Below are 1,153,433 nucleotides of genomic sequence, written 5' to 3' on the forward strand. Positions count from 1 at the left end.
TTGTTTAAAATATATATACATACACACATATACGCGGCTTCCAGTTCTCAGTGGTAAAGAATCCACCCACAATGCAGGAGACTTCCAGGAGAGATGGGTTCTATCCCCGAGTTGGAAAGATCCCCTGGAGTAGGAAATGGCAACCGGCTCCAGTATTCTTGCCTGGGAAAAAAAAACCATGGACAGAGGAGCCTGGAAGGCTACAGTCGATGAGGTTGCAAAGAGTCGGACACAACTGAGCAACTGAACAGCAATATATATATGTGTGTGTATATATATATATATACACACACACACACATACATATATATACTTGGTACAGAAAGGATAATAATGAGAATGATATCTGTGCTAGAAAGTATATTGTTTGTAGGAAAAATGTCTGTAGACATGGTTTAAAGCCTGGCAAATTTCCAACAGTGGACCGTTCTACAAAATGACAGTAACCCTCAACACTGTCAAGATCATCTAAAATGAGAAAAGTATGAGAAATTGTCAAAGCCAGGAGGCACCTATGGAGACATGAAGACTAAATGTAACGCTGTATCCTGGAACAGAAAAAAAGGACATTGGATAAAAATTATGGAAAACTGAACGACTGCTTTAGTTAAGAATAATATAGCAATATTGGTTCATTAACTTAACAAACGTGCTATACAAATTTTAAGATGTTAACCAATAGATGAAACCGGGTGCCCCCCGTATGGGAATTCCCTGTACTATCTTCTCAATGTTTCTGTAAATTTAAAGCTGCTCTTAACAGTCACGCCTATTAATACACACACACACCCACACACATACAAACACACACACACACACACACACACACACACACACACACGGCTCTATCAACATTCGTATTTTAAGTAAGAAACTAAGGTTGAAGGAAGTGAAATATTTCATACAAATCAGCAATGTTGAGGAAATTTCCTCGATTGTTTCCCAGAATACTAGTGAGTTATTTAATAAGGCTAATTATTGGCGATATTCTGAAAAGGGAACAACACCAATAAACTTTCCTGGACTTGCAAAGGAGAAAGAAAAAGCAGCTGGTCCTGCTGGCAGTCGAGTTTCCAGGGCTAACTGGCGTGCCATCTGCTCGCCGCAGCAGAGCGTGGTAACCATGGTTCACGTGTCACTCCAGCGTTCGCGTTAGAAGTCGGCCTCAACAAGCCTGGACAATCGCGGCCACGCAGGTTGCCGGGGGAGGGGGTGGCGGCGGCGGCAGCATCCAGAGTGTGTGTATCGTTTTCCCAAACTCCATCTGCTCCCTCGTCCCCAGGCTGTGCCCGCGGTCTGCCCGCGCGGCCAGCCGAGGGACGGGCGGGTATTTTGCGCACAACAAAAGAACGTTCCTCCTCCTCCCCCCGCCGCCCCACGCCGACCCCGCCCTCGCTTCCCGCGGCCTCCCGGGCGCGCGTGCCCGGGAGAAATCAGCTCCCAGGCCCGAGGTTTCCAGGTACCCGGAAGGGGAGGGGGCGATGCGGCCACAATTGGGCGGGTGAGGCCGAAACGCGCGCCCAGGAGCGCCAAGACGCGGAGGGCGGCGAGCCCGGGCCGTGCCGCCGCGCGATTGGCCGGGGCCGGCCCGCCGGCCGCCGCTGATTGGCGGATGCTCGAATTCGGTCTCTAGGCGCCAGAGGAGGTGTTTTAGCCGGGACCGCGGTCCGGAGCCGGAGTCGCGCTGGGCGGGCTGGGACGCTGGCGCTCCGCGGAGGCCACGGGGTCCCCGCTAGCGAAGGGTGCTCGGAGCGGGGAGCTGCTCGCCTAGCTTTCCCCGCCCGATGTCGCCGTCCGGTTGCTGATCGAGTCCCCCAGCTGATCCCGCTCCACTGTGGGGCTGCGGAGGTCCCGGGAGAGGCAGGAAGGCTCCTTCGCAGAGTGGGAGTAAGTAGCGCTGGCAGGGAGGCGGGAATTGGGGGGAAAGGGGGCCCTCCGGCTCCGGCTACCAGTCTGCCACCCCTCCCCTCCCCGACTGGCGGGGAATCGAGGCATCGCTGCCTCTGGACCAGGCGAGCGTGGGGTGTCTGGGCTCCAGCTCACCCTCCGGTCGGGCGGTAAAAGAGGACCTGCCCTACCTCACGAGCTGGGGGTTTCGTTGCAAGTTTATCTTTGGGGTCTGCTCGGAGGCCTGGGAAGGGACTGCGCTAGGCACTGAGTGGGTTTGGTCTAGCGATCAGGTTTCCTTCCCCCCATTCAAACCCCCGTCAAAGCCGAATTCCTCCCAGTTCTTTGCGCCAAAATTAACTGACCTAGGAGACCCTGTACTTTCTGACAGATTTCCCCTACACCCTCTTGACTTGAAACTTCATTTTGTCTTGTTACTTTTCATTAAAAATGACTATTTTTATCGTTTTTTTTTTTTTCTTCCCAATTTCAGTCATTGCTAAGCACAACTTTAAGTGTTTGTGTTAATTCATGTGCGTTTTACAGACTTGGGGTAGCCACGACCCTGGAAATTCCCAGGATGAGTTTAGGGAGGGGAAGTTCATGTTCATGAGCAAGTAATAGATATTTCTGTTCACGGAAAGAATATCCAACTGTAAAGTCATTTTCTAATGTAACTGTATGTTACAGATGGAGGTAAACTGTCTAACACTAAAAGACCTGATCAGCAGGCCGCCCAGACTAGATTTTGCAATTGAAGATGGGGAAAATGCACAAAAGGTAAGTGAACTTAAATACCTTAAGCTCTATCATATTTAGGATGGTAATGTCTAATTCAGTTAAGGATTCCTGCATCCCACTTGTGTTTGTCTTATAAACATAATAATCTTGGTGAACATTTTAGAACTATACTTTTTTTCTAATGGAGGAGACATCCAACCATTATCCTTCAGTTTCTCAGTCATTGAGTAGTGGAAAGAGGCTAGGTTACATGTAATGCTGAAGCCAATTTATATGAATCAAAGATATGCTAGACACTGCAGTCAAAAGATTGTAGTACTTACCGTTATCAAGAGTAGAATTAATGCAAATGAACTCACAAAACAGGCCTACAGACTTCCAATAGGAGCTTATGGTTGGGGGTGTAGGGAGAAGGAAGTGTTTGGGGAGTTTGGGATGGACGTGTACATAGTGTTATATTTAAAACAAATAACCAACAAGGACCTACTGTGTAGTACAGGGGACTCTGCTCAATGTTATGTGGCAGCCTGGCTGGGAGAGGAGTTTGGGGGAAAATGGATACATGTGTATGTATGGCTGAGTCCCTTTGCTGTTCATTTGAAACTATCACAGCATTGTTTGTTAATCAGCTATACCCCAATACAAAATTAAAAAAAAAAAAAAAAAGGTAGAATTAGCTAATGCTGGTCAGAAATGTTAAGTCTCAGTTCCCAGGAAAACTCTATGTGTTAGATTTTTAAAGTATAGAGAGAGGTTCTTACTGACGAGCCAGCTCCTAGAGGCTGTTCCATCTTCCCAAGAGCATGAGCAGTGTCTCCCGATAAAGTGACTAAGTTCCCCAAGACTGAATATTTTGCAGTGCCCCTGCTGGTTTTGCACTGAGGCCTCCCTTGTGGTTTTGCATGCCTCGTAATTTGTGAGACAGTGGGGCTGTTTCAAGAAACATGACGAAGTAACCAACCATAGCAGTGTCTAAATAGGACTCGCGTCATCACAATGCCCTTGCCAGCCGGTGCCCTAATGAAAAGTAGGGAGAGCTTGTTAGTAATGAACATCTAAGCATTTTTAGGCAGAGACAAGTAGATATGACATAGCCAGGTTTAGAAACTTTAAATATCAATTTGAGCACAGCCACATCCTTAGGCATTGAACTTCTCTCGGTCCCTGAGCTTAATTTTAGGCTTAGCGTGCATCCTGAAACTGCCTGACTGCAAAGCACCTGTTATATGGGCCTTTGAAGAATATTTGACAACTATTAATTTTGGATACAAGTGAAATTATATGCTTTTTCACATATGATTTCTACCACCACCTCCCCCCACCCCAGGATTTGATTTATTTTTGTTGGAAAAAGAAGTATACCAAAACATCAGTGTTTTTAAAGAGGACCTTAAAAAAATTCCATTTGCCACATGAGAGTGGCAATGCCCAGACTTCATATATTCAGAGTTTTGGTTTTGCAAGTTTCAGAGCAAAACTTTTTATTTTCCTTCCTAATTTGGATGGAACAGCCTTGAAAGAATGTGTATACCTTTAAGTAAGTAAGTAAGTGTTAGTCACTCAGTCGTGTCTGACCTTTTGCGACCCGATGGACTATAGCCCGCCGGGCTCCTCTGTGGGATTCTCCAGGCAAGAATACTGGAATGGGTTGCCATTCCCTTCTCCAGGGGCTCTTCCTGACCCAGGGATCAAACCTGGGTCGCCTGCACTGCAGGCAGATTCTTTCCGTCTGAGCCTCCAGTGAAGCCGTGTGTATACCTTCACATAGAGACAGAGCCAAGGGGGAAGAAAAGGCAAAGCTGGTATCCACTTCTTTCCTCCCAAGTGGATGACTTTTTATTAAGTGCTTTCAACAAGCGTGCTTCTCCTATTCTAGCCCAGTAAGTACTGTGCCTGGCTGAGCTTTCCTATTTTAGTGGGTATAGAGAAAACTCCAAATGACTCCACAGAGATTTAGGAAAGTGACTAAAATATTTGAAATAGAATGCAGGGCTTATTTCACCTGTCAAAGAGATGGCAAAGGAAGAGATGAGTGCTCCAGGAGATGCTCGAAGGGGCTTTCATCTCTCTTTTCACCTTGCTGTAAAGTAAAGGAAAGAGGATTTCTGGGGATGCTGAGAATGTGGGATTTGGAGTCAGATCTGGGTTTGAGTTCCTGTTCTACCATTTGTTAGCTCCGTAAGCTTGAATAAATTTATTTATTCAGTTTTTCGACAAATATTTATGTTCCAGTTGCTGGGGATACAGTGTTTTAATAAATCTCCTAGCTTCCCTAAGCCTATTTTTTATTTTATGAATTGGAATTAGTAAGTAGACTCTCTCCTCAGGATATCTATAAGCCAACAACCCATACTGTTCACCCTTACTCAATTGAACTGACAGCCCAAAGATAAATATGATGCAGGCCTGGCCCTCAATTATCTGAGAGATGTTTCGAGGGCTCAGATATAAACTCACCAACTAGCCTGTGATTTGTTAAGTGCTATAGGAGTGGGAACCAATTGCCCCAGCAGAACAGACGAGTAAGAAAGAAATTCATGGGGAGTCTAGAGAAAGTTGGAAAGCTTCACAGGGGAGCTAATACTTGGGCTGAGGACTTCAGCTTGTAAGGGAACAAGAGGAATAAGATGGACTTTGTAGGCAGAAGAATCATATGAGTCTATGCGGTGTGGACATTCAAGAAATGTTCAAAATTTCCAGAGTGGCCAGAAGCTAGTGGTACTTCCTGAAACCCTCTGGTGGGTGCCTGGAACAGTGTCCTGTGGGTCAGTCAGCATGTAGAGGACTTATCTTTCTTGACTGTCTGATCTTCATCGGTCAAGGTCTATAGTACTCTATTAGGCATGCATATTTCTTACCACTCACAGAAAAACTTTTCTTTAAAATGTAAAGTTTACTGTGCCCAAGTCGTGAGATTATAAACAAGACTCTCCTTTTCAGTTGTCTGTGCTGCATTTAGGAATGACAAAAGTAGAAAAAGGATGATTTGGATGAAAGAGTGGACAGTAAAGATTGAGCTTTGGGAGGGCTATGTGAAGGAGATAACACTCGAGCTAGGTCTTGAAGGAATGAATGCTAAGACTTAGGCAAGTGGAAAGGAAGGATACTCGTAAAGAAGTGGAAGCTAACATAGTAAATTTGGGGACCTCACCTAGACTTAGTGGGCATGGGTTTTCTTTGAAGGTCATTCATCTTTTGCATGCTAAGTTGCTTCAACTGTATCCAACTCTTTGCAACCCTATGAACTACAGCCCACTGGGCTTCTCTCGCCATGGGATTTTCCAGGCAAGAATACTGCAGTGGGTTACCATGCCCTCCTCTAGGGGATCTTCCCAACCCAGGGATCAAGCTCACGTCTTTTGGGAGTGGTTAAAAAAAGAAGGCGAGTTTGACTCGAAGCATTTATTTATACCCGTGTGCTTACAGGTAAATAAATAAATATGTGCAAGAGGCAGTTGGTTGCCTGATTTGGGAATTCATGGAAGGTTCTAGCCAGATACAAACTTGGGAATTATCAAATGCGTGTTGGTTTTAAAGATATGAGTGGGTGAGCTGCCCTGGAGAGCAAACAGGGAGGTGTGGAGGGCTGAGGTTTCTAAGAGCAGAAAACGAGGAGCCTATGAAGGAGGCTGAGAAGGAACAGTCACAAACAGAAAGAGAACCAAGAGAGAAAAAGTGCTAGCTCAGAAAGACTGAGAGTTTTATAAAGCAGATAGTCAACAGTCTTAACCGCAGCAGTGAGGTCACATGTGGTGTTTTGCCATTGACTTGTCAACTAAGATGTGATCTACATGAGAGCAGTAGATCAGAGCAGACTGGTGGTTTGAGGAACCCCCAGGAGACGGGCAGGGGAAAGTCCTGGCTGTGGATTACTCATTCTGGAAAGTGTGGTCTGAAGGGGAGGAGAGTGTTGATGACTAGGAGACACCTCCGGACGTGCCTATGATATTTGCGATGAGTAGGGTGAAAGATGAGGATGAAAGAGTAGGGTGGGTTTCAGCGTGACAGTGTGCACAGCGGCTCAGGTGTGATAAGATGCAGGGCAGGTTTGAAGAAACACGGGGGAACTGTTTGGGCAAAATGTGGGACATGCATGAAGTGGGACTGGAAAAGAGGTTGGCACAGTATCACCAGGGGCCTTGAACGGGCTGCTGCCGATGTCCTCTTTAAAGTAACGTGGTCAAGGCTGCATCTGAGAGAGAAGCAAGATTAGAACCCAGATCTCCTGATGACCAGGTCCTTTCTATGGCAGCTCAGTCATAATGCTGGTGTAGTAAATAATAATGACGATAAACGTTTGTACAGCACTTGACAGATTACAAAGCACTTGCACCCTCGGTATCTGCCCTGATCCTCACAGCAACTACATGGCAGGTAAGCCAAGGTGCCTCACCTGCATTGCACACAAGAACTGAAGAATCTGTTTCCCGGGTGCTCTCTTCAGGACCGCTCTCACTGAAGAGGCCATTTCCAGGATGTGGCAGCTTCTTCCTGGCAAGCAGATCTGACATGGAGATTAGCGGTCAGGTGGTGTATCGGGGAGTGCCCTGGGGACGGTGCCCGTTTAAGGGACAAAAAGGCAGCAGAATGAGACAGCGGGTGAAGTGGAGCAGTTGATCAGTCTCAGCGGAAGTCGGGTTCACCCTGAGGGAAGCTCTGGGATGACCCCCCTCCCCCGGAGTGGTTCTGAGTCTGGGCAAGAGGACCCGGCTTCTCCATGTCAGTGTGGCCTATCCCAGCCCCTGAGGATAGTACTGGTCTCTCAGGAAGGGGCATGTCCTGGACGAGTCAGTCCTCTTCAGCCAAAGCATGAAGCTGCTTACTGCTGGCATTAGTCCAGCAGCTGGGGAGATGAGGCATTCATTCCTCAAGAGAGCTGAGTACACCCCAGTGTCCACCACATGGCTGGGCAGCCTTGCTGGAAAGCCTTGGAGATAGGTACTTTGGTCTGAACCCTTTATATTATAGAGCTGGAAACTTGAATCCAGACAAAACCAACACTTTGTCCAGTATCAAAAAAATACAGAATGGAGTCCAAAACCAGGTTTCTCAATCCAATCCCTGCCTCCACCTTCCACAGTGTCAGGATTTTGGGATAGACAGATGGATGGAGCACGGTGTGATTAGGTTGCAGCTGACTTTCTGCCCACCTGAGACCGCAAAACAATTTTTTGTTTTATTTTCTGTTGATGTAGAGGTATGGTAACTATCGTAACCTACCATGTGACCTGACTCCCCTCCTACTTACCCAGGGATTGAACTTGGGTCTCCAGCATTGCAGGTAGATTCTTTACCATCTGAGCCACCAGGGAAGCCCCAAGTATTACTTAAACTGTAGTGAAAATACATCAAAGTGCTAGAGGAAATAATTGATCTGAATTGCTCCTCAGTAGGGAAAAGTAGGAGGAGCTCAATGTTCCTCGGAAGACAGCTACCACGGAGGCAGTGGAGAAGGAAGAATCTCTGCACCTCCGCAAGCCTGGGCCACACCTCCACCATGGGGAGACCTTTGGAAATAACTCGATGATCAAAGCCCGTTGTTCCTTTTGCACCTATGAGGGGCAAGGCATTGTGCCAAAAATAGTGAAGAATGAGACATGTGGAAGTAGCTCCCTGACCTCCAGAGGTGCACAGTCTCATTAATGAGACGAGACATACGCCCAGGAAGTTAAATAGCAATACGATGTGCTCTGTTCTATTAGCTCTGAGCTCAAGGATGGATAGTAATAAAGAACGGGAAAGTGGGGGGAGAGAATAGCTAATTTGTGTTGAGTGCTCAGTATATGCCAGGAACTATTGTCATAACTCTGGAGATCAGTATTTTTATGAACTTCATTTTCAGTTGAGAGAATTAAAATACAGTGAGGAGAAGGAAGTTGCCTGCACTCACCCTGCTGATGAGCTGGCCCTACCAGCCTGCATGCAGAACTGCTCCCCATGCTGCCTCGCCATAGATGCTTGTGGGGATCAGTGGCCTGCGGGTACCCTGGAGCTGCGAAAAAGATAACTCCATCCCAATTCATACTCCAGACAAGCTTATTTCTAGACGCAGAATTTCGGAAACTGGGACACAGAAATTCGGAAAATGCTATCAGCTATTTTTGCCATACCCATGACTTTTATACTGAGTGAGTTTGTATGTGACCTCAGGCAAGGTACCCTCTGTGTGCCTCAGTTTCTTCATCTGTCGGCTTGAAAAACAATAGTACCCAGGTTAGAGGATTGGATGAGGAGTTAGTGGTGTAAAGCGCATGAAACAGGACTTCCCTGGTGGTCCAGTGGTTACGAATCCACCTGCCAATGCCAGGGACGTGGGTTCGATCCCTGATCGGGGACGATTCCACAGGCCACAGGGCAAGTGAACCTGTGCACCACAACTGCCAAGGCCACCTGCTCTAGAGCCTGTATTCTACCACAGGAGAGGCCACTGCACTGCGAAGCCCACCCGCTGCAACTAGAGAAAGCCCGTGCGTAAGAACAAAGATACAGCGCAGCCAAAAAAAAAAAACGTGCACGAAACAGGTACTGTCTGTAGCACGTAATATGCACTCAGTACTTTCGCTTGAGAGTTCCCCTGTAGAAGACTCATCAGAATTGCACAGTAGGAGGGACTTGTTAAGATATCTGAAGAGATACAGGCTGGATGCTCACTGCTGCAGTGGTATGAGAAACTGTCACCCCCATCTCCACCCTTCCTGGGACAGAACTCACTCACCATGGCTAGCTGGCAGCTCCCACTGATCCAAGGAACAAGAGATGGCCTGGCCTGCTACCACGAATTCCAGTTTCTCCCAAACAATTCTGTTTTCCCTTTTCACGTGTTGCTCATTTATAGGAAAACGCTTTTTTAAAACCACTTCTCAGCCAAGATCCAAGCATCCACTAAGCTATAGAGTGATACTGTGTGCAGGAATATCAAATATGCAACTCACCCACCTTGCTAATTACGTCAGGCACAATTGCCTGGAGGTGAATTCAGCTATGGGAAGAGCAGAATCTTTTCTGGTTTTGAATGGCAAATCTTATTCTGCAGGAAAGAAATTTGTTTCAGAAACTAACTTGTAGTTTAAAATGTGAGTTTTATGTACTCAGTCCTTTTTCTTAATGGATTAATGGGCCCATCGTTAATCTTTTCTTATAATTAGCTAAGACATTTTTATTTAAAGTATGGTCTGGGGGAAGGTGCTAGTCCACAAACTTCTTTTAAGCTGCAAAATATCAATACCAGAACTTGAGAGTTTAGCATTTAGAAACCTCTATAGTAATTGGATCTTGTCCCTATAACATCTAAGCCTGTGACCAGTGGTCTCTTCTTGTTGGACAAGCTATAAGTTGGGTTGAGTGGCAAACTCAAGGGGAGAGTCACATGTGATGGGAGTTGCATGTGGGTCCTATGAAGGAAGACCATGTATCAGTCTGCGGGAGTTTGGAAGTGAAAGGCACTGGTCCTTCAGCAAGGGCAGTTTGAGAAGCACCACTCTAGGGGAGGGACCATACATCGCTGGGTGGTTTGAAATGTGGCCTTCTGTGGATGCCTTTCCATTAACTGCTGTGTTAGCACTGGTGAACATTGAACAAAAACATAATCACTCTTCACTAGTTAGGGCAAACTTGTGAATAGTGTTTAAAAAATATGTCACTTAGAAGCAGTATGGATTCAACCCACATTGGCTGTTATTATCATCCCTGACTATTACAAACATCCACCAGTGATAGACACCCTCATGCCTTCTTTCACAGAGATGCCATGAAAAATCACCAGTCCAGGTTTGATGCATGATACAGGATGCTCGGGGCTGGTGCACTGGGTTGACCCAGAGGGATGGGATGGGGAGGGAGGTGGGAGGGGGGGTTCAGGATGAGGAACACATGTACACTCATGGCGGATTCAAGTCAATGTATGGCAAAACCAATACAATATTGTAAAGTAAAATAAATAAATTAATTAATTTTAAAAAATAAAAAATAAATAAAAACTGATAAACTATAAAAAAAAAAGTTTAAAAGGAGTAGCCAATTATAATCAGTTTCTCATTGGAGCTGCCTTTTGATTCCCATAGATCCTTCTGTTTATTTTCTTTTATCCTATCCTGATATTTTTCAGCCCTGAACGTATGGTCTGTTTGCAGTTTATTGTCTCAGTGAATGATGGGAACAAGTTGCACTCTTACCTGATACCTGCCCTTTCTCATTTTTGCTAAAAGGTCTTTTTTTTTTTTTTTTAAATAGGAAAATATATTTGTTGATCTCTCAAGGATGGCCCCAAAGACACCAATAAAAAATGAGCCAATTGACTTATCGAAGCAAAAAATCTTCACTCCAGAAAGAAATCCCATCACTCCGGTTAAGCTTGTTGACAGACAGCAGGCGGAACCATGGACGCCCACCGCTAACCTGAAGATCCTCATTAGCGCCGCCAGCCCAGACATAAGAGACCGAGAGAAGAAAAAAGGACTGTTCAGGCCCATTGAGAACAAGGATGATGCGTTTACAGACTCTCTGCAGGTATACAGGCTGTGCTCCTAAGGGCTTTCATAGAATTGAAAATTTTTAACTTAATTAAAAAGTCACAGAACTCTCAACTTTTTGGTTGCTATTGAGTTGAAAGCACCATTCCACTTACTCCTTTTATTTATTTACAGCTGAAGTGGGACTCTCATTCTCTGTCTCATTTTTCATAATGAATGTTTTTGTTTTCTTTTCTTCAGTTTTTTTTTTTTTCTCTCTTTACCAGTATGTGTTTTTTAATGATAATTTTTTAAGCCATGATATTTTATGATAATTAAAATTATTGTTTTAATTATTTTAGTTAATAATAATGATATTAATTTATTATTTAAATTTTAATAATTTTGATTTAATGAAGAAATTTGGGTTTTTTAATGCTGCCATGAATTATAATTTTCACTCTGATTTAATAACAATCTAAATATTTGTGATTTGGGAAATTTTATCATTCTCCCACGTATGTTTAGTTCACTGGTTTAGTGCTTTAACATTAAGTCGTCTTTAAATTACCTGTCCTGTGGGAACCAGAGCTCTTGAGCCAGCAGCATATATATACTTTTTTTAAAAAGTCTTTCTTGGGACTTAAATTGAGCCTTTTTCAAATGTGGTTGATAAGACAAGGGCACTCGTTTAATGTGCTTAAAATAAGAATGAGTTAGGAAGAGTAAGATTTAGCTGTCCTTGCTCAAGTCTGCCAGCTCTTGGTAAATTGTGAAACATAAGAGCTTGGTGACACAATGTAGGCAAGTCCGTCTCAGATTTTCGTGTTGACAGGGATTACAGGGGGCTTAGGGAAAGATAGATTCTGATACATCAGGTCTGAGGGGAGGCCTGGGGTTTCTACAGCTCTTAACACGCTCCTGCTGATGCAGATCTACAGCCTGATGAGCACACTAGTAGCAAGGGTGTAGCAGCCTGTAAATTATCGCATTGTTCATTCTTTAATTTAACCAGTAGACTCAGCCTCAGGGCTTCCCTGGCAGCTCAGATGGTAATACAGGAGACCTGGGTTTGATCCCTGGGTCGGGAAGATCCTCTGAAGACGGGAATGGCAACCCACTCTGGTGTTCTGGCCTGGAGAATTCCATGGACAGAGGAGCCTGGTGGGCTGCAGTCCATGGGGGTGCAGAGTCAGACACGACGGAGCGACCAACACACACACAGAGACTCAGCCTCAAGTCACAAAGGAGCAAAAGTTCAGTTCAGAAAAGCAGTAGGCAAAAGGTTGAGAAAATAAGGTTAGGAAGAGTATTCTAACTAGAATCTGGGATGGTAAGGATGAGGATGTTCCCCTCAATTCGCCATGCCACCTGCGCAGTCTCTCCTTCAGGATGTTAGCCGTGACGTCTCCCGCCTGCCCTCTGTCTGTCCTCTGTAGCTTGATGCTGTGGATGATAGTGCTGTGGATGAGTTTGAAAAGCAAAGGCCAAGCAGAAAGCAGAAAAGCTTAGGACTCCTGTGCCAGAAGTTTCTCGATCGCTACCCAAGTTACCCTCTGTCAACTGAGAAAACTACCATCTCCCTGGATGAAGTTGCTGTCAGTCTCGGTATGTATCATGGGGTCACCGGGAGGCCTGTCTCCGGTCACGGTGGGAAATCGATTCCTCGGATGAGCCGAAGGCTTCAGATCACCTCCTCTACTAAGTACAGAGCAGGCCCTCCAAAAGAGTGAGGACAGAGGAGCAGGTAGAGCTTTTCTTCTGTCATTATCGTTACGCATAGAATTCCAGGGAGCCTTCCAGGCCTGAGGGTCAAACAAATATTTGGTTTCTTTAACCTCAAAAACTGTGTTTGCAAAAGACTCACGTTACAAATTAATAGCTAATACCTTAATTCTATCTTATTTCAGACAGACTCAAAAGATTTTTAGAAATATCCTGCTGTTTATTTTTTTTTTAATGCTTCTAAGAGTTCAGAACTGCTATTATTTCTGTTACAAAGCCAAATTTGAAAGCAAGAGAGTTACGTTTGAAGCCCTGTACTGTGACCTTCACAGCAAGTCTGCCCAACTAGAAAAAGCACATCTGGATATAATTCAAACAGCTAAGGCTTATAACAAAGAGGAATACGTCCGTTCACATGGCGTGATCGTGTGTTATGTACAGTGGCGTCTGGGCTATAAATATGCAGGCAACTGATCCGAGTAGAGACTCCTAGTGGACATGGATTGCGGTTAGTTTCACAAGGAACATACTGTTGACAGTGAATAAGTAGAAATCACAATGATTTAAAGATGTCAGAGTGTCGCCTTAACAAATTAGGACAATTTACTTATAGGAGAAGGAAAAAAAGTCTCAAAGAAGTCAACCTAGTAGGCTTTATGAGCCTGGAGGAGGGCATGGCCACCCACTGCAGGATTCTTGCCTGGAGAATCCCATGGACAGAGGAGCCTGGGAGGTCCTTCAGGTGGCAAAGAGTCAGACACGACTGAAGCAACCTAACATGCACGCATGCAAGGCTTTATGATAGATTATATTTTTAGTTGGTTTATTAGTTCTGTATCTTCCCATAGCCCAAAGAATGTGACTCAGTTGATCTTTGTCAATCTAAATTATTCAAACGGATGGTTAAAAAGATTTGCTGGAAATTGAAGTAATGAGGAGCCAGTGGTTGTGATGGGAAGACCATGGGCTGGACTTTGGGTAAGACAGAACTGGATTTGAAGCCCAGCTTTCTAATGTATAGGCTGAGAGAGATTTAAAAAGTTAATTAATCTTTTCTCAGTCATAGCATAGAAACCATAGCACCTCCCTTACAGAAGCTTAGAAAAGTTACGGATCATGTCAGTAACATGCCCAGCTCAGGGCCTGGCTTAGTAACTTATTGCTCCATGGAACTGTTTCTACTCAGCTGTTATGAGAGGTTCCCCTTGCCCACTTCCACAATTCTCAAGCTGTCCTGTCAACCTGTACAGCCAGGAAGAGGAAGCAGAGGGCTTTGACAGGGAAGCTGTTTTAGAACCCAGGAATAGCGTACAGTATTCTGGCTTTGGTAACAATGAAACGAGATGTGAGCCAGCTGGACAGAAGCTTGGTGTAGACATAGCTGAGGCACTGGGTCCTAGAAACTAGTCTGAAGAGGCTGAGGGTAAAAGAACAGATCATACAATGTCTTTCTCATTGGGGTTCCTCTATACACCCATCCTTTATCAAGAGATCTTGCTGATATCAAAGCAGAATAAAAAAGATTAGATGTTGGAAGGCTGCCTTACAGGTCCCAGGGAGGACAGGGCTGTAGGTCTCCTGTATAACCGTCTAGAGCAGAATGCCAAGGCTTTTGCAAAAACTTCCTACTGTGTCATGATTTCCCAGGCCTGCCAAATGAACTTTCCATCTCTTCATGTGAGATAAGACGGGGTCCCTTCCTAGAAGCTATGTCCAGGGTAACCATCTCCTTGATTGAATCTAAACTCCTGGCTCTATCCCAGGTCACAAGCTGTAAGACCAGATTTTAACCAACGATCTGCAGAGCATTCAAATTGCATTGTTTCCCAGTTTCTAGTCTCATGTAGATTTGATACTGATATTACAGGTAAGAAGTTAAAGAACTGGGAATGACTTTAGTAAATGGAAAATTACACAGCCTAGGAAAATTTGCTGGGCCGAGATGCTCTTGATGAGCTCTGTGGGGCCTAAGGGAAGTGTGGTAACAATGACTAAATGCTCGAGGGCATAACCAACGCCATGACTAGGATGAACAGGACCGCCTTGAAGACAGAAGAAAAAGAAGGCTCAGAGAATCTTCCAGACAGAGCAACCTGCAGGACTTGAGGTCTGTGAAATGGAACTTTTAGATGTGCCCAGCCAGTGGACAGTTAAACTCAATCCAGGTTGCAGAAGTGAGTGATTAGTCAGGCAGCACACCTATTATTGTGCATGCCAAGTGGTATCTTATTGTCTTAAGTGGTCCGAATCGTCCTTTTAATTCTTATTTCTTCCTTTATTTCTTGGGATGTCTAGCCACTAGATGGAGACTTAACGGCTCCTATCTAATACAAAATAACAAAACAGTCAGGCATATGGCTGGCCCTGGGGTGTCTCAGTTGCATTCACATGACATTTCTAATGGGAAGGTTTATGGCAAGTTATGCTCTAAACGAGATGTGTTAATATATGGAAACAGACTGGAACCAGGGCCCAGGCAGATCTGGACAAGGGGCTGCTGACTGCTCCTGCCAGCACCTTCCAGCAGGCATCTGGCAGCAGAGCCGGAACTTTTGGAGGGTGAAGAGCATTTCAGGGTCATGAGCCGAAATGTTCTGATGGACTGTGAAATGCCTCTTCAAGCGGGGATAGCACTTCCTCTCAGCTCCACAGTATTCTTGTAATCTGGTCTATTTCTTGTGTTAAGTCTTTGGAAAGCCAAGAGCTGCATACGCTGAGTCTGCTCTGATTATACAACAGCTGTTGGCAAGCGAAGGGGAAGAAGGCATTTTTGTTGCTGGGCCCTTTTGCTTGGAGATGCCTGGCAGCATTTGTTACGGATACTTAGGCGAGAGCAAGAAGGGCTAGTGAGTCCCAAAAGCCTAAGTGTCTATTGCATAACAGGATGAGACACAGATGCGAGGTTTAAAAAATCTGTTTCTACTGTCACCTTGAATGCCAGCAGGAATTTTAGGTGTCTCCCACGCCACACAGGAAGTACTTACAAAATCATATACAAAGAGCAGATAAATTAACACCTGTCAGAATCCCTTTAAGTTTATTGTCGCACTGAATCCTCCTCATTTTATTAGATAAATACCCAGGCACAGAAAGAGTAAGTAACTTCCCAGGCTCACCCAACTAGTAAGGGATAACGCAGGGATTCCAGTCCAGGCAGTCTGACCCTGAAGACCCCACATTTAACCCATGAAAATATTTTTAGTAAATTCAATAGACTGCTCATAATCCTGGCTATTTAGGGAGTGTGGCATAAGTGGGCAGGGAATCCATGAACTGGATGGTCAGCCTGTGCAGGAGTTTCTGTGCTTTACTGATGGGCTGTGTGGCAGGACATGGTGCATGAGAGCACGGGGAGAATTGTCCGTGGCTGTGACGAGCACACGGAGGCCTGTGTGTTCCAGCCCTGGCCCTCGCTTCCTCCTGCAACCTGAGAAGGGTGCCCAAGCTCTTGACTCCTAAGTCTCCAGCCCAAAATAGGAAACAATATTTACCATCTGTTTTCCCTACTGGCCATTACAAGAATTAACAGGGCAATTTTTTCACATCGTTCAAACTCCAGGAAGGAGAGTATGGTCTGATAATGAGGTTATAGTTATTGGACACAGCTTTATAGTCTGTATACTTAGGACTAGCTACAAGTCAAAATCAACCGTCCAGCCTTCATCAAGCATTTATTACTGTGATGCAGATTGCTCAATCCCACCAGTTTTAACATGTTGAAATGTTCATGTGGTTTGCCTAACAGGTTCAAAGAAAAGTTGATCTACTATTTATGTAATACAGATGGAACTATCATCCATCTCAAGGTGGATGTTCACCCTAGATCTTATCAAGAGTTGGATCCCAAGAAGAAAAAAGAAAAATAATTTCTGTTGCTTACATTCTCGTAGGATGAATTTGTTGAACAATTATATTTGCTGGGCAAAGCATCACACAGAATAGTTCACAGACAAGGCCCAAGCCTTCATGGACTTTATACTCTTAAGTGTTCTTCGGGGCTTCCCTGGTGGTCCAGTGGTTAAGATTCTGTGCTTCCACTGCAGGGGGCCCAGGTTTGATCCCAGATCGGGGAAGTTCAGCCTGCCATGCAGTGCTGCCAAAAAAAAAAAAAAAATTAGAAAAATGTTCTTCAGCATGACAATGGTCGGCTTCTATTTTTCAAACAGGCGTTGAAAGGAGACGCATCTATGACATTGTAAATGTGCTGGAGTCACTGCATCTGGTCAGCCGGGTGGCCAAGAATCAGTACTGCTGGCATGGTAGGCACAGCCTGCCGAAAACCCTAAGGAACCTCCAGAGATTAGGAGAAGAGCAGAAATACGAGGAGCAGATGGCACACCTCCAGCAGAAAGAGCTCGACCTGATAGATTATAAATTCGGAGAACGCAGAAGAGATGGTTGTCCCGATTCCCAAGATCCACAGTTACTGGATTTCTCTGAACCAGACTATCCCTCCTGTGAGTCCCCTGGGCCCACAGCGGTCTCTTCCGAAGATGGGTAGGGCCAGATGGGCCACCCTGGAGGCATGTGGCCTCCTGGTCTCTCTCATAAACGGGCAGATAGATGGCTTCCCAACTGGGCTGCCCACTCCACCTCACGGGAAACCTATCTAGCGGCGGTTTCACTTGGTATCTGGTATGTTTGGATCATAGGTGGCGAATGGCGTTCAGTTTCAGACTGACAGTCCCATGCTGCTTCCTCTTTGTGAGCCTTTAAGGAAAATTTACTTGGAAAGAATTTCTGTCTTCAAAAGATTCTATTTGTTCAATTGTATATTGGAGTGGATGACTTAGAAAAGAACCCAATTGGCAGAAAATGCTGATTAGGAAGACAGACAGCCTTTCGTTTGATACTGAATTTTTTTTTACTTATATTGTATTGCATTGTTCTTCCCCTCCTAGCTCCTATGTATGCTGTCCCTCTTTGATCTTTATTCTCACCCTAATCCTCCTTGCTAAGATGATAAAGTGCAAATATTCCTTATGTTTCACTTGCAAATATAAGAAATAGATATGGACAGGTGGGCCTGACTTTCATTCCATTCACTACCTCATGCCTTTAATTTCACCCTCTGAACCAGTCTTTATCCGAATAACCAGAGGAGACAGCCATCTATCGGGGATGATTTGCCTGTCATCTATGGCAACACACATCGAAGCAGTGTCTCTTGCTTACTTATTGTTTATTTCTTTACTTATTTCCAAAATGCAGTGGAAGAGGTGGGCGCCTCCTATGTGGATGGTGTATTCTAGCTCTTGTGGGCTCAGAGAAATACAAGTAGAGTCCTTGCCTTTGAGGGAAGAGCTGATGTTCTGAAAACAGTTCCTGATCCCACTCTATCCTTTCACTCTTCTACTTTAATCTTTTCCAAAATTGCTTCATAGATTCTATTCAGTGGAGTGTGAGTGTAAAGCATTGCAGAATTTATACCAACTATAGAATAATTTTAGGACCCCCCCCAAAAAATCTATCTTATTTCTTTATGAACCATCTTTTTGTGATGTGTGGCCAAGTGGTGATCAAAAGTGATCTTTCCATCTGCTGATAGAGTTAGATAGGACTGGCAAACTACAAGTACAGATTATATGTTTTGATGCTTTCATTTCATTCCCTTTGTAGCATCTGCAAACAGTCGGAAAGACAAGTCTCTGAGAATTATGAGCCAGAAGTTTGTCATGCTGTTCCTGGTCTCCAAAACCAAGATTGTTACTCTTGATGTGGCTGCCAAAATACTGATAGAGGAAAGCCAAGATACGCCAGACCATAGTAAATTTAAAAGTAAGCATCTTCACTTAAATCCACTTAGCAGCACAGAAAGGGTGGGGTTTCACATGTTGATGTTTGCAGCCTTGGAGATTTTTTTTTTTTTAATTATTTTGTTGAGATGTGCACTCCTTCTTGCCTTCTTTAAGTTTCTTGGTGCTGTGAAAGGTAAGCTGATCACATACTAGAATTCCTGTGAAAGTTCTGCCTGATGCCTTTCCCTCGGCAGAGTGGTTGCTGGAAGCAGAATGGCATCCCACACATGCAGGTCAGGGAGGGTGTGAGAGGCTTTGAATTTCTCTTTAGTATCGCTGCATCCAAGATGGAATGTCTGAGTTTTCTTTCCCTTTTCTCCTCACCCCCCGCATACTCTTCTGATGTGGACATGAAAGTTGTCTACAGGTAAGAACCAGAAGAACAGCAGGGGCGGGGAGGGGGGCGTGGTGGGACATGGATGCTGGACAAGAGAGTGTTTCGAGTTTCGCACCCAGAACATCTTCCTCTTCCGTCAAGCCTGGGTCCTGAGCCAGAGGCCCTGGCTGCTGCTAGCTCATTCAAGCCCTGGAAACCCTGAATTCAGCATTCGCTAGCTTTTGTTTGTTTCCAGCTGGAAGTATAGCCACCGTGTGGGAGAAATGGCTAGATAAAATCCAGTTCTATCAGGATTGGGAAGAATATTGCATCTGGAGTGAAAGCTTGATGTTTCAGGCCCATAATCAGAGCCCTTGGCTTATCCTAGCCCTGAATTCAAGTGGCTTTCCTCCCTGTAAGTTGACTTCTTGGATAGAGCTTACTTTGTGGGCATTGTCCTGCCCACCTAATGTGTTACCGCCCGCCCCTCTGAATTTCTCCTCCAGTGCATGTATTTTCAAATGTCTCTCCCTGGACCTCTCAGACTCAGGGAATGCCCACCCAGCCCTCCCCCACTGGGTGTCCAGCAGGGTTAGAGCCGACGCGCTGACTGTCTTCAGCAGTCATACCTCGTGAGCTGGAGCCCCGGACAGTCTGTGTGCCCCGCAGTGCAGCCTCGCCGGAAGCTGCGGGGAGAGACTCCAGGCAAGCTTCGGACAAACAGTGGATCAGAATGACGTTTCCTACGCCTTTAATTACAGCCCGTTTGCCTCCCTCGGTGTTTTTGCAATCACAGTCATCCCAGCTTGTCACCAGGTGCCTCTGGTATGAAGCGTGAAGCTGTGAAAGCAGAACACACTGACCTTCGCTGAGTGAGGTGATCAGGCACTGAAATCCTTCGTGATTTCACGTGGGAGCCACTGGCCTCTCATGCTACCCCACTGCTCTCTGCTGGAGGCTTCTTTGGTGGCTGAGAAAGTGACCCATCACACAAACTAAAAGGTCATGCTGTCCCGGACCGAGGTATGGTGTGACCACAGTTGTTTTTTATGTCTTCAAGCAAAGGTACGACGCCTCTATGACATAGCCAATGTGCTCACCAGCTTGGTGCTGATAAAGAAAGTGCACGTCACGGAAGATCGAGGCCGGAAACCTGCCTTCAAGTGGATCGGCCCTGTGGATTTCAGCTCCACGGGTAAGGCGCGCTGTTGCTCGGGACCATCTGATGTATAATCCCCAGTTGCTTTTTCAAAGCGTACACCTACCACACGGCGAGATTAATCTTCACCTTCATCTCCCATCACCCACGTCATATTCAAAATTAGACTCGTGCCGCTAGTCTGGGAACAGTGAGCCTTAGCCTACAAGTGCTTATGCTGGCGGCTGACACGCAGAGAGCTTAGAACCTGGCAGTTTCTGAAGCTATTAAATTACAGCTCGTTGGCTTTTTTTTTAATTTCATTCCAAAGTTCCTGGAAGTTTGGGCCTGAGGATTAAAAATAATGCTTCATCTTAACAAGTTGTTTTTTTTTTTTTTTTAATTTTAAAAATGACACTTCTTATGATCCCTGGTTGTTCTGCATTAGCAGAATAAAACATTGTTTTTCTTGGAAATTCCAGATAATGTAAAAATTATATCAGTTACTGTCACAGAACTCATAGGTGGTAAGATGACACTTAAACATAGTATGGATGTAATGAACACCTTTTCTGTAATTTATTTAAAAGATCGCAAATGTCATAATTTTACTAAATTAGAGCAAAAGAGGGTATTATCTTCTACTTATTTTACAGGTAGTATTTGTGCAACTGGGGACTGGATCTTTCTGCACCATCTACTTATGTATAGCTATACTGCCAGGAAAAAAGCCATTAAAGTTATTTTTAAATTGCCCTTCCAATTTTAGTCTTAGTAGTATAAATTCTCACACTTACCCCAGGCTTATAAAAGATATAGCTCCCTACCTCACTTCGTAACACATTATTCACTTAGAAACGAGATGAAGCCACTTAGAACCAAGTATAATTAATTCAGCAGGTCCTTACTGCGTGTGAACTATGCAGGCAAAGTTCATTCTATTGCACTGAGCAGGTAATGCATTTTTCACACATTGAACGTTTGTGGCAACTGTGTGTGATCAGGTGATGCTTAGTATTTTTTAGCAATGATGTGTCTTTTAACTTAGGTGTGTACATTATTTAGATATGACGCTATTGCACTCAACACAGTATAGCATAAACCTACCTTTTATATGCACTGGAAAACAAAAAAATTTATGTGACTCGTTTTATTGCAGTGGCCTAGAACCAAACCCACAATATCTCTGAGGGTTGCCTTTAGTAACACTGAGGAAAACCCAAAGAGACATTTATGATACAGTCCCTGCCAGTATGAAATGTACAACTTTGCCACTTTCTACTCCTGTTTTTGGCTTATCCTTGGGTTTTCACCAGTGAAGCTCTCTTCCCCGTTTCAACATAAAATATTCTACTCAGCCTTCAGTCTGGCTCAAATGTCAGCTCTTGCATGAAGTTTTCCCCAGTCACCCAGAGCAAGAAGTATCTCATCGGAAGGATTGTAATTTAGTATCTTGCCATTATACCTGGGGATAATATCATGGTATTGTTCCTGCTGTACACATTTGAGGCAGACACAGTTTTTATTCGCCTTTAATTAAACTCTAGCATCCAGACCAGTGCCTTATCTACTTCAGTTGGTTAATGAGCTTCTACTGAAGGTGTATAATTAATATACCTTTGAAAATCAGAGAACTCTTAAGCACTGCATATGATAATACTGGATCTGTAGGAATTCAGAGATGATATGGGTTAAGTTCTGATGGACTGTTAGGTTTTGGACGGATGGAGAGCTTTTTTTTCAGTTGAAGGAACAGATACCTAAGAACATACCTGGCTTGTGTCAGAGAACTCAGGCATCCTGACTTAAGTGGAGGACCTAGGATAGGAATAATGAGAAGTAAAGTGTGATCATTTGGGACCACATTTTGGAAGGCCTCAGAAGTTAGCCAAGAAATCTGTACTAGTGGGCAGAAGTGACAAGGGGTCTTTAGATAAAGAGATTGAAAGAGAGGAGGGATTCAAAGTTGGTGGTGTCACTGAGGAAAACAAGATAGCCAGAGAAGTGAGCTGGTGTTGAGAAGTCGAGGAGTTTGTGGATTTATGTAACCGGTGGGTTGGCCCCTGGGAGCACTCTGATGTGTCATGGGAGAGGGGACTTGGCACTAGGTCAGAAACCTCAAATTGAACTTTCTTCCTCTATCCTTCAGAAACCTGGTCCTCCTTCTGTATTCCCTGTTTCCGTTACTGACAGCACCATTGCCACGAGCCCAACAATTACACTTGGAACAGCAAGTTACCTTTGATTTCTTAATTCACTCCCCTTCACTCCTCAGTTAGCGATCCACCTCTTTACTCTTTTCCTTCCCCACCATAAGGACCTTTCCTTCCTTTTAACAGCTTTATTGCGGTATCATGACATTCAATAAACAGCACAGTGGTTAAAGTCACAGTTGGATAAGTTCTGCATCATACGCCTCAGTGAATAATCACTGCAACCAAGGTAGTTAACCCATCACCCTCCAAAGCCTCCTTCTGTTCCTGCGAATACCTCCCTCCCTTTCCCCACTCCCAGCAACCAGTGATCTGCTTTCCTTCACTCGAGACGTGTGTATATCTTCTGAAATGTCTAATAAGTCAATCAAACACAGTCAGTGCTTATTATTGGCAGATTCCGTATTTGCGAATTTACCACCTCACGAAAATTTATTTGAAACTCCAGAATCAGTACCCACAGCATTTTCTGAGTCATTCACAGATTGCAGAGTAGCAAAAGCTTTCATTTGCCATGGCGTGTGCTCCCAGCTGAGGTCAGACAAGGCAACCTTGTTGTTTCCCACACTTGTTTCTTTTGACTCACACTGTAAACAAGCATCCTTTTCATGGTCTTTTTAGTGCTGCGTTTTCACGTTTTTGTGGTTTGCGTTGGTGATCTTGCTGTTTGAAATTGTCCGCAAGTGTCATACTGAAATGCCGTCTAGTGTTTCTAAGTGCACGAAGGCTGTGCTGTGTTTTACAGAGAAAATACATGTGTTAGAGGAACTTCGGAGAAGGCAATGGCACCCCACTCCAGTACTCTTGCCTGGAAAATCCATGGACAGAGGAGCCTGGAAGGCTGCAGTCCATGGGGTCGCTGAGGGTCGGACACGACTGAGCGGCTTCACTTTCACTTTTCACTTTCATGCATTGGAGAAGGAAATGGCAACCCACTCCAGTGTTCTTGCCTGGAGAATCCCAGGGACGGGGGAGCCTGGTGGGCTGCCGTCTATGGGGTGTCACAGAGTTGGACACAACTGAAGTGACTTAGCAGAGGAACTTAGTTCCGGCATGAGTTCCAGTGATTTTGACTGAGTGCAATGCTAATGGATCAACAAGATGTTCTAAATGTGTCTTAAACAGACTCATGAAACAGGGTTATGTACTAATCAGTTTATAGAAATGTTTTGACCAGACACTTGCAGAAAACTAACCCTGTATTTCCTTTGGGAGTGATGGTTCAGTATTGACTAATTTCAGTGTTCACGGTGACTTTATAGAGCTTTACCACAAATAATGACAATCAGCTGTAGTGTGAATACTCTTTTTATCAGACTTGATTCAGCATAATTATTTTGAGATTAATTGCGTGGTAATGTGTATCAATAGTGTATTCCTTTTTATTGCTGAGGAGTATTCACTATATGGATATACTATTCTTTCTTTTTTTTTTTTTATTATTTTATTTTTTAATGGATATACTATTCTTTATTCCTGCACTTAAGAGTGGACTTTTGAATTATTTTCAATCTAGAGCTATCACAAACAGCTGACTCGTTGGAAAAGACCCTGATGCTGGGAAAGCTGGAGGGTAGGAGGAGAACGGGGTGACAGAGGATGAGATGGTTGGATGGCATCAGTGACTCAGTGAACATGAGTTTGAGCAAACCCCAGGAGACAGTCAAGGACAGGGAAGCCTGGCGTGCTGCAGTTCGTGGGTGGCAGAGTCAGACACGACTGAGTGACTGAACAACAGCAAACAAAGCTGCAGTGGATATTCACATACATGTCTTTATATGCAAATATGCTTTCATTTCTCTTGATTCATATCTGGGAGAATAGGTGCATCACACGATAGGTGGATGCTTAAGTTTTTAAGAAACTTCCAAGCTGTTTTCCAAAGTAGCTGTAACATTTTACATTCCCACCAGTGGTATATGCGAGTTCTAGGTCAGCCTTAGTCCTAGCTGTTCCAATAGGTGTATACAGGCATCACTGTTGTTTTACTTCATGTTTCCCCCGGTGGTGTCCAATCCAACCGTCTTGGTATCATTTGTCTTCTTTTGATGGGCTTTCTTTAACATTTCTTAGAGTGCAGGTCAGCCAATGGTGAAATCTTCCAGTTGTTGTATGTCTGAGGACGTCTTTATTTCACCTGTGTTTTTGAAAAATATTTTCCTTGGGTAAGGATTCTAGGTTGGAGGTTTTTTTCCTTTTGGTGCTTTAAAGAACTGGTTCCACTGTCTTCAAGCTTGCATTGTTTCTGACAAGAACTCTCCCATCATCCTATTCTTCCACGTGTAATGTGTCTTCTTTTTTCTTGGTTACTTTTAATGTTTTCTTTATGACTGGTTTTAAACAATTTGATCATGTGTGGGTTGTTACAGTTTTCTCAGTGTCTCTTCGATTTGTTGAGCTTCTTGGATCTATGGATTTAAACTTTTCATCAAGTTTGGTGAATTTTTTGTCATTATTTCTTCACGTTTGGCTGTTTGAAGTGGTCCTACAGTTCACTGATGTTTTGTTCATTTCTTTGTCTCTTTTCTGTCACTTTGGATAGTGTTTATTGCTCTTTAAGTTCACAGTTTTTTTTCTGCATGCATGAATTTTTTTCTAAACTGCCATGCATTTCACCCATGGTGTTTTTCCACCTTCAACATTGTAGTTTTAATTGCTAGAAGTTTGACTTGGACCTGTATAAATTTTTTTAAATGTTCTGTTTTGTGGCTGTGCTGGGTCTTCACTGCAGAGCACAGGCTTCTCACTGCAGTGGATTCTTGTTGCAGAACGTGGGCTCTAGGGTACACAGGCTCGGTAGTTGTGGCACATAGGCTTAGTTGCTCTGTGGCCTGTGGGATCTTCAGGGCTCTAACCAGTGTCCCTAGCATTGCAAGGTGGAGTTTTAACCACTGGACCACCAGGAAATCCTGGGCCTTTGTAGTTTTGATGTCTCCACTTAACATGTTCAATTTCTTGAGTTCACGGAATACAATCATAATATCTATTTTAATGTGCCTGTCTACTAATTCTATCATCTATGTCACTTTGAGGTCCATTTCAACTAATTTTTCTGCTCATTGTGGGTTATATCTCCCTGCTTCTTTGTGTATAACGTAATTTTTGACTGTATGCCATGCATGTGTGCTAAGTAACTTCAGTCGTGTCCCAACTCTGTGCAACCCTGTGGACTGCACCCACTGGGCTCCTCTGTCCATGGGATTCTCTAGGCAAGAGTACATGCCCTTCTCCAGGGGACCGTCCCAACCCCAGGATGGAACACGCATCTTTTATGTCTCCTGCATTGGCAGGTTGGTTCTTTACCCTCAAGCCACCTGGGAAGCCCAATTGTATGCCATTATATGTACAATGAGAATTATAAATTGTTATGTGCTAAATAATTCTCTCTTCCTAAAAATGTTCTTGAGCTTTGTTCTCTGATACAGCAAAGTTACTTGGAAACAGTTTTCCTTTCGGCTCTTGCCTTTAAGCTTTGTTAGGCAGAATGGCACCCCACTCCAGTACTCTTGCCTGGAAAATCCCATGGATGGAGGAGCCTGGTGGGCTGCAGTCCATGGGGTCGCTAAGAGTCGGACACGACTGAGTGACTTCACTTTCACTTTTCACTTTCATGCATTGGAGAAGGAAATGGCAACCCACTCCAGTGTTCTTGCCTGGAGAATCCCAGGGACAGGGGAGCCCGTTGGGCTGCCGTCTATGGGGTCTCACAGAGTTGGACATGACTGAAGTGACTTAGCAGCAGCAGCAGGCAGAACCCACCCTATCAGCAATTAGTCTTGAGTACACTGTCCCCACTACTGAGGCAACACCCTCTTTAGCATTCTAACCAAAGACCATAAAGTATGAGATTTTTTTTCCCACTGCAACTGTTGGCAGTCAGCACTGTTCTCAGCCCTTTTTGAGTGCAGACACTGTTCTGTCTACTCCTTTTGAGGGCTCTTTCCTTGACCTTGGGGAGTTTCCCCCCATGCATGAGTACGCCACTGAATACAGTCAGCCCTTTGACTCTGCAGGTTCCACATCTGTAGAGTCAACCAATGATGGATCGAAAGTATTTTTTTTTAAATACAGAAAGTTCCAGAAATCAGAACTCAAAATTTGCTGCACACTGACAGCTACCGAGATAGCATTTACATTGTATTAGGTACTACAGTAATCTAGAGATGATTTAGTATATAGCACCTACAAAAGTTTACTCAGTATCTACACAGGATTAAATCTATGCCATTTTATATAGGCGTCTTGAACATCTTAGGTGAGATGCTGAACTATCCATGTGGGGACTTGAAACCGATCTCCTGTGACTGCTGAAGGACAGCTCTACTCAAAGGGGACCCTCTGCAGACCTCCAGCACTCCTTCTGCATGGCTGTGCTCTTCAGTACCCTGGCCCACCAGCGCTAGCTGCCTTGACTTTCCAGGTCTCCCAGCTCCATCCCAGGTTAAGGAGACTTGCAGGCTCTGCCTAGAGCTCCTTCTCTGCCCCCTAGCCTGGAAGTGTTGCCCAGGCAGTAAGCTGGGCTAATCAGAGCTTACCTCTTTTCAGGTCCTGTCTCTAGTGGATCACCGTCCTTCATGGCCTAGTGTCCAGTATCTTGAGAACCATTGTTTTATATACTTAGTTCAGTATTTTATTTCTTTCAGGAAGGAGGGTAAATAATACTGTCTTGACCCACTTTCTTCTAGTTGATTCTATAACTTCTGATTTTCTAAAGAGAGAATTTGTTGGGGTTTTATTACAAGAAAAAGAAAACCATAGGTGGTTTTCTTTTTCAATATTTGAGTATAAGTCTAGCTGGGCCTTTCAGTTTATTAAATCAGTCTTACAATTAAAATGTGCATCCCTTGAACTTAAAAAAGATAGCACAGATGAGCAGGGTAGGCATGACTATCTGAACAATGGTAAGTGTTTCTTTATAGAACATAGACCTGATTCTATATAGAGATTTCTGTCCTGATTTCACAGAGGCTTATTTAAGCTTAAAATTGGCCTCAAGGCCCAGTCTTCTAATACCCTCACTGTTCTGCAGCATTTCAACCGTGAGGTGTCTGCTGACCTTATGCCTTTGGTCACTTAGTAACTGAGCTTCCTGCTGCATAGGAAAGAAATAATAAAGCATAATAATAGGAAATGGAGATTCTTATACTCATTGCCCTGGGACTGTGGCATAAGAGGCCAATCTCAATTAATGTTAAAATCTCTAAATATTCATGTTGGGCTGAGTACGATTGGGTTTTCCTTTGATATCTCTGCCCAAAGAAAGCATCTGAAATGTCAGGTCCATTCTAATTTGGGTTATAGAACATCCTGCTCTACTTTTGTTGCAGTTTAGATAATTTTAGAATATATATGGATTCAGTCTTTAAAGTCACTAACTTATTTAAAAGATTAGTACACTGAAAGAAATTGGGGTTTGAGACAGGGTTCATGAAATTCCTTTGTTTTCATTTTTAATTTATAGGTAGCTCCATTACAATGAGAGGTTCTCAAAGCCATATCTTTTGTGTGTGTGTGTGTGTGTGTGTGTTTCTTGTATTTATTTTATTATTTTTTTTTAATTTTAATTTTATTTTACTTTTAAACCTCAAACACTGTATTAGTTTTGCCAAACATCAAAACAAATCTGCCACAGGTATACATGTGCTCCCCATCCTGAACCCTCCTCCCTCCTCCCTCCCCACACCATCCCTCTAGGTCATCCCAGTGCACCAGCCCCAAGCATCCAGTATCGTGTATCGAACCTGGACTGGCAACTTGTTTCATACATGATATTACACATGTTTCAATGCCATTCTCCCAAATCTTCCCACCCTCTCCCTCTCCAACAGAGTCCATAAGACTGTTCTATACATCAGTGTCTCTTTTGCTGTCTTGTACACAGGGTTATTGTTACCATCTTTCAAAATTCCATATATATGCGTTAGTATACTGTATTGGTGTTTTTCTTTCTGGCTTACTTCACTCTGTATAATAGGCTCCAGTTTCATCCACCTCATTAGAACTGATTCAAATGTATTCTTTTTAATGGCTGAGTAATACTCCATTGTGTATATGTACCACAGCTTTCTTATCCATTCATCTGCTGATGGACATCTAGGTTGCTTCCATGTCCTGGCTATTATAAACAGTGCTGCGATGAACATTGGGGTACACGTGTCTCTTTCCCTTCTGGTTTCCTCGGTGTGTATGCCCAGCAGTGGGATTGCTGGATCATAAGGCAGTTCTATTTCCAGTTTTTTACGGAATCTCCACACTGTTCTCCATAGTGGCTGTACTAGTTTGCATTCCCACCAACAGTGTAAGAGGGTTCCTTTTTCTCCACACCCTCTCCAGCATTTATTGCTTGTAGACTTTTGGATTGCAGCCATTCTGACTGGTGTGAAATGGTACCTCATAGTGGTTTTGATTTGCATTTCTCTGATAATGAGTGATGTTGAACATCTTTTCATGTGTTTGTTAGCCATCTGTATGTCTTCTTTGGAGAAATGTCAAAGCCATATCTTAAAAAGGCTGAAATTACCCTGAATTATAGCTGTATAACAACACTACCAGTTCTCTTATTTATTTAGATGACGATCTCATGGATGTTTCTACACCTGTCCTACCAGAATTGAAAAAAGAAATATACGGCGACGTTCAGTTCTGTGCAAAACAGAAGCTTGCTCGACACAGCTCTTTTAACTCAGAGCAGGCTTCCGAGAGGATACAGAGGAAAGTGAACTCAGAACCCAGCAGCCCTTACAGACAAAAACAAGGTATCTGCCTTTACTTAACCCACAGCGTCTATCAGTCACCATGTAATGGTAGCCCTGCCCGTGCACTGACATTTTAAAGTGAGCTAACTGTAGGCTCTGCATGAGATGGTGAGTTCACAGGGTATACACATGGCCCTCAGCCTGAAATTGATTCTCGTTGGCCTTGAAGATTGAAGATTACTTGGTTTGCTGTGGTTGACCTGTTTGATGCATCTCAGCAATTCATCAGATTTATAAATCAATGCTTGCTTTGTTTTGTTTTCTTACTAATTTTTAATGAGACCTACCTCCACCACTTAGAGCTAGCTTCTGGACATGTCTCTCTCTGAATCAAAACCAGGATGGATTTGAGATAGTCTTATAATCCTTGAGCTGTGAATAATGAACCCTGCTGTATATAACTGCTGTTATAAGTCCCTTGCTGTATTTGTTAGAACTTTGTTTTCCTTTTTAGGATTCGGAGTCTACTCCTTGGAAATTGGAAGCCTGGCAGCTGTCTCCAGACAGAAAATGGAAGACAACTCAGAGTAAGTAGTTTCTGTCCTAGTTTTAACTGTGACTGAATTGAAATGCCACCCATCGAAGGGTAAAGTCTAGCAGTCCTGCTCACAAATCAGCCATTTGTTTATTAAGGATTTTGTAAGTTTCCCCCTTGTGCCCAACACTGTGCAGGATTTGGCATCTGGGACCCAAAATTGAAAATTTTTATGAAAAATGTATCCCCTAGGCTATGAAAGCTTACAAGGAAAAATAAAAAGACAAGTCACTACTAATGTGACAGAGAAATGACATATCATAGTCCCATGAATCACTTTGTCATTATCCTAACTAATGTCATTTATGAACTACCGGGTACTATTCTTAAAGTTTTATGTGTATTATCTCATCTAATTATAACAACAACCTTTTGAGGTTGGTGCTATTATCCTAATTTACAGGGAGGCAGCTGACATCCTGAGAGGTTAAATAACTCACCCAAAGTCACAGAGTTAATAAGTGAAAGAACCTACACTATCTGAATCAGATTTGGGGTTTGATTTTGAAGGAAATCACATATTATCAGAGGAAACAGAGGAAATGCTGAAGAGAGAACAGAAGAGGTTTATAATGAGAGACAAGGGAGGAAAAAAACTGTTGAACCGGAGTCAGGGAGTGGATGGGAAGTGAGCCATAGTGATTTGTCTAAATAAGTTAGAAGAAGAGCTTGGGGTATTGGAGGTGAGTAGGTCAAGTTGGCAGAATGCTCTGAACGCCAAGGCGTAGAGTTTAGATTTATCAAACAGACAGTAAAGGGTTCCTGTAGATTCACTGGAGACCATTCAGGCTGCTTTGAGCAGGTAGGGTTGGAATTAGAGAAGGACTGCAGATTAGGACATCGCAGAATAGAGCATTCCCAGCCTTTCTGCTCTCCTGTGGTGCCGGTCCAAGCCGTGTCAGCTGGCAATGCAAAGAAATGCAAATCAGTGTAAGACAGTGAGGCAGCACAACTTAATTTGAATATGTGCTGTGCTGTGCTTAGTCACCCAGTCATATCTGACTCTTTATGAACCCATGGACTGCAGCCCGTCAGACTCCTCTGTCCATGGGGATTCTCCAGGCAAGAATACTGGAGTGGGTTGCCATGCCCTCCTCCAGGAGATCTTCCCAACCCAGGGATCAAACCCATGTCTCCTGAACTGCAGATTCGTTACCGTCTGAGCCACCAGGGAAGCCCAAGAATACTTGAGTGGGTAGGCTGTCCCTTCTCCAGGGGAGCTTGCCGACCCAGGAATCGAATGGCGTGTCCTGCATTGCAGGCAGATTCTTTAGCAGCTGAGCTCACCAGGAAGCCCAATGTGAATGTGTGCTGTTTGAAAATTCTGTAGTAATACAGAGTGGAATGGGACGAGAACAACAGAGAATAATTCTGTAAATACATTTACTTCCCCGCTCGCTGCTTACTTCATTTATCTCACAGTGAACGTGAGATAAACAAGATGTGCCCTTTAAATCAGCATCTGGCCTCATCTCTGTTATCTGCCCGACATCTCTCAGGGATTCCATGTGCAGACCCCACTGGGTGGCCTTCTGTAGTTGGATGAGCCTCTGGGCTTAAGTGTTCCTCCCTCATGGTGGGGGAGGGGGCTAAGAGTAGCTCCTGTTTAAGAATGATGATGTAAAATTGTTACCATATTCTGCTGGTCATTATAGCATCTTGCTGGGCAGCCAGTGACTACTGGCTGTGGGAGAGGTGGAGGGGAGCCTCTGAAAGCCCCTATCCCGTTGCAAAGCATCCATCCAGGTTATAATACGTGGTTGTCTGCTTCTGGGGTTAGCTCATGATCTCAGGGAGCCCACTTTAATAGTGGACATGGGGGACTTGCCTGGTGGTCTAGTGGTTGAGAGTCTGCCTTGCATTGCAGAGTACGAGGGTTCAATCCCTAGTCGGGGAAGTAAGATCCTACTAAGATCTTACATGTCGGGGAGCAACTAAACCTGCAAACCACAGCCTGGAGAGACCGCAACTAAGATCCAATGCAGCCAAATTAATAAAAAAAATTTTTTTTAAGTAGCAGAAGTGAGCAGTGTTCCCTCAGTCCTGCTTTGGCTCATTTCTCTAGGAAAGCAGAGCTGGAGGTCAGTAGACTGTGGTGACTGCATGGCCCCACTCTGTTCCTTTCGTTACAGGACGGTAGCTTTTGCCAGTCAGAACATGATGCCTCTGCCGAGCAGCCTGGACCCTGCAGCTCCTCTCCCCAGCCCATCCGTTGACTCAGAATACCATGTTAGCCCCTTGTGCCACCAAGTCCTCTCTGCGGCCCAAACAGACTTGAAGGCCTTGCCTGCCCAGAACGGTCTGGACGGCCAAGGAGGCGTTTCCCTGGCCTCCATGGCGCCAGATGTGGAGCGCCAGCCGCAGGCCTTGGCGGCTGCCCAGCCCCTGCTGTACGTGCCGCCCACCCCTCTGTTCATGCTGTGCGGGGGCCTGCAGGAGGGACTGTCTCCGGGGTCGGGCTCAGGATCAGGGAGCATCGGTGGAGGCTCCGAGGTCACCGCAGCAGAGCAGCCCCCCATGCCCTCAGGTCAGAAGCGCCTGAGCAAGGAGAGGAGGCTACAGGAGGAGGAGGAGGAGCCAGCCGCCAAGAGACAGAGAAGGGACCACGAGGACGGTCCCCTCTCCCTTGTCATGCCCAAGGTGAGTGGGCAGCATGCGTGCCGACTGACAGCCTGTTGACCCGGTTTCTTCCTAACTGAGATGCACAGATAGACACAAGCTACTGAGTCTGCAATAGGAGGTGGTGCCTGTATCAGTTTTATAATTAAGCCCAGGCCTGCCTCTTCCAAGTAACCTGGCCATAAAGTTCAGTTCAGTTGCTCAGTCGTGTCTGACTCTTTGTGACCCCATGGACTGCAGCACCCCAGGCTTCCCTGACCATCACCAACTCCCAGAGCTTGTTCATATCCATTAAGTTGGTGATGCCATCCAACCGTCTCATCCTCTGTTGTCCCCTTCTCCCGCCTTCGATCTTTCCCAGCATCAGGGTCTTTTCAAATGAGTCAGTTCTTCGCATCAGGTGGCCAAGGTATTGGAGTTTCAGCTTCAGCATCAGTCTTTCCAATGAATATTCAGGGCTGATCTCCTTTAGGATGGACTGGTTTGATCTCCCGGCAGTCCAAGGGACTCTCACGAGTCTTCTCCAACACCACAGTTCAAAAGCATCAATTCTTCAGCTCTCAGCTTTCTTTATAGCCCAACTCTCACATCCATACATGACTACTGGAAAAACCTCTGTCAGCAAAGTAATGTCTCTGCTTTTTAATATGCTATCTAGGTAGAGAGAAGGCAATGGCACCCCACTCCAGTACTCTTGCCTGGAAAATCCATGGACGGAGGAGTCTGGTAGGCTGTAGTCCATGGGGTCACTAAGAGTTGGACACGACTGAGCGACTTCCCTTTCACTTTCCACTTTCATGCATTGGAGAAGGAGATGGCAACCCACTCCAGTGTTCTTGCCTGGAGAATCTCAGGGACGGAGGAGCCTGGTGGGCTGCCGTCTATGGGGTTGCACAGGGTCGGACACGACTGACGTGACTTAGCAGCATCTAGGTTGGTCATAGCTTTTCATCCAAAGAGCAAGCATCTTTTAATTTCATGACTGCAGTCATCACCTGCATGATTTTGGAGCCCCCAGAAATAGTCTCCCGCATTGCAGTTAGATTCTTTACCAACTGAGCCACAAGGGAAATCCAAGAATACTGGAGTGGGTAGCCTATCCTTTCTCCAGCGGATCTTCCCGACCCAGAAATCAAACCAGGGTCTCCTGCATTGTGGGCAGATTCTTTACCAACTGAGCTATCAGGGAAGCCCTGGCCATAAAGTAGTCCTGTAATAAAAGTAATTTTCAGAAAAATCACACTTAGCATAAAATGCTAAAAAGTATAAAGAAAAACAAAAAAGAGGCATTCACTGTTAACACGTTTGTATATCCTTTCCCAGTCTGTTTTGCCGTATTTTTTTTTAACACGTCAGTGAAATAATCATCTACTCCAGGGTGCCCCTGAGGTCCAGGTCAGGAATGGGGTGCCACTGGCTCTGTGTCTGCATCAGTGCGCATGCCACTGCTCAGAGAGCCCATCTTTCTAGAATAAAAGAACAAAACTCTGAGCTGCCTGCACCCCCTGCTTAGCAGCCTTTTGACCAGTAAAACTCTCCGAGAGCAGAAGCACTGTCATTGCGGCCATTTGTAGGAGGTCAGCGAAGCACACTTCATGGACATCAGTCCCTTAATTAAGACCCTTCCTCCTCTATGCGTTCCTCTTGCCAGAATGAATTTTTCTAGTTTTGTATATAGCCTGTGGCTGCAGAACAGCAGGGAAAGACTGACTGGTATGTCTATATATGTGTTTCTCAGATAAACAGGACAGCTTTGGGTCAGCCCTGCAATTCTTATCCAGCCCCTAAAAGCCTACAGCATCAACACCCTTTGTGTATTCCAACTCAGTAATTTATTTCACCTTCTAAACACCATGCTCACTTACTCATTATTAAAATCTCCATCATTTCTATGCTTAAGAAATCTTAAGCCTACAGAAGCCCATGTCATGACGTTGACCTTCAGACCATTCCTCTAATTACGACAGAAATGACAGACATACACAAATCAGGGGGGTACACAGTGGTGCCTGACCTTTTCACTTTATGGGTTAGCTATTTGGAGAAAACTGTTATGATTCACTGCTGGGAATTTGATTTGCTTTTCTTTTCCTGGTTGGGTTGTGCTTAGAAACCTTCAGACTATGCAGACATCGCCTCTCCCAAGGCCTCAGAAAATAGGGGATCTGCACCCCATGAAGACACTCACATGAACGGGCAACTTTCTGCTGCAAAAGCAGTTTCAGGAAAGGCTACCACAAACGGCTTCGTCTCTTCCGAGTGGGGAAACCCTTCTAGTAATACAGAGATAGAAAAGCCTTCGGAGGAAAACGAAAGCACCAAAGAGCCGTCTCCGCTGCAGTATCTTTATGTGCAGTCTCCAGCAGGTAAGAGGTGTCACGCCTTCCAGTCCTTTGGGTGCTTGGATTATACATTGCATGTTTGCATTTTTGTTTACATCATGTGACCACACTGATGTCTTGAGGAGCTGTCTCTGACTCATTTCACTCCAGCCCCTGGCTTTCTCCATCAATGAAATGAAGATGGAGCCTGCTTGCACTTTCACCAACCTCTCAGATAATGAGAAAGTAATTAGGGCAGGTAATTTATTTTTAATGCATTTAACTTTCCTTGGTAAAAAAAAAACACAAATATTGAAATGACATTTCTGTTTTTATAATCCAGCTGAGTCTGGCATTGGTTCAGTTTCGTAATATGAACCTCTCGGCCACCACGTGTGGCTCACATGCCAGCCACTTAAATATCCTGAAGTGCTGACGTGTCCTTGTGGTTGAGGCTGGGACTGGAGTGAGGGGGCTGGGCATTAAAACCACTTCTGATCTGCGTGAACTTGAGTATCTAGCCCTCCTGAATTGGTAAAACAGCAATAATAAGAGCACCTGCTTCTTGGGGGTGCTATGAAAACAAGATTAAATTTAATAAGCTAATACATCTGGAGCACTTAGAATAATAGTGCCTGACACTTAGAAGACTCAGTAAATACTCTCTTTTGAAATAAAGCTGAAATATAACAGTTACCTAATTTTTTAAATATGCACTGTGTACATGAAGCTGCTCTTGATACAAAGAGACTTAAAGTTATTTTCTTCAGTTTCTTGTTCCTGTCACAGTTTAGGTGGGTATCCATTATTATTCGTTGATCTAGAACACATTCTTTATTCCTTTAGCCAATATTTTGTGAGAGCTTCACCTAAGCATGATAGTGTTACTGATACCTTAATAAACAAAAAACAGACCTAGCTTCTTCAGAATGAAAATGTCAGTCCAGCAGCTTTTTCTGGGCCATAGGTCCTTGGACACTATGCAGAAGCCTGTGGACTCCTCCTTAGGTTGTTTACAAATGCAGAAAATTAAATATATAGGATTACAAAGGAGGCAAATTACATCAAAATCCAGCTAGGAGAATCATTTTAAATTATAGTAATAAGATCTGCCAAGCCTCTCATAACTGTGGGGAGCTTTAGACTCAAGAATCCACCATCAAGGTAAGATTATATGAATACACCTGTGCTTTTTACCAGTGACAGTGTCAAGGTACTGTTCATTTGGCTGATTTGTTGCCTGTGATCTTAATTGAGGGAAATATAAATTTCAGTTAGAAGTTGATCAAAAGAAAGATATTATTTTTCCCATCCAAGTTCACTTTTCTCCTCAGTTTGGGTTCAGTGGAGCTCACGCTAATAACCTCTCCTGGGAGACGTGAGCATCCACCAAATTTTCACACGAGTAGAGGTGGAAACGGGGAGGTGGCCTTTGTGGCAAGGAAGTGAGGGGTGCGGGAAGAGCACAGAGGGGGTGGCCTGGTCTGGAGGTGGATAATTAATTTACTGTGGGCTCCCATTTTAAAAGGCCCTGAACGTGGGTGCTTGGATGGCATCTTCGCTTTGCACTGACTTCCACCTTGCTCTGTTTGTGTTGCAGGATTAAATGGTCTCAGTGTGCTTCTACCTGGCAGTCAGAGCCCTCATGCTGTGGGACTGCCTGTGGGCCCGCTGCCCTCACTCAGCGTTCCGTACATGGTCTTGCCCTCGCCAACTCTCGGTGGTTTTCCTGTTCTCTACTCCCCCCCAATGCCTGGGCCAGTGTCCTCTGCTCCCAGCCCTCTCCCAAACATGGGACCTGTGAATTTTGGCTTGCCTGGCCTCGGATCAACAGCTCATCTTCTCATCGGCGCTGCCGCCGTGGTTAATCCAAAGTCGTCCACACTCCCCTCCACAGACCCTCAGCTTCAGGGTCCATGCTCACTTCACCTGAGTCCGGTGATGTCAAGGTCCCATGGCAGTGTCCAGCCTGGATCCCCTGCTTATGGAGGTCTCCCAGCCTCCACGGTAAAACTACAACAGGTGAGTCCTAAGGGTTCCTGTTAGCCTGGCACATGGACAGCGCATCAAGCCATGATGGGGTTTGCCTGCATCGCATCAGGCTTCCCAGGTGGCGCTAGTGGGTAAGAAGCCACCTGCCAGTGCAGGAGATGTGAGAGGCACAGGTTCAGTCCCTGGGTGGGGAAGATCCTCTGGAGGAAGAAGTGGCAACCTGCCCCAGTATTCTTGCCTGGGAAATTCCATGGACGGAGGAGCCTGCCAGGCTACAGTCCATGTGGTCGCAAAGAGTCAGACACGACTGAAGCCACTTAGCACAAACACAATCAGACTTTAGTCAAACCACTTTCCGATGGAGATCCAACACCAGATTCTAGCTAGCGTCCACTCTAGACCCGGAGGCATCTGCTCATTTCATTAAATAGTGAGACTGAAGAGATCGTGTGCTTTGAAAGCAAAAATAGTTTTATAATCAGAAGGGACTTCATCGTTAAGGGGGATTTTTGATGCATGCTGACTATTCAGGTGATTTTTCCAAGCTGATTTTTCATTTCATTAGGTCAATAAAGGAGACCATCCTGAATTTTAGTTGTGCAGCTATAGAAATCGTCAAGGGAAATGAACGTCTTAATACTAGCTCAAAGATTGTTAGCATCTATCATTTCTTAAAATGCATTGTTTAGGAGGCAGTGGATATATTAATACATATGGGAAAGACTAGAGATCTCTTCAAGAAAATCAGAGATACCAAGGGAACATTTCATGCAAAGATGGGCTCGATAAAGGACAGAAATGGTATGGACCTAACAGAAACAGAAGATATTAAGAAGAGATGGCAAGAATACACAGAAGAACTGTACAAAAAAGATCTTCATGACCCAGATAATCACGATGGTGTGATTACTGACCTAGAGCCAGACATCTGGAATGTGAAGTCAAGTGGGCCTTAGAAAGCATCACTATGAACAAAGCTAGTGGAGGTGATGGAATTCCAGTTCAGCTATTCCAAATCCTGAAAGATGATGCTGTGAAAGTGCTGCACTCAATATGCCGGCACATTTGGAAAACTCAGCAGTGGCCACAGGACTGGAAAAGATCAGTTTTAATTCCAATCCCAAAGAAAGGCAATGCCAAAGAATGCTCAAACTACCGCACAATTGCACTCATCTCACACGCTAGTAAAGTAATGCTCAAAATTCTCCAAGCCAGGCTTCAGCAATATGTGAACCGTGAACTTCCTGATGTTCAAGCTGGTTTTAGAAAAGGCAGAGGAACCAGAGATCAAATTGCCAACATCTGCTGGATCATGGAAAAAGCAAGAGAGTTCCAGAAAAACATCTATTTCTGCTTTATTGACTATGCCAAAGCCTTTGACTGTGTGGATCACAATAAACTGTGGAAAATTTTGAAAGAGATGGGAATACCAGACCACCTGATCTGCCTCTTGAGAAATTTGTATGCAGGTCAGGAAGTAACAGTTAGAACAGGACATGGAACAACAGACTGGTTCCAAATTGGAAAAGGAGTTCGTCAAGGCTGTATATTGTCACCCTGTTTATTTAACTTACATGCAGAGTACATCATGAGAAACGCTGGACTGGAAGAAACACAAGCTGAAATCAAGATTGCCGGGAGAAATATCAATCACCTCAGATATGCAGATGACACCACCCTTATGGCAGAAAGTGAAGAGGAACTAAAAAGCCTCTTGATGAAGGTGAAAGAGGAGAGTGAAAAAGTTGGCTTAAAGCTCAACATTCAGAAAACGAAGATCATGGCATCCGGTCCCATCACTTCATGGGAAATAGATGGGGAAACAGTGGAAACAGTGTCAGACTTTATTTTTCTGGGCTCCAAAATCACTACAGATGGTGACTGCAGCCATGAAATTAAAAGACACTTACTCCTTGAAAGGAAAGTTATGACCAACCTAGATAGCATATTCAAAAGCAGAGACATTACTTGGCTAACAAAGGTTCATCTAGTCAAGGCTATGGTTTTTCCTGTGGTCATGTATGGATGTGAGAGTTGGACTGTGAAGAAGGCTGAGCGCTGAAGAATTGATGCTTTTGAACTGTGGTGTTGGAGAAGACTCTTGAGAGTCCCTTGGACTGCAAGGAGATCCAAGCAGTCCATTCTGAAGGAGATCAGCCCTGGGATTTCTTTGGAAGGAATGATGCTAAAGCTGAAACTCCAGTACTTTGGCCACCTCATGCGAAGAGTTGACTCATTGGAAAAGACTCTGATGCTGGGAGGGATTGGGGGCAGGAGGAGAAGGGGACGACAGAGGATGAGATGGCTGGATGGCATCACTGATTCGATGGACGTGAGTCTCAGTGAACTCTGGGAGTTGGTGATGGACAGGGAGGCCTGGCGTGCTGCGATTCATGGGGTCACAAAGAGTCAGACACGACTGAGCAACTGATCTGATCTGATCTGATTGTTACCATGATGTGTGTGTGGGAGTGTGTGTGTGTGTGTATATATATATATACACACACACACACATACACACACATACTCACAAAATATATACAGGTGTACATATGTAAATGTCTGTAATCAGTATAAATTAATCAGTACTTTATTCATTCCCCCAACTCTATCCGTAGTTCAGTCAATAAGCATTTGTTGAATTACTGTTATGCATTAGGCATTGTTCAGAATAATTACCTTCTCTCCCAGAGAAAGGGTTATGCTATGGCTACAACTATTTTTAGACAATTATCCGAATCTCAAAAGTTTGCCAGACATTGAAGTAAACATGTTTTTAAACAAGGTGATTATAACATACCATATGCATTTTGATGATCGGTTATGTGTTAGGCACTGACCTAGGCAGTAAAGATACTGGTAAACAAGATAATGGTTCCTGCCCTTTTCAGGCATGTTAAAGGGGTAAATGTTTAACATGAGAAGATAAATATTAGCAAGTAAACAAAAAGAGCAAAGACATATACACGTACTACTCACCAGGGATGGTCTGCTGCTGCTGCTGCTAAGTCACTTCAGTCGTGTCTGACTCTGTGCGACCCCATAGACGGCAGCCCACCAGGCTCCCCCATCCCTGGGATTCTCCAGGCAAGAACACTGGAGTGGGTTGCCATTTCTTTCTCCAATGCACGAAAGTGGAAAGTGAAAGGGAAGTCGCTCAGTCATGCCCGACTCTTAGCGACCCCATGGACTGCAGCCCACCAGGCTCCTCCATCCATGGGATTTTCCAGGCAAGAGTACTGGAGTGGGGTGCCATTGCCTTCTCTGAGGGATGGTCTAAAGCACTTTAATAATATTCTCTCACTTAAGTCTCACAGTCCTGTTAATTCAGTACTTTGGTCATCCCTGTCTTTGGTTGGATGAGAAGACTGAGGGACAGACCAGCTAAGTAATTTGCCCAAGGTCACACAGCTAGTTATGGCAGAGCCCAGACCCTGGCTCCAGCTGCTTGTGACCGCTTCGCTAGGCCACCTTCATGCACACAAAGTAAATCCACTAATTTCCAGCTGTGATGAGTGTTGTGAAGGAGACACATTGGGTGAATGACAGAAAAGCCAAGGGGATGGAGCACCTGCACGGGGATCACAGCCACACGGGTCAGGACAGGGCTTCCGGTTCAGAGACTTGAGGCAATGTAAGGTCACTTCTCTTTTTATGTACTTTTCTTTTTCCTATTTCAGTCTCAAGTTCCAGTGACCCCCAAGAGCATCCGGTGCACACACCAAGAGACGTTTTTCAAGACGCCTGGCAGCCTCGGGGACCCTGTCCTCGGGAGAAAAGAAAGGAATCAGTCACGAAGCTCCAGCTCAGCACAGAGGAGACTGGAAATCCCCAGCGGGGGCACCGACTAGCCTGATGCTTTGCCCAGCAGAGGTGAGGATCCAGGCGCCCGAATTTCCCTTTGTCGTGTCCTAATGCTGAACCGAAACCAGCATGCAAACCATCTGGTCTTCAGCATGCATGCTTCCTCTCCCCTGCATCCCCTGGTTCTAATGTTAACTATCCATCCTCATGAAGCATCTGTATTCCTGCAAGTAATTGTTCCTAATTGTGCATTTCATACCAGTTAGTGTCCAACTCTACGTGGTATCACGGTGGAAGCATCAGCTGACTTCTGTCATTTTCATTTAGGAATCACCTTATTGCTGGAAGGAAATCTCAATAGCCTCCTGGAACCTTGTGGTTTTCCTAAAGGGGAGGGGCGCGTCTAGCACTTAAGTGGGGTGAATGTTCTTGACGTGTATTCACTCACCCCGAGTAGATCTGTGGTGAGAGAAACTTCCTTTCTGCAGTTTAAAAAAGCTACTGCTTCCTTCGGCTTCATCAGGAAGCCAGCTTCAGTTGTGAATCCTATGGTATTATTTATTTTGTTCGTGAAGTGGGATTTAGTGCAACAAAGTTTACAATGACAGCAAAACACATATTTTTCAGGGTATGACGACTTGAATGTTTGTACTTTTTTCCTAGAATTTGCCCTGCACTTACTTTACAACCTAGTAATAATGTGGATAAATATATATACATGACGGAATGTCAAGACCAAAATAACTGTGAATGACACACCTCGCTATGATGAACTGTGCTAACCCAACCTGGGCGTGAGGATTAAGATGAACTCTAGCAGCCAGATAGCTGCTGCTCGATAACTGTGTGAACAGTGAGGTTTTACTGATCATTTGTTAAAAAACAAAAACACCTACCATGTTCAGTTCCCTTCACTACATGCCCTTGTGGTTTTTTATTTAAATGTTAACTGTAGAGTATCAGGTATGGGATGTCTTCTAGCTATTGCTTTTTATTGAATACATCAGGATGGTAGAAAGCAATTCTACAGAAAATTGAGACCTAGCTGGGATGTTTTAGTAGAATTCTGAAGAATGACAATGTAAAGGTTGATATAGGACAATGGGTGATACTTTTTTTTTTTTTTTTACTTTTTTTTCTTCATGATGGGATGAGTAAGAGGGAGAACAGACACATTATGTTTAGAATCCCAAAGTATTCAAACCAGAGTGATTTTTTTCATAGAAGTTCTGCAAAATGAGAACAGAGAGTGCAGGGGATCGTTGTTCTAGCATAAATGCAATTCTAGAGACTTAATCATCATCTCTTTGTTCAACTGTGTTCCTTGAGGGTTTCATTAAGTAGCTGAACTAGATCTCTGCGTGCCTAGATGTGTTGATATTTACCTCAAGGTCTTTTCAGAACAGATGGCTTCCTCCTCCCCCGACAACCCTGCCTCCCTCTCCCCCTTCATTTTCCCCTCCTTTCCTTCCTTCCCTCCTTCTTTTTCCCTTTCTCCTTCTTTAAACTTTTAAAATTTGGAATCTTGGTGTAGAATTTTATTTTTATTTTTGGACCCAAAATGTTATATGAAAGAATAAAAATATTAATTTAAGAGACTCTGGGAGTCTGATAAAGTAGCTTTATCCTTATCACCCCCACGAGATCATTGAAAACTTGAGGTAGGTAGCCAGATTAAATAACTTTGCTATTAATTAAAATTTTTATCAACACTAAACTTTTAAAGTTTACAAGATGGTTTCCCTCCCCCCCACCTTTTCACAGTCTTCTCTAGAGTTAAACAGATAAAAAGTCTGGTTCTCATCTTCTTCTAGTCTAATTGTATGGTAATGATTACCCTAAAGAAATATGATAGATTTCCTATCGAAACAAAAATATGCCTCTTTCAAGTAGATTGTAAGATACACAGCATATAAATCCACACAGGATACATACATTTTAAATATATCATGCTTCAGACCGTCCACAAAATATTTTCACTAGAGAGAGCTACATTTAGATGAAAACACAGACTGATTTTCCCCACTGTTCTTGGATACCTGCCACTTTAACTTCTTAATCCTTTTTTAATTCTGTTCGTAGTAAGACCATATAAACCTCAGAAGATTTACGGTTCTTGAGGAGTGTTAACAGACAAACCCATAAATGAGATTATGATTCTGTGACCATACTTAGCGATAGAAAAACCAAGAGCAGGTTCCTTTTGTATTCAGTACCCACTTCTTCATGCAGCTCCATGATGTGTAGAAATAATAATGCAGTGATCATTCTCTCAGAATATGAATCTGTTTGTTACAGAGCAGCTGACGGGAGTGGAGCAGCTGAGCTAGACTTGGATATTAGGGGTGGTGAAGAAGCCATGGTGGCAATCTTGAGTCTATCATTGTATAATTTTGTAAAAGAAAAAAAAAAAAAAATGACTGTCCGTGATCCTGCTAAGGAAATGCAGCTTTGAGTCAGCACTGAGGGAGGTGTGTGTGTGCCCTACACTGTCCAGGGTTTGTGAAACCCTTTCATTCTGGTACGAGAGTTGGGGGTATAACTTTTATACTTGAATCTACCTACCAAGTTTACATTTCTCAATTCCTTTTTGTAAGGTGCTATTTCTGTATTTAAATACCTTTTTTCCCAGTGTGAAGCTGCTTTCTGCTTTATTTGATTGCACTGCTAGTTTTGTGTAGCTATTTTATTGCTGCTTACTGCTTTTTTTTTTGTATTACGTTAGCTCTGCTCTTTCTTCTAATAGCTATATTATCTACATAATTTTTTATTTTCGTTTTTTCTTTTAGCAAAGTATTAAGCTTTATAAAATATGAATAAAATTAATTCATTTTAACAAGAGGTGTTGGTTGTATTTGTTGGTGAGCTTTCTGTAGATACTGATTTCATGGTAAAACCATTCACTATTACAAAATAGCCAACCAGACCTTCATAAACCCAAGTCAGCTCTCTTTCCTGAGCCCTTCTGGTGGTTCCCAAATGCCAAAACTTAGAGTAGCAGAATCATGTGGAAGCTTGGGCAGGTTGAGGAACTCTGCTGTTGAGGTTTTCATTTCTACCAGAGGTAGAATCACTGCGGGTTTGAAGTTTCCAGATGATGTGAGGCTTAACCAATATAAGAATCACCAGTGAGATCACCTCCCTGGCTTCTCATGATCTCTCTTAGGTTAAATGGTTCTTAGTCTAGCAAATGCTAACCCATTGTTCAAAGCCAGATTCCATGGTTACCCCTCACTTTTAAATGAACCTCCAAGAGACTTACTCTGACTTTCCTTAGCCTGTATTATCTCCAGAGCCAACTGGAGATTCCATTGCTGTCGGTCTCCTCTGCTAGATTGTCAGGCACTGAGAAAAACAGCTTAGAAACTCCAAACTCAGACCCAGCCCTTAGGGCTCTGAAAGTGAAGTCGCTTCAGTCGTGTCCGACTCTGTGTGACCCCATAGACGGCAGCCCACCAGGCTCCCCCGTCCCTGGGATTCTCCAGGCAAGAACACTGGAGTGGGTTGCCATTTCCTTCTCCAATGCATGAAAGTGAAAAGTGAAAGTGAAGTCGGTCAGTCATGCCCGACTCTTCGCGACCCCATGGACTGCAGCCTACCAGGCTCCTCCATCCATGGGATTTTCCAGGCAGAAGTACTGGAGTGGGGTGCCATTGCCTTCTCCATAGGGCTCTGAAGAAGCCCCTAAACGGTGAACAGAGGGACCACAGGACCTGCCACAACAGGGCTTGTCCCTTCCAAGCCTTCAGGTAGATTCAGCTTGTGCCTGAGACCTCTTCCTTCCAACAAATCACTTGTGCCAGTCCTTAGCCTTCGTCTTACAGAGGTATCTAAAATAACCTGGACAGATCTGCTTATGCACACAGTCAGGATTAGGATTTTGCGTGAGTGCTCAGTCACTTCAGTCATGTCCAATACTTTGGGAACCCATGGACCATAGCCCGCCAGGCTCCTCAGTCCTTATAACTCTTCAGGCAAGAATAAAGTGGGTTGCCATTTCCTATTCCAGGGGATCTTCCCAACCCATGGATCCAGCCCGTGTCTCCTGTACTGGCAGGCAGATTCTTTACCACTGAGCCACCTGGGAAGCCCGTTAGGATTTTACTAGCATCTATTTAGTGGCATGTTATGTTATAACAGTATTGCAGGTATCCACCAATATCTTGCATGTGCCCATCCTTGCTGTCTAACAGTGTAAAGGGTATATTGAACAAGCAGAACTCGTGGGATGATCGTGGAAGCAACTTGATTTTGTCTGCCAGTGTCCCCTTAGGCCTGGTCAATGGGGGTAAGACACACACACTTGTATGAAGGTAAAGTCAGGTGCTGAGGCCTCCCTGTTACTGTAAATAGTAGAAGTTCTATAATTTTAAGTTAAGACATTCTCGGTTCATGATGCAGAATGAGCATTTAAAATTTCCACTGCCTGGGCTCTCTGTAGCCTGGTCACCAATGACAATCCTTTGTCTCTTCTCTGCTGGGTGTCTCTCCTTTTCCAGTGAGCTGGCCTAGATTTCTATGCCCAGGAAGATCAAAGCAGGGGTGGTGTGAGAGGTGATCAGTATCAGTTCAGTCGCTCAGTCATGTCCAACTCTGCGGCCCCATGAACTGCAGCACGCCAGGCCTCCCTGTCCATCACCAACTCCCAGAGTCCACCCAAACCCATGTCCATCAAGTCGGTAATGCCATCCAACCATCTCATCCTCTGCTGTCCCCTTCTCCTCCTGCCCTCAATCTTTCCCAGCATCAGGGTCTTTTCCAATGAATCAGCTCTTTGCATCAGGTGGCCAAAGTATTGGAGTTCCAGCTTCGACATCAGTCCCACCAGTGAACACCCAGGTGAAGGTGGCAGGTAAGCAGAGGTGATTGGGCCTCTCATATGGTGGGCCTGGTACGTGTTGGAGCTGTTTTACGTGGACAACTGCTCAGAAGCCTCTGCTTAGGAACACTTGCCGGAAGAAACTATCTTCCTCCAGCTGCTATTCTCTTTCAGTCGCTGGTTTTCCAACATCTACTCCACAGAGCCTACTGGGCAGGATTTAGAACAGTCTATCTGCCAGGCTGCCACTAGCCCACATCCAGTGCCTGATTCTTGGCGAGAAGGCCCAACCCAACTCACGTGGCCTCTCCCTCCCCACTGTAGCGTCAAGCCCACACAGATCCCCCAGGCCAGAATCATGAACCAGCACACCCTTCTCAGCTGCAGGCAAGAGCTGAAGTGAGCAGCACCCTGCCCTTGCCCTTAGTGGCTCCTGGGAGGCAGAGGCCAGGAACCACAGCATAACTCTCCACAAAATCCATTTCTATTTCCACTCAGCGCTTTCAAGGTATTCTTTCAAGATCTGGTGGGTCCAAGGTCTCATAATGTGTAACTGGTTTGCAAAACCTCCTTTATCGGATTTACAGAATGCAACTCTAACTTGCTGCTGCAGCCAAGCTCACCATTTAACATCCTGTTAAAACAGTTATAATCTTCCATTGTCCAAGATTTGCATTATCCTAGCTGAATGTTAGGGAACTTAATATCTCATCTTTAAGAAATTAATTTTTGATCACTGCTAATGTTTTAGTATTACGATCAGTTTGATGAGTTTGATGTTCTTTCTGTCCTGAAAATGCTACTCAAATAAAGAAATCATACCTGAAGCTACAATAGTTTTCTTTTAATTCTCTCATATCTAAATCCTTTTTTGTAAATAACACAATGGTAGCATTCAGTTTGATTGGCTCTTTTATATAAGCAGTCAGTCATTCCCCAACTGTGCCCTGAAGAACTCGACTGCTGATAGATATTAGGAGTCAAAAGTGGGTAACTTTGGTAAAACATTAAATATCTAATTTTTTAACTACAGGATTTATTAGAGACCAAAATTTGCAAGAGGAAATATATATGCAAATTGTTTAAACCTGGTTTGATAGCAGGATCATTTTTTTTCCTTAGAGCATTTTACAAGTATTAGGTTCAGCGGAAGTTACTTTGAGAAACAATGAATTAATCTACCAAATAACCCTCTAAAACTTAGTCTTCACTGAATAGAAAAAGGACATTAGTTTCTAAAATCAGAGACTATAGGTGCTTTATATCTGTATTCACAATGCCTGCCACAAAATGTGCACCTAATAAAAATGGGGGAAGAATACTGGGTGATGAGTTAGCACAAAAACAGTTGACCCTTGAATAATATGGGCGTTAAGCACGCTGACCCTCCATGCAGCTGAAAACCTACATATAACTTAGAGTCTGCCCCTCACAGACTCCATGTTTGAGGTTCTTTCATATCCTTGTTCTGCATCCACCAATTCAGCCGACCCCATACCATGTAGTAATGCTGCCTGAAAGAGTACCATTGCAGTAATACTACTGAAAAAAATATGTGATAAGTTCAAACCATGTCATTTAACAGTCAACGATACATAATTTTTGAGAAACCTTAGTTGCATGGTTCTATATACACAATCGTTATTTCATAAATCACTGTGGTCTACAGCTTGGGTATTTTCAGTTGAGAAGAATGGCATCTATGATGCCAAAGCAAGACTGTCACCGTGTAGTCAGTCTTCTGGTATCTACCATGCCATCAGTGCTTAGAAAACTGACCACTGACAATCTTGCTTTTAACTATTAGTGGCATTCTATGCAACACTTTTTTGACTCAGCATCCCTTTCTAGTCCCCTTACAGCCTGGTCCCAACTTGACTCCCAAGCTATGCTAGCTATTGTTCATTGACCTTCAGCATTCAAAGAACTCCTGAGTTGTTTATCACAGGGTCTGGGAACTACATTTTCCAGATCCCCAAGCTATCAGGTTCTAGATGTGATTCTGTCAATTAAATACGCTCATGCAGGATTGGACTTCCCTGGTAGCTCAGCTGGTAAAGAATCCGCCTGCAATGCAGAAGACCTACATTCAGTCCCTGAATTGGAAAGATCCCTTGGAGAAGGGCATGGCAACCCACTCCAGTATTCTTGCCTGGACAATCCCATGGACAGAGGAGCCTGGCGGGCTACAGTCCATGGGGTTACAAGGAGTCAGACACGACAGTGACTAAGCACAAGCAGGATTAGGTACAGAGAAGAGAAGCTGAGGTTGTTCCTCCTCTTACACTAGAGCAGCTCACGAACAGACTGCAGCAGACTGTTTTGTACCACCCATCATTCATTCTACTGTTAAGTCAAAGACTATGTGCCAGCAATAACGTTGGCACTGGTTTCCTGCTGTCCCAGCCGTCATGAGGAAACAGCATCCCCCAACCCCTGGTGGCGGCTATGGTGGCATGATCTAGGCACTTCACAACAACCCCAGTCCTCATTTCCTTTTCTTCTAGCAATTTTGTAAGCACTCAATTCCCTCTTTCAAAACCTTCCTACTAGAAATACCTAGAGTATTTTCTAATTTCCACATAAAACACAGCAGTCTTATCTCTGCCCCTCCTCCCATCGCCCTCCACCCATCTTTTGTCAATCACGCCACTCTGAGGGCTCATACTCTTCGTTTCCTTCTCTGCATCTAGGCCGTTGCGCCAGACACCATCTCTTCTTAAAATAGCCTCCTCCCAACCTCTTTTCTCTATCGGGCTGTCTCCCATGCATCTTGCAACCTGAGTTTTTCCCACCTAGTGCCTAGCACTATGCCCAATGAATATATGAATAAATCCTTATGTATCCTTCAGTCAACCAAACTGAAGGATACATAACAGGATGCCCTAACTTTTCAAGGTTATTATATCTTAATATGCAAGGTTAACAAGAAAATAGTGAGTGCAATAAACAGCAGCTTCTCACCAGAATCAACATTTGATAGCTCTACCTATCCCATAAAAATCATGCTCATCATTTATTCACTCCATAAGCACTTATTGTAGCTATCGCAAACAGCAATAGTCTTTGGAGGGAGGAGGTGGCATTTTTCTTTTTCCTCCCTCCCCTTATCTCTCTTTAATAATGGTAAAGAATTATAGAAATGTCAAGTTCACAAGTACCCTGAAAGTTTTCACATTCACTCTATTTTACAGAGAGGAAATAGAAGGGGCCTAAGGGACTCAGCCTGAGTTACACGCTACTTAACCACAAAGCTGAATACAAGGCTCCCAGTAACCCACTAACCCAGTCCAGCACCCTTGTTCTTTCCATGCCACTTAACAAGTGAAGGCAAAATCTTTTCACAAAATGTTAAAGGAGTCCATACAAACCTATACAGTTTTCAGGATGCATGAACTTGACAGACCCACCAAACTTGGGTGAGAAGAAAGTTATGACTTTATTCCCCAAGCAGCCCTCTCTTTATACAACAAGCTGAAACTGTGCAAAGCAATCTTAGCATCTGACCTGTGTTTTGAAGAAATGTATCTGACATAGCCAGGTAGAGAAACAGAGGTGGAAAGAGGGCATTTGAGGCAGCAAAATGGCTGACAATTGTTCTATGACCTTTAAAAATTTTTATCAAAATATTTAAAACTTTCTTACTGTTGACTATAAATATTTAAGGAAGTGAAAAAGTAAAACCAATACTGATTTAGTATGTTATTTAAAACTTTAGAAACATTAAGAATGAAAGTGTTTTATTTCTTTACAATAAAAACTTATCAAGAATAGTTTGAACAGTGCTTAACTTCTTATCCCATAAATTACAGTGAATACTCGTCATTTTTCTATGTCTTGATGGATTATTATACTCCTTTCTAAGTTTGGATCAGCTTCCAAATTTCATCCTCTGCACTTTCAACTTCAAGACATATCTCTGTGAGGTCATTTAATAAGATGTTTTGGCAGGCATCACTCTCTCTGGAGGCATCTTTATCTTTTTCATCACAATCACTTTCCTCACTTACAGTGATAAATTCACCTTCATTACGCTCTTTTAACTGCGTATCTATAGTCTCTCAAATGGTGGCAGGGCCAGGGTCCCACAATCAATTATTTCTTCCTAACTGTACTTATGTTCAGCTCAAATTTCATCTCCACCATTTCTGCATTCCTTTTAATTTGCTTCACTTTCATCTTTGTTGGCCAATTCTTTCTTTCCAGTACTGACTTGATTAAAATGTCATGTGCGTACATCATTGGGAAACACAGACGAAACATGACTACATGCTTTTCTGTCTGCATGAGCAGACTTTGTGCATGAACGCTTGAAAGAAGTGGTGTGATTAGTCATTGGTCATGGTAGGATCTGTTATTTATGTAGTGATTTGTAGACCGAAATTGATAACAGTGAAATTGATACTTTAATGCAATTACTCACACCTAATATATCACATCAGAGTAATTGATATTTGAACCATGTTATCAGGGGACTGGAGTTATATAACTAAACCATGATAACTGCCATGTCTGCATACCAGAACTGTTTGTATTTATATTCTGTGATTTAAATTAATTTCTGTTTTATGGCTTAAAGACTGAAACAAATCACATGATGCCATAAAACTCCTAGAAGGTATCACAGGCAAAACATTCTCTGGCATAAATTATACCAGTATTTTTCTTAGGACAGTCACCCATGGCAATAAAAATAAGAACAAAAATAAACAAATGGGGCTGAATCAAACTTACAAACTTTTGCACAGCAAGGGAAATCATAAACAAAAGGACAACCTACAGAATGGGAGAAAATATTTGCAAACAATGCAAATGACAAAGGTTTAATTTCCAAAATATACAAATAGCTCGTACAACTCAACAAGAAAACCAAACAACCCAACCAAAAAATGCGCAGACGATCTAAATAGACATTTCTCCAAAGAAGACATACAGATGGCCAACAGCACATGAAAATACACTCAACATCACTAATTATCAGAGAAATGCAAATCTACAATGAAATACCAAAAATACGCCTCAAAACTACAATGAATACCACCTCACACCAGTCAAAATGGTCATTATAAAATTCTACAAATAACAAGTGCTGGAGAGGATGTGGAGAAAAGGGACTGTCCTACATCAGTGGGAGGAAGGTAAGTCGGTGCAGCCACTGTGGAAACCAGTATGGAAGTTCCTCAAAACACTAAAAGTAGAATTACCATATGATCCAGCAATCATTCCTAGGCATACATCTGGGCAAAACTGTAATTCAAAAAAATACATGAACTCCTATGTTCACAGCAGCACTATTCACAGTATCCAAGACATGGAAATGATCTAAATGTCCATCAACAGATGAATAGATAAAGAAGATGTGGTGCATATATACAATGGAATACTACTCAGCTGTTAAAAAAAAGGGAAATAATGCCATCTGCAGCAACATGGATGCGTCTAGAGACTATCACACTAAGGAAGAGAAAGACAAACACCATATGTGATCACTTACATGTGGAATCTAAACTATCAAATGAAACTATCTACAAAACTTACTCACAGAACAGACTTGGGGTTGTTAAGGGGGAAGTCCTAGAGGGATGGCCTGGGAGTTTGGGGTTAGCAGATGCAAACTGTTATACATAAGATGGATAAACAACAAAGTCCTACTGTACAGGGAGCTATATTCAATTTCTTGTGATAAACCATAATGGAAAATAATATAAAAAAGAACACATGTATATACATATATATGTGTGTATATATATAAACTGAATCACTTTCTGCTGTACAGCAGAGATTAACATGACATTGTAAATCAACTATACTCTAACAAAAAATTAATTTCTATTTTAATCTTTCATTCTACCTATGGCAGAAATTAATCTTGGTCAATTCAGAATAATATCAGTCGATTCAGAACACTCTTCCCGACCCCAGCATACATTTCCTGCCACACTCTAGAAGCAGTATTTGTAGTGACATGTATTTAAAAACATAATTCGAACAGGCTTAAACAATAAAGGCCTGGTTTGCTTATATCACTAAAAGCATAGAGGTAGGACCATGATCCAAGCTCATTTTCCCTTCGGTTCCTTAGGTTCTGCCTTACTCCCTACTCCATATGTTAGTTTAATCCACAGGTGTCAGCAATCACATTTCCACTCAAGACAAATTCAAAGAGAAAAAACAACTTGTTGGAAATTCTTCCAAAGGAATAAGAAAGGGCTTTCTCAGAGTTTCTTCGTAAAAATCTCTCCTCGGTTCATATAGGTTCCAGTTGCATTACAAGTCCATTTATAGACCAATTACTGGTGAGGGATATAGGATTACCTTTATTCTGTTTAGACCTATCTTTGGAACTGAAACCTGTGGGCTCTATAGGGGAGGAGTTGACACTTGAACAAATTGGGTTCTACTGGAATGGAAAAAGCAGGAAATAGATGCTGGCTGGCAACAGCAATTTCACTACAGCCCCACCTCCTCTCCCTGCAGTCACATGGCACCAGGGCGTCAGGAAGGACATACGGGTTCTCAGTCCTTATTTGTTCAAACTGACATCAGCTCAGGTGTAGATTTTCCCTTCCAGTCTTTGGTCCCTATTGCCCTTTCGACATCCACTGTGCCTTCCTTGGGTCTAGGTCCAACCCACTGGCCTTCCCTGCTGAGTCTTTCTCATCTAACCTCATCTCTAAGTCATCTCAGTCCCACGTTCACCACATCACTCACAGCCGCTAGGAAAGCCGCTAGTCTCCTAGGATGATGATCTTTCATCTGCCTCGAGCACCATTTAGGGGCTCAGGAGAGTCTTGTGAAGCTGTCTCTCATTCGCTCTGCCAAGATAGTTTCAGCTAAGGCTGGGTCACAGGGTCATTTTTTGTTGAGTCTGAACCTCTGGAGCCACCATTTGTAACGCTTCAACTTAGTGTGCTAAAGTAATTAGCTTTTCAATCATTTAGAAGGCATAAATCTTAGAGAAACTCTTGTCTTAAACGTAAAGATACATATAAAAGTGTTTTCATCATTCTACTATTTGTAACAGTAAAAAGCTATAAATGAACCAAAGCTCCAACAACATGGATAAAGAGTGATCTATTTGTATCCCATGCTACTATTGAATACTTTAAATAACCAGATCCATATGCATCAACATAGATACATCTAAAACATAAGGTTGAGTGGAAAAACTTGTATAAAAATATATAAAATATATATAAAAACATATTTTAAAGCACTTTATAATAAATATGGGAAAGAATAGACACAAAGAAATGTTATTATACATTAGCATCATAATAGGGTTTTCTCAAAAGGTAGGGGTTTATAAAGGAAATGAGATAGGATTAGTGGAGTAGCTTGAGCGGCATCTATAATGTTTTATTTCTTTTTTAACAAAGGGATCTGAGGTCAATATGGCAAATGTTAACAGCTGGTAATTCTAGGATATAAGTAGTCATGTCTTTCTTATATTAATCTCTACTTTTCTGTATGCTGGAAATATTTTATAATTTTAAAATTAAAATAGGTACTTTAATTTAATAATATTAGAAAACAATTACCATCTGTTGACTATAAATCAATGGTTCCTTGAACTGGGGTTTTTATGGGTGTGAGGGTTGTACTATGGGTCAGAATATCCGCTATTTCTTCCTAGAGGAAGTTTGTACTTCCTCACCATGTGGAACTCAGCAGAAGCCATGAACTTACTTTTTCTGAAGACATGTAGACAGAAGTGATGCGTGTCCCCAGAAGCCAGAGTTTTAAGAGAAGGCACGTGGTTTTCTATGCTTGTTCTTCCCTCTGCCAAAAATCCAGCTGTCCCAGAGAGGCACTGCTCTGTCACGGTCTTAAGCAAGGAGCAGAAGCATATCCAACCTGCAATGAACATAGAGCATGAGCAGAAATGAAGCTTGTTCTCATCACTAAGATTTGGACTTATTACCTCAGCCTAATTCAGGCTATCCTAACTGGCACAATTTAAAAGCACCTTAAGTGAGGCACCAACATAGCATGGGCTTTCAAAATCACTAACATCTCCTAGCATCATCTTTTTTTTTTTCCCAATTCAGAAGACATTACAAAAAAAAAAAAAGAAGAGTTATTTAAATTTAACATTTGGAAGATTTAACTATGGTCCCCTCAGCCCCTACTGCCATGGTCCTGTTTAGTATTAGAGGGGAAGCTTCATCATAGTCTGGCTTTTGGAATAAACCAGTGATTACAACCTGATATGCACAAAGACTTTGCAAGGGACAGGTTAATACTCAAATAATTTAAAGAGAATATACTCCCCTTTTACCTTCGAATTCCATTTGTATTTACAGCCTAAGCGGATAATCTTGGCAATTTATAAAACTGATAAACTTGGTGGCCTGGGTCACCCCTGGTCAGCTGTGGCGCTGGTGTAACTGTGGTCTTCGGTCATGTTGTGTTGCGCTGTATTGTCAGAGTACTCTGTGTCTGTCTCCCCTTTCTCTCATTAAAAGAAGAGCACAAAATTGTAATTGGCCTCCAATTAAAATAAATTAGTTAATTTAAAAAAAGAAAAAGAAGAGCTTGGGGCACTCCCTGGGTCTAGTGCTTAGGACTCGGTGCATTCACCGCTGTGGCCCAGGTTCAAGCACTGGTTGGGGAACTAGGAGCCCTTGAGCTGCAACAGATTGCCCCAAAAAAAGACCTTAATGCCTACATAACTGAAGATTACAGAGGTACACTGTTTGGGATACAAATATCTATGGGCCATCCATCACAGGGACAATTTTAAATACTGACATCTGCGCTGAGAAAATAAATGATTCTAATGACTGGATTTCTAACCCTTTTGCAGGTCAGGTAGCTTTCAATTGTTTTGCTCTTAATAGTTCTAAAGCAAAACTAAGACAGGTGCCCACTGATCATTAAAAATATGTATCTTGAAAGAGTACTAGGTTATATCTAGCAAGTGACTTAGAAACCATTTAAATAATTGAGTTACAGTGCATAAAAAAAGTTCTTCCAGTCCTATTACTTCCTGTGAATGAAAGTTTGTTGAGGCTTAAAGCTAGAAAAAATGATAAATATAGAGAATATGAACAAGCAACTCCTACAGCTCAACTCCAGAAAAATAAATGACCCAATCAAAAAAATGGGCCAAAGAACTAAATAGACATTTCTCCAAAGAAGACATACAGATGGCTAACAATCACATGAAAAGATGCTCAACATCACTCATGATCAGAGAAATGCAAATCGAAACCACTATGAGGTACCATTTCACACCAGTCAGAATGGCTGCGTTCCAAAAGTCTACAAGTAATAAATGCTGGAGAGGGTGTGGAGAAAAGGGAAGCCTCTTACACTGTTGGTGGGAATGCAAACTAGTACAGCCACTATGGAGAACAGTGTGGAGATTCCTTAGAAAACTGGAAATAGAACTGCCTTATGATCCAGCAATCCCACTGCTGGGCATACACACCGAGGAAACAAGAAGGGAAAGAGACACGTGTACCCCAATGTTCATCGCAGCACTGTTTATAATAGCCAGGACATGGAAGCAACCTAGATGTCCATCAGCAGATGAATGGATAAGAAAGCTGTGGTACATATACACAATGGAGTATTACTCAGCCATTAAAAAGAATACATTTGAATCAGTTCTAATGAGGTGGATGAAACTGGAGCCTATTATACAGAGTGAAGTAAGCCAGAAAGAAAAACACCAATACAGTAATTTAGAAAGATGGTAACAATAACCCTGTGTACAAGACAGCAAAAGAGACACTGATGTACAGAACAGTCTTATGGACTCTGTGGGAGAGGGAGAGGGTGGAAAGATTTGGGAGAATGGCATTGAAACATGTAAAATATCATGTATGAAACGAGTTGCAAGTCCAGGTTCGATGCACGATACTGGATGCTTGGGGCTAGTGCACTGGGACGACCCAGAGGGATGGAATGGGGAGGGAGGAGGGAGGAGGGTTCAGGATGGGGAACACATGTATACCTGTGGCGGATTCATTTTGATATTTGGCAAAACTAATACAATTATGTAAAGTTTAAAAATAAAATGAAATTAAAAAATAATAATAATAAAATTTAAAAAAAGAGAATATGAATATATGGATACTGACCTCTCTTTCTAGCAATGAATATTTATCATAGATAATTGAATTAATTTTTAATCCATATATATCTTTGATGTATATTTCCAAATAAAACACTGCTTTTTAATTTTTAATAATTATTAATCAACACTTCAATTTTTAATCAATTGTAAAGGTAGAAAATGCAGATAACTAAAGCCGCTAGTCACATAAATATTTTGTTATATATAATGTTATATATATTCCTCTGTAACAAAAATAAGTATGTAAATTAGAATTTAAATATAACATTGTATATGTATACAAAAGATATATATGACAGAGGATGAGATGGCTGGATGGCATCACTGACTCGATGGACTTGAGTCTAAGTGAACTCCTGGAGTTGGTGGTGGACAGGGAGGCCTGGAGTGCTTCTATTCATGGGGTAGCAAAGAGTTGGACACGGCTGAGCGACTGATCTGATCTGATCTGATCTATGTATCTCCTCCCCCAGCCGGTTAGGCTCCCAGCACTGTCCACACAGTGGCAGCAGTGTCTGTGCAGAAGGCTGGATTTCCGAATCTAGAGGACTTCTAAATCATTCCCATATTTCATTTGCAAGTAACATATTAAATCAACAGTTTACATACTGCATTAGAACAGTAAAATGTCCACTGTGACTTCCCACTGCTGAATTGTAAAATACTTCATTAATTTTCACTCATGAAGCAAATAAGCTATGGTTATAAATACCAGAGCTATGTAAATCTCTTTTCACCCACCTAATGACCTGGGCATTAAATTCGTTTTTAACACTCCTCTCTGCTTTTCTCTTCTTCACTGTTTACACAGTCTCCGGCCACTCCCCAGCTTCAGTTACTAAGCAACTAAAAGAGCTTCCTTGTGTTTGAACACTCACCAATAACTGCCCTCATTTTCTCTAATGAGAACATGGCTGCCGCCCAAATTACCTCCTTTTCCTGAAAAACAGAGCAGGAGGCTTATGACTTATGCTAATAGTAAAGCAAATCACATCTCAATCAATAAATGGAGGAAAAAGAAACCCAGAATGTTTGAACAACTCTGAACATAATACCCAACACCGTGCCAGTACGGGTTTACTTTGCCTTACTTTAAAAAATCAGGATATCACTACCTGTCACAGGCTACCTAGCACAGGCTGGGTACTGTGCTAAGTGCTTCCAATTTACTATTGCTTTTAATTTTCAAAATATTATTTCTTTTCATACTCAGCCCTATTTTTTTAAGGTTTTTACAACACTAGACAGAGTAACAGTATAAGATACAGTCGAGTGCAATTTTCTTCGTTTCTTGTTTTTGAGAAAGGACTATTGCCAAAAGGGAAGAGGGAATAGGAGACTTTGACAGGTAATATCCACCAATCATTCTTAGGCAAATCGACTTTTTTTTTTCTTTAACTTTAATTTTGCAGCTTGGAAAACAGACCCATAGAAGTTAAATGCTTTGCCTAAGTCATAGAGCCATCAAATGACAGATTTAGATTATGATTTGAACACCATTACGGTACATACTGCCTCTTGCTAATATTAGCTTCAGAATGTGGCAGGAATTACTATCTTAGCTTATTAATTCATAAAAAGGTGGAGTTTTTTCCAACATCTAAAAAAGTATGGTGAGAATTTCTATAGTAAAACTCTAGTAGGCTCTCCTCTGTACATGAACAAATGTTCTCAGTCCCTGGGTAAGCAGAGTTACACTGACCCAAGTTTAATCTTTGCTTTCTCACTTGTATAATCTGAGAAAGTAAGAACGTCACCGCCTCACTTTGAGCCTCAGTTTTTCCTCTATTAAAAAAAAAAAAAAAAAAAAAAGAGCATCTATTGTATAGAGATGATTTAAAAATTAATGTTGTATGTTCATCAGGATGTGTTCAACTGTTGCAACTCAAGGACTCCCAAATGTATCACAGTTCAAACAGTACATGGTATTTCTAGGCAGGCATGCCTCTTTGGCCTCAAACCTCTCCTTCAAGGCAGCAGGTTGCTAGCCCTGGTGCTACCTTCAATAAGTGACTTTCAACAATATCTGGGACATCAGCGCCATCGAGGTAAGCTAGATGTGGAAGAAAGCATCAGAGAAGCAAGTTTAGGAGGCTTTTTAAAGTCACCAGAGAGGGAACACCTCATCTCGACTCACGTTCCATCCGCTGGCACTCGGGCACCTAGACGCAACCATCCAGAGGCTGGGGGCGAACCTGACTGAGGGCCCGGGAGGACAGGGGGCCTCGAGTGTGGGGACGTCTTGGCCTCTGCCAAGGGATCATGTTTCTGTGACCATTTCTCACCACACAGAGTAAGAGTTAGTCAGTGCTGCTTTCTCGTCTCCTTCTCTTCTTTCCTGCTTTTTGTCTTTCTCTTTCTATTATCCATTCATCTACATAGAAAATATTTCTCGTATAAGACATAACCATTGTTTACAGTGTGATAATTCTTTGATTCACATTCAAACACTTTTATAGGAAACAACTTTTTGTCAAGCAGGCATTTAAGTCTTCTCAATAAATATTAGCTAATTTCATTATGATTATGATTTCCTCTTTTCTAAGTTTTCATTGGTTATGAAATGCTTGATCTACTAAGTTGCAAAATAAAGAAATATTCAAAATAATCCTGAATTCTCCATGTTTCACTTTGTAAATATTCTAGAATAGCATACATTCTCAGAGTTGGAAGGGCCTCTGAAGGTCAATTTGACAAATATCCTCAGTTCAGAGGTAAGAAAAAGTGTAAACTGAGGTGATATGCCCCAAATCCCACAGTTAGTCCCTGCTGGGACCAGAGCTTTGGATATCTAGTCAAGTTCTTATCAGTTGTAAGAACAAGAAATGGTTGTAATTATTGAAGAGGTGCATGCAAAGCACTTTCAGAACCCACAGAAGCTTAACAGAAATGTAGGAACAATTCTGATATCCTCAGAAGGCTGAGGTTAAAATGCCAGTTTTATATAAAATCAACATCATTTTAGGCTGAAGTCATTTATCAAATTAGCTAAATAATTTCAAGGCAAGAAAAAATTAGGAGAATTGACTTTTGATAGGGGCCACCATGAGAATTGGGGAAGGTCCGGACTGGGGAGTGAGGAGGGGTTTTGAAAGACAAACTTAAGTGGAGCAGAAGATAGTTGCATGGGGCAAGGATGGGTAGGAGGCGCTTCAATAGCCAAGAACCAACATAAAGCCTTTGAACATCTCAGACAGAGGGTCTATCAACCTTATTTATTAAAGGCGTAAGAGTTTATATAGCCAAAAAAAAAAAAAGCACTCAGAAGGCGGCACAACATTTTGAAGATTAGCATGTTAATGCTCAGAGAGCAAATGACTTGCCAAAAGAAATAGCACAGCTGGGACTTGAACCTGGTCTTTGGACTTTGAATCCATTAAACTTTCAACTAACATAGGGTATAAGAAAGGGAGCATGGTGTTACTAAGGACTGACTTCGTTCACTTCATGAACTCACTGCGACAGGCCGTTGGTAGACATTGTAAATATGGCCTCAATTCTCCACTCACCCTCATTTATTCGTTGCTCACTTCAATGCAAATTTATAGTTCCTCCTATGGATTGGTAGAGTCCATTTTCCCATATCCTAAATCCTACTGGCCTAGTGACTTGCTCTGGCTAATAAAATGAAGCAGAAATGACGGCATGCCAATGTGAAGCCAGGCTGTAAAAGACTTCATGTGGTCCAGCTTTCCCAACTTTGAACTTCTGCCTCCAAATTAAGGAACATTTTGGTCTAGCCAGCTGGAAAATGAGAGACCGGTATAGAGATTATCTGTGCCAACAGAGACCTTCCTAAACTAGCCAGATCTCAACCAACCCACCAGCTAACAGGAAGCACATGAAGAATCCAGACAATATCAGTCAAACCTGGCTCAGGTCAGCAGACCTGCCAAGTAGACTCATGTATTAACATAATAATGGCTGTCTTAAGCCATTACATTTTGTGATGATTTGTTACTCAGCAAATGCTAACTGATACAAGGGAAATCTTGCTTCAGAACTTTCTTGAGGGTCAGTATAGCCCAGGAATCCATAAAGATTCACCCAAACATTATAGGAATATATTGAAATTTTATGCCAACTACCTCTAGTTTCCAGTTTCCTTAGGTAACTAACAAAATGCATATTTCTCCTGCTTCTGCCAAAGTATAAGATATCATTAAGTGAAAAAAAAAAAATTCTCCTCTCTGTCACAACTATACTTCAATAAATAAATGCCAAATATCTTAAAAAATTAATCCTAAGAGCCTCAAATAATTAGGTGATCAAGGAGTCTCAATGTTTTAATTCAACCTTGTCTGCTTTATGTATAGATCAAGGCATAAAGATGTTAATAGGGTCATGTACTCACCATCCTCATTTCCTTGGAAAACATCAAAAGTGAGTGAAAAGAAGAATATTTTTTTAGTCCAGAAATAGAAAAGTTGCTAGGGCTTTGAGAGGTAAGATCAGGTCAAAAACTGATGGCTGAAAAGGATGTCTCATTCCTTTCAGTCTGTAAGTCTCTCCTTCTTCCTGAACAACTGGTCTTGTGTAACAGGCTCGCCTGTAGAGTATTAGTTCTAGACACCAACTCATCTTCCGATTTTGCTGAGTTTGGAGTCTGGAGGGTCAAGTTTCAAGAAAACCAGGCAAAGTCATTTATGAGTTACATGAGAGTGAAAATTCCATATGGTTTCTGACTTGTAAAAAGTAGAATAATATTTTTTTTTTTCAACTCTAATCTTCTCCACCCAAACTTGTTTTCTCAAAGCGTAACCTTGTCTTGTGGTTACTCTCTAAAAGAAAGTATTTTAAAAGGTCTCTTTTGGAAATGAAAAAGTTATTCAAGTGCACTTTTAGTCTGTGTCAGCAAGTATTTCCATGTGCTATTTGCCAGCAGGCTATTGTACTGTATGATTTGCTCAAGGCAGACTGCCCTTCTTCAGACCTACAGTAGATGAAAAAAGGAGAGTGACTTGATAGTTACATTTTAAATCTAGTTAATATTGAAAACATTTAAATAGAGTGTAAGGAATTCAGTGTTCTTATGCCAGAGGCCAATTATTCTCTCACTTAATTTAGGAGATGGTGTTGTTCCATGGTTGGGAGCATGGGTTTGACACTCCAGTTCCAGCTCTGCCATTCATTGCTATTTGACTTCAGTTTCCTCCTCTGTAAAATGGGAACGATATTAATGTCCAGAGTGGCTTTTAGGGAGGGATGCCAGGTACATAATAATAAGTGGCCAACATTCATTGTGCTGAGCATTGCACTAAAAGTACAGCGCCTCATTTAAATCTCAGATGAGGAATTGAGGCTGGGGAGTTTCATGCTTAGGCTACAGCTTGCAAATAGCAGAGCTGATATTTGTGCTCCACTGTGTCTGATTCAAAACCTCCATGCTCTTCCTCTTCTCTTTGTGACAGCTTTTTACAGATGAAAAGAAGGCTCTAGGGAGTGGTTGGGACACAATAAAACAGGAATGTGGATTGCTGATTCCTCTAGTGGAGGAGAATCACTTGCCAACCTTGCTTTGGGTGGTGAGTGAGAAAGAAACTTTTATTATGTTCAAGCCATTGTATTGGATTGGCCAGAAAGTTTGTTCAGGTTTTTCCATTTGTTGTTGTTCAGTCCCTAAGTCGTGTCAGATTCTTTGAGATCCCATGGACTGCAGCACACCAGGCTTCCCGGTCCTTCACTATCTCTCAGAGTTTGCTCAAACTCACGTCCATTGAGTCAGTGATGTCTTGCAACCGTCTCATCCTCTGTCGTTCCCTTCTCCTCCTGCCCTCAGTCTTTCCCAGCATAAGGGTCTTTACCAGTGAGTCAGTTCTTTGCATCAGGTGGCCAAAGTATTAGAGTTTCAGCTTTAGCATCAGTCCTTCCAATGAATATTCAGGGTTGATTTCCTTTAGGATTGACTTGTTTGATCTCCTTGCAGTCCAAGGGACTCTCGAGAGTTTTCTCCAGCATCACAGTTCAAAAGCATCAATTCTTGGGTGTTTAGCCTTTTTTATGTGAGAAGTCCAACTCTCATATCCATACTTGACTACTGCTTCCTCCCGTACTGGATTAGTGTCACTAGCCCTGCGTGCTAATCACAAATATTCAATTCTAGGCTCATGTGGCCCACTCACCAGTAGGAGGAAACTCAGATAAAGAAAGAATGTCTTCACAGGCCAGCCTGGGCACTCCATAGAGTGAAAAGAACTCTCAGATCCACTTACAACTGACAAGTAGCAACCACCGTGGAAAATGACTCCATTCAATTTTCCACGTCAGCTGAGGCAATGATGCTGCGTGGCCTTGCATCACGTGAAGAAAGACACATAGTTACCATCTTCCCTCATTTATCCTGATGAGATGAGAATCTTGACATCCACCCAACCACCAGCGAGAGAGCCTCAAAGGGGCAGGTGTCCCCTCACTGAGGCAGCTGCTGCCATGAGGAGCATGTCCCTGTGTCTAGGAGACCATCCTATGTCTAAATTTCACTTTCTGCCAGAATCTTGGGGCAGAGAAGCTGCTCAGCAATCTGCGTGGCAGGCCGGGAGGGTGAGATCATTTATTTATCCCCTTTGCATTGCCTTCCCCGAACCCCTTAAATCCCAGTAGTGTTACAACTCTTCAAGTGTTCAATTATATGTCATTCTCCAGAGGTAAAATTCTCCTCCAAGTCTCCCCCTTGCCACCTAATGTTGCTTAAGATTTTCTAATTGTGTCTTAATATTTCTTATAATGGACTAGATACCACAAATAGAAGTGCTGATGATTCCTAAGGCAATCTTGCTCATAGTGTATATTTTCAAGTTTCTAGTAAAATCCCTTTGGTGTCTCTTGGGCCCAGTCACCACACTCATAACCAGACTGCCAAGTTCATGAAAATCTTCCATAACACAATAAATTGCACTCTAGTGTGTCCTCATTTATTTGGCTGAATTGGTGCTACTTAGCTACAGCTGTATGACCCTTACAGTATTTCCTGGAATAACGTTTACTCTATTGCAAAATATTACAAACCACATTGCTTCACAGTAATATTCAGCTAGTATTTTAAGTCCAGTATGCCTGGCACACCTAAACTTTTTCCAGCTTTTCTCCTGTTCTTCTGTATCTGAGGAAAATGGGCAAGTAGGAGTTATTCAGAGAAGTGGATATAGTTCTTTGGAAAATGCTATTTTTTTCTGAACCACAATTCAACCAAAGTTACTGGAATCTCTACCAAGGTTTGTAGGGATTTAAGCAGATATATATATATAAATATATATATATTTTTTCTTTCTCTCCCTCTCTTTTTAAGTGATTCCTCAGTGCTATAGCTCAAAAGTTGACAAGCTATATAAGCCTGAGCAAATCCAGCCTGCAGACTGTTTTTGTCAATAAAGTTTTATGGGAACATAGCAATGATCACTTGTTATGTATTATCTGTGGTATTCTCACACTATAGCAGAAGAGAGATGGCCCACAAAGACTGGTGTTCATTCAGTTCAGTTCAATTGCTCAGTCGTGTCCAACTCTTTGTGACCCCATGAGCTGTAGCACACCAGGCTTCCCTATCCATCACCAACTCCTAGAGATTGCTCAAACTCATGTCCGTCGAGTCGGTGATGCCATCCAACCATCTCATCCTCTGTTGTCCCCTCCTCCTGCCTTCAATCTTTCCCAGCATCAGGGTCTTTTCAATGAGTCAATTATTTGCATCAGGTGGCCAAAGTATTGGAATTTCAGCTTCAGCATCAGTCCTTCCAATGAACACCCAGGACTGAGCTCCTTTAGGATTGACTGGTTTGATCTCCTTGCAGTCCAAGAGACTTTCAAAAGTCTTCTCCAATACCACAGTTCAAAAGCATCAATTCTTCGGCACTCAGCTTTCTTTATAGTCCAACTCTCACATCCATTCATGACTACTGGAAAAACCATAGCCTTGACTAGATGGACCTTTGTCAGCAGGTAATGTCTCTGCTTTCTAATATGCTGTCTAAGTTGGTCATAGCTTTTCTACCCAGGAGCAAAGGTCTTTTAATTTCATGGCTGCAAACACCATCAGGTGATTTTGGAGCCCAAGAAAATAAAGTCTCTCACTGTTTCCACTGTTTCCCCAACTATTTGCCATGAAGTGATGGGACCAGATGCCATCATCTTAGTTTTCTGAATGTTGAGTTTTAAGCCAACTTTTTCACTCTCCTCTTTCACTTTCATCAAGAGGCTCTTTATTCTTTGCTTTCTGCCATAAGGGTGGGGTCATCTGCGTATCTGAGGTTATTGATGTTTCTCCTGGCAATCTTGATACCAGCTTGTACTTCATACAGCCTGGCATTTTGTATGATGTACTCTGCATATAAGTTAAATAAGGAAAGTTGCAATATACAGCCTTGACATGCTCCTTTCCCAATTTGGAACCAGTCTGTTGTTCCATGCCCAGTTCTAACTGTTGCTTCCTGACCTACATACAAATTTTTCAAGAGGTAGGTAAGGTGGTCTGGTATTCCCATCTCTTGAAGAATTTTCCAGTTTGTTGTGATCCACACAGTCAAAGGCTTTGATGTAATCAATAAAGCAGAAGTAGATGTTTTTCTGGAATTATATTGCTTTTTCTATGACCCAGCGGATGTTGGCAATTTGGTCTCCGGTTCTTCTGTCTTTTCTAAATTCAGCTTGAACATCTGGAGGAAGTTCACGGTTCACATACTATTGAAGCTTGGCTTGGAAAATTTTGAGCATTACTTTACTAGCATGTGAGATGAGTGCAATTGTGTGGTAGTTTGAGCATTCTTTGGCATTGCCTTTCTTTGGGATCAGAATGAAAACTGACCTTTTCCAGTCCTGTGGCCACTGCTGAGTTTTCCAAATTTGCTGGCATATTGAGAGCAGCATTTTCACAGCATCATCTTTTAAGATTTGAAATAGCTTAGCTGGAATTCCATCACTTCCACTAGCTTTGTTCGTAGTGATGCTTTCTAAGGCCCACTTGACTTTACATTCCAGGATGTCTGCCTCTAGGTGAGCGATCACACCATCGTGGTTATCTGGGTCATGAAGATCTTTTTTGTACAGTTCTTCTGTGTATTCTTGCCATTTCTTCTTAATATCTTCTGCTTCTGTTAGGTCCATACCATTTCTGTCCTTTATTGAGCCCATCTTTGCATGAAATGTTCCCTTGGTATCTCTAATTTTCTTGCAGAGCTCTCAGTCTTTCCCATTCTATTGTTTCCCTCTATTTCTTTGCACTGATCACTGAGGAAGGCTTTCTTATCTCTCCTTGCTATTCTTTGGAACTCTGCATTCAAATAGGTGTATCTTTCTTTTTCTCCTTCGCCTTTTGGTTTTCATTATCTGATCCTTTATAGGAAAAGTTTGCTGACTTCTATAGATGAAAGACTTAATCAGTTTATATCTGTGAGGTTGAGGCTAAGATGGAAGCGATGAATTCCACATGATTGACAGGCAGTTTATACTCAGGATTTCTCCTCTGTACAGGCTTGAATAGTGTCCCCTCCCCCACAAAATTCATGTCTATCTGGAACCTGTGGACGTGACCTTACTTGGAAACAGGGTCTTTGCAGATGTAATCAAGTTAAGATGAGGCCATATTGGACTTGGATGGGCCCTAAGTTCAATGGCTGCGGTCCCCATAAGGAGACAGAAGCTTGGAGATCCCATAAAAGAAGGCTATGTGCCAACAAAGGCGAAGATTGAAGTGATGCTACTATAGCCAAAGAATGCTAAGGATTGCCTGAGCCGCTAGAAACAGGAAGAGGCAAGAAATAATTCTTTCCTAGAACCTTCCCGAGGGAGGATGGCCCTGCTAACACCTTGATTTCACCTTTTTGGCCTCAGGAAGTGTGAGAGAACAAATTTCTGTTGTTTTTAAGCCACCTTGTTGACAGTTATTTGTTACAGCAGCCCTAGGAAACTAATAAAGTTCAGCTGTAAACTAAATGATTCGGGTTTCAGCTGTAAAGCCCTTTGACTACTTTTCTCTACACCATGAAAGGATGACCAAGCAACTAATGAAATCGCAGGGCACTGATGCACCAAAAATTTTAAAAATGTGCAGATGACACCACCCTTATGGCAGAAAGTGAAGAGGAACTAAAAAGCCTCTTGATGAAAGTGAAAGAGGAGAGTGAAAAAGTTGGCTTAAAGCTCAACATTCAGAAAACGAAGATCATGGCATCTGGTCCCATCACTGCATAGGAAATAGATGGGGAAACAGTGGAAACAGTGTCAGACTTTATTTTTGGGGGTTACAAAATCACTGCAGGTGGTGACTGCAGCCATGAAATTAAAAGACACTTACTCCTTGGAAGGAAATTTATGACCAACCTAGATAGCATATTGAAAAGCAGAGATATTACTTTGCCAACAAAGGTCCGTCTAATCAAGGCTATGGTTTTTCCAATGGTCATGTATGGATGTGAGAGTTGGACTGTGAAGTTGAGTGCCAAAGAATTGATGCTTTTGAACTGTGGTGTTGGAGAAGACACCTGAGAGTCTCTTGGACTGCAAGGAGATTCAACCAGTCCATCCTAAAGGAGACCAGTCCAGGGGGCTCATCAGAAGGACTGACGCTGAGGCTGAAGCTCCAATACTTTGGCCACCTCATGCGAAGAGTTGACTCATTGGAAAAGACCCTGATGCTGGGAGGTGAAAGTTTGTTGCTGAACGAAAAGACGCCGGGATTCTTGGCCTCCAGAGGAGAAGAATTCAATCCGGGGCCAGAGACAAGGCTTGATCACTCAGAGCTTTTGTGTAATAAAGTTTTATTAAAGTATAAAGGAGATAGAGAAAGCTTCTGACTTAGGCATCAGAAGGGGGCAGAAAGAGTACCCCCCTGCTAGTCTTCAGCTGGATGTTATATAGTCACTAACAGTCTGTTAATGAAAGAAAGGAATGTCTTAAAACTCAGAATGGCACCAGACCCCTCACCCATAAGATGCATTTGGGGATAATCTTGACACCAGACGATTCATCCCGGGCCATAAAATGATTAACTTGAATCTTGTAGAAGGGCAGATTACCATACAAATAGTTTTGTTTACATAGATTAGGGGAAACGATATATCTGAGTATAACATACTGGTTTGTCAAGTAGGTTCTGAGCCATTAGGCAGAACCGACTTGAAGACAGAGTTTGGGGTAAATGCATAGTACATTAACATAGCTTAAGACAAACATTTCCATAAGAAAAATGCATTGGTTAACTCAAGGTTTAAGAATAGTTATCTTCAGGTGAAACCAGATGTCATTATGGCAACACAGTATTTTAAGAAAAACCTCCTTTTAAATTTGTATAGAGAAGAAAAAAATATTGCTAGTTTGTTTCCTCCTGCCTCTCAAGAGAGAGAAAAATGTCTGACACTTGCAGGCTATTTCCTCCATCTGGAGACCCCTGGCCTTCCTTTCTGTTACCCTTTCAGAGGGATTGGGGGCAGGAGGAGAAGGGGACGACAGAGGATGAGATGGCTGGATGGCATTGCCGACTTGAGGGACATGAGTTTGAGTAACTCTGGGAGTTGGTGATGGACAGGGAGGCCTGGCGTGCTGTGATTCATGGGGTCGCAAAGAGTCGGACACAACTGAGCAACTGAACTGAACTGAAAGGTGACTTAAAATGTGTTTTCAACTATGTAATCTAGGACTGGGTTGGAGTACAGATAAGAAAGTTAGGGGGAAAGAATTATAAAATTAAGGGGGTGAAATAAAACTAAAAAAATATATATTCTCATAATGTTCGTGTGTTTTGCCTTAGCAAATAGAAAAAGATCCTTTCTTCTGTCAGTTCTCAGACCCACATATTGAACATTTTCTTCCCCTCTAGTTTGAGCATTCTTGTTTCAACAACCACATGGCTTACTCCCTCATTTCCTTCAGGTCTCTTCTCAACTGACACTTTATCAAAGATGCCTTCTCTTGCCACCTTCTATAAAACACACACACATGCACACATGCACAAGCGCACACATGCACAAACACACACATACACATCTTCACTCGGTCTCTTTGTAGCCTCTTCATCCTGACGATTCTTCCTAACACGTATATCCATTTACTGTCATCTCCCTCTGCTAGACTGGAAGCTCTGTGGGTTCAGGGACTTTGTCCTGTTTTGTTCACTCATGTATCTCCTATGTTCGTGTTTATGAAGCAGAACATAGGGACACAGGGATAGTGGCCTGGGCTCCAATTTTGGAACTAGCATCTTCTAGCTGTGTGATCTTGGGTAAGAGATTCATCTCTCTGAACCCAACTAGCCTCATCTATCAAGAAGAAATCAGAAGGATGGTAACAATATACGCCAAACAGATTGCAGCTTCTGGTATATTATTATTGTCAATGTGGAAATGCAAAACTTCAAGATAGAGTAATTCCAATGTTTATTCTTCTATTTCTGGAGCATCTCAGGGCACTGATGTCTTCACAATTGAGATACATACAAAATTGACCTTTAAAAATAATGTTTATTACTCAAGAATGTTCAATTTTGGTAAAATGTCTTCGCAGTCATAAGAATTCTGAAGATTCATAAGAATTGATGTATAAGAAATTCTCTTTCTTTGAGAAAGATAAGAAAAACAGAAGACTGTCCTGTCAGTTTAAACTAAAAGGGGAAGTGTTAAAACCAGGTAAGACTATGATATCCAAGGTTAGGCATTGTCACAAAAATTCAGAAGGGTCTTAGAACCAGGACTATCAGGAACCAAAGCATCTTCTCTCTTCTTTTCCTCTATGCCTCCCCATCCTTTCTCTTCCTTCCTCTGCTTCCTGTCTCTTTCTTCTCCCTCATGCCAATTTATCTAGAGTAACAGACACACTTTTCCCTGCAGACAGTAGTTGCTACAGTCTAGCTCCGTGTGGCCAGCAACCAGCTAGAGCCAAGTTTCAAAGTGTGATCTACATCAGAATCTCATGGAGGTGCATGCTGAATATGAACTTTTTGGGACTCACCATAAGTGGAGCACTGGACTCTTCCTTTCTCACGAGCTCTTCATGATCCTTATGCACCTGAAATTTGAGGGCCATAGAACCAGAATCTGTGTGCTAATTCTAAATCACAGGAGAGAAAGACTTATAGGCCTAACTAAGCATATGCACTGGTCTCTTGTCATCTGTGGCAAGAAGTGGGCAGAGTCACAGAATGTGAGTGGTCACAGGGGGCCACATCTGCAGTAGGACACCATCCTCACAAACAGGGATAATGTTCACTAAAGTTACATCTGCCCCTAAACAACCAGAAAGCTGGAGAATGGACTCAGGTATGCTGCTATGAGAACGGTTTACACTTTCAAAAACTTACATGCCACCAGGAATGGCCAAGAACCACAGAAAGAGGGTTTCTACCTTGCTTCCACCTTTCAGATCTCTCTTGGAACATGAATTAGCAGAATCAAATTCACCTTCAGAACCCTAGCAGCTAGAGAGTCTAGAAAATGCAGCTTTACCTTTTCAAGTTCTCCAAATGGAAGAAATGGAGGTTCTGTGAGATAAAGTGTAGATAAAATATAACATAAATCCAGAGCCTTGGGTGCCTTTGGAATTTGGTGGGTAAAAGAAGGCAGGCCCCATGGCCCTGGAAGTACAAGCCTCAGTCTTTTTTTCTGTAAAATAATCAATCATGAGAATTAAATAAAAGTATGCATGTAAATCATGAGAAACGCTGGGCTGGATGAAGCACAAGCTGGAATCAAGATTGCCGGGAGAAATATCAATCACCTCAGATATGCAGATGACACCACCCTTATGGCAGAAAGTGAAGAGGAACTAAAAAGCCTCTTGATGAAAGTGAAAGAGGAGAGTGAAAAAGTTGGCTTAAAGCTCAACATTCAGAAAACGAAGATCATGGCATCTGGTCCCATCCCTTCATGGCAAATAGATGGAGAAACAGTGCCAGACTTTATTTTTTGAGGCTCCAAAATCACTACAGATGGTGACTGCAGCCATGAAATTAAAAGATGCTTATTCCTTGGGAGGAAAGTTATGACCAAGCTAGATAGCATTATTAAAAAGCAGAGATATTACCTTGCCAACAAGGTCCATCTAGTCAAGGCTATGGTTTTTCCAGTGGTCATGTATGGATGTGAGAGTTGGACTGTGAAGAAAGCTAAGCGCCAAAGAATTGATGCTTTTGAACTGTGGTGTTGGAGAAGACACTTGAGAGTCCCTTGGACTGCAAGGAGATCCAACCAGTCCATTCTAAAGAAGATCAGTCCTGGGTGTTCATTGGAAGGACTGATGTTGAAGCTGAAACTCCAATACTTTCGCCACCTCATGCAACGAGCTGACTCACTGGAAAAGACCCTGATGCTGGGAGGGATTGGGGGCAGGAGGAGAAGGGGACGACAGAGGATGAGATAGCTGGATGGCATCACTGACTCAATGGACATGAGTTTGAGTGAACTCTGGGAGTTGGTGATGAACAGAGAGGCCTGGTGTGCTGCGATTCATGGGGTCACAAAGAGTCGGACACAACTGAGCGACTGAACTGAACTGATGCATGTAAAATGTCTATCAAGTAAATGACATAGAGACATTCAAGATGTAGCAGCCCTTATTATAATTTTAACCATTTTTATTAATTTATCTCTGTAACAGAACATCAACTAGCATGTGCTTAGGCAATTATATATTAAAACTCTATGGCCTTCCCAGGTGGCTTAGTGGCAAAGAATCCACCTGCCAATGCAGGAGATGCAGGTTCAATCCCTGGGTCAGGAAGATTCCCTGGAGAAGGAAATGGCAACCCACTCCAGTATTCTTCCTAGGAAAGTCCATGGACAGAGGAGCCTGGTGAGCTACTCTATGGGGTCGCAGAGTTGGATATGACTTAGCTATTAAACAGCAGCAGCAGCAGCAGCATAGTTCCCAGTAGTTAAACATATATCGTAAATACTATAGTTAACACTTTTCTGATTTTGAGCCTTAAAATCACTTAGAAAATAACCTGATACTTCAAAATGCAGTAGGCATCTTGTAACCAGGAGGCCGTACATGTGAGAACAAATGATAATGTCTCATAAGAATGGAACAGAAAGACTGGCAGAGCCTGGGACACTTATGCAGTCATTGAGTAAATTATATTAGCCCCAGACCACTTCCCTCTGTAGTAAACTTTGTTATATCAGAACAGTAAACCTTTATTTGTTTATATCACTGTAGTTTTATTTCTTTTCTTACAGATAAATATATTCCTGTCAATTAACAAAGACCCAATCCTTCTATTACCCTTGCAATGAAGAAGACATAAGAGATGTGTGTTCAATACCTGGGTCAGGAAGAACCCCTGGAGAAGAGCATGGTAACCCTCTCTGGTATTCTTGTCTGGAAAATCCCATGGACAGAGGAACCTGGTGGGTAACAGTCCATAGGGTCACAAAGAGTCAGACATGACTGAAGTAACTTAGCACACATGCACGCAAACCCTTTTGGGTGAGATAAGGAGAATTTGCTCCCTGCTCTAGAGAACAGATGATTCAGCTGACAAGAAGCAGTATGGCTGAGACTAAGTAGAGACTAAGGTCATTAAACCTCATGGGACTTGAGTGGACAGAGGATCATTTAAGAATTACAAGTGCCTATTGTTCAAAGTTCAAAGAAGGCAATGACACCCCACTCCAGTACTCTTGCCTGGAAAATCCCATGGACAGAGGAGCCTGGTAGGCTGCAGTCCATGGGGTCGCTAAGAGTCAGACATGACTGAAGCGACTTAGCAGCAGCAGCAGCAGCATTGTTCAAAGTTGCTTGCAGTATCGTATTATTATAATAAAACCTATTCACTTGATTAATATTTTGTAAATGAAATTTTGTGTAAACTAACGAAGGGTTAAATTTCTCTCTTGGATCAAAAAGGTGCATAACACATAAAATGCATGGGAAAGTAGGAGACCCAAGGTCAAATTGGGAACAAAAGGCCATGTGGAGTTCATGGGAACTGGGCTGGGTTCTATCCTTGCACAAACTGTGATATTTAGTATTGGGGTTTAAACCAGTTTTACTTGGGTATTGGGGTTGGAAGGCTTATAGCTGACATTTAGATTGCATGCCCCATTCCAGTACTCTTGCCTGGAAAATCCCATGGATGGAGGAGCCTGGTAGGCTGCAGTCCATGGGGTCGCTAAGAGTCGGACACGACTGAGCGACTTCCCTTTCACTTTCCACTTTCGTGCATTGGAGAAGGAAATGACAACCCACTCCAGTGTTCTTGCCTGGAGAATCCCAGGGATGGGGGAGCCTGGTGGGCTGCTGTCTATGGGGTCGCACAGAGTCAGACACGACTGAAGTGACTTAGCAGTAGCAGTAGATTGCATGTGTTTAATCCAATGACTTTAAAGCAAATTGGCCAAATGTAAGAATCTTAATACTGTATTTTTATCACTAAGATGTCAGAATGCTTTTCAACCATGTTTTATTTTTTTCTCTTCTAAATAGGAGGAGACCTAAACATAAATCTAAATAGGGGAAAAACTGAAGATAAAATGGTAAATTGATTCTTGCTGCTGCTAAGTCACTTCAGTCGTGTCCGACTCTGTGTGACCCCATAGATGGCAGCCCACTAGGCTCCCCTGTCCCTGGAATTCTCCAGGCAAAAACCTGGAGTGGGTTGCCATTTCCTTCTCCGTTGACTCTTATCATGCTGCAAAAGTACAAAAATACCAGTCCCTGAGGACTTCCAATGTATGTTTGTGCCCTGTCATTTTTAACATACATGAAAGAAATGAAATAAATTTTATAAATGTTCTCCTTTAAGATATATTAGTGAAAGGTTATTATGTTAGTCTTAGAATACACTCACATTTATTTATGATAAGCTAGGTGGTAGATCTAGTTTTCAGCTACATTCTGTGGCCCTGATGTTACACCACAGTATTAACATAATGCTGCCTCCGTTAGAATATCCTCTGAAAAAAAGTTGAGTTTCAGACAAGTTTATAAATTATGCAAAAGAGTTGGCTGTGTTTGCAGCTGTGTGAAAAATTACCCTTCTATGGGCTCCAAAGGGCATTGTCCCAATGGGAAAAACACAGTCAATTAGACCTAGATACTGGTTTTAGTAATTAATAGTATGCCATTCTCATCTTTTTGAACTGTGGTGATGGAGAAGACTCTTGAGAGTCCCTTGGACTGCAAGGAGGTCAAACCAGTCAATCCTAAAGGAAATCCACCCTGAATATTCCTTGGAAGGACAGATGCTGAAGCTGAAGCTCCAATACTTTGGCCACCTGATGCAAAGAGCTGACTCACGGGAAAAGATCCTGATGCTGGGAAAGACTGAGAGCATGAGGAGAAGGGAGTGACAGGATGAGATGGTTGGACGGCACCAGTGACTCAGTGGACATGAGTTTGAGCAAACTTGGGGAGATAGTGACAAGTGACAAGGAAGGCTGGCGTGTTGCAGTCCATGGGGTCACAAAGAGTCGGACACAACTTGATGACTGAGCAACATCTTCAGTACTCTTTCTGCAACTTATTCCTCCTCCTGGATTTCCTTCCTGTGTTTTAATTATGGTAAGAGCTCTAGATTTCTTTACTACTTCACTCTATCAAAACAAGAAAGGATTTACTAAGTGGTATGCGTATTGGTTAACCTGCTGACTAATGACACTTTGCTGAAACATATTCAAAGTAAACATTACCTCATCTTGACATTTGCATTCTGTTTTTCACATTAAATTGTAGAGTGAAAGATTGTTGCTGGTAAACGAAGCTGGTATGTGCAAGCACATAAGGAAATTAGAAGAGAGAATGAGCAAAGAAATATTTAAAATAGAGTAGATCTCTTTTGTTAAACCCAAAGGCAAACTTAATTAACTCCTTTTAATATTTGGGGATGAAAATAAGAGGAATTGGTAACTTTCTCATTCTTCTCCTCCTCATGATGCTTATGTGCGTGTGTGTTCAGTCACTAAGTCATGTCCAACTCTTTGCAACCCCACAGATTCTAGCCCGCCAGGCCCCTCTGTCCACAGGATTTCCCAGGCAAGAGTACTGGAGTAGACTGCCATTTCCTTCTCCATGGGATCTTCCCCACCCAGGTATCAAACCCATTGTCCTGCACTGGTAGGTGGATTCTTTACCGCTCAGCAATCAGGGGAAGTACTCCTCATGATACCTATTCCAAAACTCAGGGTACCAGAATATTGGTCATCATCATCACCTTTGTCTTCATCGTCATCACCCAACAGGCTGTATCCCTGCATCTGCAATAGCATCTGAGATCTGAGGCTCCTCTCACTGCCCTGATCTGGGTCCATCTCTGCAACATGGAACTGATAAAACCTGCCCTTTCTGCCCACCAATCATGTGCCAGGCCTGTGTCCAGAGTTTCACGGGTTTGTCTTCTCTCCTCTTCTATGAGACAGAGGTCAGTATTTCCCAAAGCAAACTGTATTGTATCAGAAGTACTAGAAGTGCTTATTTAAAATACAGATTCCGGGACCTGTGCCAGTTTTACCGCATCACAACCTTCTAGGGATCTTATGCAAGTTAAATTTGGAGTGTAGCTAGATACAATTTTTAGCCCAGTTCTACAGCTCAGAAGCATAGACAGAAGTAGCCTGCTCACAGTCGCCTGGCTACTAAAGTGGCAGGGGCCTGGCTCCATGTTCTCATCCTCAAACTCCAAGCAGTCTTGCATCAGCTGCGTCACTGAAGGTTCCAGTGTAGCAGGGGCTGTTCTCTCCTACAGCTATCCCCGCACACCCAGGGTGAAGTCACACAGCATTTGAGGATGTGACCACTTCTGTCAAACTGCCTGGGTTCAAATCTTGGCCCATCCATTATCAGTCCTGTGACCCTTTACTAAATCTTGCTGTATCTCAGTTCTTCTATCAGTAAAATGGGGATTAAAGCACCTACTTCACAGGGTTCTTTTAAGGCTTAAATTACTATACAGAAAATTCTTAGAACAATGCCTGATATATTGTAAGTACCCAGTGTGTTATGTGTAAGCATTTCCTGCTTAAGCTTAACCGTCGAACACAACTGAGCATGCCCTCACACTAACTTAACCTAACTAAACTCTGGCCAGGCAGCACCTCCAAATCAAAGCATATTTAATGCTTTGTGGTTAACTCAAGATTTTTAGTTTATATCTCATCTTTTTTTAAAAAAAATTTTATAGCTGTGATCCAGGTGATTTTACTGGAAGCTGTTGCTCTTGCGTTAATTCTACCCTTGTGTTTCTGACTGAGGAGACTATTTGATATTTATAAACTTGGAAAAACAGCCAGCTCAATGTTATTTCAGAACATTGTTTATATTAAGATTTATGGATAAATGTTCAAAAGTAACTAATGCCCCTCAAAGTTTAACCCTTATGCTAGTATGTTGTAGAATTTTTGGAAGAGCTTGAAAACATCAAAATATACAAGCTATTCCATTTATCACTTGCTGCTGCTGCTGCTAAGTCACTTCAATCATATCCGACTCTGTGCGACCCCATAGACAGCAGCCAACCAGGCTCCCCCATCCCTGGGATCCTCCAGGCAAGAACACTGGAGTGGGTTGCCATTTCCTTCTCCAATGCATGAAAGTGAAAAGTGAAAGTGAAGTCACTCAGTTGTGTCCGACTCTTAGCGACCCCATGGACTGCAGCCTACCAGGCTCCTCCGTACATGGGATTTTCCAGACAAGAGTATCACTTGCTATCAGTTCCCTAAAAGCATGTCCAAAAAGGAAAGAAATAAGACCTCTGATAGACTATATGGATGATGGATATTCTTCTGCTTCACTAATTATTCTTCCATTAGAGTTTTAGACTGAATAAACTGATGTAAATAAGATTAAAGAAATTACAAAACTGGTTCAAATTTCAGCATGAAAAAATTCACTTTACATTAAAGGTAAAGTGTGCTAACTCTTTTAGGCAGATTTTTTTAAAAAAAGAGTTTTCAGTTTAACTTTCAACTAAAAATTGTCTTTGCCAGTTCCTAAAGCCATGTGATTTTTCCAAACTAGTAACAGTTTTCCTTGGGTATGGGCTAAATTCTTCCCTCACAGATCCAGTCATTCATGATACTTTTACAATTTTCCCATAATTATTTAGAGTAAAATACTTTTAAGATTACTTTAACTAAGCAACAGTTGGTGAACTTTCCACTCTTGTGACCAAAATATCATTTTGTCTTCCTCACTCATCAACTCACTTTTGTGAAACTTTGCTGTGACCAATTTAAAAGAAACTGGTGGTGAAGGTAGGCCTTCCAGGTGAGTGAGTCTAATTCAATGAATAAACATCAGTTTCACCAAGAGCTACTCTTTTTCTGTTGGAGTTAGGAGTACCACAGCTGGCACTAACTGAATGACAACCAAGAGCTGCCCAAGGAGAGCTGGCCTCCAAGGACAAGCTCTGCCCTTTCTTGCAGATCCCTGTTACTCTTTAAGTCACACCTGACACCGCTTAACCAAGGGCCTCATACAATCAGCATCAGTCAGTTGGATGACTCATGTTGGTTTCATAAAAGGCACTTCAACTTGATCTAGCCAATGCTGCTGCTGCTGCTAAGTGGCTTCAGTCGTATCCGACTCTGAGACCCCATAGATGGCAGCCCACCAGGCTTCCCCGTCCCTGGAATTCTCCAGGCAAGAACACTGGAGTGGGTTGCCATTTCCTTCTCCAATGCATGAAAGTGAAAAGTGAAAGTGAAGTCGCTCAGTCATGTCTGACTCTTCGCGACCCCATGGACTGCAGCCCACCAGGCTCCTCCGTCCATGGGATTTTCCAGGCAAGAGTACTGGAGTGGGGTGCCATTGCCTTCTCCGCTAGCCAATGAGAGGTGAGTAAATATTTGCACTGGGGAATGGCAGGGAGGATTTCTGGTAAAGGTTTATCTACTCCTTAAAAAACAGAATTGGATGTGAAGTTCCCCATTCTTCTAGATATTGCCAAGCCGTGAAATTCTGAAGTTTAAGCTAAGAAAATCAGGCAGAGCGCAGAGGTTACAGAGATGGAGAGGAAGAGCCAAAATGCACTGATCATGCACCCGGAGCCTACTCTGCACCTGGACTTCTCATTATACAACACATTTACTAATATTTTAGCCAGCTTTAATAAGTTTACCATCACTTGAAGATGAAATCATCCTAAGAAAAAACTCCTTGTGCGTGTGTGCTAAATCGCTTCAGTCATGTATGACTTTTTGCAACTCTATGGACTGTGGCCGGCCAGGCTCCTCTGTCCACGGGATTCTCTGCACAAGAACACTGGAGTGGGTTGCTATGCCCTCCTCCAGGGGATCTTGCCAACCCAGGGACTGAACCCACATCTCTTATGTCTCCTGCAGTGGCAGGCAGGTTCTTTACTACTAGTGTCACCTGGAAAGCCCTTTAAAAAACACTCCTGAGTCTAATGAAATGCTTCAGCTTCGGTCTGCTTATACTCATCCTCAATCCCTGTGCTGGGGCAGGGAAGTGTGAAGCACTATTGATGAGTTGCTAAAGGTTCAGTGTGGTTTTTACCTGAGAGCAATAAACTTTGCGGGGACCTAGTCCTCAGGAGGCTCCTACACTTATCTGAGTTTTACCTCCTGGAACCCTGCTACAATTGCTGGGGACTTCAATACCCCATTATCACAGACAGATCTAGCAGGCAGAAGGTAAGAAAGGACATAGTCGAATGCAAAAACATTAATCAACTGGATAGAACAGACATCTACAGATGACTTCATCCAAACAACAGTGGAATACACATTCTTGACACAGTCACATGTAGAACACTCACCAAGATAAACCACATTCTGTGCCATTAAACACACCTGAACAAATTTAAAATAATAAAAATTATATGATTTATAATAAAAATTATATGAATATATATAATCTGATGATACTCTCAGCCCACAATGGAATTAAACTAAAAATCACTAACAAAAAGATAGTTGGAAAATCCCCAAATACTTGGAAATCAAACAGTACACTTCTAAATAACATATAGGGCAAAGAAGTCTCAAGGGAAATTTTAAAATATTGGGTTGGCCAAAAGGTTCCTTCAGGAAAATCCCAAATGAAACTTTTGCCAATCCAATGTTTTGAACTTAATGAAAATGGAGACATCAAATACTCGTGAGGGTGTGGCACAGTAAGAACTCTCATTTATTGCTAATGAAAAGGTAAAATGGTGGAGTTTCTTTGGAAGGCAGTTTGGCAGTTTTTTTACAACCTTAAATATACTATTAAGGCTTCCCTGGTGGCTCAGAGGTTAAAGCGTCTGCCTGCAATGCAGGAGACCTGGGTTCGATCCCTGGGTCAGGAAGACCCCCTGGAGAAGGAAATGGCAACCACTCCAGTGTTCTTGCCTGGAGAATCCCATGGACAAAGGAGCCTGGCGGGCTATAGTCCACGGGGTCACAAAGATACCACATGATCCAGCAATCATGCTCCTTGATAGTTACCCAAAGGAGCTGCAAACTTATGTTCATACAAAAACGTGCACATGGATGTTTAAAGCAGTTTTATTTGTAATTGCCAAAATTTAGAAACAGCAAAGATTTCCTTCAGTAGATGAATGAGTAAACAAACTGTGGCACATCAGAACAGCAGAATGTTATTCAGCTTTAAAGTAAATGAGCTGTCAAGCCATTAAAGGACACAGAGGAAACTGAAATACATACTACTAAGTGAAAGAAACCAATCTGAAAAGGCTACATGTTGTATGATTCCAAATATATGACATTCTGAAAAGGCAAAACTATAGAGACAGCTCAACATTCAGAAAATGAAGATCATGGCATCCGGTCCCATCACTTCATGGAAAATAGATGGGGAAACAGTGGAAACAGTGTCAGACTTTATTTTTCTGGGCTCCAAAATCACTGCAGATGGTGACTGCAGCCATGAAATTAAAAGACGCTTACTCCTTGGAAGGAAAGTTATGACCAACCTAGATAGCATATTCAAAAGCAGAGACATTACTTTGCCAACAAAGGTTCGTCTAATCAAGCCTATGGTTTTTCCTGTGGTCATGTATGGATGTGAGAGTTGGACTGTGAAGAAGGCTGAGTGCCGAAGAATTGATGCTTTTGAACTGTGGTGTTGGAGAAGACTCTTGAGAGTCCCTTGGACTGCAAGGAGATCCAACCAGTCCATTCTGAAGGAGATCAGCCCTGGGATTTCTTTGGAAGGAATGATGCTAAAGCTGAAACTCCAGTACTTTGGCTACCTCATGCGAAGAGTTGACTCATTGGAAAAAACTCTGATGCTGGGAAGGATTGGGGGCAAGAGGAGAAGGGGACGACAGAGGATGAGATGGCTGGATGGCATCACTGACTCGATGGACGTGAGTCTTAGTGAACTCTGGGAGTTGGTGATGGACAGGGAGGCCTGGCGTGCTGTGATTCATGGGGACACAAAGAGTCGGACACGACTGAGCGACTGATCTGATCTGATAGAGACAGCAAAAAGATCAGTGGTTGCCAAGAGTTGGAAAAGAGGGTGATATGAAGAGGTGGAACAAATAGAATTTTCAGGGCAGTGAAAACACTCTGTCTGATGGTAGAGCCATGTGATTATAAATGGTCCCTGACTTACCACAGCTCAACCTAATAATTTTTCAACTTTATGATGATGTAAAGCAATACACACTCAGTAGAAATTGTACCAAATTTTGAATTTTGATCTTGTCCCTGATGCTGGGCAGCAGCAGTGACCACAGCTCCCATTTAGCCATATGATTGAGAAGGCAAACAGCTGGTACACTTACGACATTTCTGTACACATACAGTCATTCAGTTTCTCCCTTTCAGTACAGGATTCAATCAATTACATGAAATATTCAACACTTTATTGTAAAACAGGCTTGGTGTTATATGACTTTGCCCAACAGTAGGCTAATGTCAGAGCATGTTTAAGGTGGACTAGAACATGATGTTCAGTAGGTGTATTAAAAGTATTTTTGATTTAGAATATTTCCAGCTTACAATGGGTTTATCTGGACATAACCTCATTGAAAGTCAAGGAAGATTGGAATATATTTGTCCAAACCTGTAGCAGAGGGCAATGGCACCCCACTCCAGTACTCTTGCCTGGAAAACCCCATGGACGGAGGAGCCTGGTAGGCTGCTGTCCATGTGATCGCTGAGAGTCGGGCACAACTGAGCAACTTCACTTTCACTTTTCACTTTCATGCATTGGAGAAGGAAATGGCAACCCACTCCAGTGTTCTTGCCTGGAGAATCCCAGAGGCGGGGAAGTCTGGTGGGCTGCCGTCTATGGGGTCGCACAGAGTTGGACACAACTGAAGCAACTTAGCAGCAGTAGCAGCAGCATAGAATATACGAGAATGAATCATAAAGTAAACTATGGGTTTTGGGTGATAATAACTTATCAATGCAGGCCAATTAATTATAATAAACATTCCAATCTGATGAGGGATGTTTCCAATGATGAAACTGTTCATGTATGGGGACAAAAAGTATATGATAAATCTTTGTACCTTCCCCTCAATTTTTCTGTGAATCTAAAACTGCTCTAAATAATGAAGTCTGCTTTTTTAAACTAATGATGATGATATAGGTTCATAATCCCTTATCCATAATTACAAAATCAAAAAATCTCTAAAAAAACCAAAAGTTTAAAAAAAATTTTTCTGGGGCACAACCTGACCTGAATTAACATGAGACTGTTTATGAATACATTTTGTATGAATATTCATGTATTTCACTACAGAAATACTAACATATTTGGGGGACTGGAGAAATCATGCAAGATACAGTCTGTCTCTCTTATTTCTATTTTAAAATCTAAAAAATTTTAAATTCCAAAATACATCTGATGCCAAGCATTTCAAACAAGGGATTACTGTCCTATAACATAATTGGTATTTACTAGGAGCTATTCGAAGCACTTTATATTTGTTAAATCAGTTCATCTAATTAGTGTAATTATGGTGTTACCAAAAGTAGGGCATCTCCAGAAGGACATACAGTCCAAGAGTACTTGAAAAAAGAAAATGTCTTGTGTACCCCAGTGTTTTGGAGAAATTTGGTCACCCTCTCCATGTTACTTGGCCGAACTCAATCTCAGGGATCAACCTTTAGAGAAAATGTACTTCATCTGCAAGAAATTCCTTCTTGCAGATGGAGATGTCAACTAAAAAATTAGTCACAACCTGAACGTAGAGTGTTTTATTCAGTGGGAATGTTTAGGACTCCGAGCCCCAGGGAGCAGTCTCTCAGGGGCACTGAGATGCTTGGAGTCTTAAACCCTCCCACAGAATAAAACACTCTCTACTTTCAGTCAATAGAGACAAGTTTCAGCATCACAGACTCACTGGACATGAGTCTGAACAAACTCCAGGAGACAGTGAGGGTGGGGAAGACTGTCATGCTGCAGCCCATGGAGTCGCAAAGAGTCGGACGCAACTTAGCGACTGAACGATAACACGTTAATTCACTGAAGCTTAAAGAAGAAAGAAAAGAGCTCTTTCAACACAGATCCTATTTTTTCTTGACAATATCAATTTGTGAAAAGTAAATGTGAATGGAAAAAATGAAGTGAACAAGAATGAAAATCTAAATTATATTTCCATTTACAGTAAAATCATTAGACAAATTGTACTCCGTAGTTCCGACCAGTTCCTTCTTCAACAGCAAATACATACTGGAGATATGAAAATTACTTATGGAAATGAAATGCTTTATCTGATGAGAGGACTTCATTGTTCGAAAAGTAAATATTTATTGGTTTCTAAGGAATAAATATTTACTGGTTTCTAAGGATGAATGACTAGGGAAAGAAACTGTATTGAATTCATACTGTAATTCCTTTCTTTAGTTATCCACTTCCTGATGTACAGAACTAAATCAAATCAATGGGAAATTGATTTCAAGCTCAGCTTGAACGGTAAAATATCTCCAGTTAACCTAATATTCCATATTACTTACTATGCCTCCATTATGTAGCAAAGAAAGGCTAAATAGGCCTCAGTTAGATGGCATATCATCACATCACGTTGATTACAAGCTTGACTTGTACAACACGCATGTCCTCTGATTTCAAGAGCTATGCAAATGAGCTAAACTAAAAAGCAACAAAAAGAATAGTCACTCCTCTTGCTGACACAATAGAAAATAGCAAAGGCAATTTATCATAATTGAGTGGGGAGGTGGTACTGTCTTATTCACCTGATTCTTTGAACTTTTTAAAAAGTTCAAGGTGGAATGCATCATTGTCATCTAGACTTTAATAGTGGTTTATATAAGTAAAACATTTTGTCTAGGAATATCAGACTAATTTATTCACAGGAGTTATAATTGGGAGATGCAGAATTTTCACTTAACATGACTAGATGCCATCCCAAAGAAAATGACTGACCCTCTGTCCTCTGTTTACTCACTAATTTAGCTTATTTGGTATAAACCTTATCTCCAGGTTCAGTAAAGAATAAGATAAAGTATCTGAATAAGATATGATTCCTGCTTGCCTTCAAAGAACAAAGAACTTTTAGCCTAATGCAGAAGATAAGGATATTATGCTGTTGACTTCAGTGCTGGAAATCATTAAGAGTCTTTGGAAAGCAATGTTTGACCTGTGATCTTAGTTGGAGTCCCCAGAAGCAGACCCTGAGGTGAGGATTTGTGTACAAGGAAGTACTCCCTGAAGAAAATGTTAAGGAAGAGAGAGAAGTACAACAAAGAAGAAAATAAATCAAGAAGGCTTTAATTTCAGAGAATTCCCAGGAAAGCAGTTTCAGCCTGAGTCCACCTGATGTTTCTGGAGTATAAATTACAGCCTCAGAGATGTTGTGCCTTAAGGCTAGGGGCTGGATTCTCATCTCTGGATGTGATCATTCATCAGCTGAGCATCCCCTTAGGGAATCATAAACTCCCAGGCCTTTCCAGTTCTGTGTCTGTGGACAAAGGTGCTGCAGTGGCCTGAGGACAGTCGTCTGAAGAAGACTGGCAGAGAGAAGGTTGAAAGGAGAAGCACATTAAAGCTGGGGAGGGGACACAGAAAACTAAAAGGAGTCTGAGGGTACCCATGCAAACAATGGCAATGTCCACTGTCAAGATATGTGGGAAACAGTTGGAGAAAACATTTCCTACGTAACTACCAGCAGCCTTGCACTAGTCAGTCACTCAATCATGTCCAGCTCTTTGCAACCCCATGGAATGTAGCCCACCAGGCTCCTCTGTTCATGGAATTCTCTAGGCAAGAATACTGGAATGGATTACCATTCCTTTCTCCAGAGGATCTCCCCTACTCAGGGACTGAACCCAGGTCTCCTGCACTGCAGGCAGATTCTTTACCATCTGAGTCACCAGAAAGCCCTTATGTAATTACCAACACACCCCGCACCCCGCAGAAAAAAAAACAAAAACACATAGGTTGAGTGAGATACAGATGCTTCTTCCAGAAAGGTATCTAATGCAGTGATTCAGGTATTTACTCCATCATTAGAACGAGAGGACAGCCAGTCTACTAGGCATTCAAGAATGGTTCCCTGCGGGAAGGACCTAGAGGGGAAGGAGCAGAGCCACTATCTCAGCCTCGGTCAGGAAGTTGATAAATCAAGGCTGTTATTGCAGCTGGGGCCAGAGGAACACATCTCAGCTGTGATCTAGGGAAGTGCTGCAGCGCCCCGGGTTCTGGAGCCCCACTGCACTTGCTGGAGCCTCACCAGCAAAATGCACAAATAAATGAACCAATCAAGTAGTCAGTGAAAGTGGTTTTGCTGATTTTTTTAAATTACAAAAATGTTTTATTTTATAGGATTTCTACTTAAAATCAAATAGTGAAAAAATAATGAACTATAAAATATAGAATTCCAGTTGAGCTATTTCCAATCCTAAAAGATGATGCTACTAAAGTGCTGCACTCAATATGCCAGCAAATTTGGAAAACTCAGCAGTGGCCACAGGATTGGAAAAAGTCAGTTTTCATTCTAATCCCAGAGAAAGGCAGTGTTCAAACTACCACACAATTGCACCCATTCCACATGCCAGCAAAGTTATGCTCAAAATCCTTCAAGCTAGACTTCAACAGTATATGAACTAAGAACTTCCAGATATACAAGCTGGGTTTAGAAAAGGTAGAGGAACTAGAGATCAAATTGCCAACATCTGCTGGATCATAGAAAAAGCAAGGGAATTCCAGAAAAACATCTACTTCTGCTTCCTTGACTACACTAAAGACTTTGGCTGTGTGGATCACAACACACTGTGGAAAATTCTTAAAAAGATGGAAATACCAAAGCACCTCACTGTCTCCTGAGAAGCCTGTATGCAGGTCAAGAAGCAACAGTTAGAACCAGACATGGAACAACAGACTGGTTCCAAATTGGGAAAGGAGGATGTCAAGGCTGCATACTGTCACTTTGCGTATTTAAGTTCTATGCAGAGTGCATTATGAAAAATGCCAGGCTGAATGAAACACAAGCTAGAATCAAGTTTTCCAGGAGAAACATCAACAACCTCAGATATGCAGATGACACCACTCTAATGGCAGAAAATGAAGAGGAACTAAAGGGCCTCTTGATGTAAGTGAAAGAGCAGAGTGAAGAAGCTGGCTTAAAACTCAACATTCAAAAAACTAAGATCACAGCATCATGTCCCATCCCTTCATGGCAAGTAGATGGGGAAAAAGTGGAAACAGTGACAGATTTTATTTTCTTGGGTTCCAAAATCACTGCAGATGGTGGCCGCAGCCATGAAATTAAAAGACACTTGCTCCTTGGAAGAAAATCTATGACAAACCTAGACAGAGTATTAAAAAGCAGAGACATTACTTTGCCAACAAAGCTCCATATAGTCAAAGCTACAGTCTTTCCAGTAGTCATGTACGGATGTGAGACTTGGACCGTAAAGAAAGTTGAGCACCGAAGAACTGATGCTTTCGAATTGTAGTGCTGAAGAAGATTCTTGAGAGTCCCTTGGACTGCAAGGAGATCCAACCAGTCAACTCTAAAGGAAAGCAACCCTGAATATCATTGAAAGGACTGATTGACACCTGATGCAAAGAGCCTTGCTGGAGAAGATCCTGATGCTGGTAAAGACTGAGGGCATGAGGAGAAGCAGATGACAGAGATGGCTGGATGGCATCATCAACTCAATGGACACGAGTTTAAGCAAACTCTGGGAGATGATGAAGGACAGGGAAGCTTGGCGTGCTACAGTCCATGGCGTCACCAAGAGTTGGACACAACTTAGTGATTGAACAACAACAAAAATATAGAAACATACTTTGTTCTATGTGTGAAGTAAATAAGTAGCTTTGATAAAAATCTTCTATCTTTTTAAAATCTCCTTTACATATTTCTCTCACCTTTCATCCTCCAACTCTGGCAACCACCAATGTCTTCTGTGTCTACGAATTTGGATTGTTTTTTTTTTTAAGAATACACATATATGAAAGCTCATATGGCATTTTTGTCTGATTTTTCCTCTTAGCATAAGGCCCTCAAACTTCATCCATGTTGTTGCAAATGACAAGATTTCATTCATTTTTTTGACTGAATAATGTTTCATTGTGTGTGCATGTATATATATATACACACACATACACAAAATGTGTATACATACTCACACACACACACACATATATATGCCACATCTTCTTGATCTATTCATCTATCAGTGGGTATTTAGGTTGCTTCCATATCTTGGCTATTATAAATAATGCTCCAGTGAATATGAGGATGCAGGCATCTTTCCAAGTTAGTGTTTTCATTTTCTTGGGACAAATACCCAGAGGTAAAATTAATGAATCCCATAGTGGTTCTTTTTTAGTTTTTTGAGGAACCTCCACATGGCCTTCTGTAATAGCTGTCAATTTACATTCTCATCAACAGCGCACTAAAGTTTCCCTTTTCTCTACATCTTTGCTAACACCTATTTCTTGTCTTTTTGATAGTAGCTATTCCAACATATATGAGTGATATCTTATTGTGGTTTTGATTTGCATTTCCCTGCTAACTAATGATATTTAGCATCTTTTCATGTACCTGTTGGCCATTTGTATGTCTTCTTTGGAAAAATGTCTGTTCAGATCTTCTGAAATTTTTAAATTAGATTGTGTTTTTGCTTTTGAATAGTATGCGTTCTTAGGATATTAACCCCTTATCAGATATATGATTTGCAAATATTTTCTTCCATTCAGTAGGTCTCCTTTCATTATTTTGAGGCTTGCTTTGCTGTGCAGAAGCTTTTCAGTTTAATATAGCCCCACTTGTGTATTTCTGCTTTTCTTGCTTTGACTGTCAGATATGAAAAAATCATCACCAAAGAGTTTACTGCATATTCTTTCTTCTAGGATTTTTATGGTTTCAGCTTTTTTTGTTTCTAAGTGCTCTAAGAATATAGTTCTGAATGTATCATGGAATCCTCCTTGTAGAATGTACATGTCTTTTATGGTCTTCCTCATAGTAGTTGGATTGTGTGTTGATTGTATGCATATTCAGTCATGTCCAACTCCTTGTGACTCCATGGACAGTAGTCCACCAGGCTCTGTCAATGAAATTTTCCTAGCAAGAATACTGGAGTAGTTGCCATTTCCTCCTCCAGGGGATCTTCTCGACCCAGGGAACGAGCCTGCATCTGCTGCATTGTAGGGCACGTTTTTTACTACCAGTTTTTCTCAGCTTATGTTTCTCAAATTTAGTGCATAAGGATGTTCCTAGAAGCTTGTGTTAAAAGTATAATGGCAACTATTTCAATCCTTACCTATAGCAAGCAATGAATAAAATGATTGCCCATTTCTTTACATTTAAAAGTGTATGCTTGGCTGATGCATGTTGATGTATAGCAGAAACCAATATCGTTAATGCAATTATCCTTCAATTAAAAATAAATTCACAAATTTTTATAAGTTTACAGCTTATAAAAGAAAAAAAACTTTAAAAAAACTGTACAGTTTAAGAGCTTCCAAATATGTTTAAGAGTTTCCAAATGAGTTTAAGAGTTTAAGAGCTTCCAAATGGACTTCCCTGGTGGCTCAGACGGTAAAGCATCTGTCTACAACGTGAGAGACCTGGGTTTGATCCCTGGGTTGGGAAGATTCCCTGGAGAAGGAAATGGCAACCCACTCCAGTACTCTTGCCTTGAAAAATCCCATGGACAGAGGAGCTTGGTGCAGGCTACTATCCATGGGGTTGCAAAGAGTCGGCCACGACTGAGCAACTTCACTTCACTTCACTTCACTTCACTTCACTTCACTTCAAATATGTATGTAGCAGCATGTGTAACAATCAGTGGCAATCAAATGAGTAAATTTATCATTCAGCTGAGCACTGCTCACCACAAGAAAAGTTTTGAGTGCCGGGGGTGGTCTTCAGTTCCACTACCAGAATATGCTTCCAGGGTCTCCCCAGTTAATTGCTAGCATTGAAAGAGCCACCTCTAAAACATCCATATGACAGATTATATCCATGAGAAGGTAGTGGAAGTGAAAATATCTTTATAATTCTAGGAATATTACTTTGTAACTATATCTTCTTCCAGATTGGGTTTAAATGACATACCATGTCATGCTGTGTAGATCATATTTTTTTCCCCCTTACATGCAGGTTTTCTTCAATAGATATGTACTGCAGTCCTACACAGTCCTCAGATTTGGAACCTTGGAAGATCATTTTTTTAAATGCTTTTTAAATTTTTATTTTCATGAATAAATTATATATTATTTTAAATTTCTTTCTATTAAACAAATAGATGCCAAATTGACTCCAGTTAGGTAGCTCTAAGTAGTATATTTTAATTAAATTTTACTATAAGAAATTCATCTGTGAATTTGTTTTGTTTTTATTAAAATTATACACACATACAATATAAACTTAAAAACCAAAAAATACCTGGAAAAAAATGCACCAAAATCCCACTATCTATAAATAACCATTTAGAGCATTTCAGTGAATATCTTTCTAATGAGGAGATAATTTTATATTAATGGAGTCATGCTTAGAGCAGTTTTCACCTTTTTTCACTCAACGCTATGTCACAAACATCTCTCCATGTCAATAAATAGTAAATCAAGTTTAATGACAAGAATAGTATTGCATTTATGTGCAATAATTTACTTAATCAGACCCCTACTGATAGATGTCCAGGATGTTTCCAAATTTTATATATTAAAAACAGATTTATAAGAAATATTCACGTGCCTACATCTTTCTATTCTTATATGTCCTCAGGGCAAAAGCCTACAAGTGGGAATACTGAGTCCGAGTCTGATTTTTATGAGTTGCTAAACTGCATTCCAGAAGGCACCGTGGATTTATCGCATCCTTCCTTCCATTCAACGCATAAGCCTAAGTGTGACTTTTTTTAAAAAAAGCAGCTTTATTCCTTGAGGAATCTAGAGACATTTTCTTTATTTTCTCTAAGGCATTTCTCATTAAAATATGAGTGCTTCTAAAAAATAAAATAAATAACTACCATTAAATTTGTTCTCAGTACATTTTAATTTTATGACAGCTGTAAGATGATATATTCAGGTTTCAAAAAACAAAAGAAAATGAGTTGCTTTCCCCACCAGCATTTAAAACTCTTGTTGTGTATTATAGAAAAGATTTGAAATATATTCAGTCTGAGACTATCCATTTTTCTGTTATTAAAACAGCTGAGAAATGAATGTAAAATATAGTCATTAATTTTAGAAAAACATGCAAATCACAAATCATTATTATTCAGGACAAAAACTATTTTATTAAAGAATACGGAAGAAATCGCCACTTTCAGTGAGTAAGCTTACAGTGATCCTGTCATCCCATTCATGTTTGAGAAAGGAGTTTTGCTGTGCTTAAACCAAGACTCGGAAATTGAATAATTCATACATGTAAGAAAGACTAGTCCCAGGATTTGAAATGAGGAAGATCTTACTTGAGGAGAGAAGAAATATGAAAACTTTATTTGCCCTCTAGATGTCAAAGATAAATCTGTCTTCCATTTATATGACTGACTGAGAGGTAAACTCAATGATTGCTCCTCACCTCTGGACATCTCCTATTCAGTGTCTACCAGCCCTGGTATCTGGTGTGTCTGGAGATCCATACTGTCTATGGAAACAGCACAGTCAAGGCTGGTGAGGCTTGCAAAGGCCAAGAGTGAACATGTGTACTAATGAGTATGTACGGTTCAAAGGAAAACTGCTGCTTTGGGAGAATAATTTTGTAAAGAGGCATGAAAGCCCTTAATTTATTTTCCTTTACTATGAAAAAGTCATAAGTACCTCTCCTCTCTCTTTGCCCTGTTTATACATGGTTTATGCAACATTTTCACTCTTTATTTTCCCACTTGGATTAAATCTCTATTATCATTCATATATGTATCATTTCATCCTATATTATTGAAAACCTACTATAAGTTAGAAATGGTTTCAAGCATTGAAAAAATAGCAGTCAATATAACAAATTTCTCTTTTCTAAAGAAGCTTAAATTCTAGTTGGAGAGACAGACAATAATCATTAAATGGGTAAATAAATATGTGGTGATACTAGTTTCTCATGGGAAGATAGAGTGGGTAAGGGGATAGAAAATAACACTCAGGGGTGATAGTCAAGGTGAGCCTCTCTGAAGAAGTGACATTGAGCAGAGGCCAAGGACAAGAGGAGTGAGCCATGCCCATGTATGAAGAGTAACATTCCAGGCAAAGGAAACACAAGGTACGATGAGAAGCTGTACAAGAGTTCTCAAAGAATTACTGACTGCGCTCTAGAGGGGCCATCGACTGATGTAAAGATTATTGAAAAAGAAGAAAAGATCATTGGATGAGCAGGAGTGAAAGAAAAAATCGAGGGTTTGCCGTTAGGTGTGTTGAATTTGAGACATCAGAGTGAAGATGTCAAGTAGGCCATTTGATATGTGTTGTATGAAGTCCAGAAGAGATATCTAAAGACATGTATCATAAAATGAATCATACTATCTCAGGATTAGATGGGTCCTTTAAGTATTATCTTTCCTAGTGACTCAGACAGTAAAGAATATGCTTGCCATGCAGGAGAACTGGGTTTGATCCTTAGATCAGGAAGATCCCCTGGAGAAGGGAATGGCAACCCACTCCAATATTCTTGCCTGGAGAATCCCATGGACAGAGGAGCCTGGTGGGCTATAGTCCATGGGGTTGCAAAGAGTCAGACATGACTGAGCGACTAACATTTAAGTATTATCTACCCCATACACCTATCAGATGCTTGAATCTCTCTATAATATTCCTATCCATTGATTGTACAGTCTAACTCAAGGCTTTCCACAATGGGTAATTTGTTCTCCCTGTGACCATGAAGCAGCCCACTCCATGCCAAGACCATTCTGACCAGCAGAAAATTCTTCTTGACAGTAATAAAAAATCAGTCTCTCTGTAAATTCTACCCTCCAGTCCTAGCCCCATCCCTTTGATTCCTACAAAAAGTGTCTATGCAAAGTAGTATCCAGAAAAACATAGAGAAAGGACTTTCAACTCCTTGTAAGAAAGAACTATTCAACTTTTACAGCTAGTTCTAAATTTAGATATGGCATTTCATAAGGGGATAAAGTTATAGCATGCAATAATTTAGGGATAAGTTGGGATATAGATTCCAAGAATTCCTGCACAACCAGATTTCTGAGATCCTTTCTGAGGTTAATGTTCTAACGCTGATAAATTATCTGTTTACAGTATGTCAAGTCAATATATCATAATCTATATTTCATGTTGGTATGGGAGTATGGATCGCTCTCTATGAAAGTATTGCATGACTGCTCAACAAACCTCAACTCCATCTGTTGAACCCTATTTTTATCATTGACATATTTTGAAGTCAGAAATATTATCAGCAGTCTGGTCCCCTCTTAGAGACATAATCTTTTTAAGAGCTGTGTTCCAGAAATAGATGTCTGCAGGGAGGGATAAATTCTCCAGCTGGGCTCCTGTTTCAAAGTGGTCATTTTTACAGAAAGTAGGGAGAAGAATTCAGCCTCCTCTGGGGGCACGTTAGGGCCCTTCAAGGGTTAACCTAAATCAAAAATAAACACACTTCAAATTGGACAAACGTAAAAATTTATATAGCAAGTTAGGCCTTGCACATTTGCCCTGACCTACTTTAGTTTTATCTCTAAGTTTAAACCTCAGGAGGTTTATGGTTCCTGTCTAAATAACTTGTTCCTTCCATAAATTTAACAATCAGTGGGAATAAAGTGTGAGAATTTCTGTGTTTATCCAGAGTTTTGAAAGGTCACCAAACTCAGAAAATAGAATTCTATTTCAAAAGTAATGAAGTAATAGACTTCAAATAAATGCTCCCACCCGCTCATTTTCACAGTACTGTGAAATGCCTCCATTCATTTATTTATTCAGCAAACACTTCTAGAGTTTACTGTGAGTTGTTACAGATCCAGGCACTGAGAAATTCATTTTCTACCTCTTTGAAGGAAAAACAGGCTATGGAATAGAAAGATAGTGTTTAAAAAAAAAAAAAGAAAGAAAGAAAGAAACAGTTGGCCTGATAATTACTGGGTATCAGCTTGGAACCATAAAAAGATTACTTCAGTAACTAACCTATGCAAGACAATCCAACCGTGGGAACAGAATACATTATTATGAAATAATTTTTCTGTTACTCCTCTAACAAATGAAGGGTAAGCAAACTCTTCCCAGTGGTTTATGCTCTGAAATATGCTGAGAGTTCTTTTTTCTAATGTCAATGTTTTACTCAACGCTTACAAGGCACCTGCTAAACTCATTATCTAAAAATGTAAATAAGTATTTACATATACTTGCGTCACTACATTTTATTCTGGACTCATAAATCTCTCAGTTGGAGAAGTACTTAGCCAGTAATAAAATCATTTCACTTTCATTTTATATCTGCATATATTTCTTCCTCTTTAAGTATAATTTTTACTGCTAATATGGGGATGGGAGAGAAGGCTTATGGGAATCCTAAGGAAATATTGCTCTCACAGTTTTGAAAGCACAGCGGCTGTTGCAACAGAATTCCTCACCCACTGTACCACCTGAAATCTACAAGGCCTGGGGGAGCTTCAGACTGAGTCACAACCCCTTTGGCAAATCAGAATTTCATGTGGCCACAATAAAGCACACCACTGCTCTATGTGAAGGCAACTTGAGGTTTTTAAGCTAGTTCTTTCTAATAGCAAAAGCTAGGATTTGTTTATCATCTTTATTTTTATCCACAGAGAAAATAGAAACAATGAAAGACAATAGAAAGAATTTAAAGGAGGGTTTTGTTTATCCCGGTACTTCAAAAGAGGAACCTGAAAAAAACCATTTCAAAGGCAGCCTTGCCAGAAAGTTCACCTCTGTCCAGAAGGCAGAGGGAACCGGGCCTCTGTGTTCATCCTTGTCAAAATATACTTTCCTGTTGACAGAATCCCCATGAGGCCAGAGACTGAATTATTCTTCACTGGCCCCCAGCACACCCAACCCACAAAGGGAAGAGGAAGGAATATTAATAATAGCTCTCCAGATTTTGGATTTTCATCTTTTTTTTTTTTTAGAGTACCAGAACCCTTTCTTCAAAAGAAATCACACCAGGGAGTCCAAAATGAAAACAAACAAAATGACAAAAGTCAAGGTGTTTTCTTCAAACGGTTCTATGAAGACCTACAAGACCTTCTGTAACTAACACCCAAAACAGATGTCCTTTTCATCATAGGGGACTGGAATGCAAAAGTAGGACGTCAAGAAACACCTGGAGGAACAGGCAAATTGGGCCTTGGAGTCCAGAATGAAGCAGGGCAAAGACTGATAGAGTTTTGCCAAGAGAACGCACTGGTCATAGCAAACACCCTCTTCCAACAACACAAGAGAAGACTCTACACATGGACAACACCAGAGGGTCAACACTGAAATCAGATTGATTATATTCTTTTCAGCTAAAGTTGGAGAAGCTCTATCAGTCAGCAAAAACAAGACCACTAGTTGACTGTGGCTCAGATCATGAACTCCTTATTGCCAAATTCAGAATTAAATTGAAGAAAGTGGAGAAAACCACTAAACCATTCAGGTATGACCTAAATCAAATCCCTTATGATTATACAGTGAAAGTGAGAAATGAATTTAAGGGACTAGATCTGATAGAGTGCCTGATGAACTATGGACAGAGGTCCGTGACATTGTACAGGAGACAGGGATCAACACCATCCTCAAGAAAAAGAATACAAAAAGGCAAAATGGCTGTCAGAGGAGGCTTTACAAATAGCTATGAAAAGAAGGGAAGCGAAAAGCAAAGGAGAAAAGGAAAAGACATAAGCATCTGAGTGCAGAGTTCCAAAAAATAGCAAGGAGAGATAAGAAATCCTTCCTCAGTGATCAATGCAAAGAAATAGGGGAAAACAACAGAATGGAAAAGACTAAAGATCTCTTCAAGAAAATTAGAGATACCAAGGGAACATTTCATGCAAAGATGGGCTCGATAAAGGACAGAAATGGTATGGACCTAACAGAAGCAGAAGATATTAAGAAGAGCTGGCAAGAATACAAAGAAGAACTGTATAAAATAGATCTTCATGACCCAAATAATCACGATGTGTGATTATTTAGGTGTGATCACTCACCTAGAGCCGGACATCCTGGAATTGAAGTCAAGTGGGCCTTAGGAAGCATCACTACGAACAAAGCTAGTGGATGTGATGGAATTCCAGTTGAGCTATTTCAAATACTAAAGGATGATTCTGTAAAAGTGCTGCACTCAATATGCCAGCACATTTGGAAAACTTAGCAGAGGCCACAGGACTGGAAAAGGTCAGTTTTCATTCTAATCCCAAAGAAAGTCAATGCCAAAATATACTCAAACTACCGCACAATTGCACTCATCTCACACGCTAGTAAAGTAATGCTCAAAATTCTCCAAGTTAGGCTTCAGCAATATGTGAAATGTGAACTTCCAGGTGTTCAAGCTGGTTTTAGAAATGGCAGAGGAACCAGAGATCAAATTGCCAACATCTGCTGGATCATGGAAAAAGGAAGAGAGTTCCAGAAAAGCATCTATTTCTGCTTTATTGACTATGCCAAAGCCTTTGACTGTGTGGATCACAATAAACTGTGGAAAATTCTGAAAGAGATGGGAATACCAGACCACCTGACTTGCCTCTTGAGAAACCTATATGCAGGTCAGGAAGCAACAGTTAGGACTGGACATGGAAAAACAGACTGGTTCTAAATAGGAAAAGGAGTATGTCAAGGCTGTATATTGTCACCCTGCTTATTTAACGTCTATGTAGAGTACATCATGAGAAACACTGGGCTGGAAGAAGCACAAGCTGGAATCAAGATTGCCAGGAGAAATATCAATAACCTCAGATATGCAGATGACACCACCCTTATGGCAGAAAGTGAAGAAGAACTAAAGAGCCTCTTGATGAAAGTGAAAGAGGAATGAAAAAGTTGGCTTAAAGCTCAACATTCAGAAAATGAAGATCATGGCATCCGGTCCCATCACTTCATGGCAAATAGATTGGGAAACAGTGGAAACAGCAGCTGACTTTATTTTGGGGGGCTCTAAAATCACTGCAGATGGTGACTGCAGCCATGAAATTAAAAGACACTTACTCCTTGGAAGGAAAGACAGCATATTAAAAAGCAGAGCTATTACTTGGCGAACAAAGGTCCATCTAGTCAAGGCTATGGTTTTTCCAGTGGTCATGTATGGATGTGAGAGTTGGACCATAAAGAAAGCTGAGCACTGAAGAACTGATGCTTTTGAACTGTGGTGTTGGAGAAGACTCTTGAGAGTCCCTTGGACTGCAAGGAGATCCAGCCAGTCCATCCTAAAGGTGATCAGTCCTGGGTGTTCTTGGAAGGACTGATATTGAAGCTGAAACTCCAATATTTTGACCACCTGATGTGAAGAGCTGACTCATTTGAAAAGACCCTGGTGCTGGGAAGGATCGAAGGCAGGAGGAGAAGGGGACCACAGAGGATGAGATGGCTGGATGGCATCACCGACTCAATGCACATGAATTTGGGTGAACTCCGGGAGTTGGTGATGGACAGGGAGGCCTGGCGTGCTACGGTCATGGGTCGCAAAGAGTCAGACATGACTGAGTGACTGAACTGAACTCAAAGGTGTTTTAACTTTACTTTGGCAGGGTCTGGGGGGAGTGTTGCTAAGAGAGAAGGCCTAGGGAGCTGATTTCACATTTGTTCCTATTCTAACCATGAATTATTTCTTAATGAATCATCATCTTTTTTTTCATTTAGATCATACAGGCAGGCAACCTTTTCCTCATTTTGCTACATGTGACATCAATTCTAATCATTACCTGGTTAGTTCTGATGGTGATTTTAGCCCAGAGCCTGACAGATGCATCCCAATTCAGTAAGTGATAACTGAAGAAATTATCGTTCTATTTTTAAAAATGAAAATGATATGAATACATTGGGCTTAAAGTGACAAAACGGTGGGAGAAAGAGCTCTTTCCCACTTGAACCCAACATCATGAGTTGATTCTGGAGCCATTAAGTTGATGACTTCTGGAATCATGTTCAGTTCAGTTCAGTTCAGTAGCTCAGTCGTGTCCGACTCTTGGGACCCCATGAACCGCAGCACACCAGGCCTCCTTGTCCATCACCAACTCCTGGAGTCCACCCAAATCCATTGTCCATTGAGTCGGTGATGCCATCCAGCCATCTCATCCTCTGTCGTCCCCTTCTCCTCCTGCTCTCAATCTTTCCCAGCATCGGGGTCTTCTCAAATGAGTCAGCTCTTTGCATCAGGTGGCCAAAGTATTGGAGTTTCAGCTTCAGCATCAGTCCTTCCAATGAACACCCAGGACTGATCTCCTTTAGGATGAACTGGTTGGATCTCCTTGCAGTCCAAGGGACTCTCAAGAGTCTTCTCCAACACCACAGTTCAAAAGCATCAGTTCTTCAGCACTCAGCTTTCTTTATAGTCCAACCCTCACATCCATACATTATTACTGGAAAAACCATAGCCTTGGCTAGACAGACCTTTGTTGACAAAGTAATATCTCTGCTTTTTAATATGCTGCCTAGGTTGTTCATAACTTCCCTTCCAAGGAGTAAGCGTCTTTTAATTTCATGGCTGCAATCACCATCTGCAGTGATTTTGGAGGCCAAAAAAATAAAGTCTGACACTGTTTCCCCATCTATTTGCCATGAAGTGATGGGACCAGATGCCATGATCTTAGTTTTCTGAATGTTGAGCTTTAAGCCAACTTTTTGACTCTCCTCTTTCACTTTCATCAAGAGGCTCTTTAGTTCTTCTTCTCTTTCTGCCATAAGGGTGGTATCATAACAGCTTGGTTAAAATCCAGTCTCTGTAATTGTTACCTGTATAAACAAGTTAACCCTTTCAAAGACTCAGTCCTGACCACCTATAAAATGTGGATAATTATAGTGCCCATCTCACAGAGCTGTTATGAGTATTAAGTGAACAAAGTTCTTAGCACATAGTAAGTGCTCAGCGAATATTAGTTACTACCATTTGTGGGTGGCAATGCTGTACTCTACCCTATTGGGATGGTACCAGTACACATGGTGGACCAGCTGCAGCACAGCAAACTGGTGTGAGGCTGGCTTGGGTGAATAATAGTCAACTTTGGCACAAAGATCCAGTAACCAATGCTCTGGCAACCATCCAGCCTACCACCCACCATCAGAGCAGACCCTCTGGTTCTCACAGCAGTAGGATGCAGTGTCTGTTGGTGTGGCTTGGTGGTGGACTCTAGTGGTAGAGGAGAACTCCTTCACAGAATTTGGAGGGTGCTAGAGGCCTCTTTCCTCAGGCAGGGCAAGGTCCCTGAGACAGTCAAGAGTTCAAAGAACAAGATAACTGATGTGACTAGAATGGAGTGAACCCGGGAAGACAGAAGGAGGTGAAGAAAGGGAAGGACAGGACCAGATCGTTGGAGGTCTTACAGGCTATTCTACAACATTTTCATCTGAATGACAGGGAAACCATTGCAAGAATCTGAGAAGTGAAAAATCATCAGCTTGGTTGATGTCTTAGAAAAGACTCTGAACCAAGTGGTCCATCAGTTCTAATAGACTAAGTTATCTATATGAGGCCAAATGAACTGGATGTGCTTTGATCTCAGTAGTCAAGCAAGCGACACACAGATTGTATATTATGACCTTGAAGTAGATTTTGCAAGGATCTAATAGCATCCGAGTTGATTGTAGAAATCATTTGAAGTATTTGGAAAACTGTCAAATGTCCTTTAGATGCTGTGTTTCTACAGCATTGAACTGTATGGGTCAAGTATAACAACCACAAAGTCTGAATCTGAAATCTGAAGTAACTGGAACTCAGTATTTGTGCCATCCACAGGTCACTGAAAGTGCTAACCCAAATCTGATGAAACCAGAGATAAGGAGGAGCCTAGAAATAACAGGAAGCACTCAGTGACAACCACTCCCAAACCAGAGATTGTATATTCATATCTCAAATTTACAACAGATCAAGCCCTCTGAAAGAAAGATTCATTCCCCACAGCCAACATCTGCTGAATGGGCTTTATTTTATTTTTAATGTAATGTGTCAGCATTTCCCACTCTCTGGACCTAAAACCAACACTATCAATCATCTTTGAGGCTGGCTCTGTCATAAATATCCCAGTGAACTGAGGTAATATTTTCCAAGAACCTGCAGTTACATGCCCCTTTACTCTTTACTCTCTGTTGTAGAAATCTGTTCCAATATTTGGTCACCCCACCCAAGAGATGAGCTACAGACTAAATGCTCAGTCAAGGATTAATGTATGTGACATATTCATAGCACCTCATATGTTGCAACATCAAGTGAAACTTCTATAAAATTTTTTATTTTAGGGAGCAGGTTCCCACTAGCAACCTATCTTATACATTGTTTGTTGGTTTAGTATTTCATTATAAGTTCTGTAAATATAGTTAAATATTAATACCAATGTCCTAATTTTGTAGTGAGAGAAAATCAATTAAAATCTTTTCACTTGATAAAAATTTGTTACTTGAAATGAGGGCTTCATTTTTACTATGGCATTAGGTGATTTCTCATTATACTTTCTTAGTTTTCTGTGTCTTCTAAACTTACCACAAGTATGTATTAAATTATTTCCTTTTGTAATTAGAAAATATAAATAGTCTATTTTTTTTTAAGTAAAGCTATTTAAAAAAAAAAGTAAGGCCATTCAAAAAAAAAGAAGTTCTTACTTTAATTAGAATGTTGTGTTGTTATTTCCTGATAATGGTCCTTAACCAGTAACAATGTGATTTGTGAACCTATATTTTAAAAAACTGAACCTTCAATATTATCCTATTATCTTCACAGATGAGGAAACTGAAGTCCAAAGAGGGTAAGTGGCTTTTCCTCCTAAGTCTCAAAGCAAGTGAGTTGCAAAGCCAAGACTATAGCTCATGACCTTTAACTCATGACCCTTAACTCATGACCCTTAACTCATGACCCTTAACTCATGTCCCTTAACTCATGTCCCTTAACTCATGACCCTTCCACTTCGTGCTGCTTTCACTTAAGCTAAGTTAGTTAAGCTTCTATGGCAGCAAGCAACAGAAATTATCTTGGCAAACATAAACACAAAGAGAAGAATTAATTAAAAGGATATGGGGGAACCACAAACTGGAAAAAAGAGATGATAAAACAGTCTTGAAGTGAATAAAACCAAGTGACTCCAGAAGGTCTTTGCAGTTGAAACTGCTGTCAACTATGCCCAGACTGTACCATTGGCATATAACAGCTCCAACAATCTCCACCAACCTGGCATAATTCTACTCAAGACTTAAAGCTGCATGAAACTCTGATACCATCATAGGCCTACATCTACTAGGTAGTTCCTGAATGATCAGGAAAAAGGATTCAATAGAAGGAGCCTCCAGAAACCACCTCAGAGTCCATAATGGCAATAGCAAATATCTGCATTTAGCAAAAGTCCAAAACATGATGGAGTAAATTAATTTCCCTAAATACAATCAGCATGTAAGTGGGAAGAGGTATTGGTGCTGAGTGGCCAATAACTGATAAATGTCACTGCAAGATGAAATAATACGTGAGATTTTGTACAACTTGAAAAGGAAACTTAATTTTAGAAAGCAGAGGTCACCTATAAAATTAGGTAGTTGAGCACAGTATTTTTCTAACTTGATAAAATTCTTTATCAATTCAAGAAGTGATATGAATAGTTATGATTTATTGGCTGATACTGTTGATTTAGAAACATGCTGAGAATACAATTCAATTTCCATAGATCATGGGCATGAAAGGGAAAAAGTACTGATAAATGTATAGCATCCATTAACTGAATGCTATAAATTTAATTTATAAATTTAGAAATAATATTTCAATTACTGGAGAGAATGAGGTCATCCTTAACACTACAAGAGAATAACTGTTTCAAAGGTTAACTTGTGAAATTAATAATAGATGGCAATCTAGAAGTGAGTGTACGTGGGGCCATAATCGTGGGGTTAATCCAGAAGACAAGTGGATTTGCTCTCAGCAGCCAAGATATTTGTTTAACTGGTAAAAATAACATTAATAAAATATCACTATAAGGGAATTCAGTAAATATTTATTGGGTCCCTACTTTACATTATAGACACTAATACAATTTTAAATAAAGTCTAATCCTTGCCCTCAAAAATATTATACACTTTTGGTGAAGGCACACACACACACATACACACACACACACACACACACACACACACACACACACACACAAAGACAGAAATGAACTTTACCACTTTCAAGGGTAACTGAGAGTTCAACTTTCCAGCTACATCCACCATTGACCCCTTGGGCAGTGATGTTCACAATCCCCACTGTAGCCTTTCCAAGGGTCCTGGGATTTTTGAGATGCTGGTTAGCCCTCTTGGACCAGTTGATTGGGTACTGAGCAAAGTTTTGTGCAGATGGCTATCTTCTGTCAGATAATCACTAGGTGGTATGCTGATTGCTGACTGTGAGAGGGGACAGCGTCTTCCTCATCTCTGATTTTCCTTTACTGTCAAGAGCAGCACAACTAACATCAACTCTGCTGGCTCTCCAGCCCAATTTTGTAGGAAAGGTAAATATAGGCATTTCTGTTTCTGATAAATTTGGGAAGAACATACTGGGCATGCTCATACCATCTCCCTTTTTCCTCTTGAGAGCAAACCTGCTTACCAAGATGAGCAGTGGGAGCCTCCAATAACCTCACGGGACCCCCCTCATCTCCCAGAGCAAGAGCCTGCCCTCCCTCCAGCACTGCCAGCGAGGAGAGAAGGTACGTCCCCCTCATCTGGGTTTCTATAACCCATATTCTACATCTTCAACCTAGGATTGGTCAATAATAAGAGAGACTGGATTTTAACCAAGCTGTTATGACACCACCCTTATGGCAGAAAGAGAAGAACTAAAGAGCCTCTTGATGAAAGTGAAAGAAGAGTGAAAATGTTGGCTTAAAGCTCAACACTCAGAAAACTAAGATCTTGGCATCCAGTTCCATCACTTCATGGCAAATAGATGGGGAAACAGTGGAAACAGAGGCTGACTTTATTTTTTTGACATCCAAAATCACTGCAGATGGTGACTGCAGCCATGAAATTAAAAGATGCTTACTCCTTGGAAGGGAAGTTATGAACAACCTAGGCAACATATTAAAAAGCATAGATATTACTTTGTCAACAAAGGTCTGTCTAGTCAAGGCTATGGTTTTTCCAGTAGTCATGTATGGATGTGAGAGTTGGACTACAAAGAAAGCCGAGCACCAAAGAATTGATGCTTTTGAACTGTGGTGTTGGAGAAGACTCTTGAGAGTCCCTTGGACTGCAAGGAGATCCAACCAGTCAATCCTAAAAGAAATCAGTCCTGAATATTCATTGGAAGGACTGATGCTGAAGCTGAAGCTCCAGTCCTTTGGCCACCTGATGAGAAGAGCCAACTCATTAGAAAAGACCTTGATGCTGGGAAAGAATGAAGTCAGGAGAAGGGGACCACAGAGGATGAGATGTTGGATGGCATCACCGACTCACTGGACATGAGTTTGCGTAAACTCCAGGAGTTGGTGCTGGACAGGGAGGCCTGGTGTGCTGCGGTCATGGGGTCGCAAAGAGTCAAACACAACTGAGCGACTGAACTGATCTCCATCCTGTAACCCAGCACTGAAGAGGAGGATAGCGCAAGTGATGTACAATCCACACTGGCATGAGACTGGGGCTTCTCACACAGCTCCCTGGTGCTGGTGCCAAATAGCGCTCACTCTAGAGGATGGTCAGATGTGGGCAAGCTCTGTCTGGAGACAGACTCCAGGCTTGTCTGGGAACCCTCCAGACCTGGCATATCATCCTGGATCCCATCAGTCTCTACTCCCACTAGGCTCTGTTCCTTGCATCTCATCCCATATTCCAGCAAGGAAATCCTAGCTACGAGTTAGTTCTTCTCGAACTCATCGCATCTTTATCTATTATGTCTCCACGGGTCCTTCCTATCTCTGTGATGCCCAGGCTTTGAAAGTCAAAGGTCAACCATCACTTCTTTTTTGTCTCTGTGTCTCCTCTACCACCCCTTCCCTGAGGCCATGAACAAAAGATACTTAAGCTGGCTGAGTAGGGTAAAGGCCAAGGGGTAAGAATAAAGATGGGAAACAGAAAGCTTATTCAAAAGTATTATTCCAGGGGCTGCCCTGGTGGCTCCCTTGCCAATGCAGGAGACTCGGGTTCGACCCCCTGATCTGGGAAGATCCCACGTGCCACAGAGCAACTAAGTCTGTATACCACAACTACCGAGCCTGTGCTCTAGGGCCGGGGAGTCAGGACTACCAAGCCCATGTGCCGCAACTACCGAGCCTGTGCTCTAGGGCCGGGGAGTCAAGACTACCAAGCCCATGTGTCACAACTACCGAAGCCCTAGAGTCCATGCCCTGCCCCCAGAAAAGGCCCTGCCTGAGAAACCTGTGCACCTCAACTAAACAGCAGCCAACACAGCAACGAAGACTCAGCACAGTCAAAAATAAATACAATTACTAAAACATGTACATATCATTCCACTCCCCAGGTGACTAAGCAATTACAACTTGATGACGTCAACAGGAGTCGGCACAGACGACTGCAGGGATACAAACCAAGGCCAGATAATACAGTCAGCTTTGGAGAAGACATTAAGAAAGGCTTTGAGGTCAAGAGTACTCCATGTCAAGGCTTGAAATTGTCAGAATAGAATCTGAGATCTTGCAAGGTGTGTGTATTTGTGTGTGTGTTTGTGCTGTAGTGATTTTTAACCTTAGGTTGTTTCCTTTTGGTTATGGAAAATTCCAACACAAATGCAGAAGAAGAGTACCTGTACCAAGTGCATCACTAAGTTGCACTAATTATCAGCTCATGGCCAATCTTCTTTCATTTAAACCACCTGTCTCCCCCTGCCCAAGTTATGTTGAAGCAAATTCTAGACATTAAAGTCTTCCCCAGTGGCTCAGTTGATAAAGAATCCACTTGTAAAGCAGGAGACTCGGGTTCAATCCTTGGGTCGGGAAGATCCCTTGGAGAAAGGAATGGCAACTCACTCCAGTACTTTTGCCTGGGAAATCCCATGGACAGAGGAGCCTGGTGGGCTACAGTCCATGGAATCGTAAGAGTCGGACATAACTTAGCAACTAAACCTCCACTACCACTATACATTTAAAGGTAAGGACTTATAGCATTCAATCTTAATGCATGTTAAAATCACTGATATTTCTTTAATATTATTAAATAATCAGTCAGCATTCAGAGTTCTCCAATTATATCCATTTAAAAAAACACAGTTGGTGTTTTCAAATCAGATTCCAAACAAGGAGGTTCATAATGTTTTTGTACGACATTCACAGTCAGTCTCCTTTCATCCGTAGCTCCCTTCTCTTTTTTTTCTCGGCAATTTGTTTGTCAGAGAAACCAGATTGTCTCAGATTTTTTCACATTCTGGATTTTGGTGAATAAATTCCTGTGGTGTCTTTTTATGCATCTCTTTATCCCCTTTATTCACTATAAACTGTTAGTTAGACCTAAAGCTTGATCTAATAAGACTGATTTTTTGACCAAAAAATACATCATGAGTGATATTATAAACTTCCAATGGGAGTCACATAATTTTCTATTGCCCCTCTGTGGTGTGAACCATTGAAGGTGATTACCTAGAGTTATTACTCCATTAGGGGGTTTTGTCAGTATTTTAACGTTTATAGAATTTATTCCTCTGTGATGTGAGGCAGAGTATTTTGTACTGTCATACAATTTCTAACACTATGGGGCTAGAGTCAACAGAGTAAAGAAGAGAAGTCCCAACAGCTTCACCAACTACTCTGAAATAAAGCTTTACAAGCGTCCTTTGAAAAATGACACTGGTAAATATCATTTGACAGCAAGATTATGATACTCAAAGACTGATGCTTAAATTGAAGCGAGATTTAAATGCAGTTTCCAGAGCAATTCTATGATGAAAAAGAGAATTCTGATTTTACTTCCTCTCCACTTAACTTTTCAACCCTACTCCCTTAGATCCACTAAATAAAAATTAAAAAACAATTTATTCTTTTTGTGTCAATTCCCATTTTGGACAGATTTCCATCCCTCCAGTTGAAATTCTCTGTCATAAATTAAAAAGTCAGTTGGATTTATTTACAGACAGTCCTGTCAAGGATAAAAAAAATCATTACAAATTAAAAGCCTAGGAGGTAGTAAGAGACACAGGCAGCGTGTATTTCCATATCCAGGACATCTGCAAGCAGTTAAGGTGTTGTAATAATTCTCTTCCTTTGTGCATCGATCGCTAAGCCACCTGTTAAGTTTTCAGTACTACTCACTTCACAATGCAGACTGAGAATTTACACTAAGTACAGAATTGCTCCCCAGACTAACTCTTTTAAAATAAGGCATGGCTAGATTAATTTCTCATCTAACAAACAGTAATTAAAAGCAGTGTTTATTCCACATCTGTTTCATAGACTCCAATCAATCCTATGAAAAGTATTCTTATTTTCCTATATACATAATTGAAGGCAAAAATTCAAATGAAATAATCATACATTTTTAATCACCCAAGGAACATTAGGGTGAGTGATGGGAGAGGGTGGTTTGGCAATCATGAAAACCACAGATTTGCCTGTCATAAATATGAACACCATATGAGGTGCCTAAACTCACAGCTTGGCATTACGTTACAAACTAACATTGAACTTACAATATGTCACATTTCAAAGAAGCCCAGATATATTTTCGAGTGCAATCTTTAGCACTTTGAATTCCCTTTGATGTCAGTTCTATTAAGTTTTGTTCCTGTTCTGAATAGGCTTAATTAAAAATACAAATCATTACAGCTCTTCATTTCAGAAATGGTCATAAAAAATAGTACTATCCATGGTCACTAACTCGTGGTTTATATCCTGCCTTACTCAAGATGGGTGTAAGAAAGCTCCTAAAGATACATATAACAAAGTGAGAGAAAAAAGAAACAAAGAGAAAGCAAAGAAGACATAGAACAGAGCTGGGAATGAGGCTAGTTCATGAAAAGTGTGCCTGTATGCTTCTAAAAAGGGCAATCCTCGTGCATAAAGAGACTTTTCTAAGATTCAAGGATATCACTGAATAAAGCCAAATGGGACTGACTTCATGTGGACATTACTAGTCAGGTCTTCACTGTGCGGTAAATTTCTCCCAGCCTATCATCAGTTCTATGACTTTAAAACTTTTAGCTTAAAAAACAAATAAGTCTTTAGATGGAGCACACAAAAGAAAGCCATAATTGTATCCAGTTCAGATCATCAATTCCTCCAAATTTCTCTAGAAATATATTACTCTTATCCTGCAGCAGTATAACTATACAAAGGTCATATAACTAACAAAACTCATAGGATGACCTTTGAGCCTTTTGTAAAAACTTAACAGACATGAGTGTTAGTTGCTCAGTCATGTCCAACTCTTTGTGATCCCATGGACTGTAGCCCGCCAGGCTCCTCTGTCCGTGGAAGTTCAGTCAGATAGAATCCTGAGACCAGAAGTGGTAGCTCTCATGCCCCAGGAAGACAGCAGAGCCCAATGGGAAGAAGACAGACTCCTCTTCTTTCCCGACAAGGACTCAGCCAATAAGAATTCATGGACGTTTTGCTTATGATAGCCCTCCCAACTTCCTTGTCCCTTCTAAGTAAGTGGCCTCTTTCCCTTGCAACTGGCTCTCCATAGTTACAGACACTGAGCTGTAATTTACTGCTGACTATGAATGTACCTGGAGAAGGCAATGGCACCCCACTCCAGTACTCTTGCCTGGAAAATCCCATCAGCGGAGGAGCCTGGTAGGCTGCAGTCCATGGGGTTGCGAAGAGTCGGACACGACTGAGCGACTTCACTTTCACTTTTCACTTTCATGCATTGGAGGAGGAAATGGCAACCCACTCCAGTGTTCCTGCCTGGAGAATCCCAGGGACGGCGGGGCCTGGTGGGCTGCCGTCTATGGGGTCGCACAGAGTCCGACACGACTGAAGCGACTTAGCAGTAGCAGCAGCAGCATGAATGTACCTATCTTTGTTGGAGAAATATCTATCTGTTTTAGTTCAACACTTTCTAAACCTTCTGAAGAATTTCTAAAAATCAGAGTCTAGACTATTTAAACCATTTTCTCCTGATTTCAGCATGGAACACTTTTTACACCACAGTCTAACTCCAGCCAGTCTTGTAAAGAATACTCTCTAAACCCTCCTACATGGTTGGTGGGGATGTAAATTAGTGTAGCCACAATGGAAGATAGTATAGAGGTTCCTTAAAAAATTAAAAATAGAGTTACCATATGATTCAGCAATCCCAGTCTTGTGCACATATTCAGAGAAAACTCTAATTCAAAAAGATACACCTCCCAAAGTTCTTAGAAGCACTATATACAATAGCCAAGATATGAAAGCAACCCAAATGTCCATCAAAGGATAAATGGATAAAGGAAATACAGTATGTATAATGGAGTACTACTCAGTCATAAAAAAGAATGAAATAAAGCCATTTCCAGCAACATAAAAGGACCTACAAATGATCATACTAAATGAAGTCAGAAAGAGAAAGACAAATACCAAATGATATCACTTTATGTGGAATCTAAAATATGATACAAATGAACTTATTTAAAAAAAGAAACAGACTCATAGACATGAAAAATAAACATAGTTACCAAAGTTTTAGGGGGAGGGGATAAATTAGGAGTTTGGGATTAGCAGATACCAACTATCAATATATAAGAAACAAGATCTTACTACATAGCCCAGGAAACTATACTCTATCTTGTAATAAACTGTAATGGAAAAGAATCTGAATCATTTTTCTGTATACCAGAAACTGATACAACATTGTAAATCAAATATACTTCAGGTTTTTGTTGTTTTTTTTTAAAGGATGCTTCCTAAAGCCTCACATGCTTTTGGCAGCTGAAAAGTCATTCATCCATTCATTTTTTATTTATTCATAAATTCATCAATTTAACAGATATTTATTGAGCACTTTCTATGTTCCAGGGCTTTCCAGGTGGCTCAGATGGTAAAGAATCTGCCTGCAATGCAACAGACCAAGGTTCAATCCCTGGGTCGGGAAGATCACCTGAAGGGAATGGCAACCCACTTCAGTATTCTTGCCTGGAGAATTCCACAGACAGAGGAGCCTGATGGGCTACAGTCCATGGGGTCACAAAGAGTCGGACACGACTGAGTGACTGACACTTTCACTTTCTGTGTTCCAGAAGTGGCACTAGGCAAAGCAAAGAAGGATTGAACAGGATTTTTTCTGTCTTTAAGGAGCATGGCAGACATGAGACCTGATCCCAACCCGCTTTCTTTGGATTCCCCTCTCCTATGAAGTTTCTTAGCTCCCAGGCTTCCAGAAGCTTGGTGTTGCCATTTGATATAGTTTAATAACATATACAAAAATGTTTGCTCAAATTCTAGGAAAGCTTTCTTGATGAGATGAAAGACTTAGCTGAGCAGAGACTTTGGCTCTGCAAAAGGATCAGCTGCTAAACCAATGCCAACAGGTGGTTTCTTTTACCTTGACATTCTGTATGTAAGAAAACAACTTCTTTTCAAGCCACTCAGAGTCAAATTTTCTGCCTCTTGCAGCCTAAAGCATTCCTAACTAAATCAATGCTCATAGTCTATTTGAATATTAGACACAGATCATAAAATATAAGACTAAAAGAAGAAAAAAGCTATTAGAGATAACAGAGTAGGAAGAGATGAATGCGGGGAAATGGAGAGGAAGAGAAAAAAGGGAAGATTTTTGCTTTTGTGTGTATTTGTCCCAGCAAACCTGCTTTAGAAATAGTTTGAGGCAATGCTTCAATCAAACTTCAGATAACGGAACAGTCAACCTGCTGGACGGGGGCTGGGACATTAGGAAGAGAGAGAAACAAGGAAGAACTAATAATTTTGGCTAAAATTGGGGTGGGTACACTGTGAACTGGTACTCGGGGGAGAAGAGAATTTTTAGGAAGTTTTGATAGATGTTGAATAAGGAGATTGCAGCTTTCTTTTTTAGACATACACAATGATTCATGCTATTTCTTAGGGCTTTTGGAAATGGATGTATCTCCTATTAAATGAAACACTACACAAAGTAGAAACTTTAGGTGACTTAATAAGGGCCAGAATATTCAAGTTTCACATGCATTATCATATTTAATCATTACAACTACTCTATGAAAGAGCTTGTTTGGTTGTTTGTTTGTTTGTTTGTTTTTAATATGAGGAATTAGAGCTCACAGGACTGAAGTTTTTGCCTCAAGTCTTATCTTTGAAAAGTTGCATAGTGGAGATTGAATGTTTGCCCGTTTCCAAAATCCTTTCTCTTTCTACTGTACTATGTGGTTGTGGCCTGTGGGGGAGGACGGGGAAGAGTGGAGAAAAATAGGAAGAAGGTAGATACAAACAAGGCTGAGAGAAAGAATTCCTTAGGCAGGAATTTCCCTGAAATTCCATAGTAGATAACCAGAAGCCAAAAGGAAGTTTTGTTGCTCAATACAGGGAAGGGAAAACACACACACACACACACACACACAGTTTTTTGTTAGGTGAAAGGAAGCTACATCACTAACTATGTGGGTGACCTTACAGGATGTACTTAACATCTCTGGCTCATTTGCAGAAACATGGATGGACCCAGAGATTGTCATACTAAGTGAAGTAAGTCAGACAGAGAAAACCAAAGAGCATGTGATATCACTTATATGTGGAATCTAAAAAATGATACCTATGAGCTTATTTATAAAGCAGAAATAGACTCACAGATACAGAAAACAAATGTTTGGTTACCAAAGAGGGAAGGGGGAGAATGAATTGGAGATTTAGGATTAACAGATACACAGTTACACATAAAACAGATAAACAAGAACCGACTGTATAGCACGGGGAACTGTACTGAATATCTTGGGATAGCCTATAATTGAAAAGAATTATAAAAGTATATATGTGTGTGTGTGTGTGTATTTTTATGCATAAAAAATCATTTTGCCTGAAATATTGTAAATCAACTGTATTTTAAAAACCAAAACAAAAATCTCTGGCTCTCAGTTTTCTCATCTGTAAGACAAGTTTCTCATCTGTAAGCCCATTCAATATGTCAGCGAATTTGGAAAACTCCGCAGTGGCCACAGGACTGGAAAATGTCAGTTTTCATTCTAATCTCAAAGAAGGGCAATGCCAAAGAATGCTCAACCACCAGACAACTGTGTTCATTTTGCACACTAGTAAGATCATGCTGAAAATCCTTCAAACTAGGCTACATGAACCAAGAACTTCCGGATGTACAAGTTGGGTTTAGAAAAGACAGAGAAACAAGAGATCAAATTGCCAAAATTTACTGGATCATAGGGAAAGCAAGGGAATTCCAGAAAAACATCTACTTCTACTTCACTGACTACACTAAAGCCTTTGACTGAGTGAATCACAACAGACTGTGGAAAATTCTTAAAGATATGGGAATACCAGACCACCTCACCTGTCTCCTGAGAAACCTGAATGCAGGTCAAGAAGCAACAGTTAGAACGTTATACCGAACAATAGACTGGTTCCAATTTGGGAAAAGAGTATGTCAAGGCTGTATATCATCACCCTGCTTATTCTACTTATATGCAATGTAGATCAGGCAAAATGCCAGGCTGGATGAAGCACAAGCTGAAATCAAGATTTCTGGGAGAAATATCAATAACCTCAGATGTGTACATGATACCACTCTGATGGCAGAAAGTGACGAGGAACTCAAGAACCTCTTGATGAAGGTGAAAGAGGAGAGTGAAAAAGCTGGCTTAAAACTCAACATTCAAAAAACTAAGATCATGGCCTCTGGTCCCATTAGTTCATGGAAAATAGAAAGGGAAAAAGTGGAAGCAGTGATAGATTTGCTTTACTTGGGCTCCAAAATCACTGTGGATGGTGACTATAGCCATGAAATTAAAAGACACTTGCTTCTTGGAAGAAAAGCTATGACAAACCCAGACAGCATATTAAAAAACAGAGACATTACTTTGCCAACAAAGGCCCATCTAGTCAAAGCTATGGTTTTACCAGTAGTCATGTATGGATGTGAAATTTGGACTATAAAGAAAGCTGTGCACCGAAGAATTGATGCTTTTGAACTGTGGTGTTGGAGAAGACTCTTGAGAGTCCCTTGGACTGCAAGATCAAACCAGTCAATCCTAAAGGAAATCAACCCTGAATATTCTTTGGACAGACTGACGCTGAAGCTGAAGTTCCAACACTTTGGCCACCTGATGCAAAGAACTGACTCATTGGAAAAGACCTTGATACTGGGAAAGATTGAAGGCAAAACTCTAGGAGGCGGCAGGGGATGAGATGGTTGGATGGCATCACCAACTCAATGGACATGAGTTTGAGCAAACTCAGGGAGATAACAGAGGAACCTGGTGTGCTGCAGTTCATGGGGTCACAAAGAATCAGACAAGAGTTAGTGACTGAACAACAATAACAACGTAAGATAACCATAAGTACTTTGCTGTGGTGCCCGTGGTGTTGTAAGTTTTAAAACTGTTAACAATTGCTTTCACCACAATTTCTCTCTTTCCTGGTTCCAGTCACTACTCAACTGCAAGTGAGAATGTATCATTGTATTCTTCTTCTGTTCTTAAAGAAAACTAGTTTCTAAGAAGTCAAGAAAGGAATCAGAGGTGCCTACAAGCAATGGAAAAAAGTAATATCAGAAGAACAGTCTGCAATATGAGTGATCCTGGACCAACACCGAGATCAGCAGGACTTCACTTCAAGGCTTCACTTCACACCATTCGCATCACTCTTATATGGAGCAAGGCTTCTGGAATGTCAAAGCCACCAGTCTTCTGTGGCCATAATGGGAGTTTTCATGGAGGGAGACTAAAAGCAAAACCAGATGGTCACAAAGGAGGGGGCTCCCCACTCTTTAAGAAAGATGAGATCAGATCGTTTATTCCTTGATGTTAAAAATACACTGAGTGAACTCAAGGTTTTGAAAAGCACATGGACATGCCATACTTTTTTTGCCTGCTGTTACACCTGAAACATTTCCCTAAAAATTTCTAAGCTGGATTTCCTAAAATGTCTACAGTTTCTCCTCCCTCCAAAAATGGCTATTCTTGTAGCAGTTATAAAGAAACCCTTTGCTGGAATCCTAGGAATTGATCCTTAGAACTTTAATATAGTTGCAGTTAATGGTTTACACATTGTTAAATAGCTAGAGCTAGACCAAAAATGTCTACTAAGCAAGCAAAGAGACCCAAGAGGGTGAACAGCTGAAGTCAGGTGTGTGGCTCCATCTGTACCAGGCTGGGAAAAGAGCCCTAATAAGATAACCCAAGCATGAGAGAAAATGCTTTGTGAGTGGACTATGAGACCCAAAGCAATTTTGCAGTAGGAAATCCCTGAGAATAAGAACAGGCTATTGACTGAGCGCTTCTGGGTTCCAAATAAGACTGGTAGGGAGCAGACCACCCAGTGGTGGAAAAAGACACAACTGGCCTTATACAACCTTTAATCTGTTCCACCTCTAGACCAATGCCTGGTCTTTCAATTTTCTTTTCTCCCTTGGTTTCAGTCTCCGAGTTTGGACGTAGTGTGAACACAGAATTTTATTAATGTACAAGTACTTTAGATTTCAGATACACAATTTCAGAGCTGGGAAGGATTTAGGGAGGCTTGATCTGGTCCAGACTGGATCAACAGTCTCCTCATTTGGATGCTACCAACACAGCAAGGCAAAAACCAGGACTGCCATCCTCAGGCTATGGAACAGTTGTAGAACTGGGAAAACTGGATGAAAGGGAAAGTAAAAGGCAGGGAAGGGAGAGAAAGAACAATGGAATAGAAACACGCACAGCAGGGAGTGGCAGCTATAATTGCCCTCATCTTGTCATAGCAACTATGACTCAAAGTCTGGTCTTCTCCCAGACTAGACTTTACCTAAGCCACTCCATATGTGACTGGACAGGAGAGATATGAAAGAAAAATAGTGGTTGGAGGGAACCTCAGCCTACCCTTTCGTGAGCCCTACACTCCCAACCAGTGCTTTGGTAATAGCATGCATACTCAGTCACTCAGTTCTGTCTGACTCTTTTGCACCTCTATGGACTGTAGCCCACCAGGCTCCTCTGTCCATGGGACTCTCCGGGCAAGAATACTGGAGTGTGCTGCCATTTCCTCCTCCAGGGGAGCTTCCTGACCCAAGGATCGAAACCTGCATCTCCTATAGCTCCTACATGGGCATGCAGATTCTTTACCACTGAGCTATCTAGACAGGCAATCAAATCCACCCAGACTCTCAGCTTAGGCAAGTAGAACATGAGTTCTTCCCATACTCCACCATTATCTCCTAAATGAATTATCATTTACTTAGTATTTTACAGTTTGAAAAGCAATAAAGTTTCATGGTTGAGGCTTTGAAATCAGCCTAAGATCAAGTCTTATCTCTTACTGGTTGTATGACACAGGGGTGAAAGTTAGTACATTCATTCAGCCAATATTTATTGAGCCATAATTTGCCAACTAACGATAAAGCAACAAACACAGCAGAAGTCCCTCCTTATCTCAGGGAACTCATGAGCTAGTGGGGGAGAGAGAGAATGAACAAATAAGTAACCACAAGAATTTTAGACTATGATAGTTGCTAAAAGGGAAGGAGATCAGCCCTGGGATTTCTTTGGGAAGAGTTGACTCATTGGAAAAGACTCTGATGCTGGGAGGGATTGGGGGCAGGAGGAGAAGGGGACGACAGAGGATGAGATGGTTGGATGGCATCACTGACTCGATGGATGTGAGTCTGGGTGAACTCCGGGAGTTGGTGATGGACAGGGAGGCCTGGCGTGCTGAGATTCATGGGATTGCAAAGAGTCAGACACAACTGAGCGACTGAACTGAACTGAAAAGGGAAAATATAAGCAGAGAAGGGAGATAAAAAGTCTTGAGGGTACAAGGCTGTCATTTTAGATAAAGTGAGTGAGGAGAAGGTGGTTTTTGAGAAAAGAATGTGAAGGGCCCCATGGTGATAATTGGCAGAGAAATATCCAGGCAGAGGAAGGAGCCAGCAGGATGGCTCCTAAGGTGGGAGGATGAGAGAGTGCAAGGAAGCAGTGTAACTGATGGGAATAAGCAAGATAAAGAGAGGAAAGCCAGTTACCAGGACCTCGCATACAGGCTGGATTTGGGCTTTTGCTCTGGGTAAGATGGGAAGCCACCAGAAGATTCTGAGTAGAGGAAGGACCAGATCTAAATCAAGTTTTAACAGGATCACTTTGCCTGTGGTGTTCTAGAATAGACTGAGCAGAAAGAAGGGGGAAAGAAAGGGAGGTCAGTCAATCTATTGCTATATTCCAAACAAGAGAGATGATGGTTTATATTAATCAACATCTCCACGTGTCTTCTTCCTCATCTATTAACTCGCATAGTAATGTGCACTGTAGTCCATGAGATGCTGCATTAACTTATATAGCACACTCATATACTGAGAGATATAGCACACCCTCAAATATTTGCTCTTACATCGTCTTTTTCAAATTTCTCAATTAGCCCCATTTTATGGAGACAGAAACCGAAGCCATGGGAATTGAAATGACTCCACTCAATATCTGGAAAGGGTTATAGGCAGAACTTGAACATGAGACTAAAGCAACATGCTGCTGCTTTAAGGAAAGAAACTCTCTCAATTTCATTCTAGCCAATGTTTCCTCTGACTCTGTTCTTCGCATCAACAGGTCTGGTCCTGAGCTAACCCTGGACCACAGAACAAGTAGGTGCGATGGATGGAAAGAGATGGGGGATTGTTCAGAGCATAGGGCATTCCTAGTTAGAGCAGGCCCACCCTGAGAATTTAGGGAGGATAAACAGGAGATACCTTAGGAAGAATGTAAAAGAAAAATAGAAGATGAAACATGGGCATGTGGGAAAAGCAAAAGAAGAAAAAGAAAAGTCCTACAGAGAGAGAAGATTGAATCCTGAGAAAAACTTTACTTTCTTCAGAATCCTATTCAGGCTGGCCATGCACTCTCTTTTTAGACCTTGTAATTTTCTTGAATGACTTTGTTTTGACCTGCTTCAAGTTTTCCACATCTGTCTTTAGCATCAATAAATTGCAGAGAGCTAGGGTGGGGCAGGGAGGGATAGAATGAGAGTTTGGGATTGACATGTACACACCGCTATATTTAAAACAGGTAACCAACAAGGACTTACAGTATAGAACAGGGAATGCTGCTCAATATTCCATAATAACCTAAATGGGGAAAGGATTTGAAAAAGAATAGACACATGTGGGTGTATAACATGTGGATGAATCGCTTTCCTGTACACCTGAAACTAACACAGCATAGTTAATCAACTATGCTCCAAAATAAAATAAAAAATATTTAAAAGGGAAACATATCAATATACAAAAAACACAGACAAGAAAATCCCTGATGGTCCTATAGTTAAGACTTTGTCTTCCAATGCAAAGGGTGAGGGTTCAGTCTCTGGTCAGGGAGCTATATGCCAGACAGCAAAAAAAAAAAAAAAAAAAAAACATAAAACAGAAGCAATATTGTAACCAATTCAATAAAAACATTTAAAAATAGTCTCCAATGAAAAACAAATCTTAAAAAAAATGCAGACAACCAAATATAATAAGAACCCATTACAGGGGCTGAAGAAATACAGAGGAAAATAAATCTAAATTAAGGCCAATTGAAGAGCAAGACCACGGTAATCAGGAGCCAATTAAAAATGCAGAGTGGTTTCTCCTTGGGATGAGCTATTCATGTTACTTTTATTTCAGCAACAGGAGACATTCTTTTCCTTTCAAATCTCTTTCTTCAAAGGAAAGATGTCACCTGTTCTTTTGCTTTAATTGATCCAAAAAAAAAAAAAAAAATTCGCCTGACAAAAATATTCTTAATATAAATGAGCCATCTTCTGTTGTGAAATATCACAATTTTTATTTCTGTCAGCACCTATAGTATAGTGTCTTCACCCAGAAGTGTGCACCCTCTGCTTCATTAGAAAGCTTAATATGTGCTTATGTTCATTAACAAAGATAATCCTGGCTTAATTAGCATCCAAATTTATAGGTCCTCTTTTGTAGAGATAAGCCCTCGAAAATTAATAAAAATGTCTAATTTATGCAAATCACCTTAATCAGATTTGTCATTAATTTTATGTGCATGAAGTTCCTATTTAGAAAATGAAGAGAGCTTGGTTAAGGCCAGAACACACACAAATCCAAGCTAGAGAAAAGAAATTTTCATTCCTAATAAAAATGTGGACAATAGAGGGGCTGCACACAGGGATGAGACCTTTTATTAATTTGATAACATAAGAGATTAACAAGGCCATCTTCAAGTTATTTCTTCTCTGGTTAAATTGAATCTGTAAGACAGAGTCAGATACCTGGGGGTTGTAAAAACACTGAAGGATGAGACAAATAGCAAAGCCGGCTTTAGTAGCAGCATGTTCATTTTTGTTGGACTGAGAAAATTAAAATAGGAACCCATCCCCCATGCCAAAAAAGAAAACAAACAAACCCTGACAACCAAAGAAGTAAAAGAATCATATTAAATGACATTTAATCATTTTGCCTTCATCTTTAATAGACTGTTAGATAGTTTCTTCTAAACCTTTGCCAATAAAGCAGCAGTCATATTTAAAAAAATTTTTTTTCTTTGGTAAATGTAATTAGAGGACTTAAGTAGGAAGCCCAAAGAACCCAGTCCCATTTTCATTTTGGTAACAGAGGCAATGGCTCCCTAAAGATCTTGCCTCTGAGCAGTTACATCTGCTCCTCTAACTGACTATGCAGGAGGGAACTGTCGTAATTTGTTTTCTTTGGATTAAATAAAAAATTTATAAAACATTCATAACCACATGGTGGCAGGGACAGTAACTATATAAGTCCATACCAGTTACTCTGGCGAGAACTTATCATTTCAAATAACAGGCTGCCTTTTGAAAGGTTGCTGCTAAACCACAAAAGACCCTGGGATTCTTGGCCTCCAGAGGAGAACTCAATCTGGGGCCAGAGATGAGGCCTGATCGCTCAGAGCTTTTGTGTAATAAAGTTGTATTCAAGTATAAAAGAGATAGAGAAAGCTTCTGACATAGACATCAGAAGGGGGATGGATTGGCCCCCCACAGTTATTAATACCCGGGGTTCCTTAGGTGTAATTAGGATGGGAGCTTGTGTGGGGACCCTCAGGCACCTTCAGTCCTGGTTGTCTTGAGAGTCTGACCCCCCGAAACCTACGCCTCTGGGGCCAGTCTCTCCTTCAGTGTGGTCCCTTTGCAGACCAGACATGGAGCCGGGGGCGGCTTAGATGCCTGAGGGCAATCCCACTTGAGGTGCCCCTCCTTTCCACAGTAATAGCAAGCCCATCCCTTTTCACCCAGGTCCCTCTGGGCATTTTTCTCAGGCTGTTTAAGAAGTTCTCATAGCCATTGAGAGGGCTTCCGCCTGTTCCTTTGACTTTTTCTGCCTTTATTTCTTTCCCTTATATTCCCTACCATAATAGACTGTCTGAGTCAGTTGTAACAGATTATCTAAAGACTGACTTGGTCCATACACCTGTTTTAATGGCTTACGGCAGATATCTGGAGCTGACTGAGTGAGAAATCTATCTTTTAAGGTGACTCTTCCCTCTTCACTTTTGGGATCAATCTCAGCCAATCTGCGAAGGGCTTCTTTCAGTCTATCTAGGAATTTACCAGGAGCTTCCTTCTCCTGTTCTATGTTTGCCAATTTGGCATAGTTTAAAGTCTTAGCACCTGCTTGCCTGAGTCCTTCAAGAATACATCTGACAAAATGACTCTGATCCCATCTTCCTTTAGCTGTGTTGTAGTCCCAGTCTGGTTCTATAGTTGGGACCGTCTGATTCCCAGTGGGGAGGGCAGCTATCTCGTTCTCCCTCTTCCCTACTGATTCATTACCAAGCCATTCATCTCCATAAGCAACAGCTTTCCCCAAAACTCGAGTTTTTGAGTCAGGAGTCAGCGTTTGTCCCAAGATATACATCACATCCTTCCAAGTGAGGTCATAAAGCAGAGTAACACCTTTAAAAGCTCTAATATATTTTTCTGGGTCCTCTAAATAGTCTCCCAGATCCTCCTTGATTCTTTGTATTCGTGATAAGAAAAGGGCTTATTAACTCTCATAGACTGATTATTTCTCCTGGTGGGTGACTCATGAAGAGGCAACAGCTTGTGTGGCTGTCAGCCTCTCTGGCTGTTCTACACATATGATCCCAGGGATAGGTTGGAGAAGCCTGCTTTTCTTTATCTCTTTGTTTCCTGGCCTCCATCTCATCCTATATTTCACCCTTAGTTTTTGCTGTCTGAGCTTCTCTTATTTCAATGGTCTGAGTTTCTATTGAAACCAGAGTAGTCTGAGGTCGTACTGAGATGGGGTTGTTTGGACCTCTACTTGGGCTGTTTGAATCTCAGTTTGCGTTTTCACTGAGACCAAGGCAACTCTTCTTGTGGGGGGTTCTCTGACTTCCAGTTTGCTCGGTTTGGAGCCCCTGGTACAGGGGCAAAGAAGGACGGGGAGAGCTGAAGATTTCACACCCAAGTCTGTACCCTTTTTAGGGCATAAGTCTGGCATATCTTGCAGAGAGAAAAAGGGCAATATATATGCTGCTTCTACCCATTTCCCTTGTTTTCTACAGAACCGGTCTAATTGTAAAACAGTATTATAATTAAGAGACCCTGCAACCAGCCACTGTTCGCCATCCTCCAATGGATACCATGGCCATGCAGTATCACATAGGAAGATCAGGCATGTCTTCTTTAAGCTCTGGGGATCAAATCTATTCCAGTTTTTCAGGATACAGTTCAAAGGAGTGAGGCTGGAATTGTTAGCTCCCATCTGTAAGAGAAAAAAAGTGACCAGCACCATCTTTCTACCAGAGGCGTCCCTCTCTGTTCTAGATGGAGGTGTAGACAGACTTTACACTGAAGCTTTCCTTCCCTGGTCCGACTTAGTCTGTCCCTCACTGATGCAGGCTCTGTACTCGTCCCTCCTGGTTCTACCACCGAGATGGGATGGGATGCATCAGGGGCAGACCTGATGGCATCCCAGACTGATGTCCAGTTCCTCACCATTAAAACCTTGTTTGCCTCTGATACCACCCAGGGTGCAGTCAAAGTAACCCTTCTAGAATGCCTCCCAAGCTAAGATCACTAGGGGAAACATTCGTCACCTGAGTGCCTGTGCAGGACCCTGAGTATATTCCTGACCACAGTAAGACTGGTACGAACATAAAACCGAGATGTTCCTTCCAAGCGTCACCACACCAGTATAAGCAATAGCAAAAGAGATGGTGAAGGGCTGGCCAGTGAGGAAAAAGTTATTTTTGTCCTTGAGTTATTAGGGCCAGTCCTTCCATTTCATTCCCACAGATTCCACAGAAAGAGTATGTAAGGAGTTGGGACAAAAGCCACTGGAAAGTCTCCTCTGGTCCACTAAGAGCTAGCGTCACCAAAGGAAGAAACTCATTGTACTTCCAGTCTGAGTAACCTTTAACCTCAGAGATGCTCTAGGAACTAGAGCTCCATCTAGCTTCTGAACCTTCGACTCCTAGCGAGGCTAGGCTACCTGACTACCAATCCAAGTGTGGGACCTAGTAACAGTACACAGAAACAACATAGGTCACAAGTCCCTTGAAAGTCTATGATTTGACAGGTTAGTAGTTCTAATTCCCAAGAAGTTATGAAATGGTCAAAGAGACCAGAAAGTTTGACCAAGAAAGGAGAGTTCGGGCCTCACACTTTGCCCATTTCTGGTCGGTCCCTGAAGGAGACATTGGGTGCCTCTTGGCATTGGCAGGTCAGTATAAAGCCCAATAGGTTTCTGCCATAAGCCATATGACATCACCACGGAACCGCAGAGCAGGGCCCCTCAATTGCTTAGCACAGGGCACGTCATTCATTCACAGAAGCACACCGTAGAGTTAGTTAAGTACAGCAGAAAATGTGTCCATGAAATTAAAAGACGCTTACTCCTTGGAAGGAAAGTTATGACCAACCTAGATTGCATATTCAAAAGCAGAGACATTACTTTGCCAACCAAGGTTCGTCTAGTCAAGGCTGTGGTTTTTCCTGTGGTCATGTATGGATGTGAGAGTTGGACTGTGAAGAGAGCTGAGCGCAAAGAATTGATGCTTTTGAACTGTGGGGTTGGAGAAGACTCTTGAGAGTCCCTTGGACTGCAAGGAGATCCAACCAGTCCATTCTGAAGGAGATCAGCCCTGGGATTTCTTTGGAAGGAATGATGCTAAAGCTGGAACTCCAGGACTTTGGCCACCTCATGCGAAGAGTTGACTCATTGGAAAAGACTCTGATGCTGGGAGGGATTGGGGGCAGGAGGAGAAGGGGACGACAGAGGATGAGATGGCTGGATGGTGTCACTGACTCGATGGACATGAGTCTGAGTGAACTCCAGGAGTTGGTGATGGACAGGGAGGCCTGGCATGCTGTGATTCATGGGGTTGCTAAGAGTCAGACACGACTGACCGACTGAACTGAACGAAGGAGAACAAAGAACTAGAGCTCCGAGCATCCTTATCTTCTCCTGAAGATTCCCGGCTGAGCCTCCAAGATGAAAGGTTGCTGCTAAACCATGAAAGACGCCAGAATTCTTGGCCTCCGAAGGAGAATTCAATCCGGGGCCAGAGTTTATTAAAGTATAAAATACATAGACAAAGCTTCTGACATAGACATCAGAAGGGGGCAGAAAGAGTGCCCCCTCACTAGTATTAGCAATGCAGTTATATACTTTTTAATTAGTTATTACAATGAATCAAAAGAATGTCTGGAGGTTGTAAAGATCTTACTAGACCAAGTCCCATAATTTACATTTTTAAGATAACAGGATTAGCCAGAAGGTTTTCAGGAAGGAGAAACTGTCCTCAAGCAGGATACATTGTTGTTATATAATCCTTAGTACAGAGTTTAAACTGAGTTGCTTGTTATATAATCATCAGTTCGAGGCCTAAAGACAAAAAAAAAAGTTTTATGTGACTAAGACTAAGGAATGCAGAGAAAAAAAAAAAAAAGTTTGTCCTTTCCTCCTCCTTGAGAATTCCAGACCCCTCTCTCCTTGAGGACCCCCAGACTTCTTATCAACCTGCCTAGGAACTGACTCTCTCACTTTTTCCATGATACTTCAGTTTACTAATATCTGTAAATCTGAAACATATTCGCTTATGGTGTTTGTCTAAGCAGGTCTGGGAAATCATGTCTATGCTATAGGGGAGCCTCAACTGGAAAGTAAGTTAGAAAAAACAAACAAGAGGAGAAAAATACCTTTCATTTGTAGAACCAGACTGATGCAAATCAGCCATTCTATGTCTTGTTTTCAAAGACTATCAAATAAGAATTATCAAGAACAAAAATGCTCTAATTCTCTCTTCCACTTGATCAATGAGTTTGTATTAACTTGACAGCCTGTTCTACATTTGAAAAATAAATTTAGTTAAATAACATTTATGATTGATTCTGTTATCATGTTTTATATTTCTAAAATAAGCAAATATAATTAAGCAGAGTTTGAGTAATTTAAGGCATACCATAAATCTATCTCACTGAATTGTTATGGAGGATATCATGAAAATTATTTCAACCAAATCCAAGTTGCCCAGGACTGTTTCACCGAACAGCTTCCAGAAGTATCATTCACATCACTGGCTGTGGGAACGGCACCCCCTGAGTTGGGCGGTGTGCAGCCTGTGCAGACCTGTGCCTGGGGGCCTGGGTCTTCCTGCAGCACCTAGTCTGCCTATGTCAGATTGCAGACTTCAGGAACCAAACCAGCTCCTAAGTCTTGACTGCTCATTTGCAAAGCAAAACTTTCATTCAGAGACTACACGCCATCATAATGTCAAATTAGTCATTTGTTCCATTTTGCCAGGCCTTATATTACTGATCCCATTTCCCATCTAAGAAATTATACATGAGGGCAGCAGATTTACCCACTAATATTTATTGAGAAACTACTATATACTAAGCACTCTTATTTTAATTAATCCTCAAAATAAATTTGTATGATCTATGAAATTACTGATCCCATTTCCTATCTGAGAAACTACTATATACTAAGCAGTCTTATTTTAATTAATCCTCAAAATAAATTTGTATGATCTATGAAATTACTGATCCCATAAATTTGCATGATCTATGAAATTACTGATCCCATTTCCCATCTATGAAATAATACATGAGGGCAGCAGATTTACCCACTAATATTTATTGAGAAACTACTATATACTAAGCACTCATTTTAATTAATCCTCAAAATAAATTCATATGATAACATCAACACCATCTCCATGGGATGATTCACTTAAATTAGAATATGAATTTAAATCCAGATCTATTTAACTCCAAACACACACAGTATTCCCCCTTCATAATTTTTGCTGTTGTTGTTTAGTTCCTAAGCTGTGTCCAACTCTTTGCCACCATGTGTACTATAGCCTGCTAGACTCCTCTTTTCTCCACTATCTCCCCAAGTTTGCATGTCCATTGGGCTGGTGATGCTATCCAACCATCTCATCCTCTGCTGTCTCCTTCCCCTTCTTCAATATTTCCCAGCACCAGGGGCTTTTCCAATAAGCAGGATCTTCACATTAGGTGGCCAAAGTACTGGAGCTTCAGCTTCAGCATCAGTCCTTCCCATGAATATTCAAGATTGATTTCCTTTAGGATTGACTGGTTTGATCTCCTTGCAGTCCAAGGGACTCTCAAGAGTCTTCTCCAACACCACAATTTGAAAGCATCAATTCTTCAGTGCTCAGCCTTCTTTATGGTCCAACTCTCACATCCGTATATGACTACTGGGAAAACCATAACTTTGACTATATGCACCTCTGTCAGCAAAGTAATGTCTCTGCTTTTTAATATGCTGTCTGGGTTTGTCATAGCTTTTCTTCCAAGGAGCAAGCATCTTTTAATTCCATGGCTGCAGTCACCATCTGCAGTGATTCTGGAGCCCAAGAAAATAAAGTCTGTTATTCTTTCCACATTTTCCCTGTCTATTTGCCATGAAGTGATGGGACTGGATGCCATGATCTTCATTTTCTGAATGTTGAGTTTTAAGCCAATTTTTTCACTCCTGTCTTTCACCTTCATTAAGAGGCTCTTTAGTTCCTTTTCACTTTCTGCCATTAGAATGGTACCATCTGCATATCTGAAGCTGTTGATATTTTTTTGGACAATCTTGATTCCAGCTTGTGATTCATCCAGCCCAGCATTTCACATGATGTGCTCTACATATAAGTTAAATAAGCAGGGTGACAATATACAGCCTTGACGTACTCCTTTCCCAATTTGGAACCAATCTGTTGTTCCATGTCCGGTTCTAAATATTGATTCTTGATCTGCATACAGGTTTCTCAGGAGACAGGTAAAGTAGTCTGGTACTCCCATCTCCTTAAGAATTTTCCACAGTTTGTTATGATCCACACACTCAAAGACTTTAGTGTAGTCAATGAAGAAGAAGTAGATGGTTTTCTGGAACTCCCTTGTTTTCTCCATGATCCAAAAAATGTTAGCAATTTGATTTCTGGTTCCTCTGCCTCTTCAAAACCCAACTTGTATATCTGGAAGTTCTCAGTTCACATACTGCTGAAGCCTAGCATGAAGGATTTTGAGCACAACTTTGCTTGAATGTGAATTGAACACAATTATATGGCAGTTTGAACATCTTTGGCATTGCCTTTCTTTGGGATTGGAATGAAAACTGGCCTTTTCCAGTCCTGTGGCCACTGTTGAGTTTTCCAAATTTGCTGACATATGGAGGGCAACACTTGAACAGCATCATCTTTTAGGACTTTAAATAACTCTGCTAGAATTCCATCACCTGCCCTAGCTTTGTTCATAGTTATGATTCCTAAGGCCCATTTGACTTTACACTCCAGGATGTCCAGCTCTAGGTGAATGACCACACCATTGTGGTTATCCAGGTCTTTAAGGCCTTTCTTGTACAGTTCTTCTGTGCATTCTTACCACTTCTTAATATCTTCCACTTCTGTTAGGTCCATACCATTTCTCTCCTTTATTGAGCCCATCTTTGCATGAAATGTTCCCTTGGTATCTCTAATTTTCTTGGAGAGATCTCTAGTCTTTCTCATTTTATTGTTTTCCTCTATTTCTTTGTATTGTTCATTTACGAAGGCATTCTTATCTCTCCTTGCTATACTCTGGAATTCTGTATTTGGCTGGGTATTATCTATCCTTCTCTCCCTTGCCTTTTTCTTCTCTTTTTTCTTGGCCATTTGTAAAGTCTTCTCAGACAACCACTTGGCCTTCTTGCATTCCTTTTCTTTCAGGATGGTTTTGGTCTCTGCTTCCTGTACAATGTTATGAATCTCTGTCCATAATTCTTCAGTCACTGTGTCTACCAGTCTTAATCCCTTGAATCTATTTGCCACCTCCACTGTATAATCATCAGTTCAGTTCAGTTCAGTTGCTCAGTCATGTCTGACTTTTTGCGACCCCATGAATCATAGCACACGTGATTTAGGTCATACCTGAATGGTCTAGTGGTTTTCCCTACTTTCTTCTATTTAAGTCTGAATTTTACAATATGGAGTTCATGATCTGAGCCACAATCAGCTCCAGGTCTTGTTTTTGCTGACTCTATAGAGCTTCTCCATCTTTGGCTCAAAGAACATAATCAGTCCAATTTCAGTATTGACCTTCTGGTGATGTCCATGTGTAGCGCAATCTCTTGAGTTATGGGAAAAGGGTGTTTGCTATGATCAGCATGTTCTCTTGACAAAACTCTCTTAGCCTTTGCCCTGCTTCATTTTGCAGTCCAGGGCCAAACTTGCCTGTCACTACAGATATCTCTTGACTTCCTACTTTTGCATTCCAGTCCCCTATGATGAAAATGACATATTTTTTGGGTGTTAGTTCTAGAAGGTCTTGTAGTTGTTCACAGAACCAGTCAACCTCAGCCTTGTTTGCATCATTGGTTGGGGCATAGACTTGGTTTACTGGAGTGAATGGTTTGCCTTGGAAATGAACTGAGATATTTCTGTTTTTTTGAGATTGCACCCAAATACTGCATTTTGGACTCTTTTGTTGACTATGAGAGCTGCTCCATTTCCTCTAAGGAATTCTTGCCCATAGTAGTAGATGTAATGGTCGTCTGAATCAAATTCATCCATTCCCATCCATTTTAGTTCACTGATTGCTAAGATGTAGATGTTCACTCTTGCCATCTCCTGCTTGACCACATCTAACTTGCCTTGATTTACAGGCCTGGCATTCCAGTTTCCTATGAAATATTGTTCTTTACAGCATTAAACTTTACTTTCACCACCAGACACATCTACAAATGAACATGGCTTCTGCTTTGTCCCAGCCTCTTAATTATTTCTGGCGCTATTAGTAATTGACCTTCACTCTTCCCCAATGGCATTTTGGACACTTTCTGATCGGCAGGGCTTATCTTCTGGTGTCATATCTTTTTGCTTTTTCATGCTGTTCATGGGGTTCTCACAGCAAGCATACTGGAGTGGGTTGCCATTTCCTCCTCCAGAAGATCACATTTTGTCAGAACTCTTCACCATGATCCATCCATCTTGGATGGCCCTGAATAGTATGGCTCATAGCTTCATTGAATTACTCAAGCCCCTTTACCACAACAAAGCTATTATAAAAGCAAGCTTTGATAAATGGCTATGGAAAACTACCCAGAATGTGACAATCAGTTGTCATAAAGATAATGCTACAACATAAAAGGGAATTTTAAAGTACTGTCTAGACTTCTTAGGGGGAAAGGTGATGCAGTTAACATGAAGTGTATGGAAAGTTTTCCCAGTGGAAAGACTGCAAAGAGGAGTGAACTGAATGCAAATGATCCAACGCAGAGGATGAGAGAGGTGATCAGTGCAGTTCAGTTGCTTAGTCATGTCCGACTCTTTGAGACCCCATGAATCGCAGCACACCAGGCCTCCCTGTCCATCACCAACTACAGGAGTTCACTCAGACTCACATCCATCGAGTCAGTGATGCCATCCAGCCATCTCATCCCCTGTCGTCCCCTTCTCCTCCTGCCCCCAATCTCTCCCAGCATCAGAGTCTTTTCCAATGAGTCAACTCTTCGCATCAGGTGGCCAAAGTCCTGGAGTTTCAGCTTTAACATCATTCCTTCCAAAGAAATCCCAGGGCTGATCTCCTTCAGAATGGACTGGCTGGATCTCCTTGCAGTCCAAGGGACTCTCAAGAGTCTTCTCCAACCCCACAGTTCAAAAGCATCAATTCTTCGGCACTCAGCCTTCTTCACAGTCCAACTCTCACATCCATACATGACCATAGGAAAAACCGTAGCCTTGACTAGACGGACCTTTGTTGGCAAAGTAATGTCTTTGCTTTTGAATATGCTATCTAGGTTGGTCATAACCTTCCTTCCAAGGAGTAAGCGTCTTTTAATTTCATGGCTGCAGTCACCATCTGCAGTGATTTTGGAGCCCAAAAAAACAAAGTCTGACACTGTTTCCACTGTTTCCCCATCTGTTTGCCATGAAGTGATGGGACCAGATACCATGATCTTCGTTTTCTGAATGTTGGGCTTTAGAGGGGTGATAGAGCTGTACAAAGCTAATGCAGACATGATGTGAGGAGTCAGGGGTATGAAAAATACAGATGGAAGGCACAAGCTATTAGAGGAATCTATGACAAAGGGGAAGTGGGCCAAGACTAAGAAAACCAGTATCAGACGCTCACAGGCAGTAAAATAAAAGTTTAATAAGTACATCAAGAACATCACCTGGTAACAAAAAATAAAAGCAAACAAGATTTCAGAAACATAGGGGGTTCATCTGAGAGGAACACCAACTGATTGAATCAGTACCTACAACCAGAGGTGAACCCAAAAGGCAGGCTCTGGTTCTTTAAGAAGAGTTTGGACCATAACTAAAGATGCAGGCAAGAGGATAATCTTTCCTTAAGGATTATGCTGTGTGTGTTTTAAAGGATAAACTAAGGCATATTAAATTTTTTTAGAGTCTATTAAACAAAAATTGACTAGAATCTCAATGCCAAACCGCAAGTGGTTAGGACAGCTCCACAGACAGGATCAAGGGGAAACCTTCAACAGAGACAATGTGGAAGCAAAGACAGGAAATGATTTGATTGACTGTAGCTAAAGCTGAGTTGGCTGTTTGGGAGTGGTTGTCCTTTGTGTTTGATTTCATAACCTTGGGGCATTTACAGGCTTAGATTTCTGTTGCCTTTGAGGGCCATGAGAGCCACCTCGGTCCAATAGACTCCTTGTTGAGTTAGTTTTAACAGCCTTCATCAAATTCTATTTCCTTTTCTCCTGGCTTACAGCTCCACTCCTTTCCCTGGTGTCTCTGGCAGTTACATGTGATCTATATGGTGGAACGTGGCCAATGGAACAAGAGCAAGGTGACAGGTAGCACTTTGTGAATGAAATTGTTGAGATGAATGTCCATCTTCTCTCCAATCTGAATCCCCACCTATGAACTGAATGAAGACAGGATTTCTAGAGGTAGGTAGAGCCCCAAGATGGAAGCAGCCCAGGTCCCCAGCTGAGTACATGAATGTCAATCAGCCAGAAATACACACTGCAGTGTGGTGAGAGCAAGAAAGAAACTCATGCTGTGAGCCACCAAGCTTATAGAGGTTCTCTCCTGTAACTGTTAGAGATCTGTTACTCTTACAAGGGTAAGTTAAACTCTCATTCTGACTAATGCAGGCTGACAATTTACTTAGGGTTAGGGCCTAGAGAAAGACTGTGTAGTCTGATGAATGAGTGATAAAAGTAACTCTGAAACCATTTAATGCTTTAGAAGCTGTCCTAACTCATTTAGTCTCAACTCACTCAACTATCCTATTTCCACTCTGCACCAGGCCATTTATTTAGGTCCTGGGGTCAATGTGATGAAATAGAAAAGTCCTTGCCTTCATGAGGCTTATACTGAAGAAGTTCAGGTAGGCAGGCTGGAGCTAGACATTAATAAGTGTCTAAAGGGTAAATCATTTCAGATCATGGAAAGTGCTACATAGGAGATAAAACTGGGTTGATTGGATGGAGCTGACAGTGGGGGTAGCTGCTTCAGCTATGGGGGCAAGAAAGCCTCTCTGGGAAGCAGTTTCTGAGCTGAGAACTAGATGATGAAAGCCAGCCAATCACATAAAGATTACGGGAAAGGAGCAACAGAAAGAACAAGAGCCCTGAGGTGAGAACAAGCTTCGTGTGTTCTGTTGACAGGAAGTCAGTGTCTCTGTAGCACAGGGAAGGAGGTGCAGAAGGTGCAGAGGGGAACATGGCAGATCGTGTGGGACCTTGTCGGCCATGCTCCTGAGTTGCTGAGGTTTTCTTTTTAAACTCATTCTAAAATACAATAGGAAGCAATAAGAGGTTTTTTAGTGTTCTTAAATTTTATACTCAGCTTCCTAGGTGGCTCAGTGGTAAAGAATCTACCAGCAATGCAGGACACATGGGTTCAAACCCTGGGTAGGAAAGATATTCTGGAGAAAGAAATTGGAAACCCACTCCAGGATTCTTGCCTGGGAAATCCCATGGACAGAAGAGTCTGGTGGGCTACAGTCCATATGGTCGCAATAGAGTTGGACATGACTTAGCGACTAAAGAACAACAACAAATTTTATACTCAGTGTAACAGCACTTGGTTTAGCTCTGTGTGATTATATGTATTAAATGTGTTACACCTTAAGCAAAGTTGAGTCATACTTTGAATTGGATGAATGGAGAGAGACAAGGAAATACCTCTGATCTTAAGAAAACTACATGGAAACTCCCCACATACACACCTTTATCCAGTTGACTCCATGGCAGACTCTGAAGTCATCTGTCAAAATTGCCAACACCTCTATTATTTCTTGTGTTATTAAAAAAATTACCAGTCATGTACTGGAAAATATGTACCAGGGGCAGGGTGATTCATTCCTTGTCTTTCTCAAAGCCGTCTTACAATTTACTTCCTATCATTATTCTTTCGTTTGGAGTATGATTTTTAAAAAGTTTAGAAGCCTCGACATTTGTGTGGATGGATGTGAAATACCACAGTATGTTTAAAATTGCAAATAAAGGAACAAGATATTTGAGTCAAAAGGACAAATATGTTGGTGGCACTCTCCCTTCTAGGCAGTCTGAAGACCTTGAATGTCAAGGTTCCAAGCTTCCCACAGATGGCTCTTAGGGTCCATTGTCTGTAAGATTTTGTTCTGCATGAGGGAATCGTGATGTCAACATTTTTATGCCTACTTATGGTTCAGCACGTGCTGAAATTAGCTCTCATGTTGTTCAGTTGTCATCTGAGCATGAGGATATCTGGTTCAAGGTTCTGTGTTGTTTTTGTTTTGTTAAACTTACAGACATAATGCTTGCATTAAAATTTGAATCAACAACTATTTCCTCTCTGGCCTAATTAAAAACTATGGTGAATAATCAAGTCTTCCTTCATTATCTAGTATTTGCTTATAATGTATAAAATTTCCATCATGATGAGGTGATGGGAAAGGTTTCTCTCTTTAATTTGCACGTAATGTGAATGTGTGTGTGCGTGTGTACTCTAAGATAACTTGACATCTGGGTATCTTGAAACAGTACCAGTGATACTGGCTGCCTGTTTCCCGGAGGCCCCAAGCCACGGGAAGACACTGCCTGTAAGAACAGAGTTTTCCTGGATGCCAGTGACTGCCCTTGGTGTCTTTACGTCAAGAGGCAAATTCAGCAGCACGCCACATGCCGTGCTATGCTGCCTGGGAATCTGACAAGCTGCCACCGGCACTGGGCAAAGCCGCCAGAGTCTCAGACCTTCCAGAGCACAGAGCGTGATAACAGATCTGAAATGCTAGGATTTCCTATTTATGCATGTGTACTTTTATACAATGTGGTTTCTACATTTATCATTGATTTTTGTGCTTAGTCGTTCAGCCGTGTCCAACTCTCTGTGATCCAAGGACTGTAGCCCACCAGGCTCCTCTGTCCACAGATTTCCCAGGCAAGGATACTGGAGTGGGTAGCCATTTCCTTCTCCAGGGCATCTTCCCAGCCCATGGATCAAACCTGGTTCTCCTGCACGGCAGGCAGATTCCTTACCATCTGAGCTATCAGAGAAACCCATCTGATTTTACTAGGCATCCTTTTTGACTTTAGCTTTACACACAAGAGATATCAGAATTCTCACCAGAATGTCTTCCTTATAAATTTTCATGGACCAACCAAGTTCTGAGAGAGATGAATCAACCCTTATCAAGAAAGGTACCCTTTACCTGCTCTACACCAATTTTCCATAAGGTGGGATGGATCTATTAATGCATTTTGAAGAATCAGCTTTCCTAGGAGGCTCTAAAATGTATATTTTGAAAGAAAGGATTATAAAACCACAAGATTCTTCAAAGCATGCCCCAATAAATATCTTGCAATGCATTTTTCCTTTTGTTCTTTCCTAATAAGATTTAAACTCAGAAACTTCTTTCAAATTTTTTCAGTATTTGCCATTTTTCCTATTTTGTTCTCTTCTGAATTAAATCACTACACACACACACACACACACAATTTCCAATAGCTTAATCCAATTTCTGCAGCAAATTACCCTGCAAGTCAGAGAAAAGTGCAAAACCATTTTAAAAGGTGCCATTAGCTTCCAAGATATTTCTCCTCAATACAATTTTTATTTCCTGCAAATATATATATGCTTTAGAAATGTGAGTAATTTGATTACTGCTAATTTGATTCCTATTGCTTTAGAAATGTGAGTAATTTAAAAGACTTTACAAAATGAGTCTGAAAGTCTTGATTATTAATTACCCCTATCACAAACTGAATTCTCTCTCATGATTTATTAACCACTGCAGTTAGCCCAAAATGAGTTCCTGCTGAAACTGCGTGAACTTACTTGGGAAAATACTATCCTGCATAAACTAGATAAATTATCCCTAGCTTATGTACATGCCCAAGAAATTACATCAAGAAAACAGCAAACAATGTAACTCACTCTTCCAACACGTGATTTTGATTTTCATATTTTAATCGAAGGGAGATGATAGATAAGAACACTGGTTTTCTTTTTCTCATTTACCTTTTTAATTGTAGGAAAATTGCTTTGCAATGTTGTGTTGGTTTCTGCCATAGAACAACACAAAGCTACACTGGGTTTTCATATAAATATATCGAGTAATTTATTCTATTGAGGATATGTAACTTCTTGTGTAACTTTCTAAACATTCTCTTCATTATCTATGAATGCAAATTTTCTAGGATGAAAAATTGCCTTTTATGCATTTTTGTTTTCTTTAATTTTCAGATTAAAGAAAATGAATTCTGATTCCACTGTTTACTAAAGAATTGGTTTAAAATATATTAAAGATGGTATCTGAACTTTTATAAGGAAAATTAAAGATATTTTGCATGATTGTTTTCTTCTTTTATTAAAAATAAGGTGAGCATAAGAAACTAACACATTGTAAAGCAATTATACACCAAATGAAAATAAATAAATAAATCATGAGGGAAAAGGTGAGCATAAAGTATTATACCATGTTTGTCAATAAAGTACACTGCATATGCTATACATGTGCTACAGAATTTCATACTGAAAATCTTTCTGGTGACAGAGACAGTGAAAAGAGTGCTACAGACCTACTTCCTGTAGTTCAAATACCTGTAGTTCAGGATTTAATATAAAATATCTATAAATGTTGCTTGTCTACAAACTCATTTAATGATTAAAAATGCATTTCACTGTGAAGAAAGTTCAGATTATTTAAAGGATCGATCCCAGGTCTCCCACATTGCAGGCAGGTAGATACTTGACTGTCTGAGCCACCAGGAAAGCCGAATAAGAAGGTTCTGGGGTGACAATCAGATTTTAAGCATGCATACCAAGGCTAGAGTTCACTGTGAAGATAAAATAAGTAAATTTGGTTTGGTCAGCTATAAAATCTCTAAAATGTTGATTATTTCCTGCCCAACAAAATTTACAGACTCCTTAGGAGAAATTCAAACATGATGAAAAATGACCATCCTTCTTCACCAGAAAGGTCCTATATTAACATTGTGTTTAGTTACTCAGTCGTGTCCGACTCTCTGAGACCCCTTGAACAGTAGCTGGTGATGGACAGGAGGCCTGGCGTGTTACAATTCATGGGGTCGCAGAGAGTCGGACACAACTGAGCGACTGAACTGAACTGAACAGTAGCCCACCGGCTCCTCTGTCCATGGAAATTTCCAAGCAAGAATATTGGAGTGGGTTGCTATTTATTCTTCCTTCCCAATTTATTATATCTTCCTTAAAGTGGAATGTGACAGTTAAAGTCTGGTGGCCCTGGCTTACTGTGTGGAAATTCACTTCAGCTCCCCAGAAGTGAGATTCCGCCCAGCAGTAAGGCGAGGCCCGTCTGCCTCGTCAGCCTTCCAAAAGTATTGTCACTTACCCAAAGAGACCTTAAAGGTGAGTCCATTTTTAAAATTCAATATTAAAATTAAATGAATTATGAATAAATGATTGTATTGGCCCTCTTGGGCTGAAATAAATCTTGTCTACAGCTTGTTTTGTGTGGTCTGAAAGCTATGAATGGTTTTCACATTTTTAAAGTGTTGAAAGGAAAGAAGGAAGGGATGAAGAAAGAAAGAAAAGAGGCAAAGAAAGAAAAAAATTGCTACAGAAGTGGCATGTGGTCTGCCTAAAATATATGCTACCTCCCTCTTTATAGAAAATGTTTGCAATTTGTGATCTATATACCACAATTATAGGAAAAATTCTTTCTTGTCCCTCAGTTTAATAAAGGTGCTAAATATATATTTCCATCAATGGCTATTTAGTCTTTTATTTTCTAATACTTTACATGCAATAAACTGCATATATTTAAAATATATGATTTTATGAGTTTTCAAAGGAAACTATCATCCCAATCAAGATACTAAATATTTCTATCACCTCCAAAAGCTTCTTCTTGCTTCTCTGAAATTTATCGCTCCCTCCACTCCTTTCCCCATGCACTCCTTTCTGTTATCATAGGTTGGTTTGCACTTTGTGTAAGGAAGAGTTAATCGCTCAGTTGTGTCCGACTGTTTGTAACTACTTGGACCATAGCTTGCCAGGCTCCTCTGTTCTTAGAATTCTCCAGGCAAGAATACTGGAGTAGGTTGCCATTCCCTTCTCCAGAGGATCTTCCTAATACAGGGATTGAACCTGGGTCTCCTGATTGCAGGTGGATTCTTTACCATGTGAGACACCAGGGAAGCCCAATGCATGTTGTAAAGTTTTATATAAATAAAGTCATAGTACATAATTTTTTTCAACTGGCTCTTTCAGGTAATATGATTTCGAGATTCATCTTTCTGTGGTGTTGGTAGTTTTCTCCGTTTTAATGTCGAGTAGGAGTCCACTGCATGGATATATGCAGTTTGTTTACCGTTTATTTTTTGATGGGCATTTTTCTTGGGTAAATATACAGAATCAAAATTTCCCAGTAATATGGTAACTATATGCTTAACTTTACAAGAAACTATCCAACTGTTTTCCAAAGAATTTGTACCACTTCTTATTCCCCATGGCAACCCTTGCCCCACATCCTTAACACTTGCTATTGTCATATTTTTTTTAAAGCAATTCTAGACATGCGATGCTATCTCATCTACAGCGCTAGTTCACATTTTCCTAACGACTAACAGTAAAGACTGTCTCCTTGAACACACTCAAGTCAGCTTCTCTGAGCACTCATCTTTGCCCTAAAACGACAGCAGACTCCTCGCACAAACAACCTTGCCCACCCCACACTAAGACCCCTGAGTGAACGCTAGCCTAGTTTCCAACGTCCCATCCCTAGGATGACCACGGCCCCCCTTAACATGGAGATGGGCAGACAGGCCTCTGAATCATCTCTTAGAGAAGTTTCTTTAGAAACTTTGCAACAACAAATCCTTCCTCTCTGCTTTAGGATATAAATCTACCACCTTAAACTGTCTTCTCTAGGACCCAAAAGCCATTTCTTTGACAGACAAACATGTAAGGGGACAACTCATATCTTGCTCCCAGTCCCCGCGGGAGGACTGGGCCCGGCTTCACTGGGTCCTGACTCATCACCACAACCAGCTCCTGCGGTAAAGATACGACAAGTCATCTCTCCTCTGGGTAAGGGCTGACTATCCAAGTCAGATGGCCTGGTCCTGTCAACTAACCCCTCTTTTTGCTCTTCATAAATTCCTCCCTCTGTGACCTGCTCAAGCCCATACTGCTCCCCCTCCCTGCTCCCTCATACTCCCTTTAAAATGCCCAACACCTCTGCACAAGTCAGAGGACTGGACTGGACTCCTTCCTACTGCAATAGCATTGCCTGGTAAAATCTGTCCCCACCGCTTTAACTAGTGTCTGGCTTTATCTTTGATGCTAATAACATTATCTGTTTTCTCCTCTTTTTCTTGTTAATGTTGACTATCTTTTGATGTGCTTATTGGTCATTCACACGCATCCTTTGTGAAGTGCTTGTTCAGATCTTGGTCATTTATTATTGAGTTTTAAGATTCTTCATATATTCTGAATATGGGTCCCCTTAATTTATACTCATGCATGTGTTCTTAGTCTTGTCCAACTATTTGTGAGCCTATGGAATGTAACCCACCATGCTTTTTTGTCCATAGGATTTTCCAGGCAAGAATACTGGAGTCAGTTGTCATTTTATGTGTGAGTGTATATATATTTGTGTGTGTGACATAAGCCATTCTGTGTCATGACTTTCATTTTCTTCATGGTATCTTTCAAAGAGTAAAAGTTTTCATCTTGATGAAATTTAATTATATATTTTTCTTTTATGATTTTATATTAGGATTCTCCAGAAAAATACAGCCAATGTGATATACGTGTGTGTGTAGAGATGGAGATACATACATACAGATATATAGAACAAACAGGATGTGTCTTGATAATTATATATATATATAGTTGGCTTATATATATAATTCTATATATATAGTTGGTTCTGCTAAGTCACTTCAGTCGTGCCCGACTCTGTGCGACCCCATAGATGGCAGCCCACCAGGCTCCCCCGTCCCTGGGATTCTCCAGGCAAGAACACTGGAGCGGGTTGCCATTTCCTTCTCCAATGCATGAAAGTGAAAAGTGAAAGTGAAGTCACTCAGTCATATCCGACTCTTAGCAACCACATTGTCTGCAGGCTTCCAGGCTCCCCCATCCCTGGGATTCTCCAGGCAAGAACACTGGAGTGGGTTGCCATTTCCTTCTCCAATGCATGAAAGTAAAAAGTGAAAGTGAAGTCGCTCAGTCGTGTCCGACTTTTAGCGACCCCATGGACTGCAGCCCACCAGGCTCCGTGGTCCATGGGATTCTCCAGGCAAGAGTACTGGAGTGGGGTGCCATTGCCTTCTCTGACAGTTGGTTCTATATATATCTATATATCAACATCTGTATATGTATATCTCTATAACTATAATCTGTACATATCTAATTTATAGATACAGATATATTTATTTTATGGAGTTAACTCCCACAATTGTGGAGACCTGACAAGTCCAAAATCTATAGATTAGAAGTACAACAGAAGTTTTCTTTAAAAGCCTAATGGTTATACCTAGTTAGGTCAAAGTGAATTAATTGGATGGCAAACATATGTATTTATCATCAGTCTAACTCTATGAAGCTTGTTTTCCTGGAATCTGTACACTCTGTAGTAAATTAACCTTTGCTCCCTTGTCACTGGATGGAACTCACATTTGGCTGAAGAGTGACAGCCTTGTGCAGGCACAAGGGAGAAATAAAAGGCAGAGGGCCCTCGGGGCTCTAATAGTGACTGGAGACGCTGTGGGGGCCTTGGGTAGAGGCAACAGAAAGTTAGCAGTGAAGGAATGAGGAGGAAGCGGCTTTCTCTCTGGTAGCATCCAGAGCCCATTCCATCACATAAACACCTCGAGCACATTAAGTCCTGGCGTTCCATGAAAGCACTGGTTCCATTACTTCAAATAATATGAGGATAGGAAAAGTAAGTGGCTTCTGGGAAGGAGTCCAAAAAGCGCATTTCATAAGAGGGCTATTTTCTCAAATCATAAGGTTAGATATTCCAGAAAAGGAAATTTAATAAAAAATATATCCTTTTAAAAACACTTTAAAAGATTTGAGCTGTGCAAATGGGGTAACATGGAAGGTTTTCCTAATTGAATGGTGTGTAAATGTTCACCAGGACAGAGTCATTCTGGGGAAAATGCAGTTTAATTTAGTAAGAGAATTTTCTTACAATATATTATTTACTGTCAGCACTGACAGGCAAGCTATCATTGAACCAGGACTTTTTGTCTCAAGGTTTTAGTCCCAGTTGTACTATAGATTTACAGCTACTGAAGGAGGACAAAACACATGGACCCCTCCCCAATCCGCTTTCTTAGTTAACACTGCCACAAAGCACTTTCACATTTATTATCTTATTAAATTGAAAGTACACAATAAAATATCTTGGAAGAAAGCTTTTTAACAAATTATAAAAAAAAAGAAAAAGAAAAGAAAACCTTGGAAGGTTAGGTATTAGTATCTCCACTCTATGGATGAGAATTAATTTTGGATGAGTTAAGTGGTTTCTCAAAGTCACACAGCTAATGGCAACCCCAGGAGTAGAATTTTAGCCTAATTTCCAACTGGTGTTTTTCCATTATATTAGTTTTTTTGTAACTAGCTCACTCATCCATTCATCAAAATTTATTGAACACCTACTATATTCCAGGAATAATGCCAAGGGCTAGAAATACAAGGATGACTTAGACATAATCCTTGCCCCTGCAGGGAGCTCACCATATAAGAAAGAAGTTTCGTGATTAAATATAAATTGTGTGTCACTGGTTCTTACCCACATCCAATTTTAAGAACCAAGTGCCTTGCAAAAGACATCTCCCCAAATCATTACATATCCCTAAGGCCCCCACAAGTCTCATGAATAAATATTATCAGCTCCTAAAGATTTTAGAAATAGTGACCAATAGTCTATAAGGATATAAAGATACTGCTTGACATGTGTAATGTTTGACCTGCACAGTTACCTTTTTAAAATCTAAATTAGTTGCTAACTGATTTGGGCTTCCCAGGTGGCTCTAGTGGTAAAGAACCCACCTGTGAGTGCAGGAGACATAAGAGACACGGGTTTGAATCCTGGACTGGGAAGATCCCTTGGAGGAGAGCATGGCAACCCATTCCATTCTTGCCTGGAGAATCCCCATGGACAGAGGAGCCTGGCGGGCTACAATCCATAGGCCCTCCACAAGGAGACGGACACAACTGAAGCGACTTAGCACACACGTTAACTAATTTTACCTAAAAGTATCGACTTTGAGCCTTCCTGAAAATGTTGGCGATCCAGACCCTGCGCTCCTAAGTGGCAGTGATAGGCTGGAACTGAACAGTAGTTGTCCCTTATTGACAAGGTGATGGTTCTCCAGTTTACCAAAGCCCCACCTCTCTTGTTTCACAGACCGAACCTACTTTAGCCTCTACCTGCCTAGATATCAGCCAGATTTTTGTCTCCTCCAGCTCTAAACTTTTCCACTGGTTACTGCTATATCAAACTCTAAAAATTCATAGTGATTCCACAGAGTCTCACAGAGAATTCTCCTGCAGGAGACTCTGGGGAAAATGCTGTGGTCAAAAGCAGAGAACAGGTTCATTCTTGTGCCAGTCTCTCTAGGAGGGATACCAAACACTACCGTTCTTGCAGAAAACTATCTTTCCATTTTTCACTTCCATCCTCTCAGATTCATGGTAGGTTCATGGAGAACTGAGGGGGAGTGTGGATCAGTCAGACTCCAGTAGGAAAACAGCAGCCGTATTAGTGATCTTAACAGAATTTATAATAGGGAATTGGTTAAACAGGTACTGGAGAACCAAAAAGTGAAAAAGGACGCCAAGGGAACAGAGCAGTACCTGCAGAAAGCTGCCATCAGCCCTGCACTGGGGAAACAGGAAGTGTGGGATTCTTATCGCCTAGGAGCTTGGAGGAGACCCTCAGAGCTGAGAGACCCTCAGAGACCCTTTGACCTTTGAGGAGGGGTGTCAGCCTACTGCTTCTGGCACCTCTGAGAGACACTGGTACTCAGATGCTGTGCTTGGGTGACATGTTAGTAGTTAGACCAGAGAACAGAGGGCAAACTGGAGCAGCCCCTCTTCTCTCCTTTCACATCCCTTTCTCCCTCTAGTGCTTTCTACTGGCAGAGTAGAATTCCAGCCCCAGAATTCAATACAGAACACAGGTCTGGAGGTAAGGAGGAAGAGGAAGAATCAGCATACAGACATCAGGTCAAGATGACCTGCTTTGTAAGAACCAAGAATATTATGTAGCACAATTTGTTATTCTTGACTTTCCTTCCTTGAGTTTTCTCCCAGAATGGTCTTCTGTCCCTTACATAAACACATATCTGGAAAATCTGCCCATCCCATAGGATCATCAGACAGTCTGACTCCCAAGAATGAAAAGGAAAATCTCATGTTGGAGAGCTTGCTACATAAATAGTTATAATTATGTGCAATTAATATTAATCAAAGGTATGTACAACTGGCTTAAAACAACAGTCTAAAAACTAAGATCATGGCATCCAGTCCCATCACTTCATGACAAATATACGGGGAAAAAAATGGAAAACAGTGATAGACTTTATTTTCTTGGGCTCCAAAATCACTGCAGATGGTGACTGCAGCCATGAAATTAAAAGACACTTGCTCCTTGGAAGAAAAGTAATGACTAACCTAGACAGCATATTCAAAAGCAGAGACATTACTTTGCCAACAAAGGTCTGTATAGTCAAAGCTATGGTTTTTCCAACATTCATGTATAGATGTGAGGGTTGGACTATAAAGAAGGCTGAGTGCTGAAGAATTCTTGCTTTTGAACTGTGGGACTGGAGAAAACTCTTGAGACCCCTTGGGCTGCAAAGAGATCAAACCAGTCAATCCTAAAGAAAATCAATCCTGAATATTCATTGGAAGGACTGATGCTGGAGCTGAAACTCCAAGACTTTGGCCACCTGATGAAAACAGCTGACTCATCAGAAAAGACCCTGATGTTGGGAAAGACTGAGGGTAGGAGGAGAAGGGGATGAAAGAGGACAAGATGGTCGGATGGAATCACCAATTCAATGGACATGAGTTTGAGCAAGATCCAGGAAATCTGAAGGACAGGGAAACCTGGTGTGCTGCAGTCCATGGGGTTGCAAAGAGTCGGACACGACTGAGCAACTGAACAAATATACACTATGCAGCAGTGAAAATAATCAAAGAAGAGGTGACATTTGACCTGCCTATAATAACTTTTGCATTTAGAACTTATTATTTACATAAATATGAAATTCACATATACATACATAAACTTGGTATATATAAGCAAATAATCCCTTTTATAAAAAATTGTTTCTCCTCCTGCTTAGGAAGGCCTCCCCCAACCAGATTTATAAAATGCTATTTTTAACATTTAGATCTTTAATTTAACTAAATGTATTTGTTTAATTATGCAGTCCAATCATTCTCTTCCAATGGTTACAATCTTCCCCTACCTCCAATGAACTGAAATCCCAGATATCATATATTAATTTTCCATGTGTGCTAGAGAGCCTTTTTTACTCCCCCAGATTCTTCTCTGCCCAACACTGCAACCTAGGAAGCTGACCCCTAGGATCCACATCACCCAGCCCCCTTACTTCCTGATTTTAAGTCAGCTTTGACCTGGATGGGGCACTGGTAGAAGGTCACAGCTCAGAAGGAGAGAGAGGTTAGCTTATTTCTTCCCCACCCTTTCTTGCTTTGTCACCAAAGTACCTCAACCTCCCTGTTGATCCCCTTTCCTGGCATACACCTGTATAAATAGACACTTCTAAATTCTGGGTTTGGTCTCTTTTGAGTGTTCCTTATGTTTTTAGACACTGTCTTTTCTTGTGCCTATTTTATCCAGTTTGATTATGGCAGTTTGAATATATTTTAACACATACCTGTCTTATTAGCTGGCCAAGATATTCTCCTACACTTATTCTTCAATATTCTTCTATTCTTTAATATTTTCTTGGAAATTTTAACGTGTTCATTCTTCCACATGAGATAATTAAAATAATCTGGTCAGTTAAAAAAACTTGCACTTATGATGAAAACTGTACTAAATTTAGATGTCAGTCAGGTAGTCTTTCAGCCCTGGGATTTCTTTGGAAGGAATGATGCTAAAGCTGAAACTCCAGTACTTTGCCACCTCATGCGAAGAGTTGACTCATTGGAAAAGACTGATGCTGGGAGGGATTAGGGGCAGGAGGAGAAGGGGACGACAGAGGATGAGATGGCTGGATGGCATCACCGACTCGATGGACGTGAGTCTCAGTGAACTCCGGGAGTTGGTGATGGACAGGGAGGCCTGGTGTGCTGCGATTCATGGGGTCGCAAAGAGTCGGACACAACTGAGCAACTGAACTGAACTGAACTGATAGTCTTATGATGCAGAGTTTCCCACAGAACAGTATACTGCTCAGGGTATTCAAATGCCTACTGCAAATCTCAATTCAATATGCACAAAATGGGTCAAACTAATTACTGCTCTTGCACAAATTTGCTTTTGCTTTTAATTCTTTCTCACTTAATAGTATTCACACTATTGCACACGCTTAAACCTAACATCATTTTCACTCACTCTCATTTCCCACATCCATGATTACCAAGTCTTGTTCACACTAACTGGAAAACATCTTTCCAATCCTTTCCTCAACCATCTGAAAACTGCAGAACCAAGTTCTATCGTCTCTTGAATGAACATCATTTATGTCCCTTAATTGGCCTGCAGTCTCCATCCCTTCTTAAATCTGTTTCTCACACGGCCTCCAGAATTAGAGTTTTACAATACAGATGTGAAAATGCCATTCTTTGGCAGAAAACTGTCAATGGTTCCAATGTCATCAAGTCAAACATATTTCATATTCTTGCTCCAATTTATCTTTCTGGTTCCTTTTTCTTCAATTCACCACTCCCTCCCAAAACACACACTCATGTGTGTATGTATATATACACACACACACACCACGCTCTAACCACATTGGCTTATTTGTTTCTCAGACATCTGCTTCCTGTCTTTGAAAATATTTTAGTCTTGCACTATCCAGTGTGGTACCCACTAGCCACATGTGGCCAGAAAGCACAGGAAAAATGCTTAGTCAAAATTAAGACATACTACACATGCTTTATTGACTATGCCAAAGCCTTTGACTGTGTGGATCACAATAAACTGTGGAAAATTCTGAAAGAGATGGGAATACCAGACCACCTGATCTGCCTCTTGAGAAATTTGTATGCAGGTCAGGAAGCAACAGTTAGAACTGTACACGGAACAACAGACTGGTTCCAAATAGGAAAAGGAGTTCATCAAGGCTGTATATTGTCACCCTGTTTATTTAACTTATATGCAGAGAACATCATGAGAAACGCTGGACTGGAAGAAACACAAGCTGGAATCAAGTTTTCCAGGAGAAATATCAATAACCTCAGATATGCAGATGACACCACCCTTATGGCAGAAAGTGAAGAGGAACTCAAAAGCCTCTTGATGAAAGTGAAAGTGGAGAGTGAAAAAGTTGGCTTAAAGCTCAACATTCAGAAAATGAAGATCATGGCATCCAGTCCCACCACTTCATGGGAAATAGATGGGGAAACAGTGGAAACAGTGTCAGACTTTATTTTGGGGGGCTCCAAAATCACTGCAGATGGTGACTGCAGCCATGAAATTAAAAGATGCTTACTCCTTGGAAGCAAAGTTATGACCAACCTAGATTGCATATTCAAAAGCAGAGACATTACTTTGCCAACAAAGGTTCGTCTAGTCAAGGCTATGGTTTTTCCTGTGGTCATGTATGGATGCGAGAGTTGGACTGTGAAGAAGGCTAAGCACCGAAGAATTGATGCTTTTGAACTGTGGTGTTGGAGAAGACTCTTGAGAGTCCCTTGGACTGCAAGGAGATCCAACCAGTCCATTCTGAAGGAGATCAGCCCTGGGATTTCTTTGGAAGGAATGATGTTAAAGCTGAAACTCCAGTACTTTGGCCACCTCATGCGAAGAGTTGACTCATTGGAAAAGGCTCTGATGCTGGGAGGGATTGGGGGCAGGAGGAAAAGGGGACGACAGAGGATGAGATGGCTGGATGGCATCACTGACTCGATGGACGTGAGTCTGAGTGAACTCCAGGAGTTGGTGATGGACAGGGAGGCCTGGCGTGCTGCGATTCATGGGGTCTCAAAGAGTCGGACATGACTGAGCGACTGATCTGATCTGATACATGTAAAAGGAGAAGGCAATGGCACCCTACTCCAGTACTCTTGCCTGGGAAATCCCATGGACAGAGGAGCCTAGTAGGCTGCAGTCCATGGGGTCGCTAAGAGTCAGACACGGCTGAGCAACTTCACTTTCAGTTTTCACTTTCATGCACTGGAGAAGGAAATGGCAGCCCACTCCAGTGTTCTTGCCTAGAGAATCCCAGGGACGGGGGAGCCTGGTGGGCTGCCGTCTATGGGGTCGCACAGAGTCGGACACGACTGAAGTGAATTAGCAGCAGCAGCAGCATACATGTAAAATGCATACTGAATTTCAAGTATTTTGTACCAAAAGGTAATGGCAAATCTCTCATTAATAATGTTTTATTAAAAGTTATAACATGTTGATACTATAGTGGAAAGTAATAATTTAGCGAATACCTTGGATTAAGTAAGACATATAATTAAAATTAACCTTATCTGTTTCTTTTTACTTTCTTAATGTGGCTACCAGAACATTTGAATTTTCTATGTGGTTGCATTGCTTTCTATTGGACAGCATTGCACTCTTCTATGTTTTTCTCCTTCAGACAAAATCTTCTTTTTGCTTTAAGTCCTACTTCAGATGTCACCTCCTCTGTGAAGGCTTCACAGGTCCCCCACTCCAGGAAAATTTGATTTCCACCTAAGTCCCCTAAGACTTTACCCATACCTCTATCACAACACTGACCTCATTATCATGTGACTATTTTGTTTATATGTCTGCCATTACCATTTTTTTAAATCTTTGTATCATTTGTTTCCTTTCTCTCCAAACAGGCTTAGTCCTCATTCAATTTGTGCTTGTTAACTGGAAGGAATAAACAATTTTATCTGAAGTCAACACTAAGGATCATCACTAAAAATAATCATAAGATTTACCCTTAAATTACTGCACATGAGACAGGAAAATATTTTATATAACTCAAATAAGAGAAAGTTTGTGGTTTGTCAAGAAACCAAACATTTTCTAGGAGGGATTTATTACCTGAAATCTTATATGAGACACTGAACCACACAGCATGTCAGGTCTTTAATCAGGGGGTCTACAGATAATACAGAAGAATTCCTTATATGGTCATCTCTTATACCAACCAACATTGCAAGCAGACGGCATAATATTATAGCTCTGCAGAAAGCAAGCATTTTATAGACTAGAGTGAGACAGTCCAAACTGAGCTCCCTGGTGATCTCACTTGATTAAAAAGAAAGAATCCAGAGAATACAGTTGGGTTTTTCTAAATTCACCCTGACAGTCTTTCTCTTTTACTTGGAATGTGAATTACAAGTTATTAAAATTATTGATTTTGGGGGTTCAAATTTTTCATCATACTCTGTTTTCCATTTGTTCTATTTGTTCTTTGTTTCTTTATTCCTCACTTCTCTTGAATTAATCAAGTATTTTCATTATTCCATTTTTATCCTATGTTAGTTTTTCAGTTATATATTCTTTGATCTTTCCTTTAGTGATTAGACCATTAATAGATAAAACTTTTAATTGTTTTTAAACATATGTTATTGACAAAAGAAAATATTTAAATGCAAAGGACACAGAAAAATTCAGAGAAAGGAAATTAGAAAAGATATTAGGAAATACATACTAACCAGGAAATACCTAGTGTAGCTACATCATATAAATATGATTTTAAGACAAAATATTACATAATGACAAATAAACATTCACCTAAAAATATAACAATCCTGAACACATTGTTAGTTAGCAACATAGCTAAAATGTATGTTTAAAATAGTGACAAAATTATAAAAAGAAATTTATAAACCTATAATCATAATGGATGACATTAACATCCCTCTCGCAGCAATTTATAAAGTATATTGGTAGTAAGAATACCAAGAATTTAAAGGTAGTAAGAATATCAAGAATTTAAACAAAATAATGATGAAACTTGTTTTAATGGAAATATACATATGAATCTTGAGCACAATTTTCCAAACCCAAGAAATATTTATAAAATCTGACCTTATACTAAGTCACAAAGCTAATCTCAATACTACCCAAAAAATCAGCATAATACTCAGATGGCCTATTCTCAAGTCATTAAAAATAGAGCATACTAACAAAAACATAACTTCCCAAAATACCCGCATTTGGAAATTATAAAATATAATGGTAAAATGTCTGTGGATCAAGAAGTATAAGTCAAATAGAAATTATAAAACATTTTAAAACTGTATAACATGAAAATATTATATCTTAAAACATGTGATGCAGTTAAAGTACTTAGTTATCTGCACAGTTAAATGCATGGACTAAAAAAGACAAATGACTGAAAATTAATGCTGTCAACACAGCAAATGGAAAAAAGGCACAAAAGAGAAGTTTTGACCAAAAGAAAGGCCAAGAGAAGTACAAAAAAAGAAATAAAAATAAGAATATAGGAATATAATTAAAATAGGAAACAAAGAATAACAGCAAATTACGCACAAAAAAAACAAAAGCCAGTAATTTTTGAAAAGCTAAGAAAACAGAAATAACAAAATCCTGGCAACTTTGGTCAGGGAACAACAACAACAACAAAAGGCACAAGTATATTAGGAATTTAAAAAAGGATTCAGTAGACTCCCCGCCCCACCCTCACCCCTTGTATTAGTTTTAACACTTTTGGTCATAAATGATCAAAAACCCAACATAAACTGACTCTAATAAATATTGTTTATTGGTTCATATCATGGTAAAGTCCAAAGAGAGGCATGGCTCTAAGTAAAGACTCCTCAAGAGTAAAAGTTATATTGCTCAGTCACTCAGTCATGTCCAACTCTTTGCAGCCCCATGGACTGTGGTCTGCCAGGCTTCTCCAACCATGGGATCCTCCAGGCAAGAACACTGGAGCAGGTTGCCATTTCCTTCTCCAGGGATCTTACCAACCCAGGGATGGAACCCATGTCTCCTGCATCTCCTGCACTGGCAGGCAGATCCTTTACCACTGAGCCACCTGGGAAGTTACATTACCATGACCCCAATTCAACCCTGTTTCTCTGAGTCTGTCAGTTCCACTCTCCTCCACGTTAATTATCGTCAGACTCCCCTCACACGGCAGCACAGCTAGAGCCAGTACCCTGGTAACAACGTTCTGGAGTGATCCCCTTTCCAGGGTCTCAGTAGAAGTATTATTATATTTTATTGTCTCTAACTGGCTCAGGAGCCTATCCCTAATCCAGTAAACTATAGCCCAGGTAACAAGCTGCTCTAGTAGGCTAAGCTGGAATCACATCTCTCTGCTGAAGTAGGCATGAAGAGTAACACGTTAATCAAACTCAAAGTGCAGTTAGAGAGGCATGGTGAATGGCTGTGCTGGGGCAAAAAAATAAAATAACATGATGAACTACATCACAACTTTATGTTGTATTTTAAATGGGACTCCCACCCTATGAGCTCACCAAGATGAGTTGATTGTCAAATATTCCTCCATGTAACAAAAATTCAATCTGTTGCATTTAATGATTCAGTAGTATTCAATGTACCTGAATACTACAGGCCATTTGCCAAAATTGACTATTCAGGTTAGTGCAGATTGGGTTTCCCAGGTGGTTTAGTGGTAAAGAGGGGCTTCCTTCCCTGGTGGCTCAGAGGTTAAACAGTCTGCCTGGAATGCGGGAGACCCAGGTTCGATCTCTGGGTCGGGAAGATCCCCTGGAGAAGGAAATGGCAACCCACTCCAGTACTTTTTCCCAGAGAATCCCATGGAGGGAGGAGCCTGGTAGGCTACAGTCCATGGGGTGGCCAAGAGTCGGACACGACTGAGCGGCTTCACTTTTAGTGGTAAAGAATCTGCCTACCCGTGCAGAAGACCTGGGATGGATCCCTGGGTTGGGAAGATCCCCTGGAGGAGGAAATGGCAACCCACTCCAGTATTCCTGCCTGGAGAATCCCATGAACAGAGGAGCCTGGCAGGCTACAGTCCATGGGGTCGCAAAGAGTTGGGCACAACTGAGTGACTGAGCATGGCATGGTACTAATTTGTTCTTTTTGACAGATATTAGCCAACAGATTCAACCACTTCTTAACATCCATTTCTAAATCACTTGCTTCCTTTCAGGCAGGTTTTTAATAAACCGAGTATCTTAAAATTACTCCAGTGCTCTATATAAAGTTTGTTCTTTGCTTATTTAAGACTTATTTATTGAGTGCTCTGGCCTGGAGTGGTAGGGTGGGGAGAGAGGCAGAAGTGGGGATCAGGACCTGTGGCTGATTTATGTTGATGCATGGCAAAAATCATCACAATATTGTAAAGTCATTATCCTCCAGTTAAAATAAATAATAAAAAAGAATTAACTATTGAGTGCTGCCTCTGCATTTCATTTATTGCCAGGGGAAGAAGAGCAAACAAAGACTTTTATCCCTGCCCTCATGGAGTTGACAGTAGTAAGCCTAAGAGTAAAATACATTTTTGACTGCTACACTGAAATATAATTGTGCGAGAGCAGGAGTTAATTTTATACCCTTTTTAAAGGATTTTGCACTGCAGACTTCACAGGCCATTGACCTGGCCAAGCACGGAGAACATTTTGTTCTCGTAGAAACATTCTCTGGGCACTGGGGAATGTGTCACTTGCATTTAGACGAGGCTGACTTGTCTAGCCTGCCATCAGGACCGTGTTCTCCGCCCAGATACAACCTGGCGGTCTTTTAAGGGTGGGCGGTTTGGAGGAAGGGAGCAGAATGTAACAGAAGGAAGGACAAAGAGAAAGTTGGGAAGAGGTAGGTGGGAGTGGGGCGGTTTGGGAAAGAATCTTCATACAAGTTGAACTGTGCCTTCCAGGGCACAAATATCTGTCCATTGCTTGTGGTCAGCACTTATTTACTATTTTGGGAAAGATGTCGTCTCTGAATGATTCAGTGACCTTGTTTCAAATGATCTTCAAAACTTGGAAGGAAACCACTATTGACTAAAGACCTGGAAAGCTATGTTAATGCCATCCTGACTTCATTATGGCAAAGAATAACTGATTCTATATAAAATTCCATGCTATATTCATGTCCTATCTCAGCTACTTGCATACTTCACTAACAAGAAAATGATTTTTGATTGCAAAACAAAGGAAAGAAAGTCAAAATACAGATTCAAATGGGTGGAAACTATGCATTTTCAAACAATGAGAATGATTATGTGTACGACATCATAAGCCCGTCATCAAAGAATGTAGGCAGTGATTGAGGTAAAGTATTTCTACCAGTAAACAAAAGACCTCCTTTGAATAAAGACAATAGTGTATGTAATTTATATTTATTGCTGAATAAAAATATATTTCAGGAGGCATTTTTAAACAAGAAATCAAAGAGTATTATACCAATGTTAGTAGTAAAGGTTGAACAGCTTATCAAATCAAAAAAATTAGAAAGTTTTATTAAAAATTTTTTGAGAGCCAGGAGAAAGAACTAGGAAAACTGTTTAAGTTTGTGGTACCCAGTTGTATATGCTACTGCTGATTTTAATTTGCTAAGGGAAGAAAATGATTTTGCATGTATTCAAGTCTTCCAGGTCAAAACCTTTCCACCACCAGTGCTCACAGGATGGAATTCAGTCCAGTTGGACAGCTTTCTATAGGCAAGATTCTGTTGCCTCTGGAAATCAAGCAGATCAAGTCACTCTTTTGCAGAGAATCTGTCAGCGTTTCCCTTGTAAACACCAAGGTCCTACTCAATTTGGCCTTGCTTCTCTACCTCGTCTCCTATCAATCTGTCCTTGACCGCTGCCCTCCTGCTGGGCTGGTTCTGAGTTGCTTCCAAACCAGATTCGGCTCTTTATCACCCCAGGGCTTTGCATTTGATCTAGGCTCTGATTGGAATCCTCTTCTCTCAAGTTTCTACATGGCTCCCTCTAAACTTCAAGTCTGTTCAAGTGAGGTTGTTCCTGATGCCCTATTTAAATTATAAAACTTCTCCTGTATTCACAGCTTCCTCCCCTACTTTTTGCTCTCCATAACACTTTTCATATGAGCAACACGAAAGGCAGAAATTGGTGTGTTTTATTTCCTACTATTCTATGCCTGGCACAAAGTGCTCAATGAGTATTTGTTGAATGAATGAATATTGGTGTCTGAAAACGGGGCTACCAGCATGGTTAGAGGTCTAGTTAACCATCAGGTGAGTAAAATTAGCCTAATCAAAAATCCCATGTCTAAGCTGCACTGTTCTGATTGTTAGAATCTGGGTTCTCTTAAAAGCAGAGCCTGAGGCAAAGCAAGCATACAGATATTTTATTTGCCAAGTGATGCCAGGCATCAGGAATGAAGGGCAAAAAAACAGTGAAATAAATACGAGTTCATGAAATGGCAACAGAGGAAAGTCAATACACGGGATTAACTGATAAACTGGGTTGATAGCCTCAAAGCCAGCAGCGCTAGCAGATAGGCAAGGGGAGGTGGTGTCCAAGACTGAGGCCTGTAAGTTTTAGAGGGGCAGGTCTGGAGAAGAGAATGGGTGGGGTTGATGTAGGACAGGGTCACAAAGCCAGGCAGAGCAGTGGACACTGACGATTTCTAACTTCATAATCTCTGATTTTAGGGTTAGAGCAATTGCCTGGAAAGACCTAACTGTCCACCTGGACTGATGGGCATATCATCTGTCCATTTACACAGGCCTGTGGTGGTGGTGTACTCGCTAAGTCGTGTCCAACTCTTGCGACCCCATGGACTGTGGCCTGCCAGGCTCCTCTCTTCATGGGATTCTCCAGGCAGGAATACTGGAGTGGGTTGCCATTTTCTTCTCCTAGGGATCTTTCCAACTCAGGTATCGAACCCCAGTCTCCTTCATTGCAGACAGATTCTTTACCAACTGAGCTACAAGGGAAGCCCTACACAGGCCTGCACTTGGTTTAATGTTCTGTTCTGCTGTCTTAAAATTCTTAATATTTTCTTTTTGCACTTGTGTTCTATCGAAAAGTCTGATGGAACAGTGGCGTGTGAGCAGAGTAAAGCCTGCAAGCAGTTATGGCCCAGCAGCAGCCCCCGCATAAAAGGGCTCAGATGCATGGGCATGGCTGGCAGCAGGCACACAGAGCAGTGTTGGGGGCCACCGGGCCCAAGGAGGGGATTGGGCTGGCACCTGGCCCAGACTGACACTACAACAGCCACAGGAGAAAGAAGAGGCTTTGGATGTGAGACAGGCTGGGACCCAGGACCCTTTGCAGCACTGCTTGTACCTGGACACTTGTCTCCTCCAGCAACAAAGGACAAAGAAACTGTAAGGGACTAAAAATAACTGCAAGCATGCAAGTTGAGGCAAATCATGGACAATAAGATATGAAAAGACCAAAAGCCCAACTGCCACTTCTGAAGAGTCGGGAGCAAAAGCAGGGTACTGCTCATGCACCCCCTACTTCCCCAATACAACACCACGAAAGGGGTGGACAACCCCCTAAGTCACTCTTCGGGCCCGACCACCCCTCACCTCATGTGCGGAACCAGCTGCCCACCCCCAGTCAGGGAGCAAGCGACAAAAGGGACTTGTTTCTCGTGCTTGCCCCCCGCCCCCACCCCGCTACAGCTGGAGCCCCAATAAAACTTGGCTTGAATTTCCTGCCTAGCACCTTATCAATGTCTATTGATTAAGGAGGCCAAGAACCCAGGTCAGTAACGGATGGAGGCAGCACCAGGTCCTGCAGTGGAAGCCTGCTTGTCCGTCTGTCCAGAGCCCATCCTTGCCGCACCTGCACAAGTACTAACTCTCCCTATTTGAAGGCTAGCTGATTGGTGATTTATTCCATCTGCCCCCTTGCCATGTAACTCGCCCTGAGGCACTGAGAGCATACTTGCCCACACTCAGGTGCTAAACTTTGTGGGTAAATTATTACGAAATTAAAAAGTGTACACATGGACAGGGAGCTACAGCTCAGCAGGGAATTATTAGAATTTAAAGAGTTTAGAAACTCTGGTTTGAAAACTCTGCAATACTGCAAAGCAAATATCTACAGGCTTAGAAATGGACACAAAACTCAAGAGCTGTCACAGTCAATGAGAAAAATCACTATTTTTCTATGAAGTTTTGCTGAACCAAATATTAACAAGGAAAAGGAAAACAAATTTTAAATTATTTTTCATCTTGTAATCAAAGATATATCACAGAATGAATAAATAAATGAATATTTTCAATGATACACAGATCATAAAGTCCCTTTTGGTTTATTGGATGACCTCTACAAGTTATAAGAAATCCCAGAGGAAAAATTAAAATGCCATTTAAATTTACATTTAAAACTAAATTCAGGCTTACATAAAACTTATTTGTATGAAGTTTGTTTTTTTGATAAATTATTCTAAAGTTTTTTTTCAGAAAAATTAGTGCATCAGCTGCAGGTGTACTAAATTTATATCAGGGTAATTTATCAGAAACTCATCCCACTGTGGTCACTTTCTAGAAAATACTTTTAACAGCTCCAGTAACAGTTGTATCAGCAGAAAGATCCTTCACAGCATTACAAATAAAATTATCTGCCACAAATGACTGACATCACTTTAAAATACATTAGAAGTCTAAATTTTGGTAATCCACTGAATTTGCAGAACACTGAGCCAGAAAAATTGTATGAGTAATCAAGATATCACATTAATAAAGTATGGTTTTAACAAATGTAAAAAACAGAAACCAAATAGCAAGATATAAATATCTTTATAATTTATATATATGCTGCTAAGTCACTTCAGTCGCGTCCGACTCTGTGTGACCCCAGAGACGGCAGCCCACCAGGCTCCCCGTCCCTGGGATTCTCCAGGCAAGAACACTGGAGTGGGTTGCCATTTCCTTCTCCAATGCATGAAAGTGAAAAGTGAAAGTGAAATCGCTCAGTCGTGTCTGACTCTTTGCAACCCCATGGACTGCAGCCTACCAGGCTCCTCTGTCCATAGGATTTTCCAGGCAAGAGTATTGGAGTGGGGTGCCATTGCCTTCTCTGAATTTATATATATAAAGTTTTTTAAAACGTATATAATATATATATATATATAAGATATAAACATCAATAATAACTGTTTGGTGGCTCAGTGCTAAAGAATCCACCTGCAATGCAGGAGACGTGGGTTCGATCCCTGGATCAGGAAGGTCCCTGGAGAAGGAAATGGCAACCCACTCCAGTATTCTTGCCTGGAGAATCCATGGACACAGTATCCTGGTGGGCTACAGTCCATGGGGTCTCAAAGAGTTGGACATGACTTAGCGACTAACACCTTCACTTTCATTTTAATAACTGCATGTAAATGGTGCTAAATATTCCAATTAAAAGACAAAGACCGTCACACTGCAGAAAAAACAAGATCCTACTATATGATTGCTGTGGGAAACCTACTTTACGTATAAAGACACAGATAGGTTAAAGATAAAAGGATGAAGGAAAACAAAACATGAAAATACTAAGATAAAACAGAACTGATTATATTAACATCAGACAAGGCAGACTTCGAAACAAGAAGTATTAGAAAGAAAAATAGGATCACTGCATCATAAAAAAAGAGAATCAAGTCCCTCAGAAAACACAATAACGTGCACTGAGGACAAAGCTTCAAAGGGCATAAAACAAAAACTAAAAGAACTAAAACCAGAAATTAAAAAACACACCATTACAGTTAGAAATGTCAAACGAAGACTACATTTTTTAAAATGTAATAACCAGTTAATTTGAATTATGAACACCCTACAAAAAATTCTTCACAACCTTCTAAGTTTATAAAGACATCATTAAAATATAAAACCATGATGACAACAAACACCAAACTCAGGATAACATTCACGTCTGAGACGGAAGAGAATTACTGGAAAAAGATACAAAAGGGGCTGCTACGTTACTTGCAATTTTCTATTTATTTAAACAATCTGAAGTAAATGTGGTAAAAATAAATAGATTTTGAAAAATCTGAAAAAAATAATGTACTGTTTTAATATGCAAAATTTGACACCAAAAAATAGTTTTTGCAATGTATAAGTTTATGTTGTTACTCATGCATCATTATTATCATTATTATGCTTTATAATAATAAAATCTTTTTAAAGAAAACTTCATATTTTAGTACCTTTAATGGCACTGCCCCTCCTTTTTGAACAAAGAGACCCACATTTTCATTCAGCACTGGACTCTACACATAATGCAGCCGGTCCTGCTAATAGTCATCTGAAACTTCACCATTTGAATCTGGACATTAATTGGAAACAAAAGGAGATGCTTTCACTATGAAGAAAATTCAGTGTGGCATGTAAACAGAATCCAGCATCTGGCAGCGGTCCTTGCTGCCCGTCCCTCTGGTAGGAGAAGATGAATAACTGATGAGAAAGAGGAAGGAAAGAAAAAGTCTTTCTTTAAACATACATCCTACAAAGTCAAACTCAATACCTTGAGAAAGCAATACAACTAATGGTTGAATTCAAGAATGCACATGGAAAAATACAGTCCCTACCTATAAATACCTCGTTAACTGGCAACACGAGTTAAATACATAAAACAAAACAAAATCAGGTGAGAAGTCTTACTTGAGAGCTAAATTAAATATAAACCAAGAGGCAAATATATACTATAGACAACAAGGACTCTGATGAGAAAGGAGCCAATGGTTTAAATCAAAGAGGAGTTCCTAAGATCTAAGATTCAAGGAATTTTTCTTATGGATCAAGATGGAAAGGAGCTGGTAGCGGGCAGAGAAGGAAGCAATACCGACTGTTCTTTCCCTCAAATATTAAAATGCTAGATGGTTGGCCATAATCACCACTCTTCCCTTATGTCAACATACGGAAAGCACTGTAGATAGGCCAAGTGGGACTTAGGGTCCTTGATCTGCCACTAATTTCTACTTGACACAGGGAAAATGTAGCCTCTTTTTTTCCTAATCTGAAAACTGGAGGAATTGTAGCTAAGATAGTCTTCCCACTCACAGGATTATATAGAGATAACATATGTGAAAGTGCTTTGGAAAAATAAAAAGTAGTAGTCAGAGCCTTAAATTATACATTCCAGCACCTAGAAGAGCTGCTTTATGTTAAAAAAGAGAAAGAGAGAATGGTTTTCCTGTGATTTAACAAAGGCTATAATTTCAGTGGCGTGATCATCAGTAGTATTATCTCCTGAAGCATTCTTTAAAAAGTATCTGTCAAATGCTGAATAGCAAAAATACCAGTAATTACTGAGATGTCCTTCTCAAATCTCTCCTAAACGGAGTAGAGTCATGATAAACAGCTAACACAGAAGTAGCTGACCAATGGAAAACTGCCGTGGTGAACACACTCTGGATTAGAATCCAAAATAAATACCAAATTGTTTAAAAATAGCTGCATGATTTCGAAAACACTAAAATACAAACACACAAAATTCTTCAAGTTATTTGGGTAAATTGTGATAAACATGACAAAAATATCCTGAATTTTAAAATCAGACATGAATTTTCCCAAGCCATCTCTTCAATCTTTATAGCAAAGTTTCTTTCTAGAGAATCTGTAGAACCTAAGTGGAACTGTGCAGGCTTTGTTTCTGGGACACAGTTATGTAGCCTTGTATATATTTCTATATTTTGAAAAATTCCATTTAAGCATTTGTAAAATAGGATAATAATCTCTCCTCTGCCCACTGCATGGTGCTTTAAAAAAACCGAGTGTGAAAATGTCTTGAAAACAATGAGGTGTTTACAGGGAGACATTATTTCTTCCAGTTTTCATTACGATTCATTATGATCTAAGATTCTGGAATCTTGTCTGGAAAAAGTCAGAGGTAGTGAGCAGGGGAAAATCTAAAAAATCCTTCATTTAAGGCTATAATGAATAATAAAGGGACAGAATCCTCATTAGTGGACTTTGTTAGAAATAACGCAAAAAAGAACTAAAATTAATGAGTATTAACCTATTAGCAACCAGCTCCTGGTTACCAGAAATCTCTGTCTAGTCAAAAATTAATAAGTGTTATGTTGCAGAGGAAGAGAGGGAAAAATTAGGAGATTGGGATTAACAGATACACACTACTATATATAAAACAGATAAACAAGGACTTACTCTATAGCACAGGAAACTATATTCAAAATCTTGTGATAACCTTTAATGGGAAATAATCTGAAGACTATATACACGTAACTGAATCATTTGCTGTACACCTGAAATTAACACAACATTGTAAATTAACTATACTTCAATTTCTAAAATCCTATGTATTTTTTTAAAAAGCCACTATAAAAAAGAAGCATCATATTGCATACATGACTTATGAAAATATATCTGAATATCTTTAAACAAAGTGTTGTCCCCCTCAAAATAACCACACTTTTTTTTTTCCAAAACAGACACCTCCCCTTTTTCATTGTTCAAAATACTTTTAGATCTGCTTCAAATTTCATTTGTAAACCAAAATAGTATTATCCAGAATTGCCCACCCCACCCTGAAAGAGTTTTGGCTCCTGCCAAAAATCAAATCTGTCCTTAAAGACTGACATCTTGCTTTCATTGGGGATTATTCAACAGCAGGGGCCACAGGCTTCAATCATAGGTTATCACAAAAGTCGATGTTCAAACTGCTTTAGCAATGGCAACTTCAATGTTAATATTTGTATAATTTTGAGAAGGAAATGGCAACCCACTCCAGTATTTTTGCCTAGAGAATTCCATGGACAGAGGGCCTGGCAGGCCACAGTCTATGGGGTCGTAAGAGTCTGACACGACTAAGTGACTAAGCACACCTATAGCTGTACAGGTAACTTCCTTGGAGAGATCCAACAAATTCCTGTTTTGTTCTACTGTTAATCGGTCATGGTATATCACAGTGACACTGCCCACATCCACGTCTGTACCCTCAGGTGTGCAGATCTGCATTTGCGAGCTTGTGTCAATCAGTGGCATCTGGCATTCTTTAATATCCTTGAGACTGCTAGATGACCTGAAACAGCTCATAAAAATTTGACCCTCAAGCCAATGCTTTAGTAGAGTGAAAAACTGGCTTTACCTACTGGTAATCCTGGGTATTCATTGGAAGGACTGATGCTGAAGCTGAAACTCCAGTACTTTGGCCACCTTATGCGAAGAGTTGACTCATTGGAAAAGACCCTGAGGCTGGGAGGGATTGGGGGCAGGAGGACCAGGGGACGACAGAGGATGAGATGGCTGGATGGCATCACTGACTCGATGGACATGAGTTTGGGTGAACTCCAGGAGTTGGTGATGGACAGGGAGGCCTGGCATGCTGCAATTCATGGGGTCGCAAAGAGTCAAACACTACTGAGCAACTGAACTGAACTGAATTCCTCTTTCTTATTGCCCTGTTTTTTTTAAATTTTTTTTAAACACCAAAATGATTTTGTACTGGGGTACAGCCAACTAACAATATTGTGATCATTTCAGGTGAACAGCGGGAGGCACTCAGCCATACATACACATGTATCCATTCTCCCCCAAAGCCCCCTCCCATCCAGGCTGGCGCATAACTTTGAACCGAGTTTCATATGCCATACAATAAGTCTGTTGGTTATCTATTTCAAATATAGCAATGCACATGACCTTCCCGAAGTCCCCTTTTTGAAGTCTGTGAGCCTCTTTCTGTTTCATAAGTTCATTTGTATCATTTCCTTTTACATTCCACATATAAGGGATGTCATATGCTATTTCTCCGTCTTTGTCTGACTTACTTCACTTAGTATTACAATCTCTAGGTCCCTCCTGTTGCTGCAAATTCATTGCTCAGTCTTCATACTCATCATATCACTGATTATTTATCTCAGATTATCTTGATTCTCTGTTTGTTGTTCCTTCTCCCTATTAAGACTCTAAGCTCCACTTGAGTAGGATTTTCTGGGTCCTACTCTGCTCCAGAGCCCAAGGCCTGCAACATAAAAAAAGTTTAAACTATTCAGGAGAGAGAGAGGGCTAAGTCTGAAGCATAGACATTATCCACTACCTCCAAGTTAGCTTATACTTACAGTCACCTTTGGGGGTGGTGAATCGTGTTAAAAATGGCTTGCTAACTGTAAACGTTTAAAATTAAATGTGATATGGTTCAGACATTTCTCCATTTTTAAAGATATTAGGAGTCCCAAGAAATGGATCTGGCTTGTGCACTCTCTACCTCAAAAAGGTCCTGAACAAGATGGAAAATTCTAGCTTCTAGCTACTTGACCTTGAATATATTTTGAAACTTTGGCCACCTAGATTCAGTTCAGTTCAGTTCAGTCGCTCAGTCGTGTCCAACTCTTTGCGACCCCATGAATCACAGCACGCCAGGTCTCCCTGTCCATCACCATCTCCCGGAGTTCACTCAAACTCACGTCCATCGAGTCGGTGATGCCATCCAGCCATCTCATCCTCTGTCGTCCCCTTTTCCTCCTGCCCTAATCCCTCCCAGCATCAGAGTCTTTTCCAATGAGTCAACTCTTCGCATGAGGTGGCCAAAGTACTGGAGTTTCAGCTTTAGCATCAAGCTGGAATCAAGATTGCTGGGAGAAATATCAATAACCTCAGATATGCAGAGGAGGAGGCAATGGCAACCCACTCCAGTACTCTTGCCTGGAAAATCCCATGGATGGAGGAGCCTGGTAGGCTGCAGTCCATGGGGTCGCTAAGAGTCGGACATGACTGGGCGACTTCACTTTCACTTTTCACTTTCATGCATTGGAGAAGGAAATGGCAACCCACTCCAGTGTTCTTGCCTGGAGAATCCCAGGGACGGGGAGCCTGGTGGGCTGCCGTCTCTGGGGTCACAAAGAGTCGGACACGACCGAAGCGACTTAGCAGCAGCAGCAGCAGCAGATATGCAGATGACACCACCCTTATGGCCACATAGATTTTGCAGCTCTGGGCCTGGGTGGAGCCAGAAGTGAGTGTCCAGCTCTGTTCTTATGGCCACCAGCTATCCGATTGCTAGATTGGATAGAAATGATAACTACTATGGCCACTGTCTTTTCACCTTTGGTAGCCATCTTTACAACAGAAGGGGCTGAAATAAACCGGCCTTTTTGACTGTCACTTATTTTATGGAGTTAAGAGCTCACAATTAACCCCAGGGAAATGAACAGAGGGTGGAGCTAAAAGGAAAAGGCAGCTGAGTGTTTGCTGAGAAATTGGCGTTTTTTGAAAGTCGATGGCTAGTGAATTAAAAAAAAAGTCTTCATGCTTCTAGGCACTGTGGATCACAGGTGACGGCTTCATCACTGTGCTCCAGAACTAGTCAACTGTAGCCAGCCTATTATCACAAGCAATTGAAAGCATCTGACACAAAGGAAGGAGAATGGAAGGGGGGTTGGGGAGGGGTGGGGAGGTCAAAGAAAGTCAATTTGGTCTGCATGTGCTTACCAAATAATAAAAGGGGGGAAAAAGGAATGTCTGTTTTGAGTTTGACAAGGACTAGAATAAAGCAAGAGGCAGAAGTATTTATTAAAATGTCCGCTCTCTTCAAAACCTCCTAAGTAAATAATTTCACCAGTTGTCATCAAATAGATAAGGAACTTGGTTTTTTCCTCAGGTTCTCACCCCTTTGCTCACTCTTACAACCTGTCCTTCAACATAGAGTTTAAATTTTCTTGACCAGATACTAAATTATATATATACACACATATTTCAAAAGGCCTGATTTCTAGTTTCTCAAAAAATTGAAACATGTGGCAACAATGGACATCCAAGTTTCTGTTCTCTACCCCTCCTTCCTTCCCTCTCTTCTCCTGTCCTCCCCTCTTCTCTCCCCTTTTCTGTGCTGGGGAAAGTCTCTACCCCACTTTCTCTCCCCTCTCCTTGCTGTCTCTCAGTCTCTCTCCTGTTCTCTCTTTAAAAACCTGAGTCCATCTTATTTATTTAGATTTCCTGCCTGGCCCCGTTGACTCCTGAATTTTTTACCCCAGACCATGAGGCGGATAGTGTCTTTGTTTGGATTTCCTTTGTTTACACTACATTTTAAAAGGTTTTCCTGCTTCTGAGTTTTTGTCTTAATGTCAATATGACCACCTTAATAGTAAAAGACTAGGAAGACAGACTTTATTTAACCATATTTCGGTGATGCAAATAGAGAATGCCTTTGCTTTGTGTAAATAGAACAAAGGCATTAGAATTGTGAATGGAAAATATATATACTAAGAAAAAAGTTAGCAAATTTCACCAAACTCAGAAATCCATTCAAATAAATCTGTAGATAAGAGAACCTGATTTTATTAAGCTTCTAACTTGGAGGAACTCATTTTATAGTGATAGAGCATAATAAACTATAGGGTTTTTTTCAAGGGTGTGCTTATGTAATTGAATATTGCATTTTGGAAACCAGTTACGTGGTGGGGCTATCAGTACCACAAATGAAGTCCCTGGTTGTAGATCAGGAGCTCCTAAACTTGGAATCACCTTGGATGTTTTAAAGGAAAAAAAAGTCTAACACCACTCCAACAGTTTAGGATTTAATTGGCGTGCACTGTGGCCTGGACATTGGGATTTTAAAGTTTCCCAGGTGCTTCTAAAATGTGAGAAAATTTTAGAAGCACTGCTGTAGCCATTGCTTTGGTTATAATTAAATCTTAGTGCTGCTGCTTCATAAAGCCAGTCTTATTTGTTGAAAATAAAGTCATCTGCATATTCTCAAACCTGAAGGGAGAGGCAACTCCTCCAAAAAGGTGCAATATGTCACTAAGCTCAGGATTTGAGAGAATAGCCGGCCTCAGGGCAAATCGTTTTACCCCAAAGGAACTATCTGATCCATCAAGAGAATTTCCACAGCCCTACCAAAACTCTGACAAGTTAATTCCTGAACTGAGCCTTGCTATCCCCATTTGTAAAATGGAAACAGCAGTTCCTTCTTTTGAAGGTTGTTCTAAAGGTAAATGAGATCATGTATGTGAAACAATATTTGGTTCTTAATAAATAGTAACTATTTTTAAAAATTCAATATTAGTGATTTTAGTTGTTCCCCAAAGCCATTGCCAATAATTCTAGCTAGTATTAATCTCTCCCCCCTTACATTACAAAGCACAGCAATCTCAAATGATTTTGTATTGCTCTACAGCTGTTCAGTGAATGTGGTCTTACTGGATAGACAAGACTTATTTGCAAGAAAGGGAATTTAAACTGATCATTTAACAGCAATGATAAAACCCATGTGCTTCTCACACAATTGAATACAACATATTAAGTTGAGAGACTTGACCCTAAAGTTCTTCGAGGAAACTGGCCATGACTTGTAAGGTGGTGTCCAGACAACCAGTGAGTCAGGAGTTGGGGAGAGAGACTGTGGATACGCATTTTCCTTTTCAAAGGCAGACTAACCCGTATTTTGTATATGACTTTTTTGCTGCAGCTGTAACAAATTACCAGAAACTTGGTCTCTTATTCAACACAAATTCATCTCACCGTTCTGGATGTTATGAAAGGTAACAGAATATGCCTCCCCCAAATATGCTACTTTGGCATATTGATTATTTTGAGCTGTAGGCACTTGCAAAACAGCAAAGGCAGGGAGAGGCTTTTTTCTGATCTCCCCTTATCTGCTTATGGACAGAACCTCCAAAAGGAACTCAACTGTTATAAATTCCCCTCCCCAGGAGTTTCCTTAGCCGGGGAGGAGACTAGTGGCTGACATCATACTCAGACAGACTTTGTCACAAAATGTCCTGTCTCCCATCTGTACTCCCAAGGGCCTATTTATCGTTCATAAGAATTCTTTGCTCTCCCCTAAGAGGGATACACCCCACCTCCCCTTTCCCTATTAAAATGGTATTTAATCCTGAATCATAAAGCTGCCTCTTTTAATTACTCATTTTCCTGGCTATCTTCTGAGATATGTGTATGCTAAATCACTTCATTTCCTGCCACCTGAGAAATCTGTATGCAGGTCAAGAAGCAACAGTTAGAACTGGACATGGAACAAGACTGGTTTCAAATCAGGAAAGGAGTATGTCAAGGCTGTAATTATCACCCTGCTTATTCAACTTATATGCAGAGTACATCATGCAAAATGCCGGCCTGGATGAAGCACAAACTGAAATCAAGATTGCCAGGAGAAATATCAATAACCTCAGATACACAGATGACACCACCCTTATGGCAGAAAGTGAAGAGCTAAAGAGCTTCTTAATGAAAGTGAAAGAGGAGAGCGAAAAAGTTGACTTAAAGCTCAACATTCAGAAAACTAAGATCATCACATCCAGTCCCATCACTTCATGGCAAATAGATGGTGAAACAATGAGAGATTTTATTGTAGGGGGTTCCAAAATCACTGTAGATGGTGACTGCAGCCATGAAATTAAAAGATGCTTGCTCCTTGGAAGAAAAGCTATGACCAACCTAGACAGCAAATTAAAAAGCAGAGACATTACTTTGCCAACAAAGGTCCATCGCATCAAAGCTATGGTTTTTCCAGTAGCCATGTATGGATGTGAGAGGTGGACTAGAAAAGAAAAGCTGAGCACTGAAGAATTGATGCTTTTGAACTGTGGTGCTGGGAGAAGACTTGAGAGTCCTTGGACTGCAAGGAGATCAAACCAGTCAATCCTAAAGGAAATCAGTCCTGAATGTTCATTGGAAGGACTGATGCTGAAGCTGAAACTCCAATACTTTGGCCACCTGATGTGAAGAGCTAACTCACTAGAATAGACCCTGATGCTGGGAAAGACTGAAGGTGGGAGGAGAAGAGGATGACAGAGGATGAGATGGTTGGATGGCATCACTGACTGGATGGACATGTATATTTCCATTAGACCCAGTTTCATCATCATTTTGTTTAAATTCTTGATATTCTTACTACCTTTAAATTCTTGATATTCTTACTACCAATATACTTTATAAATTGCTGAGGGATGTTAATGTCATCCACTATGATTATAGGTTTGTAAATTTCTTTTTATAATTTTGTCACTATTTTAAACATACATTTTACCACCAGTGCCAACTGGGAAGCCCATCTCCTGAGGTATACATGTTGATAAACTTCTGCTTGTTTTTCTCCTGTTAATGTCTTTTAATACAGGAGGTCTTAGAAAGTTAGAATAAAAATTATTTTTTCTTCTCTACAGTTAGAAATAGGACATGGATCCCACCTGTTTAACAGCGAGGTGCTGGCAGGCATATTACTTTCTGGGAACTCAAGAGGGGCTTCTTTTGCCTTGTCTTTTCCAGCTTCTCGAGTCCACTTTCCTTCACTCTTGGCTCCCTTCCTGCTTTTTCAAAGCTGACAAGGTGAAGCAGGGTCCTTCGCCATGCTGCCGATTCTCTGGTTCTCATCTCCAGAGCCGCAGCTCCCTCTTTGTCTCCTCTGTCTCTCACAAGCTTTGAAGGACGCTTGTGATTAGAATGGGCCCACCTGGATATAATTCACGGTCCATCCCCTATTTGAAGGCTAGCTGATTAGTGATTTATTCCATCTGCCCCTTTGCCACGTAACATAACATTCACATAGCAGTGCACTATGGGAAGAGATGTCCAACTGGACTGCCAGATAGGTTGCAGTCAGCAATCATTTTCCCCCTCCGTTCAGTCAAATGTGACTGTTACCCCAGCTCTCGGGGTTAGGAGGTAGACCTCTTTGGGGAGCACTGTTCTGCCTGTCCCATTTTGAACTCATCCTGAGGAGTTAATTAGGCCCAAGAGTTTATAAAGAAGTAGGTCCTGGTGCAAGATGGGTTCCATAACAGTAACCGACCAAGTGGTTTCGCTGACAGGACAATCAGGCCCCTTCTCCTCTGTACCTGATCCACGGCAGACGTTGCTAAGCACACCCTCAGGATCCTTCTCCACACAGCATAACAGGTAATCACCAGTACAGTCAATCAGACTTGGCAAGCAAACTGAAATCTGTTTTCCATACTAAAACTGAACAAACGTAGTGGAAAGAGACTTTCTCTCGGGGCCTTTTTTGGTATAACTTGCTGATCTGATGTTTTTACATTGGCAGACAAAAGGAGTCCCAGCTGGCCTAAATAAAGAGATCATAATATGACAGTAAATAAATGGAATAATTTACTCAATCCTTGACAGAAGTCTCTTTCTATGATACTTTGTAAAGCACCCAAATAGTAATTAAAGAAGTCTGTATTTATAACTGGCCCTGCCCACACAATGCAAAGCCTTCTCTTGAGATTCTTCTGATAATGAATTTTTTTTTCTTTCCTAAGAGGATATTTTGCTTAAATATTTGACTGTATGCTTATATGTAGGTATTTGAAAGCTTTTATTATTTCTAAAATAGAACATTATGATCTTTTACACGCAATCCATAATTATGGTAGTGAATTTTGGAAAAACAAAGAAGAAACAAAAAAGAAAAACCACACAGAATTCTGTCAGAAGTACAGTCTGGTTTTCATTCTGCCAGATATGTTTACATTCATTTATTCATTCAACACATTTTTATTGAGCCTTGGTGCCATGCACTATTCTAGGTTTTGTTGTTGTTCAGTCGCTACGTCTTGTCCAACTCTTTGCAACCACATGGACCGCAGCACGCCAGGCCTCCCTGTCCATCACCATCTCCTGGAGTTTGCCCAAATTCATGTCCATTGAGTCAGTGATACCATCCAGCCATCATCCTCTGCTGCCCTCTTTTCCTTTTGCCTTCAATCTTTCAGCAGCGTCTTTTCCAGTGAGTCAGCTCTTCACATCAGGCGGCCAAAGTATTGGAGCTTCAGCATCAGTCCTTCCAATGAATATTCAGGGTTGATTTCCCTTAGGATTGACTGGTTTGATCTCCTTGCAGTCCAAGGGACTCTAAGAGTCTTCTCCAACACCACAATTGAAAGCATCAGTTCTTCGGTGTTCAGCCTTCTTTATGATCCAACTCTCATCCATACATGACTACTCGAAAAACCATAGCTTTGTCCATATGGACCTTTAAGTGTATATTATGGAAAAAAATAAACAGACAAAAATTTATTCCCTCAATGAGCTCAGTTATGTACAGGGAAAAAAATTACACCAAAAATGATACTATATTTTTCAAATTGTTTGTAACTCACTTTTTTGATATGCTTGTTTTTTTCTTTAAACTATTCCTCTAATTTTGTCAGGCTTTTGTAGTTTTCCCAACAGTCTTGATCGCCCTGAGAGACAGCATGATCGTGGATTGCTAATTCTGTAATTAGCAGTTCACTCGTTCAGTCTTGACTCCTCTTTATAAGATTTGATGGTCTGTGATTGGGAAGAAACCTCCCACAGAGAATGCTGTGAAATCTTACACCACAAAAGCTAACCTAGGGAACTGAAGAGAACTTCATTCTGTCTGCTTCCAGTTATCTATTGTCACACTACGTGTCTTCCTAAAGCTTAGTACCTTAGAAGAACAGCAATCATTTTACTATTATTAACTCTCATAATTCTCAAGGTTTACTCAACTCAAGGGGCAAGTTCCCTCTTGGAGCTTGTTTTTCATGCAGCCTGACAATTTTGGGTACTGGAGCCACCTTCTATCTTTCTTCATTCACGTGGCCCATTGCTGATGGCCGTTAGCTAGGATGTCAGCCAAAGCTGTGGTCTGGAGCACCCACACAGAGCCTCTCTGTGTGGCCTGCCTTCTTTGAACAAGGTGGCGGAAGCTGTATCATAGCCTTTTATGAGGTAGCCTCACAAGTCACATAGGGTCACTTCCTCCATAGTTACAGGCCCATCAGATTCAAGAAGAAACAGAGATGCCATTTCTTAACAGGAGGAGCATCAGCATCTCATTGTAAGGGGTGGATTGTGGCGAGCATCTTTGGAGAATGCAATCTGCCACAGGTCTCAAGTGTCTTACACCATTTACCCATGTGATTAAAATCAGGGATACCAAACTTCCAGGATGACTCTAAGTTTAAGAAGAAAAGTTCTATCACTATCAACTCTCTAAAAAATGCAACTCAAAGATTCATTTTGGTAAAAAAAAAAAATAATTCCAATAATTGAATAACCAACTAGTCTACCGTTCCCTATATTTATCTTATGGATCCACACTTAAGAGTACTGTTACTTATGTGCTAAGTCACTTCAGTCATGACTGAACTTTTGCGACCCTATGGACTGTAGCCTGCCAGGCTCCATAGGATTTTCCTGGCAAGAATAAAAGTGGATTGCAATTTCCTTCTCCATTAAGAGTATTAATTGATGATAAAATGAGTTGATCAGATTTTTTTTTTTTGTCTTTAATTTGCAAAACTCACCTTGAGAAAGTGACACATAGAGAAATAATCTTTCCTATGTATGAAGCATAGGAAGAACCATGAGCTAAATTCGTCATCCATGGCTATTAAAATTATAAAGTAAGTTAATTTAAGAAAGCTCTTAAATGGGTTCCAGACATCTTTGGGATCTCCATGTACATCACTGTGAAAAGATAAACACATTAAATCAATCAGATTACTCTTACCTAAAAAGCCAGATAAGAATTTAGAGATGGTGACTGCAGCCATGAAATTAAAAGACACTACTCCTTGGAAGGAAAGTTATGACCAACCTAGATAGCATATTGAAAAGCAGAGACATTTCTTTGCCAACAAAGGTCCGTCTAGTCAAGGCTATGGTTTTTCCAGTGGTCATGTATGGATGTGAGAGTTGGACTGTGAAGAAGGCTGAGCGCCGAAGAATTGATGCTTTTGAACTGTGGGGTTGGAGAAGACTCTTGAGAGTCCCTTGGACTGCAAGGAGATCCAACCAGTCCATTCTGAAGGAGATCAGCCCTGGGATTTCTTTGGAAGGAATGATGCTAAAGCTGAAACTCCAGGACTTTGGCCACCTCATGCGAAGAGTTGACTCATTGGAAAAGACTCTGATGCTGGGAGGGATTGGGGGCAGGAGGAGAAGGGGACGACAGAGGATGAGATGGCTGGATGGCATCACTGACTCGATGGACGTGAGTCTGAGTGAACTCCTGGAGTTGGTGATGGACAGGGAGGCCTGGCATGCTGTGATTCATGGGGTCGCAAAGAGTCAGACACAACTGAGCAACTGAACTGAAAACAACTATTTACAATAGCCCAAGACATGAAATGTCTACTAACAGAGGAAAAGATAAAGATGATGTGGTGCATGCTAAGTCACTTCAGTCATGTCCAACTCTTTGTGACCCTATGGACCGTAGGCCACCAGGCTCCTCGGTCCATGGGATTCTCCAGGAAAGAATACTGGAGAGGGTTGCCGTGCCCTCCTCCAGGGGATCTTCCCAACCCAGGGATCGAACCTGCATCTCTTAAGTCTCCTGAATTGGCAGGCAGGCTCTTTACCACTAGTGCCATCTGGGAAGCCTGTGTGTGTGTGTGTGTGTGTGTGTGTATATATATATATATATGGAATATATATAAAATGGAATTTTACTTAGCCATTCAGTTCAGTTCAGTCACTCAGTCACGTCCAACTCTTTGCAACCCCATGGACTGCAGCACAAAAGAATGAAATATTGCTATTTGCAGCCACCTGGATGGACCTAGAAATTAGCATACTAAGTGAAGTAAGGCAGAAAGACAAAGAAAATATAATATCACTTATATGTGGAATCTAAAAAAAGATACAAAACAGAAATAGACCCAGAGACAGAGAAAACAAATTTATGATTACCAAAGAGGAAGGGGGAGAGGGATAAATTAGGAGGTTGGGATTAACAGATATACACATTAGTAGATACAAAACAGATAATCAACAAGGGCCTGATATATAGCACAGGGAACTCTACTCAATATTTTGTAATAACCTCATGTGAAGAGTTGACTCATTGGAAAAGACTCTGATGCTGGGAGGGATTGGGGGCAGGAGGAGAAGGGGACGACAGAGGATGAGATGGCTGGATGGCATCACTGACTCGATGGACATGAGTCTGAGTGAACCCCTGGAGTTGGTGATGGACAGGGAAGCCTGGCGTGCCGCAATTCACGGGGTCGCAAAGAGTCGGACATGACTGAGCAACTGTACTGAACTGAACTGATATGGGAAAAGAATCTGAAATAGAATATATATGTGTATAACTGATGGAGAAGGCAATGGCACCCCACTCCAGTACTCTTGCCTGGAAAATCCCATGGATGGAGGAGCCTGGTGGGCTGCAGTCCATGGGGTCGCGAAGAGTCGGACACGACTGAGCGACTTCACTTTCACTTTTCACTTTCATGCATTGGAGAAGGAAATGGAAACCCACTCCAGTGTTCTTGCCTGGAGAATCCCAGGGACCGGGAGCCTGGTGGGCTGCTGTCTATGGGGTCGCACAGAGTTGGACACAACTGAAGCGACTCAGCAGCAGCACAGCAGTGTATAACTGAATCACTGTGCTATATACCTGAAACTAACATGACATTGTAAATCAACTATACTTCAATATATAAAGAAAGGAAAAAATAAAGAAAAATACTTGTTAAATGAATCAACATTTTACCCTTTTATTTCAATTTTTAATGAACACCTATGATATATCTGGTTCAAATACTATGTATTCATGTCATACTAGCTATTTAGGAAATAAAGTAATATTAAAATAATCGATACTCTATCAGTTTAACCCTTTTATTTCAATTTTTAATGAACACCTATGATATATCTGGTTCAAATACTATGTATTCATGTCATACTAGCTATTTAGGAAATAAAGTAATATTAAAATAATCGATACTCTATCAGTTTAATACTACAAATAAAATCCTATTATAGTAAATACCATTATGAAGACGTATACTCTGTAGCAGGTATTTATACTATAATACTATAGTAGACTATCCACTACATCACTGCACTATTGATCTAATCTCAACACACTTTTCCTGTTGCTTAGCCAAAAGAGTGACTTTACAGGTTCATAACTGATTCCTGTGGTGGGAAGAATCAAGCTGGATGGTAGCTAAATGGCACTCATTTCTTTTGTCCGGATGTCAAGCAGCACTGACTTCCTTCCATGTTGTCTGAATTCTCAAATCCTCACTCTAAAAGTCAACATAAAGAAGGAAACATGCTTTCTTTCTGAGTTCAGTCCTTTTTCCCTATTAATTCACCACAGTGAATATCTTTTTTATGATTTCACTTATTTATTTATGGCTGTGCTGGGTCTTTGGTGCTCAGGAGTTTCAGCTCCCGGGTTCTAGAACACAGGCTCAAGAGTTGCAGAGCACGGACTTGGTTGCTCCGTGACATGTAGGATCTTTCCAGATCAGGGATTAAATCTGTGCTTCCTGCATTGGCAGGCAGATTCTTTACCACTGAGCCACCAAGGAAGGCCCACAATGAATATTAATTGTTTCTTTCAAACCTGTTTCTAATCATGAGTTCATTAAAACTGAAGTTCTTGTTTTAAATCTTTTTTTTATTCTCTAGAGCGCATTAGAATGCAGGTTGACTCCAGTGATCTCTAAGAACATTCTGCATTAATTAGTTGATAAAATCAACCTAAGAAATCTGAGATTTTGTGCATGGTGTGCTCAACTTTGTGGACTTAATGGGCCATTTCATCTAGCAAGGGGGAAAAACAGATGAGAGAAAACTATCACAAACTTGTGAAATTTTGTCCTCTATTGTTCTCTGGTTCAGAGGTTTGGGTTTAGTTTGGGTTTGGTCTTGCTGGTGAAAGGACATACATATCAGGAGCTTGTTCACCATCACTGCCCTGACAAAAAGATACCCGGGCCAAAACCCTATTTTCCTGGAATCGCAGCCTTTTCTCCCCATCACTAAAGACAGTTTAGGGAACTCACACCACCCAGGTTTCTTTCCAGAAAACTCCATTTTCTTTGTTGACTCATACACTTACACAGGGAGAGGAAATGATGAAAAAGTTTTCTTCCTCTTGTCAGAATAGACTGATTGCTTCTACGGGTCCATGTGTGGGGATTAGAATCCCTTGTGGGCTTTCTAGGGTCTTTAGAGAATAGTTATGGCTTCGTCTTTTATTATTTAGAATTTCAAATGATCTAGGAGAGCTCATGAAGCTTGAATTTTTGCCTTAATGTCTGATATTGTAACTACCATAGTGACCAGTTGTTTTCCTCCAGATACTACAAATGTAAAAACTACATGATAATCATATATTAACCCACTCTTTTTTTTTTTAAGTCTTCTACATCTGCTTAGGCCTTCTTAGGTCACAGAAGCATAATGGTTTAGCAAGACAAAAGTCATCGTTTCTTCTGATGATATAAAATAGGGGAGAAGAAAGAATATTAGTTAGATTGATTCATTCCCAGTTTTCCAAATCTGTCATAAAGTATCAAGGTTTCACTTCATAGGCATTCAATACTTATATCTGGAAAACCAATTTCTAAAACCCAAGTAAACTGGCCTTTTCATGATGGGCCTTACTCTGGTTTGACTTCATATTTTTTCCCACATTTTGTTCATTCACTCTGCCAATATTCATGAGGTACCTAATATATTCCAAGCCTTGTGCATTAGGCTGGGAGCTCAAGACAAGTGAAACAAACACAATTCCTGGTCCTCAGAGAGTTTAAAATTTAGCAGGGAAATAGACAATAACCAGTCACAAAACAATGTGTTTATACAGGATGCACTTAAAAGAATAGTTTATGCCACAAACATTCCAGACACTGTACAAGGCGGTAGGAATAGGACAGATAACAACAACAACCAAAAAGACACAAACTCTGTCCCTATGAACTTCAGTCAAGGAGATAGGCCTGAATCAGATGTAATACAGATACAAGTCGAATATTATATAATTTAGAACCCTTTCAACTCCAAGTAGCCAAAAACCCAACTCACACTGGCATAAGCAAAAAAAAGGGTGTTTATTGATTCATGTAATATACAAGCCAAAGGCTACTTGAGGTGGGGATTGGTATAAGCTAAGCTAAGCTAAGTCGCTTCAGTCGTGTCCGACTCTGTGTGATCCCATAGACGGCAGCCCACCAGGCTCCCCCGTCCCTGGGATTCTCCAAGCAAGAACACTGGAGTGGGTTGCCATTTCCTTCTCCAATGCATGAAAAGTGAAAAGTCAAAGTGAAGTCGCTCAGTCATGTCCGACTCTTCGCGACCCCATGGACTGCAGCCTACCAGGCTCCTCCGTCCATGGGATTTTCCAGGCAAGAGTACTGGAGTGGGGTGCCATTGCCTTCTCCGATGGATTGGAATAGGGGCTCAAAAAATAAGACTGGTACCTGCTACCTCCCCTTATTTCAGCCCTGCTTTTACCTGTGTTTGGTTTCATCCTCACACTGAAATCCATTAGTAAAAGAAGAGTGTTGCTCTTCTTGCAACAAATACCCTGGGCACGAAGCTCACCAGGCCACCTTCCCTAAACGGCTCCTGGTCAGGGCACGTGGGTGCCTGGTGGGCGGGGCCAGCGTCACACGTGAGGCCTTAGCGCGGGGGCTAGGCAGGTTCCCGGAGGAGACGCCTGCGCAGTGAGAGAGGGGAGGCGGGTCAGGCCCTATAGGAAAGAGGGGCTGCCTTACCTCAGGGAGTCTGGACACTGGCGGCCAAAGCCCTCTAGCCACGCTCCATGGCAGTTTCCAGTCCAGTCCAGTCTCCATGTGCTGTCCTACTCCTGGGGACAAACACAGCAGCCAAAATTCCACCAAAAGCGATTTCTATACTTACTGCTGCTGCTGCTAAGTCGCTTCAGTCGTATCCGACTCTGTGCGACCCCATAGACGGCAGCCCACTAGGCTCCGCAGTCTCTGGGATTCTCCAGGCAAGAACACTGGAGTGGGTTGCCATTTACTGATGCCTCTCAAAGCTTGCCCAGTGTGATTCGATTCGCAGTCCTGACGCACACCCTGACGATCCCTTTTCCCTTCCCTCTCCCTGTCTCTCATATCCAACATCACCCCACTGCCTCTCGGCAACCCTGCTCTCCAGCTCCTCCCCAAAGTCCTCTCAACCCGAACTCATGCCCCTGCAGCCTATCCCTCAGTTTTCCAGCCTCAGCTCGCTTTGTCTGGGATCCACTTTCCCCTCTCCTCTAGTATTTTCCACCCCCCAGCCTAGATCTTCCAGGCTTACCTGTTTCTCAAGTTTTCTCTCCACTGATCACCCTCATCTGCATAATAAAGGTCAGAATACCATTACACAGTGGGGGATGGGGGGAAGGGATGAACCCATTAGCTATGAAAGATTGGACTATTTTCAGCTGAAGAAGCGAAGAATATGAGCACTTTTAAATGTCTTTTCTTCTGTCTCTGCCATCCAAACAATCACATTCCACAGTACATAATTTCAAACTGTGACAAGAATCTGGAAAGCAGGTAGAGGACACAGTGGCGGACTTACGGATTAAGATCTAAAGAATGAACACGAATGAACTAAGTGAACGAGTTCAGCAGGTGAGAAAGTGTTCTGGAAAGGAGACACATCGTTGGACAGGATAAGCCTGGGGAAGGTAGAACCGAAAAGCAGCAAGAGTGTTCAGATGAGGGAGCAGGACGCGGGATAAGGCCTAGGGCCATATCCAGGTAATCCCCAAACAGTGGACAGCAAAGGAGCAACACCAAGGACCCAACAGGACAGTGGCCCGAAAGGTCTGCAGAGTGTCCTTGAGTCCCAGGCAGACAAAGGAGAGTACTTTTAATAGTGTTGCTAAGCCCCAGGCTTGGAAGAAAGAAATCCCTTTTTGAATACTCTGTGCCTGGGTTGCTACGCTATAGCCATCTGAGTTATGTAAGCGCTCTGAGAAGAAAGAAATGAAAAGTGCCTTCAGCTCAGTGTCTCTTGGCTGAACTTGTTAGTCATCTTTCTGTGATATGCTAAGTCAGAAGAGGAATCGCTGCCAAAATCATTTTGCTGTTATGATTAGTTCAAGTTTCTAATCTTTCACTGCCCTGCTTTTGGAGAGAAATTTAATGCTAATAGGGGATAAAAAGTTAACTTGTTTATTTGCTGAAGAGTACAGGGGGCAAAAAACCTGGTTTATTTGCCCAAGTGTTTACAGATATGGATGGGTTTAAATCTGTCATCTTGCAATTTGTTTTCTAGTTGACTTATCTATTCTTTGTTCCTTTTTTAAAAAATATTTTTCTACTTTCTTTTGAGTTGAGTGTTTTTATGGTTCCATTTTATTTCCTTTGGTACCTTGTTAAGGTTATTTCCTTTTGTTGCTTTAGGGTGTACAGTATATGTCTATTACAGTCAACTTTCAAGAAATAATGTACTACTTCAGAGTATAAACCAACAAAGGTCCGTCTAGTCAAGGCTATGGTTTCTCCTGTGGTCATGTATGGATGTGAGAGTTGGACTGTGAGGAAGGCTGAGCGCCGAAGAATTGATGCTTTTGAACTGTGGTGTTGGAGAAGACTCTTGAGAGTCCCTTGGATTGCAAGGAGATCCAACCAGTCCATTCTAAAGGAGATCAGCCCTGGGATTTCTTTGGAAGGAATGATGCTAAAGCTGAAACTCCAGTACTTTGGCCACCTCGTGCGAAGAGTTGACTCATTGGAAAAGACTCTGATGCTGGGAGGGATTGGGGGCAGGAGGAGAAGGGGACGACAGAGGATGAGATGGCTGGATGGCATCACTGACTCGATGGACGTGAGTCTGAGTGAACTCCGGGAGTTGGTGATGGACAGGGAGGCCTGGCGTGCTGCGCTTCATGGGGTTGCAAAGAGTCGGACACGACTGAGCGACTGATCTGATCTGATCAGAGTATAAAAACCTTACAATAGGACACTCCTTTTCCCACCTCTGTGTATGCTATTGTCATGCATGTTACTTCTATTTACATTCTAAGCCCTATAATACATCATATACATTGCACTATTTTCTTGTTAAGCAATTGATTGTCTTTTAGACGAATTTTCAAAATAAGGAAAAAAATGGTCTGTTTCTAGAGCTCTTCATTCCTTTAAGTAGCTCCAGATTTCCTTCTAGTATCATTTTCCTTCTGTTTGAACATGTTTTTTTTTACATTTTTTAAACATTTTTAAACATTTTAACATTTTTTTAACATTTTAACAAAAATGTTTTTTAACATTTCTTTAGGTTCAAGTCTGCTGTGATTAATTCTTTCAGCTTTTATATGCCTGAAAGTAACTTTATTTAACTTTCCTTTTTGAAAGATTTTTTGTTTGTTTGTTTTTGAATTCTAGCTTGCCAGATTTTTTTTTTCTTTCGGTACTTTAAAGATGTTGATCCACCATCTTGTGGCTTGCATTGCTTTCCATAAGAAATCTGTGCTCATTCTTCCTTTTGTTTCCCCTCTGCATAGACTGTGATGTTTCCCCTCTGACTGCTTTTAAGATGTTTTTCATTATCATTAATTTTAAATATTTTGATTACGATATGCCTTGGTATAGTTTTCATGTTTCTTATTCTTAGAGTTTGTTGAATTTCTTGGATTTATAGATTCATAGTTTTCATGAAATTTGGAAAATTTCTGGTCAATATTTTAAAATATTCTTTCTGCCCTTCTCTTTCAGGGACTTGATCAGTCCCTGATCAATGTATTTGATCACTCAAGGTTGTCCTGAAGCTCACCAATGATCTACTAATTTTTTTCCTCACACTCTTGCTTTTGTCAATATTCAGCTGAAGATTTCAGGAGGAGCATCTGCAGTTCTCTAGACTTTTCTTTCTGTGTAGTTTTCTCTTATCTGCTGTTCTACTAGGAAAATCCTAAGCACCTTGGTCTCCCTGGACTCTCTACTCCATGTCCGTTACTCAGTGAGAGAAGCAGGCCCTTTCTGGGGTCCCTCCTCTTCCTTTCACCTAGAAACTCTCTCTCCATGCTAAGCTGGAACAGTTGTAGGGATCATTTTATTTGTTTTCCACTTCTCAGGATGATGTCCTGAGCTGCCTGATGTCCAATGTCTGAAAACCATTGTTTCATACATTTTGTCCAGTTTTTCCTTTTTTTTTTTTCAGGTAAGAGGATAGATAAATCTGATCCCTGTTCCATGTTATACGCTGAAAGCAGAAGTTTTAAACTGTGTGAAAAAGTGATTCTCAAACTTTTGTATGCAAGCGTTAACTGGTAGGCTTATTAAAACACAGGGCACAGTGGTAAAGAATCTGTATGCCAATGCAGAGACATAAGAGACATGGGTTTGATCCCTTGGTGGGGAAGATCCCCTGAAGAAAGGAATGGCAAACCACTTTGGTATTCTTGCCTGGAGAATTCCTATGACAGAGGAGCCTGGTGGGCTACAGTCCATTAGGGTCACAAAGAGTTGGACATGACTGAGCAATCGAGCACATTAAAACACACGTTAAAACACAGGTTGTTGGACCCTCCCCTAGAGCTCCTAGGTCAGTAGGTATGGGACCTGAGAATCTGCATCTCTAACAAATTCTCTGATAATCCTGAAATATTGGTTCAGGGATCACACTTTGAGAACAGCTGTGTTATACTATTCAACTAAATCCCAGATGATGTTCATCTACAAATCAGTAATACAATGTAAATCACACTGATAATCAAGACAAAACCTGTCAGTCACAGAAATGCAATCAAGGTCCTTATATAGTGTTGTTTGAATCCATTGGAAGACATGTACAAGAACTACAAACCTGTTCGTGCCCTTTTATCTGGTAAATCCAGGTAATAAACTCCATAGAAACCATGTAGGTGAATCTTTCCCAAGTGATATTTCTTAGACCACTAGTACTCAGGTGGTACAGTGGTGAAGAATCTGCCTGCCAATACAGGAGACAAAAGAGACAGGGGTTTGATCCCTGGGTTGGGAAGATTTCTTGGAGAAGAAAATGGCAACCCAGTCTGGTATTCTTGCCTGGGAAATCTCATGGACAGAGGAGCCTAGCGGGCTACAGTCTATGGGGTCACAAAGAGTCAGACACGACTGAGCACACACACATTTGTCATTCATCATTTGAGCTGTTAATAGGTGCTGTGTGAAAGATGTTTATAGTCAAATAAGGTTCAGATCAGATCAGTCGCTCAGTCGTGTCCGACTCTTTGCGACCCCATGAAGCGCAGCACACCAGGCCTCCCTGTCCATCACCAATTCCCGGATTTCACTCAGACTCACGTCCATCGAATCACTGATGCTATCCAGCCATCTCATCCTCTGTCGTCCCCTTCTCCTCTTGCCCCCAATCCCTCCCAGCATCAGAGTCTTTTCCAATGAGTCAACTCTTCGCATGAGGTGGCCAAAGTCCTGGAGTTTCAGCTTTAGCATCATTCCTTCCAAAGAAATCCCAGGGCTGATCTCCTTCAGAATGGACTGGTTGGATCTCCTTGCAGTCCAAGGGACGGACCTATAACATGTTAATGTATTTTAAGACTCTTCCAAGGGGAAGATAAGAATAAGAAGTGTTTTCCAAACTGATTTGACCACAGAGCCATTTATTTTTGTAAAACATCTATTAGTAACTTGAGAAACTTTATTGCTCCTTGGAAGCTAGTTTGGGAAATACTGGAGCAGACCCTTGGCTTTTGTAAGTTTATTATTAATGTTAGCTATTTCTCAGAAGATACTTCCTTGCTGTAATAATTTGTAGTTCTGCTGGAGTAAGTGTCCATTCCCAGGAAGTGAGTCACTCAGCTAATGAATGAACCCAACCCACTGCCCACAATCCATACCCTAATTTGCTTTGCTGCTCATCACTCAGTAGCTTTTGTAGTAATAAAAATTTGTTTGCTTTGTGAAAATGACCCTGGAAAAAAAAGTCAAAGTTTTGGTGGAAGAGAAAAAAAAAAAGGAGTTGGTCGTGTTGGAAGTGATATTAAAATCGGCGTCTTAGCAATGAAATAGAAGCTTGGGGATAAATTTTAAAGGCCATCTCCTAAATTTGTCGGGGACTTAGCTCTGTATGCAAATAAGCTCATCCTGTAACCTACTCGGAAACCAACAAGAATGATTCATGAATCGCTTTAGTGAGAGACAAAACCTAGCAAGATAAAATGTTACACAGCAATTGCTGACCGGAATATAACTCCAGAGAAAGCCAAAAAGCCTGGGCAGGTGTTTCTGTGAAGCCGCAGGAGGTGAAGACATGAAGTTGGCTTCTAGAATTTAAAGAGGAATTTTATTTTGTATATTATAATGTCAGTAAAGGAGATATGACCTTAGCTGACTATATCTTAAGGAAATGGAATATGTTTCATCCTATGCTAAAGACCTTACAGAAGCCTGAGAAATAAATTTCATGCCTCAGGACATAAAGTTGTAGAGGGAAAAAATGCTGCTAATCACAATGGGTCTTTTATAAGAACTTAAATTCATGTTCTTCTTACCCCTTTCATACTCTACTTAGGGCTTTTCTCCATTAACTTCACCAATGTTACCAGTATTTATTAAGGACTAGGTGGTATGATAGTTATAGGAGTTTTAAGTATAAAGAAACCAGTGCCCTGCCTGCAGGGACCTCAAGGGTGGGGGACGTGTGAATTACTGCAGCCTGACTGATCCACCACTGTTGTGCTCCTACAGGCTCCCTCACTAAAATGTCAGCTCCGTAAGGGAAGATATTTGACCCATCACTGTATTTGTGGAATATACTTTAATTGATAAAATGAGTAGCCCTTATAATAAAGCTTGAAAACAACTTAGGTATTTAGAGAATTGAGTGAAGCAAAGAGTTAACACAATGAAATACTAGGCAGTAATAAAAATAAGAAATAGTGTCAGAGGGGGAAAACAAATAGGATAGAGTTATACCAGTGAGTTATTAAAGTATCCTGAACTTTGCCTTGTCTAGGTTTGTGCTCTAACTCTTCCCTGCCCATATCTGTAGATGCCCTACCTCTTTAAGGCTCAGCTGAAGCACCACATCCCTCCTCAGGTAGCAAGACTCCTGCATCCCCCCACCCTCAGAACTAACCTCCTAGAAGATGCGGGTGTCCTTACCCACACACCTCGTGTTTTACCTTCAGTGTTGACAAGTGGATTCCGACTGCTAGTAGCAGTGTGTCTTTAGTTGGGAGCCTTCTCCAAACCTGGGGAACGCTGCTGTGCGCCCTTGCCTGGCGGGCCAGAACGCTAGAGAAGTAGCTGCTCCCCATCGGGGCCCCTGTGTTCCTGTATGGAACGTGTCTCACATTATGCTCTTTAGTGGGAGGTTTTGTGACTGTCTTGGCTCTTGTAACCTGCAAAACTGAGAACAGAAAGCTTTAAATACTGTATCTCCCAGAGGCTAACAAAGTATCTTGCATACAGAAAGTGTTTTTAAAAAACTAGATTAACTACATTAATCAAATTGAGTATTTTTAGAAGACAAGCACTGTAGATATCTAACACCTAAATAGTTCACAGCATTCTCTGTGGCATTTAATCAATGGAATTACTTAAGCAAGTTTTTCTGAATCACAGTTATTGATTTGAAAATCTTATAATTATTGTTTCAAGGTCAGAGTTTGGCTTTGTGTTTTATGTTGAGTATATTTTAACATTTCCTGATTGAAAAAACTCAGCATCCACTGAGGGAAATAGAGGGGATAAGATCTGAATTGAGTCTGTATTTTTTTTTTTTTTTTTTGGCTGTACCATATGGCTTGTGGGATCTAAATTCCCTGACCAGGGATCTAACCCTGAACTCCCTGCAGTGGAAGCTTAGAGTCCTAACCACTGGACCACCAGGAAATTCTCTGTGTTGCTCAGCACAGCATTCAGAAACCCACATGGTCCAACCTCCACTGCCTTTCTCAATTTTATCTTCCATACTCTTGCCACCATTCGTATATATACAGCTGTGGGATCTTCATGCAAAAGATTTGTGGTTCACACTTATCTTTGCTTGTTAACAACACTGTGTTGTTGTTAATGCACAGATAACAATACAATGTTCTACAACAATGCAGTGTTCTTATAAAGTGATATGTTCTTATGAAGATATCGCTTCATAAGAAAAATTATCATTTGAAGAATGGCAATGAAAGATATGATACATGGCAATGAAAAATGGCAATGACAGTGTGATATGAGGACGAAAAAAAAAAAAAAACTCCAAATGATAATCCTTCTTGAGATCCCACTTTTGCTTCCCTATCATTATTATGTTGTCTTTGAGTCTTTATTAACATATGTTCAAGTAGCTAGGAATTTGACAACATGACCTAAATTTGAATAATGATTTATATGCCTTTCAAAGTCATTTCCCAGGTGTAATTCTGTGGCCAGTATCCTAAAGACCCATATCTACAGGACACAAAAAGGATACCACCTCTATGTCACATAGAATCAAAAGACCATAAACAATAAGCATCATTCTTTTAAGAAAAAACACAAGAAATACTCATTCTTGCTAGAAGTATCAGCCAACAGAGAGAAATGAAAAGGCAGTAAAAACACAGCAATATTTCTGATTAAAGCAAAATACTACCAAAATTTTAGTGCATACCGCTTCAGACTTTTTTGGTATGGCATTTTTAACATAGATATTTAAAGGGCTCATGGTATGTGCATGCTTTTTTCTCCTCTTTTTACACTCAGTCATGGAACAGGCCGAGCCAGGCACTCCACACAGGCTCACTCGACACCCACTCAAGTTCTAACACAGCCTTCCATCCTCCAGAGACTACTAGCAGTAGTACTGTTAGTCACTCGCTCGTGTCTGACTATTTGTGAACCCATGGACTGCAGCCCGCCAGGCTCCTCTGCCCATGGGATTCTCCAGGCAAGGATACTGGAGTGGGTAGCCATTCCCTTCTCCAGAGGATCCCTACCCAAGGATCAAACCTGGGTCTCCCACATTGCAAGCAGATTCTTTACCCCTGTACCACCTGAGAAGCCCAAAGGCTAGAAAGCCAAACATTTCCAAGACTCCCTTGCAGCCTGGCTTCCACAAATAACTGAGTTTCCACCAAACCCAGATGGAAGATACATTCCCTGAGCCAGATTTGGAAGGCAAGTGAGTGACATGAAGTGATGATCATGCTCAGGGATGGCAGATCTACTCTCAGTCTCTAGGATGATAGCCATTGAGAGGGGAGCATGGGCAGACATGGTGTCTCCTTTCACACAGTGCTGGGCTCAGCTATTGTTCTGGGCTCTGTAGCAACACTTGCAACCCTGCTCCTCTCAGAAATTCTGTGGTCTGCAACTAAGAACCCTAATGAATACCTGTGAACGCCTTTTCATGTCAAAAAATACAAGTCAAGAAATATTATATACTTGCCACTAGTAGAATCAGAGAATTCTAGAGCTCAGTGGGAACCGAGCAATCAATTAGACTTAGGAAAATATGCTCAAAGAAGTTAAATAACTCACCCGTTTCTCCAGATGGAGAGCGGTGGAGGCAAGACCACATGTCAATCTCCTTATCCTCACTCCATATAAGGAATTTACTCCATGCTTGCATCCCAGTGAGAAGATGGACAAAAATGGCAGTGCTCCAAGTTAAACTTCATGGTTGCGTAACACACTCATCCATCATCTGGGAGGCTTTAGCCCTAGAAAGAGCCACAGAGTGATGTCTTTTTAATGTGTTGCCTCTTCTTTCCATCCACCTCCATCCCCCAGCGCAGGCCCATCCCCAGAGCTGCTCCCCTGGGTGAAGACCTGCTGACTTAGTCATGGTGCCATGACCAAACACCGTAGCCTTCACTCCAGTTGGCTATGGGGTGGAGCATCTCCTCAGGCGACAGAGGTTTCTGTTTGGTTTGTATGAATGAAGACTTACTTCCAGGGAGCTAGCAGTCTGCAATGCCGTCAAAGAGGGACAGTTCTTTTCGCTCTTCTCTTATGACAGCAAAGAACCATTGTCGAAAGGCTCCATTTGGTAATGGAAAGAGCTTCGGATCCAGACTAGATTTGAATCCCAGCTCTGCCACTTACTAGCTATGTGACTGTGGGAAAAGTTATTCAATTTCCACAAGTCTCTCACTTTACTTAATTGTAAAGTGGAAAGAAAGATAATGGCTTTTACACGGCTGTTCTTTGGACCAGAAGAAATATTTCTGTAATGTTTGACATGTAAGGGACATTCTCAGGTGCTCAGTGGTAAAAATCCAGCTGCCAATGCAGGAGACTCCAGTTCGACCCCTGGGTTGGGAAGATCCCCTGGAGGAGGAAATGGCAAACCACTCCAGTATTTTTGCCTGAAAAATCCCAGGGACAGAGGAGCCTGGAAGGGGTCACAAAGAGTCGGACGTGAATGAATGACTGACACACACAATAAATAGTTATTTTTATTGGGTTGCAATATATGCTGTTAACCTGAAGACCAGCCAATGGAGTATGCGTTGGCCCTTCCCTATTTATGATTTTATAGCTGAATTTGAATAGAAGAGTAAGATAACTCCAGGGTAGCCCACTGCCATTTTACAAAGGATTTAGACAGTTTCTTGAGTCCATATAAACATTCATATCTGAGCTCATACCCAGCCATTAACAGGTCAGTGGGGTTTGTTTCTGCTGCAGCGCTACAAGTCTTCCATTAAGCAAACATAGGGACAAATAAATCAAAGCTTGAGTCTTTGAACATATGACATTATTTAAGAATTAGGAATGGAAATTAGGTATTCCCACAATCTTTGGAATGGTGTGAGTCAATAATATTTAAAGTAAAAGGTAAGTCAGTTTTCCCTATAGACATATAAATATAGAATTTATAGGAGTTGGGGTGTTTTCAGGTATTAACCTTTTTTCTACAGCTCAACATTTTTCTTATGAGGTGAGAGCTGCAGGAACATGACAATTTTTATTTTGTTTTGCAAGAAACGGTTCATTTTACAAATGACATTTAATCCCATATGTGAAGATTACACAAAAGTCCTGGCAGGCATATGCTGTAAGTAAGTAACTAAGTGCCGGTCAATTATAGCATTGTGCATTGTTTCCAAAATCCTGTTAACTTTCCTTACACCATTTCCCAGAGAAGCATTACATTTATATATATATATATATATATATATATGTTTTAACTGGAAATTTTTATGAGGCTTTCTCTGAAGCTTTATTCAATGATAAAAATACATATGGAAATCTTGTTTAATGATATTTGAAATGAAATATATACCCAAATGCTCATTCTTAAATCCCAAACTAGACTAATTTTCTACTTAGTCTTTTTCTGAACAGAAGGGAAAAAAATCAAAATACTTTGATAAGCACTACTGCAGATTCTAAAATTTTCTATTGAAATTTACTGGATAAATATACACTTACTTTTATACAATCTGTAGCAATAGAAAATTTTATATGAAAGTTAGAATATATATATATATATACATTTTATTTTCCTGAAATTATCTAGTGTTTCTTATCAAGCATGAGATAATTCTTTTGGGGGGAAGAAATAGGTTTCCGAGTGGTTGTGGCTTTGAGAATTCATTCCCATTTCTCACCAAAACAAGCTCTTAAGACAGACGTTAACATTTGTGTGAAACTTTAGAACTGTGACCTTTCTTAGAAAATTCCATTCTGTGAGTGTACACACAATCACATATTCATTCAACATTGTCTCATAACCAAGAGGTCAAACAGGGTAAGCACTGAAAGATGGTAACTGGTTTGGCAATCGGGGACTCTCCGTGACCACAGTGAGAGGCTCAGGGTCTCTCAAGAGGGTGCTGTCAAAGTTGCAACAAGGGCTGAAGTCATTTCAAGCTTGACAGACTGTAGAATCTCCTTCCAAGCTCACTCATGTTTTTGTTGCCAAAGGCTTCAACTCCTTGGAGTCTGTTGGCTGAAGGCCTCCGTTCTGCACCATGTGGGCCCTCCACGGGCTGCTTGCGTATCCTCATGACATGGCTGCTGGCTTCCCCAGAGCAATGATCCATCTGACAGAGACAGAGACGCAGAGAGAGAGAGGGACGGGAGTGGCAGGACATAGGAGTAAATTACAATGCCTTTTAGGATATAGGCTGAGAATCATAGACTTTATGCTATTTTCTGGAAGTGAGTCACTAAAACTACCACACACCCAAGGAGAGGGGAAATTAAATGCCACCGAATGAAAAATCAAAGAATGTGTGGACATAGTTTCAAACCACCACAATCAGTTGAGAGTCCTAATTGCAAGTTACAGAAATCCCACCTCAAAATGAAACAAACATCAATGGGAATTCATTTGTTCGCCAAATGAAAAGACCCTGCAGGTAGACAAACTTTGTGAGTCGTTTGTTCAGAGCTCTGGCTCTATTTCTCTGATTCTCTTTGTGTTGAATCATCCTCAGGCTGGTTTCCTACCAGAAAAATATGACTGTAGAAACTCTAGGCCCCATGTGTGTGCATAGAACTTGCTAGACTGAAGAGCATGGCTCCCTCTCAACATCCCAACAGAGTTCAGAGACTTCCTCTGACTGGATGGGCTGAGGTCACGTGACTTGCCATGCAAACCAGGGGTTGGAAGGCTTAGATTGGCTCCAGAGCTCCACTCCAAGTCAGAGCTGTGGAGGCTGTTCCCTGAAAGCACAGGGACCTCCAAACAGAAACCTGGGCCTCTGGGAAAAGGGGAATGGATGCTAGTGAGACAGCCACCAAAACCTCCTACAAAACTCAGGGAAGTTTCTGTCAACTTTTAAAAATGGGGTAGAGAGCATTTTTGTAATTATTGATAGAAAGGGAAGGAAGCAGTAGAAATAGAGAAATTGAAGAGCAAAGTAATATAAGCATGCCAAAGAATGAAAAGCTCAGGCAGAATGGATATTCTTGATAAGGTGGGAGAAGCACCTGATCTTCTGAGATTAGGGACAGCAAGTGTAAACGTGGGGGGAAATATGGTGATTCGAGGCAAAGTGGAGGAAGGCTCAGGCAGCGCTGGCTGGTGAATGGGAATTAGAATGAGGGAGAAGGTGATGTCACCCCCTGAAAGAGGAGAACACTATAATGGGACATCTCAGGGGTTAAGATGGTTGAAAGGGACAGACTCAAAGGCTAAAGTTAATGGTATTTTTCAAACTAGAAGAGCTAGAAAAACTCTGCTGCAGTAAGAAAGTCTAAACCAGAGGAGCCTGGTGAACTACAGTCCACGGCGCGCGCACGCACACACACACACACACACACACACACACACACACGCATGCACACACACACAAGCAGAGCTAGAAAAGCAAGAATGCTCTTGAAGAAAAGAAAACCTAAATAATGCTGCAACAGAAGGTAATAGCAGTGAAGGGAAACACTGTAGTATTCATTAAGGAAAAGGTCAAGAAAGAACCAAATTAAAGAAAGTGGGAGTTTGAAGAAAGTTTTAAAAAAAGCAAATATGGTAAGTGTCAAAAATGATATTTTAATCTACCTTTCAGATTTTAAGTGTATAAAACTTACATTATTTAGTCTCTGCCAGACAGTGCCTCACAGAGTATAGGGGTAATTTTTGAGTATGGGTAATTTTTAATTCTTACCATGGCTTCTAAATCTTGGCAACAAAATGAGGTGGGAATATCTGCTTCTTTTTTATTATTAAGCATGTAGATAAGCAAAATGAGAGAATGTATATTTTTTTCCTTCATTTAACAAATACTAAAAGATTCCTTTCCACCTAGCTGGCTTCTGGGAAGGAATCCTTGCCTTAAAAGAAAGAAGCCTTATGTTTATATTCACACACTCATCTGGCTCCGAGTTTTGTTAAGAAAAAGTAGCATGAAATAAAAAGAATAAAAATATTTGAAAAATCTGACCTTGAAGCACAAGGTCATGAAGAAAGGCAGCCTAGGTTCAACTTGCCTTAGGACAGCGACCTTGATAAAGGTCTTTGATTCAAAATTGGTTAATGGGTTCCAGAGACTGAAGGAGCTGTTATACAAGTATAACGTGCCTTTCTTGGGAAAAAGAAACACCCTGCTGGATACATTTAACCTTCAATTTTGCCTCTTATAATAAGGTGGAAGGAGTCAAGCAGACCAGGACCATATGGAAATTAAGAAAGCCCTATTCTTCTCTGTGAGGGCACATTTCTCCCACTAGCTCTTTCCCAGGCTGACAATTTACTTTCTACTGGCAGTCTCTTAATGGTTTTGGAAAATACTTCATACTTTCTTACTACCAAACCCTTTGTGGGCAACATAAGATGAACCATCAGCAAAGCCTGGCTTCTATTTCTTTCTGAAGGCAGAAGAGGACATCAAGATATCCTTGCTTCACGTAATTATCATCATTTACTGAGTGTTCACCAGGTGCCACATGCGATACTTGGCATTTTACATACATCATCTGATGTAACTCTCCCAACAATGCTACAAGGCGTGTACTATCATCATTTGACAGGTAAAGAAACAGATACAGAGAAGACAAGTATTCGGTCAAGCTCACAGGGTTAGTAGGTGTCAGAGCTGTATGTTGAAACCACATCTGTTTCTGAAGCTCACACTATTTCCTTTGTGCCACTCTGTCTAAATAAATGGAAAAAATTCCCTAACATTTATATTGAAAAGAGTCAACAGTTTAAGGAAATGTTTAATATAAGAGAAATAAAATATTTTTAAATGTGGATAGTTCAGTACAAATATAGATTAAAAATCAAATGTTGCACTTTATCCCCAAACTCACTGTAAAATACACTCAGACAAATACATAGACAGATAGCAGAAATACTTTTTAAGGTCAGAAGCAAAGTGAAAGTCACTCAGTTGTGTCCAACTCTTTGCGACCCCATGGACTTCAGTCTGTGGAATTCTCCAGGCCAGAATACTGGAATGGGTAGCCTTTCCCTTCTCCAGGGGAGCTTCCCAACATCGAGCCCAGGTCTCCTGCATTGCGGGTGGATTCTTTGCCAGCTGAGCTATCAGAGAAGCCCTCAACTTCAAATGCTAGGAGGTAACTGACAAGTTTAGGGATGACATGAGCATATCAGAAAGCAAACAGCTCAGGCCTGGAGGTAACAAAAAGAACCCAAAAGAACTGAGAAAGGACAATTTACTGAAAACCAGTGTGGCATCAAAATTCACTTATGGCTTCATTCAGTTAGAAACACGACATAAACCAATGCAAGAAAAATTAAATACTGTAAGTAGCAGAGTTAAAGGGTATATAGAATCTGAAAAACAGATTTTTCATGTTGGCCCCAGGAGTCAAGTCACCGTTACATTAGATGATGTCATGAAAATAGGGGCTGACCATATTTAGCAACACTCACAGCAGGCAGGAATACTTCCAGACTCCCAAGACAGTATCAGGAGATGTCAATCACCACTATGTGTTTTTGCACAGTACTGGGTGGACAGAGAATAACGCTGCTGTTTTAATGGGTTTATCCTGGATTGGTCCCAGCACATAAAATAAAACAATAATAATACTATAAGCCACTTTGACATGCAGATATATACCAGGGTGGTGTTCTCAACCAGTGCCCTCTGCCCCCTTCCCAGGAGGGCACTTACCACTGTCTGGGGACTTTTTGATTATTACAGTGTGTAAGGAAGGGTGTTATTGGCATGTCGGTGGAGACATTCTACAATGTGTAGCAAGCACCCACAGCTACGAATCATGCAACCCCAAATGCCTACAGTGTGGAGTTGGAGAAGCGTTGCATTAGAGGAGGCTATTGCATTTGTGACCTGAGGGAAAGCCTTGGTCACTGCCTCTTGGAGTTCTCCACTTTCCCAAACACCAACTCTCGGGGATCCTCGCTGCTGGCACAGAGGTCTCTAGTAGCCTAGAACTGTGAACAAGGTAAAGATGCCATTGTTTATTTTTCTTTCCACCTGAAACAATAAAGCAGACTGTAAGGTCCGGTATCAGGTCGCCTCAGTTGTCACTGCCGTCCCTGGGGTTTTCTGACACCAACACAGCAGGGTCCTTTGGCGCCCGGGTTTGCGGGCTGGGTTTGCCCCCCGACCCCCGCAGCAGTGTGTGCAACCGTGCCCCAGAGGTGGGAAAAGCAAAACACTTGGGTAATGAGGCGTTTTCTGTAACGTCATTTATTTAGCCTAGATCAGAAATTTTGCTCTTTAAGAACAGGAAGGCTGCGCGAATTCCCAGAAGCTGGAAATAGGGCCAGAGGATACTTGTCCATTGGGGAAGCTGATCACTTTGAGTTTACTTATAAGGATAAGGCAAGGGAGGGGGTGGTGGAAACCCCCTATCTGGCCGATTTTCTACTGCTGGAAACTCCTCGACCTTGGAGTGCTCCGTCCTGAAGGAGAACCGGCGCCCGCGGTAGGAAAGGCACGTCGCAAGAGCTGTTTCCCGACGGGACCGTCCCGGCGTCCGGCCTCGCGTCAGGGTGAGGCGGTCTCCTTTCCCAACTCCTGAGCGCCTCTGGAAACCGCGGGCTTCAGCGGCTAGGGCGAAGAGGAAACCGGCGGGAACGGTCCCAGTACGGTGGGGGACACCGGGCGCGCGGGAAGCAGCAGGAAAAGGCGGGATTCTGCCTTTGTCTCTCCGGCCTCACCCCGGAGACCCGCCACGCGCAGCCCTCTCGCCAGACGCCCCCAGTCCTAGCAGCGTGCCCCGGAGGCCGCCCGGGGAGGCGGGGCGGGGGTGGTGCACACAGGCCACACCCATTGGGCTTTAAGAGGTACCGGCGCGGCGGGGCGGGGCGCAGTGGTGTGGGGGCGGGGTGCACAGAGGCCACGCCCACGGGGGCTTTAAAAGGTACTCGCGCTCGCCACTGGGTTGCCAGACTCCCGCCGCGGTTTCTGCGACCTGTTCTCGAACGCTCAGCGTGGTCCTCCTTCCGATTTGAGTGAGTAACCGGAGTAAGGCGATGGGGGTGTTTCGCCGATCCTGGGGATGGGGGTCCCCCTCAGCCCCCCGGGACCCTCAGGCCGCCCTGCGGGCGCCCCCTCATCTCCTCTGATGTTACCATCGCGATCCCCATATGGTACCCCCTTCATCCTCCGCACTCCTGCGCCCCGATCCACGCCATCCCCCTCCACACACCTGCCGTGGTCCCTGCGGCCGCCCGAGACCTGCTCTCGGATCCCGGGTCCCTTGGGCAGAGAAATAATGGTGCGTTATCTCCATACCGGTTTTTCCGGGAGAGAGAGGTAGGGTCGAGAGTTTCGCGTGGCTGCTAAACCGCCTTTTAGTAGTCTTGGGCCCGCTCCTCCAGTGGCGCATTCTCTCTCCGCGGAGAGGAGGGCGGAATCCGAGTCCTGGGGTCTCCTGTGCCCCGAGTGTGCTGTGTGCTGAGGGCGACCTTCCCAGGGGTTGGTTCGGAGCCCTGGGGGTGAGCAGGGGGCTCCCATAGCCGGTTGAACCCAGAATGCTTCCTCTGTTGCGGTACAGAACTCCTGGTAGCCCTGTTGTTCGGTGGCCTCTGCCCACCGAGCGCCGAACCTTAAATGTTGAAGGAACAGGGGTGAAACGTCATATCAATCTGTCCCAGCTTTTCCCGGAACTTTCTACAATTCAGGTACAAACCGGGAAAGCAAGAATGCTTAGTTGTAAATTCTGCAACAGGTTCTGAAAATCACAACCGCGGTTCCAAAACTCCACGTAGGCAGCCCCCGGGGGGAGGGGGGAGGGGGCTTTTCTGAGTCAGGAGACACCCACGTCTGCCCCACCCCCACCTCCCAGCTTGGACTTTTGTAGAACGGTATCTGTTTAAATGGTTACTCAAAATGTTTAAGCTGCTTTATTCGCGGTCCAGAGACCAGACTTGTTTTTCATTTTCATTTTATAAATACTTTTTATTTTGGGTAATTTTTTAACTCGGGCAGTAAAAATGGCCTCTATAATTCTTAACTTTTCTAATTAACCTGTTTTAAAGCTCTACTTATAAAAAAGCCAAGAATTCAAATAGGACAGCCACAGAGTTGGCTATAATTTGACTCAGATTTTCAGGAAAGAGCTGGGCAATAGATTCTAAAAGGGTAAATTTCACATACTCTGTGTGTGTGTGTGTGTGTGTGTGTGTGTGTGTGTGAGAGAGAGAGAGAGAGAGAGAGAGAGAGAGAGAGAGAGAGAGGTTTATTGTTACTTGTAGCAAGGAAGGAGAATACTTTCCTAAAGCAGTGTCTCTCCAACAGCAAAAGTGTCTCCCCAACAGCAAAACTGGGGAAGTTTTAAGCTAAGGGCACATGCATATTCATGAGGGGGCTTGAGCAAAGGAGAATTCAGCATAGAATTGGGACAGAGGTCAACAGAGTCCAAGCCTTAGTCTATTGAAGTTGGGGGCAAGGGGCGGGGGTGGGGGGGGGTTGGGGGGAGAGGGGGGAGAGGGCGGTCAACATCATTATTTCATCTCCACCAGGGTGGGAGGGCCTTAGTTACTAGTCTCAGGACTTAATGAAACTCAGGTTCTTGATGCCTCATCTCAGAAAGAATTCACTGAGAAAGTATTAGGTAAGAAGTGGAGTATTTAGAGAGAAACACACTCCACAGACTGTCTCAGAAGGTGACAGACTGCCATACTTTAAAACTGTATGTATTTAAGACATACTTTAAAACTGCATACCAAACTAGAACAAATTTTACTAAGTCCTCTGTGGTCTCCCCCCACTATCTCATTGGTCATTGCCCTTTAAAACTGATTTCCTCTGATACTTTACCAGTATTTCTCAAGGTTCTTTCTACTCTGAATTCTAGTTTCCTTTTCTCTTTCAGAGTGAAGTTAGGTAGAGACAGGGTCTGCATCTCACGAGTCTTTGAAATTCACAGAACTTTGCTTGGGTATCTTAAACACTGTTGGACCAGAACCAGTACTGGTTAGCTGAATGAATGAATGAAAGTTTGAGTAAGATTGCAATTATAGAGAACAAAGATTTAATTGGACTCAAGCCACGTAAGTATTAGCAGCTTGGAGCTACAGTTTCTATCTTGAATTTTTTAATGGATTCCTCTAAATGTATTCACAAATACTGATTGATACTGGTATGTGCCAAATCCTGAGCTGAAAGCCATACTCTTTAGAGGTCTGTCCTGATGAAACCGCCAACTCACTTGGATTTTGAGGAAACTCTATTTTACATTAAAACAGCAAGAATGATGGCAGAGAGTAAAGGTTGGCAGTAATAAAGGAAGAGCTTGAGAAACCTCAGTGCCACTGAATGTGGAGATCTGGGCCTCTAATTTTTCTTCTCTGTCAAAAATCAGGGAAATCAGATGAACAGGGTGAGCACGCCCACTGCGGGAGAGGAGGCATAGCATGGTGAGAAGGACAGGACTGACCAGTTGGGCCCAAATGCACATCCCAGCTTCAGCACCCACTGCTTTGATGACCTTAGGCAAGTTAGTTTACTCTTGGGTCTGTTACTTCATCTTATAAAATGAATGTAGTAGCACTTACCTTGCAGGGGTTCTTGGAAGGATGCTGTTCCTTGTACCATTCTGTACTTCGTTGAACACAGGGGTACATGGCTATCAGCGAAAGCCTCCTCTGGGAGAGTGCTGACTTGGACAGGATTGCCTGGGCCTTGCTTGGAGGCCAGCTTTCTTCTCTTTTGCAGGTTTCCTCAACTGTGTCATTTCCTGGGCTGGTATTGCCTGGCATCCCTTGTGTTCTCTTGGATGGGGTTCCCTGCACCTGGGGTCTCGATTACTCAAGATGGTACTACCTAACTTCTTTGTGTCTTGGAACAGTTTGGCAGTCTAGTGAAGCCTCTGGACCCCTTCTTAAACTTTTTAAGTACATAAAGTACATGGTACTAAGTTCACCAATCCCCAGAATTTCAGGGACTCTGTGGACCTCAGGTTAAGAACCTTGACTTAGGGGAGTTTTCTCACAATGGATTGTGGAGGAGCCAGGCACAAGTTCTGATTGTTGAACATTTTAATGTAAGTCTTGGAGGAAGAACCAAAAGATGTGTATTGTAAACCATTCGCAAGGGACATCAGGTTCCTTTGTTGCTCATCTCATTGTGCCAACACTACTACTAATAGTCCTTGACTAACAAGACGACGACACATACCGCTGAAGACGTTTCGGCCGGATGTCTTCCCAGTACGGTTTCATCGTGGCTTCTTTTCCAGAAGAGAAAAACAGAATCAAATCCTCACCCCTCCCACAGCAGGACAGAAAACACCCAATTTAAAAGAACTTGTTGAGAGTGTAGCATTGACATATATACACTGCCACGTATCAAACAGCTAGTGGGAAGCTGCGCTAGAGCACAGGGAGCTCAGCTGGGTGCTCTGTGATGACCTAGAGAGGTGCGTGGGGGAGGAGATACATCTGTCTATATACATCTATGACTAATTCACTTTGTTCTACAGCAGAAAGTAATACAACATTGTAAACCAAGTATACTCCAATAAAAAAATTTTTTTTAATAAAAATAAATTAATCTAAAAAAAAAAAAGAACTTGTGCTGATAGGCCCATGTCAGTCACTACTGTTCTGTGTTGCTAGCAGTGGTTTACTTTTGGTGAAACATCAGTCAAATAAACTCAATACAGTCTATTTGAATTTCATTGGTATTTTTAACTTGAATTGGTAATTTCTGGTTTCACAGTTATGAGCCACTTAATAATCTATACCTCAGCTTTCCCACTCATACAGTGAGGATAATGATAATGATAATCAGCTGTTATGAGGATTAAGTAAATTAATATAAGTAAACTACTTAACATAAGTATAGTAAGCTTTACATTTGATTGATTTTTCTTAGTCGCGTCCACAACTCCTTGTAACTCCATGGACTGTAGCCCACTAGACTCCTCTGTCCATGGAATTTTCCAGGCCAGAATACAGGAGTGGGTAGCCATTCCCTTTTCCAGGGGATCTTCCCCACCCAGGGACTGAACCCGTGTTTCCTGCATCTTCTGCACTGGCAGGCGGGTTCTTTACCACCTGGGAAGCCCCAACCTTTACATAACTATTTCTAATTATTGTTACTTATCACATGGCAGACATTATTCTAAGTGCTTTACAAATATCGTCCAATCTCAAAACTGCCTTATGATATAAATAAGCAGTATCTCCATTTTTTAAATGAGCAGATCAGATAACCAACCGAATATCTTTTGGCAAATAAAAAGTAGTCTTGGCAGATCAGTCTCAGTCTGACTGTATGTAAAAACCACACAAACATTAAATTGTCTGGGTAATTAAATGTCTTGTCGTTTGCACAGATTCTGGACAGATGGAGATCTGGCAGACGGAGGTCAGAGTGACCGAGCTGAGAGCGTAGTTGTATTCTAATGGGTGATTTGGCAGCTAGTCTTCAAATCTGTGTCAAGGATTTTGCTGTCCTCCGAGTTGAAGACATGAGTGGCGACAAGATGTAGAAGTAGTAATGAATGGTGAGGGTGAGGTGAACACAGGAGTGCTTGTTAGACAGAAGGGAGGTTTCCCTCAGGAGGAGGATGGACTTGGGAGAGCATTGAGGAGTGGTAGACTGAAGCGACTTAGCAGCAGCAGAGTGCTTTCTGGCTGAGAGCAGCCGTTTGGGTGTGAGATTAGCAGAGAGGACACTTAACTGCCAGTTGGCTGGATGAAGACACTGGGCAGAAAGGCAGGCATCCCTGGGTGTAAGTTACAGTTCACGCTCCAGTGATCTGAATGTTCTCCACCCTTAAATCAGATATTAGAGTTTGGGGGACAGCTTGTGGTTCTGGAGTCAGACATGAGTGGTTGAACCTAGATTTGCATCTTTGCAGGTCACTGATCTGAGCAAGTCACTTAACCCCGGAACATTTGGTAACCATATTTCAGGCCCACTGGTGCTCCTGAAGGAAAAGGAGGCCTACGTTTAATATCTCATTAAATCCTTAACAGTCGTCCTATGAGAGACTGCTCATCCATTTCCAAGTTGTAGCTGAAGACATAGAAGCTCAGGGGATCAGGAACTTGGTTAAGATAGCAGAGCTGATCACCAACTTTCAAGCTTACAAGTGTCTGATTCCGAGTCCCACACTTTCTCTTCCTCCAGGAATGACGTAGAGGCGGCATGTGCACTGCAATTTCTATGGCAGACATAAAATAATAATCTTGAATTCAGAACCTTTACTGATCTCTGGAATCTTTTTTCAACATAGTTGCAGGAACCTGTATCAGTGAACAAGATGAAACTATCCTGGCATCCCTCTATCAGCAGACTTCCCAAACCCCTTCTGTGTGTGTCTGGGCTTTGGGTTATATTATTTTGCTGTTACTTGTTTATATACCTCTACCACCAAAGTAGAACTCCCTGAGAAACTGGCACTCTTCCTTTACCCTTTTATCCTCTGCTCCCGACCCAGGATACAGCTTGTAAGATGCTGAGTTAATAGGTCTGCAGGAGAGCTGCATAAACAGTGCAGCGTTAGTCTTTATCAGCTGCTCCTGTGCTGCAAGAATTACTCGAGATTCAGAAATGAAGTCAGGAGTTAACTGGATGAGGGAGGGAAGTCAGTTTTCCTGATGTTTTAGAGGGATTAGGGGTATAATGAAGGAATGGATGGACTCGGAGATGGGTAGGAGATGAGTATTGATAACAAAGACTGAACATGACTAAATACCGATGGTAAAGGCTACCAGTGATTAGATGCTGACTAGAAGGACATTTTCTCATCTGATTCTCTTAACAACTCTATATGAAAGGCACTGCTATCCTCCTTTTGCACATGAGGGAAGTGAGACTGTTGACTCCTAAATCCATTTTCTTAGTTCACCCTGAGGCTGAGCTCTCCTGAAGCCCAGCTTGAGGATCTGGCCTTGGTAGAAGGAGCCCAATGGAACACGGAGCCCATCAGTCAGATGCAGTCTCACTCAGATAAGGGATGTAGACTAATAAGAAGGTAGTTTGGGTCGAAGAAGAAAATTTTAGAATGGGCATTCATACATGAATGCTTGTGAAGCTTAATTTCCAATTATTTACAGCTCCCAAACTCTGGCCTCTTTAAAAACCACTGTGTTTGGGGACAGTTACATATTCTTTAACAAATGACCCTGTCTGGATGTGGTTCAAAATGAAACTGGTTTATAGTAGATTGTCCTCTTGGGAAGTTATTATAGTATGATAACAAAGATTCTAGTATAATAACAAAGACCTGCATGTAGTCGTAAAATGGCAGATCTTCTGGAAGCATTTAGAATCTAGGTTTATGAACAATTCACTCGGCATCAGAGCAATTAACTTAAATTGCAAGTGGTGACATGGAGACTTGAAATTCATGGGTTTGCGTCATTCAGATCCTAAAATAAGGCAGTTAGCGCAGCACAGGTGGGGAGAATGATGCCTCTGGCCACTGGCTATCTAGAGAATGAGCTAACTTTACCACAAGGTGACTCAGATTTAGACAGTAAGTTTCTTCTTGGGCTAAATCTTATGGGTTCTGGGTGTGGTGCCTTTAGACTAGCGAGAAGCAGCAAAGAGAAACTGCACATAGGTGTTTGGATGAAAATCAAGTTTTTTTCATCCAGCACAGTGGATAAATCCTAGTGCTGGAACTCTTTCCGGTAATGAGAACCAAAGAACAAGATGAAAAACCGGAATTAGCCCCAGTGTGGCCTCTTTTGCAAGGTGTGTGTAACGTGGGATTTTCTTACCATTCTGTAAATTAATGCACAGGATCAGGGAAAGGCATGCAGACTGCTCAGTGCAAATCCAGTCTGCTGTGATTAATGTCAGCTGTTGTGGAGCAGTGCAGCCGGGAGCTTGTAGGAAAAATGAAGCTTTGCGTTTGTGTGTGTTTTAATATAGGCATAGCAGTGCCAAGAGTGACAGAAATGGAAGATGGTCCCATTCCCTCTGCCAAATTTAGCAAATGTGCAGAGGGGTACACCCAAAAGGTATAAATTCAAACTTCATAGTCCCCACGAGTGCCAACTGCCATTTACTTGTGGTGCATTATAACGTCCCAGAAGGTTTATGAGTGACTGATCAGGTGACTTTTTTCTTTACTGGCTGTTGCTCTGAGCTGTGTCCTATGGGTCCTGGTCAGGGGGTTTCCTCTAGGAAGACTACTGGCAGGGTGGACAGTATGAGATGCTCCCCAATCCTCAAGCTGCCAGTTACTGGATATCTGCCAATAAAAAAATGTATGTATTTGTTTTTTATCTTCACAATATCTCTGTGAGGTAGAGAGGGTTACCTTCCCCCCTTCTTTTGCAGATAAGAAAGCCAAAGATTGCACAACTATTATAATAGTGAAATTAACCCAGGTCTGTCTAAATCAATGTTTTCCTTCATCTCTCCCTTCCTTCTTTTCCCTCCTTCTTTCCTTCCATTACAAAATATTTCAGATGTACGAAACAGAGAATAACATAAGAAACACCCAGCTACCCACTATCCAGCTTAACCAATAAACATAAATCCAGCTGGCTCTCTCTGAGGATGCCCTATTAGCCTGGCCCACGGGGAGCATTATTCAGAAACCCTGAGCAAAGCCTTTAAGCTGAGTGCAATTTTTAAAAAGTTAATGATTTGGAAATTGTGCTGAGAATCCAAGAATGTGACGGAGAAAAGTAGGGCAGTGCTACCGCTGTCTTCATAAGATCGAATCGGGAAGTGTACAAATTGAAAACGGAAGGATTCTTTTAAAACAATAGAAATTAAGTATTTTAACATATGCCAAGTACTCTGGTAAATGATGTGGAGGGAAGACAGAACTGTGGTCCCCACCCCCTGAATCGCTATTGGATAGGTATTTCCCCAAAAGATGACTACTTACCTTTGACTGGCATGGTGTGTACAGTAGGAATCGGACTTGACTTACAAGAAGTGAATTTAAGTAACCCTGAATTGCATAAGAAAAGGGAGAATATTTTTCCTTTTTTAAAAGTCCCGAGTTGGTCTACAGCAGAGAGAAACATAGCGTGGCGAGTTAGTTTTGATGTATTTTTAGATGCTGTTGAAAGAAAACCCAGGACAGTGTTAGTCTTGATAGAAGTCTGGCTCCTGACAGGTGATTGCTCCAAAGTAAATATGATACAGGTTGGCGGTACCATGACACTTGCGAATGTGATGAGAAGGGCCTTGCCGATAATGTATTTTAAAAGCCAGCTAGGCTGTTGATGTTTGGGATCCGATTTTAAGTCACTACAGCATCATTACCTACAAGTCTGGCTTTGGTGTTTGGATACCTCAGAATCATGGGGTTACTTCCAGCAGATGTCTGTTGTATCTGTGAGCATTCCAGAACACAGGTAACTTTGGAGCCATGGGGCAAGATCATTACATTAACTCAGCTCCAAGCTCAAGCCAGGGCGGGCTGTTGGAGCCAAGCTCTGTGTCAAGTTCTGCAGTCGGGCTCAGGTTTCACTGTGGATTTAAACAACGGAGCGTCTGTCTGCAGGGATGGGAATGAGAATTTATGCAACTACTAAAGGACAGCATGCAGATATATCCTATTGGTGCTGGGTATCAACCCTATACGATGCCTTCACAGGAGCCTGGTAACGTGTGGACCCCAGGAATTAATCTCTTCCTGTCTGAACAAGGCAAATAGGCTTTCTGCAAATTCAGGCCAAAACTACAGTGATAACTGGTCCCATCAGTCAGGCCTTGGTGTGTCTCTTTGTGTGTTGCTGCTGTTATTTCTGGGACCAGGGGCTCTATCTCCCAAAGGGAATTTATTGGCTCATATAACTGAAGAGCATGGGATACAACGAGGTGAAGCTGAAAAGCATCTAGGTTCTCTGTTTTCCTCTATGCTGGCTTCATAAGTTTTCTTGCAGACAGCAACGCCCCTCCTGCATTTGCCCAGTTAGTTGTAAACCAAAGGCCAGGTTTCACTTCCATTGAACTGGCCTGGGGTCCTGTGCCTGGTCCTAAACCAGTCACCACGGGGGATGCAGTGATCCGACCGGTGTAACGAGTCGCATGTCCAACCCTGGAGTGGAGGGTAGAGTCAAACCCCTCTAACCCAGTGCTTCTCAAACCGTCTGTGGTAAAGGACTGTTCTCTTTAATTCCAAATAGAGACTGACTGTCTGTCCTCTGTCCGACAAGATGAGTCCACTGGTTATGCTCTTGATCGTTGTGGCATAAAACTGGGGAAAGGTTTCTAATCGCTTACCTGCATGTTGTCTTGAATTGGTAGCAAGCACCGTCTCCAGGAAACTGCATTTAGTAAGTTTCTTAAACCACATGTGCCAAGAAAGAGATGGCTGCTTCCCTGGAGAGAATCTGGGGAAAGTATTCTCAGAAGAGGGGCCAGAGAAGGCTGGGTACCAGCAGGGTACCCAAGACGGTGATTAATTCTGTCAGGCTTTCTTGTAGAAAGACCTCACCTCAGTGTTCAGGAAGCCTTGCGTTCTGGATGGTCTAAACGGTGTAGGATGGTAAGCAGGATGGGAATTTTCTCCACTCTCCTTTTTAATCTTAAGACTGAAGATTCTTCAGCGTTTTGCTTAAGAGGCTGTCCCTGTCCCTTCTTTTTCTAGCCAGATTTGAGTTAGTCAGGACGTCCCAGCTTTCTTAGCCAGCTATGAACACTTCCTACAGAGGCTAGCCGCTCATCCAAGGGGACGCAACAGACAAGGGCTGCAAACGCCACTGACGGAAGGGAAGTCTGGAAATGACGGTGGAAGCCAAAGGGATTCTGGTACTGTGTTTTTAGATACTGTGTTGTAGGTACTGCAGGGCTGACATAACATGCTGTCTTTACAGGACAACTGTAACTGGCAAAGGCAGTCAAGCAGGTTGGCCATTCAGAACTAGGCATTTTAAACTGGGTCCAAGTAGACCAACTCATTGAGAGAGAGATGAGAACACGCTGCCCTACATCATAGCAGGACAGCCAAGGATTTCAGCTTCCAGCTGCTCTACCACCTCCCAAGTCACACTGCGTGTGTGCTCAGTTGCTCAGTCGTGTCTGACTCTGTGCGACGCTGCCAGGCTCCTCTGTCCATGGGACTGCCCAGGCGAGAACACTGGAGTTGGTTACCATTTCCTCCTGCAGGGGATCTTCCTGACCCAGGGATGGAACCCAGGTCTCTGGAGTCTCTTGCTTTGGCAGGTGGATTCTTTACCACCGAGTTGCCTGGGAAGCCCCATCAGGCCACACTACTTACGAGGTTTTTCTGACACACTCAACGAGCAATTCACTTCACCAGGAAGGGGACTGGGCAACATATTTTGTATGGACGGACAGGCCCATCAGAGAGGGACAGCCAGCTGTTGGCTGGACCAGAGGACACTGGGATTAGTGAAGCACAGAAGCTTATATGGTCGCCATCTGGATAGAGGTCTGTTGTGGTTACAGCCAGGCTCCACCCATGCAGTTGTGCTAGTCAGATAAACAATGTAACTTTACAGAAGATACACAACTTAATGTTGCCGGGCCATTCAGCACTTGCTTCCTCCCTAGAAAGTGTGTCATAGTTTGTGTATATTAAATGGTTAAGAGTTTGGCAGTGTGACAATGAAGTAAACATGTAACAAAAAAGCTCTGCCCTTCAGCTGAGTTTTCAAACAGTTCATTACAGCCGGCTGCGCTGGTGGCGGTGTTTGCCTTTCCGCTCCCCACACTGCTTTCTTAAAGCCTGTGGATGCGGGCGGCGGTTTGTTTTGTGCCTGGTGACCTGCACTGTTATATTGTCCTTTGTCCTGTAGCAGGAAAAAAACCTGTTTGTGACAACCCCGTTTCCTAGTGAAAGAGCTATAATTTGGGAGGCAAGATGAGGTTATGTGGAGGACCCGCCCGTCTTTGAAAGATGTGGTCGGGGCAGGTTATAGAGAAATGAACGCTGTCCCCCAGATCTAAACAGCCCTCCGGGGAACCTGTGCGGCATCTCGTCGGGTAGGGGCCCGTCCTAACGATGCTCTCTTCCGCAGGATGCCTGTCTGGGGAGGTGGCAACAAGTGCGGGGCCTGTGGGAGGACCGTGTACCACGCCGAGGAGGTGCAGTGTGACGGCCGGAGCTTCCACCGCTGCTGCTTCCTGTGCAGTGAGTCTCTCTGAGCTTGGACTCGGTGTGGGAGCTTCCATTCACCTACTTCAGGAAGAGGCTGCTTCTGTTAACAAAGCTGACACCAGCAGTGTCTGGTTCTGCCTGTCTGGCCTCCTGGACAGCGCATGCGCCCAGCCTCCCACAAGGACGGCGAGCCAGACACTCAGCCTGCGTCCCCACGGCACTTCCCCTCCACTCGGCTCCCATGCACGTTATCGGTTGTCACGTCTGTCTCCCCTGCTGCACCCAGAGCGCCCGGGTGTCTGTGGTTTGGTGCCCAGCACAATCCCTGGCGCATCCCCGGGGCTTGGCTCCGATCCCCGGATGAACGGCTCACTCCCTGTCCGCTCTGGCTTTCTCGTCCTGGCCGAGCTCCTCCTCTTTGAAACCTACTGGCGGGTTTCTCAGCATGTCAGTTGTTGAAATTCACATGTCTAGAAGCTCAGATCCTGACTTCTCTGATAGTGAATATATACAGTTCTCTCGTTATTGATGTCCTAAATTTGAGGGAAAGGAACTAAGGAAATGAGAATACCATAGAATTTGTGGGGAATTCCTGTTGTTTCTGGATGGAGAATGAGCAGAGTGTCTGATGGAGACAGGAAGTAGCCCAAGAAACAGCACATGCCCGACTGCTCCATGGAGAGCAGTACCTGATAAGGAGAGAAAGAGGATAGGAGAGAAGCCCCCCACCCGCCACGCTGCAGACTCCTTCTGAGGACCACCAAGTCTTCAGTCTTAAAACGGGAGAGTAGCTGCTTCAGAAAACTCAACGTTAATCAGCTTGATTCAAATGACAACATTTTCTTTAATGAAGGATTTGTCACATGAGGAACCCTCCCATCCGTGCAGCTTATCTGCCATCTCTAGAGTACCGTGCAGTGAAAACTACTGTTAGAGGAGTTCTGTATGTTTTTTAAAAAAATTAGTTACACTAAGGAATAATCAGAAAGAATTTCCCTCACAAATTTTAGTCATCCTTTTCCTTCTAGGCACCAACACTGAAGGCATCTGGACCTTTTTATACAGCAACTGCTTTGCAGGCGGTCAGAGACAGATGAGAGAGTTGCAGCTACAAAGAATACAAACACAGCATATGAGTGTTTGTTCTGTACTCCTCCATAGCAGCTAGCATGTCTCAGATTTGGTTTAACCATTTCTTCTCTTAGAAGTTAATTTTCTTTTAAAGGAATCTAATTTTTCCACAGCTTTGTACCAAGAGAGTATAAGAACAAAGAGGAAATGCAAATACTTGAAAAATTGTTTTTAGTTTCCTCTAGGTTAAGCCATGATGTCTCCACCATAATCAAGCCAGTGTTTATTAAATGTCAAGGTCATTACTGGTCATTTTTATTACTTTCCTAATATTTGCCTCTGCTGACTAAAGCCTTTTAAGGAAATAATTTAGAGTAGTTTGTAGACCTAGAGTTTTACTGTATAGAATGCAGAGGAGGCCTTAGGGGGAGGGGCTGGTTCTGTAGTAAAAATTTCATATATTTAAACTTGTTCTGGTTCATAGATACGTGTTTAAACAGTTTTTTCTGTGTATTCTGTGAAGGGTGTTTGTTCTTCAGCAGTGTACAATTTTAGGTTCACTCTGTCTTTAGGCAGACATATGTATGTCAGTACTTGAGCCTCAGCATCAAGGTTCAAAGGTGCTGATGGCATTCTGTTCTACCAGAGAAGACTTCAGTCTAAGAAAACAGGAACTTCACCATCCAGCTCTGCCTTGAAGCAGCGAGCTGGCCACGTCTTCCTGCCCCTCTGTCTCTCCTCTTTCCATCTCTCCTTTAAAAGCGGGGGATCCCCTCCTCTATCGCACTAGGGCAGGCTTTCCTGCTGCCCAGCTGTGCTACCCGTGAGCTTTCTCACAGTTTGTTTTTTTCTCCAGCTTAATTGCAGTTTTAGAAAGTGAAATAATGTCTGGATAAAACTTGATGACATTTGGCAGTTTTATGAAGTGGGATACGTGGAAATGTCTTGTGGTAAGAAATCCATCAAGAAAGAATGTGTTCCCCTTTGGGACTGAAGGGAGACTTGAAACCACTTGAAATCAGACTTGAAACCACTTGACGATTTTCAGACGTTACTTATCACTGCTGGAGAAGCTGGTGATGAGATGCGAGAAGACTGTTTTTTCCCTTCCAGACTAGTGATGAAAACTAGAATTCTGGATTTAAAACTGTTTTCATCCCAGGAGGTGCCTTTGGGGGAGGAGGAGCTGCAGAGGCAGCCCCTGCCCCCTGTCAAGGCACTCCTGCCCTTTTGTTCTTTAACAATACTTGGATGAAGGGGATGAAAAGACTGAGTGTTGAGGGCTAGGAGCAAAGGCCTGGGCACAAAGCGCTAGCTCTGGCGCTTTTGTGCACGAATCACAGTCACCTCTGAAACCTCTCTCCCTCCTGCCTGGGAGGCAGATCCTACCACAGTTTGAGGCTTCAGGATGTTAACATTCTAATGTATTTCTAATGCAAACCATCATATAGGTGGAGGAAGGCAGATTGTTCTCACAGATAACTGGGCAGTCCAGATGCCGTCGGGTGGCTTTTGGGAAGCAGAGAATAAAGCAGGAATGAGAGCCTGTGCCTTTCCTTTTGCTAAGTTTTGTGTCAGTGCTATCATTGTTCTAAGGAAAAAGGCATTTTTGGCTCATTTTTTAAATCTAACTTTTTCCCCCTCAGTGGTTTGCAGGAAGAATTTAGATAGTACAACAGTGGCAATTCATGATGAAGAAATCTACTGCAAATCCTGCTACGGAAAGAAGTACGGGCCGAAAGGCTACGGGTACGGCCAGGGCGCAGGCACACTCAACATGGACCGGGGCGAGAGGCTGGGCATCAAGCCCGAGAGGTGAGTCAGGTCTCTGACCGGCAGGGAAGAGGAGTGGCCATTCATGTGGCTTGATGAGCAGCGGAACCTGGGAGTTTCCAGGTTTTTAGCTTGAAATAATCAAAGACAATGACTCAGATTTACTGCTGTTCTTTAAACTTGAAATAATGGACAGTTTTGGACCTGGCAAAGTTCTTATTAATTCTAATTATTCTAGTGATGTGCAGTCCTGGTTTATAGCATTCTGAGCTGTATCAAGGAGTCATATTCTCAAAAGCAAGTGCTACTTTCACAGCGCTTCAAAGATGTCAAATGTAGTGTTGGAATCAGGAGATGCGTTTCTCCCGTGCAGTTACGCAGTCGGCGACAATTGCTCAGTCACTCCCTCCATGCCAGAACGTTTCCTCACCAAGAAATGACTTTTCTTTAGCTTACTTAAAACTGGAAATTATTTCCTGTGTTTGATTCTATGAGATGAGTTGCTATTAAAGGTGTCAGTACCCAAGTAAGCCAAGTGCTAATAAATCTGCTAAATTTTAGTGATTCATGTTGAGACTAATTTCTTCACATGAAACTTATTCCTATTGTTGACCCAATAATTCTCTCATTTGAACTTCGTATTTTTCACATCCACTTTTATACTGAAGAAGCCAAAAGTGGTATAATAATCCTGTGAGATGGCCTTTCCCTTGGACAAGGCCATTAATTGTGCCCTTACTCTAGACTGGACACCATGCAATAATATATGGTAACTCATATACTTCTCACAGTCCTATAAAGTAGGGCTTCCCATCTTACTCAGGAACAAAGTAAGACAGAATTAAGTGATTTGCCTAAAGTCACATTGCTAGTTAACCGCAGAGCCCGGAACAGTGTAACTCCAAAGCTTATAATCGTAAGCACAAGGCATTATGGTATGCCTGAAATAATGTCTGCTGGACATGTATGTTCATTCTGTATAATCTTCATAGTAACTCTGAGTTTACATACTTTGTCCCTGTTTTATAGACAGGGCACCAAGGCTCAGTTCACACAGATAAGTAGCAGAGCCAGGATTTGAACATTTGTCCTCTTGGCCCCAAACCTGTGCTCCTTTCTGCATCGAAGCCCACCTGTCTCTCGTTTCTTCTGCTCTCTGAGCCATGGTGCCTTGCTGGGCGTCAGCTGTACCAGGACTGACTCATTCACTGCTGCATGCTGTCACCTGCAGGAAGGCCAGCTTACCTCTGACTTCGTTAACGTTCACTGTTCTTGTTCTGCTCTTTTCCAACTTGTTAAAATCCATTCTTGTTCCCCAAGATTTTATTTCAAGCACAGATCTGTCCAGCTTCCCCCTAAACAGAGCTCATCCATGACCCCAAAGTGAGTCAGTGAGTGTGGCCATAGTGGTAAAGCCACAAGGACCAGTGGCCCCTCCTCTGTGTCTGCTCTTCCCACATCCTCCAGTAACTGGCCAATGTTCCAAGCTGGCCTGTGTTATCTGTGCCCTCCCCTCTTCCCTGTGTTAGCCTGGCCCTGTGCCACGCATCCAGCAGGACCAGGTGTAGGCTTTCCTTTTCTGGAAGCCTCTCTCAGTGACTGCACTCTGGGAGCACCTGTGGTCTGGAAGGTCCCACATGGTCAGAGCAACAGGTGTGGGGCACACACAGCTCCGGGAGAATTTCTTGACGAGGCAGCACTCGGGGCAGGGACATCTTCATTGGGCAGACCTGGATTTTTTTAGTTCAGGCTCACCAATTTACTAATACTCTAGCCCTTCAGCAGGTTATTCAACACATAAGCCCATGTTTCCTCATTTGACATTCAAGGTAACAATTAACCATACCTTCTGAGGTTGTTAGTTCCCTGGTGACTCAGATGGTAAAAGAAGCCAAAACTGCATGCAATGTGGGAGACCCAGGTTTGATCCCTGAGTCAGGAAGATGAGAGGGCATGGCAACCCAGTCCAGTATTCTTGCCTGGAGAATCCCATGGACAGAGAGAGGTCCATGGGGTTGCAAAGAATCAGACATGACTAAGCGACTTTCCCTTCCAAGGTTGTTGGAAGGAAGGTGGAAGATAATCCATGTCAAGCTCTTCTCAGGAGGACTAGCAGATCTGGAAATTTTTCTTGGAGAAGCCGTAACTACAAGTGTTGGATATTGTGAATAGCATCACAAAGTAGGTGGGGGTGTCCTTTGGTATCTGCAGGGGATTGGTTCCAGCACCCTTGCAGATTCCAAAACCCAAGAACGCTCAGATTTTACACAAAATGGTGTAGTATTTGCATGTCACCTACACACATCCTCCCAGGCACTTTTAAGTCACCTCTAGATGCCGCCTAAGGCCTGTTACAATGTAAGTGCTATGTAAATAGTTGCTGGTATGTAGTAAATTCAGCTTTTACTTTTTGGAACTTCCTGGGTTGGATCAGTCTGAGGATGCACAACTTGTGGATAAAGAGGGCTGACTATATATATATATATATACACACACACACACACACACACACACACATACACATACACATACACACACACACACAGTGGGTGGTGGAGTTTTAAAAATATGCCCATTTACAGACAGTTCAATCCTGTGAATTAGTACTGTGAATTGGTATTTGTTGCTTAGAATAAAATTTCCAGTGGCCACATCAAACATGATTCAAGAAATTCTGTGCATGAAACAATTTGCTGCTGCTGCTGCTAAGTCGCTTCAGTCGTGTCCAACTCTGTGCTACCCCATAGGCAGCCCACCAGGCTCCCCCGTCCCTGGGATTCTCCAGGCAAGAACACTGGAGTGGGTTGCCATTTCCTTCTCCAATGCATGAAAGTGAAAAGTGAAAGTGAAGTTGCTCAGTCGTGTCCGACTCTTAGCAACCCCATGGACTGCAGCCCACCAGGCTCCTCCGTCCATGGGATTTTCCAGGCAAGAGTACTGGAGTGGGGTGCCATTGCCTTCTCCGATGAAACAATTTAGGTAGGTGGAAATGTAGGAAACTTGGAGATGAAGATACTAACAATACATGTGAAGTTTGAATAAACTGTCTTATGAAAAGGCGGTATTTCTCAATAAACATTTCATTTAAAATATATATGTAAGTTACTTAATAAAATATTATCTAGGACAAGATTGTTTTCCTAGGTGGAAAAACTGACACTTAGCTACCCTTTGCTGAATGCTAACTATTGTCTTATCTGCTATTTATACTTTCCCCCAATATATTGGGGAATTAAATAATCCATAAAACATACTTAATTTTCATAATTCTGCCTATATGCAGAAACTTGACTGCTTAAACTACCACTGATTTTTTCTATTTTTTGTGAAGAAGCTAGTTAATTCCAATGTTATATGAACAATAATAATAATACGAATGTGGGGTGCACATACATGCTATGGTAGGTAGCTTAAGTGTTTAGTGCTGAGGATTCCATGAATTCTGATGAGTTTAGACTCAGAGGGACAGATTAAGTCTGGAGCCTTGTCTGACTTTTGGTAACAATAATGAGCCTATAAATAGATAAGATAATAACTGGCTAGCCCCTGAGATTTCTTTCTTCTTTGCCCTATCCTGGCCTGTGGAGGCCTCCAGCCAAGGACAGTAGAGCAGTTACGTCCCAGAGTTCTGTTGTGTCTGCCTTGTGGCTTCTGAGAGCCTTTTGGGAAATCTTACCTAGTTCCTTTCTTCCCCCTTCCACAAGTGTTCAACCTCACAGGCCGACAACAAATCCAAACACTTCTAAATTTGCTCAGAAATATGGAGGTGCTGAGAAGTGTTCCAGATGTGGGGATTCCGTATACGCTGCCGAGAAGATCATTGGAGCTGGAAAGGTGAGGTGCTGTCTAGAGTCAGTAAGCCCGCTCTCTGCTCCCTCTCTCCCCCAGGTCCCTTCAAGGCCCACTCAGGTACTCTGCCTTATAAATAAATGCCTTGAACTAAACTTTTTCTTAATCAAATTTCCATCTGAATCATTAGTTTTTTGAAATGATCCCCTTGTTTGACAGATCACATCTATGTTTAACAGAAACTTGTTTTTATGGGGGGGCACTTATGAAGGTGTTAACGAATAAAGCAAGACTTTTAACAAACCTGGACTGCATAGCTTTTTCAGTGTGGTGAAAGGGAAAAAACAAGAAAGGAAGCATCAGGGCACCTGATGCTAATACAGTTTAGAAGAGTTGCTGGAGCACATGTCCTCTTTAAGCTGTAGTGTTCTCAACCACGGAGGAGGTGGTCTTTACAGGGAGCCCACTGCGCCTGCAGCCAGCCTTCGGACAGCTCTTAGGGAAATGGCCTTTCTGAGGCATAGCTCCCGCTCCGTGTCTTCTGTGGATGAAGTTTGAACTGAGCGCCTCTGCAGCCAGCCGAGCACGTGGAGAGTCTATTAGCCTGGTTGGGGCTCACCCACAGCAGTCAGGAGCCCATGTGGGGTTGACCTTCCAGCACCTAAACTTACTCATTCTTCTCTTCCAGCCCTGGCACAAAAACTGTTTCCGATGTGCTAAGTGCGGGAAGAGTCTTGAGTCAACAACTCTGACTGAGAAGGAAGGTGAAATCTATTGTAAAGGTATAATTTAACTTCAGTTATTGCTGTCCATATGAATATCCTGTACTGGCTATTAGTGAAGGAAATGTCACCAGCAGGGGGGAAAATACTCTAAAAATGGGGAAAAGGTGGGGCATAGTGCCACTGGGAATTTGAAAAGATCTAGGGATGCTTACAGAGAACAGAAAACCACAGAACATTCTTGAGGACACAGTAAGTTAAGTTCCCGGGCATTAAAAACACCTCTACATAAACAGCAGTCTTCTTTCAACTTAAATGTTTTAAGCAAAACATATGAATATATGAAGATAATAGACAAATATATAACTAGTCTGGTCCCAACTTGCAACTCAGTTGGGACTATGAGCTGAATCCTAGCGAACTAGAACACTCAGACTTAAATTTGCAGCTTTAAGATAGTTAACTATAAGGCATAGCCAGCAGGTTTTTATAATTTACGGAGGTTTGTTGATACATGGGTCTTAAGCAGTGCTAGCAAAGCAGAGACAACAGCCCACCAGGCTCCCTTGTCCCTCGGATTCTCCACTCCAGTGTTCTTGCCTGAGTCGTACAGTCGGACACGACTGAAGCAACAGCAGCAGCAGCAGCAGCAAAGCTTAATGGACTTGCACTAATTCTTCCCTTTTCTTTTTGTAGGATGCTACGCGAAGAACTTTGGGCCTAAGGGATTTGGCTACGGCCAAGGAGCAGGGGCCCTTGTTCATGCTCAGTAGAGGTGCAAACCCAGAACCGAGCAGGATCACACACTGAGAATCTCTACATAATCTAGGCACAGATAATCTAACACTAAACTACTGTGAAATTCTGCAGTACTGAAGTACTGTATGTTGCCCTGTACTTGGATAGGCTGGCTGACTAGTAGGAAGAGAGCACTGTATCTTTTTGCTTTATTCATCAGTATTTCAAGAACTATTTCTTTTACATTTTAAATAAAACTCCAGCTTGATTTGGGTATTCAGTGTCTTTCAGTTAACCTTTTGGAGGAGTGCTGTGATGTTGGCTAGTGTAAAACTAACCAGTGGGTCTCCACCTGCATTTTTATTGGTTAAAGAGCATCTACTACCCCATTACATGGTTGACTCACCAGGTTAATCTCTGCATTACAGCTGTTGGAAAAGATGGCTCTCTAAGCAGCAAGTGTGCCCTAAGTGAGGGTTGCTAGGCAACAGGCCCACCATGCTGGCGCCTCAGAGCTGACATTTAGCAGTGCAGAACCCCTGCCTGCCCGCCCCCCTCAAGCTCAGGGGGCACACTTCTGCTGCTGGATGCAATCTCCTAAAACATGGCTCCTAGACAACCTGCACCAGTCACCGGAGAGGATTAGAAGGCAGGTTCTGAGGCCCCACAGCAGCAGAACCTCCAGGAGTGAGGCCACAGAAGCCCTTCTGAACAAGCTTCTCAGAAAGGCACACTGACCCAGCGAGGGCACATTGTTAAACAAAACACTTAAAAATTCTTTGGATTTATCTAGGTAATTACAAATAGCTACCTATAGACAACTACAGAATCTGAGGCTTAGTGTGACTTTAAGACTTCCCCACTCTCATCTGATAGATGGTGAATTACTTAATCCAGGAAATTGGCGATTATCTTGCAAATTTCAGTTCTGCAAAATCAGCAAAGAATGTTACATTGTCCTGGCACATTCAGCTGGCTCACGGAGAAAACGAATATTAGACTATATGTGGTATATTTTCAGTATTTCTCCAGAAACTTTTAGTTCATTATCAAAGACTCAATCAACCCTTTATTTTTCAGGAGCAGGGTGTGAAATTGTTCTGTAATGTGTAATTATAAAATTGAACCAGCCTAGTGTGTGAATATATCTTAATCTTACATAACCTCAAGAAAAGGAAAAAAGTCAGAAACTTACTGGGAAAAGGCTAGTTGAGGATGTACCAGGTGAAAACAACTCATGATTATTTACATCACAGCCTTGAACACTTTGCATGTTCCATAAGTTAGGTTTCACTGTGAGAAAGGGGACAGCGGGCTGGGGAAGTTAATCAACAATAAGGGACAGATTTCCCTGGTGGTCCAGTGGTTAAGAACCTGCTCGCCAGTGTAGGGAACATGGGTTTGATCCCTGGTCTGGGAAAATTCCACATGCCTCAGGACAACTAGGCCCATATACCACGACTACTGAGCCTGTACTCTTAAAGCCTGCGTGTTGCAACTGCTAAAGCCTGCTTGTCTAGAGCCTGTGCTCTGCAACACATAGTCCCTGCTTGCCACAATTAGAGAAGGTCTGCACAGCAATGAAGACCCAGCACAGCCAAAATAATAAGTAAAAATCAAAACAATAAAGGATATAGGGTTATGAAGACTTATGTAATAAATTGAAATTCTGTGGCAGTTTCAAATGTGTACAAATTCTTTTGATAGCTCGATCAAAACATGGGAGTCTAATTACCCAACTTTAGTGACTCATTTTTAACAGTATATATAATGGAGCAGACTAGGCTAGAAAATACAACACAGCTACCTGCCTCTTTCTCTTGAGATGCTTACTCTTGGCGGGGAGGCCACGTGTAGCTGTTCCTCCCTCGTCAGACAGTATCACCAACAGCCTGCAGACTGTTCCAGTGCCCAGTTTTTTGAACCATCCCTGTGGATACCAACTGGTGCAAAGTGAGTTATTCCTGTTGAGTTCTGACTAAACTGCAGCTCTGTGAACAAAAGTGCCTCTTGAAGCCACTGAACATTTCGGTGCTACAGATAATCAGAATTTACCACATAGCCAGCCTCCCCATGCTACTAGGTTTCCCATTCTGTACTGCAGATGCTCACAGATGTTCACGAGGAAAATACACGAAGCTGTCAGGCACCTGACAGTTTGAAATTTAAAGTTTAGACACCCCCCCCCAAATTCAGAATTAAATTTATTCTTAAAATTGGGAGTCATGGCAAAACAGCTACTCCAAAACTATAAAGGTTCCAGTGGTTCCAGGAGTAGAAACAGAAATTTGGCTTTGAGCAGGCTCTGTTCTGAGAGGCACCACTTTCATCATTTGGAAGTAGAGTAGTAGGGTAGTCCCAAATTAATCCAAGTGTGATATTAAAGTGTTGCATGGTAAGGATCAATATTTTGTTTTAAAAATGACACTTGGGATATTTTCAGGCCCCTGTGGCGGTTTGGTACATTTGCTGACAACTCCAGGTCTGAAGGGCTTCCCTGGTGGCTCAGGTGGTAAAGAATCTACCTGCAATGCATGAGGCCCGAGTGCGATCCCTAAAAAGTTTTCATGATCAATCAAGTTTAGGGAGCGTTACAGCCATCTCTGTACCTATGTTCCTTTAGATTCACAGTGCACATCAGCATATTGAAGTCTTGAGATCTTGAGGTGAGAAGTCTGTTTTAACTTGAAGAAAGCCTTGCATGGAATTAACTGTTGGTGGAACCACTAACATCTCAAGGAACCACACTGGGAAATGATGGCTTGGACCACTGGTTCTCCAACTTTCTGACCCCAGGACCTCTTTACATTCTTCAGTCACTGAGCCCCCCCACCCCCACCCCTCTGCAAAGAGCTTTTGTTTATGACAGTTAAATCTGTCATTACTTTCCATATTAGGAAGTTTATTTATTTATTTTTTTTTAATTTTATTTTATTTTTAAACTTTACATAACTGTATTAGTTTTGCCAAATATCAAAATGAATCCACCACAGGTATACATGTGTTCCCCATCTTGAACCCTCCTCCCTCCTCCCTCCCCATTCCATCCCTCTGGGTTGTCCCAGTGCACCAGCCCCAAGCATCCAGTATCGTGCATCGAACCTGGACTGGCAACTCATTTCATACATGATATTTTACATGTTTCAATGCTATTCAATGGTAACAATAACCCTGTGTACGAGACAGCAAAAGAGACACTGATGTATAGAACAGTCTTATGGACTCTGTGGGAGAGGGAGAGGGTGGGAAGATTTGGGAGAATAGGAAGTTTTTTTTTAAATTTAAAAAATACATTAGCTCAGACTTATGGTCAAGTTGAGATTGACAGGAACCAGATTCACCTCACCTCAAACAATCAAAAATAAAGACAAATTGCATGAAAAAAATATGATTTTGAGAACTGACAATAGGCAACAAAGGATAGTTAAGGGAAAAATGAGGTCAGCCGTGAGATTAGCAAGCTTATTACTCTTTTGACAGCTTCTGGGCTATAGTGCAAGGAGGGGGAATAATGAGGGAGCTGAAAGGCACCCCAAGTTGAGGAGACAGAGCTGAGGGTCCAGAGGGACCAAGGCAGCTAGAGTAGGAGGGGCTGGAGAGAGCTGCGCAGAGCAAGAACCCCAAGTCCCGCCTAGCCCCCGACGTGAAATCTTCAGCTGCGTTCTGGACTGAACCTGCGTGTGAGGTTAACTACTCAAGAGTATGGAAAAGCCATCTGAAAGGTTTAGACAGAACAGCGTCTGGTGCTCATACAGAGCTGGGGATAGTGCCTGCTCTCACCAGTGAGCTCGGGAAGCGTGACTCGGAACTCCGGATGGAACACACAGTCTTGCTTCAGTAATGCGGAACAGTTAACCCTAAACTGAACACTGCTCTGGCCCTGCCTTAAAAACCCTGCTTATCAGCAAAACCTGAAAGGATCAAAGTTTCCAAATAATTGCATCCCAGAGCAATGCTCTGGAATTTCTACAGCAATGAAAAATACCCAGTACTCAGTTTCTAGTGTCTGGCATCCAATCAAAAATTACCAGGCATTTGCAGCAACATGGATGGATCCAGAGCTTGTCATACTGAGTGGAGTAAGTCAGACAGACAAGGAAAAATGGCATATGACATCCCTTATATGCAGAATCTAAAAAGAAATGATTCAAATTTACAAAACAGAAACAGACTCATAGATTTAGAGAAAGAACTTAGAGTTGCCGGGGGTGGGAGGAAGGGATAGTTAGGGAGTTCGGGATCACCATGTACACACTGCCGTATTTAAAATGGATAACCAGCAAGGAAGGCCTACTGCACAGTATAGCAGAGGGAACTCGGCTCAATGTTCTGTGACGGCCTGGATGAGGGGAGGTTTGGGGAGAATGGGTACTTGTATGTGTATGGATGAGTCCCTTTGCTGAAACCATCACAACATTGTTAATTGGCTATACTCCAACATAAAAGTCCCAAAATAATAAAAAGCTAAATTTACCAAGCATGCAAAGAAGCAGGAAAATAGTTTATAATGATGAAAAATAAAATCTATCAGAACCAACTGACACCTGATATACATTGTGATAATTAGCAGGTAACAATATTAAAACAGCTAATTGTAACAGTATTCTATTTTGAAAGCATTAAGTAATAATATGGAAGATGTAAAAACGGTTCAAATAAAGCATTGTAGGTGAAAACTATAATGTAGCAGATAAAAAAAATACACTGAATAGTCCTGATGACAGAGTAGACAGTGCAGAAAAGAACTTAAGTGAACTTAAGAGAATTTTAATAAATGAATTATCACTGAGCCATAGGATAGTCTCAAATGTGTGTAACTGGAGTCTGCAGAAAGGAGGGGAAAAAAAATATTTGAAACGATGACTGAAAATTTTCCAAATTTGATGAAAACTATAAAACTACAGATCCAAGAAACAGCATTAGTAGCAATGAGGCTTCCTAATGCTTTGGATGGGAATAGTCCCTCTTTCTTTCTTAGTACTAGAAACACTGCAGTGTATTAAAAAGCACTTACCAAGACGAGGGTGGGACAACATGAGAGGATAGCACTGAAACATGCATATTACCAGATGTGAAACAGATGACCAGTGCAAGTCGATGCATGAAGCAGGGCACTCAAAGCTGGTGCTCTGGGGCAACCCAGAGGGATGGGGTGCAGACGGAGGTGGGAGGGGGTGCAGGATGGGGGACACATGTACACCCGTGGCTGATTCAGGTCAGTGTATGGCAAACCCACCACAACACTGTAAAGTAATTAGCCTTCAATTAAAATAAACACATTAATTTTTTTAAAAAGTATTTCCCAATACCAGTCTATTATCTGATGACAGAGATATTCTGGTAAAATTTATCTAAGCAAAACATTCATACTTCAATTTAAAGGCAAAAACTTTTCTAAGAGACACATATGATTTCCTTGAGTTGGTGACTTAGCTGACCTAGATCAAGGGACATTTTGAATTTTCCACTTGGAATTACAGATTTTTCTATTTTAAAAGCCACATAAAGATATTTAAAACTCTTATACCAAAAATTTGATAAAATTTAAGGTTTACTTTCTGACTTGAAGCTAAGATTTCTTGACCTGGTATGTACTTGTTTCTAATTATCTCCATAAACTCTTAGAACCAGGCATTCACATCACAGGTGCAAGCTACCAATCTGGGAAGGACCAGGGGATCCACTCAAGAAGATAATAAAGAGAAAAGGACCTAACCAGAGTGAAAGGGGAGGGCTTACTGTACAATTTCCTTTTGTATTTGTACTTGTTTAAAATATTATTACTTGAGTTCTAATAGCTCTGGAGGCATTACTTTCAATACAGTAAAATAATTATGAAATGAGTATTAGGCCAATCTATTTGTTTAATACCACAGGGTTCTCAATTAAACCATAAACAATCATGTGATCAACAGGAAAGGACTGCTCCATAATTGTTGCTTTGTAAATTCCCAAATAAAACTTTCCTTGTCACGCAGAGTTTCTCAAGTAACTCAGAGCAATGTTTCATAGGTTTCCCATATTTTACTAGAGTCTTTAGACACACGTTTAAATCTTGGGGATTCATACAGTTCCTGAGAATCCTAGTTAACTCTATGGAATCTAAAATTCTTAAAGAAAAATATACTCTCTTATTTTAAAAGAATTAATTACAAACACGCACATATACACAGAATGAAAGTTAGGTTTGTCTTAACAATACTACCACCTTCTACTTTTGCCAATTTCTAGTTTTGCCACTTGATTCCTAGTTGACCCAGATACAAACATACAGAATAACGTTTTCATATCACAGGTACCAGTATCAGCAGTTCATCAATCTTTTGAAGTGAACTGAGCAAAATAACAAACACACACACACTTAAGAGTCAATATTTATTCTGATTAATATTTTACAAAATTTTGACAGATTTTAATTTATGTAAGGAGAGCTAATTTATTAAACACTTTACAGGTTTTTCTTTCCACAGAATAACACGTTAAGTAGCAAAATAATACTTGGCACAGTTATAAATAAAGAATATAAAATAAAAATATTCATAGCTTAAGAATAATAATGATGCTGTTTTATGCCTATTAATATTTCAAATAAATTCCTGGGAACAACAGAAATAAGGAAAAAATTCCAAAGAAGTAATTCATGTTTAGAGCTGAGAAGTAAGTTCTTATTTGCTAAAAGTATCCAATTACTGATATGAACTATTCCTCAAAGGGTCACCCTTATACACAACTTTAGAATGGGGTTAAACTGGTTCCACACGTTAGGACCTATAAAAGCATTAGAAGGTACACTGCTGCATAGTTGGCTCCTGACCATCTGACCATTTCTGAGTTATAGATTTCACTGGTGCTGAGATGGTTTAGTGCTAAAGCATTAACATTGCTAATATTCTCCATGTATACATCTACAGGGTTTTTTTTTTCTATTTAACTGAAAGACATTTCTTTCACACTTAAAAGAATATTGTACCATAAAGAAAGAACATGGTAACAACACTCTCATTCAAACTCTGAGAAAACCACCATTGTATTTGACTGTTAATAAAAAATGTTTCGATAAAAATTGCAACTGAGTCTTCATGTGAAGTGGCTCAAAATACAAAAAATTAAAACAAATTCTAGCCTTTTATAAATAACTTTGAATTTAAAAAGTATCTAAAATTTCCCCCAATCAGTAGTCAAAACTAGCAGAGGCATTTGTAAAGTTAGCCAATTGTGTGCACTCTATGACAAAACGGCACGGTGCCATTGCCACCCCACACCCATCTCTTCCCTTCTCAAAAATAAAGCACGTATGCCAATTTTAATATTAAAACACTCACATACACTAAGTGATCTTTTTGATGTATGACTTATGGTCAAAGAAACTACTATATAAAAATGGTACTTGGAAATACTGAACGTCAACTATATACATTTTCGCTGCTCCTCTTACTAAGGCAAGGGGCGGGTTTACCACTAGATTGCTTTAATACCTGTAATCTGCATTTTACAGAGAATACTAATTTTACCAAGCATCAGACATGCAGTGAACTTGCAGGGTATAATGCCTATTAACAGCAATATTGAACATCACTAGAAGCTCATTAGTTATCTCCCTTTTCTTTTTGGTTGGATAAAATGAAATGAGCAGCTTTAAATACACGAACACATAGAGACACAAAGAGAAAACTATTTGATAAATTATTTATATACAGATACACAAGCTTTACACTGGCCTAGGATCTGTCATTAGTCTGGCCACCCTTTCCCCACTCTCCCCTGGCCTATTCCCTCTCACACGTGTCCCACAGGTCGCTTGAACCACCGTTTGCTACAGCACTTAAAGAGGACTACACCGAGTCTCACTCTGTAAACAATGTGTGTGGAAGCAGTGACTAACAGTTCACCATGAGAGTATGGAAATGCTGCAACAAAAATTGATCAGTGCATCATGTTTAACAATTAGAAAATCTTTCTGAAATTGTTTCAGACAGCATTAACAAATTTCAAAACATTCAACGCTGGGAAAACTGAAACAATCTTAGAGATAAAATTCTTTCTGATAGGTCATTTTTTAAAAACCAGAATATACCATTAGCTTTTCTTTTATTCACGTCTATTATGTACAGAAATCATGCTCCATCTTTAGCTAGACTCCCATTATTTTGTCTATAATTTATTTTTGCAGTATATCCGTTTATCTCTATTACTGAGAATTTTGCATTAACTTGAAAATAGCTCAACTCTTAAAAATTGGACTATTTGCACATCAAATTAAATTCTAATTTATGCTTTACTGGATAGTGTGTGCTAGTATACATTCTATGAGGTGCATCATGCACTTAGTAGGGCTTTTAAGTTGAACAAAATAACATGACTTACTATACTCATGCAAGTGCTTTATTATCAGACCATAAAACCTTAAGAGCAAGGTTACTACAAATTATTTCACTGAACTAGAAATATATCAGCACTTCAACAGCTGATAGCAATAAAATATTGTTAGCACATTTTTTTGGTGAACATTATTTTCCTGTGCCTCTGAAGACACATTACAGTAGATCCCTAATAAAACCACATGATTTTCATCACAGTATTTACATGTACATTCTAACACGTACATAACACTAGTCTGAATCAATTTAAGACAACTCTCTTGGAATTAAATGCAATACTAATAGTAGATTGCATTATAAAATTTAGCTGTATACCATAAATTTAGTTTTAGCCAGACTCGAACATTTCTGATCAGTAAACCATGTCTGTCAACAGAATAAGTTCATTCTTTCCTCATGAAAAATGTTATGAGAACAAAACCAAAAAGCTGTATATGTTGTGAATTCCCACATTAAGAACCATTAAAATTCTTTTTAAGATCTTTATTCTTCCCAGAAGTGGCAGTGTGTTCTGTCCATGTTTACCTTCGTTAATAAAAGTGTTGAAAAAAAGACTGTAAAGTTCACCGTTAGCCCTACATATAGCATGCTATTTGTTCAAAGGATGTGGATTCGAGTGTGAGAGAGACACGGACAGACACAATTTTCAGGCACCACTCAGCAATATGCTTCAAAGGATAAAGATGTTGCTACACGAGCTGGTACCCAGATCCTGATATTTGGTCATATTCTATTGTATACTGCCTGGTCCAGTCCACGATAACAGGACGAAAGAGGCCACAGCATCGAAATTCAAAGAAGTCTATAATATTCCTTACACATCCATGGCTAAACACCCCCCAGCAAAAAAAACAAAATAAAACACAGAAACAAACAGAAAACAGAAAAAGAAAAAAATAGTCTATTAGTATAGTAACTTAATATGAGTTTAACATAATTTTAATGTTAAATATATTTTTTCCAAACTTAAATACTCAGATTTTTTGGCAGAAAGAATCTGCTTATAACTCTAAGATATGTATACATTCATGTTTCTTCAGAGCTCTGACAACACTGATTTTTCTCTTGTGCTTATACCATGGGTTACACTATTATATTTCAAAGTTATTCAAACATCCATCTCTCATTCCTATGTAAAATAAAAATTTTCATAAAACCTTTCCTTGACTGGTAGCTCTTTGGCAAGGAGACAAACTATATCCAAAATTGAGAAAGTAAAAGACAAAATAAATATAAAATAGCATAAATGTGAGAGTGTACCTAAGAGTAACAATTTAAAAAAAGAAATGTCAAGGGAAGTTCCTGGAATTTTAGAATTCAAGAATTTTAGAAACTTCAAGATACCTTTGGTAAAGCAGTTAGTTTTACACATTATGTAATTATTATGCCAATGGGAGAATTCTCAAAACTGTTCAACTGGCTCTATTATTTTTTCTTTTAAAGATCTGCGTGCTTTCCAAAAGCATGCAACAATTAACAGCACCACAAAAGCTTGAAGGTAGCAGACAATTTGTTTGAGTAAAACTCAAAAAGTTTTAAATATTTCAAATTATTAGGAAACTACTGTTTAACTCCAAACCGAATGCAAATTTCAAAATATATACATATATAAATAAAAGAATAGTACAATCTCTTCAATAAATGGTGTTGGGAAAACTGAACAGTCACATGCAAAAGAACTGAACTGAACCACTATCTTACACTATATACAGAAATTAACTCAAATGGGTTAGACTTGAATTTACGAACTGAAACCAGAAAACAGAGATGGTAAGCTCCTTGACGTTAGTCTTAGTGATGAATTTTTGAATCTGACACCAACAGCAAAGGTAACAAAAGCAAAAATAAATGAGACGACATTAAACTAAAAAGGTTCTGCCCAGCAAAGGAAACCATCAACAAAATGAAAAGGCAACCTACTGAACAGGAGAAAATACCTGCAAATCATATATCTGATAAAAGGTTGATATCCAGATTATATAAAGAACTCACACAACTAAAAAGCAAATAATCCAACTAAAAACAGACAATCTGAATAGATAGCCAAGAGACACGAGAAGACATTCAACATTACACTAATTGTTAGAGAAATGATACTGCCACATACTTGTCAGAATGGCTATTATCAAAAAGATAGGAAAGCAAGTGTCAGGGAGGATACAGAAAACCCTGTGCATTGCTGGTAGGAACATAAATCAGTGCAGCTACTACGGAAAACAGTATAGAGGTTCCTCAAGAATTAAAACAGGACCACCATACGATTCAGCAATTCCACTTCTAGGTACTTATCCAAAGAAAATGAAAACACTAGCTTGAAAAGATATATGCACCCAATGTGTTCCCTGCAGCATTATTTACAACAGTCAGGATATGGTAACAGTCTAAGTATCCACTGATGGATGAAAGGTTTTTTTTTAAAATGTGATACACACACAATGAAACAAAATCCAGCCACTGTAATGAAAAAGGAAATACAGCCATTGGCAATAACATGGATGGACCGTGAGGGCACTATACGTAAAGTCAGACAAATATGACATTATCTCACTCACTTTGAATATAAACAAACCTGAGCTCAGAGATACAGAGAACAGACTGTGCAGGCCAGAGACTGGGAGTGGGGGCAGGCAAATGTGTGAAGGAGGTTCAGAACATACAAACTCCCAGTTCTAAATAAGGGAGCCCTGGGAGTGCAGTGTAGAGCATGGTGACGACAGTCTATCTCCTACTGCACATTTGAAAACCGCTAGGAGGACAGATCTTAAAAGTTCTCATGACAAGAAAAAATTTTCCAACTATTTATGGGGACAGATGTTAACTAGATTTTAATGGTGATCACTTTGCGATGTTTACAAACATCAAGCCATTATGTTGTCACTTCAAACCAATATAATGTTGTATGTCAATTATACTAAAAAAAAAAAAAGAAAATTAGGTGTGTGGAAATTTTTATGTCATTCAAACAGCAAATAAAATAAGTAATCTGGGACTTCCCTGGTGGTCTAGTGGCTAAGAATACACGCTCCCGATGCAGGGGGCCTGGGTTTGATCCCTGGTCAGGGAACCAGATCCCACATGCTGCAACTCAGAGTTCACATGGTGCAACTAAAGATCCTGAGGATCCAGTACAGGCAAATAAACAAATAAACATTAAAAAACAATATGGAATCTGAAGCAAAAAGGAGCTGCCCGAGAGTCTAAGAAATTTCCCTAAAGAATGAATTTCAAGCAATTGTATTTTTAAAAATCTTATTTCAATTTTCTTGATACATTCATTTTTGAATGAAAATTTATAAATTGATGGAAACGTTAAAGAACAAATACTAAACATTAGTAAGTAATAAAGTTTGAATTGTATAATTAAAGGAAAAAGTGAAATCTTGGTATTTACGTTTTACAAGCTATTTTATACATGGCTAAGTAAAAGAAATATTCCCTATTTCACATCTTATTGCCATTTTAAAAGAAAATACTTCTCTTTGATGTACTCATTAGATATTTGTTTAGTTTAGTTAGTAAGGAACTTCTTGAAGGAACTTCAAGAGAAAATATTAAACCCACAGAAATGTACGTACTTGAATGGACTTTCAATAGATGTTGTTGTGACTTTAAAGTGCTTGTACCTCCTGGCATTCATTCTTTCGTTTGTAGTAATACCTAAACATGATATCTAAGAGGCAAAAGAAAGCAAACCATTAAGTCTCTGAATATTTAATATAAAATAAATGAAAATTAATTCCCAGGATTAGGATGGAAAAAAAAATGATGAAGTCTGTTTTTGGTTTTCCATCAGGAGACATCAAGCTAGTGTACAAGAGATCATCTGTCTCTATGACAGCAGCTAGTTAAACAGGGAAATAACTTTTAAACAGGTTACCTGGCATTGCGTATGTGGAGAGATGGACATTATGTGCATACTACTACTCCATCAGCCCCTTTAAGCAGGAGATTTTTAAAAAGTCCTAATTAAAAGGAAAGGGCTTCCCAGATGGCTCAGTGGTAAAGAATCCACCTGCCAATGCAGGAGATGCAAGAGATACAGGTTTGAACCCTGTTCAGGAAGATCCCCTGAAGAAGGAAATGGCTACCCATTCCAGTACTCTTGCCTAGAAAATTCCATGGGTAAAACAACCTGGTGGGCTACATACAGTCCATGGGGTTGCAAAGAGTCAGATATGACTGAGCACACACAGAGAAAATCCATGTGTATCAGTTTTCTTAATTAAATTAAGAAAAATGTCTTAATTAAATTAACTTTAAAAATTAAGTTAAAAAAACCTCTTGAATAAATGCTGATATTTGCAGGTAATAAAACATTACTATTAAAACACATACAAAATTAATAGCACCATTACTCTAAGCTCACAGTTATATCCAATTGGATGTATGTAAATCAGCAAAGACAGAAACAATAAGCTTCGTTAAGAGTAGTACTGAATGTCAGAAGTTCCTAATATAAGAAGACAGAGGAGAGGTGGAAAGACAGGGGAGAAGAAAGGAACAGCAAGCTGAAAATTTTAACTCTTGAAAGAATTTAATTATTGAAAAGTAGGAGTGGTTATAAAGAGGATACACTATCGTCTTTTAAGCAAGGAGTGAATTTTTACGAGTTCTCAGCACACTAAAGAATAACTCCTTTGCACATACCTGATACATCTGACACATGAGTAATACAGCCACCCACATGAAATGGAAAACACTGTTCAGAAACATCCAAAACATCCACGGTGAGCAGGTGGCAATCTGAGTAATGTATGTCCAAAATCCATCCTTGGTGTAGCTGGTCTCACAGTGTAGTCCCCAGTCTAAAATCAGAGCACAAGTACTCAGATTTACTCGATAACCATCCAAGCCCCTTGTGGACGATTTTGTGGTGGGTACCACTTAGAAAACATGACCTAAGAATTTAACTGATGATCTCAATGCAAGTATTTTTGTACTCATAAATAATTCCCTAATCCCCTAGTGAAAAAACATAAAGAACAGAAAGCAGCAGCCAACCTTAAAAAACAAACAGGCCTGTCCTGTAACAACAGTTTTTATCTGACTGGTACTGCATACACAGAATACATAAAAACACGTCCTTTATACAAAGATAAGATGATATTTACATGTGAGACGTCTTTGGAGGGAAGGCATATAATACAAGATCACCTTGGGAAGGAAAGCTTTTTCCAAAACAAAATGTACTCAGAGAGCCGCTGCCACAAAGAACTGAAGCTACTGCTGGACTATGCTCTTTCTTAGGGGTGTTGGACTGCCAGAAATTAGGTAAAGATCTCTGATCAAACTTTCTCTCTGTTCATCTCTATTTGAGGAACTAGCCTCCTTTTTCATTACGGTATTAATAATAATGGAGATTATTCTTAGTATTTGTGGGAGCAGGAAGACTAGAAAATCATCCAAGACTTATTTTCAAGTCAGTATCTAATACGTCTTCACACTAAGTACCAAAAAGCCCTGAAGGACAGTAACTAATATTTTCATTCAAATTCTTTCCATTCTCAGTGCAATAAAAGCCTATTATTTCTTCTAAAATACTAAACCACATGATCAGTGAATGGTAACTTATTTTTAACCTTTTAAATATTCTCCAACAGAAAATAATTATAACTTCCTCTTCAAAATGTTTCAAGTTCTGTCAAAACTGAACTTCAACTATATTTTCCCAGCTGTTTGATAACAAAGAGCAACTAGCATAATCACAAAATTTACAAACTACTAAAGTGAAGCAAGCATGCAACGTGAAAAATCTTGGTGTATTTTACCCAGAAGCTTTTCAAAGGCTATTAAAAGATAATTAACTGATAATTCTGTTGCTTATACTCTACTGAATATGTTTGATAGTTCTCTATTTTTTCATTGTAGTGAACTGCCTCAGTTAAAAGACATTTGCCATTATCGTATTTTTTATTAATATGGTAAAACATAAAATTGCAAACATTTGCTTTAAGAAGATAAAAGGTACTAATTGTACTCACAAGAAATACAACCGTAAATCATCCAGCAGATCATAAAAAGCAAGAAGAACAGGTAGCCCATAAAGTATCTATGGTTGCCTGCACCTAGAGAACAAAACAGAAGCAATTTTTTCCAGCTAAGAAAAACAACCAGACACATACCTAGAGATGAGGTTGGGGTGGGAAAATGCCATGAAAAGTGAGATACACATTGGACAATAATCACATATGTTATTTTATAAAATGATCATCGAGAAAACAGTTGTTTTAATGAAAGTCTTTAAATAAAAGAACGCTTACAATTACACACAAAGATGTAGTGCCTGCAGTGAAATGCATTCTGAAGCCAGAAGTCTTAATGAACCAAATAAATCACAATATTGAGCTTTGATTCCACTGTGTGTTTTGAGGTTTAAACAACCCTATTTTATCTTTACTTTTATAAATTTTATAATCCAACTTTTTACAGGTTTCTCCCCAGGAGTCATACAATCTTTGTAACATCTCCCAGCTGTCCCTCACAAAATCTCCATGGTCATCTCTCAGGCCACTTAGTCCACTTCCTTAGACTGTGCCATTCTCAACACTGAGGTATGCAGAGTTCTTATCTGTCATTTTTCTTGGTCTCTGTACATAACAATCTTGTAGCAATTTTTAATTGTCTAACTTTCTCTAGTTTAACTAAAAGACAACACAACCTGCCTCTTGACTGATTTCACTGCTGTCCAATGGAGAAAACAAGAGGAGGCACCAGAGAGAACTGATAAAGAAATAATATCAGTCTTTCCTAGACACCAATTTTATGATGTCTTTCCCCTCTCTCACAATTGAGCTGATGTACCGCCAACAAGGAAATAATTAGGGGAACGAGGGGTGCTGCATGGTGCAAGAACGAAGCTTCTACATCTACTTTAATATTGTACTCCATTAGTTACCTAGAGCAATATAAATGAACAATATATTTAGAAATTACTAATAAAACTTACCTACGCAATTCCCCACCCATGGGCAATGATGGTCAAATTTCGCTATACAGCGGTTGCACACACCACAGTGTTTGGACCGTACTGGTTTCCGTATCTGTCAACAGGCATGTGAAAAGATTACAAAAGGCACTGGACCTAAGACAGAAAAGCTGAACATTTTCTCAAAATACAATTATGAAAAAAACAAGGTTTCCAAAAGAATAGATCCAATCAAAAATCAGTCTTGTTTAATAAAATTTCAACTGCAACAACAAAGATGAAAAAGAAGGCTACACTAAAATATAAACTTGCTGTGTGGACAGTCAAATAAACAAACAAATAACTCTTAAGGTGGGACAGAACCATCAATTTACAAAAATAAGAATCAAATACCAATCTGTTATTGCAGTGAATGTTACTATATTTAATTCATAACTCTTAAATTCCTCAAATATCACTATTTTGGCTTCTTAATGAAAATCTATCACAGTGAATGATATTGGTTGCTGCTTAATAAAATGAAACTGTTCCTTAGTAATAGGAAGGTCGTTAGAAGTGAATAAAAGCAGCTTTGAAAATTCAAATCATTAATGTCTAACCAGAGTTAACATATCCTAGCAAAAAAAAAACAAAAACAAAAAAAAAACAACCCAGTAAGTGCACACATCTTTCAGAGCCTCCTCAGATCTCAGATAAAGGTACAGCACTTTTCCCTGCTGAACTGCAAGACCATTATCTAAGAAAATACAACATGCTTGTGAAGTTTAGGCAGTCCCTGTTTGTTCTAGAAAACAAAAAATACATTATACAGCTCTTGACAAGCAATAAAGAATTCATTTTCATGATGCCTTCTGTTTTAAATGTTGTGAAATGCTTTTCTCTCCATTACTCTAAAGCGGTCAAGTGAATGTATGAACTCATTAGTGATCTTCAAAGAGCTGTTAGTCCCAACGCTGGATACATGACAAGAGCTAGAGGAATAACACTTGCTAGAAGCAAATTTCGTAATACCCTTCACTGGTGGTTCAACAAAAGCACTGTCATTTCCCCAGCACTTTACATAAGGTTGTACATGATTCTGAGGGCACTAAGAAAAAGGCATAGGTGCGTTATGTGGCTCTTACATGTACTGAAATAATCTGTGGGCCCAAGAAAAGGCTAAGTTATTCTTCACCACAGATGTGAGACTAAATCTATCAGCAGAAAGAAGTAGGATAGATCAAACAACTTCTACCCTAACTTGCAGCTCTCAGCTAAGTCTCCTCTTTGAGCAACAGTTATGAAGGAATTCTGCACAAAAACTGACACAAGCAATTCATTTTGAGGAAATTCTGATTTACGTATGTCTTCTCACCTATTTGTCAAAGTGAAGGATATCCATATAATTACAAATACCTCTGTCAATTTGAATCATTTTATAATACAACATGCTCTTGATTTTACAATACCAAATTATCTATCCAGAACTACAGCTTACCGTAACATAATACATAATGAAAACATTTATGCTATAATGACAAAAGTAGTCTTGTTCTTGCCATCAGATATTTACTTAACAATGAAACTGTACTGAACAACTCTATATAAAAGAATCTGTTTGACATATGGCAAAAACATCAGCAATGCATACTTGACTTTGTGGAACAGAATAATATGTTCATAGAATAGTAGAAATGTTCTAAACATTAAGAATACAATTCTGCAAATTACCCATTGTAAAGCACAGAAACAAAAATCTTTTTAAAGCATGCTTTAAAATACAAAAGAATCATTACTCTAAAGTTGTTACCCAAAATAAAGCAGTATATATAGTCAAAATCCAAAATTATAACTGTTTATCAAAGAATGTTAAGTCAAACTTAAAAGAATCTTTAGAACTAGAGCTTAGTTTCAAAAGCTCATTCCAGAATCCTCAACTAAGTCGATTATCTCATTATTATTGTTAAGATGTTAGTTCAGCTGTAGTGTATAACTTAAAGGTATAAAAGAACATATAGTTTCAAGCAATGATTTGGGGATATTTCCATTTCTGTACAGAGAAACATGGTTTAATCAGGAACACTATATGCCACAAAAACACTGTGGCAGTCCATACATTTTCCACAAGAACTAATCACAAAAATCAAGCAGAAAATCACTAAAACACAAAACTGGATTAACACCTATGACCTGGCTGAATATGATAACTTTTACTATCGATGATAAAAGAGTGCTCTAATTTACATAAACACTCTAACACAGATGGATAACTGCTCTGATGTTGTCTTAAATATTACCTAATTTCCCATCGTGGCCTTTAAAATAAGAAGCTAGGATAACAGCATATTAGGGAATCAGTAAACTTTTGATTTTAAATACTTTATTAATTAGGTTTTTGTTGAACTACATTCTGAGAAAAACAATGAATACAAAAACGGTGACACTGAATAGGAAACACAGTGAAGGTCTAACATCAGGGGAACAAGAACACGGGAAGAAGGCATCTTTTCACCATCTTTCCTCCTGTCCCATGATCTAAAAGCCTTCTGGCTGGGGGATCATGAAATGTGCTCAGTGAAAGACACTGGCCTGGTTTCCCAAACTCTCTATGCTGTGCCACTGCTGAGGGAAAAGGAGAGAGGGAAGAAAAAGAAAAAAATACTACCAAACAGGTACTGCAGAATATACTGAGGTCCAGACTTCCTGTCTCTGCAAGTTCAACTATTGTCTGTGAATTAAAAAAAAAAAAAAACTTCGTTCAAAACAGAACAATATTCATCAACTATTGTTCCATCAATATGAGTATCAGTACACACTACTAAATATAGATAACCAACAAGGACCTACTGCGTAGGACAGGGAAGTATACTCAATATTTTGTAATAAACTATAAGGGAAAAGAATCTGAGAAAGAATATATTATTTCTCAGACTACATATATAAAACTCAGTGATTCGGTTATACACAACTGAATCATTGTGCTGTACACCTGAAACGAAAACAACACTGAAAACCAACTATACTCAATAAGAATATTTATATGAGTATCAACAAACACACATTTAGTTTTAATTAACCAAGGTTTTCAGCTAAAAATAATAAATTTCTTCACTTACTTCTGTTATTTTACTATAATTTGAATACAGAAATTTTATTTCTTGGATATATGAATAAAGCAACCCTAAACTTAAGTTACGGGAATAAAACTAAATTATATAAGAACTAGTCTGCATGGGTTTTGATGATTAAGAGATAAGTGTAAACCTGAATCCAAAAAAGACTCGACTCTTCAGAGCTAGATTACGACTTAAGAAAACCTGGCAAATCAATTAGCAGTAACTGTCTGAAGAATACCGAACATAAGAGTAGCGTTCTTTATGCAGCACAGAAGGGGGTAGACTGTAAGAAACTGCTAGTGTTTTAATCAACTGTGGATAGAATAACGCATCAGGATTTGTTCTGTTTTCAGGGACTGGGTTAAACAACTCTTAAAATAATTTAACTGTCTCTGGTCTAATTCTCTACTTAACATGAGCTCTCTGGATTATAAATTCGGCTACCTAAGTACCTGAGCCATAGATGAGGGGTGCCCTGGATCATATATACAAATATGTTAGCTATTAGAACAATTTACCTATACTATCAACCAGTTTTCTGGCCTTCTAGTTTACACGGTCTTTTAACAAACATTTATTTAATGAATGCAAATTTATTTGCAGAAGCTTTACAGAGATGTTTAAAATACTGTATTAGTCCCTCAAAACAATCATAATCCTTAGAAAGGAGAGAAACATGAAATTTTAAAATGCCATTTTAAAATGTCATGGAAGTGTAAGGCCAGGCATCTCAAGAGCACCATCTATATACATAATCTCAGATTGGTTTGAAATTTCCAGTTTCTTTGTACTCTCATATCTGCTAAAAATACTGATAATCTGGCAATAAAACACAGGTAACTAGTTAGGTTGTATCTTGCTACCTTTTTCTTTTGTTCTTCTGTGGCTTTAATAATCCCTGGATCTGATTTCCAAGATTTTCCAAAATTGTAGAAAAGTGCAATACTGTTGGCAAGGAATGGAAGATGGATAAATAGAAAATTGAGATGTGCCTCAAGTTAAGGAATCTACAGAAGCAATGAAAACTAGTTATTACTATAGATAAATTTATAATCCGTAAGGTTTTATCACACATACAAAGAAACCTAGAAAAAAGTACAAAATGGTTTATTACATCAAAATGAATTCCATCTATACATGCTGGTCTATTATATCACGACAAATACATTTTCCATTGTGCTCATAATTAAATGCAAAAAACAAAAATGTCAATTGCTTACAAATTTTAAATCATGTAGGGTAAGTTTATCTGACACTTTTTTAAAGTCAGTGAATACATTATTTTTAAATGGTCACTACTTCTTTTGACAAAAACGAGGGACTTCTCATGTCCAAAGTAATTAGCATATTACTTTATCTATATTCATTAAAATCTACCAAAACCTTAGATATCATACCCATATATTTAAAAGATTGTTTTTACATTCTCTTCATTGCCATTTTTGCCCACATTCAAGTTGACTTTAATTTTAGAAAAAGTATTTATAAACTTGCTTAAAACAGAAATACTATCTTTGGTTACATTTTCCTTCCTAATAAAAACATAATAAATGTACCAGGCACTTATAAACTTTAAGTGAAGAATCAAAGACTATTTTCAATAACACTGGGAAAAATAAAGCAATGCTGCTAGAACAGAAACACACCATTTGTACACACCATTTCCAAGATTTAACACAGGTACAAAAGCTGTCCACGAAAGTGCCTGTGAGAATGGTGCCGTCCCTGTACCAGGAAAGAAAGGAAAGGCCTCTCACAGAAGTCTGGGATGGACGCTGATGACAGGGATCTGTTCACACGCTGACTGCACTAACCGTTCACGTCCACCCGTCCTCCCACACGTCTGCGGGCCACACTCCCACCAACTGACTGCCTCAGCCCAGATCTTTGTCTTGTTATTCTTCACAAATGTATCATTGGTCTAAAAGGCATGGAGATTCCTACTCTGCTCATTTGTTAGGTCTTCATTATTTATGAAGGCCCCTAAGTACACGTTAAAAAAAAAAAGAAAAGATTTAGTAAAACATGTATGCTAGGAATTCCCTGGTAGTCCAGGGGTTAGGACTCCACACTCTCTTTGCCAAAGGCCTGGGTTCAATCCCTGGTGGGGGAACTAAGATCCCACAGATTGCAGGATGCAACCAAAGAAAAAAAGTGTATGCTTTTCTCCTGTTTAAAAAAAAATTTTTTTTATGTAGTACAAGTATCATATAGATATTCTGTAAGATTTTTAGACATTATTATGTATACACACTCTTTACATTTCTCATGGAAGCACAGGTTAAGAAAGAACAGTTTTGTGAATGAAACAAACCTGTCTTTGTTTGGTAAATACCAAACACCACCCAACCACTTAAAATACAGGAGGAACAAAAAGGAAGCAGAAAAAGAGTAGTTAGTATCAGCCGCCACACATAAAAGTGATTTTCTTGCTCCAGTCCCATTTACTTCCACCTTCCACCATCCTCATTCTCCAAAATCCATGGGAACAGCCAGCACAGAATACACAGAAAGCCAAATTTCCAGCTCTTTCAACAGCCAAAAAATAAATAAAATAAAAAATAAATAAAGCCTAAGAATAAAGCTGGATAAAAGTTATGTGCCAAGAATGCTGAATGGTGGCATTTTTCAGTGCAGAATCTTTATTATAACAGTTTCAAAAAGTACTAACATATGTAATAAATATATCTATCAGATTCTTGTTGTTCAGTTGATCAGTCATGTTTGACTCTTTGCGACCCCATGATCTGAAGCCTGCCAGGCTCCTCTGTCCATGGGATTTCCCAGGCAAGAATACTGCAGTGGGCTCCCATTTCCTTCTCCAGGGGACCTTCCCAACACAGGGCTCAAACCCATGTCTCCTGCATTGGCAGGCAGATTCCTTACTAACCGACTCACCTGGGAAGCCCACATGCCATTTAGGCTGCACAAAAACCCAATGATAAAGCTTGCTGCCATCCCCATGACAAAACCGAGGCTGAGGTTAATCAAGCAGTCTAAGATTAAAGAATGGATTAGAGATGGAGCTGGTATTAAAACCTAGGCTCTTATTACATATGCTATCCTGCCTCTCCAAAGTACTCTACAGAATATTCTGAGTCATTAAATATTACGGGAACAATGATCACATCCACCTCTGATTTAAGAAGCTTAAGACCTGATTGAAAAATAATTTATTTTTAGATACAGAATTCCTAATAACCTATTTCGAAAGTTTTGTCAACACAATAAACAGTAGACTATATTATGTACGACAGTGCATTTTAGAGTTGTATGATAATTACAGAAGTATGAACAACATTTTCAAATAAAAGTGCAAGAAAATCACTCACAAACCGCACTACCAGAAATAACCACAGCTAAAATTACATGTGCTCACTTCCGGCTCTTATCATTCACACATTCTAAAATTAGAATCTCTCTGTAAATACAATTTTGTATTTTTTATTTGTTACAAGTATGAGCCCACATTACTAAGTCTTAGAAAAGCATTTCAACGGATATTTTATTGTCTACCACATGTCGGATAACTGATAAATCTATCCTCCTACTCAGGTTATTTCCATTTTTTCCCTATAAATGGTACAATGATAAACTTCTTTGTAAATAACCTTTGATCTGATCTCTTATTATTTCCTTGTACAAATTATGGTCAGTGTATAATATAGGGCATTTGAAGATATACTGTATGAGGTCAAAGAACTGGGTTCTATACCAGACTCTCAATAATTACCTGGCTATGCAACTTTGAGCAAGGGATCCAACTCCTATGAACCTCAATTTTTTAATCAGTTAGAAAACAGCATTATGATTTGTATGTTTTGTTTTTTTTTTTAATCTCAAAGAACTGTTCTGAGAACCAAGTAAAATAATATATCTGAAGAACTATAAATCAAATAGAATTTATTTATTATAACAAATGGTTTATATGAATATGACTCATTATCACCACAAAAACACTGAAGATGAGTAACATATGAGAAACTAAAATAACTTTTATACAGTTGACCCTCGTGTCTACTAACTAAAATTTATTTGTAAACCCAAAACCAATATTTAGAATGCTTCTGCAGTCATTTGTGAATATGTGCAAAGTAACAGTAAGCATGAGTTGCCTTATGCACACATTTCCGGTTGAGCTAAACAAGGCAATACTTTGCCTTCTTGTTTAGCACTTGTGTACTTTTTGTTGGTGATTTTGTTGTTTAAAATGGTCTCCAAGTATAGTGCCTAAGTGCCATCTGAAGTTCCTAAGCAAAAGTTGATATATGGGCTATATAAAACTCTCTGGCATAAAGTTTTCACTATCCGTAATTTACTAATTATCCTGCTTTTCCCTACTTACATGCAAACAGATTAACAGTACAGCAATAGTCTAAAATATTTTGAGATGTGAATTGGATTATTTTTTTGGAACATTAAACTTAACTGTCCGATTTAGGAAGCCAAGTTAGAAAATATGTCTGGAATACTAGTCATTTCAGAGGTCAGTGCTTTTTATAAATTTAAAATAGATGAAGTACTGAAAATGAGCAGTTATGTTTTACTCATTAAATAATCCAATAAGATAATTCTAATGCTTAATAAATCTCTGAAGAACAATTTTTATATCAAAGTATAATACAGGCCCAGAATGAGCTAGTAAAAACTGCAAGTGAAAATTTCAATAGACACTATGCTAAGAAAGCATTTTCAAAAGTAATCCTATAATGCTGTGAAAATTAAGAATTAGAAGCACAGTTATAATTCTGTGGCTTAGTTTCACAAAGAAATAAGCATATTTTGTTTTTGTCTAATACACAGGACAACTTAACAAAAAGAATGCAATATTATAATATGCAAGACTGTGAAGTGAAATCAGGTATCAGTAATAATTAATATTGTTCAGAACAGTTAAAAGTCACTGAATACTGCATACCATTTAAAATATCATATACTTTATATATTGATAGTAATGTTTTGAAGAATGATTTAAGGCATCAAACATGTACCTTTATTATAATAAAACAGACTGTCTTACTGATTTTTTTCAATTAAAACATCAAAAGCTGACACTGTCCTCATTTCTCAGATGTACACACGTGCACATACAAATGTACAATGTCAAATTATACTTTTTAAAAGTGCCATCAAAAAAAACAAGCAAACAAACAACAAATAGTACATCGAAATAATTTGCTGAACTTAGCAAACATCTGAAGATACACCACTAAAGGCTTTTCATAAGCAAAAGAGAAAATTAACTGTTACCTATCACAGCAGAACAGTAATAAGTGTGACAGTAAGAAAAAATGCAGAGAAAATGACACTAAAACATGAAAATCACAACTCAGTACAAAGGTGCAGAATGTGTTAGAGAATCAGACAAATATGTGTTTCTACTCTACTCTATTAGAGACTAGCTGTGTGATCTTGGGAAAAAACAACAGATTAACCTGTTAAAACCTAAGTTTTCTCATCTATAAAACTGATACAACAATATAAGTGTAATAGGATGTGTAGTAAATGGAACACACAGTATTTAGGAAAATGCCCTTAAAAAACTCAATTAATGGTCACTATTATCGATATTATTATTATTACTACTGATGTTATTAAAAGCAGCTTTGAAAAGCAATTTATTAAATATGAAACATTTAAAAATACATTAGTTCATACTTATTTTTCTAATAAAACGGTTTTATTCCAGTATATAGTGAGTAACTCAGCTATGTTAAATTATTAAACATTTGTTTTAATAACAAACAAAAATTGTTTTAGATAAGACCTTTATAACCAAAGGATATCATTCCAAAACCAGAAGAACCACGTCACATACATCCAAAATTTGGTTGCCAAATATATTCCAAGGGGCAATGCACTATGCATTGAATGATCAAAAAAGGATCTGTAAAACACAAGTTTTATAAAATGTGAACTCTATATTTCATTGTAGAAATGACTATTTATTTATTTAAATGAAAATTACATCTATTCCGCATAGTAAACTTTTAACAAAACCCAGAAATTCAGGATGCTTAAATATGAAGGCTGTTTTCCACGGTGATCAATAACACATGAAGGAAGGCACAGCTGAATGACTCAAGTCTGAAACTACTTTTAATTCATTAAGAATTAGAATTATATTCTATATACTTTCCAACTTTAGAATTTCATTGTATTCCTATTCTTTTAAATAAAAAACCCACTTTAGCAATATATAGTAACTCTATCATCCAGCTTATTACTCACCAAAGGCATGTTATAATTTTAACAAATGAGTGCAAAGTGAAGTGAAGTCGCTCAGTTGTGTCCAACTCTTTGCGACCCCATGGAGGAGCCTACAACACTCCTCCGTCCATGGGATTTTCCAGACAAGAGTACTGGAGTGGGTTGCCATTTCTTTCTCCAGAGGATCTTCCCAACCCAGGGATGGAACCTGGGTCTCCCACATTGTAGGCAGATGCTTTACCATCTGAGCCACCAGGGAAGCCCAAAGCAATCCCCGAGTTTTTCACTGCATCATTATTTCTCCTCACCTCACATTCCCACTAAGCTTTCAGCACATCTTTTCAAAGAGAATGAACAAGCTAGTTTGGAGGAATTAAAGGTCATTATTTACAGCATTTAGAATTCAGGAAAAAATAAACGCTGATAAATTTTATTAAACACTAAGCAGGATCAGCCATCCATTTATGTTAAGAAGGCAGAATTGGTGAATTCTTACTTACACCTCTTGGTGAAAGTAAACACTAAAATAAGATTAAGTTTCTTCCTGAGAGTTACCACACTGGTGCACTACCATTCACTCTCATCTCTGTGAATTATTTTCAGAACTCTCTTGTGAAATTCTGGTGAACACAAAGTACTAAAGGAATGGAAATTAGGTGGGAAATTCTGGATCATAAATAACTTCCTAGTTTGCTGGATGGGCAACTTTAGGGCAATAGGATCTAAGGATAAGAAGCAAACAGAACGAACACAGTGTTTAGAGAACAAAGGAGAAAATCTTAAAAAACAACTGAGCCCACTTCATAGGCTTAGACTTTTCATACGCTTAGACGTCCCCTGTGCTACAACTATACCTCTTTCTTGCATACTGCCTATGACCAAAGAAAATTTAATTTCTATGGAAAGGTAAGCTCAGGCATTATTGTTATCCAAAAATAAGCAATATATTACATGCAGAGTTCAACAAACTCGCGTTCGTGTCTATTGAAATGTTTTAAAACTGTATTTTAGCCTTAAAAATGTTAGACTTAGTCACTAAAAGTAGCTTTACAGTCATTTTTCACAACGATGTTAAAAATGTTAAAGATGTCAGATATAAATTTGCCAAAAATTCTTTAACATTACATTAAGATCAAACATGTTACACAAAGGCAGTGTTCTAAATATGCATTAATATTATATTATTAATATAAAATTAATAGCCAGGTGCAAATTATGATTTTTACCTTTCTGGTTAAAAATACAGTTAAAAACAACACACTTACTTTGAAAGAAACTGTACTGTAGCCCAGACACCACCATACATTAGCCCTTTAATGAGCCAAGAATCAATATTTAGGTCTGCTATAAACCCAACCAGCCAAATAACTAGGAAAGGAGTTCCCAGCATTACTTTCTGCCGAAATTCCTGGACAGAAAACAAAAAAAAAACACAAAGTTTTTAATGTTTCAAGTAACCTCAATGTGAATCACTGTTACCTTTGTGAAAACACAAAACAGGGGTGAAATTATCAAATACACTTACTATGTGCAGAAAGTATTCAAGGTGCTAGTCTGTTTTCTAGAAAGAGGTATTAAATAAACAATTTAAAAGTACTTGGTTGAAGTTGTGGAAAATGAGAACAGAAGTTATAAGAGTGGGTTTAGACAGTCGGATACAGAAGACAGCAGGTACCACCTGTCAACACATGGATGGGCTAAAAAACAGTTTATGAAAATACTACCCGATTTTAACGGGTGCATTGACATCTAAGGAGACAAGGGCAACCAGAATGACTGAAGGTCCAACAGCTGTATCAGATAAGGAAAACAGTATGTTTAACCTGGAGAAGATATTTTGAATGCTACATGTAAATAGTATATTAAAATACCAAAGTAAAAGTATAAAATCCATTTTATTTACAGAGTCCCAGAGATCACAGAATGGAGATGATGTGCCTCTGAACACATATCAAAGTACAGTGCTTAAAACTTCTGCTGTAGTACCATTTTATATTTGTACTGGTCTGTTAGAAATACTCGTAAGTATAAAACCAGTCTGCTTCCTTCTAACAGCTATTACAACCATATCTTTGGAGCAACACACAGTCTATTGCCTCTCACAGACTTGTAGGCAGCTATTAAGTCTTTCGAGTTACGTTCAGTTCAGTTCAGTCGCTAGGTCGTGTCCGACTCTTTGCGACCCCATGAATCACAGCACACCAGGCCTCTCTGTCCATCACTAACTCCCGGAATTCACTCAGACTCATATCCATCGAGTCGGTGATGTCATCCAGCCATCTCATCTTCTGTCGTCCACTTCTCCTCTTGCCCCCAATCACTCCCAGCATCAGGGTCTTTTCAAATGAGTCAACACTTCGCATGAAGTGGCCAAAGTACTGGAGTTTCAGCTTCAGCATCAGTCCTTCCAATGAACACCCAGGACTGATCTCCTTTAGGAGGGACTGGTTGGATCTCCTTGCGGTCCAAGGCACTCTCAAGAGTCTTCTCCAACACCACAGTTCAAAAGCATCAATTTTTCGGCACTCAGCTTTCTTCACAGTCCAACTTTCACATCCATACATGACCACAGGAAAAACCATAGCCTTGACTAGACGGACCTTTGTTGGCAAAGTAATATCTCTGCTTTTGAATATGCTGTCTAGGTTGGTCATAACTTTCCTTCCAAGGAGTAAGGGTCTTTTAATTTCAAGGCTGCAATCACCATCTGCAGTGATTTTGGAGCCCAAAAAAATAAAGTCTGACACTGTTTCCACTGTTTCCCCATCTATTTCCCATGAAGTGATGGGACCAAAAGCCATGATCTTCGTTTTCTGAATGTTGAGCTTTAAACCAACTTTTTCACTCTCCTCTTTCACTTTCATCAAGAGGCTTTTGAGTTCCTCTTCACTTTCTGCCATGATTGATATTTCTCCCGGCAATCTTGATTCCAGCTTGTGCTTCTTCCAGCCCAGCATTTCTCATGATGTACTCTGCATATAAGTTAAATAAGCAGGGTGACAATATACAGCCTTGATGTACTCCTTTTCCTATTTGGAACCAGTCTGTTGTTCCATGTCCAGTTCTAACTGTTGCTTCCTGACCTGCATACAGGTTTCTCAAGAGGCAGGTCAGGTGGTCTGGTATTCCCATCTCTTTCAGAATTTTCCACAGTTTATTGTGATCCACACAGTCGAAGGCTTTGGCACAGTCAATAAAGCAGAAATAGATGCTTTTATGGAACTCTCTTGCTTTCTCCATGATCCAGCGGATATTGGCAATTTGATCTCTGGTTTCTCTGCCTTTTATAAAACCAGCTTGAACATCTGGAAGTTCACGGTTCACATACTGCTGAAGCCTGGCTTGGAGAATTTTGAGCATTACTTTACTAGCATGTGAGATGAGTGAGTTGCATTAGAGGACAAAATTAGATATTACAGTTGTGATCTAACAAAGCTCAGAGTGTAAACATTACTCTCCTCATTGAATATTTACCTTTTTGAAGGCCAAGATTTTTTTAGCACCCCTTTCATACCATTGGCCTCTAATGAAATAAACACTTTTTTCATATAAATGACTATTTTCCCCAATTCAGTCACTGTAATTCATATACTGAACTAATTGTGTAATTTTAACTTAGAATAATAATTAAACATATCAACTTCAGGGTTTAATTTTATGCTGTTGTGAAATGTCATCCTTCCAATTTCTTTTTTATCTCTATTACGTGTGAATTTTGTATCAAGACATTAGAGAACATATAATTGGGAAGAGTATATGAGTAAGGGTGCATATTGGTGGGAGAGAAGGTGAACGCGTGGCACTTGAAAAAGTATTTTCTAAAACTATCTTTAATCTGGTTTGTTTTTAGTCGAGACATTTGTTTCACCCCAGCAATGGGCACATTTTTTGTCCTTATTAAAAATTAAGACACAATTTATATACAGTGAAATTCACCCTTTTCTGTGTATACTTCTCTGAGTTTTGATGAATATACAGTTGCATAACAAGCATGAATATCAAGACACAGCACAGCCCCAGTAAGCCCCGAAATGCCTTGTGCCACGAGGCGCAGCCCTGGTCACCCGTAGTCTGATATCTGTCCTTTGACTTTTTCCTTTGCACGCATGTCACATAAAAGGGATCATACTGAATGCAGTCTTTGAGTCTGGTTTCTTTCACTTAGATAATGCATCTGACACTCATCCATTTGTTTCATGTATCAATAGTAAGTTCCTTTTGAATGCTGAGCAGTATTCCATTACAGAATTTAACACAGCCTGGCTATCCACTCCCCACCTGAGAGACTATGCTTGTCCCCACTGTCTGACTGTAAATGAAGCCATCATAAACATTTACATATAATTTTTTGTGTGAACATCGGCTCATTTCACCCAGTGAAAAACCTACGTGTTTGATTCCTGGATGTTTTTCAAGCTGCTGTTTAATATACATATTACTATACTGTAAAGAGGTAACGGTGATATGCTGCTTTTATAGCTACAGAAAAGTTTATTTTATATTTCATTACAGAATTTTTCAAATATATAGTAAATTTGAATGGATTTTGAAGTGAATCTACCACCCAGATTCAATCCAGTTCTTTAATTACACTTTTAAATAATTGCAATTTTTAATCTGGTTTAAAAACTGATGCACAGTTAATTTACAGTGTTGCCTTAGCTTCAAGTGCACAGCAAAGTAGTTTCAGTCACACATACAAAGGGATATTTATATATACTCGTTTTCAGATTCTTTACCATTGTAGATTATTACAAGACACTGAATATACTTCCCTGTGCTATAGAGTAGGTCCTTGTTGTTTATCTATTTTATTCATAGTAGTGTGTAGATGTTAATCCCAAACTCCTAACTAATTTATCTCCCCCAACCCCCTATTATGCTTTCTGGTCACCGTAAGTTTCTTTTCTATGTCTGCGAGTGTATTTCTATTTGGTAAAGACGTGCATTTATATTACTTTTTAAGATCCCACACATAAGTGATCTTGTATATTTGTGTTTCTCTGACTTAATATGGTTTCTAGGTTCATCCATGTTGCAGCAAATGGCATTAGTTCATTTTTTATGGCTGAGTAACATTCCACTGTGTATATATACCATCCTTATCTTATTTAGGCTGCTTCCATGTCTTGGCTATTATAAATAGTGCTGCTATGAAAACTGGGGTGTATGTATCTTTTTGAAATAGAGTTTTATCTGGATACATGCCCAGGAGTGGGATTGCTGGATCACACGGTAACTATTTTCAGTTTTTTTAGGAACCTCCACACTGTTCCCCATAGTGACTGCACCAATTTACATTCCCACCAAAAGCATAGGAGAGTTCCCTTTTCTCCACACCCTCTCCAGCATATATTATTTGCAGACATTTTAATGACGCCCATTCTGATTAGCGGGCTTCCCGGGTGGGACTAGTGGTGGCAAAGAATCCACCTGCCAATGCAGGAGATGTAAGAGAGATGGGTTCAATCCCTGGGCTGAGAAGATCCCCTGGTGGAGAAAATAGCAACCTGTTTCATATTCTTGCCTGGAAAATTCCATGGACAGAAGAACCTGGTGGGCTACAGGTTCCACGGGGTCACAAAGAATTGGACATGACTGAGCACACAGGAGAAAGAGGAACATTGGTGGGAGTGGGATTAGGCGACAGGGTGCTCTGCTGCCAATCTATGAACATGCAAATATATACTGACTGGTGCGAAGTGGCGCCTCATTGTAGTTTTGATTTGCATTTCTCTAATAATAAGTGATAATGAGCATCTTTTCATGGCCACCTGTATGTCTTCTTTGGAGGAATGTCTATTTAGGTCTTTCATCCATTTTTTTTGATTGGGTTTTTTTTTTTTTTTAATATATTAAGCTATTTATTATGAGCTTTTTATTTTAGAAATTAATCCCTTGCTGGTAGCATCATTTACAAATATTTTCTCCCATCCCACAGGTTGTCTGTTTTGTTTATGCTTTCCTTTGCAAAAACTTTTAAGTTTAATTAGGCCCCATTTGTTTCTTTTTGTTTTTATTTCCATTACTCTTTAGAGATGGATCTGAAAAATATTACCATGATTTATGTCAAAGAGTGTTCTGCTTATGTTTTCTTCTAGGAGCTTCACAGTATCCAGTTCTACGTTTAGGTCTTTAATCTATCTTGAGCTTATTTTTATACATGGTGTTAAAGAAAGTTCTAATTTCATTCTTTCACATGAAGCTGTCTAGTTTTCCCAGCACCTTCTTCTCAAAGGGCCTGTCTTTCTTTCATTGTATATTTCTGCCTCCTCTGTTGTAGATAACTGACCCTAACTGTGTGGGTTTCTTGCTGGGCTTTCTGTCCTATTCACTGGTCCATGTACATCTGGACTGTACATGTACAGTACTTTACTGTTTTGATTACCATAGCTTTGTAGTATAGTCTGAAGTCAGGGAGCATGATTCTTCCAGTTCCCCCTTTCCTTTCTCAAGATTGTTTTGGCTATTCCAGGTCTTTTGTGTTTCCAAAGAAATTGTAAAATTTTTTATTCTAGGTCAAAGAAAAATGCCATTGGTAATTTGATAGTTGATTGTGCTGAATCTGCAGGTTGCCTTGGGTAGTGTGGTCATTTTAACAATACCAATTCTTTCAATTCAAGAACATCATATACCTTTCCATCTGTTTGTGTCATCTTCAATTTTTCTTATTAGTAGCTTATAGTTTTTTTAAGAGTTCAGGTGTTTTATCTCCTTAGATAGGTTTATTCCTAGGTACTTTATTCTTTTTGATGCAATGGTAAATGAGATTGTTTCCTTAATTTCCCATTTTGATATTTCATTGATAGTGTATAGAAACACAACAGATTTCTATATATTAGATTTGCATCCAATAACCTTATCAAATTCATTGGTGAGCACTAGCAGTTTTCCACTAGCATCATTAGGATTTTCCACATATAGCATAATGTCACCTGCTTTACTTCTTTTCCAAATTGGATTCTTTTAATTTCTTTTTCTTCTCTAAACTGCTGTGTCCAGGAATAAAATGCTGAATAAAATTGGCAAGAGTGGGCATCCTTATATTATTCCCAATATTAAAAGGAATACTTTTAGCTTTTCATCACTAAGTATGATGTGAGCTGTGGGTCAGGCAGTTTTAATAAAAAATGCAGGCAGATCCCAAGTACTCGCTACCCAGAGTTCCCATCTTGCAAAACAGTATTATAATATCACAGCCAGGATACTGACACTGACAGAATTAAGATAAAGAATATTTCCCTCACTACAAGGAATATTTCCATCCTTTAAAGTAACTTCCTTCATCCCTTACCCTTCATCCCCATATAAACCTCTGCCAATTGCTAATCTGTTTTACATTTCCATAATTTTGTAATTTCAAGAATTTTATATAAATGGAATTATACAGTACGTAATCTTACAGGATTGGCTTTTCATTCATCATAATTTTCTGGGTACTCACTGGGTTACTGCACATACCATTAGTTCATTCCTTTTTATTGCTGAGGAATATTTCACAGAATGAATGTGTTAGTTTATTTAATCATTCACCCACCGAAGGACTTTGGGGTTGTTTTCATTTGGGGTCTATTATGAACATATGAATGAATATTATGAATATATGAGTATGAATGCTATAAACATTCACATACAAATCTGTGTGTGAACGTCAGTTTTCATTTTTCTGGGATAAACGCTTAAGAGTATGATTTCTGGGTTGTATGGTACTGCGTGTTCCGACCTGCTCTCCAGGGTGCTGTACTGCTTTACATGTTTGCCAGCAATGTCTGAGTCTCTCAGCATCCTCGGCAGCATCTGGTGGTGCTGTAACTTTTTACTGCAGTTATTCAGATAGGTATATAACAGTAAGTCACTGCAGTTTCCATTTGAATTTCCCAAATGACTAAAATGATGTTGGAATATTTTTTCATGTGCCTGTCACTTTTATACCTTTTTTGGTAAAAATGTCTCTTCTTTAAACTATTTTCTAATTGGATTATTTGATTTTACACTTTTGAGTTTTGAAAGCTCTTAATATATCTTGGAAACTAGTCCCTTTATTGGATATGTGGCTTGTAAATTCTTTATCCCAGTCTGTAGTCTTCATTTTCATTTTAATAACAGGGTCTTTCACAGAACATAAGTTTTAATTTTAACTCAAATCTGAATGATCAATTTTTACCTTTACGGATCATGCTTTTTATGTTAAATCTCTGTGTAGCCCTAGATTTTTAGGTTTTACATTTTACATTTAAGTCTTCAACAGTTTTGAGTTAATTTATTAATACAGTATGAGGTCTGAGTAGAGGTTTATTTTTTTGCCTATGCATGTCCTGTTGCTCCAATATGAATTGTTATAAAGGCTATATTTCCTCCACTGAATCATTTTTACACATCTGTCAAACATCTGTGGGCACATCTTTGTGGTTCTAATTCTAGGCTCTCTATTCTGTTTCACTGATTATTTTATTTCTCCAGCAACAAGACTACCGAGTCTTGACAACTGAAGCTATATAGCAGGTGTTAAAACTGCCGACAGTGATTTTTCTTTTTCGAAATTAAAAGTTTTAAGTATTCTAAGGCTACTGCCTTTCCAAGTAAGTTTTGGTTATACCAAAAAAAAAAAATATTGCCAGGATTCGAGAACTGATATATTTACTACATTGAATCTTCCAATTCATGAACACAGTAAGTCTCCCCACTTACTTAGATCATCCTTGATTTCTTTCATTGGCATTTAAAATTTTTCATCATACAAGTACTTTATCACCATTTACAGATCAACTCTCTAGGAAAATAACCTGAAGACTAGCAGAAAAGATTTACCATAACTAAAGAAATAAAGGTGGAACCACAATGGGATGGCAGGAAGGGGTGAAGCAGTATAATCGGAGCTCACATCTCCAGGATCAGTGGACTTACAAATTGAAGGAGTATCACAATCCTAGAGGTCTTCCCCAAGGAAGAAGTGGTTTAAGCCCTATGCGGGGCTCCCCAGCCACGGGGTCCCCTCCTGCACTAGGAAGAAAAGCTTCCACACATCTGGCTTTGAAAACCAGCAGGACCCATTTCAGGAGAGCTGGAGGTCCACAGGAAACAGAGATTCTGTTTTAAAGGACACTGGCAAAATTCAGATGCTCCAAAGTACTAGCATAAAGAGGCAATAGTTAGAAGCCTGGAACAGATGCACTAGCTGAGCTTGAAGAGTCCTCTGGAGCGGCAGAAAGAGAATAAAAGATCCCTACATATACAAAAATTGGTGGCAGCTAATTTGGGGAACTTCTTTTACCCTAATAACACTAGGTTTCCCTGGTGGCTCAGCTGGTGAAGAATCCACCTGCAGTGCGGGAGACCTGGGTTCAATCCCTGGGCTGGGAAGATCCCCTGGAGAAGGGAAAGGCTACCTACTACAGTGTTCTCACCTGGAGAATTCCATGGACTGTATAGTCCAAGGGGTCACAAAGAGTCAGACACAACTGAGCAACTTTCACTTTCACTAACACTAGGGTTGGAAAGCAGCATTTTAGAATCCTCCCTCTAGCCTATTGGTCCCCAGAACCTGGCCCCACCCTCCATCCGGGCAGCACACCCCAAGCACTGCCCCTACCACCACCTGGGGCCACCCAAACAGCCAACCAATCAGCATGATATACTACAATAACAAACTGAAGAATAAAAATCATATGATTATCTCAGTAGATACGTAAAAAGTTTTTAACAAAATTCAACATTCATTTACGATAAAAAATCTCAACAAAAGTGGGTATAGAGGAAACATATCTCAATATAAAAAAGGCTATATATGACCAACCCACAGGTAACATCATACTCAATAGTAAAAAGTTGAAAGCATTTCCTCTAAGATCAGGAACACAAAGATGCACACTCTTCTACTTTTATTGAACACAGTATTAGAAGTCCTAGCCACAGCAGTGAGACAAGAAAAAGAAAAAAAGAATCCAAACTGGAAAGGAGGAAGTAAAACTGTCAATGTTTGCAGATGACATGACACTATATATAAGACATCACCAAAAATCTATTAGAACTAATAAGTGAATTGAGTAGTTACAAGATATAAAATCAATAAATTAAACTCTGTTGGTTTACATACTAATAACAAACCATGAGAAAGAGAAATTAAGAAAACAATCCCATCTACAAGTACATCAAAAAGAATACAATATCTAGTAATAAATCTAACCAAAGAGGTAAAAGATTTGTACTCTGAAAACTGTTAAGACATTGATAAAAGAAACTGAAGATGGCACAACAAATGGAGAAACATACCATTCTCACAGACTGGAAGAAGTAATATTGTAAATGACCGTATCACCCAAGGCAATTACAGATTCAATGTGGTCCTTATCAAAATACCAATGGCACTTTTCACAGAACTAAAACAAGCAATTCTACAATTTGTATGGAAACACAAATAACCTGAATAGCCAAAGCAATCTTGAGAAAGAAGAACAAAGCCAAAATATCACCTTCCTTGATTTCATACTGTACTGCAAAGGCACAACAATCAAAACAGCGCAGCGCTGGCACAGAAACAGACACGCCGGTCACTCACCGGAGAAACGCAAATCAAAACCAAAACAGGATGCCACCTCAGACCTGTAAGAGTGGGCATCATCAAAAAAGACGCGAAAAGCACAAATGCTGGTGAGGATTTGGAGAAAGGGAAATCCCTGCCGACTACGGGTGTAACTGTAAATCGGTACAGGCACTATGGAGGGTCCACAAAAAGTAGAACTGCCACACATCCCAGAAATATCACTTCTGCGTATCTACCAAAGAAAACCCAAGGACTAAACAGAAAACATATTTACACCTCAGTGTTCACTGCAGTATTATTTACTGTAGTCGTGATACAAAAGCAACTTAAGTGCCCACTGATGTATGAATGGATACACAAGATGTGATCTATATACATATAATGGAATATTACTCTGCCATTAAAGAGAATGAAGTCTTGCTATTTGTGACAACATGGATGGACTGAGAGGTATTATGCTAAGTGGAATAAATCAGAGAAAGACAAATATTACTACCACGTGGTCTCACTTACATGGGAAATCTAAAAATACAAACAAAACACAAACAGACTCAGAGATACCAGAGGGGAAGGGGCTGCGGCTGAAAGAGATTAAGAGGTACAAACCTCCAGTTATAAAATAAATAAGCCATGAGATGTAATACACAGCATAAAGAATATGGTCAATAATATTATAACAAATTTATATAGGAACAAATGGTTACCAGACTTAATGTGATCATTTCATATATGTATGAATGTATACATATATTGCATACATTCATTGTATACATTAATCATTTTATACAAATGTCAAATCACTATGCAGTACATCTGAAACTGACATAATAATGGACATCAACTATATTTCAATTTTAAAAAGTTATGTTTACACTATACTATAGTCTATTAATACCCTTATGTCTAAAAAAAAGCATATCTTTTAATTTAAAAATATTGCTAAAAAATTGCTAAAAAGTGCTAACCATCACTTGAGCCTTTCTTCATCAAGTCATAATCTTTTTGCTGGTGGAGGGTTTGAAATACTGCAAGAATTACCAAAATGTGACATGGAGACATGAAATAAGCAAATGCCAAGAAACTGGCACCAACAAGACTTACTTGATGCAGCTTGCCACAAAACTTCACTTGTTAAAAAAAAAAGAAGAAATATCTGTGAAATGCAATAAAATGAGATATGCCTGGAGTTTTCCTTTGTGTACTGTCTTTGCCTGCTTTTGGAATCATACGTCATTTCTATTCTGCTACTTGCCCATATAAGCAACTTTCCAATATTCTTGTAGGTGAAGTGAGTTTCTTACAGACAGCATATAGTTGAGTCATGGATAATCCACACTGCCGATATCTTTTAATTGGTATATTTAGACCATGTATAGTTATTCTGGGCTTTCAGGGTGGTGCTAGGAGTAAAGAACCAATACAGGAGACTTAAGAGATAAGGGTTCGATCCCTGGGTCAGGAATATCCCCTGGAGGAGGACATGACAACCCACTCCAGGATTCTTGCCCGGAGAACCCCATGGGCGGAGGAGAGCTACAGTCCAGAGAGGGTCACAGAGAGCCTGATGTGACTGAAGCAACTTAGCAAACAAACAGTTACTCTAACTACTGATATGTTAGGATGCTGCTGCTGCTAAGTCGCTTCAGTTGTGTCCGACTCTGTGCGACCCCATAGACGGCAGCCCACCAGGCTCCCCAGTCCCTGGGATTCTTCAGGCAAGAACACTGGAGTGGGTTGCCATTTCCTTCTCCAATGCATGGAAGTGAAAAGTGAAAGTGAAGTCGCTCAGTCGTATCTGACTCTTAGCAACCCCATGGACTGCAGCCCACCAGGCTCCTCCATCCATGGGATTTTCCAGGCAAGAGTACTGGGTGGGTTGCCATTGCCTTCTCCGATCTGTTAGGATATAAATCTATAATTTACTGTTTTGTTTTCTATTTGTTCTGTTTTTGTTTCCGTTTTCTTTTTCCTACTTGTGAGTTACTGAAAAACTTTTCATAATCTATAAAAGCTTTTCAGAATTTGTATCTCTTTGAATAGCTTTTTTAGTGGTTACTCTAAGTACAATATAAATATAACTTATCACCGTATACTGGTGTCATCATTTCACCAATCTAAGTGAAGTGTGGCATTACCTCCGTTATTATTCCTCTGTCTTCACCTGTTTACAATATAAGTTGTCTCAAATCAGTTCTCTACATGCATTTAGATCCACGGTAAACAATACTGTGATGTTTGTTTCAACTGTCAAACATAGTCTGGAAGATGCAGAATAAGGAAAGTCTTCTGTATTTACCTGTAATTTTGCTTACTTGATATTATGTTCCAAGAGCCTTTCTTTTATCACTTCCCATCTGTCTAAAGAACGTCCCTTAGCCACTTTCAGGGCAGGACTGAGGTCTACAAATTCTGACTTTTCTTTTATCTAAAAATGTGTTCTTCTCCTTCACTCCTGAAACATATTTTCACTGGACACAGGATTCTGAATTGATAGTTCTTTCCATCCAGCATTTGGAAAATGCAGCAGCTGCTCCTGCCTCTACAGCATCTGAATAGAAATCCACTGTTACTATTGGTTTTATCCCTACTGCTAAGGGGTGTTTAAGATTTTTATTTCTTGGTCTTTACTTTCCAGAAGTTTCACTATGATACATTTGGTTTGGATTTTATTGAGTTTACTCTGTTCAGGGTTTGTTCTACTTGTTAACCTACAAGTCTGTCTTTTGCCAAATTTGGGGACTTTTTGGCCATTATATCTTTGAGCATGTTTTCAGCCCCACCCTCTTTTCTTCTGGAACTCCAATCATATCAGTGTCAGATATACAATAAACACAGGCCCCTAAGGTTCTCTTTAGTTTGTTTTCATCAGTTTATTTCCTTTTGTTGTCTTCAAGGTCATTGATTCTTCTCTCTTCTCTTCTGCTGTTGAACTCATCCACTGACTTTTAAAAAAATTTTTGGTTCTTATTTACAGTCTATTTCTATATCTCTATTTCTTCACTAAGCCTCTATTTTTCACTTGTTTCAAGTATGTTCCTAAGTATTCACCGAAGGCTTTTTATGATGATTGTTTTAAAATCTTTTGTCACATAATTCTAACATCTTCTATATTACATTGGCATCTAATGATTCTCTTTTCATTCAGTCAGATCTTCTTGATTCTTGTTTTGATGAGCAACTTCTGTTTGAAACCTAGATGTTTGGGGTATTATGAGACACTGGGTCGTATTTAAGCCTTTCGTGTGGACTCCTCTGATGCAGGCAGGGGGACACCTTCTCATTACTGGCAGGTGAGGTGAAGTCCAGGATGCCAAGCGGGCCTTCGCTGACACTGAGGAGGGGTTTCCTCAGTATTGATGGGCAGAGGTGGGGCTCCCAAGTCCCCAGTCCCCCTCCACGGGTGCCCTCCCTGGCTGGGAGTGCCTCATTCCTGTTTCCTACGTGATCACCACTAACACAGCAGGGGATGGGACCTCACTGACAGCTAGTGGGGACGAAAATCCCGGCTCTCTACTCGACCTTCCCTGACACCACCCCAGGAGAGAAGCTGGGGCCCATCATTATAGTGTGGTAAGGTTGGAAAGCTGGGTCTTTGTTGGTATGAGTCAGGGTGGGTCCACAGCCTTTTCTGTTGTTTCTGGCTGTAGCAGAAATTTATTTTCTAAAAATTTCTACCTTGCCAAATACACTGTCTCTTTTGTGGTTTCTGGCTTAAGGGCAAGCTTTTGGGGGAGCTGTTTTTGTCTGTACCCATTCATGATTCTGGGTTGTTGGCTTTGTCAGTTCCTCTTCTGGAAAATATGAAGCAAAAAAAGAAAAAGGAGGGAACTTACCACCACGTTATTGTTTGGATCCTTAGCTCCCTAACTCTCTGCCTTCTTCTCTCCATCCTCAGTCTTCCTATATTTGTTTTGTACATAATATCCAGGTTTTTTAATTGTACTTGGAATGAAGGAATAGGGAAAACTACATCTACTCCATCTTCCCAGATTTTCACATAATTAATAAAAAACATTAGAAATACTTATGAGATTTTCACTGCTAACAGAAGGGATCCTGGGTTTTTAAATGTTGAGAAACACTAATTGAGAGATTTCCTTATAACTCATCAAGATTCCTTTCATATCTGTCTACTATCAGTGTCCAAAAATATTTTTTTTCCTTTTGGGCTGACTTATTTTTAGTAAAAAGCTATTGAGTCTTGGGCGTTTTCTTGTTTAGTTTTAAATACAGAACATACTTCACAGACTAGCAAATCAAGTCATGTTCATAATTTAAATTTTTCTAATGTGAGATGGAAAGAGAATAGTCTATACAAATGCAAATATTTAATTTCACAAAGCCCCAGTTAATGAAATCATAAATTTTTATCTAGTGATTGCTTTAGATTACTAATATTTTTAAAGCTATTAATGCAAAAAGCTAAAACAAAAAAACCAGGAATATACAACTTCTGAACTGATCACAATACACAAATGTTAATAAAATTGTGCAGAACTTTTTAATGCAGCTCTCTTCTTAAAAGAAACTGTATTCAAACACATAGTTCATTACTGCTATAATAAATAATTTTATAAACATCTAAAACTTCACTAAGCAAATGAAAGCATAAAGATAATGAGATGTTCCAGAGTAACAAAAGACATTTTTATTAGTGGCCTAGTTATTATGAGAAATTAGCCATTTTTTACCTTGTTGAGCAAAACTGCTCTAAATCTTGGAGGACAGAGCAACATCAAAGTATTGGCCAAAAAGTTTGTTGTGGTTTTTCCATAACACTGTATGGAAAAACCAGAAGAAACTTTTGAGCCCACTCAATAAATAATTAACTATTTTAATATCATACCTAAATAGTAAAATGAAAAGATGATACGACATGCAAAATCTGCTCCTTGGCCTCAAATATGGGGCTGAAAATGGCCAAGTTTATAAACGACAAATCTAATTCTTCTGATGTCTAAGTAATGAACCAATGGACTTTTCAGCTCATTAGGACATTAAGGAAGTCTAAATCCTACATATCAATGAGGCATGCTTTCAAATCTGTTTCCCTTTACCCCAAACTTATTTTGTTTTGGTAACAGATAGATCAGTGTTAACTTTATATAAAAGTATTACCATTAGAACCGCCTGAATAAGACATATATGATACCCAAGGCTTAATGTCATTCAAATTGTGATTATTGACAAGTTAGCAAATATCTCATCATTTATTTAGATATACCAAAAAAACTATCAGTCAGCTAATTTTTCTTTTAAGGAAATAAATTTTTAAGGAATACAGATCCTTCTTTTGGGGAAAATGTTGTTAGTTTTGAAATCATACAATTAGGCAACTAAGGCAAAAATCAAACAGCTTAAAACTGAAGATTTTATGGAAGATTTAAAATGAGCTTTCAATAGAGAACTGAATAGTAAGTTTCTCTCTCTCAATGAAAGTTACAACATATTACAAAAGAATGGAAAGCTTAAACTAACTATAGAGATGTAAGTAGTTTCAAAATATATAAGGACTAAGATTTTTCACAATTTATTATTATACTAACAAATACACTTAAAAGGAAAAGTTTTATTATCTCTCTATAAAAACAAAGGCCAGCTGAATTAAAGTTTATGTTAGTACTGAAAAGGCATCTAAACAATTTCACATGCACCCATCCTTCTTAAACCTCGCTGTCTACCTTTATTTAGCTGGGTGAAATAATATTTTAAAAACTACACACTGGCCAATGCCAAAACTAAAGCCTATACACATGCTAAGAAAATATGCTTATGAATTTTACTTAAAAAGACTATCTGTTGAAAATCTTCAGTCATGGATTTACCTTATCGGCTTTCAGCTTTCTAAGGAAAGATGGATTGTCATATCCCTTTGCTTGCCGTGCCTCTTGCAAATGGTTGATCATCCACACATTTTTTCTCTGCTTTGCCAAATCAAGTGCTGATTCGCCCTGATGATATAAGCAGAAGAAATTCACATTAAAAAAAAAGAAAACAAAGAAAAAGTAGAATATTTTAGTTACTAGCTAAAATTAAAGCACTTCCACAAAGATAAATGGACAGCACTATTAATTCATTAACATTGTTTTTACATCTAGCAAAGTCAATTACTAAAGACTCTAAATGGTATATTACTTATGCTTTTCCATTTAAGGTACAGTCAGAAAATATATTTACACATCCTATTCTATAGACTATTTCTTGCTTGCATTTTAACTTATTTTAGAGAGTAATCAAAAAGTAGGTATTTTAGCACCTGCTGGATCAGAGGCTATCACTAAGTTTATGCAGTTATTCTAAATTCTTTAAGGGTTTCATTAGTAATAGTTATTGCTACAAACCATCCTGCTATAATACCAAACTGCCAGAAATCTGTTTAATTTTAGTGATGAAAGAAGTCTAAAGAAGAGAAGAGAGAAGAAAAAGAGAAAACTTCCACTTCTACTACTATTATATTGGTATTCTTGATCATGTTAAATTCATTCACCCATCCAGAAACTTCCAAAGAGAACTAGGGCAGTAACAAAAAAGTTAAACTCGTGTTAGAGACTTGCAGCTCCCTTTAAAATTGCAAGAAAAAGAATGCCAGGAAGTATAAATGACCAAAACTAAAACGTTTTAAAGGAAGTAAGAAATAAGAAATGAGTGTCCCCAATTCTAAATTTATGCTTCTTTATGCCTTTATTAATTAAAAATCATATTTCTCCTTTTGGTAGTTATATACCTACATTTTTATTCTATTTCATAGTCTCCACATTTATCTACTTCCTTAAAAAGAAAAAATAATTTTGTTTGCCAAAATTTCAAGAATTAAGGATGAATATTCAAAATTGCTTTAAAAATGGGAAAAAAATACTGAAATTTTATTTTTAAAAACTGGATGAAAATAAAGACATAAGGAGGCCTGGGTGCCTTACTTAAGAGGGTAATTATTAATCAAATATGGAATATAGTTTATTCAATTTTAAAAAAACACTGAAAAACAAAAAACCAAACAACAAAATAAACACACCACTACCACCAAGAGCAACAGCAATAACAACACAACAATAAAAACAAAAAGCCTAACCAATCCTTTAATAAAAAGATCAATAGTATTTAATAAGAAATGGGCTAACTTAGGTGAATCTTCCACAAATAGGGATATTTACTTTAAAATGTCTCCTTACCTATTCCAAAATTCTATCACCTAGGTTGTCAGAACCAGCTAATTAATCCAAACTGAAAGATTACCTGAATAAAAGCAATCCCTTGGGTAACAACTCCCAGAGAATATCCTGCAGTTGCCTCGGTCCAGCTGAGCACCCCTTCCACTAGAGGGCCATGTGACACCTAAGGATTGCCTAGATAAAAAGATGGAGGGAGCTTTAAGAAATCTTTCAACTACTCCTCTAGTCATCTGACTACTTTTGTACAGTTCTTTTATTCAGCTGGCAAAATAAACAAGCAATTAATTTAAAAAATTCTACTAAAACCAAAGTTCCAAGTCAAGTCTATATTTGAACACTCCATGTATTAGCCAAAATAGCAAGTGATAATAACAAGAGCAGTAACAAGAATCATGGAGTATTAGAGTATGTAACTAACTAGTAATAAAAGATATTCTTCAGGGGGTTTGGTGAGATAAACACTATGGAAGGTGGAAGATCACTTTTTGCCTAAGTGAGGTTGAATTTCATTATTAAAACTAAGGAAAGTTCTTCTTTGGAGACCATCAAGGTCGGGTACCTAAGAGGTAATGAAAACTATTTTCTGAAAATAGTTTCTTAGCTCTTTTCAAGAAACCATACAAAAGTCTTTCAACACAATTAACAAAGCTCAGGAATTTTACATTTTGCACAAGCTAAAAATTATGTCCTTTGATAATTTTAGAAAGAAAAAATTATAAATATATAGGCAGCACTCAAGATTAATTGCCCTCCCCAAACTCAATTCATCTGAATTTATCAACAAAAAACATGTGTAAGGAGGTGAAATATATTTTTAAATCCACAAATGAGATGCTACCATGAAAAGGGATTACTGCATAGGTCATTTTTCTTAAGTATGCCAAATCACTCTCTCCCACTATTGTTACTACCTCAGAAGATTTATTCTTTGTAACCATTAATTAGGGACATGGTTTTTAAACTCTTTTAAGGCATGTCTGATGAAAGTCTGGCAACTTCCTCGCCAGAAAAATGCTGATATTTTATTCATTAACAATTTTAGAGCTCATGGACCTACCCCTTAACCAAAATCCACTGGTGGGCCCCAGATTAAGAACCTCTAATTGAGGGTATATGGTCATTCCTAATCCTTCTAAGGATAAAATTAGTCATTTTAAAGTTACCTATCATTTAATAATATCTCCAAAATAAGTTATTATTTTGATAAAAGAATCATTTGTTTATATATTAAAAGAACTGAAACACTCAAATAACTAATTTACAAGGATATAAAGACAGATTCCTAAGAAACTTATGCTTAATTTTATTTAGGAAATAGCTATTTTAGAAGAAATAGAGTCAATCAATAGTTAAATACTATAACATAAAGTATAATTTTTCATATTCTTTGAAGAATGTAACTTTTATTAGCTATTAAAGCCATATCCAGATTTACAGGCTCCATCTTGGTACAATTCATGTTTATCAACCAGACTTTCTCAAGGCTTAAAATGAAAAAAGGAAAAATAAACAGCTATAAATCAACTTAATCTGTCAAATTCCAGGACAAACAATCTAGGTTGGTTTTTTTTTATTTAACGAATTTTTCACATAGCTATGTGACATTCCACATAGCTAAAAGGTACCATGTCAAATTATATATGACTAAAGCAGAACCAAGTCCTATTGCCCCAAAAAAGCTTATTTCCTTCCATTTTCACAATTTCAACATGTATCACAGGACACTCAGTTATTCAAACCAAAACTGAATCATTGATGTTTTTTCTTTCACCTTCACTTTTAATCTACATTTTCTTTTCTGCTCTAAATTATCATTTCCAAAACCATTCATTTTTCTCCATCACTTCAATCTCAGGCAAAAGTAACATTATCACTTGCCTGATTTATTACAAGAACCAAACTGATATTAATACATCCCCTTTCATTTTCTTAGTTCTTAAATATATTCTCCAAATAACAAAGTAATCTTTAAGAAATATTTTAAACACAAAGATTACATAACAATTCTACAAAAATCTTTCCAACTACTTCTCATGACTGCGAATACAGTTAAAGTACTTTATCATGGCCTGGTACCTATCTCTCTCAGCCACTCTTGCTTGGTCAAAGCTGGCATTTCTATACCTCTAACATGACCAGCTTATTCCTGGCCTTGGGCCTCACACTTATAGGTTCCTCTACATGAAACGTACTTTCTCATATATCTAGCTGATCCCTGTCTCAGAGGCATTCACAAATCACTCTCACCTGATACAGCCTCCTTAGCCCTCATCATGACCACGTTTGCCTCTGTGCGTGTGTTTGTTAATTTACTTATCGTCTATTTCCTTAATACAGTGTAATTTTCTGAGAGAATAGGGACTTTGTCTATCTTAAGCACTGACTGCCCAGCATTGAACAAACATTTGTTGGATGAATGAATGCTCTCCACTAGAAGGTGACTAGACTTCAGCATATTAGGAATGCCAGATTCCAGTAGAAAAGGTATTTGATACTTATTTCACCCTTTTAATCACATTAAAATTACAGTTTTAAACAAAAATCTACTTTTTCACCAGTGTGGTTAAAAAGATTGCTTTTACTCTGAAAGTATAAATGCTCCCTGAGCAACTGAAGCAACTCCTTAGATTTTATTTCCTTTAAAAACAGTGTCACTTCAAATAAGTCAGAAGAATACAAATACCTTATGATACCACTTACATGTGGAATCTAAAAACAAAACATCAACAAAACGCAAGCTCATAGATACAGAGAACAGACTGCTGAGTGCCGGAGGTAGACAGTGTGGGAAGTTGGGGAGATTAGCGAAGGGAGTCAAAGGTATAAACTGCCAGTTCTAAAAAAAAAAGAAGTCACGAGGATATAATGCATGACACTATAGTTAATAATTGTTGTTGTTATTTAGCTGCTAATTCAGGTCTAACTCTTTTGAAGCTGCATGGAATGCAGCTTGCCAGGCGTCTCTGTCCGTGGGATTTTCCAGGCAAGAATTCTGGAGGGGGTTGCCATTTCCTCCTCCAGAGGGATCTTCCCAACCCAGGGATGGGAAGTCACATCTCCTGCATTGGCAGGCAGGTTGTTTACAACTGAGCCACTAGCGAAGCCCACAGTTAACAATGCTCTAGTGCATATTCAGAAATCGCTAAGAGTAAATATCTTGAGGGTTTGCATCATCTGCGTGCTAAGTCACTTTAGTTGTGTCCGACTCTTTGCAACCCTTTGGACTGTAGCAAACCAGGCTCCTCTGTCCATGGGATTCTCTAGGCAAGAATATTGGAGTGGGTTGCCAAGCCCTCCCTCACCGCCAAGGGCTCTTCTTGACCCAGGGATCAAGCCTGTGTCTCTAGGTACACTGCACTGACAGGCAGGTTCTTTACCACTATGCCCATCTGGGAAGCCCAAATCTCGAGGGGTTTACATCACAGGAAAAAAGAAATTTGTAGCTGTGATGGTGATAGATGTTTACTGGACATGTTAGTCATTTTGCAAGGTGTACAAATGTCAAATCATTATGTTCTACACCTGGGAGTTGTATGAAAGTGAAAGCGTTAGTCACTCAGTCATGTCTGACTCTTTGTGACCCCATGGATGGTAGCCCACCAGTCTCCTGCACTGGCGGTCAGATTCTTAATCACTGAGCTGCCTGGGAAGCCAAAAGCTTAGCAGAAGTTTATACAATGGTTAATTTTGAGTACAAGATGAAAAGACATTGAACTTACAAACCACATCTCAAATACTAAAATTTCATGACCGAAGAGAAGTTATCTAAACTTTTATACACTAAGAAAAGATCATTTTAAATGCTATGAAAATACTACTAGTTTCAAATCACAAAACTGGGCCGCCACTTTGTCATAATTCTTTGGTACTACTGTAATTCCAACATGTCTGTATCATTCTTGGCAAAGTCTTGGACATACACTATTTGCCCTAGTGAAACTGGTTAAAATATAACACTAAATACTGGAAATCTTGAGGAATGGCTATCCAGTAGCTAAGAGAAGAAAAATAACACTCTAAAGCAATTCAGATCATAAAATATAAGGTCATCTCGTTAATTTTTTCTCATAGGGATACTGGTTAGGTTTAGTCAAACTCCTCCTTTCTTTTTCTTCAGGCCTTGGGATCAGCCTAATTTACTGATTATGATGTTACGAACTTTTCAGAACTTCCTACTTTAAAATGTTTGGAAAAGCAAAAATTTCTCTCTCTGATTTCAGAAGTGGCAGACAGGTATGCCAGCACAGTCGTGAAAACCAGCCTGGGGTGAAGCTCAAGACAAGAATCTTCATTCGGTCAACAAAACTTAGAAGAGTGCTCATCACACGTCAGACATGAGGATAAGTTGACTGTCCTCTTTCCATAAATTTACCAGCAGGTAAGTAGACCATTCTGATCACTTTGGGTAGAGACAAAAAGACTTGAAATTGAAAAAAGGTAAAAGAAAATACATGCTTTTCTCAATTTCTTAGCGTTTCCAATAAGATATTTGATATTAACTTTTAAATAAGTACTTTCAGTTAGAGACTCATTTCTAAAAATTGGTTGTAATCATAAATAAATTAGTCTAAGCTATTTTATTTTAGTAGTTTAATCTTCTCAGAGTAATCAAACAGAGAAAGAACTGTTCACTGCTACATAAAAAGATGCCCTGATCCAGCAGGAGATAACCAACTTTTTGATTGCCATTTTAGATTATTATGCAATTCAAATTCCTTTCATATTTAAATAGCATATATTCCTCAGAAATTTAAGAGGCATGGCTAAGAAAATACTATGGCTTATAGTCAAAATTAAACAACATTTGTTAATGAGTACAAAGTTATTTAAGGCACATTATTAAAAGATGTTTAAAATTTTAAAGTCATTTCACATAAAAAGTCTGTTGCTAAAAGACAAGCTTTAACACTGAGAATGGTTAACCAAAATTTAAGATTATCAATAGATTGTCTTGTACGTATTCATAAAAATGTCTATAAATTTCTAAAATGCTCAGAGTGTAAATGTTAACATTTTGTATACTTTTTGGGTTCATTTTTCTTGGATTACTCCAGCATTTAGGGGAGAGAAATTCTCCTATAAATATCATAAAGGTGATTATCAAATTTAAAGCTCTTGACCTTTATAAAAATAAGACAATTAATGACCAAGTCAAGAAATTACTGAAAGTTATTATGCATACTTGGGATAAAAACCTGTGATTCTCTGCATGATATTATTTATTTAGGTTGTGTGGTGCCACATGTGGGATCTTAGTGCAATAATCTTCTTAAAGAAACCAGAAAACTATCTATTCAGGTATAAAGAGATAAAAGTCAGTAAGAATTCACTAATGAAAAGGTCACCAAAATATGAAAAATACTTCAATACTAAAAGATGAAAATAAATAAATTAGTTTTTCAAAACAAATTCTTGTATGGAAGCAAAGGGTTGAGGGTAAGTAAGTTTCTTCCACCTCTGACAGTCTATTAAAAAACCTAAGTTCTACTGAAGAATTCCAATGTTGGTAATCACGTTTCACAAAACACAGTCAATAAAGGCTATTTTTACCTTGATATTCTGGGCATCAACATTAGCTCCAGCTTCCAGAAGAAGACTAATGACTGTGGTGTTCCCTGCTAGTACTGCCCAGTGCAGAGCAGTGTTTTTGTGATACTTGTCACCAAGGTTAACTGAAACATTGAATGTTAAAAGCAATCTAGTTGGATCCACACTGAAAAGGAAAAAAAAACACAACAACAACAACAACCCTAATTTCAATTATAGAAATCATTACAGACACTAAACTGACTGTGGTTATATTCCATCTTAAAACACTTCTATTCTAACCTATTTTGACAACTTTATAATGAGTAATGAAACATTTTTAACATGAAGAATTAAGTATGTTCTACATCACAGAACGTAAACTAGTCCCAAGAGACAGCACACTTGGTCCTGATGTTTATAGTCTACATCCTGGAGTTAATGTCATTAATATTTAAATACTTGAACAATTAAAATTTTAAATTTAAATCTAGATTGTTCCAAAAATGATTTAAGGCAACTTATTAATGTTAAACTTGCCAATATGCAAGTCATATAAAAAATGTTATACTTTTAATAAGAAGGAAGCATCTTCCATTCTTGGAAACTGCTTAAGACTACCTTAAGGATACTACAATTACCAACATAAAGGTAAACAAAAAGACTCAGAATATCCAAAAAGACAATCTGTGTTATATACTATGTATTCATTATAAGAATTGTAAGAATTTTAAATATTATTAAGTATAACATTAATTGCTTTTTCTCATCACTTGTTTTACATTTTATCATGCTGAAAATGATCTGAATAAGTATTTTATAATGGTTACATACCTATGTGTTCTATAAGCTGCCCACATTAAAGGTGTCATCCCATTCTGATCCATCATATCTACATCCTGATAGAGTAAAAAGTCAGACAGTAAAAATTTCTAAGTCCCTACCAAATGTACTTAGAAAAACATAATTTACACATCACAAAAGAAGCCAACATGATAACACCAGCCAATCAAGGTTGATTTATGAAACTTTTTCTTTCTTAACTTTAAAATAAAACTATTCAATATTTATTATTATTAAATATTCAAATTAATATGGATATAAATATCTATATGTTACTTATTTATAAATATAAACATATACTTAATTAACTTCTATTTATAGTTTTCTCTTTTAAGATGCTTCACTCAGCCTTTTACAGATCTTGACCTATTCTTGGTCTTTCACCCACAATGGATAGATTAAATAAATGACTTATGTCTCTGAAAAACTTATTTATATTAATTCATGATACGAGGGAATAATAAAACCCTGTTTATTTCTAGCCATTTTAAAACAAAGAATAAATTCAATAAATTTTAAAAGAGTCAAATGTTCTGAATCTACTAAAATTTATTGAATTTGTTCTGTTTTAAAATGCTTTTTATCACTATGTCAATATGCATAAATATTTTTAGAATTAACTAACTCTACAAAGTCTGTGGTGAAAAAGCAAGGTAATAAAGCAATCCTCTGTCTTACTGCCTACTATTTTCATTTTTTAAAAACTCATTATTTATTGTGCTTTTTACTCCCACATACTTAAAATAAAAAAACTGAATTGGTACTTTTTGATTTTTCAGGCTTAGGCATTATCCTTAATATCCATGTTTTACATAACCTCAATATGTAAAATGGCATATTCTCTCTTTCTTCTCACTGCCCCATCACAGACATGCACCTTTCCTATTCCTTCCTCTGAAGAGATAATAATTCAGGTTCTATAAATATTTGATACTTATATTATTATAAATATATATGAATACTATTCCCAACAAAGTTATGTAGAAACCATGATTACTTTTCCTCTCCTACCCAGCTTTTTGCTTTCCTTGGTACTCTTTTTCTCCCTTTTGCTTCGTTCTTTTTTTTTTTCTTTTTAGCAAATTAGAATTAAAACTACAACCTACTCAACCCAAACTCTTCTCAAGTTATCTAAATCTTCTTTCAAGACATGCTAATGTATCAGGGATTCTATTCATTTCACTTCCCTAAAATTCTTTCTATTGACCCACTCCAGCAATCAATTTGGCTTGATTTTGCTATGTACCTGAGGCATCTGTCTCATTAACTAGAACAGGACTTCTTTAAAGATCAAAGTTGTTTTAAAGTCATCTTTGCATCTACTTTTCTGGGCATGGAGATTAATCAAAAACCATCTGTTAAAGGAAAGACAAGTTTACCTATCTACTCTTCTAAGCTTGGGAAAGGCATGGGCGTTAGAACAAGACAGACATGATTTTGAATTCCTAGCTCCACCACTTAATAACTGTAAAATTGGCAAAATTACTTTAATTCTCTGAACCTCAGCTTCCCCATCCCCAAATGTGAATACAAATAATGGCTTCATAAAATCCCTGTGATGATTTAATGGAATGATGCGTGTAAGGCAACTTAATTCTATAGCCTGGAACATAACAGACATTCAATAAAAATTGTTTCCTCTTCGTCCCATCCCCATCTCCCATTCCTGGACTTCATCAAACCCGCAGCTGTTATCCAACATATGTTATCTAATCTACCACCCAGCGGAGAGAGCACAGTTACAGTAAGTGCACCATGAAACCCTTCACAACTCTATGTACCATTCTCTGTAAGCCACTCTTACTGATGGGAGTATGTCTCAAATGTCCAAATATATTGAGGTAAAGAGAAAAAAAGCTGAGAACCACTATCTTGACAAGTGATAACGTATCCTCCTTGGACATCACTAGTTTTAGTCTGTCTCATGAAAACTATAGTTAAATGTTGTGCCTTATCACTACAAATCCATTTCTAAATTTATTCTAGGTGTTTTTGGGAATATCTCATGTAACCTCACTCAATATTTACATTATACATGGGTTTTTTTTTTTCCAATAAAAATCTTAAAAAAAAAACTTCTCTGAAGAAATGACAAACTCCCTTGTTTCTTACGTGAGAGTCTAGTACTGTCACTTACTTTACTTCCTTCACTGCCCTGGGTTCAAGAAAGCTCAGCTAAATTTGATGTCCAATTAAAACAAACATGTAAATTCTTATGTTTAAGTATCATCTTAGTCGTAAGTCTCTGCATTATCGTTTTTAAAAAGTGATAGTATTAAAAATGTTAATAAATAAAAAATGTAAAACTATGCCACAGCTCTAGAGTACTAAAAGAAAAATGAAAATCAACCTTTTCTCTCTTTGGGTCAGGATTTAAAACTTGGTACTTCTTTTCCAAGTTCAGCCTGGACGTATGAGTATTCTCTATTAGGAAGAATTAACAAGCCCAGATCAAAAGGTTATGGGAATTCCATGATCAACAGGGCTCCATTACTTAGCATTTTCCCCTGAAAATCATTCAAAAGAATTGGTAGTGAGCACTGAATATATTTAACAGTATAACTAACATGAAACAATTGTGATGAATAGAATGACAAACTGAATGGAAATGTTATATGTTCTAAGAATGTAAATTTGGCACAATTAATAAAAGATGGGGGGTGGGGGTGGGAAAAGGCTGAAAAGAAAGTATAATGAGTGTCTACCCTGCAATAGCTATGAGTCAAAGAATATTATTTAGAGCTGAAAAGTCAAGTAACAGAAATGAAAGTTATATTTATCAGAACAAAGTTAACATTAAGAAAAACAGTATCGCTGACTAATGACAAAATAAGATGGAGAAGAATAAGAAGGAATTAGAAATACAATAATTTTATTACTGCTTATAATTGGGAACTAATCAGAACTAATCAAAATTGAGCAAACATCTGATTAAAGTGAGAGGGAAAAGGAGAGCGAACTGTGTGACTGAGAAAAGAAATACAAGGCACAAAGGCCTTATAACAAAACTCATCAAAGCTGTTCAGGAACTGCAAGACAGGTGTGGTAAAAGCAGTGCATGAGGAGAGACGACAAAAGATGGGATCACAGGCTTCCAGGGCTGACCACGCGTACTTCAACAGGCCAGAGAAGGACTTTGAAACCCATTTAAAGTATAATGGAATGCGCATTAGAGCGGTGTTCTTTCTCTAATATTTTAGCATATACATTGACAAATTCTGGAAAAATATATAGTAAACCATTAGAGGAAGAGATCTCGATGGGGGTGACGAAGCAAAGGAAGGTGAGATTTCATTCTCTAAGCCATACTTTTCTATTATGTTTGAATACTTTACAGTAAGTATGTTACTCTTGTAAGCAGGAAAAAAAAATTACTCATGAAAAAGAAAACGAATTATCTGTCAGACATTCATTAACATCATCATGTATTTACTGCACAAAAGGCACTGTGACAAAAAACTCTACCCTTTAAGAATTTTATAGCCTTCATACTATGCCAGAGTTAAAATGATTACAACTCAAAAATCAACAGATTAACAAAAAGAGTCAAAACTTTACTCCACTATTCCTACCCACTTAAAAATTGGAAGGAAAAAGGTGAACATGTATTGTAAACTTATGTCTGTAATAGAGAAATGGCATGTGCACAATGGCATGTGCAACAGCGCCATCTACTGCTTTTATCCCCAGTCTAGAAGGAACTGTAAGGACAAAGGTGATCCCTCCTGGTAGCTGGTCTCCAAAGGCAGCTTCCAATAAACCTCCTCTTCAGGTGTGCAAACCTCTGTGTTCCCACAATGAACATAGGTTGGCCCTGTTACTTGGTTTAATTGACAGAATGGAGCAGAAATGTTGTCATGCTGGTTCAAAACCTTTAAAAAGTCAGACAGCTTCTGCTTTTGCTCTCTGGGGAACTCTGTACCACCAAGTTTCCCTGTTAGAGAGAGTGCATGGAGGGGTATTGTGCAGAAGGAGAAATTCTGGGACTGCATGGAGAGAAAGAGAGAGGCCTAGCTGTCTGGAATCCCAAGTGAGCCCAGCCTTCTGGCCATTCCTATCAAGATACAAGGTATGCAAGTGAGCCATTCTCCAGCTCAGCGGAGCCCCTATGTATGTCCCCCCGCCATCATCACAAGAAGAACCACCCAGCCAAGCCCAGTTAACCCAGAGAACTGTGAAATACAATGGTGGGTGCTGTTCTAAAACCATCAGATTTAGGGGGTAGTCTTTAACACAGCAACAGATGATAAAACTCCTCCTTTCAACAATTAACCAGCCTCAGCCTCCTTTTCTTAACAACAGTGTACAACACACAATCATTACTGACTGGCACTGTCAACAGCAAATACCTCAGAGGAGTCATAAAATAAATACTATTCAAATCCTGAATCTAATGTTTTGCATTAAAATAACAAATATATTTTAACAACACTGAATTAAAATCATTTATCTTACTCTTATGATAAGATCCTTAGCTATAAAACTAATGTTTAAGTACAACTAAAAAAAAAAATCTCATGAAAGAAAAATTAAGTGATATAACTTTTAACAAAATACATTTGCTATTAGAAAATCATGGTACACATAAACTGATAATATTTAAAATGATTACAGTCACTACATATTCAGGAGTAACTAGAAAGAACCACTTAAATCAAGAGAATTCTTCGGACGTGTAAGCAGCAGTATTTTATACATCAGAAACAGAAAATGAGTGAGGAACGTATCCCCCTTGAGAGAGACTTAATATAGAAAACAACCAGTAATATGTTCAGAACAGTTTAAATGAATTCAGATAATATATTCAAAGGGTGTAATTAAGGGGGAAAAATAGACAACCTAAATTGTCTCCCTTACTTTCTGGAATTCATGTCTATCACTACTGGAAATAAAAAACCCAACTTAACAAATCATTACCTGGATCATAACTGTTTTTTGTATTTTTATGTTAACTACAATAAACAGCTCATTTATTTACTCTCTTCATTCATCAGAAAGTACTATTTTAACATCACTAGACTGTTACACTTCTTAACACCAATGATCTTAGGTATTCAAACCATGAAGAAAGTTTGATTAAAATCTACCCCACTGTGACTTTTTTTACCTGTCCTTTTGCTATGAGATAAGCAACAATTGAGGTATGTCCAAACTGAGCAGCCAAATGAATACAGCTACATCCTTCTCCGTCAATTAACGAAGGGTCTGCACCATATTTCATCAGTTGCACAACCATAGATAGATGGCCTTGTCTAAAACATAAAAGAATAAACACTTAAATATATAAAGCTATTTCAAACAAGAAAACTCTGGAAAGATCTTAAAAAAAAATAGGGTAATGGTAGAAAAGATTAGAAAAACCTTATTTTATGTTATTTTAAAACAAATATGTCAAGACACATTTAGGATTTTATGTTCTTAAGTCTTAACTGGTGTAAAAGTCTCTGAAAATTTATACTGATAACTTCTTTAAATATTTAAAGTTTTTTAGTTTATTTTTTAGTTTAAAACTACTTCAACTTCTTTAAATAGTTACTATATTCTATTAATCCTATTCCAATATGACCCTAATTGTCCCATGAACTAGACACTTCTTTGACTGTAAACATATATAAACTGCAAAAGTATGCCAAAGTTTAACCCCATCTTAAAATTAACTGGATTAATATCAGCATGGTTAATTCCTAAAGGACACTTTGGACAATAAACCACTTTCAATATAAGTAGCCCTGGACAGCAATAAATGAGTACATCATTGATACTAACTATCAGCATAACAAGTTCTCCCATTCATTTCAGCATATCATTCTTTTAAAAACTTGCTTAGTTATAGACTGCTAAAAGAGGGAAAAAAAATCCAGAAGTAAATTTAAACCTTGTGGCCCAGTGCAATGGAGTTGAATTTAGGTCTCCTCCAAGTTGATCCACAATAGCACCTTTCGAAATATAGTATCTATAAGACAAAATTTTAAATAATTAAGACAATTTCCATGTTTAATTTTAAGAAATTATGCAAAAAATAAAGAAATAATTCTTTATTTTAGATCTCATGCTAGTTTATGCCTCTGACAATAAACAGTCTTCTGTGAGTTTTTAAAATATATTAGGAGAATTTTATATGCAACATATCTGTCTTGTTTGTTCCAGAAGTAAAAGGAAAACAGTGATTTTTAATTATAAAAAAGAAGAGCAAAGCCAAACTACCATCATATAAAAAAGAAAGCAGTCTGAGAGCCACAAGATTTGGATCCTGGTAGGATCAGGCAGAATTCTGGGAAGCAGAACAGCTGTAGAGCAGGCCGGACACTTAACCTACCACGAGCAAAAGCTCCGTTTTACCTTCCTCACAAGACTGCTGTGGGTTAAATCAAACAGTGTACGTGAAGGAGCTTTCTAAACTGTGAAGTGTAACACAGAGGTTTTTCATGATGCCTTATTTGTGATGCTTTTAAAGTTATGTTGCTTTAAAAAGAAAGAGCAACCTCATTGCTTACTAAATTAAATGTCATAACATCTTGATATTCTCTGAAAAGAACAGGACCTAGTTGTTTATATAACGCTTGCTTTCAAACTGATTAATGCAATGAATCTTGAATACAAATGATTTCAAGGCATTTGATGGCAAGTATTTGACATATGTATATTACTGAAGTTCTTTAAGCTGTTCTGAGCAATTACTGCTCTAGGCCACTAATGCATTCACTCTTAATGCTCATAGTTCTACACATTTAATACATTCATACTTATGAGCTTGGTTCAGAAATATTCTTCTTTGTATACTTAAGTTGATGCTTTTAAGGCATTATGCAATGATGTGCCCAATTCCACTCTATCATATAGAATAACTTGAAGTAACTTAAAAGTATTTCCAGACTAACATATTTTCAGTCCAAAATATCAGACAGTCTGAACACAAATATTCGAATACTCCTAAACTTTCTGGAGATATTCAGCAGACTGTAATGCAATAATTAAAACGGTTTTTTGTGCCCCAAAAGAAGTGCAGCACTGCCAAAGAGCTGCTTTACAGGAAATACTTTCTTAAAAATTCCAACTAGAGAGGTTTTTAAAAGTAATTTTATTGCCTTCTCCATAGTTAATATAGCTGTATCCCTGACAGGTATTTTTACTCACATTTCAAATTCATGCTAGGACTATGGCAAAGAGTCATTTCCAAAGTTCTAGAGTACAACTTTTTTCACAAGGATAGGGGAACTTTTTTTCTGCATGCTAATAACTTCTATCATCTTTTTCATTGTGTAAACTTCGGGAAGAAAAACACCATATTTTTATAATATGTTATTCTTTGTAGCTTGAAGATCTTTGTTCAAAGCTCCAAAATTCTGAAATCTTATAATTCTTACTGTTAAACCTAAGCCTCCTTGCAATACTATAAGAAGCTTATTATGTACCTGCAGGTACTAATGATCCCTAGGTACGAGAAGAGAGTATCAGTGAATAAGAGACAGCAACAGATATCTGAAAGAGGAAAATCAAAGAGCTAAAACCCAAATGTCTTCAGAAACACCAATGAGAAGCAAGCCAGAATGTTTTAAACCCTAGAAAGGTTAATGGATTAAAGGTAAGAGTTACAACAAAAGGAAGAGGTAAGAAGCTGGACTGTAAACAGAAACAGTGGTTCAAAGTCAATATAAGTTGCTGAAAAATTATTGTTTTCCAACTTATATTCTCACTGAAAGTAATTATTTATTTAGCATCACCACAGGCATTTTGCAGAGAAGGCAATGGCACTTCACTTCAGTGCTCTAGCCTGGAGAATCCACTGGACAGAGGAGCCTGGTGGGCTGCAGTCCATGGGGTCGCACAGAGTCAGACACGACTGAAGCGACTTAGCAGCAGCAGCAGGCATTTTGGGCTTTCCTGGTGGCTCAGACAATAAAGAATCTGTCTGCAATGCAAAAGACCCAGATCTGACCCCTAGGTCAGGAAAATCCCCTGGAGGAGGAAATGGCAACCCACTCCAGTATTCTTGTCTAGAGAATTCCATGGACAGAGGAGCCTGGCAGGATACAGTCCACAGAGCTGCAAAGAGTGGGACACGACTGAGCAACTAACATAGACACACACAGGCATTTTAGTGACATGGAAGCAATCAAGCAGCCAACAAGACCGTACTAGTTTTCTTCGTGCGATGTATTCTTAAAATGTGACTACTTAAATTTTCAATAATATTACAGTGATAACTGAAACTCTTATTAAAATTAGACTGATTCTAGTGTCCTTAAACTTCTCATGCTCCTGCTGATTTTAACATTCAACCATTCAGTATTTGCCAAAAGGTGTATTCAGTGCATCTTTACCAGAGAAGTTTAGGGACTCAAGGAATTACATCACAGAAACACAGGAGACACTGAAAATGTAGCAATGAAAGTTTACGTGCTGAAGGGACATTTGGGAGGTTCCTGTTGTGAACTCTATAAGTTCCACAACTTCTAATCACTTTTGTTATGTCTCTCCTAAGTATGAATGGTAAAATATGATCAGGTAACTGAAGAAAACTTCAAATATGGAAGGAGACCAAAATAACAGAAGCTCCAAATAAATAATATACAGAGAAGAAAACCTTAAAAAAGAGACTGAGGCTGGGAAAGACTGAAGGCAGGAAGAGAAGGGGATGACAGAGGACAAAATGATTGGATGGCATCACTGACTGGACGGACATGAATCTGTGCAAGCTCCAGGAGATGGTGAAGAATAGGGAAGCGTGCTGTGCTGCAGTCCATGGGGTTGCAAAGAGCTGGACATGACTGAGCGACCGAGCAACAAATAATTAATATCCTCCAAAAAATAAAATATAATACTCATGACGTAAGAACAAAACATTTTTTTAAAGTGGGGTGAGAGGTAGAGATCAACAAAGAATGCTCCAAATTGAAAACACAATAGATAAAATTAGAAATTCAAAAGAAGGATGAGAAGATAAACTAAAAAATCTCCCCAAAGTACAACAGCTATAAAAGGACCATATCAATGTACAACGATGTAAACTTTCACAAAGTGGAGGATAAAGAATAACAACATACATGTTGCCACAGAAGAGTAAGCCACACACACAGTGTGTTCTCAGTATTTATAATGTAAACTGCATGCTTTTTAACAAAGCCCCATGCTCACTAGTAACACCTTGACTTGAAATCAAACTGAAATCAGAGACTGCAAGCATTACCATCTCTTGTTAATGAAGAATCTTGAGGTAACAGGAGACTGCTAAAGCCAAAAACCTGCATTAAACCTTTCTAGTTTATTCTATCAGGATAAAGTTTAAGGAACAGTTCAACGACTTCCACTTGAAAACATTAGAAATATGAGAAATCCAGGTTAGGTGAAGGTCTCCTCCATTCCAAATTATACTTACTTTAATCTTATCATCATGAAAGTGACCCAACTACTTTGCTTGCAGTGTTTCTTTAACACGTCCTGACGGAACATAAGACACTTCTCCATAGGTCTCTGGTGCTCCCCTATGCTTGCTGGGTATATGAGAAGACTGCAAGGTCCTAACCACTCTTCACATAAGACGCTTCTCAGAGCTGTGCGCGCATCAAGCAACCTTGAGGATGAGGTAATGTCTCCCTCTGGAACAAAGAGCAACCCTGCTTCCTCCATACTATGAAAGCAATGACAAGAGGAGGGAGTGGAGCAGACCCGAGACCGTGCGGCAAGCAGAGCAGCGGCAGGATCCACGGGCCAGCACCTACCAGCCAGCAGCCCAACCCTGGTGCACATGCCCTGGCTGCCGAGCGGTCACCCCCGCAGGCACCACCCGGTGCTCCTATACCGTGACCAGGTGGGGCCTGCGGCCACACTGGGGCACGCCTAGCCAGGCTTGGGGGCACTGATCAAGTGGGCGCAGCCGAGGAGCCACGGACTGCAGCCTGGTGCGGACACTCATGCATAGATGCTGCACTGGGGAGGGGGACTGGGTAGACAGCTGGACCGTTCACGTGGGCCACCGGGAGCCCCCCGCCAGGCGCAGAGCCCGACATCCTGCAGAAGTACCCAAACAACAGGATCCTCTCCCAGTACACACTGTACGGCTTCATATCCAAGTACTTATTTGAACAATTCAGAAGAACACCAACTTTTATTTCTTATATTTCCCGTACGGCTGATTACTGATATGCTCGGGAGTCTGGTGAGGAGCGGTCTCTCCCTGTTCTTCCGCATCACTCTCACAGCCATCTCAGGTGAGCTTTACAGACAGAGAAGAGGAAGGTTCTACAGAATCTGTTACCGCATATCACCTTTCATCCAAACCAGAGTCACCTGGCTTGTTTCAGCCAGTTCATGGGAAATTTGGCTCACTTCTAGAAGGTCACTTTTGTAACTGCTTTAGATTGATTCTCGAGTTAAGAGACTGTTGTTCTTTGTTCAGTCACTAAGTTGTATCTGAGTCTTGGCCATGCCACAGACTTCAGGGCACCAGGCTTCCCTGTCCTTCACTATCTCTCAGAGTTAAAATAAGAGAGATTGTACAATTTGGTGCCAGTTTGGTGCCCTGAGAGTTTGAGGAGGAACCTATTGTTCTCACACTGAATCACATGGAGATGGCACCTAAGTCGCTTCACCTGCTGTGTCCCCAGCTGCCCTAACTGCTAGGACCTGCTCCCGCAGGGGCCCTGAGACGTGACCCCATAGCACAGCCCACTGACTCCTGACCTGCTCAGTGTGGATCCTGACGTTCTTTGCAATCCTGATGAATGTAGAAGCCAGTGACTAACGGGAGGAGCAGTTCATCTTTTATTTCCACAGTCCGTTCACTGATGTTTAGTACTTAACCATCAGCTCTATTCAGTTCCAGAAAATTCCCATCATCTTGAAAGAAACCCGTGAGCATCTCTCTCTATCCTCCTCCCCATCCCCAGCCCCTGGCAGTCACCAGTCCACTTTCAGTTCTTTTATTTGCTTATTCTGGATTTTTATTAACAGAATCGTACACTAATGAGCTTTCGTGTTTGGCTTATTTCACTGAGCACGTTCTCAAGGTTTATCCACATCGCAGCATGTGCCAGTGCTTTACTCACAGATGAATAATATTCCATCATGTGGACAGACCACACATTTTGTTTATCCGCCATTCACTGATTAACATTTACCGTGCTTCTACTTTTTGGCTATTATGGAGAACACTGTTATGAACATTTGCTTAAAAACTTTGTGCGGACATAGCTTTTCAGTTTTCCTGCATACATATAAAGTAAAATAATTGCTCTAAAGTTCTTTTTTTCCTGACTGCCCCCTTTACATTCTCATCAGCCATGTTTGAGATTCCAGTTTTTTACATTCCTGCTGAGGCTGACGGTCCATCTTCTTCATTATACTCATCCTAGTGGGTGTGAAGTGGTACCCACCATGGTTTTAGTTTTACATTTCCTTGGTAACTAATGATGCCAAGTAACTTTTCCTGAGTTTACTGACCTTTTGTAAATTTTCTTTTGAGAAATACCTTCAAAATCATTGGCCCATTTTTAAATGGGGTTGTCTCTTATCCATGAGTTGCGAAAATTCTGTGTGTGTTCCAGACACAAGTCCCTTATCTGCTGCAAATATTTGAACACAATGATATTTGCATTTGAAATTGTTTCCAAAAGGGAGCATCTAAATTCTTGGTAGTCACATTGTTGCTGACAAAGCCATGCTTTCTGTGTTAGTCTCTAAATTAAAAATAAAAACACTAGGGGAAAAAAGGGGGGATAAGAGAGAAGATGGTGGAGGAGCAGGTGGACATGGGAGTGCATCTCTTTCCACAGGTGCACCAGGAAAACATCTTCAGATGCACAAGATCTCACAGAATACCAGTTGCGAGTAGACAGGAGTCCCTGCCCACTGGAAAGGAACAGACAGATTCCTTTCACACACATTCAGTAAGATGAAGGAAGGAAGAGAAAAAGAGGAGAGTAAGCAGGACTGGACCTCCATCCAAGGGTTGGGGAACTGAAACAGGGGGCAGACCCCCACATCAGACCAACTGTTTCAGACAGAAGGGAGGTATTTGAGGCTGATGGGAGAGTGCAGCAGCTGGTCTGTGACATTGAATGGAGTAAGAACCACACAGACAATCCTTGCCACAGCCCTGCATACCCCAGACACGGATGCAAGTCTCCTGGAATGGGTGGCAGCTGAAACTGAAGTGTGCGGACTGGAGAGCAATCCTAGGGTGAGGTCTGCTGTGGACTGCACTGAGACAGCTGGAGGGGGCATAATGGAGATCACGGTGGGGAATACCTTTGGAGGAAAGCCAGGCAGCCGTGGAGGCAAGGCAATACTGCTGAGTCATGCGCAGGGTGTGGGGCCAAAATTGTAGCCTCTCTTTTCCTACACGCCTGTGCTGGCAGCTGACCAGTGTGAAAGACCCCAGAGAGGGTGGACCTTTGAGTGCCTGATCTGCGGAGCAAACAAAAGGATCCCAGCCAGGGGGTGGGGTCTTTTGAGCGCCAGCTGTGCCAAGCATCAGAGAAGGACCCCAGCCATGGGGCGTCTTTTGAGTGCCAGCTGTGTCAAGCAACAGAGAAGGACAAGCCAGTGAAACTCTTTGAACAACAGCTGCCAGAAGCTACAAAAAAAGATTAATAGGGCCTTCCTGGTGACTCAGATGGTAAAGAATCTGCCCGCAGTGCAGGAGACCTGGGTTCAGTCTCTGGGCTGGGATGATCCCCTAGAGAAGGGCATGGCAATCCACTCCAGTATTCTTGCCTGGAGAATTCCATGGACAGAGGAGCGTGGCGGGCTACAGTCCACGGGGGTCACGAAGAGTCAGACACGACTGAGTCACTAACACCACGACCACCACCAGAAAGCGCCACAGCTCCTGTGCCTGAGGACACCAGTGTCCCTGCCTACTTGGCACTGCCAGGGTTCCCACAATCCAAGCAGCTGCACCAGCTCCACACTCAATCCTCACAGGGGCAGAGCTGCCAGAGGCTAGAAAAATCCCTAACAGTGCCGTATCTCCCGTGCCCATGGCCGCCAGCTCCCCTGCATGCCTGGCGCTGCAATCCAAACAGCTGCACCACCTCCACACCGGTCCTCTCTGAGGCAGACCCAAGTCCCAAAGGGCAGTCTCAGGAGCAAACGCCTGTGGATGACCACACGCAGAAGTGAGCTAAAGGCACAACTGAACTGCAGACGCAGTGTAGCTAAGGAAGAGTAACAAAAACATTTCCACCAGCTGTACAAGCTGCAGATTAAATCCACACGATCAACAAGGCAGACTCTGCATCTATGGAACATATAAAAGGATAATGAGAGTTCCCACAAAAGAAAACAACCTAGCTCTGGCAGCTGTGGACACTGGAGGCAAAACACACAGGAGTAGGGCCAAATGAGAGTCTGAGCTGTCCCCACAGCAGGCACAGCGACCAGCCTAGTTTTGGAAAGCAACCTAAGGAGGAGGAGGTGGACTGTGGGACTTACAGCAAGGGAAAGAACGCTGACAGCTGAGATGTGAGAGAAAACACTATCATTCTTATATTTTGATGCGTTCTGAAGTTGGTTCTGGATTTTTCTTCTCTGTTGCTATGACTGTTGATTTATTATTAAATCTCTTTAAGCTTTTGAGAACTTTTTTATTTTAATCATACTTTTATTTCCTTTATATGTTTCTACCTATACTATGCCTCGGATCATGAACCTATTGCCAAATTCAGACGTAATTGAAGAAAGTAGGGAAAACCACTAGACCTAAAGTATGACCTAAAGTAGACTTCAAGTATGACCTAAATCAAATCCCTTACGATGATACACTGGAAGGAACAAATAGATTCAAGGGATTAGATCTGATAGACAGACTGCCTGATGAACTATGGACAGAGGTTTGTGACACTATACAGGAGGCAGTGATCAAGACCATCCCCAAGACAAAGAAATGCAACAAGGCAAAATGGTTGCCCAAGGAGGCCTTACAAAAGCTGTGAAAAGAAGAGAAGCAAAAGGCAAAGGAGAAAAGGAAAGATATACCCATTTGAATGCAGAGTTCCAAAGAATAGCAAGGAGAGATAGCCTTCCTCAGTGATCAATGCAAAGAAATAGAGGAAAACAACAGAATGGGAAAGACTAGAGATCTCTTCAAGAAAATTAGAGATACCAAGGGAACATTTCATACAAAGATGGGCTCAATAAAGAACAGATATGGTATGGACCTAACAGAAGCAGAAGATACTAAGTAGAGGTGGCAAGAATACACTGAAGAACTATACAAAAAAGACCTTCACAACCCAGATAACCACAGTGGTGTTATCACTCACCTAAAGCCAGACATCCTGGAATGCAAAGTCAAGGGGGCCTTAGGAAACATCACTGTGAACAAAGCTAGTGGAGGTGATGGAATTCCAGTTGAGCTATTTCAAATTCTAAAAGATGATGCTGTGAAAGTGCTGCACACAAGATACCAGCAAATTTGGAAAACTCAGCAGTGGCCACAGGACTGGAAAACGTCAGTTTTCATTCCAATCCCAAAGAAAGGCAATGCCAAAGAATGCTCCAACTACCACACAATTGCACTCATCTCACACACTAGCAAAATAATGCTCAAAATTCTCCAAGTCAGGCTTCAACGGTATGTAAACTGTGAACTTTCAGATCAAGCTGGATTTAGAAAAGGCAGAGAAACCAGGGAGCAAATTGCCAATATCCGCTGGACAGAGAGTTCCAGAAAAACATCATTATGCCAAAGCCTCTGACTATGTGGATCAGCACAAAAGTGTGGAAAATTCTTCAAGAGATGGGAATACCAGACCAATTGACCTGCCTCCTGAGAAGTCTCTATGCAGGTCAGGAAGCAACAGTTAGAAATGGACATGGAACAACAGACTGGTCCCAAATCGGGAAAAGAGCACATCAAGGCTGTATATAGGCACCCTGCTTATTTAACTTATATGCAGAGTACATCGGGAGAAGGCAATGGCACCCCACTCCAGTACTGTTGCCTGGAAAATTCCATGGATGGAGGAGCATGGTAGGCTGCAGTCCATGGGGTCGCTAAGAGTCAGACACGACTGAGCAACTTCACTTTCACTTTCCACTTTCATGCACTGGAGAAGGAAATGGCAACCCACTCCAGTGTTCTTGCCTAGAGAATCCCATGGACAGAGAAGCCTGGTAGGCTGCAGTCCATGGGGTCGCACAGAGTCGGACATGACTGAAGCAACTTAGCAGCAGCAGCAGAAGAGTACCTCATGAGAAACGCTGGGCTGGATGAAGCACAAGCTGGAATCAAGATTGCCAGGAGAAATATCAATAACCTCAGATATGCAGATGACACCACCCTTATGGCAGAAAGTGAAGAACTAAAGAGCCTCTTGATGAAACTGAAAGAGGAGAGTGAAAAAGTTGGCTTAAAACTCAACATTCAGAAAACTAAGATCATGGCATCTGGTCCCATTACTTCATGGGAAATAGATGGGCAAACAGTGGAAACAGTGTCAGACTTTATTTTTTTGGGCTCCAAAATCACTGCAAATGGTGATTGCAGCCATGAAATTAAAAGACGTCTGCTCCCTGGAAGAAAAGTTATGACCAACCTAGACAGCATATTAAAAAGCAGAGACATTATTTTGCCAACAAAGGTCCATCTAGTCAAAGCTATAGTTTTTCCAGTGGTCATGTATGGATGTGAGAGTTGGACTATAAAGATGGCTGAGTGCTGAAGAATTGATGCTTTTGAACTGTGATGCTGGAGAAGATTCTTGAGGGTCCCTTGGACTGCAAGGAGATCCAACCAGTCCATCCTAAAGGAAATCAGTCCTGAATATTCACTGGAAGGACTAATGCTGAAGCTGAAATTCCAATACTTTGCCCACCTGATGGGAAGAATGAACTCATCTGAAAAGACTCTGATGCTGGGATGGATTGGGGGCAGGAGGAGAAAGGGATGACAGAGGATGAGATGGCTGGATGGCATCATTGACTTGATGGACATGAGCTTGGGTAAACTCTGGGAGTTGGTGATGGACAGGGAAGCCTGGTGTACTGCAGTTCATGGGGTCGCAAAGAGTCAGACACGACTGAGCAACTGAACTGAGCTGAACTTACTCACTGGCCTTTTCTGGTTCTGGGGTTTTTTTCTTGTCCTCCTTTCTCTATTTCACCATGTTTGTTAGTCTGCTTTGTTTTCACTGCTTTATTCCCCAGTTGGAACTCTGCTTTGGTCTTGTTTTTTGGTTTGTGTTTTAGTTTTGTTTGTAACTGGTCGATGCCATTTTTTATTTCCTTTTGTCACCGGGTTACTCTCTTCTACTTCTTTTTCCTTGGGCTGTTTTAATTTTATGTGTGTGTATGTGTATGTTCCTTTGTCTTCGCTTTTATTTGTCTGATTCTGTATTTCCCAGTTGTCTGGGGGGTTTTCCTTTGTTTCTTGTTTTGTCTTTTGTTTTAATCCCCTTTCATGCCATAACAAACAACTTGTGGAATCTTGGTTCCCCAACCAGAGATCAGGCCTGAGCCTCTGGAATGGGACCTCTGAGTCCAAGACCCTAGACTGCCAGAGAGCTCCTAGCCCCAAGAGTGTTAATTTGTGAGAACTCCCACAAAAGTCTCCACCTGTATCCAAGGTCTGGCAGCACCCAGCACAAGACACCTCACCCAAACAAGAAACAAGACAAAAACACAAACTCAATCATCAGCAAACAGGCTTCCCACAGACACCCTAAAACACCAGCTCACAAAGCCCTGCTCATCAGAGGGAAAAAAGCTCACCTCTTCCCACCAGAATGCAGAGAAAGTCTTCCCAGCCTGCAGCCACACAAACAACTGGACCAACCTACCCACCGTGGGCAGAAACCAAAAAGAAAAAGGAATACGACCCTAAAGCCTGAGAAAAGGAGACCCCAAACACAGTAAGTTAGAAAAAAATGAAAAGACAGAGAAATACTGCACAAGTGAAGCAACAAGTTAAAAACTTACAATACCAAACAACGAAGAGGAAATAGGCAAACTACCTGAAAAAGAATTCAGAGTAATGATAGTCAAGATGGTCCAAAACTTCGAAAACAGAATGGAGAAAATCCAAGAATCAATTAACACATTTAACAAAGACCTAGAGGAAATAAAGAATAAACAGAAAGAAACAGAAGAATTAATGCAATTAAAAACACTCTAAAAGGAATCAATAGCAGAGTACCAGGCAGAAGAACAGATAAATGAGCTGGAAGGCAGAATATTGGAAATAATTACTGAAAAGCAGAATAAAGAAAAAAGAATGAAAAGAATTGAGGATCGTCTCAGAAACCTCTGTGATAATATTAAACACACCAACATTCAAATTATAGGTGTCCCAGAAGAAAAAGGGAAAAAGAAAGGATCTGAGAAAACTGAAGAGATTACAGTTAAAATCCTCCCTAGCATGGAAAAGAAAACTGCCGATCAAATCCAAGAAGCAGAGTCCTCCCAAAACAGGATAAACCCAAAAAGAAACACACCAAGACACATACTAATCAATCTAACAAAGATTAAGTACAAAGAAAGAAATCTAAAAGCAGCAAGGGAAAAGTAACACACAAAGGAAATACACAAAGTAACACACAAAGGAAAGCTGTTAATCATTTTCATAGGATTAACAGCTCATCTTTGCAGAAACCCCACAGGTCAAGGGAATGGCAGGATATATTTCAAGTACTGAAAGGGAAAAATCTACAACTGATTACTGTAGGCAAGGATCTCATTCAAAACTGATGGAGAAGTCAAAGGCTTTACACAAAAGCAAGAGCTGAGGATCTAGCACCACCAAACCAGCTTTACAGCAAATGTTAAAGGAACTTCTGTATGCAGGAAACACAAGAGAAGGAAAAGACATACAAAAACAAATCAAAAACAAGAAAATGTCAAAGGGGACATATATATCAATAATTACTTTGAATGTAAATGGATTAAATGCTTCAACCAAAAGACACAGACTGGCTGAATGGATACAAAAACAAGATCCATATATATGCTGCTTTGAAGAGACCCACTTTAGAGCTAGAGATACATACAGGCTGAAAGTAAGAGGATGGAAAAAGATATTCCATGCAAATGGAAATCAAAAGAAAGCCAGAGCCGCAATCCTCATATCTGACAAAATAGACAAATAAAGAATATAGCAAGAGACAATGAAGGACACTACATTACGATCAAGGGATCAATCCAAGAAGAAGACATAACAATTGTAAATATTTACGCACACAACACTGGAGCACCTCAATACGCAAGGCAAACACTGACAGACACAAAAGGGGAAACTGACAGTAATACAGTGATAGTTGGAGACTGTAACACCCACTTACACCAATGGACAGATCATCAAAACAGCAAATTAATAAGGAAGCACAACTCTTAAATGACACACTAGACCAGAGAGACCTTACTGGTATCTTCAGGACATTCCATCCAAATGTAGAAGAATACCACTTTCTTCTCAAGCGAACATGGAACATTCTCTAGGATAAACCACATCTTGGGTCACAAGTCAAACCTAAGTAAATTTAAGACAACTGAATTGTACCAAGCATCTTCTCTGACCACAACACTATGTGACTAAATATCAATGACAGGGAAAAAAGCTTTAAAAAACACAAACACATGGAGGTTAAACAATATGTTTCTAAATAACCAACAGATTACTGAAGAAATAAAAAGGGCAATTAAAAAATTCCTAGAAACAAATGACAACGAAAACACAACTCAAAACCTATGGGACACAGCAAAAGCAGGTCTAAGAGGTAAGTTCACAGCAATACAATCCCACCTCAGGAAACAAAAATACCGAATAGACAATCTCATTTTACAGCTAAAACAACTAGAAAAGGAAGAACAAAAATCCGTCAAGTTAGCAGAAGGAAAGAAACCACAAAGACCAGAGCAGAAATAAATGAATAAGAAGTGAAGGAAACAACAGTAAAAACCAAAAAAACTGAAAGCTGGTTCTTTGAGAAGATAAACAAAACCGACAAACCATAAGCCATACTCATCAAGAAAAAAAGGGAGAAGAATCAAATAAACAAAATAAGCAATGAAAAAGCAGAGGTTACAACAGACAATGCAGAAATACAAAAGATCGTAAGAGCAACTATATGCCAATAAAATGGACAACCTAGAAGAAATGCACAGATTCTTAGAAAAGGTCAATCTTCCAAGACTGAACCAGGAAAAACTGAAACTATGAACAAGCTAATCACAAGGAAATCATAATCAAAACTGTGGTAAAAAATCTCTGAAAAAAACCAAAAGCCTAGGGCCAGATGGTTTCAAAGGCAAATTCTATCAAACATTTAGAGAAGACCTAATGCCTATGCTTCTCAAGCTCTTCCAAAAAACTGCAGAGGCAGGAACACTTCCAAATTTATTCTACAAGGCCACCATCACTCTGATACCAAAACAGATAAAGATATGACAAACAAAGAAAATTACAGGCCAATATCACTGATGAACACAAATGCAAAAATCTTTGGTGAAATTCTAGCAAACAGAATCCATCAACACATAAAAAGATCATACACCATGACCAAGCTGGGTTTATCCAAGGGATGCAAGGATTCAATATACACAAATCAATGAATGTGATACACCATATTAATAAACTGAAGGACAAAAACCATATGATAATCTCAATAGATGCAGAAAAAGCTTTTGACAAAATTCAGTGCCCATTTATGATAAAAACTTCCTCTAAAAAAAATGGCCATAGAGGCTATTTATATCAACATAATAAAGGCCATAAATGATAAACCCACACCAAACATTTTCAATGGTAAAAAACTGAAAGCATTTCATCTAAGGTAAGGAACAAAAAGGGTTCCTACTCTTGCCGCTATTATTCAACATAGTTTTGAAAGTCCTAGCCATGGCCATCAGAAAAGAAAAGAAATAAAAGGAATCCAGATCAGAAAAGAAGTAAAACTCTCACTGTTTGCAGATGACATGATACTATACACAGAAAACCCTAAAGATACGATAAGAAAACTAATAGAGCTAATCTGCTCTAGTAAAGTCACATGATACAAAATCAATACGCAGAAATCACTAGCATTCCTATACATTAACAACTAAAAATCAGAAAGAGAAATCAAGGCATCAATCCCATTTACCACTGCAACAACAAAAACAACAAAAAACCCTACAAATAAACCTACCTGATGAAAGAAATCAAAGATGGAGAGATATTCCATGTTCCTGGGTTGAAAGAATCAATATTGTGAAAATGATTATATTACCAACAGCAATCTACAGATTCAATGAGATCCTTATCAAATTACGAAAGGCATTTTTCACAAAACTAGAACAAAAAATTTCACAGTTTGTATGGAAACACAGAAGATCCCAAATAGCCAAAGCAATCTTGTAAAAGAAGAACAGAGCTGGAGGAATCAACTGTTCTGACTGCAGACTACACTACAAAGCTACAGTCAACAAAATAGTATGATACTGGCACAAAAATAGTAATATAGACCAATGGAACAAAATAGAAAGCCCAGAGATAAGCTATGCAACTACAGGCACCTTATCTTTGACAAAGGAGGCAAGAATATACAATGGAGAAAACTACCTTCAGTGAGTGGCAATGGGAAAACTGGACAGCTACCTGTAAAAGAATGAAATCAGAGCACTTCCTAACAGCACACACAAAGATAAACTCAAAATGGATTAAAGACTTAAATGTAAGACCAGAAACTGTAAAACTCTTAGAGGAAAACACAGGCAGAACACTCGATGACATAAATCAAAGCAAGTTGCTCTATGACCCACCTCCTAGAGTAATGGAAATAAAAACAAAAATAAACAAGTATAATCTAATTAAACTTAAAAGCTTTTGCACAGCAAAGGAAAGTATAAACAATGTGAAAAAAAAAAAACCCTCAGAATGGGAGAAAATAATAGCAACTGAAACAACTGACAAAGGATTAATTTCCAAAATACACAAGCAGCTCATGCAACTCAATACCAGAAAAGCAAACATTCCAATCAAAAAGTGGGAAAGAGACCTAAACAGACATTTCTCCAAAGAGGAAATACAAATGGCTAATAAACACATGAAAAGATGCACAACACTGCTCATTATTAGAGAAATGAAAATCAAAACTATAATGAGGTATCACCTATCAATCAGAATGGCCATCATCAAAAAATCTGCAAACAATAAATGCTGGAGGGAGTGTGGAGACAAGGAAAACTTCTTGCACTGCCAGTGAAAATGTACATTGATATAGCCACTATGGAAGACGGTATGGTGTTTCTTTAAAAAACTAGGAATAAAACTACCATGAAAAGAAAAAGTGAAAGTGAAGTCGCTCAGTTGTGTCCAACTCTTTGTGACTCCACGGACTGTAGCCTACCAGGCTCCCCCCTCCATGGGATTCTCCAGGCAAGAGTACTGGAGTGGGGTGCCATTTTCTTCTCCAAAACTACCATATGACCCAACAATCCCATTACTGGGCATATACCCTGAGAAAACCGTAACTGAAAAAGACACATGAAAGTCTAATCCTTTGAATCTATTTGTCACTTCCACTGTATAATTATAAGGGATTTGATTTAGGTCATACGTGAATGGCCTAGTGGTTTTCCCTACTTTCCTCAACTTAAGTCTGAATTTTGCAATCGGGAGTTCATGATCTGAGCCACAGTCAGCTCCTGGTCTTGTTTTTGCTGTCTGTATAGAGACATACAGACATACAGAAGACATACAGCCTTCTCCATCTTGGGCTGCAAAGGATATACTCTTGACTTGTATGCAGGTGAAAAAGCAACAGTTAGAACTGGACATAGAAACAAACAGATTCAAAATTGGAAAAGGAGTATGTCAAGGCTATATATATTGTTACCTGCTTATTTAACTTAGATGTAGAGTACATCATGTGAAATTCCAGGCTGGTTGAAGCTCAAGCTGGAATCAAGATTGCCGGGAGAAATAGTAATAACCTCAGATATGCAGATGACACCACCCTAATGGCAGAAAGTGAAGAGGAACTAAAAAGCCTCTTGATGAAAATGAAAGAAGAGTGTGAAAAAGCTGGCTTAAAGCTCAACACTCAGAAAACTAAGATCATGGCATCTGGTCCCATCACTTCATGGCAAATAGATGGGGAAACAATGGAAACAGTGAAAGACTATTTTCTTGGGCTCCAAAATCACTGCAGATAGTGACTGCAGCCATGAAATTACAAGACGTTTGCTCCTTGGAAGAAAAGCTATGACCAACCTAGACAGCATATTAAAAAGCACAGACATTACTTTGCCGACAAAGGTCCATCTAGTCAAAGCTCTGGTTTTTCCAGTAGTTATGCACAGATGTGAGAGTTGGGCCACAAAGAAGGCTGAGTGCCGAAGAGTTGATGCTTTGAAACTGTGGTGCTAGAGAAGACTTTTGAGAGTACTTCAGATAGAAAGGAGATCAAATAAGTCAGTTCTAAAGGAAATCAACTCTTTGTTTGCAGTACTGACGCTGAAGCTGAAGCTCCAATACTTTGGCCACCTGATGTGAAGAGCTGATTCATTGGAAAAGACTCTGATGCTGGGAAAGACTGAAGGCAAGAAGAGAAGTGGGCGACAGAGGATGAGATGGTTGGATAGCATCACTGACTCATTGGACATGAATCTGAGCAAACTCTGGGAAATAGTGAAGGACAGGGAACCCTGGCATGCTTCAGTCCATGGGGCTGCAACAAGTCAGACATGAATGACTTCATGTGGACTCTGGGAGTTGGTGATGTTACTATATGAAGTTACTATATGTTGTTATGTTGTTATAGTTGTTATATGCTATATATGCTATAACATATGTAGTTGTTATATATGCTATAGTTATGTTATAGTTGTTATAGTAACAACTATATGTTGTTACTTCATATAGTAACCCATAGCAGCCCATGGGTTGGGAAGTATAATTATATGCAGCACTATTTACAATAACTAGGACATGGAGGCGGAGAAGGCAATGGCACTCCACTCCAGTACTCTTGCCTGGAAAATCCCATGGACGGAGAAGCCTGGTAGGCTGCAGTCCATGGGGTTGCTAGAGTCAGACACGACTGAGCGACTTCACTTTCACTTTTCACTTTCATGCATTGGAGAAGGAAATGGCACCCCACTCCAGTGTTCTTGCCTGGAGAATCCCAGGGATGGCGGAGCCTGGTGGGCTGCCGTCTATGGGTCACACAGACTCAGACACGACTGAAGCAACTTAGCAGCAGCAGCAGCAGGACATGGAAGCAACCTAGATGTCTACTGACAGATGATAAAGAAGCTGTGGTACATGTACACAATGGAATATTACTCAGCCATAAAAGGAACACATTTGAGTCAGTGCTAATGAGGTGGATGAACGGAGAGTCTATTATACACAGTGAAGTCAGTCAGAAGGAGAAAAACAAATATCATACATTAATGCATACACAGCAGATATAGAAATATTGTACTGATGAACCTATCTGCAGGGCAGCAATGGACACACAGAGAGAACAGACTTGTGAACCCAGGAGGGGAGGAAGAGGGTGGGACGAAGAGAGCAGCATGGAAACATGAACACTACCATATGTGAAACAGAGAGCCAGTGGGAATTTGCCATATGACTTGGGGAACTCAACGTGGTGCTCTGTAACAATTTAGAGAGGCGGGACAGGGTATGAGGTGGGATGGAGGTTCAAGAGGGAGGGGACATATGTATACCTATGGCTGATTCATGTTGATACATGGCAGAAACCAACACAATATTGTAATTATCCTTCAATTAAAAACAAATAAATTTAAATAAATAAATACAATTATATCTTAAAAAATAAAGTTATTAGAATATTTTTCTAATATCCTGACTCAACCTTTCTAATAGCTGGCTTATGTTTGTCTTTTTTTTCATATTTAGTTGCATTTCATTTGTTTTGTTACAGACCCTGTAGTCATGCCTAGACTTTCCAAACTGAAAACATTACATCTATATATGATCTACAAAGTCAATGTATGATCAATGATCAAATTGGAATATCTGAAAGAGATGCAATTTTGAATTAGTGTCAATGTTTCATATTTCTATTTTCTGAGTAAAGAAGAAATAAATATACTTTCTTGTTATAAAGCAAAATAAATCTTAAATATTGCTTTAAAAAAAAAGCAATGAATATCCACTGTGTGTGCTACATCCATCTGGACCATATCAAGCTGCTCCTATAGAACCTAGGAGCAAGAGGGAGCTATGTAAATAAGATGGTCATGCTATTTGCTGCACTCTGAATAATAAAGGCGTTTGTCTCTACCAGAATCATGTATCGTCTGCTAGCATCCATGAAATAGTAATATGCTTTAGCTTTAAAGTAGGGTGTATCTCTAGACTCAAAAGTAAAAATCTTGAGGCTATGAATACTACTTGCTATTGAAAATAGTATTTATTCACAATTATGTTTGTTTTAGGAAAGTAACTTGCTAGACTATGTATTGTAAGAAATTAAGTTTACCCCTCTGAAGATATAATATACACAGACACTATAATTATTAACCCACTCTACAATTACTGACTTTATTCTGTAACCTCACTTGTCCATAAGTGGTGAATAATCCATAACCCAGGCAACATCAAGACTTTCTGTCTGCATTTCTCATTTTAGAGTTTCTTATTTATTTTTTACCCAAGACAAATGTGACTTATTGATCAACAGAATAAGATCAAACATATCTCAACTGCAACACTTGAAGCAAAAACATAATCAAGTAAATGCTTGAAAATTCTGAGAAAATTAAGTTCAATCTAGAAGTCTATGCTCAGCCAACCAACCAATAAGGTGTAAGGGCATAAGAGATAGTAACTTCAAAACATTTTCCTCCCAAGCACTCTCTTTCTCTCAGAAAGTTATCAGAAAGTTTAGTTATCTACTAGGAGCAGAGAGTAAACCAACAGATAGAAGCATCTGAGATGCAGGAAACTGAGACCAACAATGGAGCAAAGGGATTTTGCAGAACACATGCAAAGGTGTCTCAAGACAATGGCTGTATGCAGCTCTCAAGAGCAGAATGCATGCAAAGGTGCTTCTCGAGATGATAGCTGTATGCAGCTCTCAAGAGCAGAATGCATGCAAAGGTGCGTCTCGAGATGATAGCTGTATGCAGCTCTCAAGAGCAAACAGTCTTAGCTAGAACAGAAAGATGGAGAAATTCAGAAATGATTTCATCCTCTCCACTCCACCAAAAAAGAAACCAATAAATTATCTGATACTGTTTGTACACACAGATGGTTTTTACAGTTCTATTTAAGAGTATGGAACAATCAGTTATGATATACAGAAAGTTAAACAAATGAGGGGAAAAAAGCAACTATTACTTCAGACAAAAATAAAAATTCTACAAGAACAAAAATGGATCACTGAACACTTCTGGGCTTATCAGTGGGAATGTACATATGCACAACAGTTTAAACTTTACACAGTAATTTAACTAAAATTGTAACAGCAGATAGAGGAAGAAGTATTAGCAGTGAGGTGTTCTAGGACATCTGGCTATCCCCAAACAGAAAGTCAAAATAAAATAACTGATAAGCCAAGAAACAGCACAAAATTTGGCAACATTTAATAAAATTCATCCTCCCAAGATTCCTTCTCATAAGAATTCTACAGATATACACAAACATAAGCAAAATGCTATGTGAAGAGGGTATTAATCACAACACTGTATGAAATAGTAAAAACACTAAAATCAATCTAAATGTTCACCAATAGGTAAACCATTAAATAAAGTCCATACAATTGAATATTATGCAGCTTTTTAAAAAGAATGATGTAGCTCTAGTTGTACTGATATGAAAAATCTTCAAGAAACAAAAATTAAATGAAGAAAGCTGAAAAGCATTTGCTATCATTTGTGTAAAGAAGATAACTTTCTACATAAAAGTAACAACATAAAAATATAAAATACAATAATGAAAGAAACATCTGAAGTATTGAAAATAGTTACCTCGGGGGTATAGAACTAAAGGGTAGGGAGGGGCTGCTGTTTTCATTGTAAGACTTTAAGTACTATTTAATTTTTTTAATTGCTTAACTAAGATCATGGCATCCATCCTGTCACTTCTTGGCAAATAAGATGGGGAAACAGTGGAAACAGTGGCTGACTTTATTTTTCTGGGCTCCAAAATCCCTGCAGATGGTAATGCAGCCATGAAATTAAAACATGCTTACTCCTTGGAAGGAAAGTTATAACCAACCTAGACAACATATTAAAAAGCAGAGACATTACTTTGCCAACAAAGGTCCATCTAGTCAAGGCTATGGTTTTTCCAGTAGCCATGTATGGATGTGAGAGTTAGACTATAAAGAAAGCTGAGTGCTGAAGAATTGATGCTTTTCAACTGTGGTGTTGGAGAAGACTCTTGAGAGTCCCTTGGACTGCAAGGAGATCCAACCAGTCATCCTAAAGGAGATCATTCTTGGGTGTTTATTGGAAGGACTGATGTTGAAGCTGAAACTCTAATACTTTGGCCACCTCATGCGAAGAGCTGACTCATTTGAAAAGACCCTGATGCTGGGAAAGATTGAGGGCAGGAGGAGAAGAGGGCAACAGAGGATGAGATGGTTGGATGGCATCACTGACTCAATGGACATGGGTTTGGGTGGACTCCGGGAGTTGGTGATGGACAGGGAGGCCTGGCGTGCTGCAGTTCATGGGGTTGCAAAGAGTCGGACACGACTGAATGACTGAACTAAACTGACTGTGATTAAAATAACAGTAATTAAAAAGAAATACAGAGCCTACAGAAGGCTAGGTAATTTGAACCAACTCAATTAAAGAAAACTTTAAAAAGCTCAACAAAATATAAGAAATATTTCCTAAAAATAAAACTTAAGAAGATTAAGAGCACTCACCTTCATCAGGAGATTAAGATTCAGGAGAAGGTTAAAACTGCCCTAGAGACAATTTGCTGAAGCAGGAGAGTTGGCCCAGAGGCAACCTCAGCAGACAAAGCAAAAGAAGGGCTGGGACCGCAAGAGCTTGACTGCGGGAGCAGCTAAGAACCAGAATTAAACCTTGCTCTAGCATAGCCGTCAGCCACCTGAGTGCTTCAGAAAATCTAAAGCCTTAAAGTTGGGCTTAATAAAAACAAATGGTATCTTCTCACCTTAGGCCTCAAATTATTCAACAACTAAGTTTTCAAACATAATATCTAGTATACATTCAAAGATAAAACAGGCACACAAAAGAATAATACAACAGATACAGACCCACATGCTCCCAATGCTATCTTCTCAGACAGATTATATAATAACTATATATTTAAGTATGTAAGACAAGATGGAAAATTTTAGCAACAAAAGAATCAAATAATACAAGCTAAAAGAAAACTGAAATTCTAGAACTAAAAATCAAAATTAGGAACTCACTGAATAGATTTAACAGCAGACAACACATAGAGTACAAAAGAACTGGAAGGTAAGTCAGAAGAAGTTTCCAGAACGAAGCAGAGAAAAAAGGATGGTGCACATAGAAGAGAGGGTAAGAGACACTGTATATGATGAAAAGGACAGACATACATTTAATTGGCATTCCAGGAAGAGACAAAAAGAGAACGGGGCAGAAGCAGTATCTGAAGAAATGCGTCCATGCTAAGTCACATCAGTCATGTCCCAACTCCTCGCAACCCTACGGACTGTAGCCCACCAGGCTTCTCTGTCCATGGAATTCTCCAGGCAAGAATACTGGAGTGGGTTGCCATTTCCTCCTCCAGAGGATCTTCCCGACCCAGGGACTGAACCCGTGTCTCTTGTGCCTCTTGCACTTGCAATGGGTTCTTTACCACTAGTGCCACCTGGGAAGCCCTATTTGAAGAAATAATGGCTGAGATTTTCCAGAACTGATGAAGACATCAATCCACAGAATCAAGACTTTCTTGCAATCTCAGAGTAAATAAAAGAAATCCACACTTAGAATTGTCATCATGAAATTGCAGAAAACCAGAAAGAAAAAAACTTACAAGCAGTCAGAAAAAAAGAAAGAAAAAAAAAAAGCAAAGCCTTTAAAAGTATAATACTTAGACTGATTTATCAATAGTAACAGAAGCCAGAAAACAGTGGAATGATACTCTCAATGAGTCAACAACAAAAATAAAACAAAAATGGCCAATCTAAATTTCTATGCCATCTGAAACTATCCTTCACAAATGAAGATGAAATAAAAACATTTTCTGACAAACAATAACAGAATTTAGACATCAAGAGACCCCATGCAGGCAGAGGAAAAGTTAGAGGTTTAAGAAGGGGGAAAAGAGCAAATAAGATGGAAACATGCTCTCCAGAAGAAAGTGATTCACGGAGCTCAATGCTTTAATTATTACTTGCTTAATCTTTTTTTAGTACTCTAAGGGCAAATTCTTTTACTTGATATTAACATCCTATTTATCTCTAGACTCTGCATGTTGTACTTCAAAGGCACATCTGCAAGTAGTTCATTTCAGATTCATGTCTCTATCTAAAGATCTTAGGCCCAAATTGCCAGAGACTATTAAGCCAGATTTACTAAGACTTTGTTATCATTCTGACTCCTGCTTATCTAACTTATTATTACTGAATAAGCAGAAAAATAAAGTAATAAAAATAATGTATACTGAGTATATAAGGTATTCTTCATTTATGCTGATATGAAGTTAGGTTATTACCTACTATCTTTGTAACTCCTGTTTTCCCTTTCCTTCTTTCCTTTTTTCCATAGAATTCATATTTAGAATGTGAGCTACAGGTTAGACTGCCTGAGTTAAAAGTTCAGACGCCAACCTTTAACAGCCAAATGTCACTTGGTAGTATATTTAACCTCTTTATGCATCAGTTTCCAAATCATTAGGACAGTAGTAAAAATTGTTATTTTTCACATAGGTTATTTCAAGAATTAAGATTTAAAATATACATGGAAAAGCACTAAGCAAAATATCCATCACATAAACATTCAACATACATTAAAAACAATCTTTTCTTGAAAAAAAAAAAAAGTATACAGAAATTACATTTTAAAAGCTATGAATTTTAGAAATTATGTATTTTATAATTATTCTCAATAATTTTGTAGTAACAACTAATTACTTAAAAATAAAGAATACTTACTTGACTAAATCTATTCTGTTATTGATGGCAGCCCAATGAAGGAGTGTAACATTTTCTTTGTCTGGTTGCCTTACATCATAACCTGCTTCCACCAATTCTCGGCAGCGTTCATATATTCCATATCTTAAAAAGAAGGAAAACATGATTGTTACTACTATTTGACAAGAGATTTAAAGCTGAAAATAACATTTCTAGAAGAAAATGATGCTCCATTTTGATACCTGGAACCTAAAAAGGCTTTCTCAATATAAAATGTTACTTTAGAAATACCAATATTTCAACAGCTTTTACTAACCCATTTTATAATTTTAAATTTCTCTTCTCTAAGAATGCAATAACTCATAAAGTAGGAGAGAACAGGGTATATAAATAAAAATATCTATCAGTTGTTTTTTTTTTACTAATATCACCACTATTCCACAAAACACTGAAGGCAGCTTATTAAAAATACATACAATTATGTGATAATATTATCATAAAGAAGCAATAACAAAGAGTTTATCATTGATTTAGAACAACACACACAAAAAAGGATGTCTTACAACTTTAAGATACTTTATTTAGAAATTTAGCTTTGGTATTCCTAAAGGCAAATAAAAAAGGAAGTGTGGAGGTGGGAAGTAGGGTGGGTAGGGAAGGGTCTTGTGAGTTTAAGTCAAGGAGACATAAGAGAAAGTTTACTGGAAGAGCTCGAGAAAAGAAGTTAATTTAATAAAGAAGAAAGATGCGTGCACAGAGCTTAACCTTTTCCTCTCTTTCTGTTTAGCTCACTGTGTGGCTGCATATATATATTTCTCAAAATGCTAGAACATGGAAATTTTTATGCATAAGCAAAAATGCAAAGAATAATACAACAAATCATCAAGAATCCATCATGGAGTCTCAAAAACCATCAACTTTATCCAAAACAAAATACTGGATCCTTGGAAATATGCGACACAAAAACAACTTTAAATGAGCTTCGACCATATTAACAGAATGGCCTCCAAAATGGGGAAGGCATACCCCAGGGTGAGGCTGGGGGAAAGGCGACACAATAATGGACCATTCGCAGCAAATGTTGAAGCTACATGCACATCACAGTTAACAGAGGAAGAAAGTAGTCTCACTAACATTTAACAGTCTTTTTTTTTTTTCATTTAACAGTCTTCACTGCTTTAATGCACACCTACACTGGCTCTGTACCGCGTATGTACACACCCACACACACACGCACGCACAAAGTCAGTCAACCTAAGCAAACAGCAGGAGTTCCACAATTCACAAGAGAGGACAGGAGCACCTTCAGTTCTCTGTACTTTTTCAGAAAACTGTTTACATGTGCCTAGTTAAGTGAACTATGACTGAGCAACTGAACACACACACACACACACGCACTGAGGAATGTTCATGAGAATGATTCATAGTAATTTCAAGAGAAGTTTCCTTGGGGAGATAAGGGAAAAAGGATGCTGAGCAATCTGCACCAATTACAGCAAAATGTTAGCATCTACTTAATCTGACAGTTATATTCTTCTCTATATTTACCTGGGGAATTGAAACATTTCAAAATTTAAATAAATGTTTTAAAAGGTAGAAATCATAGACCGCACACATAGTTAGAGGGTATTTGAGGAATAAAGAAAGGTGTTTTTTTTCTTAAGATGAAAGATGCTGGAGGAAATCATGCATTAGAGAGTGAGATTAATGACAAAGGAGAGAAAGAATATATTAATAGAAGCAAGGTTTGAAAAGGAAAAATTCATGTAGAGCAGTATAATTTGCTTGGTGAATAGAGCTGGCGGGGTGTGCTTTGGTTTTTGACTGTGTGTACATAGTGTAAAGTAGGGTGACAGTGGACTAAGAACTTCAGAAAGTTTGCCTCTCCATGAAAGGAATGAAACAACAGGCAGTATCAATGTTTTGGGCTTTTCCGAAAAGGTTCCTCTCACTGGTACAGAATCCACCTGCAATGCAGAGGATGCAGGTTCAATCCCTGGGTCGGGAGGATCCCCTGGAGAAGGAGATGGCAACTCACTTCAGTATTTTTGCCTGAAAAATCCTGTGGACAGAGGAGCCTGGTGGGCTACTGAAACAACTCAGCAACTAAACCACATCAGATTTTTCAGAATCTAGGGGGAAAAAAGTTAACAAGACTTTCAGCTACCGAAGGTATCTTTGGTGAAGAAAAAGAGGAAGACTTTCAGGAAGAACAGAGGACTTTGTGGTATTTTAAAATACCACACTCCCACACTTCCCCGGTGGTCCAATGGTAAGAAATGGCCTGCCAATGCAGGGGACATGGGTTCAGTCCCCGGTCTGGGAAGATTCCACGTGCTGCAGGGCAACGACGCCCATGGCCACGACTACTGAAGCCTGCAGGCTCTAGAGCCCACGCACTACAACAGGAGGGGCCACTGTGGTGAGAAGCCGGAGCACCCCAGCCAGAGAGGACCCCCCACTGTCGCAGCCAGAGAGGACCCCCCACTGCCACAGCCAGAGAGGACCCCCCACTGCCGCAGCCAGAGAGGACCCCCCACTGTCACAGCCGGAGAGGACCCCCCACTGTCACAACTAGAGAAAGCCCTCACCCAGCAACAAAGACCTGCCAAGGCTAGAAATAATAAATAAACAAAAATCTTTTAAAAATACCACAGTCCCATCCTCTGCTCCCAGCAGCCTTGAAAAGAATGCTATATTCCTGGTACTGGTATCACAGTGAACAGGACAGGAAAGGAGTTCTTTCAAAGCCTCATTCCCAATGAGGAGTCATTACTTAGGGTGGTTCCCTGGAAGAGTCTACTTGAAAGGCTTATCAACTGGACCTCACCCAGTTGGTGACTTAAAAACAGATGTCAAAGAAGAAGACAACTCCAACAAAAAACTTACTGTGTAGCCTTAACTATGTCCCATGTGCTATAGTCATCAATATGAGTTTTCCGTCCCAGGGGTTCACCATATCCATGGTTATAATGGCTCTGAGGTTTGATTTCCTGTTAAAGAAAAAAAAATTACACAGAAGAAATGAGAAAAGTACAGAAAATATTTCAGTATTTTACTATTGCTTCTGTGCTGTTTGAAGACTGTTCATTATTTAAAATATTAACCTTATGCTAACGTCCATACTCTTTGGAGAAAAAGCATGTTCAAACAGATATACCCCTTACACAAACTCTCAAAATAAACAGCTGTAAGACTTTAAATTAGTGACAAATTAGTCACTGAAATTTATCTTTAGCTCCATAGAACTCTACTACTTCATCAAATCAACTCTCATTCTCTCTGACCAATTTTTCTATTATTCCAGCACAACCTCTAGTTCTACATCAAAACTTTCATCACCTGCCAAATAAAAACTAAGGTCCTAAAAAAGGAACCCAGGATATTATTTTATTAATCTCAGATATCACCTTTTCTTATATTCCTTCATACTGAGAGCTTGTTAAGCATCTATTAGGTGAATAAAGAAAAATGGGAGTACTCTGTGAGTGCTTAGTCACTCAGTCGTGTCTGACTCTTTGTGACCCCATAGACTGTAGACCATTAGGTTCCTCTTTCCATGGGATTTTCCAGGCAAGAATACTGGAGTGGGTTGCCATTTCCTACTCCATGGGATCCTTCTGTTCTAGGGATTGAACCCTTTGTCTCCTGCACCTCCTGCTTTGACAGGCAGATTCTTTACCACTGCACCACCTATAAATTCGCTTAAGTAATCCTACAAATGTTAACACCCTTAAAGAAACTAATTTTTAAATAAAAATTTAAACAGCCTTATAGAATATTATCAATATATCCATTTAAAGCTTATATACTATGTGCAACTTTCCATTTAAAATGCAAAATTTGCTATGCATAGTCAATTTCTTCAGTATATAGCACTAAGATCCAATTACTTCTACATGAAAACAAAAATTGAGCACGTTTGGCTCTATCATCCATTCAAATCTCTATGATTCTGATATTTTTCTCTTATAGGTGCACACACATGCAAATGAAAAGATAAAGTATAACAAGATATTTGGAAAGAATTAAATCCTTAGAATAATTCATTTTTTCTTGGCCACTGAAATTTAGTTAATACAAATTTAATGGTAGTTCACTGGAGGAAAAAAGGCTATTATCTTCAGCTCACTTTAGCCATTCAACTTGTGAAAAATTCCAAAACTGATTTGTCTGGGCCATACATTTAGAAGACTATCAACAATATTGCTGAATATTTTCAACAACAAAAAATTTAAAAGTTTCACAAAAATAAATTCTGCTTAATATAACCTTTCAACAAAGAAAGTTTAGTTGCTTATGAAAATGCTATCGCCAATATTAAAACACAACCATAACAATCACAAATACACATTTGCAGAAGAAAGAAGATAGACATCAGTCTTAAGCCAAGATCCACAACATACATACTGCATATAGTTAATTAAGTGATTTTTTTTTTGAGAGATTGTTCTTGGACTCCATTAAAGTACAATTGGTTAAATGTGAACAGAAGCAGGTACACGATGCTGGGTGTAAGCAACAGTCTGAATAATTGGTGGAGCTAACCAATACATGACTTACCCAATTTAATTTTTTTTAAACTTTTCTATTAAATTTCTCCACTTAATTCCAGTTCTCAACTTCTCAATGCTCTATATTCAGTGGCACAAGAGAAAGACACTTCTCAGATCAGTAACACTGATCTTCCTTTTTTCTAAATATTTTTATATTATTCTCCCCTACCATAGGGAAAATAACTTTTTAAACTTTTGAATCTGACTTTTCTATAGGACTGTAAGACATCTGAAGAAAAGTAAAACCTGGCCATAGTTTACAAGCAGAACAGAACAATATATTCAACAAAACATGTACCAAAAGCCTGCAATAAACAAAACCCTCTACAATGTACTGGGACCCACAAGCCAGGACAGGGTAAGGCCAGTGCAAAGTTTAAGTGGGTTTCAAAAAATTCCATAATCAAAATCTTAAAAATCAAAATGAATTATCTTTTAAAAATCAAACCCCTCCCCAAAAAAGACTACCCACACATCAAAATTTTAAAGATAGACATCACTAGTAGTATTGCTCACTGCTGTTCCTTTGTACCAGGCTCCACTGTGGCTCTTTCATACTGTCCACGGGGTTCTGCTGTTAAAGGGCTGTGCTCAAATTGGTCACCAAATTTGGAAAAACCAGCTGTGGCCACAGGACTGGAAAAGATCAGTTTTCATTCCAATTCCAAGGAAGGGAAATGCCAAAGAACATTCAAACTACCATACAATTGCACTCACTGCACAGGCTAGCAAGGTTACGCTCAAAATCCTTCAAGCCAAACTTCAGCAGTATGTGAACCAAGAACATCAAGATGCATCACAAGCTAGATGAATCACAAGCTGGAATCAAGACTTGCCATGAGAAATATCAACAATCTCAAATATGCAGATGATACCACTCTAATGTCAGAAAGCAAAGAGGAACTGAAGAGCCTCCTGATGAGGGTGAAAGAAGAGTGTGAAAAAGCTGGCTTGAAACTCAACATGTAAAAATCTAAGATCAAGCTATCCATTCCCATCACTTCATGGCAAACAGATAGGGGAAACCTGGTAGCATTTTATTTTCTTGGGCTCCAAAATCACTGCACACGGAGACTGCAGCCATGAAATTAAAAGACACCTGCTGCCTGGAAGGAAAGCTATGACAAACCTAGACAGCATATTAAAAAGCAGAGACATCACTTTGCCGACAGAGGTTGCCATAGGCAAAGCTATGGTTTTTCCAGGAGTCATGTAGGGATATGAGTCTTGGACCATTAAGAAGGCTGAGTGCCGAACTGATGCTTTCAAACTGTGGTGCTGGAAAAGACTCTTGAGAGTCACTTGGACTGCAAGGAGATAGAACCAGTCAATCCTAAAGGAAATCAACCCTGAATATTCATTGGAAAGACTGTTGGTGAAGCTGAAGCTCCAATACTTTGGCCACTTAATATGGAGAGCCAACTCACTGGAAAAGCCCCTGAAGCTGGGAAAGATTGAAGGCAAAAGGAAAAGGGGGTGGCAGTGGATAAAATGGGTTAGATAGCATCACCAACTGAATGGACATGAATCTGAGCAAACTCCAGGAGATAGTGGAGGACAGAGGAGACTGGCATGCTATACAGTTCCCTGTTCAGTCACTAAGTTGTGTCGCTTACGGTCGCTTAAGGTCACAAAGAGTGGGACACAACTTAGCGAATGAGCAACAACAAACCACTGTGGCTTGGATCAGTATCGCAAACCAAGATGCAAATACCCAATATGGTCTCTTGCTCTCAAGGCCTTTACAAACCAAAGTGGAAGGACAAAGTAGATAAGACACAGAGGCAAAGATTAGAAGCAAGAGCTAAGCTAAAACCTAAATAAACACAACATAAGGACCAAAAAGTAATAATATAACTTTAAAACCTATGTCAACATGAAAATCTGCTAGGGCAAACTGCTGTTCTTTTTCTTACTAAGGACAAACATGTTCTTTTACTGGCGAATAACAAATATTCATTAATAAAATAAATGTCTTTTTAAGGCTTACTACTATAATACTTTCATGTGATTTTAATTTCATTTTTATAAAAACCCCAGAGACCTGTTATTATATATGATTAAACTGTATTCTCCGGAGAAGGCAATGGCACCCCACTCCAGTACTCTTGCCTGGAAAATCCCATGGATGGAGGAGCCTGGTAGGCTGCAGTCCATGGGGTCGCTAAAAGTCAGACACGACTGAGCGACTTCACTTTCACTTTTCACTTTCCTGCACTGGAGAAGGAAATGGCAACCCACTCCAGTGTTCTTGCCTGGAGAATCCCAGGGACGGGGGAGCCTGGTGGGCCACCGTCTACGGGGTCGCACAGAGTCGGACACGACTGAAGTGACTTAGCAGCAGCAGCAGCAAGCTGTATTCTCAGTTTGTCTTCTATCCCTTTTATCCACTGACAGTGCCAAATGGGATATTCCAATATACTAGAAATCAGACTTTTTTCCAGTAACATTTAAAAGTTAAACCTGTAACCAGTATTTGTTTTATCATAATTATCTGATTTTTATTTAATTTCCTACTTTTCAGTAAAGGAAATAAGATTTTTTGAAAGATGGTTTTACATATATCCCTAGAGTAATTCTTGGAGAAGGCAATGGCACCCCACTCCAGTACGCTTGCCTGGAGAATCCCAGGGACAGGGGAGCCTGGTGGGCTGCCGTCTAAGGGGTTGCACCGAGTCGGACACGACTGAAGCGACTTAGCAGCAGCAGCAGCGGCTAGAGTAGTTCTCAAGAGGTTGAGTTATTCCCACTAAAAAGGTAGAAGAAATGGTGTTTAAGCAACTCTCCAACTGTTTTACTTAAAAAAAAAAAAAAAGTAATAATATAGAATTTAAATTATTTGTCTCATTTTAGATCACACTGGAAGCTGATTCATTTCTGGAACTAGTACCCTGCCAATCTGACATGACAACATTCTCTATCAAGATAAACACCACTATCACTACGTCTAGGAGCAACAGCTGTGATTTTTAAACTTAAAAAATATAAAATAAAAATAATATGCTAATGTAAACAAATATCACCTATAAGTGTATAGATAATATTAATTTTTAGTTATAAATTTGCTATTATACATCTGATAAATTTTCAACATACAAATTTTTAATAACACTAAAATCTTATAATTTTTCCTTGATTTGAATGAAAACCAAGAAGCAATTTAATTGGTTTCTCTGCCAAGGAAAGTAATACTGATTTCAAAATACATATGTAGGTCATTGCAACTTTTAAGAACACAGTTATTCCGTTAGAAGCAGCACAGTATAACATAAAAAGTCCTTGACTGGGAGACTACTGAATTGAAAGTCTGCCACTCTCCTATCTAGGCTACAACCCAGCAAGGCAAATAACTACGGCAGGATTCAGGTCCCTTATTAGCAGAAAGAGGAAAATGAATAAGATGAGCTGAGAGTTTCTCTGAGGCCCCTCAAGGACCACACCAGGGCACCAAAGAGCATGATGGGTTCAGCTCCACTCCACTCACTCCCTTCTTAAACAAAGCACTTTATTATTTAGCCTCTTTTTAGATATATGGGAATTTACATAGTACCTCTTTAATTAAAAAAAAAAAAAAGATTCAGCTGCTTTTAAAAAAAAACTTGAAAAACTACTAGATTAGAAGTCCTCCAAGATCCCTTGTAAGGTAACACACAATGAAATTATTTTATATATTGGAATACAGCAATTACAGACACTAAAAAGAGTCTTAAATTAACAGACAAAGGTTTTTATAGTCCTAGGATTGCTGAACAGAACTGGCAAGAGAGAAAGCATCTCCAAAACTTGCTGCTGAAATAGCTGACAGGAATGAGAACTGTGACGAGCTCAGCTGCCATACACTGCTGCTAAGAGAAATCCGTAAGATAAAACCCAAACTCATATGCAGGCACAGGCAAACACTGGCTTGCACATCAAGATGATGGGACTCCATGTGTGCATGCTCAGCTGATTCTGACTGTTTGCAACCCCATGGATTACAATCCACCAGGCTTCTCTGTCCATGGGATTATCCAGGCAAGAATACTGGAATGGGTTGCCATTTCCTTCTCCAAGGGATCTTCCCGACCCAGGGATTGAACCGGAGTATCCTGCAGTGGCAAGTGATTTCTTTATCATCGAGCCACGTGGGAAGCCCCAATAGGCTCCATCTGTTCAGTTCAGTTCAGCCGCTCAGTCGTGTTCGACTCTTTGCAACTCCATGGACTGCAGCACGCCAGGCTTCCCTGTCCATCACCAACTCCCAGAGCTTACTCAAACTCATGTCCATTGAGTCGGTGATGCCATCCAACCATCTCTTCTTCTGTCATCCCCTTCTCCTTCTGCCTTCTATCTTTCCCAGGATCAGGGTCTTTTCCAAGGAGTCAGTTCTACACATCAGGTGGCCAAAGTATTGGAGTTCCAGCTTCAACATCAGTCCTTCCAATGAATATTCAGAACTGATTTCCTTTAGGATTGACTGGTTTGATCTCCTTGCTGTCCAAGGGACTCTCAAGAGTATTTTCCAACATCACAGTTCAAAAGCATCAATTCTTTGGTGCTCAGCTTTCTTTGTAGTCCAACTCTCACCTCCATACATGACTACTGGAAAAACCATAGCTTTGACTAGATGGACCTTTGTTGACAAAGTAATGTCTCTGCTTTTTAATATGCTGTCTAGGTTGGTCATAGCTTTTCTTCCAAGGAGCAAGCATCTTTTAATTCCATGCCTGCAGTCACCATCTGCAGTGATTTTTGAGCCCAAAAAAATAATGTCTGACACTGTTTCCACTATTTCCCCACTATTTGCCATGAAATGATGGGACCAGATGCCATGATCTTAGTTTTCTGAATGTTGAGTTTTAAGCCAACTTTTTCACTCTCCTCTTTCACTTTCATAAAGAGGCTCTCTAGTTCTTTTTCACTTTCTGACACAAGGGTGGTATCATCTGCATATATGAGGTTATTGATATTTCTCCAGGCAATCTTGATTCCAGCTTGTGCTTCATCCAGCCTGGCATTCTGCATGATGTACTCTGCATATAAGTTAAATAAGCATGGTGACAATATACAGCCTTGATGTACTCCTTTCCCAATCTGGAACCAGTCTGTTGTTCCATGTTCAGTTCTTCACAGTCGACAAAAGAGTCCAAAATGCAGTACTTGGATGCAGTCTCAAAAATGACAGAATGATCTCTGTTCATTTCCAATGCAAACCATTCAATATCACAGCAATCCAAGTCTATGCCCCGACTAGTAATGCTGAAGAAGCTGAAACTGAACAGTTCTATGAAGACCTACAAGATCTTCTAGAAGTAACACCCAAAAAGATGTCCTTTTCATTATAGGGGACTGGAATGCAAAAGCAGGAAGTCAAGAAACACCTGGAGTAACAGGCAAATTTGGCCTTGGACTATAGAATGAAGCAGGGCAAAGGCTAATAGAGCTTTGCCAAGAGAACGCACTGGTCATAGCAAACACCCTCTTCCAACAACACAAGAGAAAACTCTATACATGAACATCACCAGATGGTCAACACCAAAATCAGATTGATTATATTCTTTGCAGCCTAAGATGCAGCAGCTCTATTCAGTCAGCAAAAACAAGACCAGGAGCTGACTGTGGCTCAGATCATGAACTTCTTATCGCCAAAATCAGACTTAAATTTAAGAAGGTAGGGAAAACCACCAGACCATTCAGATACAACCTAAATCAAATCCGTTATTATTATACAGTGGAAGTGACAAACAAATTCAAGGGATCAGATCTGATAGGACGCCTGAAGAACTATGGATGGAGGTTCGTGACATTGTACAACAGACTCCATAACATGTGTTTATCCACATGCCTGGGTGGATAGCTAACAAACTAATTAAGTGTGTGCAATCTAGTTAATTCTTTAAAAATACTGCTGCTGCTAAGTCGCTTCAGTCATGTCTGACTCTGTGCGACCCCACAGACAGCAGCCCACCAGGCTCTGCCATCCCTGGGATTCTCCAGGCAAGAACACTGGAGTGGGTTGCCATTTCCTTCTCCAATGCATGAAAGTGAAAAGTGAAAGAGAAGTTGCTCAGTCGCAACCAACTCGTAACGACCCCATGGACTGCAGCCCTCCATCCATGGGATTTTCTAGGCAAGAGTACTGGAGTGGCTTGCCATTGCCTTCTCCTATTAAATTCATTTAAAACAAAGAGGGAGGCAGCACTGACCAAAGAATCCTCTATGGCACAGTACTTTATCACCCACCAAATACAGATGTTTTTATAAGTGCTCTATAAGAAAAGGTGCTCCCAGAATTGGTTCTATGGCAGAGTGTATCTGAAAGGACAAACATGCACAGAGTAAGTTCAGGAATGCTCAGAAAGAACAGTAAGGGCAGGGACTTGTCCTATCATTAATTACAATAGATAGAAAGCAAGTCAATGAAACACTAGGAGTGCTGCAGTCACAGGGCAGTTAGGAGAAGGAGAACTGGGATCAAGAGGGAAAGGCATGTTATTCAGTAAATGGTTGTGCACGCATGCTCAGTCATGTCCAGCTCTTTGACCCCATTAGGCTCCTCTGTTTATGGAATTTTCTGGGCAAGAATACTGGAGGGGGTTGCTATTTCCTTCTCGAGGGGATCTTCCCAACCTAGGGACCAAATCCATGTCTCTTGTGTCTCCTGCAACGGCAGGAAGATTCTTTACTACTGCGCCACCTGGGATCCCTTAGAATACCTGACTGAGTAAATGGTATAAGTGGACAAACCAGCCACTTAGGATTTTTTAAAAAGAAATTCAACAAGCTCCAACACAAAACAGTCATGTGTGTGACAGAAAAATGCCAACAAATACAGCCAAGGATATAGTTTCTTTAATGGCAGATGATGCTGAAACTTGTCTGCAAAGGCAGTGCCACACAAAGCAGAATTCAGAGCAGCATGCTCCCAGGGGGAAGCTTCCCAGGTCAGCAACATATTCCCTGAGAACACACAGGGAGATGGCTACACCATTCTCCAAGTGAACAGGAGGGCACGCGCCCTCCTGTACTCAGGGCGTCTCTGTGCCCTTCTGGATGCTCCCATCCTGGACACACGACCATGTGCTTGCTGCTTACCAGGTCCAAGCAATAACTTGTTCAAAAGAGCTCTAGGACTTTCCTGAGTGATCAATGCAAGACCAGGTAAGCTGCAGATCAACTTTCCAGGATTCCTAGATAAGTGGTAATCAGGTCTCAGGACCAGGCCTCAATCTGCCTAAGGACTCCTCCTCTAAGATTCCCATCTCAGTCCTTACATTAGATAACTTCCATCAGATTAAAGATTTAAATATAAGAATATCAATAATAATAGTTCTAATGTTTAAAAAAAAGCTCTGAGAAAAGCATGAGTAACAACACTTTGAAAAATGGGCAAAGAATATGAAGATAATTCAAAGAGGGCAAAACACAATGGCAAATACAGGTATGAGAAGACACTATAATTCTCAATTACTGTCAATGTATTTCCAAACTAAGAGGGAAGAAAGAGAGAGAGAGAGAACTGGAGCACAAAATCAATTCAGTGAACTCCTAGGGCACATACGTGTGTGTTCCCTGCCTGCCTTTGGGGCATTAACTCATACACACGGGTGTGTTAGAAAACCAGCAGGGCGCCACCGCATGCTCGTGTCAGGGCGCCACCGCATGCTCGTGTCAGGGCGCCACCGCACGCTCGTGTCAGGGCTCCACCGCGCGCTCACGAGCTGCACGGCGCAAACGTCTGCCATCAGGTGTCACTGTGACAGGGTGAACTCTGAACCAAGAAGCCAATTGCATTTAATTATATAATTTTGAGCTTCTCAAATTTAATTCTATAAAATGTATAGAACAATACCAAGGGTTACTGACAAGAAGAAACAAGGAAAGAACATCTCTATGCACAACTGATTTATTTTTAAGTCCTAACCAAAACTGATGAGCCAAATGTGAGACCTTCTTAGAACCTAGGTAGTGATGAACGAAATTCTAGGAATATCATGAGGATTTTTTTCTAAAGAATAAATAATGAAAGGACAGCACAAGCATAAAACATACAAACAAATGAGCAATGAAGGATAAAGAAAAGTAATAGCCACCACAAAATTATAAAATAACTTTCGTTTTAAAATATATCTAGTTAACAGTGCCACTCAAGATGGAATTTCTCACTAATCCATTTGACGTCAGCCCTGGGATTTCTTTGGAAGGAATGATGCTAAAGCTGAAACTCCAGTCCTTTGGCCACCTCATGCGAAGAGTTGACTCATTGGAAAAGACTCTGATGCTGGGAGGGATTGGGGGCAGGAGCAGAAGGGGACGACAGAGGATGAGATGGCTGGGCGGCATCACTGACTCGATGGACGTGAGTCTGAGTGAACTCCGGGAGTTGGTGATGGACAGGGAGGCCTGGCGTGCTGCAATTCATGGGGTCGCAAAGAGTCAGACACGACTGAGTCACTGAACTGAACTGATACTTTATTTATATCAGGGCTTCCCTGGTGGCTCAGATGGTAAAGTGTCTGCCTGCAATGTGGGAGACCCCTGGGTAGGGAAGATCCCCTGGAGAGGAAACGGCAATCCACTCCAGCACTCTTGCCTGGAAAATCTCATGGACGGAGGAACCTGATAGGCTACAGTCCATGGGTTCGCAAAAAGTCGGACAAGACTAAGCGACTTCACTTTCACTTTTCATACTGTATTCAGATTATCTTAATTTTTAGGTAATGTCCTTTTTCTGTTCCAGGATTCCATCTAGGGTGTCACATTAAAGTTGTCACGGCTCCCTAGGCTGCTCTTGGGTATGACAATTTCTCAAACTTTACCTATTCTTGATGACCTTGACGAGTATGTGTTTTGTTTTAGGGCTTTCCTCATAGCTCAGCTGGTAAAGAATCCGCCTACAATGCAGGAGACCCTGGTTCAATTCCTGGGTCAAGAAGATCTGCTGGAGAAGGGATATGCTACCCATTCCAGTATTCTTGGGCTTTCCTTGTTGGCTCAGCTGGTAAAGAATCACCTGCAATGTGGGAGACCTGGGTTCAATCCCTGGGATGAGAAGATCCCCTGGAGAAGGGGAAAAGGCTACCCACTCCAGTGTTCTGGCCTTGAGAATTCATAGACTGTATAGTCCATGGGGTCGCAAAGAGTCAGACACAACCGAGCAACTTTCACTTTCTGTCACTTTCATGTGTTTTTAAAATGGGTTAGCTTTTAATGTAACCTAATTTTGTAAATTTCCTTCGACAGTGCTATATAATCTTTATTTGCCCAAATATTTATATATCTTTAGGTAGTCTGTAATCACAGTATTCATATATTTTATACTTCCCTTTACATTTCCTCTTAGAATGACTACTATTAAAAAGACAAGATATAATAAATGTCGAAGACGATGTGAAAAAAGGAGACCCTTGTACACTGTTGGTGGGACTGTAAACGGAAACAGTCACTTATGGAAAATAGTATGGAGATTCCTCAAAAAATTAAGAATAGAATTACCACATGAATATACTATACTTAGACTGACCAGGTTAATTTTGGAGGAATCTGAAGGGTACTAAATTGTATCTTGTTTTCATCTGCATTTCCCTGAAGCAAACTGAAAAAAATTTATCTAGAATATCGATCCTGCTGAAAAGTCACCAAGTCAACCACTGGATGTAGCAAAATAGAATTCCTGTTACTTTGACAGGGTAGAGGCACACACCAGACTACAATTGATTAAGGAAAAGATGGAAGGAAAGAAATGAGGAACAGCAAGCACAGGCAAATCTTTGGAGTTTTGATACAAGGAAGAGCAAAGAAGTAGGGCAGTAGGCAGAAAAGAAGAGGAATCAAAGGAAAACACAGTTTGGGTTTTCAGATTTTTTTAGGATGGGAGAAATGACTGCTAGTAGAAATGATCTGGTAGAGTCAAAAACTGATGAGGTAGAAGTATGAATAGAGAACTGCTGGAGAGATGCCGTAAGTGGGCACGAGAGGATAGAAATTATCATAAACAAACATATGCAGTACTTCTATACTAAAAAACACAGAACACTGATGAAAGAAATCAAAGAAGATCTAAATAAATAGGCAGACATACCATATTTTCGGACTGGAAGACTAAAAACGGTTAAGATGTCAATTTCCCCCACAAAGATAGATAAATTTAAAGCAAGTCCTATCAAAATCCCAGCAAGATGTTCTGTATGTATATATAACACTATTCTATTAATAAAACTTATATGCAGGGCTTCCCAGGTGGCTCAGTGGTAAAGTGGAGACACAGGAGTCTCTGAGTTGGTAAGATCCCCTGGAGGAGGAAATGGCAACCCACTCCGGTATTCTTGCCAGGAAAATCCCATGGACAGAGGAGCCTGGCTGGCTACAGTCTATAGGGTCGCAGTGAGTCGAACACAACTGAGTGCATACACAAAATTTATATGGAAAGGCAACTAAAACAGCTAAAATAATTTCAAAAATAAAAAAAGAAATTGTACAAAGAAGCAGTCTGTTCAAGACCTTGTACATAGCTCCAGCAATCAAGACTGTGTAGTACTGGGTGAGAGATAGATTCATAGATCAATGAAACAGAATCCAGAACCCAGAAATGAAAACATACAAATATGCTCTCCTGATTCAATGGAGGGATGATAAGCTCTTCAATAAATGGTGCTAGAGCAGCTGGACATTTATGGGTGGGGTGGGGGGGTGGAATGTTCAACCTAATTTTCACATTTCATACCAAAAAAACCTCAAAATTGATCCTGAACTTAAACATAAATGTTACAAGTAAAACCATAAACTGTTTGAACAACAACAACAAAAAAAAACTCTTGGATCTATTGCTAGGCAAAGAGAACTTAAACTTAACATCAAAAGCACAATCCATAAAAGGAAAAATTTATAAACTGAAATTAATCAAAATTTAAATATATATAGGAGAAATGACACCCCACTCCAGTACTCTTGCCTGGAAAATCCCATGGATGGAGGAGCCTGGAAGGCTGCAGTCCATGGGGTCATAAGAGTCAGATAGGACTGAGCGACTTCACTTTCACTTTTCACTTTCATGCATTGGAGAAGGCCATGGCAACCCACTCCAGTGTTCTTGCCCGGAGAATCCCAGGGACGGGGGAGCCTGGTGGGCTGCCGTCTATGGGGTCACACAGAGTCGGACACGACTGAAGTGACTTAGCAGCAGCAGTGTCCCCCACTAAATCCATCTGCTGAAGCCCTAACTGGTCAAGTTTAAATGATGTCATCAAGGTGGGCCCTAGTCCAGCGTGACTGGCGTCCTCTGTCAGTCGCTCAGTCGTACCCGACTCTTGGCAATACCATGGACTGTAGGCTCCTCTGTCCATGATCCCATGGACATGCCAGGCTCCTCTGCCCATGAGATTCTCCAGGGAGGATACTGGAATGGGTATTTTCTACTCCAGGGAGAAAATCTGGACATGCCAACACCAGAGATATGTACACACTCAGAAACAGACATGCTGAGGACACAGCAAGAGGGCTGCCATCTGCTAAGCAGAGTGACACCTCAGAAGAAACCACACCTGCCAACCTTGTTCTTGGATTCCTTGCTTCCAGAACTAAATAAATGAGAAAATAAATTTCCATTATTTAAGACATTTCATATGTGATGTTTTGTCATGGTGGCTCTAGCAAACTAACACAGATACAAAGAAATATTTAACCCAGGGAGATATAGATGGCAAATAAGCACATGAAAACAAAGTCAGCATCATTAGCTGCTAGGGAAATGTAAATTAATAACATAATGCCTTACCATCACATACCTATTAAAATGGGCTAAAATTAAAAAGTGACTACACCAAATGCTGGAAAGGAGGCAGAGAGATCAGATTACTCACACACCACTGAGTTGGTTGGAATGTAAAACGCACAGCCACTCCAGAAAACAGTCTGACTGTTTTTTAAAAATTTTAACATACAACTATCATATGGCCCAGTAACAGTACTCTTAGGTATTTATCCTAGAAAAATGAAAAACTTAACGTTTACACAGGATCTTTACACAAATACTTAAAGCAGCTTTATTTATAACCCCAAACTGGAAACAATGCGGATGTATATCCACATACCACCCAGTAACAAGAAGGAATGAACTACTGATATACGCTAAAACCTGGATGAATCCCCAAACTGTTAATCTAATGAAAAAAGCCAGTTTCACAGGGATACACATGTGATTTCATTTAAAAAAATTCTTAAAATTACAAAATTATAGAAATGGGAGAATAGATTGGTATGGGTATACAAAGGCAATATGAAAGATCTTTCTGGTGATAGAAATATCCTGTAACTTCACTGATTCAATATCAATTTCTCGGATGTGGTATTATAATTTTGCAAGGTGTTACCATTTGAAAAACTTATATAAAAGGGTACACAGAATCTCTCTGCATTTTTTCTTGCAATGACATGTGAATCTATAATTATATCCATATAAAAATTTTTTAATTCAAAGAAAATCATTAACTTAAAACATTTAAAATGTGTAATCTATAAATACAATATGCTTCAATAAAAATAGCTATGTGGTTAAAAAAATAGCTTTAAAAGATATAAATTAAAACCAAAACTATACAGACCAGTGTTGTCCCATATAACTTTCTGCAATTACTGATATAGTCTATATTTCTGTGCTATCTATAATAGTAGTCACTAGCCACACGTGGCTAATAAAACACTGAAAATGTGACTAATGTAACTGAAAAACTCAAATTTTTATTTTAATCAGTTTAAATAGCCACAAGCCACTGGTGGCTACCAGACTGGATAAGGCAGATCTAGACATTTTATAATGGGAAAGATCATTATGTGCTAAGATGAAACTATGGCAAAAGTGTATTCAGAAAAAGTGTAAATTTTGTAACACTGTATGATACCAGTAGGGTTTCCCAGGTAGCACAGTGGTAAAGAATCCATCTGCTGATGCAGGAGATGTAAGAATCACAGGTACAGAGTCAGGAAGATCCCCTGGAGGAGGAAACAGCAACCCACTTCAGTATTCTTGCCTGGGAATCCTATAGTCAAAGGAGCCAGGTGGGCTACAGTCCATGGGGTTGCAGAGTTGGACTCAGCAACTAAACAACAACATTCAATTATCCTCAGGAAAAAGGAGACAAGTAAGAAATAACAAGTATTATATCAAGTGTTAAATCGAAAGCAAAACTTCCTTAAAAAATAATGTCTACATTTTATTCATGATTATAAAAATTATAGAATTATGAATGAAGATTAATGCATATTTATAATTACAGTGAAGGGAGATAAAACCTCCAAGGTAGAAACAGATTCAACAACGCTGAACAATTCTCTCTCTCATAATCTTGAACAGCAGAAAGAAAGGGAAGACTGTAGAACAAGTAACAGCTAACTCTGTGCCAACTGCTATTCTAAACTTTAGAGGTAGGAGTTCTCAGAATCCAAGATGCTGCTGACTGTAAGATGCACATTGTTGTTCGTTGTTCAGTCATTAAATCATGTCTGACTCTGCCACCCAATGGACTGCAACATACCAAGCAGTATGGACATACATGTCCATCACCATCTCCTGGACTTTGCTCAAACTCATGTCCATTGAGTTGACGATGCCATCCAACCATCTCAATTCTGTTAACCCTCTTCTCCTGCCCTCAATCTTTTCTAGCACCAGGGTCTTTTCCAATGGCTTGGCTATTTGATGAGAGGGCCAAAGTACTGGAGCTTCAGCTTCAGCATCAGTCCTTCCAATTAATATTCAGGATTGATTTCCTTTAGGATTGACTGGTTTGATCTCCTTGCTGTCCAAGGGACTCTCAAGAGTCTTCTCCAGCACCACAGATCAAAAGCATCAATTCTTCAGTGCTCAACCTTCTTTATGGCCCAACTCTCACATCCGTATATGACTACTGGAAAAACCACAGTTTTGACTAGACGGACCTTTGTCAGCAAAGTAATGTCTCTGCTTTTTAATACACTGTCTAGTTTTGTCATAGTTTTTCTTCCAAGGAGCAAGCGTCTTTTAACATCATAGATGTGGTCACCATCTGCAGTGATTTTGGAGACCAAGAAAATAATATCTACCACTGTTTCCCCATGTATTTGCCATGAAGTGAAGGCACCCGATGCCATGACCTTAAGTCTTTGAATGTTGAGTTTTAAGCCAGCCTTTTCACTCTTCTCTTCAACCTTCATCAAGAAGCTCTTTAATCCCGCTTTGCTTTTTGCCATTAGGGTAGCATTATCTGCATATCTGAGGTTGGTATTTCTCCCAGAGATCTTGATTCCAGCTTGTGAGGCACACACAAGATGCACATGGTACTGTAATATTGAATACTGAAAAAAAATCCATGCATAAGTAGATTCACACAGTTCAAGCCCATGTGTTCAAGGACCAACTGTACATGACATTATGATAAAGGGATAACTATGGAGACAGCAAAAAGATCAGAGGTTGCCAGAGTTAGCAGAGAGAGAGGGATGAGGAGACAGAACACAGAGCATTTTTAGGACAATGGAACTATTCTGTATGATACTGTAATAGGAGATACATGTCATTATTCATTTGTCAAAACCCATATTAAAATGCAGAAGAGAACCAGAAGTAAAGTACAGACTTTGGATGATAACGATGGGTCAATGCACGTTCAATGACTAACAAGCATGCCACCTCCAGTGCAAGTTGTTGACACCTGGTATATGGGAATTCTCTCTACTTTCTGCTCAATGTTGCTGCGAACCTCAAACTATTCTAAAAATTAATCTATTAAAAATATTTTTTATAATATCGAGGACATTTGTCATCACAGCCAGCTATTCAATCAATTCTGTATCATCAGTATCACACGCTGCTGCACAAAACTAAAGGGGCAATTGGATTTAAGCAGCTTGAAAGTGAAAGTGAAAAGTGAAAGTGAAGTTGCTCAGTCCTGTCCAACTCTTTGTGACCCCATGGACTGTAGCCCACCAGGCTCCTCTGTCCATGGGATTCTCCAGGCAAGAATACTGGAGTGAGTTGCCATTTCCTTCTCCAGGGGATCTTCCCGACCCAGGGATCGAACTCAGGCCTCCCACATTGCAGGCAGACACTTTAACCTCTGAGCCACCAGGGAAGCCCTGAATTCAAATTCAGTTCTGCTACTTACCAGCAAGTACCCTCTCTATGCCTCAATCCTCTCCTTTGTAAAAGATGTATTTAAAAAGGTGTGGGAATTAAATGAATGAACATATATGCAAAACTGCTTAGGGCAGTGGCTAGCTCATAGTTATAATTTGATAACTGTTAGCAATTACACTTGTGATTATCAGAAGACTGAGGAAATAACATGAAAAGCACACAATACAATGCCTTATACCTTAAATCTCAAGTTAGCGTCCTTCTTCCTTCTTGTGCAAAAAAAGAAAAACAAGTAATAAAACTTTTCCCACATATCAAGTGTGTATCAGAGAGGGGAGGATAAAGTATGGGACTGTTTATAGTATCACCTCTGAAAGTTTTTCAAAACATACGTACCACAAACCCAAATACTAAATTAGAAACTTTGAAAAGTGTATATGAAAGCATGTGTATTCTAACAAAGTCCTCCCTAAGGTTCTAATACACACACACACAGAGACACACACACAGACACACACATTCTTATGTTACCCAACCCATCTCCCAGGCTGATGGGAGATGAAGTTACTGCATACCAGCAGTAAATGGGATTTAATGCACTGAAATATATATTTTAACATAAATTTCTTGGAGTTCTTACACATTATCTAGATCAGGGCTGGCAAATAGAGCCTATAATTCAAATCTGGCCCAGCACCTAAGTTTATATATAAAGTTTTATTGAAACACAGCACACTCATTCAATCCCATATTGCCTACAACTGCTTCCATACAATCACCACTGAGCTGAGTCGCTGCTCCAGAGACTACACAGTCCATAAACTTGAAAATACTTTCTATCTGGCCTTTACAGAGAATGTTTCCCAACCGTAGTCTGGATTATTCATGCAGAATGCTATTCAGTAGCTCAACTAGAACATTTACTGTTAACAATGAGTGCAGTGTAATTACAGAGTCCCGAAGTACGTAAAAAACTAGAAGACTGGAACAAAGCAAATAAACAGTTCTTCACATTAAGAGTACAGAGCACAGAAACAGTTTCCCTGGAGCATTCCTTCTTTAAGGAAACTGTTCCTCCTCCGATTCCAAGCAAGAAATCTTGGCCAAGTTTACGCTCTCTCCCATGGTCATAGGAGTGGGCACATACACTAAATCAGGATGACCTGATTCCACTTTCCAGCGTGGAATGAGGAAGATATGCAGTCCTCTCTAATGGTTAGCTGAGATTTATATATAATGCTGGCATCCATGTCCCCACTGCAGAGAATACAGAACCTACTCTGCACAAGGAGAATATGAAGCTGAAAGGCAGAGATGAGATGAGAGAGAAGACTGTCTTGGTGCCATTCTCGGCTCAGGTTCCAGTTATCCTTGAGCTCAGCGGCACTGTTGGCATCCCAAGTGTGGGCTATGTGAACGAGCAAATTCCCTTTTTTGCCCAAGGAGATTTTTAAAAGGCTGGTGACATTTGCAGTCCAAGGATTCTAACTAGCACAACAAGCAACTTCTTCAGTCACAGAACGGTTTGTTCATTCATCATTCATTCATCCATTCATTTATTTTAACGAGAATGAGAATAGTTCTGGTCACTGATTTTGTTCATCCTTCATTAAATCTTTCATAAATTAATAGATATTCATAATTAGAAAGTTGTTCTAAAAAACTGAACGAGGGTACAGTAACTTCTCAAACATTTGTTATTATTTCTCAGTTGACTGTTCCTAGTATAAAACAACTGAGAAAAAAACATAAGTTATCTGACATATATACAAAAAAACCCTTCAGGTATACTCAGCCCTACTGTTTCCATCTCCTCAACAATAATTGTCGATAATCAGAAAAATGAGCCTAAGACACTATAATATTCTGATTTATCAAAGAAAGATTCTATCATATTTAATATGTATTAACCCTAAAAAGTCAAAGTAATTCATTTGGCAAATCTTCAACAACTGAGACAAAAACAAAAAATATTTTGTTAACTCTCTATACTTTAGGAAATTAAGTTTTTCATAATATCTCACAGAAAGCTCAAGTTCCACTCCACTTTCAAATTAGCTGCCTATAGCTCTATTTTAGGAGAAGGCAATGTCACCCCACTCCAGTACTCTTGCCTGGAAACTCCATGGACAGAGGAGCCTGGTAGACTGCAGTCCATGGGGTCGCGGAGAGTCGGACACGACTGAGCGACTTCACTTTCACTTTTCACTTTCATGCATTGGAGAAGGCAATGGCAACCCACTCCAGTGTTCTTGCCTGGAGAATCCCAGGGACGGCGGAGCCTGGTGGGCTGCTGTCTATGGGGTCGCACAGAGTCAGACACGACTGAAGCAACTTAGCAGCAGCAGCTCTATTTTAAGGAGAATTTAACAGAAGGTATCATCCTACAAATGTAGAATTATTGCACTGGGTGAGAATTTTACCTGCATATTTTGTAAATACAATACTGCCTTCAATCAATTTTTTAAAGTCCACAGTTTAAATTATTTGATATTTTATTCTTAAATTACCTATCTGTAACAGAATCTAATTATAAAATAATATTAGAAATAGATGATGCTTTGAAAGAGAATTTCACATAACCTTGATATTGAACTCACATCTTTAAGGATTACGTGCCTGTTGGGAGTTCTTTTAAAGGCACACTACATCAAGACACCTTAACAGACTAACCAATCCTAAGACACCCTTAAAGATACTCTCTAGAGGAAAGGAGGTCCACAATGCATTTAAAATTTTAACAAAATACACACTCACAGGTGCACCTTCATCTATCCAGAGGGACCTGAAGGCCGCCAATTCATCTTTTGTTATTTTATGACTTACTCTGTGGCCTATCAAAGCATGAAGACCATACTCAGCTTTTCAATAAACACTCTTAGATCAAAGCACACATCTTTAAGAAAATTGTTGTTGTTTAGTTACTAAGTCATGTCCAGCTCTTTTGTGACCCCATGGACTATAGCCCACCATGCTCCTCTGTCCATGGGATTTCCCAGCAAGAATACTGGAGTGGGTTGCCATTTCCTTTTACAGGGGATCTTCCCAACCTAGGGATTGAAGCCCCTGTCTCCTGCTTGGCAGACCGATTCTTTACCATTGAGCCACCTGGGAAGCCCTTGGTGTTGGTTTAGTTGCTAAGTCGTGTCCAACTCTTTTTGAGCCCACGGACTGTAGCCTGCCAGGCTCCTCTGCCCATGGGATTATCTAGGCAAGAATATTGGAATGGGTTGCCATTTCCTTCTCCAGGGGATCTTCCCAACCCAAGGATCAAACCCGGGACCCCTGTATTGCAGGCAGATTCTTTACCAACTGAGCTATGAGAGAATGGGAAGCCCTTAAGAAAATTACATAGTGCAAAGAAACGTTTATAATAAAAAGCTGCCTGCCCATCCTCTCTTCAATTCCCAGACAACCAATTTTCTTTATCTTAGCTACTTAGTCAGTTGTCTCAATATCTAATATATGAATACTACTCTGGCCTGAGATATTACTAACTTATCACAACATTAACAGCTAACATGCATTGTGTTACCAAGTGCCAGACACAGAACTTTATATACGTTTTCTCATTTAATCTTCATAGCAGCTTCATGATGTAGGGGCTATCATGTCCCCATTTTAGTCTGGGAAACTGGAACACAGTACTCTGGAACTTGCCCAGAGTCACATGGGTAGCAAGTGGAAAACTAGGATTTGAACTGAAGCACTTACAACCTATACACTCCTATATTTACCTACTGAACAGTCTACTCTTAATAAAAATTTTTGGGATAAGTCTCACAAATTAAATAAAAACAGTGATCAAAACAGTAAGATGGCACTTCTCACAATCAAATGTAATTTTTTTGTTCTACAGATCAGTAATTTTCAATTTTGGCTTTGCCACAGTCTATGAGGTCACTGATCAGTTGCATTTTCATTTTATGTATATTGACCAGTGGTTACTATGCTTAAGGTATAGTATTTTTAAATCTAAATTACAAGGATATGGCCTATAGCTGAATTTTTGCTGAATAAAAAAAGGGATCAGATCCTAAAGACTGACAGAAAGACCTGTTTTGAAGGGAAATAATGTGCCAGTAACCCATTAGAAAAAGAAAACCAATTTTCAGTACTTCAGTTTAATACTCTAAACAAAGAAAAAACGAGACATGAATATACACAAATGTAATGTGAAGCAAGAAAAGTCAGCATTAAAAACAACGAGACACTAGAGAAAAGGCAGTAACAGAAGTTTTGAAATTGAGAAAGAAAACAAAAGGAAGCAATCAAGAGATGAAAGTTCTACGTAATCTAGGCAATCGAGTTCAAAGCTCTAAGTCAGCTCTTGCTGAAACAGAGAGCCCTTATGATAATGCTCTGCCTGAAGGGAGTATCATGGCCTCATCATATGAGAGAGCAGGGATGGCTTACTGATGTATTAGCAAGTGAAATGGAAGGCTGGTGACAACAGCAAGTCAGCTGGATCTAGAGACCAACATACGGTATCCATCTCTCCGCTTAAGTTAACCAGTCTAGATATCGGGAATCCAAACTTACTAACTGGCTATACTTTCCCTTTCAGCAGTTAGTTAGTTTCGGCTATCTTCCCAACTAGGTCATTAACTTCTGGACAGCAGAAGCTATTTATTACATTTTCACCCATAAAACCTAGCACAGTGCTATGCATCTCGCAGAGAGATGATCAAGCCTATCAACCTTGAAAAATCACAACATGCATCAGAACATTAAAGTCTGACGAAATCTGAAGACAGCATCTAGTCCAGCCTCTTTATCTTAAAAGCAAAGAAACAAAATATAATTTAAATGTCTACTAGCCTAAAGTAGAAGAGCTGGGATTAGCACCCTAATCCCCTAATAATCAGTTTATCTTTTTCCAAATAGCCTCTAATTTTTTCCATTAAAATAAAAGTCTATCTCATCAGAAAACAAAAGTCAACAGCATCAGTACTCACTTTACGTCCGGGCCCAAGGCCCTTTAGATTTGGTTGGCAGTCTATGTGCCTAGATCTGCAATGACTGCTTTATAAACGTCATTCTACTTAACACTCACAAGGACTCTAAGAGGTAGGTACTATGAACCTAATTTCACAAAAGCATAAAATGTAATTTGACCATGACAACAGTAAGAGGCAGAATCTAGATTTTCCATTTGTCACTAGTCCTGGCTTTTAACCAGTATCCTATACTGTTTCACATTGACTTTATCACGAATATCCCAAAGGCTCAAGATAAACAAATAATTAAATGACTTACTAAATGAATGGATTATTTAATTAACTGAAAAGTAAGGTTCTCTCACAGCAAATACTTCTAAAAAGGAGGGTTCATTGTTCATCTAGTTACATAATCCCCTAAGAAAGGTTTTAACAGTGAGCAGTCTGCATATTAACAGATTTAAGGAATGGATACTGTCTTTACCTCACAAATGATCTATTCAACAAATAGTGAGAAACAATTTTTGTGACACAGTGCTAAATTTGAACATAAAAAGTAAAATAAACTTGTTCCTGCAAGATCCTATTCCATTAAATTAAAACCCAAACAAGTTTCTAAACCATTTATCAAAATCAAAATAAACATATAACACCACTCTCCTTCTGGTTGGAGAAAGGAGAAACATTATCTGAGCACCTACAATGTGACAGTTCTTAAAGCTCAACAAAGCTCAACAAAGCCTGATCCCTTAAGGCCAAATGAACTAGGCAGCATTTCCATTTTCTGATGAACAAATTGAGGCTTTAAGAAGTTAAGAACCTGTCTCAGGTCACTTGGCTCATTACTACAAATCCAGAATTGGAACCCAAGTTTGTCTAGCCAAAAGTCTGTGCTAGGCAAGTTAAAGGTACTATTATCCTATTTGCTCACCAAAGCAAATAAAGGTTTGCTCAGTTTCTTTCCAAGGAAGAATGAAGACACTGCTTACTTTACCAACAAAAAAGGACACACTCTCACTTAATCCTTATTATAGCTTATTAAAATTATTACTTCATCCCATTATTAAAAATCATGAACCTAAAACTTAGAGAAGTAGCTTGCCCAAGAACACACGCAGAATTATCCCAGGTCTATTGCTTAGTCCTTAAGTCACATCCAACTCTTTATAACCCCATGAAATGCAGCATGCCAAGCTTCCCTGTCCTTCACTATCTCCCGTAGTTTGCTCAGACTCATGTCCACTGAGTGGGTGATGCCATTCAACCACCTCATCCTCTGTCGCCCCCTTCTTCTTTTGCCTTCAATCTTTCCCATCATCAGGGTCTTTTCCAATGTGTCGGTTCTTCGCATCCCAGGTGTGAATGCAAAACTAACCACAGGAAAAATGCAGAAGGACCATAGCTCTGGTATTAACAGTTAGGAGCTTAAGACTCAAAATACCTAAACTAAGCGAACCCCGTGTTTGCCAAGTAAAAAGGAATGGTAACTGTCATGTATTTCAACTTTCACTGATGAGGAAGTTGATTTTCTAGTTAAGAGTCTATTAAATGGTAACCTGAAGCCTGGTCTCTGAATTTCAAGCCTATAGGCCATTCCATTACACCAAGCAATCTCTGGATTTGTCGCCTGTTGAAATTAATTATTCCTAAAGTACCAAACAATGAACTACTTCACAAAGCAAAAGTTTACGAAGAGAGAAGAGTTATGTTAAAATACACAGAATCAGTATTTATGTATTTAAAAATACATTCACAGGAATAGGTGATTAGAAATATTCCTTAGCAACATTTTCAGCACATCTTCTGAAAACTTTGTCTATTTCTTGATATAGTTTTAGGGCCTGAAGCGTGAACTAAAAGAGAGATGTCTCCAATGCCAATTCTGAGGATTTTTTTTACCATTTGGTCAAAAAAGAACGTTTAGTTTTATAGTACAGCACTGTTTGTTAGAAATCCAGAGTAGCCTTTTCACTGAGTGGCCCAGATATACGCCTAAGGAACTGTCCCACTGTTTTTGATAAGTCAAAGTGACAAATGAGAAGGTGATGAGTATTAGTATATAACATGGGTAAGTGCTTGTATTTATATTTTACTAAGTAATATAAGCATGCTATGGGCTTCCCTCCTGGCTCAGTGATAAAGAATCCACCTGCCAATGCAGGAGAGGTGGGTCGGATCTCTGGGTAGGGGAAGATCCCCTGGAGAACGGAATGGCAACCCACTCCAGTATTCTTGCCTGAAGAATCCCATGATCAGAGGAGCCTGGCGGCCTACAGTACAAGGGGTTGCAAAAAAGTTTGATCCGGACTTAACCGCTAAACAATAAACAGCGTATAATCTCAACTGCAGAAATAAACAGAATCATTCTAATGCATGATAACCAGTTAGAGACTTCCATGTTTGTTCAGCTTACCACAACACAGAGATTGTCTTCATCCCTTAAGCTCATAAAAATTATACGAGTTTTTCAGGAAGCTTTGCCGCTGCCCTCCGCACATCACTGTGGCTCATTTAAAACCGGAATGCATCAAGAATCGCTTCCAGGCCTGAATGAGCACTACCTCAGTTATAAACTAAGACGTAAACACGTACAGAATGCTACTGATCCTGGAGCGGAGCACTGTTTACTTACAGGGAAGATACTCATGTGATGGGAAAACGTGTTGCACTATCTTCTTCTGGCTCCTGCCCCCCGAAAAAACAAGATACTTTGACAAGCTACTGTGAGCGTGGATCTATTCCCAAAAGTTTCGACCTCTCTTTTTAATCGTTTAAGGATAAACGCTAAAATACGGACATCCAACACAAGGTGCCCCGAGGTGCTGCCTATGGCATAACAGGAAGGACATCACTTTGGCCAAGAAACTGTGTGTGTACCCTACACACCTCCAGAGAGCCAAATGGGAAGAACAGACACGGTCGTTCACTCCGGTGAAGGGAAACTGAAGAAATCAAAACCAAACGCGCTTCCTTCTCTCCCCACCCCCGCGGGGAGGCTTGAGCAGAACTAGGAGCTCAAGCTGCGGTTCCAAACCAGTACCAGGCCCCCGTCTCCACCGGACCGGCAAGCAGAGCAGCGACAAAGGAGACCCGTCAACATCTCCACCTCTGGCCTCCAGGCACAGCCAGGGACGGCGTCCCAGAGCACGCCCCGGCCGGGCCCGCCCCGCTATCTCCTCCCCCGTTATCCGCTCACAGCCCGCTCGGGCCTGGATCTGCCTGCCCGCCTTCCCCAACTTCGGCACGCTCCACTACCCCACACACGCAGGCCACCGCCCAGCCGCGCGTCCGGGGGCGAAGGGCCGGGGGACCGTGGGCCGAGGACTGCGCTCGGAGCCATTCCTCACCTCTGGATGGAGAAGGGGTACGCAGCCCGCTTCGCTCTCGTACTCATCCGGGCCGTCCGCCATCTTGGTGTTAAATCCCTCCTCCCGCTGCATGCCGGGAGAAAGCGTTTCACCCTCGCGGGGCTCGGACGAGGCGGAGGGCGAGCGCGAGGGCGAGCGCGAGCCCCGCCGGAGGCGACGCGGTCGCCGCCTCCTCCTCCCCTTCCCCCCGTGCCGCCCCCTCTGCCCCCGCCCCCTGGAGCGCGCGGGTCCCTGCGCGCGTGCGCGCGTGTCGGGCCGGCCCGCGCGAGAGCGCGCTCTGCTGCACTGCGCCGGGCCCGGCGGGCCTGAGGCTCTGGGCGTGGGCGCCGCCGCGCGGGGGCGGGGGCGGGCCCTGGCCTCCAGCAGCTGTGCGCCTCTGGCTGCCGGGGGGATTCGGCCGCCCCGCAAGCCGGTAACCCGGTCCTTCACGTGGGAAACCTTGAGGCGGCGCAGCCACGAGGGCAGGGGTCCGGAGCCGCGCAGCCGGGACTCGGGGGCCCTGGCAGTCGGGATAGCCCACGCCAGCAAATCCCGCTGTCCCGATCCGAGACCCCCGGGACCCGTCCTCAGCGACCTGGGGTGCAGCCATCACCCCGCTCCAGGTACTAGCTCTGGGACGCTCAGGCTTGAATCCAGATGTGCATCGCTCCTGGAAAAAGAAAGACGCACCCCTTCCTCCGCCCTCAAAAAGATCGTCCCGCAGGGGTGCCTCCGGGGGGGGGGGGGACACCCCGGAAAACACGGATAAAGCTTGGGATTTCTTCCTGAAGAAGCCTTTTTAAAATGATCCCAAACTGCCCTCACCGGTCTTGAATTACGAATAACCACATTTAAAATGAACGCCCTCAAAACCCGCACGTCCCCATCTGCTACATTTTAATGTAATCCAGGAATTCAGAACTGAAGTTATTTAAACTGAATTCGCTGAAATGCGAACCGGAGAAAATGACTAAAGGCATTTTTAAACGGATATTAGGGCTCCATGGTGGGTAGCGGGGATTGGGTTTTAGAAATGTGCTGATGGCACTATTATAGAAAGTATTTATTTATTAGCTATTAAAAATCGAAAATCTAAACTGCTCAGAGAACGATTAGAAAGAAGCATTATTTCGTAGGGATCCTGATACTAACCTGTTTTGTGTTAAAGCCAAATCAGGAAGAAGCCTGCAATCCGACAGTATCAGATTTATTTGTAATCAGGAGGGAGGGCACTCCAGAGGAAGCTTGGATACCGCTCAGAAAGGTAGGAGAAAGCATCTTCTGTGAGGTTTAGGTTCCCGCCAGAGGAGGTCTGTAAGGTCTGGGTGAGCGGGGATCGTTTCTGGATTGGACGCTGTTTCTGAGGCGGGATTTGGGAAAGAGGGGTAACCGGGGATTGGATGCTGTCAGTGGGAGAGGGCGGCTCAGTAATTGGGTAGTCTAGTAATAAAAGAAAAAAGCAAAGTGTGTCTGGGCATCATTGGCAAGAGAAAAGTATCTCTCAGAGCCGGGTAAATATGGCATTTTACAGACGCTGCATGGTTGGGGGTAAAAATAGTATCTCTGTTAACTTTGTGGCAGGTTTTATCAGTGCCTGTTCTCCCTGCACAGTTGCTTTTTCTCATTTTGGTCTGAGCTGATTTTCATTGTTTTGGTCCTGGCCCAAACCAAGAATTTTGGTTCTGACTCCTACACCTATTATGCAGAGTTAAAGAGAATTAGGGTTCTGCTTTTGGGGCTCCAGACTGCTTTCAGACACATTTTAACATGGACAGAAATAATTCTTGCTACAACAATTCAGTTTTCATCTTGTCCCATTTAGTGTAGATAAGATCGAATTAGAGAACTAAAGGGAGTATGTGGAATTTGACATGTGTTTAACTTGGGGATGAGGTGCAGTTACTGACCAGAGTCCTTGGACCCTTTAATCAATAGAAATTGATAAGAGGCCAGGCCTCAGGCAAAGCTTTATTGGGACCCACATCAGGAGGAAGTGAATTCAAGTAACAAGTGCCCTTGCTTGCTCTCCCAGGAGGTCAGGCTGGTTTCTTAAATGTAATAAGTGTTGGGCTGATTGGTGGGATGGGCTGGGGGACAGGGGATTTAGGTGGTCTGCTCACCCCCTTGGTGGTACTGTGTATAGGGATGATACGAAATACTCTGCTCCCCACACCACCAAAATGGCAGTTGGCTTATGGCCTGTTTGTGTCTTATTTTTGACAATTGCCCTAGCTGCACGTGTAGTTAATTTTAGTCCCTTATGGTTTCTCTGTATTCTGCTGCTCGAGGAGACTTTTGTCCAGGTACAAATGCAAGCAGTCTGAGAGAGAGTCCCAGGTCCCAGTTAGCTCAGTGCTCTGATTCACTCTGCTGGACCCCTGCCAGGTTTCCTGTTCAGGAGGATATTAAAAGAGAAAACTTATATGAGGGCTTCCCTGGTGGCTCAGATGGTAAAAAATCTGCCTGCAACACAGGAGGTGTGAGTTTGATCCCTGGATCTGGGAGATCCCTTGGAGAAGGAAATGACAATCCGCTCTAGTATTCTTGCCTGGGGAATTCCATGGTCAGAGGAGCCTGGTGGGCTACAGTCCATGGGGTCCCAAAGCATCGGACGCAACTGAACAACTCTCACACACACACACACAAGGACTTTCACTAGGACAGTCTGGATGTATGGTAACTTACAGGCCTAGACTGTGACCGGGCTGCTTTCATAATGTGCCATGGCAGCGCTGTCCCTGACCTCTTCCCCAAGCTCCTCTCCCACCACTGCTCTGATGTATCCTGCTTAGTTTACGTCCCCTATGGTATCAGATCAGGCTTCCAGGGTGGCTCAGCAGTAAATAATCCACCTGCAATGCAGGAGCTGCAGGAGATGCAGGTTCAATCCCTGGGTAGCAAAGATCCTCTGAGGAGGGCATGGCAACCCACTCCAATATTCTTGCCTGGAGAATTCCATGGACAGAGGAGCCTGACGGGCTCCAGTCCATAGATAGGGTCACCAAAGAGTCAGACACAGCTAAAGAAACTTAGCACACATGCATGCACGCTTGCAAGGTATTAGATCAGCAACCAGGGGCTCCTCTCTCATTGACTTACTTATATCTAAGAATCAAACTGAGAGTTGGAAATTGAACTAAAGTTGGTTCAGCTAATTTATATTATTTAGGAAACGTTCTTCTATCCAGATTTCCCAGGCCAGTCAGACCACCTGGGTTTGAATCCTGTTCCTGTCGTCTTTACTGTCTTCCCTACATATCTGAGTCCAGTTTCATTTCTACTCCTAGTTTCTGTTTGAGGACAGAGTATTTCTTCTTCTGTTTACTTTTCCTTTCCTTGAGGAAATGGTGGTGGAGACAAAAGCCCTGTTGAGGCAAGATACAGCCGGTGTGAGAAAACCTGGGTTATGTTATCTTTGCTGAAAGTTTATTCAAGCTCATATCTCTTATCTCTTTCCCATAAGGAAATGCCCTGAGACTTCAGACTGTCTCCCCATCTTAAAGCCCTGGAACTTTCACTTTCATTGTAAACCTCAGCTCCATGGTTCACTTTCTCTACCTCACCAGACTTTCTTGCAGCTATTTCTAGTAATGTACAAGTCACAAAATGAAACACGAAACCAAACTAGGTTGGTTTCTCTGCCAATTAGTGTGAATCTCAGATATTTGCTATCTTTATCAATGTAGCTTGAGTTAGGTAGGTGGGTGAAAGGGCACAGTTAAGAAGTAACCTCATTCATTCTTCTCTGCTTTGTTTCAGAATATTATGCTCCTTTGTGTCCCTGTCTTTTTTTTTTATTTCTCTCTCTCTTTTTAACTTTAGGATATGTCACTTTCATTTTTTGACTGCTAAATTGGTGAATTTTCTAGACCTTTTTTTTTTTTTTAAAACAGGTATTAAGGGAGAAAATCTGTAGTGCAGTTTTAACTGACCATCTGGACATTTCAAAAATCCCCCACAGCTGAAAGTTTTCCTCCATCCTCACTCAGCTTTTGATCTGCTAATATAATCAGGTACTAGAGCAGGGGTCCCCAGTCTCTAATCTAATGCCTGATGATCTGAAGTGGAGCTGATACAGTAATAGAAGTAAAGGGCACAATAAATGTCATGTGTTTGAATCATCCCCCCGACCCTGGTTGGTGGAAAAAGTGTCTTCCACGAAACTGGACCCTGGCACCAAAAAGATTGGGAACCGCTGTTCTGGAGACTGTTCTCAGATTTCTGAACCTGAGAGTTCCCTGACACCTCCACCCCTCAGTGGTGAGTTTGGGTTCTTTCTACAATTGGTTACCTCATTCATTGCAAGACTTTTTTCCTAATTTCATCCCCTGAGATTGATCTCAAATTCAACTTTTGGGATACTTGCCATTAGTCAATTATGAGAAGACAGTGGGAACTACAGATTTCCAAACATACATACACACAATTTTGCATAAATATTAGAGAGTTCAGGACTTTCTCAGCATAGTCCATGGAGCCCAGGTTGGAAAAAAAAGAAAAATCCTGATTGTGATAAATGATGACTCTAGTTCTTGACTAATAACTTTAACCTTTAAAGGACTTTGAGAAATCATCTAGTTTATCCTAGGTTAAAATAAAATTAAAATAATTCTCAGTAAGTATATGGGCTTCCTTGGCAGCTCAGCAGTAGAGAATCTGCCTGCCAATGCAGGAGACACAGGTTCCATTCCTGAGCTGGGAAGATCCGCAACAGTAGGAAATGTTAACCAGCTGTTGACTTTTTTTGTGATTACACATACAGATCAAGTAACACCCTACTGGATGCTCATTTAACTTGCTTTGAGGCTCACTATGGTCTATTATGGAGAAGGCAATGGCACCCCCCTCCAGTACTCTTGCCTGGAAAATCCCATGGACGGAGGAGCCTGGTAGGCTGCAGTCCATGGGATCGCTAAGAGTCAGACACGACTTAGCAACTTCACTTTCACTTTTCACTTTCCTGCATTAGAGAAGGAAATGGCAACCCACTCCAGTGTTCTTGCCTGGAGAATCCCAGGGATGGCGGAGCCTGGTGGGCTGCCATCTATGGGGTCTCACAGAGTCGGACACGACTGCAGTGACTTAGCAGCAGCAGCAGCAGGGTCTATTAGTCATTATTACTGAGCTCTGTGGATGAAGATATTCTGGTTGTCATTCTGGCCTTGCAGCCCATTATCACAATTATGTCCACTTTCCTTCTGTAGGTTAAGTGCTACCATCTGGCCTCCACTGTTTTGGATTCCTATCAATCCAAATAATGTTAAGGAACCCAGTCCCATAGCAGCATCTCTTCTCTGTCACCTGTAATGGATAACTGCCACTGGGCTTCTTGGAGATGTCAATGGTACCCTCACCAGTGACTTTCTTACCGCCTTGGAGATGGGTGCACCCACCAGGCTCTTACAGAGAACACAGTCAGATGGTGTGTTCTTAGGTATAATATTATAAATTTTTCTTACATTCTAACCTCTCTGAGCCTTCGGACACCTTCCTCAAGGCAGTCAAGGCACTTCTAGAGTCTATGCTTCATTTCCTATAGGTCTTCACCCTATCCAAGGTCTAAGGAGCCATCCTAGCAATATATTAGACTTAGCTCATGTGTCCTGCCACGTCATGAAACGTCCTGCCACGTCCAGATGGTTTTCAATGTCAGTGAGTTCTCTTCTGACCTTCTTTGCCTTCCCTGGTCTGGCACTTTCAGGATTCACTCCTCCATTCCTTCAGGTAAATAAATATTAACCAGGTCTTACAGTTCTTTGTTTCTGTGTCCGTTGCTTCATACAGGTTTACTGTAGGGTCTCCAGAAAAGGGAGGCTATTCTTAAGCAAAGCAGAGGAAGCTACTTGTACCAACACAGATTTCACAAGACATTTTGACAATTTCTCAGGCTTGTTCACCTAAATGCTACTGTTGGAAGTCTCAGGATTCTGCTTTTTCCCCTTCTAGGACCCTGCCTTTAGCATAGAAGACTTGTCAAGACAGTATATTCAGTCTTCTGTGTAGCTCTGTGACCTTCCAACTCAGTCCTGGATCTGATTATCAGCACAGTTTGTTTTGTGGATACAAAAAATAAGCATCCCTTTAAGTACTGCTTTGGAGGCTTTCTGATTTTCCTAGCCTGCCTGGAGTTAAGTGCTGGTAACATGAGTCTATCGTTTCTTTAAGTCTTCATGCCCTGCCATGCATGTGTGCTCATGTAGCCCGCTGGGCTCCTCTGTCCATGGAATTTTCCAGGCAAGAATACTAGAGCTGGTTGCCATTTCCTTCTCCAGGGGACCTTCCCAACCCAGGGATCAAACCCATGACTTGAGTCTCTTGCACTGGCAGGCAGATTCTTTACCACTGTGCCGCCTGGGAAGAAAGTCTTCCTGAGTCCTTAACAAAAATAAGTCAATCTACAGGTCTTATAACTGCCATTGTCTTCACACTGTTCAAGGGCCATCTTTAGTTCATAAGCAAGTGCTTGACTTTCTACCTGTGATTTTGCACATGGTACCGTATATATGTCAGTGCCACTCTCTCAGTGCGTCCAACCCTCCCCTTCCCCCACCCCACCCCCCAGCCTCCATGTCTTTCTGTTGTGTACGAGCATAGGTTTTGAGCTGGTCGTCACTCTGGGTACCTGGAGCTTTGTCCTGATGAGAGCCTTTGGAGAGCTGTGTAAATTGTCCCTCAGAATTGTCAGCAGTGTCTGACATGGGGGAGTTGATGGTTGATTCTCTGGCTCTACCGTTCAGTGTCAACTCCTTCCACTTCCCAGTCTGTACCTGTGCTAAAACAGCTGGCTGGGCTTCTGTAGGCATCCCAGGTGGCGGCAGCACAGAATTCCTACTGCAGTAGCAAGAGATGTCCCAAGCACTTGGCACAGACCATGGCCAACCATAGTTGGCTCCAGCAGAAATGGCTGGAGCAAAATGGTAAGCCAAGAAAATATGAAGAATGAACAAATGTCTACACACATGTACGTCTGACTTACTGTGATGATCAGACTATACCAGAACTATTTCTCTGTGTGCTGTCACAAATCCTACATGCTAACCAAGCACTTTAAAAATACGACATGGGATAAATGGTATTATGTGTCTCCTGAAATGATGCACTGAGAAGAAGCCAATGTCACTTCCGTGATATTCCTACCAAAAGTCATATCCTGAATCTAATCGTGAAGCAGAAACATCTGACAAACCCAAAGTGAGGGACATTCTACAATATATGGCCTGTACTCCTTAAAAATGTCACTGTCATGAAGGACAAAGGAAGAGTGGGGAATTAGTCTGAGGTAAATAAAAATTGAATGCAATATATGACCCAGAATCTTATGTTGCTAAAGCAGACAATGTATGTTGCTATTGGAACAACCGGCAAAATTTGAATACGATCTGTATAGTAGACAGTATTTTTGTATCAATCCACCTTCCTGATTTTAATCATTGCCTTATGATTATATGAAAGAATGTTCTTGTTTTTAGGAAATTTATGCTGAAGTATTGTATAATGGAACGTTATGACAAAGTCTCAAAGAGAAAATAATAAATGTTAATGTTTGAAGAATCTGGGTAAAGCATATATAGCAATTCTGTCGGAGAAGGCAATGGCACCCCACTCCAGGACTCTTGCCTGGAAAATCCCACGGACGGAGGAGCCTGGAAGGCTGCAGTCCATGGGGTCGCTGAGGGTCGGACACGACTGAGCGACTTCACTTTCACTTTTCACTTTCATGCATTGGAGAAGGAAATGGCAACCCACTCCAGTGTTCTTGCCTGGAGAATCCCAGGAACAGGGGAGCCTGGTGGGCTGCCGTCTGTGGGGTCACACAGAGTCATATACCACTGAAGCGACTTAGCAGCAGCAGCAGCAGCAATTCTATATTCAGTTACCACAGCAAAGATCTGAAATTATGTCAAAACAAAGAATTTTAATTTTAAACAAATGGATACTTATTTATTCACACATACATATGCTGCTGCTGCTGCTAAGTCGCTTCAGTCGTGTCTGACTCTGTGCGACCCCATAGATGGCAGCCCACCAGGCTCCCCATCCCTGGGATTCTCCAGGCAAGAACACTAGAGTGGGTTACCATTGCCTTCTCCGACGTATATGTATATATGTCTATAAATGTGCATATGTAATTAACTAATTAATTATCAAGCATCCAGAGCAATGCTTGCTGTCATGTAGTAGGTTTTCAGTAAATGTTTTATCAATAGAAATCATCAAAGGAGTGCTCTGAAACAAAGCAAGGGTGGGTTTCTATGTGACCCAGCATTTCCTTTCCCCATTGTGATAATTCCAGACACCATGCTTAGGATTCAAGCTGTTTCACCATAAGCTACCACATAATTTCCAAATGCAAACTGTACTTTTTTTTTTTTAAACTTTACAGTATTGTATTGGTTTTGCCATACATTGACATGAATCCGCCATTGGTGTACATGTGTTCCCCATCCTGAACCCCTCTCCCCATCCCATCCTTCTGGGTCGTCCCAGTGCACCAGCCGCGAGCACCCTGTCTTATGCATCGAACCTGGACTGGTGATTCGTTTCACATGTGATAATTTACATGTTTCAATGCCATTCTCCCACATCATCCCCCCCTTACTCTCTCCCACAGAGTCCAAAAGACTGTTCATACATCTGTGTCTCTTTTGCTGTCTCGCATACAAGATTATCATTACTATCTTTCTAAATTCCATATATATGTGTTAGTATACTGTATTAGTGTTTTTCATTCTGGCTTACTTCACTCTGTATAATAGGCTCCAGTTTCATCCACCTTATTAGAACTGATTCAAATGTATTCTTTTTAATGGCTGAGTAATATCACATTGTGTATATGTACCACAGTTTTCTTATCCATTTGTCTGCTGATGGACATCTAGGTTGCTTCCATGTCCTGGGTATTATAAAACAGTGCTGCGATGAACATTGGGGTACACGTGTCTCTTTCAATTCTGGTTTCCTCGGTTTGTATGCCCAGCAGTGGGATTGCTGGGTCATGTGGCAGTTCTATTTCCAGTTTTTTAAGGAATCTTCATACTGTTCTCCATAGTGGCTGTACTAGTTTGCATTCCCACCAACAGTGTAAGAGGATTCCCTTTTCTCCACACCCTCTCCAGCATTTATTGCTTGTAGACTTTTGGATAGCAGCCATTCTGACTGGCGTGAAATGGTACCTCATTGTGGTTTGGATTTGCATTTCTCTGATAATGAGTGATGTTGAGCATCTTTTCATGTGTTTGTTAGCCATCTGTATGTCTTCTTTGGAGAAATGTCTGTTTAGTTCTTTGGCCCACTTTTTGATTGGGTCATTTATTTTTCTGGAGTTGAGCTGCAGGAGTTGCTTGTATATTTTTGAGATTAATTCTTTGTCCATTGCTTCACTTGCTATTCTTTTCTCCCATTCTGAAGGCTGTCTTTTCACCTTGCTTATAGTTTCCTTTGTTGTGCACAAGCTTTTAATTTTAATTAGGTCCCATTTGTTTATTTTTGCTTTTATTTCCAGTACTCTGGGAGGTGGGTCATAGAGGATCCTGCCGTGGTTTATGTTGGAGAGTGTTTTGCCTATGTTTTCCTCTACGAGTTTTATAGTTTCTGGTCTTACGTTTTGATCTTTAATCCATTTTGAGTTTATTTTTGTGTATGGTGTTAGAAAGTGTTCTGGTTTCATGCTTTTACAAGTGGTTGACCAGTTTTCCCAGCACCACTTGTTAAAGAGATTGTCCTTTTTCCATTGTATATTCTTGCCTCCTTTGTCAAAGATAAGGTGTTCATAGGTGTGTGGATTTATCTCTGGGCTTTCTATTTTGTTCCATTGATCTATATTTCTGTCTTTGTGCCAGTACCGTACTGTCTTGATGACTGTGTCTTTGTAGTAGAGCCTGAAGTCAGGCAGGTTGATTCCTCCAGTTCCATTCTTCTTTCTCAAGGTTGCTTTGGCTATTTGAGGTTTTTTGTATTTCCATACAAATTGTGAAATTATTTGTTCTAGTTCTCTGAAAAATACCATTGGTAGCTTGATAGGGATTGCATTGAATCTATAGATTGCTTTGAGTAGTATACTCATTTTCACTATATTGATTCTTCTGATCCATGACCATGGTATATTTCTCCATCTATTAGTGTCCTCTTTGATTTCTTTCACCAGTGTTTTATAGTTTTCTATATATAGGTTGTTTCTTTAGGTAGATATATTCCTAAGTATTTTATTCTTTTCGTTGCAATGGTGAATGGAATTGTTTCCTTAATTTCTCTTCCTATTTTCTCATTGTTAGTGTATAGGAATGCAAAGGATTTCTGTGTGTTGCTTTTATATCCTGCAACTTTACTATATTCATTGGTTAGCTCTAGTAATTTTCTGGTGGAGTCTTTAGGGTTTCAAACTGTACTTTAAAAGTGTACCTTGACTTAACATTTAAGGAGAAAATTACACTGATTCTCTACAATCTTTTTTAGAGGACAGAAGCAGAAAGAATACTTCCTAACTCATTCTAGTGCTAATTCACTAGCATTACTCTAATATCAGGATAAGACAAAGATGTTATTAACACAAGAACAGAAGGATTCAGAGCAATTTCTCTCATGAATGCCAATGCCAAAATTCTAAACAAAATACTAGCAAATTGAATCCAACAATATATAAAAGGAAGTATGGCCTACAACCAAATTGGAATTATCCCAGCCACTCAGGTGATTCAATGGAAATCAGTTAACATAATCCATCACATCAAAAGGCTAAAAAAGAGAAATAAGATCATATGAATAAATGAGGAAGAGGCACTTGACAAAATCCAATACCCATTCATCATAAAAACTCTCAGTAAATTAGCAATAAAGGGAGAACTTCCTCAACTTGATTTTAAAAACTAAAAAAAAGTATGATTTAGCTAACATACTTAGTGGTGAGAAACTAGAAGCTTTCACACTAAAATCAGAAATAAGGGAAAGATATTCCCTCTTATTGCTCCTTTGCAACACTATTGGAGATACTTGCTAATTCCATACAACAAGAAAATGGACTAAAATGTGTACAGCCTGGGAAAGAAGAAATTAAACTGACTTTGTTTGCAGATGGCATGATTGTCAGAGATTTTACAAAAAGAAACCCCCTGGAGCTAATAACAGATTATAACAAGGTTGCAGGACACAAGATTAATACACATAAATCAGTTGCCTTCCTATCTACCTGCAGTGAAACAAGTAGAATTTAAAATTCAAAACACAATTCAGTTAACAAGCATGAAATAACTAGGCATAAACATAACAAATACGTGCAAGTCCTATGTTAGGAAAATGGCAACCCTCTGAAGAACAAAATTAAAGAACTAAATAAATGGAGAGAGATTTCATGCTCATAGGTAGGAAGACTCAATATTGTTTTTCCCAAATTGATATATAAATCCAATGCAATCCCAATCGAAATCCCAGCAAGTTATTTGCGTTGATGTTCAGTCGCTAAGTTGCATCCGACTCTTTGTCACCCCATGGACTGCAGCACTCCAGGCTTCCTTGCACTTTACTATCTCCCAGAGTTTGCTCAAACTCATGTTGTTGAGTCAGTGATGCCATCCAACCATCTTATCCTCTGTCACCCTCCTTTCCCCCGCCTTCACTCTTTCCCAGCATCAGGATCTTTGCCAATGAGTCGACTCATTGGATCAGGTGACAAAGTATTGGAGCTTCAGCTTCAGCATCAGTTATTTTGTGGATGTTGACAAAATGATTCTGAAGTATATATGGATAGACAAAAGATAAAATAGTCAATACAACATTGAAAGAAAAGTACAAAGGTCAAGAATGACACTACCCAATTTAAGACTAACTATAAAGCTATAGTAATCAAGACAATGTTATTGGTGAAAGGCTAGACAAGTAGATCAATGGAACAAAACAGAAAGCCCAGAAACAGAGCCAGAAGTATATAGTGGATTTATCTGACAAATGAGCCAAAGGCATTACGACAGAGCAAAAATACTGTTTTCAACAAATGGTACTGGAACAACTGGACATCTGCGTGCACAAAAATAATAGTGAATCTAGACATAGACCTTATCCTCTTCACAAAATTTAACTGAAAATGAATGACAGATCTAAATGGAAACTATAAAAACTTCTAGAAGATAGCACAGAGAAAACTTAGATGACCTTTCTTATGGTGATGACTTTTTAAATACACCACCAAACGATGATACATTAAAGAAATAATGGATAAACCAAACTTAATAAAATTTAAAAACTTCTGCTCTGTGAAAAGTAACGTCATAAACATGAGAATACCAGCATCAGACTAGGATAAAATATTTGCAAAAGACACATCTGTTAAAAGACTATTACCCAAATTAAACAAAGAACTCTTAAAATTCAACAAGAAAACAAATAACATGATTTAAAAATAGGCCACAGATCTGAATAGACACATTACCCAAGAAGATATACAGATGACAAATATACTTATGAAAAGCTGCTCCACATCATATGTCTTTGCTGCTGCTGCTGCTGCTAAGTCTCTTCAGTCGTGTCCGACTCTGTGCGACCCCATAGACGGCAGCCCACCAGGCTCTGCCGTCCCTGGGATTCTCCAGGCAAGAACACTGGAGTTGCCATTTCCTTCTCCAATGCATGAAAGTGAAAAGTGAAAGTGAAGTCGCTCAGTCATGTCCGATTCTAGCGACCCCATGGCCTGCAGCCCACCAGGCTCCTCCATCCATGGAATTGTCCAGGCAAGAGTACTGGAGTGGGGTGCCATTGCCTTCTCCGATGCATTACAGTACATCCAAACTATGAACTATCTGTATGACATGGACAGATTGTTAGGAAAAAGCTAAGTATAAGAGTGTGTGTGTACAGGCATAAGCTCATTTGTGGGAAACAACTGTACATGCTTAAACACCTGGAATGAAACATATCAAACAGTGTAACTTCCGGGAAGTGGGATTGGAGAAAAAGAATAGGATGATTTCTTTTTATTTCTCGACTTTTTCTATTTGCACAACAAGCATATATTACTTTTATAATAAAATATATATATATTTAAATTCGGTCACAATTTTTCATTACTGCACAATCCATAAAAGAATGGATTAAACTATGAAAATACAATTAAACTGTGCTATAAAATTAAACACTAATTAAACCATGCCTCTTTGCCACTGTCAGAGCAGGTGGTATTTTAGGATGATAATCAATTGAAGTATGAGAAGAAAGTAAATAAAAGTGTATGAAACTTAAATTTAAAGATTAGGCATTTTTTAATCTACATAGATGATTATATGTGTTTCATTGCTAAGTCGTGTCTTACTCTTTTGCCACCCTGTAGACTGTAGCCTCGGAGAAGGAAATGGCAACCCACTCCAGTGTTCTTGCCTTGAGAATCCCAGGGACAGGGGAGCCTGGTGGGCTGCCGTCTATGGGGTCTCACAGAGTCGGACACGACTGCAGTGACTTAGCAGCAGCAGCAGCAGACTGTAGCCCACCAAACTACTCTGTCCATGGGATTTCCCAGGCAATAATACTGGAATGGGTTGCCATTTCCTTCTCCAGGGGACTTTCCTGACCAGGGATTAAACTGATGTCTCCTACATTGGCAGGAGGATTCTCTACCACCAAGCCACCAGGAAAACCCAAACATTTAATAGTACTAATATAAATGCACTGCTGAATTCAATTTTATGAGAGCAACTTTACTGCATGGAATTATACTTTCAACAGCCAGCAGTGAAGTCACTGATGCCATTTATCTTCAAATTCACATGTCTTCCTATTGCCCTGCCATTGCTATCTCTGATAGGGCAGTAGAAATTCTTTTTCAAGATCAGTTCAATTCAGTTCAGTCACTCAATCATGTCCGACTCTTTGCCACCCCATGGACCGCAGCATGCCAGGCCTCTATGTCCATCACCAACTCCCGGAGTTCACCTAAATTCAGGTCCATTGAGTCGGTGATGCCATCCATCCACCTCATCCTCTGTCGTCCCCTTCTTCTCCCGCCTTCAATCTTTCCCAGCATCAGGGTCTTTTCAAATGAGTCAGCCCTTTGCATCAGGTGGCCAAAGTATTGGAGTTTCAGCTTAAACATCAGTCCTTCCAATGAACACCCACGACTGATCTCCTTTAGGATGGACTAGTTGGATCTCCTTGCTGTCCAAGGGACTCTCAAGAGTCTTCTCCAACACCACAGTTAAAAAGCATCAATTCTTTGGTGCTCAGACTTCTTCATAGTCCAACTCTCACATCCATACAGGGCTACTGGAAAAACCATAGCCCTGACTAGATGGACCTTTCTTGGCAAAGTAATGTCTCTGCTTTTGAATATGCTATCTAGGTTGGTCATAACTTTCCTTCCAAGCATCTTTTAATTTCATGGCTGCAATCACCATCTGCAGTGATTTTGGAGCCCCCAAAATAAAGTCAGCCACTGTTTCCTCTGTTTCCCCATCTATTTTCCATGAAGTGATGGGACTGGATGCCATGATCTTAGTTTTCTGAATGTTGAGCTTTAGGCCAACTTTTTTACTCTCCTCTTTCACTTTCATCAACAGGCTCTTTAGTTTTTCTTCGCTTTCTGCCATAAGGGTGGTGTCATCTGCATATCTGAGGTTCTTGATATTTCTCCCGGCAATCTTGATTCCAGCTTGTGCTTCATCCAGCCCAGTGTTTCTCATGATGTACTCTGCATAGAAGTTAAATAAGCAGAGTGACAATATACAGCCTTGACGTACTCCTCTTCCTATTTGGAACCAGTCTGTTGTTCCATGTCCAGTCTAACTGTTGCTTCTTGACCTGCATACAGGTTTCTCAAGAGGCAGGTCAGGTGGTCTGGTATTCCCATGTCTTTCAGAATTTTCCACAGTTTATTGTGATCCACACAGTCAAAGGCTTTGAGATAGTCAATAAAGCAGAAATAGATGTTTTTCTGTAACTCTCTTGCTATTCGACGATCCAGCAGATGTTGACAATTTAATCTCTGGTTTCTCTGCCTTTTCTAAAACCAGTATGAACACAAGATCAGCATTGCCGAATTCTCCCGACTTCCTATCCTTGCCCTAGAGAAAGCCAGGTTCTCTGGAATTATGGCCGGGGTTCTGGTGTTATGGTGTGTCTGTGGAGGAAGGCACTATGTTATAGCTGGGAACAGTTGTTCTTCCTTTGCTTTGTAAGCAGAGATATGAGAAGTGTTTGAGTTACTAGAATTTGCCTCTGACTAGAAGACTGAATTAAGTATCCCCATGACACCCCTTTATTGACTATTCCAAAGCCTTTGACTGTGTGGATCACAATAAACTGTGGGAAATTCTGAAAGACATGGGAATACAAGACCACCTGACCTGCCTCTTGAGAAACCTGTATGCAGGTCAGGAAGCAACAGTTAGACTGGACATGGAACAACAGACTGGTTCCAAATAGGGAAAGGAGTACGTCAAAGCTATATATTATCACCCTGCTTATTTAACTTCTATGCAGAGTACATCATGAGAAACGCTGGGCTGGATGAAGCACAAGCTGGAATCAAGATTGCTTGAAGAAGTATCAATAACCTCAGATATGCAGATGACACCTCCCTTGTGTCAGAAAGTGAAGAAGAACTAAAGAGCCTCTTGATGAAAGTGAAAGTGGAGAGTGGAAAAGTTGGCTTAAAGCTCAACATTCAGAAAATGAAGATCATGGCATCTGGTCCCATCACTTCATGGAAAATAGATGGGGAAACAGTGAAAACAGTGGCTGACTTTATTTTTGGGGGCTCCAAAATCACTGCAGATGGTGATTGCAGCCATGAAATTAAAAGATGCTTACTCTTTGGAAGGAAAGTTATGACCAACCTAGACAGCATATTCAAAAGCAGAGACATTACTTTGCCAACAAAGGTCTGTCTAGTCAAGGCTATGGTTTTTCCAGTAGTCATGTATGGAGGTGAGAGTTGGACTATAAAGAAATCTGAGCACCAAAGAATTGATGGTTTTGAATTGTGGTGTTGGAGAAGACTCTTGAGAGTCCCTTGGACAGCAAGGAGATCCAGCCAGTCCATCCTAAAGGAGATCAGCCCTGGGTGTTCATTGGAAGGACTGATGTTGAAGCTGAGACTCCAATACTTTGGCCACCTGATGCAAAGAGCTGACTCATTGGAAAAGACCCTGATGCCGGGAAAGATTGAGGGCAGAAGGAGAAGGGGATGACAGAGGCTGAGATGGTTGGATGGCATCACTGACTCAATGGACATGGGTTTAGGTGGACTCCGGGAGTTGGTGATGGACAGGGAGGCCTGGCGTGCTGCAGTTCATGGGGTTGCAAAGAGTTGGACACAACTGAGCGACTGAACTGAATTGATGACACCCCTAGGAGGGAACTTGGTAAATAGCACAGGAAAGAAAAGATAAGAAACACTAAGGTACTGAAACAAGGTTGCTAGGCCAACCAGATCATGGCCTTGCTAAATGGGGCTGGGTTTAACAATTATGTGCTAAAGTGTTTCCATGTCTGTCTTCCTACCAACCTGAAAGCACCTGGGAACAACTAGAACAATAATTGGCACATAGTAGGTACTTATTAAATATAGATTTGAATAAGTAGATAAATCAGTGAATAAATATCCAAGACAGAAGAAAGACTCATGAAAGAGTGGCATAAGCTCCCTAAAAGAGAGGGGAGAAAGATCAGGTGACATGAATGCGAGGCTGGAAGAAAAGCCAGGAAGACTTAGAATGGGAACCTTGCACGCTGTCAACAGAGGGGCATACTTGGGCGGTCTTATCCTTGCATAACCTAGGAGATGGGCCTCCCAGATAGTGCCATGGGAAAGAATCTGCTTGCCAATGCAGGAGATGCATGCAAGAGACCCCTGGGTCAGGAAGATCCCCTAGAGTAGGAAATGGCAACCCACTCCAGTTGTCTTTCCTGGAAAATTCCATGGACAGAGGAGCCTGGTGGGCTACAGTCCTTGGAGTTACAAAGAGTTGGGCACAACTGAGCACACACATGTCACCTGAGTTCAGTGATAACCCAGAGAAGTATTAAAGCTAAAATTCAGCTTAAATCTAAGATAGAATGCCCAGATTCTCCCCCAATAAGAACTCCCAGTGTTCCCAGGAAAGGAGAGTTCCACCCTTGGTAAAACTCCCTTAGAGTTTGTGTAAAATAACTCGTGCAGTTTGTCTGCTCAGATTCTATTATTCCATACTGGCTATGAGTTCTATACCATCTCCTTTCCCAGACACTGAGCCCCACCTCGCCTGCAGAGGAAAATCATAACTAGGATAACTTCAGGACCTCCAGGCACTTTCTGGCACACCCAGGAGCAGTGCTGTTGTTACAAAGATGAGCCCTCTTGTCACCACCATGCCATCCCCACCATAATCACCATCACTAAGAGTGAAATCACCCAATAATAAATCATAACCCTCAATGGTGTCTGGGGTCCTAACTAATCAGGGTGGTATCTCTTCCTTTCCTTTACTGGGTGGGGTAACCAGGAGAGAGGTGGACAGAGAAAGGCCAAATATTCCCCACAGTTATATCTCTATAGCTATGTCTGTATTATTATAAATATACTAGGAAAATGTTGAGATTTGACAGAAGACCTTCAGGAACCAGATAGGTTCTGGAGCTTCAAAAATTCAAACGGGGACTCAGTACCATCAGGATTTTCTTTCTTGTTCACTCTGTCTCTCATGTTTACTTACTTCTACTTGGCTTCATTCTCTGCTATAACAGATGGGCTATTTTCCACTGGCAGAAAAATCTATCTGCCAGCAGTTTGGGGCTTATATCATCCCAGTTATCTTTCCCAGAAGAGGAGATATTTTTTCAGCTTCATTTTGAATATTTCCAGGGAAAATTCCGAGGGGCTTGACTCACTTACCTATCCCCGAACCAACCATCATGGTCAAGAAGATATTATGCTCTGCTTGGTCCTGCCTGTGTTGCGTGTCCACCGTTAGGCCAGGGAGTAGGGTCCTATGATTGGCAGCTTCACAAAACCATATGGGATGCATAGTTGGGCAGTGATGACCTGTAGCTGAAGAAGGGGAAGACGTTATTGAAAGAAGGGAACAGAGACGCTTTGGATGTCCTCAAAGTTAAGTGAGTGAAAGTCACTCAGTTGTGTCCAACTCTTTGGGACCCTATGTACTCTACAGTCCATGGAATTCTCCAGGCCAGAATACTGGAGCGGGTAGACTTTCCCTTCTCCAGGCCAGAATACTGGAGTGGGTAGACTTTCCCTTCTCTAGATTGAGGAATCTTCCCAACCTAGGGATCGAACCCAGGTCTCCCGCATCGCGAGATTCTTTACCGGCTGAGCCGCAAGGGAAGCCCAAGAATACTGGACTGGGTAGCCTATCCCTTCTCCAGGGGAACTTCCCAACCCAGGCGTTGAACCGGGGTCTCCTGCATTGCAGGCAGATTCTTTACCAACTGAGCTATGATGTCCACAAAAGTAACCAGTTATCTAGATGGGAAACTGGCTAATTTGGTGACTATACAGATAACAGTTACACGTGTTAGTGAATCATTATAGGGTCTAATGTTTGTTCTCATTGTTTCCAAAAGATTAATTGTTTTGCTATTCTCTCCTGTTCAGTTATTCCAAGGTATAAACATTATTGTCATATTTCAAAAAAGGAAGAACCTGTTGATATCTTAATTAGAGCTGATGACACATTTTTGCATTAGACTTCCCATCCAATGTATAGCATAGCTTTCCACTTGTTCAATCTTCTAAAACAATTTTGTAGGTCTTTTATGTGATGTAGGTGGGAGATTATTAGCGAAACAGCTGACACCAGAATAGCCTTTGGTTAAGAAACTACCTTAATAAAGTGAAGGTCGGGCTGCCACATACTGCTGCTCTGCTGTGCACTGCACAAACCCATTTACATGGACGACAAAGTAAGTGAGGCCCCTGCAGTTATGCAACAAAGCTGTTCCAGGATGAATGTGAGATTGGACAGGAGTCAAAGCAATGAGAAAAGTGGTTAAGCTTCTCCGCATGAGAACATGAGAAAATTTTGATTCAGCTCTTGAGAGGGAACAGAAAAGAAAATAGAAAAGGATGAGAGAGGCGTCAGGACAAAGAGAGAAGCTTATGTGATGGTGGAAGGCTGAGTGGTACATGGGTGAGCAAGCCAGTGAGAAAACCTTGGCAGCACGATACACAAGGAACATTTCAGAGCAGGAATGGTCTAAGTTTTCAGTTTTTTGAAGTGGGATATGCAGGCTCCTATCTCCTGTAAAATTTCTGTTACTGGATACGGGCTTTTGTACAAGGTAATTTTGGAATGGGAGAGGGGAACAGAGAGCGTGGGCAATGACCCAGCTTGAGTCATTGTCACAGCAGAGCTAAAGAGACAGACGCTAACATGCAGAGAATAGAAGAATTTAAGGCATGGAAATGGAGGGTTTGAGTCAACCCTTTCTGGAATTCAGGATTCTAGGGTGAGGGCGCTCCCGCTAATGCCCAAGTTGCATTCGTAATGACTCCATCCCACTCTTCCTAGCATTCTGTAAGCATTCTGTAAATTGTCATTGTTGTTTAGACACTAAATTGCATTTGACTCTTTTGTAACTTCATGGACTGTAGCCTGCCAGGCTCTTCCATCCATGGAATTTTCCAGACAAGGTTCCAGGCAAACTGGAGTGGGTTGCCATTTCCTTCTCCAGAAGATCTTCTTGACTCAGGATTGAACCCACATCTCCTGCACTGGTAGGCGGATTTTTTAACCACTGAACCACAAGGGAAGCCCATTCTGTAAATTTACTGTGTGGTTATTTCTTGTCCTTGGAAATGGGACCCTATTTTCCATAATATTTTCTTGGCAGTTTTTGCAAGTTACTATAATTTGTGTCTATCTATCTATGAAGTATACATTTTATATATACATATATAAAGTAAGAAAAAATTTTAAAAATATAATAAGCTTTCCTGCTGGTCTGGCTTTTATATGATATCATTTCCAATTAGACCAAAGAATTTATTTTATTATTTCTTGTAGTTTAGATCAGTTGTCAGCAAATTCTCTCATTTTCTATCTAAAAATGTCTTTACTTTGTATTTCTTTTTAAAAAATCATTTCGGTGACTTTTTTTCTTTAAGCACTTTAAAGATACTATAGTTAGACTATAATATTCACATATGTGTTTTCTTTGTATTTATGTTGCTTATAGTTTACTGAGTTTCTTGATTCTGTGAGTTGATGTCTTTAAAATTTTTTGGAAAATTTATTAGAAATTATTCTACTCTCTCATCTCTCTTTCTTGAGCTCCAATTATATGTTTTAGATAATTGGTATTGTTCCAAAGGACTTAGTTGTTGTAATCTTTTTTTATTTTAATCTCTCTTTTCTATTTGTGTTTTAATTTGAGTGATGTCTAGTGACCTAAATGTCTTCAAGTTCAGTGACTATTTTCTCCACTGTGTCCAGATTGCCTTTAAGCCTGTGAAATAAATTCTTTGTAATTTACATCAGATTTTTCACTTCTAGCATTTCATTTGATTTTTTTGTTTGTTTTCATATCTTTTCAAAACTTCTCCTCTTGTTTACACATACCATTGACATTTTCCATTATATATATAATTATGTATGTGTGTGTTAGGCACTTCAGATCAGATCAGATCAGTCACTCAGTCGTGTCCGACTCTTTGCAACCCCATGAATCACAGCACGCCAGGCCTCCCTGTCCATCACCAACTCCCGGAGTTCACTCAGACTCACGTCCATCGAGTCAGTGATGCCATCCAGCCATCTCATCCTCTGTCATCCCCTTCTCCTCCTGCCCCCAATCCCTCCCAGCATCAGAGTCTTTTCCAATGAGTCAACTCTTCGCATGGGGTGGCCAAAGTACTGGAGTTTCAGCTTTAGCATCATTCCTTCCAAAGAAATCCCAGGGCTGATCTCCTTCAGAATGGACTGGGTGGATCTCCTTGCAGTCCAAGGGACTCTCAAGAGTCTTCTCCAACACCACAGTTCAAAAGCATCAATTCTTTGGCGCTCAGCCTTCTTCACAGTCCAACTCTCACATCCATACATGACCACTGGAAAAACCATAGCCTTGACTAGACGAACCTTTGTTGGCAAAGTAATGTCTCTGCTTTTGAATATGCTATCTAGGTTGGTCATAACTTTCCTTCCAAGGAGTACGCCTCTTTTAATTTCATGGCTGCAGTCACCATCTGGAGTCCTTTTGGAGCCCACAAAAATAAAGTCTGACACTGTTTCCCCATCTATTTCCCATGAAGTGGTGGGACTGGATGCCATGATCTTCGTTTTCTGAATGTTGAGCTTTAAGCCAACTTTTTCACTTAGGAGAAGGCAATGGCAACCCACTCCAGTACTCTTGCCTGGAAAATCCCATGGATGGAGGAGCCTGATAGGCTGCGGTCCATGGGGTCGCTAAGAGTCCGACACGACTGGGCGACTTCACTTTCATTTTTCACTTTCATGCATTGGAGGAGGAAATGGCAACCCACTCCAATGTTCTTGCCTGGAGAATCCCAGGGTCGGTGGGGCCTGGTGGGCTTCTGTCTATGGGGTCGCACAGAGTTGGACACGACTGAAGCGACTTAGCAGCAGCAGCAGCAGCAGTTAGGCACTCAGTTTTGTCTGACTCTTTGCAACCCTATGAACAGTAGCCCACCAGGCTCCTCTGTCCACGGGATTCTCCAGGTAAGAATACTGAAGTGGGTTGCCATTTCCTTCTCCAGGGGATCTTCCTGACCCAAGGATTGAACCTGGGTCTCCCACATTTTAGGCAGATTCTTTACCATCTAGGCCACCAGTTATGCACACACACTAAATGTGTGTGTGTGTATAATTTTATATGTATGCATGTATCTAATCTGCGTACCAGAGGCCTCTCTGGTTGGCTTATTTTAAGATGACAACCCACTTGCTAACAGTGAGACAGAATAACACTTAAGCCCAGAGACATCCCATCAGGTTGCCACGTGCATAGAGAAAGTACTTCGACTCAAATATGAAGGAAACATCTTATTTTCAAGTAAGAAAAAACAAGTCTGTTTTCTTTTATTGGCAGATATCACCTTGAGGTTATAGAGAGTCATTTTGGCCTAGTGTTTGAGTGGAAGAGTTTGAATTCAGGGAAGCTGGGGTTGAATTCCTAGCTCTGCTGCTTATAAATAAGCTGTCCAGTCTTGAGCAAGTTAGAAATTCCTCTAAGTCCCAGTGTGTCATCGGTGAAATGTGGATGATTATAAAAATCCGTTCTGCATAGAGTTTCCATGAGGAAACTGTGCGTGAGCAGACATGGATAGTAATCAGTACATGAGCTGGCACAGAGAGGCCCTTAGTTAACACAAGTCGTTTTCTTTCCCTTACACATGCCTCTTCCCCATCCCCTCCCCTCCAGGCTGAAATGCAAAGCAGAAAACCTGCTTAGTCTTGGTCATTGATGTAGCTCTAGTATCCATCCCATCACAGACACTCAATAAATATTTGTTGAAAGAACAAATTCCTAAAGCTCTTCTCTGAGTAAGGCAATCCAAAATGTTGAGCTCACCAGGGATCAGGCTTGCCTTAAACAATATTTTCATAAGCCATCCAGAAAAGGGAGTGTTTTGTCAAATCTATTAGGCTTCAGAAGGCTCTAAAAATGGTAGTGAAATGTTTTACTTATACACAGGCACTTCAGAGAAAATTTGCTATCAAGGGGACAAAGCCATGGGAAAGTAGCACTATGGACACACAGAAGTGGGGTTTTTTGAACATTTACTTTATACTGTGAATGAGAACTGAGAATCACTAAGTTTCTGCTTAAAGATATGAGATCAATGTCTGGCTTTAACCAGAAATGGAAATGAAAAGGTTGTCAGGAAAATCAACAATGTATACATTCATTTATCCTTGTTACCCAAGTTTCATCCTTGTTTGAAAAGCAAGTCTAATTCTACAATAACGAATGTCAAAGAATCAGGGAGACACTACTTCTTGAAACTAACCCACCAAGGAAGAATAATTAGAAGTGTGTCTCTTTGTTTCATAGGAGTTTCTAAGAAGCATCTGAAGAAATTGTAGAGTATGTGCTCCCTGGCAAAGAAAGAGTTAGTCATTTTATAAAATGCTTAAAAATCAGTTTATTTTTAGAATGTTCCCTTTTGTCACTGACATCTTAATGTACTGTAATTTGAAATGTTTGCACGTCGGGTGAGCAGAGCACAAGCACTTCACAGCAGTGAGACTAATTGCTACGTACATGTGCTGTAAACCAGTATGTAATGCAAGGATGCACAATAACAGCCCAGCCCACTTACTGTACTTTAATGGTAGTAAAACATGGTTTAAAAATAACAAGAGGTGCTGAATGGAATACTCATTTTAGTTCGAAATATATTCTCTAGTTCTTTTATTCATTATCTATTTGTCAATTTGTTAACTCACACCACTGAAATTATGATTGTAAAGATGTGCGTATAAACCTCATACTTTTTAGAGAATCTCAGGGAAGATGTAATTTGTTGTGAAGAAATATAAATCAAAATTTATGATCAAAAGGAAGAATGAGCCATATTGTTTCTAAATTTAAACATCTCTATGTCTTTAAAAACAGCAATTTTATATACAGTTGAAATCTTTCTAATGGTCACATACAAAAATTCTACAAGCAAAAGTTTCCTTAATATCTAAGAAATGATCAGAACAAGAGAGTTCCAAAAATTGGAGGAGAAAGGCAGATAGAATGTTAGGTGAGGTGATTTCTCTTGATTTATAAATACAAAGCTTAGTCTTTTAAAGAAAGGCCTTAGAAAATGTTTGAAATAAATAAATCTTCTCTCAGGATGGACTTCTCTTTCATTTCCTTACATTCTCCTGGAGTCTGGCCCATTAGACTATGAAAAGCTAAAAAGACAAATATTCTTTCATAAATAATGTAGAAGGCCTTAATCTAGATAATGCAGTTTGATTATCCTGCAAGATAATGTCTAAAAGGCACCCAGCATGCAGTCTTATCTGGCCTCTATCCAGCACCTTTAGTCCAGCTGCTCAGTGATGTCACTTAGGTTCCAGGCTCTCTTCAGCTTTCTGTTGGGATGTTTGGTATGTCATAATGTGTTCTCCATGGTAACAAAATAGCTGCCTCAGCTCCAAACATCACAGTCTCAAACAACAAAGTCAAAAAGCAAGCAAGATAGAAGAGCTAAGAGCTTCTCCCATATATATCTCTTTCTGTGAGGAAGGAAAATCTTTTCCAGAAGTGCCCCCACCTAACTTCTCTTTTCTCTTTTGTTCCTCAATGGCCACAACTGTGTCACATGACTTCATTAAACCAATCACAACAAAAGTGAAAGTGAAATTGAAGTCGCTCAGTCGTGTCCGACTCTTTGCCACCCCATGGAGTGTAGCCTACCAGGCTCCTCTGTCCATGGGATTTTTCCAGGCAATAGTACTGGAGTGGATTGCCATTTCCTTCTCCAGGAGATCTTCTCAACCCAGGGATCGAACCACAGTCTCCCGCATTGTAGACAGATGCTTTACCGTCTGAGCCCTCTCACAACAAAAAGGAATGGATATTCCCACTGAGTTAGAACACTCACGAATTGTCCCCTGGGACTAAGGAGGGCCTCACCTTCCCTGAGTATACTGCCACCACATCTCTGAACTAAAATCCATTTGTTGGGAGGAAACAAAGGCCAGATGGTTGTTTAGTCACTATCCAATGGTGTCCACCATACCACAAAGACATGTATATACAACTAAATGCCATTTTATTCATTTACACTTAGAAATATTATTTCCAGGAGAACTGGGGCCTTGAGTTCTCCGGCCAACATGTTCTTCCCTTACAGAATAAAAAAATTTCAAGTTATTATAAATTAAAATGAGAAAGTTAGTAGCCGAGTATAGAATCAGTAGAATAGTTATTTCTCTGTGCTCAGGTTGACTCCTCTGCCTGCAATGCCTTTTCCCTTTTTAAACTCCCACATATTTTTAACAATTCAGCTTAAACATCGTCCCTTTTAGAAAGCTTTCTCTGTTACCCCCACCTTCTCCACCTGCGCTTCCCACCCCCAAGCTGAACCGCATGCCTCTCTTCTGTATTACCATGACATACTGTGCATAGCTGTATCATTACACCTACTCTATTGTATTGTACTTATCAATTTATGTGTCCTCTTCTGCAAATGTGAGTTCCTTATAAGCAGAAACTGGGATAGCTTGTTTTCAGAAATTAAGTAGTTAGCACAGAGGTCTAACTACTTGAATGTGGATAACAAGAGAGACGCTTCTGGTAGGCAGAATAATTGCCATGCACCAAAATGTCCAAATCCTAATCCCTGAAACCTGTTGTAATGGTTAATTTTATGTGTCAACTTGGAGAGTGTTTTTGAATGTGATTAATGTTTACATGTATGAACACAGATTGCCTTCCATAATGTGGGTGGGTCTCATCCAATCAGCTGAAGGCCTGAATAGAACAAAAAGACTAGCCTCCCTGAGCAAGAGAAAATTCTCCAACAGACTGCCTTTAGATTTATGTGAACCATCCTCTCTCCTGGGTCTTGAGCATGTCAGCACATACAACAGATTTTGGACATGCCAACATCCATAAGTAAGGCAACTCCTTCAGTTCAGTTCAGTCGCTCAGTCTCAGGGCTTCCCTGGGGAACTAGTGGTAAAGAACCAACCTGCTAATGCAAGAGACTTAAGAGACATGGGTTCAATCCCTGGATCAGGAAGATCCCTGCAGGAGGGCATGACAATCAACCCCAGTATTCTTCCCTTTGGAATCTCGTGGACAGAGGAGCCTGACGGGCTACAGTCCATAGCATCAGAGTTGGACATGCATGCACACAATGCAAATATAAAGATTATGTTCTTCAGTTCAGTTCAGTCACTCAGTCATGTCCGACTCTTTGCAACCCCATGGACTGCAGCACTCCAGGCCTCCCTGTCCATCACCAGCTAACTCCCGGAGTTTGCTCAAACTCATGTCCATTGAGTCGGTGATGCCATTCAACCATCTCATCCTCTATCGTCCCCTTCTCCTGCCGCCTTCAATCTTTCCCAGCATCAGGGTCTTTTCAAATGAGTCAGTTCTTTGCATCAGGTGGTCAACGTATTGGAGTTTCAGCTTTAACATCAGTCCTTCCAATGAATGTTCAGGACTGATTTCCTTTAGGGTGGACTGGTTGGATCTCCTTGAAGTCCAAGGGACTCTCAAGAGTCTTCTCCAGCACCACAGTTCAAAAGCATCAATTCTTTGGTGCTCAGCTTTCTTCACAGTCCAACTCTCACATCCATACATGACCACTGGAAAAACCATGGCCTTGACTAGAAGGACCTTTGTTGGCAAAGTAATGTTTCTGCTTTTCAATATGCTCTCTAGGTTCGTTGTAACTTTCCTTCCAAGGAGTAAGCATATTTTAATTTCATGGCTGCAATCACCATCTGCAGTGATTTTGGAGCCCCCCCCAAAATAAAGTCAGCCACTGTTTCCACTGTTTCCCCATCTATTTGCCATGAAATGCTGGGACCAGATGCCATGATCTTAGTTTTCTGAATATTGAGCTTTAAGCCAACTTTTTCACTCTCCCCTTTCACTTTCATTAAGAGGCTCTTTAGTTCTTCTTCGCTTTCTGCCATAAGGGTGGTGTCATCTGCATATCTGAGGTTATTGATATTTCTCCTGGCAATCTTGATTCCAGCTTGTGCTTCATTCAGCCCAGCGTTTCTCATGAGGTACTGTGCATATAAGTTAAATAAGCAGAGTGACAATATACAGCCTTGACGTATTCCTTTTCTGATTTGGAACCAGTCTGTTGTTCCATGTCCAGTTCTAACTGTTGCTTCTTGACCTGCATACAGATTTCTCAAGAGGCAGGTCAGGTGGTCTGGTATTCCCATCTTTTTCAGAATTTTCCACACTTTATTGTGATCCACACAGTCAAAGGCTTTGGCATAGTCAATAAAGCAGAAGTAGATGTTTTTCTGGAACTCTCTTGCTATTTGATGATCCAACAGATATTGACAATTTGGCCTCTGGTTCCTCTGCCTTTTCTAAAACCAGCTTGAACATCTGGAAGTTCATGGTTCACATATTGTTGAAGACTGGCTTGGAGAATTTTGAGCACTAATTTACTAACATGTGAGATGAGTGCAATTGAGCATTCTTTGGCATTGCCTTTTTTGGGGATTGGAATGAAAACTGAGCTTTTCCAGTCCTGTGGCCACTGCTGAGTTTTCCAAATTTGCTGGCATATTGAGTGCAGCACTTTCACAGCATCATCTTTCAGGATTTGAAATAGCTCAACTGGAAGTCCATCACCTCCACTAGGTTTGTTCGTAGTGATGCTTCCTTAGGCCTACTTGACTTTGCATTCCAGGATGTCTGGCTCTAGGTGTGTGATCACACCATCATGATTATCTGGGTTGTGAAGATCTTTTTTGCACAGTTCTTCTGTGTATTCTTGCCATCTCTTCTTAATATCTTCTGCTTCTGTTAGGTCCATACCATTTCAGTAAGAGCAACAGAAGATATATACCTACCTATCTAGATGCATAGGTAGAAAGATAGGTAGATAAAGCTATATACCTTATGATAAGGAGTTGCCAAGATATGTAGGTATATATCTTCTGTTGGCTCTTACTAATACACCTGTGAATATATTATTATACATGCCAAAAGGGAGTTTGCACATGTGATTAAATGAAGGATCTTAAGATGGGAAGATTATAGGATTATCTGGGATTATGCAGCAGGCACAGTGTAATCACAAGGGTCTTTAAAAGAGAGGAAGAAAAGTGTCACAGCAGAGAAGATGTAATGACAGAAGCAAAGCTGCAAGGGCTGCAATTGCTAGCTGGAGGCCACAAACCAAGAACAGTATCTAGAAGCTGGGAAGAAATAAAACCAATCTTCCCTTAGAGCTTTCGAAGGAATTCAGCTCTGTCAACACCTTGATTTTAGCCCAGTGAGGTCCATCTTGGATTTCTGACCTCCATAACTGTGATATAGTAAATTTGTGTTGTTTGAACTCAGTAAATTTTTGGTAATTTGTTATAGCAGCATAGAAAACTAATAAAGTAGTAAAGAAATTTAGGGGGGAGGGTGACAAAATGATTTAACGTATTTAATGCATTTAGCTGTAATAACAATAACTAACGTTTAATTATTGCTTGCTGTATCCTAGGCATTTTTACACATTCAATCTTGATCCAAATAACTAAACTAAGATCAAGGTATTATTATATTTATTTACAGATAAGCAAACCAAAGTAAAGAAAGATTGAATAATTTTATAAAAGTACCACGCCATTAGGGCTTCCCAGGTGGTGCTAGTGGTAAAGAACCTGAGTGCCAATGCACAAAATATGAGACCTGGGATTGACCCCTGGGTCAGAAAGATCCCTTGGAGGACAGCGTGGCAACCCACTCCAGTATTCTTGCCTGGAGAATCCCATGGACAGAGGAGCCTGGCAGGCACAGAGTTGGACATGACTGAGGCGACTTAGCATGCACACACACTATGCCAATAACTAATACAAATGTCCTGGAAATAAAGGCATCTTCCTCTAAATCCTCAGGGCTTCCAAGATATCCTGAGACACGCAACCGCACAGTGGGGTACTAAAGATGGCTTCAGAGCCTTTCAGCCTCCCTCAGTCTTATTCAGAATCCCTAAAGCAACTTAAATAACAGTGAAATTGAAGTGACAACAGTGTACTTATTTGCAAATGGAGTTTGGTCTTGAAACCTTGTCACAGTGGAGGGGTTGCCCTCTGTAAGTATCTCCCAGAAGAAGTCGTTGGAGCTGCTCATAGTTGAGTGCTGTGTGTAGGCTCTGACTCGCCACAGAATGAGGCAGCCTAAGTCCTGGGACCTGGCTTGCCTTTATTGTCATCTTTTTAATCTGTTTATTAATTCTCATCTTTTGAAAATATTGATGCAATCAGTTCGACCTTAAACAGGATTCCCCAGGCAATAAACCTGTCTTTTATGATTTTGCATATCCATAAGTGCATTCATTTCCTATAGATGTTGTAAGTATATGATTAACTGAAACCCTATTTCCAGGTTTATGAGCTTCACCACACACTGACCCAGTGTATTTTCTATGCGCTAATAACATACTGAACATTTATATCAGTGCACATTTATTTAAAAAAACTTTTTAATGAGCAAAGACTTCTAAATTACTTGCATTACAAAATACCAGTTGGCATAATTCACACGTTAAAAAATATTCTTAAAATGTAAATAGATTCAACCCCAAGTTTATTTTGAGTTATCATGTCTTCAGTTCAGTTCAGTCACTTAGTCGTGTCCAACTCTTTGCAACCCCATAATCGCAGCACGCCAGGTCTCCCTGTCCATCACCAAAACCCAGAGTTTACTCAAACTCATGTCCATCGAGTCAGTAATGACATCCAGCCATCTTATCCTCTGTCATCCCCTTCTCCTCCTGCCCCCAATCCCTCCCAGGATGAGGGTCTTTTCCAATGAGTCAGCTCTTCTCATGAGGTGGCCAAAGTATTGGAGTTTCAGCTTCAGCATCAGTCCTTCCAATGAACACCCAGGACTGATCTCCTTTAGAATGGACTAGTTGGATCTGCTTGCAGTCCAAGGGACTCTCAAGAGTCTTCTCCAACACCACAGTTCAAAAGCATCAATTCTTCTGTGATCAGCTCTCTTCACAGTCCAACTCACCTCCATACATGACCACTGGAAAAACCATAGCCTTGATTAGATGGACCTTTGTTGGCAAAGTAATGTCTCTGCTTTTGAATATGCTATCTAGGTTGGTCATAACGTTCCTTCCAAGGAGTAAGCTTCTTTTATTTCATGGCTGCCGTCACCATCTGCAGTGATTGTGGAGCCCAAAAAAATAAAGTCTGACACTGTTTCCACTGTTTCCCCATCTATTTGCCATGAAGTGGTGGGACCAGATGCCATGATCTTAGTTTTCTGAATATTGAGCTTTAAGCCAACTTTTTCACTCTCCTCCTTCACTTTCATCAAGAGGCTTTTGAGTTCCTCTTTACTTTCTGCCATAAGGGTGGTGTCATCTGCATATCTGAGGTTTTTGATATTTCTCCCGGCAATCTTGATTCCAGCTTGTGCTTCATCCAGCCCAGCGTTTCTCATGATGTACTCTGTGTATAAGTTAAACAAGCAAGGTGACAATATACAGCCTTGACATACTCCTTTTCCTATTTAGAACCAGTCTGTTGTTCCATGTCCAGTTCTAACTGTTGTTTCCTGACCTGCATATAGATTTCTCAAGAGGCAGGTCAGGTGGTCTGGTATTCCCATCTTTTTCAGAATTTTCCACAGTTTATTGTGATCCACAAAGTCAAAGGCTTTGGCATAGTCAATAAAGCAGAAATAGATGTTTTTCTGGAATTCTCTTGCTTTTTCCATGATCCAGCGGATGTTGGCAATTTGATCTATGGTTCCTCTGCCTTTTCAAAAACCAGCTTGAACATCTGGAAGTTCACGGTTCATGTATTGCTGAAGCCTGGCTTGGAGAATTTTGAGCATTACTTTACTAGCGTGTGAGATGAGTGCAACTGTGCTGTAGTTTGAGCATTCTTTGGCATTGCCTTTCTTTGGGATTGGAATGAAAACTGACCTTTTCCAGTCCTGTGGCCCACTGGAGTTTTCCAAAACTGCTGAGTTTTCCAAATTTCCTGGCATATTGAGTGCAGCACTTTCACAGCATCGTCTTTTAGGATTTGAAATAGCTCAACTGGAATTCCATCACCTCCACTAGCTTTGTTCGTAGTGATGCTTTCTAAGGCCCACTTGACTTCACATTCCAGGATGTCTGGCTCTAGGTGAGTGGTCACACCATCGTGATTATCTGGGTCATGAAGATCTTTTTGTACAGTTCTTCTGTGTATTCTTGCCACTTCGTCTTAATATCTTCTGCTTCTGTTAGGTCCATACCATTTCTGTCCTTTATCGAGCCCATCTTTGCATGAAATGTTCCCTTGGTATCTCTAATTTTCTTGAAGAGATCTCTAGTCTTTCCCATTCTGATGTTTTCCTCTATTTCTTTGCATTGATCACTGAGGAAGGCTTTCTTATCTCTCCTTGCTACTCTTTGGAACTCTGCATTCAGATGCTTATATCTTTCCTTTTCTCCTTTGCTTTTCACTTCTCTTCTTTCCACAGCTATTTGTAAGGCCTCCTCAGGCAGCCATTTTGCTTTTTTGCATTTCTTTTCCATGGGGATGGTCTTGATCCCTGTCTCCTGTACAATGTCACGAACCTCATTCCATAGTTCGTCAGGCACTCTATCAGATCTAGTCCCTTAAATCTATTTCTCACTTCCACTGTATAATCATAAGGGATTTGATTTAGGTCATACCTGAATGATCTAGTGGTTTTCCCTACTTTCTTCAATTTAAGTCTGAATTTTGCAATTAGGACATAGTCAGCTCCCGGTCTTGTTTTTGCTGACTGTATAGAGCTTCTCCATCTTTGGCAGCAAAGAATATAATCAATCTGATTTCAGTGTTGACCATCTGTTAATGTCCATGTGTGGAGTCTTCTCTTGTGTTGTTGGCAGAGGGTGTTTGTTATGACCAGTGCATTTTCTTGGCAAAACTCTATTAGTCTTTCCCCTGCTTCATTCCATATTCCAAGGCCAAATTTTCCTGTTACTCCAGATGTTTCTTGACTTCATACTTTTGCATTCCAGTCCCCTATAATGAAAAGGACATCTTTTTTGGGTGTTAGTTCTAAAAGGTCTTGTAGGTCTTCATAGAACTGTTCAACTTCAGCTTCTTCAGCATTACTGGTTCGGGCATAGGCTTGGATTACCGTGATATTGAATGGTTTGCCTTGGAAATGAATAGAGACCATTCTGTCGTTTTTGAGATTGCATCCAAGTACTGCATTTTGGACTCTTTTGTTGACCATCATGGCTACTCCATTTCTCCTAAGAGATTCCTGCCCACAGTAGTAGATATAATGGTCATCTGAGACATATCATGTCTTAGAATATGATAATTTGAAAAGATTTCTAATATAAATAGAACATTTCTAATATGAATAATTTAGAGTTTGTGTGTATAAACCAGTGTGCATGCCCTCATCACTACTACCTATGACTCACATTCAGAGCATTTTTTTTTTTCCAGATCATTTTTTAAAAATTTGAGAATTAATGATTTGGGAGAATGGCATTGAAACATGTATAATATCATTTATGAAATGAATCACCATTCCAGGTTTGATGCAGGATACAGGATGCTTGGGGCTGGTGCACTGGGATGACCCAGAGGGATGGTACGGGGAGGGAGGTAGGATGGGGGTTCAGGATGGGGAACACATGTACACCCGTGGCGGTCATGTTGATGTGTGGCAAAACCAATACAATATTGTAAAGTAATTAGGCTCCAATTAAAATAAATAAATTTATTTTTTTTAAAAATTTGAGAATTAAGTATTTGCCAACCACACAGCATTTACTTGGTGTATATATATAAAATACAGGTAGCTTTACCAGTCTTTTTGTAAATATGTTAATTAATTTACTCCAAAATCTTAAGTAGAATGATAAGGAAGCTTGTAATTGAGAAAAGTTCCCTTCTCACTGTTTGCTGACTTCTAATCTCAAACACAATTTACAGTAGTAAATTTGGAGGGGTGGAATACAATTGAGATTTCTTTAAAATGCTTGTTTGGAATAAACATTACATCAAAAACATACATGGTATAAAACTTCAAAAAATAAAAATAAAACAAATCTTTTTGACAAGCTTTTCATTTTCTCTTTGTCAAACCAGTCTCAACCCTGACTCCTCCCTTTCTGTAATTCTGCACTTTATTTTTATGAAACCATTCACTGAGTTACTCTGTTACCCATACCAGCCCCTGAGAGCTAAAGGATCTGGCTTGAGTTTTCTCTATATGTGTTTCCAAGGCTCCTGGTAGTTGTCAAAGATGTTTCACAGCTGTACCTTAAGAGATATGCTGTGGTCAACTGACCTGAACTGGTTCTGACTTGACCGCAGAAACACCTGTCCAGATGAGCCCTGAAGGTGCTGAAATCTACCTTTGCTTCATCACTATGCTAAGATCTCTGCCAAAGGCGAGGATTCGTATACCCCGCTAGGCGCAGATCCTGCCACGTGCAGAGAAGCATGGAAGGCTGCACCCACCCCAGTGGACTTCCTCTGCCCCTGGAACTCTCCGCCCCTTTTCTAGAATGCTGATAACTTGTCTGCCTCCCACTATCTCTTGAAGTCCCTTATTCCTCTTATCTTGGGGAAGAAGTGTTTTTCTAGTATGAACTCTCCCTTCTTCATTCCCTGATGAAGGAATGAAGTTTCTTCTCTGCCATTCTGAAACTGGTTTTTCCTTTTTTTACTTGATATTTGCAACTCTGGGCAAAGGACCCACTGAGAAGTCACCAACCCATTGGCGACGGGTAACACCGTTAATTCCGTATCCTTAGTAGTATTTTGGCCTGTGTGTCTCCATCTCTAGCGCAGCTATCTTAGTTCTGGCCACCTTTAACTCTTTGCTTGGTCTGCTGCTGCAGCCTTTTAAAGGGTTTCTCCATTTCTTTGCCTCTAACCTCCACTGCTGCTGCTGCTGCTGCTGCTAAGTCGCTTCAGTCGTGTCAGACTCTGTGAGACCCCATAGACGGCAGCCCACCAGGCTCCCCTGCCCCTGGAAGTCTCCAGGCAAGAACACTGGAGTGGGTTGCCCTTTCCTTCTCCAATGCATGAAAGTGAAAAGTGAAAGTGAAGTCGCTCAGTCATGTCCAACTCTTAGCAACCCCGTGGACTGCAGCCTACCAGGCTCCTCCGTCCATGGGATTTTCCAGGCAAGTGTACTGGAGTGGGTTGCCATTGCCCTCTCCCTAACCTCCACTACCAACCTCCTAACCACAAACATTCTCCAAAATTTTGACAGATCTATTATTCTTTGTAAAATGGAAAGCTAGTTGTACCACTCTGCCACTTAAATCTTTCAACAGCTTTTCGGTCTTCAGAATAGAGTGCAAACCTCTGAGGTTGGGACAAGAGCCTTAGGTGACTTGGACCCCATTTATATCTTCATCTCTATAGGTCACTTAATAAGAATTTGAAGGGGACTTCCCAGGTGGCTCAGTGGTAAAGAACCCACTGGACAATGCAGGAGACGCAGGTGATGCGGGATGGATTCTTGAGTCGGGAAGATCCCCTGGAGAAGGAAATTTTGGCAGTCTGCTCCAGTAGTCTTTCCTGGGAAATCCCATGGACAGAGGAGCCTGGCAGGCTACAGTCCATGGGGCCAGAGAGTCTGACACAACCTAGTGACTGAACGCACACACACAAACTTGAAAGGCAAGGAATATAGCTTTCCCCCCAACTGAACTGAACCACCCCCTTAATTTTTATGTTTTCATCACCAGCTCAGTGCCAGGTAGAGAGTAGATGCTCAATTCATATTTGTTAAGGAGTTTCTGGCATGATTCTGTGGCTTAAAACATATGCTCACAATCTATGGAAGCTTCTATGAAGTAGACAAGTTTCCAGAATCCTCCATCAGCTCTTTCAGACCCATCTTTATTATTGTTTCCTAAGCTTTCACTAACATTTGCTTCCTCATACTACAATACAATGGTTTCTTGACTCATGTAATTCAGTAACATTGACCATAGCCGGAGTTACTTCCCAGAGTATTGCCTTAAACCTACCCCCTCTCCATCAAGTGAAAACCAGCTTTCCTTATGTTTCATGAGTAGAGTGTATTTAAAAATTAGTATATTTTATTTTTAATAAACTTTGCTATTTATGATATAAAGAAATACCATTTTAAATATATTTGCAAAACCCCAGAAAGTTGTTTTAACATTTAGCTACTACATAAAGAAACACATGAGTACTATTAAGTCAGGGAGGTTTTTAAGTTTTAAGTCAAGCTTCCCTAGTGATTTTGATTTTAGCTCTGAGCTACTTAGTTAGCCATTCAGATGGTCTCTGAACCTCTCATCACTAACCATTCTCCTTTTCTTGCCTGTTTAAGTAGTCCAGTAAAAATACCAATTATGAATCAGATAGTACTCAGTTCTATCACGAAACAAATATCATTGCTTAACATTGGGATTCACTAAATGAAAGGTGGAGATAAACATAAATAAGTGATGAGACAAACGAAATATGTTACACCATTAATGCAGAGCAATTATATACTTAGCATCTTTGACTATATTATCACTACATGATTATTACTTTTAAAATAATATATTAATGCTAAGTCACTTCAGTCATGTCCGACTCTATGCGACCCCACAGACGGCAGCCCACCAGGCTCCCCCATCCCTGGGATTCTCCAGGCAAGAATACTGGAGTGGGCTGCCATTTCCTTCTCCAATGCATGAAAGAGAAAAGTGAAAGTGAAGTCGCTTAGTTGTGTCCGACCCTCAGCGACCCCATGGACTGCAGCCTACCAGGCTCCTCCGTTCATGGGATTTTCCAAGCAAGAGTACTGGAGTGGGGTGCCATTGCCTTCTCCAATAATATATTAATATATACTTCCATTTATTCATCTGTTCTTTTGCTGGAAATGTTTTCTTGAATCTTTTAAAATTATTTCTTGAGACTCTACTATATGCCAAGTTCTATTCACGGTAGTGGGTATACAGGGCCTGGGATCTAGGAGGTAGGATCTCTACTCTGATGGAGTTTATGTTCAGTGGATAGAGACAGACAAGAAATAGGAAACAAAATGTAGAAAAATAAAGTTTCAGGAATTGCTAACTACTATAAAATAAATAGACTTCCCTGGTGGCTCAGATGGTAAAGCATTTGCCTACAATGCGGGAGACCCAGGCTCAATCCCTGGGTCTGGAAGATCCCCTGGAGAAGGATATGGCAAATAAAATAAATAATTAAAATATGGCAATGTGAATAGGCAGGGAGAGGACAACTTTAGTTAGGGTGATTCAGAAAAGTCATCTCTAAGGAAATAAAGGCTCTCAATGATAAGGATCTCATCAATGAGAAGGAGCTATGGGAAAATCTGGAGGAACAGTGGTCTACACAGGAGAGACGAGTACAAGGGCCCTGACATGGGAATAAACATGCATATTTCTTGTAAAAGGAAGGACTGGCATGACATTTTATGTAATGAATCTGTGCCTGGGCAAGAGATAATGACGGCTTGAATTAGAGTTTTAACACTGAAGATATTAAGTGGTTGAATTTGGTACATATTCTGGAGTTCCAGAGTCCAACCAACAAGACTTATGTGGGAGGTATGAGGACAAAAGAGGCTCCTTGGGTTTTGACCTAGCTGTGTAAGTAGTGATGCCATTTCTTGAAATGGAGAATATCAAGGAGAGTTCTCTTTGCAATTTATTTATTTTATATGGAATTTGAGAACTATATAATACATTCAGGAAGAACTGTCAAGGAGGAAGTTGAATACATGAATATGAAACTCAAGAGCCAGGAGTAGAGTTTTCGTCAAACATTTCTCTGTTACCAGCTACTTTGCTCATCAACTTACAGTTCATGAGAGCTGTGGCCACCTGCATCAGTATGATATAACTGGAAGGCCTAAAAACCAAGACCACCTGTGTCAACATGACAGATATTTGTTCCAGGAGGCTTTGCTCAGAGAAGATAAAACCATAAGTCAATAAACAACTCCACTGTTTGCTGCAGGAAATCACTGCAAATCAGTTTATCTGAGACAACAGTCTCCCTCATCAAACCATCGTTTATTTATGAAGACTCATCTCACCTCACTGTGCCCACCAATCCTAAAGTTTTATCTCATGAAATTTCCCAGTCTCAATCTGCCGCCCACTTTGAAACACCAGCCATAATACCCTTGAGCCCAGAGCAGAGGATGCTTCTGCTCAGTCATGTCTATTTGCAGCTCCAAGTGTGCCAGGAAGCTCTGTCCATGGGACTTCCCAGGCAAAAATACTGGAGTGGGTTGCCATTTTTTTTCCCAACACCCAGATCAAACCCGCTCCTCAGTGTTTGCGGTATAGTAGATGGGTTCTTTCCCCCTGAGCCGCCTGGGCAGCCGTCCAGACCTTCCAGATCCTGTATAATCTTTCTCTGATGCCTCTCTCTGGATTCTGCTAAGGCACTGTTCTCCCAACTGCAGCGACTTCAAATGAACTGAGTTCTGCTTTGGTAACAGTTTGTATCTTAGAGTTCAAGATTCTTTCCTATTTTTACTCTCTTGCTTTTAGAGTGTTAGTCCTGTAAATAAGTGTTTACCCACATGCTCTGAGACCTACCATTAGCAAAATGAGATTTTTGAAGTCAGGAGGACCCTTAGACTTATTGCAATCAATTTATTTTACAAACAAAACTGAAGCCAGAGCAATTGGAACTTGTCTAGTGTCACAGAGTGTAGCTTCTAGATCTTGAGACTGATAACTCCCAGTCTGGTAGTCTTTATGGAGGAACACACAAGCTCATGTTGAGCAAGGTGAAATATATAATAGATATAATAATATAGCTTATTGTCTATAAACTTTCTGAGAGGGGAGAGAGTAGTTTGACTGTTTTGTTTTTGTTTAATTGCAATACTTGTGCAACACTTGCCCAGCTGGCTTGGACACCAAATGCATGGACTCATAAAGATAATAGTAAATCTTAATTTACATTTACCAAAAATTCAGATTTTTAAAGTTCATTAATTAGCAAAAATATATAGAAACATCAGCTTCCAAATCATACAATTACTGATGTAGCTTCAGTTTTTGTCTAATCTAAATACAGAAGAAAGGAATAAAGACAAAAAATAAACAAAAAACCCAACTTATTGAATCAATTGTATATCTTTCTCGAAGAGCAGGATTTGACCTGCAAAACATTCAAGAAATTAGAATACTCAAGATAAGGGGTATCTTTGAAGAAGTTGAAATATACAAAACTGTTATGGGTACATCTTCCCAATTTTGAATGAAAGCTGATAAACACTGGAAAACTTCAAACATTTTCCACCATAATATCATACCATTGCATGGATACCTGTGACATTTCCTTCTCCTCATTCCTTTATTTCAGAAATTGCTTCTGCCCACTTCATCCATATTATGTCAGTAGGAGCTGCCCCATGATGACTCCATGCCTTTATGGCTTCAAGGCTCCATGTCTACACAATAATTGATTAGACTGAGGGGTGGACATCTGGCCTGTGTTGGGCTAATGGGCCAATGAACTTGAGACCCCAAAGAGTTAAGTCCACCTCTCATTACCTGGATTGTAAATGTATAAAACTCAGGAGCTGCTGTTAGCTGTGTTCTGCCATTTGCCCCAAGGAGCAAGGGAAGCCACAGTTCTCCTTGAATGTTCTCTAGACACTAGAGCCCAAGTATTAAGGGTGGGGGTGAAGCTGTTGGAGTCAATACGCACTTATCCATCCTAATTACCAAATTAATACCAGCCATTTAAAAAGAATAAAAAGGGAAACAAAAAGGAAATACTGCCAAATATCTGCCCTATCCTTCATGCCCTGGAACCAAGGCAAGGTTTATCATTATTTATCACTAACCTTTGGACTGCAAGGAGATCCAAGCAGTACATTCTGAAGGAGGCCAGCCCTGGGATTTCTTTGGAAGGAATGATGCTAAAGCTGAAACTCCAGTACTTTGGCCACCTCATGCGAAGAGTTGACTCATTGGAAAAGACTCTGATGCTGGGAGGGATTGGGGGCAGGAGAAGGGGACAACAGAGGATGAGATGGCTGGATGGCATCACTGACTCGATGGACGTGAGTCTGAGTGAACTCCGGGAGTTGGTGATGGACAGGGAGGCCTGGCGTGCTGTGATTCATGGGGTCACAAAGAGTCGGACATGACTGAGAGACTGAACTGAACTGAATCATTAATTTTATTATTAATTATCATTTGTACATTTTCGCTGTGCCAGGCACTGTTCTAAGCACTCTATATGCAATTGTCCTCTTTCAACCTTATTACAAGGCTGTGAGAAAAGTACTTTTACTATCCTCATTTTATAGGTGAGCAAGGGGAGGCTTCCCTGGTGGCTCAATGCTAAAGAACCCACCTGCGTTGCAGGAGTCATGGGTTCTATACCTGGGTCAGGAAGATCTCATGGAGAAGGAAATGACAGCCCACTCCAGTATTCTTGCCTGGAAAACCCCATGGACAGAGGAGTCTGGCAGGCTACAGTCCATGGGGGTCACAAAAGAGCTGGACACAACTAAATAACAACAAGGAAAGGCACAGAATATTGAGTGATAGAACCAGTGCTCAGTCTAGGCAGTCTGACTCTAGAACCTGGAATCAAACATAAGGTTATGCTGCCTTTCAGTGAGAGAAGCATAGCCAACTTTGTATTGTAAAGAGCCTTCCCTGGGGAGATAGAAAGTAAATAGTAAAGTACATGGAATGTCCGGTGATGTTAATAAGTACTATGAAGAAATGAAAAGCAAAGGATAAGACAGAGCAGGCCAGAAAGTAGGGCTTAGGGCCAGTTGTAATTTACATAATTACAAGGACGGTTTCAGTGAGAAATGAAGGTCAAGGAAGGTTTCATTGAGAAATGGTATCTGAACAAAGGCCTGAAAGAAGGTAGAGAGCAATCCAGGCAGATGCCTGAACACAAGAGCTTCCAGACAGAGAGATCAGGAGTGCAAACACTTCCAAGTGCGAGTATGCTTAGTATTGTACTAAGTGGCAAACAAGGAGGCAGGAGAGATCAGGAAGAGGAAGTGAGAGAGGAGGTTCGGATTCTACTGGGAGATCAGGGCAGATTAAGTGCGGCCTGAAAGCCTAAGGGCTCTGACTTGAACTTTGAAAGAGATGGACAGTCCTCGCAGGGTTTTGAGCAAAGGGATCCCATGATCTGACTTGTTTTTTTTATAAAGATTGTCCTCACCACTGTGTTGAGAATAGATGTCGGAAGAAAGTACAGAAGTGAAGAGATTAGCAGGCTAGAGGCGAGAGACAGTGGAAGCGTGAAACGGGGTGATGGCAGTGGCAGTGTTGAGGTGTGGTGTGAGTCTTGACACACTTTGAGGTTCGAGCCAACAAGATTTGCTGATGGATTGAATGTAAGAGAAAGGTGTGAGAGTGGAGATGAAGATGACTCTAGTTTTGACCTGAGCAATGAGAAATGCTGGACTGGATGAAGCAAAAGCTGGAATCAAGATTACCAGGAGAAATATTAATAACCTCAGATATGCAGATGACACCAGCCTTATGGCAGAAAGCGAAGAAGAACTAAAGAGCCTCTTGATGAAAGTAAAAGGGGAGAGTGAAACAGTTGATTTAAAACTCAACATTCAGAAAACTAAGATCATGGCATCTGGTCCCATCACTTCATGGGAAATAGATGGAGAAACAGTGGAAACAGTGACAGACTTTAATTTTGGGGCTCCAAAATCAGTGCAGATGGTGACTGCAGCCATGAAATTAAAAGATGCTTACTCCTTGGGAAAAAAAGTCATGATGAACCTAGACAGAATATTAAAAAGTAGAGACGTTACTTTGCCAACAAAGTCCATCTAGTCCAGTAGCTGTGTATGGATGTGAGAGTTGGACTGTAAAGAAAGCTGAGCATGGAAGAATTGATGCTCTTAAACTGTAGTGTTGAAAAAGACTCTTGAGAGTCCCTTCGACTGCAAGGAGATTCAACAAGTGCATCCTAAAGGAAATCAGTCCTGAATATTTATTGGAAGAACTGATGCTGAAGCTAAAACTCCAATACTTTGGCCACCTGATGCGAAGAACCAACTTCTTCAGGGAAAAGACCCTGATGCTGTCAAAGATTTAAGGTGAGAGGAGAAGGGGCCAACAGAGGATGAGATGGTTGGATGGCATCACCAACTCAATGGAGATGAGTTTGAGTAGGCTCCAAGAGTTGGTGATGGACAGGGAAGCCTGGTGTACTGCAGTCCATGGGATCACAAAGAGTCGGACACGACTGAGCAACTGAACTGAATTGAACATGCATATTTATGAGGGGGCTTGAGCAGAGAAGAATTCAGCACTAATTTGGGGCAAAGGTCAACAGAGCTTTAGCTGATTGAAGCCAGGAAGGTCAGAAAAGTTCATCAGGTTCCTGTTAGGTTCTTGTTGAGGGTGGTGGTTGAATTCCTGAGAAGGGTTAACTCCTGCAGATCAGCTAAAGAAAGTGCTTCAGGCTAATCTTTACTCCTGAAACCAAACTAGGAGCTTACAACTGATTTTTTTATCTTTGCTATTCTTACTTGTCATGTGATAGTTTTTTTTTCCTTTTATTCCCTGAAGATGATTATTGAGATCTGTTTAAGGGCAAACATTGTGGCAGGCTTAGATCACAAAATGGTTTAGGCCAAAAATGGTTTCTCTTATATCAAGAAATCTATGTCTGATTGTTTTTCTTCAGGGGCCCCTACCTTATCTGTTTACACTGAGTGAATATAGATAGTGAAGAAATCTGAATACTAAGCTCTGGGATATTTCATCTAAAAAAAAAAGTGTTGCTCAATCGTGTCTGACTCTGTGACTCCATGGATCATAGACCACCAGGCTCCTCTGTCCTTGGAATTCTCCAGGCAAGAATGCTGGAGCAGGTAGCTATTCCCTTCTCCAGGGGATCTTCCCGATCAAACCCGGGTCTCCCACATTGTGAGTAGATTCTTTACTATTTGAACCACCAGGGAAGCACTGTTTTGTCTGGAAAAAGGGGCATTAACACTAACAGAATTTTTTACAAAATTGTAAGAGATTATGGGGGGGAAACTCCATTATTTTTCAGAAGTATAAAGCTTTTAGGGTTGGTACCTGCATAGCTGGGGCAGTTCTCCCTACCAGGATGAGGCAGTTTTATAGACACAGAAACAGGGACCCTTGTGGTTGTACAGACATTCTGGCTTCATCCTCCAGGATTTAAAAAGAGAAGAAGAAAGAAAGAATTCCATAAAATACTGAAACCATAGTCGGGAACTTCTGTGGCTGGAAGAGTTTGGGTTGCATAAATAAGGCCATGAGATAGAGCCTTTGTCTTTCCCATGAGTAAATATCACTTGGATTTAACACTATCGATGCAGCAAATTACAGCAAGATGAGACTGAAAAGCATTCACTCTGATTGATCTTTTTCAGAATGGTTGCAATATAGGATTGATGAGTGCAAGATATGTATATATTGGCTTGGGGTGCGGTGCAGAAGATAGATTTAAATGGATAATTTGAAAGTGAGAAAGTGAAACTAGAAAATATAGAACTTCCATCTTTCAAAAGCTTATCTAGTTGTTAAGAATCATTTTCAAAAAAAGGGTAGAGTCAAGACTCTCATATAGATACAAAGTGATGAGATGTCAAAGATTATTATATATTTTTAATGAGGAAATTATTTAAAAGTTACAACCAATTTGAAGTCAGAGAAACACAAATTTTTACAAAGTAAAAGAATATTAAAGTGAATTTAACAAAAGACTGCAAAATTTGCTTTATCCATAGGGATATCAAAGCTATGGTTTTTCCAGTAGTCATGTATGGATATGAGAGTTGGACTATAAAGAAAGCTGAGCACTGAAGAATTGATGCTTTTGAACTGTGGTGTTGGAGAAGACTCTTGAGAGACCCTTGGACTGCAAGGAGATCAAACCAGTCAGTCCTAAAGGAAATCAGCCCTGAATATTCATTGGAAGGACTGATGTTAAAGCTGAAACGCCAATACTTTGGTCACCTGATACGAAGAACTGACTCCTTGAAAAAGACCTGATGCTGGGAAAGATTGAAGGCAGGAGAAGGGGATGACAGAGGACGAGATGGTTGGATGGCATCACCGACTGAATGGACATGAGTTTGAGTAAGCTCCGGGAGTTGGTGATGGACAGGGAAGCCTGGCGTGCTGCAGTTCATGTGGTCACAAAGAGTTGGATACAACTGAGAGACTGAACTGAACTGATAGGAATGGGAGGGTTGGGGAGGTTGGGTAGTTGGGAAGAATATGGTTTTCAGCCGACCAGAGAGAAGTTATTTGTATCACTATAGAATCCCAGGGACGGGGGAGCCTGGTGGGCTGCCGTCTATGGGGTCGCACAGAGTCGGACACAACTGAAGCGACTTAGCAGCAGCAGCAGCAGCAGCAGACAAGACTTAATCACACGGACCTTGATTATTTCCCTTGAATTGTTCTTGTAAATAGAATTACTGAAATCAAAATATGAACTTTTCAATAACTCTCTAAAGCCAAGCAGCTCCCAAGAAGATTGTTTCCATTTATATTAATACTTCCATCAGTATATATAAAATGCCTATTGCCCTGCACCCTAGAAAGTATCAAGTATTAGCAAGTCAATATTGTTTATGGAAGACACTAACTAAAGTTAGTACAAAGCATCAGAATAGTAAGCTCCCAAAACAAAGCTGTTTTGACTAATTTGCCTTCAGTATGAGAGAAGACAATAGTGAAGCTTCTCAGTCTAAAAACAAATGTCTTATCTTTATAAAGCTGTTTTGAGTGCATAAGGTGGCCAAAGTACTGGAGCTTCAGCTTCAGCATCAGTTCTTCCAGTGAATATTCAGGGCTGATTTCCTTTAGGATTAACTGGTTTGATCTCCTTGCAGTCTAAGATGGGGAAGAGATAGATTCTTGCTTTCCTGTGGTGGTTTGGTTGTAGTTTGGTTATGTTTTATTACTTGCACCAGGTTCTTTATATGTATTATCTCCAACAGTCACTAACTTTGGCAAGGAAGATTTTGTGTTTTTTTTTGTTTGTTTTGATTTTATGGACAAGGAATCAGATTGAGCAGTAAAAGGTAAGTTCAGTATTTGAGCCCAGATTTGTCTGACGACAGAGCTGGAATCATCCTACCAGGCTAAAGCGATTCCCAGAGACATACAATAAGGTTTCAAATTGTATTTGAAATTGTATTTCAAATGGGGATCCATTGAAAAAGTACATATGAAGCACCTGCTATGTGCTGAGACTTGTCTGACTGTCTGAGGATAGAGAATTAACAAAACAGACAGTTTATTTTGCAATGATGCGCTTTAACCAAATATATATTAAAATGATAGACATTAAGTATAATGAAGACAGATAAGGGAAAATAAAGGAATCAGAGTGACAGAGAGTACTATTTTAGGTAGGCAGTCAGAGAAGACCTCTCTGAAGAAGCAGTATTGGAGTAGGGACATGGATAAAAGTGAATGAGCCGTGCCGCAGGTCTAGGGAAATACGAACAGCAGACACAAAAGCCGGAAGTAGGGGCAAGCTCAGTGAGTTCAAGGAAGAGCTCAGTGCACAAATGCTGTGTGACCTCAGAAGAGTCAGCGAAGGTCGCCCCAGCTCAGATCATCCAGGCTTGTGGGCCTTGTTATGGACTTTGTTAAGTTTTACAAGGACCTTGTTAAGATTGATATGAAGTGTGATTAGAAGTGTATCAGGTCCCAGGTTGATGCAGTGGTAAAGAACCTGCCTGCCAATGCAGGAGACATAAGAGATGCCAGGGAGGAGGGCACAGCAACCCACTCCAATATTCTTACCTGGAGAATCCCAAGGACAGGGGAGCCTGGCGGGCTACAGTCCATAGGGTGGCAAAGAGTCAATAATGACTGAGCTTGTACACACACCGAGAAATGTACCAGTCACAGGAAACAGATGCTCATTATTTAATTCAAAAGAGACTGGGGGACTTCCTTGGTGGTACAGTGGGTAGGAATCCCTCTGCCAATGCAGGGGACACGGGTTCTGTCCCTACATGCCACATGCCACTGAGCGCCTAAGCCCGCCTATGTTGCTGCACCTCCTGAGCCCTCGTGTCCAGAGCCTGTGCCCTGCGACACCAGAAGCCACTGCACTGGGGAGCCCGTGCAGAACAGCTAAGAGTGACCCTCGCCCAGCAACGACAGCCCTGTGCGACCCTGTGCATTTGTAAACATGCGCTCTAGGGGGCAAATAGAAGAAGCACTGTTAAGGATTATAGCAGTAGCTTAGTAAGAGATATGTACACGGCCTTAGACTAGAGTGGTGGCCATGAAAAAGTGAGAAACAGTGAAATTATATATTTTGTAAGTAGAGCTTATAGGATTTGCTGATGGATATAAGGTATAATAAAAGTAAGGAATCTAGAATGCCTTCAGGATTTTGACCTAAACACGTGGATCAATAGCAGTGATGTAGACCAAGAACGCTGGGAAACACTCTCATTTATCTAATAAAGAATAAAGAAAATCTCAAAATTGTTATAGCAGTATGTGGGTCACAGCTAATATTCAGTTAGTAGTAGCTATTTTTTTTTAACTAAAATAATATATTTGCCTAACTCCGTGAGGTTGAGGTCACTTAGGATGAAATTGGATATTTATGAATGGTAGTCTTCCAGGTAGAGACAGCAAGACATCCAAAATCTGGTATCCTATACCGCCTACTTACCAAAGCCAACCAACACCACCAGGTTGCAAGTGAGAGTGTTCATCCATCAATTGCATCTGACTCTTTGCAACCCCATGGACTGCAGCCCACCAGGCTCCTCTGTCCATGGAATTCTCTAGGCAACATCACTGGGGCATGTTGCCATTCCCTTTTCTGGGGATCTCCCTGACCCAGGGATTGAGCCCCACATCATTCCATATTCATTTCTGGAGCTGTGGATCTGAGTGCCAGTGGAACCTGGTGCTTCAGCTGAACCAAGACCGTTCGTTTTGCTGGGATTGGAGGAAGCCTAGAGAGCTTGGGAGAAGTCTCTTGGACTAGCACGAGAGGACGGACTCACACACACCCAGTGTTTGGCACTAACATGTGGAGTTCCATGAGAGATAATTCAGAGACTCTAATGTGGAATCTAAAAAGAGGAGAATCCGAAAGGAGAAATACAAAAATAAAAGGGGGAAAACACACAAGTACAAAAACATTTCCCCCCATGGGATCTTAATAAGAGCTAACGTTAAATACTAAACACCGCTGACAGATTTTCATATACCACCTCTTAATCTTCACAACAGTCTCTGAGGTAAGGGTTATGTCTGGTGAAGCATCTTGATCCTAGAAGAGATCAACTTCCTGGTGTCTGAATGCCTCTGTCCTCAGTGGAAAGTTTACTCTGCCTAGGACAGCGCCCCGTTGAGTTCTGCACACATGCGCGCACTCAGCACGTCCAATTCTTTGCAACCCCATGGACTGCAGCTCACCAGGCTCCTCTGTCCATGGGATTTCCTAGGCAAGAATACTGGGATGGGTTGCCATTTCCTACGCCAGAGGATCTTCCTGATGCAGGGATCGAACCCGTGTCCCCTGTGTCTCCTTCTTTGGCAGGCGGATTCCTTACCAACTGTGCCACTTGGGAAGCCCACAGGGTAATGCTTATGATCCTCATTTAATAGATAAGGAATTGAGGTGTAAGGGCTCATGGTATTACATACCCTATTCAGTTACACTCTTACCAGAGGCCTGTATCCATACTGGGGGTGGATTGTATGGAGGGCAACGTAAAGGCAGCATATGGCAGTGGGTTTTGTAGGGGAGGCATTAGGTTAACCTAGGTTTAAGTGTGCCAACATCACTAAGAAATAATTTACAGACCCTGGTTATATTGGCTAAGGTAACACTAGCTGCCATAACAAACCTCAAAATGTACAATAGCTCAAACACAATGGACATTTATTTCTCGCATACGGAAGTCCAGAATAAGTGTTCCTGATGACAGATGGCTCTCTTCTAATTGCTAGCCCATCCTGTGGCTCCTTCATCTTCAGCTCGTCTTCCGAGGCTGCATGTTCACCTCCATCAAACCAGAAGAAGGGAAAAGGACATGAGAAGGTCTTATGGGCCAGTCCTGGAGGTATACATCACCTCAACTCAGTTATCGGCTAGAACTCAGTCACCCAGCTACACCTAAGTGCAAAAGAGACCGAGAAATGTTGTCTAGCTAAATGCCCAGCCAGCCTGCCTGTCATGATTGGTCTTATCTACGACATGATTTCTCTCAATTTATTCTCAAAAGGAAACTAGAAGTTTAGTTTGCGGATAACTGTGCTTTCTTTCTCATGTAAAAGTTACATCTAGGTCAAATAGACTACTTGACTTTTCCTTCACATTCATTTTGCTTACAGAGAAGTGCTACATTTATTTCTTCAAGCTTTTAAAATAAATTGTTCTTCTTTGATGATGTTGTCCATGTCTTTTCCCATTACTTTATTTTTTTTTTGGTACTTTAATAGTGCGTTACATCTTGCAGAAAGTTGTAAAGCTTTCATGTTGTAAAGTCGCCTTTAAACCTTAATTGATAAAACATTTAGAATTTTGTTGAAAGTGTTAATCTCTCAGTCATGCCTGACTGTTTGCGACCCCATGGCTGTAGCCCGCCAGGCTCCTTTGTCCATGGAGCTCTCCAGTCAAGAATACTGGAGTGGGTAGCCATTCCCTTCTCTAGAGGATCTTCCCAACTCAGGGATCGAACCCCGGTCTCCTGCATTGCAGGCAGATTCTTTACTGTTGGAGCCACCAGGGAAGCCCGTTAATCTTGTTAAGTTTATCTAATTTATTGATCCCTAAAATTGTGTGCCCTGATGTGGGCAAATATACAATAATGCCATTTTCACTATGATAATTTACATATTAATTAAGACTATTCAGTTCAGTCACTCAGTTGTGTCTGACTGTTTGCAACCCCATGGACTGCAGCACGCCAGGCTTCCCTGTTTATTACCAACTCCCAGAGCCTGCTCAAACTCATGTCCATCAAGTCAGTGATGCCATCCAACCATCTTATCCTCCGGTGTCCCCTTCTCCTGCCTTCAATCTTTCCCAGCATCAGGGTCTTCTCTAATGAGTCAGCTCTTCACATCAGGTGGCCAAAGTATTGGAGTTTCAGCTTCAGCATCAGTCCTTTCAATGAGTATTCAGCATTGATTGTCTTTAGGATTGACTGGTTTGATCTCCTTGCAGTCCAGGGGACTCTCAAGAGTCTTTTCCAATACTACAGTTTAAAATGAAGACTGTAGGTACTAAGTCCTAATTATGATATCCTTATAAAATCTCATTAGATTTTGCTTCGGTTTTCAACAATATCCCTTTATCTTCTCTAAGTTCCACACATTTCCCTGTTGTAACACATGTTGTAACTTTGATTTTCACAAAGGATTCTGCCTCACATTCCAATGCCTGGGGTATTCTCAGCACCACCAAGCAGTTCTCAAACATCAGCCTGGTGTCCTGTAATTCAGCTCAGTTCTGACACTGTATACCTGGAGATGGCATCATTCACAGGTTAAGAGCTCAGTCCTACAGACTGTCCCTCCCCATACTAATATTTTTCTCTATAGTGTTTTCATATAGTAGGAGCACAACCAAAAAGATACTAATTTACTCTCTTATTTTTTATTTTAGCTACCAACGTTTCTGAAAACATCAAACTACATGAAAATATTTTCTCTTAGCACTGCCAAAGCATCCATTCATCCAACAACAATGAAAATTCATAATCTCGTAGGTAGCAAGTCATAAAAAAACTGCTACAGTGCTTTGATCTAAAACAAAATAGACTGCCACTTATTTCTCCAGCAAAAATGAGTTTTTTCAGGATCAACAAACAATTGCAATTTGGGCATCTGCAGTCATGGTGAGCCAAATGCAAATCCCCTCTAGCACAGAGAGGAGGACTCCTTTGTAAAGGAGAAAAGGAAGTCGGGTGAGCTACAGGAAACAGTCCATTGGAGGAATTTACACTTTGAAGTGCGGTAGCTTTTCCTTGAATGAGTTGTGACCATTTCTCACTGGCTGATCTCTTACTAGGCAAGAAGAGGAAGTGTTTCTTCTCCTGTTGGGCTCTGCTATCACCATAGGTGATGGGAGCTCCCTCTTCTGTGCTCTGAAATCTACTATAATTGAGATTTCTGTTTGTTAATTTTTATATTGCCAAGAGCTAAAGTATACTCATGAATAAAGTGTGAAAGTAGGATTAGAGACACTGATTAACTTATTTTAGGAAAGTCAAAGATAGCTAGCTGGTTAAAGGAATTGACAATTGAGATTTTAAGTTGTAGAGATGGGGAAAGATTTCCAGCCATAGAAAACAACATAAGAAAAGGCAAGGGTTTATGCTTTAAGGCAACAGGCATTAGGAAAAACAAAATCATCAATGTTTCAACCAATCACCGCTGAGTGGTACATTGCTGGGTAAAATCAAAATGCAATTAGAAAAGCATTAGGGTTATTTTTCCTAATCCAAAAATCTCCTAAAAGATCTTGAATCCAAATGGGCAATCTCTCATTCCACTAAATCCTCATATTTCCATATTTATTGCATACCTACACAATTAACTGGGTATGGGTTCTCTGGTGATGCAAGATATTTGACCAGCAGCTGAAGGACTGAGTACATCTAGAGCATTTCCTCTCTCTTCTTTTCAGCATGATTTCTTTGATGTCACATAAAATATGAACCAGAATCAAAGGTTTCCCCACACTTATTACATTAATAATATTTTACTCATATGATTTCCATAATTAAGACCTAATTTTTGACTGAAAGATCTTTCCTCATTATACAAATATGATTATTGCCTTATATGAACTCTTTGATATTTAATTTAAACCAATAAATAATGAATATAAAAAGGGGCTTCTTTGGTAGTCCAGTGGTTAAGACTCCATGTTCCTAATGCAGGGGGCATGGGTTCTATCCCAAGTAGGGGAACTAAGACTCTGCATGCCACATGGTATGGCCAAAAAAAAAAAAAAAGAGTGAATATAAATGAGACATGGTTGGGGATTAGGTTTGCAGGGGGATACATATTGTGATTCAGTATGTTTCTTGGTTTCTTCAATGTTTTGTCTGTGGCGATCTAGTCCTGGAAGTATTCACTCTTACACAAGAGCCTACAGAATCAGGACGATACTAAAATGAAGTCTAACACTGAGCCTTGGAGAAACTCTGGTGTCTCTTCTCTCAGCCACTGCAGTCCCTCCAGGGCATAGAGCTTGATGACAAGGGCACAGATTTGGTGTCGGCCTCCATGTGCAAGGGCTTCCCTGGTGGCTCAGCTGGTAAAGAATCCTCCTGCAATGCGGGAGACCTGGGTTCGATCCCTGGGTTGGGAAGATCCCCTGGAGAAGGGAAAGGCTACCCACTCCAATATTCTGGCCTGGATAATTCCATGGAGTGAATAGTCCATGGGGTCACAAAGAGACAGATGTGACTGGCGACTTTCACTTTCACTTTCATTTGCAACCTGCCAGGCCTGATGCCCTTGAGCAGAACACAACCTATACATTTATCCACTAGGTACTTGCATGTGGGAAAGAAGATCTTTTAGCATCTTCCACCGCCACTTACTGTAGTCAATCAAATCATTGCTGAACATGCTCAAGATGAAGGACTTTGCAAAACTCAGCCTCTCCCCTGGAAACAAAAAAAAGAAAAGAAAAGAAAAGGTGGACATTGTTTATGCAAATACAAACCATCCTCTGGTGACAGTCTAAAGTCAGTGCTTTCGGTCTGCAGTTTTATTATTTCTATAACACTCTGCCTTCCATGCTAATCCTGCTTTCCAGTTCTAGGTGTAAGATTTTAAAAACTAAAAGAAAAACAAATGAAAAGGACACTTGGGAGTTGACTGAAGATAATGAAGACCTCAAAAATACTATTGGCGCATTAAATGGTTGAGTAAAAGATGAAATTTCTTTTCCATGGGGATGGTCTTGATCCCTGTCTCCTGTATAATGTCACGAACCTCATTCCATAGTTCATCAGGCACCCTATCTATCAGATCGAGGCCCTTAAATCTATTTCTCACTTCCACTGTATAATCATAAGGGATTTGATTTAGGTCATACCTGAATGGTCTAGTGGTTTTCCCTACTTTCTTCAATTAAGTCTGAATTTGGCAATAAGGAGTTCATGATCTGAGCCACAGTCAGCTCTTGTTTCTGTTGACTGTATAGAGCTTCTCCATCTTTGGCTGCAAAGAATATAATCAATCTGATTTTGGTGTTGACCATCTGGTGATGTCCATGTGTAGAGTCTTCTCTTGTGTTGTTGGAAGACGGTGTTTGCTATGACCAGTGCATTTTCTTGGCAAAACTCTATTAGTCTTTGCCCTGCTTCATTCCGTATTCCAAGGCCAAATTTGCCTGTTACTCCAGGTGTTTCTTGACTTGCTACTTTTGCATTCCAGTCCCCTATAATGAAAAGGACATCTTTTTTGGGTGTTAGTTCTAAAAGGTCTTGTAGGTCTTCATAGAACCATTCAACTTCAGCTTCTTCACCATTATTGGTTGGGGCATAGACTTGGATTATTGTGATATTGAATGGTTTGCCTTGGAAACAAACAGAGATCATTCTGTCATTTTTGAGATTGCATCCAAGTACTGCATTACGGACTCTTTTGTTGACCATGATGGCTACTCCATTTCTTCTGAGGGATTCCTGCCCGCAGTAGTAGATATAATGGTCATCTGAGTTAAATTCACCCATTCCAGTCCATTTTAGTTTGCTGATTCCTAGAATGTCGACATTCACTCTTGCCATCTCTTGTTTGACCACTTCCAATTTGCCTTGATTCATAGACCTGACATTCCAGGTTCCTATGCAATATTGCTCTTTACAGCATTGGACCTTGCTTCTATCGCCAGTCACATCCACAGCTGGGTATTGTTTTTACTTTGTCTCCATCCCTTTATTCTTTTTGGAGTTACTTCTCCACTGATCTCCAGTAGCATATTGGGCACCTACTGCCCTGGGGAGTTCCTCTTTCAGTATCCTATCATTTTGCCTTTTCATACTGTTCATGGGGTTCTCAAGGCAAGAATACTGAAGTGGTTTGCCATTCCCTTCTCCAGTGGACCAAATAGCTGTGAAAAGAAGAGAAGTGAAAAGCAAAGGAGAAAAGGAAATATATAAGCATCTGAATGCAAAGTTCCAAAGAACAGCAAGAAGAGATAAGAAAGCCTTCCTCAGCGATCAATGCAAAAAACAGAGGAAAACAACGGAATGGGAAAGACTAGAGATCTCTTCAAGAAAATTAGAGATACCAAAGGAACATTTCATGCAAAGATGGGCTTGATAAAGAACAGAAATGATATGGACCTAACAGAAGCAGAAGATATCAAGAAGAGGTGGCAAGAATACAGAGAACTGTACAAAAAAGATCTTCACGACCCAGATAATCACAATGGTGTGATCACCGACCTAGAGCCAGACATCCTGGAATGTGAAGTCAAGTGGGCCTTAAAAAGTATCACTACGAACAAAGCTAGTGGAGGTGATAGAATTCCAGTTGAGCTATTTCAAATCCTAAAAGATGATGCTGTGAAAGTGCTGCACTCAATATGCCAGCAAATTTGGAAAACTCAGCAGTGGCCACAGGACTGGAAAAGGTCAGTTTTCATTCCCATCCCAAAGAAAGACAATGCCAAAGAATGCTCAAACTACCACACAATTGCACTCATCTCACATGCTAGTAAAGTAATGCTCAGAATTCTCCAAGCCAGGCTTCAGCAATATGTGAACCGTGAACTTCCTGATGTTCAAGCTGGTTTTAGAAAAGGCAGAGGAACCAGAGATCAAATTGCCAACATCCACTGGATCATGGAAAAAGAAAGAGAGTTCCAGAAAAACATCTATTTCTGCTTTCTTGACTATGCCAAAACCTTTGACTGTGTGGATCACAATAAACTGTGGAATATTCTGAAAGAGATGGGAATACCAGACCACCTGACCTGCCTCTTGAGAAATCTGTATGCAGGTCAGGAAGCAACAGTTAGAACTGGACATGGAACAACAGACTGGTTCCAAATTGGAAAAGGAGTACGTCAAGGCTGTATATTGTCACCCTGCTTCTTTAACATATATGCAGAGTACATCATGAGAAACGCTGGACTGGAAGAAACACAAGCTGGAATCAAGATTGCCGGGAGAAATATCAATCACCTCAGATAGGCAGATGACACCACCCTTATGGCAGAAAGTGAAGAGGAACTAAAAAGCCTCTTGATGAAAGTGACAGAGGAGACTGAAAAAGTTGGCTTAAAGCTCAACATTCAGAAAATGAAGATCATGGCATCCGGTCCTATCACTTCACGGGAGATAGATGGGGAAACAGTGCAAACAGTGTCAGACTTTATTTTTGGGGGCTCCAAAAGGACTCCAGATGGTGATTGCAGCCATGAAATTAAAAGACGCTTACTCCTTGGAAGGAAAGTTATGACCAACCTAGATAGCATATTGAAAAGCAGAGACATTATTTTGCCAACAAAGGTCCGTCTAGTCAAGGCTATGGTTTTTCCTGTGGTCATGTATGGATGCGAGAGTTGGACTGTGAAGAAGGCTGAGTGCCGAAGAATTGATGCTTTTGAACTGTGGTGTTGGAGAAGACTCTTGAGAGTCCCTTGGACTGCAAGGAGATCCAACCAGTCCATTCTGAAGGAGATCAGCCCTGGGATTTCTTTGGAAGGAATGATGCTGAAGCTGAAACTCCAGTACTTTGGCCACCTCATGGGAAGAGATGACTCATTGGAAAGGACTCTGATGCTGGGAGGGATTGGGGGCAAGAGGAGAAGGGGACGGCATAGGATGAGATGGCTGGATGGCATCGCTGACTTGATGGACATGAGTCTGAGTGAACTCTGGGAGTTGGTGATGGACAGGGAGGCCTGGTGTGCTGCGATTCATGGGGTCGCAAAGAGTTGGACACGACTGAGCGACTGAACTGAACTGAACTGAACTGAAAGGATGAAAATGGGATGTTGGATAGTTAATATCATCTTTTCGCACTATGTTGTACTGACCCAAGACACAAAACTCAAACTTCTGTCTGCTTGCAGCGAGTCACCATCTGAAGGCCACTTGTGATACCCTGAGGTTGGGAAGAATTGAAGGCAAAAGGAGAAGGGGCGGCAGAGGATGAAATGGTTAGATTGGATCAGCACCTCAATGGACATGAATCTGAGCAAGTGGGAGATAGTGGAGGACTCAGGAGACTGGCACCCTACAAGTCCATGGGGTCACAAAGAGTCGGACGTGACTACCAACCCAACAACAAGAGCAGCAACAATCATGGTGTTTTAAACAATGAGGCAAATACATGAAGTCACTTGGTGTGGTGAAAAAAAAACCCTGGGCTAGGAATCAATTAATTTAGTTCTAGTTTCAGTTTTGCTACCAATGGATAAATATTTAGACTTTCATGGGCCTCAATCTCTTTGAGCTTGAACTAGATGATTACTGCAAGGCTTTTCAGCCATAAAATGGTACTCACAGTCAGATAAAACTTTATTATTGAAGGGTTGGCCCTCTGTCTTTATTACTTATACAAAACTTTGTCTCAGAAAGTACAGTGACAGTAGAAGATATGAATATTGTAGCTTGGAATATTCCCATAATTACAGAAATGAGAGATTCATTTGCTATCTCAGGACTAGACGTTTTCTCCATAAGTACCTGTTTTCCACAAGAAAACAGTTGTCAAATATAAAAGGGACAAGTTACATGTCTTTTCTCAAGAATGACAATAAAAAAAAAAACAATGCAATCTCTCAAAAGAAAATGCAACCAGTTTACTTCCTTGCAAATAGAAATAAGGAACAAACCAGACATACAGTGAAATATGAAGGAACTCAGAAAAGTCACGTCTCTGAGCCAGGGAAGTTTTATGGCAAGCTCATTAGAATTTTCCATCTCATGTTCCTTAGAGGATTGGCAATAAGTATTTCCTAATGGGTGTCTTTCTCCCTTTGCATATTTATGGCTATTTCTATTCATAATGAATACATATATGCATTCTTTTCTTATTAAAAATGTTCCCTGTGCTTTAGCAGGCTTCTCCAACCAGACTTCAGGCAGAACTTGGATGAAGAAATGGATCAGTGCCAATGTGCTCACTGCCCCTGTTTATATAGAAAAGAGACCTCCTGATCCTTCCTTTTTCTCCCCTCAATCAAAAACTGATTTCATAGAAACATAGAATTAGGATGGTGTTTGCCAGGGCTGCAGGGAGTAGGAATTGAGGTAACAGTTCAAAAAAATGTTGTTATGAAAAGAAGGTCCTGCGCAGTCATTTAATATGCTTCTGTATACTTGAAAGTTACTGAGAGTTGATTTTAATCATTTCACCGCACACTCACACACACACACATACACACACACACACTTAATTACTTTAACTACATGAGGTGACAGATGTGTTACTTACCTTGATCTTGGTAACTGCTTGGTAACTGCTCCACAATAGTGGAGCTTGTACATCAAATCGTTACACTGTAGACTTTACATATACACTATTGTATTTGTCATTTATTTCTCAGCAAAGTTAAAAAGCTGTAAAGAAAAGAATACAGTTGTAGTTATTTGTCATTTTCAAACTCGAGTTAATAGGCTACATTCCCTGAGAGTAATCTGCGTCTTCTTACCTGTTGCTTTAATATTCATTGCAGAAATAAAAGCTTTGTCTCTTTGATGATGATGTCTTCCAATATCTCGAATTTCAGGCATCAGAAAAATCAGGATTCTGAGACTTTGAAAATGTTTGTTCTGACCTTTGTAGGGGTGTGAGGCGTACAGTCACCCCAACATGGAATCACACTCCACATAAAGCCCGGCACCGGCCTAGCCCCTCCTGCGCTAAACATTTGTGTGCAAAAGCTTGACTGCCCAACATCTGGCAGAATTTACCTGACTTTCCTCTTTTCACATTTGGTGAGGGCACTTTCACAGGGAGGAAGTCTTTAGGATCTTAGAATCTGGGAACTAAAATTCATCAGCACCAGCGCTCATAGGCAGGCTCGGGGGAGGGCGGCTCAAGGGGGAGGGCGTACGTGTGGACACAGAGCTGACTCCCTGTGTTGCTAGCAGAGACTAACACAACGCTGTAAAGCAGTTATCCTCAAAAAACAAGACTAGAGGTCAGCGTTTTCCTTCTGCCCCATACTATTTATTCATAGATACAAATCACCTTATCAATAAAATTTCTCAAGGGAGTGGGAATAAGCACACAGACGCCGGGGGGCAGTGGGCAAGTTGGAGCTAGTGTAGGCTTGTGGACAACCTTATACAACTGGGGGATCTTCTTTAAGCCAAAGAATACGCAATTATGAATAAAATGTTAGCAAATACCTACTTATAGTGAGAAAGGATACCACAACACAATATAAACTTTTAAAAAGCTGAAAAATACTACAAATATTATAAAATACAAAAGATATAATATTCTTACTAATTTTGATTATCTGCTTGATGCACCTACTATTCTATCTTTTTTGACTACACACTATTTAATCATCTCTTCATATAATATTTCATACTTTTTCAATTGGAGAGAATTGAGAAGTAATTTGATCTTTCTCCAAACATAGTTGAGCAAAGTTTATTTTTATTATAGTTTTAAAAGTTTCTTTCAGTTTTATAATTCTTTATTAGTGCACTCCATGGGGTCACTAGGAGTCAGACACGACTGAGCGACTTCACTTGCACTTTTCACTTTCATGCATTGGAGAAGGAAATGGCAACCCACTCCAGTGTTCTTGCCTGGAAAATATCAGGGACGGGGGAGCCTGGTGGGCTGCCGTCTATGGGGTTGCACAGAGTCGGACACGACTGAAGCGACTTAGCAGCAGCAGCAGCAGCATTAGTGATATTTGTACATTAATTTGTAAGTTATATGTATAAATTTTTACGACTGCTGTCAAATTTGGGAAAACCTCAATCAAGTTTCTTTCATGTATGAGCTATAAGCTTCTCAAGGCATTTACATTTTGTTGAACAATGGCTAATTTTAAATACTCTTAAACTGATGACAGCCAGTAACCAGTTTGGGATTGATCTTCTCCCTGCAGTTGTGCAAGTGAGTTTTGTATCTCTTTTCCATAGGTGTCAACATCTCATTTTGTGTCCATCTGGGTCCAATCAGGGGAGAAGTCACACAGTAATTTGATAGGAAAGTTTAATAAAAGACATAAAGAGAATAAATAAATATATGCTATTTCTAAATGCCTTGGATCCATTCCACACCACATTTTGGCCCCTGTTCTTTGACTAGCCCAGCGGTTGAAAATTCCTCAGAATTCAGAAACAGATAAGTATTACCAATGAGAGCAGCAGCTCTGTCAAAAAGGGAAGGCTTATGAGGGAAAAAACATTGCCTGTTGAAGGGAACACTATTGCCACACAGAAATACCCACTCCGCCTAATTATGTCTTTTGATTTTTCAAGAGAAGATAAAAATCTGGTTTTTATGTGAAATCTCCCAAATATCCAAGATTGGCAATTAGTTAAAAAAAAAAAAAATTAAGGCTCTCTGGGTCAAACAGTTGCTTTCTGGAGTAAGTCTGGTATCTGACAGGCCACTCAGCCAGCAATGGCCATCCCCTACCCTTCCAGTCCCACCTCGCAGTCACACCATCTTGTTTAATTATCATAATGGCATTTATTAGCACCTGACTTTTATTATCACACATACACACACACACACACACTCCGTGCAAAGAAAGGTCTGTAATGAAGAACCCTGCGTGAACTTTTCACTGCTATAGCCTAGCACCAAGAGCAGTGCTGACGTATTAATACAGTACACTCAGTGTTGAATGAATTGACTGAATGAACAAATGATTTGGGATTTAATGCTTTTGAACTTGTCATCTTTGTTTCTTTTTAACGTGTGTGTAAGAGCGTTCTCTCTGGTCCTACAAACGTTGTCAGCACTTTCCCCCAAGTGAACCTCCTTTGTGTTCAGGCCCCCAACAAACAGGGGAGAGAAGCAAACATAATTATCTTCATCCCTACCTCAAAAAGCCTAAGAGTTTATTATTGTTGGCTGTGTGAGGTCTTCATTGCTGCATGGCCTTTTCTGGGCTTCTCTTGTTGCAGAGCCCGGACTCGGGTGTGTGGACTCCAGGAGCTACGCGTGTGGGCTCAGTTGAAGAACATGGAGTCAGTAGCTCTGGTTCCTGGGCTCTGGAGTGCAGGCTCAATTGTTGTGACCCGCAGGCTTAGTTGCTCCATGGCATGTAGACCTTCCTGGATTAGGGATCGAACCAGTGTCCCCTGCATTGGCGGGTGGATTCTTTACCACTGAGCTACCAGGGAATCCTTGCCATAGGTTTTTACTATGAAACATTATAAATGAAGGTTTTACATTTCAATTAAATAAAATTTCATTTAAAATTTTAATTATATTTTCATCAAGATTGTTATTCTACTGATCAGAACTTAAGATTCTTTAGCCAAGAATATAAAGGATGTGGGCTGAGTTGCTGCAGTCGTGTGCAACTCTTTGTGACCCTGTGGACTGCAGCCCACCAGGTTTGTCTGTCCTTGGGATTTCCCAGGCAAGAATACTGGAGTGAGTTGCTATTTCCTTCTCCAGGGGATCTTCCTGATCCAGGGATTGAACCCATGTGTCAAGTCTCCTGCGTTGGCAGGTGGGTTCTTTACCACTAGCGCCACCTGGGAAGTCCCAATATAAAGGATAACTGACAGAAACTACAATAAACATAAAAATCCAAAATTGCTATAGCTCCATGAAAGTGGTTTTTTGTCTTGTTTGACTTGGAGTGTTAATGTTTGGGCTTCTGACTATGGGGGATGAGTTTTAAGAAGCCACGGTTTAGCGGATCATCTTGACATGTCTCCTAATGTGTTCTCTTATATACACATCAATTATAGAGTCATAAAATACAGATTATTAGATCCATTCTTTTTAGGATGGAGCCAGGTAGCATGAAAACTTCATTTGTCTTCTTTTGTCTTCATTTGCCTTCAACAGAAAGACAAAACAACTCTTTGTCGTATCAATTTACTTTTGCTATGTTGAATTGGTCTCTTTGAACCTGAAGCCTAATCCATAATGTGCTTCGTGTGAACAGAACAGATGGCTGACAGCTCTCATAGGAAGGGACAATTCAAGGGCTGAGCAATTGTGGCCGCTTCTCCAGCACTGAGCAGAAGAGAGAGTGTTATTCTAGACATACCAGCTCTGCCTAATATGGATCAATAATTAGACATTAGAAATAGGTGAGAATTCCCTGGAAGCCAGCTGTGAAGACTTCCCCTTGCAATGCAGGGTGTACAGGTTCCATCCCTGGTCAGGAAGCTAAATCCCATGTGCCTCCTGGCCAAAAAACCAGAACATAAACAACAGAAGCAATATTGTAACAAATTCAATAAAGACTTAAAAAAAAAAATGTGCAACTCACTCCTTTGTTCTGACTCCCTACTTAGCAAGTGATCCTCTCTGGCTTCCCACATAGGTTTGCTGCCCTAAAGCATACCTGGTTCTCAGCACAAGCTGTCCATCAGAATTACCTCCAGAGCTTTTAAAAATAATGATACTGGAGCCTCTCGTGAGGCCCACTGAACCAGAATCTCTGAGGGTGGGGCTCAGCATCAGTTCAGTTCAGTCCAGTCACTCAGTATGTCCAATTCTTTGCAACCCCATGAATCCGCAGCACACCAGGCCTCCCTGTCCATCACCAACTCCTGAGTCCACCCAAACCCATGTCCATTGAGTCAGTGATTCCATCCAGCCATCTTATCCTCTGTCGTCCCCTTCTCCTCTTGCCCTCAATCTTTCCCAGCATCAGGGTCTTTTCAGATGAGTCAGCTCTTCGCATCAGGTGGCCAAAGTACTGGAGCTTCAGCTTCAACATCAGTCCTTCCAGTGAACACCCAGGACTGATCTCCTTTAGGGGCTCAGCATAGGTTTTTCTAAAAAGCACCTTGGTGATTCCAAAATGCAGCCAAGGTGGGAAAGCACTGGCAGGCAGGACACAATGTGCTGATCCGATTTCCCTGCTCCAAATCCTCTAATGGAATAAAATCCTAAATCCTCACCATGGACCAGAGTGCCCTGGGTGATCCAAGGCCTCCCTACTTCTCTGAGGCCATCACCTACCACACTCGCCCCGCTCCGTGTATTCCAGCCATACTGGATGTACTAGTTATCTGTTGCACGCATGCATGTGCATGTATGTAGTTGCTCAGTTGTGTATGACTCTTTGCAACCCCACGGACTATAGCCCACCAAGCTCCTCTGTCCATGGAATTGTCCAGGCAAGAATACTGAAGTGGGTAGCCATTCCTTTTTCCAGGGAATCTTCCCAACCCAGGGATTGAACCTGGGTTTCCTGCATTGCTGGAAGATTCTTTACTGTCTGATCCACCAGGGAAGCCCCAAAACCTGAAGGCTAAAAACAGCAAATTTTCTTATTTTGTGGCTGTTCTGCACAGCCTGCAGACTCTTAGTTCCCCAACCAAGGATTGAACCCGGGACCCAGCGTTGAAAGCACCAAGTCCTAACCACTGGACCACCCGGGGATTCCCAACGAACATTTATTATCTGACAGTTTCAGTAGGCCAGGAACCCAAATACAGCTTAGGTTGTGCCTCTGGTTCAAGGTCTTTCACAAGGCTGCAGTCAAGATGTTGGCCATGACAGGATCTTCATCTGAAGGCTCGACTCATATGCTTCCCTGTGGCTCAGCAGTAAAGAATTCGTCTGCAATGCAGGAGCTGCCAGTTCGACCCCTGGGTCAGGAAGATCCCCTGGACAAGGAAATGAAGGCTCAGCTCAGGGAGGGTTTGCTCCAGGCTCACTCGTGTGGACCTCTGTTTCTTACAGGCTGCAGGACCAAAAGTCTCAGCTCTTCCTCGCTGGCTATAGGCCAGGGGCCTCCCTCAGCTCCTTGTCACAAGGACCACTCCATAGGACAGCTTGTGGCAGCTTTCTTCATTGATGTGAGGGTGCTGGGGATCCGCAAGACCACCACCACATTCAGGGATAAGCTCAAAGCACTCATGAGACTCACCATCTACAGGCATACTTCAGAGATGCTGTGGACTTGGTTCACCACAATTAAGTGTATATCACAATCAAGTGAGTCACACTGATCTTTTGGTTTCCCAGTGCATATAAAAGTTATGTTTACACTATACTGTAGTCTGGGGTTCCCTGGTGGCTCAGAGGGTAAAGAATCCACCTGCAATGTGGGAGATCCTTGGGTTGGGAAGATCCCCTGGAGAAGGCAAAGGCTACTTACTCCAGTACTCTGGCCTGGAGAATTCCATGGACTGTATAGTCCATGGGGTCACAAACAGTCAGAAACAATTGAGAGACTTTCACTTTCACTTTCAACAGTAATCTCACTATCTCCTTTGGAGCTCTTGTGTGCATTGTCAATAAGCAATAATATTTTGAAAGGAATCTTTTTTTTTTTTGAGCACTAGGTCTCAAGGGTAGACTTAAAGTATTCAGTAAATCATGTTGTAAACAGATGCTATCATCCAGCTTTGTTGTTGCCTTTACAGAGCACAAGCACAGTGCTCTTAGCATAATTCTTAGGGGCCCTAGGATATGGGGAATGGTAAATGAGCACTTTCTGAATGTTGAGCTTTAAGCCAACTTTTTCACTCTCCTCTTTCACTTTCATCAAGAGGCTTTTTAGTTCCTCTTCACTTTCTGCCATAAGGGTGGTGTCATCTGCATATCTGAGGTTTTTGATATTTCTCCCTGCAATCTTGATTCCAGCTTGTGTTTCTTCCAGTCCAGCGTTTCTCATGATGTACTCTGCATATAAGTTAAAGAAGCAGGGTGACAATATACAGCCTTGACGTACTCCTTTTCCTATTTGGAACCAGTCTGTTGTTCCATGTCCAGTTCTAACCTGCATATAGGTTTCTCAAGAGGCAGGTCAGGTGGTCTGGTATTCCCATCTCTTTCAGAATTTTCCACAGTTTCAAAGGCTTTGGCATAGTCAAGAAAGCAGAAATAGATGTTTTTCTGGAACTCTCTTGTTTTTTCAATGATCCAGTGGATGTTGGCAATTTGATCTCACGGTTCATGTATTGCTGAAGCCTGGCTTGGAGAATTTTGAGCATTACTTTACTAGTGTGTGAGATGAGAGCAATTGTGCAGTAGTTTGAGCATTCTTTGGCATTGCCTTTCTTTGGGATTGGAATGAAAACTGACCTTTTCCAGTCCTGTGGCCCCTGCTGAGTTTTCCCAATTTGCTGGCATATCTGGTCCCATCACTTCATGGGAAATAGATGGAGAAACAGTGGAAACAATGTCAGACTTTATTTTGGGGGGCTCCAAAATCACTGCAGATGGTGATTGCTGCCAGGAAATTAAAAGACGCTTATTCCTTGGAAAGAAAGTTATGACCAACCTAGATAGCATATTAAAAAGCAGAGACATTACTTTGCTAACAAAGGTCCATCTAGTCAAGGCTATGGTTTTTCCAGTAGTCGTGTATGGATGTGAGAGTTGCACTATAAAGAAAGTTGAGTGCCAAAGAATTGATGCTTTTGAACTATGGTGTTGGAGAAGACTCTTGAGAGTCCCTTGGACTGCAAGGAGGTCCAACCAGTCCATCCTAAAGGAGATCAATCCTGGGTGTTCATTGGAAGGACTGATGCTAAAGCTGAAACCCCAATACTTTGGCCACCTCATGCCAAGAGTTGACTCATTGGAAAAGACTCTGATGCTGGGAGGGATTGGGGGCAGGAGGAGAAGGGGACGACAGAGCATGAGATGGCTGGATGGCATCACCGACCTGATGGACGTGAGTTTGAGTGAACTCCGGGACTTGGTGATGGACAGGGAGGCCTGGTGTGCTGCGATTCATGGGGTGGCAAAGAGTCAGACACGACTGAGGGACTGAACTGAACTGAAATGAGCACTGGCTTCAATTTGAAGTCTCTGGCTGCATGAGCCTCAGTCTGTCCTTTGATGCTGGGGTGTTAGTCACTGACTTCTCTCTACCTATGAGAACCTAGATGGCATCATCCTCTGGTATAAGACTGTTTTGTCCACATTTAAATATATTGTTTAGTATAACCACCTTCATGAATGATCTTAGCTCGATCTTCTGGAGGACTTGCTGCAGCTTCTACATAAGCACTTGCTTTGCCTTGTACTTCTGTGTTACGAGACGGTGTCTTTCCTCAAACCTCAAGAATCAACCTCTACTGGCTTCAGGCTTTTCTTTTGTAGCTTCCTCACCCCTCTCAGCCTTCACGGAACTGAAGAGAGTTAGGACCTTACTCTGAAGTAGGCTTTGGCTTAAGGGGATGTTGTGGCTCTTTGGACTGTTTTTATCCAGACCACTAAAGCTTTCTTCATATCAGCAATAAGACTGTTCCGTTTTCTTATCATTTGTAAGTTCACTGGAGCAGCAGTTTTAACTTCTTTCAGGAACTTTTCCTTTGCATTCACAACTCGCCCAACTGTTTGGTGCAAGAAGCCTAGCTTTCAGCCCTTCTTGGCTTTGACCGTGCCTTCCTGACTAAGTTTAATCATTTCTAGCTTTTGATTTAAAGTGAAGAGATGTGTACACCACTTCCTTTCACTTGAACATTTAGAGGCTGTTGTGGAGTCATTATTGGCCTCATTTCAATACTGTTGTGTCTCATGGAATAGGGAGGCCTGCAGACGGGGAGAGAGATGGAGGAACAGCGGCTGGTGGAGCAGTCTGAATATACACAGCATTTATTGGTTAAATTTGCCATCTTACGTGGGCATGGTTTTTGGCATCCCCAAAACAATTACAACAGTAACATCAAAGACCTCTGATCCCAGATCACCATAACAAACATAGTAATAATGAAAAGTTTTGAAACGTTGCAAGATTACCAAACTGTGACACGGGGACACGAGGCGAGCAAGTGCTATTGGGAGAAAGGCACCAGCGGACTCGCTTGACACGGGTTGGCTACAAACCTTCAATTGGTTTTTAAAACCTGCACTATGTGCAGAGTGCAGTAGAGTGAAGCACAATGAGACAAAGTGCAATGAAATGAGGCGTGCCTGTGGTTGCACTGATGCCAAGCTTCTGAGGACGCACAGCCAGGTCACAAGGGGAAAAGGCACAGAGCCTGGGGAGCCCATACGCAGGCTGCCTGATGCGCTCACCCTCTCACGGGGGACCCCACGGCTCCCCTCTTCTCTCAGCAAAGACCGTACAGCAGGGTGTGTGTGCAACGTTTCTGCTTCTGGAGAAGCCCACTAAAGATCCAGCACCCAGAGATTTTACGGGCCTGGTCACACAAGCACCTTCTGCTTGAAAGTGAAAGTCAAAGTGAAGTCGCTCAGTCATGTCCAACTCTTTGCGACCCCATGGACGGTAGCCTACCAGGCTCCGCCGTCCATGGGATTTTCCAGGCAAGAATACTGGAGTGGGCTGCCATTTCCTTCTCTGTGTCTACTAAAATCCCAGTCTCCCAGGAGGAAGGCAGCGGTTCAGCATAAGCATTTTATTTACAAAAACAGTCTAGGTATAGGGAGCACCCCTTATCAATTAAGGAAAGATTTACATCCTCGGGGGGAACTGTGCCCCAGCCAAGTGCCCAGATGCCAGCCAAGGGCCAGTCTCACAAGCTGGCCTTTCCAGGGATAGTTGTCTTGCTGCTGCTGCTGCTGCTAAGTCACTTCGGTCGTGTCCAACTCTGTGCGACCCCATAGACAGCAGCCCACCAGGCTCCCCCGTCCCTGGGCTTAGGCCTCCCATATTCATTCTTTTCTGCATAGTGAGACAACAAGAGCCAGGAAAAACCGCTGTTCCTTGCAGTCTAATACTGGCAGTGATGTTCCATCGCCTCTGTGACATTCTGCTTGTTAGAATCTAGTTACACATTCAGCCCAGGGAATTTCATAAAGCTGTGAATACCGCTAGCTGGAGATCATTGAGAACCATCTCAGAGGCTGCCTAACACACTCCCAAGATTATCTCTGTCTCAGAGTCTTTAAATATAATACCTCCTATTTCTGGTATTTTCTCCCCCCACCTCATTTAGGTTTCTGTTGAAATGTCCCATCCTGAGGGACTCCTTCCCTTTATCCAGTTTAAAACAGCATACACTCCTTCCTAACAATTTTCGTCCTTTTAGCCTATGTTTTTCTTTATAACAGTTACCAGTATCCACAACTATGTATTTATTTGTGGACATAATTGTGCAAATTGCATGATAGTAATAATCTTGTCTGTTTTTTTTAATTTAATTTATTTTACTTTACAATATTGTATATTGTAAAGTATATATGTAAATGTATATATATTGCCATACATTGACTTGAATCCGCCATGAGTGTACATGTGTTCCCCATCCTGAACCCCACCTCCCTCCTCATCCCATCCCTCTGGGTCATCCCAGTGCATCAGCCCCAAGCACCCTGTCTCATGAAGCACCAAACCTGGACTGGCGATTTGTATCGCAACACTGTTTATAATAGTCAGGACATGAAAGCAACTTAGCTGTCCATCAGCAGATGAATGGATAAGAAAGCTGTGGTACATATACACAATGGAGTATTACTCAGTCATTAAAAAGAATACATTTGAATTAGTTCTAATAAGGTGGATAAAACTGGAGCCTATTATACAGAGTGAAGTAAGCCAGAAAGAAAAACACCAATACAGTATACTAATGCATATATATGGAATTTAGAAAGAAGGTAACGATAACTCTGTATGTAAGACAGCAAAAGAGACACAGATGCATTGAACAGTCTTTTGGACTCTGTGGGAGAGGGCGAGGGTGGAATGATATGGGAGAATGGCATTGTTTTGTTTTGTTTTGTTTTGTTTTGTTTTAAGAAATTTTATTTGTTTTTATCTGTGCTGGGTCTTGGTTGCTGCTTGAGAACGTTCTCTAGTTCCAGCGAGCAGGGGCTCCTCTCTAGCTGTGGTCACGGGCCTCAAATGGCTATGGCTTCTCTTGTTGCAGAGCACAGGCTCTAGGGTGCTTGGGTGTCAACAGGTGTGGTTCCCAGGCTTAGCTGCTCCACAGCATGTGGGATCCTCACAGACCAGGGATTGAACCTGGGTCCCCTGCATTGGCAGGCAGATTCTTAACCACTAGACCACCAGGGAAGCCCTCTTGTCTGTTTTATTCACTGTTTATACAAAGATAGAGCAATACCTGACACACAGTGAATGCTTAAAATGCATTAAATGAATACGTGAGCAGAATTTCAGTTCTGTTTCTTAGTGGAAATAAATATGGTTTATACATCAGTCTCTTATTAGTTTGTTTAGTTTGAGTCTACATCCAAGAGCATAATCAATTTCAGCTAAGTGCAATTTTGAGTTCCTAGAGTTGAGAACCAATCCTAGATTAAACAGTCTCACTGAGATAATGCCACCTAGAGATCTGTCCAATCCCTGAGATCGTTGTTGTTCAGTGGCTCAGTTGTGTTCAACTCTTTGTAGCCCCATGAACTGCAGCACACCAGGCCTCTCTGTCCTTCACCATCTCCCGGAGTTTGCTCAAAATCAAGTCCACTGAGTCAGAGATGCCATCCAACCCTCTCATCCTCTGTCATCCCCTTCTCCTCCTGCCTTCAATCTTTCCCAGCATCAGGGTCTTTTCCAATGAGTCAGCTCTTCGCATCAGGTGGCCGAAGTATTGGAGTTTCAGCTTCAGCATCAGTACCCTGAGATGAGTATCCTGAGAACTCTGCGATGGTACCTCTGTTTTATTGATAAGCTCATGAGGTACCTCCTCCACAAATATTTACTAAGAGTTCGCCTGTGTTAAGCACTGTGCCAGAAAATAATCCAGTTCTGAACAAGACAATCTCTGCCTTCAAGAAGCTTATAGTCTAGTAAAGAGTGTTAGATTCAAGATGTAATTCAGAATATAGACCATCTCAAAAAGATATACCAATAAAGGCAATATTAAATACAGCTCTTAAATGTAGAGCAAAATCACTAAAACTTCATTATAACATAGCACACTGCTGATGAGAAAGTGAAACTGTTAGTTACTCAGTCGTGTCCAACTCTTTGTGACCCCATTAACTGTAGCCCGCCAGGCTCCTCTGTCCATGGAATTCTCCAGGCGAGAATCCTGGAGCAGGTTGCCATTCGGGGGATCTTCCTGACACAGGGATTGAAGCCAGGTCTCCACATTACACACAGATTCTTTACTACCTGAGCCACCAGGGAAGCCCCTGACTGCTACGAACAGCCCTGTCTGCTGTGTACTCTCTGCTAGTCACCATACTGTGGGGATAGGTGTAGAATGTAAATCAGTCACAGTTCTAGGTAGCCAGGAATTGGAGCTAACTCTGGATGGATTACACTACAAAAGAGTTTAATCAAGCATTATTAGTTGCTCATAGAATTGCCTGAAAACTTGGAGAATCGGGTTTTTGGATAAATTTCTAGGAGTCATACCACAGAAGTGGGCTGATGAGGAACTGCGGTCACTGTGCCAAAGCACTGGATGGTTCGGTTGGCACTGACACCACTTCCACGCTGGAGCCAGGTTTCCTGCAGCCGGTGTGCCCACACAGCCACTGCCAGATCAAAACCCTGACTTGGTGCCACCTCTGCAACCACGGCCACTGCTGTGGTGCCTCTAGAGAGATCTCCCAGCCCCTTCCCACCCATGCCGTTCGCTCTGGCACCAAACCTGAAATACAGCTGAGTGAGGAAGCCCAAGGTTGATGCTTATGTTCTTGCTGCAAGGAAATCCAGGGTACCAAGTTCTGAGCACTTCCGTCACTTATAGGGCCCATCTTTGTCCCGCCCCAAACTCATAAGCAGGAACATCTGTGACAGAAAGAGTTTCGATGCTGAGAAGACTCAAGGAAAGACAGAATTTCATTCGATCCTCACAACAGCTACAGACATGGGTATTATTTTCCAAAAATCAGAATTGAGGAAATACCTCACCCAAGAGAGCACAGTTAACGAGTGGCGATGTTGGGAGTAAAAGTCAGGTGTGTTTTTGGCTCCAGGGTCATGTTTTTAACCAAACCTCTATGCTCACACTTTCCTGGAGGAGTAGTTATTTCCTGGAAGTGTTCCTTTCAAAAAAAAAACAAACAGATTGGTCTGCTTTATATAAACAGAATATTCCATTGATAGTCCTCAATATAATCATCTTTTAAGCTTCATACTTACTAGCAGTAAAATTCCCTAAACATATGTTATCTTCTTTTATGTAACAGTGATGTTACTGATGAACCACAGTGCATATTTCTTTGCAATTAATCTCTAGCAGTGACGACAGATTTATACTGGATTATAAACAGAATTATCCAGACTTCACTCTGGTAAAAGGCATTTGCAAAACAAATACATGGTGTTACTACAACTGTCGTGATTACAAAGTAGCCATCTGTGACCCTGAAACAGCCCCCAAGATAGCTGACCTCCATGGCGTTTGAACCTACAGTTTAACCTTATCCTTCAACTTACTCAGTCTCCCAGCTGAAGCAATCTAATGTAATCCTTTGCATACAAGACACTGGGCTGCATTTGGGATTCTATGAATGAACAAGCTGCAGAACGTAAGGAAAACCACACAAACGAGCCTTTAAAAACTCAAGACTTAACTACACTCTCCTCCTCCTGCCTCAGACCTTTCCTCGGTTTCCAGCTGCACTTCGAACAAAATCCAAACACCCTACTATGGCGATTAAGGACCTAGGTGATCCAGCCCCTCCCAACTTCTCCAAACTCAACAAATGCTCTCATCTTTACTTGGGGCCAGGCTCAGTGGTGACATTTGTTCCAGCTGAGTACAATCTCCAAAAGTGTCTCCTTTCCAACAAGATTTAAAGGGAAAATGTTGATATGCCAGTGGGATCACGTCTGTGTCATTCTGGCACTGCTCCTCTATACTTGGAAAGATACCTTAACCACGACCAGCATTCTTATGAAGTAGGTTATATTCTTATGAAGTAGGTCACAGCCTTAGAGCAGATATGTCGAGAAATTAGTTATCATCTGCAGTTGAGTTACATAGCCTAGGATGCTTAATCCCTGCACCTGGGCTACTTTAAAATTTTTTAAATGAGGCATTAATAGAAAAAAAAAAAATCCAAAACTTAGAAATAAGGCAAAGGAAAGGCAGCATGTCTTTTCATTGCTAACCTATAACAGGCCACCCAAGGATTATTTAAGCCTCTAAGGGAATAAACTTTTGATTCACCATCTAGTATTGATTAAAATCCCAGATTCTGGGAAATTGCATCTAAACCTGTAGCACTTTTTTTCCCCTCTAGGAGAGATGTAAATGATTTCCATCTAAAGGAAGGATTATCTCACATTTATGGTTTATTGCCTTGTAGGCTATTAACCTGGACAAGGCAATGGCACCCCACTCCAGTACTCTTGCCTGAAGAATCCCATGGATGGAGGAGCCTGGTAGGCTGCAGTTCATGGGGTCGCAAAGAGTCAGACACGACTAAGCGACTTCACTTTCACTTTTCACTTTCATGCATTGAAGAAGGAAATGGCAACCCACTCCAGTGTTCTTGCCTGGAGAATCCCAGGGACGGCGGAGCCTGGTGGCCTGCCGTCTCTGGGGTCGCACAGAGTCAGACACGACTGAAGCGACTTAGCAGCAGCAGCAGCAGCAGCAGGCTATTAACCAGTTTTGTATCTATTCTAACAAATCTTATTCCAAAATTCTTTTTTTCTAATGTTTTTAAATACTCATTTACTCAAATGCTCTTTAAATCAGCATTACCATCTTAGTGATTCTTTTGTTAATGATTTGAATAAATCTTTGACACATGTCTATTCTATGTATGGAAAATGAATTTTTAAATTTTTGAAAATTATACTTTGCCCAAGAAAGCTAAAGAGATGGAAGGATTTTTTTTTTTTCCTGACAAAAATATTGGATCTGGTTTGGGGGAGCACAGCTTGGACTCCTTATCATTTCTTATGAGATTCAGAATCACAGGGCTAGACTTTGCTTGCAGTCCAGTGGTTAAGACTCCTTTTATGCAGGTTCCATCCCTGGTCAGGGAACTACGAGCATATGTGCAACAAGTGCAGCAAAACAAAAATGTGTATACATACGCTGTGCTGTGCTCAGTTGCTCAGTCGTGTCCGACTCTTTGTGACCCCACGACTGTAGCCGCCAGGCACCTCTATCCATGGGGATTCTCAAGAATACTGGAGTGGGTTGCCATGCCCTCCTCCAGGGGATCTTCCAGATCCAGGGACTGAACCCGGGTCTCCCAACATTATATATGTATATGTACATATATATATGTACACACACACACATACATATACATATAGGAATTACAGTCTTCAGGTCCAAGCACTCTAGAGCCTCACTGCCTGCGCTGGCTATGAAGTCCCACTCAGCTAGAAGAATGCTACCCAGGTCTCACTTGTGCAACTGGAGGCAAGTGAAGGTGCAGGAACAAGAGACCGTGGAAGCAGCAACATCCTACAACTCCCAGAGATAGAGGACAGCAGCAGAGACCAAAAGGAAAAAGGAATCAGGAAAGAATGGAGAGGGAGAAAGAAGACCGGTAGGGAAACTCAGTTTCTAGGGCCAACAAGGAGAAGGAAATGGCAACCCACTCCAGTGTTCTTGCCTGGAGAATCCCAGGGACGGGGAAGCCTGATGGGCTGCTGTCTGTGGGGTTGCACAGAGTCGGACACGACTGAAGCGACTTAGCAGCAGCAGCAGCAGCAGCAGGGCCAAGAAAGGCCCACAGGAAGTATGAATGACTGGAATCCAAGCTCTTTGACGGGAACTGAGAAACCTCTGAAAGGGAGCATAAAGAGGACTCTGGGGGGAATATAGCCTGTTCACTTAGGTGAATCAACACAGATAAGGAGAAGAATGAAAGAAGCGGATTTCAAGTATGATGATTAGGACTCAAGAGCAGTCACAGTGAAAGGAATATCAGAAATCCATTAGCAGCTGAACATGAAGTCAGATGTTCTGCAGATCCAGGTATAATTTTGTCCACAGCATGCACATTAATTAGTAATCTCTTCTGGAGCACTTTTTGTCCCTCCCCACTACAGCAATTCAAAATAGCTCAAGCGCTTTGGGGAAAAATTATGTTTTCCAAACAAAGCCAAACTCGAATCAGAGTGAATTATACCAGCTCTCCAGTCACAAAATCAACACGAAGACAAGGATGGGTGATAGACTCTGCGTTGACTTGCCTGGGGGAGTGGCAGGAAGAGGCAGAAGGCAGCAGAGTGTGCAGTGAGCGCTGCAGTTGTGTCTCCCGAGCACATCCTACCAAAGGGATGTGTTTTCACCTGTGCTTAGGAGGCCCAAAGTCACTTTCTACACTGTGATGAAAAAGTGTTGAAAGAAGCCGTGTCAACATAAGGGGAAAAAAGAGTCCAAGGGAGTCGACACAGGGGTGGAACCCGTGTCTCCTACCTTGGCAAGCATGTTCTTTACCACTGAGCCACCAGAGAAGCTCAGTCTCTGCTTACTAATGGGTACAAAAGGAAAGTGTCTGTGAAAGAAATGATACTATGAAAGAAATGGTCACTGGCTTAAACAAATCAAGAAAAAGACTAAGGTGTCAAACCCACCAAAAAACCCAACAGTGCTTCAAAGGCATTGTTTAATTACATTTATGTTAGTAAAAGGATGAAACACTAACCTGGGAAGGAGGAACCTTTGTCGGCAGAGGAATGCCCTTGGTATCACTGAATCCAATACCCAGATAATAACATTTGCGTCCTGTCACCATTTTTCTATACGGGAAGCCATTCTAATTCTATTTGAGGAATATAGATCATTGATGAAAGTCAGAGACCATTATCTCTTGTGCTGATTTAAAAGATTCAGATTCTGGTAAAGCATCCTGTACAGTCCTTCTTAATCCTCAGGGGTGAGGGAGGGAGGTGGGGAAGCAAAGCTTCAAAACAGGTAAATTTGCTTTTATTCTTTTGCCAACTACAAACTGGCACTCGCCAAGAGCATTTGCCGGGCTTCCCAGGTGGTGCTGGTGGTAAAGAACATGCCTGACAATGCAAGAGACACAAGAGATACGGGTTCAATCCCTGGGTCAGGAAGATCCCCTGGAGGAGGGCATGGCAACCCACTCCAGGATTCTTGCTTGGAGAATCCCACGGGCAGAGGAGTCTGGCAAGCTACAGTCCATATGGTCGCAAAGAGTCATGACTAAATCTACTTAGCACACACACAAGAGCATTTGCCAGGGACTGACTGCCACCACCAACAAGGGCATTTGCCATCTGCCTCTGCGGAGAGTGACCCCTGTTCTGCTGCAGCTGTTGACCTTCAGCACCCCCTGAGGGAGATCAGGGTGGAGTGAGGCACTCTGAGCCCCAGGGAATCTGGTGGGATAGGTCTTTAGATAGATGTTTTCAAGAACTGATTTCATGATCTCAATCTTTGCATCTCTTCATATTTAGAAAAGCACTGTATGTCTTCATGATGGCATCAGATCCTTGTCTCTAGCAGAAAACCTTTTGTAAAATGAGTGCTTGATTGCATTGAACTCCCCCTTCACCAAAATCTTATATATTCACCTCCCCCAGTGCCTCTTTGGAGCAGTCTCCCAGAGCTTTCTGAGGTGCTGTCTCCCAGGCTGCAGCCATCATTTTGTCCCAAAGAAAACTTAACTTGCAACTCTCAAGTTTTGCATCATTTTTAGTCAACACTCTTGCGTGAAGGGAATCATGTATTCAGCTCCAGATGCTGAATTCACTAATACAATGCTTTTTTTCTCACCAGCAATAAGACAAACTGTTTAAATCATTATTTACTTCTTTTATAGCTAAGGGTGCTTGTCCTGACTGGCTAAATAAATCCTGGAATATCTCCTTGGAAAGAATATGTGGCAGAAGTGCTCCTGTTTAAATGCCCACAGATGCTGGGCTCTGAGAGCTCACAGCTGATTGCAAAGTCACTGTTTGCAATTTACTTCTGGCAACTGTTGCCATTTGGCACAATGCTAATGGGCCCCCCTTGGGAGTTAGCGCTTATGCTTTCTGGATAACTCACTTTTCAAATCACCCAAGTGAGTCAAGTAATTTTTCTTTGCCAGCATGAATTACGCCACCAGTGAAAGTTATGAATTCATACTGTTAAACCAATGCAGATTACTCTAATTTCTACATTGTTCCGATTAGCACCAAATATAGAAGGGCAGGCTGTTGTCAAGAGCCAGATACCTACAGCTTTGGCTACAAGGACAACAGGTAGTCATCGAAGTGGAGAGCTGACTAAGTCAGTGCCACTCACCCAAAAGGCCCATTAGTGTTTTAGAAAAAAGGAGTTTGAAATATGCTTATTTCTTGCCTCCCTAGCCTTCCAGGGCTCCTCTAGGCCGGCTCTTTGTTTTCTTATTGGGCCTGGACACGCCCATTCACGGGTATGATCTTTGCTTCCTTTTTTCTTCTCACCCGATACAGGAGACACTTTCTATTTCCCTTAGTTGGCCTCCACAAGCTGTGTATATATTACATGTTTCTCTCTTTCCAAATCACTTTTACACACCACACAGACCACACACACACACAATTAGAATGATTGGGATGGCAAAGGGGCTGTCTATGGGGAAGGCAACCATATTATGGAAAAGGGAGAACCCATCAGGAAGCAGTTCTTAAATCATATTGCCCTGAGAAGAGTTCCTCTTCTCGGTGACTGTTCCTGCTCAAACAGCAAGCAGATGGGCTCGGGGTTTCTAATGAGACTTTTATTAACAGCTGGGTTGTGGGGAGGAGTTGTGGCTCAGGGGTAGTGTCCGGAAGTGAGGCGTGTAGTATAACACGGGCCTCATCCGTCCTTACCATGCTGCTGGAAGCTGTCCCACTCTTGAAGCCCAGTGGGACTCAGAGCTCTCAGCGCTCCTCAGGTGAACCTTAGGGGCGGGGCTGCAGGAATCTGCAGACGTGACGGACTCCTCTGGAGAGAAACACTCCCCGAGGAAAGGGAATAGACATCAGAGTGGTGGGAGGGCAAGGACATGTGGTGAGTACGACGTGGTGCCTTTGCTAGCAGATCCCCCAGGCCCCGCGGACTCACACTCCACACAGCGGGTGGGGGTGACTGGCACAGAGAATATCTCAGTGAAAATGGCTTGTTCACGAAAACCCGGCGAGACAACAGCACTGTGTTGGAGGCTCTTAAAAGAAGAAAGACAAAATTCCACACGCTGGCACAGCCAGGCCTTCCCTGACTGGAATGCCCAGCAGGCCCAGGCAACAGAAGTGACCACAGCGTCTTGCAGATCAGTTCTGTCTAGGGAAGGATGTGGACATGCTTGGTGGAGAAGGGTTGGGGTAAGAGGGTGGAAACAAGATGACCTTTACTTTAGTTGACTGACCAGCCTTGTTTTGAGGAACATGTGGGAGAGACACCTGAGCACCTTCATCAGTACCTGGGCCAGGGAGGACCCTTATAGATCTCAGAACACTGAGATCCTGATTAGCAGGCGAGAGTGGTCGCCAGTGAAACCAGGGCGGCAGTCAATTCTTGTCCTGCCTGAGGTTTTACTTGTTGAGTAGCCGAGCCAACACACACTCAACTGTTCCTATTGTAAAAGGCAGAGGAGACCCATGTTAGCCAGTTCAGCTCCTGAAAGGCTGTGATACCAGGAGCAGCAAAACCGGAATGTGCTGCAGCCTCGGGAGGTTGAACATGGCACAGAGCATAACAGGACTACTGGTGAGTTTATCACTCCATTGAAGAAAGCGGACTGCAGTTATTCGTTTACAAACAATTCTTGTTGAAAATTTCTTGTAACATTTAATTTCTATAGCTCTTTATATGTTTATTCCTTTGAGACTTGGTTCATCCTTGGCATTCAGCGTGGGCATCTTTCAAAGAGCTCATTTCTGGATAAATTCTCCATGCCTGTCTACCCATGGCACTTTGGGTATACTTAATTTAAAATTTTATTTTAGATTGAAATGATTGATGCGTATTCTAATGTCCCTGAGTGAGGCTCTAAGTTCCTCAAGGACAGGGATCATGTCAGATATTTGTATTATATGAACTGAGTTCTTCATGTGTGTGTGAGTGAGTGTGTGTGTGTGCGCCCTGTCACTCAGTCATGTCCAATTCTTTGCGACCCTATAAACTGTAGCCTGCCAGGCTCCTCCATCCGTGGGATTCTCCTGGCAAGGATACTGGAGTGGGTTGCCATTTCCTTCTCAAGGGGATCTTCCTGACCCAGGGATCAAACCCACATCTCCTGCATCCCCTGCATTGGCAGGCAGATTCTTTACCACCAGCATTACCTGGCTTTTATCACTGAAAGAGTAAGCTCTTGTCATTGCCTTCCCCTTGACAAAAGAAAATCTCAGGTCGAACTTTTTATGAATATTCTACCATGGCTAAGACTGGAAGTTGTCACTAAACATGTGTTTTTCTTTACTTTGAGAGTAAGAAAAATCTTAGGTTGGCCTAGATCAACCCCATAAAAACTACATTTCCCAGATTCCCTTGCAGCTAGGTGTGTGATCATGTGATAAAGTTTTGGCCAATGGGACATGAGCTAAGTGTTGGATGTCATTCCCAATTTGTGCCAGGAAAGGGAAGGAGAGAATCTTCTTTCCTCCATATCCTGTGTCTTGCTGCTTGGATCAGAGATATGGTGATGATTATGAACCATCTCTCTTAAAGCTCACTATCTAGATATGGTAGAAAAACCAACTAAAAGAAAGCTGGGACCTGACAGTACGGTCATTATAATATCCCTGAACTGCTCGTGCCTGAACTATTATGTGAGAGAGAAATAAATTTCTGTATTATGCAAATCTTTGAGCATATGAGGATACCACTTTGTTGTTGTGTGGTATACATAAAAATATTTATTCCTCCTTTTATTGATCAGATCTTGCAGCTCTTGGCACAGAATGATAGGAACAAGTTTAAAATCAAACAATAAATAACCACATTGTCAGTAGCTGGTATGTGAAATTGGCAGGATCTCTTGTATAAACTATACATTTCTAGTATTTTAAATCTTTTCCTTTGTTTGTAGTTGTGAAGTGAGGGAAGAACCTTCCCTCTCAACATTCTACAGCCCACACACCTACCACTTGGATGGATATCTTAACTCCAAGAGAGCTAGCCAGATTCTCTATTTCCTGTCCTGATGCCCTGAGGCCACTCAAGTGTGGCTCCTTCCTACCCCCAACACACAGGTACTCTGAAATTAACATATTGAAGGCTGAATCTGATAAACTGTGATGAGAAGCAAACTTTGGGTTCTTTCATACTCACCTCCTTCTCTCCTCTCTGTTTATCCTTCTCCCCCAGCTCCTTCACCCTCCATCTCCCACATTAGAGCTGCTGCCCGCCACCTACCACCACCACTGTCTTGGCCAGTGAGTTGCTCACAACATCCAGGAGAGACTTTGGTACCCCTGATGAGTGCTGAGACGCCTGCTTACCCAAGACGCTTTCTGTACATGGAGTGGTACTGCCTGGAGGTCCTGGACAGCCTGGCCACAGTGCTAGCCAAGTCCGCTGAATCAGGGCTGGCTGTCAGGCCCTGAAAAACTAGGATGATCCTATTCTGAGATAATAAGACATTTTTGAAAATAAGGGACAAGTTTGATAGAAAGTCCTTCGGAGAGAACAGAAAGTCAAAATAACTAGTTCTAAGGGAAGTGGTGACATAGGAAATACACAACAGAGCTCAAGGATTTAAAAAAAAAGAATGAAAACAATTTAAGTTGCAGTTGAAATCAGAGTTCACAAGCCTCAGACCACTACAAGTCATTTGCTGGAATATGATCAAATCTATATTTTTTGGTTTTGAACCTAAGGTAAAGAGAATTCATTTACTCATGGCATACTGCCATCTTCAGTCTGGGCAAGGGTTCCCTCTCCTTTGGTTTTGCTTTATTTTTCTTCTTCATCCTTGAGTCCACCTTCATTTCTCTTGCCATTGTAGGACCCATTAGAATATATAAGCAATGCATATCCTAAGATATGTCTGTGACTTTGTGAAATAATACAGAACTCAGAATTTAGATTGGAATTTAGGCTCAGGCAAGGCTGGTCACAACTTGGTTGGAATTAGGGTTCACGTGTCTCAGACCATTTCAGGTTGTTTGCTGGAATGTGGTACAATCTATACTGGGTTTGGGATTTTGGATTTACGGTGGAGAAAGTTGAGATACTCATGGGAGGTTCCCATCATCAATTTCTTAGCAAGGGCCCTCTCTTAGTTTTGTTTAATTTCCTTCCTTCATCCTCGATTCCCACCCTTATTCCCTTTTTAGGGGCCCATCCCACTATCCAGGCAGAACACATCCTTCAGCCATTCAGTATGTGGCCTTCTTGCCTTGTTGATAGTTCACTTCACTCTATGAAAGCTTTTTAGTTTGGTGTAGTCCCATTTGTTTATTTTGCTTTTGTCTCCCTTGCCTGAGACGTATCAAAAACAATTACTCAGATAGATGTCAAAGAGTTTACTGCCTATGTTTTCTTCTCTAAGTTTTGTGGTTTCAGGTCTTACATTTAAGTCTTTAAATCATTCTTGGCTTCTCTTTGTGCGTGGTCTAAGAAAGTAGGCCAGTTTGAGTCTTTTGCATGTAGCTCTCCAGTTTTCCCAACATGATTCATTGAGGAGGTTGTATTTTCCCCATTGTATATTCTTGCTTCTTCTGTTGTAGATTAATTGCCCATATAAGAGTGGATTCATTTCTGGGCTCTCTGTGCTGCTCTACTGACATATGTGTCTGTTTTTGTGCTGGATCCATACTGGTTTGATTACTGTAGCTTTGAGGTAAGTTTGAAATCAGGGAATGTGATACTCCATTTTGTTTTCCTTTCTCAAGATTGTTTTGGTTATTCAGGGTCATTTGTGTTTGAAAAATATCATTGATATTTAATAGGGATTGCACTGAATTTGTAGATTGCCTTGAGTGGTCATTTTAAAAATATTAATTTTTCCAATCCATGAGCACAGTACATCTTTCCTTCTGTTTGTGCCCTTTCAACTTCTTTCATCAATACCTTGTAGTTTTCTGAGAACAGCTCTTTATCTCCTCAGTTAGATTTATTTCTAAATATTTTATTCTTTTTGGTGCAGTTGTAAATGAGATTGTTTTCTTAATTTCTCTTTCGGTAGTTCATCGTTAATATATAGAAACACGACAGATTTCTGTATATTACTTTTGTATTCTGCAAGTTTACCAAATTCATTGATGAGTTCTGGTACATTTTGGTGGTTGGTTTCTTTAAGATTTTCTATGTATAGTATCATGTCATCTGCAAACAGTGACAGTTTAACTGCTTCCTTTGCAATGTAAATTCCTTTTATTTCTTTTACTTATCTGATTGTAGTGGAAAGTCCTAGCCAATAGCCCTTTGGTTCTCCCAAATGAAGCCCCATTGACCTTCAAATCCAAACGTTCTGGGAGCTCATCTGCCTGGTGCAGGACCTCCAGAATGGGGAGCCCAGTGTGGGGCTAAGATCCCTCACTCTTTGGGAAGAACCTCTGTAATTGTAATCAATAGTTGCTCTGTAAAGAGTTGTAGTTTTTTGTTTGCCCATGGGAGGAGGGGAGCTCAGTGTCTTCTTACTCCAGCATCTTGGCTATTCCTCTACTTGTTTCAGATATCATTTCCAATCTGTGGCCTGTATATGAACTTCACCTATTATATTTTTTGATAAAGAGAAGTTCTTAAATTTAATGTCTTTTTCATCCATTTATTTTTTATCTTAGAGTTTGTGTTTTTGAATGTTGGTTTAAGAAGTTCTTCCACACTCCAAAGCAAGAAAAATAATATACATGTTTCTTTTTCCTTTTCCATTAGCTTTTTATATTTTCCATTTAATACTTTAATCCAACTGGATTTCCCCCTTGTATATGGCATAAACATGCATTCTTAATGGGGATAATGGCACTCCCAAGAAAGTGAAGTTTGTTCTTAGAGGGTAAAAAAAAAAAAAAAAAACTTAGATATTGTAATTGTTTCTACCCCTTCACAGGTAGCGCTAGTAGTAAAGAACTCGCCTATCAATGCAGGAGACAAACGAAACACAGGTTTGATCCCTGGGTCGAGAAGATCCCTGAAGGAGGATCTTCCTGGAGTGGCAACCCATTCCAGTATCCTTGCCTGGAGAATCCCATGGACAAAGGATCCTGGAAGGCTATGGTCCATAGTGTCGCAAAGAGTTGTGCACAACTGAAGTGACTTACCACACATGCACATGCATAGCCCTTCAAGGATCATAAACAGATATATTCTATATCCATGATATTAAAATTTTATTGGTAATGGAGGAAAATCAGGGGGAAAATATACCTAAAAAGTTTTATTCGGAGGACAGTAATGAAAACACTGGTTGAGAAATGCTGGTATAGGCTAAGAATCCAGCATTATTTTTTTCCCTAAAATGACACTTCCCTAATCTATTAAAACTTTATCAGTTCTTTCTCTGAGGTCACCCCTTTCATTGCCCTTTTTCAAAATTGCTTTAATTATTCATAATATATTTAGTCATCTTATACATGTTAGAATAAGTATGTTGAATTCACTTTTTAAAGTCATACTAAAATTTTAATTGAGGTTGAATTTACTGACTAATTTTAGAGAACTGACATCCTTACATTGTTGCTATCCTTTCCATGAGCATGATATAGTACTCCACTTATTTAGGCTTTTGTACCCTTGAAACATTTCTCCATGAAGATCTTGTACATTGTTTATTTGGTTAAATTCAGTTTATAGTGTTGATCACTGTTATGAATGACATCACAGACTCTGTTCTATTTTTAGCTGACAATTGCTGATGCTGAAGAATACTATTGATTTTTGTGAGTGGATCTTGTTGTATCTGGCATTTTTGCTGAATTCTCTTATTAGTTCTAAACCTTTCTGTTGATTCAGTTGGGATTCTTATCTGAAGAAAAGAAAAAAACAAGGGGAAGGAAAGGTGGAAGGGAGGAAGGAAGAAAGGAAAAAAGGATAAAAAATAAATTGTGTACTTTCTCTGAAGTAGATAGGGAAAAGTCAATAATCCAGTGAGCTCCCAGTAGCAAAAGGAACGGTGAAGAGAATGCTTGTGGATCACACTATAATAATTGGCTGGTCTAGTTTAAGGGCACAGGCAAATCTGCTTTGCATTTCAACAGTCAGCTTATTCAATTCTGCCTAATAAATATCTACAATTATTGTTGGCTTCCTAATTCATATGCTCAGTCCTTTTAGTCATATAATTATGACTTTCACGAATGTGTTATGTTACAGAAGGGTAGAACCACTTGTACTGCTTTATCTCAGCAAGCAGCGCAGTAATCAATATTCTGGGGTTTCCTTTGAATAGTCATACTTAATAACCTCTTAACAGTCTAATACTCACAGTGAGAACATTTAAGTGCATGAATTAGAAGAGGAAAAAAAAATCTCTTGAATAGTTTCCTAAATGATGACCTATCAAAAGTGGCTAAGTCAAAAGTGATCACTTTTACCTGATGATCCAAGTTTGTTGCTTAATAAGAGCTTCAAGAGATTAGTTGCATCAAAACATACACACCACTCCCTGAACTGAACAATATGCACAAAATAAAATTATGGTCCAGTGTAGAAATGTTAGACAAGGTTTCCATGCAAACACATGGCTGTAGAAGCTGGAAATTTCCCAAACTATTCACAAGAAATCTACATGTCTTTAGAAACAAGTTCCTGAAAATGATTAAATCAATTGGAATGAAAATTTCTTTGCCACCTAAAAAGTCCAAGAAATCACTTGAGTAATTTCTATCAGAATAAAAGTATGGCATTTGGCAATATACAAGTATATGTACTTTAAATACCACCAAATAGATTTCTACCTAAAGCTTTTTGTAAGCTAGATGGATTTCAGAGGTAAGGCATACAGAAGAAACACTAAGATTAATTGTATTAAAGGGAACAGACTTCTCTGTATCTGTTACATGGGACATTTGGAAGGACGAATTTGTAACAATGGGATTAGCCTAGCTGCCCTTTGTACAGTAGACAAGACTCAAGGTAAAATATAATGACTTAGCAAGGAGGGAGAAAATCATAACAAAAACGTCTGTATGAAGGCTATCCTGTGTAATTCTATTAAAATTACAGGAAGAACATGAGATTCAAAGGAAACGTAATGAAACAACAGAGTAGTGATTTAATGTAGGTCATCACTAAAGACAGCAGGGCTGTCAATGACATTGTTAATTCGTTATACTTCGTACATCTCTCTGTGAAAACACAAGTTCTCCCTGTGTCCTAACTATGAACAATTAGCAGTCAGGAATTCTCCCTCCTCCTGTTTTGTTCTAAATCTCCTGTACCCAGCATGGTGCATGGTACATAGCAAATGTTCAGTCTTGGAAATGCTCTGCTTTAAAGTCATGTGACTAGATGACTTTGCACTATTTCTAGATGTTTTCATTATCATAGGGTTTGTCTAATAGGCATATAACTTATTCTGCTTGAGCTACAATGCCATGAATTAGTTCAGTCTAGACCAATTTCACCCCTAAGTTGGACTTTTAACTCTGCCAGATGCTCTTTGACAGTAGGTTCCCCAGTACTGCAGATCTTGCCAAGCATGCATTATGTTGTTGTATAATTACAGCTCTCTAGTACTCCGTAGGGTGTTATTAGCTCAAGCTGTAGCTCATTTGGTCTACATAATTACACCAGACTCAGCAGTGAACACTGACCTACAAAGGGGGGATTTCTGGGGCTATTTTTTATCTACTTCAATTGACAATAAATGTAGTTATCACTAGGACTCCAAATTTTGAGAAAGTCTGATATTCACACTGCATTTGCAAGTACCTTTGGACTATCTAATATCATGCTGATATTTTAGAGCTGTTGTTTCCACTAATGATGATTGAGTGTTAATATTATTTGAACAAAAATTCATTTTTTTTGTTGTTCTTTCCTCTGGTGAGTGTTTTCTGGGGGAAAACAATGAAGGGCAAAAGGGTACAAAAGTGTGCAAGTTTTGGGGACTTCCCTGGCGGTCCATTGGTTAAGATTCTGAGCTTTCACTGCAGGGAGCTCAGTTTGACTCCTCATCAGAAAACTAAGATCCCACATGCTGCGCAGTGCAACAACAACAAAACAATTTAAAAAGTAAAATAAAAAAATTTAATGTGCAAGCCATAAAGAATCATTCTGTTGGAGATTCTAGCTTGTTAAGATTTTTATAATGCCTATGGCATATTTCTGTTTAATCACCCAATCGTGTCTGACTCTTTTCGACCCTTCGGACTATATCCCACAAGGTTCCTCTGTCCATGGGATTTTTTTAGGTAAGAATACTGGAGTGGGTTGCCATTTCCTTCTCCAGGGTATCTTTCTGACCCAGGGACTGAACTTGCATCTCCTGTGTCTCCTGCACCGTGGGCAGATTCTTTTCCCTCTGAGCCATCCAGGGAGCCTGGGACATATTCACACCTCAGTAAATTACACTTTCTTGTCATCATTGCACTTAACATGTTTTGCAGCTTCAAACACCCCTTTTTAAGAGGCACAGGCATTAGCCCTTAAGCACCTGGCAGTTGTAAGTGTCTTGTCCTAGGGATCAGGATTGTCTTGGATAAGAAGCAATACAGTCTTATGTGAACTTGGGATGGCAGTGAGGAAGGCTGCAGTTACCTGGCATTTCCTGCCCAGTGGGCTTCACAGAGTCTTCTTGCTCCCTACTCACTATTACACATCTAACCAGGCTCTGTTGCCTTTGCCTGTGTGTTCCTCTAGGACTCACTTTCATTGCAAGAAAGGTTAAGGTGTGACCAAAGCATAGGGTGTGCATGCAAATTTAGTCACTCAGTAGTGTCCAACTCTTTTGCAGTCCCACAGACTGTAGCCCACGAGGCTTGTCCGTCCACGGAATTTTCCAAACAAAAATACTGGAGTGGGTTGCCATTTCCTCCTCCAGGGGATCTTTCCAACTCAGGAATTGAACCCATGTCGCCAGCAGCTCCTGCATTGGCAGGCGGATTCTTTACCACTGAGCCACCTGGGAAGCCCAAAACAGGAGACTGAACCGAAACTGCCAATATCAACATCGATGAACTTTTAATTTTTTAAAAAAGAAAGCATCCTGAAGATTCTTCTTATCTTATAGAATCGTCACGATAAGAGTTAATGCTATTGCACACTGTTTCACACTTGTAAAGCTCTGCCAAGAAATCTCTTCAAGTGTGCAATTTAAATCCCATTTTATTCCGATGCACACAATATTTTAATTCAAAGGAACTGCTTCTTAAGAAAGAACCATCACTTTTCAAACTATTCATAATTTACATTTGAAGAATGTATTTTAAAATATTCTGGCAGAAACTAACACAACATCACAAAGCAATTATAATCCAATAAAAAAATGCTGATGATAAAAGCTATGGCTGCCTCAATATAAAGGATCTCTTTCCATCTCTCATGTGGAAAAATACACATGAACAATTTTCATTTGTGTGGTTGAAATTTCATATGCTAATATAGGCAGGAGAATTAATTAATTCAAGAAAAGTCTTTGGTACACCTGCATAATCAGCTAACAATCTTTAGAGAACATTTATCTTATTAATATGTGAACATTTTTCAGACTTTGGTTCAACCAATGACAAATACATACACACATACTTTTCCTAGCATCAAGTCATGTTATAGTAGGGTTCTATCTAAAGCATCATGGCATTTTCCTTACATGGATATTGCAACCATTATAGAACTGAATGACCATTGTGAACCTGCGTGATGGGCTACATAAGCAGAGTGGGCCTCTCTTGATAAGTGCCAATGAAGTACAGAAATGTTAGAGCTGTTAGACGCCTAGGACATTATTTGGCCCAGAATACCATTTACAATCCAACTAAGGCTTAGAGAACTAACCTGACTTATAACACTCACACTGTTTCTAAAGGTAGAATCCAAGAGATTGTTAATAATAAAACCTTTCAGTTTGAATAAACAAATCAATTAGTAACTTACAAAAAGAATTAGACATATACTATATGGTATCTAATCAAGGCCTACCGTCTTGAAAATTTAAGGAAAATATTTGAGTTCAGCAATAACCGTCTGAAATGTATTAGAAATATTTTATAGTAAATGTTTATGTTTATATTAGATGCCATGAATGGTTTTCAGTTCAGTTCAGCTCAGTCGCTCAGTTGTGTCCTACTCTTTGCGACCCCATGGACTGCAGCACACCAGGCTTCCCTGCCAATCACCAACTCCGGGAGCTTACTCAAACTCATGTCCATTGAGTTTGTGAGAGCATCCAACCATCTCATCCTCCATTGTTCCCTTCTCCTCCTGCCTTCAATCTTTCCCAGCATCAGAGTCTTTTCAAACGAGTCAGTTCTTTGCATTAGGTGGCCAAAGTATTGGAGTTTCAGCTTCAGCATCAGTCCTTCCAATGAATATTCAGGACTGATTTCCTTTAGAAGGGACTTGGGTCTCCTTTCAGTCCAAGGGACTCTCAAGAGTTTTCTCCAACACCACAGTTCAAAAGCATCAATTCTTCAGCGCTCAGCTTTCTTCATAGTCCAACTCTAGCATCCATAGGTGACTACTGGAAAAACCATAGCTTTGACTAGACGAACCTTTGTTGGCAAAGTAATGTCTCTGCTTTTTAATATGCTGTTTAGGTTGGTCATAACTTTCCTTCCAAGGAGTAAGCGTCTTTTAATTTCATGGCTGCAATCACCATCTGCAGTGATTTTGGAGCCCAAAAAATAAAATCAGCCACTGTTTCCACTATTTCCCCATCTATTTGCCATGAAGTGATGAGACTGGATGCCATGATCTTAGTTTTCTGAATGTTGAGTTTTAAGCCAACTTTTTCACTTTCCAGAGAAGGCAATGGCACCCCACTCCAGTACTCTTGCCTGGAAAATCCCATGGATGGAGGAGCCTGGTAGGCTGCAGTCCATGGGGTCGCTAAGAGTCAGACACGACTGAGCGACTTCACTTTCACTTTTCACTTTCATGCATTGGAGAAGGAAATGGCAACCCACTCCAGTGTTCTTGCCTGGAGAATCCCAGGGATGGGGGAACCTGATGGGCTGCCGTCTATGGGGTCGCACAGAGTCGGACACGACTGAAGTGACTTAGCATTTTCACTTTCCACTTTCACTTTCATCAAGAGGCTAGTTAGTTCTTCTTTGCTTTCTGCCATAAATGTGGTGTCATCTGTATATCTGAGGTTATAGATATTTTTCCCAGCAATCTTGATTCCAGCTTGTGCTTCCTCCAGCCCAGCATTTCTCATGATGTACTCTGCATATAAGTTAAATAAGCAGGGTGACAATATACAGCCTTGACGTACTCCTTTCCTGATTTGGGACCAGTCTGTTGTTCCATGTCCAGTTCTAACTGCTACTTCTTGACCTGCATACCGATTTCTCAGGAGGCAGGTCAGGTGGTCTGGTATTCCCATCTCTTTCAGAATTTTCCAGTTTGTTGTGATCCACACAGTCAAAGACTTTGGCATAGTCAATAAAGCAGAAGTAGATGTTTTACTGGAACTCTCTTGCTTTTTCAATGATCCAGCAGATGTTGGCAATTTGATCTCTGGTTCCTCTGCCTTTTCTAAATCCAGCTGGAACATCTGGAAGTTCATGGTTCATGTACTGTTGAAGCCTGGCTTGGAGAAAACATTTCTAGTTAGAAAGAAGGCATTACTATTTAACACTAAGCTTCCGTAAGCATTTCTGTGGACAAGACCTTATGCATCATGCTTGTCTCTGCCATTAAATGAAAAGCATTTGAAAGGCCTGACTTATCTCCCCTAGTGAGTACCTTCTGTTAATAGCATTTGTTCAGTAGATGCTTCTTGAATTGAAATAAATTGTCACTATTATGGTGCATCCAAACACCAAAGATGAATCCTATCTTTTATATACCCTTTCAGACTCATTAATGTTTATCCAATAAATACTTTGCATACAGGATAGCCAATGTTAAGTTTTTTAAAACAATAGCTTTGCACAAATGGGTTTCAAAATACTTGAGGGAAAAGTACATGATGAAAACATTCATCTTTTCCAGAACTTTATTGACTACTTAAAATATCAGTATGGCATTTTTCTTGAATAGCAACTGATTTAGAAATATACTCATTGGCACTCTCATTAGTCATTTAACTGTGATCTTGAAGGTACATTGACAATCTCAGTTGAAGAAGAATGCTTTAATTCTTTATTAAGTTATAGCAGGTTGAGAGGGGAAAATAACTAAATGAAAGGCAAGGAAGAGTGTTATAAGTCAAATGAGTCATTGAAGACAGATGATCAGCTGGCAGGGATATGGTCTACTTAAGGATGCAGAGGCTGGAGTCTGAGTGTCGTGGAGGAGGGTCTGGTAGGAATCAGCCGGAAGGAAGAGCGTGAGCAAAGGCACAGAGACGCAGATGTAAGGGTCAGTGTGTGCTTCTCTTTGTTCTGGAAAGCCAAGTACTGTTTGGAGGCCCAGCTGTTTTTCCTTTTATTTTCTTCATTTGGAGGATAATTGCTGTACACCGTTGTGTTGGTTTCTGCCATATATCAATGTGAATCAGTCATACATCCTGCGTACATGCTATGTTGATTCAGTCGTGTCCGACTCTTTGCGACCCTATGGACGGTAGCCCACCAGTCTCCTCTGTCCATGGGATTCTCCAGGCCAGAATACTGGAGTGGATTGCCATGCCCTCTTCCAGAGGGTCCTCCCGACCCAGGGATTGAACCTGAGTCTCTTATGTCTCCTGCATTGGCAGGTGGGTTCTTTACCACTAGTGCCATCTGGGAAGCCAAGTATAGTATATCCTACCTCTTGAGTCTCCCTCCCACCACCACCCCCAACCCACCCTTCCAGGTCGTCACAGAGCCCCAGGCTGACCTCCCTGTGCGATATAGCAGCTTCCCACATGGTAGTGTATACAATTCAGTGCTGCCGTACCGGTTCTGATCAGTGGCTTCTGGCTGTTTGCTGTGCTCCTGTGCTTCTTGGCACCTTGCCTTAATTCCTCAAGTCACTTTAGAACTAAGGTCTTGCTTGGCTCTTGCCAGCCCCACTCCCACCCGCAAACATCTGAACTCCTCCCACTGTACCCCAAAACATGCTCACCAGCTAACTGACTTTCCCAAGTTATGTTAATATCCACCATACTGGCTTGCTGTGAAAATAAAGCCAGTGATGCCTGTAAGCTGGCCAGCACGATGCTTGACGAATGTCACTTCCGTTCCCCTCTGAGCGATGTCCGCTAGCTGGGGTACCTCTGCAGCTTTGTTTACTGCCGCCTTCCCCCTCCACACACACCCAGACCTGTGGCATGCTTTCTTGACATACCAGCCGTTTCCTGTCAGCCTTCTCTACTCCCTGTGGTCTGCTGCCCGCGCGGGAAGCGGACTCTGCTTTCTGGTCCCATCTCTCCAGTGGGAGGCTCTCACCTCCCAGGGCTGGCCCCTCCCAGGCTGCAACTCCCTGAGGACTTGTCCTGAAACTGGATACTAGGAACTGTGAAGTCCAGAAAAGGGAAAGCTCGGGGAAACAGCTATTTTCTAATGTTGGAAGACCTGACACATAAATGAGGAATTAGGCCAGTTTCTAAACACTTTATGCTCTTTGGTGGTCCAGTGAAGCTTATGAATGCTTTCTTAGAACAGTATTTTTAAATGCACAAACCATAACATATAGGATTACAAAGAAGCCAATTATATTGAAATACAACCAACAAAACAAGCTTGTGATGCAGCAAAGTGTATGATGTTTTATTAGCATATATGCCCTCCTGCCGTGTGTTTCTTGCTGTTTCACCTCCGTCTGAGGGGCACAGCAAGGAAGACTAGAAAAGAGTGCAAAAAGGTAAAATTTTCAAATAATAAAATGACAGAACAAGACTTTTGGGGAATTCATCCCTGTCAGTTTGACTCACAACCAACTTGTTCTGACTCTGTTGCCCGCTTCTTTTAATCATTAATATTATTTTATTTTTAAGCTCTGAGGACTTTTTCTTCATGGTTGGACACTTTCACCTCCATCTGAGGGGCAGAGCAAGGAAGACAAGAAAAGAATGCAAAAATGTAAAATTTTCAAATAATAAAATGACAGAACAGGATTTTGGGGGAATTCATCCCTGTAGTTTGACTCAGAACCCACTTCTGATGCTGTTGCCCACTTCTTTTAATCATTAATATTATTATATTTTTAAGCTCTGAGGACTTTTTCTTCATGGTTGGACACTGGCAATGCACTCCGGGGAAGAAATAAGAACCACCCACTCTCAGGGGAGCTTTGTAGACTGTCACTTTGATTCCTGCTAAGCTGGGTTTCTCTGTCCTCTGGCAGACAACAGAGTGATGATTCACAAACTGAGATTTATGACTTGCTATGTTCAAAAAAAAACAAGCAAAAAATATTCATTTCTGTCATTTCTCTCAGGAGCTCATCTGAGTCACGCCCATGTCTCTCTTGGTATTTAAAAGACTATAGTTTTCTATGTCTGTGGGTCTGTTTCTGTTTTGTAAACAGATTCATTTGTATTATTTTTTAGATTACACATATAAGTGAATTCATATGATATTTGTCTTTCTCTGTCTGGCTTACTTAACTTAGTATGATAATCTCTAGGTCCATCCAGATTGCTTCAAATGGCATTATTCCATTCTTTTCTTATGGCTGAATTATAGGGAAAGGAGGGTGGGGGAGGGATAAATTGGGAGTATGGGATTAACAGAGACACATTACTGTATATAAAATAGATAAGCAACAAGGATTTACTGTATAGCACAGGGATCTATGCCTACAAAGGTCCATATAGTCAAAGCTATGCTTTTTCCAGTAGTCATGTACCAATGTGAGAGTTGGACCCTAAAGAAGGCTGGGTGCAGAGGAATTGATGCTTTTGAACTGTGGTGCTGGAGAAGACTCTTGAGAGTCCCTTGGACTGCAAGTAGATCCAACCAGTCAATCCTAAAGGAAATCAGCCCTGAATATTCATTGGAAGAACTGATGCTGAAGCTGAAGTTCCAGTACTTCGGCCACCTGATGCGAAGAGCCGACTCATTGAGAAAGATCCTGATCTGTAAAAGATTGAAGGCAAAAGGAGAAGAGGCCGGCAGAAGATGAGATGGTTAGATAGCACCACTGACTCAGTGGACATGAATTTGAGCAAACTCCAGGAAATAATGGATAGGGAAGCCTGATATGCTGCAGTCCATGGGGTCAAAAGAGTCAGACATGACTTAGCAACTAAACAGCAACAATAGGGATCTATATCCAACATTTTGTTATACCCTATAATGGAAAGCAATCTGAAAATATATAATAAATATCCATACATCTGGGCTTCCCAGATGGTGCTAGTGGTAAAGAACCCACCTTCAGTGCAGGAGACTGGGTTCTATCCCCTGGAAAAGGACATGGAAACCCATTCCAGTATTCTTGCTGAGAAAATCCCATGGACAGAGGAGGCTGGTGGGCTATAGTCCACAGGGTCGCAAAGAGTGGGATACAACTGAAGGAACTTAGCACAGCGCGTCTATATAAATGAATCACTTTGCTGTAGATGTGAAACTAACACAATAATGTGAATCATCTGTACTTCAATTTTTAAAAAGACTATATTTTTTAGTAACCATACAGCAACCTTCATACGTGGATATAGACTGATAGACATAATGAATCGGATTTGGCCAAGATAATTGCATCAAATACTTACTGAGCCTACTGCTTGCCAGGCAGTATGTTAAACATTTTATTCTCTTGTTTTGTTTAACAAAAACTCTGTGAGGTATTAATATCTCTGGTCCCCATTTGATATGAATGAGCAAACTAAACAGAGGGATTGAACAATTTACCAAAGAGCGTTGGAATTGGAAGTCAATCCATGTCTGTTAGATTTCAGAGCTCAAGTTCTCTGTTTTCAATTACTAGGGAACTTTGTCGGTAATAAGCCAGGCAGGCCACTGGCAAATACTGCTGAAATACTTGGCTTATAGCTCTGCATTGAAGCCTTCTATCCATCTATAAAAATGTGCCCTAAAGCTACTTTTTTTTTTTTAAGCTCTCCATGTCTTGAATTCCTTTCAGAAAATGCTGTTAATATTCCCTTAGCACCCTCCATGTGCTGGTTAGTGCAAGAAAAGTTATTTTTATCAAGAAAAAAAGTCTTTCCTGGGGGTTGGTTTCGTAAATGCAGTCACATCTGCTGCATTTGCGAGTCTGGCTGAAGCCACTGGGGTGATGGGCTGAACTGGGACTCTGTCTTGGTGACACCTAAGACACCCCCTGCAGTACACATCCACATGGCCTCCTGAGAGGAGGAAGACCACGGGCTGGGTCACTGCGGCGGGGAGAGGGGGGAATTGGCATCCTAGTAACCTGACTCAGATTGCTCACCGTTTAAGAAAAGTGGCATTCACCATGGACAATATTCTCCTTAAGGACCCTCCTTCTAGAAAAATCCTTTTAGTGCCTCCAGCTGTTTCTTGATCTTCTGCTCAGGACTTCACGATTCAAAAATAACGATTTATGGAGCTGCCAGAAGTTACTCAGATAATTTTTACTAGTTCAAGTCAAACACTTGCTCCCTTTTGTTTAAGATGCCTGGGGCTGCTTTGCCAAAGAATATTTTCATCAGTAAACACTGGGCTTTGCCTAATAGCCAAATAGGAGTCAGAAGTCCAGAAAATGTATAGGATACTTGTAGTAATTATTACAGTAAGAAACATTTTGTGGGAATTTATTCTTTAAGAGAAATATAGACTATAAACACTGGAATCTGCTAGAAGACAAAGGGGAAATCTTAGGGTGGTTGAATTGGAGGATTTTTGTGTTTTTATATTTCACTGCATCATTTTGACTTCAGTTTGCAAAGCCTTAGAGGTCTTTAGATAAACGCAAAGGAGAAGAAAGCCTTTTTTGTGAGCCAGGGAAGCATTTTGGTATTTGTTCTGATTTACTTTTAATTTCTTACTTTTAGAAACTGAAAGATATTTTTTAAAACAAGAAGTACTAATGGCTAATAGTCAAAAAGTGTTCTATCTAATTTTTTCAAAATTTGTGAGAGGTAAGCTTTGATTTTCCATCTGTGATTTAAAAACAAGAGAAGGAGAGAGAGCATCAATTGTTGTAGTGGTGTGGTTTCCTATTCCACAGATGAGTTTAAATCTTTCTGGCAAATTATTCAGCAAACTGTTTAAAATTCTTAAAAAAGGTTATTTCCTCATATATTCTTTTTTCTTAATTTATTTTTTTAATTGAAGGATAATGACAATATCGTGTTGGTTCCTGCCATATATCAACATGGACCTCATACATTTTTAATCCAGTAAATATAGCTTCTAAAAATCCAACCTAAGAAAACAGTTGCAGATGGAATTGAAGATTTACTTACTAATGCACCACTCACAGCCATGTCGAGAGAGCAGGATTCCCCGCAGCTCATGCTCCTGGTCTGCTATGAGCTGCAGTGGTTACACCCACCTTGTGTCATAATTTGAAGAACATTTTAGACATGGAGTTAAAAAAAACCTTAGGATCAGGGCTTTGCTCTGACGCCTTTGTCAACTAGCTGACTCTAGAAATTACTTTTTTAGTCTGTTATTTAACATTTTCATCTGCATCATAAAATATTTTAAGATCACCAGATTGTATTGATTCCTAGCTCTACTCTATAGTAGTTAAATGAACTTGAGTAAATCCCAGTGCCTCAATTTTTCCATCCGTGAAATGGCGATGGTAATCGTTCTTCTTATCTAGAGTTGTTTTGAGGACTCAAGTTGGTGCTAGTGGTAAAGAATCCACATGCCAATACAGGAGACACAGGTTTGATCCCTGGGTCAGGAAGATTCCCTGGAGAAGGGAATGGCAACCCACTTCAGTATACTTGCCTGGAGAATTCCATGGACAGAGGAGCCTGGTGGGCTACAGACCGTGAGGTCACAAAGAGCTGGACATGTGCATGCACGCACACAAAAATGAGTTATTTGTGAAGGTGGCTTGTCAGGGCTTGGCATTCATCAAGCCCTGTGTTAAATGAATCTGCACAATGAAAGTAACGGCCTCTGTTTCACCGAAGTGATGGAAGGATTACATGGGAAGACATTCGTGAAAGTATCCTATCAACTACCACACCCTACAGAGGCATTATGCGATTACTAAGGAGATAGTCGGGAGTAATGTCAGTCTGAAAACTGTATGGAAGGAAGTCTTTGACTTGCTAGAAATCATGTGTTGGAGAGGTAATTGACTTAGCAGACCAGAGAAAATTGAAATTTAATTCTGGTCAGACAGAAACTAGTCTAGAGTGGAGCTGGTGGCAGAAGCAGCACCACCAAGGGAAACTGAGACTGGCGGGTTGTCAGCCGTGCTGACTGTCAGAGGGGTTCTCCTGACACAAGCTGTGTGGGATGCATGCGAAACAGATTAGATTTCTATTTACGGCCATAATGATGTGATTAGCTAAGGTTAGTTACGTTATTAGTAACAAAGAGTAATTACTATAACACAGGTAATAGAACTGTATTTGAGACACGAGAATTGGAAAAGCATGTATGTGTGAATGGGGAAGGGAGGGTGAGGAGACAGGATTAAACCCTTACCTTTCATAATAGGAGGTTGAGCCATGGAAGTATGAGTCAGATAGGACTTCCCTGGTGGTCCAGTGGTTAAGAATCCGCCTGCCCATGCAGGGGATATGGGTTGGATTCCTGGTCTGGGAAGATTCTACGTGCTGTGGGGCAACTAAGCCCATTCACTGCAATTACTGAGCCTGTGCTCCACAAGAGAAGCCACCTCAATGACAGGCCCTTGCACCCCAGCTAGGGAGGAGCCCCTCTCACCCCAACTAGAGAAAAGCCTGTGTGCAGCAGTGAAGACCCAGCACAGCCAAATACACAAAAATTTAAACAAAAAGAGTCAGACAGATGAAGACTGAAATACCACCTTCTCTTCTGAGAGACAAGATTTGGGTCCAAGAAGTTTGTGGGGAAGTGTTTCTAGCAAGTAAAGTAAGGATGTGGGGGAAAGAAAGAGAGAAAGGAAAAGAGCCAGTAAAGAAATGGTGTCAATTCCCTTGGGGAACCTTCTAAGCAACCATGTGGAACCCATCTTTGAATTATCCCATCAGAGAACAGGAAGGCTTGTCCCACTAGCTGAAGATGGTGCCGACCTCTCTGCACTTTTGCTTCTGGTGATTCAACTAAGAGAGCCCACAGAGAAGTGAAGAGATGCAGAAGTCGTCGCAACAGGATGGGAGTTGTTACCACAGCCGCAGCAGGTGAGCTCAGAGTGGCAGGGGCTTGGGGGAAGGGGCATTAACAGATTCTGTCACACAGAAGGTGGAGTGAAGCTTGGAGGGTGGATGTCCCAATATTTCAACCATGAGTTCGGCGGACTTAGCTCCTCCATCACTGGCCTCAAGCACTGGCAGGCTCTGGCCAATACATTCACAGATAGGGAAGCAGAGCTGCATACGCCGTGCCTTAGGTGTAGGCGCACCCAGGAGGAAGAGGACGGGGCTCTGGTGGGCCTGCTCACTAGCCAGGCGTGGCACTTCTCCCTGGGGAGGACGTGAGGCAGGAGAGACGGCAGGGGAGGTAAACAGAGTCTTCCATGTGGAGACAGAAGCCCAGGAAATGGAGGGCCCCAACAGAAACCAGTGTATAAAAGCTAGTAAGGAAAGAAAGAAAGAAAGGAAATTGTATTCTCTTATTATTTCAGAGTATCAAGGTATTAGTTCAGTTGTTCAATCATGTCCCACCCTTTGCGACTCCATGGACCGCGGCACACCAGGCCTCCCTGTCCATCACCAACTCCCGGAGTTCACCCAGACTCATGTCCATTGAGTCGGTGATGCCATCCAACCATCTCATCCTCTGTCGTCCCCTTCTCCTCCTGCCCTCAATCTTTCCCAGCATCAGGGTCTTTTCAAATGAGTCAGTTCTTTGCATCAGGTGGCCAAAGTATTGGAGTTTTAGCTTCGGCATCTGTCCTTCCAATGAATATTCAGGACTGATTTCCTTTAGGAGGGACTGATTGGATCTCTTTGCAGTCCAAGGGACTCTCAAGAGTCTTCTCCAACACCACAGTTCAAAAGCATCAGTTCTTCAGTGCTCAGTTTTCTCTCTCACATCCATACATGACCACTGGAAAAACCATAGCCTTGACTAGACGGACCTTTGTTGACAAAGTAATCTCTCTGTTTTTCAATATGCTATCTAGGTTGGTCATAACTTTCCTTCCAAGGAGTAAGCGTCTTTTAATTTCATGGCTGCAATCACCATCTGCAGTGATTTTGGAGCCCCCTTTTAAAGTCAGTCACTGTTTCCACTGTTTCCCCATCTATTGGCCATGAAGTGATGGGACCGGATGCCATGATCTTAGTTTTCTGAATGTTGAGTTTTAAGCCAGATTTTTCACTCTCCTCTGTCACTTTCATCAAGAGGCTCTTTAGTTTCTCTTCACTTTCTGCCGTAAGGGTATGTACTGGATAAAATCAGTTATCTGTTGGGAAATGGTAATCAGGACAAGAGAGAGTAGATGAGACAAGGGACTGCTGTTTTTCATATAGGTTTAATCATACTCTTGGACTATTTCATCTGCATACTGAGTCATAATTGCCTACTTACTCATCCATTTCTCCCAGTGGACATTAATTTGAAAAAACTATATGGCAGATCCATCAAATTAAAGGTCAGGGGGAGTTTTTAAGGCATGACAGAATAATCCTCATGTTAAAAAGTTCTATGCAAATATTTTTTACTATTATAAGAAAGAAAATACAAATACATACTAAAAATACTTTAAAAAATAAAGAAAAGATGAGGTACAATCACTAATATGTTGGTTCCATGTATTATGCATGAGTCACTTCAGTCTTGTTGGGCTCTTTTAGACACTTTGGACTGTAGCCCTCCAGGCTCCTCTACCCATGGGATTTCCCAGGCAAGAATACTGGAGTGGGTTGCCTTTTCCTTTTACAGGGGATCTTCCCAACCCAGGGATCGAACTTGAATCTCTCAAGTCTCCTGCATTGGCAGGTGGGTTCTTTACCACTAGCACCATCTGGGAAGCCCCTACTTATTATGCACATAAGTATTTGAAATTATTTCAGTAATTAGTTCTAAGAAGCAACAATGAAAATAAATTTAAGAGCATGAGTAAACCATGCTAGTCCAAACACCTCTGCTTGATTGAAATGTCTGGGCCTGTTGGGATATAAATGATACAAGTTAGGTACTTAATGCAAAATGCAGGAAAACTCTGGACTTGGAGTTAGAAAGCTAGATTGGAGTTCTGGCTCTCCCACCCACCAACTAGATAATGTTGGTTAAGTTCTTCAACAACACTGAAATTTGGTTTCCCCCTGCAGAAAGGGGGAAATAACTGCCTTCACAGGATTATTGTTGAGATGAAGTAAAATAATATGTGAGATCACTGTAACAACTATATGGATATGTATATATGAACAGGCATGTATTTTTAAATCCTTCTTTAAACATTAGGTTTTAAAACAAAAAAAAAGCTAACTATAGATGACCTATTTAAGATTATAATGGGATATTTTAAATGTTTTTAGAAAGTATATTTTAACACAAAGTACAGTTGTAGATAAATATTACCATCCCTAGGTGCTGGCTAGTACCCTAGCATACTTGTAACAATTGTGTTTTTTAGCTTACAATGTAAAAAGTCTGATTCTAAAAATAACACGTGTGTGTTACCCACTTCAGTCATGTCCTACTCTTTGTGACCACATGGACCGTAGCCTGCCAGGCTCCTTCCTCTGTCCATGGGATTCTCCCGGCAAGAGTACTGGAGTGGGTTGCCATTCATTTCTCCAGGGGATCTTCCCGACCCAGGGATTGAACCTGGGTCTCCTGCATTAGAGGCAGATTCTTTACTATCTGAGCCACCAGGTAAACCCTATAAAAGTAACACGTGACTATTAATATTGTGATCCACACAGTCAAAGGCTTTGGCATAGTCAAGAAAGCAGAAATAGATGTTTTTCTGGAACTCTCTTGCTTTTTCCATGATGCAGCAGATGTTGGCAATTTGATCTCTGGTTCCTCTGCCTTTTCTAAAACCAGCTTGAACATCAGCAAGTTCACGGTTCACGTATTGCTGAAGCCTGGCTTGGAGAATTTTGAGCACTACTTTACTAGCGTGTGAGATGAGTGCAATTGTGTGGTAGTTTGAGCATTCTTTGGCTTTGCCTTTCTTTGGCATTGGAATGAAAACTGACCTTTTCCAGTCCTGTGGCCACTGCTGAGTTTTCCAAATTTGCTGGCATATTGAGTGAGGCACTTTCACAGCATTATCTTTCAGGATTTGGAATAGCTCAACTGGAATTCCATCACCTCCACTACCTTTGTTCATAGTGATGCTTTCTAAGGCCCACTTGACTTCACATTCCAGGATGTCTGGCTCTAGGTGAGTGATCACACCATTGTGATTATCTGGGTCGTGAAGATCTTATTTGTACAGTTCTTCTGTGTATTCTTGCCATCTCTTCTTAATATCTTCTGCTTCTGTTAGGTCCATACCATTTCTGTCCTTTATCGAGCTCATCTTTGCATGAAATGTTCCTTTGGTATCTCTGATCTTCTTGAAGAGATCTCTAGTCTTTCCCATTCTGATGTTTTCCTCTATTTCTTTGCATTGATTGCTGAAGAAGGCTTTCTTATCTCTTCTTGCTATTCTTTGGAACTCTGCATTCAGATGTTTATATATTTCCTTTTCTCTTTTGCTTTTCGCTTCTCTTCTTTTCACAGCTATTTGTAAGGCCTCCCCAGACAGCCATTTTGCTTTTTTGCATTTCTTTTCTATGGGAATGGTCTTGATCCCTGTCTCCTGTACAATGTCACGAATCTCATTCCATAGTTCATCAGGCACACTATCTATCAGATCTAGGCCCTTAAATCTATTTCTCACTTCCACTGTATAATCATAAGGAATTTGATTTAGGTCATACCTGAATGGTCTAGTAGTTTTCCCTACTTTCTTCAATTTAAGTCTGAATTTGGCAATAAGGAGTTCATGGTCTGAGCCACAGTCAGCTCCTGGTCTTGTTTTTGCTGACTGTATAGAGCTTCTCCATCTTTGGCTGCAAAGAATATAATCAATCTGATTTCCATGAAATTAAAACACGCTTACTCCTTGGAAGGAAAGTTAGGACCAACCTAGATAGCATATTCAAAAGCAGAGACATTACTTTGCCAACAAAGGTTCATCTAGTCAAGGCTATGGTTTTTCCTGTGGTCATGTATGGATGTGAGAGTTGGACTGTGAAGAAGGCTGAGTGCTGAAGAATTGATGCTTTTGAACTGTGGTGTTGGAGAAGACTCTTGAGAGTCCCTTGGACCGCAAGGAGATCCAACCAGTCCATTCTGAAGGAGATCAGCCCTGGGATTTCTTTGGAAGGAATGATGCTAAAGCTGAAACTCCAGTACTTTGGCCACCTCATGTGAAGAGTTGACTCATTGGAAAAGACTCTGATGCTGGGAGGGATTGGGGGCAGGAGGAGAAGGGGACGACAGAGGATGAGATGGCTGGATGGCATCGATGACTCGATGGACGTGAGTCTGGGTGAACTCCGGGAGTTGGTGATGGACAGGGAGGCCTGGTGTGCTGCGATTCATGGGGTCGCAAAGAGTCGGACACGACTGAGCAACTGATCTGATCTGATCTGATCAAATATATCTTTCAAAAAATAACTCTCAAAGTCCACAAAACATTCCACTAAGCAGCTGCACAGTAATTTAACATCTTATTCCCCTGGAGTAGGAAATGGCAACCCACTCCAGTATTCTTGCCTGGAAAATAGCATGGAGAAAGGAGCCTGGTGAGCTACAGTCCATGGGATTGCAAAGAGTCGGACAGAACTGAGCACACACGTGCGCATGCACACACACACACACACACAGGTTGTTTCCACCTTTGCAGTGTTATAATTAACCTGGGGTAAAAATGCTCCTGCACAGATTGTTGCACCCTGAGTCATAACTTCCTATGTACGCATCCATTTCCCCCAGTGGATAATAAACATTGTGAGAGACTATTCCTTTTTTGCCACTGTTCCTTAGTTCCTAGTATTTCCCCTGGCACGTGGTATCTACATATGTAAACATGTGTTATGGAAATAAACAAAGGAAATAATTAACAAATACTGGTATTTCCCCACAGAACTCAAGGGGTATTGCAGAAGAACTGAACAAAATAAGATAATCTTCATGAAAGTCCTTTATGTGTTTTAAACCTTATCATCTTTTAATCTGCATTACTTTTACTGTTTTTTATTGCTGCCATAAACCAGAGCAATAAGAAAGAGATGTTTGAGAGGCAGGTGTGGGTGGGGTCCAGTGTAGGGGACAGGGGAGGAGATACACCTCTTCCTGTCCCAGTTGCTGGCAAGCAGGCTTTATTTAATTCTGCCTTGGCAAGGACGAAGCTTTCATCTTAATGGAGTCTTCTGCAGGGCAGTTACATAGCTGTTTCAAGGCAGGAAGGAAAAAAGAGAAAAGAGAATGACTGTGTGGGAGAGGAAACTATGGAAGGAAAACATTTTTTCTCATTTTCTACTTAAAGTATGAGTTAGAGACACACAAAGGGGAGTTTTATGGAAAGAAATGCAGAACGCAGCAGTGACTCCCTCTGTATGCTTAAGCTCTATGCTTGAGCCCAACAAAAATATGTATTTACTAAAATCTGGACATAGCGTGCCATCCCAGGGTACCACACTGTAACCACACTAGAGGTTAGACAGTCTTGGGGTGGTGTGTGTGTTACAGGAGGAGTGATATTAGGGTAATTTCTGGTTTAAAAGGGCACAAAGGAACCTTTTGGATGATGGAAATAAGTCCTACCTATGTTGTTTGGAGTGGTGGTTACATGGGAGTATACAATTTTACTCAACAATTCAAACTGAATGCTTAAGATCTCTGTGCATTTTACTGAATGTAAATTATGCCTCAGTTTAAAATATTAAATAACAAGATTTTTTCCGGTAACAGAAATAATATGCATTCATTCCAGAAAGTTTAGGAAATATAGACAACCACAAAAGAAATATAAAAATTACTTGGACTTTCACTGCCCAGAGATACTATGCTTGGGTCATGGTTATCTGGCTTTTCATTGTCATAGCATTCCAGGTACAAGGTTACCCAAGACAGCAACAGTTCCCATGATATGGATATCGTTAGCTAAGGAGCTGACTGCCTGTACAGTCCATGCCCACCCAAACATCCTCAGCACTCGCTCCCATCCCCACCCATCCTGTCAAAGAGCTTGTAGGCAGCTTTTCCCTGCGTGTTGGATGTAAACATACACAAACGTCATGGAAATTGAATCAAAGTGGATCATGGATTTTTTAAAAACAAGGTATGTTTCATAAAGTCAGTGACCATAGTGTTGGAAAACTGCTGGGTCACGTAAAAACCACGGAAAAGGGAGTCATTAGACTCGATTGATGTGCATGTATTGAGAGAAAATAAGCTAGGATGATGATAAGCCCTTCAAAAGAGAATGATTTGATTATCAAAGATTGAAAAAAGCCTTTGGAAAATAATAAAGCCCTCAAATTATTTTTGTTACAGAAGTTTTGATAGTACCACAAATTTCAGATGTAAAGTGGGGAAGAAGGTTGTATAATACTGTCATCAATTTTTGTCCAAAAGAAAAGCCAAAATATCAGTATTTTAGAAGTTAATTCTCAATGAAATATTAAAAAAGGAACTATTTCCTGTAACACAGTTTCACAAATATTACTGTGCATAGGAATCACGTGAAAATCTTGTTAAATTACAAGTTATGATTCGGTTAGATCAGAAAAGGGGCCCCGGACTCTGCGTTTCTAACAATCTCCCATAAATGCTGATATGGTTAGTGTCTGGACCTTACTTTGAACACCAGGATTGTAAAATTGTGATTTAAGTAGATTCACTTTAAGTGGCCTTTATTCAATTCTAATTAGCTTTGAGTATTGAGAAAGACTTCCCTACTCCCAGCTCTTTCTAATTTAAATGTCCTAGGTATGCTCAATAAATGGTTCTCAAGTTATAAACAAAGTCATCTGCACAACTTCTTTAAGCACAGATTGTTGGGCCCCACAAAAGCTTCTCTCTTTGTAAATCTGGGGTGGGGTCTGAAAATTTGCCCTCCTAACTTGTTCCCAGGTGACGTTAAGGTGCTGGTCCTCCGGCCATACTCCATGAAACACTGGTTTAGAATGATTGTAAATAACTTCTAGGGGGTTGCTTACAACACCGAAAGGACATGTTCTGTTACACTTGCAAAACAAAGACTATGATCAGTTAGTTCAATCGCTCAGTCGTGTCCGACTCTTTGCGACCCTATGAATCACAGCACGCCAGGCCTCCCTGTCCATCACCAACTCCCGGAGTTCACTCAGACTCACATCCAACGAGTCAGTGATGCCATCCAGCCATCTCATCCTCTGTTGTCCCCTTCTCCTCCTTCCCCCAATCCCTCCCAGCATCACAGTCTTTTCCAATGAGTCAACTCTTCACATGAGGTGGCCAAAGTACTGGAATTTCAGCTTTAGCATCATTCCTTCCAAAGAAATCCCAGGGCTGGTCTCCTTCAGAATGGACTGGTTGGATCTCCTTGTGGTCCAAGGGACTCTCAAGAGTCTTCTCCAACACCACACTTCAAAAGCATCAATTCTTTGGCGCTCAGCCTTCTTCACAGTCCAACTCTCACATCCATACATGACCACAGGAAAAACCATAGCCTTGACTAGACAGACCTTTGTTGGCAAAGTAATGTCTCTGCTTTTCAATATGCTATCTAGGTTGGTCATAACTTTCCTTCAAGGAGTAAGCGTCTTAATTTCATGGCTGCAGTCACCATCTGCAGTGATTTTGGAGCCCAGAAAAATAAAGTCTGACACTGTTTCCACTGTTTCCCCATCTATTTCCCATGAAGAGATGGGACCAGATGCCATGATCTTAGTTTTCTGAATGTTGAGGTTTAAGCCAACTTTTTCACTCTCCTCTTTCACTTTCATCAAGAGGCTTTTTAGTTCCTCTTCACTTTCTGCCATAAGGGTGGTGTCATCTGCATATCTGAGGTTATTGATATTTCTCCCGGCAATCTTGATTCCAGCTTGTGCTTCTTCCAGCCCAGCGTTTCTCATGATGTACTCTGCATATAAGTTAAAGAAGCAGGGTGACAATATACAGCCTTGACGTACTCCTTTTCCTATTTGGAACCAGTCTGTTGTTCCATGTCGAGTTCTAACTGTTGCTTCCTGACCTGCATATAGGTTTCTAAAGAGGCAGGTCAGGTGGTCTGGTATTACCATCTCTTTCAGAATTTTCCACTGTTTTTTTGTGATCCACACAATCAAAGGCTTTGGCATAGTCAATAAAGCAAAAATAGATGTTTTTCTGGAACTCTCTTGCTTTTTCCATGATCCAGCAGATGTTGGCAATTTGATCTCAGGTTCCTCTGCCTTTTCGAAAACCAGCTTGAACATCTGGAAGTTCATGGTTCACATATTGCTGAAGGCTGGTTTGGAGAATTTTGAGCATTATTTTACTAGCGTGTGAGATGAGTGCAATTGTGCAGTAGTTTGAGCATTCTTTGGCATTGCCTTTCTTTGGGATGGGAATGAAAACTGACCTTTTCCAGTCCTGTGGCCACTGCTGAGTTTTCCAAATTTGCTGGCATATTGAGTTCAGCACTTTCACAGCATCATCTTTCAGGATTTGAAAGAGCTCAACTGGAATTCCATCACCTCCACTAGCCTTGTTCGTAGTGATGCTTTCTAAGGCCCACTTGACTCCACATTCCAGGATGTCTGGCTCTAGGTCACTGATCACACCATCGTGATTATCTGGGTCATGAAGATCTTTTTTGTACAGTTCTGTGTATTCTTGCCACCTCTTCTTAATATCTTCTGCTTCTGTTAGGTCCATACCATTTCTGTCCTTTATCGAGCTCATCTTTGCATGAAATGTTCCCTTGGTATCTCTAATTTTCTTGAAGAGATCTCTAGTCTTTCCCATTCTGCTGTTTTCCTCTATTTCTTTGTATTGATCGCTGAGGAAGGCTTTCTTATCTCTTCTTGCTATTCTTTGGAACTCTGCATTCAGATGCTTATATCTTTCCTTGTCTCCTTTGCTTTTCGCTTCTTTTCACAGCTATTTGTAAGGCCTCCCCAGACAGCCATTTTGCTTTTTTGCATTTCTTTTCCATGGGGATGGTCTTGATCCCTGTCTCCTGTACAATGTCATGAACCTCAGTCCATAGTTCATCAGGTACTCTATCTATCAGATCTAGGCCCTTAAATCTATTTCTCACTTCCACTGTATAATCATAAGGGATTTGATTTAGGTCATACCTGAATGGTCTAGTGGTTTTCTCTACTTTCTTCAATTTCAGTCTGAATTTGGCAATAAGGAGTTCATGATCTGAGCCACAGTCAGCTCCTGGTCTTGTTTTTGTTGACTATATAGAGCTTCTCCATCTTTGGCTGCAAATAATATAATCAATCTGATTTCAGTGTTGACCATCTGGTGATGTCCATGTGTAGAGTCTTCTCTTGTGTTGTTGGAAGACGGTGTTTGCTATGACCAGTGCATTTTCTTGGCAAAGCTCTATCAGTCTTTGCCCTGCTTCATCCTGTATTCCAAGGCCAAATTTGCCTGTTACTCCAGGTGTTTCTTGACTTCCTACTTTTGCATTCCAGTCCCCTATAATGAAAAGGACATCTTTTTTGGGTGTTAGTTCTAAAATGTCTTGTAGGTCTTCATAGAACCGTTCAACTTCAGCTTCTTCAGCATTACTGGTTGGGGCATAGACTTGGATTACTGTGATATTGAATGGTTTGCCTTGGAAATGAACAGAGATCATTCTGTCATTTTTGAGAGTGCATCCAAGTACTGCATTTCAAACTCTTTTGTTGACCGTAATGGCTACTCCATTTCTTCTGAGAGATTGCTGCCCGCAGTAGTAGATATAATGGTCATCTGAGTTAAATTCACCCATTCCAGTCCATTTGAGTTCGCTGATTGCTAGAATGTTGACATTCACTCTTGCCATCTCTTGTTTGACCACTTCCAATTTGCCTTGATTCATGGACCTGACATTCCAGGTTCCTATGCAATATTGCTGTTTACAGCATCGGACCTTGCTTCTATCACCAGTCACATCCGCAACTGGGTTTTGTTTGTGCTTTGGCTCCATCCCTTCATTCTTTCTGGAGTTATTTCTCCACTGATCTCCAGTAGCATATTGGGCACCTACTGACCTGGGGAGTTCCTCTTTCAGTATCTTATTTTGCCTTTTCATACTGTTCATGGGGTTCTCAAGGCAAGAATACTGAAGTGATTTTCCATTCCCTTCTCCAGTGGACCACATTCTGTCAGATCTCTCCACCATGACCCGCCCATCTTGGGTTGCCCCACGGGCATGGCTTAGTTTCATTGAGTTAGACAAGGCTGTGGTCCTAGTGTGATTAGATTGACTAGTTTTCTGTGAGTATGGTTTCAGTGTGTCTGCCCTCTGATGCCCTCTTGCCACACCTAGCATCTTACTTGGGTTTCTCTGGTATACCTTGGACGTGGGCTATCTCTTCACGGCTGCTCCAGCAAAGCGCAGCTGCTGCTGCTTACCTTGGACGAGGGGTATCTCCTCACCGCCGCCCCTTCTGACCTTGAACGTGGAATAGCTCCTCTAGGCCCTCCTGCACCTGCGCAGCCACTGCTCCTTGTAGGTGGGGTTGCTCCTCCTGGCTGCTGCCCCTGGCCTCTGACGTGGGGTAGCTGCCCGCGCTAAATACAGTTTAAATGTCCTAGGTATACTCAATACATGGTTCTCACGTTATAAACAAAGTCATCTGGACAACTTGTTTAAGCACAGATTGTTGGGCCCCACAAAAGCTTCTCTCTTGTTAAATCTGGGGTGGGGTCTGAAATCCTGCCCTCCTAACTTGTTCCCAGGTGACGTTAAGGTGCTAGTCCTCCGGCCATACTCCATGAAACACTGGTTTAGAATGATTGTAAATAACTTCTAGGGGCTTGCTTACAACACCGAAAGGACGCGTTCTGTTACACTTGCAAAACAAAGAGTATGATGGAAATTGTTATGTATCGTATGAACAGGCCCAAACACGTAACTGAATGTTCCCAGTATCAGTGCTTACTGAACTCAGTGGTCCAGTTCACTGTCCAAGCGTTCAACTTGACCTTGTATGTGTAGGTTAGTGGCCACCACCTGTTTTGACTGTAAAACATCTTGTATACTATTAATTATGTTTCTAAAGAGAGCAATAAGGCTACCTGTGTTAGATCTGTTCAGATTTCCAATTGCTTTATTTCACTTTGGTCACAAAGGATTCCGTCTCACTTTACACGTAGTGGCCCTGTCATCGTCTTATTGATTGATTGTAGTGTGTTATTAGCCTGTGCAAAATATGCCCATGTTTCTATTAGTATAAATGGCTCACTACACAGTTTCTTTGAATGGATTCTTTCAGGCAATCCTCTTATTTTGAGAGGATTACTTAGTTCAAATCAGATAATACAACCTGTAAATCCACTTCCTGTATTTGTAACCTGCAATACAACACAATAGGCAAAAAAGGAACAAACAGTTTAAGGCGCCGGTACAAATCCCTTTGCTCCGAGGAACTCCCACTCAGGATACTGTAAACCTTTCGTCTCTTCGTTAAACAGTGTACTTCTATATACTTCTGTAAGCAGTGTATCACCTGACTGCATTTTCACCAGCATGCAGCTTTGCTGTTGGTTCAGAGTGATAAAATGGGACAGTGTCGGATGGCCCAGAAGGACGAAGAGTCGTGGTTCAGCCCTCTGGCTCTAAAACCAGCTGGTCTAGCGTAGACCCTGGCTCCACCTCCTCCCGTACACTCTGTGGTCTTCAGCAAGTGACTAGATCACTCTGTGCCTCCATTTTCTCATCAGTAAAATGGGAGTAATAATAATAGAACATATTTCACAGCGTCATCGTGAAACTCAGATAAGCTAATATGGGTAAGGTATGTAGAGCAGTTCCTGGCACAAATTAAGAATGTAATAAGCATTAACTATTTTATTACATCCTGATCACTGCACTGAAAGCCAGAAGACCTGGGTTGTAGCTTTTAAGTGACTTGTGCAGTTGCTCTAAGCGTCCATTTTATCATGGAGATAAGCGTGGTTACCCAGCCCACCTCCCTGGGCAGGATCTGGAGAGAAATGAAATACAAGCATTCACAGACACCACGGGTTAGAGGTGACATCGGGTATGCATCTAGCCTAGGAATTGGTGATTTTCTTTTTTTTTTTTGTAAAAGACTAAATAATAAATATTTTAGGCTTTCCAGGTCGTAAGCCTCTGTCACAGCTACCCAACTCTGCCACTGTTGCATAAAACAGCCATAGGCAATATGTAAACAAATGGGCGTGGATGTGTTCTAATCACACTTTATTTATGGACACTGAATGATTTTCATAGAAATTTTACATGATGTGAAATCTTCTTTTGATTTCTTTCAAACCATTAAATTGGTGAATCTTAGCACAAAAACAAGCAGTGAGCTGAAACTGACCTGCAAGCCATGGTTTGCCAGCCCTGCTCTAGTTCAACGCCTGGCCTATAACTGACATAGCGGTAGAATCACACACAGGCAGTTGCTTTACAAACTAAAAGTCAGTAGATATAATCTTTTGGCAACTTTGTTTGTTCTCCACCACTGCTTGAGGACCAGCATCTCTTGCCCTATTATCACATCTGTGCTTTTCCAGGAGCTAAGGAATCGGGGACCTGGCATTATCTAAAGCTTTGATTTAACCTGTAAGTCTTTTACCTAAGCCTTGTTTTATTTCCTTGTTTTTCAATAAAATGTTAGGAATCTTTTTTAAATTACTTAAATTGCTTAAGCAAATTACGTAATTTAAATTACTTAAGTAAATATCTTACTTCAATATTAAGTAAAAAAAAAAATAATGCTCATTGTAAAATTTTCAGAAAATACAGAAAAGCAGGAATAATGAAGTGGTTCTCTCATAGTCATTCCATGCAATCAGATAATGCTTAGTTATGTTGCCCACCTCCCACTTTGAGAGCCGGTTCCTTTATTAAAAAAAGAAGAAGAAGAAATAAAGCAGCAATCAAGTAGTTAGAGTTTCTCTGCCATCTGTCAACATTACCTCATTTTCTTGCTCCAAACATAATGTTTTTTTTTTTTCTTTCACTGAATTGTTTTTATTATCCTCAATTTCAGATGGTTCTATACTTTCTCCTTCCTGAGCTTTTCCCTTCATATGTGTGATAGTTATGCACGCCCCTTTCTATCATCAGCATATATCTCAACAGAGCCCTTTCTGTTTGACCGCATGCATTTAAAAAAATATTTTCTTCCTCATCAGCTTTATTTGTGACTGTGATTTCTTATAACCTGTGTTTCCCTAGGCACACCAACCTATGGAAAAAGTGAAACTATGTTACAATAATAAGCAGGACTGTTTCTGACTTTCACCCATACCTCTATTTGGGACATCTAACTATTCTCAAAGCCTCATCCAGGTGCCTTCGGGAAGCTCATGGATGATCAGACAGGTGCTTATGAACGAGTCATGTCAGTTCCCAGCTGTGTCTGCCACGATCCTCTCCTACCCTGGCCCCCATCCGTGGCACTTGCTGCCAAAGCTGCTGCTTCCCAGGAAGGGGCTTGCTGGTGCCTGACCACTGCCGCTCCTGCAGGGGCAATCCACCTTGAGGATACTGTCTTCTGAAGCTGCCAACTGTTAAAGTCTCTCCTGCTCTTAAAGCTGGTTCCCACTGTTACGGAGCCATGAGGCCTCTGTTGTCTCAGCCATCAGGGCTGCTCATTGAATGTTACAGTTGGGAGCGGGGAAGTTTTTAGAGTTCTGAAAGCTCCGAGGCCTTGTGCACCAAAGCGGGAACAGAGCTTTTCTCCCTGGTATGTTAGCATCGACAGAGGATGAGCAACAGAATAGGACTGCCTTGTGATCCTGGTATCTTACATAATTTATTGAAGCAGAGCTCTCGTTTCTTGTATTCCTCTCTGGTGTATGAACCAGAGGCTAACTCAGAGAGACAGACACCGTGTGGTCCTGGTCTTCCCTCCCATCTGGCCAGTTACTGGTCCAAACTTAAGAGCCCTCCACTCTCCCCGTTTAGAATGAATTCTCTGCCAGGAGACCCCTGGCCCTGACACTACACACGTGGCATATCTGAATGCCAGTGGGGATCAAAACTGAGATTCAAGCCAGAATCATGCCGCCTCATCAGACTCCCACCCTCCCTCAGCTGTTCTCGTTCTTCTTAATCTGTTGTCCATTTTAAATGATGTTGGTCAGAAAACCAGTTATCTTTACTCTGGGCTTTTAGAAATCTGTTTTTCTAAAGTCTCCCATATGTTTTGGTAGTGGACATCTGCTGTTTTTGCAAGTCTCCTCAAGAACATTTCTCCATAAATTCTGCCTTCACCCTACTACATCACCAGTTTCCTCTCCCCATTGAATCATTCTATCAGTAAATAAAAAAGACAAAAAACAGGGATTTCCCTGGTGGTCCGGTGGCTAAGACTCTGCTTCCAATGTAGGGGGCCTGGGTTCGACCCCTGGTCAGGGACCTAGATAAACTCCTGCCACAGGTAGTTTGCATGCTCCAGGGAAGACTGAGGATCTTGCATGCTGCAACTAAGACTTGGCACAGCAAAATAAGTAAATAAATATTTTTTAAAAAAACACAAAACACAGCTTCTCTTGATATCCCTCTTGTAGTTACTACCCCATTTCTCTGCTCCTTCTTATGGCAAAACACGTGGAAATAAACTGTGTTGTATTTGTTTTTAACATTTATAGTCTCCAAATGCCTTTCTTCTCATTCTCTTTTGAAGAGACTCCAATAGGGTTGTTTTTTTTTCCACCTCACACCATTTAAACTGCTCAAGTCAAGGCCTCCGTATAGTTAAATCCAAAGGTCAGTCATTTTCACTTGACCTCCCTTCATTTGACAGAGTGATCTCTTTCTCCTTGAAGCATTTGATTCCCTTTGCTTCCAGGATTTCTCGTTCTCTTCAGCCTTTATCAAGATTGGCTGCTTCTTCTCAGCCTCCAGTCTCCTTGGCTAATTCTTTATCATTACCCTAAAGTCCAAACCCTGAAGTACCTCGTTCTTGGAACTGTTGATCTTCCACACTCTCCTTCAGTGGTCTTATCCAGTCTTATGGTGTTAACCACCACCTACAGGAACTTGCCTGGTAGCCCAGTGGTTAAGAATCCGCTTTGCAATGCAGGGGACACAGGTTTGATCCCTAGTCAGGGAATTAAGATCCCACATGCTATGGAGCAACTAAGCCCGCACTACAACAAAAGATCCCGTGGGATGCAACTAAGATCTGATGCCGCCAAGTAAATAAATATTTGAGCTTTCCTGGTGGCTCAGTTGGTAAAGAATCTGCCTGCAATGCAGGAGACCCTAGTTCGATCCCTGGGGTGGGAAGATCCCCTGGAGAAGGGAATGGCTACCCACTGCAGTATTCTTGCCTGGAGAATCCCATGGACAGAGGAGCCTGGTGGGCCACAGTCCATGGGGTTGCAAAGAACAACTGAGTGACGAATAGGACAGGGACCACCTATATACTCTGTAGCCGGGGACTCTCACTCGAATCCCATGCTCATACATTCTGGTGTCTGTCAACACCTCCAATTTGAAACTGCCTCACATTTAATATGTCTTCAGTGGAACTCCTGTTCCCCGAGACCTGTTGCTTCCACAGTTTTCTGCATCTCAGTTAATGACAACTCCAGGCTTCCAATCACCCTGGTCAAAAATCTCAGTTATCCTTGATACTTTCCCTCACTTCCCTCCCCCTCACCCCAAATCCACTGTCTTGAAAATATTTCCAGCATCTGACCTCTTTTAACCAGGTCCACTGCTATCATCTTGGTCTAAACCATTAGTATCTCTAATCTGGATTATTACACTAATCTCTTACCTAATCTCCTGCTTTCTCCCTTTGATCTACATTTTAAAATGTCAACTAGAGCATGTCTCCAACCTGCTCAAGCACTCCAGTAGCTTCTCAACTCAGAGTAAAATCAGAATCAGTAGCCTACGAGACATTTTACAGTCTTTGACCTCATCTACTCTCCCCTGGCTCACTCACACATGCACTGCTCTTTTCTTTCCCTTTCACCCAGATATTCAGAGAGTTCATTGTCTTGTCCGCTGTGGCTCACATGTCCCCTTCTCAGTGATAACCCTGCATAAACTTGCAGCACCCTTCTTGCCAGCAATCTCCGTTCCTCTTACCTGTACTGTGCTATTTTTCTTCACAGCACACGTAATCACCTGGACCATGGCGTGGTTTTTTGTTTAAACACTCATTTATTTGGTTGTGCCGGGTCTTCGTTGCAGCACGTGGAACCTTCTAACTGTGGTGTGTGGACTCCCAGCTGCAGCATGTGTGACCCAGTCCCCCGACCAGGGTTCAAACCCAGGCCCTCTGCACTGGGGGCTCAGAGTCCTAGGCACTGGACCACCGCCAAGTCCCGCAACATAGTTTATTAATGCAGCTGTTTGTTGTTTTTCTCCCTCACCCCAACTGGAATGTTATGTCCTATAGATCAGGGACTTCTTCTATATTATTCACTGTTACATATACCTGAATATAAAATAGGCATACATACATTCAGTCCAGTTCAGTTGCTCAGTCATCTCCGACTCTTTGCGACCCCATGGACTGCAGCATGCCAGGCCTCCCTGTCCATCACCAACTCCCGGAGTAGGCACTCAGTAAATATTTTTGTTGAATGAATGAATGAATCCCTAACACCTTTGATTCTTAGAGGGGACCCTTACTGTTCCTTCATGGGACCATTCCTTTGCAGTTGATTTGTGCCAACTTTACCCCCTCAGCTTCAGACCTAACACATTCCTAGGATGTACCTATTCCCAGCCCCCATACACGTCACATAATTGATGTAGGGATGGGCCCAGAGCACAAGCTTTTCCAGTGACGCTCAAATTCAAGACTTCTTGGAAACTACTGGGGAAGAGATGTTCTTTTCTAATGAGGTTGATTGCCTCATAGGACATAAACTCAGAGTTATTAGAGATCATCTTGCCACTGCGAGAGGTGACCCTGTCTTGAGAATGAAGTCAGAACCCAGGAAAACAAATAACACCAACAGGGAAATACTGATTCCTGGTGACTTCATTTGAAAACCTGGATCCTGTGCCTGAGCCAATTGGAATTGGATTCCCACCACTTACAACTAAAAATTCCACTTCCAGTGTCCAGCTCTGATATGATATGACCTCTTGATATTTTTTCTTGATATTCTTATAGCTTTTACATACCAGTTTTTCCTTATTAGTAAAAGTCATATCTAGAATATCTAGTCCCCCTAATTGCTACCTCTGTCTTCTAAGGAATGAAATTATCATGGAGATAAGCAAAGAATTTTTCAAATTCTCTGCTTTTAATAAAACGGAACTTTGGAATAGTTTCAGGTTCTCCTCTGTTGCTAGTCTCTGTGCCAGTTTGATAGCTAGAACTCAAAAAGCAGGTTCTAGAACATTTGTCTGGTTAGATGGCATGCAGCATACTCCTATAAAAATACTGTTTTCAGTTTCCCCTTTTCATACTGAACAAAATTAATTTCATTATCTCTAGCCTTGGATTTATTGATCTCCTAGGTGAACTTTATTTATTAACTCAGGAGATATTTCTTAAAATCCAGACGCCATACCAGGTACTTTTCTAGGTCCTAGAATGTAAAAATAAATTTTTATGCCTAACATTATCTTGTACACATGGTAGGTATTCAGCAAACATTTGTTAAGTTAGTAAATAAGTGGATGCATTCATGTGTAGACCTTCTTGAGTATTCATTGCATCTCTTTCCTTTGAACAAGGTTTGCTGTTCTGTTGATATATGTTAATTCACTCTAACAAGTCTTGGCAGGGATGATAATGACTTAACATTTATAAAGTAGAATACATATAATGTTTTATTTGTTGATATATTATCATTATTCTAGTTGGTAATCTTCAAGTGGATAGGAACAAAGACTGATTGAAGTTAACTGACATAAAAGGGTCAACAATAAAATTGTTATTGTATATAACTATAAAAGTGTTGTCATGTCAATTCAAGAATACCCATAAGTAATTGCTATAATAGGGAGCGCCAGGGAGGAGTTCTGAATTTAAGACATTTCTGAGGACGTCAACAGCAGGAATTCATGAACTAGACTCTTCTGCGTTTGCTGTTCATTATCATGACTCAGTGGTGTTCCACGTGACTGCTTCCTTTGCTTGTACTCTGGTCGGCTGGCCGCTCTTGGTTTAAGCAGCCCATGGCCAGAGTCACAGAAGCATGACATTAAGAGGCAATTGGTACACAACTGTGGGGAAAACCACAGGCAGTGGTGAAGACCAGGGTTAATTTAAGCCTTATTTAAAGGGGAGTATCAATCATTGCCATGTGGGCCTATGGATCTATTATTACCACATATCTGATTTTTCACAAGAAGTTGGAAATCCTGGGTAAAACTTCTTAAGTTCTGAAGGATAGCAATGAAGGAAAGGAAGGAAAGAGGAAAGAAGGAAGGGCAGGAGGAAGGGAGGGAAGAAGGATGAGAGAGAAAAAGAGAAAGAAACAGAACCACATGGGCAAACACTGCTCAGGCTTGTGCAAAACAAATGAGTTAATGTATCAGGCCTGACTGCTTTTTCTTAGAAAGGCCGCCTACCTACATAGCTGACCCTTGGCTGGCATCTAGGCACTTGAATTTTGCTCCCAGCTTTCCCAGAACTGATAATAACGACTCACTGGGCTAAACTGTTTTTGCAAACAATATGGCTTGTGCCCAGCACCTGCCTTCCTTCTGGGAGTATGGGATTTTCGTATGTGCCTGGCAAAGCCTGCCCACATGACCAGCCGCCAGTAAAACCTTGGGCGCTAAATCTCGGAGGATCTTCTTGGTTGGCTGCATTTCTCATGTGTTGTCACCCTTTACTGCTGGGGCAGTTGAGCATGTCCTGTGTGACTCCGTGGAGAGGACCCTTCAAAACTTGTGTGGTGCCCCATGAGCTTTTTCCTTTGCTGATCTGGCTTTGTATCCTTTGCCGTGAGAAGTCATAGCCATGAGTATGACTATATGCTGATTCATTGAACTTGGGGGTAGCCTCACAGACTCCCGATACAAAGTTAAATGAAACATCTCTAAGCCAAATCCAGCCCACAGGGCTTACGTTTCAACTTCTAATCTAGGAATTACCTTTGGCAGTAGAGCGATGACCCCAAAACAGCATTTTTGCATGGCTTATCTCATTTAATCTTCACAACACTACACAATAAACTTTTTATGACCCCAATTTATACATGAGGAAACTGAGAATCGAGAGCCTGCACAAAGTCACTTAACCTGTAGGTGGAAGAGGCAGGACTCAAGCACAGCTAAATTCCATTTTATTTCCATACTGCCTCTATGAAATTACGTTTTCCCCCCTCAGGTTAAAATTTCAAGATCATTTTGTTTATTTTCCATTTCCTACTTGTAGCATTAACATCTCAGAGCTGAAAGTATTCTTATTCCTCCTCTTCTTTATCATATCTGCTTCTCTTTTACCCCATGCCAACCTTCTCTTCCTGTCCGCATTGAATAAGGCTTTCTGAGCCGAGAGGGAAGGAAGATGGAAATGGGCAAGGAAAGGGAGGGCTAACCTGGCAGCTTGGCCAGATTTTGCTGGCCTGTCAGTAGTCCCAATAACAGGGTCTGAAGTGGTGTGGGGAATGCAGGGTTAACCCGTGCTGGGGCCACATCAAAGAATGGATGTTACTATTGTTACCACCTTTCTGACTATTGGAGAAGGAAATGGCAACCCACTCCAGTATTCTTGCCTAGAGAATCCCATGGACAGAGGAGCCTGGTAGGCTACAGACCATGGGTTCGTAAAGAGTCGGACACGACTGAGCAACTGCACTTTCACTTTCACTTTCTGACTATGGTATTTGTCAGAGACGCAGCGGGAGTTTTTCCAGAGGGATCTCTAGTTGTTCCAGGGGTTCGAAGCAGAATCTCATTCACGTCTGAGGAGCAGTGGCATAGTTTGGGTATCAAGATAAGAGGGGAGAAATGTATAGGCAGATTGTTAAGGTAATAGCTGGGGTCCGTGACTGAGGGTAGTAGCTGGGGTCCATGACTGAGTTATATTCTTAGGAAAAATTGTTATAAAAGTCAGGAAGCCAGGAAGAAGCCCTCTCCTAAGATCTGAACTCATAGAGTCAAAGTTAAGAAGGGGAACTGCAACTCGATGGTTGAGCAAGTGCTCCAGAGTTCTCCTCTGGTCCCCTGAATATCTAGCTTAAAACAGCAAGACTAATTCCAGCCCCTTTCTCTAAGTGGCATTGTGGGTGATGCTAGAATTGTGTTCATAGAGCCACACACCTGTGTGTGGGCAGAACTGAACATGGTAGGGACTGCACAATTCTTATCTGAGGAATAAATCCAGATAAGTTTGTCTGGGTTTGTAATACTTATATACCTTTCTGGAAAGACTCAGCAACATACATATAAGCTCTAATGATACTCAGAGAGATGCCATTTCAATGAACTCCCGAGGCTACGCACTTGTAAAGAGTTCCATTAGCGGTATAAATGGTTATTCCCTTACCAAACTCTACTATGGGTATTTTGGCACTCGCCTCTGAGTTAGGAGTATCGGGCTTGTGACCACCCTGTCCAATTGTGTATCCACTAATACTTGCTGATATTACACGTGCCTCATGGTGGCTGCAGAGAGGCAATGGCACCCCACTCCGGTGTTCTTGCCTGGAGAATCCCAGGAATGTCGGAGCCTGGTGGGCTATCTATGGGGTTGCACAGAGTCGGACACGACTGAAGCGACTTAGCAGCAGCAGCAGCAGCAGCAGGGCTGTGCAGTCCCAGTGACTGGCGTCTATGGAGCATTTACTCTGTCGTCTGCATGGCTATGTTCACACGATCAACTCACCTCTGCTCGCAATAATGCTATGGAGTAGGCATCACTTTTTAAAAAGTAACTTTATTTATTTTTGGCTATGCTGGGTCTTCGCTGTAGCAAGAGGGCCTCTCATTGTGGTGGCTTCTCTCGTGCAGCAGAGGCTCTAGGAAGTGAGAGTTTCAGTGGTTGAGGCTCCGCAGCTCTAGAGCACAGGCTCAGGAGTTGTGGGGCATGGGCTTAGTTGCTCTGCAGCATGTGGGATCTTCCCAAACCAGGGATGGAACCCACATCTCCTGCGTTGGCAGGCAGATTCTTTACTACTGTGCCACCAGGAAAGCCCAGATATCACTTTTATATCCACTTTATAGGGAGGAAACCAACTTTTAGTTGTACCTGGAAATGTTCTTCGCTTCAACCAATGAACAGTTTAGAGTTAAGATGTATTCAAATATAAACCACCAGTCACACTGTCTCCACACACATTCACCCAAAGCCTGCCTTTATCCTGAATATCGATTTCCACCCTTTGTTTCAGTTGGCATCCAAGCTACTCTGCTGCCACCTGTTGACCAGCACAGAGAACTGCCTGACTCAGTATCTTATTTCTCCTTCTGGAAGTGGTTTCTAGGGCAGTGAAAGTCTGTCTTACATTCCATTTATTCCTAGTTTCAAAATGCCTATTTTATTCCCTACAACACTTAATGCATATCATTTACATCTAAAGAAGAGATGGTCATGAGATTGATCCATGTAAGTAAAACACTTACTCTAGAAGTGTAGTCCATACATCGTAAAATTTCAGTAGTTCCATATACTGAATGGGTTTCTTTGCTGTAGAGAATCCAAGTGGAATGAGCAATGGAGATGTGTAACAAGTTTTCTTGAAGGAAAAAAGATGACACTGTATCCATTTAGCTTTCTGTCCCCTCTGCACTTCACATTCTTCTGCATTGTCTGAGGTCCATAGTGTTAGATTGTCTCTAAGCTGTTGCGTGATGAGGGTGTTTTTGTCTGAGTCTTTATTCAGTACATCAGATTCCATCATGGCTTCACCAAAAGTGGTTTCAGCCAGTATGCAGGCGAACTCTGGGTTACTCAGGATTTCACAATAAACTACAGAAGAGCTAAGAGCCAGCCCAAGGTCGATTGGGTGAGTAGGTTGCATTTCTGCTTTATTGACTATGCCAAAGCCTTTGACTGTGTGGATCACAATAAACTGTGGAAAATTCTGAAAGAGATAGGAATACCAGACCACCTGATCTGCCTCTTGAGAAATTTGTATGCAGGTCAGGAAGCAACAATTAGAACTGGACGTGGAACAACAGACCGGTTCCAAATAGGAAAAGGCATACGTCAAGGCTGTATATTATCACCCTGCTTCTTTAACTTATATGCAGAGTACACCATGAGAAACGCTGGACTGGAAGAAACACAAGCTGGAATCAAGATTGCCGGGAGAAATATCAATAACCTCAGATATGCAGACGACACCACCCTTATGGCAGAAAGGGAAGAGGAACTCAAAAGCCTCTTGATGAAAGTGAAAGTGGAGAGTGAAAAAGTTGGCTTAAAGCTCAACATTCAGAAAACGAAGATCATGGCATCCAGTCCCATCACTTCATGGGAAATAGATGGGGAAACAGTGGAAACAGTGTCAGACTTTATTTTTCTGGGCTCCAAAATCACTGCAGATGGTGACTGCAGCCATGAAATTAAAAGACGCTTACTTCTTGGAAGGAAAGTTATGACAAACGTAGATAGCATGTTCAAAAGCAGAGACATTACTTTGCCAACAAAGGTTCATCTAGTCAAGGCTATGGTTTTTCCTGTGGTCATGAATGGATGTGAGAGTTGGACTGTGAAGAAGGCTGAGTGCCGAAGAATTGATGCTTTTGAACTGTGGTGTTGGAGAAGACTCTTGAGAGTCCCTTGGACTGCAAGGAGATCCAACCAGTCCATTCTGAAGGAGATCAGTCCTGGGTGTTCTTTGGAAGGAATGATGCTAAAGCTGAAACTCCAGTACTTTGGCCACCTCATGCGAAGAGTTGACTCATTGGAAAAGACTGTGATGCTGGGAGGGATTGGGGGCAAGAGGAGAAGGGGACGACAGAGGATGAGATGGCTGGATGGCATCACTGACTCGATGGACGTGAGCTCAGTGAACTCTGGGAGTTGGTGATGGACAGGGAGGCCTGGTGTGCTGCGATTCATGGGGTCGCAAAGAGTTGGACATGACTGAGCGACTGATCTGATCTGATCTGATTCCATGTTCATATCTAATGCCTTCTGGGAAGCTCCTTGGGAATCGTCTATAGTTTGTTTTTGATCATCACCTTATGGAAGTAGTCTCCATTTTCAGATGAAAGATCACTCTCTGGATCAGCCACATTGGCTATGGCATTAGTTATCCAACAATCTCAGGGCGGTGGTATAGGTGGTTCTCAGTTCAGACTCTGCTTTTCCCCAGTAGTTCTTAATCAGCTGCAGTTCTTGTCAGAAGGATTTGTTTTTTGCTCAAAGCTCAATATAACTGTCCAGGTAGACCTGTGTCCCCGAGGGTGTCCTTGTACCCCGCTTTCCCAGAGTAGGTTGTGTTCTCATTGGATAGCTCCAGTGGGTTTTCATCTTGGTTTTCAGCCAGAGCTGTGGTTTTGTCAGAATCACCGAAGTTTCAGCTAGCTGTCAGAGGTCTCACAAGAAACAAGGTTAAACCTATTTCCATCCACTGCACAGCCACAGAAAGAGAATAGTATCTGGGCAGTTGCTCACGCCAGTTGCCAAAGGGGTAACCCTGACAGGGCCGGAACTCTGGCCTCACTGTACCAGTAAGAATTATGTTACTGGGCCCTGCCAAAACCTGCAGAACTCTCCGTCCAGCCCCTAGACGGGAATTAACCATGATGTACATTAACTATGAGGCTTCTGTGGTCCCGATTCCCCACTCCAGGCACTTGAGGGGCACCAAGTGAGACAGGAAGGATGGCACAGCTCTCAGCTGCTCTGAGCTTGAGTCTTCAGCACTTTCCCTATACTATTCTCCAAGTAGTTTCTCAGAAGAAAAAATAATAAGAAATGTCTCCTTTATTCAAGCGTTCCTCCTTCTATCCCATTATTTTCAGCAATGGCAGAGCCGAAGGTTACCTGGGGAATTGCTCACCCCATAATTTCATCAGTGTCCTCATCCCCAATTCTTTAATGGTGACCTTTGACATTTCCTCAGTCTGATTGATATACTGTGCTTTATAAAATACGGAGAAGGCGATGGCACCCCACTCCAGTACTCTTGCCTGGAAAATCCCATGGACGGAGGAGCCTGGTAGGCTGCAGTCCATGGGGTCACTAAGAGTCGGACATGACTGAGTGACTTCATTTTCACCTTTCACTTTCATGCATTGGAGAAGGAAATGGCAACCCGCTCCAGTGTTCTTGCCTAGAGAATCCCAGGGATGGGGGAGCCTGGTGGGCTGCCATTTCTGGGGTCGCACAGAGTCGGACATGACTGAAGCAACTTAGCAGCAGCAGCAGCAGCTTTATAAAATCAGCTTTAAGGCTTATCTTCTAACCAGTATACAGCCTCTAACCCATCCTAAATAGAATTTCTGGACATGACATTACTTCCTGGAGACCTTTAGTAAGGAAATGACTCAAAGCAAGAGGTTTGCTCTCTTTCCTGAAACCCACCTCGTCCTCTGAAGCTCTCATTTCTGTAAACTGGGTAAAATTAAGTGAGAGTTAAGTCGCTCCATCGTGTCCAACTCTTTGCGACCTCATAGACTGTGGCCTACCAGGTTCCTCCATCCATGGGATTCTCCAGGCAAGAATACTGGAGTGGGTTGCCATTTCCTTCTCCAGGAGACCTTCCCAACCCAGGGATTAAACCCGGGTCTCCCGCATTGTAGGCAGACGCTTTACCGTCTGAGCCACCAGGGAAGTCGGGTAGAATTAGAGGTGCCTCCATTTTATCTCCATAGGTTGCATGTTTCCAGGAACATCAGAACCCGGCTTCTCTGCTAATTGACTTCTAGTGATGCTGTTTGTGGATGATGTTCTTCAGAGATTGTGTATGAGGCTCGGGCCTTTCATAGCCACAGTGTAGTAGAGTTCCTTCTCTAATTAGCTTCCTTCAGTTCCTTTAAGTGGGTATAGGAACGGGAAGGACACTTTTTAAAGTATACTTTTTACTGTAACCTCTTTCACTCTTTAATTTTACAAATGAAGAAATTGAAGGCTGGAGGGGTAAAATGACCTGGTTAAATTCACACAGCCAGACAGCAAAGAGCAGAAGACTGAACCCACGGCTCCTGACTCACAGACTAATGCCTATTTTTCCTGTTTCATTAGGAAAAAAAAAAAATTGCCACAGTTTTTTAGAACATTCTTTTCATTTAAAAATACTTGCTCTTTCCACTCCATTATGAATTCAGTTAGTGGCCTCCCCTCAGAAGTGAATTACTATTTAAATCCAGTTTTCTGTGGGAAAATGCATTTCTAAATCTAAATACTCAATTTTCTTATTGTCTCAGTCTATTTGGGAGTTAAAATACCATAGGTGAGATGGCTTAAATAACAGACATTTATTTCTCACAGTTGTAGAGACTGGGAAGTTCAAGTTCAAGGTGCTTGTGGATTTGGTGTCTGGATAGGCCCCCCTTCCTGGTTTTCAGCTGGTTGGCTTCTTGCTGTGCCCTCATATGCAGAGGCTAGTAGCCTGCTCTCTGGCCCCTTCTTATAAGGACACTCATTAAGTCGTGAGAACCCCATCTTGTGACCTCATCTAACCTAATGACTTCCTAGAGGCCCATCTCCAGCTCCATCACTCTGAGGATCAGGGCTTCAACATATGGATTTTGTGCACATGCTCACGGGTGTGTTTCCCAGCTTGGGAGAGGGATACCAACCTGCATGCCCTACTTCGGGAACTTTGGAAAAATATGTTACCCAAAAATTCCATTTTCATGAGGACCCAAAGGTGTACAAAAATAAAGTTTGAAGATTTAACTATGGTATAAATTGATGTGACTATGGTACTGTAATAGGGAAGAATATTTTGTATTCTATTACAAGTTAATCACTAGAGAGATGTTGCCTATAAGCTTAAGTTATACATAATGGCCAATCTCTGGGAACTCTGCCTCCCAGGTAATGAGCATTAAGCTAAAATACCTTTGTTTAGCTCACAGGAAACATCTTGACCAGGCCCACTCCTGAATGACTGTAGGGAGGAAGAAATTAACACATCCCCTCTGGAGGCTGATGGGAACCAGGAAGTGTTTGACTTTACTTCCTCCCCTTTTAGTATAAAAGGAGTCTGAATTCTAACGCTGGCAAGATGGTTCTTTGGGGCATGAGCCCACCATCTTCTCGGTTAGCTGGGCTTTTGGAATAAAGTCGGTATTCCTTGCCCCAAGAACTCATATCTCAATTATTGGCCTTGTCAAGCAATGAGCAGTATAGTTTAGACTCGGTGAGAACAGTACCCCGCCTGCTCCATGAGGAGCCTTGGACTGGTGTTCAGAACAAGCGCACTGGAACCTCTGCCCTGTCCGCAGTGTTTTGCCTCGTGCTCATTCCATGTCCATTCTTCTATAAAAACACTATACTGACTGAGATTCCAGGCCAAGAAAGAGAATGCCGGTTTGAACTTTGGCTTTCTCATCTACTAGCAATGTGGCCTTGAGAATCCAATAATTGGAAAACTTTTTTTTAAAAGAAGAGAAAAAAAATCCCAAGGGAATTGTCCAGAGACTTCATGACTAAATGAGGGACTGGTTAAGAGAAGCTTCAATAAATGGTTACCTAACTGCTGATGGCATATAAATATATAGGAAGCTACAAGCTGTCATTTGGCCTTGGAGTATAAATTTGACCTTGGAATACAAAATGAAGCAGGTCAAAGGCTAACAGAGTCTTGCCAAGAGAACGCACTGGTCATAGCAAACATTGTCTTCCAGCAACACAAGAGAAGACTCTACACATGGACATCACCAGATGGTCAATACCGAAATCAGATTGATTATAATCTTTGCAGCCAAAGATGGAGAAGCTCTATACAGTCAGCAAAAACAAGACCAGGAGCTGCCTGTGGCTCAGATCATGAACTCCTAATTGCCAAATTCAGACTTAAATTGAAGAAAGTAGGGAAAACCACTAGACCATTCAGGTATGATCTAAAGCAAATCACTTACGATTATACAGTGGGAGTGACAAATAGATTCAAGGGATTAAATCTGATAGACAGAGTGCCTGAAGAACTATGGATGGAGGTTCGTGACATTGTACAGGAGGCAGTGATCAAGACCATCCCCAAGAGAAAGAAATGTAAAAAACCAAAATGGCTGTCTGAGGAAGCCTTACAAATAGCTGAGAAAAGACAAGATGTGAAAGGCAAAGGAGAAAAGGAAAGATATATGCATTTAAACACAGAGTTCCAAAAAATAGCAAGGAGAGATAAGAAAGACTTCCTCAGTGATCAATGCAAAGAAATAGAGGAAAACAATAGAATGAAAAAGACTAGAGATCTCTTCAAGAAAAAGAGATACCAAGAAAACATTTCATGCAAACATGAGCTCAATAAAGGACAGAAATGGTAGGAACCTAACAGAAGCAGAAGATATTAAGTAGACGTGGCAAGAATACACAGAAGAGCTATACAAAAAAGATCTTCAGGACCCAGATAATCACGATGGTGTCATCACTCACCTAAAGCCAGACATCCTGGAATGTGAAGTCAAGTGGGCCTTAAGAAGCATCACTACAAACTACGTAGTGGAGGTGATGGAATTCCAGTGGAGCTATTTCAAATCCCAAAAGATGATGCTCTGAAAGTGTTGCACTCAATGTGACTGCAAATTTGGAAAACTCAGCAGTGGCCACAGGACTGAAAAAGGTCAGTTTTCAATCCCAAAGAAAGGCAATGCCAAAGAATGTTCAAACTACCACACAATTGTACTCATCTCACAAACTAGCAAAATAATGCTCAAAATTCCCCAAGCCAGGCTTCAACAGTACATAAGCTGTGAACTTCCAGATGTTCCAGCTGGATTTAGAGGCAGAGGAACCAGAGATAAATTGCCAACATCTGTTGGATCATTGAAAAACCAGGAGAGTTCCAGAAAAACATCTACTTCTGCTTTATTGACTATGCCAAAGCCTTTGACTGTGTGGATCACAACAAACTGTGGAAAATTCTTCACGAGATAGGAATACCAGACCCTGACCTGCCTCCTGAGAAATCTGTATGCAGATCAAGAAGCAACAGTTAGAACTGGACATGGAACAACAGACTGGTTCCAAATCAGGCAAGGAGTATGTCAAGGCTGTATATTGTCACCCTGCTTATTTAACTTATATGGAGAGTACATCATGAGAAATGCCGGGCCAGAAGAAGCACAAGATGGAATCAAGATTGCTGGGAGAAATAATAACCTCAGATATGCAGATGGCACCAACCTTATGGCAAAAAGCAAAGAAGAACTAAAGAGCCTCTTGATGAAAGTGAAAGAGGAGAGTGAAAAAGTTGGCTTAAAACTCAACATTCAGAAAACTAAGAAAATGGCATCCAGTCGCATCACCTCATGGCAAATAGATGGGGAAACAGTGGAAACAGAGACAGACTTTATTTTGGGGGGCTCCAAAATCACTGCAGATGGTGACTGCACCCATGAAATTAAAAGACGCTTGCTCCTTGGAAGAAAAGCTATGACCAACCTAGACAGCATATTAAAAAGCAAAGACATTACTTTGCTGACAAAATTCCATCTAATCAAAGCTATGGTTTTTCCAGTAGTCATGTATGGATGTGAGAGTTGGACTATAAAGAAAGCTGAGCATTGAAGAACCGATGTTTTTGAACTGTGGTGTTGGGAAAGACTCTTGAGAGTCCCTTGGACATCAAAGAGATCCAACCAGTCCATCCTAAAGGAAATCAGCCCTGAATATTAATTGGAAGGACTGATGCTGAAGCTGAAACTGCAATATTTTGGCCACCTGATGTGAAGAACTGACTCATTTGAAAAGACCCTGATACTGGGAAAGATTGAAGGCAGAAGGAGAAGGGGACAGCAGAAGATGAGATGGTTGGATGGCATTGCCAACTCAATGGACATGAGTTTGAGTAAGCTCTGGGAGTTGGTGATGGACAGGGAGGCCTGGGATGCTGCAGTCCATGGGGTCACAAAGAGTCAGACACAACTGAGCAACTGAACTGAACTGAACTACAAGCTATTATTAAATAAACTGCATTCAGAACCCAAAAGTTAATTTAGAAAAGCAATTAAGGAAAGAAATATCACTTCTTAACAAATTGGGAAAAGTGAAGAGAGTGCTCTGTAAGGATTAGAAGCAAATGAAAAAATCAGAGCCTGTGAATCAGATTACCTTTGTGATATAATATGTATACCAATATTTCCCCATATGTATATAACATGTAATATGTTACATATTACAGTGTTTTTAAATATAGTGTATATATTACATATTACAATGTTTATATGTATATTATATATAATATATATCAATGTTTTGTGCCTTAATTGCCTGGCATAATGTGATTAGGTAGGTGAATCAGTATTGACCAAGAGCATAAAAAACAGAGATTGTAAAACTCTTTTTTTTTTTTTTTTTTTGCACAAACATGGCAAGAAACCCCACACATTTGAGAAATCCTAGGTATCTTTGCCTGGAGAATCCCAGGGACAGGGGAGCCTGGTGGGCTGCCGTCTATGGGATTGCACAGAGTTGGACACGACTGAAGTGACTTAGCAGCAGCAGGCATCTTTAGTTTATGGGAGACCCTGGCCCAGTTTCATCAAAGATACAAGGTTGCATTCACCAGCAACTTATTGGTCTCCTTTCTCGCTTTGTGGTGCCCAGGCCTGTACAAACAACCTAGAACCAAGCAGATGTTTAAAACCCAGGAGACACCATTCAAGCACACCAGGTAAGATATTTGGATGTGCAACCAGAAGTGAGTTTGCTTTCCCCACAAACTGATTCTACAGAGTGTTTTCTGCTTCCCAAAGAGACCTCAAAAATCAAATTATTTTTTTGTTTAAGTAGCACTCATGCTCGACCCTTAGGATCCTGATAAGAAGTAATTTTATACTCCAGAAATGAAAACACTCATCTTTTAATACTGTTTGGGAAATAAAGACCCACAGGATTCAAATATTTTTCCCAACATTAAAATAAACTGGATGTTAGTGATAAGAATGAGTTTGAAACTGGAAGTAGTTGAAGCCCTGACTAGTCCCAGATAATGAGACAGAAGCACTCACCTTTTTGTTTGAGTGAGAAAAGAGTCACAGATGTGCTGTTCATTTGTGCACAAAGGGAGGAAAAAGGACATCTAAAACTCTTCTCCTGGCTTGACAGAGAAACCTCATAAATATCTCATTGCCTTTTAAAAAGTAGAGATATCAGTTTTAAAATAATTACTAGGGAAGCAAATTATTAAGATAACCAATTACAACTGCAGACTGTTGGAGGTTGCAGGGAAACTTTTCAGAGGACACAAAAGCAATCTGTCCGCAAGTCTGTCTGTCTTTAAAAGATTCCTTTGAAAAAGAATGCATTTGAATAAGTCCTAATGAGGTGGATGAAACTGGAGCCTATTATACAGAGTGAAGTAAGCCAAAAAGAAAAACACCAATACAGTATACTAACGCATATATATGGAATTTAGAAAGATGGTAACGATGACCTTATATGCGAGACAGCAAAAGAGACACAGATGTAAAGAACAGTCTTTTGGAATCTGTGGGAGAAGGCAAGGGTGGGATGATTTGAGAGAATAGCATTGAGACATGTATATTATCATATGTGAAATAGATTGCCAGTCCAGGTTCAATGCATGAGACAGGGCGCTCAGGGCTGGTGCACTGGGATGACCCAGAGGGATGGGATGGGGAGGGAGGTGGGAGGGGGGTTCAGGATGGGGAACACATGTACATCCATCGCTGATTCATGTCAGTGTATGGCAAAACCACTACAGTATTGTAAAGTAATTAGCCTCCAATTAAAATAAATAAATTTTAAAAAGATTCCTTTGTATAAATATCTTGCAGAGACAGTTTTATAATAGCAGAAAACAACACAAGATTATATGTTTTTACAGGTATCTCCAAACTGAAAAGAAAGTAAGGCTGGTACTTTTGTGAACATCCTAGATTCAAGCCTTTATCAGAAATACCTTGGGAATTCTCTGGTGGTCCAGGAGTTAGAATGGCACATTTGCATTGCTGAGGGCACGGGTTCAATCCCAGTTTGGGAACTAAGATCCTGCATGCCCTCGTGGTGTGGCAGAGACCAAGCCAACACAAACAAAACCCTAACCCTGACCTTCATGTTACTGAAGTGCTTATCAATAACATGTGCCTAATTCTTTATAAGAGAAGAAAGAACATCTCTTTCTCTTTGTTTTTCTGAAAAATGTCAGGGGCAGTTTGAGAGAAAAAGGCAAAGCTAAAACGTACTTTCACAAAGTTGTTTGTTAGAATCTTTGGTGGCAGTTGATAGAGACCCAGCTGAAACAGACAGAGGAGGAAGAACAGAATGTGTTATGAGGAACGAGACTGTCTCACAGAACCCAAGGGCAACGACGTGGCAGGACCTTGACAGCTGACTGGAACCAGGTTCCCCAGCAGCAGGCGGAAAGCAAAAGAGGCTCTCCATCCTGGGTCTCCACTTCCCCTTCAAGTCTCCAATTTCATCTGTTCTCCAAACCATGGGGCAGAACATATTCACCATCTACAACTCCCTCTCTAGAATTTAAGACAGTTGAAATCTTTGATCAACAAATATCTTTCAATCAACAAATATCTGTTGTTGCTATTATGTGGTTCTCAGTAGACAGTAAAAAAAAAAAAAAAAAAAGACCAATTGTTCCCCTTCTAGAACTAGATTCTCATGAAACAGATAGTCAATAAACAAGTAAATACAGAAAATTGTGTCTGGTGGTTGCAAGCAACATAATGAAAATAAAAGCAGTATAGAGGGAGAGAGTTATAGAGGTGCTAGTTTAAATAGAATTAATGGTCAAGGAAGCCTCTTTGAAAGGTGATATTTGGCAAAAACCTAAAAGAAAAAGAGAGAGAGTAAGCCATGCTAATACTTGGGAGATAATGGGTTTTGATGCTCTGAGTTTTGGTAGATTCCCAGTCTCCAAGAAGTTTCTTTTACAATTATTAATTTTTACAGGACTATAGTTGCTTTACAATGTTGTTAGTTGCGCAGCAAAGTGATCAGTTATACTTATACATTTGTATATATACAGGCTTCCCTAGGGGCTCAGATGGTAAAGAATCTGCCTGCAATGTGGGAAACCTGGGTTGGATCCCTGGGTTGGGAAGATCCCCTGGAGGCGGGCATGGCAACCCACTCCAGTATTCTTGCCTGGAGAATGCCTGGCAGGCTACAGTCTGTGGGGTCACAAAGAGCTGGACGTGACTGAGAGACTAAGCACAGCACGTGTATACACGCATATGTATCTCCGTATATGCACCACGGAGCGTTGAGTGGAGCTCCCTGTGCTGTACAATAGTTTCTCACTAGTTACCTAGCAGTGTGTTTGTGTCAGTCCCAACCTCCCAATTAATCTTGCCCCAGCTTCCCCCCTTGGTAAGCCTGAGTTTGTCTTCCACATCTGTGACTCTGTTTCTGCTTTGCAAAAAGCTCCAGGTCCACCCCTGTCTCTGCAAATGTCATATTTCACTCCTTTTAATGGCTAAGTAATATGCCATCACCGTGTTCACTATTCATTCCTCTGTAGACGGATATTTATGTTGCTTCCATGTCCTGGCTATTGTAAATCATGCTGCGATGAACATCGGGGTGCATGTATCCTTTTGAATTACGATTTTCTCCAGATATATGCCCAAGAATGGGATTGCAGGATCATATGGTAGTTCTATTTTTCGTTTTTTAAGGTATCTCCATGCTGTTCTCCATAGTGGCTACACCAATGTACATTCCCACCAACAGTGTAGGAGGGTTCCCTTTCTCCCAAACCCTCTCCATCATTTTGTTTGTAGAACAACAAACTTCTTAAAGTGATCAAGTGAATCCTTCTACTGGACGATGCTAGTCCAGGCAGGGAATGCAGTGATTCCCTGTGCCCTCCAGCAGGCCCTAGATCTGCCCCATGATGAGTCTCTTGTTCATCTCTGGCCACAGAACACCAGCACCAATGCCAAGGGGCGCAGTTCTTCACAAGACTTTCGGGAGAATGTCTCAGCTCTTTCAGCCAACCTCAGATGGCAGTCCTAAGAGGAGCTGAGGTGAGGGGATGTCTAAGTGCATGCAGGGAACTTTCTTCTCATCCCCACACCTCCATCAGCTCCCAGATAAACCCTAAAGATAAATATACAATCTAAGTCATAGTACACTTATATATAAGCAACTTCAAAATAAGTCCCCAAAGTGAATTTGCTTCTCCCCCCTCTCTGCCCCCCCGCCCATGTAAGCACACATACACACACAGAAGAGAACGCTGCTCACAGGGCACCCAGTTGAAAGTTCTGGCACCAACACTGGCTGTGCTCATTGGTTACAGCTCATTTAGCTCTCACTAGCTAGACTTCCCTCCTGAGTTTACGGCCCCATGTTGTTGAAAGCTGGGTTCCCCAGGAACTGACTCAAACTGAGGACGTGTACATGACATTCATTAAGGAGTACCTGTGGATTAACACCTGTGGAAGGGAAGAGAAGGGGAAGGAAGGAAGCTGGAGTGGATGGAGGAGAAGTCAAATTGTGATTCAGCCTCAATGGCAGTCTTGGTCAATGCCCCAGGGAGCTCTGGAGCTAGGATGACTCTCCATAGCTGCCCCGTGTGTGTGCAGGCTAAGTCGCTTCAGTCGTGTCTGACTCTGTGTCGGCCTATAGACTACAGCCCACCAGGCTCCTCTATCCATGGAATTCTCCAGACGAGAATCCTGGAGTGGGCTGTCATGCCCCCCTCCAAGGGATCTTCCTGACCCAGGGATCAAACCCGCGTCTCTTCTGTCTCCTGCATTGGCAGGCAGGTTCTTTACCATCAGCACCACCTGGGAAGCCATAGCTGTCCAAGTTGGTTGGGCCAAAATGGCAGGACTTTTGTGTTCTCGCATCAGTGGTTTTGAGGAAGCCCAGGCCACATAGAGAGGCCATGCGTACGTGTTCCAGTCAAAAGCCCCGCTAAGGTCCCTGCCAACAGCCCACATCCTCCCACATACACGTGGATGAGGAAGCCTCAGAGTCTAGGGGGTTGAAGTCCCGTCAGCCCCAACACTGTAAGAGATAATAATGAAGTACAGACCACTGCTCCATGCTATGCAGTTGAGGTAGTGTGTTACACAGCTGCAGGTAGCCAAAACATTGAAGAACCCTCCCCGAGGGGCTGAAGCAGGTCTATCTCAACCTCTTCTAGTCAGAAGCACTTAATATTCTTGTCTTCAGATCTAACCATCATATCAAAGTTCCAATCACAATTTCCTTCAAGAGATTTTACGTCCTTCAAATTAAGATCTTAAGATCTGCCTTTCATTTCCCTGAGGTAGACAAGCAGATAACTTTCCTGTAATGGGTGGCATGTGGATGGTGAGTCCAAGGACAGTGAAGCAACAGTTTATTTTCTGTGGAGATCACTTGCAGTACACCCCAAACCAAGTAGTTGTATCCAGTGGGACATTGTAATTCATTATTGTGACTTCTACCTGCTCACATTTACTAGTCCATTCTGAGACTTTACTACAGTAAGTAAAAAAATAAATCACTTTAAAGGAAAAAAGTCAATAGTGAAAGAAAACAATTTTAAGTTGACAGAAGCCATTGAAGGATTTAAAAAGGAGGATAACAAGTTCTCAGATTTACATATTTAAAACAATGCTGTTTCTGTTGTGTGAAGGATATAAGAAGGAAGATGAATTAGGAGGCTATGGCAGTCATCTCCAGGAAAGATGATAGATGAGAATCAAGAGGATTTGATGCCAGAGGCTTCTGTGGTGGCTCAGACCATAAAGACCCTGCCTGCAATGCAGGAGATCTGGGTTCGATCCCTGAGTTGGGAAGATCCCCTGGAGAAGAGAATGGCAACCCCCTGCAGTATTCTTGCCTGGAGAATCCCATGGCCAGAGGAGCCTGTGGGGCTACAGTCCATGGGGTCTCAAAGAGTCAGACACAGCTGAGCAACTAACACTTAGATGTGGAAGGTAACAAGAGTGAAATTATCAAGGATAATTTCTAGGTTTCTGGGAGGAGCAGCTGGAAGAAAAGGCTGAAAGAAAAGCAGAATTGGAAGAGAGGGAAAGATCAAAAAGTTCAGGGTTTTTTCTAATGTTAATTAATTAAATAATTTATCAGCAGTGCTGAGTCTCAGTTGTGGCATGCATAGTCTTTACTGGCAGCGTGTGAACTCAGCTGGGGCATGTGGGGTCTAGTTCCCTGACCACGGGTGGAACCCGGGCCCCCTGCATTGGGAGCGTGGAGTCTTAGCCAGCAGCCTACCAGGGACCAATCGGAAGTCTCCCAAAAGTTCAGTTTAGCCATGTTCAAATTCACATACTTCCACAAATGAAAATGTCAGGAACAATTGGTTGGATAATACCCTCTGGAACCCCAGAGAGAGGTGTGGACTGGAAGGGGAAAAATAAGAGAACAATCCAAATTGCAAATGTGCTCCTGCATGTGTTGTTGCTTAATCAAATGTGCTCCTTATTTCCTTTAACATCTTCAAAAAGTATTGTTTGGCCTTGCAGAAATGCAAATATGCCTTATTTTCAAAGTGGCTGCAAAATGTCTGCCATCTGGTGGACAGTCACGGAGAGAGCGATAAACTTACTTCAACCGAAGGAATAGAAACGTTTTTACAGACAAGTAGCACAAATCTTTTTAATGTCATTGTCTTACTAATAAACATTCATATCTTTATCTATATTTCTCATTACGGAAAATTGGTTGCCATATTTAAACCTAAATTACATCAAAGTGTGAAGCACTGAAAAGATTTATAAAAGGAATCTTTAGCTTCATAAAGTATTAAAACCAACATTAAGAATAATTCCCCAAATTGGATATTCTAGGAACTACACCAGAAAAGATGTAGTCTTTGGGCTCTTTGACAGAAAGTAAATTAATATTTGGGGCTTTCCTGATTGCTCAGATGGTAAAGAATCTGCCTGCAATGCAAGAGACCAGGTTTAATCCCTGGGGCATGAAGATCTCCTGGAGGAGGGAACGGCAACCCACTCCAGTATTCTTGTCTGGGATTCCCATGGACAGAGGATCCTGGTGGGCTCCAGTCCATGCGGTCGCAAAGAGTCAGACATGAATATTTATTTTTTCCCTCAGGTGACAGCCGTTGATTTCTGGAGCTGGCTTATCCAGGCTCTTGACAGCTGACTGGGCATGCTGACTGGGCACATCTCTCCCCAACTGTATGTTCTGTGATTTCAGACTGATAGCTTGAAATTGGCCGTGGTGGGAGTGTTTATACTAAAGAAGTCAACAAAGACTTCAAATCATAATTTCCTCTTTGTTTTTGCTTTCAGAAAGCCAGTTTATAGGCACATCATGCATGGATCACTTTTCTCTCTTGATTCCACCAATTTTTAACAAAAGCAATCCATGGAACATTTGTTTTAAAATTTTTTATTTTATTTAAATACACATTTCTAAATTTGGGTGTCCATGGAATCTTTTAGGAAATAATATTTGAATTTTATACTTTTAGTTGGAGGAGACTGGAGTGAATTTTTTAGGTTATTTATGACCAAAATGACATAAAAACAATGTATCTCAAATTTTTGCTGTGTCATTACCAATACTGGCAGCTGGATTTCCTGATGTGATGATTGTCAGCTAATCGGTGCAATTAATCATTATATAGCTCCAAAATTGGGAGCAGAAATCGAAAAGTTCTTAATACACATCAGTGGAGGAACATGTGCTTTGAGAATGTCCTGATCTATTTCTAGAGGGGTGGACTTGAGAGGGATAGTTCAGTTCAGTCGCTCAGTCATGTCCGACTCTTTGCAACCGCATGGACTACAGCACTCCAGGCCTCGCTGCCCATCACCAACTCCCAGAGATTACTCAAACCCATGTCCATTGAGTCAGTGAGGCCATCCAACCATCTCATCCTCTGTCATCCCCTTCTTCTCCTGCCTTCAATCTTTCCCAGCATCAGGGTCTTTTCCAGTGAGTCAGTTCTTTCTATCAGGTGACCAAAATAATGGAGTTTCAGCTTCAGCATCAGTCCTTTCGATGAATATTCAGGGCTGATTTCCTTTAGGATAGACTGGTTGGATCTCCTTGCAGTCCAAGGGACTCTCAAGAGTCTTCTCCAACACCACAGTTCAAAAGCATCAGTTCTTTGGCACTCAGCTTTCTTTATAGTCCAACTCTCACATCCATACCTGACTACTGGAAAAACCATAGCTTTGATTAGACGGACCTTTATTGGCTAAGTAATGTCTCTGCTTTTTAATATGCTGTCAAGGTTGGTCATAACTTTTCTTCCAAGGAACAAGCATCTTTTAATTTCATGGCTGCAGTCACCATCTGCAGTGATTTTGGAGCCCCAAAAAATAGTCTGTCACTGTTTCCACTGTTCCCCCATTTATTTGCCACGAAGTGATGGGACCAGATGCCATGATCTTAGTTTTCTAAATGTCTTTTGTATTTGTCTGATGACTCAGAAGCAGTCCCTCTGATGTTTCCTGAGGGCAGGGTGATCAGCTTACCTTTGTCTCTACATTGCCTTAAAGAAGCTTAAACCATAAGGGGGCTCATTTTTAAAAATAAATCTCTTCTTAACACATAAAGACAAGTCCTAGACAAAGAGCTATTGGATCAGGTACTTTATGTTCAGTTCTTCACCATGCCATATTCTAAAATAGGATTTTCAGATCTTATGGGTTCTATAAACTCGCAGATAAAAGAGAAGGCAGCTCTCTGCTTTCTGTAACAGAAATGATGAGGCCTGTTTCATGTCAGCGGAGGTTCAATATGGCAGAGAAATTTCGCTCAGTGGGAGAAGTCACAGGCTCCTCCGTTAGTGTTCAATGGTAAGTGTCTGTACTTTGTAATTGGGGCAGGTGGACTGAGATGATGATTTGATCTCCAACTCAAAGGGCAAAGGAGACAGCAGTATTGGATATTAAGGGTGACAACTGGGAAAGTTTCACTAATGTAATACGGTCACAGCCAGGTAGACTTGCCTTTCACTTCCTTGTGGACGTCGATCTTTGTATCTCCAACACCAGCAAAAAAACCTCAAGAGTTATCTGTTTAGTTTTTACAAAGTTATAAAGGTAAAAATAAATGCAATCATGTTTTTAATGCCTGCAAGTTCCATGAGGTTAGAGGTCATATCTGTCTTGTAAATACTGTATTCTCAGTGTCTGGCATATGGTAGGGAATTCATAAATGTTTATTGAATGAACATTTCTAATATAGATATTAGGAATGATATTAAATACTGGATCTATTTAAATTTGTGTTGCAAGTATTCTGGCTTACCCAGAATGCCATTCTATTTTGGGTTCATTTGTTTTGTTCTTTAAAAATATTTATTTTGCTTTCCTCCCCTTTTCACAAAATGAAGGAACCTGAAGTAAAGGCACAAAAACATGTCTTAGGCAAAGTAATATTAGTTTTACTTGTCAATAGTTTATTTCCTTCTTAAGAAACAAATGTTTCTTAAATAGTTTGTAGGTAAAATTTATAATCTTTCTGGTCAGCATCCTCTGTCATCTGAACTTTGAAGATCTAATTAACCCTATTTCCTTTCACTTTCTCAATATGCTGTTTGTTGGCAGACCTATCTCCTTTGTGTGACTTTTGCTTTCTTCATGTCCCTTTAACCTCTTTTTGCTTACACAAAGAGGTCAGTTGTAGAAACCACACCTCATAGCTGAGACTTTCCATGAGACTTTCTTTGAAATTCTCTCAAATTAAGCACTGGAATAGATATTTTGGGGCTTCCTGTGGCTCAGCTGGTAAAGAATCTGCCTGCAATGTTGGAGACCTGGGTTCGATCCCTGGGTTAGGAAGATCCCCTGGAGGAGGGCAAGGCAACCCACTTCGGTATTGTTACCTGGAGAATCCCATGGACGGGGAGCCTGGCAAGCAAAGTCCCTGGGGTCACAAAGATCTGGACACGACTGAAGCAACTTAGCAAGCACACACACATGTATCTTTGTAGTACAAAATGTCACCTACTGAGCCCTGGGGACACAGGGATCAACAGTCAGTAGTGTCAGTCCAATGACATTACACAGACAGTGTCATGGGGGACTTCCCTGGCAGTCCTGTGGTTAGGGCTCGGCACTTCCATACAGGGGCATGGGTTCAATCCCTGATCAGGGAACTAAGATCCCATAAGCTATTTGGCATGGCCAAAACCAACCAACAAACAAAAAGTGTCATGGGTCTTTGTTTATGCGAGACACATGCTCAGTTTGGACTTCAGGCAGGAAGATCTTTCCTATCACAGCTCAATGGCCAGAGGAATATGTGATCAATTTCCACAGAGAGAGTGCAAACTCAGAATATTCAGGCTGCAGAGACCAAGCTACAGAATCATCTAGTCAGGTTCAGTGAGTAAAGATTCTTATGTAGCAGTACAATAACAGTTTATTCCTTGGGATTTTCTTTTCAATATATAGGGTAAAAAAATGAGATGTGGAAATACTTTGCAGAAAGGGACCTACCTTCGTTGAGTCCTGACCAAGTGCCACACTTTGCAATGTAATAGATGTAGCATGGGTGTGTCTTTCTTGGTTCTCTGCTCATCACACTCTGGGGGAACATCCAACCATAATGTTAATTTCCAAGACTCATCATCTTCTATTTTTCCTATGTAGAGGAAGACCTGCATACATGAATGCTCCGATTTCCTATTAAGGTCATTCTCTGTTATTTGTCTAAATTTAAAGTGGTTTCACATAATTCAAAAAGATACATGCACCCCAGTGTTCATTGCATCACTATTTACAATAGCCATGGAAGCAACCTACATGTCCACTGACAGAGGAATAGATAAAAAGATGTGGCACATATAGACAATGGAATATTACTCAGTCATAAAAAATGAAATAATACGATTTGCAGCTATATGGATGGACCTATAGATTGTCATAATGATTGAAGTAAGTCAGACAGACAAATATCATATGATGTTGTTTGTATGTTCAGTTCAGTTCAGTCGCTCGGTCATGTCCGACTCTTTGTGACCCCACGAACCGCAGCACGCCAGGCCTCCTGGTCCATCACCAACCCCTGGAGTTCACCCAAACCCATGTCCATCGAGTCAGTGATGCCATCCAACCATCTCATCCTCTGTCGTCCCCTTCTCCTCCTGCCCTCAATCTTTCCCAGCATCAGGGTCTTTTCCAATGAGTCAACCTTTTGCATCAGGTGGCCAAAATATTGGAGTTTCAGGTTTAGCGTCAGTCCTTCCAATGAACACCCAGGACTGATCTCCTTTAGGATGAACTGGTTGGATCTCATTGCAGTCCAAGGGACTCTCAAGAGTCTTCTCCAACACCACACTTCAAAAGCATCAATTCTTTGGCGCTCAGCTTTCTTCACAGTCCAAATCTCACATCCATACATGACCACTGGAAAAACCATAGCCTTGACTAGATGGACCTTTGTTGACAAAGTAATGTCTCTGCTTTTTAATATGCTGTCTAGGTTGGTCATAACTTTCCTTCCAAAGAGCAAGCATCTTTTAATTTCATGGCTGCAATCACCATCTGCAGTGATTTTGGAGCCCAGAAAAATAAAGTCAGCCACCGTTTCCACTGTTTCCCCATCTATTTGCCATGAAGTGATGGGACCGGATGCCACGATCTTAGTTTTCTGAATGTTGAGCTTTAAGCCAACTTTTTCACTGTCCTCTTTCACTTTCATCAAGAGGCTCTTTAGTTCTTCTTCACTTTCTGCCATAAGGGTGGTGTCATCTGCATATCTGAGGTTATTGATATTTCTCCTGGCAATCTTGATTCCAGCTTGTGCTTCTTCCAGCCCAGCATTTCTCATGATGTACTCTGCATATAAGTTAAATAAGCAGGGTGACAATATACAGCCTCGACATACTCCTTTTCCTATTTGGAACCAGTCTGTTGTTCCATGTCCAGTTCTAACTGTTGCTTCCTGACCTGCATACAGGTTTCTCAAGAGGCAGGTCAGGTGGTCTGATATTCCCATCTCTTTCAGAATGTTCCACAGTTTATTGTGATCTACACAGTCAAAGGCTTTGGCATAGTCAATAAAGCAGAAATAGATGTTTTTCTGGAACTCTCTTGCTTTTTTGATGATCCAGCAGATGTTGGCAATTTGATCTCTGGTTCTTCTGCCTTTTCTAAAACCAGCTTGAACATCTGGAAGTTCACGGTTCATGTATTGCTGAAGCCTGGCTTGGAGAATTTTGAGCATTACTTTACTAGCGTGTGAGATGAGTGCAATTGTGCGGTAGTTTGAGCACTCTTTGGCATTGCCTTTCTTTGGGATTGGAATGAAAACTGACCTTTTCCAGTCCTTATATATATACTTATATATGGAATCTAAAAAAATGGTACAATTGAACTTATTTATAGAACAGAAATAGAGTCACAGATGTAGAAAACAAACTTATAGCAACTGGGGGGAAAGTGGGGGAATGGAGAAGTTGGGATATCAATACTGAATATGCATGTGTACTATATTGCTTCAGTGTGTCCAACTCTTTGTGACTCTATGGACTGTAGCCTGCCACGTTACTCTGTCCATGGGATTCTCCAGACAAGAATACTGAAGTGGGTTGCCATGCCCTCCTCCAAGGGACCTTCCCAACCCAAGGATCAAACCCATGTTCTCTTGAGTCTCCTGCACTGGCTGGCAGGTTCTTTACCACTAGAGCCACTGGGGAAGCCCGACATATACACACTACTATGTATAAGATGGGCTTCCCCAGGGGCACTAGTCGTAAAGAACTCACAGGCCAATGCAGGAGACTTAAAAGATACAAGTTTGATCCCTGAGTTGGAAAGATCCCTCGGAGAGGGGCCTGGCAACCCACTCCAGTATTCTTTCCTGGAGAATCCCATGGACAGAGGAGCCTGGTAGACTACAGTCCATAGGGCAGCAAAGAGTCAGACATGACTGAAGAGACTTAGCACACATGTATATATAAAATAAATAATTAATAAGGACCTACTGTATGGCACAGGGAACTCTAGTCAATACTCTGAAATGACCTATATGGGAAAAGAATCTTAAAACAAATGGAGATATATATATATATATAACTGATTTACTTTGCTGTACACTTGAAACCTTCACATTATAAATCAACTATATCCCAATAAAATTTTTTTTAAATAATAGTGGTTTCAGAGGAACTTACCCTGCTCTTAATCATTTTTTAATGACAGTATTTGCCATAGCCACATTTTAAATTATTATATCTGTTCTTAAATTGTGGTTTTTTAATTAAATTAATTTTGTTACTTAATAGCTGTCTCAGTCTTAAGTAAGGACAGGAATTATCATTGCAATGGGGAAAGTAGTTGCCCATTAAAGTAGACAGAAGTAGTTGGAGGGGAAATTAGTTGCCATTGAAAGAAAGCCACTCAATGGAGAAAAGGCAGTCTCTCTGATAAATAGTGGTGGGAAAGTTGGATATTCACATATAAAATAGTGAAAATAGGCTCCTATCTTACACCACGCACAAAAATTAACTCAAAATGAATTAATGACTTAAATGTAAGACCTGAACCATAGAACTCCTAGAAGAAAATAGAGGAAAAAAATTCCTTGACATGGGTTTTGGCAATGATTTTTTGATATGTCACCTAAGCAAAAATAAACAAGTTGGGCTACAGAAAACTAAAAAACTTATTCAGAGCAAAAGAAATAATCAGCAAAGTAAAAAGACAACCATGGAATGGGGAAAAAATATTTGTGAACAGATATCTGATAAGGGGTTATTACCCAAAATATATGAAGAACTTACACAACTCAATAGCCAAAAAATTCCACCCAAACAAAAAAACCTAAATGAAAAGACCCAAGTAATCCAGTTACAAGATGGGCAAAAGACTTGAATAGACATTTTTCAAGAAAAGATATATGAAAGGCCAACAGGTACATGAAAAGAGGCTCAACATCCCATCATTAGGGAAATGCAAATTAAAGCTACGATGTGATATCACCTTATGCCTGTTAAAGTAGCCTCATCCAAAGGATAAGAGAAAAAATTCCAGTGAGGATGTGGAGAAAAGGGAGCCCTGTACTATTGGTGAGAATGTAAACCGGTACAGCCACAGGGAAAACAATATAGAGGATCCTCAAAAAATTAAAAATAGAACTACTATATGATCCAGCCAATCCACTTCAGGAATATATCCAAAGGAAGCAAAAATACTAACTTGAAGAGATTATCTGCATCCCTATGTTCATAGCAGCATTATTTATAATAGCCAAGACATGGGAGAAACCTAAATGTCTGTCCACAAATGCATGGATAAAGAAATTCAGTATATACATAGAATAGAATATCATTCAGCCATAAAAATGAAGGAAGCCTGCCATCTAGAACAACATGGATCCACCTTGACGGCATTATTCTAAGTGAAATAACTCAGGCAGAGAGAGACAAATACTATATGATCTCACTCAAATGCAGAATCTTGAAAAACAAAACACTAAACTCGAAGAAAAAGAGATCAGATTTGTGGTTATCAGAAGTGGGAGGGTGTCAGGAAAGACAGAATTGGAGGAAGATGGTCAAAAGATACAAATTTCTACATCCTAAATGTCCATCTACTGATGAATGGATAAAGAAGAGATGGTGCATATGTATACAATGGAATACTACTCAGCCACAAAAAGAGTGAAATGATGCCATGTGCAGCAACATGGATGGACCTAGGGATTATCATAAGTGAAGTAAGTCAGGCAAATGCAGATAACATATGATATTACTTATATGTGGAATCTAAAAAAAAAAAACGTGACAAATTAACCTCATTTATAAAACAGAGACTCAGAGACATAGGAAAGGAACTTGTGGTAACCAAAGGGGAAAGATGGAAGGGAAGGATAAATTAGGAATATAGAAGCAACATATCAGTTCAATTTAGTTCAGTCGCTCAGTTGAGTCCAATTCTTTGTGACCCCATGGACTGTAGCATGCCAGGCTTCCCTCTCCATCACCAACTCCCTAAGTTTGCTCAAACTCATGTCCATTGAGTCAGTGACACCATCCAACCATCTTATCCTCTGTCATCCACTTCTCCTCCTGCCTTCAATCCTTCCCAGCATCAGGGTCTTTTCCAATGAGTCAGTTCTTCGCATCAGGTGGCCAAACTAATGGAGTTTCAGCTTCAGCATCAGTCCTTCCAATGACTAGTCAGGACTGATTTCCTTTAGGATTGATTGGTTGGATCTCCTTACAGTCCAAGGGACTCTGGAGAGTCTTCTCCAACACCACAGTTCAAAAGCATCAATTCTTCTGCACTCAGTTTTCTTTGTAGTCCAATTCTCACATCCGTACACGACTACTGGAAAAACCATAGCTTTGACTAGATGGACCTTTGTTTGCAAAGTAATGTCTCTGCTTTTTAATATGCTGTCTAGGTTGGTCATAACTTTCCTTCCAAGGAGCAAGTGTCTTAATTTCATGGGTGCAGTCACCATCTGCAGTGATTTTGGAGCCCCCCCAAAAATAAAGTCTGTCACTGCTTCCATTGTTTCCCCATCTATTTGCCATGAAGTGATGGGACCGGATGCCGTGACTTTGTTTTTTGAATGTTGAGTTTTAAGCCAATTTTTTCACTCTCCCCTTTCAATTTCATCAAGAGGCTCTTTAGTTCTTCTTCACTTTCTGCCATAAGGGTGGTGTCTTCCACTTATAAGATAAATAAGTACTAGGGATGTAAGGTACAGCATGATAGCTATAGTTAACACTGCTGTGTGATGTATAGGAAAGTTGTTGAGAGTAAATTTTAAACATTATTACAAGGAAAAATATTTTTTCTGTTTTTTTTTCTTTTATCTGTATGAGATAATGGATTCTAGCTAAACATTACCATAATACGTATAATATATTGTACCACAATATATGTACCATTTGCTGTATACCTTAAACTTATTCAGTGATGTATGTCAATCATATCTCAATAAAGCTGGAAATAAAATAAAAAGGGAGAGCCCCCTGAGCAGGATATTTTCCTAAGACAGGTCTTGTGAGTGTGTGTGTGTGTTTGTGCGGGCACACTCATTCATGTCTGACTCTGCGATCCTATGGACTGTAGCCTGCCAGGCTCCTCTGTCCATGGGATTCTCCAGGCAAGGTTACTGGAGTGGGTTGCTTTGCCCTCCTCCAGAGGATCTTCCTGACCCAGGGATTCAACCCACGTCTCTTGCGTCTCCTGTATTGGCAGGCGGATTCTTTACCACAAATCTCCTAAGGTGGCGTTAAGGAATCTCTGGATACAATCGTATCATAGCAACCAATGGCTCATGTTAAAAGGCACAATTCCCTTTTTATTCTGTGAAAAGGAAAATGGAGGAAAGGCACATAAATACTTAGCTATACAGAGGAGAAGAAACAAGGACTTGAAAACTGCAGAGAACCTGGTTTCAAGTTCATTCCATCACTTCCTGTTTGAACTTGGAGAAGTTGTTTAATCTCTTTGTACCTTTTCTTATGAAAATCCAGATAATAATGTCTAAGAGCTGTTGCAAGGATTAACTGACATTCAATTTAGCATAATAAATAACATTTGCAAATCATTTAATAAATATATATAATTTTATGAGCGATATCTTTGTGATATATGGACCACAGAAAAGCTATAGATTCCTGCTATATTTGTCTAACGAGGAACTACAGATAACTAAAGTACTGACTGCATTTTTCATTTTCCCCTTTACATTTATATTGCAAACAGACGATTATAAAGCCGGTCTAGCATAACCATAATCTTCTAATATTTGTCAGGTTCCAGTTCTTGTAAGTGCTATAAAATTAAGTTCCTCACAGGTAAAAAACTGAATTTATCATCTTGCCTGACACAAACCGTTTCTTTTTTTGACTTCCTGATTTCTTTGAAGAGCATCACCTTCTCCCATGCTTGAAATGCGAGTCATTTTTGAAAACCATTTCTCCCTCCCCACCACCTACTGAACTTACTTCCTCATTCTTCTCAAAATCCATCTCCGCTCATCTCCATTTCTAGGGCCACCACCCTAGCTCAGGCCTCCAACCTGTTTTTCTTGTCTCAATTCTCTTTTCTCCACTAAATTCATCTATAGCTGCCAAACAATCTTAGGCAAATAATGACTGATCCTGTTTCACCCCATTACCTCTGCCTCTATTGAACCATCCCTGGTAGCTCCCCATTGCTTACCAGATGGACTCCAGGCATCCAATACCTTCACAAGATGACCATATACTAACTTTCTGGCCTTGTTTTAATAACTCTACTTCCTGCATCCTCCTCCTTGCCTTTCCCCAAACAAGGAGGAGGTTTTTTTTTTTCACCTCCATAAATCTATTATTATTTCTTATACATACTTTGAGAAACCTAAACTTTCATTTCTTCAAATCATCTCTCCCTTTAAAGACAAAACCAAATGCCATCTCTCTAACAAATGAAATAGTAGGTTTGCAGAAAATTCATTTTAAGTGAATGAACTTACTTGATTCATTGATTAAATAAATTAATCAATAAATGTATAAGTGAAATAAATGAATGAATAAAATTCTACCCTGAAGGGCTAGGTTGATTCCTGGAACAGGATCACAATAATTGAAATGGAAATCATTAGAAGATTAATGTAGGATTTGATTAGGTAGATAAAAATGGAAGCAAGAAATCTTTACTTTGGCAAGAAGAATGGAGGGTTAGAAATGGGGAACTGAGTTGGAACCAAGAACAGAATATGATGGGTCATGCTTATTAGCAAGCAGAAAAGATCAATGAGAGAACAGTTAGGCCAGGATTGTTTATAACAGCACAGACTTGACTCAGAGGGGCAAAATTTGCAAAAAAAATGAATTGCTACCACTTAGAATTTAGATTTGTTTTTGACCGGTGGCTCTGAAAACGTGACCTGCAGACCCCATGGAGTCCCTAGGAGACTGTCTGCAACGTCAAAACTATTTTCACAATAGTACTAAGACATCATTTGCCCCCCTTACTGTGTTGATATTTGTACCATGATACAAAGGCAGTGCTGGCTAAAATGCTTAGTGCCTTAACAGAAATCAAAGCAGCGATGCCAAGCTGTTAGTAGTCCCTGTGCCATCCATTGCTGTGTACAGTCATCAGCCCCTCTGTATTCCCACAGATTCAATCAACCATGGACTGAAATTTTTAAAGGTTTTTCTTTTGAAAAGTTCCAAAAAGCAAAACTTGAATTTGCTGCTCCAACAACCATTTACATAGTATTTACACTGTGTTAGATGCTATAAGTAATCCAGAGATGATTTAAAATATACAGGAAGATATTCCATCAGTTATATGCAAATACTATGCTATTTAATATAAGAGACTCGAGCACCCTCAAATTTTAGCAGCTGCAGGGCATTCTGGAACCACCCCCACAGATACCAAGGAATGATTGTACTCACAGGAGAAAAAAAGAATTTAAGAATATGCTTGATAAAATAGTAAAAATTATTAACTTTGTTAAATCTGAATCCTTGATTACATGTCTTTCAAAAGTTATGTGAGGCAGAATGCATAAAGCATTCCTGCTCCATACCAAAGAACAATGGTTGTCTCAAGAAAAAGGATTTATGTAATCAAGTTGTGAGCTGAACAAGCCACTTTTAATATGGAACATCATTTTTACTTGAAAGAATGAGACAGACAAACTATAGTATTCAGACTTGGATATTTGGCAGACATTGTCTCAAAATTTAACAAAGTAAGTCTATAACTTCAATGAAAACAACTTTCAGCATTTTTTGTTATGAATAAAATTTGAGCTTTCAAGAAAAATTCAGAGTTTTGGAAAACTTATATCCATCCCTGTGAGTCTCACAATTTCTTAATTCTTAAAGACTGTCCTGATGAGTGGTTATATCGTTAATGAATGTGAGTTTTCGATATTTCAAAATGAAATGTGTCAACATTTGGAAGATATGCATAACTCAATGAACAACTATTTTCCAAATGACCAATGCATGACATTACAAAATAATGTAGGACTAAAAGATCCATTCAAAGTTCAAGACAACACCATAATACACAAATATATTTTAATGTTACAATATACAAATGTTCATTCATACAATTTCAGATTCTACATTGCTGATAACCTAGGAAACTATCACTGTTAAGGTTTTGGTGGTGTGAAAGCAAAGAATTATATTCACAATTAGCTTTTTAAAAAGCTATTCAAATGCCTCTTCCTTTTCTGATTACATATGTGTGCAAGGCTCATTTATTGCAACCAAAACACCATTACCAGAACATACAGAATACAGAAGTAGATATATAAGAATTGAACTGTCTTCTACTAAGCCAGACATTAAAGAGATTTACAAGTATGTAAAATTTGTACTTCTTTTCTCATTAAAGTATTTTGGAAAATACAGTTAATTTTCATGAAATATATGTTATTTATCTTAAAACATAATGGGCTTATTGTTAATTTTTAAAGGAATCAATAACCTTTTAAAAATCACTAGTTTTAATTTCTAATATGGCAAATATCCACAGACATCATCCATACAAACAAAAGTTCTTTGGAATTCTCCATACTTTTTAAAAGTGTAAATGGGCTTTGAGACTAAACACGTAAGAACTGCGGTCCTCAACAGCCCCATGCAGGCCAACCTTCTTTGGTCTACTGGGAAGCAGAATGAAAGTTTCTCCTCTATGAAAGTGGCTATATTTCCTCGATCCAGAAATTGTTCAAATCTATCTTGAGTTGAAGTAGCAGAAAATTTGAGAGTCAAAGTTAGGATTAATTAATTGCATCCTCTGGTTTATTGATGTCTGATCTAAACTTTAGCTTTATGTGGTTAGAATTCTGACGCCCCCCATCCCAAGATAACCTCTAGAAGACAGACTAGAGCACGGGCTTAACGGCACTAGAATCCTCAGTCTAGTTGCGGTGTGTGGATTTGAGTGCTGAGGTCCTACGTTTGTTTTTCTTAACAATATCCTTTCCAGTTAACAAAACCATGAGTATAGTCAGGACCATAGTCATAACCATGACTATGTTCACTATAGTTAGGTGATCAGGTGATCTAAACTCATAATCTATATATTCACTAGATTAGGACTGGAGAGTGTAGGATGCAAGGAACTGGTGTGCTTATTTTGATTTAGAAGAGCAGAAACTGGTAAAATATGGGATAGATATAGAAAATGGAGAGGAACTGTAGTTTTAAGATCTTGGTGGTAGGGAAGGTGCCCAGGAAGAGATCAAATAATGTTTAGAAGATTTTAGAAATGAGAGCTCATAAATAGCCCCAAATTTAGTCTCCTGACTGTAAGAGTATCCCTGACATAAGCTGGATTAGATCTTAGGGACTGCTTCAACTTGATGAATGAAAATCTGTGCATTGATTCAATGGTTTTTAGTTCCCTAAACAGTTGTGCATGACTAAAGTATAGTGAGAGAGTTGAAGGACAAGGAAAATGGAAAACATAAATGTAAGAGACGGTTTGACATTAAAAAGTAGAGGGCTATATTACTGTTATGAGGGAATTCTGTAATGAAAAAGAAAAATGGTCTAATTATTTGTCTTGAGGGTAGACAATGGTCCTCTCAATCAGACAAGTTAACAAAGGAAAAGCAAATGACCTAAGAGGTAAAAAGATACTGACAAAACAGAATAGAAATGAAAAGGAAAGAGCAGAGACATTACTTTGCTAACAAAGGTCCATCTAGTCAAGGCTATGGTTTTTCCAGTGGTCATGTATGGATGTGAGAGTTGGACTGTGAAGAAGGCTGAGCACCGAAGAATTGATGCTTTTGAAATGTGGTGCTGGAGAAGACTCTTGAGAGTCCCTTGGACTGCAAGGAGATCCAAGCAGTCCATTCTGAAGAAGATCAGCCCTGGGATTTCTTTGGAAGGAATGATGCTGAAGCTGAAACTCCAGTACTTTGGCCACCTCATGTGAAGTGTTGACTCAATGCAAAAGAGTTGACGGAAAAAAGTCAACTTATTGGAAAAGAGTTGACTCATTGGGAAAGGGGACGACAGAGGATGAGATGGCTGGATGGCATCACTGACTTAATGGACGTGAATCTGGGTGAACTCTGGGAGTTGGTGATGGACAGGGAGGCCTGGCGTGCTGCGATTCATGGGGTCGCAAAGAGTCGGACACGACTGAGTGACTGAACTGAATTGAACTGAACCTTTCATGAGAAACCAAATTAGGGCTGAATTGTAGCAAATTTCTAGGTGTTTAGATTCTTTGGTGGTCATTAGCCTATTTGCTCTCAGATCCATCATTCCCAGCCCTTCCCCAGCTCTACTCTGAATCACAGGACACGACCAGGTTAAATGGTATTTCCCAGTATTCCTTTGGCAATTGGTTTCTGATTAGGTTCAGCCAATGGAAGACTGGAGGGGAGGAGGAGAAAAGCATTTTATCACTAATAAAAAGGTGCCATGAGCCATCATATGTGATACTTGGGGTGGCTTGGAAGGCTGCCAGTTTTGAGTGGACTCAGAAAAAGTGATAGTTCCTGAGTACAATTCCTCTTCTTCTGTGCACTTTAGTATGAAACTAAAGAAATCAGTTATCTGCTTCCAACAAGCCCAACATTCAATGCTGGGACAGATGCATTAATAATATTACTGACAGATATTCTAGTTTATAAAGGGGAAAAAAATGAAAGGCTAAAAAGAGTCCCTGGTCCATTGGAATTTTGAAATACAGCTAGGTGAATGTTGGGAGTTTCCTTGATTAGGTTCTTTGGCTTGAAAATAGTCCTTCATGGTTCTTGGCGGAACCCCCTGGGTTCTTGGTTCAGCCCTCGAAGTCATCCTCTCTTCTTCCTGGAAGGGAGCTTGTGTTCATGGATGAGGATGAGCAGATTCATCAGTCTACGTCTTGCCAGTAAAATTTAGAGGGTCCAACAGCGTCCTTTTGTTTTTTACCTCCTTATCCTTCTCATTCCAAGTTGGTGTGGAGTTCACTCTTTGAGACAGAAACCACACAATGCATAGACTGCTTCAGAATAACTCAGTCTCTACCTGTGGCTACTGCTGAGAGCCTAACACTGAGGAATAGCACCTGTGAACTTCTTAGAGGCTCTTCAAGTGAGAGGATCTATGTGCATGCTAAGCTGCTTCAGTTCAGTTCAGTTCAGTTCAGTCGTTCAGTCGTGTCTGACTCTTTGAGACCCCATGAATCACAGCACGCCAGGCCTCCCTGTCCATCACCAACTCCCGGAGTTCACTCAGACTCACATCCAACAAGTCAGTGATGCCATCCAGCCATCTCATTCTCTGTTGTCCCCTTCTCCTCCTGCTGCCAATACCTCCCAGCATCAGAGTCTTTTCCAATGAGTCAACTCTTCGCATGAGGTGGCCAAAGTACGGGAGTTTCAGCTTTAGCATCATTCCTCCAAAGAAATCCCAGGGCTGATCTCCTTCAGAATGGACTGGGTGGATCTCCTTGCAGTCCAAGGGATTCTCAAGAGTCTTCTTCAGCACCACAGTTCAAAAGCATCAATTCTTCGGCACTCAGCTTTCTTCACAGTCCAACTCTCACATCCATACATGCCCACTGAAAAACCATAGCCTTGACTAGACGGACCTTTGTTGGCAAAGTAATGTCTCTGCTTTTGAATATGCTATCTAGGTTGGTCATAACTTTTCTTCCAAGGAGTAAGCGTCTTTTAATTTCATGGCTGCAGTCACCATCTGCAGTGATTTTGGAGCCCCCAAAAATAAAGTCTGACACTGTTTCCACTGTTTCCCCATCTATTTCCCATGAAGTGATGGGACCAGATGCCATGATCTTTGTTTTCTGAATGTTGAGCTTTAAGCCAACTTTTTCACTCTCCACTTTCACTTTCATCAAGAGGCTTTTGAGTTCCTCTTCACTTTCTGCCATAAGGGTGGTGTCATCTGCATATCTGAGGTTATTGATATTTCTCCCGGCAATCTTGAGTCCAGCTTGTGCTTCTTCCACCCCAGCATTTCTTATGATGTACTCTCCATATAAATTAAATAAGCATGGTAACAATATACAGCCTTGATTTACTCCTTTTCCTATTTGGAACCAGTCTGTTGTTCCATGTCCAGTTCTAACTGTTGCTTCCTGACCTGCATACAAATTTCTCAAGAGGCAGGTCAGGTGGTCTGGTATGCCCATCTCTTTCAGAATTTTCCACAGTTTATTGTGATCCACACAATCAAAGGCTTTGGCATAGTCAATAAGGCAGAAATAGATGTTTTTCTGGAACTCTCTTGCTTTTTCGATGATCCAGCGGATGTTGGCAATTTGATCTCTAGTTCCCCTGCCTTTTCGAAAACCAGCTTGAACATCTGGAAGTTCACGGTTCACATATTGCTGAAGCCTAGCTTGGAGAATTTTGAGCATTACTTTACTAGCATGTGAGATGAATGCATTTGTGTGGTAGTTTGAGCATTCTTTGGCTTTGCCTTTCTTTAGAATTGGAATGAAAACTGACCTTTTCCAGTCCTGTGGCCACTGCTGAGTTTTTCCAAATTTGCTGGCATATTGAGTGCAGCACTTTCACAGCATCATCTTTCAGGATTTGAAATAGCTCAACTGGAATTCCATCACCTCCACTAGCTTTGTTCGTAGTGATGCTTTCTAAGGCCCACTTGACTTCACATTCCAGGATGTCTGGCTCTAGGTCAGTGGTCACACCATCGTGATTATCTGGGTCATGAAGATCTTTTTTGTACAGTTCTTCTGTGTATTCTTGCCATCTCTTCTTAATATCTTCTGCTTCTGTTAGGTCCATACCATTTCTGTCCTTTATTGAGCCCATCTGTGTATGAAATGTTCCCTTGGTATCTCTAATTTTCTTGAAGAGATCTCTAGTCTTTCCCATTCTGATGTTTTCCTCTATTTCTTTGCATTGATCACTGAGGAAGACTTTCTTATCTCTCCTTGCTATTCTTTGGAACTCTGCATTCAGATGCTTATATCTTTCCTTTTCTCCTTTTCTTTTTGCTTCTCTTCTTTTCACAGCTATTTGTAAGGCCTCCCCAGACAGCCATTTTGCTTTTTTGCATTTCTTTTCCATGGGGATGGTCTTGATCCCTGTCTCCTGTACAATGTCATGAACCTCAGTCCATAGTTCATCAGGCACTCTATCTATCAGATCTAGTCCCTTAAATCTATTTCTCACTTTCACTGTATAATCATAAGGGATTTGATTTAGGTCATACCTGAATGGTCTAGTGGTTTTCCCTACTTTCTTCAGTTTCAGTCTGAATTTGGCCATAAGGAGTTCATGATCTGAGCCACAGTCAGCTCCCGGTCTTGTTTTTGTTGACTGTATAGAGCTTCTCCATCTTTGGCTGCAAAGAATATAATCAATCTGATTTCAGTGTCATGTTCAACTCTTTGTGGCCCTGTGGACTATAGCCTGTCAGGCTCCTCTGTCCATGGAATTCTCCAGGCAAGAATACTGGAATGGGTTGCCATTACCTGCTCCAGGGGATCTTCCTGACCCAGGGATCGAACCCACGTCTCTTGCATCTCCTGCATTGGCAGGTGGGTTCTTTAACAGTAGCGCCATCTGGGAAGAGAGGATGTGAGACACCCTTTGTCTCTTAAAATGGTCTTTAGTGTGACTGAAAACCAGTGACCTTTTGATCTCTTTGAAGTTTTAACAAAAGGTTGCAGAGTTACTTCCTGGGTATCTTTCTCTAGAGCAGGATTTCCTGACAGTGTTCAGAAGCCACTTCCTAGGATTAATATTTTTTAACCACCTGGGGTAGATGAAGATTTTCAGAATCATCAAGTCCTGATCCTTTTTTATTTAATAATATTTCTGCTACATTCTCTCTCTCTCTCTGACATTTTGCATTTTGCTGTATGCACCAAAAACAGTGTCACCTCTAGTACTTTGCTTTGAAATCACCTTAACTATATGTAACAAAATTCACCACTTATAAGTTTCGCTTTCAACATAACTGCAGGAGACAGTCTCACTAAGGGTTCTGTCGCTACAGTGCAAGCGTTCTCCTTCCTCTAGTTTCCAATCCCAGGCTCCTCACTTGCCTTGGAGATCTTCACAGTACCCTCAGTGTCCCTATTTCTCCTGATAGTCAGGTGACCCCAGTCATGGTGATTAAATTTCTCTAACATGCTCTTCAACATCCTTCCGGTTTGCACTCATCACTTAGTTGCAAAACCACAGACACATTTTTAGGTGTTTGTTACATCAGCATCCCACTACTAGGTACTAAAATCTGTATTAGCTTTCTGTTTCTATGTAACGAACCCCATAAACTTATCAGTTTAAAACAACACATATTATCTCTTGTTTCTGTGGGTCAAGAGTTCAGGCACAGCTTGCTTGGAGTCTCCACTTTAGGGTCTCACATTGAACATTTGATTAGGTTGTGTTTCCACGTGGAAGCTCAAGTGAAGAAGAACCCGCTTCCACACTCTAGGTTGTTGGGAGAATTCATTTCCTTGCCGTTGTTGGACTGCGCGTTTTCAGAGGTTTTGCTGGCTGTCAGCCGGAGGCTTTCAATCACTTACAGAGGCCACCTGAGTTCCTTGCCATGAGGTTCTCTCTATACGCAGTTCAAAACATAGCAACTTGTGTCCTCAAAGCAGCAGCAATGTGAGAAAGAGCAATTCTGCCCATGAGATAAATTCTTTCCTAATGTGTCACAATGATGGGAGTGATGTATCCCATCGCATCTGTCACATAATGTAATTATGGGAGGGAGAAGGCGATGGCACCCCACTCCAGTACTCTTGCCTGGAAAGTCCCATGGATGGAGGAGCCTGGTAGGCTGCAGTCCATGGGGTCGCTAAGAGTCAGACACGACTGAACGACTTCACTTTCACTTTTTCCTTTCATGCATTGGAGAAGGAAATGGCAACCCACTCCAGTGTTCTTGCCTGGAGAATCCCAGGGATGGGGGAGCCTGGTGGGCTGCTGTCTATAGAGTCGCACAGAGTCAGACACGACTGAAGTGAAGTGACTTAATACCCTATAACCAAGCAGGGAGATCAAACCAGTCAATATTAAAGGAAATCAAACCTGAGTACTCTTTGGAAGAACTGTGCTGAAGCTGAAGCCCCAGTACTTCGGTCACTTGATGCGAAGAGCTGACTCATTGGAAAAGCCCTGATGCTGGGAAAGATTTAAGGCAGAAGGAGAAGAGGGTGAAAGGGGATGAGATGGCTGGGTGACATCACCAATTCAGTGGACATGAACTTGGGCAAACTCCAGGAGATGGTGAGGGACAGGGAAGCCTGGTTTGCTGCAGTCCATGGGGTCACAAATGAATTGGTCAGGACTTGGTGACTGAACAATGACAACAATTGGCTGGAAGCAATTCACAGGCTCCACCTACATACAGGGATAGGAGCTTAAAGAAGGGCACTAATACCAGAAGGCAGGGATCAGTAGACCTTAGGGTCTATCTGCCACACTGGACAGTGCGGGGTGGAAACTAGTAGATAAATGCTGCCCTCCCCTTCACTCAGGCAGACAGTTCTAGATGAATTCTAGAGTACTATTTGGAGATCTAGAAAACTGAACCCTGATTGCCTGCAGAAATGTCTCGATTGGTCATCTAGCTTTGAATTGGCTTTCCCTCCTTCCATGATTTAGTTTTCCAGTTTTTCCACTCTTATTCATTGAGATCTCTGTCCAAAATCAACTACCTGCACATAAGTTATAGTCATAGACTCTAATTTTTGGAAGGAAGCCAGGTTAAGGAAGAAGGAATGAATAAACCTATATAGGTAAAAATAAACGAAATGAATTTGCTCAGTCGTATCTGACTCTTTGCGACCCCATGGACTGTAGCCTACGAGGCTCCTCTGTCCATGGGATTTTCCAGGCAACAGTACTGGAGTGGATTGCCATTTCCTCCTCCAGCAGATCTTCCCAACCCAGGGATCAAACCCGGGTCTCCCGCATTGTAGACAGATGCTTTACGGTCTGAGCCACCGGGTAGTACATTGCAAAATAGTACACTGCAAAACTGTAAGCAGGAGACACGTCCCTCCACCCCATATAATTTCTCCAGACTATCTTTAATAAAGCAATGCTAAGACTTCATGACACTGTTTCATGAAGTTGGCTTAAAGCTCAACATTCAGAAAACTAAAATCATGGCATCTGGTCCCATCACTTCATGGGAAATAGATGGGGAAACAGTGTCAGACTTTATTTTTGGGGGCTCCAAAATCACTGCAGATGGTGACTGCTGCCATGAAATTAAAAAGACACTCCTTGGAAGGAAAGTTATGACCAACCTAGATAGTATATTCAAAAGCAGAGATATTATTTTGCCAACAAAGGTCTGTCTAGTCAAGGCTATGGTTTTTTCAGTGGTCATGTAATGGAGGTGAGAGTTGGACTGTGAAGAAAGCTGAGCATGGAAGAATTGATGCTTTTGAACTGTGGTGTTGGAGAAGACTCTTGAGAGTCCCTTGGACTGCAAGGAGATCCATCCAGTCCATCCTAAAGGAGATCACTCCTGGGTGTTCATTGGAAGGACTGATGCTGAAGCTGAAACTCCAGTACTTTGGCCACCTCATGCAACGAATTGACTCATTGGAAAAGATTCTGATGCTGGGAGGAATTGGGGGCAGGAGGAGAAGGGGACGACAGAGGATGAGATGGCTGGATGGCATCACCGACTCAATGGACATGAGTTTGAGTGAACTCCAGGAGTTGGTGATGGACAGGGAGGTCTGGCGTGCTGTGATTCATGGGGTTGCAAAGAGTCAGACACAACTGAGTGACTGAACTGAACTGAAGACTTCATGAAAGAAAGTACAGGACGTGCTTCCCTGGTGGCTCAGTGGTCAAGAATCCACCTGCCAATGCAGGAGACACAGGTTCAATCCCTGGTCCGAGAAGATCCCACATACCTCAGAGCAACTAAGTCCATGCACTATGACTGTACTGAGCCTGTGCTCTAGAGCCCGGGAACCGCAACTACGGAGCCCACATGCTGCCCTAGAGCCTGTCAGGCTCCCCAGCCAGAGGCGCCCCTGCAATGACAAGCCTGCACGCTGCAGCTAGAGGGGGGCCCCCACTCAGCAATGAAGATCCAGCACAGCCAAAAATAAAAATTTTTTAAATGAAAAAAAAAAAAAAAGAAACCATGGAAGAGTTTTGTAAGATACTCCCTCCATAAAGCCAGAACTTACCCTGGGCTGGGCTAGCAAGTGGAGCTATAGTTTCTGTTCTGGAGAGGGAGAGCTTTATCAAGTGAGCCTGGTAAAGTGTAATGGCTCAAGAAGAATGAGAGAAGTATTTAAAAATAGACAAGAAAGCTATTAAAGAATATTTGTCACCAAAAAAGAACTCATTTTCTTCAGTTATCTCTCTGTTTTCAGTGCCTGTCATCTGACGTGAAAACCATTCACTCTACTCCAGCCAAGTCATTTGTCAAATCAGTGATTGTCAGGCCCTGAGTTTGGGGATGGTGTGATTGTCAGGTCCTGTGTTTGGAGAGGGTGTGATTGTCAGGTCCTGAGTTTGAGGATGGTGTGATTCTCAGGTCCTGTGTTTGGGGGTGGTGTGATTGTCAGGTCCTGGGTTTGGGGATGGTGTGATTGTCAGGTCCTGTGTTTGGGGATGGTGTGATTGTCAGGTCCTGGGTTTGGGGATGGTGTGATTGTCAGGTCCTGTGTTTGGGGAGGTGTGATTGTCAGGTCCTGGGTTTGGGGGTGGTGTGATTGTCATGTCCTGGGTTTGGGGATGGTGTGATTGTCAGGTCCTGGGTTTGGGGGTGGTGTGATTGTCAGGTCCTGGGTTTGGGGGTGGTGTGATTGTCAGCTCCTGTGTTTGGGGATGGTGTGATTGTCAGGTCCTGGGTTTGGGGATGGTGTGATTGTCAGGTCCTGGGTTTGGGGGTGGTGTGATTGTCAGGTCCTGTGTTTGGGGGTGGTGTGATTGTCAGGTCCTGTGTTTGGGGGTGGTGTGATTGTCAGGTCCTGGGTTTGGAGGTGGTGTGATTGTCAGGTCCTGGGTTTGGAGGTGGTGTGATTGTCAGGTCCTGTGTTTGGGGGTGGTGTGATTGTCAGGTCCTGTGTTTGGGGGTGGTGTGGACAGAATAATGACAACAGAAGGACACCTGACGCTCGGGGAAAGAGTTGTGAGGAAGAAAAGCCAGTGCGGTGCTCATCAAAAGGGCTTGAGTCAGAGTCATATGGACACCATGTGTAGCACAGTGAATTATTGTAATCTTCACGTAAAACTTCTAAAATTTTTGCCTTAAGATTGCCCTGTCTGCATGGTCAGAGTTCTCATTTCCTTTTCCTAAAATGTGAGTTAGGACTCTGAAATGTCTAAAGGTAGGTGACTGTCTTTAGTTGGTTGAGTATATTGTATCAACAGGCCCGGTACTGAGCTAACTGCTGTGCATGCAATTTCACAACATCTTTTTGAGGACAGATGGTATTATTATGCCTTCCTCTAAATGTGGGGAAACTGTGAACGTCAGGATATTGAGTAATTTGCCCAAGGTCATAACAGCTAGTGAATGACAGAGCTGAGACCCAAGCTCATGTCTGCTTGCTCTGAAGTTAAGGGCCCTAACCCCTGCATCACACTTCTCTCTCAGGGTTCAAACAGGAAGTCTCAAGTTTAAAAGAATTTAAGTGTTTACACATTTCCCTTCAGTCACTTAAACAATTGAGCCTCACATTTCTGTTTTCCTCTGAAACAATGCAGTCATTAGACTATAGTGACGAAAAACACATCAGTCCTTGAGGACAGGAGAAGGATGGGAGGGGCGGGAGGAAGGAGGAAGGAAATACAAAGAGGCGTGAAAACACTTTGGGGAGCGACAGATATGCTATCGTGAGCAAGATGATGCTGTCATGGCTGTACACATAGGTCAAAACTTATCGAATTATACTTTAAATATATGCTGTTTACGACATGTCAGTTATACTTCAAATTGCAGATGAAGAAGTAAGAATCAAGAAATTAAAGTGTCTTGTCTAAGATTAGCCAGAGAGAGAGTAGCAGAGATAGAATAAAAACACAGCTTGTAAGATTCTGAAATAAGTGCTTTTTAATCCCTCTCAATTTGATGTTATTCCCATTTGGTTCCAAAAAGGATTTAAAGAGACATAAAATATGACATGAAAGAAAGAAGAGGATCATGCTTAAGAGAACTATGGGTTAACTTACCTCATTGGGCACTGGAAACCTGTGGTGGATTCATTAGATGAAAAGTTCAATGTGTCTCTTTAGAAGTTTGTCATCATATGCAATTTACTCAGAAATACATATTTTTAGGAAATCTAAAATTTATGTGACCAGCAGGGGGCAACTAAATTCTTCAGAAACAATATCTTGTACGGAGAACAAATTATAATTGGAGACTGTTAGCATCTCAGCAGTGTAGAACTGAATTTCTTCTAAAGTGATAATTAACACCTAGCCACACATTGTCACAACACTGAATTTGTGAAGATAATTAGAACATTCCCCTAAGAAGACAGACTATAAAACCACATTCTAAGGCCTATATGTGGCAGATTGTTTTGGCTGTTTTTTCAGTCTCGTAAGATTTTTGCAAAAATCTGTCTATTTTATAATAGAGGTGGGTTTTTTTTTTTTTAATTTCTTGTATTACAGAAAATATAGGAAATTCCCTGGTGTCTAATGGTTAGGACCTGACATTTTCACTACCAGGGTCCAGGTTCAGTCCCTAGTCAGGGAACTAAGATCCCAAAAGCCATGCAGCATTGCCAAAAAAAGAAAAAGAAAATGTAACATATAAAAAAAGAAAATACAATAAACATTGACTTATTTCTGTATGTTATTCTAGGATTCTGCTTTTTTATCTAAAATCAAAATATAGCTTGCATAGGATCTTGTTTTATATATGTATGTATATATATACAGAGAGAGAGAGAGAGAGAGATTTATTTTAAGGAATTGGTTCAAGCAATTGTGAAGACTCAGAGAGAAGTTGCAGTTCAAATCCAAAAGTAGTCTGCTGGCAGAATTCCTTGTCACTTGGAGGAGGTTGGTTTTTGCTCTATTAAGGCTCTCAACTGATCAAATGAGGCCCACCCACATTATGGAGGGAAATCTGCTTTCCTTAAAGCCCACCAGTTTAAATGTGAATCTCATTCAGAAATATCTTCACAGAAACATCCAGAGTTAAGTTTGATAAAATATCTGGGCACTGTGGCCCAGTCAAGCTGACGTATAAAATTAACCGTCACAGTTGTTCTCTTTGTTTATACCTATAGGAATAGATCTATATGGTCAAATAATCTAAACCTTCTCCATATGGAACCGCAATGCCTGACACAAAGATAGCATTCAGTAAATGTATGCTGATTCGAACTGAACTGAATTTAAATGAATTGAATGAAATATCCGTCAGTGCTGGCTAGGTTCTGCCAGGCTTCCTGTGTGTATTGGGAAGTTATAGAGGATAGAGTTTAGGCACAAGCTCTAGAATCAGAGTATCCTCTATTAAGACCATCAATGCTACTAAACCTATTAATAATAGCTCTTAATGGGCTTTCCTTGTAGCTCAGTTGGTAAAGAATCTGCCTGAAATGCAGGAGACCAGGGTTCGATTCCTGGGTCAGGAAGATCCCTTGGAGAAGGAAATGGAAACCCACTCCAATATTCTTGCCTGGAGAATCCCACAGACAGAAGGGTTGCAAGACTACAACCCCAGACTACAGGCCATGGGGTTGCAAGAGTTGGACACGACTTAGTGACTAAACCACCACCACCATTAATGGTATTCATTGCTAGTGTTAATTAGTATTCCGTTCTCTTTCCCTCTGGGTACTCAGTGGATTGACTTGTGTATCCTGCAATTGGATGGGGCCATGTGACTCAGTTTGGCCAATGAAATATTGGGGAACTGATATGTGCCTATTTTAGAATGAGGGCATGAAAGGCCCTTATGAAAGTCCCAGTCTTTCTTCCCCTACTGGGGCAATCACAGAAGGAGATTCATGTTAAGATGGTGATCCCACAAGGTTGAAAGAGCCTGAATTATTATGTCACCATGTGGAGAACAGTTGTCTGCAGCCAAAGCCAATTTTTTGGAACAAGAAATAAATCTGTGTTCAGTTAAACCACTGACTTGTTTTTCAACTGAAGTGTAACCTAGACTATTCTGTTCTGTCTCACAGATTTGTTTTGATGATTCAATTGGATATTTTATGGGAATTTCTTGATTGATAAGTAATTAGCACCCAAATGTTATGATTGTTATATTGAATGAATCACATTGTCTTTGAATAAAAAACATTGCTTGGCTGGTGATCATTATAACAATTGAAAACTCACAACAGTCAGAGTACCAGGGAACTTTTGTTTAAAGTATTCTAACTCTTTAAACTTCCACTTAGAACGTTGCCTAACACACAGTAGGAATTCACGAATGAAGAACAAATTCCTATTTTACTGATCCTCTGATAATTGCTATCGTTCTTTCCTGGGATCCTTTACTCCCTTATTGTCAGGCTGGTAAGATTTTATTTTCCAAGACCAGAGTTCTTATTAAACAGCTATTTTTGGATAGAATCGTCCTGTCAATAATGGGGATTAGGCAGTGATAGGTGCCTACATGTCTTAACTTTCTTCTGAATTCAGAACCAATTGATAGGGAGCCAGAGAGAGGGAAAAAAAAAAAAAAAAAGAATACACCTTTTACTGATAAAGCTGCTTGGACAATATGAGTTCAGTGTACAGTCACGACAAAGATTTTCAATACTCCTCCTCAAGTCCAAATGGGAGACGACATACCAACGGAAATGTTCAGTTTGCAGGACAGATTAACAGGCAGAGTCACCACTTCACACTCAGTGTGGTCAACAGTGGAAAGAAGAAAGTTTAAGCCTCAGAAAGTGTTAATCACTCAGTCGTGTCTGACTCTGAGATCCCATGTAGCCCACCAGGCTCCTCTGTCCATGAAATTCTCCAGGCAAGAATATTGGAGTGGGTTACCAATTCCTTCTCAGGGGGTCTTCCTGACCCAGAGATCAAACCCAGGTCTCTGGCATTGCGGGCAGATTCTTTACCATCTGAGACACCAGAGCTCCATCTAGAAGATAAGCATGGGCTTGATTCACACGAGTCTGAGAATGAGAAACAGATCCGAACATGATCTGTTGTGGATAGGTAGATTTGAAAAATATGGCAAGAATGCAGTGGATTTTATTTTCATCTCCCCAAATCACTAATTAAATAAAACGCTCTTTCAACTTACATACAGAAGGTGGCAGAAATAAAAAGGGAAGTTACTCTTCACTAAAGTTCTAAAAGAACCATATTACTGGTTTAAGAGCCAAGTAAGTCAGTCAGTCAGTCAGTCAGTTCAGTCGCTCAGTCGTGTCCGACTCTTTGCGACCCCATGAATCGCAGCAGGCCAGGCCTCCCTGTCCGGAGCACCTAAACAAATGAAACAAACATTAACAAATCTAAAGGGAGAAATAGAATTTCTGCCCAAAGGCAAACAAGAGACAAAGAAGTTGTTAATTAGTGATGACTGCTAAGGTGAAAAGTCTGTGCCGGCCTGGTGCTAATGTCGCCCTTCTGAGCCACAGGTAAGAGGCACAGGCCAAGGAAATCCGCAGGCAAAGAGAGGCTCTGAAGAAATAACCAGCTGGGCTGGTGCCCTGGCAACTTCCCAAGCTGGAAAGCACAGACTTGTGTTGATGATTGTTCAGAAGCTATATGTGGGCTCAGTAGGAAATAGTGATTTTTTTTTTTTAAATAAGCTTTTGTCATTATAAAGGTAGTACCTGCAAAGTAGAATGTTGGATCTATTGGGCTGTCTAAAAAGTTGCTTCATTTTTTTTTATTAAAAATAATGTAAATTTAAATTTTTATTTAAAAATAAAAGACACATTTGTCACTTTTACCAGGAACTTTATTGAACAGCATATTCAGAGTTTTTTTTCACTGTGCTGTGCCTAGTTGCTCAGTCATGTCTGACTCTTTGAGACCCCATGGATTGTAGCCCACCAGGCTCCTCTGTCCATGGGCACTCTCCAGGCATGAATACTGGAGTGGGTTGCCATCCGCTCCTCCGGGGGATCTTCCCAACCCAGGGATTGAACCTAGGTCTCCTGCATTGCAGACAGATCCTTTACCGTCTGAGCCACCAGGGAAGCCCGAGAATACTGCAGTGGGTAGCCTATCCCTTCTCCAGGAGATCTTCCTGACCCAGGGATTGAGCTGGGGTCTTCTGCGTTGCAGGTGGATTCTTTACCAGCTGAGCTAACAGGGAAGCCCTTTGTCCCACTGCCTTCTGCCATTTTCCAGGCAACTTCAACTTTCATCTTCCCAAAACTGTTTATCTTTTCAAGCAAAGAACTGTTCCAGGTGCCTTTGACAGTCTTCCAGGGAATTGAAATTTTTTCCATTAAGAGAATTTTATAAAGAAATAAATGGACATCTGAAGGTGCAATGTCTGGTGCACACAGCCAATGAATCAGAACTTCCCAGTCAAGCTATAACGGTTTTTGCCTGGTCATCAAAGAAACATGTCATCTTGAGCTATCCTGAAGGAAAATCATGCATTCCCTTTTGACTAATTCCAGATGCTTCCTGCTAAGTGCTGCTTTCTGTGGGTCTAATTGGGAGCAGTACTTGTTGGAAGTAATCATTTGATTTTCCAGAAGGAGCTTATAACAGAGCTCCAGTCCCACCATATATACAATATCACCTTTTCCAGATGAAGATTGGACTTCAGTGTGCTTGGTGGTGGTTCATTTTGCTTGCCCCAGGATTGCTTTCATTCCACATTACTGTACAGTATTTATTCACTTTCATTGCTCATCACAATTTGTTTTGAAACAGAACATTTTTGTTACATTTAAGTAGAGAATAGCATGCGGAAATAGTCAAGAAAGGTTTTTTCACTTGACCTATGTGGAACCCAAACATCAAAGTGATGAACACAACCAAGCTAGTGCAAATGATTTTCAGCACTTGGTTTGGATACTTTGAACATGTCAGCTCTCTCTCATGTGGTGTAATGCTGATTGTTCTCAATTAATGTCTTGATTTGACAACTATTAACTTCAACTGGTCTGCCTGACTGTGGAGCATCATCCAGCGAGAAGACTCCAGCATGAAACTTTACTAACCACTTTTAAAACATATTTTGTTTGCTTATTTATGGCTCTGCTGGGTCCTTTCTCTAGGTGCACCAAGTAGGGGCCACTCTCTAGTTGCGGTGTGCAGGCTGCTCTCTTGTGGAACACGGGCTCCAGGGCGAGCAGTCTTCAGTAGTGGTGGCTCCCGAGCTGCAGGACACAGCCTCAGTAACAGTGGCACACAGGCTCAGTTGTTGCACAGCAGGTGGGATCCTCCCAGATCAGGGATCGAACCCACGTCTCCTGCATTAGCAGGCAGACTGTTTACCACCGAGCCTCCAGAGAAGCCCTGCAAACCACTTGTGACACATTCAATCAGTCATAGTACCGTCTGCATACCCTGCACAAATCTTTTTTTGTGTTTTTACCTTTCTTGAAATAATAAAGCATCAGTTCAGTTCAGTCGCTCAGTTGTGTCTGACTCTTTATGACCCCATGAATCGCAGCATGCCAGGCCTCCCTGTCCATCACCAACTCCCTGAGTTCACTCAAACTCATGTCCATCGAGTTGGTGATGCCATCCAGCCATCTCATCCTCTGTCGTCCCCTTGTCCTCCTGCCCCCAATCTCTCCCAGCATCAGGGTCTTTTCCAATGAGTCAATTCGTCGCATGAGGTGGCCAAAGTGTTGGAGTTTCAGCTTCAGCATCGTCCTTCAAATGAATACCGAGGACTGATCTCCTTTAGGATAGACTGGTTGGATCTCCTTGCAGTCCAAAGGACTCCCAAGAGTCTTCTCCAACACCACAGTTCTAAAGCATCAATTCTTCGGCACTCAGCTTTCTTTATAGTCCAACTCTCACATCCATACATGACCACTGGAAAAACCATAGCTTTGACTAGATGGACCTTTGTTGGCAAAGTAATGTCTCTGCTTTTGAATATGCTATCTAGGTTGGTCATAACTTTCCTTCCAAGGAGTAAGCATCTTTTAATTTCCTGGCTGCAATCACCATCTACAGTGATTTTGGAGCCCTTAAAAATAAAGTCTGACACTGTTTCCACTGTTTTCCCATGCTGAAAATGTTGCTTTTTTTCTTTCATCTTTCATATTAAAATGGCTACACAAAAAGTCATTGAGTTGGACAGCATCACCAATTCAATGGACATGAGTTTGAGCAAGCTCTGGGAGATGGTGAAGGACAGGGAAGCTGGCGTGCTGCAGTCCATGGGGTCACAAAGAGTTGGACACAACTGAGTGAAGAACAATGACAACACTTTTGTGTTGTTTTGTGCTTTTTAGCCACCAATTTTGATGTTTTTAAAAAAATGCCTGCTGATATGACAGCTGTCACAATACAAGCTAACAAAACTGTTTTGAATGAAGTTAAAAACGACTGAGTGCTACTAGAGCCATCTTATGGATAAAAACTAACAAAACTTCTGGCCAACCCAGTATATATAAGCAAAACAGGAAAATGAAAACCATATTCCCTACCCAGATGTTTACCACTGTTAACAGTTTATTGTATATCTTTATTTATCCCTATGCATGCATATACATATTATATAAATATGTATTTTTATTTTTTATTTTTTTTTGGGGGGGGAGTCAAGTCATTTATTTGTCTTTTACATGAAAACAAAATTGAGGGAGGGCGAACAAGAGGGGAACTAGCTGGCTGCTCAGATTTTTCTGTAGTCGGAATGGGGCAGCCGGCCTTGAGACAGGAATTGGGTCCCCACAGCAACATGGCAATGGCGACTGGACCTAAAGCCGGTTACTGAAGCACCGTTTTCTACTAAATCTTAAACCAAGCTAAGCAAGTTAAGGTTACACTGGAGAGCAACACTGTCTGGAGTATTTTTCTTAAGAGCACAGAGAGGAGTTGACATGCAGCAAGGCGACGGTAGGGCAAGCAGCGTGGGCCAGGCTAACCTAGGAGCAGAGGATCAGTTCACGAAGAGCGAGAGGGTGAACTCGACAGTGGGGAGTTCGCGGCCCTTGCCGTCCACGTAGGGCTTCATGTGGGAGACGCAGCAGTCGGCTTGTTCCAGAGTCAGGTTCTGGTACAGCTCCTCCTTGGTCACATAAGGCTTCCCTTTGGAGCTCAGGGCCCGGAAGGCGCTCTCAATCTCCTCGCTGGACTTGACGTTCTCGGTCTCACGGCTGATCATAAAGGCCATGTACTCTTGCAGGGAGACGTGGCCGTCCCTGTTAGGATCCACAGTGTCCAGGATGGCCTCAAACTCAGGGTCGGGCTCCCCTTCCTCCACCATGGGCAGGTCATAGCCCAGGGAGCACAGACAGGATTTGAACTCCTGGTGGTTCAGCCAGCTGGACTTGTCCTTGTCGAAGTGTTTGAACATCATGCTGAATTCTTTGAGGGCCTCCTCAGTCACTCCTGTCGTGTTCCTGGCCTGGATCTGCTGCTCCAGGTTGTACTGCATGCGCATGCCCAACTGGTCAAGCTGGTCCCACTGCTGGGCCAGGCCCACGGTGCTGTGCTCCGTGTACTTGTTGTCCAGGATCAGCGCTTCCTCCATGGCCGCCCCCAGGTCTTCAATCTTCTTGAGCTGACTTCTCATAGCTCGAATCTCCTGGTATTTTTAATTGAAGTGGTTTTATCATACTTAATGTACAGTTTTGTAACTTAGCCACCTTTTAAAAATTAAAAATCTCCACCTTTCCAGATCAATACATTTTCATCTTATCTAAAACCCCAATTCAGTTTTTCTCATTAGTCCCCAAAATACCCTTACTTTGAAAATAGTAACTGAAAGCAAAGAATTATTATTTTTCCTTTCCTATAGGAACCATATTTCAGGATAACCAAAGTGTTCCAAGTAATGAAGTTTACTGAAGAATGTCAGAATAAGGCAGAAATAATTAAATTAGAATTATTTTACAGTTATTGAAATTATTGGCTCACATGAGGGTTTTAAATGAGTGTTAAAGGATAAGCTTCATGTTTGAAGAGGAAATAGATATCTCTGTAGTATCAAAGTAATGTCATACAAATTGCTTATTAGTCACAAGTTCATAAAGTAAGGATAAGTCTGCCATATCGTTAATTCAGTTATCAGTTTAAGTGTCAATAATGGTCTTCAAATATCATGAAAGATACTATATAAAAATATACTACATCATCTACAAGTATTCCAAAATGTAAACCTTGAACCCATTGAGTCTTTACATTTAATATCTTTTAGAGAAAGAGTTCAAAAAGTCAGTTTTACAACTATGAAAAATCATATTCTGGGTTGCTAAGCAAATGGGAAGGCAAAATGAAAAAAATAAAGAGATGTATGCATTGTGCTTAGGGATACATTTTGTTTTACTATGACTCACTGTACTTAAGAAATGAGTTTGGCAAGAGGTGACTGGTTTAGAGTGTTGACTCCATGTATGGTAAGAGAGCTGGTGGGAAATCTTACTTGAACGGAGAACACAACTCTGAAATTGAGTCAATCCCCTGGTTGCTGAAGAGATGTCTTTCATTATTACGTTACATGTGAGATCCTTATATTTGAAATGAGGATTGTCCAGATTCTGAAATAAACCTGCTGCCATGGCCTGAAGTTATGCTTATCTATGTATCATTTGTAATTCTTAGAATTAGGCCAGTTGATGCAAAAGTTTGGTATCAAAGGAAAGTTGGTGGAGTATTTAGTCTCTGTATTATTTTCCATCGATTGAGTTGAGTGAAAATACAGCTAGTAACATTGTATAGAATGTGGTATTTCCAAAAGATTGTAATGTTAAGAGTTTCTTTTTCTTGAGTTCTATGACTCCTATAACAACACTGTAAAATAGGCTTTTAAAATATTCACTTTACAGATGAGGAAAAGAGCTCTGTTGAGGTCACATAGCTTATAAATGACATGGTTAGGATTAGAATCAAGATCTGTCTGATTTTAGAGTTGGAGCTCAACTCCTTTACACTACACTACTTTGGTGAGTCAAATTTATATTAATAAACTTTGTAACATTGATTGAAGTGATTTTTGAGATTTTTGGGGACCTAATAGTCATACTAACTTAAAACAGTTTCTAAATTATCACTAGTAACCTAATGGGATTTCTATGCATGAAATAAAAGTACTTAGTTCTTGTCAAATATTAGCATTAAAGAAATAAAACATTAACAGAATACTTTTGATTTTCTTTTCAGATGTCAGTGCTATTCAAGGCAAAGCCTAAGCTCTTACTTGACATTTTGGGCTACTTTTTATGAATTTGACAGTTGTGCATTTGGAATCTGTTCAAATTCTATTTGTGGCTAAATCATGTGAGTGCCAAGGAGATCAGTACAACTGCTTGTTAGCATCTCTAGAGTAATCTTTATTTGTAGACTGTCTTATATAAATTTAAAGATGTTAACATGCTCAATCAGATCTATTTGCCACAGGTTATATAATGTTAGGCTTTTCACAGTAGTTTAACAGAGGTTTGGAGCAAATAATAGGTAGTGTGAGTTGCTTTTGATTTGAATACTTTTACTCAGAAAAATTATAGACATGATAAAGAGGAAACAATTATTATATTTTGTTAAGGGTAGAAAATAAGTAATAGTTGTAGAGTACATTCCCATTAGCCTCACCTATAGGTAGATAAAAGAAGCTTACATGTTTTAAAGGTTGTTTTTTTTTTTTTTTAAAGCAGGGGGCACAGTTATAGTTGAGAATATGTTTCCTTAAGAAATGAGACATTTTGGGACTTCCCTGGTGGTCCAGTGGCTAAAACTCCATACTCCCAATGTAGGGGACCAGGTTTGATCCCTGGCTGGGGAAGTAGATCCCACATGCTAATTAAATCCCACATGCTCAGAGTAGATCCCACAACTAAAGATTTTACATGCTGTAACAAAGATCTCATGTGCTCCAGCTAAGACCAAGTACAGCCAAATAAATAAAAAAAAGAAATGAGATATTTTAAAAATAGATTATCACACTTAAAACCATAATTCTTTAATATCATGTATCATGAAGTCATGACAGAGGATGAGATGGTTGGATGGCATCACCAACTCGATAGACATGAGTTTGAGCAAGCTCCAGGAGTTGGTGATGGACAGGGAAGCCCGGTGTGTGGCAGTCCATGGGATCACAAAGAGTCAGATACGACTGAGCGACTGAACTGAACTGAAGTGAACATGAAGTCAGTATTAAAATTTCCCTGTTGTTTTTGTTTAGTCACTCAGCTGTGTCCAACTCTCTGTGACCCCATGGACTGTAGCCCGCCAGGCTCCTCTGTCCGTGGAACTTCCCAGGCAAGAATACTGGAGTGGGTTGCCATCTCCTCCTCCAGGGGAATCTTCCAGACCCAGGGCTCAATCCCTGGTCTCCTGCTTGGCAGGCAGATTCTTTACCACTGAGCCACCCAGGAATATCCCATTAATGTCTCCTTATGGAAGTGGTTTGTTTGACTCAGAGGTCCATACGTTGCATTTGGTTGGTGTGTCTGATGCATCTCTTTTAACCCATGACAGTGCCTTTCTTTTCCTTGCCTTCATTTGTGAATAAAGGTCATTCTCTCCCAGATTTTTCCCTGTTCTTAGATTAGATCCTTGTGTTTATATAGGGTACTATTTTTGTAAAAATATAAGAAAGGAGGGCAGAGTTAGAATGCAAACGATGTCAGGTCCAAGACTATTAGCTGATAGCAAAAAATAGTGGGAAGTAGTCAACAATGAAGGACCACTAGGGGTACAATCTTCAGCCATCTCTGGAAAGGAGTTGACATTCAAAGACAAAGTCTTAAATGGGGCTGTGTCAACTCCAGCTCATTTCTTAGAGGGGGTTACCCAGGTTTGTGGTTAAAGGAAATGACTGGGGGAATGGGACTGGGAGCCTCATTTAGCTGTGCATGTAAGAATAGTAAACAAAAGTAAAGTTCCCAAAGGAGCTGACTGAAAACAAGTAGAGAGGAGTATCAACAAGACCTAGAACAAAGGGATGATCCTGACAGGAATGCACTGGACAGATGTTACTGGAATATAGGGTAGGTGCCTTTTTCCTCCACTTTGTCACCTCTGGGTTCCAGTGTTCTAGATGGGTAGGAGAGACACTACCTACCTAGAGTATCTGGTGGAAGTCATCTAGGTCAGTAGGCTCTGTCCTTGTTGGGAGGGGTGGGTAGATGGCTGCTACCTGATAGTACTGGAGTATGGCACCTTCATTCCAGCGGACAGCAGAAAGGACAGTTTTGAAACACTGTTAGTTTATAGGGTGAGGCCTCTTGCTCTCTTCTCATTCATTTCAGGAAAGAGGTGGAGTAATATAGATTCTTGATAGATATTTTTTTGAAAGAGAATGGGCCTCAGCTCTGGTAAAACTGATAACTTATTAAATCAAAGAATTAAAGTACTCTGGTTTAAACAAACTGAATTACTTGTGACCTCTCAGAAAGTTTGTAGATATGTACATACAAGCTGAACAAAGTTAACTGGAATAATCTATAGTAGTAATATGTAATCTTTTATATGTTAAAAGATACAAAGAAATAAAAGTCATTTCAGCATTCTGCAGTGAAATTATAGTTTTATTAAGAAAGTATTATAGAAGAAAGTATATTTTGAATAATATAATGGGGGCTGAGGGAAAGAGAGTAAAGCTTTGGTGAAAAAAATGAAGTATAATTCCTTTACCATCTTTGCATTATAGTTGCCACAATTTTAGGACCTTAACAGATTGTGTGGCCTATGTTTCCCATCTTTACATTATTATACACCCTCCTAAAATTGGAATAAAAGATATATTTAGAACTTGTAATATGTAGTCAGGTAGTCATCAAAAAGAGATGGGTTCGTCTTTTAAAAATTTATTTGGAGCTTAGAGTGCCCTCTGAGCTGAATTAAAACTCAGGAGTCAACCCTAACACCTGAGCATAAACTTTTAACTATTTCCAGAGATGTATTAAAAATCACATCATGCACCTAACTTTGAATAGGCAATGTAGGTGGAAAGAGTAGGCAGAGCTTTTCAACAAGATTTAATTGTCCTTAACCTGTGAATATGTAATTACATAATTCATTATGATGAACTTTCATTTTTAGACTTCTGTGGAATCACTAATGCTTCAGTTATGTGAAAAACAGTAATAATTCTGTTTTTTATTATTCCAAATCATGATCTCCTAAATATATGCTAATTTCTTAGCCTGATTATTAGTGAATCATCTTCATTGGTACATTATGCAAATTTGAACTAAGAATGTCATTATGAAGAAAAACACTTAAAATGCAGCACCAGTACAGTTATTTAAAATGAGAATGCCAATAAAATATTAATATAATTTTGCCTATATGGATGAGAAAAGAGCAAAAAAATGGAAATGTTTAGTGATTTTGCTTTTTAAGGCATATTCTAGGAGGAGATAATAATACAAATGGGTGACATACTTGGTCCAATGAGGTCTATTGAATAGTAACTGTAAAGTGAGAATTTGATTGGACTTATCCTGCTGTTAGGCATATGGATGATTATTTTTCATTTAAAATATTAAAATAATTTTAACAGTTCTTACTGTTTTACATAATCAATAGTTTTTATATTTATGCAAATATGTGCCACTTTCAAATGTCTTTCAGTCTCAACTCTCAGACCTCCCATTTGGGATCATTTCATTTTTGTTTGAAGAAAGATATTTCTTCTTTAGACTTTCTGTTGGTGAGAATCTATTATCAGCAAACTCTGCTCTTGCTTGCCTGAAAATGCCTTTGTTCTTCTGGCATTCTTGAAAGATCTTTCCACTGGTTATTGAATTGTAGACTGACAGTCATGTTCTTTTAGCCCATGGAGGATATTATTCCACTGCCTTTTGGTCTCTATTGTTACTGATGAAAAGTCAGTTATCGGACACTTTTGAGGATAATCTGTATTTTTTTTCCTCTGCTACTTTTATGGCTTTCTTTTCTGTTTTTGGTGTTCTACAGTGTCATTATAATGTATCTAAATATGGATTTATTATTCTTTAAATCACTTGGGATTTGAGAGACATTTTTAGGATTGTGGGTTGGAGTCTTTCATCAGTTCTGGAAATTCTCATCCATTATCTTGCCAAATATTGCCTCTGCACAATTTTCTCTTTCCTATTCTTCTGGAGCTATAATTCAAATTAGTTTGGATTTTCTCATAATGTCTTCCATATCAATTAACATCTCTTTTATATTTTTCTGTTGCATTTGGGATAATTTCATCATCTCTGTCTCCTAGTTCCCTGATCATACTTCTGCTCTGTCAAATAGACTAGTAAACTTGCCCACTGACAATTGAACTTGTCAATTTTTTTCAAATATCTGCAGTCTTTTTTTATAGTTTCTTATTCTCTGTACATATTTTCAAGCTTGTTTTTATTTTTTATTCATGTTTTATATGTAGAGTACATCATGAGAAATGCTGGGCTGGATGAAGGACAAGCTGGAATCAAGACTGTCAGAAGAAATATCAGTAACCTCAGATATGCAGCTGATACTGCCCTTAAGGCAGAAAGCAAAGAGGAACTAAAGAGCCTCTTGATGAAGGTGAAAGAAGAGAGTGAAAAAACTGGCTTAAAACTCAATATTCAAAAAACAAATCATGGCATCCAGTCCCATCACTTCATGGCAAACAGATGGGAAAACAATGGAAATAGGGAGAGACTATTTTTCTGGGCTCCAAAATCATTGCAGATGGTGACTGCAGCCATGAAATTCAAAGATGCTTGCTCCTTGGAACAAAAGCTATGACTAACCTAGACAGTGTATTGAAAAGCAGAGACATTACTTTTCCAACAAAGGTCCATCTAGTCAAAGCTATGGTTTTTCCCAGTAGTCATATATGGATCTGAGAGTTGGACCATAAAGAAAGCTGAGCGTCAAAGAATTGATGCTTTTGAACTGTGGTGTTGGGAGAAGACTCTTGAGAGTCCCTTGGACTGCAAGGAGATCCAACCAGTCAATCCTAAAGGAAATCGGTCCTGAATATTCACTGGAAAGACTGACGCTGAGGCTGAAACTCCAATACTTTGGTCACCTGATGCAAATAGCTGACTCACTGGAAAAGACCCCGATGCTGGGAAAGACTGAAAGCAGGAGGAGAAGGGGATGACAGAGAATGAGATGACTGGATGGCATCACCAATTCAAAGGACATGAACTTGGGCAAGCTTCGGGAGATAGTGAAGGACAGGAAAGCATGGCGTGCTGCAGTCCATGGGGTTGCAGAGTCAGACACGACTGAGCTACTGGACAACAGCAACAATATACTTTATATATTTTATAGTCTGTGTTTGGTAATTTCAGTAGTTGAAGTTGTTTTAAATCTGTTTCTGTTTAAGACAGTAAATTTTCTGTGTAGACTTGGGGATGGGTGTATATGCTATTATGGGGGAAGTTTATTTCTAGTACATCTTTAAACTGAATGAATAATTCTTGGAACACTTCTCTCTCTCTCTGTATGTGTGTGCCCGTAGGACAGGTCATGGCTTTTGTCTCTTATTAAATAAAGAAAATCTCATGTAAACTGGGCTTGGCAAATGTCCATAGGGTAAAAGCATGCTTTAGGATCTGCTCACGTCTCTAAGTTTCTGCCTTCACTTAATTTCTTTGACCTACTAATTTCTTTATTGCCAGTTAATCAATGAGATACCTAGTCCATAATATTGCCAAAAACAAAGCCTATGCTTTATCTTAAAGTTTATTATCCAAACTTTCTTGGAGGGATATTTTCTTAAGATAAATAAGAGTAAGCTGAAATGCTTAAAATCAATATGCAAATATTTTGTAAGGAAATCTGTAGATTTTATAATAGACTTTCTTTTTAATATAAATTTTATTTGAATGTCTATCAGATATCTGGCTGACTGTTTTGTAGATCTCTATCATTTCATTTTATTAAACAGAAGTTTACATATTGTTCTAAACTACATTTAGTCTTTGAACCACTAACCTGTTGGTTAAAATTCACTTTAGGTGCTCTGTGAGGTTATGTTATATAACAATTTCAAAAATCTCTGTAATTTAGAACAAGAAATATTTATGTTTTACTCTTCTTTCACATTTATAGCTGCAAGTTAGCTGCAGTATTGCTCCAGGGTGAAGGTCAATTTCAGGTCTGCTCCAGTATTTTCTCATTCTGAGACACTACTTGGAACATGCTTTGCTCACGGCAGGCAGTTCAAGACTAATGAAAGAAGATATTAAAGACAAATTAAAGAAGTTAGCATGTGTCACATCTACTCACAAACAACTGGCTAGAGCAAGTCACATGACCAAGAGTAATAGTACAATCCACTTCATAGACTTCAAGATAATGTCAAAAACTTTATTTATGTCTGAAATTGCTCTCAATCTTCTTTGACAAATTACAATTTTAACCTAAAAGCCTCATCAGCAGTCTTTGGTAATGTAAGTGTCTAAATGGAAGGCTAATAGAAAAAAGCTCAGACAGTGAAGAATCTGCTGCAATGCAGGAGACCTGCATTCAATCCCTGGGTCAGGAAGATCCCTTGGAGAAGGGAATGCCTACACATTCCAGTATTCTTGCCTGGGAAATGCCACGGACAGAGGAGCCTGGTGGGCTACAGTCCATGGGATCACAAAGAGTTGGACAGTATTGATTGGCTAACATTTTCTTTCAAAGGAAAAACCAAAACCAAAAAAAAAAAAAAAAGCAACACCCTTCAAACCAAATTTCTCACATTCTAGGTCAGAGTTTTCTATGGGAAAGATTATCATGCTTGTCAGTGCTTAAACTTTTTGAAAAAAAGAAAACTTTTCATTCTTAGAAATGTATAATTAATTAAACATTAGGCAAAAGACATGGATTCTCATTGGACTTTAAATAGCAGAGTTATAATAAAAAGTTTTAGTTTAAAATACTATTCTTAAAATCATTTTAAGAGTAGCAAATTGCAGGGCTTCTCAACACAGAAAATGGAAGCTACCTAATACTTTTCAGTTACAGTGCAATATCACGTACTACAGTTTCTGCTTATGTTATGATTACATTGAAAATGCAAGATTGAATGATTATCTCCTGAAATCCTAGAATATCAGATTTGAAAGGATCTAAAAAACATATATTTTTCAACTGTAATGCATTGAGATGCCATTTTGCTGCAATCAATTGTGATGTATGTTAAAATCATTAGTTACTCATGACAAATAACCATTACTAGCAGTAGTTAATACTGCTAGTAGTAGTTAATAACTACAGTAGTTAATACTGCTAGTAGTATTAATACTGGAGCAGCCGTGAAGACATGCCCCACGCCCAAGGTACGAGAAACCCAAGTAAGATGGTAGGTGTGGCAAGAGGGCATCAGAGGGCAAACACACTGAAACCATACTCACAGAAAACTAGTCAATCTAATCACACTAGGACCACAGCCTTGTCTAACTCAATGAAACTAAGCCATGCCCGTGGGGCCACCCAAGATGGGCAGGTCATGGTGGAGAGATCTGACAGAATGTGGTCCACTGGAGAAGGGAATGGCAAACCACTTCAGTATTCTTGCCTTGAGAACCCCATGAACAGTATGAAAAGGCAAAATGATAGGATACTGAAAGGGGAACTCCCCAGGTCAGTAGGTGCCCAATATGCTACTGGAGATCAGTGGAGAAATAACTCCAGAAAGAATGAAGGGATGGAGCCAAAGCAAAAAGAATACCCAGCTGTGGATGTGACTGGTGATAGAAGCAAGGTCCAATGCTGTAAAGAGCAATATTGCATAGGAACCTGGAATGTCAGGTTCAAGGCAAGGCAAATTGGAAGTGGTCAAACAGGAGATGGCAGGAGTGAATGTCGACAATCTAGGAATCAGCAAACTGAAATGGACTGGAATGGGTGAATTTAACTCAGATGACCATTATATCTACTACTGCGGGCAGGAATCCCTCAGAAGAAATGGAGTAGCCATCATGGTCAGCAAAAGAGTCCGTAATGCAGTACTTGGATGCAATCTCAAAAATGACAGAATGATCTCTGTTCATTTCCAAGGCAAACCATTCAATATCACAGTAATCCAAGTCTATGCCCCAACCAGTAATGGTGAAGAAGCTGAAGTTGAACGGTTCTATGAAGACCTACAAGACCTTTTAGAACTAACACCCAAAAAAGATGTCCTTTTCATTATAGGGGACTGGAATGCAAAAGTAGGAAGTCAAGAAACACCTGGAGTAACAGGCAAATTTGGCCTTGGAATACGGGATGAAGCAGGGCAAAGACTGATAGAGTTTTGCCAAGAAAATGCACTGGTCATAACAAACACCGTCTTCCAACAACACAAGAGAAGACTATACATGGACATCACCAGATGGTCAACACCAAAATCAGATTGATTATATTATTTGCAGCCAAAGATGGAGAAGCTCTATACAGTCAGCAAAAACAAGACCAGGAGCTGACTGTGGATCAGATCATGAACTCCTTATTGCCAAATTCAGACTGAAATTGAAGAAAGTAGGGAAAACCACTAGACCATTCAGGTATGACCTAAATCAAATCCCTTATGATTATACAGTGGAAGTGAGAAATAGATTTAAGGGCCTAGATCTGATAGATAGAGTGCCTGATGAACTATGGAATGAGGTTCGTGACATTGTACAGGAGACAGAGATCAAGACCATCCCCATGGAAAAGAAATGCAAAAAAGCAAAATGGCTGTCTGAGGAGGCCTTACAAATAGCTGTGAAAAGAAGAGAAGCGAAAAGCAAAGGAGACAAGGAAAGATATAAGCATCTGAATGCAGAGTTCCAAAGACTATCAAGAAGAGATAAGAAAGCCTTCTTCAGCGATCAATGCAAAGAAATAGAGGAAAACAACAGAATGGGAAAGACTAGAGATCTCTTCAAGAAAATAAGAGATACCAAAGGAACATTTCATGCAAAGATGGGCTCGATAAAGGACAGAAATGGGATGGACCTAACAGAAGCAGAAGATGTTAAGAAGAGATGGCAAGAATACACAGAGGAACTGTACAAAAAAGATCTTTACGACCCAGATAATCACAATGGAGTGATCACTGACCTAGAGCCAGACATCCTGGAATGTGAAGTCAAGTGGGCCTTAGAAAGCATCACTACGAACAAAGCTAGTGGAGGGGATGGAATTCCAGTTGAGCTATTCCAAATCCCGAAAGATGATGCTGTGAAAGTGCTGCACTCAATATGCCAGCAAATTTGGAAAACTCAGCAGTGGCCACAGAACTGGAAAAGGTCAGTTTTCATTCCAATCCCAAAGAAAGGCAATGCCAAAGAATGCTCAAACTACTGCACAATTGCACTCATCTCACATGCTAGTAAAGTAATGCTCAAAATTCTCCAAGCCAGGCTTCAGCAATATGTGAACCATGAACTTCCTGATGTGCAAGCTGGTTTTAGAAAAGGCAGAACCAGAGATCAAATTGCCAACATCCGCTGGATCATGGAAAAAGCAAGAGAATTCCAGAAAAACATCTATTTCTGCTTTCTTGACTATGCCAAAGCCTTTGACTATGTGGATCACAAGAAACTGTGGAAAATTCTGAAAGAGATGGGAATACCAGACCACCTGACCTGCCTCTTGAGAAACCTATATGCAGGTCAGGAAGCAACAGTTAGAACTGGACATGGAACAACAGACTGGTTCCAAATAGGAAAAGGAATACGTCAAGGCTGTATATTGTCACCCTGTTTATTTAACTTATAGGCAGAGTACATCATGAGAAACGCTGGGCTGGAAGAAGCACAAGCTGGAATCAAGATTGCTGGGAGAAATATCAGTCACCTCAGATATGCAGATGACACCACCCTTAGGCAGAAAGTGAAGAGGAACTCAAAAGCCTCTTGATGAAAGTGAAAGTGAAGAGTGAAAAAGTTGGCTTAAAGATCAACATTCAGAAAACAAAGATCATGGCATCCGGTCCCATCACTTCATGGGAAACAGATGGGGAAACAGGGGAAACAGTGTCAGACTTTTATTTTTGGGCTCCAAAATCACTGCAGATGGTGACTGCAGCCATGAAATTAAAAGACGCTTACTCCTTGGCAGGATAGTTATGACCAACCTAGATAGCATATTGAAAGGCAGAGACATTACTTTGCCAACAAAGATTTGTCTAGTCAAGGCTATGGTTTTTCCTGTGGTCATGTATGGATGCGAGAGTTGGACTGTGAAGAAGGCTGAGCGCCGAAAAATTGATGCTTTTGAACTGTGGTGTTGGAGAAGACTCTTGAGAGTCCCTTGGACTGCAAAGAGATCCAACCAGTCCATTCTGAAGGAGATCAGTCCTGGGTGTTCATTGGAAGGAATGATGCTGAAGCTGAAACTCCAGTACTTTGGCCACCTCATGCAAAGAGTTGACTCATTGGAAAAGACTGTGATGCTGGGAGGGATTGGGGGCAAGAGGAGAAGGGGACGACAGAGGATGAGATGGCTGGATGGCATCACTGACTCATTGGACCTGAGTCTCAGTGAACTCCGGGAGTTGGTGATGGACAGGGTGGCCTGGGGTGCTGTGATTCATGGGGTCTCAAAGAGTCGGACACGACTGAGCGACTCATCTGATCTGATCTGATCTGAGCAGTAGTTAAAATACAGAAGATTATGAAAGATATACTTGAAATCAAGCAGTACCCTGAGAAGACTTTCCAGGGACAGACCCTGGAATCCTCTCTCCCACTCTTGTTTATAGAAAAGTTTTAGCTTCCTCCAAATTCCAAAGAGCAGATTTAATCAGAGGAGTGAGAAAATGCAGGAATAAAGGAAACCAGTCAAGCAAGACAAAATAACAGTTTATCCATAAAACTAAGTCAAGGGCCTTTAGTTCCTCCTCGAGGGCTACAGATAATATCCCAAGCCATATCTTTGAGCTGTCTTGCAGATACTAAAATTCGCAGCAGGTGGAAGAAGTCAACTGCTAACCCCCAGCACATAGAACCCAGACCGGTTGGACCAGAAAGATTATAATGTTGACTCTCAAATACCACCCTGTTTCCTCACCACCAGTCAATCAGAAGGATGTCCACAAACTGATCAGACACCCTGGGACCCTCACCTTGCCTTTTAAAATTCTTTCCATCAGGGAGTTTGGGTCTTTTGATCATGAGCTGCTTCTTCTCTTTGCTTGAGCCCACACTGGGCACCTTGCAAAAAAACCTGTACTTTCCTTCACCACAACTTGGTGTCAAGGAATGACTTTACTGTGCACCAGTGAGGGGAACCCAAATTCGGTTCTGCAATATATTAATTACTTACATTTGTCTTCCCTATTATATCTTCACTTTCACTTACATGCATTCTGGGTGAGTGCGTGGGTGTGTGTGTGTGAGACAGAGAGAGAGGAGTTACAGCTAGTTTGAAAACAATTTGCATAATCCTGGGTACACCATGACTATTTGTTTCAAATGTGAATATCATCCATTGGAAAAAAGGATTGCATATCATTCCTTAAAGAGCATGTAGTCTAACCCCCTTTTATCAGAACTTGAAATGCAGGGAGTAACTTATCTAGTTGCATATCTAATTAACCTAAGCTTCCTTGATTCCAGTACAGTGCTTTCCCTTTCAATAAACGACTGTATTTTCAACAGCCAGTGTAAGAAATGGTTGTCTGAGGAGGCTTTATAAATAAATGTGAAAAGAAAAGAAGCGAAAGGCAAAGGAGAAAAGGAAAGATATACCCATTTGAATGCAGAGTTCCAAAGAACAGCAAGGAGAGAGGTAAGAAAGCCTTCCTCAGTGATCAATGCAAAGAAATAGAGGAAAACAATAGAATGGGAAAAACTAGAGATCTCTTAAAAAAAAAATTAGAGATACCAAGGGAACATTTCATGCAAAGATGGGCACAATAAAGGATAGAAATGACATGGACCTAACAGAAGCAGAAGATATTAAGAAGAGGTGGCAAGAATACATAGAAGAACTATGCAAAAAAGATTTTCATGACCCAGATAATCACGATGGTGTGATCACTGACCTAGAGCCAGACATCCTCGAATGTGAAGTCAAGTGGGCCTTAGAAAGCATCACTATGAACAAAGCTAGTGGAGGTGATGGAATTCCAGTGGAGCTCTTTCAAATCCTGAAAGATGATGCTGTGAAAGTGCTGCACTCACTATGCCAGCAAATTTGGAAAACTCAGCAGTGGCCACTGGTGGAAAAGTGGAAAAGGGCAGTTTTCATTCCAATCCCAAAGAAAGGCAATGCCAAAGAATGTTCAAACTACTGTGCAATTGCACTCATCTCACATGTTAGCAAAGCAATGCTCAAAATTCTCCATGCCAGGCTTCAACAGTACATAAACTGTGAACTTCCAGATATTCAAGCTGGATTTTAAAAAGGCAGAGGAACCAGAGATCAAATTGCCAACATCTGTTGGATCATTGAAAAAGCAAGACAGTTCCAGAAAAACGTCTACTCTTGCTTTATTGACTATGCCAAAGCATTTGACTGGGTGGATCACAACAAACTGTGGAGAATTCTTCAAGAGATGGGAATACCAGACCATCTGACCTGCCTCCTGAGAAATCTGTATGCAGGTCAAGAAGCAACAGTTAGAACTGGACATGGAACAACAGACTGGTTCTAAATCAGGAAAGGAGTATGTCAAGGCTGTATATTGTCACCCTACTTATTTAACTTCTATGCAGAGTACATCATGAGAAATGCTGGGCTGGAAGAAGCACAAGCTGGACTCAAGATTTCCGGGAGAAATATCAATAACCTCAGATATGCAGATGACACCACCCTTATGGTAGAAAGCAAAGAACTAAAGAGCCTCTTGATGAAAGTGAAAGAGGAGAGTTAAAAAGTTGGCTTAAAGCTCAACATTGAGAAAACCAAGATCATGGCATCTGGTCCCATCACTTCATTGCAAATAGATGGGGAAACAATGGAAACAGTGACAGACTTTATTTTGGGGGGCTCTAAAATCACTGCAGATGGTGACTGCACCCATGAAATTACAAGACACTTGCTCCTTGGAAGACAAGTTTTGACCAACCTAGACAGCATATTAAAAAGTAGAGACATTACTTTGCTGACAAAGGTCCATCTAGTCAAAGCTATGGTTTTTCCAGTAGTCATGTATGGATGTGAGAGCTGAACCATAAAGAGTTGAGCACTGAAGAATTGATGCTTTTGAACTGTGGTATTCTAGGAGACTCTTGGAAGTCCCTTGGATTGCAAGAAGATCCAACCTGTCAATCCTAAAGGAAATCAGTCCTGAATAATCATTGAAAGGACTGATGTTGAAGCTGAAACTCTAATACTTTGGCCACCTGATGGGAAGAACTGACTCATCTGAAAAGACCCTGATGCTGGGAAAGATTGAAGGCAGGAGGAAAAGGGAACAGAAGAGGGTGAGATAGTTGAATGGTATCACCGACTCAATGGACATGAGTTTGAGTAAACTTCAGGAGTTGGTGATGGACAGGCAAGCCTAGCATGCTGCAGTCCGTGGGGTCGCAGAGTTGGACAGGACTGAGCAACTGACTGAACTGAATTTATCTAGTCACATCTAATTAACCTAAGCTTCCTTGATTCCAGTACACTGCTTTCCATTTCAATAAATGACTTTATTTTCAACAGCCAGTGTAAGAAAGTGGGGTTGAGGCAGAAGAGGACTAGACAAGGCAATTCATCGCCTACATCTAATCTTTAGTCTCAGTTCCCAAAGTCAAGGAAAAGCCAAAGAGCCCAGATGGTGTATTTGGCATCTTATCTATGCTCTGGGAACATTATTTTTGAAATCCTGTTGTTGTTGTTTTGTCATTTTGTCCTACACTTTGTGACCCCCATGGACTGTAGCCCACCAGGCTCCTCTGTCCTTGGGATTTCCCAGGCAAGAATACTGGAGTGGGTTGCCATTTTCTTCTCCAGGGGATCTTCCTCCGGACCCAGGGATCGAACACATGTCTCCAGCTTGGCAGGCTGATTTCTTACTGCTGAGCCACCAGGAAAGCCCATAGATTTTGAAATCTATCTGATTGCAACTCAGAATAAGAAATACAGTTTAAATCATAACACAGGTCATAGGCACCCTCCTCCACAACTGAAACCAAAGTTTCAGAATCCTTGCCCTTGTTATATATACACTCTGATCTTTTAGATTCCATTCTAGCCTGTCATTAAAAAGTAAAATAGACTTTTGAGTCAGTTCAAAAACCCCTGCTCTAGAAAATAGAAGACAGGCTTCAATCTGCTCACAAACTCCAAAATTACTAGCTTTGCTGAAATTGTGTCATTCACAGAATACTAAACTTCCCTCATATTTATCTGAACCACACAACTACAATTTCTCAGACTTCAGAACAGAACCTATAGAACCTTTTCCTCATTGGAACACCACTTCATTATAATATCTCATAGATTCTAAGACTCATTCTTTTTCACATTTTAACATCTCCGAGTTTAAGATGCATCTTTAAAAAATCAGTGGCATGGCACAGTTTAATTGGCAAAGTTTATTTTCTTTCTTGGGTAACATAAAATAATGGTGAGTCTTAAGTTCCATGATGTTTTTAGAGTTTCTATGAAATATTTTAGTAATAAGGATTATATAGGCCAAACTCTTCTGCTTATTCATTTCAAAGTGTTCAGCTGATCAGAATGTTTTTTGACCTCTTAAGAAAACGTAATGAGAATCACGTAAGAAAAGAACTTAGTTCTGGGTTAGAAGGAAAAATGAGTTACAAACTGAGTTTACTTATTAGTGAAAGCTTTTTCATGTGCCTTCATTGTTAACAGAATTTGATTATGATCTTTCTGCTTTTCTACCGCCCTTATTTTTGTATTGTTACCGTCTTTTGGTCACTGACACTTTACTCTTCCTCTCATCACGGGGTTGAGGTGCGAGTTCCTTGGATTCTGGTTAAAAGAGAAGGCAAAAGGTTATGTCCAAAAGTTAATGCACCTGAAAAAAAAAAATCAAGAATTAGGGTTTATTTTAAAAATGGAACGAATCGTCAAATTCCTGTGTATCTGTTTAAAATAGTCACCAAACTCACACATTGTAAAACTAAATGTTAAACTGGCACGAAGGATCCCGAACAGGACTAGAAACCAAAATAACTTTGCTAAACTATTTTCATCTCAGCATGAAAGAAATGCACCATCCTCTCCTCAAAAATAAAAATCTCTAATGAAGAAAACAGTACATTAAATGCCACAACTGACGTGCTACTAGAAATAGGAAGTAGTTACTGCTTTCCAAGGCAGATACCACGATACTTTCTGTGTTCCTTTGCTTGGCTAAAACTTTAGGCAAGCCCCAGGCTGGGGTTAGGGTCAGGGGGGGACCCTGAGTCCTACCCGGGAGCTCTGCGGGACAGTCTCCTTAGTTTAGGCAGGGCCCTGCACGACCGGTCCCAAAGGCCTCGCCTCAACAGGCGCGGGGCGGGCGAGTGGGTTCGCCTCCGGAGCCCGCCCCAGGATGTCCAGAGGCGCTTTCGGCCGCGATAAGACTCCGCCCGAACCAGCTGTTGACAGTTACTCCCGCGCGGCCGACGCCCGCTCAGCTGGAGACGCTTCGTCACCGCCTCCGCGCGTCGTCACGTGACGGGAAGGGGGCGTGACGGAGCCCGCCAACAGGGGGCGGGGCCGGGGCGGGTCCTCGATGTGAAGGAGCTCGGCGGCTCCGGAGGCCCAGAGCGGCGGCGGCGCGGCCGATGACAGCATCAGGCTGCGACGCGTCCCCGGGCGGGAGGCGGTGGTAGCGGCAGCCCCAGCGGCTGCAGCGATAGCTGTCGCCGGCGCGGTAGCCGCTGCGGGTAGCTCGCAGACAGAGGGAGGTGGGGGCCCGCCCTTGCCGGCAGACCGTAGGGCCGGCGTTCGCGCCTTCGCGGGCCGAGCGGGTACTGCCTTCTCGGCCGCGAGGCAGCGCCCTTGGGCTGGGCTCGTGCCCCAGCTGCCGCCGGCGACTGCGGCCGAGAGAAGTTGGGGTCCGACTGGACGCGTGCGGGGCCCCACAGGAACCGACCGCCCGCGCCCCGCCTCTCTGGGGGCTCCGCACCGGTGAGTGTAGCGTGGGTCTCTGTGTCCACACCCTCCGGGCGGCGGCACCCCTGCCTTGCACGTTCTGCGCTCGGGCCGGCGGGGACTGCGGGCACCCCGCGCCGGGGAGGCTTCCTTTGGTCCCTGTGTCCCCTCTTGGAGTGGGACATTCCAAAGGCTGGAGAGGATGGAGTGCTTTGAGGCCCACGGTGAGTGCGTCTGCAACCTCACAAAGCCGCAGCAGGGGCAGGGGGCCGGTACCGTCTTTTGGACGGCCCCGAGAGTCGGCCCCCGCCCGAAGTTTGCTTGGGCGGACGGCGGGGTCTCGCCGGAAGCCCTGGCGCCGGGGAGAGTGGCGCTTTGTCTCTTGATGCAGTTTAGGCGAGGCTCCCGTTTTCCTGTGACAGCCCGGAGGAGGGCTGTGGCGCGCACCGCAGACCGCGCCCGCCCTGGGAGAGCCGAGCGCCACGGTGTTTTTCCTCTAAACCTCAGTTTCTGTGGCCTTCTTGTAGCGTAGGAGGAAGGCGAAGCCTTTGCTGTACTTTTAAATTTAGTGTTTGTGTGTGATCCCTTTCTGGAGAATGGAATTGGGTTCCAAGAAGCTTCACAAAGAGCCTGCCTTTGGTTCATTGAGCCATCCACTCAAGACCGGCCCAGCCGAAGCAACAGTATATGCAGATGTTCCATTCACAAAAGTCATTCGACACTCTTTATGAGAGACATCTGCGATTGGGGAACACACCTAATTTAATTTTGTCTAAATACTTCCTGAAACAATAGGTAACTTGGAAAGGAAAGTGAAGTCGCTCAGTCGTGTCCGACTCTTTGCGACCCCATGGACTGTAGCCTACCAGGCTCCTCTGTCCATGGGATTTTCCAGGCAATAGTATTGGAGTGGATTGCCATTTCCTTCTCCAGGGGATCTTCCCGACCCAGGGATCAAACCCCGGTCTCCCGCATTGTAGACAGACGCTTTACCGTATGAGCCACCTACTTAAATAGATGGGGAAATTTACCCGATTGATGTTATATGCATATTTACTTTAAACAATTTAATGAGGTTTTTGTCTTTCTGATGCTGGAAGATGTAAATGACTTCTAAGTAGTATTACATTGCACTGTGTATGGTAGGGTTATTCGTTTTTAATTAACTTTCTCTGAAACTTAGCTTCAAATTAGAGCCACTGCACCCCACTCCAGTACTCTTGCCTGGAAAATCCCATGGACGGAGAAGCCTGGTAGGCAGCAGTCCATGGGGTCGCAAAGAGTCGGACACGACTGAGCGACTTCACTTTCACTTTTCACTTTCATGCATTGGAGAAGGAAATGGCAACTCACTCCAGTGTTCTTGCCTGGAGAATCCCAGGCACGGGAGAGTCTGATGGGCTGCCGTCTATGGGGTCGCACAGAGTCGGACACGACTGAAGCGACTTAGCAGCAGCAGCAGCAGCAGCAGCAGCAGCAGCAGCATAGGTCTTTTCAAAAATAATTATTTAAAAGTTTTGTTTTGTTTTTTGGCCTCCCTTAAGATTCCAAGGATTGTGAATTCTTTGTTAGTTTCCGTCTTCTGTCTCATCCAGTGTTATCTAAACTTGATCAAGCGGAGAGACTAGGATGAATTTCTGTGCTTGCTCGAACCTGTTTTGCAGTGAAAATTTTAAGATCATGCTAGCTTTATGAAACAGGTTGGAGAAGGAAGAGTGTCCTCTGTTACAGCTAATTTAAAATGTTACTCGTTTTTTTTTTCTTTTTTCATTAGTAACTGTGTGCGGAATGACTCCAACATGCCTGTTCAAAGTAATGGAAAAGGGAATAGATGAAACATAAGAACTACTTTTTAGGTCTTTAATTATGGAGCTTAAGTTGTGTTCAAATTCCATGTGAACCGTTTGAGCCACAATACATTGTACACAGGTGCTTAGAATGGCCGGTTTAATTAAACATGGCCATGGTTTATTTATCTTTTATTGAATCATAGTATTTGTTGTAATTGTGATCTGTGAAAAGGTTTTTCACAGATTTTTTTTTTTCCCAATTAGAATATTATGACCTTTTAGAGGCAATCAAATGTTTCTTACAAAGCATTTATGGTACCTATAAATTTGGTAATATCTAGTTTTTAGGTTTCTTTTGAGTTGAAAAAGCCATAAAGGATAGTTAAGAAGTAATACAACTCTGTAATGGAATTATGCTTTAGTTTTAAGAAAAAAGTGATAAAGTTATGAATTTACAAAGCTTGCATTATAAAAACATCTCTCTTTTTAAGGAATTAATTGCATAATTTCTCTAATGAGTGTCCTTAGTACATTTAAACTTGGTTTATAAATAATCCTTCAAGAGCAGATCATTTGAATTGAAGCATGAAATGACAAAATAAAGAAATGATACTTAGAGTTTTCTAATATTATTTTGGAAAATCTTTATCCTAATAATACTTGAAGTATTGTATTTTAATACTTACATCATAATATCCAAAGCTGAAAACTTTTATTGCAATGATCTTGGAGCATTGAGGAATTAAAAAGGTCCTATCTTATGAATATGACCTACAAATAATACATAAATGCAACTTGAATTAAGTCTCTGAGTACTTGAGTAGTGAAGGTGGCTGTGTGCAGGGAAATTGAAGTCGAGTTTCCTTGTGGTTGAACACAGAAAGAGCTATCTGGACTAATGTGTGAAGATTTCATGTCAATATTTTCTTTTGGAAACCTCTGAAAGACTCTAGATCTATCCTTCCTTCCAGCTTGGTCCTCACCCCCTCATACATCCTCTTAAAGGCATGAAATTGAAGGTCTCATCTGGAACACTTGATAGAAGGATTTTTCCTCCCTGAAGAATGTTACCAAGTTTGCAAGGAGAGAGCTTTCTTCAGAGACCTTGTAGGAAAGAGTTCTTGTCCTGAAACATCATACTGTTCTATCCTTTGTTAATTTTTGTTGTTAAAGGTGGAAACAATGTAAACTCTCCATGATAGCAAGAACCATTGAAGTTCCAAATGCTTAAGAGTTGTGAATGAAAAAATGTGGTTCCAGATATATGACTGGAAAGCAAAGAGGAGTATGTGATAATGTAATCCAGATTGGGTACAAGGAAGGAGGTGACAAAAATGATGTAGGTGTCGAAGAAGGGAGGCAACTCATTTCATCTGGGGAACTTTCTTCGAAGAGGTAATTTTTCATTTAAGTCTTGACTGAAAGCGGTGTATCTGATGATTAGCAGATGTTTTCTAAGGGGCAGACAGCTTGAACCAAAGCATTTAAATTGGACTGGGTAGTCATGCCAGATTAAACACAGTGAGTCTTTTTTGGTAACATGAATTTTTCTTCTTCTCTTCTGTTACCTCTCCTTGATAAAAGTGTTGACACACTTTATAAGAGCTGAAATTTAGAGTATTTGAGTTTTGGAAGTGACAATGGTAGAGTGAAAGCAGGAGCATTGATATGGATCTGGATCTGGAGGTTGGAAAACTTGATGGGATTTCTGACTGCATTTTATACAAGAAATTAGGGGCTTACTTGATAGCTCAGTTGATAAAGAAACTGCCTGCAGTGCAGGAGACCAGGGTTCAATTCCTGGGTCCGGAAGATCCTCTGGAGAAGGGATAGGCTACCCACTCCAGTATTCTTGGCCTTCCCTTGTGGCTCAGCTGGTCAAGAATCTGCCCACAATGTGGGAGACCTGGGTTCAGTCCCTGGGTTGGGAAGATCCCCTGGAGAAGGGAAAGGCTACCCACTCCAGTATACTGGTTTGGAGAATTCCATGTACTGTATAGTCCATGGGGTTGCAAAGAATCAGACACTACTGAATGACTTTCACTTTATATAAGAAAGCTAGGTAAACCACTGGGCCTTAGCTTTCTCATTTGTAAAAAGAGGAGAATAAACCTTATTCACATGGTTGTTGGGGAAATGAGATTACAAAATGTATGTCAAAGTGCCTATTTCAATATTTCCCCCCTCCAGACTTGAAACCTTTGTATTGGGATTTAACTGACGAACAATGTTGTGGTATTTTCACGTGAACAGCAAAGGGACTTGGCTATGCATATACATGTATCCGTTCTCCCTGAACGCCCTCCCACCCCCCGGAAATGCCTATTTCAGTACTAACAGATAGGAGAAATCAAATGTTAAATTACTTAAAACATTTATTTGTCGTTAGAGCTTTAAAAATATTTTGATGTATTTATCACAGACTCTGATATCTACTTATCTTTGCATTGACCCATTGTGTTACCTTTAAATTTACCAGTATCTAAATTCTAGATACTTAATTTTCTTTCAGTCAAGCATAATGTTTTCTGATAGAAATGAGGCTTAATTGTATTACTTCTTAATGTTACAAACTACAGGGAATGTTAGATACCTTAAATTTGTAAAGCTTTAAGGGATATGTGTTACTGAAAAATCTGAGCCTTTAGGCTTTCTTTACAGAATTTGTTTTTGAAGAAATTGTGTTTGCCTGTCATGCAATCTGTCTATTCACTGTTGTGAAAAACAAAAAAAGTACATTTTCCTGCTATTACAGAAAAAAAAATTACTGAAAATATCATCTGTATGTTTTTAGTGATCTGAGTGACTGTAAACCATGAGGAGTCTCTATCTGCTGTGTTTTAGTTTAGAATTCAGTATTTTGTGAGCAGTCTTATAGACTTCTGCATCATTCCTTATCTAAGCTTTTTGCTCTAGTAGCTGTGCATTCTTTCATGAATCTCAAAATTTCATTATACTTTGTGAACTCTTTTCAGTGTTTAAATTAATAAAGCAGGCTGTCCTTTGTATAATATTTGAAAGTGAATTGTATTATGAAAAGACCAAAAAGAGTCTTGAATCTTCAAACAATAAGCCAGTTACCTACCATCTTCCATATTCACAAAGGACTGGGGGAAAAAAAAAAAAAGAGGAAACAGTTTTTGAACTTGAAGACTTTTCAAATAAAAAGGGAACTTTTTAATTCAGGGTTGTTAAAAACATGACAGATTCAGAGGGAGATGGAAAGCTCCTGAAGGTGGCTTGGTAGGAGTGGTTGGCCATAATACTAATGGTGACTGGGGCATGCTGGGTACTAACTGTGTACCCGGCACTTGCATATGCACTTGAGTGTCACCCCTCCCCCGACCAGGCCGTTTTCTCTTCCGTTTTGAAACCTCGAGCACTGAGAGATTAAGTGGTAGGCTGGAGAGCCAGGATTTGAACTCACCCTGAGTCACAGGGAGGGTAAGTAGCAGGTGGTGGGACTTGCCAAAAGGATTTGAGTTCAAGGTTTAACCTGACTTTTCACGTCAGAACCTGACCTTTTAGCCTTCATGTTATACTGCCTTGTGTCGTTTTTTGGCAGTTGCCCCTCGTGTCAGGTGTTGACCTTTATGATCTTTCTCAGTCTATTTTGACTTCGTGATTTGATGAAAATACAGTTTGTAATACGATTACCTCGATTTGCTTCATTTCATGTGTATTTGAATGACATCCTTTATTTTATGTGGAGTAAAGCAAATAATTCATTATTGTTCATTCAGTTGCCATTTTCTCACTCGGAAATTTCAGACTAAACTTGAATTGTATTCTAAGGTGATTTGTTACAATTTTTAAAATTCATACTTTTTTTAAAGAATAAAACGAATGCACAGAATTGGTATGAGTGGGTTATTATGAGTGATATTTAAGGTTTTTATCAGTGACATTTAATCATACAAATCTACATAATTAAAATCCATCCTTTTCAAAGGTCCACTGTTAAAATAACTTTTTTGGCTGCCAGATGCCACTGTTCGCAGGAGAAACAATAGAGTGGGAAAGACTAGAGATCTCCAAGAAACTTAGAGATACCAAAGGAACATTTCATTCAAACATGGGCACAATAAACGACAGAAACAATATGGACCTAACAGAAGTAGAAGATACTAAGAAAACGTGGCAAGAATACACAGAAGAACTATGCAAAATAGATCTTCACGACCCAGATGACCACGATGGTGTGATCACTCACCAGAGCCACACATGCTGGAGTCCGAAGTCAAGTGGGCCTTAGGAAGCATCACTATAAACAAAGCTAGTGGAGGTGATGGAATTCCAGCCGAGATGTTTCAAATCCTAAACAATGATGCTGTTAAAGTGCTGCACTCAATATGCCAGCCAATTTGGAAAACTCAGCAGTGGCCACAGGACTAGAAAAGGTCAGTTTTCATTCCAGTCCCAAAGAAAGGCAATGCCAAAGAATGCTTAAACTACTGCTCAATTACACTCATCTCACATGCTAGCAAAATAATGCTCAAAATTCTCCAAATCAGCCTTCAATATTATATGAACTGAGAACTTGCAGATGTTGAAGCTGGATTTAGAAAAGGCAGAGAACCGGAGATCAAATTGCCAACATTTGTTGAATCATCGAAAAAGCAAAGAGAGTTCCAGAAAAACATCTGCTTTATTGACTATGCCAAAGCCTTTGACTGTGTATATCACATCAAACTGTGGAAAATTCTTAAAGATACAGGAATACCAGACCACCTGACCTGCCTTCTGAGAAATCTGTATGCAGGACAAGAAGCAACAGTTAGAACTGGACATGGAATAACAGACTGGTTCCAAATTGGGAAAGGAGTACGTCAAGGCTATATATTGTCACCCTGCTTATTTAACTTATATGCAGAGTACATCATGAGAAACGCTCGGCTGGAGGAAGCACAAGCCTGGATCAAGATTCCCAGGAGAAATATTGATAACCTCAGATATGCAGATGACACCACCCTTATGGCAGAAAGTGAAGAGGAACTGAAGAACCTCCTGTTGAAAGTGAAAGAGGAGAGTGAAAAGCTGGCTTAAAACTCAACATTCGGAAAACTCAGATCATGGCATCCGGTCCCATCACTTCATGGCAAATAGATGGGGAAACAGTGGAAATAGAGACAGACTTTATTTTGGGGGGCTCCAAAATCACTGCAGATGGTGACTGTACCCATGAAAGTAAAAGATGCTTGCTCCTTGGAAGAAAAGCTATAATCAACCTAGACAGCATATTAAAAAGCAGAGACATTACTTTGCTGACAAAGGTTATCTTGTCAAAGCTATGGTTTTTCCAGTAGTCATGTATGGATGTGAGAGTTGGACCATAAAGAAAGCTGAGTGCTGAAGAATTGATGATTTTGAACTCTGTTGTTGTGAGAAGACTCTTGAGAGTCCCTTGGACTGCAAGGAGATCAAACCAGTCAGTCCTAAAGGAAATCCTGAATATTCATTGGAAGGACTGATGCTGAAGCTGAAGCTCCCAATACTTTGGCCGTCTGACGTGAAGAACTGACTTATTGGGAAAGACCCTGATGCAGGGAAAGATTGAAGGCGGGATGAGAAAGGATGAGATGGTTGAATGGCATCACTGACTCGATGGACATGAATTGGAACTGGCTTCAGGAGTTGGTGATGGACAGGGAGGCCTGGCATGCTGCAGTCCATGGGGTTGCAAAGAGTTGGGCATGACTGAGCGACTGAACTGACTGAACTGAACTGAGTTTGTCAGACTACTTAGCTTCTTAAAAGAAAGCTCATACTCCAGTGAAAATTATGAAATATGTGTATGTGCATTTTGATGGGGTGAGGGTATGGTATTTGATTGATACAAAAGTCACTGAGTTCTGACCATGAATTTTAAATTATTATTGGGCTCAAACATCTTTTTTAATCAAAATAGGAATGATTACAATCAACACATTTTTGCCAATGAGAAATAAGTTTGCTTGTTCCTGTAGCATAAAAATCCACGCTTTGGGATTCAGCAAACACTTTGAAAGCTTTTCCTGCCTCCTCCTGGTTGTGGGAGCATTTTGCCTGCAAAGAATTGTCGTTTGGCGAGAAGTCAGGTGAATATGGTAGAAGAGGCAAAACTTGGTAGCCCAATTCATTCAGCTTTTGAAGCGTTGATTGTGCAACGTGCAATCGGGATTTGTCTTGGAGAAGAATTGGGCCCATTCTGTTGACCAATGCAGGCTGCAGGCATTGCGGTTTTCGATTCATCTCTTTGATTTGCTGAGCATGCTTCTCAGATGTAGTGGTGTCACTGGGATTCAGAAAGCCGTATCAGATGGGCAGCAGACCAGCCGGCAGTGAACCATGACCTTTTTTTTGATGCAAGTTTGACTTTGGGAAGTGCTTTGGAGCTTCTCAGTCCAACCACTCAGCTGGTCATTGACGGTTTTATGCAATCCACTTTTCTTTGCATGTCACAATCCAGTCGAGAAATGGTGTGTTGTTGTTGCATAGAATAAGAGAAGACGACACTTAGAAGTGATTTTTTTTGATTTTTGGTCAGCTCACGAGGTACCCACTTATCAAGCTCTTTCACCTTTCCAGTTTGCTTCAAATGCCAAATGACCGTAGAATGGTCGATGTTAAGTTCTTTGGCGATTTCTAGTGTAGTTGTTATGGAGAAGGAAATAGCAACCCACTCCAGTGTTCTTGCCTGTAGAATCTCAGGGACGGGGGAGCCTGGTGGGCTGCCATCTGTGGGGTCATACAGAGTTGGAAATGACTGAAGCAACTTAGAGGAACCAGAGACCAAATTGCCAACATCCGCTGAATCATCAAAAAAGCAAGAGAGTTCCAGAGAAACATCTATTTCTGCTTTACTGACTATGCCAAAGCCTTTGACTGTGTGGATCACAATAAACTGTGGAGAATTCTGAAAGAGATGGGAATACCAGACCACCTGACCTGCCTCTTGAGAAACCTGTTTGCAGATCAGGAAGCAATAGTTAGAACTCGACATGGAACAACAGACTGGTTCCAAATAGGAAAAGGAGTACGTCAAGGCTGTATATTGTCACCCTGCTTCTTTAACTTATATGCAGAGTACATCATGAGAAACGCTGGGCTGGAAGAAGCACAAGCTGGAATTAAGATTGCCGGGAGAAATATCAATAACCTCAGATATGCAGATGACACCACCCTTATGGCAGAAAGTGAAGAGGAATTAAAAAACCTCTTGATGAAAGTGAAAGAGGAGAGTGAAAAAGTCGGCTTAAAGCTCAACATTCAGAAAATGAAGATCATGGCATCTGGTCCCATCACTTCATGGGAAATAGATGGGGAAACAGTGAAGAGAGTGTCAGACTTTATTTTTTTGGGCTCCAAAATCACTGCAGATGGTGACTGCAGCCATGAAATTAAAAGACGCTTACTCCTTGAAGGAAAGTTATGACCCACCTAGATAGCATATTCAAAAGCACAGACATTACTTTGCCAACAAAGGTCCGTCTAGTCAAGGCTATGGTTTTTCTTGTGGTCATGTATGGATGTGAGAGTTGGACTGTGAAGAAGGCTGAGTGCCGAAGAATTGATGCTTTTGAAAACTGTGGTGTTGGAGAAGACTCTTGAGAGTCCCTTGGACTGCAAGGAGATCCAACCAGTCCATTCTGAAGGAAATCAGCCCTGGGATTTCTTTGGAAGGAATGATGCTAAAGCTGAAACTCCAGTACTTTGGCCACCTCATGCGAGGAGTTGACTCATTGGAAAAGACTGATGCTGGGAGGGATTGGGGGCAGGAGGAGAAGGGGACGACAGAGGATGAGATGGCTGGATGGCATCACTGACCCGATGGACGTGAGTCTGAGTGAACTCCGGGAGTTGGTGATGGACAGGGAGGCCTGGCATGCTGTGATTCATGGGGTCGCAAAGAGTCGGACATGACTGAGCGACTGAACTGCACTGAACTGAAGCGACTTAGCTGCAGTAGCAGTGTAGTTGTGAGAGGGTCAGTTTCGATGATGACTCTCAACTGGTTGTTGTCAACTTCCGATGGCTAGCCACTATGCTCATTTCAAGCCTCTCTTCTCTTTTGCAAAACTTCTTGAACAACCACTGCACTGTATGTTAGCAGTTCCTGGGCCAAATACGTTGTTGATGTTGCAAGTTGTGTCTGCTGCTTTATGACCCATTTTGACCTCAAATAAAAAATTGGTTGAATTTGCTTTTTGTCTAACATCATTTCTATAGTATAAAATAAACATAAACAGCAAGTAATAAGTCATCAGCCAGAAAACATAAAGTGAGAAATTTGCGTTACAACAATGTATAATATAGCCACATTTATTTGAGAACATATTCCAATGTCAAACAGCAGAGTTCAACAATGCAAAACTGCAGTTACTTTTGCACCGACCTAACCCTGGGATTTCTTTGGAAGGAATGATGCTAAAGCTGAAACTCCAGTACTTTGGCCACCTCATGTGACGAGTTGACTCATTGGAAAAGACCCTGATGCTGGGAGGGAATTGGGGGCAGGAGGAGAAGGGGACGACAGAGGATGAGATGGCTGGATGGCATCACTGACTCGATGGATGTGAGTCTGAGTGAACTCCAGGAGTTGGTGATGGACAGGGAGGCCTGGCGTGCTGTGATTCATGGGGTTGCAAAGAGTTGGACACGACTGAGCAACTGAACTGAACTGAACTGAATTGAATAGGTTTGGGGAGACATAGTCCCGTTGAAGTAACACTTTTGTATGTTATTCATTCATGGTACAAAATATGTTATTATTTTGTATGAGTAATGAGGTGAGGGGACTTCCCTGGTGGTCTAGTGGCTGGGACTCCTCGCTTCCAGTGCAGGGGGCCCAGGTTCAATCCCTGATCGGGGAACTGGATCCCACATACCCCAGCTGGGAGTTCTCATGCTGCAGCTCAAGATCCCACATGTCGCAACTGAGACCTGGAGCAGCCAAATAAATAAATATTTATTTTTTTAAAAAAGAATAAGGAGTTGGGATTCCTTGGACGTGAAGACACAGGTACACTGTAAAGTGGAGAGTAGGGTGAGGCACTTCTGAGGACGAGTTTTGTTTACTGTATAATTTTGCCTATTGTTTTGACTATAATAACATTTAAGATCAACAGTCCAGAAGCAGAGAAAAATAGTGCTGTGCATCATAGTGGCGGGGTTGTAATAGTTCCCTGGGCTGTTTTGCAAGGTATGAGTGCTTTATAAATATTCATTAATGATCATGAAAGGAGTTTCTTACTACCTAATATTTTAGAAAGCTAGAGAGGCAGACTAGAACAGGCTCTGGAGCCAGACTGCTTCATTCAGAACCTCCACAGCCATGTAACTAGCTCATTGCCTTGTCCTGACCCTCTGTGACATGAGAGTGCTGCAGGCGAAGACAACGGTGTCTTCAGGCAGAGCAAGACCAGGAGATGCACCCTGTGAGTTTCCTGTTTTTCTTACGTGGTATGAAAGAGATCTGGAAGTTCTCACATAATCCAAGTGCAGGAAATAGAAGTTAACAGAGTGAGAGCCAGCCCGCCTGTCCTGCGGGGACTGGTGTGAGCGGAAGAACCAGCTAGATCCTAGAGGTTGTGGGGAGGGCGACTGCTTGGAAGAGGTAGCTGAAACCCTAAGAATATGCATACCAGCAGGAGCTGAGGTGGGGCCAAGTCAGGAGGCCCACTGGATGCTGCTGCAGCATCCTCGTCGGTGTATGCCATTGTGACCCTGCTGCTGCTGCTGCTGCTAAGTCGCTTCAGTCGTGTCCGACTCTGTGCGACCCCATCGACGGCAGCCCACATGGCTCCCCCGCCCCTGGGATTCTCCGGGCAAGAACACTGGAGTGGGTTGCCATTTCCTTCTCCAATGCATGAAAGTGAAAAGTGAAAGTGAAGTCGCTCAGTCGTGTCCGACTCACAGCAACCCCATGGACTGCAGCCTACCAGGCTCCTCCATCCATGGGATCCTCCAGACAAGAGTACTGGTGTGGGGTGCCATTACCTTCTAAACTTACTTGATCTTTTTTCTGGAGTACATCCTCAACTAACTTCCAAAAAAGTGTGTTTGAGAGGCAGATTTTCTGAATTTCTATGTATAAAATGTCTTCATTCTGTTTCCATATTTAACTGATAGTTCAAGTACAATCCTAAAGGAAGTCAGTCCTGAATGTTCATTGGAAGGACTGATGCTGAAGCTGAAGCTCCAATACTTTGGCCACCTGATGTGAAGAACTGACTCATTTGAAAAGACCCTGATGCTGGGAAAGATTGAAGGCAGGAGAAGAGGACGACAGAGGATGAGATGGTTGGATACCATCACTGACTCGATGGACATGAGTTTGAGCAAGTTCTGGGAGTTGGTGATGGGCAGGGAGGCCTGGCATGCTGCAGTCCATGGGGTCGCAAAGAGTCTGACACGACTGAGCTACTGAACTGACTGACTCTGGTACAGTATTGTAGGCTGCAAATGACTTTCCTTTGAAACTTTGAAAAGCAGTGCTTGGTTGTCTTCCAGCACTTGGTTTGAAGCCAGAAGCTGTCTAATTCCCTATCCTTTTAAGGTGGTTTGTTCTTAATTCTGACTGAAAACTTTGAGGATATTCTCTATTTTGTCTTTTTGCTGGAAACTCAATGAGGAGTGCATGTTTTTGTTCTGTTTTGGTTATATTTGTTATAGGCACTCAATTCCCCATATTTGAATCAGATTGTTCAACTCTAAGAAATCCTCTTCTACCTTTGATCTTTTCTTCTCTTTGTTTTCTTGTTTGTTCTACAGTAGGCAGATGTTTTCTTGCTTGGACTGATCCTCATCTTATTTTTGCTTTCATATTTTGTGCTTTTCTTAGCTCTGTGTTCAGGTGACTTTTTTCCCCCTAGTTTACTGGGCTGATTTTTTGAGGAGAGGGTAATCTATGAATTTTCTTGTTCTCTTTCTCTGCCATTCTTTTCTTGTTTTATGTTTTAGTGCTCTCTTTAGTCTCAGAATATGCAAAGTTACATATTTTTAAAAGGCATTTTGTGTTTCCTCAAATATTTTCTTCTCCTGTCAGCTTTTATGTTAGTTTTTGTAATCTCTTTTTTCTTACTTAGTTTTCCTTATATGCCTGATGATGCTTAGTTGACTCTCATTAATGTTTCAGAAAGAAGGACCAGATTCCTGGTCTGGATATCCCCCTCCCACTCTGTTCCTTGGACTGCTTTCAGTATGAGGTTTTTTTCCTTTGAATAGGAATTCTAGGCACGGCACTTCGTGGACAGGACATTATTGAGGGGCCTATCTGTTGGCAAGTGTTGTGTTAAGGGGGAGGGGAGCCAGGCCATGGGCCCTCAAAATTCCAGGCTGTTGTCCAGTCATTCAGTCGTGTCTGACTCTGCGACCCCATGGACTGCAGCACCCCAGGCTTCCCTGTCCACCATCTCCCGGAGCTTGCTCAAACTTATGTCCATTGAGTCGGTGATGCCGTCCAACCATCTCGTCCTCTGTCGTCCCCTTCTCCTTCTGCCGTCAATCTTTCCCAGCATCAGGGTCTTTTCTAGTGAGTTTGCTCTTTGAATCAGATGGCCAAAATATTGGAGCTTCAATCTCAGCATCAGTCCCTCCAGTGAATACTCAGGATTGATTTCCTTTAGGATTGACTAGTTTGATATCTTTGCAGTCCAAGGGACTCTCAAGAGTCTTCTCCAACACCACAGTTCCAAAGCATCAATTCTTTGGTCCTCAGCCTTTTTTATCGTCCAACTCTCACATTCATACATGACTACTGGAAAAACCATAGCTTTGGCTAGATGGACCTTTGTCAGCAGGGTGATATGTCTGCTTTTCAGTACACTGTCTAGGTTTGTCATAGCTTTTCTTCCAAGGAGCAAGTGTCTTTTAATTTCATGGTTGTAGTCATCATCTGCAGTGATTTTGGAGCCCAAGAAAATAAAGTCTCTCACTGTTTCCATTGTTTCCACATCTGTTTGCCATGAAGTGATGGGACCAGATTCCATAATCTTAGTATTTTGAATGTTGTATTTTAAGCCAGAGTTTTCACTCTTCTCTTTCACCTTCATCAAGAGGCTCTTCAGTTCCTCTTTGCTTTCTGCCATAAAGTTGGTGTCTTCCGCATATCTGAGGTAATTGATGTTTCTCCCAGCAATCTTGATTCCAGCTTGTGCTTCATCCAGCCCAGCATTTCTCTGCATATGTTATGATGTGCTCTGCATATAGGTTAAAGAAGCAGAATGACAATATACAGGTTAGAAGCGTTTATTATTCTGGGCCAGCATCCCCTAGATGGGATTTACTTTCTTCAGAGAAAGGCCTACTGTCATTTTGCCAGGGAGTAAATGCCAGTCGTTTAGGTGCTGCTTGGAGGTGGGTGTTGGGAAATGGAGCTGTCCCTTAAACAGTCAGTCAGGTAATATATAATTCTCCTATTTTTAGCCCCACTGTTTATTCCCACCCTTTGCTGAACTATTTACTTTGCAATAATGCTTCTCTGGGATTCTGTCAGATATATTGGTTCCCACCCTTTTATATAGAATAGATATATTCTATATAAATTTATATAAATAGATATTCTATAGGATAGAATGAGGCCATGGCTTTCTCTGCTTGTTGTATCAAGCAATTTCATATCTATTTTCATCTTTCATAAGCTTGTTGACTTTTCTCTCTGTACTGCTCATCTCCACTTCTGGTGTGTGTCTTATTTTTAATTTTGTTATAATTTAAAGGTTACTCTCGATTTACAGTTATTACAAAATATTGGCTCTATTCCCTGTGTTGCACAGTACATCCTTGAGCCCATCTTACACCTATTAGTATATACTCCCATTTCCTGACCCCTATTTTGCCCCATCTCTGCTGTTAATTTCTTTTGCTCTTATTATTCTTTTTCTGTATGAACTGTTTTTATTTCAATGGGATATCTGGAATAACTGGAGGGAAAATTTATATTTGGTCCATCATCTTTTGTTGGAGACCTTTTCTATCTTTTTATGATGTTGTTAATGCAGGTTTATTCAATAAAAACTGTGATCGTGATACTATGTTGATGTCCATTGGTATTTCTTCACTATTGATTTGTAAAGGTGTTTGTGTCTTTCTGCCAGTTGGTCCTGAAATTTGGGTGCTTTTTGAATTCTTGTTTGCTGCTTCGTTTCTCTGTTTCCTCGTCTGTTGTCATCTGCCCCAGCCTGGACATGTCATTACGATTCTCTTGCCACTTCCACTTTATCCCTCGAAAACCGAATGAGACCATTTAGAATTGTGTGTAAAATAGTGTCTTTTCTCTAGAGAATGGCGTGTCACCTGTAAGCCCATTGCTCCTGTCACATTGTGATTATTCATTATATGCTTTCTGTTTCTCAGCTGTGTCAAGGCAGATGAGGTGTTACTCTTTTTCATTTACTTCTCTGCCTTAATTGTGATATCTACTTTGGTTCCTTAGTTATTGATATTTTTCTCTATTACCTTTCTTTCTCTTCTTCCTAATTATTTTTGGTACTTTAAATGTTGAGCTTAGATTGCCTAGGTGGTTCACTAATGCCATAATTTTCATCTCCTTTTATTTTATACTCAGAAAAACTTCCCAGCGTTGTTTAAATTCTGTATCCTTTATTCTGGTTTTTATTTTCCAGTCTCCTTTCTCAAAGCTTTAGAGAAATTGATTGACTATAATTTATGGGGAGCAAATACGTTTAGGCGTCTGTTTCCCCGTCTTCCGTGGTACTGCTGCACTTCTCTGTTAGTTTGCTCAGTCCTTCTCTCGTGAGGCTTTGTCATGCCTTCTTTTCCAGCGATGGTTTTGACTGCTGAGATGTCTTTTATGATTAGAGTTCTAATGCGCTTGCAATCAGAAGTTTATTTAATCCAGATTTTTAAAATGCTGACTACTTTGAAATTGAAATCCTGTCAGAAGGGTTGTGATTTGGAAGGCTTAAACGCCTAGATTTGGCCTGATTATGTAAGATCCTGTGGAACCTACACAGTACATGCTTATTTGAAATTTAAAGTAGCTTAGAAAAGAAATCGGCTCTTGTGTAGTTTCTTTATTTGCCTGCCCTAGGGGATATCAAAGCTGTAAATATTCCCTAATGCAGTTGATATTTATTCACTGATTATTTTGTGAACTTTCTCCATATTCTGTGCAACTCTTGGTTTTAGAATCCAGACGTTTGATTAGATCATGGTTGTATGTCTCCTGGTCTACCTTTTTCAGGTATGCTAAACATTTTCCTTTTTAGATACTTGTTATAATCACTATCCTTCTTGTCTGGCTCATTATGGTATACTTTATTGCTTCTATTATGTGTACAGTTTGGGTACTTCTTCTCACTGTTCCTGAAGTTTTAAAATAGAATCTTTAGCATTGTTTTTCAGTTTGGGAAATTGTAGGTTTATTATCTTTGTTTTGTCAAGAATTTCTGATTAGGGTGTAAAAATTTAAAAATAATACTCTGTTAGTATTGAGGAAGAATTCCTGTGTGCAAACAGACTCATTTAAGAGGTTGATTGCTTAACATAATTAGTGTTTTAACTAGCAGAATCTTACTTGGTTTTCTTTGGTGGCTTCTACAGAATTTACAGTAGTAGTAATTAACCTCTTCAAGTTTGTAAATTCCAATTAATCAGTGATACATTTTTGTGGCTATGACACAAGTTGATTTTAATTAAATTCAGAAAATTATGCTTTTTTTGGTATTCTCTAGGAATCTTTTTCAGTGTCACCATATTGATCAGTTTTCTTTTAGGAAGTCTTTCAGTATGAGTTGTTTACATAATTTGTCTTTTTCGATAGTCTTTTTCATTGAAGTATTAAAAATTATGTTAATTCTCATAGATCCTTTTTGAATTGGCATGTGGAAGTGTAATTATGTATCTTGGTTACCTTACATGATAAATTAAAGATGATGAGTACTTTGGTTGTGGTAATTTATACCTTGAATTAAAACCCAGAAACATCTAGGCCAGAGTTAGGCACTCAGACACTCATTTTTCTTTCATGCCCAAGGTAGAAAACCATTCTTAGCTGTACCAAATTATGAAGAAATTGTTTTGGGGACTGAATAATAAAATCAGTAATAAAATTCCTTGAGGTTCTTCTGGATTAACTGTAGTCTTGCATTTCAAACTTTGATCCTTAGTGAAGAACTCCCACCTTTAAATATGGATATGAATTTACTTGTAGGAAACTGGTGCAAGTCCTTTGGTTTATTATAGCCAGTTACCATAATTAATGAGAAACACATTCACTTTTTTCTAGTATCATGATTTAAAACAAGGTTCATATTTTCCTTAGAAAAGAACCTTTTAGAAAACAGCAAATTCACATAGAATGAGGTGGTTTTAGCTGTATTTTTAAATATCTCAGTTTAAAAATAAAGACTTAAAATCCAAGGGAGACATTTAATATATTGGGCTAAATTATTAATAGATGGCCAGTGACATATTTCCAAATACTGTCCTTAAGAGGCCTCGGTTTATTATTGTATCAGAAACCCTCTTTGAGACCCTGTGTCACAGCCTTCTGCAACCTAGCATTACAAACACCAACTGATTTAGTAAACAGATGCACTGGGAAAAAATAAAAACCTGCCAGAAGTATTGTCTTTCCTGCTAAGTAACTTTGTGACCTTGGCAAAGCACTTAGACTCTGTGGGTCTTAGGAAAATGGAGAGTTGGAATAGATAGCCTCTTAGGTTCTTTTGAGAATTCCTTGATGATGCTAGGGGGCATCATGTAATATAGTCATTACAATAGCTCTGAAATAGATGATTTTATTCCCATTTTACAGATAGAATTATTGATGTTGTACCGACTCTGTGTTCAGTCAAGTAACATGATGAATCATGTAGCTGCCAAGACGCCAAGCAAAAAGTTGAACTTAGCCTATCTCATTCTATAGCTGTGTTTTTTTCAGAATACAGTACTGCCTTTCCAAGCCATGTTGTTAGAGTAGACCACTAGACTTTATTCCTAAAATTTATTGCATTTCTTAATCTGTACTTTATAGTAAATGTGCTTCTGCATGATATCATGTGTTACTCTGGGAAACCAGAAGTCAGGGATCAGGCCTGTCTCACTTGTGCCTGGAGTAGAAATGTGTGACCAGCTTTTAGATAAGCATATTAAAACTTACATGTCTAAGAGATGATTGATGTGTTCAGAGTTATTTTGAGTTGATTTGAGTAACGTCAGTGTTTTTCAAAAACACTTTTCAAACTATCCTTTTGATATTTCTTTAGTGACTTCAACCTTATTCTTTTACGTATATTCTTTGATGGCAAATGACATCTGTTGAGAATGAATTTGATATTTGGAAAAAGTGGGAAGTCATTCTGAACTGAGTCTCATACACAAAATTAGGGAACAAAATGAGAAATGCCATTTTTAGTTAAAAATAATCAGTAACCAAAAGGATGACATCTATTATTCTTGTGTCATTTGTATGGTAGCTAAGAAAGGGATTAGAAGAGAGGAGTTCTAGAGTTGTTTTGTATGATGGCAAGTTGAAATAGTCTACAAATGACTACTCTAATGGAGATAACCTTTATTTGGATGTAAATTCTGCTAAATTAGTTAAAGTTACACCTTAAAATAGTTATACTTGTTCTCTGTTTGTGACTTAGGCCAGTGCTGAGCTGATGTAGCCTGTGCTTCAGAGTTGGTGAATGAATTATACATGGCAGGCAGGTGGTAGTCTTTCCATTTTAAAGGAGATCAGAATCTATATAACATTTGTTTGCATAATAATATAATTCTCAGTTATATTCATATTTATTATATAATTTGTGGTTATCTGTATCTAGGTTTAATTCCAGTCAGCTACCTTGTCCCATTTCCTAGTATGAACTAAAAGCACTTCTGCTGCTAAGCCTGAGTATACTGTTTGATGTAGGTCTACACATAAAATAAGCTTTCTGCAAAAATTATACTGGGGGACATTCTGAACCTATATTACTGAATGGCTTTTGGATATCAGTGCTGTACTCTCTTGGTACAGATATAAGCAATACTTATACCTATATATCTTGTTGCAGAAGAACTTGTGACAGATTGCATTTTATCTTTTCAAGCATTATTTTTTAAAATTTAAAATCCCAAAGGATAGAGTTTAATGAAGCTTCCTCATTTGTGATTATTAAGGAATACTAAAAAATGCCTCTAGTCCCTTTTTCATAATACTTTTCCTTTTGAGGTTTCAGAATAATTGAATGTTACAAGACCTTTAATTCAACAGATATTTGAGTGTAAGTCATTCCATGGTGGCTCAGGCGGTAAAGAATCTGCCTGCAATGCTGGAGACCCGTGTTTGCTCCCTGGGTGGGGAATGAAGGAATGGCAATCCACTCCAGTATTCTTGCCTGGAGAATCTCATGGACAGAGGAGCCTGGCAGGCTACAGTCCATGGGGTCACAGAGAGTTGGACACAGCTGAGTGACTAACACTTTGGCTTTCATTATGCAAGGGACTGAAAATTTAGTGGGAACTAGATAGACATGTGTGGAGAAGGCAATGGCAACCCACTCCAGTACTCTTGCCTGGAAAATCCCATGGATGGAGGAGCCTGATGGGCTACAGTCCATGGGGTCACGAAGAGTTGGACACGACTGAGCAACTTCACTTTCACTTTTCACTTTCATGCACTGGAGAAGGAAATGGCAACCCACTCCATTGTTCTTGCCTGGAGAATCCCAGAGACGGGGGAGCCTGGTGGGCTGCCGTCGATGGGGTCGCACAGAGTTGGACACGACTGAAGTGACTTAGCAGCAGCAGCAGATAGACACGTGAGCTCTGTGTGTGTGTGTGTGTGTGTGAAGGATGGGAAACAGATTGTAAAGTACTAATTGTGCAATTCACTGTGTAGTCACCACTGTGGACAGAGCTAAGAGGAGGAAATAAGAGGGTGATAGAAGATTTTGCTGACCTAGTGGGGGAGGGGAGCCAAGGAAGGTGACTTAAGCTGAGAGGGAAAAGAAGAATATTTCTGGCAGAACATCTTGTTTAAATATCCTGGAACAGCAAGGAACTTGGCTTTTGCTAGAACTGAGAGTCCACTGTGTGTAAAAAAAATAATAATGAGAGTGACAGTAATATGGCTCAGTAGGCAAGGGCCAGGTCATGCAAGACTTGAGAGGTCTTGTTAAGGAGTTTGATTTTTGTCTCAAGGTCCATTAGAATAGTTTAAACAAAGGGATCGTGAAATGATCAAGTTTAGCATAATCACTCTGGGTGCTGTGTAAGATGGTTTGAAGCGACTAGGGTAGATGCTGGGAGACTCGTTAGGCTGTGTTGAAGTTAAGGTCCCTAATGGCTTATCCAAGGGAGAATCCTGTAGGCCAGTGGGTCTCAAGGTGTGTCACCTGAGAGCTTATCAGAAGTACAGGTTCTCGGTTTCTTACTGAGACCTGTTGAATCAGAAGCTTTGGGAGTGGAGCTTAGAAATGTGATTTTGAACAAGCCTTGCCAGTGATTCTGATGCTTCCTAAAGTTTTCGAACCTCTGCCGCAGGTCACTAGATACGTGATTTTGGTATAGGATAAAGCTCTAAGTTGGTGATGTGAATACGGAGTAGCTGCATGAAGAGGGTATTTGAAAACAAGAGAAGAGGTTCTAATAGAATGAAACACTGAGGTCCTTTAGTTTACAAGACCTGTAGCAGAGTGAAGAGAGCTAAGGAAAGAATTAGAAGAGGGTCGGTTGGAAGGACTAGACAGCCAGGAGCATCTTTGGAGGGGCATGGCAAAGGGAGCGTTACACTTGGCGATGCAGGATCCTCGTGTGAGTAACTGTAGTGGGATTACAGAGGCAGGCACCAGGTCTCAGTGGGTTCAGAGGGAAAGGGAGGAAGGAGTGAAGAAAATATAATTTACTTACTCTTTATTCTTTGGCGAGATATTTAAAATTCCAAAATATGGGAAAAGTAGATAACCTTGATGGGCAAGTAACCGGCATATGGTTCTGTTGAGAACTGTATGATATTAATAAAATCTCAATGTTTGGACCTATTGATTTTGAAATTCATAATTTACATAGAAGGCTGAGCTCAAGTCTTTACCATTTTGCAAGGAATGCCATAGTGTAATAGTAAACTTACGGGAGGGAAGTTGCGGGGCGGATGTTTAACCTACCAAGATGGTTTTTTTAACATGATTGAAACCATTTTAGTGTGTATTTATATGAAAGTAATTTTTAAGTTACAAATACTCTTATTCATTACAAATGTATTAATTCATCTTCTACTACTATTAAGTATCTAAAGAAAAATAAAAATTAAAAAATTAAATAAATTGAAGTACAGTTGATTTAGTGTTGTGTTAGTTCCAGGTATAAAGGAAAATTCTTTAAGTGTGTTTTATAATTCAAACTTTTAATTTCTTTAATTACCCTGGCTTGTTAGACTTATTCTAACATGTTAATGTTATACTGTTCTTAAGGAAGACCACATTTAATGTGAAGCCAAATTAAGATAATTTCAAGGTGAACCCCAGTTACAAAGTACTGTCTTTCAAGTCTCTCGCATGTGCGTGTGTGCGTACACATGAGGGAGCGGATGGGGGATGAAGGCAGAATTCAGCCATTTGGAGATGCATTTTCTTGGTGACATATTTTTGTCTAATGTTTTTTAAAGCAAAAACATATCAACATATGCTGTCTGTAAAATTCAACAGCTATAGAAGCTCATCCAGTTAGTTTCTGTTGCCACTAGACCCCACTGTATGTCCCGAAGAATCTGCTTATTATCAGTTTGGTATTATTCTTCCAGGTATTCTTCCCCTTGTCCCTCCTTCCCCTAATCCCCCACCCCCACCCCATATATGTACATGTATGTATAATTAAAAAAAAAAACACAATTGGGATTATAATGCTGTTTTGCAGTTTTTTTCCACCAGTCAATACATTTTAAATCTAAAAGGCTGAATCTTAATAATTCTTCCCATTGAATTTATATTTTGTTCTCTGAACATCAAACTGAGTCTTGAGACTGGGGTTCTGGTCTCTTTTGCTCACTTAATCCCTCTATGATTAGTTTCTACATCTGTCAAATTTAGAGATGGTCAGTGATTGATTTGAAGATTTCTGATATCTCTAAGGGCTTCGCAGATGGTTCAGTGGTAGAGAATCGTCCTGTTGTGCAGGAGTCAGAGGTTTAATCCTTGGGTTGGGAAGATCCCCTAGATAAGAAAATGGCAACCCACTCCAGTATTCCGCCTGGGATCCCGTGGACAGAGGAGCATGGCGGGCTGTAGTCCACGGGTTTGCAAGGAGTAGGATGCGACTGAGGGACTTACCAACAACAGAGGAAAGGAGATGTGGCTCTGAGGCAGGAGCTGTGCTTTCTGCTCTCCGGCTTTCCACTTTGCAATTACTGGCTAAGTAAAATTTTTACAAAACGCTTGAGAAGGCAGAGCAGTCTCAGTTTGAAGAATCTCTGAGTGAGGTGGTTTGGCTTTGGAGTTAGCATTGCTCTGTTCTTACTGTGAATATTACATTTATTTCCTGCTTTCAGTGTCTCAGGTTGCTTATCTTATTTCCTTTTCATTTTTCTCTGTTTTTAATTATTTTCACCTTTTTTTAATCCATAGTGTTCTTTGTCTTTTAAACTTGTAGGGACTCTTTGTATTCCTAATCTTAAGCTTGTGTTTTTCTAATATTTTCTCGTCACTTTTATATATTTTGAATTTCTCTGGCTTTCATATTTGAATTTTTGTGCTTAAACTCTTTTTAAACAATTAGCTATTGTTTTCAAGTAGCATTTTATTAAGGCAGAGACACAAGAATAAAGAATAATTGAGAAAATGAATGACTCCAGCAGTGGCTTGCCCAGGGAGAGCTTTAGTTTGTTTTTACTGATACACGTGTTCTTTTTTCTATAAACCTGGCTGCTGGGCTGCATAGTTCTTTTATGACTGGCTTCCAATATATTGGGTTGGCCAAAAAGTTAGTTCAGTTCGTCCATAATCTTATGGGAAGACAGAACGCACGTTTTGGTCAGCCTGATGCTTCACACTCTAAGTAAGAGATTCAGGGTGGCTTGTCCTCTCCACTTACCCAGTAGTAGCTCTCAGGGCTTCCCGTAACAGACTTGCTTATTCATTTAAATTTTGAACCTCTTCCTCCTAGCTTTAACCTGAGTATGTACCATGGGCAAATTTCCCACCTCTAAATAAATAAGTCTATTTACAGTGATAAAGCCTTTGAACTGTACATAAAAGGACTGCTCTCATGTTTCTTATCATCCTATCTTTAATTATTTTGGAGGTGTTTGATTTTAAAAGTTTCACAATCTTCATTTTAAAAAACAATAAATAATCTTTAGCAGTATTAGCCTCCCCAGATCTGCTTTCAATAAAAAGTGAAAACGAAAAACAGTGGTGGGTCTTGCCTAATAGTTTACCACTAATCTTATTATTAAAATTTTTTTCTAATTTATATTTCTTCAGTAGCTTCCTTTTCTGGTATACATAGAGGAAATTCTTTGAAAAGTATTTTATGATATTATACCCTATTGTCATGAAAAATGAATGTTAACGAGACAAGCATTTGTGACTGATATATCAATACTTTTTTATGTCTTCATAGAGACCTCAGTTATTACTTTGATGTATTACATACAGGCCCAAGAAAGCAAACGTAGATAAGGTCATTCTTTAGTCTCTGGGCCACGGCCTCTGACTGCTTACGGCTGTGAGGTGGGTGAAGCAGATGAAGCCTTGTTTTTCAGCTGACTGTCACCACATAAGGTCTTCCTCCATAGGAGGCTAGAGTGGGTTCAGGCCCGGAGCTGTGCCGTCCTCATTGGAGCTGCACTGCTGCTGCTTGGATTAAAGGTCAGCATTACTGTCCTTCAGCATTATGTCTCTCATTGTGCCCTCTCACTCTGCCTTTCTGATTGTTCCTCATTCTAGCAACTAAACTAGCTCAGATGATTACTATTTTGGCCACGTCTTTAGACAGAAGGCTTCCCAGGTGGGGCTAGTGGTAAAGAACTGCCTACCAATGCAGGAGATGTAAGAGATGTAGGTTTGATCCCTGGGTCTCTAGAAGATCCCTGGACGATCCCCTGGAGGAGGGCATGGCAACCCGCCCCAGTGTTCCTACCTGGAGAATCCTGTGGACACAGGAGCTTAGCCGGCTACAGTCCATAGGGTCACAGAGTCAGACACAACTGAAGCAACTTAGCTTGCACATCCCAGATACAAAGCATTGAAAAAACACTTTTCTGTGTATAAAATATACAAAGGAATTATTCTGCCATATATGTAAAATCTTAATAAATATTTAAGTTAGTTTAAATGTCATAAAAATGCAAACCCTGCACTCTTTTATTAAACATTTTTACGTGTATACATGTAAAAATATTTCAAAATTATGAATACCTAAGAATCCTAATCTTGGTCACTTTAGGTCTCTTGAAATATAATTATAGCATTCTTGTACCTTCTTAAGTAATGAGCCTTGATATAATTCTTGTTCAGTTCAGTTCAGTCACTCAGTCGTGTCCGATCTTTGCGACCCCATGAATTGCAGCACGCCAGGCCTCCCTGTCCATCACCAACTCCCGGAGTTCACTCAGACTCACGTCCATTGAGTCAGTGATGCCATCCAGCCATCTCATTCTCTGTTGTCCCCTTCTCCTCCTGTCCCCAATCCCTCCCAGCATCAGGGTCTTTTCCAAAGAGTCAACTCTTCGCATGAGGTGGCCAAAGTATTGGAGTTTCAGCTTCAGCATCATTCCTTCCAATGAACACCCAGGACTGATCTCCTTCAGAATGGACTGGTTGGATCTCCTTGCAGTCCAAGGGACTCTCAAGAGTCTTCTCCAACACCACAGTTTTCAAAAGCATCAATTCTTTGGCGCTCAGCTTTCTTCACAGTCCAACTCTCACATCCATACATGACCACTGGAAAAACCATAGCCTTGACTAGACGGACCTTTGTTGGCAAAGTAACATCTCTGCTTTTGAATATGCTATCTAGGTTGGTCATAACTTTCCTTCCAAGGAGTAAGCGTCTTTTAATTTCATGGCTGCAGTCACCATCTGCAGTGATTTTTTGGAGTCCAGAAAAATAAAGTCTGACACTGTTTCCACTGTTTCCCCATCTATTTCCCATGAAGTGATGGGGCCGGATGCCATGATCTTCGTTTTCTGAATATTAAGCTTTAAGCCAACTTTTTCACTCTCCTCCTTCACTTTCATCAAGAGGCTTTTTAGTTCCTCTTCACTTTCTGCCATAAGGGTGGTGTCGTCTGCATATCTGAGGTTATTGATATTTCTCCCGGCAATCTTGATTTCAGCTTGTGCTTCTTCCAGCCCAGCATTTCTCATGATGTACTCTCCATATAAGTTAAATAAGCAGGATAACAATATACAGCCTTGACGTACTCCTTTTCCTATTTAGAACCAGTCTGTTGTTCCATGTCGAGTTCTAACTGTTGCTTCCTGACCTGCATATAGGTTTCTCAAGAGGCAGGTCAGGTGCTCTGGTATTCCCATCTCTTTCATAATTTTGCAGAGTTTATTGTTATCCACACAGTCAAAGGCTTTGGCATAGTAAATAAAGCAGAAGTAGATGTTTTTCTGGAACTCTCTTGCTTCTCCTATAATCCAGCGGATGTTGGCAATTTGATCTCTGGTTCCTCTGTAGTTGATAGTTTTGGGGGGAGACTTTTTGGTATTGTTTTCCAAAATAACAATCACTTACAGAATTCAGATTCTGGAAAATGCAAAAGGCTTTCATAATTTCAAGAGCACAATGACAGCTACACAGCAAGTCCTTATGTTGCTTAGCTATAATTACATTTTAATAATTATTTCTCTTTGGAGGAAAGAACTATGGCTAACCTCCAAGAGACTGATGAATGTTAAGTATTCATATTTTCTCAGGAGAAGTATCATTGTATCATTTCTATCCTGGATCCTACTGTAAATTTTAAATGAATATTTGAGTCAGATGGGGCGATTTCCCTGGTTTTTTGGTCACTCCCATATATGAACTTGCTGCCACAGATGTGCTAATTTTGCCATCTCCTACACACAATTCGCTCCTTCCGCCTCCATTCTTCTGCCCATTGCTATTCCCTCTGCCTGCATCCTTCCATTCATTTTCTTTTCTCTTTTTAATACTGGTATCTAAAATTATTTCCTCTCAAGCTCCTTATTCTATGTAATTATTACTTATTTTCCTGGTTTCACCTTAACACTTAACTTGGGTAAATATGTGCTCAGTCATTCAGTCGTGTCCAACTCTTTACAACCCCATCAACTGTAGCCCTCCAGGCTCCTCTGTCCATAGAGTTTCCAGGCAAGAATGCTGGAGTGAGTTGCCATTTCCTATTCTAATAGATAGGTACAGATTTAACTATTCTGAGCTAGCTTCCCTGGTGGCTCAGACAGTAAAGAATCTGCCTGCAATGCAAAAGACCCAGGTTCAATCCCTGGGTTGGGAAGATCCTCTGAAGAAGGGAATGGCAACCCACTCGAGTATTCTGGCCTGGAGAATTCCATGAACAGGGAAGCCTGGCAGGCTACAGTCCATGGGGTCACAGAGAAGTTGGACACAGCTGAGCGACTAACACTGACACTGATTGATTCAGGTATAGTGTTAGATCTATGTCATTTAATTTTCATAGTGATCCTGTGAGTTATTCCCAGTTTACCAGTCAGTTCAGTCATTCAATGGTGTCTGACTTTGCAACCCCATGGACTGCAGCACCCCAGGCTTCCTTGTCCATCACCAACTCCCAGAGCCTACTCAAACTGATGTCCATCATGTCGATGATGCCATACAACCATCTCGTCCTCTGTCGTCCCCTTCTCCTCCCGCCTTCAATCTTTCCCAGCATCAGGGTCTTTTTCATCAGGTTCTTTTCCAATGAGTCGGTTCTTCGCATCAGGTGGCCAAGGTATTGGAGTTTCAGCTTCAGCATCAGTCCTTCCAGTGAATATTCAGGACTGATCTCCTTTAGGATGGACTGTTTGTATCTCCTTGCAGTCCAAGGGACTCTCAAGAGTCTTCTCCAACACCACAGTTCAAAGGCATCAATTCTTCAGTGCTAAGTTTTCTTTATAGTCCAACTCTCATATCCATACATGACCACTGGAAAAACCATAGCTTTGACTAGATGGACCTTTGTTGGTAAAGTAATGTCTCTGCTTTTAAATGTGCTGTCTAGGTTTGTCATAGCTTTTTTCAAGGAGCAAGCATCTTTTAATTTCATGTCTGCAGTCACCATCTGCAGTGATTTTGGAGCCCCCCAAAATAAAGTCTGTCACAGTTTCCATTGTTTCCCCATCTATTTGCCATGAAGTGATGGGACCAGATACCATGATCTTAGTTTTCTGAATGTTGAGTTTTAAGCCAACTTTTTCACCCTCCTCTTTCATTTTCATCAAGAAGCTCTGTAGTTCTTTGCTTTTTGCCATAAGGGTGGTGTCGTCTGCATATCTGAGATTATTGATATTTCTCCCGGCAATCTTGATTCCAGCTTGTGCTTCCTTCAGCCCAGCGTTTCTCATGATGTACTCTGCATATGAGTTAAATAAGCAGGGTGACAATATACAGCCTTGATGTACTCCTTTCCTGATTTGAAACCAGTCTGTTTTTCCATGTCCAGTTCTAACTGTTGCTTCCTGACCTGCATACAGGTTTGTCAAGAGGCAGGTCAGGTCCTCTGCTATTCCCATCTCCTGACGAATTTTCCAGTTTGTTGTGATCCACACAGTGAAAGGCTTTGGCATAGTCAATAAAGCAGAAGTAGATGTTTTTCTGGAACTCTCTTGCTTCTCCTATAATCCAGCGGATGTTGGCAATTTGATCTCTGGTTCCTCTGCCTTTTCTAAATCCAGCTTGAACATCTGGAAGTTCATGGTTCGCATACCGTTGAAGCCTGGCTTGGAGAATTTTGAGCATTACTTTGCTAGCATGTGAGATGAGTGCAATTGTGCGGTAGTTTGAACGCTCTTTGGAATTGCCTTTCTTTAAAATTAAATAAATTCCCTGTTATAGTCCTAGTTTTAGCTGTGCCGAATTTTAACTTTGTGATCTTTAAAAACATAGCTTTAATGTCATTCTGCCTTTCTTTCTTTAATCTTTCCTTTCGTCCTCTCTACCACTTAAATCATCATCAACAGTTTTTTGAAATTCAGGTATGATTTACATAGAATAAAATATACCCGCTTGAAGAATATAGTTTGCCTTTTGACACATGTAACCACCACCACAGTCAAGATGTAGCACATTTTCTGCAGTCTCCCAAGTCCCTTGTGCCCTCTCCCACTTCATATCTCTTACTCCCCACTCTCTTCCCCAGGCAATAACTGATCTGGGTTCTGTCCACTATAGATTGTCTTTGTTTTAGAATTTCACATATATAGAATCGTAGACTATTCTCTTATCTGGCTTCTTTTGCTCCGTGTGTGTTTGAAATTGTTTCTTTTTATTGTTAGATACTGTTCGATTGTATAGAATGGAATATACCATAATTTGTTTAACCATTCACCTGTAGATAGACAATTTGACTTGTTTTTAGATTTTGGCTGTAAACAATTAAGCTGCTATGAAAAGTCCATGTGCAGGTCTTTGGATATATTTCCATTTTTCCTATGTAATTGTCTAAGAGTGGCTGTACCATTTTGCATTCCCACCAACAGTGTATGAGAGTTCTGTTTGCATCTCATCCTCATCAAAACTTACATTGTCAGTTGAAATGTTTTAGCCGTTCTAGTGATTATGCAGTAATGTCTCATGATTTTCCGTTTGTATTTCACTGGTGACCAATGGTATCAAACACGTTTTCATGGGTTTATTGGTTATTTGTATCTTTTTCTGGTAAATTTAAAAAATCTTTGTCTATTTAAAAATTGGTGTTTTCTTATTATTATTAACTTTAAAGTTTTTTTTCTTAAATATAGTCAAGATCTTAGTTATCTGTCATATATATATATATATAGGGCCTGTCTTCTCCCAGTCTGTGGCTTGCCTTTTTGTTTTCTTAACTGTTTTTGAAGAGGAGAAGCTTTTAAGTTTTCTGAAGTTCAGCATACTAGTTTTTTCTTTCATGATTTATGCTTTTGGTCCCTTAAGAAATTTTTGCCTACTGCAGAGTTGTGAAGATTTTGTCTCCTGTTTTATTCTAGAAGTTTTACAGTGTTTCTATATTTGGGTCTATAATTCATTTTGAGGTAATTTTTGTGTTTAGTATAAGAGCCAAGTTTTTTTCCTTTTACCTAATAGCTAGTTTTAATTGAAAGTATCTTGTTGTTTTTTCCATTAGATTTCCTTGGCACCTTTGTTGAAAAATAATTGACCATGTATGTGTGATCCATTTCTGGACTTCTGCTTCTGTTCCATTGATACATATACATGGTATTCCAATGCCATACTCTTTATTTTTATATTTTTTTAGAGCTAGTGTAAATCTCCCGACCAGACATTATTTTGAAAATAGAAGAAAGACTCTGCATACTTTACTCCCTTGCCCTCACTGCTTGTGTTTGCCTCGTTGGTTTTGGTTTTCATTTGTCTTTGTTAGTTTCTGTTTTCAGAGACGTTGCCATCAGCAGGAGCTTTGTGTTTGGTATCTGCCAGGGCACATACTGCTTATATTATGGAAGATGTTAACTACTTTCACCTGGCTGGAAGAAATTAGCCTTTGGGGTTTTTCCTTTGTGTCACTGTTGTTGACAATAAGCAGTCCTACATTTCTTTGGTACATATGTATTATTTTTTATAAGGTCAGCAAATTGGCGCTGCAGTAGCAGAACTGTGTACCAGAAGCCAAGTATTTAAATATCAAATCTGAAACTTGACAGGAAATGAAATTGTAACGCTTTTTAATTACCTCGCATACTTCTTTTCCTCCTTCTGTCTCTTTACCAGAAACATCCCAGCCTTGCCTAAAGCAGTCTGCTGCATAAATGTTGATGAACTCTGATGGCAGTTGCCAAAACTATAGAGTGTGCTTTATGGGAACATGTTGAAGAAAAATATTAGATACAGATTGCATTTAATCTAGTTTTTGGCTACATGTAAAAAGTCCTGGGTTCTTGGTTTTGGGACAGTGCCCAGATGCTTTTATTTTTCTTGTTAAACCTCCTTGCCTTGTGTAAGAGTAAGCATATTAGGAGAAAAGGTAAATGTAACGTGTATTCAATCATGTGCAAACTTCTGTTTGTCGAATCAGTAATACACATATTGCATGTGTATATTTGGTTCTTCCAATTATATTGTATACTTTACCAGACAGAGATTTTTATGTTCTGCCTATTTTGTATTCATTTTCTTCACTTTTCACATACTGGAACTGTTGATGATGGATCTCAGTTATGCATTTTTTTTCTTTGTTTTTTCTTTCCTTTCCTTTTCTCTGGCCTCAGACATGCGGCCTGGCAGATCTTAGTTCCCCAGGGACCAAATCCAGCCCTCTGCAGTGAAAGCGCCGAATCCTAACCGCTGAACCAAAAGGGAATTGCCTGGATTATGCATTTTAATTAACTTATAGAGTAAAATAAAGTCTTAGGCCACAGTAGAAATATATGTGTATTTTTTTCTTCCTACTAAAATCACGTTTCTCCTCTGAAAGACATTTCTTAGCTTAGCACTAGACACAGCTTAGGATTTTAGAAACCAGGTAGGTGTCGAGGTCGAGGTAGGTGAATAGCTTTCCCTTTTTAGGTTGTTGCAGATTGACTGTGCTCCAGGGCACGAGAGGAGTTTATCAGCACTTGGTGTGCATTCCTGTGTTTGTTTCATGAAGACTGCAGTGGATCAGTCAGACAAGTGGAAATGTCAGTCAGCTGCTTGAATAGATATTTTTAGATGTTTCTCCTCTTAGCACTAGTCATGCCGTTGACCACAGATCTTGCATTTGATAGTGGATGAGAAGATATGAAACGGGAGCTCCAGAGGAAGCACCTTGGGTAGTAAGATCCAAACCAAAATTGAGGTAGAGATCACATTTCTGATTAAACACAATCTTTTCTTCGTATGACTCTGATAAAAACCTGATCTTGCATGATGTTCATATAATGGATCTTATTTAATGAAGTTAGGGCACCTAGCCAGAAACAAATGGGTGAATATAATGCTATTGTATTTTTTTCTTAAGATAGCATATATAGTGTTTTATAGTCTAGGTCTGACATTGATTTCACCTTTGTAAATGCATTTTAAAATATTTTGAAGTTAACTTTCATTTTGGTTTCATTATTCAGAGGTCGCCTGTTTTGCTTGTAAGTGACTAAAATAGTACCTATGTCTACCATTTAGGGTTCTTTGACTACTTTAAGTAAATCACTAAAATGACCAGCTCATACTCTGAAAGTAAACGCTGAGAAACTGAGTTTAGAAAGAACAGACCCTTGAGCAGCTCCAGAGATCTAGAGAGCAGGAAGCAGTGGGTAGTCTTTATAGAGCTTCCGTTCTGACAGATAGTTCTTCTTTGTTTTTCCAGTCATGTGATCACTCTGCTCATGATTCAGATTTTTCAGAGATTGAGACAGATAGGGACTTAGTGGCCTGGCTTGGGTTTATTGCTTACTGTTTGTTAGGAGAGGGCAGGGCACCAATTGTTTACTTTGGAGGAGGAGGGACCTTTTCCTCAAAGGAAGAGCTCAGTGTGTTATCATAGGAAGAGGAAGTAAATATGGACAGGTTAAAGAAAAAAAACAATATTATTACAGTTTCTTAGTTGGTTTGGTTTGGTTTAGTTGCTAAGTTGTGTCCAACTCTTGCGACCCCATGGACTGTAGCCCGCCAGGCTCCTCTGTCCGTGGGATTCTCCAGGCAAGAATACTGGAGTGGGTAGCCATTTCCTTCTGCAGGGGATGTTCCCACCCCAGGAATCAAACCCGGGTCTCCTGCATTGCAGGCAGGCTCTTTATTGACTGAGCCACCAGGGAAGCCCTTGGTTGGTGTAGCCTTGCAGTTTTAACTATTTCTTGGCTGAGCTTGTGTTTGGACCTTTCAGCCTTTATAGATTTGCCATGATCATAAAATAGCACTTATTAAGACTGGTCTGTTTTGTACTTTAGTTGCTTTTCCCCTGTCTTTAGTTCATACCCTTATTTGAATATGTGATTTAAACTATGGAGTCAATTTGAAAAAAGTTATTACGTGGCTGCACTGGGTCTTACTTGTGGCATGTGGGATCTTTTTTTAGGTGCAGCATGAGAACTCTTAGTTGAGGCATGTGAGATCTTGTTGCCTGACCAGGGATTGAACCCAGGACCACTGTATTGGGAGCATGGGTTCTTAGCCACTGGACCACCAGAGAAGTCCCTCAAGTCAATTACTTTTAAGAAATTTTTTTGTTTCCTTTTTGTTGTTGTTGTTGTTTGTTTCCTTTATTCATTAAATGAATTTTTTTTTAAGTGTTAGCTGTGTGCCAGGTACTATCCATGCTGCCAAGGTTTCAATAATATTATTTATTTTTGAGTTAATAAAAGTTAACATGCTCCCCTCCACCCCCAAGCTTTATTGAGCTATAACTGACATATAACAAATGCTGTATAAGGTGTACAATGTGATCATTTGATACATGTGTATATTATGAAGTATTTACCACAGAAAGGTCAGTTAACACATCCCTTACCTCACATAATTGCCCTTTTGTTTTTGGTGTTATGGTAAGAACATTAAAGCTCTACTATCATGGCCACTTGCAAGTATACAATATAGTGTTGTTAACTATAGTCACCATGCTGCCTACAACATATTCCCAGAACTTACTCCTCGTATATCTGAAGTTTATACCCTCTCATCAACATCTTCCCATTTCTCCCCTGGCTACCTTCAACCTCTGGCTACCACCATTCTACTCTCTGTTCCTATGACTTCGTTGTTTTTAGGTTCCACATATAAGTGAGATCATACAGGATTTGTGTTTTCTCATCTGACTTACTTTACTAGGCTCTCAGGGTCCATCCATGTTGTTACAAATGGCAGGATGTCCTTCTTTTTTTTTTTAATGGACAAAATAATATTCTATTGTACATATATATTGGGTTGGCCAAAAGTTTCCTTCTGGTATTTTCATAAGATATTACGGAAAAACCTGAGCAAACCTTTTGGCCAACCCAATACTCTTTTTTTTTTTTTTTTTTTTTTACCTGTGTGTGGGGTTTCTCTCTAGTTGTGGCATAGGGGCTTCTCATTGTGGCGTGGAGGTTTCTCTTGTTCCAGAGCAAAAGCTTTAGAGCATGCACACTCAAGAGTTGTGGCACGCTAGCTTAGTTTCCCCGTGTATGTGCATTTCCTGACCTGGGACCAAACCGGTGTCCCTGCACTGGAATGCATGTTCCCAGCCACTGGGCCAGGGGGGTCCCCACACCCGCTTCAGCCATTCTTCTGTTGCTGGACTTTTAAGTTGTTAACATATTTTATCTATTGTGAATTATGCCACAAACGAACATGGGAGTGCAGATATCTCTGTAAATGGCACTATTTTTGTTCTTTTTTATGGTTGAGTAGCAGTAATATTGGAGAAGGAAATGGCAACCCACTCCAGTGTTCTTGCCTGGAGAATCCCAGGGACGGGGGAGCCTGATGGGCTGCCGTCTGTGGGGTCGCACAGAGTCGGACACGACTGAAGCGACTTAGCAGCAGCCGCAGCAGTAATATTCCAGTGTGTGTGTGGGCGGGGGGGCACTCTTTCTTTCCTTTTTATGGTTGAGTAATATCTCATTGTATATATATTCCACCTTTTCTTTCTCCATCTCTCTATTGGTGGACATTTGGGTTTCTTCCATGTCCTGGCTATTGTAAATAGTGCTGCAGTGAACACTGGGGTACATGTATCTTTCTGAAGGAAGGTTTTCTCCGGGTATGTGCCCAGGAGTGGGATTGCTGGGTCATATGGTAGCTCTATTTTTAGTTTTTTGAGGAACCTTCTTACTGTTCATGACAACTGTACCCGGTTTGCATTCCCACCCACAGTGTAGGAGGGTTCCCTTTTTGGAAAAGATAATTTTGGTTTGAAATTTTGGGGTGACCTATTAGTTTAATGAACTTGATGTTCAAATCTCTTCCCCAAGTTTGGGAATTTTCTCAGCCATTATTTCTGTAAATAAACTCTCTACCCTTTTGTATTTTCCTTCTGAGACTTCAGTGATACATAGTATCTTTTGAAGGAATCTCATAAGACCTGTAGGCTTTCTACATTAGTGGTTTTTTGTTTTTTTTTTTTCCTCTCCACTAGCTGATTAATTATCAGTGACCTGCCTGTGAGCTCATAGATTCTTCTGACTCTCAGCTGCTGTTGAAGCTCTGTTGAATTCTTCAGTTTAGGGATTATATTCACCTTCCAAATTCCTGTGTTTCTCTTTTATGTTTTCTCTGGTGAATTCACATCTTGGGTTTTTTCCCCCCCTAAGTTCCTATATTTTATTTTTATCTTTATTTTTGTTGAGGTATAGTTGATGTATAATATTCTCTTTGTTTCAGATACACAACGTACTGATTCAGTATTTCCATAGATTTTACTCCATTTAAAGCTATTACAAATGATGGCTATATTTCCCTGTGCTCTACAATATATCCTTGTTGCTTATATGTTTTATTTATAGTAGTTTGTGTCTCTTAATCCCATACCTGTATTTTGTCCCTCTTCTCGCTGGTAGCCATTAGTTTGTTCTATCTATATCTGAGTATGTTTCTGTTTTGTAATTTGCATTCATTTGTGTTATTTTGTAGATTTCACATATAAAGTGATAAGATAGAGTATTTGTCTGACTTCTTTCACTAAGCGTAGTACCCTCCAGGTCAATCCATGTTGTTGCAAATGGCACAGTTTCATTCTTTTGGTGGTTGAATAAATATTGCATTGTGTATGTATACCACATCCTCTTTATTCATCTGTTGATGGACACTTAGGTCGCCCCCATATTTGGGCTATTGTAAATAATGCTTCAGTGAAGATGGCGCGGGGGCGGTGCGTGTATGTTTTCAAATTAGTCTTTGTTTTCTTCGGATAGTACCCAGGAGCGGAATTGCTGGGTCATATGGCAGTTCTATTTTTAGGTTTTTGAGGACCCTCCGTACTGTTTCCGTGGTGGCTGCACCAGCTTACAGTCCTGTCACCAGTGCAGTAGGCGTCCCTTTTCTCCGCATCCCTGCCAGCATTTATTATTGGTAGGCTTTAGATCATAGCCATTTGACAGGTGTGAGGTGGTACCACATTGTGGTTTTGATTCACATTGCTCTGTGTGAGGATATTTTCAGGTGTCTGTTGGCTATTCATATGTCTTCTTTGGAAAAACGTCTAATTAGATCTCCTGCCCATTTTTTAAATTGGGTGGTTTGGGTTTTTTGTTTTGTTTTTGTTTTGGTATTGAATCTTCTCATCGTGTTCCTATATTGTGTTCATGACATTGTTAAATTTTTGTTTGTGTTGTCCTGTAACACTCTGAGTATTTTTAGAACAATTATGTTGTATTCTTTGTCAGACAATTCCTGCATCTCCATTTCTTTGGGGCCAGTTATTGTTGCTTAGCTGCTAAGTCATGTCCGACTCTTTGGGACCTCACGGACTGTAGCTCACCAGGCTCCTCTGTCCATGAGATTTTTTACGCATGAGTATTGAAGTAGGTTGCCATTTCCTTCTCCAGGGGATCTTCCTGACCTAGGGGTCGAACCCATGTCTCTGGCATTGCAGGCAGATTCTTTACAACTGAGCCACCAGGGTTATTAGAGGTTTTCTGTATTGCTTTGGTGGATTCACGTTTCACTTTTTCTTTATGATCCCTGTAGCCTTGCATAAGTAAGTATCTGTGTATTTGAAGAATTAGTTGCCCCTTCATGACTTGGTGGACTGACTTCAGCAAGGGAAGACTTTCTCACCTGTGGTTAGGGGCTTGCTGAAGCGTGGTGTGAACCCCGAGTCTAGTGGTCTGCGGCACCAAGTATGGGGGCACTGGGTGGCACTGGGTCCAGAGGAGACACGGTGGCTCATTGGCTCAGGCTGTCGGGATCCGCAGCCTTAACAACTGTGTGGTCCTTGGCTAGCACTGCAAAGATCTGTCGAGGCTTCAAGGGCTTTGAGGTCCTCAGAAGTGCCTTCGGACCCAGGTCTAGGGTCTAGGGCACACAGTGGTAGTGGCTGTAACTGGTGTGCACAGGCTCAGTTGCAGGATCAGCTAGCTACAAGTACCTTTAGAGTGGCAGGTGAGGTTCCAGACACACATGTAGGGTGGATGCCAGGGTAGGCAGGAAGGGTTGGGGTCATCTGTGGGCACACTGACACCAGGGAAGGTTGTGGCTGTCAGCAAACACTACCATGACTAGCGTCTTGCTTCAGGTGGGTAGTGGTCCAGGCCCGTGATGGGGCTGGGGGTGCACGGCTGGCGGGGCCGGCTGCAGGGGAGCACGGTGGTGCAGACCAGTGATGGGTCCACGGGCAGCTGCGGGGGCCCAGGTGTGGACATGACTTTCCGTGGCCGCATAGTCTCCAGGCCTGCGCGTGACGGTAGCAGCTGGTGACTGATGCCAGTGGCATGCAAGTGCACCACTGGAGGTTCTTGCTGGAGCAGGCATGTGGTGGCTGAGGTCAGCCATGGAAGTCTAGACAGCGTTTTGCAGTCGTGCAGCCAGAGGCTTGGACTGGTTGCTGGGGTGGGTTCTGGGCTCTTGTGGGGGGCAGGGGAGGGAAAGGAGCAGGGAGGGACTCAGGCAGCTGTGAGCTGGTGAACACACACCTTGGGACCAAAGCTGGTGAAATCTGCGGGTGATCCGTGGCAGCTGTGCGGGCAGTTGGTTTTTTTCAGTTGAAAAGCTTTAAAATTCAGGTCCTTTGAAGGGCAGCTGACACTGTGGTGATCTTGGTAACCCCGGCTGTTCTTCCTTATTCCTAGCCATCTCTGCCTCAGCTTTGCTGGTCTTTAGGTGGGGTGAAATCCAAGTGAGAACTTCGTGCATTGCCCAGAAAACCTGAGGAAGCTGGTTGCTCACTCTGATGCCCCTTTCCTGGCAGGGGAACTCTTTCTCGTTGGGGAAATTCCCCTTCGTGCTAAGCAGTGCTGGCTAGGGGATGGATGCTAAAAGCAGAATGAAGCTTTCTTCCCTCCCTTTCGACGGGGTTGTTCTCTCCCCTTACCCCTCATCCCCATTTTTTTGTTCCACTACGTTGCTGAAGTTTTCCACATGGACTTCACATCCTTCCCAGAGCCGTTTTTGCTCATGGATAGCTGCCTAATTGTTGTTCCCTGTGGGAGGATAGAGGCTGGGGGCTTCTGTGTCACCATTTTGATCCCTGAGTCTTTTGGGGTGATGGTTGACTTCGAAGCAATAGACGTGCAATAATTAAGGACTGAACTTAATGAGAGGTGATTTATATATAAAAAGATTCTTCAGATTGTTTACAATCAGAAAAAATCCTGCTCATCACTACTCTCAGTGGACATTTGCAAAAGTGCTCTTAGGACTGGCTTGTGAATCACTAATGATTGGATCTATCATGAATAATAATACTTTTGTAGTACAAGGTGAAATGCTACAGGGCATTGTACTGGAGAAGAGAGGGATGAAAAGAATGTTGGGATACAATTCCTTCTTGGTGTCTTGCATTTCTGCATATCTTTCAAGTAAAGCACTGCCTGCCTTTTGTTCTGGATTATCTTTTCAAAGATTATTGTGTAATGAATAGCCTAGGAAGACAGAGGTTTTCTTCCTCTGGAGCAAAGGATAGGCATGCTTGCCACCCATTACGCAGCCCATAAGATATACGGGTTTCCTAAGCTCAGAGTTCTGTGTTGTAACCCACTGCTTCTAAGGGCATCCATCTGGGCGTATCCACATTGCTCCTTTGGGACTTGGTGTAGATAACTAGAAAACATAGGGAAACTAATTGTAAGCACAGTAGGATTCTCTAAACTTACGAGTTTGCAAGTGTTTTAAAGTCTTGTTTCATTTTGGAGAACTGACACTAGAAATCTCAGACAGTGAGTTACAGCTGCGGCTTAAGCACGGAAGATAGTGCTCAATTCTGGTCTGTAGGTCCGCGCAGTGAAAATGCCTCTCCATTAAAGGGTGGGGGTGGCACGGAGTAAGAGAAGGAGACAGAGAAGGAGGGAGTGTATGTATTTCAGTTGTAATAAAATATTTAAGATACATAAATATTGCTTTGATTACCTATTTGAACTGATATTTTCCCTCTCTAGGAGCTATTTGTACTGACCCTGCAGAGTAAAAGATTTCAGGTGACTGTGAAAAAACTTAGAAAACTGTAATGTGCTTTATTGATTTGTTATAGTTATTGTAAGTTACCACATGTTCATTTCCCCCTTAATATAGTATTCTGAAGGAAGGTCCTAGTATGGCCCTTAAAGTTGAGGTGCTGCCTTACAACTTGTGTTCTTTTACATCGGAGTGATTATGTCAGCGGTAGTTAGACAAGCGGTACAACTACTGCCTTTTAGATGGTAGGTATGTTAGACTTTAAAGACATCTCAGTAATGGCCATTTTAACTTCATAATCTTATTTACAAGGAAACTGAGGTACAGAGATACAAAATAGTTTGTCTAAAGGTCCACAACTGTTAGAGGTGTGGACCGGAAATAGGGTTTACTAATATTCTGCATATCTCATCATGCTGCGTCCAGATAGGGAAAGTGCATGCCTTGATACTGGACATAGGGATGAAATGGTTTGTGGCGGCCTCTACCAGCATGTGGTGTGGTGTCAGATGTGCCAGCACATTAATCAACAGTTTTAAATTTTAGGGAAGTATTAGTGTTTTTTAAAAAGTAAAACCTGTGACTCAAACCGGTAAATGTGTGCATTTTATTAGTTAAAATTAAAATAAAGGCAAGTAAAAAATTTAACTATATACTAGTAGCATTTGGCAAAATTGTGGTCTTGGTACACCAGTGACTACTGAGAAACACTGATGCAGAGAAAAATAGTTGCGTTCGTACCTGGTAGCATAATTACCAGATGGAGAAATACGTGAAAACTCAGTTAGAACTCTTGTGCTGTACGTTGGTGAATAGAACCCAGTGGCTTGCGTGTTTAGCCATTAGAGGCATAGGCTGGTCAAAGCTTGCATCTGTCGTCTCCTCTTGAGTTACTTAGAGCGTCTGTCATCACATCGCACAGCCTCTGCTTTCTGCTTGCCCCACAGATCATCCAAGTGCTGCAAGGACAGCTAGCAACAATGGGAGGCAGTACGAAGGAGCTTTCACAAAAAAGCCATGTGCAGCCCACATGTGCTGAAGTGGACAAGTTATAAGTGTACAGCTCAGTGAATGTTTATATGTGTATATACCATAACTTAGGGACTTCCCTGGTGGCTCAGATGGTAAAGCGTCTGTCTACAAAGGGGGAGACCCGGGTTCAATCCCTGGGTTGGGAATATCCCCTGGAGAAGGAAATGGCAATCCACTCCAGTACTATTGCCTGGAAAATCCCATGGACAGAGGAGCCTGGTAGGCTACAGTCCATGGGGTTGCAAAGAGTCGGACACGACTGAGCGACTTCACTTGACTCACCATAACTGAAGTCAAGATGCAGGGCATTTCCAGGCCCCAGTAGGCTCTTTGATGCCCTCTACTGGTCAGCAACTCCCCTCCAAGAAAAGGCACTTCTTAAGCTTCTAAAAAAGCCTCTTGATGCAAGTGAAAGTGGAGAGTGAAAAAGTTGGCTTAAAGGTCAACATTCAGAAAACGAAGATCATGGCATCCGGTCCCATCACTTCATGGGAAATAGATGGGGAAACAGTGGAAACAGTGTCAGACTTTATTTTTCTGGACTCCAAAAAATCACTGCAGATGGTGACTGCAGCCATGAAATTAAAAGACGCTTACTCCTTGGAAGGAAAGTCATGACCAACCTAGATAGCATATTCAAAAGCAGAGACATTACTTTGCCAACAAAGGTCCATCCTGTCAAGGCTATGGTTTTTCCTGTGGTCATGTATGGATGTGAGAGTTGGACTGTGAAGAAGGCTGAGCGCTGAAGAATTGATGCTTTTGAACTGTGGTGTCGGAGAAGACTCTTGAGAGTCCCTTGGACTTCAAGGAGATCCAACCAGTCCATTCTGAAGGAGATCAGCCCTGGGATTTCTTTGGAAGGAATGATGCTAAAGCTGAAACTCCAGTACTTTGGCCACCTGATGCGAAGAGTTGACTCATTGGAAAAGACTCTGATGCTGGGAGGGATTGGGGGCAGGAGGAGAAGGGGACGACAGAGGATAAGATGGCTGAATGGCATCACTGACTCGATGGACGTGAGTCTGAGTGAACTCCGGGAGTTGGTGATGGACAGGGAGGCCTGGCGTGCTGCGATTCATGGGGTCGCAAAGAGTCGGACACAACTGAGCGACTGATCTGATCTGAAGATTCTAAAGCAAGCAGTGGCACACACTAAGTGCTCAAAACTATTGATGGAATGAGTGAGGTCTGAAGATCTTACATGCTTGAAGGGATACTTTGTACATTAAAGTCACTAACTTTGTAGTTCGTTTTGCCTTTATAATTTGTATTTTTAAACGTGTATAAAATGTTATTACATTTGACCATTTTTCTTATTTCTTATGCTCCCTCAAAGATAAATGATTTCTTCATGCATTAGGTAAATATTCACCTTTAATTCCCCTGTCATAATTTGATCTAAAGTATTTAATTCTTACTTGATTCACAATTTTATTGTGGTTTAAAAATTTTTTTCCCAATTTTAAAGTAGACATTTTGAAGTTAAATCAGTTTTCAGTTGTTTAGAGCGTATTTTTTTAAGTGTTGCTGTTTATATAGAACGATTATTGCTTTCCCAATCAAATTATTTATACTGTGTGATATGTACACCAGTCAGATCAGATCAGATCAGATCAGTCATTCAGTCATGTCCGACTCGTTGCGACCCCATGAAATCTCAGCACGCCAGGCCTCCCGTCCATCACAACTCCCGGAGTTCACTCAGACTCACGTCCATCAAGACAGTGATGCCATCCAGCCATCTCATCCTCTGTCGTCCCCTTCTCGTCCTGCCCCCAATCCCTCCCAGCATCAGAGTCTTTTCCAATGAGTCAACTCTTCGCATGAGGTGGCCAAAGTACTGGAGTTTCAGCTTCAGCATCATTCCTTCCAAAGAAATCCCAGGGCTGATCTCCTTCAGAATGGACTGCTTGGATCTCCTTGCAGTCCAAGGGACTCTCAAAAGTTCTCCAACACCACAGTTAAAAGCATCAATTCTTCGGCACTCAGCCTTCTTCACAGTCCAGCTCTCACATCCATACATGACCACAGGAAAAACCATAGCCTTGACAGGATGGACCTTTGTTGGCAAAGTAATGTCTCTGCGTTTGAATATGCTATCTAGGTTGGTCATGACTTTCCTTCCAAGGAGTAAGCGTCTTTTAATTTCATGGCTGCAGTCACCATCTGCAGTGATTTTGGAGCCCGGAAAAATAAAGTCTGACACTGTTTCCCCATCTATTTCCCATGAAGTGATGGGACCGGATGCCATGATCTTCGTTTTCTGAATGTTGAGCTTTAAGCCAACTTTTTCACTCTCCACTTTCACTTTCATCAAGAGGCTTTTGAATTCCTCTTCACTTTCTGCCATAAGGGTGGTGTCATCTGCATATCTGAGGTTATTGATATTTCTCCCAGCAATCTTGATTCCAGCTTGTGTTTCTTCCAGTCCAGCGTTTCTCATGATGTATTCTGCATATAAGTTAAATAAACAGGTGACAATATACAGCCTTGATGAACTTCTTTTCCTATTTGGAACCAGTCTGTTGTTCCATGTCCAGTTCTAACTGTTGCTTCCTGACCTGCATACAGATTTCTCAAGAGGCAGATCAGGTGGTCTGGAATTCCCATCTCTTTCAGAATTTTCCACAGTTGATTGTGATCCACACAGTCAAAGGCTTTGGCATAGTCATTAAAGCAGAAATAGATGTTTTTCTGGAACTCTCTTGCTTTTTCCGTGATCCAGCGGGTGTTGGCAATTTGATCTCTGGTTCCTCTGCCTTTTCTAAAACCAGCTTGCACATCAGGAAGTTCACGGTTCACATATTGCTGAAGCCTGGCTTGGAGAATTTTGAGCATTACTTTGCTAGCGTGTGAGATGAGTGCAATTGTGTGGTAGTTTGAGCATTCTTTGGTATTGCCTTTCTTTGGGATTGGAATGAAAACTGACCTTTTCCAGTCCTGTGGCCACTGCTGAGTTTTCCAAATTTGCTGGCATATTGAGTGCTGTACTTTCACAGCATCATCTTTCAGGATTTGAAATAGCTCAACTGGAATTCCATCACCTCCAGTAGCTTTGTTCATAGTGATGCTTTCTAAGGCCCACTTGACTTCACATTCCAGGATGTCTGGCTCTAGGTCAGTGATCACACCATCATGATTATCTGGGTCGTGAAGCTTATTTTTGTACAGTTCTTCTGTGTATCCTTGCCATCTCTTCTTAATATCTTCTGTTTCTGTTAGGTCCATCCCATTTCTGTCCTTTATCAAGCCCATCTTTGCATGAAATGTTCCTTTGGTATCTCTGATTTTCTTGAAGAGATCTCTAGTCTTTCCCATTCTGTTGTTTTCCTCTGTTTCTTTGCATTGATCACTGAAGAAGGCTTTCTTGTCTCTTCTTGCTATTCTTTGGAACTCTGCATTCAGATGTTTATATCTTTCCTTTTCTCCTTTGCTTTTCACTTCTCTTCTTTTCACAGCTATTTGTAAGGCCTCCCCAGACAGCCATTTTGCTTTTTTGCATTTCTTTTCTATGGGAATATTATTGATCCCTGTCTCCTGTACGATGTCATGAACCTCATTCCATAGTTCATCAGGCACTCTATCAGATCTAGGCCCTTAAATCTATTTCTCACTTCCACTGTATAATCATAAGGGATTTGATTTAGGTCATACCGGAATGGTCTAGTGGTTTTCCCTACTGTCTTCAATTTCAGTCTGAATTTGGCAATAAGGAGTTCATGGTCAGAGCCACAGTCAGCTCCTGGTCTTGTTTTTGCTGACTGTATAGAGCTTCTCCATCTTTGGCAGCAAAGAATATAATCAATCTGATTTTGGTGTTGACAATCTGGTGATGTCCATGTATAGAGTCTTCTCTTGTGTTGTTGGAAGAGGGTGTTTGTTATGACCAGTGCATTTTCTTGGCAAAACTCTATTAGCCTTTGCCCTGCTTCATTCCATATTCCAAGGCCAAATTTTCCTGTTACTCCAGGTGTTTCTTGACTTCCTACTTTTGCATTCCAGTCCCCTATAATGAAAAGGACATCTTTTTGGGGTGTTAGTTCTAAAAGGTCTTGTAGGACAGAATGTGGTCCACTGGAGAAGGCAATGGCAAACCACTTCAGTATTCTTGCCTTGAGAACCCCATGAACAGTATAAAAAGGCAAAATGATAGGATACTGAAAGAGGAACTCCCCAGGTCAGTAGGTGCCCAATATGCTACTGGAGATCAGTGGAGAAATAACTGCAGAAAGAATGAAGGGATGGAGCCAAAGCAAAAAGAATACCCAGTTGTGGATGTGACTGGTGATAGAAGCAAGGTCCGATGCTGTAAAGAGCAATATTGCATAGGAACCTGGAATGTCAGGTCCAGGAATCAAGGCAAATTGGAAGTGGTCAAACAAGAGATGGCAAGAGTGAATGTCGACATTCTAGGAATCAGCAAACTAACATGGACTGGAATGGGTGAATTTAACTCAGATGACCATTATATCTACTACTGCGGGCAGGAATCCCTCAGAAGAAATGGAGTAGCCATCATGGTCAACAAAAGAGTTCGAAATGCAGTACTTGGATGCAATCTCAAAAACAACAGAATGATCTCTGTTCGTTTCCAAGGCAAACCATTCAATATCACAGTAATCCAAGTCTATGCTCCAACCAGTAACTCTGAAGAAGCTGAAGTTGAACGGTTCTATGAAGACCTACAAGACCTTTTAGAACTAACACGTACACCAGTAAATAACCTTAAATTTAGATTTTGAACTTTGACTATTATTTAAGTAATAAATAATTCATTACTTAAGTAATGAATAAAAAGTGGAAAAGTGTTGATTAAAAAGTGCATTTTCTTTTTCTTCACTTTTCTAAATCTCCAGATATTGTATTATTTTATATGTATTTTCTCTTTTCTCTTTATCTATTTTTAGAAACATATTTTTAACATCATGTTTTCACACCTGTAAAATACTAAAAAAAAAATTTCTTGATAATATCAAATGTCCAGCCAGTATAAATTTTTAATAATTTATTTATATCTATTCAAATAAGCTTCATACACTGCAATGGCTTATATGCCTGTTTCCATCTTCTTTTGGGGGGCAGGATAGCTGTGTGCAGCACACAGCTGTGAGGTCTTAGATCATCCAGCAGGAATTGAACCTGGGTCCTGGCAGTGAACGTCCCGAGTCCTCAGTAAGCACTGGCCCCTAGGGAACTCCCTGCAATGGCTTATGTACTTCTGGAGTATCTATTAATCTGTAGGTCTTTCCTACATTTTTTCCCCCTTGGCAGTTTATTGAAAAAGCCTGGTTGTTCTCTCATTTATCACAATCTGGAGTTTGCATATTGAATCTCCATGGTATCATTTAATGTGTTCTTCTGTTAGCCTTAGTTTTTATAAATTGCAGTTAGGTCCAGAAACTTATGAATGAGGTTTGATTCCCGCCCCCCTTCTTTGGTCAAGAGTTCTTCACAGCAGTATATACTTGTGTTAGGAGGCGTTAGTACCTGATTGTCCTTTCTGTTTTTAAAATGAAAATGACTTTATACCCATTTTTCAGGATTTGTTTGAAGATTAGTTATGATAGATGGAAGCATGCAAATCCCTGACTTTTTTTTTGTATTTAATAAATGGTTGTTCTTACAACTCTTGTTTAGTTTTCCAGGTTAAATTTGTAGTTGTACAATCAACAGTTAATAGGATGGTAAAAGAGCTGACTCTGTCAATTCCTAACAAATATATACAGTCCTTTATAGGTTGTTTAAATTATTTGGTGTTTATCCACTGAAATTTGTATGCCTTCTATTATATTGTTTTTATAGTCATTTTTAAATTTTGGTTCATGGTTTGGTGTTTATGGGGCTTCCCTGGTGGCTCAGAGGGTAAAGCGTCTGACTGCCATGCAGGAGACGTGGGTTCAATCCCTGGGTCGGGAAGATCCCTAGAGAAGGCAGTGGCAACCCACTCTGGTACTCTTGCCTGGAGAATCCTATGGACAGAGGAGCCTGGTAGGCTACAGCCCATGGGGTCGCAAAGAGTCCAACGTGACTGAGCGACTTCACTTTCACTTTCTTTCACTTTGGTGCTTATAGATGCTTTCATTCTTCCACAACTTATTGAATCTCCAGTTTTCTTTATCTTAAGAACAGTCTGCTAACAAAGTTAAAAGATTCATTCACCTCAGAGGCTATTTTGTGTTCTTTCCTCTCAGTCCTTTAATATTTACATATATACTTTGAATGATTGTAACTCACTATAGTCCCTAAATATTGTATTTTGTGTTCTAAAAGAAGTTAGCATATTATAGTCTCTGTTTCCTATTACTTTATAGTCATAACTTTTTTTTTAAAGTGAAATCCTCTTGCTTTTCCATTGAGAAATTTTGCCATATTCATAACTGTTCTTCTGTTTTTGAGTTGGTGTACTATATTGTATACCATATACAATGTAGTATGTGGTATAGTATACCATATACAAGTATACTATACTTCAAAAACTTCTGTTTTTGAAGAGGTATACTATATTGACGTTTAAAGTATGCTACTTTGAATTTTCTTTGTCTTGGAGATGAGTGGGTGGGGAATCAGCTTTCTATAAAATACATGTTGTTTAAATGCCCTAAATATTCCTCTTGACTTTGGATAGCTGCTACATTCTCTATGAACTCTGGCCTTGTTCTTCCAGCTACTTTGGTTTAGGGAAGGAGGAGATACGATAGAAATTTGAAAGGAAGAACAAAACAGTAAACTGTCTCCTGCTTCTTAAATTTTTTTTCCTGTAGAGAAGTAGAAAATAAGTTTATGGTTAATTTTTGAGCAGATGATACATATTGACACCGTGGGAATGATAAAATTTCTTCCTGGAAACTCAAGGCAGGAACCTGCTGTATGTCAGTCCTGTAACTATTCCTGGCTTAGGACTTTGTTCATGTGTTTTAACCCCTTATCACATTTTTTCAGGTGTTACAGTTTGTTTTTATTTAGGACTTTTTTTTTCTTTTAAAACTTTGAGTTCTAGAACTACTTAATTGATGGGCAGTCCTTAAGAAGCAGCATACTGATAGCCCAGTTTACTTGAAAGATTTAAGACAGCCTATTAACAGGAAAGGCATGGTCATGCACGTGTGCTAAGTCGCTTCAGCTGTGTCCAACTCTTTGTGACCCCCCCATGGACTGTAGTCCCTCAGGCTCCTCTGTCCGTGTGATTCTCCAGGCAAGAATACTGAAGGGGGTTGTCATGCCCTCCTCCAAGGGATCTTCCCCACCCAGGGATCAAATTTGCATCTCTTAATGTCTCCTCCATTGGCAGGAATTCTTTACCACTAGCACCACCTGGGAAGCCCCAGGACATGGTCATTTACTCACAAATGAGATGAGATCTTCAGGTTTAAATGATGCAGTGTGATTAACTAGTGCATGATGGAAAGGGATCACAATGCCATAGGGACTGATTTCTTTCTAAACAAAACTAGACATATTCATCTTTGAGGAAAGTTGATAATGTCTTAAACCTGATATCTAATTATGGTATTTCTAAATAGGAAAATTGAACACCACTTTTTTGCCCTAAATTTTAAAAATTGTGGTAAAATATGCATAACACGAAATTTAGCCATTTTTAAGTATACAGTTAAGTACATTCATATTGTTGTGCAACCATTACCACCACCCGTCTCCAGGACTCTTTTCATTCTTGCAAAATTGAAATTCTATACTCACTGGACAATAACTCCCTATTTCCCCTTCCTCCAGCTCCTGGAAACCACCATTCTACTTTGTCTCTGTAATTTTGACTACTCTAGGTAACTCATGTAGTGAGATCATACAATTTTTGTTAGTTTGTTTTTGTGACTGACTTATTTCACTTAGCATAAAGTCCTCAAAGTTCATCTGTGCTGTAGTATGTGTCAGAAATTTCTCCTATAAGACTGATTTCTTAAATTCCATTGTATGTCCATTCATGTATCAGTGGACACTTCAGTGTTTTAACTGTTGTGAATAATGCTGCTCTGAACATGAGTGTACAGATACCTGTTTAAGATCCTGCTTTCAGTTGTTTTGGGCATATAACCAGAAGTGGAATTGGCTAGATCAGATGGTAATTCTATTTTTAATTTTTTTGATGATCCACCATACTGTTTTCTATAGTGTTTGTGCCATTTTACATTCCTACCAACGGTTCACGAAGGCTCCCGTTCCTCCACATTTGCCACACACCGTATTTGATGCTCTTCCTTTAGTAGGCAGAAACATTAGTCTTGTTATTTACACTCCTTTACAGTCATACATGGCATAGTTAGGAATTGAGTTTCGGCTACTGGGAAAACCTAAGATGTGTGTTATGAACGGTTACGCTGTTAAGTGCTGATTTAGTGGGTGTAAGAAAGATTTGAACCTTGTTGCATTCTTAGACTGCAAGAAAAAATTCTTGGAAGAGAATAGCAGTTCAGTAAGGTGATGGAAGGAACTGTTTTGCTCTATCTAGCTCATTACGCTTTTGAGAGCTTTCTTCTGGAGCAAAGTACCATCAAAATGTTACCTGCTCTATTGCTTCTTTCACGTTATCTTATAATGACGAGAAGCAGCTACTGAACGGACGCTGGCTCACCAATAGTTTAATTTCTTAAAAAAGCATAATTCACAAGCATGTTTAAATGTGAGTTGTTGAATCTAAAACACACAAACGTGAATAAAATAGGGCTGTTCTTATATACGACTGGTCTCCTGCCGTAAGGCTTATGTGTATTCTCAGAATGTGTTTCTTGCCCTTCTTTGTGTAGGAGGAAAAACTCTGCGCTGGAGGATAAATGGAGTCTGTTTGCTGGTGTTTGCTTCTTTTAGAACTAGTGTGATATTAGAATGTATTTTTCAAGTTCATTCATTCATTTAAAAATATTCATCATGTCTCTTTATGCCAGGAAGTTCATAACAAAACTTTCCAAGACAAATGTCCTGTAGTTTGGGCCTTACAGCTTTTTGTTTAAAGTTGTTATCTCTGAGTTGTTTTATAGAAGAGTGTGTAGGGGATTCCCTGGTGGCTCAGACGGTAAATAATCTGCTGCAATGTGGGAGACCCGGGTTTGATCCCTGGGTTGGGAAGATCCCCTGGAGAAGGAAATGACAACCCACTCCAGTATTCTTGCCTGGGACATCCCATGGACGAGGAGCCTGGCAGGTACAGTCCACGGGGTCGCAGAGTCGGACACGACCGAGCACACACACATGTTCATGTGTAGAGGACAGAAGAGAGCAGAAACTGACATTTTTGTTTTGCGTGGTTTAATAGACTAATAAGTTCCTTTTATGTTATTTTAATTTTTTAGGTTCTTGAAGCCAAATACCTGAAATTTACCATTGTCATCTCAGTAAATATAACCTGCTTGTATGGTGCATACAGTTACAATAGTATGTCATTGTAATTACCAATAGTAATTACCATTCTTTGTGCAAAGTACTAGATATAGAAAAATACAAATGAATGCGTTAATAATAGATAATGTTTCTTTTTGCAAAGTTTTTTTTAAATTATGGTTTCACTAGGACTATTTTGATTTTCTGTTTCTTTTTGTAGAAGTTTCACTAAGCTGAATTTTTCTAGGAATTTTTTTTTGTAAATTTTCAAGTTTATTGGTATAAAAGTATTTACATTTTGCTTTTAAAATGTTTTTGATGTTTGGAGGATTTGCTGTTTTGTCTTTATCAATCATAATTTTGGTTATTTTTGTTCTTTTTTCACGTTGTTTAGTCTTGCCTAGCATTCATTAATTTTACTTTAAAAGAACTAATTTTTAACTTTGTTGATTTCCTTTCTTGTATTTTAGTTTCTGTGTCATTCGTTTCTGCTCTTTTTTGTTTCCATCCTTTACTTTCATAGGTTTGATTTGCTCCCCCTTTCACATTTTTTGAAAAGATGACTAGTTATTTGGTTTTCAAACCGCCTTTTATAGCTGTAAATTTTCTCTGCTCACCTCAAGTTTGGTAAATAATATTTTTTATCATTTAGTTAAAAATTTAATTTTCCTTATTGCTCCCTAAATTGCCACTGTGACTACTTCTTCAATCCATAGCTTATTTAGAGGTTTATTCCTCAATTTCAAAATGTGTGGAGATTTTCTAGTTGCCTTTTGTTAGTGATTTCTAGCTTAATTGCTTTATGGTCAGAGATCAGTCTGTATGTTTTCAGCCTTTTGCAAATTATTTGAGACTTACATTTTGGCTTAGTATGTAGTAAAGTTTGGAAATATATATATATATATATTTGAAAAGACTATATTATGGTGGTTGGTGCAATGAAATTTATAGATCAGTTCATCAAGTTTTTAAATCTACTTTTCAAAGCTTCTATCTCCCTTTATTATTTTTTTTTTTTTCCAGTACTTAACTTCTCCCTTGTTTGGCTGATGGTAGCCCCTTCAACTTGGCTCCTGAGTCTTCCCTATATGACTCTAACAGTGTTTGATAGCTTTCGTGCTCTCTGAAATACAAGATGCTCTAGGCTCATTTTGTGGATTTTTTGTCTTAGATCTGAAATATGCCATTTCTTCAAGAAGTCCTGGTTTCTTTTAATGAGAAATGTTGTTTAGAGACCACAGACTGGGTGCTGGTGTCTGGTTGCTACTGAGTTGATTATTTCTTCTCTGGGCTATCTTGCTATTTCTTGTAATTGATTTATAATGAGTTAGTTTCAAGTGTACAGCAAAGTGGTTCAGTCACACACACATATACTCAATATATATGTATATTCTTTTTCAGATTCTTCTCCTTTATAGGTTATTACAAGATATTGAATATAGTTCCCTGTGCTATACAGTAGGTCCTTGTTATTTACTAATTTTATATATCGCAGTGTGCAGACGGTAATCCTAAAGTCCTGATCTCCTTCCCACTGTCCCCTTTGGAAACCATAAGTTTGTTTTCAGTTTCTGTGAGCTTGTTTTGTAAATAAGTTCATTTGTATTTTGCTATTTCTGTTCTTTTCCAAGGCAAACCTTTCAATAACACAGTATCGTTTCCAAGGCAAACCATTCAATATCACGGTAATCCAAGTTGCTACCCCAACCAGTAATACTGAAGAAGCTGCAGTTGAATGGTTCTATGAAGACCTACAAGACCTTCTAGAACTAACACCCAAAAAATATGTCCTTTTCATGGTAGGGGACTGGAATGCAAAAGTAGGAAATCAAGAAACACCTGCAGTAACAGGCAAATTTGGTCTTGGAGTGGAGCAAAGGCTAATAGAGTTTTGCCAAGAGAACACACTGATCATAGTAAACACCCTCTTCCAACAATACCAGAGAAGACTCTACACTTGGACATCACCAGATAATCAACACCGAAATCAGATTGATTATATTCCTTGCAGCCAAAGATGGAGAAGCTCTATTCAGTCAGCAAAAACAAGACTGGGAGCTGACTGTGGCTCAGAACATGAACTCCTTATTGCCAAATTCAGACTTAAATTTGAAGAAAGTAGGGAAAACCAGTAGACCATTCAGGTATGACATAAATAAATCCCTTACGACTATACAGTGGAAGAGACAAATACATTCAAGGGATTAGATCTAATAGACAGAGTGCCTGAAGAACATATGGATGGAGAGTCATGACATTATACAGGACGCAGTGATCAAGACCATCCCTAAAAAAAAGAAATGCAAAAGGCAAAATGCTTGTCTGAGGAGGCCTTACAAACAGTTATGAAAAGAAGAGAAGGGAAAGGCAAAGGAGAAAAGGAGAGATATACCCATTTGAATGCAGAGTTCCAAAGAGTAGCAAGGAGAGATAAGAAAACCTTCCTCAGTGATCAGTGCAAAAAATAAAGGAAAACAATAGAATAGGAAAGACTAGAGATTTCTTCAAGAAAATTAGAGCTACCAAGGGAACTTTTCATGCAAAGATGAGCACAATAAAGGACAGAAATGGTATGGACCTAATAGAAGCAAAGATATAAAGAAGAGGTGGCAAGAATACACAGAACTATACAAAAAAGATCTTCATGACCCAGATAACCACAATGGTGTGATCGCTCACCTAGAGCCAGACATCCTGGAATGTGAAGTCAGGAAGCATCACTATGAACAGAGCTAATGGAGGTGATGGAATTCCGGTTGAGCTATTTCAGTCCTAAAAGATGATGCTGTGTAAGTGCTGCAGTCAATATGCCAGCAAATTTGAAAACTCAGCAGTGGTCACAGGACTGGAAAAGGTCAGTTTTCATTCCAATCCCAAAGAAAGGCAATGCCAAAGAATGCTCAAACTACCGCACAATTGCACTCATCTCCCATGATAGCAAAGTAATGCTCAAAATTCTCCAAACCAGGCTTCAACAGTACGTGAACAATGAGCTTCCAGATGTTCAACCTGGATTTAGAAAAGGCAGAGGAACAAGAGATCAAATTGCCAACATCCATTGGATCATCAAAAAAGCAAGAGAGTTCCAGAAAAACAACTATTTCTGCTTTGTTGACTATGCCAAAGCCTTTGACTGTGTGAATCACAACAAACTGTGGAAAATTCTTGAAGAGATGGGACTACCAGACCACCTGACCTGCCTCCTGAGAAATCTGTGTGCAGGTCAGGAAGCAACAGTTAGAACTGGACATGGAACAACAGACTGGTTCCAAATCAGAAAAGGAGTACGTCAAGGCTGTATATTGTCACCCTGCTTATTTAACTTCTATGCAGAGTACATCATGAGAAATACTGGACTGGATGAAGCACAAGCTGGAATCAAGATTGGTAGGAAAAATATCAATAACTTCAGATATGCAGATGACACTACACTTATGGCAGAAAGCAAAGAAAAACTAAAGAGCCTCTGATGAAAGTGAAAGAGAGTGAAAAAGCTGACTTAAAATTCAACATTCAGAAAACTAAGATCATGGCATCTGGTCCCATCACTTCATGGCAAATAGATGGGGAAACAGTGGAAGCAGTGAGAGACTCTGTTTTTTTAAACTCCAAAATCACTGCAGATTGCAGCCATGAAATTAAAAGACGTTTGCTCCTTGGAAGAAAAGTTATGACCAAGCTAGACAGCATGTTAAAAAGCAGAGACATTACTTTGCCAAGAAAGTTCCATCTAGTCAAGGCTATGGTTTTTCCAATAATCATGTGTGGATGTGAGAGTTGGACTGTGAAGAAAGCTGAGCGTCGAAGAATTGATGCTTTTGAACTGTGGTGCTGGAGAAGACTCTTGAGAGTCTCTTGGACTGCAAGGAGATCCAACCGGTCCATCCTAAAGGAAATCAGTCCTAAATATTCATTGGAAGGACTGATGCTGAAGCTGAAACTCCAATACTTTGGCCACCTGATGCTAAGAACCGACTCATTTGAAAAGATCCTGATGCTGGGAAAGATTGAAGGTGGGAGGAGACAGGGATGACAGAGGATGAAATGGTTTGATGACATCACCGACTACATGGACATGAATTTGAGTAAACTCCCGGAGTTGGTGATGGACAGGGAGACCTGGCATGCTGCAGTCTATGGGTCGCAAAGAGTCAGACACGACTGAGCGACTGAACTAAACTGAACTGATTTCTTTTAAAACACATGGAGCTACATAGTTTACTTTGGAATGATTTTTTCTTGCCTTCAAGTTTTAAAGGGGAAATAGCAATGTATAGTAATAAAGGGGAAATAGGAATGTACAGTAAGGGAGGTCTTAGTGCAGCTTTCTGCAGGTTGGCTTGATATCTCTAGGGAAGCTTAAATGACTTTGAGGTATGTTCTGTCATTCATAAATAATTTCTTCTCTGTATCCACCTCTGCAAAATGTCCAGGGTTTTATATATATGGTAGAATCTTACTGTAACCAGTTTATCTTCAAACTAGAAAATTAATTTTCTAATCTATTCCTCTTCCATACCCATTTTTAAGAAAAATCATAAGCTGTACAATAATTTAATATTACTTCAGTTGTTCCTTTTTACTTTATTCTTTTGTAGAATTATATATCAATTTGGAAGATAATTAAACTAGTTTTGTTTGTGACTAAATCTAAAAGCAAATAAATGAACCGAAAAAACAGTATAAACCTTAGTTCAAAATAGACTCTTTAAGAAAGCCCTTTAGATTGTAAATGTTTACAAAAGACTCTTTGTTCATACTAATTGGGTTTATTTATATATTTTACTTCTGGTAGTTAACTTTTTTTTTTCCACTATAAAGGGGCATAGCAAGGACTTTTGGGGAAGAGTAGGGGGCACTCTCACTCTACCATCTCCAGAAATCTGGGTTTGATATCCGCATGTGCTGCTGAAGGTACATCCCGCACATTCCTTCGTCATAAGGCTCATTACATAGTAGTATGCTAGTCAGTATTTAGTCATAGTAGTATTTTGCTGTCTTTTAGCTAGGACAGGATATTTATTCTTTATATGTCCAGAATCTAGAACAGTGTCTCTTATGTGACAAGAAGTAAATAAATATTTAATGAATGTGTTTTGAGTCCTACAAAGGACATATAAATGATGGTGAAGCAACAATAGATATTAAGGGTTTATAAACCATATATTTTATGAATTATGTATATTAGTGTTGGTCCAGACATAATGGGAGATGAAATTTGTTTTGGTGTTGTTCAATCGCTAAGTTGTGTCCAACTCTTTGTGACCCTGTGGACTGCAGCACACCAGGCTTCCCTGCCCTTCACTATCTCCGGAGTTTGCTCAAACTCATATCCATTGAGTCAGTGATGCCATCCAACCATCTCATCCTCTGCTGCTCCCTTCTCCTCCTGCCTTCAATCTTTCCCAGCATCAGGGTGTTTTCCAATGAGTCAGTTCTTTGCATCAGGTGGCTAAAGTATTGGAGCTTTGGCATCAGTCCTTCCAATGAATATTCAGGGCTGATTCCTTTAGGATTGACTGGTTTGATCTCCTTGCAGTCCAAGGGACTCTCAAGAACCTTCTCCAGCACCACAGTTCAAAAGTGTCAATTCTTCGGCAGTCAGCCTTCTTTATGGTCCAACTCTTACCTCTGTACATGACTACTGGAAAAACCATAGCTCTGAGTATATGGAGCTTTGTTTTGTCCCTTGTCAGAAATTTGGTAGTAGTGGTTTCCTGGTTTTCCTCTGGGTGAAGTGCTTACAGTATCATTTTGTCTGTACTTCACATCAACAGTGTGTATTTTGTAAAGCAACAAATCAAGAAAATCTTTACTATCTTTTTCTTTGTGCTTTTTATTAGTAATACCGTTGTCACTTGTATGGATTGAAAAGGTCTCCCAGACCTGATGCCATCGTGTATGTGTGTAGGCTTCCCCAATCCAACAAGCAGTCAATTCTTCGACAGCAGCAGGACGTCTGAGAATCCTCCTGATTTCTAATTCTGCGTACCTGGAAATAGAGTCAGATTCCAAGGGAAAGGCTGGGTCCCACAGGCCCGTACCTGGAAATAGAGTCAGATTCCAAGGGAAAGGCTGGGTCCCACAGGCCCGTACCTGGAAATAGAGTCAGATTCCAAGGGAAAGGCTGGGTCCCACAGGCCCGTTCTCCACTTCAGATGCAGTTGCACGTCCAAGTTGTTAATCTGAACTTCTGGCTATAGTCAGAGGTTCCCATGCCCCATTGTTGGGTTTGACTGGTTTGCTAGAGTGGCTCACAGAACTCGAAAATATGTTGACTTACTAGATTACTGATGTATTATAAATGAATATCTAAGGATATGAATCAGCAGCCAGATGAACATATACATAGCACAGGGTCCTGAACGAAGGAGTTTCTGTTCTTGTGAAGCTTGGGGCTCAGCATGGTAGCTTGACAAAGAGTCTGTTTCCCAGAGGTGGAAGCTCTCTGGAAAAAAAGGGGTCCAAAAAGCTGTTCTTTGGAGTGTTTATGGAGGCATTATTACATAGTAATGATTGACTAAATCACTGGCCAATGGTAGTTGATTCAACCTCAAGCCCTTCTCTCCTCCCTGAAGATCAAGGGGTGGGACTGAAAGTTCCAACTCTCTTTTCACATGGTTGCTTCTCCTGGCAACCAGCCCCTACCCTTGGGTGAGATCCAAAAGTCACCTTCCCTGAAGAGTTTTCAGGGACTGAAGACAAGAGACCAAGTATTATCTGCCACCACCCCCCTTTTTTGTGCTCAGAAAATTCTAAAGGTTTTGGGAGCCTTGAACAAGGAATGGTGGATAAAGACCAAATATATCTGAAATACACACATACATACATCTATCTAAAAGAGTGCATCTAGTTGAACTGTTTAATGAATTTGCCAAATCAGAGATATAAAAAGTATCTGGATGCCTTTCTAGTTCAGAATTTAACTAATTGATTGGGCTTTAATGTGTTGTCATTAGATAAATGTAAACTAGATTATAGTGACTTTATGAAATAGACACACATGTGAAAGCGGCTCAGTCACTGCCGACTCTTTGCAACCCCATGGACTGTAGCCTGCCAGACTACTCTGTCAGTGGAATTTTCCAGGCAAGAATACGTGAGTGGATTGCCGTTCCCTTCTCCAGGGGATCTTTCCAGCCCAGGGATTGGCCGGGTCTCCTGCATTGCATTCATATTCTTTACCGTCTGAGCCACCAGGGAAGCCTCATATTTGTGCAATGAGATACTTTTAATGAGGGTGTTCTAGGAGGGGCAGTGCTTGAAAATGCCTGTATACCTCATACTCCAGAGAAATCCAGATAAGAGGAGTCATCTAAACTTTTTCTCTCCTTTCAACTTTATGTCTTTAGGTAATTTACCATGCCTTTCTCTTTTCCAAGACATGGTCTGACAGCTCACACTATTTCTTCTCTCCATGTGTCTCCCTGACAAATCTTTCTCATCTGTCTCCCTAGGGTTGTACAGCCACAGCAGGGTAGTTTGCCTTTTACACTCTAACCATGCTTCCCTCTTGCCCTTTCCAGCTTTTTGCTTGCCTCTCAGTCTTCCATTAGAACCATCACTATCATTCTTGTTGTTATTTTTAGAATGGAAAACATCTTAACATAATTCATAGGTGCCAAACTGTGAATACATTTCATGAAAAATATGTACTACACTGCTCTGAAAGCCATTTGGATAAGCTGCTCTAATAAAGCAATCGTGTGTGTGTGTGCAGGTGTGCTCGTGCACATATATGTATATTTCAAACTGCTTATGAATTACATGTTAGTGCTAGCTTTTTGGGATGTGTCACATTTGTATAATTAATTTCTCATTATATTAGACTTTCCTTTAGGATTTAATCTACTATAAATACTGTACATTAGTTCAGACTAACTAGACCAAATTACTCTTATTTGCAGTCTTTTTTTAAAAATCAAATTGGCAATGAATGAGGTTAAGATTATTGAATTTAATCCTAGTTTCCAGTGATAAGAAGGCAGTGCTAATCTTTAGATGTATGGTGTGTTCATTGATGGGCATTTTTGCTTTTTATAACTTAAGCATTTAACAAAACAAAATAGCATCCTGTGAGATAGGAGCCACAATCTAATCTATACAACTTGTAACTGCCTTCAGAGACAGCCGTCATTCAACAGTGCCAAGAAGTTGTTATGGTTAAATGACATATGTTAAAGTCATTAGTCTTGCTTAGTAGATGCTCCTTCATTTTTTCTGTGACTGGAATAACAGTTCAAGCCCAGAATAGAGCAGATTTTTATACATTTTTTCCTCTAGGAACTCTGTTAGTGTAAGGGTAGACAGTGAGGTACCAGTGCCCCAAACGATATCTAGAGCACTGATAACAAAGGAGCAAAAGAGGGAGCAGAGTCTTTAAACTTTCAATCCAGCTATCATGTTTAAATTAGGATGCAGGCCTAGCTATAGCTTGGCAGTTTGGAGAAAGAAGTCTTCAGGGTTGTGATGCACCTTACTATTTTACAAAAAACTTAGACATTCTTTTTGGTTATAGAAGCAACATGCACAAGAGTTAAAATAGGAAACTGCCTTTCTTCTCTTCAAGTCTGCTCCCTAGAGCCTACTGCCACTAGGTCTGTGTTTAATCACTGTTTTAACTTTTAAAAATGTACTTTTTAATTCTCAGATTATCATCTAGACATCTTTAGCTTTAAACTCTTAAAAGAGAGGGAAACGAGTCTGCTTATATTTTAAGCTTCCAGTTAATCACCCTCTCCCTCTAGGATTTTTCATTATACATTTTCAGTTATACTCTTTGATTTCAAAGAAAATACTAGAACTTGTTTCTTGACATGTTAGTAGCATCTCACCTCCCTAGTTTCAACTGTGAGGAATTTAGGGCAATTATCTTTCTTTTCCTGCTCCCTTTCTAATTTATTTTTTCTGAAAGTATAATTGATTTACAATATTATATTAGGTTCAGGTATTGTTGTTCACTTGCTAAGTTGTGTCTGACTCTTTTGTGACCCTATGGACTGTGGCCTTCCAGTCTCCTCTGTCCATGGGATTTCTCAGGGAAGAATACTAGAGTGGGTTTCCATTTTCTTCTCCAGGGGCTATTCCCAACCCAGGGATTGAGCCTGTATCTCCTGCTTTGGCAGGCCGATTCTTTACCACTGAGCCACAGGGAAAGCGCCCAGATTCAGGAGTACAGCGTAGTGATTCAGTATTTTACAGATTCTGTTCCATCCTAGGTTATTATACGACAGTGGCTATAATCCTCTGTGCTATAGTGTATCCTTGTTGTGTAGTTTGTGTCTGTTAAACCCAAACCACTAACTGGTGTTTTTCTCCCTTACCTCTCCCCTTTGACAACCGCAGATTTGTTTTCTGTATCTGTGGGTCTGTTTCTGTTTTGCATGAAGATTTATTTTTCAGATTCCACACATAAGTGATGTTACACAGTGTTTGTCTTTCTCTGACATTTCAATAAGCAAGATATTCTCTAGGTTCATCCATTTTGCTGCAGATGGCAGGATTTCATCCTTTTTAATGGCTAAGTAACATTTCAGTGTGTGTGTGTGTGTATATATGTGTGTGTATATATATAGAGAGAGAAAGATTAAGATACAGATATATATATATATCATGTATATAGATAGATATATAATCTCATATGTTTATCCATTCGTCTGTTGATGGGCACTTAAGTTGCTTCCATATCTTGGCTGTTATAAGTAATGCCGCAATGAACATGGGAGTGCGTGTATCTTTTCAAATTAGTATTTTTATTTTCTTTGGATATATATTCAGGAATGAGATTGCTGGATCATATAGTAGTTCCATTTTTAGTTTTTTGAGGAACTCCCATACTATTTTTCATAGTGACTGCACCAGTTTACATTCTCACCAGCCGTGGGAATAAAAGAGTTCCCTTTTCTCCACATCCTCATCTGCATTTGTAATTTGTGGGGGTTTTTGGTAATAGCCATTCTGACAGATTCTGAGATGATATTTTGTTGTGGTTTTGATTTGCAGTCATTCCTCTGATGATTTGCAGTGTTCAGCATGTTTTCATGTGCCAGTTGGCCATCTGTATGTCTTTTTTGGAAAAATGTCTATTTGGGTCTTCTGCTCAGTTTTTAATTGGATGGTATTATTTTTTGTGGTATTGAGTTGTATGAGCTTTTTAACCCTTTATTGATCATATCATTTACAAATAATCTCTCCCATTCTGTAGGTTGTCTTTTCCTTTTGTCCATGGTTTCCTTTTCTGTGCATAAGCTTTTTAAATTTAATTAGGTCCCATTTGTTTATTTTTGCTTCTATTTCCTTTGCCTTGAGAGACACATCCAAAAAATACTGCTATGATTTATGTCAAAGAGTATTCTTCTTGGAGTTTTATGGTTTTTGGTCTAACATCAGGATCTTTAATCCACTTTGAGGTTTTGTGTTTTTTTTGGTATATGCTGTAAGGAAATATTCTGATTTTATTCTTTTACATGTAGCTGTCTAGTTTTCCCAGCACCATTTATTGAAGAGATTGTCTTCTCTGTATTGTATATTCTTGCCTCCTTTGTTTTGTTAATTGACTGCAGTTGAGTGGGTTTATTTATGGGCTCCCTATTCTGTTCTGTTGATTTATGTGTTTGTTTTTGTGGCAGTACCATACTGTTTTGATTACTGTAGCTTTTTAGTGTAGTCTGAAGTCAGGGAGCATGATACCTTCAGCTTTGGTCTTCTTTCTCAAAATTGTTTTAGCTTTTTATATAGAGTGATTTTGTTTTTACATAAAATAATTATATTGAGTAGATCTGAAAATTGAAAAGCAAAAATTGGGATTTATTCATTCTCTAAATATTGATTCTTTAATATTGAATACCCCAGAGCTCTGTACTCTGTCCTCTTTTCTGCCTACACTGATTCCCAAGGAGATCTCACTAGTCTCATAGTTTTAAATTCCATCTATATGCTGACTCTCAGTTTACATTTCTACCCTGACTTCTTAACCTCACAGTCATAGGTCTAACTATATCCAGTTGATATCTCTGTTCAAATGTGTAACTAGTGTCTCACAGTAAATATATCCAAAAGGAGCTGTGATATTCAGCCCTTTCCTCTTCAAGTCTTCCTATAATGTACTCAACATATGTTAGTGGTAGTTTCATTCTTCTCGTTGCTCAGGACACAGACCATCTAGGTCTTACTCCCCCACGCATACTTCTGTCTGTCTCTCTCATTAAAGTCACATCCTATATCTGTTCATTAACAGATCCTTTTGACTCCCTATTCAAAATACTTAAATAATTTAACACTATTTGCCACATTTCTTGCTGCTGTTCTGGCACACTCCTGCGTTATAGCAGTGGTCTTCCTGTTGCTACTGTTTTCTCAGCCAGTAGCCAGAGTAATCCTGTGTAAGTCAGATTCTGTTACTTCTCTGCTCTCTTTTCAACAGATAACTTCCCATCTCGTTCAGAGTGTAAGTAAGCCAGAGTCCTTCTGTCTTATGAGGCTGATGGCAATTTGTAACATAGTTATCTTTCTGTTCTTATTACCCATTGCTCTTTTCCTTATTCTACTCGCCATATTAGTCTTCTTGATGTTCTTTATCTTCTTTTTTTAATATTTTATCTTTATTCTGTACTCTCACCTTTTGCATTATAAAGTACCATTTGTATTGTTTTGGGTGTGTGCCTATAAACTACATAATGTGAATTTTGCTTTGTTAACCAATTCAAAAACCTTTTTCTGTTTTTTTAAATCTTCTGGTCATGCTGCATAGCATGTGGGATCTTATTCCCCAACCAGGTGTCAAACTCACACCCACTACGTTGGAAGCACCAAGAAAGGCTCTCTTTGCTGCTCTTTAGGCATGCCTCCTGCTCCTGCCTTAGGATCTTTGTGTTTGCTGTTTCCTCTTCTGCCTGGAAGAGTCTTCTAGATACTTGAGCAGCTCACCCCCTCATGTTACTGAGATCTTGACTCAGATTTGTTCTTATCTAAAATTCTCCCTATTACTGTACATGTCATATAATTGCTCCCTTCCTAATTTTTCTTCTCCACACTGATTACTATCTAATAAACAATATATTTTCATTATTAGTTTTAAAAACCTCTTGTTAGGCCAGGTTCATTGAGGAGAACAAATCACTATAGATACTTAAAGTAAAAGGAAAACTAGTAAGGGGAATTAGATTCTTAAAACTTATTGGGAAAGCTGTAGGTGTGGAGCTTGCAAGACTGTTCTCAGCTTTCACTGCTGCTGCTGCTGATGTGGCTTGCGGGTAGTGCCAACATACGGAGCTGACAGGGGAGCATTCGGTGATTACTGTAAAACCTCATATCTGTCACAGTCCAGGTGTCTACTGCATTCAGAAGAACGGCTTTGTTTCTGTCTCTCTTCTGCCTTCCAAATGCTGCATAAATGCATTGCATTTGCAGAATGTGAATCACATACAGAATTCTGGGATTAAAGATTTGTAAAATGGAGTTCTCATCCTTTTAGCTTTTGTGGAAGAGGAGATACAGAGGAACAGAAGGTGGTGAGAATGAACAATGAGATAAATATATCTATGTCTGTATGGATAAGATATGAACACACGCGTACTTATTTTATCAGTCAGGGTTCTCCGGAGAAACAGAATGAATTAGATAAACGTATGTACGGAAAGAAAGAGGGGAAGAAAGAGATGGATTTATTTTAAGGAATTGGCTCACGTGCTTGTAGGGGCTGGCAAGCCTGAAATTGCAGGGCAGGTTGCAAAGTCCTTGGGTGACGTTCACTCTCCTTGATATCCTATAAGTTAAATATTGATATAAAGTTAAGAGTAATTAACTACTATGATGTAAAGTCAGTGTATCTTATGTTATATGATAAGAAGAGAGAAGAAACCAGTTATTTGATGAGTATACACAGCATATATAACACACCATATACAACCTTCATAATAAAATAAGGAAAAAATACTCATGACAATTATAATTCTCGTTTCTGTAACTGGTAATGTAGTGGGATCTGAGATTTATAGATTCCTTCTTCCACTACCCTTTTTGTATTCCTTTGCCCTCAGCATGCACCTCAGATAGCCGTAGTTCTTTACTGGTAGAGTGACCCAGACTTTTGTTTCTGAAGGGTTTGAGTCAGTAGTAGTAGTCCTGCCTAGGTTGGGCTATTGAAGTTTTCTGTTGAATTTAATCAGAAGACATGGCAGTACTAAGAGATACCCTTAGGGATTTCCAGTAACCAGACACACTCTTCTTAGCACCATTGTGGCATTGTAGTCCATTTCCCCTTGATAATTAGTCAGTTACCCAGGCCAGCAGAGTAAGTTCCTTCTTTGCCCACTGATTCAGAAGCACGGGAAGGTGGCCGGCTTAACTTCCAGTTCAGTGGAAGCATTCCTTCCTTTGGGACTGAGACCTCTAGGCCAGCAGAGCAAAGGTCATGGGAAGAGGAGACAGAAACATTTTACTAGTGAGTGGCGCTGGGAAAGCGTGACAGCCGCATGTAAATCAGTGAAGTTAGAGCACATCCTCACACCGTACACTAAAATAAACTCAAAATGGCTTGAAGACTTCAATGTAAGACATGACACCATTAAACTCCTAGAAGAGAATACAGGCAAAACATCCTCTGACATAAATGTTACCAGTGTTTTCTTCAGTCAGTCTCCCAAGACTATAGAAATAAAAGCAAAAATAAACAACTGGAACCTAATCAAACTTGTAAGCTTTTGCACAGCAAAGGAAACCATAAATAAAATGAAAAGACAACATAGGGACTAGGGAAAATATTTGTGAACAATTCAACCAAAAAGGGCCTAGTTTCTAAAGTATACAAACAGCTGATAACAACTCAGTAACAAAAAACCGACCCGAACAAAAAATGAGAAGAAGACCTAAATAGACATTTCTCCAAAGAAGGCATACAGATGGCCAATAGGCACTGAAAAAATGCTCAACATCACTAAGTATGAGACATGCAAATCGAAACTACAATGAGGTACCATCTCATGCTGGTCAGATTGACCATCATTTTAAAAAAGTCTACAAATAAGAAATGCTGGAGAGGATGTGGAGAAAAGGGAACCCACCTACACTGTTGGTGAGAATGTAAGTTGCTGTAGCCACTATGGAAAACAGTATGGAGGTTCCTCAGAAAACTAAAAATAGAATTACCATGTGATCCAGGGATCCTACTCCTGGATATATGTCTGGAGAAAACTCTAATTACATTTTACAATAGCCAAGACATGGAAGCAACCTAAATGTCCACCTACTGATGAATGGGTAAAAAAGATGTGGTATATATACACGATGGAACACTGCTTAGCTGTAAAAAAGAATGAAATAATGCCATTTGCAGCATCATGGATGGGCCTAAAGATTATCATGCTAAGTGAAGTGAGTCAGAAAGAGAAAGGAGTACCATATGATGCCACCTATATGTGAAATCTAAAATAGGGCATGAACTTACAAAACAGAAACAGACTCAGATACAGAAAACAAACTTATGGTTACTAAAGGGGGAAAGGGAGTTGGGGACAGATAGATGAGGAGTCTGAGCTTAGCAGATACAAACTACTTTACATAAAATAGATAAACAGCAAGGTCCTGCTGGATAGCAGAAGGACGTATAGTCAGCGTCCATAATAAAAATAAACCATAATAAACCATAACAGAAAAGAATATGTGTGTGTGTGTGTGTGTGTGTGTGTGTATTTATATCTGAATCACTTTTCGGTACACCAGAAACTAACACAACATTGTGATAATAATAAAATAAAAATTTCTGCTTGTGGGCCAATAAGTGATGTCACTTCTGTTTCCTCCTTTGATTCTTGGACCTGTGAATCTTGGCTATGCAAGAAGCAGCACCATATATTGGACATTCATAGCACATGGAACTTTTGGGGGGTCTTTGCCCAGGCGTGCAAGGTATTGCCACCTGGCTGGTGTTCTGCCTGAGTCTTCAAAAGGTCATGCCACTGTTCTATCAAACCAGCTGTTTTAGTATGACAGAGATTATAGTAAGACAGACCAGTGAATTCTCTAGGCCATTGCCACACTTTTTTTTTTTTTTTTTTTGCTGTGAAATGAGTTCCTTGATTAGCAACAGTGCTTTATAGAATAATAGGAGGAAGTAGATAAGGCATTCTCTAAGTCTATGGATAGTAGTTTTGGCAGAAGCATTTTGTGCAGGAAAGGCAAATCTATATACAGAGTAAGTATCTGTTTCAGCTAGAATAAAGCGCTGCCCCTTCCATGATAGTGTGTTAATTGTCAAGTCTTGTCTGACTCTTTGTGACCACATGGACTGTAGCCCTCCAGGCTCCGGCTCCTCTGTCCGTAGAAATCTCCAGGCAAGAATACTGGAGTGGGCTGCCATTCCCTTCTCCAGGGGATCTTCTTGACCCAGGGATCAAACCTGGGTCTCCCCCACTGCAGCCAGATTGTTTACCAGCTGAGCCACCAGGGGAGACAGAAGTCCAATGTAATCAACTTGTCACAGGTAGCTGGCTGATCACCCCAGGGAACAGTGCCATACTGGGGACTCAGTGTAGGTCTCTGTTGCAGGCAGATTTGGCACTCAGCAGTGGCAGTAGCCAAATTTGTCTTGGTGAGTGGAGGGTCATGCTGCTGAGCCCATGCATAACCTTCATCCCTACCACCATGGCAACTTTGTGAGCCCATTGGACAATGACAGGGTTGGCTGGAGAAAGATCCTGACTTGTATCCACAGGATGGTTGTCCTGTATTTATATTTCACTGCAGCCTTTTATACTTGCAAAAACAAGAAAATGATTTGGAACTCCCAAGAAATGACTAGAAATCTACATATTTCTTGGTTTTAATTTTGTTAATTGTTTTAAGAAAGAATTATTAGATTATTAGAGTATTAGAGACTTCTGGATATATATAATTATTACAGGAGTTCATCTTGGAGGCTTTGTTAGTTAAAAAGCTCAAAGGAAAAGACTTGTGAAGGCATAATTCTAAGACTATTAAAAATAAAAATAAGTATAAAAATAATAGATGTTCATTGTAAAAATGAAACATTCAGAAGCACAAAGTTTTTTTATATATTATGTTCTCTCATTAAATTGTCCTCTCCTAAATTGTTTCCATTTATATTCTATTCACAAAAGTGTTTGAGAACATCTGTTTTCCTACATTTGTGCCAACATCAGATGGTAGCATACTTTAGTATTTGCCAATGTAATAATGAGAAAGAATCTAATTTTATTTCCTCAATTATAAGTAGGTTTAGGCATCTTTTCAAATTTTGAACAGTCTCATATATTTAACCTGGCTCTTGCTTTTCCTCTTCACTTGGAATATTGTCGTTCATTTTTTTTTGAACTTTTACGACTCTTCAAGGCCCACGTCAAAATCTGTTTCTCCATTATTGATGTTTCCTGATAAGCTCAGCCTAAAATGATATCTCCATCTTTGTATACTTGATGTTTTATTTTCCACTTATCACAGCTTTATACCAGAACTAATGTGTATGATTTTCTTCTCCTAGGATTTCCAAGTTTACAGGATGGCTAAACATTAATGGAAAGAGAAGTGTAAACCTATCTTCTTTCACTATGGAGGCAAGTTTGGCAGATGGAGAACCTGACCGAATTTTGGTGAGTGATTCAAATACAGCATAATAAGGTACTACCATCTATCTTGGGAAGTGTTTGATTTAAGCCATCATTTTATATTTTAAATGTATTTAAAACGAACTTCCAAAAAAGTTGATATAAAAATTATAGGTAGTTTAAAGCTTGTTGAAGCATAATCCAGTTTTCTGCCATTTCCCCTCTAACTCCTACCTCTTTTTCCTTGCTTTCCTGGCCATATAGTAAGACATACTGATAGAATAGTTGGTGTTCGTGTTTTCCTCAAGAAACTTTGTCTCATTGAAATCAAGAGGTTATTCACAATTGAAAAAATTAAATGCCTGAAAATCTTAAATTGTGTAGCTGAGGACAGAATGAAAGAATTAAGATTTAATTATTAATATATGTTGTCATACATACTCTTTCTATAGAAGTGTGAAGATTTAATAAGTATTGCTGCCTGTGATTGAATTGTATTCTGAAATTAAAACACTTAGGTATGGGTGGTGGTTATAAGTGTACCTTCTCCAGTAAGTAAAAAAATAAAAATAAAAATTAACCAGTGGGGTAAATTAAATGATGCTTTGTCACGCATAGAGACATTTTGCTCAAGGATCATTTCATTTTCATTTTTCCTGTTGCAGTTTTAAAGATGCCATTAAATACTGATTTATAGACTCTTTATTAGAAATGTTTGTACTACCTAAAGTCAAGGTGCCAGTGGGTAAAATGTAGCCAGCTGATAGCTCTGTGGCTTGTTAGGTGGTAGATTCTTTGACAGAGTTACAATATTGGAATGATGCAGCGGCCAGCTTTTCTTTCATACTGCTGTGAAGTTGAAAGTCACTACTAAATTGAGATGTTTGCGAATTTTAATTTAGTGAATGTTCTTTGTTCAGGCTCCAATGTAGGATCAGTAATGATTGACAGCAAAATGCAGTTTTGCTTACTTGCGTTAACTTGGTCCCACCCTTTCCTGAATTTCTGGCTCAAACTTGTTTCTTTAATGGTCAAAAAAAGTTAAACTTTAAAATGATAGCTTCTTAATAGAGAATAAAATGGACATGGACGGAACTTGGTTTATGAAGAAGGTTATCGTGACGACGATTTTAAATGGAAAACTGATGGTAGGTTATTTTGTTTTCACTATGTCTTCAAAAAAAAAAAGATGAAAGCCTTTCTTGGAACATACTATTTACTTTATCATAAATTTATCATAAATAAATTTTCTTATTTAAAGCTAATGGACTTCCTGAAGGTTTATTTTTGGCTAAAATATTTTAAATCTTTTGGTTATGATATATAAATATCAGTAATAGCAATTGCTGTTTTCTGAGTATACACTTTTTCAGACTGTCTTCACAACAGTCATTAAAGGTAGATATTTGCTTATCCTCACTTTTAAAGACAGGGAAATAGGTTCAGGGAGGTTGATTATGTTCTCTAAAAGCTACATCTTAAATGATGCAACTGAGGTCTATCTCTAAACACTTTCCTTTGCCACTAACATGTTGATTACATCATACCTGTCTTTCTGGATAGAATTGCTTAAAATTTATTGTTATCTTTTTAAACTTAGTATCTAAGTAGATAGTATTAAATTCTATACCGGAATGTCTGCACTGTACTGTTAAAGTTTTATTCATTTTTTATATTTATTTCTATTGATATTGAGAGGTTAGAGCAAGTTACTTAAAACGCAATGAGATCAATTTTCTTTTTATTCTTCATTGTTTCTTCGGTGAAATATTGTAGCTTATTTTAGAAACAGTAATACCACTGATTTCAGTATGAACTGCTGAAATTTTCTCTATTCAAAACTAATCTTGAGGTCCACTTTGAGTTATCTATTAATGAAGTATCACCTTTGAACTGCATGGCCTAAGCCAGTTAGTTTAGATTTAAGAGAGGTGGATAAGAACATGGGCTTTGTAGATACTTGGTTGTGGGTTAAAATCTGAGCTCTGTCACTTAGCTACATTCTCAGGGTTTCCAATTTTCCTCAGGTTTTAAATAAAGATTAGTAGTAATATCTACTTAATATTTACCTGCATATTAATTCAGATAATATATCTATAAAATGCCTTTTTCCACATCTGTGCACATTATAAATACCCAGTAAATAAAAGCTAGTATGGTTATTGTTAATATAACTATTAATATTCAGCCTTTTCTCCAAAAAGATAAATATTTAGAGGCAGAAGAGGCAACAAAACACATTTTTAAAAGTCCTGCACTGTTGAGTAATTTTGGATTTGCACTTTCTCTGAATCTCATTTTTACTGTTTAAAATATTGAGGCAAATATTCTACTTCAATGAAAAATACATAAACAAGAATGCTTATCCTGCCTACTTGACAGGGACAATATGATCTGGTGAAACCAGAAAGTTCTTTGAAAATATAAAGCAACATGTCAGTATGTGGTGGCAGTGTTGTATAAAACCTAATTGTGTGTACTAATTTTTAAGATAGTGTTAGTTAGCTTCTTTTGAGTGCAGCCTTTGTGCAAAGTGCTGTGGCCAGTGAAGGGGATGTTAAGAGAGATAAAATGTAGTCTGTCTGAATTATGTTTATTTTGAGAAGACTAGATAGAGGGATGGATAGATAAGGCAGTAATAAGCATTTACTAAGTGTCAAATGAGGGACATAAGGTATAGTTACACAAGTTGTGAAAATTGGGTGGTTGCTGTACACTGGGGTAGTTAGAAAAGGTTTCTTAAGAGAACACAAACTGTGAATAGGGTATAGGGGTCATGCGACTGAAAATGAGCAAGGAGAGCATTCTAGGAAGGGAGGATGGCAAGAGGCAAGGCTAAAAGCGAAATTAATTGCACAGGGTTTATTCAAGTGAAACGCATAGAGAAATTGGAAGGTAATATTGTTTATTCCTTGGAAGGAAAGTTATGACCAACCTAGACAGCATATTAAAAAGCAGAGACATTACTTTTGTCAACAAAGGTCTGTCTAGTCAAGGCTATGGTTTTTCCACTAGTCATGTATGGATGTGAGAGTTGGACTATAAAGAAAGATTGATGCTTTTTTCTATAAAGAAGAATTGATGCTTTTGAACTGTGGATTGTAGAAGACTCTTGAGAGTACCTTGGACTGCAAGGAGATCAACCAGTCCATCCTAAAGGAGATCAGTCCTGGGTGTTCATCGGAAGGAATGATGTTGAAGCTGAAACTCCAATATTTTGTTCACCTGATGTGAAGAGCTGACTCATTTGAAAAGACCCTGGTGCTGGGAAAGATTGAGGGCAGGAGGAGAAGGGGACGACAGAGGATGAGATGTTTGGATGGCATCACCGACTCAATGGACATGGGTTTGAGTAAACTCCAGCAGTTGGTAATGGACAGAGAGACCTGGTGTGCTGTAGTCCATGGGGTCGCAAAGAGTCGGACACGACTGAGCGACTGATCTGAACTGAATGTTGTTTATAAGAAGAATGATCAATGTGGCAGATAGAGACCAAACTTATGGAAGTCTTGAGTGCCAGACCAGGGATTTTGAACTTGATTCTATAGACAGTGGTATGTCACTGAATAGTTTTATGAACGTGGACAGGATGAATCTGGAAGCAGGATATGAGATGATTTAGAAGAGAGAGAGATACAGGTACTGATTGAGACTACTTGTAGTCTTGGCGGAGGTGGTGAAAGCTGGGACTCAGTTGACTTTAGTGTCCACTTATTCGGTTTTCTTCTACATGAGATTATGCTTTCTATTTAAAAAAAATTCATTTGCTTATTTATTGTTTATAGTTCTGTTTTTGTGGTAGTGTTGTATGTCTTAGGTAGTAAATACTAAAAAATAAGAATTCAGTCTTTATACTAAATACACTTCGGAACACATTTACATTTAATATATGTATTAAAATATTTTGTAAAAGTGCAGAACTCATAACATTTTGGAAATTAACCACTGAGAAATCCTTTAAATGCAGGCTTCAAATATTTATTAATAGATTGAGGTAAACCAAATAAGTGAAGTAGATTAAAAAAATTCCTTACATTAAGGAAAGTCCTATCTTTTGACTATCTTGTATACTATGCTATTATCATAGGAAACTAAGTTATAAAGTCTATTAAAGGTCAAGATCTTTTGTTGTATTAAAAATTGATTATATAAATGACTTTTTAGAAGAGAATAAAAATTTAAAAACATGTAGAAATCTTTGTAGTATTATTAGGAACTCTCAGTTGAGAAACTCTTAAGATTCTACTTTAAATTGGACACTTTGAGTCATATGCTTTCTGAAGTGGAAAGAATGGTGAAGATGATTTAGCTCAGTAATTCTTAGAATGTAGTAAACGAGTAAGTATCTTCTTGAGGGGCCTACAGATGACCCAGCTTCCTGAAACTTAGAGTTTTATATTTACTAGGTGAATTTTTACTGATTACTATGATTTAGTGCTCATAAAGTAAAATTGATATTTTATTAGCATTTACTGAGCACTTTAAATCATATTCTAAGAAGTATGGCTACTATATATATGTAACATTTGACAACAACATACAGCTTGTGTATTTGGCATGTAAATTAATGAAATTGCCTATTTTTGGTAACATTAAGTATTATTTTTGATCAGGTCATAGATTTTAAAGGTTATTATTTTTATTCTCTTGTTTAAATATAGTTGACTCTTGAATGTTTGGAGATGGGTTGGGGTAGAGCTTCTGACACTTGATACAGAGCCATGGTTCTTTGGTATCTGCGATTCAACAAACCACTGATCTGTAGCACTGTAGTATTTACTGTTGAACTGCCTGTAAGTGCAACTGTGTAGTTCACACCCACGTGTTCAAGGGTCAACCGTACCATTAATTTAGTTTCTTCATTACCATTATTGATTTAGTATATTGTATGTTTTCGTTTGGGGGCTTCCCTGGTATCTCGGATGGTAAAGAATCTGCAGTGAGGGAGACCTGGGTTTGATCCCTGGATTGGAAAGATCTCCTGGATTTATAAGGACAGTATTTTTGGTGCACAGTTTCTCAATAACTGACCTTTAAGAGATTTATGCATTCAAGTCTAATGATAAATTATCCACATGTCAATTAATCCTCATAAAGTATTCTTGTACAATGGCACTTGGCTGTTATTAGATCCCCCTTCTCAGCCCTAAGTGGAAATGGAGGGAGAAAGGCTGTGAAGTTTCTTATCTATAGTAAATGGGTCACCAAATTTGGTACATATGCTCATCTAGTATTTGAATACCCTTTGAGACCTGCCTGCTAAGTGTTTGGCTAATGCTTATATACTTCAGGATTGCCTCGTAGAGGCCTTTTCTTTTCAACTTTAACAAAGATTATGCTATCAGCAGAGCCTTTTGCAAACCTCTGAGTCCTGTGGCTACTTTTCCCCCTTAGTCTTTGTGGGAAACTGTTAGAGATCGTTTAGTCTAATAGTCTGTCTAACGTAACGATTCTGTCCACAGTACCCCCTGACTGAGGTCATCCAGTCTCGGCATGAACTCACGTAGTTATAGGAAGCTCCGCTTCTCAGAAGGCAGCTCAAGTCATTGTGCTGGTTCCCTTGCTGCTCCAGGTTACCACAAATGTAGTCTTAAAGTAGCAGTAACCGATTATCTTAGAGCTCTGGATATTAAAAGCAAGATGTTGTGTTCATTCTGGAGGCTCTGAGGGGACTGTCCGTTTCTTTTTGTTGATACCTGAAGGTAGCAGTCTTTCATTGACTCGTGGCTTCCTCCTCCCATTCAGCCTCTGGCCTTTGTTGTCACACCTCCTGCTACACTCACCTTCTTCTCTCCTTTTTGTCAGGACCCTTGGAATTACTTTGGGTCCACTCAGGTAATCCAGAGTAATTGCTCTATCTCAAGATTTTTAACTTAATCACATCTGCAGAGTCCTTTGCCTCATGTAAAGTAACATTCACAGATCCTAAGGCTTCTAAACAGTCACAGATTCTAATATCTTTTTTGTTTGGAAGCTGAGCTTGTGGGATTTTAGTTTCCTGACCAGGGATTGAGCCCTTGGCAGTGTGAGCACGCAGTCCTAACCACTGGATTGCCAGGGAATTCCTGGGATGTGGACATTTTTGGGAGGCCATTATTCTACCCACCATCGTCATAGTACTAATCTCTGGTGCATCCCGGCCTAGTGAAGTGGGCCCTATTGCCAGATAATCCAAAATCAGGTAGTCTGGTGGGGCATCTCACCTAAGGAATTGCCAGTTAGAATAAGCTCCTAAATTAGGTAAATTCTTAGGTGGCAGAGATCTTACGTAAAATAATGAAATAACTAGACATTTTAGTCACCAATGTATTACCTACATACTCATTGTCTTTTATATTAAAATATCTTCATCTTCCTAATGACCATTTGCTAACTATAACAGTTTAATTACACATGCAAGAATGATAATAGAGACCTTCCTTGCAGTCTCTATTATGTGAAGTTTTGAATGCATGTGTGCATGTTTGGCTGTACAGGGTCTCCCTTGCCGCATGAGGGCTTTCCCTATTGTGTCGATGGGGGCTGCTCTCTGGCTGTGGTGTGAGCTGCTCATTGTGGTGGCTTCTCTTGTTGCAGAGGATGGGCTCTAGGGCGCCTGGGCTTCAGTAACTGTGGTCCGTGGGCTTAGCTGCCCCATGGCACGTGGGATCTTCTCGGACCAGGGACAGAGCCCATGTGCCCTGCACCGACAGGGCGGAGTCCTCACCACTGGGCCAGTAGGGAGCGCCCTCAAACGTGTTTAAAAAATAAGATAAACTAGTAAAATGAACCCTAATGTACCCGTCACTCATCTTTACCATTATTAGTTCAGGTCAGTCTTGTTCATGTATACTCCTGCCTTCCCACCTCATACTTTTTTTGAGAAAATCCCATATGCATCATTTTATTCATAAGTATTTCAGTATAATCTCTAAAATATAAAGACTTTTCTTTAAAACTTTAGCCATAAATACCATTCTTACTCTAAAAAAAGTAATTCTTTAATATCAAATATTTAGTTATTGCTTAAATTTAGCTTTATTGTCTTTGTATTGGGCTTGGTTGATAAGTCACTTTGTCTTTTTTAAATCTTTTCAGTTTCTCCTGCATCTGTTTTTGATTTTTCCTTTTCAGTTTTAATTTTTATTTTCAATTTACTGAAGAAATAAGGTAGCCGTCCTGTAGGTTTCCCACAATCCGGATTCTCCGCCATGGTCATTATTTAATGTGTTCCTCAGTTACTTATATTTCTTGCAAATTTGTCAGTAGACAGTTTTACCCTGAGGCTTGCTCAGATTCAGGTTCAGTTTTTTTTACAAGAGTAATTCATTGATGGTGTTGTGTGTTACCATCAGGAGGCATATCTTCCATTTTCATTTGCCTAACATGTAAATACATTTAATCTTTTTTGACTATAAAAATAATACATGCCAGTGTGGCATATTTAAGCAATAAAGAAAAATATAATAAAATTTATTTTCTAGAGGTAACCACTGTTATTATTTTGGAGGCCTCTTTCCTAAGTGTATTAATGAGTATATCTTACGCATGAGATTTTATAAGTGGGGTCATAGCATACAAATTTATGTATCAGTACTTTAAAAAAATTTTATGGCCATTGATGATCATCACTTAGATCTGTTAATTCAATAGGAGCATAAATTAATAGCAGTACTTAAATACACTTAAATATTGGTAATGTTTGAACTGCCCAAGTGGGAAAATATTACTCAGTATTTTCTATTGTTTGAGTGCTTAGATTCTTAGTATGTCTTCCTTTTTTTTTTTTTTTTTTTTTGACTTTTAAAAGTTATCCTTGATTCTCTTCTAAGTTGAATAATGTAAACATTTTCCAGGTATATGATGGGACTCTGATAAGTTTGGGGAGCTAAATTGAAGAAAGGGTTAACTGAAAAAGTAGAAGAAATTCCAAGTCAGAAATCTTTTGTATTTCCATTGTGTTTGGAGATTTTCTCAGCGCGTTCCCAGGACTGTGGAACTCAAGATCTTTGCAGAGGCCTGTGAGGTCTGGATTATTTGTGTGGTAATGCCGTGGTACTTGATGTTACTTGCTTTGTTTCTCTTTCTCATGAACGTCTAGTGTGCCTTTTACCCAAGACTGCATGAAGTGTGATGTCATTGCTCTGCCGGCTAATGGAGTGTATGCTTGTGTATTCTTGTGTTTTCAAATTTTCTTAGTTTAATTTTTTTCCTAAGCAGTGATTTTTTAATTTAAATAAGCTTCATTTTCTTATAAGAGTTTTAGGCTTACAGAAACCTTGTGAACGTAAAGAATTCCATATAGCTTGTACTCAGTTTCCTTCCTCTATTATTAACATACTAGAATGGGACATTTGATACAATTAATGACTCCATCCTGATACATTATTACCTTTGCTCTTTGTTTCAGATTTCCTTAGTTTTCTCCTAATACTCTCTTTCTATGTGTGTGTGAATCCTATCAGGTAGCACTTCACATTTACTCATCACATCTCCATAAGGTCCTCCTAACAGTTAAAATTTCTTAGACTTGTTTTTGATAGTCTTGACATTTTTCAGGAGTACTAGTCAGATATTTTGCAGTGTCACTCAACTGGGATTTGTCTGATACTTTTCTCATGATTAGACTGGGTTTTGGGGAGGAGACTACAGAGGTAAAATGGCATTTCACCACATGATTATGGAAAAGTATGTATACTATCAACTTGGCTTATCACTGTGACTTGCCCATGATGAGCTAGCCAAGATAGTGAATTTCTCACCTTTAATTTCTAATTCAGCAAATATGAATAGGTATAATCCATATAAACAGCAACTCTTTGGAGTCTGGCAATTTCTAGGAGCATAGAGGGATCTGGAGATACTAAAGTTTGTTAACAGAATTTTAGAACCAGAAGTTAATTTGCAATAATGTCTGAACATACAGGTAAGCAATGTTTTAGGATAAAGCTTTGGAAATAGGCTAGGTCTGAAGGAGAAACTTGGAAGTTGTCTGAGTAAAGGTAACAACTGAGCCTTGAATATGACTGGAACCTGCAGTAAGAGAGCAGATAGAAAAGAACAGATAGTTGAGGACTGAGCATTGGTGAAGCCCACACGTTTCATTGAGTGGAAGGACAGAATGGAGGTGGGAAATTAGGAGAAAGGAAGCCAGAACAGTGGAGTGTTTTAGAAACTAAAGGAAGAGAGGGCTTGTGTGGTGGAAAGGCTGATATAATTAAATATATGCAAGGAGTTTAAGAATTGTGAAAAAGCCCCAAAACATGCCAGAGAAGACTTGACAGATTGGTAGATTGACTGTAATTTCCTGGGAATCCACCAGGGGATTCCCTGGTGGCTCAGACGGTAAAAGCCTGCAATGCGGGAGACCCGGGTTTGATCCCTGGGTTGGGAAGATCCCCTAGGGAAGGAAATGGCAACCCACTCCAGTACTCTTGCCTAGAAAATTCCATGAATGGAGGAGCCTGGTGAGCTACAGTCCATGGGGTCGCAAAGAGTTGGACACGACTGAGCAACTTCACTTTCTTTCTGTAATTTCCTGAAGTTTTGGACATTTTTTTTTTTTTTTTTTACAAACCTGGACATTTTTTTTTTTAAGGTTTAGTTTCAGTGTCAACATACTATTGATCTTTTTTTTTTTTTTTTTTTTGGCCACTTTTTAAATGATTAATGAAGCACTTAATTCCTTCTATAAACTGTGAGTGCTCTCCAGATTCAGATTCAGGTATACAAAGTTAAATCACTCCTGAGAAAATTTGTCTTTTTTTTAGATCTTGCCATGTTCAGAAGTTGCTGAAGTTCAAGAGACAGTGAGTAATACATGGTGCCATGTTCAAAATGTTAACATTTTTGTTTTTTTTAGGGTTTCAAGTTAATTCTTAAAATGTATTTTCTACTATGTTTAATCTTAGATGATTCTGTTAGTACAAAAAGTAGCTAATGTAAATTGAAAAGCTTACTTTAAAAATTGCATTTTCATTTGCCCAATATGTTAATACATTTCATCTTTTTTTATTATAAAAATAATATATAACAATGTGGCATAATTAAACAATAAAGAAAAATATAGTAAATAAAATTTATTTTCTAGAGATAACCACTGTTATTATTTTGGTGGCCTCTTTCTTAAGTGCTCAGCTATCAGGGCTTCTCCGATAGCTCAGTTGGTAAATAATCCACCTGCAGTGCAGGAGACGCTGGTTTGATCCCTGGGTTGGTAAGATCCACTGGAGAAAGTATAGACTGCACACTCCAGTATTCTTGGGCTTCCCTTGTGACTCAGCTGGTAAAGAATCTGGCTGCAATGCGGGAGACCTAGGTTTGATCCCTGAATTGGGAAGATCCCCTGGAGAAGCGAAAGGATACCCACTCCAGTATCCTGGCCTGGAGAATTACATGGACTGTATAGGCCATGGGGTTGCAAAGAGTCAGACACAACTGAGCGACTTTCACTTCTTAAGTGTATTCACGTGTATATCTTACACATGAAATTTTATAAAAGTGGGGTCATAGCATACAAATTTCTATATCAGTACTTTAAGAAAAATTTATTTTAACTAAAGTATAGTTGATTTACAGTGTTGTATTAATTTCTGCTGTACAACAAAGTGATTCAATATAACCTACTTTTAAAAGCCAATATGTAATGGATGTTTTTCAGTCCCTGAAAAAATAAAACCAAACTATAATGACTACATAGTATTTTATTATGTGAATATATTATCATTTATTTAATTCCATGTTTTAAGTATATCATTTACTATAAATGATGTGATAAATATCTTTGAACACATCTTTTTAAACATTTTGAATGATCATCTTAGTATACATTCCTAGTAGTTGAATTGCCGTATCAAAAATGCAACTGCCTGGCAGATTGGATCATATTCTCTAACAGTGATAAACTCTAGTCCCAGAAAAATATTCCCTTAAAATCTCTCCTGCAAAACTCAGGAATGAAATGTGGACATGTGTGTTTTGCAGATGATTGTAGGAATATGAAAAAGTTCATTTTAAGTGTAATGAGTCCTGTTTATAGGACAAAAAGATTTCAGCTGCATAGTATATTCCTCACTAAAGTTGCTTACTCTAAGAGCCGAAGATAACACCAAGGAGAGCAGTCTTAAGATGCTTTATATAACCCTTCTTTAGAATTGTGGCTTCTGGGAGCCCAGAATCCCAGAATCTGGGAGCAGGATCGCTTCTGAGTACAACTTGATCAGCAGTATTCGGGAAAGAGGTGCCATCTGCCTGTGAGTTTATTTTGAACTCTGCTCATATCAGTGGTTGATAAGCTATTTGGACTTTCTCTTAAGCTCAACAGATTTTTTGTTGTTTGTTGTTTAGTTGTTAAGTCATGTTTGATTCTTTTGCGACCCAGGGACTGTTGCCTGCCAGGCTCCTCTGTCCGTGGGATTTTCCAGGCAAACTTAAGTCAAATCGATAAAAGGGGGAGGTGCTGTGCTAAAGGCAATGGAATCAAGCTATAGATCTCCTGGTATTGTTTCTGTATTATATATACAGACAGTGGCCATCTGTCCTAGATTGTTTAGGACTGAGGGGTTTCTCAGAATGAAGGGCACGATTATGAGTTTCTACTTCTCCCTTTATCTTTCTTAAAGATCCTAAGTTTTATGCTAATTATGGATGACATGGCAAATACTTAGAAATATTTTAAAATAAAATCACATTTTTTGCATTATGCTCTTCTCCTGAAATTTTTAAGCTAAAATCAATAAAGATTTAGATAATGGCTATATTTCATTCTTTAAAGTACTGTTAGTATATACTATGTATACAATATACTAATGAATTCTAAGTTTAAAAATTCTAGGCATTTTACTCTTTTATTATTTGTCAGCTCATGCTTTCTGCTGAAGTAGAGAATTTATTTAAATGATAAAAAAAAATTGAGATGACGACTGTGTGGACATTGTTCAGAGGATGATGGTAAACATGCTGAGTTGCTCAGAGAGAGGACATTGTTCTGTCATACCTTAGTGGTCTTTTTCTGAACAAGCTGAGAAGTTCCTGGATTTTTTGAAATTTTAGTAGTATTTTGGTTCTCTTAACAAAAGCCAAGAAGAGTGGCTAGTTTTTTATTTTATTTTTTAATATAAATTTATTTATTTTAATTGAAGGCTAATTACTTTACAATATTGTATTGGTTTTGACATACATCAACATGAATCCGCCACGGGTGTACACGTGTTCCCCATCCTGAACCCCCCTCCCACCTCCCTCCCCATACCATCCCTCTGGGTCATCCCAGTGCACCAGCCCTGAGCATCCTGTATCATGCATCGAACCTGGACTGGTGATTCGTTTCTTATATGATATTATACATGTTTCAATGCCATTCTCCCAAATCATCCCACCCTCACCCTCTCCCACAGAGTCCATAAGACTGATCTATACATCAGTGTCTCTTTTGCTGTCTCGTATACAGGGTTATTGTTACCATCTTTCTAAATTCCATATATATGAGTTAGTATATTGTATTGGTGATTTTCTTTCTGGCTTACTTCACTCTGTATAATAGGCTCTAGTTTCATCCACCTCATTAGAACTGATTCAAATGTATTCTTTTTAATGGCTGAGTAATACTCCATTGTGTATATGTACCACTGCTTTCTTATCCATTCATCTGCTGATGGACATCTAGGTTGCTTCCATGTCCTGGGTATTATAAAACAGTGCTGTGATGAACATTGGGGTACACGTGTCTCTTTCAATTTTGGTTTCGTCGGTGTGTATGCCCAGTAGTGGGATTGCTGGATCATTACGCAGTTCTATTTCCAGTTTTTTAAGGAATCTCCACACTGTTCTCCATAGTGGCTGTACTAGTTTGCATTCCCACCAACAGTGTAAGGGGGTTCCCTTTTCTCCACACCCTCTCCAGCATTTATTGCTTGTAGACTTTTGGATCGCAGCCATTCTGACTGGCGTGAAATGGTACCTCATTGTAGTTTTGATTTGCATTTCTCTGATAATGAGTGATGCTGAGCATCTTTTCATGTGTTTGTTTGCCATCTGTAAAAGGTACTTGTACAGAGCATTTCAACATCGGTATTTTCATATTGTCTTTATTTGTGTGTTACACAACATGGAACTGCACAAATTAAGCCCAAGTCCTAAAAGCAGTAAGAATAAGAAGTGTAGTGTGTAGGTCAGTGGCGTGTAGAAGTCTTCAGTTATGTCAGTTACTTGGTAAAATTAATATGTAATCTTTAATAATATCTCGTTCCCCAATTAGCATCACTTGCAAACAATTCTGAGAGATGATTTCACTTGCGTCTCAATTTAGTGCCTTTTTATCTACATCACATCCTTCTGGGAAATGATGAAGTGAATAAGTGAAGTGACCCTTATTTTTCCTTGTGTCTTCTGCTTCTGTTTGTAATGTTTCAGAGTAACTCTTGGCTCTGTTGCTGTTCCATTATAATATATGTTTTCTGGTGCCTGTTTCTGGAGTATTTTTTAATCTCCTGTGATGAAGCCATTCAGATCATATACCCTAACTCTCACACATACCATAATTTATACTATTTCCTTACCAGCCTAAACCATACCCTGTACACGTATGTGTTCATGCAGGTCTGCATGTCCAGCTGCCTACTTAATATTTTGACTTGGATGTCTGACAGACATTTTAAACTTAACCTGTTCCAAACTGAGAGACAGTTGGCCCTCCATATAAAACTGAGGGTTATGCATCCATGGATCCAGCCATCTGCAGATGGAAAATATTTGGGGAAAAAAAATTGCAGAAAGTCCCAGAATTAAAACTTGAAGTTGCCACATGCTGCTGCTGCTGCTGCTAAGTCGCTTCAGTCGTGTCCGACTCTGTGCGACCCCAGAGATGGCACCCCACCAGGCTCCCCTGTCCCTGGGATTCTCCAGGCAAGAACACTGGAGTGGGTTGCCATTTCCTTCTCCAATGCATGCAAGTGGAAAGTGAAAGTGAAGTCGCTCAGTCATGTCCGACTCCTAGCGACCCCATGGACTGCAGCCTACCAGGCTCCTCCGTCTGTGGGATTTGTAGCGTTTTCATTATATTTACTACTATTTACTTAGTATTAACTTTGTATTGGATATTATAAGTAATCTAGAGGTGATATAAAGTATATAGGAGGATGTACATGGGTTATATGCAAATATTGCACCATTTTAAATAAGGGACTTGAGCATCCACAGATTTTGGTATTGCTCTGGGGTGGGGGTGGGGGATATCTTGGAACCAGTTCTCTCTGGATACCAAGGGATGATTGTAGTTACGTTTCTCCCTGTAAATGAGCTTGTCTTACTGTCTTTTCCATCTCAGATGGCGGCAGTTCCATCCTTCCAGGTGCTCAAAGTCCAACGCTTGACTTCATTTTGATTCCTTTTTTCTTTTACCTCATACTTGGCCTATTTGGAAATTCTGTTGACTTCACCTTCAAAATATATTTAGAATTTAACTACTTCTCGTCCCTCTAACTTCTCCCATCTTGGTCCAAGTTTCCATCATCTCTCCTCTATAATATTGCTGTAACTTCTGAACTGATAATACCCTCATCCCTCTGATCTGTTCTCAACACAGCAGCTGGAGCAGTCCTGTTATAACGTTCTCATATATGTTACTGCTTTCCTCAGAACCATCCAGTGGCTTCCCAGCTCATCCAGAATAAAACAAAAGTCTTGACTAGATCCCATAAAGTCCTGCAACTGTTTACTTCTTTGGCTTCATCCACCGCTCTCCTGCTTGCATTGTATTCCAGTCCTCTGACCTTTTCACTGTTCTCCAGACTTGCTCCCATCCAAGTCCTCTGCTCTAATCTTGATCTTCCTGCTCCCTGGAGTACTCTTCTCCTTTATGTCCTTATGGGAAGTTTCCTCATTTTATTCAGTTAACTTCGTAGTGAAGCCTCCTTAGGCCACCCCATCTAAAACTTTAACGCCATCTCTCTAACATTTTATATGTCTTCATTTTCTGCTTATTTTTCCTTAGTGTTTATACTATATAATATACAACAAAATTTTACTTGTTTATTATGTTACTGTTTATCTTTCCCACTAGATGTAACTGCCACAAGGGCAGAATTTTTGTTGTCCACTGCTCTATTCCTCAGTGCCTAAAATGTTACCTGTCTGTATAGTAGGTACTGAATGAATATTTGGGTGGGTGCATCCATGGATAGATAGATGATAGATCAATGATAAGAGTAGAGAGTGTTTACTTTGATTGTTCTCCAGTGCCTCAGTCTGAAAAAAATACTGGGTTAATCCAGTAGAATCAGGTTTATATGACACAGATATGCCTGAGCAAATACTATAGAAAACATACTTTGAAATAAGTTGTTTAAAAGTTGCTTATATGCTAAGGGTTTTTTTCTGCTAGTAAAAATGCAAGGTGTACAGCTGCACAGATGACATAGTGGTTTTAATCAACATAATTTAAGAATTATATACAACTCTGCAATGAAATTGAACTTAATCTTTTATCCTAAGTAGAAAACCAGCTTGAGAATGTCAAATATGACTGGCCCTGTGAAATTAAATACTCTTGGCTATGTATATATGGTTAGAACCATTGCTTTCCTTTAGGAAGTTACTGGTCAGTCTAAGGAAGCTGATAATTATTTGTATCAATACAGGAGGATTTTTCCAAAGATGCCTGTGAAGCATTTGTAAAGTATGCCATAGTTGTCTCTGTGAGTTTCCTAACCTCCTTCAATTTTCCAGTATTGTCTTAGTTATTTATTGATATGTAACAAATCATCCCTAGGTTAAGTGGTAGAAAACAGGCATTTAATACCTTACAGTTTCTGTGAGTAAGGAATCTGAGAGAATCTGGCTGTCTCTAGTTCAAAACCTTTCATATGGTCACTGGACTGGGGAAGGAGCTGCTGCTGAGGGTGTCAGGGGAGACGGAAGAGCCACCTTCAGGCTCACTGAAGGCGGGTCGGCAGACCTCAGTTCCTTTCCTTTTTGGGCTTTTCTGCACGATTGCCTCATGACTCAGTGGCTGGTTTTCCCCAAGATGATCTCTCTTGGGGAGAGTGAGAGGAGAGAAAGAGACCCCAAATAAAAGGGAAGTTATAGTCTTGTTACAGTCTAATTTTGGAAATGACATTTTCACTTCTGCCGTATTCTCTTTATTAGAAGCAATTCAGCACATCCAGTGCTGAATGAGTGTTGTATGCTCAAAGAGGAGGAATTATACACCAAAAAGTGGGGATCACTAGGGTCATTTAGAAGTTGCCTGCCACAAATGTTTTAATCTCTTTCCACATGCTTGCTAGCTATAATAACATGGCCATTTCAGTAATAAGGATTTGAGCACAATTACTTCATTGTCCCTAAAACTGTATTTTTTTTTTTTTTTTTTTAGTTTTATCAGTGAAACTGAAATGTGTTTATAGAAGAATGAGCTTAAAGGGGCAGCTACCGAAAAATAAATAAAGCAAATGCCTTTAGAGGAATTAGAACATAATTTTACGCATTGTGAAATAACCTTCACTTAGGAAAATAACAGGGCCAAGCTTATTTTCTCTCTGGGAAACACAAACCCAAAGCAAACAACTGCAACTTTTTTGAAGGGTGAATGCAAAACCAGTTAAGTAAGACTCCCCATTTCCTTTAAATAAGACCAAACAATAATGTCATCAGTGGGAATTATTTGTTTTTGTTGTTGCTTTAGTTCTGATACAGATCCATGAAGGGAAGAGAACTAAGGACTCTTTTCCTGCCAAGGGAGACCAAAACACTTGTCTGTGGGTGATGTGTAGTGTCATATTGTTTATTAAAATAGTTACTAGACAAACAGTCAGCAATTTTTCCAGTTTCTTTTGGTTGATCAAGTTAATCGTTCAAGAATTTGATCTTCTGTCTTCCTGGAGACTAGTAGCTCTAGATGCTATGCTTGATAGTAGTGGGTGCTAGGAAAGTTTTGTCTAACTGAACTTTATTGTTCTTCTCTTTGGTTTTTGCCGCTTTGTTGATGTCTCTATAAAAGCTCTTTGCACAATGCTTGACTTAAGTGCTCAGTAAACTCCTTCTTTCTTTTTGTAGAACAAACAGACTGAATTTCTACATAGTGTTAAGTGTTTTCATGGCATGCAGAACTAATATTTAATAGTGCATGAGTGTTATATATTTTCATACCACTTGCATTTAAAGGATGAATAACTTTTGGCTATCCTTTGCATTTCTAAATAATTTTTTAATCACTCCTAACCCATACCTTGAATCGCAATTGGAAGTAATTTTTCACTTGAGTAATTTTCAAAACAAAATACTTGAGTGATTTCATTTTTCTCTTTCTACTTTCATTTTCCAAAATTAGAACAGATATTAGATAATGCCTAAGACAGGGTCTTTTTATGTGTGAAAAAGAAAATTCCTTGCAAATTATGATTATTAGCATGTGCTTTCCACTTATAAACTAATGCTATTTTCCTTGTCCTTTTGTTTCACTGCTGCTTCAATCCTGATACACTTTGCTTCTTCCTGGTTTGGATTCTATTTGTTTGCTGCTCAATTATCCTGCATTAAAAGCTTCTTGGTGATGGCAAAGATGTCCTTGGGCCATCAAGTAAGTAGTTAAAGTTTGAATGGCATATTTGCAGACGTGATAATATTTTGATGTGTACTTATAAAAGGTATATGGTATTTCTGTTTTGATTATTGAGTCTTCTACTTTGTTTCCAGGCATTGCAATATAAAGACTATAAACGATCAGTCAGTGCCCATCTGTTGTCAGTGTCCCTCTGAGATTAATAGTGTTTGTGTACTTACATCTTAATTATCTAAAGATGGATTATTTACTTACTTATCTAATTGACCATTTATAAATTCATAATTCCTAAATCATGAATTAATGTTTTTTTATAGTATCCTTTCTACAATCATCACAAAGCACAGATCAGACTACTTTGAGGCTGGACAAGGTGTAACAAAGTCACTGCCATATGAAGTGAGAAATACGGTTTTATTTTTGTCAGAACTTTTATGTAATAGATAATCTGGTTATGAAAAAAATTATTTTTACTTTGGTAATTTCATAAGTGAAGCCTGTTTTATCTAGGGATTTAGAAGCTACATCCTTTAAATTTATGTTTTTAAAAAACCTGTTTTTGACTAGATATGGTGCTAGCTTTGAGGAATACACAATGAATAAAACATGTGCCTTGGCTTTAAGGATCATTATATACTAGTAGGAGAGTTAGACCTGTGAATACATAATTTTCAAAGCTGTGTGACTTATTAAACGTACTGATGTGAATGAAACTTCAGAGATCATTTAAATAAAGCATTAATTTTTGTAGATGAAGAGCCTGAAGCTAAGATCTTAAGAATACCCAAGGAGTTAGAATTGGTTACTAGTTTAGTAGCCATCTTTGATTTTCAAAAATCAGAATAAAGCTATCATTTCACTGAATTAAGTATAACCAAACAATTAAAATATTGCTGCATTATAAATCAAAGGTTTTAACTTTATTCAAAACCCATGTGGAAATTATATTGATTCAGGAAGTTTTCGTATTTATTCCTAAATAATTGTGTGACTGTTGCAAGTCAGTTGACTGCTTTGGGGCTCATTTTCCTCACTGGTTGAAGAAGGGGACCTAGCGAGATAATGGCAAAGTGCTTCGGTCTAGATCAGTCACTGTTTGTCTCTGATAATGGATATAGTATGTTTATAATTTTGTTTTCTAAAGAGGTAATTTAAAGTAATATGCTAAAATTCCATTTTTATTCTAATTGTAACAATTCATAGTATTGAGTAGTTCATGGCATTATTAGAGTAGTAAAATTTTAAAATAGACCCTTCGCTGTTCACCTAAAACTACCACAACATTAATCGGCTATCCCCCAATACATAACAAAAAATTTTTTAAAGTTTTTTGAAGTAGAAAAAGTATACGCATCCCAAAACGTTTTTGTTTTCTTGTTCAGCCTTACTTATGATACCTGGTAGATATTTTTAATGCATTTTTCAGTTACTTTAATTACCTCATGTATTTAGATGTTGACTCACGTGAACTTATCGTCACTGCTGAACTTTAGAAATAGAATTGCATTTTTAATATCAGTTGAAGTGGTTCTTCTTAGGACCTGGGTTTTATAAATGGGGGTCTTTCATTTCTGCTTGAAATAGAAGACATTTATTATAGTTATATATTTTAAGCACATATGAATTAAAATATATAACATATATTAGAGGTGAGTTTATATTGTAATTTATATATTAGAGTTTGTACTGTACTCTGCCAACTATTAGAAGACTGCGGCTATGTTATTTACTATAGACCATGTATCATTTTGAGTGAAATGTAATTCTATTTAGTACTTCATTAGGATCTATACTATTCAGTGAAAAAACTATAAAGATACATAGCAACATATTTAAATTACTAATGTATTTGAGAAAAGGTATACCATCTTCTCTGTAAGGGGATATTTAGGATTTCTTTTAAGGGATTATTTATGACTTTAAAAGACTTAACTTCTTTTTAGTAGTTTTTACATAGATTAAGGGCAAGAACCAGACTTTGAAGCTTGTAAAATTCTCCTGACTTTGTACTGATGAGTTAAATTCAGAAAGTAAAGAATGGTAGTTACAGAATCATATCCTCCTTAAAAGTTGCAGCTGATTTGTTAATTATATTACTATGAATGATTCCAGTGTGATTAATTTCTATCTTAATATGACATTCAGTGAAGTAGGCTGCTTTGCTTTGCTTGCTTTGCTTTGCTTTACTTTCATTATGAAGCGGAACCAGAAGAAGGCACTGTAATGCTGTCTTTAGACAGGGAGGCTGGTGGTTACATCACCAGAGACTGTTTTGGAATCCTGTAGTGATTCATTGGTCAAATATTGATCCAGGCATTTAGCAAGTATTTATTGTCAGTTTTATGCCAAAGAATACAAATGAAAAAAAAGTCACTGCCTTTCCTGAGTTTATACACAAATATTCTACTAGTGCGCAAATGATGCAGGGCATCAAAATGATTTTTATATTATGCAAATTTTCTGTATAGTTAATGTTTGTGAATGATGTAAGAAAAAACAAATAGAAAAATAGGCTTCCTGGTTTTTATAAGGAGATATACTCCATATGTTGCTATTTCTACAACTCCTCTCATTTCAATGTTATCAAAATTATAAACAGTAATACCTTAGTAAGGAGTTAGCAAGAGGTGAATAGAACTAAATTTGCACTTGTATTTCTTTTTTTATATAGTTAAGTTTTTTAAGACTTATTTACTTGTGTCTTTCTGATGGAATACTAAAGCATGCTTTAATTCTGTTAGCTGTTCTAATAATGTATTTTATATGTATTTATCTGTTTATCTGCACTGAGTCTTAGCTGAGGCATGCAAGCTCTTAGTTGCTTGCATGTGGGATCTAGTTTTCTGACCAAGGATTAAACCCGGGCCCCCTGCTTTGGGAGTGTGGAGTCCTAGCCCCTGGGCCATCAGGGAAGTCCCTTTATAATGTATTTGAAGTAGCCTTAAATGTACTAACACTACAGAAGATTCTATGAAGCATATGCAGATTATGAAGTATACTCATGCAGTGAGTACGTAGTGACCCCACCGCTGACCTCAGAACTTGAGCCTCACAGATGCCGCGCGGCTGAGCGCTGCTTCTCGCGGCTGTGCCTGTCCTCCCAGCAGTGACGATTAATTCGTTTTTGTTGTTGTTTTTGTTTATTCATTGCTTTTTCAAAAATATATTTTTTGGTTATTTTTAGGTCACATATGTATCACTAAATTTTACTAGGTTTTTAATTTTACAAGAATGGTGTCACGCTGTATGGCATCTTCTAGGACTTGTTTTTTGTGTTAACTTTGTGTTTCTAAGTTTGAGCCATGTTACTGGGTATAGATAAGACCATCTGCTTTTACTGCTACATACTATTCCATTATATTCGTATACCTCAATATATGAATCCATATTGTTTTCAGTTTATGAATATTTATTTTGATTTTTGCTATTATGAACAGTGTTGCTATGAACATTTTTATCCTTGTCTTTTGGTATACACATTCCAGGTATAAAGCTAAGAGTGGAATTTTTGGACCCGTAGAATATGCTAAACTTCAATGTTATAAGACCTAAGTGGTTTTCCAAAGTGCTTGTGTCAGTTCATACTCTATCAGCAATGCTTATGTTGGCTCGCTGACCGTATCCTTACCATCATTGGATAGTATCAGACTTACTAATTTTTTTCAGTTTTACTGAGTATAAAATATTTATTTCATTGTGATCTTGATTTGTTTTTTTCCCTTATTACTAAGGAGGATCAAAATCTTTTTGTACATTTATGGGCCGTTTGCATTTCTTCTAATTGTTCATGTTTTCCTACCATTTTTCTTTAATTAAAAACATTAATAGATGTTTAATTGACATACAACATTGTATTAGTTTCCAGTGTGTGACATAAGGATTCCATATTTGTATATACTATGAAGTGATAATCGCAGTAAATTTACTTAGCATCCATCACCATAGATTGTTACAGAGTTTTTTTTCTTAATAATGACAGCTTTTAAAACGTACTCTCGTAATAACCTATAATGGAGAAGAATCTGAAAAAGAATATAGGTAGATATGTAACTGAGTCACTTTGCTGTACACCTGAAACATTATAAGCTATGGTTCAGTTACCAGCTGAGCCACAAGGGAAGCTTCTCTGGTAGCTCAGCTGGTAAAGAATCCACCTACAGTGCAGGAGACCCCAGTTCGATTCCTGGGTTGGGACAATCCGCTGTAGAAGGGATAGACTACCCACTCTAGGGATATGCTACCCATGCCAGTATTCTTGGACTTCCCTGGTGGCTCAGCTGGTAAAGAATCCGCCTGCAATGTGGGAGACCTGGGTTTGCTCTGTGGATTGGGATGATCCCCCAGAGAAGGGGAAGGTTACCTACCCACTCCACTATTCTGGCCTGGAGGATTCCCAGGACTGTATAGTCGAACACAAACTGAGTGACTTGCACTCTCACACTTCAATTGAAAAAAAAGATTTACTATCTTAGCACATTTCAGATATGCAGTACAGTATGAACTCTAGTTGCCATGCTGTGCATTACATCCACATGACTTCTTTATTTCATAACTGGAAGTTTGTACTTTTTGACCCATTTGGCACAACCACAACCCCATCCCCCTCTCTGGCAAACCACCAGTTTGTTCTCTGTGTCTGTGAGCTCAGTTTTATGTCTGAGTTGTATTCCATTGACTATATATACACCACATTGTCTTCAGCCATTCTTCCATTGATGGATAGTTAGGTTGTCTCCATATCTTGGCAGTTGTGAATAATGCTGCAATGAACATGGACTGCATGTGTCTTTTTCAAATTGGGTTCTCATTTCATTTGGATAAACACCCAGAAGTAGAACTGGTGGATCATATGGTAGTTTTAGGTTTACTTTTTGAGGAACCTCCATACTATTTTCCATGAACCTCCATGCTGTTTTCCATAATGACTGTACCGGTTTACATTCCCACCAACAGTGCTCAAGGGTTGCCTTATTGCTGCATCCTCATCAATACTTATTATTTTTTATCTTTTTAATAATAGCAATTTTACCAGGTGTGAAGTGATACTTCACTGTGCTTTTGATTTGCATTTCTCTGATGAATACTAATGTTGATCATCTTTTCATGTATACTTTTATTGAGCTATAAGAGTTCTTATATGTTTTGGATATTAATCCCTTATCAGATATACTATTTGCAAGCATTTTATGCCATTCATTGTATTGATGGTTTCCTGTGCTGTGCAGAAATGTTTTAGTCTGATGTAGTTTCAGTTCTTTATTTTTGCCTTTATTGTCTTGTGGTGTCAAATCTAAAAGAATCATTGCCAAGACCCATGTCAAGGAGCTCACTTCTAGTTTTCTTCTAGGAATTTTATATTTTCAGGTCTTAAGCCATTTTGAGTTAATTTTTTTGTAACAGTAAGATAGAGGTACAGTTTGTTTCTCTTGTGTGTGGCTGTCCAGGTTTCCCACAGTATTTATGAAAGAGACTGGCCTTTTCCCTGTTGTATGTTTTTGGCTCCTTTGTCATAAATTAATTGACCGTATACATGTAGGTTTATTTCTGGGCTCTCAGTTCTGTGCCATTGGTCTAGGTGCCTTTTTATGCAAGTGCCATGGAGTTCTGATTACCATAGCTTTGTAATATAATTTGAGATCAGGAAGTATGATGCCTCTAGTTTTGTTCTTCAAGATTGCTTTGGCTATTTGGGATCTTTTGTGATTCCACACAAGTGTTAGAATTGTTTTTTCTGTTTTTGTTAAAAAAAAAAAAAATTGCCATTGGAATCTTGAGAGGGCTTGCACTGTCTGTAGTTGCTCCTCCAGTCCATCATATAGTGCACCTCTGCATTGGTGTCTGTCTTCTTCAGTGTCTTTCCTCGGGGTCTTACAGTTTTCAGTTCACAGGTCTTTCACCTCCTTGGTTAAATGTATTCTTAGGCATTCTTTTTGATGTATTCTTTTGCCCCTGTGTTTCTTTTGCCTTTTGATCTTTCTCTAATTGATTTACAGGAATTTTTTTTTAAACATATTTTGGATTCCAACTCTTCGTTAATTATATGTGTTACAAATCTCTTGGTTTCCCCAGTTTCCTTTTATCTTTTGATTAGGTTAATTCTTTTTTTAATTTTTTATTTATTTTTTATTTTTTTAAAAAATTTTATTTTATTTTTAAACTTTACAATATTGTATTGGTTTTGCCAAAAATCGAAATGAATCCACCACAGGTATACATGTGTTCCCCATCCTAAACCCTCCTCCCTCCTCCCTCCTCATACCATCCCTCTGGGTCGTCCCAGTGCACCAGCCCCAAGCATCCAGTATCGTGCATCGAACCTGGACTGGCGACTCATTTCATACATGATATTATACATATTTCAATGCCATTCTCCCAAATCATCCCACCCTCTCCCTCTCCCACAGAGTCCAAAAGACTGTTCTATACATCTGTGTCTCTTTTGCTGTCTCGTATACAGGGTTATTGTTACCATCTTTCTAAATTCCATATATATGCATTAGTATACTGTACTGGTGTTTTTCTTTCTGGCTTACTTCACTCTGTATTATAGGCTCCAGTTTCATCCACGTCATTAGAACTGATTCAAATGTATTCTTTTTAATGGCTGAGTAATACTCCATTGTGTATATGTACCACTGCTTTCTTAACCATTCATCTGCTGATGGACATCTAGGTTGCTTCCATGTCCTGGCTATTATAAACAGTGCTGCGATGAACATTGGGGTACACGTGTCTCTTTCAATTCTGGTTTCCTCAGTGTGTATGCCCAGCAGTGGGATTGCTGGATCATAAGGCAGTTCTATTCCCAGTTTTTTAAGGAATCTCCACACTGTTCTCCATAGTGGCTGTACTAGTTTGCATTCCCACCAACAGTGTAAGAGGGTTCCCTTTTCTCCACAGCCTCTCCAGCATTTATTGCTTGTAGACTTTTGGATCGCAGCCATTCTGACTGGCGTGAAATGGTACCTCATAGTGGTTTTGATTTGCATTTCTCTGATAATGAGTGATGTTGAGCATCTTTTCATGTGTTTGTTAGCCATCTGTATGTCTTCTTTGGAGAAATGTCTGTTTAGTTCTTTGGCCCATTCTTTGATTGGGTCATTTATTTTTCTGGAATTGAGCTGTAGGAGTTGCTTGTGTATTTTTGAGATTAGTTGTTTGTCAGTTGCTTCATTTGCTATTATTTTCTCCCATTCTGAAGGCTGTCTTTTCACCTTGCTAATAGTTTCCTTTGATGTGCAGAAGCTTTTAATTTTAATTAGGTCCCATTTGTTTAGTTTTGCTTTTATTTCCAATATTCTGGGAGGTGGGTCATAGAGGATCCTGCTGTGATATATGTCGGAGAGTGTTTTGCCTATGTTCTCCTCTAGGAGTTTTATAGTTTCTGGTCTTACATTTTTATCTTTAATCCATTTTGAGTTTATTTTTGTGTATGGTGTTAGAAAGTGCTCTAGTTTCATTCTTTTACAAGTGGTTGACCAGTTTTTCCAGCACCACTTGTTAAAGAGATTGTCTTTAATCCATTGTATATTCTTGCCTCCTTTGTCAAAGATAAGGTGTCCATATGTGCGTGGATTTATCTCTTGGCTTTCTATTTTGTTCCATTGATCTATATTTCTGTCTTTGTGCCAGTACCATACTGTCTTGATGACTGTGGCTTTGTAGTAGAGCCTGAAGTCTGATTAGGTTAATTCTTAATCCCCACCTCCACCCCGAGCTTTCTTTATTGGTGAGTGTTTCGTGTGTCTTTTTAAGGGAATCATTGCCTACCCCAAATTTATATTCTCTTAAAAGTTTTCAGGTTTTACTGTTTTGCATTCATGGTTTCAAAGATTGCTCAGGCTTCTGTACAGACAGTGAACTCTACGCAAGCAAGGAGCAAGATGATACAGGTAGAAACTAGGTAGAAACATGCTGCTGTGATCAGTGGAAAGGTAATGGTGTCTTGTAACAGGGTAGTAGTTGTGGAAGTGCAGAGAAGTAGGAGGATCCCAGATAAATTTTGAAGATAAAGATATCACAGATTGACTGAGTATGAAATGGGAGAGAAAGAGAAAAATCAAAGAATACATCTAAAGTTTTTGGTCTGAGAAAGTGGAAGAGCAGAATAGTGATTCCATTAACAGATGGGAGAGAGGCAAATCTGGAGGATAAATAAAATAAAGACTGTTCTGGATAAATTTGAGATGTCTGTTAAGTAATACAGGCAGGCAACTGATGTGTGAGTTTTTGAGTTTGGGAGGAGATAAAAATTTAGTAGTCATCAGTGTAGAATGCTTTTTTATTGATTAGATGGGAAAATAAATTCTTTGTAACTTTACTTGGATGATAAGTGAGAGTATTTTTGAATTTTTACTTTAAAATTTAAGGAGCTAAAATATAATTTTGAAAACTTTAGCACCATCAAAAGTACATTAATGATTATGTGAAAGATAATTTGTGTTTAAAATGTCAAAGAAGCAATTTTCCTTGAAAGATATGGTGATTAAAAATGTCAGCCTAAGTTCTGGTTAAGTTTGAAATTACATCTAGATTGAAGACAGAATCATTGTCTCTCAAGATAAAGCTAAGGTTTCTGTAGACTGAAAGCACAGTTACCTAAAAATCGAAGAATGGAGATCCTGGGGCACTGTGGTCTTGCTCACAATTTGTCCTGCTCCTTCAATCAGTATTTTTTTTCTTTTCTGTCCTCTCTGGAACTGGGCATCGCTTTCCTCTATCAGTAGCTTGGTCAGAGGGGTGACTAGAAGCCTTAAACACTATTTAGATTTATCATTGAGGCAGCAAGCTCTTAAGAAACCAGACTTTGAACCAAATGGTCCTTTGTTAGAATATTACCAGTATTAGTTTTAGGCAAGGCAATCTCTGAACCTCCAAGTTTCCCCAACTTTAAAATAAGAATCACACCTACTTTCCATGAAAGTCGGAAATTAGAAATTCTAGTGCATATGAAATACTATTTTGTGGCTCAGCTGGTAAAGAATTCACCTGCAATGCAGGAGACTGCCTGCAGCACAGGAGACCTGGGTTAGGTCCCTGGGTCAGGAGATCCCCTGGCGTAGGGAATGGCACCCGCTCCAGTGTTCCTGCCTGGGAAATCCCGTGGACGGAGGAGCCTGGCAGGCCGCAGTCCACGTGGTCAGAGTCCAGGCTAGTCACGGAGAGCCGGACAGAACTTAGTGACTAACCCACCGCCACCATGCCATTTTATGCTGCTGTAAACTGGAATATTTCCTCATTACCAATGAGGTCGACTGTCTTTTCATATGTTTGTTGACCATTTGTATGTCTTCTGCATTGTCTTTTGCTTATTGCTCTGTTGGCAAATATATAGAGTCAATAACACAATGAAAGGTTGATAGTAAACCTTGGAGTACCTTTCATTATCAGAATATGTGTTTTCATTTTTATGAGGTCTGTAATTTGTGCAATTTGACGCATGACTATAAACTCCTCTTGAATTGATAGCAAACTAAAAATAAAACATTTATTAATTATTCATTAAAGTAATTTAATTTACTAAAGTATTATTAGAGCATTGAGTTGGTGAAATGAATATAACCATTGAGGCCATGTCAATCACAGTTCTAGCCCATGTTATTAACTATGCTGTTATGTAAATCTGTGACTTAAGTACTAATTTCTTTTTCCCTTCTTTCCTTGAGCTGTGGTAGCAAACAGTGACGATACTCAACACCTGACACCAGGAAGGATGAGTCAGCGCCAAGGGAAAGAGGCTTTTCCAACGCCAACCAAAGATTTGTATCAGCCATCTTTCAGTCCAGCAAGTCCTCATACCCCGGGTACGCAGTTGTACTTTTAATGTTTTTTTGTTGTCACTGATGGTGGGCTCTGTGTGTATGCATTGTTTTATTTTTTAGGGAGGTCTGTCCTTTGCTGGTGTACCATGACTTTTCTTTTTGACTATTTGGTTTTATAGAGTTTTATGTTTGTTTTGTTTTGGTCACCCATAATACACTTCAAATGAGCGCATTTTCCTTTGGAGTACTTTTTAATACTCTTTATATTCTCTAAAATATTTGGTTAGTTATACCATTCTTTTAATTCAGTGATTTTCAAATTTTTGGCTTCAGGACTCCTTTAATACTGTCAAAAATTACTGAAGACCCCAAAGAACCTTTATGTGGATTAATTAACCTATTGATACTTACTGTATTGCATATTAAAACTGAAACTTTAAAAAAATGTTTACTTTGTTTTTTGAATTGATGTATAGTTGATATACTTATCAACTATATACATGTGGACTTCCCTGGTGGCTTAGTGGGTAAATAATCTGCCTGCAGTGTGGGAGAGCCGTGTTCAATCCCTGGCTTGGGAAGATCCCCTGGAGAAAGAAATGGCAACTCCCTCCAGTATTCTTGCCTGGAGAATCCCATTGACAGAGGAGCCTGGTTGGCTACAGTCCATGGGGTCGCAAAGAATCAGACACGACTGAGTGACTAACACTTTCTACACTTGATATACATATGTATGTTACAGGTGTAAGTATCAGTTCAGTTCAGTTCAGTCGCTCAGTCGTGTCTGACTCTTTGCGACCCCATGAACCGCAACACGCCAGGCTTCCCTGTCCATCACCAACTCCCGGAGTTTACCCAAACTCATGTGCATCAAGTCGGTGATGCCATCCAGCCATCTCATCCTCTGTCGTCCCCTTTTCCTCCTGCCCCCAATCCCTTCCAGCATCAGGGTCTTTTCCAGTGAGTCAGCTCTTGGCATAAGGTGGCCAAAGTATTGGAGTTTCAGCCTCTGCATCAGTCCTTCCAGTGAATACCCACGACTGATTTCCTTTAGGATGGACTGGTTGGATCTCCTTGCAGTCCAAGGGACTCTCAAGAGTCTTCTCCAGCACCACAGTTAAAAACCATCAATTCTTCGGCGCTCAGCTTTCTTCACAATCCAACTCTCACATCCATACATGACCACTGGAAAAACCATAGCCTTGACTAGACAGATCTTTGTTGGCAAAATAATGTCTCTGCTTTTTAATATGCTATATCTAGGTTGGTCATAACTTTCCTTCCAAGGAGTAAGCATCTTTTAATATCATGGCTGCAGTCACCATCTGCAGTGATTTTGGAGCCCAGAAAAATAAAGTCAGCCTCTGTTTCCACTGTGTCCCCATCTATTTGCCATGGAGTGATGGGACCAGATGCCATGATCTTAGTTTTCTGAATGTTACGCTTTAAGCCAACTTTTCCACTCTCCTCTTTCACTTTCATCAAGAGGCTTTTTAGTTCTTCTTCACTTTCTGCCATAAGGGTGGTGTCATCTGCATATCTGAGGTTATTGAGATTTCTCCCAGCAATCTTGAGTCCAGCTTGTGCTTCTTCCAGCCCAGCGTTTCTCATGATGTATTCTGCATAGAAGTTAAATAAGCAGGATGTCAGTATACAGCTTTGACATACTCCTTTTCCTATTTGGAACCAGTCTGTTGTTCCATGTCTAGGTCTAACTGTTGCTTCCTGACCTGCATACAGGTTTCTCAAGAGGCAGGTCAGGTGGTCTGGTATTCCCATCTCTTTTAGAATTTTCCACAGTTTGTTGTGATCCACACAGTCAAAGGTTTTGGCATAGTCAATAAAGCAGAAATAGATGTTTTTCTGGAACTCTCTTGCTTTTTCCATGATCCAGCGGATCTTGGCAATTTGATCTCTGGTTCCTCTGCCTTTTCTAAAACCAGCTTAAACATCTGGAAGTTCATGGTTCACATATTACTGAAGCCTGGCTTTGAGAATTTTGAGCATTACTTTACTAGTGTGTGAGATGAGTGCAATTGTGTGGTAGTTTAGTGATTCACAATTTTTAAGGATTATACTCCTTTTATGTGCTGTGCTGTGCTGTGCTTAGTCACTCAGTCACACTCTTTGAGACCCCATGGATTGTAGCCCGCCAGACTTCTCTGTCCATGGAGATTCTCCAGGCAAGAATACTGGAGTGGGTTGCCATGCCTCCCTCCAGGGGATCTTCCCAACCCAGGGATCGAACTCCCACATTGCAGGTGGATTGTTTACCATTTGAGCCACCAGAGAAGCCCAAGAAGACTGGAGTAGGTAGCCTGTCCTACTCGAGGAATCTTCCTGACTCAGGAATTGAACCGGGGTTTCCTGCATTGCAGGTGGATTCTTGACCAGCTGATCTGCCAGTGAAGCCCATACTCCACTTATAGTTATTATAAAATATCAGTTACATTCTCTGTGTTGTATTATATAGCCTTGTAGCTTATTTTACACATAATAATTTATTTAAAATGCTTACCCTTAATTCATTTCAAATTATAATAATAAACCTATTATAGGCTAATATGAATAACATATTTTTATGAACAATAACTGACTCCCCTCCCCACCAAAGAAGAGTTGAGTGAGAATGAGAAGAGTGGTATTCTTTTCCTTCAAGGTCCCACAGCCTTGCCCCTGTTGTCATTTTGGGCTGGGTAATTCTTTGTTGAGGGAGCTATCCTGTGCATTGCAGGGTATTTAGCAGCATCCTTGACCTCTGTGCACTAGATGCCAGTAGCAGTTTTCCTGGATGTGACAACTAGAATTAGCCCTGAAGTGAAGTGAAGTCGCTCAGTCGTGTCTGACTCTTTGCGACCCCATGGACTGTAGCATACTACGCTCCTCCGTCCATGTGATTGTCCAGGCAAGAGTGCTGGAGTGGGTTACCATCTTGACAAAAACCCCTTGTGGGACAAAATTGTGTCTGGCTGAGATCTACTGTTTTATATTTTTTGCAAATCTCTTTAATTTATGTCTAGCTTTATCAAGGATATTTGTCAGTGAAACCGACCTTCTTTCACTGCAAGTGCATGGCAGTGAAGAAGTCAGTGACTACGGTCGGGTGCCTCTGCTTTGATAAGGGCCAAGGTGCCAGTGGTCTCATCTAGCACTGCTTTTGCACGACTAGTGAAGATGTCAGCACAATAAAAGAGTATTATGAAACTTGTTTTGACCTTGCAGACCTTTTGAAAGTGTCTTGGAAACTTCAGTGATTATGATCATTTCTAATTCATAATTGATACATTTTTTATATTGGATTCTGTTTCTTAGCTGAAGTTTATTTGATCATATACTTTGAACGCTCCTTATCAGCTATTGGTACTACTGATAATTACTGATCTCCAATCAGTTATCAGTACTACTGATAACTAGGGGGAAAGACTTCTGCTTTTAAAGCTAAGAACTTAAATTTGGTATTTAAAAGCCAATACATACTTAGATTATCAAACTTTTTAAAATTAATTATTTTAACTGGGGGATACTTCACAATATTGTGATGGTTTTGCCATACATCGACATGAATCCACCACGGGTAAGTCTTAAATGTTATGTTATATTGTCTGCATAATTAGGCGGGTTTTGGTGTTGTTACTGTATGAATTATCCCTTGGGGTAGGCTTTAGTTACTTCTTTTAAAATGAGTATTAACTTGTTGATCGTAAGTTACGTGACCATTTTCTAATTTACTCCAGTAGAAAATTTTTTCTAGTCAAGTATTAGATGGAAACATTTTTACATAACATTGTAAAAAAAATTGTAACATAAAATTCTGGAAGGATGCAACCTATGTGATTTTTTTTTTGGTTCTGTGCACCAGAATTTTGACTGTAATAAATATGGTTCATCTGTTTCATATATCTGTGTACTAGAATATTTAGAGAAATCCTTTAACTTGATATTTAATGAAACAACAAAAGGGTTAGTTACTAAAGCTTCTTGTATTTATATGTATCATGAACATTTTCAGACAAGCAGGGAGCTTGTAAGAATAATGCAGTTAAGACTAATAAACCCATCAGGTAGATGTAAGAAATTATTAACCTTTTGTTGTATTTTATTTATTTGGGGGTGGGGCTGGAATATTTGGAGTAAATCATAGACCTCGTGATGTTATACCCCCAAATACTTAATCCATCTCTAAAATTTAAGAACATTTTCTTACATAACCATAAAACCTTTATTATGTCTAATAAAATTAATGATATAAGCTAATACCTAGTTTTGGAGAAGAAAACGGCAGCCCACTCCAGTGTTCTTGCCTGGAAAACCCCATGGACAGAGGAGCCCGGTAGGCTACAGACCATGTGGTCCCAAAGAGTCAGACATGACTGAGCGACTTCACTTTCTTTAATACCTAGTTCGTACTTAAATTTCCCCAGTTGTCCCCAAGTCTTTTTCAGTAAGCTTGTTGAAACCAAGATCCAGGAAAAGGTCATACATTGCATTTGATTATGTCATTATATCTCCTTTAATTCAAAGAGTCTCCTTGTTTACTCTTATTTTCTCTTGGGCCTTTGACTTCTTTAAGAAACTAAGTCAGTGTCCCTATGTCTGACCTTTTGAATCTGATTGCCTCCTTGCAGTGTTGTTTTGTTTCCCCGTCTTTTATATTTTATATGAACTGAAAGTTAAATGCAAAGGCTTGATTACGTTCAGGTTGAGCATTTTTGGCAAGATATGTATTAGTGTGATATATCACTTGTGTGGGACCTGTGATTGTCTTGCTCTTCGTGGTTTGAGGTTGGTTAGTAAACTCAGCTGGTAAACAGCTTGATCCTCTTGTTGCATCTTTTCTCTCCTTATAACCTGAAAGTAAAATGTAGTAAATATTCTGTTGCTCTTTAGCTTTTTACCTAAAGATGTAAGCACTCTTTGATAATCATTAGGGGGTGAAAGTAGGCTGCAGTCCATGGGGTCGCTAAGAGTCGGCACGACTGAGCAACTTCACTTTCACTTTTCATTTTCATGCATTGGAGAAGGAAATGGCAACCCCTGGAGAATCCCAGGGGGAGCCTGGTGTGCTGCCCATCTATGGGGTTGCACAGAGTCGGATACAACTGAAGTGACTTAGCAGTAGCAGCAGCAGCAGAGGTTGAAAAATAGTGATTTTTTTTTTTACTAATTCTATCATTCCTTTTACATTCGTTACTGAAGTTTTTCTGTAAGAAAGAGATCTCACTTATCTTAAGGCTGCCTAGTAAACATTAGAATATAGTTCCTGTAGGAAAGTCAGGATAAATGGTTCTTGCCGCCTAAGCACTAGTTTTTAGATTAAAGAGACGACATGAAGTCTACTTTTGGGGATGACAAATTTTTTGTCTTAAAATTTTTTTTAATATCATAAAAAAACTTGCACATTTTAATAAAGTAGGTATGCTTCAATCATTGGTAAAGTGAAGATAATAATAGTGTCTGTGTATCACATAAGATTTTATAAGGTTTAAAATGAGTTAATACATACAAAAAGGTTAGAACATAGCCTGGTAAATGAATACCACTCAGGATAGCTGACTAATAATAATAACCTCAACAATTATTACTATTATTGTTATTTTAAATAAATGAGTTTGAGTTGTAGGGTCATATTTTGACCTTTGCTATACTTCAGCATCTTATAGAGGCTTGTTTGGAAGTTCTTTTAGTATGGATGGCCATGTACAACCTCTAATTTTTGCATTTACATCAGCCATAGTGTTAGATATATCTTGATTTACACCTAAACGTTCTTGGGTAAGTTATGGGTAAATTAATATTTATAGTGTGAATTACATATTGAATGTACTTCTTTGTTAAGGTCAGCTTATTGGGTTTTTGTAACACACAATATCTCCCTCTGGTTTACCATGATTCCATATGATAGTTTTCAGAAGTGAGAGATGTGTTTAAAATAAGATAAACCTATTAACTCTTGCTTATTGTGAAGATAAATAGTTGGAAATTAACATATATAGAAAATATCTTTGGTAGGTCTGCCATAACTCAAGTATTATACTCTAGATCAGTATTTCAATTTCTGAATGGAAAGAATTAGAATTCCAAAAGCTTATTAATAGTAATAATGATTAAAATTCCCCATGTCTTTTATGTGCTTTTTACATGCATTAGCTCCTCGAATTCTTATAAGAACCTTATGGTCTATAAATCATTGTCTCTGTTTCACAAATGAGGAAACTGGGCAGTTGGTAAGGGAAATTTCCTTGCCCCGGTTTACATACTTAGTATGTAGTAGAGCTAAAACTTGAACCTAGGTATAACTACAGAGTTTTATATTTTTAAGGTTTCAGTCAATTTAGTACATTAGATTTTTTGAGGCTAAACTTTTCCAAACCTTAAACTTGGCTCCTGTGTCTATTGATATAACCCCATTATGTGCACAATGTTTTCAGTTCAGTTCAGTCGCTCAGTCATGTTCAACTCTTTGCGACCCCATGAACCGCAGCACGCCAGGCCTCCCTGTCCATCACCAACTCCCGGAGTTTACCCAAACCCATGTCCATTGAGTCGGTGATGCCATCCAACCATCTCATCCTCTGTTGTCCCCTTCTCCTCCTGCCCTCAATCTTTCCCAGCATCAGAGTCTTTTCAAATCAGTCAGCTCTTCACATCAGGTGGCCAAAGTATTGGAGTTTCAGCTTCAGCATCAGTACTTCCAATGAACACTCAGGACTGATCTCCTTTAGGATGGACTGGTTGGATCTCCTTGCAGTCCAAGGGACTCTCAAGAGTCTTCTCCAACACCACACTTCAAAAGCATCAATTCTTCGGCGCTCAGTTTTCTTAACAGTCCAACTCTCACATCCATACATGACTACTGGAAAAACCATAGCCTTGACTAGATGGACCTTGGCAAAGTAATGTCTCTGCTTTTTAATATGCTGTCTAGGTTGGTTGTAACTTTCCTTCCAAGGAGTAAGCATCTTTTAATTTCATGGCTGCAGTCACCATCTGCAGTGATTTTGGAGCCCAGAAAAATAAAGTCAGCCACTGATTCCACTGTGTCCCCATCTATTTGCCATGAAGTGATGGGACCAGATGCCATGATCTTAGTTTTCTGAATATTGAGCTTTAAGCCAACTTTTCCACTCTCCTCTTTCACTTTCATCAAGAGGCTTTTTAGTTCTTCTTCACTTTCTGCCATAAGCGTGATGTCATCTGCATATCTGAGGTTATTGATATTTTTCCCGACAATCTTGATTCCAGCTTGTGCTTCCTCCAGCCCAGCATTTCTCATGATGTACTCTGCATATAAATTAAATAAGCAGGGTGACAATATATACAGCCTTGACGTGCTCCTTTTCCTATTTGGAACCAGTCTGTTGTTCCATGTCCAGTTCTAACTGTTGCTTCCTGACCTGCATATAGGTTTCTCAAGAGGCAGGTCAGGTGGTCTGGTATCATCATCTCTTTCAGAATTTCCCACAGTTTATTGTGATCTACATAAAGGCTTTGGCATAGTCAATAAAGTAGAAATAGATGTTTTTCTGGAACTCTCTTGCTTTTTTGGTGATCCAGCGGACGTTGGCAATTTGATCTCTGGTTCCTTTGCCTTTTCTAAAACCAGCTTAAACATCTGGAAGTTCACAGTTCACATATATTACTTTATTAGCGTGTGAGATGAGTGCAATTGTGCCGTAGTTTGAGCATTCTTTGGCATTGCCTTTCTTTGGTATTGCAATGAAAACTGACCTTTTCCAGTCCTGTGGCCACTGCTGAGTTTTCCAAATTGGCTGGCATATTGAGTGCAGCACTTTCACAGCATCATCTTTCAGGATTTGGAATAGCTCAACTGGAATTCCATCACCTCCACTAGCTTTTTTCGTAGTGATGCTTCCTAAGGCCCACTTAACTTCACATTCTAGGTGAGTGATCACACCATCGTGATTATCTGGGTCGTGAATGCTTTATGTGAAGTTTATTTTTTTTCCTTTCTTTTGAGTAATATGTAGGAGTACAGTTATGAAATCATATAAGTGTGTTTTACTTTATAGAAGTGGCCTGTTTTCCAAAGTAGTTATACCATTTTACATTTCTCTCAGCAGTGTATGAGGATTTCTGTTGCTTTATATCCTTGATATTTTTTATTTTAGCCGTTCTAGTGGGTGTATAGTAATATCACATTGTGATTTTAATTTGCATTTCCCTGTTGACTAAATGTGGAACATCTTTTCATATGCTCGTTGGCCACTTGTATATCTGAAGTGTCAGATTAGAATTTTTGCCCATTTAAAAATTTGGCTTGCTTGCTTGTCTTACTGAATTTTAAGAGTTTTAAAAATATATTTCAGCATCCTCCTTTGCTAACTATATGCATTATATTTTCTTCTAGCCTTGGCATGCCTTTTCATTGTCTAAATGACTTCTTACAAAGAAAGAACAGATGTTTTTAATTTTGATGAAATTCAATTTATCAGGTTTTCCCCCATGACTCAAGCTCCCCAGCACACCCCAACTAAAGAAATCTTTGTCTATCCTAAAGTTTCAAAGAATATTTTTTTGTAATTTGTTCTAGAAGTGTTAGACTGTCCCGGCTTTGGTCTTTATCTTCATTGTCCTTCTTAACTATCATCATCTTAGGTCAGGTCCTTATTATTCCACACCTACATTACATAGTACCACAGTATTCTAACTTCTCTTAGGGCTTTGCCTTCCAATAACAAGGCTCATCTTTCTTAACAAGACAACCAAACAGAAAATTATTGTTACTTGGTAAGGTGAGACTGTGATAAGATTAGGGTTTTATGGATGTATGTGGGCAGAGAACACATGGATCCAGTGAAGTAGGTCTCTTAGGGAAATGATATGAATAAATGGAAAGAGAAAATTACAAATGAAAATACAGATCTTTATTATTCAAGCTTGTAACTGAATACCTCGTAAGGTATCTGCGTTTCTGACACTCCCGTTCTCAAAAAGTCAGTGGTTGACTGTCGCCTAGAGCAGTGGCTCCTAGGTGTGGCCGTGTCTGAGAATCACCTAGAGCTTTCTTTGATTAGATGCAGATTCTACTCCAGCCTTTCAAAGTCTCTAGGGTGAGGCTGTGCATTTATAAAGTTCTCCAGGTGTATCTGGTACAGCAACATTTGGATCAGCCAGCAGAAACCAGCAATAGAGAGCATAAATTACAGATTTCGTAATGTTGTAGTCAGCGCTCTTAGTGTTTCTGATCTTATTCTTCCCTTCCAATTTCATTTTGTATTTTTCCCATCACGAACTCAGCTAGATGACTTTCTTCCCTGTTCCACAGAAGGCTGTGTTTTTGTTTATTCTGCTTCTCTGCTGTGGAATATCCTCTCCCCAGTGCTTATCTCCGATGGTCCAGTGGTTGGGAATCCACCTGCCAGTACAGGGAACATGGGTTTGATCCTTGCTTGGGGAAGGTTCCATATTCCACGGGGCAACTAAGCCCACATCCTAGAGACTGTGCTCCCCAACAAGAGAAGTCACTGCAGTGAGAAGCCCACATACCGCAGCTTGAGAAAGCCCAAACCCAGCAAAGAAGACCCAGTGCAGGCCAAAATAAATAAAATTTTAAATTCTTCTCAGTTCCCAGGCTGTAGGAAAAATGGCCTCAACATAAAGATCAGATCAAGAGTGCTTCTGTAAGATTTTTTTGGTTTGAGACCTCAGAAAGATTTACAGTGCCTCTCAGCAAGACAGAAGCACTTCAAGAAAAAGAACAGAGGACAGCAAGAAGCTTTGTTGTAAGATGAGACATTTGAGCATATTCAGACATTGAAAGGATAAAGTCAGTAAGAGAAATACTATAGGAGGAAGCTGCTGCTGCTACTGCTGCTAGGTCACTTCAGTCGTGTCCAACTCTGTGCGACCCCATAGATGGCAGCCATCAGGCTCCCCCATCCCTGGGATTCTCCAGGCAAGAACACTGGAGTGGGTTGCCATTTCCTCCTCCAATGCATGAAAGTGAAAAGTGAAAGTGAAGTCACTCAGTCGTGTCCGACTCTTAGCGACTCCATGGACTGCAGCCCACCAGGCTCCTCCATCCATGGGGCTTTCCAGGCAAGAGTACTGGAGTGGGGTGCCATCGCCTTCTCCGATAGAAGGAAGTTAGGAGAATCAATAAGGCAGGTTTTCAGAGAAGGTGGCAGGGATGGAGTCAGGTGTGAAGATTTAGGGATTGACTGGACTAGGAATCCAGCTACAAAGTGGAGGAACCACAGAAGTGGGTGTGCCAACTAATGTTGAGGTTGATATCAGCCTGACCTAGTATAGGATTTTCTCCTGTAATGGTAGGCTTTGCTAGGTGTGTGCAATGAAAGAATGGTGGCAGAGTCAGTATGGGACACTGGTAAGGGAGGGGAGGCTTAACGGATGAGTTGGGCAAACTGCTTTGGTGGAGCGGGCAGGATCTGTTGGAAGAAATGCCGGAGTCAGTGGACAGCTGAGGAGCACTGTGCAGGAGTGGAGAGCTGTGGGAGCAAGGGCTCTCTTACAGATGAACACAGAACTGATAAAAGTAACAGGGTTGGTGTACAAGGAAGAGAATTGTTGGGAGTAAATAAATGCTTGTGGATGTGCTTATGTATAGTCCCCCATGCCTAGCATAGTACCTGGAACATAAGCACTGTGTGTTTATAAATGAATAAGTATCTTTATTGAGCACCTCTTATGTGCTGCTCCCTGCCATTGTGAAGCTTACAGGCTCACATTTTAATGAGTATGAAATTTTGGAGATGATCTTCATGTGTTGGAAGCCCTTCTCTGACATGAACCCTGCATGCATTACTCCTGTTTCCTGACAAGAGAGAATGGATGACCAGGCAAATAGGTAGATAGATTTATTTTATTATTTCAAATGGCATTTGTTTTGGTGGTATTTCCTGGACTCATACTAATACCTGCCATTTATCAAGCACTTACGGATTTTGACTATTGAAAGTTTTATATGCCAACTTATATTTAACTTTTGAAACAACCCCACAAGATACAAACACAATTACTGTGTCTGCTTTATCAGTGAGACAGCTAAAAATGAGGATGTTAAGAAATTGTTCAAATTCACAAAACTAGTAAATGTCAGAGGCAGGTTTCAAATTCAGGACTGTCTAAGCCCATGGTGTTTATTCTACAGTACGGGAGTGAATTACAGATGAGCTGTTTTCTTTTTGTTTTATACATGGTATGATGCTAGAAATTTGTGAGTAGAATGGCAAAGATTCTCATTGTTTTCTGGCTGAGTCTCCTTTATACATGTTGATTCATACCAATTTAATATGGGTCACTTTCCCTTAAAAATAGCTTGTTTGGTTTTTTGCAGTGTGGTTTCCTTCCATCATTTTAAGTTTTTCTTTGGTTGGTTTTTTGGAGAAACTAGGGAGACTCTGGCTGTCCTCACTAAAGCCCAAGATACTCTTTTTATTTGTTTTATGTTTAGATTATGATGTTGAATCAGGTTATTCTAAAAATTGTGCATTTGCCAGATTTTTTCCCTTGTTTGAAGACTAAGTACTAGTTTATTTCAAGTAGTTTTAACTTAAGTATTATTACAGTCTCTTGAGTAGGATGACATTTGTTTCATGCTGATTTGAGTGTAATGTATTTTGATTGTTTACCAAGAAAGACAGACTTGTAGTTAGTTAGGCTTGTCGTCTCCCTTTTCCCCTGTACTTGTGAATAAGGACAATGCTACAGCACCCTGGAGACTAAATTATAGCTTATCTTACAGCTAGATGTTCTGTTCCCTCTAGATCACGTTTGAGATTATCATCAAAACTGGATGAATTCCTGACTTTTATCTTGTAGCCACCCTTGGTTCTTTGGCCATAAAAAGCTCTTTTCATGCTTTTATTTTTAAAAAACCATCTTTCAATTATAGTGCTCTGTGAGAGAATATAAAATGTTGCCATGCCAAAATTTATATGAATCCATTTCAAGCTAATTTTGTGTTTAACGTTTTAAAACTAGAAGTTTTACCTGCTTAATCAGTTTTATCAAAGTTAATTTAAGCCATGTTTGGTTCATCTAGGCTTGAGTTAAAATGTCTACACTGAGTACTGTGTTTCTCTTACCCTCTAGGAAATCTTAAACCTGTGAAGGCCCTTCACCTTGAGTGCTCTGGCAGCATTGACTGTGACATGATGGGTCTATATCTAGTATTTCTAACTTTAACAGAGAGTTGACTATTGTGAAGATGTCATACAGATTTCCCCAGGTGACAGTCTGAAACACTGCTGGGATAACCTCAGGTGACTAACACAGAGTAGCTTCATTAGAGTGGCTCAGACAAAAGGAGACCTAGATCCGTTTCCTCCATGAACCGAAGCAGTTCCTCTGTCCTTGGTAAGACATTTCTAGGATCAGTTCTGAAACTATATGAGACCAGACACACATAACAAGTGTGTTCCTGAATATATGTCTTATATTTCATGAAAATTGTTTTGCCTGAAAGAAGACTTGAATTTTTTCCCCACCCCCACTTTCTTTTTTTCCCCTAGATGCTGTGCTTTGGTCAATTGTTTTCTTTAGAAAGAATATACATTAGAGGCTATATTGATTTTCTCCTCTGAGTTTCTGAGCCCTAAATAAGTTAGATTTCCAAAGTTATATCTTAAGACATACTTGTTTTCTGCTTTCAAATTCCTTGTGTTTGGATAATTGCTTCATAGAGCTATGAAAGTACCTATTGTGTAATGAAAGAGGAATATTTGGCATGTTAAGAAAATAAGAATAAAATATTTTTATAAATCTCTCTTGTTAAATGTTGCAGTATCTGTGTTCTTCAACTATTCCCACAGGGAAATATGAAATACTTTGAAATCATTTGTTGAAAATTCAGTGAGAATGAATAATTCAGCTTTGTTTTAAGCATCTTTACAAAGATAAGAGAGTCTGTCTTATCCTTGCCAGGCCTTATTAATTGCTTCTTTAAGAAAGCAGTAAGATGAACATTAAGAACAACAAAGGATGCTTTTATCTGCATAAACATATACGTTCATATATTCCTTCCTCCCTACTTTATTAAGGTAGCAGTTGTTAAGATAACAGTTTATTTATTAGGATAACAGTAAAGGGTTATCAGATAATACGTGCGCTTGTTTCTGGGCTCTCTTCTGATGGGCTCCGCCGCGCCCCGCCTGCTCTTTGCTCCCACAGTCTGAGAGGCTGAGCCAGTTGCTGTGTGTAGCCTGTGGGCCAGTGCCACGGCGCGTGCTGACCTCCTTGTGCGTAAGTGAAAAGGAAATGCACTGTTAGGCGTGTTCACTAAGTGAACTTCCTTCAGTTTAAAGAACTGCCCTTTATTACGAGACTATAGTCTTCCTGCTGTATGATATTTAACATCCCTTTCTGAATTGAAGGCTGTGAATTTAGATTTTAAAAATATTTTGTCTTGCCAAGTTGAGAACTGTAATATCAGTGCTACAGTTTGGGGAGGGGGAATTTTATTGGTCCACAGATTAAAAATCTAGGAACCGTAGTTTTACCTGTGGTTTACCTACCTCGCATAGTCATTTACCTGTGTGAGGAGATTGTGGGTATCGGGGTAAAAGATAAGGAAATCCTTGTGCTTCGGATGGAGTAATGGGCCATGAAGTTAGTTAGATATGTGGTTACAACTGTGGAATCAAAATAGCTTTTTCAGGACCTTATTAGGCTCATCATTAGGAAATATCTGGAGTGTGGCAGCCAATAATTTAAATTGTATCCAACTCCAAAGCCTGCATAGAGTTGGATTGAGTCTCTAGTGGGTAAGTAAAATGATGTGAGCATTGGCACCAACAGTTGAGTACCAGCCAGGAGAGAGAAGGGAGAGAGACCCACACTCATCCTTGCCGCCCTAGAACACTGTGTAGGCACTGCTGTCTTAGAACATGGTTCCCATGCTTGAAGAGAAGGCTAGAAAGCTGTGGAATTTTTTTTATCTGTTATGTTTTGAGAACTCAGTTATACAGAAGGAAAAAGTGTAGTAGTTTTTTTTCTAGCATGATATTTGCACAGCTTTCTAGTGGAAAATTTTTTGAGAAGTAGATGTTTAAAGTTTTGAATTGTGTCCTGCATTTACGAAGTGTTCCTATATGTGAAAGCCCATCCAATTGAGTGGTCTCTGTCCTATAGGCTCTCCTTTCTTCTTCACCGTCATTAAGATATTTCTCGCTTTATCCCTTCCTACCACAGACCCTGGGATGGTGTTTTTTATCCCCACTCTTTGAGTCTCAGCTTACCACAAAATTGCCTGATGCTGGCATTTGTGTTGGCAGGCGTAGGGAAAGCAGAATGAGGAGATGGGGGAAAGTAAACACTGCTTCCGTGGCTGGATTCTCATTGGCTTATCGCTCATTTACTGTGTGACTCTGAGCCTGTATACCTCAGAGTTTGTGTACGGGTTAGGTCGCTTCAGTCGCGTCCGCCTCTTTGTGGCTCCATGGACTATACCCCTCCAGGCTTTTCTGTCTATGGGGTTCTCCAGGCTGGCATACTGGATGAGTTGTCATGCCCTCCTCCACAGGATCTTCTCCACGCAGGGACTGAACCCGTATCTCTTACGTATCCTGTACTGGAAGGTAGATTCTTCACTGCACCACCTGGGAAGCCCATGCCTCCAAGCTTGAAAGTGAAAGTGAAGTCGCTCAGTTGTGTCCGACTCTGCGACTCCATGGACGGTAGCCTACCAGGCTCCGGGTCCTTGGGATTTTCCAGGCCAGAATACTGGAGTGGGCTGCCATTTCCTTCTCCAGGGGATCTTCCCAACCCAGGGATCGAAGCCAGGTCTCCTGCATTGCAGACAGACGCTTTACCGTCTGAGCCATACCTGTAAAACCAAGATACTGTTGTTCTTTGAATCTATTGAGAACATATGTGAAAACACTTCTGAAAACTTATTACTGTATAATTCTTAGATAGTAGTAATAAAGGTTACATTCATAGATGCTCTTAGTACCTTTTCAGTTAAACAGATTCTTGTGAACGGTCTTAGAAAGTAACTTAAGCACCTCATTTAACATTTGTTTTGTGGGAATAGACCCTGAGTTTCAGTCAACTTTTAATGACCGTGTACACACACATGTTGAAAGCTCCATAAGAGCAGAAATTAGGGGCTATTATATCATACCTGTCCTGTGCTTAACATAATTTCTAACCCAAAGTAGATGCTCATCACATTTTTTATTAAATGAATGATTATTTGATATACAAATATAATTACAAAGAACTGTCCACCCAGAGGAAAGTACTGTATTATGCTTGCTGATGTGAGTGTGGGTATATAGACAAGAATGCTCTCCAGTCTAAAATTATCTTAAGCCAGCCTTTTAATTTTGTATGGGCATTTGCATGTGCTGTTGAGAACATATTTAGTACTGAGAATCTACAAGAATTATTTTCTCAGGAAATGTGGGATAAATAAAATTGCTTTGTGTGCTTTTCAAGCCACATACTCATCAGTGAAATTTTACTGATTACAGTTAAGAACTTACTTGGTCTCTTTGGAGGATGGAAATTGAGAGCTTTATTGTTGTGCTTTCTTTTTTAAAGCAAAGATCATTGTCAGCCATCTCAAATTCTATGTCCTTTGAAAGGTTATTAGTAGACTTGTTTGCTAAGACTGAGCTGCTTAATTAATAGTAGACAACTGTATTATTTTTAAACTTTTGTGCTCTGTAGGGAAACACTGCTGAGTTTGTATAGTACCACTGTCAGACATTTAGTTCATTTTCTAAGGTGGTGGTTCTGTTCATGTTTGGGTGTAAGACTTTCTTAAATTCTTGTTGACTGATGTTTTTAGTATTTTGATCTTTTCCCAATTCTTCATGCTGCTTTAAGAATTTTAAATCTCTTAAAACCTCGCTAATTATCTTGAGATTCAAGATTAAAGTATAGTTCTTATAATATAATAACTTAACCCAATATATTTTATCCTGAATGTGCATATGGAACTTTATAGGGCTTAAGTGGATTTTCCAGCTACCGAATTAGATTATTTCAAAATATCAGCTATGTTTGCCAGTCATCTGTTTTTTAAATAAAGCTGATCTGGAATCTGTCCAGGGAACTCATTAGAGCTCTAATATGAACGGTGAGCTGCCTTCTCCGGTCCTAATCTTTTGGCTCTACAGAAAGAAAAACTGAAGCTGGGCATTTTCTTTGGGCACAGCAGGAGAATCTAGGGGTTCTTTCTGTTATGGCCTTTGGTGGGTTTTGTTGTTGTTGTTGTTCGGTCACTAAGTTGCATTTGACTCTTTGAGGCCCCACGGACTGTAGCACTCCAGGCTCCTCTGTCCTCTGCTGTCTCCTAGAGTTTGCTCAAACTCATGTCCGTTGAGTCAGTGATGCTGTCTAACCGTCTCATCCTCTGCTGCCCCCTTCTACTTTTGCTTTCAATCTTTCCCAGCATCATGGTCTTTTCCAAGGAGTTGGCTCTTCATATCAGGTGGCCAAAATATTGGAGCTTCATCTTCAGCATCAGTCCTCCCAGTGAATATTCAGGGTTGATTTTTTTTTTTTTTTTTTAGGAGTGACTGGTTTGATCTCCTGGCAGGCCAGGGGACTCTTACGAGTCTTCTGCGACATCACAATTGGAAAGCATCAGTTCTTAGGCACTCAGCCTTCTTTAGGGCTTCCTTGGTGGCTCAGACAGTAAAGAATCCACCTGCAATGCAGGAGACCTGGGTTTGATCCCTGGGTTGGGAAGATTCCCTGGAGGAGGACATGGCCACCCACTCCAGTATTCTTGCCTGGAGAATCCCCATGAACAGAGGAACCTGGTGGACTATGGTCCATGGGATTGCAAAGAGTCGGACACGGCTGAGTGACTAAGCACAGCAGCCTTCTTTATGGCCCAACTGGTGAAGAATTGATGCTTTTGAACTGTGGTGTAGGAGAAGACTCTTGAGAGTCCCTTGGACTGCAAGGAGATCAAACCAGTCAATCTTAAAGGAAATCAAGACTGATGCTGAAGCTGAAGCTCCAATATTTTGGCTACCCGATGCAAAGAACTGACTGATTGGAAAAGACCCTGAGCTGGGAAAGATTGAAGGCAGGAGGAGAATGGGACGACAGAGGATGAGATGGTTGAATGGTATCGCCAACTCTATGGAGATGAGTTTGAGCAAGCTCCAGGAGTTGGTGATAGACAGGAAAGCCTAGTGTGCTGTAGTCCTTGGGGTTGCAAAGAGTCAGAAATGACTGAGCAACTGAACTGAACTGAACTCACATCTGAAACAACGATACCTTTGACTGTGTGGACCTTTGTCCACAACATGGTGTATCTGCTTTCTAATATGCTGTCTAGGGAGTTGGTGATGGACAGGGAGGCCTGGCATACTGCGATTCATGGGGTCGCAAAGAGTCGGACGCGACTGAGCTGCTGAACTAACTAACTAACTAGGTTTGTCACAGCTTTCCTTCCAAGGAGCAAGCATTTTTTAATTTCCTGGCTGCAGTCACCATCTGCAGTGATTTTGAAACCCAAGAAAATAAAATCTGTCACTGCTTCCACTTTTTCCACTTTTGTTTACTGTGAAGTAATGGGACTGGATGCCATGATCTTAGTTTTTTGAATGTTGAGTTTCAACTTGGCCTTTTCACTGTCCTCTTTCCCCCCTCATCAAGAGGCTCTTTAGTTCCTCTTTACTTTCTGCTATTAGAGTGGTATCATCTGCATTTCTGAGGTTATTGATATTTCTCCCAGGAGTCTTGATTCCAGCTTGTGATTCATCCAGCCCAGCATTTCACTTGATGTACTCTGCATATGAGTTAAATAAACAAGGTGACAATATACAGCTTTGTCATACTCCTATTCCAATTTTGAACCAGTTAGTTATTCCATAATGGTTCTGTTGCTTCTTGACCCACATACAGGTGTCTCACGAGACAAGTAAGGTGGTCTGGTGCTCTCATCTTTTGAAGAATTTTCCACAGTTTATTGTGGTCCACACAGTCAAAGGCTTTAGCTTAGTCAATGAAGCAGTAGTAGGTATTTTTATGGAATTCCCTTGCTTTCTCCATGATTTCAGTGCATGTTGACAGTTTGACATCTGCTTCCTCTGCCTTTCTAAACCTAGCTTGTACTGCTGAAGCCTAGCTTAAAGGATTTTGAGCATACCTTGCGAGCATGTGAAATGAGCACGTCTGTAAGGTAGTTTGAACATTCTTTGGAATTGCTCGTCTTTGGGATTGAAATGAGAACTGGCCCTTTCCAGTCCTGTGGTCACTGCTGAGTCTTACAAATATGCTGACATGTTGAGTGCAGTACTTCAACAGCATCATCTTTTAGGATCTTAAAAAGCTCATTTGGAATTTCATTGCCTCCATTAGCTCTGTTTGTTGTAATGCTTCCTAAGGCCCGCCTGACTTCATGATCCAGTATGTTCAACTCTAGGTGAGTGACCACACCATCGTGGTTATCCAGGTCATTAAGACCTTCCTTGTAGTTCCTCTGTGTATTCTTGCCACCTCTTCTTAATCTCTTCTGCTTCTGTTAGGTCCTTACAGGTTCTGTCTTTTATTGTAGCCATCCTTGCATGAAATTGTCCCTTGACATGTCTAATTTTTTTGAAGAGATCTCTCGTCTTTATCATTCTGTTGTTTTCCTCTGTTTCTTTGCATTCTTCATTGAAGAATGCCTTCCTATCTGTCCATGCTGTTCTCTGCAGCTCTGCATTCAGTTGGGTATATCCTTCACTTTCTCCCGTGCCTGTCACTTTTCTTCTTTCCTCAGCTATTGGTAAAGCCTCCTCAGACAACTGCTTTGCCTTCTTGCATTTTTTCTTCTTTGAGATGGTTTTGGTCACTGTGTCCTGTACATGCTGTGGTTTTTGCCTCTGCCCAAATATCTGCCATTTTAATATGGAAAGAACCCCTAGTCCAAAGATAATATATTCAGAGGTATTAGTTCTTTTTAGTGTTAGGGAATTTCAAAATACATTTACTGGTACAGGAAATACCTGTACTTTCCTCTCAATTTTGCTATGAACCTAAAACTGCTCCAAAAAAGTTAAAAAACAACAACAGACATTTCCATGTATTTGAAGTCTCCTCAGTTTATCTATACATCAGGAGATGAGGAAAAGAGAATAAACCTCACCAGCATACTGTCAGGACACGTCAACATCAGGAAAGAATGTTGGTAAATCTCACAGAATTCGTCTCTGGGTCAAAAAGAGACAGTGCAGCGATAGGAGGAGACGCTTTGATGATGACAGCTCTTTACAGTGAGTAACCTGTTTCCCGTATTCCCAGCTCAGGTCAGTCACTTAGTCGTGTCTGACTCTTTGTGACCCCCTGGACTGCAGCACGCCAGGCTTCCCTGTCTCACCAACTCCTGGAGCTTGCTCAAACTCATGTCCATCGTGTCGGTGATACCATCCAACCATCTCATCCTCTGTTGTCCCCTTCTCCTGCCTTCAATCTTTTCCAGCATCAGGGTCTTTTCCAGTGAGTCAGTTCTTTGCATCAGGTGGCCAAAGTACTGGAACTTCAGCTTCCTCATCAGTCCTTCCAGTGAACACTCAGGACTGATTTCCTGTAGGATTGACTGGTTTGATCTTGTAGTCGAAGGGATTCTCAAGAGTCTTCTCCAACACCACAGTTCCAAAGCATCAATTCTTTGACGCTCAGCTTTCTTTATTGTCCAACTCCTACATCCATACATGACCACTAGAGAAATCATAGCTCTGACTAGATTGGCCTTTGTTGGCAAAGTAATGTCTCTGCTTTTTAATATGCTGTCTAGGTTTGTCATAGCTTTTCTTCCAACAAGCAAGCATCTTTTAATTTCCTGTATTCTTTGTATCCTTGATTTGCTATCACTTTTTGGTAGAGTATATATTCGTTTATATTCTTTCTCAAGGGAGTTCCTGAGAGGGAAATGAGGAAGGCATATAACATATAATATAGGTGAATATTTTCTCAATTCTCCCAAGAATATGGTGCATGGCAACAGCCATAATAGATACATAGGAGAAAAGAGTTAATTCATTTTAAAGAGTGGATGTTTTAGTTCATTAAGCTCAATTCTATTGTAGAACCCTAGGTAAGAATGATTATTCTAGTAAATTCTTTAAAAACATCATGGAAAGTAAATTTTTAAGACCCTGCATATCTAAAAATATTTTATTTTACCCTAATATGTAATTGATAATTAGACTGGATATGTACTTCTGAATTGGAAGTCATTCTCCTTCTAGTTTTGAAGACATTGCCTATTTTTTTGTCCTGGTTCCAGTATTGTTGATATCAGTAGCTTGTCTGATTCCTAATCGTGGTGCTGTTAATTATCTGTAGAAGGATTTTTTGCTGCCATAGGGTTGGTTCTCAGTTTTTACCGCTGATATGTGGTTCAGCTTTCTTGAACCTGCAGGATGAGTGACTGCAAGTCCATCTCATGCTTTCCAGGGCAGGTTATGTGCTGCTGTGTCCTCTCTTGGGTGCATTCTTGTGGGATACACACCCACGCTTGTGTATGCTTTTTAAAAAAAAAGACTCCATTCCTAGATATTTTGTCACATTTTAGGAGAGAATACATTATTATGTCACTATCTTCATTCTACCATTTTAACCTGGAATCTTTCTTGATTTTCCATCTATTATCCAATTTGATCCTTATAACAGTCCTGCAATATAGATAATGTTATTAAAATTTTATAGATGAGGAAACAGAGACACAGAGAAATTAAGTCAATGGCTCTCATGTAGCCAACTAGGTTAGAACTAGGATTTGAACCCACGCAACTTTAATTTCAAATCCTGTTTAACCATTGCACTATAAATGCCTTTTGTGATGTTATATTCTTTATGCTTTAAGAGGTAGGCAACACTGTGAATTATTTATAAGTATTTCTCTGATACCTATATTAAATGGCAGTTTATATTTCATGACAAGGGAGAAAAGTGGGGGAAAAACTCCCAAAGCCAAAACCTGTTATGGTTGTGGGTATCAACCATAAACCATTTTTATCACTAACTGATTTTAAAATGCCTTTGCCAAAGAAATAGTATGTACAGGAAATTAAGTTTGTTTAAATGTCCTTTCTTTTGAAGAGAAATAGTCTTAGATTTTGTGGGATGCTGTTGTGTATGAATGGAGAGCCAGCCTTGAAGTGTATGCATAATGAGGAAGGAGGTCTTACAGTAAGGCGCCTATAAAAATGAACCACTAAGTCAGTTATAATTGAGTTGTTGTTGTCTAAGAAGGTGTGTTTCCAGGTTGAAAGAACTGTGGTTAGAAAAATCAGTCTAGGGTATAGAAAGAAAATAACTGACTTAAAGCTTTTTAACTTTAGTTAAGGTGTAAAGTAAATGGATTTTAATATAACTAGGAAAGTCTTCTTGGAATTTTAAAGATTAGATATAAAGAGATGACATACTGTATCATTTTGGCTAGAGGTACTTTCCTGTTAGATTTAATGATATGGGATCATCCTGGTCACTTAGTTTTAACCCAGAAAAAAAAAGATATTTATACTTGTTACTGTGATAATAAATTTGCATTTTTTTAATAAGATTTTTAAGTGGAAAATATTCATTGGTTGATTATATGTTTTGAAAAGTTTAAATGTAATGAGAAGGAACTATAGCATCTCTTTCAGAGAAACATATTGGAGCATACAGCATTATTAGTGGTATCCTTTTAACCTTTTGTGTTAATGGTTTGCATTAGCAGTATCTTAATGACACATGTATCTCTACTAGAGGTAAAATTTAAATGTTTATTCTCTGCGTTACCCATTGGAATCCATCAAAAATGTACTTGAAAGAATATCTTCCCTTATGAATTCTTAATCATAGCTAAAGCAAGCAGTAGATTAGATATAAATCTAGAAGCTTCAGGAAAGATAAACAAGTGTTATATCCATTTTTAAAGTAAGCAAAAACTGGAAAGCATCGGAAGACGTGGGAAGTGTGGCAGATACTATAAAAGCATAATGAGTATGAGAAGAGGATTGCGTTATTTTGAGAAGACAGAAACTGAGTTTATTATTTCATCTGAATCTCTAAGTATTGATCTTGCTTTTGTTTTACTAAGGCAGTAATTCGGTGCAGGGCATTACTTGTTTGATAAAAAGGTAAAACAGTGGAATAGCCTTCCTCATTTTTCAGCTCATTTCTTTTAAAACACCCAGCAGCATGGCTTAATGCCTTTTCTGTCAGCCTCTTTCTCTATCTGTTTATTGCTGATTTGACGGTCTCTGGTCCTTCTCCTTTGCTGTTAAATGTGTGTGTCCTTTGTTTGTGCTGGTGGGTTCGCTGTATTTGGATGTGAAGAAAAGCCTGTTACTGCCATACTGGTCTAATTAGCCTTCTGGGTGAGGGTATACATTACATAGGCCTTTTAAGCCATGAAAGAAGACAGCTCACAACAACGTAGGTTTTCTTCCTGTACTGTGGTTTCGCCTGTTTTATTTCCTCCATGAATTGATGGCCGAAAGCTTGTCCGGAACGCTTCATTTGGAGGATACAATGAACTTTCTCCTTCTTTGCCAGGTTGGTTTGTTTAATCTTGCATTCTTTCCTTAATTTCTTATAGACTTTTCATTAAAATAAACTGGACATCTTAATGTCTTAAAGCTGCTTTCTTTTAAACAAAACAATTCTATAGTGAAAGGTTAGATTTTAGTAACTGCTACTATATGGCTTGGCTTTCCATATTTTCTTTTACAGTCTCTTTATGCTTGAACTTGAAAGCTAATGATTCAGTGAAGTATGAATCTTGAGTGCTTATAGCATGAGTTTTTACTTTAATTATTGAAATTAATATTATAACCCTTTGATAAAAATAAAGCCCTTTGTAGATTTGAGATAAAATTCTATAAATAAACCAATTGTTCTGAGGTTTCTGCAAATGAAACCCACATATTTAATATTAATATTTGTTTGACTATTCTCAAGCAAAATAGTAACTGTGAAAATTGACGTTTAGTTTATGCTTTAATAGATTAAGTCCTGACTAACATGAAGTTATCTGTGTAATTTAATTTTTGAAATGCCTTACTTCATGTTGTTAAATGTGTTTATGTATGATCAGTTTTTGCTTAGAAAATGTTATTTTTAGGGCAAAATTTATTAAATGAAATTAGACATTTGACACCTATGACTTAGACGTTAAACAATTGGTCAATGAGATGTAGCTGTTAACTGATCTTTTATTGTTTGAAAAAGATTTATTGTAGAAAATATTTGGATGTAGATGTTAAGATATAAGCAATCTTTGTTTTCTTGTCAGAATATTAAACTGCTACATAATCATATCTACTCTTTTAAAGTTATATTTTTCTTTTAAAATAAAAATGTTCTTTTAATCCTCATGACAAATATTGACTGAACTGGTGCTTGTTTTACTTGTTTATGTATTTTCAGACACTCATTTTGTGAAATTTGAATTATATTTTCATTTTCACTCTAGCCTTTCTTCTTAGCTTTTTGTGAATAGTCATGCTGATAGGTAGGACATACAGTCTCTTGAGATACAACGTTACTTGGACAATTAAATAATTATAAATTCACTGACTTCATTTTCTTTTCTAACAATGTTTTGAAAAGTATTGGAAACCATAGTCCTGAAGTGTTGCCTAAGTAACATAAGCTTTAAACAGCATCCATAATCCGTATTTAGTCTTCTTAGTGTAGTGTGGTTACTATCATGTTTCTTTCTTAACGTTCTCACGGTGGTGTGAATTTTACTATTTGTCTTTGTTCAGAGGTGACTCAAAATACAACAAACAAGTTTTTTATGTGGTTGAATACTTACTTGCTTTTTCAATGTGACTTAGCCCCATTTCTGGATTTGGCTCCTTGTTTTTCTTTTTTTAAGCCAGCAAGCTTGCTGGCACATGTTTGCTGACCTTCATGCTATGAGTCTACTTAATGTAGAGAATAATCAGGTAACCTTACTTAACAATAGAAAACTTAACGTTTTAGAAGTTTGGTTTTTACTTCATTTAATTTAAGACAGAGTTGTGAGTTTCTCTTGTCAAAGAGAATATTGGAGGTCATCCAGATAGATTTCTTTTAGTGGAAAAGTAGATGTTTGGCTTTGTTTTCTAATTCTTGAAATAGATAAGGTCATATTCATAAGGATGCTTCCATAGTCCTCTTAATACAACTAACAATAATATTAAAACCAGCCATGATAAAAAAAAGTGCTTTCTAATATATTTTATCAGCTAGGTAGAATAGTTGGATAGAATTAGGTACTTCAAAGAAGTGGCTTTTTTAAGTTAAAAGTAAAAAATATAATTTTTTCTGGGACATTTTATTGTTTTTATCTGACATCATTAGAGAAAGAGAGGTTATACATTAGTGATATTTAAAGATAGCTTTGTTTTACTGGTTTGACCACAACCCTTTTTTGTTTTCATTTTCCTTAGGAAAATCCACCCGCCCCTTTTTTTTTTTTTTTTTGGTCACTTCTACCTTAAGGAACAAATTGGTATGACCTTTTTCTGTATGATAGAGTTATAAAATAGAATGGTACCCTTTGTCCATGTACCTAGAAATTGAAATAAACTTTGAACAAAGAAATTTACAGACACTCTGTAGAAGCTTTAGTATATAGTTAGATCTTTTTAGTATATTTTGACTTCTCTGAATTTTTTTTCTTGTACAATTTCTTAATTCTTGGCTGTGTTCAATTTAGTTAATGCAGTAATTCTATATTTACTGAATCTACATTTTTAGATACTGTGTATGTAATCTGATTTTAACAAGGCTGAAGCAGTATAAAACTTGCTTTATTATATCTAAATGTTATTGAACCAATTTTTAATAAGGTATATAAAAAGTTATATCTTATCAGTGATGATAGCATTTTTTGTCTGTTAATAAGAAGTTAGGGACAGTGTACTAATTTATTCAGGAATCACATTCCATTGAATTAGTAGGAAAAAGTTTTACTACTGTATTACTGGAAAATATCTTCATGCTATTTTCCCACAGATTTAGGGAAGACTTTCTTAAGACCCCAAAGCATTAACTGTTAAAAGAATGAGGTTGCTACATTTGGCAGTGTTCAAATTAAGAAACATTCATCTAAAGAGACCATGCAGAGAATTAAAAGACAAGCCATAGAGTGGGGAGATATTTGTAATAAATTTAACTGGCAAAGAACCAATATTTGGAAAACATTATGAATTCCTATATAAATCAAGAAAAAGTACAGAGTTTTTGTTTTTTTTTTTAATGTACTGAAGAGTTTCTTCACAAAGAGAAAATTAAAATGGTAATATATGAGATAGTACTCAGTATCATTAGTGATCAGGAACACACTAACTAAAGCCTCACTCATTTACCATTGACACACCCAACAGATTGGCAAAAATATTAAAAAATTTGTCAATATTGATGTTACCATGGATGTGGGAAAAGGAGAACTATCATACAGTGTTGGGGGAAAATAAACAGATGGTAAACAATTTGGTGTTCTTAAAGACACACGTACACTCAGGCCCAGGAGTTCTGCTTCTGGAACCCTTAGAGATACTCATGGATATACTGGGATGCATTGCCAACAATATTTGTATCACCTATATTTGTAAGAGGAACAAACTAGAAACAACACAAGCAGATGGATAAATAGTGATATAGTTGTGCAATGGGATTCTAATCAGCAGTGAAAATGCATGAAATACCAGTTGTGGCATGCTGGTACATAATCGTAAAAGTGAAAGTAGTTATTTCTGAGGGAAAGAAGAGTAGATAGGGTCAAGAATGGCATGGAGCGGCGTGGGGGTGGTTCTCACAGGGTGGTGGCAGTTCTGTAATTCTTGATCTGGGTGGTGGTTATGCGGATAGTTTTGTGTACATTAAATTGTTTTCATGTTTTATGTATGTTTCTGAAGTATGCGTTTTTCACATATTTTAAAAAGCCACTGCATGTAAAAGTAGAGTCCATTTTTATTCATCTTTGGATCAGTTTATCAAAATTTGAATGGGTGAATAAGAAGTGAGACCCTTCTTTTCAGGAACTCCCAGTCAAGTATGGGACGTGAACATGAGAACAGGCAATTGAAATTTTTGTGATAAATAGAGTAGTACAAGTGTACCAAGTGCTGTGTCTCAGAGGAGACAGCTAGCTGTGTTCATGCAGTCTAAACACGGCCTCCCAGAAGACGCTGGCCTTGAATCTAGAGAAGCACTCTGACATTCTAGAACACCATGAATTTTAAAGTTAGACCTGAGTTTAAATTAGCGCTGATACTGTCACCTATTGACATTTGTCACATTACTTAATTTCTGTAAGCCTCAGTTTTTTCAGTTATATAGAATATACCTGATATTTGAGGGGGGCTGGATTTTAAAGATTAGGAGTAAATTATCATAGTATCTTAAAATTGCAAGTGTTCCTACAAATGGATATTGGTTGCTTTATTGTTTTCATTAATATTATGTTAATTATCTTCTTAATTATCATGGTTGATGGATGAATCAGAATCAGCCCAGAGCAGGATGTGTTAAAGGGATATAGACTAAGAAAGGATGCCATAGCAAGAGCGGTCTAATAAATTAGAAGATTAAGGAAAGAGTGTGGTGCCAGGAGTAAAAAACTCATCTGCAGGAGACACAAGAGACACTGGTTCAATCCCTGCATCAGGAAGATCCCCTGGAGGAGGAAATGGCAACCCACTCCGGTGTTCTTTCCTGGAGAATCCCATGGACAGAGGAGCCTGGTGGGCTGGGCTACAGTTCATCGGGCTACAAAGAATCAGACATGATCAAAGCAACCTAGTACAGCACATATGAATTTTTAAAAAATTATTAAGGCATAACCTACACATAGTTCATTGCACAACTTTTTGAATTTTTAGTTATGTATCTACTCCCGTATTCTTGCCTGGAGAATCTCCAGAGGAATCTGGCGGGCTACAATTCGTGGGGTCACAAAGAGTTGGATGTGACTGAGCAACCAAGCACAGCACAGCACACAGCCACAGGTGTAACCCCCCCCAGGTCCCCAGAAAACCTTCTCAGGCCCCAGCCCCCGGTCAGTTCCCTCCTACAGCAAAAATCAACCCCTGTTCAATCTCTACCACCATAGGTTAGGTTTGCTAGTTGTTTATCCTGCTGAGGCGTGTCCGACTCCTGTGACCCCATGGACTGTACCCTGTCAGGCCCCTCTGCCCGTGGTATTTTCCAGGTAAGAGTACTGGAGTGGGTTGCCATTTCCTTCTCCTGCTAGCTCCTGACCTTTATATAAATGGAATTATATGGTATGTGCTTTTTTTTTTTGGTGGCGAGAGGTGGCTTTTTTCACTCAGTGTTCTGTTTGTTGTTTTGGGTAGTGGTGATTGGCTGTTTTTCATTGATGTTTATCTTTCCATTGTGTGACTATAGCATAAGGTATTCATTTATTCTACTATTAATAGTCGTTTGAGTTGGCTCCAGATTTTGCTATTATGAATAGAACTGTTGTGAACATTTTGTACCTGTCTTTTAATGACCGTGTAATGCACACATCTCTGTTTAGTACATCTAGGATCAGAATTGCTCTGTTTTAGAATATGAGTCGGAGAAGGCAATGGCACCCCACTCCAGTACTCTTGCCTGGAAAATCCAATGGACGGAGGAGCCTGGTGGGCTGCAGTCCATGGGGTCGATACAAGTCGGACACGACTGAGCGACTTCACTTTCACTTTTCACTTTCATGCATTGGAGGAGGAAATGGCAACCCACTCCAGAATTCTTGCCTGGAGAATCCCGGGGATGGGGGAGCCTAGTGGGCTGCCATCTATGGGGTCGCACAGAGTTGGATACGACTGAAGCAACTTAGCAGCAGCAGCAGAATATGAGTACTTTCAACTTTAGCAGATATTGTAAAATAGCTTTCCAAAGTGATTATGCCATTCCCATCAGTAGTGAATAGAGTTCCAGTTGTGCCATAGTCTTACCTGTATTTGGATGCTCCTAGTCCTTTTAATCTTAGCCATTTGGGTGGGGGTGTAGGTTTCTATCTTGCAGTAGCAGTGAGGAGGATAGTAGGAAGAGAATTTACTGCCTGATATCACTAATGAGCAAACTTGGTAAAAGTCATGAACTGAAACTGTTCTGCATTTTACTGATAATGGTCAGTAATGTATCGTGTGCTGTGTGCTATGCTCAGTCGCTTCAGTCATGTCTGACTCTTTGTGACCCTGTGGAATCTAGCCCACCAGCCCCCTCTATCCGTGGGATTCTCCAGGCAAGAATGCTGGAGTGGATTGACATGCCTTCCTCCAGGGGATCTTCCTGACCCAGGGATCGAATCTGGATCTCTTACGTCTCCTGCATTGCAGGTGGATTCTTTACTGCTGAGCCAGGGGGGAAACCCATGCATTTTATTGATAACGGTCAATAATGTATTGTAGGCTTCAGGATTTTATTTATAAATGTTACAATAAAAAAATTAAGGAGTGATTTTAAAGTAATTTTAGATCCCCACACATGGAAAATAGATAAAACTCTAAGAAATATTTTGGCTGAGCCCTTTTTGGCTTCTAATAAATACACTACTTTCATGACTGACATTTTAAGATAAAGATTATTTTGCTCATTTTTAGGGAGCTATGTTTATCCAGTCTAAAAAGTCCTTCATAGGGTACGTTTTGCTTTGCTTACCTTGGAATTATCCTTGAAAGCATAGTGTACAATATGACAGTACCTTCTTTCTTAAGGCTTTTGTACATTTTGGACTATAGTCCATAGGGTTGCAAAGAGTAGGACACAACTGAAGCGACTTAGCATATATGCACGCATATGGTCATTGCATTTTATGGTAATCATCTGCTTATTTGCACTTAGCTGAAACTCAGAGTATTTGATCAGACTTAGCCTTTTTTCTTTTATCTGCTATAATTTTAAATAATATGGAAGTCATCAGGGCCACCTTTTAAAATAATGATTTGCAAGTTTGAGGTATAGAAAATCTTTTAAAATGGTATTCATTTATTGGTCTGACATAACCTAGATTTATGAGTGACCTATTCTTTTTGTATTTTGGGGGATTTTTATTTAGTCTTGTTTTTGTGTGTCCTTTTCCAATATTTGAAACTTTCTGCAAGACATATTTGCATGTTCAAAAAAAAGTCTATTCAGATTTATAACTTTGTTTTGATTTCCTGTTCTGTTGTTAAAATAATATGTGAATATAGATACAGTGAAGTAGCCATTTTATTAGTCTAATAAATGCATTGATATACATTTATCTGAAGCCAAAACCACACTGGAGAAATTGAATAGTCTTGTTCTTATGAAAATAAAGGAAGACATCAGCTTTTGTCCATTCATAATTATATTTTTAGAAAATCTTTGTTCTTTTATATATATATTTAGATCTGAAATAATTAATATTAATTCATTAATATTAAGAATTGCCTATGTTTATTACTCTGAATAAATATTTTTAGAATTTTTAAGCTGAATTATGTAACTTTGATTTGCTTTACACTAAAGTTTCAAATTCTTGTAAGTTTCATTTAAAATTCCATGTTAGATTTAATAAGATTTTTTTTCCCTTCCTCAATTTTAAAATTGCCTGATCTTGCTCCATACCAAAGATGGAAAAGGAAACAAAAAGATTTCTTTTTCATATTATCAAAAAAAAAATTTGGCAAAATCATTGAATTAAGAAAATAGAATGGATTTGTTTTAGCTAATATAAATCAAATAAATGGTCTCACTGATATGTTAGAAGTGATTTTTAAATGCTTCAGGCACTGATACTGCTGGTAACTTTTTAAGCACTGCTCTATGAATGATTATTTGTACATTTTTATATAGGCTTTATTGGACTCAGGACAAATGGTTGTAGAGAACGGTTAACGCTACTTGTCCACAAAAGTAGAAAGAGCTTCATTAGAATGGGCACGCTCCACTTAGGGCGGCCACACGAGTCTCAGCATCAGCGTTTCTCTCATTATACCCGTACAACACTAACTCGCTAACTGCTTTTGGCATAGTGCTATATTGGCTTCCCTAGTGGCTAGGATGGTAAGGAATCTGCCTGCGATGCAAGAGATCTGGGTTCGATACCTGGGTCCGGAAGGTCCCCTGGAGAAGGGAATGGCAGCCCACTCCAGTATTCTTGCCTGGAGAATTCCATGAGGAGCCTGGCAGGCTATAGTCCATGGGCTCTCAACGAGCTGGACACCACTGAGTGACTAACACGTATACATAGTGCTGCATTAATGTTACATGATTGGGAAGATGTGTGCATATATCCCAATGCACTCATATTTTATATTTATCCTTTTAGAATTTATATAACAGCAGTCAGTGCCAATAATAATATTAAAGATCAATGTTAATTGAATATATACTGTGTGCAAATGCTATGCTAATTGCTTTCTAGGCATCCTCATTTAATTCTCACAGTAAGCACATTATTAGATTTTTTTTTAAAGTCTGTCCTTCAATTCAGATTCATTTCCCTAGTCTTCTTTTATCACCAGTTCTGGAGTTGTTTTCCAGTTTGACAAGGGGCATGAAAAGTATGTTGGGTTGGTTCTTTGTTAGAAAACAACTAACTGAAATAAACATTCTGTCAGCACTGAATTCATTCCAAGTGAATAAGCAGAGAAAAGAGGTATTTATCTTAAGTTGATGGGTTCAGGGAAAGACACCAGTGCCTCTGTAAGCCTTGATTTATTCTAAAGAATTACTACAGATGACCCCTTAGTAGTCTTTAAACTATAATAGTTTAAAACTGTATGTTGAATCTAGGTTTCTTGCACTGATATACATCAAATATTGTATAATGTATATTTGAAACTGAATAACTTATGTGTATTTGCTTTTTATTGCCTGTATATGTTCAAATGTGGTAATACTGAAATAATGACTATATTTTTAAAGGTTTTGAAAGAGGAAAGGAAGACATTTCTCAAAATAAGGATGAATCTTCACTTTCTATGTCAAAGAGCAAGGTAAGCATATTGTCCTCAAGTATTTGATCATAATATTTTTCTAATATTAAAGATGAGTGAACTAACACCAAAATCTTATCAGATTTTTATGGGATGTGTTTATGTTGGTATATCTAAACTAGGTAGTATTTATGAGAAAAGGAACATTCCCATGGGGCTGGTTTAGGCGCGTTGGTTATTCGGAAATATAGCTGATTGGTAACCAGGCTTCTCTCCTGAGTGATACTGTTCTGGTATGTCTGCCGCAGCACACATCTCAGACTTAAGTCTGAGGCTTCCGTCTGGAGAAACAGTCAGGGTTCTTTTTTTTTTTTTTTAAAAGTTTTAAGTGTTTTGGGTTCATTCAAATGACTATCAACAACATGTACATTTTAACAGTTAAAGACCAAATATCTTTTACAATAGCAGCATGCAGCTGAAAGACAGTTTCTTAGAATAAGACAGAGTTCCCTAAATTAGTAGTTTTCAAATTGGGTACTTGTATATATTCTTGAGCTTCCCTAGTAGCTCAAATGGTAAAGCATCTGACTGCAATGCAGGAGACCCAGGTTCGATCCCTGGGTTGGGAAGATCCCCTGGAGAAGGAAATGGCAATTCACTCCAGTATCCTTGCCTGGAAAATCCCATGGACAGAAGAGCCTGGCAGGCTGTACAGTCCATGGGGTCACAAAGAGTCGGACATGACTGAGTGACTAACACATATATACTTAGGTCTGTTGAGATTTTTTTTTCTCTAAGAGTACTATTCAAATTTGAGAAGTACTGGATGATGCATAGGCTTTCCTCTGGGTTTGTAATTCACTAGATTTTCTATAATTTGTCAATGGATTTGACTTTTGATTTATTTCTGGTCAGGTTTAATAGCAGAAGAAGCTTTTTTGTTTATGGAATCAAACTTCAATGACTGTAAGAAAATCTGTTTCTTAAGCTAGTGAATTCTCTGCTGTTCTTAGAATAGGCTTTGCTTGTAAAACTGGACATTTTTTGTTCTATTCTTGAGAGTGGTTGAGTCAGAGGATTCCATGATGTTTTATACAAATTTTATTCGCACTTAACTTTTCATTACATAAAAGTCCATCCTCTATTTAATATGGGTAAAAGTATATAAGGTGAGAGTTTAGTGTCATACTTTGATGTATAAAATACAAAGAGAAACACATGAGAAATGCCTTAATCATTTTATATAAAATGCATAATTAACAAGGCTTCCCTGGTGGCTCAGAGGTTAAAGCGTCTGCCTGCAATGCGGGAGACCTGGGTTCGATCCCTGGGTCGGGAAGATTCCCCTGGAGAAGGAAGTGGCAACCCACTCCAGTATTCTTGCCTGGAGACTCCCATGGACGGAGGAGCCTGGTGGGCTGCACAGTCCACAGGGTGGCAAAGAGTCGGACACGACTGAGTGACTTCACTTTCACTTTGACCTAACAAGGAGGTAGCTTGTCTTGGTTCTGCCATGGTTCAAACGCAGTGAGATTTATGGAATTTTAAAAACCTATTTTCAAGCAGTTAATACGAGCATTGGTGAATGTACGTTTAATTGGTATTCCTACTCAGAAGCCGAAACTCCAGCCCTGCCTGCCACAGCCTCCTAGTCGCTAAACAGGAGAGTGGGGGAGGGCAGGAGGGGGCGGGAGGAGAGGGAGCCTGGAAAGGGAAGCAGTGCGGATTAATGAAAAGCAAGGAAACTAGACTGCACCTCGAGTGTGATAGCACCGAATTGTATATGAACTTTAAGTAAAATTAGAAATTTGGTTCCTCAGTTGCACAAGCCACATCTCAATAACTCACTAGCCATATGTGGCTAGTGGCTACCATATTTAACCACTCAGATATAGAATATTGCTGTTATTCAGAAAGTTCTACTGGACATCAAGCACTCGCTACTTTAAAAAAGTGAGTTTGAATCTTGATTCTCATACATTGCCTATGACTTCTTAGATGTTAATTACAATGATGTTAATAGCTAGTTTGTATTAAGAGCTTGCTAAGTGTCATTTTAACTCTCTTAACAATACTAGAAGACAGGTATTACTGGCCCCATTTTATAAATGAAGCTCAGAGAAGTTAGATAGCTCTCCAAGGGTCAAAGTGTTAGAGCTAGAATTCACAGTGACTTCAGTTTTCTTCTCTGTACAAAGGAGATAAAATCTAACTCACAGATTGTGATACTGTAAGTGCCTGACAGAGTACCTGGTTAATAATAGGTGTTTGAGAACTCATTTTTCTTCCTTTGAATAAAGAACTACAGTGAATGAATGGGCTTCTTGGTGTGGTAACTATTTAGTGTAAGTAAAATTGTACTCGTTCTGTTTTCCAAGAGCTGAATCTTATTGACTCTTAATCTCAGTTTATTCTGTTAGCTTAAGAGATACAGTCGCTAGCTTGTCCTTGAATAGTTTAACATATAATTCTACTGTATTACTTTTCGGAAGAATCCTAAAATGTATGCATTTATATCAAGCCTTATTCTCATGGAATTATGAAGATTTTGTTCTTACCTAAGTAACTTTGGAAAACAAAATCTTGTTATTCCTTCTGTGATTGATCTGTATAACTGAAGCCATTAAATAATTTTAACCTTATACTTTTATGAATTTGATGCAAAAACCGTCAACACTGTCATTTAGGTCATTGATTTTGCACTTAAGTGTTATTTCTTAAAAATAATTGAGACCAATAGGCACAACCCTTCTTTAACTCAGCCCCCACCATTTTAGAAATAAAAGCAGTTCCTGTTTCTTATGCATCCTGTAAATGAAGGAATTAAAGAAGGCAGTTAATCAGATCATCTCTTCTTCCTTTTAGCATTTTTAAATAAAATTTTAATTGTCTATCTCAATGAAAGGAATTGCCAGCATGAATAATATTTCTAGTGGGATAAAAGGAATCCTGTTACAAGGATAAGGAGTTTCTGAGCTGAGATCTCTTGACTTGATTCTCCAGTCATCAGTCTCCTTGCCTGTAGGTTTGCTAAGTCATCTATCACTTGCTGTAAAAAATATGTTTACTTGGACATTTAAAAAAAAAAACCTTTCCAAATCAAAATATCTGATAGAATCATAGTAACATCATTATTGCTGTTATTCTTATGTCTACAGTATTTTAGTTTTCAAAGCAAGTCGAAAGTATTCTAGTTCTGTTAATGTTCCATTTATCTGAAGATTATATTTTTGTCAACACTTGCAGTCTAGGAGATAGTCACAAATCTGAAACACAATACATATCAAGTACTGTGTTAAACACGTGCACACTGCCTCATTACCCAAAGCAACGCTATGAGTTAGTAGGAATATCCTTATTTTATAAATAAGGCAATTAAGACTGGAAGAGAATATCTTCCCATAGTGACACAGCCCATAAGGTGTCATCATTAAGACAGTGGTCAGTAAGGTTATCAAAGAAGGAAACTTAGTTTAATAAAATATTTCCAATAAAAACAGTTTATGATTCTTGATATTTAAAAGGTAACTTGTTGATTCATGAGACTTAGTATTACGTTGAAAAGAATATAGAACTTGGTCACTGGATTTCTTTTCTTTCCCCCAAACTAGCTACACTGTACGGCAGGATTTTTTGAAGTATGTGTGCTGTAATTTAGCAAGCTCTTGGTATAGCCATTTGGCCTACTGGTCCCTTAGATGCCAGAATCATTTAGGAACCTCCAAGCCAGTCTTGTCATGTCTAGGGAAATAGATTTCCTGTTATTCATAAAGACAAGTCTTAAATTTGAGTCTGAGATTCTATATGAATAGTTGTAAAAAGATGAGCAATAAATGTGAGAGGGCTAAGAGCATGAGACTGAGAATTAGGCACACCAGAGTCCAAATCCCAGATCATCTATTTATGGCTCTGTGACTTTGGAAAGTTATTTAATCTGTTAGTCTTAGTTTCCTGATCAGCAGAAGAAGAAACAACTACTGTCTCATACTTACTGCTAAGTCGCTTCAGTCGTGTCCGACTCTGTGCGACCCCATAGATGGCAGCCCACCAGGCTCCCCTGTCCCTGGGATTCTCCAGGCAAGAACACTGGAGTGGGTTGCCATTTCCTTCTCCAGTGCAGGAAAGGGAAAAGTGAAAGTGAAGTCGCTCAGTCGTGCCGGACTCTTAGCGACCCCATGGACTGCAGCCCACCAGGCTCCTCCGTCCATGGGATTTTCCAGGCAAGAGTACTGGAGTCTCGTAAGGTGGCTTTGAGGATTAAAAGAGGCAGAACACATAAAGTATTTATTACAGTACTTGGTAAAGAGTCAAACTGTTCATTTTCACTAACTTTTAAGTTAACACTATGGAAATTCTTTACTTAATAATATCTAAAAAGTACATTATAATATACATTTTCCTATTAAGCTGTGGGAAATAGAAACCATTATATTCCTCTGACAGTAGCTGTGTCATCTTTGAGTTTCCAGCAGCAAGGAGAGGACAGAGACCTATTTGGCTTGATGACTTTTGTGAAATGGTTTTGATACCACAGTATATCTTGTCATCATGAAAGTAAGCCGTGTGATGTTTCAAGTGCAGTTCTCAAAAGAGTAACTTTAACAAAAATTTAATTAGGTTAATCCGCACCTTCTACATTGAGTGTAGTTTGCAGTTCCCTTCCAGTTCAGCCACTTATTTTACCATCAGCGTAATAGTTAGTATTTTGTACTAAATAGCAGAGGCATTTTTAAGAGAGATGAACTGCAAGTGCTAGTTTCATTTTGATAATTCCCAAGGTATTCATTGAGCCCTTGCTTTACTAAGTTACTTCCAGGCAAGAGTACTGGAGTGGGGTGCCATTGCCTTCTCCCCTAAGTTACTTCAGTTATGTCCAACTCGTCACGACCTTATGGCCCATAGCCTGCCAGGCTCCTCTGTCCATAGGATTCTCCAGACAAGAATACTGGAGTGGGTTGCCATGCCCTTCTCCAGGGGTTCTTCCTGACCCAGGGATCAAACCCAGGTCTCTTAAGTCTCCTGCATTAGCAAGTGGGTTCTTACCACTCATGCCACCTGCAAAGCCCAAATTACCCCAGGTGCTTTCTGGCTGCAGTTGTTGAATAAGCGTGGTGCCTGTGTTCATGGATCTTAAAATTGAGTGAGGGAGTTTATTTCCCAGTGTTCTTCCTCCTTGATCACATCTAGTGGTATTATACAGATCTGGCCATTTCAACACTTGAAAGCTGCCATTTAAATCAAGTCCCATATACTTTCTTGGCCCTAGGAGTAATGCTGTGAACTTGAAGCACCTTCTGCCTTGTCTAACAATAGATAAAAATGAAATTCATACGACAGTGAAGGATTATGTTCAATTTTATTGTTCCAGTATTTATAGAAGCAGCTTTTAGTTTTATATTCTTCTACTCTGGTGGAAGAAAGTAGTCTCCTTGAAAGAGGACTGGATTAACAGCACTAGGTTCTGATCCCTGCTATTGATTGATTATATAGAAAATCAATGTCCATGAGCCTCCCTTTCATGATTTGTAAAATGGAGATAAAACCACTTGTTATGCCTGTTTTTCAAGATTCTTACAAGGATCAAACTGAAATATCAAGTATAAGCAAAATCAGAAAACAAGTTTGAGGCGTTAATATTTATTTTTCGAGGCACTGGATAGTTAGAAAGAAGTGCTGGGAATATTGCTTTTTAAACACTATACAAATGAGGGTATTTCAGTTCTAGTTCCTGAAGATGTTTGTATCTACTCCCTTTGGAGAAGGAGTAGTAACAGGGCAGTGTTTGCAGCAATTTGCTAGTTTTTTGGTTTTTAGAATATTTCAGTCTAAAAAATTACACTGCTTTGGATATGCTTGTCCTGAGAATTATTTTGTATAAAATAACTATATTCTTTAGAAGTATTCTGAAAAACAGAATGCTGCTGCTGCTGCTAAGTCACATCAGTCGTGTCCGACTCTGTGCAACTCCATAGACAGCAGCCCACCAGGCTCCCCCGTCCCTGGGATTCTCCAGGCAAGAACACTGGAGTGGGTTGCCATTTCCTTCTCCAATGCATGAAAGTGAAAAGTGAAAGTGAAATCGCTCAGTTGTGTCGGACTCTTAGCGACCCCATGGACCACAGCCCACCAGGCTCCTCCATCCATGGGATTTTCCAGGCAAGAGTACTGGAGTGGGGTGCCATTGCCTTCTCCGAAAACAGAATGCAGAGCATTTCAAATGATCTTGTTTAACCTTACGTTGTATGCTGATTTATTGACAAGTTTTTATTTTTGTGTTTCTGTGGCTTTAATGTGGATTAGTTTTCAAACCCAAATACTGTATAAGAAAAATCAGTATTTGAAAATTGATATTTGCCTAAAATCACGGTAATGAATGGGAAGAAGGTCACAAACATAATTTGAATATCAGTTTTATGTGCCATGTGTATGTGGAGAATAAGTGACAGTTTTAATTATTATTTCTCTTTTCTTCCTGTCTGTATGGTTTCAGTCTGAATCTAAACTTTATAATGGCTCAGAGAAAGACAGTTCAGCTTCAAGCAAGCTTACAAAAAAGGAATCTCTCAAGGTTAGTTTCCACAGTTATTTTATAACTAATGTTACGCTTTACCTGTGCTTTTGAAAGTAGGCTAATAAAGAAAGAAGTATTTGTATTCCTAAAGGAAAAAAAAAAAACTGTTACTGTTTGTGTTTGCGTGGCACGCTGGAGTCAGCTGAAAGGGCTTTCTGATGCGTCCCAGCGCTGCTCTGCCCTCCGTGGGTGGGGCTGAGGACTGGATGTCTGCACAGTTGTGCCTGAGTCCAGCACATTGCTGTGCGATGGAACTCCTGATGGGAAGCTCTCTGCCCTTTGATCTTAGAGTTTCCTGGCTGCTAGGTCATGGGCTGAATTTGGTCCACAGGTAGATACATTTTGTTTGACCTACACAATGTTTTAAAAATTTGAGCCAGCAATTACAGGTCCAGGCTTCTAGCTTCCCTTAAGAAATAGGTAATACTGGACTTGCCTTCCAGAATGGCCACAGACCCTGGAGCTTAAGGAGCACATGCTTTCTGATTGATTCTTGATTCCCATACAGTCTGTTTTGCCACCCCCCCCTCTTTTCCATATCTGATCCCATATGTATTTACATTTATAATCATATATTAAACCTGTTAATTCACTTATGCACATTAATAAAGACCAAAGTCTAAATTTTTTTGACTGTATAATTATTAAAATTTTGTTGTGTGTATGTAGTCTCTTTACCATTAAGTGCAACTAGGAAAATTTTGTGTTTTACTTTAAGAAAAATCACTGATAGGTTATCTTCTATTCATAAGCAACACAAAGTAATAAATAATAAGACTGCTCCACTGCTGCTTTCCCAGATTATCTCAGAAGTGACTTAGGAAGGGTAAAACTTTGATAATTTGAATGTATTAATTTCACTGTTGTGGTTTCTTAATTATTTGTATCTTATGTATTAGTGTCAGGAAAGAGAGCAAGATTGTCAATCCTAAGTAGTTATAGCATTGTTTGTGGTATGAAAAACTGACAACAGAGTAGATTACCAAGAGAGTATATTAAGAAAAATTACAGAGGCAGTATAGCATGGTGGTTCAGACGTGTCTTTTAGAGCCAGTCTGCTTCTGTTTGCATTCTGCTTCCACTACTTACTTAGCGATGTGACACTGAGCAGTTTACTCTCTGGGTATCAAGTTTTCTCATCTAGGGAATAAGGATAATTATAGTCTTACTCCCCAAGGTTATTGTAAGTATTAAATGTGGTAATACATGTAAAGTGCTAACAGTAGGGACAGGTACACAGAAGGTGTCCAGTAAATGTTACCTCTTATTGTTTTATTCATAGGAAGAATCTTTGTAGCAGTTAAAAGAATGAGGTAGGCAAGGAATGGAAATAGAGTTGAAATACTCCAAGAAATATTGGAGAACCTTTTTTTATGTGTTAGAAAAAGCAAAAGCAAACACAAAAGCTATGTATTTGAAAAGACCTGAGTGTATAGTGTTTCCTGAACATTATAGTATTTTCCTGAAGGTTAACAGTGATCAATTCTGGGGATCAGAATAGGAGAGGGTATATTAAAAATGGTTTTTAGCTTTTGTTGTTTGAAATTTTTACCATGAGTTCATATTCATGTATTGTGTAACTTTAAAAGGGTTAAAATTCTTTAAAAAAAAAAAAAGCTCTTCTGTCCTAAGATGCTAGAATTCTAAAAGAGGTTTAAAATTTTATTTTACAGTGTAAAATTTTTACATTCCATAAAGTTAAAAAATTGAAAAGAAATTGCCTGTTTCTAATGAAGTTTTTTATTTTTCTCTTATTTCTATAAAATAGGTACAAAAGAAAAATTACCGAGAAGAAAAGAAAAGAGCCACAAAGGAGTTACTCAGTACAATCACAGATCCTTCTGTTATTGTTATGGCTGATTGGTTGAAGGTCAGTTTGTATTGTTTTGAATTCAAATTGCTGGATATTTACCAACTGGCATAGGAAAGCCCAGACTGCACCTGCCTAAAAGCTTGCGAGACAAAAACAACTCTAGGATGATTTTTTTCACTGACGAAGAAGCCATTAATTGTATCCCAGGAGGTCTGTGTTCCAATCTTAATGGAGAGCAGGAACCTTAATGTTGGCTCTCTTGACAGCAACATCAAATATGGATAGCAGTGCTTTTAAAAAGCTTTGTGAAAAAAAAAAAAGCTTTGTGATATATATGACAGGACATAGTCCAATCAATGTGAAGTGAAGAAATGTTCTGTTTGCTGTTCAAATTCTCATTTAGTATAGTTGTAGATTTGGTGTATATGCATTTTGGTGAAGATATGAGACAAAGTTAGTGTAAAAGTTGTCATTTGAAAAGCTTTAATTTTCTGAAAAACATACATATTGCTATTTCCATATCTTATTTTTTTCCATATCTTATTCTTTTAGCCTCTGGGTATTCCTACTTATTTTTTTTTTCCATTTCTATCATCCTAATCACTCTATTCTCTGTATCACTGTTATTTGTAGGATATTTGGTAGGAATTTTTTAGACTAATGCTAACTTTGAGAATGATTTTGTAAGACCCTGACTCCCAGAAAGTTTCAGTACCCGGCTTTCACCTAAAAATCACCCCACCCCTGAAAAGCTTTTCTCTTTCCCCAAGGGTAGGTACAGCCTTCAAACTAAAATCTTTGTGAGATCTGTCAGGGAAGTTCTCTTACTAAAATGGGAGTCTAGTGATAATTTCCTTGATAGTTGAAGTAATACTGAGGTCTTCTTGCATGTTATTCTGAAAACACCTTTGGACTTATATTGGCTCTACTTACTAAGTGTTTAAGCTCCAGATCTTGGTACTAAGAAATTATATTTTAATGGCCCCTGACCTGGCCAGGAAGATTAGGATTATTTTGAAACTGTTGATGTGATGCAGTCTCCCACTAGAATTTAAGTTCCTTAGAAGTAGTAGCCGGACAAGTACTCCACTCCAGTACTCTTGCCTGGCAAATCCCATGGATGGAGGAGCCTCATAGGCTGCAGTCCATGGGGTCGCAAAGAGTCAGACACGACTGAGCAACTTCACTTTCACTTTTTACTTTCACGCATTGGAGAAGTAAATGGCAGCCCACTCCAGTGTTCTTGCCTGGAGAATCCCAGGGACGGGGGAGCCTGGTGGGCTGCCGTCTCTGGGGTCGCACAGAGTCGGACACGACTGAAGTGACTTAGCAGCAGCAGCAGCAGAAGTAGCAGCCATGCTGTTTTCACATTTATTTGTAGTGCTGGCTAATTAGTAGCTTAACAAATATACATCTAGTGAATTTAAAATGTACATTTTTTGAAAATTTTAGATTAAAACACCCTATTTGCCTCTATTCATTTAGTATCTTGTGAAGCAGAAAAACAGACCTTTATTTCTTAAACTAAACTTATCTTTTTGTAGATTCGTGGCACCCTAAAGAGCTGGACCAAATTGTGGTGTGTGTTGAAACCTGGTGTGCTACTGATCTATAAAACCCAGAAAAATGGTCAATGGGTAGGAACAGTCCTTCTGAATGCCTGTGAGATCATTGAACGTCCATCAAAAAAGGATGGCTTTTGTTTTAAACTTTTCCATCCTTTGGAACAGTCTATTTGGGCGGTGAAGGTAAGTAAGCACTTGTTACCCAGGCAAAAAGTAAGGATGACAATCTGTAAGTAGAACTGAGCTAAATCAGTGAGTGACCGCCTAGCGGTTGCTGTCCTCTGCTAGGGCTTAAATGTTTCTGTCTGCAGTCACATTGTTCCTCCTTCCGTCTCTGCCCACAATGAAATGTGCACCAAAGTGCTTAGTTTATTTTACCTTTAAGATCAGACTTAAAAATTTCTCCGGAAAATGTTTCCCAAATTTATGTTGTTCCCTTTTCTCTCTTGTCTGTGTGGATTGTTTGTACTATTTTTTTAGTTTGCAGTTACTAGCTTTGCTTTGTAATATTGTATCTGGTTTACTGTGACTGTTTTTCTCTTGATCAATTTGTCAGACTCCCTAGGACAGAAGCTGCCTTTTCTTTTGGTGGTCTTTCCTGCAGGGATGTAAACTTGGGACTGGAAGCCTGTAAACAGGAGTGGTCTTATTTACTCTTGAGAGGCAGCTTTCTTGGAAGATGGAGCTCTAACGCTTTTATAACTGAAAAGCATGACTGTGGTCACTCCTATGAATAGGAACAGAATAATGTTTGTAAATTTCTACTTTGTGTCAGGGACTCTTCAGCATACTATATGGAATCTTTTTTTTTAATTCTTCGACCTGTAAGGAGGATACAAATTTCTCTTATTACCCAGATAAAGAGATTGAGGCCTAAAGAAGTTACTTAGGTAATTTTTCTTGGAGTCATACTAGATTGAAACCAGGCAATTTGACTCATGGCCCTACTCTATAGTGGTTCTAGGAACTGGACCATAAATTATAAAGCCATTTGAAAACATCCAGGGGATACTGTAGGATTTGTTGAAATCATATTGATTTGTTTCTGCTTTTTTCATTTTGAATGCTCCACCTTACTTCCTGATGTATATGCTTCTTAAAATCCGTTTATTCTTTGATCTGACAACTTAAAAAATTATTTTTCCCCAGACCTAGTAAAAGTTCATTTCTCTCTTATATTTCCAGCTGTTTCTTTAGGCTTCCAGAAATTTAGTAGTTCTTAGCTAGTAGTTTTTGTAGTGTGGAAATTCTCCATTAAATTAAAATTTGGTCTAGTATATTAAAGTGTAGGCTTTTTTAAAATATGCAAACCATCTGCAGAGATAATATTAAGTGTTAACTATAAATTCAGTTTTCTGGTAAGGAAGTTAAGTTTGATGGAAGAGGAAAGCTTTCCTGACTACTTGACATTTGCTCTCAAGAAGCATGAAATTAATGCCTGCTTGCTTTTAAAAATTATAATCCGTGCCTTACTTAGTTTATTACAGGTAATAATGAATAATATAAAGTTGAGATCTCATAATACTATACACCATTTATTTTGTTATTTTGCTTTTTAAGGGTCCAAAAGGTGAAGCAGTTGGATCCATAACTCAGCCCTTACCTAGCAGTTATTTGATCATCCGAGCCACTTCAGAGTCAGACGGTAAATAGAAATAAAGGGCTGGATTTCAATCCTCATTTTTAAGGGTTTATTTCATATATGACTGTGTTTTCCTTTTGGAAATTTGTCTTTGGTATGGAATTTCAATAAAGGTATTATAATCATAAATTGTTTAGAACATTAAATATTTATATCATCAACTTGGTTGACAAACGGAAATCTGATAGAAAGGAAGCATTGTATAATTGAGTGATATATTAGCAGCCTGGACTTTCCGCCTCATCTTTCATGACATATCAACACTCTCTTGGCTTGGTTAGTGTTCTCTGTGGTAATTCATTGTTTTGTCATTTTAGAAGTACATTTAATCATATTTATATTTTATCATTAAATATTAACATGAGACACCACGTGCATTATTTTTCTTTACGTAAGACATTCAAATGCGAGCTCCTCTTATGTACTTTATTACTTAATATTTACTTCCTGAGACAAACATAGGGAGGGTTTAACTTATATGAGAGCAAGGTATCTTTAAAACCTTAATAACTGGTAATGGATTTTTTTCCCCCAACTTTTATGTTTTATAGTTTAGACCATCTTAGCTTAGGGAGTCATGTAACCTTCTAAAGTTTCCTTTCACTAGATGATTATTTTTTAAATTAAAATATCATATGCATGCCTTTTCATTATGAAAATGATTTATTTGGCTGATTTTTTAGTATATCTTGAAACAAATATATATGACTTCTTAGAGCAATTAGCATTTTTTTTCTGCTAATACTGTTCTGAATTTTAATTTCAAAAATAGTAGGAGGACTAAATTGGGAGTTTGGGATCGACATGTACACACTCCTATATTTAAAAAGGATAACAAACAAGGACCTACTGAATAGCACAGGGAACTCTGCTCAACAATCTATAACAACCTAAATGGGAAAAGGTTTTGAAAAAGAAGAGATATTTGTATATGTCTAACTGAATCACTTTGTTGTACACTGGAAACACAACACTGTAAACCAACTATATAGTCCAATATAAAATAAAATTTAAAAAAATATAGTCAACCACACATTAAAAAATTAAGTTGTTAATGTTTCTCCTGACTAATATGACAATAACATTATTTGTACAGGCATTTTTCTGACTTAAAATTGAGGTGCTAAACCTGGGATAGATGTCTTATCAACAACAAAATATTATTTTAGTTTGTTTCCTAGTAGAAACTTAATTCTTAGGTATATTTTATGTACCTTTTTGGTACCCTCAAATTATACTATGTGTTAACATTAGAAACTTTTAAAAATTAAGTACACTTATTTTAGATTAAGTGTATTTCTTAATGTGCATTAATGCTATTTATTTACCAGTGGTTTCTAGATATTTAGAATGCAAAAAGCATTTATTATGCTGAAGAATTGCATTAAGAAATCCTGGAAGGATTTTATATTCTAATTAGCTTTTACAGTGCATGTTTCTGAGAGAAATAATATGTTCAGAAGTTAACTGTGATAAATTATGTTGGGTGCTAGTTTTTCTAGTTCCTTGAGTTACACTGCTTTTGAATCTGCATTCTTCTAGGAAGGTGCTGGATGGATGCTTTGGAGTTGGCTTTGAAATGTTCTAGTCTTCTTAAACGTACAATGATCAGGGAAGGAAAAGAACATGACCTGAGCATCTCATCAGAGAGCACGCATGTGACTTTGTATGGCTTATTACGTGCTAACAATCTCCACAGTGGTGACAATTTCCAGTAAGTAGATATTGCCACTAATATGGTGGTTATTTTCAAGACTGTGTTACTCACTAGGTCAGTCGGCAGGCCGAGAATTTTTGTATTGTATTTAGGACTGAAACTCATCTGCTTTAGACCCCTTTGTGTGCTTGCTCAGTCACTCAGTTGTGTCTGACCCTTTGCAACCCCGTGGACCGCAACCCACCAGGCTCCTCTGCCATGGGCTTTTTCAGGCAAGAATACTGGAGTGGGTTACCATTTCCTACTCCATTAAACCCCTATGGCCTGGTTTAAAATTTGTTCAGTTGCTATGATGAAGTGTAGAAAGTTCTTTGATCCCAGCTAATGTGACTTACTTGTTCTTTCCTAAATACAACCATACTAACAATCTTGTCTTTGTGTACAGTGTTCCCTCCATTAAGAACGATTTCTAGTCCTCCTTGCTTTTTTTCTATCATACTCCTGTGTTTTCTTCAAGGCCAATCTCAATTTCAAATATTATATGTGAAGCCTTTCTTGCCTCATAAAAATGAGATGTAATTCATCCTTCTATTGCTGTTCTATAACAGTATTTGTTTTGTTTTGTTTTAAATGGGACTTGGCTTATTGTACCTGGTGTTTGTGGAATTCTTCTGTTATATGGTATTTCAAGTTTGAACTGTATATTTTTGTTTTTTTTTTTCTCCCCCTGAAGCATTTGTTGTAGTTAATAGTAAAAAAAATTTTCTCCAAGGAAAGAAGAGGTTCAGAGGTTTGTTGTGGTTCAGATCTCTTCTGTTGCTTTGCAAGAGAAATAGACCTCCCTGTTTCCTCCCTGGCCCCAACCCTCGGCTTCTCTGTAGTCACTTACTGATACCGGCTTTGAGGTTATTCTCAAAGTGAAGCTGCTTCTCTCCTCTCCTCCCTGTAACTGGAACTGAACTTTTTTCTTCATTTTCTTTTAACTATTTTTCTTTACTCTCTTTTAAAACTACCATTACCTGATCTTTTACATGCTTTCTTTGTAGATCTATTAATGTAACCTATAGCTTTATTTTTGGAAAAGGAAATGGTAACCCACTCCAGTGTTCTTGCCTGTAAAATCCCATGGATAGATGAGCCTGGCGGGCTACAGTCCCTAGGGTCACAAAGAGTCAGACACACCTGAAGTGACTGAGCAGTGTAGCTTTATTTTATCCTCGTATAGGAGCCTGAATGAGATAGGATGTCGGGGAGGGAGGTGCAACTTATACAGGAATGGATTTTTGAGGGGGCCTCTTCCCCTGGTGTTATTGAATACCAGGTAATCCTTAAATATTCTTATGTGGGGATCTTAAAAATTCATCTGCTCCACATATATATTCATTAAAAAAATTTGAGTCTCTTTTCTTTGTTTGTAATTGGATAATATAAATATTGGACATGTTGAAGAAGCAATGGTTTCTGGACATATAGATGGTCAGCCGAGCATTTAAAAGCAAGCACGGGAAATCATCAAATAGAAGTGATAAAGTCTTGAAACTGGATAGCTTGCCAAAGGGGAAGAGAGGATAAAACAAAAAAGAAAATAAAAACCACACTATGAGGGGTAAAGGAGAGACTAAATGGTAAGAAAGCAAAGACAGAAATTTTAGACTTAATGTTTTTTAAAAATATGTGATTGTAAAGGATAAGAAAGGAAATAGCAAGTATTCTTAAAAAGTGAATTTGTATTAGGAGTTCTCTGATTAAAATCTAAACATAGGAAGATTTTTAAAAATAGACGCAAAAGTAAGAATCAAATGGCACTTCTAGGGCCTGTTATTTACCTCAGCATTATTAAAGTATCAGTCATATGTAATGGCACCGTGTAGTCATTTGTAAAGAGCTTTATAAAATTTTTATACCAAATGAAACACATGAGTACTTTCTCAAATAAGAAATTTCTGAAAAAATTTTGATTCTGGAAATGATTTATTTCATTTTTACGCAGATTAGCAACCCTAATCATATAAGTAAGAATAAGGTTGGGTATAGCAGCTTAACAATTTTAGGCTGAAAGTTCATTTCCTTAAGCTGAAATTTCCATTTCTAATTCTTCCTGGATTTTTTTCCAGGGTTAAACTTATCAATCAAGTATTAAATCAACATAATTGCCTCACACATTTTCTCCTTTATTTTTGGAATTATTATGAGTGAATTTGGAGACCTTTACAGGTAGCAAATCATAATTCATTTGTGTTCACTTGAGAATCTGGTGGTTTTGACCTAAAGTTTTTCTCTAGACCAGAAGTGATAGGTTGATTCAAACATTCAAGTGATGTTTATAAAACTAAGAAAAAAGTCTAGCAAGAAATAGTCTAAAATTTTTGTTTAGAAAAATTTAGACCTAAAGGATAGAGAAGCAAAGAGCTCAGAGTGTCATCTTTTAATATTTTCCAAGTTTTAGTTTCTCTACGCCCCCAATGATCTGTGAAGTGAGAATAATCATTTTACTTATCTCATAGGGCATTTTTACAATTAAGTAAGTTAAACTATATATATAAAACACTTAGAATGGTGTCCAGCACATAGTAAATTCTCAGTAAGTGTTACATATCATTCTTACTTAAAAATTAAATATTCTTAACCTTCTTTATCCTTCCTGCTAATAATTCTTTCCCTTAAGGTTAAATGATAGTGAAATTGAACGACAGCATTTTAAGGACCAAGATATGTATTCTGATAAATCTGATAAAGAAAATGATCAAGAGCATGATGAGTCTGACAATGAGGTGTTGGGGAAAAGTGAAGAAAGTGACACAGACACATCAGAAAGGCAAGATGACTCATACATTGAGCCTGAGCCTGTTGAGCCTTTAAAGGAGACCACCTACACTGAACAGAGCCATGAAGAACTCGGAGAGGTAACAGTTTGTGATTTTCAAAGATTTTTATTTTCTATGAATTTATAGATGTAATTGAAGATATTTGTATGACCTATTGCTTATTTTCCTAAAAGAGAACACTATTCATATAATACTTATTTTAAACAGCTAAATATATATACTCATACAAATGCCAATGTAGTATATTGAATTTAAAGTTTATATTTTCTTCAGGTTTTCTTTTGAAATAAGATACTCCTTGATATTATTGCCAGATACAAAGTAAACTGCAGGGAAGTGTGAATTTATAACTTTCTTGTTGCTAATGCATAGAAGTAAACATAGTCTAAATAGAGTATGATATTTTTTGTAATGGATTCTTTGAAAATATCATTCACTTTAGTGTCTCTTGCAACTACCGTTTTACTGAATTTTATAGCTATTGACTAATTGCCTAATGGATTGTTTTCACATTTTGAGAATGCTCGGAATAATCCTATAGTGAATTATTTTTTTCTGCACTAGCTGTCTTATCTACATACATATCTATGCTTCTGAAATAAATACAGTATTTCAGTATTATTTGTTAATTGCAAAAGGCAGGGGAGGCATCGCAAACAGAAACTGTGTCTGAAGAAAATAAAAGCCTTATCTGGACTTTGCTGAAACAAGTTCGTCCTGGCATGGATCTATCCAGGGTGGTCCTGCCTACGTTTATTTTGGAACCCCGTTCTTTCCTGGATAAACTTTCAGATTACTACTATCATGCAGATTTCCTATCTGAGTAAGTAAATTCTCATTTCTTAAAAGATGCTTCATGGTTTTAGAGATTTTTCAGAGCGCTCTTTTCAGTTGTTGGTTTCCTGGTGGCTTAGATAGTGAAGTGTCGGCCTACAATGCGGGAAACCTGGGTTCGATCCCTGGGTCGGGAAGATCCCCTGAAGAAGGAAATGGCAGCCCACTCCAGTACTCTTGCCTGGAGAATCCCATGGACAGAGGAGCCTGGTGGGCTGTCCATGGGGTCGCCGAGTGTCAGACATGTTATGCTGTACCAAAATGAAGCTCTAATGAGATCCTGTTCTCTCTTCTCCACCACTAGTATAGTTGACCTTAATGAGAAGTATGTTTAATGCTTCGCTGTGATGTTTCTCTTTATGAGGGCAGATGGGGCGATCGCAAGCTTGAGCAAGACAGGAGTTCTGCCTCTGCCTTGACAGCACTGCGCCACAGGCCCCCTGACCTGTGCACTAACCCAGCACGGGCAGAGCGGTGGGCATTCTCTGCTCTCCTCACCTGAGTCCTCGCGCAGGTCCTGTCCTGGGCTTTCTGCTTGTGTTTGTGCTTATCCTCTCTGTACGCAATAAGGCATGTGCAGCTTATTGCATCCGGAACTCCCTGCCAATTGCTGGCTCATGGCATAAATCCCCACTCTCTTTGTTTTTCTTCCTGCCAGCTGATCCTGGGTGTAATTCTGAAAAAGGCAGGCCTGAAGGAGGTGGAGGAGGATCTGCCTGCCTCCTTCCCAGCGGTTTCTTGGAGAACCATACTTTTCAAGGTTCCACCTGCTGCCCCCATTCCAGCAGCAGTTTCAAGGCACTGTGTTTTCTGAGATACAAGGTTCTGGCCTTGTGACCGGATTTTTAGATTCTTCATCAGTATCTTTATTCAGTTTATTAGTAAATTAGTTTATTAATGAATATTGCAAGGAAAAAAAGCATAAGCTGATTCAAAGGATAATTGATAAAACTGTGGGAGATTTTTGCAAATTAAATCATACATGAAGTGTTAAGCTACCTAAAATAAAAAGAGTTCTTAACTAGTGAATGAAAATGATCAATAACTTAATAGAAAAAAGAGTGGAAGAAATGACCAGGAAGTTTAAAAGTGAAGTATAGGAACAAGGAATTCTGCAGGCAAGAGTACTGGAGTGGGTAGCCATTCCCTTCTCCAGGGGATCTTTCCAACCCAGGGATCGACCCAGGTCTCTTGCACTGCAGGCAGATTCTTAAGGCTTCCCTGGTGGCTCAGGTGGTAAAGAATCTGCCTTCAATGCATAAGACCCAGGTTCACTCCCTGGGTTAGGAAGATCCCCTGGAGAAGGGAATGGCTACCCACTCCAGTACTCTTGCCTGAGAATCCCACAGACAGAGGAGCCTGGTGGGCTACAGTCTATGGGGTCACACAGAGTTGGACACGACTGAGTGACTAACACACACAATAGAGACACGTCCTTAAACATGTAAACTTAACTTTAAATAAGAAAAGTGCAAATTCAAACCATAGTAAGATCTATTTTTCCATCCATCTCATTGACCAAAAATCTAAATTTTCTTATACCTCAGTTCTCCTTTTTTATCTACCTAGAAACTTCTCTCTCTCAAAATATGAGGCAGGTTCCGATGAATCACAATAAGATCTTCAGAGATGCCCATTTCCCCAAATTGAGAGATTGTACTGCAGGCAACACAAAGTGTTGGGGAGGCTGTGAGGAGCAGCAGGTGCTCATAGACTGCTGCTGGCTCATCCAGACTTGCACGGTGCCTTTGAAAGAAGCCTGGCAGTATTTACCAAAACTATGTCAGTGCATTCAGTCCTTTGTCCAGTAATCCTATGTCTGAGAATAACTCCTACAGATACAAGTCTACATATACAAAATGATACACATACAAAATTGTGGCAGCAGGGCTTGAAATAGCAAAAGATTACATAACTCAAGTGTCCAGCCACAATTGACTGGTTAAGTAATGTATGGTATATCCACACTAAGGAAGAGCTTACCACACTAAGACTGATTTTGAGGGATCATCAGGATTTTATGTGTGTGGGTATGTTAAAAAAAAAAAAGCAAAGTACGAAAGTACAAAAGAATGCATTGTTTCCTCTCCCTTTTAAAGAAAAAGGCTATATATTATATTTGCTTCTTTATGCTTTAAGAAAACTGTGCATAAAAAGAAAGATTTTTAAAAGAAAGTTGCGTATGTTAGGTTAAGTAGGAAGAACATGGAGCGATGGGGCAATGGCAAGACTGTATACTTTTTTATATTGCTTTGGTGTTTGAACTATGTATTCTACATGCATGTAAAGTTTTAAATAAATTTCATAATAAGAGAATTTAAAGCAAGAAAAGAAGAGCACAATCAGAGGGATAACGCCCGAAAAGTCCAACAACTTTAAGCTGCACAGCTGTCAGCAAGCCTAGGCCTGGCCTCCTCCATCTCACACTTTATCTCAAAAATCTCCATATTGGACCTTTACACATGCTTAAACGGAGTAGTATAAATAGTTAAATTGCTGTGTGTGTGTGTGTGTGTGTGTGTATGTATATATATGAAACTTCTGAGATTGACTTCTGAAAAGCAACACAATCAGTGTTTTACTATTTCCAGCAACAGCAGAAGGGCAAGGGGACAGGTGAGTCGTAGCTTCTAAAACTGTCTCTTAAAATGAAAATTGTTCTTTATCTATTAAACTGGTAATTATTAAATAACTCTGGAAAATCAGTTGGCAGCAAATAGGGGAGATTCAAGTCTAAAGATGGGGTTAAAACCTTTTTGATTGATATAAATTATTTTGCCTTCCATGTTGGTGATTTGAAACTTCTGCATTTTATACTAGGGACTTAAAAAGGACATAGTCATGTGCTTCAGAGAGGCAACTTCATGGAAGAGGCTGATGTACTATAGCGCTCACCAGCTACTGTTGATTGCTTCTAATTAACACCAGCTGAAAATAGGCTAGATCAAGTGCACGTGGTCCTTTTCTGACAAAAGGACCAAAGACTTCTAATGAAATCATTAGCAAGACCGCTTGGCCATTGCTTCATCATTGCAAATGCTAGGGATCATGCAGTGTGTGAATCTCAGAATCTATTTTTATTTTTTTCAATCACAATTTCAAATAGAACTCCTAGCAATATCTAGGGTTCTATAGAACCCCAGTTGAGAAACCTTGGTTTAGAGAGTTTTCAAAAACTACTTAAGCAGAGGCTGGGGCAATATATCAAATAATAAGAAAAATAACTAGATTATGCAAAATGATTCTTGCATACTGATTGACATGGTTACTTTTACCATCTGTTTTAAATATGAATTGTGTACTTCCCTATCATTTCATATTCAGTTGTTGGCTTCATTAATATTAGGGAGACTTAGTGATATGTTCTATAAAATTTTTGCATGTTATCATTTTGTTTTTTAGGGCTGCTCTTGAAGAAAATCCTTATTTCCGTCTGAAGAAAGTAGTGAAATGGTATTTGTCAGGATTCTATAAAAAGCCAAAGGTAGTGTTTATGTTTTACTTTCTTTAGCCTTATATATTTTTGGGGGGTTATCTTAGATTATTTACGAATAATTACTTAGCAAGCCCTCTTTCAGTTAGCAAAATTTCAAAATACTTGTTTAGACCTATATTCTGATGGAAGTCATTTAGTTTTATTTCATGTCATTATAATTTTATAAGGATAATTCTCAGATGATACAGTTAAGCCCATCTTCACTGGTTTAAGTTAGTACTTTGAATCTTCCATGTTTATAATTTGAAACTTGTATGTTTTTTACTAGGGACTGAAGAAACCTTATAATCCTATACTTGGTGAGACTTTCCGTTGTTTGTGGATTCATCCCAGAACAAACAGCAAAACTTTTTATATTGCTGAACAGGTATTAGAAATGCTTGTTATAGAAGGAAAACTGATTTGGAAGTTAAGATTTTTTTTTAGAGAAAATATTAACTCAGTAAACTCACTGTTGATTAACCTTTCTTATTAGTGAACATTTGATAAGCATTTAACCTCTTAATACTGACTACTACTAAATACCATACTCTCTTACACTCATAGAATCCTGTGATCAAAAATGAGTCTGTATTTTTCTTGCTTTGCTGTTTGTTTTTTGTGTGTGTGTGTGACCAGATACTTCAGTGGTTCTCCAATTCCTGAATCAAATTTAAACCCATTTCTCTAACATTCAGGGTCCTCCGTATCTTTCTAAATTTATCTTACATTGCTGGCCTTTTGGGGCTTTCCTGGTGGCTGAGCTGGTAAGAATCTGCCTGCAATGTGGGAGACCTGAGTTCAATCCCTGGTTTGGGAAGATCCCCTGGAGAAGGGAACAGCTACCCATTCCAGTATTCTGGCCTGGAGAATTCCATGGACCATTTAGTCCATGGGGGTCACTGAGTCAGATATGACTGAGCGACTTGCACTCACCTGCCTTTGTAAGCACTCCACAGTAGTCTGATCTGTGCATTCACAATTAGATAACCTGATATTGCACTTTTTTGCCTCATTATTTTTAAATTTAATTCTCCAACCCTATTTCTTCCCAGATATTCATCTAAATAAATTCTGGCCTGCTTATTTTTCATACAGGGAATGTAAGGAGGATGAGAATACAATATGTTATTTGAGAAACCTTCATCTTCCCAATAAATTTTGATGTACTCCTCAGATTGAAAGCACTTTATCTGTATTAATTTTTTAAATGATTGCATTTTAGTTTACTGTAATTCTTCACTAAGTTGAGAAGCTTGAGAAGTGATTAATTTTACCTTTGGCTCATTTTAGAAACCTTAAGATGTATATGTATCAAAAGATTAATTATTAAAATGACATATTTGTTAATGCTTTTGTTAGCTTCTTAAGTCTATTCAGTAATCTACATGAAGAGTAGGCACTGTATTAATTATGCATTGCTGTATAACAAATTGAAAACTTAGTGGCGTAAGACGACAAGCACTTATTATTTCCTATAATAAGGTTAGGGATCTGAGAGCTGTTTACTGGGCGGTTCTGGCTCAGGATCTCTCCTGAGGTTGAGGTCAGGATGTCAGCCAGCTTTGCAATCTTCTGAAGGCTTCTGCTTCCAAGGTCATCGCATGGCTTTTGCGAGGAGGTCAGTACCTTATCCCATGGGCCTCTCCATAGTTGTTCACAACATGGAAGCTGGCTGTTCAGAGCTAATGATTTGAGAGAGACGCGCACACACCAAGATACACACTGCCTTATAGCCCAGTTTCAGAGGTAACATACTATGACTTCCACACAAACTGACCCGGGAGCTCGTCTACTGCTGTGGACACCAGGAGGTGGGTTTCCTTGAGACACATCTTGAAGATTGGTTCCTACACTCATCAGTATTTAATTTTACTGTTAAATACTTACCAAATATTTCTTTTAATTCATTATTAGAATATACTTCTAAGACTTGAGCTTTGCATAATATCACAGTAATATGCTTATAATTATTATATTTTCATGTATGTTTCCTGTATCCAATAGGTGTCTCATCATCCACCAATATCTGCCTTTTATGTCAGTAACCGAAAAGATGGATTTTGCCTTAGTGGTAGTATCCTGGCCAAGTCCAAGTTCTATGGTGAGTCTACCCATGTCTCAACCTATACACTTTTCTGGGATGTAGTATTTTCTGGTGAGCTTTAATATAGACAATGTCTTGTACTGTTTTCAGCAAGGGATTGTATGTCATTTTAAGTAACAGTTTTACTTGGATAATGCCTTTTCATTTTTGTTGTTTTTCTTTGCTCATTCATAAATAGAGGTTTCATCTATGTGTAAATTTACTGCAAACACCACTTATCAAAAGACAGAATAATGACTGTCCACTATAGCTCACCATTTTAGTCCACAATATATTTCTTTTGCCTTTAGCTCTACTAAGATTTTTTGTTTCATCTCAGTGTACCTGAGGGATTGATCTTTTGATTTAGTCTTTGAACAGAGAGAGAGAGAATCTAAATATAGTTAGAATACTTGTCCAGAGTCCAATATTGAAAGTAATGATATTTTTACCTTGAGTCAAGCAACATGCTACTAAAAACTTTTGTAAAAGAAAAAAAAAAGGAAAATAAAGAAATATGTACAGTAGGAAATCTTAATCTAAAATCTGTGACAATTCAAACAAGCAGAGCATCCCTTAATGCTTTTTGCTTGGCTTTTGAGTTTGATTTTTTTTTTGCCTAGTTTTATATTCCACTTGTTTCAGAGTGTGATCATTTTATTCTGAAAGTGCATGTATTTGAGTTTTTCCCCACTGTACCCCTCATCTCTTCATGTCCCTTCCCTGGCTATACTGTAGATAGCTTTTGTGAATGTGTGTTCTACCCTTGTAGAATTTTTATTGAGTACCAGCTACACTTTCCGGGATTACTTGCAGCTAGCCTTCTTTTTTTCAGTGTTATAGTGAATATAGTTGTGTATATCAGAGCTATCTGTTCCTTTGTAATTTGGAAGAATTTACTAAGTTCAGACTTTGTAGGGGCAATTTTTTTTGTAACTTCTTCATTTCTTCTTTGGTTATTGACATCCTCATATAAAAACTTCTTGCTTGGAGAGTTTGATAATTTATTTTCTTTTAGGAATTGGTGCATTTTCTTGAATCTAAATTAAGCTAAATTTAATGACATCTGGGCAGAGTGTATTCCTCTTAACAAGTAGTCTCTTGACATTTTGATGTACTAAATTATCAGTTTTTCCTTTGATGGTTTTTGCTTTTGATGTCACAGAAAAATCCTTTCTCACTTCAGCTTATGTAATAATTCACTTATATATTCTTATACTTTTATGCTTTCATTGATCTTTAATTTGCCTGGAATTTACTTTGGTGTATATATTGTGAATGGAGTGAAGCAAGAACATAACTTTCTTTTCCTAAAAGCCAATTAATTTTCTCAGTGTCTATTTATAAATGATTTTTAGTGTCATTATTTTCTATTTCAGGTTCTGTCTTCTCAGGTCTGTTGGTCTGTTTTTTTCTTGTACCACTAGTCTTTGCCCTAAGAACCATTTATTTTTAAATGGGTTTCTTATATTTTGTGGAGCAGGTGAAATATAGGTACTTAGCTATGGGTTAAATAATTTATCATCATTTGGGACAGCTGCTCTTGTTTTTCAAGTAGTATGCCTGAACCATCAATTTCATAATCAGAATATGAGTTAAGATTTTGGAATTCTGAACCCCAGTCTTGACCTACCAAATCAAAATCACTGGGCTCAAGAATATACATTTTTACAATCTCCTCAGGTAATTCTAATGTACACTATAATCTGAAATAGCTTATGATACAATGTTAAATGAAAAGCAGAATACATCTATGCTCTGAGTCACCTCTACTTTAAAAGTATTCATTTTTTTAAAGTAAAAGTAAACATGCATTCATGTTTAAGGAAAAAAATCAAGATTTCATGATTAACCTGAATTATAGAATTATGGATAATTATCTTTGGATTTTTCAACTTGCCCATGAAGAACACATATTTCCTCTAAAATAAGGAAACAGTTATTTTAAGATATAATATGGCTATGAATACTATATAATAAAAGATAAATGATTTAATGATAAGCCAGCACATGTATACAGTTGAATACAAAAGATCTGTGTGGTTTTACTGTGTTAAAAATGTATATGGACAACAATGTCTGAATAAAGCCCTCCTGGACCATCTTTCTCTGTACCTCTGGCCCTAATACCAAAAGCAGCTGCCTGAAGGTATTAAAGAGAGAGCAGTTGCAGGCAAATTCAGTGGGAGTCCACAGTCATAGGTCAGAAATCACCCAGAATGAACCCTTGCTTCTCAGCTTCAGGTTACATACAGTTAACAGGGTAAGCTGGTAGAAACATTGCAGCCTTTCCAGCCTGGAGCACCAAACGCTAAATTTGAAGAAACCATGGCCACTGGACAGAGAATGGGAATCTGAAAAGGGGAAGGGCCAGAGAGGGGGATCTCAAATTTACTGTCGTAAAATCATCCACAGTATTCTCTTACCCTCCTTTCAGTGTCTGTAGGCTCTGTCGCGATTCTGTTCATTTTATTCCTGATTTGTGTTATTTTGATCTGTCTGTATCAATTCTTGGCTTCCCTAGTTTTCTGAATTATCTTTCCACTTTATACACTGATGTCTGCTCATCCTTATTTCCTTTCTTCTACCTACTTGGAATTTAATTAGTTCTTTTTCTAATCTCATACGGTCAAAAGTCAGATCACTGATTTGAATTTTTCTTTTTTTCCAATTTAAGTTGTAAATTTCCCTCTAAGCACCCTTTTCTACTGTAGACTTCTGATAGATGTCCTCAATATGCTTAGTTTGTTTTGGAATGGTTAAATTATTTTCTGTGAAATTTAATAAGCAATATTTATTTCAGGAAACTCATTATCTGCAATATTAGAAGGAGAAGCACGGTTAACTTTCTTGAATAGAGGTGAAGATTATGTAATGACAATGCCATATGCTCATTGTAAAGGTAAATATTTTCTATACTTGTTAGATTTCCCCTAAATCTTCTTTTTAAGTAAATGTGTTTGACTGTAATTTGTTATGTTTTGAAATTGATGGAGTTACTTGGCCTTTTGTTTGAAAGTGTCCTTCATTTACAGATACGCAAGATCATTGTTATCATCTGCTGAATACTTCTATGGTGAATTAATTCACCACAATGGACTTTCTGTGACATGTATATTAGTTTGGTAGAGACTAATTTATAATAATGGAATTTCATTTGCCTTATCTGCAAGTTGTAAAATTTGATGAGACTATTATTTCAGAATCTTTGAAAGTGATTTTCATTTTTTTGTACCATTACCCATTCCTTAAATGTTAATTTACTGCTTTTCACTATAACAAACTCCTTAAAAATTTTCTCATCCTTATTTGGCAATTTCTTAAAAATTAATGTATTATGCTTTTCTCCCATTATTTAGGGTACAGATACAGATATTAAATAATAACTATCAGGACAGGACAGGCACTCTACATTTAAAAACACATCTAATCGTTCCAGTAGCCCTATAAATTAGATAATATTATCTTTGTTTGATGGACAAGCAAACGAGGCAGAAAGAGGTTAGCACAAGCTCTGCAATCTGTACTGCAGTTCTATATGGCATCATCTTAAACACTCTGCTCCATTATTACCTATACCATCCTTTCCAACCCATTTCTTAAAAATAGCTTTTTAGGGTAATTACCCTCTATTTTAGGAACTGATTCATGACAACATAGAAATTACTTAATATGGCCTCATTTCACAGATGAAAAAACTTGTAAGGGTTAGGAATCTTACCTAAAGCCAGACCAGCTAGTTAGTAAGAATGCTGAGACTAAGTTCTAGGCTATTTGAGCCCATCCATTGTACCATGAAGCTACCTGGTACTAAGTACAAGAGTGCCAACTTGTGGCCTCAGGCTGGATGATTCTTAGAGCTTCATATGTGGTTCTTGAAATAAGCATGAAGTGAAACATTTGAAATCATGAATTGATAAATATATTTTTTAAATTTTGGAATAAGTAAAATGATATTTTATGTAGATAAATTCCTGATGCCAGACCTAAATAGCAACAGGAAAAACTTTTCATAGCATTGTTTATATTGCAGGGAAAAAAGAGGAAATTATAGCCTCTTGTGAATGAGGAAATTATTATTTTCTACCTTTGTGTATTTTCTAAGATTGTTCCCTAAATCAGTGGTCTCAAATTATTTTATAAAGCAAGAATTCCATTAGTCAGATAACTTGGAAACATTGCATAGTCTGTTCCTCTCATGAAAATTAGCATTGTATATTTGCATATTAAAGACTGCCGTGGGAGTTTAGTCCAACTTGGAAGGCATTATGCTAAGAAGTAAAGTCAGATCGAGAAGGACAAATACAGTATATCACTTATACATGGAATCTAAAAAATACAACAAACTAGTGAATATAACAAAAAAAGAAGCAGATTGGCAGATATAGAGAACAAACTAGTGGTTACCAGTTGGAGTGGATTTTAGTGGTAGGGAAGTAGAGGGCATAGCTATTGGGTGTAAGATAGGCTCAAGGATATGTATACAACATGGGGAAGATAACCAAGATTTTGTAATAACTGTAAATGGAAAATAATCTTTAAAAATTGTATGAAAATTTTTTAATTTTTAAAAATTCTATCTGAAATGTTGTTTAAAAAATAAAATTGAAGAAAGACCTGTTATAGTATGATTGTATGCAAAATGAGCTTATATCGTTTCTGTGCATACATGGTAAAAATATACAAACTATGGAAATGATAAACATGGGGGAAAAAGAAATTAGTCCAAGAACATACATACACACACACACACAGGCTGTTTAACTCATCAAACTCAGAATTTCCCCAGCTTTTAGTCAAGTGCCAAAATGGGGAGATTTTTAAATTTATCTTACACAGTTTATTATTGCTGTTTGCAGTACTTTTTATAATGTCACCATAATGCTTATTGTTACGCTTATTGTTATACTCCAATGTGGAATTAATGAATGCCAAACTATTGCTCCTAGAGGAAACTATTGCTCCTAGAGGAAACACATGGTGAGGTTCTTGTGAGCCTTCTGTCACCGTATTTTCATCACCCAGTCAAAATATAACTTTGTTTTTATTTGTGTGCTTAGTCACTCAGTCATGTGCGACCTCATGCCCTGTAGCCCGCCAGGCTCCTCTGTCCATGGGGATTCTCCAGGCAAGAATACTGGAGTGGAGCTATGCCCTCCTCCAGGAGATCTTCCAAACCAGGGATCAAACCCAGGTTTCCCGCATTGCAGGCGGATTCTTTCGAGACAAGGATTGCTTTCTTTATTGTGGCATATGTTTTTGATTTATTAACATTGAATTAATAGCCAGCAGCACTATAACGCATGCCTAAACCAAGCATTAACGCACTTATTTGCTCTGTAAGGCACATCACAGTCTTCTGTGCTTAGGAACACCAGAGAGCACTTTAGCACTACATTTGGGGGATTGTAAATAGTAAAATCACCAACAAGAAGTACAAAAATGTGGCACTGAATACGCTGCATAAAAGACTCTGCATGAGCAGTGAAACCAGAAGTCAGCATCTCGCCTTGTTTGACTTCAACTCCAGTGTGTGCACTGGACAACTCAAATATTTCACCACTCTGCACACATCCATGAATGACTGCAAAAATAAAAAATGCTCTGGGTAGGGACTACTAACTTATTTTGGTGAGAATAGGGAATTCCCTGGTGGGAATAGGGAATTCCATGGTTAGGACTTTGACTTTCACTACAGGGGGCATGGGTTTGATGCTTAGTGGGGGAACTGGAAACTAAGATCCTACATGCTGTATGGTACAGCTTTAAAAAAAAGAAAAAGGTATTTTAGTGAGAGTATTAATTTGCAAATGTAGAATCTGCAGATAATGTGGATCAACTGTTATCTTTTTAAATCCTTCAGAACCAACTTTGTGTGTATATTATAGATTGTTATTGGATAGGATAGAATCCTCTTGAATTATTAGTTTCTACTAGAAGGAGATTAAATTGTAAAGTTCTGCTTATGATAAGCCAGTGTCTCTCTCTTCAAACTTTTGTCAAAATTTTTTTTTTGTTGTTTAGGAATTCTTTATGGCACAATGACACTGGAGCTTGGTGGAACAGTCAATATTACATGTCAAAAAACTGGATACAGTGCAATACTTGATTTCAAACTAAAGGTTAGTAGAGAATGATAGGAGGTATCACCTAGTTAGAGAGGAGCTATGCTATAAATATTGAACAAAGAGCACAATTTTGTTCCTATTTGAAAACTAAATATAAGAACACAGAATTAATGAAAAGGCAGCCTTGGAAGATTCAAATCAATAGAAAGCTGGATTTTCTTAGTTAATAAAACTGTTGGCGAGTGAGTGAGTGAGTGAAAGTCTCTCAGTCGTGTCCGACTCTTTGCAACTCCGTGAACTATACTGCTCATGGAATTCTCCAAGCCAGAATACTGGAGTGGGTAGCCTATCCCTTCCCCAGGGGATCTTCCCAACCCAGGAATCGACTGGGGTCTCCTGCATTGCAGGCAGATTATTTACCAACTAAGCTATCAGGTAAGTCCATAGGAAATTTAAGAAGAGAATGAATGGAAATTTCTTAGTAAATTGAAGCACTGCTTTACAGAATACCAAAAAATATATATCTGAAAAGAAGTATGTATCAGCTTGAGCTATAGCTGTGTACATTGAAGGATTTGTATTACTTATTATTTCTGACTTAACATATTCTGAAATTTGCAAGCTTAGAAACAACTATGTTCTGTTTCTTAATGGTTCTGTGGGCCAGGAATTTGGACAGGGCATATTGGGGATGGCTTGTCTCTGCTGCATTATGCCTGGGGCAACAGTTACGCAGGCTGTGAGAGACTTAACAGTTGGGGGCTTGATACATCTGAAAGCTCATCACTTACGTGACTGATGACATGTAAGTAATGTTGAAGTGACTGAAAGACTGGGACTGCAGATCTGAGCATGTGATCTTGTCTTCCTCACATCAAGGGAACTTTAAGATAGTTAGACTTCTACTTGGCTCAGGATTCCAAGTACAAGTGTCCTTGTGAGCAAGACAGAAGATACATTGCTGTCCATGACCTAGCCTCAGAAATCAAATTACATCATTTCCACCATTCTCTACTAGTTGAAGAGTTACAAACCCACCTAAATGCAAGGGGAAGGGATATAGACCCCATTTCTCAGTGAGAGGATGGATGCCAGGTTCTCACTGAGGAAGAGCATGTGGGCTGAGGAGGGAGGGGATATATAGTTGAGGTCATCTTTGGAAAATTCTGTCTGCCTCAGCATGGAAGGGAAATTTAAGATCCTTTCACAGTATCATTTGTTGATGTAGCACAGCATTATTTTTAGATAAAAATATTTCTATGAATTATTTAATGCTTACAACCAAATATTAGTTTTAAGTATCAGCTATCTTGATATCCAGCAGATCAGCAGCTTTGCTCTAATAAAAAGGATCTCTTTAACTATTATCTGATGCAGTGCCCTTTGATTTTTTTCCTTCTTGGCAAATGATACTGAAAATCATGACTGAAAAGGTCTTTTCTTCTAATTGAATTTCAGAAGTATTTTGATTGAGTGTTGTTTTATTGGTTTGTTTTAAAGGAGGAGTTCCTATTAAATATATGAGTTAAGTCTCTTATGTTTACTGAGTTGTTACTGCGTAAAATACTGCAGCATGGATAGAGTGCAGTCCTGAGCCGAGAGAGCCCAAGACACGAGCCAGTTATTTCAGTGTTAGCTTTCTCAGTGTGTTTACTTGGACCTGTATAGTCTGCTTTTATCTGTTTACACACAGCAATAAATTTAAAATTTTTACTGAATATTTCTGACTAAAATTTGAGTCAGTATTTCACCATTTGTGCCTCAACAGCACTGAATAGTTATACAGTCACTTTTTCGGTTGGTTTTTTGTTTTTGTTTTTTGTCTACATTGTATGTAAATATATTAAAAGTAAAATGTTTCTTCAACATTTTTTCTTTTAAAAGCCATTTCTAGGTAGTAGTGACTGTGTTAATCAAATATCAGGTAAACTAAAATTGGGAAAAGAAGTACTAGCTACTTTGGAAGGACATTGGGTAAGTATTTTTATATTTTAGCTTTACAAAAGAATTTTATTCAGTGGGAAAAAATTAAACATCAGATTTTATAAGTTCGCTTATTCCATTTCTAAAAGCATGACTATTCAACGTAAGCTTCAACTTAAATATTTTGGTGTTGCTCTGTTATCAATAATATTTAGTTTAATATTTGAGCTTTCTAAAACCTTAAATCAATAAAAAATAGCTGACATTTTTATATCACTTATTATGGAGTGCATTGTTTAAAAATGTTACTTATATTAACTCATTTAATATAGTGATCCTATGAGGTGAGTGTTATTATTTTGTCCCCATTTTACAGAGGAGGACACTGAGACACAGAGAATTTAAATAATTGGTTCAGAGTGGTGAAGTAAGATTCCCAGCCTAGACACTCTGGTTCCAAGGCTGTGCTTACACACCGCAGTATACTGCCTCTCACCAAAAGAGGTGTTTCCAGTAAGAGTTCTAGTTCCTTCTGAGGAGCTTGGAAAAGATACAATGTTTTTTGAGACCAGTGGCTTTTATTTACTTCTCTGATAACCTAAATTCACATTTATGTAATTTTTCTAAGAGGAGCTTATTAAATTAATTAAAAAAAAGGATTATATCATGTTAGTGCCAAATACATTCTGTTAACTCTAATATATGCTTTTTTCTGCCTTATAATCAGAAATGATGGGAAATATGATGTTAAAATGTAGACAGACCTAAAAACTCAGAGGTCACAATGCTCTGTTATTTTTAGAATTTACTTTTATCTGAATATCATTTGGAAAAAAGAACTCTTTTTAAAAAAATGAAATTTATGAGATTGTGCTCAGATTTTTAATGCAAGAAACGCTCTTAGCTTTTTCCACATACATTGAATGCGCAGATGGGCTGCAGCATCGCATTCTGGTCTCCAGTAACTATAGCAAACACTATGCTGCTTTGACGATTCAGATATTAAGTGAAACTTGTGAGAACTCACAAACTTTTTGTCTATTCAACCAGACTTTTAAGGACAAGTATTACATATTTAATGTTTTCATAACAAGAGATTTGGGGCTTTTAGAAAAGTGCTTGTTGTATTTGTTTTAGAAATGTGTTTTACTGGGATTAAGTGTCAAGAAGAAATGGTTATTACTGAACTACATAATTCCCTTTTAAATAAAGACAATTCTCTACGTTAATTTTTAATATCTTTAAATACAGGATAGTGAAGTTTTTATTACTGACAAAAAGACTGATAATTCAGAGGTTTTCTGGAACCCAACACCAGACATCAAGCAGTGGAGATTAATAAGGCACACTGTAAGATTTGAAGAGCAGGGAGATTTTGAATCGGAGAAGTAAGTATACCATTCTTCAGTTAACTTCATGAAAATCCAGAGTTTTTTTTATTTTAATCCCTCAACAGTGTGATCACTTTTTTCTGTTTGAATTCAGCAAAGTAGTTTACTGTTTGTGGGATGTGACAGGATTTTGCTTTGGTGTATGTGAATATCAAGTAATTACAATACAAGTCATGCTGCTCTTCTGCTCTAAATTAAGGCTTCCTATTTTTTTCCTTTCTCTTCTTATCTGCTCCAGGGCCTACTTAAAAAAAAAAGAAGCAAAACAACTTTTTTTGCTTGCATAAAATTACGGGACTAGGTCTTCTCTAGCAGTCCAGTGGTTAACACTCCTCACTCCAGGTGCAAGGGGCACAGGTTCAATCCCTGATCAGGGAACTAAAAAGACAGAAAAATATGGGACTAATGATTCTTGGTTTTTATCCGGCCGTTTTCTAACCCGGGTTGGGCATGTGAAACTCTAGGTGGAGGGAGCAGAACAAAATCTACTTTTGTTTTATTTTCTAAAATACAAAAATTACAGCACTGGATATGCAGCTTCTAGAGGACTTATTAGTTGGAGAATAATTAAGGCCATAATTTCTTTTCTTAAATCATAAAATTCTTGCTCAATCTGGTATACTTCACTGGAGTGGGTTGCCATTCTCTTCTTCCGGGTATCTTCCTAACCCAGGGATTGAACCCAGGTCTCCTACATTGCAGGAAGATTCTTTACTGTCTGAGACACTAGGGAAGTACCTCAAAAATATGGTATACTGCCGGGGTCCAGCCCCAGCTGATCCAGGGTATTCGAAGGAGAGACGGCTAGGCGACCTATTCAAATGTTAATTAGAGATAATAAAGAGTAATAGAATGAGGATAGCTCAGTAGGAAAATTCAGTGGAGAAAAGAAGCTAAGTGGCTTGGTTTACGCGGAAAATCAATATAACCCGTGACACCAGGTTAGCTCTGACCACGGAGGCCGCAGGCGCCCTCTCGAATAGCGGAAGGTGCCCCACCTTAGACACCTTCTCGAGTGGGTCTTAGAAGCCCAGGCAAATAAATGGTCGCAGAGGATATCCACGCTCCAGATGGACACTCAGCTGGAAGTTAAAGGGAAGAATGACATGGGGAGACCAAGCGTTGGTGAGCAAGGCCCATAGCTTTATTTTCAACAGGGGCTTTTATACCCTAAGTTACACATAGAGGACAATAGGGGATGCAAAATCAGCAGTCTTTGATGCTTATCAAAAACCAGGGTTTCTTTCCTGCAGATTTATCGTATACAAATGGTTTAGGTGATTTACATCATCTTCTGGCCAGAGGCCTATTAACATTTTATGACTCTTGACAAGGACTTATCAACAAAGACTTATTTTCTCTAAGAGTAATTATTTTAAGGTTTGGCGCCATCTTCCGAAGATAAGATTACGTTCCTATAGGGTGGATGTGTAATGGGTTTACAAAGGAAAGAATTTACTACCTTAAGGGTCTAAAGTTACTAACACCAGGCCACTACTTATTTTTTCTACATACCAACTATATTAATTAATGCACATTCAAGGATACAATTCAGGGGATGTGAAAACTTGGCAACAAACATTGGCTCATCGATGAAATCTTTTACTAGTTTTATTCTGACAGTTTCTAATTCTCTGAGAGGCTCTAAGCTATTTGAATATCTTAAGCTTCCCCTGCCTCTGGAGGCTGGGAGACTGTAAACAATCGTATGCATAGCTGTAGGTGTCCGGGTAAACTTGTCAGGCGAGTTAGAGAGCCATCTCTGAGGGGTTTGGATTTAAACACTCCTAATTGCCCAGGAACTTTATTAATTGGAGCTGTAAGTTAACTCTTTGACAGAGAGAGTGAGATGGTGGTGGGGGACAGCCCCCAGTAAAGTCAGAGGTGAGAGCACAAAGCAATAAAGTAGGCAGACTCTGGTTTTTTGGGGGGTAGATGCTCGAGAATATCCGGGGGCACTCCCGAGGCTCGATCCCGCCTTTGCGTATGCCGAGCCCCCTTCCTCATGACCTTTGTCACGAGTGGAATGTCTCTCGCCGGCTCCCGGCAGTATACATACTGCTCAGTTGTATTCTTCTATTCCTTTCTTTGTGTTAGGAGAGGGGGGCTGCTGTGTAAAAGACAGTCTACTAGGTACTTCATATACATTATGCAGCTGACTTCTCAGTACGAGTTTCTGCACACATATCATTCTCTTCTCATGAGGATTCAAGTCTACATCCACTTTCCTTCTATACTCAAAAACTGAGTTTGCCATGTTCTAAAAATTCTGTTTCAGGGGACTTCCCTGGCAGTCCAGTGGTTAAGACTTGACCTTCCAGTGCAGAGGGTGTGGGTTTGATCCCTGGCCAGGGGACTAAGGTCACACATGCTTCATGGCCAAAAAAATAAACATAAATAAAACAGAAGCAATATTGTAACAAATTCAATAACAACTTAAAAAAATTTTTCACATTAAAAGAAAAAATTCTGTTTTACTATAACCACATGATGCTCTCCATCAAGAGTGAAACATTGCCACGGCATACAACTATTTTTAAGACATGGATATAATTTAACATGTGTTTACGATGAGGAAAGTGAGTTTTGGACAAGATAAGTAACTGTAAGTCCCCAGCCGAGAGGTGGCACATCTAGGATTATCTGATTCTATAGCCTTTATTTGTTCAGCCCCAACATACTCTCTTGCCAGAAGGGTAGAATATAGATATGTTTTTATGTATCTAATATAAAACTAAACGTTAGTAGGGGAAAAGATTTTACTTCTAATAGAAAAGTAGTCTTTTTTGTTAAATCAGTGATTCTCAACACTGGCTGCACATTAAAATCACTTGGGAAACATTACAAAAATAATACTTGGACCACTCCCATAGATTCTGACTTTTTAAATTCCCTGACAAATGCTGCATCCAAGATTGAAAAACATGACATTACACTTTTGTATCTTTGAGGCCAGTGGATCTTAATCAGCATGTACAAGAACCATCTGGGGAGCTTGTTAAAAATGTAGATCGTTGAGCCTTCACTAGAGTTGTATCATCATGGGTCAGCACCATTTATTTCTGTATATCTAAGAACTCATGTAATAAATTTCTCTTGCCAAGAAAAAAGATTGGTCTCCACTATCTTGCTGTATTTAAGGCAATACTTTTTATATCTTGACTTGTTTCTAAACATCTGAGCTTTAGCTTTGTCAAAGCCAAAAACCCACATGGGCATCATTTCCTCTCCGGGGGGACTCAAACCTACTCCATGTAGATTTGATTTTCTGTTGTTTTCTCAATGTTATTTTTGCACATGAATTAGACTCTGGCAGCGGGTAACTCGAGCCATAAATGCCAAAGACCAAACAGAAGCTACTCAAGAAAAGTATGTTTTAGAAGAAGCTCAAAGACAAGCTGCCAGAGAGCGGAAAACAAAAAATGAAGAGTGGACTTGCAAGTTATTTGAACTTGACTCACTTACCGGAGAATGGCATTACAAGTTTGCAGAGTAAGTAATTAAAAAGTATGTTACAAATAATATCTCATAGTTTTTTGCCTTTATTTCTAGATTTTTTATTGTTATATGGATAGTTTTTAAATTAAGTGATACATACACACACGCACACACGCACACAAAGTATGAGATTTTGCCCTTGATGTTCATTATAAATTTGACTCTGTGATAATAGTTAGCCTATAAAATAAGCTGAGGATCAGAAGATTAGATATAACAGATCTTAGTTTTATGGCTAAGTTTATAATTACCATTGAAAATCTAATTGTAGAATAGAAAGTTTCTAAAAAAGTTTTTGAGTGCTTTGCTTAGTCATTAAACAAGTGGTGTTTTTTTCATTTATGTAGTACTCGACCATGGGACCCACTTAATGATATGATACAATACGAAAAAGATGGTGTTATCCAGACCAAAGTGAGACATCGCACTCCAATGGTATGTACTCAAAAAGTAATTAGATTGCCAGTCCTAGAGGAACATCCTCCCTTTAGTTCTCCTGCACTTCCTTTGCTTCTTTGTCTTCAATAAATAGTTCTGAATTTCCACATGTAAAAGAATGAAGTTGGATCCCCTACCTCAAACCATACACAAAAACTAACTCCAAATGGATTCACAACCTAAAATAAGAGCTAAAACTATAAAACTCTTAGAAGAAAAAAGGAGTAAATCTTCATAATCTTTTATTTGGCCCTGTATTCTTTTTTATTGTTAGTATGAATAGTTTTTAAATTAAGCGATACATAAACACACACACACACAATGACATTAAAGGCAGGAGGAACAACAAGAAGAAATAGATACATTGAACTCCATCAAAATCAATACTTTTGTGCATCAAAGGATGCACATCAAAGTGAAAGACAACAGAGAATATTTGCAATAATTGATCTCGTAGGAGTTTAATACCTAGGGTATATATAGAACTCATTACTTAACCGAAAACAGACATTCCAAGTAGAAAATGAACTAAGGACTTGAATAGACATTTCTCCAAAGAAGATAGACAAATGTCCAACAAACATGAAAAGATGCTCAGCATCATTAGTCATAAGGGAAATGCAAATCAAAACTGCAAGGAGGTTAGGTACCACCACACACCTACTAGCATGATAATAATTTTAAAAATAGAAAATACGTGTTGAGAGGATGTGGAGAGATTGACGCCCTCATGCATTGCCGGTGGGCGTGTGAAGTGGTGCAGTTGCTCGCAGCATGAGTTGGTGGTTCCTCAAAAAGCGTAACATTGCATAAGCCAGCAATTCTACTACAAAAGAACTGAGAACAGAGTCAGACATACACTTGCACATCAGTGTTCGTTGCAGCATTATTCTCAATAGCCAAAAGGCAGAAATGATTCAAGTGTCCATCAACAGATGGATAAACAAAATGTGGTATATGTTTACAACAGGCTATTTTTTTTAATTCAGCCATTTTTAAAAGGAATGAAGTTCTTTTACATGCTGCATCATGAATTAACTTTGAAATAACATGCCAAGTGAAATAAATGAAACACAAAAGAATTGATGCTGTTTGATTGTACTTTATAAAATATCTAATCAAATTCATAGACAGATCAGAGGTTACTAGGGACTGAAGGGAGGAGAGAATAGGGGTTACTGCTTAATTGTTACCGAGTTTCTCTTTGGAATAATGAATATGTTTTGGAAGTAGTGGTGATGGTTGCGAAATACTATGAATGCACTTAATACAACTGAATTGTACACCTAAAGTGGTTAAAATGGCAAAAAAAATTTTTATGTGTGTGTGTATATAGGTGTGTGATACATATATACACGTTATCACAATTTAGAATGTTTTTTAAATTTTAAATTTTGTTTTTTCCTTTAACAACACTATCATGATAGCGACATATAGGGCATCTATATTTCCTATCAGTAGAGTTTACTGATCACATTAAATCTTTGTCTACTGAGAGTTAGATTACTTACTCCCTGTCTCATTTTAAATAACTTCTCACCAGGCCTTATCAATCTCCTTATCTTTGCATCAGGCCATGTCAATCTCTTGAACTACTGTTTGACCTACTTCTCTAAGAACGTGGATTTGGATTCTAAATGTTATAAAATTTTAGGTTTCCGTGGTTTAAAATATGAGGGCACAGTGTAGGCTGAATCTAGAACCTGCCTTATTTTTTATTTTCTGTAATAAAATTATACAAATTTCAATTTGAAGCCAATGAGTAAGATTTGCAAAATTATTTCAAGGCATAGTAAACTGGGGATAATTCCTATTTAGAACAGTAAACAGATGAGAATAAAGACTTAAGACCACTGATTCTATGTTTTTCTAAGCATATAAATTGCCTTGGCCTTCTATTTCTAGTTTCTTCTCACATATTTTATTCTAAGGAAAATTTAGTCCTAATTGATGGTTAAATACACTTTTGAATTTTGTACATTTACTCAGATATTTACATTAAGTTTAAATTATGCTCTGCATGACAATAATATCATTTCCATTTATTGTAAGATGCTTTCTACATTATCCAGGTATTATTAAAACTTTTAGGTAAATAATTTTGTTGGAAACCCAACATCATTTGGTGAGAATGTTTGTAATGTTGGAAACAGGCATGATCTTAAAGTAGCACTGTTAAATTAACATTCAACTAGAGGTACTAACTTGGGCTTCCCAGGTGGCGCTAGTGGTAAAGAGTTGCCTGCCAACGCAGGAGACGGAGGAGACGTGGGTTGAGTCCCTGGGTTGGGAAGGTCCCTGGAGTAGGAAATGGCAATGCACTTTTCTGATTATACCAAATGTACTAACTGTGCAGTTAGAAAAGTAGGGTATCTGTATTCATATTTGTGTGTGCATAAAAATATCTCTTGAAAGATACACAGACTAATAGCATTGAGTATCTTTTTAGTGGGGGAGAGATGGATGTATATGGATGGGTGTATATGGATCAAGAGTGGGGAGGAAACCACTTCACTATATATTTTCTTATACTCTTCAATGTTTGTGCCAAATTAATATTTCCTATTAACATTAAATACTTTGTGTAAGTGTATCACATCTTGTTAAGTTTTAGTTAGACTGTTTCATATTTGTTTTTATTTCTAAGTACTGTGCCCATGAACAGTTTTGACAGTTGTACAACATTGATTTTTAGTTACAAAATTCAGCACAAATTCACACAAGAACATGATCTTTTGCTTTCAGGTTAGTGTCCCAAAAATGAAGCATAAGCCAACCAGGCAGCAGAAGAAAGTGGCAAAAGGCTATTCCTCCCCAGAACCTGACATCCAGGACTCGTCTGGAAGTGAAGGTAAAAATATTTATTGCAGACTATTGATTATAAAGAGTCTAAATTTTTAAAAGGATATTACTAATACTGTGATATATTAAAATGGTTTTCATATTAACTCAAGAAGATTTGTTAAGTTTTGGTAGGGGATAGGGGTGATGTGCAAGAAAAGCTTTTTTAAATTATAGATAAATTTCAAAACCAGGCCACAAGGTAAAGCCGTAGAAATGAAGAAAGGGGAAGATGCAAATCAAGAACCACAGTAGTGGCTCCTATGCCTTGGTAGCTTCTGGAAAATTGTTGATGGTTTCCTAGATTCAGCACAGGCACCATTTCTCGAGTTTTGGGTTCAGTTCCATGCTTCAGAAGGTTTTCATTCTCATAGTAAATTACTGTGGTGTTTAGAAATCACAGACAAGTAAAAATATAACTGTATCAAAATTATGAACTAAATTAACAAGTGTGCCATTTCCAAGTCACATAATTTATAAGCTGTCTTGGACTACACTGAGATGTAATCAAAGATTAAGGTAATGTCCGAGACGTTATGAGAAAATAAAGGGTTTTTGTTAAAGCCATAGTCTTTACTAAGCTTACATTAAGCTGGGGAACTCAGTTTTACAGAGGTAATACTAGAGACGAAGAAATGGTAAGTGCTAAGAAATCAGTAGATGACAAATAGTAAGAGTTTAAAGGAAAGGGAGCTGAATTCAGTTTGAGGGAAGGTTCTTAGGGGAAAGGAACTCTGATGAATTATTAGGATTTTTAATGGATGATAGCAATCTGGGCTTGAGGGATGCAGGTGAGTAGACAAGATAAAAGAGGAGTAAAATGAATAAAGTTTTTCTAAAAGCAGGAGTCACATGGTACCATTGTGCTCAAAAGGAGAATATTATTTATGCTGTTGTTCCCATTTCACAGTAAAGGAAACTGAGGCACAGGTTAACCAGCCCAAGGTCATATACCCTGTAAGGCAGTATATATATGTTATATATGCAGATATTCTGGCTCCTTAATTCATTGTCTTATCCACTCCACTATATTACCTATAATGTATCAGCTAACATTTATTCAGTACCTAACATGGCCAAACTGGATGTTTAAACACACGGTACTACAACCATGTAAGTTTTGAGTATTATTATTATCCTAAGTTTACAAATGAGATAGCTGAGACCTGGTGAGAGATTAAGATCTAAACAAAAATGGAAAGGAAGGAATGGATACTTGAAGAGATTAAAAAAATACCATGCACTTTGTTGGTTGACAATAAAAATTTGTAGAAGAGATACTAAAACCAACAGAAAAGTTTTAAAATGTAGGTGACTAAGGGAATAAAGATAACATTAACACTTAATTTAAAAAAACTGAAAAGGGTGCTCAAAAAGCTGACTTCTTCATATGTATACAAGTAGGCAAGAGATAGACGAGTAATACCTCCCCCAGATTAATATATGTATTTTTAAAGAAATATTTTTGTCTATTTTAATTGGCTAAAAAATAAAACTGATTCAACCCAAAATTTAACTAGTTTATGGTTACTTGTCATATATCTATAGTGTTCTAGTTTTGAACTATGATTGAAACTTCAAAAATCCCAAGTATTAGGAGTAGTATGTTAGTCTCTAAACCATAAAAATAATGTCTAGGAAAATTTTTATTACACAAGAATCATTAATCTGAAATGTAAATTGTTTATAATTAAATATGTCCACTATTTTCACTGTGTTTATTCTCAATGTCTTTTTAGCTCAATCAGTAAAACCAAGTGCAAGAAGAAAGAAAGGGATAGAACTGGGAGACATTCAAACTTCAATCGAATCTATTAAACAAACACAGGAAGAAATTAAAAGGTAATCTATACTGACCGTGACTATTCATCTGAGTCCAGAGGAGTTAAAAATCCTGTTACGTAGGAAGTCATATGCAAACTTTACGTTTTTATAACATTGCTAAGCTAAACCAGAACCCTGGCTTCTAACACCGGATTACTGAAACATAGGAAATTCCTTTGGCGCTGAAGTACTGGGGGAGAGGGAGGTTGTTTTGTCTCATCTGTGAGGCTAGAACTGGAATCTCGTCTGACTGCTGTAGCGTACTATAGGAATGTAGCTGAGTTAAATGCGGAAGTGGGATGGGTTTTGAGAACGTCAAGGCTTCCACAGTCCTTTGTACATGGCTAATTTTAATTGGAATGTAACAGTTGTTGAAATATCGAAATATGTTCATAACAGTGGGTGAGACCTTTGAGTGTTGCCTTTGCATTTCCCCACACTCACCCGCCGATGATCCAGCACCGAAAGGTTGTAACACCTGGGGAAGTTCCTTGTAAGGGATGGTTCCTATCTATCACTAAGGCCAGCACAAGTTCAGATTAGTTGTATCCCATTGCTATAACAGATGTTAAAATTTTTTATATTAGCCAACCTGCTTTTGTGTATTCAGCACTCAGTGCTAGCTGTTCTGGAGGATTTTTTAAAAGATATTTATTCTATTCTTGGTGATTTTATAGCTTATATTTAGTTGCTATTTTCAACCTCATCTCTTGCCATTCCTCTACACTGACCCTGTGCTCTAGTCCTATGAAACTTCCCACATCTCCAGAATATAGTGTGCCCCTTCATATAGGGGTTTCCCTAGTGGTTCAGACAGTAAAGAATCTTCCTGCAATGCAGGAGACCTGGCTTTGATCCCCGAGTTGGAAAGATCCCCTGGAGAAGGGAATGGCAACCCACTCTAGTATTCTTGCCTGGAGAATTCCATTGACAGAGGAACCTTGTGGGCTACAGTCCATCGGGTTGCAAAGAGTTGGACATGATTAAGTGACTTAACACTTTTTTCTTTGGATCTTTACCCGCAGTGAATCCACTTTTTAAAGCCCTTCCTCCCACCTTGCCTTTCAAGAAAATCCCTGTTTATCCTTCAGAATATAATTCAAATGCTACCCTTTTTGCAACATTTCTGATCACTCATCCTCTCCGCCCCCAGTTTCTAACTCTTCCACTTGGCTTGTATGGTTCCCATTAGTCTTCTACTATACTACAGACTTGCTAATTGTGCGTCTGCTTACCTGCTCCCACTCCACCCCAATCGGACTGTGAGCTCTCTGAGAGCAGGGAGCATGTCTTCTGCATCTTGGCATCATCAGTCCTTATATAAAGTGATCACATTTCCTAATTTAATTATATTTATAAATTAATGAGCCTACTTGTTCATTTTGCCTCCTTTCTTCTTCTATACTGGGAAAACACTTTAAAAGAAGTCATAAAAAGAAAACATCTTCACTAATCAGCTTGTTTTAGGCAAAGTATTTAGAGTTGCACGAGGATAATGTAAGCTTGTTTTGTGACTAAATTAATGTTTTATTTTTGTTAGCATATGAAATGCCTACCGAGCATTCTTCAAGTTAGAAATATCATAAAATTTGTTTTTTTTCCTGATAAATAAAGGATTTTTATCCATCTCTACCTTTGTCTCCCTAAAAAAAGATAAAAGAACCTTAGTGGACCAACTGAGGCAAAATTTTTGTCTTAAAACCACTGTGATAACGAAGAGGGTGATATATTTTAAAGTCTGCAAACTTTAAGATTTATGTTTGACATGCTTAGTCACTCAGTTATGTCCAACTCTTTATAATCCTTTGCACTGTAGCCCACCTGGCTCCTCAGTCCATGGGATTTCCCAGGCAAGAATACTGGAATGGGTTGCCATTTCCTTCTCCAGGACACCTTCCCAACCCAGGGATCAAACCTGCATCTCCTGTGTCTCCTGCATTGCAGACAGATTTTTTACCCACAGTCATCAGGGAAACCATGCTTAACACACATCATTAAGTCATACATTTGGTACGGCGTGCAGTACAGATTTAGGCAAAACCTACTAGTGGTTCCACATAGCATAATCAGTTCCCTGTTCAGGGGGTGGTAACTGTTGGAACTTGATACAATTGAATTTTATACAGTTGAATTATGTGGCCATATATCAAATTGTGATTTCTCTGCTATCATTTTTTATAAATAATTATTACATTTATTGTTCCTTATTTTTGTAGAAATATTATGGCTCTTCGAAATCATTTAATTTCAAGCACACCTGCCACGGATTATTTTCTTCAACAAAAAGACTACATCATCATTTTTCTCCTGATTTTGCTTCAAGTCATAATAAACTTCATGTTTAAGTAGAAGTCCTTTACAATTGAGTTAATGAACTGGAATGATCAGATTTGGCCTGGGACCAATGTTGAAGTTGGTTTGGTCTTTATTAAAGCATCACAATATTTATAAAACTGAAAACCTTAGAAATAAATGTAGAAGTGTTGATTTTTCATACCTTTTATCCTTAACCTGAAACAAGAGCTATTCTATTTGATTATTAAAGTGAACTATGTGTTAAGTGCCAGAACGTTTCTAGCTTTTGTCAGAATGTGTCTACATGTGAGTATAATAAATCCACATGTATACACAATTGTGTCTTATATATACCTTAACAGTAATCTTTGTAGTCTATGGTATGTTCATGTAATGAAATATATAGCATTAATGTCAGTCATAACAAAAATACTATCGATCTTATATATGTAACAATCTATTTTCTTCATAAAACAGGCACAAAACTTTTATCAGTAAGGAATTACAGAGTGGAAAATAATGGTATACTAGGCATAAATAGTTCAACACACTGTACTGTTAAAAAAAAAATCATTTCCAAAGCATTCAGCTCGACTGTCTTCTTACAGAAAACAAACAAAATGTGAGGTCAAATTGAGACAAAGTGGCAAATTGCTTTTTCAAAAGTTTACACAAGATTTTTTTTAATCCCTAGAATTTAATATTTATAGATACAAGTATAAATATGTGTATATCAAGAGCAGAAAACTGGTATGCAGCTACTTGGATCTATTGATTCTATCTTTCTTATTGTACGTATATAATACCCACTTAAGCACTTGCTGGAAAAAAGTGTGGTCAGACTTGATTGTTGTCCTTTTTTATTTTTTTAAACTCAGTTGGTCCAATAACATAGGCTAAATTCTAGAGATGTTTGTAGGGCGTATAAAATGCTGATAATCGTGATTTTTCATTATGAAAACCTTTCTTTAGCTTTCATTTAGATTCTGGTGTGTTCAGTGAAACAGTAGAATAGAAAATATATATACATATATCTCCCATATTTTACTTCAAAAGCCAAATAAGAGAAGAGTGATAAGAAAAGACACTTAGTGTGGTGGTAATTATGCATTTTAAAATTGGTTTCTTTAAAATGTGCAATACGTTGAGCACCTAAGAAGAGCATCAAGTTCCGAAGTTCTCTGTTCTCCTCTGCTTTCAGTAACTGCAGTCTGTGGCAAAACCACAGTTCCTCAAGGTTCCTTTTGTTCAGGCTCAGGCAAACATTTTCCCTAAATTTTTTTTCAGTTTAATATTTTTACTTTATGTATCTTAGAATTCCAAAAGTAGATTTTGAAATGAAAATGAAGGTCAGAGAGGAAATAATTGCTCTGGCTACATTTGCCCTTGACTAAGAAGAGACTGTGAGATACTAGTGAGGTTATAGTCAATGTTTATGCCATGCTAAGCATACAATAAAGGAAAGATTACTAAATTATTGAAAACTGAAAATGATAAGAAGAGCCTGCTTTGTTCCTCCTAATCAATATAGTGATCTTTAGTCTCCTTAGGTTTTATGAGGAGCCATTTCTCATGTATTTTTGGCAAAACAATAATTGTGAAAATGTTTTTTAAATAGATTATACATAAATAAGATATACCTATACCCAATATAAGCATAGGTATGACTACACTAAACAGGTGGGTTTTTTGTTTGTATTTCATACTTGTTGATATCATTTTTGTACTCACTCTCTGTTACCAATATTATGCTCAACTGCCTATTCATTAATATATATTTTGTAAATATTGTACAACTCGATCCTTTTTTATGGCTTAAATTAGAATTAATTTATATAAGTTGATTGGCTGATCACAATAATAATTTCATCTTTAAACCCTGAAAACTTAAGGTTTCTTTGTTGGTAAACTCCCTTTTGGGGCTTTAGGCTTATCTACTTATATGTTACTTTCATTTGGTCTTAGTGTTTTATTTGTGTGGTTATCCTCTAAGACTAGAGAGGGAGTTGTTTTGTTCATTTTTAAAACTTTTCTTGTTAGGGCAAATGTTATGGGTTCTTATTATCCCAGGAGTCAAAAACTATTTCATGAGAAAGAGCAGGGTTACTCATGCTGTTTCTTATACACTAAAAGCATATGTCTAATCTAATAGTCTTACGCTTTTAGTTATATGAGTTCCTTTCTGTGAACTGAATACAAAACTCAGGAATTGGTGGCTTAGTTTTAGATCAGTTCTTATACTAGGCTTAGTATGTGAATCCTTTAAAACACATAATGAACTTTGTATTTAGCCATGTATGTAATTGACTTTGAATGTTCTCTACCTGAGATTAATCTTCCTTCACACATGGACTCATAAAAATTGTGATTTACAGTTCCCAGTTATCTGAGAGTCTCATGATGGTTTCTAGGATTTAAGACCTATAACCAGTTTTTTTTTCTTTTTTTCATTTAATCAAAAATTTTATTTTTTCACTGGAAAACTTAAATAAGTAATAGTTACTGATGTGCATTTTTGTTTTAGTTATTAAATATACTATGCCTTCAGTTATCCACCATTTAGTGAGATGTAGCTGGCCCAAGAAAAGACAATAAATAGGGTGTGTGATATAAGTAAGTTTCAGTGGTAGATATTTCATTTGTATTTCATATCACTACTTTTTTTGTATTACTTATAAAGGTACAGTGTAATTTTTGTTACCATTCCATTGAAAAAGTTGGCCTTGTAAAATACAACTCTCATTTAGTATTCATGCTTTTGTGCCTTTAAGAAAATAATTTTTTGTCATTTTTGTGTTACAGAACTATGATTCAAAGTGTTTATAGGCTTAATTGTCATAAAAGGGTCATTTCTCTGTGTCACTTTATTTCCTTTTATATAGATATAGTATATTTAAACAGTAATGCCGTACTTTTATAAGAGTTTGTCCATTTACCTATCTCAAATATATCCTTCACTTTCAGACATCACTGAACTAGACTTGTCAGATTATTCTGAGTATTGTTAAACAGTGCCTTTTCAATGGAATTCACACTGTTTTAGGATGTCAACTCGTGCCATATGTACACAAAATTATGTGGAGAAGGCAGTTTTAACTTTTTGAAGAATATCTTGGTCAAATATTTAAGAAAACAAATGTATAAAATTCCATTTTTTCCAGTGTTTCACGTTTCTAGTGAACAGTGAATATATTTGGGGGTTTTTGTTTGACACACAGTGATAATGACATTTGATGAGCCATACATGATGCTGCAGATTATTTTGAATTATGTTAAATGCACAGAAATATTAAAATCAGCATGTATACCAAATTTTCCAATTTGAACCATAGCTGAGAGGGGAGGAATCCCACACAGATCACTAAGTTTACACTTGAACTTCTATCTTATTTGACTACATGGAAAAAGATTCTTTAACCTGTATAACCTGCCACTATTAATGTAATTTGGTTTTATTTTGTTTACCTATAGTGTGATTTAGTATATTAAATTTACTTTTTGTTACTCTTATCATGCTGTTTGTTTTGTTACAGTTTTAATTGAAAATGGACTGTTAAAATTGAATAGGACCAGTGTCTCCTTAATATGATTAACATATTTAGAAGAGCCACAAGAAACCCGTGACAAAATGAATGTGAATATACTTTATAAAATATTTAGAAAATTTTCTGTCTGAATTTATCATGAAAAATCATTTGAGAATTACAATATTAAATTTAAAGAAAAAATGCCATGTAACATTTGAACTGATGAGCCACACAACTTCAGTTGAAATTTTTTACTTTTCAGCATGTTAACTATACATCTAAGTTAAATATCCTGTTTAATGATCATTTATAAATTCAAACACTGGTCAGTTTTGTAAAATAGAATAAAAGTATGTTATTTGCAGTGTAGGAACAGCACACTGTCGAGTTCTTTTCCTTAAGGTGCATAGTGAATGTACAGACAGTCATAGGCAACTGTTTTGTAATGTATTACATTTCTAATCTGTTACTCCTAACCTACTATAAATGTTTGCAGAGACAAAAGAATTGAATTTTTCTAATGATCTGTAAAATGATGCTAACTTCAATTAGGCATTCTAAATAAAATTTTTAAAAAGAGTAAACTGATCGAATGATTTTGAATATAACATGGTGACTAAAAACTAGTAATAAGTTTTTAGGTAAAAGTCATTTGGGGAGTAGTTGTGAAGGATGGTGAAGGGGTTTAACAGCTAGAGTCCCTAATGTATGCTTTACATGATGTTTTACATTCATTCTTCTTGAATACCCATAATAATCTTCAGATAAGTGGAAGTTAGATTTTAGAGATGAAGAATCTGAGGCTCATAGAAGTTACATCATTCTGAAAGCTACATAATAAGAGTGATAGCAAGCCCAAGTTTGAATCCATGTCTGACTTCAGTGTCCATTCTCTTTCCACTGTACCCTTAAACAGAACTCTGTTCAAAGCACTTTACTTTTAAATGTAATAATCCGTAGCTCAAATCAAGTAACCCCTTTGTGATGGATAAGGAAAAAAAACCTTGCTATCATTCAGTTCAGTTCAATTGCTCATTCTTGTCCGATTCTTTGCGACCCCCCGGACCACAGAACGCCAGGCCTGATTCCATCCAACCATCTCATCCTCTGTCGTCACCTTCTCCTCCTGCTCTCCATCTTTCCCAGCATCAGGGTCTTTTCAGATGAGTCAGCGCTTCGCATCAGGTGGCCAAATTATTGGAGTTTCAGCTTCAGCATCAATCCTTCCAATGAACGTTCAGAACTGATCTCCTTTAGGATGGACTGGTTGGATCTCGTTGCAGTCCAAGGGACTCTCAAGAGTCTTCAACAACACAGTTCAAAAGCATCAATTCTTCAGCGCTCAGCTTTCTTTATAGTCCAACTCTCACATCCATGCATGACCACTGGAAAAGCCATAACCTTCACTAGACAGACCTTTGTTGGCAAAGTAATGTCTCTGCTTTTCAGTCTGCTCTCTAGGTTGGTCATAAATTTCTTTCCAAGGAGGAAAGTTTCTGCCATAAAGGTGGTGTCATCTGCATATCTGAGGTTGTTGATATTTCTTCCGGCAATCCTGATTCCAGCTTGTGCATCCAGCCCAGCATTTCATCATGTACTCTGCATAAAAGTTAAATAAGCAGGGTGACAATATAGTCTTGGCATACTCCTTTTCCTATTTGGAAACAGTCTCTTGTTCCATGTCCAGTTCTAACTGTTGCTTCCTGACCTGCATACAGATTTCTCAAGAGGCATGTCAGGTGGTCTGGTATTCCCATCTCTTTCAGAATGTTCCACAGATTATTGTGATCCACACAGTCAAAGGCTTTGGCATAGTCAGTAAAGCAGAAATAGATGTTTTTCTGGAACTCTTTTTCAATGACCCAGCGGATGTTGGCAATTTGATCTCTGGTTCCTCTGCCTTTTCTAAATCCAGCTTGAACATCTGGAAGCTCACGGTTCGCATATTGCTGAAGCCTGGCTTGGAAAATTTTGAGCATTACTTTACTAGCGTGTGAGATGAGTGCAATTGTATGGTAGTTTGAGCATTCTTTGGCATTGCCTTTCTTTGGGATTGGAATGAAAACTGACCTATTCCAGTCCTGTGACCACTGCTGAGTTTTCCAAATTTGCTGACATATTGAGTGCAGCACTTTCACAGCATCATCTTTCAGGATTTGAAATAGCTCACCTGGAATTCCATCACCTCCACTAGCTTTGTTCATATTGATGCTTCCTAAGGCCCACTTGACTTCACATTCCAGCTTGTCTGGCTCTAGGTGAGTGATCACCATCTTGATTATCTGGGTCGTGAAGATCTTTTTTGTATAGTTTTCTGTGTATTCTTGCCACCTCTTCTGAATATCTTCTGCTTCTGTCAGGTCTATACCATTTCTGTCCCTTATAGAGCCCATGTTTGCATGAAATGTTCCCTTGGTATCTCTAATTTTCTTGAAGAGATCTCTAGTCTTTCCCATTCTATTGTTTTCTTCTATTTCTTTGCACTGATCACTGAGGAAGGCTTTCTTCTCTCTCTTTGCTATTCTTTGGAATTCTGCATTCAGATGCTTATATCTTTCCTTTTCTCCTTTGCTTTTTGCTTCTTTTTTCACAGCTGTTTTAAGGCCTCCTCAGACAGCCATTTTGGCTTCTTGCATTTCTTTTTCTTGGGGATGGACTTGATCCCTGTCCCCTGTACAGTCACGAATCTCCATCTGTAGTTTATCAAGCACTCTGTCTATCAGATCTAGACCCTGAAATCTATTTCTCACCCCCACTGTATAATCGTAAGGGATTTGATTCAGGTCATAACCTGAATAGTCTAGTGGTTTTCCCTACCTTCTTCAATTTAAGTCTGAATTTGGCAATAAGGAGTTCATGATGAGCCACAGTCAGCTCCCGGTCTTGTTTTTGCTGACTGTATAGAGCTTTCTCCATCTTTGACTGCAAAGAATATAATCAACCTGATTTCGGTGTTGGCCATCTGGTGATGTCCATGTGTGGAGTTTTCTCTTATGTTGTTGGAAGAGGGGTTTGTTAGGACCAGTGCATTCTCTTGGAAAACTCTATTAGCTTTTGCCCTGCTTCATTCTGTACTCCAAAGCCAAATCTGCCTGTTGCTCCAGGTGTTTCTTGACTTCCTACTTTTGCATTCCAGTCCCCTATAATGAAAAGGACATCTTTTTTGCGTATTAGTTCTAAAAGGTCTTGTAGGGCTTCATAGAACCGTTCAAGTTCAGCTTCTTCCACATTATTGGTCAAGGCATAGACTTGGATTACCATGATATTGAATGGTTTGCTTACATAAACATAGATAACAAAACTCACATGTTTTTCCCCCACAAATTATCTATTAGTCCTGAGTCAACATCAACATCACATATGTTACAAGATATCATTCCTCTAGTTTTCCTCCTTCATCCTCCAATCCAGTATTTGCTCCCCTCAGTTGCTTGTGGCTAAGAGCGAGTTAGTTTTGTCTTACTGCCAGGAATGGGAGGGCTTACAGGTGTCTCCTGTCCTGTACATAGGAGTAAAGGATAGGGAAAATAGCCCCTCACTGTTCAACCTCAATGAAACATCTAAAAGGTAATTTTCCTGATGTTGACCAAACTCCTATATAGTTGTATTGGGTTGATAACTCTTTTGAACCTTACAAAATATCCCTTTCTTGTGGAAATAGTGGGTCCCTACACTGGTGGCACATGACGGGAATTTGTTGAGTATGTTGTATTTGCTGAGTGCTTAGTACTCACGACACACCATGCCAAAAAAATACCCCACATCCCACAGCTTTGTAAACTGTCCACTGCCACCCTCAAAAGGTTTTTTACATATCACCATTTTTTCTTTTAAGATGATAAAAGTGGAGACAAAGAATGTCACAGATGTAAATGGCACAGCAAACACAGGTAAATCGTAAGCCCATGCTCTTTACCATTTCATCCTTAAAAGAGAGGGGCGTGTCTTAACGTACGAAACAGTATGTTCTTTCTGCTTAACAGTATTTTTTTTTTGTTTTTCCTGCCGTCGAATTGTGTGCAATAATCCTGGGTCACCGTTTTTAAAGCATACTATTGATTACCAGTAAGTCCTCACATTTATCACTTCTGCTAAATAAAAAGAAAATTGCGGTGGCGAGGATTTCATGTGGTTGATACTTAAGCCCAGGAAATGCGGCAAAGCCACCTGCAGAAAGCATGAAGCCTGCAGCTCGTGACCGTGGCCAGGCCCTCCTCATCTGGCCTACACCGCGAAAGAAAACCGCTGGTGCAGAATGTGGACAGGATATGCACAAGCTCATGGCAGAGGTTTGGGAACGAATTTTTGACGGCAGTTGGAAACGAACCGAATTCTAGCCGCAGGGCCCAGTCCCTCCACTATCGTGCCGAGCTCCTAGAAAAGGAGAGATCTGGTGGCACCTGAAGCCTCCAGGAAAGGAATGAATTCACCTAGGGAGCTGGGGAAGGGCTTTCAGCTTCCTCTCCAGAGATAGCTTCAGAAAAGCCCCGACCTTTTTTCTACCTTAGTAGGCTTTTGGACCGCTAGTTCTACTGCCTAACGGCGGGGCAATTTCCGGTGGACGGGCGGAACGGCAGACCCTCGCCCAACCAAGAAGCCTAGTTGCCCCGGCTTCCGGTCTTCTACCCGCCCCTTCCGCTTCCGGCGGTACCCGCGCTCTATTCCTTCCAGGCAATCCTGGTTTTCTGTAAGCGGCGTGCGTAGGCCGCTGGAACCTGAAGGGCTATGGCCGCTGCGGGGTCTGTGACGGTGGCGTTGCATGTGGCGGAAGTGCTAGAAACCATCGTGAGCGGTTGCCTGGGGCCGGAAGGGCGGCAAGTTCTGTGTACCAAGCCCACTGGCGAGGTGCTGCTCAGCCGGGATGGAGGCTGCCTGTTGAAGGCGCTACATTTAGAGCATCCCGTAGCCAGGTACCCGGGACGCATGCTCCAGCCCTTTAGAGCATCCTCTAATTAGGTACTCACGTCCCACACTCCAGATGGACACCTCACTTCATCTCTCTGGACTTCTTGTCCGTAAGGTTTTGCTCTTTGGGAAAACTGACCTTCTCCCTCTAGCCCAGCAGAAAAAGCCCAGCCATTCTGCTAGTAGGAGCTAGAGGTCCAATAACCCGGAAGATGGTAAAGAGGTCAGGACTTCTCGGGAGCTATTTCTGAAGAAAACTGACCTTGGATGAGACCAGTGTACGCTCAGAGTTAGAGCACTGTCCTAGGGAACATTCCACAACTGAAAAGAGCATTTCTCCTTTCCTTCCAGCTCGACCCAACCCTAGAATCTTTAAATAGCACAATGGTGGTTCTATTGTTTTTCCCTTTTAAGTAACAGAAACCATTCAGCCTATATTTAAGTAAATTTTAAAAGGGAAAAAACAAACTAAGTACATCAAGGAGATAGTATTCTCATTTTATAGATGTAAAAGCATGCTTTCAACTTGATTCAGATGTGGAAAGGCAGCCCTCTGAAAATCTGAGTTGCTTTCTTTCTTTCTTGTGCAGGGTGATGGTGGCCTGTGTTTCCAGTCATCTAAGAAAAACAGGAGATGGTGCTAAAACATTTATTATCTTTCTTTGCCATTTACTCAGAGGACTTCGTGAGATCACAGACAAGGAAAAGGATTCTTTCCTTTTTGAAAATATTCAAACCTGTGGAAGGCATTGGAAAAATTGCTGTCAGTGGAAATTTATTTCCCAAGCTCTTCTAACATTTCAGACACAGATATTAGACTATGTTATGGATCATTACTTAAGTAGACACTTCTTGTCCATCTTTTCTTCACGCACTGAAGAAAGAACATTGTGTAGGAACTCTTTAGAGATGCTCTTAGGAGCATACTTCTGTGGAAGAGTGGGAAGAAATAATCAAAACTTGATATCTCAGTTGATGTGTGACTATGTTTTCAAGTGTACAGCTTGTGAAAGTAGGTTTGAAGAAGTACTGGAGATAGTGGATGACTGTTTTGTTGAGTTGAAAGTTGGTGTCACCGGCCTTCCTGTTTCGGATTCCAGGATCATAGCTGGGCTTGTGCTTCAGAGAGACTTTTCTGTGTACTGTCCAGCAGATGGTGACATAAGAATAGTGATAGTAACAGAAACCATTCAGCCTCTTTTTTCAATTTCTGGATCAGAGTTTATTCTAAATTCAGAAGCACAGTTTCAGACATCTCAGTTTTGGATTACAGAAAGAACAAAAGCAATAGTGAAACATTTACAGAATCAGAATGTAAAATTACTCCTATCTACTGTGAAACAACCAGACTTAGTAATTTATTGTGCAGGACTGAATGGCATATCTGTGGTGGAGTGTTTATCATCTGAAGAACTTTCTCTTATCCAGAGAGTCATTGGTCTTGCTACCTTTGTACTACCAGAGGCCTCTTCTCAGTATGAACTCTCTCACACTGCTTTGGCGAAATTCTGTAAACCCCTCATCCTTAGATCCAAAAGGTATGTTCATCTTGGCTTGATGAGCACCTGTTCATTCACACCACATTGTATAGCTCTTTGTGGACCGGTGCAGGGGCTTGTTGAACAACATGAGAATGCTTTACATGGAGCGTTTAAAATGCTTCGGCAAGTATTTAAAGACCTTGATCTAAATTATGTGACACAAACCAGTGACCAAAGTTGTACCTCAGGTCCTTGTATATATAAGAATAGTAGAGAAAGTAATGAGTTACCAAAAATTGTTAACAGCTCAGTACAAAGGTCGTATCAGGACACTGTTGTAAAGAACAAAGGTGAACTGGCAAAAACTCAAACGAATTTAAAAGTATGTTCAGATTTGATAGTTCCAAGCGTCAAATTAGAGCAAAATGTATTGTGTTCAACACCAAAAGTGGCAGTAACAGATTCATACCAGACAGATGAAACATTGAGATGTTCATCCCCAAACAAAGGGAGGATAATGGATGACCATGAACCCTTTATTGAGAGTAATTCTGCTAACTCAAAAACAGAAAATACCAGAAGGGAAATATCTTATGAAAATTTACAGGTTACAAAACTTGCTGGAAAGGACAGCATTTTACCACTGAGATATAAGTCACTAGAGATGTGTACTTGCCAAAGTTACTGTTCCTCATCTATACCAGCTGGTTGTGTTTTGCCTGTGGGTGGTAATTTTGAGATCTTATTGCATTACTATCTTCTCAACTATGCCAAAAAATGCCAGCAATCAGAACAAACCATGGTTAGTAGGATAATAGCTAATGCAATTTTAGGCGTTCCCAAAATCTTGTATAAGTCTAAGAAAGGAAATTACAGCTTTCCACAAGTATATGTAAGAGCTCTCCAGGCACTGCAAACCAATCAACCCATGATAAGCAACCAAACAGGTTTGGAATCAGTTGCTGGTAAATACCAGTTACTAACTTCAGTTCTTCAGTGCTTGACAAACATTTTGACTGTTGACTTAGTAATCAATATTAAGAGACAGCCTCAGGAAGTTTATGATCAAGATTCAGAAGAGGAACTATAAAATGGAAAGCTTTTTATTAACCAGAGTTTTAATCCAACTCAAGCCATAAAGCAAGGCAGTCATGTGACCACTGATTTTCAAGTTAATTCAACCTAGTTAGGAAAACAGCAGAACTTTAAAGTCTTTAGAAGTACATGAGGCCACCAGATGTTCAGATATGAATATTGTAGACTGCATTCATTATGGAACAGTTCTGAGGAGGAAGCCTGGATGAGTGAAGCCAACATCTGAGTAAGTGGATCTTTTTTCCCCCAGTGTCCCTGTGTCTCAGCTCTTGAATTAGTCTGTGGTTTGGAGGGAAAGTGTTTTCTCATAGTTCCCTTTTACTTTTCTGTATCTTTTTTCACTCTTCTTCCCTTCTGCCTTGCCTTTCTATAGTTAGTTAATAGAATAATCTCAGATTTAGATGAAGTCTCCAAATGCCATCCTACTTTAGTTCATAAAATATTATTTCCTTATTGAAAATGATTTATTTTCCCTACTCAATTTCTGTAGCAAAAGTATCATTCTTTTTTCTCAAACAGTATATAAGTAAAATTATTTTTTACTTTAATTGTCCCCTTACTTAGAGCCTGGATAGATTTTTTCACCATTCATGCACCATTGAATATGTTACCATAAATAGGATTTTGTGGATTGCATTTATTTTCATTTCTTTAGTTGAAATAATTCCAAAAAGAATATGAAAATCATACTATCATTTTCTCCTGTTCTCTAAGAGCTTGCAAGATAGTTCATGTATCTGTTAGGCTTTCTTGTATTTTATGCATAGCCATAGTTCAGTAGTAACATAATTTGAGGGTTACAGTTGGCTCTCTGATCTGTGGGTTGGACATCAATGGATTCAATCAACTGTGGATTGAAAATATTCAGGGAAAAAATTTACAGACAGTTCCCAAAAACATAACTTTAATTTGCCGGGTGCACTGGCAACTATTTACATAGTATTTACATTGTATTAGGGATTATAAGTAATCTAGAGATGATTTAAAGTACAAAGACTATGTGCATTGCTTATATGCAAATGCTGTGCCATTTTTTATAACAGACTTGAACATCCACAGATTTTAGTGTCTGCTGGGAGGCGGGGCTGGGGGTGTGTTCTGGAACCAATCCCCCTTGGATACCGAGAGACTGCTATATTTATGTCTAATATGAATTTTTTAATGTTTATATTTTAAAGGTTTATAAATGCAAAAAAAATATTGTGATTCTAGCTGTGAATAAGGGCAATATCTTCTACTTTTGGTAGTTCTCTGTAACACCCCAGCCAGTACTAAGTTCATACCGAGGATTCAGAAGGGCTTGTTGAATAAAACTGTTTTCTTTAATCTGTTCTAATTATGTATTTCCTGTTTACTAATTCAACAAATTCTTTTGAGTGCTTGCTGTGTGCCAGATGCTGAATATGCTGTGGTAAACAAACAGATATGGTTCCTACCTTCAGGCGCTTTTCCTTAAAGGTTAATGTGTAGTGGGTAGTGACACCAGTTGGACTGAAATTAAATTGAGGAAAACCAATTTTTAAAATTTCATTACAGTTAAACTTGAAAAAGCAATGACTGACAGTATATTAAAAGACGGTAATGTCACATGCTCAGTTGGGCGGCACACACACTAAAATGTGAACCATAAGATCAGCATGAGCCTGGCACAGGACGACACACAAAGATCTAATGTTCCATCATTGCAAATCTTTTATATTAAGTAAAATTTTATTTTTGTAAGGTTTATGTTATATGCAAGTGAAAGTGTTAGTTGCTCAGTTGTGTCTGACTCTTTGAGACCCCATGGATTGTAGCCTGCCAGGCTCCTTTGCCCATGGAATTCTCCAGGCAAGAATAATGGAATGAGTAGCTGTTCCCTTCTCCAGGGGATCTTCCTGACCCAGGGATCGAACCAGGTCTGCATTGCAGGAAGATTCTTTACCATCTCAGCCTACCGTCTGAGCCAAGCCACTCTGGACATCTTATGTCATATGTGATAACACTGTTTCACTTCTGTGATTATGGAGAGAATGTATTATTTCTCTTTCTTCTACTAAATCCATAGATATATAGATGTACTGTAAAATTATTGTATCATTTTTTTCATTCACTTTTTTAAATTGCCTGTCAGGTCTCTTGATAACTTTGCTTTATTTTGCTGCTGTTGTTTTAAATACTTCTCCATCAGTGAAGGCATTCAAAAACATGCATGCCCATGCCTTGCATTTGGTAGGCGTTTATAGCTATAAATAGTCACTGGTCCAGGAGCCCCTTTGTAAGCTGGGAATGTTTGTGTTTGGTACCTAATCTAATATCTGCCACATAGTAGTAGCCAATAAATGTCTGTTAGGGAGCTCTGGTCCTCATAGATGAGGCCCTAATTATTTCTATCAAACTTTCATGGAAAAGAATCTGTTTGCAGGGGAAAGAAGCAGAAAATGTAGAACAGGTCTATACAAAGCAATCTTTTTTCTTTTCATTAAAAACATCCTCAAAAATGGTGATAAAGCTTTCATGGGTCATCCTTGTCCTTTGCAGAATAACACTAGGGAGTTCGCATTACTGAGTTAGATAAAAGAGCATTTCAAAAAATGTGGTTACGTTATACTTAAACCCACTTCCACAAAGGGTTTGAGGTGACCTGCAACAAAAATAGATAAAACTAAAGTAAAATCTGAATAAAAATTAAAGAAGACCAAAGAAAATGTAAAGATGATTAAAATCAAGACCATGTTCCTGTTTTTATTGCTGCATGATGAATATTTTTATTCATTCAAAAATTTTATTCAAATTTTACTTGATTTGAATCACTGTATCATTGCCTCTCACGGTTCTGAGAGCTGCCTGGATTTAGCTGGACACATTTCACTGTATTCTGTCGGTTCAGGCAGCCATAAGGGTCAGCTGAAATTCAAGGGGAGAGAACACAGGCCCCACCACTCAGTGGGAAATGTCGATGTCACCTTATAGGAAGAGCATGTGGGATGAGATATGCTGAGGCAGCTATCTTTGGAAAACAGAATCTGCTATACCATGGGAGAGAAAAACTTCTCAACTGAGGTTTTTATTATTGTTTTCTGTAGTTATATGTCAGTCTACCTTCCACAAACACATTTTCCCAAATAACTTTTATGAACCCCTTATTTTTTCTCATTGGGCCAGCACAATCCATTTTTATTCCCAAAACAATAGGCATTAAATAGTTGAACATCCTTCAATTGCTTTAGCCAAAGAGTTGTTTAACCATGTTACACTGAAAGTGTTATGATATCCATGTTTTAGACTAAAACGGACAGGGAAGAGTTCAATTTGAGCCTGAACTTTTATCAGAAATTACTCATTCCCTTACAAAAGTAATAGAATATGTTTTTCCCATCATCACAGCAAAGCAGGGAAAAGAAAAACTCTAGTTTTGGGGGGAGTGGGGCTAGGATTGAGCTTTGTAAATAGCAAGAGATTGGTACCAACCCTCCTGGCTCACACGGTAAAGAATCTGCCTGCAATACAGGAGACCCAGGTTTGATATCTGGGTCGGGAAAATACCTTGAGAAAGGAATGGCTACCCACTCCAGTATTCTTGCCTGGAGAATTCCATGGGCCAAGGAGCCAGGCAGGCTACAGTCTTTGGGGTAGCAAAGAGTTGGACACAACTGAGTGACTAAGATCAGATCAGATCAGTCGCTCAGTCGTGTCCGACTCTTTACGACCCCATGAATCACAGCACGCCAGGCCTCCCTGTCCATCACCAACTCCCGGAGTTCACTCAGACTCACGTCCATCGAGTCAGTGATGCCATCCAGCCATCTCATCCTCTGTCGTCCCCTTCTCCTCTTGCCCCCAATCCCTCCCAGCATCAGAGTCTTTTCCAATGAGTCAACTCTTCACATGAGGTGGCCAAAGTACTGGAGTTTCAGCTTTAGCATCATTCCTTCCAAAGAAATCCCAGGGCTGATCTCCTTCACAATGGACTGGGTGGATCTCCTTGCAGTCCAAGGGACTCTCAAGAGTCTTCTCCAACACCACAGTTCAAAAGCATCAATTCTTCGGTGCTCAGCCTTCTTCACAGTCCAACTCTCACATCCATACATGACCACAGGAAAAACCATAGCCTTGACTAGATGGACCTTTGTTGGCAAAGTAATGTCTCTGCTTTTGAATATGCTATCTAGGTTGGTCATAACTTTCCTTCCAAGGAGTAAGTGTCTTTTAATTTCATGGCTGCAGTCACCATCTGTAGTGATTTTGGAGCCCAGAAAAATAAAGTCTGACACTCTTTCCACTGTTTCCCCATCTATTTCCCATGAAGTGATGGATCCAGATGCCATGATCTTCGTTTTCTGAATGTTGAGCTTTAAGCCAACTTTTTCACTCTCCACTTTCACTTTCATCAAGAGGCTTTTGAGTTCCTCTTCACTTTCTGCCATAAGGGTGGTGTCATCTGCATATTTGAGGTCATTGATATTTCTCCCGGCAATCTTGATTCCAGCTTGTGTTTCTTCCAGTCCAGCGTTTCTCATGATGTACTCTGCATGTAAGTTAAATAAACAGGGTGACAATATACAGCCTTGACGAACTCCTTTTTCTATTCGGAACCAGTCTGTTGTTCCATGTCCAGTTCTAACTGTTGCTTCCTGACCTGCATACAAATTTCTCAAGAGGCAGGTCAGGTGGTCTGGTATTCCCATCTCTTTCAGAATTTTCCACAGTTTATTGTGATCCTCATAGTCAAAGGCTTTGGCATAGTCAATAAAGCAGAAATAGATGCTTTCTGGAACTCTCTTGCTTTTTCCATGATCCAGTGGATGTTGGCAATTTGATCTCTGGTTCCTCTGCCTTTTCTAAAACCAGCTTGAACATCAGGAAGTGCACAGTTCACATATTGCTGAAGCCTGGCTTGGAGAATTTTGAGCATTACTTTACTGGCGTGTGAGATGAGTGCAAATGTGTGGTAGTTTGAGCATTCTTTGGCATTGCCATTCTTTGGGATTGGAATGAAAACTGCCCTTTTCCAGTCCTGTGGCCACTGCTGAGTTTTCCAAATTTGCATATTGAGTGCAGTACTTTCACAGCATCATCTTTCAGGATTTGGAATAGCTCAACTGGAATTCCATCACCTCCACTAGCTTTGTTCCTAGTGATGCTTTCTAAGGCCCACTTGACTTCACATTCCAGGATGTCTGGCTCTAGGTCAGTGGTCACACCATCGTGATTATCTGGGTCTTGAAGATCTTTTTTGTACAGTTCTTCTGTGTATTCTTGCCATCTCTTCTTAATATCTTCGGCTTCTGTTAGGTCCATCCCATTTCTGTCCTGTATCGAGCCCATCTTTGCATGAAATGTTCCTTTGGTATCTCTGGTTTTCTTGAAGAGATCTCTAGTCTTTCCCATTCTGTTGTTTTCCTCTATTTCTTTGCATTGATTGCTGAAGAAGGCTTTCTTATCTCTTCTTGCTATTCTTTGGAACTGTGCATTCAGATGTTTATATCTTTCCTTTTCTCCTTTGCTTTTCGCTTCTCTTCACAGCTATTTGTAAGGCCTCCCCAGACAGCCATTTTGCTTTTGTACATTTCTTTTCCATGGGGATGGTCTTGATCCCTGTCTCCTGTACAGTGTCACGAACCTCATTCCATAGTTCATCAGGCACTCTATCTATCAGATCTAGGCCCTTAAATCTATGTCTCACTTCCACAGTATAATCATAAGGGATTTGATTTAGGTCATACCTGAGTGACTAAGCACACATACAAATCTAGATGGATCCACAAACTAAATGGATTAGGGACAGTGACAGACATGCATAGGGAAGAGGTGGTTTCTCAGTGTATACCTTATGGCATTTTGATTTTTGAGCCATTTGAATGCTACTTATTGACATGAAATAAAATTTTAAAAAATAAATTTAGGGCACACACATATAGAATGCCCCTTAAATAGCTAAAATAAGGATCCTGACCTAAGGAAATGCAAGATCATGACAGAAGAGAAACAATGTGAGATACACACTAATGGATCAGTGCTTTTACAGCAAAAAAAAAAGATACAGTCAAAAAGGGAATATTTTCTTAGCCATAACTGGGTAACGGTTTTTGCAACAATTCTGGAAACATTCTTCCTCAGGAGGTTACTCTGAGCCAAAGAAGTACCAGCAAGCAGTGTGGTATTCATTTCCTCAGAAAATTTCCAGTGCTGTGTCTGGCTCCTTATGTAGACTCACCATCAGATTTTGTCAGGCTGCCGAGAATGGCTCTGTCTTTGGGACTGAATCTAACCACACTTGTGAGTGTGACCAATTTATTTACAATAAGAACTGTCCCAGGAACGAGATCATTCCAAGTCCATCTGACCAGTCGGACCTATATGTGGGAAGTCAAGTAATAATCAGGTGGTTGCTCAGCAAGCATGGAATGAGAACAAGAGAAATCAAATTAACCGCATGAGCCCCCTCCCAGCCAGTTATGCTCCAGTTCCCCAGTGCTCAGTCTTCACCTACACTTGCTTTCTGTGGGTTTCTATTTAGTTCTGTAACTTGGGTGCCACCACATGCTGATGATTCCAAATTTTGTATTTCCAGCCAACCTCTTCTGTCACCTACCAACTCATTTATCCACCTCCCAACCCAGTCTCCACATGGATGCTTACCCTTAACGTGTCCAGAACAGGATGACTGTTTCAGTTCTCTAAACCTGCTGTCCCACCCCAGTTAGTGGCATCACCAGTCTCCCACTCAGTCAGAACAAAAACCTGGAGCTGTTTTGACTCCAGTCTTACCTTTGCATCCTGCAGCCAACCAGCAAATCCCACTGCCCCACAAATGAAGTAGTTTCAAATCCGCCCATTTCTCAGGATTGCCTTTCCAGCCGCCAGTCACTTCATCTCACCAGCCATAGCTTCCTAATGGTCTTGCTTCTGGACCTTGCATTTTATCCTGGACTGATTTCCCTACCCCCAACTTTTTATGTAAAAAAAATTTAACTCCACAAAAAAAGTTGAGAAAAGAGCACAACACACACAAACCCTACATCAGAATTCACCAATTACCATTTAACCCTTTGTTCATGCATGAGTGTGTGCATACACACACACTTTACTGAACCATCTGAAAGCAAGTTGTATCTCTAAATACCTCAGTATGTATCTCTCATGAACAAGGGCTTCCCTACATGACTAAATGATTCTTTTTAAGATGCAAATCCTGTCGTATTATCCCTCTGCTCAGTCTTCCAGAGGTTTTTCCTTCACACGGAATGAAATCCAGATTTTTCATAGTCTACAAGGCTGTCCATGTTCTATCTCCTGCTTATCCTTAAATCTTACCCCCTACCACTCTCCCTCCAGCTTTCTCCCCACCGGTTACACTGTCAGTCAGGACAAGTTATGCCATACTGAGGTAACAAAGAACTCCAGATCTCAAGAGGCTTGACACAGTGCATAGTAATGTCCTCACATAGCTATTAAAGGTCAGCTAGGAGCTCTGACCCCACATGATTTTCTCCCTCACTCCTAGATCGGGGCTGATGGAGCAGTTGCTGTCTTTAACTTTACCAGTCATCATGCCACAGAGAGAAAAGAGATCTAAAGGGTCTTTCATTGGCTGTATTCAGAAGTGGCACATGGCATTTCTGCTCATGACTCACTGTCCAGAATTAGTCGCACGGTGCTAACCCATGCACAGAAGAACCAGGTGGCTCCGTCCCACCTTGTTCCTGGAAGAGGAGAGAACTCTTAGCAGGCAGCACTAATGAGCACCCAAACCGGTGTTCCTTCTCTCCCTTGAACGCACAAGCCGTCTCAGCCTCCAGGTTTTCCATTTGCTGTTCTAATGCACAAAACTCTCCCTCTGAGCTCACTTTGGCAGCACATATACTAAAATTAAAACGATACAGAGAAGATTAGCATGGCCCCTGTGCAAGGATGACGTGAAGAGTTCCATATTAAAAAAAACAAAACACCTCTTTCCCTCTGATCTTCATATGGCTCACTTCCTCACTTTATTCAGGTATCTCTGCTTTCTTGTCACCTCCTTAAGAGATACCTTTCTTGACTTTTCAATCTAAACATATTCCTTCTCCATGACCTTCCTACCTTGGTAAGCTCTTTTTGAAGCACACATCTAATGTTATTAGTGTGTGTGTTTATTTTTCCACAATGACTGCTTTCCGCACTAGAATAAACTTCGTGAGAATGTGGACTTTTTCACTTCCCTATATCCAGCACATAGGATACTGCTTAGCCAAGTAGGCACTCTACTAAGTTCACTGAATGAATGCATGAGTGAATGAATGAAGACAAATGGACCAATGGAAAGACTGACTAAGTCTCCCTCCTCCTGGGCGGTGATCCTGAGAGGGTAACAGGCAGGAAGGCCAGGGGTCTCCAAATGGAGGAAATAGCCTGCAAGTGTCAGACATTTTTATCTCTCTTAAGCGGCAGGAGGAAACAAACTAGCAATATTTTTTTCCTTCTCTATACAAATTTAAAGAGAGGTTTCTCTTAAAATTCTGTGTTGCCATAATGACACCTGGTTTCACCTGAAGTTAGCTATTCTTGAGCCTAGAGATAACCAATGCCTTTTTCTTATGGAAATGTTTGTCTTAAGCAATGCTAATGTACTATGCCTTTACCCCAAACTCTGTCTCCAAGTCGGTTCCGCCTCTTGGCCCAGAACCTACTTGACAAACCAGTATGTTATACTCAGATATTGTTCCCCTAATCTATGTAAATGAAACTATTTGTATGGTGGTCTGCCCTTCTTTAAGATTCAAGTTAATCATTTTATGGCCCAGGATAAACCATTTGGTGCCATTCTGAATTTTAAGACATTCGCTTCTTTCATTAACAGACTGCTAGTGACTATATAACATCCAGTTGAAGACTAGCAGGGGGGTACTTTTTCTGCCCCCTTCTGATGCCTATGTCAGAAGCTTTCTCTATCTCCTTTATACTTTAATAAAACTTTATTACACAAAAGCTCTGAGCGATCAAGCCTCGTCTCTGGCCCCGGATTGAATTCTTCTCCTCCGGGGGCCAAGAATCCCGGTGTATTCGCGTGATTCATCAACAACCTTTCAATCCCAGAGATCCAACCGACATTTGGATTTGCCTCAATGACTCCATTTTTGTGTCTAACACTACTTAAACCGACGCACCCAGTTTTTTCTTAAAATACTAAATCACTGCAATGTTCTACCATCCTGGAAGCCATTCTGTTTCCTCCAGGTGACTTAGCATGTCTCTGTTCTAAACAGTCATTTGTTCATTTTAAAGAGCAGCTCTCAGTAGGAAATTTTATTCAAAGTCTATGCAGAAGGCCTCCCTGTAGCCTATGGATTGATGACATGTTGTGGTTGAATCACATTTATGCTTAGGTTAACAGTATAGTAAGGGCTTCTCTGGTGGCTAAGACAGTAAAGAATCTTCCTGCAATGCAGGAGACCTGGGTTCAACCCCTGAGTCGGGAAGATCCCCTAGAGAAGGGCATGGCAATCCATTTGCCTGGAGAATTCCATGGACAGAGGAACCTGGCGGGCTACAGTCCATGGAGTTGCAAAGAGTCAGACACAACTGAGTGACTTAACACTCTCGCTTTAACAGTGTAGTAAATACACATAATTTTTTAGTCTCTGTCACTTACAACTACTCCTTTGGATGTTTGTATTTAGCTCCAAGTAAAATCACCAGGCAGCAATGCCTGACCTTATTATAGACAAATGTCTGGGTGAAAGCCTCACGAATGATTATAGCAATCAAGGTTCTCATGCCCAGATTAAATATATCTAGTTAGTAATTGGGTATACTCTGTGAATTCAGAGTGGTTTCCATTCTGTCCCCCACTCTAGGGAAATCCTTACTGCAGCAACAGAAATGTCTGTTTTTTTTTAAAAAAGGGGACCCCATAGTATATACAATCTTAATACATATTCCAGAAGTACATTTATGTAAAACTTCTTGGGACTTTACCTGTGTTTCTGTCACAATTTACATACCATTTTGTACTTACTAAACTCCTGTACTGGATTCTAATTTGTATTATATGTCTTAAAATTTACATTAACTTGCAGTATACCTAGTCTTAATAATCAGGGTTTCTTACACAATCCTCCAGGATAGGAATGCCTACAAGAACATTCGCAAATGATAACCTGTGCATAACTTAATAAGGGCATTATCTGATGTGCTCCTTGAGAAGACTTTGTTGGTTATTTAGAGGGGAAAAGCCTTCCTTGATAGCTCAATTGGTAAAGAATCTGCCTGCATTGCAGAAGACCCCGGTTTGATTCCTGGGTCAAGAAGATCCTCTGGAGAAAGGATAGGCTACCCACTCTGGTATTCTTGGGCTTCCCTTATGGCTCAACTGGTAAAGAATCTGCCTGCAGTGCAGGAGAACTGGGTTCAATCCCTAGGTTGGGAAGATTCCCTGGAGAAGGGAAAGGCTACCCACTCCAGTATTCTGGCCTGGAGAATTCCATGGACTGTATAGTCCATGGGGTCACAAAGAGTTGGATACAAGTGAGCACCTTTCACTTTCACTTTGGGGGGGGAGGTCAATTTATATATTTGTGTTATTTGCAATATTTTATTCTAACCCTTTTGAGAAGTGAAATAGGAGATCATATATATATACACATATATATGTATATATCTGAAGAAACAAAATGAACTGTGTAGTGAAGACAAAATTGGGGCAGTTTGAATATTGTGTTCTGTGACCCTCAGGCGCTGGGTAGTGAAAGTGCTGTCTCAACCACTGGCCACCAGCGTCACAGTTTAGATTTCACATGTAAGTGATATCATATGATATTTGTCTTGCTCTCTCTTACTTTACTTAGTGTGATAATCTCTGGGTTCATCCATGTTTCTGCAAAGAGAATTATTTCATCCTTTTTTATAGCCAAGTAGTAGGTGGGCTGCCGTCTACGGGGTCGCAGAGTCGGACACGACTGAAGCAACTTAGCAGCAGTAGCAGCAGCAGTATTCCATTGTGTGTGTGTTTCATGTCTTTATCCACTCATCTGTTGCTGGACATTTTGGTGCTTTTCATGGCTATTGTGAATAGTCGTTCTGTGAACATAGGTGTGTGTGTGTATCTTTTTAAATTTTTGTCCAGGAAAAATTTCTGGACAAAATTGCTGAGGGGTGGGATTGCTGGATCATATAGAAACTCTGTTTTTTTTGTTTTCTGAGGAACCTCCATACTATTTTCCATAGTGGCTGCGCCAACTTACATTCCCACGAGCAGTGTAGGAGGGTTCCCTTTTCTCCACGTCCTCTGCAGCATTTGTTATGTGTAGACGTTTGAATGATGGCCGTTCCGACCAGTGTGAGGTGATAGTTTTGTCTGTGGTTTTGACTTGCATTTCTCTGGTAATTAGCAATGCTGAGCAAATTCCCACATGCCTGTTGACCACCTGCGTGTGCACTACATGTGATCATTTGTTTTCTTTTCCTCTTGCGCTCATGGCCCATTCTCTTCCCACTTTCCTTCACGTTGTCCTTTAGGTGATTCTGCCTAAACCAGCTAATCCTATGAATCACTTACCAGGCATATTTTTCATTGTGCTGCTTATAAAATCAAATACAAATGCATTCATATTCATTTATGAATATATGAGTTATTTTTTACCTTGGCTGAGATTTCTCTTAGCTTCTTGTCTCACTCACTGCCCCTCCAGGGAGGCGAACGGACTTGCCAGATTGGTGAACTTGGGTGGAGGAAGTGCGGGTGCCTGTCTGAGCACTCCCTTTCTTTCCCTTGGTTAAGAGAAAGGAAGCAGGGTCAGCTTCACCTGCAGAGGCCCTGCTAGGAACCATGCCTGGGTCCATGTGTCTGACTCAGAGGTGGAGCATTCACCTGCCTGCTCCACATAGCATGTTAGGCCCTCGGGTCCAGTATAAACATCAGAGGGAGTTACTCTGCGGTTTCTGTCTCCTTCAACCTGACCCCCGTGTGTACATCCCAGTGTGGGGGAGTGATTTATTCAATCTCCTAAAACCCATTTCCTGCCACAGACATCACCAGTGTTTTGTTGCCAGTGTCAGATGAAGTAGCAGCAAAGACCGATTGAAAGTACTTCGTATCCTTACCATGACCTCCTGTGTTTCAGGGCTTGTATGATCACTGGCTGAACTCTCTCCCCAGGCTCTACTCATCCCACCAGTCACGAAGTAGGCCCACAAAGAGAAATGGAAAGGCCAGTGGCTCCACATCACAAACAGCTAAGCTGTCCTTGGGAAGAAGGTGTGTGAACTTGTCAGGAGACTAAGGTTTTGGTAATCAGGTCTAAAAGCAATCACCAGAATCAGTTAATTTATCCAAAGAGACCCAAGTTGCTGTTACTTGATGTTATTAGATTTTTTTCTATTTCCACGGTTAACTAAGATTCTGAAAAAACAAAATTATTTGGGGAACCAAAGTGTTGCATGTTCTTTGCCACTGAATAGAGATTCTTCCATTAAACCTACTCACAGACATGAAGTTGGAATCATAGACAAGAGGTGGAGAGAGAGCTTTCCAGTTCACAAGTCCGTAGCTTGCTGGGACCCAGCAATATTCCTGCTTTGGGGTGCCAGGAGACTCCTCTGCTTTTAAGTGCGAAGAGTCTAATACTCCTGATGAGGGAACTTATGATAATGCTTAGTGGAGTGACTGGATGAAAGGACCAGAGTTTGACTACAAAAATGGAAGGAACAGTAGGAGAAGGGAAATTGCATCATTCCAGAGTGCTAGGAATGATGCTAAAGCTGAAACTCCAGTACTTTGGCCACCTCATGCGAAGAGTTGACTCATTGGAAAAGATTCTGATGCTGGGAGGGATTGGGGCAGGAGGAGAAGGGGATGACAGAGGATGAGATGGCTGGATGGCATCACTGACTCAATGGATGTGAGTCTCAGTGAACTCTGGGAGTTAGTGATGGACAGGGAGGCCTGGCGTGCTGTGATTCATGAGGTCACAGAGTCAGACACGACTGAGCGACTGATCTGATCTGATCTGAGAGTGCTAGGATGAAGGTAAGAAGTTTTATCAGCTTAGCCTGAACACCATGCATGGAGATAGCTTACAATGGCCAATCAAGGTTGTGTTGTTAGGACTGGTGCCTTTTGTGTCCTGTTGAAGAAATCTTTGCCGACTCCAAGATTCTGGCCTTTGGAATGGTAACTAAGAAACCTCTGAGAAATACTGCCTTTCAGTAATTCCCTCATAAATACTAAATATAAACATTTGAATATATACAACTATATTAAAGATATATATAAATAATATTGACCATATAAGTATATTGAATGTATTTTAAAATTGAACAATCTGTTGACACTCTGAAAACTATTTTATCTTATTTTTGTTTGATATATTTATTTAGTCTGGGCTCAGTCTTCCTTGCTGTGCTGGCTTTCTCCAGTTACTGGGAGTGGGGGCTGCTCTCTAGTTGCAGTTTGTGGGCTTCTCAGTGCTGTGGCTTCTCTTGCTGTGAACAGGCTCTAGGCACATGGGCTTGAGTAGTTGTGGCTCAAACGCATAGTTGCTCTGTGTCATGTGGAATCTTCCCAGACCAGGGATCAGACCCATGTCCCCTGCCCTGGCAGGTGGATTCTTAACCACTGGACCACCAGGGAAGTCCTGAAAACTATTTTATTATAGCATAATAATGAACTAAAGAAAAAAGTTACTTTAAAGTTACCTCTTTTCTGATTTATGACAAACTTGCTTCAGTCTATCCCAATGAAATGTCTTCACAGAAATTCTTTAAATGGAACAGTACACTTCTTCATTAGAATTGCTTTTTTACCACCACTCTCTCAGAAATTCTTCAAGTCAGCAGCTTCTTTGGAAACCCAGAAAGCAACCTCCTGAAACTGTAACATGAACCAGTCTGCAAAGATTTTATACTCACACAGTCAAACGATTTTGTAATCGCCATAGTGAGCATCTTTAGGAGGCAGCATGGCATGGTAGAGAGGTCAAGGGCTTTAGAGTCCCACCACCTGTGTTTGGATCTGCCACTTACTAGTTACATGACCTTAAACAAACTACTTAAACTTGCTGTACTTTACTTCCAGCTTCGGTTCTTTCAGTTATCTATTGTTGTGTAACAACAATATTATCCTCAAATGTAGTAACTCAAAATAGCAAACATTTATTCTCTCACACAGCTGCTTTGGGTCAGGCATCTGGAAGTGGGTTAGCTGCATGGTTCTGGCTCAGGGTCTTTCATGAGGTTGCCATGAAGATGTTGGCCAGGGCTACAGTCATCTGAAGACTGGCTCCACTCACTGACGTGGCTGTTGGCAGGAGCCTCACATCCTCACTGTGTGGACCTCTCCGCAGGGCTGCTAATGTGTCTGAATGACATGGCAGCTGGCTTCCCCCAGAGGGAGTGACCCCAGAGAGAACAGGGCGGAAGTGCAGTGCCTTGCATGATACTGGCACTTCTGCTGCATGCTATCCATTTTAAGTAAGCCACTGAGTCAGCTTATGTTTGGTGGGAAGGGATTTAGGCTCCATCCTTTGAAGGGAGGAAAGTCAAAGAATTTTTGACTTAAGAGCATCACATAGTAAAACAAAAGTCCTACTACTGATCTTAATGCACCCTTGAACGAATCAAAACTGAACATCTAGAACAGTGCTGGTTTCAAGCTGTGTATTCATTTACTCAGGCTTTACTGACTGTTTACTACTATGCTGTATCCTCAGGATATGATCACGAGCAAAACCTAGTCCCTGCCCTCATGAACTCAGAGTTTACTGTGAAGATAAATGTTGATCAAATAAAACATAGATATAAAATCACTGCTTCACATGTGCACAATGCAATGTAGAGGGCTTGGAACTAGATAGGAAAGACTTCTCTGAAGAAATAATGTTGAAGCTGAGATCAAAGGATGAGTAGGAGTTGACCAGGTACAGAAGAAAGAGAAGAGGGTTCTAGGTAAAGGGGTGATGTGGTAAGATTAGCAGGTGGAAGCGTGGAGAGGGCAGGCACTGGAGGAGACAGTGTGGCTGGTGTGGGGGAAGTGCAGTGTACCAAGCAGCCAGCCTCTATTCTGCTTATCTGTGTCTGAAAAAAAGAGGGGAGAAAAACACTTTATATACTTTTATGAGATTGGTATACATTTTAGATCAGAAAGACTAGCGATCTCTTCAAGAAAATTAGAGATACCAAGGGAACATTTCATGCAAAGATGGGCACAAGAAAGGACAGAAATGGTATGGACCTAACAGAAGCAGAAGATATTAAGAAGAGGTGGCAAGAATACACAGAAGAACTATACAAAAAAGATCTTGTTTAGTTAACCCAGATAACCATGATGGTGGGATCACTGACCTAGAGCCAGACATCCTGGAATGTGAAGTCAAGTGGGCCTTAGGAAGCATCACTATGAACAAAGGAGGTGATGGAATTCCATTGAGCTATTTCAAATCCTAAGAGATGCTGCTGTGAAAGTGCTGCACTCAGCATGCCAGCAAATTTGGAAAACTCAGCAGTGGCTACAGGACTGGAAAAGGTCAGTTTCCATTCCAATCCCAAAGAAAGCTCAGACTGCCACACAATTGCTGTCATCTCACACGCTAGTAAAGTAATACTAAAAATTCTCCAAGCCAGGCTTCAACAGTATGTGAACCGTGAACTTCCAGATGTTCAAGCTGGATTTAGAAAAGGCAGAGGAACCAGAGATCAAATGGCCAACATCCGTTGGATTATCAAAAAAGCAAGAGAGTTCCAGAAAAATATCTATTTCTGCTTTATTGGCTACACCAAAGCCTTTAACTGTGTGGATTACAACAAACTGTGGAAAATTCTGAAAGAGATGAGAATACCAGACCACCTTTTCTGCCTCCTGAGAAAGTGTATGCAAGTCAAGAAGCAACAGTTAGAAATGGACATGGAACAACAGACTGGTTCCAAATTGGGATAGGAGTATGTCAAGGCTGTATATTGTCACCTTGTTTATTTAACTTACAGCAGTGCACATCATGCAAAATGCCGGGCTGGATGAAGCACAAGCTGGAATCATGATTTCCGGGAGAAATATCAATAACCTCAGATATGCAGATGACACCACCCTTATGGCAGAAAGAGAAGAGGAACTAAAGAGCTTCTTGATGAAAGTAAAAGAGGAGAGTAAAAAGCCTGGTTTAAAACTCAACATTCAAAAAACTAAGATCATCGCATCTGGTCCCATAAGTTCATGGCAAATAGATGGGGAAACAGTGGAAAAAGTGCCAGACTTTATTTTCTTGGGCTCCAAATCACTGCAGATGGTGACTGCAGCCATGAAATTAAAAGACACTTGCTCCTTGGAAGACAAGTGTTGACCAACCTAGACAGTACATTAAAAAGCAGAGACATTACTTTGCCAACAAAGGTCCGTCTAGTCAAGGCTATGGTTTTTCCAGTAGTCATGTATGGATGTGAAAGCTAGACCATAAAGAAAGCTGAGCACCGAAGAATTGATGCTTTTGAACTGTGGTTTTGGAGAACACTCTTGAGAGTCCCTTGACTGCAAGGAGATCCAACCAGTCAATCCTAAAGGAAATCAGTCCTGAATATTCATTGGAAGGACTGATGCTGAAGCTGAAGCTCCAATACTTGATCCACCTGATGCGAAGAGCTGACTCATTTGAAAAGACCTGATGCTGGGAAAGATTGAAGGCAGGAGGAGAAGGGGACGACAGTGGATGAGATGGTTAGATGGCATCACCAACGCAATGGACATGAATTTGAGCAAGCTCTGGGAGTTGGTGATGGACAGGGAAGCCTGGCATGCCGCAGTCCATAGGGTCACAAAGAGTCGGATACGACTGAGCGAGTGAACTGAACTGATACATTTTATATACTCTTATGAGACACTTGCTCCTTGGAAGAAAAGTAATGATAAACCGAGAAAGTAAAGTGAGTCTCTCAATCGTGTCCAACTCTCTGCTACCCCATGGACTGTATAGTCATGGAATTCTCCAGGCTAGAATCCTGGAATGTGTAGCCTTTCCCTTCTCCAGGGGATCTTCCCAACCTAGGGATCGAACCTAGGTCTCCCACATTGCAGGTGGATTCTTTACCAGCTGAGCCACAAGGGAAGCACAAGAATACAGGAGTGGGTAGCCTATCCCTTCTCTAGAGGATCTTCCTGACCCAGGAATTGAACTGGGGTCTCCTGCATTGCAGGTGGATTCTTTTCCAACTGAGCTATCAGGGAAGCCCATAAACCGCGACAGCAAAACAAGCACTGACATTATTTTGCCAACAAAGGTAAGGTTAATCAAAACTATGGTTTTTCCAGTAGTCATGTACGGATGTGAGAGCTAGACAGTGCAAAAGACTGAGTGTCGAAGAACTGATGCGTTCAAACTGTGGTGCTGGAGGACACTAGAAGTCCCTTGGACTTCAAGGACATAAAACCAGTCAATTCTAAAGGAAATCAATCTGGAATATTCACTGGAAGGATGGATGCTAAAGCTGAAGCTCTAGTATTTGGCCACCTGATGTGAAGAGCCGACTCAGTGGAAAGACCCTGATGATGGAAAAGATTGAAGGCAGGAGGAGAAGGGGATGACAAAGGATGAGTTGGTTGGATGGCATCACGGACTCAATGGACATGAGTTTGAGCTGGCTCCAGGAGATGGTGACCAGGAGGTAGAGTCAGGGGTAGGAGCTGAGTACAAAGAGGCACAAGGGGACATTGGGGATGGTGGGAGGTTCTGTATCTTGATTGTGGTGCTGGTTACACAGTTATACACGTTTGTTGGACCTCAGAACTGTAGACTAAAGAGCGTAAAGTTTATGTGAATTTACATATGGTTTATTGTAAATATAATAATATTATAGCAAATTTATGGTTTACTGTATGTAAACTATATTGTACCTTCATAACCTGAGTTTTAAAAAATATGTTTTTCTGCAAGCACTTTTATTGAAGGATACCATGACATTCTGAATTTTCCTATAATATAGGTTTTGGATTTCTTCCAAGCAGTATTAATTCCTGCAATATCAAGAGAAGACTGTCATAATGAAGTTTAACCTACTGAGCGGTGCTGTGGCTAAAATCTTGCAGTCAGTGAAGAGTGAGGGGGTGGGTGTGTGTGTATGTGTGTTGATGGAAGGAGACTTGAACACATATCAAAGTAAATGAAATACAGTGCACTTACACTTTGTCATTAAAAGTAACATGTTTTCATAAGTGTGTGAAGTGTGAAGGTAAGAAGAATTTCAGAGATAATAAATCAAGTTACTTGAATATAAATGCTGATATTTTTGTTTGCTCTAATTTTATTCTGAAAAAATGTTGCTGTATGAATAGAGTTCCAAGATCAATAATGATACTTAACAGTGAAATTTAGGAGACTATTATTTTGTTACAAAACCAATAGCAGATATGAAGCAAAGCAGGCTCAGATATGGCTCAGAAGCTGAGATAGTACCCATAGTATTTTACTTAATGGAAGACACTGAGGCCGTTATGAAATTTAAGATTTGAGAATAACACTGTGTTCATTGCAGCACTGGACTTCACTTTCAACAGCTAAGCCCTTGCGATTTCTAATGTCAAATATTTTTAATGAAAATGAAATGGGTAGTACTCCACTGTATAAATATATCACAATTGATTTATTCATTGAAAAACAGTGGAAGGAACAGCCTACAACATGCACACAGCACTGGGAGTGAATCACAAACAAAAGAAGCCAGCTACCAAAATGCACCTGGTGTGATTCCCTTTGTATAAAGTGCAGAACCTGCCAGAGTCAGTCAAGGCTGTTACAAGTCACTACAGCGGTCCCCTTGGAGAGGAGTTGTGGCAACAGCTGAAAGAGAGCATGATGTGCATTTCTTGGGATGGATTACATTCTTTTCTTCCTTTCTTTTTTAATTGAAGTATAGTTGATTTACAGTGTGGTGTTACTTAATACTGTACAAGAAAGTGATTCAGTTATATATATATATAGATATTCTATTTTAATATTCTTTTCCGTTATGGTTTATCACAGGATATTGAATATAGTTCTCCGTGCTATAAGTAGGACCCAGTTTGTCCATTCTATATATAAAAAGATTGTATCTGCTAACCCCAGCCTCCCACTCCATCCGTCTCCTAACCCCAACCCTTGGCAACTGCTAGTCTGTCCTTTATGGCCATGATTCTGTTTCTATTTTAGATAGGTTAATTTTTGTCATATTTTAGATTCCACATTTAAGTGATCTGGAGCATCGATATAAATGAATAGTTGAACCTGCTAATTTTTTAGGGTAGGGTATTGATTGTCCCAACAAAACTTTAAAATCATGTAATAATAGTTGGTGGTAGTTACTCATAAGCTGCTGCTTGTTTTGAAAATGTTAGGTAGTTATGGGCCTCCAAGGTGGCCCAAAGTTAAAGCATCCACCTGCATGAGTTCAACCCCTGAATCACGAAGATCCCCTGGAGAAGGAAATGCAACCCACTCCAGTATTCTTGCCTGGAGAATCCCATGGGCAGAGGAGCCTGGCGGGCTACAGTCAGTGGGGTCATAGAGTTGGGCATGACTTAGCAACTAAACAACAACAAATATTCTGTTTCTTGATCTGGGAGCTGATTGTACAGGTTTTCAATGTGATAGTCACTGAGCAATACATTTATTATATGTGCATTTTTATACATATGTTTTCAATAAAAATGTTTTTAAATGAAAAAGAAATATACAGAACAGCTATAAGAGAATGTGTGTGTACCCAGACACTTCAGTCATGCCTGACCTTTGTGACCCCATGGATGGTAGCCCGCCAAACTCCTCTGTCCTTGGGATTCTCCAAGCAAGAATACTGGAGTGGGTTGCCATTTCCACCTCCAGGGTATTTTCCTGACCCAGGAATCGAACCCATGTCTCCTGTGTCTCCTGCATTGCAGGTGGGTTCTTTACCCTCTGAGCCAGTGGGGAAGCCCAGCTATAGGAAATGTGTGTCCTAAAATAGAAAACTAGAACAGCAGACCAGGCTACCACACACGTGGGGCTTCCCTCATAGCTCAGTTGGCAAAGAATCTGCCTGCAGTGCAGGAGACCTGGGTTCGATTCCTGGGTCAGGAAGATTCCCTGGAGAAGGAAATGGCAACCCACTCCAGTATTCTTGCCTGGAAAATCCCATGGACAGAGGAGCTTGGTGGGCTACAGTCCACGGGGTCACAAGAGTCAGACACGACTAAGCGACTAAACCACCACCACCACACATGTGACCACAGGGCCATCCTCCTCTCTAAGAAGACCACCCACCCCCACCGCCACCATCTTTGAGCAGGTGGCTTCAAGAGGCAGTGTTTAGGTAGGAATTAAGGAGCACAGGAACACCAACTCAAGCGTAAGAATCAATGAGGTGTCCCTCATAGCCCAGTCACTCTCATGTTCTCATTACAGACTGGGAATTTCACATAATAAATCCAGTTAAAACTTTTAAATGATCCAGACAATAAGGTGTTAAAATATTTGCTCATAGCATTTCTGTAGGACTGGGAAGTTGGAAAATCTATTTCATGATTTCACTATTTATAATACATTTATCAACAATTTTATTCAAGTCCCTTTTCCAGAACTTGTAAGGAATAAAAAGATACATGAGACACAGTCCTTGACTTCCGTAAGCTATTGATTTAATAGGAAAAGATTAGCCAGAAATACACAGGGGTACACTGTATAAGGGTTGAGTTGGGGAAGCATTGAGTAAACGCAGCTATTGGCATGTGAGGTAAACTTACTGTGTTCAGTGAGGGACAGAGAAAGCTTATTAAAGGAGGCAGAGGTTGAGTAGAAGTCTGAAGGGAGGAATTTAAACGAATAAAGTAGACCTGGAAAGGTGAGGAGAAATTTCAGGAGAGATATTAACACTGTAAATAAAGATTCCAAAGAGTCAGTACACAAAGTCGTTTTAATGCGGACTGTCTTGTGGCTCACCAGTGTTAAAGGCCATTCAGAGTTTTGCTGGAATCTTTCAAAGACTGTCCACAGAGTCATCCAATTGGTTATCCTTAGCATCTCTTTTTAAAATATCCCTTTCTTCATTCCTTGAGGTCTAAAACCTGTCATATATTGCAGGTGTAGGTAGACTAGGGGTTGGCAGACTTTTTCTATAAAGAGCCAGATAGTCTTTGTCACAGCTACTCAGCTCTTCAGTTGTTGCATAAAAGCAGCCATGGCCAATGTGTAAATGATGGATGTGGCTGTGTTCTAATAAAATTGTGTTGTAATAACAGACGGGTTTGGCCCACAGGTCTACCTTGCACACACTTGAACAAGACATCTAATGTTAATGTTAAGTCGCTTGCTCAGTCGTGTCTGACTCTTTGCGACCCCGTGGACTGTAGCCTACCAGGCTCCTCCATCCATGGGATTCTCCAGGCAAGAATACTGGAGTGGGTTGCCATTTGCTTCTCCAGGGGATCTTCCCGACCCAGGGATCGAACCCAGGTCTCCCACATTGCAGGCAGACACTTTAACCTCTGAGCCACCAGGGAAGCCCGAACAAGACATCTGATGCCCCACAAAGATGACTCCTCACAACCTGTGAACTTTTCATTTTCTCCCTCCCTCTATCCTTTTTCTCTTTTCTCCACAGTTACATTTTATTCCCTATGACACCAATTCCTACTCTGTAATGATAGCCCTAGAACAATGGGTAGAGAAAGATCAGGAATCCTGGGGAACTGTGGATAGTTTCTAACCCGGGAGAGTGAGTCAATCCAAGTGATATTTTAAGGAAATTAATCTGGCAGCACTGTGTAGGATGGATTGTCATAAATATAACATAGAGACCAACTAGGAGATTATTGCCAAGATTGTATACAGTAGATGTGGAGCCGAAACTAGAACATCAGCTAGGAATGGAAAAAAATAGATGGGTGTGGGACAAAATGGGATTCAAAGATTAATTGGAGGGACTTCCCTGGCTATTCAGTGGTTAAGGCTCTGCACTTCCAATGTGAGGGGCTTGGCTTTGATCCCTGGTTGGGGAACTAAGATATCCTTTGCTATGTGGTATGGACACACACACAAAAAAGCTCCTGGAATTGGGACTTCCTGGCGGTCCACTGGTTAAGGCCCTGCACTTCTACTGCAGGGGGCACAGTTTCCGTTCCTGGTTGGGAAACTAAAATCCCACATGCCCTGCAGCATGGTAAAAACAAACAAACACTGATTAACTGAAATTGACAACAGGTTAGATGCAGAAGTTTGCAAAGATAGGTAAGAATTACTAAGATACAGAGGCTGGTTAAGTAGGGAAATATTTGCCTGATTTTTGTCTACATTTTTAAATTGTCCTTCTCTTTGTCCCGTAAATACCAGCGTTCCTCAAGTTTGCTTTCCTTCTCTTCTTGTCCCTTCCTCTCCTACCTCAAAATTTTCCTGAGTGACATGGTTTACATTTGTAGTGTTAATCAAGATGTCTCAGTTGATTATTTCCAAATCTGTTATCTGTAGCCAGATGTCTTTGGTGAGATACAGACCACCCCCCAAGTGGTGTTTCCAGGAGGACTCACGGATCAACTCAGGTTCCAGTTGAGATTGGTTTTACCCTACTTTCTAGCCAGTAAATTAGCTTTATTGCTGTTTCATGGATGTAGGCAAAAGAAGTAAGGGTCTTGGTTCAGACAGAAGTTCTTACTCCTCACAGCACAGCAAGCAGCATCAGCATCAGCATGTGGACGTCAGTTACTCTTGACACTCCGAGTCCCACAGGGTGAAACGGAGGGCCAGATATCCATGCAGTGGATTGCACTTTAGGAAGGGGACACTGAGCCTGAGGAACCTGCTATTTTATTGCCAGTGGTGGGCAAGCCTCCTCTTTGTCCTGGAAACAGTCCCTCAAGGTTACTCAGAGCAAAAACACACCTGAAAAATGACCCAGGTGAAGAGCAGTCAGGGCCTTGCATTTTTAACATACTTTGCAAAATGTGTAGGAATGGACGAGACCCTGTGGAAGATTGGTCCAATAGTCTGAATGACCAAAACTGAATTTACCAACTTCCTTAAGACTGCTCTCTCTTCCCAGTCTAGGTGAAGGACACCATCTTCCATGCCGGTCACTCAAAGCAAAAACTGATGGTTGTGTCAGGCTTCACCCTGTTGCTTAGTCTCCTCGTCTCAATTAACCACTGAATTCGTTTCCTGTGGCTGCTGTAACAAATTAACATAGACAACAGAAATTTATTCTCTCAGTGTTCTGGAGATCAGAAGCGTGAAATCAAGGTATTGGCAGGCCTGTGCTCCCTCTGAAAACTCTAGGGGAGAATCTGTCCTTAGCCTCTTCCAGCTTCTGGTGGCTCCAGGAATTCCCTGGTTTGTGGCCACATTAATCTCTGAATGGCTTTGCCTCTGACCCATATTGCCTCCTCTTCATCCTCATCTATCTGTCAAATATCCTTCTGTCTCACTCATTTGAGAAAACCTGTCATTGGATTTAAAACCCATCTGCATAACCCACTGTATAATCATAAGGGATTTGATTGCAGTCATACCAGAATGGCCTAGTGGTTTTCCCTACTTTCTTCAATTTAAGCAGAGTTTTGCAATAATGAGCTCATGACCTGAACCACAGTCAGATCCAGGTCTCATTTTTGCTGACTATATAGAGCTTCTCCATTTTCAGCTGCAAAGAATATAATCAAACTGATTTTGATATTGACCATTTGGTGATGTCCATGTATAAAGATGTCTCTTCTGTTGCTGGAAAAGGGTGTTTGCTATGACCATGGCGTTCTCTTGACAAAACTCAGTTAGCCTTTGGCCTGCTTCATTCTGTACTCCAAGGCCAAACTTGCCTTTTACTCCAGGTATCTTTTTTTTTAATTTATTTACTTTTAGTTGAAGGATAATTGCTTTACAATATTGTGTTGGTCTGCCTGAATTTGGGAAACTCAGCTGTGGTCACAGGACTGGAAAAGGTCAGTTTTCATTCCAATCCCAAAGAAAGGCAATGCCAAAGAATGTTCAAACTACCACACAATTGCACTCATCTCATACCCTAGCAAGGTAATGCTCAAAATCCTTCAAGCTAGGCTTCAGCAGTACATGAACTGAGAACTTTAGATGTACAAACTGGGTTTAGAAAAGGCAGAGGAAGCAGATATCAGATTGCCAATGTTCGTTGGATCATGAAGAAAGCAAAGGAGTTTCAGAAAAACATCTACTTCTGTTTCAGTGAAGTAGAAAAGTAAAGTAGTAAAGCCTTTGAGATCACAACAAACTGTGGATCATTCTTAAAGAGATGGGAATACCAGACTGCCTTACCTGTCTCCTGAGAAATCTGTATGCAGGACAAGAAGCAACAGTTATAACTGGACATAGAAAAATGGACTGGTTCAAAATTGGGAAAAGAATACGACAAGGCTGTATATTGTCATCCTGAATATTTAACTTCTAGGTAGAGTACATCATGAGAAATGCCAGGCTAAATGAAGCACAAGCTGAAATCAAGATTGCCGTGAGAAATATCAACAACCTCAGATATGCATATGATACCACTCTAATGGAAAAATATGAAGAGGAACTAAAGAGCCTCTTGATGAGGGTGAAAGAGGAGAGTGAAAAAGCTGATTTGAAATTCAACAGTGAAAAAACTAAGATCATGGATCCGGTACCATCCCTTTCTGGCAAATAGAAGGGGAAAGGGGGGACACATTGACAGATTCTATATGCTTGGCTCCAAAACGACTGCAACTGAAGACTGCAGTGCAGTGCAGCCCTCAGTCGCGTCCAACACTGCCACCCCGTGGGCCGCAGCACGCCAGGCCTCCCTGTCCACCGCCAGCTCCCGGAGTCCACTCAGACTCACGTCCACTGAGGCGCTGACGCCATCCAACCATCTCATCCTCTGTTGTCCCCTTCTCCTGCCGCCTTCAATCTTTCCCAGCATCAGGCTCTTTTCAAATGAGTCAGTTCTTTGCATCAGGTGGCCAAAATATTGGAGTTTCAGCTTCAGCATCAATCCTCCCAATGAATATTCAGGACTGAATTTTTTTAGGATGGACTGGTTGGATCTGCTTGCAGTCCAAGGAACTCTCAAGAGTCTTCTCCAGCACCACAGTTCAAAAGCATCAATTCTTCGGCACTCAGCTTTCTTTATAGTCCGACTTTCACATCCATACATGACTACTGGAAAAACCATAGCTTTGACTAGACGGACCTTTGTTGGCAAAGTAATGTCTCTGCTTTTTAATATGCTGTCTGCTGCTGCTGCTGCTGCTGCTGCTAAGTCACTTCAGTCATGTCCGACTCTGTGCGACCCCATAGACAGCAGCCCACCAGGCTCCTCCGTCCCTGGGATTCTTCAGGCAAGAACACTGGAGTGCGTTGCCATTTCCTTCTCCAAGGCATGAAAGTGAAAAGTGAAAGTGAAGTCGCTCAGTCGTGTCTGACTCTTAGCGATCCCATGGACTGTAGCCCACCAGGCTCCTCCATCCATGGGATTTTCCAGGCAAGAGTACTGGAGTGGGGTGCCATTGCCTTCTCCAAATATGCTGTCTAGGTTGGTCAAAACTTGTCTTCCAAGGAGTAAGTGTCTTTTAATTTCACGGCCACAGTCACCATCTGCAATGATTTTGGAGCCCAAGAATATAAAGTCTGGCATTTTTTCCACTGTTTCCCCATCTATTTCCCATGAAGTGATGGGACCAGATGCCATGATCTTAGTATTCTCAGTGTTGAGCTCTAAGCCAACTTTTTCACTCTCCTCTTTCACTTTCATCAGGAGGCTCTTTAGTTCTTCTTCACTTTCTGCCATAAGGGTGGTGTCATCTGCATATCTGAGGTTATTGATATTTCTCCTCGAAGTCTTGATTCCAGCTTGTGCTTCATCCAGCCCAGCATTTCTCATGATGTACTCTGCATATAAGTTAAATAAGCAAGGTGACAATATACAGCCTTGACGTACTCCTTTTCCTATTTGGAACCAGTCTGTTGTTCCATGTCCAGTTCTAACTGTTGCTTCCTGACCTGCATACAGATTTCTCAGGAGGCAGGTCAGGTGATCTGGTATGCCCATCTCTTTCAGAATTTTCCACAGTTTATTGTGATCCACATAGTCAAAGGCTTTGGCATAGTCAATAAAGCAGAAATAAGATGTTTTTCTAGAACTCTCTTGCTTTTTTGATGACCCAGCAGATGTTGGCAATTTGAGCTCCGGTTCCTCTGCCTTTTCTAAAACCAGCTTTAACATCTGGAAGTTCACAGTTCACGTACTATTGAAGCCTGGCTTGGGGAATTTTGAGCATTACTTTGCTAGCGTGTCAGATGAGTGCAATTGCGCAGTAGTTTGAGCATTCTTTGGCATTGCCATTCTTTGGGATTGGAATGAAAACTGACTTTTTCCAGTCCTGTAGCCACTGCTGAGTTTTCCAAATTTGCTGGCCTATTGAGTGCAGCACTTTCACAGCACCATCTTTTAGGATTTGAAATAGCTCAACTGGAATTTCATCACCTCCACTAGCTTTGTTCATAGTGATGCTTTCTAAAGCCCACTTGACTTCACATTCCAGGATATCTGGCTGTAGGTTAGTGATCACACCATCATGATTCTCTGGGTCGTGAAGATCTTTTTTGTACAGTTCTTCTGTGTATTCTTGCCACCTCTTCTTAGTATCTTCTGCTTCTGTTAGGTCCATATCATTTCTGTCCTTTATGGTGCCATCTTTGCATGAAATGTTCCCTTGGTATCTCTAATTTTTTTTGAAGAGATCTCTAGTCTTTCCCATTCTATTGTTTTCCTCTATTTCTTTGCATTGGTCACTGAGGAAGGTTTTCTTATCTCTCCTTGCTATTCTTTGGAACTCTGCATTCAGATGGGTATATCTTTACTTTTCTCCTTTGCCTTATGCTTCTTTTCTTTTCTCAGCTATTTGTTAGGCCTCCTCAAACAACCATTTTGCCTTTATACATTTCTTTTTCTTGGAGATGGTCTTGATCACTGCCTCCTGTATAATGTCACAAACCTCCGTCCATAGTTCTTCAGGCATTCTGTCTATCAGATCTAATCCCTTGAATCTATTTGTCATTTCTACTGTAAAATCATAAGGGATTTGACTTAGGTCATACCTGAATGGTCTAGTGGTTTTCCCTACTTTCTTCAATTTAAGTCTGAATTTGGCAATAAGGAGTTGATGATCTGAGCCAGTCAGCTCCCGGTCTCATTTTTGCTGACTGTATAGAGCTTGTCCATCTTTGACCGCAAAGAATATAATCAGTCTGATTTCAGTATTGAGCATCTAGTGAAGTCTGTGTGTAGAGTCTTCTCTTGTGTTGTTGGAAGAAGGTGTTTGCTATTACCAGTCCGTTCTCTTGGCAAAACTCTATTAGCCTTTGCCCTGCTTCTTTCTGTACTCCAAGGCCAAATTTACCTATTACTCCAGGTATTTCTTGACTTCCTACTTTTGCATTCCATTTCCCTATATTGGACTTCCCTGGTGGCTCAGATGGTAAAGCATCTGCCTACAGTGTGGGAGACCCAGGTTCAACCCCTGGGTTGGGAAGATCCTCTGGAGAAGAAAATGGCATCCCAGTCCAGTACTCTTGCCTGGAAAATCCCATGGACGGAGGAGCATAGTAGGCTATAGTCCATGGGGTGGCAAAGAGTCGGACACGACTGAGCGACTTCACTTTCTTTCTTTCTTTCACTTTCCCTATAATGAAAAGGACATCTTTTTTGGGTGTTAGTTCTAGAAGGTCTTGTAGGTCTTCATAGAACCATTCAACTTCAGCTTCTTCAGTGTTACTGGTTGGGGCATAAACTTGGATTACTGTGATATTCAATGGTTTGCCTTGGAAATGAACAGAGATCATTCTGTTGTTTTTGAGGTTGCATCCAAGTACTACATTTTGGACTTCATGATGACTGCAGCCATGAAATTAAAAGACACTTGTTCCTTAGAAGAAAAGCTGTGACAGACCTAGACAGCATATTTAAAAGCCGAAATGTCACTTTGCCAACAAAGGTCCATAATAATAATGTACAGATGTGAGAGTTGGACCATAAGGAAGGCTGAGCACCAAAGAATTGATGCTTTTGAATTGTGATGTTGGAGAAAACTCTTGAGAGTTCTTGGACTGAAAGATCAAACCACTCAAGCCTAAAAGAAATCAACCCTAAATATTCATTGGAAGGACTGATGCTGAAGCTTCAATACTTTGGCCACCTGATGTGAAGAGCTGACTCACTTGAAAAGACCCTGATGCTGGGAAAGATTGAAGGCAAATGGAGAAGGCGGCAGCAGAAGATGAGATGGTTAGAGAGCATCACGGGCTCAGTGGACATGAATTTGAGCAAACTCCAGGAGATACTGGAGTCAGGGGAGCCTGGCATGCTACAGTCCTTGGAGTTGCAACGAGTCAGACACGACTTAGCAACTGAACAGCAACAACTGGATAACTCAGGATGAATGCCTGTAATTAAGTGAAGGATTGCAAGATCCTTTTGCAATCCTTGCAAAAGGATTTTGCATGTTTGCCACGGTAAAATAATAGTCACAGATTCAGGGAATTAGAATGTACACATATCTTTCTGGTTCAGTCTTTACAGTCACCAGGTTCTCTAAAGGTTCTAGCATAGTCATTTTTACATAGTAATATAAGCTGAACTTAGGAATTATTTGCATAGATGTAATGGGTAAGCTGTGAACATGCAGCTGTGCTGTGCTGTGCTTAGTTGCTCAGTCATGTCTGACTCTTTGTGACCCTATGGACTGTAGCCCACCAGGCTCCTCTGTCCATGGGATTCTCCAGGCAAGAATACTGGAGTTGGTTGCCATGCCCTCCTCTGGGGGATCTTCCCAACCCAGGAATAGAACCCAGGTCTCCCACATTGCAGGTGGTTTCTTTACCAGCTGAGCTACCAGGAAAGCTCCTAACATGCAGCTAATGAACAGTTATTCCAGGCTCAAAGCCAGGCTGTAAGAGCCTGAAGTTCATGCTTTTAATCACTAATGGGTACTGTCACCTTCTTACCCTTCGTAAATGTTAATTTTGTTGATACATTGTAGAAGTCAACATTTACAGGAAGGAAGCATGGGGTCAAGTTGTACCAATATCCCCTCGGTCCTTGGGTTGGCAAGGGTTCTACAGACATTAGAAGCCCTTTGCATCACCATCATCCCCCAAAGTTTCCCCTATTGAAAAGTCAGTGTGATGCATAGATGCCCTCAGTTCAGTTCAGTTGCTCAGTCATGTCCGACTCCAGGCCTCCCTGTCCATCACCAACTCCCAGAGTTCACCCAAACTCATGTCCATCGAGTCGGTGATGCCATCCAGCCATCTCATCCTCTGTCGTCCCCTTCTCCTCCTGCCCCCAATCCCTCCCAGCATCAGGGTCTTTTCCAATGAGTCAACTCTCCGCATGAGGTGGCCAAAGTATTAGAGTTTCAGTTTCAACATCACTCCTTCCAAAGAACACCCAGGACTGATCTCCTTTAGAATGGACTGGTTGGATCTCATTGCAGTCCAAGGGACTCTCAAGAGTCTTCTCCAACACCACAGTTCAAAAGCATCAGTTCTTCAGCGCTCAGCTTTCTTCACAGTCCAACTCTCACATCCATACATGACCACTGGAAAAACTATAGCCTTGACTAGATGGACCTTTGTTGGCAAAGTAATATCTCTGCTTTTGATATGCTATCTAGGTTGGAACCAGTCTGTTGTTCCATGTTCAGTTCTAACTGTTGCTTCCTGACCTGCATACAGATTTCTCAAGAGGCAGGTCAGGTGGTCTGGTATTCCCATCTCTTTCAGAATTTTCCACAGTTTATTGTGATCCACACAGTCGAAGGCTTTGGCATAGTCAATAAAGCAGAAATAGATGTTTTTCTGGAACTCTCTTGCTTTTTCCATGATCCAGCGGATGTTGGCAATTTGATCTCTGGTTCCTCTGCCTTTTCCTACAACAGAGTAAACAGGAAGCCGAGTTCTCTTTCTTGCCAGTTCCCTTTGATTTGCACTTCAGTGCTCAGAGTTTCAGTCTGAGATATAAAAATGACCCTGATAATCATCTGCCTGTCCAAAAAATTCTCTGATGGGGGTTGATGCAATTTAGTGAGAATCAGCCCTTATGAGGGCCATTCATAATCAGCTTCTCATTTTGCGGACTTTCTGCCCTACAGGCCTGGTGAGAAACATGAGCACATCAATCCTGAAGACTTATGAAGCACTTTATATTTCATAAGCACTTAGCTAAAATTAATTATCCAATTAATCTCCAAGGATGATAACCAAATGATTTCTTTTTTAAAAATATCATTACTTATTAACGAATTAGAAAGCTGGAAAGCTGATAGATTTTGCATGAATTTCCACTGGGGAAATTGGAGTCACTGAGGGACCAAATTCCAGTCCCTTCAATGTCTTTTGACAAAAATGCAACAGAACCCAAACACAGGGAGGTGGAACACTGGAATCTGCTCTGTCCACCAAGGGGAAATCATGGAGCCACTGAACCCCCGGAGGCGTCTGTTTCTCTGTTAACCACAACACTAGAATTCTGCCCCTGCTTCTCTGACTGAACTGAAAAAGTGAAGTCTTCATGGATATGAAAATGTTTTATTCTGGGAATGTTGATCGACTTGTATATTAAGCTAATTTAAAATAAATTTTAATTAAACAAGAATGTTTTTAAGTCTGGGATCCCTTAACTATGAGTTGTTATGTAACTGGCTTTGATGGTGTTATGTTGTGGTTGAGAACTTAGGATCTGGGGCCAGATGGAAAGATTTGAATCTCACTCGCTACCTGGGTGACTGTGGGCAAGTCACGTGCCAGCTTCCTTTCCCATAATATGGCATCACGACAGTATTATTTTGAGGACTGAATGAGTCAATCCAGGTAGAGGCTCTTGGCTCTGTTCCACTTCCGTGGCAGGAAGCCAGTTACTGCTTGCATCTACATAGCTAATTAAGGACTTGGGAGTTTTATCACAAAGGAAAGAGGACATGAATGTGTCCCCTAGGTTTCCTTGACCAGATGGGCACTGACTGAGCGTCCAGCAGACTCACAGCCCCTCATAGCCTCTGCCTTCCCTCCACTCCCCTGCCATTCCCCATCTCTCTGTTACTTTACCTCCCTCTCTTCTCCCTGCCTGCCCTTTGCTTTTCATCTCCCTCTTCCGGTTTCTTCACCATCCAGGTCAAGGAAGGATCCCAAAATTGGCTGGATCTGCTTGTGGGAACAATTTTTTTCTCGTGGAGTATCAGAGAAAAACAGCCTGCTTTGTGAGGGTCTCTGAATCCACTCTCCTCGCTGAACAGACTGTGTCTATGCCTGAGCCCCACGTTCTGTGTCTGCCTCTCTCTGACTCTCTTCCTGTTTGTCTCTGTATCTGTCATTGTCTCTTGTCATATGTGCATCTCCCTCAGTTGTGTGGGTCCCCTCAGCTGTGGGGGGGGAGCTCCCTGGGCCCTTTGAAGAATTGCTGGTGGGGAAGCAGAGAGAAAAAGATCTTGTGCCTCCTCCTGCACTGGGACGTGATTGAGAGAACCGCTTTCTCCAACGAGAATTAGTATCAATATGACCTGGCAGGTGGTTCTGAAACTCCAGGGAGTCAGGTCCCACTCGATAGACTCTGAAGTAGCAAGACTGGAAACAGTATATTTCTGAACAGGTGTCTGAGTGAAGCAGAGATGATGATTCTAATCAAGACAACTTACACAAAAGTTCACTGGGCACATATTTAATGATGCATGTAATAACGATTGTGCTGCATGGTAATTAGCATAAATGGTAAGGGGCTCATGAAAATGACTATTAAAAAAAAAAAAAAAAAAAACTACTGTAGCGTTACTTTCTCACAGCTAAGCCAAATTTTATCTCCCCTTCCTACACTGCTAATTCACCAGCATCTGTAATCAGCATCAATGCTGATAATTTCTTGATGTCACATACTGTTTACTCATCACATCCTGTGAACATACTTGGATCCAGACACATAAATGCACATGAATATACACACGCTCACACTCTCTCTCACTCACAAAAAGACACAGAGTGAGCCTGGACTCAACTGTAAAATGAGGATTCCCTTATCCATATTCACCTACCCTCTCCTGTAGGGCAGAGGTTAGCCCCCATGAATCCCCACCCCATTCCTCTCCTTCCTGGATCCCTGTGGTCTCTTTGGAGAGGCTTGACCACTGGCTGAAGTGATGTGTGAGTTTCCTTATAATCATAATATTCTATTTTAAAAATAATAATGAGGGGGTGGTTTAAAAGTATAAATGAGTAGGTTTTGGTGCCTTTATAATATCGCCATCATCTTCATCATCACAAAAAATTAAAACAGTTGAACATATTCCAGATGCAATGATGTATCTTTGTATACACAATCCATTTAAATTTTGAAGCAGATGTTCTTCACTTCCTAAATGAGAAAACTGGAATTTATTGAAGTTAACTATTTGCCCAAGGTCATGGAAAAAATCAATAGGAAGTCAGGATTCAAATTCTGGGGATTTTGACTGAAGCTCACGGTGTGAAACCACCTTGTTCTTCTAGCAAAATACAAGTGATAAGAATAGATATTTCCTCCCCCTAAATCTTTATTTTTTCCATTGGTAACTATGTTCATAGGGCATGTCTATCTTTCATGAGGAAGAAAGGGCACTGGAGCAGTTCCCACATGGCTCCTTCTGTGGCCCTCAGTGTCCTTGTCAAGTGCAGCTTGTCCCCCTGCTTGCACGTGACCTCAGCCCTGCCCCGTTCCTCCCACTCCTCTTGGTAAAATCCAGATTGTCCAAACAATGGCAATTAATTAATCAGAATAATTCCTTCTTTCCCCCAGAACCTCTTGGAACAAATACTCTTGAAACTAGCTGAACTTCAGCTGACCCTGCCTACTGAAGCCCTGTAAAAAAATTCCACCCTCCTTCCCAAGTTAGAAAGCTCCTTCTCCTGCCGACAGCTTTGAAAAAAGACTTATGCTAATGGCACTCTTGTTTTTTTCCACAAAGGATTTGCGTAAGAGATGCTGAGATGCTAATAGCTGTCCACAACTTGGAGAATATGGAGAAACCGTTTTAGGAAGAGTGAGATTAACACAGGAAGAGGTAAAGACTTAAGTGCTGGAAGAAGAGACAGAGATATCCAGTGGTATTCATGTTCCCATCCTATTTCTCTAAGCCCAGCACAACATCTGTTATTACCATTTTATTCTTATATAAGTGAACTAGTTAAACTTGTAGGGTCAAGAAAAAAAAATAAAAAGGAGGACAATCACAGCAATCCTCAAATTTGGCTGTGCAAGCATGATTTTTATAACTCAGTTCTGCAATAAACTCAAATCTAGAGCCTCTGTGTCCAGGAATGAGGGTAGACATTATTTTTCCCCTTTTATTAGCTCACTCAACTAGACTCTTCTGGGTAAATGCTCAATTGGAAACTCAGGGATCTCCCCCCACCCCTTGCCAACCCCACTTATGGGAATGAGCTCAGTTGCTAGAGAATCAGGGTGCTAAAACATAATTTTTAAAAATTGTGGTCTCTCATACAAATATAAAATACGTGTCGAAGATTTTATTTTACTCATTATTTAACGAGGAAACCAGTGAGCACTCAAAACTGGTTCAAAGGAAAATCCAAAGGAAAAGCACATATATGGGCAGTTAGGAATACAGAATTGAATTTGCTGATAGAGACAAAACTGGCGTCTCCCATAGAGTGGAAATTGATGCACCTTCACTGGATAAACTTCACTTGTATTTCTGAGAATGGAATTGTTTGCATCATCATCAGCCTTTCACAAGTTAACTTCAGTTTCTGCAGACTTCCACACTAGGGGCAATATAAGACACAGATCCCTATAAAATCAGGTAATCCCGAAAGGGTCTTTTCTCCAGAGATTTTTACCGAGAATTCTGTCTGTATAGTCTGATCTGCTACATGGGATCAGACTAGTTTAAATAGAAGTGAGATTTGAATAACTGAGCTTTTTTAAAAAACTTCCTGCCACATATGACTTATAATTGCTGCCAAACTAAAAGTATTCTATTTTTCATAGTCCCCCACCCATCTCATGGGTTGTGACAGAACAGGGAACTGTCCAGTCTTCACTGCACAGTCAAAGCTGGCTGCAGACAAGGCTGGGTTACCATTCACAGATGAGACAGAGTAGAAACGCAGGGCGGTCGCATTCTTTCTAAGGCAGTGATCAAGAGCCGCATGTGTTGCTCTACCGTCATTCCATAGCCAGAGGCGCACACCTAGCGACAAGGGTAACTAGGGAGCAGAGCCTTAGCTCGGCAGCCGCCTGCATGACTGAACTCTGTTCCTCTGGAAGAGGGGGACGCCTAGATGGCTCCCCAGCACCATCTGCTCCTGCAGGATCCCTGGCCTCCCTCCATGGGATGGAGTTCTCTGTGCTCCCTCCTCCATCTCTCCCAGTTTTCCAACCTCTGTATTCTACTTATTTGTTGTGGCTGAAGTACTTTGAGTAATCGATATGTGTAAAAAAACTGTGCATATTTAATGTATATAATCAGATGGGTTTGAGCATGGGCAAACACGCTTGAAACCATCACCGCAATCCAGGTAATAAACATACCCATCACCCCCAGAGTTCCCTCCGTCCGTATCCTTTTATGTGTCTGTGGAACGCTTAATCTGAGGCCTGCCCTCTCAGCACATTCTTCAGCGGACGTTACAGTGCTGTTGGCTGTAGGCACTGTGCCGTGCTGCCGGTCCCCTGCAGCACAATATGCAAGAATAAATTCATCTTGCATAACTAAAACTTTATACCCAGTGAGCAACAACTCCTCATTTCCTCCTCCCCCCAGCCTCTGGTATCATTCTACTTCTTGCTTCGATGAGCTTGACTATTTTAGATACTTTATTATTTATGTGGGATCATAATAAGATATCACTTCACACCTATTAGGATGGATATTATCAAAAACACAAAAGACAACAAGTGTTGGAGAGGATGTGGAGACATTGCAATCCTTGTATGTTGTTGGTAAAATGTAATATGGTGCTGCTGTTATGGAAGACAGTATGGAACTTCCTCAGAAAAATGAAAAATAGAACTACCATATGATCCGGCAGAGGAGGGCATGGCAACCTGCTCCAGTATTCTTGCCTGGAGTATCCCATGGACAGAGGAGCCTAGTGGGCTACAGTCCACAGGGTTCTAAAGAGTCGGACACGACTGAAGCAACTTAGCACGCACGCATGATCCAGCAATCTCACTTCTGAGAATACATATCCAGAAGAATTGGCATCTAGATCTCAAAGAAAATGCTTTTTAAATTAACTTATTATTTTCGGCTGTGCTGCTCTCTGCTGCTGCCAGCAGGCTTTAGTGTGCAGCTGTGGGCCACTCTTCATTGCGGTGCGGGGGCTTCTCTTACCGTGTCTCACAGGCTGCAGGGCACAGGGGCCTCAGTAGTTGTGGCGCACAGGCTTAGTTCCTCCATGGCATGTGGGGTCTCCCCGGACCAGGGATCAAACCTGTATCTCCTGCATTGGCAAGCAGATTCTTAACCACTGGCTCACCAGGGAAGTCAGAGATACCAAAGATATCAAAGAGATATCTGCACACCCATGCTTATTGCAGCATTGTTCACACTTCCAAAATATAAAAACAGTCTAAATATCCACTGATGGATAAATAGATGAAGAAAATGTAGTATATACATACAATGGAGTAATATTCAGCCTTAAAAAAGAAGGAAATCCTGGGAATTCCCTGGTGGTAGAGTCATTAGGACTTCAAGCTTTCACTGCCGAGGGCCCAGGTTCAATCCCTGGTAGCGAAACTAAGATCCCACTAGTCACATTGTACAGCCAAAAAAATTTTTTAAACAAATAATTAAGAAGAATAGACAGCAACTAAATACGGGTCCAAATGGGTGAAACTAGAGGACCTCATGCAAGTGAAATGAGCCAGTCACAGAAGGAGATAGGGTCTTTAAAGGGGTAATTAAGTTAAAATGAGGTCACTAAAGTGAGCCCTAACGCAATATGATGAGTGTCCTTGTAAGCAGCAGTTAGGAAATAGACACACTCAAAGGAAAGACGGTGTGATGACAGAGGGAGAAGACGGCCACCTACACACCAAAGAAAGGCTTCCGAGGAAACCAGCCCTGCTGACATCTTGATCTTGAACTCCTAGCCTGCAGAACTGTGAGAAATTTAATTCATTGTTTAAGCAACATGGTCTATTTTACTTTGCTATGGCAACCCCTGGTGGCTCCGACGGTAAAGAATCAGCCTGCAATGCAGGAGACCTGGGTTTGATCCCTGGGTCGGGAAGATCCCCCGGAGGAGGGCATGGCAACCCACTCCAGTATTCTTGCCTGGAGAATCCCCATGGACAGAGGAGTCTGACGAGCTACAGTCCATGGGGTCGCAAAGAGTCAGACATGACCGAGCAATTAAGGGCACACAGCCATACATGGCAGCCTTAGCCAACACTGCTGCTTTTGATGTAGGACCCTTTCATTCTCCACTTCACTGCTCAGGGCCATGAAAACCTCCCTTGGTAAACCCTTAACCTCATTAAGGCTCTTTGCTAAACAGAAGGTCATTCTCTCTGGGTATCTGCCTGTTAGTAGCACAGAATACCCATATTAGCCTTTCCTTGAACAAGACCAAACTCTGGCACACCTGTCTCCTTAGGTTGGAAGGGGACGGTATAAAAGTCTGTTCTTCCCTCATAAGAAATATGCTACCGCATAAGAAGCTGGAAGCATCTACAGGCAGAGATTCTTTTGTTTTCTCGAAACTCATTCTCCCCTTGCCGCTGCAGTCACATGCATTCATTCACCATTCTTTTAAGGACCTCGCTGTGGCCCAAGTGAGGCAGACTAGCTCCAGGCCTCATGGAGCTCACTTCCCAGCAGAAAGATAGACATTAAAGGAGTAAACAGAGCAAAAAAATATAAATTGCTAGTTATTGAAGGACTGTAATTCGAGTCTGGAAAAGGCAATGGCACCCCACTCCAGTACTCTTGCCTGGAAAATCCCATGGATGGAGGAGCCTGGTAGCTGCAGTCCATGGGGTCTCTGAGGGTCGGACATGACTGAGCAGCTTCACTTTCACTTTTCACTTTCATGCATTGAAGAAGGAAATGGCAACCCACTCCAGTGTTCTTGTCTGGAGAATCCCAGGAACGGGGGAGCCTTGTGGGCTGCTATCTATGGGGTCGCACAGAGTCGGACACGACTGAAGCGACTTAGCAGCAGCAGCAGTAATTCGAGTCACTTACTGTGATAGAGAATAAGGGGAAGAGGGTTAAACCACTTTAGAGTTCTCAGAGAAAAAGACACTGAACAGGTCCTGCAGGATGGGAAGGAAATGACATGCCTCATGGGAAACTAGGGTGAGAGCATTCCTGGAGAGACTTTTCAGGTAGATATATCCAGGTATACTTTTCTTGGTTAAAAGGAAATGGGCAAAAGACCTAGATAGACATTTCTCCAAAGAAGACATAGAGATGACCAATAGGAACATGAAAATATTCTCAACATTGCTAAGAATTAGAGAAATGCAAATCAAAACCTCAATGAAGGAGAACAAGATGGCAGAGGTGTAGGAGGACGTGGAGTACATCTCTCTCCATGGATACATCAGGAATAAACCTTCAGACACGGACGTGCATGCCGAAGACCAGCTGAGAGCGGACAGGAGTACCTGCAGAGTACCAGCAGAAAAGGATATACCAGCAAAGGAGCACCAGCAGAAAAGAATATATAGAACCAAACAAAACTCAGTAGGACAAAGAAGCTAGGGGAAAAACAGGAGTGTTAGAAGGATGGGACCTGCCCTCGGCGGGTGGGGGAACTGAGGCAGGGGTCTGATCGCCACATCAGGGCAATTGTCTATGAGTCAGAGGAGAAACATTTAAGGCTGAGAGTGAAACAACTGATCAGTGGCAGCCTAAATGGAATGGGAATCAGACAGTCCTTGCCGCAGCCATACATACCCCGGACAGGGACACAGGTCCCCTGGAAGGCACAGCAGCTGGGAGCTGGAGTTTAGGGAGTGTGGAGCAATCCCAGGGCAAGGGCTGCTGTTGACTGTGGAGAGACAGATTGAGGGGATGTGAAGGAGGAGATTGTGGTGGGAAATGCCTGTGGAGGAAGGCCAGGCAGCCATGGAAGAAAGGCGATACTGCTGAGTCACACAGAGGGTGAAGCCATCACCATAGCCTCTTGAAAAAAGACTCCGATAGGGCCATAACTCCTGCGGCAGAGGCCGTCTGTGTCCCTGCACACTTGGCACCGCCAGGGTCCCCGCAAGCCACACAGCTGCACCGCCTTCACGCCCAATCCTCACTGGGACAGAGCTGCCACAGGCAAAAAACGTCTTGCATCTGTGCGTGCAGGGTCTCTTCAGTCGTGTCCAACACTTTGTGACCCTGTGGACTGTGGCCTGCCAGGCTTCTCTGTCAGGGAGAGGTGTTCTCCAGGCAAGAATCCTGGAGCATATTGGCCAACACTGGTTGCCATACCCTTCTGGAACACTATTTCCTGCTGCCCTAGCCACCAACTCCCCTGAGTACCTGGTGCTGCCAGAACCCCTGTGACCCAAGCAGGTGCACCATCTCCACACCTGGCTCTCACAGGGGCAAACCCAAGCCCTCCCGGCCAGCCTCAGGAGCAAACCCCAGTGGACGACCCACATGCAGAGGTGGGAATAAAACCACAATTGAAACCCAGGGGCAATGTGGCTAAGGAAGAAGACCCAAAACCTTCCCACCAGCTGTACAAGCTGCAGATTAAATCCACATGATCAACTAGGCAGACTCTGTGTCTATGGAATATATAAAAGGTCACTGGGAGCTCCCACAAAAGAAAAGGCACTAGTTCTGATACCTGTGGACATTGGAGGCAAGAACACACTGGAGTAGGACCGGATTAGAATCTGAGCTGTGCCCACGGCAGGTCCAGAGACCAGCACAGGTTGGAGGGCATCCTAGGGAGGCGAGGTGGACTGTGACTCCCAGCAAGGGGAAGGACTGACAGCAGTAACTCCAGAAAAACGTTTATTATTCTTATGTTTTGACTTGTTCTGTAGATTCTTTTGGATTTTTTTCTTTTTTCCTCCCCCTTCTGGTTAGTAGTTGATTTTATTAGCACCATGAAATCTAATTAAGCTTTTGAGCATTTTTTTTTTCTCAGTCACATTTTTTTATTGTTGTTATAAACCTCTGCCTCTATGTTGGGCTTTTGCAATTCTATGGAGTTCTCCTTTTTTTTTTTCTTTTCTCTTTTTTTTTATTTTTAATTTTTTAAACCTATTATTATTTTTTCTACATTTATTCCTTTGCTTGCTTTTCCTACTGTTGTTTTCTCCTTGCACTTAATCTTTAATGTATATAAATCTTCTTTATCTACCTCTATTTAACTTCACACATCTATTCTTTCTTTCCTTTCCTATCAACATATTTGTTAGTTTTATTTTCATTGCTTTATTCCCCAATTGGCACCTTGCTTTAGTTTTGTTTTCCAGTTTGTGCTTTAGTTAGTTTTGTTCTTAACAGGTAGATATAATTTTTGGTTTCCTTGATTCCTTTGGTAGAGAAATAAAAAGCTTTTCAGACAAGCAAAAGTTAAGAGAATTCAGTACCACCAAACCAGCTTTACAACAAATGTTAAAGGGACTTATGTAGTCAAGAAATACAAGAGAAGAAAAAGATCTACAAAATTAACCCCAAACAATTAAGAAAATGGCAATAGGAACATATATATCAATAATTACTTTAAATGTAAATGGATTAAATGCTCCAATCAAAAGGCACAGATGGCTGAATCCATACAAAAACAAGACCCATATATATGCTGTTTACAAGAAACCCACTTCGGACTCTCAAGTGAGAGGATGGAAAAATATATTCCATGGATATGGGAAGTGAAAGAAAGCTGGAGTAGCAATCCTCATATCAGACAAAATAGACCTTAAACATTACAAGCGATAAGGAAGGACACTACATAATGATCAAGGGATCAATCCAAAAGGAAGACATAACAATTGTAAATATATATGCACTCAACATAGGAGCACCTCAATGCATAAGACAAACACTAACAGAGATAAAAGGAGAAATTGACAGTAGCACAATAATAGTAAGAGACTTTAACACCCCACTCACACCAATGGACAGATCATTAAAACAAGAAAATAAGGAAATACAAGTCTTATATGATACATTAGAGGAGATGGTTCAGGACATTCCATCCAAATGCAGAAGAATACACCGTCTTCCCAAGTGCACATGGAACATTCTCCAGGATAGACCAAATCTTGGGTCACATATCAAACCTCAGTAAATTTAAGAAAATTGAAATCGTATTAAGCATCTTCTTCAACCACAAGGCTATGAGACTAGATATCAAATACAAGAAAAAAACTGTAAGAAACACAAACACATGGAGATTAAACAACACCTTTCTAAATAACCAACAAGTTACTGAAAAAATCAAAAGGGAAATCAAAAAATTTCCAGAAACAAATGACAGTGAAAACACAACTCAAAACCTATGGGATGCAGCAAAAGCAGTTCTAAGAGGGAAGTTTATAGCAACACAATCCTACCTCAAGAAACAAAAACATCAAATAGACAACCTAACTTTACACCACCAGGGGCTTCCCTGGTGGCTCAGATGGTAAAGCATCTGCCTGCAATGTGGGAGACCTGGGTTCGATTCCTGGCTTGGGAAGATCCCCTGGAGAAGGAAATGGCAATCCACTCCAGCACTCTTGCCTGGAAAATCCAATGGACGGAGGAGTCTGATAGGCTACAGTCCATGGGGTCGCAAAGAGTCGGATACAACTGAGCGACTTCACTTTCCTTAACTTTACACCTAAAACAACTGGAAAAAGATGAACAGAAAACCCTAAATTATTAGAAGGAAAGAAATCATAAAGATCTGAGCAGAAATAAATGAAAAAGAAATGAAAGAAACAGTAGTAAAGATTAATAAAACTAAAAGCTAGTTCTTTCAGAAGATAAACAAAATTGACAAACCTTTAGCCAGACTCATCAAGAAAAGAAGAAGAATCAAATCAACAAAATTAGAAATTAAAAAGAGGTTACAACAGACAATGAAGAAATACAAAGGATTATAAGACACTATGATGAACAAGTATATGGCAACAAAATGGATAACCTGGAAGAAATGGACAGATTCTTAGAAAAGTTCCATCTTCCAAGACTGAACCAGGAGAAGACCTAGACAGATATTTCTCCAAAGACATACAGATGGCTAACAAACACATGAAGAGATGCTCAACATCACTCATTATTAGAAAAATGCAAATCAAAACTACAATGAGATATCACCTCACACTGGTCAGAATGGCCATCATCAAAAAGTCTACAAACAATAAATGCTGGAGAGGGTGTGGAGAAAAGGGAACACTTTTGCACTGTTGGTGGGAATATAAATTGATACAGCCATTGTGGAAGATAATATGGCGATTCCTTAAAAAACTAGGAACAAAACCACCATATGACCCAGCAATCCCACTCTAGGCATATACCCTGAGGAAATGAAAATTGAAAAAGACACATCTTCATTGCAGCACTATTTACAATAGCTAGAACATGGAAGCAACCTAGATGTCTACCAACAGATGAAGGGATAAAGAAGTTGTGGTACATATACACAATGGAATATTACTCAGTCATAAAAAGGAATGCCTTTGAGTCAGTTCTAATAATGGTGGATGAACCTAGAACCTATCATACAGAATGAAGTAAGTCAGAAAGAGAAAGAGAAATATCATATTCTAACGAACATATATGGAATCTAGAAAAATGGTACTGAAGAATTTATTTACATGGCAGCAATGGAGAAACAGACATAGAGAACAGACTTATGGACATGGGGAGAGGGAAGGAGAGGGTGAGATGTATGGAGAAAGTAACATGGAAACTTACATTACCATATGTAAAATGGATAGCCAACGGGAATTTGCTATATGGCTCAGGAAATTCAAACAGGGGCTCTGTATCAACCTAGAGGGGTGGGGTGGGGAGGGACATGAGAGGGAGGTTCAAAAGGGAGGGGATATATGTATACCTATGGCTGATTCATGTTGAGGTTTGACAGAAAACAAGAAAATTCTGTAAAGCAATCATCCTTAAAAATTTTTTAAAAAAGAACCTCCATGAAGTACCATTTGACATAAGTCAGAATGGCCATCATTAAAAATTCCACAAAGAACAAATGCAGGAGAGGGTGTGGAGAAAGAGAACCCTCTTACTCTGTTGGTGGGAATGTAAGTTGGTGCAGCCTCTGTGGAGAACAGTATGGAGGGTCCTTAAAAAACTGAAAATAGAGCTACCATGTGATCCAACAATCCCGTCCCTAGGCGTATATCTGGAAGGAACTCTCATTCAAAAAGATACATGGAACACCTCAGTGTTCCTGGAAGCACTACTTACAGTCCCCGAGACATGAGCACAACCTAAATGTCTGTCGACAGATGAGTGGATAAAGGTGTGGTGCATGTAGACAATAGACATTAGTCATAAGAAAGAATGGAAGAATTGTATTTGCAACAACATGGGTGGACCTAGAGATTATTATCCTTAGTGAAGTAAGTCAGAGAAGACAAATACCATATGATAACACTCGTATGTGGAGTCTGAAATATGACACAAATGAACTTATTTATGAAACAGAAATACAGACGTGGAAAACAAACTTATGGTTACCAAAGTGAAAGGGGGTGGGAGAGGGATAAATGAGGAGTTTGGGAATAGCAGATACTCACTACTGCAAATAAAATAGAGAAACAAGGATGGCACTGTATGGCACAGGGAACTCTGTTCTATGTCCTATAACAAAGCATGATGGAGAAGAATATGAAAAACTACCACTTCTGTACACCAGAAACCAGCAAGATACTGTAAATCAACAGGCTGCAATTTTTTAAAAATGAGGTGCCATGTAGGCACCATTCCCAATCCATCCAGGCACTGGGAATATAGCAGTGGAGAGAAAAAATGAAACTCTTCTATAGAGTTTATGGGTCTGCTGGAAAGAGATTAAAAAAACAAGTAAGTAAATGTATAATGTGACAGGTAATGGTAAATGCTATGAAGGGAAAAATAAAGCAGGATAATAGGGAAAAGAAAAAGAGTAAAGAGAGTTTGCTCTTTTGTCTAACGAGGAGAGAGAAAGCTTTTTCTAATGAAAAAGATTTGAAGATGTGTTTTCTTTCTTTTAAAAGAAATTGGGAGACATGTTAATTCAGAGAGACTTTAAGAGAGTATGTGAGGAAGAACATTCAAAGGGCAGGGAACAGTAAGTGCCAAGCTTGCCTGCACATTGTAAGGAAGTCAGGGGTGGAGAGTGGTAGGAAATTACACCAGAGAGGAGCCAGAAATGAGTTTATTTGCACCCATTTCAACCAAGGTTGAGAGTCTGGATTTGATCAGTGAGATAACATTACACTGGAAGGTTTGGGGCGTAAGAGAATGTGATTTTACAAGGTTCATCCCTGCTACTGTGTGAAAAATAGTCTGTGAGGGGCAAGAATGGAAGTTGGAAGAGCAATTAGGAGGCCAGTACAATAATCCAGGGCAGAGAAAGATCAAGGGCAGGAGGAGAAGGGGGTGACAGAGGACGAGATGGTTGGATGGCATCCCCGACTCAATGGCATGAGTTTAAGCAAGCTCCAGGAGATGGTGAAGGACAGGGAAGCCTGACATGCTGCCGCCCAAGGGCTTGCAAAGAGTCGGATGCGACTGAACAATAATAAGGGCAGAGATACTAGTGGATGGATGTGCGGCTATGTGGAGATGATAAAAAGCTATCAGATTCCAGGCATATTTTGTTGGTAAAGCCAAAAGGACTTGTCGGAGGTATGCATGCAGGATGTACAGGATTCACGATGATTTTAAGACATGGCCTAAGCAGCAGGAGGGTGGAGTTGCCATTTATGGAGCTGACTAGGGCTGTGGGTCTCGGCGTGTTCTGTGTGGCAGGCAGCGCTGCTCTCCACCAGGGTCTTCATCTCTGCCAGGGGTTGCTAGTGGCAAGGGCAGGGCAGAAGAGACGGGAGCTCACGTTTGTTGAGAGGCTGACATTCACCTGTCCTTCTGCCTAGTGATTTATTACACATTACCTCATTTCTTCTCCACAAAAAACCTACCAGTTTTTTTTTTCCACTAAAAAAATTGGAGGCTGGGAGATAATGAAACTGAGACCAAGAGGGATTAAGAAATGCTCCCCAGGTGCTCCCAGTTAAAGGTGGCAGGACCTCTCCAAACTCAGGACATCTGGGCTCTCAAGCATATATTCATTCTGTTTTTGAGAAAAGTTTATGGGACAGAAAGCTTGAGAAGAGCTGGGGAAGACGGGCCCAGAGTTAAAGAGATCACTGGGGAAAATGGGAGAAGGTCTCAAGTAAACCAAAAAAGGCTTCAAAATCAGTTCTTTTCAGGTTCAGTATGTGGACTGAGCCACGTTCCTGGCCAAACTGCCCTTCGGTTCTCTGGGCCTGGGTTGCCACGGCCCAGCCCTCCTCCGCTCCAGATCATTCAGAGACAGCCACAAAGGGACAGTCCCAGCTGGGGAGACAGGCAGCTTCGCTACGAAGGCACCGCGGAGTCTTCATCTCTGAACTCTTCCCGCACTCCTGACATCTCTACCCAAGAGTAAGTTCAGCCATCAGGGTAAGCGTCACGTGCAGACCGCGTCGGTTATAAACAAGCTCCTCCCCGCTGTTGACCAGTTCTTCCACAGCACTGTGAGTCTTCACATCAGCTGTGCTTGACGCTTAGCACTCTTTGGTCTCACATCCATGCAGGTCTGGAATCTACCTCGTCCACGTCTTTCACAGCCTTTCTATAATTGGAGGTTACTGCCATCTGCTCTGCCCTTCCGTGACCTCCCGTTTGGATTTCAGCAGGAACGTTTCCCATCGCATCTTGATCACTTTCTTCTTCTATTCATCCCATATCTCTCTCCCAGATTGATATTTTCTGATGCTTATCTCTGATCATGTCACATTACCCCTTAAAAACTATCAGTGTTTCCCTATTGCTGCCAAAATAAATGCAAATCCTTAGATTCCCATTCAAGTGAAAGTGAAGTCGCTCAGTCGTGTCTGACTCTTTTCGACCACATGGACTGTGGCCTACCAGGCTCCTCCATCCATGGGATTTTCCAGGCAAGAGTACTGGAGTGGGTTGCCATTGCCTTCTCCAAGATTCCCATTCAAGCCCCACCCAATTCCATTTCTCATCCCTGATCTCCCTATGTAGCATCTTCTAAGGATAACTGCAGTAAAGTGCTTTTATACGCTATTTCCCTCTGACTTTCCCATCTCCATGTATTTCCCAATACCAGGATGCCTTTGTCCCTCCACCCCTGCTGCCATTTGAATCCTACATGACATCCAAAGCTTAGCTCTGATCCTATCTTCTCCGTAAAGTGATTTGCTGGTCACCCTTTCCTGAGGGCTGTCTTCTCAGCCTCTTATCATATATCTCTCTTGTGGCATTTATCTAGATACTTGCTGCTGCTGCTCTTTAGTCACTTAAGTCGTGTTCTACTCTTTGTGACCGCGTGGACTCTAGCCCACCAGGCTTCTCTGTCTATGGGATTATGCAGGCAAGAATAGTGGAGTGAGTTGCCATTTCCTTCTCCAAGGGATCTTTCTGACCCAGGGATCAAACGTGCATCTCCTGCATTGGCAGGTGAAATCTTTACTACTAAGCCACCTGGGAAGTCCCAATTAGGTTTATTTTATTCTTGTCATGTAGTGGATATGAATTTACAACTCCAAATACTTATGGTCAGTAAATGTCAATCCTTAGCCCTCGTGGTCCAGTGGCTAAAACTCTATGCTCCCAATTCAGGGTGTTTGGGTTCAATCCCTGGTCAGGAAACTAGATTCCACATCTTGCAACTAAGAGTTCGCAACTAAAGATCCTAAGTGCCACAACTAAGACCTAGCACAGTCAAATAAATTATAATATATTTTTAAAAGATCATATTATATCTGACCCCAAGTCCTAATAGCTCCAGCTTCGTGGAGAATTTCATCTTCCCCAGGGACAAACGAGAATCTAAGAAGGTTGTATGGTGCCCTACTCTGCTCATCATTTGGTCTCGTTATCCAGGTCTTCACTGTGCCTTGAATGTAGCCCACTGGTTGGGTCATACCCTCTCCATGGTCTACTGTTATCTTCTAAGCTCTGCCCTCTTGTTTGTGGTGCTCTTGGAAGGAGGGGCAGGCTACCTGTGAATCTAGTTGAATTCTTTTTCTTTTCATTTGAGGGAAATTTCTCCCCTCTCTTGACCCTCTTGACCTTCCTTTTGTTCTGCATCTGCTAATATTTTCATAAGTCATACAGTCTTTTACAAAAGATAGAAGGAGAGATTGCCGTCCTGAATTTATGCTTTCTGCCCTGAAAAACAAACCTCCCTGAGGCAAAGGAGCCCTCTTCTTAGCCTGGGGTAGGCTGCAAAGTCTCAGAGAACACACACAAGCTCTTATGTCAGTCAGGAATCCAGCCTCACTTGCCCAGTTTCCTGGCAACAGCAGGGGTCTTACTCTTGTTTCTGCCCTTCTGTAACTTGCGCATGTTGCAATGATACCTGGTTCAGTAAACAGGCAGGACTCAAGGGAATTCAATCAGGAACCGTCCATGTTTTGTCTTGTTTTTCCTTACTACTATCAAACATCCCACTGGTTCTCTATTTTCCTGTCTTTGGACAGTATCTCAGAGAGATACCTCGGCCTTACCCATCACTGTCAAGTAATAGAATGCTCTTATTTTCAGCAATCAGGAATTCCAGACAAATCGAATATCCAACTTCTGCTTTCTCCTCTAGTTCAAAGCTGCTCATGCCCACCCTAACATCAGAACGCTGGATTCAGGGAGGGGACGTAGCCTGTGCTTACTCCCTGTCCGCCTAGAATGCTTCTGATTCATCCACATTTGGAGCAAAGGGTGGAGGGAAATAAGGATGATAGGAAAAGGGAAAAAATACTACTTCATCGGTGCTATTCAAGTGCCTCTTGGCTGCTGAGTGCCTTCTCGCTCATGGAAAAATGCCCAAATGCCCCCTAAGTTTTCCTGTGAAGGATGTTTGTGGGTTCTTTGAAGGATACTCTCCATGTCCACTTCCACAGTTGCACTCTGCTCTTGTCTCTGCTGCGTGTAATGTGCTCTTAGGCTACTTCCCACCCAGTCCTGCTGAGCTGCTTCTCCTAGTGTTCACTGGGCCCTCTGGAAAACATCGTGTAGTCTTGCCTCTCTAGCCCTGCCCGCTTTCTCCCACTCTAAGCCTAGAAGGCCAGGTTCTCCTTGCCCTGCCGTCAGTGCCCATCGGGGCCACCTCTGTCTTCCTAAGGCACACGCCCAAACTCCTGTGGCCGCGTGCAGACTCCCTCCTGTGAGCATCTCGCTGGGGATTGGGTGACCGTCCCTTTCCCTTTGTGGCAGACAGCACAGCCTCGGCTCTGAGAGGTCCTCTGGCTGCTTCCTTCACCTCATTGGAGGTAGAGGAATGTTCCAGAACCCACTCTCCTAACTGACAGCTCTTTTCAAAGAAAGCCTTTCTCCTCCACCAAATCCCTAGCCTTGCCTTTGACAGGCTGGAGGAATGTGTCAGCTAAGGGCCACAAGATCACATTTGGTCACTCTTAACAAATCCTGAATGGCTGTGTCCAACGACACTCTTCCTTAGAACTTACAGTCCTCCTTAGGTATCAGTCTCAGCTTTGGATTTCAGCTGCACTTCTAGACAGAAGAAATACCTGTTGAATACCTTCAGACTCATTCATTTCCTTAGGCATATCAGTGTGAAATAGTAGGTAAAGAAAATGACTTGACACAAAAGGGAAATGGACTTCCTCCTTATAAACATATTCTGAGCACCAGCTGGTTTAGGCAGGCTGTCTCCCATTTTCTTAGGACTGGAAAGGGGCCATTTGAGTGTCCTGCAGCCTCGTCAATAGCCTTTCTTTATCAATTATGGTAGAGCTTTTCTTGATCATTTTAATTTACTACATGGAAAATGTTGGTGTCGGCAATTACCTTTCAACCGCTTGGGAAAAGTTCACTGTTGCTTTTTTTAAAGTTGCTGTGCTTGCACAAAAGTTAAGCTGCTTCTTATCTTCAAGTCCTTGTGCACTGAAAGGTTTCTGCCTTTCTGAACCTGGAAACAGGACTATCACATTAGTGATTTCCTACCCTCCGCGGGAAAAAATAGTTACACAAAGCAATTATCCTTCAATTAAAAAGAAATAAATTTAAAAAATGGTTACACAGTGTTCTAGAAAAACTGCTGGCATGAGAGAAAAGTCTTCAGTCAGAGCTTTCCTTACCATCCCAGTGGCTTGTGGGCTTGGGGAGCCCATAAAAGGAGAGGTCACAGGGACGGGTGGGCTCCTGTTGGGGTGGGACCTAGGTTCAGGCCCTGAAGGGACCTGGAAATTCACCTTGTGACCCAGAGGAAGTGCTTTTGTTTGCGTTTGTAACATGTTTTTCTTTTAATTGTTAAAAGATGAGTCTTGACTGTATCTGTGTTTCCTGGAGTATGGCCCATGGCCAGTGTGTATCAGAATCAGCTGGAGAGCATGTACACGCCTGGGCCCCACAGGAGACTACGGATCAGGCCCCAGCCTTGGGACCCCGGAGTTTCAGTTCCAGTGAGCCCCCACCTCTCAAGTCTGAGACGCCCGGTCGGCCACGCTGTCCTGGTTGGCACCGGCGTTCTGAAGAGGCCCAAGGCTCAGGGCTGTTCTTGAAACACAGCCACCAGAGCCCCCAGTTTTAACTTCCAGTTCTTCCTGATAGCCTGTCTTCCCAAAATACAGGTGTGCTTTGTCCCTCTACTAGCTCCTGATTCGCTTTCTTTTTTCTTCATTTTCTTTTGTTTTCTACTTTCCCACTTCTGACTCGTTGAGATCATAGTTTTATTCAGTTCATCAGAGTCTTTAATCAAGTTTCCATTTTTAGGGAAATTTTGCAATTTGTCTCTCATGTCTCTCTAAATGAGTTATACTCTAACCAACGTTGATCTAAGATTTACTACACAACTCAGATATTTTTTTCTGCAAAATTTAAGAATATTTTTGGCCCTAAACTTGAGATACAATTTCCAAGTCTGACAGTAGCCTCTGGGAAATATGGTTCCTTTATTTCAATGACTCCTTCCCCTACCTAGTAAGATAGACTTTGCTCTGCCTGCCTTCTTTCTTGGGAATAACGTGATCCTGAAAGAGCAGAACTAGTGGGTAATCCACTTCAAGTGTGTGGGGGAGCCCTGTGCTGTGCGCTGTGCTTAGTCGCTCAGTGGGTTGCCATGCCCTCCTCCAGGGGATCTTTCCAGTCCAGAGACTGAACCCAGGTCTCCGGCATTGCTGTCCGAACCACCAGGGAAACTCTTGTCCATATAAAAAATTGGTGCCTTCCCCAATCAGCTTGTCAGCATCACTCGGATGGTGATCCCATGAAAGAAGCGTTTGCTCACCAAGCTGCCCCTCCTGCACTGAAGCCTGGTGAGAGCATTCCGGGATGTCCCCTAGGCCTGAGTCCAGGCTTGCTGCCCAGATGGCATTGTGCTTCAGCCTTCGTCAGTGGGGACCCTGCAGGGCAGAGGAATCCAGAGTCCCAGCCTGGGCACAGCCATGACCCTAGCGTTATGGCCTGCTGCTTCTGTTCTAATACTAGATGCTATAGGAATCATGTCTCTTCCCTTCCCGTCTCCTTTCTTCTTTCCTGTCTCTCTGTTTCTGTCTTCATCTCTCACACACACTCAGTTTCTGTTGTTCTCATGCAAGCTGTCTCTCACAGTTGCAAGCTCACTCACTTCTCTCGCACACACACCCTCACACTTGCTTTTATGCTAGGTTTCATGAAGAGAGTAGAGTGGTGGGGAAAATGTGACAATCAAAAAAAGTATGAGCTAATAAGTGTAGTAAACTTGGGGAAACAGCATGGCCTCTTCATTCAGATTCTTCTTAGTGTCTTGGAGATGAGGATGTTCCTTTCCTCTGAGTTTGGAGAGGGCATCTCTCATATTGAGTTGTATGTCCTGCTTCAGAGGAAGGTCAGAAAGTCTTTCTTGCACATGCCACATCTCAAATTCCTTTAGCTTAAAACTATATGCTATGTCCAGGTGTTATATATTGGGGTTGTGAGTCTTGAACCCTATCACAAAGGAGAAAAGAGTTTGTTTAGGGTTCTTACTTAGGCTGTGAAAGGTTATTAGGGCTTTCTTGATATGAAATTGTGTAGAATTTATTTGGGGGCAGATATGACCAACCTAGATAACATATTCAAAAGCAGAGACATTACTTTGCCAAGAAAGGTTCATTTAGTCAAGGCTATGGTTTTTCCTGTGTTCACGTATGGATGTGAGAGTTGGACTGTGAAGAAGGCTGAGGGCTGAAGAATTGATGCTTTTGAACTGTGCTGTTGGAGAAGACTCTTGAGGGTCCCTTGGACTGCAAGGAGATCCAGCCAGTCCATTCTGAAGGAGATCAGCCCTGGGATTTCTTTGGAAGGAATGATGCTAAAGCTGAAACTCCAGTACTTTGGCCACCTCATGCGAAGAGTTGACTCATTGGAAAAGACTCTGATGCTGGGAGGGATTGGGGGCAGGAGGAGAAGGGGACGACAGAGGATGAGGTGGCTGGATGGCATCGCTGACTAGATGGACGTGAGTCTGAGTGAACTCCGGGAGTTGGTGATGGACAGGGAGGCCTGGCGTGCTGCGATTCATGGGGTCGCAAAGAGTCAGACACAACTGAGCGACTGATCTGATCTGATCTGATAAAGAACAGGGCACCTAAATGGAGGCAGTTGTTCCATCAGGAAACATAGATGCTGACGCAGGAACACTGCTGGCCACAGTGTATGGGATCACAGCAGTGGGAACATCGCCAAGCATATGGATTGGGTTAGAGGACAAGCTTATTCCAGTTTCTAAAGAAGGGCCCAGATTGGGGTATGCAAATTACAAAGCTATGCAAAGAAGGATTTGAATCCTCTTTTTCCTGGCTGAAAATTTCCTGATTCAATATTGATGACATAGTTCATCAGCTAAATCATTCCATATAATAGCCAAAACCATCTGGACACAATCAGGGTATTCCCAAACCTGCACTCTTGGAGCACGGACAATATTCATAAGCCTTCTAATTGGCCGACCCTGCCTAAGGTGCAAATGTATATGAAATTATTAACAATGCAAAAGCATAGGTCACAGTCTTCAGAGAATATTTCCTTCTGAAGGGCATCGCTGATGGAACATCAATTTCTGATACCAGAGGCATGGAAACATGTCTGCAATAGAGTCGCAGAATTTTTGAGTTAGTAGATCAAGGTCATTAGTTTTCATCTCTCAGTTAGTGAAGGGTTTTCTAGAGGATGTCAATAATAATAATAGCCACTGAACAGTAAGGGGGTGATGGTACTTCATCTTCATGAAACACTTACAGTTTGCCCAGAGCTTCCCTGGTGGTTCAGGCAGTAAAGAATCTGCCTGCAATGAGGAAGACCTGGGTTCAATCCCTGGATTGAGAAAATCCCGTAGAAGAGGGCATGGCAACCCACTCCAGTATTCTTGCCTAGGGAATTCCATGGACAGAGGAGCCTGGTGGGCTATAGTCCATGGGGTTGCAAAGAGTAGGACATGACTAAGTGACTAAGCACACAAGTTTCTTGCAAGGATTATCTCATTAAGTGCTACCATTTCTTGAGCACCTTCTCTATGCCAGGCACTTAATTTATACTCTGAATCCTCACGTCATAGTATCAGCAAGCTAGGTATTATTTTCATCCCTCATTTCACCAAGAAGGAAACTGAAGCTGATAAGTAAAGTAGTTTATTCCAAGTCAGTACAGTGGAATACAGTGGAAGAGCCAGGGTTGACATTAAAATATATAACCAGGGCTTCCCAGGTGGTGCTAATGGTCAAGAACCTGCCTGCCCATGCCGGAGACATGAGAGTTGCAGGTTTCATTCTTGGGTTGGGAAGATCTCCTGGAGAAGCAAATGGCTACCCACTCCAGTAGGAACCTGGTGGGCTATAGTCCAGAGGGTCGCAAAGATTCTGACATGACTGAAGTGACTTAGCAAGGCCAAGGCATGAGCTAGTGAGAACAGGCCTTGGTCCCTGGGGTCCCCTGCTGGGCCAGGCATTAACTCTTTAGTAATTGGACCTGGGGGAGTAGGGCTGCAAGATGCATTGTGGGACAGGTCTGGGACGCCCAGGTTTGTTGGGAGTGGGGATGGAGCACCGTGGGCACTCAGGGAAGGAGTTATTTGTCAGCCTTTTCACTGGGTGATCACCCCGGATGGAAGAACAGTGCTGAGGGGCTATGCTGGTGAGAACCTTATTCCATTCTTTGTTTATATCTTTCAGAGCAGTGATTCATGATTTTTTTTTTTTTAAGTCTGAGGTCTGGAATCCTTCTAAGAATCTAACAAAAGGATAAGACTATCTTGCTGGAAAATACACATTGGTGTGTACACATATGCATGAAACACATATGAACCTTAAATTTTAATTCAAAGAATTTAATTTAATTATTCTAGAATTAACAGTCTATCCTCCAAACATAGTAACCCTCTTTTTGCCATTTTGCCTTTTTCCCAACCCTTGCCTGGCTGGAGCAGCCTCGGGCCTGTGTGGCATACCAGCTGAGGAAGGCAGGAGCAAAGGAGAAATGACAGGAACTCTGTTCTTCCTATCCCAAGTTTAATTATGAACAGTTTTCCATAGAAATATGTTTCTATCTGTTGATTACTGTCTAGGTTATCATTAGGTCCATATTTCTAGTATCCTGTGAGTTAGCAGGTTATGAAATTGCATGGGGACAGAACCACTCATCTTGTTTCTCTGAGAAATGTGTTCAATTTGTTCCAAGCAAACAACTTCTGAATGAAGCTTTGGAACTTCTAAGTTGGGTACTTAGTAAGTTGGGGACAGACTGTGCTCCATTTGTGAAAGAGGAGAAAATGTCCTATTAGACAACCATGTAATTGGGCTGCAAGCCCAAAGACTTAAAAGGATGCACATAATGGGAAAATACTATTTCTAATTTAAAAAATTGGAATATATGCCTCATGACGTTGACACTCTGTTTTTAAGCCCCGTGTGTCCTTTGCAGCCTAATGCATCGCTGTGCTGTTGGTGAGTGCAGAGAGGGCTGTACTTTTTCCAGCTGGTAAGAATTTTTACATAGACATAGATTTTTTTTAAAAAAATCTTTTTGCAAGGCTGAATAACCAGCTATTTTAATGATCTTAACCACCTAAAATTTCAGTACTTTGGATTCAATTTTGATGCATAGTGTTCTATAGAAAGTACAAGCAAAAATGAATAATTCATGATTGATGTGGTACATTCATGATTTATTTACAGCCCAGAACTCGTGGTAACTCAGAGAACATCAAACACCCTACACCCTGGCCTGCCATTTAAAGCAGCATCTATAGAGGGGGGAAAAAGACAAAGCACAGAAGATGTTAACTTTATATAAGGTAATGAATTAAGAAAACTTAAATATTTGCTGAGAAATAAATTGAGCAATGAGGAAAGTAAAACATGGCTTTGAGAAAACTAGAAGTCTCATGATCGACTATTGATGCTGTGAGAGAAATTTTGTATGCTATTGTTTGTCATGGCCTTCTCTCTAGCCTTTCTCCTAATTAAATTTTCATCATATCTTGTGATTTTTTTTTTTTTAGTCTGAGTATTCCTATTTCCTAATAAAATTTTAACTATCAAAAAGCCTAAAATCTCTACGATGATTAAGAAAGGGACATAAGTCTGCCAGAGAGTATAATCACTAGTTTGTTATTTTGCAGACATTGTGTTAAGTATCGCAGGTCCCTGTCTGCCTTTACCGTCATTATCATCAACCTTCATCTACAGATTCTCGGCTGGGAGGCTGTTTCAGGCATAACTTCTTACAGGCTGGAATGTCATATTAATCTGGAGTCACCCTCTCTCTCTCTTTAGTCGCTAAGTTGTGTCCAACTCTTGTGACCCCATGGACTGTACTTTCCAGGCTCCTCTGTCCATCTGATTCTCAGGCAAGAATATTGAGTGGGTTGCCATTTCCTTCTCCAGGGGATCTTCCCAACCCAGGGATCAAACCTGGGTCTCCTGCACTGCAGGCAGATTCTTTACCAACTGAGCCATGAGGGAAGCCCAGAGTCACCCTATTGGTGATCAAACAAAGAATGGTGAGGGTTGGTAGGTGGGAATAAGGATGACACAGTGTCTCCTTTCGGTAAAATTACATTTTCCTCTCTACAAAAAGTGATTATATCAATTAAATTGGGAAAATGGTTAATAAAAATTATTTTTAAATTCATGAGTTTTCATAAAATGCAACTCCATGTGCCGTGGACGTCTCAAGACTAAAGGATACTCTCTACCTGGCCCCAGGCCCCAGGACAGTGTGTGTCCCCTGAACTGGGGCAGGGATCAGATGGGAGGCCTACCTACCCAGGCCTGTGTGGACCCTGTCATCACATTTGAGGCGAATTTTCAGTGATGAACAAGCTTTTGAAACTTAAGTGGTTCTGAGGTTCATTTCTCCAGCGGTCATCAAGTTCCGCATTCTCTAGGAATCCCCCCACCCTGTTATAGTGTCTTTATTAACAATGAAACCCCAACTTTAACAATTTGCTATTCCATGGGGCTTTGTGTGGGGAGGAATTCTCACCATACAATGCTGCCTTCCACCTTTTGTATAGATGGAAAAGATGGAAGTAATCACTCCCAGGGAGACGTACTTTGGCAAGTGATCCTTAGCATGGATTTTACCTCTTTTCTTTCTCTTCAAATTTAACTAATTCTTTCAGGAGTTTGTCTTAGCTGCAGCTTCTGTAAAAATTGCAATAGACTGAGTGGCTTATAGGCTACAGACATATATTTCTCACAGTTCTGGAGACAGGGAAATCCAAGAGAAAGGTTCAGTGTCTCGTAAGGGCAGACCTCCTGCCTTACAGATGGTCATCTTCTGCTGTGTCCTCACATGGGAAAAAGAGAGATCATCTTTCTCATGGCTCTTCTTGTCAAGGCACTAACTCCATTCATGAGGGCTCCACCCACATGACCTAGTATCTCCCAAAGGTCCCACCTCCAGGTACTACCACATTAAAGATTATGGCCTCAACATATAAAGAGAGGTGGGAGGGCGGATGCAAACATTAAATCCATATCAGAGTTATTCCTAAATAAAAAAACATATGAAAAGTAAAAAACAGGAACTTTGAGGAGACAAAAGACACTTTTGTCTTCATGGGGAGAACGGAGGTCCTGGCTCCCAGCTTCAGCTGGACCTACACACTACACCCTGCACACTCACTCTCAGATCTGCTGTGGTTCTCCCAGGGGCCTAGTAATTTTAAGGCTTTGAAGGAGGCAAATTTGCCCATGTGGGCAACCAGAGTGGCATTGGGGCGCCATGGGAGGCGGGACTCCGGCTGTGCTGTTGGCAAGCCTGTTGTTAGGGCACAGTGTCCGTGTGGGGCAAGTGTGATGTCCAGCGCAGCAGGCACCAGGCTGAAGGCCTCTCAAGAGAATCATAAATGAAGACAAACTAGCTCCATTAAGTATGTTGTAAAATAAACTGTTCTTCTCCTACTTCCCCTCCCTTGGGCTTTTTTAGTTCATCTGTGTGATATTACTAACATCTGTCTTATTTTCTTCTATAGAACAGAGAGTAAAGTCAGTTGCTTTAGAAGAAAGTATAAACATCTTGCCAAACAAAGAGGAAAATTGTGCTCTTTGAAACGTGCAGACCCCAATTAAATAGGAAAAGGGGAAGCAGACCCCAAGCCCTAGAAGCAAGTGTTACAGAGTAGAAAGAATAAACTCTTCAGTGGGGAAATCTTGGACTCTGTATGGACGCTATCCCATAAACACCTCCGACAAGCCACACGTACCACTGAGCTAAATCCAACAAGTGACCTAGATTATGATGCTTCTAGGGAGAGTGAATCTGTGCACACATCATTAACAAATGGCCGATGAACAGAGTATGACCAATGGACACTGGCCCTGTGGACCAGCATTGCTATGAGTGCTGCTGCTGCTGCTAAGTCGCTTCAGTCGTGTCCGGCTCTGTGCGACCCCATAGACGGCAGCCCACCAGGCTCCCCGGTCCCTGGGATTCTCCAGGCAAGAGTACTGGAGTGGATTGCCATTGCCTTCTTCAGTTGCTATGAATAAGTCTATTTAAAACAGCCATATCAACAGGGTTGGGTCTCTCTGAGGTCAGTTGCCACTGCAAGCCTAAAAGTAGAGCATGGCGATGGGAGAGGTTCTGAGATGTCTGCTTTTGCTGAGACGGGACCCTCATCTAAGCCTCTCTGTGGAGCACATTACCAGGATCAGGACCTGTCTCTTGTAATGACCCATAGTGACCAGTGGGAAGCTCACCTAAAACAGGATTGAGCCTAGAGCATGTCAGCCTCTGAGGTAAGCCAGAGTGTGGGCTGGAGAAAACAGCTAAACAGGTTGTTCAGCTGTTTTCAGATTCTCTAGTCTGCACGGTGAGTATGGTACGGTGAATGTGGGGATGCAGCTCAGGCTGGAATCGACCAGACATGAGTTTCAAGTAGGCTTTCACCAGCACACCAAGCCCTGCTGGCTCATAGCTGCTCTCCGAAGTGGTGGGTCAGAGAGGATCCTGGGCTTGAACCTGAGCCCAGCAGGAAAGAAAACTGGCCAGCGGCAGTACCCACCACAGACCAGGGGTGGAAAAATGTGTCGTGCGCCATATACGCACCACGTCTGACAGCCGTGCTCTAAGCCCAGTAAAGTAAGTTGGAATCTACTCATAGAAACCTTCGAAAATCAGACTAAAGAGTCTGGCCTTTATTTTGAGAAATTTTGCGTTTCCTTTGGTGAGGACAGTAGTTCTAAAGAGAGGGAATATAAATGTCTTTAGCAGGATCCATCCTCTCCACCTGCCAGCAGGGCTCTGCAGCTCCCTGTCAACCTAAACATCCAGTCACATCTTACACTCAGACCACCTGAAGGTATTTGAGTTTGCAGCCCTGTTGCATGAATTAGAGAATCATTGATGGATTGTGAGCTGAAAAATGACATGCTGAGAACATATTTTAGAAAGATGATTCTTGCAAAGATATAAAAGACGGAGGGAAGAAAAATGTAGAAGCTGCAATGCCAACTAGGAAGTTCCTGGAACCCTTCACATAAGTTACAAGACCTAACCTAGAACTACAGGAATAAAAAGAGTGATCTAAGACATGGGCAGAAGTGATATCAGGGTGTAGATTGAGTGAGGGAGGTGGAAAGAAGAGAGACTTCAAAATAATGTCAAAGTTTAAAGCTGAGGGCCTGGGTGGAGACTGGTGATCCTGTCAATAAATATAAGGAATTCAACTAGAGGAACAGCTGTAGTCTGGGATGTGGGAAGGAAGGAGATGAGCAGATGAAGGGCAGAACCCAGTTATTTTTTCAATAATGCCACTGTTTCATGGACTCACTCACAACACAGCATTGTCCTAAGAAATCCTGTGAGTTAGATATGGTATCTTGTCCTTCTTTCCTGAGACTAATGGAGGGAGACCAGTTTGGACAGCTGGCTGGGATTAGAGGTTTTGTTGGTGGCTATGGAATACAGCCAGATTAGCTGAGCTGGAATCTGTGCCCTTGACCAGAAGAGCAAAGGACTCACTGATAATCAGCTCCTGCCTTTCCTGTTACAACATCTCATCAGGCTTCAGCTTCCTGTCCTCTCCTCGCCAGCTGGCTGGTCACTTTGCCTTCCTGCCTGGCACAGCTGTGGGTAGAGGTCACACTGAGCTTGTTTGATGCCTCATCTCTCTCGGTCAGGTGTGAGATTGATAGGGTGAGTGTGACAGGGAGTGGGAAGGTAGGGTTGGGTCAGCAGTGGGGCGAGTCCAGGCTTGTCTGATGCCGAGTATGCACTCTAGCTACCCACTGGGCCTCTGAGCCCTGCTTTGTGATGCCAGGTGTGGGGTTTGCTAATGGTACTTACTGCCCATCCCCTACCCAACACCTTGTTATCTTTCTTGATGCCAAGACACAGTCTCACCTGAGTCCCAGTCCAGGTATCAGTTAACTTAGTGGCTTGGTATAACCATAACCTTTTTATTGTTTTTGCATGATTGTGTAGATTGGGGCTCGAGTGACTGTCTCACAGGACCTTCACCCGTGGGTAGAGCCAGAATATTCAAGATACTTCATTCACATGTCTGGTCCCTTAGCAGGGACAGCTGGAAGCTGGGCTCAGATGGGCTACTGATGGGTCTCTTCCTCTCACCATATAGTCTGAAGCCTCTCCATTTGTCATATGGCCTTTGCACACGGTCTCTCCAGCAGGTAGCTGAACATCTTTCATGGGGCCCAGGGATTTGCAGAGCACAAAAGCAGAAGTTCCCATGTCTTCTTATTGATGACTTAAGCTCAGAACTAGCACAGTGTCACTTCTGTTTCGTTGTGTTGGGTTAAACTGAGTTATACAGCTAGCCTACATTTAGAGTGGGAAGAGACTTCTTAAGGATGTGACTATTGGGAGGTGCGGTTCGCTGGTGGAGGGGTGGGCAACTGATGGCTTCACATGTTTCTCAGAATAAAATCCTCCGAGGACTTCTGTGAACTGTGCTGCACACCCTCTGCCCTCAGCTCTTCCTGTCGTCCCCCCACCCCACCACTACTCTCTAGCTGCACTGGCCCCCGCGCATGCCTTCAGCCTGGGAGAGGTGGAGGAAGGAGACATTCAGGGAGGTGGTTGGGGTGAGACCCTGAGTGAGTCTTGCCAGACATGTAGGAACCATTTAGGAAGACGATTCATGGTGAAGAAATCCCAAGAAAGGGTAGAGCATTCAAGAGCACCGAGGATCTTAAAAGTTGACAGTTGGGTGGCTAGAACATCGAGGAGCTATTGGGATATTACAAGGAGATGGGGTTAAGAGAAGGAGGGGCTGGATTATGACGGGAACTATGTGCCAAGCCAAAAAAGTTCAGTTTGGTTTCCTGGATACCGAAAAACTGTGAGCAGGATAAAGTTGACTGGCTTTGCATTTTAGAAAGAGCACTCTCTGGCAGTTTAGAAGATGCACTAGAAAGGGTAGAGATTTTTTTAAAATAGAGGGCTCAATTAGGAAATTATTACAAAGTATCAGGCAAGACGGGGTGGGAGGGCTTCCCCTAGATTATGTAAGTCTGTAGGCAGAATATTTGGAGGGGTTCTGTATGTGAAAATTTTGATTAAAAATGTATTACAAAGTTCACTGCCCATTAAAGATGATTGACTGATGGTTTAGAAAACGGGTGAAGTTGAGATATTCATAATTGTTTTCTATCCACTCAGTGAACGAAAGATTCTCCATAGGATCCAGGGCCCATCTGTTCCTATTTGGATCAAGGAACTATCTCTTCATGTTCCTTGTTACATACAGTGTTCCTCACTAATTTCTGTCTCCCACTGCAAGCAAAAGGTAGCGATGCAGTTATTACTCAAATGTCATAGTTTTCTCAAGCTATTTGTATAAAAAGAAGATAGGTTTGTTTGTTCCTGATTTCCCTAAAATCAGTTCTTCCGTGCTGGGTGTGTCGTTACTCCTAACGTGGCATCATCCATCATGCCGCCTGTCGTCCTGGCTTCCAGGGGTCCTCACCGATGTTGTTACTCTCTCAGAGATCGTTATCACTGATGAAGGCCACAAATGCAAGTCTTGTCCAGGGACTGCAGGAAAATGTGAATAATAATTCATTTTCCACTCATGTTAGATTTACTGTTCAGAATTTTATGCCTTAAATGTAAAATAGCTCATATTCCAACCATGACTTCTTTTGAACTCTTTAGGCCACAATCACTGCATTCCTAGAATGTCATCTTTTTTAACACTGAACACACTCTGAACTTCCACACCACCACTTGCAACGAGGATGGAAGAGGAGCCTGTGGGGCTCATGGGAAGAGCACAGGTCCGTTTACTCAAGGAGTGGCCATCCATCTTCAGGCAGGCTGTAAGATCTACCTGGGAGAGCATAATGTCATCGTATCAATCAGGAAAGAAAGGACACTGATCAGAAGACCTGTTACACCGCACAGCAGCGATCGCAAAGGCTCACGGGGGTGACAGGCCTGGTCACTCCTGAGGACTCCCAGATACGCTGTACTCTCCCACAAAAGGAGTCGGCCACTGCCCTTGGTGCCAGCAGCGCGAGTTAGAGGTCAAGGATTCCTGCAGCCACTGTCAATGCCCTTGGGTGCTCAAGAGCAGAGATGGCTCCGCAGTTGGAGCACGGACACTCAAGTGCCTCTGGACAGGCCCAGAGATGTGGCTCAGATCCAGAGACGGGCAGTGGCCTGTCAGTCGTCCAAAGCCCTGATTTTTCTTATGTTTCCTGTGAGTGTAAGTATTAGTAACCCCAATCAGAATGTCAGCACTTCTCTAGCAACCCCGTCTGAAGCTCTCTTGTGAAAGAAAAACTACCAGTACAGTGGCCAGCAGGGACCGTCTGGTTGTCAGTCTGCTCTCCGGGCACTGGGGCTTGGCCATGGGATGGCAGAAAAACCCCAGAGGGGAAAGTGCCAGAGCTCCCTGAGGGTAAGTGGCCAACCGCCGATACCAGGATTTCAGAGCGCACCGTGCAGAGGAGAGACAGGGCCCAGGAACCACGCAGGCTCGGGAGTGCTTTGCCTGGATGCCACTGCTGGACTCAGCCAGTCCCAGGCACTGGAGGGGAGTGAGGAATGTTTAAGGATGACCCTCTGAACATGAGGCCCTCTTTGTAGCAAGATGCCCTGCTTGCCCTGTCTAAGGGTGGTCCTCACAGTTTAAGGGGCACTGGATTGAATTGCTGGGGGTTCTTTTGAGAAACTTTTGAAAGATGCTAAGGGAAATGACCCATAATAATGATTTCTGAGCTCTTCTTCCCCCTCCACTTCTCTTGAACATGTGTGTGTGTGTGTGTGTGTGTTTCCAAACACTCTTACATACTTAACAGCATGTAAACAGGTACAAGCCCCGATCATGGTGATTAAAGTGAGTCAAGGGGGCTCAGGATCAGGGGTACTGAACTCGGGACTGATGGCTGAGCTCGGTACCCCTCCCTCTGGGACCCCTCTGTGTCTGTGGAGCCCCAGGAAAACCAGAAGGCCCCAAGGAGCACAGTTTGAAAGCCACACACAGAAACTGTGCACGCAGGCTGGTGGCGGACACTGAGTCTGAGCGCTGCTCACGCCGGTGTCAGGATTGCAGCCATCCACTAATATTTCCCACGTGGTCTTTTCTAATCAGCTTTGGAAGTTTGTCGAGCTTCAGCCACTTTCTTTATGTTTCTTTTTTTCCTTAGGAATCCAATTCAAATCTTTATTTAGTCTTATCATTCTCCCCTGCTTCCCACTGCCCTACATAAGACTATAAGAAACTTTTAGGTAAGCGAGTTAGTGTTATTTATAAACAGTTTATAATAATTCCCCCCAAAAGGAGATATCAAAAGAGTAAAATAAACAAATAATAAACAAATCCTTACAACCAAGCGAATTGTAGTGAAACATGTCAGGGAGTATCTCCCCCTGTGCTTGGTTCTGCATTAAGGGCAAGGTCCCTGCAATTTCATTTAAGGCTCACTTGGAAATTATTTATTTTTGCTGGAAAGCCAGGCAATTTTTTTTCCCCTCCAAAATCCCTTTACCAAATGGCTCTTGGAGGGCTTCACTGTTTTCTGGAGAAGAACAATAAAGCTATTGTGCTTTAAACTGGAATGGCAGCCAGCAGAGGAGGCCAACCTCAACACCCTCCGCCACAGATAAAAGGGCTGCTTTGAGATTCTTGTCGAGCAGCTGACAGTATTTTCATTATTTCTGGAAGGCTAACCCTGGAAACCTTTTAAACGAGCGGGATGTGGTGTCCCCTTACTCTGGGCAGCCAGTGTAAGTTAGCTGAAACAGCACACATTCTGCCTGTCCCGAAGCTTCCAGAGGCTAAAGGCTGGTAACCTACAAAGTGACTTCACCAAAGATGTAGAAACGAAACTCAGACAGGTCATAAGGAATATCCCATCAAACTTGACCCCTGAAGAAAATGTGGTACAACCCAAAACAATCTCCATTTCAGTGGCCTGCCAGTGGAAACCTGGATAGAAATTGGGCTGCAGTTTGCAGAGAGGAGGAGCCAGAACAGGGGCGGTCTCTCCCACCGGTGGAAGGAATAAGTTAATGACAGAGGGACTGCGTTTGATCGTTTTTCTCTTCGCAAAGTGAACGCTGAAGTTTAAGCCCCATGTCTTACTGATCCTTAAAAAGGCGCCACTCTAGGAGGAGCGACGAAGCACACAGCCTGGAAGACTGCTCAGACATGCTCCACTGTCCCCCTTGTCCCTCAGCGTCAATAGTTCCACCTTCAAGGTGCCTCCAAGTGGGGAGACGCACATTATCAACCCACACACTTGATCATCCACCAGGGCACAGTTCGGCGTCACGTCCTCGGAAGCCGCCTTGCTCCTTTCATTCGGAATTAACCTCTGCTGTCACCACGAGCTTTAAACCTTTGCTTTACACGTCATGCCTTGCACTGCACTCCGTTGTGTATTTTAATGAGGAAATTCCCTGGAGACATGAATCCTGTCTTATTTATACTCAATTCTCTGACAACATCCACACCACGTTTGACTTTTCTGGATTTTTCATATTCTTGGATGTTAATTGAGAATTTCACATGCTGCTGTGCTGTGCTGTGCTAAGTCACTTCAATCGTGTCTGACTCTTTGTGACCCTATGAACCATAGCCTGCCAGGCTCCTCTGTCGATGGGGTTCTCCAGGCAAGAATACTGGAGTGGGTTGCTATGCCCTCCTCCAAGGGATCTTCCTGACACAGGGATCAAACTGAGTCTCTTACCTATCCTGCGTTGGTGGGCAGGTTCTTTACCACTAGCACCACCTGGGAAGCCCATGCTAGGTAGATTTAAAAACAAATAAACATCTGTTTATTGGCCGTTGTGATGAGACCTTTTGTGAAGTCCCTGCCTATATCTTTTCCTCACTTCTCTACTGAGTTCCCTAGCTTTTTCATGTTTATTTGTAAGGTTATGTATTCTGAATAAGAATCCTTTGTCAGTTGTTGAATACTGCAAATAACTTCTTTCACTTTGTGGCTTCCCTTCTCATTCTCTCAGTAGTGTCTTTTGGTGAAAAGAAATTCCTAATTTCATATAGTGTATTTCATCATACAGCTAGTATATCTTAAGAAATCTTTGCCTAGTCCCAAATCGTGAGGGTAGTCTCCTAAATTTTCTTCTAGAAGCACTATTTTCCTTTTCATGTTTAGATAATCATGGATCAAATTTTTCTAGAGAGGTGTATATATATCCACAACTCTTAAGGTCACCATCACAGCCTAATTCTTCTTGCAAATGCATCAAGGCTCACTTTGCAAGCACTCAAAGAGGGCCTTTTAAAGAGAATGCTAGCTGAGTTGACAGAATTTCCTATACTTGACTTACTTCACTAGGGCCCTTTGAACACACAGCCAGACTAAGAGAGACAGAAAAGATGGTATGTCAAAAAAAAAAAAAAATCTTCAATGTCAAATAGTGTCAGATTTAAATCCCAGCACAACTTCTTAGTTGTTCGTAATGTTGGGCAAGTTACTTAAGTGCTTTCAGGCTTGGTTTCCTGATCTGGAAGGTGGGGATAATCACAGCGTAGATGTTGGAATGTTTGCTATGTGCCAGACTATGCCAGGTGCTTCAACTGCATGATCTCATGTGAGCCTCAAAACAACTCTACTAGTTATGTACAATTAATGTCATATTATGTCCTCTTTACAGATGGTAAAAAGAGCCACGCAGCAAGTCAGTGGTGGATCCAGGATTTAAATCTGGGCAGACTGACCCCAGTGGTCACAGATATAAAATACTGTTCGCACTTCAGTACTAATGATCAAAAGCCCAGTTGCAGCAGTAAAACGAAATAAACCATGTAAAGTGCTTAGCTCAGCGTCTAGACCCTGTTAAGTACATAGTAAATATTGGAGTTTGTGAACACAATGATAATCGAAGAACTAATTTGCATTATCCTCATTCCCAGGCACTTTGAAAGTTAGAGCTAGAATCCTCATGTGCTTCAGGAAATGACATGAAGAAATCTTTGGAGTTACAAGTGAAAAATAATGAACATCATGTGTTGGTATGATTGGCATCGGAAGCGCCCACTGCACAACCAGCATCATAATCTTAATGAATTGCTTCGCTTCCCTACAGTCTGTCCTTCCTTCCTTTATTCTTCCACTCGGCAAATATCTGTTGAGTGTTTCATATGTTACAGGCCCGTTCTAAGAGCCAGAAACACAGCAGTGAGCCCAACAGTAAGTTCTCTGCCCCCGAGCTTACATTCTGATTGGGAGAGATAGATGATCAATAGGGAACTGTGGATGGCACTACTGGTAAAGAACCCGCCTGCAATGCAGGAGACGTAAGAGATGCGGGGTCAATCTCTGGTCAGGAAGATCCCCTTGAGGAGGAAATGGCAACCCGCTCCAGTATTCTTGCCTGGGACAGAGAAGCCTGGCGGGCTACAGTCCCTAAGGGTCTCTCATAGGGTCAGACATGACTGAAGCAACTTAGCAGGCATGCACACCTGTAACATTTAGGACGTATTCTGAAGGTACATACTGCATGTTAAAATAATAGTGAAGAGGCTAGAGGCAACGGGATTTATGAAGAGGGAGTCCAGGGAAGGCTGCTTTGTTGAAGTAACATTTGAATAGACACCAAAAAAGTGAGGAGAGCCATTAAGCTGCTTGGGATACAAAGTTGCAAGTGGAGGAAAACAGTAGTTTCAGAAGCCCTGAGGTGGAGTGTGTTAGAAATATTCAAGGAACAGCAAGGAGACCAGTGTGACTGGAGTAGAGTGAGCCTGGAGTAAATGAGACCAGAGAAATGTGTTGGGCAAATCATGGCAGGCCTTAGGACCTTGGTAAAGTAGAGTATTAGTGAGAGGTAGTTTTATGTAATAGTTAAGAAGCGAGTTTCTGTCAGCAGATTCTCCAAGTCCAAATGCTGGCTTTACTGTCTTTGTGGCCTTAAGCACATCTCTTTATGTCTCATCCGCACAGTCTCCTTATCTGTAAAATGGGTCTTGGTGGTGCTTCAGTTGCTCAGTCGTGTCCAACTCTTGTGACCCCATGGACTGTAGCCCCCCAGGCTCCTCCGTCCATGGGATTTCCCAGGCAAGAATACTGGAGTGGCGTGCCATTTCCTTCTCCAGGGGATCTTCCCAACCCAGGGATTGAACACGGGTCCCCTGCATTGCAGGCAGATCCTTCACTGACTGAGCTATGAGGGAAAAGCCCAAAATGGGTTTAGTAATATAGAATTAAGCTTGAGAAAATTCTGGCAAGCTTGGCATCTAGGTAGAGAGCTGAAATTAAAGCATTTCTTTTTTGAACTTGTAATTTGTGGATGGCATTAAGCCTTCAGTTTCTTAAATACCAAAAATAAATTTTGTATTAACTGCATAAAGGGTGGTGTTTCAGACTATTAACATGAGGTAATGTATATGAAGTAATATATACTTTACTCAAGTAATGTATATGAAGATAAATCTAGGCCATAAGGCTATAACCTATAAAAGATAGCCTTTTGTCAGTGTTCTAAAATGCAGTATAATTAGATTTCCAGTCTAGACTCTTGTGAAAACAACAAAAGCAGCCAAGTACGTGGTCAAGATTTTAATTTAGCAAGTGGGATGAGCATAAATATTTTGTAGGGTTGTTCTTCCTTACTAAAGGGTGACCTCTATTACAGCGTATGTGTTGAGATCTGATGTATACTTGGCAGTGCTGATGTTGTTAATCTCTTTGATTCATTTCCCAAAGAGAAGAGAGAAACATAGGTGGAGAGGAAGCTGGGATTTATTTGGATTCTTTGCTTCCAAATGCAACACCCCCTCCAATTACATCTCTTACTGCCTCAATTAACCATTAGCCCAAGGTTATTTTTTCCCCTCCAGGGTGGTAAGTAACCAAATGGCTTGAGCAGCAACCTCTATGTGAATTCTGCAGTAGAGGCTGACTGTGATTGTGAGAAGTCTTGTTCCATTTTCATTCATTCAGCCATCACTTTGTAAAACAGTGACCCACCCTGCTGTAATTGTAAAATCCACTGTGCTGACCGTGAGGATCTCAAAGTTCCAACTCACTGCTACCTCTGTTCTTCCCTCAAGAACAGGATCAAGGGTAAGAAGAATCACTGAGACATGTTTCTGGAAAGTGTAGTCTTGTTGAAAGTGTTTAAAGTAGCCTGTTTGGGGGAAAATGTTCTGTTGACACTGATTCTTTGGCTATTTTTCATCCCATAAGTCCAGGTAAGATGGATCTAGAAGTTAAGTTTATGGGATAATGGGTCAAAGACTATAGAGATCAGGGATGTTGTTGACCAGGAGATATATTCACAGCTCCTCTCACTCCCCTCACATTTCCTCATTTCACCCCCAAGAAGGAGTCTGTGCCACGGGCTCTGGATGACTTTCCCTTGATAGGGCCAGAGCCTAAGACAAAAGGCCTAAGAGCTCAGACTGTTCTGGTTCAATGTACATTTAACCGAGTTGTTTGGGGTCCGCTCCAGGTCACAAAGCACTGTGCACTTGACTTGGGCTACAGCCCAACTAAATATCACATGTTCATTGGCCAGCGTCATTTTCTGTGCATGTATTTCCCTCTAGAGCAGAATCCAGGTGTGCAGAGTTGCTTGGCCATCAACCCCTCCATCTTCCTGTACTCCCAACAGGTGGTATAGATCCAATGAATCAAAGAAGCATATGCCCTAGGGACCACCAGTCGCAGAGTAGATGCCCACAGAGCAACGGAAGTTTAGTAGGACTTGATATTAGAAGAAAAAGGGATGCCTTTGGGGTGCCAACTTGGCCAGGACTTAAAACGCTGGACCAGCAAAGAGCTGTGAGAGCCGAGGTCAGCTCGGCAGTCGGCGCTGCCTGCTGGGTCTGGAGGCTCAGCCTTCCACTGTTCTGGAAGCTCAACCCAGGGACCCCAGCCAGGATGGTGAGCTCACCGTCTCCTCAGCATCCCATATGTAACAAAAGTGGGTGGCAGGGGGAGTTCTCTTTCCAGAGAACATTCTGTCTTGTTGCTTAGTCAAATAAGGACCAGTATGTTTCAAAACATGTGGCATTTCGGCAGGAGGCATGTACAGCTCCACAGCCCTTCCTCTGCAGTCACCATATCCTAAAAGCTCTGAAAGCTCAACCCTTTTTGGTAAGTGCAGGGACAAAAAACTCATTTGGTGGAAAAGACAGTTCTGATCATTAACTGTGTCTCAGAGCTCCCACTCATCACTATCATATCTGCCGTGTGCATTTTTATTCTTTTGAAATTTGGGTTTAATTTCACTCTTCGAAAAGAGTAGAAGCTGTCCCTGTAGGCAACAGAGAAGAGAAGAAAAAGAAGTGCCTGTTGTAATCAATAATGTAGTAGGAGAAATTGTTACAGAAAACAGAAAGGGGTATCTGTCTTAATGAAAAATAGAATATCAGAATCAAAACAATGTATGACTGAAAACTGAAGGGCAGGCTGTGGAAGATTTTCTGTGCAGTGATGATCAAGAACTAATTGCAAGGGGCAAACGATGTGGACCAGGACCGTAAGTTTATCAGATGAATCCGACAGTGCAGAAGCCAGCGTACGCTTCTAGTTTGTTGGTCATGAAGCAAGCCGCTAACATATACTACAAAACTGAGCGCTGAAATCAGTGTGAATATTCAGAAGGCTGTAGTATCAGTCAGGGTTCCCCAAAGAAACGCAAACAATAAAGTAGTATTTTGTGTGTTTTAAAATATATGTAAAAGAGATCTATTTTGAGGACTTGGCTCACATGATCATGGGGGCTGGCGATTCTAAAATCTCAGATTTTGCACTGAGGCCTTCAACTGCATGGATAAGACCCACTGACATTATTGAGGGTGATCTTTACTTAACGTCAACTAGCTGTGGGTGTTAACCACATGTCACATAATACAACAACATCTAGACTGGTATTTGACCAAATAACTAGTCACCAGAGTTAAGCCAAGTTGACACATAAAATTCAACCATCATAGCTGCCTACAGAATTTAAGAACATCATAATGTAAAATACATAAGGAATTTGTAATGACAGGTCTCCTACTAATGTTGAAGAAACTAAAATCTTGATAAACTTGTTAAAATAATGTCTGGTGTATACCTTAACTTTGAACATATTTATAATTCGGATGATAAAGCTTCATGTTTATTTTTTAAACCTTTATGTTTATAAAGCTATAAAAGAAACTAACAGTGGCTGAAGAGAACACCCACAGATTTTGACAACACTAAATGCAGGTGGACTGTTCTCGCAAGTTCTTTAAAGTGCCATATGCCGCTGCCCTCATCTCTGTCATTTCTAGATCTGTTTCTATCGATTAACTTTTTCTTAGCTGTGAATTACGTTTCCTTGTTTCTTCAAATGTCTAGTAACTTTTAGTGACTCTTGGAATATAAAATTGCATACTTGATTTTGTTGAATTTATTCTTTTTCGGGGGAAGGGGGTAAAGTAGAAAAGAATCGCTTTGCTAGGCAAAGGGGGCCACAGCAGGCTCACACCTTTAAAACCCTGTGTCCCTTGTTGAACTTAACTCTCAAAAGAGTGTTGGATTTTGTTGCTGTTGGCTTGGTCCTTTCAAGGCTTTGTTAGGTAATTAGAAGAGGAAAAAGGAGTCTAAAGTGGTGGTGACTGAAAGACAAAGAAGGGAGAAGAAGGGAAAACGGAACAGAGGAAGGTCCGATGTGAGGACCTCGGGTAGAAAGAACACTCAGCCCTCCTGGCCAGCCCCATTTATACTGGGCAGGCTCAGAGGGAGGAGAAAACAGAAGAGGAGCCAAAACTGAGCCGGGGGCTTCTCTTCTCTTCGTGTCTTTTGGGTCAGTGTGGCCTCACGCCTGGAGGATGTATTTCCCTTTGCTTGCCAATAAAACTGAGCTGTAAACACTGGTCCGTCTGTCGTTTCAAATTTTTGCTGCGACAAGACAGAACCAAGGAAATCACACACTCCCTCAACAGCTTGAATGTTGCAAGGCTTGTTTTTTAAGCCTTGCTAAGGTGGGTTTAAGAGTTACCTTTACTTCAGGGCTAGTTTAATCTTCCTGCTAATGTGTGGTCCTTTTGGGGTATCTGCCCAATTCCCTGGATGTTCAGTAAGGACCCTTCACTCAGAATGATCAGAACTTGAAAGCTTCTCAGCTCTGTGTGCACTCTGGGAATTATTTAGCTTACAGCTCCCTGGTCTTTCAATATATGAATTTTAGGAGGACACACTCAGCCCCATTCTATCAGCAGACTCCTCTGAAATATTATGTGAAGTGCAGTATATGAATGCAAAACCTTTCTGAAAAAAATTAAAATTCTAAATTATGAAATACCCAGCCACATAGGGTTCTGACAAGAGATTGCTAACCTATACGAAAATATCCTATAACTTCTTTCATTGCAAGAGATGGGGTTATAGAACTATTAACCCAGAAAATAATACCATTTCGCAAAAGTAAAAGGACATTTCGGGGTTTGTTTCTCTCGCTGAGCTGCCTTCTTTCTGAAAAGGGTCAGGGTTGCTATGAGTGGGGTCTAGACATCCCAGCTGTGCTCGCCTTTCAGTCGCAGCCTGCCCCGACTTCCCTGTAAAGGCTCGGAAGTCTTCAGCGTGTCCGCTTGCTGTCGGGAACACGCTGGGCTCGGGAGTCTGTCACAGGCACACGCTCCTCCGGGCGCAGCACTCCTCTTCGGCTCTGCCTCTTCCCGGCGCTGTCCTTGGGTGAACCTGTCTCCCAGATGACAGTGAGTGCGGTGCTTACCTCAGAGGCCGTGGTGAAGATCTGATGTGATGATTCTCAGAAAGCGCTTAGCTTAGCGCCCGCGGTCGAGAGCAGTCTCAACGGCCGTCCAGCTATTGCTCCCACTGCTTTTGTTATTCCTATTAAAGGTGGAAAAGAGGAGAAATTAGTTTGATGGTTTCCATTAAGGTGAAGATGACTCTTAAACAGCCCAATTTGGTTTCTGAAATGGAAAGCAAAGAAGTACTTGAAAATCTCTAGTGCCTCATAGGGGAGAAGGACATCAAGAGATGCTCACTAGCAGTGGATCAAGGGCTGAAACCAGAGCTTCTCGGCCTTGTTACAGTTGACATTTGGGGTCAGAGAATTCTTCGTAGGGAGCTGTCTCTGCATCGTAGGATGTTAGCAGCGTCTCTACTCGCTAGATGCCAGGAGTGTTCACCCCTCCCCCGCCTCCAGTTGTGACAACCAAAAATGTCTCCAGACACTGTCAGGTATTCTCTGGGGGTCAAAATCCACTCCAGTCGAGAATGACCTCTCTAGAGGAAATCAGTGAAGTGTCCTGAGATAGCCTTTCTCTTTGTTGTGGGGAGATGTGCACAGAGCTAGTTACAGGCAACTTTGAGCTCAGGGGTAAATGGGAACAAACGCTCCCCTCTGGCCCATCAGGTTCCTTTTGGGCCTCAAGCAAGAGTCCCAGTGGAATGGGTGGGGTGAGAGATCTTTGCTGGCTTTACTTTGCTCCCTGCATGTAAAGGCGCCATGAAATGTAGACTGACTCATTCTCATCCGCTTTGACCACAACTAGAATCCCACAAATTGGACCATTAAAAGCATCATCTTGTCATCGGGAACATTTCCAGGGGGAGTTCTTCGGTGTGAATGCGCGTGCGCTTCTGCACACGCCTGGCGCTTCTGCACACGCCTGGCGCTTCTGCACAGCCTGGAGCTTCTGTCGCCGTCAGCAGCAGGACAGGGACCTCGGGGGCCTCCACAGTGAGAGCAGATGCTGCCAGTGTTGTTAACGGTTTGCCTCAGGTTGTTGAACTTGGTCCAAGCAAGTCTGTCCTTGCAGGATAAACCCCGGTGGCCAGTCCACTCAGAGAAAAATAAATAACTGACCATCGATTTCTCTCTAGATGCAAGGGACTTTATGTGTAGCAAAAAGGAAGAAGACAAATCATCTCCTCACCTCTGCTGTGCAGAAAATGAAATATGCTTTCTTAGAATGTGTTTGGATGATTCAGTTTCCACAGGATGTTGTAACTGTGGAAACTTTTTTTCAGTTTTCCAACATAAAATGAAAAGGGCCTTCCTGAAATTGTAATCTTAAGGAACTCTGTAGGGATGCTCTCCCCTAAATGAGCATGGGAACATATATTTGGAGTAAGGGATCTGTGATGGGTCCAGAAGTGAGGGATATCAGAAGCATTTCTTGGCCAAGAGCCTCCAGTCATCCCACTCTTGTCTGAAACTATAAAAACATTGAGAGGAATCAAGTTACAGCTTACAGCCTGTCCACAGCCCTTTGAAAAATTCAAACATCCCTGGGAAAAGTAACCGTTAAGATAACATCAGTCATTCACACTTTAGTGTGAATTGGGTTTTTATGTGGTGCAAAAATGAAGAACTAGCATAGACTTTGAAGGATGTATCTGAAGGAGATGGGAAAGGAAGTATTGTTTGGGAGATAGTACATCATCTAGAAAAAAAGAGTCTAAAGCAAAAATCAAGCGCTAACAATTTCTTTTTTCTCTAGTGCCTTATTATTTTTGCTGTTTTAAACTCTAAAAGTAACACATGCTAAATCAAATAATACAGAGCCATATAAAATAAAAATGTATAGTCTGTTCCTCCCCCACCCATCTGGTTCCACTACCATGTAAATCAGTATTAACATTTTGCTTATTTTTTAATTAATTAATATATTTTAATTGGAGGCTAATTACTTTACAACATTGTGGTGGTTTCCGCCGCACCTTGACATGAATCAGCCAAGGGAACACTTTGCTGCTTATTGAGTGTGTTTTCATTGGGTTTATAGGGTATGTTTTTCTCTGTTTATATAAACTCACATATACATGTATAGTATACATAGAGGGTTTAAGTTTATTTTAACACAAGATTATTCTTTATGCTTATTTATCATGGACATCTTTCCAAATTAATGCCTTTCTCTTATTCTTTACAATAGCACATATATTCTGTGATATAGATATATCATTAGTTATTCAACAGTTTTTCTGTTTGCAGATATACCTTTTATTTCTACTTTTTAATTAAAGATGATGCTTCCTAATATCAGTTCAGTCACTCAGTCGTGTCCAACTCTTTGTGACCCCGTGAACCACAGTACACCAGGCCTCTCTGTCCATCACCAACTCCCGGAGTCCACCCAAACTCATGTCCATCGAGTCGGTGATGCCATCCAACCATCTCATCCTCTGTCGTCCCCTTCTCCTCCTGCCTTCAGTTTTTCCCAGCATCAGGGTCTTTTCCAATGAGCCAGCTCTTCGCATCAGGTGGCCAAAGTATTGGAGTTTCAGCTTCAACATCAGTCCTTCCAATAAACACCCAGGACTGATCTCCTTTAGGATGGACTGGCTGGATCCTCTTGCAGTCCAAGGGATTCTCAAGAGCCTTTTGCAACACCACAGTTCAAAAGCATCAATTCTTTGCCGCTCAGCTTTCTTTATGGGCTGACGCTCACATCCGTACATGACTACTGGAAAAACCGTAGCTTTGGCTAGATGGAACTTTGTCGGCAAAGTAATGTCTTTGCTTTTTAATATGCTGTCTAGGATTGTCATAGCCTTTCTTCCAAGGAGCAAGTGTCTTTTAATTTCTTGGCTGCAGTCACCATCTGCAGTGATTTTGGAGCCTAAAAAAATAAGGGAAATAATTTGGGAATCGATAAATAAATTGTGATGTAGTTATAGAATATCATAGTTAAATGGACTTGATGTATATGTAGCAACATGTTTAGATCATAAAAACAATCTTGAATGGAAAAAATATGCAGTAGCATATTGGACACCTTCTGACCTGGGGGCTCATCTTCCAGTGTCATGTCTTTTTGCCTTTTCGTATTGTTCATGGGGTTCTCAAGGCAAGAATACTGGAGTGAGTTGCTGTTTCCTCCTCCAGGGGACCGCATTTTGTCAGAATTCTTCACTATGACCTGTCCACCTTCGGTAGTCCTGCATGGCATGGCTCATAACTTCATTGAGTTACACAAGCACCTTCACAGCACCGCGCAAGGCTGTGATCCTTGAAGGGGTAAGGCAATCGGGACATACTTGTATTGTATATGCTTAGCCTTTTATGTAATAGGTAATTTTATTCTGCATATTTTTTTTTCTACTCAAGATTTTTTTTAAGATCTAAACATGTCTGCACATTTGGCCCATGGTCAGTTCAGATAACTTTAAACCTGAGAGTCTTGAAATGTTTGCCTTATAGAATTCAGTGTTTGGTTGTAAATAACGAGTCCTGCTATTTCATGCCAGTGCCCTAAGCTCACCACTTCGCTGGCTTTAACCTTTACACAGGCGCACTTATCTGGGCTGGCCCTGTTTTATTTCACAGCTGTTTTTGTCATCATCACCATCATTGCATCAGAGGCTGAAATATGATTATTTCATGTAACTTCGTAAACCACAGTGTTGGCTGATAACACAGGGCCTGAGGAAGGCAGGTAACCTTATTATGACTTCGAGCACAAAGCTCCGCTCCCAGGGGGCACGGGTCAGCGGCAGTGAGTTAAAACCTTGTCCAAAACGATGCACACTGTGGTGGTGATATTTTGACAGTCTCAGTTGTGAATTATCTTTCCAGATGTTCTCTCAGCAAAATTAGAGAAACCCCATTTCCGGTGAAAGTCCTTTGACCGTAAAGTGAAAAATGACTTAGAATAGAAACTTTTACCCTTCTACAAAGTGAATTTCTTCCCTTCTTGATTTAGTCTGATGGTAGTTATCATTTGGAATTCAGGAAAAGTAGTGCAGAAACCACAAATGTCTTCTTTTGGAGTGATAGGTTACTGATGGCTATGTCCTGGAAGATTTTAATAGTTGATTTTTAGGGAATGACCCAGAATCAGCCCTGCTCTGGGCTGTAGGAAAAAAGTCCAAGTCCATTCCTTTCCTTTCTTTTCTTTCGTGATATCTTAGTCCACTGAGGCAGCTATAAGACAACACCATAAATCAGGTGGCTTATAAACAACAAACATTTATTTCTCACAGTTCTGGAGGTGGTGAAATTTTTTTTTTTCCTGAAAGTCTAGTGTTTTGGTTTGTTTTTTGTTTTTTCTAGCACAACTGCTCGTTCTTTCTATTTGACTGTGCTGGATCTTAGTTGCAGCACGTGGGGTCTTCAGCCTTCACTGTGGCATGCAGCGTCTTTACCCGTGGCATGTATGTGTGATCTGGTTCCCTGACCAGGACTTGCCCCCTGCGCTGGGAGTGTGGAGTCTTAGCCACTGGACCACCAGGGAAGTCCCGGAAGGCGGTGAAGTCTGAAAATCAAGGCACTGGCAGGTTCAGGGTCTGCTGAGATCATGTGGTAACCTCACATGGAAGGGACAAGATTGCTTCCAGTTGCAAGGGGTGTCTCCTGAATGTCCATGAACAAGCTAGAGTGGAAATTTCTGCTTAGTGAATGCAAGGTAGAGATTCTCCCCTGGGGAGAACTAGCCCACGGTGAGGACCTTGGGGGTCTACAAGGAACTGAATGTTGAAGTAAAACAAAAAATTTTCAAGATCTAGAAAAAGGTGATGAGAAAGAGAAAGTAGATCCAAGATGCATGTCCAGGAATATGAGGCACAGAGTAAGACTGGATGCTTGAGTACATTTCTGGCAACAGAAGGCACATGAAGAAGGCAAAGTCAGCAATGTTCAGAGGTGAAGCTGGATGCCGGGGTGAGCGAGGTTGCTGGAAAAAAGTGGGGATGAAAGCTGTAAGGGGTACCAGAACTTCAGAACACAAGAGTAAATAGATTGGTTCAGTCGCAATATTTCTCTAAAAAGTGGAACTATAAAAATTGGAAGAAACGTGTACATGGAGGTTCATAGCAGCTTTATTTATAATTGCTAAAAACTTTAATTGGCCCAGATGTCCTTCAAGGAGAGTAGTTAAACTGGACTACTCAGCAATAAAAAAGGGAACCAATTATTAATGCACTCAACCACTGGAATGAAGTGACAGGGAAGTACTCTGAGTGGAAAAGGTTAAGACCCCCAAAAGGTTACACACTGTATGATTGAAAAGTAAAATATCATAAATGGGGGACAGATTGCTGGCTGCTCGGGGCTGAGGAGTCAGGGTGAGGAGAATAAGCCTGGTGGATTGCATGCAAGTCCGTGTCCTGGCTGTGACTGACACTCTAGGTTGGCAGGATGGTGCCAGTAGGGAAAACCAGGAGGCGTGCCCAAGAGGCCCTCTGTAGTATTTCTTACACCTGTATGTGCATTTACAAGTACGGCAATAAAAATTTCAATTACAAACTTAGAGTCACATGATAAAATGACTTGTCAAACTTGAAAGCAATTTGATCTAACATACACGTATTAGATGAGTGTTAAGTGATGGGTGCTAAGATTGGTGATGAGGGAATGCAAAGGTCTGGTGCCTTGCCTAAGGGCCTTCCTAGCCGGAGAGAACGCTCTGAAATCCACCTAATTTTACTAAGGCTTTACTTAGGAAGACAATGATGGACTCCTCCATTTGTGTTTTCTAATTCATGAATTATTGAGTGAGTGTGTGACAGTCCTGGAGACATACACAGTGAGTACTACCGAACTGGCTAAAGCACTGATGTCATGAAGTACATTTGAAAGGGATGGATAGCAATACAGATTTCCCCAGGAGAAAATCTCCTGGGAATGTATGAGGTTGGAGACTGAAGGAGACTCCTAAGAGCTCCATGGCCACGCTGGGTCAAGTGAAGGTTCGTGGAGTCCTCCAGGAAACAGAGACCCCTAGAGGCCTTATGCTTCCATGAAGTCTGGCTGAAACCTTAAATTACTCGTACAGCTTCCAAATCTCTACTCTGCTGGTATATGCAGGAGGTTGGATAGGTTGGATTATTTCCCTCTTTTCCTGGGTAAACTGTTAGACAGCATTTCTGAGCTTTCTTAGAAGTCAGATGTAGCTGCGTGCCTGAGTTTTGTCAATTGGAAATTCCAAGTAGACACGAAGACTGACTTCAGGACATGCCACCTCAAAATATGATCCTTTAGTATATTGATCATATTGAGCTGTAGGCATTTGAAAAACAGTAAGCATAAAGAGAGGTTTTCTATGAACTCCACTTACCTGCCTAAAGACAGAACCTCTAAAGGTAACTCAACTTTCATTGATTCCCGCCCCAGAGTTGCATCAACCAGGGAAGATTGTTACCACTCAAAAAGACTATAAGTTGACACCACATCCAAACTCTATCACCATCATACCTCCCATCTGTTCTTCTAAGGACCTATTTATCTTTCCTAAAAATCATACGTATTCTAAGATACATACATTCCTCTAAGATACATACATTCCTCTTCCCCTTTCCCAATTAAAATGATGAAGTGAAGTGAAGTGAAGTTGCTCAGTCGTGTCCAACTCTTTTCGACCCCATGGACTGTAGCCCACCAGGCTTCTCTGTCCATGGGATTTTCCAGGTAAGGGTACTGGAGTGGGGTGCCATTGCCTTCTCCAGGGGATCTTCCTGACCCAGGAATCGAACCCGGGTCTCCTGCATTGCAGACAGATGCTTTACCTTCTGAGCCATTGGGGAAGCCCAGCTATAGGAAATGTATGTCCTAAAATAGAAAACTAGAACATCGGACCAGGCTACCACACACGTGGGGCTTCCCGCATAGCCCAGTCGGTAAAGCACCTTTCAGATAATTTAGGAAGAACAATTTTTTATCCCATTCTTTTCATGTATCTTTCTAAAAACTAGGAGAGAAATTTTTAGCTGAGATCCCTGGAATAAAAAAAGATTAACAAGAAAAAACCAAAGAAGTTTATTAACATGTATACCTCATGCATACATGGGAAATACCCAGGAGAAAATGAGTAACCCTCCAAGGTGCCTTAGAACTTAAGTGTATGAAGTACCTTAGCAAAGCAATGATAATTTTCTATAGAAGTGATGACACAAAGAAAAAGGACCTTGAGTTTCTAGGGACAGCAAATAATGGTAAGGCAAATATCCAGGAAGCTAATAGAAGCTAATCAGTAAAGTTTGCTATGTAGCATCTTTTGGTACCATCTCCAGTACTCTTGCCTGGGGAATCCCATGGACAGAGGAGCCTGGCGGGCTGCAGTCCATGGGGTCGCAAAGAGTCGGACATGACTGTGTGACTAACAACAACAACAACCAGGTAAGTAGGATCTAAAGTTATCTCTGGTGATTAACTTCTGTTCTTCCTGGTCGAGAGAGGAGGAGGGATTCCTTTGAAAATTTATGTTTTGCTTTTAGGCAAATAGAGGAAGGCCCGGGAGCTTTCCTTCTATCTGCTTCTTCTCAACTGCCTTCAGCTCAAAGTAATCCTTATGCCGACATGGCGTATTCTGAGGGTGGTATATTCTGTCACCTAGCAGATAATGCGTGAATGCATGAACTGAGGAGTCACACATGCATATGCATAAAGTCCCTTATGGTGCAGGGTGGACCTGGGGGGTGGGAGGGAGAGGAAGGCAACTGGCTACAGGCCAGGAAACTAGAGGCTGGCTCCCCTTGCACTGCCGTGTTCTAGCACAACACTTGCAGGAGTTTGTGAATTCTAAATCTGAACTTCACTTCTAGCTCATTATGAAGACATATTGATAAAGTAAAAGATGAATCATATTGTATTACTTTGTCAGTTTTCCTTATAACTTTAAATATTTGGGCACACGGTATGCTGCTGCTGGCTGCTGCTGCTAAGTCACTTCAGTCGTGTCCAACTCTGTGCAACCCCATAGACGGCAGCCCACCAGGCTCCCCCATCCCTGGGATTCTCCAGGCAAGAACACTGGAGTGGGTTGCCATTTCCTTCTCCAATGCATGCGTGCATGCTAAGTTGCTTCAGTCATGTCTGACTGTGCGACCCCAGAGACGGCAGCCCACCAGGCTCCTCTGTCCACAGGATTCTCCAGGCAAGAACACTGGAGTGGGCTGCCATTGCCTTCTCCAGCACATGGTATAGGAGTCTCCATCTGCACCCAGGCCTTGCAGGAAGAGGAATAGGCCTGCTTAAATATTTGCCTTATTGATGTGACCACCCACACTTCCTTCCCTCCTTCCTTTCTTCTCTCCTTTGTCCTTCATTCCTCCTACTGTCCCTCCATTTCTTCCTTCTTTTCTTTTTATCATGTATCTGTCTGTCATCTGTTTTTCAGTCCTTCCAAGGAATTATTCAGGACTGATCTCCTTAGGATTGACTGGTTGGATCTCCTTGCAGTCCAAGGGACTCTCAAGAGTCTTCTCCAACACCACAGTTCAAAAGCATCAATTCTTCGGTGCTCAGCTTTCTTCACAGTCCAACTCTCACATCCATACATGACCACTGGAAAAACCATAGCCTTGACTAGACGGACTTTGTCGTCTCTGCTTTTGAATATGCTATCTAGGTTGGTCATAGCTTTTCTTCCAAGGAGCAAGCATCTTTTAATTTCATGGCTGCAGTCACCATTTGGAGTGATTTTGGAGCCCAAGAAAATAAAGTGGGCTACATTTTTATGATAGAAGGAAAGTGGCCGAGTGATAAAAGACTGCCTTCTTCCTCATTCTTTGAGTAGACACCACTAGCTTCTCTTTCGTATCAGGCAGGAGAATATCTGACCCCATGAGGTCAACTGGGACTGTCACAGTGCTTATTTAAACCAGCAAAAGGGTGGTAACATTGTTCTCTTTCACTTAGTGACCTGGGATATATCTTGTATTTTCATGTATGACTTTATAGTTAAGCAAGACTGCTTCATTCCAAACATTCCCATAGCTTTTTTGAGTGATCATTAACTTACACTTGTCTTGCAGAGTTCTAGAGGTTTCCCTTTCTGTCTAAAATTCCCTACTGGGACTTCGACAACTACCCGTATAATTATCCTATTCTATCCCTATCACCTCTAATCACCTCCGTGCCTAGGACTGCCCTGCTTATCACATAAATCTCCCTACCCCCTCGCCTTCAGGGAGGCAAATCTGACACTTGTTCTCGCATCTCCTCTCCTGGCTGCCTTGGGAATAAACTCTTTCTCTGCCACAAACCTCCGCATCTCAGCATTTGGCTTGCTTCAGGTCAAGCAAAGGGACCTGGTCTGGTAACACATTTGAAAGTAGGTTGCAAACATCGTGATACTTCATCTCTTAACACTTCATGTGTTTTCTCAGAAAAAGGACATTCTCCTATTTAACCACAATATTACAGCACACCAAAGTTTAATGTTGATGTGATAAAATTATCTAATATATAACCTATATTCAGAGTTTTTCCCACTGTCTTAAAAAGGCCCTATGGGGGCATTGTGCATGTCTTTATTCTGTTTGTCTAGTTATCCTTTTTGGTTGTAGTTTATAAAAATGTAAGTTCATGATGGATTGGGAAAAGAAAAACTGGTTATTCACCTCGGATAGTTTGAAAAGCACTGTTATGGGAAGAGGGACCCCTTCCAGGGCCCGAAAGGGGGCTCTTGTCTAACCCTTGGAAATGAATTGTCCACAGAGACACACGTGCTGACAAAGCAAGAGGCTTTATTTGGAAGGGGTGCCTGGGCAGAGAGCAGCAGGGTAACGGAACCCAGGAGGACTGCTCTGCCACGTGGCTCTCAGTCTCGGGTTTATGGTGATGGATTGGTTTCCGGGTTGTCTCTGGCAATCGTTCTGACTCAGGGTCCTTCCTGGAGGTGCACACACTGCTCAGCCAAGATGGAAGCCAGAGAGGATTCTGGGAGGTGGTCGGGCACTTGGAGACTCCTTTTGGCGTTTCCCAGATTCTTCCAGATGGTGGTGGCTTGTTAGTTCTATATTCCTTACCAAGACTTCCTGTCGTAAAACAACTCGTGCAAATGGTTACTGGGGTACCTGGTTAGGGTGGGCAGTTGTAGCTGGTGTGTTTCCCCTAACAGCTGAAAACAGTGTCTGTCAGGAGTGTAAGTATGCGTGTATTTGTAGGGTGAAGGTGCTGGGGAGGAAGACACTCCTCTTCTCTTCTAGGTTCTTCTGGCTGGTCTAAGAATTAAACTGACCTGAGACAGATTAACAGGGAAACTGAGCGACTCCCTCAAATGGCTGAAGCCCTCACCTTAAATACCATCCTTAGCTAAAGACAAAAGTTGTTGAGCACGGCAAGAGTCAGTTACCAGGAAGTTAGCAGGAAAGCAAAGTGAGCAAGAACGATTAGGGTGCAGATTTAAGTCCTTGCCTTTTCCATTGATAAGAGTTTCTAGAGCTTTCCTCTTCCAGGTACAAAGAGGAAGACACACAAATAGAGATTTCTGTTACAAATGTAAATATGTCTTACAAAAGGGCAACTCGTCTACTTGGTTTTCAGAACTCTTTCCTTGTCTCCTATTTCTCAGAAAATAACCACTTTAAAACAATTAATACACCAAAGAGATATATTTAGGGTGGCAAATTCTGCTCTCCTACAAAAGGAAGGATAAAGTCATTAGTTTCTTGGTTTCAGGCTTTTTTCCAGTGTAGGAGTCAATCAAGAATCACCCTGTCAACTGAAGACAAATGTACAGCCTAAATGTTGAGAATTATGTTTTGTTCAGCAAAATTTCTGAGAACTCAAGCCTGGCAGGCAGCCTGTCAGATAGCTGAGGGACTGCTCTGAAGAGCTAAGGCAGGAGCCGGGATTTATAGAAGTTTTTGCAACAGAAACCAGATAGTCAGAACATCAAAAGATTACTGTTAAAGAAAACCAGATGTCTCAAGTTAATGAACTGAGTGCTTTCTATGTTTGGGAAGATGTAACAATCTGGGCTCACTTAAACCATCCGTTCAATATGCACCTCAGCTATCTGGAACTGGTATTCTGGTTTCCCATTCTGGATCCCCTCAGGGCACACGGCTGGGGTGGCTGCAGGTGGCTGATGGCTTGATGGCCACACCCTCCATTGTTTACTGATATGGCGGGTGACATCCCACAAGGTAACATTTGTTTTTCATGCTGTATAGTAAAAAGCTTATGAAAAACCAAGAAAAGCTTCTGTTAAATAGAGGTCAAATTAGATTGCTTGGTATAATTGGTGGGAATGTTAAAACACTAAGCACATTTTATGGAAACAGAATGCATAGGTCTTCAGAATTTTAAGAGATTAAGGGGAGCAGCCAACAATAAATGCCAACAGCCTCTGAGCTTTAATTTCAGAGTTTTTTTCCAGGACTGTTATTCCTTAATGATATACACCTGCCTTTCCTTTGGCTTCTGCCCTGATTTTATATTTGTCCTGAAATGTAGGTGGAATAAAAACAATGTCAGATGAGGGAATTTTTAAAACAAATAAAACTTTAAGCCAGTTGTGCTCACGTTTTCAACAAATGAATTGCACTTTGCACATTTGCAAATCCTTGCACTGTTAAACACGGGTTTCCTCACTTCTCTCTCGGGCTTACTGCTTTTTCCATGGCCTCACAGGGAGCAGTAAAACACGGATGTTTGTGAAATACTGTTGTTTCCTAATAACTCATTATTTTTCGTGGCGAGAAAGTGATGTTATAACATCACCTGTCTTAACAAGATTTCATTTAAGAATAAAAATGTTCTTAACAAGAAATGTAACCAGATAGGGTCAGGGGTCCCCATGTTAGCACTCAGGTTCGCAAAAGCCAATATTTAAGAGACACGGGTTGGTTGGAAAAGAAAGATTGGAGGCCAGTAACCTGGGGAGAAGGTGGACTCCAATCTGAAGATTCTGCTCTACCATGAGAGTTTATAAAGGAAGAAAGGGGAAGTCAGTCACAGTTAATCATTTGGAGAGGGTTCAGAGTATTTGTTTTCTTCTACTTTGTGCAGACTTTCTTCTGATTGGGCTCAGACGGTAAAGAATCCATCTGCAATGCAGGAGACCTGGGTTCGATCCCTGGGTCAGGATGATCCCCTGGTGAAGGAAATGGCAACCCACTCCAGTAATCTTTGCTGGAAAATTCCATGAACAGGGGGACCTGGTGGACTACAGTCCATGGGGTCACAAAAGAGTCGGACACAACTGAGTGGCTGACATTTTCACTTCTGATTGGTTGGTGATGAAGTGACAGGGTGGCGCTCCAGGACTCCTGTGCTCAGTCCAAAGTTACCATCCTACACCTGGGTTCCTGCCTTAGTTTCTGCCAAACCTTAGTTCCTGCCAAAACCTTACTTCCTGAGGAAGAACCCAAAGACACTGTATGCGTACCACTTAGGAAGAACTGCCTTATCGTTGCAGTATTGTCTTTTGATTGCTCCTCCTTTGGTTCTGCATTCCTTCACTTCCCTGATAGCAACTATTTGGATCTGTTCTTTGGTACTCAGGGAAGGTCTGTGAGGCTGAAGTCTCTTTCCTACAAACAAGAAATGGGAGACATAGAAAGGATTTGTACACAGAAGGGCCCCACAGAGTCCCGAGCAACTATTTGGATCTGTTCTTTGGCACTCAGGGAAGGTCTATGAGGCTGAAGTCTCTTTCCTACAAACAAGAAATGGGAGACACAGAAAGGATTTGTACACAGAAGGGCCCCACAGAGTCCCGCTCAGTTTCACCTGGAGAAAGAAAAGCAGCCATTGCTTTCTTGACAGAAGAGAAGCCATTTTACCTAAGCCGTTTTGTGACCTCAGCCTGGCCACGATGCTTGCCAGGCCTCAGTTATTAATAATCTTAAGGGAAGTACAGAAATGCAGACACAAAGGAAAAGCAGTCAGTTAACAAACTGTTGGCTTTAAAGCAGACTTCTAGTTCCTCCTAGGGATATGCAGAATAATCTGAGACATTGGTTTAAATTCTGCAGGAACTAAAGTCCCCTACCCTGCAGGGGGTGGTAGGATGTAACAGAGAAGTTGGAAGATGGTAGATGACACCACCCTTATGGCAGAAAGTGAAGAAGAACTAAAGAGCCTTCTTGATGAAAGTGAAAGAGGAGAGTGGAAAAGTTGGCTTAAAGCTCAACATTCAGAAAACAAAGATCATGGCATCCGGTCCCATCAGTTCATGGCAAATAGATGAGGAAACAGTGGAAACCATGGCAGACTTTATTTTTTGGGGCTCCAAAATCACTGCAGATGGTGATTGCAGCCATGAAATTAAAAGACACTTATTCCTTGGAAAGAAAGTTATGACCAACCCAGGCAGCATATTAAAAATCAGAGACGTTAGTTTGCCAATAAAGGTTCATCTAGTCAAAGCTATGGTTTTCCAGTGGTCATGTATGGATGTGAGAGTTGGACTATAAAGAAAGCTGAGCGCCGAAGAATTGATGCTTTTGAACTGTGGTGTTGGAGAAGACTCTTGAGAGTCCCTTGGACTGCAAGGAGATCCAACCAGTCCATTGTGAAGGAGATCAGTTCTGGGTGTTCATTGAAAGAACTGATGTTGAAGCTGAAACTCCAATACTTTGGCCACCTGATGTGAAGAGCTGACTCATTGGAAGAGACCCTGATGCTGGGAAAGATTGAGGTCAGGAGGAGAAGGGGACGACAGAGGATGAGATGGTTGAATGGCATCACTGACTCGATGGACATGGGTTTGAGTGGACTCCGGGAGTTGGTGATGGACAGGGAGGCCTGGCGTGCTGCAGTTCATGGGGTTGCAAAGAGTCAGACACGACTGAGCGACTGAACTGAACTGAACTGAACTACATACTAAGACCCCAAACTGATCAGAACCTAAGGAATGATGATATTGACCTTTTCTGAGCCTTCTGAATTCAAGCAACTAAAGCTTGGACTCTGGCAACCTTTACCCCAATTCTGTGCTGAATTCTCTTCTGCTCAAGCTTCTCCATGACTATGCTTACACCACCCAACCCTCTTCACAGATATGCACGTACCTTTAGCTTAAAACTTCCCCAATATCACAGTAGTGAAGACTGCTTTGGGAAAGATCCCCAAGGCTCTCCTTACCTGCTGCAAGTAATAAGTCCTTCCTTTTCCTGCTCTTTGGCTTGGTTGTGTCTTTTGGCTCAACATGTATCAAGAAATGAACCCAGTATTCAGGTAACAGCAACACATTAGAACTAGACAAACACTGGGTATGAGAGATCTTTACTCCTAGATGTTTATTTGAGGTTTCCATTATGTTTTTGTTTGAACCCAAGACTCCATTGGAAGACTGGCATTTTAAAAAATATTTATCAGTGGAAGAAAATAAGAAGCAGAAAGTTCTTTTCAAACAAACTCCTGACTCCTTAAAGATATTTGCCGGGAGCCGGCATATTGCATATTGAGTGCATATTGCACGTTGAGTGCAGCACTTTCCACAGCACCATCTTTCAGGATCTGGAATTGCTCAACTGGAATTCTATCACTCCCGGGAGCCAGCCTGAGAGCTCCACCCATGACAAAGGTCATGAGGAAGGAGGCTCGGCATACGCAAAGGTGGGATCGAGCCTCAGGAGTCCCCCTGGAAATTCTCGAGCATCTACCCCCAAAACCAGAGTCTGCCTACTTTCTGCTTTGTGCTCTCACCTACACCTCTGACTTTATGGGGGGCTGTCCCCCACTACCTCTCTCTGAAAAAAAGAGTTAACTTACAGCTCCAGTTAATAAAGTTCCTGGGTGGGATAGTGTTTCAACCTACAAACTCCTTTGGAAGTCCTCTAGCCTGCCTGAATAGGTTTTTCCGGCCACATGTGATTGCTCAGAGCCTCCCAACTGTGAGAGGCAGGAGATGTTCTAAACTGTCTAAACACAGATTTCTTTGAGCAGTTAAAAGATTGATTAGAAATTGTATTGGTGAAGGGATTTTCACTTGTTGGGCCCATGTTTGCTGCTAAGTCTCCATATCCCTTACCTGCTGTGTCCCTGGCAGTGTATTGATTAATATAATTGGTGTAAATAGCAGCTTTAATGTTTGTAACCTGGGACCCTTGAGTTAATTCTTTTTCTTGTTATAGCCCACCACACCTTTGCTCTGTAGGAATGAAACTTTATCTAATGCTTTTGGAGGGTGGCGCTTGACTAATCACCTTTAGAGAAAAATAAGTTTTCTGAAGAAAGGGTCTTAAAATGTTAACAGGCCTCTGGGCCAGAAGATGATGCAAATCACCTAAACTTTTGCATATGATAAGTTTGCAGGAAGAAAGCCTGGCTTACTGTATGACTCTACCCCTTCCCCCATTATCCTCTATGAATAACTTAAGGTATAAAAACTACTTTGGAAAATAAAGTGCGGGCCTTGTTCACCGAAACTTTGTCTCCCCATGTCGTTCTTTCTCTCACCTTCTGGCTGAATTATACAGCCTCTTTTCTCTGCTGAATTTCCTCACTGAGCTATCCTTATTTCAGCCTCTTTTCTCCACTGAATTTCCTCACTGAGCTATCCTTATTCTATTACTCTTTATATCCTTAATTAACGTTTAATTAAGCAGTTTTTTCCTGATCCTTGCCAATGCCGTCCCCGCTTCGAATTCCCTAAATCCACCGGGGCTGGACCCCGGCAGATATTGAAAATGATTTGCTTTACTTTAAAGGTGTAAGTAATTGAAGATCAGAAAGATAATGTCTATGTAGTATGATATGTATGCTTGCTGCTACTGCTAAGTCACTTCAGTCGTGTCTGACTCTGTGCGACCTCATAGACGGCAGCCCACCAGGCTCCCCGTCCCTGGGATTCTCCAGGCAAGAACACTGGAGTGGGTTGCCATTTCCTTCAATGCATGAAAGTGAAAAGTGAAAGTGAAGTTGCTCAGTCGTGTCCGACCCTCAGCGACCCCATGGACTGCAGCCCACCAGGCTCCTCCGTCCATGGGATTTTCCAGGCAAGAGTACTGGAGAGGGGTGCCATTGCCTTCTCTGCTTTGACATAAATCACAGATAGAAATAATACATTTCTGTATATATACAACCCACTGCAGAGATGAATCTTCATTCATCTAAGTCAATGCTGTTCAAACATGGCCAGTTAGCACATAACTAAGTATTTGTTCGGAGAAGGCAATTGCACCCCACTCCAGTACTCTTGCCTGGAAAATCCCATGGATGGAGGAGCCTGGTGGGCTACAGTTCATAGGGTTGTGAAGAGTGGGACATGACTGAGTGACTTCACTTTCACTTTTCACTTTCATTCACTGGAGAGGGAAATGGCACCCCACTCCAGTGTTCTTGCCTGGAGAATCCCAGGGATGGGGGAGCCTGGTGGGCTGCCGTCTATGGGGTCGCACAGAATCAGACAGGACTGACGTGACTGAGCAGCAACTGCAAGTATTTGTTATCAATTGTTGAACAAATGTCTAGGCCCAAGATGGTCCCACTTCTGCCCTGGGTGCCATGTCAGCAAACCAAAACTTAGATAACTTTCATAACTATTGCTCAGTTGCTCAGTCATGTCCAATTCTTTGTGACCCTGTGGACTCTAGCCTTCCAGGCTCCTCTGTCCATTGGATTCTCCAGGCAAGAATACTGGAGTGGGTTGCCATAACTTTCATGTCCCTGTAAATGCTCTGCTTGACCAGAAACGCAGGCTATTCAGTCAGCCAACCCCAAACGCCAAGCCAACTCGGTTTCATACTTACTTCCTTGTTCCTTCTTACTCCATATGAGGTTGACTGTGTGGCTTCAGCCAAACAGATATTTTCTGTTTTTCTATTTCTTGTTCTGTATTTGCTATCTTATAAAATCATCCTGCCTTCTGCCCTATTTTGCAGTTCTCCGAGTGGAGACTGTCTGCTTCATGAAGTGTTAAATAAAGGCTGTTTGTATGACCTAAATCATCTTCCTCTTTGTTGTTGTTTTTCAGTTGCTAAGTCAGGTCCAACTCTTGGCAACCCCATGAACTGCAGCGCACCAGGCTTCTCTGACCTTTACTATCTCCCTGAGTTTACTCAAGCTCATGTCCATTGAGTCAGTGATGCCATCCAACCATCTCATCCTCTGTCACCCCTTCTCCTTCCACCTTCAATCTTTCCCAGCATCAGGGTCTTTTCCAATGAGTCAGCTCTTCGCATCAGGTGGCCAAAGTATTGGAGTTCCAGCTTCAGCATCAGTCCTTCCAATGAACATTCAGGACTGATTTCCTTTAGGATTGACTGGCTTGATCTCCTTGCAGTCCAAGGGACTCTCAAGAGTCTTCTCCAGCACCACAGTTTGAAAGCGTCAATTATTTGGCACTTAGCCTTCTTTATGGTTCAGTTCTCACATCCATACATGACTATTGGAAAAACCATAGCTTTGACGATATGGACCTTTGTCAGTGAAGTGATGTCTCTGCTTTTTAGGTCTGTCTAGGTTTGTCATAGCTATTCTTCCAAGGTGCAGGCATCTTTAATTTTGTGGCTGCAGTCACTGTCCACATTGATTTTGGAGCCCAAGAAAATGAAATCTGACACTGTTTTCACATTTTCCCCATCTATCTGCCATGAAGTGATGGGACCGGATGCCATGATCTTAGGTTTCTCAACATTGAGTTTTAAGCCAGCTTTTTTACTCTCCTCTTTCACCTTCATCAAGAGGCTCTGTAGTTCCTCTTTACTTTCTGCCATTAAGGTGGTATCATCTGCATATCTGAGGTTGTTGATATTTCTCTCGGCAATCTTGATTCCAGCTTGTGCTTCATCCAGCCCGGAGTTTTGCATGATATACCCTGCATATAAGTTAAATAAGCAGGGTGACAATATACAGCCTTGACATACTCCTTTCCCAATTTTGAACCAGTCTGTTGTTCCATGTCCAGCTCTAACTGTTGCTTCCTGTCCTGCATACAGGTTTCTCAGGAGACAGGCATGTGGTCTGATTTCCCCATCTCATTAAAAGTTATCCACAGTTCATTGTGATCCACAGTCAAAAGCTTTAGCATAGTCAATGAAGCAGAAGTAGATTTTTTTTTGAATTCCCTTGCTTTTTCTATGATCCAGTGTTATGTTGGTAATTTGATCTCTGGCTCCTCTGCCTTTTCAAAATCCAGCTTGTACATCTGGAAGTTCTCAGTTCACATACTGCTGAAGCCTATCTTGAAGAATTTTGAGCATAATCTTGCTGGCATGTGAAATGAGTCTTCTTTAAACGTTTTAAAACCCAGTCCATAAGGAAATAAGTTTTGCGTTGAAAGTGAGCACTTAGAAACTTTAAAAGCAATATGTCAGTAATTTATATATGTTGAATCTAAAAACAGAAAACTTGGCTTATATTTTGTATGTCTTTTCATTCCATTTTGCTCTTCTTTTTTGTTGTGGTTTATTAAAACGTGAGTTCATTTTGGGTTGGGAAAAGAAAACCTGGTTCTTCATTCAGATGGTTTGAGAACCACTGTCCTGAAAATGGTGTTTGGCAGGAATGTGGCGTATGTGTGTGTGTTTGTGTGGGTGTGTGTGTGTTTGTGTGTGTGTGTGTAAAATTAAAGGGAGAGCTGAAGTCGAAAGTCCTTAGATCAAATGACATGTCGTTTGTGAAGGGACTGGTGTTCACTTTTCCTCACTATGTTTTATCATAGAGTTTGCAGACTCTGTCTTGATGGAGCAGCTGAACACACAGTAAATGCTCTCAGGAGTGTTACCTGTACCTGCAAACAAGAGGCGTGAGCCCTGCGCCTGGCTGAGCATGTGGACAAGACCCTTCCTCGTCTGGTGAGCTGCATTCTTGGGTTCTGAGTCCCATCTCTAGTTAGGAAACTAGCCATCCCAGGCAGAGAGGGCTCAGACTCTCCAGGGCCTCCATCCTTGGGAACTCTGGATTGATGGCTGCCCTCCAGCTCTAACACTGACTGTCAATTCGTTCTTTTTTTCTTTCTCTCTCTCTCTCCTTTTTTTTGGCTGCACTGCAGAGTCTGTGGGATCCTCGTTCCAATCAGGGATGGAACTCACACCCTCTGCACTGGAAAGACGGAGTCTTAATCACTGGACTGCCAGGGAAGTCCTCTGTTAGTCGCTCTTTATTCTATTTTCTTTAAACTGAATGCAGGGATCCCAGAATAGCAGCTTTTGGAGGACAGACAAAGTAGCTCTGTTCAATAGAATGTAAAGAGTATTTACAGGAAAATGTTGTTCCATGTGTAAGTGGGTAAAAACATAATGAGTGTTTTTTTTGTTTTGTTTTGTTTTTAAGTATAGCTGTAAGCAGCATAGACAGATTCTCAGAGTTGAAAGAGCATTAAAAATCACTTAACCCAAAGATTAAGGAAATAAATCCCTGCTGAGAAGTATTCCCTAGTCTCTGCTTAGGAAATACACACCCGTCAGTGAGTGTCCCAGCAGGAAAGGGAAGGCACACTCCAGCTGGGTCACTGGAAAATAGTCATTTACAAAATTGTGGGCAGGCTTCATGGAAGCCACAGGGAATAGCGCAACACTTCCAGAGCAGCAGTATCAGGAGGCCCTCGCCTTCCCTGTGCCTGACTGGTCAGCAGAGGCCATGGTTCTTGGAAGTCTGAGGCAGTAGCTGTTAGTGGGCTGGGGCTGGTCTGACATAATACCACAGACGAGGTGGCTTAAACAACAGACATTTTCCCCTCCTCTTCTGGAGGCTGGGCAGTCTGAGATCAAGGTGCTGGCAGATTGGGTTCCTGGTGAGGGCCCACGTCATGGCTTGCAGACGGTGGCTTTCTCGTCATGTCCTCACGTGACAGAGAAAGCAAGCTCTGCTTTCTCTTCCTTTTCTTCCAAGGAAGCCGATCCCCTCATGGGCGCTCCACTGTCATGACCTCATCTAAGCATAATTACTCTGCAAGGGCCCCACTTCCAAATACCATCTCTCTGGAGGTTAGGACTTTAATGTATGAACTTTGGGGAACACAGATATTTACTCCAAATCAGCGCCAATAGGGAGGGCTGCCTGATGGGAGCCTATCGCCTTCAATAGAGGGATGAAGACAACCATGGCAATGTGACAAAAGGCGCCCAGTGGAATAAAGACCCTGAGCTCCCTTTCCACAGCTCTCTTATTGGCCAGACCCACCAAGAAGCATGAGGGTAAGGTGGCTCGTTGATCTGGTTCTTATCAGTCAGCCTTTCTTACCGTAGAGGGAGGAAGGTAAGGATCTGGAGAGGCAAATAGAAAACACAGCCAGCTTCTCAGACTACTTATTAATATCTCCCTGGAATGACTAAGTGTAATAATGTATATAAGGTTCTTTGTGTACCGGCTGCAATGCTATGCTACAGCTACTGCTAAGTCGCTTCAGTCGCGTCCGACTCTGTGCGACCCCATAGACGGCAGCCCACCGGGCTCCCCGGTCCCTGGGATTCTCCAGGCAAGAACACTGGAGTGAGTTGCCGTTTCCTTCTCCAGTGCATGAAAGTGAAAAGTGAAAGTGAAGTCGCTCAGTTGTGTCCGACCCTCAGCGACCCCATGGACTGCAGCCTACCAGACTCCTCCGTCCATGGGGTTTTCCAGGCAAAAGTACTGGAGTGGGGTGCCATTGCCTTAGATATTTAATAAATGCTAATGTGCTGGATGTAAATTTGACAGTCCCAGACTTATTACTCAGGCACGTATATATTCAGTTTTTTTAAAATATGCTTAAAAACTGAGTTTGGATCAAAAGTCCCCAATCTCTGTTTGGCAGATTGCAAAAGCAGTCTTACTAAATCAGTATAGTTCAGTCATTTTTTTAAAAATTCATTTTCTTTAGGTAAATTGCCACATTCAGGGTTTTCCTTTCCACCTTCTTCTCCATTTTCTCCCCTTCTCAGGCCTGGTCTAAGTTTCTGGAAGGGTCTCCTGAATGACACAGGTATTGGTAGTGTATGGCTCACTGTCATCCTGTGTTCTCTGTGATATTATCACCTGTTCTTCCCAGTTCTGTCACTTCTGCCAAGCACTTCTGCTCTGAGTCTTCCAGGGTCTATCCTTAGTACAGATCAGATCAGATCAGTCGCTCAGTCATGTCCGACTCTTTGCGACCCCATGAATCACAGCACGCCACTCCTCTCTATCCATCACCAACTCCCGGAGTTCACTGAGACTCACGTCCATCGAGTCAGTGATGCCATCCAGCCATCTCATCCTCTGTTGTCCCCTTCTCCTCCTGCCCCCAATGAGTCAGAGTCTTTTCCAATGAGTCAACTCTTCGCATGAGGTGGCCAAAGTACTAGAGTTTCAGCTTTAGCATCATTCCTTCCAAAGAAATCCCAGGGCTGATCTCCTTCAGAATGGACTGGTTGGATCTCCTTGCAGTCCAAGGGACTCTCAAGAGTCGTCTCCAACACCACAGTTCAAAAGCATCAATTCTTCGGCGCTCAGCCTTCTTCACAGTCCAACTCTCACATCCATATATGACCACTGGAAAAACCATAGCCTTGACTAGACAGACCTTTGTTGGCAAAGTAATGTCTCTGCTTTTGAATATGCTATCTAGGTTGGTCATAACTTTTCTTCCAAGGAGTAAGTGTCTTTTAATTTCATGGCTGCAGTCACCATCTGCAGTGATTTTGGAGCCCAGAAAAATAAAGTCTGACACTGTTTCCACTGTTTCCCCATCTATTTCCCATGAAGTGATGGGACCAGATGCCATGATCTTCATTTTCTGAATGTTGAGCTTTAAGCCAACTTTTTCACTCTCCACTTTCACCTTCATCAAGAGGCTTTTTAGTTCCTCTTCACTTTCTGCCATAAGGGTGGTGTCATCTGCATATCTGAGGTTATTGATATTTCTCCTGGCAATCTTGATTCCAGCTTGTGTTTCTTCTAGTCCAGTGTTTCTCATGATGTACTCTGCATATAAGTTAAATAAACAGGGTGACAATATACAGCCTTGACGTACTCCTTTTCCTATTTGGAACCAGTCTGTTGTTCCATGTCCAGTTCTAACTGTTGCTTCCTGACCTGCATACAAATTTCTCAAGAGGCAGATCAGGTGGTCTGGTATTCCCATCTCTTTCAGAATTTTCCACAGTTTACTGTGATCCACACAGTCAAAGGCTTTGGCATAGTCAGGCATACCTCAAAGACATTTCAGGTTTGGGTCCAGACCACTGCAATAAAGCTAATATTGCAGTAAAGTGAGTCACATGAATTTTTTGGTTTCCCACTGCATATAAAAGTTATGTTTAGGGACTTCCCTGGCAGTTTAATGATTAAGACTTCATGCTTCCAACACAGGGGACGTGGGTTCAGTCCTTGGTCAGGGAATTAAGATCCCATATGCCATGAGGTGTGGTCAAAAAAAAAGTGTAAAAATTACGTTTACACTGTACTGTAGCCTCTTAAATGTGCAATAGCATTACATCTAAACAATGTGCATACCTTAATTTTCAAATAATTTATTGCTAAAAAAAAAAGCTAATCACCATATGAGCCTTCAGAGAGTTGTGATCTTTTTTGCAATAGTAACACCAAAGGTCACTGATTGCAGAGCACCATAATAAATATAACAATAAAGAAAAATTTTGAAATACTGTGAGAATTATCAAAATGTGACACAGAGACAGGAAGTGAGGCAACGCTGTTGGAAAAATGGCACCAAGAAACTTGTTTGTTGCAGGGTTGCCACAAACCTTCAACTTGTAAAAATCACAGTATCTGCAAAGTGCAAAAAAATGAGATATGCCTGTACTAACAATCAAGCTTTAGAATTAAAAATAAACAGAACCAAGTATCTTTCAGCCTCACTTGCCCCCTTAGCTAGATAGCCACGTGCAGTGAATTATCTGAGCAGTCACACAGAGCAGTATTGACAACCCGGGGTTAGAGTGTGTTATAAGAGTCAAATGTCATAGAGATCTGTCTGAAGTAACATTATTAAATATCAGAGACAATATTCAAGAAACACATACAGATAACAGGATCTTATCTATTATAAAACTGATTTTTTAAGTGCTTTATATTTGTTAGGGAATGAATAGGACTGACCACCCAATAGGCACACATCAGCAATGTTCAACCTGCCTTGTCAGGAGAAACTTTCATTTTCATGGGTGTGTAACTTTGAGATTTGACTCTTCATTGAGATTCTGCTTCTAGACAATAACTTTTTTTTTAAGCCTCATTGATGTGAAAATGTAATAAGTTTTCTGCTCGAAACTCTGGGGTCTAATTTGGTAAGATTCCACAAGAGGTTAAAGGAATAAAACCAATTATAATTTTATTTTTTTAGGTATGATCAAAGAATATTTGCACAGCCTCAAATGCTCTGAATACTTGAATTTTGACATTTTGAAATAACATTAATATGGTCTTCAGATTGTGCCAGTATCCAAACTGGGAAAATATGGTGCCTGTTCTAGGCTTGAAAGTTATCACCTAAATTCAACTAATGACCAAAGAATATGGAACCATGGCAGTCATGAGGATTTAGTTAATCTGTGTCAGCTGTTTGTGGTTTGGTCCTTTGTGGTTAGTTCTGAACAGGTGAGAGCCTAAAGTTTAATTCCTTTGTCCCTGTTACCATGATAAATCCAAAAGAAAAATATTAACGAACCAAGTATTTACACATATCTTCGTTGCTAGGACAGCTCTAGTCTCAATGTAATACTGTTTGTTACCTCTTGAGTGGTACTATTTGGTTGCTTATTGAGTAATAAGAGAAGAATCAGTATAAACAGTAGAGAGGTTATAAGAGCAAACATGCTTTCTCTATGCCAGTGGGATAGAGATGCTTGGGATAAGCACTTTTCATAGATTAACTTATTTAATTCTTCCAGTGACCCAGTGATGTAGTTACTAGTCCAGTCATTCCCATTTTAGTGATAAAAAAGTTGGTTAAAGTGGTGGTTTAATCTTTTGTGACCCAACGGACTGTAGCCTGCCAGGCTCCTCTATCTGTGGGATTTCCCGGGCAAAAATACTGGAGTGGGTAGCCATTTCCTTCTCCAGGGGATCTTCCCGACCCATAGATTGAACCTGCATCTCTTGCATTGCAGGCAGAGTCTTTACCACTGAGCCACCAGGGAAGCCCCTAAAGAAACCGAGGCAGAGTCATTTATTCAACTATTATTTATTGAGTCTCTACTATGACCTGATAATTGGCTTAAGAATTAGGAATACATCAATCATTCCTGCCTTCGTGGAGTTTACCATCTAGTGGTAAGAGAAAAAAAAACCTACAAATATGGAAGTTATATGGTAAGTTAGAAAGTGGTGATATCGAAAACAGTAAAGCATTAAGAAAGGGTTCTGTGTATGTTTGTGTGCATGTATGCACGTGCAATTCAAAGTAAAGGATTATGGGCGGTGAGAGCGTCACTGAGAAGGTGACTTTTGAGCAAAAGATGGAGGCAGATGAAGACCCAGGGAAAGCCCTGGGAGGAGATCATGCCACAAAGAGAGAACTGTCGAGTGCAAAAGCCCCAAGGAGTTACCTAGAGTGTCGCAGACAAAGCAGGAAGGCCTTCATGGGTGGAGTGAAGCAAGAAATAGAAAAGGTCAGAAAAATAGCTGGATTCCCTGGGCTTTGCAGACATTACCTTTTTGGAGCTGAGAAGGTTTTGAACAGAGAAACTATATGTGACTTGTGTTGTAAAGATACCATCTGGATGTTATATTAAGAATAGACTGTGTGTGGGCGGGCAGTAGATGGGGTGCTGGTAGGCTAGGGCAGGAACCAGAGAGATGAGTTAGGAGGCTATTATAATAATCTGGGGGTTATGGAGACTATTAACAATAACGCAGACAGTAATGAGAGGGGGTTGTACCAGTATAGTTGTATGGAGGTGGTGAGAATCATCAGATTCTGAGACTATTTTGAAGGTGGAATCCCTAGGATTTGCTAGCAGATTCCCTTGTGGCTCAGCTGGTAAAGAATCTGCCCACAGTGCAGGAGACCTGGGTTCGATCCCTGGGTTGGGACGATCCCCTGGAGAAGGAAAAGGCTACCCACTCCAGTATTCTGGCCTGGAGAATTCCATGGACTGTATAGTCTATGGGGTCACAAACATTTGGACACGACTGAGCAACTTTCACTTCACTTGGATATGAGATGGAGAAGAGTAAGAATAACTCTGAACTTTTTGTCCTGACTTACTGGAAGGGTGAGGTTGGCCTTGACTGAAGTTGGGGAAAACTTGGAGAGGATCAGGGTTGCTAAGATCAGGAGTTCAGTTTTGATCTGTTAGGTCTGACATGATGACAAATCATGTGTGGGAGGCGGGACGATGGCTTTCCCAAGGGGCCGTCTGGATCCCACTCCCTGGGACCTGTGAATGCGTGCGGCTACATGGCAAAAGGGAATCAAGGGGGCGGAGGGAATGAAGGTTGCTAATTAGCTGACCTTGGGATAGCGTTATCCAGGTGGACGCAATGCAATCACAAGTTTAAATGTGGAAGAGGGCCACGGAGGAGGCAGTGTCAGAGTGATGCAGTGTGAGAAAGATTTGACTGGACGGTGCTGGCTTCGGAGATAGCAACGGCCAACAGAAAGGGAGTGCAAGCAGTCTCTAGAAGCTGGAAAAGACAAGATAATTGATTCTGCCCTGGAGCCTCTAGAAAGAAATGCCACCCTGCTGGCAGCTTGACTTTAGACCAATGAGACCCATTTTGGACTTCTGACCTTCAGCAGCGTAAGGTAACACAGTGGTGGGTTTTTTAATGTTTTCTTTATTCAGCATTGGCTGCGCTGGGCCTTCGTTACCGTGCACGGTCCTACTCCAGCTGCCGCAAGCCGGAGCTCCTCCTCCTCCTCGCCGTGCTCCTCCTCCTCCTCGTCGTGCTCCTCCTCCTCCTCGCCGTGCCTCCTCCTCTCCGTGCTCCTCCTTGCGATGGCCTCGCTTGTTGCACAGCACAGGCTCTAGAGCAGGCGGGCGTCAGCAGTTGTGATACTAGGACTCAGTTGTCCCTCAGCGTGTGCAATCTTCCTGGAGCAGGGGTAGAACCTGTGTCCCCTGCCTTGGTAGGTGGATTCATAACCATTGGACCACCGGGGAAGTCTTTGGTGTTTTAAAGTCACTAGGTTTGCGATCATTTGTTGCAAACGCAAATAGGAAGTAGAGCATCCAAGTGGAGCTATCTGGTAGGTAGGTGGATGTAAGTGTTTGGATTTGGGGTAGAGGTTCAGGATGCAGGTATAAATGTAGAGTTACTGATGATACTTAAAACCAGGAGAACTGGGGAATTTCCTGACAGTCCAGTGGTTAGGACTCTGCACTCTTAATGCAAGGGGCGTGGGTTCAATCCCTGATCGAGGGACTAAGATCCTGCATGTCACAGGACATGGCCAACAAACAAGCAAATGAACAAAAAACTAGGAGAACTGATGAGATCAAGGAAATCAGTACAGAGGAGAGAAGAGGGGAGGGAGGGAAGGGGAAAAGGGAAGGCAAGGCCTGAGCTTGAAGAAACTCTGCCAGTCTGAGATCAGGAAGATGTGACAGAGCCAGTGAAAGAGGCCTGGAGGGAGAAGCTAGTGAGGCAGCACAACCACGGGGTGCGGCGAGGGAAGTGTCCCAAGAAGGGGTGACAACATACATCACGCGCTGCGATGGGTCAGGTGAGAGGAGGATGGGGATGTGTCGGGGGATTGAACACCGTAAAGGCTATCGGTGATCTTGACAAGAGCCGTTTGAGTGGAGTGGTGAGGGCCAAAACCTGTTGTAGATCTTAGCAGGAACAGTGAGAATGGAACTGAAGACGAGTATAGACTCCTTTCTGAAAGAATTTCATCATAAAAATGAGCAGAGAGCAGGATAGCTGGAGAGGAAAGTAGCCTGTTTGAGTGTGATCAAGAGAAATAACAACGCATCTTGTGTTAATGAGAATGACCAGCAGAGAGGACCAGAGAGGTTCGGTGGCTTGCTCCAGTCACGTGACATGTAGAACAGGGTTGAATTGTCCCAGCTGAAGGACAAACCCACCCCCAGAAACAGAGCCACTTAGCTAACTCAGCAGCTGACCAGACACTCATGAGTGAACCCAACCAAGGCCAGCTTAGTAATGTTTGCTGTTTTAATCTATTAACTTTATGGGTGACTTTTATGTAAAAAAAAAAAAGAAAAAAAGAAAAGCAAAACAAAACTGGTATTGGGTCAAATTAGCTACATGTGTTTGGGGTGCACATGACCACGTAAGTTCACGACCGCAGCTGACTAATACATGCAGAGGACATTATTAGTTTCATTAGAATGAGACTGTAAGAGGCCTTTTGCTCTCCAAGGTCTGCCTAGGTATGAAAATGTATACTTTATGCTAAATTTCTAATTTCCTTTTTCACTGGAAAAAAAAATAGGAATATAGTCACCTTCAGTGACTTATTTACGACATGGAAATTGATATATATTTCTCTCAATAGGTGGCAAAATAAGAATAAATAACACTATTACTGTTCTCTCAATGCTTGTCTAGGCAACACCAAGTAAATGCTTTTTCATGTTGTAATAGTGCCATAATTTAAATTTTTTACACTTTGCTTTCATTTCTTTTGAAAAATCATGAGGGAAGTTTGTATCTCGAATATATTTGAAAAAATCATTTTCCTATGTTAGCTTGATTGTGATGATTATTTTACAATATATATGTATGCTGAAACATCAGATTGTATGTCTTAAGTATATACAAATTTTGTCAGTTATTTCCTCATAAAGACAAGAAAAAAAAGCAAAATAAAATTTGGTTCCTCAAAATGAATTCATCAGGTGAAAAAAGGAAGAAAGAGAAAGGAAATATCATTTTCCAAAACCTTAATTGGCTTTAGTTCTGACCCATAAGTAATTGTCTGCACAATTACTTTCAGGGTATGACTTCGGTGCAAGAAAAATTATGATGGCTATAAACTCATCTTTCAGCTGTAACTGTTAAAATCTAGAAATAGAAGCTTGGAATACATTTCTTGATTAATACATTCCTTTTCTCAAAAAGTCGAGGATGAGGAGGCCAGAAGTGTAAGTGAATTTGGAGTAAGACCTTATTTTGCAGCATTTTATGCTTTAATGAGGGCTTCCCCGGTGGTGGCTCAGACGGTAAAGCACCTGCCCGCAATGCGGGAGACCCAGGTTCGATTCTTGGGTCGGGAAGATCCCCTGGAGAAGGAAATGGCAATCCACTCCAGCACTCTTGCCTGGAAAATCCCATGGACGGAGGAGCCTGATAGGCTATAGTCCACGGGGTTGCAAAGAGTTGGACACGACTGAGCTACTTCACTGTCCCCGGTGGCTCAGTGGTGAGATGAGGGTTTGATCCCTGGGTTGGGAAGTTCCCCTGGAGAAGGAAATGGCAACCCACTCAGTATTATCTCCTGGGAAATCCCATGGACAGAGGAACCTGGTGAGTGACAGTCTATGGGGTTACAAAAAAGTTGGATATGACTTAGCGACTAAACATCAGCAATGCCTTGCTGCTGCTGCTGCTGCTTAGTCGCTTCAGTCGTATCCGACTCTGTGCGACCCCATAGATGGCAGCCCACCAGGCTCCCCCGTCCCTGGGATTCTCCAGGCAAGAACACTGGAGTGGGTTGCCATTTCCTTCTCCAATGCATGAAAGTGAAAAGTGAAAGTGAAGTCGCTCAGTCGTGTCCGACTCCTAGCGACCCCATGGACTGCAGCCTACCAGGCTCCTCCGTCCATGGGATTTTCCAGGCAAGAGTACTGGAGTGGGGTGCCATTGCCTTCTCCACAGCAATGCCTTAGTGAGTCTCTAAGCGCAGAACATCTGGCTTTGTATTCATTCCTCTTCTCTTTTCTGAGGGGTTAGGCTATTGTGATTCTCCTTAGGGTCACGATCCCTAGGACTTTCCTTCTCTCCCCTCCCTGATTGCCCTCACAGTTCCATTTCAGAGCATATACCCTATGCCCTTAATGGTGCTTTCTTTGTGTAAGTTTAGTAATTCCCAGTTCTACCAGAATTTGTATTCTTCACCAGCCTGCATCACTAGTAGTCTATGTGTACACCAATGTAAGGTCCTATTTGAAGCCCGTAGCTTTACAGATTGGGTTCCATGCATATCTGGTTTCCTACAGACATGGGACAGAAATTTGCAAGTTTAAAATCTAAGAAATGTGTTTGCCCAAAGGCCTAGTGATGTGTCAATAACCATTCCTGTCCACAGAAGTTTTTGAGTCACTTTGTGCTCTGTCGTTGTACACTGACTTTCCTCTGGCATATCAGGATGCATTTAAGAGAGAGCAACTTTATTCATGACTCTTTACAGCAGACGGTGAAGAAATCACTGCTGTGGAGGGGTTTTGATTGGAACTAAGGGAGCTATTCTGAACTTAACATCCACCAAACAGCCTAAGTGGATATGTCTTTCATGTTTGGTCTCCAGGTATTAAGCACTTTCTTACATTAATCATTTCCTTGTCTGTATAATAGGGTGTCAACCAGAACTTCTATATAAATGTTAGTTTTATTGAACACATATGCCAGGAGCTGTTCTAAGACCTTTCTAAGGTGGGGGTTTGAATGCATAAAGCAGTTGAATTTCATACATTTTGATTTTTAAAATTTCTTAGACCTAATAACAGCCTTCAAAGTTCTTAAAGGTCCTTTTGTCATGAAATAAAAAGCAATTATATGACTTGGAGAAGTACTGAAAGAGAAATATGTTTATTTCTGAATATGTTTCTGTTAAAGCAATCAATTGATCCATAGAAAGACCAAACAAAGAAACATGACAGGGATTAATACAGCAGTTGGACAACCATGAAAGAAGGGAATTTTTGGCAAAGGCAAGGTGTAATCATGAAACAGGAGAGATGGAAAGCATAATGAGACCACAGCTACATGCAATAATGTAGCTTGTTTTTTTCTTTTTAAGTTGTGTCTTGAGTGTAGCTGAGTTTTAAAAGGAAGTGGCTAAGGAAATGCTGGTACTAACCTGTATCTTTTCTTAAGAAGCTTATGATGCCAAATAATTGCATAGTTTTCAGAAATGGTGAAATTAACATGGTCATGTGCCCTAAAATGGGGGTGGGGAGAGGAATTTGGGATGAAAAAGTGTATCAAATTTCCCCCAAATTTAGCCATTTTAAGACAACAAAAAATACATTATCTCATATAGTTTCTAAAGATCTGGAACCCAGGAACAGCTTAGTCACATGGTTCTGGCTCTTGAAGTTGCAGTCAAGCTGCCATCTTCTAAAAGCTTGACTAAGGCTTTGAGGAGAATCCACTTTCAGATGCACTCACTGAGATGTGGTCACAAGGCTTCACTTCTTCACATTTTATTTTTATAACCTGACCTAGAAAATGACAATTACTTCTGCTGTATGTGAATAGTCAAACAGACCAACCGTATTAAGACGAGATGGGTGACCATGCAGGGTTTGACTATCAGGAGATGGGATTTCCGGCTTTGTTTATGGTTTATTCTTTTACAAAAAGTCATTTGGCCTTCAGTTAATGAACCAGCATCTGCTTATACACCTACTTCCTTTTGGATTATACATAGGAATTTGGAGCTGGAAGAGACTGTAGAAATGATCTTCTAACCCAGAGATTTTGGTCTTTTTGAGGAAAATAAAGCCCAGAATACACAAATGAATTGCTTTAAGCCACCCTCCCCTCCAAGAGCAGATTCAAAATTTTTATCTTAAGACCTGTCAGTATCTTTTTATAAAATATTTGAACAATATTTTGCTTATGGTTTATTTTACTGATTCATCACAAGAACCCAAATGTTTAATTTTTCATGAGTCTAGGTTCAGTCAAGTCGAATCTTTTTTCAATTTATGAAAAAATGTATTGAATGTTATTTTGTGCCAAATTCATATTAGATACTGTTAGATATACTTTAAAATAAGAGGAAAAAAATCCCTTTCCTAAGAAGCCCACAGTCTATTTATGTTTAAACAAGTATTGAAAAAGGTGCTGTGGAGGACACAAAAAGGAAAAAAATATTATTCTTACTCTAAAGAGGCTTAAAATCTATTACAATTAATATTAGAATTCTGTATGTAAGATGCTAATTGGCATGATTTAACTTTTCATGACTGATCTCATGGCACCAATGTTAAGCTAAAGGGCTTTGTAGCTCCCTTGTTGGTAGCTGGATTTGTTACTGGCGGTTAAGCTGGGTCCATGCAAGGAGATCCAACAAGTCCATTCTGAAGGAGGTCAGCCCTGGGATTTCTTTGGAAGGAATGATGCTAAAGCTGAAACTCCAATACTTTGGTCACCTCATGCGAAGAGTGGACTTATTGGAAAAGACTCTGATGCTGGGAGGGATTGGGGGCAGGAGGAGAAGGGGACGACAGAGGATGAGATGGCTGGATGGCATCACTGACTCGATGGACGTGAGTCGGAGTGAACTCCGGGAGTTGGCGATGGAGAGGGAGGCCTGGCGTGCTGCAATTCATCGGGTCGCAAAGAGTTGGACACGACTGAGCGACTGAAGTGAACTGAACTGATGTTACTTTAATGTGTTTACATTTGTTTATTGAAGTACAGTTATTTACAACATTATAGGAGTTTTGTTAGGGAACAGGATTCTTGGCCTCCTTAAACAATGGAAATTGATCAAAGACCAGACTAGAAATTCAAGCAAGAATTTATTGGGACTGGTGCTACAGCAGGAGAGAAAGAAATCAAGTAACACTTTGCCCTGTTTGCGTCCTGGGGCAGGGGTGGGGGTAAGGGGTGAGTTTAGGAGTGGGTCCTGGGGTTGGGTCAGAAGGGGTGGCTGAGGCGGTCTGTCTCCTGCCTTCACTGTGCGGTGTGAGGGTGCCAGGGCAGCTCTCTGCCGTTACTGGGTTTTGGTCTTTAGGTATCTCGTTCATAATGTGCCCCAATTGCACATGCTCACAGTTACTTTTAGTCCCTTATAGTTTCTTTGTATTTTGTTGCTGGAGAGGACACTTGTCCAGGGGCAAACATTGTAGCAAAGGGTCCCAGGTCCCAGCCTGTCTCAGTTTCAGGTGAATAGCATAGTGATGCAGTGTTTCGGAGAAGGCAATGGCACCCCACTCTACTACTCTTGCCTGGCAAATCCCATGGACGGAGGAGCCTGGTGGGCTGCAGTCCATGGGGTCGCACAGAGTCGGACACGACTGAGCGACTTCACTTTCCCTTTTCACTTTCATGCATTGGAGAAGGAAATGGCAACCCACTCCAGTGTTCTTGCCTGGAGAACCCAGGGATGGGGGAGCCTGGTGGGCTGCTGTCTATGGGGTCGCACAGAGTCGGACACGACTGAAGCGACTTAGCAGCAGCAGTAGTTTGTTTTCTGTGTCTGTGAATCTGTTTCTGTTTTGCATATATACTCATTTGTAGCATTTTTTTTTAAGATTCCACATATAAGTGACTTTATACAGTATTTACCTTTCTCTCTCTGACTTATTTCACTAAGCATAATATTCTCTAGGTCGTCCATCTATGTTGCTGCAAATTGCAGAATTTTGTTCTTTTTTATGGCTGAGCAATATTCCATGGCATATATATATATCACATCATCTTCATCCATTTGTTGATGGGTATTTGGGTTGTTTCCATAGCTTAGCTACTGTAAATAGTACTGCTTTGAACACTGGGGTACATGTATCTTTTCAAATTAGTGTTTTCATTTTTTTCCCCTGATATATACTTGAGTGGAATTGTTAGACTATATAATAGTTCTATTTTTAGTTTTTTGAGGAATCTCCAGACTGTTTTCCATAGTGGCTATACCAATTTACAATTCCGCCAACAGTGTATGAGGACTCCCTTCTCTCCACATCCTCACCAATATTTGTTATTTGCAGACTTTTTTGATGATAACCATTCTGACAGGTATGAAGGGATATTGCGCTATCGTTTAGATTTGCAGTTCTCCAATTATTAGTGTTAGTCAGTCAGTTGTGTCTGACTCTTTGTGAGCCTTACAGGCTCCTCTGTCCTTGGAATCCTTCAGGCAAGAATATTGCAGTGGGTAGCCATTCCCAATAATTACTGATATTGAACATCTTTTCAAATGTCTGTTAGCCATCTATATGTCTTCTTTGGAAAAATGTCTTATCAAATCTTCTGCCCGTTTTTTGATTGGGTTGTTTGTGCCTTTTTTTTTTTTTCATATTGAGTTTTAAGAGCTGTTTGTATTGTTGACTATTAACCCCTTCTCAGTTATATCATTTGCAAATATGTTCTCCCCTTCTGTAGGTAGTCTTTTTTGTTGATGGTTTCCTTTGCTGTGAAAAGGTCTTAAGTTTAATTAGATCCCACTTATTTATTTTTAAATATTTATTTCTTTTGCCTTAGGAGACAGATCCAGAGTATATTGCTGTGGTTTATGTCAAAGAGTGTTTTGCTTGTGTTCTTTCCTAGAAGTTTTATGGTTTCAGGTCTTATATTCAGGTCTTTGATCCATTTGAGTTTATTTTTGTATATGGTGTGTAATAATGTTCTAATCTCACTGATTTACATGTAGCCGAAATAGTAAAGGTAAAGAAACAGCGTAATGCCAGGCATCCAGGTAAGAGCTTTAATTACAATATAAAAGATGTTTCATAGCACTGATTACTGCTTCTGTTTCTTCTTCCTGGAAAATGAAGGAAAGAAAAATACACTGTAGGTTTCTCCTGAGGAGTAAAGGTTAGTGAAATAAGCCGTCCCAAAATAGGCCTCTTTAGCACAGGATTATTTTGAGAAAAGTAGACATAAGAGAAGCTCTGAAGACACAGAAGTTACCATTTTTAAGGGAAATTTACATTTATAAGGAAATCCCCTTTTGTAAGGTTATCTTCCTCTCTGTATCAGAAGAGAAAGATGAGTAAATCACAAGAAATCCATCAGTGGAGAAGGCGCCAATTTAAATCTGCATAGCAAACCTTCCTTTTGTTTACGATAAGTCTCCTGGTCACGTCCCCATAATTGGATTCTTACACTCCCTTCTCCCTTTTGTCTTTAGCTGAAGATGGTATTTAAGTCTTAATTCTCAACTACCCCAAGTGTCATTCAATTTTTCCTGCCTATCTCCCCAAAATACATGAGTATACATATTAGTAAACTTCTGTTTACTTCTTTCTTGTTACTCTGTCTCTTGTTACAGGGTTCCAAGGAGAAATCTTAGAAGAGCAGAGAGAAAATTATTTTTCCTCCTCTACAGGAATAAATGCAATATTCCATGTAAAATACTTAGCCCACAGACTGACACATAGTAGACATGTAAGTTATCATTATCGGATGTTTCAATAAAGCGTTCACTAGTATGCACATAGATAAAGCTGAGAGAGCAACAGCAAGCCATGGGTCAACAGGGCTAGGAGGAAAATAGGAACGAGGTCCAAGGCCCAAAAGAACTAAGAAATATAAGAGCAATGGATCTGGCTGGCAGAGCAAAGTGAGGATGAATTCCATCAAGGTTTTACTCAAAGCCAGGGCAGGCTTGTTGGGTAATCTGATTTATTTTAAGGGGCTGGAGTGGGAGAGACAGCAGAGCAGAGGCAAAAACTAGGTGAATTTGAGGTTTCAATATGAGAAAGGAAATACAGATATCATATAGTGGAGCAAGTAGAAGCAGGCTTGGCCACAAATGGCTGTACCTTGTCAAAGGAAACGGCTAGGGTGGAGGGGAAAGAGATTAATGCAGTATGCCAAGATGATATCCACTTATGTGGAAGCCCGTAATTGTTACGTGGGAGTGTAGTGGAGAACATTTGGATAAGGATAAAAGTAGAGAGAAAGCAAAAGTGACGTAGTTGTGCGAGGATACTAAAGACATTTCCATACAGAGTGGGAAATAGAAATTGTATTCTGGAATCAGACAGCACATGCTGGCCAGGCTCTCCAGAAAATTGCTGGATCCAGGTTCTGTTAAGAACAATGCATCAAATCCTTGAAAGTCAGAATATCATGGTAGTTTAATTTAATGGGCCATAAAGGTGGACAGATTTAATTTCAGATGCATTGTGTGACATTTGATAAATTAACCTCTATTAACCTTGATTTTCTAGCAAGTCAAATAAAAATGATAAAATTCTTCTGAGGGCAATATAGGAGAAGTCTTTTGAAAATGGTTAAGCATTTTCCTAGAATTTCACCTTCCCATTAATATAGAAATGACAAAAGAGAGTTGCTATTTTGGATTTAATTTTAACAACAATGAAGAAGCTCTGAGCTGAGTTGGGAACTTCAGAAGAAAGAGGAGAAAATACCAGGTAATTACCTACACTACACCCTGGGTAGAAAGAAGGGAACTCAAAGCATGAACCTGGGATCAGATCGTTTCTTTCCATTCCTCCAAGAGGTTCCCAAAGCACAACTTGGCAAGAACTTTGGGACCACCCAGATGGCCACACATTTGCTACCTTTTTGAAATGTTCCTTTTCCTTTGTCTTTCTGTGACATTTTTTGTGCAAACATTTATTTTTCTGCCTAAGTGGTTCTGAAAGTGCCTAAGTCAGAGTCGGGAGCACTTCAGTTCTTTTTCATTTCCTTTGTCCTGCCACTTCTCTACAAAATTTATCGTTCCTTTACTAAGATGCCATCCGAGCCCAAGTTTTAACCGCTCCTTTGATTTACCCACCTCTGAGTACGCTCAGGTGTGAAAGTGTTAGTCGCTCAGTTGTGTCCGACTCTTTGTGACTTCATGGACTGTAACCCGCCAGCCTCCTCTGTCCATGGGCTTCTCCAGGCAAGAATACTGGAGTGGGTTGCCATTTCCTTCACCAGGGCATCTTCCCAACCCAGGGATCAAACCTGGGTCCCTTGCATTTCAGGCAGATTCTTTACCGTCTGAGCCACAAGGGAAGCTCATGCATGGTGTACATGTCAATACATGTCTGTTTGTTTTTGTCCTGTTGATCTATGTTTGGTCACACATGGTGCGTCCTGCTGAGGTAAAGAGAACGTAGGAGGATAGAAGGAAAGCTTTTTCTCCTCCCCTACATAGCTACATGATGACGCAGCATCTGAAAAGCTAAGCTGCTGGGCTTTTCAAAGACTTGGGTCTGGGATGGGCAGAGCATCACTTCCACCGCATTCTCTTGAATGAAGCGGTCACAGGGCCAGACCAGACTTGAGATTGTGGGAAATAAAAGCCACCCCTCAATGGAGGCAGGCTGGACCAAGAGTGAGCGGCCATTTAAAATCTACCACATTCCCATTTAATATTTAAAAAAAACTCAAGCCCTTCGTATAGACCTGGAAGTACCCAGGTGAGGGTTGTTAGCGGAAAGAGACCTGTCGTAGTCGTAGCCTGTCAGCGCTCAACTCCACACTCCCTGCTGCTTCTCAGTTGCTTCTGGTCACTTTATTACTAAACCTCCATTCTTTTCAGGACCACCTCTTCCCCAAACAGGCCCACAGCTGGAGCTTCCTTCTCTGAGGCTGTGCTGCCACAGAGGTGACAGTGAGCAGCAAAGGGGGGGAAGCCAGATGTCGACGCCCCTCTCCCTCCCATCTTCAGCCTCCACTCCCACCGGGGGCGCCCACGGCAGCTGCCCCTCTTCCCGAGGTCCTGTCTCCTGCCAGCTCGCTGAAGACCCATCGCCCCAGCCCTCCAGTTCCCTTTCCTCTCTCACACATGGTTTACTTTCTGATAAGTCTCCAGATGAGGCCAGAAGTAATTTTCCATGAGAAAAATCTCCTTACGCCAGAGAGAAGCATATCGACCTTGTCATGCCCTTGTCCTCCCCACACCACAGTAGTGATCCTGGACCTTACCTTTCACACCTACTGTCCCACTAACAAGGGATGTGGAAATGACAAGAGTAGACTTTATGTTTTTTTATGAATATAATAAATTTCACCTTCCTTTCTCCTGGTTTTTCTCCATGGCCTCTCCTCAGCTCTGCCAGAGCTGTCTGCCTGCCTTGGGGAAGATGAAGGCCATAGCAGTAGGAAGGCAAAGAGGAAGGGGAAGGCAGGATTCAGCTTCTGACTTCCAGAGCTGTCAGAAATGAAACAATAGTCTTAAAAGGCAGTCTTTGTCAAGAGAGGAAATTTCTCTACTCCATAAGCCATCATTAACATATCAAGAGCAGAATCCAGTGGGCTAAAAGCAAAGTATTATTCTAGTGTGAGAGAACTTAGGGGAAGAAAAGTACCTGCTGCAAAGGGGTAGGCGGCTGGAAGGTGATGGCGCGGGAAGCCCGCCGCCTGACACAGAGGGGATATGGGGAGAAGAAGGAGCTCAAGTTTGTGGAGCAGGTGGCAAAAGGATGTTTTGAGACGCTGTATTACTCTCCATGCTCAAGTCCTAGAACAGGGAGGTCTTCAAGTCAGTCAGAGCAGATAGCAAAGGGGGTTTGTCCTTCTCAGGAACAGCTGCGTGAAAGTAGATGAGATTCAAGCTGGGGGACTTGCCACACAAGATGTCACTATGTGAAGCTGAGGCAAAGATCATGATGGACCAGGGGGCAGCTGAGATTAGTGGCCAGACCTACACTGGCTCTTTAGCCACCAGCCGAGGAGTGAGGTGGCCGAGTGCTGACGACCTTAACCAAGCTGAGAGAGAAGGCGGGTGAGCTCCCCGGCTGCAGATGTTAGCGGGATGCTCAGAAGGACCCAGACTCACCCCCAGCTTAGTGGGTGCCAACCAGCCCACGCCCAGGGACAGCGCTGACTGGCCTGCAAGGGAGACAGCAGGAAGACAAGCACACACCAATCCCAACCCCATCTCCCTGGTGCCGAGGGGATGTGCGCCTTATTCGCTCCTAGAGCCATATCGGAGAAAGTGAAAGGAGCAACCCAGCTCTGATAGCGAGTTACACTTCAATTGATGGAGTGTTTAGTCCTCACAGAACACTCCTGTCGAGTGTACCATTAACTAGAAAAGTCAAAGTGCTCTCTCCACCCCCAAAATTGGCTGCTACCCAATAGGATGGGAGCTCATGACTTTTGGTCTATGACCGAAAACTTTAAAATTACATAGTCTCGTACATTTCAGTTTTACTTTTTGTTCAGTTTGCACCTTCATTCTTCGTGTGTTCTTCAATAAATAACCAGGTTTCCTACAGAAATGAATTCTTCAGCTCCCCCAGGATGCAGATGTAGCTCTAATTAATTTTTAAAGCAAAAACATTTCTTCCCACCTCATCAGAAACCATTATTCCTTCCAAACTCCCCATTGTTCATGTTTTATTTAGAAAGACCCGAAACTGAAAACACGAACCTTAGGTCACACAGAAGTTTCTGGTGCCTCCGCTCTGATGAACTTGACTCCCAGGAGCTCGGCCACCTTTCCTTGTGGTCTGCTGCTTGTCTGGGGGGAGCTGCCAGAAGCTCTGTGTGTGGCATGGCCCAGGTGTATTGGGAGCCACATCCCAGTGGACCCAATTCTGTGGTCTTTACTAGGGTCGCATCTGCCTCAGCCTCAGGTAACTGTCCTGCTGAATTGCAATAAAATAAAAATAAAGTTCCTCTTAGTTTGAGATAAAGTTGGAATTTTTCAAAAGGTATTTTCAGTAAGAAACTAAGATAATTAAAAAAAAAAAAAAACTAACGTATAAAAACCAAGGATTTTTTTGGATTATAGATTTATTGCAGCAAACAGTGGTGCAGGGGAGGGCAGTGCCCTGGTAGATATCACCTCAGTGGCACAGCTTTTAGGGCAGTCAGTGATGGCTTCCTTTCAGGGATGGTGTCATCCTGTCCCAGAGTCAGAAATACCACTTGTGATTTTCTTCTTGCTTTAAGTGGTGGTTTTCACCCAGGGAGCGGGTGGGGGGCGATTTTAGGCCCTCAGGGACTTTTGGTAAGATCTGGAAACACTTTGTCAGTCATCACAGCTTAGGGAGAGTGATGCCTTTGGCATCTGGTAGGTAGAGGCTAGGGATGCTGCTAAACATCCTACAGTGCCCAGAACAGCCCCCCACAACAAGGAGTTATCCTGCCCAAAAGGTCGATTTTGCTGAGGTTGAGAGAACCTATTTTGAGAACCATATTCTGTATGACAATTAACTGGTGTGGTCAAAGGTTGGTTCTCACTGGAAAAGAGACAAAATCACAATTCTATGTTAACTAATGAACTAACTAATCATTCCATTCATGTATTAAATATTTTTCGGTATCTACCGTGTTCATAGCCTTGCTAAGCAATGAGCAAGACAGACAGACTCTTCCTTTGCAGAGCTTATGGGCAAAAGCAAACAAAAGGCCGTTAAACATAAAATTATACAAATGTTATTATTTCATTATAATTGTGGTAATGCCATAAACAAAATATATGGGCAGATAATAAGAATGTCCTTGGTTTTCCAAAGGAACATTGTGACTCTCCTTGTTTTCAAACTGTCCATTCTCTTTTCCGAAATATAATAGCCTATTGAAGCTTGTTTGCTGCTGAACACAAGCCCTACCCTCCCTGTGGAAACCAGAATGATTCTGGGAAGAGCTGGGGTTGAAGGGTAACCTTGGGTTAATCCAAGAATTAAGACTGAAGTGACAGCCTCCAGTTTCCAGCTGGTGGCCAATTCCTTTTCCTGCACAAAGATTCTCAGTAAGCAACAAAATCCATATTTCACAACATGAGTCTATGGTCTTTTCCCAGGGATATTGATCATGGAAGGCTTCTCTAGGGAAAGGGATGGTTGAGACTTGAAATATGAATTAGGCAAAGTTGGGAAAGGTGAGGGCAAGCATTCCAAGAACGTGAAGGTCTATGGGGTGTAAGCTGACGCCAAAATAATCCTCAGACTTAGTGAATACAGAAAAAGTACTCACTACCATCTTTTCCTCCCTTCTTTTCAGAGCCATCGCAGCCTTTCTCTTACACTTGATCCAGAACACGTAGCCCTACTTAGCGGGACGGGAATGGTGGCAGAATTGTTTTACAGGTCACTGAACGATAAGCGCCAACCAGCTCTCCTGCAAATCTCTGACAGCAAGTGCATGATCGCAAATGCATTATAAGAATTATAACAAGGGCATTCAGAAACAGAGCAGTGAGTATTCTCCACTGAGAATGCATAAGGCTATGCAGCAAATGTTTATGTCCACCTGGCTGAGGGCCACACCAGGGCAGACTTTCATTTCCTTTTTGAGATCAAAGATTCCATGGAGAAGCTAATGAAGACAAGGGACTCCTCTCCTGAAAAAGGCAAAGCAAAGTGAAAGTGTAAGTCGCTCAGTCGTGTCCGACTCTTTGCGATCCCATGGACTGTAGCCCGCCAGGCTTCTCAGTCCATGCAATTCTCCAGGCAAGAATACTGGAGTGGGTTGCCCTTCCCTTCTCAAGGGACCTTCCTGACCCATGGATCGAACTCCTGCAATGCAGGCAGATTCTTTACCATCTGAGCAACAAGGGAAAAAAGCAAAGATGCACTTATATTCAAACATTTGCATACAGTTTATGGGTTTCCAGTTCCAACGTGCATCCATCTCGGGTAAACACAGCTGTGCTGCTGTGCTCAAACTATAACAATGGAACTAACATAACATTGTAAGTCAACTAGTTTATAAAAAAATAAATAAATTCTAACAGTGGATAAGGAAGAAATGCTCCTGGTAGGAGGCATTGTGTCCTGTCTCGGACATAACGAGTCTGAGGTGCATGTGGGAGGATGTTCAGGTGGAAACGTCCCAGGAGCAGTTTCAAATGCTTCCTGGTTTTGTTTGACTTTGCGTTGTTGTTGTGCTTAGTTGGAAGTGGGTGGGTACGCATCAGCACAATGGGCCCCATCCCAGGAGTCCACATTCTCCTGTGTCCATATTTAGAAAAATTTTTTTTCTTAGAAAAATGTTCATTGTAAAAAAATTTCCTGGGTTTCTGTTTACTTAAAATATGACCCTCCCTTTGCTTTTTTAAGGTCCTTTTCATAATCACTCTCTCCTGCAGAGCCTGATTAAAGAAAAGGCCAGGCCTGTAGGTGTCTGGAGAGCCAGGCTAAGGGGAGAAGCTGAAATATTAAATGTGGTTGAAAGAAATATTGAACAAATCTTCTACTCCCCACCCCATCAGCCTGCTCAAGGGACTGGCTAAACTGCCCTCTGAGGAAGCTGAGTCTGTGAGCTGTGCTGCTTTTTCTTTGTTGTTGGGTGTAAGGTTTGGGGGCTATAGAGTGCTGAAACATGCCCCCCAAAAAGATACCCCCATCCTAATCCCTGGAACCTGTGAATGTCACCGTATGTGGCCTTTGGCCTCACAGGACCACAAAGGCTCTTTGCAAATGTGATTAAGGACTTTGACATGGGGAGATCAACCTGGATCATCTGCATGGACCCTAAAGGCCACTGCATAGATCCTTATAAGAGGGAGGGAGAAGGAGGTTTGACACAGAGGAGAAGGCAGATAGAGAGGAGGCAGCAATGTGGCCACAAGGCAGAGGCTGCAGCGGCGTGACCATAAGTAGGGGGACAGCCACAGTCACCAGAAATGAACAGGGCTCTTCCCTCGAAAGCGCAGCCCCAGCTGACAGCCTGGCTGCAGGCCAGTGATGCTCATTTCAGACTTCTGGCCTTCATAATTGGGAGAGCATAAACTCCTGTTGTTTCAGATCACCAAGTTAGTGGAAGTTTTTTGCAGTAGTCATGGGAAATTAACTGCGGTCTCAACTAGTCAGTAGAAGAGGCTGCGAACAATCCAGATCAGAGCCTATTTGTCTCAGGGTTTTTCAAGAAGGTTTCTGCTTTCCATTTTCAACCCCAAATATTTCTTTCTGAATCCCAGTGAATCTTGTCTCACCTTGATACTGTCCTCTACAGACTAACTGATTTTGATTCGCTAGTACAGAATTCTATTAATATTTTGTTTGTTTTGGCTCCTTCCCCTTCGGCTTACATTTTCTACCTCCAAACAGTCATACATTGTTTGGGAAGAATCAGTTTCTATCTCTCTGCCTCTTTCCCCTACCCCCTCCCCTTCTACTGTGCTTAATCTGAAAAGTCACATACAGTGAACAGCCTCCTTTTTCTCTTCCTGTGATTTCCTTCTTTTAGGGCTGTCAGACTGCTTGCCCTCGAGGCTTTGACGCACCCACGCACTTCTGACATATCGCCTCGGCATCCGACAGCGGGACACAATCAAACGGCAGTGGTGAGTGCCGCCATCGTCTGCTCACAAATCCACTATGGAAACGGGTCCGGGGGAGGAAAGAGAAAAGAGAAAATGATATTCTGTGGCTGCAAGTTTTTGAAATGAGAAATAAACTGGGCCATGTTTATTTTAAAATAACCACTAGTGAGAGTGGGAACTAAAAGCAAATCTACATCAGAGAATCTGGGGCACCAAAACAATCCACATGAAGTCTGTTTGCATGAAGACCTTCCAGTGCTTCTGGGAGAAATGGTATAGGGAGGACTTTAGGAGGATGGCCAAGAGATAGGGCACCAGGATCTCAGATGAGAACATTATAATCCCAGGGTCAGCTGATTATGGCATATATCAAATCTGGCCCACCATCTGCTTTTATGAATAAAGTTTTATTGGAACACAGTCATGTCCATTAATATACATGTTGTCTATGGCTAGTTTTGCATTGGAGTGGTAGAGCTGAGTAGCTGTGATAGAGACTGTATGGCACATAAAGCCTAAAACATTTACTAGTTTGCTCTTTACAGGAAAATATGCCAATCCCTGATATAACAAAATTGTAGCACCACTTCTGAGTGCAAAAAGTAAAATCTACCAAAGAGAAATGCCAACAATTACCAAGTGTATTAGTTTCCTAACTATATGAAGTAACAGTTCTGAGTGTAAAAAGTAAGCTTTAACAAAGATAAATACCAAGAATTACCAGGAGTATTAATTTCTTCTGTAACAAATTATTACAAACTGGGCAACTTAAACAGCAGAAATTTGTTCTCTCATAGCTCAGGAAGCTAGAATTGCAAAATCAAAATGTGGGCAGGGCTGGTTATTCTGCAGGTCCTGAAGGAGAATGGATTGCATGTCTCTCTCCTGGCTTCTGGTGGCTGTCAGCAGTCCTGGGCTTGGAGACACAGGATTCCAGTCTCTGCCTCTGTATTCATGTGGTTTTCTCCCCATGCCTCTCTGTGTCTTCCCCATTTCTGTCTCTTATAAGGACATGTCATTGAATTTAGGGCCCACCTAAATCCAGAGTGATTTCATCTTGAGATCCATAACTTAATTATATCTGCAAAAACCAGATAAAATCACATTCACAAGTACCATGGGCTAGGACTTGTTTAGGGGGGAACCGTTCAATTCACTGTACTACCAAAACTAGGTTAGCCATGTTGGGGGAAAAGGAGGCAGCTCAGGGGCTTTGAAGATTGCTCTGCACATTATCCACCCACTCCTGAATGTGGCCTTAGGAGGCAGTGATAACATTAATATTAATTTTGACAAAAAGTTTTTATAGTTGAAGGAATATATTGAATCCACAGACAACCCTGAATTATCTTATAACTCGGTTTTTACTTTCTTTCCTTATTCAGTTTTGTGTCACTCACCTTTATGGTCCACATGTAGAAAATCTGGGGAATTTAAGCTATTGTGGCCCTAGTAAGGCAAAGTGAATGAAAGATAGACAGAAGGAAGAGGTTTGGGACCAGGAAAGTTGGTTCCTGCAACCTCCTCGTTGAGGAGCATTAGGTTGGGAAGCCCTTGGAAAGCAGGGGAGGGAATTGAGTGAGGCCTTTCAAGGCTGCAGGAATCTCTTGTCAGAGAGGATTTTGTTTGGTTTTTCTTTTAAATCTGTGATTTGGAAACAAAGAAGTGTGGCTCTTCACTCTGTGTCTCATCTCGTCCTTTGTTTTATTCTCTTTACCAGATTTCAGACTAAAAGCAGGCAAACTTGGGGGGGTGGGGGGTGGTAAGGAATGCAGCCTATGTTTCTGCTAGGATTCCTTTTTTCCCCCCATCAAAATATATACCATTTTGACCAGAATTCACAAGCAGGAGTGGAAGGAGTGTGGGGGGAACATCTGAGTAGAAGTGACAGTTTCTCATAAGGATTATCCTTGACTGGCACTGAAGCCAAGCAGGGAAGAAAGAATCAGGGAAGTCAGGACTCCTCTCCCGAGCAGGGGCGACAGCACCTTGGGGCCATGTCGGGGGGCCCCTGGGCAGGAGAAAGGAGAAGCCACAGTAGGTGCCAAGCTAGGAGTGCCCTGTGCTCATGTCCTTCTGCCTGAAATACCTAGAATCACCTCCTTTCTCCTGTGTGAGCTTTGTCTGTTACCTCCAGGAGCTAGGATAAGTCAAAGCTCCACAATCTCCTCTAATTTTAAGATATTTTCTAAGAACTCGTAGCTTTGGCACACTGGTTTCTTTATTCTCCACTCATTTGTGGCAGAGTTTCCTGCATTCATTAAATGTGACTTGCATTTTCTAAGCTGTACAAGCCTAGTTAAATAGACATCCATAACAGTGATTTTAAAAAATAAAAAACACTTCTCTAAATGCACAGGAGGGGAGATATCACTTTTCCTTTATCATGTTAGAGTCTCTGGATGGGACTGACATTAGACAGAATTAATGGGGAAAAAAAGCATACAAGCTTTAATAGCATGTACATGGGAGCCCTCACTAGAACTGAAGAAGAGACAGGGCTTCCCAGATGCCTCAGTGGTAAAGAATCTGCCAGCAATGCAGAAGATGTAGGTTTGATCCCTGCGTCGGGAAGATCCACTGGAGGACGGCATGGCAACCCCACTCCAGGGTTCTTGCCTGGAGAATCCCCAAGGGCAGAGGAGCCTGGTGGGCTACAGTCCACGGGGTCACAAAGAGTCGGACACGACTTAGTGACCAAACAACAAAGTGACTAGGCCCAAGTGTGTACATCCTAGGTTGAACAAAGAGTAGCAGTTGTGGAAAGGTAACTAAAATATGCAAGGTTTATTTACTATATTAGACATTAAAACTGAGAGCTTTTAAAATATTTATTAAATCACTTTAAAACAACAAACAATGAGAAAGCTGTTATATATTAACATACATTTTTATGCAAAATATGTTTCAAAAAATATTTTTTAAAGAAGATAAAAAAATCCAACCAATAAATCTTAAAAGCAGAGATATGTGCATCTAACACATAACCTCAGTGGCTTCCACCCATCAGCCCTGTGTGTTCCCTATAAAAAGATCTAAGAGATAAATGAGCATGTTAATTAATTCCATTTGTGGCCTTTCCCACTCATCAGAAACACAGGCATCTCTTCCCTAAAGCTAGAGGAATCTTGATCATGATGTTCATGATATTCAGTTTCCAAATGAACAAATAAATAAATAAAAATATTTGAGGAGGTGAAAGGGTTATTTTAATAAGGTCTGTGTGTACAGCTTTCTCTCAGCCTCGACACCACTTCTGTCAATAAGGATGTTTCTTCCTCCTGGCATAGAGGGCACCTTTCACATAGAAATTTTCTCTCTTGCTTTTTAGGAGGTAAAAAGAAGGTCAGATTCTGGCATCTGCTATTCTCTTCAAATGCCTTTAGTTCAATTAATATACCAAAGCAGCATAATTTGGGGCGACATGTACGAACTCCTTGAGTACCGCTTATTCTGCTGGAACCATTGCTCCTCTCAAGTTTCCCTCATCACATTCCGGTGTGCTTTGAGTCACAAGCTAATACGTGAGCTTGGGAGTCAAAGAGACCTGGGTTTAGAGTCCAGTTCACCACTCGTGAGCTGAGTAATCAGGGCTGACGCCAGAAGAGCCTGGGGGTTAGAGGCGCCAATCCCCATGCAGTTGAAAGCTTGAGTCTAACCTTACAGTTGGGTCTCCATATCCATGGTTTCCCATCCTTGGATTCAGCCAGCCTCTGATTATTTGGCACTGTGGTGGTGGTTTGGTCGCTAAGTTGTGTCCGACTCTTGCGACCCCGTGGACTGTGGCCCGCCAGGCTCCTCTGTCCATGGGATTTTCCAGGCAAGAGTACTGGAGTGGGGTGCCATTTCCTTCTCCAGGGGATCTTCCTGACCCAGGAATTAAATCCGGGCCTCCTGCACTGCAGGCAGATTGTTTACCAACTGAGCTATGAGGGAAGCCCTTCGGTACTGTAGTACTTCTTTACTGGAAAAAAAAAAAAAAATCCATGTATAAATGGACCTGCATATTTCAAAACCCGTGTTATTCGAGGGTCAACTGTAGTTGATTTCTCTAGCCTCCTTTCCCTCATATGTGGAGTGGGGATAAACACATACTTACTGTGCAGAAAAGAGTTACGTAGCAAGCCTGTGGCAGCTGTCATGAGAAAGACTTGATTACAAGGTCGGTCCTTGGCTGGTGTCTGGGAATTGGGGATTTGAGGAGGGTTTCAACCATTTCCTAATTGATGATACTGGTTCCCTGGGCCTAAACTGGTTTGGGAAGTAATGTGGTTTGTGCTGACCACCTGCTTTCCCTTCTGGAGTCTGGAATTTGGGCGCATGCTTGGCAGAGCGCCTGTGTGTCCAGCCCCCAGGGACAGTGCCGGGCACCGAGTCTCTCATGCGCTCCTCCCGTGAGCAGCGCTTCTCCCGTGTCGCCACGCCCAGCAGTGGGAGAATGAAGTGCGTCCTGTGTGAGTTAGGACTCCTAGAAACTGGAGCTTGGTTTCCTCTAAGCGTTGCCCCACGTGGCTCTTCTCTTTACTGATTTTGCTTTGCATTCTTTTGCTGGACTCTCAGCCTTGAATAAGACAGTGTCCTCCCAGCGAATCCCTGAAACACACTTGGTGGGGAGAGAGGTTGTTTTGAGGACTCTTGTCTTGGTTTGTTCTGGCTGCTATAAAAAAAGAAATAAATAACTACAGATTTGGTAGCTTATTAGCCACAGAAATTTATTTCACACAGCTCTGGAGCTGGGAAGTCAAAGATCAAGCTGCTGCACATTGTGACTTTCTGAAGGTCCTCTTCCTGGTTTGAAGCTGGTCGCTTCTTACTGGGCCTTCACACGCCGGAAGGGGCAAGGGATCTCTGTGGGTCTGTTATGGTGGGGCACTAATCCCCTTCTGAGCCTTCCTTTAGGACGGAAGCACCTCCCCAAGGCCGCACCTACTAATTCTGTCACCCTTGGGGGTTAAGATTCTGTTTCAGCTAACTCCCAGGAAGACTACCTGGCTCCCTGTTTCTCGTCTCGTCTCTCCCTTTGTCTCCCCATTATGCGTCAGAAAGGTCCAGAACTGTGGCAGGAAGGGCAGGCAGCCATAATGATCAAGTCAGAATTGTGTTTGGCACATGGAGGGAAAGGAAATGACAGGGAACCTCCACACAGGAATATTTTTGTTCTGATACAGAGCTGAATTAGTGTTGTCCATTTCAAAGCAATCGCCTTGAGAGGCTCAACACTTTATTAACAATGCTCCAAACATTTTGGGATATTTATTCTTATAAAGTGAAAGTGTCAGTCATATCTGACTCTTTTCGACTCTGTGGACTGTAGTCTGCCAGGCTCCTCTGTCTGTGGAATTCTCCAAGCAAAAGTACTGGAGTGGGTAGCCATTCCCTTCTCCAGGGGATCTTCCCAACTCAGGGATTGAACCCAGGTCTCCTGCATTGCAGGTGGATTCTTTACTGATTGTGAGCCACCAGGGAAGCCCATTTATTCTTGTAACTGGCTTATAAATCCCTGTTAAAAAAAAAAATTCACTACATCCCTTTGCAGTCACGCTCCATAGAGTATAGCTCCCACCAGGCACCCCTTTGTCTTTCAGTATTTGCCTCCTTAATTGTCCCAGTTCACTGCTCTAAACTGAGAGAGGATTGGCTCAGGGCCTGTCACAGGGCACTGGTCCAGCTATAGGGCTACTACTGATGATCAGCGATGCCCAGGGACCCCTGGTCCTGACATCAGTGGGGACAGTAGAAGGTGGAAAAGGACGGAAGGAAAATAAACACATATAGACAGCAAAGCAATAGGAGTAAAAAGAAGAAGGCGAAATACAAGACAGGAAGGAATTTTTTAAAAAATAAAAGCAGAGGAACAGTTTATGACTCATACTCTCCAACCTCTGAATGTAGTGAAGCCTGTTGCTCTTTTTTTATATTATAGCCGGTTCCCAGCCACCGGGAGGTGTGGTGGGGTGGGAGAAGGTGAGAGGTGTGAAGATGGGCTGCCCAGAAGCACTCGTTTTGGGTTTTATTATCCACTAAGGAGTTTCTCTCTTGGCAATTAAACTTTGCTCACAGAAAGTTGTGCTATGAAGCAGGCGACCCGATCTATCAATAAAGAAATCATGTCCTTTCTTTTCAAAGTTCTGAAGCCATTATCTGTGGTGTGACAGTTGACTACAATAGAATGAATTGTCATATCACGAATGGTGGATTAAGGGATGAATGAGTGAACTAAGTGGGTGGACATGTCTATTATAACTGAGAATACAGTTTGACTAATAGAAGGAAAGGCTGCAGAAAAAAAAAATCAAAAGGAAAAGACTGCTTTAAAAAGAGAGAGAAATTGATGCAGAGAACTTAAAAGAATAGGTTGTAGGTTGTAAACAAAATACGTAATGATATAAAAAGAAAAAAAGAAGCCATGGTCCTGTTCTACCCCACCCCACTTATAAATTTCACTGTGTAGGCAAAAATCACTCCTACATATGGCTGTGTGTGTGTGTGTATAAAAACAATTTATTTAAATTACTTGAGTAATATACCTGGTGATGGGAAAGACTGAAGGCAAAAGGAGAAGTGAAATTCGCTCAGTTGTGTCCCCAAAGATGTTTTTCAATGTGGACCATTTTTCAAGTCTTTTCTTGAATCTGTTACAAGGTTGCTTCTGTATTCTGTTTTAGTTTTTTGGCCCCGAGGCCTGTAAGATCTTAAGTCCCTGATCAGAGATGGGACCCTCCCGAGGGAGCGGCAGGGGATGAGACGGTTAGAGGGCATCACTGACTCAGTGGGCGTGGACTGGAGCAGACTCTGGGAGACAGTGGCGTGCTACAGTCCCTGAGGTCACAGAGTCAGACACGACTTAGCAAGCAGACAGTGAAAGAGCCTGGTGCTCTTTCACTCTGTGCATTTGCCTCCGGAGTGTAGAACAAGCCAGATGACTAATGACGGACCGGAGATTACTGCTGAGTAATTTTAACCTTTAGCCTTAATAGCAAAACAGAAAAAACAAGACATTATTTATTCTTTATTTTCTTATTGTATTGATTTCTTTTTGGCTGCACTGGGTTTTTGCTGCGCAGCAAGCCAGGGGCTCCTCTTCGCTGCCGCGCGTGGGCTCTGGGGCGCGTGGTCTCAGCCCGTGCGCCTCTTGGGCTTAGCTGCTCCTCGGCATGTGGAATCTTCCCAGACCAGGGGTCAAAGTCATGTCCCCTGCATTGGCCAGTGGACGGTTATCCACCATACCACCAGGGAATTCCTACTTATTCTTTTTTTTAAACAGATGTGTCTTATAATTCTACTCAATATTTTAATATAGGAAATTTGTTTTAATAGACTAGTTTGACACCTGGGTCACTTGGCAAAAATAGATTTTATAGAAAAGTGGAAAGTAGTAATGTACTCTAATGATAATTGAAAAGCCTTTTGTTCCAGGGAGATGAAAACATGCTCTAGTGTTTCTTTTACTAATCAACTGACTAAGGAACACGAAAGATTGCAAAAGGCCCGTGCATACAATTAAAATGTTTATATTGGCTTTCATTTCATAAAGTGAAAATTCCTACTAAAACTATTCATACAAATATAACATTTTAAAACACTTATTATCACTTTGGTGCCTTGGTACTTAGCTTTGTTATGATGATCTAAAGTAGTTCACAGCCTTGACTGCACATTAGAATTATCCAGGGGATTTACAAAAAAATCCTGCTGCCCCAGGCAGCGGCTCAGGCCGATAAATCAGAATCTTTTAGTGGAACATGGTGTTTTGAAAAAGAATGCCAGGTGATTCCCGTATGTGTGCGCTGAGTCACTTCAGTTGTGTCTGACTCTTGGCGACCTTATGGACTGTAACCCACCAGGTTCCTCTGTCTGTGGGATTCTCCAGGCAAGGATACTGGAGTGGGTTACCATGCCCTCCTTCAGAGGATATTTCTGACCATGTTTCGTCAAAGTTTAGATCCACCAATTCAAGTAGTCCCTGACCAAGCCTCACTTTAACCATCACCTCTGTTAGAATCATTCTGTCCTCCACACTAAAAGGAGACCACATAGCAAGTCGTATCTTTGCAAGTCAGGGCTCTGTTTCATTGTTTTGTAATCTTCAGTACCTGATAGGAATTCAGCAAAGCAGTGGCAACACATCTATTTCTAACCAGGGTCATGGAGGAAGGTTGCCACCATTTTCAAGATAGCAGATTCCGGGCATTCCTTGGTGGTCCAGTGGTAGGACTCAGCCGTTTCACTGCGGTGGCCCGAGCTCAGTCCCTAGCTGGGGAACTAAGATCCTGCAAGCCATGTGGCAAAAAAAAAAAAAAAAAATGTAGATTCCTCCAGATTCCTACAGAGAGATGACATGATTCATTTACATACATAGCTCTGAGTCACCTGGCACTTGGCCCGTCAAAAGTTTCAGAGCCTGCTGTTTCAGATCCTTACCCAATGGACATTTTTATCCCAGGAGCCAGGCCCAAGGATGCAGTTGCCTGAGTCGGCACAGGGCTTGCTTGGAGAAGCAGAGGGAAGTTGCCACCGCTCCGCCTTTACATAACCATATGTTGCACGAGTATGGGATCTAGACATTGCTTTCATCTCCCTCCACCACTTTAAACTGAATTCAGCGGGGAGAAATTTCTCTGTTGATAAAGTCTTGCATCACTCTGAGTGTTATTTACTTGGACTTATAAAAACAACAGCCTCATTTTAAAAGCAATATATTCAGTCTCATCTAATAATAAAAAATCCACAGAAAAAAATCTGCACCTGAAGTCAAGGTTAAACCATCACGCAGTCTCCAGGCCAGCCTGCTCCTCACAGCTGTGGCTGGGGAAGGAGTTTGTGATCCTTCCGTTCTCCCTTTCTCCCAGCTCCACTGCAGTGCCTGTGATTTCTCTCTTGGCCTGAGTGTAGGGAAAGTGAGGGAAAAGGACAGAAAGCCCTGTTGTCTCTTGGCTGAATCTTGAAAGCTGGAACTTCTGGATGGGGTTGGCAGGTGGTCACGATGAATTCTCTTCTTGTGGGGGCTTTTTGGTTCTTCAGGGGTTTCTTATTGGTTTCCTTGCTTTTTTTTTGGTGGGGGCACACACTGTGTGCCATATGGTTCCCGAACTAGCACTCACACTGCATCCGCTGCATTGGGAGTGCTGAGTCTTAATCACCAGATCAGCAGGGACGTCCCAGACTTCCTTGCCCTCGCAGTTCCCTGGGCCTGGCGTGATCAATCTCTGTTCTTGGTGGCCATCTGTGATGCCATCTTCACTGGGAGGTCAGGCCTCTGACTCTTTGCCTGAGGTCTCCGTGCCCCTGCAGGCGGCCCTGTTAGGCTGAGAGGACGCCGCGCTGGTCCATCCTGCATCAGACATTGCTTTCCTCCCCCACCTGGTGTCAGCCAAGTCCACGCAGCAGCACCCTCCTGGCTCCACCCTGGAGCTGCTGCTGCTGGAATTCCGAGGTGGGAGTGAGCCTTCCTCCAGCCTGGAGGGGCCCATCCTCTTTGGCCTCCAGTTGTAGGGGACACTTAAGAGGCACTCGATGCAATTGCCTTAAAGTCTCCATCTTTGGCTTCCCTGGTGGCTCAGTGGGAAAGACCTCGCCTGCCAAGGTGGGAGACATGAGACATGGGTTCGATCCCTAGGTCAGGAAGGTCCCTTGGAGAAAGAAATGGCAACCCACTCCAGTATCCTTGGCTGGGAAATGCCATGGACAGAGGAGCCTGGCGGGCTGCAGTCCGTGGGGTCACAGAGAGTCAGACATGACTGAGCGACCCACACGACAACTCCATCTTCAGGATCCAGGAGGGCTCTGTCTTCAGTCAGCCTCCCTACAAGCAGCGCCTGAAATGGGGATTCCTCTTCAAGTGATTTTTTGAGGAACTGTTCTCATTAGAAGGGGAGTGAAGAGAGCAGGGTAAAGCTGGAGGAGAGAGCAGCCAAGCAGGACTTTGGTCCCAGCTAGAGACCAGCTTCAGTCTGATTCCTGAGGGAAAGATTGCTGACGAAGGGCATGGCGAAGACAGACCCACCTGGAGGCCAGGAGCTCGGGTCCTCCTCCGCTGGCTGAGCTGAGGTGTGCTGGGCTGGTCGGGACGGGGGGTGTGGCCTACAGGGCCTGCCAGCTAAGGGCCGTTCTCCAGAGAAGGATGGTGGGGCAGGCAGTGAGTCAGTTTTCAAGGGGCTCTGCAGGGGTGTTAACAGGATCCACGACACCCACCCGCTCCCCACTCCCTCTAAGGAGACGTTGTCTCCTCAGTCTCATCTCGACCTCCTGGAGCAGTCCCAGGACTCTGAAACAGATTCTTAGAGACATTCCATTTTCCTTGTACAAGTTAGGAGCGGGTGTGTCTGTCTCGCTCATGTGGGCATCTGACCTCTTCCATGTCTTTCATCTCACCCCCTCGGTCGAAACAGAGGCAGGCAACGTTCCATTCTACCATCCTCTCAGCTTTGGGGAGTGTTCAGGTGTTTCTTTTATATCAGTGACCACAAGCCTGATAACTAAACCCACAGGATGGGGCTCATAAAGGTGAGTGAATTCAGAATTCTAGTGACTTCCCTGGAAGCCCTGACGGACCCATGCTCTTCACACTCTTTCCTCAGCAGACCCTGCTTGAGATACTGTCCACGGTCAACTGGAACAGCCCTGTGACTTTCTCATCATAAAGCAAGCTCATCAGGTAAACTGAATTAACAAGCCACAGAGAATGACTTCGAGTCTCCATGACCCAGCTGGAGCTAGAACAGCTCTTGAGAAATCTGGTATTCAGGATTCACCGTTTAGGAGCCTCAGAGAGGAGAGGTGGTGACCTGGTGTGATGGCGTATCACTCATGTCCCAAAGAATCCCGGGGTAGGGAGCCACACTCCAGAGAAGCGAGAGTTAGTCAGGGGTGAAGAGAAACACAGGAGCAGACAGCAGGTGGACTTCCCCTGCCCTCTTCCTCCTTTCCCTCCCCTGTTATATCCTTTCCTTATTCCTACTGAAGGGATAGGAAACTGTCCATGACCCATTCCTGTCCACGGAGAAGGCTCACTCCAGTACTCTTGCCTGGACAATCCCATGGATGGAGGAGCCTGGTAGGCTGCAGTCCATGGGGTCGCGAAAAGTCGGACACGACTGAGGGACTTCACTTTCACTTTTCACTTTCCTGCATTGGAGAAGGAAATGGCAACCCACTCCGGTGTTCTTGCCTGGAGAATCCCAGGGACAGGAGCCTGGTGGGCTGCCATCTATGGGGTCGCACAGAGTCGGACACGACTGAAGCGACTTAGCAGCAGCCGCAGCATTCCTGTCCAGAGTTCTCTCTTCCCTGAAGCAGGACATAGGACCTGGAAGGGACCCTAGGCTTTATCTAGAAAAGCTTCCTTCTCCCACAAATGAGAAAATGTGGCACAGAGAGGTCCTTATGAATTGCTTATGTACTGGCGACTCGTAGACCAAAGGTGGCCCGCACAGCCTTAGAACAAGAATTTGTTGTAAAGACTGAAAAAGCAGGCTTCTCTCTCTCTCCCACACACACACACACACACACACCCCTTTCGGAAAGCTGGAGACACAGCCACAAGAGGCTTGTAGTCTAGCTCGGCAGTAAGTACCCAGCGGTTACAGTAACCACACAGCCATACGATCGTGCAGTAACCACACAGCCACAGTGTGCTGTGCCCCATGCCACCCAGTCTGGGCTGTCTTGCCCACATGGACCCTGTAGAGAACTGAGTTTGTGGCTTCCCAGTGATGGTGTTCACCCAGAGTCTCGCAGCTAGTGACACACTTGGGCAGGAACCCACGTCAAAACTGAAAGTGGCACTGGCAAGGACAGCACAGAGGGACCAGGACCCACCAGCAACCCCCGCCCGGCCCAGAAGTGCTGCTGCATGTGGAGCCAGGTTAGAAGGCGCGTGCTGCCAGGATGGCGAAGCCAGCTCCGGTGAGGGCGATGAAGGGGTAGGTGGTGGGTGGTCATCCAAACCGCTCAATGGGACCTGTGGGTTCAGGAATACGACGAGAGCACAGTGATACAGCAACTGAGCAAGCCGTTCTTTGTGGCTTGTGGCACTGGGGAGACTTTGGAAACTGATTAGCCAGGCCCCGGCCACAGTGCTGGAAGTCAGGGGTAGGGGCCCAGTCCCAGTTTGGAGGCATGCTTGGAACAAGGCAGAACTCAGCCTTGGGAGAAGAACTGTAATATCAGAACAGATCTAAGGGTAAGAGAACAATGCTAGGACTCAGTCACGTGGCTGGAGCTGGGATGGGACGTCAGAGCCGACCTTGGAGGTGGCTGGCTGTCTTTTTGCAGAACCACGTGGGCTCTGTGAGTTCCTCCTTGCTGTGGTCCTGAAGCCTGGGGTGAGGGCTGAAGGGGTCAGGTAGCTGAGAGCTCAGCATGGAGACAGGAGTGTCTTAGGATCCAGCATCCAGGCCAGAGACATATTCCTGGTCAGACTCCTCGACCAGCACCGCCTCCCACCCCCCCACCCACTATTTCTCATTCACCGGCAAAGCCAACCTTCACATAATTGAAAGACTGATTTTGCCCTCACATCTTTTCTCATATTTATAAATGCCAGCTCTGAAACACAACAAAGAGAGAGTTCTGAGGATTCTTCAGCTTGGCAGCAGGAGGAAAAATGAGCCCACGATGCTGCCAGGTACCCTGCGAAGCAACAATGGTGCTTGTCAGCTGTAGCTTCCAGTGGGCATGAAGTGTGATGAAATAACCCAGTTGCACAAAAGGGGGAAGAATAAGTGACGGCTCTGCAGACAGATGGTGAGAGACTTGTTTCTGCAGCTACAGATAAAAAGTTTTACTGAAATGCCTTTAAAGGTGACCTTCTTAAACAATTGTGCCTCACCGGAAAGCAACTCTAGTTTCTAGGGCATGTTTCTTTTTGTTAAATCGTGGAACAGAGAAATCATGTAATCTGGGCAAAAATAAAACCAGTAAGGTCATCCAGGCTGAACATATGATCATTACCAATATTTTCTGGGTTCCTGCTCAGGGCCAGGTGCCACGCTAGTTACTGTATGTCTCATTTAACTCTCACGACTGTCCTAAGAGCTAAACATCTATTATTATCTCTATTTGCATATGCGGCTTAGAAAAGTAAAGTAAGTTATTCAGGCACCCCCACAGGTGAGAAGTAGATCTAGAGCAGCTCTGTCTGTCCCCAGAGGCAGAGTGGAAGCCCTCCCCGGGGGCGCAAGCCCTGGGGTGCCCACATGCTGGTTGACTGCCTGGCATCCACCCCCCAGCCTCCTTAGCAAGAGAATCCCACAGGCTGTCAGGGTGTCGACACGAGAGAACCCCGCCGACCAGTGCAGTTGATACATGGCGCCGAAGGTCCCAGGTAATGACCTCCCATGTGCCTGCTCCCTTTGCAGAGAGACTTGTAACAAACCTTGAGGTTTCCTAACCTCCCCTCCTCTCCTGGCCCAGTCTGGTCCCGCTCCCTGCCGTTCCCTCTAGGACGAGGCCGATGAAGGTCGTAGCCACTCCCAACCTTTCCCCACTGGCCCCGCAGCCCTCTCTTTGGGTTCGCTGCAGAAGCAGAGTGTGGCTCCCAGAGCCTTTATTACCCACCTCAGTCCCTGGGCTTATCTGTCCTTGGAGACTCTCACAGGAGCACCCCCTGCCTAGGCTAAGGAGGTCTTACCGCTGAGGGGTTTCAGTGTCGTTTGCAACAACTGTATCTTATTTATTTACTGGAGTAAATATTTTATACTGTGTGTGAGCAATCAGAGTATAATGTTAGTTCTATTAGCATAGTATAGCTTACACTTAGTGCTTACTGTGTGTTGGGTACTAAACCCTTTGCATGGATTCCAGCATTTGTTGGGTTATTTGCTTATTAATAAATTGGTTATTTAGAATGTAGTTTTCTATATAAACCATATTTCATATATATGCCCATATATAAAAGTATATATGATACAAAGCTGAAGTTCCCAGTTTATCCATTAAAGTGCTATTTAATCCATAAATGAAACCAATGTGCTAGTTTCAGTTTGAGTTCCTATGAGTAGAGAATCATTTGATCATACAAGAGTAGGGGTCAGAGAAAGCTTTTATTCTGGGCCGTTTCGAAGGAGGGGAAATGGGGTCTTTGACAGGTTCTCCGTCCCCCTCTGTGTCTCAGCGTTCTCCCCTGGTCCCCGCCTCCCAGCACACCCAGTGTCTCCCTGTGGCCTTGGCTTGGCAGTCTGATACTCCATAGGGTTTAGCAAGCTCCTCCCATGTGCCTCACGATTCAAACCCCACCTTCAAGCAAAATTTGCCTTGCCCATTGTAGAAACTTCAGATACCTCTTCAGAGGAGTCTGGTCTCCAGTGAGGAACTTGTCAAGAGAAGCTGAAAATTTGCAGCAGTTGGGAGAGAGGAGGCACGTTATTCTGAGATGGGTGGAACGTCCTCCAGAGACAGCCACACCAGGAGCCATCCCGCCTTCCCCTCGGCCTCCCTGCTGACCTTGGCTATTCCCTGCCCTTTTTTTTTTTTTTTTTTTTTTTGGCCACCACACAGCATGTGGGATCTTAGTTCCTTGACCAGGAATCAAACCCACACCCCTGTATTAGGAGCACAGGTCTTAACCACTGGATGGCCAGGGAAGTCCCCTCTGTATCCTTCTGAGTCTCTAAATGCTGCACTTTAAAATTAAAAAGTAAAAAATGTGTTTCTTTGACTGTGGCTGCTCTGGGTCTTAGTTGCTATAACGGCCTCTTTTGGTTGTGGCGTGCGAACCCTTCGTTGCAGCATGCAAGATCTAGACCCCTGATCAGGGATGGACCTTGAGCTCCTACACTGAGAATGCAGAGTCTTAGCCACTGGCCCACTGGAGAAGGCCCCCTGCACATTTTACTTTTTAAAGGAATAGTTTCTATGGTACCATTATTGGAAACTTTGGAGAGAGGGAGCTGTGATGATTCTTCATATTTGCTTGTCTGATATGTAGTGAAACAGCTTGAAAAGCCTTACACATTTGTAACCTTTGACTCAGCAATTCCACATTTAGGAGTTTGTCTTTAAGCGGTATCTACCCTATCCAGTACAATGTCGCATTGCATAGGAGGCAGGGATTAAGACCATCACCAAGAAAAAGAAATGCAAAAAGGCAAAATAGCTGTCTGAGGAGGCCTTACAAATAGCTGTGAAAAGAAGAGAAGCCAAAGAAGAAAAGGAAAGATATACCCATTTGAATGCAGAATTCCAAAGAATAGCAAGGAGCCTTCCTTAGTGATCAATACAAAGAAATAGAGGAAAACAACAGAATGGGAAAGACTAGAGATCTCTTTAAGAAAATTAGAGATACCAAGGGAACACTTCATGCAAAGATGGGCACAATAAAGGACAGAAGTGGTATGGACCTAACAGAAGCAGAAGATATTAAGAAGAGGTGGCAAGAATGCACAGAAGAACTGTACAAAAAAGATCTTCATGACCCAGATAATCATGATGGTGTGATCACTCACACTCACTAGAACCAGACATCCTGGAATGTGAAGTCAAGTGGGCCTTGGGAAGCATCACTACGAACAAAACTAATGGAGGTGATGGAATTCCAGTTGAGCTATTTCAAATCCTAAGAGATGATGCTGTGAAAGTGCTGCACTCAATATGCCAGCAAATTTGGAAAACTCAACAGTGGCCACAGGATTGGAAAAGGTCGGTTTTCATTCCAATCCCAAAGAAAAGCAATGCCAAAGAATGCTCAAACTACTGCACAATTGCACTCATCTCACACACTAGTAAAGTAATGCTCAAAATTCTCCAAGCCAGGTTTCAACAGTATGTGAACTGTGAACTTCCAGATGTTCAAGCTGGATTTAGAAAAGGCAGAGGAACCAGAGATCAAATTGCCAACATCCGCTGGATCATCAAAAAAGCAGGAGAGTTCCAGAAAAACATCTATTTCTGCTTTATTGACTATGCCAAAGCCTTTGACTGTGTGGATCACAATAAAATGTAGAAAATTCTGAAAGAAATGGGATACCAGACCACCTGACCTGCCTCTTGAGAAATCTGTATGCAGATCAGGAAGCAACAGTTAGAACTGGACATGGAACAACAGACTGGTTCCAAATAGGAAAAGGAGTATGTCAAGGCTGTATATTGTCACCCTGCTTATTTAACTTATATGCAGAGTACATCATGAGAAACGCTGGGCTGGAAGAAGCACAGGCTGGAATCAAGATTGCCAGGAGAGATATCAATAACCTCAGATATGCAGATGACACCACCCTTATGGCAGAAAGTGAAGAAGAATTAAAGAGCCTCTTGATGAAAGTGAAAGAGGAGAGTGAAAAAGTTGGCTTAAAACTCAACATTCAGAAAACTAAGATCATGGCATCCGGTCCCATCACTTCATGGCAAATAGATGGGGAAACAGTGGAAACAGTGCCAGACTTTATTTTGGGGGGCTCCAAAATCACTGCAGATCGTGACCACAGCTGTGAAATTAAAAGATGCTTGCTCCTTGGAAGAAAAGTTATGACCAACCTAGACAGTATATTAAAAAGCAGAGACATTACTTTGCCAACAAAGGTCCGTCTAGTCAAAGCTATGGTTTTTCCAGTGGTCATGTATGGATGTGAGAGTTGGACTATAAAGAAAGCTGAGCACTGAAGAATTGATGCTTTTGAACTGTGGTGTTGGAGAAGACTCTTGAGAGTCCCTTGGACTGCAAGGAGATCCAACCAGTTCATCCTAAAGGAGCTCAGTCCTGGGTGTTCATTGGAAGGACTGATGCTGAAGCTGAAACTCCAATACTTTGGCCACCTGATGTGAAGAAAAGACCCTGATGCTGGGAAAGATTGAAGGCAGGAGGAGAAGGAGATGACAGAGGATGAGATGGTTGGATGGCATCACCGACTCGATGGGCATGAGTTTGGGGTCACAAAGAGTCGGACACGACTGAACAACTGAACTGAACTGAACTGAGCCCTCTACAGTATTCTTGCCTGGAAAATTCCCATGGAATGTGGAGCCTGGTGGGCTACCATCCATGGGATTGCAAAGAGCCGGACACAACTGAGCAACTTTAACACTTAAGCAATAAGTGAAGAACAAAAGAATGTTTGCCAAAGTGCTTTTAAAAAATATGGAAAATAGGCAATCACCTGATTTAAACAAGTAGATTTGAAGTAGACAATCATGACATAGTGATTTTAAAAACAAAGAAACAGAAGTTGCTACTTTAATTCTGACATTCTCTGTGACCACTCTGAGTTTTTTATTTGTATTTAAATTTTAAATAGTGATAAAGAGTGCAAAATGCAAGATGTGATACTTCTGTTTAGTAAGTGCAAATTTTAGTTCATGTGTGAAGTGGTTCACTGATGTTTTTTAGCACTCTCCTCAATTTTTTTTCAAAACAAACAACTTTTTTATTGAAGCATAGTTGATTTACATAGTTTACTAATTTTAAAGTATTACTTTTTAAAACTCATATTTATTCTTTAAAAAAAACTATTGTTTATTTTAAACAAAACAAAAAAGGAAACAAGGATTAACATTCCTGATTATTATATGACTATTACTAAAAATAACGTTGTCTTCTACAAGAGGAGGCTGTTGAAAACTGATCTATTTCAGGTGTCAAGTACCGTAGGTACCCCATCGCTTGGGGAAAAAACTTGCTAAGAAGCCAAGTGTTGCTAAGTTTTCCCTGAGACTTGTGAAAATTGTTGATGGGAAAGCAGTTTGCCACTGCGTGGGTTAGTTCTTCAGGAAAAGAATGCCAGGGCACATGGACATGCAATGATAAATTCCTTCCCCCTACTTGGCTGCCAGTAGCCAGCCATGGCATCCATCTGACATCATGGAAGGTGGCAGAATTCATTAGTGATTCTCAAACCTTTCAGAAGTAACCAGTGCTTCAGAAGCTGAGCTGTTATTTTAAGGATGGCAACAGCATTGAGCGAGACATCTAATATCCACCTTACTGATGAGCAGATAGGACTCTAAGCAAACTACGGAGGTGGTAATATGACTTCTTGGAGGAAACAGATTTTGCAGAAGACCTGGACTTTGGTTGTGGTCCTACCAAAATAATTCCCATTAATTCATTCAAAATACTTATTGTCCACTGCATAGGTGCTGGGAATACTGTGTCAGATATGGTGCCCTGCCCCAAAGGAAGAGAACTCCCACCCACCAAGAAAAGGGCAAACAAATGGATGAAACACTTTTTGTTGCCTCAGTTGCCTGAAGGAAACAAACAATTGGCTTCCCATTGCTCCTAGATAAACATCAAAAATCTTATTCTGTCCCTCACCATCCTCCCCTACTGCATCCAACACTTCTCCCCTGCTAGGCCTATCTGCTTCAGCCACAGCATTCTTTTAGTTCCTCAAATGGATTAAAGCCTTCCTATTTCAGGGCCTTGGTGTATATTGCCTATCTCTACCCCTACTGTGCTTTGGTTAATTCCTAATATATCCTCTGAATCTCAGGACAAATATGTTGGCAGAAAAGACTCCCCCGATGTCCATCTATCTCCACACCAACTCCACATCCCCCATTCCTAATGTATGTTCAATCAATGACCAATTCGTATATCCCCCTAGCGCTATGGGATTTTCTTAAGTGAAAGTCATGTCTGACTCTTTGCGACCAGTGAACTGCCAGGCTCCTCTGCCCATGGGATTCTCCAGGCAAGAATACTGGAGTGGGTTGCCATGCCCTCCTCCAGGGGATCTTTCTGACCCAGAGATCGAACCCAGGTCTCCTGCAATGCAGGCAGACTCTTTACCTTTTGACCCACCATGGAAGCCCTTTCTTCATTGCCCTGTAATTTTTAATTTGCTTGTATAGTCTTTTATTTAATATCTGTGTTCTCTCCCACCACCTTCTCATGCCACTAGACTGTGAACCTCATGGAGGCAAAATTCTTCTCTGTTTGACTTACACAGTTGAATTTCCAGTTCAGCACAATAAATATTTGGGGAATGAATGAATGGAGATAGAAATAGATGACTATGTAACCAGACTAAAAAAACCTGACGGCAGGGATGGGCCTCGGGAGAATTCTGTTAAGGAGGAGAGCCTGGCTGTCCAAAGGACTTCCTCATTCCTCCTTTCCCTTGAGTGGTCTGGCTGGTCAGGTGGTGGCTGTTGTTTTGAGTTGTGTTGTTATGAGTTCCTTTTTTCTTATTTTCTTGTACTTCACCTTATTTATTTTTCTTTTTCTCATTTGGGTTTAGCTTCAGTTTAATTGCTTTTGTCTCCTGACCCTGTCTTTTCAAAAATTATATCTATTTGATTCTATTTTCATTCATTCCTAATCTTAATTTGGAATATTTTGCTCTGTGCTTAATTCCCTTTTGTCTTACTGCTTTTGGTTTTTCCTGTATCCCATTTTAAAGTAGGCGTCATTCTCTCAGACTTGATCATTACTTTGTTAATTCGTTTATTTTTAATTTAATTGACACACCATCTAAGCTATCTTTTATTTGGACTTTTACCCCATTTCCTCTCACCTCCCCCATCCTCTCCTTCCCTATTCTTTGCCCCGCTGTTCATCTCACACCCATCTTCCCACTCTTACTTTCCACTTGCATTTGCAGTGAGCAGAAAGCTAGAAGTTAATATAGACAGTGGACAGAGTTGCTTTCTCGACTTGAAAGGATAAAAGCTGTCTTTTTCCCACCAGTTTTCCCTGCTTCAACCTCTTAAGGCTCCTTCATCAAATTATTCCTCGGACCTGTTAAGGATGGTTGTTCTGAGAACCTCCCTGCAGATTTGCTGACCTCAGTCAGTTCTCAGGGGAACAAGCCGCGTGCTGTATTTATATTTGATAGCTGGAACAGTGTTGCTTGTTAATATCCCTTACCATCTAGTCCTCGGATGTGCCAGTTTCTTGCCCAGGAGGAGACCCTTGAAGGGATTCTCCAGGCCTGATTTGTCAGGTAAGGTGCTAACTAGCTTCTCAATAAATAGGATGTTCCAAAGGAATCTGGCCACTGTCTTGGCACCACTTTAAACCGCTGCGATCCTCAAGGACGTTTCCCTTCCCTTCTTGGCACTTGTGAGTGAAAGAGTCTTCTGGCTGTGTCTCGCCTCAATTCTACTCCTTGTCCTGAGGGCTAGAAGCCGAAGGGTGTGGGCTGACAGCAGTTTCACAGAGTCTTAAAAAGAGGAACACTCAACCTCTTGCTTCAGGGTTAGTTTACTTTTTTTTTAAATATATTTATTTTTATTTGTTTGGCTGCACCGGGTCTTAGTTGCAGGGTGCAGGATGTTTCGTTTCAGCCTGTGAACTCTCAGTTGTGGCGTATGGCATCGAGTTCCCTGACCGGGGATCAAACCTGGGCCGCCTGCATCGGGAGCACAGAGTCTTAGCCACTGGAAAGTGAAGTCGCTCAGTCGTGTCCAACTCTTTGCGACCCCATGAACTGTAGCCTACCAGACTCCTCCATCCATGGGATTTTCCAGGCAAGAATACTGGAGTGGGTTGCCATTGCCTTCTCCAGGAGATCTTCCTGACCCAGTGATTGAACCCAGGTCTCCCACACTGTAGGTAGATGCTTTACCATCTGAGCCACCAGGGAAGTCTCACTGGAGCACCAGGGAAGCCCGAGGGTTGGTTTACATTTTAAATCCTAGGCTCGATCACTGAGGCCTGCTCAGAGGAGTGGATTTCCAGGAGATCATAGAGAATTCCCTCGTAATATGCTCATAAGACGTGGGCCTCTCCAGGATTCTAAGAAAGTTCTGATGCCAGGGATTCAGGCTGGCATCTTTTGCCCAAGTGTCCAGGGGATAGTTGGATGGCATGCCACAGGAACAGAATCCTGACCAGACCATCACACCCTACCTCCCCTCCTCAGACCAGCACTGAGCTCCTTTGTAGGCCTCCGTGGACATGGGCTCTTTTTCTCAAGGAGATCTGTTCCACTCCATATTAGCTAGATAGATTGAATTCCTTTCCATCCAGTTTCAGGGAAGGAACCACTCTCACGGAGTAGACCCTCAGATTCTTACTGTATTGTCATTCTCTCTTAAAAAAATTTTTTTTTTAATTTTTTGGCCATGCCACTCAGCACATGGAATCTTAATTCCTGGACCAGGGATCAAATCTGTACCCCCTGCAAAGTCTTAGCTCCTGGATTGCCAGGGAGGTCCTTCCTTCAAAACCCTCTGCTGACCGGCTCACCAGCCAGCCCCATGCCAGCAGCAGTGATCAGAACTGCGGATTTACCTTAGCTTCCTCGACTGTAGAACGAGGGTAATGATTTCTACCTCCTAAGGTTCTCCTGAGGACTGTGCACTCACTACGTTCACATAAAGCAGTTGACGTGTATATATACCAGTGTCTGGCGCATAAGAGAAGTGGTTAATAAAAGGTAGCTATTTTTACTGGATTTATCCTCATTTTTCCTGTTAGAAATAGATCTGATTCATCGAATCCATAGGACCATAATTTCTGGCACAGGAAAATGTATTCAACACACACAGATCTAGAAGCTTCCCAGGAAGCCAAAGCCCTCTCTCATGCTTCAAATAATTTGGGGGGTTAGTCCTGTATTTTTTTTTTTTTAATAACTGGATTTTATTCTCAGTTTGTACAAATGGAAATTATCCTTCACTTCGTGCTACTTAAGCCTAGGCTGGTATGGTGGTATCCTCTGGCTCTGAGACTGTCCCAAATGATATGGTAGAACTTAGGCTATGAACATAGGGGCCCTGGAGCACTTTCTGGGAGATCAATGAGTTAGTCCCTATATCGCAAGCACATTTATGTACACAAATTAGTCCAATATCTGCTTCACCCTGGTGGATACCCTCAGCTTCTTCCTCAACCTAAACTCAGCATGGTCATTACATACACACATAAAAAAGTACATATTGTATTATTCTGTTTATGTAAAGTTCCCAAACAGGCAAAATGACAATCTGTTGGAAGTATACATAATGATTACCTTTGGGGGAGGGCAGTAACTAGAAGAGGACAGAAGAGGGGCATCTAGGGAACTGGTAAAATGCTACTTTTTGATCCAGGTGCTGGTTACATGGGTGTCTTCATTTTATTAAAATTCATCAAGCTGTACACTCGATTTGTGTGTGAACCTTCCGGTACATATCATATGTACCTCTAATACAGCCTTTACTAAGAACAGGCTAGGTCCAATGAGCGTGGTCATGGTGAGTGGTTGTCCTACAGTCTAAGGAATGAGGAGAATCAAAATTCATATAGACATGCACACTGAAAGCAAAACAAAGCACCAAGATATCCACTAAATATCAGCAGAGGTTATCACCGGGTAACTGGATCGAGTTGTTTTTCCCTTTTTTTTAGCACTTTCTAAATTCTCTTCAACAGTCTGTATTAGTCTTGCCATCTGGTCCTGTGGGATAAGCAGAATCCTAGAAGACATGGTTCTATTCTTAAGGTACTGGATCAAACTGTATAGAATCATCTCCCACTTCCTTGTTGCAAGGAGCATGGCTTCCTTCCTAGTCTCTACGTGCCTTCTAGGATGCTTAGGTAGATAGGTCGCCTGTGTATTTGTGGTGGCGCTGTGCCCTCCTTGCTGCGGGGGCACCATCGTGGCTCCTCTTGTTGTGGAGCGGGGCTTCTAGGTGCGGGTTGAAGCAGTTGGGGTGCCCGGGGTTAGTTGCTCCAGAGCATGTGGGATCTTCCCAGACCAGGGATAGACCCTGTGTCTCCTGCATTAGCAGGCAGATTCCGAACCACTGGACCACCAGGAATGTCCAGGTGGATAGCTGAGAGTTAACTACATTTGGACTTGTATGTCTTTGAAGAATTGTAGGAGATAAATAGACATTAAGCTCCGAAGAAGTAGTATGGGAAAATCAGGGAATCTGAATGTCTAGGGAGAAGAATTTGGGCTGCACAGTGGGAAGAGGGGGATGAAGGACAGGAGGGTCACGTGGACCAAGGAGATAGCACATGCATAGCATTGGGAAGAGGGACATGTTCTCTATGACCCAAGAAGAAGCTTGGCATCACTGTAGAAGAATGGAGGGACAGGAGGCCAGAAAGGAATTGACACCCCAATGTCTGTGACTTCTGACCCGTGCCACACATCGTGTTTGTAGATATAGCTGTGCTATGAAAATGTGTAATTCAAGTCCTAAATTTTTAAATTATCTTTGAAAAATATGTTTTATGGCAAAAGCTTAATAATAAAAATACTACTGCCTACATTACCATTTATATTGGAAGCCCTAAAGTAATTAGCTGGAATTAAGCCAATCTTTGCTAAAATTTAAATTGTTTAAGTTGATCAAAATCTGAGCATGAGTATAGCAGTTGTTATGTCAACTACAGAGGACTCTCAAAACCTCGTCCCTAGAATTAGAGAATAACTTGGTTACCAACATCAACATCCTCACACAAAATGAATTTTCAAAGAGCTAATGTTACACTCAGAGACATCCATATTGTAAGGATGCCTATTATTATGATAAATAGCCAGACACTGTGTCTGTAGCCTGTCATAGAACAGCTCTCTGGTTTGCCAAAAACCACTTTAAAAAATGCATAAATGCACTCTTCATGCTAATGGAACAGATCTCTTCAGTGTTTTCCAAAGAGAAGAGAGAAGAGACAGCGGAAGGGTGGCTCTTGTGCCATTTTGCATGGCTTCCCTATCAACATAACCAAGTAAGAAAAGGCATCACAGCCCCTGGGCAGCACCAAGTTAGGAAGGGAGAGTCTGACCACCATCCACTCTTTTTAGTCTTACTTTCCATGTGTGATTTCACGGTGAAATTACACCAGGAAAATGGAGGCAATGAGGTATACATCCAAACACATCAGCTTGTGATTGACTCTGGGCGTGAACTCAGCAGTATAAACAGTGGCTGTGTCCAGTCGGTTAGACAATCCCACCCTGACCATCGGCCACTCTAGATGCTGTGGTGGAACAGGCAGTCTTTGCTTTCAGATTCAACTCCTGGCAAGAAATTGCAGAGTGAATCACCTTAGGGCAGATTCCTGACTGCCTGAGAGCTACAAATTGAAGGGTACAACATTTTGTTGCTTTCACAGGCTCTGACCTTTGCAGAAACAGCTGAGTAATCAGACAAAAGACAATGAAGAGGGAAGTGGAAGGAGTTAATATAGACTGTCTGCTCTGGGCAGGCATAGACTAGGCGCCTTCACGTGTGCTGTGGAGACAGCATGGTGCTGGTCCTGATGCTGTCTACCGCATGCCGCTGTGTGAATTTGGAAAAGCTCCTTAACCCTTTGTGAACCTCAGTTTCAACTTCTAAGGCTGTTTGGGAGAGAAAAGAGAATCTATGTTCACGTCACTTAGTAAATGCTCCAAAAAAGTAATGTATTTTTTGCTGTCATTATCATTTTATCCCTCAATCAACATCATAACCCATTTTACAGGAATAGACATGCAGGCCCAGAGAGATCAGAGATTTATCCAGGGAATATAACCTTGCTACTGTGATACCAAGCCAATCTCATGCCATGATCCATACCCTCTACTCCTTTAGACCTAAAAGCCTTATTCAGTCTGTTTTGAATAGTGGATTGCAGAAATGAGAAGTAGTGCAAACGGGCTTTACAAACATTCATGAGCCAAAATTTGGTGTGGTTTATTTGTCAGAGTTCTCCAGAAAAAAAGAACCAACATGTCTGTCTGTCTATCTGTTGTTGTTCAGTCACTCAGTCGTGTCCGAATCTTTGCGACCCTGTGGACTGCAGCACACTAGAATTCCCTGTCCTTCACCAACTCCCAGAGCTTGCTCAAACTCATGTCCATTGAGTCAGTAATGCCATCCAACCATCTCATCCTCTGTCATCCCCTTCTCTTCCTGCCATCAATCTTTCCCAGCATCAGGCTCTTTTCCAGTGAGTCAGTTCTTTGCATCAGGTGGCCAAAGTGTTAGCTTCAGCATCAGTTCTTCTGATGAATATTCAGAACTAATTTCCTTTAAGATTGACTGGATCTCCTTGTCATCCAGTGGACTCTCAAGATTCTTCTCCAATACCACAATTCAAAAGCACCAATTCTTCACTGCTCAAGTTTCTTTATGGTCCAATTATCACATCCATACTTGACTACTAGAAAAAACATAGCTTTGACTATATGGAACTTAGTTGGCAAAGTAAGTCTCTGCTTTTTAAATGCTGTCTAGGTTAGTCATAGCTTTTCTTCCAAGGAGCAAGTGTCTTTTAATTTCATGGCTGCAGTCACCATCCACAGTGATTTTAGAGCCCCCCCAAAAATAAAGTCACTGTTTCCACTGTTTTCCCATCTATTTGCCATGAAGTGATGGGACCAGATGCCATGATCTTCATTTTTTAAATGTTGAGTTTTAAGTCAGCTTTTTCACTCTCCTCTTTCACCTTCATCAAGAGACTCTTAAGTTCCTCTTCACTTTCTGCCATAAGGGTGGTGTCATAGTGTATATGAGGTTATTGATATTTCTCCCGGCAATCTTGATTCCAGCTTGTGCTTCATCCAGCCCAGCGTTTCACATGATGTACTCTGCATATAAGTTAAATAAGCAGGGTACTCCTTTCCCAACTTTAAACCAGTCCATTGTTCCATGACTGGTTCTAACTGTTGCTTCTTGACCTGCATTCAGATTTCTCAGGTGACAGGTAAGGTAGCCTGGTAGTTGCATCTCTTGAAGAATTTTCCAGTTTGTTGTGATCCACACAGTCAAAGGCTTTAGCATAGTCAGTGAAGCAGAAGTAGATGTTTTTCTGGAATTCTCTTGCTTTTCCTATGATCCAATAGATGTTGGCAGTTTGATCTCTGGTTCCTCTGCCTTTTCTAAATGCAGCTTGAACATTTGGAAGTTCATGGTTCATGTACTGTTGAAGCCGGGCTTGGAGAATTTTGAGCATTACTTGGCTAACATGGGGAATGAGTGCAATTGTGTGAACATTCTTTGGCATTGCCTTTCTTTGGGATTGGAATGAAAACTGGCCATTTCCAGTCCTGTGGCCACTGCTGAGTTTTCCAAATTTGCTGGCATATTGAGTGCAGCACTTTCACAGCATCATCTTTTAGGTTCACCTCCACTAGGCTTTGTTTGTAGCGATACTCCCTAAGGCCAACTTGACTTCACACTCCAGGATGCCTGGATCTAGGTGAGTGATCACAGCATTGTGGTTATCTGAGTCATTATGATCTTTTTTGTATAGTTCGTCTGTTTATTCTTGCTACCTCTTCTTAATATCATCTGCTTCTGTTAGGTCCATACCATTTCTGTCCTTTATTATGCCCATCTTTGCATGAAATGTTCCCTTGGTATCTCTAATTTTCTTGAAGAGATCTCTTGTCTTCCCCATTCTATTGTTTTCCTCTATTTCTTTGCATTGATCACTGAGGAAGGCTTTCTTATCTCTCCTTGCTATTCTTTGGAACTCTGAATTCAGATGGATATACCTCCCCTTTTCTCTCTGGCCTTTTGCTTCTCTTCTTTTCTCAGCTGTTTGTAAGGCCTCCTTAGACAACCATTTTGCCTTTTGCATTTATTCCTCTTGGAGATGATTTTGATCCCTGTCTCCTGTACAATGTCACGAACCTCATTCCATGGTTCATCAGGCACTCTATCTATCAGATCTAATCCCTTGAATCTATTTGTCACTTCCACTGTATAATCATAAGGGATTTGATTTAGGTCATAACTGAATGGCCTAGTGGTTTTCACTACATTCTGCAATTTAAATCTGAATTTTACAATAAGGAGTTCATGCTCTGAGCCACAGTCAGCTCCTGGTCTTGTTTTTGCTGACTGTATAGACCTTCTCCATCTTCGACTGCAAAGAATATAATCAATATGATTTCAATGTTGACCATCTGGTGATGTCCATCTGTCGAGTCTTCTTTTGTGTTGTTGGAAGAGGATGTCTGCTATGACCAGTGCGTTCTCTTGGCAAAACTCTGTTAGCTTTTGCCCTGCTTCATTTTGTTCTCCAAACTTGCCTGTTATTCTAGGTGTATCTTGACTTCCTACTTTTGCATTCCAGTCCCCTATCATGAAAAGAACATCTTTTTTTGGTGTTAATTCTAGAAAGTCTTGTAGGTCTTTGTAGAACCGTTCAACTTCAGCTTCTTCGGCATTAGTGTTTGGGGTATAGACTTGGATTACTGTGATATTGAATGGTTTGCCTCGGAAATGAACAGAGATCATCCTGTCGTTTTTGAGATTACACCCAAGTACTGCATTTTAGACTCTTTTGTTGACCATGATGGCTATTCCATTTCTTCTAAGAGATTCCTGCCCACAGTAGTAGATATAATGGTCATCTGAATTAAATTCGCCCATTCCTGTCCATTTTAGTTCACTGATTCCTAAAATGTTGATGTTCACTCTTGCCATCTCCTGTTTGACCACTTCCAATTTACCTTGACTCATGGACCTAACATTCCAGGTTCCTATGCAATATTGCTCTTTACAGCATCGGACTGTACTTTCACCACCAGACCATCCAGAAGGCATTGTTTCCATTTTGGCTCAGCCTCTTCATTCCTTCTGGAGCTATTTCTCCACAGGAGGAGAAGGGGACGACAGAGGATGAGATGGCTGGATGGCATCACTGACTCGATGGACTTGAGTCTGAGTGAACTCCGGGAGTTGGTGATGGACAGGGAGGCCTGGCATGCTGCGATTCATAGGGTTGCAAAGAGTTGGACACGACTGAGCGACTGAACTGAACTGAACTGATCTGGGGAGTTCATCTTTCAGTGTCATATCCTTTTGCCTTTTCATACCATTCAAGGCAAGAATGCTGAAGTAGTTGTTATTCCCTTCTCCAGTGGACCACGTTTTGTTGGAACTCTCACTATGACGCATCCATCTTGGGTGGCCCCCCACGGCATGGCTCATAGTTCACTGAGTTAGACAAGGCTGTGATCCATGTGATCAGTTTGGTTGGTTTTCTGTGATTGTGGTTTTCATTCTGTCCGATGTCTGATGAATGAGGATAAGAGGCTTGTGGAAGCTTTCTGATGGGAGGGACTGTCTGTGGGAGCCCCGCTTTGGTGAGCGGGGGCCCTGCTCAGTGAATCTTTAATCCAATTTTCTGCTGATGGGTGGTACTGTGTTCCCTCACTGTAGTTTGGCCTGAGGCCAGACTGTGGTAGGAGCAATGCCGGTAATGGCAACCTCCTTCAAAAGAACTTAGGCAGTCACGCTGGCTCCCAGGACTGTTGTATGCAGTGCCCCTGACTTTGAGGCAGACCCCAGTAGATCCACACCTCCGACAGAGACTCCTGGACGCTCACAGGCAAGTGTGTTTCAGTCTCTTGTGGGTCGCTGCTCCTTTCTCCCAGGTCCTGGTGCACACACGGTTTTGTCTATGTCCTCCAAGAGTCTGTTTCCCTAGTCCTGTGGAAGTTCTGGAATCAAATCTCTCTGGCCTTCAAAGTCAAGTTCCCTGGGGATTCTCAGTCTTTTTGCCAGATGCCCAGGTTGGGAAATCTGTTGTGGGCCCTAGAACTTTTGCAACAGTGCAAGAACTTCTTTGGTGTAATTGTTCTCCAGTTTGTGGGTCATCTGCTCAGTGGCTCTATGGTGGAGGTAATGGCGAGCTCCCCCAAGAGGACTTATGCCACATGCCCCACCTCCCAGGTCTGCTGCAGCCAGAGTCCCTGTCCCCGTGACAGACCACTCCTGACCCGTGCCTCTGCAGGAGATGCTGAAACACTCAAAGTCTGGTCTGAGTCAGTCTCTTATGAAGGTCACTGCTCCTTTCTCTGGGTCCTGGTGCACACAAGGTTTTGTTTGTGTCCTCTGAGTGTTTGTGTACCTATCTGTCTATTAAACTTTTAAGAAATTGCTTCATGCATTTGTGGGAGCAAGTTTTGAGGTCTTCAGAGAAGGCTAGCAGGCTAGGGACCAGGGCAGAGTTGATGTTGGAGTCATAAATCAGAAGACAGCCTGAAGGCAGAATTCCTGCTTCCTCTGACAAACTTAGTCTTTATCTCTCAAGGCCTTCAACTGATTGGATGAGACCCATCTACCCCGTGGAGGTAATTTGCTTTACTCGAAATTTACTGATTTAAATGGCAGTCTCATCTAAAAAGGGGGCCTCCCAGTGGGTGCAGTGGTAAAGAATCTGCCTGCCAATTCAGGAGATGCAGGAGACATGGGTTTGATCCCTGGGTTGGGAAGTTCCCCTGGAGTAGGAAATGGCAACCCATTCCAGCATTCTTGCCTGGGAAATTCCATGGACAGAGGAGACTGGTGGGCTATAGCCCATGGAGTCACAAAGAGTCGGCCATGACTGAGCATACATGTATACATGTACTTATCTAGAAAATGCCTTCACGTCAAAATCTAAACTGCTGTTTCGTGAATTCCCTGGCACTCCAGTAGCTAGAACAGTGTGCTTCCACTGCAGAGGGCATGGGTTCGATTGCTGGTTAGGAAACTAAGAGCTGGCTAGCTGCAGAGTATGGCCAATTAAAAAATAAACAAAAAATAAATTGTTGTTTAACCAAATATCTGACTAACTGTGGCATAGCCGTGATGACACATAGAATTAACTGTCACAGATGGGGAACAGGGATCTGCGGTAAATATGAACCTAGAACCAAAGTGTGTGAACTGAAGCACTGTCCCCAAATGGCTTCAGCCTTTGGTCTGCTTAGGTTTTGATCGGGTTCTGTTTTTAATTTCTTAAAAACCTATATACCTCTTTGGCATTTTTGACTAGTCAGATGAACTATGATTATTAAAAAAGCAAAATACCACAGTGAGATATGCAGCCGGTGGGTTTTTAGCAGCAAAGATAAAAACAGAACTTCAGGAAGTGAATTCCTTTTGCCCAAGTGACTATTTTACCTAATCCAAAGTTGGGGGTGAGCTATTATTTTTTTAAAAAAGAAAAAGCTTTGTATGTCTCCCCTCTGTTCTCTGTTGCTAAGCTGTGGAACTTATTCATAGCAAGAACAGAATTACTTTAAATAGTTTTGAAATATTTTTTAGGAAGGTGAAAATTAGTTTATTTCCTAGGAAAACTGGAAAATACTCTTACTGTAATAGTTCAAAAACAGCAAATCCTTCAAGTGGCACCTACCCTAGAATAAATTTGCTGCCTTTCACCTTGAAAAGGAGTTTTCAAATCCTCAATCAGCAAGATAGCGCCTTCCCTCCCAGGCTCCTTACATGACTTATAGGTGTTGAAAAGCAGAGGAGTTTGTCTAGATTGGCTCTTGGAGAAAGCTATTCAGGACTGAGGAAATGGCCAAGGAATCCAGCTGAAATAACTGGCTGTGGCAGAGCCAGATGGCTGGTCCTATTTCTTCTTAGCAACAGGACCCCAGTCTTATTTAGGATGGCAGCATGTCCAGAGATGAACAGCCTTCCCTAGTCAAAGGGTGCCCCGCTTTCGTCAGTTTCCCCTTGCTCCTGGAATATAGATGCAAGAGTCAGCATGCTAGCAATGATATTGTATTAGGAGGTAATCTTGGGCTTCCCTGATTAGCTCAGTTGGCAAAGAATCCACCTGCAAAGCAGTTCGATTTCTCCAGTTCGATTCCTGAGTTGGAAAGATCTGCTGGAGAAGAGATAGGCTACCCACTCCAGTATTCTTGGGCTTCCCTTGTGGCTCAGCTGGCAAAGAATCCACCTGCAATGCGGGAGACTTGGGTTCAATCCCTGGATTGGAAAGATCCCCTGGGAGGAGGGAAAGGCTACCCACCCACTCCAGTGTTCTGGCCTGGAGAATTCCATGGACTGTACAGTCCATAGGGTCACAAAGAGTCAGACACGACTGAGCGACTTTCACCTCGCTTCACAGGAGGTAAAAGAGGCTAGTAGCCACATGCAGTGGAACTTCTTCATCAAGCCACAGTGTTTGTGGATTTCCTACCTCTAGAGTTCATGTCAGAGAAGAAAACCTTGTGTTTTTAAACTGCAGTAATCAGATTTTGGTTTCTCTCTCTCTCTCTTTTTTGTTTTGGCCATACCTTGCAGCTTATGGTCATTTAGTTCCCCAACCAAGCACTGAACTGGGCTCTCAGCAGTGAGAATACAGATTCCTAGCCTCTGGACTGCCAGGGAATTCCAGATTTTGTTTCTTACAGCACAGTTTATGAAAGTGAAGTAGCTCAGTCGTATCTGACTCTTTGTGACCCCATGGACTATAGCCTACCATGCTCCTCCGTCCATGGGATTTTCCAGGCAAAAGTACTGGAGTGGGTTGCCATTTCCTTCTCCAGAGGATCTTCCCGACCCAGGGATCAAACCCAGGTCTCCCGCATTGTAGGCAGACGCTTTACTATCTGAACCACCAGGGAAGCTTAGTTCTTACCAAATCACTAGTCCAGGCAGTAATCAAAGCAATAAACTTCCTTAACATACTACATAGATGGGTAATAGGCCACAGACTCAATATAATTTTTAAGTCCATTGTAATTTGATATATGAGACAATTTAAATAATCCAAAGAGAGAAGGAAAGCTGTTGGTAGTTACTACCTTTAACCATAAATTAAGAAGCTATTAGAACTGGAAAAGTACTTTAAAAATTGCTAACCTAACTTTCTGCCTCACTGGCTATTTCATAGATGAGGAAACAGAGGCCCAAAGTTTAATCCAGCAAAGATACTCAGTAACTGGCCCAGAATCTGAGCACAAATCTCCCAGCACCAATCCATTACCCCATGAAGATTTCAAATCCATGCTCTACAAATGGAGATGTAATCTGACATACTCTGGATGTTTTACACAATCATGAAAGAAATCGGAGACCATTGCACACACTAGAGTCACGTTCATGTGAACACCGTTTTTCCTGCCTTGTAGCATAGCTATGCACAATTTACTGATATTACAGAATCATCTGAGCTACCACAGAGCTCAGTCCACATTTGAGCATCATAGAACAGTCCTTACTCAGTGACTGAAACCTTCTGATGCCCCACTTTTGGCTCAGTTCCTGTTAGCTGGAGGCGAATGATCTGCAGGCCCAGCAAAGAAAGGGGCCCCTTTGGCAACAATTCATCCTTGTCAGATTTGAAGCTGTTCTGGGAAGGCATTTTAATTAGGTAGTGGGAGAGCTGCCTCATTTAGAAGCAGCTTCTAAATGGGAAGCAGTGAATTTCAGGACCAACTGAAGTTTCTGGTGCTTATGTTGTTTATTAGTTAAGAGACAGCCCCAGTGAATTCTTCTCCAGTATTGCTTTCATATGTGTTCCAGGCTTTATAAGATTCAGGACAGTCAGATGATTTCTCAAGGCTCATTCCTTAGTTCTTATTGCCCTTCAGAGTGCATGGTTTGCAGGCAACACAGGTCCTTTGATCATGGTTTGATTAACTCAAGTTATGTTCCATACAAAGGGTGACTGTTTTGATTATTGCTTTAGTTTTTCCAAAAGTGTTAAGAGACAATTCACTGTAGTGGAGCCTTTACAATGCATGAATAGTAATTGTTTTTTGTATAATCAAAGCAATAAACCAGTAATCATAGCTGCATTCTGTATTAGCTACCTGCTTATTTACAAAAAGCTGAGCAGTTGTTGAGTGTCAGTGCCTCTATTTTACAATGAGAGTGCAACAGAGAGAAATTCGGTCACCCAGCTCGTGGAAAACAGGGTAAGAATTTGAAGCCAGAACTCAGATCACGTCATAGCAATTGTTCAAATGAGAAATAACAATTTTCATCTTCTAATCTGTGTCAAACATTTTGGCAATATTTATAGTGCCATCCAAGTGAGCATCTATTAAAAAGAAGATGCCCAGCTTAGGCATAGAAGTGGAAGATGGCATGTGGTAGAACAAAGAAGACTGGCCTAGAAATTGAGATTTGAATTCTGCCCTCAGCTCTGCATCTGACAACCACTGTGGCCCTGAGCATGTTACCCCACATCCCTGGGCCTCCAGTTCCTCACCTACAAAATGAAGTCTTTGCTTCAGAAATCTTTCATCAGAAGAAATATTTTGCAAAATCTCAATGTACAAAATGGTTAAGAGCAGAGTCCTCTGAAAGAGAAGGGCCTGAGAGGCCGGGTACCTGAGGCCCCCTGGGTCGTACTCCTTCCAAGGGGACCAATAGCTCTCAAGAGCCCTTTTCTCACCCTAGGGCATTGGTCCATGGAACCGTAATGCCCTTCCAAGGCTCTGTTTTTATTCTTATTTTTAAAATTTATTTATTTATTTATTTGATTGAAGTGTAGTTGATTTACAGTGTTGTGTTAGTTTCATAGTGATTCAGTTACATATAAATAAAAATATGTATGTATGTATGCATATGCTGTTGCTATTGTTTAGTCACTAAGTCATGTCTGACTCTTTTGGGACCCCATGGACTGTAGCCCGCCAGGATCCTCTGTCCGTGGGCCTTCCCGGGCAAGAATATTGGAGTGGGTCACCATTCCCTTCTCCAGCGGATCTTCCAGACCCAGGGATTGAACCCATGTCTCCTGAGTTGGCAGGCAGATTGTTTACCATTGAGCCACCAGAGAAGTGTATGTAATACATTCTTATTCAAGATCTTTTCCTGTGTCAGTCAGTTCAGTTCAGTCGCTCAGTCATGTCCGACTCTTTGTGACCCCATGAATCACAGCACACCAGGCCTCCCTGTCCATCACCAACTCCTGGAGTTCACTCAGACTCACGTCCATCGAGTCAGTGATGCCATCCAGCCATCTCATCCTCTGTCGTCCCCTTCTCCTCCTGCCCCCAATCCCTCCCAGCATCAGAGTCTTTTCCAATGAGTCAACTCTTCGCATGAGGTGGCCAAAGTACTGGAGTTTCAGCTTCAGCATCATTCCTTCCAAAGAAATCCCAGGGCTGATCTCCTTCACAATGGACTGGTTGGATCTCCTTGCAGTCCAAGGGACTCTCAAGAGTCTTCTCCAACACCACAGTTCAAAAGCATCAATTCTTTGGTGCTCAGCTTTCTTCACAGTTCAACTCTCACATCCATATATGACCACAGGAAAAACCATAGCCTTGACTAGATGAACCTTTGTTGGCAAAGTAATGTCTCTGCTTTTGAATATGCTATCTAGGTTGGTCATAACTTTCCTTCCAAGGAGTAAGCGTCTTTTAATTTCATGGCTGCAGTCACCATCACATTTTCCTGTGTAAGTTATTACAAAACATTCCGTATAGTCCCCTGTGCTATACAGTAGGCCCTTGTTGGTTATTTATTTTATATACAGTAGTGTGTATTAAGACAGTAGGTGCTGACAGAGGGTATCAGAGGGCAGACAGATTGAAACCACAATCACAGACAACTAGCCAATCTGATCACACGGACCACAGCCTTGTCTAACTCAATGAAACTAAGCCATGCCATGTGGGGCCACCCAAGATGGATGGGTCATGGTGGAGAGGTCTGACAGAATGTGGTCCACTGGAGAAGGGAATGGCAAACCACTTCAGTATTCTTGCCTTGAGAACCCCATGAACGGTATGAAAAGGCAAAATGATAGGATACTGAAAGAGGAACTCCCCAGGTCAGTAGGTGCCCAAAATGCTACTGGAGATCAGTGGAGAAATAACTCCAGAAAGAATGAAGGGATAGAGCCAAAGCAAAACAACACCCAGTTGTGGATGTGACTGGTGATAGAAGTGAGGTCTGATGCTGTAAAGAGCAATATTGCATAGGAACCTGGAACTTTAGGTCCATGAATCAAGGCAAATTGGAAGTGGTCAAACAGGAGATGGCAAGAGTGAATGTCAACATTCTAGGAATCAGCGAACTAAGATGGACTGGAATGGTGAATTTAACTCAGATGACCATTATATCTACTACTGTGGGCAGGAATCCCTTAGAAGAAATGGAGTAGCCATCATAGTCAACAAAAGAGTCCGAAATGCAGTACTTGGATGCAATCTCAAAAACGACAGAATGATCTCTCTTCGTTTCCAAGGCAAGCCACTCAATATCACGGTAATCCAAGTCTATGCCCTGACCAGTAATGCTGAAGAACCTGAAGTTGAATGGTTCTATGAAGACCTAAAAGACCTTCTAGAACTAACACCCAAAAAAAATGTCCTTTTCATTATGGGGGACTGGAATGCAAAAGTAGGACATCAAGAAACACCTGGAGTAACAGGCAAACTTGGCCTTGGAATACAGAATGAAGCAGGACAAAGGCTAATAGAGTTTTGCCAGGAAAACGCACTGGTCATAGCAAACACTCTTTTCCAACAACACAAGAGAAGACTCTACACATGGACATCGCCAGATGGTCAACACCAAAATCAGATTGATTATATTCTTTGCAGTGAAAGATGGAGAAGCTCTATACAGTCAGCAAAAACAAGACCAGGAGCTGACTGTGGCTCAGATCATGAACTCCTTATTGCCAAATTCAGACTTAAATTGAAGAAAGTAGGGAAAACCACTAGACCATTCAAATACATGACCCAAATCAAATACAGTGGAAGTAAGAAATAGATTTAAGGGACTAGCTAGATCTAATAGACAGTGGGCCTGATGAACTATGAATGGAGGTTCGTGACATTGTACAGGAGACAGGGATCAAGACCATCCCCAAGAAAAAGAAATGCAAAAAAGCAAAATGGCTGTCTGGGGAGGCCTTACAAATAGCTGTGAAAAGAAGAGATGCAAAAAGCAAAGGAGAAAAGGAAAGATATACCTATTTGACTGCAGAGTTCCAAAGAATAGCAAGGAGAGATAAGAAAACCTTCCTCAGTGACCAATGCAAAGAAATAGAGGAAAACAATAGAATGGGAAAGACTAGAGATCTCTTCAAGAAAATTAGAGATACCAAGGGAACATTTCATGCAAAGATGGGCTCGATAAAGGACAGAAATGGTATCAACCTAATAGAAGCAGAAGATATTAAGAAGAGGTGGCAAGAATACACAGAAGAACTGTACAAAAAAGATCTTCACCACCCAGATAATCATGATAGTGTGATCACTCACCTAGAGCCAGACATCCTGGAATGTGAAGTCAAGTGGGCCTTAGGAAGCACCACTACGAACAAAGCTAGTGGAGGTGATGGAATTCCAGTTGAGCTATTTCAAATCCTAAAAGATGATGCTGTGAAAGTGCTGCACTCAATATGTCAGTAAAGTTTGAAAACTCAGCAGTGGCCACAGGAGTGGAAATGGTCAGTTTTCATTCCAATCCCAAAGAAAGGCAATGCCAAAGAATGCTCAAACTACTGCACAATTGCACTCATCTCACATGCTAGCAAAGTAATGCTCAAAATTCTCCAAGCCAGGCTTCAACAGTACGTGAACCATGAATTTCCAGATGTTCAAGCTGGTTTTAGAAAAGGCAGAGGAACCAGAGGTCAAATTGCCAACATCCACTGGATCATGGAAAAAGCAAGAGAGTTCCAGAAAAACATCCTTTTCTGCTTTATTGACTATGCCAAAGCCTTTGACTGTGTGGATCACAATAAACTGTGGAAAATTCTGAAAGAGATGGGCTACCAGACCACCTGACCTGCCTCTTGAGACATCTATATGCAGATCAGGAAGCAACAGTTAGAACTGGACATGGAATAACAGACTGGTTCCAAATAGGAAAAAGAGCATGTCAAGGCTGTATATTGTCTCCCTGCTTTTTTAACTTATATGCAGAGTACATCATGAGAAACACTGGGCTGGAAGAAACACAAGCTGGAATCAAGATTGCCGGGAGAAATATCAATAACCTCTGATATACATATGACACCACCCTTCTGGCAGAAAGTGAAGAAGAACTAAAGAGCCTGTTGATGAAGGTGAAAGAGGAGAGTGAAAAAGTTGGCTTAAAGTTCAACATTCAGAAAACTAAGATCATGGCATCTGGTCCCATCACTTCATGGCAAATTGATGGGGAGACAGTGGAAACAGTGGCTGACTTTATTTTTGGGGGCTCCAAAATCACTGAAGATGGTGACTGCAGCCATGAAATTAAAAGACGCTTGCTCCTTGGAAGGAAAGCTATGACCAACCTAGACAGCATATTAAAAAGCAGAGACATTACTTTGTCAACAAAGGTCTGTCTAGTCAAGGCCATGGTTTTTCCAGTAGCTGTGTATGATTGTGAGAGTTGGACTGTAAATAAAGCTGAGAACAGAAGAATCGATGCTTTTGAACTGTATGAGAGAACTCTTGAGAGTCCCTTGGACTGCAAGGAGATCCAACCAATCCATCCTAAAGGAGATCAGTCCTGGGTGTTCATTGGAGGGACTGATGTTGAAGCTGAAACTCCAATACTTTGGCCCCCTGATGTGAAAAGCTGACTCATTTGAAAACATCTTGATGCTGGGAAAGATTGAGGGCAGGAGGAGAAGGGGACAACAGAAGATGAGATGGTTGGATGGCATCACCGACTCAATAGACATGAGTCTGGGTAAACTCTGGGAGTTGTTGACGTACAGGGGGGACTTGGCATGTTGCGGTTCATGGAGTCGCAGAGTCGGACATGACTGAGCGACTGAACTAAACTGATTTCAAAGCTCCTAATTTCAAAGCTCTGCTTTTACATTTATTCCCTCCCACATTTCTAAAACTGAGGTAATGGAAAATTCAGGCAACACTGTTATTTGCCCATGACTGATACCTAGAAGACACTTTGTCCTAGAGGACACTAAGTAAAACTGAACCTTACTACATTTCAGAAAGGGATCTATTTCTTCTGTGCCCATCAGGGGCCTTTAACAAGTGGGCCATTTGAGAAAGTGGAGAATATTTTCTAAAAACCACAATCTGCAAAACTTGTTCATGGGTAAGGAGAGGATGGCATAGGGAGAAGAGATCTTAGCACAACTTGATTCCCCCTCATTATAAACCAGGAAATCAAAAAACAGGGCCAAGTTGCACTGACATCCAGACTAATTAGAATCACCACCCTCCTCAGACGGAAGGACTCTCAGACATTATCACGTGGAGCGTGAGCTCGCCTTGTGACAGAGTTTTTGTCTCACTTTCTGTCTCTTATCCAAGGGTTGGGTCTTGCTCAACGCCTTTCTTTCAGTCACCAAGTATGCCTGGTTGCAAAATCAGGCACGCATACTTTTTTTTTTTAATTGAAGCAGCAACATTGTTTTATAACATTTTGTAAATTTTGAATGTAGAGTATCATGCTATACTTCTGTATACCCTAAAATGTGCTTGCCACCAAAAATGTAGTTTTCATTCCTTGCTGTACGGCTAATCCCGTTACCCTTTTCGCCTCCCACCCCTCCCCCTGCGGTAACCTCTGCTGTTCATTGTAGCTGTTCGCTTTGGTTTGGCTTGGTTTGGGCCTTAAGGATATTATGGCGAGCGAAATAAGTCAGAGAAAGACAAATACTTTGATTTCACTCATATATGGACTTTTAAAAAGCTAATAAGCAAACAAAACAAAATAAATGAGCTCTTTTTTTTCGGCTCGGGGACTCCACCTGTGCTTTTGTGAGCTAACAGTGTCCTTCCGTGTCTGTCACTTTTGAACCCGTGGTGGAATCGCGAAAGGGTAAAGGCTCACTTAGAAGCCTGTGCTGGGAGCCCTTCCTCACCGTCCACCCAGCCATACTCGCCACTCTGCGGTCCATCTGCAGCAGCTCGGAGTCGCAGCTAGCTCTGAGGATAATCCGAAAGCTCAAATGGTGAAAGGAAAGTAGGAATTTGTGTTGCTGGATGAGGTTTTGTGGATTTGCCTGGTTTGGAACTCTGTCAAGACATAAGGCTAAAATAAAAAATAAACTCCAGTCATTACACCATGGGAAATACCTCATCTGTTTTTTAAACGGGAAAACTTTTCACACACTAGGCCTTTGTGGTATATTGCAAAAATGGCCATCACTTTCCCACATCTGTCAGGCACACCCTTTTGATGGGAAGTTGAAGTTCCTCCCATCAAGAGGTGAAGTCTGTTTCACCACACCTGGAGTCTGGATGTGGACACACGACTAGATTTGGACAAGGAGATCGGCAAATTCACAGCAGACACTGGCACTTGAGGCCTTGCTGTCTTTCACTGGGGTTGGAACCCTGAGGTTACAAGGAGCCCAAACTGGCCTGCTAAAAGATGAGAGGATATAACGAGCAAATTCGAGGTACCCTGGCATCCGGGTGCCCATCAGCCACCTGCCAATAGCCAGATGTACGGGTGAGACCATCCTAGGCCAGCCAGCCTCCAGTCCCACCAGCAGTGATCACAGGCCACGTAAGCCCAGCAGAGCCCAGCAAAGACAGCCTGGAGGGGAACCACCTTTCAGTTCCCAGAATCATGAGCTACATAAGTGCTTGTTTTTTCAAGTGAGTAAGTTGCGGGGTAATTTGTTATACGGCAAGAACTAACTGACAGAGCACTTAACAAATGATTGCTAATTCAGATGTCTAATAGTATGAGGATGCAAAGATAATAATGGATGTTCAGAATAAGGCAAAGAGAAAATTACTAAGTAAAACAGGAACTGGCAGAAATAAGCAAATTGTTGATTTTAGGCTGATTTTTCTCCCTGAATTTAGAAAAAATATTGTTTTTTTAAAAATAAAATAGCAGCAGAAAATATTTGTATTTCCGAGTTTTGATTTACCTTGTACATCGACCTACTCTGTGAATCTGCTGAGTTCATGCTGAGCCTCTTTCAAAAAAATACTCACCCATCACCCCCCTTCCCCAACCCCTTCCCCCCGGCTGCCCCGTGCCAATGCGGACAGGACCAGCGTGTTCGAGTTCAGAAAGAATTCAGGGCTCCTTGGATGACACAGGAAGGACAAGAATTGTTGCTGACACAGAAATAGCATCAGTGGTCTCTGCGTTAATATGAAGCCAGAGAAAAGCCTCTTTAGGAAAGGGATGTGCTGCTTCTGCCGCGTCAGATAGAAGCTAGAGAGAGCTGTGGGCGTCTGCAGGAAGTGCTCGGAGCCGAATGAGTGTGCAGGTTCCAACCGTGCTCCTATTTTTAATGTTGGCTTGGCAATATCTTTATTTTAGTCTGTTCAAAGAGTATACCTTCTCAGGAAATGGTGAGGATATAAACATAGGGTTAGCATTTGCCTCCCAAAATGCAAACTCCCTAAAGATTTAACTTCTCCAGCAGCCAGTCTGCTAATACTTTATAGCCCATGTCCAGGCAAACTATGATATGAGTTTTTCTGAGATTAATACATTTTACTTATTTGAAAAGATTTCCAAACTGAAGCAAAGTGAAGAAAGCTTATAAAATAGATTGATATTTTTATACATCTTAGTAACTCAGAACTGTGGGGTTTTTTTTAAGAAAAAAAATTATTTTTCTCTGCAAATTAGATTTCAGTGTTCAGTGTCCCTCTAGTGTGTACCTGCTGCTGCTAAGTCACGTCAGTCGTGTCCAACTCTGTGTGACCCCATAGACGGCAGCCCACTAGGTTCCCCCATCCCTGGGATTCTCCAGGCAAGAACACTGGAGTGGGTTGCCATTTCCTTCTCCAATGCAGGAAAGTGAAAAGTGAAAGTGAAGTCGCTCAGTCGTATCCGACTCCTAGCAACCCCATGGACTGCAGCCTACCAGGCTCCTCCATCCATGGGATTTTCCAGGCAAGAGTACTGGAGTGGGGTGCCGTTGCCTTCTCTGCTAGTATGTACCAGTTAGACCCAAAATCTTTGATTATAGGATTTCCTAAAGTCTTTTCAAAGATGGAAAGACCCTGGGGAATCCCTAGTGGTCCAGTGGTTAGGACTCTGCTTTCAATGCCAGGGCCAGGGTTCAGTCTCCTGGGAAGTGTACACAAGCTCTGCAGTACAGCCAAAATAAAACTTTAAAGAAAGAAGAAGGAGAAAGAAGGAAACACCTTGCATGTTCTGATCCAGTGGAACCTAAGATGCTATATTTTCAACAGGGTGACTCCATACATGACCCAGTTTTGGAAATCATGCTGAGAAAGTACAACTAATGGATTCAATCATTTATTTGGCTTTCTATAGTCATAATAAAGAAATTCTTATTTAAAAAAACACATTTTTTACAACCCTACATTTGTGCCTACTCACTGTTAGCATCTGGACTATTTTGAAGCAAAAATACCACTGCCTAGGCTGGAAAAATAAAAATCAATATCTGTTGCAGAATTAGTTGTTTGGTACAAATGCTATTTTGTATCTATTTGTACCAGACACAAACGTTTGAGCTCACACATGTGGATCAATTCTTAATTGTAAATCTAACTTCTTTTTTTCCAATCAAAGTTATAGTTTGAGTGTGGAGATTCCTTAAAACTTTGGAAATAGAACTGTCATATGACCCAGCAATCCTACTGCTGGGCATACACACCGAGGAAACCAGAATTGAAAGAGACACGTGTACCCCAATGTTCATCACAGCACTGTTTATAATAGCCAGGACACGGAAGCAACCTAGATGTTCATCAGCAAATGAATGGATAAGAAAGCTGTGGTACATATACACAATGGAGTATTACTCAGCCATTGAAAAGAATACATTTGAATCAGTTCTAATGAGGTGGATGAAACTGGAGCCAATTATACAGAGTAAAGTAAGCCAGAAAGAAAAACACCAATACAGTATACTAATGCATATATATGGAATTTAGAAAGATGGGCTTGATAAAGGACAGAAATGGTATGGACCTAACAGAAGCAGAAGATATTAAGAAGAGGTGGCAAGAATACACAGAAGAACTGTACAGAAAGATCTTCACGACCCAGATAATCACAATGGTGTGATCACTGACCTAGAGCCAGACATCCTGGAAAGTGAAGTCAAGTGGGCCTTAGAAAGCATCACTACGAACAAAGCTAGTGGAGGTGGTGGAATTCCAGTTGAGCTATTCCAAATCCTGAAAGATGATGCTGTGAAAGTGCTGCACTCAATATGCCAGCAAATTTGGAAAACTCAGCAGTGCCCATAGGACTGGAAAAGGTCAGTTTTCATTCCAATCCCAAAGAAAGGCAATGCCAAAGAATGCTCAAACTACTGCACAATTGCACTCATCTCACACGCTAGTAAAGTAATGCTCAAAATTCTCCAAGCCAGGCTTCAGCAATACATGAACCGTGAACTTCCTGATGTTCAAGCTGGTTTTAGAAAAGGCAGAGGAACCAGATATCAAATTGCCAACATCCACTGGATCATGGAAAAAGCAAGAGAGTTCCAGAAAAACATCTATTTCTGCTTTATTGACAATGCCAAAGCCTTTGACTGTGTGGGTCACAATAAACTGTGGAAAATTCTGAAAGAGATGGGATACCAGACCACCTGACCTGCATCTTGAGAAATCTGTATGCAGGTCAGGAAGCAACAGTTAGAACTGGACATGGAACAACAAACTGGTTCCAAATTGGAAAAGGAGTACATCAAGGCTGTATATTGTCACCCTGCTTATTTAACTTCTGTGCAGAATACATCATGAGAAATGCTGGACTGGAAGAAACACAAGCTGGAATCAAGATTGCCGGGAGAAATAGCAATAACCTCAGATATGCAGATGACACCACCCTATGGCAGAGAGTGAAGAGGAACTCAAAAGCCTCTTGATGAAAGTGAAAGTGGAGAGTAAAAAGTTGGCTTAAAGCTCAACATTCAGAAAACGAAGATCATGGCATCCGGTCCCATCACTTCATGGGAAATAGATGGGGAAACAGTGTCAGACTTTCTTTTGGGGGGCTCCAAAATCACTGCAGATGGTGACTGCAGCCATGAATTTAAAAGACGCTTACTCCTTGGAAGGAAAGTTATGACCAACTTAGATAGCATATTCAAAAGCAGAGGCATTACTTTGCCAACAAAGGTCCATCTAGTCAAGGCTATGGTTTTTCCAGTGGTTATGTATGGATGTGAGAGTTGGACTGTGAAGAAGGCTGAGCACCATAGAATTGATGCTTTTGAACTGTGGTGTTGGAGAAGACCCTTGAGAGTCCCTTGGACTGCAAGGAGATCCAACCAGTCCCTTCTGAAAGAGATCATCCCTGGGATTTCTTTGGAAGGAATGATGCTGAAGCTGAAACTCCAGTACTTTGGCCACCTCATGCGAGGAGTTGACTCATTGGAAAAGACTCTGATGCTGGGAGGGATTGGGGGCAGGAGGAGAATGGGACAATAGAGGATGGGATGGCTGGATGGCATCACTGACTCGATCGACAAGAGTTTGGGTGAACTCCAGGAGTTGGTGATGGACAGGGAGGCCTGGCGTGCTGCAATTCATTGGGTCGAAAAGAGTCGGACACGACTGAGCAACTGAACTGAACTGAACTGAGGTGATTCCAATGGTTTGGGAACCACTCATGAAGGCCAAACCCACTTGCAAGCACAGTGGGTTTGCAAGTTTGCTTCCCTGGATAGTCAGCAATAGCCTCCCTAACTGGATTTTGAAGCTTATATGCCCCTGAGGTTTTTCCCCGGTTTCTCCGTGTGGTCATCATCTGGCATCACTCTCTTCACAGACCAGGGATATTTGGCAGTCCTGAGCTCAAGAAAAGGTCCCATCAACTCTTCTTTCTTCCCCTTGTTTATCTTGCTCTGTGCTCTTTCAACTCTAATTCCTGAAGAATTCCAAAGAGGAATTATTTCCAATGTGCTGGAATTACCTTCTTGCCACATATACTAATTTTACTATTATAACTATACAGCCAGTAATTCCTTGCAAATGTATGCACAGCTATGTTATCACAGAACAAAATAGACGTTTGAACTCCGCCAATATTCTCCTGCCTTGAATTCTACCAATATCCCGTAACTTCTCCTGGCTCCAACATGCTTAAGGCGCTTCTCCTGGCTCCAACTTGAAATGATTTTTTTAAACTCTTATTTTATTTTATAATTGCAGTTGTGTAAAGGTAAATAATAGTCTGAGCTCCCCTCCATTTTGTTTTTTTCATAGAAGTGGTTGCTTCTACTGTTACTTCAGGAAGAAGTGAATAAGTGGTTGTTCACGCAGTACCCACTGAAAAACCAACCTCCTTTTTTCTCTGATGCTGTTATAGACCTAAATTCTTTGGAAATTGCTCTCTGGGGTGTGTTTCTTGGAGGATAGCTACACTGAGTTCAACCTTATAACACATTGAATTTCCAAGAAATTTAAGCTTAATGTCCCAAGAGATACTGAGAACCTGAACCAACCCAAACATGAAAACCCCACAAAGACCAAAGAATAAGTTCAGCCTCATCTTCACTAAACAAGTGCAGGCCATGCATCATCATCCCCACCATGTCTGAATACGTGGTTGGATGGTGGGTGGTGCCTGGGCATCCACATTTTATAAAGTTTCCTTTGAAAATATTCTGATTATCACTGAATTTTCAAACAGCACTTTAGGGGTCCAAATGTTGATAAAGAAAGAGAGATGTACAAAGACCTCGATGTCTCTGTGTTGGAAGTGGACACACTTTAGTGTCTTCTTTCTATCTGTTGAGTCAGGCATTCTAAGAAGGAACTAGAATTTGACTGCTTAGTGCTTTGGGTTTTTGAGAAGAAAAATATTTTTATTTTATTAAAATTTTTTTTTTTTTTAGTTTTTTGGCCATTGGCAAATGGGATCTTAGTTCCTGACCCAAGCTCGCATCCATGCTCCCTGCAGTGCAGCAAGGAGTCTTAACCACTGGACCACCCAGGAAGTCCCAGAAGAACATTTTTAGAGATCATCACTAATAATTCATAAATGAAAGAACTTTACCAGGTCAAATAAATTCAATATTCTTGTTTATAACTTACCTTTAAATTTTGTCAATGCCTTTGAAATGTAAACCTCGGTGGCTCAGAGGTTAAAGCGTCTGCCCGCAATGCGGGAGACCTGGGTTTGATCTCTGAGTCGGGAAGATCCCCTGGAGAAGGAAATGGCAACCCACTCCAGTATTCTTGACTGGAGAATCCCATGGATGGAGAAGCCTGGTGGGCTACAGTCCACGGGGTCGCAAAGGGTTGGACACGACTGGGCGACCTAACTTTCTTTGAAATGTTTGCCTACCATGAATCACTTTGAATGATTATTTTAAATGATTAATGATAGCTGAGTGCTCTGTGATACAAAGATTGATGATGGTACCCCAGCCCCATGTTGGCCTTCCTCAGAAGACCTCATCTGGAGGACTATGATCAGTGTAGAAGAACTTTTTAAACAAATCATATTAGATTGTTGGCTTGGGGATATGTACGCTTGTGTTTAGTATCTTTTGTCTTTAATGTAGATTATTTTATCTGAGCATGGGAGAAAAAAAGAATGATTTTAGCCTACAGCTTCTCTGTGATGATGACGGAAATTCAGAAAGAACAGTGATTTTCTCTGCTGTTGACGGCAAAGGTCCCTTGCCGCAGAATCTGAAGGAATGACAAATGAAGGGATCCTCACTCTGCCTGTGTGCTTTACAAATCAGAAATGACATTCCTTTCCTGGAGTGGAATACTTTTTAAATGTGATTTTATGCTTTCTGAAAGCTATGGTTTCTTCATCCAATAGTGTATTTTTGGAGGTCGGAATTATTTGGGGTAATTTTTTCAAATATGTGTATATACACATGCATACATACACACACTCCACACTCACTTTTTAATTTGTTAATTGGAGTTATAGGATAAATTTGATTTAAAGATTGACCAAGTGGACAAAATTACTTTGGAAAGTTCACGGAGGGTAGGTAAGTGATCACCAGTTTCTCTACCTCTGTTTTTTTTATTAGCACGAATCTTAGAAAAGGCAAACAAGGAATCAGAATAGACACTGTGGACAAGAATTTAAGTGAAAAAGAAAACTATGGATTGTTATGTTATCTTTATTTTCAGTGTGCTGATGCTACATAGGTATGGTGTAACCTTTCATCAGCATCATTTGATGATTCATATTAACTCATAAATAAGACATTGCTTTTTTGAACCATTATTGAAGTCATATTTCCTATAGAGATTAAAAAGTTAAGGAAGACATTTGTTTTCTACAAGGTAAGAAATGTATATAAAACCTGGTAAATTAATTTATTATTACCCTTTATATAGATTTTGTTTAATCTCTCCATTTTATTCTTCGTATGGATGGTAGACCATGATAATTGAAACACTCAATTCCTGGTCAGGGAACTAGATACCATATGCAGCAACTGAAGATCCCATATGCTGCAAGAAAGACCCAGTGCAGCCAAATAAATAAAGAAGTAAATAATTTTACAATAGATTGTGTAAGAAACCAGACAAGTCTACTTGAGTTGGAGGAGTTAGGTCACAGGTCACAGGTCAAAGGGTATGAGTATTAAATAATACTACTGTTTGCTCAGTTTGAAAATTAGAAATTTTTTTGTAAAACTGCTTGTCACTGACATTCCTGCTCATAAGAATTAGTCATTTATGCTTCAGATTCTTCCTGATACAACTTTGAACTCCATCTAAGGGATATCATGTTTCAGCAACTTTTAGCCGAAGATGTTGAGTCCAAAAATGCCAACTAAACTCAAAGTGTATTTGCATATTAAGTTTCCCTGTATTCATGGAGCCAAATAAAGTTAGCTACAGTGTGCTTTCTCAGTCACAAATATAATGGTGCCGCACTGCTTAAAACCTTTCAGGAAAGCCAATGATCTGCCCCCAGCCCACACCTTATCCTTACTCCTGATACTCTCCTATGTGCAGCATATTCAGCTTCTCCTTTTATCCCCGAATACTGTGTTTAATCATGTCTCTCTGCCATAATTCTAGTGCTCATTCTGCCCTGATACTCTTCTGTTTCTCAACACGATAAGCTGTTTTTCATTCTTCAAGATATGGCTCACATTTTAATGCCTGTAAGAACCCTTCTTGACCATCCAGTTCTTCCAATTTATGCACAGCATTTACATGTATCTCTCCCACTGGATCATGAGTCTTTCCCAGCAGACTGTGAGCATCTTGAAAGCTCACAGTAATAATAATATTGATATTCCCACTCCTCTCACTGTGACATATACTATAGCCTAGCACAAGGTCTGGCATAATACATCTCTAACGGATGCTGCTGCTGCTGCTAAGTCGCTTCAGTCGTGTCCGATTCTTAGCGACCCCATGGACTGCAGTCCACCAGGCTCCTCCGTCCATGGGATTTTCCAAGCAAGAGTACTGGAGTGGGTTGCCATCACCTTCTCCGTCTCTAACGGATGCTGCTGCTGCTGCTGCTGCTAAGTCGCTTCAGTCGTGTCCAACTCTGTGCGACCCCAGAGACGGCAGCCCACCAGGCTCCCCTGTCCCTGGGATTCTCCAGGCAAGAACACTGGAGTGGGTTGCCATTTCCTTCTCCAATGCAGGAAAGTGAAAAGTGAAAGTGAAGTCGCTCAGTTGTGTCCGACTCCTAGCAACCCCATGGACTGCAGCCTACCAGGCTCCTCCATCCATGGGATTTTCCAGGCAAGAGTACTGGAGTGGGGTGCCATTGCCTTCTCCCTCTAACGGATGAGCGAATGCTAAATCAATGTGGTCCCTGTTGCTTCAAAGTGCAACTAAAGAAGATGTTTGTGTGATTAGGCAAGAAGCAAAAAACCTATACAATTACCAAAGAAAGTTACATGTAATTTATACAAATTAGAAAAATATTACTCAGAGTATAAAAATTGAGAACTGAAGTATTTATGGTAAGTACAGAAATCAAACGTAAATCACTGGGAACTTGTATAGGAGACAGTGCCTAGGGACGATGCAGCAACCAAGTCCTCTTTTATCTGTGCTGTCTCTGAAGAGAGAGAGCTATTATGATCAAAATACCTCGTTGTGACATCCATTATGGCTTTGTTCCATACGGGTGGTTTTCTTATGTGTTGGGGTATTTCAGTGGCCCAACCTTTTACATATATAATCACAATACTTTGTTTAAAAAATTCCTTATATCATATTTTTTTTTTTTTTAAAAAAGGGACTTCCCTGGTGGTCCAGTGCTTAAGATTCTGCACTTCCAATGTGGAGGCCCTGGGTTCAATCCCTGGTCAGGGAACTAGATCTCACATGTCACAACTAAAAGCTTGCCTGCTGCAGCTAGATACGGCATGCCTCAGCAGATCCCGCCTGCTATAGCAGATCCCGTGTGCTATAGCTAGGACCTGGCACAGTCAAATAAATAAAATATTTTTAAAAAATGAAGTTAAAACTCAAAGGTCTATTTTGTGTTATTAAGAAAATAGCCCTAATTTCCAGTAGATGTGCAGAGGAAGAGAGTGAGTAATGGAAGGAACATTGCTTTGCACAAAAATATGACTTCCAAGACTTATGGATACTGGAGAGAAAGGTGACTTATAAATTAGGAAATGGTTGGAAAAATATTTTCTCCTTCCTACTGGTTTATATGGTTTTGGTTTAGGAGTCATAAACTGGTAAAACACAGGTCATATTTAACCTGAAAGTAGCTTTCATTTGTTGCACAAATGTCTTAATTTAAAAAACAGTGAGCCAATGGAGCAAATTTGACTTCAAAATACAGCCTTCTGGCCGTGGTGACTTCATCTCTCTGTGCCCAGGCTGGGCGAGGATTGCCCCTTTTAGATGCGGTGCCCAATCCCCAGCTGGCACAGTCCTCGCTGCTGACACAAGCGCACAAAGGCTTTTATTTCGGTCCGCGTTAGTTCCGGCTTAGGCTGACTGTTCTATCTTTATCCTTCAGAGTGTTTGATCCAACCAGCTTGCACCTCACACTTGTGAAGAGATTGGGAAGGACCCAATTTTATTTGGAGTGGCTAGGCATGTCAGAGATGGGATCACAAGGCTAGGACCTCCACTGGTCTGTGGAGAGGGACACCAGTGACCACTCTAATTCTACTGGTAACGGGCTACCTCGCAGGACGTTACCCCAGACCGCACGAATCAGACTCAGGAGACCTGACGGCTGACCGGAAAGTGAAGAGCTCCTGTTGGGGAGGGGATGTACAGTGCCAATAACTGGGCTTGGGGTATGGAGTTTTATAAAGGTAGGGGAGATTCACACAGGGAAACCCAGAAAGAGGAAAGGCTTTGGGAGAAAGATGGAAATTTGAAGACACAAGAAGCAATTTAGAACAGTGGGGAAATCAAACAGGATCAGGTGAACATTTTAAATGATCAAATCAGAATGGTAAAATTTTACATGATTTTAATTTGTTTTTAAATTTATTTATTTTATTATTATTATTTTGCCACACCATGTGGCTTGTAGGGTCTCAGTTCTCTGGCCAGGGATGGAACCCGTGCCCCCTATATTGAAAGTGCAAGAGTCTAAACTGCTGGACTGCTATGATTCTAATTTAATTTTTAATTAAATCTTTTAAAATAATCTGCATTATTTTAATATTTTAATTATCCATATTTTCTACATGATCATTTTAATCCACATAATTAATCTTTTAATTAATCTACATGATCTTAATTTTTAATTTACCTATATTTTCTAATTTTTTGAAATGCATGTATATCATCTAATTTTTATAAGTAGAAGAAATTTTTAAAAGATGAAGAGTTTTTAATTCAGATGATGACTATTTAAAAAAATAAATAAAGGTACCATTTCACACCAGTCAGAATGGCTGCGATCCAAAAGTCTACAAGTAATAAATGCTGGAGAGGGTGTGGAGAAAAGGGAACCCTCTTAACACTGTTGGTGGGAATGCAAACTAGTACAGCCACTATGGAGAACAGTGTGGAGATTCCTTAGAAAACTGGAAATAGAACTGCCTTATGATCCAGCAATCCCACTGCTGGGCATACACACTGAGGAAACAAGAAGGGAAAGAGACACGTGTACCCCAATGTTCATCGCAGCACTGTTTATAATAGCCAGGACATGGAAGCAACCTAGATGTCCATCAGCAGATGAGTGGATAAGAAAGCTGTGGTACATATACACAATGGAGTATTATTCAGCCATTAAAAAGAATACATTTGAATCAGTTCTAATGAGGTGGATGAAACTGGAGCCTATTATACAGAGTGAAGTAAGCCAGAAAGAAAAACACCAATACAGTATACTAACGCATATATATGGAATTTAGAAAGATGGTAACAATAACCCTGTGTACGAGACAGCAAAAGAGACACTGATGTATAGAACAGTCTTATGGACTCTGTGAGAGAGGGAGAGGGTGGGAAGATTTGGGAGAATGGCATTGAAACATGTAAAATATCATGTATGAAACGAGTTGCCAGTCCAGGTTCAATGCACGATACTGGATGCTTGGGGCTGGTGCACTGGGACGACCCAGAGGGATGGAATGGGGAGGGAGGAGGGAGGAGGGTTCAGTATGGGGAACACATGTATACCTGTGGCGGATTCATTTTGATATTTGGCAAAACTAATACAGTTATGTAAAGTTTAAAAATAAAATAAAATTTTAAAAAAAATAATAAATAAATAAATAAAAATCCAAATTGGCCATCACCAGGGTATTGGAAAAATGTATGGGAGTGAAAAAATATTCTTACTCTTGGAAAAACAAATTAAAGAAAAAAAGATCTCAGGTTAAAAAAAATTGATAAAGAAAAAATATTACAAAGAAAAGGACAACAAGATGCAGTTTAAGAATATCCTCAAATGAAAAGGCATTTAAAGTGTCTATGATAATAATTACACTGTTTAAAATTACTTACTTTTAGAAAAATTTCTCTCTAAATTTTTACAAATTACAAGAAAATAATCACAGATGTTAAATTAATGAATTAAATATTAATAAATTAATTTTGTAGATAATTAATGTTAAATTAATAAACACAAAAATTCATAGATTAAACAATAGAAATATTATGGATTCTAGATATGTATATTTTATAAAGAGATTTATCCTGACTTTTCAACATCAGCCAGTTTTTCAGTCATTGTCAAAGACAGAAAAAGGAATCAAAGTTAAAGAGAGAAAAAGGAAGCTATTAGTCAGAGATAAATAATTGTTCAGGGAAATGAACTCCTCTGAAGGAATATTTTGAAGGTAATTCTTGGTATCAGAATTTTAAGTTGCTAAAAGTTCAGCATGCCAGGAGAAGTTGACCACTGGCCAGGCATTGTTTTATCTCTTCATGTGGTCATACAACAAATCTTTTTTTTTCCTGATTGGTTCTGCTGGGTCCTCGATGCTGCACAGGCCTGTCTCCAGCTTCCACAAGCGGAAGCTGTGCTCTAGTTGCGGTATGCCGACTTCCCATCGGGTGGCCTCTCCTGTTGCAGAGCATAGGCTCTAGGCACGAGCGTGCCGCGGCCGAGGCACACAGGCTTCATTGCTCCGTGGCATGTGAAATCTTCCTGAACCAGGCATAGAACTTGAGTTCCTGGCATTGGCAAGCAGATTCTTAACCGTTGGGTCACCAGGGAAGTCCAAAAGTTTCATAGACTTTTAATGTGTGAAGGACAAAAAAGAGGTAATAAGCCTTCAATTAGAAGAGAATATTCAATATAAATTTTGGTATGCCTTTTTATGTAGGAAAAAAAGGAAGCAAGGAAGGAAAGGAATTGTATTTCTTGCAATTGCCTTGCTTGAGAGGTTTGTGTTTCTCATCCAGACATTTTGTAGTTGAGGATCATGAGGTTCAGAGAAAGTAAATAATCACTGGAAGATAACCCAGGGCAGTACTGGAGTGACTCTGAAACCAGTACTCTTTTCCAAGCAAACAGCTCCTAAGTGTCAGGCATTCAGGCATCAGTTTCTGAAACTGTTATACCTGAATATCATAGTAATAGCATATTAACTTGTCAATTCAATTTAAAATTTTTAAATATTTATTTAAAAAGAAAATTGTATTACTACTATAAATGGAATATAGTATCAGTGATACTAGATACTAGATACTCTAGATACTCTTCCAACAACACAAGAGAAGACTCTACACATAGACATCACCAGATGGCCAACACCGAAATCAGATTGATTATATTCTTTGCAGTCAAAGATGGAGAAGCTCTATACAGTCAGCAAAAACAAGACCGGGAGCTGACTGTGCTTCAGATCGTGAACTCCTTATTACCAAATTCAGACTTAAATTGAAGAAAATGGGGAAAACCACTAGACCATTCAGGTATGCTGCTGCTACTGCTAAGTCGCTTCAGTCGTGTCCGACTCTGTGCAACCCCATTAGACGGCAGCCCACCAGGCTCCTCCGTCCCTGGGATTCTCCAGGCAAGAATACTGGAGTGGGTATCCAGGTATGACCTAAATCAAATCCCTTATGATTATACAGTGTAAGTGACAAAGAGATTTAGGGGACTAGATCTGATAGACAGAGAGCCTGATGAACTATGGACAGAGGTCCATGACATTGTACAGGAGACAGGGATCAAGACTATCCCCAAGAAAAAGAAAAGCAAAAAAGCAAAATGGCTGTCTGAGGAGGTCTTAAATAGCTGTAAAAAGAAGAGAAGCAAAAAGCAAAGCAGAAAAGGAAACATATACCCATTTAAATGCAGAGTTCCATAGAATAGCAAGGAGAGATAAGAAAGCCTTCCTCAGCGATCAATGCAAAGAAATAGAGGAAAACAATAGAATGGGAAAGAGTAGAGATCTCTTCAAGAAAATTAGAGATACCAAGGGAACATTTCATGCTAAGATGGGCTCAATAAAGGACAGAAATGGTATAGACCTAACAGAAACAGAAGATATTAAGAACAGGTGGCAAGAATACACAGAAGAACTGTACAAAAAGGTCTTCACAAACCAGATAATCACCATGGTGTGCTCACTCACCTAGAGCCAGAAATCCTGGAATGTGAAGTCAAGAGGGCTTTAGGAAGCATTACTATGAACAAAGCTAGTGGAGGTGATGGAATTCCAGCTGAGCTATTTCAAATCCTAAAAGATGATGCTGTGAAAGTGCTGCACTCAATATGTCAGCAAATTTAGAAAACAGCAGTGGCCAGAGGAGTGGAAATGGTCAGTTTTCATTCCAATCCCAAAGAAAGGCAATGCCAAAGAATGTTCACACTATCGCACAATTGCACTCATCTCACACGCTAGTAAAGTAATGCTCAAAATTCTCCAAGCCAGGCTTCAACAGTACGTGAACTGTGAACTTCTGTTCAAGCTGGTTTTAGAAAAGGCAGAGGAACCAGAGATCAAATTGCCAACATCTGCTCAGTTCAGTTCAGTCGCTCAGTCATGTCCGACTCTTTGCGACCCCATGAATCGCAGCACGCCAGGCCTCCCTGTCCATCACCAACTCCTGGAGTTCGCTCAGACTCACGTCCATCGAGTCCATGATGCCATCCAGCCATCTCATCCTCTGTCGTCCCCTTCTCCTCCTGCCCCCAATCCCTCCCAGCATCAGAGTCTTTTCCAATGAGTCAACTCTTCGCATGAGGTGGCCAAAGTACTGGAGTTTCAGCTTTAGCACCATTCCTTCCAAAGAAATCCCAGGGCTGATCTCCTTCAGAATAGACTGGTTGGATCTCCTTGAAGTCCAAGGGACTCTCAAGAGTCTTCTCCAACACCACACTTCAAAAGCATCAATTCTTCAGCGCTCAGCCTTCTTCATAGTCCAACTCTCACATCTGTACATGACCACAGGAAAAACCATAGCCTTGACTAGATGGACCTTTGTTGGTAAAGTAATGTCTCTGCTTTTGAATATGCTATCTAGGTTGGTCGTAACTTTCCTTCCAAGGAGTAAGCGTCTTTTAATTTCATGGCTGCAGTCACCATCCACAGTGATTTTGGAGCCCAGAAAAATGAAGTCTGACACTGTTTCCACTGTTTCCCCATCTATTTCCCATGAAGTGATGGGACCAGATGCCATGATCTTCGTTTTCTGAATGTTGAGCTTTAAGCCAACTTTTTCACTCTCCACTTTCACTTTCATCAAGAGGCTTTTTAGTTCCTCTTCACTTTCTGCCATAAGGGTGGCGTCATCTGCATATCTGAGGTTATTGCTATTTCTCCCGGCAATCTTGATTCCAGCTTGTGTTTCTTCCAGTCCAGCGTTTCTCATGATGTACTCTGCATAGAAGTTAAATAAACAGGGTGACAATATACAGCCTTGATGTACTCCTTTTCCAATTTGGAACCAGTTTGTTGTTCCGTGTCCAGTTCTAACTGTTGCTTCCTGACCTGCATATAGATTTCTCAAGAGGCAGATCAGGTGGTCTGGTATTCCCATCTCTTGAAGAATTTTCCACGGTTTATTGTGATCCACACAGTTAAAGGCTTTGGCATAGTCAATAAATCAGAAATAGATGTTTTTCTGGAACTCTCTTGCTTTTTCCATGATTCAGCGGATGTTGGCAATTTGATCTCTGGTTCCTTTGCCTTTTCTAAAACCAGCTTGGACATCAGGAAGTTCACGGTTCACATATTGCTGAAGATCATGGAAAAAGCAAGAGAGTTCCAGAAAAACATCTATTTCTGCTTTATTGACTATGCCAACGCCTTGGACTGTGTGGATCACAATAAAATGTGGAAAATTTTGAAAGAGATGGGAATATCAGACCACCTGACCTGCCTCTTGAGACATCTGTATGCAGGTCAGGAAGCAACAGTTAGAACTGGACATGGAACAACAGACTGGTTCCGAATAGGAAAAGGAGTACGTCAAGGCTGTATATTGTCACCCTGCTTATTTAACTTATATGCAGAGTACATCATGAGAAACACTGGGCTGGATGAAGCACAAGCTGGAATCAAAATTGTTGGGAGAAATATCAATAACCTCAGATATGCAGATGACACCACCCTTATGGCAGAAAGTAAAAAAAAACTAAAGAGCCTCTTGATGAAAGTGAAAGAGAAGAGTGAAAAAGTTGGCTTAAAGCTCAACATTCAGAAAATGAAGATCATGGCATCCAGTCCCATTACTGCATGGCAAATAGATGGGGAGACAGTGGAAACAGTGGCTGACTTTATTTTTTGGGGGCTCCAAAACCACTGCAGATGGTGATTGCAGCCGTGAAATTAAAAGATGCTTGCTCCTTGAAAGAAAAGTTACAACCAACCTAGATAGCATATTCAAAAGCAGAGACATTACTTTGCCAACAAAGTTCCATCTAGTCAAGGCTAGTTTTTCCAGTAGTTGTGTATGGATGTGAGAGTTGGACTATAAAGAAAACTGAGTGCCGAAGAATTGATGCTTTTGAACTGTGGTGTTGGAGAAGACTCTTGAGAGTCCTTTGGACTACAATCCAATCAGTCCATCCTAAAGGAGATCAGTCCTGAGTGTTCATTGAAAGGACTAATGTTGAAACTGAAACTCCAATGCTTTGGCCACCTGATGCGAAGAACTGACTCATTTTAAAAGACCCTGATGCTGGGAAAGATTGAAGGCAGGAGGAGAAACGGATGACAAAGAATGAGATGGTTGGATGGCATCACCGACTCCATGGACATGAGTCTGAGTAAACTCCGGGAATTGGTGATGGACAGGGAGGCCTGGCATGCTCTGGTCCATGGGTTGCAAAGAGTTGGACACGACTGAGCAACTAAATTGAGCTGAGTATCAGTGGTCATAAACAAAAAGTATAAAAATCTCCATGTGCAAAAATGCTTGGTTTTCAGTTCATCCCAAACCTATTTCCACCTCATTGTGATTTTAAAATTTCTTTCTGCCTTGGGTGGCCCTATGGGGTCTTGGTCAACTTCTATTTCCCACCCTGCCCCAGTCTCTCTAGGAACTGAAGGCTGCACATCAAATAAATATGAATGCCATCTGTCTCCAAGCTTGTCCTGAGAAGCCCTCCCTGCCCTACCTCCAGGGCTATAATATTCATCTTCTGTACAGTCAATAAGCAATCTGGGAAACTCTGAACCAGACTCCTTCCTATCCTTCTCTTCTACAAAAAAAAAAGTACCAAACACAAATACTGCTGAGGGATCAAAATATACAAATGAAGAGTGCAGTTCTGAGGCATATGAATTGCCCTAGTCATTCAGTAATGACTTTGGAAAAACACAAAGGGCTAATGTATCCTTTTTAGTAGATGACATTTCTCTTTTAATGTTCTCCTTGGCGACATTTATTTATTTTTAGAGTTTGTGGCTAGCAGACTAGACGGGGGCATGATCGATCTATTCCTTTATGCTGTCTTTAGTGTTGAAGGCAGTTGTTAGCACTGAATCAATTCCGTCATGAACCAGACTAGAGGTTTTGACCACGAACACAAACGGGCTAGCGGTGCCTTGGGCTTTTATCCTGTAGGCAGTCATTGTCTCTCTCTGGTTCATTCAGAATCTGGGACGGGACATTCTTTGTAGCTGTGATGCATTTTCTTTGAAACTTAAGTGGGTAAATGTTGATTGTCTGAAAGCTTCTTCAGGTAATGACAATTTGGTTGTTCAGTTCAGTTCAGTCGCTCAGCCGTGTCCAACTCTTTGCGTCCCCATGAATCGCAGCACGCCAGGCCTCCCTGTCCATCACCAATTCCCGGATTTGGTTGTTGCTACTGCTACTGCTAAGTCGCTTCAGTCATGTCCGACTCTGTGCAGCCCCATAGACGGCAGCCCACCAGGCTCTGCCGTCCCTGGGATTCTCCAGGCAAGAACACTGGAGTGGGTTGCCATTTCCTTCTCCAATGCAGGAAAGTGAAAAGTGAAAGTGAAGTCGCTCAGTCGTGCCTAACTCTTAGCGATCCCATGGACTGCAGCCTACCTGGCTCCTCTGTCCATGGGATTTTCCAGGCAAGAGTACTGGAGTGGGGTGCCATTGCCTTCTCCGAGTGTAGCCTATTCCTTTCGGGTATGCAGATCCTTAATTCCTGATCTGTGTGCAGGAATTATCTATGATCTATCAAAGAGTTAGATTGTGTCCCTGTAGAATCTGCGCTTCACGACAGCCAAGATTCCAAGTTTCTTGTATTTTGCATATCATCTATTCTCTGTTTTCCTTATGTGGAATCTTGTTAGGTTAAATTAAAAAAAAATCCTTTACCATTAAAAATTTAAAAAGCAAGGAGAACAAGGTAAAGTAAAATAGGAGAACAAGCAAGCTAAGTAAAATAAGCTTCCAGTATATAGGGAGCCCTCACCCTATGTATGTAATCCTTTCTCAAAGGATGGACACTGATTGTTTGGGGGGAAACTGTAGGGGAGGAAAAACAATCTCTTCCCTCCTCGGTTCTCTACTTAGAGCCACATAAATTAGACTGACAAACAGATTAACTAGAGGAAAGCTTACTAAATTATTTAGTCTAAGTTTTGCATGACATGGTAGCCTTATAAGGAAATGAAAACCTGAGAAGCAGTTAAGTCTGAGTATTTTTTTTTCCCCTTTCTTACTTTTATATCTCGTAGTTTAACTGTCCCACGTTAGTGCCTTAACAACGCAGGGCTAAAAGCCCAAACATTTGCTACGGATGGTGCTACTCAGAGTTTTTATGTTTTCTCCACTAATCCATCAGAAAGAGAGAGTTCAGTTTTTGAAATCATCCCCGTAAGGTCTGAGTATTTTTAAACTAGGTTTTATGTAGAATGGAAAGTCATGGGGAATTATGAGAGAAAAAAAAAAAGAGTATGAGCTAAGGGTAGTAAACTAGGGAAACTTAGCGAAGCCGGTCCCCCAGACTCCTCTATGCATCTCAGAGACGAGGATTCTCCTTTCCTCTGGGTGTAGGACGGCACCTCTTTCAGGGGGATGCTGGGCGGGGGAAACGACCTACTTCAGAGGAAGATCAGCGAGTCCTCCCTATACCTGTCATTGCTTGGATTCCTTCAGTGTAAAATTTTCACAGTGGCAAGGTACTGTATCGTGGGGTAGCATGTTCTGAACCTCACCTCGACTAAGCATTTTTTTTGCTTAAACAAAGACTCTTTGAGAGTCTACTGTGCTCTCAACACCTTTTCTATGGAAACAATAGGATGAATACTGTTTGGACTCCAGGGCCAGCTCACTGAAGCCTTTTCCCCTCACCTGGAGTGAAGCTGTGCCACGAGATGTGCAAGTCAGACCTCTGAGCCCTGGGAACAACAGGCCACGTGACAAGACAGGAGGAGGAGAGGGGGAGGAGAGAGAGCGGTCCCTTCTGTTGTGGAGACTGACTCGCCCTAGGACCAGTGACTAGGAAATGCTTACTGTTACTGTGTTATTTGGGGCTAGGCACTCACTGTTCTACGTGCTTTATGTAAAATAATTCCTTTACGCAGATCTGTTTTGGTTTGTGCTGCCAGCCGCTTTCCTTCCTGTCCCCCTTCTCCTCTCCGAAGCACCTGTCTCCGTGTGACCTGGGCGCGTACGGGTGTCCTGTGCGCTCTGCTCTGGCTCCTGCACTGGCCAGATGGATGCTCCACAGCGCTCCATGCTCTAACGTCCTCTCTTCTCCAACCCTCACTCATCAAAGTTACCGTCACTTCACTGTAGCTGATCTTAGGTGCTAAGAAGAAACTCTTCAGAGATTCTTTCATTTGCAAAGAGGAGACCTCCTAAATCAAATGCATTTCTGGTGGTATTTCGGCCAGGTGGCTCTGGCAGTGAGGAACAGACACGTATGGGTTCCAGGTTACTGAGTGGAAGGGTTGGCCCTTCTGAAGAGCTCGTTTGTGGAGACCACACCTCAGAGCTGTTTCTGTTTTTATAGCATCTTCCCTTCTCCACTTCTGAACATGAGAAAAGCACAGGAGAAAACTACCAGCAAAGAAAAATTGGCACACTCAGCTTCTCTTAAATTCTATAGAGCAGACCAAGGCAGGGGAAGTCAAGGCAATGCTGTGAAAAAAAAAAAAATGCGGATCTTCTTTGGGCTTCCCTGGTGGCTCAGATGGTAAAGAATCTGCCTGCAATGTGGGATACCCGCGTTCGATCCCTGGGTCAAGAAGATCCCCTGGAAAAGGGAATGGCTACCCACTCCAGTGTTCTTGCCTAGAGCATCCTGCGGACAGAGGAGCCTGGTGGGCTATAGTCCATGGGTTTGCAAAGAGTCAGACATAACTGAGTGACTAATACTCACTCACTTTCTATCATTGTTGTTAATGTTCTAACACCTATTTCTGGGGATTATTGGCTGACCCATATGAGAATTAATTCATACTTACTCCTTTTCAGGCAAGCTCTAAGTAGAAAAGAAAGTCTTAAAAATTAACTTCTAGAACTCTTAGACCATGATGGTGGTTTTTTTTTTAATCTCAATTCTTAATAACGATAGCAGACTAAAGCCTTCAAAGGCAGGAGGTGGTTTTCCTTAGTCATTTTTTGGGTATAGCTTTCTGAAGTAAGAATTAATCATTTCACAAAGGCATGATATTTGCTTGCTTATAAGGCATGATCTTTACTTCTGAACAGAAGGTTAAAGTCCTATTAGTCTTTGTCTTCTCCAGATTAATAATGCAGAGGTTAAAAGCGACGACATCGTTTCAACTCAATTTTCATTTTTATTATAGTAAAACTGTTTTACATACTTTGCAGGGGAATTTTTAAAACAAGATTTCCACTGAAAGAAAAAGAAGTGGGATAATAATTAGATGGTACTTCTTGATAAGTAAAAGGCACATTTATGCCTCATATATTGTTGTTTTTTCTAATGAATTGATTGTCAAATTACAATGAAATATCAGTGCATAATAGAATTGCTGACTAATGATCACAAAGTCTACTTTCAGAGGTTTTTCTTACTAACTGACCCATGAAACCACTATTGCCTGGCTAGGCGATGCCACCATTCATTTACATTTTGTGGCTCTAATCACAATTATAATTAATTATTTGTGTTATTCTTTATATAATCTCTTCTTTCCTTATTCAACTGTGAGCTCCCTGAGGAAATTTCAGTCAGGTTCACCTCTATTTTGCATCCCAGGTGTGATCATAGCCCCCTAAACATAATCAGATCAGATCAGATCAGATCAAATCAGTTGCTCAGTCGTGTCCAACTCTTTACGACCCCATGAATCATACACACGCCAGGCCTCCCTGTCCAACACCAACTCCTGGAGTTCACTGAGACTCACGTCCATCGAGTCAGTGATGCCATCCAGCCATCTCATCCTCTGTCGTCCCCTTCTCCTCTTGCCCCCAATCCCTCCCAGCATCAGAGTCTTTTCCAATGAGTCAGCTCTTCGCATGAGGTGGCCAAAGTACTGGAGTTTCAGCTTTAGCATCATTCCTTCCAAAGAAATCCCAGGGCTGATCTCCTTCACAATGGACTGGTTGGATCTCCTTGCAGTCCAAGGGACTCTCAAGAGTCTTCTCCAGCACCACACTTCAAAAGCATCAATTCTTTGGCGCTCAGCCTTCTTCACAGTCCAACTCTCACATCCATACATGACCACAGGAAAAACCATAGGCTTCATAAATACCTTATATTTACATAAATATAATCATATGCTGAATAAACAGATAATAGCACTAAACACATGAGGTAAGTTCATTGTGCTAGTTTAGCAATGAACTTGGCCAAGTTTCTTGGCAGTGAAGACCCAAGTGAAAACATATTGGGCTTTTGTTCTAACTGCAAATAACTTGTACACGAAGAGACACTTTTCTTTCAACTGAACCCAAAGGCACCAAGGAACAGAAATGACCACATTTGTGATTTTGCAGACCAACCAAATACTTTTCCAATGTGCTATTTTACAGATGCTCTCTAAAAGTTTACATTTCACTAGTGAGAATGCTTTTGTAGATAACAGATCACACAGCCCGGATACACTGATATCAGTGAGTCAAGATGGAATATAGTTTGGAGTTTAACTGCTCAGACGGTGGAGTCAGAAGGCTCTGGGTATGCACTCTGGCTCCACCCCATAGAAGCCGGGTGATCTGGGTGATACACTCCCTCTGAGCCTTGGTTTCCATATTGTAACACTAATCTCTACTCTTCAGTGTGTTGTGTGAATTAAATGAGAGAACTTATATACTCCTTCAGGCAAAGTAAATACTCAATAAATGAGAGCTAGTATTATTAGCTTACAGTACTGAAGCAAATTCCAAATCCTGAAAGATGATGCTGTGAAAGTGCTGCACTCAAGACCACCTGATCCGTCTCTTGAGAAATCTGTATGCAGGTCAGGAAGCAACAGTTAGAACTGGACACGGAACAACAGACTGGTTCCAAATAGGAAAAGGAGTACGTCAAGGCTGTATATTGTCACCCTGCTTATTTAACTTCTATGCAGAGTACATCATGAGAAACACTGGACTGGAAGAAACACAAGCTGGAATCAAGATTGCCGGGAGAAATATCAATAACCTCAGATATGCAGATGACACCACCCTTATGGCAGAAAGTGAAGAGGAACTCAAAAGCCTCTTGATGAAAGTGAAACTGGAGAGTGAAAAGTTGGCTTAAAGCTCAACATTCAGAAAATGAAGACCATGGCATCTGGTCCCATCACTTCATGGGAAATAGATGGGGAAACAGTGGAAACAGTGTCAGACTTTCTTTTGGGGGGCTCCAAAATCACTGCAGATGGTGACTGCAGCCGTGAAATTAAAAGACACTTACTCCTTGGAAGGAAAATTATGACCAACCTAGATAGCATATTCAAAAGCAGAGACATTACTTTGCCAACAAAGGTTCGTCTAGTCAAGGCTATGTTTTTTCCTGTGGTCATGTATGGATGTGAGAGTTGGACTGTGAAGAAGGCCGAGCGCCGAAGAATTGATGCTTTTGAAGTGTGGTGCTGGAGAAGACTCTTGAGAGTCCCTTGGACTGCAAGGAGATCCAACCAGTCCATTGTGAAGGAGATCAGCCCTGGGATTTCTTTGGAAGGAATGATGCTAAAGCTGAAACTCCAGTACTTTGGCCACCTCATTCGGAGAGTTGACTCATTGGAAAAGACTCTGATGCTGGGAGGCATTGGGGGCAAGAGGAGAAGGGGACGATAGAGGATGAGATGGCTGGATGGCATCACTGACTCGATGGACGTGAGTCTGAGTCAACTCTGGGAGTTGGTGATGGACAGGGAGGCCTGGCGTGCTGCGATTCATGGGGTCGCAAAGAGTCAGACACGACTGAGCGACTGATCTTATCTGATCTGATCTGACTGAAGCAAAACTAGGGGAAAATCTAAAAAAAAAATGAATAATGGCCCTTCCCTGGCAGTCAAGTGGTGAAGATTCTGTGTTTCCACTCTAGGGCTTGTGGGTTCCATCCCTGAGGAGCTAAGATCCCACATGCCCTGTGACGTGGCCAAAAAAACAAACAAACAAGAATTAATAGTGATCATAATGATAAAATTTCTTTACAATCTCAGAGGCTTACGTAAGTATTATGAAGTAACATATCTCAATCAATTCTTGAGTGAATTTTCCCACCACAGGTATGGGAAATGAAGATATTTTATGTGAATGGATAAAGGGAGTCATCTTATAGATACCAGGTAGTAGAGAGCAAATTTGTTATGCTGAGGAAGAAAAGATACCAAGCTTTGGCATTCTGACCTGGGCAGAATTTCCACTCAGTTGATTGGAAGTGCAGATGGCAAGGGTGAGTGTAAATATAATCAAGTTCCTTTATCAAAAATTTGATTAAGTACCTGATTGAGGCTCCCAAGGTCTATTCCACATAAAGAGAAAGGGCAGCAGAACATTATGCCATCCTGGACTGTGGGGATGAGTCAGGTAAAAGGGACACCTCCCAAGCTGCTGAATGAATTGAGGTACCTTTGGAGTCTGCTTATATTGTTCTGTTAAAATGTTGCAAACTGCCACCCTTGTATAGGTATAACTCTTTGAGTTTGGGAGTAAAGACGTCTAAGACCTTTAACATCAACTAGCCAATTGGTCTGATTAATTCTTAGGAAGATTTTTTCTGTGTGAAACAGGAATGTGAACAACACAGAGTCCTCACCCTCCTGTTTTCTATAGCAGGAAAGCATTAATTCCACTCACCTATTAATCGTCAAAATGAAACGGGTCTGGGACATAGCTTTCATTTCTAGCTGTATTCCTAATATGATGGAGTAAAGCATTATAATGATAATATGAGAATAAATGTTTCTGAAATTTATAACCAGATAATGGAAGAAAGCTGATGTAGTTCAAAGCACTAATTGATCCATGATTTAGGAGTGAGAACAGGTCATACTTTGATTCCATCTAAGCCTTACCTGTATGGTTCATTGGAGAAAATAGTTAAGCAGTTTCATTTCCTATCTTGCATTTAGGGCAGGAAATCTGAAAAATTATAATAAAGTGAGTGAAAGTCTCTCAGTCATGTCCAAGATTTTGCAACCCCATGGACTGTAGCCCACCAGGCTCCTCTGTCCATGGAATTCTCCAGGCAAGAATACTAGAGTGGGTTGCCATAGCCTCTACAGGGGAGCTTCCCAACCCAGGGATCACACCCGGCTCTCCTGCTTGGCAGGTGGATTCTTTACTGTCTGAGCCGCCAGGGCAGCCCTCCTGATCAGATCATCTAGAGCAGGGTTCCTCACGCTCCAGAATCTGATGCCTGAGGACCTGAGGTGAAGCTGACATAATAATAAAAGAAATAAAGTCCACAGTAAATGCAATGCACTTGAATCGTCTCAAAACCACCCCCCCCCCACCCCAGTCTGAAAAAATTGTCTTCTGCGAAACTGGTCCCTGGTGCCAAAAAGGTTGGGGACCGCTGATCTAGGGCTCTTCTGTCTCACTTGGTAATCAGCAGCTACATGTGGCTATCTAAATTGCAATAAATTAAAATTAAATAAAATTAAAATATCAGAGAGAGTCACTTGGACAGCAAAGAGATCAAAGCAGTTAATCCTAAAAGAAATCAACCCTAAATAGTCATTGGAAGGGCTGATGCTGAAGCCGAAGCTCCAATACTTTGGCCATCTGATGTGAAGAGCCAACTTATTGGAAAAGACCCTGATGCTGGGAAACATTGAAGGTGGGAGGAGAAGGGGACAACAGAGGATGAGATGGTTGGATGGCATCACCGACTCAATGGACATGAGTTTGCGTAAACTCCAGGAGTTGGTGATGGATAGGGAGGCCTGGTATGCTGTAGTCCATGGGGTTGCAAAGAGTTGAACACAAATGAGCAACTGAACAACAAGAAAAATATCAGTTCCTCTATCACAGAAGCCACATTTCAGGTGCTTGAGAGCCATTATGTGGCTGCCATATTAATCAATGCAGATATTGAATGCGTCAGTCATTGCTGAAGGTGGACAGAACTGGACAGTTCTGTTCTAGAATCACTAAAATTACTGGCCATTTATTTGGGATGGCTCCTAGGACCTTACAAAACTCCAACATCACTCTAAGCTGGTAGAATTGAGGAAGGTGATTTGTCCAACTATGGCTGGAAATGTATACTTGTAATTCCTCTTGCAAATGTCATGCCCTCAGTAATTCTGTCCTGACATCTAAGAACAACTTCTCATTCCAACTGTAATGCTGTTACTCGGTCTCTACTAAACAAGGGTTTTCTCATTAAGTCTACACAATAGCTCTATGAGAAAGGTATTGTTATTTTCAAAATGCAGATGGAGAAAGTAAAGCTCAGCGTGATGAATCTACTTGTCCCACGTTATTCAGCTGGTAAGAGGACAATAGGAACTTCAACCCTATGCTGTCTTAATTCCAGAGTCCTGTGTACTCTTCATCACCTTCTCCAGTCTATCAGAGAAAACTGAAATAGTGCTTTTCGTATACGAGCCCCTTTAGATCTTTAGATCCTTGAGCCAGACTCTCACACGTAATCGCTGTGTTACCTTGAGCAAACAATTTAACCACTCTGTGCTCGGTCCCTCATGTGGAAAATGGGAATGATAACAGTAGCCGCCTCAGAGGGCTGTGAAAGGTGAGCGCCTGTGAAGCGCATGGAGCAGTGGCTGCCCTGGGAAGAGGTCAGTTAAGTGTTTGCTGTTATTATCTCATTCAGTGTTTTTGTTTTTAAAGAGATTGAGAAATAGCTTTTGGTAATATCAATTGCTAATTATTTATAGGTCTGAAAAACCCTTTTAAAACAGTATGTTTTTCGAGATATCAAACAAAAGAGACCGGAAGACCAACCTTCCTTCATCTCCACCCCCAAAAGTTGGCTGACTTCAGCCAACCTGCTGAGTTATCACGAAAGGAGAAGTGTCTCCAAAAAGCCTGTGCGCAGCAGCAAAAAGTCCTCAGAGTGCAGGAGGTTTAACCAAAGCTTAGACAGAGTCTATTTTCACTCATCCTTCTCTTTTTTTTTTGCCCCGAGAATGTAAGAAATGGACATAGGATTCAGAACGTTAGGTGGAAAGAATATTATCAGAAAGGGACCGTGTAAGGAGTGCCGTCAAATGCAGACCTTACTGAGGGTCATTCATTTTGCAGTTCTGAACCTAGAGGACTCTAGGAGAGCCTTTCTTGTTGGCACCTGGGAAGAGGAATTCAGAGTTCATAAACAGAAAACCTGATGGGTTTCTGGGGCAATATTTTTTGTGAACTGGGCAGAAAAACGGAATGTCAGAGCTGGGCAGCCCTTTACTATCCGGGATGGAATATTCTGAGTTTTCTGCCTAGAAAGAGGGTTGGAAGAAACCATGCCAGCTGGCACACAGTTCTGAAGCTGACGGCCCCGTACTCCATAGACACAGGCCATATCAATAGTGCCAGCCTCGGGGAGGGGCTTCCCAGGTGGTGCAGGTGGTTAAGAACCCACCTGCCAATGCAGGAGACACAAGAGATGCAGATTAGATCCCCAGGTCGGGAAGATTCCATGGAGAAGGGCATGGCAACTCACTCCAGTATTCTTGCCTGGAGAATACTGGATACAGTCCCTAGCCTGGTGGGATACAATCCTTAGGGTCACAAAGAGTCAGACACTCGCTCCCAGCACAATCACTCGCAGCTTCAGGGAAGAGGGTTCTGAAACAAATCAAGTTCCAATAGCAGAAAAACAAACACCAAAAAATTCCCCAAACACACACAGCAAAATAAATATCCAGGGCTCATCATTTAATTCTCCTTAGAAGTACTCTCGTGGTGACCTTCTGGAGTCAATTACATTGTGCAACTCTTAGAATAGTTCTAAGAAAAGAGGGTGGTGGTAAATTTCTGGTCCCAGAAGGAATGGAATAGCCCCTCACAGTAGGCCCGAGGAGCAGAGGGAGAAATTCAGAAAGTGGGGCTCTTTTGGAAAATCTACAGTAGCATTTCATTTTCCAGTAGGGCTAGTTCTCCTCAGGGCATCCCTTCTGCAGGCCTTAGGTGTTGCATTAAGAGAGTAGGAAGATGGCATTAAAGCTGCAGCCAGAGGAACTGAAACCGCTGCTGCTGCTGCTAAGTTGCTTCAGTCGTGTTGACTCTGTGCGACCCCAGAGACGGCAGCGCACCAGGCTCCCCCATCCCTGGGATTCTCCAGGCAAGAATTCTGGAGTGGGTTGCCATTTCCTCCTCCAATGCGTGAAAGTGAAAAGTGAAAGTGAAGTCGCTCAGTCATGTGCGACTCCTAGCGACCCCATGGACTGCAGCCCACCAAGGTCCTCTGTCCATGGGATTTTCCAGGCAAAAGTACTGGAGTCGGGTGCCATTGCCTTCTCCGACTGAAACTGCAGCCTCATTTAAATAAGTGAGAGAAAATTTAGGGACAAAAACATTTCCTCCTTATTGCTTTCTGTTTTCTCCAAAAGTCATTATTTTAAAAAATTAAGATTATTTCTTCTTAATTTTTCTCAATTGATCAGTATTCTGTTTATAAAAGAAAACATAATGAGCTTCTAAGTGCTTCCCTGGTGGTTCAGCTGGTAAGGAATCTGCCTGCAATGCAGGAGTCCCCGGTTAGATTCCTGGGTTGGGAAGATCCCCTGGAGAAGGGAAAGGCTACCCACTCCAGTAGTCCTGCCTGGAGAATCCCCATGGAGAGGAGCCTGGCAGGCTACAGTCCATAGGGTTGCAAAGAGTCAGACACGACTGAGCGACTAAGCACGCAGCACAAATGCTGATGTGTGCCAGGTCCTGTGCAAGCCACTGAAGCATGATTTCGCCTTGTCTTCACAAACCTTGAGTGAGATTGATAGAAAGTGTCGGAACCAGGATCAGAAACCCACAGCTCCCCAACCCTTTTGCCAGGACACTGTTCTGTCCCATGCAGGTGTGTGTAGTCCATTAAAGAAAATCGCGTCCGCCACCCCCTTCCCCACCCCATTACCAGCCACAGTGAGGCCCTCAATTATAACGAATAGAAAAGTTAGCTTGTGAAGGTGTTCCTTTTGAACTGTTTGTCCGCATGGGGTCCCTCCCTATCATTTTCAGTTCAAATGGGACTCATACCACTGTCACGCGCGCGCACACACACACACACCCTTTGATGTTGATCTCCATCTAAAATTCCTTGAAAGAGTATAGCAGCTCCTAAACAAACAGATGCCTGCAGGAGGCTGAATGGGGGAGGGAAGGACCAGTCTTATGTTTTCTATTTTCTTCATTTTATTTCCCCCTACATCCCACTGAAGCTAATATAGTTGTTTTAGGCTTTCCATGAAAATATAACTTCACACAATGCCAAATGTAACTTTTCCCATAGTCTAGACCAGATGTTAGCAAACTTTTTCTGTAAATGGCCATACAGTAAACAGTTCAGGCTTTGCACAGTTTGCCTCTTTTGCAACAGTTTAACTCTACCATTATAGGGAAAACAAGCATAGACAATATGCCAACTCATATACCTGGCTGTATTCCATTACCCCCTAGGGTATGTCCTTATCTACATTGTTGAAGACCCTTCGCCACCAAGTCAGTGAGAATGTGAAGGCAAATGTCTTAAACCCACCCCTAGAAGCAGCATGTGCCTCTTCTGTTCGGATTCTATTGGCAAGAACTTGATAACACAGTCATAACTCAGTGTTCAGGGCCTGAGGAAGTTAGTCTCGGATGACAGCCATGGTCCCTGGAGGGAAACAAGACTGAATTTTTGTAAGGAAGAGTCTCCACTAAGGGGTATTCTCCTCCCAGGCTGACGGGGCTGTGAGTGTGGAAATCATTCTTCTAATACCAATGTCATTATCCTATGTAATGACTGTAACAGTTCTATGGGATCAAAATTATTTCCACTTTACAGATAAGGAAATTGAGACATTATGTAATTTTCATAGAATATTGTTCCTTGTTATAGTACATTTTTCCTTTTTTATGTTTATTTGCGATATGTCCTCAAATAGATCATAAAATCGTGTCCCCAGTGTTAACAGAATAGAACTTTGTTAATTGAATGAGTAAATTAATGATTAACATATGTTTATGTGCTGATGCTTGAAACGAAGAGAAGCAGACTTCTTGCTTCATAAGTAAATTAGTTTGACTTTTTTTTTTCGGCTGTGCCACATAGCACGTTCCCCAACCAAGAATCAAACGTATACCCCTTTCAATGGGAGCACATAGTTTTAACTACTGGACCACCAGGGAATTGCCTAAATTATTTTGGTAAAAACAAATGTTTTAAAATTCAGGTACTCAAGACATCTATTAAGGAGTATTAAATATGGCTGCTAATTTCTTCTGTAATGCTGTCATGGAATCATATTTATTTGATTAGTCCTTTAATCTAGCATTTGAAAAAAAACCAAACTAGTCAAAAAAGCTAATAGTTCAATCAAATGGTTTATGCATATAACACATAAAAAACCACTTGGTAAAAAAAGGGAAAGCTTTCTATAGCCAAGGTTGGTCCTTAGATTAGAACAAGAAAAAGAAAGAAAACTACAATTACTGAGTAAATTGTATGATGGGCCCTTTATATATATATATTCCTCACAAAATCCCATTAGGTAAAGTGAAAGTCGCTCAGTCATGTCCAACTCTTTGTGACCCCATGAAATTCTCCAGGCCAGAATACTGGAGGGGGTAGCCTTTCCCTTCACCAGGGGAATCTTCCCAACCCAGGGATTGAACTGGGGTCTCCTGAATTGCAGGCAGATTCTTTACCAACTGAGCTATCAGGGAAGACTATCAGGGAATTTTTATTAATATTTACATGTGCAGGAGTTTACAGAAAATAAGTGAAACTCAAAGAAGCAATTATACTCTGGAGCTTTTATACACTTCTTAGGAAAGACAATTTAAGCTAAATTGTGGGAAAGTGACTAACAGGAAGCAACTATTAGAACTGGACATGGAACAACAGACTGGTTCCAAATAGGAAAAGGAGTACATCATGCCTGTATATTGTCACCTTGCTTATTTAACTTATACACAGAGTACATCATGAGAAACGCTGGGCTGGAAGAAGCACAAGCTGGGATCAAGATTGCCGGGAGAAATATCAATAACCTCAGATATGCAGATGACACCACCCTTATGGCAGAAAGTGAAGAGGAACTCAAAAGCCTCTTGATGAAAGTGAAAGTGGAGAGTGAAAAAGTTGGCTTAAAGCTCAACATTCAGAAAACGAAGATCATGGCATCTGGTCCCATCACTTCATGGGAAATAGATGGGGAAACAGTGGAAACAGTGTCAGACTTTATTTTTCTGGGCTCCAAAATCACTGCAGATGGTGACTGCAGCCAGGAAATTTAAAGACGCTTACTCCTTGGAAGGAAAGTTATGACCAACCTAGATAGCATATTCAAAAGCAGAGACATTATTTTGCCAACAAATGTCCACCTAGTCAAGGCTATGGTTTTTCCAGTGGTCATGTATGGATGTGAGAGCTGGACCGTGAAGAAGGCTGAGCACTGAAGAATTGATGCTTTTGTACTGTGGTGTTGGAGAAGACTCTTGAGAGTCATTTGGACTACAAGGAGGTCCAACCAGTCCATTCTAAAGGAGATCGGTCCTGGGTGTTCTTTGGAAGGACTGATGCTAAAGGTGAAACTCCAATACTTTGGCCACCTCATGTGAAGAGTTGACTCATTAGAAAAGACTCTGATGCTGGGAGGGATTGGGGGCAGGAGGAGAAGGGGATGACAGAGGATGAGATGGCTGGATGGCATCACTGACTCGATGGACTTGAGTCTGAGTGAACTCCAGGAGTTGGTGATGGATAGCGAGGCCTGGCGTGCTGCGATTCATGGGGTCGAAAAGAGTCGGACACGACTGAGCAACTGAACTAAGCTGACTAAGAAATATATGGAGGAAGCTAATAGAATTAAGGGCTACTTTAGAAATTCTATTTTGCAAACTCCTCTGGGTGTTGACTCCCTATCTTTGATGGTAAGAGTCACTCTTCTTTCCCTGGATGGCTGGGGGAGGCACCTTTCTCAAAGGTTAATTTATATCCTGATTTCAGGCAACAAGGGGAGGGCAGAGAACTCTGTTGACTTTCAGTTGCCTTCAGCTTAACATAGTAGTTTTGCCAAAGTGGAATATTTTGGGTGGCATAACGTTTTGATCCTCTTCAGTGTTCAGAAAGATGAAATTACTTGTCCAGAGTTACTGGGTACTGATTGAGTGAGTGGAGGACTCTGGGATTTAAATTCACCTCTGTCAGCCTCGTTAGCATCTGCCTTTTAAATGTAAGCATTCAGAAAAAGTCTGCTTTTCCTATTTTATTTAAGATGATTGAAATAATAGTTTAATTGCAAACAATTTGTGTGTGTGTATATATATATATATATATATATATATATTTTTTTTTTTTTTTTTTAACCATAGCATGATGCTGGCTCAGAGTGCTTTCATGAAGTCTCTCATTTGGTGGTCTAGACAGTAGGATGGCAAGACTCACTAAACTAGTTTCACAGATCAGAAAACCAAGTAACAACAAAGAATACAGTAACCTGACCACAGCCAGGCAACTGGTTGGGAACATTGTTGCAACCATGATCTAGGTCTTCTAAGTCCCATTACAGTGCCTATTGTAGCTATTTCATTACTGCCTCTTCCTTAACTGCCCACCCAAGGAATTTAAATAGGATTATTCTATTTAACCACAGACCTCTGGGGCATAACCTTCAGGGTAGTATGAAGGTCACTGTTCCAAAATCTCACAACCAGGTTTATCCATTTACTGTTCTGTGGGAATAATAGAACCCACCTGTGGGATGCACTTGGAAGGAGATAAGGCAGTGTGGATGTGAAAGTCACTCAGTCATGCCCGAGTCTTTGTGACCCCATGGACTGTGCAGTCCATGGATTTCTCCAGGCAAGAATACTGGAGTGGGTAGCCTTTCCCATCTCCAGGGGATCTTCCCAGCCCAGGGATTGAACCCAGGTCTCCTGCATTGCAGGTGGATTCTTTACCAGCTTAGCCAGCAGTAGGGAGTATTACAAAGGGGCATCCATTTCCCTGCCCTCTGGGGGCAGGTTTCCCTTTAGAAGAACCTCCACCAGGAGGCTTATTCTTTCTGACTGAATTGCTTATCTCCAGGGCAGAAGGTGTGATGTATCTGGTGGGGAAGTTGGGAGAAAGAACTGGGCAAACAAACCCAGTCTCTTCTTGGGTTCCCTTTATTTCAGAGCTTGTTGTTCAGGTCTTCCTTCTGCCTTCCTGAGGGGACAGGAGAACCTGTGCCTGAAGGTGAAACCATGCAACCCAGACTGGGGCTTGAAACCATGGTCTTTTAGCTGAGATCACACCTGGTCTCAGTGCTTCCCTGTTGTCTCAGATGGTAAGGATTCTGCCTGGAATGCAGGAGACCCGGGTTTGATCCCTGGGTCGGGGAGATCTCCTGGAGAAGGGAATGGCCACCCACTCCAGTATCCCTGCCTGGAGAGTTCCCTGGACAGAGGAGCCTGTCCAGGCCCCAGCCCATGGAGTCAGAGTCAGACACGACTTAGTGACTAACAATAACACACGTGGGCTCAGGACTTAATGAAGCTCAGGTTCTTGATGTCTCACCACAGAAAGAATTCCGTGAGATTTATTTAGAGAGAAATACTCTCCACCGGCAGAGTGTGGCCATTCTCAGAAGGTGAGAGCAGCAAAAGGGGTTATCAGTTTTTATAGGAGTGGTTAATTTCATAGGCTAATGAATGGGGGGAGTGTTCCAGCTATTTTGGGTAAGAGGTGGGAATTTTTAGAAATTGGTCCAGCACCCATTTTTTGACCTTTATGGCAGCTGTGGGTGTGTCCTTTAGCTTGCTGATGTGTTAGGATGGGTGTAACATCAAGGCTCAAGGTCTCGTGGAAGTTGCCTCCTCCACCATCTTGCACCCATTTGGTTCTAATCACTTTGTGTCATGTCCTTGGGCTATGTCGTTCTTTTAATGGTTGTGCCCTGTCCCCTTCCCTCCTGTTTCAGGCGAGGAGGCCTGTGTTAGGGGTGAGGTCTGAGCAAATACAAAGCCATGTTCTCCAACTTACTTTTCCTGCACTATTTTGATCTCCGTCTGCTTACCTCCTGCATCTGTCTTTCAACTGGTTCTAAACTCAGGCAGGGAAAATGGATTTTATTTACTGGCTCCCTGGAACCCAAAAAGCAGATAGATTCCTTTGCTTTCCTTGCTCATAGGAGAAGGTGTCCTAAATTCACTGGAAAAAAAAAATGTGTCTGAGCAAAGTTATACATAATTTTTGACGTGTGAACCAAGTTTTAACTTGTAGGTGTGAAAAATGCTTTTATGTAATTATAAATCTAAATGGGTATGGCTTTTCCACTAAAATCACAGTTTTTATTATTGGTGGTTCTGCTGAAATTTGCTAAGTATTTTAGAACTTTCAATATGTCATAAGAACAAACTGGATATAAAAAAAGAACACCTGATGAAATGGAATAATAATTATAATACTAATAAAATATTACTAAAGTTGGAAAATTGGAAGTGAAATCCCTCTCCCTTTTAAGTTAGAGCCTCAGAGTGATTAGCAGTAGGGAGGTTCTGGGATCCTCCTCTGATGCTAATTTTGATATAAGAAAGTCATAGCCCATTTGGGCTGTGAATAATTTTTCTTTAAATTTGTAGTATTTCTTACTGAGATCTGGGATCTCTTTCATGCAAGGGAATCAGCATATCAACTCTGAACAAGATTAGCTGTAGCTCAGTCACTCAATTATGTCCGACTCTCTTTTGACCCCATGGACTGTAGCCTTTCAAGCTCCTCTGTCCATGGGATTTCCAAGGCCAGAATACTGGAGTGGTTGCCATTTCCTACTCCAGGGGATCTTCCTGACTCAGGGATTGAACCTGTACCTTCTGAATCTCCTGCATTGGCAGATGGATTCTTTACCAATCGCACCACTTGGGAAACCTCCTAAACAAGACCGAAAGTTACTCAGTTGTGTCTGATTCTTTGTGACCCCGTGGACTGTAGCCTGCCAGGCTCTTCTGTCCATGGTATTCTCCAGGCAAGAATACTGGAGTGGGTTGTCATTTACTTCTCCAGGGGATCTTCCTGATCAGGTATCAAACCATGGTCTCCTGCATTACAGGCAGGTTCTTTACCATCTGAGCCACCAGAGAAGCCTCTAGTCTGGTAGATATTGGCTGATTTACCTTTCTCCTTTGGCATCTCAAATTCTACTCTCCTCTGCCTTTCTTTCTGCTCTAGGTCTCCTTTGCTTACTCCTCCTCTTCTGCCAACTCTTTAAATGCTGGAGTTCGTGGATCTCTTAATTTCTTCTTTCCTTTTCTACAAGGATCCTCATCTACACTCCTTGCATTGAGGGTTTCTAAATCTGTACTTGCCACTTGAGTTATTCTCCTGAACTTCATGCATATTTTCAAATTTCTAATTGCTGGAGGCATCACAGCTGTCTCAAACACAGCATGTCCAGAACTGAATTCATTTTGTGCACTCCTCCCAATATTGGGAGATTTCATGTGTAAAAGTCAGCCTCTCTTGAAAAATTGGAAAATCTGATAAAACTGAGCCCATGTGACTACAGCTGGCTGGAGGTGGGGAGTAGCTACTCCCTGTATAGGAGGCCAGTGGTCTCCTGTTGTTCACAGTCTCTTCCTCTCCCTTTATCCTATACCTGGCTGACTTCACACAATAAATTCTCGGCCTGGCAACTGTAGATGTTTGAGTCTGTGGCCATGATCTAGGCCATACTACACCATGTGATGAATAAAGAAATAAACTGAAGAAACAGACAGCATAACTCTTTTTATGTTCTTGCTGAAATCGTTTCAGCTTTGGCCATTGGAAACTCTTTCAGATTGGCTCCTCTGTCCTTTTGACATGCTTCATCGCTTTTATCTTTTTTCAAACTTCCTTCCTGTTTGGCATTAGAAGATATTCCAGACTCATACTTTCCCTCCCCAGTCCTAGAGAATCAGCCATTTCTCCTTTTCTAGGAAAACGGTATTTAGAAATCAAAATCAGGGTGCTGGGTGTGCTTATTGCTATTAGAATACCATTGCTTCTAGACCCTCTCAATGGACAAAGCTAGGAAATATACATATATACACACACACACACACACACACACACACACACACACACACACTAAGCTATGTATACACACATCTATCTATCTGTTCATCTATAACATGAATTTCTGCTGATGGCCCTAATTTAGGACCCCAGGGCTCATTTTAACCTTCTCTCCTTGTTTATGACATTTTCTTTAATAATGAGAGACCTGGCTCCCATTATCTAGAATTATTTACTTATTTGTTTGAGCCTACTATTATGAATTAAATTGTGTTCTCCCGAAGTTTATATGTTGAAGTCCTAGCCCCCAGTACCTTATAATGTGACTTTATTTGGAGGGAGTCTTTACAGAGTTAAGAGGTAAGCAAGTTAAAATGAGATCATTAGGGTGGGCTCTGATCCAATATGACTAGTATCCTTAAAAATAGGGGAAATTTGGACACAGACACATGCAAAGAGTGAAGAAGATGTGAAGATACAGGGAGGAGATGAACATCCACAAGCCAAAGAGAAAGGCCTGGAGCAGATCCTTTCCTCACAACTGTAGATTTAAAACTGTGAGAATCCAGAACTTGTGAGGCAATACATTTATGTTGCTTAAGCCACCCAGGTTGGTACTTTGTTATGGCAGCCCTAGCAAACTAATACAGAGTTTCTAGTGAACAGGTAAATTAGTTTTGAAATTCCTAATACTTGGCCCTATGAGAAACAGACTTACCAATCAGAGTACAAAGTTTGTGTATAGCTCTTTTTGCCTTTAGCCTTATAATATCTAGTCACAACACTGTTTTCCAAAGTCAGTTCCTTTTCTACCTACCCCTTCAATCAATGAAGTCATATTATATATTTGTAATATAATAGTTTGTCACTGCCTGTATTCCATCCCAGGACTTCTCAGCATCTTGGTTGGTTTTTAAAATTTTGAATATGGCAAATGGGTTTTGACAAATGCATCATGTCTATTTGGCTTCCCTGGTGGCTCAGAGGTTAAAGAGTCTGCCTGCAATGTGGGAGACCTGGGTTTGATCCCTGCATTGGGAAGATCCCCTGGAGAAGGAAATGGCAACCTACTCCAGTATTCTTTCCTGGAGAATCCCATGGGTGGAGGAGCTTGGTGGGCTACAGTCCATGGGGTCGCAAAGAGTCGGACACGACTTCACTTTCACTTTCACTTTCACTTTCACCTGTAGAGTAGATGAGTTTCTACTCTAAAGCATCCCCTCCCTCCACAGCACCTTCAGAGTCAACCCTTTACCACTCCTGAAACCCTGGCAGCCAGTGGTATGTTTTCCATTTCGCCTTTTCCATAAGCCATATAAATGGAATTATATAATATATAACCTTTTGAATCTGGCTTCTTTCACTAGCAAAAATTCATTTGAGATTCATCCATATTGTTGAGTAAATTAGTAGCTTGTTCCTTTTCATTTCTGAGTGGTATTCCATTGTAGCAGTATTTATCGATTCACTTGTGGAAAAGCATCTTTATTGCTTCTGGTGTTTTGCAATTATGAATGAAGCTGCTATAAATATTCACCTCCAGGTTTGTGTGTGTATGTGCATGTGTGCACAGTTTTCAATTCACCTAGATAAACACCCAGATACGAGAAAGCTGGGTCATATGGTGAGTGTATATTTCATTTTATAAGAAGCTGCTAAACTGACTTAATGACTGTGCCATCCTGCATTCAGGCCAGCAATAAATGAGAGTTCCTGTTGTTCCACATATATACCAGCACTTTGTATTACCAGTTTTGTTTTTTTTTTTAATTTGAGCAACTCTAATAGGTGTGTGATAATATCTACTTGTGGTTTTATTTATTCAATCTTATTTTATTTTATATTTAGCTACACTGTATAGTTTGTGGGATTTTAGTTCCCCAATCGGAGATTGAAACCAGGCTCTTGTCAGTGAGAGCACGGACTCCTAACCACTGGACCACCACCAAGGAATTCCCCTGACTGTGGTTTTTATTTTGCAAGCACTGCATTTTACAGATTCATTCCTGTTGCCATATTACGTCCCATGTTCTGCTGTATAATTCTCTATGATGTGCATCTGCCACATTTCACTATCAATTCTCCCAATGACAGACACTCCAACTTTCTCCAAAAAATACCATGAAATTTATTTTCTTTATTCATTATGATCTCAGAGATCTCAGTATTTCTTTACATTCTTTTCATCATCAAGTTATTTCATACACGAGGGAAAATAATATCTAAACAAATATTCAAACAATATCTAAAGCATATCTAAAAATCTTGCATTAACTAGGTTCTCAACTTTTCTTACATAGACTCTGTGATAAATGTAGAAATGATGCAGTTGTCCTCAAAGAAGGATGATTTATTAAAGTATTGTGACTTCTATTTTGTTTTCAATGACATTTCTTTCCTTTCTCCCTCCCTCTCTTTCTTTTCTTTCATTTAATCTCCCCCCAAAATATTTATTGAAAATCTCTGCCTGTAGTACTCATTGTTCAAGCCAAGTGTATACACAAAGACATGGCCTGCTCTGCTGTGGTGTGTGCTGGGGAGAAGGAAACATGGGAACAGACAGACAGACATAGAGGAAAGAGTTGTCTGAAAACAGACAAGGAAGTGCAGCCAGATTGGCCTTGGTGAGCTGGGAAGGATTCCCAGCAGGAGATAAAGATTTGAACTAGATATTGAAGGATTAATAGAAGGGGAGAGCAGAAGGCGCAGAAACACTTCTCATGTTGAGGGTCTACTGCGTAGTTCAAAATCATGAAATGTGAGGTTCATGAAGGTAGATGGGGGACATATGGCTAGAAACAGAAGAACTGTACAAAAAAGATCTTCACGACCCAGATAATCACGATGGTGTGATCACTGACCTAGAGCCAGACATCCTGGAATGTGAAGTCCAGTGGGCCTTAGAAAGCATCACTACGAACAAAGCTAGTGGAGGTGATGGAATTCCAGTTGAGCTATTCCAAATCCTGAAAGATGATGCTATGAAAGTGCTGCACTCAATATGCCAGCAAATTTGGAAAACTCAGCAGTGGCCACAGGACTAGAAATAGTTTTCATTCCAATCCCAAAGAAAGGCAATGCCAAAGAGTGCTCAAACTACCACACAATTGCACTCATCTCACATGCTAGTAAAGTAATGCTCAAAATTCTCCAAGCCAGGCTTTAGCAATATGTGAACCGCGAACTTCCTGATGTTCAAGCTAGTTTTAGAAAAGGCAGAGGAACCAGAGATCAAATTGCCAACATCCGCTGGATCATGGAAAAAGCAAAAGAGTTCCAGAAAAATATCTATTTCTGTTTTATTGACTATGCCAAAGCCTTTGACTGTGTGGGTCACAATAAACTGTGGAAAATTCTGAAAGAGATGGGAATACCAGACCACCTGATCTGCCTCTTGAGAAATTTGTATACAGGTCAGGAAGCAACAGTTAGAACTGGACACGGAACAACAGACTGGTTCCAAATAGGAAAAGGAGTATGTCAAGGCTGTATATTGTCACCCTGTTTATTTAACTTATATGCAGAGTACATCATGAGAAACGCTGGACTGGAAGAAACACAAGCTGGAATCAAGACTGCCGGGAGAAATATCAATAACCTCAGATATGCAGATGACACCACCCTTATGGCAGAAAGTGAAGAGGAACTCAAAAGCCTCTTGATGAAAGTGAAAGTGGAGAGTGAAAAAGTTGGCTTAAAGCTCAACATTCAGAAAACGAAGATCATGGCATCCGGTCCCACCACTTCATGGGAAATAGATGGGGAAACAGTGGAAACAGTGTCAGACTTTATTTTTCTGGGCTCCAAAATCACTGTGGATGGTGACTGCAGCCATGAAATTAAAAGATGCTTACTCCTCGGAAGGAAAGTTATGACCAACCTAGATAGCATGTTCAAAAGCAGAGACATTACTTTGCCAACAAAGGTTCGTCTAGTCAAGGCTAGGGTTTTTCCTGTGGTCATGTATGGATGTGAGAGTTGGACTGTGAAGAAGGCTGAGTGCCGAAGAATTGATGCTTTTGTACTGTGGTGTTGGAGAAGACTCTTGAGAGTCCCTTGGACTGCGAGGAGATCCAACCAGTCCATTCTGAAGGAGATCAGCCCTGGGATTTCTTTGGAAGGAATGATGCTAAAGCTGAAACTCCAGTACTTTGGCCACCTCATGCGAAGAGCTGACTCATTGGAAAAGACTCTGATGCTGGGAGGGATTGGGAGCAGGAGGTGAAGGGGACGACAGAAGATGAGATGGCTGGATGGCATCACTGACTTGATGGACGTGAGTCTCAGTGAACTCCAGGAGTTGGTGATGGACAGGGAGGCTTGGCGTGCTGCGATTCATGGGGTCGCAAAGAGTCAGACACGACTGAGCGACTGATCTGATCTGATGGCTGGAAAAATAGGATGATTCTGCATGGGATGGGCTTTGCAGGGCTTATGTTGTCATGTAGACATCAAAGAGCCATTAAAGGTTTTATTAAAAAGTTGACTTTATTAGATTTGTATTTTAGAACCATAACTTTGGCATTTAGGCCAGAGGGGGATGAGACTGGTAATAAGGAGACCAAGTACAAGTCTATTACATATAGTTCAGGTAAGAAATATTGAACACAGACATGGCCTGTTTTTTCACTAAGTTGTCCATTTGTGAGAAACAAGGAAAAAAGTGAAATCTGGGAAAGCAGAACTTTATTTAGCATGTGAGTTAAAAAAGAAGAAGAAGAAAAGAAAAAAGAATCAAAGAGCAACATAAGGTACCCTTGCGGTGAAGGAATTGTTCTTTATCTTGCCTGATGTGATACAGAAACTTACACATAATAACATTGTGTACAACTGAATACACACAAGTGGATTGAAGTAAAACTGGGGAAATCTGAATAAGATTATGGATTGTTGTTACCATTGTGGTAAACTGGGTAAAGTTTACAGGGATTATTTTATACAATCGTGAGTTAATCTACAACTACTTCAATCGTTAAGACTCTGAGCTTCCAATGCGGGGGGCCTGGCTTTGATCCCCACTTGGGGAACTAAAAATCCCATACGTCACCTGGTGCAGTCAAAAAAAAAAAAAAAAAGCAAAATAAAGATATTTTCAACCACCCTCCTCTGCAAACACCTATTAATCCTCTTTTGGATGTAGAGGGGAGATTCAAGGCAACTTTTCCACAATTGCTTACTGAAATTTTGGTTGGTTTTATGTTGTAGTTATACAATAATTTGGAAAAAAAGAAAACCAGATTCAAAATTAAGATAAGGTACTAAAATGTGCAGTTTTTAGATAATTATGATTGATGCCATTACATATTTTATATATTGATTGTGAGGAGAGAAAAATAAACATTCATTGAGTGCTGAAATGCAATCATTGCTCTGGGGTGGGGGCTTACATACAGTTTCTACTTGATGCTGTCAAAGTGGCAAATTTTATTAGAATTATTCATACACTTTTCAGATAGGGAAGCCTAAGGGTCAGTATGTGTAAGTACTTTTGAGAAGTCACAGTGTTAGGATGAAGCTAAGCCTGTCTTTCAAACCTGTGTACTGTCCTATGACTTAGGGACAGTTCCAGACACAAGCACGTTTAAGATAGCATCTCTGTCACTGATTTGTCTGGTTGAGCTCTACAGTATCTATATCCAATATTTAGAAATGTGGAATATAGTACTTTTCTAGTGTGGATTATTTCAGCTCAGGAAAATATGTTTTCAAATTTGTGACAAGATAGCTTTGATCAAATATTTACCAAAAAAAATGGAGTCAAATATGATTAGACTTCAGGATTCGTTCGTTCAACCTTTAAATAAAACAAAACCTCAGTAAGAAGTTTATAATGTTTAACTTTTATGGAATATTTACTATCCATCAGGTGCCAGGTCAAGCAACTTACATGCTGTTTAACATTTCACAATAAAATAGGGATAAAATGGGCTATGTGACTTCAAAGCCACACTTCCAACCCACTGGGCTACAATGCTGTAAGCATCCATCAGATGAAAATAACGGGGAATGAAGAAAAAAGAAACTCTAATAAAAAGTTTTTCATGATCCAAAATCAGTGACCAGAGCCACCATTTATTGTAAATAAATTACATGAGTTAACTACATTGTGTGATTCCGGGGCCTAAGGGGGTCGAAGCCACGTGAAAAGCTCAGTGGTTTATCAGATCGCAAAGAGTCGGATAGGACTGAGAGACTGAACTGAACTGATGCTCAAATCAGTCACCTCCTACCCCTTTATGTCTTTTTATTTTCTCCACAGCTCTTTCACTTACTAATACGTAAAATTATTTCATTGCTTGTCTATCACTTGCCCCATCTCACCAGAACACAAGTTCAATAAAATTAAGAATCATGTCTTTCTTGTTCAATGCTGTATTTCCAGTGTCTCAAGTTGTTCCTGACAAACATTTGCTGAATGACTGCCTAAATGATTGCCCTTCTATGGGCTTAAATGGTAGAGGTTTAGATTTACAAACTGTGGTTCAAAGGATCACATTAGCAATCTATTAGCATTTCATTTCTTTTCTTTTCTTTTTTTTTTTAGCGTTTCATTTCTTAGATTGGCTAGGATAAGGGAAAGAAAAGGGAGGAGGAAACTGGAGGAAGGAGCTGGAGAAAAGGGAAAAGAGAGAATATAAACTGGTGATGATAATCCTTTGAATAGGGGGTGGGAGTTGTCAGGAATTAGGAAGTGTCAGAAATTAGGAGCCTTAGATCAGTGGCTGAAATTGGTGGGGTTCCCAAGAGTGGGATGGAAGCCATCATGAAGGCTAATTTCAATTTGGTCTCAGATGGTCAAACCACAAAAGGTTATGGAAAGGAGGTACAAGTTATTTATCTTTGATTAGACTGCATTGGGGCTTCCCTCGTGGCTCAGACAGTAAAGAATCTGCCTGCAATGTGGGATACCTGGGTTCGATCCCTGGGTTGGGAAGATCCCCTGGAGAAGGGAATCACTACCCACTCCAGGACTCACGGAATCGCAGAGTCGGACATGACTGAACGAATTTCACTTCAGACTGCATTGCTCTTGAGGCTGCCAGAGAAGTCAGTGCCAAGGGTACTGACATCCTGGGCACTGGTCTACCTATCTTGTATATTGGAAATTCTTCTTGAGGAGTCATTACTGATGTTACTATAATCCTTGTGAGTTTTACATCATTGTCGAGTAGAATGTCAATGAAGACAAATGGTTGAGAAATCAAAAGAATCACATGTGAAGAACCAAAATGAATGGATAAACTGAGGCATCTGTAGCATAGAGTGGGAAAGACAACTAGTTTCAGTGAGGTTGGGAGCGCTGAGGAAAAAACCTGTATCCTCTAAAGTGGAATTGGGTTAGTTACAATAGACGACTCTAAGTAGTTTGAAGTTTCAAGGACTACAACAGAGAAGAGTTGTTAAAGTTTTTAATCTCAAGGACCTCTTTATAGTCTTAAAAATTTAGGAGTCCAAAGATGTTTTATGTGCATTGAAGATAACTACATCGTATTTGAAATTAAGAAATGAGTAGTTATTATTTCATTTTAAACAATAAACCGATTAAATGTTAACAGAGAACAATCTTTTATATGAAAAGTAACTACTTTCCAAAATAAAAAAAATTGAGCAGAGTGGTTTTATGTTTTTGCAAATCTCTTTAATGTCTGGTTGAACAGCAGATGACTGGGATTTTAATATTTGCTTCTGTTTTCAGTGTTTCCATATCACATGTCATGTAGCCTCTGGAAAATTCCACTGTGTAATTATGACAGAATGAGTGTCAAAGCAAATAACATTTTAGAATTATTATGGAAATACTTTTGACTTCCCCCTTGAAAGAGTACTGGAACCCTCCGACCACACTTCAAGAACCGCTGTCTTAAGAGTTAGTATTAGTCAATCCAGCTTCAATTGAAAATAGCCATGAGGTTGGATTTACTTTTTCAAAATGAGGAAACAACACTGTTCTCATTATAAAGCGTCCAGACCATACACGAACATGCCATTTTCATCCATCAAACATACGAAAGCAGAAATGAGGGATCGCAAGTCAGGTAAAAGGATGGAGAAGTTGGAATGAAGAGCATCCCCGGAAGCCACGGTGACCCACTGAGTTAGGAAAAGCAAAACCAGCAAAAGACGCCGCCGAGGCGGTTAGGAGGAAAGAACTGTTGTTCTTACGGTGAAAAATGGGCGGGGAGAGGAAACGGTTATCCGGGATCCTAGAGTTTGTAGGAATTAGGCCCTGACACGGTAGGGAACTAAGGAGCGCTAGCTGTCCGGATGCGGCAAGGCAGGACCCGGAGGTTGGCCTCCCGCCCTCATCCTTCCCGGTACCAGGCCGGGGTGGGAAGTTGGGGGAGGCGGGGGCCGAGGTGGGCCGTGAGCGAGGCTGGGGTCAGGGCCGTACCCCGGAACGGAAGGGGCGAAGAGTTCTTTTCTTGCTAAGAGCGTAGAAAAGAGATGGCTGGAGGCGTCGTAGGGGGTGGAGGCGGGAACCCAAGTCTGGCGCTGCGAGTTTGGAGGTCGCCGGGGGAAAGGAAAAAGGTTCCGTTGCTAGGCGACCGGTCCTGGCCCCGCCTCCCAGTCGCGTCGCTAGGAGACGGGGAGGCCGGGGGGCGGGTGGCGGAGCCAGCCCTGCGTGCTGACGCTGATTGTATATGAGCGCGAGCGGCGGGCTCTCGGGTCTTTTTTAGCGCCATCTGCTCGCGGCGCCGCCTCCTGCTCCTCCCGCCGCCGCCCTGAGTCACTGCCTGCGCAGCTCGGGCCGCTCGGCTCCCCGCGCTCGCCACCGGTAACGGGCTGGGACCCGACGGAGAAGGGAGGGACGTGGAGGCCCCGGGCGGCCCGCGTGAGCGGAGGGGTGAGGGGGCTGGGGACGGCGAGCGGGGCCTCCGAGGCCGTCCGCGGAGGCCGGAGCCCAAGGCGCTGTTGGCGCCGCGACCCCGCCGGCGGAGAGGGCCCGCGGCTCGGCCGATGCTTCCCGGGAGAGCCGACCGGGAGGCGCGTGGGGCGGGGGAGCGTCGGCGCGGCCCGGGAGGGTCCGCCCCGGGGCCCTCTGAGCCCCGTTGGCCTTTCCGCGCCCGCGAGGGCGCGGCCCCGGCGAAGCCCTGGGGCCGGGAGCGGGGAGGCGGCCGAGCCGCTGGGAGCCGGGAGGCGCCCGGGGCGCAGGCCGAGTCGGGGTCTGCAGCCCACCGTCGCCGCGACGCCCACTCCCTGGAGGGGAGGCCGCGGGGGGAGGGAAGGAGCCGAGGCTGCGAATTCCGACGGGAGGGAGGGGCTGCGCGGGGACCAGGCCCCGGGGCGGGGAGGGGCGAGGAGGCGGCGAGGCTCCGGGCTGCCCGCCCCCGGGAGGTGGCGACCCGGCCGGGAGGGGAACCCCCCGCGGCTTCCCGCTGCACGTGGCCGGGGCCCAGGCGCGGGTGCAGACCCCCTTCTGGTAGCCCTCCACTAAAAGTTGAGGAGGTGGTGGGATGCGAGGGTGAGCAGGAAGCCAATCAGTCCAGCTCTTGGGTTTGCAACTCTTCCCTGCTTTTCTTTCATCTTAATCTTTTTAGGTACCGCAAGAAAGCGTGAATGTTAGTTGATGGATGAAGGAGCGGGGCCTTCACTGCTAGGATTTTTAAGAATTATCGCGTGTAAAGCACTTACGTTAGCTGTTGTTAACAAGAGATTCTTCTGTGTCCTCTCAAGTACAAATTAGAATTAGGATGGGTATCTTGATCAGGGCTTTTTTTTTATTTGGGAAGCATTGGTCGTAATTAGTCGACTCCTGAACAGTGGAACTAAATGATTTGGCCTGCAGTGTCTTTTTAATTCGTCGAGGGCGTCTGTTGCTTTCTTACTAGCTCCTTTATTCACGTTCCCACTGTAAGATACTTAACTAGCTGTGTGGTGTTTAACGTTATGGTGGAGGCGTTATGGGGTGAAATGAGACGCACAAGTAAACGTACTGAGCCAGGGTTGTAACCTGCTGCCTCATCTGTGCTTCATGCTTTGCCCTCAAAAAAAAAAAAAGAGGCCGGGAAAGGAGGCGGGGAATGAAGGCCTGTCGGGGAGGGCTGGGATTTTGGAGGAAGAAAGAGCCGGGCACGTGATGTCCTCAAAGAGCCCCAATTTTATTCTGTTTGATTGTGGGTTCTGTAAGGACTGCATTTTAAAAGCTCACAACTTACACTGCTTATCTGATTTCAGGAGAGCTGAGCTGGAAAACGAAATTTGCCATTTTTGAAAGTAGGTGGCATCAAAAATACTTTTTCAAATTAGTGTTTTAGGTCCTGTTTTGTTGTTAGCTTTAATAACTACTTCTATACTTATTTTCCTCAGGAAGTAATACACCTTACCTTTGATTGGATAAAGGAAAAGCCTTATATTTAGAATAACTTATTTAAAGCTGACAGAAGGTAAATGAGGTTTACAGTGACCTTCTGGGACTGATGTCTCAGGCTTATTCCGAAGTTGTCTGAGTTCAGATTAGTGGCCCAGATCTAAAATGGGCCTTTTACTTTTTAAAAAGATTGGTCCTTTCATACCAGTCTGAAAATTTTTATAAGTTTTATCTGTTGTACCTGTTTTTGATATTGGACCTATTGACAGGGAAAATTATTAAGCTGATACTAAATGTGACACGATTGTCTTTGTCATCTAACGATTAAAAAAACAAAACAAAACCCACACGTGTACCAGAACTAACTTAATCCACAGTGCTATTGCTTGTTTTATTACCTACTCAACTTGCCCATATTGCCTTGAGATGACGGATTCTGAACTCTACCAAATGTATTCAGTACATATCCTTTTGTAGGAAAAGTGGCTAAAAAAGGTAGAATCTGTTTGACTTCAAGGTATGAAGATGTCAAAATTAAACATTGCTTTTCTTCGTTTTCTGCTTGATAATTTGAAATATTAATGAAAGAGGCAATGAATCCTGATCTATTCTGTTCATACCCTCAAGTCTAATCCAATCTGTAATTGCTTATGTTCTTAGTTGATTCTTTTGAGTAAATATTTTAGCTCCTATTTGGACATATATCTTATATCATGAGCCAAACAGGCAAATTGGTTATTTGATATAAATTGTTGAGTGGTTATGAGTGTTCTGAAGAAAAAGAGCTGGAAAGTGGGAGATAGAGGAGTATCTATAACCTCTTTACATGAAGGAATTTGTTAAAATTATGCCAGTATTAAGTCCCATTTCGTACTAATTGCATCTGAATAAGTCGGGCAGAGTAGGGATTAGAACGTGAGCACTGCTGTTTTCCCTCATCCATGTAAGTTACTTAGTACTTTAACTGCAGATCAGTAGACCACATTGCTGGACTTGCCAAGTGCTCTCAACCCAGAGTTAGTTCTGGTTACCAACTCTGCTTTCTACTGCTACATAGTTTGGTATATTTTTACTTGTTCAGAAGTTTTATACATTTTGATTTTTATTGGAAAAGGGGGTCGTAATTTTGAAGAGTTTATTAATTACTTTGAAAATATTGTCTCAGATACAGAGGGTACAGACGAATACAACAGACATAAAACAATAGGATTTCTTGAATGATTATTCAGGCAATGTTTTAAAATTATTCTACATATATATAACTCAGTGCTCCTAGAGATAAGTAGTATCAACATTTAAATGAGGAAACTGAGGTACAGAGCAGTTAAAGAACTTATTATCCAAGGTTACAAAACTGAGAAATGATAGTTTATAATAAGGATTTTATATTGGTTTAAAGGAAGTTCCCTTGACTTAATTGTTGTACTATACAGTATATAGGGCTTCTCTCAGCTCAGTTGGTAAAGAATCCGCCTGCAATGCAGGAGACCTGGGTTCGATTCCTGGGTCGGGAAGATCTAGAGAAAGGGATAGGCTACCCACCCGCTCCAATATTCTTGGGCTTCCTTTGTGGCTCAGCTGCTGAAGAATCTGGCTGCAATGTGGGAGACCTGGGTTCGATCCCTGGATTGGGAAGATCCCCTGGAGAAGGGAAAGGCTACCCACTCCAGTGTTCTGGCCTATACAGTCCGTGGGGTCGCAAAGAGTTGGACACAACTGAGCGACTTGCACTTCACTTTATAGTATATATCTGCTTAGAATTTAAAAGCACTCTTTCTTGGGTTCCACTGGGCTTCAAAGGACAGTTAAAGCACTTATAGTCATGAAGATTTCTTCCAATATATGTCTGATATTGTGAATACCTTGTAGTTTTGTTAATTTTCACCAGATTATCAGTCCATGTGTGTTTCTCTGCTGTTTGGTCAGATGGTACTATAGATAATGTGATTACTTGAACAGAAGATAGTGTTCTCAAATAGGAGTGTATTTGGCTTGGGACCCGTATAAAAGTCAGTTCTGGATTGACTTGGTACCTCTGAAGTGAAAAAGTGAGCATAAAGAATGAGATGTTCTAGCTACGTAAAGAACGAGATGTACTACTACTACGAGGTTGTGTTGGAATCAAGTACTGAGCCCCTGGCCCACCGAAATTGTTGGTAGAACAGCAGTGTCCAAAATACAGGTTTGTTTAAAATGCATTCAGCTTGAGGTAGGTCTCAGGTAAAGGGAAATTCTTTTTTGGGGGTTTTACTGGTTCCCTTGAACCTTTTTGCTTTAAAACGTGTGTGTCCGTGCGCACTCAGTATTGGGCTTGGTTCCTCTCTAGAATTTTCCAAGCAGGAATACTGAAGTGGGTTGCCATTTTCTCCTCCAAGGGATCTTCCCCACCCAGGGAGTGAACCCAAGTCTCTTCTGTCTCCTGCATTGGCAGGTGGATCAGTTACCACTGTGGGCTTCCCGGGTGGCTCTCAGACAGTAAAGAATCGGTCTGCAATGCAGGAAACCTTGGTTTGATCCCTGGGTTGGGGAGATCCCCTGGAGAAGGGAAAGGCTACCCATTCCAGTACTTTTGACTGGAGAATTCCATGGACAGAAGCATGCTACAGCCCATGGGGTCACAAAGAGTTGGACACAGCTGAACAGCTAACACTTGTAGTTTTCTTTTTGTTATCCTTTAAAACTTTACTTTAAATTTTTTATTGTGCTGCGAGGCTTGTGGGATCTTAGTTTCTCAACCAGAGGTGGAACCCAAGCCCTCACAGTGAAAGTGTAGTGTTCTAACCATTGGATTGCCAGAAAATACCCCAAATGTGTAGTTTTTAATGACTGGCTATTTCACTGTAGCAGCTATTTTCTGTAAAGGAATATAACTAGGTTATATAATCTGTGTAGTAGGTGATAGGGTTTGGCTTTTGGAATAGTGGAATCGGCATGGGTATTGGAAGTCAGGTTTTAATTCCTAGTTTTTTCATTTCTGTGTGGCTGAGCAAGTTGCTTACTGTTTTATCTGCAAATAAGAGGAAAGTCTGTAAGTCTTACAGAGTAAGCTCTGTAAATGTTACTTTCCTTTCCTTCTCGTTGGAAATAGGAACAGAATCAAGTATACTGGAATGGTAGATCATTTGATTTCTGGACGTCTAGCTTTTACATAACCACAAAATAATCAGCTAACGATCTGATTGAATCACTCACTTCTACCTCTTTCTCCATTGGAAGATTTTCTTCATGTTCAGGTTTTCTGGTTCAGATTTGCCTTTAGTCTTGTTATGAACCCTGTCTTTACATTGAGATCTGTAACACTGAGTACTGGGTTGAACTTTTTATTGTAAATGTTAATCCTTAGGAATGTTTCTCCTTTTAATCTGTTTTTTTCCGATGTTAGTACAATGATACCAGCTTTTGGTTAAGGATTGTATTTTACCTTGAAGCTGTTTGTATTCTTGTTACAGATGTGTTTCTTATAAGTTGGATGCAGTTGAATTTTCTTTAATCTGATAGTTCTAAAAGGGAGCCTTTAGTTGATTTATGTAATCACTATGATAAGGTTTAATTTTAATTTGTGTGTGTGTGCTTTTTATTTGTCCAACCTGTTTTTCTTTTAGATTGATGTAAAATTAAGTATAGCTTCCCCAGTGGCTCAGTGGTAAAGAATCTGCCTGTAGTGCAGAAGTTTTGGGTTTGATCCCTGAGTCGGGAACCCACTGCAGTATTCTTGCCTGGAAAATCCCATGGACAGGATCCTGGTGGGCTCCAGTCTATGGGATCACAAGAGTGATCTGTTTCTGAACTTTTGGGGTCACCCTAGAAATTACAACGTGTTTATTTTGGAACAGTAGAGTAATCCATTTCCTCCCCACTTATTCTCACTGCTGACTTAATAGTATGGTAGTTTAAATTTGACACATTACACAGTGGTAATATTTCTTTTAAAATACTTTATTTTGATAGTATGCTAATATCCTTATTTCCTCTCATTTCTTCTTATGTCTTTAGACCTTCTCTTTGGGATCACTTGACTTATGCCTGAAGAATATACTTACAGAATTTATTAATGAGAGTGCTGGAGATATTTTAGCCTGAAAGTACCTGTTTTACCTTGTCAAAGGATATTTTGGTTGGGTGTAATAGTCTAAGATCCTTAGTTACTTTCAGCACATTGAGCACACAGACCATTCCGTCGTCTTTTGGTGTCTGTTGAAGAGAAGACGGCTGTCAGTCTTTTATGCGTTTGATGTTAATCTGAGTCTTTTTTCTGAATCCTTTTGAGGTGACTTCTGTCTCGTCTTGTATTTTCACTCAAGTATCTTAAGTGTGGGTTTTTTATTTTGCTAACTGGAATTTATGGACTTGTCTTCCATTAGTTCTGGAAAATAACTTGGCTGTTTATTTCTTCAAATATTCTGTCCATTCTCTCCTCTACTCCTAGAACATCAGTTAAATCTTTGTTAGACTTCATTGTATCCTAAAATGTCTTTTCCATGTTTTTTATTCTCTAGTCTCTGCCATACTTTGGAAGATTTCTTCTAAGCTCACTTTCAAACCGCTTAATTCTCTCTCCAGCTGTGTTTGGTTTACTGTTAAACCTGCCCATTTAGTTTGATTTCTGTTATTTTTATTTCTGGAAATTCTGTTCTTTGCCAGGTTTGCTCTTTTCACCTTTAGTAAATGAGTTTCTTATAGATACTGCTGCAGACACATATTTTCAAACTTAAAAGGCATGGTTGTTTTTTCTGCGCGTGTGGTCTTTTAGACAGTATTGAAGTCTTCCGTATGATTGACATCTGTTGCTCTCTGTCGCCCCTGTTCTTGCAGATGACTTCATGAACTTTGTAAGGTCTAGCGTGGTGCTCTCGCTTACATCTGGTATGCAGGTGCCTGGGAGTGCTGCTGATGGCTCTAAGCTCACAGCTTGAAGTTCGGGGCACAAGGCTGATGAGGTGGATTGGGGTTTTGTCCTGGAGAACTCATTTATTATCTATGGGAACAGCGCTTTGAGGTTTCTGCTTAATTTGGGAAGGTTGCTATAAAGATACCCTACTTTGGTAAGTCCAGGGCTTTTGGTTTCCGCAGACCGTTCGCATCTGAGGTTGGCAGGTTGCCCTCTGGGCAGAAGTAGTTTACTTATCCTTTTCCTTCCTGTTTTGCCTGCAGTTTGGGGTTAGTAATTTCTTATTATCTTACTTTTTTAAACAAATATTTGATTCTGTACTTTTAATTAATTTTCATTAGTAGAGTTGGTCTGCATAATCTAGCTTGTCACTTCCAGGAATGGAAAGTCTTCAGATCTCTTAGAAAGCAAATTCATGTCTGATAAGTAAAAATCTCACTGATTTTACTTAAAGTTGTTGACTTGCAGTTAAAAAAAAAAATCTGTAGATATTAAACTAAACTTGTGTTTTTTTGATGTGATCTGATTGCCTGAGACCACCTGTCTCAGAACCTGGGTTTCTTATTTAGAATTTTTTTTTTTTTTGCATCTACTCTCTCAGACATGTTAGTTTTGAATCTGGGTATGGGAATTGGTCCATTATTTTTATTTTTTTAGATTTGTTTGTAATTTTAGATTTATGGGAAAGTTGTAGAGATAGCTTACAGTTCCCATTTGCCCTTTACCCAATTTTCCCTAATGTTAATATCTTACATTACCAGGGTGCATTTACTGGTCAGTCTGTACATTTATCAGAACTGAAAGAATCTGATTTTAGCCATCATGCCAGCTAATTGTTTTGCGAAGGATAGTTCAAAATGGACAGATTGAAAGAAACTCTGTTTGTTGAGTATTAAGTAGATATCAAACAGATCTTTTACATGAATTTGCTTCTTAATAAGAGAAACCAATGAAGGAACCATTTTCTCCTGTGTTGAAGATGAAATAAGGCCAGAAGTTGTTTGCCTGAGCTAAATTCCCACAAAGCTGGTGTTAACCCAAATGGTCTGACTACAAAACTAGGCGTTGTTGTGTGCGCGCCCAGTCGTGTCTGGCTCTTTGCGGCCCTGTGGCAGGCTGCAGCCAGGCTTCTCTGGCCATGGGGTTCTCCAGGCAAGAATTCTGGAGTGGGTTGCCATCTCCAGGAGATCCTCCAGCCCAGGGACTGAACTCATGTCTCCTGCATTGCAGGCAGATTCTTTACCACTGAGCCATCAGAGAAGCATACTTTAAAAAATAGAAGTGTATATGACCAAGAAATCTATTACTTTAGCCGGAACGGGCAGATTGGAGAAGGCATCTCTGAGGAAATGAATTGCCCTCCTGTTCTATCTTGAATCTCTGTAATAATGCATCAAAATGATAAGAGTTTGAATTCTGAATGTAATGGTAGCAAAGTGGACGCTGAGGAACAGTGTAGCCAGTCTTCCGTGAACATGTTAGAATGTTGTAAAATTTTGAATTTAGAAATTTTGGGTGTTTCTTTTTGTTTCATACTTTTTGATAATTGTTGGATTTAGTAGACTATATATTCAAGGGAGCAAATTCTAAACTGTTACTAAATAGTATCTGGATAGGAAAACCTAATAATGCAGTATGAAATGTAAGCTCTCATTTACTTCTAGTCTTTTCTGTCTCATACACACCTGCTGTTAGGTTTCTGGTGTATTTTTCTAGAAATGTCTTATTCATAAGAAAGTATGTGTATGAGAATGGATATTCGTATATACTCAGGTTGCATTTTACTCCTGCTTTGTTCCTCTTTCCATATCAACTCAGATCTGCATCTTTTTTTTTTCTTTTTTTTAAAAATTATTTTATTTTTGGCTCTGCTGGCCTCTGCTTGCTGTGCAGGCTTTTCTTGTGTGGGCTTCTCGGTGTCGTGGCTTTGGTTGTAGAGCAGGGGCACTACGGTGTGCGGGGTTCAGTAGCTGCAGCTTGTGGGATCTTCCCGGATCAGGGGTCGGACCTGTCTCCTGAGTTGGCGGGTAGACTCCTCGCCACTGAGCCACCAGGGAAGTCTTGCTTTCTCTTCTTCTTCTGTTGTTGTTGTTGTTATTAATTGCAAAGCATTCCATTGCATGCACATTCCACACTAGTAGTTTAATTTTGCTAAGTAATTGTAGCTGCCGTATATGTGTCTGTATATATTTATATATATAAACTTTGTATATTATTCTGAAGGATACAGTGCAGTGATTGGAAAAAGCAGATATAATCCCTGGAATCATGAATGTTATGGTCTGGTCACTGGTGGAAGACAGACCTTAGTCAAATAATCACAATAATCTATAATTACAAACTGGAGATAGCTTATGATGGAAAGAAATGGGGCTTTATAAGAGTGTGTACAACCAAGAAATCTTACTTAGCCAAGATGTACAGATTGGAGAAGGCATCTCTGAACGAGTCAGTGCCAGTCTGTTTTGTCTTGAAGAAGTAAAACTTTGAGCGGAGTGTCAAAGAATATGTAGGACTTGGATTTTAGAAGAACCTATTAGACAAACGTGACACGTGTACAGGCACTTAGATCCTTTACTTCTCTTTTTTCAGGGTAGGTTCTCACAAATTGAATAACCAAGTCTGGAGATGGACATGTTTAAGGTGTTTGTTATTCCCATAGCCAAATTGCTCTCCAGAAAGATAACAGTTTATGGAATTCCCTGGTGACGCAGTGGTTAAGAATCTGCCTGCCAATTCAGGGGACATGGGTTTGCTCCCTGGTCCAGGAGGATTCCACAGGCCTGGATCAACTCAACCCACCCGCCACGACTGCAAGAGCCAAAACAAGAGAATAGCCCCCACTCATCACAACTAGAGAAAGCCTGTGTGCAGCAGGGAAGACCCAGCACAGCCAGAAATAAATAAAGGACAGAAAATAGTTTCTATAAATGGTAGCCATATTTAAGAATGCATATTCACCATAATTTTCCCTGCGTTATTGATCTGATAGAGCTGAAGCCCACTTGTGTTTCTTTGATTCAATATTTTCGTTATTTTTGAATTAGTATATTCGTAATTTTTTGCTAAGTGTTTTGTTAATGCTGACTTCATTAACCAGCATCGCTAGAGAAATACATAGTGCTGTTAGAGATTATTTACAGTAAATAGAAAATATTTAAAAATAGAGTAGGTTACAGTAGGAAGAATTATTTCCTTTATAATTGTCCAAAGGATGGATGTTGGATTAGTAATAATGCTCCAAAGGATAGCATTTGACTGCTAAAATCAGAAAGTCAGTTTTTTAAAGTGAAAAGTATATTAAACATATTGATATGAGGAATCAAATCTTGTTACTTTTTGTGAGTGAAAGACTAAGGTTTTGGGACTTCCCTGGTGGTCCAGTGGTTTAGAATCCACTTTGCAATACAAGGGATGTGGGTTTGATCCCTGGTTGTGGAACTGACTCCACGTGCCACAGAGCTCAGAAGCTTGTGCTCTGGAGGCCTGGGCCACAACTGGGGGTCCACGCGTGCCGCACAGCCAGCGAAGCCCTGCACGCCATGGCTGAGACCTGGTGCAGCCCAATTAATAAATAAAATGCTTTTTAAAAGATTAAGGTTTTAATTTTTCAAACATTAAAAACTGATTTTAACGTGGGAGTCTAAGCCTTTTTTTGTTTTGTTTCTCATTAAACTTTTTTAATGGGTCTCAAATTCTGTGACAGATTTTTGGTCATTTCCATTAAAAAGTACTGATTTTAAAAAGCTAATAACTTAAAACTGCCACACACAAAACTAATGGTTCACAAAACACTCTTCTGAAGGTTTTGCAATGCAGGTACCATTAACCAGACTTTTACTGTAAAAACTTAAATGGCCAATTGAGACAAACACCACTGATAAAGACTGGGGCGGCACGTACTGGGGGTAATACTCATGCAGCCTTGGGCTCTCTGGGCAGACTTGGTGGCCTTGCCAGTCCCAGGTGCCTCCTCTTGTCCACTGCTTTGATAATACCGCCAGCGACTGCCTGTCTCATGTCAGGAACGGCAAAACAGCCATGAGGCAGATAGATAGGCCAAGAAACTCTTAACACACATGGCCTTGCCAGGAATCATATCAGATCAGCAGATTTCAAGAACTCGGGGCCACCTTCTAGCTTTTTCCCAGAACACTTGGTCTTCATTTCAGCACGCTTGCATTAGAGCTGTGTGACAGTCCAGCACTGATTTGGGCCTGGATGGTTCAAGATCGTCACCTGAGCTGTGAAGCCAGCTGCTTCCGTTGGCGGGTCATTTTTGCTGTCACCAGCCACATTGCCACGAAGAACATCTTTGACAGCCATGTTCTTGAAGCTCACATTGTCCCCAGGAGGGCCATTACTCAAAGCATCACGGTGCATTTCAAAAGACTTAAGTTGTTTCCTTGACTGGAGCAAGGTGACCACATTGCCAGGTTTGAGAACACCAGGCTCTGTTTGACCCACAGGGACAGTATCAGTGCCAGTACTACCAATTTTGTAGCCATCCAGGAAGAGCAAACCCAAGGGCTTATCAGTTGGGCAGGTTGGTGGCAGGGTGCAGTCTGGAGCCTCAGGCAGTGTGGTTCAGTGGGCATTGCCATCTTTGTGGGTGACTTGGCATCCCTTGAAAGACAGGGTAGCACTTGATTCCAGCAGTGTTGTCACCACGACAACCAGAAATTGGCACAGATGCTTCTGTGTTGGGATTGTAGCCAGTTTTTTTAATGGAGGTGCTGACTTCCTTGGCAGTTATCTTTTCTGGCTGTAGGGTGGCACAGTGCAGTCCATTTCGTTACCTCCAGTGTAACGAAGGTTCCACACCCAGAGAGGAAGCCAGAAGGGCCTGCTCGTGGGTCTGCCCTTTCTTGGAAATACCAGCTTCAGATTGGCCAGCACAGGCGCCGGAATGTGCCTGGAGTTGTGTTTTTGATGAACTCTGTGTCCTGGGGGCTTCCTTGGTGGCTCAGTGACAAGCTGCTTGCCAGTGGGGGAGCTGTGGGTTTGATTCCTGGGTTGGAAAGGTCCCCTGGAGGAAATGGCCACCTATTCCAATCTTCTTGCTTGGGAAATCCCATGAACAGAGGAGCCCAGAGGGCTGTAGTCCGTGGCGTTGCAAAAGAGTCTGACACAACTTAGTGACTGATCAACCAGTGTGTCCCAGGGCGTCAGCTAGGTCACAAGAGTACTTGCTGGTCTTAAATCGACACAGGGAGGTATCACTGGTGATTGGTAATCACTTGTGTTCAGCTTTCAGTTTGTCCTAGACCCAGGCGTACTTGAAAGAGCCCTTTCCCATCTTGGCAGCCTCCGTTTTGGACTTTGCAGTGGTTCCCGGGTGAATCCCACAGTGTTTGTAGATCAGATGGCCTGTAGTGGTAGACTTCTCTGAATCTACATGTTCAGTGACAACAGTGTTGACTTGGGTCTTCTTTCCCATTTTTGCTCAGGTTTAGTGGTGGTTTTTACGACACGCGTGCCCTGGTGGCAAACCTGTTGTGAAAAAACTAAGCTTATTAAAAAAGTAAATCTGCATTACCCATGGCACTCAGCTGTTTTTCAGTCTTCTCTAAGTTAATCCTGATCCTATAGTGTGAAAGAGTGTAGGATATGCTCTGACCAGTCCTAACTGCTTCGTCGCTCAGTCATGTCCCACTCCTCGGACCCCGTGGATGATAGCCCGCCAGGCTCCTCTGTGGAAGTCTCCAGGCAAGAAGACTTGAGTCGGTTGCCATGGCCTCCTCCAGGGATCTTCCCGACCCAGGGATCAAACGCAGGTCTCCCACATTGCAGGCGGATTAGTTACCGTCTGAGCCACCAGGGAAGCCCTAATAACCAAGAACATTATGGACAAGTGTGCTGACATACTCAGGGTAAGCTGGAGGCATGGTAGTATTCAGTGATGTGACATTAAGTGCGTTTGAAGGGATGGGGAATGTTTACTTGGTGGATCTGGACCAGAGCTTTATAGCTGCCATTGAATAGTTTAAAGGGCTGACATTTAGTAACCAGAATTATTAAACTTAGGGGGAAAAGGAAGATCTCCAGGGGACCATGAGTGCAGTATGTGGCAGATTTTGGCTTTTAACATGAATTTGATGAAAATTAATAACTTAAAAAATCGAGCGGGTTTGAGAGAAGTAAAGCATTTTGTCCATGTGTTGGACTCTTGCAGCCCCAGGGACTGCAGTCCACCGGGCTCCTCCGTCCATGGGACTTTTCAGGAAGAGTACTGGTGTGGGTTGCCATTTCCTTCTCCAGGAGATCTTCCTGGCCGAGGGATTGAACCCTGGGTCTCCCGCATTGTAGGCAGATGCTTTACCGTCTGAGTCACCAGGGAAGTGCATTTGTCCATACAAAGAGGCAAATGCTTATAGCGGCTCTATTTGTAATACCCCCTCCCCCCAAAGAAAACCCAAGTGTCCATCAGCAGCTGAAAACTTAGAATAGAATGTATGTTTTCAATGGAATACCACTCTACAATAAAAAGTAATGAACTATGTGGTAAGTACTACAACATAGATGAATCTCATTCTGGATGGAAGAAGCCAGACCAAGGGGGAAAGTACATACTCTATGATGCCATTTTTATAAAATTACAGAAAATATAAGCTATAGTGACAGAAGGCAGGGCAACACTTGCTTGGGATGGGAGGCAGGAAGGAGAGGAGGGAGGTATTCTAACAAGGCAGGGGTATATTCATTATCGTGACTTTGATGGTTTCATATATATATATATATTTTTTGTTGTTGTTGTTGTTGTTGTTGTTGTTGTTGTTATCAAACTCCTCAAGAGTACTGGGAGGTACTAAGCAGCCCAAAAATTGACCGTTCATGGCTAAAGGAATTTGAATAAAGACTCTTTGTATCCCTCTTTGCCTGTGATTCGAGCACACCTCAGATGCTTTTAGCCAACAGCGCTGCTGTAAAACTCCGTGCCCAATAGAGTCTGATGCCAAGTAGTAACTTTCCTGTTGTAAGTAGCATCCTCTGAAGAATTGACCTCAGTGGCTAGTGTCAGTGTTCCACCTCCCGGCCCCTGTTTGTTTTTAAACACTTTTAATGGGAGTGTATATACGTGTGTGTGTGTGTGTGTGTGTGTGTATAATAGCTTTAGCATGGTATTGATTTAAAGAGCTTTGGTTTCAGCTATTTTTACTGGTTTTAAATACATTGTATGTTTTCTTTTTTTAACATTGATATTTCTCTCCATAGATATTTGGCATTTGTACAACATGGCAGACATCGACAAGTAAGTGACAGAAAGTTGGTTCTTGTTTCAGAGATTTGGCTTCACTGTGTACTGTGTGATTTAATTAACAGCAGTACTAATTATGTATTATGAAAATGTATGGTAATGACTAATGCTTAGTACCTACTGTTTTAAAAGTTGGGTACAGTGTATCCAAGACAAAATATAGTATACATAATCATTGTCATAAATATACTAAACCATTTGTCGGTGTTTATTCTTAGGAAAGTGGTGAGCACAATAATGAGTCATAAATATTTGGAGAATTCGTTTTTTACCATTTCTCAAAGATTTTACAACTTGCATTGTAAAGTATCGTACATAAAGATAAGTTTATAAAATTTAACGTGTAGAGTTGAAAGAACAACAGGACACTTCTGTGCAAGTTTTTAAGAATTGCAGCATTACTTTTAGAAGCCCTGTGTGACCCTTCTCATTTGCATCCTCCTCTTCTCTCCAGACGTGTCAGTACTATCCTGGCTTTGTCTAGTTCGCTTCTGTTTTTCTGTAGAGCTTCAGCTCCTACAAATTCTTAATCAGTATTTACTTTGGAAACTCTTAAATAGCAGTCACAAACTTAGCTGTGTAAAGAAAAATTGTAATATCGCTGAGGAGTCAAAAGTAGGAAAAGAAAGAGAGACTGTCTGGGTCATGGTCTGCCTTCAGCTTTCCTGAGTCTACAAAGGCTTATTTTGAAGAAGTCCCTGGGCAAGGTCATACATCCTGGAACCACAGGTTTACTGATGTCGGCATCTGGCAGGCTTCTAGTGCGGATGGATGTCTTGCGGAAGTATGGTCAAGGAGAAGGGGACGAGCGGCACTATTTGTGCTGTTTGTAATTCCATGGTAGCCTGCCAACTCAAACGAGTAGGTAAAACAACCTTTCAGGATGAAGGGGTTATAATGAGATTATCCGCAGCTGTTGTAGGCAGCAGAGCATGGAGGCGGGAGGGAGGAAACTTCATTACAAGGGCAGCACGTTGAAGTGCGTCTAAGAATCTGGCCAGTCCTCCCGTGCACACTGTCCATCATTAAAGAGAGTGGTAGTGTGGGTGTCGGTGGTGATGGCTTGCAAAATGATGGTCTCCTGAGTCACACTGCCCCGGTGTGGAGTGCTTGACCTCGGCTTCACAGTTGGCATTGTGCATCTCTTTTATCTTCCTGGGGTTTCTTTTTCTCCTCTCTGGAGTTTGCTGTGTCCCATGTTTTCTTTTTTTGTACTTTTGGTTTAGCACCTTGGAAGAGTACAAGGGCAGTGAATTATTTTGAGATGGCATGACTGAAATGACTGTTACCCTTCTGCTTGATAGTTTGGATATAGCATTCTAATTTGGGAATCACCTTTCTTTAGAATTTTGAAGGCATTGCTCCATTGTCAGCTTGCTTCTAGTGTTGAATTTCAAAGTCGTCATACTTCTTAATCACTTGTATGTGACACTTTTGAATAAATACAGACATATGTATCTATTTCTGGAAGCTACTCAGGCTTCAGAGTTCAAAATTTTTTACATTGTTAGGTTTTTATGCCTCTTGTGCTAGGCATACAGTGGTGGACCCTTTCAGTCTTGCAACTTGGTGTCTGTCATTTCTGGGGCATATTCTTGACTTCCTTTGTTGAATGTCTTGCTGTTTTCTATTTCTGGAGCTTCTGTTATATGTTGGACTGCTTTTTGCTCTAGTTTCTGTCTTTGTCTCTTTGCTCTTCTTTCTGGACAAAGCAGAAGAAACTATCTTTTAACTCTTGTTTCTAAATTTCTATTATTTTAGTTTTCAAACATTCCTTTGCTCTCTGTTCCTGTTTTTATAGCATCTTCTTCTTATTTCATTGATTATATCTTTTCTCTGGATATTCATTCTCTTGTATTATCTGTTCAGTCTTAAATTTTCTTTTCCTCTGTTTTGGTCTCAGTGTAGGAGGCTTTCCTCAGATAAGAAGTAATATTTGTTTGCTCATTAAGACTTGGGTGGAGGGAATGCATAGTTGAAGGATGTTTTTTTTTTTTTTTAAGTTAATTGGAGAGTTTGAGTGTTGGGGAGGGAAAGACTTACCAATTTAGTATTTAATCAATTTAATACCCATCAGGGTGGGTATTTGTTGTGAGAATCTCCAGTATTAGAATGGTACTTTTTTCCTGGGCTGGTCACACGGGCCAGTGAAGAGTGTTTGGGGGGCTAACTTGGGAGAGGGCAGCTAGGGAGGAATGTCTGTATTCCGCATTCTAGTATGCTTCTCTCTGGGGTCCTCTAGTCTGACCTCAGTTCCCTTTCCAAAGCAGAACCTATTCTGCTAGAGAGAGCATCCTAAGATTTATCAGTTTTTGCTTATCCTTCCTATTTTATCAACCTTCACCAAGCCCTAGTTCTAGTTGTATCTTTTTAAAGACACTGTAGGCTGGTTCTCAGCTCTACTACTATGGACTTAGATTTCAGTTCTCCGTAAATTTGTTGGCTCTTATTTCCCTGTCCTTCCGTATTTGTTTTAAAACTTCTTTATCATAATCTTAGTGGAGATTTTAGAAGGATTAAGATCAGTTGAGTATGTGCAATCTGCCATCTAGCCTTCATTTTGTTTTAACGAAAAAAGAAATTGGTTGTGGTAGCTTGATTCTGCCCTACCCCCTCCCACTCCATTATTTACTGTTGGATGCCTGTGAGCTCTTAGCAGGGTAGGAGGAGAGAGGATCCTTGTTCTTCACAGCAGGAGTCAGCAGACTCTGTAAAGGATCTGATCCTAAATATTTTAGGCATTTTGGGCCATGTGGTCTGTGTTGCAGCTATTCAGCTCTGTTATAGTGCCACCAGGGAAGTTGGGCTGTGTGAAAGAAACCATAGGCAGTAAATAAATAAATGTGGCTGTGTTCCAGTAAAACTTTATTTAAAGAATAGAAATGGGCTGGATTTGGCCATATGACAGTTTGTGGACTCTTGTTTTAAAGCTTTAAGTTTTAGATGTTCAATAAGTGATTGAATGAGACGACACCTGGGGGAAGAACTGTTCCACATTATCTTTAGTTAGTGACCTTGGCTCTAAATATGCTTAATTTTATAATAAAAGATACTCCCAAAATAATCTGTGTTGCTTCTGATGGGAAGACTGCTTTTTTCCCCCTTAGTTGACAGAAACAGATTTTTGTAGAATACAGTTTACCTTTTCTGTAGTTGTTACTGTATGAAAATTAGGTCATATTTGTTCCTGTGTGCAAATTAAGTTTTCAAATGCTTTTTTAAGATATGAAAGCAGCTAATTTTCTAAACCAAATACTAAAATGTAAAATTACATAAGAAATTGTATGATGATCTTTATATTGACTTAGGTATCCCTGTTTTAATACTGATTGTAATATCATGTTCAAAAACTAGAATTTTAAGATGAAATTGGAAGGATATTGTTACTTTCTCCTAGTTTTACTCTGAGCATGAAGTAGACTCAGGTCTTCCCCTTAACTTTTACTGTTCTTCCCCATCTCCACTATGAAGTAAAGAAAAAGGAAAGTCCAAAGATAGATACAGGCTTATGTGGTTGTTCTACAGCTAAGAGAGATTCAGGAGCCTTTTGTTTTTCCAGACTCCTTTTATTCTTAGCTGGAGACTTCTTCTCCAGGATGCCTCGTGGTCCTACATGGCTGCTGGAACTAGCCATCATATCCCTGTTGTAGGGAGAGAACAATACCAAACAAGCCTCAGCTGTTTGCCATCCTATTAAGGAAGATGGTAAAATTCTGCATTGCTTCTCCTTTTTATCTCACTGCCAGAATTTGGTTATATAGCCACATCTATCTGAAAGGTAGGCTGGACTACGTAGACTTGTTAGATTGATGTATTACCATAACATATAAAATCAGGAGTGCTGTTACTAGGAAGAGTGAAATCAGTAGATATTGAGTTGGAAGCACATACTTTCTGATGTTATAGTCTCTGAATCACAACCCATCAAATCACATTTTTAGCTTAAAGTATAAACTTTATATTTGAAAAGCTTTTAAGTGAAATTTTAAGTACTTCCAATTTGTACTTATTTACATATGAAGTTTGAAAACTGAATTATCTTTTAGATTTCTTGTTTCATGTTTTTGAAAGAGGCATATTAACCTAGAAAATGAATTGAAGTTTTCTATAATTTTTTTTTTTTTTTGGGTAATTGGTACATTTGAACCTTGGTGTGATACTATAATATTATAGCAAAGAACAGTCTGAACTTGATCAAGATTTGGATGATGTTGAAGAAGTAGAAGAAGAAGAAACTGGTGAAGAAACAAAAATCAAAGGTATTATTTTAAATTACTTCAGGAGCCAGTGATTGCTGGCTCACGTCTTATACAGGACAGTAATAAACGCCATTCTCTTTGAATACCTGTCCACCTTCCTGACTAGCCACACCCACAGCAGCAGTTTTGCGTGTGAATGTATGTTTGGGATGGGGAGGGAGAAATGGAAAGGAAGAGGGAGATGGAGGTGGAGTAAGGGAGGAAGGCATGGATCTGGTGACCCATCAGCGGTCACTGTGGCCCTCTACTGCCGGTTTGACATCATGTCAAACAGTTGCCTATGAGTTTTATCTGAATTTAGAAGTGTCTTAGGTAGTGGTAGGAGTTGTTGGTAGTGGTGCTTCTAAACATTAGCTTAGTCTTGAAAAGGTTTAACATGTAGAAAATATGTTGTATGTATGTCTGTCTTTTTTTAATCCTTTCTAACCAACCAAAAAAAGAATATTTATTAAATGTAGACAAAAATCACTCAACATTTTCTTTAGCGATTTATTTTTAAAAGGGGTAATAATGGCTAGTGGGGAATTATACTGCTTTAGGGTATAAAGGGGCAAGAATATCAAGGTACCAGATGACTTGACTTCCATTTTTAGGCCAGAATGAGGTTTATTGTGAAAAGACTACTGAACTAATGATACCGGACTGTATCTTTATGGCCAGTATTGGTACTTCTAAAAGTATATTGGTTATCACAACTGTATATCATCGAAGAATCAAATTACTATTAGAAGTAAATTGATCTTTAAAGACATAAACTGGGAAAATTGATGCAATTTTTTGATAAAGTCTGTATTGACAGAGCAGATGAGATAGCAGAATAGTTTGTTTTGCACAAATGTAGCTTATTTTTGGATGGAGTATAATTTTTAGAGGCCATTAATAACCAAATTTTGTTTGGCTTTAGTTACAGCCTTTGACTGTCTCAACTGTTAGCTTGGTTCAGGTGCACATAAGCACATTGCACAAGCTCAAAGAATCATTCAGGTCATTCATTTGACCATCTTTCTCCCAGGCTTGAAAGGGTTGCTGTTTTTGCAGTTTTCTTATGTGTTGTCTGACTCCAAAGGGTTATCAAAGATCACAGATAGGCATCTGGATGAATCTTTGAACTTCTCAAAACACAAGGTGGGTAAAACACATAGGAAGAGAAAGGATAGTGTTCATAATAGTTGTGGCAGTGGCCTTGAGAAGTGGTGGGCCTTAGACATCTTGAGGAACCTGAACTTGTTCTGTACGCTAGATTTTCCTAGAGTGAATTTTCCTTACCTTGCTGTTCGTCTCTACTCATACCAGAGATTTATGGGCTAGTCAGGAAAGCTTCATGATTGGATTGCCCTATTAAAATAGCATAATACATTTTCATAAAATCCTTCTTTCGATGCCCTTTTGTTTTTTTTTTTTTAAAGCGCGTCAGCTGACTGTTCAGATGATGCAAAATCCTCAGATTCTTGCAGCCCTTCAAGAAAGACTTGATGGTCTGGTAGAAACACCAACAGGATACATTGAAAGGTACACGTTCTTCTTTTTCATAGTCTGTCTTTCTATAATCAGCATTGCAGGTGAATATTTTTAAGGTCATCTGGGACTTAATGTATGTCACAGTGGAAAAGCTAATGTTCATTATAGGATTATTGGGAGTTTAAAATTTTGCTAAGTACCAATTTAGAGTTGGTCTTTTAAAGTTTATTTTGGTTCATCTCCATAGGAAGTATATGAATCTTAAATCATCCCTGAGATTTGTTTAGAGATTTGTTAGAAATGCAGAGAATTAGCAGAAATACAGACTTCTTATTTATTTCATTGGTGATAAAAGTCATTAGTAATAACCCAAGTATCTTATTCTGCCTCTGATATTTTTTACACAACTTTGATTTTAAGATCTGCCCACGTTGCTGTCTATATGTATCTTAGTCAGTAGTCTCTCTGTGTTCCCTGGCTCTCTGTGATGTGCGTCCACCATGCTTCACTGTATGCTTTTTCTTTGACGGCCATCTGGATTGTCTCCAAGCTCCATCAACACAGATTCCATTGTGATGGTCATCCTGGTGCATGTGCTCTTAAGGGGTTGTGTGAGAGTTTCTTTGGAGTATGTACTTCTCTATGGGATTGATAGTTATAGGATATGCAAGCCTTCAGTACTTCCAGGATATGTGAAGGTTGATTTAGCTTTGTGTCCTTGCCAGCAGTTGGCATCATTCAGCCTTATAGTTTTTGTCTTTACCAGCCTAAGAGATGCAGGCTCCTTTTGTTTATTTGTATTTTCTGATTTTTAATGAATTGACGTTCTTTGCATGATAATTGGGAGTGAGCCTTTTAGGTTGCTCGTTTGTACCCTTTGGCCCATTCACTTTTGGGGGTTTACTGTCTTTTTCTTGTTTTGTAGGAGTTTGTGTTCTGGATTTTAATCCTGTCTCAGTTTTAGACTTTGTAACTAATTTTTGTGTCATTTCTATTAATTTTGTCCATGGTGTCCTCCATTAAATCCTTAATTTTTATGTTCATTAACTTTTTTACCTATGTCTTGTTCTTTTGAAAAGATGTCTTTTCCTTGCTCCTGCGTTTCCTATTGACTTGATTAGTTTTATCTTCTACCTTTAGACCTTGAATCCTTCTAGAGATCACCTTTCTATTTCTTATGCTTCACTCCACGGTTCCTTCTTTCCCCATTTATTTCTGTTACCACCTTTATTACATATCAGATTCTTCTAAACACCTTTGTCTCTGAGCAGCACTCTTCTTCTCTCGCAGCAGCACTCTGCGCTGTTTCTGCCTGTTCTTTTGTCATTGTCCCACTTACTGACTGTGGCTTTAGAGCATGTCTTCATATCTGACAGTGAGTTGCTTTCTCCTACCATCTCTCACCCATCATGGAACACACTCTTAGGATTGCTCTTACCATCTGTAGCCCGTTATCCCATGTATGGTTGAGGATGAGTTTATTGGGGTTTTCTTAAAAAACAAACAGAACCCCCAAAATAAAGCAACTAAAATTTTGACAGGAATTCCACTATCTTTTTGGTATTAAATTGTCTCATCCATGTCCTCGTATTTATTCAGATCATATTCTGTATTTTATTACAAAGTGTTCTTAATTTGTATTGTTATTGTGACTATTATTTTATTTTTTACTGTATTTTCTGTTTGCCTTTTTTTTTTTCCCCCCCGACCCCCTGACTCTTGATTTTGTTATTCAGTGTATATGCATATGTACTGTGCTTAGTCGCTGAGTCATATCCAGCTCTTTCATGACCCCATGCACTGCAGTCCCTCAGGCTGGTTGCAAGAATTCTGGAGTGGGCTGCCATTTGAGTTGTTCATGATAAAGGAGTGCTATTGATTAGTATTAAAGTTGATTTGGGTCCAGAAACCTTGCTATTCTTGTTGTATAGTAATTTGTTCTTTTATTTTTCCCATAGCCCCAAAGTCTCATCTGCAAACAAGGGCAGTTTTAATTCTCATCTTCCACATTATATCACACTCCATGGTAATTTTTCTTTCTTGATAACATTGGCCAGGACTTTCAATATTGTGTTAAGCATTAGCATCAAAAATGAGCACTCTAATCTTTACCAGAATTGAATGTATAATCTCTTCACTAATTTGGTATCTATTGGTGATTTTTTAATGGTCTTCTTGTCCTTTATAGATTCTGATGATCTTTTGACTTTTTCTTTGAATTTACTAATTATATATTAAATATATACTTTGGGAAATATGAGTTGGGTACTTAGGGTGGGTAGTTACCTTATTCACTAGTGGAAAGAGCTTACGTGTGCTGGTAAACTAATGTCTTCAATTTCTCTTTGGTCAATTGTGGAGTTTTATTTTCTAAAAATATGCATTTTATCTAGGTGTAAAATTTATTAGTATTCAGTTCATACTTTTAAAAAATCGAATTGTCCCTTCCATATTCTGTACTTTGTATCTTCATTAGTTTTTCCAGTTGTCTCAATCTTAATGTTTTTAAGAACAGGCTTTGATTTTCCATTTTCATATGTTTTTGTTATTGCTGCTTTTCCCCCCCTTGCCTTTAACGTTATTTCCTTATTTGGGTTTGCTCTATTCCTCTTTCCAGTTTCTTGATTGCATGTTTAGTTCAAAAAACCTTTAACAGCCATAAAACTTTCTCTAAATGTTATGGGTATGTTTAGTGTGAAGATCTGTATGCCAAAGTCAGTAGCTTAGGCATATTAGTTGTACTGTTCAGATTCTCTTTATTTCTGGTTATTGATTAATTTCTTTATCAGTTTCTGGGATAGATGTGTAAAAAATGTTCATTCACTTAATTTACCTCTCTCTTATTGTAGTAAAATAGCTTATAATCTAATAGCTTTATTTACCCTTATTGATCTCTTAAATTCACCGATAATGTACTTCCTGTAGGCTTCTGTTTTTTTTCCTTCTAGGCAACAGTAAATTTTACCAATTTTTAAATCACCTATACCTTATGTGACATCTCCTGGATTTTTTTTTTTACTTCCTCAAAATTATTTTTAATGAATATGAGTGTCTGTGGCATATTTCTGGAAGCCTCTTAGGCAATTTTTATTTTACCTTCATATCTGAAATTTTACTTGGTCTTCATATCTTAAAATTTTAGGTTCAAGTCTTAAATATCACTTCATTTTTTTTCTTCTATATTGTAGGTTCAAAGTCTTAAATATCACTTCATTTTTTTTTCCTTCTATATTGTATATTCTTGTGTTTCCTTTGAAGCCTGATGTCACTTTGATTCCTTTTCCTTTATAGGTTATTTGCTTTTTTCATTAATACCTTTAGAATTTGCTTGTCTTTGATAGTTATATGTCTCAGTAACGTCTCAGTGCTTTGAGTAAGGATTTTCATATTTCTTTAACTCTGAGAAATTTATTATACACATTGCTTCAGGTAATCTACCTCTCTTCTCTTTTTCAGCTGTTAACATTTATCATCCATGTCTCCATATCTTCTAGCTTTTCTGTCTTTACCACTGCCTGTCTGAGAGCTTTTAAATCTCATGGATTTTTTTCCTTCAGTTGAACCTCTATTGTTTATCCTATTTGTTGGTTGTTTTAGTTACTGTATTTCTAATACTTAGTATTCCCACCTTGTTTTACAGTTCTTGGTCTTGTTTCATAGTATCTATCCTCCTTCATCCCTTTAAATATATTTACATTCTTGTTTAAATCCTTCATCTGTCTAATAATGCTTTAGATGCTAAATAGTTCATTCTTGCGTAGTACTCAGGAACCATCTAGTTATTCTGATCTTACTTCTCTGGCTCACTGGGCGATATCAGTTACTCCTGTGAGTATCGAGGGAGGGTTGGCGGTTAGACTTTGGTTTTGACAGTCTCATGGGGTTTAGAGAGAGAGGGGGCAGGATGAGCCTGAGGAGAGCTCCCGTCACCTCAGTCTCATGGGGTTTAGAGAAGGGGGGGCAGGATGAGCCTGAGGAGAGCTCCCGTCACCTCAGACTGTGGGCTGGCAATTGCAGACAGTTTCTTGGGAGGAAGCAGTCTACTTTGGTTGTAATTGTTGCTCCTGGATTGGAGTTGGGGGAAGAGTGAGTGCTTACGGCTCTGAGTGCGTCCAGCTTTCATCAGCTCTTTGTGTTATCCTAAGAACTGGGCTCTCTGAAGGGTGAAGGGGACTGCAGTGAGCGTTGAAAGCAGATGCAGTACTTAAAAGCTTTGCTGCACAAAAGTTTTCTTCCAACTTGACCTCACCGTTACCTACTCTGGTTATCACCACCACCCATCCCTGTCTTTGAAGTTGCAGCCCGCTCACCCTGTCTGTACCAGTTAAAGGCAGCCTGCGGTCTTACTCAGAATTTGCTCATGGGATGTGTTTGTGTGTGAGTGTGTGTGTCTCAATTGGCTCACAGTGTGTGTGTGTGTGTTTATCAGAGAGATATAGAGCTATGGAGCCTTGTTGTCTCCATAAAGTTTCTAGGATTTGGGTTTTTTTTTTGGACATGTGAAGTTGAGGGTAAAGCTAGGTGACCAAGTTCTTTGACCGCCTTGACAGAACAGTTTACTTTCAAGTATAAAAAATAAAACTTGATACTTCAGGTTTTTGTTTTTTGTTTGTTTTAATTACCTTTAGTGGCTAAATAAGAGATTTAATTTGATTACAACAATATGTCTATGGCAGGAAATTTTTTTTTTTAGCTTTTGATTTTTTTATTGGAGAATTGATGATTGTGCTGTGAATGTTTCAGGTTGACAGTCGAGGGAGGCAGCCATACATATACATGCATCCATTCTCTCCCAGATTCTCCTCTCACCCAGGCTCCACCTAACATTGAACAGAGTTCCCTGTGATACAGAGTAGATCCTTGTTGGCTATCCATTTTAAATCTAGCTATATGTACACGTCAGTCCCAAACTTGCTAACTGTCCTTTCCCCTCATGCTTTCCTTCCTCTCTGACAACCATAAGTTCATTCTCTGTGAGTCTGTTTTGTAAATAAGTTCATTTGTGTCATTTCTTTTTAGATTCTATTATAAGGGATGTCATACAATATTTCCTCTTCTGTTTTACTTACTTCACCCAGTATATCAATCTCTAGGTCCATTCATTACGGCAGAAAATTCTAACCTGGATTTTGGATGTGTTGTACAAACTGCCTGAGTGAATGTTTTTTGGGTGTTAGAGGGATTCATAAGTTTAGTAATTTTTTGAGGGGCTCATAAACTAGGTGTGTATATTCTTTTTAAATCTATGTCGCGTAGTGGATCATATGAATTATACTTTAGGAAAGCTGTTATTTTAAGAATCCCCCTCCCCTCTTCATAAATACTATGTACTTATTTAATGTAATTTCAAATTCCAAATTAAATATTGAGAGTAGAAAAAAAATAATGCTGTAGGTCCATTATTTTTCCAGAAAGAGATATGGTCCCCTCCTTTCCTGTAATAATAATAGACACAGGTGAGATAAGCAGTTGACCCTTGAATAAGGAGCTAACCAGTGTATAACTTTATACATAGTGTATAACAGTATATAAAGAGTCGCCCTTTGTATTTGATTCCTCCATCTCCACGGATTCAACCAGCCACACCCTGTCTAGTACTGTAGTATTCCCTGTTGAAAAATGTCTGCATATAAGTGATTCAAACCTGTGTTCAAGGGTCAACTGTACATACTTTATTTGTGTTTATTCACTGATTTTGGCATGCCTTGTGGCTTGTGGGATCTTAGTTCCCTGACCAGGGATCGAACCTGTGTCCCCTGCAGTGGAAGCTCAGAGTCCTAACCACTGGACTGCCAGGGAATTCCCTCAGTTCATATTTTAAAAAATAATTCAGGTTATCAGGATAGTCAGTTCATGACTTGTTAACTGTATGAGATAGACTGTTTCACACCTGAGATACCAGCACTGACAAGCTCGGTGCTAAGGTTTGATTACAATGAAAGATTGAGGATTTGTGATACAATTTACATTTTCTTATCAGTTTAAATTTGCTACCTGGTTAAATTTGCTCTTTTGAAATGCTTAATGGTCATGAGGTCTATATTTGAATGTACCTTTTGCTTCAAATAGGAAACCTGTCATTCACTAAAGGCTTCCCAGGTGGCTTAGTGGTAAAGAATCTGCCTGCCCATTCAGGAGACCCGGGTTCGATCCCTGAGCTGGGAAGATCCCCAGAGGAGGAAATGACAACCCATTCTAGTATTTTTGCCAGGAGAGTCTGTCCCACAGGCAGAGGAGCCTGGCAGGCTGCAGTCCATGGGGTCACAAAGAATTGGACATGAATGAGCATGCATGTTGCTAACTATGAGCGTCATTCACTAACTTTTATACATCAGTGTCAATATGACAAAAGTGACTTGTGTTTTACTGTGATGCTGTATAATTGGTATTTTCTAACCTTTCAGCTTGCCTAGGGTAGTTAAAAGACGAGTGAATGCTCTCAAAAACCTTCAAGTTAAATGTGCACAGATAGAAGCCAAATTCTATGAGGAAGTTCATGATCTTGAAAGAAAGTATGCTGTTCTTTATCAGCCTCTGTTTGATAAGGTAATGCTTTCTAATACTTTATCTAAAGTTCAAGTAGATAATAAAGCTTTGAAAATATAAACAAACTTTTGTTAGACCTCTCAGCAAAATGGTTATTAAAGATATTTGGGGAAATTATCAGTAATAACAATTCTACTTGTAGTATGAAGTCATTATATCTATGAGTGTTAATGAGAGAATTTTTTGCTTGGATGCCAGAGTTTTTATGCAATTTTTTTTTTTAATTGTTTCAGCGATTTGAGATCATTAATGCCATTTATGAACCTACAGAAGAAGAGTGTGAATGGAAACCAGATGAGGAAGATGAAATTTCGGTTGGTATTATTATCTTTAGTATGTTTTATACTTTGGGAATATTTCTTATATTGTGCGATGGATATGAGTGCAGATGAGCCGCTGTTAGCCTGGCACTGTCTATACCCAAATTTACTTTTTCCTTGTATTTTTGTAGTACTTAAAGTTTATAGATTTATATAAGCTTTTACTTTGAACTTCCTGATGACATACAAAAGGATTCTTGCCGTTTTTTGAGTGCAGGTGAAGGCTTCTAGGTGTCCTGCCCACCTTTATAGATGGCAGGGCTGTGACACAGATCCAGTGCCCTGTTAGGTGATTTCTCCAGTGTTCATATTTTAACCTTGATTAAGAGAATATATTTTAATTAAGAAAACCAGTGAGTGAGGCGGTAAACAAGGTTTATGTTTCTTTTGCTTTTTCTCTTTACTGTGCTTAAGTCTTTTTTTTCCATGAAGCTGAAATTTTTTTCTCTACATCTCATGGGTCCTAGTAGCTTTCTTTTGGGAGGGATATGGTATAGTAAATGTTTATAGAAGTAAAGGTTTGCTGTGGGTAACAGCATTGTTTACACAATTAGACTAGAATTCCTTTGGCTGAATGTTAGAATTAGTTGAGGGTTTGTTGGGTCCTGAATGTAAAACATTTTATCAAGATGTCTAATCGAGGTATCCAGCATTCATTAATGCTGTCTTTTATTAAGGAGGAGCTAAAAGAAAAGGCCAAGATTGAAGATGAGAAAAAGGATGAAGAAAAAGAAGATCCCAAGGGAATTCCTGAGTTTTGGTTGACCGTTTTTAAGAATGTTGACTTGCTCAGTGATATGGTTCAGGTAATTTTATTCATAAAACACCAGTTTACCTAAAAGAGTAAACCTGTGGAATTTAAATGACTGTGATGACTGGTTTCTGTATTGTCGACTTTTATAGAATGATTGCCTTTGAGGGGAAAAGAGCGCTCCAAGGCTAATGGGCATCTTAGTTCCCTGATGAGGGATCAAACCTGGGCCCTTGCCAGTGGAAGCACAGAAGCCTAACCACTGGACTGCAAGGGAATTCCCATGTTGGCTTTCTTTTGAAAGAGCTGTCATTGGTAGAAGGGGAATTGCAGCTTTGATTAATGTAATAAATTCATTTCCAAAAATTAAATAATGAAACAGTTTCTTACATAATTGCTCATTTCACTGTAATTCTCACATAGCCCTGTGCCTCTTGGTTTTAGATGGCAGAGTATGGAGGTTATGGTGGGTTGTTTGATTGTCTGACCAGAGAGACTTTTTTCAGTCTGAAACTATTCCAAGAAATAATTTGCATTGTCAAAGAACACTGTAAACATACGTGTGTGTGTGTGTGTGTGTGTGTGCATGCCCAGTTATATTTGAGTCTTTGGGACCCCATAGCCCACCAGGTTCCTCTGTCCATGGAATTTTCCAGGCAAGAATACTGGAGCGGGTTACCTTTCCCAGCTCCAGGGAATTCTTCCTGATCCAGGGCTTGAACCTTAGTCTTCTTGTGTCTCCTACATTGATAGGCAAGTTCTTTACTTACCTATTTTAATAATTGTCCTTTTCTCTGGGAAACCTTCGGGAAGCTTTGCCTCTCCTAATCTGAATCATTTCTTGGGCCACTTTCATCTGCATTATTACTACCTTATGTTGTGATTGTTAATGTCAAGAAAAGGAAACTATCTCAAAACAATGACAGCTTATTGCGTTTCTGTTTTTTAGCAAAGTAGTAAAGGAACAAGAAGCAGCTGGAAATGGTAGCAATTATGATCAGGAAACATTTTTAAACTAGCTTCAGTATAAGGCATAACCTGGAGAGTAAATCTTAAGGTTCATAATTATACATAAAACTTCAATAAAATGTCTCTGTTGGTTAAATGCATATCGTCCAATAGAAGAACTCTAGTCTTAAAATGCCATTTAGATACTCGTTTTGATCTTTTTTTTTTTTTTTTTTTTTAATTTAAAGGAACATGATGAGCCTATTCTGAAGCACTTGAAAGATATTAAAGTGAAGTTCTCAGATGCTGGTCAGCCTATGGTAAAAGAATCTTGAAATATTTCCAGTTTTGTAGCATTAGATGTTTACATAGTAGATCAATGGAACTTTCTAAAGAAAGGTGACATTCAACAATTAGACAAGGGAGTGAGAAGAAATTGAAAATGATATTTGGTACTTTGAATTGTTAGTCGGAACTAAAGTTTGCATGTTGATAGTTGTGATGCTGTATTTATTCCTTTTCTTCCCTCTGATAGTAAAAATCATCCATTTTTATAAAAATCATCCATTTTTGATACTGAATTTAAAATGTATTAAAAATAACAGCAGAGTGAATAAGAAAATGCTTATTCTGTATTAAAAAACATGTGTCTGGAAAGTAAATAGAACAGAAGGTGTTAGAGGGTTCTTACTTCTTCATTATGGAAGATCAGCCAACAGCTTTTCCCTGAAACCATCAGGATTATGGAAAGCATGGGCAAAGGTCCTGTGGGCTGTAGGTTCTCTATTACATGTGCTAAGGTCAGGCCTTTTCTCTGTCAGTCTAAGATTGAAAGTCCTCTCTGGGGAGATGGAGGGAAGAAGGGAGAGACTGTTCAGCTGTACCTAACCTATTTCATAAACATGTTACTAAACAGTGTAAGCTGAACTAAGTTTTGCTCAGTTTATTTGGTGCCATATATTGCTTTTAAGGTAATTTGGGATTTACATGACTTTTTCCCAGAATAGGACTTTGTCACTTAAAATTTTATGTTTATAGAAATCATACATTAAGCTTTATTTACTAAAGCATTGAAATTTTATCATGGAAAAATTTAATTTAATTTAATTTTTTTTTTTTAAGAGTTTTGTCTTAGAATTTCACTTTGAACCCAATGAATATTTCACAAATGAAGTCTTGACAAAGACATATAGGATGAGGTCAGAACCGGATGATTCTGATCCCTTTTCTTTTGATGGACCAGAAATTATGGGTTGTACAGGGTGAGTTTCATTTCAGTACTTTAATAGAATGCTACATCTATTTTTGTTTTACTTATGATATGTGATATTTATTATTTTCTAGTGTGTCTGCTTGGTACACACATACATACATAGTTTATCTCCAAATATTTCAGTAAAATGTTTTCTGAGAAGAGCTTAACCATTTTTGCAGGATTTTCCATGGACTATAATAGGTATTTCTCCAAAGGAGTACACATTTGAATGTATTATATTGTGAGTTTGTGGTAATTATAAGTATATTTATTGAAAAAATTTGTTTAGAAATAAAAATTTTCTCTCTATACTGCTACAGAAAGCAGCACAAATTTCCCCCTCTAAAATTGGAAAATAAAACATTTACTTAGAAAAATGTCAGCTTTCCAGCAATTGAAAGTAAATGCGTTAATTGTGATAGACATTCTTTTCCCTTTGTTTTGGAAGGTGCCAGATAGATTGGAAAAAAGGGAAGAATGTCACTTTGAAAACGATTAAGAAGAAGCAGAAACACAAGGGACGTGGAACAGTTCGTACTGTGACCAAAACAGTTTCTAATGACTCTTTCTTTAATTTTTTTGCCCCTCCTGAAGGTAAATAGCATTTTGCTTTGAGTATTTATGGTTGTTTTATTATGAGCTCTGTTTAACATTATACTCATTTGGATTTCTTTTCTCAATTTTGCAGTTCCTGAGAGTGGAGATCTGGTAAGCTGAATTGTTTATTTGTTGAATTGTTTACTGTATATAAAATTAAAGGACTGTATATATAAAATTAAAAGACTGGTTCTCAAATGTGAGGAGTGGGGAAGTGGCCACTAGTATTTTGTACTGAGGCTTTCTAATGCAGAGAAGAGCACCTTTACACATCTGAAAAATTACTCCATTGAAAATGCTTTTGCTGCTTCCACTGAGAAATGATGGGAGGCTAAAGATTTTCTTTTCTTTTGAGACTTGCAAATACTGACGTGAGGGATTCAAGTTTTCAAACTATTAAGTTTTCTTCCTTATGGAAAATGGAGTGTATTAAGTCATTTATACTGTTTAGAAAACACTAACCACATTCTGCTTAGATTTTTTTCTGTGGTTATTATTCCAGTAGAAATGTGGTTATTTTATATATGTTGATCATATAGCTGAAATGTGCTTGGCATGCAGCCTGGAATGAGGAACAGCCTTAAAGAAATCTGTACATGCAGTGTAGGCTAGGAATGTTTTGAATTTGGCTTAAGTTGATTACCAAGTAATGATGGTAACAAAAAACAGTCTTGAGTAGTTACGGGTAGAACATCTCTGTCTGCGATTAGAATTTTTCCTTCAAAGTCTTCTCCCCTAACCTTTGGTGTTTTGTTGTTGTTACTAGATGAGATTGTTTTGATGGATCGAAAATAAACATTCAGGATTTCACAGAATATTTACTCATTGTTTAGTATCACAGAATTGGAACTTTAGTCTTGTGGAATAATTTTAATTGTGAATAATGTCAGCAGCATTTCTATGCTGTACTTTGCCATTTAGTAGTAATCCGAGACTGACTTAGTCTTTATCAAGTAGGACTTCATGACATTTGGCACTACCCAGCTGCTTGGATAAGTCTCTTTCAGGAAGTATGAAGTGATCCTCTCTGGTCTATATTATGTGCCATATACATAATTTTATTTATAAGAGCCTAAGATCCTTCCTTTTATTCCATTCGGTGTTTTCAGTAATATCTTTAAAAGAAAATTGCAGTCATATAGCAAAGTTGCTATTGTAACTTTTAAACTAGAGGAAACTAAGCAATGATCAGTAGGCACACTGACCTAACGTTTTCTTTTTATTAAAAACCTGTAAACCTAAGGCACATGTAGAAGACTATTTGATCATGCACACATGAGCTACTTTTAAATGTTTGAAGTTGAGAGTTTCTATGAATGATTTAAACTGAGCAATCCCACATAAGCCAAATTTAGTAAGTTATTACATTTTGTGGTTCTGTTTTTCTTTAACAGGATGATGATTCTGAAGCTATCCTCGCTGCAGACTTTGAAATTGGTCACTTTTTACGTGAGCGTATAATCCCAAGATCAGTGTTATACTTTACTGGAGAAGCTATTGAAGATGATGACGATGATGTGAGTGAATCTGAATCCTGCAGTGAAATCCTTTGGTGAGGGTGTGGTAGTCAGAACTGGGGAGAGGTTTAATGAATAGATGCAGCTGTTAAAAAGCAAGACAGAATAATTCAAAATTAGGCTGATTACTTACATCCTTTTGGTAACTTCTTTGAATTGTTTTAAACAGATTGTCTTAGAATCTGTGTGTTTGGTATATTGTAGTTTTTATTTTCCTACTATTAGGAAGGCTACTTTGAAATAGTAAAACCTCAGTATGTTGGGTTAGTGTTGTAAATCCATTACATGTTTTTGACCAAACAAATCATAATCTTGGACATTTTTGAATTCTGATGAAAATCTTTACTAGAAAGCATGGAATTTTTATTCATAGAAATACAAAGGAACAATTTAAGGTAAAAATAGGTTGTTCTCCGATATTTTGGACATCTTTCTTGTTAAGTGGCAATCATTCTAATAGGCTTTAGGTCCTTTTTTTTTTTAACAGACAAGTAATATTTACAGTCATAGTTACCTGCTCACAGTTTACCCATGATTATCCTGTGTTCTTTATTTTTATTTTTTAAGTTGTCAAATTTAGATCATGGCACTGAGCTGGGTGACTCATGTAGCTGTTGTCCTTGTTTTAATCAGTTGCCAAACGGAAGTACTTTTTCCTTTTTTTAGACATTAGTGGATACAGTGGTGGATATTAAGTAAATGCTACTTTCAGATGTCAGCTTCATTCAAACGTCATCTTTTTTTTCCCTTTTTTAGTATGATGAAGAAGGTGAAGAAGCGGATGAGGTAATGTTTACCAAATGAGCAAATAATTCTCTGTTTAACACATTGAGAAGCAATTGAGTGACTTATGTATTCCATTGGTATATTCATTATTCCATGATATGGGATAAAAACGTTTTTTTGGAAAAACGTGGTTTTAGAATTCTACATCCAAGTAATGTATGTATGAGGTTTCAATAAATAAACTGCAAAACTCAGAACACTTTTTTTATTTCAAATAATTCTGTTCTGCTGCAGGGTTATCAGCTCTTTGAAGAAGTCAAAAGCTGCAGTAAACTTTTTCAACGTTGGCTGCAGTAAATCTTTTCAATAAAACCTGTCTGGATGTCTCAAGTTGTGTTGGGAAATTTTTCATATTAGAAGCTTTCAAATTAAATTGCATTGTCACCAAACTCTGTAATCATGAAAAATCTGTTGACTTATAGAGTAACTTGTATTAAATTCTCCCTACATTATGAGCCATTTCTTCCTACTGTGTACCTACTTCATGGATGCATTTTGAACTTTAATATAGGAAGGGGAAGAAGAAGGAGATGAGGAAAATGATCCAGACTATGACCCAAAGGTGAGCAAAATTAGTCCTATTTTCTGTTAAATTTAAGGCAGGCTAAATATGAGTTGATGTTTCTGAATATAAAGTTTATTTTTGCCCATTAAAGTCTTTAATAAATCCTCACTGGCATTTCAACAGTACATGCAATTTCAGTGTACCTTTCCTAAGAAACTTTTATTTTTGGTTCTGACCTTACAGTTTTCATAGTTTCAGCCTAAATACCCCTAGGATTCTATTTTAATGGTGCCTTATCTTGGGCATTTTTAAACATTCAAAATTACTTATTCTGGTGTTGTTTAGGATGTTTTCTCTTCTAAGGAAAGCTTGTAAACAGTTTTTAAATCATCTGAATGCAGGAGTGCACAGCAACAGGAGAGCAGTGCTCTTAGGTTCTCCCAGTCACCTCTTCTCCATACCCTAGTCTAGTCTTCCTGTTCCTAGGAAGGTGTCATATCAGGGTTAGGAAAGGACTTTATCCCCTACAAAATGCTGGGTGTTATCAGGATTCACTTGAAACTTCCAGGTTCTCTTTAATGCATTTATTCATTTGCTTATGCTGTAAAATACCCAGAAGATGCTTTAACCTAGTCATCAGGTAAGAGAGGGTAGTTAAAAAATCAAATATTCTGTCATGTCTGAATTGGTCTTAACAGCTAAATATGAATGAAATTAGTATTTTTGAAAGGCAGAAACAATTGGTAATATGACTTAAGATAATTTGTTTGGTTATTTTAAGATTATATTTTAATATGTTTCACTTTATGGCATTCATTCTACAGTGTAAAATGACTTTGTTTTAGCGTTTTTGTGACTGTAATATTTGAGTAATTGGCTATAATTACTATATCATTTTTTAAAAATTTGGCAAAAATTTTGACAGAACAGTGAGATAATGTGATAATTAAAATAATTATTATTGAAAAATTAACTGAAGCAGATAGAAAAAGATAGATTGATTGTTGTTTTCCTTTAACAGAAGGATCAAAACCCAGCAGAGTGCAAGCAGCAGTGAAGCAGGATGTATGAGGCCTGAGGATAACCTGCACTGTAATAGCCCAAACACAGCTATTATTTACTTACAGCCTTATGTTTTTGTATTTTCTTGGTAGACTCAGAAGTTTTTTTTAAAGGAAAGGAACTGATATTTTAAAGACCAAATTTGTTCTAATTAGCATTTTAACTAGTTTTTCTGCCAGCAGCATCAAGTGCACAGAATCTCTCACGCATGTTCGTCCGTTGCTATATAGTTTGGTTCTTCTTGGAGTATTTTTATCATGTAACTGTTAGATTAAAGCTATGAAAATGAACAGAACTGTGAAATGAACCAGATTTTTTTGTCTTGCTAAGTTTTTTCCTGAAGAACCAAAGTATTTTTTCAGCTGGTTGAATGGGTTTAAGTTTGCTTGCAAGAGCTGTGCCTTTCATTACTTTGTTACAGAAATACAATGACTTGCATTAAGACAATTCATCATTCAAAAAGCAAAACTTGTCAAGACAAGTATATGGTTAAGAATTTCCAGTAAGACTACACCTGATAATTTAGATTAACAGGTTTTTGTATGTCAGGTGACACTATTTACTATAAGAAAAGCTTATTAACTAATAGTATGGTTATTGGTTATCTTAGGGAGGTGAATAAAACCTAGTATTTTCAGAAGTTATGCCTCATTATTTTTATTTTAATTGTACTTTTAAAATTTAACCTCCATTAATTAAGCATCTTTTCTTTGTGGTAGGATCTACCTTCTGCTTCCATGGAAAGGATGAATTTACATCATTTGACAAGCCTATTTCAAGTTTTTTGTTGTTTGTTTGCTCATTTTTGTTTTTGCATCCTATAATAAAAATGTCGTATAATTTTAGTTCTCAAAAGATAATGTCTTAATTTTGTACTAATTCAGGTAGAAGCAGAGGCCTAGCTTAAATTATGTACCCAGTTTACCATATTACTGAAGAAAAGGGTGCCAAATTTGGAAGAGGTACTACTACATCTACTAATAAGAAAGTATTAAAAAAAAAAAAAAGACAAAAAATTCTTAAATGATTTAATGGTTTTCATAGAAAAAGTGAAAGGTTAAATTTCATTTCCTTTGGTCATAACTAGACTGAAGGCCCCAAGCCTCTACAGTTAATTCCAATTCTTAGTGCTTAAAGTGTGTCATTTACTTACCCTTGCCTTTTGTTTTACTGTGTATTAAAATGGGTAGTACTGTTGACTTAACTACCTCACAGATGTGTTAAGGCATATTAAGTTAAAAGTTTTATGAAATATTTCTCAGTTGCATTAAAAGCTCAAAACTTTGGACCTGTTGTACCATAAGTATGTGATATTCAGCATCTTAATTATACCAAGTCTTGACATGAACAGTTAACTGGTAAACCAAGTAAGAACCTTTATTCTGGACCCAGTCAGGCAACACTTGCAGATCTTTGTGTGGCTCCTGTGTCAACAGAAGTAGGTAATGAGCAGCTGTTTCAAGGGGTCCTGGGATTTTTTTCCAGCTACTTTAATTTTTGACTATATTGTAGTTAATACTATAGATGTCATGGGACTAAAGTGGAAATAAGACCATTGTTAGAGGGGGGAAATGCCATTAAATTAGGGACTGTAGAGCCACATTTAAAATACCTCAGGCTAAATACTGTTACTTTTGGGGATGAATATTAAAGGTTTGATAGAGTGGACTAATTGGGTTGTAATTATAGGAAAGCCTAGAATTCCTGGTTTTAATAAAATTACATTGGGCTCATTTTTAGAGGTGATAAAGCATCTGTTTTAAAATTTTAGTATTAAGGTCTTAGAATATAAACACATTTTGTTATTTGTATAGTACTATCCATTCCTCCTGAACTTTTAATTAACTACTGGAAATCCTTAACCAATTGCAGTAGTTTATAAAAAAAATGCCATGAGAACACCTTCTGTTTGTCCTCTTTATTTTCAAAATGATTTTGCTTGTTTTAATTAGACATTCTGCACTGATTTTTTTTTTTTTTTGTAATCATAGCTCATCTGAACACAGCATTTTCTGAACTAAAAAATTTTAATCTGAAGATAGAATCCCATTTTTAATGAACTTAAAAGTAGCAGCAAAACCATTCCTTTAGGAAATAGCTGTTGCCAAAGTGAAGAGATAGATAACTATTTCTTGTTATAGCAGGGGGAAATATGGTCTGCAGAGGAGTTGTTTTTTTTTTTTTTTTTTTTTTTTTTAATAAAGTTGGAGTTTCAAGGGATATCAGTGTTCATCAGTGCCATTTCTCCAGTTTCAAAATGGTTTTATTCCATTTTAGAAATTTGACATGTAATTTGAAATCCTTAATAAAATTTGCATTTAATTTTATAAAATGTACTGGTGATATTTTGGGTCGTTTTTGAAAAAGAATGAGTATATATACTTCTTTTTTTAAGAAGAGTGGAGATATTTTGAATAGGCTATTCTGTGCTTAGGCCATGATGGCCTGTAAAATTTGTAATTTTAAGAGCAACTTCCTAAGCCCTGCTAAGTGAAGTTTGTTACTGGAAGACTAGAAAGGAAGGAATTTCATGTTCTGCAGATTATGCTCTCAGTTACTACAGATGTTTTTGAGGCCCTTTGAATTCTATCTTTACATTTTCAGTTTATAGTTTTCTCTAGTCCAGGCTGTGACCAAAAAGTTCTCTCATTTCTTTCTAGAAATGGTAAAATCCCATACGAATACCTCCAAAGTAATACACGTAAGATTTTTTTTCTATCTTTATGGTTACTCAAATATGGTAATAAGCAGAGAACAACAGTTCCATAAATTGATTAGCTTTTGGTTTAACACGGCTCTCTGAAAGTTACCTAGTTCACTGAAGCTGTATTAATATTTACGTGACATAAAAATGTCTTAGTGTGAAATTGGCTTACATAGCAGTACTTTAAAAAATGGGATTCTACCTCATTCCTTTATAACACATTTAATAGCGACACATAAACCTTAAAAGGACACATTAGACTTGATAGAAATATTTTAATAATTCTGTGAACAGGTTAATGGTATTGATGGGTAGATGATGAGGTCTTTAACTGAATTAGCTGTTTATATTACTGCTGCTTGTAAAACAGTATGGATTTGTGGGTTATCTTGAGTTGTAGGCCATTCCCATCATTGAATAATAAAACTTTTGAATTATTGTTTGTGAAACCTCATCATACCATGCAGAAATACTAAAACTATTCAGATATTCTTTGAATGCTTGGTTTTAGGGCTTGGTTTAGAATATGAGTCCTATTTTTAATGAGTTAGTCTTATAAAAATTTTAGCCTTTATATTTTTGACTAAGTCAAGCCAAATGTTGTTTTAAATGTACAGAATTAATGGATAGCATAGAACAAGCATACATTCTTTATAGGAACCTTAGGAAAAAGAAATCACATGCTAATGTAGTTTTTAATCTTCTGCACTGTATATATAATTGTGAACTGGATTTTGTTTTGAAAATACATGTTTATAATTTAGGTAGTTTGCTACTTAAAGCACTAAGTCTCTAATAGCTGAAAAGTAAATGATAATGGTGAAATTAACATAGATATATATATATATAAATATAGTGGTGATTTTGTATACTAGTTTAAAAATACAGATGCTAAAAATTTAACTTGCAGGAAAAGCCAAGTTCTTGGACTAATTAAGGTTTGCTTACTGCAGAGAAATGGGAACATCTTTGTTGGGATGTGGAATTACTTTTAAGGATAAATGTTTGTTAGAAAAATTGATGTATTCAGTTAATTATATTTTCAAAAATACAATATAAGCTGTATCTTTTGTTTCTTCAATTTGACATTATAATACTGTACTTTGTTTCTCAGCTTTTTAAAAATTTGAGGTATTGACTAGTTTTCTTAAGTGCGAAATAAATGAGAAATGGAGCTTAACAACTTAGCAACAATAAATTGCCAGCAGGAAATAAGTTGGTAATAATATTGCTTAATTTTCATATCGAAAAATGAGAGTTTATAGCTTTTTTATTACTTTGAAACTCAGCACCTCTAGCGTCCCACCTGCCTGGCCTTGAGCAGGTGCGTTAGCCTTGAGCGCTGCTTTCTCTGCACTTTGCGGGGTTGCCGCCACCTCTGCCTCTTGCATCCTGTGAACTGTCTGCTGCTCACGGGTCATACCCAGCGGTGGGCTTGTGGAAGGTCCACTGCTGCTTTTGTTCCATTTCTGCCACCTTGGTTCTTCAGAAAGGCTGTTTTTAAATTTAAAAAGCAAGTAACTGGGTATAAGTGTTGAAAAATGCCAGAAGTGGACAGATCTCATATCAAGAATTAGTGGTATTAATACTCATGTTTTTTTAATTAACTTCAGGTAATTGTGGTTTAGGAACTTACGGAGTGGTCGTGTCTGCTAAAATACTCAAATCTTGTGCTTTTAGCTGGGAGTACAAATTTGTGTAGCAAGGGGTGGAGGATAGAGCAGCTGAAGGTGAGCATGGACCCATGAAGTTCTTGAAGTAGGACTGCCCACAGCAGCTGAAAGGCAGTAAGTGTGAGAGACTTAAGGGGACCAAGCCATGGGAGGCTCCAAGTGAGGATGAGGATGACGTCAAGACATGCTGTCAGCTGTGTATAAAGAACATTGGGACTGGCTAGAGGCTAGGACTAAAGTTAGGGTTGTGTGTCAAAGTAAAGGAAGAATAGATTCAAGGCTATCTGCAATAGATCTGCTTAAATTTCCAGGTTGCTTTTTGTGGGGGAGCCCTTATCAATATTGCAACTTTTCTCTTAACTCTAAAATTATAATCTTTAAAAGAATTCCTACGTAATCTTTGACACAAAATCACCATTTATTGACTTGCTGCTGCTAAGTCGCTTCAGTCGTGTCCGACTCTGTGCGACCCCATAGATGGCAGCCCACTAGGCTCCTCTGTCCCTGGGATTCTCCAGGCAAGAACACTGGAGTGGGTTGCCATTTCCTTCTCCAATGCATGAAAGTGAAAAGTGAAAGTGAAGTTGCTCAGTCGTGCCCGACTTTTAGCGACCCCATGGTCTGGAGCCTACCAGGCTCCTCCGTCCATGGGATTTTCCAGGCAAGAGTACTGGAGTGGGGTGCCATTGCCTTCTCCGACATAGTTCTAAATTTATGCATATATCTTTTTCCTAAGCTATTTGGCAATATTGTAGACATTGTGCCCCTTTATCCTCTAAACACCGTATTCTTTCAGTAGGATGACATTCTTAGAAATCACAGTACAATTAATTAAAATCAGAAAATTTTACAACATACAATTCATTTTGATTCTTAAATCAGATTCAATCAATGGTATCCTGTTAAAGCTGATTCCTGTGTGCTTTCTGTGTGTCCATCATTTGCACACTTGCATACTTTATAGCTCAAAAAGATTTTCTGCACTTCAATCTCAAAATTCATTTGCTAAGTCATGTCTGACCCCGTGGATTGTAGCCCGCCAGACTTCTCTGTCCAAGGGGTTCTCCAGGCAAGGCTGCCTGAGTGGGTTGCCATTTCCACTGCCCAGGGGATCTTCCTGGGTCAGGGATTGGAACCCATGTTTCTTGCATCACCTGTGTTGTAAGCAAATTCTTTACCACTGAGCCACCAGGGAAGCCCTTTCTGGGTTCAGCATGGGCTTTTTTTGGTCCCGCCTCTGAAACGGGCTATTTCCCCAAGGATCCCTGATTCCCTTCAGTGGGAGTTATACTTGGAAACCAAGTCTAGATGGTGAGTTTGCTTGTTCCTGGGATGTTCTTTTTTGTAAGTCCTTTCAGGTGAGTCTTAGGAAATATAGTAAAACCTTAGTACACCACAGAAAACCTCCAAGTTAATCCAACATATTAGGATTTTATTCTAGGCTTACTCCAGTACATAATTTTAATCACCTTCAAACAGGTAGGGTTGGTAATAACTGATCCAGCTGGGAATTATAGATGGGGTTGCTCCATAGGAATAAGAAACCATGAATAAAAGTGGAAACACTCAGACTAAAACCTTGCAGCCCTAAACAAGTACCGTAACATCTTTCTAATGAGTGTGGGAATAAAATAGTTGGCACATTGGGTAGTAGAATGGTTAAATACAAGTTTGGAGTTCATTTACCACTTGTCCTTTCAGCTTTGTTGTCGTGATGTCTTGTGAAGGGTTGTGGGCACTGAGAGAACACGGTCGTTGAAGTAGTTCAAAGTACATGGAATGTGATTTGCATATGTTTTAATACATAATGAGCAACTAGTAACCCTGTCTCCTAAACATAAGAAAACCTAAATTTGGATTATCTTGTATCCGATAGTTGATTCTGACCGTTTTCGGAATTAGTTGGTTATTTTTTCTGTTTTGATGTTTGGTTGGGTCTAAAGGCAAAATGGCTCTTGGCTAAGAGGTGGCCCTCCTTGGTGTACAAAAGAACCCTGAGACTAAGACTGGATAATATAAATCTGTCCCCATTTTGAGGGATTTTTATGTTATATAAAGGTAAAAATAGAAAAAATAATGTTACCCTTATGTAAAGTCAGTTTTTAAAATTAATATTTTTAAAATGCTGATTTATTGTCCTTTGTTAAATCCAGAAGTCATATAGAGTAAAATTAAATGAAGTTCGGTCCAAAACTTCCAAGCTGTCATGACTCAGCCCATCTGACTCCATCCCTAACATTTATTTCCCTCGATTCCTGGACGTGGTGGGTGGACAATGAGACGGGTGTCTGTCTTCTGTCCAGATGTGGTTTTAAACTTGGATCAGGCTTGTTTTTGCTGTTCACTTGGTTTGGTGAGTGGACCCAAAATCTTTAGGACAACTTGAATGTCAACAACCTGTCCTGTGTAACTTGTATTTGTGTTCTGTTTCAGTTATGCTTGGCTGCCTTTTCTTTGACTTCTACTGAGTCTTGTGTGCATTTATCTCATTAGCTCAACAGTCTCTTTTTGCATTGAATTAACATGTACTTCATTTGGTTTCTTAGTTCTTACCTGGTTTTAACAGTTCAAGAAGTACTACTATAGGAATGCTTGTTCACTACTGGATTCCCTAGCTTCTGGTCTGGGGCCAGGAGGATGATAGGTGTACAGGAAATTTTTGTACAACAAATGCATCAAACAACTAGGGTTTATCTGGTCGCCTCCCAGTTTACCACCTATAACACTGAATGGGGCCGTGTAGTAGATGAAGTGATTGATTCTCAGTTCAGTCACTTCAGTCAACCAAGATGCTCTAAGAGCCTTTGTAGTTGCCACGTTTCTGCATACTGACTACATACTGACTTGTTTTGAGAAAACGAGGAAAACCACAAAACTAGACTGCGTATATTCTGTTGTCTCTGTGGGAATGTGGAGAGTTGAATCAATGATTGTTGCAGTTACCTAGTATTATAGTACATAACAGAACCAGTCTTCAACAAGATTTATTTTCGCTGACTGCACTTGAGTAGTTCATTTTCTCTCTACAGAGCATCATCAGGGTAATCTTTGCAACCCCATGGACTGTAGCCTGCCAGGCACCTCTGTCTATGGGGATTCTTCAGGCAGGAATACTTGAGTGGGTAGCCATGCCCTCCTCCAGGGGATCTTCCCAACCCAGGGATCGAATCCAGATCTTTGAAGGCTGGGCACTAGGCTCAGGTAGTCAGTGCTGGATGGGACTTCAGCTGGGATGTGGCCAGAACTCTGCCTAGACGGCTCCATAGCATGATGGCTGGGTTTTAAGAATTAGTTTTATCATTTCTAAGTCATCTCTTCTGTTGACTGTTGGTTACAGTCAAACCCACCAACGTTTAATGGGAGAGGTCTCAACATCTTGCTGGAGAAATGATAAAGTTTGGGGAAGGTGAGAGGAACTGGAATCTTGTAGTGACCATAATTTGTCTTTAGAAAATACAGTTGGCTTTAACAGTATTGATAAGAGCTGCAAAAGTTTCCCAAATACGTTAAAACATGAAGAAAGGTTAAGTTATATATTGTATGCCTATCTATGGAGAGAGAATGTTTTACGTTACCATACTGCTTTATTTGGACAATCAAGATTATGAAGGTCAGACGTGGTGGCTCAGACAGTAAAGAATCCCCCTGCAATGTGGGAGATCTGGGTTTGATCCCTGGGTTGGGAAGATCGCCTGGAGGAGGGCATGGCTACCCACTCAAGTATTCCTGCCTGAAGAATCCCCATGGACAGAGGTGCCTGGCAGGCTACAGTCCATGGGGTTGCAAAGATTACCAAATGTACACATAATTAGATCATTCTGGACCATGATAATGTCAAGCTTGATTGGTAAAAGAACCTTAAATTCTAAGTATAACTGACCATAAAATTCAGTCACCAAGTCCTGTCTGACTCTCTGATGCCATGAACTGCAGCACTCCAGGCTTCCCTGTCCTGACATTTTTTAGCATAATCTATGTCGTCATTTCAAAAGTCCACTTTTGAAAGCACCCATCTTGTTGAAAACTGTTTGCCACTGCTAACAAGAGGAAGCAAAAATTCTATGGAAAGAATCGTAATCTAATAACGGGAACAAAAAGTTAGACATCATTTCTCTATTGATGTTCAGTCACACAGTCGTGTCCGACTTCTGGCAACCCCGTGGACTGCAGCACACCAGGCCTTCCTGTCTTTCACCAACTCCCGGAGCTTACTCAAACTCAATGTCCGTTGCGTCGGTGATGCCATCCGACCATCTCATCCTCTGTCGTCCCCTTCTCCCGCCTGCAGTCTTTTCCAGCATCAGGGTCTTTGCCAATGAGTGGGTTCTTTGCGTTAGGAGGCCAAAGTATAAGAGTTTCAACTTCAGCATCAGTCCTTCCAGTGAATATTTAGGACTGGTTTCCTTTAGGATGGACTGGTTGGATCTCTTTGCAGATGCATATACACCATAAAGTATGCATTTCTTTTCAAAGGATGGGTATGATCCATAGTTAGAAGTTCAGAAGGAAGTTTCATTGCTGTACTGTTTGTATTTCAGACAAGGTAAGAATTTGCATTGAAAATCTTCATCAGCATCTTAAATGTGTATTCAGATATTTAAGATAATAGGAATAATGTTTTATTTAATACTAATTGAGGATGGTAATTTCTTCTCTGTATGTAGGATAAAAGTTAATAATGTTGCAGTTGATCTGTGTTGGAGTCTGTTTAATGTCAGCTGTTTTGGCCTTTGCCTGTGTTCTCACCTGTGTGAGTTTCATGCTCTGCTTTGCTGTGTTTGACACATGGCTTCCGTGTTTGCACTTGCTTTCTTGTCTGAAATTGCTGCTGCCACTCTGACCCACGATGTGCAGGTTTTGGACGGCAGGGAGCGCTAAAGCAGGCAAAATTCACATGCCGTCCTAAGGGATAACTCAGTGCTTCCAGCATGGGGGCGCGGAGTGGGGCAGGGATCAGGTTAATGCTGTAGACCCTGGGTTTCTAAAGGCAAAGTGAAATTCGTTGTGAGAACGAAGGCTGGGATCACAGCCACGCCAGCTGTGCATGCTGAAGAGCTTCAGGTTTAGAAAATGACTGAGGATATCCTGGAAAACAGGAAGCAAACCGCTGCATTTTGGAAGTAAGTAAATCAGGCCCAGAAAGGTAACTTAGGCATACAGCCTGAGGATGACTTCTGACTGGAGTCTTATCCCTTATCCAGGGCTTTTCTTTTAACTTTATCCTAGCAGTGTTTTTCCCAGAACCCCTGCTTGCATAAAGAGAGATTGAGACAACGACAATGACTTAAGCAAAAAGGTAAATAGAATCTCATTAGAAACAAGAACTAAATGTTCCAGTTGTCTGACCTGTTAAAGGATGCTGATTGTTAAATCGTTGTAGTCATGAGTTGTGTGGCGATTTTGCTGTTGCCTCAAAGATGAGGGTTTGCTTTTCCTGATAGGTTTAGTGGCAGTGTGTAAGCTTGCCATAAAAAGTTCTATCTGAGCCTGGTCATGCACAGAGTTCTCTCTTTTGCTCTTGGTTTTCTGTCAGTTGCCTTGTCATCTTTGAGCCATCCTCCACCTTCCTATCCTTGGTCTTTAAAACCCAAGTTCCTCTTCTAAAGTAACCTTGCATTTTATCACATCACCCAAGCAACTTTATCATACCATCTTTTCTCTTTATCCTTAAATTTTTGGAGTTACCTATACTCTGTTTGTACCTTTCTTCCTTTACCACCTAAAAAAACTCTTTGCTCATTTACTGATTTACTCATTTTTTGGCAGGTACCAGTAATGATCAAACAAACATTGTTCTCAGACTGTGTGCTATGTTGGAAAAGAGGGAGTTCCCCGTGTAATTTAGCGCCTTCAGAGAGGTTTGCAGACTGGCTGTCCATGAACTATTTGAGTTGTAAACAACAGAAGCATTTACCCAGTTTGGGTAGAACTGGACTTAGAACATTAGGTGTTTAAGGCTCTTATTGGAAGGCAGAGGCTAATCTGCCAGCGCAATGCTCAAAGTTTAAAAAGTTCCAGCGCTTCCACTGTCTGCCGCTGGCATACCTAGTGCTTCTCTACTGCCGCTCTGCCGGAATTCAGAGTATCATTAGAATTTTGCCTACTCAAATGTAGGCAATACAGAGCTGAACCTCTGCTCTGTTTCGTTCACCTTCATATTTCCATTTATCACTTAAAAGGTATTATTACCCTAGTAAGTAAGTGTCTTTAGTGAAGATTCTCCTGGACTCAGTTGCTGACTGTGTTCGGTAAAATGTCTTTAGCCTGTGTACCCTGTTTTGAATGTTAGTGTATTTCCAGCCAGAACTAACATTTAGTCTGAGTTGGAGCGCCGTCAGATTGCACTTAATCAGCAGTCTCCACCAAGATCACTGTGCTCCTAGGTACAGTGATGAAAGCACTAACCCCAGATTGGAAGTACTGCAGTATGATGAGGAAGGAATTAACTCAGCCTAGAGGAAGCTCAGAGGTGGGATATTCATGGGGAAAATGAAATGTTGCAGAGGATTTAGAAGAGCAAAGGCGGAAGTAGACAATGACGATAAGTTGAGCGGAAGGAAATGTAAATGCAAGTAGGGCTTTACAGTCCTGCAGAAAGCTTTCCATGCTAGAGCAAGGAGTTAGGAAGCTCCCTTATATAAATAGGGGGTTGAATGTTTCCTCTTCTATGAACAGAAATATTAGCAGTGCAGGATATTAGTGTGGATTCAAATGGTTGGATTCAAGCGGTATTACAAGAGCATGAGTGACAAATGAGAACCTAAAAATTAGGTTATTGGCAGAAAGGACAGAGACAGCTGATTGACAGCGCTGTCTGTGAACTGGCTACAATGACCGCTGTGAGTTACGGTTGACTCGTGTAAATCGCTCTAAGCTGTGTTATACAGATTGGTCACTAGGAGGCACAGTCCATCAATTCACGGCGAAAAAGGAAGGGAACTAGAGGGCCACGTCTGTGAAAGCCGGAGAGCTCTGTATACAGTCTTAAGAGTTGTTTATTAAGCTTTTCAACTTGGCATTTTATACAGTATTTTTACTGAGTAGAGTGTTTGAAGAGATGAATTGTAAAGAAATCTAAAATGCAGTCTGAATGTGGGCTTTTATACACTGATGAAGATGACCTGACTTGTATTTTCATGACTTACTTGGCTTTTGCTTTTAACTGTTTCTTAAAAGATATTTGAACTCTATCTACAATCTTCGCTAATGACATTTTTCATGAGTTTGTTTGTATTTCAAATTAGGAAGTCTGTAGATTAAAAAGCTTTACAATCTGGTAATCAAGTACACACTAAAACTAAGTTCTGTTACATGTCTTTAAGCCAGTATTGATTAATGAACTTTCAAGCAAATATCTGACAGTCAGTCAACTAAGAAACTGCTTCCAATTCTGTTCCATTACTGTTTTTTTTTTTCTTTTTTTATTTTTTTTTTTTTTAATTATTCTTACTAGCAAGCAATGGGCTTCCCTGGTGGCTCAGATGGTAAGGAATCCATCTGTAATGCGGGAGGCCTGGGTTTGATCCCTGGGTTGGGAAGATCTCCTGGAGAAGGGAATGGCTACCAACTCCAGTATTCTTGCCTGGGTAATTCCATGGACAGAGGAGCCTGGTGGGCATGGAGTCACAAAGAGTCGGACATGACCAAGCAACTTTAAAAAAGCAAGCAATAGTGTGATACATAAATACGTCTCAATATTAAGTTGCATGTTGCTTGGTAAAAGGTTTGTGGGACTTATTTTAGATAGCATTTGTAGATTATAAAAAAACCCACAGCATTAGTCACTCCGTTGTGTTCGACTTTCTGTGACCTCATGGACTGTAGCCCACCGGCTCCTCTGTCCATGAATTTCTCCAGGGACTTCTGGTGGTCCAGTGGTTAAGCCTCTGTTTCCACTGTAGGGGGTGTAGGTTCCATCCCTGTTTGGGGAATGAAGATCCTGCATGCCACACTGTGCAGCCAAAAAATAACAAAAACTATTTACAGAAAAAGTTCAGAGAGGCCTACCATGTATAGTAGTAAATCTGTTTTTTAAACTAATACCAAATACATGTATTAGTATGGCAGGTTTTAGAAGTTCTTTTCATAAAGTTTTCTTACAGTTTGACAACTTGAATAGGATGCATTATGAAAATCTGTTAAGTATTTGAAGACATTGATTTTCTTTTTATGACAGATACGGGCTTTTGTGTCAATTTAAAATTTCTACATGTGTTGAACTTCTGTGTCAAGAAATGTATTAGGTGATCAGGACACATCAGAACAATGATCTTTGCCCTCTTGAGCTAGATTGTCTAGGAATGGGAACAAAAATAAGCAGTAGGCATTATAAATTATTCATTATGTTAGGAGGTAATACGGATACATGCTATGAGGAAAATTAAGGGAAATTCATAGTTGCAGTTTTAGAGTGATTATGAAAGTCTTCATTGAAATGACATTTGAGCAAAGACGAAGAAAGGGATTGGGATGACTTAGAGATTATAATATAGATGAAAAGACAGCAAGGGTAGAATCAGGGAGGCAAGTTACGGGGCCATGGTGGTAATTCAGGGGAGAAGTGATCAGGGTGGTAATGAAGCAGAGAGATGAACAGAATATAGATGTAATTTGAAGGCATAACTGATGGGATTTCTTGACTCAGCTTGTGGTTTGAGTACTGGAAAGAGAGTCAAGGGTTCATGCAAGGCAGGCATGCTTCTAAACATTTCCCGTCCTGGGGTAAGTGTGCAATGGAGACACCAATGATTAAATATCTTAAAAGTTTAGTTCATTGAAAATATGTCCCATGCTACTGTTTAGCCAAATACCCCTTCATAAGTATGCGGAAGGCCAGGTGTGAATTTCAGATCCTTTAAAGTCCTGTGCCAGACAGAGCCTTCCTTACAAGCAACCCGGTCCTCTGCCGGTGTCCCACCTTCCTTCTCCTCCCACCCCTGCCTCTGATTTGTATGGCAGGGGGCCTCATGCACCTTAGCCTGCATGCTCGAAATCTGTCCACTTCCTTACACACCAGTGCACACAGCGGTGATAGAAATCACCGAGGTCATTTCGACAGGGTGTTTGGAATCCTGAATACCTGGAGCGCAGTCTGGAGTGAATATGAGTTCCAGATAAATGTGTAATATTGGTTCTTCAAAGCTCAGGGCTTCTCTCAGTTTGTTTTAAGGGCAGCACCGTTCCATGGGTTTTGGTTTGAGCAGCTGTACAGATAAAATTGCCGTGTACCAAGAAGGGATTGTAGGTAGGTAGAACAGGTTAGGGTGAGGAGATAAGCACATATTTGAGGTCTCTATTAGACACCTGGTAGTAGAAGGAAAAAAAAAATTCAATTTACAGTAACAGTGGCCTGGAATATATAAAAACAAGGCAATTTTTCACTACAGCTATACTAACCAGCAAAGTCTTCAAAAACCACAAACTTTAAATGACTCCAGACCCTTACTGAACCAATTCTGTCTAGGAATTATGATTAATATATAAGCCTATGGACAATCAAGCCAATTGTATATAAGCCTGTGGACTCCATCCTATCCAGCACACTATCTTATTTATTTTTTTAGCAGAAGCTGTAGGAACTCTGCTTTCTGTGACCAATAATCCCTTCAGACGTTTCCCTCTAACAGACTACTCACTAGTAGTCTCACCAGTATGTGTTCCCTTGCCCAGGTTGCTGCCTTTTTTTTTTAAACGTTGGCGATAGTTTTTGTTTTATTCTTTAGTAACAATTAGTTGGATATAATTTGGGGAGTCTTGGGCATACAGATGTTATTGAGAATAACACTGGATGGGATCAACATGGGAGTGAGTAGAACCACCTGCTGCGCTTTGGGGCAGTCATTAAAAGATTGGGAAGAGGAGGCAGAGGAGTCAGACCATGTGACTAGGGAGGGAGAAAGAAAGCTAAGTGATGTCCTTGAAGCCAGTGAAGAACCATATTCTAGAGCAGAAGGTGACCAGCTCTGTCAGATGCTGCTGATAGACAACTTGATGCAGTTGACTATAATATCCATTTCGACTTAGCCGTTTCAGACTTGTTTACCAGAGCAATGGCTTACTTGGCTTTCTAAACTTAAGTAATTTTTAAGTGACATCTGTAGGTTTTCATTATCTACACCTGAAGTTGTGGGGGAGAGAAAGGGGGCAATTATTTCCTGTTACTTACTCATTTTCTGTGAAATAAATTGTCTTTACAAATGATAATATGGCCATTTTTATGAGTTGGTGGTGACTGGTGAAGTTAATCAAGATTTCTGTATTACTGAGATTGGAGAGCTTCCCAAGTGGCACAGTGGTAAAGAGCATGCCTGCCAATGCAGGAGAGACAGGTTCGATCCCCTGGAGGAAATGGCAGCGCACTCCAGAATCCTTGCCTGGAGAATCCTATAGACAGGAGCCCGGTCCGTGGGGTTGCGAAGACTGCAGCCATGGCAGCACGCTCAAAGGTGGTTGGAGAAGGCAAACTGGACGACCGGACTGTTTCCTAAGTTATCAAATAGCCAACTGGAGATTCTGATTGTTAAAGTCTCTAGTTATATAAGAAGTGCTTTTGAAATTACGCTGTTTGGTTAGACATTTTTAAGTAATTGAGATAGAACGCATTTGATGCATGCTGATAAACTGCAGGTTAGATAACACCAAAACATTCAGTTTCTCTTAAGAAAATGGCTTGGGTTGCCAGGGTATGTCTTACTTTTAGCCAGTCAATTTTGTATTATATCATTTTTCCATATGAAATGTCTTTCCCCACTACAACTGCCTCAGAGACTGGAAGCATCCTTTCTAAAGGAGCTGAAGAATGGCATTCTGTTAAAAAGATGAACAGCTGGTCATGTGGAAATTCTCTGGAATGCTCACTTGTCCTGCAAAGGCAGGGGAAAAACAGATACCAGGTGTAGTGTTTGTCATTGTTATACAGAATTGTTTTACTAGGGATCTTTACATGATTTTAATCGCCTTTCTCCTACCAAGACTGCTTATCTATCAACAGTGTGAAGGCCCTGAGAATGCTAAGTGCAGTTCAGTGGGTCTCAGGACTGTGCTGGAATTTTCTGTGCTGAAACATTTTTCCTTTATCAAGATTCAGGACCCTCCCGTGATTAAAAGTTATCCTTTGTTCTCGATTACCTTGGGATGAACCTCGAATTTCTTAAGCGTGACACAGAAAGAATTTGACTCTTGAGGGGCTCTACAAGCTCATCTGTCACTTCTTCCCCCTTGAATTCTTTGTTCCAGCCAGATGACAGACACTACAGATGAACTCACCTCCTTTCTTCCTTCTTGAGCACAAGTAGCAGCCTTTCCTGTTACCCTGGCCAACTCGGACTTGTCCACCCCTCATTTCTTTTGTGTAATTCATATTTTTCAGGGTGGGTACATAGTTGGGATTCTCTAATACATTTTTTGGTTTCGGTTTATGCTCTTTAATCTTTGTTTCCCAGAATTTCTATAGAAATTGCTTAAACGGAGTAGGAGGGAGCTAGGGGCGAGCACAGAATGACCTTCCCCGGGGTTACACAAATGAGATTAGGAGAGATATGACCTGTTGGGCGTTTGCAAAGAGACGGGTCCGTGGAGGCCAACCTGCCCTTTGGAGGTTAAAGTGCGGAATCTCAGAACCGGATGTTACCCCAATTTGCAGTTACTCTTGTGAGATACTGCAGGCTGTAGGGATGGGTCAAGAGGAAGCCCAAGGGCTTGTGTCACGTAAGATAAGGAGTGCCTGCACTCCAGGCTCGAAAAAAGGAAGGCGAAATGTCATTTCCAGTGGGTCCCCTTCTATCCACGCCAAAAGGGACAGACGGTTGCTCTAACAATCGCGCCCTCTAAGAAGAGCTGGGTAGTGGCCGTAAGCGAATGTGAGTGTAAAGACACAGTGTCCTTTCGCCCTTTTCGCACGAAGATGTCTACGTGGGGTCCGGGGGAGGCATAGTTCGCGGGACTCCGCGGCGTGCGAACCTCAGCCCCAGTTCCTCGCTGGCCCAGGCCTGGACCGGGCTCTGCGAGATTTCGGAGCCCAGCGCGAATCCCCAGGGCTAGTTCCGGAGCGCAGAGGGTCCGCCTGGGGTGCCCGGCAGTCTGGCAACTGCGCCCACTTGGCCAGTCCTATGCCCACCCGAGGCTGTTCGTGGAAAGCCCCGCCGGGCGGAGAGGCGCGACGGATGGGGATGGCCTCTCGGCGCCCTCTGCGCGTCGGCATTCATCGCCCGGCAGTCGGGGCGCCCTCGGCCGCGGCCCCGGGCGGAGGAGACGAGTTTCCGGAGCTCGCGTCCCGGCAGCCAGCCTGGGGAAGGAGCGCGGAAGCGAGTGGGCGGCGGGAGGCGGAGCGAGGGGAGCGGGGGGCGTGGACGCGGCCGGCTTTGGAAAGGCCCCAAGTGAATGAGGCGCGCGCCGGCGGCAGAGCGCCTCTCAGAGCTGGGCTTTCCCCCGCGGCGCGGGCGCCAGGAGCCGCCTTTTCCGCTGGGTGTCACTCGGGGGTGGGGGGTATGGCCCATTCAAAAGCGCCGCGAGGGGGCCCGGCCAGTGCCCTTCAGTGAGCGCTCGCAAGAGGACGGCAGAGGCCCGGCGGCTCGGAGCTCCGGGACCTTGTGGCGCATCAGGACGCGGCTGCCCTGCTGCCCGGACCCCGAGCCGCCGCCGCCGCCACAGCCGCTCTGCTTTCTGCGCGTTAGCCTCCTCTGCGCGCTCCGGCCCGGAGGCCGCGGGAGCCGTTGGGGCGAGGACGGCGCGCGGCTGCTGCTGCTGCCCCCGACCCGGGCGGCTGGAAGCGGAGAGGCCGAGCCGAGCGGCTGCGCCCCCTATGCCGGGAGGATGTTGGAGAGCAGCGGCTGCAAGGCGCTGAAGGAGGGGGTGTTGGAGAAGCGCAGCGACGGGCTGCTGCAGCTCTGGAAGAAAAAGTGCTGCATCCTCACCGAGGAGGGGCTGCTGCTCATCCCTCCCAAACAACTGCAACACCACCACCACCAGCAGCAGCAGCAACAGCAGCCCGGGCAGGGGTCGGTCGAGCCGTCCCAACCCGGAGGCCCCGCCGTGGCCAGCCTCGAGCCGCCAGTCAAGCTCAAGGAATTGCACTTTTCCAACATGAAGACCGTGGACTGCGTGGAGCGCAAGGGCAAGTACATGTACTTCACGGTGGTGATGGCTGAGGGCAAGGAGATCGACTTTCGGTGCCCGCAGGACCAGGGCTGGAACGCCGAGATCACGTTGCAGATGGTGCAGTACAAGAATCGCCAGGCCATCCTGGCGGTCAAGTCCACGCGGCAGAAGCAACAGCACTTGGTCCAGCAACAGCCTCCGCAGCCGCAGCCGCTTCAGCCCCAAAGCCAAGGCCAGCCGCAGCCTCAGTCCCAAGCCCAGCCGCAGCCCCAACCCAAACCGCAGCCCCAGCCCAAACCCCAGCCTCAGCCGAAGCCGCAGTCGCAGTCGCTTCATCCGTACCCGCATTCGCACCCGCACCCGCTCCCACATCCGCACGCGCACCCACTACCGCACCCGCACCCACCGCCGCTCTCGCAGGCGCACGGCCACCGGCTCCTCCGCAGCACCTCCAACTCGGCCTGAAGAGGGCAGCACCGGGCCCGAACGCGGTAAGGTCGGCGCGGGTCCGGGGAGCGGGTCTGGGGGTGTCAGAGCGGGAAGCCTGCTCACGGGTTCGGCTCTTGGGTGGGCAAGGGAGCAATGAACCTAGGTTTCTGGGAGGTGGAGAGAAGGGCACAGGCTGCAGGCAGCAGAGGCCAGGCGGGGAGGGCAGGCTGAGTGATGCGCGCTGGGCTGGAAGGTGCCCGCAGCCGCCCGCCCCGCCGACCCGCCCGTGTCCAGGACGCGCGCCCCCGGCCCCGGCCGCGCCGCCGGCCGCCTCCTGGCGCTCTCGGCGCCGCTGATCTGTGCCTGGGCGCTCGAGGGAGCGACCCCCGTGTTTGTCTGAGCTCCTTTGTCCGCGGGCCAGGCGCCAAGAGAACTGGGTCTGGTAGGAGTCCGAGCTTCTCACTTCCGTCCGTGTCATTTCTTTCCAGGTTTTGGGGACTTGAGGAAGCGAGACGAGCACCTTTCTATTGTCTTCACTTGGATCGAGAACAAGTCTCCCCGCCCTGCACCAAATCAAGTAGTTTGAACAGAACCCGACTGATAACTCGTGATTCCACTTATTTTCTGCATACTCTTCTTCACAATGCAGGAAAGATTTTGAGTCCAGAAGGCTTTATTTATGAACCTTTAAGAGGATCTTCCAGTATGGTGGACCTTCTAGGAGGGATGATGTACTGTAATTTTATTTTAATGTATTTTGACTTATTATTTATTAGTTTTTTTTTTTCTAATGCTTGTTCTGAGACATTTCTGAATGTAGGTCATTTTTCAGAAAAGATACTTTATTTTCGAAAAGCTATCCTTAGTAAGTTGTAGTCTTGGAAAAGAAGAAAGAAAAAAGGCGGTACAGAGGCACACAAGAATTTATTCATTATTCCTAGGGCATTTTCAGAAGGTCTGACACTTCATTGTTATTCCAGGTGGTTGAAATTAAACTCTGTGATATTATGTGGGGTTTTCGTTCTGTTTTTTTTTTTTTTAATTAGTTTTTTTCTCTTTAGACATGTATTTTGTGTAGAACTTTTAAAGAAGTTAAATGTTCAGAATGGTGTAATTATAAAAATCTAATTGCTTTTCTACAAGGAAATCAGTAGTAATGATATCTAATTCAAAATATTTAATACATAACCCAGTTGATGGCAAGATGACTGTATCCTGAATATACAGGAGGACTTGGTCTGCTGTAGGAAAAGCCTTGCTTAGATTATCTTTGTGTGGAGGGTTTAATAATGAGTTTTCTATGATTTCAGAGTATAAGTGCATTAGATGTTTCATTTAAAAAAACATAGTGAGGGAAAAGAATTATTCCAGTTGTTTGAGTGAACATTTGTACTCTTATCCACAGTAGAAATTACCCTTCTTCATGAGCTTGGCACACATGATGTGAACCGCATTTCCTGTCCTTTCTTTTACTTTGTTCTAGAAGCATATTCTAGAATCTCATAGTTTAAAATACAATTTGTGTATGCGTCAAAGGACTGGGAGTCATAGCTTTTTGTTTTTGTTCTGAGAATGTTGACCAGGGACCCGACTGTTTTGCTCTTTGTTGCCCTGTGAGAAATCCAAAGGTTATATGTTTTGTTGTTAGGTTAACTAAACTCAGAAATTGAAAAAGGAAGGACTGGATAAACACTGGATTTGCAGTAAGAAAACAACCCAGTCTTGTTCTAGCAGCAACTTTGAGGAGTCCGGGGGGTTGGTATGGTTGAGGGAAGAGGATGTGCTTTTAAAGGTAGAACAAACCCTCTTCTGTGTGAAATGAAAAGGATGGTCAAAATCTACAAGTGCAGATGCTACTTCAGTTTAAAAAAGAGCCATAGATGCTACCAAATGCTCTTGGGGCTGAAAATCACTTCCTATCTTGCATGGGTTTACTAACAGCTCTGTTTTCCATTTTCGTTTTCACAAAGTCTTGATCGCTATTTTTCCAGCTTCTAAATTGGAATGGTCAACCTTAGGCCACTGCTAAGCTCTATAGTCAGGAAATGAAAATAGAATTTGATGCTAGAGGCACCTTTATTCTCCCTCCATCTAAAAAGGAGTTTGAAGGTCACATTGCTTCTCAGTGCAATATTTAAATGATGAAAATTTGAGATCCAAAGAAGTGGTGAAAAATAAAATTCAATCAAGGGGCAAGCAGAACTTACGTGGGCTCCCACTTAAAGGCGAAGTTGCAGTTGCGGGAGAAAAAAAAAAATATATATATATATATATGATGGGCATTTCAGAGAGCAGATCTCAAAGAGGTCTTAAGTCAAGTTTGGTTTGATTTCTTTGAAACTACTGATGTATTTTTTAATAATACCCCATTGTACTCTCATTTTAATAAATGCAGATCATATGACCCCATTAAACCACAGCTTTTTTCTCAGATGAAAGGATTTTTTTTTCAAATTCTTGTGCTATAAAAAAACTTAAATCTGTAGCAAATACTATAAAATTAAGATTCAGGTAGGCTTTTAAAAGCACTTGGATGTTGTTAGCTTACAAAAGTATGCCCAGGCTCCCTCCTAGCTGCTAGAATTTTTTCTTTCTCACAATGGCTCTGGCTCATTATGCGGCCATCAGAATCATGGTTCCTGGTTTTATCTTTCCATAGCCCTTAGTCCTTGCTCTGCTATGATTGAGTTGACTCTCCTAGTGACTCTCTAGTCTGAACCCTTTTTAGTAACTGTGAAAACTCCGAAGTTAGAAGGGAGAGTAATAGGGTGGTTTTTATTATGTAACTAACACTTATTACGGCTTAATTATTCCAGAACAACAAACAAAAAAACAAGTGTACTTAACAACACACAACAACACAAAATAGCAGGTGCAAATTATTGAATGTGTCGGTGGCTTTGTGTTACCTGTAAGAAAACAATACAGACCACCCAGGGTATTCTGGACACCCTAGGATCTTCCCAGGTGGCGCAGTGGTGGAGTCCGCCTGCCAATGCAGGAGACGCAAGAATCACTGGGTCTGGAAGATCTGCTGGAGGAGGGCATGGCAACCCACTCCAGCACTCTTGCCTGGAGAGTCCACGGACAGAGGAGCCAGGTGGGCTACAGTCCGTGGGGTTGCCAAGAGTGGGACACGACTGAGCACACACACACCTGAAAGTTTTTCTGAGGCCTGGCAAATCACCTTCATGGAGGCAGATAAAGGTACTTCTTTCGACCCAAGGAATGGAAGGAAAGGATAGGTCCAATAGAAAACCTACCTCTTAGATAAACATAAAATGTAAGACGTTGGGAAATTAAAAGGAATGTTCCTTTGGGAAACAACTTTTTGTCTTTGAGCTTGTGTTGGCACGAAGCCTCTTACTGAGTGAGCTCAATAATATTTGTTGGGACGAATGAATGAAAGAAGGGCAAGATGTCTAACTTCCCAGCACCCAGGAGATAGCTTCTCTGGCCTCACACAGTACCTCCTTTACTTGCTGTCGTGCCATTCCCTGAGGACAACTAACGCCGGGACAGGCCATGCACCATGGTGAAATTCCTTGGACATACTTTCTTAGTGGAGACCCACACAGATCTGTGCGTGCCCAGAGTACTGAGGTCAGAGAGAAAATGGATATAAAGGGCCCTTTCAAAACGAGCATTTCCCTCATGGAGAAAGAGGGGGTTCTCTCATTGTGTTAGAAATCAAACCAACTTCATAATTTGGTTTCACGTGTTTTTTTCATAGAAGCGAAAGTAAAAAGCAAGTCCCTCAGTTGTGTCCGACTCTGCGACGCCATGGACTGTAGCTCACCAGGCTCCTCTGTCCTTGGAATTCTCCAGCCAAGGATATTGGAGTGAGTTGCCATTTCCTTCTCCAAAACAAAAGCAAAATGAAGCCCAACTTGTTGCTGAGAAGAGTTCCTCTTGGGACTTCCCCTGGTGGCCCAGTGGTTGAGACTACGCTTCCAATGCAAGGGGCGGAGGTTCAATCCCTGGTCAGGGAACTAACATCCCACATGCCCCGATATGCGGCCAAAAAAGTATTAAAAAGAAAAAGAGTTCAACACCTAAACATTGTCAGGAAGTTGGGCTTAAGTTGAGAGGCCTGTTTTAACTCTCTTTTGCCAAACACTATTAAAAATTTCTCATTTAAAGCTGACACTCTATGAGTGTATGAATTCAAACACATCACTTATTTTCTGTCCCCTGGGAAAGTGAATTGGTTTTAATTTGGCTCCAAGTGTTTACACCGCTATATTCATTGGCAGGTTTACAAGAGAGATCTAAGACCTGAATGAAACGAGCAATCTTGTACAAAATAGAGCTTCATAGGTTGAGGATGGGCCTGAGAGCCTCTTCCTTTTTTTAAACAAATGTCAAATTAATTGATTTTGCTTTACCAACAAAATGCCTCAGTAGAATAAAATTTAAATTTGGAAATTATAGAGCTCAATATTGAATCCATCGATGATTTTTTAAAGAGAAATACACTATTACCTAAAGCCACTTAAGATGTATTCATTGTAGAATTGCATTGGTTGGGTTTTATTTTTCTAAATTCTTGACAATTTAAAGGGTGAATTTTAATCTGCAGTGCTGAACGGCTAATCTGGACTTACTTAAGATTGGATGACAAAGTGATGTGACTTTGTTGGCAGGATATCTGCCAAATAGAGTATAGTGTCCAACAGGGTTTCTTGGAAAGGGCATTATTCTCTGATGTGGGAGGCAAGTGGACTCTGGACCATTAGAAACAGCTACATAAAAACTCCTGTTTTGAAGGTGGCCTCCCAGTGACCAGCTGGGTGGGTGGTGGGAAGCAGATTTTTAACAACAGGTTGTCTTTCCACATCACTGTATTTATTTTGAGAAGAAAGATAATTGTCTCTTACAGTCCCCTATCAGTTTTCTGGTTAAAGTTTCAGAGTATGCAGGTATCACCATGAACCAAATGCTTTACAAGCTATCACATTTGTGAACTTAATGAAATGGTCATAAATTGTGTAAATATGTCTTCTAAGTGATGTTGGAGAGTTGTGATTCATAGTTCATATTTTCAAAATGCATTCCATTTCAAATAAAGTATCTATAGAGGTGATTGACCTGTGGACTTTTTGAAGGCCTTGTTCACCTGTCGCATACACTGCGTGTTCTTGTAGGAAGAAGAATGTTCTAAAGGGCTTGGCCACTGTAAAGGACATGATGATTTGGGGAAGAAAAATGCGTTTTTAAAAAATATTTTTATTGATGTATTTAACCGTGCCAGATCTTAGTTGCAGCATGTGGGATCTAGTTCCCTGCTCAGGGATTGAACACCAGGCCCCTTGCATTGGGAATGTGGAAGCTTAGCCACTGGACCACCAGGGAAGTCCCTGCAAAAGACCGTTTTTTGAGGTTGGCTGGGCATTTTGAATATAGAATATAGAAGTTCACTTGGATTATTTGGTGAGATAATTTTTGCCTTTTGAGTGCTAATGGATATGAGTTGCAATTTTTCTATAGTGCCTGGAGGATAAGTAATGGTCCTTAGTGAGTTAGTTTGGAGGCGATTCCTTCTGGAGTCCCAGAGAAATTTGAGTCCTCCTGGGTCCCTTGCCAAGGTGAAGCTTTGACTCGAATAGAATCATCTCTCAAAGTGGTATCTATAAAACTTGCTGTTTTGTGTTGAGACCAGAAAAGAGACTCAATTCTTTAAAAGAAAATAGCGTAACTTGGCCCACAGTCTCCTTTGGCATCCAAAAGTCTTTAAATCTTAAAAGACTTTAAAATATGAAATTTGAAGGAATTCTTTTTATCTCTTAGCATAGTCTTACACTGAGAGCTTTATTACTCCACTGTTCTTGTTTGGTTTTTTCTTCTGTTCTACTCAGTGGTGCAGAGGTTTTCTTGCCCTTTGGACAGTCTGAGGGCTTCCACCAGTGCTCAGTAGATGATCTGTGTTAATCGTTCTACTTGTGGGTGTACTTTTGATGTACATGTGGGAGGAGGTGAGTGCCACGCCCTACTTCTCCACCATCTTGATTCCTCCTCTGTTTGGTCTTGTTTTTAAAGAAAAACTCTGAGAAGACAAATTACTGCCATTGTGAGGGAACATCAGGGGTACGATGTGAAATAAATAGATGAATGGTGGTCAGGCAGGGTTGGTAAGAGCCATGATTTGTGAGTACATGGGTTCAAGTCCCAGTTCTACCACTTCTAGGTTATGTAGATCTTGAGTTACTTAAACTCTTGGAAACTCAATTTCCTTTTCTGTAAAATGGAGTTAATAAAGGTCCCCACCCTCTGGTTATTGAGAAGATGTATTATAATAAGTTAGTACACATAATAGTGCTTACAACAGTACCTGGCATAGCTACGAAAGGAAGCTCCCTGTGTTTTAGGGCAGATAAGCAGGTTTGGGGATCATTTATAACGACGTGAATATATAATACATGGTGTTTTAAAGCTATGAATTATATTTTCTGAGACCTCAGCACATCTTTTAAATGGTAAGAACAGTTTGATGGCAATATCCATGTTTTCAACTCAAAAAAGAAGAAAAAAAGCCATTATTTAAAGCACTATTATTGTCATTTGCTTATCACTTTCCAGTCTTGGTTTACATGCTTACGTATGTCAAGTGAGTTACAATGAAACAATCAAAATACTCATATATGTGTCTGGAGAGGATGCTGCAGCGCGTCACTCAGATTCCCACCTGAGGACAAAGAGTACCTGGTTCCCAGATACGGGCCTGTCGGTGGCTCTCCCTCTGCCCAGTCCTGTTTCCCTTGGTCCTTCTCAGGTGAGGTTCCCGAGAACATCCCCCTGCTCCAGACCTCCTGTAGACAAACATCCGAGTCTCAGAACCTGTTTTCCAAGGTAATCTTGTTTATGACTCTGTGTGTGTATGCGTGTGTGTGTGTGTGTGTGTGTGTGTGTGCATGTGTATATGCGTGCATGTGTGCGTGTGTGAATATATATACATTTCTACCACCACGTTTCTGTAGAAAGACTGGTGGTGTTAGAAGTGGGTCTGTAGCATAACAATTCACCTTATCCTTTGGAATAGTTGCTCACAGCCTGTAGAGAATTTTCTCCCCCAGGAGGCATTTGACAGTGGAGAGGTTACTGGCTTTCACAACTGGTGGTAGAGGTCAGATGTGCTACTGAATATCCTACAATGCACAGGACAGTCCTCCACAGCACAAAATTATCCAGCCCCAAATGTCAGTACTGCCAAGGTTGAGAAACCCTGCTTGAAGTTGAAAAGTCTTGATCTTAGTAGCTGAACTCCCCCGGGCAAGTGATTTAATTCATTTTAACCTCAGTTTTCATGTGTAAAATGCAGACAATGATTGTACCTGCGTCATGGGCTTCCCTGATAGCTCAGCTGGTAAAGAATCCACCTGCAAGGCAGGAGACCTGGGTTCAATCCCTGGGTTGGGAAGATCCCCTGGAGAAGCGAATGGCTACCCACTCCAGTATTCTGGCCTGGAGAATTCCATGGACCGTTTAGTCTTCGGGTCATAAAGAGCTGGACACAACTGAGAGACTTTCACTTCACATGGAGTTGTGAACCCAAATTAGCCGGCTCACATAAATGAGCTGTCACTCTTCCTGCCACAGCATAGGCTTTCAATACATGGGAGCTAGCAGCATCATTATTTAAAGTGGTGGTTCAGAATAATCAATTAATTAATTTGGCTGCACCAAGTCTTAGCTGTGGCCTACAGGGTCTTCCATCTTTGTTGTGACATGAGGGATATTTAGTGGTGGCTTGCAAACTCGCAATTGGGATCTAGGGGGTCCAAACCTGGGCCCCCTGCTTCAGGAGCTTGGAGTCCTGGCCACTGGACCATCAGGGAAGTCCCTTAAACGGGTGATGTTAATGGCAGCATCAAATCCCATTGAGCTGGTATATTATTTCATTCATTCGTCTGTTGTCATTCGGTGAGTTTCACTTTTACGCTGCCGTCAGCACTCCTGTAGTAAGGCCCTTCATGCGTACATCATATTGAAAACAACCTGGGCTTGAGTCCTAGTTCTGACTCTAGTCCTTCGACATCGGTGTGTGCCTGTGTGCTCCGTCGCTCTGCCTGGGGCATCCGCCCGAAGCCCCGGATGATTAGCTAGAGGCTGGAAACGAGAACTTGAAAAAATAGTGTGGTTATGTGGCATGCTCTCAAACCCCGCCAAAGTCATTTCTAACAGAGTGAGCAAACACGCTCCACAGTCTTTTTATAAGGCCTAACGACATGTGCTTCTGAAGCAACTGATAAATGGGTATTCAACTCTTGCTTAGAAGGAAACAGGAAATGACTCCTGAGAAGTTTCAAAGTTTTCATCATGTCACTATCCTTCATCGGCTTTCTCTTGAAGTGGATAGTTCATTCAGTTCAGTTATTTTGCCAGCATTCTGAACCTTGCTGTAACAAATTCTCCTGGGTGGTGTGGCTTACTCTGTCAGGGCTGACTCATCGCCACAAAAGAGCAGACTGGCTTTGTGACTCATCACAGTCAGAGAGGCCAAACTTGTAACAGTTTTAGTTTCTAGTTTTTAGCTGTGGGAGAGATGTTCAGTTTTACAAGCCTTGGTTGCAATTTTTTAAGTACATACCTGCCTTTAACGATTCCTCCAGATAATTCCCAGTATATATTCATGTGTGTGTGTGTATGTCTGAGTGAAGTGGAAGTCGCTTGGTCATGTCCAGCTCTTTGCAACCCCGAGGACTGTGCAGTCCATGGAATTCTCCAGGCCGGAATACTGGAGTGGGTAGCCTTTCCCTTCTCCAGGGGATCTTCCCAACCCAGGGACTGAACCCAGGCCTCCCACTTTGCAGGCGGATTCTTTACTGGCTAAGCCACCAGGAAAGCCCAATATGTATATATGTGTGTGTATATATACACATACACTTTTCTTGCTAGTAACTTCATGTCCTATGAAGGTGGGATGGTCAATTTTTTGTTGCAGAACTTGACATCTGAAGGATTTGACCCTCACTTAGCAGGCTTCCTTGGAGTTTTGAGGGTTAGCCCAACCATGTCTGAACCCCTATTACAAACCGGTGGTGTGTAGTGGAGCCATATCCCCTTTGTGATTTCCTGTTGCTGTGTTTCAACACCATCGCCGGCGGGAATGGCTCTGGTCTCCGTGGGAGAATGATTCAGTGAGTTCCTGTTGTAAGTTTCTGATGGCAAAGAAGACTCTTAAGGTGGATAACTGTATGAGTTGTGTTTGCAGGTGTGACAGTGAATCTAATCCTTGCCACAATGCGCTGGCTCAGTATAGAATAATTGTAATTGTTCCCAAAGGTTCTAATTAAAACCCCTGATGCCTGTAAAAAGTGCCACGTAGCTGCCACAAGACCTGAGATGCGTGGCTGTCTCAGCAGCATGTGGACCCTGGTCTGTATTTGCTTTCTATACAATGGTAGGCAACAATACTTTTCCTTTGCCTGTATAAATGACGAGTTGAGATCAGAGCTGAAAATAGAATTTTAGAAATTTAGATAATGTCTCATTCATCTCTTCCCTTTCTGCAGAGGGAAAAAATCAAAGTAAGAGGGCCACTGATCTGCCGCCGGTCACATGGTCAGTTAAAGTCAAAAACAGGATTAGAACTCAAATCCAGCTCCCTTGATTCTTAATTAATACTCTTTCCACTGTGACATTAAGGCTTGGAAGATAACTTACATAAATTCAAGGTGTTGTCATTCTTGCCAGTAATCACTTGAAATATTCAGACATCACATCCTTTCCCCCCGAAAATGTGAATTTTTACTTAAATTATATGAACTGTCTTAAGAGCTTTATAGATACTGAAAATAAATTGTTTAATTCTACTGTTTTAAAAGGTGACTTGTGACTTAGTCTTTCCAAATAAAATCCACATGGGTTAACAGAAACCTTAAGCAAGAAGAAAATTCACAAAAGAAAGCAGACGTATATTCTGAAATGGATGTTTAAAAAATACAGTTGTAGGATTATATTTTTTCTTCAAAAATTTATTGAAAATCACTTATTTAGGAACTGCGACAAGAAGCTGCCTGGAGTTGATTTTATCATCTGACTCCTAAAATATTCACGGAATATTTCTGGTGTCACTAGTCTTTCCCCGTCCCCATACCCCTCCCCAGATCTTGAAGTCATCTCTGGAGTTGAAAAGTTGATTTGAGTGTTTAGACCGTTATTTACTTGAGGAAATGGCTAACTGACTTTTCTAGCCTCTCTGTGTAGGTGTCAGGAGAAATATCCCCTAGAAAAGGTTGGTGGAGTGTAGATTCATAGGCATCCACGGAATGCTAATAGGTGCGGCGCTGAAACTTGTTGCCCTTACAGAGAACTATGGGAATGAAATCATAAATAACAGTTTATGACCCACCGAGGACACAAAACACCCCAAAGTAGACAAATTGGAGGAGATTTGAGAATTTGTAACTTTTAATGAGATGAAAGGGGCGAAAAAAGGAGAGGGGTCCCTAAGTGTACGTTCTCCAGCATCCAGTAAACAGGGTTTTAACTCACAACTGTGTGTGCACCCCAGGTGATGCCATTACTTCCTCTTACATAAAAGGACCTTCACCAGGCTTCATTCATCGCTCTTGGCTCCCGCCTGGAGTCACAGCGCTTGTCACAAGGCAGCGGGCTGCCTGCTTCTTCTTGGGCAAGTGATGGCTGGGAGCGCTGGATAGGGGTGATGCTGACAGGCCCTCTCGGACAGCACATTGCCAGCATTGCTGACCCGGGCACTCCAAGGGCCTGGGAAAACGCTTTGATTTCCATGTGGCTTTAAAGAACAAGATCCAGTTGAACCAAATGACTGTGTCAGATAGGTCCACAGAGCAGCTCGTGTGAGCTCGTGTGGAATTAGCGAACTCTTGATGCTCCTAAACAAATTCATAATGATGATAGTGTCACTCTTATTTATATGCATTTAACTTGACACAGAAAATCAAAACTCAGCCATAAAAAGAATGAAATTCTGCCACTTGTAAAATGTGGATGGACCTAGAGGATATTAAGCTTAGTGAAATAAGCCAGACAGAAAAAAGAACAATATGTTATCATTTACATGTGGAACCTAAAATTAAAAGAAAGGAATGTATATAACAAAGAGAAATAGACTCACAGATATACAGAGTGAACCAGTGGTTGCCAGTAGGGAGAGGAAAGGGTGGAGGTACAAGATGAGGGTATGGTTTTAAGAGGTATTAATACAAACCTCTGTGTATAAAATAAATAAACAATACAGATATACAATATAGAACAGGGAAATATAGCGATTATTTTAATAACTAAATGGATTATAATCTATAAAACGATTGAATCATTATGTTGCACACCTCAAACTGATACAATGTTATGAATCAGTTATACTTAAAAGAGAAAATCGAAACTTCAAATTTACTGCATAGAAATTGACATATGGAATAGGGATTAGAGACAAATAGTGTTTGTGACTTTGATTCACAGAAAGAATCAGGTCTGAAATGGGAATGTGAGTTGTCAGAGTGGGCAAGAGGATTCTACCTTCCTGATGGGCAAGGATGGGGGATCCAGGCAGGTAGGCCTGGGAAGGGAAGAGATCTTGAAAGAAAATGGAGGGAAAGGGAATATGTTCTTCAGAAAAATGTCTTTAATTCTTGCTTTCCCCAAGTACCAATCAAAGTTTCCCTTTTCCTCAGGATGCAAAGTTCCTATGGACCTTGAAGGTTTTGTTTGGTTTTTCACAAGTAATTAAGAGCACTACTTTTTTAAAAATGGGGGGAGTGAAGAATTAAGCTTTCTTCTCTCTTTTGAAGACTTTGTTTCTCCTGTGAGTCTCTGACAAAGGAAATTAGCACAGAATAAAGTGAAACTTCTGTGGGTTTTCTGTAGGCTCAAATCTCTTAAACATTTTTCAGTAATTTGAGTTCGAAAACCTAACATTCATCATTCTGTTTCCTCCTGGATCGTAACTCTGCAATAAGGAGTGTAGGGCATAAAGAAATCCTACCTCTCCCTCAGGAATGATGTTAACAATTAACTTAGGCAAGGTACATAAAGTGCTTAGCCTCGTGCCAAGTCCATAGTAGCTGGATAGAGGATGACTCCAACGCTAAGAGCGAGGCAGAGGCCTGATGGCGTGTGGAAGACTGTTTGGCTCCAGAGGCTGGGCTTTACATGCTTATGTTTTGGGTACTTTTTTTTTTTTTAAAGATAATGTTTTATTAATAATATACTTTAACAAAACTCATTGCTAATTCAAATATAAATAAAACAATATATACTTTAAAATGAGAATTAAGAAATATACCTATGTAAAAATCAGAACTGTTCTTTCAGATTTTGTCAGATATTAATAAGCCTGATTGCACTCAGCAGATCTAACCAAAAAAAAAAAAAAAAACAACTTAAAACTATTTTTTCTACAAGTAGAAGATGCTTTAAAACATATTATGTGCATGCACAGTGGCAAGCCTATAGGGATGCAAAGCAAGAGTAAACTGTAAGGTCTCCAAGAACTTACATTTGAAGAAAGGGGGAGGATGAGACATAATCCTATCGGTGGTGTAGTACTATCATAAGTACTTCACAACGTATTAGTAATAGTTCAGTTCTGTTCAGTTGGTTGGTTACGGCCAACTCTTTGCAACCCCATGCACTGCAGCATGCCAGGCTTCCCTGTCCATCACCAACTCCCAGAGCTTGCTCAAATTCATGTCCATCAAGTCGGTGATGCCATCCAACCATCTCATCCTCTGTCGTCCCCTTCTCCTCCTGCCCTCAATTTTTCCCAACATCAGGGTCTTTTCAAATGATCAGCTCTTCGCGTCAGGTGGCCAAAGTATTAGAGCTTCAGCTTCAGCATCAGTCCTGCCAATGAATATTCAGGACTGATTTCCTTTAGAATTGACTGGTTGGATCTCCTTGCAGTCCAAGGGACTGTCAAGAGTCTTCTCCAACACCACAGTTCAAAAGCATCAATTCTTTGGTGCTCCACTTTGTTTATGGTCCAACTCTCACATCCATACAAGACTACTAGAAAAACCATAGCCTTGACCAGACGGACCTTTGTCAGCAAAGTAACGTCTCCGCTTTTTAACATGCTGTCCAGGTTGGTCATAGCTTTTCTTCCAAGGAGCAAGCATCTTTTCATTTCATGGCTGCAGTCACCATCTGCAGTGATTTTGGAGCTCAAGAAAATAAAGTCTGTCATGGTTTCCATTGTTTACTCATCTATTTTTCATGAAGTGATGGTTTCCATTGTTTCACCATCTGTTTGCCATGAAGTGATGGGACCAGATGCCATAATCTTAGTGTTCTGAATGTTGAGTTTTAAGCTGGCTTTTCACTCTCCTCTTTCACTTTCATCAAGAGGCTCTTTAGTTGCTCTTCAATTTCTGCCATAAGGGTGGTGTCATCTGCATACCTAAGGTTTTTTCTCCTGACAGTCTTGATTCCAGCTTGTGCTTCATCCAGCCCAGCATTTTGCATGATGTACTCTGCATGTAAGTTAAATAAGCAGGATGACAATATATAGCCTTGACGTACTCCTTTCCTGGTTTGGAACCAGTCTGTTGTTCCATGTCTGGCTCTAACAGTTGCTTCTTAACCTGCATACAGATTTCTCAGGAGGCAGGCAAGGTGGTCTGGTATTCCCATCTCTTTATTAGTAATAGCAGTAGCAACAACTAACATTTATTGGGTATCTGCTAAGGTTGTGCAGTGATAAAGAATCCACCTGTCAATACAGAAGATGCAGGAGACAAGGGTTTGATCCCTGGTTGGGGGAAAAAATCCCCTGGAGGAGGAAATGGCAACCCACTCCAGCATTTTTACCTGGAAAATCCCATGGACAGAGGAGCCTGGCAGGCTGCAGTCCATGGGGTCGCAAAGAGTTGGACACAACTGAGAACTAAGACACATGAGGTTCTCAGAGGAATCTGGAGCACTAAAACTAGAGCCTCTTCCACTAGTGGTCTCCAGCAGCCATCTGTAGATTCCCTGACAACATACAAATCAGAGAAACAGAAGGAGAACTGAGTGCTTCTTATTCATGCACAACAGGAGGAGCACTTCAGCGTTTATTCTACTCTGAAAGCTTCTTCTGTTCTTTAGGCAGTTCCTTCAAGGGTCAGCAAAGAGTAGTAGAAAGAATTCTAGATTCTTGATTTGCTGCTAACAAGCTCTGAGAGCCTAAGAAGATGATTTTGCCTCTTTGGACTTCAGTATTTCTTTAAAAATGTTTTTTTTTTTATTGAAGTGTAGTTGATATACAATGTTGAAAGAAAATATATTTCTTTTTCATATTCTTTTTCATTATGATTTATTACAGGATATTAAATATAGCTCCCTATGTTGTACAGTAGGACATTGTGGTTTATTTTATATACAGTAAGAACTTTAGTTTCCTCATCTTTCAAGTAAAGATGTCTTCAATAGCTTGCTTTTTAACTATAATTTTTCACAATCCTTAGATATTTTTATCCTTAGTTGCCTTTGGAAAGGAGTACAGACTTTGCATGTGGAGATGTGTTTGACTTTCAGTCCCTCATAAGCTGTGTGACTTTGCACAAGTCACCTAAGGTTTTTGAACTTCAGCTTCCTCACATTTTGTATGGGAATAATGAAACCAGTCCCAAAGAACTATTGTGAGGATTGTAATAAATAATCTATGTGAAAGCACTTTGCAGATGATCACTAGATATGATCAAGAGATATGTCATTAACCCATCCTAGGTCTTCCTTTTTGTTCTTAATGTTGAATATCTACTTTATACCAAAACAAGGGAAAGGGAGAGAGAGACCGAGTTTGTATGTTTTCTGCAATGAGAGAGGAAGGGGTTTACAGTTTACACCTAGAAATCAAAATATGGTCTCTTCAGTTCATCGAACGGGTTTAGATACAACACCAAAGACCTCTTCCCCCACTGGGAAACCTGTGTCTATTCAGGCAGAACATCTAGGAAGAGTTTGTTTCCACCGTCTGCTAAAGAGCATCCCTGTCTCGTGACCTCTTCATTTCAGTCCGCTGGAGCCATAGTCAGCAAAAACCTCTAACTCACAAAGCCATCTGTTTTTATTCTGTGTTTTACTCCTCTCCTTCATTTAGGTAAAAGAAGAAAACTCCAATAAGGCATGCTATTCTGTGGGGTTCTGACAGTCCAACGCACCTTCAACTCAACCTGCTATCCAATGAATATCCAACGGCACAATGAGGTCTACTCATCAGTGTGATGACAGATGCCAAATGGCCCAACCACCTGATTCTTTGCTAAGGCTGGAATGTGTTCTTACATGATCTAGAATTATTTTCTGTTCCATGGCTTGAACTGAAAATGTGTGCTGCTGCTGCTTCTTCTTTTAATAGTTATTTGGCTGCTCTAGGCCTTAGCTGAGGCCTGGAGAAATCTTTACTTGCAGCACATGAACTCTTGTTTGCAGCATGTGGGATCTAGTTCTCTGACCAGGAATTGAACCCAGGTCCCCTGCATGGGAGTCTTAGCCACTGGACTACCAGGGAAGTCCTCAAAAATGGGTGTTTCTGAAAGACTTACTATAGGCAGAAAATGTATTTAAGCTGAATCCTCTATTATGTTGAACACACTTGTGAGCTGTGTTTTACTTCAATCATGTAACCAGAGAGAATAAAGATGGAGGAAATAATACAGACTGAACAGTAATATTTGCTGTTTTCTGAGCATTTACTTTATGACAGGTTCTTTACCATGACGGTGCTATGAGCTGTGGATATTGTTAAATGGCCCTTTTACTGATAAGAAAACAGTAGCTGCTTGGGGCTTCCCTGATGTATAGTGAAAAAGAATTTGCCTGCCGGTGCGGGGGATAGGGGTTCGATGCCTCGGCTGGAAAGATCCCACGTGGCGCAAAGCAATTAGGCCTGCGAGCTGCAGCCACTGAGGCCTGCGCACCTGGAGCCCGTGCTCTGCAGCAAGAGGAGCCGCGGACAGAGGTGGGAAGCCCGTGTGCACACCCAAGAGCCGCCCTTTCTCGCCACAGCTAGAGAAAGCCCGTGCGCGGCAATGGAGACCCAGTGCACCTGAAAATGTTAAAAAACAGAGAGTTAATTAATAAAAAAAAGAAAAGAAAACAGAAGCTTCCAGAAGTTAAATAAGTCCCCCAGATCAGCAGACAGGGATGCAGAGCTGGGAGACTCCGGAGGCCCTGCGCCTTGCACACCTTCCAGCTCTTCAGAGACAAGGGATGAGGCAGGCTGAGCACAGCAGGGTGGACTCTCCGGGAGAGCAGGGCCTGGCAGAGGGCGGTTGTGTCGCCTCTGTGCCTTTCCGGAGGAGAGTGCTGTGTCATAGGCCATCCCACAGTGTCCAGAGTCTCTCCCCAGACCACCCAGCAAAGCAGTCTGTGTGCTTTGAAGGCATCATTTTATTTAAGGAATGATGAGGTTGTGGACCAAGGGGAAAGGACGTAAGGACTAGTTTCACTGAGCATTTACTCAAGAAAAACACATGTCTTTATAAGGCATGGAATAGATGACTTGCTTTCCAATGGCAACGACAAGGATCACTTCCTGGGGAATTAATGAGAACATCTTGTCCGCCCAGAGACCCCCCACCTTGCTGAGGCTCAACCTTGGGTCTTATCCGAGGAAAACACATGAATCATGGTGAATGGGAAGCCTGGTGTCCAGCCAGTGGGGTGAGGATACTGGCATGGAACCCAAGCAGAAAGGAGCTCAGAGGCGGGGGGACAGACACTCAAGAGCTGGCCTACTCACCCCTCAGCCTTCACCTAGTTCTCACCATCCCTTGATTGTTGTTGTTCGTAGGTCAGTCGTGTCTGACTCTTTGTGACCCCATGGACTGCAGCACGCAAGGCTTCCCTGTCTTTACTATCTTCTGGAGTTCACTCAAACTCATGGCCTTTGAATCGGTGATGCCATCTAACCATCTCAACCTCTGTTGTCCCCTTCTCCTCCTGCCTTTTCCAATGAGTCAGCTCTTTGCACCAGGTGGCAAAAGTATTGGATTTTTTTTTATATGTAATTTATCAGAGACCCCCCCAGGCCCTGGGCTTCCTAGGTGGTGCTAGTGGTAAAGAACCCTCCTGCCAATGCAAGAGATGTAAGAGACTCGGGTTCGATCCCTGGGTCAGAGATGATTCTCTGGAGGAAGGCATGGCAACCAGCTCCAGTATTCTCACCTGGAGAATCCCCATGGTCAGAGGAGCCTACTGGGCTATGGTCCCTAGGTTCACAAAGAGTTGGACACAACTGAAGCAAATTAGCACGCACGTACGCCTCTGGCCCGCTTGCTTCTTCCCAGGAAAACAGGCACGTTGAGGGGCTTTGTGGCGTCACAGAAGCGATGCTGTCCTGCAGCGCCTCCTTCTCTGGCTCTCATCGCCTGCCTTCCACCCACAGGCTGGTGCTGCAGCCGCGGTGATGTCACTTCGAGACCTCTGAGGTCGGTTTCCTCCAACTCCTTCCTGCCCAGGTCCAGGCCCAATCCTCAGGGCCGCAGGGGTGAAGGCAGAGCTGCTACCCATACCGGAGCGCTGAGGCTCAGTGTGGGGCCCAGACCTGTCTCCTTCTGGGTTTGGGTCTCACTTGCCTGTAGGGACTCTGCAGAGCCTGGGCTCAGAGTTGCCGCTCAGTCTGCAGGCGGATGGCAGAAAAAAGTTTTGGGATCGAGCTTGCTCTTTAGGTGTGAGAGTCCCCTGCTTGTCCTTAAGGACCCCTCCCATCTCCTGTTGGTAGGAGGTAGGGGATGTGGAAGACGTTTTCCCAGGAGGACTAGTTTTCTAAGGAATGTAAAAGTTATAGAAAGGGCAGAGACGTGAAAAGCAAGACAGACTTTGCTGGGAAGGAGAGACGGGGGAGATTTTGAGTGCAGGTGCGAACCTCAGCTGTTACCAAGAGAGGATTAAGGGCGAATCGCTGAGAAGAGTAACAAGGAAACATTTGCATTTTTACTTGCTTCTCTCCGTGGCTTCTGGGGTGGGTGGTGGTGTGACCCAGCAGAGAGCATCTTTATAAGTGCTGAGTTTTTGTAGTCCCCGTTGCCCCCCACCTTGGTCCGCCTCACCCTGACCTCCCCGAGGCCCTCGCCCTTGGCATCTGGACAGTCCCCCTGCTGTGTGGACAAGGGCGTTCATCTCTGACCCTTGCCCACAGCCGGCGCCTCCCCAGGCCCGCTCCACACCATCAGCCCTCTTTGCATGTCTGATCGCTTACCATGAGGTGCTCAGGGCACTTTCCAGAAGAAGGCTTATCTCATGCAGTACCTGGGACTTCAGAGGGTTGGGCTTCCAGGAGCGGAGCAGCTCCGGTTTCCTTGGCAGCAGCGTGAACTGCTGGAGTGTGTGATAGTGCACCTGGAGCAAAGAAAGCAGCTGGGGATGGAGACAAGCTTTAGCGGACAATCAGAGTCACAAATGGCTGAGACGAGACCGGGTCCTGGTGGGGAACGCAGGTGGGAGTCAGCACAGGTGGCAGGAAGGGGAGAAGAGCTGATCTGGGCCTCGTGGGTGGCATGGGTGGCATGAGAAACCGCGTCCCTAGGTCCTCCTGACCATGGAGACAACTTCAGCGTGGGCAACAGTGGTGTCTGGCTTGGCCCCCCGCCCACTCCCCTTTGTCTCCTCATCTTTCCTAGAAGGTCTAGCTGCATTGTTAGCGGCTTAGTGTTGGACCTCAGTCAAAGCCTTTATCAGCATGACTGCCATAGCCATCTCAGTGTCCCTCCAGTGACCCCCAGGTCTTGTGAGGTCCCCAGAGCTGAGTCCTTCACTGAGGACCTTGGAAAGGCTTCCTCGGGTGGGGCCCGGTGTCATTGGACAGTGCGTATGATAGCCAGGGCTGCACACAGGACCTGCCCGGGACTGCCCTCCCCCAGACTCTCAGTTCATCTTCCTTCTTACTGCCGCCTCCGCTCTTCCAGGAAATCAGGGCAGCCTTTGGCCCCATTTGGCTCAGGAGGGTTAGTTCCCGTCTCCAGGTGTCTCACTGCCAAGGCCAAAGTCCCTGTGCTGATTTCTTCCGGGGGTGTTTAGAGTTTCTTCTCACAGGTAGCTGAACGCTGGTAGCCTGTCCCATTTCTGAGTTTCCAAAATCAGCACACAGATCAATACCCTCCAGCGACATACAATTTTAAAAGTAAGCGGCAGAAGACTTCTCTATGGGTGACATGTAGAGACCAGGCCGCACTTGTGTTTTTAAGCAGAAACATTTCAGGGAAGTCTCCTTGGGCCCTGAGCTATTTTTGAGGTTGAGTGCTGGGAATCCTTTTGAGCCACACAAGTCAGAGTCCCTCTGGGCATGTTGGACCACCCCCAGAGTTGCAGAGAGGATTGCAGAGGCATTCCAGAGAGAGGCTGGGAAAAACCTGACAGGAAGTATTCCCAGAACACTCAACTCCCAAAGTCCCTGCTGGCTAATGATTAGGGCATAACTATAAACAAAGCAGAAGAGCTTCAAAGAATAGCATTCTACAGACGGCAAACAGAAAAATGCCCTCCTGGCTTTGGTCAGCTCATAGCGCCCCTGATGCCAGGGCATTCCAAGGTGAACCAAGCAAATGCGTGCTGTCTGTTGCCCAGGGCCACGTCTAAACACCACCGCCAGCCTCCATAGGATCCTTCCCTAGCGTGTTATATTTCTCCACCAGACTTCCCTGAGATTGGAAAGAAGAGAGATGGCAGGGATGTGAGAAAAGGGAATGTAGGCTAAAGCGGCAGGGTTACTGGATCCCCTGTAAATACCACGCAAGGCAGATTTCTGGTGGCCATGATCTGGTCTCACAGATCCAGGCATGCGTGGGCTTTGGAATTAGATGATCCTAGAGTCAATACTCAGCTCTACCACTCAGTAGACATGATAATTTATTGCAACTCTTTGCTCATCTGTAAAATGGGAGTGATGATTCCTAACTCATAGGCTTTATTTTGAGATTATAAATATATATAAATGAATATATTTTGGTGTCTGGCACATAGATAGATACTACTATTATTATTACCACTTCTAATACTTCTGCAAGTATTGTAAAATAGCAGCTGGTTAGTGAATGCTTCGGAGAAGGCAATGGCACCCCACTCCAGTACTCTTGCCTGGAAAATCCCATGGATGGAGGAGCCTGGTAGGCTGCAGTCCATGGGGGTTGCTAAGAGTCAGACATGACTGAGCAACTTCACTTTCACTTTTCACTTTCCTGCATTGGAGAAGGAAATGGCAACCCACTCCAGTGTTCTTGCCTGGAAGATCCCAGGGATGGGGGAGCCTTGTGGGCTGCCGTCTATGGGGTTGTACAGGGTTGGACATGACTGAAGCGACTTAGCAGCAGCAGCAGCAGCAGCAGTGAGTGCTTACCATATGCTGGGTATTGGGGTAAACACTGTGAATACATATATTTTTTGGATGTAAAACTTTTTTAAAAGCCCAGTAATTCTTGATACAGTAGAATGCTGCTATATAGCAATTTAGTTAAATAAGAATATCGCTAGGGAAGGAAGGTTTGACTAGATTGACGTTTCTGTTTGCATTTGCTTACCTGAAATTAACTCAATATTTCACAAGCTCTGTGTACTTGAGCCAAGAAACAATATTGCATTTTGGTAGGTGTTGATCTTGACTGTTTTAAACTGCTATATGAATATAAGAATTAAGACAGTTGGCTCTATGGACTAGATTAAAAACCTAGGGATTAAAAGATTAAAACAAAACAGAGTAGAATAAACACTACTTTAAGTAAACAGTCAAGTAATTGAAACCCGCATATTAGGTATCAGCTGTTTAAATTATTTTACTATCTGATGTAATCTTTCTGAACTGTGCTTCTAAAGAAGATGGCCTCATACATGAACCAAAATTCCTGGTGTCTTTAATAAGCAGAAAGGAAACATTTCCTGTCCTAGGCCATATTGATGAGGAAGCTCAAAGCATTAGCTTTTAAATTACTTATTTACATAAACATCTTGTTTATTTGGCTGTGCCAGGTCTTGGTTGTGGTGTGAGGGATGTTTGGCATGTGAACTCAGTTGTGGCAGGCGGGATCTAGTTCCCTGACCAGGGGCCGAACCCAGGTCCCCTGCATTGGGAGGGTGGGGTCTTAACCACTGGGCCACCAGGGAGGTCCCTAAAAGCACTAGCTGTTGCTATACTGTGTGCCACTTTTTTGGGGGAATCTGTAGCTTTGATGGTTCTCATACTGAGCGCCTCAGTCTAATTGAGAAGTGGGAGAGTGCCCAGTGGAATAAAAAGCTCTCAGCGGGGTGTCAACAGCCAGCCCGGAGGGGGATGTCCTTGCGAGATAAACACCGCAGCTCTGTGCCGGCTTCCCTGTGGGGCGTCTGGTAGAGATGGTCTGCCGTGTGCTTCCCCGATAGAAAAATTTGCCTCTGTTTTTAAATCATTCTGTCTGGCTAGCAGGTTGAGGTGATCTACTTTTCTTGGGATACAGACAGGATTTAATGCATTCTTCTTTGACATCTAATCACTGGATGAGGGCTACGAATGGTGGGGTGGAAAACGTGAAGGAGATATTTGTTAATCCATTGCCGGCACCAGATACTCTGGTGAGAGGCTTCCTGTGTTTTCCGTCTTTCAGTTCTCACAGTCAACCTGTAAATTAGTTATTATTAACTACTGCCCAGAGCACAGTGGTCCAGTTAGGATTCAAACCACGGTTTCTCCAGTATTCACCCTGCTATCCTAGATGATCAGTGTATTAGGAATAACTGGTGTACTGGTGTGTGCTCATTTGCTCAGTTGTTTGACTCTTTGCGACCCAGTGGATTGTAGCCCACCAGGCTTCTCTGTCCATAGGATTTTTTAGGCAAGAATTCTGATATAGGTTTCCATTTCCTCCTCCAGGAGACCTTCCTGACCCAGGAATCGAACATGCATCTCCTGAACCATGGGAGCATTCTTTACCTGCTGAGACATCGGGAAGCCTGGTAAGCTGGTTTGCAAGAACATTTACTTGGTTGTAATTGGCTTTTAGTCTCAGCTTCCCTGTTGTGTGATTAGGGGCAATTCTATGCCTCTAAGACTCAGTTTCCTCATCTGTGTGTGTGTGCTCAGTCGTGTCCGATTCTTTGTGACCCCATGAGCCATATCCCACCAGACTCCTCTGTCCATGGAATTTTCCAGGCAAGAATACTGGAGTGGGCTGCCATTTCCTACTTCGGGGGATCTTCCCGACCCAGGGATCAAATCTGAGTCTCCTATGTCTCCTGTATGGGCAGGCAGATTCTTTACCACTGTGCCACCTGGGAAGTGCCCTCCTTATCTATAAAAGGGGATAATAAAAATAATAATAATATTATCTCAAAGAGTTATTGAGAGAATTTAAAAAGAAGTGCACATAAAACCTAGCACCTGGGACTGGCTTAAAACATACCGCCTGTTGCTCTTGCTTTGTTATTTATGTGGGACATCGTTAGTTTGATTGTGAAGGCTACCACAATACCTCTATTAATTACACAGTGGATTTTCACAATACCTTGTTAGAGACTCCATTAGCAGAGGTGAGGGTAAGAGAGAGGGTAGCAGTGTTTAATTTAGGATGACAGAAGTAAGAACTAGCCAGACTTTCAATCCTAACTGGAGGGAATTTAAGTGCAGTAAAAACAAAATCTCTTTTGGGGAGTCTTGAGTTTGGAGCTGACTTGAGGCTCAGGGAGACACGGGATGAAGCGGTCCCCTGTCCCCATCAGGAAGGGGAGAAGATGGGAGGATTCCTAATCTGGCTGCTGCTGAAAGAATTTAGCGACAAGGACTAGTGGCTCTTGTCACCACTTACCCCAAGCAGTGGTCTCTTGTCGCTATTCCCAGGCCAAGCCTTAGGAAAGGCTTGTGATTGTGGGTGACGGTGGTGTGTATATGTGTGCACATGTGTGGTTGAGAGTACTTGAGGGTCAGACAACCACCATTGTGTGATTTTAGTCTCTTGTCTCTTTCCCCTTTCATTTATTCATTTTTCATATTCATTTAATATACGTTGTTAGTTGCTAAGTTGTGCCTGACTCTTTGCGACCCCATGGATTGTAACCCGCCAGGCTCCTCTGTCCATGGGATTCTCCATGCAAGAATACTGGAGTGGGTAGTCATTCCCTTCTCCATGGGATCTTCTGCATGACAGGCAGATTCTTTACCATCTGAGCCACCAAGGAAGCCCATTGAGTACATATTAATCAATATTTCATTTTATTTATTCAACAAACATTTATTGGATGTTTCCTACTGACCAGGAACTTTGATGAGGTCTGTGCTAAAAACCTGAGTGAATAAAAACTGAATGAACTCACTGACAAGTAAATAAGCAAATAAATGTCACTTGAAGGGTCTGATATAGACTCTTGAGGTAGGTAGCTCTCTACCTGTCAGAAGGCGGCATGGAATTCAGTTTATAGCAAACCATGGATTCCCGCCCGCCCCCCAAATTAGAATTAGATAAACACCTTATAAAATACAAATGCTGTAGCGATGGGTTGAAATGCATTCAGGTTAGTGTGTACTCAGTCAGTGTGGCGGAAACTGAAATCCAAGGTACAGGGTGAGGAAGGAGATGGAGAAAGATGACTGAAGGAGAGGCGGCGAAAGCGCAGAGAAGAGGCCTGAGGAGAAGGCAGGTCCCCCGCTGGTGCCTCAGAGTCTCTGTCCACCTGCAAAGGGGCAGCTCTCAGGGGACTTTCTTATCCTGGCTGGCTGCAACATCCTTTTGTGTTGCTGGCACCAGTTTCCATTCAAGTTTAAAAAAAGAAAACAAACAGGCAATTTACTCTGAGTAGCTTCTAAGGGATTTGTTAATCAACCTATCACTCTATAATCCATTGCCTGAGGAGGCCCTCAATTTCGATCACAGCGGCTCTCATAGAAGAAAGCTAAAAGAAGTCTAGAATCCCTTCAGGAAGTGTAACATGTATGGGATTTGCACAGACTGGAGAAATTCGAGCTTGTTGTTTATTTTACTCAAAGATAGTACTGAGTCTAACGAGAGGCGGAGAGATAGATCAACCCACTGAATAATTAGCTCTGACAATAAAGTGCAGATAAAGTTTTCCCTCGGCTTCTTTGGTTCTCAAGAAGACACCAAGCTGATTTCCTGAGTTCCAGACTCTGGGGAGAGAGGCTGGGTGATAGGATATGAGCTCTGAAGGTTCTTGGGGGCCAAGTCCAGCATCTCCAACTTGCTGATCATGTATTCTCAAATATATTTTGACTTCTCAGTCTCAGTCTTCTGGGGATAATAATACTTACCTCAGAGAATCAGTTAATGGAAGAACCAAATGAGATCTTATGTACAGCTATGTAATTGTGGGCAAAGTGTTTAAATATTTTATGCCTCAGTTTATTAGTTTGTGAATTGTGGATAATAGTAGTGTTGATCTAAGAGAGTTCAGAAAATTAAAATTAGTGGATACACATAATATACACAAAGTGCTTTTAAACAATTACTGGTATATATTAAACATTTCATAATTTATTGTTATCACATAAAGCATTCACTATGGTAGTTCTTAGGGCTTCCTTGTGATTCGGACAATAAAGAATCTTCCTGCAAAGCGGCAGACCTGGGTTCAATCCCCGGGTTGGGAAGATCCCCTGGAGAAGGGAATGGCAACCCACTCCAGTATTTCTGTATTTTTGCCTGGAGAATTCCATGGACAGAGGAGCCTAGTGGGCTACAGTCCATGGGGTTGCAAGGAGTCAGACACGACTGAGTGACTAATACTTTCATGGTACTTCTTATTTTATTACTCCTTCTTTGATCCCAGGTATGCCATTTTGTTAAAGCCCTGCTTTCACCATTCAGCTATCCAGCTAGATTAGCTAGGATTGTCACTTTAAACTATGGTAACAAAAAGATCTAAATGTATCAGTATAATGAAAAAAAAAAAAAAACTTTCTGTAATAGTCCAGGATGCTTCTAGATTGGAGATGGGGCTCTATTGGACAAAGTCACTGAGCATTTCCAAATCAAGTGGAAGAGGAGGAGTGCAAGGAAGAATAGGCATAAAGGTGTTCCATGGGCTAGGTCTTGAAGTGGGACACATTATCTCCACACATGTTTTGTTGGCTGGTTCTCAACTGTATGGCCACATGTAGCTGCAAAGGAGCCTGGGAAGGTGAGCTGCCTGTGCCCAGATGAAGAGACGGTGGAGGTGGGAGCCGAGCTGGTGGTCTCTGCCACACCACCTCAAATACCAAGTGAGTTCTGCTGCCTTCAGGGCCAGCTACAAACCCCATGACCCGGCTCCATGACCACGGTTGTCTTCCAACCTCAGGGTACCCAGAGCCAAACACAAACCCTTTGCTGTTTTTTGGCCCGGTTTCCCTTGCTGCCTAATACAAGTGTCCTGTTCACAGACTCAGGTCATTTCCTACCAGACCATCCATACATTTCCTTCAGTCTCAGGTTTAGCTGATGACATGGGGCTACTGCATGTCAGGCATACAGTTTTTTACGATTATATTTACAAACCTATGCCGCAAGCAGTATTCAATTTATGGGGAAGGAATCTGAACTCAGAGAGATGAAGTCATACTTTGCCAACTACTCTCCTCTTTCTTCCAATCCCATAGCATTTAGATTCTTTACCAAATTGGTTAGTACTCAATCCTCCTGATTTCATAAGAACACATCTTTCTTTTCCAATAAAAATGGAGTTAAAACTTCCAGGTCAAATGTGGGACTCTGTTTGTTTTTCAGATCCTTTAAGTGTTCTTACATAGGAATGGGGAATGTCAGGATTATTTGACTTTAACAAAACTCTTACCGATGAATTTGCTAATTAATCTTGATAATGTGGGTGTTAGCCTTTATCCAGGATTAAACCAACATTGGGCTTCCCTGGTAGCTCAGATGGTAAAGAGACTGCCTGCAGTGTGAGAGACCTAGGTTCAATCCCTGGGTCAGGTAGATCCCCTAGAGAAGGAAATAGCCACTGACTCTAGTATTCTTGCTGGAAAATCCCATGGATGGAGGAACCTGGCAGGCTACAGTCCAGGATAATCTTTAGCTAACCCAGGATCAGCTAAAGGCAAAGGAGAAAAGGAAAGATATACCCATCTGAATGCAGAGTTCCAAAGAATAGCAAGGAGAGATAAGAAAACCTTCCTCAGTGATCAGTGCAAAGAAATAGAGGAAAACAATAGAATGGGAAAGACTAGAGATCTCTTCAAGAAAATTAGAGATACCAAGGGAACATTTCATGCAAAGATGGGCTCGATAAAGGACAGAAATGGTATGAACCTAACAGAAGCAGAAGATATTAAGAAGAGGTGGCAAGAATACACAGAAGAACTATATAAAAAAGATCTTCACGACCCAGATAATCATGATGGTGTGATCACTCACCTAGAGCCAGACATCCGGGAACGCGAAGTCAAGTGGGCCTTAGGAAGCATCACTACAAACAAAGCTAGTGGAGGTGATGGAATTCCAGCTGGGCTATTTCAAATCCTAAGAGATGATGTTGTGAAAGTGCTGCACTCAATATGCCAGCAAATTTGGAAAACTCAGCAGTGGCCACGGGACTGGAAAAGGTCAGTTTTCATTCCAATCCCAAAGAAAGGCAATGCCAAAGAATGTTCAAACTACCACACAATTGCACATATTTCACATGCTAGCAAAGTAATACTCAAAATTCTTCAAGCCAGGCTTCAATAGTATGTGAACCGAGAACTTCCAGATGTTCAAGCTGGATTTAGAAAAGGCAGAGGAACCAGAGATGAAATCACCAACATCTGCTGGATCATGGAAAAAGCAAGAGAGTTCCAGAAAAACATCTATTTCTGCTTTATTGACTATGCCAAAGCCTTTGACTGTGTGGATCACAACAAAATGTGGAAAATTCTGAAAGAGATGGGAATACCAGACCACCTGACCTGCCTCCTGAGAAATCTGTATGCAGGTCAGGAAGCAACAGTTAGAACTGAACATGAAACAGCAGACTGGTTCCAAATTGGGGAAGGAGTACGTCAAGGCTGTATATTGTCACCCTGCTTATTTAACCTGTATGCACAGTACATCATGTGAAATGCTGGGCTGGATGAAGCACAAGCTGGAATCAAGATTGCGGGGAGAAATATCAATAACCTCAGATATGCAGATGATACTACCCTATGTCAGAAAGCAAAGAAGAACTAAAAAGCCTCTTGATGAAAGTAAAAGAGGAGAGTGAAAAGCCAACTTGAAACTCAACATTCAACAAACTAAGATCATGGCATCCAGTCCCATCACTTCATGGCAAATAGATGGGGAAACAATGGAAACAGTGACAGACTTTATTTTCTTGGGCTCCAAAATTTGTATGGTGACTGTAGCCATGAAATGAAGAGATGCTTGCTCCTTGGGAGAAAAGCTATGACAAACCTCGACAGTGTATTAGAAAGCAGAGACATTACTTTGCCAACAAAGGTCCGTCTAGTCAAGGCTATGGTTTTTCCAGTAGTTGTGTATGGATGTGAGAGTTGGACTATAAAGAAAGCTGAGCACCGAAGAATTGATGTTTGAACTGTGGTGTTGGAGAAGACTCTTGAGAGTCCCTTGGACTGCAAAGAGATCAAACCAGTCAATCCTAAAGGAAATCAGTCCTGAATATTCATTGGAAGGACTGATGCTGAAGCTGAAGCTCCAATACTTTGGCCACCTGATGCGAATAACTGACTCACTGGAAAAGACCCTGATGCTGGGAAAGATAGAAGGCAGGAGGAGAAGGGGATTACAGAGGATGAGATGGTTGGATGGCATCACCGACTTGATGGACATGAGTTTGAGTAAACTCCGGGAGTTGGTGATGGACAGGGAAGCCTGGCGCGCTGCAGTCCATGGGGTCCCAAATAGTCGAATACGACTGAGCAACTGAACTGACTGAACCCAAGATTATTCAGACCCTGAGTTACCAACAAACTTCCTTCTTTTCTTCCCCTTGGTGCCTGTTTAGGGAAACACTGTGTCTTAAGGAAGCATCTGTGCGCTTTGCTCAAAGCCTTCCCAACTCCTCTCCCCCAGTCCTCCCATATGTGGTATTTATATTAGTTTTGCTCTTGAAAGATGAACCTTAAGCAAAAATTCCCAGCTGTGATTTTTCTTCTCCAACTTCCCGTATTTGACGCGAGCTGTGTAGATGGTGAATGCTAGCTCCTTGACCGCTGAAAGATACATGCAGTCTTCCCTCTGTGATCCCTTTAGCTGCTGAAATATTCCACGTCCCCAGAGCCAGAGGCCCAAGAAAGAAAACCAGCTGGGACTCTGATGACAATGACCCCCAAGTGGCTGGTCCAGAGCAACGAAGTGGCCGTGGTAAGTTTGATTGCTTTTGTTGTACTTCCTCTCCTCCAGGGGTTGGATTTTTATTATGATTATTTAAAGATATTTATGATCAAATAAACAGTTACAAATGTGAACAGGATTGTATTGCACCGGGGTTCTCCTTGGCTCCCGCTCTCACAGCTGCAAGTGTTCCCTCCTCCACGTGATTAATTTAGAGGTAATCAGGTCTGCATCTGCAGCTGTGCAGCATATGTTTTCCTAAAACAGTCATGGCCACGGGCACCAGAACAATTAAGACTAGAAAATATGCCAACATTTTTTCCCCCCTCTTCTGGTGAAATTATACTGTTTTTCTTTCATTTTTTGGTGTTGTATGATTTTATCATCAGAAAAGAGCAAATATTTTTTGAGCACCTACTGTGTATCTGAGCTAGTTGCTTTTCACAAATGTTATCCCAGATCAATATATCATCTTGGTTTTTAAGAGTGGTTCTAATTTTATTAGTGGAGAGAGTGGCTAAGGTCTGAAATGCTGTGTGGCAGGACAGAGTAGTGTGAAGTCAGAGAAGCAGGACACATTTAACACTCAGTGGATTGTTACATCCAGGAAAAAGCTGGTTAAACGTTGTCAACATGGGAGTTGCAATTTCAAGTGAGTTCTAAATTATTCTTGGTCTACTTTGACAGAAACAGCCCTTATTGCTGTAATCTGATTTCTGACACAGACACAAAAACTGTCTTTACTTTTTGGATAATCTTGTAGAATTGAACAGATTAGAACTTTCTTTGAAGTGGATTTTAGCTGACTTATGGTGTAGAGATGACAGACAAGCCATGAACTAATGCTTGCCTCAGAGAAGTCCTGGGGTGCAGAATGTTCTTTTGGTGTCTAAGCACCCTTGTTTGTTAACCCAGTCAGTGCAACTTGTCCATTCCTTTGTATTAAGTAACACTGTCGGTACAAATGAAATTCACCTCCAGATGGAATTGTGCTTATTCCATAGATGTCTATTTCATTGTCATCTATGGTTGCTTCTGTGTTATGGTGGCAGAGACAAATAAGTCATCCCATCCCTTAGTATCTACAGTCACTGGTTCCAGGACCCACGGTGAATACCAAAATCCACGGATGCTCAAGTGTCATATTTGGTCCTCTGTATTTTGGGTACCAAATCCTCAGATATAGGGGACTGTGGATTGTGTAGTAGTGTAGCTCATATTTATTGGAAAAAAAATCCATGTGTAAGTGGACTGTGCAGTTCAAACCCTTGTTCAAGGGTCAATTGTACTGCAGATTTGACTAGTTCTGACAGACACGGCAGCACCCTGGGCGAGTAACTTGAGCAGTTGCAGCGAGACCCAGGTAGAAGGGTCTGGTTCTTGGTTTAATATTCTGCTGTATCCATCTTGAAGTTATTAACAATTTTTGAACGAGGGACTCTGCATTTTCAACTTTCAGTGAGCCCCACAAATCATGTAGTTGGTTCAGGCAGACTGTATGGCCTGAAAAGTCCTCTTTATAGAAAAAGTTTGCTGATACCTGATTTAGCTGAAATGGCTTTCTCTTTTAAAAACGACTTGTATTTATTTTATTTTCGGCGGTGCTGGCTTTTGTTGCCACGCGAGCTCTGCTCTGGCTGTGGCGAGCGGCAGTGCTCTCGAGCGCTGGCTCACGGGTCCCGGGTGCACAGGCTTCGGCAGTGGCAGCTCGGGGCTCAGCAGCTGTGGCTCTCTGGCTCCAGAGCACAGACTCAGCAGCTGTGGCGCACAGGTTCAGCTGCTTCGTGGCGTGTGCGATCTTCCCGGACCGGGGATCAAAACTGCGTCTCTTGCACTGGCAGGCAGACTCCTCACCACTGGTCCACCAGGGAAACCCTGATCTTGCTTTCTTAATTCTTTAAATCATTTGGTGTGTTCAAGAACTACCCAGAGAGTATGTTTAAAATGTCAACAGTTGGGCCTACACTTAAGAGATTCTGGTTCAACAGAGGTCTCCATGTGGCACAAGCGTCTACACATAATTAAAGCCTAATGTGGAAATTCCCTGGCAGTCCAGTGGTTAGAACTTGTCACTTTCATTGCCAGGGTTCAGGTTCAGTCCCTGGTTGGGGAACTAAAATCCTGCAAGGCCCATGGCCCCCTTACCAAAAAAAAAAAAAACAGCCTGATTCTGGTTCTGCTGTGGCTGCTCCTTGGACCACATCTGGAGGGAAGCTGGGGGAACTTCATCAGCTTGTGTTTGGGCTTCTCATTAGATAAGGCTTACTCACTCACCTGACTCTAAGCCTTCTTCTTTATATTGTGGTCCAATTAATCTATCCCAGATACTGCTTTTGACATCTTCCCATCTTGCTCAGAATCTTTGATATTTACCCAATCCCTGCAGAATAGCACCCTAATTCACCTGTTCGACCTTCCGGAGCCTCCCATACTGCCTTCCACACAGTCTTTCCAAGTGTTTCTCACTCCAGTCTGGTACAGAGGCAGCAAGTAACAGAGTCAAAAGCAAGTTCCTGTTTTCACACCCAAGTTTTATCACCTATCAACTGAGTACCCTCCTAGGAGCCTCAGGATCTTCACCTTGAAAACTGAAGGAACTCGATATGACGCGCTGAGAAGGGTGCAACTGCAAATGCCAACAGCTGGCCTTGCTGCTGCTGCTGCTAAGTCGCTTCAGTCGTGTCCGACTCTGTGCGACCCCATAGATGGTAGCCCACCAGGCTCCCCTGTCCCTGGGATTCTCCAGGCAAGAACACTGGAGTGGGTTGCCATTTCCTTCTCCAATGCATGAAAGTGAAAAGTGAAAGTGAAGCTGCTCAGTTGTGTCCGACTCTTAGCAACCCTTGGTTGCTAAGGGTTGCAGCCCACCAGGCTCCTCCGTCCATGGGATTTTCCAGGCAAAGTACTGGAGTGGGGTGCCATTGCCTTCTCCATTGCTGGCCCTGACTAGAGTTAATGGGACTCATACTGTGCCAGTGGAAACTCAGAAAAGGACAGATGCTTTGAAAAACTAGTTGTTGGTTTCTTACATATTAGCCAACACTTGCCAACATAATCCATCATTCCGACTCCTGGATATTTACATGAGGGAAATGATGACGCATGTCCACACGGTAACCTATGTGTGAATGTTTACTAACAGCTTCATTCAAAATCACCCCAAAACTGAAGACAGCCCAAATGTCTATCCACTGATGAATAGATGGACGAACTGGAGTACATTCATACTATGGAAACTACGTAAAAAAGAATGGACTACTGGTCCATGCAACAACATGGATAAATCTCAGATGTGTTAGGCTGACAGAAGCCGGGCTCCAAAGCTATGTTCTAGGATTCCTTCAATACAGTGCTTCAGGAAAGGAAGACTATAGGGACAGACTGGGATCAGAGAGAGGATTAGCTCTAAATCTGGCAGTGTAATATTCTATTCTCGATTGTTATGGTGGTTATACAACTCATGATCGTTCAGATTCATAGAACTGTATGCTTACTATAGTCAATTTTTACTGTATGTAAATTATAGTTCAGTTGACCTAGCTTTAAAAATACTTTTTCGAAAAAAAATTTGTGTCCATGCTGTACCGCCTATGGGATCCTAGTTCTCCGACCAGGTGTCAAAGTCACAGCCCCACAGTATAAGTACAGAATCTCAGTCTCTCGACCACCAGGGAAGCCCCTAAAACTGCTTCAGCTATTCAGTACTTCAAATAGTTGGTCACGAATTTCCAGTGTTGCCATCAGAAATAGCTGTCTCAGGCAGGAGAGGGTAGGACGTAGTTATATCCTAGTTTGCTTTGGATAGTCCAAGGTAATGCTTGTTTTCCTGGTGATCCAGTTGATTAAACATTTGTCCCAGGACACAGTGATCTGGCTTGGGTGACAAATTATATAGTCAGGTTATGTGCTGTTCTCGTGGTACTTTAGACAAACTCTTGACATACCAGGCTGTAAAGCAGAGTGTTCAAGGTTATTAGGCCAGTGCCAGCCTCTCTTCCGAGGAGAAGTGGAAGTTAGAGCACATTCTCAAGGCCCGTCTGGCTTAGTCTGACTGATAAAATATGTATGTGGCACGCACTTTGGAGTCCAGCAGATTTAGGACTAAATACCAGGGCAGTTCAAGTGAGTGGGTGTGATATTTAATCTAAATAACCTCACCTTAGAGTAGGTATTTTAATGCCTGACTTGCAGGGATGTTGTTAAAAAAAAAAGTGACTTAGCAATTGCTTACGTACAAATTCAGGGCTCAGCCGTTGCTACGGTCACCGTTGTCACGTGTCAGGTTCTCGTCATCCTTTCCTGTGAGTAAAGAGCCCTTTCCATTTACGATGGGCTGTCTGACCACATGGGGGCAAATAGATTATGCCATGAAAATGCGCAGTTTCCATTCCCCTCAGTCCTGTGTGCTTTGGCATTCGCTGCCTCTTTTCTCGTCCATGAAGTGGACTTATTGAAGACTTATTCCTCACTTAAAACTGGGTCCCCCCCTGCAGAATTTCTGGTATTTCCAAGTGTCTCCCCTCTCCTTGGCTGTCCGCTTGCTAACTGTTTGTTGTCTGGTGATTTTAAGATGGTGAAATCTAGTTAAATCATTTCAGGAATGCAGCACGCCCAAAGTGTCAGACAGCAAGACGCATGCCTCACCTGTGCCCTTCTTTGGTCAATCCCAGTATGGTCAGATCACCGGTTAGATATTGGAGTCAGTGAGTCAGGAACTTCAAAGAAAGTGTGAAATTCAGATATGATTCATTTGAACCCATAGAGAAAGAGATTGTTGATTAATATTTTATTGGGAGCCCACAGTGTGAACTGACATAGTCCTCAGGCAATAAAACAGTCAGACAAGTATTTTCTTTGGAGCCATGAATGAGTGCCATGTTAAGGAAAAGTTTGGGAATAAAAAGAAATAGAAGATCCAGAGCCACCTTTGAAGGAATTTACACTGTAGCTGGGGGCTTCTCAGGTGGTGCTAGTGGTAAAGAATCCTGCTGCCAACGCAGGAGACGTAGGAGATGCAAGTTCGATCCCTGGGTCGAGAAGATCCCCTGGAGGAGGAAGTGGCAATCCGCTCCAGTATTCTTGCCTGGAGAATTCCATGGACAGAGGAGCCTGGTGGGCTACAGTCCACAGGGTCGCAAAGAGTCAGACGAGACTGGAACGATTTAGCACACACACACGCACTGTAGCTGGGAGGACAGAATGACAGCATGCAAATCAAGGGGGTAATAATATGGAATGGGATTAAGTGCTGTGTGTCTTGGAAGGCTCTAAAATAATAAAAATAATAGCAATAATAGTAAACATCGGTTGAAGAAGAGAGACAATCTAATTCAGAAGTGGTCAGGTCAGGTATTTCAAGACTCCTCTTTACATGACTTTAGTGTTTTGTTTTTTTTCCTTGTGATTTAAGAACTTAATTTCTGTCACCAACTGGTATTTCAGTAACATCCTAGTCCTGTACCAGAGATGAGCAGGAGCAGTCAATGTGTCTAGGATTTAAAGCAGAATTTAATTCATTGTTTGTAGATGCAAGGGTGATCAGAGTGGGAGACAGCTGAGGTAGGGAAATAGAATACTTTTCAAATTTTCAAAACACCTACTTCTGATTTTTTAAAAAATGAATTATGGGGAATTTTCATTTTGCCATGAGGGACATGGGAATGAGAGGTTATTAAGAAGCTTCAAAGGGCAAATGAAGCCTTTCCTTTGATAGTTTGTCTCAGATAAAGTTGCTTTCTTCTAAAAAAAGGAGGGGAAGGAAATAAAAAAAAACAAAGACCAAAGGAAACTGTCTGCAAGTGAGTTTGATACAAGTGTTTCATGCTAAAATACCCTGAGCCGCTTCTAGACCCAAAGTTCTCAAAAATGCTCAGGATTAGGGGCAAAGTTTTGTTTTCACCATCTCTTGGTGATATTAGAGTGAAACTAAATAATGGTTGAAAATATTAAAAGTGTCTTTTAGTGGAACCCTACATATCTACTTCTCTGTATCTTGCTATAATTAAAAAATCTATGCATATGCTGGTGGGAAAGTAAGATGAGGCGGACACGGTGGAAAACAGTACGGCATTTCCTTACGAAATTGAACATAGGCTTACCATACAAGCCAGCAGCTCCACTTCTGGGTGTACACACGAAAGAACTGAAACAGGGACTTGAATAGATATTTGTACACCCATGTTCATAGCAACCGTATTCACACGTGCAAAAGGGAGAACCAACCCAAGAGTCCATCAACGGATAACGAGTAAGCAAAGTGTGGTAGGCGCATGCAATGGAATGTTAGAAGGCAGGATATTGTGATATAGTCTATAACATGAGTGAAACTTGAGGATACTATGCTAAATGAAAAAAGTCAGACACAGAAGGACATTGTGTGATTCCTCTTACATGAGGTATCTAGAGTAGTCAAACGTACAGAGACAGAAAGCAGAATGGGAGGAATGGAGAGTTACTGATTCATGGGTGGTTTCAGTTTAGGAAGATGAAGCTCTGGCGATGGATGGTGGTAATGATTGTACAACAAGGTGATTGTATCAACACACAATGCCACTGAACTGTACTCTTAGAAATGGTTTAAGTGGTCAATTTTATAATATGCATATCTTAGCAGAATAAAAAACCCCAGACATGTCACATAAAAAACACAGGCATATGCAGTAAGTTTTTCCTTGGATAAGTAGTCCTTTCCTTATAATGCATAATTGAGAATAAAAGGTGTTTTGTCGGATTTAGTCAAGCATTCTTGTGAGAATCCTGGTTAATTAGATTATAGTGTCAAGCCAGGCAACGCTTACTATGATGGGCGATAAAGGAGCCTTGGGAATTTTAGTCTTGCAAACCCAAACCTAGAAGTGATAAGGTATAGAGTGCAGTACTTTTATTGATATTGGTTTGTGGGTTCACTTGGGCCTTGAGGATACTCCAGTGTGGAAAGCAATAGGTAAAGACAAGCAGATAAAAATAAGTATGTGGTGTTGAGGGGTGGAAGGGGCAGTAAAGAAACCATCCTGAAAGAAGGGAAGAGTACACAAAAGCTGCTAGTGAGATGAAGCGATGGATTGTGTGAGGTTAGGCTGTGGAGGGAGTTCAGGTTTGGTGTATTGATGTAAGTAATAGACTTTCATGGGAGATTCTGGATTTTTGGATACTGCATATACCAAAACAGAAATCCTCTCCAATGGTGAGATTGTATCCTTCAGAAGAGAGGAAAAAATACACCTTTCAACCTTCAGAATTCCCCATGCCTTTTTATAAGGACTCTGTTATGTGCAAAGATTCTTTAAAACGTACAGCTTCACGCATGGAAAAATGAAGCCATTGCAAAGAAGACAAATTATGTTTGCACAGCACATTATGACTGCACTCCAGTGCTCTTAGCAAATGACAAAACTGATAGCTGGGTTCTTGAAATTCATTCCTGTGATGAACTCAATGCCATTTTTCGTTATCTGATTTGCTTTTTTGAAAGGCAGAGGCAAAGGTCATGATGCATTGACTTGTGGCATAAATATAAATGTTCCCTTCACTTTTTTCTTCTGACATCATCTACTAGCTGGAGAACATGGAGACTTTTTGTTTGATTTGGAGAAGGCAGTGTATTTACCAATGGCTGAAGAGTGATTAAGAAATAATGTAACTTCAAAGAGTGTAAGGAAAGAGGCCTAGATAAAGGTTGCCTGCATCTCTTCTAGATATTATGGGAAGTTGACTTAGGTTAAATTTAAACAAGTCCTGCTGGATAGGTCATTGAAAGTTAAGAATAAGCTTAAGTGTCTTGGGTGTTGTAAAAACATTGTCTACAATGATAGTCCTTTGCACTATATGAGAGGCTGACTCTGCTGCAAGGATCTTGTAATAAAATTTAGAATCCTAGGATTTGAAAAATGCTTGTACTTACTTCCTAGGTGAACATTTTTCAAATATTGCACTTAATAAAAGTAGAGTGAGTCGTCTGAATTTAATCAATAAATATTACTAACAAAGGGAAAGAAGGTCTTAAAACAAGTGTCTGCATGGATAGGTCATATGTTGGTGAAAGTTGCTATTAATTTTCTGGGATTATTGAGACCAAACTCAATCAGATTTCTCTTTTTTTGTCTAATGGAAAGCTGACATGAATTATGATAGTGCAGAAAAGGACCGAACTATATTTTTCATTTCTGGTAAAGCCGCCAAAGAATATTTAATAGGTAGAAAGTGCTCAGCATGGGTCATTTGTCATGAAGTCTAGACTTCTACTGAGCACAGCTAAAGGTGCTTTGAAATGAAAGTCATTCAGTCGTGTCTGACTCTTTGAGACCCCATGTCCTATACAGTCCATGGAATTCGCCAGGCCAGAATACTGGAGTGGGTAGCCTTTCCCATCTCCAGGGGATCTTCCCACAACCCAAGGTTGAAGCCAGGTCTTCTGCATTGTGGTCAGATTCTTTACCCGCTGAGCCACAAGGGAAGCTCAAGAATACTGAAGTGGATAGACTATCCCTTCTCCAGCGGATCTTCCCGACCCAGGAATCGAACCAGGTTCTCCTGCGTTGCAGGCGGATTCTTTACCAACTGAGCTATCAGAGAAGCCCTGATGCTTTGGCGGAGGGCATGGCAACCCCCTCCAGTATTCTTGCCTGGAGATTCTCCACGGACAGAGGAGCCTGGTGGGCTACTGTCGCTGGGGTCACAGGCGCTTTGGCAAAAAGTAAAAACCAGAAGAGAACATCTTCACTTTAATTTTCAGGCTATTGGGTTGATTCAGACCCATACTTTCCACCATAGGAGCCCCATGGACCCACACGGTCCCATTTAGCACCTGACACATGCTTGTTGTTATTCAGTTGCTAAGTTGTGTTCGACTCTTTGAGACCCCACGGACTGCAGCACTTCAGGCTTCCTTGTCCTTCACTATCTTCCAAAGTTTACTCGAACTCATGTCCATTGAGTTGGTGATGCTGTCTAACCATCTCATCCTCTGTTACCCTCTTTTCCTCCTTCCCTCAATCTTTCCCAGCATCAGGGTCTTTTCCAATGAGCTTTGCATATAAAATGCACACTGGAGTCTATAATTTTTTAATACAAAAACTGTAGTAAAAAATGTAGACTATCTTACTGATGATTTTTAAAATATTTATTTCATTGAAGCAATAGTATTTTGGTTATTTGGGGGTAAATGCTAAATAAATCATTAAAATTAATGTCACCTGTTCCCTTTTGAATACATTTACTAGTAAATTCAAATTACAGAAGTGCCTTGCATTATATTTCTATTGGATAGCACTGCTTTGGATGGTACTACTTTGACTATAAACACTAATATTTTTCACTGATACATTTCATTCTGCTAGTATAGATGCAATAGGTTGAAACTCAGGAAGTTGGAATCAAGCTTTTTTAACTTCTAGATTTTTATTAAGAAATGATCTGATTTATCTTACAGAGTTTCTTTTTTTTTTTTTTTTTTTAAATAGCCAATGTGGCGATGCTTCATCCAGTTTAGTTTGCATGTGTTTAATGATTTTTTTCAGTGTACTGTCAAAATGATAACTTTCTATTCTTTGTAAGAATTAGATCAGATGATTAAATCCCCTTCTGAACATTTAGAAAGGGGCAGCCACAGAAAGCTGATTTGAATACAGGGAATAAACAGTAATTAAACTGTAAATGTTGATTTTCTTTTGAAGTCCACTGGCGTGTTTGGTGTGAATAAAGAACACATTGTCAGTTCTTCTTTCCGCTGCCACAGTTATGGCACGTGAGAATTGGAGACTCATTGAAAGGCTACGTTAAATTGGGGAGTTTCCCAGGGCTACTGAACTGAAACTTTCTTTGTTTATATTAAACCCTGGATAATTTTTTTCCCCCTCACACAGTACACATTGATTTTAGATAAAATCTGAGAGAGTTTTTTTTTGTCCCCTTCCAATTCACATACTTCACTATACACTGGAAAGAAACTTTGAAAACCTGGAAACATGGGTTCTCATCCAAACTGAAAAAGGTTTTTTTCATTGTGCATTTCTAGGAAACTTTAAAACAGTAGTTCTCAAGCCTTGGCTGTTTTTTATTTTTATTTATTATTATTGGCTGTACCACATGGCTTTCGGGATCTTATTCCCTGACCAGGGGTTGAGCCCCTCAGTGGAAATGCAGAGTTCTAACCACTGGGCTGCCAGAGAATTCCCTTGGCTGTTTTTCGGACTCACCTGGAAAGTTTTTTAAAAAACTCATAGGGTTCAGGCTACACCCAGGATCAATTATATACGATACTCTGGGATAGGATCTGGGGAATCAGTGAGTAATTAACGCTCCCCAAGTGATCCCAAGGTGTAGCCGAGGCTGTGAACCACTGCGCTGACAGCCCAAGGCACTCACCTGTCCTCACCAGCTTCTTCCAGAAGGACTCAAGAAAAGTGGCTTGCCGTGTGTGAATGAGTTAAGTTTCCAAGTGGCTTTTTTCCTCTCCATTTGAAAATTAGAGAGGCTGTACGCTGGTTCACCCTGGAGCACAGAGCAATGCATATGTCTTTTCACATGCTGTAACATAAATACCAAAGAGGCTTTGATGATTATAAAACCGTCACACGTTCCATAACTAACTGAACTTGCCTTATTCAGGATGGGCGATGCAGGCTGTAGGTCTCTTAAAATCACACACACAACATACAAAGCCAGGCTGTTATCCATTGAGATAACAGCTTCTGTTATAATACATCTTCACAAGTCATTTATGATCACATTAACAGTTTCAGTTGGATTCTAAAGAGGACATTTTCAGCAGTGTAGTAAGACAGAGATTGTACTGAAGTATTTTACATTGGGTTGGGCATTACTGTCCTTGCAGAGATAATCATTATGATGGAAACCACATTTTCCCCTTGTGAAAATCTTTCTCTCTCTTGAATTTGGTTCTATAGTATTTAAGGCCTTTGGAAGGTCTTTATGTACTGAAGGTATTTTGTAAAGTGCTAAACAAGGTAAGCTAATGCCTTACATGAATTCTGTGAAGTTTGGTGTTTTCAAACTTAAAGAAGTGAAGTCGCTCAGTCGTGTCCGACTCTTTGCGACCCCATGGGCTGCAGCCTACTAGGCTCCTCCGTCCATGGGATTTTCCAGGCAAGAGTACTGGAGTGGGTTGCTGTTTCCTTCTCCAGGAGATCTTCCCGACCCAGGGGTTGAACCTGGGTCTCCCACATTGTAGGCAGACGCTTTACCATCTGAGCCACCAGGGGAGTCAAAATCGATATCAAATGAGACAATCCTTATTGTGGGGAGTCAAGAAAGGTGATTTAGTCTGAGGCTGCTCAGTTGGGAGTGAGGTGGGCTTCTTTTTGTCATCTCAAAATGAATGGAGGTTAGAGTATAAAAATCCTTGAATCAGTGGCAATTTGATGTTGGCTGCTTTATTCTCAGCAGCTTTGAGAGGTTCATTCATTTGTTCATTCATTCAAACACTATCCATTGCCAGTCTTCGAGGTGTCAGGTAACGTTCTAGGTGCTAGGGACACAGCAGTGAACAAAGCAGTACAGAAACGAAAAGCAAGCCTGCCCTCCTGGGGTTTTTATGTTTCAGTTGGGGGATACCAACACTATAAAGCATAAAGGATGTTTTAGAGAAAATGAAAGAGAAGAAAGAGGGTAGGAAGAACCAGACTGTAATTTTTCATGTGACTAGTAAAGCCTCCCCAAGGTGGAATTTGAGCAAAGGATTGCAGAAGGTGAGCGAGGGAGTCGCATGTGTATCAGAGGAAGGGTATCCAGGCACGGGGACAAGCAGTACCAAGGTGGGGGTGCACTGGGCTTGCCAGAGAAAATTCAGGAAATGTGAACTCCATACCAATTATATATAACTTAAAAATACAAGTATGTGCCATGCAATTTGGGAGGCATAATGATACTGAAAAAAAAAATGGTGTCTTTTATTTTTGTTTCTTAAGTCTGGCTATTTGGGCTTCCCTGGTGGCTCAGTGGTTTAAGAATCTGCCTGCCAATGTAGCAGACACGGGTTCGATCCCCAGTCCGGGAAGATACTACATGCTGCAGAGCAACTAAGCCCATGTGCCACAGCTACTGAGCCTGTGCCCTAAAGCCACAACTACTGCTGCTGCGAACCCCAGAGCCCATGTTCCGAGACAAGAGAAGCAAGCCACTGCGATGAGAAGCCTGTGCACGGCGACTAGAGGGTGGCCCCGCTCGCTGCAACCAGAGAAAAGCCCTCGCAGCAGCAGAGACCCAGCCCAGCCCAAAATAGTAGTGAACACATTTTTTAAAAAAGAAAAGAAAAAAATGTAAAAGTGTCTTTAAATCTGGCAACCCCAGGCTACCTCCCATATTTGAAGCAGCAACAGGAGGCCAATGGTTGGAGTGGAGGCAGAAAGGGAGAAAGGAGAAACCCACCAAGGAAGAGTGGCTCTGGGCACCAGAGTATGCTGGGCCTTTGCCCACTGCGAGAAATTGACCTTTTACTCCAGTTGAGACTGGCCATCATCGGAGGGTCTCAACATAGGGGTGCTGTGACCTTTATTAAAGCTGAACAGAACCAGTCAGAGGGGGCAGAAGCACAGGGCCAGTTTGGAGGGAGAGGCAGTGAGCGCCTGGGTCTCTTCTGATAGGAAACTGGCAGCATCTGCTGAGGGACAGGGCGGGGTGCCGGCCAAAGGGAAGGGGCAGAGTTAGATGAAGGGGGGACGTGAAGGTGGAGCAGGGGAGGGGAGGACTGTGAGTCCATTGTGGATGAGTTCATTCCGTGATATCTATCAGTCATCCGGGTGAAACTGTCAAGTCAGCAGTGAGATAGGCCTTTTCAAATAGCAAGGTCTGGAACTGTACCCTTTCACCCAAGTGAAAAGGGAAATGAAAGCAAGGGTGAGGAATGGGTGAGGAAAGGCTGTTCAGAAGAAACCGACGTTCTTTGCCCTGCTTTGGAGGACTTGACTGGGGATTGCAGTCATCCTAGGGAGCTGATAACCCGGGCAGCTGCCAGTATGTGGCAATCCTTGAATCCCAGGGGAAGACAGAGCCTCACATGGCAGGTGGCAGATGGAGGGGCTGAGTGGCGTGTCATGGCTCCACGCTTCCAGCTGAGTGGCTAAATGCCTCCTCCACCTCCGTCTGCTGCAGCCCGGGGTGTGAGCCCTTCCTGCCACTTCCCCTCAGAACACAGAAACTGTGAGAAGAACAGATGGGAGTTACTCTTTCCACGGACTTCCCTGGTGGCTCAGTGGTAAAGAACCCGCCTGCCAGTGCAGGAGACTCCGATTTGATCCCTGGGTTGAAAAGATCCCTTAGAGAAGGAAATGTTCACCCACGCCAGTGTTCCTGCCTGGGAACTCCCATGGACAGAGGAGCCTGGCGGGCTGCAGGCTGTGGAGCTACAAAGACCTGGACATGACTGAGTAACTGAACATACACTCTTTCTACAAAGGACCTCAGAAGAAAAAAGCCCTCCACGGCACTCAAAGGACATGAGTTTGAGGAAACTCCAGGAAATAGTAAAGGACAGGGAAGCCTGGCAAGCTGCAGTCCAAGGGGTCGCAGAGTCAGACACGACTGAGTGACTAAACAGCAACAGTAACAACGGAGGGATTGAAGAAATATTATTACGTTAATTGTTGTCATTATTGGCATTCGCAATCATATCCTTGGCCCGTGGCTCTGAGATGACTGAGGCTCTTGCTGCCCACAGCCCGGCTCCTTCCTTCAGGGTCTTCAGGAGGCTCCTGATCCTTCAGGTCAGAGCTGGTCAGAGCTGAGGTGGCCAGTAGACGTTATCATTCATCTCTCCCACCCACTAAGACTTGGCTCCTCCTCAAGGCACTTTCACATTTTCCCACAGCTTCCTTCTTGAATCTTTTTTTCCCAGCCACTCTGCTTTCCCCTCCCATTCTCTGTATATTCTGTGAGAACTTGGCAATTTTCTCTTTGGCTCATTTTGTGACTTTCCCCCCACCTCCGCCCCTCCCCAGTTTCATTACTTATGGCTTGTTATATACTGAAATTTGGTTTGCATTTTTGTTATCACTCTAATCAACAAGGTTCAGAATGGGTCTTTTTTTGTGTGTATACGTGCTTTAACCTTCATTACGGTACTTGTGGGTTTCTAAATTTCATTCAGAAATCAATTATGCATCCCTAATGATGAAACTTCATTTGGGCAAGTCTTGGTGATTCTCCCCTTGCCAAGTCCATGATGAGACTGCCAGCTGGAATCAAATATATAAAAATTGCCATTACTATTTTGTTTCAAGATTATCAAACTCCACGCGAAAGTTTCCCACCGGTTTTATTTGGGGAAGAAGTTATTTGACCCAGAGATCTGGGTGTGGGAGACCTACATGGTTCAAGTCACTTGGTTTAAGTTGTTTAATGGCTCTGGCTTAAATGGAACTCACACTCTAGTTCTGCAAGCTTCTTGGGCTCCCTTTGTTCAATCCTCTCTTTCTGCCAATTAGCTGGGTTTGGATTCAAAAGCTTTTTTCTTCGATGCCAGTTATTGTTGGTTATCTTAGCAAATTCTCCCTCTACTGCTCAGTGAAGGGGCGAGTTCTGTCTTTGGCCTCTGGTGTCCCCTTTCCAGTGCATGGGAATGTGATATGAGTGAGTTTTTCTTGGAAAGAAATGCCTTGAAAATCTCTAAGGCTACTGTGAACGGGTCCTAAAGAGGCTTTTCTTGGAGCCAAGTCTGCTCTGTAGCCAGTGTTTTGTGGTGAATCTCGTGCTGCTGTGCCTCACCTGGCTGCAGAGGTCATACTGTCTTTGGCATCTATAGTTTTCAAACTGGTTGGCTGGAGAAATAGTATAGACTTCTTTCTTCCTCCCTCCCTCCCTCCTTTTCTTCTCTCTCTGCCCCGCTCCCTTCCTCTCCCCTCTTCCCTCCTTTCTCCTTCTCTCCCCTTCTTTCCCTTCCCTTCCTCCACTCTCCCTTTCTTTCCTGTGTAAGCTGTCCTGTATTAAGTTCTTAATCTGTGCCAGGCACTGTGCCAGATCTTTTTCATAGAAGATGCATTTAGTTGTCATAACTCATTTTATAAGTGGAGATCAGTCCACACAGAGAGAAATAACTTGCCTAAGTTAGAGCGGATAAGTGTGGAAAACCAGGATTTGAACCAGCTCTGTCTGATTCTAAAACCTGTGTTAAGGACAAAACTTCTGATACAATATGGAGTTTAAACCAAATCAGAAGAGAATCAAGATAATTCTTTCTCTCTTCCCCCAAAGATTTTAGTTTCTCTAGACTATTTCCAACTACTGGGATACTCAGTTGAAATCTAAAAGTTAAGATTCTCTTGGCAATACTTTTTCTCTATTCCCATAGTTAGAACCTTGATTAGCCAAAAGAAATTCCAAAGCTCTAAGCTGCTAATTAAAAGAAAATATTGTTTTGAATATCGTGAAGTCCTAAATCAGAAACCAACTGTCCTGTACATCAGCAACAGACAAAAATAGCTATTAAATGCCAAGCTCTGGTGAACAGGTATTCATTAGAGACAAACTATCTAATTCTTCTATGATTGCTGCATAGTGATTGTTACAATCCTAAAGCATATGCCAGACACACAGCACCATGTTGAGAGGTTAGCTCAGGTTAAACATGGAGGTAGAAGACCAGAGGTCATTTGCTTCCCTTTCCTGTTGCTCCCAGCAAAAGTCAGACCATGAATTCCAAATGAGAAGCTAAACTCAATTGGTTCCTTTCAGCATGTGCTTGATGAGGTATTTCTGATGGGGCTTTTATTGGTCAAGCTTGAAAAATCATCTTTTCAGAAAGGTCAAAATCCCCATTATCAAGGAGTAGGGAAATCAAGCTAGAAACTCTATGGCTTCCGCTATTAGTTTTCTTCCTTTCTCATTTCTTACACATAAGAAAGAAAAAAAAAAAAACCAAAAAAAGAAAAACTTATAGATGACAGATGGGATGTCCACACGGAAACAAGACTTTATTATATTTCCCCTCTGCTGCTTGCCATCTACCTGAATGTAAGGGACAGGTGAGAAAAATTAATGGGGCAACAAATACAATTCACTTTTTCTTCTTCTACCTCAGTCTCCTAGGACTTAGGTGTGATGATGAAGAGCTCAGATTCTGAAGTTGAATGGCTCTGGGCTTAAATCCTGGTGACTTACTTTGCTTGGTCCAAAATCAGATCCTAGCTTGACTTGGGCAAGTGACACAACCTATCTAATTTGTGGTTTTCCATGTATAAAGTAGGGATGAAAATAGTACCTATTATAATATGGTTACAGTGAAGATTCAAAGGACGAATGTTTGTAAAACCTTTAGCATGTGGTGAGTATTGAATAGATGGGAGTTATTTAAAAGTTTATTATTGTTATTATTTTATCACAGAAAAGATACCCATTTTTTCATTGAAATTACTGAAGAAATGGGGTTTCTCTGTGCTCAGTTGCTCAGTAGCATCCGACTCTTAGCAACCCCATGGACAGTAGCCTGCCAGGCTCCTCTGCCCATGGGATTTCCTAGGCAAGAATACTGAAGTTGGTTGCCATTTCTTTCTCCTGGGGACCATCCTGACCCAGGGATCTAACTGACATCTCCTGCAATGGCAAGCAGTTTCTTTCCCACTGTGCCACCTGGGAAGCCCCAAAGAAATGGGGATAGAAGTTCATAAAGGGAGTGGGAAGTTAGTACTGGGATGCCCTGATACCAATTGTATGTAAATCATTTAATAGTGCGCAAAGGATCATCTTTTAAGTCTGTGCTCTGAGAGAAGGCTGAATCACTTCCATATCCATCAGTAAATACTGAAGGCAGTAACAGGGCGCGGTCCAAGAAATCCTGTCTACCTGGTAGTGACTCATCTCCTTTCTGTAATGAAGCTGGATTCTGCTGGAGTGGGTGAGACTGTCACAGTGGCCAGAGTCGGAGTAAGTGGGAGGTGGAAAGGAGAGGAAAGGCTCTAAGGTCGGCTCCAATCTACATTCATGACCTGTGACTGGACCACCATTTGGTATCCAATGTCCTCCATCAACTTGAGTCACCAAGCACAGGTCAGAGTTCTGCTTTAAGCTGTGTGGCCTATGAGGGCCTAATTCCCACTCTCCTAACCAGCCAGGGCAAGGTTTCGTAGGTGAGTTCATCCTGGGGGTAAAAGCTTGGGTGATGCTTTTTGGAAGGATGGTATATTCTCTTGTGATAAGGTATATAGAAGCTGTACTACCTTTCTTAGACCCTTACGAGAAAAATTGCACTAGAAAGCTCACCGGGAGTGGAGGCAAGTGGGGACTTTGAACTTTACAGCTCAGCAGGGAACTGAAGACTTTGAACTTTACAGCTCACCTATTCCCTTGCCTTTGGTGGGTGGGCAGAGAGGCTGAGAGCAATCTCGCTTCCAAGTATAGTCCTTGAATGCACTTTTGATCAGTAATGTAGGCCATTAGACGCGTTCCTTCGGGTCCCTTACAGGGATTTTTTTTTCCTTTTGTGTGTATCTTTTTCTTTCTACTTTGTTCATGTTTTTGGATGAACTCTATTTAGCTCTTTGTTTAACATTTTGAAGCATCCTGAGTAGGTTGAAGAATGAAATCACCACCTGATGTATTGGACTAGATCATTCTTTAGATTGTGTTGAGACTTCTCTGCCAGTTATTATAAACTCTCTGCCTTTCTGAATGCAGACACTGGGCTCCCACCTTCTTCATCGTAAATGATTCTGTCAAACTCATTGCAACTGCCATACTCACATGAGTTTGGCCTACTTCTAAGCAAGTAAAGTAAATTCTCCGAATATCAAACTTACGACGGAGATTCTAGGCGACGTCCAGATCATTGCTCTCCTCTATTCTACCCGTCCTACCCCACCCCAGCAACTGGTGGGAGGGGCTCCGATAACTGCTGACTGCAGAGGCCAGTGGACCCTGCCTGCCTGTCTTCAATGCCAGTTCAACTGCTATTTTTTTTTTTAACTTTTTATTTAATATATTGGAGCAAAGCTGATTAGCAATGTTGTGAGAGTTTCAGGCTGACAGCAAAGGCATATGTATCCATTTCCCTCAAACTCCCCTCCCATCCAGGCCGCCACATAACACCGAGCAGAGTTCGCCGTGCCATGCCGTTGTTGGTTATCCATTTTCAATATATCACTGCCAGGTTTTTTGTATCAGGAAATGAGTGCTTATCCGTATTCTCAGCTCCTGAGCCGCACTATCCAGACCTGGTTGTCTCACTGTCCTCTGCCAGTAGATTTACATCATTATTTGAGCCCCGTGTGACTGCCCTGTCTCCAGCTCTGTTGAGACTGTCTGTGGGTGGTTTCCCTGTACTGGGATGACAAGGGCAAAGGTCAGAAACTTCCATGATTCATTTCCTTTTTGCTGCACGCAGCGGATGGTTTTCTGGGTGAGTCACTCAGATGCCAAACACAGGAGGGATTTTCTTCACATAGAGGCCCCGAGGCTCCGCTATGCCCTGAACTAGAACTGAGTTCTTAATATCATCTTAAAACTTTGCATTTATTCTGATGAGTTCATAACCTCGTTTGTAGCCCCTGTCTTTGTGTCTGATGACTGATTTGGGAACACTGCCTACTCCATGGAGAACTTTCTGGTGTCTTGTGAATTCCAACTGATTTCTGACTTTAGAATAGTTACTCTCTTAAAAAATATACCCCAAACATACTCCAGTATTTAAAGAATCTCTGGTATGCCGTCTATACTGGAGCATTAACCGCAATCTCCTATGCCGCCTCAAAAATCCTTGCTCCTCTCTTTCTTCCAGAATAACAATCTATGGCAAGAACATAGAGCTCAACAGAAAACGACGTTTAAAAGCCTACTCTGCAGTAAGGTGTCTTTTCCTCAATGAAGGGCGGGTTATATTTTCTTTCTTTAACCTTCTGAAAATTATGAAATAGAGTATATAAACAGAAAACAGAAATGTGGTATAATCAATAATTACAAAGTGAACACCCCTCAATCAAGGAAGGGAACAGGGCCAGACCCCAAGCCCCTCCTTTGTTTGCCTTCCAGACCACACTCCCTCCCTCCCTTCTAGAAGTCACCTCCAGCCTGGCTTTTGTGATAATCTCTTCCTGGCTTTTCTGACCACCTGTTTTGTCAGGTTATTATTTTCTAAAGCAATATCACATCTATCTTCTGCCCGCGGCACTGGGCCGTTCATTTGTTGTCAGTAATGACCACAGGATGACACCAGGCTGGAGTGTATACAGTGTATACACCCTGTTCTCTTCCTTACCCGCAAACCCCCAAGACCTGCTGATCTGTGTTTTCTGTGTCATGAACTAACAACATTCTGGTATGCACATGTTTAAAATAATGACAGCGGAGAGGTAAAGCCAGCGTGAACCTTCCCGTGGCTGTTCTCCCACATTCTGGGTTTTCTGAACTGCCTGCCCGTGTGCTTTGGTTGTGGCTCTTTGCGACCGCATGGACGGTAGCCCTCCAGGCACCTTTGTCCGTGGGATTCTCCAGGCAAGAATACTGGAGTGGGCTCCCATACCCTCCTCCAGGGGATCTTCCCCACCCAGGGATTGAACCGCTGTCTCCTAGCGTCTCCTGCACGGCAGGCACTTCCTTTACCACTAGTGCCACCTGGAAGGAAAGTAGAGTTAAATAATTTTGTGATGGGAAATAGGAAATTTCCTCTTTAATTTCCCTGGGAAATAGCCCAGAAAGTTCTAAAATATGCTGAACTTGGGCATGGAAAATACCCAGTTACTTTGTCCTGGACTACCCCCTGCCCTTTGCTTCCTTCTATGAGAACAGTCGTGCCCTTGCAAATACTTCATCACACTCTTCATTGCAACTCACGCCATGGATTCTTTGACTTTCTTTGTTCTGACATATTCTCTGTTGAGCTAGAAACAAAGGTAAGTGGGAATGGGGCTTAAAACCTCATTCTTAACGTTTTTCTTACATTGTCTTCCTCTATTTCCTTGATTGGCTCAGGCAGGTTTGTGGACAGAAAGCTAACCTTTATTGTATTCCCAGTTTGTGCTATGCTTTTGAGTCCATTATCTTTTTAAATACTAACAATGCTGTGGGATAATTATTTATTTTCTCCATTTTGTGATGGAGACCACTGAGTTGCAGAGATTTGTTGCTGTTCAGTTGCCAGGTCATGTCCAACTCTTTGTGACCCCCATGGACTGCAGCATGCCAGGCTCCCCTGTCCCTCACCATCTCCTGGAGTTTGCCCAAGTTCATGTCCATTAAATCAGTGATGCCACAATGCAGAGGTTAGGTAACTGTTAACATTCAGGATTACATAGAACTAGGCACTACCAGGATCCAAACATCTGATTCTAAACCCAAGTTCTGACTTCTTTATCAAACTGCCTCTCACTTCATTTGCTTGATGACCTTTGAGTGCCCTTGGTAACCACTTTTTAAAGTGCTTCCATTTCTATTAGAATAAAAAGTTCATGGGTTTATTAGTAGTAATGGATTCAAGGTTCCAAACATTTTTCTTCTTGAGAGCTTAGGCTTGATTACCTGCAGGATGATGGGCTTCAGGTTATGGTAGTTCCCTTGTGGCTGGAGGAAGGCTGGTCAGTCTTTGAAACTCTTTTCTGATTCAGTGCCAATTTCTGTGCTTCCTGCCAGCTCAGGTCAGGCTCTCTCTCTGACCTGGTACCTGTGGCCTGTAGATGCCTTTATGTGCTTAACATGAGAAAAGCCAACCAGAAGACATCAAAGATGACGTGGACTGGGATCACCCCAGAAACATCCACTGTACTATAACTTCTCACTATAGGGTACAATTTCGTGTAAAGCCTCTCCATCCTGCATCTTACCCAGGATGTGGACACGGAGGGCCCACAAATGAAGTGAGAAGCAGTTTGATAAAGAAGTCAGAACTTGGGTTTAGAATCAGACCTTGGGATCCTGGTAGTGCCTAGTTCTATGTAATCCTGAATGTTAACAGTTAGCTAATCTCTGCATTGCAGCATCACCGATTCAATGGACATGAACTTGTGTCTTGGCTGTGAGGTGGTTCCCCAGTGTGGGGCCTGTAGCCAGTGTTTCCCCGCCAGAGTCAAGCAGGTTAAATGCTTGTATGAAACAGTGTGGTCAGTTAAACAGACAAGGCAGGGATTTAATTTTGGAGTATGCCTGGAGATGGTATTAATGGCGCATGTTGGAGTTATCTTCAGAGGTGCTTATGAATTGTCCTTCACTTTGGGAGGGAGAATGTGATCGAGTCGAATGTGGATCCTGAACAGGGCTCCGAGCCTGTCACTGGGGCCAGGAGCCTGGGCCTGTGTCTATCATTCACCATGTAAGTTTCAGGACCCAGTGTTAAAGGGTCTTTTTTCAGAGAAGGAAGTTGGAGAGAAAGCAATGGCGGCGGTTCCCATATCAACACACCTCTGGGCCCTTTTAACCTGGGTGAGATGAGGAATAATTTTTCTTGTCCCTGATCCCGGCTCTACTCTCCAAAGTGATCTGTTATTGTTATCCTCTCAAGAAATGCTTCCCCCTACTTTTCTAATATGTATGTTGAATGATTTGTTCATTCTTGATTCGCTCATTTAATAATCAACACATGATTTTTGAGCTCACACGAAGATGCTGTCTTAGATCCTGATAATGCACAAATGAACTAGACAGATGAATGGTACCATTTATTTCTTTCTTAAAAGTGTTCATGTTTTTTTAGAATGAAATTAGAACACTTCCTAAAACCATACACAAAGATAAACTCAAAATGGATTAAAGACCTAGATGTAAGACCAGAAACTATAAAACTCTTAGAGGAAAACATAGGCAGAACAATTGATGACATAAATCAAATCAAGATCCTCTATGACCCACCTCCTAGAGTAACAGAAATAAAAACAAAAGTAAACAAGTGGGACCTGATCAAACTTAAAAGCTTTTGCACAGCAAAGGAAACTGTAAGCAAGGTGAAAAGACAACCCTCAGAATGGGAGAAAATAATAGCAAATGAAAAAACTGACAAAGGATTAATTTCCAAAATATACAAGCTACTCATACAACTCAGTGCCAGAAAAACAACCCAATCAAAAGTGGGAAAAGACCTAAACAGACATTTCTCCAAAGAAGACATACAGATGGCTAACAAACACATGAAAAGATGCTCAGCATCACTCATTATTAGAGAAATGCAAATCAAAACCACAATGAGATATCACCTCACACCAGTCAGAATGGCCATCATCAAAAAGTCTACAAATAATAAATGCTGGAGAGGGTGTGGAGAAAAGGGGATGCTCTTGCACTGTTGGTGGGAATGTAAACTGATACAGCCACTATGGAAGATGGTATGGAGATTCCTTAAGAAACTAGGAATAAGACCACCATATGACCCAGCAATCCCACTCTAGGCATATACCTAGAGGAAACCAAAATTGAAAAAGACACATGTATCCCACTGTTCACTGGAGCATTATTTACAATAGCTAGAACATGGAAGCAACCTAGATGTCCACTGACAGATGAATGGATAAAGAAATTGTGGTACATATATGCAATGGAATATTACTCAACCATAAAAAGGAACACATTTTAGTCAGTTCTAATGAGGTGGATGAACCTAGAACTTATTATACAGAGTGAAGTAAGTCAGAAAGAGAAAGATAAATATTGTATTCTAAAGCATATACACAGAATCTAGAAAAATGGTACAGAAGAATTTATCTACAGGGAAGCAATGGAGAAACGGACATAGAGAACAGACTTATGGCCATGAGGAGAGCGGAGGAGAGGGTGGGATGTATGGAGAGAGTAACATGGAAACTTACATTACCATATGTAAAATAGATAGCCAACGGGAATTTGCTGTATGGCTCAGGAAACTCAAACAGGGGCTCTGTATCAACCTAGAGGGTAGGATGGGAGGGAGATGGGAGAGAGGGTCAAAAGGGAGGGGATATATGTATACCTATGGCTGATTCATGTTGAGGTTTGACAGAAAACAACAAAATTCTGTAAAGCAATTATCCTTCAAAAAAAAATAAGTTAATTTAAAAAAGTGTTCATTTTTTAAAAATGAACTTTTAGCATACAGTGATGTAATTACAAGTGCTATGAAAACATGTTCCTAGTTTATCATAGGAATGATAGGAAACAAGGCCGAAGGTGGCCCTAAGACCAGTGTTACACATCAGGGGAATAATGAGGGCTTTTACTGAGAGACAAAGCCTGAGCCTGACAAGGAAATAGCCGTGTCCGGCATCTTCCTCATTCTCCTCCTCGCTCTTTCTATCCTGGCAGCAGGTCTTGGGTTTTGTTGTGTTTTTTAGATCCCTTCCTTGGCTGCCCCAGGCCTTAGCTGCAGCCTGCGGGCTCTCTCAGTGGTGTCCTGTGGGCCAGGGCTTGAACACAGGCCCCCTGCTTTGGTAGCAGAGTCTTAGCTTCTGGACCACCTGGGAAGTCCCTGATTTTGTGAATTTTTGTGAATTTCATTTTGTGATTTTGAATTTGTGAAGTTATTGTGAGGGGTACTGTTTCTGACTTTGTGTGAGTTATCCAATCTCTCCATACATCTGAGATTGTGTAGTATCACACGATGTTAGAACTGAATGGGACCTCGAGTGTTTATCCACGAAGAGGTGGGCATGATTGGCCCAACATCACTGACTGGGTAGTGGCAGCTGGTCCTGCTCTTCCGTCCCCAGAATGGAGTTCCTGCCTGATTTGACTCTCACACCTGTTCCACAACTGACCGAGCTTCGTGGTGTCACCGGCTGCTCTTCGTATCTGACACATATATTAATGTGATGGCTATAGCGGTGATGCGACTAATACATATGAGAGTCTGCTGTGTGCTAAGCCATGAGCTGAGGCTTTAGGTATATGATATTTTAAATCCTCACAACACTGTAAGACTAGTGTTATTATCATTTTCATCTTGCATATAAGAAAACAGATAAGAGAGGCCAAGTCAATGGTTCCCTTGCCAGCCTTCAGAAGGAAGATTATTTTGGGTTGTCCCTGCTGGTCCAGTGGTTAAGAACCCACCTTGCAATGCAGGGGACAGGGGTTTGATCCCTGCTCAGGGATCAAAGATCCCGCATGCCATGGAACAGCTAAGCCCACGAGCCACAACTAGAGAATCTCTGTGCTCCAATGGAGGACCTGACTCAGCCAAAATAAAAACAATTAAATAAGTAAATATTGAAAAGCTAGATTATCTTGAGCAACAAAAGAAACAAACAGCATTGAATTAAAACTCAGAATAAGATTAATATCACAAGTCCATAGCAAATCAGTAAATAATTGAATAAATAAATGAATTGAAAGGAAGGAACAATTCTCCTTACACAAGGATTCCAGTTAATAAACAGAAAGAGGATGAAGGAAATAGGAAATTACCACTAGGACCCCAGAGTAAAAATTATTGCAAGTATTAGTGCATGAAAGTTTGAGGACAAATATTTGCAGGATATATATATATATATAAAAGAAAATATTTGCAGGATCTCAAAGTACCTTCCTCAAAGTATTTATTAAGTAAAAAAGGAAAAATGTCACTTTAGTATTAATATTAATGGTAATGCAGCAAACACCACCCCAACTAAGCGATCAAGCTTATCATCATCAGTAATAAGATACAACAGTATCTTATACCCCTGATATGATGCACTGGAAAGGAACTTCTGCTTTTGTGGAATTCTTGCTCAACGTCAGTTTCACCTTGTATAACATCTTGTATAACATCAGTTTTATCACGAGAAAATACCTGACAAATACAAATTAAGGAACATGTTACCAGTTATCTAGCACTGCTCTTCAAAAGTGTCAAGGTCCTGGAAGCCAAGAAAAACCTTGACTACCTGTCATAGTTTGGAGGAGCCCAAGGGGCCATGACAACTCAATGCAATGTGGAATCCTAGAGAAGAAAGAGGATGTTTGTGAGAAACTGGTGGAAACCAAAGAAGTATAACTCCAAGTAAGGACAGCATTGGATAAATGTTAATTTCTTAGTCTTGATAATTGCATTATGGTTACACAGATGTTAGCATTGGGGAAAACTGGGTAAATGATATATGGAAACTCTGTGTACCATTTTGGCAACTTTTTGGTAATCTCAAATTATTTCAAAATTTGAAGTTAGAGGACTCTCCTGATAGTTCAGTGGTTAAGAATCTGCCTGCCAATGCAGGAGACATGGGTCTGAACTCTGTGCCAGAAAGATCCCACATGCCTCGAAACAGCGAGGCCCATGCACTGCAACTCCTGAAGCCCACGCGCCTAGAGCCCGTGCTCTGCAACAAGAGAAGGTGCTGCGATGAGAAGCCCATGCACCATAATTAGAGAGAGCCTGCATGCAGCAATGAAGACCCAGTACAGGCAAGAATAAATAAATAAACACGGAGAAAAAACATCGGACGTTAGAAAGTAGATTATAGAACAGACTGCTAGATCCCGTTTCAGACTTACTAAATTGGAATTTTTCAGGTTGCTATGACCTAGAAATCTGTACTGGCAACCCACTCCAGCATTCTTGCCTGGAGAATCCCATGGACAGAGGAGCCTGGTGTGCTGCAGTCCATGGGGTTGCAAAGAGTTGAACATGACTTAGTGACTCAGTAACAACAACAACGATACATTTATTAGAGCACTGAGAACAGGAAGAAGAATGCAGATAAATTTATTGTGTACTTTCTATAGTTAGTGGTTAGTGTGGCAGAGGAATTGGAAAGTTTGGAATAGGTTAAACATTTCTGAAGACCTTTCAAGATTTCCTGGATGGCCAAATTGCTTGTGTTTCCTGCCACCTGATTACAGAGGACATAAATCAAGAGAGTAGATGGTATTCATCATGGTATCTAGTCATGAGTCCTTCCAAAGACTTTTGTCTTTAGCAGCTTTTTTCTGGTTCATTCCTTGCTGGTTGTGTGACCAAGATCCAGTCACTTAAATCCCTGGGCCTCAGTTTCCTAATACATATAATGGTGGCGGTCATTGTACCTGCACACAGGGTTGTTACCAGGATTAAGTGAATTACACTAAGTGCCAAGAACAGTGCCTGATCCATATTAGGTAGCCTGTAAACCTTAGTTATCATCGTCATTCCCATCATTCTTCTTTTTATCATTTCCCTTAGTTAAAGAGCTCTCTGACAATTAGGCCCCATCAATGGCACCCCACTCCAGTACTCTTGCCTGGAAAATCCCATGGACGGAGGAGCCTGGTAGGCTGCAGTCCATGGGGTCGCTAAGAGTTGGACACGACTGAGCGACTTCCCTTTCACGTTTCACTTCATGAATTGGAGAAGGAAATGGCAACCGACTCCAGTGTTCTTGCCTGGAGAATCCCAGGGACGGTGGAGCCTGGTGGGCTGCCGTCTATGGGGTCGCAGAGAGTCGGACAGGACTGAAGCGACTTAGCAGCAGCAGCAGCAGCAGGGCATCACTCACATGTCAAGACCAGGCTGCTTCTGACAGTAGTGTGTTTTTATGGACAAATGCTTGGCTATTCCAGTCCACTGGCTTGACAGGAACTTGGCTTGGTCAGTTATTAGGCCACATAGTATACTGTTGTTCCATTTTTGCCATCTGAGCAAAAAGGAAAATAGTGCATACCTCCTCAGAATAGTCTATCTGTTAAGAATTCCGTTGCCATCACCACTCCCCCTGAACTCTGTCACACAGAGTCTCTCTCCACTTTGTGAATTTGGACATCCTAAAGTTTTTATATCCTCAGCACTGGCAATTTCTTCCAAGGGAGCAGATGGAGTAGGCACATCTACAGAGATGTAGTGGATGTGTGCTAAGTCGCTTCAGTCAAGCCTGACTCTTTGCGACCCTATGGACTGTATCCTGCCAGGCTCCCCTGTCTGTGGGATTCTCCAAGCAAAAATATTGGAGTGGGTTGCCATGGCCTTCTCCAAGGGATCTTCTTGACCCAGGGAATCAGCATATCTCTTATGTCCCCTGCATTGGCAGGGCGGTTCTTTACCACTAGCGCCACCAGAGATGTAGACCTACCCTTTAAAATACAGTGGCTGCTCTGAAATTGCCAATCAGCCCAGTCTCATACATTTTCTACCCTGCATTCTAGCAGGTTATTTCACCGTCTTGCCTTTTTTATTCCCCCTTTCGTAGCCACACAATGTACTATTTCACTACGAGGAGAAAACAGAACACCTGTTGTAAATCTTTGAGGATTTTGTTCTGTGTTTTCTTATAAAGCCAAACCAGAAACCCTACTGGCAAAACCAGCTGTGTCTCATATTTAAACACAAATTATAAAGTGTCAAAGGAAAGAAAAAGTGACTTAGCCAATGAAAACAGTACACGGAGGAGGGTGGGGCAGAGTCTGTTTTCAAGATTTATGAGCTGAAAGCAAGTTACCCTTTAATGAATATTAAACAAAACCCATCTTATTTGTAGAAGACAGGCTACATTTTCGTATGGACATGTACGTGGAAGGCCTCTTTTCTGAAACTTGAGCCGTCTCCTCAAAATGCTATGTCAGTACACTGTAATAAATCGTCTGAAAACTATAAAATATATGATGGTTTGGTACTATGGAGATTATTTTTTTCCTCTAAAATACGTCAGATGTTTATCTACAGAGAAATGTTATGAGGAAAGAAGAGGAAAAGAAAGCAGATCTTATGTTTCACTTAACTGACCCTTGATTTGAGGGGCTTGTGATGTTGAAAATGGGGGCAGATTTGGTACTGGACTCTGACGTGGGTCAAGTCAGCTCCCCGCATCCTCAGTACTTTCCCCCTATGCTCCAAACTCACCTTCAGTCCTGGCTGCCATGAGGAAATCTGCCCTCCCTCCCCTAAAACTCCCACCCTCTCATGTCACCGGAAGAAGATGGACTCCTAGGGTGAATGTGACCTTTTAGAAGAGTGTTTTGGGGACTCCCTGGTGGTCCAGTGGCTGAGAGTCACCTTGCAGCGTAGAGGACGCTGGTCTGATTCCTGGTCTGGGAAAATCCCACGTGCTGAGGGGCAACTAAGCCCCACAGCTACTGAGCCCACAGTCAAGAGCCTGAGAGCTCCCTCTAGAGCTTGTGCTCTAAGAAAAGCCACCTCAATGAAGCCTGAGCGCGGCACCTAGAGAGGAGTCCCCGCTTGCCACAACTAGAGAGGGCCCGTGTGCAGCCACGAAGACCCAGGGCAGCCAACAGATGAATAAAAAAAAAAAAAAAAAAAAAAAATCTCTCTCTAAAAAAAAAAAAACAAGTATTTGCCTTTAAAATATTCTTACTGGATGTGGAAGGAAAAGTGAAAGTAAAAGTCACTCAGTCCTGTCTGACTCTTTGTGACCCCAAGGACTGTATAGTCCGTGGAATGCTCCAGGCCAGAATACTGGAGTGAGTAGCCTTTCCCTTCTCCAGGGGGTCTTCCCAAACCAGGGATCGAACTGAGGTCTCCTGCATTGCTGGAGGATTCTTTACCAACTGAGCTATCAGGGAAGCCCATAAGGCTGGTGCAATTGGGGGCATTCGGGACATATAAGGAATTAATTGTGTTTTGTGGGTGTCTTTCATCCAAGGGCATCTGTTATGTCATATTCTCTGTACTCTGAGCAATGGGCGGCACAGAGGCCCCAAAGAGATTGTGGTGTTAGCGTCTCAGTGTTTCTAAATCACGGTAAACACTAACTTGGAGCCTGCCTGTCTGGACTGGCTGTGTACGGAAGAGATAGAGAAGCAATCCCAGAAGCGTGGCTGAGCCGGCCTGACCAGGAAGTGGGCTGAAGCATTTGTTAGAGAGCCTTTTCTCGGGCAGGATGGAACCCAGTGCTGGAGATGGGGGTGAGGGCCCCTGGGTGAGGGCTGGTGTCCAGTTGAGCAAAACTGGAGCTGAGAGATCTCAGCTGTCTAGAGTGGAACTTCCGCAGTACATGCTGGGTTTTCCAGAACTAGGTAGAAGGTCTTCCCTTTGCTTGTCCCGGGTGATGATTTGGTGTATCAGGCAGGTAAGTCAGCTTACCAGTCCCTTTCCAGGGTAGGACATACAGAACCGTATTTCATCAGGACAACAGTTTGGTCTCTAATTTGAGAGGCATCCATGTAATGGTTAAAAAGAAAAACAGGGTTTGGTGTCACAGTGAAGGCAGAAGTCCCTCTAGGGCAGGAATGGCACCCGTCCTATTTGTCGATGTACCAACATCTGTCTCTGTTCCTGGCACAGAGTATACGCTCAGTAATTCTTCTTTGAATGTTGAGGGAATGAATGGATGGATGGATGAAAGAAGGCAGGGCTTCCCACGTGGCTAAGTGGTAAAGACTCCAACTGCCAATGCAGGAGACTCAGGAGACTGGGGTTTAATCCCTGGGTCAGGAAGATCCCCTGGAGGAGGAAATGGCAACCCACTCCAGTATTCTTGCCTCCATGGGGAGAGGAGCCTGGTGGCCTACAGTCCATGGAGTCGGCCACGCTGAGCCACTGAGCACGCACACACGTGTGAATGAATGAACCAAGCTGCTGGAAATCCCAGAGTTGCTCTGCTTTAGCTCTATGGCCCTGTGCAGGTGACCCTAGCTCTCTAATTCTCAGTGTTCTTATTTACAAATCTGGAAAACTATAATTACTTTGTAGTTGGAAGAAATAAAGCAATCTAATATATCTGTAGTGCTCAGTACAATGCTTTAGTAAAGAGACCTTATCATGGTAGTGGTAGCCACGGTACTAACATTAATAGCTCCATGCTCACAGCGTACAGTTGCTTTTCAGGAAGGAAGTAAATGATGGGGTACATATTCTTGCAGCAGCCATTGAGAGGGTCAACAGGAGAATCGTCCTGGAGGGGAGGAGTCCCCATGGAGGGTGTTTCAAGAGGTTTAGAATAGAGACCTTACATGCTTTGGCCTAGCAAAGAAGGTAGAAATGGCTAAGCTGGGGTCTTAGAAGAACTGAGCCAGTGTGAGCAGGAGTTTGGCATTTGGGAAGTCACAGATGCGTCTGGCCTCAAAGCTCAGGCCGCTTTTGGCACCCTGTGTCACGAATGCCTACTTATATGAAGAAGAGGGGCTAGGTCCAAGGTGAAGAATTGGTGTGGCATGTGTGTATGTTAAAGGCCTGGAGGGCATTGCCTAGTTGGCAATAGAGGCAGGAAAGTCATGGGAGGAGGTAGTGGGGAGAAAGGGAAGGGTGTGTGTTCATTAAATTCCTGCTCTTCTTTTCTTCTGTCTGGTTCCAGCCTCACCCACGGCATTGCCTATGGGAAGCATGGCTGATGCTGTTGACACATGGGTTTTTCCGTGTGATGTGTACTCATTCTTCTGGTGAAAAATGATGATGTTTGCTGTAATGTGATCTGGCTCTATGTTTGGAGCCAGTCTTCACGGCCTTTACAACTGACAAAGCAATTGCTCAGAGGGATTAGATAAAATGCATGAAGAGAGAACCCCTAGAGAAACTGGGTACCACCAATGTATCTCTTTAGCCATGGTAAACCAGGCATCGGGCTGTGGATTTTGCATACTTTATGTCTAATTTTTCCAACACCTCTCTCCAATGTATACATAGGAAAATTGAGGCTTGGAAGGGTTAAGTGGCTTGGTTGGTCCCTTGTGAAGTCAGGGTTAGACTTGGGTCTTCCTGGATTCCAACCAGTCCTCTGCAATGCCTGTGAGGGTTCAGAGCCCAACCAGCCCCTATTCTCTGCCTTTGTCTTCTTCCCTCTACAGTGACTGGTGGGCTGGCTCGGTGACGGGAAGGAGGGAAGTGAGGGAAAGCAATCACTTGCTGTTCCAGGAACGATGGCTGTACCTCAGCTCATTAAGAGCAGTGAACGTGGAGTCCTTAATGTGTACCAGGCACTCTGCTAACAGCATCACATCTATGATCTCATTTAATCCTCACAACAAACTCATGAGGACTTTCCTGGTGATGCAGCGGATAGGAATTCACCTGCCAATGCAGGGGACACTTGTTCAATCCCTGGTCTGGGAAGATGCTAAATGCAGCAGGAAACTAAGCCCCTATGCCACAACAGCTAAGCCTGCGCCCCAGAGCTGGAAAGCTGCAACTACTGAGCCCGTGTGCTGCAACCACTGAAGCCTGCTCTCCAAAGCAAGAGAAGCCGCTGCCAGGAGAAGCCCAAGGGCCGCAAGGAAGAGTTGCCTCCTCTCGCGGCAACTAGAGAAAGCCCTCGCAGAGCAAGCAACGAAGACCCAGTGCCACCAAAAAAAATAAATAAATAGAATTATTAAACAAAGAACAAGGCCGTGGGCTGAGCGCGCTGTGCAGTGGGCTGGGATCAGCATGGCACCTTCCCAGCGCACTGCCTGGCCTCACTGGGGTGGGGGCCTCCGCACTGGCCTCCAGGCCGGATGTAGCAAGAAAATTACACCAGGACTCGGGATGCTTACTCAGTTCAGCGTCCTCCGCCTGACCACAAACAGCTGGTGTCCGCCCTTTCCTCCCCCAGAAACCAGTGAGCTGGGAGTGCAGACACAGCTCATTGCTCATCAGCGAGACCCGTAAGCTGGGTGGGACATGCTTTTTGTGGGCCCTATCCCACCTTATGACCTCTACTCCTGCCACAACGCTAAGACTGTCAGCTATTTGCTGAGCGGTTGCGAAGTGCGGGCACCATCCTAGCGGCGGGCCCTGCGTTTGCTCACTGAATCGTCACAGCTATTATCTGAGGGTGGGACTCAGAAACGTCAGGGCCTTTGCCCGGGGTCTCACAGGAAGCAAATGCAAGGGCTCTGATTCAGACCTAAGGATGTTTGTTTTCAGAGGCCAGATGACCGAAAAGGAGGTCTGCAGCTGACAGTCTCACTAGGCTGTAACGTCTTTGCGGACTCTGTGTTTCCCTCCCCTTCGCAACACCCATACGTATGTAGCAGGGACTCTAATTCTTGGTGCTCAGTGGGACTGCGGAAATCTGCTTGCTTCGGGTGACTGGCAATGGCGTGGAGCATAATGTATGTGCTAAGTGCTGCATAACCCACTGGGGCTGAGACCGGGCTTACTTCCGGTCTGGATCTGACTGCCATGTGCCCCTTTGGCCAGCTGGCTTCAGTGGTTGGGGTGGCTTCCCCATCAGCTTTCCCAGCAGAGTTTATGGCCTTAGCACTCTGCTCACCTTTCACTTTTTGTTTGTTTCTATATTTATTTTTATTTATGTATTATTTATTTGCCTGGAGGAGGGCATGGCAACCCACTGCAGTACTCTTGCCTGGAGAATCCCATGGACAGAGGAGCCTGGCCGGCTCTAGTCCAGGGGGTCACAGAGGGACAGGACTGAAAAGACTAAGCACAGCACACTCTCTGGCTGTGCCGGGTCTTAGCTGCGGCACGGCAAGATCTTCAATTTTCCTTACAGCGTGTGGGATCTTCTGTTGTGGCATGTGGGATCTAGTTCCCTGATCAGGGATCAAACCTGGGCCCCCGGCATTGGGAGTGCAGAGTCTTAGCCACTGGACCCACAGGGAAGTCCTTCACCTTGCACTTTTTTAAAAAATTGATGTTTATTTTTGGCTGTGCTGGGTCTTCATTGCTTCTCAGGCTTTTTTCCTCTAGTTGCAGTGAGACGGGGCTTCTCTCTGGTTGTGGTGTGTGGGCTGCTCTTGTTATGACTTCTGGATTCTAGAGCACAGGCTCAGTACTTGTGTCTCAGAGACTTAGTTCCTCCACAGCATGTGGCATCTTCCTGGACCAGGAATCGAACCCGTGTCTCCTGCACTGGCAGGCGGATTCTTTACCACTGAGCCACCAGGGAAGCCCTTCCCCTTACACTTTTGATTAAACCCCCCAGCTCAGACCTCTCCTCTGTGTGAATCAGGTTGAATTTCCACATAGGGCATTTTCCAGGCAAAATTTCATACTCGCTGCCTTCTGACCTGGGCCGAGAAGTTATTAGGTTTTCTGAGAAGGCCAGAGCTCAAGCTGTTCATTCATCTCAGGGCAACACCCCTCCCCCTGCTTTCTCTCTTTGGTTATCAGTTGGAGGCATTTCCTTAGAGAGACCCTGGGCTGGTTCTCTGGGGCTTCCTGCTGGCCAGCTGCTGGCAGGTACCAGGTGTGGCCTACAAACAAACCAGCCCCAGAGGCCAGTGCCCTTTGAAGTACCGCAAGAATGTCATGCTTCAAAGCAAGCTCCCAGCAGCTGTCACCTGGCTATCTAGAGGAGGTCAGAGAATTAATATACAACCACAAAACGCGGTCCACCCACCTCTGACCCACACCTGGGAAGCCAAAGCCCATTTTCCTGTGGTGCAGAGGATCTGAAAGCATTGTTCCTGATTTATCTCAGCAAGAGCTCAGTGCCCTGGGTCTTTAGATAAAAATCCATTGTACACATCCATCCAGCAATAAAATAAGTAAATGAGCTGCATTTTTCTTTTCTGAATAGGAATTACTTTGTAATGAAGTAAGTATTTGCAATTACTATTAGCAGGAGTTTAATTATGGGACTAATTTGTGAAAAAAAAAATGAGGCTTTGTTCAAATGGGACACCTTTTATCTGAGGATTACAATGCATTGTATGCAAATTAATGAGCTCTCCTTCGCTTGGTAGGCACTCAATTACTGGTTTAAAATTTCCTTGGGCATCCAGCACTCTGGGCCTGGGGTGAGAAGCCAAAGTTTATTTATAAATTTCAGCAAGATGGATGTAGATTAGATCTAAAAATGGACTTCCTGGTTGCAGGGTGATTAAATGATAGGCTAAATTACTATGTCAGTTTTTAAAAACTTGCAGGTTGAGGTCTTTCCTATCACTTTGATGGAGCGTTTTTCACCACCAAACCAAACCATCCTCCTCCTGCAGTAGCACAAGCTAAATCTTGGACTTAAACAGAAATAATAAAGTATTAAAGGAGAGAACAGAGAGTTGGAATGTGTGACCTAAGAAAACCCTAATTCTGGGTGGCTCTTCAGGGTGTTGATGTCTCAGTAACACTATTCAGTTCAGTTCAGTGCAGTTCAGTCGCTCAGTCGTGTCCGACTCTTTGCGACCCCATGAATCGCAGCACACCAGGCCTCCCTGTCCATCACCAACTCCTGGAGTTCACCCAGACTCAACGTCCATCGAGTCAGTGATGCCATCCAGCCATCTCATCCTCTGGCATCCCCTTCTCCTCCTGCCCCCAATCCCTCCCAGCTATAAAGAACATTTTTTTTTCACATGGTAGCCTTTTTTTTTTTTTAATCCTCTCTGCTCTTTGTTGTTGTTGTTGTTGTTTCGTTTTTTTTAATTTAAAAAATGTTTTTAAATTTTCTTTTAAACTTTTAGCTCCCCCACCAGGAATGGAACCCTTGCCCTCTGCAGTGGAAGTGCAGAGTCCTAACCACTGGACTGCGGGGGGAGTCCCACGTGTGGCACTGGATGCTGCTTCTATTCACAAGTTCAGACTTAAGCTCCCTTTCCCTCGACCCTCATCTGCATGTTCCAATAAAAGTTATAGGCTCCAAATCTTTAAAATTAGGAGAGGCAGCTGTCTACACACACACGTTTGGAGTGGAGTTTCACTTCAGATTTCCATCTAGTGCCGATGCGTCAGCCAGCCCCGATGTCCTAAGACTGCTTCTGCAGTTGGTTTATGTGGGCTTCATGTTTCATCCACCTACTCCTCCTTGGGCAAGGAGAAAAAAGATTGTGCAACACAACAGGCTCTTTGGAAACTATCCTTGATGACCTGGATGATGTAAACTTGCTTACCTTTTATTCTTTTTATCTGATATTATTTCCTTTCCCAGTCTTTTATAGTTTAATAGAACAAATGAACATTTCTGCAGCTTTGGTGCAAAACTTTGCATTTCGTTTTCTTCCACTCTTAACAGTCAGTGTTCCTGGACTCAATCCAGCTGCAGCAGGGTGAGTGGAAGGCCAGAAGAGTGAAAATAAGGGTTTCTCAAATTGGTCTGCTTAGTTCAAAATCTGAATCTAGCATGTACTAGCCATGGGAGTTTGTGTGCGTTTCTTAATCTCTTTGCCTGAGTTTTCTCTTCTGTCAAATGGAGATGGTAACAATCCCTACCTTATGAAAAAGTGTGAGGGTTTACGTGTAAAACACGTAATAAGCACATAGTAAGCACCAAAGAATGCCCTGATAATGATAATCATTACTGTTAATTAATTGGACTCCAAAGCAATAAGGTTGAGTCTTCTAGGGGAAGGGTTGGCCATATTAGGTTCCAGAACATTTTCAATTATTATAGTATTTCTCCAGTTGTAGGTTAGACCTTATTAATGGTTTATGAAATCAATTTAATTGGGTCTCACCGAGGCTAAGAAAAAAGCGAAAATGGCAGTGCACATGGCAGGTATTAAGGGTAGTGTTGTTCTATAAAACTTTTGCTTGTATTATTGATGTATAGGTATACGTTATATACTGTGTATATTTGCTTACATGCTTAGATGTGCCCATTAACATATATACTCAGAAGCGTTATCCTGCATCACAATGTAAGATATCTTATTTCAACTGCACTCAAGAAACAAAGAAAGAAAATCAGAAGACTAAAAATACAAATTGAAAAGAGTTGTGTGTTGCAATTTTGTGACTTCTCTAAAACATGGATTATATATTGAGCTCTTTCAAAATGTGTGGCTTTTTAGCACATAATGAGGAAAATCATAAATGCAGCCAACAAGAAAGATAACATTTAAATGACATACAGAGCAAAGAGGACAAAAATCAGGCATCTACATATGTTAATTATAAAAGTTCATTCTTTGCTAAGTAGATACATGAAAAAGGTTAATATTCTTACTGTATAAAGGACACTTACAAGGCATGTGAATAGTAAATTTGTAAAACAAATGATTAGCAAACATAGATATAAAAATATCTTTAGCTTCACTAGTAATAAAGGGATATAAAGGAACACAGTGAAATTATTTTTTCACATATCAAGTTAACAATTTTGTTTTATGGTAATACAGAGTGTAGAGAAAGTTATAGGAAATCAAACACCTCCACACAAGACTAGTGAGAATAAAGATTGCTACAACTTCTGAGGGAGCAGTCTGGTAATTTGGTTGCAAAAGTCATAAAAATAAATATATCCTTTGAATTGGCAATTCTACTTAAAGAATTTCTCCTAAAGGTTATAATAAATCAAATGAATGAACAATTAACAGACAGATGTTCATTGCAGGAATGTTAAGGTAGAAAACTAGGAGATTAAAAAAAAATTGTTTTAAAAAAAAACCAGTTGATAAAATAAACTTCGGTGTACTGATACAGTGGAATAGGAGATAGTCAGTGATGGTGTGGGTGGTTCCTGGGATCGGTCCCCTTTGTGCGGGTCTGGTGCGCACAAGCAAATCCTACTTTGAAAGGAAGCTTTCTTTCTTTGGCACTGGACACTTGTTTCTAAGAGTTACCAATTTGGCTGTGCAGGGTCTTCGCCGCTGCTGACGGGCCTTCTCTAGCTGCAGAGAGCAGCAGCTGCTCTTCACTGCGGTGCAGGGCTCCTCATTTCAGTGGCTTCTCTCCCTTTGGAGCATGAGCACGAGGGCGTTGGCTCTGTAGTTATGGCACACGGGCTTCACTGTGGCCTGTGGGATCTTCCCAGACTGGGGATTGAACTCCTGTCCCCTGCATTGGCAGGCGGATCCTTAACTACTAGACCACTGGGAAACCCAAGACTTCTCTTCAATTGTTTAGTGATTTAGACCTTAAGTTTGCAACTTTGCCAAGGTACAATAGATTAAATTTAGGTGTAAGTGCTAAGCTGAATAGGACTGATTGGCTTTTAGTAACAAAGAACATGGAAGAAGAGCTTCCCAGGTGGTGCTGGCGATAAAAAACCACCTGCCAATGCAGGAGACGCAAGAGACAAGGGGTTCGATCCTTGGATCGGGAAGATCCCCTGAAAGAGGGCACAGCAACCCACTCCACTCTTTTTGCCTGGAGACTCCCCATGGACAGAGGAGCCTGGTGGGCTACACTCTATAGGGTCACAAAAAGCCGGCCACGACTCAGGGGGCTTAGCGCACGCGCACACACGCACACAAGCACAACGTGGAAGGAATTGCAGGTTACTTACACTCGGCCAAGTAGCCTGCGCCTGCCCTGCTGTTCTCACTGAGTCCTGACCGCACCCTGGTCAACTTTAGCCACCCTCTCGGGTAAAACCTAATGCAAGGCCGAACATTCCAGACTGCGGCACTGCCGTCCCTCCTGGCCGGGCCGGGACCTGCAGGCCTTGCCACTAGGAGCTGGCCCGCCCACCGCCCTACAGCCAGCATGGCACTGTGCGGGCGGCAGCGCTTGCTCTCTCTTGCCCGCGACCCAGGGGTGAGCAAGGCGAGGGGCTCCCTTTACTCTTCCTTTTTCTCTTCCTCATGTCTGTGGAGTCGAGCTCACTGGTTGGAATCTCTTAAAAAATGCTTTTACTCTTGCTTTCGAAATGAGGAAATTAGCCTCTCATCAAACTGTAGCATAGGGAAGTATGTAACGCTAGGACAAATGGGGAGCCTGGCGGGCTACAGTCCTCGGGTCACAAAGAGCGGGACATGGTTGAGCAAGCACAGACAGGACAGGTGGAAAAGAGCGGCCGCTAACAATATTATGTACATTTTAGTATTATTGTGGGAAGAATAGTACATACTTATGGGCTCATGCACACTGAAAATAGATTGAATAGAATATATAGCCCACAAAGTTAACAGTTGTTTTTTTTTTTTCCCTGATTAGGAGAATTCAAGTGGTTTCTCCTTTCAATTTATCTCCATTTTATGATTTTTCTTAAATAAGCATATATTAGTAATAAGGAAGACAAAGAATCTTTTTGTCATTGCTGTTGTCCTGTTCTCTGCTGCCCAGGTCCTGGAAGGATGTCTCTTTATAGTAGCCTCTCAATAAATATCTACTGAGTGAGTGAATGTTGCAGATTATTGCTTCCACTGGGAAGAGGGGGCAGTAAAGAAGGCTTTGAATTCACTGTTCCCATCAGATTCTTCTGACAGCTTTGGTTTGTCTGGCTCACAGGTTAGAGTTTTGTTCAGTTCAGTTCAGTTCAGTCGCTCAGTCATGTCTGACTCTTTGTGACCCCATGAATCGCAGCACGCCAGGCCTCCCTGTCCATCATCAACTCCCGGAGTTCACCCAGACTCATGTCCATCGAGTCAGTGATGCCATCCAGCCATCTCATCCTCTGTTGTCCCCTTCTCCTCCTGCCCCCAATCCCTCCCAGTATCAGAGTCTTTTCCAATGAGTCAAGTCTTCGCATGAGGTGGCCAAAGTACTGGAGTTTCAGCTTTAGCATCATTCCTTCCAAAGAAATCCCAGGGCTGATCTCCTTTAGAATGGACTGGTTGGATCTCCTTGCAGTCCAGCGTATGTTAAAAACATAGTTCGTGTCTTTTCCAAAGTCACCTATGACTGTGGACTTCATGTGGTGTGCTCTATTCTCTCCAGTACAGGCAGTTTCTGTCTGCTCACCCAAGAGGGCTGACTACACGCCAGTCAAGCCAGTCAGTGTTCCCCTGGGGGTTAAGGGCCATGCTTGTGACCAAGAACTTGGTCCCTGCTGTTCAACACCAGTCTGGCCAAGACAGAGAGGAAAAAACAGTTTTCCTGTCCAAGGAGTTTTCTCTCCTTGGACCATAGCTATCGATGTATTCAGTGCCCTTAGATACTGGGGGTGGGAAAGGGAGACTCACCATTCATCCCCCAAGAATGCCGAATAACCCTTCATACATTTAATTCACTTGGGGGTGGATTTCTGTCCTTACTAATGAGCCTGTGATGGGGGTCAAGTGCAAAGGAAGAATTAAATCTGGTTTTATTCAAGTTACATAATTAATTCTGGCACTGTTGTTTCCAAATTTTAAGCATGGCCTGGGATTCTCAATGAAACTAAAAGCGAGTGGAGGGGTTGATGACATCGCGGCTGCAGGGTCCTTGTTCCCTGTCCTTCTTCATGGGCTTGTTCTGAAGAATGAATTAGCTGGAGCTCCAGGTGCAGGGTCAGGAATGTGGTTATGATGAGCAAATGGAAGTTCCCTGCCCACTGTCCTCTGTACCTTCATAGCCTCCCACACTGGGGGCTTTCCTGTGGAGGCTGGGTAGCTAATTATTTCAAGCTGGAGTAGGAATTCAGCTCTGGAGACTGACTGGTTGATCAAAACGTATATTGTTGTGACCAGAAGGAGCACGGCTCTGCACCTCATTAAATGTCTCTGTGGCATTTTTGTCTCTCTCCCTCCTTCGGGCCACCCTTCTATCTACACCCCTCTTGGAGGCTGCCCCTGGTGAATCTAAAGTTTTCACAATACCATGCGTTCTGTGAGAACTGAATAAATTTCTTCAAGATCTAATATAAAAATAAGTCCTGGCCCCAAGCCCAAAAGAAGTCACTGGGAAACCAGTCGGAGCCGGGCAGCAAGCCCGGAGCCAGGCTAACGAGACATTTACATATGAGGCCTTTCCTTTCAGCTGGGTCTTCCTGGGATTCCTGTGGGAGGAAACCCCAGCGTATTCTGCAGGCAGAGGCCAGCGCATTCAGCTCATGCCTGGGTTCCTGAGGCTGGGCCGGAGCAATATTAAAACACCTAAAAATCCAACGCATTCCACAAATGATGAAGCCCCAGGCCAAAGCAAGTATTAACACTTGTGTACATGTGTCTCTTTTAAAATTAATTATTACATGGCTTAAAAAATATTTTATATTGGACTCTAGTTGCTTTATAATGTGTTTCAGTTGTACAGCAAGTGATTCAGTGATATATATATATATATATATATATGCATATATCTGTTCTTTTGCAAACTCTTTTCCCAGTTAGGTTATTACAGAATATTGAGTAGAATTCCTTGTGCTATATACAACAGATCCTTCTTGGTTATCTATTTTAAATATGAAAAATGAAAGCGTTTGTCACTCAGTCATGTCGGACTCTTTGCAACCCCGTGGACTGTAGCACGCCAGGCTCCTCTGTCCATAGAATTCTGCAGGCAGGAACACTGGACTGGGTAGCTGTCCCCTTCTCCAGGGGATCTTCCTGAGCCAGGGATTGAACCCGTGTCTCCTGCATCTCCTGTATTGGCAGGCTGATTCTTCACCATCTGAGCTATCAGGGAAGCCCATTTTATAGTAGTGTGTGTATTTCAATCCTAAACTCCTAGTTTATCCCTTGACTCCTGCACCCTCTGTGAGTCTGATTCTCAACGAGGAAGTTCATTTGTATCATCTTTTTTAGATTCTGCATATAAGCGATATCATAACTTGTTTTTCATTTAAATCTTCTTCTGAGTCTTTGCATCTTTTACCTGTGTTCAATCTTCACTACTAAAGTCTACTCTTTTACTTTGAGAGGAGGTAGAAATAGGTTAAAGAAATGCAATCTCATTTCTTTCAATATGGGTTTCCCTGGTGGCTCAGACAGTAAAGAGTCTGCCTGCAGTCCAGGAGACCCAGGTTTGATCCCTGGCTCAGGAAGATCCCCTGGAGAAGAAAATGTCAAACCACTCCAGTACTCTTGCCTGGAAAATCCCATGGACAGAGGAGCCTGGCAGGCTACAGCCCATGGGGTCGCAAAGAGTCAGGCACGACTGAGCAGCTTCATTTTCACTTTCATTTTTCTTTCAATATTTGTGGGTGTACTTGGTCCTTGGTTCAATATCTTTTGGAGTCTTAGGAGAACATTTTAATCTGTCAGATTCGGGAAAATTTAAAAGGGACCTCTCCAAAGAATTTAGAGTTGGAAAATAAGATCTCAGAGGACATTAAATTCACCAGGATCATTTTGTTTGGAGAATAGTATTGGCTTTCCAATGAAAGGAGAGTGATTACTAAGAAAGGTAGCCATTAATGCATAGAAAGGACAAGAGGGTAGGGACATGTGTTCATTTTTATTAAAAGAAGTATTTTTCTCTTAGGTGAAAGTTGTTGATGTTAGTGCGGCAGAATGTAGTGTGTCTTCTGAAATAGGAAAGTGGTTTGTGTAATTCATGCCAGTGTGCAGAGGGGAGAACCAGATGGCTTTGCCAGGAAACTTCTAGACCTTTGCTAGAATATGGAGAGAAAAAAGGGAGGCAAACGCAGTGACTCATGAGATACAAAATCACTGTTTCAAACCTGGAGGGAAGAAATGAAGTTACATTTCACTTTTAGAAATTTTGAGTTTCTAGATTTGGAGATTACTTATCAATAATGACTCTTTATAATATAGTACTAGAATCTCATTTTTATTTGTTTTAAGCAGAACTTCAGAGGTGGCAAGGAAAATAGTCACAAACTTGAAAATAAGGGAAAAATAGAACAGCATGTCCCATCAATGTTTCACTGTGGAAATGTTTTAAAAAGGCCTCCAGGGATTATATAATTAGCCAAGGGAAAGTACCTTTTGTTTGACACACAGTTTACAAGGCCTAGACTCCATGGGGCTATATGTTGATTTATAGATTTACGTCTGGTAGAAAGGTAACTCCAAAAATTATCCAGGAGGACATTAATCAGCTTTGTATTTAAGCTGGAAATTTTGTTCAGACCATCTCTTTTACAAATTTCTACAAATAGACATGTCATCAAATGCCCTGGGAGCCAGCTTTACCATTCATTCCATTGGCTCCTCCATCAAGTAGTTGAACATGAGTTAATGAGTTCATTCTATATTTGTGTGAATCATGTTTTAACTATTTAAAAGTTGCTCTTTGACAGTGGAATTTTATCCCTATTATTTACTAAGTAGGTTTCTCCTAATAACTTCTCCTTTGCTCTTTGATAATCCTGAATGGAGTCATGTCTCTACCAACATTTATTTTGGTGGAGGCATCATATGTAATCCCACCTATATTCTTCAAAAGCATTTGTAAACCACCAACAAAACGATTTCCTGATGTCAATCAGTGTGCAAAATCTGTCCATGTTTTTTTTTTTTTTTTTTAATTTTTGGTTGCCTCGGGTCTTCGTTGCTGTTGCGGGCTTTCTGTATTTGTGGCCAGCAGGGGCTATGTTCTGGCTGTGGCTTCTCACTGTGGTGGCCTCTGTTGTTGCAGACCACTGCCTCTAGGCGCACAGGCTTCAGCAGTTAGGGCTTGCAGGCATAGTTGCTCCACGGCCTGTGGGATCCTCCTGGGCCCAGGATCGAACCCGTGTCCCCTGCGCTGGCAGGCATCCACTGTGCCACCAGGGAAGTCCTGTCCTCGTTCTTAAAGGAAGTTAGAGTGAATGAAACTTCATCCCAGCAATCTAGGAATTTTATCTAAATGGTGGTGCGATGGGGGGAAAGCAACCTGTGTTAAATGTCTGATTGTCAATGAGCAGACTATATATATATATATATATATATATATATATATATATATATATGCATGCATCTATCTATATAGACTTTTTGTGTTAAAAGTTTTATCTACCCATATAAACGGTTTTCAGAATAACAACTAAATTGGTTTGAGAGAAAAGTCAATTCTATTATGAGAAAATAACCTAAACCATAAACAGTTGAATTTAGTTAGAATTGTTTGTTCATTGCCTGAATAAATTGAACCCCTTATCCTTGAAGAATGAGCCACTTGAATTTAACTATTTTTTGGTGTGATACAGTTGCACATTTGAAATTCAGGGGATGCAGAATGATCTCAAATGCTTTTAACTGCATATATAGAAAAACAAGCATGAGAAACTGTGCCACTTTAAATGCAGCAGAGACACAGATCTAGGGCTGAAGCAATTCTGTCTGTCTACCATTCAGACAGGTAAGATCTCTTTATTGAACTAAGTATCTGGTACCTAGAAAGGAAATACATTTGCACTTGTTATATGAACCTGTCTGGAAGGTAGAAATAAAACTCTTGACAAATGAGCTTCGAATGTTTATCTCAATGTTTCAATATTTAAAATTAGAACAAAAATCTTTATAAACATAGAAATATTTATTCTACTCGTATAACGCTACTCATTCTGTAGTTAAGTCTTTCAGTTCTTGCTTGCTGCTGGTAAGTCGCTTCAGTTGTGTCCGACTCTGTGCGACCCCATAGACAGCAGCCCACCAGGCTCCCCCGTCCCTGGGGTTCTCCAGGCAAGAACACTGGAGTGGGTTGCCATTTCCTTCTCCAATGCATGAAAGTGAAAAGTGAAAGTGAAGTCGCTCAGTCGTATCTGACTCTTTGCAACCCCATGGACTGTAGCCCACCAGCCTCCGCCTTCCATGGGATTTTCCAGGCGAGAGTACTGGAGTGGGTGCCATCGCCTTCTCCGAATGATAGGTAAGAACAAGCGGATTGTGTCTGTTTCAGAAAGTGGTGTTCATCACTTCTGTTCTCCAGTCTATTCTGTGTATATGGTGTGGCCTTGGTTTAACAACGTTGGGGTAAGCAACATGCCCCTCATCGTTCTCGTTCCTTTAGCAACTGCTTCCAATGGAGTATCAGCCAATATTTGACAGAAGAGGGAATGCACATATAAAAAGCCTAAGCGCCAGAGGGAAATTCTATATTTCCATCAATGACAAATTAGAGTTGGTTAAAGATGACAGAATTGAGATATAATTTTTTAAACATGATTTTACTAAACAATAGTGGCAATTTTGATCTTTTTAAAGCTAGCATTCCTGGTATTGTAAACTTTCAGGCATCTAATTGGAAACAATGAAAAATGGACCAACAGATTTACAAAAGTGTTGTGAATGCTGTTGTCAAAAACTCCCTAAAAATAAAGATAAAGATATTTATTAGTTATTTCCTTTTTGACTAGTAAGGAATTATACATAAGTATAATGAAAAACCTTTTATCTTAATGAAATATATTGAAGTTACCTTAAGATAAATTTTAAAATTAAAAAAAAAAATTGGGGTTTGAAAATTGAAGTCAGTTTCTAGAGTCATTCCTACCTCCCGGGCTATTGGTATTTTTGGGTCTTCAGAATTGTTGTTATTTAATTGCTAAGTCGGGTCCAGCTCTTTTGCAACCCCCATGGACTGTAGCCTACCAGGCTCCTCTGTTCATAGGATTTCCCTGAGGCAAGAATACTGGAGTGCATTTCCATTTCCTTCTCCAAGGGATGGTCCTGACCCAAGGATCGAAGCCAAGTCTCCTGAGTTTCCTTCATTGGCAGGCAAATTCTTTTCTGCTTCGCCACCAGGGAAGCCCCAGTCTTCAGAACAGGGGCTGCATAAAACCCACTGATAATGATTTCTCTACTTGCCTTCAGGGCTGCTTATCTCTACGATAAAGTTCTACTAGTTCTGCAGGGCTTATTTAATGTTAGCTGAGAGGCTTGGTTATCTTGAGTAAGCAACGCTTACATAGTTATTTACGGAGGCTTCTCATCCAGCTTTGATATATTTGGGAAAAATAGAAACGATGATCTGAAAGCTGTTGTCTCCTAGAGCTCAAGAAGGCGGTTCAGGTTTTGTTTTTGTTTCAGACAACTACTTCTTGAAAAAAAAAAACAGCAATGTATATTCCTAACTGAATATACAGAAAATAATAAAGACCCATAAGGGCTCAAAGTTAATCCACAAGACTAGATTCTACCATCAGCCAAAGATGCCACTGTTTCTCTTTGGTTCAGAAATTTTCAGCAGGATGTTTATGTTTGAAAGTGAAAGTGAAAGTTGCTCAGTCATGTCCAACTCTTTGCGACCCCATGGACTATATAGTCCATGGAATTCTCCAGGCCAGAATACTGAAGTGGGTAGCCTTTCCCTTCTCCAGGGGATCTTCCCAACCCAGGGATCGAACCCAGGTCTCCCACACTGCAGGCAGATTCTTTACTAGCTAAGCCACAAACTTGTAGCCACAACCAAACTAATAAGTATTTTATTTCCCCTCAGATTCATTTTTCTTATTAATAAAATGACACAAATTGTAAATAGAAAAATAATGGTAGACATAAATTATAGTTCTCTTCACTTTAGACATTTCAGCTCATGTCATAACATATGGCCTGGTATGTTTTAAAAAAAATCAACTGGTTCCATTTTCCTGTAGGTAGACAGATAAATCTTCAACTTAGAAAACTTTTTACTAAAGGGAAAAGACTTTTTTTTTTTAACATCATTTTCTTAAAGTCATTCTTTGGTTCTGTACACAAAGTATTTAAAGATGACTTTCTTACAGTAGAACTAACCAGCTTAATTCCTCAGATAAAGACTTAGGAATGGCTTAAGATTGTTTAGAGTTTTCCTCAGAAAAGGCACCTCTTCCTCAGAAAAAGCACTGAAAAGCTCACTGTCAGAAACCTGATGAATGTAATCGTCCTGAAGTAACAGTTCCAAATGACCAGAAATTGTTCTTTCCTATGAAAGAATATGACTTCACTTTCACTTTTCACTTTCATGCATTGGAGAAGGAAATGGCAACCCACTCCAGTGTTCTTGCCTGGAGAATCCCAGGGACGGTGGAGGGACGTGGAGCCTGGTGGGCTGCCGTCTATGGGGTCGCACAGAGTTGGACACGACTGAAGCGACTTAGCAGCAGCAGCAGCATGAAAGAATATGGACTTCCCAAGTAGTTCAGTGGTAAGGAACCCCCAGTGCAGGAGACAGGGGTTCAGTCCTTGAGTGGGGAAGATCCCCTGGAGGAGGAAATGGCAACCCCCTACAGTATTCTTGCCTGGGAAATCCCATGGACGGAGGAGCCTGGCAGCTGCAGACCATGAGGTGGAAAAGAGTTGGACGTGAGTGAGCTTGCATGCATGAAAGAGTACAGGGAAAGACAGAACAGAAGTAGCAGAGCTCCAAGCATTTTGGGGGAGGGGTCTGGACGTGAGTTTAGAAAAAGAAGAGGAACTAGAGATCAAATTGCCGACATTCGCTGGATTGAGAGAAAGCAGGGGAATTTCAGAAGAACATCTGTTTCGTTGACAGATGACGGCCTTTGGCTGTGTGTGGGTCGTGACAAAACATGGAAAGCTCTTAGAGATGGGAACACCAGACCTTCTTACCTGTCTCCTGAGAAACCCATTGTATGAGGGTCGAAAAGCAACAGTTAGAAGCCTGTGTGGAACAACTGATTGGCTCAGGATGGAGAAAGGAGTACAGCAGGGCTGCCTGCTGTCACCCCGTTTGTTTAGCCCATACGCTGAGCACATCATGAGAAATGCCGGGCTGGATAAGTTACAAGCTGGAGTCAAGACAGGCGGGAGAAACATCCACAACCTCAGATATGCAGATGATACAGCTCTAATGGCAGAAAATGAAAAGGAAATAAAGAACCTGTTGATGAGGGTGAAGGAGGAGGGTGAAAGAGCTGCCTTAAGACAAAATAGTAAAAAAACTAAGATCATGGCATCCGGCTCCATTGCTATGCTAAGTCGCTTCAGTCGTGTCCGACCCTGTGCGACCCCATAGACGGCAGCCCACCAGGCTGCGCCGTCCCCGGGATTCTCCAGGCAAGAACACTGGAGTGGGTTGCCATTTCCTTCTCCAAGGCATGAAAGTGAAAAGTGAAAGTGAAGTCGCTCAGTTGTGTCTGACTCTTAGCGACCCTATGGACTGCAGCCTACAAGGCTCCTCCGCCCATGGGATTTTCCAGGCAAGAGTCCTGGAGTGGGGTGCCATTGCCTTCTCTGATCCGGCTCCATTACTGCATGGCAAATAGAAGTGGAAAAGGTGGAAGTAGTGACAGATTTCCTCTTCTTGGGCTCCAAAACCACTGCGGATGGTGACTGCAGCCATGAAACCAGAAGACAACTGCTTCTTGGCAGGAAAGCTATGACAAACCTAGACAGTGTGTTGAAGAGCAGAGACATTACTCTGCTGACAAAGGTCTGTATAGTCAAGGCTGTGGTCTTCCCAGTGGTCACATCCAGTTGTGAGAGCTGGACCGTAAAGAAGGCAGAATGCCAAAGAATTGATGCCTTTGAACTGTGGTGCTGGAGAAGATTCCCAAAAGTCCCTTGGACAGCAAGGAGATCAAACCAGTCAATCTTAAGGGAGATAAACCCTGAATATTCACTGGAAGGACTGATGATGAAGCTGAAGCTCCAATATTTTGGTCATCTGATGTGAACAGACAACTCATTGGAAAAGTCCTTGATGCTGGGAAAGATTAAGGTCAGAAGAACAAGAGGGCGACAGAGGATGAGACGGCTGGACGGGATCACCGATGCAGCGAACATGAACTTGGGCAAACTCTGGGAGATGGTGAGGGACAGGGAGGCCTGGTGTGCTACAGTCCATGGAGTTGCAAAGAGTTGGACACGACTGGGTGACTGAACAACAATAACAACCAGATATTTCAAAAAATTTCAGGATTTAACAGCTGGAATTAAATTTAACAGGATAGATTGTGTTGCTTGGTGTACCTGGCAGAGAAATCTGCAGATTAGCTCTGGCCCACACTGAGCTGACCAGAAGTATTATAGAACTGTGAGGCAAACTTTATTTTCTTCTTTGCCATGACTGGCTAGCATTGCAGGTAAATCCATGGACTCTGGAGTCAGGCTGCCATAGTTCAAATACTGACCCTACACTCTCTAGCTGCACAGCCTTGGTCAAGTTCCTTAAACTTTCTGTCCTCACTTAACCCATCTGCAAACTAGAGTTATCAGTAGAATTCACTGTTGTATGAATTAATCAACTTAACATGCACAAAAACTGAGTGCCTGGTGCTGAGTATGCAAGTGGTAAATGTTAGCTGTTATTATTTTCATAATTGTTCCTATGTATGTACTTTAAAATTTCTCTTGTGTGTGTAATAATCACCTATGTAGTCTTAACAGTTCAGTTCAGTTCACTGGCTCAGTCGTGTCTGACTCTTTGAGACTCCATGGGCTGCAGCACACCGGGCCTCCCTGTCCATCACCAATTCCTGGAGTTTACCCAAACTCATGTCTATTGAGTTGGTGATACCATCCAAGCACTAGTAGTCTTAACAGTACCTTCAAAAATGTTCAGTAAGTCAGAAAGAATTTTAAAGATGGAGAAACCATCCTAATATTCAAATCTAATTGTGTGTGTGTGTGTTCAGTCGTGTCTGACTCTTTGCAATCCCATGGACTGTAGCTGGCCAGGCTCCTCTGTTCATGGGATTTTCCAGGCAAGAATGCTGGAGTGGATTACCATTTCCTTCCCCAGTGGATCTTCCTGACCCAGGGATCAAACCCAAGACTCCTGCACTGGCAGGCAGATTCTTTACCACTGTGCCACCTGGGAAGCCCTTGAAGGTGTTCTGCCTATTCATGAATGGGCTTCAACTGCCTAGCAGGTCCTGGACTTCTTCCTTTATTCAGTCTTCAAATTGAATCCTTAATCCTTAAAAAAAAATCACTGTTGTTCAGTCACTAAGTTGCATCTAACTCTTTGTTAGAGTTCAGTCAGTTCAGTTCAGTCGCTCAGTCGTGTCTGACTCTTTGTGACCCCATGAATCACAGCACGCCAGGCCTCCCTGTCCATCACCAACTCCCGGAGTTCACCCAAACTCATGTCCATCGAGTCGGTGATGCCATCCAGCCATCTCATCCTCTGTCGTCCCCTTCTCCTCCTGCCCCCAATCCCTCCCAGCATCAGGGTCTTTTCCAATGAGTCAACTCTTTGCATGAGGTAGCCAGAGTATTGGAGTTTCAGCCTCAGCATCAGTCCTTCCAATGAACACCCAGGACTGGTCTCCTTTAGGATGGACTGGTTTGATCTCCTTGCAGTCCAAGGGACTCTCAAGAGTCTTCTCCAGCACCACAGTTCAAAAGCATCAATTCTTCGGCGCTCAGCTTTTTCACAGTCCAACTTTCACATCCATACATGACCACTGGAAAAACTATAGCCTTGACTAGACAGACCTTTGTTGGCAAAGTAATATCTCTGCTTTTTAATATGCTATCTAGGTTGGTCATAACTTTCCTTCCAAGGAGTAAGCGTCTTGTAATTTCATGGCTGCAATCACCATCTGCAGTGACGAACAAGCCAGGCTTCCCTGTCCTTCACTATCTCCCAGAGTTTGCTCAAATTCATGTCCGTCGAGTCAATGGTGCTATCTAACCATCTCATCCTCTGCCACTCTCTTTTTCTTTTACCTTCAATCTTTCCCAGCATTAAGATCTTTTCCAAGTTGGCTCTTCGTATCAGGTGGCCAAAGCACTGGAGCTTCAGCTTCACCATCAGTCCTTCCAATGAATAGTCAGGGCTGGTTTCCTTTAGAACTGACTGGTTTGACCTCCTTGCTGTCCAAGGACTCTCAAGCATCTTCTCTAGCACCACAATTCGAAAGCATCAGTTCTTTGGTGCTCTGCCTTCTTTCTGGTCCAGCTCTCACATCTGTACATGACTACTTGGAAAACCGTCGTTTTGACTAGACAGATCTTTGTTGGCAAAACGATGTCTCTGCTTTTTAATATGCTGTCTAGGTGTGTCATAGCTTTCCTTCCAAGGATTTATCCCTGATAAATATATTGCAGGGAGGGGGCAAGCCCTAGAGTAGGCATTAAGATGAGAAAGAGGCCAGTCCCTTTCCTGGTTACTATTTGTGCCATCGCAGAATACAACTCTGTTTGTTTTTCAGTTGAAAGGTCAAGGCAGAGCCCTCATCTATGAATGAATGGGTGGCTGTTTCCTTTTTCTGGTATTAGGCTACTCTGAGACTTCCTCTAAAGGTTTATGACCTGGCTGGCGTGAGTAACTAGTGGGGTTAAACTTCCTTTTGAAAGAGATAAACCTTCCCTGAGTCATTCAAAGGCTCCTTGTTATTCAGATTCCTTTGTTAAGTGTCAGGTTAACTGGCTGGACCTGTGGCCTCCCTCCTGTCATCTCATCTGCCTGTTAATCTTACTTGTTCATTTCTCTCTGCCAGTGAGAATAGGAACAGGTCAAGCTGTGTGTGCAGTGTGTGCAAAATGATGTTGCCGTTTTTGTCCAAGGAGGAGTCCTGTACCTTCTGGTTTCTTGAATGAAAAGAAAAGGCCTATTAAGAAGGTTTGTGCTGGGTAATGATTATGTGCCTCTATCTCTTCTAATTCCTGCTTTAAAAAGGAAGTGACTCATGTGGTAGATAAACTGGACTTGAAAGAATGTCTGGCTTATGCAAAGCCCTTATTTACATACTAGTCTCTTTCATTCACAAGGAAATAGGGACTCAAGGACTTTGGGAGTTCCTCCCTTTTCTGTTTTTTGATAGGCAGTGGTCTAAGTAATCGCTGGAAGGTTTTTGGTTTTTTGTTTTTTATCCTGCTGTTATCCATGTCCCCCACCCCACCTTTCCTTTCTCTGTTGGAAACAGGATTTGCATGAATGTAAGAGCAGAGACTGGGCTTCCCAGGTAGCTCAGTGGGTGAAGAATCTGCCTGCAAGGCAGGAGATGCAAGTTCGATCCCTGGGCCAGTAAGATCCCCTGGCATAGCAATGCTCTCCAGTATTCTTGCCTGGAGAATCCCCATGGACAGAGGAGCCTGCGGCCTACAGACCACAGGGTCGCAAAGAATTGGACATGACTGAGGCGACGGGGCACACACATGAGAGAAGAGACAAGAGAGAAACTATAAAAGTTTCTTCTATCTTACATTCCTAACTCCTCAGAGTCTCAGATCCTTCATCACTAGTAGCTCAAGTCTGTCTAGATGGGACTTCATTTACTCCCTTTTTGGTTCTTGTTGGACTTCCCTGGTGGCTCAGATGGTAAAGTGTCTGCCTACCATGCGGGAGACCTGGGTTCGATTCCTGGGTCGGAAAGGTCTCCTGGAGAAGGAAATGGCACCCCACTCCAGTACTCTTGACTGGAAAATCCCATGGACGGAGGAGCCTGGTAGGCTACAGTTCATGGGGTCGCAAAGAGTCGGACACGACTGAGCCACTTCACTTTGGTTCTTGCCAGGGTTGAGTAAAGCAGTTTAGAGTATGGGTTAGAAGCATGTATTTTAGTGTCAGCTAGACCTGGCCTGGTTTTGAAACCGTGTAACTCAGATAGGGACTTGAACCCTTCATCTTTTAACTGAGATCACACACCTGGTTTCAGGACTTATTGAAGCTTAGGTTCTTGATGTCTCATTGCAGAAAGGATTCAATGAGAAGCTAAGTAATAGGTAAGAAGTGGATTTATTTAGAGAGAAACATACTCAGCTTCCCAAGTGGCACAGTGGGAAAGAATCCACCTGCCAAGGCAGGAGACACAAGAGACACAGTTTCGATCCCTGGCTCAGGAAGATCCCCTGGGGTAGAAATGGCAACCTGCTCCAGTATTCTTGCCTGGAAAATCCCATGGACAGAAGAAGCCAGTGGGGTGCGGTCCACCGGGTCGCAAAGGCACGACTGAGCAACTGAGGGCACACACGTACTTCACAGACAGAATGTGGGCTGTCTCAGAAGGTGCGAGGGGCACCAGGCTCTGGGGCTGTCAGTTTTTATAGCAGTGGGTCATTTCACAGGCTCATGAGTGGGAATATTAGTTCAGCTATTTTGGAGAAGGGGCAGGGATTCCCAGAAGCTGGGCCACCGCCCACTTTTTGGCCTTTGACGCTTGGCCTCAGCGCTGGTGGGTGTGTCATTGAGATGCTAATATATTATGGTGAGCCTAAATGAGGCTCAGAACCACTGGAAGTTGACTCTTCTGTTGTCTTGGACATAGTTGGTTCTAACCAGTTTTCATCATATCCTATGACTACGTCATTTCTCCCAAGGCTGTGCCCTGTCCCCTTCCTTCCTGTTTCAGTTCCATATTAGCTACCATCTTGGAAAAGTCATTTAATCTCTTAGCCCATTTCCTCACCTGTAAATGGGAATCCTTACAATATCACAGGATGACTATGATGGTGAAATGAGAGTTTATGTAAAGCTCATGGCCTAGTATGTGGCCAGTGGTAAATTCACTCAGTATTTGAAATTATCATTAATAAGAATTGTATTTGTAAGCAGACTTAGTCTTTAATTTTTTTTTTTTGCATTTTAAGTTTCTTTTTTAATGTCTTTTCTAAATCATTTCCTCAATTCAAACCACTGTTTCATTTCTCAGTATTTATTGAATAACTGAATGAATAATCACTAATTATTAATGAATAATGAATAATTATGTGCCCAGTTTTAAGAGGCAACTAGATTCTCAAAAGTTCAAATTTATTTCTGAGATTCTTAGATGGGCAGATCAGTGGCAGGGTGAGAAGTTTATTCTACTCAATTATGGAGTTAGAGGAGTTCCTGGAGGCCTGTTCCTTGCCCTGCCCACTGGCTTCTGAACCGGAGATGACCTCAGGCTGCTGTGATCCAGATCAACTCCCACTTAAGCCTGGTCCCCGCCAAAGAGCAACATGGCAGGGCACTAAGAAAACAGTCTTTTCTTGTTTTCTCCCCTCTTAAAAAAAATCTGTCCATACACTCACAGACAGTTATTAACTCAGTCACAGCTCATATATTAGTTCAGGGATAAATGACAAAAAAGGCGTGAACTCCTTAGAGGTTTTCTCCTAGGTTCCACATTTTATTCCTTTAATATTTCTTTTGGCCTATGAATCCTGCTTTGGTGCACATTCATTCATCCGTTTTCTCCATCTCTTCTTCCCACTCCCGGCTCACCAGTGGTGAGTGGAAACTTGAAGGCTTTCAGTTAAAGAGTTAGTGATACCGTCCTTCCATTCACATACTCAAAGACTGCTTGCAAGCATCTTCCCTGGGACAGGCACTGTCTTCAATGTTTGGTATATGCTGATTTTTTTTAATAAAAGAGAGACAGAGTCCTTGTCTTTACAGGACTTATAACTGAGCCTTATCTTTTAGTATCCATCCCACCTCCCAATTTCATAACCGTCTTCACTCTATTCGACTTTCACCTCCATCCCACTTCAGCCGCCCTTTCACGTAGGCACTTCACAGGCATTTACAATTACACTTGACCTTGTCATCGCCCACAGCTGAAATCCTAAATTCCATAAACTGGCTTGCTAACCATAGGCTCCTGATTCTTCCAGCTTCCTCACCTCCGTTTTCCAGCCATGCATTTTCTTCAAGACCTCCAGTTTCTTTTTGTCCCCATTCTGGCAGTCACTTCCGTATTTTCAAGACCTGTCTATCCAGCCTAGACAGGATGACGGTTGAACGCTTCAGTTTTGCCATAGTCAATACCGTTACCCCCTTGTGCCTTCTTTTGCCGTCATATCCTGCAAGATCCACTGCGCTGAGCCAGTGAAGTGTCTTCACGTTCACATCAGGCCTTGTGAAGTCTGCTAGGAGAAAAGACACTCAACTGTGTCGCAGCAGATTGACTGTGCCAACTCTAGGCGGGCTTTGTTGTTGTCATTCAGTCTGTAAGCTGTGTCTGACTCTTTGTGACCCCGTGGACTGCAGCCACCAGGCTTCCCTGTCCTTCACTGTCTTCCAGAGTTTGCTCAAATTGAGTCATAGAGGCCATCGAGTCAGTGATGCCATCCAACCATCTTATCCTCCATTACCCCTTTCTCCTGCTCTCAATCCTCCCCAGCATTAGGGTTTTTTCCAACGAGTCATCTCTTTGCATCAAGTGGCCAAATATTCAAGCTTCAACTTCAGCATCAGTCCTTCCAATGAATATTCACTGTTGATTTCCTTTAGGATTGACTGGTTTGATCTTCCTGTGGTCCAAGGGACTCTCAGGAGTCTTCCCCAGCACCGCAATTCGAAAGCATCAGTTCTTCATCACTCAGTCTTCTTTATAGTCCAACACTCACATCCAAACATGACTCCTGGAAAAACTATAGCTTTGACTATATGGATCTTTGCTGGCAAAGTGCTATCTCTGTTTTTTAATATACTGTCTAGTTTTGCCATAGCTTTTCTTCCAAGAGCAAGTGTCTTTTAATTTTATGGCTGCAGTCACTGCCCACTACATACCAATCTTTCTATAAGTATTTGATTATCCCTTTCTTTCATTCTCTATGATTGTCTTATTTTTTCTTCTGGTTTTGCAAAATATTTCTGGCTTAAAAACCTTTCTCATGTGGGAAATCTCAAACATTTATAAAAGCATAGAGAATATTGTCCTAAACTCCCCTTATATCTATTACTTAGCCCCTGACCAATCTTGTTTCATTGATGGCCTCTATCCTGCCCCCAGATTATTTTAAGTCAAATCCCTGATGTCATATTATTTCATCTGTGAATATTATATGTACCTTAAAAATAAGGACACTTAAAAAAACTAAGCAGAATAATAGCATTATCTCAGTAAAAAGTTAATAGTCATTCTCTAGTACCACTAAACATACAGGCAGTTTTCACATTTCCTTGTTGCCTTTTGATTTTTTTAAAAAAGGTTTATCCAAGTAAGGTCAGTATTTTGTGATTGGTTGACATGTCTGGTAAGTTTAAGGTTAAGTTTCTTCCTCCTTTTCTCTCTTCTCCTTGTACCATATATAGTTTTTGTTTGCAGAACCCAGGTCCTATGACTACTTTCGAAGCCATTGCCATATGACTGGGACTGCCGTTCTTATTCCTGACAGCTGATCGGGGTTTACGAAAAGCCTTTTAATTAGTTCCCTGAACTACCCGTCTCCTCCTGGTGTTTGCACCCCGCCTCCCTCCCCTGCTAGTCCTGAGGCGAATGTCCCTTTGCCCTCCTATCTGAGGCTGACTCTTCCATCAGCACCCCGCTCCCCCTCCACCCGCCTCTTAGGGGATGGCCTCCATTTTTCATCTTCCCTCTCCTCGATCTTTAACCTCTCCCTGACTCTTTTGCTCTCAGGATATAAACATTGAAGGGGTCTCTGAACTATACAAAGAAACCAACCAGCCAAATAATACATACACACTGCACGCCCCCCACCCCCCCAATTTTTTTTCTCTTAGTCTTGTGTCTTATTTGGATTTTGGTCCCATCTCTCACATTCCTTTTAAAACCAAGCTTCTAACAAATTCTCTGCATTCATTTTTTCGACACTTTTGACTTCCATTTACTCCCTAACCCACTGACTGGCATCAGTCTCTCTCACTCCTCAGAAATAGTGCTTTCCTTTTCAAGGGAACCAAAACCTTCTTCTGGCTGAACGCAACGACCATGGTCTGCCAGTCTTTCATCTGATATCTCTGCAGCATCTTACATCACTGGCCGTGCCGTGATTCTTCAAAGTCCTTCGGCTCCCGTGGTTGGTTTCTCTTGGTTTTCCTCCTACCTCTCTGATTGCAACTTCCAAATTTCTCCAAAGATTTCCCTTCTTTATCTGCCCTCAAATTCAAGCCTTTCATGAGTTCTAGGTACTTTCCCCAGATGATCTCATTTATTCCCATGAATTCAACTATCACCTTTACAAGGAATCCCAAAGAGAGAGCTCTGGCTTTGAAATCTCTCTCTTGAGATCTGCCTCTGTGTGACCGATCCCTGTTGGATTGACACTTCCAAGTCCTGTAGACAATTCAGACTCAGTTAAGTCATCCATCACCTTCCCATTTAGCTTCCTCTACTTTCTTCAATGTCTGTCTTTGTGAATGTAACTCAGCTGGTTACTCAGGCCAGATATTTGGCAATTGATGCCTTCCTCTCCCTCCCTGGTCTCTTTCCTCCCATCTCTAAGAGATCATCGATGGATATTGATCTTAATTAATTACCCACATTTCACATTCTCGTCTCTGAAGCCCCTCCCATTTTGCATAGATGGCTGCAGTAGCCATGGAGGCAGTCGCCATGGATGGCTGCCTCCTGGCTGGGGCCCTCCAGTCCCCTTTGCATACTGCTACTGAACGATATCGGAAATCCTTCCCTGGCTCTCCATTCCTCCAGAAGAAGAAAGCAGCTTAGTCACACTGCTCCGTGTGTATGCTTAGTGACACATACTTGGCATATAAAGTCCTGTATGGCTGGATCTTCTCACCTCCAGGCCTGTGTCTCTGCTGCCTCCTCCCATTTGACCAACCCTCCTGCTCTTTGCTTAATGCAACCTTTGTGCCTCAGGTCAGGGGACATCTCTTCTCGGAAGTCTTCCCTGACCTGTAGCCTAGGTTAGGGCTCTTCTTATCTGTCTGCCTTGAGAAATCCTTCCTGACAGGCTCACACAGCCACCTGTCCTCCTTTACCTACTGATCTGGCTGGTGCTCACACACACGTAGCTCCTAAAGCCACGGACCAGCCTGGCTAGAAAGAGTCTCTCCCTCGTTTTGCCTGGTGAAGATTTGCCTGTTTGCAGCTTTAAGAAGGGAAGGTTCAGAAACTGTTTGCCAAGGACCTGCCACGGGCAGGGCTCTGTGTTAGACATCTTCAAGGTGTAAAGATCGAAACCCTACTCTCAGATTCCTTAGTGAGGTGGAGGAGATAAAAGATCCACTTAAATAAACTGAATACAGTCAATAAAGAAGAACAGCTACCATGCTGGGAGACTTCAGAAGAGGGTATGATAAAGGGCCCCCTCGAGGGTCACCAAGGGGGGGTCAAGGGAAGCCTGGTAGCAGGGACTGATGTTTGAGCTGAGCCTTGAAAATGGATGGGTCCGGAACAAGGAACAGCACTTAGGGCAGAGAGGCCTGTGAAGGAAAAGGCAGAGGCTAATTTGAATTTTAAACTATGGGCAATTTGCTAAATTTCTGTTGGAGAGTGAGCAGGCCCTTTCATGCTTTCTTAAAAAAAATTGTAGAAACCATATAGTTCCCAGTCATGGGTCTTCTACAGTTTGAAAAATATTTGTATAGCATAGATAGATACATTGTCCTGTACCATCAGGCTAGTTTTTTGTTTTAGTATTTATTTGGCTTCACTGGGTCTTAGCTGTGGCATGTGGGATCTTTAGCTGCGGCATGCAAACTCTTAATTGCTGCATGTGGGATCTAGTTCTCTGACTAGGGATTAGACCTGGGCCCCCTGCCTTGGGAGCAGAGTCTTAGCCACAGGACCATCAGGGAAGTCCCTCATGATGCCGTTTTGGCTGTCGGCTTTTTCTGAAAGCTCAGAAAGACACAAAATTGGTAACATTGATTTATTTATACAATAAACAGTTACCGATCTTTGCTAAAGGCTGGGGACAGTAGCACCTGCAAAGATTAAGTAAGACAAAACCACTGCTTCCGAGAAACCACGGTGTTGTGTGTGTGGTAAGAGACAGAAGGGTTATCAAGTGGCTGGAAAACAATGGGGTAGCAATTATCGTGACACAAGTATGAACAAGTTGCTATAGGAACTGAACCCTTAACTCTGGCTGGGGGAAAGGAAAAATCATTAAAGAAGATACGACATCTGTGAGGCAGGCAGGGCTGGAAAAGTGTCCCAGAAAGACCTACAGTATGTGAGAAGGGAATGAGAGGTGAGAAAAGAGGACCAGTATGGGTGGCTTTTTGTAGTTTTGTAGGTTTGTAAAGGGTTTCAGCAATATTTCTCTCCTAGTCTGTTTATAAAAGAAGAGGAGAAATAGATGAAGTAGGTGGAAAAATAGCCCAAGACAGAGGAGAAAGGAGAGGGCCTGGGTCCACAGCTCTGATTCTGTAGTTCGAGTGCTGGGCAAACGAGGAAAGTTACTTGGTACCTCTGAGCATCTGTCAGTGTGGGCACTGGCCTGGGGATCTTTTCCAGCTTGAACGATCCCATTTTCCATAATTATCCTTGATAAAACTGGACATATGTATGCTGATGGGCAGGGTCTTGGACTCACTATTTGCAGTGAAACAATGAAAACTGTTTTCAGATCGTTTTTTTCTTCCCATGACTGAACAGTGTTGAGTCTTTAATCCATCAGTAGTGGCTGTTTCTCGGCTGTTTTCCTTGGAGGGAGCATTGATTTATTTTTTACATTCTGACACCTTTCCTCGCCACAATATCAGTACTGCTCCTGAACTACATAATACGGTGATAAGAGCTGAAATTACTCATTGACATTATCATGGGGCTATTTTAGAAAACATTATCTCATGTTCATTTCCTAGAATATCACCACGTCTCTACAGTGTCCATTCCTTAAGAGAGCATGGTGTTTTGGTTACAGTTGTGGTCTGTGAATTGTGTCAGTACTGATACTTCCTTTTCTGATACTGTGGCCCAAAGTACAGCTTTGAACAAACTCTCTGCCCTGGCAGAATCTGATAGAGTTTGCTAAATTGGAAGTTAGCTATTTCCAATAATTTAGCTTTACTCTTTAAGTAGGTTATCTACATTGTAGATTACTTAAGGCATATTTCAAATAATCAGACACTGCTCTTGTCTGACTTTGAATCCTTATTCATGAGACCAGGTGAAATGAGCATTCATTAGTATCTTTATGAAAGGATGCTTTTAAAAACTTCTAATGAGCTCCAGTTTTCTTTGCCTTTTTGCATTTATCGATCAATTCATACATTCACTTATCCAAAACATTTAATTCATTTGTCTGTTGTTCTTTAAACCACTTATATACATAGCTAATTTTAGGCCCCATCCCTAAATAAGGTTAAAGCAATATTCATTAAGAGGGAAGAGAGTGAGCAGTGTTTTATGATAGCTAAAGGCAGAAGCACACTGGTAAGATAGGAGCTTCAGGGAAGTCCAGGGGCTTGGTGGCTTAGATTTCATCCTCAGAACTTGTTTCAGTAACAGTCCTGATGCTACTGCATGAGTCATGAGCATCAGAATAGACCACACCATCAGCCAGGTGCCATGAAAAAGAGTTCGTTAAAATGAAAAAGCAGGATGGCTGTATCACATACATTAGCGTGACTCCCAGGACAGAATCTTTTAGGCCTGCTAATTACTTTTTGAGTGAATTAATGCATGTGAGACAATACAGGTGAGGATGTTGCTAGACCATTGTTACCCAATGAGTACAATTTCTTTCAAAGTAGATGGTGACTGCGGCCAGCTTAGCTAATGAATTTACACAAGGGGTCACATGAGGCTGCTACACAGAAACGTTTAACAATAAGCAATCCTGCCAACTCTTGGCCTTTTCAGTTTTAGCCTTTCTTCCTGCATTTCTGTGGAATAACACCTTGTATATAGTGATCAAGATTTTGCTTAATATAACACACTTTTTTTTCCTTTTAAAGGTATCTTTGTATATAAAGCAGTGCTTTTAACATTTATGCGCGGGTAGTGCCTTGGCAGCTCCATTTCCCTGCTGCTCTTCAGATCACCGTTTGCAGTGGAGGAAGGTGTGTGTCTGTCTGCTCTCGCTCAGTCGTGTCCGACTCTTTGCAACCTCACAGCCTGCAGCCCACCAGGCTCCTCTGTCCATGGGATTTCCCAGGCAGGAATACTGGTGTGGGTTGCTATTTCCTCCTCCAGGAGATCTGCCCAACCCAGGGACTGAAACTGCATCTCTTGCATCTCCTGCATTGGCAGGTGGATTCTTTTCTACTGTGCCACCTGGGAAGCCCTAATACAATGACTGGTAAAATAAGCAATGATTTGAATTTCACCAGAACTTGACACCCTCCTGGTCTTTCTTCAGCCCCTCAGAGCATCTCCTTTCCCCTGAACAATGATGCCAGTGCTGGGAGATGAGTGGGGCATTTACTCAGTGTGTGAGCTCTGTGGGAGGGACCACGGTGGGAAGTCAACTGGAAGCGGACAATGCTGGTTACAGAAAAGACGACTTGGAAAAGAAGTGAAAATGGACAGACAAAGACGGTTGACTCAGAGTCAACTGGGAAGGAGATTGGTGGATGATGAGCTAAAAAGTGTAGCCACTCTGAGATTGAGGTTCAGGATAAGCAAATAACAGCATGTATTCTTTGGCCAAGGCCAGGTTGTTTACATGGTGAATGAAGCTGAGCGCTGAAGAACTGATGCTTTTGAACCATGGTGTTGGAGAAGACTCTTGAGAGTCCCTTGGACTGCAAGGAGATCCAACCAGTCCATCCTAAAGGAGATCACTCCTGGGTGTTCATTGGAAGGACTGATGTTGAAGCTGAGACTCCAATACTTTGGCCACCTGATGCGAAGAGCTGACTCATTTGAAAAGACCCTGATGGGAAAGATTGAAGGTAGGAGGAGAAGGGGACAACAGAGGATGAGATGGTTGGATGGCATCACCGACTCGATGGACATGAGTTTGGGTGAACTTCGGGAGTTGGTGATGGACAGGGAGGCCTGGTGTGCTGAGGTCCATGGGGTCACAAAGAGTCGTACACAAAAGAACGACTGAACTAAACTGAAGCTATTGCATTTACTGTGTGTGCATTCATTGAGTCTAGGTGTGTGTGTGTGTGTGTGTGTGTGTGTGTGTGTGTGTGTGTGTGTGAGGGGCTCGAGACTGAACCAGACTGGAGAAAGGAAAGTTTCTATCTAATCAAGTCAGCTGCTCATCCTTAGCTCCAGCCGACTGTTGCATGTCAACCTAATGTCAGTTTTCCAAAGAAATAGGCAATCTGATATCTTAGAATAATCAAAGATAGCATTAAAACAATTACGTGAATCAAACTGAGAATGTCTGTGGGCTTATAGGACCCTCTGGTCACCAGCTGGTCACCTTTCTTCTAAGCTGATTCCAGAATTACATATGCCGGTTGAGATTTGTGCTACTTGTGAACTGGGTAACCTGGATACCTGCACCTGCATAATGACTCCAAGAAGATTCAGCCCATTGGGTTGTTTAATTCAAAGAGCTTATGGCATCCTTTAGTGGGAGATATGTTACTTCCTAGCTCTGACAGTCCCTACACCAATGATCTTCACTATTAATAGTCTCTACTCATGTGAACACCTTGGGGTCATGTACAATATTAGGATTATCAGAGGTCTCAAACGAGCCTAAAGGTCTAAAAGGAGGGCTTCCTTGGTGGCTCAGTGGTAAAGAATCTGCCTGCCAAACAGGAGACTTTGGTTTGATCCCTGGCTCGGGAAGATCCCCTGGAGAAGGAAATGGCAGCCCACACCAGTATTTTTGCCTGGAGAATCCCATGGACAGAGGAACCTGGCGGGCTCCAGTCCATGGACATCTTACGGAGGCTTTATGATCAAGAGTGATTGAGTGTGTGTGTGTGTGGTGTGGGGCAGTTGAGAGGGAGAGGAGTTGGGGGGAAGAGCCCCAGAAAGTAACCATGGGCTCCTAGGGCCATTCTCACTGTTAACAGTGGTTCCAGTGGCTGCAGAGAGTTTCTTCCTCTGATTGTGAGCCTCCAGGGTTTCAGAAGACGCATGAGCCTTCTTTCCTCTCTGGTACCTTAAGGATTGAGGGGTTGAGTTAGAAAGAAACAAACAGATTAGTCAAACATCCTAAGCATTAAATACTGATTTTATATTTTGATTAGCAGTGTTATATGTGCATTTCATCTGTTGGAAAAAACAAGCGGAATGATGTGTCCAATTGATGCTTTTGAACTGTGGTGTTGGAGAAGACTCTTGAGAGTCCCTTGGACTGCAAGGAGATCCAACCAGTCCATCCTAAAGGAGATCAGTCCTGGGTGTTCACTGGAGGGACTGATGTTGAAGCTGAAACTCCAATACTTTGGCCACCTGATGCAAACAGCTGACTCATTTGAAAAGACCCTGATGCTGGGAAAGGTTGAAGGCAGGAGGAGAAGGGGATGACAGAGGATGAGATAGTTGGATGGCGTCAGCGACACAATGGACATGGGTTTGGGTGAACTTCGGGAGTTGGTGATGGACAGGGAGGCCTGGTGTGCTGTGGTTCATGGGGTCTCAAAGAGTCGGACACGACTGAGTCACTGAACTGAACTGAACTGAACTGTGTCAATGTAGGTTCATCAGTTGTTACGAACACACCCTCTTGTGTAGGGCTGCTAATAATGGGGGAGGCTGTATGTGTGAGTTAGTGGGTACACAGGAAAAGCTGTGTACTTTCTGTTGAAATTTACCGTGAACCTAACACTGCTGTAAAAGACAAAGTCTATTAAAAAAAAATAAGCAAACCTTCTTCCAGTTCCCTTTCAACTCCTAGTGTTTTATTTATGGTGAAAAAACTTTGAGATCCCTATTCTGGAAGGAGTATGCTGACTTATTCCTTTCCTCTTTTTTACCCCACTCTTCCCTTTACCTCCCACCTGTTTATAGAGCTGCTGACTTTGAAATCCGCTACCCTCTCTCTGAGGTTCATTTATGCTCAAAGGAGTTGCTGGTACATAACCTATGTATAATACATTTTATTGGCTGAGTAAAGGAAGGAATGACCCTGACTTGGAAGTCATGAGCTTTGGTGTGACATTAGCCTCCATTCCAAACTCAAGGAACATCTGTCATGTGTTAGAACTCTGTCAATTTGGAGATTTTTAACCCACACTTGTTTGTTAGGAGTTAAAATGATTCCTATTTTCAGAACAGGATGTTATAAATGGAAAATAACTTCAGACATCAGCTAATCAACCACTGGCATCTTTTAGATGATATTGCGTGTGGCTGTGCTCCTGTGTGTTTGAAGAAAGAGAGGTTAAGAGAAATTTACTGATGTGTTCAGGTACAAAGGGCTTCCTAGGTGGCTCAGTGGTAAAGAATCTGCCTGCCAATGCAGGAGACAAGGGTTCGATCTCTGGGTTGGGAAGATCCCCTGGAGACGGAAATGGCAACCCACTCCAGTATTCTTCCCTGGAGAATTCCATGGACAGAGGAGCCTGGCGACTTCAGTCCGTGGGGTCACAAAGGGTGGGACATGACTGAGCACACATACATTACATCCCCTCAGTTACTAGGCTGGTCGAGGGCAAGGCTGATTATTCAAAGCCCAGTTCTTCTGATTCTTAGTAGCACATGTGCGACATGGCTATTTTCAGAGGAGACCTAACCTAGGCAGGTGCTCTGGGAGGTAACAAATGCCATATTGGGAACATGGATACATGGATGTAACTTGCACCTTTTCCTTATCATCAAGCTAGCTTCTACTACAAAGAATTTTTTCTTTCCAGGGAGGGCAACATGGCTTCATTTTGACCCAGAGCTAAAGTTTTTTTCCCCTATACTGTTGTGTATTAATTTATTTTTGGCTGTGCTGGGTCTCTGTTGCTGGGCACACTTTTCTCTAGTTGTGGCAAGCAGGGGTTACGCTAATTGTGGTGCATGGGCTTCTCCCCGCAGAGCATGGGTTCTAGGGTGCATGGGCTCCGTAGCTGGGGCGCCCCGCAGAGCATGGGTTCTAGGGTGCATGGGCTCCGTAGCTGGGGCGCCCCGCAGAGCATGGGTTCTAGGGTGCGTGGGCTCCGTAGCTGGGGCGCCCCGCAGAGCATGGGTTCTAGGGTGCGTGGGCTCCGTAGCTGGGGCGCCCCGCAGAGCATGGGTTCTAGGGTGCGTGGGCTCCGTAGCTGGGGCGCCCCGCAGAGCATGGGTTCTAGGGTGCATGGGCTCCATAGCTGGGGCGCCCCGGCTCCAGAGCACGGACTCAAAAGCAGTGGCACACGGGCTTAGTTGCTCTGCCGCATGTGGGGTCTTCCCAGATCAGGGAAAAACCCGTGTCTCCTGCCCTGGCAGGCAGATTCTTTACCCCTGAGCCACTGGGGAGGCCCAGAGCTAAAGTTTATAATGAACTTCTAACATGTATGTATACATATATGTTTGTGTATGTGTGTGTGTATCAATCAATCAATCAATCAATATATGGCTTCCTTGGTGGCTCACCACTAAAGGTGAGCAATGCAGGAGACGCAGGAGATGTGGGTTTGATCCCTGGGTGGTGAAGATCCCCTGGAGAAGGGCATGGCAATCTACTGCAGTATTCTCGTCTGGGAAATCCCATGGCCAGAGGAGCCTGGTGGTCTATAGTCCATGGGGTCGCAAACAGTCGGACACAACTGGAGTGACTGAGCATGCACACGCATATATCTTTTCCACTTAGCTTGCTGACGTCAAGGAATTCTGAATATGATCTTCTATAAATTCAGATTCCTGCTGATACAGGAAAATTCAATAAAGTGAGCCCTGCTGATAACCTATCAAACATTACGATTTATCTGCAATCAGAAGGGGTGTGAGTGCACACCCTCCTCTGAGACTCATCTCAAGTTGAGCACTTTTCTCATCATTGGCTTGGAAACCCCTCCTGCCTGGCGGTGAGAGTGTGCTGGCATATAAGCTGACAACAGAAGCAGAGTGGGCAATCAGTTGAAGTGAGATCTTCAAGAGCATCAAGATGTCATTAAGAGAACACTGGAAGGCCTTTGGAATTAAATGGAGAGAGATTGAGTTCACTTTATGTTTATTTCTCTAGAAAATATTTGTAGTCTTTGCTTGCCATCCTTGCTAAATGATTGTTTTCCTGGCTGCCTCCTGACCCTCCCCACCCCTTCCCCGACCATTGTAGAGTGGTTTTGGAAAAGACTAACATTAGCTGTCGGTGCTTTTGGACATTTGGATTGATTGAAGAAAAGAGGCAGAAACTGAGCCAATGAGGTGGGTGATCCATAAAATGATTTAATAAATAGGAAATCTGTAGGGCCTATTTTAGACAAAATGGTAATAGCTGAGTAGGCCTCACGCCTTTTACTGATTACTCTTTATCACTTCCGGAAAAGCACTGAGGATGCACTTTACACTTCAGTCTAAATTACATTGAAAGTGAAAGTTGCTTAGTCGTGTTGGAGTCTGTGACTCCATGGCCTAGAATTCTCTAGGCCAGAATACTGGAGTGGGTAGCCTTTCCCTTCTCCAGGGGATCTTCCCCACCCAGGGATGGAACCCAGGTCTCTCACGTTGCAGGCAGGTTCTTTACCAGCTGAGCCACAAGTTACATTAGTTTCACTTTCTTTTTTGCCTTTTAAGAAAGCAGCCACACTCAAATAAAAATTTTAAAAAGCCTCTGACTTCACCACCACCACCAACAACAAAAAAAAAAACAGAAAGAAAGAAAGAAAAAGAACTAGCTAAGACTCCAGATATATTTGTTTCCATGTGGCTGTAAAGATTCCACTGAAAAGATACAAAGAAAAATTTTCTGGGTTTAACTGACTGAGATCTGATTAGATCTTAGCTTTAGTATTTTCCCTCCCTCCCTCTCAGCCTTCATTTGTTCCTTCCTTCCTTCCCTCCTTCCTTTTCTTCTCCTTTTCTTTCTTGTTGTTTCTTCCCTCCCTTCTCTGCTGACAAGAAAGGAAATGGAGAGAAAGATGACACTGGGAAACTGAGGCTCCATAAACTCTTTATTCCTGTCAGGATAAAAAATAAATTACAATTAATCACTTGTAAATTTTAGACTCTTAAATAGAAACAATTTCCCTTCTCTGCCTTTTGTCAGATGAGTAACTAGGGGTTGGCCAGAGGAATTTTATGGTGCTTTCAGGCTAGCCCTCCATTGTGGGGGCTCCTCCCCTCTCAGCGCCCTGCTGGAAGCAGAGGCAGCTGGAAGTGGCTGCTCCTTCAGTCCCCAGCCGTGTGCAGAGGGTCTCCTCCCCTCTCAGCACCCTGCTGGAAGCAGAGGCAGCTGCAACCCGGCTGTTCCTTCAGTCCCCAGAGGTGTGCAGAGGGTCTGCCCGCGGTGGTGAAAGCACGGGCAGCGTAGAGTCCTGTGACCTCCCTCTCCTGCCTCCCCTGCCACAAGCCTCCCCGGTAGCACCTGGTCCATGGAAGGAACTCAGAATCTGATGGTTGAATGAAACATCATCATGAGATGACTTTTGAGGGTTTGGAGCCATTTTCTCAATATCCCTAAAATTTGTCAGCAGGTACTTTCTGGTTTGTACTATTATGGTTTGTACTATTATTGCTTAAATTCTTCCCACCCCTTTCCACTTCTCTTATCCTGAAAACATAACAGTGCGTTTCAGAAAATATGTGGACATTTATGCTTTTAGAGAGGGGGCATTAGGCATTAGAGAAATAGAAAGGAGACTTTTAATAGTTTTTCTCTGGATATAATTTAAATCAAGATTTTTAAAAAAATTGCTAGTCTCAACCCATTAGTAGATCATCAGGTTAGTATAGGGAGCAGCTTTTTTTGAAAAAGAAAAACCTGAATAGGTATGAGCCAGGATGAGTGCTGTTTCATAAAACCTCTGCTTCAGTCACACACCCATGTTAGTGCATTTCTTACAATGGGTCCTAGAGTTTGAAGCGGAGGAGGCGATGGCACCCCACTCCAGTACTCTTGCCTGGAAAGTCCCATGGACGGCGGAGCCTGGTGGGCTGCAGTCCATGGGGTCGCTAAGAGTTGGACACAACTGAGCGACTTCACTTTCACTTTTCACTTTCGAGCATTGGAGAAGGAAATGGCAACCCACTCCAGTGTTCTTGCCTGGAGAATCCCAGGGACGGGGGAGCCTAGTGGGCTTCCGTCTATGGGGTCGCACAGAGTCGGACACGACTGAAGCGACTTAGCAGCAGCAGCAGCAGAGTTTGAAGGCATTCATGTTAAGTCCCTAAGTTAACCATCGAGCTTAGCACATTTCCAGAGAAACACTTCACCTGACCAGAAGTGAAATCTTAACAGATAACACAGATAAGCAAGTAGTTTAAATAAGTAAGTAGTTTAAATATCTGTTTGTTGTTGTTCAGTTGCTAAGTTGTGTCCGGCTCTTTGCGACTCTGTGGACCGCAGCACATCAGCTTTCCTGTCCATCACTATCTCCTGGAGTTTGCTCAGACTCATTCATGTCCATTGGGCTTCCCTGGCGGTTGAGAAAGTAAGGAATCTGCTTGCAGCGTGGGAGACCTGGCTCGATCCCTGGGTTGGAAAGATCCCCCAGAGAAGGAAATGGCAAGCTACTCCAGTATTCTTGGCTGGAGAATCCCATGGACAGAGGAGCCTGGCGGGCTGCAGTCCATGTGGTCCCAGAGTTGGACACGACTGAGTGACTAACACTGACTGAAGAGAGCCCTGGAACAGACCCGTTTTGTCTGGATCAGGACATTCAATTGTGTTGGATACATGTGTTCGGAGGTGGAACAGAATTTAAAAGTGTAAGAGTGAAGCTCCCGGTGACATCCTCTGTTCCTGTCCCAGCCAGTTGAACGACTCGTTTGCTGGGCGACCCTCTGATGTGCTTATCTGGTGAGCAGGTTATCTGAATGGGGTCTTTTCAGAGCCCCTCGGATTCTGGAGTGGGGTGCATAGGACATGCATGCCAGGCTGGTAGTCACCAAGGAGGGGAGGAGGCAGAAGCATGGCTGGTTGAGCTGGAGCCTATCTCAGCTTGCTGCTTAGGACAGGACACTGGTGCTGGAAGGGCTGGAAAGGCTGTGAGTTGCCCAGACATGGCCGTCCCATTTTGGATTTGTGCTTCCCAGACCCAAGCTGCCATTCAGCCTGACAAGGATGGGGGTCCCCCTGCTCCCTGTAGGCATTCTGCCCTCTATTGTATGGGGAAGGCACAAACAAGGCAACTGATTTATCGACTCCTTTCAGGGAAAAAAGCAAACACAACAAAACCCTAGCAAAACTTACACTCTACTTTTCCATCTGAACCTGGTTTTGCCTTTCCTAGAAACAGTGCTTTGGAAATTCCTCCTGTGGTCGAAGGGCTCATCTTTAGACAGGTCAGTGGGTAAAGCTCATCGAAGCTGTTTGAATTTGCATTGTCTGAGAACTAACACACTTTCCCCACCTCCGACAGTGCAATGGTTCCCTAGACTCAGGAGTCGGCAGATGGCTCACGGTAATAGATTGATGTTCCATTTAGAGAATGATCTTTTAATTTTGTCCTTGTTCTCCCCACCCCCTACTATTATTTGAGAGGTCAGGGAGGGACAAAGACGTGCAGGAGGAAGGTTGTGACCTGCTAGTGACCTCCCCGAACCCCAGCGAGCGACAGAGCATGCCAAGTCTGGACCCCTTGAATATGCTGTCTGCCAGTCGAGCTCCTTTTTTTATGTGCAGATCTAAAAAGGAAAAAAAGGTTAACTGACATCTCACTGTGGGAGGCATTCACTTCAAGGGTGGACGGCAGAGACAAGCCTTCCACAGGACAACGCCTCCTGTCCTCTGTCCTCAGTGTCTCAGCCTTTATTCCAGGGCCTTTTGAACTAATGGCTAGTGAGAAAATGGGAGAAGAGGAGGTGCGCTGAATGGTACTTTTCACTCAATGGAGGAGACCGGACGCTCGTGCGGGAACGAGGGATGGGTCACCCAGGTCTCATTGTTAACTTGCTGCACCATCTAGGCCTTTTGTCTTCTTGTCACCCTGTGATATTTGCTCATTAACCCAGCTGCCCAGGGACTGTGCTGCAAGGATGAGAGGCGAAAACTTAACGAGAGCCAAATGCGTGAAGGTGGGCAAAATGTACATACTTCTGGTCATGAGATAGATGAGTCCTGGGGGTGTAATGTACAGCATGGTGACTATTTCAAACAAAGAAACCTAAACCCCATGGTTAAGCCTCTCCATGAGAGAGTAGACACATCTGACTCTATTTAATGAGAGAGTTTAGCCCCTCTTTGTCCCTCACATGGAAAGGAGGGCATCCTTCCTGCTCTCCTTTCCAGCGACTGCATTCTAGTCATCTGATTTCACAGGGGGTTTGTCTAGTCAAGCAGTTCCCGGTCCCAGTTACTGAGGGTAATTGAAACTTAATTGTGTGTCTGCTGATTACACTGCTTACTTTCCAGTCTCAAAGTTAGAGCTGCTGCTACTGCTGCTAAGTCGCTTCAGTCGTGTCCGACTCTGTGCAGCCCCACAGACGGCAGCCCACCAGGCTCCACCGCCCCTGGGATTCTCCAGGCAAGAACACTGGAGTGGGTTGCCACTTCCTTCTCCAATGCATGAAAGTGAAAGTGAAGTCGCTCAGTTGTGTCCTACTCCTAGCGACCCCATGGACTGCAGCCCACCAGGCTCCTCCGTCCATGGGATTTTCCAGGCAAGAGTACTGGAGTGGGGTGCCATTGCCTTCTCCAAAAGTTAGAGCAGTTGCTCCCATTCCAAACTTGGGCCAGGAAGTAAAAAGCTAGGATTCGAATTGTGCGGGAGGCTTTCTCCCATGACCTTTCCCATTACCCAGTCACAGTGCCTGAAATTAGAGTTACTCATTTGGCCTAAGGCTCAGCTTTATTTTTCCCAACAAGAGATAATATCATATCTATTTTTAAAAGTTTTTCACTTTTCTTCATTTTTGAAATTAGTATGCTTTAAAAGTGATGACTATATTACACAGTGTTTTTTTTTACCAACCAAATTTTATTAAGTTTACAATGCATTTTCAGTGGGTAGGGGCTTAGAATGTTGTAAATATGGTATATCAGCAGTTATTAGTTTAGTCATATCTAAGCACTCCCCGGTGTCTCAGCAGGTAAAGAATTTGCCTGCAATGCAGGAGACCCAGGAGATGCGGGTTTGATCCCTGGGTTGGGAGGATTCCCCTGGAGGAGGAAAATGACAACCCACTCCAGTATTCTTCACTGAAAAATCCCATGGACAAAGGAGCCTGGTGGGCTATAGTCCAAAATGTTGCAGAGAGTCGTGCACAACTGAGCAACTAAGCACATCATGAATTATTTCAGAATTTTTGTTTCTGGAAAGTTAAGCTGACAAAAGTGTTTTGTGGAATTAGGAATGCTAATATATTTCTTTTAAAAAAATTTATTTTTTTAATTGAAGAATAACTGCTTTACAGAATTTTGTTGTTTTCTGTCAAACCTCAACACGAATCAGCCATAGGTAAACGTATGTCCCCTCCCTCTGTACTTCTTAAATTAATATCAGTTAAGCACCTTGCAATGTTCTAGGCTCTGCTTTTACTAACATGATCTCACTTGATCTTTCAAATAATCCGATAAGGCACAGTTTATCTTTTATTATTACTCATTATTATTATAGAATTTTGGCTCAAATAATTTGAATGGATTCCATTTATTTATGTAACAAATATTCATTGAGCATCTACTAGGTGCCAGGCATCCTTTTCAGTACTAAGAATTCAGAGATGAATAAGGCAGGTACTGACTCCAATCTTGGGAAACTGATGGGATAAACTAGCAAATCGATAAATGAAATAATTTCAAATATTAACTGGTAAGAGGAAGATAAAGCACATTGCATCTGGGAATCAGTGAGTGTGAAGGTAGGTGGAAACAGCAGCAGGTGTAGAGCAGTGAAGATTTGCTTACGGTTTTGTGACTTTTCAAGGTCATCCAACTGGTGAGAGGCTCTGGGTTTTAATGCATTTCTGGGATAGCAAGAGGCAGTGGCGTGCACAAAAAGTTTTGCTTCTTTAGGGTGAAGCCATGAGAGTTATTGGAGCATGTTGAAACAATTTTTGCAAACTGGAATGGTGCCAGGACACCTGGCCTTCGCGGTCCCCCCCCTCCCCCTTTTGGAACATTATGGACTTCAGAGGAAGTATTTGTTTTCATCATTTCTGGAAATGGGATTGTTCTTTGATGTTTTCTCATTCTGTTTGCCTGACAACCACACCAGAATGAGACTTTTTCAAGGCCTCCCTTGCTTAATGAACTGGAGGCCTTGGAAAAATCTGCCAAATAATAGAAATATTTCTCTTTCAGCTTAACTGCTGACCCAGACTAGTCAGAGAAATGGCCTTTCAAAGGATAAATCTATGAAATTCCATTTCTGGGGGCAAGTGCCTTGATTTGCATGGAGCATTGTTGTAAATGTCAACTGTCCAGCTCCCACTGTCAGCTTGAATGGCCATCAGTGTTTATCCTCCCAAGAAAACTGCACCGACTTACTCAGCACATGATCGGAAGATGTGAGGCCGTACTGTTTCTTGTTAATAACAATCCTGCCCCTCTTATCTGCCCTCCTTCCTTTTTCTCCTGTGAGCTGCTTCCAAATGTTCCCAAGTTATGATGAAACGCTGACTTCACTTAGCGGGGCTCTTGGTTTTCCTGGGCGCTCTGCGGAGCCGGCCTTCCCGTGACCCACCCTGTGAAAGCCTGGGAGGGTAGCAGCAGAATGCGAGCTGGTGAGTGCGTATGAGCCAGCTCACGAGTCTGAACAAAGGGACAAACAGTGGCAGTTTCCTTTCCTTGCAACTGGAAGCAGATGGAAAGAGCTTAGGGCATAAAGTCATTCCAAGTGAATAATACTGGAATGCAATGTGCCGTCCTGTTTACCGTTGTATCCCCAAGACCTAGAACATAGCAGGTGTGGAGTAAACACTTGGTGGATGACGATCCTGGCACGCTGTCTCTAGGAGCCTAACCATCCTCGGCGCGGCCTCCCCGTGCCTTTCTCACTGGCTGCGGCGGGGCTTTGGCCGGTTGTCTGTTCTTGCGGGAGGTGTTGAGACTAGAAACGGGGGAAGGCTAGTCCCGTGGCCGGCCTTCATTGACTGCCACGATCATAACTCTTTTTCCAGCTGCAGAGCACTTTGTGTGTGATAAATGATACAGAAACATACCCCTGGCAGCCAACTGGCCCCTCACCAGTTTTCTGTAAACACCAACCAGAGGCAGCTCTGGTGCTGTGCCAGGCTGCAGACAGCCCGAGCAACCTCACAGCTTCCGACCCCCCGCGTGGGACTCATCATACCTCTCCAGCTGTTGTCTCAGCGCCAGACCCTGGCGGATGAATTCTTTGTGATTTTCCTTCAGAGGATCTCAGAAGGAAATGTCATTCTCCCACGTCCCTCTGTCTGTCTCTGTTTGCCTTGGCAGAGAATCGCTTTGTGATCCTCTCTGCTCCGCTCTCATCTCTTTGATCCAGAATGCTCTTTCCTGCTGCTTACCTCTTGTCCTCGGAGATCTAAACTGCAAGCATGGCTTTGATAGGAATGACAAGAGGGTGTGTTAGGTCGTTTGAGGGGGTCTAGATGAGCAGTTCTGGGTCTTAAAACTTACTTCCCCCGTCCTTTCAAGCTGGGTTACAGTGAAACAGTCTAGGGAAGAGAATTTGTATCAGTGAAATGTTTAGTCCAAAGACTGAGGGCCTATGTTGCTATGTTTTGTGGCTTTTGAGACTCAGACATTTTCACCCTGTAGCACCTGAGAATTTGGGAGGTATTTCCCTTATTACATATGTCACACCTTAATTGGCAATGGTCTTCTGATTGTTTGTTTGGTGGTGGATAAGAAATAATGGTATCGCTCACAATAGGTGAAATCTTAGATTTGACAAAATAGGGAAGTTAATTCTGGCAAGAAGTGTCTCAATATGTTTTATAAGAACTGTATTTTTTTTAAAAGCAGTTTAGGATTACACCAAATTTGAAAGGGAGGTACAGAGATTTCCTATACACTCTTTTCCTCCCCATATACATAACCTCCCTCATTATCAGCATCACCCACTGAAATGGTGCCTTTTTCACCAAGGATGAACGCATACTGACACGTAATCACTCTAAGACCACAGTTTACCTGAGGGGTCACTCTTGGTGTTGTATATGCTATGGGTTTGAACAAATATATAATGACGTGTATTCATATAAAATCGTATAGGGTATTGTTACTACCTTATTCATCATCCCCTCCCCCCACCGGGTAGAACACCGATCTTTTCATCGTCTCCATAGTTTTGCCTTTTCCAGGATGTTGTATGGTTGGGATCATACTGTATGTAGCCTTTTCCAGACTGGTTTATTTCACTTATATGCATTTGTTTCCTTCATGTCTTTCCATAGCTTGGTAGATCATTTCCTTTTAGCACTGAATGAAGTTTTATTGTTGGGATATACCACAGTTTACTTATCCATTCCTCTACCAAAGGACATCTGGTTGCCTGCAGATCTGCTTTAGCAATTATGAAGAAAGCTGCTGTAGACATCCATGTGCAGGTTTTCGTGCGGACATACATTTTCAGCTCCTTTGGGTAAATACCTGGGAGCGTGATTGCTGTATCTTCCGGTAAGGGCATGTTCGGTGTTGTAAGAAACCACCAGACTGTCTTCCAAGGAGTCTGCACCCTTTTGCATGCCCACCAGTGATGAGTAGTGTTCCTGTTGTTCCACATCCTCGTCAACATTTGGTGATGTTAGCGTTCTGGACGTGGGCCATTCTAAAGCTGGAGCTTCCCTGGTGGCTCAGGAGTAAAGAATCCACCTGTAATGCAGGAGATGCAGGTTCCATCCCTGGGTAGGAAGATCCCCTGGAGAAGGAAATGGCAACCCATTCCAGTATTCTTGCATGGGAAGTCCCATGGACAGAGGAGTCTACTGTGGGCTGCTGTCCATGGCATTGCAAAGAGTTGGATATAACCGAATGATTAAACCATCACCACCAAAGCTGGGTAGTGGTACCTGATCACTCTTTTAATTTGCTTTTCTCTGTTGACAAGTGATGTGTGGAGCATCTTTTCATATGTTTCTTTGCCATTTGTATACTTCTTTGATGTTTATGAAGGTCTTTGGCCCATGTTTTAAGTATGTTGTTTGTTTTCTTACTGATTTTTAGAAGATCTTTGGACATTTTGAATCATACTTCTTTATCAGGTATCTCTTTTGCAATTTTTTTCTCCCAGTCTGTGGTTTGTCTTATGATTCTCTTGATAATGTCTTTCACAGAGCAGGAGTTTTTAGTTTTAATGATATTCAGCTTATTGATGATTTCTTTCATGGTTTGGGTCTTTGGGCATCACCATGCTCAAGGTCATTTAGGTTTTCTCCTATGGTATCCTCCAAGAGTTTTATATCTTTACATTTTACATTTATGAATATGATCCATGTAGAGTTAATTTTTGTGTTGGGTGTACAATCTGTGTCTATATTAATTTTTTTTCCTACATTTTTTGGTACCCAGTTGTTCTAGCACCATTTGCTGTAGAGACTGCCTTGCTTCATGTATCACCCTCCCTCTTTTGTCAAGGATCAGTTGACTATATTTATAGGTAACTTGTTTATCCAGGTGGACTAATCCATGAGCAAAAAATTCTATAATCAACCTATTTAAAAATATGTCCATAATTGTAATTATTATTTTAAATCTATGTAGATAGGTTTATACAAAGGAGGCAAGGAGCCAGGAGTGATAAAGGCTGGGTTCTGGTCCGGCTTTTGCTTTAACTTATTGTAAACCTTTGCTCAAGTCATTGCCTTTGAGCCTCTCCTTTCTTGTCTGCAAAATAATGGGTTTGCAACAATGGCAAAGACTGACTTCAGAGCTGCCTCTCCTCCCCCTAGGTCATTACTCAGACCTGAGGGAATGGGGGCTACTGCAAGTCCAGTAAATGTCTCCTTAGGGTGAAGGTATGTCATAGTGACTTGTGAGAACCTGTCACACTTGACATAACATAGTTTTCTCGGTAAGATAATGATGCCATAACATGAGTCTTTAAGTAGGGTAAATAGTTATTGAGTGCCAACAGAATGCTGGGTGCTCTGCTACCTGCTTTTTAAAAAACATTACTTAGTTTATTTCATTGTTTTGGGCTGCACAGGGTCTTCGTTGCTGCATGGGGTCTTTCTCTGGTTGAGTGAGCAGGGCCTACTCTCTAGTTGCATGCACGGGCTTCTCTTGTTGCAGAGCACAGGCCCTAGGGTGGGCGGGTTTCAGTAGCTGTTGCCGGTGGTCTCTAGGGTGCAGGCTCAGTAGTTAAGGTGCATGAGTTGATTTGCCTTGCGGCACGTGGGATCTTCCTGGGCCAGGGATAGAACCCCTGTCCCCTGCATTGGCAGGCAGAATTTTAACCACTGGATCACCAGGGAAATCCTGCTATCCGCTTGTTATGGGTTGAATCATGCCTTCCCCTGAAATGTCAAAGTCCTAACCCAGGTTTCTGATCAATATAACCTTATATGGAAATAAGAACTTTGCAGATGATTGATTTAAGATGAGGTCATTGGTGTGAGCCCTAATCCAGTGAAAATTTGGATTCAGAGACTAACACACATACACACAGAGAAGGCCACAGAGGGTGAAGGCAGAGACTTGGTGATGCGTCTACGTACCAAGGATCCCCAGGGGTGGCAGAAGACCACTAGGCGCTGGCAGAGGGGCCTGCCGTAGAGTCTCCCTCGCAGTCCCTGGTCCCGCCACCGTTTGGACTTCTAGGGTCATGAACCGTGAGATGGTCCATTTCCATTGTTTAAGCTCCCTGGTTTGTGGTACTGTGTTACGGTAGCCTAGGAAATGAATACATCCTTAGAGACACCTTGAATCATTCAGTCCTCACAGTGACCCTGTTCTTTATTCTCAAGGTGCTAGCGCTGAAGCAGAGAACAAAGGGCAAAAGTCCTCTGCTTGTGGGGGTTACATCCTAGTGAGAGAAGCCAGAGGAAAACAATTGTATCGTGTCAGATATGAGATGTGTAACAAAAAGAAGTTGGGCATGAAAAGGGAGACAGAGAGGGGGTGTGGAGGAGGGCCTCGGGGGTTTACTGTTTTATATAGGGGAGTCTGAAAATACTGTGTTAAAAGAATCCTGAAACTACCCTGCAACCAACAGGAAAGCAAACTCCTGGTGTCCAGTCCAGGGCCTTTATTAGTCCAAGTTGTGGTGAAGCTTAGATGTGGAAGTGTGTGCCCAAGGTCATACAGACAGCAAGTGGGGCAGTCGAGATGTGAACCCAGGAACTCTAACTGCAAGAGCTCACCCTCTCAATTACTACAGGGATGTTTTGGTCACTCTTATCTCTGTTGATTTTATGTTCTCTTCAGCTAGATTCTATTTCCAGAGTTACTACAATTAGGCAGGCAGAGTATTTACTTGACAGTTCTCCCAGAAGCAGTTTCCAGTGATCTGGCATCAATGTAAAGGGTGTATTGTCAAGTGACCTCACTACCCTTAGAGTCATTGATATCTTTCTTTTTTAATGTCCATAAGATATTGTTTTCTTTTGTTAAAAATTTATTTTATTAAAGTATAGTTGATTTACAATGTTGTGTGAATTTCTGCTAGATGGCAGTGATTCTGTTATAATATACCTATATTTATTCTTTTTTAGATTCTTTTACATTATGGTTTATCTCAGGATATTGAATACAGTTCCCTGTGCTACACAGTAGTAATTTGTTGTTTATCCATCCTATATAATAATTTGCATCTACTAATCCCAAACTCCTGATCACTGATGTCTTGATGAAGGTCACTGAGGATGTGTTTATTTAGAAATTATTGAAGATGAATGAAAAGATTTAATTATAAATACTTTTTGCAGTATAATTTATAATAGCAAGATCAGTTAATATGGTGGAATATTATACAACCATCAAAAATCCTGTTGTTAAATGAGAATTTTAACTGTTTCTTTAGGTCATACATCCTTTTGGGAATATGATAAAAGCAGCCAATGCCCTTCTTGGGAAGAAAGCACATTTTTACCTACATAAAAATTTGTAACTGATTTCACAGAATTCATTGCCTGTATGAAGCCTATGCATAGACTTGGGTTGAAGACTACAACTCTATAGTAAAGAGCAATAATCAGTGGCAGGGGAAAACAGTCAGAAAAGCATATATGTGTATTGGCATATGAGACTGGAAAGATACATATCAAATTGGCCCTGAGAAAGATCTGAGATGTCAGATCTTAAATTTCTTCTTTGGACATTTCAGAGTTTCTCTAGTTTTCCCTAGGAAAATGTATCATTTCAATGTGATTTTTCAAAATTATTTTAACATGGAGTAAAAAATACACAGGAGCCTTAGAGAAGTCCCCAAGAAATGCAGGAAAAATGGAAAATGATGAAAAGTGCAAAGGAATAATAATATGCCTATGGTAGTAGGCCCTCCTAGAGCCAGACATCCTGGAATGCAAAGTCAAGTGGGCCTTAGGAAGCATCACTACGAACAAAGCTAGTAGAGGTCATGGAATTCCAGTTGAGCTATTTCAAATCCTAAAAGATGATGCTGTGAAAGTGCTGCACTCAATATGTCAGCAAATTTGGAAAATCCAGCAGTGGCCACAGGACTGGAAAAGGTCAGTTTTCATTCCAGTCGCAAAGAAAGGCAATGCCAAAGAATGCTCAAACTACCGCACAGCTGTACTCATCTCACACGCTAGCAAAATAATGCTCAGAATTCTCCAAGCCAGGCTTCAGCAATACGTGAACCGTGAACTTCCAGATGTTCAAGCTGGTTTTAGAAAAGGCAGAGGAACCAGAGATCAAATTCCTAACATCCGTTGGATTATCAAAAAAACAAGAGAGTTCCAGAAAAACATCTATTTCTGCTTTATTGACTATGCCAAAGCCTTAGACTGTGGATCACCACAAACTGGAAAATTCTGAAAGAGATGGGAATACCAGACTACCTGACCTACCTCATGAGAAATCTTTATGCAGGTCAGGAAGCAACAGTTAGAACTGGACATGGAACAACAGACTGGTTCCAAATAGGAAAAGGAGTCTGTCAAGGCTGTATATTGTCAACCTGCTTATTTAACTTATATGCAGAGTGCATCATGAGAAATGCTGGTTTGGAAGAAATACAAGCTGGAATCAAGATTTCCGGGAGAAATATCAATAACCTCAGATATGCAGATGACACCACCCTTATGGCAGAAAGTGAAGAGGAACTAAAAAGCCTCTTGATGAAGGTGAAAGAGGAGAGTGAAAAATTTGGCTTAAAGCTCAACATTCAGAAAACAAAGATCATGGCATCTGGTCCCATCACTTCATGGGAAATAGATGGGCAAACAGTGGAAACAGTGTCAGACTTTATTTTCTTGGGCTCCAAAATCACTGCAGATGGTGATTGCAGCCATGAAATTAAAAGACGCTTGCTCCTTGGATAAAAGTTTTGACCAATCTAGATAGCATATTCAAAGCAGAGACATTACTTTTCCAACAAAGGTCTGTCTAGTCAAGACTATGGTTTTTCTAGTAGTCATGTATAGATGTGAGAGTTGGACTATAAAGAAAGCTGAGTGCCAAAGAATTGATGCTATTGAACTGTGGTGTTGGAGAAGACTCTTGAGAGTCCCTTGGACAGCAAGAAGATCCAATGAGTCCGTCCTAAGGGAAATCACTCCTGAATATTCATTGAAAGGACTGATGTTGAAGCTGAAGCTCCAATCCTTTGGCCACCTGATGCGAAGAACTGACTCATTGGAAAAGAGCCTGATGCTGGAAAAGACTGAAGGTGGGAGGAGAAGGGGACGAGAGGATGAGCTGGTTGGATAGCATCGCTGACTCAATGGACATGAGTTTGAGTGAACTCCGGGAGTTGGTGATGGACAGGGAGGCCTGGCGTGCTGCAGTCCATGGGGTCGCAAAGACTCGGACATGACTGAAGTGAACTGAAATGAACTGAACTGATGAGGAGGGCACAAAACAGTTCTCTGTCCTCATGGGACAATCAAGGGGAGTGGACGTAATTTAAACTAAAGGTTATACTTGAGAGTAAAATAGGATTTCTTTTCTGTCATGTGTAAAATACTTAGATGGGGCACCCAAGGACAAGGAGGAAATGCAAAAGGTGTAGCAAAAAAGTACCAGTCTTATTGATTTAAACAGTCATCTCCCTGAAGGCATGAAACGCAATCAGGTGATTTATCTGGAGCCCTTCGTTCAATTTAAGTTTTTGAAGCAGGGTTCGCTGGTACACGGAGGGAGAAGCAGTGCTGGTACTCGCCCAGCTGCTCCGTCCCCGTGTCCCCGATTGATGCCCCTTCGCTCACACCCAGCAGGTGGTAGGGGTGGGTGCTGCTTCTCTAATAAGGTGATTCAACTCTCCTGTTCATAAATATTGGCTACCAGGGAAATTGATGATCTAATTTAAACAAAGCTGAGGTTCATTTTTATGCCTTGGTCGGATGCACATCACTAAGTGAAGAATACAGCAGGGAAAGTCTGGTCAAGTAAAATTATTCTCCACGCTCATGATTATTAATATTCATGACTCCTTTAGAGGAAAGCATTCTTTGTTTCAGGCATATTGAATCCTCTAAAGGCCTGCTGTATCTCCAGGGGAATTTCTCTAATCCATTCTGTAGGCTTGACAATCCTTTGACCTTATTATTTCTTATTTCTTATCGTGCTTACCATTCTTTTTATGACCTTGAAGTATTGCTGCCAAAGAATATTTCTAAGGACAATTCAGTTTCTATGGCAAAATGCCGACAACTGAATATCAGTATAGCACGGACACACGTGTGGATGCGCAAACGTGCACACACACAAGTACTGTGTGCACAGATGGAGAACTGTGCCATATAATGTCATGGGTAAGAGCATGTAGGTCTGTGGACAGACTTTCTGAGTTGGGCTCCTGCCACCACCACAGCTTTGTAAACTTGGGCAATTGACCTGACCTTGATAAAACTTACTTTATCAAAATGGGGATAATAATGGTTACCTTCCTGATAGGACGGTGGTGAAGATTAGCTGCATTAATACAAGTACAATGATTATAATATTACCTGTACTATAATGCACGTTTGCTGGGAGTATCAATGCTTTCTGAGTATCAGGAGGTTTGAGAGAGACTGATTTATCATCCCTCCCAGCCCCAGATCATTAAAGTCTTGCCCATTCCTAAGGCCATAAGAACCGGAATCTCCTTTTGGTAATTAAGCCCTTTCTAGCAGCACCAGCTTCTCTAGGGCAGACAGGCCTAGTTGTCCCTTTAGGTGCTGGGTCATTATGTGAACAGGATTACCCAAAGGAGCTTCATGAAATAGAGCTCTCAAGCCTTGGGCACCCATGGAACTGGAGTCCTGCTGTTTATCCCTAAGTTGACCTAGCCAAAGCTGCCTGTGGAAGGGGATCCAGTCTTAGTCCTTACATTTTGACTGGTCTTCAAGTTTGAGTACCATAGGCTGTCTTGGGAGTACTGAGTGTCTTTTCTGGGTCATAACTTCATAGTCTAGTTGAGTATCTCTTAACAAATTCTCTACCTTCCAATAGGAAACCTGAATAACTCAGGATTATGGATGGGTATATCTCCCTTCATGCAGAAATAGAATTTCTACAGTTGTTCAGCTCAGTCGCTCAGTCACGTCTGACTCTTTGTGAACCATGGACTGTAGCACACCAGGCTTCCCTGTCCATCACCAACTCCTGGAGCTTGCTCGAACTCATGTCCATCAAGTCAGTGATGTCATCCAATCATCTCATCCTCTGTTGTCCCCTTATCCTCCTGCCTTCAATTTTCTCCAGCATCAGGGTCTTTTCTAATGAGTTGGCTCTTCACATCAGGTGGCCAAAGTATTGGAGCTTCAGCTTCAGCATCAGTCCTTCCAAAGAATATTCAGGACTGATTTCCTTTAGGATTGACTGGTTGGATCTCTTTGATGTCCAAGGGACTCTGTATGTAAATGAAATTTTTATAACCCAAACACACACCTTGTTGTTCTTCTACACTAATGGTTTGTTCTTTATTTATTTATTTTTTTTGGTAAAAATTCTGCCATGATCTCAAATAATGCATCTAATAAACACAGGTAATAACATTTTCTATTGTACAAGGCACCATGTGAAATATTAGGAGGAAGTTATTGAAGAAATAGAAATCACATTTTTTCTCCACAGAGTCTGTGGTTTAATGGAGAGTCACAGAAAATCAAATTAGGTTTTTTTCCCCCTCTGTATATGATCCTATTTTGATTGTTCTGTAGCTGTGGGGAAGAGAAATAGTCTTCACCGAAATCCGCAGTTAGAACTTCACAGAAGCAAATCTGAAATATCTTTACCATTTCCTAAACATTGCGTTGGAGAGGGTGATGGCACCCCACTCCAGTACTCTTGCCTGGAAAATCCCATGGACGGAGGAGCCTGGTGGGCTGCAGTCTATGGGGTCGCTAAGAGTCAGACACGACTGAGCGACTTCACTTTCACTTTTCACTTTCATGCATTGGAGAAGGAAATGGCACCCCACTCCAGCGTTCTTGCCTGGAGAATCCCAGGGACGGGGGAGCCTGGTGGGCTGCCATCTATGGGGTTGCACAGAGTTGGACACGACTGAAGCGACTTAGCAGCAGCAACAGCAGCAAACATTGCATACTCAGGATTTACTGGGACAGCATCTACCTCTTATCATTTCATTCTACTCAATTAAAATGATTTATTAAATTCACAAGCAGTATAACTAAATTATTTAGCCTTTTACAACTTATAATGCAAGTCAAACAATGACAACAACAAACCCTGGATGGTCTTCAGGTTCTAATATTTGATTCTGAATATATGGTCTTTTGGGCTCCAAAGACCTCCGGTTTCATGGGCTTCTCAAGACTGTTACTTAGGAAAAGAGCCCAGCATAGCAGGGGAGGCTGACGGTCTCCAGTGAGGCGAGAACAATGCTTTGCCATTCCTGCAGGGCACCTTGCCTTTGGCCCAGCTCATCGTGGTGCACTGGGACCTCTGTGCCGTGACTGCTGCCCTGGGAGCTTTTCCATCTGTCATGGGGGACCAGGAACAAAGTTTGAGTGATGCTTCCATTGTGTATCCTTGGCCCCTGCTTCCTCTCTTCGCTTCCACTGCATCATCCTCTGCCATTTAACTTCCTCACCTGGGACACTTGGAGAACTGGAGAGTCCAGGGATGGAGCGAGGCGTTATTGAGTGTCTAGACAGCCTCTGCTCTTTGTTCTTTTATTTATTTATTTATTTATTTATTTATTTATTTTTTTACTTTTTTTTTTTAATTTTATTTTATTTTTAAACTTTACATAACTGTATTAGATTTGCTCTTTGTTCTTTTAAAGGAGATTAGAAAGGACATTGCTGGGCATTGCGTCATGATATAAGTCTGGCTTGTGCTGCTCTGGTTGTCTAATCTGAGAAGCAGAGAGTTCATTGTTCATCTTCTTTGTGTCTCTGGGCTGACAGTTCTTTAGCTGATTTTGTCCTTGAGCTAGGAAAGTAAATGTTACCGTTGAAGCTAAAAGGAATTTTCCTGCTTAGGATTAAATAGTGCAAATAATAATTTTAATACCGTATAGAAAGGACTCTTCAATGGCTGACAGAAAACCTTTAGGGCCAACCTGATTCCTGAAGTTAGAGAAGAGAGGAGATGGGGCAGGTCAAGTGTTTTTAATCTCTCTAGATCAGAGTTCTAGTTTTGCAAACTCTCTGTGGTTCATAAACTTCTCTAAACATTTTAGAAAACTTAGCACAGAACATTCTCTAATAAGCTTAAGAGTCATATCGAAATAATTTCCTTTAATTAGATGTAATGGATTGTCTGATGGACTGTACAACTCTGCTTGGCCTGGCGGAGGTAATTAGCCTTGAACAGTGGTCCTTGATCATTTTTTATTATGCCAGTGAGTGTATTATGCTTGCATTTTTTACAGCTGTCATTTGAAGACACTAAAGACTTCATTCAAGTGAATACCGAACTGTTTTTGGTTTTTCTTTCAAAACACCTATTTAAAATCAGAACAGCTTCATTTGAAGTCGGCTACACGGCTCCCCCTGCCCTCCCACCCCCAACCCCAGCACTTACTGGCTGAAAGATCCTAACAAATCTCTCATGCTGTATGTTTCTGAGCTATAAGCATGGTTTAAGGACACTCACAGGGTTAACTGAAATAATGTCACTGTTGCTTTTAACAAATCATGCTGTATCATGTTTGCATAGCAGCATGAGGGACTTCCCTGGCAGCCCAGTGATTAAGACTCTGCTTCCACTGTCATGGCGCGGGTTCCATCACTGATCAAGGAACTGGGATCCCACGTGCCACATGGCACGGCCGCAAACAAAAACAAATAAACAAATGAGACTTGCCAGACCCTTGAGTAAGCAGTGTTTTGAAACAAAGAGTGGCTTGCAACCCATTATGGGTCCTGAAATCAGTTTCTTGGATTGAGATGAATAGTTTTTTAAAAAGTTAAATAGAACGGCATAGAAAACATGAGTATGTTCATGGGTATTAAAGTAATAAGTATTGTTTCACTGAAGGGTGTGAAGTACGTATAAAGTTGTGGTGTTTACTGTATTTAAGGACGCCGATGTTTGAGAGCCTCTGGAGAAGGTATGCCTTATACAACGGAAGTAGCTTCAACTTTTGAGCAATTTTATCCACTCAAAAAATTTCTTATAATTTTTCTAGTTGCCTTCCTTTGAGTTTTTGTTGAAGACAGAATAGTTTTTTGAAGTCTTAAACCTACAGAATCTTAATCAGATACATTAAATAAGAATTTAGAAAGCACAATACTTTCTCTCTTTGGCAGACTCTGTTGCCCACCTGACTGCCAAGCCCCTCTGTCTCCTCTCTCCTTGTTGCCACTTCTGGAGCTCCCATGAAACTTAGGGATGACTGGCCCTATCTTGAGTTCCAGGGATAGAACCCGACAGGTCTAAGCCCACCATAATGGTTCTATCTCCCTTGATGGTGATTGGTTGAGGAGTGGACATATGATAGAATTCTGGCCCACAAGAATTGTAGGCAGCTTCTGAGAATGCTTTTCTTGCTGATAAGAACAAGCTACAAGAAAAGGTTTCCCTTTTCCCTTCTTCCATTAGATGTGTTGTCTAATAATGCCTGGGTCTGTGAGAGACTTTTTTTCACTCTAGAGGAACCAGCTCTAGAGGGCATCTCAGTGGCTATTAAAGCTGAAAGAAGGAGATAAATTGCGTCTTTGACAATAATGTTGAATCCTAAACTTTACCCATTCTGAAGCTGTTCTACATATGGCTTCTTTATCTAGCTTAGTTAATGCGTATTCTTTGTGGTGTAGAACACTTTATGCTAGGGTTTTCTGTTGTTTGCAATGGCAAATGTACTATGTAATGTGCATGCATGCTCAGTCACTCGGTCCTGTCTGACTCTGCAACCCCATGGACTGTAACCACCAGGCTCCTCTCTCCACGGAGTTCTCCAGGCAAGAATACAGGAGTGGGTTGCCATTTCCTTCTTCAGGGGATTTTCCCAACTCAGGGACAGAACCCATGTCTCCTGCCTCTCCTGCATTGGGAGGCAGATTCTTTACCACTGAGCCACCTAGGAGGATCCAGTATATGATATACCTAAAGAATAATGTCTTGATTATGTTCTTAAGAAATGTAAGAAATGTCTCTGCATAACTTTGGGATATATTGAACTTTACCACATGACTGTTCCCAACCTGAGATCCAGATGTGAGTCAGAAGGCTCTATATCACCTCTTCTAAATCATCATATCTCATGGAAGTCATCCCTTTGGAGGTCATCTTCTTATAGAAGTTGTTGGTGTAGGTGTGTGGAAGAAAGAGATTATTAATAACTTGTGCAGATATCGTGCTTTGTGCTTTTTGAAATAATTTTACATATATTTTCATTGAGCATTCATTAATTATTTAATAAAAAATTATTTATTGAACACCTACAAATGCCAGAGAGTTAGGTATTGGAGATGCAGTGATGAGTATAATCAACAGAATTCATCTTCACCATGAGCCTAAATTGTTATTCTTGGTAACTTTGTAAAATATGGCAGCTATTATAGAATCTATTAATTTTCACTAATTCACTGTGTTTTGATGAGATTCTGATATGTACATGGCACTGTGCCAGGGAATGCAGTGGTAAGTAAAATAGACATATCTGGGAGCTTAAAAATTGAGCTCTTCACAATCATCTTTGAAGGTAGTAAATAGCATTAATTCATTCTCTTAGCAAATATTTATAAAGCTCCTTCTGTGTGCTAAGTATGAATGAGAAAACTGAAGCCAGAGAGGTGAAATGACTCAAAATGATACTTGTTAGTGAGAAAGTGCGATCTAGAACGAGGAGTCTTTTATGATTCAGGTGACCTTCTCAACTTGAACACATTGTCTTTTACACAAAACAGAGGACAATGAGAATTACTTCCTAAGCACACCTTGTCAAGTTTGTTAAAGAATCAGCATCATTGTCCTCTTAAACGAAGCACAGAAAGTGAAGCTGGAAAATTTCTCTGAAGTAAATGTAACATTTGCCCTTGTACCCCTGGGTGCAAAATATTTTTAGCTCAAAAGACTGGGGCTCCATAAAAAGTAAACAAAGGAATTAATAAGATGATTAGAGTGCTTAGAGAAAAGCAAAAAATTCTAAAATTTACGGAGGAAAGAACACAGATCAGTGCCTTTGTAGCTGTTCACTTCAAGTATACCTATGTCTGGAAGATGTTTCCCCGAAGAGTCCATGTACCCTATATGTGCTGCTAGAGTTCCTATGCTTGTCTTATTGTTTGTGCTTTTTTTCCCCTCTTCAAACCACTCTTTAGATTCCTTACTTCTTCCAAAGTCATTCTTGACCTGGCTCTGTTCAACATCCTTGACTCATATTCTGACTCAGAAGGGCAATAAAGGATGTTTTAAGGCCATCAAATATAGAACTTTTAATGCTTAAGGACTTTCAGTTTTCAAGCACAGCTATTGTTAAGCCTCTCAGTTGTGTCTGACTCTTTGCCACCCCGTGGACTGGAGCACACCAGGCTTCCCTGTCCTTCAGTATCTCCTGGAGTTTACTCAAACTCATGTCCATTGAGCCGTGATGCCATCCAGCCATCTCATCCTCTGTCATCTTCTCCTCCTGCCCTCAATCTTTCCCAGCATCAGGATTTTTTCCAATGAGTCAGCTCCTCGCATCAGGTGGTCAAAGTATTGGAGCTTCAGCTTCAACATCAGATCTTCCAATGAACATTCAGGACTGATTTCCTTTAGGATGTACTGGTTTGATTTCCTTGCAGTCCAAGGGACTCTCAAGAGTCTTCTCAAGAGTCTTCTTAGTCCTCCCTTATCTGTGGTTTTGCTTTCTGCTGTTTTGGTTATTGTGCTCAATCATGGTCTGCAAAGGTTAAATGGAAAATTCCAGAAATAAGCAATTCATAAGTTTTAAATTGCAGCTCTGTTCTGAGTAGTGTGATGAAATTTCACACCATGTTGCTTTTTCTGCCCAGGTACCCTGACCATTGACATCATCTGCTCCTGACCTGCAGCCATCAATGATCCAAGATCACTCAAAGCAGATACATCTCCTTCTGAGTTTCACCCAAAGTCAATAGTAGCCTCAAGGTATATCAGAGTGCATTTGTCACTCATCTCATTTCATCTTCTCACACAGGCATTTATCAACTCACATCATCACGAGAAGAAAGAGTAAAGTAAAATAAAGTAGTTTGAGAGAGAGTCCACATTCACATAATTTTTTATTACAGTATGTTGTTATAATTGTTTTATTTTATTCGTTATTGTTGTTAATCGCTTATGGTACCTAATTTATAAATCAAACTTTATCATAGGAAAAAGCATAATATAAATAGGGTTTGTTACCATTCATGGTTTCAGACATCCCCTGGGGGTCATGGAACATACTCCCCATAGATAAGGGGGAATTATAATATCATAAATTCTCATAATTTGGAAACAGAGTTGAAAATACCACTTTCTCGTAGCAAGCATTAAGATAATATGACATTAGTCACCTTGTGGAAGTATTCCTAGGAAATAACATACCATAAGAGAAGAAGGAGAATGATGAAAGAAGATAGCAAAAAAAAAAAAAAAAAAAAAAGTTGAATAGATCAAAGAAAGAGAGAAGCTGGGGGAAAGAAGTAGAGATCAGTGAGAATATGGAATAAGAGGGTCACCATTGTATCTTGTATCCTGAGATAAGGTGGTCCCCAGAAGTCAAGGAGGCCCCATGAGGTCTTGCCTTTCTGATTTGCCTGGGGATTCTTGGTGGCTCTGGGAGTGAGTGAGCCCTTGGGAAAGAGTCACAGGGAGGCTTCCTGTCCAATGACTCGTTCTCTTGGTCATCTCTCCCTGCTCAGGATGTGTATAGAATTTTGTCCCTCTGTTCTGCCTGGCAATGTAGTTATAAGTTGAGTGAATGGACCACCTAGAATCTTTTAGACTGTTCTTTAAAGGGTTTAGATTATTCTAGTTCTGTTCACATATTTATAGCTTTAAACACAATTCCTGGACATGGCAGAGAGTCAGTGAATGTTCTTAAATGTTCAGTGAAATGGAACATGGGTGTGAGTGTGAATGTAACTCAAGTACAGAGGCAAAAAATTGAAATGCATCCTTCTGTTTTCTAGAATTTAACTTCCTTAGTAGTTTTTGCTTCTGTTGCTGTAGTTATTATTACCTTTTAATTTAGCAAATCATCAAACAGTGCAAATATTGGAAAACTGTTAATAGTTTCCTAATGGAAGCAGAGAAAGGTGAAAGCAACAAGATAGTGACAAAATAATCATCAAAGGAAATGCTGTGAATGGAAACTCACTCTGGTCCATGTGACCTCCTTGGGCAGGAGTGCATAGGCAGACCAGGCAGCATGAAGGATTTTTTAAATTATTTCAATTTATTGTTTTTTCATAAAGCAGTTATCATAGATTTCTTGGTTGTGTCCCTGGTCAAATGTAAGCCAGAGTATGCATATACATTTTGCTCTGTACCCGGTCAGAAATATGCCTGTTTTCATAGAATTTGAAATCAATGTCAAGGTCACATACAATTTTCTGATCAAAAACAGTGGCACCAGTGTATTATTGCAGAGCTGAATTCTCAACTACTTATGTGGAAACAAAGAGCTTAGGCTCTGGCACCAGAATGCCTGAGCTTGAATCTCAACTCTGCCTCTTATTAGCTCTATGATAAATTGCTTAACCTCTCTGTGTCTTAGTTTCCTGATATGTAAACTGGAAATGATAATAGTTCTGCCTCATAGGTTCATTGTGAGAATTTAATGAGTTAATATATGTTAAGTTGTTAGAGGGCTTCCCAGGTGGCGCTAGTGGTAAAGAACCCACCTGCCAATGCCAGAGACACAGGAGACACAGGTTAGCATACTAAAAAGCAGAGATATTACTTTGCCAACAAAGGTCCGTCTAGTCAAGGCTATGGTTTTTCCAGTGGTCATGTATGGATGCGAGAGTTGGACTGTGAAGAAAGCTGAGCGCTGAAGAATTGATGCTTTTGAACTGTGGTGTTGGAGAAGACTCTTGAGAGTCGCTTGGACTGCAAGGAGATCCAACGGGTCCATTCTAAAGATCAGTCCTGGGTGTTCTTTGGAAGGAATGATGCTAAAGCTGAAACTCCAGTACTTTGGCTACCTCATGCGAAGAGTTGACTCATTGGGAAAGACTCTGATGCTGGGAGGGATTGGAGGCAGGAGGAGGGGACGACAGAGGATGAGATGGCTGGATGGCATCACCAACTCAATGGACATGAGTTTGGGTGAACTCCGGGAGTTGGTGATGGACAGGGAGGCCTGGTGTGCTGCAATTCATGGGGTTGCAAAGAGTTGGACACGACTGAGGGACTGAACTGAACTGAACTGAACTGGGAAGATCCCCTGGGGTAGGAAATGACAACCCACTCCACTATTCTTGCTTGGAAGATCCCATGGACAGAGAAGCCTGGCAGGCTACAGTCTATGGGGTTGGACACAGCTAAGCACACTTCTTGAGTCTTGAGCCTGAAGTTGTTAGAAAGGCGTCTGACACATAATAAATATTGGAATATTATTGTTAATAATCAAACATTACTAATAATATCAATGCCAAGATTTGATAAAATGCTATTATATCAAAAATTTAGAATCACTACCTATTAACAAATGATTGGAAAAGTATACAATGATAAATGCTTTCATAAATTGTCATGCTTTCAAATAAACTTATCAATTGCATTTATATCTACACTTGAAATAGCAATGCTGGATATTTATGAATATACGTGGAGATATCTGTGTACACATACACATATGTATGTACATATATGTTCATTCAGTCTTCACATGAAGCATGTATGTGCTTCCACAGTATGTGCAGCCAGGTTGGGAACCACTGGCTTTTTAAACATAAATGCTTATTCTTTACATAAGCCATACGAATTAGTACAGATCCTTTTCTGAAAGAAATTTCATTGAATCTGATAGAAATCAGGCTGCAGTTGGTTACGAATCGAATACAGTTAAATATAGTTTAAAACAACCAAGAGAACTTGTATAGTATCTTCCTTAGGCTAGTAGGTTTCACTCCAAGTTACCAGGGAGCTCACGGATCTGACAGAGAGAAGTGAAGGGAAAACCTGGGACCATTTTGTGAATGGAGGCCATGTAGATAGAGTAGTTACAAGCCCTCGGCAACCATTTGAGGAAGAAGGTAATATAGTCCTCTTTTAAAGATAAGAAAACAGACTCAGAGGTTTCAGCAACTTGCTCGAAGTCTTTCAACAGAGCTGAGATTCAAATCTAAGACCGGATGCCAGAGCGCCGTACTTTTTAGACTATAATTTTTCTAGCAAATGACTGTCATTTTAATATAGCCTCAGGGTTGTACACGCTCTTTTGGTTACATTTTGATCTTGCTTGATCCCCAGAGCACACTAAATCAACTTAATGCAGATGGAGACAACAGAAGAATAGATATAACTATTCATCACGGCAGAGGGTCGGACATGACTCAACGACGGAACAACAGCCACAGACAATTCATCATGGCGGCCAGCAACAAGGACGCGTCTGGGATCGTCCATGAGATTCCTTACAAGCCAGAGATGAAAATCTAGGTTATTTGAAGGTGTATTCCTGATGTATCCGTGGAGAGAGATGTACTCCACGTCCACCAACTCCTCTGCCATCTTTGAATTTCTCTAGTATCTGCAAAGTTGCGATCTTCTGGCTGAAGGGGGATGGAGTCGAGGCCAGCTTTGCCCAGTGCCAGCACGCCTGGCAAATTCCGATAGGATCTCCTTAGTCGCCATAGAGTTTCCGAGCATCCCAAGGAAAATGCATGAAGCTGGAGCCCATGCAGCTGGCACCAAACTGTCAGCTGTGGCGCGGTGATTCCCAGCTTGTCACTCCCAGAGGCTGGGTTGGTCACGACCCTGGGACTGGAGAGTCCATTTGTAAAATAGAGTGGAGTACACGCGGAATCCTAGCTAGCGATTTCTTGGCTTGAGACTCTTGGGTCTACTGGATTCCTTTTTATTTCCTGAAAGCCATGGGGTGAGCCAGTGGTCGCCAGTCGCATCTAAGCAGATGCTGCTCCAGCTTTGCCAAATCTCAGCTATTAGAATCAGTTCCTTGGGCATCCCTGGTCAGTAAAGTTTAGGCCTGTCTCAGTGCTTAAGGGTGGGGGATAAAACAGGCAGAGACCTAAGTCTCCACTGGAAACGTGATAGTGGTGGAGTGATGGGGTTGTAAGAAAGAGGCCATTCTGAGTGATAGGTTATCTTTCAAAGGAAGGAAAAGTACTGGACAAGGAAGCATACTATCTAGATCAAGGAATGCATGTCTAAAGGGCTACAGAGAAGGGGAAGAGAAGCAGGCTCCCTGAGCACAGGGAAAGCAAGGAGATTGAGGCTGATAGCCCATATCCATTAATCCCCTAGGGAAGCTTGTGAAATAGGGGAGTATGTGGAGGAAGGGTGGCCCTTAATAATTTGTCTGTTCTTTAAAAAAATCTTTTTAAAACTGAAGTGTAGTTGATTTATAATGCTGTTTTAGTTTTGGGTGCATGGCAAAGTGATCCATTTATACATGCATATATATCTGTTTTTTTTTGTTTTTTCAGATTCTTTTCTCTTATTTTTTTTTTTTCTCTTATAGGTTATTACAAAATATTGAGTATAGTTCAATAAGGGTCTATTTTTTGACTGCTCTGTGCGCTAGGAAGGCATTTGGCTGTCTGCTCTTGTCTTAGGCCAGTACTAAGATATTAAGCCAGTACCTCTTATAATTAGCATGTTGCCTGTGGTTTCCCCTCTCTTCAGCTATTCCCCCCCTCCCCAGCCTGTTTCAGGGTTTTCTTCCTATGAGGATTCCTATTGTCTTATTCTATCAAATGTTATTCCTGTGAGTGAGGTTTGTTCAGTACCTTCTTCCCTTTCTCTAAAGTACCTGGACTGAACTCCTGATGCTTCTTTAAAGAAGCAACAATAAATGAAGATGAACAATTATTTATTGAGCATCTACCCAATATGTGTAAGGCCCTGGGAAAGCCACGACCAGTGAAACAGTCTTTCCCTTAAGAAGAGGACATCCTCTTAGGGAGGCACCTTTTAAGAGGGGAAAATACAATTACAAGCAAGTGTATATAATATAATGTGCGTGCATGCCCAGTCCCTTCAGTCCTGTCTGACTCTCTGTGACCTGTGGACCATAGCCTGCCAGTCTCCTCTGTCCATGGGATTCTCCAGGCAGGGATACTGGAGCGGGTTGCCGTGCCCTTCTCCAGGGGATCTACCTGACCCAGGGATCAAACCTGTGTCTCTTACGTCTACCTGCACTGGCAGGCGCATTCGTTACCACTAGTGCCGCCTGGGAAGCCCATAATAGAGTGTAAGAAGATATTGTTAAGAATATCGCAGTGCTGACTATGAACGAGTTTTTCTCAAGCGTTCCTCTGGGCCAGTGGAGCCCATTCTGTCCCAGGAGATTATACCTCCCTCAGAGGTCAGCGTGAGTCATTACCTGGTGGCAGGGCAGGGGTCAGAACATAGGAGTGTAGACGGAGGGAACGAATCAGGGGCTCTGAACTGAGGCCACCTCGTCAAACAGAGGGCACTCTTGGCCCAGTGATGGCCTCTGAGTCTCCCTCAGCAGCCATTAGGCGTTATGAAGTGCTGAAGGAGCAAAAGCTACAACATGTAAGATAAGCATGCTTTCCCCTCGTAAAGAGAGCATTTCTTGATACTATCTCCTTTCCTTCCTCTTCTTATTTAGATTAAAACAGGGTGGGTTAGTCTAGAAAACGTTTTTGAAGACAACTTTAGAAGAAACTGGAAGGAAACTTGTCTGGAAGCTGGTTAGGAGATTATTTTGAAGAGATGATGTTTCCTAGAGCAGGGGTCCTGAATGCTCAGGGAAGACTCTGAGAATAATGAACAATTGGGACAGAAAAGACACTCATCCCAGGGCACATGGTTGTATCGTAGAGGAAGTATTGCTCTGAGCTACAGGACCCTCCCACCCCAGGAACAGTTGAGGAAAAGATGATTTTGCAAACAGGAGGAACCAAAAGTTGGCATCAACCTTTGGAGAAATACAGGTTAACTGATGTCAGTAGATGCAAATGAGAAGGCTTTAGGATAAGAACCTGCTGAATAATGGGAAGACCCAACCTACCTTTGGGAAGTCATCTGTCTAAACATCATGAGTTAAAGCATCTTTGTGTACTTGCAAAGTGTTTTTTTGCTCAGTCGTGTCTGACTCTCTGTGACCCTGTGGACTGTAGCCCGCCAGGCTCCTCTGTTCATGGGATTTTCCAGGCAAGAACACTGGAGTGGGTTGCCATTTCCTTCTCCATTTGCAAAGTTAAAGAAATGATATTAAAATATTGTGTAAATAGTCTCCTATTTAGAGAAGGACGCCAGTATGAAAAATTACCAAAATATAGACAGAAAAGAAGTAGTTCTTAAGAACACATAGGATCTTCTTTTCCTTTAGCTATTTTTCTTTTTCTTTTTTTCTTCCCCCCCGGGAGAGATAATTTCAAATAGAAATGGATTTCCTGAAAAGGAAATTTGTAGCAGTCTGTGAATTCCCCAAAGAGGAGAGCTGACTCAAGGTCCAGAAATAGCAGAAAGGCGAAAGAGGATTCAGAAAACCCTGGCCCACTTGTGTATGGAGGACGAATAGCTTCTGGGCTGTCTTAGTAAGAGAAACCGTATAAAATATAAATCAACAAAGACACAACCAGCTAGGCACTGTTTCTTCGCTTGTTAGCCTAAAAGGAACTAGAAGAGACTGCGATTTAAATGTTTTGGTTGGTGGAGTTCCTCAAGTTGTGAACAGTGACATTTTAAATCAATAGATGGTTTTTGAATATCTGTGCCCATCACCAGTGCGGTGGAGGGACACCAGAAACGCTAAGACAGGACTCTTGTATTCTTCAGCCAGAGCTGGGATATGATTCGTGCATGGGATGATAATGTGTTGGAATTTTTGAATAAACTAAAAAATACCCTGTAAGAAAGCATGATCCTAATATTAGTCACAGATAATTGATCTGATGTTTTGAGAGTCTAGATTGTGCCTGGTGGCAAACAACATATACAAAAACCCCAAACCTGATCTCTGAGATGTTATGTATTTTTGTCCCTGCTGTTTCTCAAATAGTGAGTAACTGGATTTTGGGGGTGAGGTGGAGAAGCGGGTGAGCTGCAAGCCATGTCTTACATTAGGGAGAGAAGTCATTTCCAAACGGAAATCTTTGTTTACTGCGTATCTGGCTTTTAAACGAGAGAGTATTTAATCCAAAGTGAAATTGGTAGATTTCACAGATGTATTTATTCCTCTATAATTAAAAGATCAGTCTTGTAGAGTTTTTTTCTTTAAAGATTATTCTACAGTGTGAATAAACCCTTCTTAGAAATGATAGCTTCTCTCTTCTGAACCTTTTCATCTCTTCCACAGCTGATTAAAAGGGCTGCTCATGGTCTTTCTCAGCTGCTTATAAGGAATAAAAAGCAAACCAGTGCAGCAGAAAGAGATGAATAAAGATTCCTTTGTTCCTGATCACGTGCCTGCAGAGAGAACACCACTGCCCTTGAGGCGCTCTCTTGAGTGGGTTCAGGACCGTCCCCCTTCCTGTCGCAGCCCGCCCCGCCCTCTCACAGCCCCGCCTGAAAAAGCAGCGGTGTTCCCAGCGGTGCCCCCGCCACCAGAGCGGCCACCACCGCCTCCAGCCCCCTTTACCCAGACAGCAGAGAGGAGCTGCTAACAGCTCAGTGTGGCCATGGATTCCCTCTGTCCAGCGGACACTGTTTCAAAGAAAATAGCAGGGATTACGTGGCCTTAGAAGCTTCAAACAATGGAAACACATTTAAAAACACAATTTGGCTGCATTGATGGTGTCTGTTTGGGGGGGATTGCAAAGGAATGGATCAGCATATTTGTCAGAGAGGGAAGGAGGCCGAGGAAAAGAAATCCCTTAATCTTTTCTCTCTGTGAGGCATCACGTGACTTTAGTTTGCCCATCACGTCCGAGTTCTCTGCCCAATCAATCTGGTATGTTTGCTTGGATTTCCTGGAATAGTAGGGCATCTTGTCTTTGGAATCTTAAAATTCTGATTTCTGTGATTTTTCACTCTTCTCTTAGAAATCTTTATAATCTAGCTTCCTGGGGAACTCTGTATGGCTTTTTGACATATTGATGATTTATTAGCATGTGTAGCCCTGGCCCCTATGCAGAGCCTTACATATAGTAGTTGTTCAGTAAGTGTTCCCAGAAGAAGTGAATGAATAGAAAAATGAAAAGGTCAAAATATTAAACTATTTCATGAAATTCTGATGAGTAATCCTCTCTCCTTAGGATTATTCTGGTCTTGATACTAGGCTCAAATAGTAGTCTTCTCTGTTCAGTAGAGTGGCCACTGGGGGTAAGATTAGGAGAAAGATGGTCAGAGTAAATTTGGCCCCACTTTTCCTCAGGAAAATCCTTTGCTCTTTAGCTGCCTACCTAGGATTTACTAGGCTGTTAGCATTTCTTTGAGTTCAAAGAAAAAGATAAACCTTGGAGATCTAGTTTAAGCTACTGAAGAAGGTACTTCTCTTCTTGTGAAAGACCTGAGTCTGTCCTCCTGCGCCAGTGGGACTGGGCGTGATGGAGAAGATGGTGAATGCCGTGTCAGCTACTGGTTTTGTTTGTGTGTGCAGTTACCACAGTTACCAGGGTCATTCTCTCTTCCAAGGTCATAACCACGAGAGGGGCCTGCATTGGTTTTCTAGGGCTGCTATAACAAAGTATTATAGCTTGAATGGCTTAAACCAAAAAAAATTTTTTTGCTTTCTCGCAGTCCTAGGAGCTAGAAGTCTGAGTTCATGGTGCTGGCAGGGTTGGTTGCTTCTGAGACCCCTCTCCTTGGCAGGTAGATGGCCATTTTCTGCCTGTGTCTTCCCTCTATGTGTCCTGTGTCCACATTTCCTCTTCTTTTAAGGACACCAGTTGTATTAAGTAGGGGCCTCCCTAATGCCCTCTTTTAACCTTAATTGTCCCTTTAAAAGCTCTCTCTATATAGTCACATTCTGTGGTACTGAAAGGGCTAAGGCTTCAACATATGAATTTTGGGGGGAAATAATTCAGTTCATAACAGGGAAATAATAGCCAGCTCCTTGTTCTATCATTGGATATAAGTTATTTTACCTCTGGAGGAAATTGAAGCTATGAAAACAGAGAACAAAAACTACTGATGATAACTGAAAGTAACCAGAATTGTTGATGTTGAAGTAAAGCTAAGAAGCAATAATATAGCTGAGTGCATTTAATTAAAACAAAGCAAAACAAAACAACCACATTTCCCTACCTCAGATGAAAAAGAGATTCCTAATATGCAGGAAGAACAAGGGAATTTTCCACTTAGTGTAAATCAGTCTTCTGTCTTACCATGCTATTTGAGGCTTTTAAGAAATGAGCAATTTAAAAGGTGAAGGGAAGTTACAGAAGTGTAGGAAAGCAAACTATGGAGAAAAGACAAAAAGAATCAGAATTGTTTGGCTTAATGAAAGCTGAGAGGTCAAAGAAGAAGGCTCCATGATTTGAAGAATAGTAGGTGTCTTAGCCAGAGAAGGCAATGGCACCCCACTCCAGTACTCTTGCCTGGAAAATCCCATGGATGGAGGAGCCTGGTGGGCTGCAGTCCATGGGGTCGCTAAGAGTTGGACACGACTGAGCGACTTCACTTTCACTTTTCACTTTCATGCATTGGAGAAGGAAATGGCAACTCACTCCAGTGTTCTTGCCTGGAGAATCCCAGGGACGGGGGAGCCTGGTGGCTACCATCTATGGGGTCACACAGAGTCGGACACGACTGAAGCGACTTAGCAGCAGCAGCAGCAGCAGCAGCAGCAGGTGTCTTAGCTGGCTTGTTGTTGTATTAGTCGCTCAGTCATGTCCAACTCTTTGTGACCCCATGGAATGTAGGCCATCAGGCTCCTCTGTCCATGGAATTTTCTAGGCAAGAATAGTGGTATGGGTAGCCATTCTTTTCTCCAGGACTTGGGCTGTTGTTACAAATCACCATAGACTGGGTGGCATGAACAACAGACACTTCTCAGTGTCATGGGGGCTGAGAAGACTATGATCTGGTGGGCAGAGCTGGTGTCTGGTGAGGACCCACTTCCTAACTTGCAGATGGCAGAGATAAAAGACATAGAGAGAGGGAGAGGGAGAGAGAGAGAGAGAAGGAGACAGAGGAGGAGAAAGGGTAAGCTCTTATGTCTTCTCCTTTAAGGGCATTAAGTCCATTTATGAGGGTTCCACCATCATGACCTACTTGCCTCTTAAGGGTCCTACCTCCTAATACCACCACATTAATGGTATGGTGTTTGGGGGCAGGGACACAAACATTCAATCCATAATTGACTGAATATTATAGAGTTATAGTATGGTTATTGAGAAAGAGTGTCCTTTTTCATGGATGCCAAAATGTTCCTCTAAGAAATTGTAAAAGAAATAAATACTTGAATGACTGGGGACTTCTATTGATATAAAACTTTAGGGGCTTATCTTTAAGGTACATTGAGAGGAAACTAATGATACTGAATTTTTAGAGTCTTAAACTGAAACACAATAGAGATATAAAAGTTAAAGCCTAAAATCAAGAGTAGGGAATCATTGACTTTTAGGGCTGGAAGAGATTTGTGATCTTCGGGACCAACCTTCTCCTTGTACAGGGACCTCACAGAGGTTTTGGAGAAGGCAATGGCACCCCCCTCCAGTACTCTTGCCTGGAAAATCCCATGGACGGAGGAGCCTGGTGGGCTGCAGTCCATGGGGTCGCTAAGAGTTGGACATAACTGAGCGACTTCACTTTCACTTTTCACTTTCATGCACTGGAGAAGGAAATGGCAACCCACTCCAGTGTTCTTGCCTGGAGAATCCCAGGGACCAGGGAGCCTGGTAGGCTGCCGTCTATGGGGTTGCACAGAGTCGGACACGACTGAAGCGACTTAGCAGCAGCAGCAACAGAGGTTTAGGCTGCAAGGTCACGTAGCTCGTGTGCACAGTTGCCGTTGCAGTTCTCATTTTTGCTCTTTTACGACTAAAATGATCTTAGGCAAGTTAGTTAAACACATCATATTAAATATAGAAAGGATAGGAGATGTAATGAGAATTTAATGATTTAAAATGCTGAGTCCTACGTGATTGAAAATGTACTTGAGTCCCACGTGGCTGAAAAATTCTAGCATTTTAAAGAGGTAATTAAATTGAAAATGTGAACATGTGGAACTTTATTTAATGTCCTTTTTGTAGAGCTAAAATTCAAGGGAAAAATCTGTGATTTGACTGCTCAGAGCACCCTGTGTAAATTGTGCTTTTATGCAACTATCTGATTTTCTAGCACAGAAGCAGAAACCATAGGGTTATTATTGCAAAAGAACTTCCTATTGTTTCTTACTTCTGTTTTTCCTAGATAGCTTTATTTTTTCATTTTGAGAATGTTTTATGTTTTTGCATAGGGCCAGAATTTAAGCTCTAGAAGAGAAACTTTTATGACACAGAATATTGCCTATTTTAATAATTCATCCCATCTTTTTTTTTTAATTGGAGGATCATTGTTTTATGATGCTATGTTGGTTTTCTGCCATACAACAATGCAAATCAACCATACTCTTGCTTGGAAAATCCCATGGATGGAGGAGCCTGGTGGGCTGCAGTCCATGGGGTCGCTAAGAGTTGGACATAACTGAGCGACTTCACTTTCACTTTTCACTTTCATGCACTGGAGAAGGAAATGGCAACCCAGTCCACTGTTCTTGCCTGGAGAATCCCAGGGACGGGGGAGCCTGGTGGGCTGCCGTCTATGGGGTCGCACAGAGTCGGACACGACTGAAGTGACTTAGCAGCAGCATGTACATATATCCCCTCCCTGTTGCACCTCCTTCCCATCCCCCTGCCATGCCATCCCTCTAGGCTGTCTCAGAGCACAGAGTTAAGCCCCCTGTGGTATACAGCAGCTCCCCACCAGCTATCCATTTCACACACAGCAGTGTGGCTATGTCGGTGCTACTCAGTCCATCCCCGTCTCTCCTTCCCCCTCTGCGCCAACAAGTCCATTCTTTTCGTCTGTGTCTTTATTTCTGCCCTGCAAATAAGTTCATCAGTACCATTTTCCAGATTCTGTATATATGTGTTAATATATAATATTTGTTTTTCTTTTTCTGACCTACTTCACTCTGTATAACAGGCTTTAGGCTCAGCCACCTCAGCTCAACTAACTCACATTCATTCGTTTCCAGGTCTGAGTAATAGTCCATTGTGTACATGTACCGCGACGTCTCCATCCGTCATCTGTTGACGGCCATCTAGGCTGCCCCCACTGGACGTGCTATGCTACTGCAAGCAGTACTGCAGTGAACACTGGGGTACACGTGTCTCTTTGAATTATGGTCTCAGGGTATATGCTCAGTAGTGAGATTGTTGGGTCATACGGTAGTTTTAGTCTTCGTTTTTAAAAGAATCCTTAAACTGTTCTCTATAGTGGCCATTTCAATTTACATTCCTACCAACTGAGCAAGAGTGTTCCCTTTCCTTCACATCCTCTCCAGCATTTATTGTTTGTTGATTTTTTGATGACGGTCATTCTATCCTATCTTTATCGTCTTCTTCCTCAAGTCTTGTTGAATGTCAAGATTGTGCTCTGTGATTTACTAGATCTATCTTTAAAATGTATCAGACTATTTTATTAGTATTAAAGAATATATGTAACATGCTTATCCAATTAAACTTCTGAATCATAATTTTAAACAGTAAACTTTTAACTTAGATATAAGAGGCATTTTTGAAAGGCATATACTGAATTTATTCAGCATTTGCTGAAGTTTGATAATGGTTGAAACTTTCCCTTAAATGATAGAATAAATCAAGTTAAGTCTTTAAGAATGGTACCCAGATTTTGGCAAAGCATAGTCTATTTAACACACACATTCATGCATTAAAAATATTCCTTTTAGCATCTGGGAGAGTTTCCTTTTCAATCACACTTTTTAAAAAAGTGGTTGAATTCTGAATATTTTACTCCTTCTTATTTCTTCCAAGCACTTAGTCACAACTTCTCAGCATCTTCACTTACTTAACGAAGAAGATGGTGCTTCCTTTTTCAAGGGAAGAAACCGAATATCTGAGCTTCTGAACTCAGGGTTCACTGAGGTGTTGCTTTCTGAATCTGGTGATAGGTTAGTGTAAGAGGTTGAGTGAAAGACTTTACTTTGTACAAAATTCTGTCTTCTCATTTGTGTAATCAGGTTTGCAGGAGATTTGGGCTCATTAGGAATCTTACCACATGAAAACCTGATGGTTGGCCTGGGAGGGAAAAAGAAGAGAATGATGACTGAAATTGAGCACCAGAATGTTGAGGTTAAGCCTCAAAGAATGAGCTCTCTCAGCTTCTTGGGGAGCTTCCTTTAGAGGCAAGGACATCAACTGGAGGGAAGAGGTCTGAGGAACCCAGACTACATCCTAGGACGCTGGCTTACAATCTTTGAGAGTAACTTTCCAAGCTGTGGCAATCTGGGAGACATTGTCCCATTTGTTTTTTTTTTTGCAGGAGAGGCAGAAAACTGAGACAGCAAGGTCACCCTTTTGAAAGTCTTATAAGAGTCATACTCTTGATGGGGAGAGGAGCCTCTTCCACCCTAGGGATGTTCATTTGTTCATTCATTCATTCACACATGAAGTGACATGGTGGTACTGAGATGCTAGAAAGCTTAACAGAACCAAACTTCAGCCCTCATAGAGGGCTGCAGTTCTAATATGGAGGTAGAAAGTCAATGTGCATCATATAAAAGAAGGATTATAGACAAAAATAAAGCAGGATAAGGGGCTAGGCAGCATGGTAGTGGGCAGTTGGCAGGGATTATATGACCTTGGAACTCAGGGAAAATCTCTTCGTAAGGAGAACTGAAAGAAGTGTGGGAGTGGCCGAGACACACGGGGAAGGGCATCTCAGGGGGTGAGAACAGGTGTAAACTTGGTGTGAGCAAGGAGTGATAAGGAAGCTGGCTCTGCTGAATCATAATGACTAGGCGGGGTGGTGGTGGTGGAGGAGATGATAAAAGAAAGATGAAGTTATGGGGCAGATTATGAAGGATCTTGTAGATTCTTGAAAAGCATTCTGCTTTGACTGTGAGGTGTGAAGCTATTTGAGGGTTTTGATCAGAAGAGTGGCATAATATGACTTTTAAAAGGGTCATTCTGGGGCTTCTCTAGTGGTCCAGTGGTTGAGAGTCCGCCTTGCAATGCAGGGGACACCAGAGTGATCTTTGGTCCAGGAAAATCCCACATACAGTGGAGCAGCTAAGCCTGTTTGGCACAACTACTGAGCCTGTGCACCTAGAGCCCATGCCCTGCAACAAGATAAGCCTCTGCGATGAGGTGCCCGTGCACCGCAGTGCAGAGTATCCTCCGCCCTCTGCAACTCAAGAAAGCCTGCACACAGCAGTGAAGACCCAGCACAGCTAATAATAATAAATAAGTAAATAAAATTATTAAAAAATAAAAGGACAATTCCAATGACAGAGTGAGAGGATAAGTTTAGAGGGTTGGATACAGGAAACCCAGATGGGAGGCAACTGGAATAATCCAACAAGAGGAGATGGCAGCTTTGACCAGGGTGGAAATGATGTGTGAGAAGTGGGGGGAATTTGGATCCCTTTGATGGTAGAGTAAAAAGATTGGCTGATGGGTGGGATGTCTGATGGAGAGAAAGAGTGGAGGAAAGAGTGACTGTTAAAGTTTGGGACTTCCCATCATTTAAGACAGGGAAATGATTTGAAGAACAGGATTGTGTTGGTTTTAGGAAATGCAGTATGACATGACTATTAGATTCCTAAGTGGTAATGCTGACGAGGCAGTTAGATACATCAGCATGGGATTCTGGGGGAGAAGTTAGTGCTGAAAATCTCAATTTGGAAGTTGCTAGTATATGGGTGATATTGAAAGGCAAAGGGGCAGTGATGAGAGGAACAACAGAGCCTTTGGCAATAGCAAGTAGCAGCTTGGCCTAGGACCAAAAACTGCTATGGATAAAGGCTTTTGGCAGCAGGTGGTGGTGGGGGAACACGCTCAGTAGCTGATGAAGAAAAATGTTATGACTGTCAAGGAAACCGGGTCACCTTGCAAAGAGGAGGCAAACTGGTTGATTTCATGGATTAGGAGGCCAAGGACACAGCTTGGTGAAGGCTCAGACCCAAAGATGCTTTTTGTTGCAATTTTTTTGTCAGGCAGGTGTGGCTTGGTAAGGTAACAGGTACACCTTTACAGCCTTTAATTTACAAGCCTGCTTGTGTTTTGGATAATTAGCTTCAAGCCTTCTATTTCCTAAATGTAAGTTCCTTATGAGAAAAATATACCACGTTTTCATTCTAATCTGCATAGACATAAGCTTATAACAGAGGTCTTTGTATATAATACAGTGTTCAGCAAATATTTGTTCAATGAATTAATTAGTAAATTATCAAAAGTTTCGGAAATTGAAAGCTGCAGAGAGCACTCATCATGAGGATTAGCTGTTCTGGGCTCTCCTGAATACATGGCCTGCTCTGTTGGGAAATGCCCTGCTCTCCTGCATCTGGAACTGTGAAACTCACCAAATCAGTTACCATGGGGGTGGCTTCCTGGGTTATGACCTTTCTAAGACTAAAATGATTGATTGTTTGGCTGCTGTTTAAAAGTATTTGTCCCAAGTAAAAGTTTTAGTGTTACAGGCAGAATTACTCACTGAAATATATGCTTAAGTTGAAATTTCTAAGTAGGCTCTTGTAAAAACAGGCAATTACTTGCTCAAGGCAGTTAATTGCATGCACAGATGGGTGCTTGTGTTACCAATTACTCATTTGCACTTGTGATTACCATTTGCATTAATTCATGAAATCTGGGGGAATTCTTAGGTAATAAGAAAGGTTTTAGGCATTTAAAAAACATATTAGTAACAGAAGAGGAGACCCAGAGGGAAGCAGAAGCTAAATATAAAACCCTATTCCAATGACTGTATTTAAAGAACAGTTTTTGAAGCTCATGGATGCTCGAGGTAAGAGGTTTACTTGATTGTCTTGCTTAAGTTATTTCCATTTACACTGTCAGCTTAAAAAAAGGAAAAGAAATGAAAACAGTATTTCAGCATTTCTCATTTTGTTTTTCTTGCAGCTTTCTGTTAATGTTCTCTGTGAAACAGTTTCTACTTTGATGGTTTCTAGTTTGCTGGAAGAGTTTGGGTTTTTTTTTCTAAAATACACATTCAAAGTTCTTTGAAATAACTTGAAATTCTAGATTTTTGGGGGAAAGTGTGTAAAAATCTCACATCCTCCAAGGTTATGGTGAATTGTCAAGGAGACATGCTGTTTGAGGTGGTATCATGACAATCCAGTACTATGATAAATGGACAGGGACTATAAACAGAAAATGAAGGGAATTCCCCTCCTCATCAAAACATGAGCATCAGCTTTAAGAAAAATTTTTTTTTAAAATCAGTTCTTGAATCGTCTACTGTAAAAAGCCTGAAATAAATGTTTTGTGAGGACAAATATCCTATGCTAAGATGTTCTCATGTGATGTCAGTCTTGAGTCCTGTAAAGGGAATTAAGCTGTCAAACTCTCTACTCTGTGAAAGCTACAAAGAACTTTTACTGCAGAGTTTCTCTAGGCACTTTGCAGGATTTGTTTTTTATTCTGGTAGTTGAATCTATTGTCCAGAGTGTTTGGGGGAAAGGAGACAGGGAGTAAACGCATCCCAACAAAGTAGTTTAATTAATAGGACAATGGGTTTAAGGCCTAGAGACGCCTGAATGTCCCTTTGCCTTAGAGGACTAACAGAAATAGGGAACAAACTAGTGGTACCCTTGGAAAGAGGGAGGGACAGTATAGGAATAAGGCATTAAGAGGTACAAACTATTAGATAGAAAATAAACTACACAGATATATTGTATGATGTGGGGAATAGAGTGAATATTTTATAATAACTATAAATGGAATACTGTTACTGAACACGAGTTTGTGTGCCAGACACAAAACGAGGCCAAATAAACTGAAACGTCGGAGTTTGGAGCAGAGAAAGGTTTATTGCAGGACCATGCAAGGAGAATGGGTGAATCAAAATGACAACCCACTCCAGTATTCTTGCCTCGAGAATTCCATGGACAGAGGAGCCTGGCAGGCTGCAGTCCATGGGGTCGCAGAGTTGGACATGACTGAAGAACTAACACTATACATACTATCCCCCACCCCTAAACCCCACAGGGTCAAAGTAGAGTATTTTTAAAGGCCACGTTGCATCCCTGGGTATGTGATAAGCTAGTGCACAGTTTTCTGGTTGATGCTGAGGTAACAGGCAGTTAACGCTACCAATCCTTAGGCATCAGAAAGTTCTGGAGGCTGCGTACTCAGGATCATCAAGTAGTTAATTTCTTTCATTTGATGGTGGGTTTTAGCACTTGAAAGGGCTTCCCTGGTGGCTCAGCTGGTAAAGAATCTGCTTGCAATGCAGGAGACCCCGGTTTGATTCCTGGGTTGGGGAGATCCGCTGGAGAAGGGACAGGCTACTCATTCCAATATTCTTGGGCTTACCTGGTGGCTCAGCTGGTAAAGAATCCACCTGCAATGTGGGAGACCTGGGTTCGATCCCTAGGTGGGGAAGATCCCCTGGAGAAGGGAATGGCTACCCACTCTAGTATTCTAGTATTCTGGAGAATTCCATGGACTATGTAGTCCCTGGGGTTGCAAAGAGTCGGACATGACTGAGTGCCTTTCACTTCACTTTAGCACCTGAAAAACTCAGGAGATGTGCATAGATGCTGTTATCTGGTGTTTCAGAGAGGAGCTACAGCAGAGGATTGGGCGAGGTGTCTGTCCTGGGAAGGCCCCATTGGGTCCTGCTCGGTTACAGTATTATCTTTGAAAAGTGTGAATCACTGTATTGTACACTTGTAACTTACATACTGTTACGCATCAACTATACTTCAGTTAAAAAAGAAAAAAGCCACAGGAAAAGAAGAATTTTCTATAGGGATGTGGGATTGAAGAGTGACCTCCCCAACCCTCTGTGAGATCTAGTATAATCCTTGGAGGATTTCCAGTGATGACTGGGTCTGTTCCCGGATTCTCCTGTAGTCCTTTCCCATGAATGCTCCTGCTGAACCAAGGAGCTCCAGCTCTGTGGAACACTGTTAGGATAGTGAAAGTTATAATGCAGTAACAAACAATCCCCCAGTCTCAGCATCCTAACACAACAATGGTTTACTTCTCTGCTGTGCTCTATGTTCATCGCGTGTCACATGTGAGACGGGGGCCTTGTTCATCAGAGTCACTCTGGGGCCTAGATAGTTGAAGCAGTCTCCTTTACTGATGTTTCTGGCCACTGTGTCAGAGGGGAAAGAGAAGTTTTAAAGGTCTTGTATGATCAACTAAATGCTCCTTTTTGGAAATGATTATATTCCTCTATTTACAAGTCATTCCCCATAACTAGTCATATGGCTCCATACACCATCAGGGAACCAGAAAAGGCAATTCTATCCTGTGTCTGGGTAAAAGGGTGGACCAGAAATAGTTGGCAAGCAGTACTAACAACTATTCCAAGTGACTTCAGATACAAGTGGACCCCATAGGATGTTCTGTTTGGTTCCAGGTGCCACAGAACTGCCACCGGTAGCCAGACCGCAGCCCACGTGCCGTTTCTTTTGCCACATATGCTCCTGGTAGGACAGCCACACTATGGTAGTTAATGTTACCTGGTGCACATCTTTTTTTTTTTTTTTCATTCTCATGAGGATGATAAGTTTTAAATAACTATAAGATCACTTCTTAGGAGTTCTTTAGACATTTGAAAAGAAATCGAATTGTGTTATTTGTGGTTGAATGTGATTAGCAGAGTTCTAAATCATTGCATTAAAGTATTCAAAGTTATGTAAACTTGAGTACTTGAGCTATTTCTTTTTGGCAGGAGGCATCTTCTCACATTCTGTCTTAGTTTGGAGGCATTTTGGGCTTTTTGTTTTGGGATGTGTGAACAGATCAAGAATTGTACTGAATCTGACAACTCGGAGGAGAATTGAATTCTGAATTTCTTGGCCATACCAGCTCACAAAATGGATAAATTAAGGGGGAACTAGGTGAGAGAAAAAGGAAGGGTAGATTCACAGCTTTGTAGCTTCTTAAAAACTGCATTCTGGCCTTGGTAACAATGTTTGGTAAACAAGGTAGATGAATAATGGCATAAAAAAAGACTTGTGCTAATTCCAATCTTGACCTCTGGCTCCTTCTCAAAGAGGACCTAGTGATAATACCAACTGGTATGTCTAAGGTAACAGGGCCCTTTTTACTTCTTTGTGGTCTGGTCTAAGAGAGATTGTTCTTGTTTTATGATTTTTGTTGCTAAGTCTTTGCTGGATATTTCTCAAAGTGCATTTGAATACTGGGTTTCCATCAGTTAGCTTCCTTTGCTCTCTTCCAGCATGAATTGAAAATTCTACCAGGGATATGCAATGCTGTTTTTCCACTCTGAGCTCTATTTCCATTTTTACCCCAGTTGCTGCTTGCTCTTTGGAATTCCTATTCTAAATGTTCTCAGGGATACGTGTTCTTTCCTATGCCTATGGTAATGGGTGGTAGGTATTTTTCCTGTAAAGAGGCACTTCCCACCCAGAATGGGTGCTAAAATCTGGTTACTTATTTTCATAAAGCGATGATAATTTCCTGTTTGGTTTTACAGGGAAGGCTTAAATAGCCTCTGGAGACAGTGGTTTCAGATACTGTTTATTTGCTTTGTATTAATTGTTTGCATTATAATAGTGTTATCAAATTCTTTGTCCTTTTTCATTTGTGCCTCCGATGCTTCATAGCTATAACACATTGAAAGAATTAATTATCAAGATTTCTCCTTTTCAAAATCTGCAAAATCACTCTTTCAAATTGGAAATGGAAGTTGCCAGTTTTGTGCTAATAAGTAACGCATGTGGCATTGTGTATGAATGAGGCTTAGTAAATTCATGTTTTTGATAGTAGAGGTGATTACACTGATGAAAAGCATCACGCATGCACCAGGCTCCTTTTTTGTACAGTGGTCCACTCTCATGAGGAGAAGGCAATGGCACCCCACTCCAGGACTCTTCCCTGGAAAATCCCATGGACAGAGGAGCCTGGTGGGCTGCAGTCCATGGGGTCGCTAAGAGTCGGACACGACTGAGTGATTTCCCTTTCACTTTTCCCTCTCATGCATTGGAGAAGGAAATGGCAACCCACTCCAGTGTTCTTGCCTGGAGAATCCCAGGGACGGGGGAGCCTGGTAGGAGGCTGTCTATGGGGTTGCACAGAGTCGGACACGACTGAATCGAGTTAGCAGCAGCCACTCTCATGAACACGTGTATTGTGGAGCTTGCGGCTGTGTATCATCAGAGGGAAAAGTCACAGAATTACGGAAGGAGAGAATAGGCAAAGACAGATTTTCTCTTTCTCAAACTTATAAAACTATAAAACCCTTTCTCTAAGGAAAATCTGATGTGGAAATCCAATATATAAACTAAGAACTGACTTGAGGCTAAAATGTGGTGGGAGGAATGGGGGTCCTAGGGACTAATGTATTTTCCAATCTCTACACCCTAAACTTTCATGGAGCACAGTTTGATAACCAGCGACGCTTAGTCCCCTTTCTGTAGACAGAAGACCTGAGCCTACCCAGAGAAGGTGTGTGACTCTCCCGGGACTGTGGCACATCCAGGACCACAGCGAGGCCTGCTCACTTGCCTGCTTTTGCCCTTGTCCATGAAAATGTGGTCTCTCAGCAGTCAGAGGGTGTTTTTGTATAAACAAGAAGGAAGCAAACACTTGGTGTTATTCCTATTGCTACTGAAAGAAAAACGTGTGGAAAAAACATCTTTTGTGATCATTAAGTAAAGATTTTGTACCCAGAAGTTATCTCCAAAGAAGTAAAAGCCAGGTTCAGCCAAGTCGGTGTAAAAGCAGAGAGAGAGATTTCTGTGCAGCGGCCTGAACCTTCTTGCTCTCCCTGCGGTCACGGGGACGTCTTTCTTCTGATTGTGTGTGACCCAGTGTGAAATTGAACGAGAATTTGTCGGAACAAGTCAGTGGAGTTTTCCAGCTCAGAAAGGGCTTATCGCAGTTCTTGGAGGGAGAAGGAAAAAGGAAAATTAAAAAGCACAAAGGAAAGCAAACTCCACTGCCAGCGTTGCCATAGTTGAAACATGAAACCCTAGTCTCTTAGTGCATTTTAACAATTCCTAGACCAGAGAAAATTATGTGTATTCCAATTTAAAGAGAAATCAATAGTTGTCTGCTGTGATTGAACGATACACTAGAGAACTGTACTGTAATTATGTTCATGGCAGCATCAGGGACAAATCCCCTGGGTTTTGAGTAGGTGTGAGACAGGAAAAAATTACCAGCCCGGTCACAGAAGGTTTAAAAAAAAAAAAGTACTCAGAAAGCCTTTCTTTCAGAATGGTGGTTTTAATTACATATTCTTCATCTAACAAATAACAGTTCTCTGATCCTGGCTAAAATCATTGCATTAAAAAAAAAATGTGTCTGGGGGAGGAAACAATGCTGTAAAATGGTTTTTTTCACATTTCTGTGGGTTTTCAGTTGTTCTACCTGCTCCTAGTTGGGACTGGATTTTTTTTTTTTTTTCTTCTTAAAATTGATAAAATATGAGGCCTAGTTTTAAAATTGGCATTGTTTCCCCTTCCATTATGATTTAAAGAAGAACAATAAAATCTATGCTTCTGACATTGCAAGTTAGGCTGCTGCCTCAAAGTGTTAAATTTCATCTCACAGTTTCCTGGGGCTGTTTTGCGGCCACTAATTTATGATTGGACTCAGAACCTTTCCCTTTCTCTGTCGTATGGTTAAAAAAAAGTGATTTCTCTACCTTTGTCTGACCCCCAGTAGAGATCCTACGACGTGCCAGGCATATAGTGGATCAATTCTAAGAATACAAAGATGGATCAAATATAGTCCCAGCTTTGTTTTTTTTTTTTTTTTTGAGGGACTCAGTCTACTGATTTTGGTAATAATTAACCTCTCACTTAGTAGCTGAGACTGTGTTCCTTACACACAAACAGGCTACCCCACTCCTTCCTACTCTGGTAGCTACAGAATTCTCTTTTCCTCGCTTGTTGCTGGTGAGAATTTCGCTACCACTCTTGGTATTCTGCACTCCTCCCATTGCGGATGCTCAGGACCCTGCCAAGCAATGGTGAATCTGGCCTGGGTGGGGGGCAGGGCTGGATTCCCCACTCGCTCTGCCCAGCAAGTCAAAAGATAGAAGGAACAATTTCACACAGATGTTTGAGTTTTAAGATGAGAGTGTCAAGTCATTAGGGCTGAGTGGTTCTGACCTGCGCATGAAGATTGCAAAGACAGTTTCCTGTGGGAAAGGAATTTAATAGAAGATTAATGAAAGCAGAAGCCCAGATTTTCTAGGTTTCTCTTTTCAGAGTTGGGTTTAGTTTTCCCCAGCCTATAAGGCAGAGGTTGAAATCCAGTTGAGTGTGGTTAGAAGCTGTTTTGTTTGGCTCCCAGCATATGGTGGTGGTGGTTTTTAATTTGAATTTAGGGACCAGCTTTTTACATTTGAGGGATTCCTCATGAAATCTGAAGTCTGACTTTTCTTGAAAATCAGAAGATCTGGTAATCCAGCATGTTTAAAGTCAGATGGTAGCCGCTGCCTGATGGAAGGACAGTTCGTTTTCATTTTACAACCAGGGCCCTGAGACGAGCATGCCCTTCAAGATAATTTGAAGGCTTTTGGATTCATCCTTTGTGAGTTGGAGGTGGGTTCCCTTCTAGTCAATAATCAATACAGAATCTTAGTTGGTCCTGGAACCATCTCCTCTGGGAAGTTTTCACTGGCATGTATGGCCTGCTTGGGTGTTCCTATTTCTCCATAAAGTTGCTGGGGTTTGTTCTAGCCTAACAGAGACTCAGAGCCATCAGAAGGGACCACATGTAAGCCGAAGCGCCATCTGTATCCCCACACAGCTGCCCTTGGCCACAACTGCTCTTCTGTTCTCGAGGTCTGAAATGTCCTCTAGAAAAAGAATACTGTGCCTGACAAGACAGGAGCTTAAGAGCAGAGGAGTCATTCCTGGTGTTATAGCAAAGAGAGCTAAAGGTTTTCTTATATATTTTTAAGACAACTGATATTTATTGGGCCCCCACTCTGTGTCAGACACTGAAGACAGTGAATAAAAAGAGATAAAGACATCTGCTTCGTCGAGTCTGCTGTGTTCTACATCCTAGAGAGGTAGTTAGATGCTAAATAACATTGTGTTCGATTACAAATTATAGCAAGAGGTTGTATACAGGGTTGAAGAGGGTAGGAGGGGGACTTCCCTGGTGGTTCAGTGGTTAAGGCTCCTGGCTAACAATGTAGGAGGCATGGTTTGGATCCCTGGTCTGGGGAACTCCTAGGGATCTTCCCTGGTAGCTCGGTTGGTAAAGAATCTGCCTGCAATGCAGACCGGGTTTGATCCTCGGGTCGGGAAGATCCTCCGGAGAAGGAAATGGCAACCCACTCCAGTATCCTTGCCTGGAAAATCCCATGGTCAGGGGAGCCTGGTGGCCTGCAGTCCAAGGGGTTGCAAAGAGTCGGGCACAACTGAGCTCCTAACACTTCTGGGGAACTAAGATCCCACATGCCATGTGAAAAAAATGAAAAAGAGGGTAGGAGAGTAAGGCAGGAAGTGGGAAAGCATGGATAGGAGGTGGGGAGTTACAATTTTAGATAAAGTTATCAGAAAAGGCCACACTCAGAAAGTAAAGTAAGTCCAGAAGACGGTGAGGGAGGTGCGAGGTGGATATCTGGGGGAGGAGGATGCAGACAGAATTCAGAGGACAAAGTCCTGAAGAAGGAGCAGAGCAGGTCTGGGAACTGGACGACCAGAAAGTTCAGAAAGGCCCTCGTGCTCATTTACTGGTTTGGGCTTCTGCTCTGTGTATTGGGCAGCGTGGTGGGAAAGGGCGGTGGTGAAGGGCAGGAAGACCTCTTCTAACTTGTCCAGTGGAGTCACTCTGGCTGCTGTGCTGGACGGAGACCCAAGGGGCAAAGGTGCAGGAAGAGGAACCAGTTAGGAGGCTGCTGCAGCGATGCTGGGGAAGGATGAGAGCCAGTGGGGCCAGGCTAGGGGCAGATTTGGGGTATATTTGAGGGTGGTGCTGACAAGATTTGATTGAATGTGAAGTGTGAGAAGAAGAGAGAAGCCAAGGATGACCCCAAGGTTCTGATCCAAGCAATTAAAATAATGAAGCTGCCAGTAACTGAATTGGGGAAAACTACAGGAAGAGCAGCGGTGTGGAGGAGTGACTGTCAGTCATGCTGGGGGGATATGTGGAATTTGAGTTGTATATTGGACATACAAGTGGATGTTGAGAAGGCAGTAAATCAGATGACTTCCATATGCAACAACATTGTATTTGCCTGTACAAATTTTCTCTAGAAAGCCTAAACAACAATTAATGTAAAGTTCTCATGTAATTAAGGAAAGGATGATAAAAGAAAAAAAAAAGATCTTTTCAACATTCAGTTACCTTGAAAGGAGACTGATTATAATAACCTTCAATTTAACATTAGATTCTTCCATTATTAACGTGAATTTAAAACATCATCATAGAAACTAAATAGTCATTAGAAATCACCTTGGGCTGAGAGCTGGGAGAACAAGTTTGTATTTCAATAGACCTACAATAAATATTTAATGCTGATAATAGAGATACATAGGAAGTGGGAAATATGCATGACTCACAAGGGAGACATCAAAGATTTTTTAATCAAATTGAAACCTTTTATAATAAAAGTGATTTGAATTTTCATCTGACTTTTTTGAAGTCAAAGCATTTCCTAGAAATAACCTCATTACGCTCTAGTGAGACCAGCCAGGACGCACAATGTTATTTCTAATTTATAGATCTGGCTATGGAGGAAGAGAGGCTACATAATCAGGTCACTGTATTCTGGGTGACTCAGTGTCTAAACACGGATTGGAGCCTACAGTTTTTTCATTTCGCATAAGTTATTTTCCAACTTTACTAAATTGTTTTCTTTCTTTTCTTTTCTATATAAACAAACAAACCAACCCTTGTTTTGCTTTCCTCAATGGCTTCTACCATTTTAACTCTAAGGTTTCTTGTGCAAAAAGGTTTTTCATTTTAAAGGAAAGATTTGAGCTGTGGCCAAGTATAGCCTAGCTTTCTGTCTCTAGGTTTCAAGGTATGGACAGATTCTCCCCTCAAGATGCATGTGAGGACTTCCTTGGTGGTCCAGTGGTTAACACTCCACTTTCCAATGCAGGGGGAGGGGGTTTGATCCCTGGGCAGAGAATTAACATCCCACAGGTCACGGGTGCAGCCAAAAATTAAAAAAAAAAAAAATGTGTGTGAAGGATCATTCTTCCTCCAAAAGTTCAAATAAACAAAGTGAACCCATCTCTGCTGTCAAAGCAAGATGAGTCATAAAACCAAGTACAGCCAGAGGTGGGGTTTGTCTGTAGTCAATTTCCGTATTCCCTTAAGAGATGAGCCACACCCAAAGTGAGAGTCATTCAACAGACATTTGTTGACCATCTGCTAAATAGATAACTCCAATCAGTGAGACAGTAGGCTTTGGTGGAGGGAAGCCCAGTGTATTCTAAGAATATATTAGAATTTCTAAGTAAGAATTTAGTGGAGAATGTGATCATAAATGACCCTCGTGCCATAGCCTTCTAATTCCATGACCCCAGACACGAGAAACCTTCCCTTCTAGCCTCATTTAGAATCCCAGGCAAAGATCCCTACTGGTTAGCCTGTGGTACATCTGTGCTCCTTAGACCAACCACTGTCCCTAGGGCCGTGGGTTATCATAGTATTCTGGATCTAGGTAATGTGGCTGGAGGGCAGCGAACTGTGATTGCAGACACTGTAGGCTCGCACAGAATGGGTAGTAGGAGAGGAGTCATTCCCAAAAGAAAGAGTTGAAGATACTACTAAGGGAAGGGTGGCTAAAAGGGCCACAGCAATAGATGTTGGCTAACAGGAGACTGTAGACAGGACACCGAAGAGGGGTCAGATGTCAGGGACGGTTTCCTGCAGAAGGTATTGGCTGACCTGTGTCATTTAAAACATGTGAGCCAAGCCTTGAAGAAAGAGTAGGCGTTCTCCAGGTGTTGATGTGTGTATTTGTTTGCAGACATAGGGAAGGTTCCGGAGGTCCAGGGACAGGGGTACATAAAGGCACAAAGGTGGGAAGAAAGAAAATGACCTAGCAGTAAGTAATGAGGGGATTGGTGGAGGTGAAGGAGGCAGGGGATGAGACTGTCCAGGAAAAGTAGATAGAGAGAGACTGGAAGGGGGCCTTACAAGGCAGGTGAGAGCATAGTTCGGATCAGAGAATGAGAATGAGTGGCTAGGCACAGAGGGGGGAGAAACCAAAGACTGGTTTCTTTCAGTGAAATCAACATTTGTAGGGGCTTCAGTAGGTGTGGTTTTCTGATTTTCTTCAATAGTATTGAGCAGCCTGGCTCTCAATATGGGAAAGGTAGGCAAGGCAGGGGTGGAGCCAATGCATGGGATTTGCCAGGTAAACGTGGCGGACTAGAGCAAGGAAGCTGAAGCTAGAACGAGCGAGGCTGCAGGAGGGACCCGAAGCCTCAGCAGTTAGGGCCAGAAGCGAGTTGGTCAAGGATGGGAGGTCTTGCTGAGTCAGAGAGAGGGGAGTGGTGGCTGAAAAGAACTTGGGGAGCTGAAGGGATAGGAAGTTGTGGTCAGAATGGGGTGCTGAATTTCAGGTCAAGTTATAAGGTCTAAGGGAGTGGTCATGGGTGTGAGAGGCAGAGCTGCAAAGGGAGTATACCAGTTAGGGTTCTTCTGACAAACAGAACCAATGGAATACATGCATCTTAGGGTGCTGGGTATTCCATTTCTTCCATACTCCATGTCTCTATGTCTGTGTCTGTTTGTCTATATATGCACCTATGTAATAAGGTTTATTCTAAGGAATTGGCCCATGTGATTATGGAAGTGAGGAAGTCCCAAGGTCTGCAAAATGAGTTAGCAGACTGGAGACTCAGGAACACTGATGGCTTAGTTCCATCCCAGTCCCCAGGCCTGAAAACCAGGAGAGCCCAAGAAATCGTTCCAGTCTCAAGACTGGCAGGCTTGAGACCCAGGAAGAGCTAATACTTCTGTTCAAGTCTGAAGGCAGAGGATTCTCTTATGTGAATTCCCCCTCTTAAGTGGGGGAGGGTCAGTATTTTTGCTCTATTTAGTCCTTCAATTGTTGGATGAGGCCAATCTACATTAGGGAAGGCAATCTGCTTTATTCAGTCTACTGATTTAAGTGTTACTCTCACCCCAAAACACTCAGAATAATGCTTGACTGGGCACTGGGCACTCTGTGGTCCAGTCAAGTTGCCACTTGAAATTAACCATCATACAGCTGTTTAGTTGCTAAGTCGTGTCTGACTCTTTCATGACCCCATGGACTGTAGCCCACCAGGCTCCTCTAGAAACTGACCCATTTACTCCAGATTCTCTGTGCTGGCTCAGGTTGTTCTTCTGGCCTTGACCTTCTGGCTCCAAGTTCCCACTTTAGCTCCTGCCTTTGTCGGTGCTTCCCTGGTGGTTCAGATGGTAAAGAATCTGCCTACAATGCAGGAGACCTGAGTTCAATCCCTGGATTGGTAAGATCCCCTGAAGAAGGGAATGGCTACACACTCTAGTATTCTTGCCTGGAAAATTCCATGGAAAAAGGAGCCTGGGTGCTACAGTCCATGTGATTGCAAAGAGTTGGATATGACTGAGTGACTAACTCTCTCACTTTGGCCATGGACACACCGCACCCCCCACCCCCTGCCCCCCACAAAGCTGAGTCTGCTAGTTAGAACTGTGATGGGAAGCTTCCGTGTAGACTGGAGTTGACACCTGGGAGCTGAGACTGAGTTCTGACTTGGCTGTGCATAAAGATTGTTTGCTGGGAGCGACCTGCTCTGAAGAAAGCTATCCAAGATGTATCTAATCTGTGCCCAGTACCCAATTCCCAGAGGGAAATTCAAGGCTAAATTGGGTCCTCAGAGCATTTGAGGAACAAAGAAAAGATTGCAGGTATATTACTGTGTGCCACTGCGTAGGTGAGCTTGATGGAACAGGTAACAGATGCTGGCTCCATCCAGCTACACACAGAATTGCCTTCACTACAGGACGAGGATTGTCAGAACACAATTTTACCTGCCAGGGACAGCCAGAGAAGCGATTATGATTAGGCATCTTGTTTCATGAGCAGGGCAGTTTTAATGGAAATCAAGGATATCATAATAAGTTGGTGGCTTCTGGGCAGTAGATACATAAAGAAAAAACCTGCCTTTGCTGAGTAATTTTTGTTACCCACCAAAGGCAACAGGATTAGTAAACAAGTCATCTCTTTTAAGACGCTCGTGTGTGCTGTGTATGTGCTAAGTCACTTCAGCCACGTCCAACTCGTTTTGACCCTATGGACTGAAACACGCCAGGCTCCTTTGTCCATGGAATTCTCCAGGCAAGAATACTGGTGTAGGTTGTCATGCCCTCCTCCAGGGGATCCTCCTGACTGAGGGACTAAACCCATGTTTCTTATGTCTCCTGCATTGGCAAGCGAGTTCTTTACCACTAGCACCACCTGGGAAGTGCTTATATATTAAAAATCTACTCTTCTGAACCTCCAAGGACCAGTGTTTTAAAGTAATCCTTGACCAAAAGTCTGAAAAATCGGGCAATTTCTCTGGAATAAGCCTTGGGAGAAACAGATAATATTATTAATCTGTACTCTCATTTCTTTCCTCTTTGGGATTCCCATTTGATGTATTCCCATTCATCCCCCTTCACATGGATAGTTAGTCTCTTGTTCTGTTTGAACTTCATGGAACTGAAAGTCTTACATGATTTCCATACTCAATTCCAAAAGAACCTGATTGAAAAATAACTTTCAAAGGTGTTCACTTTTTCTTTCCTTTCATTGTTGCTTCCTTCCTTCCATCCTTCCGTTCTTAATAAATATTTCTCCTGTAGGGAGAGGTTATCAGAGAAGGCAATGGCACCCCACTCCAGTACTCTTGCCTGGAAAATCCCATGGACAGAGGAGCCTGGTAGGCTGCAGTCCATGGGGTCGCTAGAGTCGGACACGACTGAGCGACTTCACTTTCACTTTTCACTTTCCTGCATTGGAGAAGGAAATGGCAACCCACTCCAGTGTTCTTGCCTGGAGAATCCCAGGGATGGCGGAGCCTGATGGGCTTCCGTCTATGGGGTCGCACAGAGTCGGACACGACTGAAGCGACTCAGCAGCAGCAGCAGCAGCAGCGGCACGCAGGGTCGATAGTTGTGGCGTGTGGGGTCTGTTCCCTGACCAGGGATCGAGTGCATCGTCTTAGCCACAGGACCACCAGGGAAGTCCTTTATTTCTCTGTTTCTTAGCTCAACTGTTAAATGATTGGCTTGGGTTTTTACCTTTTCCTCTATTTGGAATTGAATCTAGGCCCCATCTTTTACATAATGTGCAATCTCTGGAAAGTTATTTAACTTCTATGGGTGTCAGTTTCCTTATCTATAAAATTGTGATAATAATAGAATCTACTTCCTGGGTTCCCTTGTGGCTCAGATGGTAAAGAATCTGCCTGCAATGCAGGAGACCTGGGTTTGATCCCTGGGTCAGGAAGATCCCCCTGGAGAAGGGAATGGCAACCCACTCTAGTATTCTCGTCTGGAGAACCCCATGGATGGAGGAGCCTGGCAGGCTACAGGCCACGGGGTCACAAAGAGTTGGACACGACTGAGTGACTTACATTTTCACTTCCTGGGTTATCATGGAGATTCAATAAGATATTCTATATATGGTTGACCCTTGAACAATGTTGGAGTTAGGGGAACTGTCTACCACAGTTGAAATCTGCTTCTGCCTCAAAAACAAAAAAATATTGATAAATGATTTACCAAGGGCAGGAACCTGAAACAGTTTGGATAGAATAAGGGTAATTTCTAACCAAACACAAATGTTTTGCCACACTTTGTTCAAGGGTTAACTGTAGTTACCCCAGTGTTTCGCAAACAGCAAATGCTCAATAGACAGTGGCTCCAATTTTTATTTGTTATTCTGCACCTCAGATTCCTTCCAGTAGTCTTTATAGGTATATAGCTGATCTGTGTTTGTTGATTCACTAACAATAGGATGTTTAGCTAACTGTGACTCAGGCTTTATTTACTGTAGGTGGCTATTTTATATTTGAAAGTGGAAACAAGAAAATCTTGCTTTTCATAGTCTGTCCAAATAACCAAATTTTGCTTGGTTGGGTGCATTTGAGGGAAGTGAGGTGAAGGAAGGAATATTTGGGTGGTAAATCTCGATTCTTAGCTTCCCAGGTGGCTCAGTGGTAAAGAATCCAGCTGCTAATGCAGGAGATGCAAGAGACCTGGGTTCAATCCCTGGGTCGAAAAGATCATCTGGAGTGGGAAATGGCAACCCACAGTATTCTTGCCTGGAAAATTCCATGGACAGAGGAGACTGGCGGGCCACAGTCCACAGGGTTGCAAAGAGTCTGACAGGACTGAGAGACTGGAGACAGGCTAAGTCTCGATGCCTAAGTCTCCTTTCTAGCTTTCAACTGCGCAGGAAGCCAGCGATTACTTTGCTGACACCCATGACTTTTTTGCTCCTGACTCATCTCAGATGATGCCGTAAGGAAACCGTGGCTTCGGTAAATGAACATATAATTTGTTTCTTGAATTTAATAGTGTATGGATTGGGATTCTCTGAGCACTAATCTCCCTAATAAGGACAATTCCTGATTGTAAATTATTTAGTCTGTATACAATTTAGAAACTTGGGAATGTTTAGATATTCAGTATTTCACAAGCCAGACTATTCATGTGCAGAGAATGACTACCAAATCCTCTGATTTGGTTCAGATAACTTACAAGCTTACGCAACTCTTTTAAAGGTATTGAACAACGAAACGGTGAATCACGTGGCTTGGTTAGTTTTGCCTTAGGTTATTCAGTCAGTCTTCAAACATGTGTGCTTCAGACACACAAGCGAATGTGATACCATCTCTGCTCTGTGGGGGATAAGTGGCAGAGAGTACTTTTGTCAGAAAAATATGGTGGTTACAGCAGGAAACAATCATTTATTCAGCAATTCAATAAGTATTAATGAAGCATTTATAGAAGCCAGGTACTAAGTTAGATATAGATGAGTCAACAATGGTAATGCAGATGCTTTGTGCCCTACTGGACTTGTTAAAACTCATAGTAGAGATAAAAAATTAAGTACGTTTATAGTACATTGTGATAAAGGCACAATAAAGGAACAATTTATAGTCCCTTGTGACATGAAATCGAATTAAGGAAAGGAGCTAGAGTAATGAAATCAAAATAAGAAAAGTTAAAATACTCAGTTCAGAGCTGGTATTTCTTCTATTTTCCCTTCTTTTTTTTTTTGTTGTTTATTCTTTCTTTTCCTTTTGAGACTGGAAAGATCAGAAATCGTGAGCATAATACAGTTCCATTCAAAAGAAGTTGTATGGGAGAACTGTACCTTTAGAAGTTTCTTTGGTGGAAAAGCAATTAAGAGTACAGATAGAAAGAGCGGTAGTAATATAGTTGATGTCTTAAGTAGATGGTGGCATGTATATTAGGCAATGAACTTAGGGTAATTGCAGACAGAAAAAGCTGCGAGTTCTTTCAGATGAGCATATTAGCACTGACAGCAAGGAACAACCGAAAAGGACCTGCCTGGGTGTCAAGACCATGGCGAAAGAAGATGTAGATTTGGACTTGGGTGAGAACAGGATTTTTCTTCTAAGCGGCCCTGGCTGAAGGCTTCACCAGTGTTCTAGGGAGGAGGGCATTTATACTTGCAATTATTTATATTTTACTGTACATACTTCTACTTAAGAAAACCAAAAGTAAATTATATATACTTAGTTCCTTCCCTCATAGGGAGTTGTATTCTCTTAAACGTTGTCTCATTTTGCTCATCAGGTCCTGAGTTATAAAAAGTTTTTTTTTTTTTTTTTTCTGGTTGGAAAGTACCCGAATCCAGTGGAAATGACCAACACTCATGGTCTAGCACCCCAAGCATGTCTGAGTAAGAAGTCCTCACTTGTTTTTGGTACAAAGCCCTAAATGCTAAGAGGGTCTGCAAACTCAGAAGTTCACAAGTCTCCTTGTGAATCAGAAATACCTGAGGAGCTTTGAAAAATAGAGATAATCTGTCTCATCGCAGCAGATTCTGAGATCATAGGTTTGGGGGTGACAACTGGGGATATATTTTTAAAAAGGCTTCTCAGGTGATTCTGATGTACCTAGTCTGCCAATCAGAGAAGGCAATGGCACCCCACTCCAGTACTCTTGCCTGGAAAATCCCATGGGCGGAGGAGCCTGGTAGGCTGCATTCCATGGGGTCACGAAGAGTTGGACATGACTGAGCGATTTCACTTTCACTTTTCACTTTCATGCATTGGAGGAAGAAATGGCAGCCCACTCCAGTGTTCTTGCCTGGAGAATCCCAGGGACGGGGGAGCCTGGTGGGCTGCCGTCTATGGGGTCACACAGAGTTGGACACAACTGAAGGACTTAGCAGCAGCAGCAGCAGCGGTCTGCCAATGGGTTGCTGTTTCTAAACCATTGTACCAGCTTAAATGTAGATGTCTCATTTATTTCCAGTTTCAGATGGATCGCTCATATTAAGCCTTAAACATAGATATACATTAATGGCAATTTAAAATTCTTCTCCCCTTCCTTTGTCCCATCCTCTTTTCTTTCATCTCTTCCACATTTTCCATTGAATCCTAAAATTTGTAGACATAGTGTGATCCCCTTGTTTAAACCCTGCTTTGAGATATAAGAAGATAAATAAACTATTAGGGAAACTTCTTGCTTATTTAGCCCAATACATTTTCCTGGCAGAGTCTCAGAGTCAGGTAACAATTCACAAGTGGAGCTACTTTACAATAAACATAACACGGTTGAAAAAGATGTGAGACAGAGCAGTGGAGAATCGGCTGAAATCGACACATTGTGCAGCTGGCTTTTTCAGACCTGCCTTCTTCCCTCTGGCAGGCTCTTTCAGTGGGTTCCACCACATCTCATGACTCAGCTCCGATGACCTGGCAGGCTTCTCACTGTGGCCCCTGGGGTGGGAGTTTCGTGATGGCCTTCCTTCCAGGGTTGGGGCTCCTGCCAGCTTGGATTTAGTCTGTCAGTCCCTTTAGCTGTCTTCCAGCTCCTTTGTATCTAGGCTCCTTCCCTAGGCAAGTGGCCTGTTGTAGACCCAGTCACCCCAAAACTTTTCCAATGTTTGATCAGCTTCATAACCAAATACGTTTTCCCTTATGTTCAACTGAGGTCTCTTTTGTCATAACAAAATCCTTATCTCCTTATCTGGTCTTCTGAGGACCAATATCCTTATAGAATCCCATTTCCATTCCTTTAATAGTCTCTTACTCATCTCAAAGCTCTCACACTTTTTTCTTACCTGAATTGATAAGTTTAAGGCACTTTGAACAGAGCCTGACACAAACATATGTAGGTGTTCTTTCTATTATTATTTTCTCTACATCCTTCTAATAGTATTATGAACAGAGGTAGACTTATTTCTCTAGTGATTTTTCAAACAAGGAGCAGAGTGAGGACAGGGGTACGATTATTGTCACATTCCTTTTACCTCTTTATGCACTGATGTCTGCTTTCCTCCTTCATGTCTCCCAACCCTCAACCTCATACACTTCAGCTAAATCACCTACTTTGAATTTGTTTTCAAGGAAAATGACCTCCAAGTGTTATTTTTCTCTTTTGTCACTGCTGAGTACTTTTTCTTCTTGTTAAATTATGTATGTTTTGGCAGTAATTTGGGATAAGAGGCATACATAGGAGGTTTCCATTTTCATTTTCTGTAAAAATTGCTTATTGTGCCATAATTTGTTTAAGATAGGAAGTTATGGTCGTATAAACTCTTATATACATTCACATTGCCCAGGAGCATTGTTTGTAGAATAGCAGACGTTTTTAGTTTCATTACCCCTAGGTCTTTTTCCAGTTTGAGGTAAATCTTCCTCCCTGAGAATCATAACATAAATAAAATGTGATCAATGAGCTTTCCTCAAAATAACTTAAAAAGCTGGCTTTATTTGTTTGGCTGTGCTGGGTCTTAGTTGCAGCACCAGGGATCTTTGATCCTTGTTATTGCACATGAGACCTTGGCTGCATCTGTGGGATCCCTGACCAGGGCTCGAAGGGGGCCACCTGCACAGGGAGTGTGGAGTCTTAGCCCCTGGACCGCCAGGGAAGTCCCTTCCCTTGAAATAATTTCTGAGGTGTGATATGAAACATCGTACGTTGACAAAAGACCTCTTACTGTTAAGACTTGGTCTCCATAGGAAGACAGAGGACCTGCTGTAATTTTGGCAAGAATCAAGGCAGGGACCAGAGGTTGGTCGGTCAGTTGAAGAAGTTGCTCAAGCTGAGAATTAAAGACAGATAAATATATAGATAGAGGTTTTTAGGTATCTAAATGTCTTAAACATTTTAGTTTAAATTTTAAAGGTACGGATTATCTCTTACTGTAAGGTCCAGCTTTTCCTTGCTATGAGTTCATTGTTTGAGGTTCCATGTTCTCATTCTTATATAAACCACTTTGGTCATGCATCATTAACCACATCCAGTTTCAATTTCTTTAAAGTGGGGCAAGATCTTAAAAACACTTTAAAATAAACTGACTGTCGTCTCTGTCTAGACATGAGTTTTCCTGTATTTTTCTTCCTACGTTTTACAGTTGCCTTACCCATACCTAAATAGGCAGCAGTTTTTAAAGCAACTCATTTTTGAGTTTTTTGAGACATTTAACTAAATTTTTACAGAAACCTTTTTCTTTTACATTTCTATTTTATTGGTTTACATAGTATTTACTCTAATTACATAATTCTTATAACAAATGCAGTGGGCATAGACATGTCTGAGATTGATAACAGGTGATTCTTAGGAGCTCAGCTGATGGGCACCGAAGTGCAGGGGCTGCTGGGAAACAGTCTGTGCTTGACTATTGGTCGGTGGGTTAAAGAAGAACAGAGCTGGCTTGGTGTAAACACGTCTCATGGTTTGTGTGTTTTGTCCTGGCTTAACTGTTGTTGTTTAGTTGCTAAGTGAAGTAAAGTCGCTCAGTCGTGTCCAACTCTTTGCGACCCCATGGACTGTAGCCTACCACGCTCCTCCATTCATGGGATTTTCCAGGCAAGAGTACTGGAATGGGGTGCCATTTCCTTCTCCAGGGGATCTTCTCGACCCAGGGATTGAACCCAGGTCTCCCACATTGCAAGCAGACGCTGTACCCTCTGAGCCACCAGGGAAGCCCCAATAAAATAAGTGAAAGTGGCTCAGTCATGTCCGACTCTTTGTGACCCCATGGACTGTCCATGGAATTCTCTAGGCCAGAATACCGGAGTGGGTAGCCTTTCCTTTCTCCAGGGGATCTTCCTGACCCAGGAATCGAACCAGGGTATCCTGCATTGCAGGCGGATTCTTTAACAACTGAGCTATCAGGGAAGCCCTTAGTTGCTAAGTCATGTCCAATTCTTTGCAAGCCCATGGACTAATAGCTCACCAGGCTCCACTGTCCATGGGATTTCCTAGGCCAGATTACTGGAGTGGGTTGCCAGTCCTGACCCAGGGATCAAACCCACGTTTTCTGCATTGGTAGGTGGATTCTTTACCACTGAGCCACCAGGAAATTGTGCTTTATTGACTACACCAAAGCCCTTGACTGTGTGGATCACAACAAACTGTGGAAAATTCTTCAAGAGATGGGAATACCAGACCGCCTGACCTGCCTCCTGAGAAATTTGTGTGTAGGTCAGGAAGCAACAGAACTGGACATGGAACAGCAGACTGGTTCCAAACTGGGAAAGGAGTACATCAAGGCTGTATATTGTCATCCTGCTTATTTAACTTATATGCAGAGTACATCATGTGAAATGCTGGGCTGGATGAATCATAAGCTGTAATCAAGATTGCTGGGAGAAAATATCAATAACCTCAGATATGCAGATGACACCACCCTTGTGGCAGAAAGCAAAGAAGAACTGAAGAGCCTCTTGGTGAAAGTGAAAGAGGAGAGTGAGAAAGTTGGCTTAAAACTCAACATTCAAAAAACTAAGATCACAGCATCCAGTCCCATCACTTCATGGCAAATAGATGCAGAAACAATGGAAATAGGGAGAGACTTTATTTTTTTAGGCTCCAAAATCACTGCAGATGGTGACTGCAGCCATGAAATTAAAAGACACTTGCTGCTTGGAAGAAAAGCTATGACCAACCTAGACAGCATATAAAAAGCAGAGACATTACTTTGTCGACAAAGGTCCATCTAGTCAAGGCTATGGTTTTTCAGGTAGTCATGTATGGATGTGAGAGTTGGACTATAAAGAAAGCTGAGCACCAAAGAATTGATGCTTTTGAACTGTGGTGCTGGAGAAGACTGTTGAGAGTCCCTTGGACTGCAAGGAGATCAAACCAGTCCATCCTAAAAGAAATCAGTCCTGAATATTCATTGGAAGAACTGATGTTGAAGCTGAAGCTCTAATACTTTGGCCACCTAACGTGAAGAACTGACTCCTTGGAAAAGACCCTGATGCTGGGAAAGATTGAAGGCAGGAGGAGAAGGAGTTGTCAGAGGATGAGATGTTTGGATGGTAATCAGAGTCTTGATGGACATGAGTTTGAGCAAGCTCTGGGAGTTGGTGATTGGCAGGGAGGCCTGGTGTGCTGCAGTCCATGGGGTGGCAAATAGTTGGATACCAGTGAGCGACTGAACTGTTAGAAGCACTGTTTTCATGCTTCCAGAGTCCTGGGTAATGAATTACATGGTCTCAATGAGTGTTGGTTAATCCAGGTAGTCTGGTTAAATGGAGGACAAAGTTGATTAAGAGAGCTTTTACTGACTTTGGTTAAAGGTTCATTGTAGCTGACTTGACAATGCATGTAAATCCTTGCCAACTGGTTGGTAGAATTTTTGAGAATGTAGAGCTCCTTTTTTTTCTTTTTTAATTGAAGTATAGTTGATTTACAATGTTGTTAGTTCCAGATGTACAGCAAAATGATTCAGTTATATATATAAATATTCTTTTTCCTTATAAGTTATAAAATATTGAGCATGGTTTCCTGTGTTAATCAGTGATCCTTATTGGTTATCTATTTTATGTATAGCAGTATGTTTCTGTTACGCAGGTAGTGTGGCTGAGTGGTCTAAGGCGTTGGATTGAGGTTCCAGTCTCTTCAGAGTTGTGGGTTTGAATCCCACAGCTGTGGGCTTCCCTCAGATCTTAGTTGGTAAAGAATCTGCCTGCAGTGCAGGAGACCTGGGTTCGATTCCTAGGTTGGGAAGATCCCCTGGAGAAGGAAATGGCACCCCACTCCAATGTTCTTGCCTGGAGAATCCCAGGGACAGAGGAGCCTGGCAGGCTACAGCCCATGGGGTCACAAGAGTCGGACACAACTGAGCAACTAAACCACCACGGTTTTAATGTTAAGCCTAAACTCCTAATTTATCCCACACCTCCCTTCCTGCTTTGTAACCATACATTTATTTTCTTTGTTTGTGGATCTATTTTTGTTTTGTATGTAAGTTCCTTTGCATCACTTTTTTAGATTCTGCAGTATCATTTTTTTTAGATAAGCAATATCATAAGATATTTCATTTTCTCTGACTTCACTCAGTATGACAATCTCTAGGTCCATCCATATTGCTGCAAATGGCATTATTTCATTTTTCTTATGGCTGAGTAATATTCCATCATGTATATACATACCATGATGTATATATACACCATCTTGTTTTTTAAATTTTAATTGAATTGCTTTACAGAATTTTGTTGTTTTCTGCCAAATATCGACATGAATTAGCCAAAGTATATATTATTCAATATGCTATATATATTATAGTATATATGTATTCATCGTTCTGTCTGTGGACAGAGGTTCTTCCACGTCTCGGCTACTGGAAATAGTGCTGCAGTGGACGTTGGGCGCATGTGTCTTTTGGAATTTTGGTTTTCTCTGAGTGGGATTGCAGGATCATATGGTAGAGACGACAGAGGTTGGGAATGGGGCACGGAGTAGCTCAGATGGCGGCTGAGAAGCGGTGTGGAGGGCTCACCAGGTGAATGCCGCCGCAGCGGGTCTCCCTGGCTCCTGTTGGGGGAGCCCCTCATTCAGATAGGCAGGGATTAGGAGCCAGCGATGTTCGTGAGCACCAAAGATGACTTTCATTGGCGTGAGACTCGAAAGTGCACCAAGTTTCTGTGTGTGTGTGTTTGGGGGGGTGGGGGTAAGCATTGGTAAATCTCATTAACTGGAAGTAATATTAAATGAAATCTTTTTACTTTCTGGCACTGTTTCTGGCACTGGGTCTCGCCAACCGTATCCGTTTTCTCCACCTCCATGGTCACCTTCTGGCATTCTACCTTCCTCAGTCCCTTCTTCTCTCTGCGTGCTCCCAGCACCTGCTCCTCCTTATCTGGCTCAGGATCTTGGAGAGGGTGCTCATCACCAGTGTGTTCTGTCCTATACAGAGCCAACCCGCTCCGCCCAGCACGCCGATTCAAGGGAAACCCTGCCCACCACCTCCGCCTCTGCTTTCTTCCCTCCTTCCATATGCACTTACCTTTTTGCCTCCCGGTCCTCTACGCTGGTCTCTGTTCCTGGAGGACAGCTCATCCCTTAGAATGGATTAAGCCTAGAGTTGGCTCCAGACTCTGGCATCTGGAAGGTCTGACCTTCAGCTACACACTCTTCTGTGTGGTCCGTAACTGAGCACTGAGCTTGGGTGGAGGGGGGGAGGTCACTGTTGAAACATCCGTGAGGTCTAAATTGTGTTATTGCATTAATGCTTTATAGCACTTTGCCTCAGTTTCAGATTAGCCAGTAATTGAATGTTTGCTGTATACTGCTTCAGTGTTACTTTAAAAAATACCATAATATTTAATTCTTACAACAGTCCTTTGAGCTAATATACACACACATTATTTTTAAACAGATAAAGACATAAAGATCAGAAGGCATAAAGAAATGTCCTCCTGGTTACAGAGACAAGTGTGGACCATGGATTTGAACCCGATGCCTTTGACTCAGCATCTCCTTGCCATCAGACCACAAGTGTTCCTCTTCTGTAAAGGACTGTTGCTGTCTACACACTGTAAGTAAAAAGATCAATGCATCAATGCTATGATCTTTAGACTTCAAATAAAATCATAAAGCCTATTATTTAAGTGAAGTCTTAGGGGGGAGCTCAATGGCTAAAGTACAAAGCTGGTCTAAGCAGGTGGAGGGGTTCTGCAGTCGTCTCCATTATTCCCCTGCCTTCCACCCCTGCAGCCCCTCAAAGCCAGCTGAGGAGCACAGCCCAGCAACGCTGCATGGGTGTAATCATATATCGGCATCCATTTAACTCAGATGACTCTGAAAGGGCAGGCAGTGGGGGACAGCCATTCTTTCCCCGTCAGCCAGTGCCGAGTTCCCTCTCCAGAAGCAATGAGACGACGCTTCTCTGTTCACCTTCTGGTCCTTCCTTATCTGTGTGTAAGCAAATGCATATCTGTTCTTTTTTGTTCTTCTTGGTGAACAGATTGAAACAATTTGCCCTTATGCTCTTACTCACTTTCCCAGTCATCCTTGGAATCCCTAAGACCAAAGCAACATGTTGTTAAGGTGCTTTGATAAGTGGTGGCTGGGCAGTAGAAGACCAGCAATCTGGTTGGCCTGGGACTGAGGGATTTCCTGGGACCCTAGACTTTTATGCTAAAACTGCAGCAGTTCAGGGAAACTGGGACAGTCAGCCATGCGGGCATGACGTCACAGGAATTGGCCCTGAGGACCACTCTCCAGGGTATCCAGACCACGGCTCCCATGACCTGGCCGGTTAGTCCCTGGTCCCAAGGATCAGGAGCATTGCAGGGAGTTTAGGGAATCCAGTTAACACTGCTCCTTTATTCCTGGCCCTGAACTTGACCTGAAAATGACAAAGGCGTCCGTTTCAAGGAGGTTAAAAAGCAATACTGTTTGCTTTTAAAGTATGGTTAGAATGGGCACTATCTTTTTATTCTATTCTGAAGCTATTTTTAAAAAAAATTTCCTTATTTATGTATTTTATTTTTGGCTGCCCTGGGTCTTGCCGTCGCTCGGGTTTCCTCTGGTTGCGGCGAGTGGGGTTTGGTCTTCCTCGCCGGCCACGGGCCTTTCCTGTTGAAGAGCAGGGCTCTAGGGCACCGGCTCAGCAGTGAGGCCCACGGGCTCAGGCATGCTGTGGCATGTGGACTCTCCCCAGAGCAGAGACCAAACCTGTGTCCCCTGCACCATCAGGCAGTTTGAACCACTGGGCTACCAGGGAAGTCCCTGAGCCTATTTTTAAGGGTACCTAATAGAGAAGTGTTTTTAACATTTTTCTTTTCTTTGGATTTCAGTTATCCTTTACACGTTTCATTATTGGGCATGAAAGTTGGCAAAAACCAACCAACCAACAAACCACACCCCCACAGCTTTTTAATAGTTGCAAAGTGTAGTAGAGCTGTATCATCTGGCAGTGTGATTAAATGGAAAAAGCTTCCAAGTTGCTTATGGACCGTAAGATATTGGAAAGGTCCTTAAAACTCGGAAAGTCCAAGCTGCTGCTTTGCCTCAGCGGAGATAATTACACCTGCCTGACAGGATTAGCATGATATGTCAAAGTACCTGGCAAACTGCATTTGCTTGATAAATATTCATTTCTTTTCCCCTTGCCGTGTTCAGGTTTCACTTAATCAAATATTCTCATTACCAATTGATAACTTTCTCCTAAAGAATAAAGTATGTTTTCCATTAAAAATGTATCAAACAGCATACAGGCAGAGGAAACTTTGGGGGATGGAAATCTATATTTTGGTCTGGATAATGTTTGATAGTTGCTCAGTCATGTCTGACTCTTTAAGACCCTGTGGACTGTAGCCTGCCAAGCTCCTCTGTCCTTGAAATTCTCCAGACAAGAATACTGGAGTGGGTTGCCATTTCCTTCTCCAGGGGATCTTCCCAACCCAGGGATCAAACCTGCATCTCCTGCATTATAGGTGGTTTTTTTTACCATCTGAGCCATCAGGGAAGTCAAACCCACGACCCTGACCTGATTTGCACATGCGGCCTTCTGGAGTCAGACACGCTACCCTTGTGCCACGAGGGCCTAATGGCAACATAGGGGTTCTCCAAGCTGTATACTTAAGACTTATGTATTTTACTGCATGTAAGTTAATCTTCAACTTTACAAAGTATTCAAACATAAAAGTTGTTTATATTGATTTATATGATTCTTTTAAAGCAGGAGAGGAGTCATAATCATAGACTCTATTGCTACTTTACTCTTAGGGAAGAAATACCATTTAAAAAATTGTATATTTATTTGGCTGGACTGGGTCTTAGCTGTGGCATGTGGAATTTTTAGCTGTGGCATGCAGTGTTTAGTTCCCTGACCAAGGATGAAACCTGGGCCCCTTGCTATGGGAAAGTCGAGCCTTAGCCACTGGACCACCAGGGAAGTCCCAAGCAAAACCATTTATTAGAGTGTTTAGTAATTAAAACACTCAGCCTATTACAATTCATACTAATACTATATGTGTGTCTGTATGCATATATAGACACACATTGACTCAATGGACACGAATTTGAGCAAACTCCCGGAGATGGTGAAGGACTGGGAAGCCTGGTGTGCTGCAGTCCATGAGGTCACATAGAGTCAGACATGACTTAGTGACTGAACAACAACAACAAATACGTATTTAATATTTACAGAGTAATGGACACTGCTGTATTCTGTGTGCAATGGGGAGAGATGTATATTCAAGGTGTAAATCAGTTACATTTTGTATTTTCCGTGAAATGTTTGGTAAAATACTGCTTTTTTGCATCTTGTTTTTTGGCTTCCCTGGGAGCCTCAGGAAACCAAGGTTTTGTGGTAGTTTAATTATTATTTAATAGTTGGATTTGAGGAAGGTGGCGAAATTCTGTAGTCTGTGGATCACTGGCCTGATAAATGATTTTGGAAAAAGCCTTTAGACCCTGGCCCTTGCAGAGTTCACTCATAGACCCCACTGACAACATTTAGCACGAAGCAATTGGCTTAAAAATGAGACAAACACTGGTGTTCTGCAACTCATTTTTACATTGCACCATTTATTAGAATCTCTTTGCTCTCTTTGTGGCATCCTGTGTTTAGGGAAATAATGTTATCATCTATTTCCAGAAATGGTTTGGAGAACTTCTTGGAAACCCTTCCCACGCATTTGTATTTTGGTATCTCTCCATTATTTCCCACTCAGGCAGACTGACCACTGGGAGACTTTCTGGCTCTGGAATGCGCCTGCCTCCCACTTTCACATGCCGGGGACACACGTGGGATCATCTGGAAGGGGAAGGAGGGAGTCATGATATGGAGGGGAAGCTAAATATAGCGTCTGGCTCAACGGGGGGGAGATGTGGCCATCACCACCAGCACTGCCGCCCCCCCCCATCACCTGGTGTTTCGGGGAGGGGGGGGAGGCAAGGGAGCTGCCTGGGGTCCCCCACAAGATGCAGGGCCCAGTGTCGCCCTGGCTGCGGTGGCCGGCGGACTCAGGATGGTGGTGGGCAGCAAGCCCAGGGAGGAGGCATTCTGTACTGGAGCAGAAGAGTGGAAACCCTAGGCCAGGATGTCTCTGAGAAAATATAAAATGGAGAGATGTGTTCAGTCTATGAAAAGGAGATGATTTTCTTTTCTTTTGGTAGAGAGTTTGTGGATGAATTAGAGATTACTTAAAAAGTAAGCAAAGGGATAAAATGATGACGAATTCTACAAAAAGCAAAAAGTTTACAAGAAAAAAAAATACAGAAAACCACATGATGCAGCTGTGAATAAATATGACACCATCATGATAATATAATACTGAATACTGATCTAACCCAAAAAATGATAGTGGGAAGATGAGTGGAAAAGCATGCGTGTGTGTGTGTGTGCGTGAGCACGCACATGCGTGTATGCATGTGCCTGAGTGTTGAATTATATGAAAGCTAATTTCTCATTTTCAATAGTAGGGTGTCAATATCTAAATTGAAAAATCAAGAACTAGCAGTATAAACATTTAGAGATATGGAGTGAGAAAGAGCTGCAAGAATTGAAAGTAATTGCTCTCAGGAAATAGTGATGAGAGTATAACTTTGATCATTGAAATTAAGTTAAAAATTACCCCAAATTTGTCTCTAGTCATTTCAGCTAATTCAGCTTTTAAAACTAAAGACTTTCCTGAGGAAACCAAGGTAAGCAGAGAAACAGGGCAGCTACCAAGTAAGAATTTTCCTTGAGGGTGGAAAACAGAGTCCAGAGTTACTAGACCATTCATTAAAGCTGTTGGAGCACAGTCAACTAAAAATGGATTCTGGGGAGAATAAGGACTGGGAAGTGACTTCTGCAGCATGTTATTTCTTCTGGAGGCTGTTCAAGATTTAAATCTGCAGAAAAACATCTCTGGAGCTGGAGAATATAGTCAGAGGACAAAATAGTGGTCAAAATATTTACTCTGTGGATTTCATCCCACCATTTAACTGTGGCCACTTATACCCTTCCCACCTGCATCACAGAGTTATCTGTAGTGGGTTATAACTACACATTTTTTCGTAAATTCCAGATTATTGCAGGGCCCACCCGTGACGGTGCCAGAGTTTCCTCTGGGCAATGCAGAATCATCCCTGCCCCCTCTTACGACTGCCTCCTATCACAGGGCTAGAAACCTGGGAACAACGTTTCCAGAATCCCTTGCCGCAGGGTCCCAGTTAGATTCTGTCACTGGGCGGCACTTGTGAGAGATCTGGAGGTAGAAATGACGCACTTCGTTGCTCCGGCTGCGGGGGCTTTACTGGATATGAGATTTTGCAGCAACCTCTTGGGGACACCCTGGGCACCATTGTTGTGGTGTTGCTGGTACCTCGGGATTCAGGCAAGTTCTTCTTTCTCTGAAAGCAAAGGCAAACCCGAGAACTAGTGATGTTTCCCCTTAAACCTTAGATTCACCAAGACCTAGCCTCGAATCCTGACACTTCATTTTTAAAAACTGTGTAACCTTGGGTTAGGATTTTTTTTTTTTAAATTCTTGATTTATGTTTTTTCAACTGTAGAATAAGGATAACACTATTTATTTTATAAATGATGAGGAATAAATATAATAGGTGTAAAAATGCCCAGCAGAAGACTTGTCACCAGAGTGCTGCTGCTGCTGCTAAGTCGCTTCAGTCGTGTCCGACTCGGTGCGACCCCATAGATGGCAGCCCACCAGGCTCCCCATCCCCGGGATTCTAGGATTCAATAAATGGTATCTGTTGCTGTAGTTATTTTTATCCTCTGTGTGCCACCTGCCACTGTTATTTCCTCCATAGCTGCTGTGCAGTCAGCGGGCAAGAAGCCCAAGTGCAGGGTGCTGGGTTGAGCAGCTGGGGTAGTTCTCCCACTTCTCCTTCCATAAACTTCTTTTATATAAAGCTGGAATGGTCACATTTCCTCTTCTCTTTGCTTCAGAGCATAAACCTCAAAGCCTACCAGATACCCAGACCTGTCTGTGTGTAGGAAACCAGGACTGATCAAGTGACCTTGGCACACGTTTCCCTTTTTTTTGTCGTTCTTAGTTTGCTTCTTTCTATAACCCAGAGAGCTCAGTGGCCCTGCCCCTTTTCTTCATGTGATGAGCTGACATTTGATTGACATCCTTGGCTCTGCTGCTCTTGGGGGCTCAGTCACTTCCTCCTACTATCCTGAGGTCTCCATGCTTGACCTAGACTCATTCTTACACATTCGGGGCTTTCACAACAAATCTCGTTGCCAGGTGGAACCCTTTCTAGGCGAAGTTGTAGAATTCCTGATTTGTAGAATTGCTTTCCCATCCCCCTCTTTTTATGTGAGGCACCAGAAGTTCCACTGATGCGCCCTATAAGTGATTTTTCTCCCCTCATTGATTTTAAAAAATTGTGCCCTTTCACTACATGGCATGTCAAGCACTTTAAGATATATAATTAATTAAAGTGTTTATTGAAACTGACAAGCAGGCAAAATAAATGCAAACCAAGTAGGAAATCTATAGAAATAGCCTGAGAACAGCCATCTCTGCATGAGCTGACTTAAGCCGAAAGTCTAAGAAACAGGAGTCCTGAGGAAAGGGGAGGTAGCCCATGAAGACGTGGAGGTCACCTCATTAAACATACAGTTTCTACTTCCCTCTTGCTTACAACTACAGATTACTAGAAGAAATTTCTAGCCTCTCTCTGTCTTCTGGAAATATGGACAAACAGGGAGAGAGGGGAAAAAATGAATTTATAGAGATAAAATTGTCATATCATGATGTAGTCCATTTCTGGTTACTTTTCTTTCTGTTCTACATTTCCAAAAGGCTCACAATGAAAGAGGTCCTACGGGAAGGCAAGGTGCCATGGGGGAAAGGGCCTGGCACATGTCTCTTCCCTGTCATTCATCAGAGACCCTAGCTCTAAGGTGATGGCCTGTGATGCCGTGATAAATAGGGTCTGCTTTCTTGCCTAGCAACCTATGACTAAAAATGAATATAAACAAAGCATCTTCACTAAGAATTTTTTTTTCAATGAAAAATATAAAATGACTGATTTTAAAAGACAGGATTTATGCAGGAAGCTTAAATTAAAACCCCAAATAATCAAACACATGCTTCTTTTCCTTGTTATGATAAGAAGGGACAGAAGAAAGGAGGAAGGTTTTCTGTAGGGTTTTCTATTTGTGGTCACTGTGTTGGTCCAATTTGTCTCTTTGACAGCTTTCTTTAGTTGTTAATTTTGGATGTGGTCTGCAGCTCTCATAATTTGCCACTGTTCACAGTATTTCGGTGACTTTTAAAAGCCTTCATGATGCTCAGGTGGGGCGTCAGAACAGAGACTGGGATGAGTGAGGGCATCATTGTTTTGTCAGGGACAGGAGTTGGGAGGGAGGCAAGCTACAGTCTGTGGGCCAAATCCAGCCTGCCACCTGTTATGGATAAAGTTTTATTGGAACCCAGCCATGTCCATTTGCTTCCATATTGTCTATGGCTTTTTCTGCATTGTTAACAATGGCAAAACTGAGTAGTAGTGACAGAGATCATCTGACCCAAAAAGCCAAAAGCATTTACTATCTGACCCTTCATAGAAAAAGTTTTCCCAGCTCTGGTCCAGGATGAAGTGTTGGCGCAGCCGGAGTCCCGTTAGCTGGTGGATGAGTGTGCCAGGCTGGGTGAAATTGAGCCGAGCGCTAAATTTGATTCTTGAAGTGTTTTGTGACATGTTGTATTACTGAAAACTGTGAATTGCTTGTAAACTGTCATATTGTTTGTTTCCCGTAGATACAGTCATTCAGTTATTCAGTCACTCATGGTTCAAGCAAATGTTTACATTCCTATCGCCCTGTGTGAGTTTGATGAAGTTTCAGTATTCGTTGAAGTGATTGAGCTGCCCTTGCTAGCACCTAGATGTCAAGCAAATGACTCTGAAAATGAAACTCCTTTTCCTTCTAATGAGATGGAAGTATTTTAAGAAGATTTGATGCATGAAGAACCTCTATGATTTTGTGAGAAACAAGGACATTAGAATATAAGATTACTTATAATTAGGCAAGTTGACATTATGAAATAAAAATATTGGGTTGGCCAAAAAGTTCCCTTGGGTTCCGGCCAACCTAATACTATGTTTACAAAAAGCATCTTCATGCCCGTGTCTTCCCAGTTGTTCCCCTAAGGACAGACATTATGAAGTCGTGAATGAGAAGTGAAAGATCTGGTGCCAGATACACATGGGTCTGAATTCTGGTTCTGCCATTATTAGCTATGTGGCCTTGGACAAGTTCCTTAACCTCTGTGTGTGTGTTTCCTCATCAGGATGGGGAACACATGTACACCCGTGGCGGATGCATGTTGATGTATGGCAAAACCAATACAGTATTGTAAAGTAAAAAAAATAATAATAAAAAAAAGAAAAAGAAAAAGAAATATCATTTGCAAGCCGCCCCCCCCCCAACAAAAAAAAAAAAAGAAAAAATGATAATAGTACTTACCTCATGGGGTTGCTATGAGGATTCATTGAGATGAGGCAGGCAAAGACTTAGTTCTGTGATGGTGCTAAGTTAGCTGTTCTATTTCTAGTCCCCTCTCAGAAAATTCAACCAGCTCTACCAGAATCTTAATTTCCTGTACTTTCTTCTCAAAATCTCCCCCTTAATTTGCCTGAGATGTCAAAGACAGGGCTGTTTGGCTGCGTCATGTGAAGACCCTCCTTGGATTAGGGGCAGGTGTGATCTCTACGGAAACAAGAGCCCGGGTGGCAGACAGCACCCTGCAATTATCTGAGCTAGCTGCTCATATCCTGGCTGTCAGTCTTCCCGGGAGAGAATCGTGTGAGTCACAGAGAGAAGAGGACCATCTCTGTGTGACTGAACCGTCACCAATGGCTTGCCCATCCCAGGAATGGGTCTCTGTCTTTGTTCAATACAAGTTTTTACCTGTCTCATTGTTCTTCTGACTCGGGCCTGTCTTTAGTTCTTGCATCTGGAAAAATCTCTGACCAAAGAAGTTATAAGCTGCTCCCTTGGCTGGCATGAGGTCCAGTCTACCCGACTTGGGATGTTTCGCTGTCATCGTTCACGTGTGAAGCTGTGCCTATGTGTCAGTCATCTTCAGGTCTTTCTTATCTTTCTGTCACCTCCTTTTCCTAAAAGCACAGATGGTAGGATTCAAAAGAGCTTATGCGGGCGTTGGAGAAGCCGAACCATTCCTTTCGGTGTAGAAAACTTCCCGGTAGGTAGCGAACTCCCCACCCACCCGTCCTTCGGTCCACCCGTCTGCTGTGATGCTGTGAGATATTAAACCTGGCTTCTGTTTTACCTAAAACTCTCCTCTTAGCTTTCCTCACCTCCTCCTTCACGCTCCTTTTTTCTTTTGTGTTAAATGGGAATAATAACCATTCGTCTAGTCATCTTTGTCTGGACTCATTTCTTACTGCCACCTGCCCTCTGCAGTCTCCTCCACACCATACAGACATTGTTGGATAAATGGAGGTGCTGTGATGAGGTTTGCGGTGACGTTTGTCATGTTGCATATGTGAAAATGCTCATTACCATGTCTAGCAGAGCGCAGGTGTTTCTCGCTTCCTCGTATCTGTATTCTGGGTCTCGCTGTGCGTCACAGACGTAGAATTGTGTCTCAGAAAACTTGTGGTGGGGTCTGAGCTCTGTCACTTAGGAGCTGTGATACCTCAAGCAGGTGATGTCATTGACTTCCCCAAACTGCAGTTTTTCATCAATCATGTGAGGAAAACCGTGCGGCATCGTTAGGGAGATCAAATGAAAATATATGAAAAATGCATTCTAAACTGTAAAGAGTGATACAATTGTATAATAGTACATAGACGGTGGTGACAATTTGGCAATTGCAGCCACTTTCAGTTGAAAATGATAATAAAAATTGTTTAATGATTTTTGTTTTTGCTTTCGTTCAGCTTTGCTCAGTGGTCTCAGGACACTCACCTAAATGTTAATAAAAGAGGAGAGCTCTTGACCTTGCTTTATAATCCAAGCAAAGGCACACTGCAGTCTGTCACATCCAGCAAATGCGCCGCTGCTTTCAGACTTCCGCTGGGGTGAAGTGGCTGTGGCAGGCACAGCAGGTGAGCATGCACGCCAGTTCACTCCGTTAGTGCCCTGGGGCCGTGTGCTGAGGGCGAAAAGCCCAAGGGGAGACGGCACCAGTGTAACCAGAGCAGAGAAGCTGGCTAAGTGCTTGGCCTGGCCAGTCTTTCCCTGTTGCCTCAGTCTAAAAGGGGCCAGTCGCTCAAATTACCCAGCTGTTTGCCCTTGGTCTCTGATGGGCTTTGCAGTGGGAGGAGGGGTGAGCAGGTGGGAGGCCTGCTGCTCCTCCTCCTCCAGTTCAGGAAACTTTGGGGAGAGAGCGCAAGGTGACGTGAGTCACCACTAAGAGACACTTGCCCTCCCCAAGGCTTTCTTTCCCTGAGCATACAGGACACACTTCAATGTCCCGAAGTCTGGAGAAAACCACTGGATCAACGTCATCCTCAGCTCACACGCCGTGTTCATTCGACCTCATTTTCCAGCTGATGGCTTGGAGGCTGAAGGTCAGCACAGGACTTGACAGAGAGAGGAGAAAAGACAAAGAATGTATATGGGAGAATGTAGTGTGCTACGAAGGGTACCTGTCCAGGTGGGCTAAGTGTCTTAGAAGTAGGAAGACTCTCTGGAAGGCAGGTACCTGGTGTTTTGGCAAGGCCAAGCCTTGTTTGGGGCCAGGTGAAACAGCTGAGTGTCATGGATTCATACTAGAAATTGAGTAAAAATAAAAAGTCACTCTGGATATCAAACATGCAGAGGATACAGGGAAAAGCATCTAGGACATTTTAAGACACCATTGAGGGTACTTTACAAAAGCAATTTTATTTAATCCGCATAGAAATATTACGAGAAAACTTTCAGATGAATAAACATAGGTTTGATTCTGAAGTCTCTGCTTTTTCTTTAGCTTCATGTATAGAAAATCAAGCTAAGGTATGTCCTTTAAATTCACCACCTCTGCTACTTCAGTTGTGAGAATTTATCCTTACCCAAAGGCACTGTGGCCACAAATGACCCCGCTCATTGATATTCTGATGTTTCTCCTGCCACATAAGTTTGGATTGCCCCGCTCCTTGAAGACAGCCATGGCCAGGTGACTTATTTTGAGTAACATAGCGTGAGTGAGTGGCTGGTGTCAGCTTTAGGTAAAAGTATATAAGAGCCCATGAGAAATTCACCACGTTTTCTTCTAATGGCCACTGTTAGCTCTCCAGCTGGTAAAGTATCTGAAACTAGGAAGGAAACATACAGTGGAAGCTCGATTCATTTAGGATAAGAAATAATACAATTTAATTATTAAAACCCCTAGATTTTAGATTGTTACTGCAGCGTAGCCTCACCTGTCCTGACTGATACAAGCAGGAAATAATTTTCCTATTATTCATGATTTCAAATGTGTGTTCTTAGGGAAGAGAAAGACTGGAGAAAGGCCTGACTGGAGTAAGAAAGAATGTAGAAACTAAATAACTCATCTATTTTGTTGGTATTTTTAACCGGTGAACATGTTTTAACTTGAGTACACATTTTAGGTGGTGGATAATTTCTGAAGAATTGAAGATAATAGCTTAGTTTGCTTGGGCTGCTATGGCAAAGTACCATAGTCAGGGTAGCTTAACCAACAGAAGATTAATCTTGTCTTCTTAGAGTCCTGGAGGCTAGCAGTCCAAGATCACGGTGTCAGCTGGGCTGGTTTCTTTGAGGCCTCTCTCCTTGGCTTCTGGACGACCATCTTCACAGTCTTCTGTCTATATGTGTCTATGCCCTAATGTCCTTTTCTTTTTTCCATAAGGATACCAGTTATATCCGATTTGGGCCCATCCTAATGATCTCATTTAATCTTAAGTACTTCTTTGAAGACCCATCTCCAGGTACATTCTGAGGTACTAGGGGTTAGGACTTCAGTGTATGAATTTTTGGGGACACAATTCAGCCCGTGACAACTATGGAATAATCCCTGCTACATAATGTATCCTCAGAAAGCCGTTCAAATAACGACTTGCCTGTTTTGCCTCAGCCAAACATGTCCTATATATTTCACTCTGGCCAGGCACCCTCAGCAGCCTCTGCTGCTGCTGCTAAGTCGCTTCAGTCGTGTCTGAGACTCTGCGACCCCATAGATGGCAGCCCACCAGGCTCCGCTGTCCCTAGGATTCTCCAGGCAAGAACACTGGAGTGGGTTGCCATTTCCTTCTCCAATGCATGAAAGTGAAAAGTGAAAGTGAAGTCGCTCAGTTGTGTCCGACTCTTAGCAACCCCATGGACTGCAGCCCACCAGGCTCCTCTGTCCATGGGATTTTCCAGGCAAGAGCACGGAGTAGGGTGCCATTGCCTTCTCCGCAGCAGCCTCTACCTCAGAGCCACTGTGGTGCTTCATCAGTCTTTTCACCCCACTCCAAATGATCCTGGGTGGCACAGAACTTGAAAGGAATTGTGAGGAGGGTGCTCCTAGTCCCATTAAACACATTATTTATCGGCTGGACCATGTCTTAGTTGTTATATGTGGGATCTTTGATCTTTGTTTCGGCATGTGGGATCTAGTTCCCTGACTGGGGCTAGAGCCTGGGCCTCCTGCACTGGGAGCTCGGAGTCTTAGCCATTGGGCCACAAGGGAGGTCCCTACTAGTTCAGTTTTCTCTTTTTGGTTGCACGGGACCTTTGCTGCTGCTTTTGGGCTTTCTCGTTGCAGGGCACAGGCTGTAGGCCCATGGGCTCAGGAGTTGCCGGGCACAGGCTTAGTTGCCCCACAGCATGTGGAATCTTCCGGTATCAGGGATGGCGCCCATGTCCCTTGCATTGGCAGGCAGGTTCCTATCCACTGTACCACCAGAGAAGTCCTCTCCGAGTTCCATTTTAATAGCTAAGGACTGGAACTTAGAGATGTTAAGTGACTTATCGTAGGTTACACCACTGATTTGCATCTATGAATTCTGAGAACCTGGAATTGCCTTTCCATCGCTGCTGCTGCTGCGGCTAAGTCGCTTCAGTCGTGTCTGACTCTCTGCGACCCCCTAGACGGCAGCCCACCAGGCTCCCCCGTCCCTGGGATTCTCCAGGCAAGAACACTGGAGTGGGGTGCCATTGCCTTCTCCGTGTCTTTCCATTAGGTTGGAGCTAATCTGCACTAATAGAATTTGGGCTTTAAATGGAAGAGAGGGTATGAAAGGTTCTCAGAGATTAGCAGAATGGGTGGGAAGAGCGAAGAGATCATTCCAAGTTTGTGGAGCAGCGTGGGTGAAGGTAGACTCAGGAAGGGTGAAGGGGCTCCTTACCGTTACCCACGGTTCGCCCGCTCTCTAATCTGCAGGACGCTGCATGTGATGGTCCATGTGAGGGCTCACCACGAGTCCTCATGGTGAGGTTGGGCTGAAGGTGCCTCTTTAGATGATCCAGGAAAAAAATAAGGTGTCTTGGATGTGTCATCAATTTATTTACTGGCTCACTGGGAAAGCCATAATGATTATTCACCAGCCAGTTGATATTTGCAAAATGGTTTGCCCTCATTTTGATTTGATTTCTCTCTAGCAAACTAGTTCAGGGCGGTCACCGCAAGTTACTCAGCTCACCAAGGAAACATTTAAAGATATAAAGGTATTAAATAAATGTGCCCAGGGAGGCTAAGAGCAAGAGCTAGGATTAAGAATTGGAAACTTCAGAGACCTCCTCTGTTTTTGCCTCTGGGGCTGGCTTTTTCCACAATCAGGCTTCTGGGAAACTGAATGATGAGGGGATTCCACGAAGAGCATGGCATTTTCTATAACCCTTTATTAAAAATGCAAGTCATCAAGTTAGAAGAAAGGCATACCAGGGAAGCAGGGAGGCCCACACTGCGGACCCAGAGCAAGGGTCCTAGACTGGGCTCCCTGTAACACATTCTTATTGACGGCCATGAAAAGATTCAGCGTCTTGAATGAGACAGCTGCTTGTACAGAGGCGTTTTTTATGAGCTGACAAGTTAGCCAAGAACAAAGCACATTTGTAGGAAGCAAATCGTTGCCAGTTTTAATCTGAGCTTTTCATTCAGCTGTGGCCGGAGACAATTGAGTTTTTAATGTTCCGCGTGAAGTTCCTCATTTTCGATTTTGGTCAGAACAAGGCCTGGGATTTGGTTTGGCTTAGGTGCTCCATTTTCAAAATGTCACTGAAATCAATGCGAACAAAAGCCATGCTGGTTGTTTTCATTTCCTGCCGATCATAACTTCTCCAGGGGACAGGGTCTGGACAAACAAAGCTGCCTCCGTGGAGGATGTTTATGCTTCTCACTCCAAGCCCGAGCTTGAAGAGAGGAGATAGCGATTGACATGTTATGATGTGAAATGATTCAGAGGCCACGCAGAGATGAGAATTAAGCGGAGGTCCTGGGTAGGAACCCACTGGGGTCTAGAGGAGTTGGAGGAAATGGCTCTGAGCCACTCTGGTGAGAGTGAAGAACTGCCTCTGATCTAGCTTCTTTGGGAGAGACGTTTTTCCCAGGAAAATTATCCAGATAAGGAATTTCCACAGAAATGCTTTTAGGATTGCTTTAAAAGAAATTCAGTTGACAATGTATTGTGCACTTCCTTGCCTTAGCAACAAAGACTGTAGACCGTAGCAGGCCCTCTTGGTGACCGAGGGTACTCACTGCCTCCTCTGGCTTTACTGTAAGGACCTCTCAGGGCTCCCGAGTTGCCCATCACTGAACAGGTTCACTGGAGGGGGGGCGGGGGGGAAGCTGCAGGTTGGCTGTGTGATGGTTGGACATCCCTGGAGATTTGTATTTTTATTCTGGACTATGAGTGGAATTTTTATTAGAATCTTAAAGGCAGTATCTGAGAATACCCAAATCCTGCTATGGGGGAATGATAATCATTTACCAAGTCAACCAAGTTAGCATTTCAATAGGTCAATGAGATTGGTTTGACCAGTATTAGCTTCTCATTTGCTTCCTAGGTGGCACTAGTGGTAAAGAACCTTCCTGCCAATGCAGGAGATGTAGGAGACGTGAGTTTGATCCCTGGGTCGGGAAGATCCCCTGGAGAAGGAAATGGCAACCCACTTCACTATCCTTGCCTGGAGAATCCCATGGGCAGAGGAGCCCGGAGGGCTGCGGTCCATGGGGTCACAAAGAGTTGGACAGGCCTGAAGCGACAGCACGCACGCAGCTTCTCACTAGAGAGTTGATTCGGGACCTCAGAGATTCCTGTCACCTGGCGCTTTTCACTATTTGCTCTTCATATACATGTAGCAAGGGCCTTAAACATCGCTGCTGTGTTTGCATAATGTCTAGTTATTACAATACAACTCAGTCCAGGACAACACAGACCCTAAAAACTGTAACAGAAATTTGCTGCTTTTAACCATACTCACTGAACAATCATTTATCTCTTTTAAACTGTCTTCAAACTATTGCCGTCTCCTTCAGGGTTCTGCCTTATGAAGGGTGAACCTTCCACCTCCCTAGCTTCCCAAACACATAATCAGTAACCCCCCCGAGTTGAATTACTCTGCTGATGTTGGGATCCAGTCTGCCCTGAAAACATGTAGCCTGTGGGCTACCTGACCTTACTTGTCTTAACACTTTAATAATAAAGAGAATGGAGATTTATTTCCATCTGCAGTTTTGGGTGGGAAAAGATTGGTTTTGTGGCTGAATGCCACTGCAAAAACCTCTCTTCCCGAGGAAAAAAATTAACCTGAATTTGTCATCTTTCCAGCAATTCTACTTTGAAATAATCTGCTTTTGATCCTATGGGATACAATCAATACTTTTGACTTATTTCAAATTATTGCTTTTCCAGTAGTTAATACTTCTGACAATTTTTAACTGCGCAATATTTTTCTACTGGTAGGCTGTGATATCTATTTTTCATTGTTTTCTGATTCTTGTCTATTTGTTGAAAGCCCTAGATGAGAGAGAATATTCTTCATGATTTTAGTTGATTGATTGTTACAACTTTATTAAATCAAAGGGCCTTAATCTAAGGGTATGGTGGGCTGAATAATGGCCCCAAAATATATCGAGCCCCAATCCTTGGAACCTGTAATTGTTACCTTATGTGGAAAAGGGGCCTTATTAGATGTGAATAAGTTGAGGGTCTTGAGATGGGGAGGTTACCTTGGATTATCCGGGAGGACTTTAAATGCAATGATGTGTGTCTTTACAAGAGAGAGGCAGAGGGAGATTTGACACAGATAGAAGAAGAGAAGGTAAGGTGACCATAGAAACTGAGATTGGATGATGTGGCCATAAGTCAAGGATTGTCAGCAGCCCCCAGAAACTGGAAGAGGCAAGGAACACATTCTGCCTTGGAGTCTCCAGGGGGAGCTTGGCCCTGTTGGCCAACCCCTTGGATTTATCCCAGTGATATTGATTTCAGATTTCTGGCCTTCACAACTGAGAAAGAAGACATCCCAGTTAATCACCAAACTTGTGGTAATTTGTTACAGAGGCCATAGGAAACTAATACGAAGGGTAAATGAGCTGCTCTTCAATTTGATTTGGAGAGATGCGGTCATCTGCATCGCATTCTCACAATGTACTGAGTTTTGTGTTAGACCACATGGAAGGCAGAGGAGAAAAAAAAAAATGTAGTTCTTCCCTTCAAGAGCTTTGTGTCATAGCTGGGGAGGCAAGATGGCATTCATGAGACACGAGCAGGGGGTGCAGGGTATGAGTGAGTGCTGTGTGCTGAGTTGTTCAGCTGTGTCCGCTCTTTGCAACCCCACTGACTGTAGCCCACCAGGCTTCTCTGTCCATGGGATTCTCTAGGCAAGAATACTGGAGTGGGTTGCCATGCTCACCTCCAAGGGATCTTCCCAACTCAGGGATTGAACCCGAGTGTCTTATGTCTGCTGCACTGGCAGATGAGTTCTTGACCACTGGTGCCACCTGGGAATCATTAAATGCTTTATAGGCTCAAAAGAACTGATGCACTTCAAAGGAGAGGTTGATGAATCAATCGGTAATATAGAGAAGTTTCTCTGAAAGAGGGGTGATGGGGAGAGTTTGCAGGCAGGGAGCAGGAAGGGGGGCATTCCTGTAGAGGAGAGGATGCATGCAGTAGAGGTGGAACCGCCCCTGGTAAGCACTGTGAGACCAGGGGCATGTTCACGCCGGTCAGCACAGATCCCCACCACCTGTCACGGTGCCTGCACATAAAAGCTGCTCTCTAAATGTTTGCTAAATAAACAGGCGATGTTTTGTGGAATGTCACCATTCTGGGGCAGCTGGCCTGTAAGGACATACTTTGGGAAATGGGGAATATAGTCTGAGTTTGTAGGGTGGGGTCATTCCTGAAGGGCATCGGAAGCCAGGGAGAAGAAAGTCAAAGTATCAGAGTTACCGTCATACTAAAGGTATTAAATTGTTCTTTTCAAACGTTTGAAAAGGTGTTTAAGAAGCACTTGTTCCTAGCAGTTTTCTTTCCTCTTAAACTAATACAGTTATGTAAAGTTTAAAAATAAAATAAAATTAAAAAAAAAAACAAAAACAGAAAAATCTCCCCAGATCTCCAGTCTCCCTGTGACACTGGCATGAAAAATACATAAAATTATTAATAATCTGACTATCTCACCACTCTGTTTGAATTGCATTAGTTTAACCTGGAAAGGGGAGCTATCGATGGGCTTTTCAGAACCCAGTACCAGCCCTCTGCCTGAGGATCATGTCCCACACATTGTGGTTTCTGAAATCCACAGGCTGTCTGTGGCGCTCTGCTTCTTCCTTCTCCTTCCCTGAGCTGGACGACAAATGCTGGCAGTTTGACCAGGATAGCTGGCCAAACGCTGGCTTTTTTCTTCTTAGTGATGCACTGAAGGCATTAACCAGGTTCCAAATGATAAGAAACTTAGGGATTTTGAAGGCCAAACCCAAGTTCCTTTTCCCAGAAGGGGGCTTCCATTCTTTGAAAGGCAGAGTGCTAACCATTCAGTGACACCTTCTGTTTCCATGGTGACAGGCCCCATTGCCCTATCACAGACACGGGAACTCTCGTTTGCAAAATGAAATTATCCTGGCTGCTAGTGGGGCCTCTCTTACCTGTGGGGCTGTCCATCTTTTATAGACACTGTCTCTTTACAAAATAAGATGGTAGCAATGTCTATCATACAGCTGTCACGTCTGGTTCATCAATTAATTCTGAATTGTACTTAACAAAGATGTTTCTTTCCCTGATGATTATTTATCAAAATCAGTTCAGTTCAGTTGCTCAGTCGTGTCTGACTCTTTGTGACCCCAAGAATCGCAGCACGCCAGGCCTCCCTGTCCATCACCAACTCCCGGAGTTCACTCAGACTCATGTCCATCGAGTCAGTGATGCCATCCAGCCACCTCATCCTCTGTCGTCCCCTTCTCCTCCTGCCCCCAATCCCTCCCAGTATCAGAGTCTTTTCCAATAAGTCAACTCTTCGCATGAGGTGGCCAAAGTACTGGAGTTTCAGCTTTAGCATCATTCCTTCCAAAGAAATCCCAGGGCTGATCTCCTCCAGAATGGATTGGTTGGATCTCCTTGCAGTACAAGGGACTCTCAAGAGTCTTCTCCAACACCACAGTTCAAAAGCATGAATTCTTTGGTGCTCAGCTTTCTTCACAGTCCAACTCTCACATCATACATGACCACTGGAAAAACCATAGCCTTGACTAGATGGACGTTTGTTGGCAAAGTCATGTCTCTGCTTTTGAATATGCTATCTAGGTTGGTCATAACTTTTCTTCCAAGGAGTAAGCGTCTTTTCATTTCATGGCTGCAGTCACCATCTGCAGTGATTTTGGAGCCCCCCAAAATAAAGTCTGACACTGTTTCCACTGTTTCTCCATCTATTTCCCATGAAGTGATGGGACTGGATGCCATGATCTTCGTTTTCTGAATGTTGAACTTTAAGCCAACTTTTTCAGTCTCCTCTTTCACCTTCATCAAGAGGCTTTTTAGTTCCAAAGTATACTAAAATCCAACAAAATAAAATTCTTGTTTTAGCTTGTACTCCCTTACATGCAGCTTCATATCTCTTGCTCTTGATCGCTAGGCTACCTTCCTGTCAGCCAATAAAAATGCTTAATTCTTCAGAATCCTGAAACAAGCAAGCAAATAAGCAAACTCTTCCCTCAGTTCTGCTGACCTGTCCTATTACCATTGTACTTTTCTCACTCTTTCATTGTCAGAGTTAATAAAGCCTAGGAGAAGGCAATGGCACCCCACTCCAGTACTCTTGCCTGGAAAATCCCGTGGATGGAGGAGCCCCGTCCATGTGGTTGCTAGGAGTCGGACGCGACTGAGCAACTTCACTTTCACTTTTCACTTTCATGCATTGGAGAAGGAAATGGCAAGCCACTCCAGTGTTCTTGCCTGGAGAATCCCAGGGATGGCAGAGCCTGGTGGGCTGCTGTCTCTGGGGTCGCACAGAGTCGGACACGACTGAAGCGACTGAGCAGTAGCAGCAGCAGTGGATTCAGGAGGTCTTAGACTATTAGTGAGCTGGCTTCTGACTGCAAACCTTTTTGTTGACCCATACCATGTTTCCTCCCTGCCTGAATATTTAAACATTGGGAGATTTGCATAAAAATTTGTATTTCTCTTTCTCTTAACACACTGGGGAGCTGGCAACACTGGGCCACATTTGCACGTGACAGCAATCTCTCAGAATTGAGTTTCTTTTTCTGTCTTTGGACAGGGTGTGGGCTCTCTGCAGACCCTGTAATCCACTCCCAGCGCTCCCTGTTGTCTGCAACTCTTAGATGAAGTGTCAGTTACCGTGTACCACTGCCTTGCGATCTTATTTTCCTTACACACAGAAATCTCTATGTGTACCAATGCTTCTGTCTCGTATGGGAAGTAGAATGTCGATCCAGAGGGCTGCAGATCTTGTACTCAGCTGTTTTACTTTTGTGTGTTATCTGCTTGGCTCCTTTGCCATGTGGGTTTGCAGCCCCTGAACTGTACCACACTTTGTCAGCCTCTATGATCCTTCAGCTCATTGTTAAATTGTTCCTTTTCATCCACTGCCACTCGTCCTAATGGTCACTTCTCACTTGATAGATCAGATGGCCTTTTGCTGGTTGTCTTTCTCAAAGCCTGTCTACCTGCCCTTTCCCCTCACTTTTGCTCCATCCTAAACTGCCTTTCTCAGTGACTTAACTGACATCACCTGGAACCCCCTGAGACCTCTTCTTACCTCCAACACTGTCTCTTTTTTCCTCCATTTATTTATTTAATCGAAGTATAGTTGATTTACATGGTTGTGTTAGTTTCAGGTGTATGACAAAGTGATTCAGGCATACATTCATATATCTGTTCTCTTTCAGACTCTTTTCTTATAGGTTACTATAAAATATTGAGTATGGTTCTCTGTGCTGCACAGTAGGTCCTTGTTGGTTATCTATTTCATATATACTAATGTGTATATGTTAATTTCAAACTCCTTTTATCCCCATCCACCTTTTTCCCCTTTGGTAACCATCAGATTTTTCCTATGTTTATGGGTCTATTTCTGTTCTGTATATAAGTTCATTTGTATAATTTATTTTTTAGATTCTACATATAAATTGTATCACATGGTGTTTGTCTGTCTTTGTCTAGCTTACTTCACTTAGTATGATCATCTCTAGGCCCATCCATGTTGTGGCAAATGGCATTATTTCATTCTTTGGTTATGGCTAAGTATGTGTGTGTGTGTGTGTGTGTGTGTATGTATAAATATGTACTCACTTCTTTATCCTTTCATCTGTTGATGAACATTTAGGCTGCTTCCATGTCTTGGCTTTTTACTTTGCAGCACTGTGTTTATATACCAGGGCTCCCCAGGTAGCTAGTGGTAAAGAACCTGCCTGCCAATGCAGGAGACGTAAGAGATGTGAGTTCAATCCCTGGGTCAGGAAGATTCCCTGGAGAAGGGATGGCAACACACTCCAGTATTCTTGCCTGGAAAATCTCATGGACAGAGGAACCTGGTGGGCTACAGTCCACAGGGTTGCAAAGAGTTGGACACGACTGAAGCAACTCAGCACGAGCACGTGTTTATATACCAGTCTCATCTAACCCACAATACAGGAAGCTCGTTGATTTTTGGGGTCTGAATCATGTCTTTGCTCATGTCACCCAAGGTACCTTATACAAAATAGATGCTCAATAACTATTTGCTGAATGAATAAACATTCATCTGAGTGGATATTTCCTTATAGTTCTCTATTTTCATTCATTCAAGAAAACAGGAAGAAGTGTCAGTCATTAGATTTGAGAAGTGTAGCATATTTTTCAGTGATTTTTTTCCCCTCTTACTCCTGTGCTATGGGTGTAACACAGGCGTCTTTTGAGAAACTCATGTATCTATTGATTTATTCAAAATGTATATCCCACCTTCTTTTTAAAAGCATTTGAAACAGCATACGTATTAAACCTAATGTAAAATAGGACAATTATGTCTAAAAAGAGAACAAGGTCATCTCAAAGAGTTAGGAAGCAGATGTTACCAGACACCTGGGATGAGTTAATTGCTATACTTGGTAACTGGATTTGGCTTTGTTTCTTGGCAGCTAAAGCTGAAACGAAACACATTGAGTTATTCATTCAGCAAACATTTGTTGAGTATCTTTGATAAATGGGGCACTGTGCTAACAGTGGAGATTCTAAAATGAGTAAGTCTGAGTCCCTGGCTTTAGCACGTCACTTAGACGTGAGTTAAGTGATTGGAAGTGGATACAGGGAGCAACAGGGACTCGGAAAAGGGCGCCGAGGATGTTTGTGATGAGGAGAGTTAGGGCCAGCTCCTGGAAGAGGAGAGACTTTCACCAGACTGGTCCATGTGGGAAGATCCTTCTTGGTATAAGGCACAGCACACAGAGAAACAGTGAGGCCTCCAAGAACGTGTTTGCTGAGTGAAGCTGTGGGAGCAAGATCCGTGGGATTTCCAGGAAAAAATATTGGAGTAAGTTGCTTTTTCCTTCTCCAGGAGATCTTATCAACCCCGGATTGAAATCGGATCTCCTGAATTGCAGGTGGATTCTTTACCGACTGAGCCACCAAGGAAGCCCAGACCTTACCTTGCAATCAAAGAAATGTCAAAAGATCTCCTGTCATATTTTAAAAGCACTATCCATATATCTGAGCTTTTTTGTTTTTAGTGCTTAGTAATTGTCCTTGTAAATATGAAGGGTATGATTCTTTATTGACTGTGTTTTCTGTTGTTCCAGGGTAATCCACTGCAAGTCGTTGGTCTAGTTCACCCTTGTTTTTATACTTTTCTCATGTGTGTTTCAGAGAAGGCAATGGCGCCCCACTCCAGTATTCTTGCCTGGAAAATCCCATGGGCGGAGGAGCCTGGTAGGCTGCAGTCCATGGGGTCGCTAAGAGTTGGACACGACAGAGCGACTTCACTTTCACTTTTCACTTTCATGCATTGAAGAAGGAAATGGCAACCCACTCCAGTGTTCTTGCCTGGAGACTCCCAGGGACGGGGTAGCCTGGTGGGCTGCCGTCTACAGGGTTGCACAGAGTCGGACATGACTGAAGCGACTTAGTAGCAGCAGTAGCAGCATGTGTATTTAATACAAACCCAATCTTTATGTTGTATTAGACTTAATTTATAAACTTTCACTCCTTCTGGGATTCTTTATGAAGACCATGTGAAACATGTCTTAAAAAGAACGGACTCACCAAAGGGAATGTAAATGAATGGAATCCTTTCTGAGACTGACCAGGGATCACCACAGGAAGATTCCTGATTTATTTGCCCTCAGTTTCTCCAAATGCTGGAGAGAGTTAGAGACATTGAGGTCAAGTGGGAAGATCATTGTGCCTGCTTATAGCTCATCACAGAAAGCTGATAAGTAGTTAATGACCTTTTGTGACAACCTTATTCTTACAATTTAATGGGGCCATATGTGCCCTGCAGTGACAGATGCCCAATCTGCTATTGCCAGCTAATGGCTTGTTTAGAGGCTCAGGGTGACTGTGTGACAAGTCTGGGCTGGACCAGCTGTTTTGCCTGCAACTAAAGTGTGGTCTGGCTGAATGAACGCAGACAGCAGACTAAAAGATATATTTCTACTGCATGGAAGTATTCATAATTTTTCTGGCAGGAGAACCTATTAGTATATTTCTTCAAACAAAGGTACACCATCCTTCTTCCCACCTCCCCCCTCCCCCAAAAAGCACTGGTCTAGGGGTCAGGGCACTTGGATTTTAATTTCATCCCATGGCTAACTAGCTGTGTAACCATGGATACATCACATAAATTCTCTAAGCTCCTGTTTCCTAAAATGGATCTGAGTTAGACCATCTTTGAGATCTTCTAAAATTCTGCTCTTTTGAATCTTAGAATCCAAATTGTGGGCCATAATGATTCATATTCATCAGCTTACCAAATGTTAGGCTCTCTGCTAAGCCCAAACTAGTATTACCTTTTTTTAAACAATCACAGTGGCCCTAGGTGGCCATTATCATTATTCGTCATCATTTTAAAGATGGAGAACCCAAGTAACAGACAGACAAATGAATTGCCTGCAGTCAAGTGGCTGGGCCAAGGTGCAGCTGGAGTTTGACCCGGTCCATGTTCTTTATCTCTGCGCTGTACTGCACACTGGTGTGAGCTGAGAAAGAAGGGCAAGAAAGAACCAAGATGGAAATAAATCAATGATGGTTTTCTTGGTATCTGTGTGTGTTTTCATCTTTCGCTGTGTTTGTGATGCCTTGGTGTATATGCCCTAGTCCATTTCAGGACCCCACCACGCAGGCGCTTGCCTCCCCTGTGGCCCTGAGCAAGTCCTGAAGAACCAGGCTGCTGGGTTCCCATGGTGAGCAGCACTGGGGCAGTGTGGTATGGGGTAGTGCTTAAGTATGAGAAAATGCCTTTTCTTGGAAGAAAAGCAAAGAATCCACAGTACTGTCAATATATCTCTGTGTGCTTAAGTTGCGTGTACGGATTTGTCATCTCTTAATCCCGTTTTATTTTAGTTCACATTTCTGAAACTGCTCATTATATTAGCCTTATGTTTCCTGGTCATATGAATTTTGAGACAGTGATCCCTTTCTGTGAAGAATGACTTCATTCTCCTCATAGAAAAATTACTTTGGCATTTGAGCAAATAAGAATTAAATGGAAACCCAAGACTTCTCTGATTGTGGTAAGCTCTTCCACCCAGCAGCTCTGCAATGTCTTGCTATGGAGGTTGAGTTGTATTTTTTTCCTCTAGGCTCAGGTCTATTTTAAGAATATAATATAAGTATTGTTTAAATAAGTCCTTCCCCACCAAGTAGAGGATAAAGCCTTGGTCATACTGTAGAAGGAAGGCTAGATATTCAGGTGACCTTAAGATTAGAGAATTGACTCTACTAAATTTAGGTCAGTTTGATTTTTGACTGGGATTTGAGTCTCAAGAGGCATTAAAAAAAGAAAACGTTTGTAGATGTTGCCAAATACAGTTGCTGATAGGTTCTGGAAAGAAGGTAATCTCACGTCAGGCCTTCTGTGTGTTAGGCTGATCACTTGTTTACTCTGGTCACTTGTTCTCTTATCTGGCATGGTTATGTTCAGTCTCTCCTCTGTTGGGCATGGGGGGAGGACAGAAGACTCCTTAGAGGCCTGCTGAGAGGGGTGGAGGTGGTGGTGTTTCATTGGTGTTTCAGCGGTCCAGAAAAAACCCAGCCCCAGGGCATGCAGGTAACAGCAGAAAATCATCTGAATTAGAGAAGAGCGAACTGAGTCCGAAGCAGGGCTGGTCGCTCCATTTCCTGAGGTTTGAGGCAAGCTAGGCTAGGATGAGATATATGAAATTGACATTTTAAATTTAGAAAATGATTTTCTGTAGGCATCAGCTAACACAGATAGCTGTGTAAATTAGTGAAGTATATCATTGTCGGTGTCTCAGACCCACAGTTCGTAGCAGACCAGTGATGACATTATAGATCAGTTATATTGATGTGTCTGGCCAGGTCTATGAAGTTGTGTACCATGCGCGCTGACTATGGAATATTCCATTCAGATTAGTGCTCTCTGCCCTTCCAGCGTGATGTCAGTCCCAGCAGTCCTGACATTTGGGGTCAGGCAATTCTCTATTGTTGAGGAGACTGCCCTATGCATTATAGAGCGTTTAACAACATCCTCGGCCTCCACTTACTAGATGCCAGTTGCATCTTCCAATACAACAACCAAGATGTCTCCAGTTGTCGCCAAATGTCCCCTGGGGTACAGATTTGCCCTTCTCTCTCACTGAGAACCACTACATCAGATTCACACTGATCCATATAGAGTTGCAGGTGTATGAGAGTTTATATGTGCCTATGTTCTGGGATTTCTTTGGAAGGAATGATGCTAAAGCTGAAACTCCAGTACTTTGGCCACCTCATGCGAAGAGTTGACTCATTGGAAAAGACTCTGATGCTGGGAGGGATTGGGGGCAAGAGGAGAAGGGGATGACAGAGGATGAGATGGCTGGATGGCATCACGGACTCAATGGACCTGAGTCTGAGTGAACTCCGGGAGTTGGTGATGGACAGGGAGGCCTGGCGTGCTGCGATTCATGGGGTCGCAAAGAGTCGGACACGACTGAGCGACTGATCTGATCTGATCTGATGTGCACACAGGCACACACATACACATACCCTTCTTCCTTTTTCCAGGGCATGATACTAATAATCCCTGACACATAGCAAACTTTGCATAAGTGGAACGGTAACAATAACTCTTACTTAATAAAATGATGCTCCCTCCCCTCCACTTAAAAAGCTGATTCATCTCCAAGACTGATGTGAAACCAGGAATGATCTGGCAGATTACAATTGGAGCTGAAGATAAGTTGTTAGACCAGACCTGCAAGGCCTCCTGTGGAGTGAAGTAATTCATGGAGTGCAATCTGAGAAAGCAACACAAACGCTTCGTTCCACCAAGGCATTCCTACAGTGCCTAGGAGAATTGTTGCTGACTTTTTGGAAAACCTAGGCATAAGTTTCATGGATTGTACTATTTCATTTTACTTAACTTTCTTTCAGGTAAAATTGCTGGCTGTTTTGAACTAGTTGGGAAAGTGTGGACAACTAAAAGAGCCGCCAAAGAAAGCTTCGGGGAGAAATGAAGGAGGAAATATTGATAGGTTGGGGCAGGTCATCAAAATCACAGACCCTGAAGATGGGAAAAGACTTTGGAAGCCTGAGGGCCTGCGTTCCGGAACTCTACTGCAACAGCCCCCATCAGGGTTAGCAGGCTGTGCACCCGTCATCTGCCCTCCTCGGTACTGAAGCGCTCAACACCTTGACTGCGTTGTCTTCGGAACATAACCTGGTCTAGGGCTCCTTATCACCAAACTCAAAGAGACCTTTCCATGTGTTTGTCTTGCAGGCTCTTCTTCACAAGTCTGTAAACACTGCAGTTTCCCAGAGCTGATTCTTTGCTTTCTTCTCTCTCGAACTGATTTTTACCAGATCCCAGTGACTCTCACAGATACGCTTCCAGCCCAGAATTTTTCCTTCAGTCTGACTCACATGTTCATTTTTCTCCTGACATCTCTTCTTAGGTGTTTGACGGTCATCTCAAATTTCATGTGGCCCCAAACTGAGTGATATCACCCCCGTGTCCCCAGCCTACATCTCTTAGGTCTTCTGCTTGGTGGTCAATAATCCCATTGTTTGTTATTGTTTGCTGTTAATTACCACACTGAGGATTCATCCGTCCTTCCCCTCTCTTTCTCACACTCACATTAAATCTGTGTCAGCATCTCCCATCAATGCCACCTCTTGAATGTTGGTATATCCTGAGCCGCATCACTTCCCATCAGCTCCAGGCTCTGGCTCAGCCTGCCCGCGTGTCTCAGTCGGTCCTGTCCACCCTGCCCGCCTGCAGTCGGTCCTGTCACAGCATCGCATGGTCGTGTGCACATCAGACCCACCCATTTCCTGGTCAGACCCTTCAGTAGCTTCCCCGTCATACTGAGAATAAAACTGAAACTCTTTCACACTGTCCACAGGTCTACACAGTCCAGTTCGTGGCTCCCTCTCTGGCCTTATCATCCTGTTTTCTCTCTCATTCCTGCCTGTTTGGCGATTTTGGCCTTTTCCTCCCACCCCTTGAAAAGACATTAAGCTCACGCCCATTTCAAGGCCTGCTATTTCTTCCTGACTGCTCTTCCCCAGATCCTCATACTGCTGCCAACTTCTCATTGTGCATATCGCAAATAAGGCCCCTCTTTATCATACTATCCTATTTTTCTTCCTCACAGTGCTTATTGGTATCATAAAATATCTTGTTTGTTTACACGCTTGTAGTCCATCTCTCCCTCACAAGAATGGAGGCTCCTGGATAGCCCCTGTGTGTTTTCTCACTGTTTGGCAAATAGTAGGTGTTTAATAAATACATATGCATTGCCAACATTCTACAACACAGTGAGATACAGCCACATTCTGACTACAGGCTTGGCTGGCTAAAGGGAAGTAGCACAAGGGATGTTCATAAAAAGTTTATTCATTTGTGGGTGTAGACAGGGAAACAATTTATCTGAACCTAGTTATCCTTTAAGAAAATTTGCCTTTGATGTTTGAGCACAGGAGTCAGCTCCTAAATAGGACTGTCATATTGAATAGAGTTTTGAAGCTTCTGTGTATTATGCCCTAAGAGCTGTCTTTTCATTATTTCCAATTGGTGTAACTAAAAGAGTAAATTAGTCTTTATTGGCCTACATTTCCAGAAGAGACCCCCTCCAATTTTCAAAATAGAAAACCCCCAAATCCAAAAGTGATTTCATTCCCCACTCATATTTCCATTGAGAGACAGGAGATTCACTCGAGGTCTAGGAAGGCAGACTGTGGGTAGGATTCTTCCAGGCTCTCTCTCTCCACTCCCCCTCATCACAGCAGCACTTAGCCGATTTGAGAGGAAGAACCAACAGAGCTCAGCTAAGCTCCTCCGTGTCTCTCTTATTTCGTCTGTCTGTCCACTAGAAGGTGTGGTCTCACCTGCTCTCTGGCACAAGGTGAGCTGTCCGCTCTGGCATGGCTTGCGGATGTTGCATGATGCCAGTGGCTGGGGAGGAGAAGGCTGCTTAATGCGGTCGGATGTAAGGAGCCAGACACATCCTTCGGTCCCAGGGTGTCAGTAAGTGTATCCCGATCTCTGTCCGTCTCAGGCCTGTCGCTCTGCGCGTTCGAGCTCGTGCAGGGCAGAGTGCTGTCATTTATCGCCCCTCTTAAACTCCAGATAAAAGGGCTGCTTCAGTCTCAAAGGCTCCAGTTTGAAAGGTGCCAATAGGTTTTAACAAATATTCAAAGTTTTTCTGCATTCTGACAAATAGAACTTTTAACTATAAGTGCAAATTTTCAGGTAATTTTGTATAATGACAACTGATACTCCATGAAGGCAGCAGAATGGTGATGAAACGATATGCTTCAAAATCAATGAGATATGACACCAGTTCTCAGCTTGGCCCTGTACAAATAGCTTTGGATAATTCACTCAGCCGCCTAACACTCATTTTTTTTTTCTCATTTGTGAAGTTGACATGATGGCATCTATACTCCCCAGGGCTGGTGGGGGCTTAAGTGAGATTATGTACCTAAATTGCTTGCACAGTGCCTAGCTTGAGTGGTTGCTCTTTAGAAACTAGTTCCCATTTGTCTTCCCATGCTGCATGCATAGAAGTTAGCCAGACCATAATGTCTGTCTATTATTGCCGTTAACTTTTGTGCTATTCTTTTCACCGATTGTATTCATTCACATACATAGTATGATCTCTCTGAACCCCTACATGGACTGTGAGATAGGTGCATGGGTGGGCGTGATCCTATCTCACAGATGAAAAAAGGCAACTTAGATGGCTGGGTGATTTGACCAAGCTCAGTGGAGTCAAGTCTCAAATGAAAGTTGGTCTCTAAATCTGGCACTCTTCCCACCTTGCCTTTCAGCCTGTGCCATTCCGTTTGAGAAGCATGTTACTTACTGACTATTCCAACAGATAGGAGGATGAGGAGAGGGCAGTATGAGAGTATCAGCTCTAAAGTGTTAGAAGAACTCTTGGATGTATTTCCTCACATTGCTGCTGCTGCTGCTGCTAAGTTGCTTCAGTCGTGTCCGACTCTGTGTGACCCCATAGACAGCAGCCCACCAGGCTCCCCCGTCCCTGGGATTCTCCAGGCAAGAACACTGGAGTGGGTTGCCATTTCCTTCTCCCATGCACGAAAGTGAAAAGTGAAAGTGAAGTTGCTCAGTCGTGTCTGATTTTTCGCGACCCCATGGACTGCAGCCTACCAGGCTCCTCCATCCATGGGATTTTCCAGGCAATAGTACTGGAGTGGGGTGCCATCGCCTTCTGAAATCTCTGTGCACTGCTGCTGAATAAAATCTTGAAGACAGAGTTTTGGATGAAGTAAAAAAGAATATCACTTTGCCAGGCAAAGGGGGACTCAGTGCGCTTGTGCCCTGAAAACTGTGTGTCGCATCCTGGGAGGATTTGGTGTGGAGTTTTATAGCAATGGTTCAAGGATACAGTTGGTGATAAGGATTAGATTGTGTGCAGGCCCAGTTAGTTCAATTGCTCAGTCATGTCTGACTCTTTGTGATCCCATGGACTGTAGCTCGCCAGACCTCCCTGTCCATCACCATCACCTGGAGCTTGCTCAAACTCATGTCCATTGAGTCAGTGATGCCATCCAACCATCTCATCCTGTTGTCCCCTTTTCCTCCTGCCTTCAATCTTTCCCAGCATCAGGGTTTTTTCCAAGGAGTCAGTTATTCGCATCAGGTGACCAAAGTACTGGAGTTTTAGCTTCAGCATCAGTCCTTCCAATGAACACCCAGGACTGATCTCCTTTAGGATGGACTGGTTGGATCTCCCTACAGTCCAAGGGACTCTCAAGAGTCTTATCCAACACCACAGTTCAAAAGCATCACTTCTTCAGCACTCAGCTTTCTTTACAGTCCAACTCTCACATCCATACATAACTACTGGAAAAACCATAGCTTTGACTAGACAGACCTTTGTCAGCAAAGTAATGTCTCTGCTTTTTAATATGCTGTCTAGGTTGGTCATACCTTTCCTTCCAAGGAGTAAGCATCTTTTCATTTCATGGCTGCAGTCACCATCTGCCATGATTTTGGAGCCCCCCAAAATAAAGTCTGCCACTGTTTCCATTGTTTCCCTGTTTATTTGCCATGAAGTGATGCAGATGACACCACCGTAATGGCAGAAAGTGAAGAACTAAAGAGCCTCTTGATGAAGGTGAAAGTGGAGAGTGAAAAAGTTGGCTTAAAGCTCAACATTCAGAAAATGAAGATCATGGCATCCGGTCCCATCACTTCATGGGAAATAGATGGGGAAACAGTAAAAACAGTGTCAGACTTTATTTTGGGGGGCTCCAAAATCACTGCAGATGGTGACTGCAGCCATGAAATTAAAAGACACTTATTCATTGGAAGGAAAGTTATGACCAACCTAGATAGCAGATTCAAAAGCAGAGACATGACTTTGCCAACAAAGGTCCGTCTAGTCAAGGCTATGGTTTTTCCTTTGGTCATGCATGGATGTGAGAGTTGGACTGTGAAGAAGGCTGAGTGCTGAAGAATTGATGCTTTTGAACTGTGGTATTGGAGAAGACTCTTGAGAGTCCCTTGGACTGCAAGGAGATCCAACCAGTCCATTCTGAAGGAGATCAGCCCTGGGATTTCTTTGGAAGGAATGATGCTAAAGCTGAAACTCCAGTACCCTGGCCACCTCATGCGAAGAGTTGACTCATTGGAAAAGACTCTGATGCAGGGAGGGGTTGGGGGCAGGAGGAGAAGGGGACGACAGAGGATGAGATGGCTGGATGGCATCACTGACTCGATGGACGTGAGTGTGGGTGAACCCTGGGAGTTGGTGATGGACAGGGAGGCCTGGTGTGCTGTGATTCATGCGGTTGCAAAGAGTTGGACACGACTGAGTGACTGAACTGAACTAAACTGATGGGACTGGATGCCATGATCTTCGTTTTGTGAATGTTGAGTTTTAAGCCTACTTTTTCACTCTCCTCTTTCACTTTCATCAAGAGGCTCTTTAGTTCTTCACTTTCTGCCATTATGGTGGTGTCATCTGCATATCTGAGGTTATTGATAATTCTCCCGGCAATCTTGATTCCAGCTTGTGCTTCTTCCAGCCCAGCATTTCTCATGATGTACTCTGCATATAAGTTAAATAAGCAGGGTGACAATATACAGCCTTGATGTACTCCTTTCCAAATTTGGAAACAGTCTGTTATTCCATGTCCAGTTCTAACTGTTGCTTCTTGACCTGCATACAGATTTCTCAGGAGGCAGGTCAGGTGGTCTGGTATTCCCATCTCTTGAAGAATTTTCCACAGTTTGTTGTTATCTACGCAGTCAAAGGCTTTGGCATAATCAGTAAAGCAGAAGTAGATGTTTTTATGGTATTCTCTTGCTTTTTTGATCATCCAACACATATTGGCAATTTGATCTCTGGTTCCTCTGCCTTTTCTAAATCCAGCTTGAACATATGGAAGTTCACAGTTCATATACTGTTGAAGCCTGGCTTGGAGAATTTTGAGCATTACTTTACTGGTGTGTGAGATTAGTGCAATCATATGGTAGTTTGAACATTTTTTGGCATTGCCTTTCTTAGGGATTGGAATGAAAACTGAGATTTTCAGTCCTGTAGCTACTGCTGAGTTTTCCATATTTGCTGGGGAGTTGAGTGCAGCACTTTCACAGCATCCTCTTCCAGGATTTGAAATAGCTCAACTGGAATTCCATCACCTCCACTAGCTTTGTTTGTAGTGATGCTTCCTAAGGCCCATTTGACTTCACATTCCATGATGTCTGGCTCTAGGTGAGTGATCACACCATTGTGATTATCTGGGTCATGAAGATCCTTTTTGTACAGTTCTTCTGTGTATTCTTGCCACTTCTTCTTAATATCTTCTGCTTCTGTTAGGTCCATACCATTTCTGTCCTTTATTGAGCCCATCTTTGCATGAAATGTTCCCTTGGTATTTCTAATTTTCTTGAAGAGATCTCTAGTCTTTCCCATTCTGTTGTTTTCCTCTATTTCTTTGCATTGATCGCTGAGGAAGGCTTTCTTATCTCTCCTTAGTCTTCTTTGAAACTCTGCATTCAGATGGGTATATCTTTCCTTTTCTCCTTTGCCTTTCCCTTCTCTTCTTTTCTCAGCTATTTGTAAGTCCTCCTCAGGCAAACATTTGGCCTTTTTACATCTCTTTTTCTTGGGGATGGTCTTGATTACTGCCTCCTATACAATGTCACTGACCTCTGTCCATAGTTCTTCAGGCACTCTGTCTATCAGATCTAATCCCTTGAATCTATTTGTCACTTCCACTGTATAATCGCAAGGGATTTGATTTAGGTCATACCTGAATGGTCTAGTGGTTTTTCCTACTTTCTTCAATTTAAGTCTGAATTTGGCAATAAGGAGTTCATGATCTGAGCCACAGTCTGCTCCCGGTCTCGTTTTTGTTGACTGTATAGAGCTTCTTTATCTTTGGCTGCAAAGAATATAATCAATCTGATTTTGGTGTTGACCCTCTGGTGATGTCCACGTGGAGAGTCTTCTCTGGTGTTGTAGGTAGAGGTACAGGCCCTACACTCCTTTCGTCCGACCTCCGGTACTCTCATGAGCTTCTGTGGTTCCTGTAATCTGCCTTCAGATGGTTTTCTCTGGAATGAAGAATGCTAATATCTTCCATCTGTTGGGGGGTTTAGTTCTATAAAGATCTCACAGGCATGGTTACGTGTATCCCTTGAGGTGGAACCAGGGTCTTGGCCCCAGGCTGCACTATTGTCCCTTGGCTGACCCTCCTTTGTCTCTATGTCCCCTCCCTCCCTGATTAACAACTGTCTGAAAGGCTTCCATGCCCAGGAGCCCCATAGGGTCCTATTCTGTTTCATTTTTCTGGTATTGCTTCATTGATAGGTCCTTTTCCAATGATGTTTAATTTTTAAAATGATTTGCTCCATTCATTTAATCATTCGCTCATAAGCATTTTTTTGGGCCCCTATGATTGAGTCTGAGTGAACTCTGGGAGATGGTGAAGGACAGGGAGGCCTGGCGTGCTGCAATTCATGGGGTCGCAAAGAGTTGGACGCGACTGAGCAACTGAACTGAACTGACGATGTCTATCAAACCGCATAGCAGATACTGTAAATACAAAAGCCCAAGACAGTGTAGCCACCCTCTGGGGCACAGTCTTGCTGGGGATACATATGTGCAGACAGATAATCATAGTACAGTGTGTGATGGGTACTGTGGAGGGCAATGTGGCAGGTGTAGTGCAGCTTCAGGGAGGGAGTGACCCAGGAAGCCTGGAGGGGGCAAGGCCATGGACAGAAGGTTTCTAAGAGAAGATTCTTGAATCAGTCACTGATAGTGAGGACAAGTTGGCTACTCCCTCTGAGCCCCACCTCTCATCTGTGAGGTGGTGACACAAGGAACTACCGCATTTTGTTGTTAATGTAGATAAAGTGCTTTGATCTGTGCCTGCTGCTGCTGCTAAGTCGCTTCAGTTGCGTCCAACTCTTAGCGACCCCATGGACTGCAGCCTACCAGGCTCCTCCATCCATGGGATTTGCCAGGCAAGAGGACCGGAGTGGATTGCCATTGCCTTCTCTGTCGATCTGTTCCTAGCAAGTGGTAAACACTCAAAAAATGGTGACTGTTACTACTTACCTTTTCATTCAGGAAAAAGCCTTTTCATTTTATGTTGACTTCACACAGGACAGGAAATTAAAATGAATACTCTCATATTCTTTAGATGTTGGTTCTAGAGATGAGCCTATAAGGGCACAGATTTGAGCCCCAATTCTAGATAATGCTGCTGCTGCTGCTAAGTCACTTCAGTCATGTCCGACTCTGTGTGACCCCATAGACGGCAGCCCACCAGGCTCCCCTGTCCCTGGGATTCTCCAGGCAAGAACACTGGAGTGGGTTGCCATTTCCTTCTCCAATGCATGAAAGTGAAAAGTGAAAGTGAAGTTGCTCAGTTGTGTCCGACTCTTAGTGACCCCATGGACTGCAGCCTACCAGGCTCCTCCATCCATGGGATTTTCCAGGCAAGAGTACTGGAGTGGGGTGCCATTGCCTTCTCTGTTGAAGGTCCCTAGACCTTTACAAAATGAAGCTTCTTGTCAATCATATTGACATATTTATCATCTCATTTCTTTCCTTTTTTCTCAAATTGCCTCAGTAAAGCAGATGTCTAGGCTCTGAAGATGTCTGTATATGCTATAGAAGAAACTTCAGGGAATTTTACTGATTTCATGTTGCTTAGTAGCCAAGGAGGGATAAAATGACAAACTCAAGTAAGAATCCTGAGAAAAATGAGGAGTAGAATTGCCTTGTGCTGCCTTTTCTGGGAAGAGGGGTTTAGATAAGTCAGTGGCCCCAAGTGAACTTAGCCCAGTGTTTTATCTTACTTCCTACTTGATAAGAGTTCACATCTCCAAAGCCCGGTCTAGAGAGCATGGCTCAGTTGGAATTTAGAAAATCCACAGGGTGAGTTGGCATGCCAAGTATATCTCAGTTCTCCTCCTGAGAGAGCAAATGCTGGGCCGCCAATAGCAGTGCTGTTTAGCATTAGTGGGGCCAGAAGAGAGAGCACTTGAGGGAAACTGAAGACTCTGACTGAATTGTACATTGATGGAGAGGTCTGTTTAACCCTCTCTCAGGCCCCTAATTGAATTGTTCTTCTTTTTTATTTCTAGACTTATCTGCTGATACCTTTGACCTGAAATATGAAAAATTGGATATATATACATGAACATGGTTAAGAAATATGTTTGTCCTATAAACCAACTACATTTTAAATCAATACATATTTTACTGATGATATTACCCTGGTATTTTAAATTTTAATATTGTTATTTAGTTGCTAAGTGATGTCTGACTCTTGCAACCTTATGGACTGTAGCCTGCCAGTCTCCTCTGTCCATGGGATTTTTCAAGGCAAAAATATTGGAGTGGGTTGCCATTTCCTTCTCCAAATATCATTTGTTATTTTTACCTACATAATTTTCAATATTGTTAACCAAACTAAATCTGCAGCAGAGGCAATAAAGGTTGATTTGCAAAGGAATTAGGTATTTTGGCAATTAGTGTGCAATTTGTTAGCTTCTAGAATAGCAGAAAAATGCCTCTCATTTTATTGTATGCCATATCACATTGTTTGTTTACACGTTGCCATATCACAGGTTAACAGTGAACTTATAAAATGTATGATATTTTAGGTGTGAAGCTTAATGAAATTTTATTTTGATTACTGTCATGACATGAAATTCTTTCAATTTCCAATGAATAATCATTGTTTTTGCTTATTCAAAGACATTTGTATGCTCCAAATATGCTGAAATTAAGTTATACAGGTGACTAAAAGGAATAGAAATAGAGATAATTGAAAATTGTTTACAAATTGGGAAAGAGATATATCTTTTATTGAATTAAAATACTTGAACTTTGTAATTTGAGATTTATTTTAGACTTTGGCTTATTTTCTGCACGTTAGAAAAGTATCTTAAGTTCATTGCCTTGTGATAGCAGAAAGACTATTTTAAACCCCTCCATTTAGCAGGAGCAAGATGGTATGAGTATAAAAACTCACTTGTGTGTAAGATAGGTACATTTGAGAAGGCAAAATATGCATTGTTATTAAACTCAAATTTCAGCTCTGAAATTGCATAGACTTCAGTTCAGGTTCAGTACTACCACTTACAAACTGTGAACTTGGAAAGTTATTTGATTTCTTTAAACTTCAGTTTCCTCTTCTATAAAAATGAAAATAAAAACTTCTTTTATGGTTGTTACAAGAATAACTAAGATGCTTAAATTACTTAATAATAATAATCACTGAAATTAATGACAGCTTTTACTGATATTTTGAATGAAGAGATTTAAGTGTACCAAGGAATAGCAAACTCTCATGAATCAATTCAAAGATTACTTAAATGTTCTAAAGAAAGATCATGTCTTTGCTTTTTTTAAATAAAGGAGCATTTTTAAAAACTTTTTTTGTATTGGGGTATAGACGATTAACAAACAATGTTGTAATAGATTCAGGTGAACAGCAAAGGGACTCAGTCATATTTGTAAATGTATCCATTCTCTTCTAAACTCTCCTCCCATCCAGAGTGCCACATAACACTGAGCGGAGTTTCCTGTGCTATACAGTAGGTACTTGTTGGTTATCTATTATAAATATAGCAGTGTGTACATGCCCATCCCAAACTCCCTAACTATCAATAAAGGAACATTTTGCTTTGCATATAATTCTGTGGCATTTGCTAAAGCCAGGAGCATAATCAAAAGAATCTACACACAATCCATATTTATCATTTCATAACACAGGATAAACTTTTACAGACTTTTTTGTATTTTTATTTATGAGACTAAGAATTAAGGTGTGAGGATTTAGGGAAGTTAATTCTATTTCTCTGGTTTTCCCTTTTCCTTTTAAGTTTGGTGCTTAGCAAAAATCATATAGAGCCAGGTTGAGTTGGGTAACTTGTAAAATTGTCACAACTGCAAAAATCATAAAATATTGTATCCATTTGCAGCAAATGTGTGGTATAAGTCCAGTTGACCTGAGAGAGTAAAAATGGCAGCAGTAAATTAAACATGTGGTAGGTAAAACAAATAATTTTGCTTTTGAAACAAAAACTATCTAACTGTGTTCATGAAAAATATTGCTCTATAGTTTTCATTTCTTGTAACGTCTTTGGTATTATGGTAATTCTGGCTTCATAGAACAAATTGGGAAGTAGTCTCTTTTCATTTTCTGGAAGAGTTTGTATGAATTGATATTTCTTTCTTACATGTTTGGAAGATGTCACCAGTGAAGCCATCTGGGCTTGGAGCTTTCTTTGTGAGAAGATTTTGAAAAACACGTTGAATTTCTTTAGTAGATATATGGCTATACAGGTTATCTATTTCTAAAGAATGAGCTTTGGTAGGTATTATCTTCAATACATTTTTTCGTTTCATTTAAGTTGTCAAAATTATTTTTATAAAGTTCTTGTTAATATATTAACTCCTTTAAAAAATCAGAATCTGTAATGATATTGTATCTCTTATTCTTGAGATTGGCAATTGATATCTTTTCCCTCTTTTGTTGTTGATGTTGCTGGTATTGTTGGTGTTCTTCTTCTCCTTCTTCAGTCTGTGTAGAGGTTTATCAATTTCATCATTCTCAGGAGCCGAGTTTTTATTCCACTGATTTTCTGTTTTCTATTTCATTGATTTCATTTCTGATCTTTATTATTTCCTTTCTTCTGCTTACTTTGGGTATATTTTTCACTTAACATATCTAGTTTCTTAAGGTTAAAGTTAGGTCATCAATTTGAGATCTTCTTTTATGAGGCACAAGATTAATGCTGTACATTCCCCCAACTAATACTTTAGTAGAACTCCACAAATGTTGATATGCTCTGTTTAATTTTCCTTTAGTTCAAAATATTTTATAGTTCCTTTTTCAGTTTCTTCTTTAATGCATGGATTGTAGAAAAGTAGTTAAAGGATAAGAGGATGTGATCTAGAGGATTAGTTTGAGATAAGACTTTGAGATACTGTCTCTGGAATGGGCAAAAAGGAGGTAAGGGAAGATGCTGATAGGATGATTGTGTGAATGAAGAGAGGAGAGGAATTAGAAGGTGAGGTAATTCCTACCTGATCACTTTGTGTCTGTGGTGAAGACAGAGGTAAGGGCGTCTCCTGGGAGTAAGAGCATAGGTAACTGAGTGTGGTAAAGAGTTGAAGCAATCTTTGTGGGAAATGACGATGAGAGAGAAGTACGCAGAAAAATATTGAGGCATAGCTAAGGGAGAAGACATGGAGTCACAGAAGTATGTTGTATGGTACTTTTTTCTTCTTTGCCTGGATGCCCGAGAACAGGTTTTTAGAGGAAGTACAATGGAACGAGAAAATCAAAGTTACTGATAAGAGAATATTTAAAGAGCTTAATTAAGGCTAGAAGAGGAAGGGAAATGAGGGCAGAAGGGAACTGATTGATCAGGGAAAATGGCTTCCTGGGGAAATGGGTCAAAAGGCTAGTATTCTTTTTTTATGAAGTTGAAAAACAAGTTTAAAAGAGTTGACAGAACAGGAAGTTTAAGTAGGTTGTGTGGTCAGGTTGTGGGATATTGGTGATTAAGTTTTCATCAGTGAAGCAATTCTTTGGGACAAGTTTCTGGGTGTGGTTATATATCCAGGTGACAGAATTAGAGTAGAATCGAAGGTTATGAGATTGAGAAAGCCTAGGAACTGCAGGGAAAGGCATTTTATGGGGCTTGCACATAGATTATGAAACCACGCCAGTGACTGTAAGGCTAGGGTGGAGAGGAGAGTGTGAATCAGCTGCTGTTCATGTTTGGGGCCGAATGTGAGGGGGTTGGTTGACGATCATGAAGAAAAAGGCATTTAAGATTGTATAACTAGAAGACACAGGCCTGCAGAGGGTGCTGGCCCACCTCCAAGCCTCGTGTCAAGTGAGGCTTGCGAGACTAAAAGGCACCCCTAGAGAGGGCTGCAGACGAGGAGAGTCCCCGGGGGAAGACCAGGCTCGAGTTCAGCGAAGACCTGGTGAAAGATTCACTTTTGGAGGATGAAAAATGCACTGGATTTGATGATCAGGAAATGAGGTTCTAGAGAGAAAGTGGGAAGATTTGGGAGTGAATAGGAGATGGATTAGTTATGGTGACAATTAGAACTTTTTGAAACTTTCTTCTTTAAATTCTGAATAATTTCCCAGGATGATCTAAGTGTATTGGGAAGAACATTGGCTTTAGAGTCAAAGAGATCTGAAACCACATTTGAGCTCCACAGTTTATTAGGTTTTTTTTTTTTTTTTTTAATTTATTAGGTTTTGACATTTGGATCAGGGGATTTGGTTCTCCCTGATCCAAAAATTAGTCTAGTGTTAAGGGTTAAAGGCAGGATAGTTGACTGGAGGGACGTATCTTTGAAACAGTGATTGAAAGTGTCGGGGGAGTAAGGCATGGTATTGACGTCAAATTTCTAAAGGGTATTGTGATGTGAGGTTGCTTTAGTGTTGAAACTAATGTTCCAGATGGTACTGAAACCAATCTGTGAACCTGCCTGCTTAACACCTCTTTCAACTCAGGGGAGTGTAACAGCATTCTATTTCAAATATCAGCGTGCTATTAAGTATTCTTCCTTCCTGATGATCAAGCTGTCTTTAGAGATTGTCTTGTGTGTTGTAGTTTCCAAAAAAGCAAGGACAGTCCACTTGGTCTGTGATAAGGCCCATGTAGAAAGCATTGGTTCAGGGATATGTGGGCAGCCACAGAACTCCAGCTGAAACCCTGTTCAGCTGAATTCATCTGAATTCCCTGTGGAATCCCTGTGTCACACGATTGTGCATCTTTCCATCCCTTTAACCAGCTCCCTGTCAAGCTATCTGCCAAAGTAACCCTTGGACCCATTTGGACGGGTCACAATATTGAGTGTATGAGGAGCAGTTTTACACCTTTCTTCCCTCAAGTATATCATTAGAAACGTTTTCTTCGTTGATGAGATTTCTCTGAATTGAGTTCTCTGTTTTCCAGAGGAGTGAAGATTTCAAATTACACATTAAAAAAAAAAAATATATATGTATTTATTTGGTTGCATGGAGTTTTGGTTGCATCACGTGGGGTGTTTCCTTGCAGCTCTTAGCTGTGGCACGTGGGCTCAGTAGCTGTAGTGCTCAGACTCTAGTGCACAGCAGCACGTGGGGTCTTTAGTTCTCCCACCAGTGACTGAACCCGCATCCCCCACTTTGCAGTGTGGATTCTTAACCACTGGACCACCAGGGAAGCCCCTCAAATTATGCATTTTCGATTCCTGTCTATTCTGATGCATGTGAACATAAAAAGATGTATGGTCATCCCAGGTTGTTGCTTACCTGGCAAGAGGAACTTGGGTCTACTGCTTCGCCTGCCTATGCCTTCAGTCGGACACAGTTAATAACCCAGGACTCACCGGGCTTGTTGTGACCTCTGAAGTTGATTTGCATGAAGGTCTTGGTCCAGAGCCTGGCATATAGCAGGAATTTAATAAATGGTGGCTGTTACGTTAATTCAGAACAACATACCAGAATCATTCAGAGGTTAAACACAAGTAAGCTCACTGCATCTTCACAACAGTTCTGTGAAATGACTCTTAATGATGGCACTTGACAGGTGAGGAAATGAAATTCAGTGTGATGTCCAAGGTCAAAACCTAATAAATTGTGGAGCTCAAATGTGGTTTCAGATCTCTTTGACTCTAAACCCAATGTTCTTCCCAATACACTTAGATCATCCTGGGAAATTATTCAGAATTTAAAGAAGAAAGTTTCAAAAAGTTCTAATTGTTGCCATGACTAATTGTAATCCCTACTATCAGGCATTTTTATTGGATCAGTCTCAACCCCCTTATGTAGGAAATGTGAGTAGTGTAATGTGTTAGCTGCTCAGTCGTGTCTGACTCTTTTTAACCCCATGGTCTGTCCATGGAATTCTCTTGGCAAGAGTACTGAAGTGGGTTGCCATTCCCTTCTCCAGGGGATCTTCCTGACCCAGGGATCAAGCTCAGGTCTTCTGCACTGCAGGCAGATTCTTTCAGATCAGATCAGATCAGTCGCTCAGTCGTGTCCGACTCTTGGCGACCCCATGAATAGCAGCACGCCAGGCCTCCCTGTCCATCACAAACTCCTGGAGTTCACTCACACTCATGTCCATCGAGTCAGTGATGCCATCCAGCAGATTCTTTACTTGTAAGCTTACTTACAAACTGAGTAAGCATTTTACTCAGTTTTCAGAGGTACAAAGAGAGAGATGCATATGAAAGCTGATTTCCTAGGCAAGGAGAATTGTACCCAGAGCAGTTGTATGGTTTCTTACAGAGAGCTCAGCAATTAGTGTCAAATTAGATCATCAAAGCTGAGCTGAGGGAAGCCATAGTTGATTTGAAATATCAAGGGAGGAGTAGGAACACTAAAAGTCAGAAATATCACACAGGCACATTTTTCCTGATCGAAGCACATCAGAATTCATTTAGTTAGCAGCGAACAGAGGCCACCCACTGGGTTCCTTAATTATAACACCAGAGCACTCTATAAAAACATGAGAGGAATGCCTTTTCTGGCAATTCATAGATCAGGCGATTTCACTTTGCCTCTGGGGTGGACATTTTATTGCAGACCAGGTAGGGATTTGCTGGGCATGCAGACTCCCTCCATTCACTGAATCATCGTATGTGACAAACTCCATATTGCCTGTGGGTGATTATTAATAACCTGTAGCTCTTCAGAGGTTAACGGTCTTCCCATCCCAAGCCTGAAGTATTGCTGTGTTTCCCATAGCACCTTGTAGAACCATGGCCCTGAATTGAAGTTTTAGAGAAGATCTTGGAGCTCATGGAGTTCCCTTTACAGTATAAATGAATAAGCGAGAGGCTCAGGTTTAATGACTTTTCTGACCCCACATGGCCAGATAATAGAAGGATTAAAACTGGAGGTCTTATCTTGATGAGGCAAACCAATGTTATGCAATGGGGCAGACTTTGGAGATAGAGAAATGGTTTTGTTTCTTTTTTTTGATGTGGAGAGAAGAAATTTCTTAACTTTTTTTTTCTTTTAAATTCTTTTTTTTTTTTTAATTGAAGGATACTTGCTTTACAGAATTGTGTTGGTTTCTGACAAACATCAACATGAATCATTGCTTTGTCTGTAAGGGCTTCCCAGGTGGCACAAGAGGTAAAGAATTTTCCTGCAATGCAGGAAGACTCAAGTTGGATTCCCCTGGGTGAGGAAGACCCTGTGGAAAAGGGAATGGCAACCCACTTCAGTATTCTTGCCTGGGAAATCCTATGGAAGAGGAGCCTGGTGGGCTACAGCCCATGGGGTTGCAAAGAGTCAGGCACAGTTGAGCACACACATACCTTGCTTGCAAAGTGTCTTAATATCTGCCTGGTGGGATGGTTGGATAATTGAATAAAGTCCTGTGTTTGCAGAATGTCTGGTATGTGGGGTGTGTTAAATAAATAATGAATTTACAAATCTGCCTTTGAATTCTACAGTATCATATTTAAAATAAGAGACACTTTAAAAATTAATTTATTTATTCTAATTGGAGGATAATTACTTTACCATATTGTGGTTTTTGCCATACATTGATATGAATCAACCTTGGGTGCACATGTGTCCCCCAATCCTGAACCCCCCCTCCCACCTCCCTCCCCACCCCATCCCTCTGGGATGTCCCAGAACACTGGCTTTGAGTGCCCTGCTTTATGCATCAAACTTGCACTGGTCATCTATTTTACATATGGTAATATGTAAATTCTCTCATATCATCCCACTCTCACCTTCTCCCACACAGTCCAAAAGTCTGTTCTTTACATTTGTGTCTCTTTTGCTGCCTTGCATATAGGATCGTGGTTACTGTCTTTCTAAATTCCATATATATAGTGTTAATATACTGTATTGGTGTTTCTATTTTTGACTTAACTTCACTCTATATAATAGGCTCCAGTTTCATCCACCTCATTAGAACTACCTCAAATGTGTTCTTTTTAATGGCTGAGTAATACTCCATTGTGTATATGTACCACAGTTTTCTTATCCACTCATCTGCTGATGGAATCTAGGTGGCTTCCATGTCATAACTATTGTGAAGGTGCTGTGATGAACATTGGGGTACACGTGTCTCTTTCAATTCTGATTTCCTCAGTGTGTATGCCCCGCAGTGGGATTGCTGGGTCATATGGCAGTTCTATTTCCAGTTTTTAAGGAGTCTCCACACTGATCTCCATAGTGGCTGTACCAGTTTGCATTCCCATCGCAGTATAAGAGGGTTCCCTTTTCTCCACACCCTCTCCAGCATTTATTGTTTGTAGACTTTTTGATGGTGGCCTTTCTGACCAGTGTGAGGTGGCACTTCATTGTGGTTTTGATTTGCATTTCTCTAATAATGAGCAATGTTGAGCATCTTTTCATGTGTTTATTAGCCACCTGTATGTCTTCCTTGGAAGACAAGTTATGGCCAACCTAGATAGCATATTCAAAAGCAGAGACATTACTTTGCCAAAAAGGTCCGTTTAGTCAAGGCTATGGTTTTTCCTGTGGTCATATATGGATGCGAGAGTTGGACTGTGAAGAAAGCTGAGCGCTGAAGAATTGATGCTTTTGAACTGTGGTGTTGGAGAAGACTCCTTAGAGTCCCTTGGACTGCAAGGAGATCCAATCAGTCCATTCTAAAGGGGATCAACCCTGGGCGTTCTTTGGAAGGAATGATGCTAAGGCTGAAACTCCAGTACTTTGCTCACCTCATGTGAAGAGTTGACTCATAGGAAAAGACTCTGATGCTGGGAGGGATTGGGGGCAGGAGGAGAAGGGGACAACAGAGGATGAGATGACTGGATGGCATCACTGACTCGATGGACGTGAGTCTGAGTGAACTCTGGGAGTTGGTGATGGACAGGGAGGCCTGGTGTGCTGCGATTCATGGGGTCGCAAAGAGTCGGACACGACTGAGCGATTGAACTGAACTGAACTGATGTTTTCTTTGGAGAAACATCTGTTTAGTTCTTTGGCCCACCTTTTGATTGTACCTGAGTGAGCTAGTGCTCAGGGCAGGGGTAGGTGCCTACTTGGGGAGGAGAGAAAAACAGGATCTACTAATTGGTTTTAGCAAAACAATTTCAAAAAAATTTTTTTGCTTTATGTAGGAAAGAGATATGAATCTCATTTTATGCTGTATTTTATATCTTACTTGTGCTTGTAAACATTTTGATTTTTGGAAATACATCCAAATAAATTTTTATTGGAGTATAGTTACTTTACAATGTGTGTTAGTTTCTGCTGTATAGCAAAGTGAATCAGTTATACATATATCCACTCTTTTTTAGATTTCCTTCCCATTTAGGCCATTTCAGATCATTGAGTAGGGTTGACATTTCCTGCTGCTGCTAAGTCGCTTCAGTCGTGTCCGACTCCGTGCGACCCCATGGACTGCAGCCTACCAGGCTTCTCCGTCCATGGGATCCTGCAGGCAAGAACACTGGAGTGGGTTGCCATTTCCTTCTCCAATGCATGAAAGTGGAAAGTGAAAGTGAAGTCGCTCAGTCGTGTCTGACACTTAGCGACCCCATGGACTGCAGCCTACCAGGCTCCTCCATTCATGGGATTTTCCGGGCAACAGTACTGGAGTGGGGTGCCATTGCCTTCTCCCTGACATTTCCTACTTCAGGTAATCAGATCTCAATCCAGGGATTGAACCCATGTCTCTTGTGCCTCCTGCATTAACAGGCAGATTCTTTACTGCTGTGCTACCTGGGAAGCCCCATCTGTTTTATAGACAGTATCAACTGTGTATATATGTCAATCCCAATCTCCCAATTCATCCCACTTCCGTCTCCTATCCCCTCCTTGTTTTTACAACAAATGCTATTATATATTTTGATGTATCTCCAAAAATAAAAATATTTTCAAACACAACTAAGACATAAAATACAGCATAAGATGAGATTCATTACCTATTTCCTATATAGAGCAAAAAATTTTTTTGAAATTGTTTTGCTAAAACCAATTAGTAGGTGCTGCCTTTCTTTCCTCCCCAAGTAGACATCTACCTCTGCCCTGAGCACTAGCCCACTTAGGGCTAGGAGGTGGACCTGGAGACCACCACACCACTTGGCTACCAGGGATCAATCTCACATTTTACAAATCAGAAAGTTGTTCTCCATATCTGTGGTTCTATTTCTGCTTTGTGGATAAGTTCGTCTGTACCATCTGTCTAGATTCCACATGTAGTGATATTATACAATATCTGCTTTTATCTTTCTCACTTACTTCACTCCGTGTAACAATCTCTAGGTCCATTCATATCTGTGCGAATGACACTATTTCATTCCTTTTTATGGCCAAGTAATATTACATTATATGTGTGTGTGTGTTTACACCACATCTTCTTTATCCATTCCTCTGTAGATGGGTGTTTAGGTTGCTTTCATGTCCTGGCTATTGTAAATAGTGATGCCATGAACACTGGGGTGCTTGCATCCTTTTGAATTATGGTTTTCTCTGGATACATGCCCAGGAGGGAATTGCAGGGCCATATCACAGCTCTATTTTTGTTTTTTTGTTAAGGAGCCGCCACAGTACTTTCCACAGTGGCTGTACCATGTTACATCCCCACCAACAGTGTAGGAGGGGTCCCTTTTCTCCACACCCTCTCCAGCATTTACTGTTGTAGATTTTTTTGACGCTGGCCATTCTGACTGCTGTGAGGTGATACCTCATTGTAGTTTTGATTTGCATTTCTCTAATAATGAATGAGGGATATCTCCTCATGGCTGTCCCTCCTGACCTTGAATGTGGAGTAGCTCCTCTCGGCCCTCCTACGCCCGCGCAGCTACCCCTTGGACATGGGGTTGCTCCTTTCAAGGTCAGGAGGGGCAGCTGTGAGGAGATGCCCCTCGTCCAAGGTAAGGAGCAGCGGCTGCGCTTTGCTGGAGCAGCCGTGAAGAGATCCCCCACGTCCAAGGTAAGAGAAACCCAAGTAAGACGGTAGGTGTTGTGAGAGGCATCAGAGGGCAGACACACTGAAACCATAATCACAGAAAACTAGCCACTCTGATCACACGGACCACAGGCTTGTCTAACTCAATGAAACTAAGCCATGCCATGTGGGGCCACCCAAGATGGACGGGTCATGGCGGAAAGGTCTGACAGAATGTGGTCCACTGGAGGAGGGAATGGCAAATCACTTCAGTATTCTTGCCTTTTGAACCCCATGAACAGTATGAAAAGGCAAAATGATAGGATACTGAAAGAGGAACTCCCCAGGTCGGTAACCAGTGCCCAATATGCTACTGGAGATCAGTGGAGAAATAACTCCAGAAAGAATGAAGGGATGGGGCCAAGCAAAAACAACACCCAGTTGTGGATGGAACTGGTGATAGAAGCAAGGTCTGATGCTGTAAAGAGCAATATTGCATAGGAACCTGGAATGTCAGGTCCATGAATCAAGGCAAATGGAAGTGGTCAAACAAGAGATGGCAAGAGTGCATGTCGACATTCTAGGAATCAGTGAACTAAAATGGACTGGAATGGGTGAATTTAACTCACATAGCCATTATATCTACTACTGCGGGAAGGAATCCCTTAGTAGAAATGGAGTAGCCATCATGGTCAACAAGAGAGTCTGAAATACAGTACTTGGATGCAATCTCAAAAACAACAGAGCGATCTGTTTGTTTCCAAGGCAAACCATTCAATATCACAGTAATTCAAGTCTATGCCCCAACCAGTAACGCTGAAGAAGCTGAAGTTGAATGGTTTAATGAAGACCTACAAGACCTTTTAGAACTAACACTCAAAAAAGACGTCCTTTTCATTATAGGGGACTGGAATGCAAAAGTAGGAAGTCAGGAAACACCTGGAGTAACAGGCAAATTTGGCCTTGGAGTATGGAATGAAGCAGGGCAAAGGCTTATAGAGTTTTGCCAAGAGAACACACTGGTCATAGCAAACACTCTCTTCCAACAACACAAGAGAAGACTCTACACATGGACATCACCAGATGGTCAATACTGAAATCAGATTGATTATATTCTTTGCAGCCAAAGATGGAGACGCTCTATACAGTCAGCAAAAACAAGACCAGGAGCTGACTGTGGCTCAGATCATGAACTCCTTATTGCCAAATTCAGACTTAAATTGAAGAAAGTAGGAAAAACCACTAGACCATTCAGGTATGACCTAAGTCAAATTCCTTATGATTATACAGTGGAAGTGAGAAATAGATTTAAAGGACTAGATCTGATAGACAGAGTGCCTGATGAACTATGGACGGAGGTTCATGACATTGTACAGGAGACAGGGATCAAGACCATCCCCATGGAAAAGAAATGCAAAAAAGCAAAATGGCTGTCTGAGGAGGCCTTACAAATAGCTGTGAAAAGAAGAGAAGCAAAAAGCAAAGGAGAAAAGGAAAGATATACCTATTTGACTGCAGAGTTCCAAAGAATAGCAAGGAGAGATAAGAAACCCTTCCTCAGTGACCAATGCAAAGAAATAGGGGAAAACAACAGAATGGGAAAGACTAGAGATCTCTTCAAGAAAATTAGAGATACCAAGGAAACATTTCATGCAAAGGTGGGCTCGATAAAGGACAGAAATGGTATGGACCTAACAGAAGCAGAAGATATTAAGAAGAGGTGGCAAGAATACACAGAAGAACTGTACAAAAAAGAGCTTCACGAGCCAGATAATCACAATGGTGTGATCACTCACCTAGAGTCAGACATCCTGGAATGTGAAGTCAAGTGGGCCTTAGAAGGCATCACTATGAACAAATCTAGTGGAGATGATGGAATTCCAGTTGAGCTCTTTCAAATCCTGAAAGATGATGCTGTGAAAGTGCTGCACTCAACATGCCAGCAAATTTGGAAAACTCAGCAGTGGCCACAGGACTGGAAAAGTTCAGTTTTCATTCCAATCCCAAAGAAAGGCAATGCCAAAGAATGCTCAAACTACTGCACAATTGCACTCATCTCACATGCTAGTAAAGAAATGCTCAAAATCCCCCAAGCCAGGCTTCAGCAATATGTGAACCGTGAACTTCCTGATGTTCAAGCTGGTTTTAGAAAAGGCAGAGGAACCAGAGATCAAATTGCCAACATCTGCTGGATCATTGAAAAGTCAAGAGAGTTCCAGAAAAACATCTATTTCTGCTTTATTGACTATGCCAAAGCCTTTGACTGGGTGGATCACAATATACTGTGGAAAATCCTTCAAGAGATGGGAATACCATACCACCTGACCTGCCTCTTGAGAAATCTGTATGCGGGTCAGGAAGCAACAGTTAGAACTGGACATGGAACAACAGACTGGTTCCAAATAGGAAAAGGAGTACGTCAAGGTTGTATATTGTCACCCTGCTAATTTAACTTCTATGCAGAGTACATCATGAGAAACGCTGGGCTGGAAGAAGCACAAGCTGGAATCAAGATTTCTGGGAGATATATCAATAACCTCAGATATGCAGATGACACCACACTTATGGCAGAAAGTGAAGAGGAACTAAAAAGCCTCTTGATGAAAGTGAAAGAGGAGAGTGAAAAAGTTGGCTTAAAGCTCAACATTCATAAAACTAAAATCATGGTATCTGGTCCCATCACTGCATAGGAAATAGAAGGGGAAACAGTGGAAATAGTGTCAGACTTTGTTTTTTTGGGCTCCAAAATCACTGCAGATGGTGACTGCAGCCATGAAATGAAAAGATGCTTACCCCTTGGTAGGAAAGTTATGACCAACCTAGATAGCCTATTAAACAGCAGAGACATTACTTTGCCAACAAAGGTCCGTCTAGTCAAGGCTATGGTTTTTCCAGTGGTCATGTATGGGTGTGAGGGTTGGTCTGTGAAGAAAGCTGAGCACTGAAGAATTGATGCTTTTGAATTGTGTTGGAGAAGACTCTTGGGAGTCCCTTGGACTGCAAGGAGATCCAAACAGTCCATTCTAAAGGAGATCAGTACCGGGTGTTCATTGGAAGGACTGATGCTAAAGCTGAAACTCCAGTACTTTGGCCACCTCATGAGAAGAGTTGACTCATTGGAAAAGACCCTGATGCTGGGAGGGATTGAGGGCATGAGGAAAAGGGGACGACAGAGGATGAGATGGATGGATGGCATCACCGACTCAATGGATATGAGTTTGAGTGTGCTCCAGGAGTTGGTGATGGACAGGGAGGCCTGGCGTGCTGAGATTCATGGGGTCGCAAAGAGTTGGACACAACTGAGTGACTGAACTGAGTGACTGAACTGAATAATGAATGATGTTGAACATCCTTTCATATTGGCTATCAGTGTGTCTTCTTAAGAGAAATGTCCATTTAGATATTTCCCCTATAAAATACAAGAGACATGTGCTCCTCTTTCTTGGTATTTCCAGCTGAGCTCATTGCCCTTACAAACTCAACCCAAACCAGTTTTGGAAGCAACCCCAATTATGGTCATAGCCCTGGCAGCTCTTTGTGGGGTAGATTTAAGGAGCCCTGCGAGAGTCTTGCTCTCCTCTGCACATCTGCCTCACCTGCTTCCTTCTTTCAGTCTGAACCTCCCTTGTGCCTGCCATCCTATTGGTCTGCTGTGCTTGAGAGACTGGTGCATCTAGCTCTGGGCCTCATTCCTCTCTGAGCATTCCTGTTTCCCCTGGTTTTCCTGTTCATCTCTCATGTCAGCGTCTTTGGGTCAACCATAACCTGGTTGTACTTTAATCAGTGTTTCTCTGCAGCCTTAGCAAGGTCTAGCTAATTAGCTGTAGCCAATCTAGTAGTCGCAAATGTACTCTTAGGTGCTTACACATTACACATTTTTTCTGCAGCTCTTCCAGGCCCAGGTAGAACTAGGTATCTAGGAATGTCGAGTGCTAGAGGGCTGTGAAATTTCACGATCACATTTGGGCCATGGGCTGCCACAAGGAGTTACCCTGTTCTGTGCAAGAATGGGGAGGGACCAGGCACCTTTCTTCCTGGGTCATCTGGGCTTCTGACTTTTCTCTCTTATGACTCAGGGATTGATGTCCAGTGGGAATCTCTTTAAACAACCTCAGAAAATCCGGCTGGGGTCTGTTGCCACTCCTGTCTTCCCCAGTCCTAGATGAGGAGCAGTAGCTGGCATGGGTCCTTGTCCCTTTTAACAGGGAATTCACACCACCCCTTTTTGACTGACATTCACTGTACCTTTATAGTTGATTTCTCAAATGAGATCACCTCTTAAATTTTTTTCTGGCTGTGCCACAGGGCATGCAGGATCTTATCAATAGTTCCCTGACCAGGGCTGGAACCAGTGCCCCCTTCAATTGAAGCAGAGTCTTAACCACTGGATTGCTAGGGAAGTCCTGAGATCTCCTCTTAATCTCACATATGGTTTAAACTTAGAGGAGTGAACTAATTCTGTGCCCTTGCTATTCACTCTTTTGAGCTTGATCTTAGGCAGTCAGCTGTTGAGACTGAAGAAAAGTTATTTTCATATTGGCAGCCTGGAGATTTGACAAGCTTTCTACAAGATACCAAACATCCAATACATAAAGCTTTCACAATTTTGGCTCAATGCATATACAAGGTTGTAAATGCTATGAACCATTACAAAACTACCCTACTTTGTTTATATTAAAAAAATAAAAATCCTTATAGGTTAACTTTTTTCCTTCATTCAAAATGGTAATAGTTTTAATGAGTCCCATAGTGGGAGGTGGGGGGTGGTTATTGGCAATTGAAAATATCTAGTTTGTTGAATAAAAGAAAGTTAGTAAGAAATGTGTGTTGCTTTTCAACCACTAATGTTAATCTGCAGGCATATTTGAGTAGCAGCAACATAGTACTGCTTCTTCTTAGTGTTCACTGATTCTAATTCTCAGGTCGAATCACTTGAATCCTAGAGATTAGGGTTGCTTATCGTTGCTGGAGACTCTTGTCTTTCCTTACTTTACTCTCTCTTGCCAGGATTATGGGGAGCACTGACCCTGCTTTGCTGAAATTCCAATGAGGCAATATCTTATAAAAATGATCATGCGAGGTATAAGACTGGCTAGTAAAAGGGCAGGGTTACAGGCTTCTAAAAACCACTGCAATTCATAGTTCTCCCTTATTGCTGGTCTCTCCCCTTCTTTTATTATTATTATTTTTTTTTTCCAGTTGGAGGGAGTATTGAGACTGGGACTTCAAAATCATTGTTGGCCTGGGGTAGCCAGTAAGACGGTATGAAGCAACTGTTCTACAGGGTGGCCAAAACATAAGGGTAAAAGACAGCCATGTCTTTTTCTGATTTTGATTGGTTTGCAATAACTCCAGATTCATAAGCACATTGTCTAAGCTTGCTTTTTCAAAGTCTCATTAATCTTTGCTAATGGTTCATCTCCTGCTTCTAAACATGCCCTCATCCCACGCTCTGCCCCGTGCTCAGCAACTCTAAAGCATATTCTTTTCTCAATTCAAGAGAATCGGAATGGAAGATTCCCGAGTTGGTGCTTGTTCAGGAGCTTTTCAAAATGAATCATTAGAGTGTGGGGATTTGTTGTGGATGACGGGTCAGGTAATTATCTAGTGTCAGAACTCAGGTCTTTACATAGAATTCAAGCCCAGGCCCTGACACAAAAGCCTGTCATTTGGGAGTGATCAAAATGATGTCGCCTTAGTCTCTCTCCTTAATCCTTTGGGAATGTCTCTCTCCCCAGCTAACCTTCCCTGTTATTCCAAAGGTGACTTGGGGGTAAGATGGAAGTCCATGAGCTGAGGACTGAATACAGAGCTCCATTTCCACCCATCTTTAATATCCAATGGGTCTGAATACCCATCTTTAATCTCTTTTCTCTCAAATGGCAAGGACGTCCATCTGGTTAGCCCTGAGGTTAAACGATTTGTCCAAGTGGCCACATGAGTCACTCCCAGACCACGCACTGTAAGTTGTCTCCAGCACAAGTCTCTAAAGAATTGAGCATCTATTTTTTTCTGGGAAATAGGGGTTTAGTTTTAGGATGGTTTCTTTCTTTTCATTTTTAGCAGATGCTACAGTTGAGTCCTTGGTGAGTTCAAGCTGTCACCCCCTGTTTGGCTGGCAGGAGTGCCTTGCGTTCAATAACTTTCATGTCTGAATGGCCCCAAATAGAAACATCAGCCCTGGAACTGTTTCCTAGTTTGAAAAGTTTAGCTTGTCAGATTAGATTTACACTGGCTGAATTAAAGTTTATGGAAAGTAATCCAAGACAACCAAATGAGGGCATTTCTCCCAAATATTATGATGATTAGAGGAGAGAAATAAATGAAGAATTTATCTGGAAGAGAGTTGAGCTGAGGGAGAGAAAGAAAGCATCAGAAAGAAAAGGGCCTGAGAAACTAGCAGGAGCTGGTTTCCCCTGTGATTTGAGTGTTCACACTTTATTTGTGTATCATTGTCCTTTTTCAGATATGCCACCTGCAAGATGAGAACAGAAGGACCAAGGAAAACACCTTCCTGTTTTCATCTCCCAGACATGCAGAGGGTCCCAGATGCCCTCCTTTGAAGAAGAATCCCTAACACTTCCTCCACTCTTCTCAGGTAATTGTGCTAAGTACTTTACACGTCTCATTTAATCCTATCTGCATCGCTTTGAGGACAGTGGATCAGTATCCCCATTTGGAAGACATGGGGCTAAGGTTTATAGAAGTTAAATCACGCAAGGTCCCACGTCCAAGGAAAAGTGAGGCTTTGAAGTCATTCCTGCCTGATTCCAGACTCTGTGCTCATAAGCGTGTTCAGTGCTGTCTACATTCTTGGCAGGGGATGTCAGTCCTGTGCTCCTTTCATGACCAGTCCAGGGACCGTAAAGTGACAAGTTAGCTCTGGGTCAGCAAGGACCATAAAGTGGCAAAATAGCTCTGGGTCAGCAAGGCGACAGAGACATCCCCCTAAAATACATCATTCACCAGGCCAGTCCTTTCACTAGGGTGTAGTAAACTTACATTTTCCTTCAAGTACTTTTTGTACGGGGTTAAAGAAAAGTTATCAACATAAACAGGATCATAGAAGAGAACATTTTAGTAGTTTAGTATCAGTCTGTTAATCAGCAGGTATCTCTTAATGTCATGCTCTGTTCTAAAAGTTGTAAAAGGTGCACAGGATTGAAATGGTGTCTTGGTGCCACATCTGGGTCCTTGACGAGAACGTATAAGCTCCAGACGACACCAGACTATTAAGGGTCTAGAAGCATAAGTTTCAGTGCTAAGTGCTTTGATTCCGAGTGTTAAGGATGCTCGGGGAAGCGGATGGTTTGTGTGGATCTTTAATGTGCTGTTTTGAAGAACATAGAACTGCCGCGTCTTAGAGAATTGAAAGAATTTACTAATAGAAAGTAGAAGGAAATGAGGCACTGAAGAGAAAAGCTGTTATTATTATTGATTACATGCTGATCACAACTGCAGTGGTAAACAGGGTATAACCTAGGGGACTGCTAGAAATATCGGAGTGGGCTTGTATTGCACATGACAATGTGCGCCAGATCAGCTCATCTGTGGTGTCAACATCAGGCAAGTGGATGGCGTATGTCAAATTCAGTTTTGTGTGCTGTTTGCAAAATGTTTAACCCATTGGATTATTGTGAAGTGATTTTTCTACCAGTCACTTCTCATGCAAAATGTTAGTTTGTTTCCTCGTATCAACCAATTCCCCACTCTCAGGATACTAACTGGGTCCCCTACAAATCAATTCATTTCTGACACCAGCCACGCAGGGTTAGCACAGACCCCAGAGGTTAAGAGCTCGGTCCTGCAGGACTAGGAGTAGAGTACGTCCTCCACGTACTTTCAGATGCCAGTCTCAGGTCTCAGACCCTCTGTACTTCTGACCAGCTGGCTAGAAATTGGAAGTTCCTGTGGCGTGCTTCTCAGGTTTGCTAATGTGCTGTAATATTTCACAGAATTCAGGGAAACACTTTACTAACAGGATCCTCTGTCCATGGGGATTCTGCAGGCAAGAATACTGGAGTGGGTTGCCATGCCTTCCTCCCCACCCAGGAATTGAAGAGATTCCCAGGAGATCCCCACAGCAGATCTTCCCCACCCAGGAAGTGAGCCTTCATCTTCTGCACTGGCAGATTCTTTACCACTAGCGCCACCTGGGAAGCCCCTTACTTACTGCTACCAGTTTATTATAAAGGAGATAAATGAACAACTGGAGAATGAGGGATAAAGGCTAAGGTCTAGAAGAATCTGGAGCACAGGAGCTCTATCCCTGTGAAGTTGGGGAGCACCACCCATCTGGCACATGAGAGTGTCTGCCAACTCAGAAGCACCCTAAACCCTGTCACTTAGGAGGTTTTATGGCAGTTCCCCTGTGTAGACATGATGATTAAATCCTTGACCATTGGTGACTGAACTCAATCTCCAACTCCTCTTCCATCCCCAGAGGTTTGGGATGGGACTGAAAGTTCAAGCTTCCAATCAGGACTTCGTCTTTCTGCTAACCAGTCCCCATCCTGAAGCTATCTAGGACCCCCTCAGCCAAGAATTAGTGAAAGTGAAAGTGAAGTCGCTCAGTCGTGTCTGACTCTTAGCGACCCCATGGACTACAGCCCACCAGGCCCTCCGTCCATGGGATTTTCCAGGCAAGAGTACTGGAGTGGGGTGCCATTGCCTTCTCCATTAACAGTGGCTAGGCATATTATATTTACTTGGAGCTGGTATACTTGGTGACAGCCTTAGTGCCCTCGGACACGGTGTGCTTGGCCAGCTCCCCAGGTAGCAGCAAGCGCACGGCGGTCTGGATCTCCCTGGATGTGATAGTCAAGCGCTTGTTGTAATGTGCCAGGTGCGATGCCTCCTTATCTCATACCAAAAATACTCTTATCATTCAGGGAATTCCAGGTGTTTCGGGAACTCTGTGTCAGGAACATGGGGAAAAGACCAAATGTAAATTTCTTATTACTTGTGAATTTTCAGTTTGAGCTTATCTTATTTTTACCTACCTGCTACTTGCATGGATTCCTTGAAATTGAAAAGTTTTTAGATTTTATGTTTATTTTGAAATCATTTCAAACTTAGAAATTTTAATCATAGTACAAAGAACTAACTCTCTAAACCCACCTGGATTAACCTGCTTTAATATTTTTGCTTCATTTACCTTTACTCTCTCTCCTTTTGTCTACCTTTATTTCTCTACTATTTTAGAGTTAGTTTCAGACATCATACCCCTTTATCCCTTATAGAATGCTAGTACCATCATCCCTTACCATTATCACATGACATTTAACATAGACTATATTCAAATTTTGACATTTGTCCTAATAATGCTTTTATATCAGTTTATTTTCTCTCTGAACCAGGTTCCAATCCAGGACCTCAGACTATATTTTAATCTCCTACATTTGAACAATTCCTCAATTTGGTCTTTTATGACATTGCTTTTTTCTTTTTTTTTACTTTGAGGTGTACAAACCAGATGCTTGGGTAGAAACTGCCTTCTATGCTATTTAGTTGAATTAATGGATTCTTATTTTTTGTTAAGTATGTTATAATCCAGTACCACCCTTATGGCAGAAAGCAAAGAAGAACTAAAGAGCCTTTGGATGAAAGTGAAATAGGAGAGTGGAAAAGTTGGCTTAAAGCTCAACATTCAGAAAACTAAGATCATGGCATCTGGTCCCATCACTTCATGGCAAATAGATGGGAAAACAATGGAAACAGTGAGAGACTTTATGTTGTGAGGCTCTAGAATCACTGAAGATGGTGACTGCAGCCATGAAATGAAAAGACGCTTGCTCCTTGGAAGAAAAGCTATGACCAACCTAGACAGCATATTAAAAAGCAGAGACATTTCTCTGCCAACAAAGGTTTTTCCATGGTCATGTATGGATGTGAGAGTTGGACTATAAAGAAAGCTGAGCACCAAAGAATTGATACTTTTGAACCGAGGTGTTGGAGAAGACTCTTGAGAGTCCCTTGGACTGCAAGGAGATCCAACCAGACTATCCTAAAGGAAATCAGTCCTGAATGTTTCTTTGGAAGGACTGATGTTGAAGCTGAAACTCCAATACTTTGGCCACCTGATGGGAAGAACTGACTCATTTGAAAAGACCCTCATGCTGGGAAAGATTGAGGGCAGGAGGAGAAGGGGACGACAGAGGATGAGATGGATGGATGGTATCACCAACTCAATGGACATGAGTTTGAGTAGGCTCTGGGAGTTGGTGATGGACACGGTCCCAAAGAGTCAGACACGACTGAGTGACTGAACTGACTATCAGTTCATTCATTTTGAAGCTCTACTTGTTCCAGATTAGGTCAGTGGGTGCCCCTAAAGCGGCTCCTGAGTCTTTCTGACCTATCTCTTCTATTAGTCTGTTTGCTGCCATGACAAAACACTACGGACTAGACGGCTTAAGTAGTAGCAGAAATGTCTTTCTCACATCTCTAGAGGCTGGGAATTCCCGGTGCTGGTCTATTTGGTTCCTTATGAGAGCTCTCTTCCTGGCTCACAGATGGCCGTCTTTGCTCTGAATCCTGATGTTGTGGAAAGAGAAATCTAGCATCTCTTTTTCTTCTTCTAAGGCCACAAGCCCTATTGGATTAGGGTCCTGTCCTCATGACATCACCTAACCTTTATCAACTTCTCATAGATCCTAGCTCCAAATGCAGTTACCTTGGGGGTTAAGGCTTCAACATATGATTTATGAAGGGACACAGACTTTCTTTCAGTCCGTAACATCTCCTATCATTATTCTGGAGTGCTTCCTTCCTTTTTAGGATAACGATATACTGTAAATGCTTCTCATGTTTCTTTGTCCCAGCCCTCCTTCCTCTAAGTTCTGGTTCCATTTAACAAGGAATGGTCCTTAGAAACAAGATCTGCAAGGAAGCATTTGTGCAGATCATCTAATGTTGAGCCTCTTCAGACAAAAAAATATTGTGAATTGTAAAAGAGTTAGGAAAACTTTCTTGAATTAGAAAGTATGAAGGCATTAGGTTACTTCCTGACGCTTGTCTTAAATGTTTTACTATTGTTGCTCTTCAGTCACTAAGTTGTGTCTGACTCTTTGCAACTCCATTTTCTGTGGCACGCCAGGCTTCTCTGTCCTTCACTAACTGCTGGAGTTTGCTCAAGCTCATGTCCATTGAGTTGGTGGTGCTGTCTAACCATCTCATACTCTGCTGCCCTCTTCTCCTTTTACCTTCAATCTTTCCCAGCATCGGGGTCTTTTCCAGTGAGTCGGCTCTTCGACTCATATTCTATATACAGTATTATTTTTATGTCCGATCAATTGCAAAGCAATAATATGAGAGCCATAGGCTTCATGAAGTGAGGCTCTGTTGAGTATTGAGTCAGGAGAGTAGAGGAATTGAGAACTAGAAAGAGGTCAGAATGCTGGAAGAGGGTACAGAAAATTGTGGGGCACCCACTTTTCAGAAAACTTGTAGGAATCAGCAGACAAACAGCCCCATTTTGAAATAACAACTGTACCATCTAAACTTAACCAGTCATAAAGCTCAGTTGACACTCCGAGGCCAATATGGCCTTAGAGACCAATTGTAGTTTTTAACTTAAGATCCATCTCAAAGATCCAACTTCTCGGTGTAGGATCAGATTTCCCTGCCTTGCACTGAACTTGGATGATCTTTGTCCATCCTAAATCTTTATATTTCTTATCCTTGCTGATTACTTTTCTTGCCTGGAAAATCCCATGGACAGAGGAGTGTGGTAGGCTGCAGTCCATGGGGTCGCGAAGAGTCAGACACGACTGAGCGACTTCCCTTTCACTTTTCACTTTTATGCATTGGAGAAGGAAATGGCAACCCACTCCAGTGTTCTTGCCTGGAGAACCCCAGGGACGGGGGAGCCTGGTGGGCTGCCGTCTATGGGGTCTCACAGAGTTGGACACGACTGAAGCGACTTAGCAGCAGCAGCAGCAGCTGATTACTTGGGACGAGAGACTTGGTAGGGGCAAAAGGAACCCTGGGACTGGTACTCACTTATTATACACCATTAGATAACTAATGGACTTACTGTGTGAACCCAAGTCCCTTCTCCTTTCTGGTCTTCCGTTTCCTTATATGTAGAATGAGAGGCTAAATCTAAATTATCTCTAAATTCTTTTTTAGCTTTCAAGTTCTCTGAAACCTTCCCTGCCTAAAATCTTTGAAGTGTGAATTAAACTTGCAGATGAAGATAAATTAGCAGAGGGGCCGAGTGCCTTACAGACTTACAGTCTTCCGAGCCCCAGCAAGCCTGCTTATTGGAGTGTGCTTTCTTTTTACAGCTGTGAAGAGAGGAATCAGCACACCAGCTATAACTTCATATGACTAATGGTAACCATGGCGACCACTAAATATTCCTTCCAGACCTTGCATCTGCACAGCTCAGTGAAGCAGAGGAAATAAACGTTGCTGCTTTGAAAAATGATAAAAATAATCGGAACCAGCGACAGGCTTGGAAGGAAAGGAGAGATCTCAAATGTGAAGGTCAAGTCATTTCATCTCATTATCTCTCAGGCCTTTGTCTAATCTCAGGAGGCATTTGATGCCAACTGAATGGATAGGTCACAGGCCCGAGGGATGGAGAATGAGACTTCTGAGGCCCTTGACTAATTTTCAAAGAAGCTTCTGGGGTTCTGACAATTATTTGCTGGAATGGTGTGATGACCCCTATGTTGAAACGCTGAAAATGAACATTAAGGCCACTACAAGAGGCCCCCGGGGCTTATGGTAGTTCTTGATGTCAGGGCATCTTAGTGGTTTAAGGACAAAGTAACAAGAAGACTGGCCAAGGTCAAATGACAGTCAGAGAGCAAGAATATAGGCAGGACAACTGGGCCTCCCAAGCCCTACAGATTAGACGAGGAGAATGGATGACTGGTTGACATCATCTTGGTAAAACAGGGGACAAGCTCCAGAAAGACTAATGCCATGATGCATCCCAGGAGAGTCTCCCAGGAAACGTAAATGAGTGGATTACTGTAGAAGAGGGCAGGGTCTCTGAGAAACTGGAGAGCCTATGGCCTGCTCAAGAGGGCAGCCTGTTGTTGCCATGGCAGATCCAGAGCTCCTATTTTTCAAGACAGGCTATAAATCTGGATTTTTAAAAAATAATTAAATTTCTTAATTGTGTGTATGGGCTGCCATTTTGCATGCTCTGAAATTGCAGTCCCATTTTGAAAATGAAAATAGGAAATCCTAGAGAAATGGGATTCTGTATAATAACCTGTACAATGACCATGAGACCATGAACATTCCAAATACAATCAGGTTGGCTTGGGTCTGTAGTGTCAGGGAGGTCTGTGTGTGATGCTCTTAGAAGTTGGCATTTTAGGAATTACAGTGTGCTTGGTTTGGAGACAGAATGTGTCAACAGATGGAAGCGATCTGAACGTCAGGTTTAATGCTTTTGAACTGTGGTGCTGGAGAAGACTCTTGAGAGTCCCTTGGACTGCAAGGAGATCCAACCAGTCCATTCTGAAGGAGATCAGCCCTGGGATTTCTTTGGAAGGAATGATGCTAAAGCTGAAACTCCAGTACTTTGGCCACCTCATGTGAAGAGCTGACTCATTGGAAAAGACTCTGATGCTGGGAGGGATTGGGAGCAGGAGGAGAAGGGGACGATAGAGGATGAGATGGCTGGATGGCATCACTGACTCAATGGATGTGAGTCTGAGTGAACTCCGAGAGTTGGTGATGGACAGGGAAGCCTGGCGTGCTGCGATTCATGGGGTCGCAAAGAGTCGGACACGACTGAGCGACTGAACTGAACTGAGGAGGACACATGCTGCAGTCCGTCTCTGGCACCAGGGGCTGGGAGCGCCTTTCCCAGCTAGTGGCGAGTCAGTCTTTCTGAAGTGATTTCCCACGGTTCCTCACCCCTACTATATTCACCTGAATTCCAGTAGACACACTAGCTCCAAGAACTCTGCCTTGAGCCTGTCCTGTGCTTTAGGCTACTGTGGAGTCTTTACATAAGTCATACACACAAAGTGGGGAGTGAGGGGACAGAGAGCGCAAGTAGGCCACCTGACAGAGGAGAGAAGCCAACATACATAGAACTGAGTACCGCTCCATCCGCTGCGTCACCCCACGGGGCACTAGTCTGGGTACTGGGTAACAAAACTTAGCACTTGGGCTCCGGTAGGGAGCAGTGGATTCTTTTGCCCTTTTGAAAAGCATAATTACTTTCCAGATTACAGAATTATTATAGGAAAACTGAAAACTGGAAAGAAAATCTTCTAATCATATCATGAAATAGAGATGAAGAGGTAGTTCACAGATAAGAGAGACCTGTCAATAAAATGTCTTGTGGGAAATTACTTTGGTGCAGTGCTAGCCTCCACGTACCATCCCAGACAAGTTATTATAGAAGTCATGAAACGGAAAGGCTCACAGATTCACTTAATATGCTGGAATAACGTAGCTCATTGAATCAGTTTAAAACCCAGAGTGAGAAGCAGTCAGAGGAAACAGCACACCCGGGCAGGCGCACGTGGGCAGAAGGCCCACAGACCCTGCAGCCTGTGTGACAGTCTCCGTGCGTCCTGACTGTCTGCCACACCAGCCTTCCTTCCTGTCCATGTGCACCTGTGGGCCAGAGTTTCAGGGAAGCAAGGGGGTTCGGAGGGCTCCCCTGGGGGCTCAGACAGCAAAGAATCTGCCTTCAATGCAGGAAACCCAGGTTCAATCCCTGGGTCAGGAAGATCCCCTGGAGAAAGGAATGGCAACCCACTCCAGTATCCTTGCCTGGAGAATCCCATGACAGAGAAGCCCAGTGGGCTACAGTCCACGGGGTTGCAAAGAGTCAGACATGACTGAGTGACTAACACACACACACACACACATATGTTCAGGCAGATGGAAGATGCTTAGAACCAGCACAGGTTTCCTCTCTGGGAAAGATGCAGTGGCAGGTATACTGAGCATAGCTGCAGCTGCCTGATAACCTGATGAGCACTTTGTGTATTTGGGCATTTTCTAGGCAGAGGATAGGTGGGCCAAAAATGGAGTGATAATGGTCATCACCAGTGTGTGGATAATTTAGGGATGACATGGCCATCAATCTGGAGATGACATTTGTACCTTATTACAATCATACTTAAGGTTTACTTGCATAGCGTTTGGGCATTGACACTTGTGATGGCGGTGGTGAGCATCCTGCCCAAATCTTGGAGACTCTCAACTCTACCAAACAGGGAATGACAGATGGAAGTATATTCACTGCTGCCTTTGTGTGAAGAGAGAGTGGTGCTCCTCATGAAATACAGAATGGGCTCATATAAAAAGTAAGCAGGGTCAGAATGGGTTTAATATAAGGTTTCCCTTTAAGAACTAAAAAGTGTTTATTGCTCAGTTGTATCTGACTCTTTGTAACCCCATGGACTGTACCCACCAGGCTCCTCTGTCTTGAAATTCTCCAGGCAAGAATACTGGAGTGGGTAACCATTCCTTTCTCCAGGGGATCCTCCCAACCCAGGTTCCCAGGGATTGATCCTGGGTATCCTGCATTGCAGGCAGATTATTTACTCTCTGAGCCATCAGGGCCTAAGCCAGCGCTATTTTCATGCAGGCATTTAGGTCTGTGAAGACCTCAAACCTGCAGACAAGAGAGTAACTGTACGCAGTAAGATGAGTGGAGGACAGAAGCCTGCAGAGAAGACCAACATCTAAAGGGCAGATGGAAAAAGAGGGGCATGTGAAGGTGATGGAACAAGGACAGTCAGAACTTGAAGGACCAGGAGACGATGCTGTCACAGAAGCGAGGGTGCTCCGTAAGTCCTGCAGAAGTTAAAGGGGCTGGCCATGAGCTCCCGATGAGAACATCTTCAAGAGGGAGGGAGAAGGCAGATGGCCAAAGTGAAGGCAACATCTGTCGTGCAGGATAGAAGGTGAGGGAGAGGTATTGCGTAATCCTGAGTGCTCCAGGACGGAGGAAGAGGGCTGCTGGTGTCGGGAAATCAAAGTGCCGTTTTGCGTTCTCTTTGAAATCACGTTACTCCACAGTGGGGTCTGTAGCCGCCCATCCCTCTACCTGCCCCTTTCTTTCATTCCACACTTCTGAGGGGTTTGCCTATGTGCACATTCTTTTTCAGATGTCTAATTCTGACTCAGAAAATTGCTGGTTTCAACTCTTTTGCCAGATGGCTGAGGAAAGAGCAATTGACTGCTAGTGCTAAATGCCTGTGTCAGAGCCCAAAGCAGCCGATTCCAATTAACATAAAAAGCAGAACAGAGCTCCTAACGTGCAAGTGTAAGATGATGGGATGATGAAACCTCCTCCTGGCTGAGAAAGGAAAACACGCAGCATCCTCTGTCCCCTCAGATGCTGACCCACGCCACTGGGTTGAGAGGGGGATGTATTCACGAATCAGAGGGGACTGCAGAGTACTACCCTCAGAACAACCCCTCGGTTCCTTTCTGTTTGGCAGATAAGGGGTGGTCCTCAAAGTCGCATGTCGGAAATCTTTGCTTTATTTGTTTGGGTGGATGGAGAACAACATTGTTTTCAGCGCAACTTCCTGTTTTCTCAAATGAGACATTTCATAGAAGACAGTGGTACTAATATTTCAGTGGATGATATAGATAAAGAGCTCTTGATTTTTCACATTTTTTAAAAGTCTTTTTGTGGGTAAGATATTTAGAGATGCCAAAATAAAATGAAATATAAAGAGCTAAGGAGATATTTTGTCATTACCCCATTTCCATCTACTCTTTTTTTTTCTGCCCTTAAGAAATAGTCATTTTAATTATTCTCTTGCTTATTCTTCCAGTATTTCTTTATGCATATGCAAGCATATATGAATTTATATATCTATACTTATATATGTGTATATATATATTTCCTTTTTCCCAAAAAAGACAGCATATTATATATATGTTTTATTTTTTGTTACCAAATAATATATTTGGACTCATTAGAGAAAGACCCTGATGCTAGGAAAGACTGAAGGCAAAAGGAGAAGGGGGCAGTAGAGGATAAAGTTGTTGGAGAGTGTCACTGATTCAACGGGCATGCTGCTGCTGCTGCTGCGTCACTTCAGTTGTGCCCGACTCTGAGACCCCATAGACGGCAGCCCACCAGGCTCCCCCTCCCTGGGATTCTCCAGGCAAGAACACTGGAGTGGGCTGCCACTTCCTTCTCCAATGCCTGAAAGTGAAAAGTGAAAGTGAAGTCGCTCAGTCATGTCCCACCCTCAGCGACCCCATGGACTGCAGCCTTCCAGGCTCCTCCATCCATGGGATTTTCCAGGCAAGAGTACTGGAGTGGGGTGCCATCAAAGGGCATGAATGTGAGCAAACTCCAGGAGAGAGTGGAGGACAGAGGAGTCTGGGGTGCCACAATCCATGGGGTCGCAGAGTCAGACAGGACTTGGTGACCAAACAACAATAATGAAATATATTTGGAGATCTTTCCACATTAATACACAGAGAGCTCTTTGTTCTTTTTTTTTTAGCTTCCACATCATATTCCACTGTATGGCTGTCCCCTATTTTTGGACATTTGGATTGTTTCTAGGTTTTGTTATAACCGTTCTCCGTGGATGGTCCTATACATAGATCCATGATGTGATGCATGAGAGGATCCATAGGAGAGGTTTCCAGAAGCAGCATCGTAGTTCAAGTGCATCTGTGATTTTGATGGATGTTGGCAGATGTCCTTCCAGGCAGCCTGACCATTTTACAACTGCCTGGAACAGTGTGAGAGGGCCTGTTCCCTTCAATTTAAGTAACTGGGTATAGCCACATTTCTGCTTTTTTTGTTTGTTTGTTTTTGTTGGTTTTGGTTAATCTAATGAAATGGTAGCTTAGGGTAGTTTTCATTTGTATTTTCTCATTATTCTTTCTTCAGATAATAGAATATTCTTATTTTTCTTTGTTTGCATGATCTCTTAGAGAATTATGACACAATGATGCAGGGGAAAAAACATCTTTTCAGGGGCTCCACTCTTGGGCTATAAGGACTTCAGGAGACTCCGGGCTCTCTGCCATGTCCTTCTATGTTAGTTTATTATTTCATGTCTCCTTTTAGTGGTTAGTAATCATAATAATAACCAACTTTTATTGAGTATTTACTCTATACTAAGCATGATCCTAAGCACTTTATGTATTAACTCATTTGCTCTTCAAAACAAACCAAAAAACAACTCTATGAAGGAGGGTTGCTGTAATCTCTGTATGTGGAAACTGAGACCCAGAAAGGTTAGTAACCTACCCAATATCACAAAGGCAGTCTGTCCTAGGGTAAACAGCAGTCCCATTTTACCTGGGATCATCTCAGTTTTATCACTGAAGTTCCCATGTCCCTGAAATTCCTCATTCCTGGTACAGTTGATCACCCCAGTGATCAACTTTGCATATCACTATTAAACTCCTTTGAAGACCAAAGGAACTTGTGTGCTTCTGAGCAGAGGAATGGGAGAAGTGATGTTTCCACAGCAGTATGTGTAAGACTTAAATTGCAGTTTCTTAGTTTTATTCAATTAGACTGATGTCAAGGGGTGTAGGAAAAAAGAGGGTAAGGCCATTTCCTCTAATCGGCAGTAGAAATGGCCATAGAAGAGGGTAGTTAATGCAATTACTGTCGTGAAAAACCCGTGTGGAGATCTAGTAAATAATAATAATTGTCTTGTCACTGTGGTAAGTGAAAAATGTTCACATGCTACCTCAATTACTCCTCCAAGTAGCCCTATGTGATGGGTAGTAATATCACACCCATTTTACAGAGAAGAGGTTAAGAAACTTCCTGAAGGAAGGTCGACTGATACTCAAGTCTGCCTGCAGAGCCCATGCTTTAAAAAGCATGATTTGTTGTTCAGCAGCTCAGTTGTGTCTGACTCTTTGCGACTCCATGGACTGCAGCACGCCAGGCTTCCCTGTCCTTTACCATCTCCCGGAGCTTGCTCAAACTCATGTCCATTGAATCGGTGATATTTTACCTAAATATAAGCACATATTTGATTTTTAACTGGGCCCTTCATGACTATCCGCAGGAAAGACGCTCAGACAAGGAAAGTCTGAATCTTTGGGTTTGCTGCAAGAGATGCCGGTTTGTGTTTAAACAGAGCAGCTCATTGATGCAAAATGCCAACAGTGAGGAGTTCCACAGCTCTGGGGAGGATCTGAGGGAAGGAGGCCTTGTGTGAACTTGCCAGCTCTGTGAAGAGCAGCCAGGGAGGTTCTGCTGTCTTTCTGCTGCCGGGAGTGGTGCTGAGTGTGTCTCCTTTCCTCTCTCTGGATTTAGGCACCTTCAGTATAAAATGAAGACGGTTGTTTCTTATGTGCCTCAAAGATAATCTTTTGAAGACCCTTCTAGTTCTAAGATTCACGACTATTCATACAACCCTGATTTTTCAAGCGACCTTATCTTTGAGGAAAACAAGGCCTCACTGTAAAAAAGTCTGTATCAAGTGCATTGTATATATAAATTGCTGTAATTCAAGAATGACGTTGGTTAGAGGCCTCTGGTAACAGAATTTCGAAAACAGCCTCCCAGATTGGGGTTGACATATTCACACCGCTGCTCCTGCCTTTTTTTTTTTTTTTTTCATTGCAAAATAGTTTTTATTTGTTAAATTATCAAATGAGATTATCACACAAAATTAACTATATGGCTAGGCTAAGTGCATAAGGTGCTCAAGTTTTCAGAACATCACAGGTGGGTCGCTGCAGGTTCCCTGTGCCCCCGAAAAAGGGGCACAAAATGTGCTTCCTTCCCCACTGGGCACAGGAAGTTCTCCACTTGGATCAGGGACATGGCCTGCGTGTGGATTCATAGCTCTTTGTGGCCCTAGAGGCTCCTGACCTCTCCCCAAGTTTCTCCACTAGTGGCCTCCTTGGGATCAAAAGATCACCGGCTGGGGGCCTTGGGGCCCTGGGCCTCTTCCCAGGCCTCCTGGTTGACTAAGGCTACCTCCTTACTCGCCTCAGCAGAGAGTTTCAGAACTTGGCTGAAGCTCCTTCGCAGCTCCAGGTGCTGCTTCTGGGTCAACTCCCTGAGTTCCCTCATCAGGTCCGATGCCTTCGCGTTTTCTTCTGAGCTGCCGATGCCAAGTTATCCCAGCAGACGGCGTGTGGCCATCTATTCCCGCTGCAACTTGTCTAAGAAGAGCTGCCTGTCTCCATTCGGGTGGACGGTTGTACGGGCAGCTCGTGCCGCACGGTGCCCAGGGCCGCCGCGCACGCCTTGTACTGTTCGGGAAGCGGCTGGCCACGGCCTCAAAGGGACGCAGCACCGCGACCTGCGCGTCCGGGACATCCGCCAGCTCCCTCTTCCTCTGGCATAGGAGAAGTCTGCTCTTCAGCTCCTAAGTCTTTTTCTGGAGTTTCTCCTTCTCTTTGCACATTAATTGTAGGTTCTGTTCTGCCTGTTCTGCGTAGATAGGCCATTCTCCATCTTCACCGTCAGCAGAGTCAGAAGGAGCATCTGCGACTCCATCATTCCCATCGCTTTAGAGAGATCTGGGCTCTTTTTACTTGAAGCAGGGACTGTAGCCTGCCAGGCTCCTCTGTCCATGGAGTTTTCCAGGCAAGAATACTGGAGTGGGCTGCCATTTCCTACTCCAGGGGATCTTCCTGACCTAGGAATTGAACCGTGACTATATACAAAATAGATAACTAATAAGAACCTACAGTATAGTACAGGGAACTCTACTTAATACTCTGTAATGACCTTGTGGGAAAAGAATCTAAAAAAGAGTGGCTATATGTATATGTACAACTGATTCACTTTGCTGCACACCTGAAACACACCATTGTAAATCAACTATATTGCAATAAAAATTAATTAAAAAATAATGAAATGGTCTCCCAAAGATGCCCTGTCCCTGGTCCCTAGAACCCATGAATGTGATAAGATTTCTCTGCTTGTTATGTTACATTGCACAGTTGATCCTAAAATAAGGAGGTCATACCGGATTATCTGGTAGGCCCATTGTAATCACAGGAGCTCTTAGAAACAAAGAGCTTTCTTTGGCCGGTGGCAGAGAGGCCAAGTAGGAGACAGGATAGTGGGAGAGATTAAAAGCGCAGAGGAGCACTGGACACAGCATTGTTGGCTTTGAGGATGGAAAAATACTTGTGCCAAGGGATGTGGGCAGCCTTTAGGAGGTGAGAACAGCTCCTGGCTGACAGCTGGTAAGGGACCAGGGACTTCAGTCCTATGAGTGCAAGGAAATGAATTCAGCCAATAGTTTGAATAAGGAAGTGAATTCTTCTCTAAAGCCACTAGATAACCTCCCAGCCTGAACACACCTTGATTTCAGTCTCTTGAGACCCTGATCAGAGAACTAGTGAAAGTGCACTTGGCTTTCTAACCTGCAGAACTGTGAGGTGAAAAATGGATGTTGCTATAAGCTGCTCAATTTGTGGTCTTTTGTTAGATCAACAGATAACCAATACATGTCCCCATCCGTATTTCCTAGAATCCTCATCTTCTACCTTGAAAGTGAAGTGAAAGTGTGAGTCTCTCAGTCGTGTCCAAGTCTTGTGACCCCATGGACTGTAACCTGCCTGGCTCCTCTGTCCATGAAACTTCCCAGGCAAGAATACTAGAGTAAGTTGCGATCCCCTTCTCCAGGGGATCTTCCCGACCCAGGAATCAAACCTGGATCTCATGCATTGCAGGTGGATTCTTTACTGTCTGAGCCACCAGGGAAGCCCCTTAAATTAGAACCCAGTGTAACCTAGATTATACCCCTGTAAATTAGAACCCAGCATGGCCTGGGCGTACTTGTGGGTTATCCCACTTAAGTGCTCCCTTAACACCGGATCATGTCAGATTGTATTATCCTTGGCTGCTCATTACTTGTCTCTTCCATTGGGTTATAAAGCCCTTAAGGAGAATAGTGTGTCTCATTGTTGAAACTTCTGTGCATATCTCAGGGCCTTGATAATAGGGATTTCTCAACCAACACTTGAATGAAAATGAGATATTAACCTATTCCCAGCATGGTAGTTAGCATCCATGGATGCTTTTATTGTTATGTGGATTATACCAGAGACTTTTAATGCCTTTCTTAAAAAAAAAAAAAAATCTCATAATCAGAAACCTTGCCATCAAGGAAAACCACTGGTTGAAATGTAAAAGAGCAAATTTAAGTTCTGATTACATTTCTAACAAGCAGAGTATTTATGGTAATTTTATCAGTTAATGTTTTCTCCAAAGCACTATAGCTTCAGGAAGCAAAATAACAGTACCTACTACATACTAAAATCCAAGCTGCAGGAGCTATATAACTTTTCAGGATCAACCATTCTTACTAATTTTTATTGTCTTCAGTACAGTGAATTCAGTTGTTATATTTTCTGGTTCCCAATAACCAAAAATGTTTGGACTCCATTTTTAAGTTTCAAAAAACTTAAAAAAAAAGTCTCTTAGTTGAAAGGGGAACATAAGACTTGTGGGAAATCCAGATTCTTTTTATTGGCCTAGAGTTGATGTGAAGACATGGGGACAGAGCTGAAGTAGTATAATGGAGTCCTAAGTGACATGAGACTAAGATTAGAACTGGAGTCATTGTTGTGAAGAGTCAAAATTATACCAGATGCTGGAGTTGAAAGAGTGAAGTAGCAATGGGAAAAGAAATATCAAGATCAACAGTTAAAAACAGAACAGGACTAAGGTTTTGAATGGCAGATTGGTGCTTGGTATATATCATAAGAGTGAGTATTCTGTGTGGACATAGAGCATATTAGTTATGTCCTTAGGAAGCTCAAGTCCTAAACATGTATTAGCTAGTCCCGAAGCAGCGTGTGTGTGTGTGTGTGTGTGTGTGTGGAGGGTGAAAGACAGGCAGTTCATGGAAAGGTGTCCATGCAAGTTGGAGCTGAGTGGGAAGATGTTTTTGAATGAAAAAACAAATTGTTTATGGATACAAGTTGATTCCTGCTTCTTATAGTGAGTTCTGCAGCTTTTATCTAAACAAATTACTCTTGACAAACTTGTGGACTAGAAGGAATGTTTTTGATGTGAAGTGTTATTTTTTGCTGTGGGAAAAAGAAGGTCTTTGGTAAAACTAGGGATGTGACTCTTGGGCTCAGTTCAGGAAAGTATAAACCCCGGCAGCACAGCTCTCTCTAACACCTGCTCAGTTGGTGTTTCAGAGTCTTTTGTTACCCTAGTAGTATTCTACAGTGCTTCAGACCTGATGTTGAAATTTTTGAGGTTATCTCTGTACATAATAAAGTCCCATCCTGTAGACTTCACCTCAGTGTGTGTTATGTCTAGTTGGAAAATCTATGGACATTGCACAACTTTCTTCTCTCCCTTTGGGTTTCTTCCAACACCAGTTCATGGCCCATTTCTCTCTTAAAAAATAGTTGGAAGGAGCTGAGTTTAGTTTTAATTGCAAAAATTGGTGCTTTTATGGGTAAACGTCACCAATATTATTGATCAGATGGAACTGTTTTTATTCCTGATAAGAAGTTAGGAGCCAGTGGCGTGAGAGCTTTGGCTGGAACTCTGAAATCTCTTAGGTCCTAGGAATAGGCTCATCAAGCCAGATATAGGTCTTTTTCTCTCTGGGTGCAGGCTTCATTTTTAATTTGTGCCAGAAGTTGTTCTTTGGTGTTTTAAATTCATGCTATTGTGCTTTGATTACAGTAAGAACTTCATTGCTGTTAATTATTGATGAAGGGGATGATGGTGATGTAATCTCATGAGACCAGGTGCCTTAACAGGCTTTCAGCTTTGTTCCCCATTCCCACTCAACCCAGCATGGCTTTCTCCTGGTGTTTTCTATGTTATCAAGGTCTCAAATCATTAAAGAGAAATGCAAATTAAAAAAGCTTACCAGAAATTGTTCAGTCCCTGACTTCATAAAGTAACTGTCTTGTGGGATCCTGGGGTGCCACTCCGGGTCTGATCGGACACTTTTCACTGGAGACAAATCTCTCAGGTAGAATTAGTTTGTGCATGGTTGGTAACTGAAAGCATTGCTAGGGAATCTTAATACTTTGCTTTTGGGTTATTATTTACTGTAATATGTAAAATGTAACCACTTCAGTGTCGATCTAAAAGGTAATCCACCATTTGCCAAATACTGTGTTAAATGCTGAAAACAGATCAGTAAACAGACAAGTTCTCGTAGCACTCATATTTTAATCAGAAAGACAGGCCGTAATTAAATAAATCAAAGATAAGTACTATTAAGATAAAAAAGAAGCCACTGTGAAGCAGAGGGGTTAGTCACTAAAACATTGTGAATTCCTAAGAAGGTGGGTAATATCTATCATTCATGACCCAGATAATCACGATGGTGTGATCACTGACCTAGAGCCAGACATCCTGGAATGTGAAGTCAAGTGGGCCTTAGAAAGCATCACTACGAACAAAGCTAGTGGAGGTGATGGAATTCCAGTTGAGCTATTCCAAATCCTGAAAGATGATGCTGTACAAGTGCTGCACTCAATATGCAAGCAAATTTGGAAAACTCAGCAGTGGCCACAGGACTGGAAAAGGTCAGTTTTCATTCCGATCCCAAAGAAAGGCAATTCCAAAGAATGCTCAAACTACCGCACAATTGCACTCATCTCACACGCTAGTAAAGTAATGCTCAAAATTCTCCAAGCCAGGCTTCAGCAATATGTGAACCGTGAACTTCCTGATGTTCAAGCTGGTTTTAGAAAAGGCAGAGGAACCAGAGATCAAATTGCCAACATCCGCTGGATCACAGAAAAAGTAAGAGAATTCCAGAAAAACATCTATTTCTGCTTTATCGACTATGCCAAAGCCTCTGACTGTGTGGATCACAATCAACTGTGGAAAATTCTTCAAGAGATGGGAATACCAGACCACCTGATCTGCCTCTTGAGAAATTTGTATGCAGGTCAGGAAGCAACAGTTAGAACTGGACATGGAACAACAGACTGGTTCCAAATAGGAAAAGGAGTTCGTCAAGGCTGTATATTGTCACCCTGTTTATTTAACTTATATGCAGAGTACATCATGAGAAATGCTGTACTGGAAGAAACACAAACGGGAATCAAGATTGCTGGGAGAAATATCAATAACCTCAGATAGGCAGATGACACCACCCTTATGGCAGAAAGTGAAGAGGAACTCAAAAGCCTCTTGATGAAAGTGAAAGTGGAGAGTGAAAAAGTTGGCTTAAAGCTCAACATTCAGAAAACGAAGATCATGGCATCCGGTCCCACCACTTCATGGGAAATAGATGGGGAAACAGTGGAAACAGTGTCAGACTTTATTTTTCTGGACTCCAAAATCACTGCAGATGGTGACTGCAGCCATGAAATTAAAAGATGCTTACTCCTTGGAAGGAAAGTTATGACCAACCTAGATAGCATATTCAAAAGCAGAGATATTACTTTGCCAACAAAGGTTCGTCTAGTCAAGGCTATGGTTTTTCCTGTGGTCATGTATGGATGTGAGAGTTGGACTGTGAAGAAGGCTGAGGGCCAAAGAATTGATGCTTTTGAACTGTGGTGTTGGAGAAGACTCTTGAGAGTCCCTTGGACTGCAAGGAGATCCAACCAGTCCATTCTGAAGGAGATCAGCCCTGGGATTTCTTTGGAAGGAATGATGCTAAAGCTGAAACTCCAGTTTTTGGCCACCTCATGCGAAGAGTTGACTCATTGGAAAAGACTCTGATGCTGGGAGGTATTGGGGCAGGAGGAGAAGGGGACGACAGAGGATGAGATGGCTGGATGGCATCACTGACTCCATGGACGTGAGTCTGAGTGAACTCTGGGAGTTGGTGATGGACAGGGAGGCCTGGCGTGCTGCGATTCATGGGGTCGCAAAGAGTCGGACATGACTGAGTGACTGATCTGATCATAATCATAATAAAATAAGGTATAGTAGTAGGGCATATGGCTACAGACCTTTTGAGAAATTGCTGTTTACTACAATGGCTTGCTTTTTCCTTCAGGTTTTCCTTTCATTCTTTTTTAAAGTTTTCCTATTTATCTTAGAATTGATGCAATCTAATTTCCTTCACTTATGTAGGCGAAGAAATTGTGGCTCAGAGAAGTTACCTGACTTACTCTGGGTTTTGCAGCTAGTTACAGCTTATTATAAGTAGCTAGTGCTCACCCCTGTGGATTTCCAATGAATGGTGCATCTCTGTGCTTTTAATTTATAAAATTCCAAATCTGGACTTTTATGGTCTCAGTAATGTGTCTCCTTTGCAGTAGTTTTTTTTTTTTTTTTTTAAATCTTAATAGTACTTATCACTTGCTTTATTTAAGTATTGCCTGTCTTTCTAATTAAAATATAAATGCTATGAGAGTTTATCTATTTTCTATACTGATGTATCTCAGGATATCCTGATATATCACAAGTTCTCTGGGCTCCAGGGCTTAACCTTCTATTTAATACCTAATGACAATTTACAGGCCCCCTTTGCACTCCCAAATTATCAAAAAGTCTAGCCTTTAATGGGCTCTCAAGTCTGCCTTCATGTTCTAGGCTTTTCTGTGGGTGGACTCTGGAGATTTCACAACTGCTTTTCCTGGCTGCTGAGAATCTCTCAGTGTGGACTCAGTTCGCTTTCTCAGCCCTTTGAAGACCAGGCTACCTAGTTTACAAAACTTTACCAATGATTTGAGGATAACAGAAGAGAATTACTCTGCAGAAAAGGAAAAGTAACCTGAGAGCTAGCTATCACTAGAGTTCATTGGTCAAGCCACTCAAAAGAGGCCTCTTATTGTTCTCTTAATCTATCAAACTTCCTCTAAGCCCTGCTACCGTGTTGCAGGGACCTTAACAAATCTGGTCAGGATTTGTTGGACAGATGGACAGAGGAGCCTGGCAGGCTACAGTCCAGGGGGTTGCAAAGAGTCAGCGGCAGCTGAGCGTGTGTGCGCCTTCCTGCACGGTGGCCTTTGACCGCGTCTCCCCTGCCTGGCCTAATGGCCCAGGCCATCGGGTCTCCATTGGCTCTAGAGAGTTATGGAAGTCCCTTCTTCTCCCAGAGAGCACTTTAGTCCACGTTGATTACAACCTTTGACAAAATTGTACAGAGCAGTTTACTCTTCATGGTCTCATGTTTTCCATGCTGGACTTGAATTTAGGGTTTCTTTTCATGTAATCAAATGCTCTAAGAATTTTATCCAAGACAAAAGAGAATCCCTTGCCCACCCACTATGAATGATGCGTCCACTTCTGGCTAAATTTTAAAAATATAAAACTAGCAGAAAAAACTCGTTGGCATCTTTGAAATAACTATCTTACATACTTAACAGCCAGCTATCACAATTTCAGCCTTACCACGTCAGGTTTCTGAACAGCTTCTTATATAACTTCTAGAAATTCCCCACTTCTTCTGGGCTAGTTGCCTCCCATCACCATCCTCAAAACTTGTTTCAAAACCCAATCATTTTTGGAAGCCTGGTTAGCCCTACATCCTTTTAATCAACACTTTATTCTTAGCACTTATGTGTTCAGTTTGTGTGAGGACATTTTGCCACATTTCATCATTTGTACGTGTGTATTCTCCCAGTTAGAACAAAGAACACAAACGCTTTAAAGACAGATACTTTGTTTTAAGAACCCCTCTCTCTGTTTGACAACAATGCCTATTTAGTATTCAACAAATACAACATAGTCTTGTCAGACTGAATTCTACTGTTTACCCCCAAACACTGCCAAAGGCCTTATTAGATTTACTGCGCTGCTCTTTCTGTTGTTGCAGTGTCTTTCATTTCACCTTCACTGAATTTGTCCCAAGTTCAGTAGCCACGGCTTGTCATATGGATTTGGCCATGCCATCCAAGTAAAATGCCCATTCAAGAGGTTGTTTAATCTCACTTGACATGAGAAAATGTAATCTTCAGATTTCATACTATGATTTTCTATTGCATAGCCCAAGGGGAAAATAGCATACTGAAATTCCAGAGAGGGAACTGAGGCCAGGGTGTCACATCAGCAGTGCTTTTTGTAGGTGGGGGAGTGCTGGTGGTCTTAACTGGCAGTGCGTGCATGCATACTCAATCTATGTCCAACCCTTGGTCAGACCATGGACTGTAGCCTGCCAGGTTCCTCTGTCCATTGGATTTTCCAGGCAAGGATATTGGAGTGAGTTGCCATTTCCAGCACTGGGAGTCCTCCCGATCCAGGATTGAACCCACATCTCCCGCATCTCCTGCATTGCAGGCAGATTCTTTACTGTTGAGCCACTAGGGAAGCCTAACTAGACAGAAAATGAAAGTGAAAGTCACTCAGTCGTGTCTGACTCTTTCAGACCATGGACTATACAGTCCATGGAATTCTCCAGGCCAGAATACTGGAGTGGGTAGCCCTTTCCTTCTCCAGGGGATCTTCCCAACCCAGGAATCGAACTGGGATCTCCTGCATTGCAGGTGGATTCTTTACCAACTGAGATTTCAGGGAACTGGGCAGAGGGAACTGTAATTAGAGATTGAAAAGGTGGTGGAGGGAAGTGTATGTGCAAAAGGAGAACACCTACTGGTGGGTCTTCTTGAGGGAAAGAAGATGAGCTAAGGAAGGGAAGCTGAGAAACCTGGGCCACTATAGCCTCGGGCCCCACTGTGGCCTGAAAAATACCCAACACACAAGGAGGTGGAGAGATGGAGTCAAGGAGTGAGGACTAAATTTCACAGGTCCACACTGAGATGGAGAAGTAGCTGAACTCAGTGTCTGTGTTATTGAAATTTTTTAAGTCAATAAAATAAAATGGTAACATATCTAATAAATGTCCTTATCCACCCCAGTGCTTAGCTCCACTCTACCTTTTTTGAATACCATGTAAAAATTCAAGGAACTTGGATTTTCCAGTGTTTGGATTCATAATTATGCTATTTGATAGTTGTATTACTTACTCTAAGGTTTTTCTTATAAGAAGGATATATATATCTCTGATTAGGAATAAACAAAATTAATTCATGGTAGAAATCTAAGACCTTCACATCTACAGTGGTTTTAGTGTTAAGCAAAACTACTTCTCTGGGTGTCAAAACATGTGCTATACATAATTGATGCAACTGACACATAGCTCACAGAATCCAGAGATCTATTTAGAGGCAAATAGCCTTAGAAAGCATCACTACAAACAAAGCTAGTGGAGGTGATGGCATTCCAGTTGAGCTATTCCAAATCCTGAAAGATGATGCTGTACAAGTGCTGCACTCAATCTGCAAGCAAATTTGGAAAACTCAGCAGTGGCCACAGGACTGGAAAAGGTCAGTTTTCATTCCAATCCCAAAGAAAGGCAATTCCAAAGAATGCTCAAACTACCGCACAATTGCACTCATCTCACACGCTAGTAAAGTAATGCTCAAAATTCTCCAAGCCAGGCTTCAGCAATATGTGAACCGTGAACTTCCTGATGTTCAAGCTGGTTTTAGAAAAGGCAGAGGAACCAGAGATCAAATTGCCAACATCCGCTGGATCACAGAAAAAGTAAGAGAGTTCCAGAAAAACATCTATTTCTGCCTTATCGACTATGCCAAAGCCTCTGACTGTGTGGATCACAATCAACTGTGGAAAATTCTTCAAGAGATGGGAATACCAGACCACCTGATCTGCCTCTTGAGAAATTTGTATGCAGGTCAGGAAGCAACAGTTAGAACTGGACATGGAACAACAGACTGGTTCCAAATAGGAAAAGGAGTTCGTCAAGGCTGCATATTGTCACCCTGCTTATTTAACTTATATGCAGAGTACATCATGAGAAATGCTGGACTGGAAGAAACACAAGCTGGAATCAAGATTGCGGGGAGAAATATCAATAACCTCAGATATGCAGATGACACCACCCTTATGGCAGAAAGTGAAGAGGAACTCAAAAGCCTCTTGATGAAAGTGAAAGTGGAGAGTGAAAAAGTTGGCTTAAAGCTCAACATTCAGAAAACGAAGATCATGGCATCCGGTCCCACCACTTCATGGGAAATAGATGGGGAAACAGTGGAAACAGTGTCAGACTTTATTTTTCTGGGCTCCAAAATCACTGCAGATGGTGACTGCAGCCATGAAATTAAAAGACGCTTGCTCCTTGGAAGGAAAGTTATGACCAACCTAGATAGCATATTCAAAAGCAGAGATATTACTTTGCCAACAAAGGTTCGTCTAGTCAAGGCTATGGTTTTTCCTGTGGTCATGTATGGATGTGAGAGTTGGACTGTGAAGAAGGCTGAGTGCCGAAGAATTGATGCTTTTGAATTGTGGTGTTGGAGAAGACTCTTGAGAGTCTCTTGGACTGCAAGGAGATCCAACCAGTCCATTCTGAAGGAGATCAGCCCTGGGATTTCTTTGGAAGGAATGATGCTAAGACTGAAACTCCAGTACTTTGGCCACCTCATGCAAAGAGTTGACTCATTGGAAAAGACTCTGATGCTGGGATTGGGGGCAGGAGGAGAAGGGGACGACAGAGGATGAGATGGCTGGATGGCATCACTGACTCGATGGACGTGAGTCTGAGTGAACTCTTGGAGTTGGTGATGGACAGGGAGGCCTGGCGTGCTGCGATTCATGGGGTCGCAAAGAGTCGGACACGACTGAGCGAGTGATCTGATCTGATCTGATTTCAGGTTCTGGCTTTCACTGGTGGCTCAGTGGTAAAGAATCGGCCTGCAATGCAGGAGACATGGGTTCGATCCCTGAGTCAGGAAGATCCCCTGGAAGGAGGGCTCGGCAACCCACTCCAGTATTCTTGCCTGGAGAATCCCATGGACAGAGGAGCCTGGCAGGCTGCGGTCCATGGGGTCACAAAGAGTCAGATACAACTGAAGTGATGGAACATGCTAGCATCTTAGGTTCCAACCCCACCTCTACTCTGACTTAACTTAGTCATGTAAGTTCTTTAGCCTCTTGAAGTCTCATTTCCCATTTTAAATGAGACTTGTGATAAAAGTATTTATCTTATAGGAGTGCTGAGAGTTTAAAATGAGTCAATATGTATAAATGCTCATAGAAGAATGCCTGGCATATAGCGCCAAATAAATGTTCATTATTATTTTAATTGTACTATTTTCTTCTTTTGCAGTGAGTTCATGTTGAGGTGCTTAAAGGTGTAGATTTCACTGTTAATCAACTTTACAAATACAAAAGCTGAACTTTTTTTTCTTAAGAATATATGTGTTTGTTCTATAGCTGATTCATGTTGATGTTTGACAGAAAACAACAAAATTCTGAAAAGCAATTATCCTTTAATTAAAAAAATAACTAAAAAAAAAAAAAAAAGAATGGATATGCCTAGCAGTGGGATTGCTGGGTCGTATGGGAGTTCTATTCCCAGTTTTTTTTAGGAATCTCCACACTGTTCTCCATGGTGGCTGTACTAGTTTGCATTCCCACCAACAGTGTAAGAGGGTTCCCTTTTCTCTGTACCCTCTCCAGCATTTATTGCTTATGGACTTTTTGATAGCAGCCATTCTGACTGGTGTGAGATGGTACCTCATTGTGGTTTGGATTTGCATTTCTCTGATAATGAGTGATGTTGAGCATCTTTTCATGTGTTTGTTAGCCATCTGTATGTCTTCTTTGGGGAAATGTCTGTTTATTTCTTTGGCCCATTTTTTGATTGGGTCATTTATTTTTCTGAAATTGAGCTGCAGGAGCTGCTTGTGTATTTTTGAGATTAATTCTTTGTCAGTTGGTTTGTTTGCTATTATTTTCTCCCATTCTGAAGGCTGTCTTTTCACCTTGCTCATAGTTTCCTTCATTGTGCAAAAGCTTTTAAGTTTAATTAGGTCCCATTTGTTTATTTTTTCTTTTATTTCCCTTACTCTGAAAGGAGGGTCATAGAGGATCCTGCTGTGATTTACTGAGGAAACCAGAACTGAAAGAGACATGTGTACCCCAGTGTTCATCTCAGCACTGTTTACAATAGCTAGGACATGGAAGCAACCTAGATGTCTGTTGGCAGACGAATGGATAAGAAAGCTGTGGTACATATACACAAAGGAATACTACTCAGCCATTATAAAGAATGCATTTGAACCAGTTCTAATGAAGTGGATGAAACTGGAGCCTATTATACAGAGTTAAGTAAGTCAGAAAGAAAAACACCAATACAATATATTAACGCATATATATGGAATTTAGAAAGATGGTAACAATGACCCTATATGCGAGATAGCAAAAGAGACCCAGATGTAAAGAACAGACTTTTGGACTCCGTGGGAGAAGGCGAGGGTGGGATGATTTGGGAGAATGGCACTGAAACATGTATACCATCATATGTGAAACAGGTCGCCAGCCCAGGTCTGATGCATGAGACAGGGTGCTCAGGGCTGGTGCACTGGGATGACCCAGAGGGATGGGACGGGGAGGGAGGTGAGAGGGGGCTTCAGGATGGGGGACACATGCACACCCATGGCTGATTCATGTCAATGTGTGGCAAAACCACTACAATATTGTAAAGTAATTAGCCCCCAATTAAAATAAATTAATTAAAAAAATATGTATGTGACAAACATATGGATGCATGTGTGTGTATTTATTTGTGCACATACATATGGTGATGTTTAAGTGTCTGCTAGTTTATTTTCACAATACTCAATAATAGATTGAATTTTCTTTTTTGGTAGTTCTGAAAATATTCTACCCATGGGGCAAGGTCTTTCTCAAAGTAACCACCATGGATAGAATGTAATTCAAATGCGGGAGCCATTTCAGTGACGGTGTGAGCCCACAGACTTCCTTTTATATTAGGGCCAAAGGAACAATTTGACTTTCTCTTTGTTATGTTTCAAATGCATCTCAAACTGTACTGGGAATATCACTGTAAAATAAAGAGGCTTTTGCAATTCAGCACATCCTACACACAGCTAATTAAACAGAAAGAGAGGCAAGGAGCAGACAAGAATCAAGCTCATAAATATTACACGTTTTTATTAATAACATACAAATGAGCTTAATTAAAGCTGCCTTTTCTATGAGTAACAATCTCACACGGTTTGTTCCCTTGTCCAGGGAGTGAGTGGAAGTGTCCTGGAATTTTAATATGAGGAGATTCCTTTTGGCTTAACAGACTTCTCTAGTCTCTGTTTTATAGTCTTTCAGAAAAACTGTAGCTGTTTTCCCAGTTTCTAGGATCCAAGTGATGAAATGAAAGACCCGCTTTCCTCTGAGCTCTAGATAAGTCTTGCCACTTAAAACCTTCCAAATCAAATCCGTATAATTCACAAAGATCTCATTTGGGTCTCTGTATATCATCTATTTTCATTGACCCCTTGTTGTACTGACTCAGACTTGTGATTATATATTTTCCTGTGATTATTTTTATTTTATTAAAAAAAAATTTGTTTTTGGCTGCACTGGGTCTTTTTTGCTGTGCGAGGGCTTTCTCTAGTTGCAGTGAGAGGGGACTATTCTCTAGTTATGGTGGTTTCTTTTGTTGCAGAGCATGGGCTCTAGGGTGTTTGGACTTCAGTTCTAGCATGGGCTTAGTGGAAACTTCCTGGATTAGGGATTGAACTTGTGTCACCTGCCACCCATGTCCCCTGGCTGCCATATTCTTAACCACTGAACCACCACGGAAGTCCCTGTGATTGTTTTTGAAAAGTCTATTTGCCTCCCTAGGTACAAGCTCCTGAGATCAAGGACTCTGTGTATCTTGTTCACATTTCATTTCCAATGCTAAGCTCCCTTCTGATGTGTGGTTGGTTCTTTGTGATTTGGTGTGTGTGTGTTAGGAGTTTGTAACTGATTCTTCTTTTTATAATTGCAAAATAACTGACACATGATGCAATTTAAATTTTGAAGTGCATATTTTCATATGTTTTGACAAACATATGGAGTCATGTAATTTTTACCAGGATCAAGATAAAGAACAGTTCCATCACTTTTAAAGTTTTCTCCTTCCTCTGTGCCATCAATCCCTTACTTTGCTTTCATCCCCAGCTCCTGGAAATCAATTTGTTTTCTGTTCCTATAGTGTTGCCTTTCCTAGAATATCATATAAATGGACTCATACAGTGGGTAGTCTTTTGTGCCTGTCTTCTTTCCCTTAGCATAATGCTTTTGAAATCCATCCATGTTGTTTTGTATATTAGTAATTTGCTCCTTTTTAAAACTGAGAAAAATAGATTCTTAATAATTATTTGTTGACTATGTAAAAAGGAATACAGATCTAGAAGAAACATCTGCTAACAGATTAATTGAGAAATTGTAAGCATCTTTATCCAAAGGAATTGCTGATTGCCTGGATAATATGTCAATTATCTTTTAATGGTAATCCTAGGTTTTAATACTAGGTCTTGTTTTTATCTTTAGATTTCTTAATGGAGTAGTTTTCCAGGATAATTAGAATGTTTAAGTACCATCCGTAGTGGAAATGAAATCATAATCTGTTTCTGTGTTACTGTGGACTTAGCATCTGAATATTGTTCCTTGAAATCTCCAGCAGGGTACCTGCCATACACATGAGGGAGGCTCACATCTTCAGTGTGGATTATTGGGCATTGAACTTTCCAAAGTAAAAATTTAATGTTTCAGCTAAAAAGGTGTGATAATAATTATTTTATTTGGATGTTTGACAGGAGAATTTAAAATAGATTGTTTGCCCAAGCTTAGCCTTAGAAAAAAAAAAATAATATTGGATCCTTCCTAAAAATTTTATCTTGAATCCTTGAAGAGTATTTTCCTCATACTTACCTGGACTATAATAAGGAGAACTTTGATACTTTGAGGAGTGCTGAGTCACTGAGATGAGAGGAAAATCAGGTCTGTCTTTTCTAATGACATAAAAGGTCAAGGAGAGATAAAATGTAAAAGAGAGGGGATGAGATGAAGAATGAGATGTGGACTCTGTATATTAGTCAAGTGATTCAACTCTTGTGACAGTGATATTCTCTGATAAAATTGGGGTAAGTCATGAAATCCTGCCTATCTCTCAGGTTGCTGATTTTTTTTTTTTTTTCATTTTCAGTGTTATTACAAATGCAGCTAGCAACTACCTTCTCTGAGATTGCCTGCTCTTTTCCTAGAGACAGTCCTGTATGATATCTGAACATGTTGCCCTCTCCTCTAACTCAGCAGTAGAAATCACTGTGGGGAAAACTCTTCATTTACTGTTTGCATAAATGTTTCCATCTGCACGTAGGAATCTTTTTCTTAATTTTTATTTTCAGTGTATTAAATTTACTCATAAAAACATTCTAAAAATGTACAATTTTTCCTTTCCAACAATAGTAATATGTTTTATTATAAACAGAATAATTGACATCTACAGTTCAAAATCGAATTAGCAGAATATTGAATATTTGCAAAACTGTATCTTTAAAGTATAAAATTACATGCAATTTTGTAGAATGCACATAAAAGGATGGCTCAATAACGGGAGAATTTTCCTTCATTCCTAAAAAGAAAATATGTCCAATGGAAGCTGTGAAGATTCTTGAGTACAAGAGGAAGAAAGTACAGAAATCTTGTTATTTAAAAAAAAAAACTGATTTTAACTTAAAAAGGATATGTGACAATATACAAGTTAGTCTGTGGAATTCTCTGCATTTGGTATGGAAAATGATTAAATGCATGGTAATTTTCTTAGTATCATTCTTATTTACTTATTATCTACCAGGCACTGTGCTAAGATGTCACATGCATTATCTCATTTAACCTTCACTCCCAATTATAGGGGAATGGAATGCAAAAGTAGGAAGTCAAGAAGCACTTGGAGTAACAGGTAAATTTGGCCTTAGAGTATGGAATGAAGCAGGGCAAAGGCTAATAGAGTTCTGCCAAGAGAACGCACTGGTCATAGCAAACACCCTCTTCCAACAACATAAGAGAAGACTCTCCACATGGACATCACCAGATGGCCAACACTGAAATCAGATTGATTATATTCTTTGCAGCCAAAGATGGAGAAGCTCTATACAGTCAGCAAAAACAAGACCAGGAGCTGACTGTGGCTCAGACCATGAACTCCTTATTGCCAAATTCAGACTTAAATTGAAGAAAGTAGGGAAAACCACTAGACCATTCAGGTATGACCTAAATCAAATCCCTTATGGTTATACAGTGGAAGTGAGAAATAGATTTAAAGGACTAGATCTGACAGACAGAGTACCTGATGAACTATGGATGGAGGTCCGTGACATTGTACAGGAGACAGAGATCAAGACCATCCCCATGGAAAAGAAATGCAAAAAAGCAAAATGGCTGTCTGGGGAGGCCTTACAAATAGCTGTGAAAAGAAGAGAAGCAAAAAGCAAAGGAGAAAAGGAAAGATATAAGCATCTGAATGCAGAGTTCCAAAGAATAGCAAGGAGAGATAAGAAAGCGTTCCTCAGCAATCAATGCAAAGAAATAGAGGAAAACAACAGAATGGGAAAGACTAGAGATCTCTTCAAGAAAATTAGAGATACCAAAGGAACACTTGATGCAAAGATGGGCTTGATAAAGGACAGAAATGGTATAGAGCTAACAGAAGCAGAAGATATTAAGAAAAGGTGGCAAGAATACACAGAAGAACTGTACAAAAAAGAGCTTCATGACCCAGATAATCATGATGGTGTGATCACTCACCTAGAGCCAGACATCCTGGAATGTGAAGTCAAGTGGGCCTTAGAAAGCATCTCTACAAACAAAGCTAGTGGAGGTGATGGAATTCCAGTTGAGCTCTTTCAAATCCTGAAAGATGATGCTGTGAAAGTGCTGCACTCAATCTGCCAGCAAATTTGGAAAACTCAGCAGTGGCCACAGGACTGGAAAAGGTCAGTTTTCATTCCAGTCCCAAAGAAAGGCAATGCCAAAGAATACTCAAACTACCACACAATTGTACTCATCTCACAGGCTAGGAAAGTAAGGCTCAAAATTCTCCAAGCCAGGCTTCAATAGTACATGAACTGTGAACTCCAGATGTTCATGCTGGATTTAGAAAAGGCAGAGGAGCCAGAGATCAAATTGCCAACATCCATTGCATCATTGAAAAAGCAACAGAGTTCCAAAAAAAAAATCTACTTCTGCTTTATTGACTACGCCAAAGCCTTATACAGTGTGGATCACAACAAAAATGTGGAAAATTCTTCAAGAGGTGGGAATACCAGACCACCTGACCTGCCTCTTGAGAAATCTTTGTGCAGGTCAGGAAGCAACAGTTAGAATTGGACATAGAACAACAGACTGGTTCCAAATAGGAAAAGGAGTCCTTCAAGGCTATACATTGTCACCCTGCTTATTTAATTTATATGCAGAGTATATCATGAGAAACACTGGGCTGGAAGAAGCACAAGCTGGAATCAAGATTGCTGGGAGAAATATCAATAACCTCAGATATGCAGATGACACTACCCTTACGGCAGAAAGTGAAGAAGAACTAAAGAGCCTCTTGATGAAAGTGAAAGAGGAGAGTGAAAAGTTGGCTTAAAGCTCAACATTCAGAAAACTAAGATCATGGCATCCAGTCCCATCACTTCTTGGGAAATAGATGGGGAAACAGTGGAAACAGTGTCAGATTTTATTTTTTTGGGCTCCAAAATCACTGCAGATGGTAACTGCAGCCATGAAATTAAAAGATGCTTACTCCTTGGAAGGAAAGTTATGACCAACCTAGATAGCATATTAAAAAGCAGAGACATTACTTTGCCAACAAAGGTCCGTATAGTCAAGACTATGGTTTTTCCAGTGGTCATGTATGGATGCGAGAGTTGGGCTCTGAAGAAAGCTGAGTGCTGAAGAATTGATGCTTTTGAACTATGGTGTTGGAGAAGACTCCTGAGAGTCCCTTGGACTGCAAGGAGATCCAACCAGTCCATTCTAAAGGAGACAGTCCTGGGTGTTCCTTGGAAGGACTGTTGCTAAAGCTGAAACTCCTGTACTTTGCCACCTCATGTGAAGAGTTGACTCATTGCAAAAGACCCTGATGCTGGGAGGGATTGGGGGCAGGAGGAGAAGGGGATGACAGAGGATGAGATGGCTGGATGGCATCACCGACTCGATGGACATGAGTTTGAGTAGACTCTGGGAGTTGGTGATGGCCAGGGAGGCCTGGTGTGCTGTGATTCATGGGGTTGCAAAGAGTTGGACATGACTGAGCAACTGAACTGAACTGAACAGTTCTCTATAAATGACAGAAGCGATAGAGGCCTAGTAGACACTGAAGAGATCAAGAAGAGGTGGAAAGAATATACAAAACTGTACAAAAAAGATCTTAATGAACTGATTACTATGATTGTGTGGTCAACCACCTGGAACCAGACATTCTGGAGAGTGAAGTCAAGTGGGCCTTAGGAGCCACAGCTGTTAATAAAGCTAGTGGATGTGATGGAATTCCAGAACTATTCCAAACCCTAATGATGATGCCATCAAGGTGTTGCATTCAATATGTCAGCAAATCTGGAAGAGTCATCAGCGACCAGACAACTGGAAAAGGTCAATCCTCATCTCAGTTTCCAAGAAGGGTAGTACTAAAGAATGTGCTAACCATTGAACAATTGCACTCATCTCCCATGCTAATACTGCTGCTGCTGCTACTGCTAAGTCGCTTCAGTCGTGTCCGACTCTGTGCGACTCCAGAGAGGGCAACCCACCAGGCTTCCCCGTCCCTGGGATTCTCCAGGCAAGAACACTGGAGTGGGTTGCCATTTCCTTCTCCAATGCATGAAAGTGAAAAGTGAAAGTGAAGTCGCTCAATTGTGTTCAACTTTAGCGACCCCATGGACTGTAGCCCACCAGGCTCCTCCATCCATGGGATTTTCCCGGCAAAAGTACTGGAGTGGGATGCCATTGCCCATGCTAATAAGGTCATGCTTAAAATCTCGCATGCTAGGTAGGCTTCAGAATTATGTGAACCAAGAACTTCCAGATGTCCAAGCTCGGTTTAGAAAAGGAAGAGGAATCAGAGATCAAATTGCCAACATTTACTGGATCATAGAGAAAGCTAGGGAATTCCAGAAAAACATCAACCTCTGTTTCATTGACTATGCTAAAGCCTTTGACTGTGTGCTCATAAAAAACTGTGGAAAGCTCTAAAAGAGATGGGAATACCAGGCCATTTTACCTGTCTCCTGAGAAACCTGTATAGGGGTCAAGAAGAAATAGTTTGAACCCTGTATGGAACAACTGATTGATTCAAGCTTGAGGAAGCAGTACGGCAGGGCTGTCTGCGGTCACCCTGTTTGTTTAGCCTGTATACTGAGCACATCATGAGAAATGCCGGGCTGGATGAGTTACAAGCTGGAATCAAGACAGGTGGGAGAAACATCAACCACCTCAGATATGTGGATGATACCACTCTAATAGCAGAAAGCAAAGAGGAACTAAAGAGCCTGTTGATGAGGGTGAAGGAGGAGAGTGAAAGAGCTGGCTTATAACTAAATATTAAAAAAAAACCCAAAAACTAAGATCATGGCATCCAGCCCCATTACTTCATGGAAAACAGAAGGGGAAAAGGTGGAAGTAGTGACAGATTTCCTCTTCTTGGGCTCTAATATCACTGTATTAGAATCATGACTGCAGTCATGAAATCAGAATTCGATTGCTTCTTGGCAGGAAAGCTGTGAAAAACCTAGACGGTGTGTTGAAAACCAGAGACATCACTCTGCCGACAAAGGTCCATATAGTCAAGGCTCTGGTCTTCCTAGTGATCACGTATGGTTGTGAGAACTGGACTGTAAAGAAGGCAAAATGTCAAAGAATTGATGCCTTCTAACTGTGGCGCTGGAGAAGCTCCTGAAAGTCCCTTGGAGATCAAACCAGTCCGTTTTAAGGGACATCAACTCTGAACTCATTGGAAGGACTGATGCTGAAGTTGAAGCTCCAGTATTTTGGTCATTTGATGTGAAGAGGTGACTCATTGGAAAAGTCCCTGATGCTGGGAAAGATTGAGGGCAGAAGCACAAGAGGGCATCAGAGGATGAGATGGCTGGATGGGATCACTGATGCAATGGACATGAACTTGGGCAAACTTTGGGAGGTGGTGAGGGACAGGGAGGCCTGGTGTGCTGCAGTCCATGAGGTCACAAAGAATTGGACACAATTGGGTGACTGAACAACAGCAACAACAGCAAAGCACAGTTCTCTACGGTAGATAAAGTATTGGCTATATTTCATAGATGAGGAAACTGGGATTTCCCTTTTCTTACTGGTTTTCCCCTTTTCTTACTGGTTTTCTGTCTGGTTGTTCTAGTTTTAGCTGGCTTTCATGGTTATCATTATTGTGAGGCTGTTGGTTTTCAAAGCTACTTCAGGGCTATGGGAAGTGGAATGGGAATAGGGCAAATTAAAACTCCAGAAAGTTTGCTATTCTTATCAAGATTCAGCTATTTTTTGTTGTTGAATAAATGCTCTCTGCAGACTGTTGTTAGCTTTTCACTAATTTTCCGAGTTCTGAAAATGTTTGATTTTGATAAAAATTTTTCCATGTTCTCATTAAAGCAGATTTTGGAGCTTCTTATTTCACCAATCCCACTAATGTCCTAGGGACTGATAGTTCTTCACATTAGAGATGATGGCTCGTCAGCCATTTCTTTAAAAAAATTTCAAAAATACATTATAAATATACAAATACATTGTGAATAAGGTAGAATTGATCAGAATGTAATGGAGGACCATCTCCATCAGAACACCTGGAAATTTATTAAGATGCAAATTACTGAACCACCTCAATCCTATTAAACCATCTTCTCCAAAGAGAGAACCCTAACCCTGTATTTTCACAAACTCCCAGGTGACTGATGTATATGTAGAAACTAAAATTGAAAAATCACTTCCATATGGTGTTTTACCATGGACATAATTCAGTGTTCAGATACTAGATATTGAGTTGTAAGATTGATTTCAAACATCTTAAAATTCAGCAACAGGAATTTTGGCAGATAACCACTTTCCTTCATGTTTACATTTATCAGTGATATTTCAACATTGCCTCTGCATAAGTATATCATGAAAATGTCTAAGAGTTGGATTATGAAGCCCTACTGTCTGCGGGGGTTCAGGGTTTTCACTTTGTCATTTAATTCTCAAAGGTCTGAGAATTTTATCCTTATTTTAAAGGTTTAGAATTTCTCCAGGGTCATATGGTTAACAAAAGAATCGGGGTTTAAAAGGAGTATCCCTGACCCTAAATTCCATGCTTTTTCTCCTTTACTTTCCGGGTTCTCTTAAGCTTACAACTCTATTAGACATTTCTTGCTTGGGCATAATGATTATTTTGCCAGTAGATTTACAACCCTATTCATTTCGATTCTTTAAAAAAAAAACAAAAACTTCAGGATATTCAATGTCTTTCTTATCTCTGTATTGCAATCTAACATGTCTTAGTCTGAAAGTTATGGAATAATTGGCAAATAGAGTGACTTTTTTGGCGCAGACGTGAAATGTGGTATGCATGAGCAAGGAGGTAAAATGATTTGGAACTTCTGTGTGGGACGAGGGCTGAATTTCACAGCAGTCCCAAAATGAAGGTGAAAGAAAGGAATTGGGGCCCTTAAGCAAATCAAATCAAATTAGTTCAAAGGAAAGGAAATGACTTTCCAGATTAATAGAGATGAGCTGGCCTGTACATGCTGAACACCCTCATATTTTTCAATGACTATATGTAATTTTCTCAAGGCTGTGGGCAATGGGTGTATATTTTAAAAGATGATTTCAGACGAATGAGTTTCTCATGGAGCTGGTCAGCATTTTCTGATGTTGCAGTGCTCTTTCTCAGAATTCTGGATTGGTTCACCATGTGCCAAAAAGACAGCGCATGGCGCAGAGGGGTGCCCTGTAGCCCCAGACGGGACCTGGAAAATTGGCTGACCTGACTTTTAGAGCTGGCAGCTTCGTTTTGATCTCACTGTGTGTCTGTACAAAATTCCTCACGTCATTTATGTAGCTTAGAGGACTTGAGAAAAGTCCGGCTCTGTTAAATTAATTTTGTATTCTGCATTTTATTAGATTCGTTCATGTACAGGTATGTATTTCTTAGTAGATGTTAATTATTAGATAAATACACTCAGAACTCTTTGAAAACAGGGACTGTTTCTCTTTCAGTCTTGTCATATCAAAATCTAACACAATGTTCTCAAGCTTAGTAGGCACTCAGGATGTTTGGGGAAGGAATAAAACGTTGGAATCAACATAGGAAATTGTTTATCTCATCTGTTCTCACTGTATTGCTTTATTTGAAAATAGATTAAAATAGAGGTAATAAGTATAAGGGTAAAGAATAACAATTAAAAAAAAAAATCCCTGTACCATTTAGTGTAAGAAAAGGAATGTTGTAATTTGAAGTCTCAAGTCCAAACTCTTTCTCCTTCACTGTATGCTCCCCACCAGGGGTGACTATTGTTCTAAACTTTGAGTATTATCATTCAGTCTGGTTGCTTTTACATGAGAAACAAGTGTGCTTGTTATTATTAAAACATTGCTTTTTTCGTGTGTGGAAAGGATAAGATTAATTTCTGTTTAAAGCAACAATAATCATTGTTGACGGGCTGAAAGTCCATAAGGAGGAGATATAAATGTCAAACAGGCTCATCTGCTCAAAATATATTCAAATCTTGAGTTTCCATAGCCTTTCATCACAGGAGTCTATAATGTGGCAATTTCAGGTTCCTTAGTGGGAAGAGCGAAGGAGAGATTCTTGGCAGGGGCCATTCCTAGTGTCCCTGTGTATTCCCACTGAACCTCACATGCTGCTCATGTTAATAAGACTCTTCAGTGGCTGGAGACACATTGCTTCTGAGAGGTGTGAACCTGCAGTGTGGAGAAACATGGCCATAATTTCTGTTATTTACATTTCTACTCCTTGTGGGTTCATTGATTGTGACAGCTTCCTCACCACCTTGTAGATTTAAAAGGCTTGAGCCTTTTTAGAAGCCAGGCTTGATGAATCAAAGCCTTTTTCCCACAGAAGAAGATGAAAGATGTGATTTGTAGTTTATTTACAGTGAAGAGAGAGTGAGAGAAAAGTCTGTCTTATAAGAACCTGATGACGTCTTTGGGGACTTTCCAGGAGGAGGAAGAGTTGCTCTTGTTTTTCTTCCTTTAGGCTGGAGTTACTACTTTTTCATGGACCTTTTTCTCTGAGGAGGCCAAGTTGTTTTTTCTTTGCTCATCAAGAGGTAATCTTTAGAATACCCTCCAGAGTGGGCCTGTCAATTAGGTCTGCCTTGAATGAATATTATTCAATTTTCCAATACCTTGATATTGGAGATGGGGTGTCAGTGTTGTGGTTATTATCTTGACAGCATTAATACTGAATAATAACATTTATTCATGTTACATTAGTTTTGTTCCTATAGTACATTAATGAGCATTTAGTGTGCAAAAATGAAGATCATGGTATCCGGTCCCATCACTTCATGGGAAATAGATGGGGAAACAGTGGAAACAGTGTCAGACTTTATTTTTTGGGGCTCCAAAATCACTGCAGATGGTGACTGCAGCCATGAAATTAAAAGATGCTTACTCCTTGGAAGGAAAGTTATGACCAACCTAGATAGCATATTCAAAAGCAGAGACATTACTTTGCCAACAAAGGTCCGTCTAGTCAAGGCTATGGTTTTTCCTGTGGTCATGTATGGATGTGAGAGTTGGACTGTGAAGAAGGCTGAGCGCCGAAGAATTGATGCTTTTGAACTGTGGTGTTGGAGAAGACTCTTGAGAGTCCCTTGAACTGCAAGGAGATCTAACCAGTCCATTCTGAATGAGATCAGCCCTGGGATTTCTTTGGAAAGAATGATGCTAAGGCTGAAACTCCAGTACTTTGGCCACCTCATGCGAAGAGTTGACTCATTGGAAAAGACTCTGATGCTGGGAGGGATTGGGGGCAGGAGGAGAAGGGGACGACAGAGGATGGGATGGCTGGATGGCATCACTGACTCGATGGACGTGAGTCTGAGTGAACTCCGGGAGTTGGTGATGGACAGGGAGGCCTGGCGTGCTGCGATTCATGGGGTCGCAAAGAGTCGGACACGACTGAGCGACTGAACTGAACTGAACTGAACCGAAATGCTGGAAGCAAGCAGTGTATAGAACGGATATAGTCTCTGTTTTCAAGAAGCTTAATAGTCTTTCATGGGAGGCAGACATGAATTCCAATTCCATTAAGTGCCATGAAGGAAAAGTATATTCCACTTTGCTAAGGTTCATGAAGACGAACCTTCTTTCCCTCTGCTTCATGGTTCCTTGTAGAGGGACTTCATTTACAGCAGTGCTTCTGGCTGCTTTGAGTTGGGCTGGGCTCACTTAGCCTTCCCTTGCCTCTGCTTCTGGGGTGAACCTGTCCACTCTGAGCCTCTGCCTCTGGGTGGAAGGTGAGTTTGGGCCTTCCAGGTTTCCAGCACTGCTCTAACTGTTCATTTTTGTCGAAGCATGCAGTTCAGACCAGGAGAATCACTGCTGTCTCATACATTTGCTGTGGCCCAGCCTTTGTTAGCATTACGCTGATACTTGATCCTCATCTGCTTGACTTCACTGTTTCTGAGCTAATTCTGAATTTGAGTGGGACAGAAGATGCTATTATTGGTTTCTTCACACTTCAACGCTAAGCATCATTAGACTGAAAAAGTCTAAGTTCTAGACCAGGGGTTTTCAGACTCTGCTTCTTAGAGGAAGAAGGACTGAAGTGAGCGGGCAGGGCTGACTCCATTCGCAACAGCTTCAGTGGGAGCAGATTTCCATGGGTCTTTTGTATATGTTCGGAGAAGGCAATGGCACCCCACTCCAGCACTCTTGCCTGGAAAATCCCATGGACAGAGGAGCCTGGTGGGCTGCCGTCCACGGGGCTGCAAAGAGTCGGACATGACTGAGCAACTTCCCTTTCACTTTTCACTTTCCTGAATTGGAGAAGGAAATGGCAACCCACTCCAGTGTTCTTGCCTGGAGAATCCCAGGGACGGGGGAGCCTGGTGGGCTGCCATCTATGGGGTCGCACAGAGTCGGACACGACTGAAGCGACGCAGCAGCAGCAGCAGCATTGTATATGTTAGGCTTCCACACATACATTTTGAGGCTAAAGTGAGTTTACCAATTAACTGGCACCTTAGACGTATAGCTTTCAAACAGTTTAGGCCACAATCCATACTGTGTGTGATTGCATTTCAAATCATAGGTACTCATATTTGAAATACATGTGTACACAGACCTTAGCATCTCCATTCCATTCCATTCCTCTCCATTCTAATTCAGTCCATTCAATTCTTTCAATTTTATACCACTAGAAAGAAGAGTTTGGTTAAAACTCACTGAATTGGTTCTACCACACTCATGACATGAAGTTTGAAAAATTCTGCATCAGACTGTGTTCACATTGCCAAAAGGATGTTCTTGGATCTCTTGTCTGACCTTCTGCTGATGGCATCTCTCTGCCTTATATGACTCATTCCTTTTGAAGCTTAATATATTATTTGTTTTCTGAATGCAAATAAATCAGAGTTAAATTTATTATGAAATTATGGTCTCGTCTGAGAAAGTATTTTTTCACTGTTGTTATTATTGCTGAGATTTTCACTAATACCAAAATGATATACTACATTCCAAATTTGGCAAACATTACTACATTTTTCTCCTGAGGCTCATTTTAAACCATATTATTATTACTGGCCTGTTTTGTTTTGTTTAATGGGGTAATTTTCTATCAAATCACAGTTGTAAACAAAGCTGACAAAATTCTCAAGTTCATAGAATTTATACTCGCCTGGAATGTTTCTTTTCCACTAAAATATTCATAGGACTCCTATTTTAGGCTGAATTATTTATGTGAACTTATTCATCATCAGCACCCCACTTTTGACAGTATGACATCCAGAAAATGGCTCTGTAATGGGGGTGAAGAGGGCAGTATCATTTTGGTGCAAAAACTTGAGTCTGGGTGTTTCAGGACTGGGCAGAGCATGAGAAAGGGAGCTAGGCCACTCGGAGACCTTGGGCATAGCAAGGACAAGGCGTCCAGAGGGATATGAAGTGCTCTGAAATAAAAGTATGAAGGTATCAATACCAGGGCTTTCCTGATGTAGCTTCACAGCAGCCTTGTCCCCCGGTCTGTGAAAAGTGTGTTAGTCGCTCAGTCATGTCCGACTCTTTGCGACCCCATGGACTATAGCCCATCAGGTTCCTCTGTCCATGGAATTCTCCAGACAAGAATACTGAAGTGGGTTGCCATTTCCCTCTCTAGGGGATCTACCTGACCCAGGGATGGAACCCAGATCTCCTGCATTGCAGGCAGATTCTTTACCATCTGAGCCACCGGGGAAGCTCTGGTCCAGTCTGTGAAGCTGACTTCAAAGCCATAAACACTACAAAGTCAACTCCTTACTTAACTTTTGTCTCCACACTTGGACATCTAGTTCAGAGAGCTTCTGATGAGGCGCAAGTGGTTCACCCCCAGATGGAGGAGGAGGAACATGCTGCCTGACAAAGCTTGCCCTCCCTGGATGTCAGGGTCCGAGTCCTCTCTTCTGCCTCCCTCCGGTCGCTGCTCATCTGCTCTCAGTGGGTGGTAGGCACAGGCAAGCACAGGCGCTCTCTGCATGGGCAGCAAGACCTCTCCTTCAGAGTCAGGCTCTCCCTGGATGGCACTGGCTGGTAACCAGAGTGAAGACTGAATCAAGTGAATGCTGGCTCTCTGCCCACCACTCACTGACTTTACTCAGCTTCCCCACTGTTGATGATACAACCCAAGTGAGCCTTCAGTTTCTTCCTGCTGCTTTCAAATTGCTGCAGGCTTTCTGACTTGCCATTTTGAGATGTCATGGAAATAACACTTCCCTACCATCAGCGCACCTGGCTTGGTGTCCAGATTTTGCCTCCAACGTACTGTGTACAACACTTAACCTCCTGTGCCTTGTTTCAAATAGACATCCTAGCTCCTAATATTGGCTTAGCTTTGTGGTTCTTATCTCATGAATTTATCGAAGTGGAGAGCAGAAAATGCTTAAATGAAACTCAAGGCTCTGTGTTAAAATCCTAAGCAGCTGAAGAGTATCCTGGAGGGGGTAAGGAGTGGGGAGAGTCAGTTAGGCTGCAAGGCGAGATTTCTGGCAACTCAGGGACAGAGAGAGATGTCCTGCCTTCAGAACTTGTGTTCTGCATAGGAGGTGACAGGTCTTCCCTGGTGGCTCAGACAGTAAAGAATCCACCTGCAATGCAGGAGATGTGGGTTCAATCCCTGGGTTGGGAAGATCCCCTGGAGAAGGGAATGGCTACCCACTCCAGTATTCTTGTCTGAAGAATCCCATGGACAGAGGAGCCTGGTGGGCTACAGTCCATGCTGTTGCAAAGAGTTGGACACAATTGAGTGGCTGACACCTTTCACTTCCAGGACGTGACAAGGGGAAGGAAGTATGATATACAGTGCGGGCACCCTTTGATGGATTGGGTTCTACGACTCATGTTTCCAGTTCACTTGAGATTTCCAGTTTCAGCAAAGAAGCTGCAGAGCCTGGAACAATGAGTGGCTTAGCTGTAGCCGGTGTGGACTCGTGTCTGACAACCTGAGGTATTCCCCACCTTGGAGACAGGCAAGACCCCAGAGCTTTCTACCTTTATAGGAGATAGTCCCAAGAAGGCCTAGGGCTTCACTTCTTCAAAATCCAATAGGAATGGGACTTGGAGTCAGAATTCAACTGCTTTTTATAAAGAATAAAAATAGCTAACGCATAGTTTTTTACGTGCTTCTCTGATGGCTCAGCGGGTAAAGAATCCACCTGCAATGCAGAAGACACAGGAGATGCAGGTTCAATCCCTGGGTTGGGAAGATTCCCCTGGAGGAGGAAATGGCAACTCACTCGAGTATTCTTGCCTGGAGAATCCCATGGACAGAGGAGCCTAGTGGGCTACAGTTTAAAGGGTTGCAAAGAGTCGGACATGACTGAGCAACTAAGCATAATACCTGATTTTTTATTCTATGTCCTTAGGTGAAGCCTGTGGCTCGAGCTCTAAGCAGTGTCACTGTATTTGCTGAGTGAAATCTCTTGGAAAATCCTGTAGTTTCATTCTGTGCACATGGAGCTTCTCTGCCGGGAACCCTGGGGGGCCATGAGAGCTCCAGGCCAGGTTGGACAAAGCAGGATGAGTAGCTGGAGGCTGGGAAGCCTGCCCGTGGAGGGTGAGTGACCAGGGCAGGTCCAGGCAGGGCTGGGAAAGCCCATCAATGAGGAATTAGCCACTGGAGGCGGCGCCGGGGTAACACTCAGCACCTCTTCATTAGCTGAAGCCAGTAGGTACTGTTGGGCTCTGAGGGCTTCCTCAGCCCCAAGTTCTCATCTGCTTTCCTGCCCGAGGCCACCAGACGTCCCTCCTCTGCCAGAGAGAAGGGAGCCCTGGGCCAACATTTCTCTCCTGCTGCTGTGGTTTCCTGAAAACGGAGACTTTGCCTTGGCTCTGAGACTCCGTTCTCCTCCCATGCTTAACAGCTCCCACTCAGCCATGGAAAGAGGAAAACGTGCCTAGAAATGATGACTGGCTGGGCCCCCAGAGTGTGGCGGAGTGCAGCCACGTCTCACGGGAAACGTTTGAGGTCTGCCCCTGTGGTTCTGAAAACTCGGCGGTGGCACGCGTGCCAGAAGGGCCCTTCAAGTCCTCTTGTTCTTAGTGCCTCTCCGAGCTGTCTTTGCAAGGCAGGTGCTCCTTGCCTGCCAGTTATTGAGGTCAGCCCAAGAGAGCAGCTTTCGCGGAAATAGGATGACGAAGAAGAAAATGTATTTTTCGTGCCTTTTCTCCTGCCTTTTTGTTGCCCCT

The 1,153,433-nt window shown here is 41.3% G+C and overlaps 9 protein-coding genes, 6 long non-coding RNA genes, 1 other non-coding gene and 4 pseudogenes across 61 annotated transcripts; 12 read left to right on the forward strand and 8 right to left on the reverse strand.

Moving 5' to 3' along the window:
* The first annotated feature begins 1,561 nt into the window (after window positions 1-1,561).
* On the forward strand, window positions 1,562-43,114 carry E2F7 (E2F transcription factor 7). Its single transcript, XM_055587181.1, has 13 exons — window positions 1,562-1,887; window positions 2,578-2,667; window positions 10,858-11,133; window positions 12,515-12,683; window positions 16,967-17,257; window positions 18,420-18,578; window positions 19,975-20,109; window positions 28,835-29,020; window positions 29,475-29,547; window positions 31,688-32,195; window positions 34,285-34,540; window positions 36,096-36,517; window positions 40,168-43,114. The coding sequence occupies exons 2-13, from the start codon at window positions 2,578-2,580 to the stop codon at window positions 40,336-40,338; spliced, it is 2,736 nt and encodes a 911-aa protein (XP_055443156.1). The 5' UTR covers window positions 1,562-1,887; the 3' UTR covers window positions 40,339-43,114.
* On the reverse strand, window positions 22,695-159,109 carry LOC129656551 (uncharacterized). 5 transcript variants are annotated; one of them, XR_008716388.1, is made up of 4 exons: window positions 158,819-159,108; window positions 52,800-52,967; window positions 40,059-40,249; window positions 22,695-22,997 (listed from the first exon to the last, which is right to left on the reverse strand). It is a non-coding gene; the product is annotated as an uncharacterized LOC129656551 (long non-coding RNA). The 5 variants fall into 5 exon arrangements; XR_008716379.1 differs by lacking the exon at window positions 22,695-22,997 and adding an exon at window positions 29,633-30,457; XR_008716385.1 differs by lacking the exon at window positions 22,695-22,997 and adding an exon at window positions 29,633-30,457 and having other exon boundaries at window positions 40,059-40,254.
* Window positions 159,110-177,786: 18,677 nt separating this feature from the next.
* Window positions 177,787-182,942, reverse strand: LOC129641778 (uncharacterized). Its single transcript, XR_008709434.1, has 4 exons — window positions 182,627-182,942; window positions 181,888-182,211; window positions 181,103-181,328; window positions 177,787-178,347 (listed from the first exon to the last, which is right to left on the reverse strand). It is a non-coding gene; the product is annotated as an uncharacterized LOC129641778 (long non-coding RNA).
* Window positions 182,943-183,078: 136 nt separating this feature from the next.
* Window positions 183,079-202,600, forward strand: CSRP2 (cysteine and glycine rich protein 2). Its single transcript, XM_055587207.1, has 6 exons — window positions 183,079-183,194; window positions 194,154-194,266; window positions 196,951-197,119; window positions 200,782-200,911; window positions 201,555-201,648; window positions 202,285-202,600. The coding sequence occupies exons 2-6, from the start codon at window positions 194,155-194,157 to the stop codon at window positions 202,359-202,361; spliced, it is 582 nt and encodes a 193-aa protein (XP_055443182.1). The 5' UTR covers window positions 183,079-183,194; window position 194,154; the 3' UTR covers window positions 202,362-202,600.
* Window positions 202,601-208,687: 6,087 nt separating this feature from the next.
* On the reverse strand, window positions 208,688-308,166 carry ZDHHC17 (zinc finger DHHC-type palmitoyltransferase 17). 7 transcript variants are annotated; one of them, XM_055587305.1, is made up of 18 exons: window positions 307,980-308,163; window positions 282,938-283,041; window positions 280,070-280,192; window positions 256,888-256,965; window positions 256,120-256,264; window positions 251,004-251,068; window positions 250,194-250,356; window positions 243,300-243,425; window positions 242,166-242,252; window positions 228,200-228,342; window positions 226,509-226,611; window positions 221,588-221,710; window positions 220,274-220,336; window positions 217,651-217,744; window positions 216,686-216,769; window positions 215,352-215,509; window positions 214,280-214,374; window positions 208,688-211,532 (listed from the first exon to the last, which is right to left on the reverse strand). In XM_055587305.1, the coding sequence occupies exons 1-18, from the start codon at window positions 308,070-308,072 to the stop codon at window positions 211,394-211,396; spliced, it is 1,986 nt and encodes a 661-aa protein (XP_055443280.1). In that variant the 5' UTR covers window positions 308,073-308,163; the 3' UTR covers window positions 208,688-211,393. The 7 variants fall into 7 exon arrangements, with proteins under 7 accessions (XP_055443280.1, XP_055443291.1, XP_055443300.1 ...); XM_055587335.1 differs by lacking the exon at window positions 208,688-211,532 and adding an exon at window positions 211,547-213,615 and having other exon boundaries at window positions 307,980-308,165; XM_055587316.1 differs by lacking the exon at window positions 220,274-220,336 and having other exon boundaries at window positions 307,980-308,165.
* On the forward strand, window positions 248,884-262,855 carry LOC129656722 (uncharacterized). Its single transcript, XR_008716513.1, has 4 exons — window positions 248,884-249,021; window positions 258,431-258,594; window positions 260,434-260,595; window positions 262,784-262,855. It is a non-coding gene; the product is annotated as an uncharacterized LOC129656722 (long non-coding RNA).
* LOC129656632 (uncharacterized) lies at window positions 308,071-473,245 on the forward strand. Of its 11 annotated transcripts, XR_008716451.1 has the most exons (5): window positions 308,071-308,602; window positions 309,148-309,243; window positions 400,657-400,806; window positions 433,292-433,359; window positions 436,236-436,353. XR_008716451.1 is itself a non-coding variant. In XM_055587379.1 (4 exons), exons 1-3 carry the CDS (start codon window positions 308,071-308,073, stop codon window positions 356,063-356,065), a joined length of 708 nt encoding a protein of 235 aa, XP_055443354.1. In that variant the 3' UTR covers window positions 356,066-356,113; window positions 362,663-363,265. The 11 variants fall into 11 exon arrangements, 2 of the variants coding, with proteins under 2 accessions (XP_055443354.1, XP_055443351.1); XR_008716456.1 differs by lacking the exons at window positions 433,292-433,359; window positions 436,236-436,353 and adding an exon at window positions 473,120-473,245; XR_008716445.1 differs by lacking the exons at window positions 433,292-433,359; window positions 436,236-436,353 and adding an exon at window positions 432,018-432,368.
* Window positions 422,288-446,704, reverse strand: LOC129653234 (14-3-3 protein theta-like; annotated as a pseudogene).
* LOC129656696 (spectrin alpha chain, non-erythrocytic 1-like) lies at window positions 466,343-484,255 on the reverse strand. 2 transcript variants are annotated; one of them, XM_055587381.1, is made up of 3 exons: window positions 484,012-484,255; window positions 483,501-483,567; window positions 466,343-467,338 (listed from the first exon to the last, which is right to left on the reverse strand). In XM_055587381.1, exon 3 carries the CDS (start codon window positions 467,324-467,326, stop codon window positions 466,691-466,693), a length of 636 nt encoding a protein of 211 aa, XP_055443356.1. In that variant the 5' UTR covers window positions 467,327-467,338; window positions 483,501-483,567; window positions 484,012-484,255; the 3' UTR covers window positions 466,343-466,690. The 2 variants fall into 2 exon arrangements, with proteins under 2 accessions (XP_055443356.1, XP_055443355.1); XM_055587380.1 differs by having other exon boundaries at window positions 483,501-483,613.
* Window positions 484,256-484,347: 92 nt separating this feature from the next.
* OSBPL8 (oxysterol binding protein like 8) lies at window positions 484,348-654,510 on the forward strand. Of its 10 annotated transcripts, none has more exons than XM_055587237.1 (25): window positions 484,348-484,713; window positions 549,466-549,574; window positions 559,279-559,317; window positions 567,047-567,083; window positions 576,731-576,868; window positions 607,643-607,713; window positions 614,144-614,221; window positions 615,993-616,094; window positions 617,582-617,785; window positions 619,163-619,247; window positions 620,787-620,958; window positions 623,567-623,804; window positions 624,365-624,549; window positions 627,963-628,044; window positions 628,325-628,423; window positions 630,043-630,139; window positions 632,925-633,023; window positions 636,146-636,243; window positions 638,074-638,163; window positions 639,364-639,500; window positions 642,810-642,995; window positions 643,349-643,436; window positions 646,185-646,290; window positions 648,020-648,122; window positions 650,321-654,510. In XM_055587237.1, exons 2-25 carry the CDS (start codon window positions 549,533-549,535, stop codon window positions 650,451-650,453), a joined length of 2,709 nt encoding a protein of 902 aa, XP_055443212.1. In that variant the 5' UTR covers window positions 484,348-484,713; window positions 549,466-549,532; the 3' UTR covers window positions 650,454-654,510. The 10 variants fall into 10 exon arrangements, with proteins under 10 accessions (XP_055443212.1, XP_055443233.1, XP_055443261.1 ...); XM_055587248.1 differs by lacking the exon at window positions 484,348-484,713 and adding an exon at window positions 484,747-484,901; XM_055587215.1 differs by lacking the exon at window positions 484,348-484,713 and adding an exon at window positions 487,668-487,862.
* Window positions 654,511-657,909: 3,399 nt separating this feature from the next.
* Window positions 657,910-750,205, forward strand: BBS10 (Bardet-Biedl syndrome 10). 4 transcript variants are annotated; one of them, XM_055587385.1, is made up of 4 exons: window positions 658,579-658,836; window positions 659,422-660,369; window positions 749,769-749,901; window positions 750,099-750,205. In XM_055587385.1, the coding sequence occupies exons 1-3, from the start codon at window positions 658,652-658,654 to the stop codon at window positions 749,854-749,856; spliced, it is 1,221 nt and encodes a 406-aa protein (XP_055443360.1). In that variant the 5' UTR covers window positions 658,579-658,651; the 3' UTR covers window positions 749,857-749,901; window positions 750,099-750,205. The 4 variants fall into 4 exon arrangements, with proteins under 4 accessions (XP_055443359.1, XP_055443360.1, XP_055443357.1 ...); XM_055587384.1 differs by lacking the exons at window positions 658,579-658,836; window positions 749,769-749,901; window positions 750,099-750,205 and adding an exon at window positions 657,910-658,215 and having other exon boundaries at window positions 659,422-665,307; XM_055587382.1 differs by lacking the exons at window positions 749,769-749,901; window positions 750,099-750,205 and having other exon boundaries at window positions 659,422-665,307.
* Window positions 669,229-669,325, forward strand: LOC129642521 (uncharacterized; annotated as a pseudogene).
* Window positions 750,206-756,159: 5,954 nt separating the features above from the next.
* Window positions 756,160-787,715, forward strand: LOC129656856 (uncharacterized). Of its 5 annotated transcripts, XR_008716535.1 has the most exons (6): window positions 756,160-756,773; window positions 772,988-773,084; window positions 783,641-783,717; window positions 784,773-784,967; window positions 785,608-785,807; window positions 787,330-787,715. It is a non-coding gene; the product is annotated as an uncharacterized LOC129656856 (long non-coding RNA). The 5 variants fall into 5 exon arrangements; XR_008716534.1 differs by lacking the exon at window positions 787,330-787,715 and having other exon boundaries at window positions 756,163-756,773; window positions 785,608-786,278; XR_008716537.1 differs by lacking the exon at window positions 787,330-787,715 and having other exon boundaries at window positions 756,165-756,773; window positions 784,820-784,967; window positions 785,608-786,278.
* A 42,398-nt stretch (window positions 787,716-830,113) lies between these two features.
* Window positions 830,114-830,189, reverse strand: LOC129642572 (small nucleolar RNA SNORD26). Its single transcript, XR_008709826.1, has one exon. It is a non-coding gene; the product is annotated as a small nucleolar RNA SNORD26 (small nucleolar RNA).
* Window positions 830,190-855,126: 24,937 nt separating this feature from the next.
* Window positions 855,127-890,230, forward strand: NAP1L1 (nucleosome assembly protein 1 like 1). Of its 7 annotated transcripts, XM_055587391.1 has the most exons (16): window positions 855,504-855,687; window positions 857,088-857,126; window positions 869,324-869,360; window positions 873,540-873,625; window positions 875,032-875,134; window positions 881,488-881,629; window positions 881,863-881,943; window positions 882,627-882,755; window positions 883,897-883,968; window positions 884,771-884,910; window positions 885,352-885,497; window positions 885,592-885,611; window positions 886,895-887,017; window positions 887,774-887,803; window positions 888,315-888,365; window positions 889,330-890,230. In XM_055587391.1, exons 3-16 carry the CDS (start codon window positions 869,344-869,346, stop codon window positions 889,363-889,365), a joined length of 1,176 nt encoding a protein of 391 aa, XP_055443366.1. In that variant the 5' UTR covers window positions 855,504-855,687; window positions 857,088-857,126; window positions 869,324-869,343; the 3' UTR covers window positions 889,366-890,230. The 7 variants fall into 7 exon arrangements, with proteins under 7 accessions (XP_055443367.1, XP_055443368.1, XP_055443366.1 ...); XM_055587392.1 differs by lacking the exons at window positions 855,504-855,687; window positions 857,088-857,126 and adding an exon at window positions 855,127-855,199; XM_055587389.1 differs by lacking the exon at window positions 857,088-857,126.
* Window positions 855,338-867,548, reverse strand: LOC129653287 (putative elongation factor 1-alpha-like 3; annotated as a pseudogene).
* Window positions 890,231-906,125: 15,895 nt separating the features above from the next.
* Window positions 906,126-910,107, forward strand: PHLDA1 (pleckstrin homology like domain family A member 1). Its single transcript, XM_055587394.1, has 2 exons — window positions 906,126-907,333; window positions 907,760-910,107. The coding sequence occupies exon 1, from the start codon at window positions 906,126-906,128 to the stop codon at window positions 907,305-907,307; it is 1,182 nt and encodes a 393-aa protein (XP_055443369.1). The 3' UTR covers window positions 907,308-907,333; window positions 907,760-910,107.
* A 14,432-nt stretch (window positions 910,108-924,539) lies between these two features.
* On the forward strand, window positions 924,540-1,024,428 carry LOC129656918 (uncharacterized). The gene is made up of 5 exons (XR_008716538.1): window positions 924,540-924,667; window positions 929,074-929,156; window positions 935,399-935,509; window positions 1,020,700-1,020,814; window positions 1,024,130-1,024,428. It is a non-coding gene; the product is annotated as an uncharacterized LOC129656918 (long non-coding RNA).
* An 11,632-nt stretch (window positions 1,024,429-1,036,060) lies between these two features.
* On the forward strand, window positions 1,036,061-1,095,361 carry LOC129656946 (uncharacterized). 3 transcript variants are annotated; one of them, XR_008716540.1, is made up of 4 exons: window positions 1,036,061-1,036,077; window positions 1,036,641-1,036,780; window positions 1,059,788-1,059,946; window positions 1,085,365-1,086,330. It is a non-coding gene; the product is annotated as an uncharacterized LOC129656946 (long non-coding RNA). The 3 variants fall into 3 exon arrangements; XR_008716541.1 differs by lacking the exon at window positions 1,036,061-1,036,077 and adding an exon at window positions 1,094,069-1,095,361 and having other exon boundaries at window positions 1,036,624-1,036,780; window positions 1,085,365-1,085,603; XR_008716539.1 differs by lacking the exon at window positions 1,036,061-1,036,077 and having other exon boundaries at window positions 1,036,624-1,036,780.
* A 28,475-nt stretch (window positions 1,095,362-1,123,836) lies between these two features.
* On the reverse strand, window positions 1,123,837-1,125,603 carry LOC129656930 (HAUS augmin-like complex subunit 8; annotated as a pseudogene).
* Window positions 1,125,604-1,153,433: the final 27,830 nt, after the last annotated feature.

Source organism: Bubalus kerabau, chromosome 1 (genome assembly GCF_029407905.1).
Source record: "Bubalus kerabau isolate K-KA32 ecotype Philippines breed swamp buffalo chromosome 1, PCC_UOA_SB_1v2, whole genome shotgun sequence".
Lineage (NCBI taxonomy): Eukaryota > Metazoa > Chordata > Mammalia > Artiodactyla > Bovidae > Bubalus > Bubalus kerabau.

Bases quoted from the DNA above. Each gene is read 5' to 3' on its own strand.
- PHLDA1 (XM_055587394.1), top strand. From the start codon at position 906,126: ATGAGGCGCGCGCCGGCGGCAGAGCGCCTCTCAGAGCTGGGCTTTCCC.
- LOC129656632 (XM_055587376.1), top strand. From the start codon at position 308,071: ATGCCGGGAGAAAGCGTTTCACCCTCGCGGGGCTCGGACGAGGCGGAG. The intron at 308,603-309,147 runs GTACTAGCTCTG...TTTGTGTTAAAG, and splicing joins CAGCCATCACCCCGCTCCAG to CCAAATCAGGAAGAAGCCTG. The intron at 309,244-383,861 runs GTAGGAGAAAGC...CTTCTCCCCCAG, and splicing joins CTTGGATACCGCTCAGAAAG to CTCCTTCACCCTCCATCTCC.
- BBS10 (XM_055587382.1), top strand. From the start codon at position 658,652: ATGGCCGCTGCGGGGTCTGTGACGGTGGCGTTGCATGTGGCGGAAGTG. The intron at 658,837-659,421 runs GTACCCGGGACG...TTTCTTGTGCAG, and splicing joins TTAGAGCATCCCGTAGCCAG to GGTGATGGTGGCCTGTGTTT.
- NAP1L1 (XM_055587392.1), top strand. The intron at 873,626-875,031 runs GTATTATTTTAA...TTTTTTTTAAAG, and splicing joins TGAAGAAACAAAAATCAAAG to CGCGTCAGCTGACTGTTCAG. The intron at 881,630-881,862 runs GTAATGCTTTCT...TAATTGTTTCAG, and splicing joins ATCAGCCTCTGTTTGATAAG to CGATTTGAGATCATTAATGC.
- OSBPL8 (XM_055587215.1), top strand. From the start codon at position 487,708: ATGAAAAAATGTGGTTCCAGATATATGACTGGAAAGCAAAGAGGAGTA. The intron at 559,318-567,046 runs GTGAGTAATACA...CTGCATTAAAAG, and splicing joins TTGCTGAAGTTCAAGAGACA to CTTCTTGGTGATGGCAAAGA. The intron at 567,084-576,730 runs GTAAGTAGTTAA...TCTTTCCTTGAG, and splicing joins AGATGTCCTTGGGCCATCAA to CTGTGGTAGCAAACAGTGAC.
- LOC129656696 (XM_055587381.1), bottom strand. From the start codon at position 467,326: ATGAGAAGTCAGCTCAAGAAGATTGAAGACCTGGGGGCGGCCATGGAG.
- CSRP2 (XM_055587207.1), top strand. From the start codon at position 194,155: ATGCCTGTCTGGGGAGGTGGCAACAAGTGCGGGGCCTGTGGGAGGACC. The intron at 197,120-200,781 runs GTGAGTCAGGTC...CCCTTCCACAAG, and splicing joins CTGGGCATCAAGCCCGAGAG to TGTTCAACCTCACAGGCCGA. The intron at 200,912-201,554 runs GTGAGGTGCTGT...CTTCTCTTCCAG, and splicing joins AGATCATTGGAGCTGGAAAG to CCCTGGCACAAAAACTGTTT.
- E2F7 (XM_055587181.1), top strand. From the start codon at position 2,578: ATGGAGGTAAACTGTCTAACACTAAAAGACCTGATCAGCAGGCCGCCC. The intron at 29,021-29,474 runs GTATCTGCCTTT...TTTCCTTTTTAG, and splicing joins CCCTTACAGACAAAAACAAG to GATTCGGAGTCTACTCCTTG. The intron at 32,196-34,284 runs GTGAGTGGGCAG...GGTTGTGCTTAG, and splicing joins TCTCCCTTGTCATGCCCAAG to AAACCTTCAGACTATGCAGA.
- ZDHHC17 (XM_055587305.1), bottom strand. From the start codon at position 308,072: ATGCAGCGGGAGGAGGGATTTAACACCAAGATGGCGGACGGCCCGGAT. The intron at 280,193-282,937 runs GTAAGTTTTTTG...CTTCTTTTTAAG, and splicing joins GACATAGTTAAGGCTACACA to ATATGGAATATATGAACGCT. The intron at 242,253-243,299 runs GTAAATCCATGA...TTTTCCATACAG, and splicing joins GAAAGCTGAAAGCCGATAAG to TGTTATGGAAAAACCACAAC.